This window comes from Balaenoptera borealis (genome assembly GCF_965194805.1).
Source record: "Balaenoptera borealis genome assembly, chromosome: 17".
In the NCBI taxonomy this organism is placed as follows: domain Eukaryota; kingdom Metazoa; phylum Chordata; class Mammalia; order Artiodactyla; family Balaenopteridae; genus Balaenoptera; species Balaenoptera borealis.
The window spans coordinates 81,803,258-82,853,842 of NC_138876.1; the positions used below are offsets into that span (position 1 = coordinate 81,803,258).

Below are 1,050,585 nucleotides of genomic sequence, written 5' to 3' on the forward strand. Positions count from 1 at the left end.
TAAATTATTTAAAATAAAAAACAAATTTAGTAAGACTGATGAATTAAGATCAATGCCCCAAAGGTATTTTTACATCAATTTCAAAATTTGCTATGAAGCTACAGTTATACAGACACACATATGCACATGTGCACATGTGCATACACATACACACAAACACACACATGAACCTAGCCCCACCTGGGCTAAGAGATGATGGCTGCTGGTAACTGATATATATAACCACCTTTGGTCCCAAATTTCTACAGGCCCACAAGTTAGCTGATAAGTTTTCTCATAGTAACACATGGTACTTTCCCCATCACCTTCTTTAGATGTAGACAAGAAGGAAATGAAAAAGACAGGGCCTTACAGGGGCGGAACCAAGGCTTGGGGGCACAATGAATCAGGAGTCATTAGGCCCTAGGAGTCAAATCAGCACTTGATAAAAGTACATTCTCTATCCACAAAGGACCAGGTCTCCAAGTGACCTTTCAGAATTGCAAGGGATGAGGGGCAGCTCTGGGCTTCCGTCCCTTCCCGTACGGAACGGGAGTGATTGAGTTTATCCCCTGCTGTTACACTGGGTTGTGAGAGATGGATAGACATTCTGCTTGTTTGGATCCGTAGGAGCCGGACTAGGACGTGATGTAGATGATGGGAGTTTGAATTTTATATGTGATGCCCAAAATGCCTTGAGTGATTTGGGGAAGGAGGATTGAGTGTATTTTGTGTGTCTGAAAGAAATAGAAACTCCTGGCCAATTGGATGGACTCAGACATTGTTCCTAATAATCTGCATCTGTCTATATGGCAGGATTGGGAATTCCCTGGTGGTCCAGTGGATAGGACTTGGTGCTTTCCGTGCCGGGGGCCAGGGTTCAATCCCTGGTTGGGGAACTAAGATCCTGCAAGCCATGGCATGGCCAAAAAATTAAAAAAAAAAAAAAAAATTATAGGGCAGGATTATACAGCCAGGCCTTCGCAGTGCCTCTGGAAGCAGTGTGCATGTTGCCCTGGAGGACGCTGAGATTTTCCATGCAACTTAATGCAGGTAGAAGGTCCAGTTCTGAACAGAGGCTCTAAAAGGCAGTGGGTGTTTCTTCCCATCTCTCTCACATGTGCTATAAGAAGACCATGCCCCAGAAAGCTTCTACTCCTTTGTGTCTTGGAATGAGAAAAATGAGAAATAATGTATTATAAGACACTGATATTCTGGGATTGTTTGTTGTTCCAGCAAAGGTGACTAACGAACATGGTCTTTTGCAGGAAACCCAATCCAACCCTTAAAAACTATTATGTGGATTGACCCCATTAACTGTTTTAATAGAAAATCATGAGTTCACCAACTATAATTATAAACATTCTTTGTGCTGTAGATCCTCAAAATGCATAAGTACATTTACATTGCATTTCAGGGTCCTCATGGAATTCCCTGATGACGACCCTGGTCAAGAGCTCCTTTAATTTTGTATAAATACTTCCTGCCAAAACATGAAGATTCAGTATCAATGTGATACACGAATACATATTTAACTGAAATGAAATCGAAACTCTGAAGTGACTTCCAATCTCACGTCTTTAAAATTCCGTGGATGTACTAACAAAATTTTCTAAGTTGTGATACATAAATTCATGATTCTTCTTGGTCTCTGGTTATTTCAGAAATGACTAAATCTACATTATTCTAAAGCTCATGTGAAGAAGTGATGCCATTTTTGAAAATTGGAGAGTGACATGGTGATTTATGTTAGTATGTAAGCTTATGTTTAAAGCATGCTATTTTAAGCACAAGGAGAGAAGTCAAAAGAAGAATTAGGTTTTCTTTTGGAAGAACTATATCTTTGTCCTTGGACAAGCTATGTTATATCATATCTTTGATTAATCTGCTTTGTACCTTTCTTACAAAAGAACATTTGAATATTGTCTGTTGTCTTGTGCATTACTTTGTGTTGAGGCCACAGTGCATCTGGTAGTTACCTGGCTTGTTTTCTTCAGTGAGGAACATGCTGTTTCATTTGACTGTTTTCAGTTTCTCCCCGCTCTGCTGTTTAGATAAGAGCCCGTTTGAGGAATTCACTCATCCGTGGTAACCTGCTGCCGATTTTCTAACAGGGCTGTGGAACCAAGTGAGGGAGGTCGGGTTTGCTCTACAAAGAATCTGAGTGTTGAGAAGAGGATGATTAGAAATAAAAGAGAGAAGCGATGTCTCCTGAGATGGCTGGACACTAGCCATTGCTCACCATTACAGAGCTGCCTCGTCCCTGTCATTGCTAAAGTATGTTTATTTGATTCTCTGAGATACTCAGATGTCCGTCCAATCAACCCTGCTTGCTTAATCAGAGCCTATTAAGTTACTTGCAGCTACAAAAAAAAAAATGCTACCATAAAATGCTGTGAGAGCGGTGCCCACGCATCTCGGCAGGCCCCTTCTTTGCCATTTTTGTGACTGTGTGGAATAGTAGAAAGCATACTGGGTCAGAAATCAAGCTAGTTTCCCCATAATCACCTTAATTTCATTTCAGCAATGACCACACAGACCCAGGCATTTATTATGGATTTTACCTGAAATACTACAGTAACGTCCTGATTTGTCCTCCCCTGCCTACCCTGTACCTTATGGTCAGAGGGGCATTGTAAAATCAGGACTGCTAATGTCACTCACTTATTCAAAAACTTCCTACTGAATAGTCTTTGTATGCCTCAGACCAGCATTCGAAATATGATTGGAGCTTTACGTTTAGTTATAAATTCTAAGCTTACCTCTCACGTGTTCTAAACATCTGAAAAACGAAACAGTGGCTACTCCACATATATGCTCCCTTACATTACGAGCTCATGCCTTTGCTCGTGTTATTACATCCGACTATATCTGACAAAATTCTACCCGGACATTAGACCCATATTACAAATTCTGCCTCATCATAAAAAACCTTGACCCTAAGACAGCTTATCCAGCATACATATTTGTCTTATTTAATAGTTAAGTCATACTTTTATGTACACGCTAAAATAGAATCTTAAAAGAAATATTGGGTTCCTGTGATCCTTCTGCCACCTAGACAGTGCTTTATGTGATAGGTTCTCAGCAAATATTTTTAGATTGAACAGAAACTTGAATCACTCATACCCATTTTAGTTCTTAGTTGCACCAGTCAATTTATCAGATGGTTGTGTTAAGCTACAAGCAATAGAAAATCCAAAATGGCTTAAGACATAAGAATGAGGTATTGGCTGCTGAAACTGATAAAGTCTAAGTGTAGGACTATGAAGAGGCCGGGACTTGCAATGTCCCCGTTTCTCAGGTGATGCCCTGTCTCTGCCCTGCTCCAAATACAGTTTTAGTCTCAGGCTGTGACAGGTCCTAGGTTGGTGCACGTGTCTGGATTTACACAGAGGAATAGAGACGGCCTCTTATGGCAGATTATTCCTTGAAGCAGAGGGAATTTCCAGGATGAAAACTTCCTTGGAATTTATTGACTGAAACTGGGTAAAATGCCTATGCTGATTCTAATCCCTACTGCAAATGGATCGCCGTGAGTGCTTTTCCTGGGTCACAGAACCTGGACCAGGGAGAAATACCCTTAGACCATCAGGCACACCTAAGCGTTAGGAAAAGGGTCAGCTTCCTTGAGGCAATGGGTCTGCAGGGAAAAGAACAGGGGTGCTGAGGGAGCACCCAGGGTGCTCCCCACCACACCAAGTCCGCCCCTTCTCTTCCAACTGTTCCCAGGGGCTGGCAGTTACCACCGTTCTGGGTGTGTTCCCTCCCAGGCCCAGTTCTCTGAGAGATATAACCCTGTTTTCCTCATTAATCCTACTGTAAAGCACGTGTGACAGCTGCCCACAGCACTGTCCTGTGATCAAGAAGGAAAAGCCAGAGCATCACAGAGATGCCCACCGGTATCACTGGGCCCCTGAGACAGCTCCACTGCTGCCTTCGGATTCTTCCTTGGGTGAGAAAAATACAACTGCTCAGGTCAGTGTAATTGGGTGTTCTATTATGACAGGTAAAAGTAGACCTAAAGCATATGGTGGGAAAACAATCATTTTCACTTCAGTAAACACAGAAAGAGCTGTGAAATCCAAAACCTCAAGTGAGTGTAAGACGTGGCTCTGCCTTTGACAGACTCCAAGGTGAGAACATCACCTAACCTTAATTTCACCACCTGTAAATTCACCATTAGTAAAACGCGTGGTGCTGAAATACAAGGTGTCTGATACCTAAAACCCCTTCTTGCTCAGAAACTCTAGGAGTTTCTAATCCTATAAGAAGTTCTTATAAAATGTGGGTTGAATGATTTCTTTTTCAAAGTCTTCTTTGAAGTAATTTTTTTAATTTTTAAAGATTGTTAATATCTTTGAGAAACACTAGTTACCGCATAATACCTGAGTAGCATTTTATCCCCTTATGGTGGGGTGTGACCCTCACAGAGGCAGTGGTTCTGTTGATCTGGGGACCTGTGTGCACTCAGATTCCCTCAAGGACACACACCTCAGGGGTTCCCTTCCACACAGCCCCACGCTGGTCCTGAGACCTTGTTTATAGATTTTCCCCTCCTGTGAGTTTGGACACAGAAGTTTCCACCTCTTTTCTAGCTCATTCCCTTCTGGGTTTCAAAGTTCCTTCCCCTCCTCCAAGGCAGTGATAATCAAAGTGTGCTTCGTGGTCCCCCAGGGCCTCTGAGACTTGTTTGTTCGGAGGATCTTTAAGTGGAAAACCTATTTTCATAATAGTGATAGAATGTAGTTTGCCTTTTGCACTGTGTTGACACGTGACATACACAATGCTGACTGACCTGCTTGCTGGTTGGCGTGAGTTCAGTCACTGGCACCAAACTATGCTACTAGTCACTGTAGCCTAACTGCCACACGCTATGGAAAGGAAAGGAAAGTCAGGTTCACGGTGGAATATCCTTGAGGATTCAGCAAAAATGTTCAATTTTATTAAACCTCAACACTTGCATACACTGGGTTTTAGTATTTAGTGTGAAAACGTGCACGAAGCATCTCTGACACAACCCGAAATACCACCCTTTTCTCCAGGAGAAGTGGTCCAGGACTGTCCAGGCTTATCTGGGTTCCGAGCTGAATTAACTGCTTTTTTCATGGAACAAACATCATGTTTCACTGGAAAGAATGATGGACACGCAAACTAGTTTGAGGCAAATTTGGATTCTTGATGGATATTTTCACAAAAATGGAAAAAGTGAGCGTATCCCATCCAGAAAATTCACCAATAGGTTTGTTTGATGTTTTGTTTGTTTTTGCTAAATTCAAGCATTTAAGTAAGAGTTAAAATTTTGGAAAATTTGTATCTGCCAGCAGCCAGGCAGCTTTCTGATAATGCAAAGACTTTTGGATGAGATTGGGAATGGTATTATGGAAGGGACTTTTTTACTGTGATATAATGAAATGTGCCATTGTTTGGAATATCTACTTAACCGAGTGAAAGGACAGTTGTTAAAGGATCAATGCATGCACTTGCAAAACCATGCATGAGTCAAAGGTAGATTCAAACAGCCTTAGAATAATGCATGCTGTGTAATAACCAGCAAAAAGTTCACTGAAGTGGCTTCAGATTCCATGTTGCTACTAAGAAACTACCACTTGTTGCGTTTCAGGGTAGTATTAAAGAAAAAGGGCCACAATTGTCCAAAAAGACTATTAAAATATGCCTCTCTCTTCAAACTAATATACATGTGTGTGACGTGAGATTGGCTTCATAGACTTGAACCAACGCAACTTAGCACAGAGTTTGCATGCAGAACCTCAGCTGCATTCTTTATGCTGTATGTTAAGGATTTATGAAACTAAACAATGCCACCACTCAGTTCACCGTTTTTTAAAAATGGTTATTATTCTTTAAAGATATTTTGTTTATATATTTTATTCTTGAAATACTTTATATTAAAGTATTTCAAATATTTGAATTATTTACATTATGTAATAAGTTCAATATTGCTATTTTCACTGAATTAACATATAACACTTAAAATTAAAAAAAAATTTTTAACTTCTATGAGAAATAGTGATATGTACATAACCCACATTAGAAAAAAGCACAATTAGTCCCCCAATAATTTTTAAGAGATGTTAAAATCGCTGAGAAGTATTCTCACACGGAACACCTTTTGTTCTTTTCCTTTGTAAGTCATCCAAAACCAAGTATTAATTCCATTTGTCTGTGAAAAGCAAAGTAATAATTATGTTTGGTCATAGGACAAAAATGTTTCCCTTTAGAATATATTAATCTACATTTATAAAATGATTATTCCAACTGTAAGCTCATGAAATTATTTGACTTTTAAGGCATATATATATAAATGTCTGTATATATATGAATGATAAACACACAGATGCATGTATACATGTGTACACATATAGTGTACATATGAACATTAATTTATTTATAAATATTTATGCACATTAATATATAAATATAAATGTGTGGGTGTGAATGTTTATAGAGGGCAAAGATATGTATGAAACAAAAAGATATTTGGTTACAGTAAACATACTTCATTTTATTCACACTCATTAAAAAATTATTTTATTCACATACAAAACTACTCAAGATATTGTAAACAATCCAATAGGCAGACAGACACGTTTCTTACGTTCAGCCAAGTGACACGTAGTCTAATTAGTGTGACAACCTGAAAACAGTACAGATACATTTTACTGCTAGATGAACCTGTGAAGATTATATAATTATACTTTTGCTTGTTAAAGAACTTAAGTGGAAAATCTAGGGTGTATATATGTTATACAATAACTTCACGTTATTCACTGTAACTGACCAAATGAACCCGAGTGTTATACAGTTTGACCAGTATAACCCTCTACTTATCTCCCCACTTTTGCTGTTTTGTGACATGCCTTCCTCCAAAACACTTGAAAACAATAATTTAACCACTTGGCTAATGAAAAACTTGATGGCAGTGAGATTATTCACGGAGGCATAAGGTTTGATGTCCTAGATTCCTTCAGCCTTCTGCCTACCGTTTCCAGTTTTTACCATTAGATTACGATCCTAATCCACTTTTATTGGCTACAGTGTTACGCCTTTTAAAAATAAAATTGGAAGAAATGATCTAAAAGAAGAGAATGAAAGTGATTTATGAATTAGGGAAATTAGATATGAGTGTATGACTTTTGTAAAATCCAAGGGAAAAGTAAAACAATTAGGATGACTTCAGTGAGCCAAAGAAAGATCGAACGTTGCCCTATTAACTATCTCTAGGTAGAAAGCATCAGCACCGAGGAGAATGCCCAGCTGTTCCCCATCCATAAGAAGGACAGAACAAGGACAAATCTGCTTATTTCCGGAAGCAGGGACATTGAGTTTGCTAGATATACGGAAGTTTTCTATATGAAGATTTTTAAATGTGTAAGAACTCCTTGAAAGGTTTAGCGCAGTAGAATGTGCACCTTGTTTTAGAGTGTATGAAATTTAAAAAGTCCATTGAATCAGCTGTATAACTAAACAGCAGGCACAAAAGGACGCGGAGAGCTTGGTGGAACAGGGGGCGTGATGTTCCTCAGATGTCTTTTCCTGAACATGACCTGAAACTCGGTCACTCTAGTGAAAAGCCTTCCTTGCTAATCCCGACCCTGGAAGTGGCTTTCTGAAGGACATAGGTGAAAACAGATTGATGTCTGCTTCTCTATGTTACCTGGTATAAGACTTTGGCTGTTTTCCTTGTTATGTAAAATTCTGTTGTCTTCTAAGGGAGAGAATTGTGTAGACTGAATATCTTGATATCTTGGAGAATAAAAATTGGAGGGTATAATATATGGAGCTGGGAAGGATTGTTCTGCAGAGGGAAGCGGGGAGCAAGTTGGGGGTGTATGTCTGATTTCAACAGGGAAGAAAGAAGACTCGAGCGTTCGTTTTGTTCCACTTCTCGTGTTCTGTCTCTGAATACCAAAAGAAGGACTTAAAACTCTGAGTGTGGCAGCACGTGCCCAGCCCTGCAAAAAGGAATATAAAAAATGATGTTTTTACAAAAGTTCTGTGAAATCTGCAATGGTAATAGTCACTCCTCCTCCTTTCTTGTGGAAGGTACGAAGTTTTTCATTATCCAGTCAAAATGGATAAGTAAAGAACTACTTATGCGGATAAATGTAAAATTCACACATCTACTCTTCCTACTTTGTAGTTCTTTATGAAGCTTGAAGAGTAGGAGAGACATAATATTTTTTGGATAAACAAAGATAATTATATAACATGTAGGTTATTATTCCTAGAAACATGTTACTTCTCAGTTGTGTATTCAATTTAAAAAGAAGAATCTTACATTTAAGCTATATCTATAATTAAGAAATAAGCCATTATATAATAGATAATTAAAACATTTGAATGAGAGTCTACTTTATATCTGGAACTGTGGATATAACAATGAAAGACTTCTAATTTTAAATGATAATTGAATATGATAAATGTCATAAAATGACTTTTTTCCAAAGTCTTAATATATTAACTCATTGTGCTAGTGCAACCAGCCAGAGCAAAACACCCAGGGAGATCAATTAAGACATTATTGCAAGCAAGGGAGAAATTTTATTTTGTATATGAAACCTAGTATGTCTGAGATTGGAATAATCTTTATACATATTTCTAGCAAGTCAAAGATAGAGAAGTAAAATGATCAAGAAAAATGGAAAGATTTTTTTGAGGCAAGATTAAAAGATGAAAACTCTGGTAAAGGCTGAGAGATTTGATCATAGCCTGAAAATGATTAATGCCAGAGAAGGATGGACTTATGTTCTAAAATGTTCAAAGACTTTAAATAGTCAAGTTTTTTTTTTTTTAAACTAAAACAGTGATCGACATCAAGGATGACAATTACCCTGAGGATAAGGGGGTGGGGTGGACTCCATCCAGGTAGGGAAAGAAGACCACAGCCTTCTAGGTCACTAGTCAAAGGCAAGTTCAACTTTACAGGTTTAAAATCGACCTTGTCACCTTCGCATGTCAGGGAAAAATTAAGTGAGATGGAACAGAAGCTTTTTGTGCTTTAGAGCCTGGTGACACTTGAGGGAATGAAAAAAGGATAGCTAGCCTGAGGTATCCCCCAAGTCCCCCTAAGAGGAGTGTCAAGGTCTCACTGTAGACAGCACTGCAGCTGCTGCTAAGATGACAGATGCAGTGATGCTTCCCTAAGAACCTGACGTAATGGACTTGGGTTTGAGGAAGACAGTCTACAGCTTCAACAATGCAATTTGGTAGAAACAATCAATAGGAATAAAGAAGATACATGAACAACTTTAAATGATCTGGTCACCCTCAAGCTAAGATTTTGGGTTACTCAACATAGACTTTTCTAAGACAGGTATTACTTCTTTAGTATTTTATAAATGTAGACTTATTACAAAATACTCATCTTTATCTTTTAATAAAGCACCACTCAAAAAAGTGGAAGTATTAGCTCAGTAATATGCCACTGGAAAACTAATACCAAGTGAATAAAATATATCTACACACAGTACAAAAGAGCAAAAACAGTGATTCTGATTAGTTACTAACACTGTAAATGGAGTAAAAATGATTTAAAACTCAAATAATCAGCCTGCAATGTTTATGTGCCTATTTGCATTATTCTTCCATCATAAATGGAGATTTACTGTGCATTTGACATTCCAAATTTAAATATGAATATTATTGGTATCATCATCTTTTGAATGTATATATGTCAGCATCTCTCCTGCTACTCATTAACATATGAAATCTAGAGTGGACGGTGTATCTAACAGGAATGAATAGTAAATCGTGTTCATACTCGTGAAATATAATTAGCAAATTCTGTCTAGCGTCGTCTTTGGAATCAGGATTAGTCATTTGAAGCCAGACTATTTGCTTTCAGGCTATCAGTTATCAGGGTTATATGTATGTTTGAGAGATTTCTGTAACTCTGTTGAATCACAGGCTACATTTTAATCAAGAACCCAGAACTCAGAAAAAAATTTGTAAATGAACATATTTCTCTTAACATATATTCTTGACCTGTTACATATAATTTAGTGGATACCTAAAGCATTGTATGTTAAAAAATAATTTGAATAAAGAGATTTTAGAAGTAATCTTTCACTTTAAAAATGCTTAAGGCAATCTGAAAGTACTAAGCATTGATGTAGAATATATTTTACGTCAATATGTTTGAGAGTTTCAAACAAGTGTAATTTAAAAGGCACAGCCCTTTCCAGTGTTTCTGTCTCACTTAAGAGTGGTTGAGGGTAAGAAGCACTTGAGTAAGTCACACACCAGGGACACACACCTCTAAAGATTCAGATTTAAGAGTAAAATTATACAGTGCTTCCCCCCTACACCTTAACACCACACAAAGAGGGCTCCAGTGAAATAACGGTGAATTACGGCTGTAAAAGCTACATGACACAGTCTCTATTTGGGAAGGACTTCTCAGAGAAGCCCCAGACAACAAGACAAAACCCAGGACACCTGGGGAATTTGAACCTCCCACATGTACAGGTAAACAAACATGAAACATAGCACAGAACAAATCCTCGCACTAAGGGCCTATTTACCCCGTTACTATTGCCCCCAAGTCATGTCCGGCTTTAAACAAAAATTATCAGCCATGCTAAAAGACAAAAGAAAACGCAGTCAGAAGAGACAGAGCAGCAATCAGAACTGGACTCCGATATGATACAGGTTTTGGAATTACAGGAAATTAAAAAATACTCTGATTAATAGAGTCAGATCTCTAATGGAAAAAAGCAAACTATATACAGGAGTAAGTGTGTAATGTACACAGAGAGGTGAAAACTCAAAGAAAGAATCAAAGGAAAATGCTTGGAAAAAAAGCCACCACTGTGAAATGAAAAATGCCTTCGACGGTCTCATCAACAGAATGAGCAGAGCCAAGGAAGATTCAGTGACCTTTGAAGATCGTTCAATAGGCCATTTATTCCCTTAACTAAGTAAGTTCATGCATTCTGACAGTCTCCCAGTGATTGTTAAAAGGCTAGCAAATACATATGTGATCTCTAAAATGTTCCCTTTTTGACTCTCTCTCTCCCTCTGGTTCTTTCACAGGCCGACAGCTGTAAAGACTCTTTCTTTCTTCCCTTCCCTTTTACAAATCCACCCCCTCTCCCCGGTGTGCTCTCCCTAACCCAGGACACATAGGCTCTGGTGCGCTGGCAGTCTGCTTACTAGGAAACACAGGAAATAGTCATGTTTCCAGCTACATACCTCTCCCTCTGTTTCTCTTTTCTTCCTGAGGTTGATTACCTTCATCAGCCAGAAATCTCCTAGGAATCAGCTGCAGCAGAGCTCACAAGACCTACTGCCTAACTGGGAGCTGTGAATACACACAGCCAATATATCTCAGATGATATTTATTTGATTCCTTTTAAAAATATACTTTTCTGAGGCTCAGAGTCAGTTTTGAATTCTCTATTGCACCCTTTTCTATTTCCTGGTTACAGGAGCGTTATTTGAGAGAAGCCGACGGACTGAATTGAGTCAATAATCCAGTGAGTCAGAAAGGAAGCACTGAATGTTTGTCCACTCTTCTGAATACATCCAGTGTCAAGGAAAAGGCAAAGGTGAATCTCACATGACCAAGCTCTCTCTCAAGGCTTGCTTCTGTTTGCTGCTTACCAAGCCATGGAACCCTAAAGGAATACGTTGACTCTTTTGTACTTGGTGTTCATAATTGAACAAAAGCTTCCTTTGAACTTTCTATCACAGGCAAATCTTTTCCATACTTCAGAAATTCTGTTTTTAAACCAATCTCAGGTTCACAAAAAGAATAATTTACAAAACTCTGGAACAAAATGAAACTCGGTAAAAACTTCTAAGTCAGGAAAAGGACAGGATGTGAATAGATGACGCAAGGTAGACATTTCTAGAGAGACGGGCAGGTAATAGAGCTAATGAAGAATCCTTTTTAAAGAAAATATATTGGGAATACAGTACTTTACACAGAGTACACTTAAATTACAATTTTTAAGGTGATTGCTACTGACATTTATATTTTTGAAAGCTAAATGAATTGTCTTTCACTTTCTCTGTGCACACATACACACACATGCCACTGCGCCACGACATTAAAAAATTAGTGAGTTGAGCAATTAATAAAAATTCTTACCCTAGGAGAATATTGGTTGCCTGGGTAGCTGGAGAAGTTCTTGGTTTCTCAGCTTGCTGCTGGAATAGCTTCAAGTCCTTTATCCCAACCTCCAGACTTTCAAACTCCTCTACAGATCGGGTTCAATTATTGCTGCCTAGATTCCTTCTATATAACAGACAGGATAGTAAACTTCAAAGGAGTTTCTAAGAGGAGAAAAAGAAAACAAAAGTCTTCAAATGATTAACCTTGGTGTTTTTTTGTGTTTGTTTGTTTGTTTCATCTTAAGCCTGGAGGTAGAGAAAGGAATTTCAAAAGGAAAAGGCAACTTCTGGAAATGTTTGAAAAAACAGAGAAAGGGGAAACGCAATCAGATTAGAAAAAGAATTTCTTTTTTTAAAAATTATATAAGTTTCAGGTGTACAGCATTATAATATGATATCTGCATACACCACAATGTGATCATCACCGTAAGACTAACTACCATCCATCACCTCCATCTCCCATTTCGCCCGCCCTCCCATCTCCTTCCCCTCTGATTGCTTATATATGAGTTTGTTTTTGTTTTACTTTGTTTTGTTTTTTAAACTTCTACATATGGGTGAAGTCACATGGTATTTGTCTTTCACTTAGCATGATCCTTCAATGTCCATCCATGTTGTTGCAAATGGCAGGATCTCATTCTTTTTTTTAATGGCTGAGTAATATTTATCAAATATATACACCACATCTTCTTTATCAGTTCATCCACTGATAGACACTTAAGTTGTTCCTATAGCTTGGCTATAAGTAATGCTGCAATGAACGTAGGGGTGCCTGTATCATTTCGAATTAGCGTTTTCATGTTCTTTGGGTAAATACCCAGAAGTGGAAGAGCTGGGCCACATGTTAGTTAGTTCTGTTCTTAACTTTCTGAGGAATCTCCATACCTATGTTCCATAGTGGCTGCACCAATGTGTAATTCTACCAGCAGTGCACGAGGGCTCCCTTTTCTCCACTTCCTCTCCAACATTTTTTTCTTGTCTTTTTGATAATAGCCATCCTAACAGGCGTGAGGCGATATCTCATTATAGTTTTTTTTTTTTTTTTTTTAATTTTTAAAATTAATTATTTATTTATTTTGGCTGTGCTGGGTCTTCGTTTCTGCGCGAGGGCTTTCTCCAGCTGCGGCGAGCGGGGGCCACTCCTCATCGCGGTGCGTGGGCCTCTCATTATCGTGGCCTCTCTTGTTGCGGAGCACAGGCTCCAGACGCGCAGGCTCAGCAATTGTGGCGCACGGGCCTAGTTGCTCCGCGGCATGTGGGATCTTCCCAGACCAGGGCTCGAACCCGTGGCCCCTGCACTGGCAGGCAGATTCCCAACCACTGTGCCACCAGGGAAGCCCCTCATTATAGTTTTGATTTACATTCTCCCTAATACATAGTGATGTTGAAAATCTTTTCATGTGCTTGTTGGACATTTCTATGTCTTCTTTGGAAAAATGTCGATTTAGGTCATCTGCCCATTTTTTAATCAGATTTTTTGTCACATTCTTACGAATAGTCTTTGCATATAAGGAAAACTGTATTCTTCATCTATCATATGATTTGCAAATATTTTCTCTTTTCCCCTTGTTTTAAACTCGACTTACGGTAACTTTCATGTTACAAGCATTTGTAATTATTAGTAGCTGTATTTGTCTTATTTTTCCTTTGCGGTTACATTTATTTCCCAGGGAAGACTCCTCCTGTCCCAATATCATAACAAAAATATTTTCTATGATTTTTCTAATGATTTTATTGTTTTTAGAAGCTTTTTTGGTCTGTATTTGATCATTTACAACCTCAGGAAAACAAGTTCTGCATAAAGAACTGTACAAACAGGATCATTTATGACCTGAGCACCAAGGTATTGCTCATTCTGCCCACTGGTAGAGCCGAGCAGAGGGCGATGACTCTTGAAAGGCGTTCGTTCTTCAGCTCCAGGACTCGTGGGAGAGGCGTGCAGATATGCTTGCCATAAAGTGAATGCCACTGTCCCCCTGTGGGACGTGAGCCTGCCAAAGGGTGCCCCGGTAGACGCGGTCGTTCTACAGCATCGGGCAGCTACTGGCTTCTTCAGGGTGCACAGCCCATGGAACAGCTGTGCTCCATCACCTGGAGACATCACGTCCGTACCTGTGAGGGGAGGACGGAGATGAAGCCAATGACACTCGTGGCCCATAACGGTGAACAGCTGCTTCTGTGCAGCAATTAAAGCCGGGCCTGGTCTCCTCATTCTGCTCGGCTACTTCGATGCATCAATCACAGTCTCAGACTCTCTAAAATCTGCTCCGTTATTCCCTGGAATAAGTCAAGGGCATATGTCTTTTACATGACTGGAAACCAAAACCATCAGCATCCGATCACAGTCTCGTTCGCCAAGCTCCCAAGATGCTGAGTAGCCTCTCAAAGCTACAGAGTGTTTGCCTTACAATTTCTGTTGAGCTCAAGAACGTTTGAAAAAACAATGACAAAGATTCAGATAAACTCATACACTATGTGATGTTACTAAAACTTATGTGTGTAAAAACTTTGTTCTAAACGAGCATACTTTAAAGCTTCTTTATTAGCAGTTGAATTAACATTTTAAAATTTAACTTTCAGTCCTTGGAAAACAAAATCTAGATGTCCTGGGAGAAAAGTCTCTCTAGAAGGACGCTTGCTTTTTTTCATTATTAACCTTTTATTCTTTCATATTTTTGACTATAATCCAGGAAATAGGCATAGTTTACAAAGATGATCTATACTGAAGTATTGAAGTTTTGTAACTCTATAAATTAAAAATTGCAAAATTAACAGATTCTCTGAAGGCAAAGTACACATTTAGAATAAATGACCATGTTGGACTCTAGCTAGTTGCTAGTATTCTTTTTGAGTGTTGCAGAAGAGGTAATTTAATACATAGGTCTGTGGTGCTATAGGTTCAATAAATATTTGCGCAATTGAAATTAAACAATTTATTTGCTGTATTTACTTTCTGAAATCAAGTTCTTTATTTATGAAATTATTATGTGCACTTAGCTCTACAAGGAGACTAAATGCTTGTAAAATGCAAATAGGTAAAGTCATCAGGCTCTCTACCATTTCACTAGGTTCCCTAATGCCTGTGCCTGAACATCTCCTATCTTATTCCTGGGGTTGGCAAATCCAGAAGGGAAAATGTCTCAGTATAAATGGGGCAGTCCATAGCTATTAAGACATTTAAAATCAAGGGCAAATAATAAAGTGGCCGCTTAGCTCATTCTATATCATTTAATTTTAGTTCCAGCTGCTGACACCAGGCAATTAAAGATACATGTGTTTTCGACAGCATGGATTACAGTAAAGACAAGGGCACTTTGGATGGATAAAACTAAGAAAAATAAGACAACTCTCACAGTGCCTCTCAAGAAACTTTGAGTGTCTAATTTGTGCAAGAGGCTCTCTTGGGCAGTGTGTACACAACTAAATATATATTTTTAATTTAATTGCTTCTAGAACCTAAATTTGCTTGAACTTATTTTCTACAATGTCTTAAAATAAAAATTAAATCACAAAGTGTTATAAAAAATGCTACCATACTCTTGATTTAAACACAGATACTGGGGCTTCCCTGGTGGTACAGTGGTTGAGAATCCACCTGCCAATGCAGGGGACACGGGTTCGAGCCCTGGTCCGGGAAGATCCCACATGCTGTGAAGCAACTAAGCCCGTGCGCCACAGCTACTGAGCCTGTGCACCTAGAGCCCATGAGCCACAACTACTGAAGCCTGTGTGCCACAACTACTGAAGCCCGCGCGCCTAGAGCCCGTGCTCTGCAACAGGAGAAGCCACCGCAATGAGAAGCCCGCGCACAACAATGAAGAGTAGCCCCCGCTTGCTGCAAGTAGAGAAAGCCTACGCTCAGCAACAAAGACCCAACGCAGTCCAAAATAAATAAATTTATTAAAAAAACACAGATACTCACACCAAATATTTATGTATCAAAGCCTATGATTGGAAGAGGAGGAGGGCATTAAAGAAGAGAAAAAATAGCTTCAATGGATTTCTAATTTTTAAAACTTTTCTGAGGAAAAATCGTCAAAAACAAAAAAATAAAAAAACCCAGATATGGACAGTTTGTAGACTCTCTTGACAAATCCTTCCAGTTTTGTTTTGTTTTATTCACCATGACTCCAGAGTTTCTCCCATGCAATTTATCTTAGACAAGTAAGGTGTGGCCATGGCAACCTGTTTTTGGTAATGAAATGTGAGCAGAGGTATTTGTATAGCACCTACTTTCTCTCCAATTTTAAAGTCAGGCCAGTTCTCCTGAAAATTCTCTTTTTCCTCCATCCTCTGGGAGTTAAATATGGATGTGAATACAGACATCTTGGATCCCAGCAAGGAAATCACCCAAAAAATGATGAAAGGAAAAATGGAAAGAATCTGACCAAGAGTGGTCCATGTATTCGAGCTGCCTGTCTGCTCTGGGGCATATCCTAACTCTAAACTCTCATTACAGAGAGAAATAAACATTCATCTTTTTAAAGATACTCTTGGGATCTCTTTATTTTAGCAACATAGTCTATAACCTTGTCAGTGAATCTTCCTGTCTGTAGGAATATTTTTCTTATCTCATTTACACCTACTTCAACAGATTAAATCTGTTATCCTGAGGCTTCAGGATATGGATAACTTCCCCAAGCATTTATTCCTGGCTCCTAAATTAGGTTGTGGTTGGTGAACTCCAAGGTACCTTATTATAGAATTTTAAAACTCTTTAATAGATAGAGTAATAGACAGATTTTCTTATTATTCTTTTCCAGTTTAGACTGATTATCTTTCTTAAACACATGTAAACTATTTATTAAATATCACCAAATATTGTTAAATACATTATCTCACCACATATCATGTTCGAGTTAAAACATCAGAAACAGGGCTTCCCTGGTGGCGCAGTGGTTAAGAATCCACCTGCTGATGCAGGGGACATGGGTTTGAGCCCTGGTCCGGGAAGATCCCACATGCTGCGGAGCAACTAAGCCCGTGCGCCAGAACTACTGAGCTTGCACTCTAGAGCCCGCGAGCCACAGCTACTGAACCCACGTGCTACAACTACTGAAACCCACGCACCTAGAGCCCATGCTCTGCAACAAGAGAAGCCACCACAAGGAGAAGCCCGTGCACCGCAGTGAAGAGTAGCCCCGCTCCCTGAAACTAGAGAAAGCCTGCGCAGCAACAAAGACCCAATGCAGCCAAAAATAAATAAATTAAATAAATAAATTTTTTAAAAATGTCAGAAACAAAAGCCAATATTTACAACTGTTTTAAAGAATGTTATACAGTGACACATTAAGGTATAAATTCTGTTGGCTTATAATTCTTAAAAGAATGATAATAGCAAAAGCGATGCAAAATTCTCAGTGTGAGATTATGATTAAGCTACATTTTACAAAGATATGGTATAAAAGGGGAAAAATCCCATTCGCATCCTCAGTTAGATCTTTTCAGAAAGGACTGATCATTTTTAGGGTCAAACATTTACAGATAAAGGCAGTTGAATACAGTCAGTGAGAAGTGCGTCTCTTAACATGTATGACTTTCAGTCCACAGTTTTGAAGGTCTGAAGCATCAAGTTTGTTTGATGAATGAGTTAGTGGGCACTTATGAACAGTTTTATTGCCTTGCCACCTTTAAAGTATATTTTCAGAGTTTCACTGAAATTTTTTAGTTTTATAATGATTTCTTTTTCTTTCTTTCTTTCTTTCTTTTCTTTTCTTTTTCTTTTTTTTTTTTTGGTGATCCAGCACTCTGTGCCTCTGGTATGGATATTTCTTGAAGACATTCACTGTATCAAGAAGTTCTTTTCTTGCACTTTTTATATGCTTGTCTGCAGAAACATCTCTCTGTCGTTGCTCTCAGCTGCAGTCTTAGATAATTTGTTTGTGCCTTTTCACGTAGGTCCTGGAATTCTAGTTCTGGTAGTTCAGTCATATTCTTTTCTACATTGTCAGCTGCCGTACACAGAAGGGTTTCTGTGAAGTTAACTTCTACACTTTTTTTCCCTAAAATTTTCACTACACTCTGTTTCTAAGCTTCAGACACACTGACTTTGGAAGAGATGTATATGGCGAGGCGGGAGCATGGAGCTTCCCTGCCTTCTCTAGGTGCACCTCCTCCCAGAACTTCAGTGTATTAGCTAATGTGGAAGCTCTGGTTATCTTTTACTAGAATGACAAAAAAAAAGATAGAGAAAGGGATGTAGCTAAATTTTCACTGACTTGAAACTGACCGTCTTAAACATATGTGCTACTGTCAAGTGGAGATTAGCTGAGAAATGCAAAGTTAGTTCAAAATTTGACAATCCATTAGTGTAATTCACGTATTAACCAATTAAATACGGAAAAACACATGTGGAAGGCATCTTTTCATAGTTTGATAGTTCATTTTTTCAGGGTTGAATAATATGACATGGTCTGTAACACAGTTTATTTATCCATTTGCCTACCGAGGGACATCATAATTGCTTCCAAATTTTGGCCATTATGAATAAAGCTTATACACATATGGGTGCATGTTTTTTGTGTGGATGTAAGTTTTCAACTCCTTTGGCTAAATACCAAGTTTCTTTAACTTTTTGTTTTGGAATAATCATAGATTAATCAGAATTTTTAAAAAAATGTACATATCGATCCCATGTAAGCTTCAGCCAAGTAGTCTGGCCCTACAGTTTTTGCTCTTAAGAATTTTACTGTCTCAAATATGCAGCCTAGAAATGCCTAAACTATTTTAATGTTAAATAAAGAAATAACTGAATGAAATAGAAAATGAAACAGAAAAACATTGCAAGGTATTATAATGATTGTCAAGAACTGTGAAGGCTGAGATTTGCCTGAATGCCAGCTCTCAATCTCATGGCTGTCGGCAGAAGACAGGAGAGTCCCAGGTATGCGCTGATGGTTAGTTTATTAGTCTCAGTGATGGCAACAGGCAGAGCCTCATTAGTTTGGTACTGGATTCCTGACCTTCAGTTCCCATGGAGCAGTGAAAAGAGGGCTGGCTGATACATGACCAGGGCTGCCTCACCGCAGAGAAGCCCAGAGCTGTAAAGACAGTAAGCGCTCCTGAACAGGGCTTCAGTGGATGCTGTTATCTTATTATACTGAGTAGTAAGCGTGCCTGCCCTCTGCTCTGGGGGGAGCCATTATCTCTATTTCCCACGGCTGAAAGCAAAAATGTTATTTGCTATTTAGGAGCCACTAGTTCTACCGTCCAAGGCACTTGGCTAGAAAAGCATCCTTGCTAATATAATTCAGAAAAAGAGGCAGCCAGTGCCTCACTTGCAAGATGTGTGAATCATGGGAGACATAGGGGAAAATTTTCTCCAAAAAATGATCTGAGCAGCAGGGAAGCATTTTATATCTAAAAATAAGTCATCAAGAAAAACTTGGTGGGTGTTAACTAGGTAATAATTTGAGACATACACATGTCAAACAACAGGCAAACGACATCTCAAATAATAGGCAAATGTTAAATTGGAAAACAATATAAAATAATTATAAACACTGTAAAATAAATTTTAATATTATATATTAATGTACATGCAAGACCTTATGTAATACATCAATGGACAAGTTGCAAAAAATGCTATAGGCATAAGTGGATACTTTAAAAAATAATCAGTGAGTATTTGAAAAGAAACTTCAACCCTTTTAGTTATTAAATCAATAAGCCAATCATACCACAATCAGTTCTCGTCCTATCAGTTCTCGTCCTATGGATATATACGGCTAAAAGTCATGTAAATTGATAGAATATTTCTTTGGGACATTCATTAAATATGTATGAAGCATTTCAAATTATTTATACCTTTGTTTTTTTCGTTTTTTATTTAAAAAAATTTTTAAACATCTTTATTGGAGTGTAATTGCTTTACAATGGTGGGTTAGTTTCTGCTGTATAACAAAGTGAATCAGCTATACATATACATATCTCCCCATATCCCCTCCCTCTTGCATCTCCCTCCCACCCTCCTTATCCCACCCCTCTAGGTGGTCACAAAGCACCGAGCTGATCTCCCTGTGCTATGCGGCTGCTTCCCACTAGCTATCGATTTTACATTTGGTAGTGTATATATGTCCATGCCACTCTCTCACTTCGTCCCAGCTTCCCCTTCCCCTTCCCTGTGTCCTCAAGTCCATTCTCTACATCTGAGTCTTTATTCCTGTCCTGCCTGTAGGTTCGTCAGAACCTTTTTTTTTTTTTAGATTCCATATGTATGTGTTAGCATATGGTATTTATTTTTCTCTTTCTGACTTACTTCACTCTGTATGACTGACTCTAGGTCCATCCACCTCACTACAAATAACTCCATTTCTTTTTATGGCTGAGTAATATTCCATTGTATGTATGTGCCACATCTTCTTTACCCATTCACCTGTAAATGGACACTTAAGTTGCTTCCATAACCTGGCTATTGTAAATAGAGCTGCTCAAAATATTTATACCTTTGATCTTATAATTCTACTTTCAGGAATTTGTCCAGCTCTGTTATAAGAAATCTTTATATATGTGGATCCATAATAAGTGAATTTAAAGAGATTGGTATTTCAATTGGTATCAATCCAGGTGGGAAATAATATACTTGTTTTAAAATAATAGACAGATAAAAGGATACCTCAGCCATCAAAAGATATTTATATAAGAAATATGAAATGAGAAGAAAAAATATCCTCAGTATATTTTCTTTTTTCAAATTAATTTTTTTATACAGCAGGTTCTTATTAGTTATCTATTTTATCCACATCAGTGTATACATGTCAATCCCAATCACCCAATTCATCCCACCCCCCCCACCCCCCCACAGCTTTCCCCCCTTGGTGTCCATATGTTTGTTCTCTACATCTGTGTCTCTGTCTCTGCCTTATAAACTGGTTCATCTGTACCATTTTTCTAGATTCCACATATATGCATTAACATACAATATTTGTTTTTCTCCTCTGTACGACAGTCTCTAGGTCCATCCACTTCTGTACAAATGACCCAGTTTCATTCCTTTTTATGGCTGAGTAATATTCCATTGTGTATATGTACCACATCTTCTTTATCCATTCATCTGTCGATGGGCATTTAGGTTGCTTTCATGACCTGGCTATTGTAAATCTTGCTGCAATGAACATTAGTGTGCTTGTGTCTTTTTGAATTATGGTTTTCTCTGGGTATATGACCAGTACTGGCATTGCTGGGTCATATGGTAATTCTATTTTTAGTTTTTTAAGGAACGTCCATACTGTTCTCCATAGTGGCTGTATCAATTTACATTTCCACCAACAGTGCAAGAGGGTTCCCTTTTTCTCCACACCCTCTCCAGCATTTATTGTTTGTAGATTTTTTGATGACGGCCATTCTGACTGGTGTGAGATGATACCTCACTGAAGTTCTGATTTGCAATTCTTTAATGATTAGTGATGTTGAGCAGCTTTTCATGTGACTCTTGGCCATCTGTATGTCTTCTTTGGAGAAATGTCTATTTAGGTCTTCTGCCCATTTTTTGATTGGGTTGTTAGCTTTTTTAATATAGAGCTTCATGAGCTCTTTATATATTTTGGAGATTAATTCTTTGTCAGTTGCTTCATTTGCAAATATTTTCTCCCATTCTGAGGGCTGTCTTTTTGTCTTGTTTATAGTTTCTTTTGCTGTGCAAAATCCTTTAAGTTTCATTAGGTCCCATTTGTTTATTTTTGTTTTTATTTCCATTACTCTAGGAGGTGGGTCAAAAAAGATCTTGCCGTGATTTATGTCATAGAGTGTTCTTCCTATGTTTTCCTCTAAGAGTTTTATAATGTCTGGTCTTACATTTAGGTCTTTAATCCATTTTGAGTTTATTTTTGTGTATGGTGTTAGGTAGTGTCCTAATTTCATTCTTTTACATGTAGCTGTCCAGTTTTCCCAGCACCACTTATTGAAGAGACTGTCTTTTCTCCATTGTATATCCTTGCCTCCTTTGTATAGATTAGTTGACCATAGGTGTGTGGGTTTATCTCTGGGCTTTCTATCCTCTTCCGTTGATCTATATTTCTGTGTTTGTGCCAGTACCATATTGCCTTGATTGCTGTAGCTTTGTAGTATAGTCTGAAGTCAGGGAGTCTGATTCCTCCAGCTCCGTTTTTTTCCCTCAAGACTGCTTTGACTATTCGGGGTCTTTTGTGTCTCCATACATATTTTAAGATTTTTTGTTCTAGTTCTGTAAAAAATGCCATTGGTAGTTTGATAGGGATTGCATTGAATCTGTAGATTGCTTTGGGTAGTATAGTCATTTTCACAATATTGATTTTTCCAGTCCAAGAACATGGTATATCTCTCCATCTGTTTGTATCATCTTTAATTTCTTTCATCAGTGTCTTATAGTTTTCTGCATACAGGTCTTTTGTGTCCCTAAGTAGGTTTATTCCTAGGTATTTTATTCTATTTGTTGCAATGGTAAATGGGAGTGTTTCCTTAAATTCTCTTTCAGATTTTTCATCATTAGTGTAGAGGAATGCAAGAGATTTCTGTGCATTAATTTTGTATCCTGTTACTTTACCAAATTCATTGATTAGCTCTAGTAGTTTTCTGGTGGCATCTTTAGGATTCTCTATGTATAGCATCGTGTCATCTGCAAACTGACAGTTTTATTTCTTCTTTTCCAATCTATTACTTTTAGTTCTTTTTTTTCTCTGATTGCTGTGGCTAGGACTTCCAAAACTATGTTGATTAATAGTGGCGAGAGTGGACATCTTTGTCTTATTCCTGATCTTAGAGAAAATGCTTTCAGTTTTTCACCATTGAGAAAGCTGTTTGCTGTGGGTTTGTCATATATGGCCTTTATTATGTTGAGGTAGGTTCTCTCTATGCCCACTTTCTGGAGAGTTTTTATCATAAATGGGTGTTGAATTTTGTCAAAAGCTTTTTCTGCATCTATTGAGATGATCATATGGTTTTTATTCTTCAGTTTGTTAATATGGTGTATCACATTGATTAATTTGCATATACTGAAGAATCCTGGTTTCCCTGGGATAAATCCTACTTGATCATGGTGTATGATCCTTTTAATGCACTGTTGGATTCTGTTTGCTAGTATTTTGGTGAGGATTTTTGCATCTATATTCATCAGTGATATTGGTCTGTAATTTTCTTTTTTTGTAGTGTCTTTGTCTGGTTTTGGTATCAGGGTGATGGTGGCCTCATAGAATGAGTTTGGGAGTGTTCCTTCCTCTGCAATTTTTTGGAAGAGTTTGAGAAGGATGGGTGTTAGCTCTTCTCTAAATGTTTGATAGAATTCACCTGTGAAGCCATCTGGTCCTGGACTTTTGTTTGTTGGAAGATTTTTAATCACAGTTTCAATTTCATTACTTGTGATTGGTCTGTTCATATTTTCTATTTCTTCCTGGTTCAACCTTGGAAGGTTATACCTTTCTACGAATTTGTCCATTTCTTCCAAGGTGTCCATTTTATTGGCATAAAGTTGCTTTAGTAGTCTCTTATGATGCTTTGTATTTCTGCGGTGTCCTTTGTAACTTTTCCTTTTTCATCTCTAATTTTATTGATTTGAGTCCTCTCCCTCTTTTTCTTGATGAGTCTGGCTAAAGGTTTATCAATTTTGTTTATCTTCTCAAAGAATCAGCTTTTAGTTTTATCGATCTTTGCTATTGCTTTCTTTGTTTCTATTTCATTTATTTCTGCTCTGATATGTATGTTTTCTTTCCTTCTACTACCTTTGGGTCTTGTTTGTTCTTCTTTCTCTAGTTCCTTAAGGTGTAAGGTTAGATTGTTTATTTGAGATTTTTCTTATTTCTTGAGGTAGGATTGTATTGCTATAAACTTCCCTCTTAGAACTGGTTTTGCTGCATCCCATAGGTTTTGGATCATCGTGTTTTCATTGTCATTTTTCTCTAGGTATCTTTTGATTTCCTCTATGATTTCTTCAGTGATCTCTTGGTTATTTAATAACGTATTGTTTAGCCTGCATGTGTTCGTGTTTTTTATGCTTTTTCCCCTGTAATTGATTTCTAATCTCCTAGCATTGTGGTCGGAAAAGATGCTTAATATGATTTCAATTTTCTTAAATTTACCGAGGTTTGATTTGTGACCCAAGATGAGATCTATCCTGGAGAATGTTCCGGGTGCACTTGAGAAGAAAATGTAATCTGCTGTTTTCAGATGGAATGTCCTATACATATCAATTAAATCTATCTGGTCTATTGTGTCATTTAAAGCTTGTGTTTCCTTATTAATTTTCTGTCTGGATGATCTGTCCATTGGTGTAAGTGAGGTGTTAAAGTCCCCCACTATTATTGCATTAGAGGAAATTACTGTGCATTTCCTCTTTTATAGCTGTTAGCATTTGCCTTATGTATTGAGGTGCTCCTGTGTTGGGTTTATATATATTTATAATTGTTATATCTTCTTCTTGGATTGATCCCTTGATCATTATGTAGTGTCCTTCCTTGTCTCTTGTAACATTCTTTATTTTAAAGTCTATTTTATCTGAAATGAGTATTGCTACTCCAGCTTTCTTTTGATTTCCATTTGCATGGAATATCATTTTCCATCCCCTCACCTTCAGTCTGTATGTGTCCCTAGGTCTGAAGTGGTCTCTTGTAGACAGCATATATATGGGTCTTGTTTTTGTATCTGTTCAGTGAGCCTGTGTGTTTTGGTTGGAGCATTTAATCCAGTCACACTTAAGGTAATTATTGATCTGTATGTTCCTATTACCATTTTCTTAATTGTTTTGGGTTTATTTTTGTAGTTCCTTTTCTTCTCTTGTGTTTCGCACTTAGAGAAGTTCCTTTAGCATTTGTTGTCGAGCTGATTTGGTGGTGCAGGATTCTCTTACCTTTTGCTTGTCTGTAAAGCTTTTGATTTCTCCATCAAATCTGAATGAGATCCTTGCCGGGTAGAGTAATCTTGGTTGTAGGTTCTTCCCTTTCATCACTTTAAATATGTCCTGCCACCCCCTTCTGGCTTGTAGAGTTTCTGCTGAGAAATCAGCTGTTAACCTTATGGGAGTTCCCTTGATGTTATTTGTTGTTTTTCCCTTGTTGCTTTTAATAATTTTTCTTTGTCTTTAATTTTTGTCAATTTGATTACTATGTGTCTCAGCATGTTTCTCCTTGGGTTTATCCTGTATGGGACTCTCTGAGCTTCCTGGACTTGGGTGACTATTTCCTTTCCCATGTTAGGGAAGTTTTCGACCATAATCTCTTCAAATATTTTCTCAGGTCCTTTCTCTCTTCTCCTTCTGGGCCCCTATTATGTGAATGTTGTTGCGTTTAATGTTGTCCCAGAGGTCTTTTATGCTTTCTTCATTTCTTTTCAATCTTTTGTCTTTATTCTGTTCCATGGCAGTGAATTCCACCATTCTGTCTTCCAGGTCACTTATCCGTTCTTCTGCCTCAGTTATTCTGCTATTGATTCCTTCTAGTGTAGTTTTCATTTCAGTTATTGTATTGTTCATCTCCGTTTGTTCTTTAATTCTTCTGGGTCTTTATTAAACATGTCTTGCATCTTCTCGATCTTTGTCTGCATTCTTTTCCCGAGGTCCAGGATCATCTTCACTATCATTATTCTGAATTCTTTTTCTGGAAGGTTGCCTATCTCCACTTCATTTAGTTATTTTTCTTGGGTTTTATCTTGTTCCTTCATCTGGTACATAGTTCTCTGCCTTTTAATTTTGTCTTTCTGTGAATGTGGTTTTCGTTCCACAGGCTGCAGGGTTGTAGTTCTTCTTGCTTCTGCTGTCTGCCCTCTGGTGGCTGAGGCTATCTAAGAGGTTTGTGCAAGCTTCCTGATGGGAGGGACTGGTGGTGGTTAGAGCTGGCTGTTGCTCTGGTAGGCAGAGCTCAGTAAAACTTTAATCTGCTTGTCTGCTGATGGGTGAGGCTTGGTTCTCCAATATATATATAGTATATATATGCAAAAAATCAAATGCAACCTAATCCTTACACCTTATACCTTATACAAAAATTAAGTCTAAAAAAAAAAAAAAATTAAGTCTAAATGGTTCAAAGGTTTAAATGTAAAACGCAGGAGAAAATCTTGAGGACCTAGGGCTTGGTGAGATGTTCTTAGGCATGACACCAAAAGCATGAGGCATAAAACAAAACAAAAAATGATAAATTGGAGATCATCAAAATTAAACCATTTGCCCTGCTAGTTGAGTTTTACATTTTTCTTTTTACCTGCCACAATGAATTGCTAAGTCATTTGAGGATAAATTTTATGTCTGTTTATATTAAGTGTGTCTATTATAGGTGTCAGAAAATGATTATGATTGAATAGGCAAGTGCTTCTGTATATTACAATATTTAGCTATGTTCAGGAATTAATGTTTATTGAATATTTATAGTGCACTGTGCTAAATCTACACTGTGGAAATTCTCTAGTGCTCAGCAGGCATGTAATAAGTGATCATAATATATTCACCAACCAAAAGAATAAATAATCAGAAGGAAAGAAGGGAGGTTAGTACACTTTCCAAAAAGTAAACAGTATTTGGAGAGACAATATTTACCTATATAGAAAAAATATGCAAAGGAGTCAAACTATAGAGTATTAGAGAAAAAAAGGTGTGCGGCTCAAGACAGGATACAGCAGGAGCTTAGGAGGAAGAAGACAAAGGACACGTCAAGAGACTAGAAAAAGGACACTGGGTCCTTGGAGACTAACTCTGGTCACTCTTTTTACACAGAAGGTGACAATCATTTTCTATCAAAAAGGAGTCAGTAAAACAGTCTAAAATTGAAAGTATGGACATAATATGGAATCAATAAAATAATGATTTAAAGTATATTTTAAAAAACCTTACAGGATGAAAACCGCATTAACAACTCCCTGCTTCTTCCTTGCTTGTTTAGTTTTATTTTTCTGAAAGGGAAAATACTCCTTCCTCTTTCTAAACTCTGTGCCTACCTTTCTTTCTGCTTCTCTTCGCTTTCCCTGGAAAGATAAAACTTCATGACAGAAGGAGGCGCATCTAGAATGTCAGGGCAAAGACCTCTGACAATCCAGTCCTCCATAAAGAAAAGAGAGTACTAGAAAAAATTGTCAAAATACACTTATTCAGAGCATAGGAAATTAACCCAAAGCTTGTAACAACCCAAAAGTGTTTATCAAGAAAGAATGGATGCATCACGGTAGAGACAGCAAGGTTTGTGGGGTTTAGCCTTGCCCTATATGCCCAACGCCAAGGCAGGCATGAATATCAACAGCCTTTTAATTATGGTAGGTGTGAAAACAGTCTGGCGGACACCTGAGAGGGCGAGTGGCTTAGAGCTCCTCCAGGAGGTCTCCCATCCCCAGAGAATTTTAATAGTTTGAGCTGCCTGGCAGTTCCCTGAAAAGCTCCATCCTCAGGGATTCCCTTTGCTAGACTCACCAGAGCTTGTTCCTTTGGAAGAGCCCTATTCCCACGGCATTTATCAAATAGAATCTATGGCGATGTTTTAACACTGCAGCCACCTGAAGTGTTGTTAGCCCCAACGGGCACTAGCAAAAGACTGTCCCCAAAACTTAAGAGGAGAATCTGGGAAATGACATATCCATAGGGGGCTTTGAAAGCTCCAAAATAGTGCTTGGAACCCAGGGGCATGTACAGACCATGCACAGGACTTGAAAGGGCTGAGCACTGAGGTGTCAGGTCGGCTGATCCGCAGGCTCTGTACAAAAGCAGCGCGCGAAGGCTGTAACCTCCAGAAGGACACAGGCGTGCCACGACACACACGGACCCCTCAGCCCAAAGCCTTTAAGGAAATCTCTGTCCAGCCATTAGCTGGTCAGTAAACTAAGCAAGCTGAGACTCCAGAGGGTACTCCTAACACAAAACCCAGGCTTCACCGAATTGTGCAGAGAAACGACTAAACAAACAAATGCAACAACATTACAGCAAATAGCAACAACACTGGGAAGGGAGCATCCAATTTCCATAGTTGCCACATTATACAACTTAAAATGTACAATTGTCAACAACAACAAAATTAAGACATGCAAAAACACAGGAAAGTATGTCCAATACACAGGAAGAAAAACAGGCAAAATCGCGGAAGTAAGCCCGGCCGCTGGGGTGAGGAGACAAAGATCAACCCTTCCTAAAATGTACAAAGATTTAAATAAAACCCTGTCTAAAGACTTTTTAAAAGTGTGATGGTAGTGTTTTAGTAAACAGAGAATATCAACAAAGAGGAATTATAATAAAGACCAAATAGGTATTTTGGATTTAAAATAAAAATTTTCCTAGAGTGATTTTACTTGCAGAAAAAAGAATCAGTGAACTTGAAAACAGGACAAGTGAGATTTTCCAGTTTGAGCAACAGAAAGGGGAAAAGATAAAGAAAAAAGGAACAGAAACTCAGCCACGTGTATGACAATAGCAAGGATAACGTAACAGGAGGACTGAGGAATAGGTAGAGAGAAAAAGATAGGAAATACACTTGCAGAAATAATGGCCCAAACATCCAAAATTTCATTAAAAATTTTAATTAAAAACATTAATCTATAGATTTAAGAAGCTTAATCGAGAAGAGATCCACATCCAGATATTATTGTCAAACAATCAAAAGTCAGAGGCAAGAGAGAGGTGATTCATCATGTACAAGAAATTCTAAATAAGATAAAAAGCTCAATTCACATCAGAAACCTTAGAGTTCCAGAAATCAGGGAGATAACATTTGCAAAACGAAGAAAGCGAAAGACTGTCAACCAAGAGGTCTTTATTCAGCAAAACTATTCTTCAAAAATTAAGAAAAACTTAAGATTTCCCAGATAATCAAAAACAGTAAATGTATTGCTACCAGATCTACCCTGTAAGAAGAACTAAAGGAATCATTCAGGCTGAAAAGAAAGGGTTCTAGGGTGGTAACTTCCATCCACACAAGGAAATCAAGAGCTCTGATAAGGTGGTACACAGGGGAAGTTAAAAAATAGTGTGTACGAATTTTTGTTTGTAACTCTTTTCTTCTACTAACTGATTTAAAAGGCTGCTGCATAAAAGTAATTGAAAAACTGTATTGATCTTTTAATGTACCAAGCTGCAATAAATATGACAGTAACAGCACAAAGGAGGGGAGAAAGAAAGGGGCTATATTGGAGCATATTTTTTTGTATACTATTGAAATTAATTTAGTACTAATCCAAGCTGTATTGTTTCAAGTTAAGATATTAATTTAATCCCCAGAGTACCTACTAAGAAAATGATAAACACATAATAAGAAAAACAACAGGGAATTTAAAATAAAGTTTTTTTCTTTTTTTTTTTTTTTAAATAAATTTTAAATGGAGGAATGAGACCATGTAAAGTATAATTTCTGAACCCAGTGGAATGAAATTAAAAGTCGATAATGGAAGAAAAGCTGGAAAATGTATTATTATTAGAAAATTAAACCCACTTCTAAATAAAAAATGGGGTAAAGAAGACACAGAAAAGAGGTAAGAAAGCACTGTGATATGAATGAAAACAAAAACACAACATACCAAAACCTATGGATGCAATTAAAAGAGAGTTCAAAAATTTATAGCAATAAATGCCTATATTAAAACCAGAAAGGTCTAAGAAGAATATAAATAAAGATTAGAGCAGAAATAAATATAGTAGATAAAAGAAAAACAATATAGAAAATCGACAAATCCCAAACTTGGTTCTTTGGAAAGATCAACAAAATTGAAAAACCTTTAGCTAGATTGACCAAAAATAAGAGAGAAGAATCAAATTACTAAAATCAAGAATGAAGGAGCATCTTTAATGCATAAATAAATGCATTAATGTGGATTTATCCTAGAAGACAAGGTTGCTTTAATGTTAAAAAAAATTAAGGTCATACACCATATCAGTAGAATAAAGAACCAAAAAAATCACAATCATATCAATCAGATGCAGAAAAAACACTGGCCTAATCAAAACATCTTTCAAAATAAGAACACTCAACAAACTAAAAAAGAGAAGGGAGTTTCTTAATTTGACAATAGACATTTAAAAACACCCACAGCTAACATCATTGTTCATGCCGAAAAATTTAATTATTTCCCTTTAAGATCAGGAAAAAGACAGGGATATCTGCACTTCTGTTCAAAATTTTTGTGGAGGATTTAGCAAGGACAAATAGAAAAGGAAAAAAAAAAAAAGTCATCCAGATTTGAAAGAAAAAAGAATAAAGCTATCCTTACTCACAGATGTTGTGATCTTGTAGAACACAAGAAATTCCTGAGGAACCCACAACAAAACCCCCAAACTCTTAGAACTAATAAACAAGTTCAGAAAGGTTTCAGGATACAAGGCCAACATAAAAAATCAAATTTATTTGTAAACACTAATAATGAAAAATCGAAAGTGAGATCAGGAAAACAACTAGTTTTAAATCAGTTGCAATAAACTAGTTAAATCAGAGCAATAAAATATTCAGGAATATATTTTTAAGAAAGAGTCGCAAGATTTGTTTACAGAAAACAGCAAAACATTGCTGCAAGAAAGTAAAGAAGACCAGAAAGTAAAAAACAACCCAAATGTCCATCAATTGATGACTAGATAAACCAAATATGTTATCCATGTAACAGAATATTATTTGACAATAAAAAGAAGTGAAGTACTGATCCTGTCACAACATGGGTGAACCTTAGAAACAGCATTATAACTGAAAGAAGACAGCCAAAAGGAGCACATATGGTCTGTTTATACGTTGGTTAGTAGTTGTCGGAGACTGGGGAAATGGGTCATTTAGTAGGGAGTGTTAATGGGTCTGGAGTTTCTTTCTGTGGTGATGAAAATATTTTGGAATTAGGCAGTGGTGATGGTTACACTACTCTGAGAAGACTAAAAAAACCCACTGTATTGGACATTTCAGGAGGGTGAATTTTGTATTATTTGAATTATACCCAATAAACCTGTTGTTTAAAAAAAGACCTTCATAATACTTAAAAGCAAATACATGTGTGAAATCAAGCTAACAATTGCTCAACTAATATAAATTTACATAATTCTTAAAATGTCACCTGTTTTATTAGTAATACTGTTTATTGCTTGTCACTAGAAAGTTTGCACACTAACATTTATGTGGTAGCAAGTATGAGTTAGATTGCTGTTACAATAAACAGAGACAATGAAAAAGTTATAAAAATGTTCTATACAGTTTACAGCAAAATAAAAATAAGTAATACCACTGGATATAGCTGTTAAGTTTATCACAAAGCTCATAAAATAAGTTCCGTATACTCTTGTATCTGTCTTTGAATGGTCTGTTTATGCTGGATTCACACATGAAAGAAATGCTCATCTACGACTAAAGTCTATGACAACAGAACTGATTGCTTCCAAAATTTGATGTATGTTTGGAATTAAAGATGTAATATTGAAAGTTTATGTCAAAACCTTTTCCAGATCTTATATTAAAATTATCTCTGATAATACTAAATAGAACTTTCTGTTATTTAGATTTATTTTTGGAAAAATTCATTGATTTTTTTAAACATAAATTTAGACAACATATTCCATTTACACTGGCAAGTTAAGTTATAGGAAACTTTAAAATTTTATTTTATGTATCTTTATACATGACTGTAAAAACAACAAAATTTTAGGTACATGTTAGGTGTTTTTCATAATTTTGCTTTTTGCGAGAGAGTTTCTTGTGAGTGAAGGAAAAATAGTTTAAAACAGTAACTTCTGGCTTCTTATTGCCCTTTTTTGCCATCTTCAATATATTTGTTTTATCCATTTTGAATGAATTCATCTCTGTATTTAATAAAAGGGCTATTTCTAGCAGTATTTTTATTTGCTTGGTTTTTTTTTTTAAGTTTTTTTTGATGTGGACCATTTTTAAACGCTTTATTGAATTTGTTACAATCTGTTTTATGTTTTTGGTTTTTTGGCTGTGAGGCCTGTGGGATCTTACCTCCCTGACCAGGGATCAAACCTGTACCGCCAGAATTGGAAGGTGAAGTCTTAACCACTGGACCACCAGGGAAGTCCCTGCTTGTTTGTTTATCAGTGTCTTTTACAGAAGGAATAGAACAGGAATTTTTCCTGACCTAATTACTGAAAATAGTTGAGAAGTTTATGAGCAATTGAAAAAATGATCTTGTAGACACTGCCAATCAATAATAGCTCCTCATATTAATAACTGGAAAGCTCATAGCAAAATCAGTGGAATGGGAAAATGAGTGTATTCACTTATGCAAAGAAAGGAAAAAAATCTTTGGGGTCTTTGACAGTATAACATAATTGACTAGGCCTATGATTAGAAATGCATAATACAATAATAAAAATAAGTAGAATATAGACACAGTTTTTAGAAAAAAATTTAAAACTTCACTGTTGGGAAAGAAGCAGCATAGAGAATTAAGCTTTTTATTTACATGTGACAGATACGTGTTTTCTTATAATAACACTAAAAATCATCTCAACTGTTCATGTCATCAAAATATAAAAAATGGCTTTCTACTTTCATTATGCATAAATTTAGGAATCAAAATAGGTTTGACTAGGTCACGCTGAAGAAAATGTGTTCTACATTTGGAGGTCTTACATATTAATATTTCAGATAGGTAGAAAATTAGAAGATATTAATTATTAAACTATCTCCATTAGAAAAGACATGAACTGAATCTAAATTATAAAAATTAAACTAAAAGAAGCAATAATTTTACACATACACATAATGACTCACACCCACAGAATTAAACAGTGATTCTCCAAATCTTTCACTTAAATGTTGCCATAAGAACATTAGGAATTCCAAAAATTTAGATTTGAACATACCATCTGCTGAAAATATTAATGTCTGAACAAGTACAGCTGTGAGCTCAATTAGCTACACAGTCATTCAAACGAAGCATGCTTAAAAAAAGTAACCCTTTTAAAAATAAAAGCTAACATTAATTCAGACAAATGTTCTCTGGCGTGGATGCCCTTTTCTCAGAGAAGGGGATGGCTGAAAAATGCCTGAATCCACACATGCAGATTGCAGATTCCACCTCAGAACTGCTTTCTCTGGCTATTTTCCCAAGAATCTTGAAATCCACAGCACCCTGCCCAGAAGCTGCATGGAGACGTATTTCATCAAAATATTGCTCTCCACGGAAACCAGTAACATCTGTAAAATTAGTAAGGCAGAGCAAACTTCTTGATTCTGTAGACTTTTTGTTTGTTTTGTTTTTTAAAGTGTTGTGGCCAAGGTCACACAGCTAGCTGGTCACCTTGATCTTTTTTTTTTTTTTTTTTTTTAATTTTATAGCTACTTTATTTATTAATTATTTATTTTTGGCTGTGTTGGGTCTTCGTTTCTGTGCGAGGGCTTTCTCTAGTTGCGGCAAGTGGGGGCCACTCTTCATCGCGGTGCGCGGGCCTCTCACTATCGCGGCCCCTCTTGTTGCGGAGCACAGGCTCCAGACGCGCAGGCTCAGTAGTTGTGGCTCACGGGCCCAGTTGCTCCGCGGCATGTGGGATCCTCCCAGACCAGGGCTCGAACCCGTGTGCCCTGCATTAGCAGGCAGATTCTCAACCACTGCGCCACCAGGGAAGCCCCTGTAGACTTTTAAGATGTTCTATTTCCTTATAAACCTTTTAGATCTTGTAAATTCTCTGGTAAATATGAAACATTTAGCAAAGCTTGTTAATGTCAGTTACTTTTAGCGGTTTCCCAGACATGGGGTTGATGAGGTTGAGTCCATGAGTTTGAAGTATATCTGAGTGTGTCATTCAATCAAAGCAATCTCAAAGAATGTACACACTTGTTTGAGGTGCTATCATTTCATTAAATATTTGTTTCCCTTGATAAAAGGCATTTATTGAGCTTGATATATTAAAAAAAAGTGTTGCTGAGAATTCCATCTTTGTAGTTTTTATATTTATAATTGAATCATACTTGAGTGATGTTTTGATAACGTCTATTCTCAATGAGGTGAAGAAATTATTTCTTCTTGCTCACACTTATGGAAATTTTATAATGCAGAGGAGTTACAGATAACAGCGCTTCATAAGCAACTTTTATAAACTGTATGTAGGGGAAACTATTCATGTGAAAGGACTTATATTGGACAAAGTGATATGAAGGATCCCACATCCTTATTCTGACATTCATTATTAATTTTTAATTTGCATATAGTATGTATTAAATTACTATTAGACCCCAAGCATTGTTCTTACACAGAGGATACATTGACTGATACGAAACAGCTCCAGCAGTCATGCACTCATAGTCTCTGTGGATACTGATAAATAGACAATTATAAGTATATTCTACAATCTTCTGAGACATTACAGAAGTTATCCTGGAAATACAAAAGCAGGGCATGTAAAGGAGCTTCTGGCTGGAGTTTCAAGGTAGACAAAAGTCAGAAGAGCCTCTTCGCTATATGAAATAGCAGAAGTAGTTCTAAAGGACAAGGAAGAGTAATACAGGTACAGGGGAGGGCATTCAAGTAAAGAAGATGTATATGAAAACGCCGTGTAAAACAGATATGACACGGCCAGTTGTCCCGTATAGTTTCGTATGATTAAAATACACACTGTAAAGGGGAAGCGGTGAGAAGGCAGACAGGAACCAGGTCATCCATTTTTCTCTGCGTCACGTTAACTGACTGAAATTTACAATAAAGGTGTGGGAAGTTCCCGAAAACTATCGAATAGGGGGTGACACAGTCAGATCTTTGTTTCTGAAAGGTCCCTGTGGCTGCATCATGGTGGGTTTTTAGGACAGGTCAAAACTTTGAGCCCAGAGACCAAACAGGAAGGAGATGAGTATTCTCAGCAGGAGATGATAGTAGCCTGAACGTGGTGACGTATAGGAATTATGACAGGTGATGCTTCTCTCAGATCCCATCACGTTCCTTTGAACGTTTCTAGGGGCCCATCTCCTCACTTCCGCGTGCTTCTGTTCCTAAAGCTCACTCCTAAAATAATTCTGTGCCAACCAAGCAGTGTGCACTAGTTGCACACTCACCAGTTTGGAAGTATGAAAGTCCACCTCCCTTGCCTCCTGGACAAATCAGTTCCCTGCGGACTAGAGCGAAAGCTGGGATTTGACTGTAATCGCATGTTTGTTTGTCTTTTTCCCTTGACCTGTCCTGCTTTCCTGATTTTTCCATGCATGTAGGTGTACCACTGATCCTGCACCATTTGTTGAAAAGTCTGTCCTTTTTCCATTTAACCGTCTTTGTTATGAGTCAAAGATTGGTGGGTAATATTTGTATAGGTCTATTTCTGGGCACTACATTCAACATCCATTGATCTCTGTGTCTATTATTTTCCCAGTATCATGCTGCACTGGTTATTATAACCTTATATTAAATCTTGAACTTGGGTAATGTGAGTCATCCAACTTTGTCCTTCTTCTGCAGTATCGTGTTGGCTTTTCTGGGCCTTTTCTTTTTTAAATAAACTGTAAATCAGTTTTTGGTTATCCATAAAACAGCTAGCTGGAGTTTCAGTTGGGGACTGCTTTGAATCTATAGATCAAGTTTAGTAAAATTGACAATTTAACAATATTGAGTCTTCCAATCCATTAACACACAATATCTTTCAATTACTATATCCACTCTTGCTTCCTTTTGCTAATGTTTGCATGATTTCTATTTGTTCTCTCTGTTTCTTTTTCGTGTGTGTGTGTGTGTGTGTGTGTGTGTGTGTGTGTGTGTTTTCTCATCCTTTTTTCTGCCTCACTATAGTTTTCTTGAACAATTTGTTTGGAATTCTATTTATTTGGATTTATCTTTAGTGTTCTTAAGTGTGTGTCTGCATAGCTTTTTTTCCTTGAGTGTGGTAGGTGATACATTGTATCTTCAAAACATGTCTATTTCTGTTGTCATTTACCAGTTAAAGTGAAGCATAGCCCTCTTACTTTCCTTTACATCTGTCTATCCTTCTCCATTTATAATTGCCTTGAGAACTTCATCAACCAGTGTTAATATTTTTGCTTTGACCATTAGTCATAATTTAGAAAACTCAAATGAGAAGCTAAGTCTACTGTCGTTAATCATACGCTGACTTTTTCTGCTGTTCTTTCTTTCCTAACAGTAATTTCTTTTCTGTTTAGAAAATATCCTTCAGCCATTCTTTTGGGATAAGTGTGCTGCCCATAAATTTTCTTCGTTTTACTTAATCTAAGAATGTTTGTGTTTCTCCGATATTTCCACTGGATATAGGATTGTAGGCTGTTAATGCATTTCTTTCAGTGCTTGCAAAGTATTGTGCTACTCTCGCTTCTGGCCACAAAGGTTTCTGAAGTGAAACTATTATCACTATAATTGTTTTTTTCCTCCTATAGGGAAAGCATCCTTTCTCTCTTATTACTTTCAGTTTCTTTGCCTTTAGTTTGACAATAGAAGTGTCTTGACTTTGATACAGTTTGACTGTGACATATTTTTGTCATGGATTTCTTTGACTTTATCAGTTCACTCAGATGCTTGAATTTATGTGTGCATCTTTTGCACATTTGGGCAGTTTTCAGCCATTAGTTCTTCAATACTGTTTTAACCCTGCCTTCTTTTTCCTCTCCTTTTGGAACTCCCCCGACAAAAATGTTAGATTTTTTTGGCTGTGAGCCCACAGATCCCTGGGGCTCTGCTTGTTTCTTTTCAGTCTGTTTCTTTTCTCTTTCTTGTCCAGTTTTCATAACGTCTACCATCCTGTCTTCACACCTGTTGATGACTTCTGCTGCCCACGTGTTTTCCGTCTGGCTAGCTCATCCGTTACCGGCCCCCAGGGTTGCAGAGAACATGCTTTCCGTCGAGCCGTTTTTCTTCCGTGCTCCTTGGTGTTCTGGGCTGTGATTCCTCCAGAAGCCCGTCTGGGACACAGGAGACAACAAGAAGCTCTGGGATCCCCTGCCTTTCCCTCGCTCGGGTCCTGACTTTCCAGGGTGCCGTCTGCTGTCCATGCTTCCTGTAGCTAAGAAACTTGTCACCTCCGGCCTGTCTCGTTCACCCTCTGCTTAGCCTTGTACAAACCAACAGGCTGCCTTTCTCAGTTTCCTTATGTACAAAAAGGAGGTCACGAAATGTGACTCACAGGTCTCGGTGATGGTGGCGGGAAGGAGTGGCATCAGGGAAAGGTGTGTTGAAAAGTGACATTTCAAATGAAAGGAAGCTGGGGTGAGTAGAAGCGAGCCATGTGTGTCGGTGGATCAGCCCTGCCAACTGGAAACTGCCACTCGCCACCTGCCTCTATGAGGATTAAATCAGGTGTCGCTGCAGCCGCCGGCCTTCAGCACCCCCTGAAAGGAGCTCAGGGTGGAGATCAGGAACGAGGTGCTCTGGGCTCTGGGAAAAGCTGGCGGAACAGGCTTTCAGATAAACTATACTTTCAGGGGAAGATTTTAGGAGCCCAATGCTTGCATCTCGTCGTATCTAGAAAAGCACTAGAATCATGAACGGTGACGTCTGCCCCTCGTGACGAGCAGCCGGCCTCTGGCAACGTGTGTGCTTGATGCACACCCGCCCTTCACTAAAATCCTGTCTACACTGGCTCCCCCGGAGCACTCTGCAGCAGCCCCTCAGAGCTCCCCGAGATGCTGTCTCCTGGGCGCTAGTCCTCATTTTGCCCTGAACAAGACAACTCACAACCCCCACGCTGCGCATTTTATTTCAGTCGACAGTCCCCGGCGGAGGCGGGTGGGGGGGGCCACAGGGCAACAGAGACCTAGAAAAAGTCCAGAGAGGGTGGGTCAAGTGGTCCTGGCTTAGAGGAACCCCGGGGGGGTCACAGGGGACACACAGGTGAGCCAGCGACCGGGCCGAGGCCAGGTAGGTCCTGCTGTGGTAGCGCCTGCCCATCTCGGGGCCTCCTGAGTGTCATGTGGTTACTAAACAACACGGCAGGGAGTCTCCGTGTAATCTCCTCCTCCCAGCTCACAGAGACGGTCTTCGCCGGAGGGATGTCCTTGCTGCCCGCTAACGGGGCCGGAGATTCCTCCCCAGAGAAGCCGCTTGGAATTCAGTGTGTTTGAGGCGCCAAGCATCCCGCAGAAAACGTGTTGAGCCGTGAACCCCTCCGGGGGAGTCTACAAGGCCAAACCGTCCATCACTGGCAGCGTCACTGACCTCTGCTTCCTGGTCTGATCCCAGCAAAAAGCAAACAAGTGAAAAAGCTGACCGATTTTTTTGGTGATCCTCCTTTCAATTAGTTACTGGAACTAAAATCACACTTCAGTGCTATCCAAAAATAATTTGAACGCTAGTAATGCTTTACTCATTCTTCTTGCTTTTGTAACTGACTGGAGGATTTGGGGAAATCTATCTTAACTCTATATTCTTGTAATAATAATAATAATAGTACCTACTACAGTTGTTATGAGGATTACATGAGTTAATATACGTAAAGAACTTAGAATCATGCTGGACGCGTAGTAAGTGCCATCAAAGTGTCACCTGTTGTCATTCGTATCCATTCATTTGAATTCACTCCGATTTTTTCCCCAGTAGTTCTCTTAGCTTATTGGAACTTAGGGAATAAGAAGTTTGATAAAATAGAGATGGAAATACCATAATATTGGAGCACGCTAGGCAACAGTAAGACAAGAAAGCTTGAGAAGGTTCGAGCACTATACAAATTATTCAAATTATGCAGGCACATGCGAGGAGGAGGAGGGGGAAACTGGCCCAATTTCAAAGACAAATTGTGTCCATTTGTTTGCTTTCTAGTGGCCATTCCGGATCCAGCCATGGACGTGGGATTCTCCACTGTATCCTCTGCCCCCAGCACTAGAGTCTCCCCTGCCACGGGGACTTGGAGCTCAGGTGAGCAGAATTATTACCTGCCTTTTGTGTGTTATCTGGGTGGTTGGCTAGTCAGCCATAAGAAGGAATAAGAAGCGATTCACACAACAGCCTAGATGAGCCTGGAACACGCTCAGCTGAGCGACAGGAGCCGCAAAGGCCACATACTGTGTCATTCCACTTATAGGAAATACCAGAGGAGATTAACCCATGGAGACAGGATGTAGACTGATGGCTGTCGAGGCCTGGGGGAGGGGGAGGAGAAGAAACGGCCGCTGGATCAGGGAGTTTACTGTGGAATGAGGGAAACGACTTGAACTAGACAGAGGTGGTGGTGAGGCTGGTGGCATAGCCAACAGTGTGATGACCCTCAATGTCACCGACTTGTACTTGTTTCCTTTAAAATAGTTAATTTTATGTCATGTGTCTTTCACCTCAGTATGCTGCTTAAGAGAGTAGTTGGTGGTCATTTACAACATTTTCTATGGATTCCCATATACAGAGTCATAAATAATTACCGTACAATAAAGTTTAGAACTTAACTGGATCATGGAGCTGAAAGTGCTCTGTATAAAGGGAAAACCAACTGAAAATAAGGAATTAGGTCTAGTGTTCCTGACAGAGGTGACCATGCCAACGCAATCATTTTTCAGGAATGATATAATTTTGTTCCACATAATCATTTGTGGGAAGTGCTGCAAAGCCGATCTGCAATTCCTATTACTGCATGTTCAAAGTCAATTAGGAATGTCTGCATACCATACTCAGGGTTATTTGACTCTGATTCCTTGGTTTCACTTATTTATTGAATAAAATCGCTAATAAAATCAAGAAGAGAAGAGTGGACGTAGTTTATTTTACCCTGAATATTCTTCAGAAAGCTGGCTGTTTCCTGCTAGATAGCGAAGAAGAACCTAACCCTCCATGGGAGGGATTCTGATAGTTTCATCTTTCAGAGTGCACTTCACAAAAATAGTAAATTGAGCTCCTCTGTACAATTCCATATCCGTATATATTTTTCATTTGCTTTGCAATGCCTTAATTTTGCAGAGTTTTCTTTTACATTTGCTTTTGGAAAAATTCACTTTAAATAAAGAACTTAGTTGTTCTGTAGAGAACAACTAAAATTTGACAGTGTTGAAAATTTGTTAACACACATTATATTTGTTACTGGATGACGCTTTGAACAAAAGGATAATGCAAGACAAGAAACAGCAGACCTAAAAAAAGAAAGAAGAAAAGTATGAAGTAGTAACAATTCTTGTTTTCCTATTTGTCAGATATTGTTTATACGATTAGCAGTTCCCTATAAGAGCAAACTCTCCAACTAAGTGTTTTCTTGGAAAAGTAAGCAATTATGTCAGGATAAATTTGTAATGTCATTCCCTTTAATTCTGAACAAAACCTCCCTTTTAATTATTATTTTTATTAAAATCATTTAGCAGTAAAACCTTTCACTAAGCACCTTCTGTGTTCCAGGCATGGAGCTCAGTGGTGAAGGTACAAAGGTAAGCAAAGTAGCCACAGTCATTGCCTTTGTAGAAACTAAGGCTTGAGAGAGAGAGATGGTAAATTCAGCCAGAGCAATAAAGGTGGCCAAGCAACATGAATACATGTCAGAAAAAAATTCAGCTTTTTTGGTGGAAGAGAAGAGGAAAAAACCTTTCCATTATAGGGGACATTTAAGCTGAAACCTAAAGGACTGTTATGGGTTGAAATGTGCCCCCCCCCTCAGAATTGATAGGATAAATTTCTAACCCCGGGACATCAGATGCAACCTTATTTGAAATAAGGTTGTTGACAATACAGTTAGTTGAGATGAGGTCATATTGGAGAATGGCAGACCCCTAATCCAGTTTGGCTGGTGTCCTTACAGAAAAGGACATGCACCCAAGGAGAACGCCATGTGAAGACTGTCATTACACGGACGCGAGCCCAGGACCACTGGGGGCTGGGACTGTCCGGGAGGAGATCCTTCCTTAGAGCCCTCAGAGAAGCGCGGCCCCAGGACACCTCGATCCTGGGCTTCCCGCCTCCCAAACTGTGAGCTAATCCATCTCGGTTGTTTAAGCCACTCAGGTTGCGGTACTTTGTGACAGCAGCCTAGCAAACAAAGACTAAGAGGAGTTTCCATTTGAAACAGCTGGGAAGAATAGGAGATGCCAGACTGAGAACTGAGAATCTTATTCTACTCGTGGTTAACCGCAGACACGACACACCTATGAGAAGAACCAAAATCAGAACGCTGACACCACCAGGTGCCGGGGAGGAGGTGGAGCGCGGGAACTCACACGTGATTGGCAGGAGCGCGCAACGGGGCTGCCACTTAGAAGACAGTTCGGCAGTTTCTTGAAAAACTCAACATATTCCTGCCATGTGATCTGGCAATCATCCTCCTTGGTATTTCCTCAAATAAGTGGAAAACTTGTGTCTACGAAAAAGTGAACTCGTGCATTCCCTTGAATTCAAATGTTTTGATTGTGGATTTTCCCTGAATGGAGCTCACTCTACAAGAATGCGTTTCTTTGCTTCCCTCTGTACTTGCTCATGAAGGGAGTAGTTCCTGACTGATGCCTGGGAAACCCTAAAGCTGGTTGGGGTGTCTCTGACAGAAGACAGGTGGGCTTCTGTGGACAAAGGGCAAAGGTGTTTGTAGAATATTTATGGACACAATGAAAGAGGTCAGGATTGGTATCCTCTTTTCTTTATGTTTATTTTTTAATTTGTATATTTCATTTATTCCCTTTTATGTTATTTTTTTAAAAACATCTTTATTGGAGTATAATTGCTTTACAATGGTGTGTTTGTTTCTGCTTTATAACAAAGTGAATCAGCTATATGTATACATATATCCCCATATCCCCTCCCTCTTGTGTCTCCCTCCCACCCTCCCTATCCCACCCCTCTAGGTGGTCACAAAGCACCGAGCTGATCTCCCTGTGCTATGCGGCTGCTTCCCACTAGCTATCGATTTTACATTTGGTAGTGTATATATGTCAATGCCACTCTCTCACTTCATCCCAGCTTACCCTTCCCCCTCCCCATGTCCTCAAGTCCACTCTCTACGTCTGCATCTTTATTCCTCTCTTGCTCCTAGGTTCTTCAGAACCACTTTTTTTTTTTAGATTCCATATATATGTGTTAGTATACGATATTTGTTTTTCTCTTTCTGACTTACTTCACTCTGTATGACAGACTCTAGGTCCATCCACCTCATTACAAATAACTCAGTTTCGTTCCTTTTTATGGCTGAGTAATATCCCATTGTATATATGTGCCACATCTTCTTTATCCATTCATCTGTCGATGGACACTTATGTTGCTTCCATGTCCTGGCTATTGTAAATAGTGCTGCAATGAACATTGTGGTACCTGACTCTTGTTGAATTATGGTTTTCTCAGGGTATATGCCCAATAGTGGGATTGCTGGGTCATATGGTAGTTCTATTTTAAGTTTTTTAAGGAACCTCCATACTGTTCTCCATAGTGGCTGTATCAATTTACTTTCCCACCAACAATGCAAGAGGGTTGGTTCCCTTTTCTCCACACCCTCTCCAGCATTTATTGTTTGTAGATTTTTTTGATGATGGCCATTCTGACTGGTGTGAGGAGATACCTCATTGAAGTTTTGATTTGCATTTCTCTAATGATTAGTGATGTTGAGCATCCTTTCATGTGTTTGTTGGCAATCTGTATATCTTCTTTGGAGAAATGTCTATTTAGGTCTTCTGCCCATTTTTGGATTGGGTTGTTTGTTTTTTTGATACTGAGCTGCATGAGCTGCTTGTAAATTTTGGAGATTAATCCTTTGTCTGTTGCTTCACTTGCAAATATTTTCTCCCATTCTGAGGGTTGTCTTTTCATATTGTTTATGGTTTCCTTTGCTGTTCAAAAGCTTTTAAGTTTCATTAGGTCCCATTTGTTTATTTTTGTTTTTATTTCCATTTCTCTAGGAGGTGGGAGGTGGTTCAAAAAGGATCTTGCTGTGATTTATGTCATAGAGTGTTCTGCCTATGTTTTCTTCTAAGAGTTTTATAGTGTCTGGCCTTACATTTAGGTTTTTCATCCATTTTGAGTTTATTTTTGTGTATGGTGTTAGGAAGTGTTCTAATTTCATTCTTTTATATGTAGCTGTCCAGTTTTCCCAGCACCACGTATTGAAGAGGATGTCTTTTCTCCATTGTATATTCTTGCCTCCTTTATCAAAGATAAGGTGACCATATGTGCATGGGTTTATCTCTGGGCTTTCTATCCTGTTCCATTGATCTATATTTCTGTTTTTGTGCCAGTACCATACTGTCTTGATTACTGTAGCTTTGTAGTGTAGTCTGAAGTCCGGGAACCTGGTTCCTCCAGCTCCATTTTTCTTTCTCAAGATTGCTTTGGCTATTTGGGGTCTTTTGTGTTTCCATACAAATTGTGAAGTGTTTTGTTCTAGTTCTGTGAAATATGCCATTGGTAGTTTGATAGGGATTGCATTGAATCTGTAGATTGCTTTGGGTAGTATAGTCATTTTCACAATGTTGATTCTTCCAATCCAAGAACATGGTATAGCTCTCCATCTGTTTGTAACATCTTTAATTTCTTTCATCAGTGTCTTATAGTTTTCTGCATAAAGGTCTTTTGTCTCCTTAGGGGGGTTTATTCCTAGGTATTTTATTCTTTTTTTGCAATGGTAAATGGGATGTTTCCTTAATTTCTCTTTCAGATTTTTCATCATTACTGTATAGGAATGGAAGAGATTTCTGTGCATTACTTTTGCATCCTGCTACTTTAGTAAATTCATTGATTAGCTCTAGTAGTTTTCTGGTAGCATCTTTAGGATTCTCTATGTATAGGATCATGTCATCTGCAAACAGTGACAGTTTTACTTCTTCTTTTCCAATTTGGATTCCTTTTATTTATTTTTCTACTCTGATTGCTGTGGCTAAAACTTCCAAACCTATGTTGAATAATAGTGGTGAGAGTGGACAACCTTGTCTTGTTCCTGATCTTAGAGGAAATGGTTTCAGCTTTTCACCATTGAGAACAATGTTGGCTATAGGTTTATCATATATGGCCTTTATTATGTTGAGGTATGTTCCCTCTATGCCTACTTTCTGGAGGGTTTTTTATCATAAATGGGTGTCAAATTTTTTCAAAAGCTTTTTCTGCATCTATTGAGATGATCGTATGGTTTTTATTCTTCAGTTTGTTAATATGATGTGTCACATTGATTGATTTGCGTATATTGAAGAATCTTTGCATTCCTGGGATAAACCCCACTTGATCATGGTGTATGATCCTTTTAATGTGCTGTTGGATTCTGTTTGCTAGTATTTTGTTCAGGTATCCTCTTAAGAGAACATTCCCAGAAAGACTTTCTTGAGAGAAGTGATCCCCAAAAAGAGAATAATCTCAGAAGACAATATCCCATACATTTCAATCTGCAAAGGGAAACCTATGGGACATAAAGCAGATCAACAGTTGACAAGGTTCAGGAGTAGCAGAGGGGTTGCCTAGAAAATGACACTGGGGACTTACAGGTGAGAGTGAACTGTTCTGTATTTTGAACTTGGTGGTGGTTCCCAATCATACTCATTATTCGGAACTTACGAAACTACACTCTGAAAAGTTTGATTTTTCTTGTAATGCCCAAAATTTGCCTCAATTTATCTTAAAAATTTTTTTAAAGAGAATATTCTTGAGGTCATTACCCCCTTAAAATATATTCATAATTTCACTTTTTGCTAATATGTAGGTAACTTTCAAAAATTCACATTTTGCTATTCTTGTTCATATCTTCCTCCAAGATATAGTAATCTATTTTTTTTATATTGTATTTTTTGCTGGAATATATTTACATAAGCATTTAAATCTATGTAGTTGTACATCGACTATATTTCTTTTTACCTTTATGTAAACATAGATATATGTATAGAATAAAGTTCATCAAAAATGAATTGTGCTTATTTTTTTGTGGTGGTGAGACTTAATATGATATCTATCTGAATTTTTTGTATTCTTTTTAATTGCTTTAATTACTTATGATGAACATGTGTTAATTTTTCAGCAGAGTTATTTCTGAAACTAAAAAATGAGAGAAGGTAAAGATGTGCATTCAGCAACTAGAATAATGTAGATATCAGAGTTGTTTTAAAATTATTTCTATGATCACTCACGCTTATGGCACTGTAATTACCTGAAAGACAACTGTGGTCTTTTATGACATAAAGTGATGAGCTTCTTCTCAGGTACAAATGACCAGCAAATGATGCCCACTCAGACCAGTCCTCTCGGCATAGATTCAGCTCATAATGGACCATTGTTAGGCTATCAAAGTTGTCTTGTTTTCAAATGCTGTAACTCTCATTGCTTAAGTAATTTGGCAAATATCATCTTTGTTTAGTCTTTAAGGCCTTTTAGGGGTCAGATAGGTAATCTTCATAAATATTGATGGACCAGAAGAAATCATATCTTAAGAGGTATGCACTCAAGGCAGGCCGCTCACCACTGGCCCTGTTCATGGCAGCTAAGTCTTCCAAGGTCATGCTCTAAATATCTGTAAAACTTACAAATCAAACCCAAGAAGTGAAAACACAGATGTAGAAAAAAGTATCTGTTTTTATTTTCCAGTATGCATCATTAAAAAAGGTACAGTTTTACTAGTAGTACGTTAATGAACTTAAAGAACAAAGTGACAAGCTTTTGTCACAGATATTAATTAAAAACACAGGTAATGTTTTTACAAACATCCACCAAAACAATTAAAAGTGAAATAAATACATTTCATATTTCTGGTATTTTCATTGCATTTTAATATGTATAAAATATATAACATTTATAATATTTTATTTATCTTTAAAAGCAACTTCAAATGTGCAAAGAAGTGAATTATGATTTTAAAGTATTCAGGAATAAGAATAAATCATAAACAAGAGTTTTAGAGTAATGAATAAAGCATTTCCTTGTGGAGAGTCATCAGGACTTCAGTATTAAGGATAGCAACATGTGTGTTAATATTATCAGAAATCGACACTTACCTTAAAAAGTTAAGCACGAGATCGTCCTTGTGCTTTTAAAGCTTCCCCACATTGCTGCTTTGTAGTGATAATTCTAAATCATTGTTAGGATGATTACTTTTCCACAGTAATAAATCAAGCATTTCTCAAATCCAGCATGCCATGTAAACAAAGTTGATGACAAGCTTTGCTTTAGAAAATGAGGGAAATCTCTAACTTTAAACTAATGTACAAAAGGAAAGTCTCTCTGCTGACCTAATGAACATGGGATTGACATTTATTTTCAGGGAATTACGTTTCTTCTTGCCGAATGAGTTTTGTGATCAAAGGCTTTAAAACGCTTAGTTGGTACATGCCTGAAAAATGGGCAAGAAATGATACACCGATTATTTTCCCTTAAAAACAGTGTTGGATGGTACATGTTGGGGTACACATTATACTTACATTATCTACTAAAGTATTTGAAATAAATACTTGTTGCAATATAACAAATTAAAAATGCCCCTGCTTTAATATACTTCAGCTTAAATGAATTGTTATTCTTTATCAGGCAAAATACATGATTATAGTAGTTAGCAAAGATTTCCCTTCTCTGACCCAAGTACATATAATGTAATGTTCCCTTCAAGCTTGTACTATGTACACTATCATTATATAACCCTTAGTGTGTATATATATATACATACATATGTATACATATATGTATATATATGTATAATGTGTATGCACACACACACACACACATACACACATATACCAAGGCACTGGAGAGGTTAACACATAATTAAGCATTCTGTTGTTAAAATGTGCCCTAGTACAAACTAGGATATGATGAATAAATCTCATGCATCTAAACCTAAATTACATGAGAAACAGAGATTTATCTGAGTATTTTTGTTCATTTCTAAACTTTCTCATTCAAGTAGTCCAAGTTACAGCAAATGACAGTGTCTACTCACTGCACTGTGAAAGGAAACATTCAATGCTATTTGCTAACTGAGGAAAATCAAAATAATATTTTTTAGTAGGTGGCTTCTCCACTAATCATGTTAAGTAGCAATTTGGGCCCGTGGCTTTTTTTTTCAAGAGTATCAAAACTAAACACAATATGGTATTATCATAAATTTTAATTCAGGCTACAATTTACAGTGTAAATTTAAAGTATATTAATATATTTATTTGAAATATATTCTATATAATATGGGATTAGCGTTTTATTATATATATACGTGTGCGTGTGTGTGTGTGTGTGTTGTACAAGGAGATATATACCCACACATATCTCATTGTGCACCTTTTACTTTATCATACACGTAAGTACAGCCTAGAAGATTTTTATGACACACAAAAAGGATATTTAATTAAATTGTCTTTTTGTATTTTTTAAATGGAGCTTTTACAAAACCTGACATTGTTTTTTTAATGATTACGTTACACTTGTAGAAAGTTTTAAAACTCTTTTTCTTTCTTTAGGCTAAGCAGCCCATTTCATATTGCCTGTAGACCCACTGATTCTCACACCACGGACAAACAGACGTCACCCTAACGCGGGGCGGGCTGACACGAAACTCGAGATGGTAACAGAGGGTCTGTGATGAGCTGGCCACTGGGGCTGCGGATCCGAAGGGAGCTGCCCCTCCCTCCACTCCTGCCCCTGAGCTGGTGGCCTCCTGAAGCCTGTTTCTGGTGGGCTTCTGATTTTATTGGGTTGGCCAAAAAGATCTTACGGACAAGCCCGAACGAACTTTTTGGCCAACCCAATAAAAGGACCGTTCTGTTTGATCAAAACACAGTGAGCAGTAATTCCATAGTGATATCCCGATGATGGATATGTATTTAGTTTGATGTTCAATATAAATTATATTAAACTGTATATTGTCCAGTTTGCCCCAGTTCTTTTTATTTTTTTATTTTTTGGCTGTGTTGGGTCTTCGTTGCTGCACGCGGGCTTTCTCTAGTTGCGGCGAGAGGGGGCTACTCTTCGTTGTGGTGCGTGGGCTTCTCATTGCAGTGGCTTCTCCTGTTGCGGAGCACGGGCTCTAGGCATGTGGGCTTCAGTAGTTGTGGCTCGTGGGCTCAGTAGTTGTGGCTCGCGGGCTCTAGAGCTCAGGCTCAGTAGTTGTGGCCCACGGGCTTAGTTGCTCCACAGCATGTGGGATATTCCCGGACCAGGGCTCGAACCTGTGTCCCTTATGTTGGCAGGCGGATTCTTAACCATTGCACCACCAGGGAAGTCCTGCCCCAGTTCTTTTTAAAAGTCATCCTAGATAGAACTTAACACTTGCCCCGGTACAACTGTGAACCTTCACTTTTCCTTTTCAATTTAATGCACTTAAGAGTTAATCAGATGCAAAGTGAATTAATAATTTATAATGATTATGGAAATAGTTTGATGTTTATTTTTTAATTATAATTTTCATGTGTCCTTTTTACAAATAATGTTGTTTCCTTCTTGAGTGACTTTTTCCCTTCTTAGTAAAAAAAAAAATCAATCCACCTTATTAGATACTTGATCATTTTCACAAGGAAGGATCCAATGTTTGATTTAGTTGGGAATATATGTATTAAAAAAAGCAATTTTTTTCTTAATGGGCAGGTGGTTGTTTAAAAGCAGATTTCAGTACAGCTGCTTTGAAGGAAAGAAAATGTTATACAAATAGTTATGTAACACCTGGGATCCCAGTTGTGTGCACACAACTTCAGGGCTTTCAAATTTCCAATCTCTTCACACTTACATTCCTAAGACAGGACACCTAAAATAACTCAAACAGTTTGGCATTACATAATCACTTTTCATGACATGATAAGTCAGAAATTTAAAATTTTATTTTCGTCTCTCACCTCATTCTCTCATAAACTCTAACTAAAATGGAAAGATGTCGTTCACCCAACATAAGTCATAGCTTTGAGAATGCTTCCTGGGGACACTGAGGTTCAGCATTAACGGGTAGGGTCAGGATTACAGAGAACTGTTTCTTACGCCACATGGGTTGATATTATTTTCTCTACAAAAGTTTTTGGGGGTCATTGAAAATTCATGAAATTTTAATTTAATAATAAATCCCAGGTAAAATATAAATCTCCTTAAATGAAGGAAAGAACAAGAGGTTCATGGATGTTTCCTTCATTCATCATTAAAGTAACACATTTTGGCATCTTTGAATGACACTGGCTGCAAATAAAACACTCAGTGTCAGTGACCCAAGGAAGAAATAGTCTGTTTCACATTGTATCTACCATAGGTAACATGTAATGATCCTTTTGCAATTCTCAGCAGTATTCTACAATAAGATAAACAAAATTGGAGTGCCAGTGTCAAATCATGGGATGAGGGTACAAGGAGAAATCCACACCAGTGAGTTAAAGTGCTTTCTTCTTGGAAGAGGGTTTTTGCCTGCTGGTCTCTGTGCAACTGTCTCGTTTCTGTTGTTCCTGATACAATGATGGGGCATTCGTTCCTGACCAGGCCCATCGTGTATTTGTCATACCAAATAATCTAAAATGCAGAAATGACCATTTAATGGGTATTTTTATTTATAGGTAGCTTACAATTTTTTATATTATTTACATACTCGAGTCATTCATTCTTTCGTCTTCTCTTCTGATGAAAGCAACATACTGGCACCGACCCACAGACAGAGAGCAAGCTATCCTGTTCATTCAGGATGATTCCCAGAGGCCTTCCAAACAGAAATGCTTCTGAAATCCGTATGACCTTCTTCTTTTCTGCTGAAATTTCAACTTGGCTTCACTGTTGACTTGATGATGTGATTGCTTCTCCAGTGTCTATAGCGACGAGTATGACTGTTCTGTGTATAAGTCAAGGTAAGAGGGATGCCAAGCTCAGGCCGTCAGGTCATGTACTTGGCTTTGCTCATCATGCCGGAGCTGGGAGTGGCAGAAGCAGTGGCCTGATTGCCTAAAAAGAGAGGGTCCAAACAAGCCACCTTGGCAGCAAAGAAAGAGTGAATGCAGTGAAGTACAGCAAATAGGTTCGAAAATTCCAGCTCCTGAAAGGGAAAGAGAGATGGGCCACATGAAATAAAAGCCAGTTTCCTGAAAACGAAAACTACACAACTAGAGAATAGCTAGAGCTTTTCTTTCAAGTGCAATAAACTTAACTAGAACCAAGGATATCTAACTTATGGAAATTGTAGGCATTTTTGTTCAATATGTTACTTTCAAATGCATTGCCAATTTACTTCAAAATATGGTGGCCCGAGAGTCAGAAGAACAAAGCATTCTTATCACCCATGAGAGTCTTTTCAATATTGATAAATACTGCATAGAAATATATTTGGCCAGATTAAAATTCTACTTTTGACATAGTGTAAGTAAAGAGAAACAGCAGGTTTAAAAGTATTTTTCTCTCTTTACACACAATTCAAATGAAAAATTTGGACTGGAATAATTAAAAAGTATTTTTCACTACTATCTAGAATAAGTTGCTGTTTGTCATAGGACAATGAATATGAAATACCGAGAGCAAGGGGATATGAATGTTTAAGGCACTAGAAGCCAAATGGTTCACTTCCAAAATATAATGAATGCATTCATTTTAAATTTAATTAATTCTGATTATCATACTTGGTTGTTAAAAAAAAGTTAGCCAGGGCCCACTAACTGTTTGGATTTTTGGAAATATATTTCCCATTTGGGTACTTAAGGAAATGTAGCACCAACCAGTAGCACCAAATGATATATATTGAAATGAAAATAGAAAGAAGTTACTTCAAACCACAAATCATATCAGATTAGCTGTAAAATCATGAGCTGGTGCTCAGGATAGGTTTTGAAAGCTGACGTCACAAGTATTTTTATGAAAAACCATCAGTAGTCCCATAAAAATGATCTAATTCCAAAAGGATTGAGAGAAGAAAAATAAGAATATGTGCTTGATGAGGTCTATTTGATAAACTTGTCACAAAGAGGATAACGAGAGTGTAGTAAACCATATGGAATTGCTGACGAAACTGATGCTATATCAATACATATTAGTAATAAAGGATGCAGAATTGCAATTAATAGGCACATTGCTGATGGCGTTTTCAATTCATGGTATGTGGCAATGGAAAATAATATAAAGTATTCATTCACTTAGGACATATTGTAATATCTGTCATGTACCAAGGAACTATTTAAATAAAATAGTTCACTTCAGGAGTACTTTCTCAGATATGTAATAGGAGGACAATAGGCCACAATATAGATTCATAGTTCGGTACAATGTAGATGAAATAGCTATGCTGTCAAAGTGATTCCCTCCAAAACTTCAGAATATCTTAGTCAGTTTCCTATGGCAAATGTTCAAACAGCAAAGATCTGGTTTAACTATTTTAAATTCCTAAAATGATTCCACCTCAAAATGATTTTACTCAGTCATTATGATTTCAGGAGCCGTATTTTTAGCAATCTGCTTCATGTCACCGTGATGTGTTATTGGTCACCTAGCAGGTTTCCTCTGGCCTTAATTCAACCCCAAAATTCACCCCTTCATTCTTTGTGCAGCCAGCTTATTTCATGTGCAGATTTTGAATACGTTCAGTGTCAACCCCTAAAAATCCACTAGCTGTAAAAAGGATGGGAAAGTTTTGGAAAGCATGAGATATGCTTGTATATTATTAAAAAACAAAACAATAAAAAAACATACAATTTACTCTTGGTGAAGGGGAGAATACTGTTGAACGCTGCAACTAGGCAAAAATATAACAAGTTTTTCTCAAAAATAATTTTGCCATACTTTATTAAATTGGAGATTATATCTTGGTTGTCAAAAAACAAATAGTCTAAATATATAGATATTTTGGGGATGATTAATATTTTCAGTGATTCATACCTTGTCAAGTACATGTCAATTATTTGATGCAGACTGGCACTTTAAAATTTTTACGCCTTTTTTTGGATGTGGGTAAGCAGGAAATGATAGGTAATTAGAAGATAAAACAAGAGGCAGAGATGTGTTCAAGTTTGGTCCTTGATTCCAGAGTCAACTCATATTCCCTCAGGCTCAGTAGTCACCTTTGGTCATCATGTCCACTCCTAAGGCTTCGATCTGCATTTCTGTATACACTAGTAACACTCTTTCCCTCATTTCTAATGTAAATTCTGACTTACAGAATTTACCTATCTACTGAGCATCCACAGGTGACGTCCACCAAGCTATTTACCATGTCCTTGTAACAGAGCTCTTCTGAACCCCATGAATCTCACTAAACATAATTCTCCTCAAAATTTAATCATTCATTCAGTCAATGAATACTTCTTGAGTGCTTACTATGCATCTAGTCTTCTTCTTGGTGAAAAGATAAAGTAGTGAGCAGAAGAGACAGAAAACATGGTCTAATGGGAGTTACATTCTTGTGGCAGGAGACAACATATAAGGGCATAAACAAGTTAAATATAATATTTCTGAATATAATAATAAGTATACTCAAGAAAATAAAGCATGGAAGAGAGCAGAGTGTGGGAGGGCATGCAGGACAAGGAAATCCATATTGTCCTGGAGGTGAAACTTAACAGGACAAAGGAGTAAACCATCTGGATATTTGTGAGAGAAACATTCCCGGCAGAAGTCAATTTCAAAGGCCCTGAGATGGAGACATTCTAGGAGAGCTTGAGGAAAGCCAGGGACTTTCAGGTCTGGGATGGAGTGAATTATGGAGTAATTAATAGGAAATGAGGTCAAAGATATAACTCAGGCCAGAAACTGTAGTGCATACGAGCCCTTTATGAGCTTTACTCTGATTGACATGGAAAACCACTGGAGATTTTTCAGCACAGAGTGACAAGAATTGGTATTGAGTATTAAAATGATAATTCTGGCCACACTGTTGATAATAAACTCTTTGGGAATAAGACTGAAAGAAGGGAAGTTGTAAAGTTTTCAGTTAAAAAAATGTGTGGGATTGAAAGTAAAACTGAGTCAAGGATGATTCCAAGATCTTTGGTTGAGCATCTGAAAGGAGGATTTTCAAATCATATATCTGATAAGGGCTTCCTATCCAAAATGTATAAAGAATTCATATAACTCAACAGCAAAAAAACAAACAATCTGATTAAAGAATGAGCAGAAGATATGAATAGACACTTTTTCAGAGAAGACACGTAGATGGCCAGCACGTACATGAAAAGATGATCAGCCTCAGTCATCATCAGAGAGATGAAAATCAAGCCCACAGCGAGGCAGCACCTCACACCTGTGACAACCGGGATCACCAACTCAGTTCGCTGTAGTCTTACAAAAATTGCTGCTAACTGTTTTCAACACATACCTCGGGATGGGTTTTCCCAATGAACAAGTTCTTAGTCACGTCAAGTAATGACAAGCACTGCAAATATGGGCTTTCCCAGGGAGCTTCCAGATAGATCCAATAATGACTGTTTTCATAATCAAATAGTTAATTTTTCAGGACAAAATTAAGTTTATTTTTTTCCACTTTCAAATGCTTTCATGATTTTTGTAATTTTGCTTTTTTTTAAATTATGAGACGATAACACCAGACCTGATTATTTTGAGTTACTTTACCTCCTTGGAAAATGCTTTCAAGTGTATCTTTATTCTTAAAATTCTGATTTTCAAAATGTTTTTACTTATATTAAATAAAAATACAATTACATTTCTCCTATAGATAAATGGTGACTTTTGGCAAAAAGGAAGAAAAATGCATCATACCATGGACATGTTCCCTTTAACAGCTCCTTGTTTTGGAGGCGGTTAATATATTTGTTTTACCTAAAAAATGCCAGTTTAAGTTTTCTACTTTACCAAGTTAGAGAATAATTTGGATTCTTAACACACATGGGTAAATAAAAGTCAATATCCCTATGGAGAATATAAGAGGCTTGAAAAATAAATTATGTACAAGGAGAAAAAACCTTCTCAGTGAGAAATAAACATGATTCAGAACCCTCATGATTCCCAGGAGTTTAGGAGCTCTTTTAAAGCTAGAGGAATATCCTGTCCAGAGTTCTCCTTTATCACATATTACTTTTCCTAATCCAATCGTTTGAAATAAAATTTTAGATGAAATAAGTGGTATATAACTCAGACACACATAGACACACACACAGACATACACACACAATTACTAATTTCCCCGATTTATTTCCAGCTGCTCCAGTTTCTTCTATACTATGAGGCACCACCAAACAGGATTGATGAAGGACCTGCATTACCAAGCAGGAGCCTGCCCTGTCCTCATTTTTCTTCCCCATAATCTAAACAGCTGGGGCTCTGGAGAGTTTGCAGTGAAAGCAGAAAGGTCTTGGCGTTTTAGAAAACCTTTGGTTCCAGATGCCAAAAAGAGTCAGAAATTGTGAAAAGCAGGATAGGTAGGAAGCTGACCCTTCATCTTTTATGCAGAAGGAGAGCATTCATCCTCAATACCTGCCCAGTTTTGTGAATATTAAATGTCCTAATTTATGAGACCTCAAATGCCAAATAGGAATTTGCTTAGATGACTGGTTATTTTCTTCCAAAAGGCAAATTTCAGCACATCATGAATTCTTCAGTGGGATCTTTGACAGACACTTACTGAGCATACAAAATGTTCCATTCACTGTGTTATATATTCAGTCTTTACCTTCAAACCAGGGAACATACTGTCCCAAGGGCAACCCTTTTAGGTAGACACTTATCCACAATTTATAATGAGAAAATGAAGATTTATAGATAATAGCTGGAAAGTAGCATTACTGGAACTCAATCCTCAATTTCTAATTTAAGTCTTACTAAACCTTATATTGTGCGAGAAGTTCTCTTATGGCAGCTTGAAGTCTCTGAGGCCATGGAGATTGGGGGCAGGAAAGGGTTTTGGGGAAGAAGTCTATTCAGAAATGTTTCCAAACTCTGCACGGTTCCACTAAATTAAAAAGCAATTTTCTTTTTCCTTCTCTTATTGTACAAAAAGTACTGCCTTGGCTGCCAGACCTCAAATCCAGTAATTTAGGATTAATATGCTGTACACACTAGTTTAGGAAATATTATAACAGTGTTTTCATGGGGGGAATGGTCATGAATTTCAATGAATAAAGCGACAACAATGCTTTTAGAAGGCAGCCTGTTTTGAAGTCAGGGGATTGTCTAGCCATATTATCAAATTACAATTTAAAAATAGATATACCTAAAGATAATAAATGTTAAAACTAGCAAACAAAAAATGTATTTTTTACCTGGAAAATTAAGTTATGGACAACTATGAGTATAGGGTAGTAATCCTTGATGTACTAGTACCTATACTAACAACATAAATTAAGCACTTTTTAAAAAGTACCCAATACAGTAAAATGAGCTTTTTAATAAATTGTCAAATAACTACAATATTACTCATGATTTCAATTGGGAACCATTCCCCTGTTCTACTAGGAAAGTTCTGGGAAGTTTAATGAGGCTTTGGAAAACAGATGGGAAATTTATTAAGCTTCCTGAGTAACGAAGTAAGAATTTATGAATTTCTACTTTCAGAGAAAAAAAATATAACAGGCTTTTGTATTATAACATTGTCCTTCTATAGCCATAAAACAACAAAAGCAACAACAAAAACAAAAAACAAAGTATGTTCCCCCAACTCCCGTCTTTTTTCAGTATTTCTGAGACTTTTCACAACCAAAAATTTAAACACTACTTAGAACTTTTAATCTTGTAATACATATGGCAACTCAAACACTCATATTCCCCAAACAAACAATATCTCTTGTTAAATAAACTCTGGTTGTAATGTATTTGCCTTGTAACCGGGAATGTATTAATGTACTATTAGAGCGTGTTTTATTTAAAGTTGTCTACTTATCACATATAGCAAGATCTGAGTCCATTTGCTAAATCATTTTATCACTTTTAAAATCATTTTTAAAAGAAAAGAAACACTGCAAGTGTCTATATTTAAAACATTGGCTCAAGTTTTCTTTTGTAAACTTTATTATGATATTTTAGACATATAACACTGTATGTATTTAAGGTGCATGACTTGATGTTCTGATATATGTATACATTGTAAAAAGTGTACCACAGTCAGGTTAATTTACATACCATCACTGCTATAACTACTATAGTGTGTGTTGGGGGTGGTTTATTTACTATCTATCCTCGCTGCAAATTTCAAGTATTCAATATTGTTACGTACAATCATCACATTATATGTTAGCTCTCTATTAATCTTATCGAACTGAAGTTTTGTTCCCTTGGGCGAACATCATTCCATTTCCCTCCCCCTCCCCCCGAGCCCCTGGCAACCACCATTCTACTCTCTGCTTCTGAACGTGACTATTTCAGATGCTACACGTAAGTGAGATCACGCAGCATTTCTCTTTCTGTGTCTTGCTTATTTTCCTTAGCATAATATACTCCAGCTCCACCCATGTCACAAATAACAAGATGTCCTCTTTCTGTAAGGTTGAATAATATTCCATTTTATGTGTATGCATATACCTCTATCCCTATGTATCTATGTATCTATCTATCTATCCATCTAGCTGATCTATTTTCTTTATCCATTCATGTATTAAAGGACATTTAGGGTTTTTGCCATGTCTTGACTACTGTGAATAGTGCTGTAATGAACATGGGGGTGCAGATATATTTTCAAGATACAGATTTCATTTTATTTGGAAATATACCCAGAAGTAGAATTGCTGGATAATGTGGCAATCCTACTTAATTATTTTGGGGAATATTCATACTGTTTTCCATAAGAGTTGTACCAACTTACATTTCCACCAGCAATATAGAAGGGTTCCCTTCTTCACATCCTTGCCAACATTGTTATCCTTTGTCCTTTTGATAATAGTCGCCCTAATTGGTGTAAGGTGATATCTCATTGTGGTTTTGATTTGCATTTCCCTGAGAACTAGAAACATTGAGCAACTTCTCGTATATTTGTTAGTTATTTAAGTTTCTTTTTTTGAGAAGTGTCTCTTAGACCCTTTGCTCATTTTTAACTGAGTTATTTGTAATTTTGATATTGAGATGTATGAGTTCCTTATATATTTTGGAAATTAACTCATTATTGGATATATGGCTTGCAAATAATAATTTTTCCCATTCTGTAGAGTGCCTTTTTATTTTTATTTTTTAAAAATTATTTGCTTTGCTATGCAAAGCTTTTTAATTTAATATAGTACCACTTGCCCACTTTGGCTTTTGTTGCCTATTCTTTTGGAGTCATATCCAAAACATTATTGGCAAGACCAATGTCAAGAAGTTTTTTCCCTATGTTTTCTACTAGGAGTTTTATGGTATCAGGTATTATATTTAAGTCTTTAATCCATTTTAAGTTGATTTTTATGTATGGTGTGAGATAGTGGTCCAATTTCCTTCTTTTGCATGTAGCTGTCCAGTTTTTCCAGCATCATTTTTTACAGAGACTGTCCTCTAATTGTGTGTTCTTGGAACCTTTGTCAATGATCAGTTGACCATAAATGTGTGGATTTATTTCTGGAATCTCTATTCTGTTCCATTGGTCTATACGTCTATCTTTATACCTGTACCATACTGTTTTGATTACTATAGCTTTGTAATACAATTTGAAGTTAGGAAGTGTGACGCCTCCAGCTTTGTTCTTCTTCCTCAAGATTGCTTTAGCTATTTGGGGTCTTTTGCAATTCCATATGAATTTAGGATATTTTCTACTTCTGGAAAAATTATCATTATGATTGATAGGTATTTCACTGAATCTATAGATCACCTTGGGTAATGTGGATATTTTAGCAATATTAATTCTTCCATTTCATGAACATGGGCTGTCTTTCCATTTATTTGTGTCTTTTAAAAGTTCCTTCATCAATGTTTTATAAACTTCATTGTACAAGTCTTTCACCTTTTAAAGTTAATTACTAAGTAATTTATTCTTTTTTGTTGCTATTGTGCATGGGATTGTTTTCTTAATTTCCCTTTCAGATAGTTCCTTGTTAGTGCATAGCGATGCCACTGACTTTTATATGTCAATTTTGTATCCTATGACTTTGTAAAATTTGTTTATTAGTTATAACAATTTTTATGGTGTCTTTAGGTTTTTTTAATATATATGTATGATAATGTCATCTGCAAACAGAAATAATTTTACTTCTTTCTTTCCAATTTGGATGCCTTTTATTTCCTTTTCTTGCCTAATTGCTCTGGCTAGCATTTTCAATACTATGTTGAATAGTAGTGACATGAGTGGGCATCCTTGCCTTGTTCCAGATCTTAGAAGAAACAGTTTCAGTTTTTCCCTATTGATTATGATGTTAGTTGTGGGTTTTTCAAATATAGCCTTATTGTGTTGAGGGATGTTTCTTCTGTACCTATTTTGTTGAGACTTCTTATCATGAAAGGATGTTGAATTTTATCAAATGCTTTTCTGCATTTATTGAAATTTTTTTTTTATCTTTTATTCTGTTAATGTGGTGTATCACATTGATTGATTTTTGCATGTTGAATCATACTTATATCCCGGGCATAAATTCCAGTTGGATATGTTACATAATTCTTTTAATATGTTTTCAAATTTGACTTGTTAGTATTTCACCAAGGATTTTTGTATCAGTGTTCATCAGGGATACTGGCCTGTAGTTTTTTTTTCTAATGCTGCCCTTGTCTGGATTTGGAATCAGGGTGATGCTGGCTTCATAACTTCATTTAAGGAGTGTTTTATATATTTTAGAAGGGTTTAAGAAAGTTTGGTATTAACTCTTATTTGAATGTTTTTTAGAGTTGATCTATGCAACATTTCGGTCCTGGGCTTTTCTTTTTGGAAAGTTTTGTTTACTATTTGTAATCCTTATTTGTTATTATTCTGTTCAGACTTTCTATTTCTTCTTGATTCAGTATTTAGTTTTTAGGTCTCTAGGAATTTATCAGTTTCTTCCCGGTTATCCAATTTGTTGGTGTATCCTTTTTTATTTCTGTGTTATCCATTGTAATGTCTCCTCTTTCATTTCTGAATTTATTTATTTGAGTATATCTCTTTTTTCTTTATCTAAGAGTTTTTAAATTGTTTTTCTTTTCAAAAAATACAACTCTTAGATTTACTGAAAGTGTGATATTGAAATCTCCTACTATTGTTGTGTTTCTGTCAATTTTTCCCTTCAGATCTGTCAATATTTTTATATATTAGGTGCTCTGATGTTGGATGCATATATATTTACAATCGTTATAACTTTTTGTTGAATTGACTCTTTTTCATTATATAATGCCCTTCTCTATCTTTGGAAAAGTTTTGTTTTAAAGTCTATTTTGTCTTATACAAGTATAGTATTTGAGATAAGGTCATATCTTGGACTGTAAGAAAAAGAAAAAAAAGTGGAATCATATGGAGTATGTTCTCTAACTGTATCAGACTAGTAATCAATTCTATAAATATAACAAAAATCCCCAGATGCTTAGAACATAGACATCACACTTCTAAAAAGAAAATCCACCTGTCAAAGAGGAAGCCTTGAGGGAAATTAAAAACACATTGAATTGAATGAAAACAGAAATACAATATATCAAAATTTGTGGAATGCAGTGAATGCAGTTCTAAGAAGGAAATTATAGAATTAAATGTTTATGTTAGAAACAAGGAAGTTTCAAGTTAACAATTTTAAAATCCCACCGTATGAAATCAGAAAAAGAAGAGTAATATAAATCCAAAGCAACCAACAAGAAGTAAATAAGAAAGATAAGAGCAGAATTCATTAAATTGATCACAGAACTCAATAGAGAAAATAAATGAGAAAGTAATCCTGGTTCTTTGAATAGTCTCTAGCAAGCCTGACAGAAAAAGAGAGAGAAGGCATCAATTACTAGTATCAGGAATGACTCAGGGGTGTCATTACAGAATCTGCAGACTTCAAAGTGACAATAAGGAAATACTATGGAAAAGTCTACACACACAAATTTGACAACTTAGATAAAATTAATGAAGACCTTGGAAAGTAAAAATTACCCCAAATCATCTGATAAGAATAGATAATTTGAATAGCTATTTACTAAGTAAGTTAAATTCATAATTTTTAAAAACCCCCAAATGAAGTCTCCTGGCCCAGATGGTTCCACTAGAGAGCTCTACTAAACCTTTAAGAAAGAATCAACAAAAATAGTACACAATATCTTCCAGAAAGTAAAAGAGGAGGAACATTTTCAACTCATTTTATAAAGACAGTTTGTCCCAATACCAAAACCAGGCAAAGACAGTACCAAACAAAGAAAAATAAAATAAGCAAAAAACAACAAAAGAACTTACAGACCAAATCTCTCATAGATGTAAAAGCAAAAATACTTAAAATTTCAAAAAATAAAATTCAGCAATATATATAAAAATTCCACATCATTAAGTAGGGTTTGTTCCTGAAACCACTACATTAACAAGCTAAGCAAGAAAATTGACATTGTTGTATTAATTGATACCCATTCATAGTAAAAACTTTCAGAAAAATGGAGATAGAGGGGACCTAACTCAACCTGAGAAAAAAATTTCTATTAGACCGCTAAATTTAACATCATACTTAATGGTGAAAAGCTAAATGACTTTCCCCTAAAATAAGGAACAAATGAAGAATGTTTGCACTCACCACTGGTATTCAATATGGTATTTAAATTTTTAGGCAACAAAATAGGCAAGAAAAAGATTGTAATGTGATACGGATCTGAAAAAAGGAACATATCTATCCTGATTTGCATATGTCTTAATAATCTGTGTAAATAAATGCAAAGAACTTTAAAAATCAAAAATAGAAACAAAAGACCTAGAACTAAGTGCATATATATATATATATATACGTGTGTGTGTGTGTGTGTGTGTACGCATATATATATATATACACACACACACACAGGATTCAGGATGCAATGTAAATATATAAACATTAATTATATTGCTACATAGTAGCATTAATATTTGAAGAATAAAAATTTCAAAATATCATTTACAGTCCCTCAAAAAAAGAAGAAATGATTTACCTCAATGCCAATCTAACAAAACATGCATAGGATTTATGTGATGAAAACTACACAATACTGAAGAAATAAATGAAAAGGTCAAAAAATAGAAAAATATTCTGTTTTCATTGCTTTAAGTAATCAACATAGTAAAGATGTCAATTCTCCTGAAATTGATATATAGGTTATGCCATCCCTACCGAAGGGGCAGTGACATTATTCATAGATATAGAGAAGGTAATTGTAAAATGTCTGTGGAAATACAAAGCAACTAGAACAGCTAACACATTCTGAAAAATAACAATAAGGTGGACAGAATCATCTATTTCAAGGATTATTATATAGCTACTGTATCCAAGAATGTATAATACTGGCAAAGAGACAGATGCAAGAAACAGCACCACAGAGGTAGGACCAGTAATTTTCGATGAAGCTGCTAAAATAATTCAGTAGAAGAAGAATGGTCTTTACAACAAATGATACTGTTGTAACTGGATAACCACAGGCAAAACAGAGAAGGTCAGCTAAACTCCACAACTTACAGGAAAAAAATGAACTCAGATGTGTCATATATTTAACTGTAAATGGCAAGCTTATAAGACATTTTGAAAATAGCATAGGAGAAAACCTTTGGCACCTGTGACGTGCTGAAGCATTTTTGACATGACACCAAAATTATAATTTTTAAGAGAAAGAGCTGATAAATTGGGTTTGTAAAAATTTTTTAATTTCTCTGCAAGATACCCTGTTAAAAAGATGAAAGATAAATTATGAAATGGAAGAAAATATTTGCAAACAACACACATCTAACAAATCCTCATATACAAAATACATAACTCATAAAACCCTAAGTAAAACAAATCACAAAATACAATTCGAAAATAGGCAAAAAACAGGAAAAGACATTTCACCAAAGGGAACATATAGAGAGAGAAAATAGTCATGTAAAATGTTATTCATCATTGCTAGCCATTAGGGAAATGCAAATTAAGACTATGATGAGAACTGCTAAAATAAAAAGTAGTGACCATTCCAAATGCTGGTGAGGATGTAGAGAGACTGGGTTTCTCATACACTGCTGGTGGGGATGTAAAATGTCACCACTACTTTGAAAGGCAATTTGGTGTTTTCCTTAAAACTAAATAAACATTTTCCATATGACTGAGCAACTGCCCTCCTGGGCATTTATCCCAGAGAAATGAAATGTCACGTCTACTTAGAAGCGTGTACTCTATTATTCATAGCAGCAATAACTAAACACTGCAGTCAAATGTCCCTCAATAGATAAATGGTTAAACAAAACGACGTCCATATTCCATATTCCATATCATGGAATACTACTCAGCAATAAAAAGGAACAAACGATCAATATGCATACATAAGGCATTATGCTCAATGAAAAAAGCCAATCTCAGAATTTCACATAGTGTACGTTTAATCTATACAATATTCTCAAAATGACAAAATTATAGAAATGAAAAACAGATTAGTGGTTTCTAGGAACTAGGAATGGTGGGAGTGAGGGGTGTGTATAAAGGGCAGCATGAGGAAGATGGTTGTGTATTTGATGGTGGATATGGGCGCACAAATTTACACATGCTATACCTGACGTGAAATATACACATATTGCGTCAATGTTAAAATTCCTGCTTTTTATATTATACTATAGTTACATAAGGTTTACCCACTGGGGGAAACTGGACAAAGGGTACACGGAACATCTAGTTTTATAACTTCCTGTGAGTTGGAAGATTTCACAAACACTTTTACGTCCATATGGCCTTTAGGTTTGTTTCTGATGCTTTGGTAACTGTGTTTACTTTTCCCAGAAGACATTTTTCTAACATGTTTTAAAATAAATATTTCTACAGCATTTTATTTATGTTGAAGGAATGTATAAATAAAACCAAGATTTTAAAAAAATGAACGAAAGGAAATAATAGTTAATCAGAATAAATGATTCAGCACACTGCTACACAAAGTAAATTCCAAATACTTCTCCCTATCTTCCAACATCCATCCATTCAGATTATGACTACCTAATTTTGTTTGCCTAAATGAAAAAGAGATTGGGGAGAGTGACTCAATAATGTACCAGGAAATATTAAATGAAGTGAAACACAGACAGTTATTACTTGCCTGATCCCAGGCAAGCATCAGGTTAAGCCTTAGGATTATATGTTGTAAGACACACTCCTTGTGCTTACAAGTTCTTGATCTAGTGAAGAAGGCACGCTAGTGAACAAGGACCACACAGAGTGGACACCAATGTTACAACATACATAAATTAAGAGGAGTTTTATTATATAATATACAGGAGAAGCTCCTGTCCCCGACTTGGAGACGGGGACACAGGCCAAATTTCCCACATTAAAATTTTAAAAATTAATAGAAATGAACAAAACACAGAAACTGTCCAAAGCATGTGAAAAATGACACAAATTTGGGTTATGGTTATAAACTTGAATTTCTTAAATGTGGGAAGGACAAACAGTCTATATATGTTAAGTAATCACCTTTACTAACTTCTCTCCTAATAATAATACTGCTATTTTTTTTAATACTTCCTTTGTTGTTATGCTACATTCTTTAAAGATGAAATCATTCATCAGTGATTTATCAAGTGTCTTCCATATGCCAGGTACCAGGGGTATTTATTCCTTACACTTTCCCTGCAAGGTAGCAGTCATAATTTGGTGATGAATTGCCCCTGGGAATATAGCCAGGAAATGGTAAAGATGAGATTTTTTTTTTACTCAAGGGTTACCTGATCCTAATTTTCTTTCCACTGTATCATGTTGCCTACTCTCTCATTAAAAAAAAAAAAGTGCTGCCCTAAACAGAGAAAATGTTGAATTCTCAAATGACATCAATTTCAACCATAAGCCATGCTTACAATAGATGGTCCCATGAGTCCTGTGATGTGATACATGTCGGCATTCTCCTTGCTTTCCTCCTGTGATGGTCCTTTTGACTACTGCTCACAAATTGCAGTTATAAAGGTTATAGCACAGCTAGCACTTGTACTAGTTTTAATCTAATATAATTTCTATGATATTTGCAGAGGTGATACACACCAGTACGGCTAAACAATTCTATAGAGCTGGCCACTGTTCTGACTGGCAAGTGTCACTTGTTAAACAGTCTCCATATTTAATTTGGTGCTTTCAGTGTTACCCACGGAGGTGTTACTCTTTCTCATTTTATAGAAGGAGATGGTGACTTTAAAGAAGTTTGGCAACTCACCAATGGTCAGATTCTCCCACTGGTTTTAAGACTGCTCTTTTCACTATTTAAAAATCACTGCCTTGATATATGTATACATGTAGCTGATTCACTTTGTTATACAGCAGAAACTAACACACCATTGTAAAGCAACTATACTCCAATAAAGATGTTAAAAAAAAAAAATCACTGCCTCTAAATTCAAGAAAAACATTCAATAAATATCTTCTGAAACGATTTCTTATTAAATGAGTTTAAGAAATATTGCTTAAAACATTATAAACAGAAAAAGTAGTATTTAGAAGCTGGCAGACAACTAATGACTAGAAAAGTTAAGGAAGTATAATTAGGTGCATGTATAATATGCACCACGTTAAACTGAAGCCTAAATACTACAGTTAGTAGTCATTTCACTGCATTTATCTTTTTTGCTTCATGTTGTCAACTAAGGATTTGTTAGCACACTGAAAATATCGGAAGAGAAGGAACTTATCAAATCAAACTTATCACCTAGTGGCTGACACTCCACGTTCGCCACAAGAGTACAGAACTGACAACATTAACACCGTTCACCCGTATTAGGATGTGTCCTGGGTGTGAAAGACTGGGAAATCCACCAAAAGCTAAAGCTACATACTTTGGGACAATAGTAATGCACTGTTTATAGTAACACTAAGAACCAGTTTAAAGAGCCGTGCAAGTGACACGGAGTAACGATCCACGCATGGCAGCCGGAGGGGAAAGCAGAGGTGCTGTAGCCCCATAGAAGGGTCTGCGCTTAGGGACGGGCTGTGATGGGGTGTAGATGTGAGAATTAGGAGACAAGCAAATGGACGGAGCGGGTGAAGTTACCCAGGCCTCTGTCCACACTGATGTGAGACAAATATAAGGCAAGACCACTTGGAACAGGGAAGCTTTAAAGAAACGCAGGAGGACAGAGAGTCAGCAGAAAGGAGCTGCTTGCAGAGCCCCCTTAAACAGCCTGCAGCCCAGGAGGAGTCAGAGACGAACATAAGGCAGGGGTGGGTATTCGTAGAGAGAGTCAGATCAAGACCTGAGAGGACTAAGGAGAAATATCCAGACAAAAGCATGAGCAGATGTATAAGGCCAGAAAGGCATCGTCTTGTTAAAGGGAGAATGAGGGCCTCTGGTCTGGACACAGCGGGGCCACAAGAGACGCGGATGGGAGAGTCGGGTGGGCTCGGTCCTCGAAAGGCTCTGAATGTCAGGCCAAGACTCCCCCTGGATTTAATACAGATAGGAATGTAACAGAATTATGGTGAATTTAATCCAGAGTTGAAAATTTATGTCTCAGTTTTCATTTCCATAGAATTGATTTTTCACTTTGGTATTTGTTATTTATTCTTTCTTCCCCACTGAAATAATATATTTATAACTCATTCTAACCCAAAGACTGTTGTTGTGAATTTCACAGAAGGGTAAAGGAAATCACTCAGAGTTTGAATATTTACAAATATACATTCATAAGCATAAAAGTAGTGAAACTTTCTAATGAGTTAAAACAACATAGTGAATAAATTTAAGAATACTGAAAATTTGCATGGAGCAAAGCAAAAAAATCATTCATTTATTCATTTTATTTAACATAGAATAATATGGGGAAAACATAAATTGATTAAAAAAAAATTTTTCTTTAGGGATTTGTGTTCATATCTGAAGAGGGAATAAATAATGATAAACTAGAGTCAGAATATTTTAAATTATTATTTAGAATGTGAATGAAAACATCAAGACAGGGACTGTTTTAGTTCCCGGAATATTATTTTAGTGTGACACAAATACAGTTCATAGGGAATTAAAACTAAGAAATGCAACTTGTTGTGTGTAATTTATTTTAAGGTATGCGTTTCAGTGAAAATTTGCCATTAAAATCTTTAAGTGAGGGGCTTCCCTGGTGGCGCAGTGGTTGAGAATCTGCCTGCCAATGCAGGGGACACGGGTTCGAGCCCTGGTCTGGGAAGATCCCACATGCCGCGGAGCAACTAGGCCCGTGAGCCACAACTACTGAGCCTGCGCGTCTGGAGCCTGTGCTCCGCAACAAGAGAGGCCACAATAGTGAGAGGCCCGTGCACCACGATGAAGAGTGGCCCCCGCTCGCCACAACTAGAGGAAGCCCTCGCACAGAAACGAAGACCCAACACAGCCATAAATAAATAAACACCCCCCAAAAAAAAAGTTAAAAAAAAAAATCTTTAAGTGAATTTATTCTTTTGGCCATGCAGTACATTCCAAGGTAAAAACAGAGAACGTGTGTTTTCGCACTTTTGGGTTTCCTAAATTTTCTCCCTTTTCTTTCTTAATGGCATTAATGTAGCTAGAGGTGGTTTTTGTAATGCGTTTCAGTTTACCTTTGCTTCAATCTGTTTAGTATCTGGATTCTGAAACAAAAATTTGATTTTGCTCTTGCCGTCATCTGAAGAACCTTTAAGCTGAGAAAACTTATACCTCCAAAGTACTGCCTAAAGGGAAAAAAAAAACATAGGCAAGTCAATGCAACTCATATCTATATTCAAACCAAGAAATTGTTCTTTTAACTGGTAAAAGGTAATCATATTTAGTTAGTCCTATATCCCAGTATTAAAAAGTAAATGAAAATATACTTATCAAAGGCTTAGTATTCAATATATCCTTTAATTTCCTGAAATAACTTTGGTTCCCATGAAATAGTCATTTTAAACAAATATATGAATAAATCAATTTGTGTATCTGGTTTTACATTATCATGAAATAGAAACAAACTCACTTAAAGCATAAGTCCATGCCAGTGAATCAGCAAAAACACCTATTCTCCATTTCTTTGTTTTTCATCCATAGAAGTGATAAGGTGATTTTCAACTGATAATGCTGTAGAACTTTCTCTTGAAGCGCAAACTAATAACCCGTGTCTTTGTCAAGATGAAAGGTCAGCCTGAGTAACTGATCACGATGGAAGCTTCCATGGTGCCCTCATGAGACAAACCAGCACGAGCATCTCATGGGACCAGCCCCGTCCATCCGCGGGGCCTCAGTCTAGAAGATCGTGAGGCTAAAAGCCATCTTCCAATGTGGCAGCAGGTTTAGACAGTATGAAATCTACATGCTAATTTAAAAAGTTTACACTTTTAAAAGTATAATAAAATAGCAAAATCATAAAGTCCTTAAAAATAAGGATGAGGAAATTCTCAGTAATATATAATAATGAGGCATAATGAATTTATACAGAATACTGCTCATTTTTCATTTATTTATTCACCAAACATTTATGCTCTTATATTAAGCATTTTATTATATATTAAGATAAAAAAGACACCGTCAGTTTTCTGAAGATATTAGTCTCTGTATAAGTAGATGTCTTTGCTTTTATTCTTACTATGAGGCTACACAATCTATACAGAAGCAATATCCAGTCATTACAAATCCTCTTAAATGTTTGCCTTAAGTCTATTACTATAAAGCATCTTTTAACAATAAAATTATCTGGGGCAATTAACTTTATGGAAGAAAAATAGAAGAGTTATATCCTTTATCTCACAACTTCCTCTAAATAAAATCTTTTATGTTTTAAAGAGTGAAATAATTTAAACAATCCAGGAGAACTACACGGTAGTAGGTAAGTGAGTATTTAGTAACTTTTGAAAAGAGGGAGTTCTAGATTTAGGACTAATAAGAAATTATATATTCATATGTACAATTAGGGTTAGGGTGAAAGAAAAACAACAAACAGTGGCAATGTAGCGGGAAATACGGTAAAGTATAAGGAAAATCCTAACAACCTAATAAATGAAAAGACAATACTACAGAGAAAAGTCATTGAAGAAAATGGAAAAACCATTACTATTTCTAATAAATATGAGAGCATGTTCAATCTCACTAGAAATAAAGAAGAGTGTGATAATATTACAATGACTTCACTTTTTCCAAACGTTAAATTAGCAAAGATCACTGAAAATTAAAATAACTAAAGCTAGCAAGTTTACCTTGAAATATTTGTATAAAATTCCTGGCAACTGTGTGAAATTCTTTAGGGCAATAATTATAATATATGTTAAAGCCTTAAAAATGTGGATGTTATGTGGTCCAGACATTCCCTTTCAAAAAATTAACTGTAAGGAAATACAATATACGAAAAATAAAGTGTTAAACACCTTATTATTAATAAATATAAAAAAATGAAAATTCTGAACAATTTGCATTAAAATAATGCTCATAAGAGTCATGTATTTACATGGAAAATGCAATAATATGACTTTAAGGGGGACATAAGAACAAGAAAGCAGATAAGTTGGTTAAAACAAAGGAGCTTGTAGAAGGTTGCAGGGGAACGTCTGCCAAAAACATTATCATACGCAGCTCAGGTCCTGACATTAACCTACCGTGTGGTTTTGGACAAGAAACTTTATGTCTAGCTTGGCTTAACTGTAAAAGTAAAGGTTGCAAATTCTCAAATTATAATTATAATTTGAAATAATATTTCATAGGTAGTCATAAAAGTAAAACAGGAATTTGTTATTTCAACTAGCTGACCTTTCCAAAGGCCAGACTTTAACAGCTGTTAAAGCTCATTATTTTAAATAAAGAGTAACAAAATTAAGAATGCGGATGCGGCAGATACGTGAAGGAAGCCAGGAGACTTTTCCGAATACGGAGCGTGGATCCTCGACTGTGAGTAGATCGCTCCAAAAATGAATAAAGTAGTTAATGAATCTAATGATGGGCTGAAAGATTTGTCAGTTAAGAGGTAACTCAGTAAACTAGTGAGACTTAGAACCGTCTAGGTAAACTGTGTGACTTAACATGCCATGAATTCATTAAGACCAATTTGGAGGAATCTGAATCTGAAAATATAATCAGTAAAAGTTACACAGGTATAAAAATTGGCTTAATTCAAGAATCTTTGGAAATCCTAGTCCTTATACTTGTATTTTGTTTTTAAGATTCTGATAAACATTATGGCAACTACGTTAAGAATATCAACGCTGAAAAAGATGAGTGGACACCACTCTTCTTATACCATTCTATTTCTGTTGCCATAACGTTGTTGTAATATATTTAGATAAGTACATTTAAAATATTCTTTAAGCATAAATTTTTATGTAGATCAGATGACTCCCTTTCTAAATCAAATTTTGGACTTCAAGTTTTCTTGTTCATGTATCAAAATGAAGCTATTGATATTGATTTGTCTCTATTAGCAGAAGAACTTCACGATTAAATGACGTCATTTGTCTATCAATCTTTCAATTAGAAAATCAGTTAACTTTAACTTCTTTTCCATTCAATTTTTGGAATCAAAGTAAAACTTCAGAAATTTCATTATGTCAAAATTGAAATATCTCTTACTCTGAATGCTACCATAAATTCAGTTAAAAACTTCAGCATTGGATATGTTATTTGTTATTGCAACAATAATATGAATTTGTACTGTGGGTAGAGCACAGTGTTACGGTAATATCAGTATTTTCCTAAATTAAGAAACGTATGCAGCTAAAGTGTACTTGCATTGATTTGGGTGAATACGCCAGAAAACATATACTAACATGAGAACTTATAAAGTGCTGTGAAATTTCCAACAGTAGAAGGGACATGATGTAAGCAAATAGTCCATAATATCTCCTGAACTTTGCAAGCCCAGTGGTCTCTGCCCTCTCCACATAACTTTAACCAAGGGGCCTTGGTTTTGGATTGGGGAACTCCTGCAACCAGTGGTAATCTTAATTTGTTGAACTTGATGGAGAGCAAGTCCAAAAGGAGGGAAAAAAAGAAAACAAACAAATAAAAAAACTGATAGCAATGTATGAAAACATTTCTGAGTATTTTTGAAATCTAGAATTCCACCCAAAGCCTTCAGAATAAATGGTCACAGGCCAGATTCTCATTTCCTCAAGTCTTTCCATAGATGATTGCTCTGCTAGCTCCTGGTCAAATACATTTGCTGAAGTTCATTAGCTCAATAAAGTCTGAGGATATTTTCAGAAAAAGAAACTCATTTAACTTTGTTCAGCTAGCTTTTCCCATGGAATAGATTTCAAGAAATTATAAAAAAAATTTTCCCTATAAAATAAAATATTTAATGGATTTTAGTAATAATGGAGCCAAAATACCTTACTAATGTTATTTATTAAAACGTTTTTTTTGTTTATTTTTGACAGTCAGAAACAGTGTTCAACTCAACATACTGTCTGAATGACTATATGAAATGATAAATTTAAAATGTACCTGGCATTTTGAAGATGTCTTTAAATATTTTTAAGTGACTAAAATATGCAAGCAAAGATGTCGTACGTGTGAAGAACAATGCAATGAGTCCCAGCATTTTCAATAATGTAGCTGTAATAAAGTCACTGAAGATGGGTAAGAAACATAGTGGGTAATAGGAAAATATACAGTAAAAGTTTATCACCCAAAGTGCTCTCACAATTAAAGACTACAAAAAAAAAAAAAAAATCTGCAAAAGAATCATTTGCCTCTGAACTACTCTTCATAATAAATATGCTTTCTTTAAATTACTGCAGGCTGTAACAATTTTGGAAAAAATAAAAGAAAATAATGCAGGCAAACAGATAAATGCTAAAACCTTTGGATTCAATGCCATTTGGGTTTTATAATTTAAGGTCATCATTCTTAAACCAGTGAGAAATCTTTATAAACTATGCTTACAAACAGTGATTAATCCACGTATGATTGAAGATGAAATGCTAAAATATTATCAAGCAGAATATTCATGTGAAGATCATGAGGCACATAGTATGGAATCCATCCCTCATTCCTGACCTTGAGTCATTTATGGGCGACCACATGGACTTCACTCAGGGCCTGTGAAGCGTTCCATGTGTCCACTGCTGTCCTTCAGTGGAATTTCATCTTTCTTACAGTGAGTGTAACACTGGTCTAGACCCTTTCACATCCTCCCACTAATCCCTGCAATAGCTAGGGCACTGCCATTTTCCAGAGGATGCAATTAAGGAAACATCACATACATTCATAGTATTTCACAACTAAGGTGGGAATCAAACCCAAGTCGGCCATGCTCCATGGTTCCTATTTTTCTTTTAGCCCAACCTGCTTCTTTGGTTTTCTACAATTATTTGCCTAAGCAAACATCAAAGACCCATTGATTGAGCATGATTATAATTGAACTTCCATTGCAAATAGCCTGAAAGATCCTTAAAATAGAGGACAGACTCAGAGCCCCATTTGGTACAAGACACGAAACTCAGGAAAGTGATTTACTGATTTTCTCAAGCATAGTCTGTTCTGAGTCATCATTTCTTCTTCTTTACAATACTGTTGCTATTTTAAGCTTTTTTCACTCTCTCTCTACAAGTAAAAAATGTCCCATAAGCTATCCATTTGTTTAAGATTCATGGTTAGAATTGGCTTATAGTTTAGAAATGCCAGTGATCTAGAGAACTTCAGTGGGAAGGGAAAAGAAAAAGCTTTCCCTTCCTCCATATTTTCGACATTTACCACAGAGACTTTCCGAGCCGGCTGTAATCCCCCAGAGACGGGTGGCAGAGCGGGCTGCAACTGAGGGACTCAGGTTAGCAAATGAATCAAGTGTTTGTATGATATCAAGTGTTCCTTAGATACAGACTATTCAAAAATATAATTCATCAATTGTATGTCTATAAATGGAAAGTGAAGCTGCACAAATGAGATGAAAAATTTACATGCTGAACAAAAATAGACAAAACAATCTCTAGGGCTTCCCTGGTGGTGCAGTGGTTAAGAATCCACCTGCCAATGCAGGGGACACGGGTTCGAGTCCTGGTCCCGGAAGATCCCACATGCCACGGAGCAACTAAGCCCGTGCGCCACAACTACTGAGCCTGCGCTCTAGAGCCCTCAAGCCACAACTACTGAGCTCACGTGCCACAACTACTGAGCTCACGTGCCTAGAGCCTGTGCTCCGCAACAGGAGAAACCACCGCAATGAGAAGCCCACGCACTGCAACGAAGAGTAGCCCCCACTCGCCACAACTAGAGAAAGCCTGCGTGCAGCAACGAAGACCCAACACAGCCAAAAATAAAATAAAATAAAACACGAAAAACTCTAGAGTAGAATAATAATAAAAAAAAAAACCTCTAATACATTTATCCGTCTCTTTATCGGGTCACTGTGGGCAGAGCCTAATTTCTCTTGCCCCACAGAAAAATTCCTCTTCTGGAAAATGAAATAACGTCTACATATGAAGGTAATTTAAGCTCTATGTCATCTATCTTCTGAGGAATCTAAGGCTATTTTGCAACATAGGGGACAAACACACCAGAAAGCACAATCTATATGGATTACAATTTATTACACAGAACACGCTGAAAATTACAACAAAATTGCTTTGGAGGCAGAATCTATTTTTAATCTCCCTGCAACACCAATCACCTGGTATTTGACAGTTAACTAATGTTTGCCCAGCAATAACCACAAACATGCTTTTTCTTTTTCTGCTGCAGATGGTCTTGATGGGTCTCCTGGTTAAGCAGAAAATCAAATCTTCCCTCAAAGCCCTCTTTCTGCTTTGCCTCCCGCTTCGACTTTGCACGCAGCCCAGGTACACAGCCCCTCTGTTGCCTTCCATCCTCCCCTCCCCACTGAAATGAATTAGCAACACATGTTAGAACGCCAGGGTCCCGTAAGCCCCTCCTCTTCCTTCCTTTTTTTCTGTGGGTGGGTTAGGAGTCATATTTAGTAGAAAACCATGACAAACCTTTTCTTTAAGAATATTTTTCTTTACACATCTTTATCCTTCTCATTTGTTCTTCGTTCATGTGAAATGTATCCTAATTGATTATGTTTTTGAACTTTATTAATTACATTTTTACTAAAACTAGTACATCAACTGTACAGTAATTTTGTAAATCTTGTAAATGTGAATGGTAATGATGAATAAAGGGAGAAAAACAGAAATATGAAAACAGAATTAGATGAAAGTTCATGGCTTTCACTTATTTCCTTGGCAATATCATATTCGTCAATATATTCCTTACTAGTCATTGAATTGATTCTGTGTCCTTGAACGGTGCTTGAGTCTGGATTAGAGCAATATCTCCACCAATCTCAGCTGTAATGCGTGATGATCAGTGCTGCACCAGGGGGTGTCTAGGCCTCCCCTGAGTTTGAGGGAAGGCTTTCTGGAGGCAGATCTGCTCTCAAGGTGAATGTAAGCTGTGGAGGTGTCATGTGGAAAAGCATGGGGTACGACTGGATCCCCAAAAGCTGGGAGACACAGGAGATGATGCCAAATCCAGACAGAGACCAGAACCCTGAGAGGCTTCTATCCTGTGTTGACAGATGTCGTCATAAAGGCAGTAGGAAGCCACTAAAGTAATGTAACAAGGGAGACTGATGACACGGCCGAATTTACATTTTAGAAGCATCATTAATCTGGCAGTGGCTGGGAACGGGGACAGAAGGGCAGGTATCTACGTCTTTGTAATGCTTTGGCTTCTCGCAGACTTCCTGAAAGCCCCCAGTTCCAGATGTGTCTCTTTTACTAGACTGTGGACATCTTGAGAGAAGGGAGTGTACCCTTTTCTGTGTTCCTCATGTCTGCACATAGATAATGCATAGAAAGAGTGTGGGCAATAAGTATTTACATCGAGAAGGCAGGTTTGGCCGATGCTGCAGTAACCAGATGAGAAGGGGTGGCCCTACCTCGGTTAGGGTGCACCTTCCAGATTTACTCAAGGGCAGCTGTTGAGGAAGAGGCCCGGGTACAGAACACAATTCAGATTCCTTCTGGTAACGGAGAGAGGAACGCAGAGAAGTCAGAATCAGGAAGACAGCCAGCTGCGGGGCGGACCCTCTGCTGAGATGTGTTCAGGTCACAGCCTGAGGGATCCAGGCGCGTTCTGAGCTCCAGTTAACAGAACCGAAACTTACCGTCCTCAGGCCAGGGGCCTAAAGACTGGATGAAACTTCCTGATCAAACATATTTCATTTCAATTTATTCCCCCCAAATGGACTCTACACTATCCCTATATGCTATGTCTATATGTATAAATATTTTCATCAAATATATGGAACATTCACAGAGGGGTATACAGATGTTCACTTTGACAATTTATTTGGAATCTCTCAAACAGGAAAGAAAAAAAAAAAAAAACAGAAGAAAAGTGTTTCTAAAATGCAGACCTTGTGCGTTATTTTGTAAGAGCTTAAACCCATCAACCTGGTGGGTTGATTATACAGAGTACTTCTTGTAATCATATCTATGTAAAGTTTAGAATAACCAAACTACATGTGGAAAAAGAGGTACTAACATGTTTCCACACGCTGCTGGATGTGGTGTGCTATTTGTTATTCGTAACATACTAATTTTATTTTGAGAAATTTTACATGCTGTCTGTGTAATAAAGACTGGCAAGAAAATTTGGTTTTTCTCGTATAAATTTCTTGGATCCTTAGGGTTTTGTTTTTGTTTTGTTTATTGTTGTTGTTTTTTTCTGGCAACGTGATAAAATTTAGCCACACTTATAGCTCATATTATCGATTCTCTATAGCAATCAGCTTTTTTCTAGTGATTTCTTTTTAACATATGCACACATCTTTGCCAGCTCAGTGGAGAGTAACAGCTCTAGAGAGAAAAGGAAATGAGTTTACCGGGATAGCTACATCTAAGTCAATATACCTGTACAACATAATAAGCCATCACTGCTTTATTCTCCTCCAGGTTGTCGGAAGGCTGTTCCACTGACAGAGATTAAGCAGTTTATTAAATAACTGCTAAATTAACACATAAGCTCCTGCACATTTTATTTTTGAGGCAGTGCCAATTCTTCACTTTGACTATTTGATTTCTAAAATTTAATTATGAACTTTATTACTGTGAGTCAATCATTTTACTTTTCCCCCTAAGTATAAGAAGAAATTCCCCAATTCAAAGAAATCTATTTTTCTAGAAACTGACTCACATGTAAAAGGCATCACTTGAAAACTATTATGTTCATTAAATTAGCAACATATAACAAATTACCTTGGGATGCATGGTCTTTCTGTGTCGAATCATCCTGATTTGGTTAAAAAGCGGTTGAGGAGGAGAGTCTGAGTCACTCAAGGTGGGTGAGGGCCCCTGTATGCCCAGGGCCTGAGTGGTCTGCAGAGGACGGGTCCCATGTCGGGGGTCCCAGTGGAGCCTAAATTCTGTTTACCCAGTGAACATGGAATAATTTCCTATCTCGGTTACCTGGTGACACCTGCCTGCCAGAAATTTGTTTGTGTTCCAGACCAAGAAGTGTCCCGGGGCAGTGGCCGTCCTGAGGCTGCGCGGTGCGGGGACCAGCTGCCACAAATGCACCCGGGCATTAAGGCCACGATATACGTTGTCTCTTTATAATATCTGGGTCCTGTGCTAGAGCACACGCCACTGGAAGGGGTTTTTCCAAGAAACTTAGAAAAGTCACTGAGACACACAGTATTAGAAAAGTGAGCCCGATTCTTAAACAGAGTAACTACCCAATGACGTGTCTGTGGCTGCTTTCAGGAGAATAATTCCCCAGAGCTGCTCAGGTCAGAAGCTCCGGTGTCATAGGTGTTCCCTCCTCTCCAAGCCCTGCTGAGGGCGCCTCGTCTGCATTGTTACTGGGGTCCCTACAGCTCTGCAAGCTCCCAGGTCTCAGCCGCACGCCCAATAACCTCCCCTCCCCCTCCTCCACTCTTCTCCCCTCTGAAGCATCTTTCCCAAGGCGCCAAAGCCATCACAGACGGCATCATGCTTCTGCCATTAGGTCTTGGCAGCTTTGGTGGCCCTCGGCGCTGTGGCGTGTCAGCCCTGGGTTCATCACCCCAGATCTGTGCTCTGCCACCGTGGACCGGGCGCTCTGCCCTCTGACTTGGTGTGGCCTCAGCCATGCGACCTGCTGTGACCAGTGGGAGCCTGTAGATGTCCTAGCAGCAGGGGCACATGAAGAAGGACTGCAGGTAAGGCTTGCTCTGTCCTGCCTGTGTCACCGGCAAGAAAAGGACGAGCCGGGCTGACCTCCTGGGTCCACAGGAATCAGGAGTAAGGGGAGCAGAGCCAGGTGACGAAGCTTGAGGGAACCGCCACGTGAGAAGTAAGTACTCACTGCTCTAAGGCGGGGGGGGCTGTCACTGTGTGTCACCCGGCAATGCTGCGGCCGCATCGGCCACCAAGACCAAGGCCCCTGCTATCCGGTGCTGCCTGCTTCATTCTGGACACGGCCCCTCTCCTGGTCCTGCCAGCGCTGTCACCCCGGCTGCTCAGACCCCCCACCCCCCCACCCCACCCCCCACCCCACCTCCACCCCCACCCCCATCCCCTGCCGGGTCAGCCGACCGTGATTACGGATTCCGAGGAGAAAGGCAGTTTCCTCTGAGTACCGCCCGGGGCTCCTTCCCCTAGTTACACGCTTCCAGGCCACCCCGAGCAACTTCCTTTGCTAAGAACCAGTAAACCTCAGATGACCCCTTTAGCGTCCATCCTCTCCAGCAGGAGCCATGAGAACAGGGACCTCTATGAAGCAGAGACCCAGGAGGACTGGAGGGAAAGACACGTGTGTTGAGTGCTACTTATGTAGGAGATGCATCAAGAAAATACTCATTTTTATATTCTCAAACTTTCCTTTTGGATTTTTAACAACTACCTTTGATAGGAAAGAGTTGAAATATTATTGAATAATAAACATAATCAAAAATGAAGGTCTAATTCTATTTTTAGAAGTTTAACCCATGGAATTTATTATTATCATTATGTTGTAACTATATAAATGCATTCTAGAAAAAGTCAAATTAAACATATTGTGAACTGTGTGTGTACATGAAGGTCATATGTCCTTGGCAAAAACAGTAGACCAAAGATCCTCAAAATTAGTATCCTTCAACTTATCCAAGACACAGAAAAGACTCTCAAAAATGAGAAGTATGAATATAAGCCATATTAATTTCCTTTCAAATTTTACCTTGAAACACTGTAAAAATTAATGTCCACTTAAAGATGTGAATAGATTATGAAGATTAAGATACTTCATGAATCACAAATGTCAATATGTCAACAATTAATTTGATTCTAAGCACAATTATTTGGGAACAGAAGTCCACTATTTTTTTAGAAAAAAAATCTAGAAAACAAGAGGGGAGTGATTTCAGATAGGGTGACACTGTCTCTCACTGCACAGAATATAAGTTCCTAAAATTCAGGTCACCATGAACATGCATGGGTTTTACAAATTTCCCCCAGATAATGTTTTCAATTTATATTTAATGAAAGTTAGTAATGGGGACAAGAAGAAAACATAAAATCATTATAGTAGCTTTTAACATACGACAGGGATAATTCTTAAAAATGTTACATTTTTACTTCATATTTATTATCTTCATTGATCTTTTAGCCAATCATGATTTCAAAAATATTTTTAATATGCTATGTGTTAATACTAGCTCTTAGATACCCTGAAGCAAAGAAGCCTTTTAAGTATTCTAAACTAGCATTTCTCAAATTCAAGTATTAAAACATTTTTTTAAAAACTATCAGACAATAACAATTTTGGGGAATTGGTAGTTCCAGAGTTTCTACCTGGGAAAGAGGAAAAACGTGAGCGATACTGTCTTTTCCTCTTACCCAGGTTTAAGATCCAAGGTGTAACATTGTAATGTACAGTCACACGGATGTACTGGACCCTGGAAGTGGGCGTCCCCCCTGGGCTGCTGCATGATGAGTGAAGGGGAGGTCCAAAGAGGGGGTCTGATGCCTTCATCCTTGTTTTGATACAGATGAAAACCCCTTCTTTATTTTTTGTTTTTTGAAAATTTCATGGTAAAAAAAAGTTTGAAAGTTATTCTTCTAAATTATTGAGGGGAAACAGAAATGTCCATTACTTCAGTCTTGCCTCTACCCAATCAACGGAGTCTGTACATGTCGGCTAGGGTGATCTTTCCACAGGACAAATCAGAGTTAGGTCCAACAAGCCCTGGACCTTGATCACGTGGCCCAGCCACGGGGAGCTTTCCTCCGGAGCTGTCTCTCTCCATCCCTCCCCTAGTACCTTACCTTTCAGTCATGCCTTCTGTGCACAGTGAGTACTTTCACCCTCAGTCTGTAATCATGTGCTCATTCCATCTTCCCAGCCACCAGAAGCGTTCTCGCAGGCAGGCAGCAGAGTGCAGATGCCAGGGGAGGACAGATGCTCAGAACTAGGGTCTGGGGTTTTCCCAGTTTCTCTCAACCTTGATTAACTGTTTTACAAATTTTGTTTTGTCAAACACACATCTGATCATTTCCTTCCTATGTCTCAAAGGCGTCCAGGTTATTCTTAGGATCAAATCCCAATACCTTAACAGGACTCCTTTCATAATCTGGGTCTCAGTTACTCCCATACTTGATCTCCATCTCTTCTGACCTCAAATTCAACTTCCTTCCTCACTTACAGGTATTTGTCTGGGTAATCTTACCCTTGGTGTCTCATTTTCTGAAAAGCCTGTCCCAAGACTGACAAATATATCCCCCCAAGTCTCTCAATAGAGAGGAAGTATTCAGTAAATATTTATTTACAAATGTTACTGCTGAGGTATCTGTTTACATTGGAAATCTATTAATAGGTATAATTAATTAATGCACATATGCAGGTTTAAAGGAATATAATGTCAGAAAATCAATACTTTTAGTTATGGGAATTATATTTGTACTGCAACACCATACTTTGACACATTAGTGAGAAAAGCTCTGAATGAGTATTTTATTCAAAAGAACATCTTTGTCATAGGACAGGTTTAGGGCAGTCTCACGTGAGGCTCATTAAAAGAGCCACAGGCACCTGAAATTCCATAACTAGAAAAGTATTCTTTGGCTTCACCAAAGGCAAGGCACTGCACGTCAAATCTGACCCATATGTGTGGGACTTAATTTCCCAATGTCGAAATATAAAGAAACATTGGCCACCCTCAGACAATGTGAGCTTTTGGGTGACAATCTCGATTGCAGAGTCATGAAAAATCATAAGATCTCCGAACACCAACCCACGTCCCACTTGGCTGGGCCCAGCTGGGCTGGCCCATTAGACGCCAGTCTTCCCCAGGATCAACACCCTCCCAGCGCATCCTCTGTGCCCTCTGCCCTTCTCACACATTTATATTGCTCTCATTTCATTTGCATTTGATTTTGACAATCCTGTACACGGCTTAACTTCTAGGTAAAGCATAAGTTTCCCAGTAAGGGATTACTCATTACTCCTTAAATAATGAGAAGGAATCTATCAGTTTACTTCTCAGGTCATACTTTGATAAGCAGAAAGTGGGCTGGGTCTAAGGAATTGATGCCCTCATCTGGGGATCTGGGGGGGAAGGCGACGGCGGGAAGGATGCCTTCTTACCAGAGCCCTATGTCAGGAGCTGCAGCAGTGGAAGGAGACTAAGGCTGGGTAGGGGTCATCTGAGCTTTCAGACTTTTTAGACATGACTGGCTGAGAAGTGCCTGTCACCATTCGATGTATATCACTCCCAGAGACACATCCTTTGTGGAAAAGGTGCCCAATCAGACAGTACAGTCAAGGGTTCACAAGGTTACGCTCCCTGGCTTGGGGCCTCCAAACCCTGAAATTCCCCCATCCTATAATTCTAACATATTACCTATACAACTAAAAAAATACATTTCCTCATTTTGATATTGGAGATGCTGACACAGAAAAATAGTAAAGGAACACTTTTAAAAAATTGTTTTGAGAGAAGAAAATTTCCCTTCATTATGAGGCCATACTTTTAGTAAAAGAGAATATATACATATATAATATATAGACATATATGTATATATAGTACATGTATATATACACTTTTTATAGTTACAATGTTTTCTGGCAACACATTTGTTTTATTAAAATTCAATCTCTTGTTTTTCTATAAACATATTAAGGCATAATTTACCTCCTATTAATAGAGACGAGGACCTTAAATCCAACCCCTGAAAACCAGTCAGAGTGCTGACAGGAGGTGCAAGCGACCCCGTCGTCCTTGATTAGGACCCAGCCCACGCATCCTCGCGCTGACCACGCACAGTACCTTGGTCGCAGCGTCAAAGCAGATGAAGCCCGTGCTGAAGTCGATCGTGAGCCCCATCAGGTGGCTTTCCAGCACACACGCGTATGTCTTGCACTGGGCAGAACAGAAAACTGTTACTTTCATGGGACTGACCCAATGTCAGGGTTAATAGTCCACACATATCAGACTGTGTCACAACCCCTGTGATAAGTTCCTTATACAACAGCTAACTTTATTTCAGCAATAACTGTATAAGGAACCTGATGTTGTCAACATCCTAGTGTCAACAAAACACAGGCTGAGTGGTTGTTGACCTGCCCGGGGGATGCAGGGCTGAGTTTCCAATCCTGCCCTGGTGACCTTGTCTTTACCTTGTGTCACACTGATGCCCTTCCCTATCTTGGCAATAAAACTGTATACACATTTTTAGGTGTAGGCAAGATTATGTTAAGTTGTCATATTCTGTAGCTAAATATCACTGCATTTTTATTAAGCTAAAAGTGAATTATTAAAGATTAAGGTATTACTTAAATTCTTGGCATATCAATTTCATTGATATTATTAAAAAGAGAGCTCTCAGGCACACAAACAGATTTAATAATCAGAGCAAGAAATACAAGAAACGTCTTAACCTTAAGAGTCTCTATACGTTTATCAGTGTGGTACAAGTTATGTCCTAAAGACATTTACCCTTCCTAGTATTTGTGTAAGCCTATTGATTCTTCCAAATCAATAATTAATGATTGTTCACACTGAGATCAGATTAAATTACAATTTTACTTATATAAATAGTTTGGGAAAACTAGTAAAATATAGATGCTGAAATACAAGAATAACAGATGAGAAATACACACTTGGGGCTTATATGAAACAATGCATTTTTATGTCCATAGGCCAGTTTTATTTGCATTTAATTGCAAACTGGAGTGGGATATTCAAATCAAGAAAAACACCTTTGTTTTAAAGACTTTTTTGATGTGGACCATTTTTAAAGTCTTTATTGAATTTGTTACAATATTGCTTCTGTTTTATGTTCTGGTTTTTTGGCTGAGAGGCATGTGGGATCTTAGCTCCCCAACCAGAGATCGAACCCACACCCCCTGCATTGGACGGTGAAGTCTTAACCACTGGACCGCCAGGGAAGTCCCAAGAAAAACATTTGTAATTCACAAAGGGGAGAGAGAGGGAGGGAGAGGGAGAAAGAGAGAAACCTATCTCAAGCAAATGTTCGATACCAATCCTTACGTCATATTTGTGTTTATAATACTGTGTATAAAAGTACACTAAGTGAATCTCATTCTGACTAACGATGGCTAAATGCATCACGTTGCCTCCACCAAAAAGCTATATTCATGTGTTTAAGCCCAATTTGCATTGGAAAGTTATAACCAGGCCAGATTATTCATTTGGAGTTTAGTTTTTCAAAAAAGCAGATTAGAAAGCAAATTTAATGGGCCTTGTAAGTTTATTTGTGGGTGTAATTTTATTTAATACATGAACACCTTACCTTCCATGCTTGTACCCACCTATTACCACTTTATTAAAACTACTATCAACTTAAGGAATATCCAAGGCCATCTCATTTTCTCCAATTTAGACATAATTGCTTGCTATTTTCAAGTAACATTATTTAAAAAATATATGTCAGGTGGAAACACCTTCAGTATGGAACATTAAAATTTATCTCATTAAGAACAGAATTATGAATTAAATTACATTGCTTCAATAATCATTAAATCGAAACAGGTACGATATAACTTGAGACCCACTGAAGTTTTATTCTATGATTTATAGTCTTAATAAACATATGTAATGAGTATATTTGTATGTTTTAACATTGAAATGTTTGATTTATTGTTTAATTTCTATGTTTATTTTATAATAAAATTGAACTATAGCTAGAAAAAAGCAAAAAAATTATCCTTTTTAGGGAATTTCAAGCTAGAAACACTTTGAAAGATTTTTGCACAATTATTATATATTATATATAATTATTATATATTATTTTGCACAATTTTATATATTATTACACAATATTTGAAGATACATCACACATAAAATGATTTTTTACATGCCCTTTTGGATGACAGCTAAATGTCTATAGCTGGATAAAGCACAATGAAAGAGTCTGAAATAATAACATTAAAAGAAATAAATTTTTGAATGGGATACACTTCTTCACAGAAAGTCTTATTTTAAAAGGGTTGTATTAATTCATATTGAATTAGTGTAAAAAACAATTATATGTCCCTTACTAGTATTATTCACTTACTCTGGGAAAATTGTTCAGAAATTGGACAAATAAAGGTACTAAAAATACAGTAAATTAATTAGGCTTAACTCTGGTACTTTGAATACTAGGCGAATGTGAGATGTAATTCATGCAAATTTTCATATTTCTGTTTCAATGTTCATTACATTTTCTACTGTCACCCTGGGAAGTATGGCTAGATTTTAAGGTGTTAATTGAAATGACAATGTAGGATGTTTAGAAATACCTGCTTTCAGTGAATTGTCCTTTAAATAAATATATATTTATATCAATATTAAGTACATTAGAGATCAGAAAATATTTAAATAGATAAAGGAATAGATTAGAAGCTAGAAAATGTTACGGTGCAGTCCTGTTAATGAAAACTAATTTCAAAATAAAAATAGATTAATTTATTAATTTTTATTGTATTAGTCAGTTTATTAATTTCCTACTTTTATGCCTGTTTCACAACAGGAATATGTCCTCTCTTTATTTCTTTACCAACTTTAGTGGAAGTGGAAATATTAAGAACATAGAAGTAAACCACAAACTTCTTCATGTAAATATATTCACATCTTTGAATTTTGAAAGTAACAGAACCACAGTGTTCAGTCATTGATTACTGATTTCTGGTAAACAAGGGGAAATTATAAAATCTATAAAACAACCAAAAGCTAAAAAGACATTAAATATTTTTCTTTTCACTTACCATATGCATCTTAAATTTGTATTGTGAATACGTAAGGTGCTAGTACAAAGAAATGCATTGCTCAGGACATCAGTTTAGAGAATGTGAGGTCCAGATTTAAAAAAAATAGTAAAATACAGTGAAACAACATAATTTTATCTCTATCTCACTTCTAAACATCAGGAGACTTAAAATGAAATTTTAAATTGAAACCAGCAGGTAGAAATCACCATGTATTTGTTTCCAAGTGAAGTGTGATATTCTAGGGAAAGGATAATTAGGAAAACCCAAAACTATCAAAATAAATAACAAAAACGTCAACTCCTGTACAACTTTATACAATGCTTTAAAATGGTCTTAAGTGTTGATACTTGGAATAAAATAATATTTAAGGTATTTTTCATCTTTCTACTTTGATATTAAAATATCTATTTACTGAATTGAGGTTCTATACAGCTAAATTATTGAAACAACATTTCTCAGTTACTTTAACATTTTTAGGTAATGCAGATCAGCAGAATATGAGAAAATGTCAATTAAGCAATGAAAAAAGTGAAAATAAGTCTTCTCCTGTTCCCTTCCCCTGATTGTTATGTCATACTGGTGTGACCTGATGGGTTGAATATAGAAATCTGTAGTCAGAAGAAAGAAATTAACACATGTCACATATCAGTTCAACATAATTGAACAACTATGCACCCAAGTCCCCTGTTACAGGCAAGAATCCCAGGATAATAATGCTGTTCTGTCATCATCATACATTTGTTTTCAAAACCGTGTCTGTGTGTCTATTTAGGTCCTGGCTCTATGACTCAAGTGCATCACAACTGCTCAGTTTTGCCCTTGGTCTCTGTTAAGGGTCAGTTAGGGGTCAGCTGCAGAGCCTGTTCCCGTCCACGGTCCTGTGAATTGTATAGGCTACAGGTTTATGACATTTGGTCTAGATATAACTTCACAGTTAAGAGAGAAAGTTTAACAAACATCTGCCGATTACTCATGATGTACAAGATGCACTATACTTCAGTCGGCAGAGGAATAAAATAATCCCTGGAAACCCACAACTCAGCGTGGGGTTGACAAGCGCTCATCACTCCAGCACAAGCAGAGCTCGGGGAGACCTAAGGAAACGGATGGAAGAGACTGTGCTCGGCGGGGGCGAGCTTGAACAGGATTCATGTGGAAGGGGCAGTGGCGGCAAAGGGCAGGGCTGACCAGGGATTAGCAGAATTGTCCTGGATGATGTGACCTCTGAAAAAAGCTTCAAATTCCCTGTGTCGTTTTGAAGAGAAGGCTTTCTAGCAAGAAAGAGCCTTGTGAGTGAATGAAGTCATTCAGGCTGGCAATTAGGTGGCTGTGACTGGAGACCAGGAAATGGCTTTGTAAACGATTAATTAAAATAAGAGCATTTTCTACTTTAGATTTAAGGTAGAGCAGATTCTAATTAAAGTTAGAAATATGTTTTTGATGAGTGGTAGGAAATAGCCTAGAAAGATCAAATTGTAGAAAAATTAAAATGTTTTTCAGAGCCGTGTTGCACTTTATTTAATAACAATGGCTAATTATTGCAGAAGGTCAGGACTCACAGAACTGCATCTTTATGCTCCTTTGAATTTATATTAGAATTCTAAGGGAGTGGTCATGCATCTTTGGGGGTCACAGGTCCTAAAACTCCACCGACTCTCACCTGTATCCGTTCCACTTCCAGAAAGGTTGCTGTTTGGAAGGCTCTTTCCCACTGGGCGAGGTCAGAGTCTAACTCCACGGAGAAGTAGAGGTCTTCCCCAGACTCGGACTGCACGGTGAAGCAGTGTTTCCGCCGGTCCAGCAGGTCGCTGTCCTGGTGAAAATCTGGAGTTACACAGGCTGGCACACACCAGTTCTACTCTGACAGGGCCACACCTGGATCAGTGCTGACCAGTGGGTGGTGGGGGTGCTGCGGTGACAAACATCACACTCTATGACAGCACTAATTCTCCATTCAAATGGTCACAGCAGACAATTTCCAGGCCTCAAAGTCTATAATGGAAACACTTCTTCTCTGAATTGACACTGAGGCATGTCCATAAAACAGAAATTAGGATTTCTGGCTTGAACTCTTACTAGCAAGGTAACTACCAAAGCATTGAATGCTTGAGATTCAATTCCTTACTGTACAGATGGATAACACACAATTTCTCTTTTCCCTTACAGAGCTGTGAAGATGATGAAATTAAGCAATACTTATTAATGTATTTGCAAATTTAAAGAGCTTTATAAGCATGGTATCTTATACTGAGTTGATTTCTATAACCCTTAAACTATCATGGGAATATTCTTCTACATGAGATATGAAAAAACTGTGTCCAACATGTTTCAGAAATTTTATTGCTTTTTAAAAAATACACATTTACCTTGCTTATGTAACTGTATTTCATTAAGTCAAAAAGACTCTGACATGGCAATTTCTTGGTCTTACTAGAAGTTTTCAACTAATGTGTTCATGCATCTGTATGTGTAGCAACTTCAGAGATGTTAAAAGGTAAAAAGAATGCAGCTAGGAATTGAGGAAAAATTGTAAAAGAGAAAGTTGGGGAAATGACTCAGAATACTATAAACCTGATTCCATACATCACAGAATGAAAAGGATATTTATGTCTTATTCAGCCAATATGACCAATGTGGAAAAATAGCTTGCATTTTAAATTATATTAACTCAATAATTACATAACTTTGACTTTTTTGTGCTATGTAGAAATACATCAAAAGTAGGTGAAGGTAATATACATGAATGTTAGTATTTCCATTTTTATAGCTATGGCAGCATACCAAGATATTAAAATTACTTTTCTAGTAAAATGTCACTGAATACCTGCCAGAGTAATTATTTTCAAAATCATCTGGCCTTTAAATTATTACTCATATATTCACAGATAAGTCTCATGATCTGAAAAGTAAAAATTTCAACTTCTGAAAAAAGTAACTGAAATAAATATTTACAACTATTATTTTTAAATTAATTTAAAAGAAAACTCAAGGCATTTCAGATATTAAAAAATCAATTACAATCAATCCAAGTGAACTCTCTGTATAATGTAAGTCAATTCATTTTGGAGGATTTTAGTTGCCTCATCTGGGAAAAGAAGGAATAAAACTTTAAATTTGCTCCTTTTCCCTGGGAAACTGGAATCCCTGATATAAATGGACATAATGGCAAATTTCAGAGAAAACATAAAGCATATTCCTCAGATACAGTCTCTAAATTAATCTTTACAATAATCCATGAAAATAGTCTGTAATCTTCCTTTCCCTGAAGAGGGAAATAGGTCTTGGATGTGTTGGTCCCCATTTTAGAAGCTGCTTGGCCCTAGGGATTCAGATCAGATCATTTGGGAGTCACTCAGCCCAAGTTCAGATGTCAGTTTTGCCTCTTATTTCTGCCTCTCCTAGAATCAGTGCAGGTATTTCTTAAAAGAGGATGATATACCTGCCTGAAGTTCTTGTAAAGATGAAATTAGTTGATATATTTATATATTGCTTAGAAAAGTGACATGTATATTAAGTGCTCCATTAATCACTAATATCACACAGTATCATTATTAATCACAATATCACCATCACTAATATTGACTATTACTAAAAAACTGGATTGGATCAGACTCCAGATCCAAATTACGTTCCAGTACACACACACACACACACACACACACACACAAACACACACAAACCTGTGATACCACTTATGGTGGAATGCAGCCTGTAGTAGGAGAGTCGGGAAAGCTCCTTTTCTAATAAAATTAACTAACAGTATCCACATTGAAAAAGAAACATGCTTGTCTGAATGTTTATTATGCAGGCAAGTTTGACTCTTCCGCCCTTCTTTAGGCATTGTGTGTGTGTGTGTGTGCATGTGTGTGTGCCCAGACGGGTGTGTGAATCCTGTCCCAGCACATCACATATACTACAAAATGCTCTTACAGACATTAGCCATTATGAATTCTATTTTTGAGAAAATTAAGGCTTACAAAAATCAAGGGACTTAAACAAAAACATATTCTAAAAATTCAGAGATCCTAGATTAAAGGTAAAATGTGTTTTAAAAAATATACCTAAGGGAAAAGTAACAAATAACATACAAGGGAATCCACATAAGGTTAACAGCTGATCTTTCAGCAGAAACTCTGCAAGCCAGGAGAGTGGCAGGGCATATTTAAAGTGATGAAAGGGAAAAACCTACAACCAAGATTACTCTACCCAGCAAGGATCTCATTCAGATTCGACAGAGAAATTAAAACCTTTACAGACAAGCAAAAGCTAAGAGAATCAGCACCACCAAACCAGCTTTACAACAAATGCTAAAGGAACTTCACTAGGCAGGAAACACATGAGAAGAAAAAGATCTACAATAACAAACCCAAAACAATTAAGAAAATGGTAATAGGAACATACATATCGATAATTACCTTAAATGTAAATTGATTAAATGCTCCAACCAAAAGACATAGACTGGCTGAATGGATACAAAAGCAAGACCTGTATATATGCTGTCTACAAGAGACCACTTCAGACCTAGGGACACGTACAGACTGAAAGTGAGGGTGGAAAAAGATATTCCATGCAAATGGAAATCAAAAGAAAGCTGGAGTAGCAATTCTCTTAACAGACAAAATTGACTTTAAAATAAAGACTATTAAAAGAGATGAAGAAGAACTCTACATAATGATCAAGGGATCAATCCAAGAAGAAGATATAAAAATTATAAATATTTATGCACCCAACATAGGAGCACCTCAATACCTAAGGCACATGTTAACAGCCATAAAAGGGAAAATCAACAGTAACACAATAATTGTAGGGGACGTTAACATCACACTTTCACCAATGGACAGATCATCCAAAATGAAAATTAATAAGGAAACACGAGCTTTAAATGACACATTAAACAAGATGGATTTAATGGATATTTATAAGACATTCCATCCAAAAACAACAGAATACACTTTCTTCTCAAGTGCTCATGGAACATTTTCCAGGATAGATCATATCGTGGGTCACAAATCAAGCCTTGGTAAATTTATGAAACTTGAAATCATATCAAGTATCTTTTCCAACCCCACCGCTATGAGACTAGATATCAATTACAGGAAAATATCTGTAAAAAATACAAACACATGGATGCTAAACAATACCCTACTAAATAACCAAGAGATCACTGAAGAAATCAAAGAGGAAACAAAAAAATACCTAGAGACAAATGACAATGAAAACACGAAGACCCAAAACCTACGGGATACGGCAAAAGCAGTTCTAAGAGGGAAATTGATAGCAATACAATCCTACCGCAAGAAACAAGAAACATCTCAAATAAACAACCTAACCTTACACCTAAAGCAATTAGAGAAAGAAGAACAAAAAACCCCAAAGTTAGCAGAAGGAAAGAAATCATAAAGATCACATCAGAAACAAATGAAAAAGAAATGAAGGAAACAATAGGAAAGATCAATAAAACTAAAAGCTGGTTCTTTGAGAAGATAAACAAAATTGATAAACCGTTAGCCAGACTCATCAAGAAAAAAAGGGAGAAGACTCAAATCAATAGAATTAGAAATGAAAAAGGAGATGTAACAACTGACACTGCAGAAATACAAAGGATCATAAGAGATTACTACAAGCCACTATATGCCAATAAAATGGACAACCTGGAAGAAATGGACAAATTCTTAGAAAAGCACAACCTTCTGAGACTGAACCAGGAAGAAAGAGAAAAAATATACAGAACAATCACAAGCACTGAAATTGAAACTGTGATTAAAAATCTTCCAACAAACAAAAGCCCAGGACCAGATGGCTTCATAGGCAAATTCTATCAAACATTTAGCGAAGAGCTAACACCCACCCTTCTCAAACTCTTCCGAAGTATAGCAGAGGGAGGAACACTCCCAAACTCATTCTACGAGGCCACCATCACCCTGATACTAAAACCAGACAAAGATGTCACAAAAAAAAGAAAACTACAGGCCAATATCACTGATGAACATAGATGCAAAAATCCTCAACAAAATACTAGCAAACAGAATCCAACAGCACATTAAAAGGATCATATATCATGATCAAGTGGGGTTTATCCCAGGAATGCAAGGATTCTTCAATATAGGCAAATCAATCAATGTGATACACCATATTAACAAATTGAAGAATAAAAAACATATGATCATCTCAACAGATGCAGAAAAAGCTTTTGACAAAATTCAACACCCATTTATGATAAAAACCCTCCAGAAGGTAGGCATAGAGGGAAGTTACCTCAACATAATAAAGGCCGTGTATGACAAACCCACAGCCAACATCGTCCTCAATGGTGAAAAACTGAAAGCATTTCCACTAAGATCAGGAACAAGACAAGGTTGTCCATTCTCACCACATGGCCTGGTTGTCTTTACTGAAACTCTTCTTTTTTTTAAGTAGGGTTTTCCTTTCTGTTTCCCGTCGAAAGGTAAATCTAACACATATTAAGCTAGTGAAGGAGCGTAAGCCAGGCTGCGTGGATAGACTGAAACACGGGGATCCTTATCAAGGCTGTGACAGAGGGCGGGTTAGAGGACAGGGCCTCAGCTGGGTCAGTACATCCCCCAGCTCCCGCCTAGAGCCCTGGACAAACAGCCTCGGCTTTGCTCAGAGATTAATGTAGTTGCGTCTGAATCAGGTAAATTCCATGCCAGATGGGACACTGCTTGGGAGAAAGTTATTCTCTTAAACTACCACTCTCCTAGGGTTCTGGTCTGGTGGAATGTATCCCAAACTCACTTTTCTAAGCCACTCCCCCCATAGATTTCTGAACCTAAGAATTCTAATCTTAGAACATGTGTTCTAATGCCAACAGTCAGAAAAAAATTGTGAATGGCAGGTATATATTTTTTAACATCTTTATTGGATTATATTGCTTTATAATGGTGTGTTAGTTTCTCCTTTATAACAAAGTGAATCAGCTATACGTATACATATATCCCCATATCCCCTCCCTCTTGCTTCTCCCTCCCGCCCTCCCTATCCCACCCCTCTAGGTGGTCACAATTCACCGAGCTGATCTCCCTGTGCTATGCGGCTGCTTCCCACTAGCGATCGATTTTACATTTGGTAGTGTATGTATGTCCATGCCACTCTCTCACTTCGTCCCAGCTTACCCTTCACCCTCCCTGTGTCCTCAAGTCCATTTTCTACATCTGCATATTTATTCCTGTCCTGCCCCTAGGTTCATCAGAACCTTTTTTTTTTTTTTTAGATTCCATATATATGTGTTAGCATACTGTATTTGTTTTTCTCTTTCTGACTTACTTCACTCTGTATGACAGACTCTAGGTCCATCCACCTCACTACAAATAACTCAGTTTCATTTCTTTTTATGGCTGAGTAATATTCCATTGTATATATGTGCCACATCTTCTTTATCCATTCATCTGTCGATGGACACTTAGGTTGTTTCCATGTCCTGGCTTTTGTAAACAGAGCTGCAGTGAACATTGTGGTACATGTCTCTTTTTGAATTATGGTTTTCTCAGGGTATATGCCCAGTAGTGGGATTGCTGTAGTTCTATTTTTAGTTTTTTAAGGCACCTCCATACTGTTCTCCATAGTGGCTGTATCAATTTACATTCCCACCAACAGTGCAAGAGGGTTCCCTTTTCTCCACACCCTCTCCAGCATTTATTGTTTGTAGATTTTTTGATGATGGCCATTCTGACTGGTGTGAGATGATATCTCATTGTAGTTTTGATTTGCATTTCTCTAATGATTAGTGATGTTGAGCATTCTTTCATGTGTTTGTTGGCAATCTGTATATCTTCTTTGGAGAAATGTCTATTTAGGTCTTCTGCCCATTTTTGGATTGGGTTGTTTGTTTTTTTGATATTGAGCTGAATGAGCTGCTTGTAAAATTTGGAGATTAATCCTTTGTCAGTTGCTTCATTTGCAAATATTTTCTCCCATTCTGAGGGTTGTCTTTTCATCTTGTTTATGGTTTCCTTTGCTGTGCAAAAGTTTTTAAGTTTCATTAGGTCCCATTTGTTTATTTTTGATTTCTTATTTAATACACTTGAATCAGTTTTCATTATTGATTGACATCAGCATTTTCCCAAAGACATTATTATTGAAACAAATAGAAGCTTCACTATGATAAATTAGCATAACTAGCACCAGAAAAGCAAACAAACAAGAGACACATAAAACAATAACATTAATTTCTTATAATATTATTCAGGGTTGACTTTCAATATTGCCTATTGAGATTAATGGTTTTAGTTAATAGTTATAAGATTCATCTTTCAGATTTCAATCCTAATATTCTAGTTCTGAGGATAATTACATCATACTAAAAAAAAATCTTCAAATCCATGCTTTGAAATCCGAAGAGTATATGGTTTTTAGAACAGGCCGTCCAGTGTGGGGGGTCGGAGAAATGTACTAGTTGTTTCCACAGATGTGGACATTGGAGGGTCAGTAGGAATTGTGGCTGGTCATTTGGTCCTGCCTTTAAGAAATAATCCAAACAGTCCCACCTGTAAGTATTTCCAAAGAATGAAACTCTAATTCTCAGCCTTTAATACTTGGTATGTTAAGACTGTTCTTCAATCTCTTAACACTCCTTTTCTGAAAACTGGATCCCTCACACTGCAGTGTACACTAATTTATTCTTAATCTTTCTTCAGAGGCGATTGAAAACAGGTGGTCACCACTTTTTAAAAAGTAACATTTTATATCCTTGAGGACAATTATCAAGCCACCTTTCGGCTTTCTCTTTATGAAACCAAGTGAAGCAAATTATTTTACCTTTCCTCAGGGGTACCGTGCCTTAGCTATTTAATGATCTTAGTATCTCTCCACTGAAATCTATCAACTTTTTCCTAATCGTTGGAGTAGTAAATGATACCAGCGAGCCAGGATGGACTCGTCCAGATCTGACTAGAATGAGACATAAAGGGGGTTCCTTGTGTCACCTAAAATCACACCTCTGTTTATGTACCCCAGGATCCTGTTTGAGAGCCGTGTCTGTGGAGATTTAAAAAGTGAAGATCATTGTGAGAAGTGGTATCTGGCTAGCAAGCCTCTCATAAAATGTGTTCAATTAATCCTGCACAGTTTGTCAGATGAAGGGGAGGTCTGGGGGCCAAACTGCCCAATTAGTACTCATGATATAGATGATATCACCTCCGGCCTGGCTCCTGGGTCATTTTCTAAAGAACACCTCAGGATAAAACTGAACGCTGTTTACATCCAGGACCATTAGATGCTGTCTTTTTCTCTCTCTCTCTCTCTTTTTTCTAGTGATACTTCTTTTTAAACCAGTAATAATAACTTTCAACTGTGGAAACATTTTCGGGCGGCGTTCAAGCTTGCACGTACCCCCTGCAACCTCAGAAAGTATTTTATCTTGGCCCAGTCCGGTGCCCACGGTGGGTGCTCAGCTGATGGTCACCCAGGAAAGTTCTGCACGCCTGCTGTGTGCCAAGCACTGCTGTGGTGTGACGCCCAAGCACTGAGCATCTCTGTCTCACCGAGACTTGCTTTGAGCGGGGATGAGACAAATCAGAGCGCAAACAAGGAAATGCTTATTCCTAACAAGTCAGATGTCGGGAAAGCCTGTTAGCGCTTTGGGGGGGCGCCAGCCCCAGGGGCCGTGCCGTTTATACAGAATGATAAGAAAGGGCTCTTCAAGGAGGTGACAGTGGAGGGCAGGCATGAAGGGAGAGAGTAAACTAGGATTTGGGATGTCTGGGAGCGCTGCCGTGAGCCAGCGCGGGGCGGAGGCCGTGGGGCGGGCGGCGGGTGGCAGAGCAGAGGGTGGGGGGCCCGGCGGGTGAGGTGGTCCAGGCCACGGCCCCCTGCAGGCGCCTGAAAACTTCGGATCTTGCTTCGCTTCGAACTGAACGCTAACGGGGGCAGGTTTTAAGGCAGGAAGATGGGTGAGAAACGGCAAGACTCAGGCGGGGAGGCGTGAGGGTGATGGCCTCGTGGAGACGGGTGGGACGCATCTGCTGAGGTGCCAGGTGCGAGAGACAGACTGGAGGTCGGCGCCTGAGTTCTTGGACGTGAATGGCAGGTGGGTCAGGCCGCCAGCGAGGGGCTGTCTGGAGCGGGGGCACGTTCCCTGGGAGGTGTGGGTCAGACGTCCACATGGAGCGTCCAGCTGGCAATAAAGACATCAGGTGCGATGCAGGGGAGAGCTCTGAATAGCTTCACAGTTATTGGTGTATAAATGGCATGGAAAGCAATGCGATTGGAGATTGATTGGGAAGAAAGTGAGGTTCCAGGAAGGACCTTCTGAGTCACTTTGGATCCTCGCCCCTTTTTCTACCTAGTAGTACAACCACCAAAACATATTTCAAGAATAAATTTCCTTTCATGCATACAAAAATAAGAGTATTGTCATTTTTATACATTTCTGTTGAATAGAAAATAGGTTATGTGGTATACATAAGTATATATAACAATGAATAATTTAAGACTATATAAAATGCTGCATATACACACTTATATACACTAATGAAATACGCTTTAATATACATAACTTTGTTGGAAAATAGACATTATAAAAATAATTGAGCACGGTACAACTCAGAGCCATCACTTATAGCTGGAACGAAAATACCACTCTCTCCTTTTGTATGTAATTCTTTTCCATTACTGACTTCAAAAAACCTATATGCTTTACAATGTTCATTGACTCACTTTACGTTTCAACACAAATAAAATACAATCACGGGACGTTTCTAACTCTGATTTTACATAAATACAAGGCATACAGGTACTCTTCTGTCCCAAATAAGTTTAATTTCTGCAATCAAATTCGATGAAATCTTAGTTTACGCGTTACAAGTGATCTATTATGCAGCATATATTGTATTAGCTCCCAAATTATCAGATCAATTAATAAATACATTCTGTGTCAATTTATCTTTTGTTTAGACGGCTAGCTATGACTTCTGTGTATTTGAAAGCACTTCCCCAGAAAAACAGCAGTATAGGGGAGAAGATAAACCAAACAGAATGAAGTTTAAATATGTGTTGAATTTTATCATATTGTGTGTGCACGTCCTGACCTTAGGGTCCTTTGGACGGAAACCCAGTGCAGATGGGAGGTCTCTCCACTGCGGGGCACCCGCTGTCAGGGGGCCCGAGCCAGGCGGAGCTGTGAGCACTCGCCTTCAGTCTCCCTGCTGTGTTGCAGCCTTTGCTTCCGTGTGACCAGGGCCCCGGGGTGTCGCCCGCGAGGACCAGAGGTCAAACGGGAGGCTGGTGAACAAAGGGAGACAAGCCCGAGCGGGGGGCTGGGGGGCGTGGGCGGAAGTGGTGGACAGAGCGACTGCCGTCCTCTGCCCGCGTCCCCCTCTGCCTGCTCTCCCTCACCTTCCAGGGCGCGTGGGCCTCGAGCCTCGCCCAGCAGAGAGAGGGGCTGGAGCTGGAGCTTCGTGAGGACAACACCTCACAGTCCGGTGAGAAAACGGAGTCTCTTTGCAGTGCTTGGAACACAATCTCGTAATTTTACACTGTGTGTTCACCAGCCTTCGTTCACCAGCCTTTTGTCCCCAAGTCAAGAAGCCCAAGTCCATTAAGAGCTGGTTATACCAGGACCCCTGACACGATGTGCAAATTCTACGTGAGAACATCAGGAGAAGACTGTTGGGTTCATAGTGCTTGAATCGGTAGGTTAAGCAAGTCTTTTTTTTTTTTTTTAATTTATTTTATTTTATTTATTTTTGGCTGCATTGGGTCTTTGTTCCTGCACGCGGGCTTTCTCTAGTTGCAGCGAGCGGGGGCTACTCTTCGTTGCGGTGTGCGGGCTTCTCACTGTGGTGGCTTCTCTTGTTGCGGAGCACGGGCTCCAGATGCGCAGGCTCAGTAGTTGTGGCACGTGGGCTCAGTAGTTGTGGCTCGTGGGCTCTAGAGCGCAGGCTCAGTAGTTGTGGCACACGGGCTTAGTTGCTCCGCAGCATGTGGGCTCTTCCCGGACCAGGGCTCGAACCCATGTCCCCTGCATTGGCAGGTGGATTCTTAACCACTGCGCCACCAGGGAAGCCCCAGATTAAGCAAGTCTTTAAGATGAAATTGCCTGTTACACAAGCACCCCTTCTGCAGAAGTGGTGTGTACGCCTGCCCCCTCCTCCCTCTGGCGCACAGCTAAGCGCGTGGATGGGTGAGTTGTAGGAATTTCAATGATGGAGTCGATTATGTGCTCAAAGAAAGTGCCCTAATGGAGGACAGTGGAGAAAGAGCAGCAGCAGGGGGTCAACCAGCCAGGCTTGCGTTCCCACCTCTGCTGCTGGCTGTGCAACAGGAGGTCCCGGGAATGACTCCACAGAGGCTCCCACCACTGGGATGGAGGCGTCCGTGCGCGGCTTTCACTTGGGACGTGGTACCAGAAAGATCTGCCATCGAGTGATAGCCTTGTCTCTGGTCTCTGGGGCCTGAGTTCTCTTTCTGTGATGTGTGTGGTTGTCACAGAGCTGATACCACACCAGGGAAAGGTGACCTTGAAGAGTCACAGTGATCTCACCCCAGAGACGTGAGTCCAGTCACTTCATTTCCAGCGCTTGCTCAAAAGACTGTCCTCTGATTCCAGGGACGGAAGGGACACATCATTCAATACTTATTTGGACTAAGGTAAAACACATCTAGCCCTTTACATTTGCTGGAAGGTCATATCATTCAGGAAATGGGATAAAAGTAGAGGAACCGCCTTGGAGGACACGACCGATGCCACTTTAGGGTGACACACATTTCAAGAGCAATTCAGAGACAGAAATCCCTAACACTTACCCAGTGCTTATGAAGTGCCCTTTCTTAGCTTACTTCTTCATACCAACAACCCAGAAGGGAGCTATAATTATAATTCCTGACATAATGGTGAGAATCCTGAACTAAAGGTAGCTAAGTAATTTATCAGTGATTTATTGCTGGGAATTACTGGGACCAGAAGTCAAGCCCAGGCAACCTGCTGCCGATAAATACTGTACACACGCGCGTGCTCTTTGTCTCAACCCACTAACCTGGTAATCACGTTAGTATGGTATTTAGAAACTGAACAGAAACATGCAGTGCGTGACGGATGGCTGAAGTGCAAACACACTGTAGGGAAACAAAGAAGAACGTAGTAAAATTATCTAATGGGATAAGAGTAACCATAAATCTATTGCTAAGAATTGTCTTCGTTCCTATTAAGTACATTTGCTCTTCTGAACGAACAATGATACAGGAAGAGAATGACTACAGTAACTCCAAAGCAAAACTGAACTTTATTCCGTGTTTTGATAAAACAAAAATATATCAAAAGGCTATTACTTCCGAAACATCATAACCAATATTTCCAAATCACAAAACCACACACACACACCTGTAACTATAGCTACACACATCCTCGGAAAAGAAAACATCTCACAGGAGTGCATTATTTCCCTCTCAATAGTATTTTGTTGGCCACAGCAAATTGAAACTCGATGAAGAATTTTCTCAATAAATAGTTTTTTTTAAATTAGGAACACAGTTGATTTTGACAAGATCCAACTGACTGATAGATGTAATCCCAAATGTAAAATTTAACTGTTCTAATTTTGTTATTTAGAAAAATATATGTTAATTGAAAATATTTTGGATATTTCAGAGCCAGAGAGACTCTTTTCCTTACAGATGAGATATAACAATTTTAAAGCTGCCAAACTGAAAGCGGAAAAAACAGGTAATGAAATCTAATCACGTAAGTTAAATTTAATAAATCAGGTTCGTGTATGTATTAAACAACGAGAAAACTTAACCCACTCCAAAGTCCATCTCTAACAGTGGGTCTTGACACACTCAGTGTAACCATGACAGGCTGGTAGGACGGAGCAGCGCGGTTCCAGAAAGTGGGATCCTTATGTGCAGCTTCTGCACAGCACTCGGATAGTTGTCACCTGGAGTTCCTCTAATCTTCACTCTTTGGGATGGAGAGCAACAGGCCTGATCTATTCAACTCTTTAAAATATGCAAAGGATAAGCAACACGAGGCGGGCAGCCTATAAGAAACACTATCAGCCACAGAAGTTGATGGCATTCTAAAGAAACAACTAGCAAAATACCAAGAACAGTATTTTTCTTGATAAAGTAATGTGTAACAGCAAAAGTATAGTTATTATTAATAAAAACGAAGTGATGTGATTGAAAACTGGTACTGCAAACTCTCTATGCCACTGCATCATTAAAAAAAAAAAAGAGACTTCGCTGGTGGCGCAGTCGTTAAGAATCTGCCTGCCAATGCAGGGGACACGGGTTCGAGCCCTGGTCCGGGAAGATCCCACATGCCACGGAGCAACTAAGCCCGTGCGCCACAACTACTGAGTCTGCGCTCTAGAGCCCGCGAGCCACAACTACTGAGCCCACGCACCACAACTAATGAAGCCTGTGAGCCTAGAGCCCATGCTCTGCAACAAGAGAGGCCACCACAATGAGAAGCCCGTGCACTGCAACAAAGACCCAATGCAGCCAAAAAACAAAATAAAATAAGTACTTTTCTTCAAGGGTCTGACATCTGGTTTCCTTCAGTTTTTTAAAATTTTATTTATTTTTTTATACAGCAGGTTCTCATTAGTTATCTATTTTATACACATCAGTGTATACATGTCAATCCCAATCTCCCAATTCATCCCACCACCAACCCCCGCCACTTTCCCCCCTTGGTCTCCATACGTTTGTTCTCTACATCCGTGTCTCTATTTCTGCTCCGCAAACCGGTTTATCTGTACCATTTTTCTAGGTTCCACATATATGCGTTAATATATGATATTTGTTTTTCTGTTTCTGACTTACTTCACTCTGTATGACAGTCTCTAGATCCATCCACGTCTCTACAAATGACCCAATTTCGTTTCTTTTTATGGCTGAGTAATATTCCATTGTATATATGTACCACATCTTCAGTATTAAAACTGTATTTTCACTTTTAAAAACAGTAATATAAGCTTTTGGAAGGTCCAACAGTTTTAAGATTTCATACAATAGGAAATGTGCAAGGCAGAAACTTTCTGTAAACAGAAATCCAAAAGTATTAAGTCTAAAAAGATTATGGAAAAACTTACAACAGACCTTAAGGAAGGAATTTAAACTGAGTAGAGGATTACAAGTAATCCTCTTCTTAAGGGATGAATCCTTGAGATTGGCACCAAATTGATTTGGGCAACAAAAGTAATTTTCTAGCTTTCTCCTATGCAAAGGCTATGTTCTACTAACTGCCCACACAAAATTTTACTAACCAGAAAATTCATATAGAGATAAGTTGTCACTTATTTTAAATGCTTCAAAAATATTCAATTTATTCATATTTTATGTGTTATATAAATTTTTATTTAGAATATGCTAGGAAGGTTCTCCTAACATAGTTATACTGTCATATTTTATTAAAATTACTGGAGTATATTAAAATATTAGGATTTTAAAAAGCATTGCTCCCCAGTGCTTATTTTCAGAATGATAGTCAGGCTGTGCTTCTAACTCAGAATGAAGGGGAAGGGAATTCTGCAACATGAAGTTGTAATAATTCATAAATATCTTGCTCTTAGACCCACTTACATGGGGAAGGAACGCCCCCTAAACAATTAGATATCGAGAAAGACAGAGAGAGGATTTTGGTTTATCTGGAAAGCAAGATTAAATATCTTCTGTGTATTAAGTCCTTCATGACAAGAAGTGACTGAATCCTTTTATTACCACATCCTTTTCCTAAGAGATATTTGTTTGGTTGAAGTAAGGACCTTGAATTGCTTTGGAAGCTTCATGAAAACACTCTAAGGCTGTACTTTTTATAACTAAAAGGACAAACAAACATTTGAGGAATCATCAGATCAGTCACAGAAATCATGTACAATTATTTAAAACATTTGACAAATCAGTGTTTTCTTCACCCCTGACATAGAAAATGTAATGCAAATGGTGTAACTTAAGGAAAAAATAATAATGTAAGAATGATACGGATGTGTGTGTCACTATGTAAGGACAAAGGGAAATGGTGAGAACTTCCAGAATGAAAAGAAAAGTAATGATGCCTTTGAGCTTTCAAGAGTGTAAATAGGTCAATAAAACAAATTTTTAAAAATGAGATATAAGTAATTAGCACTCTGGGACTTGAAAGATGTTTTGGAAAAACAGAAACAAGTAATTTATGTAACAGTTGTGCATTTATGGAGCTCTAACAGAAGAGTGGGTACGTGCTAGCATATTAATAAATCCAAGAAAATGTTATTAAGATAACAAAAATAAAAGATAAAATCACATTTTAATCAATGATGATCACTGTATTTCATTAAGAAAGGAAGCAGGCTGTGAATAGGGGCCTGGGTGTTCTGGACAAAGGCACTTTTGCTTTGATCTGCCTCTGGGGTTTCCAACAGACCGAGCTCAGTCAGGGGAACCTAGGTCCTCACCTAGAGCAACAAGACTCCTCTAGTTTACAGTCGGTGAAGACTCTAAAAAAATCAGGGAAATTTAGTTCTATTATTGGAGGAAAAAAATTAAAACATATTTTAAGAAGCTTGGATTTTAGGAAGTGATTACACATTTTAAAGCAATACATTAAAAAACCAAGAACTGGAATCATTTTAAAATGATGTATAAAATGTAAAACAATCAATAAACCTTTTAAGAAAAACTGTTATTTAAAAAATGAAAAGGGCTACAAATATATTCGGAAAATGCAGAGACACATCTTTTTCACTAAGATGGTCTCCCTTTCAGAACCTGAAAGACAAGCGTTTCTGCAAACATCAGCACACGATTCAACCACTTTGACGTCAGTCTCCACTGCCTGCTCCCCATGTGTCTCCTCGTGTGATGGTTGGCAGGACAATTACTATTGTAACTGCTTCCACTTCACGTGGGTAGGGCCTGTCCTTCTCTCACCAGGAAGAATCTGACCACTGGACTTGAACCCCTAAGTCCAGCTGTAGGATGAGATCCAGGTCACAGGGACATGGGGGTGTCCTCTGGGGGCAGGTGACACCGGCCCAGTTACTCGTGGTTTTCCTCATTCTAAATGTTCACTTTTGTGACTAATTTTATATTCCTACTTATGCAATCTTTTTATTAGCGAGGCCCCCAAATTGAGTGACAGGTGCCATGACATCTGGACACCCCTGGGGACTGACACCCATACCCGAGGGCCTTTATGGTGAAGTGTGTCCAGTGCGGCCTGAGTGTGGCCTCAGTTCATTGTCTAGGCCACTGGCTTTGCCACTTTCTAGAAAATATCTGCTGACCGCCCCTCCTTCTTCCTGGTTCTGCAAAAAACAACAGAATCCTAGTTTTCGGTTTTTTCCATTTTTCTCTAATCTCCGTACTGTTTGGGTTCCCCTCCGATTGTCCAGTCCTAAGTCTGAGACACGTCACATCTGCGATTTCTACTGGACACGTCAGTAGTCAGATGTGCACACTGTTGAACACTCAGAGCTCAGGGCCGAGGTCAGGGAGCACGTGTGCCTCGGGGGCGTCAGTGTGGAAACGCCGGGGTGCCCGGGGCGCAGGGGGGATGAGATCTACTGCCGGGGAGTGGTCGGCCTTAGGTAAGAGCGGGGACGGCCGTCAGGACAGGGCACCCATACCCGAGGGTAAGATGCCCAGGTAACCCCGCAGGCTGAGGACCTCGTAAGGAGGCGGTAGGGTCGCCCCCGGGGAGCCGAAGTGTGTGTTGACGTTGCGGGAAAGGAAGGAGCTTTAACCTCCGTCCTGCTGGATTAGGCCAGAGGATGCCCCAAGGAAACACTACAGCGTGAGTGCGAGGCAGAATTAAAGGCTTTTCTGAGGTCCAGACTGCGAAACGCGGTGTCTTCCTCCGGCTCCGTCCGGCTGCACCGCCGGGTTAGCGTCCGAGCTCGGGCAGTGGCTCTGCAGAAAGAGGCAGACGGGCACGAGCAGGGGGCGGGGGCTGCCCCCGCGGCACGTGGCTGACCCGAGGGTCGCGGCGACCGGAACGTCTCCTCTGTGACATCTTCCGCCGCCGACCCTGGCTGGGACGGGTCCTCTCCGGCCCGGATCTCCGCCGCAGCCCTGGGGCCGCCTCCTCCGCGGACCCCGGCCCATCTCACGTGGAGACAGGACGGCCGGCTCTGCCTCCGCTCGCGCTCGCCCTCCTGCCGGGCCGCTCCTTCGTCCTTCAGGTAAGGCTCACAGTCCTGATTCTCGTCTTCCCACCCGAACGCCAGCGCAAACCTCCTACCCGAGCACATCACCGCGGTGCTGAGCATTTTCAGTTGCGGCGGAGGACACACACTGCTTGCACACCTGCGCGCGCTCACACACGCCCTCCCGAGCCCGGGATGCCCCCTCCCCGCCCGCTCGCCGCACTCCTAACCCTCCCCACACGCATCCTCCTCAGCTGAGTCCTTCATGATCGTCTACGTTTCAGTCTGTTTAGGGCCTCCCTCCAAATGACCTTCTAAACCCCCTCATCAGCTGGGCTGTCTGTGAGCTCAGGCCCCTGTACAGTTGTGCTGAATCCCTGGTACCCAGGGGGGCGATCGGCACATGAATGATACTCAACGAATATTTGATAAATGAATTAATAAATAAAAACGCATTCACAAACCAATGAACAAACTGCTAAATCTTCACAACAACCTGTGCTTTCTTCCCCCCACTGAACAGATGAAGAGGTCGACAAGTCCACAGAGCCTGACACATCGGCAAAGGGCAACACATGGAAGTGAGAGTCGCCATTTACTGCCACGTTCCTTATTCTGAACCCTTGCTCTCCCCCTTGGTGCCGGGCTGGCTTTCCCATTCGCATTTCTTTCCTATTTATCAACACTTATACCGAGAGAGAAAGAAGCCAGAGTACAACGTTGATGGGTACAGATTTTTGAGACAGCCTGCAAGATTCACATCTTTAGATCTGAACTTTACCAGCTGTGTGACCTTGAGTTATTTATTTAAACATTCTTTGCCTCTGTTTCTATATCTGTAAAATGGGAATAATAGGAATGCCTCACAGTGGTGTAGTAAAGATTAAATATATTATTATATAAGCACTTAGAACAATACCTGGCACTGCACGTGAACTATATATTCCGGGTAACTATTACTGCTTCATTCTTGTTGTTATGGGTATAGCTTTGGGTCAGAAGAGAGTGGGTTTTCCTGATTAGTGGTCCGAGGCCAGATGTTCTGTGGTCCAGATCACTGAAATGTGCCTCATGTGAGGGACCCCTTTCTGGAGAGAGAGGCCTGCCCCTCGCCCAGCTGCACAGGACTGTTACGTGGTGGGACGGGTGACTGGGTTACAGAAGGTGCCCCTTCGACTCGCTCCCCAGACCCAACCATCGGAGTCTGGGCTCCTTGGGAAGCCAGCCCTCCTCCAGGCACCGATCTGCATGCAGGAAAAGAATCGATTTCGCACTGAGCCTTACGTCCATGCCTCTGTTCTTGTGCTACGTGAAGTTTCCCTTTGTGAAAGACAATCCTCAACCGATAACGCTGTATGTCAAGTGTAAATCCAGGAAGCGTGGCACGTGCCCGCTGCCCTCACGAAGAGAGCTTTCCTATATACATGCAAGGGACAGCAGACGTATATTAATCAGTGTCTGAAAATATCTCCAGGCCTCACAACCTAGGTAAAAGTTTTCCCAAAGCAACTAATAGGCTTATAGCAAATTTTATGTGGGAAGACCAATGAGACGGGCTGTTTGATTTTACTCTGGGCAGACTGCTAATACGTGGGCACTTTCGGATACTCACGATAGCAGTATAAATTATTATGGCTCTTCTAGAGACAATTTAGATTCATAAACCTAGCCTCTTGACCATATCAGGATATTTCCACCCAGGATGTCCAAAATTCAGAATTTAGATTAAAGGAAATACTTTGGAAGTTAACAAAAGTTTGTGGGCAAAGATCAATTCTTTGCTGGGTTTTTTTTTTTTTTTTTGCCTCTTTAACCAAACATGTGTGTCACCCTAAGAAAAATGTAAGCTCAATGAAAGCAGGGCTTTTTCTGCGTTTGTCTCCAGCTATTCAGTGCTTAGCCGATAACCTGGTAAGTAGCAACACTCAACAATTATCTGTTGAATAAATCAAAGAATGACGGTTGTGATATGTGTGATAGAACAAATGCGGAGGTATCTAAATGGCAAAACTCAGGTACTGGCCATAAAATGTGGCCAAATGATGAGATAGATAAAATAAAACAATGTCATATTTTTTGAAGAATATTAACTGACATAAAAAGCTCAAGTCATATTATATGAAAAAGCAGATTCAAACCAAATTCTAACTTTGCACAGATAATTTTAAAAAGGAGAAATAAAACAATGAGTGTTGATACGGAGCCGGGCATAATTCTTAGTCTCTCCTTTAAACTTGTCCTTATAGACTGCATTATTTTTGAAAGTTCCAAATAAAGACCAGGTAGCTACTTGGAAATAATTTAAGACTAAACGACAATATAGAAATGCAGGCTGGATTACTATTATGAAAAAGTTCTATTAATGTATGGATAGGGTGTGGACAAATAAACTGTTAGGGTAGTTAATTTCTGGGTTTCTTTCTTTATCTTTTCTTTCTCTCCCTCCCTCCCTCCCTTCCTTCCTTTTTTCCTTTATCTCTTTCATTCTTTTTTTTAAATTTCACTAGTTCTTTTTTTGGTAAAAAAATAAAATTCCATTAGAAAGCTATCTCATTAGCTATTTTGGTAGTTACTTTGGAGCTGGGTACGATCTCCTTTTCTTCAGATGCTGGCACATCTTTTAGGAGTTGCCAGAACTGCTTTGCTGACAATAAACTCAAGGGTATCAGAGTTTTTCCACCACTGTTAATCCCACAATAGAACCAAAACCATCCACAGCGAGGGGCAAGCAATGACCTCTGTTTTTATTTAGCTCTTGTGAATGTCAGCTTTAATCTAGGATTCTTCTGGACGGAAGAAAAAATTACGAACACTTTGGAGGTAATCATATTTTCTTTGTCTCTCTGCCTTCAGACACTTTTGATTCTATTCATTATGTTGTAAATGTTCCAGCATTTTCTACTCCACTGATTCTCTAACTGGAAGAGAAATAACTGACGTAAAACACAAGGAACTTAGTTCTCCTTGGTTACACAAACAAGGTCAACCTTAACTAGGATTTAATATCAATCTGTAGTACTTCCAACCCTACAGACCCCAGATTGGAAAGGAATGAGATTATTATTTAGGTTTTATAAATCATTCCCATTTTGATTCTTAAAAATGGCCACAACAACTGTTTGGAATTTTACAGAATTCTCAATGACTTTCCATTGCAACAATCCTGTGTACAGCACAGAAATTTAATTGATTTATGACAATTATATATTCGTTTCCACACCCAGAGAGACAACCTAACCATGAGATTTAAACGTACCTTTCTTTGCATATACCTTTATATTTTCTGTATTTTCTAATTCCAAGTCTTATTCAAATCTTTCTCTCCTGTATTTTACACAGCAAATAAGACTATGGTAATCATTGAGGTTTAAACTCAGACTATTTCCAGTTGACCTTCTACTTCGTCCTCAAAGGACCCCTGACAAGCTTCCTCCTGTTTCCACTGCCCCCCCAGATGGAGGAACCTCGGAATCTGCTTCAGAATTATCGAAGCCGAGCATTTCTCTTCACTCTACCTTTTCTCTTACGTGTTTTTCTTTTCTTTGTCTTTACCTTGTATTTTCCTTCATATCCATGCATCACTCGTTTTCATGAACTACCTATTAGCCCAGAACCCCTCCTGGCCGAGGAAAAGCCATTACGATCATCACTGCTTGCTGGTCCTACCTTGAGAACCTTGCACATAATCTCGTAAACTGAAAACGTTTTCTCTGCTCGGGTCCAGTCCCACGTGGTCACCTTGAAAAGATGAGAAACTAATACATCATTTGTTTTAGAAAGATGGCCCCTGCTTTTCTCTTTATTATACGCTATGGTGCACACATGAAGCTTCACACATGCACTAGGCCGTCTCTAAGCTGTGAGGTTCTCCTCCTAGACGTCCTTGACCTTCAACAATGTTTCTGTTTCCTTTCTCCTAAGTTTCACACCATTTCTCTTCCTCTTTCAGCACATGTTTTATATTATAAACAAGAATTTACCTTTGCTCAGTGTCTTGATGTGTTTTAAGTAGTGTGTGCATTCTCTCTACATAAATACTAAGTGTTGTTTTTTTGGGGTGGGATTAATTTTTTTATATGGGGAATAGAGCCAATATTTTGGGTAACTGTAAATGGAAAATACTAAGTGTTCATATTTCACACATGTAATAGTTTTTTCTCCATTTACCACCTGTTACACACAAAGAATACTAGATACCATATCAACTCTGGCTTTGATTTTTAAGAAAGATATAGTTTACATCAGGAAGTCACTCCATGTTCTGAACATCGTGAAACACCAAACAGTGAAGCTGTTTCACTTGTTTGTGTCTGAAACATGTATCAGTCATAAGAAATTATTTGGAGTAGGAATAATGTACAAGGTATAAATATTTATGTTTTTTTCCCCTGTCTTCTGGGTGATTTGAACTTTGTGTAGACATAGATATTCGAAATTACAGCAAGTCTAACCTGATCATGCCAAGACCCTATGTAGTATTAGACCTGTAAGTGAGCGGTCTGGCATTTAATATTTATAGTCAATAAATATTCATTGAGAATCTACTGTTGTGTAAAGTACATGTTTCCAAAAGCAAGACCTTAGGTGCAGTAGATCGCCATACATATTTAATACGAAGCCTGATGACGAGATATGGGATGTAACAGATTAGCACAAACACCATTGACTTGACTTAGGCAGACCTGTGCCATGTAGATAAACACATTCAGCCTGTCATAAATGTCGAAACAGAGATGGCTTCTAGGTTTTTCAAGGGTTATAAAGCCAATGTTTAATGCCAGAACATATATCTTTAGCAAGAAATTCTCAGAAGCATTTGGACTGTTTTCTATTTGTTTCTGTATCTTATTTTCGAAATATATTTGTAATATAGCATTTGTTACTGTTAAGCTGATGCCACTCTGTTGTGATAATATCGGAAAAATAAGGAATGTTGAACAGAAACACTTACTGGAGGCGCCAGAAACTTATAAAGACACGAGCCCCTCAGGGCTAGGAATGTCGGCGAGTACACGCGGTCCTGGAGGGGGTCTTGTTCCCGTGTTTCACACCAGCCCATGTAGACAATCTGCAAGGAAACGGAACATGATTACCTGTCCAAAAAGCCTCATTTCAGGTGGCTTATGTGGTTTTTTTGTATCTTTTGTGGTATTTTAATTTTCTCATAAAATTATCAGTTTAATTGATGCAAAATGTATATTAACCAGATTTACCTTCAATAAATGAGTGTGAACCACTCATAAGATTTTATAATATGTTTCCATCAATGTTTATCAACAAACAAACATGTTACCTTCACGGAACCAACAATTACGTTGATAACTGATTTCTCAAGAGAAAGAATGAAAGCCAGAATATCATGGAACATAAACTTCAGTGTATAAAATGAGAGCAACAACCAGCCTAGAATTTCATATGCAGCAAAATTATTATTCTTTCCATGATTTAATAGGGCTAACCCAAATTTAGGATAATGTTATGTATCTATATTCATACTGATGGATTAGGTCTGAAAGTCACAGCAACTGGGCCCTGCTTTCTTTCAACTGACAAATATATTCAGAGAAGAGAAATATTTTGGCTTATAGTATATCACTAGTCTAACTTTGTGTTTGCTTTCCATGGGGGAAAAACCCCCAACAAAACACCTTCCTATTTACACGTAAGTCGTCCTCAACCTGAGAAATATTACAGGGAGGTTAATGCAGTTAAATGTTGTGTTACCATTAGCTCAGAATCACATATAAAATTATTCGGAAGCAGATGTACATATCTATTGTGCTGTTTGTTGCCTAAGCAACAATTAGGTTGAGATTCTCTTGCTTTAGAAAGTGTGAATGTCTTATTTTATGGTGACAATATATTATGTTCGGCCCTGAGTATTTAAGGGTTCCGCACTGACGGATTCAACCAACTGAGGATTGTAAACACAGTACACAATCCGCGGTTGTTTGAATTTGCAAATTGGAACCCGCGGATATGGGAGAGGGGTTTGTGGCACTTGAGCATCTGCAGGTTTTGGTTTTGGAAACAGTCCTCTGCAGGTACCAAGGGACAGCTGTATAATCTGGATAATAAAAATAGCAGTTAGGAAGAAGCAAAAATAAACATGTTGCACTGGTCCCTGTTTGCAGCATAAAGACAACTTTGTGGGTATTAATGACTATTGACACTAGACCCAGTAGGCATGGTCTACTCTATCTTGCTATCATATTGTACAGAAACAATTGCTTTTTTTCTTTTTCCTTCAAAAGCAGATTTAATCCTCAAAGAAACACAATACTGAGCAGATTATTCAAAACATTTGCTAAGATCTTTTATGACAAATATATGGAACACACTAGGTAATGAAATGGAAAAAAACATAGAAATGCTATTTTTAAACTTTGGGAACATTTTACCTGCTTTAAAACGTGATTCAAAGTTTTTCCTTGTTTTCGTTTCTTTTTAAATTTAGTTATTCCATTACTATCTAGGTTTGCACATTGGTCCTTAATTTTGTTCCCTTTAGCTATTTTTAACTTTATTTGAAGGAGTTCATTCACAAGTCTTTGAATGAAATTAAGAAAACAATCTCATTCACAATAACAACAAGAGGATAAAACACTTAGGAATAAACTTAACCAAAGAGGTAAAAGACTTGTACACTGAAAATTATAAAGCATCAACGAAGGGAATTAAAGATACAGATAAATAGAAAGACATCTGTGTTCATGAACTGGAAGAATTAGTATTTTAAGATATCCATAATATCCAAAGTGAACTACCAATGCAATGCAATCCCTATCAAAATCCATACGGCTCTCTTTACAAAAGTAGGAAGATCATCCTAAAATTCACAGGGTACCACGAAAGACCCTGAACAGCCACATCAATACTGAGTAAGAAGAACAACCTAGAGGCATTGCATGTGCTGATTTTAAAATGTATTACAAAATAGCAATAATCAAAGGAGTAAGATACTGGCCTAAAAGCAGATGTAGACCAATGGAACAGAATAGAAAATACAGAAATAAACCCATGCATATATGGTCCACAGATCTTTGACAAAGGTGCCAAGAACACACAATGGGGGATGGACAGTCTCTTCAGTAAATGGTGTTGGGAAAACTTAATATCCACCTGCAGAAGAATGAAATTGGACCTTTATCTTACACAGTATAGAAAATCAGTTCAAAATGAATTAGATTCTTAAATGTAAGACCTGAAACCATCACAGTTTTAAACCATTATGCATTTCTGACAGCTGGTGAGGCTTTGATCCTTCACTTCTAATATAAACTCAACCCAGTGTGCATACCTGTGCCCTGAGGCACATGGCAAGGATGTTCCTTGTAACATTATTCTTAGTCCCAGCCATGTACAAATGGCTTAAAATAAACCATGTACCCTCCGATACATTCTGTAGATGAATATAGTAACAAATTGTGATATCATAAAGGAGCAGTATACAGCAAGGAAAATGAGTACGTTATAGTTACATGGAACAACAGAAGTGAACCTCACAGAACACAGTGTTGAATGAAAGGAGATATACAACCATATATATATATATATATATAAAACCTATATCAAATATATATATATATATATATATATATATATATATATATGATTTGATTAAGATTAACTGTAGTTGTGTTTTGCAATGCATTCTTGGCTGGAATAAAAAGTACTTCAGTAAAGAAGACAAACGGTCAGGATAGTAGTTACTCTAGCAGCCTGCAAGCCAGTTGTGCGTGGGGAAGAATACAGAGGGGGTGACAGAATCTAAACCGGAAACAACCCACTTTTCTTGACCCAGATTGTGGTTACACAGGGGTTTGGCTTTTGAATAATCAAGCTGTACATCTAAGTTTTATGAACTTTCTATACATGTATTATATTTTATAAAATCCCATTTTTAAAATAGCACACACTGTGTATTATTAACAACGGTTTTATAACAAACTCATCTTAAAAATAATAGAGTTTTGTGAGTTTTATAGGAAGAAAGTCTTCCAACGAACGACAGGGTTAAATCGCCCTGTCATTCTGGGGCCATTGCCATGATCTAAAATTTTAGTTATGAATTATATCAACTTAATCATTATATTATTTCTCAATTAAGTCAGTCTTTCATTTTAATTCAATTTGATAAAACTTACAGTTTCTCTGTGTTTATGACTTCTCTGCATTGGCAAGAGGAAAAAAGAGATTAAAGTGGTGTACATAATCATGAGAAGGAAATATCTGAGCTTCCTAAGACTGTGAAATTTGAGTTTGCTGTCTCTTCCCACCTCTATAATTTGCTGGAAGCTGAAATATTAAGAATGATATACTGATATTTTTCAAGAATTATCTTTAAATACAATTTTATTAGTTTGAGCTGAGTATAGCTTGGAGGAATGAGCTGAAGATGTAACTAATAAAAATGGGATCATCGGATCTGTAAGGGATATTTCTTCATGCTTGTTCTCCGGCCAAAGATCGGCCTAATCACTGTCTATGCCAAGGAAAAGGGTTGTTCTCAGTTCTGCAGAAAGACCAAAAGGCACTTGCTGTTTCTCATCATTACCTTGACTCCTGTGAAATGATTATATGGTTGAGGAGACATAATGCATTTTCAGAAAATTCATCCTACACTTGTCACAGCAAATAATAACTCTAAAGAAACACTGTATCACTTAATCTTATTTTCAAAAAAGAAACAAATGAGCAGTATAGGCACAAGGATATTTCAAATAGAATATTTTAGAAACAAGTAGAATTAAAAGAAAATAGTTTCCTATACCTATGAAATGACAAGCGAACTGCCAACCATGTATCACACACTTTTCAGATAAATATTTCGAAGACTTGCCTATTTTTTCAGCTTTATTGAGGTATAAATTGACAAATAGAAATGTAAAATAAGGACCAGGGCAAGGCGAATGAGGCATTCTACTTGAATGCACCAAAAACACTCAGTAACCAAGACAAGTAATATTTTAAAAATTCAAACTGCAAACTGTCACCAGCAAAGCCCATTAACAATTCCCAGGAAATAAAAATAGAATCTGGGTAATAAAATAATGGTGTTATAATTTAGAGACCCATTGACAGGCCAACTTTCTCCATCTCGCAGCCGGTATTGAGGCCAGGGTGTACTACATAGGAAGATTAAATGTTTTCGGGTTGGGGATGATACCCAGAAAACTTCCAGTTCTGCAGAATGCACCCTAATGGCCTACCCCCAAACAAAAGGGGTACTGGAAGGGAGAATCCCACACCGTCCCTGCAGCGGGGTGGAAATGGCAGATCCTGGCCACTACCCTCCAAGGCACATGGTTTGAACAGATGTTGAATTATGGGGCCCAGGGGCTCCTAAGCGGGTGCTCTGACTGACCCTCAAGGAGCTCTGGCAGACATTGGACATAGGGGGAAAGCCTGTAGAATTCTTAGTCAACACTGATGCCACTTACTCAGTAATGAACACGAGATCAGGCACACTCAGTCACAAGAGCTGTAAAATAATGGGGGTATCAGGGGAGGCCCAAGAATGAGCATTCATAGAGTCATTAGAATACAAATTGAACAAACATACCCTTACCCATTCCTTCCTATACGTTCCCCAAAGCCCTATACCCATGCTAGGAAGGGATTTTTAAAAAATGTAAAATATTAAAGTGATTTAATATACACATATATTGTGAAAGAATGCTTCCCATCTAGTTAATCAACATATCCATCAACTTGCATATTTACTTATATATATGTATACACACACACACACACACACACACACACATATATATATAATGTTTGGTGAGGACATTTAAGTTCTAATCTCTTAGCAAATTTTAAATATACAATACTGTGTTATCAACCATAGTCACCGTGTATACCTTAGGTCCTCAGATCTTGGTTATCTTATACATGAAAATTTGCACCCTTATACCAATCTCTCCCCATTTCCTTCACCCCCCCAGCTGCTGGAAAGCATTTTCTACCCTATATTTCTATGAGCTTGACTTTAATTTTTTTTATTCCACATATAAGTGATACGGTGCATTATTTATCTTTCTCTTTTAGCATGATGCCCTCAAGCTTCATCCATGGCAGGATTTCCTTCATTTTCATGGCTAAATAATATTCCATATATGTGTGTGTACATATGTATATGTGTGTGTGTGTATATATATATATATTTATATATATATAAACTTGCATGTCCTTTATCCATTCATCTATTAACAGTTTGTTTCAATATCTTGGCTATTGTAAATAACACCACAGTGATATGGGAGGGCAGATATCTCTTCAAGATCCTGTTTTCATTTCCTTTGAAAATATACCCAGATGTGGCATTGCTGGATCATATGGTAGTTCTATTTTTAGTTTTTTGAGGAACCTCCATACTGTCTACCATAGTGGCTGCACCCGTTTACATTCCCACCAACAGTATAGGAGGGTTCCCTGTTCTCCACACCCTCATCAATACTTATCTCTTATCTTTTGATTTTAGCCATTATAACAAGTGTGAGGTGATATCTCACTGCGGGTTTTGATTTGCATAAACTTTTTTAAGTAACATGTGAAAACACACCCAATACATGAAGCCTGTGCTGCACAGCAACAGTTTATTCTTTAAATTTTGATCATTTTATTGTACATTATCTTTTCTTGTTTTAAATAGACTTTATTTTTTGGAGCAGTTTTAGGTTCCCAGCCTCACTGAGTGGACGGGACAGAGACTTCCTGCAGACCTCCTGCCCTGACACCTACAGCCTGTGCGTCTCTGCCCACTATCAGCGTCCCCCCACCGGACGGCACACTTGTTACAACTGCTGATCCTACATAGACACATATTATCGCCCAAAGTCCATGGCTTACGTTAAGGTTTGCTCTTGGTGTTGTACATTCTGTAGGCGTTAACAAATGTGTAGGGACACATATCTACCACTATGGCATCATACAAAATAATTTCACTGCCCTAAAACCCTTGTGCTCAGCCATTTCATCCCTCCCTACTCAACCCCTAGAAACCAATGATCTTTTTACTCTCTCCATAATTTTGCTTTTTCCAGAATGGCATGTAGTTAGAGTCAAACAGTATGTAGCTTTTTCAGATTGACTTCCTTCACTTAGTGATACACATCTAAGTTTCTTCCATGTCTTTCATGGCTGGATGGCTCATTTCATTTTATCACTGACTAGCATCCTACTGTCTGGATGTACCACAGGTTACTTATCCTTTCACCCACAGAAGACCAACTTGGCTGCTTTCAAGTTTGGGCCATCATGATAAAAGTGCTGTACACAGCAATGTACAGCTTTTTGTGTGGACATAGGTTTTCAACTAATTTAGGTAAATACCAAGAAGTGTGATTGCTGAAATGTAGAGTAAAAGTATACTTAGTTTTGTAAGACACAACCCAACTGTCTTCCAAAGTGGCTGCACCATTTGCATTCCCACCAGCAGTGGATGAGAGTTCCTGTGGCTCCACACCCTCACCAGCATTCGGTGCTGTCAGTGCTCTGGATCTGGCCATTGTAATAGGTGTGTAGTGGTATCTCGTTGTTTTAGTTTGCATTTTCCTGATGACATCTGATGGGGGCCATATTTTCATATGTTTACTTGCCATCTGTGTATCTTCTTTGGTAAGGTATCTATTAATGTCTTTGGCCCATTTTTAAGTTAAGTTGTTTGTTTTCTTATTGTTGAATTTCAAAAGTTCTTTGTATATTTTGGATAACAGTCCTATATCAGATATGTGTTCTGCAAATATTTTCTCCCAAACTGTGGCTTGTCTTCTCATCCTACTGATAGTGTCTTTTGCAGAGCAAAGGTTTTTCTTTTAATGAAGTTCAGTTGAGCAATGATTTCTTTCACAGATCCTGCCTTCGGTGCTGCCTCTAAAATGTCATCACCATATCCAAGGTCATCTTGATTTTCTCCTATGTTGTCTTCTAGAGGTTTTATGGTTTTGCATTTTACATTTGGGTCTGTGATCCATTTAGAGTTAATTTTTGTGAAGGATGTAAGGTCTGCGTCTAGTTCCACTTTTTTTTTTTTTTTTTTGCATGTGGATGTCCAGTTGTTCCAGCACCATTTGTTGAAAAGACTACCTTTTCTCCACTGTATTGCCTTTGCTCCTTTGTCAAAGATCAGTTGACTATAAGTGTGTGGCTCTATTTCTGGGCTCTCTACTCTGCTCCATTGATCTATTGTTTATTCTTTCACCAGTACCACACTGCCTTGTTCACTGTAGCTTCAAAGTAAAATTTGAAGTCAGTGAGTGTTAGTCCTCCGAATGAGTTAATCTCCAGTATTATGTTGGCCATTCTGGGTCTTTTGCTTCTTCATAGAAACTTCAGAAGCAGTTTGTCAATATCCACACAATACCTTGCTGAGATTTTGATTGGAATTGGCAGCACTTAATAATAATTTTTTTTTTTTTTTTGGCTGCACCAGGCAGCATGCGGGATCTTAGTTTCCAGACCAGGGATAGAACCTGTGCCCCCTGCAGAGGGAGTGCGAAGTCTTAACCACTGGACTGCCAGGGAAGTCCCTAACAATTCTTTTTATATATGTATCCAAAGTTTTTTTGGGGGGGCAAAAGGGAGGGGGATGTACTTTAGAAGATACAATATACCATGTAACAACATATTCTAATAAAGAATAAAATGGAAGCAAATGGTAAATTCTTGAAGCAAAATTATCATAGCACACGAAGTCCTTCACATTTCTTAACATGGGCCCACTAATTTGTCTTTAACTTTTTCTCAGCCAAAGTGAAGACAGACAGACTTATCTGATCTCTTTGGGCTGGTGTGGCCCTCGGTCCCTCAGTATCAGTGTCCTCTGGGAACCTGTTAGAAATGCACAGTCTCATGCCCTATGCCAGACCTACTTAGTCGGAAACCATGGGGCTGGGGCCCAGCACTCTGTATCTTAGCAAACCCTCCGGCAGATGCTGATGCTGCCTTGAGTTTTGACATATTTATCGCTAAGTCAGGGAGTAAACCATCTGATTATGTTATAATCCCAACAGTTGGTGAGGCTGTGTATTACTGAGAACGGTGTTTGTTACTTAGGACAGAAGAAGCCATAAGGAAAGTATTCTAGTACTGCTGACCCTTGAACAACATGCACTGAACTGTGAAGGTCCACTTATATGTGGATTGTTTTCAACGGTAAATATTACAAGACTACATGATTCTAGTTGCTTGAATCTGCACTTGTGGAACCGCGTATATGGAGGAAACTTGGCTACAGAGGGCCGACTGTAAAGCTATATGCAGATTTTCCACGGAGAGGGGGTTGGCACCCCTAACCCCATGTTGTTCAAGGTCAACTGTACTTGAAAGAGAAAAAGAAATGCAGGGTTCTTGGTGAACAGGGTATTTCCAAACACAACAGTGGTGGACAAGCTTGTTGAAGACCCATCCCACTCCCAGGAACAGCTGGAATAAAAGAGGCAAAAAACCTAAAATGCGGATAAAACCATTTTAGAAGATATTTCAGTGTTATCAAGGCACAAAGACGTAAGCAGCCCAGCTCCTAGTGGAAGGAAAGCTCAGATGGGTGAGGACCCTTTCGGGGTCACTTCCCGGCTTCAGGGTCTGTCCCTTGTGAGCTGGCTCCTGGGGGCTGAAATGGTGGGTCTCGGTAGATTCAAGGTTTAAGTCACACATGTCGGATTTCAGTTCCTTCCAAGAAAAAACTCAGCAGGACAGAACATAAGAGTAAACATAAATGAGTAACAGGCCAGGCCTCATAAAGATGGGAGCCTCGTTCACAAGCACTCAATCCTGATTGGGGTTAAATTGTACTTCTGATTTTATTTTGCCAGAAATAAAAGTAACACTCTCTGAAGGAAGATAACATCCTCTGGAGCCTCAAGTCACATATATGACTTTTACATGCAACGTCTACTCTTTACGCAATATTGAGAAGCCATACAAGGAGGCAAAATTAAATAGAATTCAGAAAATCAGGAGAGAAAAGACAATAGGGGAAGCACACATGCATAGAAGATTCAGATTTTGGATGCACCAGATCCAGAGTTTAAAACTTCTGTACTCAGTATCCTCAAAATTTAGATGACTAGTTCAAAAATTGTATCGGATAACTGGAAATTACAAAATAATAAGACGCATACTTAGAAATAAAAATAGAAGAGCCGACACTTCAGCTCAGTATCAAGACGTGTAGAAGTTTACATAGAGCTGAAGAGAGGAGCACAGAATTAAGTGAATTTAACACTGCATACGAATCAGCATAACAATCAGTTGCATTTCTATGCTCAAGGGGTAGACCATTTTTCGACCCCTTGAGTGTGTGTACGTGGGTGTACACAGCTGATTAGCAGAAGTTTAAACGTTACAACTAAAAGCAGGTGGAGTAACAGATGCTTCCCGAGGTCACAGTGATCGAAGATGGATACAGAGGCCAGAGAATAACAATCCTTGCGGTACTCCTCCCCCTGCAGACCTTCAGAATTCACCTCAAATCCCTGAATCAGGGCTTCCCTGGTGGCCCAGTGGTTAAGAATCCGCCTGCCAATGCAGGGGACACAGGTTCGAGCCCTGGTCCGGGAAGATCCCACATGCCGCGGAGCAGCTAAGCCCGTGTGCCACAACTACTGAGCCTGCGCTCTAGAGCCTGCGAGCCACAACTACTGAGCCCATGCGCCTAGAGCCCGTGCTCCGCAACAAGAGAAGCCACCACAATGAGAAGCCCGCGCACCATAAAGAAGAGTAGCCCCCGCTCGCCGCAACTAGAGAAAGCCCGCGCGCAGCGACGAAGACCCAATGCAGCCAAAAATAAATAAATAATAAATAAATTTATATATTAAAAAAAAATCCCTGAATCAAAGGAGCAGAGATGCGTGTCTCCCAAATCACAACCACCTCTACGATCCACCGGCCTTTATTTCAGACTGCAGCACGCAGGGCCCCTAAGAACCACGTCTGCTTCTGATCTTGTTTCCAGCCGACTGTGACGCGAGCGTGTCTGCTCTGATGGCGCTGTGTGACCATGGCAACCACGGCGCACCTCACCGGCGTGTCCCCTCAGCATCTTCGGGGGGGGAGCCTGGACCGGGCCCCCCGCCTTCTACTAGGGGTGCCCCCTGTCTCCTCCGCCCCTTGTTCACCTGCTCAGCGACACCCTCCCAGCACCTGAGGCCATTTTGCTTAAGAAACGGGCCAGACTATGTCCCGTCACAGCCTTGACGTTCTGTGGCCTCAAGGCCACCCTCCCCCTGGGAGCGAGGCCGGTCCGCCGCCCACCCGCAGGGCAACAGCCAAGGCCTCGGGCACTTCTCCCGGGAAGACCCCTCTCCCGGCCGCGCTGCTACCGTCGGGGCCTGCCGTCTGAGGAACGTCCCACCAGGTGATCTTATGTTTGTGGCGGCTCTTACAAAACGTTTGCTGTGTTAATGTTCCTTTAGGAGAAATTAAAAAAAATGAATTTCAAGGAGAGCTTTAAATGGAAAAAAAAAATGTTGTAAAATGAGCTCGATGTCCCCTGAGTGGTCAGGCAGAAGCGGAAAGTACTGCTCACCGTGGGGAAGGGCACCGGCTTGATCGCGAGTTGACAGGTGAACTTTTATCACGTTTAGATGGGCTGCAAGAACCCGGCTCCTCTCCCGCCTGCAGCCGCTTCCCTGAAACCCTCTGCCGAGCCAGCGATTCTGGAGCAGCGCCGGGCCCCTCGCACGGGGACCAAGGCCGGCGCTCGCATTTGTCACCGCAAAGCGCTGGCTACAGGGGCTTCTTGCAAGACATGGAAATTTAGCAGCTTGGGGCTCTGCCAGGGTGCTTTGGAGAGAAGCGATCAGGCAAGGGGAAAGGGACCCCAGTGCCAGCACGAGGGAGCGGGTAGAGGCAGGGGGCCGGGGGCGCGGACAGGGCTGGGGCCTGCTTTCTGCCGACCTGTCGGTGTCACCCGAACCACGTTGCTCTCCTTAGGCCGGCTTTTATCTGACAATTATGAAGTAAATCTGGGCCACCGTGATTCACAATTAAAGAGGAAAACTCTCTCTCTCTCTCTCTCTATATATATACATATACATACACACATATATGTGTATATGTTCACAATTCAAGAGGAAAACAATACATATACATATATGAATACATATATACTGTTTTCCATATGTATTTGTGAATTATATATATACATATTTGCCAAGAGATATAGCAGATATAAAGGCACGCAAAGCTTCTGTGTATAAAGGTAACATTTTCAGCTGATTGTAACCTGTGCCTTTTTCCTTTCCCCACTCCAAAATTGCAGTAGTTCGTTCAAGCCTCTGTCATAAACATCTGGGGAACAGCAGTGAACTGAATACGCAATGCAGTAGTACAACTTAGATTGCACTTTGGAGGACTGAGAATAAAATAGAAAAAAGTAAAACATTTGTTATGTTATAGAGCAAGGGACTGCAAGGGAAATGAGGTAAATGAGTCAGGGAAGGGAAGACGGGAAGTGCTGCGAGGGGGCTGGCATTTCCCACAGGGTGACCGACCACAGGGTCTCCCAGAGGGGACATTTGAGGACAGGTGTGGAGGAGCAGAGAATCCGCCAGAGGGCAGAGCATGGAGACAGAGGGACCACCAAGGCACCGTGGGAATGCAGGCGCCTGCAGGACCACCTGGGGGCTGAGAAGCCAGGCAGCTGGAGAAGGTGGTCTGGAGAGAATAGCTGATGATGAGATGAGATTGACCATGACCTCAGATGCGCCCCCCGCGGGCCCCGGGGGGCCCTGGCTTTACTGAAGGACTCACGGTGGAGATATTTTGGACGGTGGAGCTGAACTGAAATTGTGTGTGTGTGCGTGTGCGTGTGTGCGCACACGCATGTGGACAGAGATGCAGGAGCGTTAAGTGACAACTCACAGGTGCTCGGTGCCTGTGTCTCCGCCTTTAGTAAGATGAAGAGTCGGGGAAGGAATGAGGCACCACTTGTAGGAACTACAGGATCCAACGATCCTGCACAGGAGACCCAGGGAGCACAGGAGGTGAGAAGAATGCAGATTCAAAGTTGCAGGAAGAAGCGGCTTGCAGGTGCCCTTGACTGGTCTCTGTGGCCCTCTCCATGTTTAGAGTGGGAGGCTGACAGAGGGAGCAAACGCCTGGGGTGCAAACAGCACAAACCAAGACACCTCTCCGCAGGGGACGTGTCCCTGCCTGAGTCTAAATACAGTCCTCCTACGGCTGAAGTTTTCACGACACAAATTATTTTGTCACGACACATGTTTTTCAATTAAATTTCAATACTTGCTTTTGTATTGCTGAATCAACGTCTCAAGCAATTTGCCAAATCTCATTTTGGTGGTGAGATTAAAATGTGCTCAAGCCCACAGTGACAGCACCCAGGACGTGTCATGGTTGCAGCCACGGAAACAGGAGGACACGTCATGAGGACTGGTCGTGAGAAGTGAAATCCCGTTTGTCGCTTAACAAACACCTTTGCTGATAAATAAATGTCTATGGAGAAAGGAAACTCTCATCAGAATGGTTGGTTGAAAAGGTTATAAGTCTTAAGGCATCATTATAACCTAAAAGATCTGTTAATAGTTACAGGTTATAAATATTCAGGCCTGGGGGTTTCATTGATACTTTATACTTTATTTCAATATAAGTATTTCTTTAAATATGTATTACTGTAGCAGAGATGTAGTGGAATTTTGCTGTCAAAAATATGCATGCAAATAGGACATCGTAGGTAGGATTGTGGAGGATTCTGTGGGGATCAACGAAACGTGTTTCAGTAGACTAAGCTAATGTGTATTTGAAATTAATATGGAAGCAATCAAATCAAATCACATTTCTTACAATCCATTTTAATTTCATTGCTATGCTGACATTACAATTTTTTTCTACTACATAATTTCAGAGGAAGAAAACCAATAAGTTCCACATATACAAGAAGTTTATGAAGGGAATCAAATTACTAAAAATTTAGAGAGCTTATAGTGAGGCTCAGCCTAATTTCCTATTCTGATAAACACCAGTGACTACAGGACCATTGTGAAAATAAATAAGCCATTGAAATATAGAAATAGTTTTTTCTGAAAAGCATTTTTGTCACTAACAGATATTTCATAACAGAACAATTAGTTTCTCCTTCTACGGAACTTTCAACTTGTATTTCCATTTAGTGTATTTTTAGTTTCTACATTTGCATAAATAATACATTCTCCTTAATACCAGGCTGTGGTTAAATTCTTACTCAATTGAAATGATGTTATAAAAACTCCAATAACTGAATAAATAAAAAACAAACAAGAGCAACAAGCATTTTTCAGCTTTTTGAGCATAATCACGATCTTCTTCTCTAACCTCAGTTAATCAAATCAATCATGAATACAGATCTGGACAGAGGTAATCTACACATAGAGTCAATGTTTATGACTTTATAGAAACCTGATACTATTTCACTGGTGCAGGAAAACCGCTGTTATAGCAAACCCCATCCTAAACTCTGATTCTAATTATCAAATAAATTCTCAGTGATGTAAAACTGTCTAAAGCGGAAAACTTGAGAGAGGTTTCTTCTGTTGGAAAGAATGTCTGCTGAGATGAACTACGGTTACTTCCTCTTCCGGAATGGAGGGGGGTGTCCATAGAACCTCAAGAAGATTCTCAAGAAGAGCTCAGCTCCTGAAGAGTAACTGCTTTCCCTCATCCTCTATGTACGTACCGTGTAAGGTGTTTTCTACTAAGACAGCAGAGGAGAGACCTTTTCCTGCTCCTCCTGTTTCCACTGGAGTACCCAGTGTTTTATAAAAAGATTTTGGAACTTCACTCCTTGCTTTTTCACTCAAAAACATAGCAGAAGGCAGATGGGAAAAACCCACATTGTTACATGATACCTTTGGATCTACATTTATTTATAAATAATTACATATTTGGTACTTTATACTGGCGCTTCATCTTCAGATACCAACACCTGCATTAGTTTCCTGTTGCAGGAATGTAAAAATTACTGCAAACTTGGTGGCTTAACACAGCACAAATTTGTTACATTACGGTTCTGTTGGTCAGAAGTCTACAACCGTTCTCACGGAGCTGAAATCAAGATGTCAGCAGGCTGCATTCCCATTTCTTCACCTTTTCCAGCTCACAGAGGCTGCTTGCATTCCGTATCTCATGACCCCCTCCTCCATCCTCAAAGCCAGCACCTAGGCATCTCTGCCCTGCTTCCATGGTCACACAGTCCCTATAATTTCTTTCTCTCTCATTCACTCACCCGAGCCTGGAAAGGTTCTCTGCCTTTAAGGACTCATGTGATTTCACTGGATAAACCAAGATAATACGGGACAATGTCTCCGTTGCAATATTCTCTACCAAAATTACATCTGAAAAGTCCCCTTTTCCATGCAAGGTAATATATTCATAGGTTCCAGGGATTAGGACATGACACCTCTTTGGTGGCCATTATTTTGCTTCTCATATTATTGGTGACATATTCTTTAAAGCAATGCAAAAATCAGTGTGTTGAGAAAATGTGCTCGAGACACTTATCCTTGATACATTAGTGTGGATTCAAGGAAATATTTCAAAGAGAATTACACTGTGATATTTTTAATTAATTCTTGCATCTTAAAATACTTTAATTAGACAATAACTTAATATCCAGATAGAGAGTTATATTTGAATAATTCTTTGAAAAATTAAATAAACCCAACATTGATATGACTCATTTAGATACGTTAGCAAATAGTCCAAATTGATCCTGGGATGTTTTGTCACTCATCTTCCCTTGTCAAAAAGATAAGGCATCCAATTCTGTGTCTTGCTTGGATCAGAGATAAAATAGGAGCCTGTCATTGATTGAAGACTGTACTAATTGCTGTGGTGAAACACGATTTATGAAACCTGTATCGTAAGCCTGTTTCTGCAATTCACTTGCCTCCTGACCTTGGGAAAGTCATTTAACCAAGACTGTATTTTAAGCTCCTCAAAAGTAAGGATGAATTATTTATATTGGGCCATTAAAACCTAAAAAAGTTTAGCTTATAGACATAACAGAAAGAGAATGCATTGAACAAAATTAACCTTTTGAGGTCTTTCTCTGTGTAAAATGAGAAAACTAAACTCAAGAATTTATAAAGCCAACTCTGAATTAAAGACTTATAAACTTATGTTTACCGGGGCGGGGGGGAAGAAGGGGGAGGGATAAACTGGGAGATTGGGATTGACATATACACACTACTATGTATAAAATAGATAACTAATAAGGACCTACTGTATAGCACAGGGAACTCTTCTCAATACTCTGTAATGACCTATATGGGAAAGGAATCTAAAAAAGAGTGGATATATGTATATGTATGACTGATTCACCTTGCTGCACACCTGAAACTAACACAAACCTTGTAAATCAATTGTATTCCAATCAAAATTAAAAAAATAAAGACTTTATAATTGTAATGACTATGACTGTATAATAAGAAACTTTTATTCATCACAAGTCACCTGAGCCCAAAGCAAGCAGGATAACATGCTAAGATTCAGAGATAATTTTAGTAATGAAGTTGAAAAATACAGCGAGGTATCCAGAAGGGCTACGTATGCTAGGCTTCTTTTCAGGTAAGTATGACCATGTGATTAGAACCACCAGTGGGTTGGGGGCTGAGGTGATGGGAACCACTTCCAGGCTAGGCTCCTGTATCCTATTCTTCCAACTGGATGCATTTTGATACCAAGACCCTGGCAGGTGGCGGAGCTACAGGACGAGTTCCCGGATCACAGTGAGGAAAGAATTTGCCTGTCTGTTCAGAACACCTATCTTGGACTGTTAGTGAGAAAAAAATTAACCTTATATTGTGTTTGAGACATTACACTTTTGGAACTCTCTGTTATGGCAGCTTACTCACCTTAACTAATATAACGGTTAGAGAAATGAGTATTGTTATAATTAATTAATTATTTTCTCAAATGTTAAAAACATTATTATAATTCTTCAAAATTGCTTTTATGATCTAATGGTATGGGGGTCTATCTCAGGAACCAAGTATAGGTATCTCCTCAAAATTTAGTGTCTTACTTATGCAAACAGAAGACGATGACTACATTAGTTCTTCCTTTCTAAGATGTCATCAAATCCTTACTGGCCACCTAATCTTGCCAGACACCATAAAGGATATGGGAAATGAAGAGATTAATTCATGCAACTAGTACTAGTTGAGTCTCCAGATTATCGTGGGATCCTGTTCTAGGTGATCACGCAGAAGTTTTAAGAGAATCCCTAAGAATCATTTAGAATTTTTGAAGGACTAATAAATCTATTAAAGAGAATAAAAGATTTTTAAAAAGTGACACTACCATGCCGCCTGATGGCCCATAGCTCTGCATAATGCCCTTCTCTTAAGTGTACGTAGGAAACGATGAATAGCATAGATGCCACTTCCTTAATTACATGGTGACTTTATATGGTGACGATGAAGAGATATTGCATATGTAATTAAAGCCTCTAATCAGTTGAGTTTAATTTAATCAAAAGGAAAATGATCCTGGAGGAGCTGAATGACGTAAGCCCTTTAAAGGAGATTGGAAACAGCAGGGACAACGCCCACTGGCCTTAAAGAAGCCAACATGGTGGAGAGAACCATGTGTTAGGAATGGCGGGCAGCCTCTAGGAGCCGAGGGTCTCAGAGGACTCCAAGCCTCATGTGACATAATAGCGGAGGCCAGAACCATGACTGCAGCCTTGTGAGACCCGAGCAGAGGATCTGGCAAAGCCAAGCTTGGACTCCTGACCAACAGAAACTGTGAGATAATAAGTGTGTGTTGTTTAATGTCACTACATGCATGGTCACTTGCTGTACCACAATGGAAAACTAACACAGATTTTTGTACCAGAAGTAGAGTTCTGCTTTAATAAATACCTAAAAGGTGGGAGCAGCTTGGAATTGAGAAGCAGTGGGTGGAAGCTGGAAAAGTATGGGGTGAAGCACAAGAGAGGGAGCCTAGATCGCATCATAAAAGCCTGCATCAGCTGGAACTGACTGTGGGTAGAAATCTGAACTTGGGGAAGCTACCTGCCAAGAGAGCTCAGAAGAAAGTCAGGAACGTGTACTGGAAACTGGAAGACAGTGTAGCAGCAGGAAGCTTGGTGAAACTGTTTCCTGCAGTTACGCGGAAGAAAAACTGTCAATAATTATACATACCTGGTTACACACCTATGCAGATTTTCAGCAAAATGTTGAAGATGCTGCCTGGTTTCTTCTGGCCTTGCACATAAAATGTGAGAGGAGGGAAGGAAGGGAAGAGCTTGGTGAAGAACAATCAGATACAACGAACCAGGGCTTGGCGACTCTGAATATTCTCTGCTTCTCCAGATGCCCAAATACGATAAAAGTTGGGTGGCTCCTGAAATTTTAGCACAGAGGAAATCCTAGGTGTGTGATCTACAACCTTTCCCCCAAATCTCAGAAGGATCAAAACTTCTCGCGGAGGGTCCTTTCCAGGGATTAAGAATGTGCTCAGCGACCTCATCAGCTAAACTGGAGGGTCTCTAGGGGTCTTAAGGGTATTGTCTCCAGACATCTCAGCAGAAGACTGAGAGAGACCTTCTCAGAAAGATCTGTGAAGTCAGCTTTTGTCCTGAAGAGTGAATGCTTTTGAAATCTATGAGAGACCTAGGAATTAGTAAGAAAGCTGTTTCAGCAGAAACACCACCAGCTTGAACCACAGAGGGACAGAGCGAATACAGAATTAAAGGAGCCTCTTGGAATCCCTAAATTCTGTTAGCAGGAAGCAGTTGATGAAACTACTCAGGTGCAAACGTGGGTTTCCTTGCATGAAAAAGGAAAGAGTGATTCCGAGGATCAGGAGCCCAGAGGGTGGAGTCAAGAGCGACAGAGACCGCAGCACGCGCCATGCTAGAAAGCAAGGAGCACTTTTTCCCTTTTCGTCATTCTTCCTTATGAAACGTTACGTGCACCCCCTTCTCATCTCCCAGGTGAACCAGGTACAGTGCCGACTATTCACCGGGTTTCCCTCCATAGTGCCTATAAATTTCCCCTCTTTGATGCTCAGTGCAGGGGAATTTCTGTAACTGTTGTCAGAAAAGGGTCAGACCTTTCTGCTGCCCCAGCACAAATCTAGCTGCTACAGGGGGACAGACTTGAGGCTGCAGCCAGAGGGCTGGGCAAGGCTGCCCCACCTGAAGGACAGCCAAGAACATCTGACGATGCTCGATTCAGGAGGCTGTTCTTTAATGTGCTTCCCAGTCCTCTGCCTGGAACCTCACCTCAAATGCTCATCAACAGACAATCCACGTGTTTGCCGCTGAGGTGCACGGACTTCTCTCAAATCTAATGAGCCATCCTTCTTCTACCAAAAAGCAATGTTTCTGTCAGCGTCTCCTCCTCACCGCAAACTGTTGTGAACCAGGAAGGGTGTGAGAGTTCGCAAGCTCCTAAGTTCTCAACGGGTTTATGGATGCTGGCAGGAGACATTATATTCTTGGGACAGAGACAAAGGACTTTATCAACATGGCACAGCAAACACCATGAGTATCAGCATATTTGTGTCAGATGTGTCTGCACACAATGGGCTGCGTCACATGCGAGGATCCCTGAGTTTAGGGAACCTGAATCTTTTATAACGGGCTGTAGGCACAACTCCCCTTTGCTCTGGAGGGAGATATCATCTCTACCTTCCAAGACTTACAAATGGAAGGTAAGAAAATCTTCCCTTGGTTCTGAGGGAAACACTATCTCCATTTTCTAAGTCTGCTTTCTATGTAAACACCCTTGAAAAAATAGCCTGAAACAAAATGTGTGCTCACAAGACCTGCAGAAATGCAAAAGGGCCAAAGAGAAATGTCCCCCAAAGCATGGGCACCTTTCCCATGATGCTCCTGCAGTGTCTTTTCCTTGATCTGGGGTTTCCGTGAGTCTTCAAAGGAAACATGACACGAGCTGCAGCCCTTCTTTTGAAGATGCATTTCCTTCACATGTCACTGGGTCCCTCTGATGCCTGACACAATGATCACTTTTCACTTGAAAATCACGTCTTCCTAGCCTTCATTAGTATAAAATGATTCCTTCCCTTGTCGATTTGTCCAGCCACACACGGTTCTCTTTACCTTGGAAGCTGTCCTACCTTGACCTCCGTAGACGCAAAGCACCAGCACACACACGCCACAGACAGCTTGACTTTATACTCTCCTCTTTGACAATCGCCTACCTGCTTCACTCCACTAAGACCTTGCTTCTCATACTTAACTTCGGAATCCTTAGCTCACCCTCTGTGTTTACGTTTTAGCCCGGTTCTCACTGACAACTCTTCTCTTCCCCAGCTCTGGTGTCTCAGTAGCGCCTGTCTGACTCAGATGGGCTTGCAGTCCTCCCACCTGGGACTCAGCTCGGGAGGACAGCTGCCACCCACCTCATCTGGGGCCTGCAAGTGAACACAAATAGCATCAACCTCCGTTTGCTGTAAAACCACGATTTCTTTTTGAATATGACAGTCTTCTTCATATTTTTAGCTTTGGGTTTGTATATATTTTACTGGTTTTACAATATTTGGCCCTGAGTTATTCATGATAGGAAGAGCACACCAAACATAGTTTTCTTAAGCTAATAAAAGATAATAAAGTGTAAGACATGATATTTATCATTTTATAACATATTCCCCCATTTCCCAAGCCTACATCTACTTTTTGCAGCTGGAAGGTAACTATAAATATAATTTAATGGACAGTTTTGTATTTTGAGCTGTTTTGTTCTTCAGGTGAAAAATACTGTAATGAAAAATACTGCAAAAATACGCAACTAAACCGTGCAGTGTTTCTGTCTGAAGTGAGCTTGTTTCCAAGTATTTCTTAATGACGAATCATTTAACGTATTAGCCACATCATCTGGGTTATACTCTAAGGCTTCAAAGGCACTAGAAACGAGTCCAGTAAAATACAGTGGACGGGAGCGTTGGGTCAGTGCGTACACCATCAAAACCGGTAGGAAGGGAATTCTGGCAATAAAGCAGGTTTCTGGGGTGTGTGCACTATGGAGCATAAAGTCAATCCATTAATCCCCAAATGGGATGAATGATTCTCTTATGGAAACACTCTTGCTGTGCTTTTCTACGGCACTAATCACTTAACTCTTCTTTCACATATCAGGGGAAAAGGATTACACAGTTTGGTCAATTAAATCACCCTTAAGGAAGTGATAAAGGAAGCAAAATATAGCAGTTGTTCTATCCACGTATATTTAAAAACAGAAACATTTGCACCTACTGGGCTTGTCTTTACATATCCTTTGCTAACTTCCCCTTTTAACATGTAACACCCCCTTGAGTAAACTTTTTGGTTATGGGATTCAGAGTCACTCACTGTTATCATAATTTGATGCCGTCTACAAAATGTTAAAAACTGTTCCAAAATATGGAAAGACTACTACTTGGGCAACCATACAAAGTGTGTTCTAGTTAAACTAGATTCATAATATAGTGGGCACCACGATGGATGATTATGAAGAAAATGACGTTAAAGAAAATGTATTAACTTGCAAAGTATCTGTGTCCACTCACTTTACTACAAGGAAATAAACCTCTCTGGATTTCTCAGTGCTCCTGTAAAAAAGCCCTAGCTCCTGAGACAAGGAAATGTCTACAGAAAAAGACAAGAATGTTAGAATGCTTGTCTTTACTTTTGCTAGAAACATTTTCCTTTTCATATACCTTGAGAATTGGAACCAGAGCCATTTTTCTAGTTAATTGTTCTCATCTGAACGGAAAGGATAATAAAACTTGCTTTATCTCCCTGAGAGGCTGAATGGTTACGGCCAGACGGCTGCCGGCGAAGGCCCCGGGTGCCAGAGAGACTGCGCGGCTCTCTCCCTGGACACATTCATTTCAAAGAGAAGGAGGCCCAGAGCTTGGAGACTCTGAGGCATGTGATTCAGAGACACCTGGGTTTATCTGGCCTTTGGAGTGACATTTACATTTTAAAAGCTTAGGTGGAGACCCAGGGCTCTTTCCATCCTGCCTCAGGACGGGCTGTCTCTGTCTCCTTCTAGGAGTTGGGGGCAGTGGTTTCAGGGCCCTGTGTAAGCAGAGAAGCACCTTCTCCCCCATCTGTCTCCCGGGGCGTAGCTGCCACCAGGTGGCCCTCATCGTTTCCCCTGCAGTCTGGGTGCGGTCCCTGACACTGATGTTCCTTTGGCTGAAGAGCTGGTTGTGAGAATCAATGAAGAACTTTTCCCCATGACCCAGGTGCCTCCTGTTTCTGCAATATTAATATATATGTAAAGGCCATAACCTTGTAAGTGGAGCAGCATCTCAGACTTTTTGCCATTCTTGACGAAGCTGGTATATTTACTATGTGCCAGACATAAAGCTGAGCTATTTACACCTATTCAATCACATCATACTTTAAGACAACTGGCTTACGGATAAGGCAACTAGAAGACAGGGCTTAGGACCACCACCAAGGACACTCACCCAGTAAGAAGTGTGGAGACAGGAAGTTTGGTTGCAGAACCCCAAACCCTTGGTTAGATACCATGTGGCCCTTACCATCACACACGGTAATGGCCAGGATTTGGAAGCTCAAGGCTGACAACTTCTGTCTTCTGGTCTCCTCTTGAAACCTTAAACTAAGTTAACTCAACCTTTCTCTCCCTTTTAAGGAGATTTAACCTTTGATATTCTTCCTTTATCACCCAAAGATACTGATATAGACATAAATTAAGATTTCAAGCCTCATCTTATATTTTATAGTCCTGCATATATTTATATATCTGAAACTATGTAAATAAAAACCTTTCACAAATCCCTACTTAGCTTTTATCATTTCTGATTTCTCAACAACAGCAAGCCTAAGGGAAACTGAATCTTGAAAATAATTACAAAATTATTCAGATATTAAGAGAAAATCAACTGATTTATCAATTGAAAAAACAATCAGCTACTTCTCATGCTTGGGCCCTGGGCTGGGCGGTGAGGTCACACAGAATAATAACATCAGAAGAGCTCTGATAGTTGTTTCCTTTGACACGGCAGCTAAGTCCATCAGACAGTATAGCTCCCTGGCATTTTTGGATGATGAAATGTGCCCATTACAGTATAGCATGCTAAAAAGCAGAGAGAATAAGGAATCTGCAGTTCCTATGAGCACAGGTGATGGCCAATCAACACGGCTCTGAAGGCAAAAATGAAGTGCTCGGTGTGGCTCTTATAAAGTGGGGAGAGCAGACCAGTGCTGAGACGAGTCTTCTGTGATCGGGGAATTCGTGTCTGATTTTAAGGCTTCAGTCATTCTCTCAGCATACAGAGATGAGGCATAGCGTTGATGACACAGTTAAATAACTTCCCATCATGAGAGGCACACAGGATTATATTACCAAACATGGTATCACACACACACACACACACACATACACGCACAGAATTTTGAAATGTTTTTCTTTTCCTAACCAGAATGTTGCATTAACTCTCTGGGTATGGTCAGTAAGGATTTGTTGTGTTACCACTGTTTCAGGAAAGTTTCTGTATGTCTGCTAGAGCTGTTTCCTCTGCTACAGGCTGGACCAGGAAAAATTCACTTCATTTAAAGGAACACCCATAGTATCTCTTTAAACTTAATAAAAGATAAGGGAGATGGTGAAGAGACACTCTCATTTCAAGATAAAGAATATGTAATTTGATTGCAATCAAAATTTAAATTGTGATAAAATTTGCATGAATTAAAGAAATTAAAAAAAAATCTCCCCTGTATTACAAGAAAAGTAGGTAAATCTAAAGACCACAGGGAAGATAGTAAAGCAAGAGGGAGAAAGAAACAGCTGGTTTATCTCAGAAGAGAAGTGGAAAAGCTATTACTTCACAGAAATGAAGATGGAATTGAAACATACTGTCAAAATAGACATTGCCAACAACTCAACTAAGAGTGGAGGACGGGACTGAGAAAACGGGAGAAATAAAGTAGAAATGGATGAAGAACATAAAAGATTCAGTAGAAAATGGCAAGTATGGAGAAGAAGTAAAGGGCGCTCAATATGGACACCATTAGTGACCCTGAATAAGAGAAGAACAAGCAAGAGGAAAAAAATATAAAGATATATTTAAAGAAAAGTTTGCAAAATGTACAATTATTTGAATCTACCAGTTAAATAGACACACTGTGTTCCAGGAATAATTGAACCGGAAGAGTCCATCCTGAGGCCTAAGTTAATAAGTTACTAAACTTCAAAGAAAACGAGAGAATCTTTCAGTCCACTTGGCCAGGTCCATGAAGAAGCCTCCTTAGGGAAAAAAAATCAGTTTAGCCTCAGTCATCTCGACTGAAAAATTTAACCCAAGAAGACAGTGGAGTAGTGCTCTAATAGAAAAAAAAAATGTGAACTTTCTCCCACTACCAACATGCTATTCAAGAATAAAGGGCGCAGTTTAAAAATTCTGAACATGTACAAACAAATGGAAAAACTATTCCCCAGAGAGCTTCCTATAGAAAATACAAGAAGGTAACTTTCTGCCTGCCAGAGAAATGAGATGAATAGAAAAAACAAACATAGATGGTGCTGGGTAGTAGAAACCATACAGTCTGTAGAAAACCAGACTAAAATTGAATTGGCAGTTATTGTTACAAAAGAGGATTTAAATGTTGAAAATGAAAAAAATGAAATGAAAATGAATAAGAATAGTTGGCAGTGGTCGGGGAAAGGGGACCACCAGTAGCGTAATTATGCTGATTTCATCATCTGCTATAACCAGTTATCAAAACATGTCATTTAGTGCTAAAAATCAAGTAATTACAAAATAAATATACTAAAAATGTCAAGTAATTTACTGAAGAAGGGTCATGAAGAAAAGAAAAAGTAAGACATATGTATGCATTCTCTTATTTTTCAAAGTAGGGATTATATAGCTCATATCTAGTGAAAGGGAGAATGATTGTAAATTAGAGGATTATAGTAAGGTAGACCTTTCTCAGCTAAAAGTAGAAACATGCAGGGAGTATTAAATAATACAATTTATTTATTAAAACCAATAAAAATATGACTGTAGAATTAAATCTCACATCTCTTATTTTAATTACTATAAATGAAGTAAATTTATCTATTAAAATATGTCTGCCATATTAGTTCACTAAGCAAAACACAACTATGTAATATGTACAAAAAATATGTAAAAAAGTGATTTAGGAAAGTTGTAAATAAAAAGATGAGCAAAGGCAGACATGCCAGCCAGAAGGAATAAAATATCAGAAATGAAATATAAAATACCTACTTATATCAGAAAAAAAGTGGAAAAAGGGAAAAAAGCATCACGTGAAGCTAAGACAGGCACTTCAGAATAAAAAAATGTGTAATCTACCACAAGTAACAAATAAGAAAACATCAACGTCAATAATGGGAAATAACGGGAACGATGAGAAGAAATAAACTGACGCTTTGATTTACATTTTCTTTCCATGGCAGATCGAGTGGATAAAACCCAAGTAACGACATAGGAGATTGTGTTCTTTCTTCCACTCCAGGAACATGTTTTACTAGATTTCTGTTGTGTAATCTTCACTTGCATTGCTGCCTGTCATCTGCTTCGACATGCAGTCAATAACGGCCCATAACTAATACTCTCAGAGTACTTGTGAAATACTTTGACAAATTGACACAGAATATATAGTAAAAGGAGGTTGCTGTGCCAAGGAAATCCGACACACAGAATTCTTCTGAGTGTGGGAATGCTCAGATGTATCTCTAAGAAGTTCCTGAATCTAGAAGAATAACCTGGAAAAGCGTGTGCTCTCACACAGGCAAGCCTGGGTTTGGATTCTGGTATCAGAAGAGACATTGAACAACGAGGTGACCGTCTGAAACTGAGTACCGGCTAAAGGGAGTGTTTGGACTCCACTGCCACAGTGACACTGGGGAGAAGGAAGATATGAGGCGTCTGCTTTCTAAAAGAAGGTTTAAAAAATAACGAATACACACGTACTCTTATCCCTGTCCTAGCTATAAGAATCATATCTAAACATATCAGAACACCCTGGTCACTTTTAACAATTTTATGGCTAATCTGGATGAAAGCAGAAAATATTCTAACCAAAATGCAGTGGCAAAAAGTTGGGAATATCAGCTAAGACACTGGAGTGGAGAAGCAGATACAAGTACTTTTTGTCAGAGTGAAACAAACCGGTGGAATTTAAGACAATTAAATGCGAAAATATTCACTTACTCTTAAAATGTTCACTACATGAGTAAGAGTGGGGTAATCTCTATGATGGCAATAGTTTTGAAAAAAATAAGTAGTTGCCTGAAAGATTAATATAAATAGATGATTTGATGTAAGTGTCAGAAGTGTTGACTTTATTCTCCACCATATTCATTAAATATAATGCTTACAATAAGGGGAGTAACAGACCTCTTGAGATCTACGTGGTCTGCTATATTTGAAACAATGAATGCCGAGTAATTTAGATGGATTCACATTTCTGGGGTCCAGTACTTAGTCATGTCAGTAACTGTAATTCTGCTCAAAATCCTTTACCTCCATGATGTTGGGGTGCCCCCCATCTGCAAGGTGGGGTCATAGAACTTAGCACTTACGTGTGACGTGGGATTAAATAGGATAAGTTAAGAGCTTAGGAATAGACCATGGTTATTGTCATTATTCTGGAATCATAGTTTAATAGGGAAATTGATCAATTAAAGTATGCTCAGAAAAGTTCAACAAAAATGTTGAAGATTCTGGAAAGCAAGTGGCAAATTAAACAGCTAAAGAAACTGAGTATGTTTAGGTCATAGAAGAAAAGACCTAGAGGAAGAAATATGTCTTTGATTATATGAAAGTCTCCACGTGGAAGAGAGAGAATCCTTTGTATCCTCCAGAGGACACCATGGTGTCATTGAGTAGATAGTGCCTGGAACATGACTTCCTGTTATTTTAAGGAAACTTTTAAATAATGCACTTTGTGAATAGAAAGGGCTAACTTACAAATAAAGGGAGTTAGGTGTGAAATAAGTCTCGTTAGCTAGGAATAGAGGATCGGGTTACACAACACGGAAGGTCTTCCTCAGGACTAGAATCCGAGAGCTCAATAAAGTGGTATCAGTACTGCTTCGGACGACGTAAGCTCAGAACTATTAAACTTTCTAAGAATAGTACTACCACGATCACTCTCCTAACTGGCCTTCACCTCATTCTCTCAGAGAACTTCGAGTATCACATTCCCTCTCCCAGACTTAAAATGACCTCCAGGGCCATTTTGCTCATCCCAGCAAAGCTGACCAGTTGATATGTAGCCTGAGTGACCCTGACAAGAAACAGAAATTCTTGATACGTGAGCAGATGAAACATTCCTTTAGAGCTGCAAAACAGAGTTATCAAGGCTACTTGCTAGTATTGGTGAAGAGAAGTGGTTTCCTGCCAGAGGTGAGGAACTCAATCATCACACAAAAGGAGAGAAAAATACATCGATTCTGGCGTGAGGCACTGAAATTCAAATGGCAACCGCTTCCATGCTAAAGTGGCTGCAGGGAGATACTTTTATAGCAAATGTTGAGGACAGTTCGGTGAGGTATAACCATAAATATGTATACTTATAACCCCGAACATCATTGCTGACTCAATATTTCTACTGTTAGCAATTTTCTAAGGAAATTATCAGAAATTCATATGAACAAGCATACACAAGGCTATTTGGGAGGGTGAAATAGAAAAATTAATTTATGTTAATAGAAGATTGCACCTACATACTTTGATAGAACCACTGAAAATGAGATTTTGAAAGAATATAGGGAAAGCTCACAATAAGGCAATTGACTATAATTTTTAAAGTTATGAGAAAAATAAAATCTCAAGTAAATATTACATAATGTATGATATATACACAAAATGCATATTAATTTTTTAAACATGATAAGATCTGTATGTTGAGATTATGACACCCATATTTCTTCTTTCTCTTTTGAAGTATTTTTCAATTTCTCATAGTGAAAACATTTATTTTTAAATAATTACATAAAAATTATTTTAAGTATTTCTTTTCATAAAGAGAGAAAAATTGTGAAAAGCCGGTATATATTTTTATGTTAAAATGATGTGAAGAATGGCAGTTTGTGAAAATTCTGAAAGTGTTTGTGTGGAGCAGAAAGGGGCAAATCCAGGACACATACAAAGGAAACTGCATTTCTGGATTATTATATTGAATATTTTCTTTTATATTCTGTAACTTCATGCTTATGAGATACTCAGATGTTTTAATACAATTAAATTATATCTAAAGAGGAAATAAGTTATTGTAAGCCTAAAATAATTGTAATTTAATTTTTATTAAAGTTCAGATAGGATTCGATGCTACAAGTTTGATGATTCGAAAGCATTTTGGGGAATGCAAAGCATTGGATTAACAAATAACTTTATTTAAACAATGAGATGAAAGTGAATACTTACATATGAGTGATCAAAAATTTTGACTTAACTTTGTGCTTATTCTCTATTAGTTCTATTTACTACTAACAAAAAAAACCTTGAAATGTTTGATTTAATAATTCTAAGGATTGTTGAACTGTAAACCTTGGATTATAAATGTTGTTATAGGAAACTATATTTTCGGGGATTTAAAATATATTGTAGGAACAGTATGTGTTTACTTAAAGTAGTATGTGAAGCTTGCCATTTATTGTCTTGTTAAAACTAACTCACTGACTATAACCTCACTGTCTTATTTTATGGCACCAAAGAGATGTAAATTACACTGAAGTTGCTCTTAAAATTATGATTATAGGTTATGAAATGTATTCTCTAACAAATATTAAAATTTATACTTTTTTCAATTCCAGTGAAAACAACCTAACTTTACATTTTAAAGAACACACTAAATCACAAATAAGCAGAAGGAAGGAATAATAAAGTTTCGAGCAGAGACAAACAAAATAGAGAATAGAAAAACAATAGAGAAAACCAACAAAGCCTACAGTTGGTTCTTACAAAAGATCGACATAATTGACAAATATGTGCTATAGTGACGAAGCAAAAAGAGAGAAGATTCAAATAAGTTAATCAGAAATGAAATGGGGCTATTACTACCAATTTGACAGAAATAAGAAGTGTTATAACAGAGTACCATAAATAATTGTAGGCGGGTACATTGGATAATATAGGTTAAATGGGATAATCCCTAGAAACACACAAACTGCCAACACTGGATCGTGAAGAAACAGAAAATCTGAAGAGATCTGTAAATAGTAAGGAGACTGAATCAGGAATCAAAACCTCCCCAAAGAGACAAGTTCAAGACAAGATGGCTTCACTGGTGAATTCTACGCAAGATTTAAAAAACATGAACACCAATCTTTCTCAAATTCTTCCAGAAAATTGAAGAGGAGGGAAAACCTCCATTCTATGATGATAGCATTACTCTGATATGAAAGCCAGATAAAGAACCTATAAAAAAAAGAAAACTAAATACTGATATTTTGATGAATTACAGATTTAAAAATCCTCAACAAACTACTAGCAAACAGAATTCAGCATCGCATCAGACCTACCTGTGAGGCTGCTTCCTGCTACCTCCGTGAAAACCCTAGTGATTTTTTTCTGCCTTTTCACTTACATACTTAACACTTGATATCTAGTTAAAATTCTGTACATTAAATCCTCTCTGTTCAAATAACTGGAGTGGCTTCTGCCTCTTGATTGAACTCTGAACGATGCTTTCTTGTAAAGACTTTGCTGTTATTCAGAGTGAATGGAAGCTCTCGGCGAGTTCTTGTGAAATGAGGATTTCCCATCTCTCTACCCCCAGTGAGTGATCTGACATACATCAGAAACCTCTTTTCAAGTCCCTATAAAAGGTTTAGCAGAAGAGCTTCTCCACGTGGAAACCCGAAGAGGCTTTAATTGAACTGCCTTAAATTGTCAAAAAAAAAAAGCTAACAAGTGTTTATTTCTGTTTTCCTTCTTCCAGCCACAGCTGCATCTGCTACCAGATCCCCTTCCTTCTAATGTATTATCATAGAATATTTAATATTTATTAACTTCTAAATATACTACATCATTTTATCTAGAGGAAAACTTCTCCCCAACATCTCTTTTTATCTTTAAACATTACATTACCATAATTCTTTAAGCTTTTTATTAAGTACTAATTTTTTGTTATACTTTGCATATGCTTTGAAACATGTACTGCATTTATTGTTTTGCTCATGGAACAAAATATACTATTATACAGAGTGTAAGAAATACAAATCATTTTCATTTAAAAAACCTTAGTTTCTGTCATTACAACAAATCCATATTAAGCATATCCATTTTAGTTATTCTCCTAAATCTGCCTGTTGTTTAAACTGTGATTAAAATTAACTCATGCCTCAGTAGGTAGGATCATGTAATTAAAATGCAAATTTCAGTATAGGTCATTGCTCACTGCATAGTGAAAAATAACTACACGTGTTGTCATGACATTCTACTATATGTCAATTTGTTAGAATACACTTTGAGGCTGGCTTGACAAACTAATTCTCCCTCTAGATTTATAACTCATTTTTGAGGATGAAATCAAAGTTAATGAACCAGAAAAGTTTCCATATTTGGTGAAAAAAAATTTTCTTGATTCCTTGCTATGTAAATGGCATGAGTCTTCTGCTATGAGAATTGTAGGCATTCTAATCTAGAAAGAATGAATCTCCTTCAAATTCAATAATATCAAGTGCTGCTTTTCTGTAGTATTTCAGAAATATATTGGCATTTTTTCAAAATATAATTAAGACAAAATTTACTTAAAACTGTAAGAATTGCTATGTCACAAAAAATCATTTAGATTTTCTTAGTTTTGTGTAATAAGTTATATGTAATATGTGATTATTTTTGTCTTATTTAAAAAATTATTTTTAGAACTTAAAAAAATTTTTAAAATTTTATTTTTGGCTGCATTGGGTCTTCGTTGCTGTGCGCGGGCTTTCTCTAGTTGCGGTGAGCGGGCTTCTCATTGTGGTGGCTTCTCTTGTTGCGGAGCACAGGCTCTAGGCACGCGGGCTTCAGTACTTGCAGCACGTGGGCTCAGTAGTTGTGGCTCGCAGGCTCTAGAGCACAGGCTCAGTAGTTGTGGTGCACGGGCTTAGTTGCTCCGTGGCATGTGGGATCTTCCCAGACCAGGGCTCAAACCCGTGTCCCCTGCATTGGCAGGCGGATTCTTAACCACTGTGCCACCAGAGAAGTCCTTCAATTTTTTGATGTTAATAAATATTATCTACTTTTAAGTTAATAAATAATATCTATACAAATGTTCATTAAAAGTAAGTCAAACATACAAAATACGTAAAATAAAACATGAAAATTGGATCTTCACTCTCCTCTAGATCTTCACCCTTCTCCGGAGACATTCGGGGGTAACCATCTCGTAGAAATCATCCTAAACCTTTAAAAGAAATGTGTGCACATAGGCCTAAAGAAGCCCCAACAGATGGATTCATTGTGTGGGTGAGTGTTTTATTTTTGAACCTTAATTTCTGCACATGTAGACCTATTTGAGTATAGTGGTATTATAATCTACAGAGTGACTGTAACAAATTTTTGTAATCATTTCTATATTGGTGGGACAATTGTCTTGTCTTTATCTTTCTATTTCATGTAAATTTTTTTCTGCTAACATCCTTTAAAAAAGAAGAACTGTTGAGCCCAATGAAATGTGTAATTTAAATTTTGGTACTAAATATAAAATTGCCCTCCAAAAATTTTGTAACCATTCATACTCTCACCAAGAGTATTATATGAGAATGTCTGAAGATTTAAATGTATTAAAGGTTTTTATAAACATTAATACATCAATTAAATCTAATTGATGATATCTGTGCTTCACAAAATATCTGTATTCACCAATTCATTAAGATATGGAGAATAGAGCTAAAATTTAGCTTTGTACATTTTCTGTCTTCTTATGTATTTTGCCTGACCATAATGAAATCATAAGCAATTGAATTCACACTATTTCATTTGGATTTTCAAATACATATTGCAATTTATCAATGTCCTCTACAAGGGATACATTCTCGGTAATGACTACAAGAGCTCAGGGAAGATATTCTCTTCTTTCGTTGCAAGAGACTCCTTTCGTCTGTTCTAAATCTCAAAATCAAGGCAACATAAACTCAGGACATTGTGAGCCATCCACACTGCCCTGCAGTTCTGCCCTCACCACACAGGCTTAGCTTCAGCCAAGCCTTTCTTACGCTTCCACACTCAGAAAGCACACATTTGAATCACGCTAGACTAACACTTTGAGAGTGGCCTGAGACCTTGCAATCGTTCTCTCATTACCACCAAACACCCACCCTAGACTCATCTTGCCCTTGAATTTTGATGAAGACATTGCTCCCATTTCCCCAGTTTTTAAACAGGCCCCTTCCCTGTATTAAACGCTTAAGAGCAGCCTTGGAAGCCTCAGCAATCTTGCCAGCGTTTTCTTCCTCTGCACTAGGCTTTCTGACATCACGTTGACTGTTGTTTTAATCTCTCCAGCAAGTGAGTTCTGAGCCTACATCACTTGCACTTATGAGCCACATCTGATCCAAGTTACCTGCATCTCCGTGCGCAACTGAGACCCTCACGGGGGCCTGGAGCCACTGACCATGACTCACTGCTCTGATGCCCTGGGAGCCCTGCCCTCCCGGACGCCCTTCTAGAGAAGGCTAGGAGTCTTGGCTTCGTACTCAGCTAACACAGAGGTTGAGTCACGTTCACACAACGAGGCGCAGACAACGGATCCCGTTCAGTGTCACAGACGTCGCCACAGACGGTGTGCTGGGCAGCGTCGCTCTGTGTCCAACTTAGGTTTACCAGCCTCCAGCCCACTGTCTACTTCCCAGTATCCATTAATGTCATGCTCAAACCTTGTCTAATATACATTCCAGCACATCAAAGGATTAATGGAAAATGACAAAACAGAATAGCCGACTCTCTTCCCCTGCATAATCGTTAAAATTTAATGCATTCGACAGAGAAATCATTCGAATAAAATCATATATTTATCAACACATGAGTGTATACTGTAGAGAATTAATACATTATTCAGAATATTTACTAAATCTAAATATATATTTAAACTAAATTTTTTTCCTGTGAGCTAAGAATTTGTAAAATATTCTTTATAGATCACTATGTTCAAAAGATCTTTTAGCTATTGTCACGGAGAGAAAAGTTCTCAAAATCTCTTAAAAAGGACAAAGCTTAACATGGTGGCTTCAAAATATAATATTAAGCATTTATTTCCATTGTAAATGTCCATCATGCTCTCATTTGTGTTTCAGAATTTTAAGGGTAGCCCGACAGTAAAAAGAAAATTTATTCTATACTGTTAATACAAAATACATTTAATATGGTGTGAAATGAAATAAATACTATACTATAGTCATTTACGTTTTTCCTCTGAAAATAAAATAAATCCCAACAAATCGATTATAATTCAACAGAGAAACCAGACAAATATGGTGCTTGCAGAGCATGCTCTGTGTCTACACTCTCCCCACTGGATCTAAATCCCATCCTTCTACATCATGCCCTGTGTCTGTGGACTTCCACGGACTCCATGAGCAAACTCCCTCACCCTCTTGCTTCCCTCTGTAGTCCTTCTACGAGAGAAACTAGCAGGAGAAAAGAGGGGAGGAAGACAGTGAGGTGAGGGTCCAACCCTGTCCCTGCAGAGGCTGCTAAGGGTTCGCTAGGATGCTGTCCCACGGGATAACACATCTTCCGTCAGGCATCCTTATCCGTACGAATACCCGAATGATTTTTATCACAGCCCCTTCCCTTGCCTCTCCCGTGACAGACACAGATAAACCTTTTCAGTTGCTTAAAAACAGCCTTATGCTTTTGTAAGTAATTCCTTAACATCCTCAAATTCGCAGTTTGATTTTTTGCTTTCTCATAGATTAATAGAAATTATCAAATTTGAAAAACAGAAAAATGTTTTAAAAGACTGAAGAAAATGAAAACAATTTATAGACCTGTGAGGCAGTGTGAAGCATATCAGCATACGTGTGATGACAGTCCCAGAAGGAGGGCAGTGAGAGAAAGGGGGTGATATGATTATTCAAGGACGTGATAGCCAAAAACTTTAAAAAATCCAGGGAAAACATTAACTTAGAAATCCAAGATGGTCAACACAGTCCAGGTAGAATAAACACAAAGGAATCTACACCTAGCACATCATAAGTCAAACTTCTGGAAGACGTAGACAAGAGAAAATATTGAAAGCAGTGAAACTTTCATCACATAAAGGACAACTTCAATATGTTTAAGAGCTAACTTTATATTAAAAACTGGATGTCAGTAGACTGCAGAATGACATATTCAAAGTATTGAAAGGTACAAACAAAAAAGGTCAACCAACATTTCCTTATCCAACAGAACTATTTTTCAGAAGTAAAGGCAAAATAAAGACTTTCCCAGATAAAGAACTGGGATAATTCATAGCTAGCAGACCTTTCCTACATGAAATATTAAAGGAAGTCCTACAGTATGAAAGAAAATGATGCCAGACAGAAACTGGATCCATAGGAAAAACTAAAGAGCACTGGAAATAGTAAGTATGTTGCTAATTAGAAGTCTTTCTTCTCTCAATAACTTAAGAAAAAACATGAAACTGTTTAAAGCAATAAATGTATCACTGTATTTTAGAATTTAACATATATGTGATATATATGACAATAATAATACAATGTAAAGCATTTGAGATGGATCTGTATTAAAATGCAGCAGTTTCCATATAATATCAATATTAGGTCAGTATAAAGTTGAAGTGAATTATGATAATTTAAAGATGCACAATTCAATCTCAAGACCAAATTCTAAAAAAACAATCAAAACATATAGTTAAAAATCAACATTGGAATTAAAATTCTACATTAAAAATATGCTTAACATAAATAAGGAACTAAAAAGAAATAGAGAAGATAAAAAGACGTGAAACAGCTAAAAAACAAATAGCAAAATGGCAGATGTACATCCAAATAAATCAATGATTTTTAAATGTGATTGAGTGAAACAATTTAATCAAATGTAGATATTGTCAGACTGGATAGAAAAACCAAGACCCAACTTTAAGCTGTACAGAATAACATGCTTTAGATTCACCAGTGCAAAACAGAGTAGAAGCAAAAGATTAGAAAAGGATATACCAATAAGACAGTAAATCTTAAGAGATGAGAAAACAGATTTTACTGTAGAGAAAAAGAAACAGCTCAATCTCAGGATGACAAAAATGTCATTATCTTATGAATATATAACAATTATAAATGTCCCTAACAACAGAAACCATTATAATGAAGTAAAATGACATAACTAAAAGAAAAACACCCGATAATGATAGTGGGAGATGTGGATATTACCACCATAATAACTGATAGAAGAACTAATCAAAAAGTCAGTAGACATATAAAGAGACCTGAACAGCCTCTGGCCAGGTGGACACACCTGACATTTGGAAAATGTCAGGCCATCTCCTCTCAGGCTGGATTTTGTCCTTCTCGAATTGGAAAGAGGCCAGTTGCTTAAACGTAAAAATAAAAACTTAGTTCCTAGAAATAAGCGATGGATTGCTTTCTTCCTTTTACTAATCTTGAACTGTTAAAATCTAAGTACAACACAAATCCTGTAAGCTATTAAAAAAGATTGCTGACTTAGGCTACATAAAACACAAAGGTTAAATTCCCTTCATGTACTGAGTATGCAGTGCTTACAAATAAATAAGAAACAATAAGAAGAAAATAGGAACGTGTTCAAAATGTAGAGAAAGACATGAAAGGATATGCCAATGTCACTTAAAGATGCTCAACCTCACAATAGTATTAGAAACGCATCTTAAAAATGGCAAGAACACACGTTTCTCCGGTTCTCCAATAGAAAAGACCAAAAGCCAGAGGACATCCAATAAATATGGTGGACAGAGCTGATTCTAGTATATAAAGATGCAAAATAGAATGGAAGAACAAGGACAAACTTAATACACATCTGAGTTCAAAACAAAAATGGAATGTCCTGGTGTGGGAACTGAAGAGGGAAAGAAAGTGAGTGAAGTTGCAGGGAAAGGCGGGGGACGGCAGGGAGGGACTTAATGCACGAGGGCTTGGGAATGAAACCCTCAGGATGGGAAGGAGACCGGGCTGGACTTCTTCCCAGATGCAGACACTTTACCAGGTTCTTGAGCATCTTCTTGAGGTGCTGTATTCTTGTACAATAACGTGTATATTTCACCCTTTATTACACCCTTTATTAAAAATAGTGGCTTACTTATTCCCTGTTCTTCACTTTGCCGTTGGCACCTAATGAACTTTCGTGGAGAATCTTCTAGACCAGTGCCAGGTGAGGTAGCTCACCCTCTTGATGGTGGGTCACTATCCCACTGACGGGATGTGCAGGCTGTTTCGGGTCCCTCGGGGGCGTGGCTCTGGTTCTCCTCATCAGGCTCCGGGGCTGATGTGGTTCTTTATCTCAAGACGTATGGAAACTCTTAGCCACCGTCTCTCTTCGCACACTGCCTCTCACACGTTGTTTCCAGTCTTTCTGCAGAATTTCCCTTTTTTGGAGCTTCTCATTCTAAACTTCAACTCTTACATTATCTTTCATAGTTTCACCCCTTTCTGTATGTGCTGCGTTCTGATGATACTCTCAGATATACTATTTCCAATTACATATTTTATCTTCATTTGTATCTACGCTATTATTCAACTGGCTAATTGATTACAATTTCAAATATACTCCTATTTTATTCATTGTTGAACTTCTGTGGGGTTCTTTTGCAAATCCACATTTTTGGACATCATCTCCTGTTCTTGACTTACAGTTTCCACTCTCTTATTTTTTGAGAAAACACAACACGTGAAAAGTAAAAATAGTTGTGGACTGTTCTTTAATGTCCACACTACGCTTTCCCTTCTAATGGTTTATTTTCTCATATGGTTTATATGTTTGATTAAAATCTCTTCTTCGGTGAGGTGGTCTTACTGAGAGTCTCATGCCTCCTGGAATGTGAGGGTGTCCCTGAAGAACTGGTCCACAGCACTGGCCCCTGCTGGGCACAGTGACTTTTTCCACTTCCAGATCCCTTTGTGTTTTGCTTTTATTTTAATTTCTCTGGTTGGGGTACATGTACCACACGGGCGGCACAAAGTCAAAACCAAATCCCACAGGAAGCAGAAGAGTTCTGGTCTAATGTATCTTGGATGATGTCTTTTTGGTTTTGTTTGAGACCTAGAGTATCACAGATACGAGGGGACTTAAATACTTTAACATTATGTCTGAGTTATTTAATAAAAAGCATATGTATAAACATACATATTTATATCTAATCTGAGCTTCAGAGAACACTACATGAAAATTAAGTTAGGAAGAAATTTGAGATGAAAGCAACTAGTCCAAGGTAAGAGTCCTGTTTGAGTGCTAAATCTGGATGAGAAATGAGATTATGTATGATTTTCAATTTTTATTCCTTAACGTGGCTCAGATTTTAAGTAGAGGATGTACCTTGATCTCCTAATGCATCGCTCTCACACTATGCAGGTGAGTTTTTCCTGTTATGCATATACCTGAATGTTGAACTATAAACTAATCCTATTTCCTGAAAGACTTCATTAACATGGTGGAAAGTAGTGAGGGAAAAATCTATTAACTCCCGTTTTCAGTTTTTAAAGTGCCAAGAAGAATTCACTATAATTTCATAATTGTGAGATACTAAGAGATTTGAAATAAAATTTCACTATAATAATAATATTAAAAGGCTAGCAAATAAAAACCCATAAATGCTTATGCTTATCTGTGTTTATTATGTATGAGTTAGAATATTAAACAGTTTTTATTATGATTTGTTCTATATGCAAGTTTTTTCAGATTCTTATGACTTCGCCCCGTGTTATTCAAAACCTAGATCCATGCAGAGGTGGCGAGGACTGTCCCAAGTCACTGAAGGGAGTGTGCAGGAAGTGTCCCATGTCATTGTCATCATAAATAAAGCACAGCTCTGGCGCGGTCAGGGTTATGAAATATTCACAGTAATTAAATTACACTAAATATTAATACTTCACATGTTGAGGGTCTAAAGGGCAAGGGAAGTGATAGCACAAATATTAGAGTCATTTTTAAGGAAACATTCTTCATTTGTATTTTTGGCAAGAATTCCCCAAATGAGTAGGTCTACATTTTCACATATCTGACTATAAAACGACCCTGTCTCGTCCTGGGCATGGCAGTCTTCCCTCACGGCTGAGGCTTCTATTTGCATAATTTATCCTCAATGACTTTTTCCCTCTGCTTTAGCCCTGCGAAACTGTTAAACTGTTTTCCCCAGATGTCACCTGTGCACTCCCAGCCTCAGAATCACCTGGGACGGGATGGGAGCAACAAAGCCAGTTTCCCAGGCACCATCCCGGAGCTGGTGCATCAGATGCTCTGGGTTGGAGGCTGGTCTATGCGCCGTGAACAAGGCCCCAAACACACCCACACTCTGCTGTGCGTCTGCCCAGAGCACCGGCTGGCTCAGGCGCGGGTCATGCCCGGTACCCGGGGCCGCACCCAGGGGAAGACAGGTCAGAGCTGTAGGCGCAGCGCGCTCTCCAAGGCTCTGCTCGCTCCTAGCTCGGTCACACGCGGCTCTGCGGGCAGCCTGGGCGTCGTTAACGATACAACTTACACCAGAACGTAAATCCTCTACTGCAAAGGACACACTTAAACATTTAATACACTAATGCAAATAACGGCATATATTAAGAAATTTACATTTGTTATCATTTACTTTTCAAAAATAAACATGTGAGATAGACTTACACAAATGCTACAGATGAGGGAGCTGAGGCTTAGATAAGAAAAGCAACCTAGTTTTGACAAGCTGAAGATGATTTTTTAAATTTTACCATGGAAATTAACTTGTGCCGGGTGTACCATTTATGAATCGGTATCGCAGGTGTTTAGATTTTGATCAGCGGTTGCAAACTGAGGTTGATGTCAAGTGTCAGAAGTCTGTGTCCAGACATGGGCTCCCTGCCACTGTCACACAGGCCAGACAGGGTGACTCTGAGTCCACAAGCTGAACCTGCGCTTCCTTTTCTTATTCTGATTAATGTTTATATTATGTTTATGGAAGCAATAAAAGTTAAGTTTAGCAAAATAAAAGTATAAGTGGAACCAGTTATTTTTATAATCAATTATTTTATTCTAACATCAATTATTAGCCCAATAAGTCAACTAAATTCTTAGCTTGATTAATCGGACATTATTTTCATTCCACACATTAATTTAAGCCTCATTTTCAACACTATCAGCCAATTTTGAAAATTCCCTTTTAGGTCAGTTAAACATAGGTCTCCGAAATGTTTAAGATACAGTAAAACTGTCTTATGTAAATAGCTGTCAAAGTTCTTCAGCACTGCATTCAAATAAATATAATTGTTTTGTCAAAAACAGTTTTGACTTAATTCACTTAGATCAAAAGCTTTTCTTATTAGTATGATTAGAAAAACCAGGTATATTATATAATATGAAAGAAATCAGATAAATTATGTATTTTTCTGAAGATGGCAAATGATAGTATCAATTATTTCCACATAAAACTAGATGCAATCAAGATTATCTTCTATTAACATAATAGATAAAAAGAAAGAAACATATGACTCGGCTTTGCGAGTGTTTCTCCATCTTACCTGCTGGTTTACAGGAAAGTTTCTGTTGATTTTTCTAATCTGTAACAATAAATAAACAATAAAAGTGAGAACAACACAAGAGCCCCCAAATTTTATGAGAATCTATTTTTAGTGAGTTTATGTAAACTGATAACTTACATTGACTTACTAAAATCATTGCATATCTAACACCAATTACGAAAGTTTTTTTAAATTTTGACTATCAAAATTACCCCAAATTTCATATAGAAACATTTTGGAAAGATTTCCATCTACTAATTTTCTCTTTATGAGAAATGAAAAGCCTATGTTTCCATAAAATGTTAAGTGAGAATCTACAGAGAATATGGAGTACCTTTGCCGTGTGGCATGCGGGATCTTAGTTCCCCAACCAGGGATCGAACCTGTGCCCCCTGCAGTGGAAGCGCAGAGTCTTAATCACTGGACCACCAGGGAAGGCCCTAGAGTAACTTTTTATAATTTATTTTTTCACTTTGAAATCATATTATACTCGATCTGTTTTAACACTTAAGAGAACAGAAGAAATGGAATATTCAAACACTAAAGGATAATGTACATGTATCGAAATGGTTTTAGTCAGGACCTCAAATAAAATAAACATTTACTTTAAGACAATTTATTGGCACGTCATAAGAATTTAAAATAAGTCTTCAGAGAAAGAGTTTCCTCTGTATTAAGTCATGTAAACAAACTTTAAAAGCCAAATGAAAATGACTATCAGATTTAGACAAATGACCTTATAATACAAAAAATCTTTGTTCAACAGAATTTTTACTAATTAAAACCAATTATTATTTTTCATCGGTTTTCTAGAGAAGCTTAAATGATGCTCTCTGTGTAATATACTCTTACATCAGACTAAACACAGACTGTTTTCACTTAGAATATGTTTTGTTGAATTATTTTGGTTTTCCTTTTTTAGTTTTATTTCCCTTTGTCTTACTGATAAACGTGAATTAAGAGGAAATTTGATGAACGTGAGGCACAAAGTTGGAGAAGCGTCAAATGGCTCATGTACGAGAACAGACTTACTGGCAGGATATATGTCACTTAAAATGTGAAAGAAAATAAAATTTGAGCATAGGTATGAGATCTCCGCAGGGTCATGCACAAATACCATATCCTTCTAACATTGCTACAATCATTTCAAAGTAGTTTTTGCTCTGGTGAGGAATCAGTGAAGGAAATCTCTAAAACTATCGGTGCCTTCAGCTAAAATCAGGATAGTCTGCAGATGGGTACAGAAGAGCAGACCCCTAAGCATGTTTCACTACCAGTCAAGAAATTCATATCGAATACTTTGTGGAACTATGTTTTTTACTAGTTTTTAAGGATTGCTATAAAATTCTACCAGCATTTTACGTGGACCACTGTCTTAGAGTGAGTACTATCTAGCTTTGTATTTTTTAGCTCCCCTAACATGTAATTTTAGTTCTATGAATGACATAAAATGTATGACTGAAGTTAAATAAATGACACTTCTTTGCACAATATTTACTTAAAATGGCATTCAATGAAAACTGTTTTTCAAAATCAAGCCTCTGCCATCAAATTTGCTTAAATGAGATCCTCCAGATTAGTTCAAGAAAATAGTACATCGTGCTCTGATTTCTATTTTTTTCTGAATCATACTGGAACATCTCCTTCTAAATAGAAAATCACAGTACCTAAATGAACTAGACAGATATTTTCTGATTTATAGCACAAACACACGCTCACATAACACATTGATAACATACAGCTCTAGGTTTTTAGGGTGGGAACAATGTGGCTAATCTGGGTTCACAGAGTCCAACCAGACAATATGTTGAACAATTTTAAATTGAGATTAAAAACAGTAACCTGAACAAAATTTTTCATTAAAATGGGTGAAAGGATCAAAAGAAAACAAATGAATTCTTTTAAGTTATCATGGTGTGAACGAGAAAGAAGAAAGTTGAGGTTTCTTTATAACCCTTGCTTAGAGGTAGCAAGGTGAAGATGTCAGGCGGTGCACCGCTATAAATGGTCTTTTTCTGATTTTTCCCTTCTATCACTTAGCATTACCTAATACTGTTTATTTTATTTTAACTTATTTTTGTATTATGATTCTCCAGAAAACAAGATCACGAGGTCATAGATTTCTGTCTGTTTCATTAAATACATCACTTCTAGCACCTAGACGCCGGCCTGGGTCTTAGTAGGGGCAAAATCAATATTTGTTTAACAAGTGAAGAGACAGAATATCTCAGAACAGAGTCAAACTCTTGTATTTGACCTCTAACCTAGTCTTGAATGCAAGTTACTTCTAAAGAAAAAAAAAATCTAAATTCCTAGCTTTGAATGTCTATAGTAATTGTAATGGCTTCGATACCTAGAGTTTACACCATAATGGGAAGGAAAAGAATGTTGATGATTTAAAAGCAAGTTCTCACCTCAGAGGAAGACTAGTTCCTCGGTGGACACAAAAATACAGAGAGAGAGGGGGGAGAGGGATCTGGGCTCCTGCAACTTGCCACCTTAGGTCAAGTCTTGAGGGACTGGACACAGAAAAACACAGTTAGTCTGGGGGTCCCAGCGGAGAGAGCTCTGGACTCTTCCCCCGGGGCTCATGGAAGCCCCATGTCAAGGGTGGTTTCCAAATGATGGGAGAGCTGAAGCCAGAGGATGTGTTTCCATCTGAAGGAGAGGCTCCGAGATGTCTCCTGCCTGCGAGGCTGGTGAGAATATACTAGCAACGCTGGCGGACTGGACGCAGCTTCCTGAGCCGTGAGCTGCAGACGCCAGTGGGACCACACTTGTCAGAGCATCAGAGACCACGGTGATGCTTGGCCACCCGGGAGGAACTTCTCCGTGGGGAGTTTACGGGGACGTGGTCTCTGCAGGGTGAGGGGGGGCGGGGTCCCCTCTGTACAGAACTCGGGGTACAGCCTGGCTCTGGCTTTGCCCTCACCAGCCCCCCAAACCCTGCCCACCTGCTGGCTCCCTCTCTCCTGCCCTCCCTCGCTCCCTCTGTCTCCCTCGCACTTTTTCACCTGGCAAGAGTCTTCTTTCTTTTTTTGTACGTTTACCTGAGGTGCACAGAGGCTAAATAGCATTAAATGACCCCAGAAGGTGGTGCAGCCCGGGTCTGCGTGACACCTCAGGCCTGGCTCTGGGACTGCACAACCAAGAACCAGGTCTGCCATGAACACCCAAGCAGAAGTGGCCGGTGACCTTCTCTTGGGCCCTGTGTGTGGGTTCAGCTGTGTCTGCCCTGTCCTTGCTGCAGGAACCTTGACTGCAGAAGGTCTTTTCCACCCCATCTCCCCTCTGTGCCCGCGTGACCGACAAGCACCGTCAGTCACAGCCGGCTGTCCCGGGGGGCGTGTCCTGTGCTGGACCCACCTCCTCCGAAGCCCAGCCCTGAATCACAGCGGGGGCCCCTACTCCTTCTGCTGCCGCCCTTGCCTGGGGCCCCCCCGGGATGCTCGCCTTTCTGACCCGAAAATCTACAACTGGCTCAGCCATCCTGATTCTTCTTAACTAGGATCTGATTTAATCCTCTTTCTTAGTATTATCTCAGAGCTTTGTAATTGATTGAAAGACCCCATTTATCCACTTTGCTAATGATTTCCACATGAGTGAAATTAACAGAAATGCAAAAATAATGGCAATCATTAGATTAATACATATTTTGGACTAAAGGGAACAGTGGGTACTAAGACCGGACATATTCTTGCTATGCCAAAATATAACACAGTGTTCTACTTTTATGAGAAATTCAATTCTGGAAATTTAATTGTTATGACAAATCTCAACATGTAAATTTTGACATTAACTTTCAGAGACAGTGAGAACTAAACACAAAAACATGTTTGTGAAGCACACATGATTTATAGAAACACATCTATGGGATGGCTATGCTAAGAAGAAAAATAATTTAATCTTACAAAGATATGCAAAAACTTTTCTAAAAATGTAATCCCAAATTAATAAAAATAATGGTAAAGTAAATGTAATAAGTAAAAGAAAAAATAATGCTTTTTTTACATCATATAGAATCAGCATTTATATCAAATTAACAAATACCATGGTTAAAAATTAAACATATAAAATCCATTTAACAAGAGACTATGAGAATTACCCTTATCATTAATGTGTAACAGTGACATTAAAAATTATAGCCAAGATAATATGGTAAAAATAGAATGTAAAAGTATGACCATTAGAAAGAACAGCTTTGTATGGCATTAATGGAAGATAATCTACTGTATTATAAATACCCAAGACAATTAGATTAAAAATGACTTAGTGATTTCAAGGTGTCTGAATATGAAATACATTTATCCAAATCAAGTCTTCCTAAATTTGAACAAAAATAGAGAAATAAAACAAAATGCTTTTTAATCAACCTAATAAAAATAAAATTCATAACAATCAACCTAATATGAAATTATAGATCCATTTCTGAATGTCAAATTTCTTCCAAATTAAAATATTATTTGGTGGTGTTATTCTAGTGCAACTATTTTTAGACCTTCATGGGCCCATCAAGAATAAAAGGTCAAATACACTCAAAGGTGTTTAAGGTTAATCTCAGGGGGCTATTTGAATGCATTACAGAATTACAATCATTAAAACAGGGTTTTACCCTGCCAAACTAATTGTGACAATGACTTTTGATAGAAAGTTAAACATTGAATCTAAAATATATATTACTGAGTTAATGATAAAGATTGTATTTTAAATTTGAATAGAGAACAAAGCTGGAAAATGTGGTTAATTACTTGAAAACAATGCATCACCCACAAACTCCCAGTGCAACTCATATTTAATGCACACATATTTAAGACAGGATGGGGTGGCCTGAGGCACATCAACCTTCCTACTGTGAGCAGCGGAAATGGAAAGATAAACCTAGTAAAAGCACTTTGTTTAAAGACTTCTGAGAGCTCCCGCGGTAACTAGGGTGGGCATGGCTAAGGTTCCGGAGATGAGATGACGAGCTGACAGCTCAGGGCCACGAGGCAGGCTCGGGGACAGACGCCCAGACGGAGAGCATGTGGACAGACAGAGGAGCAGAGCATGTATTTTCTCCTGGGTTCACGGGGGCAACACGTGAGATCTGTGCGGCTTCAAACACAACACTGTTTTTCACCTCAAGACACTTGCTGGAGTCTGAATCTGAACAGGACAAAAGGCTAAAAAAATTAATCTGAGAACCTCTGAAAACAGACCAGAGTTTTGTAAATCTGTGCTGAGAGAGAAGCCAGAAGTCAGAGCCCGGGGGTAGATGTATTCGGGGAATAGACATATGCTCTGAGCCCCCAGGCTTGGGGCGGGCGGGGAGGGTGGGCTGCACCTTTGGGGCAGAAGAAACAGAAGCAGAGCCTTACAGAAGGTTCAGCCCCGCCTGATTCAGCTGGATTAAGACATCAATCTTAGTTTGTGAGACTAAAGAATGTTTAGAATCTTTGATTCTTTTCCTAGACACCTATATTAAGATATAATTAGCAATCTTTTACAAATTAATATGCCAGAAAATTCATAGGGCACTATTACGTTAATGATATATTTTAAATGATGTGTATGTCAAATAATAATCCATTCATTATTTAGGAATTAAACAAATAGCAAAATACCTATTAGTCCATTCAATGTAGCTAGGAAAATGCCCATGATTAAATGTTAACTCAACAAAGGATAATACCATCTACACAAGAGGATGGTAATTTTATTTTATATATGTCAACAAAAGTACACATTTTAATGTACATGTAACATATACACTAATAAGAACACTAGCAATAAATATACCATTATTATTGTAATAAATTTTCATTTTTATTCTCTTCTGAACTTTAATAAATACCTAAAGTCTAAAATTATTATGAAAGCACATATTTTAAAATATATTTTTACCAACTCTATTACGTCAAATGGCAAATAGGGTTTAGTGTTTGATTTTCTAGGAAACAATATTCCCAACAGATATAAAAATCAAATAATATAGATATAGTCTTGCAGGAAGAGAAGTTTGAATAATTTTTTAAGGGAAAGAACACATTAAAAACCCAACGTGAGAAGAATCTTCACATTTGGATGAAATGGAATAGAAAAGATAGCTCTTTTTCAAGCTCTTAACAATTTATTACTGAGAAGAGTACTTTCGGCATACCATCTGCGTACTTTTGTAGATGTTAAATAATATTAAGAAAAAGATGCATCTTATTTTATCAAACGTTTTCACCATTTATTTTGCCTTCCTACTTTATTCTATTACGTTAGTGATTTTTTTTTTCTTATGGGAATCTTTGGTATTAATGAAGTCTTATTTAAAGAAACAAATATTTTAAAACTCTATTATATGCAATAGTATACTCTTATATTATTGAAAGTTTAATTTAAATCCAGTAGCTTTTTCATTAGAGAATTTTCATTAGAACTTAAATTTAAAATTAAATTTAAAATTTGCGACTCCCCTTAAAAAACTTGAAGGACACGTATAAAGGCATTGAATACTCACATTACAAGTGTTTTTCAGATTATATTTCTTACACTCAAGAACTGAAAATAAAATGATAATTCTACAACTTTATAATTTACCCAACATCAAAAGTGAGCACCTGCTTAAATATTATGAACTGTATTTTAAGGAATAATATTCACTTTGTCTGAATGCTGGGGGGAATGATAATATGTGTCCCTCTTTTTCTTTGAAAACCTTTAATTGAATGTTAATGATGGAAACCCCTTAAAGGAAGTCTAGTTATTGCAGGTCTGTTAAACTGAGAATAATTACACAACTGGTTCTAATAAAGATCTGTTTCGATTTAATTTATTAAAAATAAAATTTGGAGTAATAGGAGCATCCATTTGTTTTAAATATTACTCTTATTTTTTAATTCCTTAAAAAGCGGTAATGTTGTCTTTGGACATTCTCTTTAGACAAAAAGAAAAATACATAGGATATTCGAATATTCTTTTAAAATGTTTTTCTCTTCCTACATTAAACGTCTTTAGGGATTTTTTTCCAATGAAATGTTTAAAGATAAGTGATGAGCTTACATTTAAAAAATTGTATCCTAATTCTATTGCTCCTTCACTTTTTCAACCTCACGTACACGTCAATTTTGATGAGTGATGTGCTCTCAGGATGGGTGCTACAGGACCCTGCTCACAAGGTATATTGTCCCATGAAAATTAATTTTGAAGATTTATCCAAGGAAATAATTCTTATGGAAACAGGAAACGGTCCCCCAATTTCCTTAGAGATTTGTGGCCAATGTTAGTTAGCTGATGTGTGAGGACCCGGCCAGATCTTTATTCTGTAGATATAAGTCCTCCCGAAGACACGTGATGTTACTGTGGGTGCATCACGGCGATATATCCATTCTGCAGCTGTTGCTAAAACTGCCTTCACCGGGAGAGGGAAGAATCAAAACTGATTTCTGCCTCAGGAGCCCACATTTCAGCTCAATTTTTTCATCCATTTTGCTCAGACTATGGCTTCTATGCTCTGGCCACCTTGGTTATTCCCCAGGCCCATGGGTACAGTGTAATTGCCTGCCTTGTTGCTTTTAAAAACCTATCTATTAAGAGTCCATCAGGATGACCACCCAGTGTTATACCCAAGTGAACTTTCTTATTTTTTCTAGTACAAGACCTTTTCAATTTTACCTGTCGCCATCCTTACGATTAGCATGTATATGGTATATATCATACATAGTATATATAATACACACACACACAAACATACACACACACACACACATACACACCATCTTACTGTGAATTAGAAGCCTAAAAGCTAAAAGTAGGTTGTAGCCATTTATAAATGTCTAGCTCTTTGTTCAGAGCTAACTTACTCTTCCATGAATTCACTGAACTCCAGAAATGACTGTATGTCAGACGTGAAGGGAATGCCAAGGGCACGAGATCCCTGTCCTCAAGAACCATCTGGTATAGTTGGCAAAACAAGCATGTCTCTGGCATGAGTGTTAGAGCAGGTCGCACAATGCCTGAGCAGATGTGAGCGGGAGGGACCCTGCCCGGGGGTGGGGTGTCCTGGCAGTGGGGACCCTGGGTTGCAGGCAGTGATGGGATGTGTTTTATCTGCCGGTGTTGGCCACAGGTGGAGAGAATAGGTCCCATCATTGCCACATTATTAGTCAGGCTTCCTCAGGAGGGGAACGTGCAGTGTGGACGGTAAGAACCCAGCCTGGATCCTCGGGAGAGGCCTGCAGCTGTCTCTGCTCCCTCGGGTCTGGCTGTTAAGCTCAGTTTCAGAAGACGGCAGTTCTAAGACACGTTCCGTGGAACCACTGCAAACTCCCAGTGATTTCCTGCGTGACATCCTCGGGCCTTTCATCCGCGTACTTAGTGCCCTTCTCCTCCACACGACGTCCGCTCCTGGGGGAACGTGCACTGCTCGGTGCCCTTGGTCTCACCTCCCGAGGAACAGAGCCCGAAGAGGATGTACAGTCCTCAGGAGGCGAGAGTCATAGGTGAGGGGAAGGGAGGCCGGGCAGCAGAAAGCAGGCATCAGCCGGTGAGCGGTCCGTGGGCCCGAGCTTCTCATCAAACGCTGTCGGTTGTTCACCAGGCGTGACCCGCCTTCAGAGCCTCGTGCAGTCACCGCGTTTCCAGATGGTTCATCCGGTGAGCAAAGGCGAGTCCTCTGTTAGCTTGCTTCCTCCTGCCACCTGACTTGCACTGGACAAGGAATGCCCCGGGGGAGGAATTACCCTACGTTCCCGTGGAGTTTCCATCGGCCTGGGAGCAGCTGTGGGCCCAGGACGGTCAGCTCCTGTCACTATGCACACGACCAAGGCCACGTTGAAGTCCAGGCCTGGGCAGGGGTGGCACAAGGGTGGGGGTGTCGGGGCAGGGGCCCCTGTGCAGCGCCTGTGGCTTTGAGGCCCCTGGAACATTAGGGGCCGGGAATGCTCAGCCGGAAGAAGAGAAAGAATGAGGCCCAAAGGGGAGGCGGGGACGGGGCCAGGCGGGCAGAGCCCAACCGGACCAGGGCTGGCACGGAAGCTGTCCAGTAAAACTGCCTGTTTGCTTATGACCGTGCTTTATAGTTGACATCAAAGCCGACGTTCTGGATTGAGCAAGTAAATATCAGCTAATATTCTCCAATATCAAGAATTGTTTAAGAACTGTTGGTGAGTAGTTTTCTAAGAGACAAAGTAGGTTGGTTATTTTACACATGCATACAACATAATGCCCAGACTTGCCCTTGCTTTTCTTCTGATTTGATTTATTGACTGACTCTGCCATTGTCTGATTTCACCCTCTGTAACCCATTTTTGGTTGACATCTGCATGTGTGAAGTTTGCATTTTGGTGTGTGAGGAGAAGCAATGCAGTAAACAACACACTACACTAAAGTACATCTAGGGACTCAGAAAAATCAGCAGCTATAAAAAGGAAGAAGTCTCCTTAAGTGACACCCATGCCTGTCAGAACCACACGCTGCAACCTCTGATCACAGACTTCAGTTCCTTTTCGGTAAATCTCCTTTCTGCTAGGCTTTATTTTGTCATGACTTTCAATTCACCTACAAGCTTTGTCGAGTCTTTTTAATGCGGCAGACACAATAGAAGTTTCTTCTTTAGCTTTTCACAACCAACGGTATTATGGAAAAAAATTCCCTTTTTTCAACTTGTGTTTGCCATCTAAAATAGCAGAATTCTACGGATTAAATATGACTCCCAAATAATGTTTTTTGCTCCTGCAGGTAAATGGGTAAAATATAGGAAGATGGCTGAAATACATCCTTCAGGAACTCAAATGACTGATGAAATGTGTGTGTGTGTGTGTGTGTGTGTGTGTGTGTGTGTGTGTGAATCCTGAAGGACTGTGACCATTCCACAAAAAGCACAGGGGTGTGGGTTGTTCATGCATCATTTTTAGAATTAATATGTTTTCAGTATTAAGCAGTGTAGTAGATACTGTTGGTTATCTGACTCAAAAGCCATTCACAAGTCTTCTTTCTTGGTTTTCCCACTACAAACACTAGAAAAGGCAGAGACTAGCCACCCCACTTTCCGGCCACCCACCCCTCAGAATCGTCATGGGGCTGAGTTCAGGAGGAGAAGTGAGCATTATTAGTCCAGTAAAGGGTTTCTGGGAAATTTTCTCTTATCTTGATAAAAGGGGAGAAATGTAGCTGGCGCTATTTATCCTTTTTCCCTTTCTTTCCTGTTCTGAACACTGAAGTGATGTTTGGAACTGTTGCAGCCCTTATGTTACCATGAGGTGGCAAACATAAGGTAAAAGCCAACACTCTAAAGGTAGAGGATAATAGTAGCAATAATGAGTGTAGGCAGAGGATGGGTTCTGGGTGGATGGTGGTTTCCAGCAGATGCCACCATCCACAATTCTTTTCATTTGGGGAAAAACCCAACTATTTACTCTATCAGTATTTAGGATTTCTCTAATTTGTTATTGAAAGCATTCTCAATTGATACAAACATTTGGGGAAAAGAGTCTATTCTCTTTCACATAATAAAATATGAATTATGTATTTTGAAAATCTCATATATGCAATCATTCTTATTTAAGATCACAGTAATTTTCATTGAACCGCTAAGAATAGAAGCATTGGGACTTCCCTGGTGGTCCAGTGGTAAAGAATCTGCCTTGCAATGCAGGGGACACGGGTTCGATCCCTGGTCGGGGAACTAAGATCCCACGTGCCACGGGGCAACTAAGCCCGCGTGCGCGCGCCACAATTACTGACCTCACTCGCCTCAACTAGAGCCTGCGTGCCGCAAACTACAGAGCCCACGCGCCCTGGAGCCTGGGCGTCACAACTAGAGAGAGAAAACCCGCACGCCACAACTAGAGAGAAGCCCGCGCACCACAATGAAGATCCCGCATGCCGCAACTAAGACCCAACACAGCCAAAAATAAATAAAATAAATAAATAAACAATAAATAAATCTTTTAAAAAAGAATAGAAGCATATTACATATACATATATATTTATATCTGTCTGCGTGTGCACACACACACACACACACACACATGTGATACATTTCAAGCAGCATACTCCATTCCAATAAAGGAAATGCATGCATAGGATATATATGGAAGAATTTAGACTAGAAGAGATCCCTTTATGTCAGTAGGTAACCTTAGTAGAAATGTTACATGCAATTCTCTCTGCTTATCAATCAGGATTGATTTTAGTGCTGGAGCGGTAAAGCGTGGCTGGAAAGGTTAGATTCATGAAATGCTGGCTGAAAGAGAGCTTTGCCTTTTATCGTCTTCCCTCTGTCTCTTTTAAAGATGAGGGAACTGAGGGGTAGATCTGTGGCTGCCAGAAATATAGATGCTTAATGGTCTAGTCACTACCAGACATTTAACTCATCTTGTTCCGTTTTATCAACATTCTGTTATCCAAACAACCATCTTTCAGAAGATGAAGAATCTCAAATGACAACTGGACAAAACAAAGATGTGCAACCTCACATACAATAAGCAAATCGATACGGCCATTTACTGGTGGTTTATGGATTAAATCATTTAATCTAGAGTGCAGCTGGAGAGAAGAAAAAGTGCAAATGTTTCAGCATCATTTAAGGGCCAGGATGTCTAAAGCACTTTTTCATTTAACCCTCACAGTGGCTGAAGCTATCAGTGCCCGCTGACGAAGGGGACCACGAAGCCCAGTCCCAGAGCAGGTGAGTAGAGACCAAGGCTCCACACCGAGTCCCTGACACCAAAGCCACGCTTTCCCCATGGGAACCATACCTCTGCAAAAGCATCAGCTTAAATTCCCTTTGATCAAACAATAGCGTGTTCGGAGCTATACTTCCATCTTCCTTCACTTGCTTCTTGCCCTTTCTCCCTCCCCCTTTCTGTGGTATTTGAAGGCTCCCGGCCCTGCCCGGCCCACCGAGGCACTGAGACACACAGACCCTTCCCACTCCAAAGACAGTCCCCATTCAGGTGGCTTTAGCTCAGCAATTATGATGACTTTTCTTGTGATATTATTACAAACGAGTTATTTTGAAAGGGTCTAGGGACTCAAACAATATTGTAGGCTGCTTTGCACATGGACAAACTAATAATACAAATATTAGGTTGTTTTCTGTTATATGCAAGTGCATGTCATGGTTATTCCGAAAAAGTTAAACGTGAAAGAGTAAAAGTATGATTTTCAGATTAAACCATGAGATTTAGATTAAGTGAAAAAAATTCAATGGATTTATTTTGAAGATAAATAGGTGCTATATTCGTTTTCTATTATTGAAATAATAAATTACCACAAACAGTGCTTTAAAAGAAACACTAATCCGTGATCCTGCAGTTCTGTAGGTCAGAAGCCTCAGTGGGCCTCTCTGGGATAAGATCAGGGTGAGGGCAGGATGGTCTCTGTCTGGAGGGGCAGTGTCCCCTTGTCTTGGGCAGCTTCTCCTGGCCTCCTGCTCTCTTGGGGTCCTGGTCCCTCCCCATCTTCAGAGCCAGCAATGTCAGCCCTACCCCTCCCCATGCTGCCATCTCCCTAGTCCTCTCGTTTTCCTACTTCTTCCACTTTTAAAGACTCTAGTGATTACACTGGACCCTCCCGGATAATCCAGGCTAATATCTCCGGGGCACGTCTGGTTTGGGCAAGAGTGTCCACCCAAGATTCAGTCTCTGCTGATCTGGCGGTGTCATCATATTGGAATCGCAGAAAAGGACAAGAGGTTTCAGACTGACGAAAAACCCCACAAAACCCAAGACAAAAAAACAATGCAATTCTATTTGCTGTCTGAAAACTTTTTTCTAGATTGTTGAATATAAAGGTTAAAAATATTTTGACAAAACTATTTTGATTTTATTTTACCATTATCCAAGGTGGCACCAAACTAAACAACGGAAGATGACGCTTCAGAGAGACTCGCCTTAGAGCCGCGCTTGCGCCGAAGCCCCCTCACTTTACTTAGGCTACTCCCTTACCCCGTGGAAGGAGAGGAGGGCAGGAGCCATGGGTTAGGGGGCTGGGTCCCAGCTAAAGCCTAAACCAGCTCCCTACTTGCATAGATTTGTGAAGGTTAAGATTCATGAGTTGCAAACAAACAGTACTTGCTTCAAGTTAATACTCTAAATTTTGGGGATCCCAGAGGAACCAGAGGGAGAAGCGATGTAAAGATATCTAGATAGATGCATATATAGATAGATATACAGATATAGATAGATGGATGATATATATAGATACAGATAATAGATATTTTAGTGCTTACCTGCTAAATATCTATTTTCAGTTATTTAACTAATGTAGATGTTACAATGTTTGTGAATGGAAACTTAGGTGTCAATACTGTTGAGCTGATACATTGGACTTAAACTCTCAAGACAGAGTGATTTTCTTTAAACATTCCACAGTAGTTTTTAGGATGGGTGTGCAGTGGTCCATTCTTAGAAGAACACCAAGCAGCTGATGCAAAGTTATGTATGTATTGAAGAAATTCACCAAGGCTGAGGAACTGGCCAGGAGCTCCCTGAATCACTACTTACGTTGTGCTTTGTGAGGCTGGAGATATTGGTGGCTACCGCATGCAGCCATTCGCCACAGTCCTCAGCAGACAGGCACTGGATGATCCCACTGCAGACCCCGTCCACGGCGATGACTTGAAAAGCGTTCTGCCTGCGGAGATGTCAGAACAAATTAGATCAAAACATCGTCTCATTTGTCTGTTTGCGACTTGAAATAGTTATGTGTTCAAAAGCTCTTCTTTCACACAACATAAATGCAGCTTCAAATTCATATTTGCTTACTTCTCTTTTAAAAACATCCATTTTTAAATGGAACACTAAAGATGAACCCAGACAACACACAACTTTGAATGACTACAAAGCATCTTGAGATTCAGATACATTTGGAGAATCTTTGAGATGCATATCTAAGACATTTGAGAGGGATTCTTTCTCCAGTGTGCCATAAAGTTATACACAGATGTTTATCCATTATTTTGGCCACCATCGTCTCCTCTTGACACTTTTCAATGCATTTCTGATGTACAGCGGAAAGATCACACAAAAACCACACGCACAGATACCGAGCATCATATAAAATCTTTTGTTGTCATGAGCTGAAGCACTTTGTCAGCTGTTAAGCCAGTTGCTCCTCATCTTCTCTAAGATGGTTTCGGACAAGAGGTTCACAGTTCTTCTCCACGTCTAAATACTCACGCTCGAAATTTATGTGGATGTTCGCATTTCAGTAACAACTAAACTTTCCTTAAAATGCGGTGGCCAGCCTAAATATCTCTATGGTCTTCTACTGAGATTTTGTTGTTGTTAGAGAACATTCAGTGATGCCGTCTTAAATGGTCTACAAAAGTGCTGTTGAGTTTAAAGCAGTTTCCTACAGCTTTCATTATTTACTTTTATCTTCCTGTTTCAAGTTCTTGCATGTTTCAATACAAGCTTAATGGAGAGGAATGGATGAAAATCCCAAAATGAATGGAAAGTAGTCAAATGCCTCTGTGGTGCAACATAATACACTTTAGAAAATGCACACACTATCTTTAAATCCCAGCCATTTCTGAAGCAATAGAAAAATCGTGTAGTTCAGTATTCAAAATGCTAAGTAAATAGTGTACATTTATATATTTATCTCCAATTAAATTGCTTTTTTGTCTCTTCTGAATTTTGTAAGTAGGAGTTTGTGGATATTACACGTGATTTCATTTCTGCAAACAAAGACACCGCGAGCGGCATTTCTCTGGCCCAGTTTCATCAGGAGGCCTGTGTCACTCTCGTGTCCCATAAGACTGGTCCAGATTTCAGAACCGGACACGTAGCAAAGACTCACACCTACGGCTCTCTGCATCCACATTATTAATGTTTTCAGAGAAACTTGTTCCGATAGCCTTGACCAGCACTTTCAAATGATTACAGGGAAGTGTTCAAATATTCTTTTTTGTTTGCTCTTAAAAATACATGAAAAGCCTGAGGGGACAACTATTGTCTGTCTCTTTGAAATAATGTTCTTTTGAATTTGTGGCAAGAAAAAATACGCACAGCACAAAAAGAATACTGCAACTTCACGTGACTTTCTTAACTTTAATTTTGATATTCAAGAGTGAGTAAGACATTTAAAGTATGCAGAGAGAAGCTCAACTCTCCATGGAAAATGAGAACTAATTTGAGTTAGTAACATACACTTCTTTCTGCTCTCTGATTATCATAACCATTGCTTCATGCACCATAAATTAAAGAATGTCTTCAACATATTTGTCCTCTCTGCTTTAAATGAATCGTGGCAGCTGGATATTTTTAGCTGATTAGAGTTAATGCACTTAGAGGAAATCTGCAGTCTAAGTAACCACACATGCTACACAGTCTCCACATGGAATAATTCTAAAGGACTAACCTTATATAAACCCAGGCTTATACACTAATATCTATCAATTTTTACATTCTGTTTCCACTTTTCAGGTTGATTTGTTGGAAACCCTTTCATGAATATAAGTGAAGTATTTGAACAGTTTATTTGCTTACATACAACCTCTTACAAAATAAATTGGTCATAAAGATTATAGCCTGGGTCCTATTTCTGCCTCTGCTATTGAATAAATAAGAATACTGGCAAATTAGTCCACTTAGTTGCACCTCAATTTCCCCTAACAGAAAATGAGAAAAATATACTTCACAGATTTGTGCAGTAACTGGTGGGACCCAAATACTTTCACTAATCACTGGAGCTCCCTGAATGAGCCTTTAATGTGTGGTCTTGACGCAATATTTGAGAGAGTTTTGCAAGAATGTGTCACCCAGCACTTCGCAAGAACTGCGGTGCTGTGGCTGTATTTGTAGCTTTTAGAAAATGTAATTCTTTGAGTCAAGATAATCAGTAATTGTAAAAAAAAAAAAAAATTTATTTGTTTTATCTTATTTGATCATATATTCTCTGAAATCAATAAACTACATTACCCATTAAGTTAGTATTGTAGTACTGGGAAACATGAAACTTTAACAATATTTGTAGTAGTCTTGAGGATTCTCAGACTAAATTATGATTCTTTGTACACACACACACACACACACACAGAGATACAAAAACACACACACTGGCTGAAAAAAGCAGTGACATGATTACAGTTAGAAAATCTGAACTTTTGAGTGCAGATTATTTTTCCACTTCCTGCTCAATATCATTTTTTCTATTTTTCTAAGGATTCTTGATCACAACTCTGGCAGCAAAAGTTATTCTCAAATGTTGCTGAATTTCAGAGTAGTTTTATTCATTTAAAATACAAACTTAGGGGCTTCCCTGGTGGCGCAGTGGTTGAGAGTCTGCCTGCCGATGCGGGGGACACGGGTTTGAGCCCTGGTCTGGGAAGATCCCACATGCCGCGGAGCAACTAGGCCCGTGAGCCACAACTACTGAGCCTGCTCGTCTGGAGCCTGTGCTCCGCAACGGGAGAGGCCACGATAGTGAGAGGCCCGCGCACCGCAGTGAAGAGTGGCCCCCGCTTGACGCAACTAGAGGAAGCCCTCGCACAGAAACGAAGACCCAACACAGCCATAAATAAATAAATTTTAAAAAAATACAAACTTAGTCTTTCTTTGTATGAAAAGTAGACTGCTCACTAAAAATATTCATAAATAATTTTCAATATAATATGCATTTACATGAAAACACACACATTTCTCATGAACACAACTGAGTAATTCATGTTTTGACTGTCCATCGTATGCCACATGAAGGCACGTGTCGGAGATGCTGAATTTGTGAGGAGTGAGTCGGAGAAGGCATTTCAAGCAGGAGGGGTGAGAGCTGCAGAGACTCAGCTATACAGGTTTGGCGTGGCCAGATGGCCTTGTCCAGGAAAAGGAGTGGGGACATCATGGGAAAGCAGGCGGGCTCAGAGGAGGAGGGTGTGAACACGGAAGGAGCTTAGAGCCCACGGGACCCACGGCTGAACCTCGTGGCGGCCTCCCACGGTCAGATTTGCTTGGAGTGGGCGGTCCTGCCCCACCGTGTAGGGTACCTGGCAGCTACGAGATGACGTGGGACCGAAATACACGTGTGTTAGTGAGAGTGAAAATAAAACAGTTAGCTCCCGGGATTTATAAGGGCGTTAGAAAGTCTGCGGGTCAGTGATTGCTTCCTTTCACAGAATATGAGGGAGCAGGCAGAGTCCACATTGCTCCTGGGTTTTGGATCCAACTGGATGAATGGCTTAGACGTAGGAGAGGAGAGAAAGTGCACATTTTAGATGGGAGGTAATTACTCCAGAACCAAATATCAGCAGCGTGAAAGCGTGCGAGGTTGTGAGAAACAGGGGCTGCTTGGCTCATTGCGATGTGCGTCTGGGGCAGCGGTGAGTCATGAAGGTGGCAATAAAGCAAAGCCTGATCAATGAGAGCTTTGCAAACCACGTGGCGGCATTTCCAACTAATCCTGAGTCAGGCAGGGCCGTGGGAACACTGACTCTTTGGAGTGAAAGGATCATATTGTATTTTATGATACAAATATTTTCTCTCTGTGGTGGATAAGAACATGGAAAAATGTTAATGAAGGCAGGAGAGAAGCAAGAAGGGCGTCCCAATACTCAGGATGAACATAAGATTGTTCCATGAGAGTGGTTCTCTGTATGTAGGAAAGCACTGACTCAAGCAGTATTTGAAAAACAGGCCATTTTTCTTGATCGGTTATTAACAATTTGGGGAGATGATTAAGGAAAGGAAAAACTAAACCAACCAACCAACCAACCAAACAAACAAACAAAAAAACCCGCTCGGGTTAATGATTCCAGCAATGTGCTCTGTTTCTCACTGAGTTCAGATCGTTTCTGCTCGTGATGCTACCTTGGGGCACCATCTCATCACAGCTTTTATGGTTCAGGCTCAAAACCTGACCTATTTGGTGAGGTTGTAGAGAAGCTCTTCCAAACCATTTTGTTACCTATTTTCCAAAGCTGAAATTCACCAATCCGACACAAGCCCTGAACTTTTATTCAACAGAGGCTTTTCCCCACTGTTCTCTGTCTGCAATGCCCTTCTGTCCCGCTTCAGTTAAAATCTGCAAGGCATTGCAAGTACCTTGATTTTATGCAACTCTCCGACCTCTAATTTCTCTCTGTGTAAGAGGAAGATGGCAACATTTGTCCTGCATACCTCACATTTTAAAGACTTTTGTAAAGAGAAGTTTTAGGTTTATAGCAACATTGAGGGGAAAGTATAGAGATTTCCCATAGACTTCCTGCACACATACACACACACACACACACACCCTCTCTGTTATCAACATCTACCACAAGAGAGTTGCACTTTTGTTATAATTAGTGAGCCTACAACAACACGTCATATCACCCAAGGTCCATAGTTTAGATTAGGGTTTACTCATGGTGTTCCACATTTTATGGGTTTGGGCAAATATATAATGACATATATCTATTATTATAACATAATCCAGAGTATTTTCACTCCCCCAAATATCTCTGCTCTGCCTCTTCGTCTCTCTCCACCTCCCAACCGCTGGCAACCACTGATGTTTTTACTGTCTCCATAGTTTCACCTTTTCCAGAAGGTCATATAGTTGGAATCAGTGTGTAGGATTTTCAGATTGCCTTCTTTCACTTAGTGACATGCATCTGTGGTTCTCCCATGTCTTTTCATGGCTCAGCAGTTCAGTTCTTTTTGGGGCTGAATAATATTCTACTATCTGGGTGTACCATAGTTTATTTATCCATCCCCCTACTGAAGGACATCTTACTTCCAAACATATACAAAGGGATACTGCATGGCTCATAGAGTAGGTGAAATCGACTAGGATCTTAATGTTATTTAGTTGAATATATTTTTTAAATCATCAATTGTTCCGGCTTCACATAGAGCGAAGTCCTTGTGGACCTGCTGGCCTGTCTGTGAAAATGGAAGAAAGTCAATCCGTTCAATGACTCCCAGCCCATCTGCACAGCACCACCTGTAACAGAGCGACGGAAGAGCAAAGGCAATGGTGCACCAAACGGGGCTGCTCTTTCTCCTCCTTCCCCTCAGCCAGTAAGCACGAGCAGGAGACGTCTTGAATTTTCTATCCCATCCCCCATCACACTATGGATGACACGTCCTTACACACCGTTTCCCTTACTTTATCGTCACTATCCTTCTCATAACAAACATTTTTCTCTATCTAATTCACTCCAATAATTACTCTAGCCAAAGTCACCTTAAGCTTAATCTGTTTCTCAGTCTATTCAGTATTTCTATTCTGTAGTTAATACCATCAACCACTTTCTTCTCCTTAATAACCTTCCCATTCTAATTCCCTGATACTGCAATGTTCTGTCATATTTTGATACTTCAGAACTGAGACACATATACTTCTAAATCATTACTATACGATGAACATAAACTGTCTCCCCACTGATAAAATAGTGTGATGTTCTAATTCATGCTACATAATAGTATATGACAGTAACACAACTTTGTTGCCATTAAGTATGAGACGTATCACATCATCAGAGTTAAAATTATGGGCCTTGGCCAAACCAACCAGCACATAACATCCTAGGTTTCGAACCAAGCTCAACAATTTTGTATATCTGTCGTCTTGGGCCAATAATTTATCTTTTCTTTTTCATCCTCTCACTGTTTCCACTGCCACCGGACTGTGAGCTCCTTCACAGGAAGAAGAAAACACAACATGAAATCAGTACTTATTGAGCGAATGCGGGAACAATCTGAGCTGCTGTGCAATCCACTCAGAATAGTGCTGTGTTTATAACTGCTTATTACTGTCATATTTACTGAGTGAAATTAATTCAATCGCTAAAAGCTGTTGATGGGTTGAGGTGCCATAAAAGTAAAAATGTAAGAAGTCATCTGGATTCACACAATTTCTTTTTTCTCATAAATTGCTTTAGCTAACCATTTTTAAATCATGTAACTACAAAAATTTTTTAAAGTAAAAACAAAAGAAAACAAGTATACACATTAAAAATACCATTAACAGAAACATTTCAAAAGTTCTTAAAGCAGAAGAAAAATAGAAACAAAAGAAAAAAATAAAGAGAAACAGAAAGATTAAAGGTAGGATACATTTGAATAATAGCTGAAAATAATTAAATATCTTGAGGAATTTAAGATACATATATAATTCAAATCTATATATATATATGCCCAAAGACAAGAAAGAAATAAAGGAATTAGTTAAAGTGTTCTAAGTTTCTAGAATTTTCTGAAGGAGGCAAAATTAATAAATTGCATTAAACACTAATAAATCATGTATGGATGGTACTATGGCCTGAGTGTTGGTGCCCCACCTCCTATTCATGTTTCGAAATCCCAGTGACCAATGTGATGGTGTTGAGAGGTGGGGCTTTGGGGAGAGGCTAAAGCCATGGGGGGGCGAGTCCTCGTGAACTGGGGTTAGTGATTTATAAAAGAGCTTCCAGAGAGATCCCTGACCCTTCCACCAAGTGAGGACAGAGTGAGAAGACACCAGATATGAACGAAGAAGGGGTGGGGGGGGCTTCATCAAAGGACTAGAACATGATCTAGGTGCCTTAATGTAGGACTTCCAGCATCCAGAACCGTGAGAAACAAATTTCTGTTGTTTATTGCTGTTATTATCTGCTGTATTTTGTTATAGCAGCCTGGAAGGACTAAGACATATGGTCTAACGTTTAGGCAATAACTAAAACAAAATAAAAGAATGCATATATAACAATATAATAGAGGGAATATTAAATAATAAAAATGTTTAATTATTTCAAAAAGTAAGAAAAAAGTTAAAGAAAATAGAATACAGAAACTAGTGTGTTGAGACAAAGGACTTTTTTCTTGAATATATATAAAACTCAAATCTCAACAGTAAAAAAATAAAAAAAAAATATAAGCAAAGCCAATTACAAAATGGTCAAAAGACAAAGAGACATTTCACCAAAGAGGATTTCATGTGATAAATAAGCACATGAAAAGATGTTGAACATCACTAGGATACGCAAATTCAGGTCACAATGATATATCATACCTATATCTTACACCTGTAAGAATGGTAAAGTAAAAGACAGCAACAACTCCCAATCCTGGCAAAGATGTAGAGAAACTGGATGGCTCATATCCTGCTGGTGGGAATGCAAAACTGTACAGCCGCCTACAAAACAATGTGTCTGTTTCTCAATAAACTAAACATGCTGTTATCACACAGCCAAGTACTCGAGTTCTTGAACATTTACCTGAACAAATGAAAATGCACATTCCCACAAAAATCTATACAAAACATTTTGCATCTTTATTTAGAATTAACTGGAACAACCCAGATGTCCTTTAAGGGATGAATTTTTAAAATGTGATACATCCAAACTATCAGAATACTATTGGAAATAAAAAGGGATAAACAATTGAAAAGTGCAACTACTAGGAAGAATTACCAAAGAATTACGCTGAGTGAGAAAATTCAATCCAATACAGTTACATAATGTAGGATTCCATTTATATAATGTTCTTAAAATGACAAAATAATTAGAGGTGAAGAACAGAGTAGTGAGTTGTCATGTGATGGGGAAGAAGGATGCTGGCATGGTTATAGACAGGCAACAGGAGGGTTCTTGTGGTGATGGAACTCTTCTACCTTGTGCTTGGGATGGTGGATATGAGAACATGAGCATGTGATATAATTCTATAGAACTAAACATACAGACACACAGACACACACACACACTCAGGCATGTGAAATCTGAATGAATGAGTGGTGGATTTTGTCAATGTCAGTTTCCTAAATGGGGTGTTGTACTATAATTTTGCAAGATGTTACCATTTGGGAAAATGGGCAAAAAATAAATGTAATCTCTCTCTATTATTTCTACAACTGCATATGAATCTATAATTATCTCAAAATAAAAATTTTAATTATAAAAAACAAGAGCTAGAGTGTTGAATAGAAAGCAAATACTAAGATGGCAGATATAATCTCTGATATACCAGTGATTATGTTAAAAGCAACTAGACTAAATAATCCAATTAAAAGACTAAGATTGTTACTTTGAATTTAAAAAAACAAAAAAGTATATGTGACACAGAAGAGATACATATTATAGCACAGGGCTAAAAAAAGTTGAAAGAAATGGATAAAAGAATATACAGTGTAGATACCTGATGTAATTCTTGAAGGTAAGAAAAAATTCCAGAGATATAGGACATTTCATAATGATAAAAGGGTCATCATCAGGAAATTGTAAAAAATCTAAATCTGTTTGTATCCTATAATATAGAATTAAATATATAAAGCAAATAATGACACACTTAAAAGGAGAAATACACAAAGCCACCATCGTACTGGGAGACTAATGCATTTCTCTCAATATCTGAGACAATAAACAGACACAAACATTATTAGTGATACAGAGGATCAGAATCCCTAATGAACAAATACAACCTAGTTGAAACATGTAGACACTGAACTAAGGAAAATGACACTGCACATTCTTTGAAGTGCATATGGAACACTTGTCCAAATTATTTATATACTAGGTGAGATCAAGTCTCAACAAATATCAAAGCACTGAAACCATTCAGCATGAAATCATACGAGAAAGCAATAACAAAAGAGATAATTTAAAAAATCTCAAACTATTTTGAAATTTTGCAATACACTTGTAAATAGTGGATTGGTCAAAGAAGTAATTGTAACAAAAATTAGGGAACACTATTAAATACATAATAAAAATATCTGACTATCAGTACCGGTGAGCCTCCAATTCCGGGCAAGGGAGCGCAGCCCATCCCTCCCAAGGGCTCCCTAATACAACTAAAGGACCTTGAACGTGACCCGAGGGCCAGCACAGGCAGCTCCTGAAAGGCGGAAGGGTAAGGCGACTGCTGCGGGCCGTGGGGCTGAGAGGCGACAGGGGGGTCAGTCTCCCGAACTCCCCTGTCGCCTCCCGTGTATCCTAAGCAGGGTGCTCCGGGGTCTCCATCCAGGATGACCAACAGCAAGACAAGAAAGTGCTTCAAGGAACGTCTGTCCTCCTAGTTAAAAGGCTAGCAAACCAGTGGGCTAAAAGCATTCCACCTTTTTGGCGACCTGCCCTCATCTGGCCGAACATCAGTGGCACCACCGCCCTTCCCCCCAGGCTTTCAGCAGGCAGAGCAAGAGCTGGTCTTCCCCTGTCCGCCTCTTCCCCGCCTGCTGGTGTTCAAGGGGTCGAGCAGGAAGCTGCCCTGCCCAGCCCCACCCGCGTGAAGCAAGCAGCCCTCCAAGCTCCCCGCTCCCCGTGCCGGTAGCGTGAGGTCCAGCGGGGAGCCGAGCCTCCATACCCGCCTGCAGCCGCTGGACCGAGTGAGGGGGCCCGAGGCGGGGCTGCCCAGCTCTCTGTCCCCCTTCCCTTGCTGACCGCTCCGGCCCAGCAGGACCTCAGGCTCCAAGCCACCCGTCGTCCCCAAGGTGGGGTGAGGCGGTGGGAGCCGGCTGGCTGCCCTCAGCTCCCCCTCCACCCCCTGTCCTCTGTCAGCCGAGTCCCATGGAGAGCTGAACGTTCACCACTGCCCGGCCGCGAGAAAGCAGTGCCCACTGGCCCCTTCCGTCCACCCTCCCTGGTGGCAGCAGAGCCGACCCAGCCACTGAGCTGACCCCCGACTCAGAGGCCACAGGGTGATGGGGCTGGTGCCCGACTGTCACCGGGGCTCGGTCAGCAGGGCTGAGAACTGCGCCAAACCTATGCCTCGAGCACCTGCGGTGAGCTGTGTTTCACTACATTATGCTATTCTTCTGCAGGTCTTCCGACTTTTAGTAACCTGAAGGTAAGACCCATAAGGCAGGTCATGTTACACGTTTCACTCCGGGTCTCACTTTCAACCAACAGACGGGCGGAGGCCACTGACATGAACTCACCGACTCAGGTCTGTCCCGGGCACGTACTGGGAGAACCGGGAATGGAGAAGAGGAATCAGCCTGAGGTCACACCATCGCTTTTCCCACCGCAGGCCCGGGGACGCGGGCCACGAAGAGCAGGACAGCGTGTCCTGGAAAGGAAACAAACGTTCAGCGTTGCTGCTCTGTTTCTGTGTTTTCAGTGTCGACGCCACACCCTTTTCATTTGAGGGGTATTTTACCCTTAAATGATCAAAAGACATTTATAGAACACCACAAGAAATCCCTATTCGTTGGCAATAAAGTTATATTTGTTAATTTCGCTGTTAATGGAATTCTATAAGAAAGTGAGGCGGGAACCACTGAGATTAAGAATTGTAGTGAAAACATGAAAAATGGGCAGAGGAGAAGGAAGAAGAAATAAAGTAGCGACGACTGAATTCATTCAAGAATGAGAAAGATGGGGCAGAACTGTAATTACAGTGAACTAGTAGGTGACAAAAATCAAGTAAGTTCAATCAGCAAACATTTTCTATCTGCTAAGCACTAAACGTTGTTATAAGGGCTTGTGATTCATCACTTACTTAAAAATATTTTTGAGTAGAATGAATATTCCTATAAAACAACCCTCGAACACTACTCAAGGAAATCTTTGTCCATTGTTTTAATTTCATGTTTATGTCAATAAAATGTTTGTATTTTCTTATATTGTTTTAATGTTAAGACAACTACTACTGGTTCAAAACTACATATATTTTAAGTTTCATAAAAAGCTTAAGTTTTTTCCTTATGTATACAAAAGACATCTTTGAATAACGTTTGAGTTTTTCAGCTGACATTGATCCATGTTTCTTTCATTGGATCGGCTTCCCTGTTAAGATGTTTCCTGGCACCAGCACAGGAATGATGTTGACGTGTTGTCGGCCTGGGCGGTACAAGCCACGGCTCCCTTTGATCAGAGAACTGCTGACACGGATTTCTCGCTAGGCTCTAGATTCTATAATTTTTGAGTGATGATGCTAGAAGGAGATTCTACTTTAGTCTAAATGTTGAACCTCTGTGAGTCTAGATATTATTAACTTTTCTTTCTGGTATGAACTTCTTCAAAATTGCTTATTTGGGGGGAGGGGGACACTTCCATTATTTTCACCAGAGGTTGAGAGTTCTCTGGCATTAGGTTAATTGTCAACCATTAATGGTGCCAATGAAAGTCTACGAACTCCTGCGAGCATTTCAGAGCACCCGGGAGGGAGGCCTGGCTGACAAGAGCAAGGGGCTCCACTGGTGGCAGGTCTCCGGGACACACAGCCTTTGGTGCAAGACGGCTGCTTTCAGTGCTTCTATGGTGACTGAAAGGCACAGACCCAGGTTTCCCATGGATCGTTTCCTTCCTCCTGGCCCTCACGTCAGATGTCACAGATGGTCAGCATGTGACCGGGATCAGGCAGTGGTCATGCAACGGCGGGGTGAGGTCTGAGGCTCCCCATAAGAATTAGACCATCTGGGTTCAAAATCCCGGTTTCCCAACTGATGAGTCCTGGGGCAAGTTATGTAGCTCTTCTCTGCCACACTGCACCCATCTCCAAAGACAAGGCTGTCACCAAAGGAAAACCTAAAGGTTTTTACAAGCAGTAAATTATTGCTTCCCGTCTTTTCTGCATGAGGGCACTTGAAACCACAATCCCGTGTGACGCCCTGGGGTAAAGGGGCGCGGTTTCTGTGGCCAGGCCGGACCTGACCGAGCAGCCCTGCTACTAAGCTCACAGCAGCGCGCGGCTGAAACCTGCTCCCGGGCCCGTGCTCGAGGCCCACGCCTGAGAGGTTGTAGAGTCAGGCGTCTACCCGAGGCCCCCAGCCTGTCAGTAACAGGGCCAGGATTCACTCCGACCTATGTCTCTCTGACACCACAGCACAACATTTAATTCATAATCAGAGCTGAAACCATGGAAAGAATGACTCAGATGTCTGTCTAGATTATTTCACAGTTTTGCAACATAACTTTAGGCAAATTATTTATTTCCTGTCGTTATGAAAAGCACAAAGAGATCCTGTTCCCTGAACAGACAGAAAATGTAAAAGAACATAAAAGACACAGGTAATGGAATATGGAGAATGACAATCACCAATAGGTGAGGATGGTAAGTTTTACAAATCACATTTTATAGACTTCATGGATAGGCAGATGTAAAAACACATGTGATCTCTGACATGTCCTGATGTAGCACCCCGACTGGATGTCTTTATGTACCAAAGTTGTAAACATGTCACTTTCTTTTCTGTTTCTTTCTTATAAAAAATACGAGATAAGTCCCACTTCAGCTACTGAGCTAATCAGGGTTAATGTATTTCATTTTACAGATCTGTTATTTACAGTGGAATATCTGGTATCTTTTGAAAATTATTTATCCGTATTATTTATTTTAATTCCAATAGTAGAATATAAATTTGCTTTCTAGTCTTGTTGTGTAACAGCAGTCTTGGAGTTATTTTTAATTGTATATAAAATGATCTAAAAACACAAAATTTTTATGGCTTTAAGGCCCGTAACTACTTTCCAAGAGCTTTATTCTTCAGTGTCAAGAATGTTGTTTCCTATAATATGAATAGTGTGAACGGGAAAAGTAGCGTTTACATAGTCTTTACTTTAAAATAAACTCTCTTCTCAAAATGTAACACATTTCAAGGTATATTGCCATACAGTAACCTCAAGAGCAATTATCAGGCCAAAATAGAATAGCATACAGGGCAGAACGTTGATCCAAATTTTTTAAGGATTTGGCATAAAAGTATTCATTAAAGGCATATAGTTAAGAAAAACGTTTCTCAGAATCTGGTTAGCTGGTTATCTGAATTTAAGCCTCCTGGTGAGCACAAAGCAAATTCTTTCCTCACTTTGGCTAGCAAACCGGGAGAATCTTGTATACAAATTAGTGATCTCAGGCCCTTAGAAGGACTAGACTACATTTTTATGTAAGAAAGTGGAGTGATGTTAATATATATATTATAAGGTGTTATTTTCTCATATGTGTAAAATGCTGCCTTAAAATGTACACAGAATGTTTGAGGGAACTCAAATGGCACCTGCTCATGCAAAATTTCCTTCAGAGAATAATTAAGGCACAGGAACTAAAAACAGAGTCCCTGGGCCTGGGATAGAGGTGAGGATGCAGACACAGCAGAGGACCGAGTGCTTCTCTTACGGACCCCGTCTCCGCGATCCGCACACTTTCTGTGGAACGCGCCTCCCAGGTGCCTCATTATTCAGTGATGGGTCAGGAGGAGACGTGCTTCTGACTGCCCCTCATTTCATGAACCTCTGAGTAGACACGTCCTCCACCCCCTCAACCGGGTGCCGAGTCTGCGTGACCCACTCAGGTCTGATTCCCGGGTGGGCTCACGTTTGGTCTGAAGTCCCCCATTTTTGTTGATTTTTGTAAGTCAGATGTTCAAAGACTCTAGCAGCCCTTTTCTCTGATATTAGAATGCTAACATCCATTGTAATTTTCCTGTTTACATTACAGTTACTTTTATAAATCTGGATTTTAAACTTTTTGGGGTCAGGAACCATAATGGACTTTTTCCCATGGCACCTTGAAGAGGGTTTTCTCAGAGTAGGTTCTCAGCAAATATCCAATTAACTTAAATGCAATTACTGTCTTTACTTTTATTACACTTTGATTTATATATGTCTTGATTCTTATTGTCTAAAACATCGTAAGTGCCATTAATTTCCTTACACTTAAAGATCTTTAGCAATGTCAAATAATGTTCAATCCTAATGCTAAAAACGGAAATAAAATACGCCTCTTGAAAACGGAACGACACAACTCAGTGAGAACAATTTATGATGATAGATTTTCTGAAAAGTTTACAGCTGGATTTGTTTGGGACAGCCACGTTACAGAACTGCTGAGCGGCTTCCTTACTCTCATTAAGCCTTTGTAAAGGAAGACATTACATCAGGCAGCCACCTAGAGGCACACGTCACGTAACCAAGTCTGTAGATGCTGTTGTGTACATCAGTGGAATGAGTTAAAGACAGACCAGAAGGCTCCTACCCACAGACCTTCCTGCCCACTTATTATTACACAGGAGTCCAAGGGCACAGGGGCAAGAACTAGAATAAAAACATTCCCAGGCACCTTTGTCCCCACTCTGCAGTAAATGGCAGAACTGAGATGGGGACTCTTGTGTGAGTGACATGGGTGGGGAAAGGTCTCAGGAGAAAGCGGATGAGGAGGGAACACCTGGCTATATGTGGGCTCCTGAGGGCGGGTGGCCCCCGTGTCACCTGCCAAGGCTGGGGAGGCAGCCTCTGTGCCCCACCTCTGCGTCCTCGGCTGCAGCCACACCGATTCCAGGCAGAGACTCCTGTAAGAGGGGCAGCGACACTCACAGCAGCGGGGGTCAGGGCACCGCCCACCGCAAAGGACTGGAAAGACAGCAAAGGCCTCAAGGGCGTCTCCACCGGAAGGGACGGAGGCGAGCAGAGCAATTACTGAAGCAAGAGGCAAAGACTGGGCTGGAGGTTGTAAGAGCCTTGAGGAGGGAGCTGATGGGAGCACAGGACGTGTACATTCGTTCTCTCATCAGGAAATTAAGTCACTCAGATCCTGCCATCTTCTGAAGAGCCCGCATTTTAAGTATTAACTATTGTGTGACAGTTATTTCTCTGGTAACAAAAGTAAAAGAGAAGGGCAGTGAAGTACACCCAGATGGGGTTGGTTTATACTTGTAGAGATAACCTTGGATGTTGCCAAGGGTTCCTCTTTCAGAGCAAAAAAACAAACAAGTGAAAAAGACGTGGAGGCCTGTGGGACTCCGCTGAGACTAATGCTGTGCAGTTCTGTACACTGAAGGCCGCGGAGCCCTGCAGATGTCCAGAAGGAGGACCCTGAGGTAAAATGCCACAGGTAGGTCAAGAATTTCCAATGGACAGTGAACCACACAAGTCAGAAGCAGCTCCACGTCACGTACATCCTAATACGCGGAACAGGAAAATAAAATCCTACGAAAGTGAGCTCTTCTCCTCTTCACGTTTGTGAGCACAGGGGAAATTGTTAGTCTCACACTTAACCAGAGGGAATCGTTTTGTCTTTAGAATGTGCACATGTTTTGAAGGGTGAAATACAAGGAGTTTCAAAATATTTATAAAAGAAAAAAAAAAAACCTGTTTACTCCAGAGTACAGGTGGAAAATAAAAATGGACACTTTATAAAACAAACATGCCAAATTTACCAATTATTAAATACATGTATAGTTTAATATTCCTCACATTTTACACAACGTGTAGGTTAGATTTTCTCCCTTTGCATTAATTCCCTGGTGTGCGTGAAGATTGCTAAGAAATCCTAATATATGGCAAATTAGATAGCTACTTTTAGCTAAATAATTTCAAAAGAAAAATGATAAAAATTATGTCAAATCATTTAGGACATGATATTACATATAATATGCAATGTTTATAAAATGATTGTATGATTTTACACGTGACCTCTCGAAGTCGTCTCTATAGCTTACAAAGGGCTTAATACAGACCTGAGAGGGGAAAAAATAACAGTAAAAAATAACAGACCTACTTATTTTTCTCCTCCCCGAATTATCATAATTCTCAAAAAATAAAGCAGCCGAGGATTTCAACTGTATCAGAGAAACCTGTCCTAGACCAGCTTGTGCAAACTCTATGTAACTACATCTATTTTTCTTGGGTGCCCTCCTCATTAATGCGGACTGTGCCCTGGGCCTCTTACTGTGTTGTTGGGATGATAGTTGAGGTGTAAGCCACTGTCGCAGAGGGGAGACGAGGTGCCACTGCTCTGGTCACTCGGTGCACCTGCGGGAAGAGTCACAGCATCGCTGGTTAGAAGCCCACCTGTTCTACACGGACACCTTCTACATGGCGTACTTCACTACACTCAGTGGTATCAGGTAAGCCAGGTAGTAAAATACATCTGTATTTCACTTATATCAAAGCCAGGGTTTTGCAAGTAAACAAAAATAAAAATTAAAACCTAAGGTAGCCCCAAAAGAGACCTGCAAATATTTATCTTTTCTTTTCTTTTTTTTTTTTAACATCTTTATTGGAGTATAATTGCTTGACAATGGTATGTTAGTTTCTGCTTTATAACAAAGTGAATCAGCTATACGTATACATGTATCCCCATATCTCCTCCCTCTTGCGTCTCCCTCCCACCCTCCCTATGCCACCCCTCTAGGTGGTCACAAAGCACCGAGCTGATCTCCCTGTGCTATGCGGCTGCTTCCCACTAGCTATCTATTTTACAATTGGTAGTGTATATATGTCCATGCCACTCTCTCACTTCGTCCCAGCTTACCCCTCCCCCTCCCCGTGTCCTCAAGTCCACTCTCTACGTCTAAATATTTATCTTTTATTTCAGAAACATTAAGGTTTTATTAAGGGAAATATGCAACCATATAAAAAATACTATTTCATTTTATTATCCAAAGTGGCTTATTCTTATGAATCATACTTAGAATGGTGCAAGATTTTGTTTGGCTAAAAAATTCTATTTAATATCATGTCTTAATCTACTAGCAAATCCCATGTTTATTTACCATAATTCTCCATGATGCAAAAAAAGTTTGTAAGTGCTCTGTCTTTACAACTGTTCTTGGTATATACTGTAATTGGAAGCACCCTCACTGACACTATTTAATTTTGTGAATTTGCAACTAAAACACTTCGTATTAGATCCTCATGAGAAACCTACCAATGTCTATTTTTTAAAGATGAGTGTTTAATATGTATAAAATAACTAATAAAAACCTGCTGTAGAAAAAAAATAAAGATGAGTAATATATGTCTTAAAGATTTGTGATTTTTCTAAGATTTTACAATTTAGTAATTGTTTCAGTCAGGATTAAAATACATATTTCTTGATTTCTGATTCATTGCTTTTTCTGTAAACATTATATTTTTGGAGTTGTTAATGTAGATAAATATGATCTATTAATGTAATTAATTCCCAGTTTTTATTTGACGTACAACGCTTAAATGCAAACATCATTACAGGTTACGCTCCTAATGTATTAACCCACGTGCTCAAAAAAAACCAAAAAATGCTGCTGCTCTCCTCTTTTACGACCCTGAAATTCTATAGTTTTCCTGGTGCTAAGAAGGGAAACAGGCTTTTTTGCCTAGATATATATAGCCTAGATACAGTTTTCACACTCTTTAAATCTTAAGAAGTTCATACTTTGTTTTTGCTATTTTTTCTTTTGATGTTTTCTCTGCATTTCTCTCTTATGAGACAATATTTTTAAGGGACACACATATTACTTTAAAACTCATATGCATTTTGAAGTGAATAAAAGGAAAACATAGCATATCAAATTCTGCAATGCATCGACAGCAGTCCTTTGGAATTTAAAGACTTAACTATAGCACAAAAAGACGGTAGATGTAAACTCAGTGATCTATGCCTGTGTCTTAAGATGTCAGAAGTGGAAGAGCAAACAAAGTAAACAGAAGACAGAAAATAATAAAAATAAAGTGAAAAGCAATGAAACAGGACACTGAAAGTAACAGACAGAACTAACCAAGACAAAAATGGGTTCTTTGGAACGATTAATAAAACCCATAGCAAAAACGATCTAGTAAAAGAGAGAAAATATAAATTGTAAGTATCAGGAATGAAGGAGGAGGCATTACTGCAAATCAACAGATATTAAAAGGATAATGAAAAGATATGATGAATAACTTCATGCAAAGATTGACAACTTAGTTGAAATGAACAAAAATATTGAAAAAAATCTAACCAAAATTTACAAAAGAAGAAGAGAGAATATCAAAAAAGTCCTATATCCATTTAAGAAATTAATTCATACAAAACAAAAATGATAATTCTAGGATCAGATTGTTTCTCTGGTGAATTTATTCCATCATTTAAGAAAGAGATATGATCTCTGTTAAACAATTTCTCTCTGGAAATAGGAGTTACAACTTCACAACTTATACAAAGACATAATAACCCTGGTACCAAAATCCCACTAAAACACTACAGGAAAAGAAAAGTACATCTGGAAATCTTTAATGCACATAGATTTAAAAAAAAATAGCAATACATTAGCAAATTAAAATGTGTAATATACATAAAAAAATACGCCATGACCATGATGTTTATCCTAGGAATGCAAGCTTTATTTGGCATTCAAAATCAATTTTTAAAACGTCACCCTATCAACAGAAAAAAAAAAAAGAAAAAATGTAATATCTCAATGGATGGAAAAATATTTGACACAACTCAACATTAACTTCTATTAAAAAAAAAGAAAGGAAAAGAAAAATCCTCAGGAACCCAGTAATATAAGGGCACCTCTATTCTATTCTAATAAAGGGCATCTATGAACACCCACAGCTGATGTCACACTTAATGGTAAAAAACTGGAAGATTTCCCACTAATATCCTGAGCAGGAGAAGGACGTCTGCACTCAGCACTTCACTCAGCATTTTACAAGAGGCCCGAGCTGTTGCAATAGACCACCCGTCCCTCCCCCGCAAAGAAAGGAATTAAAATAAATATAGCTTGGAAAGAAACAAGCAAAACATTATTTGCAGATGACCAAACTTTATATGTAGAAAAATTTAGAGAAAGTACAAAAATCTTACTAGAATTAATAAGAAAATTAAACTATGCTACAGAATGTTGATGTATAAAAATGTGATGTGTTATTGTTTCTATGCGTTAGCAACAGATAATTAGAAAATTAAATCTTTAAAATATTATTTACAACAAAACAAAAACATAAAATGCTTAAAATAAATTTAATGTAAGATATGCAATATTTTTCCACTGGAAACATTAAAATATTGATGAGAAAAATTAAAATATAAAATATAAATAAATGGAAAGATATGTTTGTGGAATGAAAGGTTTAAAATTGTTAAGGTGTTCATTATATTAATTGTCTATAAATTCAGTCACATTCAAAATCATAATAGTTTTTTAAATAGAAATTGACGTGCTATTTTAAAATGGATGCAGTAATGCAAAGAATCTAGAATAGCCAAATGATCTTGAAGTATCACAAAGTTGAAGAACCTATCCTACGTGACTTTTTAAAGTATTATAAAGCTGCAATAATCAACAGTGTGGTTTTGGTGAAAGAACAGATGCATAAATTAGTGGAAATAAGATAGTGATTCCTTCATTCTTCATTCCTACCTTGGAACCAAAATGTTACTAATATAACATAGATTATAAACTTAAACATAAAAATCAATGCTATAAAGCTGCTTGCAAAAGTGTAGGGAGATATCCTTGCGACCTTGGGGTAGGCAAATATTTCTTAGAAAAGATGCAGAAAACCAAAAGCATATACAACAAAAACAACAACAACAAAATGGTAAATTAGACCTTATCAAAATCAAAAAGTTGTGCAAACTTGAGACACGTTTAGGTAAAAAATACAGTCATGCACAGAATGTTTGTAACACATATAGTGTTACTGTAAAAAAGCTTATTATAAACAGGCTTATTGACTCCTTCAGTGTGATAATATAAAGGCATACCAACAGAAAAATGGGGAAAAGACGTGAGCAGACACATTACAAAGTAAGATATGCAAATAGATAATAAAATATGCAAATAGCACATGACAAGGAGCTAATCATCATTAGTTTTCAGGGAAATGCAAATTAAAACTACAATTCGGTACCACTACACACTCAAGAGAGTAGCTGAAGAAATTTTTGACCATCAAATATTGGAATTAATGGAGAGCAGCCAGACCTCTCTCATCCACCACTGGAGTGGACAGTGGGAGGTTTTTAAATATACGCCCACCTTAGAAATATATTTGGCAGTTTGTTAGCAAGTTGATTACACATCTATCTTGTGACTCAGCAATTCCACTCCTAGGTACTTATAGTAGTGACATAAAATACTATGACTTCCAGAAGCCTTGTACGAGAATGTTTATAGCAGCTTTATTTACAATAGCAAAATACCAGAAACAGTTCTGCTGTCTATCAGCAGGAGAATTCATTACCAAACTTTACTACACTCATATAGTAGAATACTATACAGCAATGTAAATAAATAAACTCCTGAAATATGTAACATGAGACGGTTCATAATGAAAGAAGCAGACGTAAAAGAATAAATACAGTTTGATTACATTAATACTTGATGACAAGAAATTAAGTCAGTAGTTGTTTCTGGGGAAGTTATTTACTGGAAGAGGCACAGCAGAACCGTTCTGTGATCTAAAGGGATGCGGATTAAGCAAATGTGAGCATTTGTCAGAGCTGATCCCACTGAGCATTGAAGATCTTTGCATTTCATTTCATGTAAACTATGCCTCAGTTAAAAATAATTCTTCTTTGATTTTAGCAAAAACTATAAGATAATATGCATTTCATTTCATAATATGCAAATAGATACAGAAATTTTTAAGTAGCTCTTATGAAAATTATTACATTTCCACATAGACTGGGGGCTTCCTTCAACCTCCCTATTCTCATCAGGACAAATTAAGTGTAAATGCTTATTTAGTAAGTTCAGTAGCCAAATAAGAGAATATTATTTTCTACTTAGAGAATATATATTCATCAAACAATATGAATGAAATTTTAATAGAGATACAAAATGTATATGTTTGATATGACATTTATTTTTAAAGTAAATAATATTTCCCCAATTATAGGTTGGAAAATAACTAAATGTGAATACATTCTGAAACACAAACAACAGCTTTTCCCTTTGGAGAAGGGTTAATTGAATGCTTTGTGATATTAAAGAAAAATGTTTGCATTCAGGCAGAAATCCCAACTTTAAAAAGAAATTACTAATTACTGCCAGGAAATAATGGTTTAGAAAGTAAATATGACGTGAGCATTTTACCTATTCTTCATAAATGCTTACATGCACAATCTTCATTCAGTGGGAGTTTGAGGAAAGCAGGTGCTCTTTTAAAAAATGAGACCGTCAGGGTCACTTCTTCTCCGGCATTCCGAAGAACCTGAACCTAACATAAAACATAATAAAAACGATACCGTTATCAGTACGCTGGCAACAATTTTTGTGCGATTGAAAACCCTTGAAATAATGGGTTGTCTTTTCCACGTCTCACATTTTTCCCTAGTGGTCAGAAACATTTTATGGCAGATGGAGGGGATGAAAGATCTAACACTGCAGGAATGCAGCCATCCACATCCTTCCTCTTCCCATCAGCCTGTGGTCCCTGTTCACTCACGATGTCATCATCTTTCATTCACATTGATCAAGGCTCTCGTGAGTTTATGGTCTATGTTAGGTCTACAGAAAGATGTAGTGCTCGAACCACTATATTTATTAATTTACTAAATATTTATTGAGCATCCAGGATGCACTCTTTGGAGATCTATGAATAAATCACCCTGCAGATATGACCAGGGTGCTAATTCTAATTAAAGTTGTTCCAATTCACTCAAACACTTTTGCAAAAAATAAATGGTTATTATTTTCCCACTATACCATTGTACGTTTTCTTTTCCTTTCCCTGAAAATTTAGAATAATGATGGAGACAGCTATTATCAATAACTCTCAACGCTCTAAATTATAGAATTACTAGGTCTATTTCTACCAGTTAAATAATGATAATTTCTCAAAATATTATACCAAAACAAATGTAAGCAATATTAAAAGAAGTTCAGAAAGCTGAGGATTATTTAGAGCAAACATACCTGGAAAAGGTATAAATATATATATAATTTAAACACTCACATAAACTAACAGAAGAATTAAGAATAATTAGTGAAGAAGCAACTAATAAACATGGGAACATAATTTATTAAACATATAGAAAAATGCTCACCATAAAGTCATTAAAGAATTGACTATCAAAATGGTTTAGAATGAGTTCTGGTCCCTACAAGATGGCATAAAGTTATCTCTCCCAAACAAGTACAACTAAAACACTGAAAAAAGTGCCAGAGACAACCAAGTAGAACTCTGAAAGGTAGGAAAAAACAAACCGATTAGGGCCCCCAGGCCTGGAGGAAGAGCACAGAGGGGGGATGTCTTAAACGCTCTTTCCCCACAGAGGGGTGGTCCACCCACTGCTAGGTGAAGCGTCCCTTTATCCACTTCGTGGCAGCAGGGACCCGACCTGGGGAAGCCCCTTCCCCTCCTCTAGCACCACCAAGGAACGGGGTGGCAGGGGGGAGCCTGATGACACAGGTGAATCAATCAGACCCAACTAGCACCAAAAAGGTTCTAAATGTCATATTGTCAGTGGAACCGCAGCCCACAGAATTAGGCGAGGACCTGTGTGCTAAACAGTGACTTCTTGCTAAAAAGAAAAATAAGTAAATAAGAACCAGAGACTCTTAACAAATAAGCAAAATGGCCAGGATTAAAATAACATGTCACACTAAGACCCAGGAAAATCATAATTTGAATGAGAAAAGATAATCAAGTAACACAAACTAGATGAATTACATACTGGAATCATCTGACAAGGGTTTTAAAGCCACCTTAAAAATATTTCAGCAAGAAATTAAAAATTATCTTGAACCAAATGAAAAATTACAATATCTCAGGAAAGAAATACAAATTATAAAAAGGAAATGAAATTATAGAACTAAAAAATACAATAACATAAATAACCTTGCTGGATTGGCCCGGTGATAGAGTGACAGAAGATAGAATCAGTAAACTTGAGGACAGAACAATAAAATTAGCCCAATCGGAGCAACAGAGAAGATACAGACACACACATGAAAACAATATATTTCATCATGTTAAAAGTAGAAAATTTTTAAAATGAAGAAAATTATATAATCATTTTAATAGATACAAAGAAGCATTTGATTACATTCATTTGATAAAAGCTCACAGAAAACTGAGTATACAAAGGAGTATCCTTCATATTATAAAGAGTATACACAAAAACGTATGAGAAGCATCACAGCATTAACTATGAATTATTGAAACATTTCTCTTTGAGATCAGAAATGAGGCAAAAATGTCCACCAATTTCATTTCTACTTAATTTTTCTTCAGATCTTACTGTAATAAGGCCAGAAAAGAGCTAATAAAAATCATAAAAATTGAAAGAAGAAATGAGACTGACACTATTCAGAGGTAACGTGATTTTGAACACAGAAAATCCTTAAGAGCCTATGGACACTATTACATGAGACATTGCCAGGTGAGTTATTAAGTGAGTTTAGTATGGAATAGCATAGATACAAAGTAATATACAAAGATCAACTGGTTTTGATTTAATTTCAACAAACAAATACAACATTGTTAAATAAATGAGGGAGATGCTATGTTCCCCAGACATAACACTGTGAGGAGATCATTTCTCTCCTGCTTTTCCAGATTCAAGGCAATCCCGTGCAAAGTCCCCATTTTTTTCTTTAGTTTTTAGCTTAGTATGAATTTATGAACTTGGCTTGTTTCCAAGTGGCATTTAATATTTATATACTCATTATTATGTAAGTGCACTGCGAGTGTGTTAGTGAAATACATGGGGCAGTGGAATGCAATGGCTAAATACATTCTATCGTAAGCGTGCAATAGATAATGTCTAGCGTTAAATAAAAACTAACATTACAAGCATCTCAAGTGTAAATAAGAGAATAAAGTAGAAATGTATAAGTTAAATATAGTTACCTCAGAAATAGGCAATGGGCAACTGCTTTTCTTTTAAAGCTTTACATTTGTATACATCAATCTTGAAGTTTTGGTCAAGTGTAACTGAGAAAAATAACAACTTTTTAAAAATTATAAAATCTTACCCTAGAGAGAGAACTTTATTTTACTTTGTTTTTAATAAAAGGCCAATTATGGGTATCTTTCTGGATAAGCATAACTTCAAGTCCTTGACACATACACATTTCTTAATGCAGAAATATCCATCTTTTCAGTGACCAGGATTGACATATTGTGTTTTTAAATTTTTTTCAGGTTTCCTGCTATGCCTTGGATGCATATTTCATTGGCCTGATACTGTCAGGTTGGAAAATATAGGTTCCACACCATGAATAATAATGAATGTCATCTTCCTGCAAAATCAGAAATCAGCACCAATCCAATTGTCTTCTTCATGTTCATTCACATTTTATGATGCAAATCAAATGTGCATTTTAATTAGATAATGTATCAGCACAGCTATTCTCTCATATTGCCTTGGGTGAGTACGTGAGCAAAGGGACAGAGATTGGTAAAAAATGGCAATCGGTAAAAACAGAAAAGGGAAGTGGAATTAAAGGAGATATTTATAGGTTGACTCTGTTAAACCGGGACAAGCTAACGGCTCAGTCCGCGAACTGAACATTCTTAAGCTCCATTCGTCTGTTAGAAGCGAAACTTCATAAAATCCTCTCGTGGTCTCTGTCCTTCCTCCATCCTGTCGGGGGCCATCCTATCTGCTACGAGACTCTGAAGAGGAATTCAGCTGTCTGCCACTGCTTTGCTATGAAGTCAAAAGTGCTCATAGCTGGGGATTATTTTATATTTTCATTTTTAAAGAATTTATTTTTGTAGGGTAGTCAGGTTCACAGCAAAATTGAGGGGAAAGTACAGAGATTTTCCCCTAGACCCCCCATCCCACAGATGCACAGTCTCCCCGATGATCAACATGCCCCCGCTGAGCGGGACCTTTGTTACAACTTACGAACCTACATTGACACGGCAGCATCACCCAGAGCGCGTGGCCTACGTTCGGCTTCGCTCTTGGTGCTGAGTATTCTGTGCGTTCGAACGTGTATCCACCATCAGCGAATCATACAGAGTATTTTCGCTAAAAGCTAAAATCCTCTACGCTCTGCCTACTCATCTCTCCTCCACGCCAACCTTGGCTGCTGTTTTTAACTGATGAAAATAGAGACTTCTGTTTTGCCTGGACCTGCTTGAAGCACACATTAGGAAACACACACACACACACACACACACACATCTTCAGTGGCAAACGAGCACTGAGACGGCTTGTGAAGACCTCAGCTCTTAGCCCAGCATGCTGTCAGAACAGCCAGACAAGATTCAGATCTCCAGAGAGGAAGATAAGCATTGCAACTCACTGACGGCCGTGTTGCAAAGCAGTTACCTAGAATTTCACTTTGACTTTGGACTCTTCCCTCTTGACATGTTGTTACCTGCAGTAAATAATTTCCTTAAAGTCTTGACCTCTGGCAGAAAAGGAAATTGAACGTGACTTTGAGGAATGATTTTAAACAAACTTTTTCAGACAAAACAACTACGCTAACACTAGATAATATATCAAGCTTTACTATTCATGTTGAGATGGTGTTCACCTGTGAACACTGAGTAAACAAAGCATTTTATTATGTAATCATTTTTTATTCATATTAATTGTGGGGAAGAAAGAATTTACTTAATCCATATATTATTACAGCATAAGAGTCTGAGATGAAACTGTAATTGTAAGGCTTTCCTGAATGGGGTCAGGTCCTCTGGCCCCTGTCACTCTACATTCACGTTCAGGTTTTCGGAGGAATCTGTGGAGTGTCGGGGGCATCAGGGGCAGGTGCACACGACCCCCTCTGGGATGTGAGGAGAGGTGTCCACTTTCACATCTGATGACAGGTGGGGCAGCATGGTGCCAGTTCTCAGGGCAGGAGACAGGGCCTTCGTAAGAGAGAGACGTCCAAGCAAGGACAGGGTCTGTAATGTCCACAAGCCCTGGTGCTGTTGGTTGGATAGTGAATCAAGTGTAACAGCAGAAATTATCCAGCTGGAAAATAAGGTATAGAACTGTACCTAGGAAAATCACGTCACCATTGGAAAGAGTGGGTGAATCAATTGTGAGAAATCAAGTATCATGTAGAATTTGGAGGAATCGATGCAAGGTAAGAAAGGAATTGGGGATAACTTAGAAATTCTCACCTTGAATTGCTACCACCAAGTGACACAGAACTGTGCTGGAAAAGCTAAAAATAGATGGAATAAGGGATGAGGATTAGGGTTATTGTGGACACAACAGCTGGAGAAAGGTGACGTGACATTCCCATTTCACACATTCATTCATTTCACCACCCTTCCTGCATGTTAATTTGTGAAAAACATTCCATGTACATAAATAAGTACAGTAGGATCCTTTACATAGGCACTTCAAGTCTGAATGTTATGTTGTTGTAAAATAAAAAGTCACAGCAAAAATGTATACATAGGTGTATGTTTAAAAAGGAACTACTACATATTTAATACTTCTGAATTCCTAAAGTTTCAGCCTAAAGTAGTATTCAAGTATGCAGTAATTTTTCAATTTTGGTAAATATTACAAATAAGAATGAAGATTGACTGAATAATGAATGTCAGCTCTAATAATCAGGATATAGTAATGATAATATATCAATGAATTTCAACATGGAAGAGAACCATTTACATTAGTGAGGCAAGATTATCTAGAACACGTGATCCATTTTTACTGTAATACTTAAAGCTATGACTAAAGATCCCATCACTTTCAAAGACTTCATTAAAATAAGAGTCTATGTAATAAAAGTGGGTGAAATGTCACATTCTAGATAAGGTGAACTTTAACTCAACAAGCAGAATGCATTGTTAGCTAGTGCACACACTATAGTAACACTATTTTGGCACTTGTTTTAATTCCAAGATGATTTGTTCAATGATACAAGTAATATTTTACTGTATTTTCTTATTGCTGTGTGCCAACTGACTAGTTTATGTTCCATTAGGCAGGTTAAATTAAATTTTTAAATAGGTAAAAAGTTTACTTTTAAAAAGACATCAGGAACAGATGGGTTCAAAACTAAGTTTTACCTAATTCTTTAAGAAGTAGTTATTCCAGCATAAAATTATTAAAGTTGCTTTAATTCATGTTATTAAATCAAACTAAAATGAAAATTAATAGGAAATTTTATGAAGAGAAAACGTGACCATTATTAATATGAATATAGATGTTATCATTAGTTAATTAATCATCATTAATTAACTATCATTAATTAATAGAAACACATTATTAGCATATAGACTCCAACAAGTGACAAAAGAAACTGAACTATGACTGAGTAGGTTTTATTTCAAAACAGCAAACCTGGATAAATATCAGATCCTATTATCAAAGTAATTACTTTCATCAAGTTAAATATACATACATTATCTATTGATACATAGATCTATTGATATATAGAGAGATGATAGAGAGAGAGAGAGATAAGTAGATTTTTCCCCTCCCTTAGAGATTCTGAGAGGACATTTGGTCAAACTGAGCTGCAATTCCTAATAAAAACTCTAAGAAAAATAGGAATAGAAGAAAACCTTACGATGCTTCTTGAATATGCCTGCCTGTCCCCTGAGCCCAGCACGGTCGTTCCCTAAACACCTGTGTGGCTTACACCCTTACCTCCTTCTACTCTTTGCTCAAAAGTCACCCCGATGAGTCCTACATTCATCAACCTTTTACAAATGATAGCTCTCCACATACCTCTGTCTTTGTTCACCTGCACTGCCTGTCATTTCAGAGCCTGTCAGCACCTTCCTACCCACCTGCACTGTGCTGACACACCGTGTCGAATATGCTGTCACTTGTCTCTGCCCCGTGAAGCTGGGTGCCACACCAGGGCAGCAAGCTGTATCCTGTTCTCAGATGTAGTCAAAGAGCCTAAGATGGCACCTGGCTCATAAAAAGCCTTCATTAAATATTTTTGAATGAATAAAATTAATAACGTCAATTTTAAAAAGCAGTAAAAATTATCCTAAATGTTAAAACAAGGAAACCATGTCAATCAAAATCAGGTACTGGATAAAGATGTCCATTAGTTTTCAAAAATATTGATGAGTTTTACTTATAAAGTAAAATAAGAAAATGGAATTAATTTTATAACTATTAAGAAAATACAATTTTTTTTTATTAAAAATATAATTTTAGTCTCCAAGTATACTCCACTAAAATGCTAATTGGAATTTAAAAGATAATGTAGCTTCATATAAAATTACTGTAACATAAAAATACCCTTTTTCCTATGATAGCAATAAACACCAGGAAAATTATTAAAAATCTGGGGGAGAATCCTATAAAATCTTTAGAAATTTAACTAATTGTCATAGATTGCTTTAAAGAAATTGTAAATTCTTATTGAGGGACAGAAAATAAAATCTAAGCTCTTGCAACGATATGCCATATACTTGGTGAAGTTTTCAATAAAAACAAACTAAGTCAACAGAAAGTTTTAAAATGTCCCCCAGAACATCTGAGAAATACTTTAAAAAGAAGAGTAGTAGGAATTGGGAGAAGTTATCAATCCCTGAATATGCTGTTAAATCCTATAATCAAATCAATGTATTAATATTCAAATGGACAAATTCATCAGTAGAAATGGATAGAACCTCCAAAATAGATCTTAATGTATTTGAACTTGTAATACATGATAGATCGTCTTTTTTTATTTAAACCTAGTGTTAAAAGGACCGGTATCATAAATGGTGCAAGCACAGCTGGGGATACACTAATGATAAATCCGAATGGATTAAATAGTTAAGTGTTAATAATACTACCAGAATAATGTTGTAAGAAAGTGTATAGAGGATTCTGTGTACTCTTTACTGGACAAAAACAGGAAAAATAATAAGCTTGAATCTTGCATCTCACTGAATGTAGATTATGCTTTAAACCACAGGAACAAAACCAGACCAACAGGCTAACAGCTGGCTGAACAGAGCAGGGGTCCCCCATCCGGTCCTGACCTTCTCCATCACTCTCAGCCAGTGGACACACTCAATGGCTCTTTAAACACCACACTGTCAGACATGGCAATGACACGTGACACAACATTGTTAAAATATCCCAACAATAATTCATTTTGACAATACTCTCTCTCCCGAATATTGGGCCATGTTGTCTAAGAAATTATTTTGATTCGTTAATTAGTTTTTGCTAAAAGTCTTACATTCAGTTGTATGATTCACGTTGATATAAATGAATCATGTGTTACCATGTGTGCCACCTACAGTGCAGCCTTCAGTTTATAAAATAAAGCCTGTGATGAGAACAAGGCAAAAGTTATTAGCTTTTATGTTACGAATGAGAATTTGAAAATATTCAAAAGTGAAGTGACCTGCTCAAACATAACATCTGATATATGACAGACTGAGAAGTAAAACTACATGAGTAAGTGAGTTCCCCCTTCTTCCCACTGGGCCACTGCCCCAAAAGGTTAATGGTAAAGCTTAAACAATTCCTTAGGAAGCATTTCTGACTCTCACAGAGACCTGGAGCCGCTGTTCACCATGTCTCAGAGCCCACCTGTCCCTTTACCTGTGGACTCTAGCTCTGCCCGCCACCACACCGCCCGGGTCTGAGAAGGTGCTGGGAGAGAGTCTCCCAGGCGTCAGTGGCTTTCCTCTAAATTGCGGAGACTGCATTTGCTTAAAGTACTTTCTTGTGCATCGGGATGGACGAGTACAGAATTTCGGTTAATGCACGAACGTACATCAAGCATCTGACACGTTGAAACACCACACACGCGATACAGCAGGTGCAGTGTTGACAGGAGGCTGATAAAGCCCTTTAGTTGTAGAGACAATCATCAGTGAGAAGACAGATGCTACAATACATTAAAGGGAGCAGGAAGAGATCAGGAAGGTTTTAAAAAGCGGAGAGCGTGTGGGAATTACTCAACCCAAATCTACTCAGCAGTAGCAGGCGTCACTGTGTGTCTCTGGTCACGCTGCTAGTAGCGCTGATACCACTGACGCTCCGCACCCTCTCTCACTGCTCAGCAGGACAAGAACAAACACACGCGTGGGCCGAACCTGCCCGCAACGTGAAGGTCTCAGCAGCTGTGCCTCTGCTCCCACACTTCTCTCGCTGGTCACACCGTGGAGGGCATCAGCGACTTTTCAAATGAGCAAAGGTCCACTTACCACAACAAGTGTAATCAAACGTTTACTGAGGCCTTAAAATGTTTAATTAAGTCAGACCTTTGTTTGAATGGCCCCGTCTTCCTTAGATGATAGAAAGTTAAGTTTATAAAATGCAGTCATTGCCTATTAACGTATGTTCAGTTCGAATCTTGGGAGGAAGGGGGAGAAAAGACATCCATTCCAGGGTAAAAATATGGAGCATATTTCTTATAGGACGTGGTTATGATCCACTTGAGGCAGACAAGTGAAGTACAGAAGATCTTCATATTCATCCAAGAAAAACCAGAATGTTTAAAAACAATGTCCCATACAGATGATAACATTTCGTATAATCACATTAGACGGAAGTCAGTAATGCACATATTTATTCTAAACCCGTAAGCTTAACCACAGCTACATGGATGTCTAGTTTGCAAACAGTGCCCCAGATTTAAGTGGAATTCTTGAAGGAAAGGAGAGAAATCATAACACTTTTCCTTATTTTTATAGAATTCTGTATAAGATCATCTCGTACAAAATGAATTGTCAAGATGTGAGAACCAAAGCGAGACGCGGTGTCACCCACATTGGATCTGCAGCTGCAGCACACACAGTCGCTAAGTATTTGTTTACACACATTATCCCAACATGTTTGCACAACACAGGACTAAGGAGTAAATACTGCAGAACTGCTTGTAGTGTGGTTTCCTCCCATAGTCTTTCATCTCATTCTATTGCATGAGCCCTTTAAATACGTAGCTTTGAATTTTAGACACCGTCCCCCCCGCGATGCAGAAATGCTTGGATACCGTCAGCAGCACTGCAGGGCCACCAGGCTGGCTCTGCCAGCATTTCCTTGGCAACCGATGTTTGCAGGGCGAGAAACACAGCTGTCCTGCCACAGGAAAACCGTGGTTTCTCTGAGAGTCTGGTAATTTCAAATACTTGAAAATAGATGTGTGTCTCAAATATAACGTGTTAAATGAGTAGGGAGAAAATAATCTGCCTTATATGTTGCTAAATACATGACGAAAAAATAGATACATTTTATTACTTCATAATTACTTCTAATTTCAGTCTTCAGAGAAATCTATCGCGCGTAAAAACGGTGGAGACGGGACAATTATAAAAGCCATTAAGATATTTATCACTTTATGAGATGCATGCACCTTGTTTGGAAGCTGTGTATGTCCCCATCTTACTCATATGGAAATTACTGAGAATATGTAAGGATGGCCCTTAGCAAAAGTATAAACTTATTGCCTTTTTATTTTGTCACCTCGAACTTCTCTCAAGTCTCCTCTTCTACTTTGAGCCCTATTTCTTTTCAAAGGAGTCCCAGAGGACACTCCTGCCACCTGCTACCTGAATGACAAAAACAGAAAACAGAAACAACTGCCTGGGAGTCTCTGTGTCAGTCACTCAGCGTCAGGCTCGGACCCCATGCTCACCCCATCCTCTCCAGCCCACGTGCACCGCTGTCTCAACCTAAAGACACTTCAGGGGAAGGGCAAGCTGATCATGACAAGATGTGAAACATAGCTTGGTGCCCGGATATTAGCCTGTCTTGTCTTAAAACTGCATCGTGTCAGAGGTCATCCGGAATCTTGCGTATCTTGTGTGACCCCAGAACAATGGTTGAGTAACAGGGACTTTAAACTCTACCTCTTTAAATAAATTCAAGTAAATGAATGCCAACTTCAGAAATCTTGAGCCATAAAATTGAAATGGTTTATGTTCAGTTAGCGATTTTAGAAGAACGGGGGTTCACTGAGGGCACGTGAGCTCGCAAAGAGTGTTGGAGAAAACTACTGACTGTAATTCTCCCCAGCATTTCCTCTGAAAGGCAGGCGGTGAGGAGCGCCGGGCTCTCTGCCCGAGACCCGCGTCGTTGAAACCCCCTCTTCCTCACTCCACCCGCCTTAGTTATATTTGAAGTCCTGAGCAGGATAAGAGTTCACGTTTGTCAGTCATGAGAGGAGGAGAAAAGCTGCTCTTACTTCCGCATCTATTATTTCTCTGTTGTCATAGCAACCTGGGCAGCCAGGTCCCCAGACAGAGCACCTGCCCAGCACAGGTCGGGTAGGGAAAAGAGACTGATGGGGCAGCAGCTACCAGATCACCAGACGGGGACGTCGCTCCAACTGTGCTGCAGACTGTTCCCACCCAGGCTTCCTGAACGGGAGACTCGGTCAGTGTGTCTGTGCCGCGTGGGGCTGGGACTCTAGGCCCAGCACAGCTTCTGTTCACGGAAATACCGTGTCATTTCATCGCTGAGCAGAAACCACCGCGCTGGCTGACAGCAGCTGTGCCTTGTCAAGGGCCCCGTTAAGAACAATCAGGCATGCCTTCTCTCTGACGCTGCTTGGCCAAAGAAACTCCCAAACAAATCATCCAGCTCTTTTTGAAGCAACTGGGAGATATATATCGTTATCCCAAACGCTGAGGAGGAAACACCTCGGAGGGTCGCTAAGATTCATCACGCTACGTCCAGAGTAACAAAGTGGAGGACCTGGTGCAGGCTCTTGTCCTTCACGTGTCACCTCAGTGGGTCTAACGAAGGGAACGAGTATAGGTTTTGAATTTCATTTGATGTGGTCAAAGTTATTTGCTACCCAGTAAGCATAAACTTTACATTCCTTGAATAGATGGAACATAAATCATTATAGGGAGAAAGTACAAAAAGCTCAAAATAAAGCAAATGTTATATATTGTCTCTCAGTAGCGTCTGGTAACGCCTTATATTGTATGCTGTGTATGGTAGCTTATATCGTATGCCTTCAAACTAACAGGGCTCTGTTTTGTGGGCGTTGTCGTATTAAAGGATAAACTCTTTACAGGGAGAAAGAGTTTCTAGTATGATTGTTTTATCCAAGAGATGTGATGTGTACACTGGATACCCAATACTTGTTAGTAAAAATAATGCTAATCATGGTTTTGTGTCTCTCACACAGTATTTGAGCTACATCACTTTAAAAACATTTAAAAACATGCGTATTCCCTCATTTTCACAACTTGTAATTTCCTCAACGAAATATTTTTTTACTGTTAAATACAGGCTGATTTCTGTTGTGGAAGTAAAAATATACCTAATCATTCTTAGACTACGAAAAATATTCTGTATCTGATCATCAAAATATACTTCCATGAAGAATATAAAACGTCTTTGACCAGAACTTCAACATCAAGTCAGTGTGAAAGAAACACTTTAGATATTATAGATGTTTTCTCATAACTTTATGTTGTTAACATTTTCATGCCAAGAGTATACTTCATCCAATTATTTTAATGCTAACTAAGAGTTCGTTTCCATCTACTGCTTGGGTTTTTTATGATGCTGTAATGTCTGGCACTTGTCCATTCGCCTGAGAGCCTCTCCAGGTAAACAGTAAATAACTTTAAGTAAACCAGGCACTACAGCTCCGACTGCTGCAATGGATGGAGACGTATTTCTCTCCTGTGTATTTTCAAGATATCTCAGGTCAGTGAACGGAAAGCAGCTGTATCCATCCCAAAGGCGGCTGCACGCACCTGACCATGGGGTGGCCCAAAGTTACATTTGTCCATGCGGGAAAAGACCTCAAGGAAGGAAAATATGATAATATTTGCCAAACTAACTTGGACTCCACAGTCAGAGTGAGTATAAATGTGTGTGGGGTGGAGACAGGGAGCGGGGGGTGGTGCAGAGTGAGTGGCTGTAAGAATGTTCGATGGAAGGCTTTGTGAAGTTGAGTCTGGTGAGTTAAAACAATGTGTAATATTCTATTTCCAGATGTTTGACATGTGTTCTTTCCTCAGTTAGATTAAGGTCTTACTATTTTATAGTCTCCATAGTTAGGAATCCATCTATTTTTATAACTTTTCCTCATCCAATTTATTATCCTAGTCAACAAACATTTACTGAACTTCTCCAAAGAAAAATAGAGCCATATTTACTAAAAGCCCAGGAAAACCTGAAATATAAATATCTGTAATTGTCAAGATCTGGTCAATAGAAAGCAGGTATTTCAGACAGGGGGATTTAATTAGGGACTTGGGGAAATTTTCAACAGAGGAATGAGGCAGTAGGGAGACCAGCAGCAGCAGAACTCCACGGCCACCCTGCCACAGAGGACCACGGCGGCGGTGACGCTGGCGGGCCCCAGGAGCCACCGTGGGGCTGCCCTCAGGATCGGGCTGGTGCGGAAGCCGAGGGAGGGGCCCTGCAGTGAGTCACAAAGAAGCAGGGCGTACAAATCTCACGCCTCTGCAGATGAGGGTAAGTGAACCATCGGGGACATTGGGAAGGCGGAGGAGAGTTGGATGGGATAAAGCAAACAGCCAAGAATGTTCCCCCAGGGGACAGAGGCAGAGGAGAGGCACTGAGAAAACCATTCCAGAGGCTGCAGGAGAGAAAGCGCAGGACACACAGGACGGACCCGGAGCCTCAGATGAGAGTCACATTCAGGTCAGAGCCCTGAATCATCAGGAGAGTCCCTCAGCACCCAAACTGCGTCACACTCCGGAAGGAAGAGAAACAAAAGCAGCCAAGAACTTTAATTTTTATATCGTCTTCAGAAGAAAGATTACTATAAGAAAATCACTCCCTTGGGGCTTCCCTGGTGGCGCAGTGGTTGAGAATCTGCCTGCCAATGCAGGGGACACGGGTTCGAGCCCTGGTCTGGGAGGATCCCACATGCCGCAGAGCAACTGGGCCCGTGAGCCACAACTACTGAGCCTGCGCGTCTGGAGCCTGTGCTCCGCAACAAGAGAGGCCGCGATAGTGAGAGGCCCGCGCACCGCGATGAAGAGTGGCCCCCGCTTGCCGTAACTAGAGAAAGCCCTCGCACAGAAATGAAGACCCAGCACAGCCATAAATAAATAAATAAATAAATAAATAAAATTAAAAAAAAAAAAAAAAAAAAAAAAGAAAATCACTCCCAAACTATTTACTCTAAATGGCATGTACTTGTTAAAATTTGAGCTCTGGAGCTGGGTTCCATTCGTTTGAATTCTATTGCCATAATCTGCCAGCTGTATAACCCGGGCAATTGATTTAATTTCTCTATGACATGTCTTTCTCCTCCTTGAAACAATAGTAATAGTCATTTCTACCTAACAAGTTTATGAAGATTAAGTGTTTTAGTTTCAGTAAAATGCTTAGAGAAGAGCTGGGAACCTTGTATTTACTTAATAAATGTCAGCTAACAGTAGAAAAAATAATTCGATTAATTGAAACGTTAAGAATTTCATATAAATACTTTATGATAGAACTTCTATGTATTTCTATAATAGAAATACTCTATTAATAGATTTATTCAATAAATATATGGGGCATCCGTGAAATAGAGGCATCTGACCAGACATACATTCAGAGCGACGGGACAAGGAAGGAGGACTCCCAACATTTAAATACCATGGCTGTTTGACACAGGATGAATCCCCAAAGCTTCAGCCATACAAACACATGACTAAACTCAGAGAAAGAGGAAGAAGGCGAGATTTGAAAATACAGGTGACCCTTGAACAACACCCGCTTGAACTGCACGAGTCCACACATACGCAAATTTTTTCCAGTAAATATAGTACCTGTATTTTCATTTCACAATCTTTGAATTCACTAAGTGTGGGGAAAAGTTTGTGTTTGACTAGAGATCCCAATACGTGGAAACAAAAGGACTAGGGGTGGAGTCCTGATTCTGTCCAGACTGTTTCAGCTTCCTGCCCTTGGGCGAGTCATGGATCAAAACTCCTTTGTTTCTGAGGCTGAGAGAGCAGAATACAGATTTCAACTACACGGGGCTGGGGGTTGGGTGGGCTGGGCGGTAGAGCGGTAGGTGCCCCCAACTGCCTGCCTCATTCAAGGGTCAACTGTATACTCTGAATGGATACGGTTTACATTTTGGAGAAAGAGAAGGGCATTATCCCAGAAGTCTTAAAAACAAGACAAAACAGAAAACACCAAACTGGTGATTAGAAAGTCGCTTCAGTGGTGAGAAGAATGAAATGGCTGATAATAACTATCGAATTTAAGGAACAGGCAAACGGGCGGGCAAGGAAGGATGGAGACTGTGGAAAACAGGGAAGATGTGTAGGCCTAGAGCTGCCAGAGCAACTAACTTTTTCAGGAAAAGCCACAAGTCTGAATTTTTATGTGACCTCTTCATTCTTTTACATTTTTAATTGTGGTAAAATACACACTACCTAAAGTTTATCATTTTAACCACCTTTAAGTGTACAGTTCAGTAGTGTTAAGCATCCATTGTTTTGATCTCCAGAAAATTTTCTTCTTGCAAAAGTGAAACTCTGTCTTCTCTAAAAGACTCCCCATTTCATCTCCCCCGTCCCTCCCCTGGCAAACACCATTCTACTTTCTGTTCCTATGAGTTTGACTTCACTAGAGACCTCATATAAGTGGAATACTACAGAATTTAACCTTTTGTGTCTGGCTTCTGTCACTTGCATAATGTCCTCAAGGTTCATTCAGGTGCCCCATTTGACAGGATTAGCCTTCTTTCTATGACAAAATAGTATTCCATTGTATGTCTCTATTTTTCCTTTTGTTGCTTGTGCTTTTGGTGTCATAGTCAACAAATCATTACCAAATCCAATGTCTTGAAGCTTTTCCGCTGTTTTCTTCTAAGAGTTTTTTAGTTTTAGGTCTTACATTAAGATCTTTGGTCTACTTTGAGTTAATTTTTTATATCGTGAGAGGGAAGGGTCCAACAGCATTTGTTGAAAAGACTGTCCTTTTCCCATTGAATGGTCTTGGCAACTGTGTCAAAAATCATTTGACCATACATATGAGGGTTTATTTCTGGGCTCTCTGTTCTATTCCATCAGTTTACATCTGCTTTTATGCCAGTACCACATAGATTTATAATAAGATTTATTATACTCTAGATTTATAATAAGTTTTGAAAGTGTGAGACCTCCCACTTTGTTTTGGCTACTCATTGTCCTTTATGGTTTGATCTTTGTGGTCCTTTGATGGATTTCTCTATTTCTACAAAAAAAAAAAAGGCATTGGGATTTTGTTAGAGACTGTATTGAATCTGTAGACTGGTTTGGGTTGTGTTGACATATGAACAAAATTACATCTTCCAATTCATGAATATGGGATGTCTTTCCATTTCTTTCTTTATTTCTTTCAGCAACATTTTGTAGTCTTCAGTATACAAATCTTTTGACTCCTTGATTCCCTTTTTTCCTAAATATTTTATTCTTTTTGATGTTATTATACATGGAATTATTTTCTTAATTTCCTTTTTAGATTGTTCATTTTAGTGTATAAAAATGCAACTGATTTTTGTGAGTTGATTCTGCATCCAATAACTTTTAAGAGATTTTTTTTTTAGTTCCGATACTTTTTAATGAATTCTTTAGCATTTTCTACATATAAAATTATGTCATCTGTATTAAGTAGATAATTCAGAGCCACTAAGACAGTAGACAAAGCATTGCTGGAGCCCAGAAGAAAAGCGTCTCTACCAATCCATCTACTCCTAAGTTTCCAGCTAAACCTCAGAAGTACAAGAATCCTGAACAATTGCTTACATAAAAAGTGGTTTCATAGCACAGTGTAATTCTATATTTTACCTGACGGTTTGTTTATTATCTTTTTCCTTTTAATAAAATTGAAACTCTCCAAAAATAATTAAAAAATAAAATCATGTCATTTGTGAGCAGAGATAATCTTTTTTCTTATTTTCTAATTTGGATGTCTTTTCTTTCTTTTTCTTGCCTAATTGCATGGCTAAAACTTTTAGTACTATGTTGAGTAGAAGTGGTGAAAGTAGGCATCCTTTTCTTATCTTGATCTTAGAGAAAAAGGCTTTTGTCTTTTTCTACCGAGTATGATGTTAACACTGGGCTTTTCATATAAAGCATTTATTGTGTTGAGGTAGTTTACTTCTATTCCCAGTTTGTTATTTTTATCAGGAAAAGGTGTTGAATTTTGTCAATTGTTTTTTATGCATTGGTTGAGACAATCATTCCTTTTTATTACTGAAGAGTATTCCATTTGCGGTAGTAGGACAGTTTGTTTATCCATTCATATGTTGAAGGACTTGTTGACTGGCTCTAGTTTTTGGTGATTAAGAATAAAAGCTTCACTAAAACTTCCTGTACATATTTTTGTGTGAACATATGTTTTCATTTTTCTTGGGTAAATACTTGTGAATGTGCACGCTTGGTTGTATGATAATACTTCGTTTTGTAACAAACCATCAAGCACTGTTTCACGGTGGCTTCATCATTTTGCATTTCCACCTGCAATGAGTGAATATCCCTGTTGCTCCACATCCTCACCAGCATTTTGTACTGTTGATTTTTTGGGTCGTGTTATTCTAACAAGTTTATGGTGATATCTTGTTGTTTTCTATTCAGTTTTGTTTGTTGCGCATGATAGACAATTTTTTAAACATATAGGAAATGAGCATGTTGGAAGGTATCAGCTCACAAAGTTGAAGTAATGGGTAGAGAAACATGCTCAGGTAGGAAGGAACAAAGTTGCCTTCACACAAAAAATGTGATTTTAAAATGATGGATTGTTTAAGATGTTTGTACCAGGGGTGACATGAGGAAATTTACACTATTGCACTGAAGTCTTGACCATAGTTCAGTCACAGAACATAATCTCATACTAACCTTTACCTCTCTTGCGTGCTCTTGGGATTAAAATTCCTTAGTGAGAACACCAATTTGGCCAAAATTAGTCTACTGGTTTACATTCTACTCTCCATGGAACTGAGTGAGGGAATATGTATTCCTTCCATTGTGCTTTTGTTATTGAAGGCAGGGCTCTAGTTCCCAATTATCTTGGAAAATCCCCCTCTAGGAACGTTGGCATGATGCTGGAGAGCCCCAGATGGCAAGTGGAGAGGGTCAAATAGGTGAGTGACTTCTCAGGGTAGGCCTCTGACCAGAACTTTAGTCTGAGGTTTGAATGAGGAGGGCACCCCAACCATGAGGAGATCAGAGGCATGACCAGGGCAAAGGTGCTAAGGTGCCTGTGAGCCCGGGGTGGGAGGGCCCAGCGGAAGTATGGGTGGGGTGGGGCTGACCCTTGGAGGGATAAAGGGACAGGGGTACCGGATGAGTTTCGGAGAGGTGAGCCTGTAGCTCACGTAAGCCCAGATAAAGGGCTTGCTCTCCTTCTCTGCGTGCTGGGGAACCACCAGCAGGTTGATCATGGTGAGGGTGGGCACACAGAGTAGCGAGGGCAGTTAGGAGACCACTGTGGAAGTCCAGACAAACAGGATAGCATCACACATGAGGAGGTGGTTACCCACGGAGAGAAGTGAACATATCTGTGATTTACTTGAGAGGAAGAGTCCACAGGCTGAGGAGTGTGAAAGGAAAGAGAAGAATCAAAGCTGTGTGTCTTGCCTTTTAGACTTAATTACTTAATACACACCCAAGAAAAATAAAAGCCGATAAATTTACAATTCAGTCACATATATGATTTATCCTATCACTACAATATCTCCAAAAGATCCTCTAATGAACAAAACAATGATTGCCTGAAATTTTGTTTTCTGTTCCTCCCAGTAAACATTTAAAAAAAGTAAATATCAAAAAATTTAATAAATCTCATTATATTTGCCAGGCTTAGGTTCAGACTCAGCAAGGAGACTTATACTACTTATACTATAGATAAAGTAACATTATATTGTGAAATAAACTTGTAGCATAAATAGAGATTATTTAAATATATACACACATACCTTGGATCTATCTATCTATCTATCTTACATAGAAAAACTTCTCAATTTATTTTCATTGTAATTTCTCACATTATTTTTACTACCTATTTTCAGAATGCTGAATAATTGTAAAACAAGCAATAGAAACATTTGTTTAGAATGAGCCACTTCCCTAAGGTTTACCTTTTAAATCTCTGTAAACAATTAAACAATCATGCTGGCCAAATTCCAAAAATCAGTATTGCCAACTAATACTCAATATGTTAACAGAAGAATTTACAGAATTTACAGAATTTGCAGCATTTTTCTTACATTTTTTTGGTTTGAATTCATAAAACCTGCTTGTGCTAAATAGTCAGTTGTTTTTCTAAATTCAGTAAAACTAAAGAAAAGTTGTACATTGATGTTCATTAACTAGGAATGATAAACATCTGCGTGTTCATTCTACACTGAAGTGAGCACCACTAGGAATTCTGAATAGATGTTAAAGGCCTATAACCATTCACGCTACATCAATAGTTCACTCATTTTATTTTCTGAGTAGTAGTCTACGGTATGGATATACCACAGTCTATTTAACCATTAAAAAATATCTGAGATGTTTCCTGTTTCGGGCTCTTACGAATACAGCTCTATAAACATCTATGTGTGGGTTTTATGTGAACCTAAGTCTTCACGCCCTGAATGAATCTCCAGAGAAACCTAAGTGAAAAAAACAACTTCCAAAAGGTTAGACTTTATGATCCCACTATATAACATTCTTGAAATCACAAAATTATAGAAATGGAGAGCAGTTTAGTGGTTGCCAGGGGTTTAGCAGCAGGTGAGGGCAGGAGGGAAGTAGGTGTGGCCATAAAGGGTAAAAGGAGGGTCCTTTTGGTGATGGAGGTGCTTTGTCTTGACTGTATCAGTGTCAGTATCCTGTTGTGATGTTGTTCTGTTGTGTGAGATGTTATTCTTGGGGGGAAACTGGGTAAAGTGCATGCAGGATCTCTCTGTATCATTTCTCACAACTGCATGTGAGTCTACACTTAACTAAGAAAAGCTTAATTAACATGTGATATAATTAGGACTACAGTTGTGCTATATTTCCAGGACATAAGGTAAAGAGATGGCATTTAACATTCCTTGTATAAAGTATTCCATTATCAATGAACAGTAAAATTCAAAATTCCAGATGAGATGCCAGAGGAAGTCTGGAGATTAAGAAACTAAACTATGTAGCAAGTGCTTTAGAAACAGGCAAAATGAAACAATACTGTGTGGAGATATAATAAAAATCATTCAAGTAACTGATGAATATGAAATTTAGGCTAGTGGTTTCATTTGGAAGGCTATGATTAAGATAAAGTACACAGTGGCCTTCTGGGAGGTGGACGAAATTCTGCCTCTTGGCAGAAATGATTAAAAGGTTATTTGCCTCAAAATTTTTCACTAAGCTATACATTTGTTGTATGTGGTTTTCTTTATTTGCTTTTTATTTTACCACAAAAAGTTAAATGAAATGAAATGAAATTAAGTAAAATGTTAAAACCACATTTAAACCATACTCAGTGACTTCTGAGAAATGTATTTTTTAATCTGACATTTTTATTGATAAATTATTCACAGATCATGAATTTCACCAATTTAAAGTAGACAGCTCAGTGGTTTTTAGTATATACATAGAGCTATGTAACCAGCACCATGATCTTATTTTAGAACATTTTCTGCCAACCCAAAAGAGACCCTGAACCCATCCACACTCACTTCCCATGACCCCCTTGCCCCAGCCCTAGGCAACCACTAATGTACTTTCTGTCTCTATGGATCTGCCTACCTGGATATTTCATGCAAATGAAATCACTCAATATGTGGTCTTTTGTGAATAGCTTCTTTTACTTAGTATGTTTTCCAAGGTTCATCCATGTTTTACCCTGTATCAGTACTTATTCTTTTTATTATCAAATAACATTCCATTATGTGGATATACCACATTTTGTTCATTCATCATCAGTTAATAACGTGTTGTTTCTGCTTTTTGGCTACTATGAATTATGCTGCTCTGAACATTTGTGTACAGGGTTTTGTGTGGCTATATGCTGTTTCTCTTGGGTACTTACTACAGAAACTCAAACTGCAGAAAATCAAAGACAAAGAAAAAATTCTGAAATAAGCCATTGAGTGGGAGGAAAATTTACCTATAGTGGAACATGGATTAGGATTACAGCTGACTTCTTATCAGAAATCATGAAATCAAGAAGAGAGTGAAGTGAAATATTCAAAGTGTTGAAATAGAAAAGCATAAACTCAGAATTCTATATCCTGTGAAATTATTCTTCTAAAGTGGAGAAATAAAAAATGTATCAGATACACAGCAACAGAGAATGCCTTATCAGAAGCCCTGTACTGCAAGAAGTGTTATAAGAATTTCTTTAGGGTTTAGGAAAATATGTCAACACTCAGATCAACATAAGGAAAGCAAGAGCTGAAGGAATAAATGAAAGTAAAATATTTTATTTTTCTTATTCTTGCTTGATTGGAAACAAGTTTTAGTTTAAAATAATAATAGTAACAATGTATGGTTTTATTGAAGAATACAGGTAAGTGCTATGAATGACAACAATGTCCATAATATATGAGAAAGAGAAATCAGGAATATTCTGTTATGAGGTACCTGAGTTATGCAAGAAGCAGCACAGGGCTATTTGAAAGTGCATGTGGATTCATTTAAAATGTATATTGGAAACTCTAAGTCAAACACTAATTGTTTTTAAAGTATAATTGATAAAATAAGATAAGAGATATAATGGACTCTTTTACATAAAAAGCTTAATTTAAACCAAGGAAGTCAAAAAAAAATTAGGGTGGTGATGGGAGAAACAAAGAACAAATATGCAACAAATAGAAAAGAGTTTTAAACATGGTGGATATTAATTTGGTTTATCAGTAATTACTTTATATTTGAATGGTCTAAATATATCAATTATAAAACAGAAACTGTCAATGGGATATAAAAGACCCAACTCTAGGTTCTACAAAAAACACACAACATTTTAATATAAAGACATTGATAGGTTTAAGGTAAAGGCATATAGAAAAATGCATTTTGCTAACGCTGATCAACATAGCTGGAGGAGACATACCAGTTACACACAAAGCAGACTTGAGAACAAGAAAAATTATCCAGGTTAAAGTGAGGAAATAAATAATAATAAGGTGGCAGAATCTCCAATGATATGTAGTCATGCTAAACACCTAACAACAAAATATCAAAAAATGTGAGGCAAAAACTGATAGAACTGAAAGGAGAAACGGACATCTCCACTGCTGGAGTTGTGGACCTCAACAGCACTCTTTCAAGAATTGTGAGTTCAGACGGGCAGCGACTCGGTGAGGACGCAGTTGAAGTAAACAGCACTATCCTTCAAACTGGTTCACAGCAGCCCTCCCTTATCCCCAGGGGACACGTTCCAAGCCCCCCAGGGGATGCTCGACACCCTGGATGGTACCGAACCCTGTATATACGATGTCTTTTCCTGTACATACATACCTGTGATCAAGCTGAATTTATAAAGGAGGCACAGTAAGCGACTGTCAACAGTAGCTAATAATAAAATAGAACAACTAGAACAATATCCTGCCATAAAAGTTAGGCGACCGTGGCCTCTCTCTTTCAAAATATCTTCCTGTACAAATGTAAAGCCTTTTCCATCTTAACTAATAAGCACTCATCACACACTGACTGTAACTTGTGCAGCTCCAGATGCAGCAGCAAAAGTAGCACACATTTCCTTTTCCCTCTTCACAGGTTCACGGATGGGAGAGTCCTTACCGTCCTCTATGAAGTTGAGAACTTTCACCTTTTCACCTAAAGGAAGGACTTCACAGCTTCTCTTTGGCGTATCCGAACTGCCAGCATCATTCTTCGTGCCCTTTGGGCCATTATTACGTAGAATAAAGGTCACCTGACCACAAGCACTGCGACCCCGGGAGACAGTCAACCTGCTACCCCCGCGACTGCTGAGTGACTGAAGTGGAACACGGACGGAGGGATGATTCCTGTCCTGTGAGGACGGAGCTGACACTGCGAGATTTCATCGCCGTCCTCAGAATGACGCGCGGTTGAAAACTTAGGAATTGCTTACTTCTGGAATCTTTTAGTTAATATTTTTGGACTGTGGTTGACCTTGGGTCACTGATGCCAAGTAAAGTGAAACCACAGATAAGGAGGGACTCCCATCTTTTGCAGAACACTCCGTCCAAAAACAGCAAAATGCATATTCCTCCCATGCTTATATGGAAAATTCACAAAGATAGACCAGATTCTAGGCCAGACACAAAACTTAACAAATCAAAAAGAATATAAATCATACAAACTATGCCCCCAGACAACAAGGAATTTAAACTAGCAGTCAGTACCAGAAAGATAGCTTGAAAGTCCCCCAAATATTTGGAGAATACCTTTCTATATAACACATGAGTCAAAGAAGAAGTTTGGAGAGAAATTTAAAAATACTTTGAACTAAATAAAAATGAAATAGAATTCTTCAAAATTTGTGGGAAGCTGTGCTTAGAGAAAAATTTATGCCATTAAATGCATATCTTCATAAAGATGATTAAAGTCAATGATCTAAGCTTCTACTAAAGGAAATAGAAAAAGTGGAGCAGTCAAAGCCCAAAGCACAAAGAAGAAAACAAATAATAAAATCACACAGGAAATTAGTGAAATGGAAAACAAACAAAAACAACAGAGCAAAGTCAATGACACTAAACACCTGTCCTTTGAAGTGATAAATAAAAATTGATAAACCTCTAACCAGATTAATCAAGAAATAGAGAAGATACAAATTACCAATATCGGAAATGATAGAGGGGTTATCACTATTGATCCCATGGACATTAAGAAAAGGCTAATAGTAGAATACTACAAACAACTCTATGCCCACAACTTTGATAACCTCGGTGACATGGATCAATTCTTTGAAAGACACAACTACTAAAACTCACACAAGGAGAAATAGATATTCTGAAATGGCCTATATGTATTAAATAAATTGAACCAAAAAAACCCACCTAAACTAGAAAGTTTTCCTGGTGTGTTCTGTCACGTATTTAATGAAGGAACGGAACCAATCCTCCACAGTCTTGTCTAGAATATAGAGGCAGAGGCAACACTTTCTAAGTCATTCTTTGATGCCAGCATTATCTTAATACCAAAAACGATTTTAAAAATATTACAGAAAAACAAAATTAAGACCAATATATCTTATCAGAATTTATGCAATGACCTTCAAAAAGTTACTAGCACATCAAACCCAACAATGTATAAAAGGAATTATACATCACAACCGGGTGGGTTTATTCCAGGTAAGCAAGGATGATTCAATATTGTAAATTCAATCAATGTAATCTATGCATCAAACGTTTAAAGAACAAAACAAGTATGGTCATATCAAATGATGCAGAAAAAGCATTTGAAAGAACTCAACATACATCCATGATTAAAACTGCCTGCAAACTAGGAATATAGGGGAACTTCTTCAACTTGATAAAGAACATCTACAAAACACCCACAGCTAATATCATACTTAATGATGAGAAACCAGACCCGTTCCCACTGAGACCAGGAACAAGGAAAGGACATATTTTCTCACAATGAATATTCAAGTTATGCTGGAAGTCCAGGCTAGTGCAATATGACAATAATGAAAAAATAAAGTTACGTTGACTTAAAGAAGGAAATAAAGCCATCTTTATGGCCATGAAATAATTCATGCGTTGGACTTTATTACAATTAAAAAGTTCTGTTCTGGGCTTCCCTGGTGGCACAGTGGTTAAGAATCTGCCTGCCAATGCAGGGGACGCGTGTTCGAGCCCTGGTCCGGGAAGATCCCACATGCCGTGGAGCAACTAAGCCCATGCGCCACAACTACCGAGCCCACGTGCTGCAACTATTGAAGCCCGTGCTCCACAACAAGAGAAGCCACCACAATGAGAAGCCCGCGCACCGCAACGAACAGTAGCCCCCGCTCGCCGCAACTAGAGAAAGCCCACGCGCAGCAAAGAAGACCCAACACAGCCAAAATAAATAAATAAATAAAATTAATAAAGAGAAAAAAAAAAAAAGTCCTGTTCTGCAAAATATACTTTTAAAGAAAATTAAAAGGCAACCCATCCACAGAGAGGGAGAAAGTGTTTTTAAAACATATATTTGATGTGGTAGCCAATACAAACAAGGAGCTATCTCCAATATATATATAAAGAACTTTGTTAAGTTCAACAATATGAAAACAAACAACTGAATTTAAAAATGGGCAAGGTATGTGAATAGACATCACCAAAGAAAATAGAAAGAGGGCAAATAAGCATATGAACATATGCCTAACATCATCTGTCATTAAGGAATTGTAAATTAAAATAGCAATGAGATACCACTGCACACATGGTTCAAATCCACAAAACTGAAAGTACCAGTTGCTGGTAAGGATACAGAGCAATGGGAACTCTCCTTTATTGCTAGTGGATGTGCAAAATGGTACTGCCATTTTGGAAGACAGTTTGGCAGTTTCTTGTAAACTAACTATAATCTTACCATATAATTCAGCAATACACCTCCTAAGTTATACTCAATTTATTTAAAACTTATGTCCACACAAAAACCTGCCTGCAAATATTTATAACAGCTTTATTCATAATCACCACGAACTGGAAGTAAGCACAATGTCCTGCAATAGGTAAATAGATTTTTAAAAAACTGTAGTGAAGTTGCTTAATATTCCATTGTCTGGACCATGAAATATTATTCAGTGCTCAAAAAGAAATAAATTATCAAGAGCTAAAAGACATGAATCATTCTTAAATGCACGTTGCTAAGCGAAAGAAGCCATTCTGAAAAGGCTACATTCTCTATGATTTCAATTATATGACATTTTGATAAAGGCAAAACTATACAGACAGTGAAATGGTCATTTCTAGAGGGCCATGATGTGGGGAGGAAACAGCTGAGGAGGAGTTTTTTAGGGCAGTGAAACTATTCTGTAGGACATCGTAATGGTGGATACATGGTATTATGCACTTGTCAAAACCTGTAGAATTTGCAGATAAAAGGTGAGTGAGCCTTAATGTGTGCAAATCTCTAAAAAAATCATTTAGGAGGTTAAGGGATATCACAGTTGAATGCAGGATATGACAAGAGAATCTGAATGTATTACGAACATCTGAAACAACTTCACTGAAGGGCTTAGGAGAGTGGAACTGACCTAAGTGAATCTGGAAATTAATGAAATCTGCAAGACTAAAGGCAAAAAAGAACAGTACATCAATCCTCTACCTAGTCAAGTTTTCCCACTAGGGAGTGGGTTAACTGCCCTGATCCTGCTGTACATATGTACTGGATTAGAACAATTAAATAAGCAGATGGCAGATGGTGTAGCATCTGTTGGTGGGAGGCAACAGATAAGCAAGGGGAGGAGGCTAGGACTGTCTGTGTGATGACGGGTTCCCTTAGCGGCAGCCACGTGAACTCACGTTTAGCTTAATGTAGGTACAGAGTAGGTATGTGAGCAATTCAGTACATACACACACACACGACACACACACACCTCCTGCTCTGTGAGCTGAGGGGCCTAGAAGGCACAGCTACTCCACAAGCAATGAGCACACCAGCTCCCAGAATGTGGTTTCTCCAACATTCTCTAACAAAGCGAAGCAGGGCCTCTGGGAGGAATGGCTGATTCTTGGACTGGCAGGAAAGGTACAAGATGAGCCTGAAACATCTTTTAGCGCCAGAAACTGAGAAAGTGCTCCAAAAAAAAAAAATCCCAAGGACTTTTCAAAGCAACACTAAAACCAACTGGAAAAGCTTATAGCCCAGAGTATAAAAGAAGTATCCACAGTCCACACTGATCTGTCAAAATGACTGAATAAATTTTTAAAATTGAGGTGAATAGACAAATCTCGTATGCAGCAGAATTCCAGGGAATGTACGCAGACAGTCCGCCCCTGTGGAGGTGGAGCATATTCCCCACTAAATGTAGGATCTCCTTCCAAGGAGCACAGCATGGAAAGGGAACAAGAACCACAGAGTAAGGAACCTGGCAGACTCTCCCTCATCCAGGTGCTGGTGATGCAGTCACGACGGCAGGTACACGTGATGAGACGTGCTAAGACCGGCACTGTGCCTCTGTCATCTTCCTCCCAACACACCTAAGCCCAGTCTAATCACACACAATAATCGGAACACTCCAAATGGAGATTCAGCCCGCAAAATACCTGACCAGTCCCCCTCAAAAGTGTAACAGTTATCAAAAAAGAAATCCTAGAAACTATTACAGCCCAGAGGAGCCAAAGGAGACATAATTACGTGAGATGTGTAATCCGGATGGGATCCTGGGACAGGAAAATAAGTATTAGGTAAAAACTAAAGAAATTTGAATAAAGTATAGACTTTTGTTAATAATAATGTATCAGTACTGGTTTATTCCTTGTAAGAAATGTAATGTAACAATGTGGGATGTTAATAATGGGGAAAACTGGGTGTGGAAACTAAAAATAGAACTACCATACAACCCAGCAATCCCACTACTGGGCATATACCCTGAGAAAACCATAATTCAAAAAGAGTCATGGACCACAATGTTCACTGCAGCTCTATTTACAATAGCCAGGACATGGAAGCAACCTAAGTGTCCATCGACAGATGAATGGATAAAGAAGATGTGGCACATATATACAATGGAATATTACTCAGCCATAAAAGAAACGAAATTGAGTTATTTGTAGTGAGGTGGATGGACCTAGAGTCTGTCATAGGGAGTGAAGTAAGTCAGAAAGAGAAAAACAAATACCGTATGCTAACACATATATATGGAATCTAAAAAAAAAAAAAAAGGTTCTGAAGAACCTACGGGCAAGACGGGAATAAAGATGTAGATGTAGAGAATGGACCTGAGGACATGGGGAGGGGGAAGGATAAGCTGGGACGAAGTGAGAGAGTGGCATGGACTTACATACACTACCAAATGTAAAATAGCTAGCTATTGGGAAGCAGCTGCATAGCACAGGGAGATCAGCTCAGTGACTTGTGACCACCTAGAGGGGTGGGATAGGGAGGGTGGGAGGGAGACGCAAGAGGGAGGAGATATGGGGATATATGTATATGTATAGCTGGTTCACTTTGTTACACTGCAGAAACTAAGACACCATTGTAAAGCAATTATACTCCAATAAAGATGTGAAAGAAAAAAAGTGATGCATCAGTAGCGGTTCACCAACTGTAAGAAATGTCGACAGCAGCCCGTGACCTTAGTAAGAGGGGATACTCTGTGTGAGACAAGATGGGGAGAAAACTTTCTGCACAATTATTTTGTAAACCTAAAAGGCTTCTAAAAGATAAAGTCTATTAAAATTGCAAAAGAGAAAAAACACACACATTCCCAGGCACTTTCTCATGAGTGAGCTGCAAAATACATCGAGTGATCTATCTCAAACGCTTCATCTTTCAGATAAAAAATGAGGGTCAGAGAAATGTAGGCCCTTTATGGTCATCAGACAGCTGGAAAATACCTATGACAAAAATTCTAACTTAGGTGTGCAAATTTCCATCCTCAGACCCTTTCTTCTCCTTCTCTTTCAGTCCGATCACGCTGAAAATAAAACGCCAGCGATGTGAGAGCTGGATAATCTGGGTAACACACGCCTCCCGTCCTCCCCCTGATCCGTGGGGCAGGAGAGTGACTGGGGAGCGTCTTCGTCGGGGCGCGGTGACGTCCGCACGCCTGTCTCTGCCCCCTGGTCACTTGCTCTTCTCTGTACACAGGGTCCACCTGGGCCTCCTGCTGTGTGTCCTCCTTGCCGATTCTTCTGGGCGGGAATTAGCTGGTGCTCCACTAAGGAAGGGTTTATCTGGCCTGGCTTTGTCTCATTATCGAGGGCGCTGCGAAACGGGTCTTGAGTCTGTGTAAGACAACAAGTAGGGATTTGCTGGGAATCAGCAGCCAGGAGTGAAGAGCACGCAGTTAATGAACTTGTCACCTGTGCTGTCTCCATTCATAGCCTGATTAGGGGACAGACCTGTGGGTCCAGCAGAGAAGGAACTCCTAAGGGTGTTAATGACAATCTAAGGATGTGAATTAGTCAAGTTCTAGATATTTTATTGCTTTTCAAAATCAGAGATACAATAAACAATATGTAACACCTTTTTGTCTTTATGCTTAACCCTTCCCAAACCGGTGGGAAATAGTAAAAGTCTAGTGATTTCATGTATGGCTTTCCTCTGTGGTAGTTAATTCAGAGAAAAAGAGTCCACTGCAGTCAAAATTCTTGAGGAAAATCTTAATCCATTAGACTTAAAAACTTACTTCCAAACTGAAAACAAATTGAGAATTGTTAGCAGTTAGGTGAAACAGGATATGTTACTCAATGACAATTTAAGCGTTTTGCCAAGACCGAAAATGTTTTTTTTGTTTGTTGTTTTTTTTTAACATCTTTATTAGAGTATAATTGCTTTACAATGGTGTGTTAGTTTCTGCTTTATAACAAAGTGAATCAGTTATACATATACATATGTTCCCATATCTCTTCCCTCTCGCGTCTCCCTCCTTCCCAAGACCTAAAATGTTTTATGTTCCCAAATCACATCCTAAATATGTTCCTTGATAACTCATAAAATCTCCTAAATGGTTCCAATATATAAACTAATGCCTCATTTTCAGATGATGTGATGTAACTCTTGTAATTTTATTTTCTGATTAATCTAAGCTAAAAAAGAAAATTCCAATGGAAATTTTGAATTAAGTTAAGCATATCTCATAACAATTAAAATGTTATTAAACAACATTTTGTATTTCTTTTATCTAAATTTGTTCTCATTGCATGAATATATCATTTTAACTTACATAATGTGAGCTATTCATTCTGCTCCTGTAAAAATTACACAATTGTAGAGTTTGGTTCAAAGTCACAAATTCAGAATCAGGGTGATGGTTATTTGCAGTTCTAATTATCTAATGTTTTCTATCAATAAGACCATAAAAACAAAAAACAGATGAAACTCTTTTTCGGTCTCAAAGCTGGCACCTGCTCTAATCTTTCTTGGTCAGGAAACTGGTAGCTCTTCTTCCTTCGCAATCTTCTAGCAAGAAGAATGCCCAGGGTGATGTGGGTGAAGCCCAGAATTGATGATCGCACACCCAGACATGAGAAACATACAGACACAGACGCCGTGATGACCTAATTCTAGTTATTTAGCTAAAGAATCCGTTAACAACAGTCCACTGAGTGCCCACGCGGAGAGCAGGGACCCCTGGCCACACAGATCAAGCCTGTAGCTAGCTCCATCACAGAAGCTACGGCTACACCGTTGAAGGCATCTACGAATGATGCAGACTTCTAACAATGGCAGTGAATAGTGTAGGTGAATAAAAGAAAGTCACAGGCACAAACAACCTACTGTCATTCCTTCCCGGGCTTCTTTCTGAATTTGGGCCTCTGGGGGCCCTGACTTGGAATGAGGAACACGGTCCGTCAGCATGGTTCTTAAAACCATCCACACCTCTGAGCTTGCGGTGACCTTTTCTGCCCATGTAAGTCCGTTCTTAAACATTTCATTAATATCTCAGTCCCACTGAGGTGTAAGTCAGTCTGTTTGCTTAGATAATTAGCAGTGAAGACAAAAGCACCTAATCACTGTTGCAAAGTGAAAGATTGGAACCAAATAAGAATATCACTACCTACACTTTAAAGCTGATATGGTTAAACCTCTCAAAAGAGTAAAAGTTTGTTGTGAAGGGCCACGTGCAATTTGCAATACAATCTTAAATCCCTCGTTTTTGAAACAGAATGAACACCATTCGGAAGTGGCGCGATTAGCGCATTCTAATCTTTCATGCCACGCGGATCTGTCTAATCAAAGCCTCATCGCAGTGAGTGTGAGCGTGCTGCTTGCCTCTGAAGGGCAAATTGCAACCAGGACTCCATGGAACAGTGTGCGGTTCTGGAAGCGAATGCACTTGTTTTTGCTCCCTGGACAATGAGTTTAAAATCACGTTGTACTTTTGAAAAAAGACTAAAGTTAAAATATCTTTGTTACAGGGCTGTATTTGAAATTTGTGTGTATTCAGAACCGAGTGGTCTGTGATGTGCTGCTTCTCATTTGTCTAGAACTCTGTTCTCAAATATTGCTTTCCCCTGTACCTATTTGACATAAGCCTGAGCTGTGAAGTACGTATATTTTATGCGAGGTTCACCACGGGGTGATTTTTGAAAAATCAAGTAGGATTTTTGAGAGAAAAACCGAGCGATGAATATGGACACACCTTGCCTGTCCCACAGAGAACGCTCTCCAACAGCTCTGCCTGTGGAGCTGGGCCTTTTCAGACGCTGGGAGTTGCCTCTTTGAGGTCTGAAATATGTAAATATATCAGAAGAGTTTTCTCCAAATAGTAGCAGGGCAACGTCTTCACAAACCAAGTCAACTGGAGCCGCGAGAAGCCAAAGGCTTACGGTATTTTCATTTTGTTTGACCCTTGAGTACAAAACTTTAGACATATTTTCTCCTCTCTCCTTTCCCCTGTGAGCTGATATGGAGATTCAGTGAAGGTTCTATGAATGTTACTGAATCAGCCATGAAAAACGTTTCCCAAACGCCCGACACCGGCCTGTTCTTTTCTGCATCATTTTTTATGTCCTCCCTCAGCTCCACAGAAGCTGCTCAACCTTCCAGCTTTTCCCAAGATGTAGATTAGAGGCCGCTGACAGTGAGACTGCTGGGCCCGTTGTTAAAATACAAATTCCTGAGTCACATAAGCTGAGTGAACTAAAGTATCTGAGGCCGGGCTTCAAATCTGCACATTTACCAACACCCAAGAAAATATCAGAGTAAACACTGCTGACCTTTCTGTGTAGCTGTCTAGTGAGCTGAACCTGCGAGCCTTGAGATGAAGTGTCTCTAAATGTCGTCTCTGTCTCTCTCTCACACACACACACGCACGCACACACACACGCACATGCGCACACACACGTGCATGCACACGCATGCACACACACACAGAGACACGCACGCACGCACAGACATGCACACACGCACACGCACACACACGCACGCACGTGCGCACACACACAGTCTTTACATGCTCTTCCCATTGTCCCGGCTACTAGATAAAATTTTACAAACATAAATTTTACTGTTTATAAGCTTCTAAACACTTGCAAAGATTTAGAGATATATTTCACCTAGAGATCTACTTAGCGGACACGGACTAGTAGAAATTAACCGAAAAACTGGAAAACACAGCAAACGGCCCCCCTTAAGTATTTCTTTGAATTACATTTTGTCCTGAGTGATGCTCACTGATCTGTTTCTAATATACAAAAAAAAAAAACCCAAACACCAAGTAAGAGATTTTCCAAAAGTCTGAAAGCACACTGGACCAGTGTCATATTTCCTAATGAATAAAATGAAGTTTTTAGCAATGCCCTAAATCCTCATGTGCACATGGGGAAAATTATGATGTTAGGAAAAAGTAAAGAAAACTCACCACTTCTTCATGTCTGCATTTTCTCACATTAATCCCATTTATCTGCAATGGAAAGAGAGACACAGCTTCACGTGGTATATTGTGAATTGACTTTATGCTTTGGTTGCACATGGAAAGTAATGGTAAGGTGTGTACCTGCAGAATTGCGTCCCCAAGAAAGAGCAGTCCTGAGAGCTCAGCTGTGAATGGAGAAGGACAACTGATTATGCATCGTCTACTTCCTTCACACAGATGAAAGAGTTTTTAATTAAATATAGTCAAAACTGATAAAAGGAAAAAAATGAAATGTGTTATACGGGGAGCATCTTAAAAGATCCACAGGTAACAGAAATGCAAAAACAATCACATGATTCAACTCCTATGATTGAAACATGAGCTGAATTGAAACACATGCTGTGATAGTTCCATTTCATTCTATCATTTCAGATCTTAGTTGCCAAAAATTGGCCACGCTTCTGGATGGAGGACTAAATGTCCTCATGTTTTTATGAGAGCATTAAGCCATCTATGAAAACGTTTAGAGCTAGACATTCACTCCATCGGCAATGGAATCAGCTCCCCGTTTCTTTTTAAACACTAGGCTGTCTCAGTGATTTCGGTCACAGTTGCTTTACATCTTCAGAGTTTTTCCTGGATGAAATTTTATATGAAGGGCTGAGTTAAATTGCATATGAAAACTGAAAAAATATATATAACTGGAGTTGCCTGTAACTGATGTGACCTGTAAGCATCAGACCCGTTTCTATGCTTGCGTGTTAATGAGACACTGTTCAGTCATGCAATCTCCGGCTCACACACAGCCGCCTGCTATACTGTCTTCCCTCCCTGCCCGCCGGGCGGGTAAAGGACTTGGACTCGGCAGTCAGAACTGTCACATGCTGCCTGGTCACGGGAACCCGGCTGGTCAGTCCCATACGAATTTATGATTCTAACGATTGTCTTGTTCCCCGGTGACAGTGACTCACAGGGCAGCCCTCTTAACACTTTACCTCTTTGCTCCTTGGAGATTTTTGAAATGACAACTGGAATGTTATGTTCCGCTCCCCCCTGAAAAGAGAAAATCATATATCGTGCTTTTTAATCTCAAAAATTAAATACACAGCCTTTAGTTAGGAAACTATACAAGTTATGAATAGCATGTGAATGGACACCAAATAGAATTAAAATAGACCCCTGGAATTTTTCTACCAAATAGACTGTCCTCCCAAGAAACTTATCTGTTTAGAATTTCTCTGTGACACGCAATAATTAATAGCAGTTGACTTTGAAAATTTCAATTTTTTAAATTAAGATTGGTGATTCTGTAAGAAGGCATTTCCTCCAATGTGTAGCAGTGCTGCTCATTGTAGAAATTCTTACTTAGGGTTCCAAACAGTAGATAATTATGTATTTCCATTATCTGGCTAAGTTGTTCTATGCTGGGGACCAAGCAAGGGCCCTTTGGATGCTGCATGGCTGGAGAGACTACACACACAAATCGGTACAAAAAAACAGTGTGTTTATGCCTGATGGGGAAGGGGTCATTATATTCCTCTTTGTGTGAAAGTGCATACTAAACAATGAACAGAATACAGTAAACTGACAAGAATATTGCAACAGTGCTTTGTCTAACTGACCAAATAAGATAGAAAAAATAAAGAAAAATAAGTAAGCTAAACTCATGTGGACGGAAATAAAATAAATCCCTGAAGTAACTGCATAAAATTATGGTTTTATGTAACAGATTTGAGAAGGTTGAAAGCAATAGTTGAAAAATCAAATAAGTGCATTAAAGAATAAGATTTCATGTAGAAAACAAGTACAGCACTTTTAACATGGGTAGTTGAAAAGATAATCTAAATTTCCATTGGGGTTTCTGTAGCTTCAGAATAAGTAAACCTCCTAAGCCTTTTTTCCTTCAAGGACAAAAATTATTGTAGAACAGACATTTTTTCCCATGAATGTCCATATTTAGCACTGAGTTGTCAATATATTTAAATATAAGATAGGCAGTAGTTGTAGAGAACAGTAGTGGCTTTCAAGCTTTTCTTGGCAAGTAGTCCTTTCTACTTCTGGGGTATTAAGAAGAGACGTGATAAATAAAATACTGAAAGCTGTCTTACCCAGGGTGAAATTCAAACCCACCCCTGAATCCCCTGTTCTCACCATTTCCCACCAGCCTGACATTCACCCACCCACCCTCACTAAGCCTGTGCAGAAGGTCTCTGGTATAAGCTTCCTTGGCTTCTGATTCTGCTTTTGCGTTTTGTGTTTGTGTCCATAACAAGCCCTGATCCTGTCCAAGACAATCTCTCATCTGATCAGAGCACAGGATTGGGACTGAGGGTGCAGTACAAAAGGAGTGCTTCGTTAGCACAGTAAACCCGGAACAGAATCCAAGGCCCTTCATGTTTACCAGTGAGGGTTCCAAGTTCCCAATCCCTGCATTCTGTTCTATCTTTCCCCATTATACTTATTAGCTTCTTACCTACTACAATCTTACACATTTCCTACATATATTATTTGTTTTCTTTCTCCTAACCACAAAGCAAGTTCCACAAGCGCAATAGATTTATTTATTTATTTATTTATTTATTTATTTTGGTTATTTGTTTCCTACATTGATGTAATGTCAGTGCCTGGAATAATGATTCTTTTTTAAGCTTTGAAATGTTTGTTGAGTGAATGAGTGAATGAATAAATGAACTCTAAAATTTTCCAGACCTAAAATTGTTCACTTTTTTTTTTAAACAATTTTTTAAAGATTTTTTTGATGTGGACCATTTTTAAAGTCTTTATTGAATTTGTTACAATACTGCTTCTGTTTTATGTTTTGGGTTTTGGGCCCCAAGGCATGTGGGATCTTAGCTCCCTGACTAGGGATTGAACCCGCATCCCCTGCATTGGAAGGCAAATCTTAACCACTGGACCACCAGGGAAGTCCTGTAAAATTGTTCATTCTTTAAAGTACTTTGCAGAGGGAGACCTTCAAGACCACAGAGGAGTAAGACATGGAGATCACCTTCCTCCCCACAAATACATCAGAAATACATCTACATGTGGAACAACTCCTATAGAACACCTACTGAACACTGGCAGAAGACCTCAGACTTCCCAAAAGGCAAGAAACTCCCCACATACCTGGGGAGGGCAAAAGAAAAAAGAAAAAACAGAGACAAAAGAATAGGGACGGGGCCTGCCCCTCAGGGAGGGAGCCGTGAAGGAGGAAAGGTGTCCACACACTAGGAGCCCCTTCGCGGGCAGAGACTGCGGGTGGCGGAGGGGGGAAGCTTCGGAGCCACGGAGGAGAGCGCAGCCACAGGGGTGCGGAGGGCACAGCGGAGAGATTCCCGCACAGAGGCTCGGCGCCGAGCAGCACTCACCAGACTGAGAGGCTTGTCTGCTCCCCTGCCGGGGCGGGCAGGGCTGGGAGCTGAGGTTCGGGCTTCGGTCAGATCGCAGGGAGAGGACTGGGGTTGGCTGCGTGAACACAGCCTGAAGGGGCTAGTGCACCACAGCTAGCCAGGAGGGAGTCCAGGAAAAAGTCTGGAGCGGCCGAAGAGGCAAGAGACCATTGTTTTGGGGTGGGCAGGGAGAAGGGATTCAGAGCACCGCGTAAACGAGTTCCAGAGACGGGCGCGAGCCACAGCTGTCAGCGCAGATGACAGAGACGGGCATGAAATACTAAGGCTGCTGCTGCAGCCACCAAGAAGCCTGTGTGCAAGCACAGGTCACTCTCCACTCCGCCCCTCCCGGGAGCCTGTGCACCCCGCCACTGCCAGGGTCCCGTGATCCAGGGACAACTTCCCCGGGAGAACACACTGAGCGCCTCAGGCTGGTGCAACGTCCCGCTGGCCTCTGCTGCTGCAGGCTCGCCTCGCATCCGTACCCCTTCCTCCCCCGGCCTGAGGGAGCCAGAGCCCCCAAATCAGCTGCTCCTTTAACCCCGTCCTGTCTGAGCAAAGAACAGATGCCCTCAGGCGACCTACACACAGAGGCGGGGCCAAATCCAAAGCTGAACCCCGGGAGCTGTGCGAACAAAGAAGAGAAAGGGAAATCTCTCCCAGCAGCCTCAGAAGCAGCGTATTAAAGCTCCACAATCAACTTGATGTACCTCCATCCCTGGAATACCTGAATAGAAAACAAATCATCCCAAATTGAGGAGGTGGACTTTGGGAGCAACTGTAGACTTGGGGTTTTCTTTCTGCATCTAATTTTTTCTGGTTTTATGTTTATCTTAGTTTAGTATTTAGAGCTTATTATCATTGGTAGATTCCTTTATTGATTTGGCTGCTCTCTTCCTTTTTTTTATATATATATATTTTTTTCAGTTTTCACTTTTTGTGAGTGTGTGGTGTGTATGCTTCTTTGTGTGATTTTGTCTGTAGAGCTTTGCTTTTACCTTTGTCCTAGGGTTCTGTCTGTCTGGTTTTTTTTTTTAATATAGTTTTTAGTGCTTGTTATCATTGGTGGATTTGTTTTTTGGTTTGGTTGCTCTCTTCTTTCTTTCTTTTATTACTTTTTAATTTTTTAATTTTTAATAATTCAAAATTTTTTTTATTTTAATAACTTTATTTCTTTTTATTTTATTTTTTCCTTTCTCTCTCTCTTCCTTCCTTCCTTCCTCCCTCCTACCCTCTCTCTCTCTCTCTTTCTCTCTTTCTTTCTTTCTTTCTTTTTTTTCTCCCTTTTATTCTGAGCCATGTGGCTGACAGGGTCTTTGTGCTACGGCCAGGTCTCAGGCCTGTGCCTCTGAGGTGGGAGAGCCGAGTTCAGGACATTGGTTCACAACAGACCTCCCAGCTCCATGTAATATCAACTGGCGAAAGCTCTCCCAGAGATCTCCATCTCAATGCTAAGACCCAGCTCCACTCAACAACCAGCAAGCTACAGTGCTGGACACCCTATGCCAAACAACCAGCAAGACAGGAACACAACCCGTCCCACTAGCAGAGAGGCTGCCTAAAATCATAATAAGGTCACAGATACCCCAAAACACACCACCGGATGTGGTCCTGCCCACCAGAAAGACAAGATCCAGCCTCATCCACCAGAACACAGGCACTAGTCCCCTACACCAGGAAGCCTACGCAACCCACTGAACCAACCTTAGCCACTGGGGGCAGACACCAAAAACAATGGGAACTACAAACCTGCAGCCTGTGAAAAGGAGACACCAAACTCAGTAAATTAAGCAAAATGAGAAGACAAAGAAACACACAGCAGATGAAAGAGCAAGGTAAACACCCACCAGACCAAACAAATGAAGAGGAAATAGGCAGTCTACCTGAAAAAGAATTCAGAGTAATGATAGTGAAGATGATCCAAAACCTTGGAAATAGAATGGAGAAAATACAAAAAAACAATTAACAGGGACCTAGAAGAACAAAAGAGCAAACGAACAATGACGAACAACACAATAAATGAAATTAAAAATTCTCTAGAAGGAATCAATAGCAGAATAACTGAGGCAGAAAAACGGATAAGTGACCTGGAAGATAAAATAGTGGGAATAACTACTGTAGAGAAGAATAAAGAAAAAAGAATGAAAAGAATTGAGGACGGTCTTAGAGACCTCTGGGACAACATTAAACACACCAACATTCAAATTATAGGGGTCCCAGAAGAAGAAGAGAAAAAGAAAGGGACTGAGAACATATTTGACGAGATTATAGTTGAAAACTTCCCTAATATGGGAAAGGAAATAGTCAAGTCCAGGAAGCACAGAGAGTCCCATCCAGGATAAATCCAAGGAGAAACACACCAAGACACATATTAATCAAACTATCAAAAATTAAATACAAACAAAAAATATTAAAAGCAGCAAGGGAAAAACAACAAATAACATACAAGGGAATCCACATAAGGTTAACAGCTGATCTTTCAGCAGAAACTCTGCAAGCCAGAAGGGAGTGGCAAGACATATTTAAAGTGATGAAAGGGAAGAACCTACAACCAAGATTACTCTACCCAGCAAGGATCTCATTCAGATTAGATGGAGAAATTAAAACCTTTACTGACAAGCAAAAGCTAAGAGAATTCAGCACCACCAAACCAGCTTTACAACAAATGCTATAGGAACTTCTCTAGGCAGGAAACACAAGAGAAAGAAAAGACCTACAATAACAAACCCAAAACAATTAAGAAAATGGTAATAGGAACATACATATCGATAGTTACCTTAAATGTAAATTGATTAAGTGCTCCCATCAAAAGACATAGATTGGCTGAATGGATACAAAAACAAGAACCACATATATGCTGTCTACAAGAGACCCACTTCAGACCTAGGGACACATACAGACTGAAAGTGAGGGGATGTGAAAAGATATTCCATGCAAATGGAAATCAGAAGAAAGCTGGAGTAGCAATTCTCATATCAGACAAAATAGACTTTAAAATAAAGACTATTACAAGAGACAAAGAAGGACACTACATAATGATCAAGGGATCAATCCAAGAAGAAGATATAACAATTGTAAATATTTATGCACCCAACATAGGAGCACCTCAATACATAAGGCAAATGATAACAGCCATAAAAGGGGAAATCGACAGTAACACAGTCATAGTAGGGGACTTTAACCCCCCACTTTCACCAATGGACAGATCATCCAAACCGAAAATAAATAAGGAAACACAAGCTTTAAATGACACATTAAACAAGATGGACTTAATTGATATTTATAAGACATTCTATCCAGAAAAAAACAGAATACACTTTCTTCTCAAGTCCTCATGGAACATTCTCCAGGACAGATCATATCTCAGGTCACAAATCAAGCCTTGGTAAATTTAAGACAATTGAAATCATATCAAGTATAATTTCAAACCACAACACTATGAGACCAGATATCAATTACAGTAAAAAATACAAACACATGGAGGCTAAACAATATACTACTAAGTAACCAAGAGAGCACTGATGAAATCAAAGAGGAAATCAAAAAATGCCTAGAAACAAATGACAATGAAAACACGATGACCCAAAACCTATGGGATGCAGCAAAAGCAGTTCTAAGAGGGAAGTTTATAGCAACACAATCCTACCTCAAGGAACAAGAAACATCTCAGATAAACAACCTAACCTTACACCTAAAGCAAGTAGAGAAAGAAGAACAAAAACCCCCAAAGTTAGCAGAAGGAAAGAAATCATAAAGATCAGATCAGAAATAAATGAAAAAGAAATGAAGGAAAGAATAGCAAAGATCAATAAAACTAAAAGCTAGTTCTTTGAGAAGATAAACAAAATTGATAAACTATTAGCCAGACTCATCAAGAAAAAAAGGAAGACTCAAATCAATAGAATTAGAAATGAAAAGGGAGAAGTAACAACTGACACTGCAGAAATACAAAGGATCATGAGAGATTACTACAAGCAACTATATGCCAATAAAGTGGACAACCTGGAAGAAATGGACAAATTCTTAGAAAAGCACAACCTTCCGAGACTGAACCAGGAAGAAATAGAAAATTTAAACAGACCAATCACAAGCACTGAAATTGAGACTGTGATTAAAAATCTTCCAACAAACAAAAGCCCAGGACCAGGTGACTTCACAGGCGAATTCTATCAAACATTTAGAGAATAGCTAACACCTATCCTTCTCAAACTCTTCCAAAATATAGCAGAGGGAGGAACACTCCCAAACTCATTCTACGAGGCCACCATCACTTTGATACCAAAACCAGACAAAGATGTCACAAAGAAAGAAAACTACAGGCCAATATCACTGATGAACATAGATGCAAAAATCCTCAACAAAATACTAGCAAACAGAATCCAACAGCACATTGAAAGGATCATGATCTTAAGGAGAAACTAAGAAGGTGAACAATGAAATCAAATGTGCATGGTTGCAGATAGTTTCTAGAGATCCTTGGAAACTGGAAAAAAATTAAGAATACATCTCCATTTCTTAGTATAAGATGCTGGTTAGCTAATGTAAATCAAGCGCTGATGAAGTTTTATGTGATATAAAAAGAGAAAACAAACTCATCCAGATATTATGGTTCAAATATTTGGGGGCAGGGAAGAACTCTGTTTATGTCACTCTAGGTTGGTGGTTGTCATCAGAGCATTTTCCTTTAACTGATTTTGCTTCTCACAGTTTTCTGTCCTTGCACTACTGAATTTAAAGATTTTCTCAGTGCTCAGATTTTTAATGCAGCTTACCATGGTGGGACAGTGGGAAACCTCTCCCCAGGGTTGGTCTAGAGATATTGATTTTCTGACGGTCAACTCAGCAATCCCATTCTTCCTTCAACACCTGAGACTTATAAATATCTTTTAATAATAAGATACAACTAGCCCCTATTTTATCAACATTTTCCTTTTATATGTAAAATTTCTCCTGAAATTTGAATGGTTTGAGTCCAAAGGTGTTTTTGTTTAAACTTTATTTCTTCAATCAGACATTTGGAGTTCTGAGAGAATTTTTTAGCTAATTTAAGGAGATCACTTCATTAATTGATTAAGAGAGCTAATTTTAAGACAAAACTCAGGGGATAAAATTTTAACGTAAAGTCACAGTGCCTTCATTTATTGAATAAAACGTGAGAGCAGTCCAGCTCTATTAAAGTAAATTAGATTTAGTTCTGAACCTAATTGGGGATATTAACAGTTTTCCAGAGAGAAGTCAAATGTGACTCACCCTGCTTAAGATAGGTGATAGGCTTCATGTCACACGCGGAATAAAAGCCAGGGTCCTCAGCATCCCCTGAAGCTTTATCCTGGACCCTCGTCATTCTGAGCTAAAGGACATCTACATATACGGTCCCCTGTGCCTGGAGAGCTGTTTACCTTTACTTTTAACCTGGTATAAACTCTAGCCACATCCAGGAGTTCAGCCAAAGGGCTCCTTCCTCAGTTTCTCCTTACCTGCAGTGATTACTTCTATAGCACTGGATCATGGCTGGGGTTTACGTTTCTCTACATGACACTCTGGTCAATGTCTGCTTTCCCTCTAGAATGTAAAGGGCCTGAGGTCAGGGCAGGTTTCCTTTACCATCTTCCCCCTGACCTATCCTGAGGCTCGCCAGGGTGTATGGCTTGAGGCCATGGTTTAGAGAATAAATGAATTACTTGAGCTCTGTTGATGCAGGGTAAAATGAGATTAGAAAAAGTGAGGTGACGTTCTAGAGTGCATCCCAGAGAATATTAAAACACACACCTTTCAGTTTTGAGATAGCCTTTCTACAAAGCATAATTAATTTTATAGCTAGATAGGAACAAGGATATAAAGTCCCATCTAAAGCATTTTGTGCATGACTCTATACAATGATTTTGCCAGTACAACTCTGAAATTCCACTAAATCAAACCCAGAATGTTTTTATAATGCTGGGAATCTTGCCAAATAAATCCTTTCAATTCAATATTTTCATTACAGTCAATCAATCAATCATATTCTGGGCTTTGGAAAGAAAAGGATACACAGACCCCAACATTACATATCCATTTAGAGAATGGAAAATACTTACAAACAGATAATAACAGACAGTAATTAAGGTTTAGAGCCCCGTCAACAGGTGTGGGAGAGGCACCTAAAGGAATATCATCTGAAAGAACATGGACAAATACCCTTATACATTTGAATGCCATGCTTATCTGCCAAAATCACTTAGTCTAGCTCTGGCAAAATTAATGGCTTTCCCACATAAGTTATGATTGCCTTCATATGGAAATCCAAAATAGGGAATTCTATAGAGGCAGAAAGTAGACTGCTGCTTGCTCAGACCTGAGCCGGGGGATGGGGGATAGAAGGGGGATGCTGACGGTATGGGTTTTCTCCTCAGTGGATGAAAATGTTCTAAAACTGACTGTAGTGATGGGTGCACACATCTGTGAATATAATAAAAATCATTGAATTGCACACTCTAAATGGGTAGATTGTATGGTATGTGAATGACATCTCAATAAGCTATTTAAGTTAAAAAATCATCCTTCAAATGATAATTCATCAGTGGTTTTACCTGATTCTTGGAACTAATGCACACTCTTCTAGCTAAGCTTTATTACCTGCTTATTACCCTCCTACTTCTGTGGTGCAAAGGTATGTACTCTGTACATACCTCTGGGGGAAACAGAAGAATCAGACTCAAATAATGAGAACAGGGCAGAATGAGGAAATGAATGCAAATGTGCCTGTGCTTGTAGCAACACTTGATATTTAAAGACTTTTGCCCTGAAACCACTAATAAATGAAAATACAGACATTTATGACAACTACTATGAAGATGTATATGTTTATTTGGTAAATATGATATAATTAATACCCAACCCTTGATATTAAGAAATTGCTTGATGCTGGACATTTCAATCCATTTATTTCAGTTTTAAATAAACTAGAATGTGAATAACTTAGAGAGGAAACATTATTTATGTTTCCAAATAGAGAGCGTAGAGATAATTTAGTGCAGGTTTTACAGCTATAGAGCATATTTATTGGGAATAAGGACTATGTCATCAGCTTTGATGGGGGTTGAGGCCCAGCTCTGCCAGTTACAACAAACAGGTAAATTACTTAACCTCTTAATACTTAATCTCATTGTCTGTAGAGGTCTAACAACAGTTATCTACTTTCTGGATACTAAAGACCTAAGGAAACAATATAAAGTATTTAGCTCAGAATCCGGCACTTCAAGAGCAGTTAATAAATATTAGCAATTATTGTTTATAAATGATAAGATTTTAATGGTATTAATACTTATAATTTCACTTTGATTGCTGCAAAGTTAAAGATTCCAGATAGAAATCACCTTTGATCACAAACATTTCCCTGATGGACATCGATAACTTATTGTTTAGGTAAGAAGAGCTGAGTCTTTTGAAAAATACTCCATAAAACATCTTTCTAGTAATAATATTCAAAACACTCTTTCTCTAAAAGGTAATTCTTTTAATGACAATGGCCAGAGGTATGATTTAATAATATGCAAATGGATGGTATTGCATTTTAAGAGATATAGAAGAAAAATTAAAGTCTCAGGAAGTCAAGATGGCAGCTTACTTTAAGGTGATTACATGGTAATTCTTACAAGAAGAATGGGGCAAAAATGCAGGACTATTAGATCCCTTGATGAGAAACTTTAGTGATTACTGGGGCTGTAGTGTGGAGACCATTAATTTATATTTAGAAATGGTAAGTATCTGGATGGTTCAGACAAGCGGACCAGAAAATGCAATAGGAATACTGGTGCACCTAGAGCAGAGCCAGAGGCCACGTGCAGATCAAGGTGAAGAGGGCATTCCTGCAGGGAAGCTGAGGCTATAAACCAGGTGGGCGCAGGAGCCTGAGAGCTTCTAGCAGCAGCTTCAGTCTGAGGACACAGAAAAATAGGTGATCATAAGTGGAAAGTTTAGTGATTCTTTTGTCTAGCTTTTGGAGAATGTTTTGTTTTTGAAATCTAAAAATGTAATTAGAAGAGCTTGGCATTTTAATGAGACGCAAACAAGAACAAAAACTAATACAAGGGGAAAAACACCCAAGTTTGTGATTTCTGAAGGATGTTTGAATCAAGGAAGACTGAGTAATGGTAACAGCCACGAAGCATCCCAAACAATTGTCAGAAAAGATCCAAAGTTACAGCAGATATGGGAATGGCTCTAAAAAGCAGCACGAGACTAAAGATGGTGTAAAAGGGAAGGATTCCTGGGAGACTGAGAAAGGAGTGAGCATCCTGCACGAACCCCAGAAGCCGCTCATGGCCAAGGGTCAGGCCAGCAGGGACGGCCGGAGCTCCTCTCTGTTCTTTTCTGAGGTCATGGACGGGGCTGGGGGCACGGACGGGGCTGGGGATGGACGGGGCTGGGGGCACGGACGGGGCTGGGGATGGACGGGGCTGGTCATGGATGGGGCTGGGGGCATGGACGGGGCTGGGGATGGACGGGGCTGGGGGCACGGACGGGGCTGGGGATGGACGGGGCTGGGGATGGACGGGGCTGGGGGCACGGACGGGGCTGGGGATGGACGGGGCTGGTCATGGACGGGGCTGGGGATGGACGGGGCTGGGGGCACGGACGGGGCTGGGGATGGACGGGGCTGGTCATGGATGGGGCTGGGGGCATGGACGGGGCTGGGGATGGACGGGGCTGGGGGCACGGACGGGGCTGGGGAGGCACTGTGACTTAGAGACACAGGCGGGACCAGGTGGACACGTGTGCAGGCCATGCCTCTAGATCCCACCTCATTGCACCCCAGGGCCAGTCACTAGATTTGCTAAATCGATAGATAAATAAATGGTCAGCATCAAAATATGAATTTTGCATTTAGGCTAGAACACTTTCTTAAACTGTTGCTTATGTATATTTTAATTCTCAGATCTAAAGAAAATAGTGCAAATGGATAAACACAGTTTATCCAATTTACATATGACAGGGTAAAGAGAAAAAGGATTTGTATAAAATATAACTATTTAAAATAAATAAATGAATGATAAATAATCACATGTTAAGATATGTTAACGGAATGGAAGATAGTTTAAAAATAGAAAAGCAAAGGTCAGAGGTAAGTAGTGAGAAACCTAAGATGGAAAACCCTAAAAGGAAAGTCTTCAGGCTGAATGGATAATATTCTAAATAAAAATACTGATGTTTTCATTTCTGGTTGGTTTGTGTGTCATAAGAATTATAAAATAATTTTGTTTTTTGTCAAACCTCTTAATATATGGCACCCATCACAATTCAAATATTACTTCTGTGGCCAGTATTTTGAATGGAAAATATACACTTATTTGATTTAAAAAATAACTCTATTTATTACATGTATAAGAGTTTTGTTTGGGTTGAAATAATGTAAATATTAAACAGAAATGATTTATTTGGCAAAATTCTTAATGTTTAAAAACTGTCTAGGTTAAAATGTGGTACTTCAGTAAAAATAAGTAACATTGTATTATTGAGTTTCACTCTAAATGGAAATAGAACAGAAAGAAAAGAACATTTCCATCCTACACAAAATTCATACAGCTCCACTCCCAGAAATAGAGTCAGTGCTTATGTCAAATGAAAGCAGCTCTCGTGAATGGGTTTTATTCACACTCAGCTCCTGTTCTCTCTTCATGGACATTTACAATCTTCAGTGGTATCTTTAAATCTTTCATGGCAATCTCAATAAATATGGAAAAAAACAAAAACAAGAAAACTTGTTTCTTGGTTTATTCCCACAACATCATTTCCACATCCGATAATTTGTCCTACATATCTCCTTGGCCTTAGTTGATGACAGATAGAGTGAAGGTAAAAAATAAACCTTAAAACTAACATTTTATATAGTAATACTCTCATCACTTGACAAAGACCATGCTACTCTACATTGGTCAGTTTTCTGAATCATTTTCATAATGTCAACTAGAGATGATAGTCACCAAATTTAGAGTTCCACTTTCCAAGCGTATGTACCTCAAGCTGTGTTAAAATTTCATGAAATGTACACCAGAGATGTATGATTTTCACCCTACACAGGCAAAATGCCTAACCCAACAACCAAGATAAAGTTAAATTTCATTGATCTCTGCAGAGATGTAGGTTTCTAAAGGGCATTTAAAATCATTGAGTTAATTTTTTCAATATTTATATAACTTTCTGTCCTTTTTTAAAATTTATATTTTATTTCATTGATGATACATTGCAGGTGTGGTACATCTTTAATAGTCAGTGATATACAGAAAGAAAAGCCCTTTGAAACGTAATAATAACTAGAAAAGAACAGATATGGTCCGTTTTTAAAAGAACTGAGATGCTAAAACTTTAAATCTATCCTATATACTTGGCATTGGAACATGAGATTTTACTGATTTCTTAAATAAAAAAAGAAAACTGTACAAAAGAAAAAGATGACTAGAACAGAACTAATGCTTAACTTACTATCAGACCTTATATGAACCTAAAACGTGTTCGGCTCCTTTCACTGACAGACCAGTATTTCCCGCTCTGGCTCGTTAAAAGATAGGCACACCGCAAGACCATATTTGATATTTTAGATGAAACTAGATAAAGAAAATTAATGAGTTCTATTCAATTCCAGGTAAGGTAAATTTCCCAAATACTTTTCTAAAATCTCTTAATCAAAAGGTGGCCAAGATTTTGAGAGCCTGCTTAATTTCATCTCAGTCCAAATACTGAGGAGTTTGCTATAGCCATTCTCGTCTACTTATCTGCAAAAAGTTAAAGTTCACAGAAACGCGGGCGTTACAGCACAGACTCTGTAAGGATAGACAGGAGAGATGGGCTACCTTTATGCTTAATCCAAATCCTCCTACAGTTTGTCTTCTAATGGTCACCGTTCTTTCCTGAAAGACAGATTTTAACAGTGGTTAGTGTTGCCTGCTACTATACCTACACACCATTTTCCTCTGCTGGGTTTTGTGCTTGCTCTTCAAAAAAAGGACATTTTGTGACAGCATAAAGGCCCCAAACCGTGCAATAAATGGAGTATTTTGGAATTTTTAAATCGAAGGCTAACAATTTATTTGTCAAGATAAAAGGGACTGCAGTTTATTAAACTGCTAAATTCTCAAGTTAACTTCTTTCAATGATTTTTTGGACATAGTTTGGAATCTGAACTTTAAAACCTCTTCTCATTCTCACATTATGTATTCTTGTTGTTGAAAAATAATTCAACATCACATGGTAAATATTATCTTTGCCAACCAAGGTCATATCTCCATTACTACCGGTCATGTGGTTTGAGGAGACTTGAGTGCCGGGCTGGGAGACTGCCATGTTTCAGCACGTAAATGGTCCATGTGTACGTCTGGGGTTGGAACTCTAAATAAACCAGGTTCACAATGATTGCTTGTTTGAAAGAAGAATGCATTTTACAGTTAACTGATAATTATAATAAAATTATCAGTTTTCAAAAGCAGTCCTCTTTTGCCTTCCACAATGGAACCAATCATTCAACCACTGGCATATGAAACTTAAAAATCGCAAAGAGCCACATTTGGAAAAATCCTTTAGTTTCCAATAAAAAAATCAATATTACTGCTTTATGGTGATCATCTCTACATAATGCATATCTCCTGGCATGCTGAAGGGTTGAGAGCTTTTATTTATAACCTTCTCCATTTATTTATAACCTTCTCACCTTCTTGAACCTTCCCCTACCTAGAAAGGTTTAGACTCCACCTTTCTCCCCTGGTACCTGGAATAGATATTTGTTTTCTGGTCCCTGTGTCTCCACAAAGGCTCAGTTTATTTGGCTACATTATCTACTCCCCTACTTAATAGTCACCTGAGGTATTCCACCTGTGGTAGTTTAAAAAATACATTCTAAACAAATTTTATCATTTTAAGTACAATGGAAAAATACATTTAATAAAATTATTTCTTATATACCTTTATATAGATTTCTTTCTGAAGAAAGAAAAGTTACTCCGCACATTTAGATATCTAATTAATATTTATCCATATCATATTCCAATAGCTATATCACAGAGGAGCTCAAATACTGGGAGACTCAGAGGGATAAGTTAATTAAATGGTCGTCTTCAGTCTTACCAAACAGACAGGCAAGCTGCTTTCCCACTGCCTATCAAACTAAACTAAAGTTCTTAGATGGCACAGCTATTTTCTTAATTCTTTTCTGTAAGGAATAAATACTTGATTCCTTAAAATAGCATCAAAACCAAGGGTACAGTTAGCTCAGAAAACCCACATCAACTGTCTCAAAATAAAGATTTCAATCTGTCAAAGCAAATGCATTTTTAATAGCAAATGGTATCACCTAAAGTTTCTAGAACATCTTCCGTAGCACTCATTAGCCACAAGGGCAAATTGGTGAGTAAACTCCGGAGCAGCAGAGTGTGTGCTGAAGCCCTGCTTTTCTCTGAAGGAAGGACGAGCATGCAGGTTATTAAAGGTCTATGCGGTGCCTTTATTCATTCTGTACAAGACTGCTTTCCAATCTTTGGTGGAGAATATTTAGCACATGTTCCAAATTGGATACAAAATTGCTGATGCAGAGAAGAGTCTGACTAAAGAGTCAGCAGAACCTGCGGAAAAGCTCAGAAGCAGCACTTATTTTAATGTTTTTTAAACACACGGGTACACACGCACGCTCTTGCAAATGCAGACACCACCTCTAGACGCTACTTCTTCATTAGCTGACTCGTAAGGAAGTGGGGAGAGACGGGCAGGTCGAATTACTTCGTGTTTTAAAGCCAAAATTTTCAATTGGTGCCTGCAGGTAGCTGGAGGCATGAAAAGGCACACCACTGTCCAGTTGGTACCTGCTGACACCCTCCTGGTCGTCTGTAGGTCGTGTCAGCTGTGCCCTCCAGCCCCTCCCCACCTGCCCACGTTGGGGTCTCCCTCCTGCCCCAAAAATCAGAGGAAAGAAAGGGATGTTAATGAATTGTTTCAGCTGCTCACCTCATAAATCAGAGGGTGTCTGGAAGCTGCTCGGAAGCTGTATTTAGTTAACACAGTGTGAGTTTCATAACGACGTTGCCTAGCAACAAGGCACCATCCTTTGGGAAACCAAGTATAATTGCTTATTTTATTTCTTAAAACACACAGTTGAGACATGCTCCCACACACTCATATATACGACAAGCCTACATTTATTCTTCCCATTCCTTACAAAATGAAAGGATGGAGCCCAAGAGTAGTATCAGCCTATATTAAGTTGTGCCACACACCTAAATTCATTCATGTTATGGACAACATGTTGAAGTGCTTAACTTGCATTATATAAAAACATAATTGTTATCACCCCTGCCCTCTGGAATATTATATTTGACATACTCTCTGTGTTTACTGTCTGAACTACATGGGAACCAACATACACATGTTACCAAACAGAACACATTGCTCTTATATATCCCAGGAATGGACGTTTTTGAGATATGCAGTGAAAAAGAGGAGGGAGTGGTGAGAGTAAGGCAGAAACTAGAGATTGCAGTGAAGAACTGTACTGATTCTGCGTGCTGGGAACAAAGAAGATGCATAGGAAAGGAGAGAGGAAAAGTCATGAGCTCTTTTCGACAATTCAGGAAGAGTAACTAAACCTCAAAAAGGAATAAGAATAAAATGGTAGCTTCTAATTACCAAAAATCTAAATACTATGTGCCCTTATATATACAGTGGAATATTACTCAGCCATAAAATGAAACGAAATTGAATTATTTGTAGTGAGGTGGATGGACCTAGAGTCTGTCATACAGAGTGAAGTAAGTCAGAAAGAGAAAAACAAATACCGTGGGCTAACACATATATATGGAGTCTAAAAAAAAAAACGGTACTGATGAACCTAGTTGCAGGGCAGGAATAAAGATGCAGACGTAGAGAATGGACTTGACACAGGGTGAGAGGGGGAAGCTGGGTTGAAGTGAGAGTAGCACCGACATATATACACTACCGAAGGTAAAATAGTCGGCTGGTGGGAAGCGGCCACATAGCACAGGGAGATCAGCTTGGTGCTTTGCGATGACCCAGAGGGGGGATAGGGAGGGTGGGAGGGAGACGCAAGAGGGAGGGGATATGGGGATATATGTATGCATATGGCTGATTTGCTTTGTTGTGCAACAGAAACTAACACAGTATTGTGAAGCAACTATACTCCAGTAAAGATCTATTAAAAATAAATAAATAAATAAATAAATAAATAAATACTATGTGCCCTTACGGGTCTCATAGCACTCGTGATTGTTTATTAAAATACACCGTGACCTTGACTGTTTCTTCCCACTAGTTTTCTGAGTTCTGAACCTATGTCTTGTTCACAGTTGTAACCTTAGAATTTAGCATCGGGCCTAAATCAAAGTTAATCATCTGCTAAATGAATAAAGAGTTTTTTTCCCAAACATTTTCATTTCAAACACATAATCATCACAACATCCCACCTGCGTAGGCAATATTTTCCCAATTAAGAGTGAAAAAACTAAAATGCAAATGAGTTACAGTCACTTGGCCAAGATCCAAATCATGATTGAAATGAAAGTGTCTCTGATTCCCACCACCTTTTCCATCACACAAGCCCAAGACAAGATGGAGAAATAAGATGAAAGAAGCAAAGATACTAAAAAATAAGGAGCAGAAAGGGAAGGCGTCGTCAGAAACAACGCTCTTCCTCTGAGACTGGGAATGAGGCAAGCACGACCCCCGCCTAGCACCACCGACCTTCAGCTTGTGCTTGAAGTTATAGTTACAGCGCGGCAGAGCAGCGATAGGGGATGAAAGGCCTGCGGGCTAGAGAGGGAGAAAGGAAACTGCCTTTGTTCTTTGTCTATGTAGAAAATCCCAAAGAACCAACAAAAATCTCATGGAACTAATACGCAATTACAGCAAGGTCGCAGGAGACACAGTTAATATACAAAAGTCAACTGCTTTCCTGTACATCAGCCATGAAAATTGGAACGTGAAATTAAAATCACAGTACCATTTACAATAGCCCATTAAAAAGGGAATAGTTTGGTATAAATCTAACACGTAATGTTTTCTATGTGGAAAACTATAAAACTCTGAGGAAAGAAATCAAAGATGATCAAGATAAACAAGGAGAGATACCTTATATTCATGGATTAGAAGACTCAATATTTTCAAGATATCGATTCCTCCTAACTTGATCTATGGAATCAATACAATCCCAATAAAAATCCCAGCAAGTTGTTTCTGGGTATCAAGAGGCTGCCTCTCAGATTTATATGGAGAGAACCCATAACGGCCAACACGAAGTTGAAGCAGAAGGACCAAGCCAGAGGACATGGGGTCCCTGATTCAAGACTTGCTATAAAGCTACAGGAATCAAGACAGTGCAATTTTTTTGAAGACTAAACATATAGATCATTGGAACAGAACAGCAAGCCCAAAAATAGAACCAAGGAAAAAAAACAGAGTCAACTTATCTTGACAAAGGAACAAAGGCAGTTCAATGGAGAAAAGGATAGTCTTTCAATAACCACCCCCCAAAAAAATAAGAAAGAAAGGAATCCAAACATGAATGTTATCCTTTCACAAAAGTTAACACAGACTGAATCACAGACCTAAACATAATCACAATCTGATATAAAAATTCTAGGAGAAAACCTGTATGACTTTGGGTTTGGCAATGAGCTTCTAAAAGGAACACCAAAAGCATGGTCCATAAAAGAAAAAATTTGATGTTAGGAAATATTAAAATTGAAAACTTCTGCTTTACTGAAGATACTGTTAGGAGCGTGAAAAAAAGTCACAGATTGGAAGAAAATATTTGCAAAATATCTATTTGATAGGGACTTGTTTCCAAAATATGCAAAGAACTCAACACTCAGCAAGAAAACAACCAGCCTAATTTTAAAAGTGCCAAAATATTTGAGCAAACACCTCAACAAAGAATATACAGCTAGAAAGAAAGCTCTAGAAAAGGTGCTCAACAAAATTTATTAGAGGATTGCAGGTTAAAAAATGAGATAATATTATACACCTTTTAAAATGGCTAAAACCCAAAACGTTGACAATATCAAATGCTGGGGAGGATTCTCATCACTAAGAATTCTCATTCCTTGCTGGTGGGAATTCAAAAGAGAGTTCGGGGGTCTCTTACAAAGCTAACACGGTACAGGAATTGCACTCCTAGGTATTTACTCAACTAATTTTAAAATTTATGTTTACGCAAAAGCTGCACGCAAATGTTCATAGCAGCTTTATTCATAACTGCCAAAAACTGAAGTGACCAAGATGCTGTTTATTCATAGAATGAACAACAAATAAACAAACGAACAAATAAATAGAAATGAGCTATCCAGGTCCAAAAAGACATGAAGAAAACTCAAATGGATATCACTAAGCAAAAGAAGCCAGTCTGAAAAGGATATATACTCTGATCCCATCTGTAAGACGTTCTGAAAAGGCAAAACTAAAGGACAGGGAAATGACTAGTGGTTGCCAGGAGTTCGGGCAGAGGGAAGAGGCTGAATGGATGCAGCACAGGGATTTATAGGGCGAGGAGACCATTCTTCATGATACAGCAATAATGGACACATGACACTGTGCATTTGTCAAACCCCATAGAACTTCAGAGAAAAAGCAGTCCACCTTCACGTATGCACATCAGGAAGCTAGGGGGCCCAGAGCAAACTGTGACAAGTAATCTAACTGCATTACAGGTGTGCGTCAGCCCCCTTCCGAGAGGGATGGGAAAACGCGCTGCCTGAGCGACTTTGGAAACGAGCGGCGTCTGAGAGACACAGGCTACGGGCTGAGACCCTCCTTGATGACGCTGTCCCACGCGAGGGTGTAGTGACAATCCTGACAGTGCTATGCATGCACACTGAAATTAAACAAGCACCTGGGGGGGGGACCAGCTTCTCACTGTGGGGTGGGAGTTTACAGACACAAGCAGGGGGGCGGCTAGAACAGTCCATGGGCAAGGAAGACAGCGGGGAGGTATCAGTATGAACCCATGTTTAGCTTAATATGGATAGAGGTGGTTACATATAGAAATACTCATAGGTAAGTGAACCTACAAAGGTTATTGTCTGTCTTTTTAAAAATGGCTCTTCAGGGCTATAATTCATATACCTTAACACCAGCCACTTAAAGTGTACAATTTAGATGCTTTTAGTAGATTCACAGTTATGCATCCGTCATCACAATCAATTTTAGAACATTTGTATTCAATATTCCAAAATGTACCTAGAACCCCTCACTCCTGATTCCCTCCCCCATTCTAACCTTAGGCATTTAATCTATGTTCTATCTCTGTGGATTTGCCTATTATGGACATTTCACATAAATGAAATTATACAGTATGTAGTCCTTTGTGTCTGTCTTCTAACTACGATGTTTTTAAGGTTCATCCATGTTGTAGCATGTATCAATACTTCGTTTCTTTAATTGTCAGATAACATTCCACTGTATGGGTATACCACACTTTATTTATCCCTCCCTCCACATTTAGGGTGTTTATAGGATTTGGCTATTACGAATCATGCTGCTATGAACATCTGTGGACAAGTTTCTGTGTGGACACGCGTGCTCATTTTTCTCGAGCATATACCAAGGAGTGAAAACTGGGACTGCCAGGCTGTACCAGTGCAGCTGGACATTCTACGTTCTCACCAGCATTGTCCGAGGATCCCAGCTTCTCCACATCTTCAGGACCACTTGTTCTTATCTGTCTTTTTGATTATAAACATCCTAGTGGATATAAAGTGTACCTCATTGTGGTCTTGATATACATTTCCTTGATGGCTAATGATGTTGAGCATTTCTGCATTTCCTTATTGGCCAATTATACATCTTCTTTGTAATAAAAACATCTATTCAAATCCTTTGCTCAATTTTTATTGCCCATTTTATTAATGAGTCATAAGTTTCCAATTGATCCTTGAAAGATATTTTTGGCATATATAGAAATCTGGGTTAATAGTTCTTTCTCTTCGGCAGTTGAAAAATACCGTGCCACTTCTTTCCAGTTTCCATTGTTTCTGGGGAAAACTCTACTATCATTTGAATGTTTTTTCCCCTAGTCCTAAAGTATTATTGTTTCTTGCTGCTTTTAAATTTTTCCTTTGTCTTTAGTTTTCACGATTTGACTATGATGTGTCTTAACACAGGTTTCTTGGGTTTATCCTTTTGAGATCTGCCCCACTTCTTTAGGTTTATGTCAGTTGCAAAATTTGGGGAGTTTTCAGGCATTATTTCTTCAAGCACTGTTTGAGCTCTGACCTCTTTCTCTTTTCCTGGGACTCTGATGATATAAACGTTGGATCTTTCATTATAGTCTCATGGGTCCCTTATTTTTTTCAGACCAATTTTTTTCTTTAGTTCAGAAAGGGTAATTTTTATTGTTCTGTCTTCAAGTTAATTGGTTCTTTCCTCTGTCCTCTCCATGCTGTTCTTGAGCCCATCCACTGAGTTTTTATTTCAGTTGAGTTTTCAGTTCTACAATTTCCAGTTGCTTTTTGCTGAGACTTTCTATTTTCTCATTTGCTTCAATCCTGTTTGTAACAGACATGAAACCATTTTATGACAGCTACTTCCCAATCCTTGTTAGATAATTGTAACATCTGTGACATTTCAAGGTTGGCATCTGTTGATTGTCTTTCCTTATTCGAGGTGAGAATTTCCTTGTTACTGCTGGTCTAGGTGGGAAAGTTCCAGCTGCTCCAGGCCTCCGCTGACAGGAGCCTGGGTGGGAAGTGCAGGGCTGTCTGGCCACTGCTCCCTGAGAGGCCTCCACCGTGGTCTCATCATCAACGTGCTGCAGTAAATCCCAACTTTCCACAAGGCCTCCTCCGGTACTTCTCCAGGGCAAGGTGGAGGAGACAACATATTTCTAAACAGCAGATTTCTCTATCTGTGGTACAAAACAACTGATGAAGTCAGTTCCAAGGGAGAAAAATAATAAATATACCAATGACAAAAATGACAGTTTTTTTTTTGTTTGTTTGTTTTATTTTATTTTTGGCTGTGTTGGGTCTTCGTTTCTGTGCGAGGGCTTTCTCTAGTTGCGGCAAGCGGGGGCCACTCTTCATCGCGGTGTGCGGGCCTCTCACTGTCGCGGCCTCTCTTGTTGAGGGGCACAGGCTCCAGACGCGCAGGCTCAGTAGTTGTGGCTCACAGGCTTAGTTGCCCCGCGGCATGTGGGATCTTCCCAGACCAGGGCTCGAACCCGTGTCCCCTGCATTGGCAGGCAGATTCTCAACCACTGCGCCACCAGGGAAGCCCAAAAATGACAGTTTTGACCAAAACTTTCACTATTTAATCTATTATGTTAAACATGTAGGATAGTATTTACATAAATAATATAGGCCTTATTTTCACTTTATTATCTATTTCATTTCACCTAGTTTGTATGAGTCTTCATTTCCAGAACAATGCAAATTTTAGTCTATCAATCTATGTTTAATTTCATTGAAGTATTACAAATTTAATTAAAATAATTTATATGAAGCAATATAACCTTCATAAACCTATAAACTTTAGAATATCCTTAGGCTTCTTTTCACTAATACCATGTTAAGAGCACTTTGGTTTGAAGCAATAATAATTAAATTCCTTTGCATCTAAAAAGGACTGACTCACAGAATGATTCTTTTGAGGTGAGAAGTCTTGTTTTCTAATATTATACAGAAAGATTACTTATCCAGTTTAAATTGCTCATCCAGGATAATCATTAGAGGCAAAGTGAATTAGAGAAAGGGACAAATATCCAGATCAGTGGTCCATCAGTTACTTTAGGAAACAACTATGACCTCACGTGAGGTTATAGAACTGAGAGGAATACAAGTTAGATATGGTCAGAAAGCAGAAAGCGGGAAGAAGGGACCCAGGCTTTATTTTTCACTTCTACAATCTTCTACGGTAATGCTGTCACATTCAACGCTGTCACAGCCAATTCTGTAAATTAGATGTTCTCTCCTTCTCACTCACAGGAACCGAGATTCAGAGAAGGAAGTTAACTCACATAGGGTCACAAAGCTAGCAAATGGCCAGGCTGAGATGACAAGCCGGGTCTGTCTGATTTTAGAACCAATAGATTTTCCACCGTAACACACACACACACACACACACACACACACACACACACAACTAACCTTGGTTCTGACACTCCTTTGAGTCAGATATACTGAATTCTTTCTCTAGGATAACACACAACAAAATGATGAATAAAATAAGGCACACAAACAAAAAATAATGTCAAAGTGTAACCAGGGCAATAAGAAGAAAAAAATTGCACGGTTGTCAGAAAGGAAGACTAATTGTGTCCTGATAGGTAAGAAGGTTGGTTCCACCCAAACTGTGACCTGATGGCATACACCACGGGCCCACGGCTGGAAGGACCAGGGAGGGGAGCAGTGGCTCGTGGTGTGTGTAAGAAGGAACATTTCCACCACTATTTGCCCGTTTTGAATTTGGCTCCGGATGAAAGATTTAAAAGCTAATTCTACTGAGAATTTGTAAACATGAATTGGTCTACATGTGGGTTTGAGATGAGATTCAGTCTACCTGTGTGGTCTCGAATCCCCAGTAGAGACTTTAGTTTAAAGAATACCTGGGTCGCCAGTATCCTCAGGCACCTTGAAAAAACAAATGAAAATGAGAATTTTGTCTTTGTAACACATTGTAGAGCCAAACCCAAGAAATTCCCACAGGGCACCAAAGGACATGAACTCAGGGTGAAAATTCGCAGAGCACAACGAGTGAGTCAGCAGAAGAGCAAACAGACAAACAAGGAACAAGTGGCAGATTAGGTTCTGTAGAGACTGCAGATCCTAGAATTCCAGACGCACCATGTAAGTAGGAGTTTTAGAATGATGAATAGAACAGGAGGAGATATCAAACGTACGATAGTGATATCAAATATTATGCATCAAATATAAAATGGGACAGACTAGAACTTCTAGAAGCAAAAAAAGTTTCCAGAATCAGAACTTCAATACATAGTTTAAGCAACAGACTAAATCTAACCAGAGAGAGAGTTCCTGACCTGAAAGGAAAGCAGAGGGAGTTGCCGTCTGGCCTCCAAGGCCAGACCATCAGGCGCAGAGTATGAACAACAGAAGAGAGTGAAGACTCAGGGGCTGACGTAACGCCCACCTACAGATCAGGACCGGACAGAAGAACAGAGACAGGGAGATAAGCAGAAGTTTCTTAAATGATTGATGACTGCTCTGAATTGAAGAAATGCATAAATCCTCATAATTCCTGACTCCCGTGCCAAGTAAATAAAAATAAATCTTCGCAGTTGCATCACAGTGAAACTGCAGGTCACCACAGGTGGGGATTCCTAAATATCCAATGCTCTTGAAAGAAGGGTCAGGTTCCCTACGAAGAAAGCGTAAGTAGACAGATGGTAGACTTTCCAAAACTACCTCAACCTGACAGTTAGGGGAACAATGTATAATAAAATAAAGCAAAATGTCAATCTTCTTACAAGATAAAGAAAGAAAAACCACCAAACAAAACATTTTAAATATCTATCTACCAATTATCTACATACATATATTGAACATAGGCAGATAGATAGATAATATTCTATACATATACATATACACAAACACACACACAATGTGAGATAGATAGATAGATACATGATAGAGCGAGCTTAGGGAAAGAGTTATATTATTTATATGTAGTAAACAAACTTAAAATTAAGAAGATTAGAAACACAAAATGCAAAACAGTTTTTTTTTTTTTTTTTTTTTTATGGAAAGAAGAAAGGGCATCAGTGAGGGCAGGGGAGGCTTCAGAGTGAAGGGTAACATTTTCCTTCTTAAACTGGTGATTGGCACATGGGTGACCATATCCTTCTTGTTCTGTGAGTTCAAATTATATGTTATAAAAATTCATTTCTATAAATATGTAAGTGGAACAATCTGGCTTAGAGCTGATCTAATGTCAACACCCGTGCTCTATCTGTTGACGTGGACGCACCATCACTTGGCAGGCGGGGCTGGTCTCGTGTACGTCAGTCCTTAATCCTCACCTGTGACAACGCACATCACCTTTCCTACGAGAATGCATTCCTTTCTTGGATAATTCGGGAGTAGAGAGATTACCAAATAGTGAGCAACAAACCAGAAGACCACCTCTGTGCATATAAGTTGTAAGTATTAAGATTAGCAAAGGAAAAATGATTTTATTTCATGAGTTATTTGAAAATGCTAAACATAAAATAATAGGGATTTAAAAATATACTATTAATAAGGGACACACCCAGATTGGTGACTGTAGGCTGATCCAAGTTGGCAGATAAACTACATTTCAAACCAAATAAATTAGCAATCTGGATTGAGAAGCCATGGTTATTAAGGCGGCAAAATCTATTATGTGTATGTCCAATGTATGACAACCATAATAGGATTTATAAATTAGAAGACTAACTCAGTATGTATTATGGTGATGACTTGTTATTCTGTCTATTCAAGCATTTCATTCACTATTTCAAAAAAAGTGTTTGTTATTATTCTTACATCCTTTTATTTCAGTAATTGTGCATGTAATCATTATAATATATTCAGGCATACAATCGGATGTTTCTTACAAAGACTCAGTGGCAATAAACTTCAAAAGTAATATAATAAAGAAATGATATTTTTGTTCTAAAAATGAAAGATTTACGACTTGTCAATAAATTTGCTTTATATGTAAGAAGCAAATCTTTTGTTAAAGTTGTTTTGAGGGTAAAATAAAACTTACGGTGCAGGATAGATAAACGCCTTTAAAAATCTGCATTTTACAAAGCATGTTAAGCATAATGTCCTTAATATCCTTTATATACATTGTATACCTAAACGACGATCTCGTGAGAAAAATTAGCTCAGTTTATAAAGTGTACTTCTCCCATTTCTCTACCATTATTGTTCTTGGGGTAAATATGATCATTCATTTTCTTTTTCATTTGGAAGATTCTTCAACTAATGACACCAGACTGTCTACTGCATCTGGTCTGTGTGTCACCATCCCAGGAGCTGCCAGCATCATGACCTCGTTGTTGCCAGGGCACCACTGCTGTTGCCGGTGACCTATCACAACTGCTGCCACTGAGGGACCATCCCCATGTGGCCAACACCAGGGGTCTGGAGACAACATCTTTACTGGAACTAGTCTTCCTTCCAGGACCTCCTCATCTACTGCAGCTTAAGCCCTGGGAAATCTAGGAGCATCAGCGGCCCCAGTGGGGACTGTTGACTGTTGGAAAAAACAAACACCACACGAGGAACAGGCGAGAAGGGTTCCAGCACTGTCTTGTGAAGTTAGCAACTTCTCTGACAACAACAGAGAAAGCACCCTAGGTTCAAGATCATCCTTCGTTCATCCTTCTTTTATAAAATCACAGCGAGCTAGACCACAGTGACCTACCTATAACTATTTTTTTTTTTTTAATTTTTAGAAGTATCCATACCCTCTCCTTTCCTAATCTTATTAGCAGCATTTTTGGAATGGCTGTCTCCAAAACAGAACAGGTTAAAAGGAGAAGCAGACACATAAAATACCCTTCATTGCTTCATTCATAAATATAGAATCAAATGTAAAAAACATCAGGATTAAGCCGATAGCTTCTGTTTTAATTTTACTTACTAATGATCCATTTTACCTCTAAAACTGATTGGGGAAAAATCAAATATATTTACTTAGAATAGATCAAATTGTATTGCATGTTCTAATAGGTACTTGTTGGCATAGAGATTTCTTTTTTAAATTTGAAAAATATATATAATGTGTATGTTGTGTGTGTGTGCGTGTGTGCGTGTGCGTGTGTGTTCACAGATTCTGATTTCTGTATTAAATGGCTCTTTGATGGGAAAAAAGAGAAAAAAAATCTGAGGCTACACACACCGGCCATCTTAGCTGACCTGGTGAGAATCCACCCCAGTGAGCACACAGCCTGCTGTAGCTGCAATCTCTCTCCTGATCAAATTTTCCACAGATAATGACCTCACCCCCGACTTCTCTGCATCTCAGCCCGTCCCATTCCATCCCGTCACATGTGAGTGAACACTGACTCTTACCGCAAAAGGCAGATATTAGCTTCTCTTAACATTGCCTTCAGGAAATTATGGCTTCGCATGTGGGATTACTAACTGCATGTTTTCTCCCACAAGGAAAACTAAAGGAAGTTGCTTAACTTTGTTGATTCTAAATCCTAACGACGCTCATTAGAACTCTACTGATTATATTGACGCTATATATCTGGTAGTTCTGCCATATTTAGACTTTAATCTCTAAGATTTTCTTATCTTTTACTGGCAACACCTTTGAAACTGGTGTCTCTGTGATGAAATATGCGGCCATCTCATATTGATTTTAGTCTCATTGGACTTCTAAAATATTTTGCCAACATTTAAAACCAGCCTTGGCTAAATCTGATGTTCCTTCAGGGCAGCATTGAAAGAGATAATATCCCGGGGACAGACACAGCTTCCTGTGACTTAGGGGGCGGGTCACTCGGGAGACTGACAGGGACCAAACATTCAATTTCTGAGCACAAGGGAAGGTGATTTCTTCCTCTTATAGTAACTGAAGCTTTCACATTTCTACCTGCTGGACAATTGCTCTGTATCATTCTGATATATGTAACATATGTGTATATATGTATGTAACATATATATGTAATATATCTTTTCCAAAAAAAAAAAAGGAGAAAGAAAGAAGGAAGGAAGGAAGGGAAGGAAAGAAAGGAAGAGAAGGAAAGAAAGGAAGGAAGAAAGAAATTGACCACTACTCTTTTATTAACTAAAGGAAAGAAAGGGCAACCACGTGGGAACAATTTAATCAGCCTTGACAGCCAGAACCGTGATTCAGGATAATTTAAATGGTCTGTGATAAAAGAATAGTTAACAGTCTGCAGAATGTCCATTTTCTTTAGCTAGCAGGAGCCTGTTGATTTAGGACCCGGTGTGACTCCACAGGATGTTAGTGACAAGTGTGGTGGAAGCTCAAGTTTAGCATTATTCACCCCAACAAAACACTCCAAAATAAGTCTGTTAATGAGCTACAAACTAAATCTACCTGCTAAGCCACTACAGATGTCTAGGGAATCCAGGGTGCTGCCTGCATGACACTTGCTGTAGTTTTCTTCTGAAATCATACATGACAACACTGTTAAGGTGATGTCTTCAATGTCATTGCACAATCAATGATAAACTTTAAAACTTCCTGTTTTATGATAAAATTGTTCTGTCAAACTCAATTTAACATCACCTATTGCAAAGGGGACAACAGGCCCAAATGGAGTCCCTTGTGCTAAGCCCACGTCACCAGACACTTAACACTTAACCTAAGTGCAGTTTCAGTCTCTCCCAGGACTATCGCATGGTTTAACCACTCAACCTGGAATTCCCTGCTCAGGGCTGGAGAGTAATCCTGCCCCATAGACCCCTAAAACTCCCCTTAGGAGGGTGGCCTTCCCTGAAACAAAGCATTCTTTGTTAATAACTTCCTTTTTCTTCCCCCATTCCACCTTTAAAAACCTTTCCCCTTCTGCAGCTCAGTGGAGCGCCTTTCTATTTGCCAGATGGGGTGCCACCCAATTCATGAACTTTCGAATAAAGCCCATCAGCTCTTTAAATGTACTCCGCTGGTTTTCGCTGTTTATCAGGTTTGGTGCCCGCGCAGGAGCAGAGGAGGCTCTGAAGGCTTTGGGGACGATGACGAGCACAGACGCGGTCCCGGAGGTGCCTTCGCGCTCACTGTCTTCACCACGTTTCTGAGAGCTCTCGGCTCCGAACTCGGTGTCTGATCCGCCTTCCCATCCAGGGCTCAGCGGGCCAGCTTGAGCAGGCAGAGGGCGCCATCCAGAACCCCAGGCCCCGGCCCTGGGTTCAGCCCGCGTTTCCCAGTCGTCTGGAACCCCTTTCTCCAGGTCCCCTCCCCAGTCCCCACTTACTGGGCTCTGATGGTTCACTGCTGGGAATTGCTGGGAATTCACTGCTGGGAATTGCTGGTGGTGTGTTAAGGTGCATGAGCTTGTTTGTCTTGTTCTGTGTAGATAAAGGCTATTGCTAATGGGGATCGTGGAAGCCAAAAAAAAGCCACAAAAATTGGTGGGTACGAGTCAAGAATTTAAGAGCTGTGAGAACGCTTGCCACCAAAGCCTCCTGTGTTAGGATAAGACTCCTCTGCTAGAATAATGGGTCAGAACAGGTTAGACAGACGCTAGGTCACCCGCCAACCTCAAGAAAATTTCTGTGTGACGAAGTACACAGTAAACCATCACACAATCTCCAGCCCAGCAGCACATCCCTTTCAAGTATTGGTTTGGCTCCATGAGAACTGAAGGCTTAGCTTAAAAAAGATAAAATAAACCAACAAACAAATAAATAAATAGTAAAGATGGGAACCTTAAAATCCAAACACTTAGAGACCGTTGTAGGGTTATTATTTGGCCTAATTCAAACATTGTTGTGTGTCAGGAACAGGAAGTCTGGAGGAGAGGGAGAGAGATGGGGAAACAGCTTGCCAGTGGAGCAGTCAGAACACACAGCATTTACCAATTAAACTCACAGTCTTGCATGGGCACAACTCATGGTGCCACAAAACAATGACAATAGTAACATCCAAAATCACTGATCACAGATTACCGTAAAATATAATAATAGCGAAAACATTTGAAATATTGCAAGTACTACCAGAATGTGACACAGAGACACAAAGTGAGCAACTACTGTTAAAAAAAGGTACTAATAGACTTGCTCGACACACAGTTGCCATAAAACTTCAATTTGTAAAAAATACAATACCTGTGAAGTGCAATAAAGCAAAGTGCAGCAAAATGAGGTATACATGTAGCTTCATTTTTAAAAAGTTCATTGCAAAACACTAATAAAATTTTAAGAACATAAGAGGTACCCCCCCGCCCAAAAAGAGAGAAAGACTATGAGGCTGACCTAACCCTGGTGACCCCTCTCTCCTCCTTTGCTGGAGCGCAGTACTTGCTCTACTAACCTGTCTGAATTGTCTTTTCCCTCTGAAGAGAAGACTGACCATAAACAAAGCCAAGTCAGTGGCCTTACAAACACCGTATCTACCCTCAAAGGGGACCCCCATTTGGGCCCCTCCCAAAGCTGACAGGGCTCTGTGGGCTTTCTGGGAGACTGCTACATTATTTCCTGAAACAACTATGAAAAACAGAAATTAAAATTTAAAAAGAAAACCTTCTAATGCCTTGTAAAGGACTTATGGGTGGATCAACCTATGATGTCATTTAAGTTGCAACCAAATTCCTTGAGGAATTAAAGGCAACTGTCCTCATCTTACAAATCTTTGCAAATCTAAAACTGCCGCTAAAGAGGCAATTCAAAATTTACCTATTCCTTTTTACCAATTCCCAAACTTCCCCTATTTATCTTAAAAGGCTTGTAACTTGCATTCTTTCTCTGTGCCTCTAAGATGTAAATTTTAAAGTACAAACTTCAGAGAGGTAATGCTTATCTGAAAAAAAAATCAAAAGAGGGAAAGGTCATTTGAAACTTAGTTTTAGACATCTGTGCAGGTAGCCTTTACTTATTCCATCTTCCAGAAAAGCAACTTAGATCCAACTTCTTTTGTAACTAGTAAAACATAATCTATGAGGTCTCAGTTTATGTCTGTCTATATGTTTATGTGGGTATATGTATATGTATCTTATGTGATATTTTCCTACCACTGATGGTACTGCAAAAGATAATTAGTAAAAAGGCTCTATTTAATTGGCTTAAATAAAACAAAGTTCCTATATAAATGAAATTCTCAGAAATATAACAGAAACTAACCCGAATGAATTTCAGATTCACGTGATATGGGAAAATATAAAAGCTAGTGCAAGGCTGTTGGTTTAATTGAAATAAGCACGTCTTTAGAGTTATCAGCATTAAATAAAACTTTTATTCTACCTGAATTTACTAACCAAACTAATTCATGTTATCTCTATTACAAAAATTGTCAGCCAGAAAAATAACTCAGAATAATGACTGACATTGTCCAATGTCTAATGAAGTGTTTCTGGGTAGTCCTTGTAAGAATAATTTAAATAAATAGATGTACGTAGGATGAAAACTTTTTAATTTCCCTAAGTGTTTTTGATAACCTGAAACCTTAAAGTTTTGCTAAGTTAAGTGATAAGTTAAATTCTTTGAATATCCAGATCATTTCCAAACAAGATAAAATACTGAAACACTAATTATTGAAGACAGGTTTATCTACTTCCACTTCCTTTTACAGAAAAACTAAAGATATTTGGGTTTATTAATAAACAAGTCCCGTGCCATGCTGAGAAGTTTACTATGAGAAAACACGCATTTCTAGAAATTATAAAAAATAGTTACAGATTTACAGATTTATAAAAAATATTTACAAGCCACAGAATGCTAATGTAAAAAACAGTTCACAATTGTTTACTTATTTATTTTCACTAAAAATTAAAGTTTTTTAGGGTTAAAATTTCTAATATATGGAGTTAAAACTACTAGAAATTATAAGAGAAACAACTCTGGATGCAAGGAAAATAGATGTGTTTTGGGGTAAAAAAAGATATGGATATGGAGATTCATTTTTGTTAGGGAAAAAGAAAGTAATTTTCTCCTAAAATAAAGCTGGTTGTTTCAAAATGCAAAAGAGGAAAAGGACAAACAATGGACACAGAAATTTGAAAACAGAGAGAGACAGAGAGAGAGGGAGAGTATTTTTTATGGTCAAGTTAGCTAAAAATTGAATTGTTATCTTTATAAATGTTTTTAAATTAAGCTTTAATACCAACAGTGTACTTATGTAACACTAAAACTTAGTTTTCTTTTATATGATAAAATGACAAAGTTTCCTTGGACAATTGATCTGTTCTTGATAAGATATTCTGAAAGATTTTTCTTTACCATTTAGGTAATCCACTTAGAAAGCAAAACTTTTGTATTTTATCAAAATGATTTCCTGTGTTTCCTGTTATCTTTATCATCTGGTCTTTGATTACTTAAGTAAACCAAGTCTTCTCAATATTAAAAGAGTTGTTTTGCTCAGAACAATGTAACCTTCTATATATGCCTTTGAAATCTTTTGTCACTTAATTAAATGTATCATTAAATATTGTTTCATACTTATCTGTGATTCTATTTAGTCAAGTGTCCAAACCATTCGATATTTTTGACAAACTTCCCCAAATTAAGATTCTAAATAATGTCTTTTTGACCTGGACATAACTTTGGGATGTTCCAGAGGGCCCCTGGAACATCTCAAAAGATTTGTTCTCTCTCCTCATGAAAGGGGGGACGTTAGGCTAATTAGGCTTATTTGACAGGTTATATGGGAAATACTGCCAAATAAAAAGTAATACTGAGCTTTCTTTATGCTGTACTTGTATGGGTATATGTTATAAGTGTTCCTGAATTGTATAAAATTCCTATAAATCTGATATGTCCTGGTATAATGTTATCAGTCATAATTCTATTTATTATCTTAAAATGTTGTATGTTACAAAAAAATAACCACATTCCCTTGCCAATTCCATTACAATGAACTCTCATCAGATTTTTACTAGTGAGCAGTTTTGAATCCTCTGTCATTTACAGTTATTGTTTTACTCTAATGTTTTTTCAAAAGTGTTCCTGCAAAAGTACTTCATCTTCAAGGAGATTCCAGGAAAGGACTTTTAACAAGTACAGGTTTCTGTACTTGTCAGAATGCTAGAGACCCCATGGTTTGTTAACCCCTCTCTCTGGCTAACAATCCCAAACTTGGGGAAATTTGCATCTAAGCTCCGCCTAGGCAAAGAAAACACACAAGGCAAGAGAAACACTGTTGCATGGTCTATTCACCCTTAAGACTTTACTTGCCTCCACTGCTGGCACCTTTCCAGTCCTGAGCCACAGGTTCGGATGGGAATTACCAGGAAGCATTCATGATTCAGGGTTTGCTTCCTTTGGTAGGGCTGTCCCTCCCTGGTTAGGAGTAAATGTAAATGAGGCTCCGATTAGGAACCTCTCATTAACTCTTGAAAGTATTGCAGAATCCACTATTAAAACAACAGCTGCCCAGCAAAGATCCTTCGACTCTCTGGCCAAAGTTGTTTTTGATAAGAGGACAGCCCTTGATTAGCTTTTAGCTTGAGCCAGGAGGTGTCTGTGCCGTGGCCAACACCGCCTGCTACACCTGGATTAACACTTCTGGGGAAGTTGACACTCACGTACATAAGATCAAGCAACTTGGCTTTAAAAGGTGACTCCTTCAGTGGGATCTTTCTATGACCTATTTGACTTCAATTGGTTTGGGTCTTGACCATGACTCCAAAGTACACTACAAATACTGGGGATTATCTTGCTTATAACAATCATAGTAGCTTCCCTGGTGAATTGTGTTTTCCCAAGAGCTTTAAATCCAAGTTCTTGGCCACTAACCACCAAGTAAATGATCTCCCTAATACAAGAACTCCAGAAAAGGAACAACGAGAATGACCAACTTAGATATTGTGAACCCGAAGCCGTGAATGTCCCAGGGATTAAACAAAACAGCATGCCCTGTCGATACCACACAGAGGATCAGATAAAACCACGAGAGTTTCAGAGTAGTAGCTGAGAGGCACGCTCACGCCTTACATTTTGATCACATCTCTCAGAGAAGCTGAGAGTCTCAGCAAAAGGGGAAAATTGTTAAAAAAGAGACAAAAGGCCCAAGATGGAATCACTTGTGCTAGGACCATGTCACCAGACTGAAACTTAATACTTAACCTAATTGAAGTTTCAGCCTCTCCCAGGACTGTCACCTTTAACCAGTCAACCTAGAATTCCCTGGTCGGCGCTAGTGAGTAAACCTCCTGCCCTCACAGACCCCATCTATTCCCCGTAGGAGGACAACCTCCACGGAAAGAAGACATTCTTTGGGAATAATTTCCTTTTTCTGCCCCCTTTCTCCCTTTGAAAACCTCTTCTTTTAAACAGCTTGGCAGATGGGATGCCGCCCGATTCATGGATCATTGAACGAAGCTAATTAGAGCTTTAAGTTTGCTCAGTTAGAATTTTGTTATTTAACACACCTAAGGACGTCCTCCAGAGCTGTACTTCAGCCCCAGGGAGCAGACCGATGGGTTCTGAGACCATTTATGGCTCCTTCAGAGACTGGGTCAGTATCAGGGTCATACGTTAACTGTTTAGAGCACAGACAGAGCTTGCTACAGCACCTAGCTTGATTCTCTCCAGGAGGCCCACAGGATTAGTCATGCACAATCCCCTGGGGAGAAGCCTTGGCACAGAGTTCCGGGGCCACTACCTAAAGCCTCCCGCTTCTCAGATGCCAAGAGTTTTGGGCTCCACCTTGCACCACCTCTGAAGGTTCACTGTGATGCAAGACGCGATCAGGGCAGGGAAACTGCCATACGCTGTTCTCATTTAGTCCTCGGTGTTGAAGTGTAGAACCCACTCTCTCCTGATTACAAATGCAAGTGTCACTCTAGGCACACAATGACAACTCGGAGTCAATGAGACACCGAGCTGGAGATGGGCCCAATGTACGCCTTTGGACCCAAGTACAAGTCCTTATACGAGGACACTGCTTACTAATACTGAAAACAAAAATTACTGGCTCTGAAAGTAAGAGAAAGAATATTAAGTATTTTCTGTGAACAGACATTTTTATTAACAGCAACAACAAAAGAACCCCAGAAAACTTCAAGGGAAGGAAGAGCTACTTACACCAGAATAGAAAGGCTCACCAGACACACATATCACATCCTGTTCCTGGATCATCAGAATATCTTTGGCCAGGTGTAGCCGCACTTTGAAAGGCTCCTGATTACCATCCTGCAGCAAACAAATCCCTGTCTTTGTCTTCAGACAGAAAAAAAAAAAAAAAAAGCAAAACAGAGAAAAGATACTTAGTTTATAGATTATAATTTTATGGCTTATTTATAGCAAAACATGATGAATAACATCTGAAAGCTAGGGAAAATGCGCTCTGATGAGTCTGAAACTTAATACAGGTACACAGAAAAGTATAACCTTTTCACATAAAGTAGACCTTAGATAATAGAGATTATGTGAGAAAATCCCCACAAAGATTTGGAAAGTAAGGATTACAGTTTATACAGTATATTTGAAAAACAGTGAAAGTTTTGTTTAATACTTACAGTTTAAATGTAAATTTCATAATGGTTTTATTGAGATGCTATTCACACTGTATACAATTCAACCCTTTAAACTGTTCAATTCAATGTTTTTAGTGTAGCAATATGCAGCCATTGCTATAACCAATTTCTGACCATTTTGAGCACTATGAAAAGAAACCTAATATCCCATCTCCCCATCCTTCCATCTCCCCGTCCTCCCACACCCAGCCCTAGGCAACCACTCACCTACTTTCTGTCTCACAGAATTTTAAACCTGTAAACATACCTCCTTATCTTCTCTACCCTCCACTATTTGATCAACCCATTCACCAGCACACATGCACTTTGCACAGAGGAGGGAACCAGGATAAAGAGGTGAAGAACTGCTTGAATTAACACAGCTAACTAAGACACAGCCTGGCTTGAGACCCAAGATTTTTGATTCCCTTTCCACTGTTTTTGCGTTACACATTTTTGGGAATTGTGAAAACAGCCCGTGAATATTTCCAAACTTGTACTGCATGGCTTTAAACCATCAGCTTAGTGATCACAGAGGGAGTCCACACATCTTGTCCCTCCTGAAGCAGGTCAGGGTTATAATATTCGCCAGATAAATGGAAATATTCTCCTTAGCAAGGGCACTTTATGGTCCCATTTATCAGAGATGCAAATGGAAATTCTTTTGAAACAGAATATACTCGCTGGCTGTTACTCTGAACTAAAAAGTCAACAAAAACAATGGCTATCTTGGAAATTACATTTTCATTTAATAACCACTGAGCCATTCTTAATTTGGATAAAGGGAGAAGTACATAGAAATACATTTTTATCCTCACTATTTAATGAGCACAAAATCCCAGACAAATAATATGAGACTTTCCCTTGGAATATAAATTACATGTGGATTGCTAGGGGGTTGTTTCTTTAAAAGAATGTTCCATAATGTTGATGAAAATATACTTAGATACCGCAACTTCCAGAGATAACTCTTTCTGTAAATTGCTTTTTCCCATGTGAAAATACATACCATTATACCCTCTATTATATACAATGTTAAATTGGTCTGTAATTACTTTGTAAGTGTTATAATATCTTTTAAGGAAAAACAAGCTTTTCCAGGAGCCATGATGGCATCAGGCCCTCCTCTGAGGCTGTACATAGCTGGGGCCCCTAAATCGTATCCATTAATCTACCACAGAGCTTAACTCAAGTGCGTATGTCTAAAAGACAAAAGAATGTCAGCAAAAGCAAATTATATTTTCCTTAATACAGACACAATTTTTGTACATTTTTCACGTGGAAAAGTCTCTCATGCTTACAAGGTGATCTCGGCCAGGGGCCAACATCGGGACTTCTGAGATGCATGTGAGAGAGGGGCAGGAGATAATATCAAAGCTAAGGGAACATAATTGGGCACATTTGCTGATTTTTAGATGTACCGTACATTCCAAGCCATTTTCCCCCCGGAAGTGTAATGGAATAGCTGGCAATCACAAATAAGGCTCTGTCTCGACTTGTGGATGAAAGAGGGGCTTTTCCCTGAGATCCCATAAATACATTATTGTTACACATCAAAGAGATTGCAAAGGTCGCCAGGGAAAGTTTGAGGAACTAAAACACAGCTATGAGGTTTCTCTCACCACATTTCTGATATGGTCAAAGCTCCATTCACTCAAGTAATGTGTGAAATGTCCCCTAACTATTAGACGGTTGTCTGGAAAACAGAACACAGACTTGGAGCCCATGCTTGACTCTTCAGAGGACAAGAGTGAAGGAAAATAAAGAATGAGGCAGCTTTTTGTTAGAATTAAATATATATATATATATATATGTACGTATACACACACACCCCAATACATAGCTGTTTGGAGAAAATAACAAACTGAGAGATAATGAAGCTAACAACATATTCACATTAAAATACATTTTCCAGGCATTACAGATGTTACATTTATTCTATTATGAAAATTCAGCTTATGGACATGAAAATACATGAAAAAGCCGACACACACATCCACTTTGCCAATACTGTGTAACATTAACAGGGAGTCAGACGTGAATTAGACAATCACCTTTGGCCTCAGAGTATTCCTACTTCTAAAAATGCACATGTATAAATAACATGCAGTATGATATTTGAGCACTTGATACAGGAGCAACATAGAGAAAGGACTTAACTAGTCATGAGAGAAGGGGCATTAGAGGAGGCTCTGTAGATAGAAAAATGTGTGGCTTGTCTTGAAAAAATAAATCAAGAACACAATAATTAGAGAAGGCAAAAGTGATTTTATCCAAAAGGGAAAAACTTGAGTGAACACATAGAGGCATGAGAACGCATGGTCCATATAGAACATGAGAATGCATGGTCCCCGATGATGGAGAACGCAGCCCCGAGGCCGAGCCCGTGGTATGTGGGAGGGGCCGCGCCAGAAGGGCAGGGGCGGGGCGGGCAGGCCCCTGTATGGTGCACCCAGCGTGTGAACGGGCGGGAGGTGCCACGGAGGAATCTAAGAGCGGTGAAATAACATAAACGTTTAGAGTTAGGTCTTATGAATGTATTTCCTACAGCAGAGGAGAAGATGGATAGGGATTGGGGAAGTGAGAACCTAGCTCCTGTTGACAGAAACGTAAACCTTGAGCAGGAACTTTGGGGACGCGAAGCTACTGGATCCGACCCGGAGCTGCTACAGTAGATGGAGGAAGAGGGGTGAAACCCACTCGGGGCACCCCCAGCGCAGGGCAGCACTGCTGGACAGGCACCACCACTGTGAGAGGCGGGCATGTATCTCACGCACTCGGACTGTGTGCCCCGAAATACTAATCCCCTTGACTCTGATAACCCAGGGCAGCCGTCCTCGTGGACGGGACAGAAGCGGAGGCGCAGAGATGGGTGCGAGTCAGGATGTGAACCTGGGCTGCCCGGATCCAGACTCCAGGCTCCAGGCTCTCATCCCCTGGCCCTGGTCCCCTCATGCAGAGGCCTTTGAGGGGATGCCTCCCCCCAATCTTCCCACACACGAGGACAAGGCTATCCGTGTCTTTCACCAGGTAGTGCTTTGGTTACCAAGCATCTCCTTATGGGAGTGCAGAGAGTTCTGAGAAGGACACCATCTTGAACCAGCCATTCTTCATGGATCAGGGCGATGGCCAGTGAGGGAAAAATGAGACAGAAACCACTCTGGGCCAGACGGATGCTTTCCCTGCCAAAGCTAGGCTGCTGAGGGAGCACAGGACACCAGCAGATACCGGGAGAGGCTTGACCCACATGGGCTCATCCCGCAAGGACTGCTACAGGGCTGAGAATGGGCAACAGGACACTAAGAGTGGCCACCGGTGCAGCACAAACTAAAACACTGAGGGCTGCAAAGTCTTTACAGATCTGTGGACCCAGATTGTTCAAAAAATTAAAAAAATCATTCAAATAATGATCAGTTCCACATTTTAGTATAAACTTAAGGCCTGCACTCAAGTTCTTTTTCTTTACTAACATAACAGTCATTTGTCTTCAGACTTTTTAAACTGGGGATGCACCACGCATGAGTGAGGAAATGCATGTATGCATGTGCTACATATAGCGTGCAAATACATTACGTAATTATAAAGCACACGTAGACCTTGAAAAGTGAGAAATACATTCAAAGGTTGTTTTCCTGTCCCTGGTGGATGGTCCTACATTGCAGCTGGATTTTGCAAAACCCACACTGAAGACTATTTGCTTAGAGGAATATTAAAAGGCAATACCTCTTAATTACTTAAAAGGCAATCTGTTTAAACATCTAGTCATTGACTTGTTTTCTGTGAATCAATGAAGTGTGTTCATGAATTTACATGGACTTACCCTCTGTTTGAAAAACAAACCTCACATGTAAACTTATTAAGAACGTATGCTTCGCATAAACCAAGTACCTTTGGAAGTTTAAAAAGTAGACTATCACCCACTTTCTACTTGAAAGTTAAGACCTCTTTAATTTAGGCTCTAGTCCTTGAAAGAACACAAACTGCGTTTTCATGAAACTTTAATATCCGTGTTCCTTTAACCTTGAAGTGTGGAATTTGCAATATCAGATATAATAAACTGCAAGAAACTAGGCAGAGACCATCCTATGCACGATAGTCTTGTAGGAATCCTCATATTTCTGTATTTTGGTTGCCAAATCTAATTGAGCTTGTCCTGTAGGCCTATCGTTGTGAGTGATATGTAATTCCTTATACTGTACCATCTTGCAGTAGCGGCGCACTAAACGCCGTTTCACACAAGATGTTTCAACTGCGTTTTACCCTTTCCTTTCCCTGCTGCGATGGTGTCTTACCTGGCCTCCTCCTTAGCTAAATTCCAGCCACTTTTCAGGCACTTGAACAAGACTTGTATCTCCTTGAAATCTTCAGAGACCCTTCCATCCAAAGATGAGTCCTTAATATTTGGAACTCAGGGCTTTCATTGAATAAATACATGCACCTAACAATTAATCGTGTATTTAGGCATGACATGTAGTGACTTCCATGACATTTAGTTCCATGTCACATCATCTGACTTCACCTTATATGCTGTTATCTAAAGAAAATCTTAATAAGTTATTACTCTTTTCATTTTTAAGGATTATTAATCTATAGGACCCAGTACAGTCTTTTATTCATAGTGGGATTTTCAATATTTGTTGATTGAATCATAGTCACAGATTATATTTTATTATATGAGACTAAATTATATGTGTGCATGAATTATTAAATTATTAAATATATGTTACAGAGAAATATGTATTTTCATACTCAACACCTAGATGTGATCCTATTTTAAAGAATGTGGGTATGAAAGTGAACTATGAGGAAAACCCACACTAAAGACAGAATGTGGGTTTACTGGAACACACAGTTATTTTTTTTTAATTAATTAATTAATTTATTTATTTTTGGCTGTGTTGGGTCTTCGTTTCCGTGCGAGGGCTTTCTCCAGTTGCGGCGAGCGGGGGCCACTCTTCATTGCGGTGCGTGGGCCTCTCACTATCGTGGCCTCTCTTGTTGCGGAGCACAGGCTCCAGACGCGCAGGCTCAGTAGTTGTGGCTCACGGGCCTAGTTGCTCCGCGGCATGTGGGATCTTCCCAGACCAGGGCTCGAACCCGTGTCCCCTGCAGTGGCAGGCAGATTCTCAACCACTGCGCCACCAGGGAAGCCCCCACATAGTTATTTTGACGACACTTTTAAAGGCGGAGAAGTCAGTAATTTTGCCTGGCTATGCATACACTTTTTCTTCTATAATGTGGGTTTTGCATTTGTCCTGATTGTATTCTCTCTCTTCATTTTTGTTTCTTGTCAGACTTTTGAATCCCAATTACTTAAAATAATTACAACATTTTCTTTTTAAGAGAATAATTTTTTAAACAATAAATAACCCTTCTTTTAAAAAAAAGTCTATTAGATAATTAAGATGTTTATATGAAACTTATCTAGCCACACTTCTATTCTTCACAAAGAAGAGACTTCTTGGCATCTGTGTGGTAATATTCTATCTGGATCTGTCTGATGGACGTGGATATCAAATTTTCATCTTTAGTAGTTTATTATCAGTCAAGAGAAAGTCAAGAGAAAACAAGTTTCATTTAATGTATCTTTGATATAATTTTCAGCAATGTAGTACTTCAGAAAGAGGCCCAAAATTAGACTCAGGCATTCCAAGCTATACATTATGGTTTTGCTTTTACCTAATTCATTAAATGGCACTCAGCATTCTCGTAAGACCTCTCCATTTGCTCATCTGCAAAGTGGCAGAGTTAAGCTAAATTGTCTTTAAGGTGCAGGTCCACTTAAACGTTCTAGGACTGTGAATTTCTGGCAAACTCTTTGATTCCGGTCCATCTTCAGGGCGATCTGATCATCCTCAGGGCACCAGAGTCCTGCACCACTTCCAATTCGGCCAGCATGTGGCAGACATGCAGGAACTGCTCTGACGGTTCTGAGAAGGTCTGCTCCATGCTGGCAGCGTTGAAATGGTGAGATCCTCAAGGGATCATTGCCAGAGAGCAAGAACACCTACTACAGAAGTAAGGGTAAGAGGACCTCAACGGTGTCACCATTGTAAAATACAGCTGAACCTTAGACAGAATTTGATGTATGTTTCAAATCAATGAATCAAAACATTTTGTGTAAGAAACGGTCTGGGAAATCAGTCTTATACAGCCTCTCATGTCCAAGGTGAACCATGTGTTAGAAACATTGGCCACTGTCCAGTCTCTACCACATGCGTCTCCGATGTGTGTCACACTGTCTCATTCACACAAATATCCATTCAGATTGATGCGTGCTTTACCACCCAAAATGTAAGATAAAACTTTAAAAATAAATTGTAGGTTTACTACATTCCTACAAAATTAACAGTACGATAACATGTACTGTATTTACAACCAGAAATGACACAATTAAAATTTATGCTTCTAAGTTTAAGCTCGGAAAACAGTAATTTTTTTTTTTTTTTTTAAAGTATGAACCTTTGAAAGGGGCTGAATTAAAAGATGAATAAGTTACACATTCTGACCTTATAATATTCAGGGTAGCATGTGAGAGAGGTTTGTAAACAAATAGCTATAATATAATATAATTTGAAAAGTGCTAGCATGTATAAAGTATTTTAAAAAATATTACCATACTTAAACTTTGAAAATAAAAAAATAAAAAATAAGCATAAGTATTGAAGGAATGAAAGTAATTTATCATTTTTTCTGAACAACCTAAAATTGAACCTACTGTGACAAATATTTTTTTAAAAAAGATATTTTTGCAAGAAATTTAACACATGACATTTCACTAAAAGAACAATTTTGACAAATGTTAATACTGAAGATTTTTTAAACTTTATCATAGGTAATCTAGTTATGGCTGTTTTTTCTTGGGTTATTTATACATACTAAAATATTTTAAACCTTTTAAGCAAATATGAAATATTTTAACATATGAATATTTGCATTTTGCCCGAAGAGTGAAAAGACAATGCTTTGAATGTTGCATGGAAAGATAATCTTTCTTCCTAAAATAGAAGAGCTGCATTCCTGGGGCCCCAAGTCCATGCCCTGTTGACTGCACACTTGGATGGATGGCCTTTAACATCCTTGAGAGAGCAATGAATGTATCACTTCCGCTCACACCGAATGTGATGACAGCTCTACAGACAGTCGCCATACATCAACACTTAATACTGAAATACTTAAAGAATATGGGAATCATAAAATCAAAGGCTTTTAGTGCTGAAAGGGACCTTAGAGGTCTTCTAATTTATAACCATTTATGTGAGAAGAATTAGTTCCAGCTCTTTCACTACCTGAAGCCTTCAGCGCATAGTTTGTGGGGAGAGACAATTCAGTCCAATGAAACATGCGCCCGTCTTCTTGAAGGAAGACTGAAATCCCAGGGCTTCCCCAGGCCCGTGAGGCCTTTCCAGCCTTGCAGAGACAGCTCGCGCTCTGGAAACGCCGTGGGCCCATCACCCGTCCCTCCGTGGAGAGCCATCTTCCACGTAAATACGTCAGGGAGGGCCCAGCGTTCCCTGTCTATCACCTGTTTCCCCTCATCAAAAAGAGAAGGCATGCGACCTACCTCCTCACAGGTAGTCCTGAAATCCATGTGCTGCGGCACCGCAAAGGATGTCGTCTGAAAAGACAGAGAAAGGCCATCAAGCACAGCGTCGAGGGGCAGAGAGGAGGACATAACGAAGTACAGTAAATTAGGCAGCGGAGCCAGCGGGCAAACTGTTTACAGCCACCTGTAAGGACAAGAACTCCCAGGGGCCAATGAAGCAACGGCAGGAGGAGAGGAAACGTCTTCACCTCCAGCTTCCGTGAAGAATAACCCTATGGCCATGGCTCTGCGGGCCGAGGATGTGCATTTCCAGGCCCCTCTCCCTCCACTCAGCATCCGGATGGGACCCAGGGCGGGATTAGCCTCCCGCTCAGGGGCTGGCTCACCCCCGCATCCACTCTGAAACCCCACTGGGCAACTGGGGAAGAAACTTCAAAAGGGGTAATTAAAAGTTGCCTTTCATGTGGTTATCTCTTGATAAAAGGTTGACTAATTTTTCTCTTTTTAATTAAAAAGCTACATGCATGAATAATTCTCTCCGGAACTTAAAATGTAATTCACAAACAGAGTGATCTAAGACAGCAAGCTATTTATCAGCGTGAATAATATAAAGATAAATCAATGATGAAATATCTAATACAGATTCATTTAGTGGTCACTGTAATATCTAAATGATAGGCATAGACTTAAATGCACATAAATGCATATAAGTCTTGTTTTATTTTAAATGCTTTTGGAGAGTTTTGTTTTAATTATGTGATGAACTTAATAAAACTAAGGGTTGTCATAGAAAATTGGCATCCTGTCAGTATAAAAAATGTAACAGTTTAGGTAAATGAGACTCCCAAGTAAAATGAATGGTGAATTCCGAAATAGAAGACGTTATACACCTCAAATTACTGCTCCTCTCAGCTTTGGGGACAGGAAACTATCTTGTCCTCTTTGTCATTTTCTGTTGTGTGGGACTGATGAACACTTGATCAAGTGTGAGTGGAATGGAGTATGTTGTCACTGGATTATTACTGTTGCCTTTGAAAGAAGAGATTGACCATTTTCTGACCATTTTCGGTAGTAATTGAACATGCCACATAATATATTATTTTCCATAAATAAGTCTTGTGGGTTGTGAGCCTGATTTGGTTTGACTGGAAAGCATAAGGAGGCTGATTTTAGTAAAGTTAGGTAAGAACAAATCATTAGCAAATAAAAGGGCAATTTGATGTTGAAATTATAACCCGATGATATGAATTATTTATTTAGTGTCCGTGAGAAATTTGCCATTAGTTGAACTATTATTTTTCAAAATTGCTCTTAAGATTGTATTTTAAAGAACTGCAAATATCTACTTATCGCCAACTCTGACATGAAGTTATTCCTTTTCTATAAAAGTAGGAGAATTTCAGTATTTATTGATTACATAAAAACACGGTGTCTCTAGAATCAATTTCCTGCTACTAAATGCAACCAGAGAAAATAGACATGAAGGTATTTAACCACCATCTAAACTTAATCTCTATTTGAGTAGGGGGTGTATCTATGCCTTCTACCATTTTTAACACATCTTCCTTGTTTTCTTAATTTTCCATTGGCTTTCATGAAAATATCTGGTAATAATATCAGGTATTTATTCAGAAAAAGAATTAATGTAATATGCAAAGCAATTTAATTATTAGGTAACATAAATTTCATAGCTATCATAAAACTGTTTTCAGTGATTATAAATTTAAAAACTGGAACAAAAGTTGTATTTTATACGTTTAAAATTTTCTGAGACCTTTTCTGTACAAAGTTTTATGTTAGAGTGGTTTTAGATTTACAGAAATATTGTGAAAACAGCACAGAGGGTTCCCACATACCCCACATGCCTTTCCCTCTATTATTAACATCTTACATTTATGCACGCCATGCCTTAGTATGGCACATGGTGTGTAACATTGTTACAACTAATGAACCAGTACTGTGATCTTATTGTTAAGGCCCTACTTCTTTGAAATTTCCTTGTTTTTCCCCCGCAAAGTCCTCTATAGTTTCCAGGATCCCATCCCAGATGCCACATTATAATTAATCACCGTGTCTCCTCACGCTCCTCTTGGCTATGACCGTTTCTCAGACTTTCCTTTTTTTTAATGACTTTGGCAGTTTTGAGGATTATTGGTAATTTGTAGAATGTTCTTGCATTGGGATTATTCTCACGTTTTTCTCATGACTGTAGTGGGGTCATGGGTTTGGGAGAGGAAGACCAGAGATAAATGCCACTTTACCACCTCACGTCAGAGAATCACAGTCAACACGCCTTATCCCTGCTGCTGAGGCTGACCTTGATGGTCTGGCTGAGATGACGTTTATCCGGTTTCTCACCGTAAGGTCCTCTCTGTCCCCCTCTCCACACTGCACTCTCTAGACACAAGTCACTACAAGCAGCCCACGCTTAAAGGGTGGGGAGTTATGCTTCTCTTCCTTGAGGGTTGAGTATCTACAGGGATTATTTGGAATTGCTCTAGACAGGAGATACATCTATTCTTCCCCATTTATTTATTTATCCCATCATTTACTTAGGACCTCTCAGCTGAAAGAGCAAGGAATATATGTGCATATGATAACCCATGTTGGAATGCATGTATTTACAAAGATTTCCATGCATAAGCACCTGTATCTTTGTTAAGCTAACCGTGAGCTCTCAGTGAGGTTTGCGTCTCTAACACGTGACTACATGGACCTTCCTAATTTCTCCCCTTGTCTGTCTGTGGATTCCCACCCCCCCAGGGAGCCACCATTCACTTACCTAGTTGTTCAGCCCCAGCGTACAGGGACAGCCACACAGGAGCTGTTAACACATATCCCTGTGGGAAACAATTTTATCCACTAGAGCACAGTTTATTTTGCCTTTAATATTACAAGCTGCACTCATTTCTAAAATGATGAGTGTGAACCCCTTTTCTCCTCCCCGATTTCAGTGAGATTTTTTCAGACCTTGTATTACAGTTAGATTCTTTGCCATAATAGGGTCTCCTGACCCCTTAAGAATTTTTTAAAATTTTCATACATCAAGCTGACTCTGTGCTTTAAATTTCCATGGGATTTGACAAGTGCATAGTGTCATGTATCCACCACTACCGTATCACACAGATCACTTCACAGACCTGAAGAATCCCCTGTGCTCCACCTGTGTACCCCTCCTTCCCTCCCTGTGAACCCCTGGTCAACCAATGATCTTTTTACTATCTCTATAGTTGTGATTTTTCCAGAATGTCACATAATTGGCATCATACAGGACAGAGTCTTTTCAGACAGTCTTTTAAAATTTAGAAATATGCATTTAAGATGTATCCATGTAATTTCATGGCTCAATAGGTCATTTATTTTTATCGGGATAAAATTCCATTGTTAGGAAGCACCACAATTACACTTATCCAGTCAAAATTACGCTAACCCTCCACCTTAAACAGAACCATGACTAGCTGAGGTGCTTGCTAAGGGCAAAGGTAGTAGAAGGTAGTTTTCAATACCAGTTACAACCATGTGTCCAGCTGTAGAAATGAGAACTGTAATTGTATGAGAATTTCTTCCTTATTTTATTATAAATATGATGATGAAAATCTTTGTTTTTAGATCTTTGTTTTAGAAGAAACAAACTGATTGGAAACTGATTAACGGGCCCCCCCAAAATAAAGTGGTTAAAGCAATAGGAGTAACAATGACACCTGCAGTCACTTGGGTCTGATTTTAGAGAACCTTTTGTACGTTCTGTGGTGGGTACCTTGGGGGCGGGTCTGTATGCATCGTTCCCCTTTCTATATTGGTTAGGAGAGTGCTTGGTTATTTTAAAAAACGCCAACAAAAACAGTGGCTCAAACAGGATGGCAGTTTGCTTCTGCCTCCTGTAAGGGCCAAGCCAAGCAGCTAAGAGGTGATTTCACAGGGTCTGAAACCCACTCGGCCGCCCTCAGCTCCTGTGGCCGGAGAGAGGTCAGCCTCTGCCCTCACGCCCAAATGCCTGGTGGGGCAGAGAATGGGAATTGAACACATCACGTCCCTCACATTCCACCCTTCTCATCACAGCGCCACACGCGGCGACACAGGGACAGGGAAAGCAGCCCTTCGGGGGGCAGCCTGCGAGGAGCTGGTGTGGGTGTCCCAGGGGAGGGGCCAGCAGCCGGCCCCAGCCCCCAGCTGAGAACCCCCCGTCCCCTTAGAAAGAGGCCTCCTTTTAAGGCCATTTTTTGCAGGCCTTGAGATTATGGAGGACATTTTTTGCACTTTTTAGCATACACACACACATACACACACACACACACACACATATATTTATTTATTTATTTTAAAATTTTTTATTTTTCCTAAATGTTCTATCAGTTTTGGTCAGCTATGCTTACTCTGCTTGTGTGCAAAGCTGTCAAGAAGTTTTGGAATTTTCTGTCTCTCTCTGAGATTTTTTTTTAAATGAAACAACTCCAATCTCTTATTGATGTTTTGATAACTTACGGGGACTCTAAATGTCTACTCTGATTTTACAGCACTTAAATGTGTATTTAGGCAATTACGTCAGGTCCTTAAGTCATTTTCTTTTTTATGCTAACTCATTTTCACCCAATCTGTTTAGCTAGATTTTTATATTTCTGAGCGAATATTTATTTTTAATTACAGAGTTTTGATAATACTCCACGAAAAAGAGAAGAAAGTCTTTTTCAACACTTAATACTTAGAAAAAAAGAAGGAATTCTGGAAATGTATGAATACCACTGCAAGCCTACCAAATCAGAAATGAAACAAACAGGATGTTGAAAGAGACCTATGTGCCAAAGGGAGCCCTCCAAAAATTTCTGGAATGCCTATTTTGCAAAAATCATCTCCTCCTCCAAATCTAGAGAATGGATAAAACACGCGAAATTATGTACAAAGCTGTAAAGCCTTGTCAGTGTGCGCAGAAATAAAGCAGGGAAGGTATGTAAGTGGGTGTCAGCATGCATGTCGCTACACACTCAATTTGTTTTCTCCCCTTTTTCCCCAAAGTTTTGATTAATGAAGATGCTGGCTTCACAGTGCCTAGACTTTACCATTCCAACACTTCAGCCGCGCTCCTTTATATCAAACCTCTAGCTCATCCACCCCCTCTGTATGCACAGCTCCTGAACTCCGCAAGCGCCGGGTCCATTCCACGTGGACATCCTATGCAGCTGGCCCAGGAGTCTGACAAAGGCACCTGTCCCACGCAGCCATGGGGTTCATGCTGCCCAGACGGGACGGGGAGCCCCAGGGCAGGTCTGGTTCCCTCACTGGCCATTTTCTTGTCTGGCACAGCACTGGCTCATGAAGGAAGGGTTAGGATCCACCGAGATCTCTCCAGATTCAAGGTCTTAATGTAAGCAGGCATCTGGATGGCCATATTTTCAAGGTACGGTGACAAATCTCTTTTGAAGTCAATTATTTTGTTGCTACTTTCAGAAATTTTCCTCCACGTGCACAGGTGTGTACAATACACAGTGGGACTGTCTCTAGTCTCATCTTCAGCAGTTCTAGGTAGACCAGTTTCCCTCACGGAGGACGCACTTCTCCTTCACGTGTCTGTTCTCTCCCAGTGCCTGAGGCATCTCAGCTTGTGACCCTTTTTCTTCACCATGAAAACATTTTCCTTTGTATGGAACCAAGTTTCCAAACTAAAACAGTTTTCCATCTAAGAGACAGATAAAATCACTTAGGGAATGGTATTTATTTACTGAGCCACAGGAGGCTTTGTTTCGTCTAAATGCTATAGAAATCCAATACGAAAAACACGTAAGTGCTGACCAGTCCCCATTGGTCAGGGCAGGGGACAGGCTCCCGTCCCCAGGTTTGCTTTCTTTCCCACATCAGATTAAGCCACTTTCTCCAAGCCCAGAGGTCTGCAAGGCCGAGTTTAAAGGCCACTGTCCTAGGTAATTGCTCTGGGCCCTGTCACCCTTCGGGCCTCAAGTGTTCCAGGCAGAGGTCCTCACAGAGGGGCCAGAAAATCAAACCCCTTGTGCGCCTTATTGCAGTGACACTATCCATCCACAGGGGCTTTGGAATCGGAACAAAAGATAAGCCACTGACCACACAAAATGCTAACAATACACCAAAGTCTAGTAATACAATTAAATAAATTTGAAAGTGCTGACATAATGTTGTTAGACATAGTTACTTATTAAGATCTTTTTCTATCACTCCAAAAATAACAACTCTGATATTTTGACTAACTGAATGTTTAGATATTGAGGGGAAAATATTTGATCACCATGTTATTTCAAAACAATTACCATATTTTTCTATAGTAAGAACAATACTTTCATCATCTTGTTTTTAATATCCAGCCCTTGGTTTGAACAATAATGAAAAATTTTAACAGACATGTGATTTATCTTTTCCCTTTGCAACTATTGACATAAATTCTGTTGTGAATTTAAAGAGGGAAATGGAACAATATTAATGGCTGCCATTGAAAATTCAAGGACTGACATAAATTGGAAAAACTGTTCTATTATTTTTTGAAAATGGCAAAACTTAAAAAAAAGAAATCTTCATTCATTAAGAGGCCTAGGAGAGCGGTTGAGTTGTACTTCAGAGAGAGGCAGCTCAAAATTTACTGTGCAAAGGAATGGCCTTGGGATCCTGTTAGTGCATCCCTGGGGGGAGGTGAGGCTCCCAAGAGACGGTCAAGGCCCTTTGGTTCTTGGACCATACTTATTAGCAAGGCTACAGATGAGGAATCTGGCCCAAGGAAATATATGGCTTTAGCATCAAAGAGAGAGGTCTAGAGCATCTAAAAGGTGGTCAAAATATGGTAGAATAGCACTGGCAACTTCCCTTTCACAGAGTCCTTCACCATCAAAATAGCTCTTCTCCTGACAAGCTATGTATTTTAACACTAATATGTAAAACCATGGTTCACAGCAGGGAACACGTGCATTCAGCTCCATTTTATAAGAAAGAATATTATTATTTATTAATACTATTAAAAGGTGCAAGATATAATGTTCAAAACATGGAACAATAATTGCATGATGGTAATAATTAAAATAAATCTCTCACATAATATTGAGCAGAGTTCGCTGTGCTATACAGCAGGTCCTTGTTGGTTATTCATTTTAAACATAGCAGTGTGTACATGTCACAAACCGGTTCGTGATCAGACCTTTAAAGATTATCTCAATTTATGAATCCATCAAGTATCTAATCAGATTAACAGATAATAAAATGTTAAAAACAAGCATAGCCTTGACCATCATTTTAATCTAACCTCCTCGAATACTACCGAGGAAAGGGAGGTCCAGAAAAGTGGTATACATTCTCTAAAATTCCTCAATTTTGTGCCCAAATTTGAAATAGAACTCAATATTGTTAAACCTACATGAGCTCTTTCTCCAATTGTGGCTTAAATATTTATCGAAGCACAGTGTTAGGTTTGTGTGAAATAGGAGACACATGTCACATTCATAACTGGAAAGACAAAGTATAAACATAATATTTGAAAGGAAATGTTAACTTTGTAGTAAAGGGGATCTAGGTTTGAATTCAGGCCACTCACTTGCTGTCTATGAGTACCTGTCAAATTATTTAAGTTCCCTAAGGTTTGTTCATCCACTATAATCTCAGGTTGATGATCTCCACCCCCCCACCCCCCTGGGAGAATGGGGGAGTTTAGTTAGAATATATAAGAGGTAATTAGGGTGCCCACACACAGTGGATGTCCAACAGTGTTGATGAGAATGACATGTCTTACATAGTAACAAATACAAATCAGAATATGGCACACTTCTGCTTAGACCAACTCCAAACGGCATAAACAGGAATGTGTCTCTGTCCACCGAGTGACCTGAGAAGATCCACGAATAAAGTGCAGTGCCTGAGCACTGAGCAATAAAGAACCTTAGCCCCGGGCTCCTGGCTCTCACCTCAGAAAGCAGAGCCCGACTCAAGAGCTTACAGGCTGGGCCACATCGTAAAGACGGCAGAATAGGAGTTTTCTAGCATCCTTCCCCCAAAGAACACCAAGTTTGAGAAACACCCATGGCTGAGAGTTCCTCTGTGGAAGTCTGGGGGTCCAATGGAGAAGTTCCCAGCAAATCGCTGGAGGGAAAAAAAAAAAAATCCGAGACATTGAAGAGGGTCAGAGGAACAGTTTCCCTTAACCCAGGTCACCTCTCCCCTAAGAGAGGTGCTTTCCAGTATATCACAAACGTACCATAGTAATAAAAAAATGATAAGTACTTTTCTCCAAGAGAAAAAAAGAAAAAAGAAAAAAAAAATGCGATCTGCCAGATGTTGGTAGAAAACTGGATTACCAAGTAGATGCTAAGCAATCCAAGTGTTTGGGATTAATTATATGTAATTATATATAACATATATATACACATAATTATATTACATACACATTTATATATGGTTGTGTAGTAGATACTTGGGAAATGATGATGGGTTGCCTGGTATATATAAATCACTGCCAAGTTTGCTGCCCTGTTTAGTGTGATGGGAAGAAACCCTGAAAGATTTGGAGTGCTGATGGTCTGTCTGTGTGGGGTGTGTGTTTAGCATTTCTGCGTGAATAGTAAAACTAGTCAGTAAAAGCTGTTGATTATCACGTTCATTGAGATTTAGAATCATCATTCATTTATCCTAACGTCTCTTCTACACAAAGACTTATATTTCTAGGAAAGTTGTCTGGTTTTATTTTTTTTAACATGACCGTTCAGTGAATTAAATGAGTACAATATAGTCAGAAAAATCTGAAACACATTCATGTACAAAGAAAGAAAAAAGCATCACAGCGGAAGAAGCAGAAGTAAGACAATGAAAGACCAGAGGTTTAAATTCGGACCAAGGCCTGAAAGAAGCCAATAGGAAGAACTAGAAAAATACTTTGAAATAAGATTTTTAATCTTTAATTTTGAAGCTTTTTACCTTAAAATCTACTCCCTTGATGCTGAAAGATATTTTAAAAAGTGTTTAGGATGGGAGAAGTTGACAGACCACTCTGGGCTTTTTTTTCGCACATTTAATTTAGAACACATTTGTTTTCATATTTCATTTAGACATTTGTGTCGTATTTTAGACAGATTCACAGAATCATTCTGAGATTGGAAAACATTACTAGCACGGATGCAAGATCAGCTCAAAGCAAACTTTCCTGAAAACAATGATCACACTGGGAGCGACAAGGGAAACAGAGATGCAAAAACTGGAGCTAAGCCAGGGTTTTATTGTGTGATAACATGCAAAGCAAGCGGACTGGGGACCACGGACATGCCAGCAGGTTACAGCACGCAGACCCAGAAAGTGGGACGCGTAGAGCAGTGTAAGGTCCAGCCCTGGCCGGGTGTCAACTGCAGGCTGGCCAGTGCAGCAGGTGCCGAGCAGGCCCCGGAACGGAGAGTAGGAATACAGCAGAAAAGTGGGAAACCCAGAGCCGCTGCCCAGCAGGGGCGATTCCATGGATCAAGGCGGTGAACTCAGAGGAAGACTGAGCACAGAGTAGGGTGAAAGGCGTGCCTATCTGGGGGAATCTTGCCATTCACGTACCCGGGGAAGGAACTAGCTGACAGCTTCAGTTACGGCAGCAGAGGCGAAAGGGAAACATTTCTGCAGTGGGAAAGAAGGCAGAACAGATCAAGTTCACGACATGGCAGCTCCGTGGGGTGATGTGTCTGTGGATGGTGGCCGATGAGGGTGGCGGGAAGGCACTTCTGAGGTCACGTAATGCCAGCACACAAAGCTCTTAAATACTGAGAGACAAAGGGTGTCCAACTGTGTGCAAATTCACGTGCAATGATAGGAAATACAAATGTCTGGCAGGAAAATGTTCTGTTGTCGCACTTGATGGTTTGAGCTTGAAAAAATCAATCGAGGCTTAAAAAACATTTCTGTATCTGCATAGAAGTTGGTAATTTTTCTAATTTACTGACTGAATTTGAAATCTGTGAAAAATAACATGGCATTAACCCAACACTGCTGAAGTAAACCATCCTTTCTACACCTCCAGCAGTGTCATTTCGTAATTTCAGTGATTTCAATTATCCACATAATCATTACAGGGAGAATTCTTAAAAGAATGAAGTAGTTAGGAAAGTTGAACGTAGTATTATTGGGTCAGCATTTCCTAAGCCCTATCATTGCAAAGCTCATCAGAAATCTTGAAATGTGAACTGGGGTCCTGGGCTAACTGTCTCCGGAATCGCCCAGCTGGCTTTATGCCGTTCTCTCTGTGTGTCAAAGGCAAACATGGAACTGGCTCCCTTCTACGGTGTTTGAGGGTTTCCTGAGGACACATGGAGATAAATGGTCTTGACTTTTGCTTTTATCCTCATTAGGTAAGTGAGGTTAACACAAAACAGAACAAAACTTGCTCTACTGAGCAGGAAGCAGACACAAGAGTATCAGCATCCCTCAGACAAACTGCAAATGACCAGCAGCACAGCTTGTGCGGCAGCTCTAAGGTTTCTCTAACTTTTGTTCCTATCAAGTTCAAGGTGCTTTTGAAACTAGCCCACAGCCCCTGGAGGATGCCGGTCCCCCACTGCTGGCCAGTATAGCAGCTCCACCCCCAGCACAGGCGGAGCTTGCCGCGTGGTGAGCACACAATGAATACTTGAAAGAGGCCTCACGTTATGTCAGGGCAGCTGGAAAAGGCTTGTATGGATAAGCTGAGCTTTGGATTTTAAAGGACCAAGCAAGTACTTGAGACAACAAAAAAAGAGGAAACAAGCGCGGCTTCCAACTACACACAAACATCAGGGCTCCAGGCAACCGAAGGGAAGTGGCAGCTCCTATAGCCCAGCAATTACTGATGGTTGGCTTTCGAATTCATTGTATGGTTTTCTCTTATTAAACCTAGTTTGTCATTTTTAAAGGAATACAAGATTAAATTGCTTGATATTCCTTAAAATCACGTCACTAAGCACTTATTAACGTACTGGAAAATATCCTAGGTGCCAAGAGAAAATCACTCTGGAAATGCAGAAAAACATGAATGTGCCAACAGGACACGACCAAGAGATGAAGGCAGGGAACCTGTTTCAGAGTCAGGGCTCCTCAGTTTCCCTTAGGTCGGCTTATTGCACAGAAAACTATGTTAATGCAATATAAAATCTATTCATCTTGGTAATGGGAAGAGAAGCGATCATCCCCAAACGCAAGGAACATTTATATTGATTCTGGAATGCAGTTCTGAACCGACCTTAGAACATGGAAGTGCCTGATGCTCTGAGAATTCGTATCACTTCAGAGTAGCAATAACGCATGTCTCAGAAGCAGTACGTAGATTCATCTGCCATTTCGAGGCAGTTGCACTTCGCACACTGATGGATTGGCTCCTACGTGCCCGGATAGCACGGGGGGCAGGGGGGCAGCAGGTGGAGGGCAGAGTCCCGCCCCGGGAGTCCTAGCTGAGAAGACCCGAGGCAGAAACGCAGCTCCCATCCGTGCGGGCTGTGCGCGACGGGGCCCTGAGGCCTGTCGCCGAGGGAAGGGCCATGCCCGGTGGCGGGCCGGGCCGGGAACGAGGGGGTCCCCGTGAGGCGCTGAAGCCCGTCCTGAAGCAGAGCGGCTTCCAGGCCGGCTCTGGGTGGAGGGCTGCCGGGGGAGGAGACGTGCGTGTGCTAAGGGCACGCACTCGTGTGCACTCGATCGTGGCCGGAACAGGAGCGCAGAGCTCAGGCGGTGGTGTCGGCGCCCCGAGGCTGGGAAGCCGACCCGGGCGGGCTCGTGCTGCCGAGGCCCCTGGAGGTTTGAACCGGCTGTGGGTCAGGCCCTGTGCAAACACCACCCGAATGGAGCCTCGTGAGAGTTACTTTCTACTTGTGAAGATGAGGAAACGGGCTCTCTCTCAAGGGTAGAGCAACTGCCCAGTATAACACCACATTTATTTTTATGGTAAAACTGAACACTTCCTTTGGACTATAAATCCCTGGTCTGTCCAGACAGCACTGCGGTGCGCCCTGGACCCCTGCTTCTTCTTTTGTAAGAAGGGCAGATGAGTCTGGAAGTCTGGCTCAAAATGACCCGAATCTGTCCCCTCGAGGTGGGGACCGAGCGGGCATGTGACCTCAGCTCCCCCCTACCCCCAGGCTCCCTCACAGACGTGAGTGGAAGAAATAAGCCCCCAGATGGTGGCAGCACGCGGACGGGGAATCAGCAGCGCCCGTGCGATTCCAGAACCGTGAGACAGAAAACAGCAGTGGAGGGATCCCGGCAGCAGAAAGGCCGGGCCCAGAGCAACCTGGCAAGGCCGCAAGGGAGAGCGGGAGGAAACACAAAACCCTTTTGCTCCACTGAGACTTGAAGGCAAGGAATCTGGGTTCTTACCTTACCATCTTAGGATGCAAATATGCTTTCCAAGGACCAGGTAAACCCCTTGACACTGGCTCTTAAGACCTGGCGATGCCTCCCAGTTCCCTGGCCTCATTCCTCCCTAATGTGAAAGTACATAGAAAGACAAGGCTTGGGAGCTCACCTAGGATGATGTCTACTTGAGGATGTGTCCAGTTGGCTTTTGGGGAGAGAAATGAGAGAAACCTCTTTTTTCTTTTACATCAGAGCACTTATCTCCATTATTAGAGAAACAACTGGCTATAGATCTAATCCATATGGTAGGTGAGAATGTTGCTTGTGAAGTGAAAGTAAATATTCCCTAACTTCATATCAGATATTTCCATGGCTCACGAGGCCAGGGCTTTTCACAGGCTCATGGGGAAATGCAGGCATGATTTATTTCCCCACAATCCTATTTAAAAGTATGTATGCATATATGAGTATTTGTGTTTCCATATTTTATCCATGTAATTGAATTGAAAGCTCTTTGAAGGGCCCATAACGTCAGACTTCTGTGTAATGAATGAAGGAAGGAATGCATATTTGCTCTAGAAAGATTCAGGAGATATAAAGATGAACAATGTGTGTTCTCACTCTCAAGGATCTCACAGTTTAGGGTTTTTTTTTTTCAATTTTGTACATAGTATGTGCCCTGTACATAGCAGGTGTTCAGAATAATTAAACAATTTGATTTGGTAATGCAATGTTGTTAAACTAAAAAAAAAGATGGTTAGAATTAACTCAGTGGAAAAACATGCCAGGCAAATACAGATAAAATAAAATAAGGGTTAAAAATATCAACCAAAAAATCTACTTGAAAAGACATTATTTTATGTAAAGAAATTCCTGACATATCAATATAAATAAAAGTGTGCCACAATATAACACTGAAATACTAAAAAGGAAACTCGTATGAATATAAGGAAACATGGTCATTGCACACTTTGAATTTTGTCTGAATTTGAAAAACAATTAGAAAATAAGCCTAAAGTAAAAATGAATATCTAATGGAAGTCAATTTCCAGCTGATATAATATGTACACAGTATGCTCAGTTCCTTATAAATCAAGAATATATACTTTAACTTGTCAGGTGTGGCACACCGGAAGTACGATTCAGAGTGCAGAGCCAGGATCCCAGAGGGCAAGTCCAAGATCCCACAGGGTAGAGCCAGAAGGTCAGAAGGAGGAACCAAGGTCCCAGAAGAGAAACACAGGATCGCAGGGGGCAGAGTCAAGAGCCCCTTGGTTCATCCCAGGCCCTGTACCTGAACCTAATCAAGGCACCAATGAGGCGCACCCCGCTGGCTTTCGGAATCGCTCTGGGCAGTGAAAGCTGTGGGCCCCGGCGTCCCCTGCCCTGGAACGGGAGGGTCTGCCACGCTCTTCACCCGCCCCCGCCACCATGTAATGGTTGTGGAGGAGGCGATGGTGACGGCTCTCTCTGGTGCAGAAAGTGTTAGTTTGCTGGGGCTGCCGCGACAAAATTCCAGGCTGGGCGATTGACCATCAGAGATCGATTTTCTCACGGTTCTGGAGGCTGGAAGTCTGAAAGCAAGGCATCGGCAGGTTTGGTTTCTCCTGAGGCCTCTCTGCTCGGCTTGCAGGCGGCCGCCTTCTCCCTGTGTCCTCACGTGGTCTTCCCTCTGCGTGTGTCTGTGTGTCCAAGTTTCCTCTCCTTGTAAGGACACCAGTCGGACTGCGTAAGGGCTCACCCTAATGGCCTCATTTAAACTTAATCACCTCTTTAAAGCCCATCTTCAAAACAGTCATATTCGGAGGTCCTGGGAGTTGAATTTTGAGCCGATGTCATTCAGCTCATAACAACATCCTTCTGAACCAGACAAGGAATCAAACATGAGGAGCCTTATATAGACCTAGATGTGAGCTGGGTGGTTAAATCTTGACCTGGAGCAATAATGGGATGAAACTTTGGAGAGTCTGGGGGAGAGGTGAGTGGATTTTGCTTGTAGGAAGGATGCTGTGAATTGTGCTAGCCAGAGGGCAGAACGTGATAGATTATATCATCCAAAAATTGGCCACGGCAACAGTTCTGTTCCCACATACTCTTCTAGAACCCTGCCACCAACATCCAGGGGTGGAATCCATTTCCACTCCCCTTGAAACTGGGTGTGCGTGTGGGGACAGCTCAGATAGAAGGGACAAAGGATGCTGTGTGTCTCCTTGGTGACACCTGACAGGCGGGTGGCTTCCTCCTGGTTCTCTCTCTCTCAGGTCACTTGCCCTTGGAGCCCAGTCACCACGTTGTGAGGATGTTCAGGCCACAAGCTGTTGTGTCAGACTGAGGAGTGAATGAGTGAACCTTCAGAGGGGGACGGGGTCAGTCTTCAACTTGCCTACCTCACTGACCTCTGCTCAAATTGAAGATCTTTGAGCAAAAGCAACTTTGCTGTGTTGTTTTAAGCCACTAAGCTGTGTGGAATGTTTAAACACTGAGTTTTTTTGTGTGTTTTCAAAAATGACCATATATCAAAATTCATAGAAAAATATCAAATTCAGAGTATAGCACCATCAACCAACAGACTTAGAGTAAAGCAGTAAACGCCAAACCTAAACCTTCTCAGACAGAAGGCGAACTGCCTTTGCCATTGTTGTCATTTATGTACTGTCTTTTGGAAGACTGTCACTGGAGACCAGGCCATTCTGCCAGAAAGAAGAAAAGCCAGCCGCTCAACTGTTATCACTGCCTCAGGGCTTGAACGCCAGACACCCCGATCTCTCCACTCCACTGACTGATGTCTTATTCCTGACTTTGCTAGCCTGAGAAGCATGTACATTCATCACTACTGTGAGGGTGTTAAGGCCCAGGGCTTCAACTCTACTAAGCCTAGAACATAACCTGATAAAAAATGTGCATCTCATATATACTGAGTAATCACTATTTTTTTATTTCAAAAATCCATAGGATCTTTGCTTTGCTTTTCATTATCTGATAACCTCACTATATTAACTGGATATAGTGATCACATAAGAGTCATAAATATAATTTAACCAATGATTAAAGTAATTTTTATAAAACTACAGATAAAACATAGTAAAAGAAAATATTTCCTAAATCTGATATACTTTGCTTTTTGTTTCCTATTTACACTTATTCATTAAAAAATCCAATGCGGCATTAGTATCCTGTTTAAAACAATTTTCTTGGGTTTACCTTCTTTGGATTTTGCAATCCTCTGAAATTTTGTTTTTATGGTTAAAGTAAATCAGTCGTTAATTGCTTTCAATCATTCTAATATTCACGTCACTGGTTATTCTTTTGGAAATATCTCAATTCACTATTCTATTCTTAAGATGTAATTTCATACACTTTTTGACATAGAAATCATGGTTCTGACACACAGTTTTCCATGCAGCAGCTGGCTCATAAACGACTTTCTAGTTAATGCCATGTAACCTCTGTACGCAGTGCTGACGGCACCCTGGTCTCTGTTTCCCATCTTCTAGTGCAGGATTGAAAAATCTTCACTCACTGGGGGGTTAAGCTCCTTCAAGTTTAACTGAGTACGATCCCTCTGACTGGCATAAAGCCATTAGAAATTACTTTGGATTCAACAGCAAAGGCAGGAAAGTTTCAGTGACAAAATTTTGTGTGATTTGTGTGTTTCTTGGCTTTTCTGGTTTTGATCTCAATTTTGTTTCCTGGAAATAAAATCCCAGGCAGTTTTGCCTGAAGAAGGACTTGGGCTTAATCCAGAGCCATCGTGCTGATGGATCGGTCACAGGCTCCAGGCAGACCACTCGGCGTCTCTGGAACCCGCTGGCTTCAGCTCTGAAGGATGGATTAGACCAGAGGACATGCCGGTCCTTTTCCAGCACTGAACTACTAGGGCTCCCCACCCCCCAGCCACCCAGCCTGTGAGCCTGTTTGGATGTGCAGACAGGATTCCAGTCTCCATTTCCACCCTTCCTTCCATGGTGAGAGTTCGACCTCTTTACCTTTGTTCCCACGTCTCATGTGGGATAACAAGGTCTGCTCTGCCTGTTTCTCGTTACAGATGATTGCAATGAAATCACAGGATATGATATATTGGAAAATATTTTGTTCAGACACATACGATGTTAATAGTCCTTGAGGAGAGGAAATATAATATAAAGGGCTCAATTATAAATACGAAAAGGGAAAATGGAGATTAAAGTAGCATATTTTATGGCAAAGTAGAAGTCTTAAACATAGTCTAGCGAGAACGTACAGATGGAGCCTTAGAGCATCAGATAAAAGATTGATTCCTTTCCTTTTACAGGTTAAGCAAATATGAAAAGATGATTTTGCCTAGACCCCCTCATATAACTATATCTATAAGACAGTATGTATACATGTGAATAAAAATTATGTCCTCTCTTCTATTGATATGTTCATACTTGTTACAAATTATCATGGAGTCACAAATTAACATATACTATACCTTGAAGACACAGGAAGTCTGGGACTTAGTAAATAGAATGGGCTCATCACCACATGAGGTACTACTCATGCACTGCCTTGTAACAAAACGACTTAAAAATGAGAATATAAATGTATCATTAAATGACAACTGAGTCAATTTTGTTTATAAGTATTGAGTTAATCCATATAAAATTGCTGATACTGAAAAATTTGGGGCTGAGAAAAAATGTCAATTTTGTGTGTTTCAACCTTATAAAATGGCCCTCTAATTAATGGCTTTTAGCTTTATTTAAAAAACACACATACACAAAAATACAGAGAAAAATATGCAAACTATCCAGCTATAGATTGTTAAGTGCTTAAAACCAGTGTTTTCTAAATTCTAATGATGTGGACTAGGGCAAAGTACAGATCCATTATGTCCACATCGAGAAACTAACTTTAATTCTATTGGGTTTCTACATAAGACATACACAGACTGAATAGTTTTGCCCGAATTTAAGACAATGGGAAATTATGTGACTAGTTTTAATTCTCATAGGCACTTCTCAAATATTTTGAATGAGCCCACTGGGAAAAAATACAACACACACGATAGATGCTAACATCTCTAAACACATCTGGAAAGAAGTGCAGAGCGCGGGTTTCAGAAGGTAAATGAATTAGGACATTGCAGGATGTCCCGGGGGGGTACGGTCAGAGTGCAGTGTGTCTACAGCTGGACGGCACATCAGCTGAACGTGAAGCTCATCTTGCCCCTGTGGGTCTCACCACTTTCACTAGTTTTTAATGACTTTTATGGAGAAACAGAAAGAAATAAGGAGAGAGAAATATAGTGCAAAATACCTGTTTTACGTTTTATGTTTAATTTCTATGGAAATTTGTTTTCCCCACTTGTATGGAAAGTCTGCGAGAGCTCAGAGTTCATTTCCAGTTTTGTAAGAGCAGATCAGTAGTGAGAAGATGGGGAAAAACATTTGTCTTTGCATCAGTAACAAGCAACATAAGACTTCTCTTTTTATAATTGATTACTACCAGGTTTAGGTCTATCTAGCCAAAACAAGTAAGATAAGTTTACATAAACATCACCATGAGTGAGCATTTGTTTTTTCAAAGTGATTTTTAACTCATTTGGACTGATGTTCTTCTCCAGTAACATGTGTTTCCTTGGTTTCTCTTCCAACTTGTGTGGCTTCAGTTTTGTTTGGGGAACACAGATGACATATTTCAGGCAACCTAGAAGGTGACGTGATGGAGCCAATGGATGTACTGAAAGTTTTGGAGCCAAAACACCTCTTTCTAAATATATTTCTGGTTTGTCTACCTTAGCAAAACAATTCTTTCTACCTATTGATTTACATGTTAAGAACTATTTTTTTGCAATGCACAGAGTAAATTAGTTTCTGGTCAACTATGAAAATGTCTTGTCTTTACAACATAGTATAGAAACAAGCAGAACAATTATTATTCACGTAAAGCATACTGATGTTTTCTTCCATTGGACGTGCGTGTGTGTGTGAGATCAACAAGATAAATACTGCATGTTTTCACAGTTGTCTTTAGATGTTTAGTTTATCTTCCAGTAGGTGGCAGTCTGTGACGTTAAAAGGGTACATGGTATTATTCTGTAAGCTTTTAAATTACTTCATGTAGAACTGAAATGAGCAGAAGAAAAAAAAAATGCCTTTTATAGCAGCCTATTTATTCTGTGGAACAGAAACGAGTTATGTATTTATTGTCGTTCTGCATGTAATGACAAAATCACTACTGTACAAATAGTGATTATGCCATTTTGTGGTCCAGACTATAAGGGTAGTTTGGATGAAGGGAAGTTGAAAATCACAGTATTTGGGAGAGTACATTTAATCTGAGAATACAGAAATGGGTACTCATGCAAAACTTATTTTTTGGAAAATGGTCAGTTATTTTACTATTTTCTAGCATAGCTAAGAATGAATGAAAGGGTAACTTTATTTACATTTAGCCTATTATAATTCTACAAGGACAATTATCTTGTTATGTATCGAGGGTTATTCAGACTCTCAATATCAATTACCATTACGAGGCAAAAATAACAATTGTCACCTCCCAACTGGTACCACTAATGCTTGAGCCCAACCCTACTGACATTCATTTTCCTGTAATACAGTAAATCCCATTCATGTGGGGACAGAATTAAACGATTAAGCTGCTCTACTATCATGTTTTCTCTCCAACTGTGTGCTTTCTTCCTTCCTTCCAGTCACATTTTATTCTCTGCTGTGAGTCTTGTTCTTGTGTCAATCCTCACCTAAATTCATTTTCTGCATCTATCAGCTTTCACTATTCAATTGGGTAGCAAGCAGTAGATACTCTAATAAACACTTGTTGAATAAATTAATATAAATGTTTGTTGAATAAATAATATGTTAGATTGGCCTAATGTTTTGCATAGAAAGGAATATAGCAAATATTCATTAAACTGCAAGCCTGATTATACAGATGGGGAAGGAAAAAGTCCCATTTATGGAACAGAGAAAAAAATATTAGAGATTGTTCCTCTAATTCTTATTTGTCCCTGTTTGAACTCCAACACATTTACTGCCTTTTTATATAATACTGATCACTTCTCAATGTGCCAGGAGGAGTACTCCGTTTTATATTTCTATAGTTAAAAAAAGAGAGAGAAAGAGAGACCAATCTCTCCAAGGAAGCTTGGGATAGACCCATCTCTATTTATGCTGCCTTGCATTGAGTTGGCAAACTGTTATTTAGCCAGAAACAAACAAAAGACACCAACAAACAGTTGCAGCGATAAAAACCTCAAATAACTTCAACCTCTTTGCTTTCACCTATGACTGTCCCACATTTGCAGGTTTGAATGAGGTGAATCAAGTCTCAGTTCAAGAGTAAAATATCATTCTTTTGTGAACAAGTGAAGTAATTTCTGCACTAAATTGAAACCTGTCCACTCTGTAATCAAACTCATTCAACAAATTGAGCACCTACTTGAAGTAGGAAGTGTTTTACATTTCAGCGACACTGCAGAGACAAAAACAACATCTCTGACTTACATAGTGTGTTATTTTTAATCTACTTACAGTCGATGGACCAGTGAGACAGACCAATGCAAACACTGGTTGAAACTCTTGCAGAAGTCTGTTCTCAGTTAAGAAAACAAAACGGAGATGATGGTGTGATTACAAGTCACATGCTGTAAGTTTATCACAAACAGGTAAAATCACTGGAAGGCTTTCATGCATAAGTATTTTAATTGCGGAATCAGAAACTGAAAGGTTCTGAGGGTAACATACGATATTCAAAAATATGGAACAACAAATGTAAAGGCTGCTCAAAAATACTTTATTAATCAGTCAATATATTAAGAATGACACTGTTTTTTAATAACTTTCAATAAATATTTTGTCAGTACTTTCCTTGTGTGCTGGCTAATAACCCAGCAGACACCATCCTTCCAAGTGGCTTAATGTCCTTCTACAAGACAGGCGGACTTTTTGAAAGAAAAAGATTTGGGGAGAAAGAACTGGCCTGGAATCCTGACTCTGCCCCTCTAGACACATAAGTTAACCTGCCAATCTCCTTTTTAAGCTAATAGCCTTTATTTAGGGGAGCAGTGTTGGGTTTAGAGAAAAGCTGAGCAGAGAGCACAGAACCCATATACCCCCTCACCATACAGTCTCCCCTGTCATCAACATCTTGCATGGGGCGGCATATTTGTTGCAATGGATGATGATACATGATTAAATAAAGTCCTTAGTTTATATCAAGGTTAAGGTTTTCTCTTTGTGTTGTACATTCTGTGGGTTTTGACAAATGCATAATGTCACGTACCTACCACTACAGAGTATTTTCACTGACCTACAAATCCCCTGTTCTCCCCCTGGTCATCCCTCCCTCCCTCTCCTCAAACCCCTGGAAATCACAGAGCTTTGTAGTGTCTGTATAGTTGGAATCATACAGTACATTCCCATTTCAGGCTGAATTTTTTTCTCTTAACAATAGGCATTTAAAATTCCTCCCTGTTTTTTTGTGGCCTGATAGCCCATTTCTTCTTATCGCTGAATAATATTCCTCTTTACGAATGTACCACAGCTTGTTTATTCATTCTTCTACTGAAAGATGTTTTGGTTGCTTACAGTTTCTGGCAATTACGAATAAAGCTGCCATAAACACTAGTGTGCAGGTTTTTTGTGGAAGTAAGTTTTCCACTTACTTGGGTGCATATTAGGAGTATTAATGCTGGATCCTATGGTAACAGGATGGTTAGTTTTGTAAGAAATTGTCAAAATGTCTTTGGTCTTCTTGATTTTTATCCACTTTGACTCTGCCTCTCACGGGTGTATTTCATCCATTCACAGTGAAAGTCACTGGGGATACAGCTGGGTTCAGGGCTACCGGACAGGCACACCTCCCCATGTTGTGCTTCACTTTACTGCCCTGCAAATACTGCCCTTCTACAAACTGAAGGTCTGTAGCGACCCTGTGTCGAGAAAGTCCATCCTCACCATTTTCCCAACAGCATTTACTCGCTTCATGTCTCTGTGCCACATTTTAGTAATTCTTCCAATATTTCAAACTTTTCCATTATTACATTTGCTATGGTGATCCGTGGTCGGTGATCTTTGATATTACTGCTACAACTCCCTGAAGGTTCAGATCATAGCTAGCATTTTGGGGCAATAAAGTATTATTTAATTAAGGTATGTACATTTTTTTTTAGCCATAATGCTATTAGATACTTAATAGACTCAAGTATAAGCATTACTTTCATATGCACTGGGACCCCCCCAAAAATCGTGTGACTCTCTTTATTGTGATATTCGATATTCGCTTTCTTGCTGTGGTCTGGAACCCAAGTGGCAACACCCCTGAGGTGTGCCTGTATTTATAACTGTTTTCTATTTGTTGCCTTTTTTGTTTATTTCTTTTTTGCCTTCCTCTTTCATTCTTCTTTGGTTTTAATTGAGCATTTTATATGTTTTCATTTTCTCCTCTTAGCATATAAACATTTATTTTTTTCAGTTATTTCAGTGTTTGCCCTTATGTTTGCCATATACATTTACAGCTAATCTAAGTCTGCTTTCATATACACTATACCCACTCATGGGTCGTATTCATGGGCTGGTAACTTATAAAAGAATAGTTACAATTCCTCCCTCCTGACCCCTACATTGTTGTCATTCATTTCACTGTCCCATAAGCTAAAATCACCAAGCATATCATTGTCATTAATATTTTGAATGGAGAGCTAGCTTTCAGATCAATTAAGTAGAAGAAAAATAAATGATTTTATCCCACCTACACTTATCCCTTCTTTAGAATTTTCCTTTCTTCATGTGGATACACATTTCTGATCTACATCACTTTCCCTCTTTATGAAGAACTTTTCAAAAAAATATTCTTGCATAGGAGATTTACTGGCAACCAATTCTCTCACATTTTGGTTTATTAAGAAGGTCTTTAATTCTTCCTCACATCTGAAGGAAAATTTCACTGTATAAAGAATTCCAGTTTGGTGGTTTTGTTACCTCCCTCTCAACACTAAATGTTTTATTCTACTCTCTTCTTGCATATTTTCTGATGAGAAGTTCAAAGCAATTTTTATCCTTGTTCCTATATAGGTAAGTTGTTGTTTTTGTTTAGTTTGTTTCTTTGTTTTTGTTTTGTTTTTCTCTCTGTTTTCTTTCAAGTTTTTCTCTTTATCTTTGGTTTTCTGCAGTTTGTATGTGATGGGCCTAGGTGTAGATTCTTTTCTTTTAGTATTGTTAGTATTTATTCTGCTGGATGTTCTCTAACTTCCTGGACTGGTGGTCTTATGTCCATCATTAGTTTTGGAAAATCCTCAGCCATTATTACTTCACTCTTTCTTCCGTTCCTTTCTCTGTTTCTTCCTCTGGAATTCCCATTATATATGTGTTACATCTTTTGAAATTGTCCCAGAGTTCTTGGATTCTCTGTTCCATTTCAGTCTTTTTTCTCTTTGATTTTTCAGTTTGAGGATTTCTAATGTTGTATCTTTAAGCTTCCTAGTTCTTTCTTTGGCTGTGTCCAGTCACTGATGAGCCCATCAAAGGCATTCTTCCTTTCTGTTACACTGTTTTTCATTTCTAGCATTTACTTTTGATTCTTTATTGCAGTTTTCATCTTTTTGCTTATATTACCCATCTGATATTTCATGTTGTCCATTTTCCCCATTAGAGTTACTAGCATATTACGGTTATTTTTAAACTCCAAGTCTGAAGATTTCAAAATCTCTGCCACATCTGAGTCTGGTTCTTTTGATGGCTCTGTCTTTTTAAGCTGTGTTTTGTGTTTCGTTGTTTTGTCTTTTAGTGTGCTTTGAAAGTGTTGTTCAAAGCTGGACGTGATATATAGGTAAAAAGGAACTTTAGTGTGAGTTTCTGTGTTTATCTGGTGTTCACTGTTCACTGTAGCCACTGGTGCCAAGATTTTAATTTCCTCTTGGGCCCCCGTTTTTGTCTCTTGTGTTATTTTTGGGTTTCTCTCCAGTCTCCTTCTGAAATAGAGTCTGTTTCTTGGCATTCTCTCACCTGAAATCCACTGGTATTTTCCTGGAGCCTTGCTGATACCGTTGGAGAAAAGGAGGAACGTTCCATAGGCTTCTGATTATGTCTCAGTCTTTTAGGGAGACTGTGCCCCTGCACTGTGACCTTCAGGTGGGCTTCTCAGCTTCTCTCCCCTCCCCCAGGTGGGACAGGAAGGCTGGAGGGGTCTGTAGGTGAGTATATACCTTTCCCCATGTTGGTTTGGCTCTAATAAAGTAGTTTTTCCTAAGAGAAGTCTCTGTTAATTAGAAAAGAAAGTTCTTGGTCTAGTTCAAAAGAGTTATTGATACTTTTCCCCTTGCTCTGCAGAAAACAGGTGGACATTTTTCTCTGATTATTACTGTGGGAACCTGGTGGAGTCCTTGGAGATAAAACTTAGAATGTTCAGTGGTCCCTCAAGCCTGGACCCCCAGGAACATTTAACTCTCAGGCTAGTCCAGTGGACTTCCAGCAATCTGTCCGTTCGTCCAAAGTCCCCTCCCATTTGCTGGCTCCAGTGGTGTTTTTGGCTCCTGGGAGGCTCTGATTCCCCGTATGGCCTGTCTGTCCAGCTGCGGCGGGTGGCAGTGTTCTCACGGATCTAAGGAGAGCTGCTCAGCTTTTTCTTGCTGTGAGGAAGGAAGCGAAGACATCTAAATCCTCCGTGTCAGAGCAGAAGCCACAGCCTGAGTCCTCGATTTCCTAATCTGATGAAACGCAAGGACAGAAAGGGTCTACCAATATCCCTTCCACAGGGAGCTTGTGAAGAGTTAATATTCCCAGAGCAACATTTTTACTGTCTGGCACACGATAAACACACACAAAGTAAACGCACCTATTTTCTCTGGTGATGTCGACGTACGAGCACATGGTGGGGAAGAGTCCACGCTCACCGGGCAGAACGCTTGGGTTCAAGGCATCCTCCCTCTCCCTGGTGATGACCTCACGCAGTTACTGACCTGCTCAGGGTCTCCGTTTCCTCCCCAGAGAAGATGTGTGCCTGGCTCAGAATAAGGCCCATGTAGGCGTGAGCTATTAATATTAGGAAACTTGAATTCAGTAAATTCATCGGACGTTTATTAGGACATTCACTTACACACCGTCTCCTCATTCCAACATCCTGTGGGTTTACTGCACGCAGGGGGCTTTGCCGAGGCTGGTGTGCACACACGCTCTGTGTGCTGAGAAGACACCTACGTTCTGAGGAGACGGACCCTAACCGCGGCTCACCGGATACGCAGTGTGTAAACAAGGTAGCCTGCCAAGACGGGCAGGAAAATGACTAGCTTGCTCAGGTAATCGAGGAGAACCTCCCAAAGCCCCCACCAGCGCCACAAAAGGGCTACCACGGATGCATGAGTGATGTCTTCCCAGGCAGGGAAATGGAGACAGAACATTCCAGGAAGAGGAAACAGCACAAATGCACAGAACCACTGGGGATGGGAGAACACACTGAGGGAAACCTCGGAGTGAATCTCAGTGTGCAGCCAGAAGACACCGTCCCAGCAACAGCGGTCGACTGTAACTGTTTCACCACGAAAGTGGCAGGAGCTGGCTCTGAAGTGAAAGGGCTAAACTATGCGATGTAACAGTTACTCGGCGAGGAACAGACTATAACATTCTGAATAATAAATGAGGTAAGCAGGCGTGCAAAAGTTCAGGGAAAATATAAAACACTTATATTTAGAAAATTTCAGAAAATACAAAACAAATAGCCTCCAGTATGTGACAGGCAACGCTACACAGGGGTGAGAAAACACCACTTCATTTAATCTCGATAGCAGCCCTGCGAGGCAGGCACTTTCCGTCTCCCCACTTCGCAGACTGGGAAGCACAGGCGCAGGCTGGAGGGACGGCCACGGCCAAGGGGCCACAGCCAGGGGCCAGGAGTTGAGCCCCGCAGTCCCCCCACCTCTCTCCAGGCCATAGCATGTGCCTGGAGTAGACATTAGCCATCACTTAAAATATATCCTAGGGAGATACCTAAACAGCATAATTAAGCACAAACTCATGGGGGAGGTTAGTTCAGCCACTCTGCAAATCACGCACGAGGAAAATGGCTGGAAGACCCCCAGGAGCATTAAAATATTAAGTTTTTACAAAGTTAGCAGTGACTTTGAAACATGTTTGTTCTTTATTTTCCTTTCCTTTTTAAATTGTTTTTGTTCACATCATTGTTCATTTCTGTAGGCTTACAGTGTTTGCTACCAACATTTTAGTTTATTTTAGGGGCAATATCTTTATATCTGAAGCCACATCAGATTACTGTCAGTTGACTTCAAATATAATACATTATTTTGCCATATTTGTATTAGGTTACACACTGATACACATTTACAACTTGAGTCCACAGAAAAAATGATTACAGTGGTCCTGAGAACACAGTAATTCTCCTTCAGAAGAAAGCTGCCTGACCTGCTGTCCTGTAACTGAGCTCCTCCTGGGACACTGTCACCATTTAGCCTGAGTGCCTTCAATGCCCCCCCTCGCCCAGGATGGCTGTATAATCTGTTCTGATGATGCAGGGTCTGAGATGCTGGCAAAGCTCTCGATCTAATTTTAGCAACAGAGGTTGCATTAGTGGACCAGTCATGCATACCTGTGACACACACTATTAACAGGAGATGACATGGGATCTGACATAATAGCTGATCCCATCAGGAGAATCCCACAATTAAGCAAATATTGTTAAACATTTTACACGTTTCTATATATTTTATTTCCAAAACAAGCTTGAATATCCCTCAATAACATTCAGTTTACTATCAACTTAATAGTGAAAAGAATATATATGCCCCTCCCCGCAAGGCTTAAGTAGTCATTTTCTCGTAAGGACTCTGTTCTTTCTAAGCTGGTGAGGGTCATGGGAGCAGCAGAGGGAAGGCTGCAGAAAAAGGCTGTAGAAACAATGCCTTAGACTGAGTTCTTAACTCTCCACACCTCGGTTTTCTCTTCTGTGAGATGAAGATAATCACCACCACCCGCAGGGGTTGATGAAGAGTCAGAAATAACAGGCGTGTGACAGACAGATCACATGGTGCTCACATCGGTGGGTGTGGTGTGGCTCATTAGAAAGGGCGTGGTGATGAAGGGAGCTTTTCAGCTTTCACACAACTGTGCGCTTCTCGGCTCCAGGCTCGACGGTTAAGAGCAGCTGACTGGGAGCCCGAGAAGTCAAGAATTAAATCATGGATCTGCAATAATTATCTGCACAGCCTTGGAATTCCTTGCCCACCCCGTGATTCCATTTGTTGATGATCCTTTTCCGTTTCAGTTGCCCTCTGTTTCCCTCCTCTTGACTTCAGACATAATTTAGTTATCTGACAATCTTAAGTGAACCCTCCTTCTGCTGTTCTCCACGTGGAATCATGGCGCCCCCATCTACCTGGTTCGTAGCTCTTGCCACGGCCGTGCCGTGAAGAAGGGGAGGACTCTCCTCCTCTCTCACCCACCAGGTGGGATTCATCACCGAGTCCTGTCAGCTCTGCCTCCCGACAATGTCGTCACTGTCGCCCTCTCCATCACCCAGTGCCACGCCGCTCAAGCCCGGGCGGTCCCCCACCTAGTCTGCCACTGTCCCCTTCTCCATCACCCAGCGCCACGCCGCTCAAGCCTGGGCGGTCCCCTACCTAGTCTGCCACTGTCCCCTTCTCCATCACCCAGCGCCACGCCGCTCAAGCCCGGGCGGTCCCCCACCTAGTCTGCCACTGTCCCCTTCTCCATCACCCAGCGCCACGCCGCTCAAGCCCGGGCGGTCCCCCACCTAGTCTGCCACTGTCTCCTTCTCCATCACCCAGCGCCACGCCGCTCAAGCCCGGGCGGTCCCCCACCTAGTCTGCCACTGTCCCCTTCTCCATCACCCAGCGCCACGCCGCTCAAGCCCGGGCGGTCCCCCACCTAGTCTGCTCCTTCTTAACTGCATCCTCCAGCTCATCACGCACAAGCACCGGGTTCTGCTAACGCACACGCCCGCCACGCCCCAACCGTGCTTAAACGCCACCAACGCCAACGCCAACTCTATGCTCACAATTTAGATGACCTAGATGAAATGGACCAATTCCTTGAAAAATATAATCTGACAAAACTCACACAAGGAGAAACTGACAATGTGATTAGGCCTATATCTTTTAAAGAAATTGAAGCAGTAATTAAAACCGTCCCAAACAAAAATCAATAGGCCCATATGGATTCCATGGTTAATTCTACCAAACATTTAATTAAGAAATGATACCAACCCTCTATACATTCTTCCATAAGACAGAAGAAGAGGAGATTTTTCCAAACTCATTCTATGAGGCCAGTATTAACACTAATATTAATACCAAAACCAGACAAAGACAATACAAGAAAAGAAATCTACAGACCATTATCTCTCATAAATATAGATGCAAAAATCCTCAGCAAAAATTAGCAAATTGAATCTCACAATGTATAAAGGAATTGTGCATCACAATCAAGTGGAACGTATTTCAACCTACCACATCAATAGGCTAAAGAAGAAAAATTATATGACTATCAATTTATGCACAAAAAACATTTGATAAAATCAGACAGCTATTTATGATAAAAACTCTCAGTAAACTTGGAATACTACTTCCTGAACTTGACAAAGAACAAAATAATAAAACTACATTAAATATGACACTAATGGTGAGAAACTAGAAGTTTTATTGCTAAGATCAGAAACAAAGCAAGAATGTCCTTTCTCACCACTCCTTCTTAGTATTGTATTGGGAGTCCTAGTTAATGCAATAGGACAAGAAAAAGAAAAAAAAGGTATACATATTGGAAAGGAAGAAATAAAACTGTCTATGTTCACAGATGACTTGATTGTCTATGTATAAAATCCAAAATAATTGATTAAAAAATTCCTATAACTAATAAGCTATATAGCAAGTTTGCAGGATACAGGTTAACAGATAAAAGTCAATTGCTTTCCTATATACCAGCAATCAACAAATGGAATTTGAAATTTAAAGCAAAATATCATTAACATCAGTACCCCCCAAAGTGAAATACTTCAGTATAAATCTAATGAAATATGTATAAAATCTGTATTAGGAAAACTACAAAACTCTGATGAAAGAACTTATAAAAGAACTAAGTAAGTGGAGAAATATAGTCCACATTTACAGCCAGGAAGACTCAATATTTTCAAGATGTTACATCTTCCCAACTTGATTTATAGATTTAACATAATCCCAATCAAAATCCCAAACAAGTTATTTTGTGGATATTGACAAATTGATTCCCAAGTTTTATGAAGAGGCAAAAGACCCAAAATAGCCAACACAATATTGAAGAAGAACAAAGTTGGAGGGCGAACACTACTCAATTTCAAGACTTACTGTAAAGCTACAGTAAGAGACAGTGGTATTGGCAAAAGAATAGGCAAATAGACCAGAGAAACAGAATAGAGAGCCTAGAAACAGACACACATAAATATAGTCAACTAATCTTTTACAAAGGGGCAAAAGTAATACAATGGAGAAAATATCATCTTTCAACAGATAGTGCTAGAACAATTGGACACATATATGCAAAAAATAGTAATTTAGATGGAGACTTTACACTTCACACAGGGAGGGAGTTCACTGCACTCAAAATGGTGTGTGTGCCTGTGTGTTTGTGTTATTAACCACCATTCTATGAACTAAACCACTTACAAATTATACTATACTTTACACACTTTATAGCACAGAAATTTTCAGTGAAAGGCTTGATGAAGACATACTCAGATGAGGAGATAGCTTCCAACAGTCCAGAAGATTCCTTGGACCACTCTCAGCCCTGTCTGCCCCATGGGTAACTGCTCATCTAACTTCTGTCGCCAGAGGTTACTTTGAGCTGCTTTTGACTGCACATAAATGGAATCATACAGGATGTATTTTTTTATTGATTTCCTTAACTCAACAGTATATCTCAGATTTATCCATGCAATTATGTGAATTATTAATTAATTCACTGGAATTACTATATGATAGTCCACTGAACGAATATAGCACTATTCAGTGAACCATCATATTGATGGGCATTTGACTTGTTTCAAGTTCTTGGCTATTGCGAATAAATCTAATATGACAATTTTTGTATAAATTTTAGGGGGCATAAGCATGTATTTCTACTAAGAATATCAAATTATGTTTTGAAAACTGTTAAATTGATGAAAAGAATCGAGCATTAATCTGTCCTGCCTTTCCTAAACAATGCAATAGCTGTAACACTAGATAACCAAACGGTAGAAGAGGGACATTTCTATTTCTAAGCATATTCCAGTTGATAAACAAAGGTGGAATGATTGAATTAGAATAGAAAATATATGTAATAACATTTTGAAAAGTCCTTAAAAAAAGAAGTGCATTAAAATATGAGGTCGATAGTCAGATGCATGTGCACGTATAATTTTTCACATAATACATCATTATGGTTCACACACATACAGAGAACACGTATTACGGGATTTTAAAGCTGATACACGTGGCTCTGTGCATCTGGATTATCACAGGTAACACAACTCAGGTACTGACAAGAGGGGCTGGCAGCGTCCTAAATCTACTGGAGGAAATGGACCCAGCAGCTCTGGACGCAGAGCTCTCGGTCCCCCACTAGGTCCTTCCAAGACAACTACTACAGAGTGCATCATGGGAGTCACAGAGCGCTGTTTGTATCAAGGGTGATTGCTGAGAAGTGCTGGAGGGAAAGAATCAAACGTTATCTCCCTTTCTCTAGGGAGAATGAGCAAGAACCCTGAACAGATGGAGCCCCAGGGAGTTAAACGAGATCTAGACCACTAGGAGTGTACCACGGTGTGTTCTCAAGTTAAAGGAAGGCTGATGCTCTACATGGTGAAGCACTGCACCCAGCGGGTCCCACCCTGGCATGATTACGTAATTACCTTAGAGCATTCTTTCCCACACATTTGTAGATTGTACAGCCTCTGCTGAGAACAGCTCCAAGTACAAACAGGAAAGAAACAGCCCTGCCCTTGAGTCCAGTGAGGAAGATAAACAAGCCTGTAGCAATTACAACTCAGTTGGTAAGAGACATGCTCTAAGTAGGCACGGATGCTGGGAGGACACAGAGAGAAAAGAGGCCACATTGTTTATAATCCCTTTGTAAATTCCAGTTTTTTGGACAGATTTGCTATACAAGTTAGTAACCAACCATTATGCGACATAAAGAAGTAAATTTCAATACCTCACACTGCTCTTAATTAGGTTTTGCTACTTTTTTCAGAGTAACATGAGTGAAGGCACCTATTCCTCTTTCTGACAATCAAGCTTTACTTTTCAGTAAAAGAAGCAGGCAAAATGGGTCCAAAATTAGTTACATATACATGACCACGGTCACGTGGTGAGTCATTACAGAAGATGAGGTATGTACTACTTTCAGTGCCCAGACTTACATTTTCGGTTCTTAATAAACATGTTCTGGAATCATCATGGATTCTGCCATGTTCACCAAATTCTATAAGCTAGGAGAGTGTGTATATGTGTTTTATGCTTTACTTACAGATCAGTGGCGTATTACAGGTGAAAATTCCCAAAAGTAATATATTGGTTTAAAGAAATTACATCGAAATTCTACCCTAGTGGGTTTTAAAGATCACCTGACTTAACTCCATCATCTAAGAGATGAAGAAAGTAAGGTTCAGAGAGTATTCAAAGTGTGCTTAATGGCTCTACATGTATTAGGTGGTAATTATAGAACCAGAACATGGATTTAAGTACTATTCTACTGGACCATGATAAGTATTTAAATTCATCACTTGCAAATATAAGTCTAAGAGTGAAGAAGATTAAATGTAATCTACAGGACAATAATGAGATAAGGTAAGGTAAACAGTGACACCTGAAATCTGAAGAAAAAAGTATCTTAAAATCTTTCTTGAAAACCAGCTTAATTGTGATTTAAATTTAAAAAATATGGAAAACATTTGAGTAATATTGTTCCCTTTGAATGATGTCTTCTCACATTCAATTTTCACTGTTTTGAATTTTCAGGTAGTATTTATTCAATTAAAATTCAAAAGGTAGAATTAGCTTGTCATCAGTATACTTTCAGCTTACACCTGGAAATTGTTGATCTTAATTGCAAAGTAGATGCTCATGGTGAAGAACAGAGCAGAACTTTGATGATTTTTCATCCTTGGTATTATTGTTCTTCTTTTTGATGGTTTTTAATGAAGTTAGCTATTCAGTATACCTATTTTTACTGTGAGTGTCTAAGAAGAAAAAAAAATTCTTGTAATGACTGTATTTCACAATTTCATCTATTTTACATTTTAGTCCAATATTGCAGGTTTTCTGAAGTAATCTACATTTTCTGATTTTCCATCCAGCATTGTATTCACTACGTACAATATTAGTTTATTATTCTCACATGCTATTTTATTACCCTTAAACAATCTGCTTAACAATGTTGCACTGTAAAACCAATTGCTATTTTTTCATTTGTTTTACTATTTGCTATCTAATTTATGGGGAATGTCAATAAAATGCATACAGAGTTTCAATAATATTAAGGTATTTATGAAGTAAATAAAAATATAATTATTCATTCCAACTTATAATTTATCTTCCATTAGCTCCTGAAAAGCAATGCTATTTTTTTCCTGTCGGTCACACACGAGAAATGAAGTTGAACTGCACTGCACTAACCCCGTGGTGATCAATGCAGCCCCACCCACTGATCTCACGTTACAGAAATCAAATAGAATATACATGAAAGAACATTATAATAAAGAAATCTGAATCTTTTAAAATTCATTTTAAATGAGGAAAGTCTTTCACAGCTTTAATGGTTACATTTTTATTAATGAATCACTTAATAAACACTGCAGAGTTGATGAATTCAAATTGATCAATTTATCAAAGTACTATAGATAAAACCACGACCATAAGGGATACAAAAAATGTAATGCAGGCTATCTCTCAAGCTAATGGCATCTAGTAGACAGTGAAGTTCACCAGTACCTATAAAACAAGGTAAATTAAAAATACTCAAGAGAGGTATAAGCCAAATGCAGAGTTGGAAGTAATCATATTTAATTAAAGAGATTACAGAATTCTTTACAAAACAAGTGACATTTGAAATTGTCCCAAAATTACATTTAGATTTTGATATGAAATATAGGGACAGGTGGCATAGATCATTCCAGATTGTTGGAACAGCATAAGCAAAAGCATGATTTTTAGAAATTATGAGGCACTTTCAGGAAAGAGCAAGATGTACCACTCTTCCCTGAGATTCGGCTCTGCATTTACAACTCTGAATACATTTTCTTCAAATGGACAAGTGCTTCTCGCTTGCTACGAGACAGGCCTAATATGACTCTCAACATCTTCCACTGAAAATCACCTTCTGCTACTCCCTTCTTGACAGCCAGCTTTTGACTCTTCCCTTTATGTCATCCTCCAAAATCAAAGCTGATCAAGTTATGTAGATTTTATTGCCCAGTGATCCTTGCATTAATTCTCTTCTGCATAACAGTTACACTGCCTTAAATTATGCTTTTGTGTTATAAATATGACTGATTTACATTAGAAACATAAATTCACTGAACTAACTATAATACAAAATAAAAATTGGCTTTTATGACTTAGGCTATTGGCCAAGATAGAGTAACAGAGATAGGATTTAATCTCCTCCATGAAACAATAAAAGCTTAATATATGAAATGATGGTATTCAAAATATGGACATCAGGTAATAAAGTCAGTGACCCATAGAAATGAGAAAAATTGAGGTGAGCCCTAGGAACACCCCTGCTGACTGCCTGGATAGAATCTCCAGGAAGGGCATAGGCATAGGAGGAAATTGCTCACGGCCAGGGAAAGAAACTCCTACAAACATTAGATGCAATTGTACCCCATCCTCACACAGGCCAAGAAGAGTGCCTTTCCCACATCCAGAGTACACGGGGCACTGGGTAAATTACTTGCAAGTTCCATGCCTCAGTAAGGAGGTATAATTAGCCCTAAACCAACACTGTTCTTGTCCAACCTAAAAAACTTTAGTCCAGCCTAAGAAACCTTAATGCAAAATACAAAAGGATCAAATTCTCTCTAAATAACTACATCCCACAACAGATCTTAGTAACATTTACAAGAATTTGAAAAATATCTAGCACACAGTAAAGTAAAACTCACATCTGACATCCAATAAAAAATCACCAGGCATGCAAAGTAGCAGGACAATTCAACCCATCATAAGGTGATAAGAAGTCAATCGGAGCTGACTTAGAACTGACACAGATGTTAGAATTAACAGACAAGGACAGTAAAACAATAATTATAACTAGATCCCATATATTCCAAGTGGTTAGTAAAGATATAGAAGATAAAAAAGTCCCAAATCCAACTTCTAGGTGTGAAAAGTACAATATCTGAGATTAAAAAAGAAACACATTGAATGGTATTGCCAGCATTAGACATTACAAAGAAAAATAAAATAGTAAATTTGAAGACTTATGAAATAGAATAAGCATTAGAACAAATAAATAGATCATCACAAGTGGCCAACTATACATGTAATTAGAATGTCTAGATTAGAAGAGGGAAAAGAAATATATGTGAAGAAGCAAAATGCCTGGAACACACAGACCCAACTTCCTCAACAAAGCCAGACACAAGAAACATGAAGAATATTACACCAAAGCACATTGTGATCAAATTGCTCAAAACGAGTGATAAGGAAGAAAATTTTCAATGAGCCAAAGAGAAAAAGAACCAAGATTTTCATTATGAAGGAATAAAGAGACAAGTATAAACTCAAAAAAAATGAGATAAAAATACTAGTCAAACTCAAATTGAGTGTTTTCCTTAAGATTAAATAACACTGGCGATGAAGAATCCTAAAGGTGAGGACAGCCTAGGGGCAGCAAGCGTCCCTAACAATGTAAGAGCTTCTTCGGGTCTTAAATTGAAGAAACCAAAGTTGAAAAGATAGCATGGAGACAAGCAAAAACCTGAAAATTGATTACCTACTAAATACTAATAAAAGTTTTATCAATATTTTTTAAATTGTGATAATGAAAAGCTAGTTTTGTAGACAAAGAAAGCCCTTGTATCTTAGGTATGCACTGTGGAGTATTTAAGTTGGAAATGAGAGGGAATCCAAATTTACTTTTAAATATTTCTGAAAAAAATGATGTTGAGAAGAAACGAAAGAAGACATTGATCATAGTTCATTATATTATTCTTTTTGTGTTTGTTTTCTATTATAAAAGGGGTTTTAAAGAAGCTATAAAGATGTGTTTTTCAAACACCATTTTATTCTAAGTATGCCTACATAATTTTGACAACAAAAAATAAATTCAGAATGTACAAATTAACAATTTTATTCTATTGTCTTATATAGCCACTATTGTCCTATATTTCCACTTAAGGAAAAAGCTAGTGACCAACAATAAAAATATCCTATTAATGAAAACTTCATATACAGCAACTATCAGTGAATGTATAGATTCAAACTAGGAAATTGCAGCCAAAGTTAAAAGGCAGATTTTAAATGTTTTTATGTCTTTTACTGTTTATCTTGAAAATGCTATTTATTTAAGACAAAATAGTAAAAGAAATGAGTTTGCTCATAATCAAAACCAGCGTGTACTCAAGGCTATCTGCTAAGGGCATTTATCAATTAAGAAACCTTTCAAGTGAAATACCTAAAACCAATGCAGCTAAATAAAATTGATCTTTGCCGCATTTACCTATCCAGGTGGAGAGCAGAATAAAGCTTTTCCTGAGAGGCCGCTCCATCACGTTCTAGCTAAAAAGGCTCCAACAGTGGCTTCCCGCTAATGTAGCTGTTGGAATCCATATTGATAAACATAAAAAAAGCTGAATATATCATTTCAGTTTAGAGAACAATTCTGAAAATTGAGAGCATCATTTCTGCCATCTTAATGCAGCTTAGATTTCAGTCTATATGAAAATAAATGTGTAATCGCTACACCATTAACGTCTCAACAGTTGGAAGCAAAGATGCATAACCAAACTGTATTATAGAGGCTGAATCGTGTGGATCTGAAATTGAACGTAATTCAGAATCATTTGGTCTAAATGTTTGTCTTATTTTTATTAGTCTATGATTAGCTGTTTATATAGTGATATCCAGAAAATCCCTAAAACTTTTGCTTCATATTTAACCCCACTAATCAAGAGGCAGCAACCTAAAATACACACACACACACACACACACACACACACACACACACACATACCACACACACATGCACAGAAGTACAGGACGGATATTTTTTACATTTGAAAGGCAATAATAGTAAAGGTCAGTAAAATAATGCAAATGCATAGTGGAAAGGAATAAAGAAAGAAGATAATACAGTTAATGGAATGAGAGAACAAATTAAGGAGAGGAAATAAACAGAAATAATAAATGTCACATAATAAATTTCATCTTTTTCATTTTATGTTGAAGAAAGGGAATAAATGCTTTTAAAAATACAGAAAGATCATGAATGCAGGACAGAATAAATAACTGAATGTACGGATTATACTACAGAAAGGTAAAACATATTCTGAATAAATCTGAGGCCCAGAAAGTAAGTGAAGAAGATGCCTGGTACGCCAGGAGAAATCAGGGGAAAGAGTAAGAAAAGTAAGAGATTTCCACTGGATATCATTTATGTGGAAAATACAGGAGGGATGGCATATATGTGCAGTTCTATAAATTTTTTTTTTAACATCTTTATTGGAGTATAATTGCTTTACAATGGTGTGTTAGTTTCTGCTTTATAACAAAACAAATCAATTATACATATACATATGTTCCCATAACTCTTCCCTCTTGTGTCTCTCTCCCTCCCACCCTCCCTATCCCACTCCTCTAGGTGGTCACAAAGCACCGAGCTGATCTCCCTGTGCTATGCGGCTGCTTCCCACTAGCGATCAATTGTACGTTTGGTAGTGTATATATGTCAATGCCACTCTCTCACTTTGTCCCAGTTTACCCTTCCCCCTCCCCATATCCTCAAGTCCATTCTCTAGTAGGTCTGTGTCCTTATTCCCGTCTTGCCACTAGGTTCTTCATGACCTTTTTTTTTTTTCCCTTAGATTCCATATATATGTGTTAGCATACGGTATTTCTTTTTCTCTTTCTGACTTACTTCACTCTGTATGACAGACTCTAGGTCCATCCACCTCACTACAAATAACTCAATTTCATTTCTTTTTATGGCTGAGTAATATTCCATTGTATATATGTGCCACATCTTCTTTATCCATTCATCTGTTGATGGACACTTAGGTTGCTTCCATGTCCTGGCTATTGTAAATAGAGCTGCAGTGAACATTTTGGTACATGACTCTTTGAATTATGGTTTTCTCAGGGTATATGCCCAGTAGTGGGATTGCTGGGTCGTATGGTAGTTCTATTTTTAGTTTTTTAAGGAACCTCCATACTGTTCTCCATAGTGGCTGTATCAATTTACATTCCCACCAACAGTGCAAGAGTGTTCCCTTTTCTCCACACCCTCTCCAGCATTTATTGTTTCTAGATTTTTTGATGATGGCCATTCTGACCAGTGTGAGATGATATCTCATTGTAAATAAATGGTTTTAATGTAGTCATATAATGACTGTGAATTAACTATCACTGGATCAATACAGATGAAATAAAACACAGAAATTAATGTAATGTCAAATATAAATGAAATATACTAAAAATAAATAACTAAATGCAACAAATAAGAATTTAAAATATTTTTATTTTTCCCTATGTCCTACTATATTTTGCATAGATATTTCCAGAAAAAAAATTTGCTCCAAACATTATTTTTTAATAATGGAAGACTTGAAAAAATCTATAAGCATATTTTGATGAGAAAAATAGTATATTTATTTAACATTAAAGTATCTGAAGGAAATTATTTGTGAAAAAATACAACAGAATCTGTTCAATGTCAATGGTTTTCTACTTAATTACACAAATGTTGATTGTCCATTTTTTAAATTTCTAGTTACCCAACTAAATGAGGTAAAGGGGCTTTAAAAGCAATGCCCGGAGTGACAGTGTGACCCTACGTGAGACGGGGGTCTTCTCTCCAGCACATTCATCCCATTCACAATAACACCAGTTACCACAGTACTCGGTTACAGCTCACTTTCAGCTTTTGATTTAGCCTGTTTTGTTCTTGTTGTTCTTGTTCCTTTCTTGCTTTCTTTTTGGTTTATTCAAGGTTTTCTTTTCCTTTCTTGTTAATTGAATTTTTCTGTCTATTGTTTCACAACTTACACTTTAGTTAATTTTTTAAATTTCATGGGACTTCCCTGGTGGCACAGCGGTTAAGAATCTGCCTGCCAATGCAGGGGACACGGGTTCAAGCTCTGGTCTGGGAAGATCCCACATGCCACAGAGCAACGAAGCCCATGTGCCACAACTACTGAAGCCTGCACGCCTAGAGCCCGTGCTCCACAACAAGAGAAGCCACTACAATGAGAAGCCTGCGCACCACAACGAAGAGTAGCCCCCGCTTGCCAAAACTAGAGAAAGCCCACCCGCAGCAACGAAGATCCAACGCAGCCAAAAATAAGTAAGTAAATTAAAAAAAAATTTTTGCTAACATTTTACACACATATTAGACAAGTAGGCCTATCTCCCTGATAACCATTTCCTACTGTTCGGTGACATTTTAGTTGCATATTACTTTAATATGATCTAAGTTACACCACCACTGTTACATGTATCACAAATGTCTTCATATCCTCACGCCTAATCTGTTCTTGCACCTCTGTCCTTCCTTCTAGGCCCGGTTTTCCTCCACATTAAGAACAATCTTTAGAAAATTCTATAATCAAACTATGTAAAAGATAAACACTCTCAAGTATATTGCCTGAAAAAAATTTACAGTACACTTGTTTGGATTAGTTTAGATAAGTATAAAATTACAGGTTAACAGTTATTTTCTCTCAGATATTTGAGGTTACTATGCCATTGGATTCTGGCTTCCATTTCTAGTACTGAGAAGTCTATTATTATCAAACATTTGGCTTTTGTTTAGGTAATCTGCATGTTCTCTCTGTGTGCTTTTCAGATAATCTTTTTGCTTTTAACACTTTGTGATTTCGGTCCAGCATATGTTGGTGTGGGTTTGTCCCTATTTATCCTGCCCAGGAGTTTCCTCATGTCTTTCATCTATTCTGTAACATTATTTGCAAGTATATCTGTAAGAGGAAACCCTTTTATCATCTGATTTTTATGTGAAATAATCTTAGCCCAGAAGACTTTGTGTATCTCTAATTCACTTACGCTCAGAGGATGTGGAATGCCTTACAAGTAAATCTGGGAAGGAAACGTGGCCATGATGTGATCATTAGCAACCTTGTTCCTTTTGTTTCTCTCTCTTCTGTTCCTGCTTTCCACACGTTTCACCTCACAGTATTACCCAGTAAGACACTGATTATTGATGGCTGGTATTTCTAAAGTTTCATTCATACATTTGTCTCTCACACTAAGGTACATTATTCAAAATATTCTCTATCATTAATAAAAGTGACATTTTACTTCCATAATTATTTTGTAAAGTTGTTCTGGGCCAGATGGAAAAGAACATTGCCATTTATTAAGGAATCCCTCAAAACTCCCAACAATACCAATACCTTAAAATAAATGTCCTTTCTGTTTTCGCTGTATTCTCTTCTTTGGAATTCTTATATATCTATGTTGGGTATCTTTTCCCATACTTATCTCTCTTAACTCTTCTGCTTTTTCCATCTTTTAAAACAGAGTGTAATTTGTTCAGCTCTATACTCCAATTTTCTAATTACTTCATATTTTAACAGCTATGTTTTATGGTATTTAACACATATATTGAGGTTTTAATTTCCATGGTAGAATTTCTAATTATTTCTTTTGCAGATCTGTCTGGTATATTGTTTGACAGTAGCTTGTTATATTTTAATCACTCGTATAATTGACTATTTAAAATATATTGACTTCATTTACTTATTTACTTTTTTACTTTTTTGGGGGGGGCCACACTGCATGGCTTGAGGGATCTTAGTTCCTTGACCTGGGACTGAACCCAGCCGTGCAGTGAAAGCCCCAAGTCCTAACCACTGGACCACCAGAAAATTCACTAAAATATATTGATTTTAGATTCTGCATCCCTATTATGTAACCCTATAATGTAAAACTTTGTGGTCACATTTTTGCTTGCTGTATCATATAACTTGCACTAATAGTGGAAGCTTCCTTGTGTGTTCTGGAATTTGGATTGTGAACTCATGTTCAGGGGGTCTTATCTATAAGAGTCTTGTGTGTCCTGAGCCAGGGATGTATCCTTCTGGCAGTATTTTCAGTTTGCAACTGATTTTAAATGTTCATGTCTTTTACTGCATGTTCCCAGACCACATAGAATTTGTAAATTTGATGCATGGTTACAAATATCCAGAGAAGACTTTATTTTCACCCAGAGACCGGGTACAATAGAAAAACTGCCTCGATGCCTTTCCTCCTCAGCTTGGCATTTTTGAATCCACTCCTGCACTGAAGTACCTTGAAGCCTCCTTTACAGAAGCTTTCACTTCACTTCCCTGTACCAGTAAGACCCCGTTCTCCTGACCGCACATGATTATTAAAATTTAAACTCTTCAGATTTGAAACCTGACTTGATATTGTTATTTTTTCAGTATGATGTTGTATTTGGTTATATTTGTTTAGAAAGCTCATTTTATATAAACCTGGTAAAAACTTTACAGATGAACATATATGTTTGTTTTTTTTGTTTCAAAATAACCTTAAAAACAGTGTTGGGAATCGAGAAGAGGTAAAGGTGAACCGTATTTTGTCATAGAGAAGTTAGGTGATGGGTGTGCAGTTGTTTCGAGTACTATTTCCTGTACTTTTTCACATGCCTGAAGTTGCCCACAATCACAGTACTTTTTAACCCAGCCGTGGTTAGTACTTGCAAGAGCCCTTCTGCCCCTCACCCTCGTCCTCCGTGAGGCAGGACCAGCTTCTGGTTACAGCTCTGCTTTTCAATTTTACACTGGTACTAAACCTTATTTTTGAATTCTGTTTTACACTTAAATTATATTTTATCTGTAAATTTTAGAAATTTTGTACCAAAATTCTTTCTTCAGATAATTTAATTTGTCTTATGTTTTTTTAATTAAAAAAGAAGAATTTATTTAGAATGGGGCACCTATTTGCATTATTTTAAGATTATAACTGAACATCCATCTTTTTGAAAACAGGATGAGAGGGGATTTGAACAGTATCACTTAAATCATAGATTATATTCTCCATGATAACTTTGGCTTTATTACTTAATCAAACTTTCACACTTTCAAGATAAAAACAACTGCCATTCTTTAAGGCTCTTGAAATTCTACCCTTAGAACTGTTTTTAGAATGCATTTCTGCAACTCTCCGTACCAATGTAAAAATCATCACCTTTGAAATTGAAATTTTATGATACTCCAAGGAACCCACAAACTATTTTATTTAATAAAACTAGAGAACAAACTGGGTAACAAGTCTGAAATAAAACAAAACAGGTACCTTGAGCAAAACAGGTACCCACAAACTATTTTATTTAATAAATCTAGAGAACAAACTGGGTAACAAGTCTGAAATAAAACAAAACAGGTACCTTGAGCAAAACAGGTACCCACAAACTATTTTATTTAATAAACCTAGAGAACAAACTGGGTAACAAGTCTGAAATAAAACAAAACAGGTACCTTGAGCAATGGTAGTATCACTGCAGTAAGCAAACTCCTTTCCAGTTTGAAGGATAATATTCATTTGAAACTACAAGTTTAGGTACATTGTGGAGATTAACGCACTGGCCAGTGAATATGCACATATGCAGACTGAGGATTACTTAATATCTGTTAAATAAAATGGGCAGTTTAACTATTTTCACATACGTAGACACTGAGCTTTAACTTTCAATATCAATATGACAGAGTTACAACAAATTTATGTTTTCCTTTAATTGTCTCAATTCAATATGTCTTCTTTCCTGACCAATGGTGTCTATGGACGGTGGATTTATATGTGCAGGGTACTGAAATGTAAAACATTTTACTATCATACCAAGTATTAAAATGTTTTTCTTCTAAGGACTGAAAACTTTTTGGAAGAGAAGTGATGAGAGCTGAATTAGGTACACACCTGCCTGACATCTCCACCTCTTCTTTGGGTGCTTCTGTCAGCCAGCTTTGAAACAGCTGCACACTTAGGCCAAGGACTAAGACGTAGTGTACCTGGTTCAGGCTTAAATGTCACCTTTCGCTTTTGTAGATTTTTATAATCTTTTCACCAAAGACAGACACAATTAATCTGTCCTAAATGAATGAGTGTAGGTTGCATGTCAAACTTAAAGTCTGAATACAGTGCAATAAGATTCACTGCCAAATACATTTTTTTGCCCAGCAGTAGTTTTGCATCAGATGATGTGGGAAAAAAAATCAAAACTACTAGACTTTCTTTCCTTGGAATCATCATACTTTCTTTTTTCCCCAAAGGAGAATGTGGCATAGCCTATTTAGTATTTCGAAGTTTTAAGAAGAGAGTAAATCCACTGTTAGCGTCTCATCATGGAGTGCTATCATTTTTGGCTTGGGGAATGATGGGCATGTTTCAAAAGAAATTTAAGCCTTGGTGCCCTTTCAAATATAGAACAATAGCAAAAAGCATGTTTCCTCCATCTTCTGAACTTTAAACTTGATTAAGCTCAGTAAAGGGCCATTAACACCATCAGACAGCTTTAGAAAACTATTTTTATTAGTTCTTTCCAGATGACTATAAATGCCAAGAATTCATGAAGATACTTTTGCTTCCTTTTGTGAAAGCTGTTCAACGTCATCTTTGATATGAAGATCACAAGTATTGCTTCCTAGTTAAAACAGACAAAAACTGGTTCATGAATAGGAGCCTCTTTTAGAAAACAAATCACTATTTCTGCAATTCTGTAGCTCTGGAAAGCATTTTCTAGGAAAATGAGGGCAGGACATTAGCAGGAAGAAAAAAAATCTAAATAGCACTTATAACCTTATAACCTTAACAGCCAGTTATTAAAATACAACAATATCTATGGACAGTTATGAAATGATAGACACTCTTATTTTACTAGGCATTTAATATGAATAAATGAATAGGTATAACATATGAGACATTAAAGAAAAAAGAAATTAACTGTAGCGTACTCTATCCATCTTAAGATATAGAACTTGGAGTATTACAAATCATAAAAGAATATAGAAGAAAGTTGGAGGTGGTGCCAGTACAGGTTTTTATCTTCTTAAATTACTTCCCACCCCAAAAAAAACAACCCTAGAGTGACTGATACAAAGAGACACACTCACACACACACACATATATATAATTTCTCTCTATATATATCATTTTTATAAATTAATAACATCTACAACAATGACAACACAAAAGGAGATGAGGTAGCCTCAGGCACCCCAAGTTGTGTTTGGTAGGGGAGAAAAAACACAAAAACAGTTACAAGTCTGGGATTTTTCTCAGATAAAACACAATTTGAAGGAATTTGTTGCCAGTAGACCTGTGTTGCAAGAAATGTTAAAAAAAGTTCTTCAGAGAGAAGGAAAAAGAAATAAGTAACAAATGTGAATCTACATAAGGCAAGGAAGAGCATCAGAGAATAAATAAGTGAAGGTTAAAAAAAAAGGTTCTTTTAAAATTTTTAATCTAACAGAAAACAATTTGTTCAAACCCCTTGATCCTCCAGGGTTCCCTGAGGTTTTCCTCCGTGACATATGGGGGCAGGGGATGTTTGGTCAATGCTGGTCTATTTCACTGCAGAGAAAATCAACTGATATAATGTGCTACATTACGGTTTATCCAAATTATTATTTCACTCAAAACAGGCTGTGATGTCATGATGGAGACAGGGCCAAGCTGGCTGTCAAGGCAAAGTACAAGTTTTGGTGTAACTATGGTGTGACTCACAATATCCAACTGCACTTAACAGAATGATAGGAAAGCAGCTTGGATAAGCACTGATTCCTTTTTAAAGTAGCAAATTAGGATAAAAACATCAGATGGAGTTTTTACTTTTGAAAGTGTAAACCTTGACTTTGAAATGACTCCAACTGCCACGTCCAGTTAACAGAAGGGTGTGTTCTAGGTACTGAAATTAAACAAATGAAAACAAATTAAAGCATTCGAATTGCTTTATATATTTAAGAACAAAAACAAACAAACAAACAGAAAAACTTCTTAGACCAAAACACAAACATTCTCAATTTACTTACTATTTGAAAATGCTACAAAATGCATTTCTAATTTCTAGTACAATATTTTTTGCCATATCCTAAGAGAATTTAAGATGTTCTATGAAATTATACATTTCATATAGGTTGGGTTCTTTTATATCTATATGCATCTTATTCCAAAATAATTTGAGGCTTTATTTTAAATTCGATATTATTTTAATTATATGCCATCATAAGTGTATTAAGTATTCATGTAATACAAAACATTTTTCCTATATGTATTTGATATATAACATTGAAACAAATACTAATAAATTAAGACATTTTTAGTATTAATTAGATTAATGTTTCTGTGTGTACTAGGACTGTGTTAAAATTGTAATTCCAACACCCTCAAAAATAATTTAATATTGTATGTAAAAATAATTACTTGAGGAAGTCAGAACTTTTGTAGACTCAGAGACAGTGGAATAAGGAGGTGAGTATCTAATTAATTAACTAAAGCATCTGAGAGCCCACTGTGATAAAAGTAGTAAGTTCTCACCATGAAGACCATAGAATACTACTAAAATATTTATAGGCTTTCAAAACTGTAACATAAATATGTGCTTAAGTGTTCAACACTAAGTTATTTTAAATGTGTTAATGAAACAAGCCACTTCAAAACATGTTTGCCAAGGTGAAGAATTAATACATTCACTGATTATTTTATTCATCAAATATATTTAAATTATTCTGATATGTTCTAAGTGAGGATCTCTGCAAATATCCAAGAAAGCAATGATAAAACTGGACAAAACTGTTCAAAAGCAATTTGTTCTTAGTCTAGAAATTGACCATTTATTTAAGAAAATCTACCTAGCCTCCATAAGAACATTTCAAGTCTGTGGCGTCTTGCCTGAAGCTTCTCTTAACTCCCCACCTAGCTCCATGATGGGCTCGTTCTACCAGCGTAAGACAGGTCACAAACACCAGCAGCCTCACTTCGAGAGGTGGATGTCCTGATTCTTAGTGAAATATGAAAAACCCATGGCCAGAGGTGCTGTCAAAAACTATCACGATCCCACCAGCAAACAACAGGGAAAGTCAAGCAACAAACTTGTTATTAAGAAGATTGGGTTATCTGAGGAATGAAACAACCCATAGTGGTCTTTAATAAACCCCCAACATCCTTGATTGTCTGAGAAGCTGTGCATCTCAGAAGAGGCAGTTGAAGGTCTGGAATAGCTGAGATTCTTTGGTTGAGCAGGAGGCCTTGCATATACAGGAAATGAAGCTAGGACATACCTGTAGAGTGCCTCAAAATTGAATGTGTGTCCCAACCCCTGCACTGATCTGATGCATCTGCAAAGGGTCACTCAAAATATTTTTAAGCACAGCATCCGCTGAATTCCCAAACAAAGCTGATCCATAGGGAACACTTCGGAGCTAAGTTAAAGTAAAATAAAATAGAACCAGGGATTTCCATGGATGCACCCTGCAGGGGAGACAAGTTTTACAGAAATAATCCAAACAAGTCATTTAAAAATAAATGACTAAAACAAACACACACATGGCAAATATCACAGTATAGAAGAAACATGAGAAACTACAGTTGCAGCAGTACAGTTTACAAAATAGCATATAAAAGTTACAGTTTCTGGAAAAAAGAAAGCCATAAAAACAGGAATGTGTGACCCAAAGAAAGAAAAATAAGAGCAGTCAGTAGACACTGTCCCTGAGAACAAATAGCTATCGGACTTACTAGACAAAGGCTCCAAATCAGGTATTATACATGTCAAAAAAAGGTAAGAGAAACCAAAATACAATAATTGAAATGAAAACCTCAGTACAGAGTTACAGTAAATTTGAATTGGTTGAATAAATAATTAATAAACCTGAAGACAGATCAATAGAGAGTCCCCAATTTCAAAAAACAAAAATTAAGAAGAATAAAGAAAAATAAAAAGACCCATAGTCCATTAAGCATAATGACATATGTATAGTAAAAGTCCTAAAAGTAGAGGTAAGAGAGTAAAAAGGCAGAAAAAATATTTGAAAAAAGTGTCTCAAAACTTCCCACATTTAATGAAATATTAATCCAAGTAGCTCAATAAACTCCAAGTAAGACAGACACAAAGAAATCCACCCCTAGCTATATCACAGTCAAACTGTTGAAAGACAGAGAGGAAATCTTGAACACAAGAGAAAAATGGCCCATCATCGCATAAAGGGAGCCACATATGATAAACATCTTACTACTCATTAGAGTCAATGGAGGGCAGAAAGCAGCGGAAAGACATATTCAAACCATTGAATTAAAATAAGTGCCAACCAAAAATTATGTATCAGGAAAAACTATCTTTCTAAAATAAAAGTACAGTAAAGATATTCCACAACAAAAAGGGACAGACAGAATTTGTTGCTAGTACCTGCCTTACAAGAAATACTGAAATAATTCCTTCAAGCTAAAAGAAAATTAACACAAATCAATACAAAGAAATAAGAATTACTGATGAAGAATATTACATAGGCATATATAACTATTCACTGCCTCTCAGATCTTTCTGGTAACTGTTTATTTTTTAGCTCTATGTTTTCTTCCATCAGTCCTTTATTTTTCTATTTTTCTTTCATGGGAAGTGTTATTTGAATTTCTTAATCTATAAACAGAAGAGGAAGTTTCCAATTATTGATACTTATTAGAATATCAGTTTTTGTTTAAATCAATTTCAAGTTGCACTCTTAAGGAGGTATACATATGTAAATATGTATATTGTATATATGTGTGTATATACATGCTTTCAGGAATATATGTTCATGAATCTTCTCATCCAATGTTCTCCTTCAACTCCATATACTTCTGACTGCATAATAAGATTCACCAGGAACATCTGAGTTAATTCACGAAAATTATGTTTGAAATCACTCATTTTTTTTTGAATTGTACTTCCTACATTCAGAGACATTAGTTATACCTTCATCAAAAATAAATGAAAGAAAAGAATATATTCATGAATTGAGTTAAAGAAGACAGAAAGTGGAACTATTTTCTTTATTAGTAAACTCTGTCATATTCAGCAATTCTTTCATTCACATTTTCTGAGTTTCTAAACAAAGGTAGACACTAATGAAAATAAAAGGAACAACTTCTGGAGAGATACATCTGCCAACTCAGAGAAATAAATTAATGGCGAACACTAGGAATGTATATACTCTATCAGGCAAAGGGAGAGAGAGCTTAGAACAGGACGACCTTCCAAGAATCACTGAAATCATGGTACGGCAGGATGTATTTTCAAATACGTCCACAACAATATCTCCCATCTCACATATTCTTCTTATAACATAGCATTGACCCACCTCCCATGGAGAGGTGGGACCTATGGCCTTTCCCCTTGTAACTGGGTAGGGTTTTGTGACATTTTTGACCGATGGAGTGTGGTGGAGCTGAACGCTATGTGGTTTCTGAGACTAGGTCATGAAAGGCAATGCAGCCTCTGCTTTGTTTGCTGGAACACACACTTCTGAAGAGTCCGGTGACCGTGAGATGCCCACTTGGCCACCACCACGAGGAACCTGGCCAGTCCACGCGGAGGGATCACGTGACTAGGCCCTCAGACTGCATGAAAAGAGAGAGATCCCCACCCGTGTTTCAGTTTGCCAGTTTCTAAACGTAGGTGAGAGGACCAAGGCAGACTTGCTGAGCTAAGCCTTTCCCTAACTCTCAACCTTCTCAGAAACTTGGAGAGAGAATCAAATAATTGTTACTGTTGTGAGCTACTAAGTTTTGAGGTGGTTTGTTACATAACATAACATGTACCATTTAGAATATATCGTATAAAATATAATTTGAAAAATACACTTTAGGAATTCTTATAATGATGTGCTCATATTAATCTTCGTTCATAAGATAGTCCGCCATAATAATTTGTTTTTTATGTTGTCTAGTTTTTCTGGCTACATTTTTCCTATGCTTCATCAGCAACATTTATAAATAGGTATGAAAGATGTAAATGAACATTCCTTAAGCCTCCACCGCCGCTGTGAGAGTGAGGAATAGTGTGGGTCCTATGATGCTGTTTCTTGTTTATACTTGTACGTCTGCATCTGGCACAGTGGGGACAGGGGAAATGAAGGACACCACATGACCTAAGACGCTGTGTATCTTGTTTATACTTGTACCCGTGATTCTAGCAGAGCGCTCATAGTTGGCATTCAGGAAACTTTTGTTCAGTGAATAGATGAGTTAATTAACTATGATCATTTTGATAGAGTTCATTAACTATGGCCTGATATGGTAACAGGGTAATAAGATTAATAAATAACTAGCTAATTTTTATTGAGAACCTTCTATGAGCTGGGCACTAGTCTAAGAGGTTTACATGTAACCATCTCATTTAAGCTTTATAGCCAAATTGAGGGTGTTCCAATTATTATCCACATTTTATAGATGAAAAAACCAAGAAATAAAGAGGTTATTAACTTGCCTAAGTTTATAGAAATAATATGTTTCAATAAAAAATATTCATGACTCTCATTTTGTTTGTTTTCAGATATTGAGAAAGGTTTTACAGAATGTTAATTGTGCATAATTTGTTTTACTTCCTCAACTTTGATTCTTGAATTAGCTGTCCAAATGAATTTTAGGATTTGATGAAGTTTCAGACATGTCCTTTGCATTGTAAGAAGAAAAAATAATTTAGGCAAGGTACCATACTTAGATGTCATATAGGAAGCTCTGTAACTTCAACTTTATCTCATGCTGCATTAATGAGTATAAATTGTTAAGATATAAACCATCAAACAAATATTATGTTTGAGAACAAGAAGGATGAGGAGAAAAATGGGCCTTGAAACCCTAGCTGATGTTGAAGTAAAAGGGAACATTTTGCACATGAACAAGCAGAACTACATGGTTTTTATGCAGGTTTCTACTGTCTGGAACACGTGCTCTCAACACAGAGGAGCTAATGCCAGCAATTTCTAGGGAACAGGATGAAATCTTAGTAAAGTACTTAATCCTGTCTGAGAACAAGGAGATTAATATTCAAATAACATTTGGGCTTTATATTTGCAAATAAAGAATTTGAAAAACCTTTTACTATTTCTCTGTGTTGTATAATCTTTAAATCTCTACGTTTGGCATTAAAAGCATCAATGTGTGAACTGGTCCTGGAAGAGACAACTTAGTTTTGATGGGACTTAAAATAATATCAGCCATGATTTTGGAATTATGTTATTTGATTTGTTTCACATAAGAGTTCTGAGCATTCGTGTTCAAAGTATATGCTATTTCAGTTTCAAACAAATGCATTTAGGATAACCTGGATTTCAATACTTAATAAGAAATAAAATTTTCTTATCAGCTCATATATATTGACACTGTTGCTATGAGATCGATGTTTAAAGAATATGAAAATGCTAATCAACTAAGAAAGGAAACCTCAACTGAAACTAGAGTTGGGAAAGGAACTTTCACCCCTACCACTTGTCAATTTCCCCAACCAGGAAGAGACCTACCATGACTCCCCAACAGGAAGAAGGTTGCTACTTTAATACCCCAGCTGAAGGAAGAAGATCTTTTCTGGCCTAACAACAAGCCCGGCCAATGGAAAACGCCACAGCTCAGCCAATGAGAACACACCACCACCCTGAACTCTTACTTTCCTCCAATAAACTTTCACTTAGAGCAGCCCCTCCCAAAACCCCCTTTTCTCTATAAACGCAAGCCCCGTCCTTTGCTCTCTGGAGCCATAGCTTGTATTTTCCAAATTGCAATCCTTCTGATTATTCCAGAATAAGCTCATTTTGCTGGTGAGATAACCAGCTGTTTTATTATTAAAGTTGACAAAAGGCTTTGTGGGGAAATAAATCTTCCCTGGAGTTCTCAGAGCTCCTGCCAGAAGCCTTAGTCTTCGGAGACCTGAAAATGTATACAACATAAAATTAGGAAACATCTGCCTCACTTCCCCTGAAAACATTTTACTCTTTGCATGATATGAGGATTAGATCTGTAGTCACTTGTCGAGTTTATTTCTCTGCTCCAAAAGGGTGATACAACTTCTTTCATCTCCCCGAGATGGACAAATGGTCACAGCTCACACTAGCTCTTAGGTTACACCCCCAAATGTCAGGAAGACTAGTGAAGGTCCCTTCCTACGTATTTACACTTTAAAGGGAAATGATACTTGGAATTTGGCAACACCTCTAAATTGTAAACATCTGCATACATAGGGCTATATGGCTCCTGGCGTAACCTGATGACATTCCAAAGGGCTGGAGTTAGGACTCAGGACAGATATGTTTCCCAGGAGACTCTTCTGAGAGGGGAAGGGGACAGCTGCCTCTTCATAAGCAGAGAAAAATTACTGTCATCATCTATCACCTATGGAGTTTCTGGCTATTGATGCAGGAAAAATTCCCTTGGCCTCTCATGACTTGGAATAAGGGTTAAAGCATGTGGGAGGGGGCAACTAACCAATTATTTACTCTGAAATAGTAAGACATTTGCCTCTGATCCAGAACACTTCAGGTGAGTGGTCACGACGGATTTAACAGGGAAGAGTGATAACAGGCTGCCACGCAGGTCTTCTCAGCGCATCCTCTCAAACAACTCTTGAAACCTAACCCACAGCTTTGCTTACTCTTTGCCAGCCACATAAACCCATATTGATGCAAACTTTTATATATTTGTACAACCTGAGAATTACTAACTATACAAACCCCAAAAAGCTATTGCTGAATGTGACTGCATGCAAAGTGAAACATAAAAACCCAAAGGAAAAATAAGACGATTCACATTGTTAAAGCTGGCAAGCTGTTTCTAGGGGCTCTACGTTTCCTTTTCTCATTGAATTACTGCCTTTAGAGCTTGTCCAAAATCATGCAACTTGTAAGTTATTGGGTTTCATGCTGATTCCTTTCCCTTAATCACTCTCCTACTCTATTATCCAGCTTTTATAATATACCAGGATTCAGATCAGTTCATTATTTGTACTTGCTTATAAATATGGTGCACAGCAACACTATGCATGAAATATATTTATTATCTCCATTTTACAGATAGAGAAATTGAAGCGTAGAAAGACTACTTGCAAATGTACCTAGTTACGTGGCAAACCCAGGAAATCTGACTCGAGACAGTACTTCTAACTGCTGTCTCAACGGGCAAAGCCCATTTATTCCTCAAGTCTCAGCCCAACCTTCCTGCCCTCTTGGAGAGCCTTTCCCGATCCCCTAATTCAACGGGATGACTTTCCTCGGCCCCTCTGTTCATCCCCACCTTCACACGGCTCATCACGTGCTCTAGTCACGTGTGTGTACAAACATCTCTACGGGTATCACACGTGAAGTCCAGCAGCGCTGTAAGGAGACGGAGCGGATCTCTGCTTTCTTATGGTTTAGCAAATACATAAGACTCACTTGAACAATTATTAAGGTATCAGATTGCTCTAAGGGAAAATACAGGAGGTAATCAACAGGAGAAGCTACCAGATAGGGGCATAGGGGACGAAGAGGCATGTGATACAATGTTTAACTGCTGATTCCTGGTTAGAATCAGGATCTAATTCCCTGAGGAAGTGGCTTTTTTAGGTGAGGCTGAACAAAGGAAGCAAACAGTTGGAGAGAAGCTGGAGGAAGATGTGTCCTGGGAGGAGGGGTTAGAGGTCGATGTGCATGATATTTGAGGCAGAAAGACCATGTTGTGGGAAAACTTTGAGATGAAAAGCAATTGAAAAACAGCCAATGTGTCAGGCGCATCCTTCACGAGGCAGTAGGATGCCTGAGCAGCTGGGCAGCGGGGTGACGACCAGAGGAGGTTTGGAGCAGGACGATGACATAAAGGGTCTCTCTCCTCTCCTCCACCTCCGCTCCACTATGACAAAGGCAGTATTTCACTTACGTTTGTTTTCTCATTGCCGAGAGTCCTCACATAACAGACACGGCACTGTTTATTGGCTAAATGATTGTTGTCAAAAAAGCCAGCTTATCAACCAACCCTGCCCTCTTGCTACTACACCATTCCCACGCTCAATATAGTTGTTCAAAAGCTGGCATTCAAAAATTCTCTGTAGATTATTTAACAAAATATATGCACCCATGGAATAGAAGACCAGAGTGTGCACGGGGCATAACCACGTGTCTGAGCCGCCTTGAGCACTAGGGACTTAGGGGTGGGTGAGATGGCCTCTGCTCTTAGGGCTCCAGAGTCAAGCTGATGAACGACAGACCTTGAGATGGGTCTATGGGGTGTGCGGGGTACATATTTGGGGTGCACTTCTTGTGATCACTGCTTAATAAGCGGGGTTGCTCATTTCCTCAAATATGACGTAAAGTCCACGGAATGAAGTTTGATTATTTTAATTGCAGCCTGTAACCCATCCTTTCCATTATGAGAGCTTTCTCCTTTAATTAGGATACAGAACATAGCTCTGCGCTTGGGAAGAGTGTGTGGTCTGGCAGAGAACAAACTAAATCTTGTATATATAATTTCAAATCTTAAAATATTAACCAATTTAACCAATTTTCCTAGCCTAGAGCTTTGAGATATACACATGCTCAAATGCCATCACAGAATCTTAATGCATTAGATGCAATTTCTCTATCAAGAGTTTCTTTATTAACAATCAGGAATTAACATCTCTAGAATGGATTTTGACTCAACAGGGGAGCATTTGTATAAAGATGCCAATGCCTTTGGTGCTTTATTTTCTATGTTGGGTATATGGGGATTCCTGCAGTTTCTAAATTTTCTTTAAACTGCCATTTGAATAGCCAAGCAAACACAGTGGCAAATAAAGAGCATCTGCAGCAATGAGAAAAATTAACCTTCTGAAAAGTTATCTGTTTACACCAGTGCTCACGGGCAGCGATGGTTCTTCTCCTTTCAATCTATCACAGGAAAGAAGAACCTATGCAGGTGACTCAGATCAATGTATCTGTGATGGCAGCTGGGAAACCACTTCTCACTTAAAACTGCAAATACTGTTAATGGCACACTGTTTGGTTTAGATCAGAATTCTTATTTCAAAAAAATTATTCACATATTTTATTAAAACAGAAAAAAAACTTCTTCAGGTAAACTGTAAAAACTACATGCACATATAGTGTATGTATATATGTATAGGTAGTACATATACTTTAAAATGGACATGGATTTTTTGGAATAAGCAGGGGTATAGGAATCTCAGGGGTGCTTGAAATGAAGGTTGTCAACACGAATCGTTTTCTCTGCTCAATCAGCTGTCAATATTGACATTATTGGTACTTCTTTCTATAGGAAAATGTGTATTCTTATGTAGTATTTAAATTGTAGCTTATAAACGCACTCCCTTCTTAGGTTTGATTTGATCGCCTTTGCTTTTCGTCTACATTTGCAAAGTGTCTTGGAGGTAGCTGCTGTCTTAAAGTGTCTTCTTGCTCTGACTCTAGTATACCCATAAGCATATGACAGGAACAAAGGACTTCTGTGAAAACTACCGTACTTGTCTGGCTGCTTTGGCCAGTCAGCACGTGCCCCTGAGCCGAGGGATCTGAGGTGCTGCTGGGAGGAGGGGCTTAGTGCCCACTGGCCAGCTGTGGCGCCTCCTGGCAAGACAGTGGCCATCTGAGCCACGGACCTATGCATCAGCCCCCCAGCCTCCTCCCTGGTTTACCTGTGCTGCTAGCAAGCAGAGATGGAGGAGAAACAGATGGTTGTGATGGTGAATTTCGTGTGTCAGCTTGGCCGTGGTGCTCAGATACGTGATCAGACGTCATTCTTGACGTCTCTGTGACGGTGGTTTGGATGAGTTTAACAGTTAAATCTGTGGATATTTCAGTAAAGCATATTGCCCTCAATTACATGGGTGGGCCTTGTCCAATCAGTAGAAGGCCTGACTAGAACAAAATAATGACCTCATGTGAGTAAGAAGGAGGCTGCCCTTGGACTTGAACTCAGCTTGGGCTCTTTCCTGGGGCTCCAGCCTGATGACCTTCAGACTTGAACTGCAGATTTCGGACTTGCCAACCTCATAATCACATGAGCCCATTCCTCAAAACATCTGTCTGTGTGTTTATACACATCCTACTGGTTCTGTTTTTCTGCGGTTGCTAAACATACTGTACTAAATGCTCCTCCTTGAGGGTTGTTTGAATGTTCTGGAGCCCTTGCTGCTTCTTGCATCTGTTGAGTCTGGATTAGTGCTACTTAGAACTCTGCACCGATCTAATCCTGAACATGTTATTACAGGTGTAATTATTACAGGTGTAATCATCTAATTTAACATTTTTACCTTTTTCACTTTTGGGAATTACTCAATCTTTAACACAATAATGATAGATATTCTTAACTTTTTTAAGCTACAGATTCATTTCATTACTTTTCCCCATTATTTCATAGATTTTTGGATAGAAAAGGGGATAGACAACTCACACCTTGATCCAGCCTTCCACATATCCTAATAATCTTAAGTTAATTTGTCATTACTGTCAGGTCATAATTTTTTCTTGATTAGGTGTTCTTTTCAGTAATATGACAGTGTAAGTTATTTTCCTCTAGGAATAGTAAAGTTGTATGATGCTATATATTGAAAAATTTCTGTAGAAGTTCTTTTCCAAGTAATAATTCTTATAAATGTAGTACTTATGTAGTCTATTATAAGATGAATTATGTTCTCCCAAAATTCATGTAGTTGAAACCCTAAAACCCTGAATCTCAGAATGTGACTGTATTTCGAGACAGGGTCTTTAAAGAGACATTTACATTAAAAGGAGGTCCTTGGGGAGGGCTCTAATCCAACATGACTGGTATCTTTATAAGAAGAGGAAACTAGGACAGACGTGGACAGAGGGCAGGCCATGTGAGGACACAGAGAGAAGATGGCCATCTAGAAGCTCAGGGGAGAGGTCCCAGAAGAAACCAGCCCTGCTGACACCTTGATTTTGGACGTCCAGCCTCCAGAATTGTGAGAAAATAAACTCCTTTTGTTTAAGCCACTCAATCTGTGGTACCTGCTTAGAGCAGCAATACAAACTAACACACTGACAAGACATCCTGGATGCCCAATTCTACACTCAGTTCTAAAAGCTACGCACTAGATGCACACACAGGATACTCCAAGGAGCAAATGGACACAAGCACAGTTCTGGGACCTCACAGATACTACCTACGTGAGTCGCCCTGAAGGTGGGGCTCCTGAACGTTTTTTGCTTCCATGGTCAGAATCCCCTGGGCTTGTCTCAGATCTCTGGCTGCACCTTCTCCGTCTCCTTTGCTCTCTGTTCCTCACAAATAATGCTGGAAACCCCCTTCTCTTCCAGTGGCTCCTGCCCCCCTCACTCTCTGCACTTACACAGAAAGCTCATTGACTACCTTGGCTTTTACTGCCACCAGCAGGTCGTAGGTGACTGAAAGTCAAAATGCACATGCCGGTTCTGTTCCCAAATATCCGAGCACCCAGCTGACAAGGACCACACCAAAATCGCGAAGCTTCTTCCATCTACCCAGCTGACAAGGACCACACCAAAGTCGCGAAGCCTCTCCCATCTACCAGTGGTTTCTGCCTCAGTTGACACTAACACTCCCTCCAAGCTCTCAAACCGGCACCTGACCAAAGTCTTCTAATTTCTTTCCAATACTTGCACTTCTCTCTTTCCACAATCACCATCTGTGCCCAAGACACAGTCCCACCTGCACTCCTGTGAGTCACCTGAATAGCTAAATAGTCTCTTTACCTCTCTGGACTTGTCTTCACACTTCAACTGGACAGATTTTAAAGAAACAACTGAATATGTTAGTCATGGCACAGTTGAAAGTTCTTCACTCATTCCCCGGTACCCTTACTGGGGCCGGCCAGTCCCATCCCAACTTAGCACTACTTTCTTCTTTCTGCTCATGTTATGTCAACTCTTCCTTTGATGTTTCACCAAACTGGTGTGTCCTGTCTTCAAGTGGGTCGTGCTCCCAGCTCCAACTGTTACGTGCTATGCCAGCCTGGTACTCTCCCTTCTAGTCTCCTAACCTGGTGACCGCCTGCCCTCACTCTTTCCCTGACCCTCTGCCCATCTTCTGCTAATGATGTCATCCAGGTGCGCACCTGTAGATCTGTCCAGCTATGTGGATGGCTCCTGCGTTTGTATCTCTAGGATCAAACCCTCCCACAAACTCCACACTCCAGCCTACCGCCGAATTCATTCCACCATCAAACATGCTTATGTAACAGGCACTTCAAACCGAGCATTCAGAAACAAACAAACTGTAAAACTTCCCGATTCTGGTCCTTACCCTGAACATCTCTCCATTTCAGTAAATGTCTCCACTTGGCCAGGCCGAAGCACTAGGGATCATCCTGAAGCCCCCCTTTCTCTCACATCTCAGATCAAATCCATCAGCAAGCCTACCTTTTCCGTCTCCACAACGTAGCCTAACTGAGCTTCTGTTGAACTTGATTCCAAACGCCATGGTCCAGCACACAAGCACTCGCACTTGGATTTTTCCGTTGCTCTCCTAACCGGTTTCTCCGATTCCATTCTTACTTTCCTACAGCCTGATCTCCACTCCGGAAGGCTTTTGAAACAGCCCTCCCCTCGTGTTCAGAGCATGCATCAGCCCTCCATCACACAAACAGTGAAACCCCAAGTCTTCAGTACAGCCTGGGACGTGTCGTCAGCCTGGCCCTGCATCTTCCCAAGGCTGTGTCCTACTGCCCCCTCTCCCATTCGCAGCACTGTCGATCCTCAAACAGCCCGCGCAGGCTTCCACTGCCCGGCATGTGTACAAGCTTCTCCTTCTGCCTGGAAAGGTACCCACCCCGCGCCTGAATACTGACATGGTTTGCTTCTCTGCTTGATTCAGGCCTCTGCCCAAACCACACTCCCCAGAGAGGACTTCCCTGAGCACAATTAAAAGCAGCACCATTCACACTCTATGCCTCCACTCTAGTTTATCTTTCTTCATTGCTCTTCTCATTACCTGGCCTTTTATTGTATATTTATATATCTGTCTATCTCTCTAGTATATAAGACACCTGAGGAAAGAGACTTGGCCCTTTTGTTCTCTGTTAAAAACCTCAGGGTCTGGAGGATTGCATTACAAATGCTCAATTTTATTACTTGAATGAAAGGCACTCATTCAGGAATGAACAGATGAATGAATGAATGAATGAATGAAGAGTGGTATTATTAACATTGTAACTGACTAGACCCTGTTCTCAAGAAGAATGAGTAAGAATAGACAAACAAGTAAACCAAAAAGGGCTATAAGGGAACATATGTGCAACACTAACGTCTATATTTAGGGACACAGGATGTTAGAACTGAAAGAATTCTTCGTATCTTTGGAAACTGCAGCCCCGAAGGTTTTGGATATGTGTCAAAGACGGCACAGTTAGCCAATAACTTTCCTATTGCGCAGTAACCCAAACAATGATGTTTTCCTGCAGTGGCGCTATAGTGTATAGAAAACACGGCAGTGAGGATTTTTACTCAATTCTTTTGAGTAAAAAAGAAGGAAACAGTCCTCTTCCGAGGACTTTGTATCATTCCAAATGGCGTTCCGAAATCTGAGTTAGGGCACTTCCTATAGGTCGTGATTAAAAAAAAAAAAAAAATAGAAATGATGTAATAACTCACAAGGCACGTCAAATGGTTTATTAGAGTAATTCCAGATACGAAGAGTAAACAAGATTTGAAGGAACCTGGGCACAGGAGAGGTTTGAGGGTGTGAGGCCAAGGAAATGTGTCAGAAAAAGGCCTCAGCGTCCTATGAGTCAGAGAGCTGCCTTTCTGAGAGGTCAGAGTGTGTACAGGGCGCCCAGGGGCCCTGCCAGCACTGAAAGAACTGAAAAATCCTACATGTTTGAAGCGAACTTAGTCACACCACCTGTTCACACACAGGCTCTACAAGATCAACGTTCACAGTCATCCACATTCTGTGAGTACACTCAGGGAAACCCAGACTCCTAGATGTCTATATCATGTATCTCCTGAAACGGAAGAAGATGGGTATCCCAAAGGGAGGTGGACGCTCAACCAATTCCACCGTTTTTCCTGGTACCAATCCTGATTGCAACCCCCGGAAACATATTGGTTTCTCATTTCAGTCGATATTCATTCAACAACTACTCATTCTTCTACAATTCGAGGCACCAGGAATAAAGCAGAGAGCAGAACAGACAAACTTCCCTGTCCAGTATAGTTTATTTTCTAGTTTGGTATTTCTTTAAGTCCAAATAATTAAATATTCCAGAACATCAGTGATACAGTGATGTATGGGGAGTATTTAACGAGGCACAACAATATCTCACTATACCTGAGGTACCAGTAAGAGGGACACGTCAGCACAACACTGACAGCATGCCCGCCCCCTCTGAGGCTCTTAACACTTTCTTGCTCTGCAGGTGAGTTACAGGCACTGAAGCTTCGTCCCAGGTCGGTACATCCTATTCAGTGGTTACTCAGTAAATGGTGCTGTAAGACTCAGCAAACTTGGCGTCTTATCTGTTAAAGACACAGTCGTACCTGGATCCCTGTAAACATCACAGCATGTGAGTAGGTTTTATGTCACTTTATTTTCCACATCACATAGAACAAAAGACTGCAATATTTATATAGGAATCATCCAGCTAAGTTCATTGCATTCTGATTATTTAAGTGTAAAGGTTGATCTTTACCATTTTGCTCTTCTAAAAAAAAGCCTTGTGAAGCAAATACCAAACAGCACCAGAATCAAATCCTCTTGATCAAACTGGTGACATTTTGGAATTATATGTCATATTTTCCTGGTAAATAGATTGAACCTTAGGACACAGCCCTACTCCTTCAACAAGAAAAGGGTAAAATTGCTGTGCTTAATTTAAAAAGAAGAGACACTATAAACTGATGTTAGCAACAGGTAACATGAAATACTTGGGTGGTAATTAAAAGTTAAATTACTAGGAATAAGACTAGAGTGTGAAGTTCATTAACTTCTGAAATGACTAAAATAACCTTACGTTTCAATGTTATTTAATTGTGTAACTAGAAATCACTCTATTTATCCTACATTTAATTCTCCATTTGACTTTAAACAACACATGTTATAACTCTGCATACAAAACGTATGGCTTGAAATGGTCAATGTTTTTGAGCGTCTGAGTCCCCAGAGAGCTGCGCTGTTATGACATGAGCTGCTCAATTCACTGCACATCTACTGTGTGCAAAAGGGGAGGGTTTGGTTTGTCAGTTAAAATAAATAAATAAATAAAGATAATCAAGGACTTTCCCTGCTCTCAAAGGCAGTATAAAGAAGTAAAGTTTTCCAGTACAGTGAATATGTCCTGAGCTTTAGGTAAATAGTGTGAATCACTGATTCTCTAATTAAACCAACAAACCAGTAAATCAATGGCATACCATTTAGAAATCTGGGAGGTATTTTTTGCTACTTGAGTAGGTTATTTTTCTCTTTTTCTAAACCAATTCAAAATATGGGAGGGCAGCTTGTATTTAGAAAATATGACAAATCTAGGTGTGTGCTACCTTAGCCCTTCTTAGAAACCCAAATTGTTACCCTTTTTAAAAAAGAGTCTGTTTATGCAGAACTAACATTAACTTCATTCATTAATATCATTCCATTCTGCCCTAATGTATAAATGGCAGTCTTCTGGATACTACAAATAAAAATACGAATGAACAAGCACATCTTGTTTTTTTCCTAAAGAAGTTTACAGGTCTTAATGGTCCACAATATAAATGCCATATTTGTAGGGGGCAAAGGGGAAAGTAGGGAACAGGCAGGGCATCAGAAAAGGCAACACAGACATGACATTTGCAATGAGACCAGCAAAATAGGAAGTGGAAAGCCAGGGGACACAGAGGGATGGAAGGAACACGGTAGTTAGCAGGACTTCCATGAACATAAAAGAAGTTGTATGACAGTTACTTTTTCTTGTGATGACAACTTTTAAGATCTACTTTGTCTGCAACTTTCAAATACGCAATACAGTGGTACTAACTACAGTCCCCATGCTGTGCTTTACATCCCTAGGACTTATTTATTTTATAACTGGTAACAGATGGCAACTAGACTTATTGGGGTGACCAGTTTGCAGTGGGCACATAGAATCACTATGTTGTACACCTGAAACTAATGTAATGTTATATGCCAATTATACCTTAATTTAAAAATAAAAAAATAAAAAGGAACAAAGAAAAGTATGAAATAATGTTTTGAATTTGGTGTGGGATGGTGTCTCTGAAGGCGAGACCAGGAGATGAGATAGAAAGGGTGAACTGGGCCGAGAGGGAGCATTAGAAGCTCTGATGGTCTGGACTCAGGTTACAGTGGGAGGAGGTGAGCTGAGTGTTTAGGCAGGAAAGTAATATGCTCAGGGGTATGTATCACAAAGGCCACTCAGTGTGGAAGATGGTGCAGACGGTGAGGATTCTCAAAGCAGGAAGACAAGTTAGGTATAAAGTGAAGAGCTTCCAAAGTAGGACTGAGGAGGCAGGAGGGGATCCCTGACCACAGGATTGTACTCAGGCTCATTGTTCAGGATTTTGGGGTCATTTTGTATGGGGGGGATGGGCTCCAGCTAGACCCTAGGGCACCTCTCTCAGGACAAGTGACCTGGGCTAGTGCTCTGACCTCGCTGCTGTTTTGCAGTCTGTCAATTGCACAACTGTACATGGAAGCTGGGATACTGAGGGCAGGTGGAAATGAGCTAACTTTCAGACTATTTGGCTGAGTGGTTTTATTCATGAAAGCAGAGAAAACAGGAGAAGAACAATGTCAGGAGAAAAGTGCAGGAACTGTAAGTTCGGATATGATATCGTCCATTTGGAAGTGGTCTGTAGGCCTAGATTCTGCGAGACAGACCTTAACCTGATAAATGTTTGGGACAGTAAGTAAAAAGGTAGGTGTTGGCAACATGCAAATGGCAGTAATTACTCAGGAGAAAGAGAACCAGGACAGGAGAAACTGATGTTGCGTTAGCAGTCAGAGCAAGAAAGACACAAATACAACCCGAAGAACGGTTAAGGAACGATGAGAAAAGAGAAGAGAATTTTTAGACAGGAAAATAAATTAATAATGTTAAATCCTTGAGTGGGATGAGGTAAAACTAGTTCTGAAAACAGGCGATTGACTTCCGTAATGAGGAAATCATCAATGACCTCAATCAGGGCTGGTTCAGCTGAGTCATGGGGCAGAAGCCTAACTGTATGACTTGAAAAATAAACTGCTTTTTTCCTTATTAAAATAATGGAAAATTGCATTACAAACTTTTTTTTACTGATTATGAAATTAAGAAAAATTTGTAACAAACAGCAACAAATTCTCCAACCTAAGCTAAACATCAGAATTAACATGATACAATTGATATTAGACATCAATAAGAGACGGAAAAAGGAAAAATAAATAGGGACTAAACAGACAGCTCAGTCCAGCTCAGGTCTTAACCCTTCCTCCACAATCCTGAAAAAATAGGTGTGCGTGGTAACAATTTGGAGAACTCCCCTAAGACTTCAAATTTCAAGAGAAGAAAATTCGTGGTTATCCTTATATTTTCTTATTTTGTGAAAGTATAAAGGAAGTGACTGGTGGAGAGAAATGGGTAAATTGGGGACAGTAAATGGCAAGAGTGACTGATGTTCAGCAAAGAAAGCAATGAAAATCCAAGAGCTTTGTCACATTTGGACAGACACAGTCCCAAATAGTTTGAAAAAACACTGCTAGAAAACACTTAAAAACACAAGATCAGAAGGAAAGGAAAGATCTGGCAAAGACAATGTGTTTTCACTTGGCCACTTCCACTCAGACCCCTCAGTCTCTAATGCCACCACGTCCACCCCAATCCTTCGTTCAACGTTTGTAAAAATGGGCAGAAAGGAAGGAGAACAGCACAGGCTTCAAAGCACAAGCCGTGTAGAGGGACGGGAAGCCATGTGTGTAGCAGGAAGGGGCAGGTGGATCTGTCTCACTGCATTGGAGCAGAGGAAAGAACTGAACAGAAGGGCCCAAGGTATGAAAAAAACACAGCAATTATGCCAACATAAAATTGAGGGAGAAAAACAAAAGAATAAAGAACATGCTACTGATGAAACCAGTGAACTTAGAAGACAACGTAACTCAAGGTATTGAGAGAAGTTTCTCACACTTATTATATGCTGTCATCACTATTCCACATCACATTAATAAGCACTTTAATTCAATACAATAAAAGCTCAAAAGTGAGATAATAAAAAGAATGAAATGAAAACAGAATTTGCAAATTTCAAGGAATACATTGAGGTTCAAAAAACATTTCAAAGCAAATTAATACTATTAAAAGAAACATAAACAACATTGAAAACTTTCATATCTAATATATAGGAAGGACTTGCAAAAATCAGAGTGAATACAGGTGAAAAATAGAAATGATTTAGGTAAGTAAAGGCAAGGATTTTTACCTAAGGATAATTATTATGACCCCCTCATCTGACACATTGCAGCTGATGGGGAGGTGCTTACTATTTGTTTTCCCATATTTGTAACTATTTTGATTCAATTAGTTCTATATTTTTCCCTATTCACTTTTTCTTATTTTTTCTCACTGGCTCCTTTACTTCAGGTTTGAGATTATTGATTTAGGGTCCATTAATGTTTTCCCAGAAGGTTTATATAAAATTTAGTTTATTTGACAAATAAGCAACTCATAACAGCCCTAAGATTTAGCTATGAATCTACATGCAAAGTTTTGTATATCTTAAAGAATCCTTGTTTATTATTCACAATAAATTCAATCTCCAGGAGTTCTGAAGAGATTTCCATTTCAATTCAGTAGGCTCATTATTATACTTCAGGTCTGGCAGAAAGCACATTGCAAGGTCAAACACAAGGGAAGAGACTGTGAAAAAACAGTAAAAGAAATCTTTGCGGTTTCAGAAGTGAAGAGCTAGAATTGTCTAGGTTATCAGGAAAAGTGACTCCTTGTCTTTGGGAAGTATTTCACTCAGTCATGACATAAAATCACATCTTCCTTTAAATTCTGGACAAAGAATAATTCATAAAGTTAACTTTCGTTAGCTACATAGATCCCAATTAGGTGTCTTCCATAGGCATCAATAAGACTAAAACAGGATAATTAATAAAACAGATAACATTTGAAATAAAATAAATAATAAAACATAAATAAAATTAATTAATGAAAAGTTAATTAATCTAGATCCTGATGAGGTCTTCCATAACAGTCAATAAGACTAAAACCAGGATAGTTTCACAGAAATGGTTAGTGTTTTCTTGAGGCAATAATTATATAATTCTGAAATGGGACTTGGGAAAAGTTTGTAGAATAGACCCACCTCCTAACAAAAATAAATAAATAAATAAATAAATAAATGACTATTTGAATGAACATAGGAGCATATTAACTGTGTTTTAAACTCCATTTAGTAACACCTATCAGTCAGTCTCAGTTTCAACTTCATTTCAAATAGATCGAAATCATGTGGGTCTGCCTTACTTTAGATAAAGAATCATTTCACCTTCAGGTTTATCTTTCAAAAATACATATGACTTCTCACATGTCTGAAAAAGTTTCTATAACCTAATGAAACCACAACAGCTTATGGAGTTAAAAGAATGTTAAACCCATACTAGATTTATTCATTATATTAATATAATCTATTTCCACCTAGACATGGAGATCACCTTCTTTCCCACAAATACATCAGAAATACATCTACATGTGGAACAACTCCTACAGAACACCCACTGAACGCTGGCAGAAGACCTCAGACCTCCCAAAAGACAATAAACTCCCCACATACCTGGGGAGGGCAAAAGAAAAAAGAAAAAACAGAGACAAAAGAATAGGGATGGGACCTGCCCCTCTGGGAGGGAGCTGTGAAGAAGGAAAAGTTTCCACACACTAGGAAGCCCCTTCACTGGTGGAGACGGGGTGTGGCGGGGTGGAAGCTTCGCAGCCATGGAGGAGAGCACAGCCACAGGGGTGCAGAGGGCAAAGTGGAGAGATTCTGGCACAGAGGATCGGTGCTGACCAGCACTCACCAGCCCGAGAGGCTTGTCTGCTCACCTGCCAGGGCAGGCGGGGGCTGGGAGCTGAGGCTCAGGCTTTGGAGGTCAGACCCCAGGGAGAGGACTGGGGTTGGCGGCGTGAGCACAGCCTGAAGGGGCTAGTGCACCACAGCTAGCCAGGAGGGAGTCCGGGAAAGAGTCTGGACCTGCCGAAGAGGCAAGAGACCACTGTTTCGGGGTGCGCGAGGAGAGGAGATTCAGAGCACTGCCTAAATGAGCTCCAGAGACGGGCGCCAGCCGTGGTTATCAGCGCGGACCCCAGAGACGGGCATGAAACGCTAAGGCAGGTGCTACAGCCACCACGAATCCTGTGTGCAAGCACAGGTCACTATCCACACCACCCCTCCCGGGAGCCAGTGCAGCCCACCACTGCCAGGGTCCCGTGATCCAGGGACAACTTCCCCGGGAAACACACTGAGCACCTCGGGCTGGTGCAACGTCACGACGCCTCTGACACCGCAGGCGCGCCCCGCATTCCGTACCCCTCCCTCCCCCTGGCCTGAGTGAGCCAGAGCCCCCTAATCAGCTGCTCCTTTAACCCCGTCCTGTCTGAGTGAAGAACAGATGCCCTCAGGCAACCTACACACAGAGGCGAGGCCAAATCCAAAGCTGAGCCCCGGGAGCTGTGCGAACAAAGAAGAGAAAGGGAAATCTCTCCCAACAGCCTCAGGATCAACAGATTAAATCTCCACAGTCAACTTGATGTACCCTGCATCTGTGGAATACCTGAATACACAACGAATCATCCCAAAATTGAGGCAGTGGACTTTGGAAGCAACTGTAGACTTGGGGTTTGCTTTCTTCATCTAATTTGTTTCTGGTTTTATGCTTATCTTAGTTTAGTATTTAGAGCTTATTATCATTGGTAGATTTCTTTATTGATTTGGTTGTTCTCTTCCTTTTTATATATATATATATTTTTTTTTTTCCTTTTTCACTTTTTGTGAGTGTGCATGTGTATGCTTCTTTGTGTGATTTTCTCTGTATACCTTTGCTTTTACTTTTTGTCCTAGGGTTCTCTCTGTCCAATTTTTGGTATTTTTGGGTTTTTTTAGTATAGTTTTTAGTGCTTGTTATCATTCATGGATTTGATTATTGGTTTGGGTGCTCTCTTCTTTCTTTCTTATTTTTTTTTACTACTTTTTTATTTAAAAAATTTTTTATTTCAATAACTTTTATTTTATTTTAATTTTCTTTCTTTTTCTCCCTTTTCTTCTGAGCCATGTGTTTGACAGGGTCTTGGTACTCCAGCCAGGTGTCAGGCCTGAGCCCCTGAGATGCGAGAGCCAAGTTTAGGACATTGGTTCACCAGAGACCTCCCAGCCCCACATAATATCAGTCAGTGAAAGCTCTCCCAGAGATCTCCATCTCAATGCTAAGACCCAGCTCCACTCAACGACCAGCAAGCTACAGTGTTGAACACCCTATGCCAAACAACTAGCAAGACAGGAACACGACCCCACCTATTAGCAGAGTGGCTCCCTAAAATCATAATGAGTTCACAAACATCCCAAAGCACACCACAAGACGAGGTACCACCCACCAGAAAGGCAAGATGCAGCCTCATCCATCAGAAAACAGGCACCAGTCCCCTCCACCAGGAAGCCTACACAACCCACTGAACCAACCTTACCCACTGGGAGCAGTCACCAAAAACAACGGGAACTATGAACCTGAAGCCTGGGAAAAGGAGACCCCAAACACAGTAAGTTAAGCAAAATGAGAAGACAGAGAAATACACAGCAGATGAAGGAGCAAGGTAAAAACCCACCAGACCAAACAAATGAAGAGGAAATAGGCAGTCTACCTGAAAAAGAATTCAGAGTAATGATAGTAAAGATGATCTGAAATCTTGGAAACAGAATGGAGAAAATACAAGAAACGTTTAACAATCTAGAAGACCTAGACCTAGGTCTAGAAGAACTAGTAGACCTAGAAGAACAAAAGCACAAACAAAAAATGATGAACAACACAATAAATGAAATTAAAAATTCTCTAGAAGGAATCAATAGCAGAATAACTGAGGCAGAAGAACGGATAAGTGACCTGGAAGATAAAATAGTGGAAATAACTACTGCAGAGCAGAATAAAGAAAAAAGAATGAAAAGAACTGAGGACAGTCTCAGAGACCTCTGGGACAACATTAAATGCACCAACATTCAAATTATATGGGTCCCAGAAGAAGAGAAAAAGAAAGGGACTGAAAAAATATTTGAAGAGATTATAGTTGAAAACTTCCCTGATATGGGAAAGGAAATAATCAATCACGCCCAGGAAGTGCAGAGAGTCCCATACAGGATAAATCCAAGGAGAAACATGCCAAGACACATATTAATCAAACTATCAAAAAGTAAATACAAAGAAAAAATATTAAAAGCAGCAAGGGAAAAACAACAAATAACATACAAGGGAACCCACATAAGGTTAACAGCTGATCTTTCAGCAGAAACTCTGCAAGCCAGAAGGGAGTGGCAGGACATACTTAAAGTGATCAAAGGGAAAAACCTACAACCAAGATTACTCTACCCAGCAAGGATCTCATTCAGATTCGACAGAGAAATTAAAATCTTTACAGACAAGCAAAAGCTAAGAGAGTTCAGCACCACCAAACCAGCTTTACAACAAACGCTAAAGGTACTTCTCTAGGCAGGAAACAGAAGAGAAGGAAAAGACCTACAATAACAAACCCAAAACATTAAGAAAATGGTAATAGGAACATACATATCGATAATTACCTTAAATGTAAATGCATTAAATGCTCCAACCAAAAGACAGACTGGCTGAATGGATACAAAAACAAGACCTGTATATATGCTGTCTACAAGAGACCCACTTCAGACCTAGGGACACATCCAGACTGAAAGTGAGGGGATGGAAAAAGATATTCCATGCAAATGGAAATCAGAAGAAAGCTGGAGTAGCAATTCTCATATCAGACAAAATAGACTTTAAAACAAAGACTATTACAAGAGACAAAGAAGGACACTACATAATGATCAAGGGATCAATCCAAGAAGAAGATATGACAATTGTAAATATTTATGCACCCAACATAGGAGTACCTCAATACATAAGGCAAATGCTAACAGCCATAAAAGGGGAAATCGACAGTAACACAATAATAGTAGTGAACTTTAACACCCCACTTTCACCAATGGACAGATCAACCAAAATGAAAATAAAAAGGAAACACAAACTTTAAATGATGCATTAAACAAGATGGACTTAATTGATAATTATAGGACATTCCATCCAAAAACAACAGAATATACTTTCTTCTCAAGTGCTCGTGGAACATTCTCCAGGATTGATCATGTCTTGGGTCACAAATTAAGCCTTGGTAAATTTAAGAAAGTTGAAATCATTTCAAGTATCTTTTCTGACCACAACGCTATGAGACTAGATATCAATTACAGGAAATAAACTGTAAAAAATACAAACACATGGAGGCTAAACAATACACTACTACATAAACAAGAGGTCACTGAAGAAATCAAAGAGGAAATCAAAAAATACCTAGAAACAAATGACAACAAAAACACGACAGCCCAAAACCTATGGGATGCAGCAAAAGCAGTTCTAAGAGGGAAGTTTATAGCAATACAATCCTACCTCAAGAAACAATAAATATCTCAGATAAACAACCTAACCTTACATCTAAAGCAATTAGAGAAAGAAGAACAAAAAAACCCCAAAGCTAGCAGAAGGAAAGAAATCATAAAGATCAGATCAGAAATACATGAAAAAGAAATGAAGGAAATTATAGCAAAGGTCAATAAAACTAAAAGCTGGTTCTTTGAGAAGATAAACAAAATTGATAAACCATTAGCCAGACTCATCAAGAAAAAAAGGGAGAAGACTCAAATCAGTAGAATTAGAAATGAAAAAGGAGAAGTAACAACTGACACTGCAGAAATACAAACAATCATGAGAGATTACTACAAGCAACTATATGCCAACATATAGTGGCTAAGAATTTTCTAATGACAGATACCAAACCACAAATGCAGGAAACTGAAAATATCAAGCATGATAAACACTAAAAAATTTATGCCTAGGCATATAATATGGAAACTGCAGAATACCAATGAAGAAGAGGATATGTTGAAAGAAGTTAGAGGACGGAAAAAAAAACTGACAGGCCAAAATGCTGGTGAGGATGTAGAATAACAGGAACTTTCATTCATTGCTGGTAGAAATGCAAAATGGTACAGCCACTTTGGAAGGCAGTTTGTCAGTCTCCTACTAAGCTAAGCGTAGTCTTAACATACGATTTAGCAATCCTATTCCTAAAGTATTTACCCAACTGATTTGAAAACATATGTCTATACAAAGAACTACACACAAATATTTATGGCAGCTTTACTCATAATCATTACAAACTGAAATCAACCAAGATGCCCTTAAATAGGTGAAGGGGTCAACAAATTATGGTCCATCCATAGAATGGACTTTTATTCAGCGATAAAAAGAAATGAGCCATCAATTTACAAAAAGACATGGAACATTAATTACATATTACTTAGTGAAAGAAGTCGGTGCTAAAAGGCTACATACTATATGACTCCGACTATATAACATTCCAGAAAAGGCAAAACTATGGAGACAATAAGATCAGTGGTTGCTGGGATTTTGGGAGGAGGATTGAACAGTGGAGCATAGTGGATTTTCAGGGTACTGAAACGATTCTGTATGACACTGTAATTAATGGTAGACATTTGACATTATGCATTTGTCCAAACCCATAGACTGTACAACACAAAAAGTGGACCTCAGTGTAAGCTCTGGGCTTTAGTTAATATATATCCATTCATTAATGGGAACAAATGTATTCCATGAATACAAGTTGCTTGTATTAGGGGAAACTGTGCAGAGGAACTTTGTGGATGATCTGCTCAGCTTTCTCTAAAACTGTCCTAAAAATGAAATCTATTAATTTAAACAACTGTTCCTTTTGGTGGGTGATTTCAGGAGAACTCAGAAAATCTGGCTAAGTGAACAATGCCTTTTTCCATTCTCTTGCCCCATATTGTCTATGGCCATAGTGCTTCCTGGGGACTACCTGTTGCCCCCTCATGGCAATTCCTTTTTATCCTTATAGAACTAAGATTCCCTGGTTTCCCCTACATAAAGCAGACATGTCTTCTTCAGTTCTTCTCTACCCCATTGCCCATTTTATTTTATTTTACAGCAAATATCACCATCTATTTTACTACTAGCTTATGTGTTTGTCATCAATCTGTCCTCACTGGTGTGTAAGTTCCCAGCCACAGTGCTTTTCCCTTGTTCTCTGTCCAACCTCAGCCTCTGGAGTGAAGCCTGCCACATGGGATGGGTCCAAGCAGTATTGGTTTAATGACTGAGCTCTTCCCTGGATACATGTGGGTGGCTTAGGAAGAGAGGAGATGGAGAGTAACAGTGAGAGACCATCAAATCTGATCCTACAACACAGGGGTCTACTAAGAAAGCAGGACTACAATACACAGGAGAAATATCCCACAAGCAACAGATATGTTCTTGAACATTTTTGTTTGATAGTGAGAACACCTCTGATAGATTGAAACATTAGGGATTATGAATTCTTAAAATCATATTTTCCAGTACTATGGTTCACTATTAAATTAGTAAATCTGGATTTTCCTCTATCTGTTTGATGTGTTTGTGTGTGTGTGTGTGTGTGTGTGTGTAGTTATTACCACTGGTCAAATTGTTCCATATAACAACTTAATTAATTAATAATAGGCACTATTTACTATATTTTTTAGCGCCTGCTGTGGTCAAGCAAGTTAGAGACACCAGCACCTAAACAAAATCTAAAAGGCTTTTTACGAGAGTTCTCAGAGCCTCGATGTATTTTATTCCCCAAGAGGCAACTATATATGCAGCTTTTTCAAACTTATTAGTACCCTTTAAAAATGATATTCTACTCCTACTGGAAACTTTACCTTGGATATCTAATAGCATTTCCAATTCTACCTATCAAAAAATTAACAACTGATCTTACCCCCAAAACAGGTTACGCTCACGGCCTTACTCTCCAGGTATAAAACTCCATCCTTCCTGATTCTCGGGGCTAAAGCCGTGGCTTTGTCCATGACTCTTCTCTCTCACTCATACTTCCCCTCCAATCCATGGAACAATACTACTGACTCTACTTTGAAAACACATCCATAAGCTAACCTACTCTTCCCACCACCTTCCTTCTCTGCTCTCCCCTGATGAGAAGTCATCACCGTGTTCACCAGGATGACTGTAGAAGCCCCTACTGGTCTCCAAGACTGGACTTCACCGCCCTGGACCAACTCCTCCAGCCAGAGGAAGTCGTGAAAATGTTTTGGTCTGACCGGGCAACCCTCAGCGCAAGCCCAGCGAGGGTTCCCCGCGCGCCATGGCCAGCCAGCACCCTCGTAGCAGACGCCGAGTCCCTAGATGACCCCCAGCATTACGGGGGGCCCTCCCAGGCCTCCCCGCGTCATCTCTGGCTTCCTCTCTCCTCATTGCTCCATCTTGTTCCCTCCCTGCACCCATGCTGCTTCCTCCCTGGAGTGGTTCACACAGCCCAGCAATGAACTCACCCGAGGGCCTTGGTGTGGCTCTTCAGAACAGAAAATGTTCTTCATCCACATCGTTAACCCTCACTTTCTACACGTGTTTGTTTAAATGTTGGTGCCAGGAGACCTACACTGACCTTTTTGTCTGAAAGTGTAACCTGCATGTCCCCATTCGGCACCTCCCATCCTTCCAACCCTCATGATGCTGATCAACATTCAATCTTCTCTGTAACAGTTAACACGATCTAATGTACTGCATATCCTTTTATTATTACAGTTATAGTTTGTTTTCTGTCTTTCCTGAGGATGAACCCAAGAGAGTCGAATTATTTTTCTGTTTTAGTCATTGATGTCGCTTAGCACTTAGGACAGTACCTGGCATACAGGAGGTACCATGTAAACGCTTGGATGCAGCAACGACCAGGTAGGTGTTTTTTGCAGAACTTCCATCAGAACTTGTGTGCTTCAGAAACCATTTGAACCATGTTGAATTAAGTGTCTGCATGAGGCGCTTACTGTGAAACTATATAATTATATTCCGAAGGTGGATTTATTTCCCTCAAAGCCCTTATAACATACCATGACTCCCTAAGAATTATTCCTTAAAAATATGCTGAACTATTCTAAACTTCAGCATGCTAATCATCTTCCATGTTGATGCAAATTCTATGTCATTCCAAGATAAATTTGAGATGCTTTATCAGTTTTTATTATGGAAAATTTGAATAAACATTTTAATTTTTAAAATATGTAGAATTACAAGTTGTACGGTCTAAATGACATGTCGTATCTATAATCACTTTACCAGTCAAGCCTCGAGGCCCTTGCCTTGGTGCCCGAGGCGGGCCCTTGCCTTGGTGCCCGAGGCGGGCCCTTGCCTTGGTGCCCGAGGCGGGCCCTTGCCTTGGTGCCCGAGGCGGGCCCTTGCCATGGTGCCCGAGGCGGGCCCTTGCAGCCCACAGAGCGGGCAGGGGGAGGGGCAGATGCAAAGATGGGGCAGGAAGCAGGAGCAAGGCGCACCTGCACATGCGCTGGACTCACAGGAAGCACTGCAACATGTGCCGGTTGTCATCGTGTGTGAGCCTGATGGCACGAGGGCCTTGCCGAAGCGGGGTCTCCCTGTGATGGAGCTGAGTACACACAAGCTGAGGGAGGGTCCGGGGAAGATGCAGTCACACCTCACCCGGCGCACGTAGGAGCCGCACAACAGCTGCTGCCGCACCCCTATCCATCAACCTCCCACGGGAGGGCTCCTGTGGCCGCCCCCGCCCCCCACGCAGAAACATGAAGAAAGGAGGGCTCTGGGCAGTGCAGCGCGGCCTCGCCTCACCCACGGAACGTTCGAGAGAGACACTGCGATAAGCAGCTCACTGACAAATGGAAAACAGTATAACCAAGTACGCACATTACCTACCCTAACTGAAACCAAGCTGCTCACGCAGAGAGTCCTAGCCATAGAATGTTCAGGGTCAAAACGTTTCGGAAGTGAACTCCTGTACAAATATAGTCCCTGAGTAAGCGTGGTTGAATCATCCTGATGAAAGGAAACTGAATTATACCTTACATTTTTATACCTGCAATTTAATACTTGGAAAGCAATCTGTGTAGATATAAAATAAACCCTTGTAACTAGAATCAAGTAACAAAAACAGATCAAAAATTTAGAGCTGAATAAAATGATGTCACTGCGATTCATTATCAGAAAGCCTCTCAGACTTTGAGACTTTAAGTGGATGTGGAAAGAAAATATTTGCTAGTGATTTTAAAAAGAAGTGGAAAAAAAGCCACTGTGAATTTCATATAAGCACAAAAACTTTCTGAGCTCTGGGTAAACATGAGAAATATGGTACATTAAAATGGAAAGTTATACTGTTTGTAGTTCTTCGGTAAATGTCACTATCATTTTTCTTACAGTTTGTAGGCATAATAATGGATCTTCAGAAAGGATTAGGGATGGAATACCAAAAGCTGACATATTTTTAATAATACTTTCCATTTCTCACATGCCTGTGTAATCTCTTCCCCTAATCGTGTTTGCCAGGGATGATGTGACTCCAGTTAATCACCTAAACCCAGCGCTCACCGTTGATGGGCATTTGGTACACAGTGTCTCCTGTTTCCCCACAGAAGAAATAAGCAGGTTCATCTACTTTTCTGACTCTGAGTGTTTCTAAGTGTCAATAACACAGGCAGCAGGAGCATATTAAGAGTAACTTTCACCGCATTCCAAGCACGCCCAAAGGCACCGCAAACAGCCAAGCGGTGATTGTCTCATAACTCACAGGGCAAGGCTGCGACTTCCCCGTCTTTACAGAATCTCTCCTCACCAGACACCAGGGCATAACAGCTCTCCCTTTCTACATCTCCCTTCTCTTTGACTCGCAGAATCAACATGCACTAAGCCTAGTGATTTTAGCTCATGTACGTGTGCATTCAAGATTCAGTTAAGACGCACACTGACCTGTTATTATGCCCCAAACCCTGTGCAAAGTACTGAGCGTGAAGCCCAGAACAGAGGACGTGATTCCTTCCCTCACTGAGCTTATAGGATGGAGGACTCCTGAATCCATCTCAACTCACTTCTTTCACAGACCATGCAAATCCCAGTTCCTCGGGCTTTAACAGCCTAGTCACAGGACCACTCTGCACTCCAACCTTAACAGGCTTTTGATGTTTAATTCACAAGCTAACTGTTACTTATTAAAGTAACTTTCCTTTTTATATTTCTTGATCCTTCTTAATGTTTTTAGTCTAGGATAGGACTGAGAGCTTTGACGATATATGTTCTCATCAGATTGCGTGTATTATATCTGTGTGGCCCCACTGAGACACCTACGGACCCTAACAAGCTACAGGACAAATGTAAAATTCCTAACTTGGCATTCCAGCCCTTCTAAAATCTGGCTTTGATTTGTTTTCTGACAATGTTCTCACACAGAACTCTTGATTTGGAAGAAATGGGCTGACTGGGCTTTGCCATCTTGTTTCTGTCACCCTGAATTTACCCCTATTACTCATTTATGTTTACAAAAATCTTCCCATCTTTAAAGATGACCCCAAAATGCCCGTGTTCCACAGGCTTTCACAAAAAGCACCGTCATCAGCCTCTTCTGCTTACAGAGTAAACATGTGTATGTCTTTTACGTAACTTACACATCCTGCCCTATACCAAAATCATTTGTGTGCATCTCATTTTCTTACTAACTTAGGAATCCTTGAAGGCGACAACTGTATATGTATGGTTACTTTTTTTTTTTCCTGCTTCAAATTATGTTTATGTAAGCTATTATACATGGTAAAATACTGAAAGTTTGCACATACTTATTATACAGATTCACAGCACAGGGCTATGCACATAAATGTAACTACTCTACTGTATGATCACCATGGAGCATACTCAAATGTAATTTTTTCTGCACATAACTTTTTTTTGTTTTTAAAAAAACTTTATTTCGAGTGAATTTTAGATTGACATGCCGTTGTAAGAATTAACACAGAGAGATCCAGTGTACCCTTTATACAGTTTCCCCCAATGGTAGCACCTTGAAAAACTAGTACAATATCCCAACGAGAATTATGCCACTGGTACAATCCACCAATTTAATTCAAATTTTCTCAGCTCTATTTGCACCAATGTGTTTCTGTTGGATTTAATTGCGTTATTATCATTATTAATGTCATTTCATGTGTAGGTCCACGTATCCACAACCACAAAGAAGAGAGGGAAGAGTTCCAGGGCACAAGGAACCTCCACCTCCCAATTCCCTTCTACATTCACCCAATTTCCCTCCCACCCCCAGCTCCACCTCCTTGATAACAACTGGAGGCCACAGATGGTCTCCGTTTCTGTAATTTTGTCACTTCAAAAATGGTCTATAAAAAGAATCATATAGTATGTAACCTTTTAAAATGGACTTCATTCACTCAGTATAATTCCCTTGGGAGCCTCCTGTTGACTGTGTTTCAGTATTTCTTTTCTTCTCACTGCTAACTTACTCCACTGCATGGAAGTACCTTTGTTTGTTTAACCCTTCATCCACTAAAGGACATCTAGGTAGTGTCCAATCTGACTATTACAAATAAAGAAAGCTGCTATGAACAGTTATTAACAGTTTTTTATGTGACTATGACTCTCCATTTCTCTGGGATAAATGCAATTTGGGGGTTGTATGAGTTGTGCATTTAGTTTTATGAGAAACTGACAAATTGTTTTCCAAAATGACTGCACCATTTCTGTTTCCATCATCGACATATACGTGATCTGCTTTTCTACATCCTCACCGGCATTTGATGTTGTCACTATTTTTTAATTTTAACCATTCTGATAGGTGTGTAGTAAAATGTCACTGTGGTTTTAAATTGCATTTCCCTGCTGACTGATGACAGTGGACCTTTCTGCACGTGCTTACTTTCATCTGTATATCCTCTCTAGTGAAGTGTCTCTTCAAACCTCTTACCCATTTTAGATGTGGATTTTTTTGTGTATAACTGTTAAGTTTAATAAGAGTTTTAATGTATTCCAGATGTTACATTATCCTTTGCAGATATTTGTCCCCAGCCTGCAGTTTGTCTTTTCATCCTCTTAGGTATTTTGCACGCTGAATGTTTTGAAGTTTTATGAATTCTTCCTTTTATGGATCATGCTTTTGTTGTTTGGACTAAGAATTCTTGGCCCAGTTCTAGATCTCAAAGATACTCTCTTTTTATTTTTCTTTTAAGTTTATAGCTTTACATTTTACGTTTAAATCTGTGATCGATTTTGAGTTAATTTTTGTATAAGGTGTGAGGTTTGGCCCATTTTTCCTTATCCATATCTAATTGCTCAAATATTAGTTGATGAAAAGTTTATCCTACCTCCAAAAACTCGCTTTCACACGTTTCTCAACATTAGTTGGGCTTATTTATGTATCTACTCCCGCGTTTTCTACTGCACTGTGCTCCACTGGTGTGCGCACCTCTCCCTCCACCAGTGCCGCTCTGTCTGGATTACTGTGGCTATACACAGTAAGGCTTGATTTGGGATAGAGTGATTCTTCCCACGTTATTCTCCCTCTTTTTTTCACGATTATATTTGGCTACTCTAGCCCACCAGTATGTATATTCTAAATGATCTCATCTTTTCTATAAAAAATTGCTGGGATTTTGATAGACATCACATTAAATCTCTAGGTCCCTCTGGGTGAAAACTGACCTCGTTACTCAGAATACGAGGACTCATAGAATCCATGGCTTCTTGAACACAGTACGTCTCTCCATGTATTTAAATCCTCCTTGATTTCATTCAGCAACATTTTGTGATGTTCAGCATACGGATCCTATACATGTTTTGTTATTTTTACCAATGTATTTCATTTTGCGGGGAGGTTTTAAATGGTATCGTGTTTTTAATTTTTGTTTCATGTTTATTGTTAGTATAACAAAATGCATATGAATTCTTCATGTTGGTCTTATATCCAGTAACCTTGCTAAAGTGACATATTATTTCTAGGAGTTTTCTGCAGATTTACTGTGATTTTCTACATAGTCAATTATGTCATTGGAAAATCGGCATAGTTTTATTTCTTCATTTCCAATATGTATGGCATTTACCTCCTTGTACTGTGTTGACTAAGAGTGATGAAAATGGACGTTCTTGCCTTGTTCATGATGTTAGGGGAAGCGTTCATTCTATCACTGTAACTACGATTTACGTTACAGTGTCGCTGTATCTTTCTGTAGATGTTCTCTATCAATTAAGTTTCCATTTATTCCTAAATTATTGAGAGTGTTTTCATAAGTGAGTGTTGGACTTTATCAAGTACGTTTTCGACACCAGTCTAATTCTATTATGGTCTCCTAGCAGACATTGTATGATTTCTAGTCTTAAATGTTAAGGTAGGTTTCGGCTGAGGAGAGAGGCTAGGAAAGAGGCATGGAAAAGATTTTTCTTCACAACCTCAGAAGGAACCAATCAACTCCTGACACCTTGACTTTGGACTTCTAGTCTTCACAATTGTGGAGACTATAAATGTCTGTGTCTTAAGTCACCCAGTCTGTGGTACCACGTTAGGACAGCCCTAGGCAATACACATGATGACAGTGAAGGTTAGAAAGTGCTACAATATCCTTCAGAAGTTAGTTCAGAACAATAGAAAGTTGACATAATTATAAAATGAATTAGAGAGAAAGAAGCTTTTAGACGTAAGGAAATCAGCTGAGTGGTAAGAATAATAATCACAGCTAAAGGTAATAAATGCCTATGCTCCATTCTAAAAATAAAAGTCTGACACTGTAATTACAAATGACCCTGATGAGAAAGAAAACTACAGGTCTCTAAAAACTAATTGTGGATGCAGAGATAGCTCTCTGCTCTATGATGAGCTCAGATCTAAAAAGGTCAATTAAAAAGGACAGAGGTTCATTGAATAAGCTATAGCAAATAAAGCCACATAGATGAATAACATCAGAACGGCTACAATGCAGATTGGAGTGAATTGAATGAAAATGACTAGAAGACGACAAAAATGTTTGGAGCAAAATAAGTGAGAATGAAAGAGATCCCCAATCACTAGCAGTGGAAGTCTTGCAGAATAGAAATGCCTAGTTAGTTAGTCCTTGGCCTTGGTTAGTCCTAGGGCACCTACAGGAAGGTGGTTCTGCAAAATAAGCGGCACCACCTGTCACGGAGCCCCCCCACCAAGGAGCGTTTTCTTTGCTAGGAGATGCTTTGTGTTGGCTGTTAATACAGGCTTTGAGTTTCATTGTCATGTTTCTCCCGGCACCCACTTTTAATGACTTCATAAGCCGAGGCAGGTTATTTAACTACACTGTGTCATATTTTTATTTTTAAAATAAGAATAGACTTTGCAAAACAATGAACACATATATGGCACATGGTAAGTACCAAATAAAAGAGCCACTGCTAATATCATGCCAGCATCACGACTATCTATCTTCATTTCCAGAAATTCACCCCTTTATTCTTTATTTGCTCTTTTAACCCAAATTAAGTGGTTGCTGTGTTTTGTGTATCCTATTTTTGCACTGGGCTGTGGAAATACCTAGCTATAAATAAATAGAAAAAATTATTCATTTCAGAGAGTATCAACTCATTACAAGGAGCAGACGAGCCAGAGAGATTCTGGAGAATTTACTGTTATCAAGGCTGGGGTGGGAATTAGGATAAAGCTTCACAGAGGAATTGACAGTCTGACAGAGTCCAGCAGGACGGGGGGAATTTATGAAGGTGTCACGCAGAGAAAAAGCTTTTGGGAAAAAGGAAATCAACGTTTGGAAATGCAGAGATATATAAGGGCACATTCGCCCTTGAGGGAATTGGGTTTACGATGGCAGGACTGGAGAAAAGTCGAAAGTTGATTCTTAACGGAGGCATTGGGGGAAGACTCATCAGTTTTATTTGACAGCAAGTCAGGAGGGCTGTAGAGAGTGTGTTACAGGTGGACTTACATCCCCCCAAAAATTCGTATGTTGAAGTGCTAAAAACCAGTACCTCAGAATGTGACCTTCTTTGGAGAGACGGTCTTCATAAAGGTGGTCAAGTTTAAATGAGGCCATTAGAATGGGCCCTGACCCACCATGACTGGTGTCATAAAAAGGCATAATTTGGATACAGAGGCAGACTTGAAGAGGTAGAAGGAAGCTGTGAAGTAAGGAGACACAGGGAGAAGAAGGTCATCTACAGGTCAAGGAGAGGCCTGGACTGGTCCTCCCTCACAGCCTCAGAAGGTGCCAGCCCTGCCCACACCTTAATCTTGCCCTTTTAGCCTCTAGACTGTGAGACGATCGATTTCTGTTGCTGGAGCCCCCCAGCTGGTGATACTTTGTTACTGCAGCCCTAGCAAACTAACACAGAGGGTGGAGAATAAGGGTGGCATTTTCTGCTTCAGCTTTCAGTGTCATATAATCTCGACTAACCCAATCTTAACAGCGTCACGTTTAATGCATCCAATGTCAGGTGTGTATTATTTCTGTGCATGAACCATTTTAATATATTTTAGTAAGGCATAGTTCATGGTTTTTGATGTCTTTCTTTAATTACTTAGTTGTTAAGGCTTTCAGCAGGCTATTACATTGGCCCTGGTTTTTGAGATTACAATTACATACAATTTCATAACATTTCTCCCAATTTCAGGATAAGCGACTTGGACCACTGATGTAATACTTAGTGGTTTGAACATTTTTCACAGTTTGAACTGTTCATTCACATGCCTTCCGTCCTGTTTCACGTCAACCAGGAGAGGCAGCTCCTGCACCCCTCTGGTCACGCTCTGACAGGTGAGGAACCTGAGCTCAGGTGGGTCACTGAGCACCCAAGGGTACCGTGACTACAGGACCCCCGCTGCCACACTGCCTTCATTTGTTTAACCATCAAGCTCAAAAGACACCAGAGTCTATGGTCTGAACACCCCGATCGCTGCTCTCAGGAGTGTGAGGTCTCAGGCAGGGTTCTGAACTCACCTCACTACGGTGGGCTGACTCTCTAGGGCGTCTGGGAAAGGGAAACAGTCTGGTTAACCCACGAGATGAAAACCGTTCACTGCTCGGTCTGCAGGCCCTGGGAACACTCCTAGGTACTTTGGGAGTCATGGATGCTCTAATCCAGCCAGGAAGACATAAACAACTTTGTTGGAAGGAGAGAGAGAGAGAGAAAAATCCACTTTTTAAAAACTATCAAGAATTAATACTAAGCAGCAATACCAGTAAAATAAGTCATTAAAATGAATGAGCGTAATTAGAATGACTCTGGGGTGTAACAGAAGGAACATGCTAGAAAATGCCTGACCCTATCACCTGCCATCCATTTCACCTTGCATAAGCACCTCAACTTCTCCAAGGCTACTTTTTAAATAAAATTTGAGGTAATCGTAAACGCCTCGTTTAATGAACTAGTAGTGATCAGAAGAACCCTCCCCTCCCCTCGCCCTCACACCCAAGCTCACCCACCTCTTTTCACCTTTATTTTCAACAACTCTTAGACACACGGGCCACAGCTCAATCCAGGTGTGACGCTGGAAGGGGGCGGGATCCTGAGCCTGTGTCTCCATCACCACAGTGAGATTTTTCAGTAGTATTTGCTCCTGTACCTCAGGACCTCAGGACCTCAGGACCTCAGGACCCTCTGGGAACAGTCTTTGCTCAGATGCCTTGAGACCGTGTCAGCGCTGCCCTGCTGTTCCCCGAGTTCCCGCTGTACACCCTGTGGTACAGCCATTCTCATAGTGAAGCTTGTTGCATAATTTAGAGCCTTGGTCAGCCTCCAGCCCCACCCCCCCTGCTGGTCTGCAAGCTCTGACATCAGCGCGTGTTTCCCAGCGTCCTCATTGGCAGCTGTCACTGCAACTTCCTTTAGGATTGTGGCACTACCTTACGCTTCTCCTCCCAAGAACTAAACTTTGTCCTCCTAACCCCAGAGCAGTTCTCAAGGCCGTGAAGGGACTTCTCAGACACAGCGTGCCTGCCCACCCAGACATGGGAGTGCCCCCCACCTAAATCCCCTGTCCCGTCTCCAGCCCCTACACGTTTACAGGAGTATCACGGAGCCTCATCTTGGTCACTGCTGCAGGCCAGAGGCTAAAATTCATGGAAGATTGTCTTCACCAAGAGCATCGTTTCTCCTCCATTCACCCGAAACCCTGCTGTCACCTCACTGAACCCCATCCAGTCTGAACTGGTGTCTCCCAAATCGTAACTCTGGTGCCCAGCTGTTCCCTCTCACACTGTCAGCCCTCCTTCCTATATTTTTGGCTTTAATAGAACACAAGGATTCACATGAATCTAAAACCAGAAATCAGAAAAATTAAAAAAAAACACAAAACACTAAGGTCTGTCGAAACATTGTGTAAAATAAAAGCCCTGGACAAATGCACAACTTTATCTTTTAAATCATTAAGTTTATCGTGACATTTTTACCCCACTACTAGTCCTCATCCACACCTACACAACACAGTCTTTTTGTTTATCTTAACTTCCCAATAATAGAGGAATTTATCCTATGCCCTCGTGAATTTCTGGATGGCTTTTAGAGTGGACACTTTCTGACTCTACAAAGACTTAATTCCATTAAAGCTACCTTTCTTCTACTTTTTATCCTTATTGTTAGAAAAAAAGAAAGACAGAAAGATACACACACATCATTTCCTTGAGATAAAAAAATATGAATTCAGAGTATGAATCTCTCACAAGTAAAAAAGAGTTTTATGAAAAAATTGGTAAAAATAATCAAAATTATTTATGCCTAAAATTGTGTTATAAACTATTTTACTTGTGGGTAAGGGGATGAATCAAAGACCTAAAGAAGAGCCTCTATTGCTCAGCCATCAGCTGAGACAGCTTTGAATACTAACCCTGACTCTGTCCCATCAGCAGCAGAAGTACCTTCACTGCTGGTCCCCAGCTTTCTCTCCTCCCCACAGAAGAGAGTGCTCTTGGTATGAAATATAAAATATAAAATTTCGAGGAAAGTTTAGTTTGTTCAATGAACTCACAAAGTGAAAACAGGGTAAAAGTTTAATGATGATTCATAAAAGTTAAATTATTTCAGATATAACTAAAGGAACCTCAATGGAATTTTAATTCTTTTAACTAAGTACACCTCATTTATTCAGCAAACATTATTGAAAAGAGAAGTGTGACTTTGGGTATTTGAAAAAATCAGTTCAGGCTGTCACCACCTTCCGCTGAAAATAAAAACGCAAAACCAGCAGGATAAAATAAAAATGCTCTGGAAGACTTAGAATAAGCAATATGCAAAGGCTTGTGTATACTTTACAAGCATGGATTCGTCATTCCCTCTGACTGTCGTTCACTGGCTTTCTTCAGCATGTGGCATCTGGGCACCATCTGCTGCAGAAGTCAGGCAGGCACACGTATGATGGTCTCCGCAAGTCCCAAGAGGTCCTCCAGTTTGCTTTTCTATTAACCCTGGTCAACTCTCTCAGTTTTAACTGTTCCTCCAACTATTCCCCCAACTTTCCATCCATTAGCAGAAGCCAAAATAGCAAAATTACTCTCAAATTATAATACTTTATAATTTCAAGATGTAATGGAAGTCAAAGGGTGTTCTTATATCAGAAGGGGGAATTGGAGGTTTTTACCTGATGCTGTTTTAACTATTCAAAATACTATCACATCAAATGACTGAGATCAATGTCTGGTCAAGATACTGATGGATTTCCCAATCTTCCACCCTTTTCCTACCCCTGAAATAAAACAGAACAGAGCAAGTCGGGTAAGACAAACAAGGAAATGAGAAAAGGAAAAAACAAAACTATGGACAAAATCTAGAACAATATTGACCAAGTATCCCCCAAACCCCAAATATGTGCGAGGAGGCCTAGCCACACACAGCAGCAGTCCTGGGCGGTGCCAGCGGCTCCGCAGGAGGAGAGGAGCGGAGGAGGAGAAACTCTCCTGGTGGCTCTGAGAGCAGGAGAAATTGAATTGCCAAGGGGCCCTCGCCTGACAGCTTAGCAGCCTCACTCAGTGGGAAAGCTTCGCAGGCTAATCGTAGCTCAGCAGCCAAAGACGGGCTTTACAAGCTCTGGTCATGACTCAGCCCTGATGACACAGACTATGTCTTCATTTTAAGTAGCCATGGAACAACTGGCAAACATTTTGTTTCTTGTCTTAAAAACCATCTCAATAATTTCCAAAAAATACAAAGAATGTAACAACACAATTTGAACGTAGGCACAATAAATTAGATAAAATTAGCACAAATGCAAAACAAAAAAAGTTGTACTTGACAGCTTTAGATTAAATAAAAATTCAAAATGAAAATGACAGAATTGCTTTAAAACAATGATATGATTTCATAATATTTCAGACTCTGGAAAACAGCTAAAAGAATTCTAAGAAAGAAATTTATGACATAAGGATTTGAAGCCTTTGGAAATAAAAACAAAGAAATGAACTAAAAATTCTACTGAATTAAAAACAAGTAAAATAAGATGAAAACAAAGAGCAGAAGAATGGAATCAGTAATTATGAATCAAAAAAGGAGTTAAAAAATAAACACTTCCAGAATTGGAGCTAATATATAAATGCAAATACTGATTCATTAATGAAATCAATAAAACAGCAAAACTCCTAACCAACCAAAAGGATTAAAAAGAGAGAGAGAGACAAAGCACAACTAAATAAAATTGGAGACTAAAACAGGGAATAAGGGCTTCCCTGGTGGTTAAGAATCCGCCTGCCAATGCAGGGAACACGGGTTCAAGCCCTGGTCCGGGAAGATCCCACAAGCCGCAGAGGAACTAAGCCCGTGTGCCACAACTACTGAGCCTGCACTCTAGAGCCTGCGAGCCACAACTACTGAGCCCGCGTGCTGCAACTACTGAAGCCCGCACGCCTAGAGCCTGTGCTCCGCAACAAGAGAAGCCACCACAATGAGAAGCCCGCGCACCGCAAGGAAGAGTAGCCCCCGCTCGCTGCAACTAGAGAAAGCCCATGTGCAGTGACGAAGACCCAACACAGCCAAAAATAAATAAAATAAATAAATTTAAAAAGGGGAATAACTATAGAGAGGAAAATTCAAAAACCTAAGACACCGCTTTACAAAACTCTTCATAAATACATTTTAAAACCTAGATGGAGTGGATTTTTTTTTCTAAAGAGAACATATCCTATTGTAATAGAACTGAGTACTATGCAGAAACTAAACAGAGTAAGTATCATAGAAGAAATGAAGAAAGAAGTAGTTGAAGAGTTTCCCGACGAACAGCAATAAGCTCCTGTGCTGTTCGGAACCGGGATTTTTCCATGTGGGAGGAAGACGATACAGATGCAGAGCCAAAGAGTTTAAGCCACAACTCCACGATTTTAGTAGGAGTAGAAGCATGATCCCCTGATGTGACTCATCTTTCTACTAAGAGGCCTAGAAAGCCTGAGTGTGTGAGTAGCATTGAGTACCCACACTGCCCAGAGTTTGGTCTCTAAATATTTTTTTAAAGGCTTAGCTAATTCCAGGGCAAGTAATATATAAGCCTGAGGAATCTTGTTATAGTAGAAGGCAAAACAACATCAAACACTGCTGAAGATGCATTATACGGACACAGAAAATAATTTAAGTCGAGATTTTAGCATCAATAAGAATATTTACAGTGATGAAATAAATGTGTTTAAAATATGAATTTAAAGAGTTGCTACAAAACTCTTCTTTTGCCTCCTTGAAGAATGCTTTGGGGGAAAAATTGATATTTCATAAACTTGTAAGTAAAGAAAAGTAATGTAGCTTTGTCCTTTGTCATTGTCTTTTACATACAGTGTAAAAGCTTCTCGGACAAAATGGAAGTTTTCCATTACAAATGTATTGTAGGTAATAAATTAAGATCATTTCCAAAATTCTAATTGAATAACAGATCTAGTCAATGGTCACTGGTGATGGCTGGCTTCATAAAAAGAGAGAAAATCAAACATGCAGCTTCTGATCGATGTATATAACATCACCAATTAAGTATTCTTGACAAAATAATGGATCTTGAATCTCATCAAGCCCATTTGATGAGATTTTTCAGGAAGTATATAGGGAGCATAGGAACATAAATATATTAAATTACTTCACAGTAATGCAATTGAAAACAATCAGCCTCTAAGAAACACTATCAGATAGAGGTCCTGGTTATTTCAAGAGAAAATAGCAAGAAAAAAAATTTTTAAAGGGTCTTAACTGTACGATCTTTAATTTATGATCTTTATTTGGCTCCTGATTTGAATAAAGTATTACAAAGTGTTATGAAACACCTGGGGAAAATTTAAGCACTAAATACTTGTTTATACTAAAGCATTACTTGTGATAATGATGTATTGCACTTGTGATTCTGAAAAAGTGTTTTTATTTTTTAGATACGCTTACTAAATTACTTAAAAAGGAAGTTTTATGATGTCTAGGATTTGCGTCAAAATAGACAAAGCAAGTACAGGGAAATGGATGGAGGATGTAGAAGAAAGGACACTGGCCCTGCTTTGACAGCTGCTAAAACTGTTGGGAGATCAACATGTGGGGTTGTTATGCTACTTTACATCTGCATATATTTGATATCTTCAAAATTGTCTAATTAAAAATAGATTTTCTAATGTTGAACATACCTTTCTTTCTCCCCTATAATAAACCCAGTGAGGTAATGATCATCCAGTACAAGATACATGAGTTCTGGGAGCTTAAGGACAGCATGGTAACAATACTTAGCAAGAGTGTATCGTGTACATGAGAGTTGCTAAGAGGGTAGATCGCAAGCGTTCTCACTACAAAAAAATAGTACTTATGTGAAGTTAGGAAAGCATTAACTAACCTTGTGTGGTAATCATTTCACGATATATATATATGTATGTATCAAATCATCACGTTGTACATCTTAATCTTACACAATATTACATTTCAAAGATGTCTCAATAGAGCTAGAAAAAAAAAAGACTGAAATGATTTGTTTCCTGAATAAGTGAAACTTACAAATTAAGCTATTCTGCCACAGGGAGACATTTAATGTTTCTTTTCCTTTAAAGTGTACAATTTAGTGGTTTTCAGTGTAGTCATAAGTTTATGTACCTATCACCAGTATCTGATTCCAGAAAATGTTACCCCCGAGAAAAAGCCTGTACCCATTAGCAGTCCTTCTTTATCCCTACCCCCATTAATATCTCTTTGAATTCCTTAATATTAAGCTTCTTTGTCTTGTTTGGAATTGGCCCTAAAATTATTTCTAGGACTTTTTCAATTTTATATAAATTTTCAAATTTATTGGTATTGTGTCTGCTTCTGATAACACCAATTTCTGAAGCCCCTGTTGACTTATTTCTGTTGACTATTTATTGTTTCTGCAAGTTTCATTCACATTTTCTTATCTCCTCCTCCTGTTCGTCATCAATGTTGACTGCATGCAAAACACTGTATTTGAAAAGGGTGTTTACAGAAATAATTTAAAGTCTAGGATGATATCTGCCTCCAGAGAGGATGCTCATTTGCTTTTGTTTGCATCTGAAGACACTAGCACTCCAGAAACAGACTAATTTGGCATTGGAGATTGCTTGAGGCCAAGCGCATTCCCTGGTGAGGAACAGTCCATGTCAGGGTTATTCTGTTAACGTGTGGCTTTTCAAGGTCCTAACATTCGGCAAACCCTAGCTTCAAATTGCTATCCCCATAGTGCCACAGAGCTGTCAAATTCCTCCCAAACTGGAAAATGCAGAGGAAAAGTGGGTCAAGCACATAGCATGCATTGCTACTCTGCTCTCCTCTCCCAGATCTTTCCTATATCGTTAGTTCTCCCTTGCTGCCTCTGAGTGTATATTCTTATAATTGGTCAGCCGTGTGTGTGTGTGTGTGTGTGTGTGTGTGTGTGTACGTCGTGGGGAGGAATAGCAGAAGTAGAAGGTCTTGTATTACATACTGTTCATGGTTTTGTATCAATCTTTTGTTTTTTTATCTTTTCTTTTAAACACTTCAGTGTTGAGCCTCTCTATTGTCTTGGGTTTCCATTTTAATTATCATTTTCATAATTTCTCTCTTTATATTGCATCTTTCTTAGCATTCAAATTAATTCTGTCTTGCATTTTCCCCAGTAAATGCATTAAAGGCTATACATTTCTCTGTGTCCTACAAATTTTTATATTTAATAATTTCTATATTACAATATTGTATGCATTTGTATACATTTCAATTATGTTTTCTTCTTTGAACGGTGAAGTACATAGAAGACAATTTTAATTTCTAAATGTCTTAATTTCAAAATCTATGGGGGTTTTAATGATTTTATTTTGTTACTGATTGTTAATTGTGCTAACTTAATTGTGCTATAGTCAGAGGATACAGTCTATGTGATACCGATACTTGTTCTATGGACTTGATTCGGAAGAAATATATTTTCTTCACAAGCCCAGCCCAGTTCTATATACAACCTATTCTGCACAACATGTGTTTCTGTAAAGCAAATTCACTCATCTCATAAATGATTCATTAATAAAGTAATTATTTTGGAATAGAAGAAAAATTGTATTTGTTCATCCACAATCTATCCCAGGCAAGAGTAGGCAGAATGACGGTAGAATTACGACCTCTGTTTGGAAATGGAAGTCTTCAACGTTACTGCTACCCTGGCAGAAAAGCACTGCAGCACCCCCTTGAGATGCTGGGAACCAGACTCCATCCTAGGAACAAGCCCTCAGGCTCCATCCCCGAGCGGTGCCGCCCCGCTCGTGCTGCACTTGGCGCTCGCTGCCCTGCTCACCTCCCGCGGTCTCGCTAACCGAGCACACTGGGCAACTGGGGCAAACAGCCCCCTTTCAAACCAGGTCCCTAAAGCAGCACGGTTAAGGGGACTCCATCTGGCTGTCTCTGTACCCACCAGCCATGGTCCAGATGAAGCTGACACATCATTTCCGTTCTATTGTTTTGGCACATTTTCAGTCACCACTGTGCCAGCATCTGTTCACACTCATACATCTGCACGGGCAGTCCAAGGACTCCCTCGGGTCCCAATTACTCCTTTTTGTTTGCTGCTCTTGTTACAAAGAGATATAGGTTTTGTACTGTCCCCCCCAACTCGCCTTTTCTCAGAAGACTTGCTGTTTTTTCTGTATATTTTTGCAGAACAAAATGATTTTCAAGACGTATACAATGTTTTAGAAAAGATATATCTCTATGTCCTTTGGTTTTACTTTATAATTTGTGTGGTTCAAATCTTTCATACACTTACTATCAGTTTTGAAGACAACTGTATTAAAATCTCCCCAAAGATCTGTAGATATGTCCATTTCTTCTTGTAGTTCTTTCACTTTTGGCTTTACATATTTTTAATTTATGCTACTAGGTTCATAAAAATTTAGAATTGTTCGTTTCTCCTACTTGGATCAAATTTCCTGTTTGATCTCTAGAAAGGCTTCTGTTCAGAAGCTCTATTTTGTCTTGTTAATAAAATTACACTTCTCTTGTATCATCTGCCTTTCATATTCTGATTATTTTATCTGGTAACTCTGCCACGTTGGTCCTGGAGTTCGTTGCTTCTGTTATACTTGCTCCTTGTGGCTTGTAAGCTCAGGTTTCATGTGATTTTAAGGATTGTGAGATTATGACCAATGACATTTAGTCTACAGGATTTTTGAGGCTCTGATTTAAGGAGGAATCCCATTATTCATTCTGTCAGGTACCAGGCAGGGTCACCAACTGGGACCTTCTTAAAGTAAATTCCCGCCTTATGTCTTCGGGGGTCCCCAGCAGCGGAGTTGATTCTGGGGTAAAGTATAGGTTGGAGCAGACTGTCATTGGAGACTCCTTGCTAAAGCTGCTGTCTCTCCACATAAGCAGTAAGGTCTACCCTCTGCCTTACCCTTTGAGGGCTTTACATTACCAGCCTTTCCTTGAGAAAAGCACCTTTTGGAGCCTGTTTTAGTGAGGGATTCCCATGATTTTCCACCTTATGCAGGATGGAAGCTTTGTCTCCTTCCTTCCTCATGAACCCCATTAAAATGGAGAGATTCAGGTCATGCAGGATCAAGAATGCTCTCAGGGCAGCCCAGCTTTGGTGCTTTATTACGCTTCCAATTTGTTGTTTCCATCTCTAAGGATTTCTGCCACTTTCTTGCCAACTCAGTTCCGCACATAGAGAGCATATTTGTATTAATTTTTTAATACCATGTATTGCAAAGTTTATTTAGGTAATTAGTTTGCCACATTGCTGGAATAAGAACTCTGATTGTGGTTCTATTTTATCCTCTGTGCTCCAGTATCTTTAAAATTCCCATAACTAAAACACATTATCATGATGATAAAGTATTATTTTAAGCATAATGGCATTTGTTTAATTGAAACCTTCACTGTGATTCCCTCTACTAGAAAGAAAGCATAGGAACTATGTAATCAATGTACTTCATATGTTCTTATACCTCTGAAGATGAATAGCTTTTTTTTTTCCTTAATAATATGTAACATAGGTAGTAGTGAGCATTAAATAGGTATGAATATATAACAACTAGTAATGAGTATTCTTAGATACTGGAATCTAACGCAGTCAAATATGAATGAATTCTTTTTTCTGTGAATTTAAAACGTTTTTTTTTCTTAAACATCTAGGCTGGTTGAAGAGCGTTTAGAAGCCAAGCACAGCAAGCAATGCCACACATTCTTTCATGCCTTTAGTCCTGTAATTCCCTACAGCCTTCCTTAAACTCTCTCTATGCCGTGGGATTGCTGTAAGCGCGCTGCTCCCGCGGTCCAACAGAAAGCACTGTTCTCGTTTCCTAAAGCAGCCTTTGTATCGGGAGTCTGAGTTTTAACTATTATGAAAAAATGAGAAAATCCAAATACCCGAAAGTCACTAGTTCATGATGAAATAATACCTCAGAAGTTGAAACATATATGAAGCTCTCCTATCTCAAAGTGTGAGGTGATGTGGTATTTTTGTTGTGTTTGATTTTATTCCTGGAGGAGAATTAATAATAATAAAGTTAAGAAAAGGAATCAAAGTCCCCAAACTGAGCTGATGCACCACCCTCTTTTTTCCAAGGCCCAGAATGAGTTCAGCCTCCAGTCTCTTCCTCATCTCCAGATGCACCTGCTCTTCCTCAGCTTGTTGATGTGGTAACAGCACAGAGCTGGAAAGCAGAACAAGTCTGCATCACTTCCCTGTCGCCGTCAGGGTCTTTTGGAAGCCAGGTAATCTTTCTTAGTCTCAGAATTTGTAGAGTTGTCATGATAGGAATATTTTTATTAAATGTGAAAACAATGCTTTGTAGAATATAAAAGGACATTTAATGTAATAGGTTTTAATATCGTTAAGTCTTTCCTAGATACTAGAGTTGGCTTTGTGTGCTTCCACTCAACTTTTTTCTATCAAATCTACCGTTGGCCCCTTTTCATTATATGGAATGAGATAAGAACATTACTACATAATCACCACCTCTTACAAAGGTGCTGAATAGCAATATAAATGGGCAACTGGATTTTACTGCCAAGATGGGGAGTAATATTTTAAAAACTGATTTTGACATACAGGAGATGTAAAATTCCTTAGCCCTCTGGACTATCTTCCCAGTAACTGAAAGGAGGTCTACTACTTTACTAATGCAACTCTCATCACAGGCTAATGTGACTTTTATTAGACTTTCCTATATACGATTATACATCAGCAATATGAAATGAGTTACAATATCAATATACTAGCACTACTTAGTTAACATTTAAATGTGTAAACATTCACACCATGACGAAGTTTTACTTTTACTAACTTAATATATCTAGGCCAAGTTGAATTACAGGCGTTGGCAAATTTATTCCATTAATACTAACAAGCCTTAAAAATACTTTATGTGTTTACCCTTGAACTGTTTTTCCCCAAAACTTAATAAATAAGTCTCATATTTCTGTTAAGTACTAACAGGAAGACATTTGGTGTGTTGACCAATCTCTGTCCCAGCAAACCTTGCAGTAGTGGCATTGCAAATGCTATACTGGGTCTGGAGATCAAGATGGCAGAGTAGGAGGACTCAGAACTCACCTCCCCACCAGGAACACATAAAAAATACACCTACATCGGCAACAACTCTCACTGAAAACTAACTGAAGACTAGCAGAAAGACTCCTGCGCAACCAAGGCTGCCCCAGGGAGTCGGGTAGGAAGGAAAGAGGAACGGCTGGGTTGGGACCTGTGCTCTTGGCAGGGGGCCCAGAAGAAAAGGGAGATTGCACAGGTCAGCGCCCTCCCTGGGGAGTGAGGACTTCAAGCCACATCTTGGGCGCCCAGCTGTAGGGTCCCCCAAAGGGAAGATGAGCCCCCTGTCTGGTTGGAGGGCTGAGGGAAGCCGGACTCTGCTGGCGAGGCGTGATGAACACTGGCTTTCTCCCAAAGCTGGGTGGGGAGGGTGGACTGAGAACGCACTGGTGGCGGACTTGTTGCCTGCAAATGCCCCGCCTCCCATGACGTGCCCTGGCCTGAGACAAGTGAACACCCCAGCGCCGTTTGCCGCAGCTACACAGCGGTGCATAGGTGGCCACAGCTGGAGAAAAAGCTCAGCCGTGAGAAGCTGTGGCAGCTCAAACCCTAAGCAGCGTCTGAACTTGAAGGGAGCGGCCATTACTGACCGTTCCAAGGTGGCACACCAGAGGCAGATCTCCGAAGATGGCCAGACCACTAAGCCCCATCCCGACTCTCATGAATATGCACGCCGGCCCCTCTGGCTCCAGCACAGGCCCCCTCTGGGGCTGAGGGTGCCAGTACTGGGAGGGAAAGAGCACTCACTTAAAGGGAACTGACCCAGCTTGGCCCCGAACCTCAGGGCTTCTGCTCCAGCAACTTGGGACTGCACCCTGTCCAATAGGGCAGTGACAGCAACTGAACAGAGGGGAAGCCCCGCCTCACACCTGGCCCTGGCCCTGCCCTCCTTCTCCAGCCCCACCTACCAAGGCGATGGCCGCCAGCACACCTTGAGGAAAGACATAAATGCTGTTCATCTCAAGTCCAGCTCTCCCTTCAAAGCCACAATGGAAAATAGCATGCAGTTTCCTATAAAAACTAAAAACAGAACTACCATAGGATCCAGCAATTCCACTGCTAGTTATACATTTGAAGAAAATGAAAACACTAATTTGGAAAGATATATGCACCCTGATGTTCATAGCAGCCTTATTTACAATAGTCAAGATATGGAAGTAACCTAAGTGCCCACTGACAGATGAATGGATTGAGAAGATGTGGTGTATATATATATATAATGGAATATTACTCAGCCATAAAAAATGAATTCTGCCATTTGCAGCAATGTGAATGGACCTGGAGAGTATTATGTTTAGTAAAACAGGTCAGAGAAAGATAAATACTCTGTGTTATCACTTATATGTGGAATCTAAAAAATAAAAGAAATGAATATATATAACAAAACAGAGACTCACAGATATAGAGAACACATGAGTGGTTACCAGTGGGGAGGGGGACGGGGGAGAGGGAAGACAGTCTTATGTGATCAAGAGATATAAACTACTATATAAAATAAATATGCATCAAGGATCTATTGCACAGCACAGAGAAACATAGCCATGATTTTGTAATAACTTTAAATGGAGCATAATCTATAAAAATATTGAATCACTATGTTGTATACCTGAAACTAATATTTGTAAATCAACTATATTTCAATAAAAATAAATAAATAAAATAATTGAAATTGAAAAATGTTATTCTGGCATGTATTTTGGGGTGAATACATCTAATTTTTCAAAAATTATTCACTAACCTACTTTTTCAGTTAATTGTTGACACAAAATTGTAGCAACTCTCCTCTACTTATTAAAATAATCCTAAGACACTATGCATTTCATCTTCTAATTCTACATTCAAATATGATTCATGCATATACAATTTTTTACTGCCAAAAAAGTTGTAATTATTGCATCCTAGGCCTAGAAAAAATTTCTTGATTCACATGGTCTAGTATACACTATTTCAGACAAAATCTGAAACAAATTTTTCTAAGTAATTTACAATAAACATGTCATAGATTACTATCTCTTTCCTCCAAGTCTATCACCACTCTTTAAAGTGTAAATTTATTGAATTTCTTTATTTTCTTTTCACCAGGTTCTCATAAAAACCTAATGTATGATTACTGACAAAATAAGACATATCTCTCCTTCAGTAAGGCACTGTCTTATTGGAAAAATGAGTTCCATATTTGAAAAGCAGTTGAAAAAAATGATATATAAAACATCATCAAAAAATCTACAAACAGTAAATGCTGGAGAGGGTGTGGAGAAAAGCGAACCCTCTTGCACTGTTGGTGGGAATGTAAATTGATACAGCCACTGTGGAGAACAGTATGGAGATTCCTTAAAAAACTAAAAATGGAACTACCATACGACCCAGCAATCCCACTACTGGGCATATACCCTGAGAAAACCATAATTCAAAAAGAGTCATGTACCAAAATGTTCATTGCAGCTCTATTTACAATAGCCAGGACATGGAAGCAACCTAAGGGTCCATCGACAGACAAATGGATAAAGAAGATGTGGTACATACATACAATGGAATATTACTCAGCCATAAAAAGAAACGAAATTGAGTCATTTGTAGTGAGGTGGATGGACCGAGAGTCTGTCATACAGAGTGAAGTAAGTCAGAAAGAGAAAAACAAATACCGTATGCTAACACATATATATGGAATCTAAAAAAAAAAAAAAAAAAAATGGTTATGAAGAACCTAGCGGCAGGACAGGAATAAAGATGCAGATGTAGAGAATGGACTTGAGGACACGGGGAAGGGGAAGGGTAAGCTGGGACGAAGTGAGAGAGTGGCATGGACATATATACACTACCAAATGTAAAATCGATAGCTAGTGGGAAGCAGCCACATAGCACAGGGAGATCAGCTCGGTTCCTTGTGACCACCTAGAGGGGTGGGATAGGGAGGGTGGGAGGGAGACTCAAGAGGGAAGAGACACGGGAATATATGTATATGTATAGCTGATTCACTTTGTTATAAAGCAGAAACTAACGCACCATTGTAAAGCAATTATACTCCAATAAAGATGTTGAAAGAAAGAAAGGAGGAAAAAAAACTGATGACTAATATAACTTTGCGACTAAACTGGATATTACTCATAAGAACTTTTTTGTGCTGATTCTTATCACTCTGTGGCAAATACTATATGAACAGCCACCCAGGAAAATGTAATTAAACTCACAATCTCCTCCTAAAAATTCTCCAGAATGTTTGAACACTATTGGATTTTGAGTCTAAGAAGATATGTCTTTGCCTATCGACTCTCTTGAATGAGAAGGCTTAGACTCAATCAGTTATTTGGATTACAATTTTTTATCTGGATTGGTAACACTTTTCAAATTGGTTTTAAAAACAAATCTATCCTTGATCTCCTATTTTATGAATCTCATTGATCCTCATCACTGTCACCTTGAACATCAACTATAAAATTTGAGGATATCAACGCTTAAACTTTGCCAGTTATGGATGATGACACATTCAAGCAGGAATATAGTCACAACAACCCTAATCCTTAGTTAAATAATATAATATGATAATGAATTGCCATCTTTAGGTTCAAGTTTTTGTTCTTCTTATTGACCGTTTCATAACATGACACATTTAATTATCTTGCTCTCAAGTGTCAATGCAGATAAAAATGAAAAATAATGAGCCCTGTTCAGACCGTGATATGTCATACAATGCCCTTTATATGGCTTATTTTGATTTCATTATAGTGATAAATTAAAGTATATAGAGGAAAGGGAAAAATTATTTCTCTCTGTGCCTCTTGTCCATCCTTCAGCCAGTGGTTTCCAATATTAAAATGTTTCCTATATCGATACACATATGTAAAATATACACAAACATAGCTTCATCTTTCACAGAAACATTAGAGTATCTTGCAATATGGCCCTGTTCATTATAATAAAACATGAAAATGCCCATTCATCTGTAACATGCGGTAATATCTGAGAGCTATAGAAAAGTATCAGTTTTATTTTTATTTTTTTAAATTAATTTTTATTGGAGTATGGTTGCTTTACAATGTTGTGTTAGTCTCCACTGCACAACAAAATGAATCAGCCATACACATAGAGATAAGCCCTCCCTTTTGGACTTCCCTCCCATTTAGGTCACCACAGAGCACTAAGTGAGTTAGTTCCCTGTGCTCTACAGCATGTTCCCATCAGCTGTCCATTTTATACATAGTATCAATAGTGTATATGTGTCCACCCCAGTCTCCCACTTCCTCCCCCCCAACCCCTTTCCCCCTTGGTATCCATACATTTGTTCTCTACATCTGTGTCTCTATTTCTGCTTCGCAAATAAGATCATCTATAAAAAGATCGATTTAAAAAAATGTATTTAGTTAAATAGAGCCCAATGTATTTGTCAAGTTCTGTATCTAACATTATTTTTAAGTGCTGTTAAGCAAAAAAGTGAATACAATATTTTAATTTTTACATAAAAAATTATACCTGCAAATCTCCTGAAGAATACCATCCTACAAAATTCTAGGCTGATTATTCTGTTTTTCTCTTTTGATGTGCACGTGTTGTGTTTTAGTTGAGACAAGCCTGGTTGGTCCTGCCTTGAAACACAGGTCCCCCCAGACAGGGGCCCCCGCAGCAGGTGGTGCAGGAGGAGACGTCCGGTGGTCGGGGCACAGACAGAGCAGACCCAACAACCGCGCTCCAGCTGCCATGACTGGGAGACAGACACAGGTTTGGTTTGGTTTGTCTGTTTTCCCTCCAGCATCACAGCCGCTGGAAGTGCCACAGGTGAAGTTGGACAAGGTCTCCCTGAGACGCACAGGCGGCTGTGAGTCGGGCAGTGATTTCCCCTCGCTCCTGCGATATCACTTTCCTACTGTCCCTCAGCTTTGTCAGGAAACCGCCTCACTCCTGATTTGTTTACATCGCTATTATCTATTTGCTTTGTGCTTCTCATTCTATGTGCTAAGTGTCAAAGACAAGGGTGGACAAATGAAAAAGGTTTCCTGGCCCCAAATCAAACTGTTATTAGAGATATAGATTAATACTGAATCAGGTCAGGCCACTTTCATTGCACAAATAACACTGAGGAGATCCTCAGGAGCAGAAAACACAACAGTAGAAGGCGGCACAGGAGATGCACTCTTGACCCCGATCTTCCTGGTCCCTACAAAATACAAAACTCACACATCCCTCTACTCCCAAACAATCCAGTTCAAAGCAATCTCAGTTACAGTAGAATTGTGCATTCATGTGTTTATGGGTGTACCATGAATCCCTCTCTTAATCAGCATATATCATATATATGATATATTTATGCCAATTCTTGCATACATATTTCTTGTAAATAATTAGAGAACTATTTTATAGTACTGAATACGTCTTTGCTTTCAAGGTATGTTAATGGTGCTCAGTTAACTTCCAGTTATAATGTAGTTTCCATGAGGAATATATAATCTGTCCTATGATGATCTTTACAAAATTGTGAAAAAAACACAAACAAACAAAGCAATCTCGGTTTTTCTGGTCTATGTAAAAATAAAGAGAAGGTAAAATTTGGGCTTTTCTAATGCTGCAACTGAAAATGAAATCATATTTCATTCTTCCAAAAGTTCAATGGCAAAACACTTTAGATTATTTTCAGATCAACTCATAAATATTTATACTGATGCCAAAAATCATTCCTGGAATGCCCCCCAAAAAGTGGTATGTGGTGTGCCATAGCCTACATAATCTACAAGTGATTTCATTCGCACTCCTTCCATTCCCTTTGGGTTTGTTCTGCCGCTCAATATTCAATCATAAGAAAATAATTCCGTAAAACAGGCCCGTTTGAAAGAAGTGCTTACACAGAATTCTTCATTGAGAAATCCCTGTTCGTTTGTTAAGCTATTCACACACACACACACGTGCACACAGGATGGTCTATTCCCTTCCAGAAACGTCTACTGAGCGTCTTCTCTGCGTGAGGAGACCCGTGGTCCTGCTGCATACGTAAAGGTGCTCAGGTTCTGCACCTCGACAGGGAAGGTGCCACACGTGCACGCCACAGAGACACGACGGGATGTGTGGTAGGGCTACATAAGCAGCACAGGCAATGAACCGTAAGCAGTTTGGAGGAGAGAAGATGTTTCCAGATGGCGGTGACGGGGGAGGCATCACTGGGAAGTTGTTCACCGTCGCGCAGGCAGCCTGGTCCGGGCTGGAGCCGCACGACACGTTCTCTGACAGAACAGTTCAGAGAACGTTCAAGCTAAAATTTCTATTCAAATTGGTCAGCGTGATCTTAAACACACACACAGCTGCTCCAAGGAAGTAAATGGTACTTCTGAATTCCTGCCAGCCACACTGCCTTGTGGACAAACCACATCTGACCTGCTCCGTTCCACAGCGTGTTTAGAATTTGAATTATTCTGCCACTCCGTGCAGCGACAACATGGCAAAGATGTGAGTTAACCATCTCGTACCACTGTGGCACCTTGCAATGGAAAAACAAAGTACTTACCATTTTTCTTATGGTGAAGTATTAGCTTTTTGTCCTCATTGGTCTCTCCCACTTGCCCATGAATTCTTGGAGAGGAGGGCTATGTATATTTATTTCTATATCACACATCACTTATGTGCTCAGAGAATGTTTGCCAATGAATGTCCAATGGGTATGGAATGATCATGTTACAGCCTCCATGTAATCCTGCAGCCCAACACTAAGTTCTAATCATTCTATAGAGACGTATTTCTCCTACAAGTGAATGTCATTACTAAGGTTGAATAGAATCCCTATCATTCATTAGGGGATATAATCTGCATATCTTTACTGATGGTTAAAATGGTCCCTTATCTGGAACCGGATGAATACCGGAAGAGAAGCGTTGCCCAGGCAACAGAGCTGCTTTGTTTGAATGGCTTTCTTTATTATCACAATGGAAGTTAAAGGATATAATGTTCTAGAAACTACTGAGTTTGTATAAATAAGTGTGGTGATGAAGAGAATGAGAAAAAAAACTACCACTTGTAAGTGAAAGATAATATTTCTGGACTCTTTCATAGTTGTTTGGATTGTATAACCCATTTATATTCATTAAAAATTATCGAAAACCCTGAAGAAATTCAGGAGTTCATCACAGTACACATATCCAGTCTGACATTTATTTTTTATTTCTTAATTTTCCGTGTCTCCTTTTGAAATGTGAGCATCTTGAGAGAAGCCTGGTTGATCTTGTTCACAGAGGTTAACTCATATTCTAGGAATTCAAGAGACAGAATGACGGGAAAATAAATTTTGAGACTGGGTATCTGACACACTGTAGCATGTAGATCTTTTTGTCCCATTAAAACAAAATAATTTTATATTTGCAACTGCAGCATTTTGTATAAAAATAAAACACTTTTTAAAAATATTTGTTATCTCCCTTTTAAAAAGAATTGGAAGTGGAATCTCACCACTCATTCGTTGATAATTATTTCATTTTTCTTAGAATTGTCTTAATTGAGAAGTATTAACACAGAGCAGTTCTGAAATCAAACTGCTTGGCTTGGGGACTTCCCTGGTGGTCCAGTGGGTAAGACTCCATGCCCCCAATGCACGGGGCCCGGGTTCAATCCCTGGTCGGGGAACTAGATCCCACGTACATGCCGCAACTAAGAAGTGTACATGCCACAACTAAGAGCCGGTGCAGCCTAAATAAATAAATAAATATTTAAAAAACCAAAACAAAACAAAACTGCTTGGCTTGGAATTCTAGCTCTGAGTCTGATGGCTTTGTCACCTAACTGGTGCAATGGAGTACAAGACCTCTGGCTACGTAGTGATGCTGTCAGGATGAAAAGAGAAAACACGTCAAGGGTTATTAGCACACGGCATGGCACAAAGGAGAAAATGAAATATAATATTTCTTTGATAATAAAGGTCTTATCAAAATCAGTTCAAATATCAGCAGTAATAGTTTCCATCATTATGGAGTATGCATATGGTACACAGTAAAAGTGCATTACTTAAACATTTTCTTATTGAGTCAGATAGATTTCTTATATCCCCCCTGGTGTTATATCCTCCTTAGATATAAAATTTATCTGAATATCACCATGTCATAATAATTTGTAAAAATCCACTGTGCATAGCTTAAGACAAAGTACTTTGTCCTGATTGCATTACATTACATGTTTGGGGTCTGATTTTGTTCATACCCTATTTCCGCACTCATTGTTAAACAACATTGAGTCTAAAATACTAGACTTTTAGAAAGAAGCAATCATACAGCATCAATGCATGGATTTCAGCCATCACAGGGGTCTTTACATGGCACATAGTGTCTGGAAAGATCCATGACCTGGCTAAGAGAAAAGTTAATTAGTGACTAAGTACAATTAGGACTAGCTTCTAATCTGGTTCATTCTTATCCTGCTGCTTCCAAGAATTAAAGTACCGTGAAACTAATCCTTTTTAAGCAATTGTTGGGATTATTACAATACTCCTTTGAGTTACTGAAGAAATCCTTGAGTGTCACAAATCAAATGGTGGGAATCCCCCTTTTATTTTATCATGGCCAACTCTGTTTAGCAACGAAGGGGGCTATCGTCACCTTATTTTTATTTGGTTTTCCGGTTAGACTGATTTTCAACAGATTTATTTTCACATTTATGTCATTCCTAGGGTAATCTTTACAGGGATGTCCTTGCAGTTTACCTGTAAGATATCTAGGCCAGAAAAAAATTGGCTGGCAGGGAAAAGACAGAAAAACACTGGCAGGATAATCCACTGTGAGCACAATGTATGCCCAGATAATCCAGGATTGACTTTATTCATTTCAGTGCCACCTTTGTTGGACAACAAAAAGATGTCTAGTCAGATCTAGGTATAATGGGGATAATTTAAAATAGAAAGAAATTCAAAGCTCTTCACTTGAAGAAAGTAAATCTTACTTGCAGACACACTTTGAGGTTCACAACATAGATGGCTGGACTATCAGCCACCCAAACTTGAGGTAATTAAACATCCTGTTCTTGGTCTAATATATTAGTAAATTGTTTAGATTAAATTCTGTGTCTATGTACAAAAAGGTATCCACTACAATTTTTTTCAGGGAAAATCATTATGTATTTTTCATAACCTTATAAAACTGAAAGGTCTCTGAGGCAGGGATGCCCTTTACAGAGCTCATCAATAAGAACAGAATTATTAGGTTTAAATATTATATATTTGCTACAAGAATTGCATTGACATTGCCTACTTCTGTTTAGTCATTCTGTATTCCTTTTATAATTTATTTTTTAAACTTGAAGTATTATATCATTCTTCACTACAAATATAAGCAGATTTTATTACAAACACATGTGCTTTTTAAAATCCACCAAAGTGCATGAGAAAGTAGTACAGTGAAATTTTGCATTAACCCTATAATGACCCTCTCTCTCTGGTCCTAAGAACCATTAGGAATGTCCAAGCAAAAAGTATACATTTCAATCTTTTCTGCATGACTTCCTGCACACAGAGTCAAACCATATACTAAACAGCCTAAACACTGCCATTTAAAACACAGGCTCCTGGTTTCAGCTCTGATGAGCAAAGAGCCTAGAAGTTGTCCATTCCACATTTGCAACAAGAAAAAAACCTGAACCACTTTCAGCAAATGATCAGAGAACTGAGGTCTCATAACAAACTGCCATGCTGATATCTAGAGAGATGATGTGTACTGAGAAAGCTGAGATCAGCTCACCTGGAGGAGAGGCTGGCTGCTGGAGCCTTCACCTGGATTACCCTGGAAAAAGTCAGCAGCGTGCAAGAACAGAAACACAAACTCTCACAAAAACTCAAAAGGAAATGCTAGAACCAAAGCCCTAAAACAGAAATGAAGAGTGCGTTGGGTGGGCTCATCAGAAGCCTAGACACGGCCAAGGAAAGAATAAGTGAGCTTGAAAAGATGTCGATAGAAACTTCCCAAACTGAAATACAAAGGAAAAACATAATAAGAACAAACAACGACAAGGAGAAGAACGATATGCCAGAGCCGTGGGGGCAACTGCAGAGAAATGACACGTGCAGCGCGGATACTGGGGAAAAGAGAGGGTGAAGAAGAAGAGGCACTGCAAGTAATAAGAGCAAAGACTTTCCACAACTATGATGCACCAAACCACAGGTCCAGAACGCACATGTACTCTTAATGAAAACCAGGGAAGCAGAAAAAGGGAGAAGAAGAAAGAACAGGTCGATGAATAGTAAACAGTTAACACACAGTAGATATTAATCCATTATGTCAATAATCACTTTGAATCTAAAACTGGATTTTTTAATTGTTATATTTGAATGATCTAAATATGCCAGTTTAAAAAATAAACAGAGGTAGATCAGGGGAATGCAAATTGAAACAATAATGAGATGCTACTACACACCTATTAGGCTGGCCAAAACCAAGAACATTGACCTTACAAATGTTGGTGAGAATGTGGAGCAACGGGAACTTTCGTTTGTAGCTGGTGGGAATGCTTTAAAGGTGCAGCCACTTTGGAAGACAATCTGGTGGTTTCTTACAAAGTTAAACACACTCTTATCATAAGACCAGCAATTGTGCTCACTGGTATTTACTCAAAGCAGATGAGAAATTAATCGTAATTAACGGTGAGAAATAGGTTTATGCAAGTGTGTATGCACACATATATTTCTCTGGCCTGTCGGCTGAGTGTGCCTACACGAAAGGTCATCCGAGGAGCAATAAGGACACACAGCACCCAGATCTTGGTTTCTCGTACCATTTCCAATAAAAGGAACCCAGGCTCCTTGGAGAAATGGCTGACTCCAGAATTTGGGGAGGAAATAGACAAGCTGATCCTGGAGTATTTTGTAGAGCTAGAACGTGTATGTGCTCCCAAAACGAAACAAAACAAACAAATCAAAAGCTCACTATCATGGGGGGGTGTTACAGAAGCACAGGAGCCATCTATCTGAAAAGAGCTCCCAGGGCCAAAGGTGAACCAACAAAAGGTGAACTACAAATAAATAAAGCAGTGTTGGATTAAAACCCAAAGTACAAAATAAAAATCCATGAGTCCATACTGACGTAAAGAAATGATCGAATAACTTAATAAATGGGGAAGAAGAGACCATATCTTTGCAGAAAAATTCCAAGTAAGTTTTGTAGCTGCTCTGCCCTACATAAAAGGGAGGGTAAGTCCCCACTCCCAAGCTGTGGGCTGCCCCTGTCCCTAGTAACTTCCTTCCAAAGAGCACAGTAAGGAAGGCAGGGGTGGAGGTGGGGTGACGACTTTTGCCAGGAGATCAAGGTCAGGTCAAGGCATAGAGCAGGTTGACAGTATATGCCCTTCGCATGATGCAATGAAAATGGCACTTCCATTTGTCATCTTCCTCCAAGAACCCAGTCTAATCAGGAGAACAACATCAGAGAAACCCCATTTGAGAGACATTCTGTAAAATATCCCACCAGTACTCTTCAAAACTGGCAAGACATCAAAAACAAGGGAACTTGAGACAGTCACAGCACAGAGAAGCCTCAGGAGACATGAGGACTAAATATAACAGGGCATACTCGATGAGATCCTGGAACAGAAAAAGGACGCTAGGTAACAGCTAACGAAATCTGCATGGACCTGGGGCTTCAGTGAAGATCATGTATTTTTTACTGGTACATTAGTTGTAACAAATGCATCATGCTCATATAAGATATTAACAATAAGGAGAGACTGGGTGAGGGGTACATGGGAACTCTGTACTACCTTCTCAATTTTTCTGTAAATATAAACCTGTTCTAAATATGAAAGGCTATTTAAAAGTCCATTACTGGGCATTCCCTGGGTGTCCAGTGGTTAGGACTTGGCACTTTCATTGCCATGGGTCCACCCGGGTTCGATCTCTGGTTGGGGAACTAAGATCCCACAAGCCGCAGGGTGTGGCGAAGAAGAAAAGTCCATGACTATATTAAAAACGGGATAAATGGACATCATGGATGATCCCCCCATGAGCTCCCCACTTTCCTGCTGCTTCGTGAACAGTGCTCCGTTTCGTAAGGGCATGGCTGGAAATGAACTCAGCTAAACTGTACCCATTCTTTAGAGCCCTTCAAGATGAAGTGAAACATTCAACCCAATGAATCACAATACAAGTATTAGAAAATGTATAAGAAAAAAAGAAAAAACTATAACCTGAGTGACACTCAACTTTCCCCCAAATTCACAGTCATACCAATCATTCTAAATTCTATTTACTACTACAATCCATTTATTTTCAATTTTCTTTTAAGATAAAAGAAATGAAAAAGATAAATTTCAGCTACTTAATTATAGCAAAATATCACATAAATTTTTGGGAATGATACAGAAAGGAGAAAACTTTATACTCCAATATTTATTGTCTGACATTGAGTTTATGCCTTTAAGGTATAGATGGAACTGTTTCAGACCTCTAGTTTCTCTCTGGAGAAGGAGTTGATATGTTTCCAGCTACCTTTCTCTGGGAAGTATCTAATCAGTATACCTCATTGTAGCCCCATGGTGTTGGAGAAAGTTCTAAGGCTTAAGATGAAAAGTCAAACAGATAATGAATGAGAAAGCTGCTTATAAATGTGCACCCGTCCTCTGCTTCAGGGGAAACAATAATGTGTTACATACTGTGTTCACAGTGGTGCCCCATGAAGAATACAGTAGACATATTTACTCATACAAGTGTGACCCTCTGGTATTTGGGGGTTGTGTGTGTTTTGTTTTCCTTCGCCCAAGTTGCCTCAAATATCATCTACACAAAGTCTGTATTTAACACTTCAGGGATCAGTCCTCTTTCTTCCTAAGAGGCCCATTTGGTCTTCATTTCTCTCAATCTTGCCACTCTCTTTCAACAGTTGAGGTCTTCTTGCCCAGTGCTTTCAATACCCGTGACTCTCGTGTTTTTGAACCTCCGAAGGGACTCTGACACTTGAGCAAAGGAATACCTGGCTTAGGAGGCGTATGGCTCAAAAATGCCTGAGGAAACAGGCCAGATTGCAAGCGAGAGCACAGAACCACAACTGTTCCTCTTGCTGTTCAGGAAGTTTCTGCTTGCTACATTTCCCAAGTTTTAGCCCAAGTCTAGGGACTGAGCCTCGTGCATTAATGCCGCAAATGAAAGAACCAAAGTGTTCTTCTATGATCCCTTACTCTCCCCACAGCCCAAGTCATCTTGACCTTGGATTTTCTGGTATCATAGTCATGAGGAGGCTCAGATCTGTCAGCAGAGGATTAACAGTCAGTTTAGTGATTAAGTGAAGGGATTTCAAAGTTAAACTGCCTGAGTTAACGTCCATTTCCAACACTCAGTCACTGGGACCCTGGGCAAATTACTTCCGTTTGTGGTGAACTGGGTTTCTCACTGTAAACTGCAGCTATTAACGGGGCTTGTTCGACAGGGTGGCGTGAGGACTCAGGCAGTCAGGGTATTAACGTGCTAGTCCAGCGTCTGTCATGCAGCAAGTCTACTCAAGTCCAGGAGTCCATACCGACTTACGTGCCATTTGCCCTTCTAAAACAACCATATGGACAAGTGAGGTCGGTACCTATGTCATTCAGACCTTCAGAAGCAAGACCATATTACTGGGGGAGTGATAAACCAAAAAGAAAGAGTTGAATTAATTCTCTCACTTTATTATCCACCCAATCTCTCTTGCTAAAATCCACACCCGAAAAACAGATTCCCCTAATCGTGTTTCTTTATCCAGGTAATTCAGTTCAGAATCACAGTTCCCCACTTGATCAAAGTCATCAAGTGACTGATGAAACTTAAGTCCCATACAAGGAGTGCGGGAACACTGTGTAGCTTTGCATCCCTGCTGTAACCGTCACGGGCACCCTGGAAGAGGAGTGAGATGGGCTTTGAGTAGACCAGCCCCTATATTCACCACGGGTTCCAGACAGGACCATGCATGAGCTGGACAGCTGCCGATCTGCATTCATCCTTGTCGTCGTTTCTCAGGATCTGCAGCCACAAATGGGGTTTGGTCCTCTTGGGCCCAAGTACCCCAAAGGTTGCTCCACCAGAATTGTGGGCTTAACTCTGATTTAGTTGACTTGCTTTTCTGGGAGCACATTAGAAGCTGGGTCCTAATCCATTTTGTTTCAACAGTTTTGTCTAACTAAATAAGTAAAAATAAAAATTTTAAACACGGAAAGGAAAAAAATACTTCTAACGAATGGAAGAAAGTCTCTCCCCAAGAAAGTGCATTCCACACCTAAGCATGACTAAGTCTCCTTGGATGTGACTTCTCACGTAAGATGACCCTAACCATAATCTACAAGCAAATTCTCTACTAAGCATTTCATGTGAAATTTTCAACAAAAATGTAAATAATTTGCCCCCAGGGTCCCAATGACTGAGTGTTGGAAATAGACATTAACTCGGGCAGTTTAGCTTTGAAATCCCTTCACTTTTCTACTATATTGTTTACTTTCTGTTGACAGATGTGAACCTCCTCATGACTATGATACCAGAAAATCCAAGATCATAATAACTTGGGCTGTAGGGAAAGTAAGGGATCATAGAAGAACACTTTGATTCCCTGAATTGCAGCATTAATAGCTGTTTTTGCTGTCTTCTCAAACTATTCAATAAAAGTTCTAGAAGCTTCACATTGTTAGTTAAAAGAAAATATGACATAAAGGAAGAAATGGATGCTTTACTATACTCTGCTGATGATATTAATATTTCTGGCGATAATTCTGTCCCCTTTTCTATTATAAACACTTCCTCAATATCTATCATCTGTCACAAAAGTAAACTAGCAGGGCTGGGACTGCACCAGATTTACCTTATGAAACACTGAAGCAAGAAGGATACAGGGGCCTGCAGAACCAGAGTGGGCTGTGCAGCTGCCTGAAGATTACACTGAGGACGGAGAAGGTCTCTAATTCAGTTCTACTTGTCCTGTACAGTCTTGTAAAATTACTGGCCGTCCCATTTCCAGAGAAATAATCAGTAGCAGCTCAGGACACGGAAAAACAACTGCTGGTAGGACAAGCTGCCCGAGTGCATGATTTCCCCTCCCCACCTGCAGAGCCCGCAGGTTTAACCTGAGATGCTGTTTCTTTCTAATAGCCTGAAGTCAGTTACTGACACGAGGACTTGCCTGGTGCAGGGGCAGCAAACAGGAGAGCTGACCACCGTGCCGTGTGGGGTGTGCTGCCATCTGACGTGGGGCTCATCCTGAACAGAAAACAAATGCGTAGAAACACTGCAAAGCCAAAGAAATAAACACAGTGGTGCTGGTATGGCTCTGGACACCAAAGGAACGCAATGAGGAGATTTAAGATGGACCAATTTATGAGTTGCAACTAAATATATAAATCAAGATGCCACCAAAATCAATCAGAAAAACTTATTGTAGAGCAGATAATATTAGGAAAAGTTCTACAACTATGGGAAAAAACACCGTGTCCCCACATAACTTCATATTCAAAGTTTTAAATGAGATGTACTGAAAACCTTAATATGGGAGAAAAAGCAATAAAGATAATAGGACATAATGAAGTAGAATTTTTTTTCTCCACAGTAATAGTTTGGTTCACCATTCTGGAGAGTTATCTGGCAATACAAAATCTAATTATGTATATGCAAACCTTAGGATAAAGGAAATGGGATCCTAGGTAAAAATTCTAAAGATATTCTCATACAGGGGATAAAAATTCTTGGATTTGGAATTTTCCTTTTTCACTTAATATGATTTATGTTACAGGTACAATGCGTATAATTTATTGAAAGTACATATCTAAGTGTCTCTAAATGATAAAAACACACTGACATTCAATTTGAAGTAAATTAAATACTATATGTCTTCCACATTTTTTCCACGGTATTGGAAGAGTCAGAAAAGTCATTCAGTTAAGATGATTTGCATTCCTCGAAAGAGAATTTCAATAAGTCAAATTACAGTTAGAAAACAATGTTCCCTACGTCACCCATTCGCCTCTCATGGTTCCACTGAATAAAAAGTTGTTATCCACATGCTCCCTGCAGATTTTAAATTATCACATTATTAAATTTCAAAAATCCATACTAGAAAAGGTGTAATGAAAAGATGTAAATCAGATAATAAAACCAATGATAACCAAAAGCATATGTAGATGAAGTGAGTAGATTCTTCCTAAAAGCTCAGAATTTACCAACAAAAAACATGTTATTAAAACATCAATTTTAACGAAGAGTGTAGTTCACTTACATCTTGAGATAAAATTTTAATATCAGTAATTTGCTTACAGATCTTTATCCACCAAAATATATGAAGGTGATTAACTGGAGTTCATTTCAGGAGTTCCATGAGCTCAATACAAAAAAATTCTCTTGTTTATTCTAATGTTCCTGTTATTTCTGATGCTGTAGTTGGTGGGATCGTACTAGTAAATTACTTCTGTAAAATCTTAGAACACCTCACCTGACTTGACCAATATCCGCAAGAGTCTTTGACCAAGTGTCAAAGAAAAAGTACTGAGATAGTAGTCAGAAGGCCAGGATGGAAACTTGATTTGCTGTTTTGCTAGATATCAACGTTCTTAGAATTACTGAGGGTATGAGGTTCTTAAGAAAACTGAATGACTGAATGTTTTTTATAGAACAGTTTATAAAAACTGAAATGCACGATGTTAAAGAACAAACTTGTCATGATTGGTAACGGGTCAATTTAGAACATTTCTAGATGCAACCTTCAAGCTATCTTTTCCTCTTATCTGAGCTGTCTCTATTCGCTGCCTTATCCAAGTCTGGCTGGTTGAAGAATGTAACCTTTATCTGTTTTCAATTATTTGGACGAAAATGTCTTCAGCTTTTTTATTCAATGTAGAAGAGCACAAAGAGGAAAGAGAAAAGTTTTGGGGGGGTTCTATCTGGCAAGTAGATGTGAAAATGCTTGACGCATATATAAGCGGCAGACAGAGACAGAGATTCTACTGTGCTACTTATTTTCTTAAAGATTAGAAATTGACAGAAAGCCTACTTTAGCAAAAAGCTTGTTATTTATATATAACTATATATAATACACACTATATATACAACCACATATATCAACACATGTACATATATATAAAACATATATGTACCTATAACCATATACATACATATGACTTACCTATCTCTACATATATCAAGATCTACCTCTTGCTATCTATCTATTCATCTATATCTATTTATCTATCTCTATATCTATTTTTCTATCCATCTATCTCCATCTAGTTATTACTCAATACGTTAACGCATTTCTAATTGCAGCCAACTGCAATTACCTTGTGGAAAATCACCAACTCACAAAGGCAGGCATCATAAGAAGAAAAAAAAGGAAGAACTTATACTACAAAATATTCTGAAAATAATTAATAAAATGGCATTAGTAAGTCCTTACACAACAGTAACTACATCACTAATGATCAGATAAATGCAAATCACAACCACAATGAGATATCACCTCACACCTGTTGGAACTGCTATTATAAAAAAGACAAGAGATAACCAGTGTGTGAGAGAGTACAGAGACAGGGGAATCCTTGTTGGTTGTTGGTGGGGATGTAAATTAGTTCAGTCACTATGGAAAATAAATGGAGGGTAAAAATTTTAGTTTTTAAACAAAACTTGAACTACAGTATGATCCAGCAATCCCACTTGGAGGTGTGTATCCAAATGAACTGTAAACAGGGTAACAGGATACCCCACATTCATTGAAGCATTAAGCACAATAGTCATGACAGGGAACCCTCCTAAGTGTCCATAAATGGGTGAATAAAGAAGGTTTTTACATGTGCAACGAACCATCATTAAGCCACGAGCAATAGGGAAATCCGCCATCTGCAACAACACGGATGGTGGCCCACGAGGTCGTTATGCTGTGACGTAAGTCAGAGAAAGAAATGCTGTCTGTTTTCACTTATACATGGAATCTGAAAGAGCCAAACTCATAGAGACAGAGAGGGGAATGATGGTTACCTGGGGCTGGGGGTTGTGGGAATTGAGGAAGTGTTGATCAAAGTTTAGAAGATGACTAAACTCTTGGGGTCTAATTAATGCATACTACTGTGTTTATAGGCAGCAGTACTGTACAATATACTTCAAAGGTGCAAGAGAGTAGATCTTAAAAGTTCTCACCACAAAAAGAGAAATAATAATTAAGTGATGTGATGGATGGGAGCTTACCCTACCTTGGTGATCATATATAAATCTATCAAATCATCACCTTGTTCACCTTAAACTTACACAATGTTATATGTCAATTAAAAACATTCTTCCACTGGAAAAAGAAATTAACCAGAAGAGTAAATTGTAAAAATGTCACTTCATACTAAGGTGATAGCTCTGGATGGATATTCTAGAGAGAAACCTATTCAAGTTGAGACGTCACTCTTCAGAGCTTTCTTAAAAAAAAAAGCAAACAAGAAAGAAACACAAAAGAGATATAATGCTCTCTTCAGGATGCAAGCATTTTTTCCCCTCACCTCAGAGTAACTTATACAGCAGTCAACTGGGGCTGTGATTAAAGCAAGAAGAACACAGGTGTGTAAGTGCCTGTTCTCACTTAGGGGGCTCTGCTTATTCAAATGCAAATATGGACAAAGAACCCCTGGAGAGTCTCCATTCCCAGAATCGCTGAGAACTACATTAACCCTATCTTAAAACAAAGCCATGAGTAGACACTGAGTTTAGGAAAAACTGCCTTTTTACATATGCAATTAAATTCTCTCTAGAACCTAAAGCTTTTATTTCTGGAGGGAAGCAATTATTCCAATTCTACACATATATTTATATAACCAAGATCCTCTTCAGACACATTTCTGAGGATTTTTCTCCTCATTTCTGAGAGCATTTATAGAATATCAATAATAGTGCAATTTATTTGTATTAATTTTAATTGACATCTAATATTTAATTATATTTTTAGATCATTCTGGATGTTATTATCTTTGTTCAAATAGTTAAAGGTCTATACAGGAACATACCATAGTGCCTCAGGGAAACTTAAAAGCATTAGAGCAAGTTCTCTGGTGAAGAAAGCATTTAACTGCTAAGTTATTTATATATTTATTTATTTATTTTTAACATCTTTATTGGAGTATAATTGCTTTACAATGGTGTGTTAGTTTCTGCTTTATAACAAAGTGAATCAGTTATACCTATACATATGTCCCCATATCTCTTTCCTCTTGCATCTCCCTCCCTCCCACCCTCCCTATCCCACCCCTCTAGGTGGTCACAAAGCACAGAGCTGATCTCCCTGTGCTATGCGGCTGCTTCCCACTAGCTATCTGTTTTTCGTTTGGTAGTGTATGTATGTCCACGCCACTCTCTCACTTTGTCCCAGCTTACCCTTCCCCCTCCCCATATCCTCAAGTCCATTCAGTAGTAGGTCTGCGTCTTTATTCCCGTCCTGCCCCTAGGTTCTTCATGACCATTTTTTGTTTGTTTTTTAGATTCCATATATATGTGTTAGCATATGGTATTTGTTTTTCCCTTTCTGACTTACTTCACTCTGTATGACAGACTCTAGGTCCATCCACCTCACTACAAATGACTCAATTTCGTTTCTTTTTATGGCTAATATTCCATTGTATACCTGTGCCACATCTTCTTTATCCATTCATCTGTCGATGGACACTTAGGTTGCTTCCATGTCCTGGCTATTGTAAATAGAGCTGCAATAAACATTGTGGTACATGACTCTTTTTGAATTATGGTTTTCTCAGGGTACATGCCCAGTAGTGGGATTGCTGGGTCGTATGGTAGTTCTATTCGTAGTTTTTTAAGGAACCTCCATACTGTCCTCCATAGTGGCTGTATCAATTTACATTCCCACCAACAGTGCAAGAGGGTTCCCTTTTCTCCACACCCTCTCCAGCATTTATTGTTTGTAGATTTTTTGATGATGGCCATTCTGACCGGTGTGAGATGATATCTCATTGTAGTTTTGATTTGCATTTCTCTAATGATTGATGATGTTGAGCATTCTTTCATGTGTTTGTTGGCAATCTGTATATCTTCTTTGGAGAAATGTCTATTTAGGTCTTCTGCCCATTTTTGGATTGGGTTGTTTGTTTTTTTGATATTGAGCTGCATGAGCTACTTGTAAATTTTGGAGATTAATCCTTTGTCAGTTGCTTCATTTGCAAATAGTTTCTCCCATTCAGAGGGTTGTCTTTTCGTCTTCTTTATGGTTTCCTTTGCTGTGCAAAAGCTTTTAAGTTTCATTAGGTCCCATTTGTTTATTTTTGTTTTTATTTCCATTTCTCTAGGAGGTGGGTCAAAAAGGATCTTGCTGTGATTTATGTCATAGAGTGTTCTGCCTATGTTTTCCTCTAAGAGTTTGATAGTGTCTGGCCTTACATTTAGGTCTTTAATCCATTTTGAGTTTATTTTATTTATTTTTAAAATTCTGATTTATATCATTCTGCTATCTATTAAACTGTTAATTGTTAGAGCAGTTCATACCCACTTGCAGTTTGTATAAAACAATATCATTTATTTTAATTTCTTTGCCTTAGTCTATTTATTTCTTATCTTCTTTATATCTGTTCTCCTTCCTGATGTAGAAATAATATTATAATATAATAATGAAAATATAATACAAGATAGAAGAAAAGCATGACTAAACATGACCTTTTCATAAAACATTAAGACAGATTTTATTTGAAGGCAAAATTTTCTACAATAATTAATGTATGAATCTATAGATTTTTTTCTTCCTCTTCCCAATGCTCAAGATTCTTTCAGTAAACCACTTATTTAATATAAAATATTTTTTCATGTCTGCCCTGCTCAATGTGCTCAAAATAATTAATGATCAACAGTCTCTCTCACTGAAGTTACTGAGTTAAGAGCAGGAAAAGCTATAGCCCTAAAATGAAAAAAGTTGAGTTAACTAAACAAGAGAGCCGTCAGACTGAGGTGGCTTTAGTGCCTTAGCAGCCTACGTAAGCAAACCAAAACAGCAGCCTGAAATGCATCAAGGTTAAGAAATCAAAACCTAAGGATAACCAATCAGAAACAGCCAGAGGCTTTTCCAAACAAGGCAACGGCTTATACAGCTGATCTCATAATTTCCTCACTCCACTTTTGCTGCTTCTTTCCCAGCCCCTGTGGGTGGAGGGCTCCTAACCACTTGAGGTTTGGTGCTGCCCGAACGGAATCAATTTTTTGATCATATAAATTCTTAAAATATTTAGTATGTCTCAGTTTATCGCTTAACCATAGCAAATAGAATAACCCTCCTTGACATTGTCAAGTTACTCCCTAACGTGACTAGTAAGCTCACACCACACTCATCTGGTCCTTGTCCTCCAATCTCATGTAAATAATTCTAAGTACACTGGCATGGACACACACACGTGTGCGTGCGCACACACACACACACACACACACACACACATGCAGTATTACAGGTTTCATGCTGGACGAGGCCCATCCTAGATGTGAACAAAGACATGACCTTGTATTACACAGAAACATTCTTACAATTTGATGCTTGTTTGCAGTCATTTAAATGACACTCTGGGCTGCTAAAGATCAATGAGCAAACAGAATTCTGAAGAAAATCGTAAACAATGTTAACACACTATGAGGGAGTTAACATTTTACTAAATATCTGTAAATACTCCTAAAAAATGATTAGACCATTTTCCTGAAATAGGTGGGATCTGACCCTGTTCTGAAATAAAGTTTTTATGGAATTTAGATTTTTCAAGAATCTGATTTAAAAATACCTGATCCAGATTCAATGTATTCTGGATGCACAAGTGTGATTCCGAAGGTTAATCTAGCAGCATGACAAATCTCAGAGGACATGGGTCACCAGGGTGCTGTGGTGACTTTCCCCTACCTTCTGGCCCTGGTGAATGTGTTGGGTGGCCATGACATTATTCATCAGACCATAGGAGACCAGGGTACTGCATTGTCACCATCCATCACTCTAAACCCTTTTTCATTTTTTCAAATAACTAAGTCTATTGTTCCTCCGTATCTCACGATCGCTACTAAATTTTCTCCATCCTCCAGCTTCCAATGTTACCCTTGTTACTTTTATCCTTTTAAATGCGGTACAGTGAGAAAAGAGAGAGACTGCTTGGATTCAAAACTACAGCGGCATGCATTTACAAAGGCAAAAACGCTCAGCCGACCAAAGCATCTCAGACTCTGCACACACACAACGGCTCCGAGGATAAGCAGCTGCAGTAGGTAGCGATAAGACAGGCTCCCCACAAAGATGCTGAGGAGATCGCAGCCACGATCCCGGTAGAGGGAACTGTCACTATTACCATCAAAAGTGATGACTGTCATGATTAGAAACCCTGCAAGAGTCTTCACTTTCCAGGAGTGGGTCCTCTTGTTTGACCAGGAGGGTTGGCAATGTCAAGGCTAGGTGATGGCTTTACAGTGTGTGTTTTCTGAAGACCCTGAAGATAACTTTACCTTCTGACTAGTCCGAAATCTGTTGGTCTAAACTCCAAAATTATTAGAGCTGAAAACATTTTCAGAGTTATGCAACGCAAGAAATCCCCCCGCAGATACACATTTCTGTGTTATTTCTCACACTTTCTGTTTGCTGTTGTGTTCCTTGAACAGCTGCTGTGTCTGCAGCTCTCTGTAATCCTGGGGGCGCCTCTAGGGTCTCTCAGAACACTTCCTATGTCAGACTCCTGCACTGTAATGAATTCTCTTTATCCTTCTTACTTATGTGGTTTTAAGTGGTTTAAATTAATTGATTCCTTCTTATCTAATTGGCTCAAAGAGAGAGGTCCAGAGTGAACAACTCAAACAAAGAGGATCGGAAAGAGCATTGAGAACTTTAGATGAGACACCAGCCCTGGCCAACACCTAGGATGAAACCTTGAGAACACCCTGCAGAGGGCCCAGCACGCTGGGCTCAGATTCCTGACCCACAGACACTTGGAGACAATAAATACAAGTTATTGTAAGATGTTAAGTTTGTGCTAATTTAATACGCAGCACCAGGTAACTAAAACAAAGTCCAAAAATAAAATTATAGACAAATTTTGCTGCCATGACAGCAGACAAAACTTTCTATTAATAAGAGGATTATATAAATTAATAAAGAAACTCAAATCAAAGATACACATACACTTACATTTCTTTGTCTTTGTATGCTGAATCCAATTTTTTCTAAAATCTAAACTAAAATGTATCCACTTTGGTACACCATCTTTCATATCTTGAAGAACTTATCAAATTGGAATCTGATGCACATTTTATAAATAAATAATATTTTAAGTTTTTCACCGTTGAAAACAAATAACATTTTCTTTTTAATCACATAAATAATAGTCACAACACAGCTTTTGGTTCATCACTTCAATTCATGTAATGAATTTAACATTAAAAGGTATGCAATGAAACATTTTAAGGGCAAGAGTAAAAGTAGAACATAATGAGGTGATTCTCTAAAAATAGACTTTAATTAAATATATTGTCAAAATTTAAAACAACAAGTTGGTCACTGGTACCCTTTCTTTGCTGAGAGATTCTAACAAATTTTGGCTCATGGCGTGAAATATGTTTCCACCTCAACATAAACTATAGGTATGTCTTCTAACTCCTTGATGTACAGTGGATACTTGTAACCATTCGTAATTAGGGCAGTGGCTGGAAATGAAGTTTCCAGTGGTTATTCTAAAGTAACATACTTTGTTATGCTTTATAATTCTCTTAAGCCATTTCTAGATTTAATTAAATGTAGAATGCATAAAATTTCATTTGAAAGCAAATCCTATTCATTTGCAGGACTGGGGTCTGTTCACAATAATGTCATATAAGCTTTTCTTAGCCTTTCATTCGTGCCACCTTGTTCATCTTTAAATCATCAAATGAGTATCAGGCGTAAAGCGATTAGTAGAGGGCCTCCATAAAAGATACTCATTAAATTGTAATAATTCATATATCTTGTTACCAAGGACAACACTAAACCCTTATCTTACGGATTCAACTCTTAGAGTTTTGTGATGTACTTTATAAAGAGGATAACTACCCTTTCTGAAAACAGCACTGAAATCAGAATAGCTATTTTACATAAATTATACTGATGTTATGTTTCTACCAAGGAATTTGTATCTTTATATTAATATAGGAAGATGGAGTACTCAAAGGCTTTAGCAAGGTACCTAAAATAATGTAAGCATCCTGGTTGTATCTGAGAAGAAATTAAGCTTTCAAATGACAAAAGGTGAATCTAAGCCACGAGGAAAGTCTTCTAAGTAGAATCACATTTTAGTATTTTTTTAAATGTTAAAAATGAAGCTTTGCTTTAAAATTAATGGACAAATACGCCAATCATTGCTTACTTTACCTGTTTATAGGTATTTGAGATATCGTACAGAGTTAGCTCTTTTGTTAATATGATAAATAAAGCAAATGAGCACACTGTAAGAGAAAGGCATGATTAACTTTGTATTTTTCAAATTTATTTGTATTCTCAAAAATAATCCTATGCCTATGCCTGTAGGCTTGCCACCTTAATCCTTAGGGAAAGTGCGATTAGAACGTCACAGTGGATTGGGGCTAAGCTCCTTATTGTACAGATGTAATAACTGAGGCCCAAAGAACAGAGGTCCATTTCCCAATCAGAGAACAGGAGAGCTGAGCCAGAGGTCCCCATCTCCCAGGCCAGCAGAACCTGATGACAACAAACTGCTTCTGGTTTTGTTCTTAAAAAAAAACACAACAGATCAGACACAAAAACCTTTCATTGCTATTTCCTGCTCTGCTCAGAGACAGTGCCAGGCAGCTGGGCACTTTCGCCAGGACATCCATGGACGGCCGGGGCCGCCCGCTCTCAGCAATCCGGCCACACTTAGCCTTGTCCATGGTCTCGGACTCCACGGGGTCTGGTAAGCGCTGGGAGGTAAGAGGGTGCCGCGGGATGTGGAGACCCCGCCCTTTACTGTCCTGTCACCGTATACGAATTTACTGAGGACAAACATTTCACAGTAATTGGTGTCACTGGTCTCATCTCCAGAATGGGTTCCCCTCATAGTTCTGTGTTAAACGCATGGGGTTTTCAAAACAATTTGCAGTTAATTAACCAAAGATAGCAAAGTAAGTGATTTGCCAAACTCTTTCAAATTGCACTCTGGGGAATGAACTGAATAATGGCCCATTCACCTGGCGCATGGGAACAACCAGGGCCAAGAACTTATGTTTCAAAATTAATAAAAATTTGTAAAGCGTTGCTCTCTCTTGAGTTACAATGTTGATTCTGATGAAACAAAATGAGAATAAATACCATTTTTAGAGTAGAATTTTGGTCTTCTTACCGTCACCAAACAGCTACATTTAATGCAGGCAGTTTGACACCTTTCTGAGCCTTTTGTTTCTTGGAAAATCACAGCCTAATATTAAAAAAAAACAGCCTAATGTTTTTGACAAAAAGTCCCATAAACCTTCCAGCTTCAAAAAAGAATGAGTATTTATGACATATGGCAAGACAGATGAAAACAGAAAAATTCTGAACTGGTAAAATCTGGAAAAAGAGTAGTAAAAGAAAAAAATAACAAACTGCTTATCTAGAAAGTACTCTAACCCAGCATGGCTTGTGGGCAACGAAAGGCCGTTTGTAATGTAATTGCACTATTCTGCCTAAGCCCAATTCACTCTCATTACCTCGTCACTCCACCTTTTTCCTACAGACACTCCGGCCACCTTGCTTCCTCTACTGCAGAAGTGAACAGGTGGCAGCCCCTCACTTGGCCTGGGATGCTGACTTGCTAACAACTCTTGCCCCAAAGGACCAGCCTGCTGATCTGTGACGTGGGCAGGCTCTGCCGTCTGTGTCGCTAGGATGTGTTAACTTGCTTACACATCTGCAAGAGGGTGCAGAAGATTTATTGAAAGAATACACCTTTAAAATAAAGACACTGGCAAATATTATGGAAAAAATAAGAAGAGAACCTGCTGTGACCATACCTTTCTGAGGTTTTCAAACAGAAGAGAACATCCATTTGAATTATGACGTGTTACTTAGGTATAGCCAAGTCTTTATGCCTTTCCTCAAGAGAAACAGTTCAACTGGCGCTATGCATTTCCAACGGACTGGGAACAGGCATCCCCTGACTGATGCTGCCAAAGTTGTCAACAGTGACTTAAATCAGTACGTACTGAATTTTCATTGCACGCAACAACTGTCCCTTAATTTAGTGGAGCAGGTTGGTTGCTTCAGCAGCCATCTGAGTTTGTGACACAGAAATATATCCTTTGGAGATAATCCAAAATATTCCTTTACTTTAGTTTTTACTATGACACACTGAATAAAAATCAATCTGAATTGTAATTTGAAGATTTTGTTCTGACTGACCTCCTCAGTCAAGGAAGGTGGTGACTGTAAAGCACGGGTAACAGCTGAAGTTTGCACCACACACAGCATCCTATGCAGTGAAATATAAAACTGTTCTAGGAAGAATCAGAAGCAGAAAGCATGGCCTTTGCCTGTAAAGACCCAGCTACAAATCACTGGACTGCGGGCCCCACAGAGGCAGATTTATATCTTAACCATATCCATGGTATGTAGCGGGTACTCAATACACGCTTGTTGAATTGATGAACGAATGTATGAAAGCTGTCAAATAACTGTTACGGATAATTCAATCTTAAAAATAGAAAATGCTCATAACGTAACCAAATGCTGCCCATTGTTCACAAAATAATCTTCACTCCAATGTTCTCTAGAGGAGAATTAGCCTAGATTAGAACTTAACTCAGGAAAAAATTTAGAATTAAGATTCAAAGAACCTCAGTTCTTAGGTCTGCTACTAACATCAGTTTGAAATCTTTTCTCTTTTTATTTTTCTGCTTTTTTGTAAAGATACTATATTTTGTGTGTAGAATATTCCATATTCATACTAAAATTGAATCTCTCCTGAAATGTACTGAGCGTTCGGTTCTGCCGCGTAAATGTCACACGCAGGAGTTCGGGCAGGACCTTAGAGCACCTAGTAGCCTGGAGTGGGGCAGCCGTCAGCTCCCCTTACCCACAGAACAAACTCAGGAGAAGCAGACGGGTATCAGTTGACAAATCGCAGCACAGTCAACTTACACCTTGCTTTGCAACGTAAGTCACCCGTCTCAGTCTCTAGTGGTTCTCAACGTGTGCTCCCTGCTTCAGCAGCACCCGGGAACTTTGAGAAATGTGAATTCTCAGGCTCCAGCTCACACTTACTGAATCAGAAGCTCTGGGCCAGGGGCCCAGAAACCTGAGTTGTGACCAGCCATCCAGGTGATTCTAGTGTGTGCTCTATTTTGAGAAACAGTGATTGATCTATGACATCTAAGGGTATTTTAGAAAACACAATAAAGCCATAGGCTAACAGTGAGCAAGTATTTCCATTCTCTTAATTTCACCCATAAATCCATCTTATCCGTGTTGGATTCAGTATGTTCCTCCCAAGTTTCTAGGGTGCAGGTGGGTGGAGACCGTCAACAGCCCCTTTCACAGTAGAGGACAGGCTGTCGTTTCCGGCCCCTCGTACTGTTTCTGCTGGGCCGTCTTTGGGCTCTGGAATGAACATGTACCTAATGTGGGTAGAAAGCTGCTAGTGTTGAGATGGACTCAGAAGCAGCGCGGGCTCAGCACCGGCTCCAGGCGGTCACGCCGGCTGCTCCGTCAGTGCCGCGTGATGTGACCGATCGGCCAGCGCTTGGCGCCCCGGCACAGACAGGGACGCTGTGTGTAGCGACGTGCTTACAGATGAAATTTCACAGCATTTCCTTACCTTTAACATTTTTATACACATATTAGCAACCACATTAAAAAAGAAATAAAGTGTAAAAAAGGAATAAGAAAGCTATTAACCATTGTCCATCGTACTAGTGTAATTTTCTTCTTTAAATACTCAAGATGGTGACTTGTTGAAGCAGTGATGTTGTACACACCAGTTCAGCTCAATTCAATTAAACACATCATGAGAATGTACACTGCGTAAATAGCGCCTTACGCACCTGCTGAGTGCCCTCTGCCGATCTGTGGAGGTGGAACAGGAAAACGCTAGCCAGGTGGTGGTTCGTGGAGCTTTAGTTTGTGCAAAGGCGGATGACAGAATTATATCGAGACAACTAAAAGGACCAGCGGTCACATTTATGTTCAAGTCCATTAGGAAAATCAAACACATGGATCAGGCTCGAAGAACCGGACGCGATATCTGAGCGGTGCCAGATGCAAAGAAACGGGTGTGGAGACTGGAGGAGGTATAGGGACACAGGCTTGAGCCAGGTTAAGCTCACTGGACACCTGGTCCGGGGTGGTCACCGCCAGCAGCGTTAGCCTGGAGACCCAGGGCTCAGACATCAAATAGCTAGGACTGAACAAGGACTATCAGAAATAAAGCAAATGCCAGCCTTTCTCTCTAAGATTTCACACTCTGGTAGGGAAAACGGACAAACGTAATCGCAAATGTTATCATGTAAGTGTAGAGAAACATGTACTTAATTAGGATTAGGACACCTGAAAACTTTGTGCAAGATGGTGGGATTTGTGTTTGGGTCTTACATGGTAAGAAGGCTTTTAACAGAGGGAAGAGGATTCCCTTGAATAATTAGTACCACACAGAGTTCACAGCATTGAGGAAAGATGAGATTTAAGGATGAAACAAAACTAGATCCAGATAGCAGCAATAAAAATAATCACCAGAAAATGGGTGAAATGAGAGAAAGAGTGGTGGCTATAGACTTTATGGACAACTGGAATTCCAAGAAGTAAGAAATGCCCAGTGATATGGCTGCACTTTGCAGAGAAGCGGCGGACGACGTGGAATAAACACTGACCAAGTATATGCTATGGTTTGAAGAGGCTCCACACTGTATCTGTTCACTTGTGCGTTTGTCTTGTTTAAAACCGCGTTTTCCAATTCATTAGCCCCAAAACTTACATGTTAGGCAACCAGCTAAAATTTCCTTAAGGTTCTCAGCGTGTGTGTGTGTGTGTGTGTGTGTGTGTGTGTGTGTGTGGAAAGAGAGAGAGGAAGGAGGGGGCAGGCGGAAAAGGAGAAGAAACAAGAAATCTCACTCAGTTTCTCCCATGGCTTCTTAGACTTTCCCTCATAGAACCTGCATAAATTATAACTACTTAAATTTTCTGTTTTTAACTCTTTAATGTCAGTGTCCCCTACCAAGTATTGCTCATAATGTGTATTTGCCTGGGAGGGTGTTAATAAACTTTTATTTTGGAAGAAAACATGTCTACTTACTCCGAGAGTGTATTTTAAAGTGACTTGTAAATGTTTGGGTTCCTAATTTACAAAGACACTATAAAAGTTTAATATGAAAAACGAAGATAAAATGCCGCAGCTGACGCCGCCGGTTGCGGGCGAGGATACAGAGCATCGGGCACTCCCCTCGCTGCTGGAAGGACTGGACGACAGCTCTACAGCTTCTTACAAAACCGTCTACATTCTTACCACGGATGCAGCTGTCGCACTAGCAGGTATTCAACCAAATGGTTCAAAAGTATATTAACCCTGCACCTGGATGTTTATAATAGCTTTCTTCAAAATTTCCTTCTTAGGTGAGTGAATAAACAAACAGACGAAGGAAGAAACGTACATCTATAGAGTGGCATATGACTCAGCTTAAAAAAATCACCTATCAAGCCACAAAATGACATGATGAATCTTAAATACATATCGTTCAGTGAAAGAAGCCAGGTGAAAAGGCTTAAACACTGGACATTTGGGAAAAGGGAAAACTGTAGAAATGATGAAAAATCAGTGGTTTCCAGAAGTTTAGAAGGAGGAGAGGAGAGCTGAGTAGGTGAAGCAGGGAGTATTTTCAGGTGCTGAAACTCCTCTCTCTGATACTACAGGGGTGACTTCCTGACACGGTGCATTTGTCAAATCCTGTGGAACTTGGCAGCACAGCGGGAGCTGTAATGCAGATTAAACGTGGTGGCCACGCTGCTGGTGCCTGTGAGGGCACAGTGGTTCTCCCTCCCATGAAGCCAGCCCCGCCCCTGCTTCAAGGTCAGTGTTTGCCCAGTGAGCTTGGACCCCTGCACTTCGGCTTGGTGCCAGCATCTCGGAGTCGGCTCAGGAAACCAACGAGGCTGGACCAGCTGGACTTCGATGACTCCTGCTCTGTGGGAACGGCAGAGGCCGTGCTACCGATGGGCCCTTGTACGCAGCGGAGGGGAGCCCTCAGGGACGTTAGGAGACGAGGCACGGACTGCAGCAGAGGCTTTATCACCTGGGCACGGGTGGCCATCCCCAGGACTACTCCAGACTGCAAGCAAGGAAGGCAGCTGCCACGCAGAAAGTAGGAGGGCCGAGTGGAGGTGGGAAGTAGGAGAACTCGGTCCACACTCGCAGGAGGGCTTCACAGCCTCATCAGTTTGGCTGCCACATTCCAGGGCTCCTCCAGTTCTGTCCTGCAGCTACGATACCGCACGCAGCATTTAAAGTGATAACATGTATGAGACTTTACTTTAGAACTTTTCGTTGTTTCCTTTATCACCAAAGGTATCTCACGGTGACCTTAAGACTTTCCTGTGAATCTTCTTCACAGCCAGACACAGATGCATAAACATACTGTGTTTTAAGCCCTGAGAGGCTGCCAATAGGTCTTCAGTGGCCAGAATTATCCAACATTCTCGACTAAATTTTCCAGATAAGGGAGAGATGGGATTATCAAGACTAAAGCAGCCTAGATTAAAATCTGTCCATGAAGGAAAGCAATGCCATGAGCTTCCAGAAATCCACCCATACTGACTGGGAGCTGGAAAGGAGAGTAATCAGAAGAATTGACCCTAATGTAGCAGACTTTTATCTGTGGGAGGATGTCTTTGAAATACACAGAATGCAACTCCAGAAATACTGTCATCAACTTATTAATTTTTCTGAAATATTTATTGGGACCCTGTACATGTTGGCATGATAGTAGATCCTGGAGTCGCAAAGAGAAACTAGAGTTTTTTCCTTCAAACTCTCATGGAAATAAAAATAAGCAAAAACCGTAATGTAAGTCAGCATCCTCGTTTCCACACCAGAGATCAGGGTCCCCAGACACCAGGGCTGGAGCCACACCTGCCACTGGCTGCAGAGTCATCAGATCCCCATGTAAGCAAGGCTGGTGGAGCACAGATCAGAGTTAGAAAGCGTGAAGAAAGTTGCTTGAATATGAAGTCAGTCTTGGACTCAAGACTAAGCGTCTTTGCATTTGACAATTGCGTCATTTTTTCCATGATAGACAATACAGTCAGCACAACTAGAAGCAGAGATGTTTTACTAGTGAAGCCAGTGGTTCTAACCTCACAAATATGCCTGAAAGGACTGGGAATTTGAATAACAAGTCTGGAGGCAAATAGGCCAACGGAAGTTACTTCCTGTGAGCAGATGTGACATTTAACACAAAGAGGGGGCAGAGCAGGGACAGATGAATCAAAGTACAAGGTCAAAGGTCTCAAACATCTTCACAGCACAGAAAAGCAGCAATAGCTTCAAACTTACCAGTTCAGATATTACGTATTTGTATTATAGTAACCTTGTTTTGGCAATTAGAAGGAAAATGCCCAGGAAGGCTGAGACTTCCTGAGCCTGGTGGGTAGGGCAGCAAGCACCATTCAGGGGCAGGGGACCCAGCTGGAAGGGCAGCTCACACAATGGCTGTCCAGTGTGCTCTTGCTCAGGGGGCTATTTTCCATTCAAATGGGAAGCCAGTCTAGCTCTAAGTGTGGACAAACAAGTGGGAGGCACAAGTGAAATTCTACAGGTCAGGGCAGAGACTATAAGAAATCCATCAACAGTGCATGCTGAGACATGTGCTTTGTAAGTACTCCGTGTGAGAGCAGGCGATGCGGGTAGAGTGTGTGTTATAGACCAAGTGTAGCATTTGTCCTCCTCATTTATCCTCTCCTGTGACTGCAGAAGGTGTGTCGAGGCTAGGATTAGCCACCCTAAATGAAGCTCCATCACCCCCTTTACAACTGCCTTTGCCCCTCTCGTCATTTATAACATCTGACCTGTCCTGGGCTGCAGTCGGGGTTTGCAGGATACGATACTTTGAAATCCTGTAGAATGGGCTTTGCATAATGTGAAGTGAACACATACAATACCTGATGTTGGGAAATTCTAAGTAGGTAATAAATAACATTCTCTGGCAGAGCAATAACTTTACTCACAATGACTTATTGAAAAGTAACGGTCTTACTTGAATTTCAGTAGAGTAATATTTTCCTTTTGCGGAGGTCACTTCTCTGGCAATCTCAACATTCTGGAGGGTAGTCTAGATGCAGAAAGCAAAAATAAAGGCCTGTGAGCATTCAAAAGAGAAAGAGTGAAATCTATACACTGAAATGTACTCACTTTATCCATAAGGAACACATGCATCCCATTCACACTTATATCACATATAATTTTACAACATTTTCTTGTCAGTTTCTCTCAAAGCCTTGTGAATCATCAAGAGGAGAAATAAGAATACAACAAAGGAGGCAAAAATATGCAATGGGGAAAGACAGCCTCTTCAATAAATGGTATAGGGAAAACCAGACAGCTACATGCGAAAGCATCAAACTGGACTACTTTTCCACTCCATATATACAAGTAAACTCAAAATGGATTAAAGACTTAAATGTAAGACCTGAAACCAAAAAATTTCTAGAAGAAAACATGAGCATTATGTTCATAACATTAGTTATAAACATTAGTCTTGACATTAGTCAAACATTACTCTGACATTAGTCTTGGTAATATTTTTTGGATATGTGTCCTCAGGCAACGGAAACAAAAGCAAAAATAAACAAAACAGGACCATATCAGACTAAAAAGCTTTTGCACAATGAAAGAAACTAACAACAAAAGAAAAACGCTGCCTACTGAATGGGAGAAGATATTTGCAAATGATATATTCAATAATGGGTTTATATCCAAAATATACAAAGAACTGATATAACTTAATATGGGAAAAAAAGCAACCAGTGTAAAAAATGGGCAAAGAATATGAATAGACATTTTCCCAAAGACATACAGATGGTCAACAGGCACATGAAAAGGGGCTCAGCAACACTGATCACCATGGAATGCAAATCAAAACCTCAATGAGATATCACCTCACACCTGTCAGAATGACTAACAAATAGACAACAAATAACAAAAATCAAAGAAACAAGAAATAACAAATCAAAAAGACAACAAATGACAAGTGTTGGTGAGGATGTGGAAAAAAAGGAACGCTAGTACACTACTGGTTGGAATGTAAATTGGTGCAGCCTCTATAGAAAACAGTATGGAGGGTCCTCAAAAAATTAAAAATATTCAATCTACGTATCAAAAGATCCAGCAAATTGACTTCTGGGTATTTTTCCAAAGAAAACAAAACACTAATTAGAAAAGATATACTCACTCCTAGGTTCATTGAAGCATTATTAATAATGGCCAATATATGAAAGCAACGTAAGTGCCCATCAATGGATGAATGGATACAGAAGCTGTGGTAGAGATATACAATGGAATACTACTCAGCCACAGAAAAGCCTGGAATCTTGTCATCTGCAGTTACAACATGGATGCACCTAGACAGTATTATGCTGATTGAAGTTAGTCAGACAGAGAAAGACAAATGATGTATATCATTTATATGTGGACTCTAAAAAAAAAAACAAAACAAGTGAACAAACATAACAAAACAGAAACAGAGTTACGGATACAAAGAACAAACAGGTGACTGCCAGAAGAGAGAGGCTAGGGGATGAGTGAAATAGGTGAGGGAGATTAAGAGGTACAAACTTCCAGTTACAAACCAAATGAGTCACAGGGATGAATGTACCGTGTGGGGAATATCGTCAGTAATACTGTAATGGCTTTGTATGGTGACAGATGGCAACTAGACTTATGGTGGTGGCCAATTTGTAATGTATAAAAATACTGAATCACTATGTTGTACACCTGAAACTAATATAATATTGTAAGTCAATTATATGTCAATGAAAATAATCCAAAAACCAAAAAAGAAGCAATAAGGTAGTAACTATATCCCAAATAGCTAATGTCATAAGATTAATTTCTGTAGAACAGATTTTAGGGAAATTGGCTTTAAAAGAAGTACAAAAGTGTATTTGGTAATCTGCCCAAAATTGTGTCTGCCAGTAGTTGGCATTTAGATCTAAACTGCCAATGTTGCAGCCTTTAGAATTAGATTCCAAGTTTAAATCATTGATAATATTTAAGAGCATTCCTTGTGAGGAAAAGCCTATTGATCTGATGCCAAGAGGTGATTACTATTTTTAATGAGACATAGCTATTAACTCAGTTTTATAATGCAGGAGAGGGGCTAGCCTCTATAAATCAAGGCCTCAGCAACAGATTGCTAATTCTCAAGGCTAGAATGATGTTGCTGCCTCAGCCTCTTAATTTTTAATGACCCCATTTATGTTATCTGTCCTCTCATGAACCCAACTGTAGTTTGGAAAATAATACTTCAGTAAAGTGATAGCCAGGTGAGATGTCGTACTTAATAGAGCAGTGATTCTCAGGGGAAGATCCAGGGAGGGACATGCAGCTGTCTGCACAGGAGTTGCTGGCATAGTTCCACAAAGACACTTCTGATTCACTAGATACATTCAGGTCCTGAATCTGATCCAGTTTTAAACAGAAACCTATAAATATGGTTATCTAGTAAACTTCCCAGAGAAAGCTGCACCTTGGCCAAGTCGGGAACCCTAAACTAGAGTATAAGCTCACGGGCTGCGGCGGGAATAATTCTGGAATGGCTCCTAGTTCCTGCCCTGGTGTACGCTCTGGATGACGCCCTCCCTGTGACTGTGGGCTGAGCTCGTGGCCTTGATGTATTGACATTTTACTCATGGGATGAGGTTCCATTAGATGACAGAGGTGAAGGGATTTTGCAGCTGTAATATCCCAAGTCAGTTAATTTTGAGTTAAGCAATTTGAGAAGGATTATCCTAGGCGGCCAGTCTTGGTCAGGTAGGAACTCTCACAAAGGGACAGAGATTCAGAGATTCACACTCTTCTTCCGGCTTTGCAGAAGGGAGCTGCCTGGCTGGGAGATGCCCACACCCCCTATAAGCTCAGAGCAACCAGTGTCTGACACACACACAGGGAATGGGGAAACGGGTCCTACACACAGGGAAATGGATTCTGCCAATGACTCAAATGCACTTGGAGAAAGACCCCAAACTCAGGAGGATAACACAGCCTGGCTGACACTGTGATTGTAGTTCTTTTTTAACCTCTGAGTGTGTGGAAGTGAAAAATATTGTGACTACTCTATGGTTTGGTGCCACTGCCTTGGTTCATGCTAAGGCACTAGCAGTTTTACCTGCCATTGCTTTTGCACCTGGTGCAAATGTAAACACAGTCCAACAGGGAAATAAAAACATAGTGTTATCATGAATATAGTTTTGACCTCTCAGACTTGCTAAGAGGGTCTCACTCCCCCCGACCCCAACACACACACAACGTCCTGTGGACACCACTTTGACAAATATCGCTAAAGTGAATTCAGACAGAAGTGAGCTTATAGTTAAGTAGAAGAGAAGAATCTTATATATGCTGCACATCAGAAAGTAATAAATGACATGGAAGTCCAAAGTGCTCTGGGAATCCAGGGGCAGGTGAAAGTATTCTCCTTTTAGTAGGATCCCAAGAAAACATTCTTAGAGGAGTTAATGTTTTACAAATTTGGAGAAGCATAAGACCTAAAACGGTAAAATTCCTACAAGAAAATACAGGAGAAAAAGCTCCTTGAACTTGGTCATGGCAATGATTTTTGGATTTTTTTGACACCAATAGCACAGGTAACAAAAGCAAAAATAAACAAGTGAACATGCCGGGCTACATCAAACTAAAAAGCTTATGCACAGTGGAAGAAATAATTTAAAAAATGAAATGGCAACCTATAGAATGAAAGAAAATATCTGCAAACCTTCTATCTGATAATGGGTTAACATCCAAAATATATAAGGAACTCATACAACTCAATAAAAAAAAAAATCGTATGATCTGATTTTAAAATAGCCCAAGGCGCTGTCTAGCTATATTTCCAAAGAAGACATACAAATGGCCAACAGTCACACAAATATGTGCTCACCCTTGCACACTGTTGAATGTAAATTGGTACAGTAACGATGGAAAACAGTATGAACTTTCATCCAAAAATTAAAAATAGAACTACCATTTGATCCAGCAAGCCCACTTCTGAACGTATATCTAAAGGAAATAAAATCATTATCTCAAAGAGATACCTGCACTGCCATGTTCACTGCAGCATTATTTACAACAGCTAAGCCAGGGAAAAAACCTAAGTCTGCTGACAGATAAATGGATAAAGAAAACATTGTATATACATATAATGAAATATTATTCAACCATATAAAATAAGGAAATTCTGCCATTTGTGACAATATGGATGAACCCTGAGGACATTATGCTAAGTGAGAGAGACAGAATATTAGTAAACAGCTCTAATTACGACCAAACCGGACACCAAGAATTCCAGAGACAAAGATAAATGGAAAATGAGAACACAGTCAAAAGCATAAACAAATGGTAAAGGACATCATTTGTGAAGAAGTATTAGCATAAACAAAGCAATCTGCAGATACTAATAACATTGGAACACCTACAGAATCAGAAATGTAAACCACCGAAATTATCATTGGCAACTATGAAACACAAAATGACTAGGTAGAATATGTTTAAAAAATTGAAAGGTGAATTAGAAAAAGAAGCTGTAAGAATAAACTCTATCAAAATTTATCAGATAGGTTTGAAAAAGAATAAGAAGATCTTATAAAAATGGCATACATAATAAATCAAGGATTAATGAAGAGTTAAACAGTAAAACCAGTGAAATCAGTGAATTAGGCAGATCTCAAGCAAATACTCTGCAAGTGGAATAAAAATAACCCAGATGTGGAAGTTATGAGAGGTTAGACACTAACATGCATCTACTCTGAGTTCTGAAAGGTGAGAATAGACAGCCTGGCCAGAAGCCATCTCTGAAAGGATAATAATGAAATTTTCTAGAACAATGAGGAAGATTAAGACAGTTTCAAGGTCATCATATCTCAAAACTGTAACAGTGGAGAGACACTATTTAAAGACATAATGGTTAATCATTTTCCAAACTGCTGAAATAACTAACCCTTCAGATTCAGGAAAATTAAAATAATAGAGATAATTAAGAAGACAACCACACCTAAAATATCACAGTGAAACTTTATAATAGTATAAACAAAAAGAAATATTAAATTAGCCACAGGGAAGAACCAGATTACCAACATCACAGCTTTATTCCCAACGGAAAGTATGGAAGGCGTAAAAAGAGAATTAAACCATCAGAGCACTGAAAGAAAGTAGCTTTTAATGAGGACAAAAACAAGCAAGATTTTTTTACACCAGCAAAATTTTTAAAAATGTGTTGGCAAGTGACCCTTATTAAAAGATGTCGTAAGTGGTCTTGTGGAATTTTAATACAAATAAAATAAAACTCTGTTCTGCTTTGGCTTAGGAGGTAGAAATCCACACACACACACACACACACGCATGCACATACGTGCTCAAGATAAACAAGCACAGGGAGTCTGGCTGATGGGGGGGTGCGTCACCCGTAGCATTTCTTTACCCTCAGAAGAAACTGTGGCCATGGCACATCTGGGACAAGCAACCCCCAACGTAAGCATCCTGTTCCCCTCCAAATGCCCTTCCTCCTCACCACCACCGCAACTGCTGAGCGAGTTAGCTGGTGCCTCTCCCAGGGTTGGGGTTCTCACACTGCCTGATTTCCAGCGTCGCACAGAACAAAGATTTGCCTCATAGATGCTTATTGATTGACTGATGGTCCCACTCATCTCAACGGGGACCTTACAGAACAATACATTATCTTAACGCCATAACAAATTGTGTGACATTTCACTCTGGCGCCGAAAATGATAGCTTCATTATGATATGCAACAAAGCCACAAGGTTTTCTGTTACATGTGAAAATCTTCAGACATCATTCACTGAATTTGGAAATATGGATCCAACTGAATGAAATTACTGAACTATCTGAGTTCACTCATCACCAAGAATCACTGTGAATCTTCCTGCAAACCGTCTCATCTCCTTTAAACTCCAGGGACTCACTCTTGGCTCTAGTGCTTTGCAATCTTGGCAGGTAGATCTGGGGGATGTGCACAGTGGGCACATGAAAGATAATCAGCCGTTTCTTCAAATAGCACCATTGTAAAGTAAATTCATCCCTCAGTCCTGTAAATGGAGAGGGCGCTTTCTTTTCTCCCTTGCTGAACTCTCCAAGAGCAGAGACCATAACCATGACACATCTTATGGACCTGCTCTTGTTTCTTAAGGTTTCACTAATGGACTCTCAAGAAAATTGTTTGGAGTAATTGTAGCATATCTTTGGGAATTTTAACCGAGTCAAATGTTGGCAGACATGACACAGGCATTCTGTTTTCCAGGTCAATAACATTTCATATATTGCAGCCCTTCTGGGAGGGCCATTCAGCAGTATGTATTAAAGCCTAAATCATTTACATCCTTTTGACTAAGTAGGGCTTAAGGAAATAAGTCATATCAATAGATATCCATGCATAGGAATGTGTACGACAATGTTATATTAAAAACAAAAACAGATTACATGTCCGAATACGAATCATTGGTTTAAAAAATGTGTTATGTACATTCAGGATAATATTTTGTTGCCATTTAGAACTCCTTAAAAGCTTTTTGATGACATAATTTCCTCATGCTGTATGTCTGCTATGGACTGAATCATGTCCTCCGAAACTTCACATGTGGAATATCCCACCCCAAGGCGACCGTATTTGAGACAAGCTGTGCCCGGATCCCTGACCACTGGACAGGGGGCGTAGCAGGCGCACTTCGCCTTGAGCCTGTGGTCCCAGACGGGACTGCAATAGAAACCGAGACGGCGCTGACCATCTCCTCTCTCTCTGGGCACACGGCTTCCTCTGCCTTCCAGATCATTCCCTTCTCCTGTCTCCTTCCTCACCAGTGATACTTGTTGGTTCCAGCTGATTTCTCCTGCAATCCATACATTTTGGAAGGCACAGAGCCTCAGGCTTCAGAGCACTTTTCTCCATACGGTCTCTTCCAAGGTGATGCTGTCCAGCCTCAGAGTGTCAGATGCCATCCCGGTGTCAACGATGCCTCAGAGCAGGACGCAGGGCCCTGCCGGGCCTCTCCTGGGACCTCTTCGCACAGCCTTTTTGCTCCCTGCCACTTCCTCCAGGCCCCTGCAGCTGCGACATCCCACCGAGTGCTTTCCCCGCCAGGTGAACCGGCACCGAGCGCTCCACCCTTCACCCTGCTGTCTGCATTCTCAATACTGCTAACTGCAGTCTAGTGCACTATTTATTTACACGTTTGCTTACTTAGTGACTGTTCTCTCCACGAGAAGATGAACCCCTACTACAGTCTTTGTTTTGTTTACTGCCACGTATCCACACCTACACTAGCGCATGGAACATAGAAACCACAACTCCAACATCCGCTGAATGAATGAGGAGAATCCACTGTGGGCAGGGGTGGGGGGGAGGGGCAGCGGTTGTGATGCTGAGACATCAGTGCTGTGAGGCGGGGGGCGTGCAGATCTTGTCATTTACACTAGGGTGGAGGTGACCGGGCAGAGTAAAAACAGTGTCTTAGCCCGTGCCCCCCTCCCAGTCTCTTACACTGACACAGTAGCCCTCAAATTCATCTCCCCACCTTCAGCCTCACCCTAACCCTCTCCTCCTCCGCGCTGCCTGGGAGGACTTTAAACCCAGGACACTCAGACTGTATAGGAGGGTCCTCCGTGCTGACTACTGTGCTGAAGCCATTCCGAAGCAGTTATTTTTTCCCCCAAATGTGCTGCACTTGAGGTTGCTCTCCACAAATCCCTTTCCAAAGCCCTAAATGCTCTGTGCCCTCTTCTTCCTGGTGAAAACCTACGCTCATTCAGGAGACGGTTCAAACGTGTCAGTTCTAAGGATGCCCCTGACCTCTTCCTCATTCAGGTGCACTGGCCACCACTTCCTCTATGCTCCCGAAGCCAAACCCTGCAGGCCCTTCTGTTGGTCACCGTGGGTCTACTGGTTTATTGGTCTGTTTATCATAACCGATTCGAGCACAGGGATAAATCCCATTCATCGCTGAGCCTCTCTCAGCCCAGACCTAAAATAATATTCAACTAATATCAAATCCATGCTCCAGTAAGCAAATGGAAATGTGGATGTGGTGTGTAATGAGGAAGAAGAGAAGGAAAATTCAAGAGGAGGGAGGGAGATGAGTGGACATTGTGTGAAGTTTATGAAGTCGTCCTCACAGAATACGTAGGTTACAAAGGAGGTTAAAATAACCCAAGCCCTGAGCTTGGAAGAGCAGGTAAAGAAGGTGTCAAGTAGTGATAAACAAACAAAAAAAAACCTTAGGAAAGATTGACCCAAGTGGTGGAATCTATGTTTCAAGATTTCATTTTTTATCAAGTGATTTAAAGAGAAAAACTATTCCTATAATTGAAACATCTGGAAATTAGTTACTGCTTTTCACAATTAATGATGATTAGTGATTTTGAGATAGTTCTAATTTTAATAGAATATAAAGGATCTCTTTTCCTAGTATTCAATATTTTGTTTTATATATGTTCTTTTGTCTAGACAGGAACACTATAAAGAAAACCAAAGAAAATTCTGAAAGGCTATGTGAAGTATAACTAATGAGAAAACATCATAAATGCATGAACAGACACATGAAAAACAATAAATAGTTCTTTCTTCCCATTGATCTTTTTAATATCTGCTTCATATAATGGCAGCTATGAACAAACTTCTCCATTGGTAAACACACAAACAGAACCAATATATCAATTCAAATAATGACAAATGCCTACAAAAATGAAAATAAAAATCAAGGAAGACTAGAGTTCCTCAGTTGTATTCTTTTATGTGATATTTAAATTTTTGGTTTATCTATTTATTACCATATGATAGAATGTTATTTAAGAACTGCCAGGGTTTTAATATAAAATAGAATTCAGTTATTAATGCACATGGGATAAAATAAAACCAGACTTCTTTCAGAAAGCTTTGAGGACAGAGTCTTGGTAAGGGGAGTGAATAACCGTGAATAAGATTGCCACTTTGAGACTGTTTCTTGTTGACTGGGGTTGCGCTTTGCAAGAGATTATCTTTTCCCATCCCTCAGTGGAGCAAGCCTGAGAGTCAGAGAAAAGTTCATTTCCAGGCCGGCTCCTGCGCTGACACAGCTGGACCCGAGGAAGTGTTTCTCACTGAGATCGCAGGAAACGACCAATTCGAGGTCAGATCTATGCCATGGCTTCTGTTTCTTGGATCTTTTTTCATTGCAAAGAACATGAAAGAGGCCTGAAATTACTCTGACAACCACTGAGAGAATATCATCAAAGCTGGACCTGTTTTTATAGTGATTTTGGATAATTCTAGTCTCCTGTCCAAAGTGAGTCCTGCCATCTAGGCTCTGAATCTCAACTCTCTCAAAAACCATACCCCGTAAGTTATCCATGGATTCCCTCTCTTTCTGTTATCTTTCATGTAACCTTTCAACAGTTTTTTCTCCTTAAGTACACCTACCTCAGTGTACTGTCTCTCAATTTTTAAAATTAAAAAAAGAATGCAGTCCACCCACTCAGGCCCCCTGGCTGCCATTCTATCTCTCCTTCCCACCACAGCAAGAATACTTGAAACTGTTCTCTACCCTCACTGATTGCATTTCCCCCAAACCCAGGGGACACGTGCGTGCCCTTCTCTTGCCTAATCTCTCTGTTCACGTCATGACCCACCATGTCCTTGGTCAACACCGCCATCCCATCTTACATTCTAAGCCCCATTGGAAAGCTCCTCTTCCTGTGTCTTTTCCATGTTGCTGGTGACTTCCAGAGTTCTGTTCTTCCTCTTCTCTTATGAGCTCTGCATATCTAACCTGGGTGACTTCTTCAGTTCCACTGGTTCAACTATAACCTGTGTCATAATAACTGCCATAAAGACATCACACATTCTCAACTCAAGGATCTCATCTTCTCTGAAAGATGTCCTGATATTTATCCACTACCATCAGCACAGGTTGCGTTTCACACATTTTATGCAATTGACTGAACCTTGGTAAAACATCCGTTTTCTTTATATGGGCCTAAGTAACTCCTACTCAACAATGTAGACTATTTAAGCCCCACCTCCTCACGGACAGTCTTCCCAAGCACCCCAGATTGGAATGGTGGTCCCTTTTCTTTGCTCTCATAACGTCCTCTGTTTATTATATTGATGATTCTTTTCAGGGGTTGAATTGTGTCCTCCAACTAAATATGTTCAAGTCCTAACAATAGTGCCTCAGATTGTGACCTTACTTGGAAATGGGGTCAATGCAGATGTCATTAGTTAAGAGAAAGTCATACTGGAGTACAGACAGCCCTTAATCCAACATGACTGGGATCTCTGTAAGAAGAGAAGAGGTTCACAGGAAGAAGGCCATGTGACAAGGAGGCAGAAACCAGAGGGATGCAGCTCTCAGCTAAGCAGTGCCAAGTGTCCACAGCCACCACCAGAGGCTGGGAAGGGGCGGGGATGGATTCTAACACCCCGAGTCTCAGAGGGAGCTGGGCCCTCTTGAAATCTTGATCTTGGACTTCTAGCCTCTAAAACTTTGAGAGAATAAATTTCTGTTGTTCTACGCTACTCAATTTGTGATACTTTGCAATTGGAACCCCAGGAAACTAATACAGCTGTTGGTACTAGAAAGTGTGGTGCTGCTTTAACAAATACCTAAAAATGTGGAGATGGTTTTGGAACTGGGTAATGGGTAGAGGCTGGGAGACTTCTGCTTAAGAGAAAAAGCCTGAATAGTTTCGAAGAGCCGTTGTTAGAAATACGGACATCCAAGGTGCTTCTGCTGAGACTTTAGAAGGAAATGATGCCCGTGTTATTGGAGCGTTGAGGAAAGGCAATCCTGGTTATCAAGAGTCAGGGGACGGGGCTGAATTCTACTCTGGAGTGGGGGCAGAAGCAACGAACTTGGACGTTCCGCTGAGGTCTCTAAGCAAAGCACGGAAGGTTCACACTGTTTTCTCCTAGGTGTCTGCAGTAAACGGTGAAAGAAAAGAGATAAATTGAGGGGGTAATTGTTAATAAAAAGGAGCTAGCACTTGAGGACTTGGAAAAGCCTCAGACGGTGTGCTCTAGAGACCGGCAGGCATGTGGCTAGAGGACTGTGGACAAAGAGATTTGGTGTATGACTCACGGACACAACCGAGCGTCTCCACAGAAGCCAGGGGTAGAGACGCGTTATACAGGAGTGATCTGTGGAGGACCCTCTCCTCTGATGGCTTGAGCGCCATGAGTTGCACAAAAGGCCAACAAAGTTTCTGAGAGTTTTATACCAGTAGAAACACTGCCAGCACGGATGAGAGAGAGAAACGAGACAAAGTGAAGGAAGAGTGACCCCAAGGGCAGAGCCACAGATTCGGAGGCCTGGCCGCACAGGACCTAGGGCTGAGGGCAGAGCTGCTACCCCAGGAGGCCCACAGGGTGCAGCATCAAGCCACAGAGAATTACTTTTTGAAACCTAATGGAATTTGCCCTGCTGGGTTTTGGCCTTGTCTGGGACCCACATCTCCCTCTTTCCTTCTAATTTCTCCCTTTGAAAGGGGAATATCTACCCTATGCCCATCCCACCATTGTGGATACCTTGTTTTCCACAAGTGGGAGTGGATACCTTGGAAGTGGATACCTTGTTTTCTAGCTTCACAGGCCCCCAGAAGGACAGGATTTGCCCCGATAAATCACACCCTGAGCCTCAGATGACAAGATTTGGGGCTTCTGGAGTTGATGACATTTGAATGGGATTTTGGATTTAGGGTTAACGCTGGAACAGTTACAACTTTTGAGGATGTTGGGATGACGGAATGGATTTTGATGATGATGGTGATGGGGGTGATTAAAAGAATATGTGGAATAGCCAAGTGCTTACTTTCTAGGTCAAAATGTAAAGCTTACCAATACAAATGGAGTTTATTGTAGATGCCTCTCTGATCATATTGCTAGCCTTCACCCTGGAGGCAAATGCCATCACAAACTTGTTGATTTCTAATTTCCATAGATTTCTTTCCTACACACGTGAATACTTAAGAACTATATCATAAATATCTGACATTTGCTTAGGAAGTGTATGCTCTAATTTTTTTTAAAGTTACTCACTAAATATATTCATTGGAAGCTTTATATTATCTTATTTTGTTTCGCTTTTTCTATGTGTTTTTCTGGCCATCTTTTTTTATTAAACATTGATTTATTTACATTTGTTCCCCAAATGATCTGACCTACTTTTATACCTTTCTGGGGTTACATTAAATTAGTAAATAACAGCAAAAATTTAAGTTTAAAGCAAATGAATATCTTCATAATCTTCCCAAACATTACAAAGACCTTAAATATTGATTGAAGTCATCATCTCCCTATCTTAGATGATACTGTTGTCCAGCACCTTAGATCTTCCTTGTTTTCTTAACCAGTTTTTCTATCACCACTTATTCAGAAGACTATTCTTTCCCCATGTGTATTCTTGGTCTCCTTATCAAAGTTTAGTCGACCATATATTCAGAAGATGTTGGTCAAAGGGTACAAACTTTCAGTTGTAAGAGGAATAAGTTTTACGGATCTAAGGTACTGCATGGTGACTATAGCTAATAACACTGTATCGTATACTTGAAATTTACTAAAATAGTAGATCATAATTGTTCTCACCACACACACAAAATGGTGACTATGTTTGGTGATGAATGTGTTAATTAGCTTGCTCCTGGTAAACATTTCACAGCATACAGGTATAAAATCATCACCATGTTGTACACTTGAAATATATATATATAATTTTTACTCTTCAATTATAACTCAGTAAAACTGGGACAAAAGATACATGTGTAGAACAGTTAATTAATTTATTTATTTAAGAAGAATTTCAGATGCTTGAGCAATCATATATAAACTGTTAAATATAGTCTATATATATATATATATATTTCTTTTTATTTATCTTTCTTCATATTTGTGGTTTCTGAAGCTGAAGATCTTTGTCTTTCCTCAACTCGAAAACATGTCAAATAGTTTCTCTCATTATCATTGTCTCTTTCTGAAACTGGCAAAAAATTTCTATGTGAGAGCATCTCATTTTTACTTCTTTGTTTCTTAACCTCTCAATTTCAATTTCCATTTTCAAGTCTATATTCAGAATAATTTACTTAGTTATATTTTATGGGGTATTCCTTTAGCTGTGATACTTTACTGATTATCCTCAGAGTTTTAACATGGAACCTTTTTTTCCAGATATTCATTTGTTTCTTTTTCAAATTTGTGTAAACAAATTATGTTGTGTTATTGTTCAAAATCTTGATTTCCATTTGTAACAACTACAATAAACCTGGAGGACATTAGCTAAGTAAAATAAGCCAGACAAGGACAGATATTGTATGATCTCACTTACATGTGGAACCTAAAAATTCAAACTCGTAGAAGCAGAGAGTTGCCAGGGGCTGTGTGGTGAAATTTTTGTGGGATGAATACTACTGCTTTGTGTTTAGGTTTTCTTCTGATCTTAATAACAGAAGTTTGTTTTCTGCTGTGATTGGTAATGGTGAATATGTGAAAATGTGAAATCATTTTTGGTTGTTCTTAACCTTGAGAAACCCGTAATATGTGAGTTGAGGGTGGTTTTTCCATAACACAATTGCGGGAACTTTCAAGTCTGAAACATTTCTCCACCTGGGACGGTGTACATTTAACCCCAGGGTCCTGGGAGGACCAGGTGTGAGGAACACTCCCACGAGCAACAACTCGGGCCCACTCAGAACCCAGGCCAACAGTCATGCCCCATGTTCTCAACATTTTTTTTTTGCAGACAGACTGATATTTTTTCTGTACTATATATCTGGATTTTTGAGCATCTTGGAGTTAAACTGAAGCTTCCGTTCAAAATTTTTTAGGCCCTTGCTGACCCCTCCCGCCAGTTCATATGTTGAAGCCCTACCCATTCCCCCGCCATGTGATGGCATTTTGAGATGAGCCCTCTGGGAGGTCATGAAGGTAGGGCCCTTATGATGGGATTAGTGCCCTTAAAGAATAGATACGGGAGAGCTTGCTGCCTGCAAATGCAGGAAGAGGAGGTCCTGTGAGCACAGAGCAGGGTGGAGGCTGCCTAAAGCCAAGACAAGATGCCTGGAATGAAACCTACCTTGGTGGCACCTTGATCCAGGACTTCAAAATCTCTAGAACTGTGAAAAATACATTTCTGTTGTCTAAGCCCCAGACTCTGTGGTATTTTGTTAGCCGCCTGAGCAGATCATCGCGCTTGCCCCATCTTCCCCATGGACAGAAAAGCAGGACTTTCTTCTGCTCTGCTGTAAACCCTTAACACAAGAACCCCGCGGTCAGCACTCCTGGCCCCAGAACAATGCTCGCCGCCCCACGATAGCACACAGCAGTGCCTGCTACACAGTTGGCACTCAGTAAGTCTCTGTTGCATGAATACAGAAGCTTAATGGTATAAGTTAAGATACGAGCGCCTGCAGAGAATAAAGTTGTCTGCCATGTTCAATTCTTCATGAAATGCTATTCTGACTAAATGTTAATCACGTGAATTCTTAGTGTTGCTGGATGTTTTAGTAACTTCATTATCTGTCTGACCTGGCACAAACATGCATGAGAGTTAAATGGATGTATAGTCACAAGTTACTAAACAGAGACATGAACGTAACATGTATTTGCAAGCTATGACCACATAATGCCATAGAGATAAAACCGAGTTCTGTGACTCATGGGATGAACGTATGGGTAGAATGGAGAAAACTCTCTTTGAAAGTTGTGTCGTTTTAATTGAGCACTGGCTATGAGCTGAGCATGGTACTAAAAACATAAGCACATTACCTCGTTTACTTTTCAGCACTGCATAAGGCAGGTTCAAGTACTTTCTCCACTTTATAGGAGGAGACACAAAAATCTAACTTGCCCAGTATCACAGCACTATTATTCAGTCACGGTATTGAATTGGGAACCTAAGTACGGGGAGCGATATTCATTCATTTATTTCAGTGTTCATTTGTGCAGGCCCTTCTGAAAGAATGTACATACTTACTATTGCTGCTTTTGGGCCCATAAATTTTAGCAACTTTGCTACAGGTCTGGATGAATGCGTCCTACAAAAGGGTTTTTAATTGTGTAAGGTAACCTCTTTTTAAATTTCTACAACCTCTTCTCTAAAGACAGAAGTTCTTGTTGTGAGTGAGACATTCAAATGCACAAGGTACTTCCTTGCTCATGCCTTAATCACAGGCGTGGATTCACTCACTTTGTGCTCCGTGTGTGTCCGCCTCATTCCCCTTCACTGTCGGCAATGGATGGAGAAAATGAACATATCGGTACTGATACTGAGATAAGCATATAGTTTCTCTATGTAAATCTTTTTTTCCCCTGCAATATATTAGTCGGTTTTGTCAGGTGTGATTCCTCATTAGAGGGTAATTAAGAGTCCCACAGTAGAAACTTAACATGCAGTGCTATTCAGTTCAAGTGATTTAAAATTTGATCCCTCACATTTGTTTGCACTAAAAGACATTTCTTTAGGCTTTCTCCCCAATCTAATGACCAGTTTAGCATGATAATGACGCACATAAATTTGCAAGCCACCTAAGGCATACAGAAGTGATATTGGAAGCCGTGTTCAGATGCAGGGGCTGGTGGCCACACAGACGCATCACAGTCAGATAATCCAAGCAATCGGACTGACAAAACATACTGAAAGGGAACCCAGGAAAAATAAATGGGGGTATCATTTTCTTGAGTAAAGAGAACAAGTCTTAATGGTATGCTTTTTGGTCAGAGAGTTCATAGGTTGAGTTAACACTGGAAATATGAAGATATTAGGTTTGGGCGTTTTGATATGAAGATTAAAACTTAATCAAAATAGCATTGAAAGTGAAAGGAAACTCACTGTAGATCTTGAACGTTTCTATCAGGTCAACCTGGGTCTGGACCAGGAAGCATCTGCAGACACTGCAGGGCCCCGGGACAGTCATCTGTAAGAGGATCCCGGCCAGAGGAGACCCTCGCTCCCCCTCAGGGGCCAGAAGGGACAGCCCGCAGTGGCCACTTGCTGTGACTGAACCCCTTGCCTGTCACTCAAGATGAGGAAGCCTGATGGTCTTTACTTTCAGTTTTACTCACTCACCCTGTAAGTTCATTACGACCTCAGGGCCACCTTATTACTCGAAAAGCAACAGCGAACTGCTTTCTAAAGCGCCCGTCTCACGGAGACCACGCGTCTCAGTCTGAAGAGGGGACAGCAGCCTCAGTTTCCACGTCTGCACCCAGAGAATCGCTGCTTCGCTGTCTCCCAGGAATTACTTCCTTTCTCTTCTAAAGAATCGATCACCTACTGAGTCAGGACACACTATGCTCTCTCTGATATTGTACCTCAAATTTCCCCATCCTTATCTACCAGGCGACTGGAACTTCCAGATTTCTATCTATCTCTGCCTGCACATGCCCTAAATCCCCTGAACTTCTTTGCTATGGTTATGATTTTAAAAGCTTGCCACCTTCATACTTTCCACTCCTGAGGACAAAGCTTGCATCTAACTTGGCCTCTTCTGGTCCTCGCAGCTCATGGATTTTATTTTGTTCGCCCGCCTTCCTGTCTAACCTGGATAATATTTTCAACTGTTTCAAATGTTTTTTCACTGACAGTGTCAAGTCCCATACCTTCCTTCTTGAGAATCATCAACATTAGGGTCTGTATAATACAAGGAAAAAAAAAAAACGTATCTTAAGCCTCTGTCTTCTGAAGTTAATACCCATCCTTTTCTCTTCCATCAATATTCAACTTTTTGAAAGGATATACTCATCTAATTTCTCACTATTGGTTAGTTATTTATTATTAACTTATTTTACTCAAATTTATGTATATTCTAATGAATAATTATGAAAAAAAAACTCACTTTTGTCCCATTCAAACCAATCTCTTCTCCTGTATCTGTTATCATTATAAATCTCCTCACAAAACTAGTCTGACGTAGCCAATTTAATTTGGTTATTCTGAGTCCAAGAACCTTTGTCTGAGAGTCTTTGAGATTTAGTCACATGGTCCTTTCAGAAGTTAAAATCACCTATTTTCACTACTGAGCAGTGTAGATAATGACATCCCTGAAGGTTCCTACCCTCTCTTATTGCCCATCCCTGCACCTTCGCCAGCATGTGACCATTTGTCCTTAGGTGTATTGACCCAAGAGGGCTGCAGTGGCACCAGCCATCAGGCACTCACACAACAGAGTTAATAGGGTGGCAGCAAAGGGTCATCAGGACAGCCAGAGACAGTTCTTCTTATGAGCCTCAGTTCTTTAACATAGGTCTTACTGGCCAGAATTGAGTCACATGCTCTTTTCCAGATTAATCAATAGTATAGGGAATTCTGTGACTCTGTTTGGTTTGAAGTGATCATTTTTTTATTCCCTGGGTTAGACTCATTGACACATGAACCAGATAGGATTTCTGTTGGAGAGGAAGACATGCATTTGAGTCAGAGTGAGGGTAATTGTTGGGCTATTGAAGGTATCTGCTAAAGAATGACTTCCGTACATACTCTCCATGCCTTCCTAACTTGACGTAATAAAAAAATGGCTTAGTAAAACTAATAATTGCTGAATAGCATTATGATGATAATGATTATCCTCTAGATTTATTTCCCAATCCTATCCTATGCCCTCTCTAATATGCTCAAAATGACCATTAAAAACAGAGTCAAAATATTACATGCATTTCCCTTAGTATATTTTGTTCCTCTGCTTGGCCAATCTCCCATGTTTTCAAACACTTCTAAATGGATATCTAAGGGGTGAGAGCTGCTAATTACTGAGCCATGAACATTTACTATAAACCAGGAATAACAAATATTTAACATTTACTATTATGTCTGAAGAATGTTGCTAAGCATATTTACTTAAATGTGCTCATTTACTATAAACCCAGATGTCTTCCATTTATATGTGGGACACTCATGGGCACTGAGAATTTACAAAATCTGCCCAAGGTTACTAACTAGTAGCTGAAGGGTGTGGATTCAAAACCAAACCCTGGTCTAATGTCAGAGCCATGAATTTGAATGTTCTATGTGAGGTGGCTCACCTCATTCTCACAGCTCTATGAACTTGATAGCATTAGCCCCATTTCACAGAGCAGGAAGTGGGGATTCAGAGATATTCAATAATTTGACCAATATCAGAGCTCTTGCTAGGCAGAACTGAGACCCGGCTTGGGCTTGTCTGGCACTAAAGCCTGTGCCTTTAGCTCACCATCTTAGGGGCAGCTAGGATGTTACTCCCTCTATGAAACGTTCCTTAATTCTCCCAACACCAATATGCCTCTACCCCACACGGCACTCCACACGAAGGCACCGAGCAAGCCATGCGATGAGCGCTTACACACCTTCCTACGGGCACTCAGCGTTGAGGTGGCCACGTGGCACCTGCACGCTGACTCAGCGCACCTCCTGATGCACTCAGCACCATACGACGGCCGCTGAGCACATGAGACAAGGCTTCCCAGTCTGGCGTGTGCTGGGCGTTTTGTGTGCCATACAAGGGCACTTAGCACACCTGGTCCCAGGCCCGCAGCACCTGCTTGACGGGCACCAAGGACACAGTTCACCGCCCAGTGGCATCTTTCTGTTACACCAAACATGAGCCCTGCGAGTTTACATCTTTTATCCACAGGACCTTGCACAGTACCTAGTACGGAGAGTGAATTCAATAGGAGAGTACAATAGTTATCTTAGTAAAATTAAAAAAACCTTTATATTTTATGTGCTTGTCACTGAAAAACACATGTTCTAATACTACATATTTAAACTTCCCAGACACTAATTAAATACTTGAGTGATTACTGTGTGACACACATTCATAAATACAGAAAAAAACCTGATGCCTATTTAAGGAAACAAAAAATAAAGGATAATGATACTGAACCAAATTAACCTTCTCCTTCAGTTTAGTCAATGCATTTTTTAATAATAATGATTAAGCCATTCTGAGACTGTTTTGAGGGTGGAAAAACAAGAGATGGTGATACTTATATTTAGAAGTTCCCATTAATTGCTTCAAGCGGGGGCTTAGATTCTGAGTCCAGATTGAATTTCACAGTTAGAGGAAGAAATTGATTACTGAGCTCCTGACATTAAAAGTACACGTGCTCAGCAATCCACCTCCCAGGCTAATGAGATCCCTGCAAGTTACTTCTTACTCACATGATCTCCTTTAAGAACTCTAAGCCTTTCAAGAATAAGCAGCTGGACTCAGGTACAGTGACAGCGACAATCTGAGCACTTTCAGGTGTGGCTACAGATCACTAGATAAGTAATTATTTCATAGTATCATTTATGAGATTGTACACTATGAAAATAAGATAACACGTGTTCAATGCCAGCAGCTATATACCAGCAAGAAGAATTTGCAATCCAGTGACAAACCCTTTGATGAAGAAAATACTTGGAAAATTCTATGAAGTATTGAATCCCATCTTTAAGAATAAGCCCCACCCTCCTACTTTCTTCAGCTGAACACTGTAATTTTAGCAATAAGCTTAAATGGGGAGGGCAATTTCTTTAGGAATTTGGCAACAATCTTCTCCATCGCTGCACGGCACAAACGGAAGGAGAGCAAGCCCTTCAGAGGCAATCTGGCACGTAAATGGGATAATTTTCTGCAGTATTTACCAATGGTTTGAAGCTATATCAATAATTTATAAGTAGGTGGTTAAAAATAAAGCTTCCTTGTCTGTTCCATTCGTGGGAGGACCATACTGCTCTTCAGCGTCTTATTTTTAGAAGTCAGTTTAACTGACGTACAGTTTTAATTTATGCTTTAGAAGCATCAAATACTATTTCACACAGCTGATAAGAAGTTTCTAAACGTTTGGTTGTTGTATCTCTCCTTTAGCAGAGATGCTGTTCACAAACTGAGACGGTATTAGGGCTACTGTAACAAAGCACCGCAGACTGGGTGGCTTACACAACGGAAATGTATTCTCTCACAGCTCTGGAAGTTATTAGCACTCTGAGGTCAGTATGCCGGCAGGGCTGGTTTCTACCAAGGCCTCTCTCCTTGGCTTGTAGGTGGCCATCTTCTCCCTGCATCTTAGCAAGGTCTTCCCTCTGTGTCTGGCTGTGTCCCGACCTCCTCTTTTTATAAGGGCAGCAGTCCTACTGGATTAGGGTCCACCCTAGTAACCTCATTGTAATTTAGTTACCTCTTTAGAAACTCTATCTTCAAATACATTCACATTCTGACCTACCGGGGCTTGGGACTTCAATAGATAAATTGGCTGGGGGTGCAATTCAACCCAAAACTGAAGGTTTTTTTCTAATGCTAAGAAAAATAAATTAAACTAGAAGTGTTTCTTCCTTTGGTTTCCTTGATACCACTGCTTCCTAGGAAAAAACAAAACAAAACAGTGCTCTGGTCACACCTAAGGGGTAAATGTCATTCTGAAAGGAAGTTTTTATATAAAAATTATGAGAAGTAATGAAGAATCCCCAGCTTTTTGAAAGTTTGCTTTATGCCACATTATTTTTTATAAAAGACCTACATTAGTATCTGTTTTCACTAACTGAAAGAAAGCCAAAGAGAAGTTTCACTCTTATGAAAACAGGCGAAGAGTGAAAACAGCATTCCGCATTTCCTTGCAGGAGCGCTTGGCGGCCGCGCCCGCCCTGAGCGCCCGCCCTGAGCAGCGAGGCTGCCCCGCCAGGCCCCTCCCTTCCCAGGGACCACGCTCAGCATCCCAGCATCGGCCGCCCCCGCCTGGGACTGTCTGTGTGCCGCCGTGCTTCATCTCCATTTACTTTGTGCACCTGTGCGCAAGACAGGTCCTAGCCCCTTAGGCTTAGGGCTCTACCTTGGCAGGGCAGGAAACCTTCATAGGAGTCCCTCAGCAAGCTGACATTTCACCATTTATAATGTACATGGGAAAAGACTCCACTGCTGCTTTCTTAATATCAAGATATTCTGAAATATCTCATCTCTTCATGTAGGGAGTCAGCTATAGAGGCTTTAGCTGGGTCTAACGGCATCATGTTCTCGCTCTTGTACAGCTAGTTTACCTACTCATGACCGGGATTCACGTAAGACCTGTTCAGTATCCTAGTCTCTCCTTTTAAGGACACTGAAACCAGCAAACACATTCAGTTTTCTTGAATTTGTCATTTCTTTTCTGACAACGTGAGTATCTATGCTTTTGAACATCAGTGCAACAGTGTTGGAGCTCTGAGCAGTACAATCACTGCCGTCAGCTGATTGTCTTTTTTTTTTGGTAAGCCTCTGTAACTTCCAGATGAAAATGGGCAAATTAGGTTTCAGACGAGTTTCATGACTTCTTGGAAGTATGCAGCTTCCACAGCGAGTGAATCTGAGACATTACACCCTGGTGATCTAATCTTCACATTCAGTATTGAAGGCATTATTTTGCCACATGCTTCTGCAGAGTTCTTTCATCTTTACCCCAAGCTGGAAGCTATGAGCTGCTTGAATCCCTGGAGGGTTCGTGTTTAGCACACAACAGACACTCAATAAACATGCGTTAAATGAAGGTACTGCCGTCCCATTTTATAAGCAAAGAAATTAGCGTCACCTCTACTCCTGTGAGAGCATGCACAACTCAGTGTCCTGCCAGAGGAAGCACTGATGCTGTTCTTTCGCAGACACACCTCTGGAATGTCTTCCCTCTCCTTCCCCATCTCCCTTAGCTGATCATCAGTGTTTCCAAACGCATCTTCCGGCCCCTGGGGTGTCCCAGCTACCTCTTCACAGAGCTCCCTGTCCAGCCCCCGCCCGCCCGTTCCTTCCTGGCCTGGCAGCCAAAACGCTCTTTCTAAAATACAAATCCAAATGTCATTTCTATGTGGAATCTTTATAAAAAAATGATACAAATGAATTTGTTTACAAAACAGAAACAGACTCACAGACATCGAAAACAAACTTATGGTTCCTGAAGTGGGGGAGGGATAAATTAGGAGTCTGGGATTAGCAGGTGCCGACTACTATAAATAGAACAGATAAACCACAAGAACGTACTGTATAGCACAGGGAACTATAGTCAGTATTGCATAATAACCTATGCTAGAAAAGAATCAGAAAAGTAAGATAGATAGATAGACAGATAGAGATATGTATAACTGAATCACTTTGCTGTACATCTGAAACTAACAATATTGTATTCAACTATACTTCAATCAAAAATAAAAATAAAATATAAACGGTATTCCCTATTGAAAAGTCGTCAAGTTCTGCGAATTGCCTTGAGGGTGACATAGCTTAGCACAGTCTGCAAGGCCTGGGACCTACTTCCTGGCTGTGTCCGGGCAGCTTCTCCCCACTCCCTTCCCCGACAGACAGACCTGCTGCAGCTCCCGAAAGGCACCTCCTCTCTGCCCTCCCCCCCCCCCCCCCCCCCCGCCCTCTCCAGGCCCGTGAGCGCACTGGACCTGCTGCTGCGAGCGACAAGCCGGAAGCATTTGCCCGTCTCACTATCTGCTTTGCAAGATGAGCAGACATCCGGGGGGTAGGGGGCACATGACCACGCACGTGTACATGGCCTGAATTGTTGTGGGTTTTTCCATATTTATCCAAAGAGGGTTTGGATTAAAGAGTCTGAAAAACACCAGATGCACGGCCTGGAAGGCGCGTGTCTGTGCAGAGGAGACCTTGGGCCCTGAAAGCGGCACTTCCCTGCGCGTGGAGGCGAGAGGCCAGCAGAGGCCTGCCTGCCGACAACCCCGCCGAGAGCGGGTCCTCACCCAGCAGTTCCACTACCAAAACACAGCGCTCCTATTAGCCTTCCCATCCAGAAACGCAAACTTAGGACTTCCAGAGTTAAGATAAATATGTCTGCCCTACTGAATGTGTTCTCCCTTCCCGTTTGGTTTTAAGCTCAAACCCTGCATTGTTTTCATGATTTAAAATTCAAACTCTTCTCTTTGGTACAGTCATAATCTCCTGGTTCAAATCCTGGAAAAATTCAACATCTGATTATTCTAAAATACTCTGCACGATACAACTAAAGTAAGTCAATATTATTTATTTGACTGAATCACAGAGAGTATCCATTACCCTCCAAAGCACTTAAACATTGATCCTGGCAGGTTCCTTTAAAATTATTTTTCTATTTCTATGTAAAATTTTGTATATGCTGATAAATGGATGAGCTTAACTTCCCTAGAATGTACTTGGTTTCTGTGTACTGTGTGTAGAACTTCAAGGCGCCTTAGAGACAATCTAGCTGCAGTGTCTTATTTTACAGGTATGGAAACTGAGACTTGAAGGTCATCATTTGCCTAAGTTCACAAAAATAATAAATGAAAGAGTCAACTTAGAAGCTAAAATTGGTCACTCATCCAGTACAATGAATTCTGACTATTTGAAGATGTTGTTACTTTATTCAGAGGCACTTATGTATGGAAATAATGTTATTGAGACATTATTTTTTGTTTATTTTTTGTATACGTTGCAAGTATTTATTGGCAATAAAACCAGAAGACATTCCAATATTCTTAGATTAAGACAAATCTAATAAATAAATAGTTTCCCTTCAATATCTAGTTTAGTTTGATTTGTCTACAAAGTATAGGCAAAAAGAAAATGACACTATGGGAGAAAAAGAGCATCTCAGTGCTTCTCATAGGTCAAATTATCTACAATATGTTCATGAAATTTTATAACAAGCTGCCTGATAAACATGACCAGCTGCCTCCTCAGACCGCATTTATTCCACAGCTATACGGTTTGTTCCCTTAGTATGTTAAACACCATCTCTTTACTAGTTTAGTGCAGGTTAAGAACTTTATACATACTTCTTGACTAAACGAGGTATGAGGGACAAAAATTAAAATAGGATCTGAAAATTTAAAAGTGGTTAATAGAAACAGTGGATTCAGAAGAAGAATGTTCATCATGATATTCACAGTGGTGGTGGTAGTAATAGTAATAGTGGTAGTAGTAATGGTGGTGTAATGGTGTAACTAGTAATGGTGATGTAATGGTGGTGTAACTAGTAATGGTGATGTGATGGTGGTGGTGACGGTGGTGATAGTAGTAGTTAATAGCAATGGTAGCAGCTAACTATTTCCTGAGTGTTTACTGAGGGTCAAGCCTTTACAAGTACTGACTGATTCATTTTTTTCCTTATAATAACCCTGCACTGTAGGTACTATTACAGTTACTTTTCAACAGGAAAGAAAACAAGCCACAAAGTGTCGACATCAAGGCTGAGCTGCACATTTGGTAAACGGCACGACCAGAGTCGTAACCCAGGCAGATGGGCTCTAGACCGCCTGCTCTTAGCTCCTCCACCCCTCCAGGCGAGACGCTGAATTGTCACGCACGAGACAAGGTGGGTAGTCATTCACCAAGAATGACGGACACCATTCTGAGCCAGATTCACGGAGGTGTGTGATGCAAACCCTATCTAAGCATGGCAGTCTCCTGCAGGAGTGAGCCTGTGCTTGTGAGAAATGAGCTGTGAGCTTGCATCATAAAGGGTTCATAGTGTTTGAACATATACACATCCTGGCTCTTAAATTTACCAAATATGAGCGTAGAGCAGCTTGTTTAACGTCCCTATGCCTCAGTTTCTCATTTGAAGGGGGGATATTAACCACATTTACAGCGTAAACTTGTTACGCGGACTGAATCAATATAAGAGCTTGGATAAAAATGATAGCCAGCTAGTTCAACGCTAGCTAGTGCAGTATTATTCGCTTACATACCACCTCAGTTAATTGTCGTAACATTTGTAGGTGAATGAAACAATGTGAAAGGGATCCAATAAGAAACTTGAATCACCCGAGTAGTGATCAGCTGAGCCAGGGTTTGAATCAGTCTTCGTTTAACTCTGCAAGTCCGTGTTCCTGACACGACACGACCCCATACTACTCTGTGCTGTGGACCCCGTCTGCTCACCTGCACTGATTCTGGGCACCGGCCTCACCCACACGGCTCCTGCGAGCACAGCAATGACTCTGAGACACTTGTTTACCCCAAGGAGGCCGCAGCTGTGTCACTCTTTCCTCAAATATTTCAATTTGCAACTGAAGAAGAGAATCAGTCTTCTCCGGGTCACAGTGATAACATATAAAATGGAGCACATTCACTGGCTATATTTTCCTACCACATAGAGAAAGCTAGCAAGAGAGGGAAAAAAGGTTAACTTAAGAGAGAAAATCATGAATAATCAATAGAAACTGACTTCTAGAAGTATTTCTTTTTTTTTTTTTTTTTTTTTTTTTGGTTCCAGGTGTTTGAGGCCCAGCTCTTTGGGGGTTTAACTCTTCACTCGTTTTCTTGAGCCCATATACCCTGCCCCCCACATTTTCCTGAACAATTTAGAGGGAGAGTTTTCACTCAACCAGAACCCAGGGCATCTCAATTCAAGACTAGAACACCGGGTGCTAGATTTCATTATTCTGCTTCCAATTCTTTAAAATTAAAGAGGTCAATTTTTGTCTTCAAAATGAGCATAGTATGATATCTATCTCTTTAGAATAATGAAAACTGACATTTTTGTCACTTGATAAACTAGCTTTTATGGAACTTAAGAATAAATTTCAGTTTTATAAACTCTAAGTGGAAAATAAAAGAAAACAACTGTTTGTTTTCAGACAATGGGCTCTTGGTTTTTCTTTCAAGCTTCTCAGGAGTCTCTGGAGGCCTTGGGAGCCCGTGAACTGAGCTCCCTTCTGCTTCCTTACGAATCCGGCTCAGAGATTTACCTGCTCTGTGGCCTTGAGCGAGTAAGTAAAATCTGCTTGCTTCTCTTCTCTTATACATAAAGTAGAGATAACAATAGTATCCACCTCAAGGGGTATTATAAGGATTACATGAATCTAAATTTGCAGAGCATGTAAAGAAAGCCCTGAGAACAGCACTTGACAATTAATAAATCTTAATTCAAGTTATTATCATTTTCCTAAGTATTTATTTGAAATAAAATATTAGAAACTATGATAAATGGAATAAAAACTGAGGAAGCAGACTGTTGCTTCTTGGGGAAGCACAGCTTCTCCTCTGGGTGGGAGCCCACTGATAACAGGCCCTCAGTGACTCAAAGGCTCAAATGCCTGAACACCAGGAAATTCCAAGTTGCCAGTGAATCATATTTTCAACTTGCAGTTGTGCACCCCTGCCATATTCTCAAAGGGATTGTTTTTAAACCATACCCTTGAAAAGCAGAGAAGCAAGTAGGAGCCTCGCGGCAAATGCCACCTAAGAACACGTGCACTGCGTCCTCTTTCCCTCTCTGCCAGCAACGTTCCCAGCTCCTGCCTGCCCTGCAGCACATGGCCTGCCTCAGTTTCCTAACTGCAGACCCAACCAGTACTTATCCGACTGTGAGGTGACACCACAGTGTAACCGGACTACAGGCCTGACAGTACAGAGAAACTAGAAATGACTGAGGGAGGTGTTACTTTCCTCCTCCTTCCTGAGACTTCCTGGAATTGGAACTATTCCTGCCACAGTCTAGTGGCAGCAGAGGGATTAACTAAACTCAGTGACCTGCGGAGTGCAACTGAGGTTGCTCACTGAAATGCAATGAGAGTTATACCTGTGATGCTACAGTGTTTGGGAAAAATATGTTTAAAATAAAATCAGACAGAACAGGGTTTTGATAAGAGGCGTGAGTGCTGGCACTGTGCCTTACTCTCCCCTGTAACTATTGTCAGTCAAACCTTACATTTTATGTTCTCTGTAAGGAAAAGAAGGTAAAATATATCACATACTGATGCTATGAATCAGTCTTAGATAGGGAATAATCCTTCCTGTTTTATTTTTCCAAAAGGTTCTGAAAATCTGAAGAATCACATATATTTTGGTCATGTACTGTAAGTTAAGTATGGGCTATGTATGTTATGATACGCTGGAATAAAACGTTGGAGCCTAAAGTTGTAATAATAAATTGTATCTGCTTTTCATTTAAATTGTTTTCATGCTATAACATGACCGAATCATCTGCACACACTCTGGAAGTAACGTTTTAAGAGGTATTTGAATATTTTTATGCATATGTGAAGCAACGACAAAAAGTGGTTCTCATTCACCTGAGTGATTAGAAATTTGTCAGGCAGAAAGAATAGAATATGTTGGTTCCAGTATCATTACAAAGCGTTTTACAATATTAACCTTAATGGTAAAATTATAAAATGTAATATTTTTTCATGCTATTGTATACTTCATTAGCCACTGAGAAAATGAGTTCTAGAAAATAAAAATTCTAAGTGTTCCGAATCTCTGGTCTTCTGTAAGTGAAATACAAATTTTTCTACTTAAAGTGCTGAAATATTTTATGATTCTATCTTTCATAGTTCTGAAAATTATTCTGCTAATGGCATGATCAGGTAGAGTCATGTGTAAATGTTCAGAATGAATAGAATAAAACCCAAGAAGCTACTGAAATATGACTTCTGCTTTAGCAACGAAATACAGGCAACAATCCAATCACCACAAACCTCATAGTTAAACGCTCGTAGAAAGTGAGTGTAAAATAAAACATTTTTGGCATAATAAACTAACACAACCAACAGGAGGGATAGACTCTTAGAGCATAAAACTTCACACGCATACTGAGGGAGTGTATATTCAAATTTCTTCTACATTTGTAAACTCAGAGTGAGGTGGGCAATGACTGAGGATGTAGAAGTGGGTAAGAATTTAATCCCATGCAGATAAAATCCTTCCAACACAAAGCTAATGATTCTTAAAAAAATTACAAGCAAAGTAAACAAAAGGACAAGTTAAGAGTCACAGAAATGAAAGACCCAAGAGTAGAGTTAAGGAAATGCCAGAAGCAGTGAGAAGGCAGGAAGGAGGCCCACTTTTACGGTAAAACTGATTTTTGGAGGTATCACTGAATGCCGTCTTCTTGATCTGCAGGTGAGGAGACAGAGCCACGCATATCAGAGTGAATCCTCCTTCACAGAGTCATGGTACTGATTCAATGGGAAAAGGCATTTGTAAAGTGTGAAATGCTAGACTGTGTTATTCGTGGGTTCAGATCATGGGGCTGAGAATCCAGCATCCTAAATTTGGCATTTAGTAGCAGTTGGAAGTCACTAATCTCTACCTATATTGTACATTATTTTAATGTAAAATAGGGGTAAAAATGGACCATATCTCATAAAGGTTTAAAAAAGACATATGAGCACACTTAAAACAGTGCCATGAGCTAGTAAATACTTAATGCTCCTTTCTTATGCTGCACAAGGCTTTTTCTTACATGACCTCAGAACTAGGCTAGGCTCATTGACACTTGACACCTTCTGAACTACAATTCTGTGCAACAAACATACTTGGCCATCGGCAATTATATCATAGACCAAACGCTTCAGAAGCATACGGGGAGTTGGAGCCCAGAAGATAGATGATGTTCCCAGAGCCACACTTCCTTACTACAGTCGGGACAAGTGCTCACACCGTCTGATGTTAATCTGAGTTTTTAAATTGTTTCTCGTATTGACTACGGCATAAATACATCGCAAAGAACATTTAGAGATGATCTGGTCAAGCGTGGGCTTTGCACAAGGCCACTGGCATCCGCACTGTTTAGACTCCTAAAGAACCCCTATTAAGCCAGCATGGCCAGGAAGGCGGCTCAGGGGTAAGGCAACCCGGGCACGAGGCGGGACCATTCATCAGTGCCTCGGCTCTCAGCACGAGCGCGGACATATTATCATCTAAAACCCCTCGGTGATGCACACATTGAATGATTTTACGTACGTGAGCAGGTTTCAAATGTTGAAAAGTACTAAAGAAATATGTTTTTTAGAACTAAGCCATTTCAAAAGTTACACTCATTCTGATTCCAGAACAAGATAGTGTAGGCTCACTTTTGTTGTTGTTGTTTCTTCTCTCTAACTAAAAGTAAATATCCTGGAAATTACTCAACAGAAATGGGTTAAAGGACTCTGAAATCTGGGGAGGGGTGAGAAGTTGGCTGTGCTAGAGGACTCGGGACTTGAGGAACAAGAACGTCGTGCGTTTGCTGGGTTTTCCTTTATGTCTCACATGCGCTGAACTGGGGGTCAGAGAGACCTGTAGGAGTTTCCACAAGCAAGAGAGAGCCTCTCCTCTCAAGACCAAGGGCCCGGACAGGGGAGCCCAAGAGAGACGTGGTAGGAACCTCAACCCACCAGCACCGGGGCTCCGGCGGGGGCCGCATGCCTGGGGCGGCAGAGCAAGGAAGCTCCAGCTGGCCCAGCGGGCTGTCGGGTCCACAGGCGCCACGGGAGCACAGGACACAGTCAGGAGTCCGCTACCCAGCACCGGCGCCAGCACTGAAGCCCCGACTCTCCAGCCACAAATGCGCACGGCGGATGCCTCACCTACTGTCAGCGGGAGCGGCATGAGAAGTCCTGGCCGAGTCACTGCCGGCCGCACCTCAACTTCCCAGCATTACCCGGCAGCAGCCAGGGGCCCCCAAAGCACCTTCCACTCTGCAGCGGACGCCAGCAGGGACTGAGCCAGAGACAGAGGAAGAAAGTCGTGAAACAGACCAGAACAGCAGTGGAGCCTGGGGAAACCGAACTGATATTGGGACTAGGGCTAGGGGTAAACATGCTTATGTTTATGTGCTAGACATAAACATGGTGACCACAGGCTAAACGTGGTGACCACAAGCTAAAATCAAGTTTAAACCCTAACAGGAGTCTCTTACCATGATACCCAAAGTGCCCAGGATACAATAAAACCTCATTCCTCAAACCAAGTTCCAGGAAAGGCAAAATCTGGATCCACAGAAGTCAAATATTTACTGTCTGTTAACCGAAAAAGTTTGCAGACCCAGGGTTTAAAGAAGAAGAAGCCTGTCTCCCATTAGCTGGGGTTGGTTCCACGAGCTTTAACCCCCCTCCCTGTCATCCTGCCCTTCAGGTTCTGTGTGTCCGTGGAGGTGGGGCGGGGAGTTTGCTGAGAGCTGCTCGGTGCTGGAGAAGAATGAGGTTGAGAGACAAACAGCTTGTCTGAGCTCCCATGGACTGTCAACCACGGCTGTGCATGAAGTCAGAGGTGTCGCTACCAGTGGCGTGTGCTGCCCAGAGATGGCGAAGTGGGAAGATTGCTGACGGTTGTCGACTGCGGTGCTGCCTGAGCCTGGAACTCCTGTGGAATACGGCAGCCCCATTCTTTCTTTATTTAAGCAGTTGTGGTAGGTTTTCTATTTATTAAGTGTGAGTACAACCCTAACTGATACACATACGAACATTCTTTAAAAACTGCGAGACATAATTTGAGAACTCCTGCCCTAAATGGAAAATTAGTGACTGTGGATTAGCCAACAGTGCCTAGTATCATTTCTCCATGTTTTATGCTCTCCACTGAGGCTCTTGATTTCGACTCCTGAATTCATGTTTGTTGACAGTCGCTGCTAGTTTATGGCAATGTGGTTTTCTACAGAACATCAGAATCTATAATTTCAGAAACTTGTATGTGAATATCAGCTGCATCTGCTTGGCAATTCTCATTACGTTTGATATTACAGGTCTGCTTGCACAATTAAATCTTTGCCTATTGACATCAGTGGGCATGTAACCGAGCAGGACTCTATGGGCCCTTCCTCAGACAGCACCCACCACACCCATTTCCTCCACCTGCCTCTTGCTCATGGAAAAGCTTTAGTCTCCCAGGCTCCCTGAGTCACAGAAGGCTGGCTCAAGTGTTAATGACTGGAAGACATGTAGTAACAAAGGACAGCAGTTGCACCAGGAGAACTGGTAACAATTTAAACAATAGATCAGCCATACAGCAGAGTCACAGAATCTTTAGTTCCTCCCTGAAGGAGATAGATAACAGTGTCTGACACACATTCCTGAGTTGTTTTACAGATACTAAAACCCCCATCAGATAGAAGAAGCTAACTGCATTGCCCCACACCGGCTGGAGACTGAGGATTGATCATGTGAACCCCTGTGACACCACCCTGTTACCTAACCATCAGCCAATCAGAGAATTATACACAAGCTGATCATGCACCCTGCAACTCCCCTCCCCCACCTTGCCTTTCAAATCTCTTCCCTGAAAATCATCGGAGAGTTCTGGTCTTCTGTGCATTAGTGCCTGTACCCCTTGCTTGGTGCCCTGCAATGAATGCTGCACTTTCCGTCACCACAACCTGGTGTCAGCAGATTGGCTTTGCTGCACGGGTGAGCAGACCCAAATTTGGTTCAGTAACAGGCATGCAGGTTAGACTTTTGGGTCTTCTGGAATGAAAGACAGTTGAAACTCAAGGGGTAGATTTTTTTTTTTCCCTGAATTCCCACAGTGTGCCATGGGTTGAATCCCCTGACTTTTCAGAACAGGAATATAGAGTACCCCATGCCCAGGAGCAAGGAGTGTCCCTGGTGTCAATGGAAACAGCTGATCTCGCACACAGCTGCACAGAGCAACCTGAGGAGGGTCCCTTTCCCTTTCTTACTGGGATTCCCTTAAGTCCACTATACTCCCCTCCTCTGGCCATACCCACACACAGAATCGATGCTGAGAAGCCTGCTGACAGGTCATCTCACACCTGCAAAAATCCTCAGGTCTCCGATACGTCCAAAGTCTCCTAGACTCCTACTTGAGTCCAAAAGTGGACCACAGTTCTCTTCGTGGTGAGTTCCCCTGAGCAGTGTATTGGATATAACAAAAATAAAAAACATTTGCTCAGATCACTATTTGGCCAGAATCCTCCACGAATAAATTAGCAAAAAGCCTGGCACATAGTAGGTTTTCAAAAAAGATTCAATAAACATATATAAAGTACTTTAACTTCAAAAAAGTCACAAAATATACTAACAAATCATATTTTTGTTGTTGTTTTATTTATAGAACTTAGCTTGCTTCTTCCCCTTTCATAGATCTTTTTTAAACTATATAAATATTGCTTAATATAGAGTGTTATCTTTTATTTATTTATTTATTTATTTATTTATTTATTTATTTATTTATGGCTGTGTTGGGGCTTCGTTTCTGTGCGAGGGCTTTCTCTAGCTGCGGCAAGCGGGGGCCACTCTTCATCGCGGTGCGCGGGCCTCTCACCATCGCGGCCTCTCTTGTTGCGGAGCACAGGCTCCAGATGCGCAGGCTCAGTAATTGTGGCTCACGGGCCCAGTTGCTCCGCGGCATGTGGGATCCTCCCAGACCAGGGCTCGAACCCGTGTCCCCTGCATTAGCAGGCAGATTCTCAACCACTGCGCCACCAGGGAAGCCCGAGTGTTATCTTTTTAATATTGAAAATCCTTTTTTCCACCTTTCTTTCCTACTATTGTTTTTTTTTTAAAAATCAAATCAATCCCAATTCCATATTAAAATCATTGCCAAGTGTTACAAATATGTTAGTCCTTACTACGTCAGGCTTTACCTGTCCTCTGAAATACCAGAGTATCACCTGTCTTATATTTTGTGACATTTCTTCCTTCTACTTTCCTGAAGGCAGCGTGACTTTACCCAGTATATCACGTCACAATAACAATAAACAATAACAGTGCCCTGACGTTTTTTAAAATAGAAAAGCTCTATTTTGCTTCAGTACATCTTTTTTTTTTTTTAACATCTTTATTGGAGCATAATTGCTTTACAATGGTGTGTTAGTTTCTGCTTTATAACAAAGTGAATCAGTTATACATATACATATATCCCCATATCTCTTCCCTCTTGCATCTCCCTCCCTCCCATCCTCCCTATTCCACCTCTCTAGGTGGTCACAAAGCACAGAGCTGATCTCCCTGTGCTATGCGGTTTCTTCCCACTAGCTATCTATTTTACGTTTGGTAGTGTATATATGTCCATGCCACTCTCTCACTTTGTCACATCTTACCCTTCCCCCTCCCCATATCCTCAAGTCCATTCTCTAGTAGGTCTGTGTCTTTATTCCCGTCTTGCCACTAGGTTCTTCATGACCTTTTTTTTTTTCCCCTTAGATTCCATATATATGTGTTAGCATACTGTATTTGTTTTTCTCTTTCTGACTTACTTCACTCTGTATGACAGACTCTAACTCCATCCACCTCACTACAAATAACTCCATTTCGTTTCTTTTTATGGCTGAGTAATATTCCATTGTATATATGTGCCACATCTTCTTTATCCATTCATCCGATGATGGACATTTAGGTTGCTTCCATGTCTTAACAGAGTTCTATTTAGTGAGCACATGATATTGGCCCAAGCACTTGAGGACAAGAAACTCTGCAAGGCAGGGTTTATGTGACCCATGGGAAGCTACCTCGCCATAATCTGGAATCCTGTCTGGTGCAGATATTTAGTGTAAGACCTTAGGCCATTTGGACGTGATCAAGGAACTGGACACTGACTCAGCATTTAAAGTATGGCTCTGGGAACATCCAAGGCAAAGGCAAGGTAATTAGCATTTATCACGGGAAATTATTTATGAGGTGCTAAAAATAAATATTTTAAACATAGCCTCATTTGATTCTTACAATTCCTAAGTGAATTTTTCTTGTTAAGACCATGATTCCTAATTTAAGTTACTTTAGCCTTTAAAATAAGCTTTGAGGTAATTTACTCTTAAATCTTAAATAAAATGGGTACATTAATTGTAGAGTTATTAGAAATAACAAACTAATAAAAGTGAAATATTTAAAAAACAAATTGCATTTAAAAACTGACCTTTAAATAACATCTGTGACCTTTTTTTTTTTCCTTAGATTCCATATATGCGTTAGCATACAGTATTTCTTTTTCTCTGACTTACTTCACTCTGTATGACAGACTCTAGGTCCATCCACCTCACTACAAATAACTCGTTTCGTTTCTTTTTATGGCTGAGTAATATTCCATTGTATATATGTGTCACATCTTCTTTATCCATTCATCCGATGATGGACACTTAGGTTGCTTCCATGCCCTGGCTATTGTAAATAGAGCTGCAGTGAACATTTTGGTGCATGACTCGTTTTGAATTATGGTTTTCTCAGGGTATATGCCCAGTAGTGGGACTGCTGGGTCGTATGGTAGTTCTATTTTTAGTTTTTTAAGGAACCTCCACACTGTTCTCCATAGTGGCTGTATCAATTTACATTCCCACCAACAGTGCAAGAGTGTATATGTATAACTGATTTACTTTGTTATAAAGCAGAAACTAACACACCATTGTAAAGCAATTATACTCCAATAAAGATGTTGAAAAAAAAAAGCAGAGTATAGAACCTAAAAAATAAAAAAATAAAAAAAATAAATAACATCTGTGTGTGCAAATCTCTCATCTATCTATCCATCTATCTATAATCTACCTATCATCTATAACCTATCTATCCATCTATCCATCCATCTATATCATCTATTGATCCATCTATCATCTATCTATCCATCCATCCATTTACAGTCTATCTATGTATCTATTATCAATATCTATCCATCCATCCGTCTATCATCTGTCTATCCATCGTCTACATTGCTGACGTTCTGTTTAGAATCCTAATATAAGAGGCAGGGAGGGGTCCAGGTTTCCCTCCTCCAGTTTGGTCAAGTTACTGTTTCTTGGGGCAAGTTATGACAGTCCTCAGAGACTTTCATAAGAGGTAAAGATATTTAGAAGATGAAAATATTAAAGGGCACTTAAGGAAAATTATTTTAATGGACACTGGTAACAGTGTGTTCATAGACAGTAAAGTTACGCTCTGAAGTGGTCCTGATGTGGCGCGGAGTCCTTTATTGTGCTGACTGACCTTGATGCTCCGTGTGCGTGTCGTCAACAGGCTACAGGATGCCAGCCCGCCTCCCTCCTGCTGGTCAGAAAACTTTTATTTTGGTTCCATTAGTCAGTCAGCTGTGTTTGTCTCTAAACCCATTCATTCCATTGTAACTTGGTACTCTGATTACCTACAATAATGTTGGAAATCATACGCAAATTGTTGAAATATCCATGCCAAAATATAGAATTGGGTGTATGAGAACTATAAATGGTGTGGTGGTCTCATAACTAGGTTGAGACCAACAGGAAACAATATCAAAGTTCTTCCCCTTGTGGAGTTTGCATTATAATAACCCCCAGACTAAACTTGCTGTAGGGGAAGGGCAGGCAGCTCCAGCTTATTGAGCCTCTGCCAGTGAAGATGGTGTCAGGCTAGGTTACATCCGGTTTACAGTCCTGGGAAATTGCTTTGTGGAGATGCCTTCTCACGGGTTTTCAAATTTATCCTTCTATTGAAGTTTTTAGGTCAGTTATGTATGTTGACCAAATTTACAAATAAACTTGTTCATCCAATTAATACAAAATAATTTCTCACAGCTCTGGAGTCTGAAAGTCTGAGACCGGGTTGCCAGCGTGGTCAGGTTTGGTGAGGGCTCCTTTCTGGGTCCAGACAGCCGAGCTCTCGCTGTGGTGAGAGAGCTTGCTGATTGACAGCTCCGTTCTGATTGACAGCTCCGTTACGTGACCTTCTTCCTTGCTTACAATCTTCCTTTTTTGTTTCCTTGAGTGGACTTTCTATCTCTGATACCTCTTGAAATGATGCTGTCCCATTCCCCAGCCAAGCAATCTCAAACACACCCATGATTTCAGCAAACAGCTGGACAAAACTCAAAAATCCTTATCTTCAAGCTACATATTGTCTAACCTCCAAACCCCTATAGATAAATGGAAATCAAACACACAAACAAAAACCTTTCCTTTTCCTTCGTCATAGCTCAGGTAATGTTCGCATCGTCCTCTCAAGTCATAGAAGCTAAAGTCCTGGGTTTCATCCGAGGCTCCTATTTCTACCACATCTTTTATTTGAACCCTCACAAAGCTCTATCCATCTTCCTACCTTGTTTTTCCCTCAATCTAATTGCAAATTAGTTATTGGGGCCTTAACAAGTATTGCTTTGGTCGCCTGTAAATCCGTCTGGTTGGGATGCTTACAATCATATTCAAATTTTTCAAATTGATCTTCTAGCCTTTTGCCAGAATGACCTTTCTACAATGGCTATTAATCATGTTTCTTCGTGGTTTAACATTGTTTCATGGCTCTTCATCATCTTGAGATAAAACCCAAACTCCTACATGAACATGGGCTTTTTAAGATTTGGTCATAGTTTACTTTCGTCTTATTCTACCATCTCCAAGCTGTTCATCACAGTCGTGCTGAACATCCTGTAGGTCTTGAAGAGACTACATTCTTTCACATCGTAGCATCTTTGTGCATGATGCCTTCTCCAGGGGTTAATAATCAAACCCAACTGACACCTTGTCTATCTTCAAACTCAACCCATTTGCTCCTCTGAGCAAACTCCCCTGAGCTTCCCGTGGAACCCTCTTTACGGGACTTCCCTAAGTCTCAGTGAAAACTGTAATGAATGGACCTTAGGCAGGACTGAGGACTAGCCCTGCCATGAAGCCAGATCCACATGGATTTTAGTTTTCACTTCAGCTGGCCTTACAGAAACTATTCAAGAGTGGGATGGTGAGCTGGCCAGACTCTTATTAGCACTTTGCTATTTGACCTGTGGTCTGCACTATGGATTTGTTATACAGTAGCGACGACTGCACAACTCTGTGAACATGCTGAAAACCACCAAACCGTACACTTCAAAGAGCAAACTGATGGTGTGGAAACATATCTCAGGAAAACCATTACTGAAAATATAAATGGTCTCAGACCTTATCCCAGACCTGCTGAGTTTTAACAAGACCTCCAGGATGGTAGGGATTCTCTAACCTCTCAGGTAGAATGATAAACAACTGCCCACGCTCAGTAGGCCCTAATAATCAGGGATGTTTGCTCCCCAACTAGGATCTGTGCTTTGCATAATTATCTCCACGCAGATGAATGTCATATTCTCTGATATTCAGAATTCTCCAACGACTGTACCCTCTGGTGCATTTCCACCATTCACATCCTTTTCCTTTTGTGACAAGTCTGTACAACATAAATCAGAACGATCTCACTGTGCTGCATCACTCTCTCTCTCAGCGCGCTAAGGTTTCACTGGAGTGCTAGCTGTCTTTCTTACCTTTGCCTCCCTAGGGTCTAGCATGGACGTCACCCTCCGCACGGCTGTCTAATGATAAAGTGATTCGTCAGTGTAGCATGTTGTATTAGCCCAGGTCCTCTGAGAAGCAAATGCCAAGATGGGGTCAAACGTACAAGAATTTCATTAGAAGAAATATCTGTGAAAGAAAATGAGATGGGGCCCAGGAAGTCTGGCTCAAAGAACCATGAGGCAAGGCTGAGTCTGAGTGAAGAAGAGGGAAGCCTGGGTGGATTTTTCCTGAAGTGCCACGCAGGCTGCGGAAAGGTCTGGAAGGCTATTAGGAGCCTCAAGCCCAAGTCCGCCATCAGAGGATTCCAGTGTCTTCCAGAAATGGGCCTGCCAACGCTCGTCCCTCCCACAGTCAATGCAGAGCTGAGAGCAGCCCCAGGACACACAGCTTGGGAGGGAGCACAGAGGCAGAACTCAGAGCAGAGCACATGTGGCCCTGTGTCGGTCACGCTCCCTCAAGTCAACGATCTGAGAGGCATGTTCATTGTCGCCACAGGGCTTTCCATAAACCAACCACTTTTTTAACTCTTTAGATTGTTAACAACGTGTTCACTGATTGCAATGAGCCTCTTGCTTAGGTGTGCATTTCTCTTCATTTGACGCCAATTCCTCATTATTCATGAAGTGTCCTTGTGTGAGGGACAGAGCACTTCACCAGGTGGACAGGTCTCTGCCAGCAGAAAGCTGAAGAGCATGAACAACAAAATTACGCAACTAGTTTATTAGTTATAATTTTGTTAAGTGCCACAACAAGGAATACATGCTTTGTGATATTTTTCTTAGAGTAGGAAAAGGATAGAGGAGTTTTATATCTAGACTGGGAGTTCCTATGTAACAGATTTTATGTCTTGTCATTCCTGTTGGTCTCTTGGCTGAACTCTTGCCATACCATACATTTGACTCAAATTGAATTTTATGTTTTAATTAAAATTATACTGAAGTTTCCAGAGACCATTAAATGGGAGATAAGTTTTAAAATTAAAGAAGAGCCAGTTATCTGTTTGTTACCCTCCTAATAGATTACCTACAGCTTCGCTTCCCCTCAGCCATTTTTCAGGGATCCCATCAGCCAGAGAACATTCAAGGAAAAGAAAAATGTCACCTTAAGTAAAACATACTTAAGAAGAAAAATATATAATCTACTTTTTCTCTAACTTCAAATTAAGAAAGAAAACATTCCTTATTAACAACTTTCTTGATTATCCATGCCACTATTCTCATTCATACTCACGAGGAACTAAAATTTTATTTTGAAAGAAATATATTATTTGGTCCATGGTCATTCTTAAGAGCACTTTTCATCTCTTTATTAACTTTGTGGATTTTTAATATACTAATCCTTTTAAAATACAGCCCTGAGAAGCATAATTTTAGAGAGGGCCTTGCGTGTGGCCTTGGCTCTGGTAGAGCTATCTTGCTCTCCTTGTTCATTTGTTTTTCCTGCACTCAGTGCACTTCATTTGTTCCTCCACTCTGTGTCACTGTACTCTTGAGGGTACACTGTACCTCTGTGCAAAGTGTACAGAGGTATAATGGCTCTTCTTAGCTGTTTTCTGCCCCGTCTCCATCTCGCCTTCTTTGTCAAGGGCCCTTGATTTTTCTTGGCGCTCACCCCCCTTTGTTACTCTCATTCTGTGTAACCTGGAAACGAGTCCCTGTGGGTTCCAAAGATGAGGCACAGGGACCAGGTAGGTCATTAGCTTCATCTCCTTTGCTAACAAATTAAAAGGTAGAGCTCCCCCCAAGGTGGCAATTTCAGAGTGAATCTCAGGCTTTGTAGAGGGATTTCTGAAACTGAGCTTCTCCAAATCTACTGCTCTCTGAGTTGTGAAGCTGTAAAGCTGAGGCCATCTGACGGCTGTGAGGGGAGAGCCAGTCTCACATAGGAACCAAGCCAGAGGCAGAGAAGATGAGGAGTGAAGAGGAACTGGATCCCAGTGATATCTTCTGAGACCTCACTGAAGGTGAGCCTAGAACCAGCCCCACCTCTGTGTCTTCAGCTATAAGTTATAAACCAATTGATTCCTCTTCTGGGTGAGCTATTTTAGGGCTGGATTTTTATCACTTGCAACTGAAACCACTTGAGTAATACAAAAAATGAGTGAGGTAAAAGCCTGACTCAAGACCTTACGACAGTTAAGTCTCCACACTACAGGCAAAGCTAGGTAAAGGTGCCGCGACAGAGGTACATCTATGCTGTCTGGTCAGGAGCACAGCGGGGCAAGTAGTAGACACATTCTGGCAAACTGAGAACACCTCCCAAGGGAGGTGGCATTTGTATGGGCTTTTAAAGTGTGAGTAAGAATATCATCAGGCAGAAAAGTGAACAAGGGCATTCTAGGATGTGGGAAGATACTGTGCTCAATTTAGAGCAAAAATGACAAACTGTGCCAACCCTTTTATTTCACAGGTTGGAAGAAACTGATATCCTGAGTGGCTGTGATGATTTAAAGATCCTTCTGTGATGAGCTGGCCATTTCCAGACTTGTTATCAATTACCATTCACCAGTCATGTGGAGGAAGCAGAGGAACGGCAAAGGATTAGTCACTATTTATCCAAATTTTTAGCACTGGTTTGCTGTGTTTAATTTCTATTTATTGGCTGAAGACACTTCATTGCCGTACTATGATATATGAGCCACATGATGCTATGGAATTTGTCTCCTGAAATACCTTCTAAACATTTTTTAAGTATAATAGGACTTTCCATGGCTGTCGGGTAATTTGGATTTAAGTTTAACAATGAATATTATAGACACATATTTTGCAATAAGGAAGATTAGCAAGTTTATACTTTGATCAAAAATACTCACTGAGCTAAGCAGAATACATCCATAGACTATTGTATGGTTTGATTATATAAGGATATTCTTTCACATGAAAGTACCTAAAATATTTCAGAAGCAAAAAGGAAATGGACGGATAGGTAAGCAAGAGATGGGATTTTTTTTTAATTAATTAATTTATTTATTTTTGGCTACACTGGGTCTCCGTCGCTGCAGGCGCACGGGCTTTCTCTAGTTGTGGCCAGTGGGGGCTACTCTTTGTTCAGGTGCGCGGGCTTCTCATTGTGGTGGCTTCTCTTGCTGCGGAGCACGGGCTCTAGGCTCACGGGCTTCAGTAGTTGTGGCATGCGGGCTCAGTAGTTGTGGCTCACAGGCTCTAGAGCGCAGGCTCGGTAGTGGTGGCGCACGGGCTTAGTTGCTCCGCGGCATGTGGGATCTTCCCGGACCAGGGCTCGAACCCGTGTCCCCTGCATTGGCAGGCGGATTCTTAACCACTGTGCCACCAGGGAAGTCCCGAGATGGGATTTTTTAATACTATTTTGATATCACTTAAAGATGCCTGAAAGACACTTTTACATGACATAGTAAAATAATGAACTACATTACAAAGATTCTCAGGCCCTCTAGAACTGTGCAGACTCTCTATTTGAGAAATCAGAGCTCCAGGACACTTGAGCAACAGTCTTGTTACGATCAAAGGCAAATCCGACCGTTTCAGAGGAAGCCAGCATCCCCAGGAGAACACAGCAACTGAGAGAAATATTATATCAACAAAAGAAGAACCCGAAAATGAGTCAGGCATTCCCGAGACTTTTTAAAACATGTCTTGTTCACAAAAATTCAATAACAGAGAACAGTTCAAAAACATAGACATGACAATCTCACTTATTTCACAAAAACTATCGGGAACATAACGGTGTAATAACACAAGCCAAAGGTAACCTTAATCCTGACAAGACCTTGAAGTCCTTACTGTGTGGAGGAAATAAAAGAACAATGTCCTCCCTTAGAATTGTGGAAAACCACAGAAATACCTTCAAAAAGAGTATTCTACAACACTGCCGTTTCTATTCCACTGCTAGTTACCTAAAACGTTGCCATTACTGCTTTTAAAACTTGTATTCTAATCCTTCACTACTTTATGCAATATGTAACAGGCTTTTCTTCCCTTCCAATGGTGGTCACCAAGCCTATATATTCAATGACCTTTGGAAACAACCCAGAAATCCTTGTCCCTACTCGCAACCACACTCCGTTGACCCGCAGGATTGCTGCCCTGTGTCCCTGGCAAAGCTCCCTGTAGGGACTCTGGCCCTTCCGACACGACCCAGGCACCACCTTCCAAGCCTGTCTTCTCCCCGCCTTTCCTGGATCCCCGGTGATGCAGACACAGGGAATCGTTGATACTCCAGGCTCAGGGGTCAGCCTGCTTCGATGGGCCATCCTCCTGCAGCAGCGCTCCCCTCGAGGTTTGGGACAACCCTAACTGACCACCGCATCTTCATCCTTGTCCTCCCCGCCCCTTGCATCTGGGGCCTTGCCTTCACATCTTCTGTCACTGACCTAATTCCACACACAGTCTCTGTCTTCACCAGGCTTATCTCATAGCTTCTAAATGTGTCCCTGCCTCAGTTTCCTCCTCTGTACCCAATACTGTCCCCACACTGCGATCGGAGTGAACAATCAACCCTGCGAACTTGATTCCGTCAGACACTTGTCTGGTGAGTTCCCACTGTCCTTCGAGACCCAGCGCAGACATCAGGTCAGCCTTCCGTGTCCCTCACAGGCTGGATGTCCCCTGCCTCCCCCTCCCACACAGCACCTCCCCTCTGTCTTAACCCTCCAGACAAGTGTGAAAAATCGGGACACGGTTGGTTGCTACCCCAAATCAATCCCTCCTTTCTTAGAGATCCTCAATTTAACTGGAGTTTCCACCCATCATGAGGCAAAAAAGTAAATCCTCGTCACTCCAAGCCAGCGGTTCCCAGGCCTGGCTGAAAATGCACAACCTTTAAAAGTACAATTGCCAAATCCTCAGCATCAGAGATTCTGATTTAATTGGCCCAGCATGGGACCTGGCCATCCGTGGGTTTATAAGCTTTTCCGAAAATTTTAAGTACAGCCATGAATGAGAACAATTTTATAAGTTGATAAACATATGTAATCCCTAGAAGATTTTTACTGTTCCACGGTTTGATTCATGACTTAAGGGCCTAATCAAATGAAAAGGAATCGTTTCTATTCTGGGCTCAGAGGTCAGGTTTGCTTTGTCTCCTGCTGAATGTGAATAGGAGATATTTAGTACAGACTCCAGTACAGACTGTGTAATGTGACAGTGAAACCAACCTAATGAATTAAACACCAAGAGGAGTAGAGAAGAAAAATGGAAAGAACCTGAGGCTTTGATGATATAATTGAGGTGCTGATTACACTGGGCATAAAGCCATGTCTCTGGTCTTTGGATCCTTTAGCCCTTGACTTCCCCAGAAGAGCATAACCTAAGCGAGAAGAAGACTGTCCTTGAGTTATCCAGCACAGCCCCCCAGCACCTACAGGAGTACTTGGAACCTTCTGCAGCTCAATATACAATGTGGAAGGAAGAGAAGAACAAAAAAAGAGAGAAGTAACTTAGTTCAATGAATTGTTAAACTTAAAGAGAGTGCAGATATAGCTACTGAGAAATAAAGGAGTTTTTCAGTGCCCAATTAATTTTTCTCTAAAGAATTATTGCTCTAGATTGTGGGATTATTGATTATTTGCCTTGACTTGCATACATTTTCTGTATTTTCTTAATATTCTACAATCTTCATGTGTAATTTTAATAATGAAAGAAAAGTAATTTTTAAAGAGGTTTTATCTAATTTGCTCCATAATTACTTTATACATGAAAATATATAATGGCTTCCTGCTATTGCATCATCTAACTTGAGAGTGTACTTTTACTGATACATATAAAAATTATAAACATGCTCATAATCAATTATAATTACAAACATACAAGAACTATAATTACAAATATGTACATAAAAAATTAGCCATTTTAAGCATTATAGCACAATTGTTTGCTCTCACTTGAATCATAAAATAATTAAAGTAGAGATCTATAAATGACTTATCCAAAGTCATGCAGATTTTGGTCATCCAGATTTGGAAAAAAAATGATAGTACATTTAAAGATTTTGTAACACTACAGAATATTTTGCATAGTATTTTCTCCAAAACAAGAATCATGTCTATAAGAGGTGGGTGTATGAGTATATATTCAATTAAAATGAGAATTCATATAAAATAATTTGTGTGTTTAAGACTATAAGAATGAGACACTTAGAGTTTAAAGAAGTTCTAGATAAAAGTTACATCAACGTATTGAGAATGGTAAAGAAAGCATTAAATTGGTGTGATACACTGTTTTTTTTCCTAGTAATTTTAGATTAAGAAACCATGTGATATTTTTGCAGAACCAAAGATTCACAATTTTGAATAATAATGAGACATTGCAAAATTACTGACTGGGTAGTAGAAAGCTTGATGCATTGAGCAAATGAAAAGCGTAAGCAAATATAGTTCCATCATTTTGACAGTTAATTTTTTCCCAAGAAACAAGACTATATCATGACACAGATACATATCTATGTTAGGACAACAACGAAATATTAACACACAAATCAAATGAATACTTGAAGTAGTTGCTTTTAAGTAATCTTGTAGCTTAGATGCATCATACACTATTTCTGATGAACAGAATTCTGGCAGTGAAAGAATATGTTGCTTTATATAAAATCCACAAATTTAAGACTTGAATTTGTACACTGGTAATGAATTCAGCACTAGTTTACAGTTGTCTTACTGCTCCTCTATTATAAATCAGTGCATATGTATAGCAGAGACTAAGGGGTGCTAAGACATCCAAACATCCCTGGTAGAAGCCTGTGTGCGTGTACAGAGATGGCAAGGAAGAGTCCATTACAGGTAACAGCAGGGAAGCTTTAAGATGGCCTGAAATTTAAAAACTCTCTCCAGGCCAAAAGTTAATCCAAAGCAGGGACTAGAAACTTTACTGGCTAAAGGTCTGAATATACTCTTTTACCAATATTAAGATAAACCCTAACCTATTCAAGGAGCAGTTATCAGTAGTAATCCAGACCTAAAAATAAAACAACAAAAAACAGAGCAGAGAAATAACCAGGCACACATTACAAGGAAGAGAGGTTCATAAATTTGTCCTGGCAAGTTACAAAACAAGCAAAGAAACAAACAAAATGACAACACTAAGTGGAAAAAGTCAAAACCAGTGTTGCTACAATAAATTATCAAAATGTTCATTATTATGGAGGCTAAACAATACACTACTTAATAACCAAGAGATCACTGAAGAAACCAAAGAAGAAATCAAAAAATACCTAGAGACAAATGACAATGAAAACATGATGACCCAAAACCTACGGGATGCAGCAAAAGCAGTTCTAAGAGGGAAGTTTATAGCAATACAATCCTACCTTAAGAAACAAGAAACACCTCAAATAAACAACCTAACCTTACATCTAAAGCAATTAGAGAAAAAAAACAAAAAACCCCAAAGTTAGCAGAAGGAAAGAAATCATAAAGATCAGATCAGAAACAAATGAAAAAGAAATGAAGGAAACGATAGCAAAGATCAATAAAACTAAAAGCTGGTTCTTTGAAAAGATAAACAAAATTGATAAACCATTAGCCAGACTCATCAAGAAAAAAAGGGAGAAGACTCAAATCAATAGAATTAGAAATGAAAAAGGAGAAGTAACAACTGACACTGCAGAAATACAAAGGATCATGAGAGATTACTACAAGCAACTATATGCCAATAAAATGGACAACCTGGAAAAAATGGACAAATTCTTAGAAATGCACAACCTTCTGAGACTGAACCAGGAAGAAATAGAAAATATGAACAGACCAATCACAAGCACTGAAATTGAAACTGTGATTAAAAATCTTCTAACAAACAAAAGCCCAGGACCAGATGGCTTCACAGGTGAATTCTATCAAACATTTAGAGAAGAGCTAACACCTATCCTTCTCAAACTCTTCCAGAATATAGCAGAGGGAGGAAAACTCCCAAACTCATTCTACAAGGCCACCATCACCCTGATAGCAAAACCAGACAAAGATGTCACAGAGAAAGAAAACTACAGGCCAATATCACTGATGAACATAGATGCAAAAATCCTCAACAAAATGCTAGCAAACATAATCCAACAACACATTAAAAGGATCATACACCATGATCAAGTGGGATTTATCCCAGGGATGCAAGGATTCTTCAATATTTGCAAATCAATCAATGTGATAAAACTTATTAACAAATTGATGAATAAAAACCATATGATCCTCTCAATAAAGGCAGAAAAAGCTTTTCACAAAATTCAATACCCATTTATGATAAAAACTCCCCAGGAAGTGGGCATAGAGGGAACCTTCCTCAATATAATAAAGGCCATATAAGACAAACCCACAACAAACATCATTCTCAATGGTGAAAAACTGAAAGCATTTCCTCTAAGATCAGGAACAAGACAAGGATGTCCACTCTTGCCACTATTATTCAACATAGTTTTGGAAGTCCTAGCCTCGGCAATCAGAGAAGAAAAAGAAATAAAAGGAATACAAATTGGAAAAGAAGTAAAACTGTCACTGTTTGTAGATGACATGATACTATACATAGAGAATCCTCAAGATGCCACCAGAAAACTAGAAGAGCTAATCAATGAATCTGGTAAAGTTGCAGGATACAAAATTAATGCACAGAAATCTCTTGCATTCCTATACACTGACAACAAAAGATCAGAAAGAGAAATTAAGGAAACAATCTCATTCACCATTGCAACAAAAAGAATAAAATACCTTGGAATAAACTTACCTAAGGAGGTAAAAGACCTGTACTCTGAAACTATAAAACACTGATGAAAGAAATCAAAGATGACACAAACAGATGGAGAGATATACCATGTTCTTGGATTGGAAGAATCAATATTGTGAAAATGACTATATTACCCAATGCAATCTACAGATTCAATGCACTCCCTATCAAATTACCAATGGCATTTTTTACAGAACTAGAAAAAAAAAATCTTAAAATTTGTATGGAGACACAAAAGACCCCAAATAGCCAAAACAATCTTGAGGGAGAAAAACAGAGCTGGAGGAATCAGACTCCCTGACTTCAGACTATACTACAAAGCTACAGTAATCAAGAAGATATGGTACTGGCACAAAAACAGAAATATAGATCAATGGAACAGGATAGAAAGCCCAGAGATAAACCCACGCACCTAAGGTCAACTAATCTATGACAAAGGAGGCAAGGATATACAATGGAGAAAAGACAGTCTCTTCAATAAGTGGTGCTGGGAAAACTGGACAGCTACATGTAAAAGAATGAAATTAGAACATTCCCTAACACCATGCACAAAAATAAACTCCAAAGGGATTAAAGACCTAAATGTAAGACCGGACACTATAAAACTCTTAGAGGAAAGCATAGGAAGAGCACTCTTTGACATAAATCACAGCAAGATCTTTTTTGATCCACCTCCTAGAGTAATGGAAATAAAAACAAAAATAAACAAATGGGACCTTATGAAACTTAAAAGCTTTTGCACAGCAAAAGAAACTATAAACAAGATGAAAAGACAACCCTCAGAATGGCAGAGAATATTTGCAAAGGAATCAATGGACAAATGATTTATCTCCAAAATATATAAACAGCTCATGCAGCTCAATGTTAAAAAAAAAAAATCCAATTAAAAAATTGGCAGAAGACCTAAATAGACATTTCTCCAAAGAAGACATACAGATGGCCAATAGACACATAAAAAGCTGCTCAATATCACTAATTATTAGAGAAATGCAAATCAAAACTACAATGAGGTATTAACTCACACCGATTAGAATGGGCATTATCAGAAAATCTACAAACAACAAATGCTGGAGAGGGTGTGGAGAAAAGGGAACCCTCTTGCACTGTTGGTGGGAATGTAAATTGATACAGCCACTATAGAAAACAGTACGGAGGTTCCTTAAAAAACTAAAAATAGAATTACCATATTACCCAGCAATTCCACTACTGGGCATATACCCAGAGAAAAACATAACTCAAAAAGACACATGCACCCCAATGTTCATTGCAGCACTATTTACAATAGCCAGGTCATGGAAGCAACCTAAATGCCCGTCGACAGATGAATGGATAAAGAAGATGTGGTACATATATACAATGGAATATTACTCGGCCATAAAAAGGAATGAAATTGGGTCATCTGTAGAGATGTGGATGAACCTAGAGACTGTCATACAGAGTGAAGTAAGTCAGAAAGAGAAAAACAAATTTCGTATATTAATGCATATATGTGGAATCTAGAAAAATGGTACAGATGAACCGGTTTGCAAGGCAGAAATAGAGACACAGATGTAGAGAACAAACGTATGGACACAAAAGGGGGAAAGCTGGGGTGGGCGGCAGTGATTGTGGTGGGATGAATTGGGAGATTGGGATTGACATATGTACATCAATATATATAAAATAGATAATAAGAATCTGTTGTATAAAAAAATAAAAAGAAAAAAGAGAAAAAAAATAAAATAGGTAACCAACAAGGACCTACTGTATAGCAGAGGGAACTATACTCAATATCTTGTAACAATCTATAATGGAAGAGAATGTAAAAAAAGAATATATGTATTTATATGTGAATAATTGAATCACTTTGTTGTACATCTGAAACTAACACAACATTGTAAATCAACTATATTTTTGTAAAAATTAAAAACAACAAAAAAAAGGTTTTTGTTACATAAATACTCCCAACTCTGGCCAATTTCACTGAAGATAGCTTTGGGAAGAAATGCACAGAACGGGTTCTTATGAGCCAGCGTAAATCAGCTCAAGCATATCACTGAGTTTATTTTCAATTTCATAGCTAGACCAAACTTTAGTTCATCTTTTCTCTTGTTGGATATACTTAGTTAATTCCCATATATTTCCCCTTATAAATAAATTGTCACACTAGCATCTAGTCCTGAAAAAAGAATACCAGATAAAACTTATAAGGGGGTAGTGACAATTATCAATGATCTGGAGAAAATAGATGAATTTTAAATCATGGGTGAGATACAGTTTTTGCTTGCTTTTCTGCTTTGTCAAGAACTGCAATGACTAGATTACACATGATCATTTATCATTAGTATTGGTGCTTTCTCTCTTTCATTAATCTGCTTGTTATGTTTCTGGCTGCCTTTTGAGTTTGCCTTTATCTTTGTAGGTCTCCCAGTGCATATGTACATAATTAAAAGTGTTTTTTTTTCTCCTGTTAACCTATCTTATATTCCAGAAGGGTCTTAGCCAATAACCAAGAAGAGTAAAGGAAAAATTATTTTTCCTTCCCTACAGAGTTCAGTCCACGCTCACTGAGAGTTTTGGAGTGGTTGAAAGATGACCATGGCAAGAGTCCTCAGGTTTTTTCATGCCAAACACCTTGGAAATACTGGGAGGCAATTTTTCACTCAGGAAAGTGATCGATATAGCACTGATGTAGTTCACAACACTGATGTAGAGAAGCTAGTACAAGTCAGGTGACAAGAAAAGCTACAATTAGAGGTGATATTACAGGTAGATACTCTGCCTGGAAATAATTCCAGATGAATGTAAAAGCAAAATTTCCAGAGTCTCTCTCCTGTCACACTCACTAATCCTACTGAGATTTTTATTAGAATCACATCACAACTGTTACTTAAGAAGAATGGGAATATTTTTTTTTTAAATCTTTATTGGAGTATAATTGCTTTACAGTGCTGTTAGTTCTTGCTGTATAACAAAGTGAATCAGCTATACGTATACATATATCCCTATATCTCCTCCCTCTTGCATCTCCCTCCCACCCTCCCTATCCTACCCCTCTAGGTGGTCACAATGCACCGAGATGATCTCCCTGTGCGATGCAGCTGCTTCCCACTAGCTATCTATTTTACATTTGGTAGTGTATATATGTCCATGCCACTCTCTCACTTTGTCCCAGCTTACCCTTCCCCCTCCCTGTGTCCTCAAGTCCATTCTCTACGTCTGCGTCTTTATTCCTGTCCTGCCCCTAGGTTCATCAGAACCTTTTTTTTTTTTTAGATTCCATGTATATGTGTTAGCATAAGGTATTTGTTTTTCTCTCTCTGACTTACTTCACTCTGTATGACAGATTCTAGGTCCATCCACCTCACTACTAATAACTCAATTTCATTTCTTTTTATGGCTGAGTAATATTCCATTGTATATATGTGCCACATCTTCTTTATCCATTCATCTGTCGATGGACACTTAGGTTGCTTCCATGTCCTGGCTATTGTAAATAGTGCTTCAGTGAACATTCTGGTACATGTCTCTTTCTGAATTATGGTTTTCTCAGGGTATATGCCCAGTAGTGGGATTGCTGGGTCATATGGCAGTTCTATTTTTAGTTTTTTAAGGAACCTCCATACTGTTCTCCATAGTGGCTGTATCAATTTACATTCCCACCAACAGTGCAAGAGTGTTCCCTTTTCTCCACACCCTCTCCAGCATTTATTGTGTGTAGATTTTTTGATGATGACCATTCTGACCATCATCAGAGGTTTGAGGTGATACCTCACTGTAGTTTTGATTTGCATTTCTCTAATGATTAGTGATGTTGAGCATCCTTTCATGTGTTTGTTGGTAATCTGTATATCTTCTTTGGAGAAATGTCTTTTTAGGTCTTCTACCCATTTTTGGATTGGGTTGTTTGTTTTTTTGATATTGAGCTGCATGAGCTGCTTGTATATTTTGGAGATTAATCCTTTGTTAGTTGCTTCATTTGCAAATTTCTTCTCCCAAGAATGGGAATATTGCTATGTAGACAGTTTATCAAGGAACATGATTGATAGTCTCCATTCCTTCCTATCTTTTATGCCCTTCAGGAAAGTTTTGTACTTTTCTTCATATGGATCCTTCAGATTTGTTGACAAGCTTCCCTATGTATTTTGTCTGATTTTTGTTGTATCTCATATGTTTGAGTGTGCTTGGACGTGACACATAGTAAGATGATTAGAAACTCTGAGTGGGATCTTTGGGGAATATCTAATTTGTCTAAAACATTCCTGCAATCATTCAGGCAGAGACCACTGATTAGAGCCTGCCCTGCGACAAGCCCTCTCAGGCTGGGTGCCTGAGTATTGGAGACAGAGGACGGGCCACACACATACCGTGGTTCAAGGTCTCCAGGAACAGACTGGGAGCAAGCAGAGCACCTGTGCATTCTGAAGACATCGGGCCAAAGACATCAAAGTCATGGTGGGAATTCTCAGACTTGCACAGAAAGAGAAAACTGGCCAATGGCACATTTTCATCCAATGAAGATAATACATAAGTTAAGATTATGGGAATACATTTTGGAAAGTCAAAAGAAAGCCAATTACAAATTGTTAAAGGGAAGACCAAAATGGTTTAACAAATTTCAAGAACGGGAAGGCAGTTCAAGAAACAAAGTAATTTCACACTGAGCTAAGTAAACAAGCCCATTTGAAATGAAATTCCACATCAGAAATAGAAAGACCTGGGCTTCCCTGGTGGCATAGTGGTTAAGAATCCACCTGCCAATGCAGGAGACATGGGTTCGAGCCCTGCTCCAGGAAGATCCCACAGGCCACAGAGCAACTAAGCCCGTGGAAGACAACTACTGAGCCTGTGCTCGAGAGCCCGCGAGCCACAACTACTGAGCCCAACTGCCACAACTGCTGAAGCCCGTGCACCTAGAGCCTGTGCTCTGCAACAAGAGAAGCCACTGCAATGAGAAGCCCGCGCACCACAACAAACAGTAGCCCCCGCTCACTACAACTAGAGAAAGCAAGCGCGCAGTGATGAAGACCCAATGTAGCCAAAAATAAAAATAAATAAATCAAAAAAAAAAGAGAAAGAAATGGAAAGACCTGAGACAGCCATATGGCCTGCAATGCACTTTGACTAATCTTATTTTCTTAATGGCTTAAAGATAAATTTAAAGTTAAATTAGGTTCAGAATGCAATTGGAAGTTAAATGGTGTGTAACTTAATAGCTCAATTTTTAAAGTAATGGCATTAGTCTGGATTTTGAAATAAACTGGTGAAAAACCATATATGTGCAAAATAAGAATGTCTTCTACTTTGTAAAACTTCATTAAAATTGCTGGCACCAAACCATAGCAAACAAACTAATGAAAGTGAGAAAGCAACCATACAAACTAAGCATAAGTAATGCACAACTTTGCTGTTTTTTGGGAGGGAGCACATTTAAAACAATCAAAAGTAAGTTGGATGTGGTCGACAGCAGAATGGTTTTATAGGTCTTTTAAAAAGAGAAGGAAAAAGAATTGATGAAAGAATAAATAACAGTTGATGATATTTACTGTGGGCATTTATTGCTATGATCAAATTAATTGTCCTGTTTTTTCCAGGGTATTTTCTACACAAGGGTACTACATTTTCTTTACCATGTTTTTTTCCATTCAAGGATTTTCTAATACATTGTCAGTAGGTGCTAGAGACCACTAGTGACTAGGTAATTTGGTAGGTATAACAGTATAAAGTCCATATGTAAAGGGAAGTGTCTGTCAAGATAGGCCTGCAATTAGAATACTTCCGTTTTATCTTTTATTATGTTAACCATTGAAGCTAAAGCAACTTCTCTTTATCCTTCACTAGAGATTTAGAACGTAAGGAAACAGAATTACAGACTCACATTTTTACTTCAAGTCTGCACTCATTTGTGTATGAAAACATTTTTATTGCTATAGCATAGATAAACAACAAAAACAAAAAACACAGAGAGGGGAGAAAAGGAAAGGAATTCTATTAATGATTTTCAAGTCATCATATTGTTATTATAAGTATTATTACCTTTTCTTCTCAAAAAGTTTTTACTAAGTTAAAAAAAAATCCAAGAATATAAAGAGCCAGGATGATGTGGGGATTACTTTAAGCTGAGAAAGTAATATCACAAACTAGATTCCGTAGACCTATTCCTCTAGCTAAAGCATCCTGGGACAGACATCTGCACCTTGGACATGGTAAGGAGGCAGTAGGTTCATGGTGTGTGTGTGTGTCTGTGTGTGTGTGTGTGTGTGTGTGTGTGTGTGTGTGTGTGTGTATTGTTCTCATGTACTCCCTCATCTGAAAGTATTTCCAGATTGGTTAAACAGCGTGTTTACGCATTTCAGCTCATGTATAATTAAACTACAAGGGAACATAAAACAAAATGGACAAGTCTATTTACCCAACAGTCAAACCTTCTGCAATGATTCTGAATATGTCTATATTTCCCAAGACAAACTTTTAAAAAGGGATTTTATAACATGCTATAAACACTAAAAGAAAAACATGATTGAGTCACCCATTTTTCTTAAGGGCTGTGTGTAATTAGAACCTGTTATTTTTAATACGTCATAACCAGAGAAATGCCTGGCAAATCAGTTTCAGTAAACTGGACTCCAAGTTAAATTGCCATTTTATTTCTTCAGTTTATTTATTCATCTTCTGATTTGTCCATTTGCTTGCCTCTAGATTCTTTTTAATGTAAAGTTATAATTGCTTTTATTCTCAAAACAGTTTAAAACAATAAAAAGATTAAAAGCACAATGTTTAATATCAACTTCTTCCTGGAATTAGTGGAAGACTTCTTTTATTATAGAAAATATAATATCTCAAAAATTTTTAATTTATAACATTTTATAAGATATGCAACACAGTTCAATCCCTTTACTTGAAAATCACTTGCCCATATGCAGGGTTAATTATTTATTGATATGGATATTTTGGTAAATATTTGAAGGTTAGTAACCTAAAAACTAAACCTTATGGAATTTTTGCAAATGTACTTATCACTTTCTAGTTTATTACTTGCTAGCTCTTCTTAAATTTGTCTGTTCTACAAACATTTACTGAAGAATTACTACGTGCTTAGCACTGTCCTAGGTACTTAAGATCACAATGAGGACCATATTCTAACACAACAGTAAGAGGGAAATCAATAATAAGTTACTGTAGGAGATTTACGATGGCTCTGAAGACAACCAAACATGGTGATGTGGACAAGCCTGTCTAGGGATGGAGCATTTTAATTTTTTTGAAGGCAGTTTCACTTTTTTAAAAATTGAAATATAGTTGCTGTGAAATGGTAAAATTATAGCTATACATTCAATATAGTGGTTCACAACTTTTAAAGGTTATACTCCATCTATAGTTATTACCACATATTGGCTATATTCCCCACGTTGTACAGTATATCCTTGCGGCTTATTCTGTACATCACAGTTTGCACCTCCTACTCCCCTGCCCCTACACTGCCCGCCCCCCACTGGCGACCACGAGTCTGTTCTCTGTATCTGTGGGGCTGCTTCTTTTCTGTTATCTTCGCTAGCTGGCTGTAGTCTTTAGATTCCACATATAAGTGATGTCACACAGCATCTGCCTTTGTCTGACGTACTTCACTGAGGACAATGCCCTCCACGTCCACAGAGATGGGGCATTTTAGACGCGGTGGTCAGAATTAGCGCCCTGAGGTGGTGATAAGGGAACTGCAATCAGAATGATTCTAAGGAGCCAGCAAGCAAAGCTCTGGGCATGAGCTAGATGCGTTCAAGGGCCGGACGGAAGAGCACAGACGCAGGGAGAGCGGCCCCGGGGGGCAAGGGAGCAGCAGCTGGGGGTGGGGCCGGTCCCACTCGGGCACGGCCTCCTCGCCCCTAGTGACAAGGCGCCGAGGCTGACAGCACACTTCTGGGTCTGAAGTCACTTTTCCAGCTCGTGGGTGATGGCCTGTGATGCCCTAGGAGCGACGGAGCGGGAAGTGGGGCAGGAGCGTCCGTAGGCGGAGAAGGCACAGCCCGGGGGGGAATGCTGAATGCCGCAGGAGCCAGGGCCTGAGGGGCTGGGCTTAGTCTCTGCAGACACAGAGGCAGAGCTTTCCTGGCCCTGCTCAGGGGAGCAGGCAGGAAGGAAGGAGGCACATCAACGCCGACGGCTAAGCTGGGGGCCTAAGAAACCGGGTTGGTGCCATTTCCAGGAACCGAAGAGGAACTTTAAGTATGACTATGGGAATCAACCAATCAGTCTGCTTTGGTCCTGCATACTGGTAATGCTGAGAGGTTATTACAAATAGGTAACGTTTACTGAATGCTCAGTGTGTGCCACGCACCACCTAAATTGCTGTACATATGTTTTCATATTATATCTTCATAATAACCCTGTGATAAGTCACTGTCATTAGCCCCATTTTACACAGGAGAAGACAGAGCCATGGAAAGCTTCCTAAATTGCCCAGAGTTGTACAATCAGTAAGCTGGTGTAGACGGAATGTGAACCCCAGGAGTCTGCCTCAGGCCTGTGTTCCCAATCCCTGTGCTGTAGAGCAGGCTGAGTGAGGAGAAGCGGACCCCTGCTCGGCAGATGCGGAGCCCACAGCGCCCGAACCACCCTGGCATTTGTTTTTAGCATTTTGAATCTACCATAAAGTTCAGCCCTAAGACATAAAAATGAGATTACCTTTGTTAGTGTTAAACTGTTAAGTCATTAAATATTCAAAATCCAAGGAAAGGTAAGCAATGATTTCCGGAAGTAAGGGGCTATACAACCATAATGTGACCTGACAGAAACTATTTCTACATACCAAGAACGTGTCACCCAGGAGGGGTTTGGTCATAGACGTGGAGGGTAAAGGGGGAGATGACAGTTAACACTGCAGCGCTCTCCCAGGGACACAGCCCTTGCCTTCGGTTTCACTGGCCACTGGCAGGATGGTCACAGCATCCTGATTCCATGGTCAACACTGCTCTTATTTTATAGACTGATGCCGTTTTAACACTTCAGTTATCTAAGTCTGGTCCTTGTTTCTTTTTTTTTTTTTCTCTCTCTTCATGAATTCTCCTTATTATTATGTGTCTGGTGATGTAAGACACATGACAGTAGGTTCTTATTGTTCATACACAAATATATGGCCACACACACATGAGTATTCAGGATACTCTGGAAATCCTCAGTATTTTCATTTGCTATTTTAGTATATTCACCTCCCAAATTAGTTTATTGTAGGACAAACTTTATAGAGTCTACCTACTCCTACTTTGCTGATAGAATTAGGCACCATAGATCACACATCTGAGGGACTGACCCCACACATACGCACAACCGTAACGGTGCTTCACCTGGACGCCTTGAAGACCGTCCGACAGTCTTTTCCCTGAGGCCACCATGGGGCTGAATACCAGTGCCATGCATCTAAAGCACCTCATAAATTTACCTACTTTGGCAAGGCAATTAAATCCAAGTCTGCAGCCATTAGATCGTTAATATGTCTGTGGTTAAGTAGTTTTTTCATGTATCTAATCTCCAGTTCCCTTACATTGGATCGAATTCACCATGCAATTTGATACAATGTGGGATAAATACACATATATTACACATGCAAACAATATAAGTAATATATAGAATATATAAAATATGTGCAAACTTCATTCACATTTGTGATATGTAAATTTATGCATTAAACCAGTGTTTGTGAGCAAATCACCTTTCAAAGTTCTCAGAATTTAATACTGAACAGGAAAATACAAATCCTAGTTAAGATGAATCAGGGTTTGTCAACTCTAAGAGACTCACTTAAAATTAAAAGACACAGGTAGGTTGAAAGTAAAAGAATGGAAAAAAGATGTAACATGCAAACATTAATAAAATAAAGGAGGAGTCCCAACATTAGTATCAGATAAAATAAATTTCAGAACACAGGAACTTGCTAGAGAAAAAAAGGGACATAACATTATGATAAAAGTATCAATCCAGCAGTAAGACATACGATCTTAAATGTGTATGCATCAAGTAACAGAAGCACAAAATGCGTGAAGCAAATTGATAGAGCTGAAAGAAAAGCTAAACAAATCCACATCAGTCAGACATTTCCTGTGTCTGTTATTCTCCGCGTTGAAGTGATCATGACGCAGGAGCCACAACCCTGAGATGGGACTCTCCTGTACCGTCCACGCCGTGAAAGGGACTCAGCCAGGAGCTGTGGAGCTACACAACAGATGGGCACAGCCTTGGCGCCCAGGCCCTCAGGGTCTGCAGACAGGGAGGAGGGGCTTTGTGTTTACACCTCGTGCTGTGCACATAATGCCGCAGACGTCAGCATCCCATATACATTTAATCCTAAAGCAACCTTGCTGGGAGGCATTCTCGCCGTTTTACAGATGCCAACACTGACGCTTGAGGGGGTTATATAATTTGCCCACATAAGCACCAGACCTTCCATTTGATCTTCATTCTAATTTTAGAGCCCACATACTTTCTGCTGCATTGTGGCATTTCGTACGAAGTTAGAAAGATTAAAAAAAGAACTAAGAATTCAAAAGGGGGAAAAAAGGAAAAAACATGTGCAGGCTCAGTCAAGACACGTGTCCCAACAAGACGCCGCCACTTGAGCCCGTCTCACTGCCACGCAGCCTGGCTTCGGTCTGTGAGCTGCACCTGTTGATGACAGTTACCTCAGCGCTCAGCTAGGTCCTCTGACCCACACAACAAAGGGTGAATGCACACGACAGAATAACCCTGATAGGAGAGGGCCATGTCGTAAGCAAACAACTTCCTCCCCCGAAAAAGAAAGGAAAGAAAGAAAAAAGGAAGGAAGGAAGGAAGAGAAGGAGGGAGGGGGGAGAGAGGAAGGAAGGAGGGAGGGGAGGGAAGGAAGGGAGGAAGGAAGGAAGGGAGGGAGGAAAAAAGAAAACAAGAGAGGGAGGAAGGGATGGAAAACTATCCACATAATCGATTTCCTGGGAACCATCACAATTCTAAGTTTTTCCTCTAAATTATGTTTTGCTGAATCACTACAGAAATGCATGATGAAATGTCCCTTTCTCGTCTCTTATGACAACATACTTAGGTTTGATATAACAAATTGTATTAATTAGGTTAAACCCCAAAGTGCAGAGTAGCTGACATGGCCCCTCTCTTGAACTTGAGCCTGCAGGCTCAGTGAGGGTTTGTTTGCTTGCCTGCTTATCTGAAATAAAATATGTCTGTCCTTGACCCTAACACATGTGATCCAACGCCTTACTGTTCCGGTAACTCCCCTATTGCTCCCGTGGGACCATTCACTCATCTGTCTGACCTGGCATTGTTGGAAGGTGAAACCCAATAACAACTGCTAACATTGATGGTGCTCTTGTGCCAGACAACGTCCTGAAGGATTCTACCTGGAGGAAACTGTACAAACGCCTGGGAAGAAAGCACTAGTATTATATCCTCCCTATCTGACTGCTTGCACAGAGAAGCTAAGAAACCTGCCTTACATGGTTTGCGAGCAGATCTGAACCCAGGGTGTGAGGCTCCAGGGCCTGCACATTTAACCACCAGACTATTTGTTTTAAAAGATGGTTCCCGCCTCCTGACTTAACTATTCTCCACAGCTTTTCTGCTGCGTCATGAGTGGCCTGAAAGTTTGAAAAAAAAAAAAAATGAGAGGCAAGCTTCCATAGTGATAGGAGGACGAAGTGGATGTAGCCTCAACTAAAGGGCTGGCTCTTCTCTTTCAGACAAAAGCACCTAAAACTAGTCCTAGGTCTAAGATCTCAGCTTTGTCCTTCAGTGTTGACCTCAATTCCTTACGTACAGAGCATAGTAGGACACATGGTCTTTCACAAACTTGCTCTAACAAGGCCCTTAAGGACGGAGAATATTTACATTAAAGCAGGAGTACCTGAGGAACCAAAAAGGTCATGCGGCTGATAGAAATCCAGGCTTTATCTACTGTGAAGTGAAACAATATAAGACTATTTTCAAAGGCTATTTGACAACCCAAACTGCATGTACAAGAAGGCGATAATTCATTTACCGCTCCCTTCTGAACTGCTTCCAGAGCCCTTGAGAACAGAAAGGACAGAAAAACGGGGCCAAATAGAATTGCCTGACATTACCCATTGTTTTCAATAAAAAGATGGTAAAACATATTTTCTTAGGAAAACGGGGACAATCAAATCATTTAAAAAAATAATTCTGAAAACGTCACAAAATGCATCAATGCGCTTGTCTCTCTAAGTCTTGTTTAGAAATCGCGCACATTTTCTTATGCGGGAGACAAAAGGATGCGTCATGCATTATGCCGCACCGCACAGCTGTCCTTTCTCGAGACTGACTGGGGAGAAGAGAGGTGTTCTGAGCGAAGACGGGACAGGGAAGAACTGCTTCTGAATGGGCACGATATAGGCACACACTTCCTTTCCTCCTCCGTCCTCTGAGGTGTGATCGTGCCTGATACAGATGAGGAACGTCGGATTCAGAGGTGTTAGCGAGTTCGCCCACACAGGAAAGTAGGTCCGTACTCTCCCCGGCCCCGTGCTGCCCGGCATGACAGAGCCTCCTGACATGGGCTCTCCACTGCACGACGGGAGGGACGGAGAGACAGGCGCGCTGACAAGTTTCCCGACGTTTACTGAAAGCCTGGGAGGTTATCTTTCAGACGGCATTCCATTTATTCACTCAAAAAGAGCTACTGAGCATGAGACTTTTTCAAAGCAAGCTCTCGTGAAACAGGAGTGATTCCCACTCTCCAGATATAACACTGTGCACAGGATGGGGAAGACTGAACGCATAACTCAAAGCATGAATGGGGATTTTTAGCAGGGACCTGGCACCAGGGTGAGGGAGGTCAGGGGAAGACTCCAAGAAGCAGCAGCAGCTCTGTCAGCTCCTGACCAGTCAGTCGATATGAGCCTGTCGGGGCCACGGAGGTGGCTGACGTCAAGGTGGGAAAGAGACGGAGTCTGAATTACAGGTGCGTTTGCAGCGACTGGAGGACCGCAGCCCATTTGAAGAATTTAAGAGAGATCTTACCCTCACGGTGGTTCAGGCGCAGGGAGCTGAGAAGAGGCAAAAGAACTGAGGCTGGGAAGGTGGGCAGGGGGCAGCTCATTCCAGAACCACGCTAAGAAGCTTGGACACTCCCTGAGAAACGGAAAACTGAGCAAGGCTCTGATGAGAATGGACGTTCTGGAAACAGCATGGAAAATGATTCTATGGGAACAAAGTGGGAAACAGCTTATGAGTTGGTTCACCGATCTAGAAATGAGAAGGTGGTAGTAATGGATAAGGAGAGAAGTGGAGAGACACAGGATCTCCTTAAAAGTCAAGGGCACAGAACTTGCTCATTATATTCGATTTATGTATAGATTCTATATTTTATATATATTCATATTATAGTTATAATTGATAAAAAGTCTAATATATTTATACTATACTATATTTCATTATTTAATATTTAATAGGATATAAATCATATATTATTGTATGTATTTATATTTACATTAATCACATATACAATCTCTATATATTTATATATTTTATTTATAGATATACATATATATTTTCTCTCTCATATAACTACGTATTTAACTACTTGTACGGATTAAACAGGTGCAAAAATTACCGGTCCGAGGAACTGTGTAACATCTCTGAGAAAAGTTCCCCGAAATCCACAGGTAAAAATGATCACTCCATCTTCTGTGTCCCACTGTGTTACATAAATACTTCTTTTGCAGGGCCTGAATCATTTTGTGTTACACGTGTTTCTGTGTGGGTTACCTTCTCCCTCTAAACTGTAAATTCCTTGAGAACGGAGATTTGCTTTCTCTTTGTTCAATGTGCAACACACAATGGAATAAATAAATAGATATGCAATAAATGTTTATTTAACATTGATTACTCTTTGGAAAACACTTCCACCCCTGAAATGTCTTCTGGAGAATAAATTATAGTTTTGTGTATCTTCCAAATTTACAATTTCTGTATTTTTTAAAAAACAGGACTAGGGTTAGGGATTCTTGAGACTTTGACAAATTTGGGGGATAAGAAGATAAATCAGAAAACAGTTCTTACACTCAAGAAAACTACATTTTTCGTAGAGGCAATAAGGCACATAATAAATAATGCAAATTCCAGTTAGAAAGTAGCCGGGGGCGATGGAATTTAAAACATTACAAACACAAAATAAATCTACACACCACACACACACACACACACATGCAGATTAAGGAGCAACATTCATGCATTCATTCACTTAACAAGTACTGAAGCCCTGCTGATTCATGTGACAGTGCTTTTATCTTCAAGAAGCTTAAATGACAAGAAGCAAGCCAGTGCTGTTAAAGCAAAACCTAGTTAGCAACTGTCATCATTTGTAACAATGCTAAACTAATTTTAAGTCAGAAATAAGTTATTACGGTCAAACATACAAAAATAACAGGTTTATTATATTGCTGGTATTTACCTAATTAATGTTGAAGAATTTAAGTCAAATGCCACAAAAATAGAACTAATTAATTAACTGAAAATTTTGTTTCATCATTTTCATTTTTTTTAAAATTAGGAGTCAACACCCTTGTACTTTATGATAAATATAGTACTGAAAAAGAAATAGAATAAACTTAAATTTTTAAGTATTTAAATTAATGACTATTTGGAAAGGAGAAAAGAAAGTAAACAAAATATACTAAAACAAATGAGCATATTTAGAGGTAAAGCAGGTGCAGGCAAAGCTGCGCCGAAGGATCGTGCATTTTTCTCCTGTCCTGCATTTCTCTACATGGTCAGCAGGAGTCACCAAAGAGCAGGAGGTCAGGGTTCTTTCATACCTGCAGCTATTTCACTCTGAATCCTGGGATTTCACTTTTTGGGTTTTTTTCTCTTGGTGTAATTGTCTTCAAGGTCTCAAATTTTTCTCAACCCCAGTACTTTTGGATCTATTTTAACCTGTCAGTTTTGAGGAGAATAATCTAAAATTCAGAGAAGTTAAAAATTTGCATGAAGATTCTTAGTTGTTTGTTTTGGGAAAATTATTCTATCTGATAAGTAAAAGAATGTATCTGTAATGTCCTTACCCATGAATGGGTAATACATTAAAACAATTATTTCTCCCATCAATTTGCCACAAAAAACTTACACTAACTCTTCTGGTCATTGGACGACTACAATAGCTTTTTATGATTATCTAGTATCTCTTAATTTTGAATCTTTCCTAGAGTTTAACCTTTCTCTCTCATATTGTACATAAAACCAATTTTTTCACTTGAAAATTTTAGAAACTCATAATTTTAAAGTGGTGTTGCATATAGATAAATGATAATATTTAGGATCTATTCTGAACTCAAAATTATGTCTCTCTTAGCCTTTTATCATATATTCTAGCAAAATCTAACATTCTTAGAACTAGAACGTGAGTAAAAAACCTGGAACTTAGGACATTCAAAGAAAGTCACTTATCCTCATAATATAATGACACATTAAATTTGGGGGGAACAGTAAAGTCTGACTAGAACAAAATTAATATGGATGAGTAATCCTAAAAGTCATTATAATAAGCTAATAATTTGACAATGAAGAAGCAGCAACTTTCACTAGGTAAAAGTAGAAGCAAGATAAAGTGTAACAGTAGTAGGTGTGTGGGAGAAGTTGAAATAATGAAAAATTTGAACTATCATTTATTTTGTTTAAATAACAAGCATTTACAAATATCAAGGAAATCTTGAGATTGTTTATCTTGGCCTTCTATGTGGGAATAAGGTTTTATTTTTTGATTTATGTAATTGAATTCAGTTTAATGAATAATTATTCTTGGTCCGAGTCTTGGTAATATTTACATTCACTTTAGAACTATGTTGGCTATGATTATAGATTTCAGAAGAATATATTGAAATGAGGTGAATTAACTTCAGAATTTGATAAATGAAGAGAAGTTAAATATCAGAGAAAGAATGTAGTATCTTTGTTTGCAACTGCCTTTCAAGGCCCATGAGCCTGCAGCTATGGGTAATTTTCGGAAAGAATACCAGGTAGATAGGAGGAAATAGGGATGTGGATAGAGAACAAGAAAGCAGATCAAAGAGAACAGCAGTCATAGTAACAGAATCAAGAATTTGAGACTATAATGGCTCTTGGAAATAATCTAATTTTGCAGTCAGAAAACTCTGGCCCCAGCACCAAATCTAGTCTGCCATCTATTTTTTATGGTCCATGAGCTAAGAATAATTGTTATATTTGAAATCTTTTAATTAAAAAGTAATAATATTTTATTAAAAGTGAAAATTACATTAAAATTCACATTTTGGAACATATAAACACAGTTTTCTTGGATCACAGGCACAGGATCACATGTTGGTGTACTGTCAGTACCTACTTCCTTACTGAAAGGACAGAGATGAGTCATTGCAACTGACCTACACAGTCCATCCCTCAGAACTGAAATCTTTACTCTCTGGTGCTTCACAGACAAGTTTGCTAACCCCGATGCAGCTGAATTTTTCTTCACATGGAGAAGTTTTGACAGCTTTGGTTACCTGTCCAAGGTCCTGAAAATTGTTCCTAGCAAAACTAGAAGCAGAACCCAAATACCCTGACTGCCTGTGGGCTCTTTCTACCATGCACCAGTCCTCTGTTCATCTCTTTTGCCCTAATAGAATCACATACCCATAGGATTTAGTGCCTGCAGGGTGTTTAGAAGTTTGATTATTATGCAATATTTATCCTACTATATGATAGTCACTTTGTGAGGTAAGTTACTTAAATAATTTGATCATTACAACACGTGAACTTGCTCCTACAGTCTGTCTTTCCATGTAACTATCATATGTGTATATTAATCAATGTAGTGTCTCCTATATTTTAGACACTATTCTAAGTGCTTTGCAAATATCATCTTATTTAATCCACTGAACAATTGGAAAATTTATTTGTGACCACATAACACATTCTCAACTTAGTGATTAAATGTCTGACTCCATGTTATATCCCAAGCAATGAAATTGATTTAAATGAAATTGATTTAAATCATGAGCTGGCCTCTGTAGGGACAGAAAGAGACAAGGTCCTTCTCTTCTTTCACTTGCCCCTACGTTGCAAATTATAATTTTTAAAAATCTTTTTCAGTGTTATATGGGGGTAGCAGTATGCAGGCAGATATTAGGATAGTGAAGTTCTTATGTGACTGGTGTTATCATAAGATGATTTATTTTTCTCTGGACCTGGAGATGTTTAATGCTTATTAATTTTCTGGTGGTTCTCCAAAGGTCCTCACTGACAATATCTATCTAGCCTTAGTATGATGTGGGTGGTGCATTTTTCTCAGGATGCCCGCTTGCCCCATCAGCCCACACTGTTGTTTTGGGGTGTGTGTGTGTGTGTGTGTGTGTGTGTGTGTGTGTGTGTCTGCCCATGTTGTAGTCTTATCAGCCTATGAGAAGAACTCCCTGACAAACTGGGAGTACAGTTTGATCCCAAACTACTTTAATTCCACTGTTGAAAGAGGAACCACCAGTGTCTCATCTTCTAGCTTATCTGGGCAAGAGTCAGACACTTGTCCACTATGTTCCTCTAGTTGCCAGGACACATGGTCAGCTTAGGAGTGGTTCTACTGAGACCACACATGAGCCTGAGGCAAAAGGACTCACAGTTCACTCCAGTAGCTCTGTCCAAAGACATCCCCTGCACAAATCATTTTATCAGTCAGACTGCTTTTACGTGATCAATGTGAGTAAGGTATCAGGAACAGTTTTCAGTTATTTCTTTTTAAAATTTTTATCTTAGTCATGTTGGTGTGTCATATATATTATACATTTATGCTTTAAATCTAATTTTACTTCCTTCTAAATAAGACATAATTTCAGAAGCCTTTGGAGTTTCTGTAAGTGGACACTATCTATCAAGATCATTCTCAGTGCTTATAAAAATTTAGATTCCTGGCTTCACTCCAGACTTGCTAACATAGCATCTGCTGATGATGCAAAATGTAGATTTTAACAAGCTCTTCCTAAATGATTATTTTGCATATTAATATTTGAAAAAGTGCAAAAAATTGTGCTACCTTCATTCTTTTAGAGTAGGAGGGAGGAAAATAATAGAATGGAAGAGAAGAAAAAAAGGAAAATAAATGAAAAAGCCAATAATCTGTTTTCTCAAAGTAAGCATATATTAATTATCATAATTTCATTTCTATAAAACATTTGTTTTAGTTTACCCCTAAACTGCTGTAATTGGGATATGAAATGAAAATGGACACATTCCTAATAACAGAGGTAATTCATTTTTCCAATTTCTTAATTCCGCTATATTCACACACTTGGTTCTTTTAGAATATAAAGCATGACCCCCAGAAAAATGATTAAGAATTTAAATTACTGTTATCAATTCCATAAATAGTGAAGCTTTAATGTGATTTTTATTCTATAAAACCCAGTTATTAGTTGAAATTACATGGGTCTTCAGTTAAGTGATAAAATGTGACATAGGGAAATTATATTTTATCACAAGGAGCCAAGGACTGATGCCAAAAAGGGCCTCTTTCAGATAAGAACTATCATCAAGTTCTAGAATTTTTGCTGCTTTCTTTAAAAAATATAAAATGCATCTATTTAGTTCAAGCATTTATTAAGTTTTGGAATTTTTTTCCAAGAAAGCTTCAAATAGCTTCTAGTAATTTTGGTGAACACAACTGTCTTCCATATCGTCTTCCAACACTCATCTCAGTTCTGAAATCCTAAAATACCTAAGAACTGACATTGAGCTTTTAATCTAACCCAGTCAAAACTTCCACTAATTAAATCACCATATAATGTGATGAAATGTGTGACTGATATGATGAAAGAGGGGATTTAACAGGCCGTAGTAATAAAACCAGAAGGACCTAAACTCGTCTAGAAATGGGGACGACTGTCCTGATCAAGTGTGATCTAAACAAAAGCCTGAGGGATGAACAGTGACGGTGGGGAGGGAATGACTTAGAAGGGTGTGGGCAAAGGCACAGAGACTAAGAACAGGGCAGCCTGAAGGTGTTGTCAGGATTCGAACTGGAGCGTAGTAGGTAGATAGCACAGCAGCAAGAGAAGAAGCTGGAAAGGTAATTGGTCGAAACTTGGAAAATCGTCAGTATTGTGTGCCAGGTTCTTTGCCATAACAAAGAACCACAGACTGGGTGACATAAACAACAGACATTTATGTCTCACGGTTCCAGAGGCTAGAAGTCCAAGATCAGGCATTGGCAGGGGTGGTTTCCTCCCTCTGGCCTTCAGGTGGCTGCCTTCTCGCTGTGTCTTCATGCTGCTCTCTCTGTACGTGCGTGTGTCTAGTACCTGTCATTTTGTGATGGGTGCTAGAGGGGTCACCTGGGCGCGGAGAGATGGGAACGGATTCCAGAGAGGTAGGTGGAAAAATTATATTTAATTGTTGTATACTGAAGGCAAAGAAAATCAAAGATCAGAGATATTATCTCATGTATAAATGCTGATGACAAAGAATCAGAAGACAAGAAAAGACTGAAAATACAAAACAAAGCAGAGATCCTCAGAAGTGTGAGTAGATGAGGCAGGATCCAGGGGCAGCTGTGAGGCTGACAGCCACCCCTCGAGGAGCAGGAGCCCCTCCTGCACGGAAGGGTGGTAACTGATACTGTTACTTTGTACTTGGCCAAACTCATCAGGAGGAAAAATCAGCTTGCATATTTCAGAAAAGAAAGATTATCAAATACTAAATCCAGGAAGCAATTCCATAACAGATAGGCAAGAATCAAGATGGGGGGCTATTTCTTTTCAATTAGAACACAAATATGGTTCTACAGCCCTTTAACTTTCCTGAGGCCAGAATAAAAGAAGGTATAAATTATAACAGGAGCATTAATGTTTTAAAATGCAATTATGATGATTTAAAAGGGAAAAATACATCTTGACGTTAAAGCTTCTCCTGAGCTCGTCCCTCTAAACCCAACCCAATGTCTATTTTTTCCACTGAATACTGGTCTCTTTCCTGCCTCTCGCCTCTGAGCTTCACAGCAAGTTTCCGATTTATTTACCTTCACCAGAAACCTTGAGTTTTGAAGGTCACAGCTGAACATTAATCTTATAATGTAAAATGTTTAAATCCTTTAGCAATATTCTTTTTGTTAATTTATTGTATTTTTATTATGAAAATTTTCAAAAACGTATACAATTAGAGAGGATAATGTAATGACCCCGCCCACACCCACCATCCACTTCCAACAGCATCAACAACTGGCCACCTATCCTGTCAGCCATCACCCCCTTTAGTTTTTTGCTGAATTTTAAAGCAAAGCAATCCTTTGATACCACTTTCTTTCAACTGTGAATATTTGCATGTTTAACAGAAAAGGAAATTTTAAACAACAAAAATGTCATGAAAACACCTAATAAAATTGGTAACAACTGCTAAATACCATCTAATACTCAATTCATTTTGAAGTTTTCCCTAAAAGTCTTGTAGGTGTTTTTATCTTTTTTTGTTTGTTTGTTTAAATCAACGTCTAAACAAGGTCCATATTTGGGTTTATTTGCTTTTTCTCTTATATCTCTTTTATCTATAACCATTTCCTCTTTTCCTCCCATGCCATTTAATTAGTCCAAGAATTGGCATTGCTTGACCTGTAGACTATTTCACAATCTGATTTTGCCAGATTGCTTCCTTAGAGATACTTGTTAATCCCTGGATTAGCTTAATCACAAGTCCCTCTTCCTATATAAATTTTAAATTGTATAAGTTAAAAGAATTCCAAGAGACCATTAACAGATTAAGACCTCTAGTGTAATCAGCCTATGCCAATCATAAATGCTTAATAAGAAAATGAATGCCCAATAACAGAACAGAAAAAAATGCTACAATAAGTAGCATAGCCTGAAGTGGACGGCCAGCATCAAAAAGTCTACAAACAATAAATGCTGGAGAGGGTGTGGAGAAAAAGGGAACCCTCCTACACTGTTGGTGGAAATGTAAATTGGTACAGCCACTGTGGAGAACAGTATGGAACTTCCGTAAAAAACTAAAAATAGTTACCATATGATCCTTCAATTCTACTCCTGGGTATATATCCTGAGAAAACTATAATTTGAAAAGATACAGGCACCCCAAAGTTCACTACAGCACTCTTTACAATAGCCAAGACATGGAAGCAACCTAAATGTCCATTGACAGATGAATGGATAAAGAAGATGTGGTATATATACACAATGGAATATTACTCAGCCATAAAAAAGAATGAAATAATGCCATTTGCAGCAACATGGATGGACCCAGAGATTATCATACTAAGTGAAGTAAGCCAGACAGAGAAAGACAAATATCATATATCACTCATATGTGGAATCTAAAAAAAGATACAAATGAACTTATTTATAAAACAGAAACAAACTCACAGACAGAGAAAACAAACTTATGGTTACCAAAGGGGAAGGGGGAGGGATAAATGAGGAGTTTGGGATTAACACATAAACACTACTATACATAAAATAGATAAACAACAAGGACCTACTGTATAGCACAGGGAACTATACTCAATATTTTGTAATAACCTATAAGGGAAAAGAATCTGAAAAAGACCAGATATATGTACGTATAACTGAATCACCGTGCTGTACACCTGAAGCTAACACGACATTGTAAATCAACTATACTCCAATTTTTAAAAGTTTCATAGCAAAAATAATGTGTGCTTCCCTTATTTGTTTCTTTTTTTTTTTTTTTTAATTTTTGGCTGCGTTGAGTCTTCATTGCTGCACGCAGGCTTTCTTCTAGTTGCCGCAAGCGAGGGCTACTCTTTGTTGCGGTGCACAGGCTCTAGGAACGTGGGCTTCAGTAGTTATGGCTCGTGGGCTCAGTAGTTGTGGCGCACAGGCTTAGTTGCTCCGCGGCATGTGGGCTCTTCCCGGACCAGGGCTTGAACCCGTGTCCCCTGCATTGGCAGGCGGATTCTTAACCACTGTGCCACCAGGGAAGCCCTTGCTTCCCTTATTTCTAATGACATGTGACAAATGTAATTCTAACAAAACCGAAGATGTGGAGTTCAATTTGGTGGGCTTTCACGTTTGGTGCAAAAGTCTATTCTCCCTGTGCTCTCAGTCCCAGGTAAGGCTGCGACAGGTGTGCCCACAGCCAGCCACCGAGGAGGCGCACCGGCAGACCCCCGGGGCTGGTTCATGCTCTGTCTGCACACCTCCTGCTCTTCACTTGCCTTTCCTTTTCTGTTTTATAGGCTGCATGAGTCCTTGACTCAAAGTGACTCATCTTCGTTCTCATTTCAGAAACCCAGTGTGCGCTGCTCCGTGGATGTCTTCTTTGGGGACACAGGGACATCTGGTCCTCACGTGTACTATGGCTCTATCCACGGCCGCAGAGATGGCTTTGCTTTGCAAGAAGCCACGGAAGGCAGAGGCCACCTCCACCCCCGCCACTTACCTTTCAGTTAACAAAAAGCAAGTTGATGTCTTTTGAATCATGCCTTACGGGTCTAGGGTTTAAATCTATGTCACCTATAATACCAGAAAAGATATAATACAAATGTGATGATTTGCCATAAAACAAAAGCACAGAAACTAGAGAAGCCACATCTATTCACTCACTCAGGGGAATGCAATAACAAGAGTTAAAATGGATAACAGGGAATGTTCTCAGAAGACAAAGAACTAAATAATTAATTAAAGAAATGCAGGGGAAAGATTAAAGAAATGGTGAAGTGCTCATTCAGATTAGATCAGGATGAAGGTGTCAGACAGTACCCCCAATTAGAGGGCCTCACGGGCACTAATACCCATTTTAGATAAGGCGTGGCCTGGTAATTAAACTGAGTTCTTATTTCAAGAGGTATTTATCAGGTGCAATAATCACATCCAGGTGGATACTTGGATAAAGGCAAGGGACTCCCGTGGCCATTCTTAGCCAATGACAAGGAGCAATGAGACATGCAGGTGGGAGCCCAGAGTCCTCTGGTCCTGCTGGAGCACCGGGCATCACAGTGAAGGGCTCCGTGCAGCTCAAGGGTCAGGGTCGGCCCATTGGTCAGGCAGGAGACAAACACTGAGTATCCAAAGTGAGTCTACAGAAGGACACTCTTGCCGACTGGGTGTTGGCTGAGCAGCGTCTGGGGGTGTCATCTGCTGACATAACAGGGTGTCTCCTGCGTGACCAGCACTGTCTTCGTCGCCGCGTCCCCTGGGTTGTACCTAAACTCACTTGCATTCTAGCCTCCCCAGCCACCGTCTTACCCTTGCCTTTTTCTTAGCAGTGAGGTCTCGACAGTCAGGAGCAAAGTTTCTAATTGAGTCTGACGGCCACAGGGAAGAAAACTGCCATCCGCACTGCCGGAACACGGGACAGAAGGAGATACTAAGATCGCAGGTGACACTCATAGAGTTGACACATCTAAGCCAATTATTTTTCTCGTTATTACAGCCAAATGTTAAGAGAAGAAATGGAAGGAAATAAATATTGGAATATATAAATAATCACAGAAAGTAACAAGAATTAATGTGCAGTCACTTCAATGTCTCCTGCCCGATCTCTAACAAAATCTGCTGATTTTTTCTTAAGTTTAGTGTCTGTTTTCTTCAGAAACTTAGGTAAAAAAAAAAAAGAGAGAAAGAGAGCTTAAATAACCAAGAATCAAGCTGCAGGATGGAAATGAGAAAAAATTAATAGAGACTGGTAAGCCTATAACTAATTCCCCAGTAATTAAAAATGCAATAATACTTCCTTGTAAAACTAAAATACTGGTCTTGAAAAAGTAGCTATAAATAAAATCATGTATCACAACCCTTTTTTTGATAATTATAGCTTTATAAAAATTAATTTGAGGACATTACTTAAAGAAATACCAGTCACTATGTTTGTGTCTTTAGAACTCTCCCTCGTACAATTTATCTCTGACTTAGAGGAAGACTTTGATGTCAGGCTGATGTATACATATTTATACATATATTTACCTTTGATACAAAATTGGAGGAACAGCAAATTCATTGATGGAACTATTACCCAAATCCTCATGAACTGGCATGAGGCGAACGTATGAGGGATGCAGTTAACAGGGGTAATAGTAAGTGGGTCCTTGGGCCCCTAAACCCTACAGCCCAGGAGGACTGGGAGGAGGAGGGACAGGGTCCCACGTGGCACAATGGTCAGTGGGAGGTGGCCGGCTGCCGTCCTCACTGTGTCCTCACTGTGCTGTGGCCGTGGCCGTAAAGGCTAATGTGAGTCTGGGCTGCACAAAGACAACTACTGGCCCAGAACAGGAGACTTGAAAGGACCCGCTGAACAGCACACACCTGGGCTCCTCCAGCCCAGAGGCGAGGCACTCACCCTGGATGGTCTATTTGCAGGGTGCGCAGAGACTACGGATAAATGCAGCAGGACGGGGTGAAAAGGAGGGTCTGTGCTTTCAACCTGGAGAGGAGAAAGCAAGGCGGCCAGCTGGTGGGAACTGTCAAACGCCGAAGGTCCAGCACATGGGAAGATGAGGGGCCGTTTCTGTCTGAATCCACAGGAGAGAGTGAGGCAGAGATGGGGGTTCAGGACAGAAAGGGGGAGCTCCCGTGTCCAGGGTCACAGTAGAGACAAGCGCAGCGGGCTCTCAGCTGCTAGTCAGGTTGGGATGGGCGCCATATATCAGAAGGGTTCAAATGTCAGAGGAAGGTTTGAGGTGGGCGACCACAGAATCCTTTTCATCCCTGAATCTGATCATTCTTTTACCAGTTCTAAAGGGAGATTATTACTATCACAATGACTATATCCCATGCTCAATGCAATTTCATGTGGATTTACCCATTCTCATCAGAATAGCTCCCAGATAAGGGATCTTAGGTTTAGCAGGTGGCCCAACATTAGTAACATGATAAAATAATTACAGAACCTCTTCAAGGACGACCAGCCAGTGAAGGGTGACCCAGAAGTCAAATCCTGGAAATCCGGCTGTAAAACGCATGCTGCATAGGCTCTTCTAAGACGTACAGTGGGTACTGGGAACAACACAATAAATTTAATCCACAATAACAGAAACAATAAGAAGCCCGACATTCTAACTATTCATCTCTTGTACAGTCATTACTAAACTTACTATTAATTCCATTTTGAGTGTTATGAAGCTTGAGGGAAACAGACAGGAACTCCTATCTTAGGGTCCTGGTCCAGCGGCTGGCAGGCAGGCCATCCCAGAGAGCTGGTAAAAAATGCAGGACCTTCTGAATGTGAATCTCCATTTAACAAAATTCCAGGATGATTCATGGGAAATAAAGTTTGAGAAGCATTGGTTTATTATTCACTTATCAAAAACCTTATACATACGCTCTGTTAAAATAGTAACTTTGAAGCTATCTGTAGTTTAACAAAACTGTCTAATTAACATGTGGAAATACACACAGCGCTGACGATTTCTTAAACGTAGAAAATAAATGCGCTGGCTGTGCAATCCAGTCGACACACAATCTTTATTAGAAGAGGAATCAGGACCACCTAATGCTGAAAAGCCGGTTAGGAAACAGTTACGTGTCTACTGTTTAAATGAAGCTGTAAGTACCAAAGAACAGATGAACTTGTATAACTGAAATGTACATAGCTATCCACTTCTCAAAACTCCAGGTTATATAATCTTAACTCTTTTATTCTTACATAACTTCCTGTATATTTCATAAGTGTGTAGTCCCAGAAGAGTCTGTCTGCTAGCGGACAATACCTATTGTTAGAACACAATTTTAGGCAAAATATAAGATGATATAATACATTTGAGGAAATGAAAACAAGTTCTTCTAAACTTGTAGAGAATGTCTGCTATGACTGAAGAAAAGGAGCTTGGTTTTTCGTGTGTTAAGTTCACTTAATAAATAGCCAGCTATGCTACCCATTCATCCTACGGGTGTCATCACCTGGTGACGGTGCACGAGGCTCAGTTCTAGGAGCTGGGATTCCTTAGCAACGAGATGTTCCCCTTGTTTAAAGGGAGCCCCTAGTCTAGTGGGAAGACGGACGAGGAAACACGCTGATGGGGTATAAGTGTGGTGACAGGTGAGATAATTCTGAGCATAGCTCATCCAAGACTATGGAGGAGCCCTGGAGAAAATGAAATCTAGAACAGAGTTTACTGAGTGAGTAAGCGTGAACCCAATGAGAGTCAGGGTGGGAAGGAGACTTTTCAAGCCGAGGAAAGAAGGTGCCCAGAGTCGAGAGTGGCACACTAAATGAACCAAAAGGACTGTGCAAAACTGCATAGAGTAAGCAAAATGTTCCTTTTCCCATCAATACAATGGTGTTTATCTACCTTGCAGCCTTTTTTGAATGTCTGAGATTACCTATGTGAAAGCATGCCTATGAAAGAGGACACATTTAATTCATATTACTGCACTTTCATATGTAGCAAGTGTAATTATTTTTAATTCATATCACTGCACATTTCACACCGTTTTCACTCATATTACCCCATCCTGAATGGATTTGTTGTGAGGAGAAAGGTAAGCACAAAGAGACCAAATTTTATAAATGTTGGGATGTTAATTCTTTATGACCTACATTTTCCCGTGCTGTTTTCTCACTAGATCTGATATAAACCCCGAACTGGTCTTTGCCAGCATGTCCTCTAGTTTGATCCTGGCAGGTGCAGGCTGTGCTTGGACATCTGTCCTAAGGATTCACCCAGATCCTTTTCTAAGGAGCTCCACGTGGCCCTCGCTGCTGTCAGGTTAGCGTTTCTAGTCTAGTACAGAAATGTCCTTTTATTTCACTGTGCCTTAAATGGGTTTGTTTAGAACCTATTTAGACTGTGTATGTGGGATAGTGATCCATGAAGACCTGTGATACTGGGCAGAAGCCACAAGTGGTTTCCTTTGCCTGAAATTTGGAGTCCCAACCGACAAATGACTCAAAGTTTAATTGAGCTCAACACAAGAGGACATAAGAGGATTTTTCCTGGTGACGCAGTTCTCATTTTCATACCAAGAAGGTGAGAATTTTGACAACTCCCAAAATATTTGACTTGTATCTTTCTGAAATTTTCACATTTTTATGCATGTGCCACCTCTAGACTATGTGGGTCCAAACCTACACATCCTGAAAATAGGAAAAGACCAGGAAAGTGAAGAGGTAAGTGGCTTCATCTCAAAGAGGAGATGACATCTCGAAGAGAAGTCCGAGAAAAGAATAAACGGAGGCCATGGGGGAGGGCTGTTGGTGGAAAACTGGTCCTGGGTTGGCAAGAGGACAGAGCAGGAGCAGTCTGGCTTATTTATTCAACAAGAACATCAACTCTGTCCAAGCAGCTCAATTTCCAAGAAGAAACTGCAGAAAGCCCAGTGCTCCTTAGAGGGGTCAACAAGGCTTCCCCTGAGAGAGGCCCCAGTAAGACCTCTGGTGCACTGAGTGCTAAGAAAGGAGCCGGCCAGGAGGAAATCCCAAATCGGCAAAGTAGGGGGAAAAAAAGAATTACTTCTAGTAGAAACTCTGTGTGGCCATCACAGAGCCAGAAGGCAGACCTGGAGTGGAGGTGGTTCTACACCAGGAAGCCCCATCTCAATCTACATCTTGGTCATCTAAGGCTTACAAAGGTGACTTTCAGAAGATGACACTAATTTCTAAAACATTAGACTCTCCAGGGTGGCATAAAACCCCAGGCTGAGGGCGGAGGCTCACCCCACGTGAGAGCTGAGATTCCTCTGCTCAAAGTCTACCCCTTCGAAGTAACCCACGCTTTTCCTGCTATAGCAATTTCAAACAGAAGTGTTGCCCTGCTTTCAAAATGCTGGCATTATTAGCCTTGTATCTTGATCTCTCAAACAGTAAAACAGCACTTCAGGGAGCTTAGACACCCTAATTTGTTTTCTAAGTAGACTAGGTAGCAAGTCTAAGAAAAGCTGCAGCCACACTGCCTCATTTCTTATTCTTCTAAGGAAGTGAACAAGAGAGTGTGGGTTTTATTACTCCTTTTGCCTGTTTTGATGCTTCCTTCTAAAGCTTTGTAAGCATTCTGGCAACAAGTTTGATGGTCCAGTTGCTGCAGTTATCTGGATTGAGAAGGAAAAACACTCGAATTTCTTCCAAAATCCAGATCCTTAGGGAAACTTGTGCCTCACTGCTAAGATTATTATGCTTTTTTAACAGTCAGAAGAAAATCTTTCATCCTTGCCACTCTCTTTTTCCTTGAGCTATGACTTCTACCACCAAAGAATGCAATTAATTATCTTTTACCATAATCAGAAGAGTGATTGCTGAAAGTTTGTTTTTCTCTCTTACTGTTCACCCTTTCCCTTTTATGACGCTTAACAAACCAATTCAAGAGATTATAGAGCACCTTCTCTATTCCAAATAACGTGAGGGAGATTGGGTATATATCAACTATGAGTATTGAGAAAAATAAATTACTTTTACCTAGCAGTGTGCAAGACAGTTGGCAAAGAAATTTCATCTGAAACATCTTATTTTGTTGTCTAAAACAAACCCGTGACTTAAGCAGATGGAAGAGTGTGATATTATAAGAAATATATATTTGGTCTTCTTCCCCATTTCTGACACAAAGCTCCTGAAACCCTTGGTTTCCTAAGTGTTGAGAGTGATAAAGATATCCTTTGTTATGTTTATGAGGTGACTTTTGACAGCACCTAAGGGTGGGGGCTGGATGCCAATGGAGCCAACCTAGTGACTAGAGGGTGGGAACTTTTAGTCCCAACCCCTGACCTCTGGGGAGGGGAGAAGGGCTGACGATGTGTCCAATCGCCGACGACCAATGACTTTAAGCAACCGTGTGTCTGTAATGAAGTCTCCATAAACCTCAAAATGGGAGGGTGAGAGAAATTTTGGGTTGGGAACACATGGAGGTGCTGGGAGAGTGGCACCCCTGGAGAGGGTGTGGAACCTCCCTGCCCCTTCCCAATACCTGGCCTGTGCATCTCTTCATTTTGGCTGTTCCTGAGCTACATCCTTTTATAATAAACCAGTAATCTAGTAACCAAAATGTTTCCTTAGTTCTGCAAGCTGCTCTAACAAATTAGGACTTAAATACCAGGCAAATAAATTCTGACCACATCCTTTAACCAGTGGTTGGTATCTGGGCTTTCTAGCAGATGAATAATATGAAAAATGCAGTATTAAAAGATTAATCAAATATCGACTTCTGCTTCCTGAATGCAAGGCACAATTGAAAACTCTAGACATTATATAAAAAATAAACGTGAGAAGACACTTCAAGTTGGAGTAAAGGAGGTAGACCTACTGGAAACTGGAGAACAACTGAAATACTGGTCCCAAAGGAATGGGTCACCTGGAACTACTTGTGGGTACAGACCAAAAAAATCTCCAAGAAAAACTTGCTCTCTCTAGCCACAGAACCGCACAAGGAGCAGCCTAACAAGACAGAAAACCTTTAGACCTTGCGAACTGTACTCTAGCCAAACACCACAGGGAAAACATCAACCAACCAACCAACCTGTGGCCCCGCCCTTACTCATGCCAGTTCACACTTACTTTCCACTGACACCATCCTGGTGGTGTCCCTCACTACAGCCTGCAAAGGACGGGAGTTAACTCCCTTTAACCTGATTGACTAGCTAGCCAGACAAGCCTATTACAATTAGAGCAGGAAAAGTCCATTAGATACATACCAAGTAGTCCAAGACAACGTAGAATTCAGAAAGCAAGATTTTCCAGAGCAAGAAGCCTAACATACATATAGAATCATTACCCTCTGTACATGCCCAAAGACACCTTTAAAAAAATCTTACAAATAGAGCAAAATCATTACTGATGATATAAATGGATTGAAAAATAGTCTAAAAACTGGACTTGGTAACAATACAATACCATTTTTGTATCAGAAGCAAAATGCATATAGATGGAAAATAGCATACCAGTGATGAAAGAAAATCTTTACAAATAAATATTTGACCTTTTTTTTTTGCGCAGTAGGGAACAACTTTAGATAATTTATGTTCTTCTGAAACTCATTTGTATTCTACTCTATATATACAGCAGCCCAAAAGGTTGAGGAAATCTGGGCCAGAGACCTAAATACAGAGCTCTGGGAGGATTTCTGGCTGGATGACGCTCACTTGCCTAGCCGCTGGTCTAGCATCTGACCCACGTGAAGACAGCTGTGTGCCTCACTGCCGCCAGTGGGGTGCTCTCTGCACCACACAGAACAACAGGAGGGGAAGCGGCAGTGCGCTGAATAGGAGGTCACTTCCTACAGCAACAGCAAAGTGAAAGAAGACGTTCCGAGTGGCTCTAGCGTTTTTAGCATGATGAGATTTCCACACATTTTTCCAAAAAAGAAAATTTCTATAAAAATATGGGATTTCCCTCAATATCTGAAATCATGAATTGGTGTCAAAAGGCTTTAAAAAAAAATACCCTTGAGGACATGGAGAGGGGGAAGGGTAAGCTGGGACGAAGTGAGAGAGTGGCATGGACTTATATATACTACCACATGTAAAATAACTGGCTAGTGGGAAGCAGCTGCATAGCACAGGGAGATCAACTCGGTGCTTTGTGACCACCTAGAGGGGTGGGATAGGGAGGGTGGGAGGGAGACGCAAGAGGAAGGGGATATGGGGATATATGTATACGTATAGCTAATTCACTTTGTTATACAGCAGCAACTAACACACCATTGTAAAGCAATTATACTCCGATAAAGATGTTAAAAAAAAAAAAACCAACATTGTTTTTTCTGATTGCAGAAGTTACCACAGCCATCTTTTTTCCCACCGACCTTCCTTAAATGTTTTCATTTAACAGTTATTCTCTTTGATTTATTATATGTCTCAGTATCATTATAAAAAGGAAATACATTTCTTATACTCAATATCACATCATCTCATAGAATGAAACATCTCACCTTCCATTAATTTCTGGAAGGACAAATTTATCACTGGAAACTAATTAATAGTTTGACATGCATGGCTGAAGGTACAGTAAGGCAAGTACAGAAAAAAGATGCCTAGTAATTAGACTTTTGGATAAATTAGGATTAAGATGACTGATAAAATAGCCTAATATAGATGACTGAAATTAATGAACAAACCTTTTTTTAATTTGTAGTATTCTACTTTGTAACCAGAAAAGCCCCAGAGTGAATGTACTTTTATATTTAAAAACTCTCATCCAAAACATGTCTTTTCTCAGTTTTCCATATCATCCAAAGCAGTTGCTGTAACAATATTACAAAGACCTAATGTGTGAGAGATTACAACTCAACAAAGACAGCTGGGTTACTAAAGTAACATAGCACAGTATCAGCTTCTGGAGGGAAAACAAGGTGGAGGGTAGTGAAGTATGATTGAAAGGAGTAAGTTACTTCTGTGTGTTTAAAAGTAAGCATCCCTAAAAGACATCCAGGATTCAGGCTTCTGCATGTCTCCTTTAGGAAGTGTTTAACGCCGTCTTGCTTTGGTATTACGTACTCATTTTCCTAGATCTGGATTCTGTTTGTCTAGAACAGTAGTTCTCAAACCTTACTGTACAACAAAATCACCTGGAGAGTTCATGGAAAGGCAGATCGCTGGGCTGCACTGTCAGAGATTCGGATTCAGTAGCTCCAGGGTGGAGGCAAAATCTGAATTTCTAGCAAGTCCCCAGGTGGTGCTGATGGAGTTGGTCCAGACATCACACATGGAGAACATATGGGGTAAAACACGAGAATATCCACTGTATAAACTATATCCAATCTGACAAAAGACACAACCTAAATATAGAACCAGCTCAGAATTAAAGTACATTCCCTGGCCAGCCACATAAACACATGCCAGTACTTAATATAACTCAGAGGTGTCCTAGTTGAGCCTGGAGGAGGCCTGGAGCCTGAGAGCCTGTGGTCTCAAACGAGGCTGGTCCCGGTGGTTAGGAAAGAGCAGGCTTAGGCACCACTGGAGCCCCTGGTAATCTCAGTGACTATTTGGGTTTCATGGAAATTCATGGTTAAAAGGATCCTATTGCTATTTTTCTTGCCACTCATTCTTTTAGTTTAGGAAAGACTGATTCACTGAATACGTCGGACGTGAGTGAAACTGCATTTCCTTTGCCCTGAGGCCCAGGAATCTTTCGAGAAAGACCTGGGAGATGCTGGGAAGGGCACCTGGGAGATGCTGGGAAGGGCTGGGAGATGCTCATCATGCTAAAAAAGAAGCTGCCAGAGAAGTTCTGTGGTCAAAATACTTGGGAGATCTCGAGAGCCTGTTAAAATTCCATGGATGGAATCAAGTTTTCTGAAACCCACATTTGCACACATGAATAAGCGTTTTGTGACAAACACAAAATGAACTTTGCTCTTTGTCCTCTGAACCTCATACTGGTAACCTAAGGTGTTCTGTATTTGGAAAACGATCATCAACAAAACAGTGCCATCTTAAGTGTGGCTTGACTTTTTGAAATTTATAAATCTGCTATTCTTGATGAGGATTTTAAAAACGGTTCCTTCCCTTCCCTCTTTCCTGTCCTAATCCATAGCCGTGCTTCCCCACACTCAGAGTATCTAATAACCGCAGTACACTCCTGGAGGCAACGGTGAAGCCTAAGTCGTGGGACGCTGGCTCATCCCAGTCCTAACTGTTACCACCGCCACTGTCACCTCTAGGGTTCACTGTCCCTGCCCCGTATCACCCACCTGCCCATCCCCACAGGCTCCTTCCTGATGGATGGCAAACAAGTTTAACTCTTCCCAAGCCTACAAAAGACTGTCACTTCACTATCCATCTCCTTCAACCACGTTGACCCTTCCATTAATGGCCTCGTAGACTGCTGTTGAGATACTCCTACCATATATTTTCAGAAAACATTAAGTAATTGAGTTTTTGTCTTTGTTTTGTATGTCTTTGTTTTTCTGCACTGATCCCAATGATTATCTACTTACCTACCATTAAGACAATCCTAACCTGGAGATCAATATGTGTGTTGTGTGAGAATGACTGAAAGGTTAAGATCCACCCTCCACACTCCACCATCTCCCTCTACCTCACCAGGAACGGTGCACTTCGGATTTTGCCCCATGGGAACGTGGCTGGCATGGACACTGTTTCTGAACTCTATGTATCCTCTGGCATCATAGCTCTTCCCAAAAACACAGACAGTAAGTAGTGAAAAACACCTCTCCTCGCACACGTCCAGGAAGGCTAGAAGGCTAGAGGTAATCCATTCCACCTAATGAAATCCAGTTCCATCCAATTTAATTTGATATATAAGACACTGGCCAAGTTGCAGGCCTCCGTAGAGGAGACCCATCAGTGTCAGAGTGGGCCTGCAGCTCTCATGGGTTTGTCTAATAATCTGCCTTGTTTTAGTCCCTGTGGCTTCCCAGAATTTGATGACAATCGCTCGGTCCCACACTTCAAGACTGTGGGCGTGACTTCCTATGGCAGTGCTGGACTCCAGCCTCGCTGCCCTGGGAGAGCTGGTCCTGGGCCTTCCTCCACCACAACTCAAGACGCGACTGGGTGTCTTACCACCTGAAACGCAAGCACATTCCACAGATTTCTATTAGTGCTATCAGCATCGTTATCTAATCTATCTGCATAGCAAGCTCAGGGGTTGTTACGATCTCAGTCGCTGCGTTTACTCCCCATTAGTGAGCCCCTACAGACTCCGAATCTTGCTAAACATGACACACAAGGAGGTGATGGTGCTTGGTCCCTGGTCTGACCCCACTTGTGTTCTTTACCTTAAGATGCACCCTGCCAGTTCCTGTGAATGTCTGCATTCCTCTTTTGTTCGTCAGAATGGAGTTTCTTTAAAGTAACTCCGCTATATTCCTCTCGTAGCCCAGCACAGATGTAGTGCCCAGCGCACAGAAGGTGCCTGATGAGGACCGACGGTCATGGAGTCACGTGGCTCACCAGCACCGCGGCTACGCACTGACTCTCCAGGCCCGTGTAGTTTCCGGAGTCCCGACACTAACGTACCTATATAAAATGTCATTTATTTTCATTAACTCCATGGGAAAAGTAAATGTATCCAATTAAACGTTCCCATCTAAGAAGGACTTGAAAAAATTGGTCATTGACCACATACATGATATTAGTGGAAGAGATTAAGACAAGTCTAGAATCTGGAAAGGATAAGTAGACTGCCCCTGTTTTGAGAAAGGAGTGGCAAAAAAAGAGGTAGAGATGACAGGATTCAAATACAGGTGGTGAGAAATGGTGGCAACTTAGACAGAATTAAGGAAGCCCGTCGGAAGAGCATTATCAGATTGGAAGATTTTAGACAGAATTTATAGTCCTTCCCATGGAAAACAACTCTGGAATCATGGGGATTTATCAGAGCCAGCTTTTCAAGTAGGTTTAGCTCTAATGGAGGTTCACACAAGCTTCCGTAGTTCTCAGGGGTTTGTGGGCACAGGTAACACCTGGATCTGTAGTGAAGCTGCAGCCGCCTCCATCCCCACCAGAGACATTCTATGCGGAAGGGTGGCCGTTCATCACATCCATCACTAAAAGGCGTTCTGGGTGATTCTGAGTTAGCAGGCTTTAGGCCACAGTTTGAGAAACTTTGGATTTTGCTGTATCTAAGATTTTTATCCATTTATAATAGAGTTTATCCCCACCAAATATTTTATCCCTACCAAATAGAGACTTTCCTCATAAAATTTCTTAGAATCTACAAAAGTCAATTCTTCATGCTCTACATAAAGAAGAAAGTCAAAATCCCAGGTGCCTTGACTATTCCAGTTATAACCAGAGAAAGGAGAGAGTTTGCAGCCTCTCCCCATCACAGCTTATCACAGTACAAATCATCAGTCTATACAGGGATACAGATGTTTTCACCATCTGCATTCCAATAAAAAATCCCTTCATAAAAAGATATGTGCATCAGGGATTCCCTGGTGGCACAGTGGTTAAGAATCCGCCTGCCAATGCAAGGGACACGGGTTCAATCCCTGGTCCAGGAAGATCCCAGATGCCATGGAGCTACTAAGCCCGTGTGCCACAACTACTGAGCCTGCGCTCTAGAGCCCACGAGCCACAAATACTAAAGCCCACGTGCCTAGAGCCCATGCTCCACAACAAGAGAAGCCACTGCAATGAGAAGCCCGCGCACCACAACGAAGAGTAGCCCCTGCTCGCCGCAACAAGAGAAAGCCCACGCGCAGCAACGAAGACCCAACACAGCCAAAAAAGAAAAGATATGTGCATCAAAAAACAAAACAAAACCTCCACACAGATTCATGGTGTGCCCAAATAAATGCGACAATTATTACCAGAAGAAAATATTTTACAGAAAAATATATTTCAAAGGGCATATACTTGAAAGTTGATCACATTGTACTTAGTAAAGTTATTATCCAAAGTAATTAATAAACTCGACACAGCTTTGCTTGCATTCCACCCAAGGATTTAAAAGTGAAAGGAAGAGCAAGCTGGCAGCTGTGTAGGAAGGCTTGCTTCTGCATAAGAGGAGCTGGTGTAAATATGTCACAAGCCACCTAAGAAAGAGAACATGTTCTATTCACTCTGCATTGCAGGAACTTCACCTTTTCTAATGAAATGAAAAACAAGGAGAAGAAGACAGAGGAGGAGGAGAATAGCTGTCCATCAGAGCAAAATATTTCCTTCCGGATTTCAGATTTGTCAAGAGCAGGAAGAGATAACCGTCTTCAGGCTGTTTGACACCAAGGAGACGAGGAAGCCCACGTGACTGAAGGATGCACTGGCACCGAGGCTGGACTGCTTGCTGATCTTTTGTGCAGACCGTGGATCCTGCTGCCACACTGCCATCTGCTTTATTCTCTCACTTACATCATTTTCATAACATCTCAGTGTGACAGGTGGGGCGAAATAGCATCCATGTTTGGAGGCACCTTTATCTCTCCTGCAATACATGGCACCCCTGTGTGGGTCCCACAGTGGGACCTCAGCCTGGCTAAAAGCCAGTCAAGTATCTGTCTGTACAGCTGTATCCAAGCTCCCGGGCTTACAGTCACTTCCTCACTATCATGTTGCTCTCTGCTCTTAAAGTATCTTTGAGTGTTTGCGGAGTTATTTTGTTCATTTGTTTATGTTCTTACTAAATGTATGAGCCACATTCTTATCAGGACTCTTCTCTGAGCGAAGAAGTTCATAAAGTGTAGTGGATAGACCCATGGATGGAAGGGTGAATGAATGGATGCATAAGTGGATGGTGAAGGGATGAATGAACGGCACAGATGAATTTTTCCCAGATATAGAAAGCAAGTGAAACAGATTTTGCTGAAAGTAAGTAGAAAGTGTAAAAAGAGTTCTCTGGATGTCACTCAACAAGGAGACTGCTCTTCCTCCCTCTTAATACATCTTACCTCTGCACACTCATTTGTGACCCACGATCACTCTCTCTGAAGACTGGATATCTTATCAAGCAAGAGAACTTACATAATTGTCCTCAAATCTATCAGAAAGACAATGGAAACGTTTCCTCCCGCTTTATTGAGCCGTATTTCACATGCCATAAAATTTACTCATGTGCGGTATTCACTCCAGCCTTTTTAGTGCATTCACAGGGTTGTGCAACCATCACCACAAACTAATTTTAGAACTTTTTCAGCACCCAGAAAGAACCCCATACACATTAGCATCATTTCTTGATGGTGCCCTTAGACATACAAGTTTTTAATTTTGATGATGTCCAGTTTATCCACTTTTTTTCTTTCAGTGTTTTTACTTCTGATGTCGTATGTGAGAAACCATAGTCACGGAGGTTTACTCCCATGTTTTCTTGTGGGAGTTTTATTGCTTTAGCTCTTATATTTTGGGCTACAGTCCATTTTGAGTTGATTTTTGAGTATGTTAAGAGGCAGAGGTCCAAACTCATTCTTTGCACGTGGATATCCAGTTGTGCCAGAACCATTTATTAACAAGACCTTTCTCTCCCCATTGAGTGATCTTGACACTGTTGTTATAAATCAATTCAGCATAAACATGAAGATTTATTTCTGGACTCTCGATTATATTCCAGCGATCTGTATGTCTATCCTTACACCAATACTTCAACACCTTTATTACCATGGATTTGCAGTATGTTTTGAAATCAGGAATGGTGACTCCTCCAACAATATTCTTTCTTAAAATTATTTTGACTGTTGCGAGTCATTGCCTTTTCATATGAATTTTACGAGCAGCGTGCCAGTTTCTATAAACAACTCGCTAGCATTTTTATGAGGTTACAATGAATCTGTAGATTAATGTAGGGAGTACTGCAATCTTAGTAAAGTTCAGTCTTATGATTCATGAAAACTGGTTGTCCATTTATTTTAAAATACTTTTAATTTCTTTCAAAGACTTTTGTGTTTTTCAGTATCTCATGTGCACATGAGAAAAATATATTTTTTTCTGTTAAGTGTTGTGTCCTATATATGTCTACTAAGCCTAGCTGTTTCACAATGTTGTCTGTCTTCTATTTTCTCATCGATCTTCTGTCTAGTTGTTTTATCCATTACTGAAAATCTGTATTGAATCACCAACTAAATTGTTGACTTATCTCTCTCTTTAATTCTGTCCGTTTCTGCTTCATTTATATTGAGGATCTAGATTTAGGTGCATTTATGTTTATAACCATATATATTTCTCATTAGTTAACACCCTTATCATTATAAAGGAAATTAAGGTTTTTTGTCTCTAGTAACAACTTTGTCTTAAAATCAATTTTGTCTGATTTAGTATTGCTCTCCCAGCCCCGTATCAGTTAAACTTTGCATTGTATACTTTTCCAACCTTTTATTTTTCAACTTGTCTCTTTAAATGTAAAGTGTTTCTTCTATAAACAGCATATTGTTGGATCATATTTATTTTTTATCCATTTTGCTAATCTCTGCCTTTGGATTGAGGTGTTTAGTCATTCAAATTTAATATATTACTAACGTAGTATTTATAGTTATTTTGCTATTTGCTTTCAATCAATACATGTCTTTTGTCTCTTTTCTTTACTCATCCATTCCTGCCTTTTTCTGCTTTTCAAGTAGATCTATTCTGGCATACATTTTAAATTTCCTTGTTGTTTTTTTTACTGTATTTTTTTTCAGTTGTATTATTACTGGGTGCCCTGGAGATGACAATTAACATTTCAACTTAAAACAATGTAGTTCACACTAATAATAATTTAATTTAAATATCATACAAAATCTTCGCTCTAATATACTTCTGTTTCTTCCCCACTCATTTGTATTATCATACAAATTACATTGTTATACTTTAAAGGTCATCAAACTGTTTTATAATTATTGCTTTATGCAGTTATATTTAAAACAGATATGACAAAAAATACAACCAAAAGTACATTTATACTGCTTTTCATTACAGCAGTGCACTGGTGCTTTTTCTTTGTATGTATTTGAGAAATCACCTACTGTCCTTTCATTTTAGCCTGAAGGGTTCACTTTAATATTTCATATAGGGCATGTCTGCTAGTCTGCCGGTTTTTGGGTTTTTCTGCAAATGTTTTAATTTTTCCTTTGTTATTGAAGATGAGTTTAGCTACATATAGAATTCTCAGTCAATAGCTTTTTTCTTCCAGCACTTTGAAAATGTCATCTTATGTCTTCTGGCTTCCGTGATTCCTGATGAGAAGTTGGCCATTAATCTTAGGTATCCCTTGTACATGTCATTTTTTAAGTGTCTAGGGGTAGATCCATTTGAGTTTATTCTACCTGGAAATTGTTGAGTATCTTTAGGGTGAAGCTAATATCTTTTTTATCCAATTTGGGAAATTATCAGCCATTGTTTTCTTCTAATATGTTTTCTGTTCTTTTCCCTTTCTCTTTTCTTTCTGTGGGTGTGTATTTGATCACACTGTATGTGTGTGTATATATATACACACACATAAGCTGCACGGTGTCCCTCACATCACTGAAGCTCTGTTCATTTTTATTCATTGCTTTTTCTTTCTGTTCCTCAAACTGCATCATCTCTACTGATGTATCCTTAAGGTCCCTGATTCTTTGTTCTGCTTGCTCAAATCTGTTGTCAAAGTCCTCCAGTGAGTTTTGCATTTCCATTATTTTACTTTACTATGCCAGAACTTCAATTCAGTTCTTTTTAAAATTATTTCTATTTATTTAGTGATATTTTTGAGTGAGACTTGTTTTATACTTTCCTTTCTTTAGACATGATTTCCTTTTGTCCTTTGAACATATTTATTAGGATTGATTTAAAGTCTCTTTCTCCTAAGTCCCAAATCTGGGCTCCTTCATGGCATTTTTGTTGACTCCTTTCTTTCCCTTGTGCATACGGCGTAATATTCTGTTTCTGTGCCTGTCCCATATTTTTTGTTGAAAATTAGATACTTTATGTATTATAACTTCTCTAGTGTCACCCCACCAAGTCTCTTGTCACTGTTGTTCTTGTTGTTATTTTACAACTCTCTTGAAAAAATACAGAATTTGTATTTCCTGAGGTCTGTGGCCACTGAGCTGTCTTCTAACATTGTCTTTTAAGTTCTTGTTACTATTTTAAAGTTTGGTTTCCGAGGAGGCACACCTTGGTCATTATAATTTACTGGTGAGCCAATGATTGGTTAGATTTCCTTAAGTGCCTTTCCAATATAGCTCTTCCATCCCTGGGTGAGGGGGTCTGTGTGTGAGGACATACTTTCCAACTTTAGCCAGTTTACAAGAGAGCTGTACCTCTCACTTCCTGCTTGTGCAGAGCCTCGAGGTCAGTCCCAGGTCAGTGATGGGTGCCTTTTCCTTTCTCAGATGTTTTCTGCACATTCACTCATCCTTTTAGATAAACAGGAATTGTCAGAGTTTTTTTGATCCCTATCATGTTTTCCCAATAGAAACTGCAGACTTAATTACCAACAGTATTACCAGACGTTTTCTATTGTTTCTGTAATAATAAGGGGTAGACTTCTTATTTTGCCCCTCACCCCAAGATGAGCTCTGAGTCAAATACTCTGAGCTTTCCCAGGGAGCTGCAAATTCGGACAAAATATCAACTGTGCTCTGAAGATAGTGCTTTAACGGAGTTCTACAAATGGTCACGTCTCTCCGTTGCCCGCCATGAGTTTGGCTCTCAGCTACTGGGTCACTGGGCTACTGTGTGTGTGCGCTGTGGAGGGGAGAATGGGAGTAGCTTTATGTTAAGACAGCTCAGAGCCTGCTGTCATACTGTGGTTCAGTATTTTCTCTTGGACAGAAGATCTTCAGTTCATTCTGTGGCCTTGGTTAACTGCCAAAGTTCTGAAATGGTTGATTTTCCTCACTTTGTCATATTTGTGTTGCTTTAGAGGAAACCCGAGTTCATCTAGGTCCTTACTCTGCAGTTCTGGAATTTGCTCCCCAGAGTAAAAGTTTTCAGATTCCGAGTCTACCTCTCCCAGCAGGAGTGCCTATAAAACCCTGGGCCCATGTTTATTTTTTCTCTTTGTAATTTCCCCAGGAAGATACGTTAAATATGTTTAAAGTTTTATAGAATTATATAAAAGTACCATTAAAAAGAAACACCATTTTTACCTGATTTTTGTCCAGACAGTTACTTTCACAGAAAGTCCTATTGATAAAATATGTATATATTCAGCCTCATCCTGAAGGTTATAGATTTAATAAAGAGAAATTTTACGAAGTAAAGAAGAAATCAATAAATTAAAGAAAGTTTCCAGGCAAACCTTCCACAAAGAATATGACTTGAGAAATGTGGAAGCAAATGAAATCTATAACATAGTTCTATTTTGCTCGTTCCTATTTTGAGAAAAAAAGCCTTCTTAATCTTTGTAGTCTTCTACACATTCAGTGAACCACTCCATTAAAGAACAGTACTGTTTCTCTTCACCAAGATTAAATGCTCATAAGATTCTAATATGATTATAATCATAAAATATATGATGACAATTATAATATTAAAAAATATGTAGTGAGCAAAGTGCTTGGGCTTGTATTAAGCACGTCTTTTTATTCAGATGCTTTGATATCTGGGCCCTGTTATCCTGGAAGGACTGCCCCTCCCAGGGCCAGCCAATTCCCAGATGTAGTACACACCTCACCCCTCACCTGTGAGTGCACCTTTCAGATTGAAACTAACCAATCCTGAGCCCGCACTCCAACCACCTCCGCTGTGGCTCTTGCACTCCACGTCACCGTCCATCTGCCCTAATAGCCCCCGAGCCAGGTACCAGGCAGCCAGGGACAAGCCTTCTGCCCCAGAGCCCGCTGAAATATTCAAACCAGCCAATCCTAAGCCTGCTTACCTGCTTCCCCCTTCCTTCCCAGGAAAGCCCAAGAGAGACTCCTGCCCACTGCTGCCGCTCTCCTGCTGTTTCCTGATGGAGCCTGGTGCCTCCTCGTGTGGCCCCCACGGAGTGGCGTGTCCTCCGCTCTTGGGAACGGAGAGGTACAAGCCATCTTCTCCACGGCATAGTCTCCTGACCTGTTGGCCTCCCCATACCTGAATAATAATACAACCTGCACTGTAAAACAGGGCCTAACCTCCCAGCAAGTTTAATAACCTGACTTCCCAACCTCAGAGTCACTGCAACAAGATGAGACAATAACAGATACATAACCTGTCTGAAATGTTAACGTTTGTACAAATGTGAGTGATGAATATTATCAGGACCCTTCACTTTCCAGCGTTTTTGCGGTTCACACATTTTTTGCAGGCCTTGCCCAGTGCTGATTCTGGATACGGACAGAAGAGCGACAGTATTTTTTATGTGTGCCTCAGGACCAAATTTCCATGCAGATCATCAAACGATCCATCCTCAACTCCCACACGCCATTAAAACACAGACAGTAAGACAAGCAGAGCTGCACTTTCCTGCGAGAAGACAGGCAAACAGAAAGCGAGACGCAGGCAACATCCACGGAAAAAGGCCAGTGTGTTCAAGATGTCTGAGCAGTAAAAACCGTTAAGTAAAGACAAAGCACCGCTTTAGGTAGAATTAACATGTGTGCGGAAATAATCCATCTTTTGCCAACTTTATTTAACCTTCTTCCACAAATACATTAAATGTCGCTCTCAAACGTAACCACCTGAATCCATCACATGCAAAGACTTACTTGCAGAAGATGTTGTGGGCCATATGCATGTACGTAACAAAGAGGCAATGAGGATAATAAAGCATTTACGCTCCATTAAATACACTCAATTAAAGGTAATATATATACAAGTTATCATGACAAAATATATGATCTCTTACTAAATATTGTCAATTGTTATCATCCTTGGAATGACTTTATTTTTATTTCTTTAACACTCATGATAACATGTAGGCCACACACTGTATTTTCATTGTTCCCTAGTTGAGAGTGTAAACTTTCCTTTTTTGTTTTAAAGTGTAATAATTATGATTAACAGTATGAATAAATAGATTTTAGACACTTACTAGGCTGTATCTTTTGGATTATTCATATCCAAAAGAAACAACAGAAAATACATATATGACTCTACCTGGCATTTCAGTATATTTTCTGTTGCCAGAAATAAAACAAACAAATCAAATATAATTCAATCTGGTTCATGCAACAAAGGGGATTTATTAGCTCGAATAAACAGCAAGCCAATGGGCAGGGAGTCTTCGTGCGTGGTTTAATTCAGCGGAGCAATGACATCACAAAGATTCCAGTCTTTGTTCATTTCCTCTGCTTTGCATCATGTGACATCAAGTTCATTCCAATGCCAGCTCCCCTTTTAGTTCCAAGTAGCTAAAGGGCTACTTGCTTTGACATCACTTACTTCTAAGGATGGAGGATTTCTTCTGGAAGTTATTTCAGGAGACTAAGGAAGCTTTTTATTTGTTTCTCTAAAGACTCCTGACATCCCTACACAGACGCTATTGGACCACGTGGAGTCACGTGCCAATCACTACAACAGGAAGTGCTGCCGGTGGACGGGACGGCGGGACTGAGACACTGGTCCCTTTCCACAGTCAAGATGGGGTCCACTTCACTGAAAGGAAACGGGCTGTGTGGGGGTGGGGCGGTGAGGGAGCTTAACAAGGGAAGGGAAGAGGCGGGGGTGTTAGATGGGCGTGCACAGGACCCACGGCAGATCTGCACTAAGTACAGATCCTCTGCGTCCTGACGAAAACCTTAACTCCCAGTAACCGTGACTTGCCATTGTCACCCTGCTGAGTTTTAGGAAACCACCAGCCTTTGTTACAAATATTTAAAGTGACTATGTTTTCCAAATTTACTAGGAATTCCAGAATAAACATCCTTTGGAGCTTAGTAATTCCCAATTCATGTGAAGTTTGTTGACCTAATGGAGATAAATCCTTGGGGCAGAAGGGAGGATAGAATTTAAGCAGTTGTATTATCACTATTACAACCACTTACGCTGTTATGCTAAAGCTTTGTGTGCATTATCAAAATCATTAATGGCGGATGCATATTACTCTAATAAAATACCAGAAATTCAGGTTAAAGGACTTTAAATAATGTCCCTAGGACTACATGATCCCAATATATATGCTGCTAACCATTACCGTAATGTGTACCCTTCTGCAAACGTGAAAATCAAACAGGAATAAAAGTTCTAAATAATTTTGAATCTTTGGCAAAATCTTTTATGTGGAGCAATAACCCTATGTCAACCACAATGAAATGCACTTCCCCCGACTGTTCTGGGTCAGGACCAGACTCTGGGAATAGGATGGAGACGCCTGGACCCATGACTTAATTCTCACCGATGGTGCCAAGTGAGCAAGCAATTTTCATTTGTGCATTTTCCAGAAAGAAAATGGCCAAAGCCTTTTTATCCCCCTGGAGGCATTAGCACAATGTTCTAATATATGCAAGCATAGATCCTCTTGCAGAAAAAAAGGAAAATATCAAGTAATTTGGCAATAAAAACATCTTATCTTCTAAATTGAATTTTCTTTTAAAAGGAAAAAATAAACTTTACACACTAATCTTGCTTTTTAATTAAAGGAAGACAAATAAATCTTTCCAAGGTAATTACATCAAAATTTTGAAATGCATTATTTTATCCTTGAACTCAAATTTTATATTTTAAATTAAATAAAATAGAAATTGTTTAGTACAGGTACTTAATGAAAAAACGGTAATTGCTGCTAGATTCCAGGAAGATTTTCCTAAAGCATTTGTTTTTCCCATAAGACCACTGCAATTATTTGGGGGGAAAAGCATTAATATTTAAACTTCAGTAGTTAACATTTATATTTTATGTAATGAGAAAAAATAATTTCCTTGCCCTTTGTTTATTTTATATAAACAAATATAAAATGTCATTACACTTTTTATATAACTGCCTTATTGAGATATAATTGATATACCATTAAATTCACCTTTGAAGAGGGTACAATGCAGTGGTTTTTCGTATATTCATACACTTGTGCAACCATCACCACAATCTAGCTTTAGAACATTATCATCACCCCAAAAGAAACCTTTGTACCTATATTAAGCAGTCACTCACCATTCCCCCATCCCACTAAGCCGGGGCAAATACTAATCTACATCCTGTCTTTATAGGTTTGCCTATTCTTGGCATTTCATACAAATGGAATCATACAATATGTGATCTTTTGTAACAGCTTCTTCCATGTAGTACAACATCAGGTTTGTCGTGTTGTAGCAGGTATCAGAACGCCATTCCTCTTTATGGCTGTTCAATGTTCCATTATGTGAGTATCCACAGTTTGCTTATCCATTAATCTCTTGATGGATTTTTGGTTTGTTCCCACCTTTTGGTCATTGTAAATAATGCTGCTATAAACGTTTTGTACAAGTTCTTGTCTGAATATATGTTTTTATTTCTCTTGGGTATATACTCGGTTGTGGAATTTCTGGGTCATAGGATCACTTTCATTTTGTTATTATGACAAATAATGCTCAAATCTACCAAATTTGGAGGAGGTTTTGCGTGTAACCTCTTAAAAAAGTTTGAGAATTGAAACCTGAACAAGGCTCACAGCAAACTGAGCCGTTCCCCCAAGACTCTTACATTTATTTACAAAACAAAGGGAAAAACGGTACTAAGATATTAAAATTATGTTCACGATTTTTTATTGTTGAACTTAAATGACTGTTCATATTATAAAATATTGTATGTTTTTAGTTGAAAATACTCCAATCACCTTAGTGAGAAATAGTCAATACTAAAATTTTCAGTCATTTTTTCTATTTCTTTAACAATTCCAAGAGTTTTTAGTTGGATGTACTCTTTTCACATTTACTAAAATTTTGACCATTTTTACTCCAACCGCCAACAGAGGAATCTTCTCACTGAATCATATTTCAAATTAACAAATTTTTATAGATCTGTGTATGTGTGGCAGGGGGTACAAAAAAACCTTAAAAATAAAAATAAATTTCATCACCAATAACTTAGCTTTAGTCATGCTGTATACAAGTATGAAACATTAGGAATATAGACAAATAAAGGATATCACCCATGTCTTCCAGAAGGTCACATTTTATCAATAGTTGAGGAGACAATACAAAGAAAAAAAGATAGGAAAAAAGAAATGCAGTAGACTGTCTTGAGGGCTAAATAGTCATGACATTATGTTCCTATATTCAGAGGAGGACAAAAACATCTGAAGTTAGGTCTTTTTAAAAATATCTATTTTGGGGGACTTTGCTGGTAGTCCAGTGGTTAAGACTTCGCCTTCCAATGCAGGGGGTGCAGGCTCGATCCCTGGTTGGGGAGCTAACATCTCACATGCCCCTCGGCCAAAAAACCAAAACATAAAACAGAAGCAATATTGTAACAAATTCAATAAAGACTTTAAAAATGGTCCACATCAAAAAAAAAATCTTTAAACAAAAATATCTATTTTTTGATGCATCACTTTCCTAAATGATTTAATCTCATCACTTCAATTTGCACCTCTGTTTCTTCATAGTTTCCAGAGTGTTATTCAGTTAACAGAATTTTTCAATATAATAAAATGTCTAGAGCTGGAGGTGCCAAACACGTGACAAGCACGACAAGAAATGAGGTGCCAGCTGGAAGGAGTGCCAGACCTCAGTTCTTGGCCTGAAGCGTGGCTTCACTGCCCGTGTCACCTTTGGCAGGCACTCAATCCCTCTGAGCTGGGTGTTCTTATCACACAGTGGGGTTCAGGTCCCCACCTTCATCACGTAGGGGTTTATAAACCGAATAAACTGATACTTGTGAAATGCCTTTGTTAACTGTAACTTCTGTTGCAAACAGCTGTTTAACCTTGAACAAACCACCTGCTTTGGCACAGGACGCTGCTTCTCGACCTTGACAGGGAGGCTGTCCTCATCCTTCTACAAGCTGTAATCCGTTCACAATTTAGACCAGAGCCTTCCCCTGGTTTTACAGCTCTCTCACTTACATTCTGTTCTGAACATGCCAAAGGAGGCCTGTCTTGTGCCCACAGAGCCTGAGAGCTGTTGGTGCCAGCAGTAATGGTGAGCGAGAGGCATCAACTAAATTAGATAAGGTGTCTGGAAAGAAAATGAAAGGAAAAAAAAAAAAAACAACTTTGACAACTGTATTACTTGACAACTATGCTCTGATGCTTTCAAAGGGCCAAAAGTTCGGACATGGTGAAATAGTTCTCCTTCAATCAGCTAAAATAAACAAATTTGTATGCCACCACCACGAAGGATAACCTCTTTTCCAAATCTGCAGCAGACTAGCAGGAATGGAATGAAGCACATTAAACAACTAGCAGGATGCAGTTATTTCTGACTATAAAGCACAACCTCTGGTCTCTCGCACATTTACGTGACACTAGGGGCAGGGAAGAGTAAAAGCTTGGTTTATTGGAGCCAAGGCGAATATTTGATATTGCTTACAAGAAGCAGCACAGAGTCTGTGATATTTGCGTTATGGGCTAGCATTTCTCAGGTCAGGCTCAACACTGAAGCTTCTTTCTTTTCACAAAAATGTAAGGCTACCCGTGATGTCACAGATGAAGAGGCATTTGGAGGGATAAAGAAGGACGTGCAGAGCTAAAACACAATATGAGAAACAGAAAAACATTCCAGGGTAAAGGAAGGAGCAGGCATGTTCTGAGTGCGCACAAACTCTTTCAGCATTTCTGTTATTTAAAAACTTGGAGGAATTGGAATTGATAGAGTTTTAGGAATATAGTTGATGACACCTGGGCTTAACATCTGAACTGGGAATAATGGCAGTGAGAAAAAGGCTCAAAACTCTTTGCTGTAGATATTAAAAGCCCAGGTCTAAGCAAGCAATCACTTCAACACAAACGGCAAAAGGCAAGAACAGAAGCAGACCTTGGAGCTTGAAATGTGAAAAGAGGGCGTCTGGACAGCTTGGCACAGTGCTAGTGATTATGGCCAGCAGTAAATGGAAAACGTTAAGTGCATGAGGAGACGTTCTCCCGGCCATAACAGGCTACGGTTTCGCTTGCCTCGCAGTGAAGAATCATTAGACGTTAACACCACCTACAATTAATTGATCAATTCAACAGTATTTAAGGCAGGAACTAGTCTGGGCACTGGGGATACAGCAGGGAACAAAACAGGGAAAAAAATCATCCTAGTTCTTTGGGAGCATGTATCCTACTGGGGGAGGCAAATAAAATGGTTTAGTGTACGTAGTACGCCAGCTGATGACAAGCGCTATGGAGAAACAGCAGAAAGCGGGACTCGGAAGCAGGGGCGCGGCGCCGGGGCGAGCGCTCATCTCAGAGGAGGCAGAGAAGGCCTGGCTGTGAGGGCACACGGGAGCCGGTCCCGGAGGAGCCATGCAAGCTTGTGCGGAAAGGGCGCTCAGGTGGACAGCACAGCAGCGCAGGCCACGGGGGAAGACGAGGCCGCTGTGTCCTGGGGCAGGCGTCACGGGCTGGGCTGCGGCTCTGCTCCAAGGCCGAAGGCTGGGCAGGCAGACCCATCGCAGCCGCTGGGAGGGCTGGGGAGAAAGTCACCGCGAGCTACTGCTCAGACGCGACTGGAGTTGATTTTAATAAGTTCACTTTGGTTATTGTGTTGAGAACAGAGTGGAGAGGGGTGGACAAAGACAGAGGAAAAAAACCCGTCCGGAGGCAGAATTATAACCCAGGCAGATGCAATAGTAACAGCAGAGGTAGTGTGACATGGTTGGATTCTGGTATGTTTTGAGAGAAGAGGCGCTCTCTCAGTGGAGTAAATGAAACATGGGAGAGAGAAGAAAGATTTTGGCTGCAACAAGTGGAAAGCTGGACACAACTTTTTCAAATGCAGAAGAGAAGCTTTGAAAGAAACAATCAAGAATAAGGTTTGGACATCTTAATTTTAGTACGGTTTTTGGGCATCCAAAGAGCTAGGTTGAGCTGTATCTATATGAAGCTGGATTTAGGGCCAATATCTTGAGTGAAGATGCAAATTTCACAGTTAGTGTAGTTTTTCAAGACATGAAACTGGATGAAATAAGAGATGTCCAAGGATTGACCCCCAGGACTCTCCAAGATATCAAGATCAAAAAGCAAAGAAGGAACTCCTCTCCTCCAAAAATCTAAGGAAGAGTAACAAGTGAGACTGGAGGAAAGCTGCACTCCTCTTTTTTCTGGAAGTCGAGTGACAGAATATTTCCAGGTGAGGACGCAAGCGACTGTAACAAGTCTGCTAACACCTGCCTCACTGACACCCACCAGGACTAGCACTAAGAACTGGTCATGGTTTTGACAACACAAATCTCAGTGTTGACACTGGAATGTTTCGGTAACGGGGTGAGGGAGACATATGACTTGATTGGTTCATAATGACACCGGAATGGGAAGGAATTGGAGACAGGAAGCAGAGGAATAAAGTGGTAGTTCAACAAAATCAAGAAAGTTAGGGGCTTCCCTGGTGGCGCAGTGGTTGAGAGTCTGCCTGCTAATGCAGGGGATGTGGGTTCATGCCCTGGTCCGGGAGGATCCCACATGCCGCGGAGCAGCTGGGCCCGTGAGCCACAACTACTGAGCCTGCGCGACTGCAGCCTGTGCCCCGCAACAAGAGAGGCTGTGACGGTGAAAGGCCCGTGCACTGCGATGAAGAGTGGCCCCCGCTTGCCACAACTAGAGAGAGCCCTCGCACAGAAACGAAGAACCAACACAGCCAAAAATAAATAAATAAATAAAATGCTGGCTTAACTCCTAGAGAGTTTTAAAAAAAAAAAAAAGGAAAGTTAAATTTTTTGGTGGAAAAAATTGTCTATGTGCTTACGGGGATAAAGGATAAACCACGGGGATTAAGGATAAACCATGGGGATTAAGGATGCCGTGGATAGAGGGAAGAATTGCTGGGGTGATGCCCTTGAATAGGGCAGAGAGATGATATAATATAATACAATATACGTTACATTATGTATTATTATATATATATAATTAGGTGTAAAACATGTAGAGTTCTCATTCCACAGTGCTAGTTTATATAGAGAACAGCTTCACGGACTCACATATTTGCCTGGTTCAAGTAAATCCAAGTTCAATTTTACATTCTCAAGTGATAAACTGAGTAAGTAGCGCACAGAATATTACTATTACCAAGGGTAACTATATTTTAGATGTGCCACTCATTACACATACGGTGGATAAAATAAGTTTATTAAATAAAACTATTTTAGCATTGCCAGTCTAAAAAGTATACAATACTGACTTCCATCTTCAAATTTAGACCAGAAAGAAAGAAACTTTCCTAAGTCCCTATAAATATCAAGGTGCTAGATATTAAAAATTTGAGGGTTATGAGAAATGATGGTTATTCAAACTATGCCCCTACTCATAGTATTGAGTAGTGAAAGCACTGACAGTAGATCAAGATAATTTCCAGGGGCAAATTTTAATAAACATTTTGATTATCATTAGGTCATTACTTCAAATAATTGTAATTTTTGAATGGTTAGTATTTTAAGAAATACTGTGTTCTATTTATTTATAGAGGTTTTATTGTTTTAGAAAGTGTATTCTGTATTTTAAGTGTGCCCTTACTTCCAAGCTTTGGAGTAACAAAGGCTCGTAGAGGCTCGTAGATAAAATTAGAACGGAAGGAACAGGAGAGGACAAGGACATGAGAACGAAGACCTCTTTCTTTTGAGGATGTTTCAGCAAATGGCGGGGAGGGAAAAGAACACATACGGCTTCTTTTTACCAGTTCACCTTGATACATTTATACAGAATAATGAGCAGCAAAATCCTCATTCCCAAGATTTTTAACACTGCAGGTAATTTGGCATGTTCCTATTCCCTTGAAAAATCTTAGCACTTGGAGGAAATAAAGCAGCTGTTGTAAATAGTAACTACAACCTTCTATTTTATTTAGTTTTATGAGTAAATTTGGGGAAATAAGATGAAATAAATGAAAAGGGCTAAGTGGCTTGTTTTCTAAATTGGCAAAACAAAAGAATGCAAATTTGAACATTAAACTGAATAATATCTATTTTTCCAGGGTTCGGTTACTCTTTTGAATTTCTAAAGCCTTTTTTCTCTTCAAATTTAGAGTTGACACATTTTCCCTGTAATTATACACCCTGACTGTCAGAGTGAATTTGTAGATTCAGTGGAACTCAGACAATGTTTACGTTTAAAGGAATGGGCATTCAGGTCTAGAAAAGCGTTGAAACTCTAGGGCAGGAACACCTTGACCATCTACTACGAAGATGCTGAATAAGGGCGTTCACGGAGCAGAGGAAAGTGATGGGCTGCTGGCGAGGCAGTAAGTGAGGCCTGAGCCCACAGGCCCGGCCGCGAGCTTTGAGGACACAGCAGCAGAGACCGTTCGAGAGGCGTTCCTTATCCAGCACAGACCACAGACGATGGCATCTATTTTGTCGGTATCCCAAACATTTTTGCTACAGTATTGTTTTATACTGACCAGATAGCGTGCCTGTGTTGGGTGAGGGGGAAACTCGGACGGATAAATGTGCAAAATCCCTGAACTGCTGAAAGCTACTGGAGAAAAGTCACACGGCTGCGCGCTGATGCCACCATTGTTTTATGGTTTCCAAACTCAACTGGGCTCTCAAACTCTGCCCACCAATCCTTCTGCATCAATATTGTCTCCAGTCCTCAGCAGGGGTATCTTCCAATTTCTCCATTCTTCTTAGTTATAACCCTGTGGCCATATTTATTCTCAGAAAATAATCTTACTTCCCATTTTCCTTTAAAAAGCCATCTAAAAATAATATCCTTACTATTTACCCCAAATCCAATAAATACGTAGGGAGCTGCGTCCATCTTTTCTTTTTAAATTTTCTGTTTTACACTATATTGAGTGGCCTTGTTTAATTCAAAATCAAACTCTTCATCAGACTCTGCATTTTTCTACTCTGGAATTTTTGAAATCTCATCAATCAATCATTTCCATTGCTCTTATTTCATTCATATCTCCCTTTCTCAATCTCTGGATTCTCTCATCTTAAAACAAAAACCAAGTACAAACCATCTTACTATTGGACCTCAATATTCATATTTAAATGATGAGGTGATATTGCTAGGCAATTACTACATTTTTTTCTAGCACTTACATCTACTAGTTAAAAGATCTACAACGCTTTGAGGTAAGAAAGTATACTTTACTGCTTCTTAAGATCTGGGATGATTCTAAAGGAAATCAAGAAGTGTCCATTATTATCTTTAATAAACTATCTTTGACTTCTCCTCTAACCCACTCAATGTCTTGCACTCCTGACTTTTCTATCATAAACCCTGTCATCTTTCATCTCATTACAATGAAGTGTTCTCTAGGTTCAGAGGGAAAAAATGGGTATTACTATTAAAAAATGGGGGGATTGTATTAGATAAGCTTTAACAGTTTTTCAACTTTGAAATAATGTTATTTCATTAGATTATCTTAATTCAATGCACAGCTCTTTATAATGTTCCTTAGTAAGAAAAATGATCTTGAGAATTATACCTAATATTAGATGGACAGTAGAAAAGAATTTATTTTTTCACATCTCATTTATACCATCTAAACACAGTGTACCATGAAAAAATAATTTTTATTTGTATATGCATAAGCTTACATATATATGTAGATATCTCTATATCTATCTATCCACACATCCATAACAATTTAAAGCACTGAAAAGGGCATGTAGTAAAATTCAGTAAACTACAGATGGTATGATGAATATCCTGGGGAACTAGAATCCTGTTTTTACAGGGAGAGAGTAGAAAAGAATACGGAAGGAGAAGTTTCCCCGCATGTTTACATGTATAAGAAATCAAAGTTGTTTTCAATAGGAATATGATGGTTCATCTGACATTTTACCCATATGCTAACCAACACCACCCTCTCTTCAACAAAGAGCCCACAGAAAAGTGTTATCCTCACCTTAGGATGAAAAGACCTTCAAGTATTCATCCATAAAGATGTAATAATTGTAAATGCATACATACATACATGTAAGCATACATAAAATGGCTAGTTTTTTCTTCACAAAGGAAGAGATTTAGAGCATGTAAAATGTACATATGGATAACATATTCCTGCAGAAATACTCTGCTTTCGAGTTTCCAATGTCTATATGTATTTAAGGTCTAGCCAAGAGAGCGAATGCAAAATCACAACATAAATACCACTGCTGGCATTCACAAAAAGCTGATTTTAGCATTTCTGTGAGCTTTTTATTTACTAAGAATAAATTTTTAGCATTACATTTTGAATTATGTCTGTAAGTTAATGGTTAAGGTAATACATAAAACCTAATTGTTCTCAAGAGGTCTATTAAAAGGTGAAATCCACTTTTACCCTACAGGGACAGTAAAGTGTTTTAGTCAGGACTGATAGTACTTAGTAGTTAGAATTCCACCTTTCTTCTAATGTCAGGCAGTATCATGAAACCCAATTTAAAGTTTCTTCCAACGCTTCCCATTGGTCAGTGCAAACATGTGGGAGTTTGTTTCCAGTTAACTAGTTTTCTAAGGCTCTCTGTGTGCACTTAGGACTTTTACCCATCAAGTTTTCGTTTACTATTAGGTACAAGTAATGCTAAAAGTTAATATGCTTCAAATCTAGTATTGTGGAAATCTATGTAAAAAAATCCCATGTAACAAAATGTTGGCTTTCAAGCTATATTTGAAGTAAAAACTCTCTCTCCCTCCAAAAAATATGTTGTGATATTATGACTTATAATAAGAAATATATATTTGATCTTCGCCCCCTTTTCTGGCTCAGAGCTCCTAAAACCCTTGTAATTTCTTACGTGATAAGAGCAATAAAGGTGTCTCGATATCCATAACAAACCCCCTTCAACCACACCGGAGTTTATGTTAATGGATCACCTTTGGACAGCACCTGAGGATGGGACTGGTTGCCAGGGGAATCAACCATGTGACGAGATGGCTGGAATTTCCAGTCCCACCCCACTGACCTCCCGGGAGGTCAATCACCAATGGCCAGTTATTTAACAATCAGGCTTATGTAATTAAACCTCCATAAGCACCCTAGAGGACGAGGTTCAGAGGACCAGGTCGATGAACCAGTGGTGATTCTGGGGGAGAGTGACGCCCCGACAGCATGGAAGTCCCGTCCCCAACCTACTTCACTGCCCTGCGCATCTCTTCCATCTGGCTGTTCCCGAGTTACACCCTTTTACAATAAACAGGTAAGCTGCCAAGTAAACCGGTTTCCTGAGTCCTGTGAGCAGTTCTAGCAAATTAGTTCAACCCAAGGAGGGGGTGATGAAAACCCCTGATTTGTAGCCAGTTGGTCAGAGGCACAGGTGACAACCTGCACTTGCGATCAGCGTCTGAAGTGGGGCGTCTTGTGGAGCTGAGCCCTCTGCCTGTGGGATCTGTCACTCTCCAGGTAGACAGTGTCAGAATTGAAGTAAATTTGTGGGATACCCGGTCAGTGCCCACTGAGAGTTGGAGAATTGCTTGGTGGTGTGGAAAAAACACACTGTTAAGTAGTTTCAGAATTGGAGTATGTCAAATCCTAACAGGTAAAATCACTGAAAGTCAAGATGCTGTGGCGGGTTTGCTGACACTGAGTGTAGGGTCATTGCTGTCCTGCCTCCTTTCAGCTCGCTTGCCTCTTCCACCTACATGCCCTGATCTACACTACAACATGGCACCATTTCTGAAAATTCCTTATTTTCTTACATTCATAGTTTGAAAACCATTACAATAATGGCATTTGAGAGTTCTCCTCCGTAGGGACTTCCCTGGGGGTCCAGCGGTAAAGAATCTGCCTTACAGTGCAGGGGATGCGGGTTCGATCCCTGGTCAGGGAACTAAGATCCCACATGCCACGGGGCAACTAAGCCCGTGCACCACAACTACAGAGCCCACACGCTCTAGAGCCTGTGTGCCACAACTAGAGAGAAGCCCACGCACCACAATGAAGAGCCCGTGCACCGCAGTGAAAGATCCCGCGGGCTGCAACTAAGACCCGAGGAAGCCAAAAATAAATTAAATAAATAATAAATCTTTAAAAAAAGAAATTACGAAAAGAAAGTTCTCCTCCTTAAACATTTGGAAATCTGTACTAGGTAACTCCATGAGTACAGGTACTGTATGTACAAGTTTTAGGGCTGCTCACATCCTGTTCTGGCTTATGGACTGCATGCTGTAAAGGGGCATGGTAGGAGGTATAATATTAGACAGGTGTAGTAGGAGAAAAAATTTCCATATTCCTTATTTACCAATATCAACTAAGGCCAAATGGAATTATTTCAGGTAGAAATTTGGGGCTAACCTTGAATTTCAATCCCCAACGTGTTATAGAAGTCTTTTCTTATCCATTTCTAATGTGCAGGTGTTTTCATCATTTAATTTGGGCTGTTTTGAGTATGCACCATACCCTAAACCCTGTTCTGACGAAAGCTGCTATGCAGAAAATTGTTAAAAGTCATTAATTATGCACAGTGCCAATGATCTGCTCCATGTAATGCATCCAGCTTAACCACAGCTGATTTAATCGAGGATCAGAATTTTACTTATATTTTGGGGGGATCTGCTATGTTCTGGATGTACGTTTCCCCTCAAAATTCATATGTTGAAATCCTACTGCCCAGTGTGATGGCATTAGGAGGTGATGAGATCATGAGGGAGGAGCCCCCATGAATGGGATTAGTGTCCTTATAAAAGGGGCCTGAGAGATCCCTGGCCCCTTCTGCCATGTGAGGACACAGTGAGAAGCTAGCAGTGAAGAGGGTCTTCTCCAGACCCTGACCATGCTGGCATCCTGGTCTTGGACTTCCAGCCTCCAGAACTATGAGAAGCAAATTTCCATTGTTTATAAGCCTCTCAGTCTATGACCCTTGACCCCATCACTCTATACAGGTTGAAACTGCAAATTTTATGAAATGCTCTTCAATATTTCAACAATAATTTTGTGCTGTGTTTGTTTTAAGAAACAAGCTAACTCTGCCTACTTCAAGACTTCACAAGATTTTAAAATCCTGTACTATTGGGCCAGTTAACAGACATGCAAAAAGTACTTTTTGTAGAGATTTATCTTTAAATTTAAAAAAAAAAAAAAAGGCAAATGAACTACAGTCCACGTAAAGCTAAATTCCCGTTCTATCTGATAAAGGAAACTGAAGAAAGGTTTTCAAGAACAGGAGTGGAAAGATGCTTTGAAGGAACAAATGAAACATTAAAATCAGGGTTGATCCATTTGAAAAAAAAGTGGAACAAAACAATCACCAGTTTCCTCTTTGATTCAACGTCTGGATCCTGACAACATCCACAGACAAGTGGGAAGCAAGGAGTGTCATTTAGGAAAACATCAGCATCTTCTCCACTTATACCAGTTTAAGTGTTTACACAGTTTCCTTCAATTACAAACATTTAGTCTTTTACTAAATCTTTACTGCTTAAGAATGTAACATTATCAAAGCAACTCACCTTTCCTGAGAGTCCCCCAGCCAAAATTTCTAATGGTATTTATTGTGTGGGAAATTTGCCATTTCATTAATGAAATCAGCTACACAGAAATTCTTAAAGTTGTACAACAGTCAGCATGGTAATCTTGTTCTATTACAAAGTGTCAGTTCTTCAATTTACTTCCCTTGGAATTTAGTGACAGTTTTGAAAAAAAAAAAAAAAGAACAAAACACAGTAATTTAGCAAGATAAGTTACACATTAAGGTTTAAGACATCAGGGAAAAGTTTATCCCTCAAGTCATTCATTGAATGTTATAGGAAATAATTTATAATTGACCTCCCTCCAATCCAAGAAAATTACACTGTTTAGAAATAATAAAACAAAAGTTGGTCACAGCATGAGTTATATTTTTAAATGTTTGTGCTTTATTCCAAATCAATTTGTTTTAAAATCCACGGCTTGGAAGCTAAAATGCCCCCAAAGGAAACCAGTGGTGTGGAGTCAGAGAAAAGTGGGTTGGAAGGGAATAGGACAGAACTGCCCTCCCAGTGACACAGGAAATCTGCACAAGCCCAAAGCACATCCCAGCAGGGCCTCAGGGCAACAGCCCACCCCATTCAACTCACTGTGGTCAAATCTCCTCATGAATAAAACTGAACTAGAGGACTTTCCTGGTGGCGCAGTGGTTAGGAATCTGCCTGCCAATGCAGGGGACACGGGTTCAAGCCCTGGTCCAGGAAGATCCCACACGCGGCAGAGCAACGAATCCCGTGAGCCACAACTACTGAGCCTGCGCTCTAGAGCCCGCGAGCCACAACTACTGAGCCTGCGCTCTAGAGCCCGCGAGCCACAACTACTGAGCCCGCGTGCCGCAACTACTGAAGCTCGTGCACCTAGAGCCCATGCTCCGCAACAAGAGAAGCCACCACAATAAGAAGCCTGCACAACGCAATGAAGAGTAGCCCCGACTCGCTGCAACTAGAGAAAGCCCACGTGCAGCAATGAAGACCTAACGCAGCCCAAAATAAAAATTAATTAATTTTTAAAAAACTGCACTAAAGCTCCAAGTCTCAAGTGGAGCAGAGCTCTCTGCACACTGTGGAAGGGGGCAAAGGACCGCAAGTCTGATAACTGGTTTCTTGCTACACTGTTCTCCTGCAAACCTTCTAAAAGCACCAGGACACAGACAACCTGTGCTGGAGCCTCGGTGGTTTCTCCTACAATGAGAAGGTTTGTGTCTCCCTCAGCAGATGGGTTTGGGTCAGAAAGGCACGAACAGTAAGATACTGGCCACTTAGCACCATCGTGACCCACGTTATCTCACACATGCTACTTCACCTACTTATTCAAGTTCATGTATCTCATACATTTCTCAATAATACAAAGCCAATAAGATTAATTAGAAAGTATTTAGAGATTCAAAAAGAAAATAGGGCTTCCCTGGTGGCGCAGTGGTTGAGAATCTGCCTGCCAATGCAGGGGACACGGGTTCGAGCCCTGGTCTGGGAAGATCCCACATGCCGCGGAGCAGCTGGGCCCGTGAGCCACAACTACTGAGCCTGCGCGTCTGGAGCCTGTGCTCCGCAACAAGAGAGGCCGCGATAGTGAGAGGCCCGCGCACCGCGATGAAGAGTGGCCCCCGCTTGCCGCAACTAGAGAAAGCCCTCGCACAGAAACGAAGACCCAACACAGCCATAAATAAATAAATAAATAAATTTAAAAAATAAATAAATAAAAAATAAAGGATTCCTTAAATATATAACATGCATATTCTTTGTATCAAATGTCTGAATTTAGTCTTTTTATTGAACTCAGAATATACAATAAATTAGGAATTTGGGATTGACATATATAAAATAGATAAACAACAAGGACCTACTGTATAGCACAGGGAACTCAACTCAGTATCTTGTATAGGGAAAAAGAATCTGAAAAAGAATATGTATATATGTATATGTATAACTGAGTCACTGTGCTGTACACCTGATACTAACACATTGTATATCAACTAAACTTCACTAAAAATAAATAACAATGAATACAAATATTTTAAAAGGAATAAACAATACTGTACGCGTCAGTCACATTAAATATACGATATTACAAAAACAAACCAAAAAAATGTATAATTTTACAAAAAGGTTACTTGAACTTTGAATTACAAATTATCTGACCTTTACACTTGATGTTTCCACAGCTAGCTCCTTAACAGAGACTAATCAGAAAACTTCTATGTTAAAATTTTCCCTTGTCAGTTGGAGTTAAGTTTCCATAAAGTATAATTACCCGTCAAGGACAAGCTGCCAGGCACCAAAGTGACTCCGGGAGTGTGGAGAGACTGGACGGTTCAGGGGCCCAAACCCGCGGGTATAAACGCCCCTCTCCCCGAGGCGTCTCCTTGGGGAAGCGTGAGAAGAGCCAGTATTTATGGAGGTTCAAGTCTTAGCTAGACAGCTTTTCAGCCTTTGAAAAACCACATTAAAGTATACAGAGAGCGCACTATTAAGGGTCTTTTATTTAGAAATTAATACGTTCCCAACTTACATGAATGGAGTTACATGGACAGAACCACATCTCTCGCCTCTTGTGGTTTAATCCTGGCCCTGGGGTGTTAATCACTGGACATAAATGTGACCCAATACACGTCCATTTGATGCTGTTTCTCAAATAAAACCAGACGGGACCTAATGTAGACCAGACTGAGTCATCTGTTTCCTCCAGGTCAGTAGGAAAGAAGGGAAAATTCTAGTCCTTTCTCACGTGCCTGTCATTTGATACGTATGAACACACACGCTGTTTATTACATATTATATATAAATATATATCACAAGCAATGTGCACGCGTCCGCACGGTTATAAATACACGCTGGTTATTATACGTTACGTGTACACACGTATCACCCACGCAGCGTGTGCGTGCGTCCGCACGGCTAAAAACGCACGCTGGTTGTTATACGTTACGTGTACACACGTGTCACCCACGCAACGTGCATGCGTCCGCACGCCTAGAAACGCACGCTGGTTATACGTTACGTGTACAAGCGTATCACCCACGCAGCGTGCGTGCGTCCGCACTGCTAGAAACGCACGCTGGTCATCATACGTTACGTGTACACACGTATCACCCACGCAGCGTGCGTGCGTCCGCACGGCTAGAAACGCACGCTGGTTATCATACGTTACGTGAACACACGTATCACCCACGCAGCGTGCGTGCGTCCGCACGCCTAGAAACGCACGCTGATCATATGTTACGTGAACACACGTATCACCCACGCAGCGTGCGTGCGTCCGCACGCCTAGAAACGCACGCTGGTTGTTATACGTTACGTGTACACACGTGTCACCCACGCAACGTGTGCGCGCGTCTACGCGGCTGTAACCCCGCGTCTTTCCCGCCCTCGCATCTCCCGCGCGGCTCCCTTTTCGGGACGGGACGCCCTGGGATCGCGGCCCCGCCCACTGGGACCCGGAACTCGCCCCAGGACTTCCCTCGTGAAACCAGCCTTTTCTAAACCCAGGAAGCACTTACATTCTCCCAGTTACTGCGCTTCACTCACACACACAGCTGCGGAGAAGCCGGAGCCCCGCGCCGGCGCCAGCAGCGCGAACCGACCGACGCGGCCCCGCCCCGGCCCACCGCCTCCCGGGTCCCCGCGTCTCCCGACTTCAGTGCCGCCGCGGACAACTTCAGGGACGCTGGTCCCCGCAAAGCCCGAGGGCACAAGGGTTGGTTCTGTACAAACGCACGTGGTTTCTTCACGGGAGGCAGAAGAGAGCCGGGCGGCTGGAAGGACGAGGGACACGTCACAGGACCCGTGAGACGCGCACACACGCACCGAGCGCGCGTCTGTCAGCGACGGGGCGTCTCCGCGGGCGGGACAACCGGCGCCGCCGCACGGGACGCCCGGACCCGCGAGACGGGACGCGACCACCTACCGGAGCCTGCAGCCGGAGCGCGCGGGTCCGCAGCCGAGGGAGGCGCCGCCAGCCCCGCTGCGCGCCTCGAGGGCAGGAGAGAGACGAGGCGAATGGTAGGAAGCCACTCCATTTCTTCAGAAGTACCCTTCTTCTCGGAAGTTTTCTTCTTTTTCCCAAGCAATATCAAGAAAGCCATGATGGAAACCACGAGTGTGTCCAGCCTGTGACTGACTGCCAGCCGAAGTTAGTGTTTCCTCAGTGCTGGGACGCATTTCCGTAAGAACGTGCACAGGGAACTTTTCGTCCGCCAGCAGCACTCACCAAACGGTGCCTGAAATCAAGTTTATTCTAGCCTCCCCCGAGTGTAATTTAAGAACACATTTTTATAGGAAAATGTCGGGTAGCGCGTGCTGCCAGGTGTGAGGCCAGGCGGGGTGGCGCCAGGGGCGGGGCCGGGGCGGGGCTGGGGAAGAGAGCTCGGGGGCGGGGCCGAGCAGGGCAGAGGGCGGGGCCGGGGCGGAGGGCAGGGGGCGGGAGCTCAGGGGCGGGGCGGGAGCTCAGGGGCGGGGCAGAGCGCGGCAGGGAGCCTGTGGGAGCATCGGCCCCGCAGGTTCACACGGCCCACGCGGAGAGGTCCGTCTGCTTGGAGCTCTGGCCCCCCTGAGGGTCTCAGGGGGACAGATTGTCAGGGGGACGGTCGCTGGTCCAGTACTCAGGGTCCCCACAGGTCCAGGCGGCCGTAAATAAAGTGGAAAGAGTATAGGATGCTGGGGGCCGGGCCTGGGAGGGAGGGAGGGTCGGGAGTGGGAGTTTACTGCGTGAGGAGCCTCAGGTTTTCAAGATAAAAAGTTCTGGATCACAGACACGGGTTGCACAACAATTAAACTATTCCTGACACGGCTGCACTAACAGTGGTGAATTTTGATGTGTTCTCTACCACAGTTAAAATTTTTCTTAAAAGAGGCATTATTTATAATCTGACATGAAGGTCATAGTTCCACAGCAAAGCAAGTGAAAATTTAGGGTGATTATCCACAAAATGCAGGTGCAAAATGTATCTGTTCAAAGGACTGAATCAAAGGACAGGAAGGACCCTGGTTCACTTGCTCTGTTCACTTCAGTTTCAGGGGCTCACGGCCGCCTCCTGCCCGGACAGAACGCAGTGTGTCTGTCAAGCAGTATTCAGGGATCGCGTGCCTTCGACATGGGCCCAGTGGTGCTTTTTTAACAGCAAGTCTTTTAGGAGGATAGACTTTTCCCCAAAGAAATAATCTGCAGATATAAAATAACCATTACATACTCCAGGTTGTCTGCACACACATACACACGCATGCATACGTGCACAAACATGCGTTCCATGCACTCACATGCACGCACATGCACACACATGCACACGCACACATGCGCCCACAGCTATACATGCCAGGCGCCCGGTTGCGAGTGTGGATGCTGCACGGTTGTCTTGCTGGACGTTCAGCCCGTTCGCAGAGCGGCCCCTCGCCACCCCCAGCCCCGCCCAGGCCGCTGATGAACAGGCCCTGCCACTCCAAGCCTGCAACCTAGACAGACAGGCAGTCCGTCCTTTGGCCTGGGAGGCGCCGTCCGTGACCCCGGACAAGCCAGACCCGGCCAGGGACCCGAGAACAGCGGGCCCCAGGAGCTACGCGTGTAGACAGATGAAGACAGGGTCCGGGGCCAGAAGAACGAGCAGAGGTCTGGCAGGAGCAGCGACACAGGAGGCTGACCTGGAGGGAGAGGAGCGCAGTGCCCACAGCCAGGGGTGGAGCCAATGGACCAGCCCACGTGGGGCCACACAGCGTCCGAGCTGCTCTGTGCGCCGCACCCACGCTTGTTGACACAGACGACGCTCCGAGCATCTTTGTCGCCTGATGGTCACACCTCCCGTTACAGAGAGGCGGGGACTAGCGGTCACCTGCCCAGGGGCACCCAGCCGGCAAGCCGCTTCTTAGGGAGCACGTGTAGGGCCTCCTGAACCCCCTTGCTGTCCTGGCCAGGTGTGTCTCCGCCTCCAAGGCCGGCTGTTTCCTGTCTTCTACCTGCGTTTTCCAACCTTATCTTTTCTTGACCTTGGCTGTGACTTCCTCCCTTTCCGTCTTCTGCCTGTGACGCGATCAGGATGCAGACTTACAGGCGTCCGTGCAGAGGGACCGGCTCAGCCGGGCCTGGTCTCCATCCAGACAGCTCCTGCGTTCCAGCACCTCAGCCCCAGCAGGAGACAGAGCGAGGGTGCAGGGCGCACAGGCCACACGCAGGCCCCGACCCCGGTACCCGGGGGCCGGGGTGCTCTGTGCGGTGGTGCGGGAGCATCAGACGCCCCTGTCGAGGCAGGAAAGGAAAGGGCGGCAGCGGGCGCTCTGACGGCGCTGGAGATGGCAGAGGCGAGGGGAGGGCCCATGTGTGTTTTCCGTCTCCCTCCGAGGCAAGGTCAGTGACCCGGGTGGAATCCCCGGGGGCGGCTCCTCCCGGAGGCAGGCCCTTCCCGGTCCCCAGCAGACCCGCCGCCCAGCCCCTCCGCCTCAGCAGCTTCTGTCTGCACGTGCCACTCCTGTGTTGTCTTCTCCTACTTAAGTTTCCTTTTGTAAGTGTTCTTATGTAGATTTATAATCTATACAGATTATGAATTTGGTATAAAAACAGGTACAATTAGTGCTGAACGGGGGCATCCGAAGGACTCAGCACAACCTCCCGGGGTGAGCGTCCTCAGGCGCCCAGATGAAGGGAGGGATTAACAGCCTTCAGGATCCCTCTGTCTCCACTGCAGGGTTCTGCATTCAGAGTGAGAACAAAGAAAAGTACAGCCCCTGCATTTTCTTTACTGTTCCTTTCATCTGACTGATGCTTATTATGGTGGAAGAAAACGGTCTAAAACACGCACGGGTGCCATTCAAGGAGTGAAGAGGTCTCGCAGTCATGGGCCTGTCGTTAGCGTTGGGTGCGGAGGACCGGAGGCCCTCCCTCCCTTCACCCTCCGGAGCCTAAGCTTCCACTCCCGGCCCACCTCCTCTCTCACTCTGGTCCCCCCTCCTCCGACCTGGGTGAGCTTCCCCACACCTCGCCTCACGACTAAGCCAGGCTCGCGTTTCCTACCAGCGCATCCTCGTGCAAAGCCTGAGCTCGTGCCCAGCAGGGCAGCGACCAGAGCCGCATCCCAGACTCTGAGCTGCCTTCCTGTCGCTGCATTTCTCTTTGCCCACGAGACCCAGACTGATCGCTTCAAGGGGAATGGAATTGTGCCTCTGAATCTTGCCAAGACCCTGATGGTGGCTTCGGTGGTACTTAGAATCGGGTGGGGACCCCGTCCTTGGCGTTGCCACTGCCCCTCCTGCTGCCCCTGAACCCTCCCCATCACAGAGCTGGCTTTGTTCTGCAGTTACGTCTCAGTTGAGGTCCTTCCTTCCCAGAAGAGCCTTCCTGGACAAGTGTGTCACTTTTCTTTTTTCCTGATCATTGTAAAATTCTCTGCATCACATTAATCAGTGTCATGTTTATCTTTCCATTTGCTTATTTCACGTTCCTGGTCCCTCTTGGGCCCCCTGGGAGGTCAGTTTCATGAAAATAGTGAACAGTCTGCCCTATTCAGCCTCATGGCCTGGAAAACATCAGGTAATATTTTGGAAATAAATATAAAAATGCAAAAACATAGGAATAAGTGAGTGCTTGCCTTGCAATCTTCCAGTCTGTATCAAAGGCACCTGAATAATGTTGTGTACACCTCACTTTACAAAAAGAGAGCTTCCCTTCCCATTCCTTTCTGTGTGCCACATAAATATTCACACACTGAGCTTCAAAGAAGGCCTTACTTTCCCCTAAAAAAGATGTAAAATCCAATTAAATTTGCACTGATGGCAAGGTACCTCTGGATGAATCATTGCTCTATGGTAAACTGGGCTGTGAATCTTGAGATTAATAATAGCTGACAGAAATGGTACCAGATCTTCTTTCCAATTCTCCTTCCCAATTTTTGAAATAAGAAGAAATAATTCAAGAAGCAAGTATACTTCGTAAAGAAGCTGTTAATTGAAAAGTAAATGAAGCAATGCCATGCACCCCACCACAAACAGGAACAAAAAACAAAAATATAAAAAAGAGGAAAAAATGCTGAAAGAAGGCAACATGACAAGTTCCCCATTAATTTGTCAGAAACGAGGACAAATTTTTTTCAAATTATGTATCAACAAATTGAGGCTTTTCATGTGTAAATCTGTCTCTGAGGTATTGCAGGCACACAGTGATGCTGTTTTAAACAGGATTACCCTAACCCCAACACCACGCTGAAGGAAAGTGGCCCCTTCCTGGGACTGCCTGTGATTTAGGGCACGGAGAACGTTTCTCTTAGTTACTGGTGAGCTCTCTCAGATGGCCTGGGAATGCCAGACACACTCAGGCCAGCTTCACAGATTTCTTATGGTAAAAATGGTAACAAGGAAAAACATCCTCAGGAGCTGTGCAGACTGTGCACCAAGGCAACTACCCATCACAGCTCCAGTGAGCTGGAAGGCAAAGGCTGTTGTGTAATTCCTGGTGATTAACTAAAATCTTAACCCTGGGAGATTTAATCTAATGGGTTTATATCATAAAGTCAACATGAAAAAGCATGCTAAGGTAACTAAGTCAGGGATTCTCAGGATGAAATTCCAGGGAACGTCAGAAATCCTTTCATCCAACGCTGTCATAAATAAAGAACTAAAATAATCTCAACAGCTGAGGAGATTATGAATGAAGACATTCTAAATTTTATGCTTGTAGTTACATTTGGGAAGAATCTTCTTTAAATCTTATTCCACCAAAGATGTCTTTAAATGCACAGTCTTGAGCCATTAGCCCCCCTCAAAACCATTTTGGAAGAGACAGGGTACGGGGAGATACAGTGATGATTTGCTGCTTGAGAACCATCTCCAACTGTCTGGCTGGGATGGGTCTTCCCAGGATGCACCCTCTGGACCATCTCACCCAGAAGGTGCCCGTGATGCCTTCCTGATGTGCTCATGTGTTTGTCCCCTGTGCTCTTTTCCAGTCTCCCTCTGCATTCTTCTGTTGCAGTGACTGCGGATTCTACCACGAATAAAAGTATGTCTAATTTTGTTCCACCCTGTGTATCCCAAACCAAATCGCCCATAAAGCTCTTTTATGACCTAATATATATTGACATACGTGAAACTAACGTCTTCAGAATACATCCTGGGAAACTTTCATCAATAAAATATATTATTGTAGGTGTGATTTTTTTCTGAAACCTTTTAAATTATTTTGAATAGAATCACCAAGCGTTACAGCTGAAAATTATCTAGTTTAAGCTCTTTTACAGTTGGTGAAGGGAGCCACAGGGCCACGCCACTAGGAAGTCGCTGACCTGGCCTGCGAGGGCCATGCGCTCCAATTCCAGGCCAAGGCTCTCCTACTGGCACCAAAATAAAAAATCCCTTCTGCGTCATCCTGAGAAATGGTTGAAAGAGCAAGACGTCTGAAATCAAAAGGTCTGAGGCTAATTTTACTACTTTTTAACCAGACTTCCTTGGGAATATAGATTCCCCTTCCAGAAAAAAGCTGTTTTAATTTATCTGCCTATCTCATAGAATTGTTGAGAGGTCAAATAAGCTAACACTATAGAAAAGAACTCTATGCACATGGAGATCTAAGCTCACTAATTAACATTGTTCTGGTGGCTGTTTTACCTTATTGACCTCTGTTTGGAGATCTAAGGTGATTTTGGTAATTTGTATTATCAGTCTTTAGTTTTTATGCTTTGCTAATGGAGTTTGGCCAGTGCTTCTAGACAGGAACAAAAAGAGAACTGGATGATTTGAAATTTTGGAAGCTATATTCATTCACTTTGGAAAACAGCATACTTCCTAGTATAACAATATAAAAACTTGAACTAATGGATGATCTTAATGTGTTCAAAGAGGAAACAGCCTCATAGTCTAGCAACGGGAAAATTGGGATTTCTAGTGAAGTGTTGATGTGTTTCTCTCTCCCCTAAGACGGTCATGTGCTTAACACCAAGAACCCTCTCTTACTTCATCTGACTTAAAACACAGAACCTAATGCAGTGGCTAGAGTAATTGCAGAAATATTGTTTTTTTGAAATGAAATGTTATATATGTTACCAAACAGAATCAGAGTTATCATTGTTGTTATCATTTTTTCCTCCAAACATTCCTTTCTCAACCTCTGCATCTCTATTTTCAAGTCACTGCTCAGATCAGACAAGGCCACTAAGGGCCAGATGCTGAACACACATAATGCAGTGCAACAGGACACGCATGCACTAGAGAAAGAATGCAGCATGTTTCAGTGCATGTCTGTGTGCAGCACTACCTGCGGGCCATAAATAGTTATTGAAGCTGTTTGTTGGAGCTGCCAATTGCCTGGTGACATCCTTGTAGAGCCTCTTACTCACCACATAAGCAGAGAAATATTTTTGAGAAAGTGAGGTACAGACACATGACTGAAGTTTCAAATCGCTGAAACCTTTTCATAGTCAGATGTCAACCTGCCTAGAACTGGCATCCTACAACCAACCTCTGCTAATCATCCCAAGATTGGTCTAAATGTTCCTTTTAATCAGGGTGCATCATGCAATTTGATTAACATAAATAATAAGAGTATGAGATGCTCTTGTCAGAATTCAGTAGTACACCAGGATGAAAAAACACAAGTAGTCCTTCATTCCATCATCAAAAAGCAGCCTGTATTGGCTGAGGAGGGGAGGAGGGAAGACACAGCTTTTAATGTTCTGTAAATCGGAACTTACAAAACTGTGTCATTATTGTTTTGATAAATGCAGTTGTCTCTCTTCTTTAACATGCCCCAACACCAAGTGCCATACATCACAAATGGAGTTTGAAAAATCAGGTGAACTAAAATAAATTTGCTACAAAGAATTTTCCTAAATTTTACAATTCTCCATGAAGTGATTTACGAACCCTGTGGTGAAAGATAGCCAAGGTTCATTGTATTAATGTCTCTCTCTGAGTTCTTACAAATTCATAATCAATCAAAAGGAGGAAATTTGAAAAGTGGATTAAGCCTTCTAAAAAATTAGTTCAACCACCTCATTAAAAAAATAATCAGAACAGAAGACTTTAATTGAATTAAACAGTGGCTACACAAACCACCAATGTATTAGTTACCTTGGATCTCGATATGCCATCCCATCACCTAGTTTTTCTCTCATCCTGTCTCTAATCCATCTTACACACTATTCTTAAATTTTCCAAAGCTCAGAAATGTTCACGCTCATCCAATTCCTCCAGAATTTACCAGGGCCCCTTTACTGGCATTCAAAGCCCCTCAAGTGTAGATGCAGCCTGGTTTTACTCTTCCCCCTGGATATTGGCTTTTCCTTGAGCAAACGCCAAACCAGTGGAATGCTCCATTATATCTCCAGATGTATCCTGAATGGCCTTGCCTTCCAGTTTTCTGGAACCTGGAGCATAGTACATACAAGTAAGTGCGACCGAACGCAGGGAAACCCGTGCTCTCCCAGCCGCCTAAGGTTTAAGTATCACCTTCACCGTGAAGCTGCGTCTGATACCCCCCAACCTTACACGATCTCCTCTGAATGAGAAGACACCTTCTGTTCATGGTAACCTGGGAACTTTATTTTAAGTCCTTCCGGGACAAGGATCATATCAGATTTATTTTATGTCCTTTTAGTACCTTATCCGTAATCTTTCCATTTCAGATAGTTGTGAAAATTCAGGGACTAAAAGATGAACTCAAAGTCAGGGACTCAGTCACCTTGCTGCAGGAAAGTATCTTTGGGTGTGTTTTTACGATAACCTCTCAAGTCACAGCAAGCAAAGGTGAAAGAGTTAAAGAATCTGTTGTGTTCGTGGGATTCTCCAGATAATCAGAATATATACGTATTTGTTATGAGGTATCAGCTCACATGATTACGGAGGCTGAGAACTCCAAATATCTGTCATCTGCAAACTGCAGACCCAGGAAGGCCAATGACACAATTCGGTCTGAGTCCAGAGTCTCGTGAACCAGGGACCCAGTGGTGAAATAAATTCCCAGTCCAAGGGCAGAGGAGATGAGTGGGATGTCCCAACTTGGCAGTGAGGGAGAAAAAAGAGGCAACTTCTCCCTCCCTCTGCCTTTTGCTCCATTCAGGCCCCCAGTGGATTGGATGGTGCCCGGCCTCATTGGGGAGGACCACCCACCAAATCAAATGCCAATCTCACCCCAAAACACCCTCGCAGACATAACAGGAGAAAGGGTTAATCTGGGCATCCTGCGGCCAGTCGAGTTGATACATAAAATTAACCACCACACTTATTCTTGAGACAAAATACAGCACGGCTAGGAGGGGGACCATAAACTATTGTATGGTACGTGGGGCACATTTCAAATCATCACACTCAATGACGTATGTGAGCAAACGGCTTTGGACACAGGAAAAATGGAAGAACAAAAAAACGTATTCACTCTTCTCTGTCAAAATCTTTGCTCCCTTACAAAACGGTATATATAAACATACGTATATATTGAGCGGTTACCATTGTATTTCTTTGCAGAAAAAAATCAGAGAATGTCCACCAGGTATAGGGGAAATGTACTTGGGCCTGCAAGTGAGGAGGGTAATTCTTTGCTGTCCTGTAGGATAAGGACAAACTGTGAGGAGGAGAGCACACCCTCACTCCTGTACCTGCACAGACAGGTACCCACACCTCCAGGGGACAGAGACAGAGATGCTGGAAAGACAGGTTATTTTCATCATCATTATCTTGAACTATAAATGTCGATCCTGAGACATACATGCCCATGACAGCTTTGTATTTGCTTAAAAACTTTCTGTTAAATGCCACCCTAGTAATGAATTCTGCTGAATGGAATTTTTGTTGCTTTAATCTCACTTTCAGTGATAATTAACACCTATCAATTCTCACTACAAATCAAAGAGATATTTCAGGGAAGGGGCTGAACGCGGAAGGCCCAGCACTGTCACAGTAAAGGTAGATTGAAAAAGGATAAGCTTACATTTACTGAACTTAAAAAAAAAAAACTTGCCCAAATTAACCCATTAGAACTTAAACACAGTCTACACATTATACTAAACTAACAAAAATTGAAAACAAAAAAAAAAATGATGAACAGTGAAGATTTTATCAGATGAAAAACTTTCATCACCATATATGCTCTGAACAAATTTGTGTCCCAAAGTAGAAAGCAAAAAAAGGCAGGAAACTGCATGGGCTCATTTATACAAAAGTAGATTCTGTAACAGATTAAAACACGGTAGCAGGATGGACGGGAAACTCCCCGAGAACAGGGCCTCTGCACTTTGGTGTAAATAGAGAATAATTATTAAAGGCACAGAATCCAAAGCCAGACAGGCATTGCTCGAAGCCCTGCTAGGTCACTATATTGATTTGACTTTTGCCAAAGCCAAGTAACCTTTCTGTGGTCTGTTTACTCATCTGCGAAATACAAATCAGAACAGGTCCAGCTTTGCGAGGTTATTATAAGAACTCTAATCTGCCCAAGCACTTAGAGCAACGCTTGCCAGTACTGAGTGTTAAGGAAGCCTTGGCTTTTATTATTATTCACGGAATTGTCTAGCATCATGCCCTCCAAATAAATAAACAGAGCACAAAAATACTTGTTGACATTGTTTATAGAAAGATTGAAAAAACATTGTTGGCAAATTAACGATATGACACTAAATTTACATAAAATATAATACAGCTGTTAGCATTGCAACAGAGTCATAAAAATATTTATTGAGCATTAATTATGTGCAGGGCATACATAAAGCAGTACATACAAAATATGACTACAAAATAAAGAAAATGATTTCACAAGTCATCATACCCTTTGTTTATCACAAATTAACTACCGCTGGAAAAATGTGAAATAAAACTAAATCATTTTCAGAGGCAAACACTATGTTTTATCAAAAAGAACTGGAATAAGCAATCAGCTCTTTTAAACAATAAAAACAATAACGGTAAGTAATGCATCTAAACTACTGACTATATGTCAAGTGTAAACCTACAATTTACAATAACTCTATGCACTAAGACCCACAAAAAACTAGGGCATTAAAGAAGCAACTTGACCAAAGATTCAAACCCAAATACTCAGACTCCAAAGTCTATTTTTTTCCCCACCATTTTCCTAATAGAGGCCAGAAAAATAGAGAGAACACTGGAAACTTGAATAAGTAAAAATTCAATCAGAAATAGAAACCAAACATATTTTGGCATGAATATTACATGCTGAAAATACTGGCAAAAAAAAAAAAAAAAACACAGTCAGGAATGCACCAACATTTAGGCGAGTAGATGAAGGGGAGAAATGAGATAAAATGACATAAAAAGTTGAAAGAACAACCAACACACTGATGACTTTAATAGTCACGCAAACTAATAAAGGGTAAATAAAAGATGAATGATCTCAGGACAAAGTTAGAAAAAAAAAACTCAGTGAATTAGTGAAAATAACACATACGGAAAAAAGATAAAAGGAGAGGAAATAAACTAAAAATTTGTAATACAATTCTTGGTTTTAAATATCTTCAAGATTACAAAAACCAGAATGGTGCCTATTTGTTCTGTTTTCATTAAAAATTCTGTTATCTGAAAATTGAATTCTTCTGGTGGAGGGAGGGAGCATTGACTAAGATTCATGACAAAGTCCACCTCAAGGAAATACACGTCAAGTGTCTGGTTACCTAGATTTCAAATTTCTACAGAGATCATTGTCCCGGGGTCTGGGCCGAGAACTCTCTGCTCCCACTGATGACCTCAATTATTCGATTTCTGAATTCATTCCCTATTCTGGTGAGTAAATATGACAATCAGAGCAAGATATTTTTGGGAAGGGAACAAACTGATTGCACAGCAAGTTGTTATGTTGGCGGATATATTCAGGCCTCCATCACTATGTACATACGTATTCATACACACTCAGCTTCACTATATACAAACATATATTCAGCTGCTCATGAAGAAAGGAGTAGGAACAGGGCCCTTGGATTCACCACCACCACCATCATCACTGTCACCTATCAAAGGTCTTGCTCTCTGTGATTAGACGTGTTACACTCTGCAGTAGAAAACGGCATTCTCAGAGCTGTGAGCAGCCTGTCACCATTTACTCAATGCAAATCCATCCAGGCAAATAATGCCGAAGATAGTTAACTCACAGCACTTTAGTCCATTAGGTAGAGTGGCCAAGGTCGGTGCTCTTTACCTGAGGCAGGTATTCTCAGCTCAGGTCTCTCATTTACCAGGATGACAGTGAAAAACAGAGACCGTCACCAAGAACAGGTGTGTGGCCCTGAACTTCATTTCACAAAAATGGTGCCAGCTTAGCATTTCCTGTTCTAACTGAAAACAAAGGTCAGAAATTCCATGCCCTCTCCTGCTCCGTATGCCATTAATAATTTCAGGTTGCCTCTGTGAATACTCTACAAATAAACTCTAATTTACATGAAATGCTGGGCAATACTTCACGCACAAGAGATGACTACCAATTACAGAAGAAAAGACACAGACACAGCTTCAAAGTTATACTGAGCATAATCCCATCTATTTTGCAGATTCATGAGATAATCTTTAAAACTTCATTGCAATCAAGGACATCACTAATGAACACTGATTGTCATTGAGCTGGATACATATAAAATTCTGATCAAACAGGGAAAAGAAAATAGGAATATAATACAAATGAAAAAAACAGCGACCTAATTTGTTTTTCTCAACAAACATGACTGTGCCTCTTCCCTGTGCAGGAACTGTGCCGGGATGGAAGATTGCAAAGGTGAGTAGGACACGCTTGGACCAGAGGTTTGCAACCTCGTGAGAAAGAAGGAAGGAGTATAGCTACTGTCAGTAAGTGGATTAGTCAGGGTTCTCCAGAGAACAGAACCTACAGATGGGGTGTGTGTGTGTGTGTGTACACAGAGAGACAGAGAAAGAGATTTATCTTAAGGAATTGGATCACGTGACTGTGGAAGCTGGCAAGTCTCCCATCTGCAGGGTAGACCAGCAGGCCAGAGACCCAGGGAAGACGTGATGATTCAGTTTGAGTCCACAGGCCAGGGAAGCCCGTCTTCTACTAAGACCTTCCACTGACCGGTCAGACACACCCAGAGTAGGGAGGGCAATCTGCTTTCCTCAAAGTCTACTGACTTAAATGTCAATATCATCTAAAAAACGCCTTTGCAGAAACATCAAGAATAACGTTTGACCAATTACCTGGGTACTTTGGTCTCGACATATAAATTAACAATCACACTGAGGCCCTGCTATGTATAAGCCCTGTGATGTGTGAAATACGTATGCGATTTAATTTGTGTTAAGTTGAAAATAAGTGGGGAAAATGTAACAGATTTGGCTCATACCATTTTTCTCATGTTGAGTTTTAGAAATAAATTTTAAAAATCAGACATTAGTGGGGAGGCAATGCAAAATTCTTTCTAAATTGAAAAGACTTACAAAGACATGTTTTGTCAGATCAGCTACGAAAAACAGAGGAGAAAATGAAGTCTCAGCAAGGTCCTATTTTTAACAGGTTTTAGCACTCACTGAAATAAACTGGGAGCTATTCATAGCACTGCTTCATGAATTTGAGCTCAAATAGTCATCCAGAAGTACAATGCAAAGACCACTAGCTTACAGAAAAGGAAACCCAGGCCTATAAGTACCAGACCTGAATCCTACCTGGCTTACAGAATTGCAAGGAGGAATGCCTGCCTGCAAGGTAAAGAAGCAAGATAAACGATGCCTAATTTTTCAGAAAATATAGTAAATACTAAAAAAGAAACCCGATTGCATTGAAATAGTAATATAAGTCCCTACAAACTATGACTCAAAAAAAAAAGATAATAAAATTGTGAAATCATAGTATATGAATGAACATTGCAAGCCCAAACCAAAACAAAATCAGACCTGCCAAGATAAAAACGGGCAGTGTGCCAAAGGCACTTTCAAACACTCATCTGCAGTCTCCTATCTGGTTCCTGGGAGAGTCTGCAGAGAGACATTCAAAGAGCATGTGCTGCGGGCACCTCTTTGCTTCCTGAGGCCGAGAAAGCCGAGGAAGGACCGACGGGTAAGGTGGAAGGGCTTCCTAATTGGGGGCTGGATGACTTCTTCATCCATCTGTACTTTAGTCCCTGATCCACTCACCTACCTTTCCTACCAACCTGTTTAGCTTCAATCTCCCACAGCTCTGGGAGGTGCTGTGATGAACCTGCACCCTTGGCCGCCGCCCTCTTCCAGCCTGAGCACCGCCAGCCCAGGGTTCAGGGAGCCCCGCGGGTGCCTCTGCCCGCCTCCCCCAGGACACTGTCCTTGGAACCGCTCCCCCAGCTACGTGAGAGCCCTGGGACTAATCCATGTCCTCCCCATCCTTGTGGACCCACGTCCCATCTGGCTCACCTGCGGGTTATGGCTCGACGTCTGACCATGGAGGCCAGCTGTGCACATCCTGTAGTCAGACTGACTCACCAGTGTCGCCCTACCCTGTCCCTGTCCCTCTGCACCTCAGACCCCACCAGCACCTCCTCAGAGGCTCACGTCTGTTTCTGAGTGTCCCCTGGACTGCAGCCAGCTGACCAGAGCCTCAGGGAGGGGCAAGGAGGCAAGCGGAGCTGGTGTTGGTGTGCACCTGCCTGCCACCCTCCGACTCCCTCAAAGCCAACTACAAGGGATTTTTGTGAAACCAGCAGGGACTATGTCCTTCTTCCTAGAGTTTGATGGAAAATCCAGAGGTGACCTTGGTCCTACTCAACTGTGTGATTCCAGCAAGTCACTGGATCCTCCTGAGTCTCTGTCTCATCCATCCAAGTAGATGACGGGCGTCCCAGGCTCAGGAGGTAAGTGGGAGCCACGTGACCCCAGCAAACGTCCTGCGAGGGTGATGACTCCGTGTAGCACACGAGCGTGATCAACGTGAGCCGTGATTGCTCTCTTCCAAGCCGATCGGGCGCACTAATCACAGTCATCCACTGAAGTAATATCATTAACACCGACATAGGTATCCTTTATGCCAGGCTTTTCACTTACCAGGACAACAATTACAAACACAGACTCAAAAAAAAGAACAATATTGAAAATTCTGTTTCAGGAAGACATTGGGTCAGGATGCGGGAATGACAAGTGGCCCCAATGGGGATCGGTGTTTCTGCCCTTGGAAAACACCAGCATGGTCCTTCTCACAACCACAGGTTTCCATCCAAGGGGCAGTCTGAGCCTGCGGAGGACAGTGGCATATGGACTTCTTATTGGGGGAAAGACTTTTCCTTGTACTGTCAGTCATGCTGGAAAATCTTAAATACAGTACTTACTGTTGGCAGCGTTGTTGTAAACAGCTTTTGCCCAGCAAACAACAGTGAATAGAAATTTCCTTCAAAAAGGAAACAGCCCTAAAGGGGGAGAAAAAGGCCAGCTTTGTTTCTGAAGTGGAGTCTGCAGAGAACAGGACCCAAGCAACCCCAGAGAGGTAAGCTTTAGCTAAGACAGTAGGTCAACTACTTCTCCCGTTGTTCTATTCTTGCCCAAGCCAGCAGCTGACATTCTGGAAACTGACAGTCCTGATGACATAGAAAAACAGTTTCCAAGATGCTCTTTTAATAAAGTAGATTTTCCTTCTCCTCCTCATAACGCTGTTCCTGTTAAGGCTCCGAGCCCTATGCAGCCCTATGGATGTGTCCACATTTCCCTGTTGATGGGGGACTTTCCCCATCCTACCTGAGAATAGAAAAGCCAGCCTCTCAGTGCATCCCACAGAGGGTGGGGGGCACACCAGGGAATTACAGACCCAGAGAGCCACACCAGCCTTCAGCAACAGAACAGAGCTGGGATAGGGCCCCGCTCCCTGGGGCTCCACCCCTTCCATTCACGTCCGTGTAGCACATGTGAGCCTCTCTCCATCATGCCTGTGTGTGTGTCTGCATGTGCGCTCCTCGAAATGACTCAGGGTGCCCTTCGCCCATCGCATCTGATGGCTGTAAAATGCTCTAGATATCAACATGTCCAATTCACTCAAAGATAAGGTAACTTGGATCAAAGAAATAGACTTTTTTTTTTCAAAATCTTATTCCTAATTAGTATATAAGGTGTCATCAAATCTGTATGTTAATAGTCAAGTCTGCATTTTTTCCCCCCATTATCCATGTGGAATTCTGTAGAAACCGTACTTTGAATTTTGAATTTGGCCCTTTTCCTGGGCAGGGACATGCAGTCTGATCCTCTCTCACGGTGCTGGCAGCTCCCAGTTGGCCCCGTGATCAGGAGGGGAAACAACTCATTCTGCACCAGATAACCCTTCTCGTTTTCACTTTCAATACAGTATTCAATAAATTTCATGAGCCAGTCAACTCCTGATTATAAAATAGGCCTCGCGTTAGATGATTTTGCCCAGCTGCAGGCTAATGTGTGTGTTCTGTGCACATTTAAGGTAGGTGAGGCTTACTAAGGTGCTCACTAGGTCAGGTTATTAAAAGCCGTTTCAACTTAGGATATTTTCAACTTACGATGGGTTTATCAGGATGTAAACCCCATTGTAGGTCAAGGAAAATCTGTATATGCCATTCTTTACAAATGGTGTCTTATGACAAATTCAAAACAACATAAGTTGAATTTTTCATTAGACAACACTTGTAAAGAATGTCATCATTAACATGTTATGTGCATATGATTATGCACTGCGTTCTCTTTGAAGCATTGAATATGGTACTTAACAAAAGTTCAATTATATACAGGGGCTGTTTGTAAAACAAATACATTCTCTAAAGAAAAGATTATAAAAGAAACATTTATAAAAATGAGTTTTCCAGGTCAGCTCACATGACTCCAGTTCAGTTCAAGGGTACCCAGTTTGCTTCTCTAACGCACAATATGAAGAAGACTGGATTGACTTTGAGTTCCAGCTCAGATACTTTTTAGCTGCAAGGTTGTGGGTAATTTACTAAGATCATGGGCCCCAGTTTTCTTATCTCCAAAGTGAAGGGGTTAAACTAGAAATCCTTATCCACTTTAGTCTTAAAATACCCTTATGGAATTTAGGACTATATATGGGTCTGCAAACCAGGAAAAGTTATGATCTGTATTCTAGAAACTAAGTGTAAATTGTAACGCTCTTCCACACAAAATCAGGGCACAAATGTCCGTAGCAGCATTATTCATAATAGCCGAAAAGTAGACACAGACAAAATATCCATTAACTGATAAATGGATAAACAAAATGTGAAATATCCATACAATGGAATATATTTGGCCATCAAAAGGAATGAATTACTGATACATGCTACAACATGGGCGAGCTTTGAAAATTGTGTACTAAGTGAAAATGCCAGTTGCAAAAAAAAAGCACATATTGTATGATTCTACTTAGGTGAAATGCCAAGAATGAGCAAATCCGTAGAGACAGGAAGTATTTGGATTAGCAGTTGCTTAGGGCTGGGAGCTGGGGGAAGGACACCAGGTTTCTGTGTGGGGTGAGGAAATGTTCTAAGATCAGGTGATGGTGATGGTTGTACAACCCTGTATATAATCTAAATTCAACAAATTGCACACTTTAGGTGTACACTAGTGTACGTGAATTATATCTCAATAAAGCTGCTATAAAAATGTAGTGTGCTAATATCTCCACAGAAAAACAATCCGGAAGTCTGACTGCTCTGATGCCAGGAATGTATGGTATCACATATCCTCTAAAACCTTAACCTCCCGGCAGCAAGAATCAGGGGTTCCAGGTTAACAATTTCCTATTTCTCACTGACATTTAATAATAATAAACCGTGGAAAGGACATTTCTTCCCTTTTTCTCTCCTGCCTTGCTCTCCACCACCGTGTTCCATCTCAGGTGCAGCAGAGGGGAGAGCGCTCCTGGCACTCTGGGCTGCAGAAGCGCTGTCTCGACTGGGGGGCGTCTCCTGGGATGTGAAGCTGACGGCACTGTGTTTTTTTAAAGCTTTGGAAGGGGCTGCCTTTAAAAAGTTAGGCTCTTATTTACTTTATTTCCTGAGGTCCCACTTTCATGTATGTGTCTGAAGATAAACTTGCATAATGATCTCATCGGAGCGAACCTGTGCTGCCCACTGCCTGGGGTTGTACATGGACCATCACACCTTGCACCAGCCTTCACACTACATTTGTTTTCATACAGGTTGCTGAGCTATGTTGGTTGCCTCTCTCCCGCATGGTCCTCATGCAGCATGTTTATATGGTCTCTTCATTTGCATGATCTTATGTCCAATATTTCTCTCCCCCACCAGATCATAAGTTCCCTGAGGGCAGGACCACAACCGTTCCGTGTCCTCTGTCACCAGCACAATTACGCTGGGCATTTAAAGAGCCTCAATACATACATATGTATAGTGTTGCTGTTTTTCTTATAAAAGGCAGAGAGGAGATGCTCTCAGCCGTCTGGACCCCAGACCTTCTCAGTACAGCAGCTGCTGTCTTCTCAGACAAGCCCCGTGCTTAGAATTTCTTCTGAAACCCAGTGCTCTTGGGGAGAGTAGGAGAATTGGGGGTGGATGGAACATACGAAACAGCTAGAGAACAAATTGTCAGTCTGGTTATTTTAAAGTCTATTGACTGACAGCTTAAAAGAGTCATTTCGTGACTTGTTACCTATAGTTACTGAGCCATCTCAAAAGACACATGGCAGAAATTACATGTACAAAAAATAAAGTGTGCTCCATTGCTTTTTATCAAATGAGAATTTATTGTGTTTCTACTAAGTGGTCAATGGCAAGGGGTTTTTAAAACGCTGTGAAAAGACCACGTTATGGTAATTTTCATTCAAATAAACCATTTATTGGCATCTGACTATAAACAGACAATTTACAGATGGGATCCTAATGGTCGAAAAAAATTGAAGAGATTCTAGAATTTGCTAGTAATAATAGAAATACAAATTCAAACCCAAACTTATTAATTTTCACCCAACATAATAGCAAAATTATTTTTAGTAAAAAATAAAAATCATTTTATTAATAGTATTATTAGTATTCTAATAATAGTCCATTAGAATATTTACTAATGGAGAGTAAATATTCAAACAAAAATAGTCTGACAGTACTTAACGAAATTAAAAATATGAAAACCTTCTGACCCAGCAAGCCCATAAGTCAATAGGAGACATATGCAAGGGCTTTGTTCCCCTACTACCCATGGTATCTGGTCATTGGAAGCAATCTGGGGTCCATCTCGAGGAGACAGGTAGGTATAATGTTGTAGTTCACTAGTGGGAATACTATGCAGCACTTAGGAGTACTGAACTATAGGAGCATAAGCAAAAGAGTGATATCTTCACAAACACCAGAGGAAAAAAGCGATTAACAGAACAAGGTTATAGCACAATACAATTTGTATAAATTTAAAACACACACAAAATGTCACCTATTTTATAAGGATATTTCCATGAATAAAACCTCTTTCATCTGCATTCTTCACTCACCTCTGGACACAGGAGACTGACCTGGCAGACTATATCTTTCTTCCTCTGGCTTCTGCTTGGGTCAAGCCTTGGGTGAGGGGCACCAGCAGGAAACAGGATGGCTGGGGAAGAGGGCTGGGGTGTTGTGCTCAAGCCCCCTGCCTGTCAAGTCCTTGGGGTGGCAAAGTGCCATTTAAGGAAAACACAGGTCCTGGCAGGCAGCTCTTCCATATCATCGCCTTCTCTGCGATCAGGTGAGGGCTGCTACCCTCCGTCCTTTGCCCCTTGAGGCTCCTCCAGCAGGATGGTCTGTGCTCCCATATCCTGTTTCCCCATATCCTGCCCACACTTTGTAAATAACCCATTTATTAAACTTCTTTCTAATTACGTACTGTCAGTGATCAAAGTTTCCTGCTGAGTCACTGACTGATAGTAAGCAGTATAATTAATTAAACTCCTATCCGGAAGTCCAAGAAAATAATGGAAGAAAGGGAGAAAGGTGAGGGTGGGGTGGAGGAGAGAGGGAGGAACCACCCTAGATGTTAGGCCCCGGCAGGGCAGTGCAGCCTTTAATTCGAACCGTGACTATAGAGCCAAGGTTTCCATCCTGAGTATCCAATCTAATAAACACGCATCCTGTTTCTTCATCTATAAAACGGAGGTGACAATTGTTGTCTACCTTCCAGGATTCCTACACAGATTACATTAGCAGCGGCCTGCAAAGAGGTGAGCACACGCTGTGCTGATCCTGCTTTCTGGATCACATCCTGGGGAGTGAGCACACATGAGATGACAGAGACAGGTGGGCGCAGCTTGTGAACAGCTTTGCAAATTAGGCCGAGGAGTCACCCTGTCAGTTGTGTGCAGCCAGGGAAGTTAGTAGGCAAGGGCGTGGAAAGACTGGGATCTGTGGTTTAGAAAATGACCCTGAGACTGGTGTGGATTTGGAAGGAGTCACGGGACCAATTAGGAGACCGCTCGTACACCCTTGGAGGGGAGAAGCAGATTCAAAGGTAAATACATGCAGAGTTTAAGACTGATTACTGACAGGATATGAAAAAGGAGGTAGAGCGACAGACTGTGCCAGAATTCCCAGCTTGTGGATCCAGAAGGAGTAACGTCTCACAAACCCCGAGGATCCCAAAAGTCGAGGAGGGGAAGGTGGTACAAGAAGGGGGTGGTGGGGGAGAGAGAACACAGTGAGGACCAAGGGCTGAACAGCTCTAAAGAGAAATGGGAAATCAAAGTCTGACAAAGTCAACCTTGCATCTGGCTGCTATTTTTCACAAACCCTTTTACCTATACTTTTTCTTCTATTTGTTGAAAAAGGGTGGTCCTTTGTCCTACACTTTCCACCTTGTGGACGTAGCTCCCTGAACCCCAGGGGTGATGTGTAACACATCTCCCGTTCCCACATTTCCTGCAAAACGGAAGCCCTCGACCACTCGCCCACAGGAATGCGCCGCGAGCCACGGAGATTATCTTAAATTTTTTAAGAGCCGCCTTTCAAAAGTACAAAGAAACAGATAAAATTAAGTTTTAACAGCCTTAGTGAGGATGACTGACATAAAACAAGCTGCATATATTCAATGCACACAGTTTAAAACTATCACCATAATCAAGATACCGAAAATTTCACTTAAACCAATTGGCAATTTATATTTAAATTACTAAATGAATGATACTTCTACAATTCTCTAAACCTGCAAGTTGCATAATAGTTCTTAGAAGAATATTAAGTTCATGATAAAATCAATTTCATACTAATAAACAGCCAAAGTAGATCTGATACTTCCAGCAACCTGAATTTTTCAAGGCAAAAAATTGGAAAAGCCACATATAAAAATTAAAGAAAATCTTCCTTTTATCTAAATCAATTTTTAAATCTATTTTTAAAAGGTATCAATTTGGTTGACCTAATTTTGGCCAACCCTGCTAATGGCCCTTACCCATTCAAAAAGCCTTTAAATTATATCCATTAGTTTGCTATGACCTCAAGATCCTTGCATTTCAGAAACTCAGTCATTGCCAACTGAGTTCATATGATCCATTCCAATTAGGATTCTATTCAGTGTTCAGAGACTTTTTAAATTTTGACTTTAATTATTTTTCATTGCGTTCCTTTTCATGTTATCAGTTAGTTCCTTTAAACTGTGAATGCCAAAGTTCATTGCCATCCATATCCACTGGAAAATCAGAGAAACTGTAGCAGGGCATTTAAAAAACTGAAAAGGTGCAACCATATCTCATGGTCCAGTAGGAAAAATGAATGGAGGATTGAGATGAGAACAAAAACTTTAAAGACCACAAATGAGGGCTCTGCCAGGCTCCCTGGTAAATTGCAGCCTTGGGTTTTGCATTGGCAAAGGTGTGGGAACGCTAGCTCGCACCCACTGGGCCAGAGCTGCAGGTGGGCAACAAAGAACCGTGACAGGTGCGCCGCAGAAAGGCCACAGCTGATGGACATTCAAGCCCAGGTGCTGCAGCCCTTGGTTCAATGCCCTGGCATCTTTCCCCACTGGACAGGGAAGGCGGGACAAGCACGTCTTTGGACAGAGCCGCCTCCTCTGCTGTGACCATCCTCTCTTGTCTGAGCTCCCCCTCCTCACAGGGACCTGCTTCACCTGTGACCCAGCAACCTCACCTGGAAAATCTTCCTAAGCCCCTGCCTGTGCTTCGCACCAGAAAATGAATTATGGCTTTGAGGGCCCTTAATAAGGGAAATGATATGGGGGTCCCTGAGGAAATGCTTCTAGCTCCTCGTTTCATTAGGATGCTCTGCAGACATTTCAGCTCAGAAGATGACATTCGAACACCCAGGAGCTCTGTCTCTCACACACACACACATACACACACACGCATACACATGCATGCATGTGCACGCACACATACACACACATACACATGCACATATGTGCACGCACATATACACACAGGCAAGCACACACACACACACGCACACACTCTTTCATTTCAGAGATGGGATTAGGACTTAGCAAGTCTGGAATAGGGTCTACTGTACTTTCAAAAGCCTCAGAACTGCTTGGGCAGTTTTATTAACCACGAATCTAGACTAATTTTTACTTCCCTCAACCTTTACAGCGCTGGACGGACTGGTGCTAAATGTGGGCCGGCACCGATTTCTCGTGCTTTCTCACAGAGGTAAATAACAGTAACTTTTACAAACACATTTAAGACTTTTTCTCCAAAAGTTCAAAGAGAAGCAATTCCCTCATTCCTGCATTGTCTGGAGGCTTCCTGTCTAACCCTATCAGAGGTCCACTTGGAGCCCTCCTGCAGAAGCCTGTCTGAATTATTTGGCTGATTAGGGCATCATGCTGAAACCCATATTTCCCTACAAAATCAGGCTTTAAATCAAATTATTTACCTGTTCAAATAAGATATTTTCCCACGCATACATAAACGTGTCGCTCCTATCTTTGTACCATATTTGGGTGAAATGTCTGTGAACTACAGACATAATCACGGCAACGGTGAGTATTTTTGAGTTTGCACTCATGTCACCAGAACAAACACTATCGTTAGACACGTACCCTTCATGGGTGCGGCTTCCAGTGAAGGGTCCAGTCGCCCCTTCCCCTGACATCTCTCCCACCCTCACATTAATATTTATTTTCTTTTCTCAGTCACAGCATTTCCTCCTGGAATTCATCACTTAATATTCAACTGGAATGTGACTCAAACTTTCATGAATTGCCTTATTTGCAAATACCATTCTATCATGTTTCCCTCAAAGAAGGTCTACCTGGCAATATAATAAAGAACATATTGTGCATACTATATGTACATGTATATTATATGCATGTACATTATATACTTTATGATACCTAGAGAGAGATCTCTGAGAGAGAGATGACCAGGAAAGGTATTTGTTGCAAGCAAAGGTGTACATAACCAGGAAAGTTATCCAAGTTGAAGTAAGGCATCCATGACAAGAAATGGAGAATAACTAAGTCAGATGTAGGTCAAGGTTATGGGTAGAAGCCTGGGACCACTAACCAGATAAGAGAGTTACCAGCACACACTGGTCCCTTGAAGTGAACCTCTCACTTCTCTGTCTAAACATATTTGATTTCTGTTATGAACTTACTGAATCACAGAAAAATATAAATTATTAAAATAATATAATATAAATTATTATATATTTATTTATTCTTTCATTTTTATGCCTTTTCCCCATTCCCAAGTAAATTCTTAACTAAGCAGATCCATATAATATGTACTGGTATCCCTTTAAAACTGAGTTTAGGAAGCTACAAATAAATATGCATCACATAAATGAACGGCATCAAGCAAGATGGAATAAAAGTGGATGGGGTCCACTCGCCTATTTCAAACAGTACAAAAGCACAGTGATAAGCCTGTGTGGTCCTGGGGTGACAGCAAACATCTAAACCAATGGATAAAATTGAGAGTTAAAAAAAAAAAAAAAAACCCTTACATCTGTGGCCAGTTGAATCTTGAAATCAAGATTCAATGAAAAAAGTAATAGTCTCTTCAATAAATGGTGCTAGACAACTAGATATCCACATGAGAAAAAACTGAAGCTTGCCCCTACAACACAGCATATACAAAAAGTTTACTCAGAATGGATCAAATACCTAAATGTAAGAACTGAAACTTTAAAACCCTTGGAAGTAAACAAAGATGGAAATTTTGTTATGTTGAATTAGGCAGAGGGTTATTTATGGCACCAAAATCACAGGCAAGAAAACAAAACATAAAATAGATAAACTGAACTTCCTTAAAATCTTTTGTGCTTTAAAGGATATTATCAACAAAATGAAAAAAGAAAACCTATATAATGGGAGAAGACATTTTCAAATCATATACTATTTGATAAGGTTCCAGTACCCAGAATATATAAAGAAGTTTTATACGTCATCAACAAAAAGTAAAACATCCCAGTGAAAAATGGGCAAAAGATTTGCATAGACATTTCTCCAAAGAAGACATAGAGATTGCAAAAAATCACATGAAAAGATGCTCAACATCACTAAATGAAAATCAAAGTCAGGAGATGACACTTCACACCCACCAGACTGGCTATAATCAAAACAACAGGCAATAACAAATGTTGGTGAGGATGTGAAAAAATTGAAACCTGCATTGCTGGTGGGAACATAAAATGGTGCAGCTGCTTTGGAAAACAGTTTTTCAGTTCCTCAAAGTGTTAACCGTAATGTTAGCCCATATGACCCAGGCATTCTACTCCTGGCATATCCCCAAGAAAACGGAAAATGTGCGTTCACATAAAAACTTGTACATGAATGTTAATATGAATGGCTATTCATAAGTCAGAAAAACAGAAACACCAAAATGTCCATCATGCTACAATAATGGATGAACTCTGACATTACGCTAAGTAAAAAAAGCCAGTCACAAGAGACCACATATTTTATGATCCATTTATATGAAATGTCCAGAATCGGGAAACCTATAGAGATAGAAAGTAGAGTAGGGTTTGTCCAGGGCCCAGAGGTGAGAAGAATGGATAATAATTGCTAATTGATAAAGAGTTTCCTTTTGGTGATGAAAATATTCTGATATCAGATAGTGGTGATGGTTGCAGGACCTTGTGAATATGCTGAAAACAAGTAAAGTATATACTTTATAAAGGTAAATCTTACATTATGGGAATTATATTTCAATTTATTTTTAAAAAAGCAATAGCGAGCAAAGAAACTGTCAGTAAATCTAAAGAAGTGCTGACCATTTAAAACAACAGCAATAATGACTAGTCTGAGACAGATTAAAAACAATATGTAACTTAATACAACACTGAACATAAACAATGAAAGTGATATTAATAAATAGTAAGTCTAGGTGAAGGGTCTATAGGTTTTATCGTATTATTCAATAAATATTAGTCTTTCAACCTTTTTGTAAGATTGAACTTTTCAAAATAAAAGGTTAGAAAAAAAGTGAATGGGATTGTATTGAAATTAAACAGCAGAGCAAAAATTATATGTAATAATAATCTTCCTTAAAAAGGTAGATATTCTACTCGCTCAATGAATATTTTTGAGCACTTACTATGTTGTAGACAAAGTACTAGAAACTCAGAGAAACCAGGTCTTTTCATAAGTTGATAGCTCATTTCTTTTTAGTGCTGAATAATACTCCATTCTCTGTATGTACCAAGGCTTATTTATCCATTCACCTGCTGAAAGACAGCATGGTAGCTTTCATGTTTTGGCAATTATGAATAAGGCTACTGCAAACATCCGTGTACTGTGTTTTTTGTAGACATACATTTTCAATCCATTTGGGTAATACTAAGGAGAACAGTTGTTGGATCTTATGATAAGAGTACATCTAGATTTGAAAGAAACTATGGAGCTGTATCCCAAAGCGGCTGCACCATTTTTCATCCCCACCAGCGATGATGAGCGTTCCTGTTGCTCCACGTCCTCACCAGCATTTGGTGCTGTCAGTGTTCTGAACTTTGGCTGTTCTAATGCGTGTGTAGTGGTATCTCACTGCTGTTTTGATTTGCAATTCCCTAATTACATGTGATGTTGAACATCTGTTCATATACTTATTTGCCATCTGTATATCTTCTTCGGTGAGGTGTCTGTTTAGATCTTTGGCCCATTTTTCAATTGGGTTGTTCATTTTGTTAATTGTTGAGTTTTAAGAGTTCTTCACATATTTTGGATAACAGTCCTCTATCAAATATGTATTTTGCAAATATTTTCTCCCAATCTGTGTCTTGTCTTCACATTCTCTTGACATTGTCTTTCACAGAGGAGAGGTCTTTAGTTTCAATGAAGTCCAACTTATCAATTATTTCTCTATTGGATCGTGCCTTTGGCGTTGTATCTAGAAAGTCATCACCATACCTAAGATCATCTAGATTTTCTCCTATGTTGTCTTATAGGAGTTTTATAGTTTTGTGTTTTACACATTTATGTCTACAACAATTCACTTTGCATCAATTCTTAAAAAGGGAGTAGGATTTATGTCTAGATTCATTTTTTTCTTTTGCATGTGGCTATCCAGTTGTTCCAGCACCATTTGTTGAAAAGACTCTAGTTATTTTTTATTAATTTCTTTTTTAGTTAAAGGTATTGACCGAAGACCATGCTCTTAGAATTTTAAACATTTGAAATTTGGCAAGGTTTGCTTTGTGGCACAATATACGGTCAAGTTTTTGTAAATGTGTTTGTGAAATTCTAAACAATATAACTTGTAAATACAGTTAACCTTTCAGCAGCACGGGGGTTAGGAGCACCGCCCCCCACCTCCCACTGCTGAAAATCCACCTGCTGCTATCCCTGCCTCAAAAACGAAGGAACTAACAAACAACTCACCCAAGGGCAGGAGGCTGAAACAGTTTGGACAGAATCAGGAATCAAACCCTAGTTCTTCTGATTCCATGCATTGTGATTTCTAATCGAACACAAACTTTTCCCCACGCTTAGCTAATTTAAAGATCTGTAAAAAGGGAAAATACAGTACTATATTTATTGAAAAAGATCTGGGTATAACTGGACCCACGGCGTTCAAACCAGTGTTGTTCAAGGGTCAACTGTATTCTATATTTGTACATATTTTGTACAGACTTTTTAAAATTTGCATGCCCGTATCCTTGTTTTTTGTTATGGAGTGTGTGGGGTGCTTAAAAAACCAAGTAAATATGACATTAACTAGAATCTCTTCTTAGAAAATCAATAATTAGGTGGAACCATTAATGAATGGCTTAAACTTTCATTAAGTCTTAGAAAACTTACTGTTTTATACTTATTACATATCAGAAATCAGTGCTCACAAAGCAAAACTAACTGGTATAAAACCACCATCACTCATCAGTGGAAAGCCAGAGTTTAAAACAGTATTACTTGTTCAAAATCCTTTACTTTCTCCAGTATACTGCCTGCCTTCTCAATATTATTAATATAACCTGTTAAGCATTCAAGTGAACTTACACAGAGATATTCAAGTTATATATTACTGCATAATAAACTACTCCCATGTGAATGTTCGTTCATAACACCGTTATTCATAGTAGCCCCAACCTGGAAACAACTCAAATATCCTTCACATAGTACATGGGTCGGAAAGCTGGTGCATCCGTACCATGAACTACTACTCAGCAATAAAACGGATAAACTTCCGACACATGCAGCTACTTGGGTGGATCTCAAAGGCATTATGCTGAGTGGAAAAACAAAAGTCAGTCACAAATGATCATATACCATACGATCCCATTTATATAACATTCTCAAAAGGACAAAATGCTAGAGGTGGAGCATGGATAGTGGTCTCCAGGGGGGTGGGGAGTGAGTCACATTATTAAGGGTTAGAAGGAGGAACTTCTATTTCAGTCACATTCTATGTGACAATGGTTATGCAAATCAACACATGGGGTATATGACATAGAGCTACACAGACACACACACGCAAATGAGTTCAGATAAAAACTGATGAACTGTAAGTAAGATTTATAGTCTATTTGATAGTATTGTGCCAATATCAATTTCTGGTTTTGGTACTGTACTATAATTATCTAAGATGCTACCATTGGGGGAAGCTGGGGAAGGCTCCAGCAGAAACCATCTCCGCCACTTCCTTTGAGTCTATAATTATTTAAAAATAAATTAAAAGTTAAAAAGGTGATTATCCAAATATAGCATTGCTATCCCTTAGCAGCGTCTCTGATGGGCATTCAATCTCACTTGCTCGAGACTTTGGAAGACTTACAACTTGCATCTTTTCCAGCTTCTTACATCCCAGGTTGCTCATTTACTCTGAACTATGAGTCCGTAAGGAACCATAAACAGTATTCAATTTTCCTTTACCATCCTTGGAGTATCATCATTGATTAAACCATAATTTATGGTTCTATTTCAGCTAAGCCACGAACTAAATTTGAACCTTTCCCCAAAGTTCAAAAATGTTCTGAGGGTCAGCTTCCTAACCCGATAATCTGTGAGCACATTTCCAGCTCTACCTTGCAGTGACTTCACGACTCTAGGTACCCTCGCTTTGCCTCATTAGACTCTGGCCTTCTTGAGGCCAGAGACCAAGCCTCGTCCTTAAAAGGAATCTAGACTGTATCATCCTGCATGCTGAGGTGGCCCGAAAATACTTGGACAAACAGAAACTGCTAAGTTATGAGTTGTATGTGCATCTACTCATCTATATTCTGACCACTTGACACTGAAATTTAGATGTTGGCAATGCCAGCGAAGCAAGTATTGAGCACCGATTATTTCTAACAAAGTATTTTTTTTCTACAAAGTCCATTCAACTTTCTTTATGAAAGACTCAAAAATTTTAAATGATTGAAATACTGTATCTTTAACATAAATATTGTTCTATAATTCCATATATTGTAGAAATTCAAGAAGCTTTCAGAGTCTTCACTTTATCAGTTATATAACTCAAATGTTTACTAGTTTAGCAGAGCTAGTTGATATACTCATCCCATTCATTAAAATTCAACCCACCTTGAACTTTCCTTCAAAATATCCTAGAAAATGACAAAACCACTGGTATTACATAAACACATATATTGCTTTAACAATCCAATATACAGATCTAATGATGTTCTATAATGTCTTGATTCAGTAACATCTGCTAAACATTTATTGCTAATTCACTTTATAACATTCTTTATTAAAAGTCATTAAAACCTGCAGCTGCATCCGTAATTATTTCCTAAATATAAAGACTGCTTTTATAAATGATCTCCTTGTTCAAAATACTGCCATACAGCTCACAGACTCTTTGTTAGAAGCCAGAGAGCTTTTATTCTTTAGGAAAAGAGATGCTAAGTAATTCATCAGATGCCAAACCCTTTCTTTGGCCACATTTCGGCTTTGATCCAAGTGGTCAACTTCTATGTTCATTAAGAATAGTTATCACATCGTCTCAGATGGATACCCAGGACTTTTATCCATTGGAGTACCAACCTGCTCCTAGGATTCAATCTCTTAATGTGCGTCCTTAATAAATATGAAAAAGCTCAGTGATTTGGCAACGCCAAGCACACTGAAGAGCAGCTCATATGCAAATATTCTGGAGACACACATGGAAGGAAGAGACTGCATTTCATCTGGAGTTTTGTTAATTCTGCTCAGGAGAAAGTACCCTACTGGGGGATTTATATGCTTGTAAAAATGATGTAAATGATTTCAGGCTCCATTTAACTGATTATTCTATGATGATACTGCTTTTACAAAAACCCCCCCCACCAACAAAAAAGAGAAAACTCCAGAGAAATAAAGTTCCGATACGATTTAAAGAAATTTCATTTTCGTTGAAAACAAACCATTGAATTCTGTGTAATAGAGTTGCTTATTTCTCAAAACAATTTCATTTATTCATAAGCATGACTGATAAATCAATATTGGTGACAGTATCCCCTAAACAATGCAGGATACCTGAGAGTTAGTGGGCAGGATAGTATGTAATTTGTATGCATATACTGCTTGGAATATGACCATTTTTCAGAAACTGTTCTCTCCAAGATAGCCAATGATCTACATTTGGACAAACCCAAATGCACTTGAATCTTTATTCCTTTTCGCTCCCTGCAGTGTCAACACTATTAACAATCTTTTTTTTTCTTGAAACTCTGTTTTCCCTTACACTTTTCTAAGTGCACTTACATAACCTTCTCTCTTATTATTCCTCCTTCCCCAAATGTTCATAAACTACTGATTTTTTCCTTCATTCTCTCAAACAGTTAATGTATTTTCACAGCTTCAGCAACAATCTCCATTTTGATAGCTCTGAGCTGGATATGTCAGGTTGTACCTCTTTCTGAAACCAATGGTTCCTTCCCCTGCTATTTGGTCCTTACACCCTTTCACCACTGGACATGTCCCAAGTCAGGTGTGACACCTTTCCTTCTAAAGAAGCTCATTTTACATCTACACGCATTTGTGTTTACCAAGCACCTGGCAGGTACCAAGCACATGATCTCATCTTGATTCTTCCCTTGTTTGTTAGTCCATCACCCATCACCTTACCATCCAGTCTCAACTGACTCATTGCTAACCTTTGCCCCATCAGGTCATGTTCTCATCACCTCAAACCTGAATCACTGCAGTAGAATCAACCCTGGTCCTTCCTGAAGGACAATTCCTCTAAAATATGACATTCGACACGTGATTATGCTGTCCGAAAACCTCCCTATTTGTATAAGATTAAGGTCAAGATAATATGCGAGCCCTTCCAAATCCATGAGAATCTAAACCCCTCCAGTTCCTTAGTCAGTAAAAGTAAAAGTTAGTAAAATGTAATTGCTTACTTTGTTTTTATCATAATTTGAAGCAAGTGAAGCATGTAATTAGTGGGACAAAAGGTATTTCTTCTTCCCAAACCACCTGTAAAGTATGGAAAATATGAAATATTGCCACAAATCTTAATTTTGACTCATGTACGGAGAATCATTTAACTTTCCCGGACTTCAACTGTCTCATTTGCAAAACAGGAATGATGATGTTTGCCTCTCAGTCCTGCTGTGAGAATCACATGGGAGATGCCCGAGAGAGAGGAACTTTCACAAAACTGCTAATGCCACACAAAGTGGGGGGATCTTCCTGAGAAGGGGAACTAGAGAAGGCTGGGTCCCCTGGAACATACTTATATGGCCCAGACAGACTTCATGCAACAATGAAATACTCTAACTTCAGGAGTTTCCAGAAATTTACTGCCATGGAAAGAAAACACAAAATGAAAAATAAAAATGCACTAACGATGGATAACTGGCAAATATTATTTTTCGGTGATCACTTAAAAGGATTTACAAGTAGAGAAAAACAATGGGCTTGGAGAGAAAAATGAACAGCCTATTTGTTTATGAATGTTATGAATTAGATGAACACCCTAATCTTACGTCCCTTAGCTCTAAATGTACGCTACCATATCACTGCTTGGTCACAGGACCTGCAATCAGTGGTGAAGTATCCAGACAACTGGATTAATCTGCTGTTAGGAGTTTTACTTCTTCAAGATTAAAACCAGACCAGAGAAGCAAAAGATAAATAGTCCAGCTAAATTGGTGCAGGCTTACCACATGATAAGTGACGAAATATTATATAAAACTGCTGGAAAAGAAAACAAATACAGAAAAAAAAGCTATCCAGTCAGAAGCACTAGTATCCACATTGGTCTATGACTCTGTTTGTGTCCCTTGGCTTTTACTCATTTCTGAATAATAAAGTAAAAGGACACCCACAAAGCTGGGGTGCATTAATTACATTGAAGGTCACATTATGAACATTTCATCTTAAAACGTTCTTTGAAAACAAGCTTTTAGAGAGACAATAGCCCATGAGCCCACCTTTGCTGAGTATGCCATCCACAGTAGGTACAGAAAATGACCTAGAAATCGCTGGTAGATTCTTCAGTGCCATTGTAGCGGACAGTTGCTCTTCCTTCTACCCTATAACCCCCCTCTTTCTGAAAACTGCACCAAAATTTGTACTGGAGGGCGGGGGCTTTGCATTTAACAGACCCAAGTCAACAGCTGCTTATCTGTTTCTCTCTTGGTTTTACAGTTTGTCAATGTTCCCGTCTGAGTCACAGTCGTCGTTGCAGGAATCAGATGACAGAGAGCGGGGGAAGAGGTGGTGCAATAAACACATCATGGAATATTGTTGATCTGGCTTCATTCCGACTTATTCTATGGACTACTTTTTCCCACAATATTTTTGACCAGTCAAAGAAACAGAGTATTTATTTCTTCTCAGCCACTCCTCATTTTTTGAGATTTATTTTCTTGTAAACTTCTAAAAGATACTAAGATGAAGTTTTCTGCCAAGTCATTATTCATTCTCCCATTTTTAGAAAGAAACAGAGAGGCCTGGAGAAAAACTGACGAAATATGTCAGTTTTGGTTTTTAACAGATGCCACTGAAATCAGAGAAGTCACGGGTCTGCAGGCTCCAGGACCCGGAAAGCATTCGGGGCCGAGTCCAGCTTGTAGGCCGTTTTGTTCCAATTAAATTAGGTGAAAACGAGGAGATTTCACATAAAATCTGGGCTATATCTCCCAGGTTTCGCTCTAACTGAGGAGAGCCAGAGTCAGGAGCTTCCTGCGGGGCTTGCCCTCTGAGGTCCCACTGACCAGCCAACCTGCCAGAGCCCGGCAGACACTGAACTTACAACCCATGCAAAGAGATGCAGGAATGGATACACAAACAGTAAACGAAACACTCTAGGACAAAGCAGGAAGAACTGGCTAGGGGTGAGCATAGTGTGTTTTGGACAACATACAACACAAGGGATTCATCTGATGAAACAATTGTGGGTTAGCTGATCGATATGCAGACTGGCCTAACAAGGCCCCTGGGTATCAGAGGGGGATTTGGTTCCAGGACACGCCACGGATACCAAAATCCATGGCTGCTCAAGTCCCTTATGTGAAATGGCGTAGTGTTTGCATATAACCTACACACACCCTCCTGTATACTTCCAATCATCTCTAGATTACTCACAATACCTCATACATTGTAAATGTTAGGTAAATAGTTGCTAGTGTGCAGGAAATTCAAGTTTTGTTTTGGGGAACTTTCCAGAATTTTTTTTTCCCAGAATATTTCTGATCTGTGGTTGGTTGAATCCAAGGATGCAGAACCTGCAGATATGCGGATGGGCTATAATAATGAACACCACCTTGAGTGAGTTCCTGCTGTGTACGGACAGTGGCCCAGGCGCGCCCTATGCCTTGTTACACTAACTGTTCCCAACAGCGTATTGAGGTGAAACTGTCTTTTGTTTCACATATGGAAATAAAGAGACTCAGAGTTTACATGCTTTGCCCGACTTTGTATAGTTACTGAGTCTCTATACCAGGATTCAAATTCATATCTGTCTGATCATCAGTCTCATGTACTTTTCACCATAAGAGTATAGGGTCCTAGTCAAGAGAAACAGTCTGCGGGAAGCAGAAGGAAAGTTTCTGAGCTCAACTAAATCTGTAGGTTTTTGTTTGTTTTCTAACGGACGTGATAATGATTTCCCAAAAGAATCAAGAAAAGAGATGTGCTATTAAATTAAGGTAAAGTGATTTACCCAAAGTCACATAATCTATTGAGAAAACCATGTTAGACTTTAGACTTCTTATGTACTCAGTGCATTTTTAATCATGCAATACTATCTTCTCACTGACTTTCTTAATCTCAGATACTTACCTATGTCTTACCATGAAGCCCCATGAGCAGATTCAAAGAGGATGCATTATTCTTTTAAATAGTCTTGTATGAGTAACGTATTACTGTTAACATTCTGGTATCATTTCTAAAAGACTCATGTTTTATGTTAATTTACTTTGTGACTTTATCAGTTATCTTTTATAAAATTAAATCTGCAGCTCTTTGACATTTTGAGTGAATGGCAATATACTTGCTAAATATAAATATAGTTATAACTACTTCACAAATTTAAATTTTAAAAATGTATGTGAGTATCTACATTAAATGTGATAAAGAATTAGCCACTTTTCTAATGTACTGATTTAACGATTGTTTTATTTAAAAAAACAAAACTTATTTCAGCTTCACTGATAATTTGAAGACCAAATTCATGAAAATCTAAAACAATCTTCTGACACTTCATGTGTAGAATGTGAACTACCTTCACAATGATGATTGAAAGATAAAGTTCTTGATCACATGACATTATTTTAATGACCTGTCACTTTCTGCTTTTTTCCCATTCTTCTTTCTCTGTTGTTTCTTTACTTTTTCTTTTTTGGTAAGTGATAACAAATCAAACCAAAAAAATATATATATGTAATAATTGTATCACAAACAAGGCAATTGTAAAATTTTCCGTTTCTGGTTCAGTCAAATAGTTTAACCACAAAACTATAAGGAAACTGACTGTAACACCAAATAATAATTTAGATTTCTCAAACTTACTATTGGTATATTTTTAGTGATAATCTAGAAATCTATACAAACGAAATGTTTAAAGGTTACATTTAAAAAATCATAGCTACTTTTAAAACTCCAACTGATGACAGAAAATAAGCCATGAGATATTGCATAACTGGAGATTTCTTGACGACACCTATGAACAGAATCTCAGCTCTGGACTAAATCAAGACCACATCCTTACAGCATTTCCAGGGTACCTACACAGACCAGCCCCACGCTGTCCACACTTCATTCCATCTTCACTAGCCGCTGAAGCAAATCAAAATGCTTTCTGGATGTCTTTTCAGATATTGAGTTTTTAAAGTGCACTTAATCCTTTGAGTATCCTTATTGGTATAACTAATGAGAAATATTACTTCTCCTTTACATACCCGAAAATTATGACAAAAATGCAGTGACTGATTCATTTAAAGTCAAAATGAAAGTTCAGTTGACCCTTGAACAACATAGGTCTGAATTAAACGGGTACACTTACACCCAGATTTTTTCAATAAATATACTGGAAATTTTTTTGGAGATATACGACAATTTAAAAAAACGAACAGTGGAAATGCATAGCCTAGAAATATCGAAGAAAACTAAGAAAAATGTAGGTACGTCATGAATGCATAAAATATCCATAGACATACATATAACATACAAAACATGTCGATGGATTGCTTATGTTATTAGTAAGGATTCTGGTCAAGAATCGGCTATTAGCAGTTCAGGGGTGTCAAGTGTTATATGTGGATTTTCAGCTGCATGGTGTGTTGGTGCCCCCGAACCTCAGCATTGCTCAAGGGTCAGCTGTAATTAAAATGAGCTTGGGTCATGCTGACCTAGGCTCGACTGTTTGGTATAAAACATGGTGTCAATTTTGAATAATAGATATTTTAAAATCAGGTCCTCCCTGCATTAAAATATTTTTCCATTGAGAGATATAAGAAAATTGATGCTGAATTAATGAGAAAATATTATATTCTCTACATTGAAGCTCTTAAATGTAAGAGGCACGTCGCCATATAGTAATCAGAAGGGACTCTTTTGATGAAGGAAGGAATGATTGCTACTGGAGATTATTTATAGTAATTCGAAGATACAGCACCTAAGTTTCCAAAACACTCTTGAAAGCATCATATCGAGACTTTCCAATATTCCACGGAGTACGCATCTATTCAGTTATCCCACAAATACTTAGCTGTCAACCACATACAGAGGATTGCGGCTTAACCGGTAGGTAAAGTATCCCCATAAGTAGTGGGTTGGGGGACTTGAACAAGCTCTTATGACCAGCATGTCAAGAATCCCCATCTTCTGACTGTCAAACAGTCCTTGTTCTGCTACGTCACGATGCATAACATATTTTATACTGCAGGATGCTGTCTCTTACCATGCATGCCACGTACAACTCATTCTGCTAAGCTAAACGGGACAAAAATACGAAATAAGAGGTCTCTCTCCATTTGAGTGCTAGTCTATGACTCACCGGATGGGTTTCGGGGGCGGTTTGACAACTGTAGAAATAACTTCTGGCTTAAGATACACTTTTCTTTGCTAGTGGCTTTTGCCTTCCTGATAGAATTGGGTGAATAAGCAGGTTCCTTGCCTGGAATTTATATCTTTTAATTGGTATGAAAATAACAGTCAATTCTTGAAGGCCTTCTTAAATTCCATAATAATCACCTCTCACTTTCACATTTTTTGTAACTATGTACATAACTTGGTTCAAACCCATGCAAGCAATTCCAAAGGCAAACTGTGGACATTCAAATCCACTAGGATCTGATGGTCAATAATTACATTAGACTATCCAATTCATATTTAGATGGTCTAGACAAAATTGACTGATTTTTTATAATATTTTTATAATTTAAAGGTTCAAGCCAGAATTCTCTGTCCCACTCTCATACATACCATTTCTTGTTAAAAGAAGAAAAGGAATTGAACAGATTCCAGGGCTCATTTCTAATTATCCTCCGGTCCTATACGGTATACACTTTACATTTTCCTGATTGTGCAATCCTATTTCACTTTTCTTTTTTGAGTCTCAAATATAAGCAACACAACAACACTGATCCCTCCCAACAAAACTCCTTCCTCTGGGAAGGGGTGTTGAATATTGTGTCTGGTACTCCCCGAACCTCATGCATCCTAACAGACCAAAAAACCATCAGGAAAAAGAGCTGTTTTAATGGGATATGGATGTCCTAGAATTAAGTATTGATCTCTCTTTAAAGACAGGTGATTCTGTGCAAAAAGAAGGTTTGGTTGCATTAGCCCACCCACTCCTTTTTTGGGGGCAGGGGCAGTTAGAGATTAGAATTTCCACAGGCATTAAGTTGGGTTACAAAGCTCTGTCTCAATGTAATGACATTTCCCCAGAGATAAGGATTGACGAGAGCTTCCAGGCAGCTTGCCTGAGCTTGGAACGGTGAATGAGTTATTTATTTCTGTAACCAAATCTCCAAAAGAATTAGGCCAGGATAACTCTTACTTTGTGCTGTTTGAGCCACATTTGGAGAAAGCCTGCCCCCTCTGCCACGGAGAAGGTAACTGCGGCCACGTACCCACAGACCTGCTTCCTGGAACACGTCCTCCGCTTCCATCTTATGCTCTGCCCACCAGGGGCGTCTGTCTGGGCTATTAACTGACAACCAAACTAAGAGTCTAACAGTCGGCTGTAACTCTCCTAAAACGTGCTTCATCAGTCCATGTGGTAATTTCACGTTCACATATCTCAGATCAGGAAAACAAGCAAACAAACAAAAGCAGGCTGTGCCAGGGACACACTGTAGGTCCCCTGGCGAGGAACCCAAGTCAGTAGTGCATTTCTCCTCCTGAGATTACCACTTCCGACCTGTACAGGGCCACGGAGCCCCCAAGGAGCTCAGTGACATGGACGCCTCTGCTCCCTTTCTGCTAAGCAAGCAGGTTCATGGCAAGTGGCAAGTGACAGTTGAGAACGATGTGTCCTCAGGGTGCAACTGCTGCTCTCAGCCAACGCAAAACAGGGGCGCTTCACCGCAGCAACCAAGACCATCTTAACTGCCTCAGAGGATTTTAGCGATGAAGTTGAGAAGAGGGTAGGTATGGAAATGTATTTTATTATCAGTTATAGATGACCTAAGAAATTAAAAGGAAAACCCGAAGAACTGTGCTTTCTCAAAGGGCCCAACTCTCTCCACAGGGTTGGTTATGCTTACAGCGTCACGTGTGTTTAAAGGATTGTCACAGTCTGTCCTGCCAAGGCAAGCTCTCCACTCACTGAATGTGCTCATCGGAACCCATCGAGCTCTTCGGGAAATGTCAGGCATGGGCTGTAAATTTGTGCAACTGCCTTTACCCAGTGAACCTTTTCATTAAAGCAGAATGCTTATCAAGGTCACTGTGAAAGACTGTAGTTTTGAAGCTCCAGGGGAAGACTCCAGAAGTAAGAATGAACGGAAAATAGATTTAATTAAGACTTTAAAGCTTATGGTTCATCAAGAATCTCTTGGCCCCCTCATCACTTTTGGGATTTCAGTGACAAATGTATTTTGTAGCACTAAGAAGTCAGAATGCTATGGAAACCCTTTCTCCTAAAAAGGCACGCTAAAGCTTCTCATTTTCTGCCTTCTGGCAGGTCTGGTTTGAGCAAGTAATCTTAAGCTTTAAAAGGCTGGAAAAACAACACTGCATGAAAACGTGTGTTTTTCTTTAGGTAAGATCCACAGGTGCAGGTATACTCGGGGTTGGTGTAGAGAGAGGGATCAGGTGTGTGTACGCATGTGTCTGTTCTTGCGCAGAGTCTGGCACATTATAATCATATGAAATATATTAGAAGAGATGGTTACACCATCACTACTAGCAACTTTTTGAGGCTTGCACACTATGTAACACAGACAGGATCAGTTTAAACTACAAGTATAATGCCAAGAAAAAAAAAATGCCAGATTGTATCATTTTGGGGGAAAACACGACACACACATTCAGAAAGATATTAGCTCATCAATAAATATACCCAACTAAGATTTTACTATACTGATAGAAGCTTATATATATATATATATATATATAATTTTTAATATTCTCATCACACAACGGACTTCAGAGAAGTAAAATATCCAACTGCTTTACTAGGCAAGATTTTCCCAAAGATCATTATGCAGGAACAACCATGTAAAAATCAAATTCTTTATCGTCTAGTCCACAAGGAAAAAATAATACTGTTTTAATCTTTCTGTTAAAATCTTGGGGGGAGGGGGAAGCCGTTTGAATTATCAACAAGCAATAAATAACAGTATTATCACTTACCGGCCAAGTAAGGGAATTGGAATTCTTCCAGTTTCTCTAACGTCAGGTTGTGAGCAGGTCTGCAACCTCGTCTCGCAAAGCTATTTCCAGAACAGGTGCAATCCTCTCACGAGTATCCTGTTTATTTGGAGAAGCGTGGGCCTCGGAGCACTCGGACCCCGACTGCAGAGCCCATGGTTTCTCAGCGGCTCCGAGAACTTCGGCCTCACTCTTCGGCCCCTATCCCTCTGGCCCCCGGAGGAAATTATTCTCGAAGTTGCTGCGGAGAGTTTGATCCGTGGAACAGGAGGGCTCCTCGGAGCCCTGCTCGGGGGTCGCAGCAGGGAAAAGAAGGCTCCTTTCCGTCGGTCACGGCCGGGGAGGGGGGCGCGGGGGCACCGGGAGCGCAGCCTCTTAGCTGCGAGGCGCGGGGAGCCGGGCTGCCCTCGGCGAGGCCCGCGGCGGCGCAGTCCGGTCCCGGCGGCGGCAGCCGGGTCCGGAGACGCTGTCCATCCCCTCCGGTGCTGAAGTCAGGGGCCCGAAGCCCGGGCCGGGCCCCGCGCCGCACTTTTCCTCGCCAGCCAACGCGAACGGCTGCTCGCCTTCCGGGCTCGCCTTCCTCTGGCGCCTCCTCTCTGGGTAGGGGTGCGCTGGCTCTCCAGGATCACAGCCCCATGCTTATTTGGTGGCACCGTTTCCGGACGGTATCTGACGGTGGAGGTAGGAATCCGTGGGAAATCAGATTTGAGCCCCTCCTGACTTTTCAGTGGCCGCGAACGAGTTTCCTAATGCTAGAAACGAAAGGAAACGCACGCACACGCGCGCGCACACACGCGCACGGGAAAGGGAGCGGGTGTGTGTGTGTGTCGGGGGGGAGAGTAAATATAGATTATGTACCGTGGAAAAGCCAGAGCTTCTCTGGGTCTCTCATTACGTAAGATGGAAAGGGCTATTTTGGAAGACTCCACAATCCTGATCGCCGGTTAGGGGCACCAGATGTGAATTCTGAGAAGCCCCATTTGAAATTCCTAGGTTAGACACAGCAAAGCGATCGTGGATTCTTCTTAGACCCTCCAAGCAGGAACGACAGGTTACTGTTACATGAAAAGGCAGAGAATGAAGGAAAAAGAAAAAGAAAAAGGCCCCGCTACCTTGCGAAAGGCTGCTGGATTGGCTGGGGGTCCCAGCTGAGCCGCCGGGGGATCGAGCCGGACGCGGGTCGCCGGAGCGCCGGGAGGCGAGGCTGGCGAGGCAGCGGCGCGCGCCGGGCGCGGGCTCCTTCCCGGGGCCGGGCTGGCGAGCGCCTGCAGCCTCGGCCCCTGCAGGGTGGCGGGGGAGGCCGAGTGCTCAAGGATCGAGCCGGGGACGAAAAAGTCAGCGGGGAGGCTCGGCTGTCCCCGCCCTTTCAACGCCGCCACGACGCGCCGCCCGCCGGCCCCCGGCCCGGGTTTCCGCCCTTCAGCCCGGCTTCTCCTCGCTGCCCCCAGGCCTCGCCGGCCCGTCGCTCCCGCGGCGCACAGACCCCACGTCCGCCCGCTGCACCCGCTCGCACAGCCGCTGGTCCCCGCACCGGGGAGGGCGGGGTGGGTGCCTTCGGGCGGCCCCCGAGGGCTCCACCACCCACCCTCGGCAGCGCGCGTGGGGTGAGGCGGGGAACTGAGATACTCTGCGTTGAACCTGCTAGGAAACTGGTCAAAATCACGTCCACGCGGACCCGTAGCCAAGAGGGAAAATGGAGCTGGGGGCGAGGGTCGTGGCCCGGCCCACCGCTCCCGGCACCGAAACTGTGAGCGCAGGCTTCTGCGCCCGGAGACCTGGGGGGAGTTCAGGAAGGAATGGCGGGGTGCGGGGCGAGGCGGGCGGAGCGGGTGCCAGGCGCCCTTCCCGCCGGGCGCTCGGATCTCTCCTGCCCGGATTTCGACAGCAGAGGGAGCCGTGCGCGCAGCGCCGGCCTCCACGCCGGCCCCGGGGATCCGAGCCAAGGGGCGGGCGCCGCGCCCGGGGGTCTCTGCCGGGACCGGGCTGGTGGGGCGGCCAGCGCGGCGCCTCTGGTGCCCCGGAGGCGAAACGGGCCTGAAGCGGGGTCCCTGGAAGTGCAGATCGGACAGGCGCGCTATTCAGTCCGGGAAGCCCAGGGTTTCCTTAGACTGCGAGCCGCCGCCGCCGCCGCCGCAGCGCCCTCGCGTCCCGGTGGCCCCCAGCCTCGCTGCCGGCCGGCTCCCGCCGGATAAGGCCCGCAGGGAGGGGAGGGGAGGGGGGGGGCGGGCGGGCGGGGGGGGGGCAGGAGGCGGGGCTGTCAGTGGGGAGGCGGCGCGGGGGTCGGTGCGCGGGAACCTGCACGCGCAGCGAGAGGGGCGCGTCGCCCGCCCTCTCTCGGGCCTTTGACCGGGGGCGCTGGCGGCAGGTGCCGGTGGGCCTCTGAAACCGCGTCGGATGGAGTCGTCTGGCTTTTCCGAGACACACGAAGCTCCCTAGGATATTGTTCCTTGGGGCGAATGTGGAGGCGTGTGTTTTGCTTTACGGTCCGTGTAAAAGTAGACGGATTGCTCAGCATGGTGGTACAGGCAGTTTCCCTTTTCCCTTGGACTCATGTAGACAAAACGCATGGCTCTGGGATGTGCACAAGCACGTACGTGTCATCTCCACAAATAAGTTTCAGAAAGTGCTGTTTTTGTTAGAGGACGGAAACAAACCTCCTCCAGCGAGGACCTCGCTCGCCCGTCGGTGAAGACAATTTTCCCCGCAGAACTTAATCCACCTGATGCAATTGATGGCTTAAATTATTTTCTCCGGACATGTAGAAACAAGAACAATCGCAGAAATGTAACGCATCAAGTAAAAGAACCGCATTTAAATGAGGCGCAGAACACAAGGATGTGACTAATTAGAAACATATGCCCTTGATTTTTCAGACCTGGAGGAAGAGATTCCCTGCCCAGCGCTGGCTGACGTGGGTGCAGAACCTCGGTCCTTCCCCTTCCCTCTCTCTCTGCCAGGAAAAGAAAACAGAAACAGCTGATTAATTTGAACTGTCAGTCCCAGTAAGGTTATGTTAGTTTGATGTCTTTTTTCTGTTTTGTTTTTTTGAAGAAGCAATATCTACTCCAAATTGTCTTCATCAAGTTGTGTAACCAGTTATGGAAATTAACATGAAGAAAATTAAAGGCAGTCTAACATCTGATGCTACAAATGAATATAAACAAAGTACACAAAACCAGGGGACAGATAAACTGAGATGAACTAGAAATATTTTAAGAAATTTCACCCTTAAAGCAGTTTTTTAAAGCTTATTTTAAATGTGAATTGTCATTCTTATTTTAAGTTATCGTTATTTTTATAATGTAAACATAGGAACATGTGAATGTAAATCACCAAAACAATACAATATATGAAGCATAAGTTTCACAAGAAAATTTTGTACCCTCGCATGGTTACTGTGAATCCGAAACTAGGTCCTTCAATCTCACTGCTTACAAAACTAGAATACAGTTTCCACCCACCCAGCCCACTGGGATTCCTTCACAGTGTAAGAATCTTAGAAAACATTAGCTGGTGAAACATTCTGGAAACAATTTGAAGTCCTTTGGAGGAGGGAGTTTGAAATGCAAATCAAAACTTCCACCCAATATGATCTAGAGTAACAGTCATTGTATGTGAAACTCTGACACTGCCTGTGTCACTCACCCAGCCTCCTATTTTGAGTCATTTTGACTCCATACATAAAATGTCTGCTAACCTCTTCGAATTTTCATACGCAAACAATGTGTGTAAAAACTTCATATACCCTGGTATATTTCTATTAAAAATAGGTATTATTATCTATGGAGTATCCTTTGGTTGCTATTTCTACACCTCAATTTCAAGAGTGGATAGGTAATTTAGGGTTAACATAAATTTTTTGATTAACATATTTTTATTATTTCTGTGCTTTACTTCGTGTCTCCTGTTAAAGATAGGGTTATATGAGTCCAATATCCACGACTGAACCCTTCTCAGTTCATGGTTTCAACAGGTCTAGGATCATTTCAAGTTGATTTTTTTATTGTGTTCAAGTGCAACTAAATATTACTTAACTATTACCAATTATTGCTGAGTTGGAACAATCATCCTATTTATTTCCTTCTGTGGGTTTTCTAATGAAATGTTGCTGAGTTGAATATTGTTTTGACCCCTTTTTATGTAAGAACCTTCCCTCAAGACATACCTTTCCTTAGCCAAGGTGTTCTAGCCTGCTGAGTCATCATCAGATAAGTCTAGAGGACTTCGATGACAAACTGAAATTACAATGGAGCAATCAGACCAGACGTACAAATATGGAGTCCGGAGGCCATTAAGGATCTGGTCTCAGACACATCCTTGCACCGCTGAGAACTTGAACTTTCTCTGAACTGCACCAGATCCCAGGACACCACCAGCCGTATTCAGAACAGCACCTGCCAGGTGCAACCTTATGGTCTCAAGGTGACTTGTGATTATGCAACCATCTCAGACCCCAACCGACCCTTGCTTGACAAGCAGCCTTCTTACCAGCTCCAGTTATAACTCTTCATAAACAACTCATGGAACCAACTGTAACCTTGCTGTTTTTCCTTTATAAGCCTCCCCCATTTTGTAGTCGGGGACACAATTCAAGTGCTTCTTGAATCTGTGTCTCCCCAGCTGCAGTCCCAACAAACTCCAAATAAACACCTCTTTATTTCAATCAGGTCTCCATTTCTCACATCTTGGCTAACAACCTCATGTGTTTCCTTCTGTATTAGTTGAGCTCAACTGACTTTAGTTACACGAAAAAGGTGGATGTAATTTCAGAATTCCACTCACCTCAAATTAACTGAAGTGCAAAAATCCGTGGGTTAATCTGTTTATCCATTGGCCAGTTGGTGGACATTTGGGTTGTTTCCAGGCTTTGGCTATTAGCGATAAAACTGCTGTAGCCATTTGACTACAAAAAAAAAAAAAAATCCATCGTTTAGATTTGTGTGGTTTTTGTTTCAGGGGAGGTAACAAGTGGAGGTCAGAGAAACTCAGGAAATTAACCACAACTGCCCCGTGGGGGAGATTTCATTTTAGACAATGGTTCCCTGAGCCCTTAGCTTTTTATTTTTTACTTTTCTTTTCATAAAAAGAAGTTGAGCATAACTTGCTTGAGAAAGAATGCTACTTTCTGCTAAGTGGGTAAGTTACTAAACTGTTTTGAGTCTATTTCTTCATTTCAAAATGGAAATAATGCAACCTACTTAGTAGAGTTGATGGACAGCAGATGGCTGGGAGCTCCACGTATGGCACGTGCTCCCTCCCACGCCTCTCCGACAGACAGAAACAGTGCCTTGGAGGACTTTCCTGTTCATTAGCATCGAGCAGGGAACATTGCTTTATTCAAAGTGCATCCATGTGAATAGTTGTTACAAGGATGTAGAAATTCCACGATAGGTTTTGTCTACAGGTCATCAAGTCATACACTGTGGCAAGTTGCTAACCGTTGACAAAAAATAAAACTATCTTTAAAGGACATACTATCAGTTCACCGTATTTATTACAGTAAATATTTTTAAACTGCCTAGTGATATACACCCTTCCTAATAAGCATACATATATGCTTTTTAAAAGTAGCTTCCTTTTTAAAAAAACACACGTGTGTCGTGTCTGTGTGCGCAGACACGTGTATGTACATGACTGGATGCATGCCTATGTCTATATATGTAAATAAAAATAAATAAATATGATATTGATACCTCCAACTGGTGCCCAACCATTTACAGAAAAATGTCCTGGAAATATTGTCTAAAGGGTCTCATTTACCATTTTACATTTCTCTCTTTCCTTTTAGACCCATCTAACTAGGCTTCTCTGTCAAGGTCACCAGTGCTTTCTTTATTTCTGGATCCATTGGTCATGACTCTGCCTTCACTAAGTTCAGCCCTGTTACCAGACTCCAGAGCAAACTTTGATCCGTTTGGTGATTCCCTCCCTGAAACTGTCTTCCTGTAGCTGCTGTGATGGTTTTCTCACACGTGGCTGTTCTTCCTCAGTCTTCCTTGCTGGTAGCTTCCAGCGCAAACCCCTTAATGTTGAAACCCCACATGACTTAGTTCTTGGGCCACTACTCTTCTGTCTCTGCATTATCTGCTTAAGTGATCTCATCCAATCTCAAATGCCATTGCTTTTAATATCATTTATATGACACTGACCCTTAAATCTGTCCACTGAGCTCCAAACATATAGAGATACGAGTTGCATATTTAAGATGTGTGCTTGAATGCTTGCTAGAATCTCAAACTTGACCTGCCTGAATCAGCAGGTCCCCAACCCCGTGAAGCTGTTCCTCTGACCACACTCTTCACCAAGTAAACGCACTCCCCGCCACCACCCAGTTAAAGTGCAGAGCCAACAACTCATCTCGGTGTTCATCCTCCCTCATCTACCACGCCCAGGGAATCAGCAAGGGCTTTTGCTTTTGTTCCTAAAATATTTCCCAATCCACCCACTTCCGCTAGGACAACTTTTTTCACTGTAGTGCAAGCTGCTATAATTTCTTATCTGCCCGAACGCCGTAGTCCACTAATTTATTTCAGGGTAGCCAGTTTTCCCCTGGTTCCTCTGTACAGCAGTTGGAATGAATTTTTGGCAACATGAATCCTTCCACGTCATGCCTTTGCTGAAACCCTCCCAGGGGTTCCCAGTACACTGGGGATAACACCCAGCTTTGCCAGCCTGATGTTGATCCCATCAACCACCCTCTCCTCCTGAATCACCTTCATCCCAAGTCGTCATATTGGCCAAGCTCAGTCCTGCCTTAGGAACTCCGCTTGTGCCACCCCCCAAACCTGAAATACGACCCCGCCCCACCCCAGATCTTTACAAGTCAGGGCCCTTCTTTTCCTTCAGGTCTCAGCTTACAGGTCGTATTACCAAAGAGGCCTCCCTTGACCAGCCTGTTCAAACAATCCTGTTCTCTTTGAGCATCCATCGATTTGTTTTAATGACTTTATAACAGGTATCACTCTGGGGACACATTAGCGTTTTTTTTCTTGTTGATTTTCCTCTCCGGCTGCAACCCAGGCTGCAGGAAAGCGATAGCCTGGACGACTTGTGAGGCCCCGTCCTTAAAACCGTGTCCAGCACACAGTGGGCGCTCCATGAATGGTTGGTAATAGAATGATTAAAAGCAGAAAGTCTGTGATAATTGCTAAGAGTACAAAATTAAACCAAATGTTGTGTTTGCTCTTCAAACCTGGGAAATATTTGTTATTTACAGGAATAAAAGCTTTAATACTATGGTTACTTTTTATAACAATGGCTTTCAGAAAATATGCTCATCTATTTTGAAACTATCAAAGGTGCATTTTCAAGGTTTAATAAGGATTTATTTTTAGAGAGATTCACCTCATATGCTTCTATAATTAAAGTCTTCAGTCTAATTAACTAGATGGATATTCATGTTTAAAATTACTAAAATTATTCATTGTCTGGGAAAAACAAAAGTAAGGGCATGGGCACAGATTTTATTCTAAACCTTTCCCTCATTCTCTTTGATCTACATTTGTTACACTTTCATGATTTTCGCTTCTGTAGAAAGAAGAGATAAGTAATTATTTTTATTTGTAAATGCCTCTACTATTATAACAACAAATATAATGACTATGGAAAAATTGGAAGAGAATGAAGAAAACAACCTGGCACATCCTTACAAATTACATCACAATTTTAATGTATTTTTTCCTAAACATGTTTCATTGTATCATCCCACCTCCCATTAAGTATCACAGTATACTTACAATTGTTACTAATACTTTTAATTTGACACAATATGCAAGATTTTTCTATGTTATTATAAAACCTTTATAATCACTTTTTAAAGGCTTTTTATGTGGAAATAACATAATTGGCCATACCTTTGTTTTAGGACATTTAATGTATTTTCAGACTTTTATATTATTTATATGAGCAATTTCATCAACATATCTTTCCTATCATTTGCATTATTTTGTGTGTGGGAGAGACAAAAAATGTAAATAATGGTTTAAATTAGGTGCTTGTTTTATGGTTCATAATATATGGGGTGTGTGTGTGTGCATGTGTAAAAGAGAGGAAATTACCTGGCCTACTCTGTCTTACTCTGTCTAGGGAGATCATTAACCGTTAACCACATGTACATGATAAAGAAATGCTGCTTTGCTGTTATTCTCTCTAGGACCCACTATATAGAGTTTCCCGTGTGAGATGTAGCCTGATTTCAGGTTAATACATGTAATTTTTCCTTGAGACTCTCTCTTTGGGCTTATATTTGTTTGTTTGCTCTTTCCACATCTTAACATGTGTTGTCATATCACACACCTCTTGTGATATTAAATTTCCAGCTGCTCACGAGGAAGACCTCTTAGAGGTATACTCCCAATTACCCAAGAGTGAATTCTGTAAATGCCACAAAAAAATGTCAGATCACCTGCAAAATGCCACTTGAGTGAGGTGAAAATACATTCTCACCATGCTTCTCTGGGTGATGACCACTGAATATCTTTGAAGTTCTCTCCAAGGTCCCTCCATGTAAAGTTCAGATACACTATCTCTTTTATTTTAGGTAAGATCATCCCAAACATAAACTCAGTCAGGTTTTGATAGCAGGCAAAAGACAGGTAAACACAAAGCTTTTCATTTCTTTGCTTTTTTAATACATATATATTTATTTTTCAAAATGATTGGAACCAAACACAATGCCAAAGGCAATGTATAAAAATATAAATTTGTGATGGATTCCTATAACTATGGATTGTATATAATATAAATATTGTTGTCTTTTCACACTGATTTATTGCTTTGTCATAATTCCTTAAATGAAAGAACAAACTTCTGGCACGGATGCAACCATATGCTGTGTTCTAATCTGTCTACACAATAGACCGCATGACAGTCTTTGGCTCAGAAACACACACATGTGTAAAGCACATCTATCTATATTATCTACCTAGCTAGTGGATTGATTGAATTAACAAATTTAATCAATAACCTCTCTGTATCCATACTTTGCTATGAGACTCTGCGGTTTACATAAAGAGTTGGGATCTATTTCTCCGCCCCTTGAACTGAGGTAGTTTTGAGATTTGCTGTTACTAATAGCAACAGAAATGATGTTGTGTGCATGCCAAATCTGGGCGTCAAGAACCCTTGAACTCTTCGGTTCTCTTTTGAACTTCTCCCACCTGGATAACAAGGACAACATCACAAAGGGGCAGAGCTGGGTCCTCTCAGCTGACACTGACCCAGCCCAGCCGTCCCCCAGCTGTCCCCCAGCTAGCCACAGACATACTTCAAGGCCACCTGAGATTAGATGACCTAGACTCTTGACACTAAGTTTCAGGGTAGTTTGTTTCATGTCAGTAACTAACTGAAATGATACATTTTATTTGGAGTCCAAATGTCACATTTTTCCATGAATCCTTTTCCAAACAACCTGAATGAGTTGGTCACATCCTCCTCTCTGCTTCTGTAACACCTGATGACTTTTTAAATTTCTTTTTTCCTGTAATGAAATCAATTGAACTAAGTACATTTAAAAGCCCAGCTTACCATTCTATAGCACTTTTTACATTCAATCGTACTTCCTTTTGTTGTTAGTTTGGAGTTTTTTACAGCAAAGTGGGGGAATGTATTGACTCTCACAAGGGGAAGCCCAAGAAGAAGTAGGATCAGGCACTTTGGATCCTGGAGCTAAAACCTGTAGTGAGGTCACTGCCACTCCTCTGCCCTGTTCCTTCTCTGAGTCGGCCGAGCGTTCTAATCGCTAAGTGGAAAAGCTGGACCTAGAGAGCTCCACAGTCTGACTATCTAGAAGGAGAATTGGGAAGAACGTTTACTGCCTACGTATCTGTCCCACTAGGAAACTGACAATGGAAGGACACGGCTAGACGGGCAAGCAGTGGACACCTGGGCTGGTACATACCCAAGAGAGTCCATGGAAGCAGGCACACGCCTGTCCTGTGCGTGGTCAGCCCCCTGGAAAATCCCTGGTGACTTTCTCCTTCTCAACCCAATGACAAAGGGGACTGTCAGCTGCAGAAACTTCACGCTGTCCCCAGCTAATCTCGAAATTCTCCCCTCTTGTTCCCCCATTCGGATGTGTGAAAACAGTACATTCATCCTGAGCTCCAAGTAAACCCCTCGTCCTGGGAGAAAAGTAAGCTGTTCCCCCCAACAAGCAGATCCTTGCACTGCAGAACCTCATAACTAAAGGCCAAACTTATGTTATAATCTTGGAATAATTGTAGAATGTGTGTGTAATTTGAATCGTATAGTTCCTGTATAAAACCTACACACGTAAACATACACTATATGGATATGAAGGCACAGAGAAATATTTTCATACCAAGCAAATGCACTTTCTGTACATCTTTGTATTTCGATGTTTTTATTCACACTCCTAATTTAGTTGGAAATTTTATATTTCTTTTCCTCTGAATACAGATTGTCACGTTCAAGAGGAGTCCTGGTTTTCCAAAGTGGTATGAAGAATGCTGGCCGAAAACTCCCATAATGTTTTTTTACCGTGTGTAAAATCCGAAGGTTTGTTCCTCAAGCTTACTCTTATTTTTTTCTTGCCTCCTTCATGTTTGCTCCAGCTTCCTTCTCCTCTTCTGCTTCCCCGCGCTTCTGTCATGGCTTTTCCTCCTTCTTCTCCGCTTCTTTCTCTTCTTCCTCCTTCTAGCTTCTCGTCTCTACTGAAAACAGAAACATGCAACACAAAGATTCCATAACCAATGATTTTATCTAGGAGATATATATATATATATGCAGAGCAAAATTGTTCTGTGTCTTCTGATGCTCTTGCATGGTAAGAGCATGCTTTCAGATCGCAAGTTTCAAAGATCTTAATAACCAGGCTTTGTGTGTATAAGGAACACTCCTATTCTATTGAAACAGCCCCAGCGTCTTGTGAAATTCTGTCTAGAACTGCTCCTTGCACTATGTTCCTTCGTCCCTTTATTCAGCGGTCAGTTGGCAAACGCTGTTGGGCGGCTGCTCCCTGCAGACCCCGCGCGGGCGCTTTTCTGGGTCTGGAACGGGCAGCGGTGAGGCCGGACCTGCCGTGCGCGGACCGCAGGGAGCGCGGCCAGCCCCGGGCTCGTGGAGCGCCGCCGCGGACGGGGACGGGCAGGGCGGCAGGACGCTGCGCCCGGGCCCCCCTGGCGCCCGCCCGCCCGTGAAACGTAGCCACGAGCGTGAGTGGAAGGGAATTCGTGGCTCAGTAAACGGATCAGTGGCAAGTATTCCAGGTACCGAAAGAAATTAAGACGTTAGTCATGTTATGCTTCGTGTCTATGAGGTTTCCTCCCAGATCAAGGGTACTGGGAGGGAAGTAACGTAGACAATCAGGCCAGCGTCACAACGCGCAGACTGAGACCCCCTCCGTCTCCACCGCAGGCCCCAGAGCCCTCGCCGCGGCCCCCAGGGCTGCTGTTTGCAGCAAGACCCCTCGGTGGGCGAGCATCTCGCTGGCCCGAGTTACGCACGCGGACGGCGGGCTCCTCGCCGCCCCCTCCAGAGCTCAAGGCCGTGCAGGGGCTGCGTGGTCTGTGCCGTACAAGGTGGGTCCGTTTATTCCCTTTTCCTGCAGGGCCCTCGAGTCTTGACCTCTCCGTGGAAGCTGACACTCTACAAGGTCAAGGCCACCGTCTCTGGGGTCAGAATAGCTGCACACTGAGCTGCAAAGCCCTTCTCCCTGCAGCCCCAGGTGGCAGCCCCTGGTGACACCAGAAAGGCAAACTGCTGAGGCCGCTTCAGGCCCCCGAGGCCCTCGCGCTGCAGGGAGACGCGAGGCTCTGAGGACCTGTCGCCGGAGACAGGCTCGCACACAGCCTCCTGGAAACGGCAGGACGGGTCGGGCAGCGGGAGGACAGGCCTGCAGCCCGACAGACGCAGAAGTTCAAGGCAGAAGACCGTGCCTGGAACTTGTTATTCCCAAGAATAAGCAGTGTGGCCTTCAGATTACATTTAAAAAGGAAACAAACTAAGGAAAACTATGGAATTTCCAACTTATAGTTAACTTACTTATATCTTGAGTATTTTGGAAAGAATTTCTGCCCCAAATAAGAATTAGGGTGAAAATACGTCTCACTGTCTGAAAAATGCAAGAAGTATTGTGTCTTGTTAAAATCTATCAAAATTATGCCTGACATAGCTTTCTGTCTCTAATCATGCAATTATCGTAGTTTAAAGAACATGTTGGGACAACTTAGCTTAGCGGTACAATAGCGAAATGTTTTAGGACATTAAAAAAAAATCTACTTTTAATGACCAGGACGTGGATCAGCTAATGTAATCTTAACAACAAACAGAGCCACAGCATTTTAAAGGGTACAGTGTTAAGTGCTGGGAATTTTAACTTTAATATATTTATTTTTTAATATTTGATATCATTTAATACTTTACACATGTTAAAGGAAATTTTCTATAGGGTCCTAAACATTTACTGTTTTGTCTGCATGTATTCTACTTAGAGAAAAACAAATATATTTCAAGAATTAGTGGAAAACCCACAGAGAATAGAGAACACTACATCTCATATCCACAACTATTGTTGTTATTTTACATCTACAGCATAGTTAGTACTACCCCAGTTTTGGAGACAAATATATGAATACGCATATACTTTATTTCTGAATGTTTATGCAACGAATAAGCAATGGTATGGAATAGAAAAAAATGGGCATGAGCGTTTGCTGCGGACGTCATCTTACATTCAACACTTTAGAATGGCAGTCCCTTTGGATCACAAGTGATGCAGAAGTAGTCAAGAGGATGAATTTGTGTGTTTAAAAATTGTAACATAGTAACATAGTGATGGTAGAACATTAACCTTTTTATAAGTATTTTTTTGATTCTTTCTTCCTTACCCTCACCCACCTTTGGTTTAAAATCATGGCAAAAGGCAAATATCTTTCATCCCAACAGATGACGAGGGGGAGCAGATGTTGGGAGTGGAGATTCTCTGTGGAGCTCCTGCATGTCTTGTGACAGTTTCTGTAGTGCATCATCTTTTCAAGGACGTCTGTACAGCAAACATCCGTGGAAGGCAGAGGGGCTAGAGTGACTTCTTGCAGAAAGAAGTGACTTCTTCCATGCAAGAAGAAAGCATTAGGAAATGGAGAAAGTAGGCAGGAGGGAGAGATGCAGAGTTGATAATCATCTGATATTTTTAGGGGAGGGCTGTATCTAGCTACTGTGGAAAAGAAAAAAAAAAGTCTCCTCTACCTCCTTAGGTTCAGTAACTGGGCCTGCTAATTAAACTGACAAAAGACGGATTTGACAGGCAAAAAGGTTGATTTTACATGTGTATGGGCAGCTTCACAGAAAAGAAGTGAAACCCCAAAGGGGCCCTTAGTCCTGGCAGCTTCTGTACCATTCTAACAAAGGATAATAAATCGTGGTGAAGTGACTAGACATGAAGAGTGGTCTGGGCATCTGGGGATGGTAAATCGTGGGGAGGTAAATCTATGGGGGAAACTAATGGAAAATCAGAGTTATTTAGGAAGGTTTGTTTATGGAGACCAAAGTCAGTGAGGGGTCCAGAGATAAAAGCCGGCTCTGGCTTAAGAGTTTTCTGTTCTTCTGCTATAGAAGGGAGACCCCTTCACACAGGGAAATTTATGCCCTGCTTTTAGGTAGAAAGGGGGAGGGCAGAGTTTCTCCTGTGTGTGCTGTTTCTCAGTTGCCTTCAGCTCAAAAGAATCATCATGCTTACATGGTGCATTATGGGTGGCATATTCTGAACCGCTTTACTACTAAGAAGCAGTGTGAAACTGTGTCCTTTGTAAAAGCCCAGAATGTGCTTGTCATGCTTAACCTGACAGGGCTCGCCATGAGTTACCTGATTTCAGCACCAAGCAGAACAACTGATCAAGTCTAATTATTTAGTTCCCTAAAGGTATGCTTTAACCTACCTTCTATTCTAATCAGCAGTTACCTTTAATGTACAGACTGCCATGTGAATGTCAGCGTGATTCCTAGTTTGGTCAGCTTTCATTACAATTAACCCAGGCACGTCTGCACCGCAGGGTGCTACACGTGATGTGTGCTCACACAAACACATACATCAGGACGGTCTTTGAAATGCTTGGACCTCAGGGCGTCCCTATGAACCACATAAGTTGAATGCTGACCACTTGGATGTATGTACGTGCTTTTTCTGGTAAAAGTGTTCACAGCTCTTAGCAGAGTCTCTAAGTGTCCACGGCCACTAAAGGTGTTGACATACATTGCTCAGCTTGGGGGAAAAAGGATCCTGTGTCCTAAAGAGTGCCCGTCACAGACCACCAGTCCTGTACGTAGAGTATGGGAAGCAGGCAGCTTTTCCAAGTGTAAGTAGGTAGGAGAATTATGTGCACAAGTCATTTCTTCTTCCTTTTTTTTGGTCATTTTTAAACCAATAACTTCTAGAAAAATTAAAAAATTAAAAGAGCCACTATGAGCCCCCTACACCCAAGCTCTTTTCTGAACCGCTTTTGAGAAGTAGTAGGTTTTTGTCTTTCACATGGTTTCCTTTGTCTATAGAAACACCTCCACTAAGAAGGGCATCTCTGAGGGTAATGGTAGGCCCCTTAGACAGCTGAGCAGCCTCAACCCTGTTCTTTAAAAGTGCGTCCTGTGGCTCAGGGATGAAGCCAACAGCACACCGAGGAGGAAGCTGACATCACGGGGGGTTCTGTGTGGGCCTGATACGCTGAGAACACGCTGATGCCATCTGCTTACCCAAAGCACAGTGCCTGCTAGAGAACAGCGTGCCACCCTGAAGAAGACACAGACACACACACACTTCAAAATCAAACCCCTGCAGGATCTCAGATTTCAAGAGCATAAGAGCATGCCCTGCTTGTCTCCGTGCTACTTGCTGAGATGCAAGCTAATACAGCTTAAATTACTTAGGGAAGAAGAAACTGCTTCTACATTTAAAGACTTTTAATTACCTTTTAAGCAGCATGTCTTTTTGTACACGGTACACTGTGAAGTAATTTAACTGACATTTAAATTCAATGAATTGTGAACGTCTATTGCTTTTCAGATGTGTGTTTCTTCTCTTTAGCATTGCACTCGGTGCCTTTATTGGACTGACCTACCTGAATTTATTTACCTTAGGAAGGAGCAATCTAATTGTCTGATGTATAAGAATCATTTTTCAAGGCATCGGTTACCAGGAAGTGGCCAAATCCCTATAAGTTTCCCTGATGTGAAACATTTTCACTTCATAGCTGCTTGGCCACAAGAAGACATTCATGATGATGATGATGAAGATAACTATTATTATTGTTATTATTATTATTATTGTAATAGTAATAATAGCTGACGTCTGTTGCTGTTTCTAAATGCCAGGCATTTCTCTGAGTTCTATAATCTCTTTTTACTGATGATGAAACAGGTTCAGTCACTTGCCCAAGACCATGCAACTAACAAGTGAAGAGTAATTATCAAACCAGAGCAGCTCCGAACTTCCGCGCTCAGGCTCTCAGCAGAGCTAAAAGGTAAACATGACGACAGTGTCCCTCTTATAATCCCCCTCCTATTAAGCCATCAATAGAGTAATTTCTCCTATGGATTTATACTGTATTAATGGCAATATCGAACTACAAATTTTGACTTGCTCTACTTTTATTCTGAAGGTGGTTAGTTTATTTGACTAATATCTGAAATGCCACCTCTTGAATTGGAATTTATAATATAAATTGAGGTCAATCACACATACACAAAACAGTTGAAAAATACTAATTTTTTGGCAAGACAATAAATCTGTAATTGCTAAAATCATGTACAATCTGCATGTAAACCATGCTCTTTCTCTTTCTACATATTTAAAGATAATTCTATGAGATTATTTGGGCACATAGTAGATATAGTTGTTAATAAACTCATCAGACTTAAAAACAAAAAGTAACCTGGGTCAATAAGAAAACTCTCAATTCTAATAACCCAAGCTACTATTGAATCAAGAGAGAGAGAAAATTTAAAAGCAAAGTCTCTGTCTTAAGAGATTGAGTTTGGATAAATTTATTAATATTTTTACTATTTTATAAGCTTTTAGTTGAATATACCATAATTTATTTATTTCAAAGCTGTACTTAAGGGCTTCCCTGGTGGTGCAGTGGTTGAGAAACTGCCTGCCAATGCAGGGGACACGGGTTCGAGCCCTGGTCTGGGAGGATCCCACATGCCGCGGAGCAACTAAGCCCGTGCGCCACAACTACTGAGCCTGCGCGTCTGGAGCTTGTGCTCCGCAACGAGAGGCTGCGATAGTGAGAGGCCCGCGCACCGCGATGAAGAGTGGCCCCCGCTTGCCACAACTAGAGAAAGCCCTCGCACAGAAACGAAGACCCAACGCAGCCATAAATAAATAAATAAATAAATAAAAATAAATAATTAAAAAAAAAAAAAAAGCTGTACTTAAAAGCTTACTGTATATTAGTCACTATGGCTGGTGCTGAAGACAAGAAAGCAAATTTATTTCCTCGGCATGAAGTACATAGGAATTTGGTCAAGTGTGATACACTGTGACGGAGACACCAGTCAGAGGAAATATGCAGGGAGGGTAAGTAACCTAGCAGAGCAGTGAAGATGCAGGGATGCATTAGAAAATGATTCCTGGGCCCAGGGATCTTTGAGATTCAGAGGTGAGAAGTTTACCTGGGAAGGAAGGTAGGCATCATTAATCCAGGCACAGAGTCACAAATTAATTAATTAATGTGTAAAGGCCAGAAGTTGAGAGACGTCACGACATTTTAGGATGAAACAAACAGTGTAGCATAAAACTTCAAGTAATCTTTTTAAATGTTGTTATTTTAATGCCAATCGCATAGACGGCATCTTACAAATTTCTGTGAACAAAAGAAAATAACAAAGAATGAAAACTGGCTTTTACTCACACTGGTTTCCAGTCTAGTTGCATACACATGAAGATAAAAAGTTACCATCATTCCAATACTAATAATGGTTTTATAGACATTTCTAGAGCACTTGAGGGCCAAACACAGTCTCTCACACTGGAAGCAAAGAGAAAAATAAGATACAGTTACTGCCCTCAAGGAGTTTACAGTTGGTGTTAGAGGCAAGTACATCAATAGGAACTTTTAACATGAACTGATGAAGGCTAAATAAAGCAACACATATGATACCATGGAAACAGGAGGACGGACATCTCTCCTAGGCTACAAGGGTGTCAAGGAAGCAACTCAGAGAAGCCAGAACTGAAGGACGAATAGAAATTAACCAGACCAGGGCAGGTGGAGGGGTGGCAGACACATCGAACCAGGACACAGTAAAGAGGTAGGAAAGCATCGCTCCTCCCAGTAAACAAACAAGCAAACTAAACAATATTGCCAAAAACTCCTTTACATTTTCAGGGCTCCAGAAATTGACCAAAGATCAACAACAGTAAAGAAACATTTATTTATGAGAAGCTGCTGAAGTTCGATGTGAGTCTGTTGTGTCTTTCTCTGGAGCTTTCTCCCCTACCCTCCAGCTCAGTTCATGCAGGAGTGTTAACAGGAGAGGCTGACCATGGAAACTAGCAGCTTTGCTGGCAGAAGGGAGGAATTTGATCTGATGAAGAAAGGATGAACTCATGCCCACTGTATTGTCATTAATAATAGCAACCTCGACAGGAAGTATTTCTGAAGAGCCTTCACCAACAGGAAGACGTAGAAGAAGTAGTTATGCCCCGCACACATCCTTTACTAGCTGGGAGGTCGTATATTTGGAAGGAGAGACCTGGGGGTAGCAGGCAAAGGCCCACCACACCCCTGGCTCTTTGAGAGGCTGCAGTCAATTCAAGGAAGTGCTGGAAGGGCCTGGTGGAAAGTAAAAGCTGGGGCAGACTTGAAATCTTCCAGAACATTGAATATGCTCCCCAAACCGCACACAGATCTAGCAGAGAAAGTAGAAACTTCACTGGGTCCAGCTGGTTGATCACAACCACTGAGGAATCATTGACTTACCACTAAGCTGTGCAGAAAATGAGGTAAGCCCTAAGAAACCAGGATAAAAAGTAAAATAATAAACATACCACCGAGCAGAGAGACTTCTCAGATCAAGTCCAAGTAAGTTACTAAAAAGCAAACACAAAACCTCAAGAAACAGAAAAACAACAACAACAAAATTGAAAACAGAAACATTAACAATACTCAAGGAAAAAAACTGAAATCAAGAGTGGCTACAATCTAATATCTGAAATATCCAGATTTTCAGCAAAATATTATCAGACATACAAAGAAACAGAAAATCATGACCCATACTAAAGGAAAAAAGCAGTCAAAAGGAACTGCCTGGAGTGTGCCTACAGATTTCATTTATCCAAGGAAGACTTAAAACTTTTATCATACATTTGTTCAAAGAATTTTTAAATATAAATATGTTTTAAAAATTGGAATGGAAATATGTCGAGGAAAATGGCAGAGTAAGGCCCTCCTAAAATTCTCTCCTCCATAAAATACTGAGAGAGTTGTCAAAAAATGTTAGAATGAATATTTTCAGAACTCTGGAAAATAACCAAATACTTGCAGCAATCAAGGGAAAGTTTATTCGTGAAAAGGTGTTGAATTTCTTTAAGAACAGCAAACTTTGTGCATTTTCACACGCCCTAGTTCATCCTATACTGTCCAGCTCCACAGTAGCCTTGAAAATAACCTTCCATCACAATGAAAACCGGCAGTGACAGAATGCTGTTGAAACCCTTGCAAAGATCAGTTCCCAAAGAAGTGTTATATTTGACCTATCTGGTGGTTCCTAGGACAATTAAATTTGCAAGGCTGTCTGTATTTGACGTGACTTGGAGTACACCCAGTGTTAAATGTCTTCTCCCCAGGGGCGATTGTTGACAACAATTGTAAACAATTGATCAGTTTTGTGGGTGCCAGATAATGTGGAAAATAGCTGCGATAATAGCTGGGGAGCAAAAAAAAAAGTTGATAAGGAAAAGCTGAGGAATAAGAAGCCCTCAGTGTTTGAAAACACTGACTATTCCTGGGAGCCCAGAAGGGCATGTGCATACCTGAGGCTGTGGGCATGTCCGGGGCTGTGCACGTGCTCGGAATTCATGAGAAAAAGGCCCAAGTTCTCACCTCCAGTAAACCTGGTGTCTTTGCGCAAGAGCTAAGTGAAGGGCAAGGCAAAGTTGTCAGCTGCTGGTGTGTTGAAGGTGCACCTCAACCCACGCGGAACTCGTTTGCAAAAGCAAACAAACCAATGGGAGTCGAATTGTTTCCAGGTGTTTCAGAAAAAATCTATGTCTAATTATTAGCTGGTTATCATCTTATCAGGTTTTTAGCGATGTTAATATAACAATTCAAAATATTCTGAATAAAGTACCTTCCAAAACTCTTGGGGGCCGTTCACTCTGTTCATAACACTTCAACTCTGCAGGCATCCCCTGCTTCTCCCCATCCCATCTTCAGATAACTTTGCCATCAGGTCTCATCTTGAGCATTATTTTCCTTGGAAGAGTCTTTCCTGACTTCCAGACTACATTGGCTTGCCTACCATGTGATTCTAAAAAATCCAGGATTCTGTCAAAGCCTTAATTCAGTTCCTGGCTAGCACTTTACTTTCCACTATTCTCTAAGTTTTAGGAGGGGAGAAATAGTGTTCATTTTTTTTGCAGCTTATAAAAATAATCACGATTCAATTTCTTTGGGTATATAGGTTGTCTTCAAGTTTTCAGTAACGTAAATAATTAACTTATATATAGATCTTTGCTTTCACCAGGCTTCACTCTTTTCTAATGATATATTTATAGAAATTGAATTGCTAGATCAAATGTTTTACTACCTGTAAGACATTGGACACGTTTGCACAGTAAAGAGGATGGCTTTGAACATAAGGTGATCCCTAGCCAGTACTTCTATAAATTATATGCTATGAAGGGCATTTTCAATTAATGAAAGTCTATTTGCAGTTTTCATAAAGTTTAACAAGATACTTAAAAATTAGAGAATGAACTGGGTTTTTCAGGTTATTACTTAACTTATTTACCATAGATGAAAATGACCCACTATTTTTAAAGATAGATTTTTAATTGAGGCATGCTGAACTTAATTTTAAAATATGTATTTAAATAGCCCTACCTATGTCAAAAGTGACCTCTCGCCTTTAAGGAACTCGCTGCCTTGTTCCCAGGAACTGCCTCACCCCCAGGAGATCCATGGCCTGAACAGCTGGAAGTTAACAATAGTTCACATATCGACAGATCTCAGCAGATCTGACAGATCTCAAGGACAGATCTGACAGATCTCAGATCTCAAGGACAGAAAGCAGTCCCATACTGGAGACTGCAACAAGGTGTCTGTGCTGCCCTCTTCAGTGTGGGTGCAGGACCCCAGGATCTCTGGCTTATTCTCCTTTTCAACGTCTAAATCTAAACGTGGTTCCTTGCACTCTGACAAGCCAGACGCGTGGGGCCTCAGCCTTGCCCTTGAGAACTGCGAGCCCTCTCTTGCTCTGAGAGCCCTGACCAAGCCCGCGGTGGCTTCTAGCTGCGAAGTTGTCCGGGGGTGACACTGCCCTCCGCATTCTGTGGTCTACCCGCGCCCTCTGCTGTGTGATGCAGCCCCAGGCAGGCTGCCGTGATGTTCCAGGAGGCTGCCCTTGGCCACTACAGCCGCACGTGGTTTTGTTTTGGTAGTGGGAGGTGGCAACAGCTCCAGGCTTGTCCTCTAAGGTGTGTGCTGGCCCTGGCGTCTGCTCCGTCTGGCTCAACCGTCTAACTCCATTTTCTCTTTTCTCCAGTGTTCACATACATTGAGATCCTACCCTTAGATCCAAGTTTAACCCTTCAACTCTCCCAGAAAGCTTAGCAAAGTAAGGATGAGGAGATGGACCATCTTGCTCTTTTCCGGAGGGTAAACTTGCAGATTGGCTGCCATCTGAAGCTCCAGTCGTCTTTCAGGACTTCACTAGTTCATGCTGGATCTAATTTCCATTTCCAAAATATCTCAGAATTGACCGTGACTTTGACAGAAACAATATAATCATTATGTGAAGGATCCCTGTAGGTCATAATTTGCAAAAAAGTTAAAGGCGATTTTCACTAAATTAGAATCTAATGTGTTGAATGATAACAATGTTACGTCTGCCTTTTAATGATTGTATCATTTCCATATAAATAAAAATTTTCATAGACTACATGGTCCTTTGCTGTGGTCACCTGCTGTGAGATCTGTAATAAAAAAGCAAAGTCTCAATTATGCTGCAAGTGTTATTCTTATAATGCTCTAAAGTGGAAAATTCAGACCTTGAAAGAGAATAGTTTGTCACTATATCCACTATGTCTGTTAATGTGAGGCTGGACGATAGCCACTGCCCTGCCTCACTGAAGTCCTTTTTAATTAGGAAGTAGAAATTACAAGTAAAAACTGCACAAAGTGGGAAAATTAATGATGATATAAAAATTTGTTCCAAAATATATGCGTATGCATTTCTCACTCATCAAGTTGTGGAGGACGTTGGGATTTTGGAGTAGCTCTTTAGAGAGAGGGGTTTGCATGCTGAGACAGGGCGAAGAGAAGGTAAACGAAGTATATACTGACATTTTTCAGAAAGCTAGAAACTTAAGAGCCAGGGGCGTGTAAAGAGAAGTATATTTGTTGCATTTATACTAGACATACGTAAAAAGATGAAATGGATGGAAAAACTAATTTCAGAAGCCATAGAGAGTAGGTGTGCCAGCATGTAAACTGCCAAGAAGAGTGCAAGCATTGGTGTTACAGAGTATTAATTTCCTTCAAAAGGATTTGTATGAGAAAACAGACCAGCAGTGCATACAGAGGGCCAATGAAAGTGCCTTATTTAGTTTCAGCCATCTCATTCTTGGGGTTATTATTTAAATTTTACATCCAATATATACAATATACATTTCTCTTAAAATAGTGTTTGTATGAATTGCATTTTGTGCTATATATTAGTTGGCTGTGTTTAAATTGCTATCATATTTCTGTACATACACTCACAGAGAGCAAAGCCTGTAAAGAAGTCTGTTCCCTACAGAAGTGGTGTGAAAGGGGAGGAGATAAAGCCAGGAGTCCAGTGATAAAAAGCCCTGGGATGACAGTAGGACGTGCCATTCATAGCATTTTGGATCTTAACTTTCAAAATCGTTAACTACCAGATGTTTATTTTAGATGTATAATGCAGCTGTTCCAAACACTATTGAAATGACACAAAGGAGAACCATTCCAAGGTTTTAGCTCCTTCCAGGAAGCTGAGTGGCCCGGAGTTGGTGCTGTTCATGCTCAGATCTGGAATCTGCATAGTGACCATCAAAGTCCAGTATCCTTTAAGGACAGCAAGGTAGGAGGAAAGCTCTGGCTGGTCTCTGACTGGACCTGGTGGGTCTGGTGAAATACAAGGGTCACCTTTGAACTCAGAGAGCATTAGTTGATGCCACTGTTGATGTCTGTTCTTTGAAATGTGCATACAGGAACATGGCAGGGCTATGCAATGTAGGGCCGAGCAACACACTGGAAATATGGAAATGTTTAAACGATAGCCATAGTTTTTTGGGGGAAATTATTATAGAAGTGTTTTTAAATGACTTGGAATATATTTAATTACAAATACATTACAAATATATTAGATCATAATAATAACTAATGTTTGGACAGAGATTTACAATTTTGTGTGGTCAGACTCCTTAGCTTTAAACAATCTCGTGGCCCTGGGATGGCGTCTCAGTGGGGATTCATGAAGGCGCATCTCCCGGTTCTGATGAGATGGGGCACGTTTTCGTATCTTTGTTTACTATCCAATTTCCATCTACTGTTAAATAATTTTTCAAGCCCCTTGATTATCTGTGTTATATTCTCCAATATTAAGTTTAGCTTTTTGATGGATGCATTCGGTCTCTGATGTACATGCAAGTGATTTTATGCAGGTGATTGATGTGAGGTATGGGTTTCCTTTTCAACCACATGGATACCCATTTACTGAACAGTTCCAGCTGTTTGTTTGTTTGTTTGTTTTTTGGATTAGTAAATTCCCTCAAGGCAAAAGCAGTTTTGAACGTTGGTCTTAAAGATCAGGGGTCTTTCCCATAGATTTTGGTCTTATAATTTCTTACTAACTTAGTTTTTGAGAAGCTTTATGAAGCATTTCACAAGTTTTTGTCTGTGAATTTCATGTACCATTTTCCTTTGTCTTTCATGAGGAATTGGTCTCAAGCATTTACCCTACTATTATTAGAATAAATTTCTACTCAGCTATTTTAAGATTTACAGTGGCTTTTAATATAGATAATATCTAGTCTCTCTAATTTCAGGGCATATTAGCTTCAGTGCCTTGTCCTATATTAATTGAATAATAAAAAGATATCATGAAAATCAAGTTGTTGAAAAATTGATACAAATATATGGTATGCACATAAATTCAATAGACTATCAAAAGCAAAATTATTAGGCATATTTTTAAAATTTCTATTAGAGTATAGTTGATTTACAATGTTGTGTTAGTTTCTGCTGTACAGCAAAGTGAATCAGTTATACATATACATATATCCACCCTTTTTTAGATTCTTTTCCCATATAGTTCATTACAGAGTATTGAGTAGAGTTCCCTGTGCTGTACGGTAGGTCCTTATTAGTTACCTATTTTATATATAGTAGTGGGTGTATGTCAATCCCAGTCTCCCAACTTATCCCTCCCCCCCCCCCTTACACCCTGGTAGCCTTAAGATTGTTTTCTACATCTGTGACTCTATTTCTGTTTTGTAAATAATATTTTCTTATATAGTTTTAGTATAATTTTAGACCCAGTAATACTGACAATAAACCAGCTCCTAACTTTACGGCTTAGAAGGATAAGTATTTATTCTGTCCATGTGTCTGGGGATGAGCGGTCTGGGCCTGGCTCTGAGCTGCAGGCTTGGTTGGGAGGCTCCCACGTCTCCGTCCCCAGGGCCCTCAGGACCCGGGGGTAGCGAGCTTGCTGTTCTCATGGCAATGGCAGGACATTTCAGGCACACTTCAAGCTTCTACTTGTGTTACTTCTGCCAACATCTGCTTGGCCAAAGCAAGTCCCACGGAGTGAGAAGCACACCCGTCCCCCAGCGGTGAGAACCGCGCAGGATACAAGCTCAGCGGTGAAGAACGAGGGCCATAACCCCATCCACCACTGCTCTCCATCCAACATGTACTGACTCATTTGAAGAAGGGCATTGTCCCTAGGGTGCAAACCTGGTTCAAGCCACACACAATCAGTTATCAAAGGTTGTTAAAATATGATGATTTTTTTTCAATTACATTTGGAATATTTGCTTTTTTTGTGGAGAATATTTGAAGTTGGATGAGCATGATTCTTAGAATTCTCCATGTATAATACTATGAAAATGTAGCATAAACTTTATATATCAAATATCATGAAAATCACACAATTACTATAAATTACTAGATACACTGAACCCATGTCACTGGCCTAACAAATGATGTGTGTAGATTATAGCTGTAGAGAATGTTTATACGGGTATAAGTTTTCATGTATAATATACAGAGACATTAACCATATATTTTGATCTATATTAATCTTTGGAGAGAGAATACATTTTAGAAACTGAACGTATCCCTGTGAATGTTATAATGGTGTCTTACTTCTTCCCTTTGTCTCTTTTCCTATCTTCCGCTTGACCATGCATTGCAGCGTTGTCTCCAAATTAGAACACGGGTGCACAGAATCAAAACCTTGTTCCTATGAAATTTTGACTGTTAGAACTACACATCCAAAAGCCAACATTATTTAGCAAAAGCAGATCGTGTTTGTTTTGCTTTTGAAGGCAATTAAAAAGCTCAGACCAAATCAGTGACAGAGGAATAAATGCTATGGAAGTTTCTGTGACAAAACTTCAGTCAGCAAGAGGCCCTTGTGAAATGCAGCTACTTGAATTATATTAAGTGCTGTTAAAGTGTATAAGAAGACACCATTAACACCCTCAGGAAGAAACGAAACAAAAATTATGTTAAAATTAATGTATTTACCACATTTTCTTGATTAGTAAAAGTTAGGTAATAGTGTTATGATTCGGGCAGCTGGCTGGAAAGCTTGTCTTACAAACAGACAAATACTTGAAAAGATGTATGATGTAGCCCATGAGGAAAAGGGGCCATCCCCAAAGTCAGAAGCAAAGAAGCCGCGGAGGGCTGGGGCAATGGTGCTGAGGGCATGGTGCCGTTACAGCCCGGGATTGGCAGTGGGCAGTGCTACTGACCTGCACTCAGAGGGCATCGGGTTTTAGTGCCAGGACAAGACTATTTAGACAGGAGATCAGGCCTGTGGCTTGGGAAAGGTAGAGAACTGCAATAAAATTCTTGCAGTAGGCTGCCAAAAACCACTCCGCAGGGAGAAAGCCTAACACCCACACCCTCACCCTCACGACCAATTTAAGATGAGTTTACACTGAAACATGACAAACATGCGGGGAAACAATCCCCCTGAATCAGCAGCCGGAGACGGCGGGAGGGAGAGCATCGCGTGGGATGCCGGTCCTTGCTCTCCGCGCACCTCTCTTCCACAGTGTCTGCCTAATCATTTTTTTTTTAATTTTTAAATTTATTTTATTTTATTTATTTATGTCTGTGTTGGGTCTTCGTTTCTGTGCGAGGGCTTTCTCTATTTGCGGCAAGTGGGGACCACCCTTCATCGCGGTGCGCGGGCCTCTCACTGTCGCGGCCTCTCCTATTGCGGAGCACAGGCTCCAGATGCGCAGGCTCAGTAATTGTGGCTCACGGGCCCAGCTGCTCCGCGGCATGTGGGATCTTCCCAGACCAGGGCTCGAACCCGTGTCCCCTGCATTGGCAGGCAGATTCTCAACCGCTGCGCCACCAGGGAAGCCCCCAATTTTTAAAAAATTTTTATTGAAATATAGTTGATTTGCAAAGTTGTGCCAGTTTCAGGCGCACAGTAAAGTGATTCAGTTACATGTGCATTCTTTTTTTACATTCTCTTCCATTAGAGGATATTACAAGACATTGAGTATAGTTCCCCGTGCTAGACAGTAGGTTCTTGTTGGTTTTAAATTCAGTGGACCATGGAAATGTCCCATATGTGTGCATCCCTGTAGGGGACAGTGGCCACGTGTTTGCTGGAACATCTCCCTTTATGAGTCACCCTGCACTGCTCTCTGTCACCAGGTAACTTCTTCCACCCTCTTATTTTACGGTAAAACCCTTAGCTTGAGAACGCAGGTCATCTCCTGAATTCTGTAATTCTGCATCACTTGGGCTGAGCTTTTTGATTTAGCCGCCAACTTCTGTACTTCACAAGAATAATCTTCAAAGAGCCCTTCAGACCCTTCCAGTCTGCTTTCATTTCCTTCCTTTGTCCCACTAGCCTTCTGTTCAGCCTTACATGACATGGTCTCTGCTGCAAACACCGTTCTTGCCCATCCTGTGGGTAATTCCTTCTCTACCCAGGAGGGCGCTGTTCCAGAATATTCCTCAGGGATTAAACAGTATTTGTTTACTTCCAGCAAGATGTCCACCCCCCCAGCAGTTTCTTAACCCAGCCCTAAAATTAAGTCCAGCATACACAGCACTGAATGGAGGTCGTATCTGGGTGCCCACCATCAGTCACCGAGGCTACGGGGTCACCTTATGTCACCCTCCAGGCCATCCTCAGGGACCTTGAGCTTCAGCTCCACAAACAGCAGTTGCTTTCCAGGTTCTGTGTGTCCCCAAGATCCCCTTGCTACACTGGCAATGTCTTTGATTTGATTTGGCTAAGAAGTGCTTCTCAGCCTTTGAAATTCAAACAAAGGAACTCAGAAGTCTTGTACCTTCGGAAAAGAACCTGATGTTCTTTTTATTCCTACACTTAAAGGCCTTTCCTGGCAGAGCTCACACTTGTAAGCTCTCCAATCACCTATTCAAGAGGCGTATACAGACCTCACTTGACCCAGTCCTGCTCAGTTCTTCTGGCTGGGAGTGATCCTGTGGGAATCTGGCCTGGGCTGTAAACAGTTTTTCTAGAAAATCATATTTTCAGGCTTCCTGTTCCTAATATCACGTTACCTCCCAAATCTTACCACTTATACCTTCTACCGGTGGAAAGTTTGGAGCAGAGGCAGTGAAAACACAGTCACCTAAGGCATCGGGTTTAAAGTTGAGAGTGTCCACCCTCGATTCCATCTGTCGAACCCCAAAACGTACTTAGAAATGTTCCTCCACCTCCTCAGCTTCCTATCTTAAGAACTAACTCCTCCCTTTATGGAGCAAGGACTATCCATTGATACAAATCTTCTAAGTTATACGGGTTACAGTAAGAGATGCGTGGAGAGTAGCTTCAAAGTACAACGGACCCCCTCCTGTAGAGGGTAATCAACCATCATTCGCCTGCCTGATGGGACGTCCCTGTATGCTTACAATCATGTCATCCAGGTAGGTTTGTTACTATTCAACCAGATATAATATAAATCTGTCTAAGATTTGCTGATATTAATTGTATCACTTGTTTAAATTTATTTAATGATCTCACAAAGCTAAACTATGAGAGATTTGAATAACTACATATTTACACTTAAAAATGGGATATTTCTTGTGATATATGAAGGATGCAGTCAGTACCCAGAGGAATACTTGCCTTTCTGAACAGCCTTACAGACACAAAGAATGAAAACAAGCTATCTGTGTGAAGTAGGGGTTGAGTTATTTCACCTCCTGGTCTGTGTCTGGAACTCTGCGATTCTCATCACGTGACCACCAAAGGGGCCACAGGGAAGGCAATAGCAGTGTTTAGACCCCCTGCAACGGATCTGCAAGACTGCTCTAGAGCCAAAAGAACAGGGAATTGAACTGAAAAGGAGCCACACCATCCAACTGCAGAGCAGCTAAGCCGAGAACCACGTGAGCATTTTCCCGGAATGATTCCAAAAATGAAGACACCACAGCAAGCCAGCATGGGGCTAGATAGAACTGAGTCTTGGAGCCCATGTTACAACACTCAGTCTTAGCTGCTTTCAGGATCACAGAGATAATCATGGATTTGAAGTATTTTGAAAAAGCAGTTGGCAAACCATAATAGTTTAGAAGCACAAGAGAGAAAATACTTTGAAATAAAATATGTATATTTAATTTCTAAACTCATTTATTTGATTCTTTTTATTTTTGCTTACCTCCAACATATTCCCCCACTTTATTCCGAAAATATTTAGATAAAGATTTAAAACCCACACTATACACTGAGATTAAACAAAAGGTTTAAAACATGATCTTAAAGGGAAAATAAAGGCAGAAAACTTTAGGAACAGGGGATCAAAATAATATCCCAAATCAGCCATGTATTTCTGAAAATACTACAGTTGACCAATATTTTGGCCTTGAACTGTAGCTGTCAATGCAAGGAAGGAAAGATAAACAGTGACATGATTTATAGCTTTCATGAGGGAAAAAGAAACTAACTGCTAAGAATATTGAGACACTGAAATCAGAGAGATCGTCTTCCTACAGGCAGTGTTCCTTGGACGAGATTTCATTGTTATTTTGCAGTTGTTATCAGACTGCATCTTAAAAAATCTAACGACCGCGTGGCTTGCAGGGTCTTAGTTCCCCGACCAGGGGTCGTACCCGCACTGAAAGCACAGAGTCCTAACCACTGGACCACCAGGGAATACCCAAGTGAAGACTGTTAAGATCACTATCAAACGGCAAATCAATTCATAGGAAGTGTTCCTTCCACTCGGTGTACCTGAGTCAGGCTGACTTAAGGTTTATTGATTACCACAGTAAGGGCTAATATACATGCACTTATTATATTTTAATATTATCTGATTTATCAATCATAATCTTGATGATGAAATACACATGAATGAGTATTAGGGATTATACTTTAAAATGGTATAATTAGTGACCCAATACATAAATAATTAGGAAGAAGTAACATTTTAGGGGTAAGGTTGGAGCCATACGGTGGAAGGGTTTGGGATCACTCGTTAGTTCTAGACTGTGTTTTCTCCCATATGCAATATTTCTGTGGCGAAATTAACTTTCTGCAACTCACCTGGGATTATCCTTCCAGCTTCTTAGGCAGGATGGTGTGTTTAGCGATTGGTCCTCCCTGCTCCCTCTCTGCAGCTTAGTCTCCCCGGGGAACAGCTATAGCCTCCTGTGCCTTTTTGGGTGAGGCAGATGGGCCAAGGTCACACAAACCCCATGGAGGCGCATCCTCCTGGCAAAGCTCCCTGCGGTATTGGCGCCACAGATGCACAGGTTTAGGAAAGCAACCTGCTTTCTGCGCTACGTAGCCCCGCTCTCTTGCGACCTTTGAAGTCAGGTGTCCGAGGTGAGGCCGCCATAACCCAGGGGTCGGCCTGATGCCCTCAGGGCCGAGGCGTGAGTCTGTGCTGCTGTCCTCCCTCCTGCAGTGGTCGGGCAGGGGTGTCAGCCCTCTCTGAAAACGTATGAAAAATATCTGCTTAATTCTCCCTCTGCGGGCTCGCTTCACCAATACCTCTCTCTTATGAATATAATTTTTCAAAACGCTGTGGTCAGAAGAACTCTCTGCAAATGTCAAGGGTTTCTACTCGCTATCCTTGTCTTGATTCAGTAACCGCTGCGGTTCCAAACCCGCACCAGCATCCCAGTGAAAGGACTGTCGGGCTCAGAAAAGGGTCTGCACGAGGGCACAGACCGGCCACCCCCAGCGCTGAGAGCCGCCCCCGGTGCCCGGCCCCATCCTGCCCCAGGTGAGCGCAGCAGCCAGTGGTCTCTGAGCTCTTTCAGCCCCCGGACGACCCCGGACCAGGCCTGGGGATAGGATCCCGTGAAGGTCACAGGCTGACCTCCACGAATGGCCTCCAATTCCTTTTCATCTCTGAGGTCTTCAAAGTTTTAACAGAGTTGTGGTGATGCAGGCAGAACTATCTTCTCCATCGTGATTGCCTTCCTATTTAGAAACTGTGTTCTGCAAATTTAGCGCTTGTCAAGGGGCGGTTCTAACGCTGGCCCTCGACTTGGTTAGCACCTTAAGAAGGCGTTAGGCTTCCGACAGCCCCGTCTACATGCTTGAGCGCACCTCTGAAAAGCTTCCACCTTTGTACACTCTCCAGACGGCCTGCCTTAGGCTGTCCTGATGTCATCTCCCAGCGCCTTGGTGCCTCCTCCATCACATGGTGGGATGGGGGTTGAATATAACACCTGCATCATGGATGGTTAGGAAAATGAAATACCTTTTGGCATATTTGGAACCTGGAACTGTGCTTAGCACAGACTCAGCTCTCAAAACTACTTGTTTTTATTCTTATTCTTATCATTATCGTCATCATCTTTACTATCCACTGAAAGGTGGTGACCCTGATCCAGTCTTTCAAACTGCAGAGGGACTCCCCTGCATTTCCCAACATCTTTCTCAGCCATAAGTACCGAATACTCTTCTCTGTTTAAATCTGTCATTGAAATCAAATTCAGGGCACTTTGAATCATAACGAAATGTACACCTTAAGCTAATTGTTCTCTGTATGGGAATCAACACATATCCTCACTTTCCACACAGAAATTGCATTATCAGGGTACGTAAGGATTCTGATTTAGGATGTAGAGCCGGTAATGAACCTCCTTGAGCAAAGTCCTTCAATCCCTGATTCCAGGAAGAGTAACCCTCCTGCCACCTTTCCACAGGGGTGGAAACTTAGGACGCTACGTGGTATTGACCCCTTTTCATGTAACTGTGTGTCTCCATTCTTGGAGGGAGAACCCTCGTGGGCCACATGCGTGCTTTCCCTTCCTAGTTCCTCCTTAGTCCCTGTACACCAGGGAATCACAGAGGCCTGAGCTCTCACTGTAGCTCCCACTCCTCCCCCTCAGGGCGTCTGGTGCAGACACTGGCCGTGACATTGACTGGGATAAAATGACCTTCCTGTATCATTGGTGCCATCCGACCGCAACACCTGGCTTGGAGAGCGTTTCTCCATCTGTTGTCAATAATAACCTCCGAGGAAGGTATGAGCTACTTTTACTCACAATGCTTTTGTGACACCATATATATGGGGATGTTTTCCCACACTGATCAATTCTCCAACTCTCTGGACACCAACTGGGTGTCCTGCAATTCAGTTCAATTCTGGCTCTACTACCCAGGTTACCGCAGAACCCAGAGGTCAAGGGCTTGGCCCCACAGGACTGCCACCACTTCAGACACCAGGCCAAGGCCCTCAGCTGCCATCTGTACTTTGGACAAATCAGCTGTAAACCAAGGGCTTCTAAACCGCCTCTTCAGGTTGGATAATCCTCTAGAACGACTAACGGAACTTAGGAAGACACTTCACTTATGTAACAAAGGATACAAATGAGCGGCCAGATGAAGAGGTACAGGGCCGGTCCTGACAGATGCTCAGGTCCCCGGGGGTCTGGGTTGGGCCACGCTCCTGTCTCGTGGTGTGTTCACCAACTCAGAGCCACTGAACTCCACTATTAAGTGGTTTCTGCAGAGCCTTCACTATGTAGACACGACTGATGAAAACACTGACCGTTGGTGATCAGTTCAGTCCCCAGCCCCTCTGTCCTCCCCGAAGTTCGGGGGTAGGGCTGAAACTCCAACCTTGGAAGCATGCCTTGACTTTCTGGTGACCGGCCCCCATCCTGAAGCTGTGTAGGGGCCCCGGCCACCAGCCATCTCATTAGCACACAAACTATACTCTCACCACTCTGGAAACTCCAAGGGTTATAGAAGCTGCGTGTCAGGAGTTGGGCACAAAATCAAATACTTACTCTTTGTTACATCACATCAGGAGAGGTTGGGTCTGCCCTGGAGAGAAGCCCAGCGTGATGGCCCCAAGGGGGGTGGAGCCTCCTCCGCCCTGTGCTGCCGGGCCGTGGCCAGCACCCCAGCAGGGCCGGCCTCAGCGCCTCAGTCCTCGCACACCAGGCGCGTGAACTCCGTGTCCGCGCACCCAGCCTCCCGACAGAGGCGACAGTGGAGGGGTTGACAAGGCTCCCACCAGCTCAGCCTGCTGCTTCCAGCAAGCGCGCTTGGTGACCCTGGTCCCGCTGTCTGGAGGAAAGCTTTCAGCCCCTGCACCAGCCTCCAGGGGTCTCTCATCAACCACAGCTATTCCACAAATGGGAGCAAAACTTTACACAGAAAAGGAGCTTTTTAGAGGATATTAAGTAGCTCAGACAATCTTCAAAAGGCCAGAGAATCAAATTCAGAAAATATCCATTAGGAGAAAAGCCCAGAACCACACTGCAGAAGTGATCTAATTGGTTCCACTGGCCTGGGGTCCCTTGGCCCGGAATGAGAAACACGTAGAAACCAAGATCTGAGCTTGGATCTAGGAAGCACCCCTCTATCCTCTTTGCGGCCTCAGAGCCTTGCTCTTTCATCAGCACTAATCACATCGATTGGGACGGACTTGGAGGGTCTTCACGCCCTTCACGCCTTACTGCTCAGAACTCGTAAGGTTCCGCTGCTCTGGGCAAGGTGGTCACCGCTCCTTATCTGCTTCCTCCATAAAATCTTCTCTGATCACAACAGGAAAAGTGCTTCTTATCAACAATGAATCAGTGGACAGGCAAATACCGTAACCAATTTTTCTGGCTCGTCCCCTGGCAACAACATTATAGTGGAGTGTCCAGAGTTCTCCCCTCTGGCATCGGAGGAGGCTTTCTCTGCTGGCTGGGTTCTGAATGACCCGGCAGGACGAAGTTAATCAAAGATTAAGGTGAAGCAGAAATATCCACCAACTTACAAATATTTCAAGGACAGGGATAAATAGAGAAACAATCATGCTATTTGCCCAGTAGATGATGATGATGATGATGTAGTTCACAGGATAGAGTGACTGAAAGCATTTCACAAGTTTTACCTGGGTTAGTTGTTCCCTAGATGTCATATGGAAACACATTGATTTATCAAGTATTAGTTGCACCTTACCAATATTATACAAAAAATGTCGGGAACAAACTTTTCAATGGAACGTGGTCCTTAGAGACATTTTTCAAACGATGGTACTTAGCAATGAAACATAGATGTGCAGATTTACTGGAGACAGGAAGATGGCATTTTTAACAAATCACAGAGGCAGGAATATGGCATTTTTAACACGTCATAGGAAGAGTTATGGCATTTGAAATGAAAATCGAAGTTCATCTAAATTATTTTCCGTAAAATAGAGTAATGCCTCCCTCCTTAGTTTTATAGCTGTGTTATGAAGTATGTACTTCATTATGACTTCATAAATCATGGTCTGGAAGTATCCTTGCCACTGCGCCTTGTAAATACACTTTTGATAGACATCACTGTTTTGTGAAGGTTTTACTCCATTAATATTTATGGTTCCAGGGCTTTGTTCATCTACTTGATGCTGTAAGACAAGATAAGGTTGCATATATTACATTTCTAATTATTTTACAAAATCTTTTCATTTAGGGGGAATCCCAGAAGTTATGTAAATATCTAGTTTCTGACATTTCTCCGACATTAAACAGAAAATCCATTGAGTTAAAAATTTCCAATGTTTTTAAAAATTATTCCCTCCAGGAAGCTGATCAAATGAATTATTTAAGTTTATCTCTGCCAGCCTCTCCCATAAATATTGGAAAAATGAAGTCACTTTACCGCGTGGTGGCCTGTGATGGCTTACTTGTTCCCTGTGTGTATACGTTACCCTGTTAGTAATGGTGTCACTTATAATTCCTGTGAAAATATGTGCACATGTGTGTACACATATCTGCAAAGAAAGCATGAAGTACTCAGTCTCAAGTTGTGGAATCCTTGAAGATGAGGCTAGGATTTCTTCCTTCTGGTTCAGAGGGTTGAAATGAGGGATCTGAGGATGAAGTGACCTCCGGGGGGTTTAAGTACAGCCTCTCACTCTATGGTCATTTATTCACTCAGACTTAATTCAACACGATATTAATTGCAATTTTCTTGGTTTCATAGATAAGAAGATTGAGATAGAAAAAGAGATTTTTTTGAGGTCTTCTGACAATTTCTTGACGAGTCAGAATTTATGACTTTTTCTCGGGCAAGCGGGAAACACTCAGCACACCTGGAGATTTCTGGGTGGGTGTCGAGCCCAGACAAATAGCAGGTGACTGTCTGGCCAGACTGAGAGCCCCTCATCAGGGACAAAGTTCAAGAACATGAAAATACGTTCTACCATCATCGGTGCCTTAGGACAGGACCGCTCCCCTGAACACTTCTGACAGCACAGCTGTATCAATAAAACATTTCCTGAGCACTGATTTTATATGCACATCTTATAAATGGACTACCATGCCGGTACGTTTTATTAATATTAAAACGTCCTTGGATCTGGTAGACTAAATAAATAACTATAGGTATTTCCTGTAACTCATAATCATTTTGTGTGTCCCTGGTGTGTTCAGCCCGGAGTTGGAAACCATTGCTGTGGGACGTTTTGCAGTCTTCATCTAAGATTTATGTGACCAATTTATAGTACAGTATATCAAGCAAATAATATATTTTTTTCTCGATTGGACACATTTTTCTCACTTCTATGCCCATCTCTTGAAAAGTAAATGTGCCTAATTATCTTCAGAAGATAAGTGCTACTGTTGAAGGCTTTACACACAGCACAGGAGTCTCAGAAAAAAAGAAAATGCAATCTTGAGTCGTTATGCTTTACTCTCATTATTCCAGTTTTAAAGTGATGAGTCCAAGCCTATGTAAACAAATCATAAAGGATGAGCATGGCACAAAGGAAACATATTTTGACGTATTTAATGGTGACCATTGGATGCTAACATCTGTTTTTTTAACAAAACCTCTTTTGAAACAGATTAGTTCACTGATTTTTTTCACTTAATTTGGAATTTAAAATGATGAAGTGTTGCCTAATTCTTTTAGAAATTTAATGAGCAAAACATTATAGCAAAACTACAAGTATGTGTTATTTCAAGGGGCATTTTACCTCCTAACTCCTTACTTAGATTCCAACGATTAAAAACAAAATTAGGTTTCTGAGATTTAACATCTAAGAAGGAACAGCTGATTTCTTCTCCCAAATTTATCCTGCCCCAGGCTTTGCTGGTCCCCCCCAGTAAGCACAGCGCCCTCTGTATAACCAGAACCTCAGTCCTGGTTCCTCTCCTTCCTTAAACCTGGGGTAAATGTAGGACCTGATTTACCCAAGACAGCCCTGGTTACCCCTCTGGTCCTGGTTTAATAATCAGCATTCCCTTTGACCTTCAAAGTATTCTGACTCGGGCAGTAAGTTACACGGTCGCTACGTGTCTCCGAAGTTCGCTTCTCCAGCCAGCCCTGTGGTGACCTCACAGCCCCCGCCCGGCCGTCCACTCTCCCGCTCCCTCCCCCACTAGGCTGGCCCAAGCCTCTGGCATCGTCAGCACCAACTGCTCTCCGTGCGTCCAATCTCAAAGCAGCAACCAGGTGATCTTTACCGAACATAAGCCGCCTTCCTTGAAGTATGCAGTGTCACGTTGAAAACCCAAACTCCCTGCTGGGGTCACATCTCCACTCTGCCCCGTCCAGCACATTCAGATCTACAGTCCCCACGTCCCACCCTCGGCGAGGCTCTGCCTTCTCTAGTCTCTCAGTCCAGGGCTTTCTCCTGACTAATCTCTTCGCAGGATTCACGTCCTGGAACCAATGCCAAGTCCTCAGACAGCCTTTCCTCACCACCCAACAAAAGTAGCCCACCGACGGCTCAGCGGTGTCTGCTGTACAGCCCCCAGCCTCGCCCCCCCGCCAGATCACTGGCCAGAGCTAGGTGGTCAGTCCCCTGAGGGTCCCTCCTGTCAGGACGTGAACTTGGAACCAGCACCGGGACCTCTTGTGCACGGCTCCAGCTTTGCTGCTTCAAACAATGTTCAGTACGTTCTGTAGCCCGCATGTTATAAATATTTCAGAATAAAAGATTAAAGTTGACAGTCATAAAATCGTGTTTAAAGGTCATTATGACTATGTATTATAAAATACAATGAAATAGTCCCCTCAAATTATCTTCCAAATCAGAGTATAGTTCTCAAAAAGTATAAAAATTATGCCTCATCATTCACCCCAGTTTTTGTGACTTGAAATAATATTTGCTGTACTTCACAAAATGATAATCATAAAAATATTAATGTTATAATATAAGTATAATAATAATGTAATCTACATGGCTGATTCTTCACCAATTTGAATGTAGGAGAAATACTCATTCATTCTTCTTTAGCTCAGAATGAATCTGATTCCACGTGAGCCTTTGGCTGTGACAGCAGTAAATCAAATCACAATCATCTATGACCTGCACGTCCTTCCCCAGGGCTACACAGCTGTCTGAACGGGGAGTTGGGGTGGTTTGCACAGAAAACAATCGTATGGGCTCTAATCCGTCGTGGTCAGCACCGGTATAGCTCTGACTGGGTCCACGTGGTCCTCTGAAGTTAGGGCTCCACTCGCCCATGTCAAGATGCATTAGCATCTTTACCTGCCCAGGTGCCACTTTCCCAGGTGTACCTCGTGAGCCAGAGCCTCCAGAGGGTTGGCAGGGGAGGGACGTCAGTTAGCAAAGTGCCACCCTCACTGTCATATAGACTCCTCTTCTCCACCCTGTTTCCACCTCTCCCACCATTTCTTTAGGGTAATCTTCTCAGGGGTCCCAGAGTTTCAAGAAACCGAAGTGGAAAGGAGGCCGCCTTCAGATGCCTCTGCTTTCTGCCCTGACATAGGGAAGGTTCTTAGACTCTGCCCTGTTCTCCCTTTGGAAAAGTGTGCCTTTGACCCCTTCTCAAAGAATGACTTAAATATATGAAACGAAGTACAGATACTCACAAAAGAAGCAAGTTATATTGGAAAACAATTATACATGTACCTTTATTAACCAAATAAGTTCTAACAGTGGACCTAATAAGTGCCCTGACTTAATTAAAGAAATACCATGACTACAGTGATATGCGAAACAATATTTTGAGATATCTGTAACAATTGTACGTAAACGTTAAAATATTTAAAATTTCTATGGGTTTATTGGTATGTACAAAGCTGCTGTATTTTTAAGTACATTCATAATTGAAGAAACTGCTAAATTTCAATTAGAAGTTAGTGGAAGAACTACCGTACGACCCAGCAATCCCACTACTGGGCATATACCCTGAGAAAACCATAATTCAAAAAGAGTCAAGTACCACAATGTTCATTGCAGCTCTATTTACAATAGCCAGGACATGGAAGCAACCTAAGTGTCCATCGACAGACGAATGGATAAAGAAGATGTGGCACATATATACAATGGAATATTACTCAGCCATAAAAAGAAACGAAATTGAGTTATTTGTAGTGAGGTGGATGGACCAAGAGTCTGTCATACAGAGTGAAGTAAGTCAGAAAGAGAAAAACAAATACCTTATGCTAACACATATATATGGAATCTAAAAGAAAAAAAAAGAATGGCTCTGATGAACCTAGGGGCAGGACAGGAATAAAGATGCAGACGTAGAGAATGGACTTGAGGACACGGGGAGGGGGAAGGGTAAGCTGGGACGAAGTGAGAGAGTGGCATGGACATATATACACTACCAAATGTAAAACAGATAGCTAGTGGGAAGCAGCCGCATAGCACAGGGAGATCAGCTCGGTGCTTTGTGACCACCTAGAGGGGTGGGATAGTGAGGGTGGGAGGGAGACGCAAGAGGGAGGAGATATGGGGATATTTGTATATGTATGGCTGATTCACTTTGTTATACAGCAGAAACTTAACACACCATTGTAAAGCAATAAAGATGCTATAAAAAAATTTTTTTAGTGGAAGTAAAGACGTAATTTTTTTTTCTCATCCAATTTCACAGACCCCCTCATGGAGAACCTAATTTACCACATGCTAATCATAACATCTGCGCTGCGGTAAATAGGTTGTCTCAGTAAAAAAAAAGAAAACATAGGCCTGGCTGACTCTCGAGGACACAGTTTCGGGTGAGGTGGTGCAGGGCTGCATCTCCAGGCACGCTTGGCACCCCGGGCGCGCCTTCCCGCATGGCCGCTCCTGAACTTGGCCTCCGCCTCCAGGTCTGGCAAACCCATCCTTTCTTCTGACTGACGGTGGGGACATCCCCACACCTTCAGCTCACACACGGGAAGGTGAACAATCTTCTCTGCGGGGATTCAGTTTTTAAGACCTCTGAGCACGAGAAACACGTATGAATAAAAAGAGGGTCAAGTCACTGTGGTCCTCACCGTATCCTTGGGAGTGGACCCAGGCAGCACCTGCTCTCCTGGTGGTGGGTAAAAGCGGAGGCAGTGAGGCCTGCTGAGCCAGAGTCCCGAGGTTGGAGCTGGGTGGCGATCCCCGCAATCCTGCCGCCACGGTAAGTTACTAGAAATGCTACGAAGCACAGGTTTCTGAAGCAGAAACCAAACTTCGGGAATATATATATATACAGTTTTCCGCTTAACAAGAGACTAGTGTTCATTTCTCTTGGGTGTTCTGACTTCTCTCTCTGCATTTATTTCTAAACAGAGATATGCCCTGAATTGCACTAGACACAAGCAAATTTGTTTGATTTAAAATACTAGTTTAAAGGAGAGTCAAGATTTTATATTTCATTTTTCTGAACATTTTGTTTATCTTTCATGCCATTCTATCATACCATATTACCATTTAATATGTAATTTTAAATTTTGATTCTGACTTAATTTCAAAATTTTTGAAGCATTAGCAAGGCTGAGATTTTGCAGAAAACCTTCTGTAACTGATAAAATTAAATGAACTGTCATGAAATCTCACCATAAGAAAAGTGAACATCTACCTTACCACATTCTAAACTATAAAGTAGACACATTTAAAATGGCATTTCCACTGGAACATTTGAAAAATATAGTCACTGGAGTAGGTGCATTGTGAACTAGAGGAGTTATTTTTAATATAAATATGTTGTATATTAATCTTTCTAAACAGAGGAGTCTAATATTTGCTATTAAATGTCTAAGTCACATGTATTCTGTTGGGTTTCCTACTTGTATCAGTAATTGTCCTCTGTGCTGTTGCTAAATATACACATCCATATTCTTTTAATTCTGAAAGGGTATGAACATGCAAATTACAAGGAGCGAGCCTCATTTAATCACGCATAATTAAAAATTTCAAGCTTAGCATGGGTAATCTATCTTGCCCACAAAGGCACAACAATTTCCTGGCTCTCCAAGCAGTACTGACTGATTCGTACTTGTGAGCTGTCAGTAAGACGTGCCAGAGCCCTAGCAGCCTCAGTGTGGGTGTGTCACAGGTGACAGCTTGCACCAATTGGCCTTAGGGGTTGTCAAGGTACTGCGATAAAAGTTGGTCATCATATTTCACCAGCTAAGGTGAAATAAACATAAAACTGTTGTATATCAGATGGAAAATGTCATCTTAAAACATCTGATAACTTGATTCAACCAGTATTGTCTCAGTAAGTGGTTTATGAGATGCGCATTTTCCATGGTCAACCTCAGAATAAAATATAAATTTTGTGTTCAAAGTTACCTATAATTGTTCCAAATGTCAAAGTTAAGATAACTGTTTCAGGATAAATAACTTTTTCAGGATAGGTAGTTTAAAATTCCATTTGAAAACAGCTCAAGAATGAAGTTTCTGGATCCCTTGGGGATTCAATACCGTGCACGTGATTAGGGCATAAACTGAGGCAAAGCCCAGTGGCACCTCTGTCCTGAAGAAGCACACTTGACATTCAGTGTCTCAGCCTGGAAGCAGGGTAAGGAATCCATGCTTACTGGTCCTTCATTACAGGGAAGGGAGCGCTGGGGTTTCAGAGGCAAGCACTGGCGAGGATGTGGAGAAAAGGGAACCCTTGTGCACTGTTGGTGGGAATGTAAATTGGTGCAGCCACTGTGGAAAACAGTGTGGAGGTTCCCCTCAAAAAACTACAAATAGAACTACCCTATGATCCAGCAGTTCCACTCCTGGGTATTAATCCAAAGAAATAAAAACCCTAAGTAGAAAAGATACATACACCCTTATGTTCATTGCAGCATTATTTCCAACAGCCAAGACATGAAAGCAACCTAAGTGCCCATCAGTAGATGAATGGATAAAGAAGATATAGTATACATATGCAATGGAATATTACTCAACCATAAAAAAGAATGAAATCTTTCCATTTATGACAACATAGATAGACCTAGAGGGTACTACGCTAAGTGAAATAAGTCAGAGAAAGACAAATACTGTATGATTTCACTCTACATGGAATCTAAAAAACAAAACACATGAACAAACAGAACAAAACAGAAACAGACTCATAGATACAGAGAACAAACAGGTTGCTGCCCGAAGGGAGGGGGTCGAGGTAATGAGTGAAATAGGTGAGCGAGATTAAGAGATACAAACTTCCAGTTACAAAACAAATGAAAATAAATGAGTCACAGGGGTGAAATGTACAGCATAGGGAGTAGAGTCAATAATAATGTAATACTTTTTGTATGGTGACAGAGGGTAACTAGACTTATCCTGGTGATCACTTTGAAATGTAGAAAAATATCGAATCACTACCTTGTGTAACTGGAACTAACATAGTGTCGTAGGTCAACTATACTTCAATTTAAAATATATATCTAGACATTGGGAGGAAATGCATCAAAATGCTAAATGGTTTTCTCTGGGGGATGGGGATTATGGGTGATTGTTAACTTTCACTTTATGGTTTAATGTATTTCAATTTGTCTGCAATGAATACATATTGCTTGTAAAATTAGAAAGAAAACAATAAATGTCATTAAAAATGAAAACAAAACCCCTGAATCTCTAAAAAAGAATACGTATAGATGGTTTGAGTTTAGTTGTAAAATCAGAGAGACCTGGGTTTACATATTATTTCCAAAATTTAATACCTGTATGAGTTTTGGAAATGTGTTCAATTTCTAACTCTTGGTTTCCTCATCAGGAAAGTGGAGAATAATCATATCTATCAAAGCATTTGTCACAGGACTTGAATCGCGGTGATAAAGCTAAGTAAATGCTTAGTATTTTGTTAGAAGAAAATTGTAAATATTTTGGTCTCAATTCTACACAAGAAAGATGGGGAGACATGGAGAGATTCTGGAATTTATGGAGAGCATTAACTTACACCGATTTCCCTTGAATTCAAGTCACTGAAGAAGGATCATAGGTGGACAGGAGCATTATTCATGATAATGGGGGATGGTGGAAACAGGAATCCAAAGGGGAAAGAATAAACTTCATGGAAACCCTGGAGGCAATCAATACAAAAATAGGCCCAGCTCTGCAAAAATCAGAACATGTGATACTGACTTGCAAGAACAAATAAGTTTAGAGAAACAAACTGGTTATAAAGGGAAAAATAAAGCTTGATATGATTTTAGAAAATGTAAAGTTTGATATAGAAGTGGAAATAATATTGGTCAAGATATTTGTTTGGGATATTTACACTGGCCTAGGGAGGCTTAGATCCATAAAATCCTTTTCAAAATATACAGTATGCATATTTAGGAATATTGATTGAATTGTTTGGGAAAACAAATTTTGAAGACAAAAATCAGAGATGAAAATATGAAAGTTCATATCTACCTAAGATTCTCTCTAACACCCGTGTTGTTATTACAGTGATCTTTGGGGGCTCAAGCAGACCCCCCCAGTGAACAGAGCAGAGCCAGGTACAGTAAAGCGGCCCCAGGCCTGAGCACAAGGGGGGCATTGTTTAACCACCGAGAAGCCGTGTTAGTTTTCCAGGGCAGCCAGAATGAAGCACCACAGACTGGGTGGCTTAAACCACAGAAATTTATTTTCTCATAGTCCTGAAGGTCAGAAGTCCAAGATCAAGGCGTCAGCAGGTTTGCTTTCTCCTCAGGCCTCTGTGCTTGGCTTGCAGACGGCCACCTTCTCCCTGTGTCTTCACATGGTCTTCCCTCTGTACGTACCTGTGTCCTCATTTTCTTTTCTCAAAAGGACACAGCTGGTATCAGATTAGGGCCCAACTCATGCTCTAATTTTAACTCCATTACCTCTTTCAAGACCCCGTCTACAAGGACAGTCACATTCGGAGATACTGGGGGTCACGGCTTCAATGTAGGAATCTGGGGATACACAATTCATCCCATACCAGATGCTGTTTGATTTTAGTTTGGGTTAAAGATAAGGACACTTACCAGGCATGTGGCACCAAGAGAACTCAAGATATAAAGGAAGACATCTCTGCTGCAGATTGCGATGGACGCCCCGTGTAAGTAGCACCTCAGTGGTTAGGACACCTGGGCTGGGGACGTGTTGTCAACCTGGGGACACCTGCTTCCACATGATTCATGTCTTCCCGACCTCGGTGGCCACGTACATGTAGATTTTTTTATAGGAATGTAGATTTCTTAAGTATTTTTAAAGGCTTGGAAAGTTGACATAGATTACCCTCAGAAAAGGCAGTTCCCGAGGTCATGGCATTTGTCAAGGTAACACAGGACGGGGTCGGGGGTGGCGTGCTGATTTCAGTTTGGGAAAGAAGTGAGCACCTGATGAAAGGTTCCTGAGACAAAGACAGTTAACTCCTGGGAAGAATCTGGAAACACAAGGGCGTCGAGGGAGAGCGCATCACAGCGGAAACAGCTGACTTAAAAGCCCAGGACGTGATGAGAGAATGTCAATGAAACATCTCCCCAGAAGAAGGGGAAAGAGGCTCCCTGAGGCTCCACTGGGGAGCCTCAGAACAAGGGCCATTGTAAGTACCTTAATTGTTGCTTGTTATTCACAATCCTTTGAAAATAGAAATCTTTACAGTTCAACAGCATCAAATGTACTGATTGGAACTTTTCACATTGCAATTAGAGTCAAAGTCATTGAGACGTGTTCATGGGGACACTTGAAGCAGAATTTATGCAGAAGAGATTAATTTTTAAAACTAGAGTGCATTAGGATAAAATCTATTTGGGAGGTTCTGAAACCACTCAGGGGTGCTTAGTATCACGCAGGATAATAAAGGTGGATGCAATCCGATAGTTCTCAGTCGAGCAGATATTTATAACAATCTCATGATGAACTTGTACATTTAGGATATCTTCAAATTTTTTCATTTATATTTGCTTTCAGCTAAAGCTGTCATCTTAAGTATGGGCTTCTGAGCAAGCTTGAAGGGGAGACTGACCTCAGTTGTAAGTTTCCCCTGTTGGCAGTGCTTTCCTGTGAACGTCAGGCTGTGGGGAGGAAAGAGCTGATTCTGACTTTCTTAGGACACGCACACATGCGTGTACACACACGTGTGCACACACACGCATGCGCACGCGTGCGCTCACACACAGGGGCACTCAGCTTGTAGTAAATACAGTTGAAATCAGAGAAAAAGCAGTCACTTATGAAATAACAGATTAAAAGCTGATCATTTGATTCCCACTCTAGAAAAACAAAAGCAAAAATACCCAAGGCTGTGCATCTGGTTACGACAGTCGAAGAAGTGTGACGCCCTTCACGGCCGTTTTCAGAGGAGGCCAGAGTGTGAGGAGGAGGTAAGATTAGCAAAGCAAGGATGCGGAAGAAGTAAAGGGACGTCGCTGTGCCTGTTCCATCAGCGGGAGGGGAGGGCGGCGTGGGTGTGGGTGAGGGCAGGAGATGGGCTGCCGGCGCCCCGCGTCCTGGAGACACGTGGCGCCCATGCTCCCAGGCACACGTCCGCTTCGAGGGCATCCTTAGGCTCACAGGTTGTGGGAAACGTAGCCCAGCGCTGCCAGCATAGACGGAGGAAGAGAAGGCCGTGACACGTGGGAAAACACGGCCCCTCGGCGGCGCCCCGGCTCTGCCCTTCCCCTGGGGTTTCTCTCCGGGGCGTGTTTTATCCCAGCTCTTGTGTGAGCAGGACCAACCCAACAGGGGACAACAGGCGGGGTCCCTGCTCCAAGAGGGGTGTCCCGTCCTTGGAGAGAGACGCCGAGCGCCGTAGCTCCAGAGGGTGACCCCTGCTTCCAAGAAATAAAACGGGGTGACGCGATCAAACATGATGTGGATGGCGTCAGCGACGTTCGGGGGGAAACTGAAGATGGGCTCTTGGCGAAATGCTCAGAGAAGGAGAACAGCTGAACTGAGGTCTGCAGATGGAAACAGAGACAGTCCTGGGAAAATCTGTGGGCAAAGCAGATTTTACAAACTTTCCACCTAGATTAAAATGAGATCCATCCACCTAATCGGAAGAAGTTGTCAGACAGTTTAAGAAAAAGTTAAGCTATTAGAATGTGAGGCAACAGCAACTCAGCCATGGCTGATAAAAGTCTAAACCAGAAACACCACTTTGGCAAAAAAACTTCACATTATTTGTTAAAATGAGAATGCATAAATGTTGTGGCCTAGCTATATACCTTAGAGAAATGTGGCACTAAACGGCAAACTATAAAACCGCTCATGGAACCATTAAAGGAAAAAAAGCTGTGTAAACACCAAGATCTATAAGGAGTAGAAGGTATACCTGTATTCTGGTGCCTCCAAACTATGCAGTAGTACAGAGCCCCACAAAGGAATGAGCTACAGCTGCAGGCGGCAACATGGACCCATTTCAAACACTTTACATTACGAGAAAGTAGCAAGTCAAAGAAAGAGTTTGAAAAATCGTTAGAAACAGAAAATGATAGATTGTACACTGATATACAATAAATGATAAAATGTAGATGTATACATGTGTTAGCAGTAGAACCGCTTTTAAAACAGGGGTTTTCACAACACAAAATTCAAGATACAGGTTAGTCTGGGGGAAGCAGAGGAAGGTGTGGTTGGTGGGACCGTACCCAGACTGTTGCGTTTGTTAACCTGGGTGATGGGTGCCAATCTGATTATTCCTTAAATGATCAGTATTCGTTTCATGCGTTATTTGTATTTATGATGTATTTCATTGAAAAACATCCAAAACTCCTAAAACACTTATCAAAACTAGGCATTATTTGCAATTCCATAAGCAATAAAGACTCTATTATCTTGTTTTGAAATTTTTCAACTTCAAATTTTGCCAGTTAATTTTCTCTACATATTTACCAATAATTGAATGTACTTTCCCACAAATTAGCTTTCAAAAATGTTGCCCAGTTGTCCGCAACTATGTCTTATTGATTTTTTAAAAACCATCTTTATTCAGAAGCCTGGGAACACTTTCTTTGTCTTACAGTATTCAACTGTTTTTTTACAGATTTTGATTTAGTTTGGATTTTACTTGTTATCAATTTGTAATATGCAGATTTTAAAATAATTACATATTTAATTCTGTTGATCATTTTCCCCCCAATTAAACTTAGGTATTTTACGGAAAAAAATCCTTGCTTAAATGTATTATACAGTTTGGTTTTTATAGAAATTTTTATTTAGCTGGGATTTATTTTGATATCAGGATGTAGGAATCTATAACTAACTTTATTTTTTCAAATATTCAGCAAATTATACGTTAACCACATTCACTGAATAATTTATTTTCTCCTGTTAGTAGATATATAGCAGCTTTATCATAGACTAATAATAGGAAAACATTATGTAAAATTAATTTTGATCAAATTAACACTTGCATACAGTTGGAGGTCAGATGCTGCAGAAACTATTCAAATGCATACAGCAGTCCTGCACCCTCCATGTCCTGCCCTGTTCCTCACAAATCACAGCCATGGCGTCTTGGAAATATGACCCTGGGTCTCATGCAGGAAAGGTGAATACGTGAGAATAAATGAACCAGCTCTCCAGGGGAAAATTAAATTTTGTGACCAAACAGTAGTGAATCATATGTTTGAAAACAAAATTCTACTTTTCTGTTAAAACTGAATTGACGAGTCTATCTTACCTGAAAATAATCCAGAACCTGTCCTTGTATCTGTAAATTCCAAGTCTTGCCCCCAAAACCTTGTAGAGCCGTCCGACCTGGGACGTCCTCCCCTGAACAGGAAGTGTTGCATTACCACGGAGTAGGAAGGCTCGTATTCAAATGTCAACTCTATCTTCTGACCACATTCTAATCCATACTACACACTCCACTCCACTTTATTATTGACAATAAATAACATCCCACATTATATTGATTTATGAATAAGAAAGCTGGGTTTGATAAATTTGGATCTGGAAAAGATGAGAGAAGATAAGGAGATGGATTGCTTTGTTTCTCTAACCAGCAAAGTTCACTTGTAGAAGACATAAAAAGCTGAGCTCGTGAAGCTTAACATAATTTCATATTCTACTGCTTGTGCAAACTGAGCTTTTTTTAGCTACCAAGGGGACTAGGAAAACACAATATGTCAAGACACTGAGGAAACAAAGAAATAAGGGAAAATCAGAATACAAAAGAAGTTCCCTTTGCTGCTAAGTACTTTTCATGAGAAGAAAGAGGCATTCTGAAATAATAGCCTGGTTCATAGACTATTAGAAACACTCTGCTTTTATAAAATGTGATTTAGTAGATTAAAAACACAGATAGCAAATATTAACTGTCCTGATTAGATTTCGGAAATGAAACAGATATGAAAACTGTCCAGGGATTTTTACAAGTACTCAATACTTTCTTCTACAATATTCAAGGGGACTTGAAACATTATACATATATGTAATATATATAATATTATAATATGTTTATATGTCTCTAATAATAAATACCCATACTTTCCCATGGTTACACATATATATTTAGATCAGTTCTGTTGCTAAATAACAATTATTACATTTTCTCTGGGTGGCATAAAAATGTACTCATGTAAGAATAGTATCTACACAATCTGTGAAATATTTTAATATGTAAAAAAAAAAGATCAACACTGAAAATCAACACTGAAAAATAAATTTAAGTTGTTAGTAAGTTAATAAGTACGGCATGATCTTAGGAGAATGGGTAGTCATTGCAAATTAGGGAAAACATTCAATTATTTATAATTAGAATTTTTTTTTTAAATTGAGATATAATTAATGTATGCCATTGTGTATGTTTAAGGTGTACAAAGTGTTGATTTGATGCACTTCTATGTTGCAATATGATTGCTGCCTTAGTGTTAGCTAACACCTCCATCAGGGCACATGATTATTATTTCTTATACATCACAATGTATATATATGTATACATATACAATGCCTGGTATTGTATTAAGATAGACATTGTGATTTAAGCAACTTGGCTGCATTTTTGAATTTTGTAATATTTGCCAACATTTTAGGATGAATTGAGTCATTGAGCCAAATCTCTGTTCCTTTGCTTTAAATCTGTTTGTTGTTGTTGTTTTATTTGCTTATTTCAGTTCATGGTTTACTAGAAAGGAGTGAAATATGGAGGGAAAATAGAAAGGGCAGAGAGAGGATGGACAGATGAGGGAAAGATGGAGAGAGAGAGGAAAGGTGGGGAGAATGCACCTGAGTGCTGAGAACTTCGACTGTGAGAAGAGGACCCTCTGGCACACCGTGGACCAGGCAAGACCCTTGTGGGCCATTTGTCTTCTGATGACGGTCTCTTCATGGTGAACACAGGGACCAGGCATCGTAATGACAGCTGGCCCAGGACTTCTTCCCCTTTAAAGGAAAAAGAATAGGAAAATAAGATACGCCCTACAGTCTTTATATCTTTCATTTTTCTGGAAAATGTGCCTATGCTTTGTGCTTTGTCCACTGGAGTTGGTTCTGCTACAGTTGGAGCTTACCTAATCAGGGCAAATACAGAAGTGATGTCAGTGTGAGGAAAGATACTGTTTGTTCGCGTAGTTTCTTAGAACGCCTACAGAAGTGGAAAAGCCCAAACTGCCACGCCATTAAGAACAGTGTTGACGACATGTGAAGACCTTTTAAATAGAATCTGAAATGCCTGGGAAATGTCTCCCTTTGGTTAAAAAGTGTCTGACTTCATGTCTTCATGGACTTCTCCATCTTTCACTGTTAAGCTTTGTGTCAAAGTCACAAATGCAGATGAAGAAGCTGCAAAGACATTGCAGGTTGCGTCAATAAAAATTATTAATAAATTACAATTTTGGTTTTGATAAAATTGTTTCCATGAACAGATAATTTCTTCAAAGACCTATATCTTGAAGGAGAAAGCAAAAGCCCCAAAAAGGACTTTCAAAAGTTGGAAAACTGTGATTCTAGGTACAAATGTCATTTTTTCAGTCTTGGGTGGAAACTTCTTGCTTATTTCAGTTGTCAACTGAGAGCTTTACATCTGATTGAAAAGAGATACAGGCAAAATAATGACTTTTTCAGCTGAATAAAAGCTAAGAAAAATCTTCATCAGCAAACATGAGTTACAAAAAACATGTTAAAGGAAATTCATCAGACTGAAGTAAATGGTGCCAGATGGGTATTTTGATTTACAAAAAGGCTGAAAATGGAAAGAAGTGGGTAAATACAATTTTCTCGTTTTCAGAGATTTCTTTAGGAGACCAATGATTAAAGCAAAAATTAGTAACTATATTGTCAGGTTAATAAAATATATTAAAGTAAAATCTATGAAAATAATAAGGAAGGGAAGAGAGAGGAGTGCCCGTCCCCCCTCCTCAGCACCCCCGAGATGGTGCAAGCTCCTTGACCTGCTGCTTGGACAGTCAGAAGACAAAATGTTCAAGGGAGTTATTTGAAAACTTTTTAAACTTTTACATTCCTTTAGAGCTACATGAGATTCTAAAATAAATGTAATATTTTAACTAAGAATAAAGCAGATATATATAATATAGAAAATAGGTAAGAAATAAGCTGAGCTAGAACAACAAATACCCTTTTCTGGTCGTATGACATTCTGCGCATTGAACCTGCGTCTCTGTCACAGCTTCCTGTTTTAAGTAACGTGGAAAACCAACAAATAGCAAAACTCACCTTGGTTATGAAGCCTCTTCTGCTTTGCAGTCGGCCATGTAGGCAGAAGCATCGCCTCAACAGTGCTGGTCGGATTCCTCATTAAAAACTGATTTATTGTCCTACCTGACCCTACCTCACTGAAGTTCCATTTTTTCCTCAACGTAGAGTATGTCTCATCTCCCCTTGAATTAGAGCAGTCCATCTACCCATTTGTTTCATGTATGTGATCCTGAGGGTTCATTATGTACTAGCCACTGTGGATTCCAAAACTTAAAGCTTCTCCACGCTTTCCCTGGTTTCAGTTAGCACGTGTGTTACTGCCTGCTCTGGACCCTGTATCAGGTAATTCATTTACGTGGCATCACAACCAAGGGAGGGTCCCATATGTCAGATGACAACACATGCACAGGCACAGCAGAGACAGGGACACACGTGCCAGCAGAGACTTCCTGGGCGAACCGTCCCTGAAGTGGTGACATGGACGGGTAGGGACCAGTCAATAAGGAAAGTGAGGGGCACTTAGACAAAGAAGGCTGCAAAATATTGAAAACTGACCCCAGCTCACAGTCTCTCTGTTCCTATACAGGTGTGTACCTATAAAGGCTGTCTGTTCAACTCTGTCCTGGAAACTCATTACAATCTTGCTAAAGAATCTATTTTTAAAGTTAATACATTTATTTGACTTTAACAGAACACAAATCCTCCTTAAAATTGCATATGTCATAGGAGGTCTAGGAGACCATTTTTGGAAAACAGTAAGATTGACTCTAATCTTTAGACTTTCCTTGAAAACTAAAGACATTGACTGTTATGTGTAATTTTTCTCCCCCACCCCTTATTTTTAAAAAAGGCTTCCATTGAGAGGAATAGAGAGCAGAACATAAACCTTATTTAAAGACTTTAAAAAAATATGTCTCTCCATTTGCTTTTTTCCCAATATAGCTCCTTCTTTTTGGTGCTGTGGACCTCTTGAGTCTGAAATAAGATGGACCGAGGTATCCCATTGTTCCCATTCTATACCGAACAGCCACGAATTTTCTTCTGCTAGCTTTCAAACAATTTCAAGGAGATTATATTGTCTAGAATTACATACTGCAGAGAAAAGAGATACATGAATTACATTTTTTCAGGTTAGCATTCAGCACAATTGTCATTCTTTTCAGTAGACATTAATATCCTCCATGGCAAATCCATAGGACTTATGTACAAGAACAGTAGAAATGTTCATAGAGATTCGGGAATATAATTCATGAGCAACTCCACCACCAAGTAAGTTTTTCCTTTTGCACAGGTATTTGAATTCTGGATGTTATAATAGGTGTGAGGAGAAAGCGGTAGAATGATAAAAATCAAGCGGGTTTCAAGTAGATTGTGCCAATAGCATTGTGCATTTGAAGGATTTGGTCCCTTATTCATACTCTCCTCTTCCCAATTCTCTCTGGATTCCTCAAGCATCTGTACTGTGCTTAGACTGTCAAGTGATGGACCAATCACCACAGGCTTCTTATGTCCATATGCTCCTTGACTCATGGGCGTTCATGGGCTGTGAGGTCCATTTCCCCAAGTGTTGTGGACAGTCCATGGAGCTGATCTGAAAACCTAACACAACACTGACTAAAAAGAAAGGGCCTCTCATCAACGAGAGATGACTCTCACTTTCTATGTGACAAGTTTCTTATTTAACAGTGACCCCCAGAAGCAATGCCCATCTGCATTCTCACACAAACAAAATAACGACCCATAAATCTCACTGTACCATAGCTTGTTTTTCTGGGTTAATCAGTTATAGTATAGACAGGCATATATAATTGTTTAATCCAGAGAAATAAGCTACGGTGCAGTGAGATGCTAGGGTCACTCTTTCGGGTGTGTGAGAATAGACCTTCTACAGCCCCCAACTCTATTGCGTTAACCTCGTCTCAGTCTCCTGGTGAATCTTTCTCCACATCTCCCCAGGCGAGTGTGCTGGTGTAAATCCCTGGAAAGCCCCCATCATTAACACCCCCCTTCAGCCTTTTTCTCCGCCCAAACCTCTTTCGCCTATTGTTGTATTTATCATGTGGAATTGAAAGAAAATTCTGCCTGTTTACTTTTCTTCTACCCTCTTCTCTTCCCCTAAGAGTTTACTGTTCTCTGGGGTGACACCCTGCCTGGCCCACCTGTGTTATCAGAGGGGTTCTGGAACATAGATTCTCCCCTGCCAGTGAATATCTGTGGAACCGGACTGAAAACAGGTGGATACAACACAAGTGGAGGTCAGAGACCTCGTTCTCCTGGCTGTGATTTATGGGACAATGACACTAACTTAGGACAATTCAACATAAAAGTAATGCTCTAAATTACAGCATTTCAAAGAATCGCTAGACATCTTTCAATAACACCCAATAATAACCAAGCAGTAGCCTCTACATGATTACCAAGCATTTATTATCCCCCCTCTAAATGCTAACAATTGACAGTTATTGGGTTGAAACGGATGTAAACATAACAATCATGAGAGAATATGAACAATCATGCCATATTATCTTTTGGAGAATGCTGTAGTGCTTCTGGAAGGAAGAGAGAATTATCCCCATCTTACAGGGAAGGAAAGTGAGTAAGGAGAAGCCTGGTAGCTTACCCAGGATGACCCGCTGAGCAAGTGCTGGTGCCGTGATTCTGAGGCCACTGTCCATCTTATTTCTACTTTGCTAATTCGGAAAAGACAAAAGAAAAGAAATAAAATAGGTTAAAATAATGAAAACCAGGAAAAGAGGACACAACTTAGAGTTGTGTATGTTTTGATTAAGATTAGTATCAATAAATGAGATCATACTTTAGAGATGTGTCTGTTAGAAAAATCACAACAATATCAAACTGTGTATAACTGGACTAGAAATTGATTTCAACCGAAAGCAATAGCTTTAGTTCATCTGTGTGAATATGTACTCAACAAGGCTGGAGGGTGTACACTGAGGGGGTAGGTATGAATACTCTTCTGAATTCTGCCAGCTGTCTCTCACTAAGTATTATGTGTTAGGTACCTAATAACACTGAAAAATAAAAAAGATTTTATAGAAATATTACACAATTGACACACATATAAAAATAGTTTAAAATAGCTATCTATATAGTCTAGAATAATTTAAATATTTTTTTATGTCATATTTATCTCATTAAATTAATATTTATTTTGGGAATAGTCACTTGGAAGATCTTTTCCATTGCTTATTGTCTGGTTCATTTTTGATTTATGGATAAATGTTCACCTTGATTTAGAAGGATAAAATCATAAAATACCTAATTCCCTGGCCCTGTTGCTCGCATGGGTGGCAAGGAGTCCGAGCAGCTGAGGTTGCATTCCTACCTAGAGTTTTAAAAGGCTTTGTAGTTTAAGGCAAACGCAACCAGGCATAAAACTGACAATAAATGTACGTTGTAATCAACAAATCTAATTGACATTATGACTTGTTTAATAAGAAGGCTTTAGGGGACTTATAGAAAGCCATGACTTGCATATAATTAGAATATTACAATTATAATCACAATAATAATTACTATTTAACATGGAAAATGATGTAGTATAATGAATAATAACAAAACTGAGAGCAAGATCCATGCTTTGTAAGAGGAATTAGGAAACAAAATAAACACGGCTAGAGTCAGGTATGGAGAATCAAGAATCCTAAATTGGGTTATGAAAATGAACATTTAATGAGCACTTCCTAAATGCTTTTCATATAGTCACTAATTAAATTATCATAATAGTCATATGAGGTAAGTGCTATTTTATTCCCATTCTAGGCAGGAAGAAACTGAGGTGGTAAAGTTTGCAGGACTCCTCTGTGGGCTTCCCAAATCTCAGTCCCGCCCTCCCGTTAAGCTTCAGACTCCCGTCCGGAGCAGCTCCCAGGACATCTCGTGGCTTTCCCACCTTGGAAAAGTCGAGGAGCTGGTTATTTTGTTAGTCATACAACATGTGTAATTGCCAGAGGCGAGAAGATCTTCCAGAAAGCTAATTGCTCGTACGTGACCATGGATACAGATTTCCTCTATGTTAGCCAAGGACAAGGCCATCATATTTTTAGCTTAATTAAATTTCGCTTTATCTCTATCCACCAGGTTGAAATGAACTCTCAGGCTCGCCCCACCGTACCCTCACTAGAGACTGCGTTCAGGAAGGATTCCAATAAGGAAAGGTGCTAATTCTGCCACATACCCTGGGAACAGCCCTTCCTTTTCTTTTTATGTGTTACTGCATAGAAAACATGAAAGCCACTGTATCTGAACAAATTATTTCGCTCTGAAAGTTTAAGCTGCTAAGGGGCTAGAAAAAATGAAAAAAAGAAAGGTGCATGAAGGATGTGAAAACACAGAATGACTTTTGGGAACTGGCTGCATATTAAAGACATGTCCCTCCCTCCCTCACTCCCTTTCCTTTCTTTTTCTTTCCCTTCCTTCTCTCCCCCCTCCCTCCCCCTCTTCTTTCTTTCCTTCCTTCCTTCCTTCTTCCCTTCCTTCCTTCCTTCTTCCCTTCCTTCCTTCCTTCCTTCGTTCTGTCTTCTTTTCTGACATTACTGTTTAACACCTTCCTTGTGCCCGGCTCTGGGTCTGTCATGGAGAGACAGGCAGTCTTTGCTATCTGATGCTTGTACACCTGTCTTTGGCACAAAGGCAGTAAACAGGTAACAAATGATGTTAGCACAGGTCATGAGCACAGCTGTGAACAGAGCCTCGTTGTGAAGAGATACTGAACAGCTGGGGTGTTGTGGGCTGCAGTCGGGGGCTCCCTAGAGAAAGCAGGTGGCAAAGACCTCTCCAAAGAGGTGGCTTTTGAAAAGAACCAGAGAAAGCCCTAGTGGAAGGCGATGCAAGCAGAAGAAACAGTGGCAAGAGTCCGGTGGTTGGAAGGAGCTGCCGAGCATAAGGAATGTGGATCAAGAAAACAGCACATGGGACACAGTGAAGGAGGGGAAGGAGGGCTGAAATGAATCTAGAGAGGAAAGGGGGCCAGAGCGTGTGAACGTCCCGATGCAGTGAGGAGTCCTGTTTTGCACGTGCTTCATTTGAGTTGTCTGTTAAATACCAAGGAGACATACCAATACACAGGGGGTAAGAGAGTTTCTAAATCAGAGGAGACGGTCAGCTTGGGCTTCGGTGACTCGGGCAATTGTGGACCACAGATCAAGGCTGGATCCATTAGCATCTCCGGCCAAGGTGTGTACACGTCTACCAAGTTTCCCAGGTGATTCTTGTGCTATTACAGTTTGGGAACTGTTGTGAACTGAATGTTTGTGCCCCCCCTGCCCAGTTCATATGTTGAAATCCTAATCCCCAGGGTGATGGTCTTAGGAGGTGGAGCATTTGGGAGGTAACTAGGTCTTGGGGGTGGAGCCCCCGTGAATGGGGTCAGCGCCCTCATAAGAGGCATGCCCGGGGAGAGACGTGAAAGCCTGCTGCTTCTCCTTCCTCTTGCTGCCACGTGAGGACAGGACAGATGGTCATCTGTAATTCGGAAAGAGGGCCTTCCCCAGGAACCTGACTGTGCCGGCATCTTGATCTCAGACTTCCCAGCCTCTGGAACTGTGAGAAAGGAACTTGTTTAAGTCACACGGCCTATGTTAATTTGCTATATCATCCCAAGCTCACCAGGACAGGGTCTGTGGCTGTAGAGATTACAGTCAAAAGCATGGAAGAGCTGAAGCTCTCCGAGAAGAGAATGACTAGGAGGAAAAAGGATCAGAGATGGCCAGTGTTGTGCCTGGGCATGTGCGGCACCGCAGCAGGTGGGGAGTGGGGTCAGGGGGGGACAGCTGCTTGGAGCCCAGGGAGAGCCCCTCAGCGAGAGCTGTGGTCAGCAGCAGGGCGCAGAGCCAGGAGGCCCAGTGATGGGCAAGTAGGACAGGAGAGAGAACAGATGCATCCCCGTGCATCTTCGGGGATGATGGGTGTAGAAGTAGCCTCAGAGGCGTGTTATCAGTACCCTGTAAAAGTTACACTCTATTCAAATAATTATGTCATTATTTCATACTTAGGCAACTTTCTTAAAACTAAGCTCCTCTTTAAAATATGAGTCATTTGCCAATGAACAATTTAATTGGCTATTTACTTATGAAAAGTTTTGCTCTTCATTTTCTGATCTGCGATTTGTATCAGATTCCATAAGCCATGTTATATACATGGGCTAATTCATAAAAAAATTATAAATAAAAATTTTCTGTGTTCTTTATTGACTTTATAAGAGAAAAGCAAAACATCTGGCTCTGGGTTTTTTTTTACTGAAGACAATGAATTTATGTTATGAAAGATAATTTTTACATTTTACTAGAATACCCGTTTCCTATAAATGGACTAGTTCATGTTCATGTAGTCTATTTCAGATGATCTATGTAATAGTCTAAACTCAAGAGGCAAAATGATGGATGAATCATTAGGAATATCTGCATGGTTGATCGTCCTTGATATGATCATGTATGCACGTGTGTGGATATGTATATAAATATGTGTATGTGCATACGTGTGTACATGTGCTTGTATGTATATATATCTGTATATTTACCACAGAGAATATTTGCAGATTTTTGCTTGTGAAGAAGGTTTCATACTGACTGTGAAGTATGAAATGGAAATTTCTCTGTGCCTATCCCCCAAAAATGGAGATGAGGGATAAAAACATCTTCTGTGCCGAGAAATAGATCAACATGAGTTTATATGCCAATGACTGCCAGGACCATCTCTTGTTAAGGAATTTATGTAAAGATATATTACGCTTTTAAAGGCTATTACTGCATCTTAATCACTGACTGTGGTTGTCATGAGTCAATACAGAAGTTCTCCTCCATCGTAAACTCATTCAAAGACACATGACTTTCATTAGTCAATGAAAATAAGTGAAACACACTGAGAGGCTGAATATAAAAATGGAGAAACGCCAGCTCTGTATCACGAGAGAACTCGGACCCACAGTCTTTGCCGTGACCAGTCCAGGAAGCCCAGCCACAGCCTCTCCAGGGGTGTGCCCACAATAGTCAGGATTTGGTTAGTAACTGCTGGCTTCTCTGGTTTTGCACCTCCTCCAACTTCTGCGTCAACCGGAGAAAACCCAGTGTGCTCCCCTAACGCATCATATAGGATGTCTCCTAGCTCACCACCGCCAGCGTCCTGCGTCCACCCGAAAGCTCTCCCACTGCCCTGCTGCCTTCCAGTCTCTGCTAAAATGCACGTGCCGGTGGCGTTTCTCATTTGGGTGGTCCTTGTGTATCTCATGCTTTAGGCAAGTGACTGCAGCCCTTTTTCTTTTCCATAAAAGGATCTAGAGACACTCTCATAAAATGGGGAGCGGGGAGCTGACTGTATCGAGAGTTAAGGGCTCCCGAGTTGTATGATGACCTTGATGGCAAAGTGTGGAGGCTGGAGGTTGTGCACTGATCCACTAGGATTCCAGTCTCCTCCACCCTTGCCTTTAGGCTTGCTTGTACATATGTTTTAGGAGTAACTGCATAATCTGCTAAACCCACTCTCTCTCTGCCACGGTGACTCTCAGGTCGGGGAAGCTCTGCCAGGACGGCCAGCAGCTGGAGGGAGACACACCCTTCATCTGTGAAGCCTCTGAGATGGTTGAATTGGCTGTTACAGCAGCACATCCAAGACTATCCTGCACTGACCATGGACGAATAGATCATCATCCCATTAGAACCATCGAGTTTACAACATGTGTTGCCTGTATATAGAAAATAAAGTTACTTAGACTAATTAAAGTGCTACAACTTCAGAATATTTTTATATTGGGGTTAGATTTATTCTGCTTTCTTTATTTACTGGTTTGCATAAACCCCACTTAAAATTCCCAGTCAAATAACTGTGATGTTCATCCAGCTGGTGAAACAGTAGAAGGTGATCAGATTAGACAGAAAGGCTCAATTCAGAGTCCTCAGAACACGCTGCTGCGTTTGAATATGTTCATAGCAAGTTACAGCGTTCTGAGCTTTTATAAGCCACTATTCCAAATGCTTCTGTCTGTGTGTGTTTCATTCTTTCTTTTTTCTTTCTTCCCTTTTAAAGTAGAGAACAGAGGGGACTGAGAATCATGGTGAAGAGAGAAGGGAGAAAGCCCAGGTAGTCTGTCTTTAAATACAGACAGCTAGGTGCCCAGCAGGTCCTAGCATGTTTAAACTTGGGTTCCTATGTGCCTGGACATTCCAGGAAGCTGAGCTTATACACAAATGACTCGTGTCCAGGAAGAGACTGAGCCCGGGAGAGAGGGGCCCAGAGCACAGCTGGCTCAGAGTCGTGTCCTAACTCTGCGGTGCCGCAGGGAAAAGGCACAGCAAGAAGATGACGCAAGAGCTGTCCCAGCAAGGCCCCAGCGGCCCTGCTGGGTGCGCGGCACAGCGGGCAAGGAAGAGGGTCCCCCGCACCTGCCCCCAGGACCGCTGCACTGACGCTCATTGAAAACCAAAGTGCCGGCAGCCTCGCCTGCAGGCTACCTCAGGGCCACAGACAGAGGTCATGGGGCTCGGAAACGGAGACAGGGCCAGAGTGCCTAGGTCACTGGCCGGGGTCAGGGGCATCTGGGGGAAGGGCTGCTCAGAACCGCGGACCTCAGGGAGCCCGAGTCCACGGGCCCAGGTCCTCCTGGAGAGGCTGCGTCTCTGTGCTGCTGTTGCTGGACGACCAGAGAAACTCTGGGGGAGTCTTGGGTGAATGTTGGGGCAAAGGCCAGTAGAATTCCACTTCCTTGAAATATGAATGTAATTATACCCACCAACGGAGGAGGCCGAGAGACACGTGCCAACTCTGGGTTGTGTATCTACGTTACAGACTCGTACACACATGTGGACCTATGACTCTGCTAAGGTTAGAGATGCTGACGGAGAGGTGACTGTCCGTAAATTAGGAAGCAGGAAAGGCTAAGGCATTGCTGCTCCAGAAAGTTCAAATTTTCCATATACGTGAACAAAACTTGTGGTACAAATGCTAATTAGTTAACTAGCTACTGTACAAGTTGCATGGATTATCGAAAGAGCAATATCATATGTTAATGATTCATAACAAGTAAGAGAAGCTAATCTGATTGCGAGAGCGCCTACACCCAACAGATAAACTATGCTTTGGCCATCTTCTCCCCTGTGACTGTGATTACAGTTTATATTAAATCAACTATTTATATATAAATCAACTGATATATTAAATCAACTAATAACTCAGAGCTAGATTATTATAAAGATTATGTACAAAGGGACTTTTTCATTTTGTAATTTCAATGCAGTTGGAGTTGTCGCCGTGGACTTGTAGCGATAGTTTGCTACTATGACCACTGAAACTTAGAGGTAAAAAGTCTACACTTACTGAGAAAATGCCACTATGAATTGGGGAGGTTCTATTCAAGCAGTACCCAACGGGCCAAGGAACACCAGGAAAACGTGCTCAGAACATATTAAAATGAGCCTGTTGACTCATTCTCTAACTTGTGCTCTATGTCTTTGGAGGGAACAGCTTTCTAATCAGGTAAGTGATATTTTGACACTTTCTATAATATTATGTTTAATCTCCTTTCACTTGCATGGTGCTGACCACCTTCACTGACGCTTTGAATCCCAATACTCACATAAGAATTTTTTTAGAAGAATGAATATAAAGGGAAAAAAATAACTTGATGTTCTGTTGGTATATAATGACATGGGCACTTGACACTTATTAAATTGACATGTAAGGATAGCTAGAAGGGATAAACCAGACCCAAATTATATTGGCCCAATTAAATTAAATGTGCATAAGGTAGCATATAAAGTTTTAGGTAGCCTTATTATCTCTTTGTGGTGGAGTTTTCAAAGAATCTCCTATGAATCAAAAATGCCTTGCAAGTTGAGAGGTTAGAAGAAGTGTATATTCAGAGCTGTATTTAGCATGATTTAGAAGAAAGCTTGGTCAGTGTTAACGTGTAGCTCACTGAGTTTATTTAAGATGATTTTTTTAAATTTTTTTTATTTTTAAAAATTTTTTGGCCATGCGGCAAGGCTTGCAGGATCTTAGTTCCTGACCAGGGATCGAACTCGAGCCCCAGCATTGAAAGTGCTGAGTCTTAACCATGGACTGCCAGGGAATTCCCAACAATTATTTTGAATTCTTTGTCAGGTAATTCATAAATTTCCATTTCTGTAGGGTCGTTTCTGGAGATTTATTTTGTTCCTTTGACCATGTTTTCCTGTCTCTCCATATTTCTTGCTAGGATTTGGGCATTTGACAAACAATCACCCCTCCTAGTCTGTAAGGATTTCTTTGTACAGGGAAGACATTCATGAATCAGCCTGGCTGGAAATTCTGAAGCTGTGTCTTCTCTGCGCTTGTGTGTGCAATTTCCTAGTTGTCGAGATTTGCTAATTTTTGTTTTGTTAGGGGCTCCTAACTGCTTGCTCTTTCTGGTGTCTGCTGTGCTTTAGCTTCTCTGAAGCTGCGTTAATCCAGTGACCTCTACTTGTTCTCAAGGCCCCAAGGCTTTCAAAATATGCTGGTTCCCAAAACTCAGAGCCAGGTGAGACGGAAACAGCCCCTTGGGTCCCCCCGCAAAGCCAGAATGTGGATGTGGGTCCCAGCCCTCTTCCGTCCGGGGAGAAGCCAGGGTTTGGGTGTTTCCTCCTGATTTTCTTGAGCTGTTCCAGCCTGGGGAGGGATGAGTGTTGTGAAATACAACGCATTTCAGTGCAGTTGTGCACATCCCTGGAGCATAACGACTTCCAAACTTATTTCTGGAATTCTCATAAAGGCTTGTTGGTTTCACTTTTTAAAACATTTTATTTTATATTGGAGCGTAGTTGATTTACAACGTTGTGTTAGTTTCAGGTGTACAGCAAAATGATTCAGTTATACATGTACATGTATCTATTCTTTTTCAAATTCTGTTCCCATTTAGGTTATTACAGAATATTGAGTAGAGTTCCCCGTGCTGTACAGTAGGTCCTTGTTGATTATCCATTTTATATATAGTAGTGTGTCTATGTTAATCCCAAGCTCCTAATTTATCCCTCCCCCGCTTTCCCCTCAGGTAACCATAAGTTTGTTTTCTGTGTCTGTGAGTCTGATTCTGTTTTGTAAATAAGTTCATTTGTATGCTTGTTGGTTGTCATTATCATGTCTCTGAGGGGGACCGGGTTGGGAGCGTCCCATGGATACCAAGCAGGACCCTGTGGGGCTCCTGGGCACAAAGCTTTTCTGGGTCCCCCATTTCTTTGATTACAGGAAATAGCCTTTATTCAGCCTCCATGACCTTCCCTGAGTTCCAACAGCAGATTCAAGCAGTTGTTAACTAGGGAAGGGAGGGGATGCCAGACCAGGGAGAAAAGGTCAAGAGCAGCCTTGGGGCAAGGTCCCGGTTCCCCATCAAAGGATACACACAACAATATCTTTGAGCTGTTTTGCAGATACTGAAAGCCCCTCCAGGTGGGAGAAGTTAACGGTATGCTGCCCACAATCACGTAGACCCCAGACCGGTTGGAACCCGAAGGTTGATGAGGCCGACTCCCGATTACCTCACCACCAACCAGTCAGAGGAATGTCCATGAGCTGACCACGCCCTCTTTGAACCATTACTGTAAAACTCCTCACTATCCTCAAGGGGGGGACACATAGTTTTTTGAGGCAGGAGCCCACCGTGTCCCCCCTTGCCTGGCAAAGTAATAAAGTTTTCCTTTTCTACCTCACCCAAAACTCTGTCTCTGAGATTCAATTCATCACTGGTGTACAGAGAAGCTGAGCTTTCAGCATCACTATTCCACCATCTTGCTCAAATTAATCAATCCCAATGTCTTTCTTGTAGACAGGGAGTGATGCTGTGCTTTTTGGTTTCATGTAGGACACGTGGATAAGGTATCTCAGGCTCCCAGGAGGGCAGATTTAAGTGGAATCTCTGTGCACAGGAAGAGTCGTAAGTGTGTAAAGGAAAGTGGGCTTTACCAGGACCTTGTGCCATACTCTCGATGCCCCTCAGTTCTCTCACCTCTGAAATGGGAACAGAAACACAAGCCACTGAGACATACCCCTGAGTAGACACTAAATGTCTAATAAATGTTTACAGAATATAACAAAGTCTCAAATTATTAGTGAGGAACTGCTACAAATGTGAAGTGAAAATCAGTTGTCTTTCCTCAAAGTTGTGTCGCAAGTTAATTACCAGTACATGATAGAAATCATTACCCAAGGCTTCAACAGATCAGGGAATTAATTAAGGAAAAAAAAATTACATGAGGAAAAAGGACAAAGCCACAACACAAACAATTTACCATAATCACCCACATCATTAAATACAGGTGCTTGCTGTGAAAAATGGCTTTCTTTAATGCAGATTCAATTCAGGAAAAATACAAATCACTGACATTCATCTCAATATAAAATTTTTTACACACCCAATCTTCAGAATTAATATTCTATCATCCTAGTATTATTACTTAGGTTACTGTCAGGAGTGAAATAAAACCATTCTATGTACCATGGCAGGAAAAATATTTGTCACACGCACAATTATTTTCTAACCAGCAAAAAAATTAATCTTTCACATAGAACATTTTTATGGTATTTCAATAAGTGTCTCCACAGGGGGCTACTTGAAGCACTTGAAAAGTTTAACAGTCCCCCAATGGGCTAGGTGTTCTCTCTGTCTCTTGCTTTTCAAGGTGCTTCAACAGCTAAATTCACAAAAGTTTAACAGTCACTGTAATTGATAAGTGCGCTGAGTGTGAACTTGATTACCAAACGTAATAAAATGTGAGGAATCTAATCTCAAAGTTTTTATAACAATAATGACAGTTTTTCACTAAATTGATGGCTAACTCAACAAAACTTTTCAAGTTGACTTTTAACGGCTTTGGCTGAATGACATTTCATCTGAGGGAAAAGTCTAACTCTTAGTCATTAGATTTTGGAATCTATATTTCTCCTTCAGAGTTACAGACTTGGTCCCTTCTAAATAATCTCATTGAATCTTTGGGTTTAATAAATGACAGCATGGTGATGGTGCCCAGACCCACCGTCCCAGGCATGACCTTCAGAATTTAGATTCAAGGCCTTTTGGAGCATCTCCACTGAATGGTCCATGGGGTCCTCAAAAGTCTTCTGCCCTTTTCTTTATTCTCAGGAAAGTAGGGGACCTTCTTACATACACACACACACACACACACACACACAACCTCCGTCACCAATACTGAAACTGAGCAGGACCCTGTGGGGCTCCTAGGCACAAAAGCCTTTATGTGTTCCCCATTTCCTGATTACAGGAAATAGGCTTCATTCAGCCTCCACGACCTTCCCTGAGTTCCAATGGGCAGGTTCAAACAGTTGCTAAATAGGGAAGGGAGGGGATGCGGAGACAAGGGAGGGGCCGTCAGGAAACAATAGTGCAGCCGGGGGGGGGGGGGGGGGGGGGGCGCGGCAGGGTCCCGGCCCCCCCTCGAGGGATACACATCACAGTATCTTTGAGCTGTTTTGCAGACACTGAAACCCACACCAGGTGGGAGAAGTTAGCTGTGTGCTGTCCGCAAGCACGCAGACCCCAGACCGGTTGGAACCAGAAGGTTGATGATGCCGACTCCCGATTACCTCACCAGCAACCAATCAGAAGAAGGTCCATGGGCTGGTAATGTCCTCTTTGAACCATTCCTGTAAAACTCCTCACTACCCCCTCCAGGGTGGGACACACAGTTTCGAGGGCACTAGCCCGCTGTGGCCGCCTTTGCCTGGCAAGGCAATAAAGCTACTCTTTTCTACTTCACCCAAAACTCTGTCTCTGAGATTTAATTTGGTGTCAGGGGACAGAGGCCGGATTTGACTTCATAGATGCCTTGTCAGAAAACTTGCATCAGACTCTCCCGAATCTTCCTGCCTTGACTTAACACCCTCCTTCCAACTGCTGAGGAGGAAACGCCCGCAACCCTCCTCTGACCACAGCACCACTCGGGCTGCCACTCACCTCCGCTCACTGAGGAGTGGCTGGGGCCTTGCCAGACCCGCTCCTTGATGACCCTTCTGGCTTGAGCACGTGTCTGGGCCTTGAATTTCATTCTCCAGAAAGTGTTTGATGATTCAAAACTCTTACTGCTTTTTAAAAGATCTTTCTGCACCCTGTGGACATGATATTAGGCGCATTTACGGCAATTCGAACCTCAGTCACCCCCCTCATTCTGTGCCCTCACCTCGCCCTTGAAATGACTTTCCCAATCCCGATCTAACCCCATCCCCACACTGTCTCCCACTTGCAGAGGGGACCTCAGCAGCAGTCCAGGGGGGTCCTCCTTGGGTTACCCGCCCCTCCCTTTTTCTAAGAGCACCTCTTTGAATCACTTTCACTACATTCCTTTTTATAACTTGCTGCAATTATTGGTCTACGTGTATATATGATGTTGTAGAAATGTCATTTTATTTCTCTTTTTATGACTTGAGACTGAGAATAATATCTGGAGGACTTCTCAACATTTCTGAATTAGCCATTATCTTTTCTTATCACTGATTTTCAATTTAAGAATAAATACTTTTCTTTTAAATTGCTGAGCACGATAATAGAATGCAGAAACTTCAGCTACGCTTAAGAACAAAGCATTTCTCAGGCATCAAGGGAAATCTGCATGACACAGAATGGGTCTTGGTGATTAACATTTTGGGAGGAAAGTAAACCTAACAAGAATCTTCTAGAGTGGAGAAGAATTCAAGAATTCTTCTGATGTTCCATGGTCGTGAAAGGCCATTGAAAAAGATTTTATTTGCTTTCTTGATGTCACTGTAAATTTTTAGTGTGGTTTTCCCCAACTGATTGAGCCAAAGGATTGACAACGGAAAACATACTGAAGGGGCTGGAAACAACCATCACTTCCTGGAATTGACCAATGCTTTGGAATTGGCTTAAAGCCTGGTGGTGTTAGCCACTGATGTCCGGAGGTCCAAAGTCTGTGAACTTAAGGCATGCCATGGAAAGCCTTTTTCTTAGAATTTGCGTTACTTAAAGGAATGTGGACTTTACTGGCATTATATTTTACTGTCTGCTCTGATAATCGAAGGGAGAGCTTCCTGTTAAAATTAACAACACATAGCTCAAAGCCAGTGGAAAGGAACAACATATAAATCCATTTGATAAACTGATCTGCTAAGAGAGAACGTGATTCACTTAGATTAAATCTCATGTTACCTTTTGCCCACTCATGAAAGGCCTTTCTACTGATTAATATGAGCAGGTAAATATTAGACATCTCCAGTTTATTGTAAGGGAAACATTGAATGTTATATAACATAAGCCACAAACACAAAATACATTATGTGCCAAGGACATAGAATGTATTATCTAACTTAACAGTTCCCAAACCCTTATAGAGTAAGAAACTGTTAAAGAAAATTTTCAGGAAAAAGTAAAATCATGATTCACATAGAGATAGAAAAACAAGCTTATGTTAGAGAATTTATTTACTCATATGACATGAAGGTACCAGGCAGATGTTATAGCCTATTCGAAGGAAAAGTAAAAAACACACAAACTCACATGGAGTAAAGGAATGCCGGGACCAACTGCAAAATGGATAAAATTGGTTTTCCTCAAGTGGAGGAATTTGTAGGGGAAAAAAATTTGCTTCCCCACAATGTGCCTCTTTGGCATGAGGATTAATTTAGGCTGATCGTGTTCAAGGTCCAAAAGACTCAGGAAGAACGTCTGGCCTTTCTCCAGCTGCCTGGCGATGTAGATGGGGACCCGTTCCAGGAAGGAGCTGTCACCGCCGGGAGCCAGGCAAGGCCAGGTGTGGAGACAGGGGGCAACAAGCAGAGTCTGTGTGTTAAAAGCCCTCTCTGGGTCCCTTGTGTCCACTGGCCCCGTACACACGTGTTCACCAAACGTTTGCTTCTGCGTCTCCACGTCACACGCCTTCCTCCCCTGCGAGGTCCCAAACCTCCGACATCCCTTTAGCCTTGAGCTGAAGATGTTATTAAGGTGAAGACTCCAACCATTTCGGTGCATGACTTAGTTTTCCTGGGTCTCGCCCGCGGGTTCATATTCATGTTATGAAACTTTTCTTTGAGTTTCTCCTGTTAATCTGTCTCATGTCAGTGTAATTCTTAGACCAGCCAGAAGAACCTGGACAAGTAGAGAAAAATTTCTTCCTCCCTGACAAAGTCCATTAAAACCACTACTAGACAGGACAGAATCAGCGTACCTATCAATTACCTGCAATTTGCACAGGGTTGTAAAATCACTCAAAGGCTATAAACAGGGCTAGAATCTGATAACTCTGAAGAGTGTAAGATAAACAGCACATAGTTTTCCATTAAAAAAGAAGACTTTTTTTCTACATCCCTGATATAAGGTTATACAGCTAGTAAGCTAGAGGAAAAGGGATGAACCCAGACTCATCTCCCTCCTGGTCACAAATTATTCATCAACATGATCTATAAAATGATATGTAGATGCCTAAGTGATACTAAAATAGTATTGCCCTTTTGTTAGTGTTTCCTCTTGTGACCATATTAAGTTTTTTGATAGACTTTACAGAGTCTATTTTCTGATATATAATCATATTCTTATGTAGCTGCTGCCCTCAGTGATGTAAATAATTCTGCAATTCTTGCTCCTTCCTAGGGACTGTTCATTGAAAATTAATTTAAAATAATTAAGTAAAAAATAGATTACTTTCTACTTGCTATCAATGTCTTTATTTCATGAATTAGCAGTTTATCATTACTTTAACTCAAGGCAGACTCATTAAAGAAATTATTTCATCATAAAATAGTTTGTAACAAGCAGGGGAAAAACACTGGATTTGAGTCTCCAGTCAAGGAATCTGTATTCAGTTGCAGTTATGGTATTAGCTGTGGACAAACCAATTTCAATATGTCTGAGTTTATTAATCTGAAGGAAGATTAAATAAATCTCTCAAGTCTCTCCTAATTGTATCAATACAAAAGTGTTTTAAAATAGGATTCCCTCTCTATAATTTTATTGTTAAAGGATAAAATTATAAATCTCATATAGATGTAAAACTAACACATGTTCAATATTTTACTTAACTAGTTATTAACAAGAAAATCGATAGGATGTGACAGCTAGTTCAAAGGAGAAACCGAAGAAGAGCTATAGTTAGAGATCAAAATCCTAAAATGAATCTGCAAATGGAAAGAAAACTGGCATTTCCAGGGATTGGGGTCGGGGAAGACGGTCAAAGAAGCTCATCCAGGCAGAATTTATTTGCATGTCAAGTAGACAAGCCTCATTTGCATTTCCTTCGAATCTCTGTAATGTGTGGCGTTGCAAAGCAGCTGCAAGGCAAGGAAAGGCGCCGAGCCCCCGAAGACTCAGAACCAAAGTCAGATAACCCCGCGGAGCGCTCTGAGCCACGGAGCTCAATTTTTCTTATGTGATTGTATAAACGTACTTAAATTAAACATATCCTTCTAGCTGTCTAAAATGCAAATGGCCATTGTGAGATTTTTGGGTGTTCTTAAATATGAATGAATAGCCCGTGCTTTAATATTGAAAACCTCAATTTGTTGACATTTGAACCTTGTTCAACTTTAATCCATTACTAGATATTAGTCAGGAAGGGTGGCCTGTGGGGAAGAGAATGAGATTTGTGTTAGATCAGCTTGGGTTCACATCCTGGCCCCCATGATCTGGTCACCTGTGCAATTTCCTTCCACTCCGAGGTCTAAGACCCGAATAATAACATTTCCCTTTTAGAGGTGTCATCAGTGTGTCTGTAGGACCAACATGAACACATTTTATGTACCTCGAGAGCAGGGGGATGGGGGGGAGAAAGGGGAGGGGGAGGGGAGGAAGGAGTGGAGAAGGTGGGAAACACTGTGACTGAGGTTGATGGTTTCAGGGTCACAAACTAAAAGTAAAGAGAAATGTGAACTCCACAAAACAGATACGGAAGAATAAAGGAAAGAATGTAATCAAGGGTAAAAATAGTTGATGCAAGAAGACCAGGGTCCCGGAAGCCTGATGTATACATGTCAGACGTTCTCATGTCTCATAATTTACAGGAGTAACCAGAAGGATAAATGAGGATTCCATCAAGGTAGACTCAGCCTTTCACTAACTTACAGGTTGCTGAAGTTTACTTTGACCAGATAAATTAGAGTATGGATTATATGAAGTTTTGAATCTGTGTAGGATTGACTATGGAAATCATTAGACTACACACGTTTTTACTTTTTTTTCTTAAACATGTTGCTAAACAAACAATTTACGATTATTTTAGACAAAAAGAAAATAAGTGACTTAATTTGCTGATCTTTTCTGTGATAACAAATAGAACTTAAAAGTATGCCATGTAGCAATCACTGAAAAGTAATGACAGCAAATCAATCCCTTCAGGGTAAGGGTGACCTTTTAACACTGAGACGATTGCTGCTTTTGAAAGAAAGTCATGATATGGAGAAACATTTTAATTACAGAGATTTAGAAATGTTTCCATCATTACATGATTATTTGCTCTGTAAATGATGTGTTTCACACACAAAAAACAAACCTTTCATATCTTTGAAATAATAAAACTTGTAAATGGAACTTCTTAATCTCTTTAAATTCTTCTAAATGAGGAGTTTCAGATAGTTTGAACACATTTGTTAAACCTATAAATATGTAACATTCTCCTATTAGTTTTCAAAAACAACTCATTGACATCAGGTATTATGAAAATTCTCAAGCTGAATGTCAATAATAACTTTTGCATAATTGAGAGGTGGAATTTAACCACAGATATCCTCACAGTCAAGGATGTATTCCTTCCATTTGGATCCTTCTGTAACATGAGAAATCTTTTTTCAGCACTAAGAACCAATGCCAAGTACTAAAATATATTAAGCTTATTACCAGAACTTCTAAAGACTGTAGTGTGTGTGACAACTGTCTGGTACATGTTAAATAAATAAAATAGCTTTAAAAAATAGACTATATAGCAAAGTTTAGAGCAGGATTTTAAAAGATAATAAAATATACTAAGTCAAAGGACATATCAAATATATATGATGTTATATTTTTATTGTTCTATAACATACATGGCATTTTAGTATAACTGTGTAGATACATATATAATTCATAAATAAATGTACATATTTTAGGAGACTTTTTCATCTAAAGGAGTGTGTGGTTAGTGTAGTTTGGAGACCCTAATGTAATCCAATTTCTGAATGTTAACATTCCGAAATGCTACATTGGCTTTTTCAGTGTTATACCCTTTCTTTCTTCCACTGATAGATTTCCTGAAACCTACTCTCAAATTTGTTTCAGCATGCTATTCTGCTAAATCCAAGTATGGTTATAAAAAGAAGATCAGTATTAAAAATCAAGTCATTGGGCTTCCCTGGTGGTACAGTGGTTGAGAATCTGCCTGCCAATGCAGGGGACACGGGTTCGAGCCCTGGTCTGGGAAGATCCCACATGCCGCGGAGCAACTGGGCCCGTGAGCCACAACTACTGAGCCTGCGCGTCCGGAGCCTGTGCTCTGCAACAAGAGAGGCCGCGATAGTGAGAGGCCCGCGCACCACGATGAAGAGTGGCCCCCGCTTGCCGCAACTAGAGAAAGCCCTCACACAGAAACGAAGACCCAACACAGCCAAAAATAAATAAATAAATAAATAAATTTATTAAAAAAAAAAAAATCAAGTCATTTTATGGGTATTCCAACAATAATACAGAAGGAGCATACCTGGGCATATCACGACGCAGCATGGCAAAAAGCAACATGTTAAAATTTGCTGTTTTTCAGAATGGTGGTTGCCAGGGGCTGGCAGGGGAAGGAAATGGGAAATTGTTTTTTAAATGGGAACAAAGTTTCAGTTTTGCAAGATGAACAGAGTTGTGGAGATGAATAGTGGTGATGGTTGTACAACAAAGTGAATGTACTGAACACCACTGAACTGTACACATAAAATTGGTAGAGATAGCGAATTTTATGTTATGTATAATTTAACTACAATTTTAAAAAATAAAATAAATGGAAATAATTTTTATTTCTATGTGGTGAGATCAAGGGGAACTATTTTGTTTTTTAGATTTTTCTCTCTTTCCCAATTTTTCTGTAATAAATACATTTGCTTTCATAATCAGAAAAATATAACTTAAAATTATGAATTTATCATTATAATTTTATAATATGTGCTTTTTAATGTATTCAGAAGGAGTTTATTAAATGGAATGCAAGTGATAACTGCAATAAAATATCATCAAGAAGCAGATAGATGATTTTCCAGTTAGGAATAACGCCGTGAACTTTGCAGTGAATTGTTAGAGAAGAAGGCACGTGTCCTGGCTGTCTGATGGGGCAGCGGTCCTGCTCTTTGTGGACAGAGGAGAGGGGCAGGAGGAAGGAGCGCAGCCAGACTACAGACACTCGGTGGTACATGATGGGACAGTTGCCGGGAGACCGCAGGTGATGCGGGCACAGGGAACGGTAAGGAAGCACTCAAGTGACGTTAACATTTGAAGACAGATCTGTGTTTCCTTCTGTTTTCTCCTACCAGATTAAACATCCTTAGTTCCCTCAGGTGTCTGCATTGGGGATGTGAAACAGAATGTGCACCATCTTATGCATTCTCCTCTCACTGCACTTTCCATCCTTCTTAACTCGGAACCAAGCGAGTAAAACAGGCCTATTATACATACATTCTTCCTCATTATTCACAGATTCTGTGCTTGTGAATTCTCCTAATAGCCAAAATGTATTTGCAACCCCAAATACATTTTTTTTAAACTGTTTATTATGATAAATGTTAACTTTTTAAAACGTTTAATACTCATGGCATTTTCATGATCATTTGTGGACATGTGCACAGGGACAAAAATTCGAGCTCACCTGTTTGACGCGCATGTTCCCAGCTGAGGTTGAACAAGGAGAACATCTACTTTCCTGTTTCAGCTCACATGGTAAACAATGTCCTTTTCAGGGTCTACTTAGTGCCATGTTTTTCCCATTTTTGTGCTTCTTCTTAACGATTTTGCTGTTTACAAGGGCCCTTAATTATAGTGCAGAAGTCAGTATTCTAGTGTCCAAAGCACAAGAAGGCTGTGCTCTGCTTCACAGAGAAAATACGTGGTTAGATGAGCTTTGTTCAGGGAAGAGCTAAGGGCTGCTGGGCATGAGGTCGACGTGAATTAATCACCAATAAATACACTAAAGAAGGTGTCTTTAAGGAGAAACACATAAAACAAGGCTATGCACTCGTCGGTTGAGGAGGGTTGTGACCAGCGTCTCGCAGGAAACTGATCTCCTGCTTTCCCCGAGGACGAGGGTTCAGAGTTCGCAGTCGCTTTGTAGAATAAAACTACTGCGAATAATAGAAATCGACTGTCCATCTACTGATGTCACTTATAGTCACTTTAGCTTTTGGCAGGGAGATCACACTGCTGTTTTATCTCGAGCTTGTTACATACTAAAACCACTAAGTGTTTTAACCCACGATATTCTCCTACCACTTGGGTTTGGATTTGCAAAGTTAGTTTTAGAGGCCTTAGTATTATAGAATATCGACTTAAAAGTTAGCATTTTGTCTGCATCTCTAGCCTCCAAAAAGTTTGGATTCTGACTCTGTTATTCTGTCTCTTCCTTAGGTTAACAAATATTAAATCTAAAACCTTAACTCAAAAGAGAATGTGTGTATATATATACATACATACATATATATATATAATATGACAAGACCTTAACCAAAATTCAGCTGGGTCTTGGGCAGGTCACCAGGCCCCTTGAGCTTCAATCAAACTTTACTATGAATTTCAACAAGTAAACCAGAATATCCCTTCTTCCCCTGAGACATTTTAACTGACTCCAAGAATCACCCAAACTACACAGAGAAGCATATTCCTTTTCCCTACAGTCTGAGCTTATGTCTGTTCCCTAAGATATCACAAAGTCTACAGACATGGGGTTTCTCCTTAATGCAATAGCAACTGAATAAAATGTGCCTCTCCTAAAGGCTGGAGATACATATATATACAGGCATAATTTATCTATCTATCATCTATCTATCTATCGTGTTTATATTAATGTTTATGAACCTTTATTTATATGTAAATATATATATTTATGAACCTATAGTTTATGTAAATGTTTTTAAACTTTTATTTATATATATTTATGAAAATTTCCCTGAAAAAGATGGATCATTACCTTATAACGATCAATTCCACCAGCACCATTATATTTCACAGGGTATTAAACTGTGCGGTAGAAACTTCTTATTTTTTTCTGCATAGCAGATCTGTTCTGAATTCAGTCTATATTTTCTCACTTGAGTTATAAAAACAATAAAATATTGGTCATTGTCCTTGAGTCTTTGATAGTGTCCTTTCTTTAATAACTCTTTTGTGTTGTGCTATAAAATGGCTATGGTGCACTTTATCAAGTAAAATATGATATAAATCAAACTAAGTTTAGTTAAATATGAGTGTTAGATACTTCAGTTATAAAATAGTAATTTTCCTAACTAGTGGAGGAGAGATCAGAAATCTCTTTCACTTTCATATTTAATGCAGATAAAATTCTACAATCAATCAAGAGAAAACTTTGTGTAGACGGAGACTGAGTATACTGTGGACATAATAAAAAGAAAAATGAGGAAGGGACTATGCAGTCACCATAGCTAATAAATTGTAAGGTAGATTATATTAAATAATGATCATTAATTAAAGTAAAGAAAATAAATTTGAAATCTAGATAGAATTGACACAGCAAACGTCATGTCCTAAATTAACACACAGATAACAGTCAGTGCACACCTGTCTCGGGACTAGCTTTCCCGACCCAAACTCACTCACACACACACCTGCAGACACCCAGCACCTGTGTCCCACACCTGAACAAGATGTTCCACTTGGAGCATGTGGGCCAGGTCCAAATACAGTGTTTTCACATTTGCACACATAAAATATTTTCCAGTATAAATTTACCCATCCCAGATTCTAGAAGTTTCCTAAGTTTCTAGTCCTTGAGATTCCCCTTTCTGACTTCACTTTAATGAATATTCTGATAACAGAAGCATATTGGATTTTGCTGCAGATAAGACCAGGACAGTGTGATAGTGTATGTGTGTGTGTGTGTGTGTGTGTGATTATTCTTCTTAAAGCTGAATTGGGGTGAATAAATGAATAAAGGGAAAAGTAGTGGAAGAGGTTTGGTTATATACCTAATACTTCTACCTCAAGATCAATAATTTGTTAAATTATTCTTCTTTATATTTGTTGTGTAAGAGGATAGAGGAGAGGAGAGAAATTTTCCTTTCTTGTTTGGACTATTCTGTTTCCCAATGTGAAAGCACGAGAGAAATAAGATGGGCTCTAATCATGCCTTAAACTTAGACACTTGATCAAAAGAATAAACTAGAATCCTTCAGGCAACCTAAAAATAAATCTTTTCTCTGAGCCTTATAAGATTAATTTAGGTCTAGAATTGAATTTTTTTGCTGATCACCAAAACCTGCACTTAAATCTAAAACCCTGTGACTAACAGCAAACAAGGGACTCAATATTGTGATGGTCTTAAACTGAGTACTCATTTACAGAAAAATAACATGGAAAAAAATCTATACTCATCTCAGTTAATCATCAGTTCCAATAAAGTATTGACTTTTTCTTGAGAAGTAAAATAACTTTTACATACGTGAAAACACAACTCTTAACATTGGTCATCTTAGAAGTATAACCGGACTGAGATATACACAACTTTTTAAAATTCTGGTTTTTTTTAACTTTTATAGAAGCAAAAAACAGGTATAGGAAGCAACACTTTTCAACATTCTGGAAAAAATTAAGGAAACTACTGTGGAGGATTAAGGGTAAAAATTATTTTCTCCATTTATAAATGGCAAAGAGATGACTTTCCCCCTCCTCCTTTATTCAGGTGTTCCTTAGAGGAATAGTGAATCTTCATCCAAAAGTCTACAAATAATAAGTGCTGGAGAGGGTGTGGAGAAAAGGGAACCCTCCTACACTGTTGGTGGGAATGTAAGTTGGTGCAGCCACTATGGTAAACAGTATGGAGGGCCCAGGATTATGCCCAGTGTTCAGTTTTTATGATTTAAAGATATCTCCAAGGTCACAGGCCAAATAACCTCTAGATATGGAAAAGTGTAATTCAGGAATTAGCTTGGAGGTCTTTCAAGAGATTTGCAAGACATATACATGAGGAGACAGGACAACAGGAGCTGTGTTCTTTCCTCTGCTTTCTTGTATCAAAAGTGTGAGATTCTGCCCTCAATTAGCATTCACTTTCCTGCTACCATATATACATGTAAATCTGTTGATAACTGCTCAGTAATAAACCCTGTTCTCTTTCTCTTCTATATTGATTTGGAGGGATCTTCTGTTGGCAAAATTCTTTTATGTCTCCAATAGAATGGGATCAAATATTTTAATAAACTAAATAATTTAACTTAATATATGCTAGATTATCAGTCAGCCAAAACGAATCTTTTTTGGAAGTAAGGAATGCCTAATTAAAACATGTCAGTTTGCTTTAAAAACAGAACTAATTTAACTAATATCTAAAGTTGTTCTAAAAGTTTCACAATTATTTTAGCAAATAATTTAGGATCACTGAGCAATTCTTGCTATGAGCATTATTATTACTGATAGTACTATTATTGTTTTGAAGTCAAAGGGGTCATAATCCAGTTCAACGCCTTCATGTTAAAGATTAAGCACCTGAGTGTCTAGAGAGGTTAAAGAGGATATTCAGAGTCGTCGGGCAGAAGCATGGACATGAGCAGAGCCGGTTGGGGTCTGGTCGGGATCCCAGCTCACCGCCTGCACTGCCGTCTCTGTCTGTCTGGTCCTTAAAATTGCCTCAGTACTTTGAGAGTCAGCACAAAGTTGTACGCCTGACAACATCCCCAAATAGCATTTCCAGATCCCCAGAACGTCTGTAATCCACTCACAAAGTCTGTTTATTTATGCATGAGGACAGAAGCAGATGCCCTTAGGAAAGTTGGTTTGGCTCTAGGGAATAAATAGTATCACATATGTTACGACTTCAATTATTAGTTTGCAGGGAGTACATTAAATTTGAGAAGTTTGCTAAATGGCTACTGGGGCTTTAATAACCAGGGACCCTGTAAAATATGATTTGAAAGTATTTCATCTTATAATATGTTTCCTGTTGGAAAGATAGGGCTGCAAGCAGAATACACAATGGCTTTGCCTCCCTGGCAATGAGTTTACTTGATAGACTGACACGTGTGATTCTTGGTCTCACTAGCCCTTTTCAAAAATAGGAAGCAATCTTATGACGTTCTTCACATCTGCTGATTCCACCCAAGTTGTGTTAGTCAGATGATTAAGGTTCTTTGGGACTGAGGTTGCCCTGAAGCCAATTGTTCTGTAAGAAACCTGTCTTGGCTACAGCACATGGTTCAACTGTGCTTTCTGTTCTCTGGAAAAAGATGAGTGAAGTCAGTGATTTGACTTGGTTCATCACCTGAGAGTGTTTGAGTTAAAATGCTGGGCGATGCCTGGGTGTGAGGGCGGACAGGTGCTGGAGAACCTCGGTGCACATCCCCTGCCTGTGTGCGCTTGGACAGGCCCTTCAGCATCGGGTACCGTGGAGCCCTGGGCACTGCCACGGCCGAGAGGGCGAGGTGATGCGCCCCACAAGGAGCAGTGACAGCAGTGGAGGCCAGCAGTCTGCTCCCCGCATGTCAGCCCCGCCAGAGGCAAATGCCAGGGAATCCTGTGTGAAGGATGGGGAAAGGGTCAAGACATTTGTGGCAGTAGAAACAGGTCACTTTCTTATAGATTTAAAAATCTCCCTAACTGATGAAATGAAAATTAGGCTTATTGGGAAGAAAGACATGTAAAAAGAAAATCATCAGCTGTCCTGTTATTAGCATGACTTATTTTAGGTTAAAAAATGAAAATGATAGGTTTTGATCCATATAAATACTTTCTAAATTCTATCAACACTTGGGTCAGTAACCATCAGACTTCCATATTCTTACGGTAGATGAGTCTAAATTTAAAAATTAATTATTAAATTATTGGAAAGGACCAAAGGAAAAAGACAAAATAGGAAGTATAAATAGTGTACATCATTATTGATAACTCAATTTAATAGCAAGCTTACTTCTCTTCCTCTAATTGCCGTCTCTGACGTTTATCAAAGTGCTTTCTAAGTTCATAGTAAGAATTGCGGGACCACTGGCTGAAAATATCTTTAAAGTCATAAAAAAACAAAACAAAGAACAAAACAAAAAAACCAAGTCACCGTTTCTCTACCTGCTCCCACTGTCCTCAGCGCCCTCCTGTGTGCTCGCTTTGCAGACTGAAGCTAATGATGGACCCTTACCTTTACAGTTAGTTGGACGTCAGTTGGGGAGGTGAACAGTGGGCCATGTGGAGGGAGTCACACCTGAGCTGAGTGTGAGCGTAGGTGGACGTCGTCCATTTGAACAGAGGAATTGAAAATTGCCCGAAGCAGAGGCAGTTTTGGGGAGGGCGCAGAATGATTCAGGAGAAAGGAAAGGACCTATACTCACTCCACTAGAGCTGCCTGGTGGGCTTCAAACGGGGAGGAGGGAGAGAGAAGTTTGGAAATGGAGACAGAGGCCAATCCCTGGAAGGTTCCACCTGAAGGCAATGGAGGAGGATCAAAGGAGATGATCACGGGGCAGCATCAAGAGATGTGACTTTTAGAAATGTTTCTCTCGTGACAGAAAGGGGAACGAGCAACAGGGTTTCAAAGTGTATTTATAGGTGGAATCTAAAATATGACACAAATGAACGGCTCTACAAAACAGAAACAGACTCACAGACAGAGAGAACAGACTGGTGGTTGCCAAGGGGAGGGAGGGTCGCGGAGGGAAGGATTGGGAAGGTGGGGTGAGCAGATGGAAACTATAGCATAGAGAGTGGATAAACAACAAGGTCCTACTCTGTAGCACAGGGAACTATATCCAGTCTCCTGGGATAAACCATGATGGAAAAGAATATTTAAAAAAATAATGTATATATATGTATAAGTGAGTCACTTTGCTGTACAGCAGAGATCGGCACAACATTGTACATCAACTATACTTCAATAAAAATAAATAAAACTGTATTTATGTATAGTGTTATATAGTGTTATAACTTCTGCTGAGCTATCACATGTTGACTGCATACATCTTACGTACAATGTGTTGACTTTGACACACGTACACAAGGGTCTCCACCAACCAGACTGAGCAAAGGGACCCAGACTCACAACCTGCCTCATGCCTTCCCAGTCCACACCCTTCCCGCTACGAGTGACACCTGCCCTTCTGACTTCTAGTCTCCATACCTGACCTTGAATGTCATGTAAATGTAAGAATCTGTACGTATTATTTTAGGTCTGGCTTCTTTTGCTCCCAGTGACACTTGGGGAACTCATCTGTGCATGTAGCAGTAATTCTCTTTCCCTGTCTTATTTTAAGGTAAACCATCATTTTTTAATAGATTATTCTGTGCATGGTCATTTTAGTTACAGTATTTCCATCTGGGGGCTGTTATCAATAAAACTGCGACAAATATTTTTGGACCTATCTTTGGATGGGCAAATATGTGCATATTTCTTGGGTATAAAACTAGGAATAAGATTGCCAGATTATAAAATAGGCAACTGCTTAGCTTTAATAAATATAGCCAAAGAGTTGTCTGAAATATTTCAATCAAGTTACACCTCACCAACCATGTGTGAAAATTCTGCATCCTTGTCAACACTGGATATTGATAGTTTTGTGAACTTTAACCATTCTTTCCTTTTTTTAAAAATTTTATTGGAATATAGTTGATTTACAATGTTGTGTTAGTTTCCAGTGTACAGCAAAGTGATTCAGTGATAAGTATACATATATTCATTCTTTTTCACATTCTTTTCTCATATAGGTTATCACAGAATATTGAGTAGAGTTCCCTGTGCTATACAGTAGCCCCTTGCTTGTTATCTATTTTATATATAGTAGTGTGAATATGTTAATCCCAACCCCCTAATTTATCCCTCCCTCCCCTTTCCCCTTTGGTAACCATAAGTTTGTTTTCGAGATCTGTAAGTCTGTTTCTGTTCTGTAAATAAGTTCATTTGTGTAATTTTTTAAAAATTAGATTCCACATATGAATGATATCATATGATATTTGTCTTTCTCTGTCTGACTTACTTCACTTAGTATGATAATCTCTAGGTCCATCCATGTTGCTGCAAATGGCATTATTTCATTCTTTTTTATGGCTGAGTAGTATTCCATTGTATATATGTACCACATCTTCTTTATTCATTCATCTGCTGATGGACATTTAGGTTGCTTCCATGTCTTAGCTATTGTAAATAATGCTGCAATGAACTTTTTTGGATTATGGTTTTCTCCGGGTATATGCCCATGAGTGGAATTGTTGAATCATAAAATATCTCTAGTTTTAGTTTTTTAAGGAACCTCCATACTGTTTTCCATCGGGGCTGCACCCGTTTACATTCCCACCGTTCTAGCCCAGGGGGAGTAATGCTCATCTCTCCTCATGGCTGCAGTTTGCATTTCCCTCATGAGCTACTGTGCTGAACACCTGTTCTTATGCTTACTGGCCATTTAGATATCTCCTTTCTACAGTGCCTATTCAAATCTTCTTTTGCCTTTTTCATATTGATTTTGAGATATACAGTCTGGACACAATTCCTTGGATTGATATTGCAAATGTGTTCTCTCAGCCTGTGGCTTGTCTTTTTTAACCCTCTTAATAGTATCTTTTTAGGAACAGAATTTCTTAATTTCAATGGTGTCCATTGTTTGGTCTTGTTTAAGAGCAGGGAAGTCATGGCAATATTTTCTTACACTGTCTTCTAGAAACATTATGGTTTTACCTTGAACATTGTAGTCTATAGTCCATCTTGAATTAATTAGTAATTAGTCAATTAATAATTAAGTTTCGTGTGAGGTCTGGATTAAGTTTTATGTTCTCCCATATGGAAAACCATTTCCTCCAATGCCGTTCATAGAAAAGACCATCATTTTCCCTTTTCTGGGTATTTGACTATCTAGGAAAGAGATAATTAGGGTCTGAACTTAGGAGGTGTTCATCAAAATGGAAAGAGTGGAATACATTGAATCAGTTAGGGAGATGCACTTCACTGCCCTTCACTGGTGATTCAGTGTCAGCTTCGAGGGAGATCAAAGCTGGGCAGCTGTGGAGGTAGTTGCCTTGCCTACAAAGATGGAAAGTGCTGGAGGGCTAGGCTGGGCAGAGGGGACACCCCTTCCAGCAAATCCACTTGAAGCTGTGGATGGAATGCATGTTCTGATGGCTGTCAGCCAAGCAAGTTTCACAATGCAGATCAAAGCCACCCAAAAGAGGCACTGAAATCACAGAATTAGAAGGAGGACATTGGTCTTGGGATACATGGCTGTTACACCCAAAAGGGCTTCCTGACAGTTTAGGTATTCAAGACTCATAATGAGTAGCTGACTGAAATGGTACAGAGGCAGTAAACAGAGACCTTTCCAAGGGTATGCAGTCCTGCCTTCACACAAATTAAGCTTCCTATAAGATGCTACAACATTTAATCTGATGTGAGAAAATGTGCTAAGGGTGGTAACACACAGCACGTGAAAGTCCGTTGAGCGAATGAAACTGTGACATGAGAGAGATTGCAAATTGGGCCTCATTTCCCAGGGGACAGCCTTCCCTGTGCCTTCTGTTGCGCGTGGGCCCCTCGGTGCTCCTCAGGAGTCAGGTGGCTGGGCTCTTAGCCTCCTTCGCCTGCATCCTCGCATCCTGTCTGCTCCGAGCCTCTGACCGTGGAGGGGCTGCAGGAACACGGAGCACCGGGGCTCCAGAGCTCACCGAGGGCCTCAGGACAGGGCTGGGACGGGGCTTTTTTATTTTTTCAAGAAGAAGTTCAATCCCAATTTCACTGCCCCAATAAATACTTTTTTTTTTTTTTTTAATTTATTTATTTATTTATTTTTGGCTGTGTTGGGTCTTCGTTTCTGTGCGAGGGCTTTCTCTAGTTGCGGCGAGCGGGGGCCACTCTTCATCACGGTGCACGGGCCTCTCACTGTCACGGCCTCTCTTGTTGCGGAGCACATGCTCCAGACGCGCAGGCTCAGTAATTGTGGCTCACGGGCCCAGTTGCTCTGTGGCATGTGGGATCTTCCCAGACCAGGGCTCGAACCCGTGTCCCCTGCATTGGCAGGCAGATTCTCAACCACTGCGCCACCAGGGAAGCCCATAAATACTTTTTAAATTAACCCCAGACCTTTTTTTCCCCCAATTTTTATCTATACATTCAAGTTCCATTTACATAAAGTGTTGTAATCAGAGCTGGTCTACAGAGTGTTTGGCTCTATTTTTTCAACAAATAATTGTATACATTTTATATAAATATCTAAATTAAACAACGCATTCCTAGGTTTCCTGCTAAGAACTGCGTAACAGTCTGTCCAAAAGCTAAATATTTAAATTACTTCCACTTATCGTGCTTATAGAAGTGTTTTTATATTTGTAGCTCCTTCTAGCTTACCTATAAGCATCACAGTTATGGGCTAAATATATATATGTATGTAGTTTTTTTGGAGAAAATGGACGTGGGGAGATCTAATTGATGTAGAAAATGGAAAATAAATTCTTGGTGAAAAACATAAACGAACTCACTTGGAGTGACAGTGACCTAACCTCCGAGTAGACTTGCCAGGTTAAAGGCCACTTGCTCACTCAGGGTCCCACTTATTCTTGGTTTATGGAAAGTCACCAGAACTTAACATTTTTGGGCTTCCCTCTTGGTGCAGTGGTTATGAATCCACCTGCCAATGCGGGGGACACAGGTTCAAGCCCTGGTCCGGGAAGATCCCACATGCCGTGGAGCAACTAAGCCCATGCGCCACAACTACTGAGCCTGTGCTCTAGAGCCTACGAGCCACAACTACTGAGCCCACGTGCCACAACTACTGAAGCCCATGCACCTAGAGCCCGTGCTCCGCAACAAGATAAGCCACCGCAATGAGAAGCCCGCGCACCGCAATGAAGAGTAGCCCCCACTCGCTGCAAATAGAGAAAGCCTGCGCGCAGCAACGAAGACCTCCCTCCAAAAAAAAACGCAGCCAAAAAAAAAAAATTTATTTCTTTTTTGGATTTCCAGCTGATTCCTCCTCTGTATCAATGTATATTTTTCTTGAAACCAGTAAAACTGTTCTGAAGCGTTTGACGTCGGTAAATGCTTTAAAAATTATTTCAATTTAAAAACATTTTTCTTAGTAACAGGAGCAGGAAAAGCAGAGCTGTTTGAAATGCAACAGAACAAGGACTAAGCTGATGAGGGAGCCTGGGTGTTGGCAGAGCCGGTGTTCTGGTGAGTGAGCAGGGCAAACTCATGCTGGAGTGTTTGTGAGACAGAAGGGGTGTCGCCTAAAAAAATGGAACATACAAGGCCCTTGATCTGAGCCTAACATTTTCTTTGCACTGGTATTTACATGTACGAGAAGAAAAGCTACAAACTAGAATACTTACCTGCAAATGCTGTCTCTTTGCAGAGTTAATAAACACGCGGATTTTGCAGGCACACTAAAAAAATCCACGTGTACAAACTGCTGGAAAAAGCTATAATGACCTGCTTTTTCTTCACCTCAGTTGTTTCGGTGGGTGATTGTATCAAATATCAATACCATTTTCTCCTTAAAATGTAGCTGTTTCCTACAAGTGGTATTTCCTACAAGTGAGCGTATTTTACAGACATTTGCTTGAAATGCATTAGTTATATTCTCTTGAATTTTTAAAACTTTTTTATTATGGTAAAATATACATAGCATAAAATTCACCATTTTGACCATTTTTAAGTGTTCAGTTCGTTGGCATTAAGTACATTCACATTAATGTGCAGCCATCACCCACATACGTCTCCAGAACTTTCTCAGTCTTTCCAAACTGAAGATCTGTACCCAGTAAACTCTAACTCCCCACCCACTCCAGCCCCTGAAACCACCATTCTACTCCCTGTCTTTATGAACTTGACTTCTCTGGAGACCTTATGTAAGTGGAATTACACAGTATCTGTGCTTTCTGTGAGTATCTTATCTCACTTAGCATAATATCTTCAAGGTTCATCCACGTTGTAACCTGTGTCAGAATTTCTCTTTCATTTTAAAGGGCATATACGTATTATGAAAATAAGCATATATAATCCGGAACAAGTACAGGTCATGGTATAGATAGCACTGTCAGAAAGCTCTCAGAAGTACTAGAATAAAATGAGTTTACACCTGCCCAAAATGCTAAGGAGAGGTTTTCAAATTGAGGTTGCCAGCAAGAGGTAAGAAAGGAAAGGTTTTCTTGGAGCTGGTGAGAAACGCTGAGGGGAAAGTAATGGCGTGAAGGATAAAGAGACTGGGGCTACTGGCGGGAATTAAACCACTTGCCTGAGTAGACCTGCCCGTTGCCCTCACGATGACCTTGAAAGTTGTGCGTCCATTGTCCATTGTCCTGTCCAAGGAAGCACCGGGGCTGTTATGTCGCAGGTCAACCAAGGGTCAAGGTGAGGACCAAGAATCATTTGCAAATGAATGGAGTGAATTTCTGACATGCTTAAAAAGAATAAAAGGAGGATCATTTTCAAAGAGAAGAAGGATAATTTGAATAAAATGGTGGGTTTGGTAATCATTTTCAACTAGAGTTAAGAATGTATTGTTTAAAATTAAGCACCTAAGAATGGAATTGTAATGACTAGGTCCTCACCTGAGTTCTCAAGACTTTAGGCTCGAGATGAGAAGCTGTTTTAAGTTGCTAATGACTTTCCAAAGATTCAGTGAGTTCCTCTGGAGACAGTTTGAGTTCCACATCCCTGGAGATTTCAGAGATGGTGAGGGGGTCGATGTGCCCTGAACGAACTCCAGCATCGGATGGGGTCCCCGTATCCTGAGGCTCACCCAACGCTGTAGTCCCGTGACTGTCAAAGGTCGGCGTCTATCAGGATCACCTGGACGGTTGGTCACCCCACCTGGATAGCAGGTGCACATGCACTTCGCCGTGCCAGCCATTTCCTGATTCAGTAGTTGGGTGGTGGGACGGGAGAACTTGTCTTTCCAGAGTCCCGGATGATGCTGATACTTCTGGACAGGAGATAGGCTTCGAGAAGCTCTGCTCTGTCGTGTGACACTCAGTTCGGCAGAGCTAACAGTTTGAAATATGGGCCTTGTCTTTAAAGAGTTAAAAACACAAGGTAACAGAGACTGCTGCATGAGATAGGCAGGAGCGCAGTGGAAACAGCTCAGTAAAGTTGTGCTGAGACGTGCGCTGTTACGTGTTACTTGGCGCCTGGACTCTGGGCAAGAGTCTGGACGTGGGGTTGCTCCTGGCAGAATATCCTTAAAGGCTTTCCCATGTTATCACACTTCACACCAAGCCAGTGCCTGTATCTGAAAACAGGCAATTGGGAAAACAGCTTTTAAGCAATACAGACTTGCTCTCCATGACATGTTTTGAAATCTTATTTAGACAGGCAATCTCACTGCCCACAGCCCAGATACCTCAGCTTCAGGTATGCTGGTGACAGACACACAGTGGTGACAGTCGTCAATATTTTGGCCCTTACACGTTGTGAACAGATCTGTGAGATTAAAGTATCTTAAAAGTGACGAAGCCAGTGATATTTCGAAAGGTCAACGTGTCTCTTGAAATCCTCTTCTGGATCATAGTGAATGTTTTGTTGTGTGTCCTGGCCACAGTTCATTCTCATCAGCCATCAGAAGAACATAACCTGGATGTGAAGGAACTGCGTGCCCGGAGTAGTGAGAAGCTGGGGTTATTCAAATAGCGGTGACTGTAGATTCAATACTAGGTTTTCATAATACCTAAGATAAAGCTCTGAAATTCGTCATTCTGTAGCCATTTTGTTTTTATCAAGTCACACAGAATTAGCCATAAGATATTCAGAGGCACAATATTTATCGATGGCATTTTATCTAGTTCCCCATGTTGTCATGGTAGCGTGGCAATCCCAGGCTGCTGGAAAGAAACAAAAAGCCAGGTTCTGGGGTCATGAAATTTTATGATGTTTGGCATCGTGCAGAGGGGAGGGATGCTCTCTTCTCCGTCCTGATCTTACCAGGACTGGACTACGGTCACCCAAAGTAGGTTAAATTCAGCAAGTACAATACTCATAATAAGATTTGAAATCCCTGGAGAATTGTTTACAGATTTGCTCCTTTTAATAAAAAACAGCAATTTTTTTCTAGATTTTCTCTTTGATGATTCAGTGGAAAATCTGATCATATATGTAAGAAATACATGATATATTGGTAAAAACATATCAGAAGCTACTCTTAATATCTGGGAGGTGAACAGAACCATGACATGTATTATTTACACCTGGAAACCTTTAGTGATTAAAAATAATTTAATCTATATTTTTAAACATTACAATATTTTGAAAAGTAAATGGTGTGAACCATGGGTTTATTAGTACAGCCGTGTAATTTCCGGTGTGGTAAATGTTTCACATGCACGTAGAGCTGTCTTTGCTTTGATCCATGTAATTGAGTTGTAGCTGACGTTTTTCAAATAGTATGAGTACAACCTGAAAATGTCATGCCTTCTTTTGAAGTTCTGTGCTATTAAGTTTCCTAATTTGAGCACATCAGGATTAATTTATGCATTAAGAAAACATATACATTGACTCTATTATCTGACAGACTATCAAAGTGGCTTTGCAAGCACCGTGCATTGTGGGCAATAAGATGAAGAATTAGGTTGGGAAAATGTCATTTAAGTTGAAATGTTGCTTTTAAAACTCTATATTTTTTAAAGATTGGATTTTATTAATTATTGTTGTATAATTATAAAAAGCCAGAAGTCTTGTTCATTTCCATTTTAATGCTGTATTTCCTTAAATCTTGATTGAAAATCATTTTTAAGTCAAGGGTAGGAGTTTTCCTGAAAAAATTAGAATGTGCTGCGTTTCCCAAGCATATCCGGGTGACTGAAGGACACAGTGGGTACTTGCCACAGGGTGGTGACAGACTAGAAAGTTCAAGTTAGCAAGGGAAGCTTCCCAAGTTCCCAAGGAGCTTTTGAAACCAGCAAAGCCAACTGTTGATGGAACTACCGAAACTTTACTCTTAGGGTTATTCACACCAATATACTAATGTGCACCCATGTAACTAAGTAACATTGCTTTAGTTGAGAGGTGAACATTTGCATCACACGGCAAGTTCCTGTGTGCCTCTGTGATCAGCCCCTCTTCTGTGCCCACATGCAGACCCCAGCTGCTTCCTCTCACTGTGGGTTAGTTTTGCCTGTTCTAGAACTTCATATAGATGAAATCATAGTTTGTGTTCTTTTGGATCTGACATCTCTCCTTAAGCATTACGTTCTGAGATTCATCCGTGTATGTGTATTAGTGGTTCATCCCTATCTATCACTGAGCAATATTCTACTTTATGACCATTCCACACTTTTCCTTATTTGTTCATCTGTTGATGAACGTTTGTGTTGTTTCCAGTTCTGGCTTATTATTCCTAACACCCCTACAAATGCTCATTTACAAGTGGTGTGTGTGTGTGTGCGTGTCTGTAATCTGCACACACTCACTTGTGTGCTTTCAGTCCTCTTGAGTTAATACCTCAGAGTAGGATTTCTGGGTTGCATGGTAAAATGTTTTTTTCTGTTGGAAATTATGTCAATCAAAATTAGGGAATTTTCCTGTTATTTGGGGGGAGGGGTAATTTAATGTTTTATCTGGTAACTCTTAATGCTTCCATTTTAGAATATCTATTTCTCCTTCTCAGGAAACTACTTCTTGCATTCTATTATTGTGGTCTTCACTGTCATGGTTTATTTTAGTTCTGCCTTTTAACTCATGCTGACTGTGATCTGTGACAGATGTAGATGCAAATAAAATAATGAAACTGACACTTTGCTGTACAGCAGAAACTAACACAACATTGTAAAGCAACTATACTCCAATTAAAATCAATAAAAAAAAATAAGGAAAGTGAAAACAGAGCCCAGGCTTGTGCCACGTACAGTTGTTGATCCTTTCTTTGAAAATTTTTAATTTAATTTTTATTTTTTTGGCCGCACCTTGTGGCACGCGGGATCTTAGTTCCCCAACCAGGGATCGAACCCACATCCCCTGCAGTAGAAGCACAGAGTCTTAACTGCTGGACCGCCAGGGAAGTCCCAATCCTTCCTATTAATATGAAAAAATTTCCTGGCAGCTGGTTCATTTTTATCCCAAAGATGCCTGTTTTATCTTGGCTCCATCTTTAAATGACATCATATTCAAATACTTGGGATTAGAGGTAAGAAACAGAAGCTTCAGCTGCCAGAAATTTTAAAACATTTCAAAGGCAAACACATTCTGCACGAGCTCTCACATGAATAATATAGCTGTCCTGCTGGACAATCAGCACTCATTCAACTACCTTCTTTCTTTGTTTTACCTTCACACAGACAACCCTGGTCCTTTCTCACTGCTTCCCCTCTGTGGTTTTCACCTGGGCCTTCCATCAGGAAATAAGGGAAGTTGGCTTGACTTTCTGATTTACATGTGAGTCTTTTTGTACAAAGTATACTTTAAAAGCTTTCTAATAATGCCAAAAATACGAAATTCCAATTTTAAGTTATCTTCCATGGTTGGAAGGAACACTAATGGATCTGGAAACTTTATGTTGTACAAATGTGATGAATTGATTTATATACAATAAGATTAAGTATTATTTTCCCTTCTTCTTCATGTTCATCTTTGTCTTATTATTATTATTTACAAAGAGCTAGATTTGAAAGTGCCTCTTAAAAATCCCAGCAGGACCAAGCATGAGGAAGTTAATGTCTCAGCTGGTACAGGTTAGAACTTTGTAAACCTTTGGGGTTCTTACTCTGGAAAGTGTCATCCCTGTGATATCAAATCATTTAAATTCATGCCTTCTCTCTTTAAACTATGATTTATACAGTGTTATTTATAAGAGTCGAAGTGAGTTGCAATGACTAGTTGACATAAGGAGACATCATATAGACACTTACTTAAATATGTATTCACTTTTGGCAGCTTTAAAATTATATTTTGGAGCCTGATTTTTCCCCCTAGACCCCTATAAACATATGCTCCCGGGCGCTGTGTTACTAAAGCTTAACGCAGGAACAGGCTGTGGGAAACGGTGCCGGGATTGAGATGGATATTGACATAGTCCCATCATCTACCTAAAGGGCTCACCTGGTGACTCCCCGATCTTTCTAGCTTGATTTTCAGGCATTACCTACTTGCTTGAGGACTTTAAAACAATCCAATCTGCTCAAATTTCTCTTTCTTTCTATTTTTCTTTCTTCCTTCATCTCCCTCCCTCCCACCTTCTCTCTCCCTCCCTTTCTCTCTTTTTCTTTCTTTCTTTCTTTTTCTTCCTTTCTCTCTCTTTCTTTCTTTCTTTCTTTCTTTCTTTCTTTCTTTCTTTCTTTCTTTCTTTCTTTCTTTCTTTCTTTCCTTCTTTCTTTCCTTCTTTCTTCCTTTCTCTCTCTTTCTCTCCTTTCTTTCTTTCTCTCTCTCTCTCTTTCTTTCTTCCTTCCTCCCTCCCTCCCTCCCTCCCTCCCTCTCTTTCTTTCTTTTGCTCCAAACATTTTTTATTGTGGTAAAATACACAAAGCATAAAATGTCTCATTGTAACCATTTTAAGGGTACAGTTCAGTAGTATTAAGTACATTTGCATTGCTGTGCAACAATCCCCACCATCCACCTCCAGAACTCTTAATCTTGCAAAACTGAAGCCCTGTCCTCATCAAACAATAACTCTCCATCACCCCTCCCTCCAGCCTTTGTCAACCACCATTTTACTTGCTGTTTCTATGAGTTTGACTACTCTAGGTACCTTGTATAAATGGAAGCATACAGTATTTTTCTTTTTGTAACTGGATTATTTCACTTAGCATAATGTCCTCAAGGTTCATCCATGTTGTAACATAAATTAGAATTTACTTCCTTTTTAAGACTGAATAATATTCCATTGTGTGCATATACCACAGTTTGCTCATTCATTCATCTGTTGATGGACTCTTGGATTTCTTCCACCTTGTTGCTATTGTAAATAATGCTAAAATGTTTAAAGATATAAGTTTACCCCTTAGCACTGCTTTCACTGTTCCCATAAGTTTTGGTATGTTTTCATTTTTACTCATCTCTAGGTATTTTCTAATTTCCATTCTGATTTCTTCTTTGATCCTTTCATTTATTGATTAAGAGCATGTGATTCAATTTCCATCAGTTTGTGAAGTTTCTAGTTTTTCTTCTATAATTGATTTTTAAATTCAAACCAGGGTGATCAGAGAAGATGCTTTGTATGATATATATCTTTTAAAATCTATTGAGACTTAATTTATAGCCTAACACATGGTCTGGAGATCTGGAGGAAGTCTTATGTGCACTTGAGGATAATGTTGCTGCATAGAGTGTCCTGTATATATCTATTAGATCTAGTTGTTTTATTGTGTTGTTCCTTCATTATTGAGAGTGGGGTATAGAGTGAGAATAGCAATGGTAGAATTTCAAGAGTCATTGAAAAAATGTCTAATCTAGTCCAAAATTTTCAGAAAGTTAATGTCAATTTGGGTTAAACTATACATCCAGACACAGAGAAGAATACATATGTGAAACACTATATTTAATGAAGATATTCATTGAATATGAGGTTAAAATCCTCTTAGAATAAAGATAATCAGTACATAGTTTGCATCGCATAATAAATCAAACAGTATCAGGAATAAAATATCAATTTCTGTACTAACAGGGAGAATTGTATTGCAAGAGGGGAAGTCTTCCCTTTCTAAGTTGTCAGGGTTTGTTGATAGGACTTCCCTTAGAGAAAATCCACTGATATATTTGAGAAGAAAGCTACAGAAGTCACAGAAAACATAGTAGTTTCAGAAGTGTCATTTTTAAAGAAAACTCAATCACTTTTTCAACTACAAAGCAGAGCTTTTCTGGAAAAATTTCAAACATCAAACTAATTTTAGGAGTGATAATGCATTTGGTTTATATACAGGATCATTGTTTTTACAGCGTTTCTAGAGGAACAGATTTTACTTTCACACCTCTCAACATTTTTATTAAAAATTATTCTTTTGCCTCTCAGTGACTGAATAATTGTTATTTTCTGTCATCATGTTCCAGATTTCTCATACTGAACTGAAATGCTTTCCTTCATTAAGCCATAAAAAATCTTTCATTAAAAAAAAAGTCTCCTTTAAAAATGGCTTCCATTCTTGTCTGAAAGAACCTTCTGCTTTAGGAGAATATTTGACATTTTAATAACAGTTTGTCATCTCCCATGTGTCATAATTGCCAAGTAATTTGTAACCTTAGGGATGGAGCAAATGAAAATGTCTTGAGAAAGGTGTTTGTTTGATGGCGTATCAGTGTCAATTCTTCCACACTGTTGGACCACCATCACCCAACTGGGCAGTGTTGCTTGTTAAACACACACACACACACACACACACACACACACATACACAGAGTTGTCAACGAAGCCTTCTTATTATACAGAAATTTTAAAATATCAGGCTGTTTAAATTTTTACATGTTTCACTTTGAGTCCTAATTTGTTTTTCATTGCATCTACCTATTTTCCCTAGCACTATTTCTCTTATATGTAATCTTACAGGAGAGAATATTATACGTCCGTGAGTTTTACCTTAGGCAATCCAACAGCTGCTTTATAAGCTGTTCTTTGCTAGTCTTTCTGAAGGTTTATTGAATGTTGGAAGATATCATATTCATTGTTTGTCATTTCCTGTTTACAACAAAACTAAAATGTGGTTATAAAGCCTAAAGACAAACCTTCTTAAATATAATGTGAATGAAATAAAAATGTATTTGTTCTAAACAGTAAAAGTACTTTAATAAGGAAAAGATGAAAATTCAAGAATTAGACTGGATAAAAGTTTCATAGGGGTGAAGGATACAGACCTTAGAGCCAGACTAGACTGACTCAGATCCTGCATCTATTGCTTGATCTCGGATTTGGGGCAAGCTGCAGAACCTCTCTGAGACTTAGTTTTATCACTGGGTTGTTACAAGTAACCATTTAGTTAATATTTAGAAATTATATAAAAAACTGACTGGCATCATGCTATATTAGTGTTGGTTAAATAGGGTAAACAAAAAATCTTACATATTCTTCATTTTCTTTCCACCCAAACTCAACAATTCTGCTCTATTCAGTTTTCCAGGTGCTTTTTTTTTTTTTTAAACATTTTAAAATTTATTTATTTATTTATTTTTGGCTGTGTTGGGTCTTCGTTTCTGTGCGAGGGCTTTCTCCATTTGCGGCAAGCGGGGGCCACTCTTCATCGCGGTGCACGGGCCTCTCACTATCGTGGCCTCTCTTGTTGCAGAGCACAGGCTCCAGACGCGCAGGCTCAGCAATCGTGGCTCACGGGCCCAGGTGCTCCGCGGCATGTGGGATCTTCCCAGACCAGGGCTCGAACCCGTGTCCCCTGCATTGGCAGGCAGATTCTCAACCACTGCGCCACCAGGGAAGCCCTCCAGGTGCTTTTTAAAGAATTATTATTAAATCAATTTTGATTCACTTTATAATTCAGTGGAAGCTCATTCTGACTTCAACCTCCCACAGTTACAGAACTGTGGCTCTGGTGGCTGTGGTGGCTCTGCCTGACACTTGCAAATACAGGACTGCTTTTCTGTGTTATTTTTTAGATATATAACACAAACATATATTTACTATTTTAAAATAAATATGAAACCCAACTTAAAATACTGATTACCATAATGAGTTAGTAGTTCTCATAATCTAAACACAATCAATGTAAAAAGGAAAATTCATAGACATGCCAAGAGCTGCCCATCTTGGGTTCCAATCAAATGCTGTGAAGAGGAGAAGAAATTAAGAAAGTGAGAAAAATGGTTGAAAATAACTTGATGAAGACTAGGCCCTCAAATGAGGCATATTTCTGGCAATGTGGGCTCTTCTGGGTAGCTAGAAAACTTTCACAGCAGAAATAACTAAAAATTTCAGATCAAATAAAATATTCATCATAGCTGAGCTTGAAAGATAGTAAGGAATGTGCTCAGGTATTAAAAATAGAAATTCGATGAGAGGCACAGTTTGTGATGCAGCGCTCAGTTTAACAGGAGGTGCTGAGACCAGCCAGGCAAGCAGAGATTCCTCGTTTACCCCTGTGGCTGGAACAAGACACAGGTCTTAAGTTCATGCAGGATGGGAAGCCAGAACAGATTTCTCAGATGTGGGGGGACCCTCAAAAGCCACTCCCTTGCTGAAATGATGAACTGTTGTTAGTGCCTCAACAAAGACAAATCTTACAACAAAATTTTGAGCAAGAAAATCAAGGCCCAGAAAAATATATGCCTTAGAGCACCCTTAAAAGTTCAAAACTGATACCGGGTTAGGGAAATGTACACATGTAGGAAAGACATTAAGAAAAACAAGAGATTTTGTTTAAGGCTGTGAACTTTATTGTAAACGCCTTTGAATTCGGTGAGTGGAGTGTAGATTTGTAAAATAATGCCAATATTTTGTATCCTTCATGTTTATTTCAAAAGCATGTGTTTTACTGATTGTTTGGCTTACAGTTGGGGTAAAAACACATAACATACAATGCACCATCTTAACCATTTTTTTTCAGTGTACAGTTCAGTAATAAATATATCCACATTGTTGTACAAAAAATCTCTAGAACGTTTCCATCTTGAAAAACTGCTAAACCCATTGACCAGCTTCTCATTCTGCCCTCTTCCTAATTCTTGGCAACCACCATTCTACTTTCTGCAGGGTTTCTAAGAGTTGGACTCTAGTGGATACCTCGCATAAATGGAATCATGCAGTATTCACCTTTTTGTGTCCAGCTTATTTCACTTAACATAGTGTCCTCAAAGTTCACCCATGTCGTAGCATATAACAGGATTTTCTTCTTTTTAAAGCCGCATAATATTCCATTGTATGAATATACCACATTTTCCTTATCCATTCATCTGTCAATAGACACTGAGGTTTTTGTCTACCCTCTGGCTGTTATGAATAATGCTGCAATGAACACAAGTGTGAAAATATCCCCTTGAGATCCTGTTTTCATTTCTTTTGGATAAATACCCAGAAGTGGGATTGCTGGATCAAATGATAGTTCTACTTTTAATTTATGGAATCTCCATACTTTTTCTATAAGAGTTGCACCATTTTACATTCCCGTGGACGGTTCACAAGGGTTCCAATTTCTTCACATCTTTACCAGCACTTGTTATTTTCTGCTTTTTGTTGTCATTGGTGATGGTGTCAGTGTTGTTAGTGGTTATCTTGGCTGATGCGAGGTGATATCTCACTGAGTTTTGACTTGCATTTCCTTGATGATTAGTGATGACAAGCACATTTTCATATGCGTGTTGATTATGTGTATGTACTTTTTTGGAGAGATGTCTATTCAAGACCTTTCCCCATTCTTAAATCTGGTTGCTTGCTTTCTTAATTGTATAGAATTATAGGAGTTTTTTTAATACATTCTGGATATTTATTTCTTATCAGAAGTATGATTTGCAAAAATTTTTCCCATTCAGTAGGTTGACCTTTCACTCTGTTGATAGCTTCCTTTGATGCACAGAAGGTTTTAACTTTGCTGTGGTCCCGTTTATCTATTTATGTTTTTGTTGCCTGTGCTTTTGGTTTCATAGCCAAGAAATCATTGCCAAATTCAAAGTCATGAATCTTTTCCCCATGTTTCTTCTGGAAGATTTATAGTTTTAGGTCTTATATTTATTTCTCTAATCCATTTGAGTTAATTATTGTATATGGTATAAGGTAAAGGTCGAACTTCATTCTTTTGCATGAGAATATCCAGTTTTCCCAACACCATTTGTACAAGAGACAGTCCTCTACCCACTGTGTAGTCTTCACATGCTTGTTAAAGATTATTTGACCACATATGTGAGCGTGTGCTTTTTTGTTATTCTCACTTTTAAAAATGAATGTTCAACATTTTAAAATAGTTTTAGATTTACAGAAAGTCGTAAGGATAGTGCAAAGACTTCCTGTATACCCCACACACAATTTCCATTATAAAAAAAATCTCATATTACAATAGTGATTTGTCACGATTAATAAACATACATTGATACAATATTCTAAAGTCCATACTTTATTCAGATTTCCTCAGTTTTTACCTAATGTCCTTTTCCCTGTCCCATCTAAGATAGCATATTTCATTTATTCATGTCTCCTTAGGCCTCCCCTACACTGTGACAGTTTCTCAGGCTTTCCTTGTTTTGTCGACAGTTTTTAGGAGCACCATCAGGTATTTTGTAGACTGTTTTTCAATTATTTGTCTGATGTTTTTCTCATGATTAGACTAAACTCAGAGATTCTTCAGAGGAGGATCATAGAGGTAAAATGCCAGTCTCATCATGTTCTATAAAAGGTACCAATTACCAATATGACTTACTGTTGATGTTGACCTTGGTCACCTGGCTGAGATAGTGTTTGTCAGCTTTCCTCAGGTAAAGTTCTCTTCCTCAACCCCTTCTTTCCCACAACTTACCCTGTTGAATAAAGTCGTTATGCTCAGCCCACATTAAGAGGTGAGGGGTTACACTGTACCTCCTTGAAAATGGAATGTGTACGTTATTTGGAATTCTGCACAGGAGATTTGTCTCCTTCATTTATTTATATAGTCATTTATTTACATCAGTATATACACATGGATATTTATTTCATACTTTGGGTTTACTACATTGTATATTTCCTTGGTTAAATTTTCCATCTCTTGCTCTTTCACTTGGAGCTCTTTCACTTGGGTACCATGTTCTTTTGATGTGTCCCAATCATTTCTTTCTTTTTTTTTTTTTTCTTGAAGAAAGCTTTTTTATTTTAAGTAGTGTTAAGAAGAAAATGGTACACATTCCCTTTTGTTCCCCAAAATTTGGTCACAGACTAGATGAAATCATGGTCTAGTCATTCTTCACCAAGTTGAAAAGAACAAATAATGGGTGTGATGTGGGTAGCTTTTCTTGGATGGCAGCTTGTCTACTGCTGGGTCATTAACCCAGGCTCTCACTCTGGGGAAAGGCTAGCAGCAGAACTTGATCTCCAAATGCCATTCAAATAAGAAAAAATAAAATACATCGTCACAGAGACACCATCCTATTCCACGGCTCAGTTTTTCAGTAGTGCTTATACTCTACTTCTAAAGTTAGAGACAAGGCTTTGTGCCTTAACTCTGTAATGTTACGATCATCAATAAATACTTTGCTCAAGTAATACACAAACTAAAGAACACTCAATTTCTAAATGTATTCAGCTTGACTTGAACTTTGCTATTTACTAAGGTAAAGTACCCACAATGATCTTTAGAAAATTATTTAGACATTGTTTAACTTATTATGTAAACATTTAAATATAAATCATTAAATATGATGATGATGATGATGATGGTGATAATGGTGATGATGATGATGGCAGCTAAATGGGAGAACTCTGATAGATATGTGTTCATCCAGTTTTCTAAGTGTCAGAGTTCACTGTGATGGGAGAATACTGCTAAGCTTCTCCATGGTCTTAGGATACTTACATCATTCTCAGCTCCAGCACTAGTTTGAAAGAATACCTTCACTTACCACTTCATCAAGAATATTAAAACCAACATACTTAAAATGATTTACTTGCTATTTTCTTAGCTTATTCTAAAAATTATGTCAAACAAAATGGTACTTTACTTTTATTGCATTTTCATATGGATAGGTCTATATATTCTATTGATAATACAGTATATAATCCTTCTTCAATATTTTAATAGCATCATTAACAATCAAACTCCTATCTGCTTATTTGCATTCCCACTTACTATGAATGAATCTGGATTATTTTATTACAGTAGTGAAAGTAGCAATGCATATACACAAATATGTCCAAACATTTTTGAGCACTTCCTTGCTTTCTGGAGTAACTAGATGCTCCGGGCACAATGGCATACTTCTGCTGTGATCTTGGTTGCATTTGAATATTTTCTAATCTGGGGGATGTAATTGCTTCAAGGAAAAGCATAACAAGATGAAAACGTCAGAATTTTGGAATCATTCAGAGAGTAGTTCAAATTCTGTCCTGACTACTGCTATGTGACCTTGGGCATGTTACCTCTCCCCTCTTAATCTCAAAACTACCACAAGCCCTTGTTTCGTATTTGGGACATAAGCAAAAATAACTATAGTGAAATTTTAAATTCAGTGTGTGTGTTTCTTTACCTAAAATTTCCTTTGAAAAACAAACAGAAAGATATTCATATATTTTAGCATTACTGAAATATCAATGAATGCTAAACTGACACCTACTTGTGGAGAAGTATGTTTCATCAATTTTATTTGAAATAATTAAAAAATCCTGACTAAATCCTAAGAAATGATTGATCCTAACTATATATTAGATAGCATTTTTTTGTCAATACATAAATAAAAATAAATAATTGGCCAATAAAATCTACAACAGGGAAAGCACGAGAGCTTGACTTGAAGAGCAAAGTGACAATACTGAGAAGTTGGAACGTCTGGGTCCTACTCCAAGTTTAACCGTAAATTTTTGTTTGATCATGACCATGTCATTTCTGTTCTCGATTTTAATTTATTCAGCTGCAAAACAAGGCTAATGTATCATCTATTGGTGTCTCTTTCAGTGGGAATTCAAGAGTATGAGCTAGTGATTTAATGTGATATCAATTACCAAGATGAAGTAATATTAAGAAATAATGATATTTCTTGTTCTTATTACATATAAGAAAAAAAATCACAAAATTACATTTTACTTTAATTCTTTTTGATGCAAATATTACTCCATCTGTTCTGTGGATTTGAGTTACCCTCTGGTGTCATTTTCTTGTTCCAATACATTTTTGTTCCCACCCATGGTGTTGTGCTCTTGTTGTCAAATACATTTAATTTCTCTGTGTTATATCCTAACAATATAAACATATGCATATTGTTTTATACAATTGACCTGTTTGTTGGTTTTGACCTTCTTGGTTTTGATTTTTAGCATTTTTACTGTGATGTTTATTGTCCTTTCATTTCTGATTTTTTTTTTTTTTTGGCCACATCGTGAGGCATGCGGGGTCTTTATTCCCGACCAGGGATTGAACCCGTGCCCCTGCATTGGGAGCTCAGAGTCTTAACCGCTGGACTGCCAGGGAAGTCCCTCATTTCTGATTTTTATAACTGAATTCTCATTCTTTCTCTCTCTCTCTTTCTGGGTCAAACTAGATAAAAAATTTTCACTTTTGTTATCTTTCCAAAGAAGTAGTTTTTAGCTTCATTAGTTTACTTTATTGTTTTTCTAGCCCCTATTAATTTCTGCTCTGACCTTTATTTCCACCGTTCTGCTTCCTTTAGATTTAGTTTGCTCTTCTTTCTCCCCATTTCTCCAAGGTTCTGTTCATTTTTATTAACTATTATTTTTTTCTATTCTTCACATTGCATAATATCTATCATTCTACCTTCACGTGAGGTGAGTTTTTCTTCTACTGTTGAATCCCTCTGTGACTCTTTAAAAATTTCAGATATATTTTTCAACTACAGAGTTGCTATTTGGTTCTTTTTTATGATTTCTGTGTCTTTATTGATATTCTCTGATGAGCCCTTGTAATCATGCCTTGCTCTATTTCCATAAACTGGGTTTCCTTTAGTTCCTGGAACATAGTGAGAATGGCTGTGTCGAAGACCATGAGAAGTCTGACACTTGAGCCCTTTCTAAGACTGTTTTGGTCTCCTGCTTTTTTCCTGTTTATGGAACACACTTTCTGTTTCTTTGCATGTCTTGTTGACGACTGGACATTTTAGAGAACATATTCTTTAAACGCTGGCCTGCATTGTTATCTGGATTCTGAGCCCCCTCCTCCAGGGCTTTTTGTGTTGTCATTTGCTTGCTTGTTTGGTCAGTGGTGCGGCTGGCATACTTCAGTGGCGTCTGTTTCCTGCACAGTGTGCAGCTCCGATGTTTCCCCTCAGTGGGCGCGGCGTCCTCTCGGAGTGAGAGTGTGTGTACAAGGTCTGTCTTCTCTCCAGCCTCTCTGTTACACTGTCTGCCGGGTGGTATCACACCAGCTGTTACGCTCCACTCATTTTCAACTGATTGCTCTACTGTTTGCAGTAATTTTCTGGGACATACATACACTGTTTCACAGTCTGCTGCCATTAAATCTGGGCCTATTTGCGTGAGTCGTCCTTGAAGTCGTTCCTTGGGGTTTGTTTCCGCCCCTAGCTCTCTCTTTTTCTAGCGCTTCCGGTTCATTTTCTACGTGGTTTGTGGTGCGCCTTGTTGCTTTCACGGCTCCTCCTAATACGCTAACACCACAATCTCCATTTTCTGCAAGAGCGCCCTTATATGTCAACTCCGCCACATCCCGTCTCAGATAAGTCAGCTCGCTTGACGTGAGTGTGGAGTCCTCCTCTTGGCCTGCCTCTCCCTGTACATCGCTGCTCCAGAGCTGGGGGGACCACGGGCTGCGTCTCTCACAGGGACCCTCTTGCTTTACGAGCGGGTCAGTGCGCTGGAAGCCTTGCTTGCCCTGGACCGGCCTCTCAGGCCTGCGTGCCCTGGAGCCAGGATGGCTGGGGCCTCACTGTTTCTGGTCCCACGTGCTGTGCACGACCACGGCCCTGAGCGCGGTGTCGGCTGGCAGGAGGGACCCACACTTCCCAGTTGCTCTCGCGGAGCGAGTCCCTCCAGCGTGACCTGGGGGCTGAGAAGTTTAGCGACCTGCTCCCCCCGTGGGGTCACCACCGTCCTCAACAGGCAACCGGCAGGAGTGGGAGCCCTGTGTCCACGCTGTGCACATTCTGAGCGCATCTTCTGTTCCGCAGGGCTGCAGGCGGAAGGACGGAGCAGATTCTGGCTTAAATGGCACAGACTCTTGCAGTTTATGTGAGACTTAGTAGATTTTCCCGAGTAAATGTTTCTTCGTTTGCTGTAGGCTCTTAAGACAATTTCTGGAGACTTTAAATGCTTGGTTTATACCTCTACTAACTTACCTATCCATCTCTCTATTTATCACCTACCTACAAATTGTTTTTTAACTGCTACGGTTGTTTCTCTGGGAAGAGGGTCCATGAAGCATGTCAGGTCTCCATTCCAGAAGCTCTCTCTTATATTATCTATTCTTAATTTGACTTTAGGATCTAAAATGATTGATTTTCATCCTGCTTTTTCTTTAGTATGTTTGTGTATGGATAGACATTTATCTCTAAACACAGATATTTTTAGCTGCAGTTCACATACAAATTTTGTTGTATAATACTATCATTGTCCTATAACTCATAATTTCCAAACATCTTTGTGATTTCTTCTTTGATATATGGATTGTTTAGAAATATATTTTTTAAAATTCCAGACAGTTGGGGATTCATCTGTTTGCAGGGCAGCAGGGTCTTTTTTTACCCCCCCATGGTATGAAGCCTGCTGTAAATTATGGGCCCTGCCATACTTAATCCTTCTTTTTCTCAAGGAAAAAGGTCAGTATTGGAAGTGAGGATGGTCTTTGTGGTCCAATTCATTCGATCACCCTACCTCAGTGTCTTACTTTAATTCCAATGCCAACTATCCTAAAACATACAAATGGGGTCACCCCCTTAGTGTTCTAAAATCTTAAATGCCAATATCTTCTTTTCTCACCACAAATAGCTATATTTCCAAATATCACACTATTTTATTTCTATTAAAACAACTGTCCCCTCAAAATCCAGCTCCCTCTCTGCTCAACTACTGCATTTATATTAATCCTACCTAACCCGCCCACTCTCCAGGGGAAATGTATGTAAAAATATTAAAAAAAGACCTCTATTCCCAAATAGTTTAAAGTGATTTCTGAGAAGACTATTCCTCATTATTCTGAAAGCCAACCCTTCCCACTAGTTTTTTGTAGATAATACCCTCTTCCATGTCTCGTGTATTTTACATCTCCCCTCTACTTTCCAGTCTTTGTCTTCAGCGTAACAATTTGATATTTAAAGGTGTGTTTTAATTTTATTCTCCATCTTTCTTTTCCTTCATAGTCAGTTACGAGACAAGAGCTAGTCTAAAATAACCTGCCTGAAGTCATTCCCCACCTTTCATGATCCAGCTCTAATGAACACACCCGTGATTCAAACTTCAGTTCAGACACAATCTCCTCAAAGAACCCTTTTCTGAGTGAGTTCATCCACTTCAGGTGTCGGTCCTGTTTGCTGCTGTAGCATCCTGTCGTTACTTCTAACTCCCCAACTATGGTTTTACAGTTTCCGTGTTCTAACGATAACAGAGACACATGCTACATGTGTGCATGCTTAAACATGCTTAAATCAGCTTAGTGTATGTAACACCCACAGAAGCCCACTGACTCAGTAACTTAAATGCAGGGCTTTTGGGTGTGGAAACTTGCTTGGGACCACACATATTTCTCTTGTACACAAACAACTGCTACTTTTTAGGCTCCATCTCTGGAGAAGCCTAGCCAGTGACCCACGCCCCCAAATTTTCTACTTTATGACTTTCCCCTGTATTATACATTTGTCCAGGATGGTAACAGACTTCACTTTTTGGTCCAACTAGACCTTGTAAGTTCTGCACGTGTATATACCTTGTTGGTCGACTATGTTCTGTATAATGTGTCCATTATTCTTCTGGTTTTGTTAAGTTGTCGCCCTTAGTTCAACTGACTCTTCCAAATATGATTTTTTTTTTTTTTGGCCATGCCAAGTGGCATGTGGGATCCTAGTTCCCCGACCAGGGATCGAACCCGTGCCCCCTGCAGTGGAAATTCGGAGTCTTAACCTCTGGACCGCCAGGGAAGTCCCCCAGATATCAATTTTAACCTTAAAGGTTAAAACAATGGCTTATCATTCAGTATTTTTATGGTTATTTGGCCATGTGGGTTGCACGTTGGTTTCTCTGGAAGCAGACGCCCATTTGGAGTTGAGGCTACAAGATGTCTACTGGGCACCAAAGGCCGAGGAACGCAGGGCAGAAGGAGGAGTGAAGGCAGAGTCAGTCTGCAGGGCAGCTCGACAAGAGCCTGGCCAGCCTGGCAGGCCGGTCTGTAGTGAGCGTGGCCCGTCTGAATGACCTCACGGGACCCAAGCAGCCGGGCACTTGCCCTGCCCTGCTGGGTCACTTGGCGCAGGCTGCTCAGGGGAGGACCTCAGCTTGGGGAACAGCTCTCTGCAACCCAGGCAAGCCCCCAGGTAGCTGAGAGCTGAGGCCGTCTCCTGAAGCCACTGCCGGGCCGGGCAGCACAGGCTTTGCCGAAAGGAACCTGAGCGGTGTATGTATCTCAGGGTCTGCAACATGTGTGCATGCGTGTGTGCAATGCACGTGTCTATAGGAGGGCCTAGCGATTCTGTGAGGTCAGCGGGCAGGGTGGTGATCTCTAGCCTGGTGAGCGAGTGTTTGCAGGAGCACTGTCTTCGAGCTGAGCTTGGAGAACAAATGGGCAACTATACCACCTCGCAGCCCTCACTTTCTCTTGCTCCATGATCGGTTATGTCATTGGCTTTGAAAGCTTACAGATAAATCATGTGGCTTTTAACATTAACTAATAAAATACAATCCAGAATCACAATTTGGCTGCTGACAACTGGTGTGACCAGCTTATGTTTATGCTTAAGTTTCAGGCACAGACGTTAAATCACAATATTATGGATGCTCTCACAAAGTCCAATTACCTGTTTTCAGAATTAAAGTTACCGTTTTGAGAGAGTTTAACATTTTTCTGCAAGGATTTCTTTTGTGTTCTGGGGAGAGAACAGTTTGCCAGACAGCAATTGTTATATAACTTATGGTTTATTTGTTGTTAACTCTTTTTATTATTTTCCTTCAATTCTTATGCTTAGCCTTTAAAGAGATACGGGACAATTAACTCCCTCCTTTAAAGATGATGTAACTTTTCACCAACACTCACAAGCATGCACAATATTAGGCACAATATCTTGTGCCTAAAGATCATGGCACTTAAATATCTATAGAAAATAATATATTTTCGGAACTGTACATTTATCATCTCCTGGAGAGAAGAAAAAAAGATTTTGCTTCTTTGTCATTACAGTTAATTTAAATAGACTCAGCAGCTAAACTTTCATGATATTTTATCAATATGCCAACCATGACACAATGAAAGCATAAATCCTTGTTCTCAGGATTAGAGAAGAAATTCCTTTTAAAAGCATAATTACTAGAAATGGAATAACCACTTGCTAGAGGGCAATGGTAATAACCAGGAATTGCACTATGAGCTGAACATTTATAGTTTCACACACGGGCAGACATCTCTAGCCTATACTTGGGGGGTATATAAATTGCACTTTATTCTGTGCTAAAGGCTTAGTGTGAAGTGATTTCAACAACCCCGTCATCCTGTTTTTTTCTCATAAAAATATAAACAGTGGTCGATAATTAGAGGAACCATATCCCCTGTAGTACAGGAAATAACAAATACAATGTTTCGCTTTTGGATAATAGTTCCATATTCCTCCAGGAAACTGAATTCCTTAAGAAACAATAACCAGATATCTTTGAGACCATCGTATAGCAGCTGCTGTGTTGATTTCTATTCAACTGAAATATGCATAAAATGTCGTGCAAATTACCATGAAAAGCTTCCTGGCCAAAACAAAGCGATTCCATCATGATAAACCCATCTCCAGTTAGTTTTCAGACTACTACACACAGGAAATATCACACGTGAATAAAGGTATTTAATTTCTGAGAGTTCTCATTAACCGAAAATTACATAGTACAGAGTAACTGTTTAATGAATCTAAATCTGGTGTTTCTTAACACGATTTCCTCAAGGAATCCTCTTATCTTCCCACATCCCATGGGATTTTTTGCGTGCACTGGACTCAGTGATTTATTTACTGGCTAACTCTCTTCAATCCCACCCCACATCTGAAGAATTATCAAGTCATACTAACTAACGATCAAAATAAATCTCAACCCACGCCTACCTACACTGCTTCAGATCTCTGTTTTCTCTTTATTTTATTTTTGCCTGGATCTCAGCATTAGTGTTTTGGTTTCCTGGTCTCTGTCACACCCTCCTTACCACTATGAGGCCACACGTTCTGAGTTTCTAATCACTTCATAGTCCTTTCATTTTCTAATTCTATTCTCAGGCCGTTTGGGGCTGAACTGTGTCCCCCCAAAGTTCATATGTTGAAGTAGTTACGCCAAGGACCTCAGAATGTGATGGTATTTGGAGGCAGGGACTTTACAAAGGTAAAATGAGGTCATTCGGGTGGGCCTTAATCCAGTGAGATTGTCCTTGCAAGGAGATTAGGACACTGACCCACACAGAGGGAAGGCCATGGGCAGACGGAGTGAGAACAGCCTCTGGGAGCCAAGGAGGCCTCAGAAGACACCGGTCCTGCTGACACCTTGACCTCAGACCTCTAGCTTCCTGAATTGTGAGGAGTAATATTCCTCCTGTTAAAGCCGCCCAGTCCCAGGCTGTGGCACTTCGTTTGGTGGCCCTGGTGCCCTAACACACAAACAAACTCCAAAGTCCTGGACGTGGCCTGGGAGTCTCGTCACTGTCAGATGTCTGAGCTTTGTCCCGGCTACTCGCCATATTTATCAAACAACTTTTCTTTCTTTTTTTTTGATTTCTCCACTTCCAAAATAGAAATTTATTTTAATGTTTTTCCATTCAGCTTAGGCATTGCCATTCTTTTTGAGATGTTCCTGAAGCATTATTTACTCTTAGGCAAACGTCTGTACATCTTCCCATGACTCTATTTTATGAACCTTACTTACCACGTGTACATAGATGCATCTTTTCCTAGATTTGGTAATCGTGCATTGTTGCTTATTTCTGAGCCCTTATTTTGGGTCCTCAATTTGCGTCTTGGATTTGCTCAATAAATGCAAGTTAAAAGAATGGTTAACTGGGGGCCGGCACCATTGATTAACCATCTGTACATTCGGGACTTCAACATGGTTCTTAACGTCCCTTCAGATGGAACTAACTAGAACTAAGTCACACTACAAGCAAGTACCTGAATTTACTATGGAATATTCATATGAGGTAGGACAGTGAATCGAGGATTTTTAATCACTTAAAATTATCTGGTTGCGAAGACAGTAGATCATAAAAGTTCTCATCACAAGAAATAAAAACTGTAACTATGTGTTGCGATGGGTGATAACTAAAAATACTGTGATAATCGTTTTGTAATGTATACAAATATCAAATCATTCCATTGTACACACAAAACTAATGCAAGGTTATATGTCAATTACATCTCAAGTAAATAAATTTAAAAAATAACAATAAAATTAGAAGAAGGGTTCAAGTCCATAGTTATAAAAGATGCCTAATGCCCAGTATTTCTAGCTCAACCAGAAGCTTGGGTTTCTCTTCCATCCATGAGAGGTGGAGTCCTGTCTGAGCAATTGCAGACACCTGGTTCCATATTACAAACGATGAAACCTTTGGTTAACCTTCCCGCATATGCCACCTGGAAACTTCCAGGTTGAGATCACTTGCTGTAGAAGCTATGAAGCTGTTTACTTCTGTGCAGAATTTTCTTTGCTGGGATGCAATTGTGCAACCATTTTAAAAGTCTAAACCAATCCCCACCACTTTGTAGCGGTCTCCACAACATCCTAGAATAAATACATTTATCATTCTTAAGAGGAATTCTCTGAAGCCTTTGATTAGGGAAGGCATATGAAAAAAGTTGGGGAAAAGATTATGTGTCTAAGAATGGGGAAATTGTTTTGAAAATCTGCCTTAGAAAAATTAAAAATATTTCTGTGTTTGCCTCAAGAAAAAAATAAAATAAAATTGGCCTTTCTTGTCTAGACATTAAAATCACGCAAAGAATAGAGTTCCTCAAGTCTACCTGGGTTCCTCACTAATGCATTTATTTGTTATATACGTGTTTATATATGAAACTAAGAGAGACAAAGAAATACTTTTCTTAACTCAAAACCAGTAAACTTTATCATCATGGACTATAATAAGTCTCTAAAATTTTTCTCTTCACTAAACACTGACATTTGGGATAAATAAATAAATTTATTCCCAGGGCCACATTATGTATGGAGTGAGCTACACAATAGTCAGAAGCAAAACTAGAAAACTGTTTATTTCTGAGAGAATATGTTGAAAAATGACTGCCTCCAATAAAATCTTCTTTGAAATTAAAAAAAGGTCACTCAGTAAATTCAGGAAAGATTCTTGAAAGGAGAAGAAAATCTGTTCAGTAATCAAGATAGAATGTGTTGCTCAGTTACTAGAATTCACATGAAATTCTCTGTTGCTGCCACTGCTGTGGAGGATTTGATGGAAATGGAGATAGATATTTAAATTCATCAGGGACTTTACTAATAATAACTTTATCAATTATGAGTCTTTGGAAGGGTCGATTGAGGAAAGGGTCTTAGTACTACCATGTCTCCTCCACAGCCAGTGCTCAGGGATGACCTGATGCTGCCTTGGTCTGAGGACACCCCTTGCTGATGGTGATAAAACTGGGGCTGCTTCATGGTCGGTGAGCGGACAGAAGGTGAGGTGCCCCTTCTTTAGACCCAGTCCTTTGTCTGTTGGCTGTAACTGAGAGTGAAAGGGACTATGGAAAGGAGGGCAGTTGCCCACAGTAGGTGCCAAAATATATTTTCTTTCTCTAAGAACGTAGGAGAGAATCAAGTTCTGGAAAAGAAATCATTGCTGGATACTGACTACCAAATAAGTATACCTGAAGGATTTCTGTCTTGATGTAACCAGCCAGATAAAAACAATCCACTGTAGGTAAAGCCTGTGCTTTTTCTTCTGATCTACTTTCATTTATCATTACTTATGAAATGAACTTTTATCCTGCAATTAGTAACCTGATCCTGGCCTGCTGCAGTTTATAACTAAACTGATAGTTGACAAATTGTCAATGGTGCCTCCTTTTTTATCTTCAGAAGTATTCTCATGTGAATCAAAAGTATATGGTAGCTATACCTCCAATATTTTCACCTGACTGGGTTTTTTAAATGTCACTTTTTATACTCCTTTTCTAGATGAGAGATGGGTGAAGTAAAAAAGAAGAAAAAGTGATTTTATTTACCGTTTCTTGTATAGTCTCTATTTATTCAAAAGTATGTATTTGATAGACAATTAAGCAAAATTAAGACAGTAGTGCATAGACAAAATGATAACTTTAATAAAAAACTAGAAACCATAAAAAAACCCAAAATTGAAGTCCTGGAATTGAAGAATACAATAGCAAACCTAAAGAGTTCAAAAGAGAGCTTTGACAACAAACCTGATCATGAAGAACAAAGAGTCAGCAAACTTACAGACAAATCACATGAAATTAGCCCATTAGAGAAACAAAAAGAATGAAAGAATGAGTAAAGACTATGTGAATTATGAGAAACCATCAAGCAAATGAACATTCAAATCATGGGAGTCCCAGAAGGAGAAGAGAGAAAAAAAGGAGGAAAACTATAAAATTAAATAATAAGTAAAAACTTCACAAATCATGGAGAGATATGGACATCTAGATACAGGAAGCTCACAGGACTACTAACAAGAATAACCCAAAGAAAATTACTTCAAGACATATTACAATCAAAATGTTAAAAGTCAAAAACAAGGAGAGAATTTCAAAAGCAGCAAGAGAAAAACAACTCATAAAGGCAACCCCCAAAAGGCTGTCAGTGGATTTCTCTGCAGAAAACTCACAGGCCAAGAGGAATGATATATTCAAAGTGCTAGAAGAAAAAAAAATGTGCCAACCAAGAATACTATACCCAGTAAAACTGTCCTTCAGAAATAAAGGGGAGATAAAGACATTCCCAGATAAGCAAAAGCTAAGGGAGTTCATCACCCCAGATGTGCCTTACAAGAAATGCTAAAGAGAGCATATAGGTTAATGCAACAGAACAGAGATCCCAGAAATAAACTCACATATACAGTCAACTAATATTTGACGTGGAACCAAGAGTACTCAGTTAGAGAAGACAGCCTCTTCAGTAAATGGTGCTGGGAAAACTGGACATCCACATACAAAATGGAACCCCTATCTTGCATGACTCACAGAAATTAGCTAGAAATGGATTAAAGACTTAAACATAAGACCTGAAACCATAAAACTCCTAGAGGAAAATGGGGAAAAATCTCCTTAACATTGGTCTTGGCCATAATTTTTTGAATATCACATCAAAAGCACAGGCAACAAATAAAAATAAACAAGAAGTGTTACATCAGATTAAAAAGCCTTTGCACAGGAAAACACACACACATATACAATCAATAGCGTGAAGAGTCAATCTACAGAATGGGAGAAAATATTTGCAAATCATATATCTGATAAGAGGTTAATATCCAAAATATATAAGGAATCAACACAACTCAATAGCATAAAATCAAATAATCTGATTAAAAAATGGGCAGAGGACCTGAACAGACATATTTTTCAATGAAGACATACAGATGGCCTGAAATGAAATGCACTGAACTTTAATCCTTACATAGTCTTTCCCATTCTGTGCCCTTTGAGTATTTTATTTAATTTCAACAGATAGAAAAGAACCAGTAATAGTGCAGTGGGTTGGAAGGAAGGAATTGGGGTCACACTGGGCTGAGTTCCTGGTCTGCCCGTCACAGCTGTGCCATCTCACGAGCACCGCTTAGTGCCTTTGCCCCCTCCCACCACTTCCCCCCTGTAAAACTGGCAGAGAGAGCATAAGGGTTACATACGATCATAATTAGAGGATGGAACATAGATCCTGACATGATAAACATGTATTACCATTATCATGCCCAGTGTGGCTGCATCCAGCTTTCTTTTCTCACAGCAGGATGCCTGTGACATAACATCAGAAGTAACCAGTCTTTCCCCTCTGTTCGGTAGAATAAGCAAGTTATCAGGAAGTTTGTAGCTACCTGGTCCCTGACCCAGAACCATTCAGCAGGCTTTGCGCCCTCCTACTAGCTGTGACCTTGAACAAAGCCTGGAATGGCCAGGACACTGTCTTCCTATACAGAGACCAGGCTAGGAAATTGTGACGGTCCTTGTCACATCTAGATGTTTGGAATTGTATGAAGTAATCGACTATGAATAAAACTCATAAAACCTGAGTTCCCAGGAGTCTGTCGTCATCTTTACAGGCTGCCTCCTAAAAGCTCGTCACTGTGGTTTCATCCCAGGCTCATCTGCCTCTCTGTGCCCCATTTCATGGAGGGGGGATATTTTTCTGCACTCAGCCTGATGCAGTGCAGATCGATGGTTTAGAACCACAGTTGGTCTGTTGAAAGTCATGCTGACAAATGTCCATACAAAGTGCCGTCTTAATGGGAAACAAACAAGTGCAGAGAGCAGGTTCTGAAGACGTGCCTGCCCACTTCAGAGTAGTACCTAGAATGTCCTCATATGTATCCTGGGGGTCTCTTGTTTTTTCTTTTTTTCTTCTTAAATTTTTTACTGAGACTATTACCCAGTATATAAAAAGTAGTCATGCAGGAAATTAAGGAAGTTATTAATAAGGAAATTATAAATAACTCAACTGAAAATTATAGAAAAATATGACAAAATACATACAGGGTAATGATAAAGGGGGTCTCCTTCTTAGATAGTTTTTAAGGTGGATTTCCATGGAGTGATTATAAGTTCATTAATGAGTATCCATGTTCTATCCAAATACAAAATAAACAATTCAATGCTTACTTTTAGACTGGCAAACAGTGACTATTGTGAGGCCAATTGCCTTAGCAAACATCTCATGTACCCTAGCTCAGCATAAACTGGTCCAGTGCAGATCTAGGGTAAAGGCTGTGACCGCAGATGTGGACACCCTGGATTCTGCCTCAGGCTTTGCTGCCCCTGATCCCTTTCCAGCAGCACTTGGTGTTTGGGGTTCTCAACAGGGAATTTTAAAGAGACTCCCAGCTTGCCTGGTCCCTCGATATTGTTGAAAGGTCCCAGGACCCTGCCCTGACCAGGGACACCCAGCATCTGGGGGGAGACCACGTCCTCAGAGCACCCCGCCCGAGGGGTTCTTCTCACAAGCACAATTCCTGCATTTATGGCAGATGCTCAGCAGACTTTCAAAAGTAAATTCGAGGATGAACGAACAATGCTTTTCAGTCGACTTCTTTATCAATGAATGATAAAAAAAAATGTTATTCTCAAACTTTTCTCTCTACAGAGCCTGTTTCTGAATTGTCAGTCATTAAATATCAAGAGGTGCCTTTGTGACTTCTAAAAAGTCATACACAGTTTGATGCTTAAACATTCCAATTCGCTTTAGAGTTTGAAACCTTAGATCCTTGATGTTAATATTCCAAATCATCAAAGGATTTCAGGCTGCATCCTTCGGCTACCATTTTGGTTTTGATATCAGACTGGGGATTCCTATAGATAATTGTCAACTGTCCCTCAAGGAAAAGAAGTGAAAGAAATAAAATTTTTCTCTTAACATAAATGATGAACAGAGAAATATCTGTATCTAAGGTAATTTAGTCTTCAAGAAACATGTCTCAAGGGTACTTCAACAGTTTTGGATTGTAGTTATGGCTGATTTAAATGATTCATGTTCCCTTGTGGATCTATTTTGGGCTTCGAATAGAAAAAAGTAAATTGATCTCACTTTACAAAAGCCTTCACAACTAAAAATATATCAGTATCTAGAAGGATCTTTTCTGCCAGGTAAAAAATACTTTTATTTTTTTCAGAAATCTAAATAAATTCTCCAAAAATTATTTATTTATTGTTCAAAAATATGTATAATGTTTAAACTGGTCGAGATAGTCTATGGCAATGTTTATCATTCTTTTTAATATTTGCATAGACCTATTTGGCTATATGTTTAGCCAGTGCCTTTTTTAAGGTATTATCTCCTGCTTAATTGTTGGAATTTATTATTGTCATCCATTTTGTAAGAAGTTTGTACACACACTACTATATATAAAATAGAGAACCAACAAGGACCTACTGTGTAGCACGGGGAACTCTACTCAATACTCTGTAATAACCTATATGGGAAAAGCATCTGAGAAAGAATGGTTATATGTATATGTATAACTGAGTCACTTTGCTGTACACCTGAAACTAACACAACTTTGTAAATCAACTCTACTCCAATAAAATTAAAAAAAAAAAAAGAAGTTTGTGTACTAGACGGAGTGGTGGGGCTCGCCGTAGTGATGTGTCCACGTGTCCTGAACCTGCCCCCAGGGGGTGGTGGTTGCCACCCTTCCCTGTGAGCCCCCTACACATGATCGGTTGTGCAGCCGTGAATATGCACCAAAGCCTTGTTTTGAAAATCACCTGTTATAATGCATGTCAGTATGTTTTTGAAAGTGTGAAAAATAAATGTAATTATTTTTTAATACAAATGTTATTTTAGAGGTCACAATCCTGTGTACAATATATGCAAGGGGTGTTTTAGAGGGTTCTAACACATGCAGAAATCACAGAAGCAATCATCCCCTTCAGAAGTTAACAACAAAGCCATCTGTAGCTAATGCATAAAACTAGAAATGAAAATTCTCTGGCAAATGTCCGTGTCCTCTGTTAAGTGTGTCTGCTATAGATGCACAGTCCTGTCTCACATACTGCTGGTGGGAGTGTAAATTGGTAACAGACTTTAGAAAACTAGCTGGTAGTATCTACTGAGGCTGAAAATTCTTTATGATCTAATGCAGGAATTCCATTACTAGGAAAATACCCAATAGACACTGATACATATGTTCACCAAAAACATGTGTGAGAATGTTCATGGTTGCCCTATTCATAATTGCCCCAAACTTAAAAGTCCCCCCACGCGCATCAGCACTTACATGATGAGTAGAGCTCAGGTGTGTTCACGCAGTGGCGTCCAGCATTGAGAAGAGTGACCTGCAACTTCAGGCAACAAATGGGAGCGAGTTTCAAAATAAAACACTGAGAAAAACATGACAAGCATAAATACATTTTACTATGGGATTATATAAAATATAGAACCAGGTAAAATGAATCTATACTTTTAGAAGACAGGATGGCAGTTACCCGGAGGGAGTGAGCTTGTGATCTGAAGGCAGCGAGAATCTTCCTTTTTTCCCTGAGTTTGAATCTTGACGCTACTACTGACTAGCTCTTGACTTGGTGAACGAAGTTAAAACCTCTCTCTTTATCAATTTTCTCATCAGTAAAATGAGGATAATAATAGCCCTACCTCTTAAGGTTTTTAGAAGAATATCCAACAAACAATGAACTCTCTATAAGATATAATGAGCTCTATATAATATACAATGATTTATATATGACATTTATTTTCTCTAGAATGTTTTGTAGGCCAGGCGTGCTTGTCAAAGGGGCATGTAACTTATCTGTCATATTTTTTAAAAAGAGAGTATGTTTAAATATTAATTTTAAATTAATTTATATATATGAATATCAAACAGAAGAAAAACCCTGCGTTTTAGTTTTATGTGCATATGAGTCTGAGGTTAAGTTTGGTTATAAAAAAATAGGCATAAATAACTAGCCCTTTCAGTAGTGAACAACTCTTGCTTAGCAAAAATACTGCTTCTGTTGCTACAAGGGGATTAAGTATAGATGTGCGTTTAAAAAGTTAAGTGATCTCTACAAAGACACCTAGACAGAAAATTAAACTTCATATTGCGTTTTTGGTCATAAAGCAGGTGGTTTTTCCCTCTAATATATTGAGAGACTGAACATATAAGCAATGAACAGACCATGTATGACAAGAGAACTCTGACCCTTGGCCTCAACAGCAAGGTCAAGGACTGTGGCTTCCTTATTTATTTATTTATTTTTGGGGCCCCGGTGTTTTACCTGAGGACCAGACAGAGGAAACCACCCCCATAGGCGCCCCTCCCGGTCGGCCCCTCTCCAGCCACCCCCGACTCCCACAGTCAGCACCGTGGGCATTGCAGCCTTTGCCTTTTCCCTTCTAGAGCTCGCCTACTCCTCTGCCTGTCTCTGAGTCTCCGCCAGAACACAGGTGAGGCCAGAAGAAAGAAAAGAAGAAAAGAAACCAGGGAAGCTCATTTGAGACAGGAGATAGATGGGCTCCAGGCTAGACATTTACTACTGGCCTACTGTTCACACTTCCTGGGTTGAGAAGAAGATGGGCTTCTGGCCAGACATTCATTATCAGCTCCCTGTTTACATTTGCTGAAGCAAGAGATAAACGGGCTCCAAGACTACATATTTATGACCGGACTCTCATCTATATTTCGAGATCTGCACCTCGATATAAAAACCAGCAACAGAAATAGGGTAAATAACCAGACATTGGACATTTTTATGGCAGGGACAGAGTGGGACTAAACCCTGTTAAAAGATCAAGAGGTCATACATTTCCCATCCTTGGGGCAAGGGAAACATTGCACATGTGCAGAAAGCCTCCTTGGGGGTCAAAAAGGAGGGGGCACCACCCCATAATAGGTGATGCTAAGGCCGTCCCATAGGCCTCTGGGCGGTAATCCATCTTGGGAAAAAGTTGCACACGCATGTTGGGGAGGGTCCTAGGGCAGGGCAGGTGTGGAAAAATAAACCAGATAATTGGCCAGAGGTAAAGAGAGACCCGGAAGAACTGCCCTATATGAATGACCTAACCGCCGCTTTACTGCCCTCCTCTTCATTAGGGGGGACGCCCACACCCTTCCTCTCTGGGTGTGCATCTCTGCCCTGCTTCTGTCTTAACTAAACAGACTGTTTCTCTGTGTGCTCTCCCACTTGTTGTTGTGCTACGTCTCTAATAATAAACTTTGTACCTGTTTTTACAGTTTTGTCTCCATGAGAAATGCATTTTTCACTGGGGGCAAGAGCTGGGGGGGGGGGGTGGTGGCTAGGATTCCTGGTTTTCATCCAGGCTCCCCAGGTTCAGTTCCTGGGCAGGGAATCAAGATCTCGCTTCACGCCACTACTCACTGCTGCCTCTCTGAGATCACTTTTGTCAAGCGTAGGGCTACGTGAATCTATTTCCAGTCCTACTGAGAGTTCATAAACCCATTTAAATCAGTGGGAATCCTGCTCTTCTGATGGGTATCAGAGACATGCCTGTTATGCCCTATAATTTCCTAGCATCCACACTTTTCCTCCTATTTTCCCCTTTATTCATTGTTTCTGTCTCTTTGATTTAAAAAAAATCTACTTTATACTGTTTTTGTTGCTCCCTCTTCTATCTGCTCTATGAAGGTGCTAATAGTAATTTATTTTGCAGCCATTCTGTGCCAGGCTCGTGAGCAGTTCCATGTAGCAAACTGAAGTTCAGTGAGATCTATCATCTCTGCTTCTGATTCCAGAATTTGATTATATGTTGCAGTCAGCACCAGGATTCAGCCTTCTGATATAGAACCGCAGTGTATGATTCACTAAATTACTTGGCTCTCAAAATACCGATCACAAAATACTGATGTTCTGCTTCCCCACTTATAAGTACGCTATGTACCCAGAATGTTGACCGTTACCTGATCTCGGTGCTCCCGGAAAACAGCAAGTGTTGATGAATCCTCCCACCCTTCTGTGTTCCAGGAAATGACTGACTACAAAGGCCTCCCTGCCCGAAATATTCCCAGATAAACCCAGAGTCTTGTCCTTTCTCAGGACTCCCACCTGGATGACTCCCTTGCCCACCTGCTCCTCTAAGACCCAGGCCCCTTCCTTTTCTTTGAGGTGTTCCTCACGGATGAATGTAAACTGGAGGAGCCTTCATTATCTTCTCCTTACTGTCCAATATGCTTTGTCTATCAGAACTCCCAGCAGCATGTCGACATGGCATTGGATATAGTTTTAAATTGACAATGAATCCTATTCAATCAGATAATTCTTCATTCGATCATTTGCCTCTTTCACAGCTAATTGGCATTGTTATTTCATTTGCATACTGTTCCCTGTCAACAGAATGAATTACTGAAAGATTGGTGAATTCTAGAGCTCGAAATTTCTTAGGCACTGTGAAACCCAAACACTTCTGTAACCTGCTCTGTTTCTTGTCTACTCTATATTAACGTGATTTTGCTCTTCCGCTGCCTTCACCAATATAACTTTACGATTCCAAAAAATAGTAAGTACATTGCCTGGGAAGGAAAACATTGCAAATAATGTTCTTGTTCATTCTGGGAACTTTTTGTAAAGAACCAGCAAGTCTTCACAGTGCTGTGTGCAGTGTGCAATCACAGCTACACCCCACAATGGAAGATTCACCTTAAACCATACAATGAAACCCAAATAAGCATCCCAATTTAGCCCCACCCCCTCTGACAAGCTACTGGGACTGAACCCTCAGTCTTTCCAGGAGTTGCTTTGGTGATAATTTTAACATCATCAACCAAGATTCTTTAATTTCTTTTATTCCCTTTTAATTTTTTAACTTTTGCTTTACAAGATTTCTGATAGCCATAACATCTATATTTCTCTTTGCTTTTAAAAGCCAAAATAATATTATACAATTTTTCTAAAATTTACAAGTACGAGCTCATTTTCATTTTCATGTTAGACTCTTGGAAAAGAGAGGAAAACACCCTCTCAATGTGTAACAGGCACGCTTCTTTCAACAGAATAAACACCCAGCTTCCTTAGTCTCTACACTAGGAGGTTCCCTCAATAACTGGCTTCCTAAACTAAAAAAGTTCTTCGTCCCTTTGTTTTTCAGTACTTTTTAAGGTAGTGGCTTATTTACACACAACCCACCTCCACCAAGGTGGCCAGCAGATTCTAAGGGTCTCATTACTGCTCTCCAATTCTCCTTTTTTCCTAGTTAACTGCTTTTGTAAAGCACTGATTTACACACAGTAGGCCTCCCTGCAAATGTAACTCATATACTCTATGGAGAATTGAGAACAAAGACATGAGACAGTTTCCAGGACAAGCTACAACAAGGGTTTCCCCATTTTCTTCAACAGTGATTCTCTAACTTTGTTTTACCTAAGGAACCTAGAGCAGCTTGTTTCTTTAAAAAATCGTAGGTTTCGAGGTAAGATCCAGAAGTCTACATTTTCTTTTCCAAGCAACTTAGGTGATTCTGATGCAATTGAGAAATACTAATTTGTCTGATATTTAAACTCCTTTACACTATCCATCTCAAACTTTTTGATTATATATGCTTAAAGTAAAATATTTTTGAGTATATACCTCTGAGCATATACATCTGAGCATATAGCTCCCATGAATACATTTATTTAAATAATGATCATGGCCACAAAGTTTTCACTTCCCTTGTTATTTTTCTGTCAGAGAAAGAGTAGTTGTTTTTAATTTTTTCTCAGAGTAGGAATTTGGTGAGAGTTTTAAAATCTTCCCTTTCCTTTGTTTAAATAGAGTCCAGTCATTTTTCTTTTATGACTTTTTGTTGATCATCTTTGCTGTGACTTTGGCACAGGTTCTCATCACCTCCATAATTGGCCTTGTTTGCCATCTCCTATTTCTCAACTTACGTCGTCTTGCACAGAGCTATCAGTTAAATTTTCTTTAAAAACAAAACAAAATAAAGCCAAACAAAACAAAACTCTCACTGTGTGTGGAAATAGATTAAGGCCTTCTTTAGACCCTAACTGTCCTCTTCCTAATTCCAAGATCCATAGCAAGACACCCTGAGTTGGCGTTTGGAAGGCCAGGTGTTTATCACGGAGCATCCTTGGGGTCAGATGGTTGGAGGGGAGAGAGGAGGCACTTGGGGCAGCGGGAAAGGGAGGTTGAGCTGCCGTGGGGCCCATGTCTGCCTCAGCCACCCCAGGGGCTGCCCTGCTCCAGCCCTGTAAACTCAGACGGGCATCCGTCTGTCCTCGGGCGTGGTGCCTGTCTCTGGGCTGCAGCCTCTGCAGCTGACCCAAGACAGTCGACTGCTGTTGCAGCAAAAATAGAAATGAAGTTTCCCCTCCCCTGAGAACAAGGAAAACAAAGGGAACAGCTAACAGGCTGGAGAAGAAACATAACCTGGCCTGAAAGAGTTAATCAGGCCTAGTTTGTTTTTTTAACTGTTACTAATCTGTAGAGTCTGTAGATAGATTTGTACTCCACAAAGCTAACTTATTTCCTTTAACACTATGTGAATTACATCCTGCACTCCCTTGTAGCAAATCACCACTTGCAGCATTTGCATTTCAGAAAAAAAGACCCAATTATCCGGCTGGCTGGCGCCAGCTGTGACTTTTGAAATAACACGGGAAGAAGAATGCAAGACCTTCACTACTTTGATCCTTATCTTATACCCGGACTGCGAGCCCCACGTATAAAATCTTCCCTGATTCCCGAAGGAGGGGGTGGGCACAGTTCTTGAGGCGCTAGCCGGCTGTGTCTTCCCTTCTGCCTGGCAGAAGAATAAAGCCATCTCTCTTCCTCCAAAATCCCGTCTCCGTATTTCGGTTCGGCCTCGGTGCCCAGGGAAGCCGATGTTTCCGTAGCACTGCCCGCTCTCCCGGCAGCTCTGAAGACAAGTCTCCCATAGAGAGGCTCCAGGAGGCCCATCTCCCCATCCACCCCCTCCCGGTCCAAATGTGATCATTTGTGTAACTCCTGAAGCCAAGTTAACATTTACACCCTAGATACCTTCACAGAACCTACAAGAATCATCGACTCCGACACCTACAGAAGCAATAAAGCTGGGCGGCTTTACGGAGAAAAGCGTTAACGTCTGCTAACTCACTGCAGGCCGACATCACACAACCTGCCCATCTTCATCCAGCAGATTTTAGCCAGACAGCAACGGTCTTACTCTATCTCATGGACTCTTTGAGAGGATTGCCTTTATCATACAACTGTGACGCTACTGTGTTTCTCACTATTGTATGTCTAGTCTTTAGCACCTAAGCTGTGCGAAATAGTTCAATATTTCAAGCTGTGGTGCGTCTCAGGGTCACCTTGGGAGTTTGGAAGATGCAAACCTGGTCCTCCCACAAGCCTGGGTCTCTGTTCCTATAGCTCTTCTAGGAGGTGCTACTACATATCAACTTTTGAGGACGTTATAAAATGACAGGCAGTGAAATCCAGAGCTCCGTAGTTTTCTAAAACACTCTCAATTATTTTTATACAATTCCTCATGGTTTTCTCTCTTGGCACATTGAGAAGATTTATATTCTCTGGTGTTTCCAAGTGTCCAGGTATTTTGGCATCTTATACCCTAATATACAGATACTTGACAGAAGCCAGGCCTTGCACACACACCCCTGAAGCATGGTCTACCCGATGCTTTGTGCAGTTTTAAAGTTTCAGCAGTCCCCCTTGGCATGGTAATTGTTTACAGATGTTCAGCATGAAAGAATCCTTGTGGGTAAAGAAGAGAAAAATTCAAATATATAAACAGGTTATGTTTGCTCTGCTGGAAGTGTAGGATTGCTGTGTCTTTTAATAGAAGACAACACATGCTAAGAGCATGAAAAGAAATATCTAATATCAACTCAATGTAATATGTGGTCTCTCACTGCTATGTAATTATCTGAACAAAAACAGAACATGTAAGTAGGTTCTGACTTTGCTACAGATGCAGCCTGGTCCTTCCCTTGATCAATAATCACAGAAGGGGAAAAGAACACCTGGAGGTACTGAATAATTGTTTTAGTTCTTCCCGAGTCCCATCTACTGGAAGAAATTGATGCTCAAGAGAGGTAATGAGCATTTGCTTCACAACACAAAAATCTCATATGGAGCACGCAATAAGCATTTATGAATTAAAAGTACAAGTTCTTACATTCATGGAGCTAAAACATTTCGAGCAATGAGAGATATAAAGAAGACAAGATCATGCCAAAAATAATTTTGTATTGGATAGGGACAAATTATGAAATTAGAAACTAGACCTTTTTAAAATCCTGAATGCATGACTAATATGCATACTGTAAACATATTAAAATAGCCACGCCTTTAAAAATATGTTTTAATATGTAAAATATTCTAGCTATTAAGGAATTTAATTTACTACCTTGTATACTTTAATTAACATTATAAAGATGTATAAGTTGTAAATAATGAATGGGTAGAATTTTATTCTTTTGGAAAATATTTTGAATAAACCAATTTCAAATTCATTAATGATTGTGACTAAGTGGTAAGGACTAATTTAAGAACTATCAATATGTAAATATTACTTTAAACAAATACCTCATCACAGAATAAAGTGAATCATATAATTATGGGCAGTATATCTTATTGAGGCATCTAAATGTAAAACGCCAAATTATAACTATTTTTAGAAAATACACTTTGATTGTGTTAAATTATGCATATAACATTAAAATTAAGATTAAAATAAAAACAAAAACAAAACAAAGCCCCCAAACTTGACCTTGTTCATAGTTATTCATTCATTGACCCTAAAACCAATTTCTCAATAAATTATAGAGTTGTAACTTTAAAACTAGAATTGTATTTTTTTTTTTAATTTTTATTTATTTACTTATTTACTTATGGCTGTGTTGGGTCTTCGTTTCTGTGCGAGGGCTTTCTCTAGTTGTGGCAAGCGGGGGCCACTCTTCATCGCGGTGCGCGGGCCTCTTACTATCGCAGCCTCTCTTGTTGCGGAGCACACGCTCCAGACGTGCAGGCTCAGTAGTTGTGGCTCACGGGCTCCGCGGCATGTGGGATCTTCCCAGACCACGGCCCGAACCCGTGTCTCCTGCACCGGCAGGCAGACTCTCAACCACTGTGCCACCAGGGAAGCCCCTAGAATTGTATTTTTAGAAAAGCATCCGGGTTTTGAAATCAATTAAATAAGTCCAGCCAAAATTATGTTTTATTTTCTTTCTACTTTTTACCTTACATTTACATGGATACATTCCATTCATATATATGGAATGTGTGTGTGTGTATACTTTAATAATGATATATAATTCACATATACACACACAACTAAAAAACAGATTACTCTTTCAGATGTCACCTTATGAAAAAACAGTGATGGGGGAAAAAGCCATTCTTAAGAAAATAATACAAGAAGAATACATAATTACGTCATGAAAGTCTCTTACTGCTAATTGTTATCTCTAGCCAAAGGGGGAGATTAAGTTCATTGTTCTCTGGACTGGCTACAGAGAAAATGCTCCAGTGTCCTCTGTGTTTTCTTACATTTCCCAGATTGTTTTACATTCAGCTCCAGCCCTTGGGCCAATAGGATGTGAGCAGAGAGATGTGTGTTACTTTCAGAACAAGCCCGTTTGAAGTGGGTGTCCATTCACACATACTCGGCTTCAGATCGGCACAGCTGGAACTGAAACACTTCGAGAGGAAGGCTTTGCAGAAAAGAGTAGTCACCTGGAGAGAGCAGCTGTCTCCGACCCACCCAGACTGTGATCTGAATCAGAAATAAGCCTTCGCTATATTCAGCCATTGCTCTTCGGAGTGTTATCTGTGACTGCAGCACACCCTGGTCCAAGGGGATTAGCACAGCCATGCACAGAGATAAAGCCAAGACTACCTCCACCTTGTTTTATGTGTTTGTTCTTTGGAAAGTTGGAGAAAAACCGTTTTCTCATAATTAATTCTTTTGCACGTTACATTGCTATTAAATCAAGAACAAAATTTCTCTGCTTAAAATTAAATTAAGCAATTCTAATTTATCCAGTCTGTGCATGGGAATCTATTTTGCTTAACAAGTCGAAAGACTCATCCCTTTCTCCATAATAACTAAATATGGGGCAACAATCTTACATAATATCAAGATTGCCTAAAAATGCTAAAATAAACAAAATAACAAATTCCTAGTTCTTCCCTGTGTAACATTATCAAAGACTACACCACACGTATTACTACTGTCTCCTATTTAGATTTTGATTTACTGTTTCTATTTGACAATTTTATTATTTGTTGGATTTGGTTTTGAATGACTTTTTTTCTATTTATTTTTCTTTTTGAGGGGAGATCGGATGGTGTTTGATTCTGAGAACAGTCCTAACGGTAAGATCGCGTACATGTAGAGGATTGACTTCATGTACAGATTCCCCTTCTGGCGATGTTTGCACTTGTTAACTCAACGAGGGCACCGAAGGGACAAATGGGTAACTAGTCCATCTCTTCTCGGCCCTGGTCCTTCAGGAATGAGTGGTCAGCGCCCCAGCCGAGGGCTATTTCCAGAAGGTTCCAGAGTGCCTCCACGCCGATGTATCATCGGTAGGACGTCCCCTTTATTCTGGCACCGGTGGGCATCTGGTGGCTTCTACACACGCGCGCACACACACACACATACACAGACACACACACAAACACACACAAACACACATATACACAGACACACACTCAGATCTTCCACTGAGGGTCCTCCCTGGTTTCACTCTCTGCATCTAAATCTCCTTTTTTTCCCTGTCATGAAACCTTCTCTTTGGGGAGACTACCTTTCCCCAACCCTCTGGCCATCCTTCCCGTCCTCCAGTTTTGTGGAGTTGTGCATTTCCTCGTGATGTAGCTGCGGCACCCAGGGCCCCCCGTCCAACCCTCACGGTTCTGTCCCCGAGGGAGCCTGGCCTCGGTCGGGGATGGTGGCCTTAGCTCTCCTTCCCAGCACACGTTTCCCACATTGCCCAGAGAGCTTTCTCACAGGGTCAGTGTTTTCTAATACCGTGTATCTTTTCCTCTCTGACACTATGAGAAATAGATACTGTCTTCTTTTTCTTCCTTGATCTTCTTAAATCTCCTCATCCTAAAGTTTTTCTAATTATGTATCCACTTCTGTCATTCATCTTTCTGAGCCCAAAGGCACCATCTACAGTGACAGGCAGGCTTGTTTATGAGGCCGAGAATCTCAGCCGGGCCATTTGTGTACATTTTCACTGCACACGTGTCAAGTGGTGTAAACAAAGATCCCCTGGATCCATTCACATCATTTACTCACTCGCCCCAATATTTTCTAAAGTGGAGGATCATCAAAGCCGCTATAACGTAGGTCTCTCTGAATTTAGCTGACTGCTTACTATTCTTAGCCTTCAGAAATATTGGGAATAAGCCTGGAGATGTTTTCCAGCAAATCACCAAGTATATGCAAGAGCAGACAGATGAAGGTTTGCTAGCAGTATGTTTCCATCCAGTCAGATTTACGTGAGGCCCTGAGATGTGCACAGGTCACACGGGGCGGAGACGGGGGCAGGGATGCCCTTTCACAGCGCGGACGTGCTCTGGTCCATTTCCAGCCACGCTAGTGTGTTCTGTCCTGCGGCCTTGAACACGAAGTCAGATGTCCCGGTTACCCAGTCTCATCGCGGGCACTCAGAGCGCTCACGTCACCGTCAGGCTACAGCGGTTCTGGTTGGTTTTCTTTAACCAGATGCGCAGTGTTGCTGACACTCCCCAAATAACTCACTGCACCTGCACGCGCATTGCATGCACAACATCGTCTCTGCCTTCCTGCTGAATAGTCGAGTCTTATTTAATTCCAAGTATTGAATTATCTCCATAGAGTTGTTTTTAAGTAATTGCAAAGTGACACCTTTTCTTGAAAGTTTCCTTCAAGCCCGTCCTTTCCATTATCTCCCCCAATTACTCCCCACCTTGGAAACTGATTCATTACTGTGATGATGCCTAAAACTGATACAATTTTAAGTACCTTTTATCTTTATTATGATCCCACCTTTGGGGGTGGGGGCGGGTAGTGATGTTTAATCATAGCCATCTTTCAAAACCATAATGGAAAATTAACTCAGGGCAGTATATGTCCCTTCTGCAGACACAGTGATAACGTGCACCTGTATGAAGTGATAACATGACATTTACATTCGCAGGTGTCACACTTTCTAGTTTATCTCTGGCTCCCGATAGCTTGCCTAACATATGCTATATAGTTTGTAAAAACTTGAATGATTACACTGAAGGAATGAATGAATGCTGATGTCATTTCTCTGGAGAGCCCAGGTTTGTCACTGTCCTTACACCCTTACACCTGGCTCCTTATATAAGTAATTTGAAGAGAGGAAAAAAAGTGTGTGGTGAATGGTCGGGTGGAAAAATCACTCTCACTTTGGGTGGGTTAACCGCTCAGACTACTTCCAAGAATCTGTGGGCTCTAAGGACGTAATTTACGATTTCTGCCACACAATGACATTTTGGTATACTGTACTAATCATCCCAGAGAGTTAGAAATTCTATAACCTTTCACAGAATATAGAGTCAATCTTAAATGAGTTTTTATAGCCTGCCTGTTTCTTTGTACTATATAATATGTAACTCAAACCTCTTTAACATTTCAGAGGAAATTTCTTATTTGATGAAGAAAGCCAAAGTCAAAAAAGATATCAAAAGCGGCAAATGCAAATTTGTGTCAATTCTCTTTTGAAATTAAACCCACGGGACACCTTCAGCCTGGTTATATTTTTACTGCATGTTTCTTCCTGCAGAACTGTGGCTGTCCTTCCGGCATTTAAAAGCCCCTTCGCTGGAAGACCTTGGAGGCTGCACGGCCTCAAGCGGCTTTGTTTCTTCTTAGATGTTTAGAACCACTGCTGCCTGTGGGCTGGCTTCACCCCTGCTACAGACCCCAAAGCTCCAGCCTTTCCACCAGGTACCATCTTCCCATGCACCTTAGCCCACGTTCCTGCTCATCTGGGACCCCCTGTAAGTCCAGCCAGCTGCAGGGAAAGCTAACAGACTGGAGGAGGCATCCTGCCAGGGCTTTTCTTCTCTCCGACCAGAAAAGGGAAATAAAATGAAGCCAGCATGTGACACTGGTCCTGGTCCATCCTGATGATAAACTTCTTCCTTCCAAGTGGAATAATGGTTTACCTTAAAGCTCTGGTTCCCTGCTATTGTTACAGCGCTTTCAGAATTCTCTTCTCTGCTTCCTCCTCTTTTGAAAAAGGCAATCGGCTCAGGAAAAAACCTTCTGTAAAATCATTTTGCTAAATTGATACATAGACACAAATTTTATACATGGTGCTTTCCTTCATAACATTTACACAGACACCAATGCACACTCACAGTATGTAATAGATAGATAGTTACATGTGGATAATATTATCTATCATCTATCTATCTCATGTTGTGTGTGTGTTTGTGTATGTGTATATGTATAGAATATTATCTATCTATCATCATTTACCTATAAAGAAATAAGCCTGTATTGAATCACTACCAATTGAAGAAGTAGAAGGGTACCATCTACCTATGCCTTCTCTACTTCAGGTCTCAATCTTTCCTTCCAAGGTACCCTATATTGATTTTGTGTTTATCACCTCCTTGCCTTGTTCAAAAATATTTGTCATGTATGTATATATTCCAAAGCATATATTTTTCACTTTAGCTTGTATTTGAACATTAAATAAATAGTGTTATATTGAATGTACCTTTCTGTAGCTTTCGTTTTTGTTTAAATACTGTGATGTTTAAGATTTATCTGTGTGGTTATTCTGTAATTGTACTTTGTTTACTTTTCTGCTCTGCAATGTTTATTTCTCTGTACAATTCTTTCTGGTAACAATATCATAAATTATTTATACATTGGGCTAGCAATTTATATAGAGTTGTTCTCCATTCTTGGTATTTACAAAGAATACTCTTAAGAACATTTTTGTACGTGCTTTACAAAGCGGGCCAAATTCTATCTAAATTGTTTTTTATACTTACACTCCTACCATAGGTAGTAATTTTTGCCAAAATATTGGTCATAAAATAATATGTTACATTGTTTGTAGTTTCACGTCCCTGAATACAGTTGATGTCAGGCAGTAACTTCATATGTTTATATGAAGATACCATTTTTTTGGCGGAAAAATGTCAACTCATGTGTATTACCCATTTTAATAGTGGTTATTTTTCTTTTCTTTGTTTTTAGGAATTTTTATATATTCTGAATATTAATTAGTCGTAGTATTACAAATATATTTTGCCATTTTGTAGCATAATGGAACTTCCTTCTCCTGAGATTATAAACAGAATTTTATACATTTTCTTCTAAATATTTAAAGCTTTGACCTTCAAGTTTAGGTCTCTGATTTTGTGTAAAATGTGAGGTAACCTATTCCCCTTGTTTTTGCGTATGGAAAATATAGCATTTGTTATTTCTCTACCCTTTTAAAACTATGTATTGTACCCTGACATACTTAGAGCAATGTACACTAAGTACTGCTATACTTAGTGAATTTATGTATGGATAAATTTTTATGTATGGATATACCTATGTAATCGTTACCTAGTTACACAGGTGTAATATTCTAAGATAGAAAACATTCTAGCATCACAGAGGGTTTTCTCACATCCATTCCCAGTCAATAAACATTCCTGCCCCATGATTTAATCACTCGTATCCCAATCAATCACACACACATTAAACTCTTTCTGAGTGGGATCCTATGGCATATATTCTTATCCATCTTATTCTCTGGGGAAGAGTTTGTGTGATCTGACTTATTACAACTTTTGTTCTTTTCAAGGAGCTTAATTGAGCGTATTCTCAAATCATTAGTTTCCTTTGTTTCAGGGGGAGAGCGCCTATTGGAATCCTATGTTGAATTTCTCAGCAGCTTCTGCCATCTCTTAGAATAATCTCATCAGGAAACTGTGCCTGATGCATTCCTCACTCACTCCTGTTTTATTGAAAGAGGTTTTAAAATACCTGATGTTTTGGGCAGAAAAATGTGAAGAAATACTACTGAGATGGAAGTGAAAGTAGAAATATATTATTGTTTACACATACTCTGTACTCCAAATTACTTTTACGTACGCAAAATTCAGCAGTTAGAACCTCATAAGTAACAGTTATCCTTGCTGTCCAATTGGAATCTTCCTGATGTATAGAGTCTTCTCTACTGTTGGACTCTATTCCATTACTTCAAGTTCTGTTCTTTGCAATGGGGATTGTTGCTTCATACACCTGTTACCATTCACCCCAAGTGCAATTAGGTCCCTCCCACCAAGACATCTCCCTCCTTCTCCATCCCTACACCTCTCCCTGGAGGAGAGGTAGAAAAATTAAAATGAAAAAGATCAATATCTTAAATTTAAACTGCTAGGGTCTGTTTAAATTTTTCCTGTTCTATTTAAACAAAGGCACTGTCTACTTCAGGTCTTCTCAAAAATTATTAACTAAATGTTCATTATTAAAGAGTGCCAAGTAAAGTGAGAGCTGAATTGAAATAAATCAGCCTGATTTCTAAGTTTCCACAAAGCAGAATTTGTTGTAACAATGACATCTTTGCCTGATGGAAGAAAACTTGTTTGTACTTCAGTTCTAATAAAGAAATTTCTCCTGTAATAAAGCAATGAGATTTCAGTTTGACTTATGCCACTAACATTTTAGACAGAAATAGAGAGAAACAGGTAGGCTGGTCGTATCCAATACCGACACCCATGTTGACAAGAAAATACTGTTCTGATGTATTAAGATGACACAGATTTGCTAATTAAGGTATTTTGAGCTGTTGCAGGTGCAAATACAGTGAATTCTGGGAGAAATTGATGAGGAAAACAACAAATCTAAACACTGAATGATACGGGGCAAAACAGCCTACACAGCAGAGATGAGATTAATTTCTTCTTTACTTGAATTTGTCAAGACTGCTTCTGCTTGAACTGTACACCTAGAATCGCTGAATTTCACTCATATAAACTATATCTCCACTTAAATTAAGGAAAACGAGAAGGTTTTTTTCTTCTCCCTCTTATCTATGGAGTCCAGAGAAAACAGTGCAGTGGGAGACAGTCTCAGGGAGCCCAGCAGTATCTTCACACCAGCTCCCGAGCTCAGAGTCGAAAGAATCAGGTTAGAAACCCACGAACACATGCTTGCTTTGTGAAATGCCCATGCTCGTCTGGATTTAATCTGTATTGCAAAATCACATGATTAACTGAATTACCATTTTCTGTTTAATATAAAACATCTCATATTAAATTATTGAATATTATTTAAACAATCACTGAGTTAGCTAATCATTAAAGCTTACTGTACGTACTATAGTCAATAAGCACAACTTGAGAAATGTAATTAGAAATTAATTTTATTTTTTGTCTTTATTTAACCTGCTCCTGGGGGTGGCATAAATTACTTTTCTGCTTGCTTCCAAGTAATAAAAGCCCTATTGTAACTTTAAGGTACTGTCATTGTCTCAATAGATGCCCTTCTTCCACCTTGGAGTGTGCAGTGATTCCAGAAGCAAGCATCTTCACTCATTTCCTTGTTCTCATGCTCCTCCATCCCAAATGAGCCGCTCACTTTGGATAAAGGGTCAGAATACTCTGTCCTGACTGGTCCTGTCGTAAGATGACTCCCTTCGCTCACCAGTCTGCAGAAGTGTAAAGCTGGTTATTTCCCTCACGGGTACAAGAATGGCTTTTCTGCTTTTTTTCCTGAGGCTCCCTTGCTGGAGCCCTCTCACCACCCTTCCTCTGAATTCTATCCTCTGGGGCCACATTTCCCTCGGTCCCAGTCCCATCACACTTCTGGGCAGCCCTCCTGGACAAACTAACACGGCGTCCACGGGCTCTGTCCCACATACCACTTACCCTGTGCGTGCCTGGCCCTCGACTTCTGGAGTGCAAAAGGATCCCAGCGAATCCGTCTCTCTTCCCTGAAGTTGGAGAAAACGCCCAGCTCCGATCTCTTGGATCTGTCCTGTGTGGGTCAGACCTTAGTCCAGCACATCCGCAGATGCAGGGCTAAGCTGCTAGTGGTCTTTCTAGATATAAAGTGAGACAAACAGAAGCTCTAATCCTTCCCTGTGGTGAGTATGGAATATTTTTTTCTCCAGAGAAATGCTTTCAAAAACAGACCTTCAGTTGTACTCCTCATCACTTTATATCTCCCTTTTGAATTTTATAGCCCTTGAAATGGTTCTTGTTCAATTACTTTGAAATTTCTGCCAGGTGGTCTTAAACCTCCCTTTGAACTTTCACATTCTTTGAATTTTGGTAGCTCGGTCTACACTTGCCATTAATGTCCTTGCATAACGCATTCTTTTTAAAAAAAAAAAAAAAATTTATTTATTTATTTATTTATGGCTGTGTTGGGTCTTCATTGCTGTGCCCATGCTTTCCTCTAATTGCGTTGAGCGGGGGCTACTCTTCGCTGTGGTGCGCGGGCTTCTCATTGTGCTGGCTTCTCTTGTTGTGTAGCACAGGCTCTAGGTGCGCGGGCTTCAGTAGTTGTGGCACGTGGGCTCAGTAGTTGTGGCTCGCGGGCTCTAGAGCGCAAGCTCAGTAGTTGTGGCGCACGGGCTTAGTTGCTCCGTGACATGTGGGATCTTCCCGGACCAGGGATCGAACCTGTGTCCCCTGCATTGGCAGGTGGATTCTTAACCACTGCGCCATCAGGGAAGCCCGTATAACGCATTCTTATTGAGAAATTTCTCAGAAAAATCCAAGTATGTTTCTTCTAGTATGTTCTCACATTTAATTTCAAAAGTGATTATTTATCATTTTATAGGAAAAGAAAGGAACCTCTCGTTACAACGTTCCTTAGTGTCAGGAAGCTTTCAGGTGTGTGTAGGGCTCACTTTGTGTTTCAGATTTTTATGCCTCAAACTGCGGTAACCTCGAGGGAACATGCTCTGCTGATGTTGCTTTCTGGTAGGTTTCCTAGTATTCAAACGCTTTCCAGCTCCATGCTTTTCTACTATATGCAGCTTAACACAAACCAGAAGTGACATTTTTTAAGAAGAATGTCTAACACCATTAGGGTGTAAATGTGAGCCTGGCATTCAACGTGTGCCCGGGACGTTGTATTCAGGGTTTCTAGGGGCTAACTTGTGTCGTTTTCACTTCCAGTGCAAAGCTGAGTGTTGACCACATGTGGCCTTTGCAGTGTTCAGTCTGGACTTTGCTTCCAGGAAGTGACAAGGTACTTGCTAATTGGCTCCTCATTACAGAGTTACTGAGAACCAAGCCCCAGCATGGTAACAACACAGAGCAAGCGAGGATTGTTTTTTTTGTTTGTTTTGTAAATTGACGTCCAATCCCTAAGCTTAAAGCGACTTCATTCCAGTGGTGAAGAGAGAAGTATAAACTGCAGAGAGATAAATTACAGTAGAATGTGTAGGAGCCACAACAGAGATGTGAGCAAACTCAGTGGAAGTGAAAACAGTGGAGGAGCTCAAGTGCCTGGTCCAGACTGAGGAAGGGATGGAAAAGTCCTGCCAGTCACATGGGGAAGAATTGGACTTTGATCATTTAAAATACAATTGAAACAGAGAATGCATCCAACGTAATTATCAGAGACCATGAATGCACTCTATTTAAAACTACAAAACAGGGCTTCCCTGGTGGCGCAGTGGTTAAGAATCCGCCTGCCAGTGCAGGGGACACGGGTTCGAGCCCTGGTCCGGGAAGATCCCACATGCTGCGGAGCAACAAAGCCTGTGCGCCGCAACTACTGAGCCTGTGCTCTAGAGCCCACGAGTCACAACTACTGAAGCCCGTGCGCCTAGACCCCATGCTCCGCAACAAGAGAAGCCACTGCAATGAGAAGCCCGCGCACCACAACTAAGAGTAGCCCCCGCTCACGGCAACTAGAGAAAGCCCGCTGCAGCAATGAAGACCCAACACAGCCAAAAATAAATAAATAAAATAAATAAATTTATTAAAAAAAAAAAAAAAAACTACGAAACATATGTCATCTCATGGAAAGTAATCTAGGAACTAATATCAAGTGAGTCAACACTGTAAAGTGTGTTTACAAATCCTCTTTTCATATTGTCTCTTGAAGCCTCTGATGTCCTTTGAATTATTTTGTGGTTTTGTATCTTTAACTAAGTGAATCTTTGCCTCCTGACTTTCTATTACCTTATACTTTTAAATTTCTGTGTTTATTTCCAAAATCACTGAAGGACGTTGGATTTGCTCTCAACTCTGATGCATTAGTCAGTGTTCCTTCTTTGATAAGTAGACATGTGCACTAGCAATCTACCCCAAAGCATCTTCCTGCTCTCAAAATGATGGAATAGGAATCATAATTTTCCCAGAAACACATAATAAGTATATGCTGTGAAATAATTTAACTATCCTTTAAAATTAGTATAAGAAAAGACCTTAAATTTATACCAAAATTTGTGTGTGTGTGTGTGTGTGTATTGGTAGTCAAGTTAAAATTTTCAAAGTTATGAAATGATTGGATCATAAAAATTTGATGGGCAGGGAGAGTTCATTCATAAAAGATCTGAGACTGATTAAAGAAAGCTACCGTATTTCTAACAATGATCTTCTAATAATACAAGAAGTATTTTCCTCTTCAAAGTTAAGCGTTCTTAAGAGACAATTTGAATTCTGGTTCCGTAAGGACAAACAGTGAAAATATTTAAAGTTGGAGACCATGATCTGATACAATGCATGAACTTCAGAGAACTAGTAAGATTTATAGAACATATGATTGCATATAAATGAATCACAATGTAGATAAAAAGAAGCAAAGACATCAGTCCTGGAAGAGATAAATAACATGTCCTAGCTTAAATCACCATTTCTTGGCCTTGGATTCATTGCTTAGGGTCATTTTTACATATTGTTTTAGAGTGAAATGTATAAGTCACGTCGACAGCCAGGCATATTCAACATTCATTGACTCATTTGGCCAATATTTACTGAGCAGGACACCTGGGTGATGGGCATAAAATATGAACAGACATGACCTACGCTGTACTAGCGTTCAGTGCAGAGGAAGTCAAATACCTCATTAAATGGTGAAATTGTCCTTACATGGTAACTATAAAGGATTGGGGAGCACACAGTGCAAACGAGGAGAGAGAGAGTTTTCGTTCTCAGAAATGCTTTGCAAGGTATTATACTCGGTCACAGTAGGATGAGTTCTATAGGCTGGAAATGTTAAGGGGAAGACAGATAAAAGCACAGAGATATCAGTGACAACTCTTTGCTTTTTTTTTTTAAGTTAGCAGTAATTCTGTTTAAGTGAAGCATACAGTTATATGACTGAGAACTTAGAAGAGAAACTGAAAAGGAAATTTAGGGCTGGATTATTGAGGCTTTTTCTACAATGATTAGCTGTTCAATCTATATATTTCAGAAGAGAATTCCTTAAGAATTTTAACTGAGGTCATGGCATGAAATCATCTCACATCCCTCTGGGGAGGTCTGGAGGATGCCGTACTCAGGGGTGGAAGCAGGTGGGAGGAGACCAGAGACAGGAAAACAATTTAGGGAGCTGACTTAGACTCCGTGAGTGAGTGCTGCAAACAGTGTGGTAAGAATGGAGAGGAAAGGCCATTTGTGCTGGACATAAACTGATCCGCAGAAAATGTCAACAGTCCTCATACAATGCTTTGAATTTAGGGTGCAAATATTTATGTATGCTTATGCACTTTCTATGTACCACCTCTAGTTTCAAGTTTCCTTATGGATTGGAAATCACTGACTCACTTTCTACTCTAAACCATAATGGAACAGAATATTAAAAAAAGAATATATATATATGTATAAGTGAATCACTTTGCTGTACAGCAGAAATTAGCACAACATTGTCAATCAACTACACTTCAATTTTAAAAAATGACTGGAAAAAAATAATAAAATAAATATTTAATTGATGTTTGGTGTCCAGACAATTGTGGTGCTTAAATGTGGGATGGTCTCCAGGCTGCCTGCGGTGGGAGATGTGTTTTCTCAGCTGAAGCACAAGCAGTTCGGGGGGGATTTACTACCTGTGACCACACGCGCTGTAACGTGGATATTCCACACTCAAAGAGGATTTTTCCTATTCAGCTGTTCAAAGGAATTTACTATTTTTGACTTTCTTATGTTGTACACAGAACAGAGACACAAACTGAAGGTCAGCCAGTGAGTGTGGGCACTACAGATGGAAGTGGGAATGATTGCAGGGATGCTGGCGGTAAGGGACTTGATCATTCTGTCTCTCCATCAATGCAAACAGCAGTTTCCATGAAGCCCGACAGCACTCGTGTCCTGGGGCTGGACCAGACCACGGAGAGTCAAGAGCTCACTCGATAGCTAGCACGCACAATGGGCCCTTGTGGGAGAATCTGCACGACGGACATCTGCTCACATTACACATTAAGGTTTTTTTATAGGAGACCATTGACCAGCTCACCACTGTCTGAGCTCATTAGCTGCTACAGCATGAATACAATCATGAAGACACTGCAACTCTAGACACCCTTTCACTTCTTTCTAAGTAACTGTGGACATTTCTATTAGTCAGAAAGAATTTTAATAGAGAGAAAAATACAGAAACAAATTGTGATTAGTGACTAATGGCAAGACCTCTTTGGGTTTGTCTGTTTGTTTCTCCACAGTAAAGTTTTGGTTAAAAACATACTGAAAGAGATATTGCAAATTTAATATTTTACATGAGCAGTGGGAGAGATCTAGGTTTTGTGGCTTATGCAATTTGGAGGGCCTTCACTAAGGAAAATGAAGCAAAATTGAGATTACCAAGGTAAATCTAAAAGTGAGTATCTACTTAGAATAAAAAGGAAATCATAACAAATTACAAATTTTAAAAAGCTAAACAGTAGAAACATCCAAGTCCAGAGAAGTAGAATAAGTATTTATTCATGAAGGGCCTGATATACCTCTATGTCCTCCTACAACTTTTCACTGCAGACACTCTCACTGTTTTCTCATATGACCACGACTTTGCACTATCCTTCTGCACATGGAGGGCACCGACTGGTAACTCAGATTTTCCTCCAGTGTGATGGAGTGCAATTTCTCTCTCATGATTTACACTTGCGTTGTATGAAACGTGGGCCTTCACGTACTTCACACTCTAATGGCAGAGCCCACCAAAGGCTATCAGTGGAAGTGACCGAATCATATAAACATGTCCCAGGAAGCCCAGACTCTGCTCCTCTAGCTCCCCTGGAAGCCGCTGGCCTCTGCAACATCCAACATGGAGGGAAGCGTGAGAGAGGAGAAAAGAATGGGAACAGACAGCTGTCTGAACCAATCGTAGTTAAAACATCCTTCTGCACAGCGTTGGGAGACTTGACCCTGCGGGCAGGTCTCCAGCCCGTTCAAGGCCGGGGAGGGAGAGGGTCCTCAGGCTGCTCCTCTTGCCTCAGGGGAAGGTCTCTCCTCCGAACAACTTGCTGCAGGGGAGTCGAGAAGGTTCTAAGACCAAACCCTGGCCCAGCAGGAAGAGGGCTGTGACCCACGCCTGCCGGGCACGGGCTGTGATGCAGAAGCTAAGTGCTTATCCTTTCTGAAGAAACATAGCTGTTCTTAATCAGACATGAAACATTTGCCAGGGGAAGGTGGCAACATTCATGGAGGGTCTCATCTGCTTTGTCCAGGGTGGCAGCCGCTGCCCGCACCCTGCTTTTGAGCCCCTGACACGTGGCTGATCTGAGCTGAAAAGCGCTGTCAGCAGGAGACACCCTGAATCTCAAGGACGTGAGGGTCTCCTTGTGTATCTGTTGCTGGTCACTGCCCTAAGTAGTTATTCAAAGTTGGATTTTCACTAAACCAATATTGTTTAGCCAGTAACAATTTTGAATGTTATGCCTTGAACGCTCCATTTATCTGTGGAATGAAAGAATTGAAACAAAGAAGAAACAGGATGATAGATATCAACATTATACAAATACCCGCTGATTAAAAAAGGCTTCATTTTCTGTACTCAGTGTGTGAAAGTTGTCATCAATGATAAAATTTAAAACTGTGGCAACGTGTAGAATAGGTTATTTTTTGATATTCTTATTTTGGAATACGTATAGATTCACAAACATTGCAATCTTATACAGAGAGGTCTTGTACACGTTTACCCAGTTTCTCCCGATGGCCGCATCTTACATAATTACAATATCAAAATCAGGAAACTGACATTGGTAGAACGTGAGTGGTAGTTCTGTGCCGTTTTATCACATGTATGGATTTGTGTAACCACCACCACAAGCAACACACAGAATTATTCCGTCACCACTTACCTCTCCCTCTTGTTGCACCTTTGTGGTCAGAAGCACCCCTTTCTCATGCACCATTCCTAACCACCGGCAACTACTATTCTGGTTCCCATCTCCTTAACTTTGCGACTTCAAGAATGGTGACGTGGCTATTACTATGTGGATGCTATGAACAATCACAGATTTTGTGTACACGTGAAGGCTTTGTTTATTCTATGAAAAGTTTTTCAGGCTCTAGTTAAGGTCTTATAGACGGACCAATAATAGGCTTAATTTTATAGAATTATTGTCTGTGCAGAATTATGGTTTATGCATTAACATTTTATTTCATTCTCTGGAAGTTTCATAATTATAGGACTAATTTCTTAAGACTATTTGTAATATTAGGTTCAAATTTGCTCCCTCAGGTTCAATTTGTTACCTACTTACAAAGTCCCATAGGATTAACCTGAGAGTAGAGAACCATGCTATGATTTAAGGAAAATCAACACCAACCTCTTTCATATTCTATAACTATAAATACAAATTAAATACACTGGTGGAGAATGGAAAATTTTAGCCAGATAATTTAATTTTTAATTATCACAAAACTAATACCTATGTAAGGAAAATATATTTGCTCACTATCCCTATTTTTACACTTTCCAGGAATTCATTAACTAGACTTTTTTCTGTGCTCCTTATAAACGCTTCAGGGTGTAAGGCCTCCCTTTTTTCATCTCAAGACATTAAAGAAGCAGAATTTGTCATCAGACCTCACTGTCAACGGGCAGTATGTAATGATATATTAGCAGATTCAGCAAAGCAGTTTTTTCAAAAAATTTTCATGTTTTTCATGAAGATACTTGTGAAGAGTATTGGCAAAATAATTTGAAGCATACCCCTCGATTTGATGTGTCTTATGTTCTTCACAGTTGGACCGGGGTTACAAACTTTGGGACGCGTACCACAAAGGTCAAGCATCCTACATGCTTTCAGGGGTGTGATGCCAGCATGAGTTATTGCTTGTTACGCTGGACACACGCTTGGCTGATGTGGCATCTCCTGGTTCCTCCATTGTAAAGTTAGTATTTTTGTCTTCTTTCCTGACATTATTCCTTAGAAGTGAGTCATTATCTCCAGCCATAGCCAAGGTGGATTAAGACCCACCTCCTGGAAAGAGCGACATCAAAGAATCTGTTTACCTATGTTAAAACCACCCCAATATGCAATACACAATACACGTTTGTGGGAGATGCTTTGATACTACCCAGCTACCCTTTTTCTCCTTAAGGGTTTGCCAGCCAATGTTAGCATTTATTAGTCAATCTTGGCTGCAGCTGTTATGATGATGGGCTTCTAATAGTGATTTTCTATTTCTCTTATTCCTTCCAAAGTTAATATTTACAATTCTCCTGTAAGGAAAACTTGTCCCTTCTCCCTCATTTATTTATTCAATCATTTATTTATATCAGTATGGACTCAAGAATATTTATTTTACCCTTTGGGTTGTAATCTAGTATCATCATTTATTTTGTTGCTCAAATTTGTAGAGCATTGGCCATTGAGGGCTCTTTCATATTGATTCTGTGTCCTTTTGGTGTGGCCCCATCACCTGCTGTTATTTTTTGGCATCTCCTGAATTTCTTGCAGTATAACATGCTCCAGGCACATCTTCTATTTTGCCTTCCCTGGTCTTAGAATCAGCATTTCTCCAAGGATCCCTCTTTGTTTTAACTGAAGAATGGTATTAGAAAACAGTAACTGGGCTCTAGGAGTTTTAATTTTTTCTGTGCTGTCACTTCTTTGGGCTTAAACAGTGACAGAGCTAGAAGTATAGGTATGTATACTAACCCACATATGTCTGTAATTATTTTTCTATCTCTCTGTCTTTTTACATGTTAACATAAACATGGGTTCATATTGATACATCTGACTCTAATCCAGTTCCACAGGGCTCCTTCTAGCACCTCCTCCCTCTTTGTTCTTTTTTAACTTATTTGTCTGACACTGAAAAACTGGGACCCCATCCTCTGTACTGTATTGACTTATGTGTTCTACAGGGTAAAGTAGTATGGGACTCTACCAAATAGAGTTGAGTGCACAGCCTATGTACACATTTTTTTCTTTTACTTTAGCCTTAAGATATCTAGTTCAGGGAGTTCCCTGGTGGCGCAGTGTTTAAGAATCCGCCTGCCAATGCAGGGGACACGGGTTCGATCCCTGGTCCGGGAAGATCCCACATGCCGCGGAGCAACTAAGCCCGTGCACCACAACTACTGAGCCTGAGCTCTAGAGCTCGTGAGCCACAACTACTGAGCCCACGTGCCACAACTACTGAAGCCCACGTGCCTAGAGCCTGCACACCGCAATGAAGAGTAGCCCCCGCTCTCCACAACTAGAGAAAGCCCGCACGCAACAACGAAGACCCAACGCAGCCAAAAATTAATTAATTAATTAATTTTAAAAAAGATATCTAGTCAAAATCCCAACATTCTGGTTGATTATTTTAAAAACTACCTGCAGTAATGTTCTCTGCTTGTGATGTACATCTGCATCACCTGGGTACCACTCTGTGCCATCACCCTCAAAAGTCCGCTCTGTATCTTTGTCATCAAGCACCCCGTCTTCCTGAACTTCCAGCAGTCACTGAAGCGTTTGTACCCCTATTTCTTACTGCTTCCTCCTGAAGAAATCCCTTTAAGTCTTCTTATAGAATATGTCTGTTGGCAATCAATGCTCTCATTTTGTTTGCCTGAGGATGTCTTTATTTCTTCACATGGTTTTCTGAAGAGATGTCTCCCATAATTTGTATCTTCCTTCCTCTGAAAATAATAACCCCAGGAGTAATGCCCACTCCTCCACCAGCTCCCCTTCAAGATTTTCTCTTCGTCTTTAATTTGCAGAAGTTTAAATATAATATGCCTTGGAGAGAGTGTGGTTTGTTTTGTACTTATCCTTTTTGATGTTTTCTGAGCTTCTGGGATTTGGTGTCTGTCACTAATTTTCAATTCCTGAGCCATTTTTTCCTTATCTGTTTCTTATGCTTTATTCTTTCCGTCTTCTCCAGCTAAGAATCCCATTTGTTAAACTGTTAATATTGTTTCATGGCTCTTGGGTTCTCTCTCTCGCTCTCTCTTTTCATTCTTTTTTGTCCTTTGCATTTTAGTTTGTAAAATTGTATTAACCTGCCTTCAAGTGAACTGATTATTTCCTGAACTGTGTAGAGTCTCCTGATAAGCTTATTAAAGGCATTCTTTATTTCTGTTTCTATGTTTAAAACTTTGTTCCTAACATTTCATTTCAATCATTCCTATCGTTTTCATAATTCAAGTTACCTTTATTTGATCTTGCATACTCTCTACCTTTTCCATTAGAGCCTTTGCATAATAATCACCGTAATTTTAAATTCCCTTTCTGTTTTATTCACCATCTGTGTTATTTAATTCTGATTTTGGAACTGCTTTGTCTTCAGAGTGTGCTTTTGTCTTCTCTTGGGATACGCCTCATTATTTTGGGTTGAAAGCCATACATGTGATGCAGGACCGTCGATGCTGAGGGGTAGACTGTTTCCAGGCTCGCAGGTGAGGGAGCCTTCCTTCTGCGAGGACCGCAGCGTGGGCCGTGTGCCAGCGCACCAGCAGCGGGGCCGGGGCGGGGTCCGGCACCCGAGCTGGCAGGCTGCGCTGCTGCTATCTTGGCCGTGGAAGAAGCTACTCCCACGACAGGTTTTCCCAGTGTTTGCTCCTGGTTTGCCTGTGGGTCCCTCCACCGGGCTGCGGGTCTCCCTTTGCCCTGCTCCCCAGGGGGACGGTCCAGCCCTCTCAGCTGCTCTTTGTGTCCGTACTGACGGGGGCAGTGGGAGGGGTGGCACAGGGGTTGTTTCCAATGTTCCGATTAAGCCCGTGTCTTCGCAGATGCTGTGAAACGGGGCGTGGCCCTGGCACACATCCCTGCCCCTTCCCTGGATGTCAGGCGGGACGAGTGACTGTTTCTGCTCTCTTCCCTCCCCCCTGGGCGGTGCGTCTTCACCCGTGATCCTCAGGCTCTAGCTTTTCTTGTGCATCTCCCATGAATTAAGCCCTTCCCTGCTCGGTGGAGGCAGAGGTCGCAGTGCTGGATGGAGACTCGGCAGTAGCTGCTCTGTCTCTCCTCAGCCTGCGCGCTGGGCGGAGCTGCTCGGGATTCTCTGTGACCCTCCAGGGCCCAGCTCCTTCCCCGAGGAAGAGCTACCCAGTGTCTACAGCCAGGGGGTTAACGTGCTCACTCAGTCTTGAGCAATTTATAAAAAACGTCCAGGCCAGTCTTCCCACTGGCTGACATGACACTCAGCAGCATGTCAGCCTATGTGATAAGCTGCATGTCCCTCTGCAGGAACCAGCCTCTCTCCACCTTGCCTGTTATTTGTTTGCTCTGCAGCCTGTCTTTGAGTTGGTCATCAATTGTATGTAGTCCAGCTTCTTTCTTATTGTGGAGTGGGAACTATGCTCTTACCTGGGCTAATTCTCTCTGCGCTAAAACTTGAAGTCTACTAAAACATTCAGTTCTATCATGTCCGGGCATGTTTTCTTTTGCCCTGAGATGTGTCTCCTCTCACTTTATTGGTCTTCGTGGTACAGATATGCACTCAGTCATTTAGCCTGGAAACCTAGAGTTGCATCTGACTGCCTCTCTCCACATCTTTCATCCTTACATTCAAAATATTGCTGATTTTGTTCAAATATATTTCTGCTTTCTTTCTCTCTGTTTCCAGTTTCTTAAGGTAGACTTGTTTGATCTCATCCCCAAATTTCTGTGCTGTCTTCTTCTCCTTGCAGGGGTCTCTCCATGCAGCAATCCGTCATCCCCCAACTACTACGGGAGCTTCTCAGAAGCAGAATTGGATCACACCGCACTCATGCTCAATGTGTCTTCAGTACTGTCTACCAAAGGATAACATTTAATATTTCTGTCATGGCTTGCAAAGCCATGGTCACCACTGGTTAGAGGGGCTTCTGAATGTCCAAGGACTAAACCCCTGCTCTCTGACCTTGTCCTTCTGACACTTGATGGTCCAGAGAACCGACCAGCCTGAACCAGTAACTGTCTCTCTCTTGAGAACAAGAAACACACAGGATCTGGGAATCAATCATTTAAATACAGAGTGACATTTTTTTGTTTGTTTGTTTGTTTTAGAGTGATGATGAGAGTGAAACGGAGCGCCGTTATGATGTGGGCATGAACATTACAAACTGAAGAAACTGGGGCAGTCCCAGGGCAACCCTACTTGCCCCAATATCAACACAGTTGAGCCAAGTCCCCAAATCCTGCTACTGACACGGGGCATTTCTTACTCTGTCCTTCTCAATGTTTGCCTATTCAGTCCCTCAGTGATTTTCTGCTTTCAGTGATTTGAGTTTTATTTTGTTTATATGTTTGCTGTTGTTTTTCTTTCACCTAGTGCAGTTGTTCAGTTTTATTCCATGTTTTGAGATTCTCATTTCGCTAGTTATGACTGATGCCGTGGTCACCTGGTAGGTCTGAAGATAAGCCTTGGAATTACCAGCTCTTCCTCGCAGGCTGGAGATCTCCGTACACCTGCAGCTTGTGGTTGATACCCTGAAACATGCGGATTCTTCTCCCACACAAGCTGGACTCATGACCACAATCCCTTGCCGAGTTCTGGGAAACTGCTAAAGGTTATTCTACTTGCTTCTGGTTGGGTTTTGGTCTGACCTGTCCGTCAGAGCCCCCAGCAGGATACAAAAGTCACCCTCAGCTGCAATTTAATGAAGTCTCTATTATAAAAGTGTAGGAAATGTTTAGGGAACCAATAAGGCATCTCTGGTCTAACCACATCATCACCTCAATATTTCCCTGGGATTTCAAGATTGGGAAGAAGGCAGGGAACTGAAGTCCTTGATGTTGGTGACCAGCAGCTTCAGTGAGGATTGGGGACCAGGCTGGTAGCAGAAAAAAAAGGTTGTGACCAGAAGATGACAAAGGTCAGTCTCTTGAAAGTCAAGCCACTCAAATAACACGTTTCTTAAATCACTCTGAGGCTTAGTTTACTTGTTTTTAAAACAGGCATAATGTTATATACTTCTGTTTCATAAACCTCAGAGGGTAGCTATGAGATTTAAATATATATAATATGACAGGAATTTACATAAACGTAAGCAGAGGGACAGAGTAAAGGCCCTGGAGTCAGACTGCCTTGGATCAGATCCTGGGGCACCACTTTTTCTTATCATGTGGTCTAGAGAAAATGCACTTAAACTCTATATGCCTAAGTTTTGTCATTTTGTTTGGAAAATGGAGAAAATAATATTAAATAACTTTGAAACATATAAAACACAAAACATTGCCCTGTTGAGAGTAAATATGAAATAAATATTCCCTCGTTATTTTGACATTAGGAAGAAAATAAATAAAAAGATAATAATTTGTTTCTGTCTGTGAAAGAGTAAATGTTTTGACTTGCCATCTCACAAAAGCATAAAATTAGACAAGTTATATGAAATTACTGTTTTTGGATATTAAGACCACAAACAGTGCAGACCTGTGCTTCCAAAGAGAAAGGAATTAACCATCACAAGGACAGATTTCTGTCTAGACAGAACGGCAGACAGAGATTTAAAAAGGGAGCATTCCTTCTGAGCTGAGGAGTAGAAATGACATTCTGTGGAGCCCAAGGTGTCCAGCTTTTGTGGGATACAGTGAAGGGGAAAAGGAGGCTCTCCAGCAGCCCCCATGGGGTGCCCTTTAAGTCCCCGGCTGAATCCCAGTCTGTAAATGTGGAGAGGAAAACGACAAGTCTTGGCAGAGAAAAATCTGTCAAAGTAACCATAACCAAGGATCTAGTAGGTGAACAATTTTTAGAGCTCACAAAAGGCTGAAAAAAATTCAACTCCCAACAGACAGAGTGGAGAAACCTCACTGAATATGGGGAACTTTTAGTAGAAACCAGAAGGCTTATAGTTAGTAGTAGTGCTTAGCAGGTCTAAAGACTGTTTTCGATTTAGCTTAATAGCTTGCCTGAAAAACATTTAGCTGTTACACGAGTAACTTAACGTCGGCAGGCCAGAACAAGTTAAACACCCTGTAAGCAAATACAACAAAGAAAGGACTCAAAATTAAAAAAACAAAAAATCCCACATCCAATAAAAAATGACTAGACATTCCAAGCAGCAGGATCCATGACCCAGAAGCAGGAGAGAAAGCAATTAATAGAAACAAAAAATAAATAACTAAATAAAGGACAAGCAAGATGGAACTAGAAGATAAGGATTTAAAAATAGCTGTAATAAATATTGTTTAAATGCTCAAAAGTTTAAAGAAAAATATGAACATAATGAGAAGAGAGACTGAAGATGTTAAATAAAATGTCTAGAGATAAATAGTACAATATTTGAAGTAAAGAAAAATGTACTTTAAGGGACAACAGATTAGATACTGAAAAAGAAAAGCTTAGAGGATTAGTAAATTTAAAAATGATCAGGGACTGTGACGTGTGGAACTGGAGTCCCAGCAGAGGGCAGGAAGTGCTGAAAAAAATGTGCAGATAAAATGATAGAAAATTGTCCAAATTTGATGAAAACTATGAAATCACAGCTCATCAAAATTCAAAAGACAAAAAAAGAACACATATCAAGACACACTGTAATTAATTTTCTGAAAACCAGTAATAAGGAGAAAAAAACTAAAGACAGCTAGAAGAAAAATATCCATCACATGTAGAAGGACGAATGTAACAATATTTACAAAGTTATTAGCAGAAACAATAGAAGCTTGATGACAATGAAATGGCAGCTCTAAAGTACCACAAGGAAAAAATCTGTCATTTAGATCTATGCCATGTGAAAGTATCTTTGAAAAATAGAAAAAAGGAAAACATTTTTCCTTCCATGTTTGGAAGGAACATATTTCCTTCCAAATAAAGTTGAGGGAATTTGTCACCAAGAGACCGGCACTACAGAAAGGTCTTCCATCAGAAGAAAATGCTTTTGTATAAAACCTTGAATATATTAAAACAAAAACAAAACAAAACAAAAAACACAAAAACAATTAAAAGGGCTGAAAATGTTGACTATATAAGTAAATATAAAGAAAAATATTTTCTTATTTTTTAAAGTGGTCAAATTTTTAAGGCAAAAATAAATGAAATGTATTGCGGACTTTATAGTAACTGAAAAGTAAAATGTATGATAATAGTAGCACAAAAAACAGGAGTGGGAAATCGAATAATATGCTGTTAAAAAGTTCTTACATTATATATTAAATCATAATACCATGAAATGTTAGATGAAAGTAAAACATAATCAGTTAAATCACCTGTTGTAAGAACTAGGGTTACCCTAGAGAACAGACAAAAGAGAAGTTTAGGTAACATTCCAATAGTGGAGACAAAACTTATTATTCCAAAGAGAAAAATGGAAGCAAAGCAAATGGGACAAATAAAATGCAAATGTCAAAATGGTTTATATGAAGCCCATGACAGCAATAACTTTTTTTTTTTGGCTGCGTTGGGTCTTTGTTGCTGCACACGGGCTTTCTCTAGTTGCGGCGAGCGGGGGCTACTCTTCATTGCGGCGTGCGGGCTTCTCATTGCGGTGGCTTCTTTTGTTGCGGAGCACAGGCTCTAGGCACGTGGACTCAGTAGTTGTGGCTTGCGGGCTCTAGAGCGCAGGCTCAGTAGTTGTGGCGCATGGGCTTAGTTGCTCCATGGCATGTGGGATCTTCCCGGACCAGGGCTCGAACCCGTGTCCCCTGCATTGGCAGGCGGATTCTTAACCACTGCGCCACCAGGGAAGCCCCAGCAATAACTTTTAAATGCAGACAGCCTACACACCAGGCTGAAAGGCAAGGTTGTCAGGATGGATAAAAGTGTGGCATAAAGCATTTCATTTTACATGTAAAGACAAAGATGCATTGAAAAATTTAAAAATGGAAAAAAGGTATAGCATGTAAACACTAATAATAAACAAGCTAAAGTGGTTACATGGATTATCTATAAAAACAGAAACACACACACATACGAAGACCGACACAGGTGTGCACAAGCACCACAGTGGAAACAGAAATGCAGAGGGACTATGTCTCGTCCTGCCCTCACTTTGCTCACATTCAGGAAAATGATGGGTAACAAATGAGATAATCACCATCTTAAGTGGGAAGAAAACAGTTGGGAGAAAAAGAAAAGAGAAAACTCAACCCTGTGGTGTCACTGGTTAGTGACTGAAAATCTGTAACAATAAATGTCAGCATCTGGCCTCCCTATAACCCCCAACCACGGCAATTAGGTGCGGACACAATCTGACTTTGAAAGCTACATTTTGGAGGATTCAAGGGTAAGTGAGTGCAGCCACATAAGGAGTCCTCAGTGCCCATGTCAGAGACAAGAGTGTTCCGTGTCCATCGCTGTTGCAAATCACCACAGACCCCACCTCTCAAGACACACAGATGTATCACCCCAGAGCTCTCCTGGGTCTGGGGTCTGGATGAGGCTTCGCTGAGGCAACTCCTCAGGGTCTTACCTGAAACCAAGCTGTTGGTGAACCGGGGACCTCCTCCAGTCTTGGGGTCTTCTCTGACTTGCTGGCTGTTGGCGGAATCCCTCGCCTTACAGTTGTGTCCTTGTTTTCATGCGACTGTAGCCCAGGAACCCCTCTCATGTCCCAGGACTGCCCCCAGGCCCTAGCCACATGCCCCTCCCTCTCACAACCAGGCTGTTTGTTTTTCCCAAACCAGCAGGAGAGTCTATCTTCAACCTCCTTTAAGGGCTCGTGTGATTAGGTCAGTCCCATCCAGGATAATCTCATTTTGATTAACTCAAAGTTAACTGATAAAGGACCTTAATTATATCTGCAGAATCCCTTCCACCAAACAATGGAACATAACCATAGGTGTGGGATCCATATTATTTATGAATCCTGCCTACACACACTGTTAGGAAATTACCAGGGCGTGTAAACGAGGGCACAGTTATCCTGGGAGCATGTTAGAATTCTGCCACCATAGCAGGGACCGAGGAACGAAGCTCTTGGGACTCTGAGGATGGGATTTGCAGAGGCACCTCAGTGTTGGGCAGGGGTGACAACAGCAAACCGCCTGGATTTTCCAGGACGGATAACATCTTCCTCATGTCAAGGCACCTGGCAGTGAGGGCAGAACATCTGTCTCAAACCCACTGATGCGGGCAGAAGAGTCTTTGGTACATCCAAGGCAATCCATCTCCACCCAGAACTCAGTCTGAGGAGGAAAATCTACCGAGATCAACTGTGAACTTGTTAGGGACTTATTCAGTCCTGCATTTGTTCTTCTTTTGGCATGTGTTTATTTCATTTCATTACTGGTTCCTTTTTTTTTTTTTTTACTGTGGTAAAATACATATAAGAAAATTTACCATCTGAACCAGTATATGTATGCATTTATTTATTTGTATTTATGTATAGTTGACATGCAATTTTTTAAACTTTTTATTTTATATTGGAGTATAGGTGATTAACAATGTTGTGTTAGTTTCAGATGTACAGCAAAGTGATTCATTATTGGCTCCTTTTATGTCATGTGAGTCATTAAAAAAATTAAAAGAACAAGAATCTGAAACCCAAAGGGATTTATAACCCATCAAAGTAGGATGAAAATTAAAGTAAAAACATCTAAAAAATCAGCAGCTACAGAAAGAAATTTTAAACTTAAGAAGAATCTGATGAAAATACAGCTGCCATTGACCCCCCCCCCCACCACCACAAGGGAGTTTTGTGATTTGGGGAAAGACTGACCCTTCACATCCGGAATTGTGAAATCAGCTGCCCGTTAGTATCAGAAAGCCCACCAGAACCTTCATACTGTCCCACTGAAGTCCTCATCCCCCTCTTTTGTTAATTCAATACGTAAACCTTACACTCGGGCTATTCTGTGACTTACTCATTGCTGAGCAAACTTTGTCTTTTCTCCTCTAAATCTATTGTCAATTAATTTGCAGAACCCTAATCACTAGGAAAAAGAAAAAGTATTTTTGCCAACAAATCTGTGACCAAAAAACACAGAAATTTAGTGCCAAAAAGATTGTAATAATAAGTTGCAGTTATAGAAAGGTAGTCTCTCAAAAATTCAGTCTTGTTGAAATTCATTTTCAAACGTAACATTCCGAAAATAAAAATTAAACTCTTAAAATGATTAAAATAATGGCTATTAAAAGTCAATAAATGTTAAGGATTCAATAATGAGAACTCAGTTAAAAACTGATAGTCAATAACAAAAATAGCTAAATATCAACAAAAATGTTTCTGTTTTAATTATTTTAAGTGGATTCCACAGCACATTGTTCCTTCAAGATGTTCTGTTAAAAAAAAAAAAAAAAAAGTACATCTAAATAGAGTTGGCAAGCACTGTGGTCTATTTTTTTTCCTGAAGACTCACCTTGGTATATAAAGGGTTTAAGAAATTCCACAGTGAAGTATCCTGTTTAACTTTGCTTCCTCCAGTGTTTCCCAAAATTCTTGACCAAAGGACCCCTTTTTGGTTTTCACATAATACTTCCTTATACTATTTGTCAACTTGTAAATTTCATTTTTTACTCAGCTGTGCAAAAATGCTACCCTCTTGTGGTGAACCAAGCAGCACAAATGTCATAGTAATAATGAATGTCATTATTATGTAAGTGTTTTTATAAAATTGGATATGAGACATTTATTTTGAATCATCTTATATCCTGACAATTGTAGTGATATGTTGACAAAAACTGTTTCTGTTAATACACTTGGAAGACATTGAATACATAATTTTAGCTATTAAAGAAAACTTGGGAGGTAAAAGTCAAAGTTAAATCTGAAAAGGGCATCTTTAGAATGAGAGAGAAAGGAGAGATGGGGGTTGGGGAAGGAATCTAAAAATCTCTGTCAATAAAAAGTAGAATTTAAGGAATTTGGGAGATTGAGAGGAGCCCCAAAATTATTTCTTGTATTTCAAAGAGGAAGAGAGTTTTGGTTCATATTCAAAAAATTCTAAGAAATTACAAAAAGATACATGTCTATATGTAAAGTTTGAGTAATACATATTTAAATAATATTAGAATTTAGAACTATGAGAAGTGTTTACATGTATATAAACCATCAGAGATGAGCTGAAGGCAATCAAATCTAGTCTGCATTGTCAATGACAGTAATAAATGCTGAGGAAACAACCAAGAAGACAGAATAAGATACTGTAACTCCTGCTTGTCACTAAAGAAAATTGTTGATAATGTAAACTTCCCACTAGCAAAGGAGATTGAAACACTGATTTTTAAATATTCATATACAAAGCAATATTGTCCTCAGGTTGAAAAATTAACAGGAAAGAAATGTGATGTGACTTCAATAAATCAAAGGATTAAAAAAACTGAGGGAAGTGGGGAGGGGCAGAATAGGCGTAGGGGATTAAGAGGTACAAACTATTAGGTACAAACAAAATAATCTACAGGGATATATTGTACAACACTGGGAATATAGCCAATATTTTATAATAACTATAAATGGCATATAAACTTTAAGAATTGTGAATCGAATCACTGTATTGGACACCTATAAATTATATAATATTGTACAGCAAGTGTACTTCAATAAAAAAAGTAAACTGTAACTAGTAAAATAAAGTAAAATTAAAATTAAAATAAACAAAAACTATGGATATCTCAACAGCTCCTGTAAGAATTTAATGGAGGTTGAAACTCATGTTGATTAAAAAAGCATGACTACTAAGGATAGAATGATACATCCTCAAACTGATACTTAAAAATTAACTGAACTAATGGAGATATTCTAATAACTATCAGAATAAGCATATATATTCTATCAAAATAATGATTTAATACTGGCCTAGAATTTCAGGCAATACAATAGATTATGACATAGAAATAAAAGGCATATCCATCAGAAAGGAGGCACAATTATAAGTTGTAGATGATCACTGTTGTCCCAAATACCTTAAAAGAATTGTTTAAAAACCTTAGAATTAATCAATATAATTTGATCTGATATATTTATCTTCAGTGAAAAGTTGAATTGGGTCATATACCAAAATTGCCAGGAAGAAAATGTAACGATAAAATGGTCTTATTGACAACAGAAAAAGAGCCGATAAACACACTTGCAATAACTTTCTAAATATTGTGGAAACAGACATGAAGACAACTTTTAAAAGTAACTGCAAGAAATCAAACAAGTATACAGCATACCGTGCCCTATGAAGGTAAGTTTGGACATTGTGAGGACAGGTCAGTATTTCACACACCAGTTCATGTGATGGACACGATTCTTACAATCGCAGTCCTTGGTTATATTGCACCTGCTGTTTACACCACTGAGCTTTGGGGCTGTTTGTTACCACAGCACAGCCTGGCTTGGTCTCACTGATACAACACCAGCAAAATTCAACATTGCAGACCAGTCTTTTTATGCAAAACTCTAATTTTTCATTGTTTCTGATTACGTTATATTTTATCATTCCCTCACATATTTTTCTCTTCATCTATCCCATAACTGTTCATGCTTCTCAAGGTTCTGTGCCATGTCTTTCTCTCAAATCATTCAATGGCTCTCATTATCATTTACAAGCAAAAAACTCTCCAATGTTTGCCTCGAGTTCTGAAAATTAAAAATATATATACAGAAATGCTTCCCCCCCCACACACACACTCACAGGCACACAAATACAATTGCCTACTGAGAAAATTCTACTCTTCCATTTAGACGTCTGGTGGGCATTCCTGTTCTAAACTAAACTGACGACCTTACATCATCTGAAGATATTTTAGTTCAGTCTCCCATACGATTCAAGTTTTAATAAGTTGACAATTCAACATGTATGCTACACACACACGCTGTGCATATTTGAGGGTCACAGTCTGCTGAGAAAGACAGACTAATCTCAGTAACATCAGTGTCTGTGCTTTGATGGTCACACCCCTGAGAGGAGAGCAGGTGGGGGTCATTTCAGATCCACAGATGAAAATAACTGAAGTTTACAGATGCTGAGAGATGAACTCGAGGACAGAGAGTAGCAAGTGCCAGCGTCAGAGCACAACTGAAATCCAGCCATGCAGGTACTGCCATCCCCACATCCCTGACAGGTGTGTCCCTGCCTCTGCAGGTTGTACCCTCCTTCCCAGCCCAGGGACTGGAGGCCCGTGACGATCTGGAGCAGAAGTAGGAGACAGGTTTTGTGATCCTGATATGCCAAAAATTGTACATTAGAAGGTGAAATACTGATTTTCATGACATGGCCAGGGCTGGCACACATCTCTTCAAAACTAGTATCTTTAGCAAGAAGAACCAAAATGAATCATGACTAAAATTGAGTTTCTTGATAATCCTCACAACCAGAAGGTAACTGGTTACGCTACAGAGATTAAAATGGAAATATAAGTAAATAAAACAGACGATGCATCTATTTTAGAAATCTGCTATTTGATTGTATTTTCAATGAAATAATATTTTTCATACATAAAGTGTTGGTAGTAGATTCTTTACTATTTTGTTTGAAGGTCAAACCTAAATGAAATCATATAGAAAAAACAGTATCAAATTGATTATTTGATTCTTTCAATACTTGAAAATTACGTATCTTTTGTCTTTTCAAAAGGACTTCAAGTTCCTTGTGGTTTGATTCTCGTGGGTGTGTACGTACAGGTGTGTGAGTGTAAATGCTACCCCCTTACATTTACTACCACATTCGATCTGTATCAGTTGCATAAAGCATTCTTGTCTTATTAACTGAAAACACGATTCACAACAATTTATAGCATACTGGACTACCAAACCACACCAGAATTTACTGTATTACTCCTAAGTCTATCATGCAGTTCAATGGTGTGTGAGGGATTTTAATCTGAATTAAGGAGGCAGACTTTTTCTCTTGCACAGACACAATCCACGTCTTGGGATAATAAGTCTGTGTTGAAAGAGACCAGGGTCTTCAGTAGTTGTCAGACTCTCAAAATTAACGGTCAGTGACAGCACACAGGCATGTCAGATACAAGTATTTTTGTGTGTCTATTAATTGGTGGAAGAGACGATTACAGCTCTACTTAATATGAGCAGTAATATTTCATTCCATGTTTGAACTTGGCACATTCAAATTTTTTAATTTAACTTTGTAAAGGGTATAATATTGACTTTAGGAGACTTTTCATCAAAGAAAATAATAGCTTTTTTATCTCTATTTAACTAGTATATATAAATTACCTGCAGAAAAGTAATGACTCTGCCATTGCTAAACCTACAAATATTATATCTGCCTTTGACTAGTGACGTTGGTAAAACTGGAGAAAATTAGCATCATGTCCATTTATCTTTATTGTACACTGTATATTTGATTCTCTCTCATTTGCAGAGCTTATAAGTCCAGGCTTGTGGCCCTTGAATCATTAGGCTGAAGGGTAAGTTAAGCAAACTTCTATTTCCTTTTTCCCACATGAGCCCACGAAGCCGGCTCGGGGTTCTTTAAAACACAGGAGCATGTGATTTGTAACTGGAAGGCCTTTCTGACGAAAGCATCCGCTCCCGTGGCACACAGAGCACTGCTGCCAAGGCACAGGGCACTTAGTGTCCTGCTAGGAAAAGCAGTTTTTCTCTTCGGCAGCTTCCTTTTCTATCTTGAGAAGGTTTTCAGGTGCAACCCGACTCTGACCCACCAGCCAGTGTCAGACTTAGCATTCAGCCCTCTTACTCTGCAGCTCTTTCTTCTAATTAGTTTTCATAATTTTCCCCAGTTGTTTTTTAAATTTTATTCGAAGCTTACCGTAACTGCACCATTTTCATTTAGTCTAAAATGCTCCCCGTGCTTCTCCAGACAGCCGAGGTGTGAAGCTCATTCCTTCCATGCAGGGAGTCATCCGTCAGGTTAGTCTGTCAAACGCAAAGGTAAGGGGTCAATAAAACAGACTCGAAAAATCCCATGACTTCATAAGGTTACTGAATGAAAAGGGATTCTCAAATGAATGTAACGTATAAGAATGTCACCGCGATTTATTTTCGTTACTGGTAAGTTTACTTTTTCCCTCTGATACTCAGAGGTCACGATCTCTGCTGGATCCCGGTTTTCTTTACAAAGGTCAGAACCCGGTGCTGCTTCTTCCTCTTCCGTGATAGCCGCAGCCAGAAAGCCGGCGTGACCGAGACCTCGGTGCCAGGACCCTTCTCAGTGCTCTGCTTGTGTTACCTTATCTGGACCTGTGAGCTCACCCTGGACAGAGAGAAAACAGGCACTTTGGGGACCAGGGGGTGGAGCTGCTCCGTCCCACACCTGGTGCAGGTGGGGCAGGGGCAGGGCCAAGGGGGGGTCATCTCCCAACCTCAGAAATCAAAGAATGAGAGTAAAAGTACCAACGCCAGCTCTAGCAATAGGATTGCTTCAAAGAACTATTATCAGCACTATTGTTACCATTACTATTTTGCAGCTCTGTTTTTTTCTTAGCTTTGATCCCACTAGGATTATGCAGCCAAATACTCCACCCATTCTGGAGAAGCTGCATTCAAAGTATGTGAGTGATTTAACAACCCCATCTGCTGCAGCAGGAATGAGGATATATTCAAAGAAACAGAATCGCCAATAAATCATTTGGGACCAGTTGAGTTCCCTATATATAGAACTACATTGAAAAGGGTTAAATATACCATATACATACACACTAAATACATGAAATTTGTCTACACACAAAAACATGCATTAAAGACAAAACAGTAACACAAACACTTCAAAATAATCATAAGTCTGTCTTATAGCATTTCAAGTTAATTAGAAACAATCAAATAAAAAGAAGCTGAGAACTGGACAAGCGTTATGAAGAGGCAGTTCACAGAGAGCGGCTCTCAAACGGCAGATACAATAGTAAAAAGTTGCTCAATTTCATTATACACAGAATATTAGACAGTAAGATTGTAATGAGCCAACATTTTCTATTGTTGACATAAATGAACCCCTTAAGAATAGTAATTGTTGGTGATAGAGTAAAGGGAAAAAATGGGTATTTCTGCCTGCGGTGTAAATTGGAATATCACTTTGAAGGACAATTTGGAAGAAGGCAGTAAAACTGAAACTGGACATATCCTAAAACTCCACAGTTATAATCCTAGTATCTACCTTAGAGCCACCCTGGGGAAGGATGAGGGTGCACAGGAATCCAGAGGCTGTTTGTTAGAGCAATAGGAACAAAAAAGTAAAGAAGTAAGTGATCAACTAGTAAAGAGTTGGCCACTATGCAGATGGGTAAATAAAACATGGTGCATTGATATACTGGAGCATTAGACATATAGTAAAGCAAAACAGGCCTCACACACACACACACACACACACACACACACACACACACACACACCTTTTTCTGGGGAAAAATAAGTAGAATAAAAGAGTTGAAGTAATATAGGCATAATTGATTGGTATTTATTTGTTTGGTTTGTTGGACCTTATTTTGCATCCTTCAATTAGTCAAAAAGGTATTTTACTGTATATCTTTTAAAATATGATTTAAATATATGGTTTTGGTATTAAAAATATAAATAAATATAGCGTCTTTCCATTAATTTCATTATCTCTGTTCAAAATAAAGGAACATTTATATAAGGCAATGACAATTCCCTAAAGAATAAAAATTCCTTCTTTGGGTATGTCTTTAAACTCATCCCTGGTCAATGACAAGAATACATCACATGAAAAGATGACAGATTCATTGCTATGTAAGTGCAAATATGCGGCACTGGCTTAGGGAGGGTTCAGAGGGTAGAAAAGGAGCAGCTACCAGAGACTGGAAACAGCAGGTGTGTCTACGCAGCGTGGAAATACCGGGTAATCTGTTGCTGAAATAACCAGAGCAAGGCCACCCACCTGCTGTGACGATATTCCTTCTATAAGCCTGGAAACGTGGCTGGAAAGAGTGAGTGTCCTTGTGTGTGTGGCAAACATTGGCCATTTCTAAAAACACACTGCAAAAGAGAAATGAACTCCAGCAAGGATCGGGCAGCTTTCATAAAGCAACGGATAAGACTAAAGAGAGCGCGAAGAACGGGGCAGGCCCTGTCCTGGATTCCAGACTGAAAGAAGTAAGTCTGTCAAGATCTCTCTCAGTGATAAAAGCCCAGCACCCAGTTAAATAAAGCGACAGTCTTGCAGGGATTATGCTTCTGCATAAATATGCTTCTGCAGTGATGGTGCTTGTATCCTCATGGGTGAGGGAAGCAAAGTCAAGTAAACAAGTTGATGCTAAGTATTAGCGAGTCATCTGAAATGGGCTGCAGCCTGGGCGTCTTTGGAGAGCTTCTCTGGACGCCTCTGAGCTAAGAGTAAAAACGAGGACACACATACAACAAGGCTAGAGAAACGTTTCCCTGGAAGAAAGAAAATTAGGTGTAAAGGGAAAAGGGGCCACAGTGGCCTGAGAGAAGTGAGGTGGGACGGGAGGGTCGTGAGTCACACATCGCTGGGTGGCCCTGGCCGCCCAGGAACTTTACTTTGTGATACAGAAAGAGCAGCACATTCTACACGAATCGGAGGCAGTCCTGAGATCTCAGAGGAGACACCCAAACACAGTCTCGGGAACCGGTCAGAACAGAATTTGCACTCTCCAAATGTATTAAAAAATATTGACAGCAACATACCTCGTACCTGGAGCTTTGTTATGACCATTTCACAGGGACTCAGGGAAGAAGAGATCATTTTATTTTTTAAAATTAAAAAAAAATTATTTTATATTGGAGTATAGTTGATTTACAATGTTGTGTTTCAGGTGTACAGCAAAGTGATTCAGTTATACATATAGATGTATCTATTCTTTTTCAGATTCTTTTCCTATTTAGGTTGTTATATAATATTGAGCAGAGTTCCCTGTGCTGTACAGTAGGTCCTTGTTGTCTATTTTATGTACAGTAGGGTGTGTACGTTCATCCTAACTTCCTAATTTAGCCCTCTCTCATCCCTTTTCCCCTTTGGTACCATAAATTTGTTTTCTGTGTCTGTAAGTCTGTTTCTGTTTTGTAAATAAGTTCAGCTGTATCATTTTTTTTGATTCCACGTATAAGTGGTATCATGTGATATTTCTCTTTCTCTGTCGGACTGAGATGACTCTACTTCCCGTGGATCATGTCTGAGCATCAGAGCCCCATCCAGTCCCACGCGGCCTGAGTCATAACGACTTTATGTTCAGACTCATCTGTAGAAACGGGTGAAGGAAACTCAAGGCTGAAAATTGCTCAAGAGAATCAATAAGACATTTGCTCTGTGAGTAAAAGATAACGTTATTAGACATAAAATTAGGGTGGAGGCATAAACCTGATTGAGAGCCTCCTTGGTCCCTTTCCTTTGGTAGCTGAGTCGTGACTTTGATATCCAGTAGATGCTCGGGAAGCAGATTAGTTGAATGGGGGGGGGGGTGGCGAGGAGGGGACAAGCAGAAATAACGCCTTAACACCAGGCACTGCTTCCATCAGACGCAGCCCAGGCCCAGCGCCTTCTCTGCCTGTGTCCTTCCCCCTCCCTCCCTGACAGCTCTGTCCACAGGTGACCCGGGGGCAGATCCCTGGGAAGAAACGTGTGATAATTCTGGTGAACTGAAAACCAGCCTTTTTCCCCTTTGGACCACAAGTTTCACTTTCACCAGGCCCCAAAGTGTCAGATCCACTAGTATGTTCCTGGGTGCCTGTTTCATTTCCTGCACAGGTGGCTTTTCTGTGTCAGGACCAGCAGGTTCCCCGGCAGGAGGGCAGTGCAGGTGGCCGGGCGAGTTCCCTGCCTGGTGCCAGCTTCCTCATCCTCAAATGCCCGCCAGACCTTTCCTCTGTGGAACCACAGGTGATGCCAGGTCATCCTCTGGAGACACATGGCTTCTCTTCCACGGCTGGCACTCTTAATACCACCTCTGCATTGTGATGTTGATAGGTGATGCCATTTCCTTATCATAATCCACAAATTTAGCTACACATAATCAATCTCACTCTAAAGATATATTTACAAGTTTTCAAGGAAAAAACACTTAAGTGGTTTAACTTCTGCAGAGATATTTTTAAGCATCTTGAGTCATTAACGGTTGCACTTACCTTCTAGTAATTTCAGAGTGGTGTGCACACAGCTACTATAAATAATAAATGGATGGGGGATAATGGCTACTCTTTTGAAACTGTAAGTGACATACTTTTGGAGGCATAAGTTTATTTTTATAACAGCTTTTTAGATCAATGCTATGAATACATGATCCTGGAATATCAAATATTTATCACAGAGTTGCTATAATTGTTTTTTAATGTGACCCAGCACATCCAGGGAAAATGCCAAGCTGATTATGTCCAGACATAAACTGAGTAATGCATTCTGAATGAGGCAATAGCAATTAGACGTGAAGACACATAGATGCATGACAGTAAACAATGGTAGAATTAAAAAAAATCTTATGTTACATTCTGGCTTGGCAGTGGATTAAAGAGCTTAATTGTTTTATTCATTACAATTTCACAGAATTGAAGACATTTGCCTAATATTTAGGATGTTAATGGAGCCATTCATCTAACAAAGAGAAATTATGTGTATATATATATATATATATACACTTGAGTATATTTGAAGAAACCAAGCCATATCAAACTGAGGGGAAAATATTCTTCTCCAAACATCTTCAAAGCCTCTCAAAGTAATCTAAATCCTGAAAAACAGATTATATTCCTCCTTTGGATTTTTTTGCCTGTGAAGGGAAATTCTTGAAATTTGGAGAACAGTTTTCCAATGAGAAGAATATACGGTCCTGATCCTGTACAGTGTTTAATTTGTTAAACAGGTATTTATTATACAGTCCTCATTTGGGAAATATTTATTGTGGGAATTTGGACGAATCACTTAGTGGCTCAGGTGCCAAGCTGTATTTGTGTGTGGAGTTGTCACATGAAGAGATCATCACGGCCTTGACCTTCTCCACTTGGCTGCCATGGGGGTCAGAGGAGCTAAGTTGCCTGCAGCTCCCATAAACCTGAACTCTTTTATGAATCAACACCTTCTTGATGCAGAGTATAAGGAACAATTTTTCCTGTCTTCTCTATAAAAATAAAATATTTACATTAATTTCTTTTTAAAAAATTTATTTTATTTATTTATTTTTGGCTGCTTTGGGTTGTCGTTGTTGTGTGTTGGCTTTCTCTAGTTGTAGCGAGCGGGGGCCACTCTTTTTTGTGGTGCACAGGCTTCTCATTGTGGTCGCCTCTCTCGTTGCAGAGTACGGGCTCTAGGTGCGCAGGCTTCAGTAGTGGTGGCTCATGGGCTCAGTAGTTGTGGCTCACAGGCTCTAGAGTGCAGGCTCAGTAGTTGTGGTGCACGGGCTTCGTTGCTCCACGGCATGTGGGATATTCCCGGGCCAGGGCTTGAACCCATGTCCCCTACATTGGCAGGTGGATTCTTAACCACTGTGCCATCAGGGAAGTCCTACATTACTTTCTGAGCAATTCAGAATGATGGATTTAAGAACCCCAACAATGTGTTTTGGGATTTTATTAAGTAGAAAGTGTAAAAGCTGAATAAGGAAATGGTCACACTTACATCTGATATTTATTGACAGAATAGTGTGACTAGTTGAAAAGCTGAGAAGTTTTTTAAGCCAAATGTTTCATTTCAACAGCACTAAAGACACAAAAACTCTAAACACACTAGTCTCCCCCCCTAAAAACTTCATCTGATCTGCTGATAACGTCTTTCTTAAATCAGCACTTGTTCAAAGTGTGAGATAAGCCTCAGGATCCAGAGAATTAGGGTGAAAAAACAGATGATAATTATCCTGGATTTTATATGGATATGGTGGGTGTATCTGGATTATAATGGAAGAGAACACATGGTGGACAATGGAACGCTGGAGATCAAAGGAGCAAATCGAGGCATAAACGTGGGAAGTTCAGGGGAGAGAAGAGGGGTCACTGGTGGGTCCTGGGACATGGGCTCCGAGTGAGGAGAGGAGGTCACATGGGGAACCCACATGAGGTCAGAGTCTCAGGGGCAAGTGAAGGGGTAACAGGGAAGAACCAAATCTGACTCCATGTTGGATCTGTTTCTTTTACTTTAAGCTTCACTCTCCACTGCTTTTGTTCACTGAGAGGATACTGCCTCTACAGAATGGCCTGCCTCGGGGAACCCTGGCCCTCTGCCCGAATGTTAAACCAAAGTGCCTTTGTTCAGGGAAACATCCGGACCTTGTCCACCTGTGGATGGCTGCAAGAAAGAAGAAACTAACACATCCCCTGCCCGAGGCTGGCCATTCCAGGGGATACTTGCAAAACTTATGGCCTTTTTACTTTACTTCCTCATCTCCTCCCCCTCTCTGTGCTATCAAAGAAACTGGCATCCAAACCCCGAGAAGATGGTATTTTGAGACTTTAGTCTGCCATCTTCTCGGTCGCAGGCTTTCCGAATAAAGTCGCGTTCCTTGCCTCAACACCTCGTCTCCGATTTATTGCCCTGTCGTGCAGCGAGCGGAGCAAGCTTGGACTCGGTAATAAAGGGACAGGTGTACGAGAGCCGCAGGTGTGCAGCAGGGGATCTGCACCAAGAAGAAGAAAAAAAAGACGACGCCCTCACACGTGTCTTAGTCTAGGGGTACTTCCGTGTGTGGCTCTGGTAACCAGGCACATAGAAGTCATGGGTCTCTAAGCACAAGTTCAAAGGGAAACTTGCTGATTGAAGTTAAGATCTCCTGTGTCACGAAAGAACCAAAGTGGAGGATGAGTGGCTTTAATATTGTCTGAAATGAATTCCAGGTAGATTGTCATGAAAAGACATGAATATAGAGGGTAGCAAGGGAGCAAACTTGGAGATGTAAACCATCCCCTCGTACACTCAGCCTGCACACAACTTACTTTGCATTGGTGTGACTTTGTTGTTAGACTGTCTTCAACGGCACTTCTTTCCAGAAACCGTAACTCTAGCAAACGGTTTGACTGTTCATTCCAGTAACTTGAGGCAAGACCCATAAAACTCTTCAAGGGAAGCATCAGTAGGCAATTTGTTCCTTTTAAGACTTTGAATCTCTCATCTCAGAGACCTGGCTTTTCTGTTTCCACCAATCCTGGACTGTAGTATCATGATCCTTACCCAACCCTAATCAAGTGACCCCTGTGAAGGGTGTGCTGTAAATCAGACTTTCAATTCTCAATGAATTCTGCACTTAACCTTCCCGCTCTGAGGCTCTCACCACACTCTGTGGGATGGTGTTCTCCTTTACAGCAGGAAATATAATCATAACCTCAGCTTTGTCTCATCTGCAGGTCATGCTGGTGATACTTAGGGTGGCAGGTTTGACAAGTGTCTGGAGGTCTCACACAAGCCTCAGTAAAAAGACTTTATTGTAGAACAACATTTATTGAATCTAATTTCACGATGCTCATTTTATTTCTTCTTCCTGGAAATAAGACTTTTGTGAAAACAGGCGTTTTATTGGTTTATTTACTTATATTGGTAGAAAAACATTTGGTAAATCTTTTATTAACTCAAAACCTCGTTACAAGAAAACATCACCCATCTCACATCTTTAAGTACCTGGAAGTGAAAATTTTAGCAGTCAAGAACTACGGAAAATCTGAAATCCTACTTATGGCTATAGCTGCAAAAATGGAGCCTGGCTTTAAAATATTTGTCATTAAAAGAGACTGAGTTATTCAACGTGGTACATATGACAAAACAGTTTCTGCATATATGGTACCAGCTTCTTCCTAGACCACTATATAACTGAAATCTTTAAAACAATAAAATGTTTTTTATAATGATCCTTGTCATTAGAAACAAGGTAGAGATGTGTGTGTGTATACTAAATCACAGGTGGCCTGTCTTAAACACATATCCACCTAAAAATATAGCCTAAAAATATATCAAACACCATTGAAAAGAAATATAGGAAGAAATAGACAAATAATAAATTCATGGTGATGTTAACTCACCCTTACAAGAAACAGAAAATTAATTTTTGGTTGTCAAAGGTGGTGGGTGGGGAAACAGTGAACGTAGCCAAGGAAGCGGTGAAAAGATGCAATAAAATTAAACATTAACAGCAAAGTAAGACTGAACAAATTCAAGAGGTTTGAACCTAAATAGCATTCTTTTAAGTCACCTTGAATTAACAGAGTCAAGAAGAATATTTGAAATATAACCACGGAATAATAATGAAAATTCTACACGTTAAAATGTAACTTAGAACAAAATTAGTACTTTTGAATATAGTTATTACGAAACTTAAAATGATTGTACTGTCTTCGTGGGTTTAATATGCCACAAAGAAAATCCTGAATTACTTATAGTCGATTTTTTAGTTCTCATGGAATATTTGAAAATATAGGGTTAAAACAAAAAAGAGAAAAATAATTGCAGATGCTGGCATTGAGGAACTCATGCACGTCACTGTTTAGCAGAGATTTAATTCTCCTTAGAGCTAAATCACGGGGCACACAAGCTGAGATCCACTTTTATAATTCAGGTTAGTAACGAGGACTACCACAGCTGAATTTGTTGCAGTATCTTTCTCTCTTTCTCTCTCCCTCTCTCTCTCTCTCTGTCTCTCTGTGTATATCTTCTATCTATCTATCTATCTATCCATCATCTATCTTATGTTATCTATCTATCTGTCTATCCATCTATCTATCTTATGTTATCTATCTATCTGTCTATCCATCTATCTATCTTATGTTATCTATCTATCTGTCTATCCATCTATCTATCTTATGTTATCTATCTGTCTATCCATCTATCTATCTTATGTTATCTATCTATCTATCTGTCTATCCATCTATCTATCTATCTTATGTTATCTATCTATCATCTATGTATCTACCTCTCATCTGCCTGTTTCTAACATCTGTTACCTATCTCTCAAACTACCTATCATCTATCTATCTATCTACATAAAGAATATCTACGCGTTCTTTATTTGTGCAGCTTATGTAACTTATTGGGAAATTCAAAGTGGTTTTATTTGGGGCCTGGTTTGAATTTCAGCTGTTTCACCAATTTGCTGCAGGAGTTTGCACTAATTGCTAATCTGTACAATTCAGATTTCCCACCTTCATTTCAAATGAAGATTTCAGTTTAACTCATTTACTGAGATGCCAGGAGTAATAACTAAGGCAGGATGCTGTACTTCTCTCATTAAAAACAATCTCTACATCAATGACATAGGCCACCATAATCCTCAGTATTTATCCTTTTCACCAAAAAGAAAAAAAAACAGCCGAAGGTCATCTGTTTTATCTCGATTTTAGAAAGACCTCTAGTATTTGTGGGGAAAACCATATAATATGGATAGGTACTTAAGCCACCGCTTGAGGTGTACAACAACTGCACAGAACCTAGTAAATGGAGAGGAATCTGGTACAGCCAGCTGACTGGGAACAGGCAGGCACGACACTGAAGAGCCGGGCTGGGCTGTGACGCTGGAAAACCAGTCAACGCCACCCTGGAGAGCTGAGAAGGGAAAACCTGTCAGAAAGATCTAAACAAATGTGTGTGCTTCTTTGGTTCCAAGCTTCACCCATTTCGGAGGAGACGCGCTCACTTGTGGGGCTGCTGAATCTTCCCAGCAACGTGGCCATCAGCTGCCTTTCTCCTCTCTGGGCAGCTGTGGTCTCTGCGGTAGGAAACGCTCCCTCCCCACCGCTCCGGCTGAATTTCTTTGTCTCATCATCTTTGGAGCAAAGACCTTTATCGGTGATGCCTCTCTCTGTCAAATGCATGACTGGGTCAATTTTTACTTGTGCCAAGAGAGGCCCTCTGTGACCTTCTCAGTTTGGGTTATGTTCTTTGTATGGTGGACTTTGCATTGACTATGAAAACATCTAATTTATATGTGATTAAGTGAATACTCAAATTACAGGATCTAAAAGTAGACCAAAGAGAACAAGAAGAAGTACATTTTCAGAATCAGCATGAAACTTCTGTGCAAAGTTCCTCCAGTGCTAGAAAAGATTGGTAGAGAGTTTACCAAAAGTGTCCTACATTTCTCTGAATCTGTAGAAGGAGAAAATCACCTTGGAATTCTCCCTCCCTCACCCCTCACCTCCTTCACCTCCCCCTTTGCTTCCTTCTCTCTCTCTCTCTCTGTCTCTTTTTGTTTCTTCCTTAATTCCTGTCTTTTCAATTAGCAATAATCGCACCTCGGATAAACCTCACTGGCTACTATCCTGCCACTGCACAAAGCTTGAAGAAGAGTCACACTTGTGTGTTCACCTTTAATTTTGCAGATTTGGGTTGGGTAGGATGGCACAGGTCTTCACCCCTGGGCAGAGCTGCTTTGCCTAAGAGCCCTTAGGGGGCAGAGCAGGGATGGTGGACGTAGCATACCAGAAGGTGGTTCTAGGAACATTTTGGGGAAAAAAGAGGTGGGACCCTGACCCTTTCCATTGTGAGGTTCAGTGTTATCGGAACACGTCCTCATTTTGCTGGCAGGAAAGGGTCTTGAGGTGCAATTCATCGTGATACGAAGAAGTGTCAGACTTAAAACTGAGGCATGTGTAGAGCAGAGGTATTTCCGTGACAGTATCTGTATTTGGCAACCACAGATCTATCCATCTGCACAGTAGCTATGCTTTCAAAACATCATGGGGACAGTGGTTGAACACAGACCCAGGCCCAGGCTTCCAGCAGGTGTGAAGAAGGGCACTGCTTGTCCCCAGGCCCTGCCAGGGACGAGGGGTCAGGCCCCCCAGGCTGTTCCCGTCTGATTCTCCGCCCACGGCCGCGGGCTGCCTTCTCTTTCAGGCCAAAGAAACACCTCCAGTTTTCCACATGTTTCTCAGTTCACTCCCTTTTCCTCTCTAGTTTCTTGGGGGTTGGTCAGAGCCATCAAAACCCAAGACAGACAAGCTAGCAGAACTCCTAGGTATTTATCGCCCAGAAACGCTGAAGCATGCAGAAAAAGCACCTACACACAGGATATTCTTGGCTGCATTGCGGCACTGGCAAATTATGTGAAACAACATTAATGCCCATCAATCAGGAGCTAATTAAATAAATTATGTTACAATCCATATAATGCCACTTAAAAAGAATGAGGCTGTTCTGTACGTGGTAATAAGGAAAGATACACAAGATACATTGACAGGCACACAACCAAAGTGGAGAACCAAGTGTGCAGCAAATGACCATTTGTGTGGGGAATCAGAGGAGAAAGGAAGCCATGATTAGGGAACAGGGAATAGGAAAAGGCTTATTTTCAGCACATTGTGCCTTGTGGATATTACATAATACACACAATGTAATACATACACATGCACAAAATATATCCACTTACTTTTTTTTTTTTTTAATTTTATTTACTTATTTATTTATTTATGGCTGTGTTGAGTCTTCGTTTCTGTGCGAGGGCTTTCTCCAGTTGCGGCAAATGGGGGCCACTCTTCATCGCGGTGCACGGGCCTCTCACTATCGCGGCCTCTCTTGTTGCGGAGCACAGGCTCCAGACGCGCAGGCTCAGTAGTTGTGGTTCATGGGCCTAGTTGCTCCGCGGCATGTGGGATCTTCCCAGACCAGGGCTCGAACCCGTGTCCCCTGCATTGGCAGGCGGATTCTCAACCACTGCGCCACCAGGGAAGCCCTTCCACTTACTTTTTTAGTAATGAATTAAACAACTAAACATCACCAAAAGCAAGTAACTTTATAAAAATAACACCAATGGAATGGCTTGAATCAATGAAGTCTAAATTTCTGCCTAACCACTAAAATAAACTATAGCACAGAATAAAATAACAAATCAAGATCATGAAAAGTCTAGTTCTGCAGTCTGGGATGGTGCATTAATCATTCTGATTTTCTAGAGCATAAATAAGTACGTTCCTTTACCAGCATAGTGAATGATACATTTATAACTTATAGGGATTAATAATTTCCAAAGCTGCCTTGTTAGCTACACAGCATGTTCCAGGCACTGCAAGAACGGGCTTAATACACTCATTTTCTACTCTTAGGCACACTTGCAGATTCCATTAATGTTGAAAATGTGCACTGAATTTCTGTGTTAAGAAGCTTTTTTAAAATGCAAGGAGTTATTGAGATTTGCTTTAGAATTAGTAAATACCCAAGAAAATTAGCATTTATATGACATTTTATGCCATTAAGGAGATTTGCAAATATTAACCTCTTAATCTTTTCCAAACATCTTTCTAATCCCAATTGCAGGCAGTATTAGTAAAATGAGTTTACAAGAACAGGAAAGTAAACAAGAGTTTGTGTAATCATATATATACACCACTTTACTTAAGCATGGATAATTCTTTTTTTTTTTTTAACATCTTTATTGGGATATAATTGCTTTACAATGGTGTGTTAATTTCTGCTTTATAACAAAGTGAATCACCTATACATATACATATATCCCCATATCTCCTCCCTCTTGCGTCTCCTTTCCCTCCTCCCTATCCCACCCCTCTAGGTGGTCACAAAGCACCGAGCTGATCTCCCTGTGCTATGCGGCTGCTTCCCACTAGCTATCGATTTTACATTTGGTAGCATATATATGTCCATGCCACTCTCTCACTTCATCCCAGCTTACCCTTCCCCCTCCCCGTGTCCTCAGATCCATTCTGTACGTCTGCATCTTTATTTCTGTCCTGCCCCTACGTTCTTCAGAACCTTTTTTTTTTTTTTTTTTTTAGATTCCATATATATGTGTTAGCATACGGTATTTGTTTTTCTCTTTCTGACTTACTTCACTCTGTATGACAGACTCTAGGTCCATCCACCTCACTACAAATAACTCAATTTCGTTTCTTTTTATGGCCGAGTAATAGTCCATTGTATATATGTGCCACATCTTCTTTAAGCATGGATAATTCTTGAAGGTTATTCATACAAAAGTTGTTCTCTTGTTTAATTTTGTTTTTTTTTTTTGTTTCATACACTATGAGATAGATTAGTTTTAAAAGTTTATGAATATTTTATTCAGTTACATACTGATTAATATCAGGATGTTTAGTGGTTTGAAAAAGTATAATATCAAACTGATGTACGTTTTCTTTTCCATTGTAGATACTCTTTACAACCATCATTCAGTGGATGAGCAGGATACTAGCCACAACGGAAACATTTCTGCAGCATTTTGCATTTCTTTATCCGTGTCCCTGTGTTCATTCTAACTAAAATTCAGGGGTCTCGTCCTTCTTTATTTCCTGCAATAGAAATTAAAGTAGAGATAAGCTAGGCAAGCATAAAAGTTTAATGACTTAGTGGGAGGAGATCAAAGATTCCTGCACCCAAAGCTGGGATGTATATTTCCAAAGAACTTAATGTACTAATTTGTTAACAAAACATACAATTTTATACTATGTATTATTATTACATCCAGGACACATACCCCATTACTGTTCTCCCTGTTTTTATCTGTAATTTATTCACAAAACTAAGATGTTGTATTTTGAGATTTTTAAAATATCTGTAAACAGCTTTACTCTGATATTTTGACATGGGATAAACTGGACAATTTCCTAAATTTTGACATAAGTAAACACCATGAATTCATCATCACCATCACGGTGATGAACACACTTATCACCCCCAAAATTCTCATGGTCATGATGACTTTCAATAAAGCTGCTCTGAACATTCACATACAAGACCTTTTGTGGCTCTGGACTTCCATGTCTCTTGGGAAAATACATAGGAGTGGGTGGCTAGCTCCCGTGGTAGGTGGCTTACTTGCCTAGGGCCCCTGTAACAAGCCCCCAGAGAGCCAGTGCCTTAAAACAACAAAAACGTATTTTCTCAGAGTTCTCAGGCTGGAAGTGCAAAGTCGAGGCGTCTCAGAGGCTCTGGGGAGGACCCTTCTGGCCCCTCCCACTCCTGCTGTCCCTCAGCATCCCGGGCCCTGCGTCCACACCCCCAGTCTCTGCCTCCGCGGTCCTTCTTCCTCCTCCCTGCTTCCGTCTCCTAAGGATGCTGACATCAGCCGCGACCCTCCTGGGTTACTCAGGACGTGCTCCGTTCCTCAAGGTCCTGAGGATTTTGCCTTGTAAGGTCATATTCACCAGTTCCTGGGATTAAGATGGGGACATATGTTTTGGGGGGCCGCCATCCAATCCACTACGACAGGTGTGTGTTCAACATTTTATGAAATTGCTAAACTGTCTTCCAAAACGACTGTGTTCTCATTTCCCAACAAGAGTGTATGAGAATTTCAGTCGCACCCCGTCGTCCTCCTTTGACCTGGTGTGGGCAGTCATGTTAATTTCAACCCATTCTAAATGGTGTGCGGTGACGTCTCAGTGCCGTTTTAATTCATATTTCCCTAATGGCTAATAATATTGAGCATCTCCTCATGTGCTTATTTATCATTCAAATATCTTTATCAAGTACCTTCTCAAAGCTTCTGCCCCTTTTTTAGAAACTGGGTTGTTTGTTTTCTTAGTATTGAGTTTTGAAAGATCTTTATCTATTCTGAATACAATTTCTGTAACAGGTACGTAATTTGAAAACATTTTATCTGTCCGTGGCTTGTCTTTAGTTTCTCTTAATAGTGCATTTTGAACAGCAGAAGTTTTTAACTTTGAAAAAGTTTAATTCATCATATTTTTCTCATATGGATTGCATTTCAATACCAAAACTCAGAAATCTTTGTTCAACTCAAATTCACAAAGATTGTCTTCTGTGTTTTCTCATAGGTTTCACATTTAGGCTATGATTTATTTGAGTTAATTTTTGAGTGTGATGCAATATATGAATTAAAGTTCATAGTGTTTGCACAGGGATAGATGATGATTCCGACACATTTGTAGAGAATGTCCTAGAATTGGAACTGTCTTCACAGCCTTTCTGAAAATTAATTGAACACATGTGTGTGTTTATTTTTGGACTCTCTATTGTGTTCTGTTGAATTATTAGTCTATCTTCATTCTATACCACACTGTCTTAATTATTGTAGATTTGCATTAACCCTTGAAATCCTCCAATTAGTATAATTTCTCCAGTTTTTTTCTTTTTTATGCAAAGTTGTTACGGCTATTCTAGATCCTCTGCGTTTCCATATAAATTTTAGAATCAGCTTCTACAAAACATGCCTGGCATTTTGACTGGGGTAGCATTGAATATATATCATTTTGGGGAGAACTGACATCTTAACAGTATTGGATCTCTTCGTCTGTGTACAAAGGGAATCTCCCATTCGTTTGAGCCTCCTTTGCTGTCTCTTAGCATTTTTTTTTTTAAATTTGTCAGTCGACAGGTCTGGCATTTTTGTCAAGTTTAGTCTAAGTATTTAATATCTTTGAGGCTGTTGTAAACAGTGTTATTCTAAATGTTCCATTTCTGCTAGCTTCGTGCTAATATATAGAAAGAAAGGTGGCAGCGTCACGGCAGGAAGCGTCACCAGCGCAGGCAGCATCTAAATGGCTGCTGTGCATCTCTTTCAGACGCAACCAGCAGAGGGAGGTGATGGGTCCCATTATGTCCAGTCACTGCAACTGGTGCTGGGGCTGCTCTTGGCTGTCATCCTCTCCTCCTCCGCTTTCATTCCAAGTCTCCTCAACTTCATCTACCATCTGGGCAGGTCTCAGAAGCTGATCCCTTGATCAGCTTGATATGGGTCCAGGTTAGGTGGAGATGTCAGTTTCCAGTTAAAATGGGTCAAGAGATGACCAGGCGGTGTCCACACACGCTCCTTCCTGCCCCAGGCTGTGAGAGCAGCTCTGTCTCCTTTGATGGGGCGATTGGACTGAAAACCACTTGTTTTCTCAGACCACTCCTAGTGCCATCCATTTTCTCCAAAGGCTTTAGTTTCTTCGAGGCAAGAAGTAGACAGGATTAAACACACGGTTTATGAGGGGAAATGTCAGAGAAAATGATGAAGGAACTGCAAGAGACTGGGAGAGCAATCAGAACAGAGTGAAAAGGGACAGAACGTTGAGGGAAGCACCCGCACCATGTGAGTTCTCAGGCATCCCTGAGTCTCCTAGCAACAAGTATCCCACAGCAACCAGCCAGCTCAGCTGCAGGCTGACTGGTTGGAAGAGCCCATGGGACCAGAGTTGTGCACATCATCAGTGGACCCCACGGTGTGGTACTGGGGCCCCGAGCCCACTGCCCCGCCTGCACTCAGAGGCCTGGAGAGCACAGGCTCACCAACTCATCCATTCTGATGGGGTTTGCATAAAATTGTTATTTATTTTTCTCAAAATGTTTGATTGCATTCAGTATGTCTGGACCTAGACTTTTTTGTGGGAAGCTTTTAAATTAAAAATTCATTTTATTGGGGCTTCCCTGGTGGCGCAGTGGTTGAGAATCTGCCTGCTAATGCAGGAGACACGGGTTCGAGCCCTGGTCTGGGAAGATCCCACATGCCGCGGAGCAACTGGGCCCGTGAGCCATAACTACTGAGCCTGCGCGTTTGGAGCCTGTGCTCCACAACAACAGAAGCTGCGATAGTGAGAGGCCCGCGCACTGCGATGAAGAGTGGCCCCCCGCTTGCCACAACTAGAGAAAGCCCTCGCACAGAAACGAAGACCCAACACAGCCATAAATAAATAAATAAATTTATAAAAAAAAAATTCATTTTATTTACTAGATAAAGTGCTATTAAGATTTCCCATTTTTAAAGCCATTTGTCAATTTTATTTAAATGATCAAAGGTATTAATATACAACTATTCTAATATTTCCTTATTATTCTTCTAGTTTCTCCAGGAATTTGGGGGATATCCCTGTTTCATTCTTGATTTTTGGAATATTTGTGTTTTATCTCTTTGTGTTTGCATTATTCTTGCTAGGTCTTTATTAATTTGATCAATATTTTCAAATAACAAACTTTTTGTTTTCTCAATTCAGTTCCTGAGTTTTATTTTACTGATTTCTGCTCTTTTTAATTATTTTATTGCAATATTAGCATGATTCTATATGAAAAGAATATGAATATGGAAACATGCTATATAAACATAGTCTAATTATTTTCAGTAAAAGTGCAAAGGCAATTAGTTGGAGAAATTATATCATTTTCGACAAATAGTATTGAAATAATTGGATATCCATATGCAAAAAAATGTATTCTTAACACCAGTTAAAACATTAACTCAGGAACTTCCCTGGCTGTCCAGTGGTTAAGAATCCACCTTCCAATGCAGTGGACGCGGGTTTGATCACTGGTCAGGGAGCTAAGATCCCACATGCTGCGGGGCAACTAAGCCCAAGTGCCGCAACTACTGAGCAGGCGAGCCACAACTAGAGAGCCTGCATGCCACAACTACAGAGCCCACTCACTCTGGAGCCCGCATGCTGCAACTAAGACCCGATGCAGGCAAAAATAAAAATAAATAAATAAATAAATATTAAAAAAACCCAAACTCAACATGGCTTATAGATCTAAAGGCAAAACCTAAAGAGGTAAAATACTTGAAGAAAACAGAAAATCTTAGCAAGCTTGAGTTAATCAAATATTTTCTTTATTTAATACTAGAAACACAATGCATAAAAGGAAATAATTGATGAATTGGACTTAATTAGAATTTTAAATTTCCTGTTGTTTCAAAGATACTTTTAAAAGAATGAAAGACAAGCCACACATAGAAAGAATATACTTGCAACTCACATATATGATAGAAGGCTTATTATCAAAATGTGAAAAAAACAAAAAGCCCACTCAAACTTAAGAAAGCCAGCAGCCAAGTAAAATATTGGGCAAAATGTTTGAACAGATAATTCACAACAGAAAATATTTGATTGGCAAATATGTGCATAAAAGATGCTCCACATAGGTGGGTACTAAGAAAATGCAAATGAAAACCCCAGTGGCATTCCGCGACTCACCTAACAGAGAGGCTAAGTTTAGAAGGAGACCAGGCTACACACTGGCAAGAATGTGAAGCCACTGAGATTCTCACATGTGGAAAGTAAATGGCAAACAGCCTGCCAGTTTCCTAAGATGATGACATGCACATACCCTATGACCCATCATCACACTCCTAATTATTCACCCAAGAGAAATAAAAGTATATGTTCCTACATGTTTTGCAGATAAATGTCCACAGCTCAGAACTAGAAACAACCAAAATACCCTTCAATAGATTAATGGATAAAACGATTGTGGTATATCCCACGATAGAATAGTACTTGCCAATAAAAAAGAATGAAGTATTGATACAGGCAACGTCAGGGATGTATAATCAATTCTAGAAGACGTTAACTAATCTGCAGTGGCAAAAGCAAGTCTCTCGGTTGCCTGGACCAGGCTTGAGGGGAACGAGGACAGCTGGGAGGGGAGAATTGCGAGGGTTACAGAGGAACTTTTGAGAAAGATGGTAGTGTTCATTATTTTTATTAGGGGATAATTTTATGGGTATATACATATGTTAAAATATCAAACTGTAAAATTTAAATATGGACAATTTAATGTATGTCAATTATACCTTAATAAGGTTGTTGAAAAACTATCAGAAAAAGTATTTCAGAACTTTGAAAGTTACAGAGCTTTATAGCCAAGCATTTTATTTCTCTTGGTGAATGTTCTACTTCTAGCTAATGTATATATAAAGTTGATGGGTGAAGTGCTTTATAAATATAAATCAGGTCAAGATGATTGATAGTGTTCTTCAAGTCTGCCGTAACTTCAGGTTATATTTCAGCCACTTTTCCCAACACTTGCTGATGGAAGTTTGTTAAAATCTTTAATAATGAATAACTGTTTGTCTATTATTCCCTTTACTGTTTTTTTTTTCTTTCAATTTCCACCATCTTTCTTTTTCCTAGAAACCACATACAATTAACTCTTAAAAGCAGGCCACTTCTCAATACTTTAAACTCCAGGTTCTTTTATTTCAACAAACTACATTGCATCACTTGTAAATGGAAAAATGGGTTTGAGAACAGGCAAACTAAGTTGAAGTAGTTATACCAACAAATTCACTCAATGTTGACAGAACTACACAAAATAAAATTCTACAGGCAACATACCACCATTACCGTGATGGAACTTTGGGAAGTCCTCCGATCATAGCTCACATAAGATCATAAGTTACTCTTGCTCTTTTGTCCTAAGCCATGTATTACCAGTGACAGACAACTCCCCTGGCCTTTCACTCAATATTTAAAGCAATTCTTAGGGGTTATTCCTCCCCTTCACATAGACAGAGGTGAAAACACCTGGATTCCTGCCCTGAACTTTCAGTTAACCCTGAAATATCAAATTCTCATCTCCAGGCTTCAGCAGAGGGCACCTCAGAACTAGATTGGGGGAGACTCCTGCACATAAATCTGTTGTCTAAGCAATTCTCTGGGAAGCTTCAGTGTTGAACACACAAAAGCCACCGGTTCAGCCCCACGCAGCCTGTAGGGAGCCTGTGATACGTCACCACGGGAGACATCCACGCCGGCTGATTCCCAGCCCTGCAGGCTGTGTGGCTACTGAGTGAGACAGTGCGGGGCTACAGGCTCCTCCCCCCGTGTGGGTGACTTGCCACCTTGAACCAAGGCTTAGCGTTGGCATCAGCGTGCTTTAGACAATACCATTTTTGACAGAAATTGGCACAGATGCTACTGTGGCAGTGTTGCCACCATGTTTCTTGATGTGGATTCTGACTTCTGTATAAGTTCCTTGTAGCTATACGACTGTCCAGTGGCTCAGTGGAATCCATTTCGCCCACGCCAGCAATTAGACGTTTGCCATCCTCTGTGGAATCCAGAGGGCCTTCTCATGGGCCAGCACGGTCCTGGAGAGACTAGCTTCGAATACACCAGCAGCTGCAGCAGCAATGGCCCTGACAGCACAGTCAACGTGAGCTGTGCCTGTCTGTGATAAAGTCTCTGTGTCTCAAGGCACCAGTGTTGATCGGAAAATACTTTCTGCTCTAAAATGCCCATAGAGAGGTGCCGTGTGGATACCTTGCTCACACTGAGCCATCAGCTGACCCAGGACTCATGCATCCTCCAAAGAGAACTTTCTCATCTCAGCAGCATCTGTGTTTTCTCAAGCCTGCAACATTTGTAGATCAGGCAGTAAGCGATAGTTGCTCTAAAGAGAGACCTGCTGCAAACCACATACATTTTACCTGATTACAGGCTTCCTTGTGTTACCACCTCACACCCCAGATTTCATATTTGATACTTCAATTTCCCGTCTGTTACAATTTTCCAACAACACAATTCCATTCTCCATACTGAATTCTATTTGGCGTATCTTCTACTTCTATATACGTTGTAACTGGCCGCATACAGTGCTGTTGTTTCATGCTTTAAATAGTCAGATATCTTTTAAAAGGGAAAAAAAACCGCACGTCTTTGACATTTACTAAATTTTCAATATCTCCGGTGGTCTTTTGTCTTCCTATAAATCCATTTCTTTCAATCCTAAAAACATATTTTACCATTGAAAAGATATCTCAGTTTTTGCTTATCAGAAAATGTCTTTATTTAACGCTCACTATTGAAGTGCACTTTTAATGCATATAGAATTCAGATTTTTTTTCCTTTAATACTTTAAAGATGTTATTCCATTGCCTGGCATTTATAGTTTCTATTGATTTTTTTTTTCATCTCCCAAACTCCTTTTATTGGAAAACTACTGGAGAACGTCCTCTACGAAGTCAACTAAAATATGCATCATTTTATCTCTGTATGTAATGTGTCTTTTTTCTCTGACTGATCTTAACATTATTTCTTTATCTTTGTTTTCAGGAACTCAGCCATTATGTTTCTATATTTGATTTTCCTTCCATCCTTTCTTCTTCCCCCTTTCTCCCTCCTCAGCTTCCTGTCTCCCTCCAACCTTTATCTGTCCTTCACACTCCCCCCTCTCTTCCCTACTTCATCCCTCACATTAACCCTGAGGGGTTCCATGGGGTCAGTTTGAAAATGCTGCGTAAAATACAGGTTTAGTTTTCCATTTTCTGGTGCTGGAAGCTGAGCAATAATGGTTGTACCTTGTTCCACCCCAGGTTCAATCTCTGTTCAGAGGAAACAGGTGAGAACTCCCGACTCCAGGGACGACTCTCTTCCCTCCTCCCCAGCAGTTGTTTTGGTACTAAAGCAGCTTAGAACAGACGTTCATTTATATGTAAATAAGATTAGACTATGGGTTAATAAAGCCACAGCAACCACGATTAACCTAACAGCTTCAAAAGAATCTTATGTATTGACTCAAATTGCCTTACTCCTTCAGTTAATAGATATTAAGGTGATAAGAAATGGCTTTTACATTTTCTTTACTATCCATTAGAAAAATTCAAGCCAACTTCTAGAGAACGTTAATTTGATTAATGATATATGTTAAATCCTAAATTCTGTGTGGACAGGGTATTTTTCTAATAAGGCACTTTAGCTGATGTTGAAGCCAGTATTGAAATGCAATTTGCCTTTTTTTCTCAGGATCCTGAATACCTGACATCAGTTTTGCCTTAGTTGCTTCTGGGACTGCTGGGGGCTCTGAAAGGAGAAATTCATCCACAAACACTCCAGGAGACCTTCATCCTGGATCATCAAGTAGCCTCCTTGTAAGTCAGAGAAGATAAATAGATAGCTTTTGGGGGGATACCAAAGACATTCATAAAGTATTTTTACTGCTATTTCCTCTTCCAGCAAAATTCTTTTATCCATCCAATTACAAGAAAGCTCACCTACCTGAATCAAAAATCATGCCATGCAAGGGCCACTTAGAGGACCAGTGAGTGCTGGAGACTAGGGAAGGCTAGCTTATTTTTTCCTCTCCCTGTCATTTTAGGGTCAGAAGAGAATTCAAGCAGAAATGACTCAGGCTTCATGTGCAGTGACAAACACCTCTGGAGAAGGATGCTGAGAGAGACTGGGGAAGAGAGAGAGAGAAGAGCTACTTCCTGAGGGAATCCTGATGGGAAGGAATCGAGTCCTTCCTTGTAGGAGCAGCTCTGAGATTCCTACATGTAGCAAACTCCAGGCAACAGCACGAAGCCTGATGATTTATGGACTAAGCCCTAAACTCTCAACACCCCTGCAGCATTAGAGCCTGGGCCTCCACAATTCTTCTCATTTTTTTTCACCACCCTAAACACAGTAAGAATTTGATTCTTTTTCTTAAACCCGATCCATCTAGACTTGGAAGCTTGGACAGTTCTTTCCCAGCTACCACATGGGGTGATACGGTCTGAACACTCTGCCCTTTGTCACTGGTGGAATCTGAGGGTGATGTTGTCAGGGGTCACCCAGAGCCGGGCTAGTGCACCCCGTACCCAAGCTGGACCCACTGTGCTGTGTGCTGTCACAACCCACGCTCCACGCCCCCTTGAACATGGCATTTTGCTGGTAGGTGCTAAGAGCTAAGATCTTCAGATTTCCAAACGTTTACATGAAGTAAATCTTGAAAATTGCAAAAACAATTGGATTTACATGTGAAAAAAAGTGTTCTAGAGCAATTTTGACCTCCAAATATGAAAAGCATTCCAGACCACTACAGAACAGGGCCACCCAGTTTTCCTTCTTCCTCTTGGCTTCTGCTTTTATTCTCATCAGTAATCTAGTGTAAAAGATAACAATTGGTTTTGCAAACTCGTTCTTCTACTAGAACCTAAATAGTTGATTCCTTTGGATGATTAAAAAGAAAAATAGTTATAGTTTTATACAGTTTTGTCAATGTCATGCCACTTACACAAATAGTCATGTGATCGTCACAATCTTTGAAATATGTAAGAAAATCAAGGGAATAAATTCAAGGTAGAATTATGCACATCATATTTAATTCCCAGCTAAAAAGTTGTATCTATTATATGTTACATTATAGCATCCATAACACGTAGATAAGAGGTCATTCTTCTATTTATAGCTCCACTCTGTACATTGACGGCAATGTATATTTTATTACCTAATTAGGTATAGATTATGACATAAGTCACCTCAGTACTTCTGGCGAAGCAGTTGTCTAAAACACATTAATTAATTGTAATAAAGATTTATGAAAGGAGGAAAGAAAATAATTCTGTTAAAGGGTTTAAATGAGACTTAGGGATCTTTTTTTATAACATATTTGGTCGTATTTCTCTGTAGGCTCATTTCTGTCCTCGTTGCTATATTTAGACAGAATATCAATAGGACACATTTCCGTAAGATCATTCTATTCCAAAAATAAAATTGCAAGAATGAGATCAGTTCTTTAAAAATTCTGAAGGTTTCTGCCAGGAGGTGTTAAAACACAAAGGAAATTCTATCTGGTTGAGTTTGCATAACATGGAAAATTACATTATTTTAAGAAACAAATATCAGTGGTTTTCTTATAACCTAAAGATAGAAAATGTTAATGAATGAAATGTTTCTAATTAGACTTCTTTAAATCTTTCTTAATTTTTCCATAAAATTGTTCTCCATTGATCACTTATAAAAAGTTTAAGTACTCCAGTATTTCCTCATATATCTGGAAAGTAATAGTTAATTGGATTGTGATCCAAAGTTTAACATTTTAAAAATATTTAATCACATTAGACGGTGAAACTCCATAGGGTGAACTTACCATATACCACTATCTACCACACTCAAGACAAAAATGTTCCGGAGACAGAAGACAGTACACTGTGAAGGGGAGGAGAATAAGCCACCCCAAAACATAACTGCTGGACACGAGGGTTATTTTGAGCTGATTAATTTTAAGAAAGTGCAGACACAGGAGAAACTCTGAAAACAGAGAAGTTCCCCTTTTGCAAGGGAAATCTATAATCATAAAGGAAATTAAATTAGAAAGTGGCGAGTACCAAGAGGTAAGAGCCACAGAGGTAACTCTTTCACCTGAGAGGCTTGTCTGCACTTGGGGCACCTTTGTCTCACTAACACCTCCCCTCCCCGCCTCCCCAGGAATTGCTTTCCTGCTTTGACTCCCCAGACCCCATCCCTTTCCTTAGATCAGATGGTACCTAAGCCTCAGTCATCTGGCTGCCTTCTGAATCATATCTTTATGGGACTCTCATACATACATACATAATTAATTAATTAATTTTCTTCTTCTCGTAATCTTTTATTATAAGAAGGCTTCAGCCAAGTGCTCATAAGCATAGAGGAAGAATTATTTACATTGCTCATGTCTTAAATCAGTTGTCAGCATGAATGTTTAAATGAATGAGCTTTCCCATTTATCTTCCATGAAGATAAATATCTGAGTTGTCATTTCTTATGATAGTAAGCATTTCTCCAGCATGTCCTGCTCTGAAAGAAAGACTGTGATACTGTTCAGAAAACAGGTAATATAAAAATAACTTTCTATCTTACAGAACAATATAAAATACTTTATATAAACCAATGATGTTGTATATATTATTTGAATTTTACTGTTATGAAAATATTTGTAAATAGACAAAGACCATATTAGACTTCCAAAAGTAGAGTGAATAAAAATGTACTGAATATTATTATCAGCAAAACAGTGCTATAAATCTATAATATAGGAATTTCCATTTCATTTTCATTTTAGTCTTTTAAAAATGTACAGGACTATGTTTCCATTTATAGTTACAAAAGATCTTGTTAAAACTTGAAACAATTTTCATTTATCTGGAAGAAGACAACTTTAAATTGAGAGACACATTTCTAACCACCAGCTCAGCAAGTCTGTAGCAAGATCGAACACAAGGGCAAAGTTTTGGAGAACACTGAATCCTACTCGTTCTATGTTGCTGATTAATTTCTTCCCCCACAAGTTCCATGAAGAATTTTAGAGATTTACTCTCCTATCTCTTAATAAGGTACTCAGAAATTCACTATTTCTACACTTTAATTTCCTGTGCCTGTGGTGATAATGTGAAATTTTAGAAAAAAGCATTTAGAAAAATGCTTCTATTTGCTAAGATAAGTTGAAAAATGGAGTAGAAAATGAAAAACAGAGTTTTGTATCCGTAGTCCAACTTGTCTCAGGGAAATGAACCTGGTCGATCCACTCAAAGGCCTGATAGACATGTGAATGCCAAGTCCCTAGGGCCATGCTTGGACCACCTTTGGGGGTGGGGAGGACCAGCATTGTCACGTGTCTCTTTTCTCTCCTACACACACAACCTCTCCCTCCACTCTGGCTGGTTCTGATGGAAAAATGCCTTTCCTGAAGATTCTTTTTCTTTCAACTTTATATATATATATATATATATATATATATATATACATATTTGCAATTTACACAGAGACCTCAAATCCTTTCTCTCCAGTGTAAACTTCTCTCTAAACTCCATACCAGAATGGTCACATGCTTATTGGAAATATCATTTTGCAGGTTCCGTAAACATAAAACAGAAAATCTCCAAAAAGGACATGACTTAACATCCCCTTCACCCACCCACAGCTATTCTTGCTACCGTGGTGCATGTGTTCACATGTCACAATGCATCCAATGGACTGGTCAAGATCCATCAGGCTGTACTGTGAAAAACAACCCCAGAATCTCAGCAACTGAATGCAACAGTTTATTTCTTGTTTTTGTGACTAGTCCCACATGAGCAATTCAGAAAACCTTCAATATAAGTTTATTGAGTTCAAGTTCTCTTTTCTTTTACTAGCTCTGACCATCACTTGCAGGAAGAGTCACAAGAGTTTGACAGGACAGGATCCCACAGGGCAAGATTCTGTGACCCTGATAGTTGACACTGAACAATGAGAATTGTTCTATAACAATTGAGAATTGTCTATAACAATGAGAATTGTTCTATAACAATTGAGAATTGTCTATAACAATGAGAATTGTCCTATAACAGCCTGGCCTGGAAAATTCAGGAATCCAACCCTAAGCACAGTCTCTAAGGGTGCAGCCTAAAGGCTTTGCTAGAAGTTTTTTGAAACCTTTTATTTTAGAACAGTTTTAGATGTACAGAAAAGTTGTAAAGATGATATACAGAGTTCTCACAAACCCCACACTCAATTCCCTATATTTCTAACATGTAGAGTTGACTTTTGAACAGCACAGGGTTGAACTGTACAGGTCCACTTTTATGTGGATTTTTTTCATTAAATATACTGGAAAAAAATTTTGAAACTTGTGGGAATTCAAAAAGCTAGCAGACAAAATATATAGCCTAGAAATGTCCAAAAAATTAAGAAAAATTATGTCATGAATGCATAAAATACATGTGGATACTAGTCTATTTTATCATTTGCTACCACAGGATATACACAATTCTATTTTAAAAGTTAAAATTTATCAAAATTTGCACACACACACACACACACACACACACACACACTTACAGACCCTGCATGATGACTTGCAATGGAGAGAGGTGTAAACCAATGTAGAGGTGCAGTTTTAGGTCGTGACTGCCTACATTTAACCGTAGTTCATACTGTGCTACTGTCATAATTCTCTAGCCCCTCCTGTTGCTATTGCAGTGAGCTCAGGTGTGCGAGTATCTGCTTAAACCAGGTGAGCGGCTGTCTCTCCAGTAAACTGCATATCGCAGTAAAAGCTGCTCTCTCTTGATTCCTGCATATTTTCCATCGTGTTTAGTGCAATACCGTCAACCTTGAATAACACCAGGCAAACCACACAAAGTGCCAATAATCATGCTGAGAGTGCTCCCAAGAAGCAGAAAAAAGCCAGGACAAGACAAGAAAAAGTTCAATTGCTTGATATGCACCGTGGTTTGAGGTCTACAGCTGCAGGTACTGCCACTTCAAGATAAATGAATCCAGTGTAAGGACCATTGTCCAAAAAGAAAAGGGAATTTGAGAAATTGTCACTGCAACTATGCCAGCAGGTTCAAAAACCTTGCACTTTTGGTGAAATACCTTTTTATCTCATATTGAACTTGCAGCTTTTATGTGGGTGCAGGACTGCTGTAAGAAAGACTTACCTATAGACTCTAATATGATTCCAAAAAAGTGAAGCCATTATATGACAACTTAAACCAAAAGAAGATGAAGGATCTAAAGCTGGAGAACGTAATGCCAGCACAGGATGGGTTGATGATTTTAGAAAGAGGTTTCACTTAAAAAATATCACGATAACAGGAGAAGCACCTTCTGTCCACAAGAGACAGCAGACGGGTTCCCAGATGCCATTAAGAAAACCATCAGTGAGAAAGGACATCTGCCTGAACAGGATTTTAATGCGGAAGAAAGTGCCCTTTTCTGGGGGGAAAATGTCACAGAGGGCATTTACTAGTAAGGAAGAGAAGCAAGCACCAGGATTTAAGGCAGGAGGGGACAGGCTAAGTCTACTGTTCTGTGCAAATGCAGTCGGGTTTATGACCAGGACTGCCCTCATGTATTGAGCTGCTGACCCCTGAGCTTAAGGGGAGAAGATAAACACCAGTTTTTGTTATTGTTGTATAGTAAGGAGGCCTGGACCACGAGAACACTTTTTCTGGATTGGTTCCATTGATGTTTTGTCCTCGAAGTCAGGAAGTATCTTGTCTAATCTGAAAAAAATATATAGGTGAGCTTGTTCTAGTTTAGTAATAACAAGTCATTTCAGTGGGAAAGAGTGAGTGTAGAATTTCGTGGTCTAAGAAAGACCTCATTAAAAACTAGATTTTTATTCTATGACCATTTTTTTTTTCTTTAGGATCTGTTTATTTGTTTATTTTTGTTTTATCTCCTTTTTAAAAAAATTTTATTGAAGTATAGTTGACTTACAACGTTGTGTTTAATTTCTGCTGTACAACAAATGACTCAGTTATACATATATATATTCTTTTCATATTCTTTCCCATTATGGTTCATCACAGGATATTGAATATAGTTCCCTGTGCTATACAGTAGGACCTTGTTGTTTATCCATCCTATATGTAATAGTTTGCAACTGCTAACACCAAAGTCCTACTCCATCCCTCCCCTTTGGCAACCACAAGTCTGTTCTCTATGTCTGTGAGTCTGTTTTTGTTTTGTAGATAGATTCATTTGTGCATGACCATTATTTTTAAATGATGGTATGAGATAGAAAAATGAGCAGCTTAATTTTAAGATACCTGCTTCATTTTTGACTCTGACAGAAAACAAATCTCAAAACACAAAGCTAGTAAAGACCCATCTGCTCACCATGAGAAGGAAAACTTAGTAACACCAGTTTAATTTCTGATAATGCCAAGTTTCTATTCTTATGGAAATGTTGTGATAATGTAATGGAAATGTTTGGAATTGTGGAAGTGTCTGGGGGACAGCAAATTCTGTTTGCATATTATAAAGTTATTTAAAGGTTTCATTATGCACAGGAAATTGTAGAAAAAGAATGCTACTTAATCTAATGAGAAGGAGATTGCAATGATTAAAATCGAATATAGAATTACTGAATAAATTGTCTAACATGATGAATATCTATTAACAACAGTCCCCTGTATGTCGTAGTGTCCTTTTACATAAATTCCCCTACTGTTCTCTCCGTTTTCAAGATAACCAAAATGTATTGTGTGTAACTGTTTATTTTTGGAGAGGGTTTCTGTTACTGTGCTCTGATTTTTTCCGTGCTTGATTTTGAACACATTTGTTTCCAAAATTATTAATTCATATAGTGATACAAAAACAATCAGGGATTTAACTTAAACAGCTTTGATTAAATATTGCCCATACTATCATATCTATAAGTTGAATGTTATCCACTTTATTTTATTTCTTCTCTAACTTCATGTGTAATGAGCCATTGGGTCTCTCTAGAAAAAAAAAATCAAATTATATAACTTGTGGGGAATTAGCACTTACAGATCATTGTTTCTGTTAAGTTCATATTTCCTGAATTTTAAATTCAGTGTTAATTAAATAATTCACACATGATTTGAAATCAAATACTCAATTGATGCTTTTATAATTATCAGAACAAGCATATATCTGTCCCAGAGTTTCTCTTCCCCCTGTATATCATATACTTCTTAGTGGCAAAAATAAGTAACTTTCTAAAGAAAAACTCTCATAAGCATTCTCTTCCTTGATTTAGAAGTTAGGCTGGAGTCATGATGTATAAACCTTCATGATGCATTGACTAATTTTGAATAGTTTTATAATATTAAAGGAAGCTGTAGAGTTAGGAATCTGACAAATCTGTTCATTAATAATTCACTCTATTTTAAACAAGTCATTTGATTTTCAGTATTTGATCTTGATACAGAAAGAACATGGGGTATTACTGCATATATGCTTATTCACATATTTGGTTTTATTCTAAAAGAAATTGTAAGCCCACTTGCTGAAATCTGGCAGAAATAAACCAATTATAAGGTTCAGATGTAAAATATAGATATTGTATGTCTCCAAGACTTCTCCCTGTGGTCTTCCATCGCTGGCATTTAGCAATCTGTCATTTTCCGAGATCATCAATATCCCATCTGCAGCTGACAGTTGCTATCAGAGAAGGGCTAGAAGCAGCTGCTTCCTAATCATGCAGAATATGAAGAGTTGGATGCAAGAGTGTCTAAGCTGAGTAGTTATTGGGGCTGGTAAAACCTGATTGCTCTGATAGAATGCAACAGCCAAGGTTCATCCCCTCATGAAGAATCTGTAGGCCCTGTGTGTGTTTGCATATTCTTCTAAATGTTAAGTAGATGTAACCAGGTTATGAAGCTTTAATTCATGAATTTTAGTTTCACTAGAAATGCATGACCAGGACAAAAGAACAAGAGTGAAAAGGTCACACAGAGCTTGTCCTCAAATAGCTCAAAATCCGGTGGAGGATACAAAAATGTAAAACCAAAATGCAATAAGATGAATGTTGCAGTAGTACTAGAGAAATGACTAATTTTTATCTTCAGTTTGGCATTTGAACTTTATGTCACCGCATAAGTCTGTGCAGGGAGCCATTAGAAACCCTTCTTCACGGTCCTCATTTTGATGGAGCATTGCCTGGTCACATTGTCACATTCTTCATGTTCCCAGACCTCCTGCTTCACTTTATTGTCCTGATTTTTAAGGATCTCATATTGTTCCTGAAGGAGCCCCAGCATAAGAAAACTAAGAGGACAGGCTGTAAAGGCAATGAGGCACTTTCCTACGTAGATGCTGCAAATCCAGTTCATCTCTGTTAACGCAAGTTGTTCAGCCCACAAACTTTTTGCCTCCAAAATCTTTAGTTTGCAAAGAAATATTTGCATTATGGCTGAACCTGTTTTGTATATTGAGGGAACCTGAGGAGTCCAGTTCATCAATGTCTCCTATTTATTTCTGTTATTAATTTGGCAAATATAAATGTTTAATTGATTATCAGGCACTGGATGTTATCTGGAGGCATGTGCACAGAGCTAGGCCATTGGAAAAGTGAGAGTGTGTATATATATATATATATATATATATACACATATATACTGGTTGATATACATGCCCAACTAAAAGTACCATCTTAGCAACAGTTCTGCCTAAAACATTACTGAAGGATGAGAAATCATCCCTTCCTTGTTCTCATTCCAGAAGTCTATTTTATCAACAACAGTAGCCAACGTTCTAGTCATGTGGTCTTTACAAATACACATTAATTAATGCAATACCAATTGTTAAATATGTTTTTAAGCCCTTATAAACTGTTTCCTGTTGGCTTTGTCTGTTATTTCATAAATTCTATTAATCTGGTATTAACTCCAATTTGGCTATACATGAAGAAAACTCAGTAGTAATAATAACAACAACAAAAATATCAACAACAGTGACAACAATAATAATAATAATGAAGGTTTTTGAGTGTCAGGGCTATTCATTAGCAAATACTTATTGTTTTTTCCTTTAACCCCTTTATTTATTTTAATTCCTTTAACCACCCCACCTACATGGTATGATATTTGCTACATGGTACGATATTTTAGGCAAAAATAAAAACCTAAAAATATTATTTAAACAGATCATTATTTAAATAAGTTAAGTCAAACAGGTTTTATATGATAAAGAGTAAAATAAAGCCCTAGCTTCCATGGACCAAGTCAGGAAATCAGTTATAATATGCAAAGATAATGGATAACTGTAGACAACTCAGCTTTTCTGGTAGTAAGTATATAAAACGATGGTAACACAATTTCGTATAACGAGATGCAACAGGCTCTCAGCCTCTGGGTTTCAGAGCATCAGGGTCAGGGTTGCCTATTCTTCCGGGCATCTCAGCGACAATATTTAACAACAGCTGCTACCTGAGACTACAAACCTCTGGCTTTGGTTTCTCTCTGATGGCCGGGGCTGAATTAAGGAATATGAGGGTCTCAGTCTGGGTTTCCCCAAAGCGAATGCAGAGACAGGGATGTGGAGACCTGACATGTCCCGGGAGGAATTGGAAGGGGGGCTGGGATGGTCGAGATAGTGAGGGCAACAGGTAGAAAGTCAAATTGGACTCACCCCTATTTCTCCTGCTCCCAGGTCTAAGGACTGGGAATTTTTATATATTATTTGTAACTACTTCCTTTGGCCAACAGAATGAATGGAGTGAGAGGCGAGTCTTATACTGTGTCTTTGGCTTACTTTTTCACACGCTATTGAGCTGCACTTAGACTAAAAACCAGAAACCACACTTTCATGGTCCTCATGTGCAGCTCTGCTTGAATGTTTTTGTTTCCTTTGCTCGTCTGTTTGGCTTCTTTTGCTCTAAGGCAGAGGGTGGTAAACTTTTCCTGTAAAAGGTAAGCCAGAAATATTTTAGGCTTTGCAGGCAACAAAGGCCTCTACTGTACTTTCTTTTTAAAAACAACCAACCTGTTAACATGTAAAATCATGTTCATCTTGGGGGCTGTACAAAAACAGGCCATGGGCCAGATTCAGCCTGCTGCCATGGTCGGCGCTAAAGGAAGAGGTATCTGGTATTTATAGTCTGTGGTATGTGTATTGCTGGAAAATCTACCTCTCTGACAGTAATTCATTCACTCTGGTGCTCCTTTGATTAAGATGATATGTCTTTCTTACCCTTTTACTTTTAACATCTTTGTGTCTTTGTCTAAAATGGCTCCCTGTAGGCAGTGCACAGCTACTTCTTAGTTTTTTATCCAGAGTGACACCTCTGCCTTTTCATTGGGGTATCTGGACCATTTATATGTAAGGTGGTTAACTGATATGATCTTACTCAAAGCTTGTATCGTGCCCAAGTTTTCACAGAAGTAAATAGCAGACCTGGAATTAAAATCCATGATTTCCATTGCCTAGTAAGATTTTATATACATAAATGTTAGAAATATATATTATATAAATATATAATATGTAATATATGTTTAATATGATATTGAATCTTCATTAACACAAATTAATATAAATTGATTAATATAAATAGTTAATATGTTAAATGTTTAATACATTACTATATTTAATATAATATATGTATTTCCAACTTTTATGAATCAATGCAGGCAAGAAAGGCCATAAAAGGCTTACATGAGGTTGTTGGTCTTTTTCACTCTAGAGGGATGGGTGAGTAAATAATTCGAAGCAAATGTTCATGGGAGGCTTGAAGCAGGAAGTAATTTTTGAACTTTATCAATGAGAAGCAATCAACACCAGCAATATCCATGAAGGATTTTCAGAAAAGTACTCGAAAATGGGCAAATTTGCAAGTGATGATGTACGGACAGAACACGGAATTCAGGACAAGGGAATGAAGTCCGATAATGAGAGAAGCTCTGTGTAGGTGGGTGTCACATTATAAACAACTTTAGATGCCTCACTGAGGGAATTAGACTAAACAGAGGGTTTTGGAGCAGAACAATGAGAGTTTAAAAGAAACTTGTAGAAGCTCATAGAAGAAAGTTTGGTTGGGAGACAACCTGAAGTCAAATAAGATTAGTTATCTGGGTACTTTCATAGTCCAAATGAGAGATTAAAACAAAACTAACAAAAGCTAGGACAGCGGCACTGGGCGGAAGGTAGAACAGATTTAGAAATCGTTAGCAAGGACCGGGTCCTAAGGCCTGTAGCGCTCAGGACATTCATCTCTTAGAGTCGCTACAGACCATCCTCTAAATAATTTTCATGGGTCAAAACAGCAAAACAAAGGTGAGTTAGATCAATGTGTTAATTTAAGAAGTTACTGAATCATTAGTGGTATAAAGCCAGTTTGTCAATCAACAAATTCGTACTGATTATTGAGTGTCAGGAATTTTTCCAATTTCTGAAAATATAGCAGTAGTAAGGTAGACATTCTTAGAACGTACATGTTTAAAGGATCAGTCAAAATCATATACATCTATTTAAGAATGTTCTTATCTTTGAAAGGCAGCCCTAAACTACCACTGGTGGGCGTGACTAGGCTTGCTGTAGTCAAATGGCACAGTCAAAAATAAAATGTGACATGTCGTATATGGCAGTAGTTACACTTTTTAAGTGCTAGCATGGTGTTTCACCTAGTCTGGTGATTTAATAGACAAACTGCTAAAAATACCACATTATCTCATTCCTCGTGTATAATTGTCTGTGTTGGTCAATGAATTTGGAAGCACATCTTCGAAAAATACAGGAGACGTCAGGGAGCCTCGTCACATACTTACACGTTGCATTGTATTTCCTCTGCAGCCTTTTTTAGGGGACGATCATCACCGAAATGAGGACAGCCTTGAGCCTGTGACAGGTCCGCATTCTCACCAGAGTTCAGAAGACAGCCTTTGGGCTGCGGATGCTCAGCTCACCGACTCACTGCCGGGCGTCCTCCCCAGATCACGCTTCGTCCTTGATCTCAGACAGCGATTGACTGTTTGGGGCCGGACCGATTGTCTACTTGGAAGAATGTTTCAAAGGACAGGGGTGTTGTTCCAAAACTGTGTATCTCACTTCACTTTAATTTTTTATAATTATATCTTATAAGGCATTTCTGGAAAGGAAAAGTTGGTAAATCTTGGTATCTTAGCTCTGAAAAAGTAGAATAAATCAAAATGCTTCTAAAACGTTCCTCCCATTTTCAATTTTAATCATAATACAAAGTTCTAATTTTTAATCAATACAAAGAGTACATTGACATTCAGAAGGATACTCTGTCAGGTTTACTTTCTCCTTTTCCATCATTTCTCCTCAATGGAGAGAAATGCAAGTTCCTTTTAAGGCATCAAGAATGCATTAAAAGAGTTATTTTATTCTATGCAATCCCCAAATCCCATTTTTACAAATAATATTTCTTGAAGTGAAAGAATCATTGTCAAAAAGACTCAGATACATGCCATGATGACAGAGTTGTTATAAGGTTAGCAATTATTTCCCAGATAAATGAAATAAACTTCATAAACTTTTCCAAGGCATTCCATGTCTAAATTATATCCCTCAGCCTCTATAGTGAATTAGTTCAGAGGCTCCTCCAGTCTGCTCTAGTATAAGAAAATTTAACATTTATTGATAACTAGCTAGAATATGTCAGAATACATCTTTATTTGCTTCTTTAATCTTGATGGCACACCTGTGTGATGAGTGTTTTCCTAAATACAGATCAGGAATGTGACTCAGATTGAATCCAGCCCCTGCCCGGCTCACACGTCTCACGGGACACGGGATCTACGTCCCGTCCTACATAGTAGGCACGGCCTCTTAGATTAGGAAACTCGGTGACTGCAGATACTGGTGAATATTTTTCTCTGTAACTATTTTGGGAAAGAATTGCTTTACCATGTTTTCATTCACAGATGATGTCAGGGGCAAGGATGTGCTCCACAGTAAAGCAGAAATTTGGGGAACACGGAGTAACAAGGAAACGATTGGGATTCAAGTCCTTATTCTATTATTGACTATTTATTGTCTGCTCAGATCACTTATCCTTTATAGACTTAAGAAGCACCATATATAAAATCTGAATAAGAAATATCAGCCTTGAAGACTGTGAAAGGAAATAATATAGGCAAAGCAATCAGCCCAGGGCTCAGGAGAGGTCAAAGGCACAATGAATATCATTTATTTTTGTTGTTACCTGGAATGGAGGTTGCAAAATCACTTGATAGAGTTTATTTTGAGGCAGTGCTGAAAAGTGGCTCAGACACTATGTACATACAAGATTTCTCTATTCACAGAAAATTTCTTTATCGTTGTGAAAGTAGACAAGCCTAGCCTTTATCATCTGTCTCCTGAGAAGGCCTAATTTTTCTGCTGGTGTTTGAAGTGAATTAAGATTGAGTTCTAAAAATGAATGCCATGATCATTTTTCCTCAGCCCTGAGCCGAACGACCTAAATTCTCTGAGAAGTGACTTAACGTATCACCAAGAAAAGGAATTTGTTCTTATTTGAAAATGTCCACAGATGGACCCAGATAACTGGGGCTGAAGCAGATGACATAATGCTAGTCATTTTCTTGCTGCTTCGAGAATTTGTTCCAGCGATGCACTGTCATCCTCCTTTCCCCAGCAATGCTACCGACCGCGGCTCCTCTCGGTTCAGGCTGTGGACCGAGAACACCAACGTGTGTGATGATCATTTCACTGCCCAGTGGAGAGAGACCTTAGATTTCCAAACTCAGGCATTTGTTGTTGTCTTTGATTTTGATCACTTCACCTTAAACTCACAATCTGACTGAAACATCAATTCAAAGCCCCTTCTCTCCAGACAGTCCTGACAGGGCTGAGCCGTCAGCGGCTCCGGCTCTGTGGGTGCCTTTCCCGCGGTGGCCCTCTGTGTGTCCCCTTGTCTCCTGGAGAAGTAGGGTGGCCGCACTGCTACTTCTCTCTCCATGCACGTCTAGTCAGAAAGATCTGTGACGGACGCAGAGTCATCTCTGCCGGTCACATTTGCACCACTGACACAATGCTCACGGGGCAGTTTCTTCTAGTGTTTACATTATTCAAAAGTAAGAGACAAAGTGACATCAGTAGAAAGAGGGAAGTAAGACCTCCAATAATCCTCTCCTCTATAAAGGCAAAGAACACTGGAAAAAATAGTCCAAATCACCTTTTTTAGAATTCTTATAACTCAACAATAAAAGGATAAAATCCAAATATATTGGAAGATGGGTTTGAATAAACAGTTCTTGGAAGATCTACGAATGGCCAATGAGCAGATGAAAAGACACTCAACATCATTAGTCATCAGGAAAGTGTATTTCAATACAAAAATGAGATACCACTTTGCACCAGCTAGGAGGGATAAAAGTTTTAAAAAATATACTCAATAACAAGTCTGTGGAATAATTGGAACACACTTACGTGGTGGTGAGATTGTAAGTGATGCAGCCGCCTTGGAAAACAGTGTTTTAGTTCCTCAAAATGTTAAACATAGAGTTATGATCTGACCCAGCAATTCTGCTCCCGGTCATATACCCGAGAGAATGAACACACAGGCCCACTTCAACACTTGTTCGTGAATATTCATAGCAGCGTTGTTCATGAGAGCCGCACAGTGGAAACAACCCAAATATTCATGAACTGATGGACAGGTAAATAAAATATATGATATTAATACATGCATAGAGTGGAATATGTTTCAGCCATGAAAAGGGATGAAATGCTGATACGTGCCACATCATAGATGAATCTTGAAAACATCATGGCAGGTGAAAGAAGCCAATCACAGAGACCACGTGTTTTGTGATTCCATGTGTAGGAAAAGTCCAGAACAGAGACACTGAAGGTGGATGAGTGGTTGGCTGGTTGGTGTGTTTCCTTTGTTTTAACATGTGGTTTATCAATTCAACCTCCTAATACTACTTCAGATTAACAATACTTACTAATCCTGACATAGCACAGATGACACCAGGGTCTTTTAGAGTGTGCTAGGTATGGACTCATTACATCTTCACAGCCACTCTGTGAAGTAAACACCTTTATCCCAAATTTACAGATGAGGAAACTGCAGTACAGAACTGCTGATTGATGAGTCCAAGGTCACAGAGGTGATAAGGAATAAACTGGAGGTGATAACCAGGAAGGCTGAGCCTAGGCTCCTTCGTTCACTTATTTCTTGAGGGTTTAATTTTGTTTTTATTTTATAGACAATTTTTACATAGTGCTAATACTAAAATCTTTCCACTGAGATCTGTAAAGAAATGACAACCACCAGATGTCCTGTCATAAGAAAGTGGGTAGTGTGGATTATTCCTAATAAAAAGACTAGTCTTGAGTCTTCTGTTCTTTGTTTTCGATCCCGAAAGTATCTATATTTTCTCAATCGTACAGGTAACTGTCAAACTTGTCATTTTGTATGTGAGCGCAAAATTATTGTAGTTATTTTTATACAGTGCACATCAATTATGAAGGCAGTAAATATCATAAAAATACTTCTGATACAGAAAAACCTGAGCCACCCAGACATTCGACGGGCTGTTCTCTCACTGAGGGGCAGATCTCATTAATCAAACACTTGATTATAAAATCTCTTTCTAAATGGTTATAAAATTTCCTATTTGTTTCCAGTCTTTCTGCAGGACTTGACTCACTTCTACCCTTCTCTCCATCCATTGTGCAACCTTCAGATTCATCCTCATTTCTTTCTCTGGTACATAGTTTATTTTCTGTTACACTGTCACCTTTTTGGAGGTGGTTAGACCATTCCAGTCATTATTTTATTTCCACCACAGTTTAATCACAATTTCATGGACTGTCGTGTATGTTTAGAACTTGTGATGGTTAGTTTGATGTGTTAACCCGGCTAAGCTAGGTTACCCGGGTACTTAATCAAACACTAACCTAGGTGTTGCTGTGGAGGTGTGTTGTCGCCATGGGTAATAATAACTACAATCAACTGACATTAAATAAAAGATTATCCTCAGTGAGGAGGCTGGGCCTCATCCCATCAGTTGAAAGGCCTTGAAGGCAAACACTGAGATTTCCTGGAGAAGAGAATGTCCTATGTCACGACTGCTCTCCTAAGCTTGCGCTTCCACCCCGACCTGTGAGTTTCAAACTTGCCAGCCCCCATGACCACGTGAGCCAGTTCCTCAACGTAAGTCTCTCGCATCTGTGTGTGTCGATTATATTTTCTATTGGCCTGTTTCTCCAGAGAGCCCTGACTGATACAGTCATCTTTTTGCTTTGCTTAATTTCTTTCTACCCATTTCTGAAATCAGGAGAATATTTTCATTTTTCCAGCTCTTGGTTAGCATTTGCCTATAAAATCTATCTGAAGAGTTCCATCCTTTTAATTTACCTTTAAAATAACTCTGCCTTGGAAACAAGCATTCACACTTGTAAAATATTCTGGATGACACCTTAGCCAATGGGAATTTCACTACGGCTCTTAAAATACTTTGGTTTCCATCTTTATAGTACAATAAACTACCATCAAACACAGCTGCTGTTAGCATGTGGGTGTTTTTAGTTGTCTGGGCTCTAAACCACACATCACTATAAACTCCAATTCTGTCATCTTAGACCACAATTTCTTATATAATGGTAATAATATTTTAATGTTTACTGTATATTTGGTGTTACTCTTACTTCTTTTCCACTTCAAATGATCACAGCCATCATTTATCGTATTTAGAAACTTCCAAGAATGTTGTGGATGTTGAGAGCATTTAACATAAACTCAAGGTGCCTCGTTTCAATCTTGGCTTATCCACTTACTGGCTTTGTAACATTGAGGAAACTTGCGAAATTCTCTGGACCTTGGTTTTCTTATGCAAAATAGGGAGAAAAATAACTTATCCCATAGGGTTACTGTGAAAATTAAATAGTCAATGTATGGAAATTATGTAGAATAATACCTTGTCCAGGTTAAGTTCTCAGTAAATATTAATAACGGTCCTTATTGTCATTGCTAGCTCCTTGAAGTGTCTTCTTCTTCTGTCACAGATTCTTAACTCCACTGAGCTGGTGAGTGTGATTATCATTAAGAAACACTACACTAAAACTCTAAACCTGTAAACTAAAATGTTGCTGTCAACTCTCAAGTCTATTTAGATTTCTACAATATCTTTCAATACAACCCAAAATATGTTATTGTAAACCACACTCTTATGACCCTGTAGGTAGTAGTTCTTTTTTTCAGTACAGACACAGCCTGTTAATTGATGTTCTCCAAGCTTCTCTGTTAATGCTCCCTGGTCCAGTGATATAATAAAGCAAAAAAGCATGAGCCTGGGAGAAGCATAATTAGTAAGAAAAAGTATGAATACAAGATAACAATCAGCAACTGTATCACTACAACTGTGTCTGATTTAAGAAAATGTTCTTGGGAAATATATTGCACTTTGAGAGAAATATGCATTTTCAAATAATAAATCAAAATTTTAAATTATGTAAGTTTTTTGATGCATTAAATTATTGAGAAGGCTTGGACAGCAAGTAAGAGAAGCAGTTAATAAGTTTAAATAACAACTAAATGCAAATCCAGAAGAGTTTGTGTTTTTTTCCCCTAGAAAAATAGAAACTCTCAATATTATAGGGATTATTAGTCAGTTAAGAGTTTATCCTTTATCTTGACACATCATTTTCACTGTCTTTCTGTTTTAGAGTTTCTGTTTGGTCCATGTATCAAAGCCTATGCAATTAGCCCTTATTAACACCACCATTTGGAGTGGGGTCAGGGCCTGAGAAGAGTGACATCACTCAATCTAGTCCCTAAATACTTGTTTTTTCAACTTAGCCCCAAAATCTATAAGTTACAAAATAAAATAGTCCTGTATGACTATGGTCATTTCACTAGAAGTATGATGACATATTTAACAAATATTGAACACCTGCAAAGTAGCAACTGTAATTCTATTCAAATTATTACATTGCTTATTCTGGGTATTTTCCCTTCCCACATAAACTTTAGAATCAGTTTGTCAATATCGCAGAGTCACTTGGTGGGAATTTGATTGGGGTTGCATTGAATCTCTAGATCAAGTTGGGAAGAACTGATACCTTAAAAATATTGAGAAGTCCTGCTTATGAACTTGGAATATCTTTCCACTTATTTAAATCATTCTTGATTTCTTTCATCAGAGTTTTCAGCTTTCCACATCTAGATCTTGGACATGTTTTGGTAGATTTACACTTAAGCGTTTCTTGGTGCTCACGTCAATTGTGTATGTTTTTAATCAGATTCCAACTGTTCACTGCTGGTGTACAGGAAACCAATTGAATTTTCTATATTAACCTTGTATCCTGCAACCTTGCTGTAGTTGCTTAATGAGTTCCAAGAGTTTTTTAAGTCTTTGGGATTTTCCACATAGACAATGACATCATCTGTGAACAGATCCAGTTTTACATCTTCCTTCACAATCTGTGTACCTTCCCTTGCCTTTTTTTTTTTTTTTTTTGGTCTTACTGAACCATCTAGAAGTTACAATATAATATTGAACAGGAGTGGTGAGGGGGCATGCTTGCCTTGTTCCTGATCTCACAGGGAAATTACCTTGTTTTTCATCATTAAGTACGATGTACTTCTTTCACCATTAGGTATGCTGTGGTTTTTTTGTAGATGTCCTTTTACAAGTAGAAGAAGTTTCCCTCTATTCCTAGTTTGTTGAGGAGAGTAACAAATTTAAAAAATAATAAGACAGATTGAGAGAAAAAAATCTAACAAGGAAGCTTTTTGGTTTTTGTTTTTTTCTCCCGTCATCCCCCGGGAGGGAGGACTTGCCTGTGCTGGACCCCAGAGGCCTCCTCCTCCCCCATCACGGGGGTGCCTCATGTCCCTCTTGGTCCAAAACCCGCCCCTGCTCCTGAGAAGTGCCTCCCCCCTTCTAGGGGCTGCCTCCCCCGCCTAGGAGGTTTTTCATTATTATTACCATACTCAGGATATCCTCTCTGAGAAGTAGAATTTGAAACCCAGAAGAAATGAGAGACTTTGCTACATCAGGGTGAGGAACAAGAGGATTCCAGGAAAAAGGAAACAGAAGTACAAAAATCCTCAAGTGTAATGATCTTAACTGAGTGTCGGGAAAACTTTAATTTTGTTTTCATTGATCTCCTTCGTTAATTCTGTTTTCTTTGAAATGAGATCTGCCTTGGACTTGGTGTTTGTTTCCTCTTACATGTTGTTCGTTTTCTGCACATATGGCTCTGGGCCAGAGTCTAGACACCAGATTCAATCTAGACTTTTTAAAGAACAACTCTGATATCTGGGCTTATTTGCTACCTCCAAATAAGACATTGTTGTTTTCTTTTAATGCAGGGCCTTGGTGTCCTCTTTAAACTCTGGTGGTGGAGTAGGAGGGTTGGATTTGCAATAGTAGGATATTATCTTTGGTCCGGGCAACCCAAACATGCCTCAAATAAGTAGAGCTCTATCCTGCTTCTCTGATCAAACCAAACAAACCAAAACCAAAACGCATGGAACTTTCTAGGGTTAGGACTCCAACTTCAACCATGCTTTTGTTGCTCAAGTGCAAAGATTGAAAATTCCTTTCTCGCTCCCTTTTTTTTTTTTTTGAGATTTGTGTTAGTTTCTTATTGGTGCTATACAAAATTACTGCATATTTAGTAGTTTAAAACAAGGCAAATTTATTATTTCTTACTATTTTACAGCTCTGGAGATCAGAAGTCTGAAATGGGTTTCATGGAGCTAAAATCAAGGTATTGGCAGAGGGAGTTCCTTCTGCGGGATGAGGGAAAAAGTGTCTTTTACCCTTTCCAGTTTCTGGAGGCCACCAAGTTTAGGGTCACGTGACTCCACCTTTGTCATCACCTCTCCCCTGACTCTCCTGTCCTTTCTCCTTCCACCGTAAAGACACCCATAATTACATTAGGCCGGTAGGGACAATCCAGGGAAATCTCCCCATCTCTGTCCTGCCACAAGACTGGATGCACTTTTCACTTTGCCCCTTCCCTTGTCCGCTGACCAGTGGAGCATGGCTGCCTTCCCCCCAGGCTCCCACACTCTGCTGCTTCATTTCTTGATACTATTTCCTGACTTTACTAAATGTGAACTTACTTTTATGTCTTTTCTTTCTCACCGGTTTCATTGGGTCCATTAATTCTTCACTGCTCTAAGTCTGCTGGTAGCCCTCCTCCTAGTTTTAAAGTGGTGAAATAAATTTTATTTTTATATGTAGTCTTTTATTCCAATAAAACATTGAGAGAGAAACATGCTAAAAATGTGTGTATCATAAACCATCTTGAGTAGGAGGATGGTATATTTGATATGAAAAAAAGAGCTTTATTTTAAAAGTTTCTCAATTATTTTGAATACAACTTTGAAAAGATTTCAAACTAGGTAAAAGTGTTCTTTCAGAAAGGATTAACCTGTTTTAGATTGTAAGTATTTCTGAAAATCTATCTTCTGCTAGATAATATGTACAACTTTATATCTTATAATTTAAGCGATGACTTTAAAGGAATAGATGGATTTTCATAAACATTTGCTGTTTGAGAGTTGGCAATTAACATATAAAGAACAAGCATTCCTCAGGGATAGATTGCTACAGTCTCTGATGAGTGAGCATTTCACATACATACACACACAAGCAAACATCTTTCAGAAAGCTCTATCATTTATATATGGCTTCATGGATGATCTTTTACTTTTATTGCCTATAGAATTCAATATCCCTAAATGAAGTCTATAATTCTACATGGCATGGACTGGCTTATCTCTATAAAATATCTTGTAAGTCTCTTAATTTGAAAAACAGCCACAGACTGACAAGAGCAATTTTGCAAGAACACTCTTGATTGCTTCATGTCTTTGTCATTTTGTCTCAAAATAGTAAAATTACAAAAAATCAAAGGAAGGCACAAGACAGTATCAATACCTTTACAACATTTTTGAATATTACTAATTTGAGAATCTGTATATAGCTTACTTTATCATAACACTATTTGAAGTGTGATAAATAGAGTAGCTCTCATGTTCATCAATTCATACTACTTTTCTTCTTTATTTGTTTTGATAGAATACATGTTTCTTACTGAAAACCATTTCCACTGGGTTTACATGAAAATAGCTTCATGTTCACATTATCTCAGGGATAGACATACTATCCAGTTCTGGCCGACCAGGTGACCATAGTGCTGGACTCAGTACTTGCTTTGATATTCATCAGATAACCTAGGAAGGAAAATTGAGGGAAATGTTGGGCTTCTGTGCAATAATAAAAGAAATGTGATTGGGAAGGTGATATAAGCCTATAGGATCAATTGCCCTCATTTTTTCTCATAAGCTAGAGCTTTCTGAGAATGAATCCAGCACCAAATAATGCAAAGGGAAGAGATAAAGAGACCCAGATTCCTGGTTGCATCATTTGAAACCCTAAATCCACCTACCCTGAAAATTCACAACTTGAACTTCCCAATATAATGATTCAATAAATTCCCCTTTGTGAGCTAGTTTGAAGCTGAATTTCTCTCATTTGCATCTGAAATAGAATTGACAAGCAGAATTGACTGGGGTAGTGGTAGTGACGGGATTGGCACTAAAAAAATTGAGAATAAACTGGGCTGAAATGTGAGGGGTGGCAGTGAGGGTTCCCTCACCCTGGCTGTGAGTTGGCCCTAATTTTAAGTGATGGCAAAGCAGCCGGTAAACTATTGCCCAGTGGACCTCGGGACTGAGATTATGTGCATCTATGATTCAATTCTAGATTTAGATTCTAGATTGATTTGAGATTCAAGCTAATTCTAGCCTGGGGGAAAAGGCAAATTAGCCCTCATAATTCGTGAATCAGAAGATATCATCAACACAAAAACAAAGAAGAGCGTGCATCCAGGAGAGGTATAACACAGCATATTGCTAGGAGGCTGATCCCTCAGGTCTGGATCCATGTCTGTGATGAAACTCAGTCTTTGCCTACCAGATGATTCAACATCAGGGTAGTTGTTTCCAATAAGAAACCTCAGAGCAGGGATAAAGCAAAGGACCCAAAAACAGTCATGTAATACTCAAACTTCAAGCCAGTTCCATGCCTTACATTTCCCTAGTTTAAGTAATTTTCCAGTAGTCCATACAGGGAATATGGAACTTCTGAGCTCTCAATTACTGTTCCATATTTCTCTGGTCTTAATTATAAAATTAATCAAATATAAGGATTGCTGTGAAAATTGCATGAGATATATTCTTAACTTTTAAATAATGAAATATCTCTCCTTCTCAGATAATTAAACTTCCTTTCTCCTCCTTTCCTATTACTTTTTTCCTCCTATCCCCATTTTGTCCCCTCAATCTTTTGTTCATTGGGCTGAATTTGTTGAATGGTTACTCAACAGCTGTTACAGGGTCCTGATTTCTTAACTGCCTTCCATCAAAATGAATGAACAAGTTAAATTCTGAGTTCTCAAACTTTGGCAGCTTTGGACAAATAACTATTTGACCCAGATTTGGTCAACGAAATAAGCATATCTAGAGTGCCCTAGGAAACATTTTTCTTTTGGATTAAAAGCGTGAGAAAAGTAAAAGGTACCATTCTCTCTTTTTATCTTTTCTATCTGCCTCCTACTTTTGATGACAATATTATAAAGAAATTATGCCTGGAGCTATGATGGCCATCTTGATACAGTAAAGCGACAAAAAGGAGGATGGAAGAGAACCTGCCTGGGATGGTGTCACCAGCGCAACACCTCCCCGTGGACCCCTCCTCGGCCCCCGGGTAGTAAATCCCCTAACACAACACAGCTCTGTCCATGTTATTTGGAGGGAGAATGACAGCTCTCCCGCAGCAGATGATACTTGGCTTGATGGGAACCCTCTGTCACGTCCAAATCCCCACATCCCTCGGGGGGAGCGGTGTCTCTCTTTCAGAGGAGGTGGGTTACCCAATAAGAAAGCATGTCAAGACAGTTCAACCTCACACTCCATTTTCACTACGAGTTGGGGAAAATGTCAAAGAATCTACATATATGGATCAATTTACAGGAGAACTCTTGTTAGCGGAAATGAAAAGTCCGGTGAAGAGAATATTTACCTTCCCTGGCCAAGCCTAAGTAATTTAAGTTTACGATCCCGCCTCACTCGGGGATGCTCCAAAAGTCTGGTGTCGTGGTGAGGTGTCACCTCCCACAAAGCAGGCTAGGGGAGTTGGTCTGCTTTCTTCTGCAGGCAAAATACTTTCCTTAGTAGTCATAAAGGACTGTATCTTTTAGCTGCATAACCAACTTTTGTCCCCTCTGAAATTCTATATCTCTGACAAAAGTTCTTTGGGAATAATACAAATTCCAACCTAGATACCTTAATACCAAAAAAAAAAAAGTTAACAGACATTCTTTTTGTGACGTATTTTTTCCTACTGCATATCATTTTATTTTTTCTGGTTAAGAATCACAGTTAAAAGTTTTTGTAAAATACCAGCTCTATTCTGCTCTTGAGAGGTATTACAAAAGACCGAGACACAGCTGTTCTAACGCGAGTTCAGCTCTACCATTACGGCACATATAGGAGAGCCTGACAGAATCCAAGCCTTAAATCCACTATTTGGCCTAAACTTGCAAGTAGCTGTGCATTCAGAATCAAAAACAGTCTAGCTATTTCTTGGAGAATAAGTAAACCTGACGTGAGGCCAGGCGCAGGAAAGTCAGAGGGTCTGAATAAATTAATGACAGGGCTTAGGATTTTCCCTTACGAGGTTTCTTTGCATGATTCCCAAGTCACAAGTTTACGAAACAAATGAATCTCATCCACATCTGAGATCATTTCTGCCTCTGAAACCAGATCTGGTCTTTATTTTTATTCAAAATTCTCTCTTCAAAGGGATTATTCTATAAAATGCTCCCAAATTACAAAATTCTTTAAATAATATTAACTTCATGAGACATCAGAAAAGAATTTTCAAACAGATGCAGTATATCTGGAACATGAAATAAAAATTTATCTTGGCATCTGATTGACCTCTTCCCCCTGCCCCTTCTTTTTCTGTCTCTGTCTCTCTCTGTCTCTGTTTCTCTCTGTCTCTGTCTCTCTCTGTCCCTGTCTCTGTCTCTCTGTCTCTGTCTCTCTGTCTCTCTGCTAAATAGAAATAAATTGCAGGAGCAAAGACCTTGAGACAGTAACTTCACACACACTTAATGGTTTTCGGAGCCTGTGGAGGGTCAAACTTATTCAGTAAATTAAAAATGAAGAGTGCTTGGAAAGGACTCACTTGATAGGAAAAAGTTCATTAAGCAGTGGAGACTGACAGCTGGCTTCATCAGGCGATGACATATTTGTGTGAACATAACACTCACTCTGCTAAAGGAGCTTGGTTTGGGCTGGAGCCAGGGACCAGCTCCACGTTTAGGATTCAGTCTTTGTTTCTGGTGTCAGGGCTAGACATTTAAAGAGCAGAAAATTCAAGAAGGGCAAAGGGCCATGAAAAAAATATGCATTCTTAATTGTTATGCAAAATATTCATATTTAATATTCCAAGCAACTACAGTATTTAAAATTGTCCTAATGAATAATGTTTCAATTTTCTATCCTGAGGCAACCTTATCTTTCGTGACATGAAGTTAGTTTTGCTTTTTATTCTCATTTACTGCACAAGAATCTGATCAAGGATGTTATGACAACCATTTATCGGCAGAGCTGAGAGGTAAGAAGCAGTGGATTGGAGACGTGAATTTTGAGTCATGGAAAGTTTCAGTGAGGAACTTTCTTGCTTCACCTAATCTCAAGTAGTTTTATACTTTCCCAAACTTACTACATATTTGGATGATAAATAAAGGTATCCTTACCTTCCTCGCTTGAGGATCTGGTCCTAGACTCTGGTTCTGAGATGACGTGCCCTCATTGGAACTTAGGAGAGTTTTTTTCATTAATTTTCAACAGTAGTGAAAGTAATAACTGGAAGTTAAAAGATGCATATTTATAAAATTAAATTTAAGTTCATATCCTGAAAAGGCTGTTATTTGGGCTATAGCTAAAGAGAGGCTTTGGATACGTAAGCTAACAGGAGGCTTACAGGGTAAAATTGAGAAGCAAGAAACCATTTCAACATGAGGTCTAAGGTCCATGAACACTCGGACACTGGACTGTCACTGTCATTAACCTAAAGCTGCTGCTGGTGAATAAGGGCTACTAAATACATTGAAGGTCTGGATTCCAAGGACCTGGAAACATTCGCGAGGATGGAACGGTGAATTCTACCAGGTCCATCCTTCCTCCTGTGCAACTGAAGCTTCCAGAGCCCCACACAGAAGCTAGTCTGGCTAAGAATCATAGAAAAAGAATTCTTGAGCACATTCCAGGTAGCTCACAGATCAATGTGAAGACAAAAGACCAAGCTTAGAAAAATGACAGAAAGCAGGGCAGCTCTGGGGAGCTTGATGGCAAAAGAACCCCACTCAAATCTGAGGATGTCCCCTGTGGAGTGCACGATTTCTAACCATTTTCTTATTCTTGAATCACTTAGCTCATGACTGGAGGTTCTGACAGCAGCATTAAGTGAAGGTCAGTGCTTGGCTGGACGAGGTGCTGGGCCTTGATTCATAATCCAAGCAGGTCAGCCCGTGATGTGAAAGAAGCCGGGTATGGTCATCAGAGAAAGGATGGATTCCCAGCAGACTGCTGGGTCCTCACCTGCTGGCCTGGCTGCTCTCCGCAGCCGCACCCTGCTCTGTGCCAGGCCCCTGCTGGTCCTGGGTCTTGACATGGTGCAATGACTCCAACCTTCCTTCCTGAACCGTCTTGATCTCCAATCACTCTGCCTTTTTTCAGTGGCCGTAGCTCTACATCAACACTTACTGTGATGCATGGAAACACTGAGGGGTGTCCCCGAGGACCCCCAGGGTTCCAGGAGCTTTCTCCCCTGTGGAGTCTCATGACGATGTTCTGAGGACAGGGAGATCCTGCAGGGTCTCAGGGCAGCTCTTAAGTGCTTCATCCCGGGAGGACACTGAACCCTTTCTGCTCATCCCTCATTGGCCAGAACTAATCACATGGCCCTGCCCAATAGCAGGATGGTGGGGAGTTATGAGGATCCCTGTGCCTAGAATTGGGTGGGATGAGCCCCAGCGGCATTACCAGAAGAGCCAGAATGCATCGTGTATAATGATGTGATCACCAGTATCCACTGTCTCAGCTCCTTTGCAATACAACTGTTTTCTTTCCCATGAATCCCGTATATATTCTGGGGGCACATACCCGTGCTTCTTATTACAGTTCAGTTTTTTTTTATTTTTTATTTTTTATTATTAGTCAAGGCTCTGGTTTTTTTTTTTTTAATTTATTTATTTTATTTATTTATGGCTGTGTTGGGTCTTCGTTTCTGTGCAAGGGCTTTCTCTAGTTGCGACAAGTGGGGGCCACTCTTCATCGCGGTGCACGGGCCTCTCATTATCGCGGCCTCTCTTGTTGCGGAGCACATGCTCCAGACGCGCAGGCTCAGTAGCTGTGGCTCACGGGCCTAGTTGCTCCGTGGCATGTGGGATCCTCCCAGACCAGGGCTCGAACCCGTGTCCCCTGCATTGGCAGGCGGATTCTCAACCACTGCGCCACCAGGGAAGCCCTCAGTTCAGTTTTTTTCCCAATTTTTTTTTTCACTTATGGCTGGAATGTATGCAATTTTATGAGTATTTTTTCTAAAAACAAAGTGCTTTAAAAGTAGCAAATCCAGTTACACAGGTATACATGAAATTAATGGTGGCAACGAACAAATGTGCAATAGTTTTTATTCACAAACTTACAAATAAAAAAGTGATAACTTTCCCCTGGAAGACATAATATATAATAAAACAAACAGCACAGAAGAGGATCAGGAAACCTGACTGCTTTCATCTCTTTTCTTTGCCACCAGTTGTGTAAAATGAGGCAAGTTATTCTGACCCATTCTGTGTTTTCATTTCCTCGGGAAAATTGCTATTTCGAAGAGTTTGCAGACTTCTTAAAACGCAAATATGAACCCCGGACAGGACTACGTGTCTTAGGCCAACACTTCAGCTGGGACCAGCTTCTGCCGAATGCTCAAAAGCCTGGGCGACGGGCACAGTCACACAGGACGGTTTTCTTGTTTTTATCTCAGAGAACAGGATCCCGAAGCTGAGAGCACAGGAGCGTCCTCAGGACTCAGTCCTTCGGTGGGGGGTTGCCCCATCCCTCCGCCACCCTAATCTGAAGCTCTTCTCCTTTCTGTTTCTTATTGTTGGAATCTCATCTGCTTTCGAAGCGGGAACAACGTAAGGAAGACCAGGGCACAAGGGAGACACAGAACTGGGGGCCAGTGGAGACATTGCTTGTCATCAAGCAAACGGTTGCTTCCTGGACGCCCCGTGGCCTCCACCCAAGGACCATGGTCTGGGTTATGAGAGGTGATGTAATTTCTACTCAGTTAGGAAGTCAGAGGAGAAGAGTGGGTATTGATCAGGCGACTGGCAGTGTATAACTGGCAGAGATAAGCACTTAAGGCTACTTTTTGGAACTCTGTCCCAGAGATTTAATTATTTTTTTCTTTTTTCATTGTTTGATGTAAAAGGGCATCAAACTGTAATTGTAATAACTATTTTTGTCCCCTTGACATTAATATAGGCTAAAACAGAAATAACCTTTCATGATGCAAAAAATATTCCTTTAGCATCTGATATAGCACGGACACTATTTTAGTCCCTGAAGGTGTATTGAAAACCAAGTCAGAAGTGGCATTCCTTTCATTGAGGATATGTTCTTACTTCTGATACATAGTTAACCAGCTTTCCTCCAGGGGTCTCACAAAAAAGTCCTAAAATCCTGTGATGTCAATTATATCCAGCGAATTAGCTTCTTCCTGTACATCTACATGGTGTTAGTTATGTGCCATTTTTGGAAAAAATGAGAAATGAGTAACAAATCGTTTCCCATGTTTAGATAATTAACTATCACTGTGGGGTATATTGTTAAATGAACTGATTTGTAAAGCCATCTCAGAGAGTGATAATTGTTAAGGAAAAGATAAAATGCTGTGTTTAAAAAGCGATTGGTGAAATAAGTAGGAGACCTGGAGTCCTACATCCAGCAAAACTATTCTTCAAAAATGAAGAAGAATTTAAGATAATCCCTGATGAACAAAAACAGAGCAGATCTGCCTTGCAAGAATGATAAAGGAGCACGTCAGGCTGAAAAAATTCCACTAGACAGAAACTCAAATCCAAATGGAGAAATAAAATCACTGGTAAAGATAAGTATGGGTAAATATAAGACTGTATAAATGCATTTTGTTTTGTGATGCTTTTCTTCTCCTAAATGATTTAAAAGACAACTGCATAAAGCAATAATTACAAATGTGTGTTGACTGTTTTATATGATTAAAGATATAATTTACATGATAATAATAGCAATAATGAGGGATGAGGAACAAAGCTACATTAGAACAAAATGTTTGTATATTATTGAAATTAACTTGATATTAATATGAACTAGATTGAGTTGAGCTAAAATGTTAATTTTAATCCTCAAGGCAACCCCCATGATAACTCAAAAAATAAAGTAAAAGGAAACCAAGGAAATTAAAACGGTACACAAGAATCTCTGTATTTTACACAAAAAGGCAGTAAAGAAAGAGCTGAGGAAGAAGGGCATGACATCTAGAATATATGTAGCAATATGACACGTGTAAATCCTAACTTAGTAATTACACTGCCCACAAAGCGATTAAACACGCCAATGAAAAGGCAAGGATTGGCAGAATGGATTAACAACAACAAAAATTCCCACACTCCAACTATATCTTGGCTACAAGTGACATAGTTTACATATAAAAACAGTGAAAGGATGGAAGTCAAAGGATGAATGAAGACAGTCCAAGCAAAAGAGAGCTGGAGGATATAGGAATAGCTGAGGAAATAAACATCCAAGAAAGATGTAACAACAAAAACATACATTTTAAAGTATATATTAAGAGTTTATTGTGCAGATAAGAACAGTTTGCAAACTGGAGGCTCTCAAACCAGAGTGAAAGGCTCTCAGAGCTAAATTGTTATGAGACAGCTTATCCAGTGAAGACACAGAGGTTTTACTTCTTTACAACAATTGGTCAGAGCATTAGTGTTTTCCGGGTGATACTGGATTGATTACAAGTGGTTCCCTTGTGACCATTTCAGGGAACAGCTTACGTTCCGGTCATGATTTTTATTGACATTTACAAGAAGCAGCCCAAGTTAAGCTCTGGTCATTTTGCAGAATAAGCTATATTAAGTTTGTTTATGGAATTTACTTATCTGTTTACTTTTCCAAGGGGTGATTTTTTTTTTTTTTAGTTTTATTGCAATATAATTGATGTACAGCACTGTATAAGTTTAAAGTATACAGCATAATGACTTGACTTTCAGACACCATGAAATAATTACAACAATAAGTATACATTGAAACCACAGTAAAATTCCACTTCAGACCCACTAGATGACTATGATCATGGAGACAGACAATCACAAGTCTGGCAAGAATATGGAAAAATTGGAACCATTGTATACTACTAGTTGGAATGTAAAATAATGTGTCCTTTTTGGAAAGCAATTTAACAGTTTCCCAAAATGTTAAACATAGAGTTACCATGTGACTCAGCAATTCCAGGTCTAGGTACACACACAAGGTAAATTGTCAAAAAGTGGAAAGAACCCCAATGTCCATCAACTGATGAATGCATAAACAAAGAGGAATATCCTTATAATGTAATAGAACCAATACATAAATGTAAACAATATTACGAGGAAGAAAATAAGCTACTGATACCGATAAAATAAGCTACAGCATGGATTAGCCTTGGTAACATTATTTATGTTATGAAATAAGCCAGACCAAAAAGGCCATACGTTATTATTCTGTCTATAGGAAATGTTCAGAATAGGCAAATCCATAGAGACTGAAAGTAGATTTGGGTTTGCCAAGGGCTGGGGTAGGGACAAAATGAAAATTACTGCTAGTGGGACTCGATTTCTTTTTGGGGTGATGAAAATGTTCCTGAATTAAACAAAATTGCAAGATTTTGTGAACATTCTGAACTGCTGAAGTTGACCCTTTAAAGGAGGGAATTCTGTGCTATGTAAATTATATCTTGATAAAGCTATTGAAATGTTTCTGGTTGAGAAGAGATAATAGATTTGACTTGGACACTTTCCGTTTTAATATACCCATTAGACATTCTAGTACAGATGTCCAGATGCAGATATAAAGGACTGCATCTCAGAAGAGACATCAGCACCAAAAATAGAAATTTCAGCACCACCAGCAGACAGCTAGAATTCAGAAGTTGGGACTAGTTACAGATCTGTGAATGAGGAGAACAGAATCCTCTGGGGGGGGTATCATTTCCCATAACTGGGATTAAAAGCTAGCATTCTCTGGCCTCAAGATCAATTGCTAATGTTCATCTATTATCGGCAATGCTAACCTGGAATCAGATTTTACATGTTTCATCTTTACTATGTCTTTTCACACAGACAGAGACTGTCAGATACACAAATACCAGTCCATGAGCACATGAGTTTGAGCATGTTCATTCTTTGGAAAGCATGTATTGGATTCTATTATTATTCTCTTGATATTTAACTTTCAGCATGTATTACATTTGATTAACTTCCAATCCAAGGTTAAAGGGAACCTCCTCTATTCTCAGCTCCACGTATTTGAAATATGATTATCTTCTGCACTTGCACTGATGTGTAAATGTTGGGACTGCAGTTTGAACTTGGAAGATGTATCCATTGCACAAACAGGTGAGGGAGTTGAGAGCAGTCTTCTTGTTTTAGTGTTTGACACCCCATGATACATAGAAAACAGGTTGACATTACCTGCAGTTCAAACAACGTTAGACCCGATGGCAGACATGTCTTCCTGGGTCTGCACCCTGAAGCTTGGTTTAATGCATTGCTGTCATAGCCTCGACATTGCTAATGTTGCTTTTGAACCTGAGATACATGCAATAGGCGTGTCCACTGCTCTTGCCACTCTGTTTGCACATAGTGTTTGTGATGCTCCAAGAGCACACTGGACTCTTGGCGCCTGGGGGCTGAGTGAGACTCACAGGCAGTACAAGTCGAGCATGTTGCATCCGTGCCTCAGCGAGTGGGAACAGAGAGGCCATGCTTCCGCTCGAGCTAGAACTGCTCCCAGGCCCTCGCTCTCTGAGCAACATAAACAGTCAAGGGTCCTCTCATGTCCTTTCTTCCTCACGTCACTTCCCTGTATCCACCAACCACATAGGCAGGAAAACGATGACATGGAAGGAAAGGGGAAGAGACAGCTTCTCTCGTCTGCTTCCTTACTCACCAGAAAGTTGTTGGCAGAATGTGAGTATATTAAGAAGTAAAATAAAACAGTTGAGTTAATTTTGTGTAGTGTTTTCCCTCTTCTGATAAGAATGAAACATACATGCATGTATGAGCTACAAAATCTGGCTTATGCTATTTTGGTAATTCCATATATGAATTAAGTGCTCTTCTATTTGTCCATATATAGATGAAGGGGAACATTTGTCTGAGTGAGCCAAGAAGTGTTACCACTTCTGGATTTGGGTCGGCTCACGTGACGTGCAGCAAAGTCACTCTACTGACACCGGGTTTTGGTGAAGGAAAGTGCAACATTTATTGCAGGCACCAAGCGAGGAAAATGGGCAGCTAGTGTTCAAAAGACCCAAACTCCCTGATGGCTTTCAGGGAAGGTTCTTAAAGCCAACATTAGGGGTGAGGGTTGCAGGGTGCCTGACCAGCTTGTGGACATTCTTCTGATTGGTTGGTGGTGAGGTCATCCAGAGTCAACATCATCAGCCTTCTGGTCTTGACAGGTGTGGGTCTGGGGTTAGGTAAATGTGTCAGACCTTGTTATCTGTATCTTTCAGGGAACTGGGAGTTCAGGGACTCTGCTATGTGGTGGATTTATAGTCTAAATTGTTACCAGTTTGGGGGCCCGACAGCTGTTCTTTGTTTCCACATCTTCACATTCCCAAACCATTAACTCTTGAGCCAGCCTTTTGAGACTCAAGGGAGGCCTGGGAGACTAAAGCAAAAGCCTTTTATTTCAATAGACAGGGACTCCTGGGCTTGTATGTGGTTTCAAAAGCAGGTGGAACTGTGGGAGGGCCTTGTATCATGTCTGTGGCAGCAGAGTTAATGCAGCCCTAGGTAATCCCTAAATGAGGGCGTCCAGCTGTGTTCTGACAACACTTCACTTGTGTGCACTGGCATATTCTTTCCAGGTGTAATGCAATATTATTCTTGGTTGATTTTTTCCCCCCATCTTTTAAAATGTAAAAACTATTCTCAGCTGGTAGGCCATACAAAAACAGGTGACAGGCGGGATTTGGACCAAGGGTTGTTTGTTGGCAATCCCTGATCTAGAGAGAGGGAATTAAAAGAGGAAAATGTGACTCACCACCATACCCTAGGGCATTCTATTTTTGAAGGATGTTTCAGATGAAGAGGAGGCGGCTCAAGAGATGAAGAAAGAGGGAGAGGCCAGAGAGGAAGGAAAAAATCCAGGAAAGGGCAGTGACCTCACGAGGTGTAGGCAATGCTTTTGAGAAGTTTTAGTGTTTGTATCATTATTTCTTTCAATAGTAGCATGCTACCTGGAAGTAATCAAAAACCAATCATAAAACCTTTATATATATACTTCTGAAAGTTATTGATTCTAGAGGAAATCGCCTCTAATCTTAGAACCTAAATTTGAGCCAGTAAGTGTCATATTTTTTCCATCTCTACCAGTCAGTGCACAGTGTTTACTGTGATGCTGTGTGCTTTCATGGCGTCTTTTGCTCTCATTTCAGTAACTGCTTTTTTTAGGGCTGTAGTAAAGAGTCTGGCTCCATTTTTCGGTGTTTGCTGACAGCTTTTAAGCCTCATCTCTCCCACTTCCCTTTCTGCCCAGCGCCTGGGAAAGCGGATAAGGAAGCCTGGGTCTCCCTTCTTTGGTGTCAGAGGGGGGTTCACACCAAGGGGACAACAGCCTCTGCCTAGCTCCACCTCTCATGGTGAAGACCCCCACCGGTCCCCACTCTCTGCCTTCTCAAGCCCTTAAGTACCTGGCTCTCCCCAGAGCCCTTCTTATGGACGTAATACATCTTTTCACGTCCCCTTGCTGGGTATGGGTCAGCAGTCTCAACACGCGACCAGATTTTCATGAGGTCCGGCCTGTTCGTGCAGAGTCGCAGCAAAAGCAGGATTCTGAGACGGTGACCAGCACGGCTGGGGCCCTTCTGCTCCGGCTGTGGTTTGCTAACTCATTCTGCTGCTTCTGGCAGCGACTACCATGTTATACCTTGACACCTGCTAGTCTAAGTTCCCAGTTTGGATCCTTACAAGATTGCCTTGGATATTATTGACGTTTGCATCTTTGTATGAATATTAGAATCAAACTGCAAATCGTCAACTCAAAACAGAAAACTTTCTGGGGTTTTCGCTGGAGTCACACGAATGTAGAAAGTGGTTTATGGAGAATTAATGTAATGTTTGTAGATCTCTCGGTGTTCTGTGTTCAGACACAATATGTTGCCTGAAAATGTGTGTGGTTTCTTCCTCTCGGGAGACCCAACCCTTAGCTTCCACTTAGCAATGCACATGGGAGCCAGAGTGGGCCTCAGGAGAGAAGGCACTGGTGTAGCCAGAAAGGGTCCTGGAGCACAGGACCAGCCCAAGGATGGGGTCACAAGGATCTGGGGCCACATTTCTACATTCTAAGATAAAGCAATTCTGGGTCATGTTTCTTCAATATGATCAGTATTTCTTGTGGGGATCACTTAGGGTTTAATATTTGGGATCCCGAGCATTTCTTTTTGTCAGTAGATGTGAGAAGGGGTCGTAAAAGGGCCACAAGAGAAACAGAATTCAATGGTATAATGTTTCATTATTCATAAATCTCATGTGGTTCTACAAAATAATTCTGCATTTTGGATTCTGTCAGGTCTTTAGAATTAGGAAATGTATTTAAATATTTTAAGAAAATGTATTTACAAATCTTAAGAAGCAAAGAAGTACAAAATCTGGTCAGATGGTGCAGCAGGGTAGTAAGTTGTATGTTTGCAGCTGGCCGTGCACAGACCAAAGTTCTAGGGTCACTGAGGTCTCAGCCCAGCCCCATTTTAGGTGTGGGAATTCATGGGGCAGCAGCCCCAGTGATGGGAATGTCTGTCCTGGGTACCCACAGCTCCCATCCCAGCTCAGTCAGGATCTCCGATTCGTAAGCTCAGCTGATCAAAAAGTTAGCTGGCTATTGCGTCCCAAGAAGATTTATTCAGTAGAGTAGCAAATGCAGTGTTTCAGAAAGTAAAGTCCCAGTGTTAATATCTTGGACACTTAGAAGTCTATGCAAATTTGGTGCTTTACATGCTTGAAAATTTTAACAGAAATTGGCTTCCAAAAAAAAGAAATCAGATTTTCAAATCGAATTTAGAATGTAAGCTTCAAAACTTGATTAAGGCTTGTGTTTTTAAGTTGAAATCTTACAAAGATTATATACAACTTAATCATTTCATAACTTAATGTTTGCCATTTAAGAGAACTTAAATTTTACGAAATATAAAGAGTTTTGTCATTTTCTGACTTGTTCAAGTCCTAAGAAAATTTTCTCAGTCAGAAAATTGATGTACTTAAAGAGACAATTAAATATATTTTATAAATGCAGTTAAAATGGTAATTAAGTTTATAAATAGATTAAAAGCCCCTATTAATACAGTTGTTAAAAATTTCTAGATTTATACTTAGAATATTTCTAAGCTGAACCTAAAAGTTTAAAGAAGTGAGTTTTTTAAATTGTGACTTTAATAAAGTGAATAGTAATTTCTACAGAGCAAAGCAAACATGTCTTTGTTGTTGAAAAGTACTTTGAGGCTATGAAAAAGTTTAACTTTGATGCTTTTTGTTTCCACCAGGGAAAGAGCTCACCGTGGTTTCTCCTCAGTTGCTGGACTGTAGGGAGAACCCATCCTCACCAAGGGGACCAGGTGACTCAGTTCATACGTGTTGGAGCATTTCCATCACTGATGCTAAGTAATACATCAGCGTCCTGCTTCACACACGAGTCTAACTGCATCCATATGACCAACAGAGAGGCGTCCACTCTCACTTTCCTGTCGAGCTCAATTTCGGAGCCTGGTGTTCTGACACCTCACGTACTCCCCACCGCACGGGAGTTGTCCTGGACCAGCCCCATGTGACTGCACAACATATGCCTTTATGATCCTCTGTGGATTCATTTTGAAATTTTACAGCGTGGAGATGATGTTTACAGCACTTTCTATCTGCATTTCGATTTACACTCGCTGAAGAACATGTAATATATTGTGAGAGATTGTTTATGTCATTATTAAATACAAACTTCCACCTCTGCAGCTTGTGGTCTGACTAGAGCAGGGTTACAATCCGTGTGTCAGTCGAGGGGCAGATGGACAGCTTGGCCAGAATGTTCTCTGGGACCTCAAGACATCTAATCCATGGCAGGATCATTCACAAAAGCGGTCACCATTTAGCAAGGCGGGAAACCGAATCAGCCTTCCTCACTGGGAAGTTAAAGAGGGGGAGACAAAATTAAGGCACTTAAAAAAAAAGTCACAAAGCTAAACTATAATAGAAAATTGCCCTTCTGTTCATGGTCAGAGGACAAAATAAAGGGCAAGGATAACTCCTCTGGCGAGAGTGGGGCTTCCCACCATCCTTTTGTCACCCTGTCACCTAGGGAAGGTCAGTACGATTTGGAGCTTCACGTCTGACACCTGGACGTCTCTCACTGCCGGGCCGTCTCACTGTCTCTGGCCTTCGCACACCTTCCCCTCCAAGCTGCGTCTCGAACACCCAGGCCAGCCTTTGAAGAAAAGTCTTTCTGTGGTCAATAATGCTAGTAACGCAGCAGAGGGTGTATTTTTGTTCATGCAATCTACTTGGTGACGCAGTGACGAAGTCCAAACAACACATGCATTTTGGAAGTGCTCTGTAATTAATAAATCATACACACATACAATTTTATAGGTAACTATAATTGTCTTGCCTTATTCTAAGCTAATGGAGGGGTATAAGGAAAGCTGCTTGTACTTGTAACCTACTTATAGTAAATGTAACAAAGTGTGTAACCACAAAGGACTTTTGTATCATGCTTTGAATTGCTGTGTATGTAAAGGTAGTAGATGGTATCTTGCAACTGCCAGAGTGAAATGATTAATATCCTGATGAACTTTACAGGTAATTCTATACTATAGACCCTTTACACGTTGGCAGATTATTTGGATTGCAAAGGGCCTTCTTTACTCAATAGCACCAGTGAGCACAGTCTGACAAAGTGATTTTTCCTGAATATCCATCCCCCTGACTGTAGCCAGTGGCCCTCAGAGGCACCGTGTTCCTGAGGCCCCAGCGGCAGGCAACACCCCTAAGCCTGCTTGTCTCCCACCAGCGACAGCCCAGGGATCCCCTCATACGTGCAGCTCGGCAGGGGGAGGGGAAGAGCACAGGGTCAGGAGGTGCCCATGCACTTAGGCTTCAGGACTCGTGACCATCAACAAGCCCGTCAAGGGACGTTTAACTGAGAAAGTGTTTACAGTGGGTCCTCCAGAACGTGCAGGATTTGGACAAGTAGGGGTCAGGAGGAGGGAACTTCAGGTGACAGAATTCTCCTTGAATAGCATCAAGGACGCGGCGCCCCCTGAGCAGTCTTTCTGAAGCTGCTCCCCTCCAGTTTGGCTCTGGGGCAGGTTCTGTGAAGGAGGGGATGGGAAGCGCCTGCATTTAAAGGCTTAAATGCCAGATGGGAGGATAGAAATGCGTGAGAGAAAGCTTGCCGTGGGCTCTGGCTCCTGAGGGTTTCAGCAGGAAAGCCCCTGCGGCAGAGCCGAGCCGGTGAGCATCGAAGAGGCTGCAGACCCCAGCAGCTGGAGAGCCAATTAGGTGGCAATTCAGGGAAAGTCAGGAGATCGTAATGAGAATCAACCTTCTGTTTCCTGGTCATGCACCTGATTATTTAGCTTCCCAGCCAATGTTTCAAAGGCCTGTCTTTTGGAGTCATGATTCTTCAGCAAGTGGGCAAGGGGTATTTGAACCTCTGACTGTGAATGTGGTTGAGTAGCTGGTTTCTCCTTTACTCCCTGTGTGTAAGCCTTTGCCCTTAACTCTGGTGCTTTATTTGTCCTTAGACTTGATGTCGGACATCACGGATTTCATCCAGTGCTAAGGGACTATCACATTGTCAACGGTGAGGTATTTTAAGTCAAATCGAGCAGATCAATTAACAGAGGCTGCAGAAGCAGCAGACACGTTCTTTGGGTCTTTTTTGTTTTGTGCTCTTTCCTGATAACAGCAGTCATGTTTTCTTCCAACCTTTACTTTGTAATCCACTCAAAGATTCAAAGATGAAATTCCCCTCAAACTTCTGAACAGTTTTGATGTTCCATTAATGAATTTGAGGCTTAAAGAGCTAAGCAAATCTCCATATTTTGTGTGACAGTGATTTTCTAAAATTGAGGACGTTACTTGCAGAGGGTTTTGGGTGCATATTTCACAAGGTTGAAATCAAGGTATTAGGTGGCTGTGTCTCCATCTAAAGGCTCAAATAGGGAAGGATGACTTCCAAGATCCCTCAGGTCATTGCAGGATTGATTGCCTTGTGCCTGAAGGACCAAGGTCCCGTTGTCTTGGTAGCGACTGGCGGGGGCACTGCCCTCAGCAACTCAGGGCCACTTCACACACCCATCACATTCCACGCACCTGACTCACGAAGGGCCCAATACTGTCAAAGGGCTCACCTGCTTGTGTCACCTGGATGATCTCTTTAGGCTGAAACACAGTCAACTGATTAGAAACCTAATCTAGGGAGTGGCAGCCAATGTCACAGAGACTATACCTCCACTGGCAGGGATCTCGGGCCGACCCTAGAATTCTGTGACCCTAGAATTCTGCCAACCACAGGACGAGAAGGAGAGCCTTCATGACAAGATGAAGTTCTAGGCATGGAGAAATCTCTCTTCGTACCTTCATGCGAGGAATGAATACCCAGACACACAGGGAAAAGATGTACCTGAAAGAATATGATATCAGAAAAAAAGAATGTGTATACTCCATTGATTAGTTTAAATGAATATTATAACCACTATTCCATCTCAAAGGGACATCTTGCCCACCTCCAAATGTGGGTTGCTACAATCTGAATGTTTGTATCCACCAAAATTCTTATGTTGAAATCCTAACCTCCAAAGGTGATAGGACCAGGAAATGGGGCCTTTGGGAGGGGTTTAAGTCATGAGGGTGGAGCCTTCCTGAATGGGACGAGTGCTTTAGTAAAAGAGGCTCCAGAGAGACCCTCAGCACCCTCCCCCCACGTAGGAACCACTGAGGCGTCTGGACCTGGACCCTCACTGACCCACCCTGTGGCGGCCAGATCTCAGACTCTCAGCCTGCAGAACTGTGAGAAATAAATGTGTGTTTATAAGCCACGTGGTCAGCACAGCAGCACAAATCGACTAAAACAGGGATTATTTCTGAGTGTTCTGCGACCATCCAGAGCAACACAGGTGGGTATCATATTCCCTGTGGACTTCCTTCTTAAAAACATTGCATATTTTACCCTCGAATCTTATCAATAATTTTTAGATGGGTTCCATTTAATCACGAGTAGTTTTACATAAATGGATTACTTCAGAAACTACTTCTGTATTTTCATTTAAAATTTTGATAACATCATAATAGGAGTTGAAATTGAATCAATGGTGGGAAGACTTGCTTCCCAAGAGCATTTTTGCAAGGGCGTCTGCAGTTGAGGACGGCACGTCTGGTGGACCATAGAGCAGTTTCAAAATCACGCCCCAACATTCAATACAGAGCGTGGTTTCATTATCTGATCATTTCATTTGGGGAGAAAGACACTGAATTTGGAATTGGACAAGTTCAGAGATGACTCCCTGATATCCTGAAAGAAAAATAAAAAGGAGTCATGAACCGGACATACGTGTGTGTGCCATATTGATGGATGAAGCCCACATTTCCCTCCATCAAACACTAAAAACAAAAACAAAGAATAAAAACTGAAAACCAGAGAAGTCTTGTGATGACTCTTCATTTTAATCATTCTCCAAGGAAGATGCCAGAACACAAGATGATTGTGAGGGGTAGTGGCTGACACCCACTCTGAGAAGCCTGCGTGGCACAGTGGTGTTTTTAGATAGTTTCGTTAGGAAAATGAAACAAAGGCTCTGGCTCCTCAGACAATTGTCTCAGCAAAGCTGTGACGCACTGTGCTGGAGACAGATGCAGGACCAGATGCTCTGGGCAAGAAGCTCATAATTAACAGCAGGAATTGTAATTACCTTCTTCTGTTGTGAGGGGAGAAGAATAATTAAAAAGCCAAGTCAAAGCAGATGCTCACAAGGGCTTCTGATTGTGCAGGAGTCCTGGAGTAATTGGCACTTGACAATATCAGGGAATTAGTCTTCTCCCCAAAGTATTCCATGTTTTGTGAGATAGTTGCTTCGGGTCTAAAGCAGTTGTGTCGGTGCATTTCAAACATTAGAGCAACAGACATTTAAGACATAACTACCAGATACAGGTGCGCATGAAGCTTCGATGCTAACACGACCAAGTGCCTGTCCTCATGCAGTTCACAGTCTACTGTGATGTGATTATCCTGGGGACCAGCGCAATTTCCCGTGTTATTTAATATTAGATTTCTCTTTTCACCCTTCAGACTTGGAGGAGTTTGGACCATGGATTTTAGCTACTAGAAAAACAGATCGTGGTCGTGTAGTGATTTAAAGTGACATCTTATCTGGGACCTGAGTGAGGTGACCAGTCAGGTGACAATATTGAGGGACAGCGTTTGGCCACAGGGGGCAGCAGGATGAGAAACGACCGGCCAGAAGTGTGTCGGCCTTTGGAAGAATAAGAATAAGATGAGGGTGGCTGGAGTGGGTGAGCATCGGGCGTCCGGTGCACGTCAATTTGACAGACGCTGCAGGTAAGAGGTACGGACAGCATAGTAAATCGTCTGCCAAAATGGATAAGATCATCTCGCTCTCTGTACCCAGGCCACTTCTTTCCAGCATCTCTTTTCATCCCTTGAATCTGGTTTGTCTTTGTGACCTTCCTTGGGAAAAGCATAGAGAGGGAGCATGTTGCACTATTTCAAGCCCAATTCTAACTCTCCCTCTTCAACCAGTGTCTCCACGTGAACAAGACAGGGCGGTCCACTGCAGGGCGAGAAGCGAGAAGAAAACAGAGCGGCTTCTGTGACGCCAGCTGGCTCCCAGGTGACCTGGCCGCTGCCCCCAGTGCAGGAGTGAGTTCGGCCTGGCTCAGCAGAACTCCCTTCCCAGGCCCAGCCCCACTTAAACACCGAATAACGACTCAAAAAATGCAGTCCTCAGCCACTAAGCTCTCAAACCCACTAAGTTGTGGGTTTGCCATGGATCAAAAGCTAGCTGGTGCGGATGGGAATCTACTATACAGAGCATTGCAGGACACGTTAAAGGCACCGGGGTGTTTGAGATCAGTTTTATATTTTAATGAGAGCATCCTGAGTTGAGAATGGCCAAGGATGGACACACTGAGATCATTTAGGAGACAGTTGTGGCGACGAGCAACAATAATGCTGATTAGAGTGCACAGTGGAAAACGAGGCAAAGGATAGACTCATTCATATCTTGAACCTGTAGCAGGCAGGACCTAATGACTTAGAGTTCATAGGGGCAAAAACAGAATCAAGGGTTATTCCAATAAACATTAATTTTGTGCTTCTAAGTTCCTGAGAAGGGTAATGTATTCACTGAGTGAAAGCAGAGCATGAACCTTATCATCATAGAACTAAAGTAGCCTAGACGTAAAGCAAATATTCACAAAAAATAAATGCAAAATTGCTGGTGTTGTAAACTTTTTAGATGTACAGATGCTCTGGGAAGATCTTTCGCCAGAGCCCATACAGTTCATCTCTGTGCGGCCGGGAATCAGCTTTCAGATTACAGCTTGGCTTCCAAAGACATTAGTTTTCCATTACGATGCTGAATTGTGCCCAAAATTCTTTTAGAAAATAAAATATATAAGAAAAGATAGGGAATTCCCTGGTGGCGCAGTGTTAAGCATCTGCCTGCCAATGCAGGGAACACGGGTTTGAACCCTGGTCCGGGAAGATCCCACATGCCGCGGATCAACTAAGCCCGTGCGCCACAACTACTGAGCCCACGAGACACAACTACTGAAGTCCACGCGCCTAGAGGCCGTGCTCCGCAACAAGAGAAGCCACCGCAATGAGAAGCCCACGCACCGCAACGAAGAGTAGCCCCCGCTAGCCGCAACTAGAGAAAGCCTGCACACAGCAACAAAGACCCAACAGAGCTAAAAATAAAAAAATAAATAAGTAAATAAGTTAATTAAAAAAAAAAAAGATAGTAAATATAAGAATATGCCTTATAGAGTAATACTACTTAGAATTTTATGAAATCATGTTTCAATTTATGGTATCATGCATTGGGAAGTAATGTATTTTATTTATTTATTTACTGTCAATTGCAAAACAAAAGTGCTGGAAAAAGTGTTATACATATAAATAAGTATTATAACCATATTCTATATTGATATGATTTAGGCAAAATACTTATCAAATTCCTGTCAAGCAGCCTCTAATAGTTGAGAATAGAGAGAGAAAGACATTCTAAGACATTAAAGACCCCAAAATAAAAACATCCCATTTTGTTTGCTGAAATAGTCAGATCTTCTTTTGTTTTCTAGCCCAGAGCAAACTGATGTTAAACAACTGTTACTGATACAACTCTTACTTTAATGAGAAAGAGGGTTAACTTCTCTTCCACAGGTCAAGAAAAAACGTTTTCTATACCCTTCTTTATTTTTCTCCTTTCTATTGCTATGTTGGTGTCCTGAGTACTAAAAAGAAAATCTGTTTCAACATCATGGAAATGGAATGTGGACATAACATGGGTGGTAGAATGCTATGTGAAGTAGCTTATTCATAAACTGAGCGATAAATAGAGTACTTTGCTTTCGTTCAATGAATACATACCAATAAGGATTAAATCAAGGTAATCAAAGGGCAAATATAATAATTACTCACTAAGTATTCAGTGAATAGACTTTATGTAAATTGGCTCCAATTTCCATATCTACGTACACAATTTCTTGAATTTTTAAGCTTGAATTATCCTATGTAGCCTCCCAAACTGCTACCTGGATAATATAAAATTTCCACTCTGCATTGGGGTGCGTATGAATATGTATGTTTGGAGAAAATATTTAAAGTAAATGCAAGCCAAAACACCTAAGTATTATCGCATGTGCTAAAGTTATTCTCTAAAAAACTTGCTTGAAATAGTGAGTCAGCAGTCAGGGATCTGAAAATTATTTTCTTGTATAAAAATATTTTGGTAGTGACATAGTTGGTACCAAGATTTTACCTCTATATGTCGGGCTCATAGATAAGATAAAAAATTGCTATAAAAAGTCTGTTTTTTAAAAGTTATGAACAGTTTATAAACTATATTCTCCTACTTTAATCATATTTCAAGATTTTTATATAATTAAGAAGTCTGCCTAAATTTTGAGCTACAGCATATGTTAAAGAGATATAGGCCAGCTCCTTTTATAAGTAAAAAGTCCTATGAAAAGTCCATCTTTATCTCTTTGAATCTTCCTGCAAAAGATAAAATATAAAATTAATGAATTCCGGAGGATTCTTTTGATCTTATCCTACCTAATCCAATTAATGTGCCGTAAATATACCAGTGTAGAAACTGGTTATCTCAGTTTCCCAGTCCCTGGATAAACACATGCCAAGATATTGCTTCCTAGCTTATCACTAATTAACAGTGACTTGATTTGTAAAGGTAAATATATTTATTACATGGCATTTTCCTTTCTTACAAGAGGGTTGCATATTAATCTTTTCAAGAGGAATTGAATCCGGTATTGATTTTCCACTGTGGATGGCAGACCCAGAACCACACAACCTAAAGCTCATTTTGGTTTGCACAGTATCATGGTGCTATATGGTTTCCTGTGTGCTTGTCCATTAGTTCTTATAGGAAAGTGTTTTGATTTCCATCCTAGAAGTCCTTAGGTTTAAGGGGTCTAGTTTAAAATCTGGTATTTGTATGATTAGACTACACTGTAATTTACATCATAATTTATTATATAAAAAACAAATGGAACTAGATGTGAGTGAGTAGTATGCATAAGAAATACTGTCTGGCGGTCTAGCGGGTACATCTGTGCTACCTTGTTACTCTGTTAGGGTTAGCTTTTGAAAAACTGAGAACTTAGGGTTTGGTAGTCATGTTATTTGTGAAAAATGGCTAATTGATTCAATTAACTCCTACGTACAAGAAGTTTTGCTTGTATTTCTACGTGTTCACAACGTGATTGGTTTTCTACAAACTGTGTGGAAGGCATAGTCCTCATTTTAATGGAGGAAAACTGACCAACTGTCAACCTGTAAGTTACATGTGATCATGTTTATTTGTTTAATTTTAAAGGGCTAAACGTGCCTAGAGTTATTCCTTTGAGTTAGGTGACTACATCTCATCAACTCTTATACTTCACCTCCCTTAATCTACTATCTGAATCATATGTTTAAGGGAAGAATCATGATCCATCAAAACTTCTGAGTGTAATTAATTATTATATCCATTCATATTTTTTAAAAAATTACCATGAGTTTTAGTAATTTAATTTTATGGGCAAGATGAATCTAAATATGACTTCAGCCTCGAAGTACATCATGAAAAAAAAGTGGATGAGGAAAAGAAAGTGATTTAAAGGATCTCAAGAGGAAGATGAAATTAAGGCTTAAGAAATGGAAATATGAGTGTCATGGGATCTTCTTCATAGTTCTGGTTTCTTGGTATCTCATCACCTCCTCTATCCTTTATCTCGTGAGGGGCTTTCTACCAGCACAGGAGTGATATTTCTCTCTTCCTCAAGCTCAAAGCTGCGTCTTTCTTACCAATCGTGTTGCTCCATAGCACTCAGGAAATGTTTATTGACTAAGGCTATTTCTATACCAGTAAATTTTCTAAGGTCATTTTCACACACACACAAAAGAAATGCTTGAAAAATATGGAGAATATTTGAGCAAGATTTTCTTTTAATTTAAATGTGTTTAATTAACCAAAAGCATTTGGATCAGACAGTCCTCAGCTCCATTATGTTTTCTTCTTGGGAAATAACTCCTCAGTTCCTCCCTCACACTACCTCTCACTTCAGACAGTGATTAAAGATCTCAACGGAAGTAAGAAATGTAATATGTAAACTAGCAACAGCGTCTTGGACAAATGGACACTTTATGACAATTATCTTAACTCCTCATATTTGTTAGTCACATAAAATAAAACAAACTATTGGTTAGAAGTCAGGATATAAAAAGAGGAAGAAAGGAGACCCCAAAAAGCTACAGCATCAACTTGCAAAAATACCTCCACATAGAGGGGGTACTGCCAGCCTACAGAAGAGTAAAAAGGATCGCACCCCCCAGACACTGAGGGAAAGGACTTGAGGTGAATTACAATAAACTTGGCCCTTTTCACAATTTTTCTAGATACGGTGGTCCATTGAAAAGTTACGAGCCACCTTCAAGTTAAGCACCAAATTGATGTCTTTTCCAGCACTGTAGCTCATACAATTGTGGAGTATTTTTATTTCTATTTTTTGGTTTCCAGTGTTGTCCAAAATGTTTTAAGTGACTATGTATTAATTTTATAATTTGAAACAATAAGTATTTTCACCATGAAAAATGATGTAATATAAACACTTAAAATAGAAAAGTAGCTGAAATATTTAAATCAATTCTTTTGTTTAAAGATTTGGTACTAGGAGATGTGCAAAGAGGAAAATTAAATAAGCTACAACAGCAAAAACAGATTGGGAAAAAATGACTAAATTACCATCATTTCATTGCCAAAGCTATCTATCTATCCATCTAGATAGTTGACACTTCAGTCACATCTTCAACTGTTTTATTTTTAAATGGATATATACCTAAGCTAATTAAATATACTGTGCATTTACGGAAGTACAGAAATGGAAACTAAGTGAAAGAAGAACATTATCTTATGTGGTTGCAACAGTGGTGACTAATGTTTAATTAGTTAATTATTATTTATTCATAACAATTTCTTATTTTCGTTTTAGAATTTCCACATTTTGCCCTTAGCAACAACCATTAATGCAGACTTCTACCTAAAACTCTGGTCTCAGGCATTCTCATTTCTTACTTTTTTGAGGCATAAACAACGGAATCACAGAAGTGTTAATGACTTGTTTACAGTCAAAGATTCTATGCATTTTCTATTTCGCCAACTTGATTTGTTTGATCTGACTAGCTTTGTAATTTTTGATTCATGGGAGGAAATAAAATGCAAGTGATGAAACACTTTGGAAGAGAAATATTTGACTTATGAAATCGTAACAGATGGACATAGTAAAACATGCAGATATGTTCATAACACCTGCAAGAGTTTGATTTACAAACATCACAGACAAAACGAAACCTCTCTCCAGCCTGCCCAACGGACTCTTTTTAGTCAATATTGATAGCTAATGGTTGCCTCCTTCTGGTGCCTTGCTAGGTGGTTCAAATGTGCCTTTTCCTAGTTATTTTTCTTGAATGTTTATTTTAGTAGAAAAATCCAGAGTGCCTGCTTGTAGCTATGCTGTGTGACAAGACTATAAAATAGAGCATTTTGCTTCCAATATAATGGAGAACTTGTCAGAAAACCCCAATTGTGCATGTGCCTGTATTTTTCTTCCCATGTTGTCCCTAGAATTGTTTTTACTTCTTCACCTAAGGGGAAAACAGAATGGCATACAGAAAGGAAAACATACATTTGAGGTTTTAGTTACTGCCGGTAAGTCTTCCTGTGGGTTTAATATTGTCACAATGGAAATACTAGAAGGAAAGAATCTTTATCAACATTTTTAAAAAAACAAACTATATTAGAGTTATCTGCATTTGCACTGAAAACTTGGGAATCCTTCCATGTTTAGAAACACATGTGTTTAATTACTCTGGGAAGCATTTTATCATTCACTGTCGTAGTAACTCTGCATAACAAACCAAAGCTCAGTTGTCCCCAAAGCTGTAGTTTATTCTTGCTGCGCAAGGTATGTGGTGGGTGTTGGCTGATCCAGGGCAGGGCAGGGCTTCATTCATCTTCAGGGGGGCAGGGGGCTGCCTGACGCATGGTCTTCCCAGGCTGAGGGCAAGTGGGAGCCGAGCCTTCCCTCCTACCATGTCTGCTAACGTCCCCTGGACAAAGACGGACTCAGACATCAATGGGGCCGGGAGATACATGCCACTTTGTGTGGGAGGAACGGCCAAATCACGTGGACACGCAGAGTGACTAAGGCTTTGTAACAGGAATGCATCCGCCACAGCCATGTGGTGTGTGACATAGTTTTGTATAGCACATAGTTACCGTAACATTCATACATATTCATAGGAAAGATATTTTGGCATCTTTCCCTGCAACCGTGACGCATCACAATTTTAGGGCATTTAAATAGTTGTCCACGTGGCAAGTTCTCTGGTCCAGGAGTCAGCAGTGGTCCACGTTAGCTGGGTCACCACACCCTCTGCAAGGTGACAGACACCCACTAACTGCTCTGCTCTATTACTGCCTCTGATGGGGTCTCCTACACGCTTTTCCTCGCATCTGTCCAAATCAAGGTCCAGAAGCAAAGTCTTAAATTTTATCAGATTTAATGATTGCACAAGGGGGAAAATCTTCCTCTGAACTTGAAGACATTCTTTTTGCTCCAGTACCTCAGACATCCTCCACATCTGCTGCACGTGGTTCCTGTGGGCAGGCAGAACGCATTTGTAACAGCATCTATGTTACAACTTCATACCTGCAGAAAAGCTGTGATTACTAGATATTTATAAGTGACTGACAATTATTTGAATATTCTGGAAGCATTTTAGATATTTTAATGCTAAATGCATCTAGCCAATTCTTTTCTTAGAGCTAGATCTATTTAAATAGCACAAATTTAAAACATCTATTCGTTATTTTAATTATTTTTTTTGTCCTTGTAGAATTACTTTCCTTGAAACAAAAATTAAACCATTTCACTTAGTATTCTCTGAAAATCTTTGAATTTGCACATTGAATGTGCAAATCTCAAGAAAGAAAACTTTAGAAGACTACCTGATGCTAAAAATTGAATACTTTTCTAATGTGATCCATTATTATAAAATAGATTTATTACTTCTGATATTGAAAACTCAAAATTTCTATTTTTAAAGATAACTTAAGACAATCAGCCTAGGAAAACATTGGTTTCCAAAAATTAAGAACTGAAAAACACACACACAAAGGCACTTATGGAGAGAGATTATAGAAGAGGTGGACACCCTTTAATAGCTGATAAAATACAAGGTGCAATTATTCATTAATTACATGGATAATTTTAAAAATGAATTAAACATTGAATCCATGTCACCTATGCAAAGTGCTGAGTATAAAATATAGGTAAAAAACACACCTCTTTAACTTTCAAAAATTTTATCATTGCGGGAGTTCAGGGCTGTGGAAACGAATAGAATGGTGTATTACATCTTGAAACATACACACACGTGACAATTTGGGGGCTTATAACATATTAGTTGGGCCGGGAGTGGAGAGGGAGAAATCGAGAAAAAAGCCTGGGATTATTGCTTTATTATGAGACACAATTACGTCAAGTAACGATGTTTATTGGGTTATTCTCCCCGTGGAATAAGCCAGCTAATGCAGAACTGATAAAAACTGCTTATGACTCCGGCTCATTCACAGGCCCCGCCCACTGCCCAGGGCCTTGGGAGTGTTCGCTGTGATCCCATATGTAACCAGTGTCATAGGGCACGGTCTCATCCCACAGTCTGTGTATAATACATATTTAGGCATCAGTTTAAAAATTGTATTAGTTTTCTAACAAATTCCCACACTTTTAGTGTCTTAAAACAATCCCCATGTATTAGCTCAGCTTACTTCCGGTCAGAAGTCCAGCCCAGGGTCTCTCAGGGCTGAAACTGAGGTGTGGGCGGGCACTGCCTTTCTCATCTGAGGCTGGGGTCCTCTTCCAAGCTCCGATGGTGCAGAACTCAGCTTCTTCCCGCACTTTCCTTGCGGCCCCCGCAGCGTCCAGCCGGTCGTGGTCCTGGGACCCTTCTCCTGCCCGGGGTCCGTCTCCTGTGATCACGCTGGGCCCATCCAGGCTAATCCCGCTAGATCCACACGTTTCAGGGGTCTGTACGTAAGGCATATTTGGGGATCAGCCTGCCTCCCGCAAATATTCAACATCCTTTCTCTGGGATGAAAATCTGTACGAAGCAAGTTAATGTGCTGCTGGAAGTCTTTAGCTCCTTAGAATTTTCCTTTTTCTTTTTTCTTTCATGGAAGAGGATTCATCGTATGCATTTAGGGAAACAATACTAGCGGAATGCTTGCTATCCGCTTATGGATGAGAGGGGAATACATTTGGTTTAAGGAAGGTGACAAACGGTCACTCAAGAAGGACACAGAAGTTGACTCAATACTGCCTTTTTCCAGGGCTGTGATTTGGGGAATTTAATTTTAATTAACGTTACAAGCCTAAAACATTTACTATGACTGCTTACATCTGCAATCTGACTGTTGAACAGGGCAGGGAGAGTGGAACAGATGAAGGGGAGGAGTGAAAGTTGTGCCCACTCCATCCCTCACCTCAGGTCTGCGACACAGCACCCAGCCGGCTTTGGGGAAAAGCGATAAGATTTAAACCACTTTTGAGGTTGGTTTGTGAACTGGATTGGACTTTGAACAATCGAATGTGACGGCTGAATATGTATGGAACATTCACAGGATGTCATTTAGGGACAAGAAAGGGAGATCCAATATGAAATTAAAAATTAAAAAAAAAATTACGGCTATGAGCTCATAAGTGACTGGGTAGACTGGGAAGGTGTGTGGAGTCCAAAGGGATCCGTGGTTAGTATCAGCCTCGGGAAAGAAGGAAGCAGAAGAGGGGTTAACGCAGAACGGATGTGGGTGGTCGGGGTGACACTCTAGTTCTGGTTTCTGAGTAGTCATGACGCGCGCGCGCGCGTGTGTGTGTGTGTGTGCGCGCGTGTGCGTGCGTGTGTGCACGCGTGCGCGTGTGTGTGCATGTGTGCGTGTGTGTGCATGTGTGTGCACACATGCGCGCGTGTGCGTGTGTGTGTGCGTGTGTGTGCATGTGTGTGCACGCATGCGCGCGCGTGTGTGCATGTGTGTGCGTGTGTGTGTGTGTAGAAGAAGAAATAGAGAGAGAAAGACTGATTGGCTACCTATCCACCTATGTAGGTCAGAAACGGGCCACAGAGGAAGTGTCACAAACACCAAGCCACAGAACAACAGTTAAAACACTGAATTTAACTCATTTCAACAACACAGGTATGGGCTATGTTCTTTTGTAAGAATCTCTGGTAAAATTCAGAATTGTAAAGATATCTCTTACCCTCAGCGGTTTAAAACTTGTTATGCTTTTGAACTGCTCCATTATCCCATTGAATCGCCATAATCAGGCCAGCACGTGTCCTCACGGGGGCGCTGCCTGAGATGAGGGCCTGGTGAACGTAGCCCTCGGGTCGCACCCCTGCTCTGTGGTCTCAGCCAGTTTCCACAATGTCTCTGAAGGTCAATTTCCTAAAGTTGTGTGAAGGTAAAGCCAGCATGATGAAGAAAGACACCTAGGACACTGGGACCACTAATGCACGTTATATCCCCTCTTCCTGCATGTGCTATTTTATCAGGACACCAGCACCTGTGGCGGGCAGCACCTGAGACGCACACACAGTCCTGTCTCCAGGACCCCCGCCCTCTGGCAGTCCCCCCACCTGAGTATAAACTAGACCCAGTGACTCACTTCCAAGGACATGATATGGCAGAAGTGCTGCGAGGCCACCTACTGGATTAGGGTATCCAAGGCTGTGGCTTTTGCCTTGGGGTCCCCTCCACACTCTCACTGCCTCAGATACCTGCCACCAGGGACCATCTGCCCAGGTGTGAGCAGCCTTATGGATGGAGAAGCCCAGATCTGCAGCCAGGAAAGGTGTGACCCCGCCAGCAACTTGTGTCTGAGCTGGAAGCAGATCTGTCAGCTCTGGTGAAGCCTGAGGTGCCTGCAGCCCCAGGTGACACCTTGTCTGTGACCTCACAGAGGTTTTGAGTCACAGGCACCCAGCAAGACCACGCCCAGTCTCTCTAGGGTAGAAATTGTTAAAGATAAAGATCTGCTGTCTAAGCCATGTTTTGGGGTCACTAGTTACATAGCAACAGGAAATGAAAACAACGCCCAACTTTAAAAGGGATTGCGTCCAATAAAACACACATTAAAGATGTGACTATATGGAATGAGTTTTGATTATAGACAATGTTATAAACAAAGGTCAGATTTCCTGGACAGCCTAGAAAGTGGGATTACTGTCATAAAAAGATGACAAAAGTGTTCCCATAAAATATTCTTCCCATCCCCTAACACTGAAGCCAAAGCATGCTCTCGGTGCAGAGGGAAGTTAGAAGCCACTCGTGTCACCTGCAGAGCCCTGAGGGCTTTGCAGCCCCTCCTCAGCCTCCGGGTTTATTGGTGTATGGCATTTTTCCACCCAGTTCTTTTCGTTAAAGTCAGGTGGAAATCCCCCCAGTAAATTCAAGATGCTGACTTTTCTGCAGTGCATTTTTCAAAGAAAGCCTATATTCTGAGCCTTCCAAATTTTCTACTTCTCTTCTCTGTATTTATAGTCATGACAAAGATCAAATGCCTTATTGGGCTGAACGGTTAAAAATTGTTCAAGTGACCAAATATTTACTGACACACAAATATGTTATCTAAGAGTTAGCAAGCAACGTTTCCATACATTTACATCATTTTAATCTCAAATTACTATTAGTACTCGTGGCCAACAGACTTGAAGGTGAACTTCAAGTTCACATACCCACCTGCTGGATTCATACCCTTGTGTGCATGCAAGGACATCCATACTTCTGTGTAAGTCTGTTCACCCCCCTGCCTGTGGACAAAACTGGGACTTGCTTTTAAACAATAAAATATGGTAAACGTCCTGGGTTGTCACTTCCATGATTGTGCTGTGTTACATAATCTTCTGTCTGAGCAAACAGACTTTCTTTTCTGCCTTGGTTGGAGACTCCCATGCAGCACGGTCAGTGAGTGGCTTCTGGCTGCCTTTCTGCGAAGGCTCCAGCCTGCAGTCAAGTAGCTGCAATAAAACAGACGCTCTCAGCCACCCTGTGACCTTGGAAGCAGGCTCTTCCGGTCCAGCCTCCGGGGGAGAATGCAGCCCAGCAGCCACCACGTGACTGGGAACCTGCGCCCACGTGACTGGGAACCTGCGCCCACGTGACTGGGAACCTGAGCCCACGTGACTGGGAACCTGAGCCCACGTGACTGGGAATCTGAGCCCACGTGACTGGGAATCTGAGCCCACGCCCCTGACGCGGCTGCAGAGTCCTGCCTGCTTATCTTCCACCGCTTCTCAGCAGGTGTGTCAAAGCCAGTTACTCTGTTCAGATGTTTGGAAACAGTACCAATATTATATGTAGTGATCTTCTCTGTACTGTAATCAATTAGCATCTGTACCAGTGAAACATAATGTGGAGATATTACACCTCTCTCTACAGCCAAGAGAAATGACTATTTTGGTTTCAGCAGATCCATTTATAGTTATCAACACATTTTTCGACAGTTCAAGTCTTTCACAAGTTACCATTGTATGCCAATGGTGTCTTTGAAAGAAACACCAGAGTAGGAGTCAAGAAACTTGTGCTTGAGGCTGATTTTTGTTGGTTGTAATTCTGTGACAATAAACACCTTTCCTATACTTTCCAAGCTTCTGCTTCCGTATTCCAGCTCTCACCACCTGTAACACTACTTGAGCTGCTATCTGCTGAATATCTGCTTCATCCCAGTGCTGTACAAAGACTGTACAAGCATTCTTTTTAATCCCTAAAATAACCTCACAAAGGAGGTGCCACTATTTCCAGTTTATGGATGAGGAAACAACTCAATTAATTATCAGGTGAGTTGTCCATCCGTTAAATGAAATCATAGGCATTTCAATCCAAGTTTCTCTGGTCCCCAAACTAGAGGTTCTCCTTATGGTTCCGCCAGGTAGTATTTCTGTAATTAATACATAATAACAATGAGTAAATAAGTATTGGCATTTGTCCCCAGTTTTTACTCATTAATGATAAAAAAGCTATATTTTCTGATGGCTCAGGTGATAGCGATTTTAGGACCTAAGCATTAATAAGACCAAAATCCCTACACATTTATTAGAAATAATCTGCCTACTAACAGATTTCTTGGGATTGACTTGTAAGAAGGATAATAATGACCAGTGTTTCCATGCTTTGAATTTGAACAGTGTTAAACTGCAGCATTCAATATCCTTTTTAATGTCTTTCAATTCACATTTCTCACTCTTGGTAATTTTATTCTCAAATTCCCACATAAAAAGAATAAAGAAGGGCTTTACAAGATAAATCTGTATTTTATTCAGGATTTATTTATTAATTCCAAGGGATCTTAATGTTTTCCATTAGTGACTAAAAAAGGCTAGCAGAGCTTCTCCTTAAAGTTGTTTTTAATTACTTTCATCTACAATATTAATTTAACATAGATTATTTAATGGCAAAATAACTGAATTAGCATTTCCTACTTTTTAATCCAGATATAATATATCGACTTAGTAAAGGTTACCATTTCCCCAAGATGCCTCCCGTATCTCTATATTTTTTTCTATTGCCATTTAGAAACCCTGCCATCCCCTGCCCCGTGACAACTAAATTACAGCAAGTGATGGGCTGGAGCAGCTCCGAGACCCTCGAGAAAGCTGGTTGTTCACTTCCCTTCTCCACTTCTCAGCTCAGTGATGTCACAGGATAGCGTGGAGTCTGTGTGGTGGGGAGCATTTATACTCCGAAAACGAAGAGTAAATGGTGCACATCTGGGCCTTAGTTTTTAGGCAAACCGTTTACGAGCCCAGGACAGATTTCCCTCTAAGGGAAAAATACAATAATACAAGCCATTTTTCACTTAAGAAGAAATTTGGAAATTGCTAACGATAAAAAATACTACACTTGATAAATATATTAAAATCTATATCAATTTAGTATATTTTAAATGAGCAAGTCAAGGCTTTCTGAGCCACTGTAATGAGAAGATCACAGGAAAATCTGAGCCTGAATATCAGTCATTTCGTAGAGAGAATCAGTCATTATGTTTAATACACAGCAGAATCTGTAAGGCAATAAATGTGAGTTTTGCTTTACATAAAGTTCTCATAATTTATTTTAAAAGGTGAACTGTTAGCCTGTCAGGCTGTCCCTGTTCCTTTCCTCATCACTTGTATAAGAGGAGAAAACGGGCCAAACCCGGAGGGAATATTGCCTCAGCCCCACAGATTCACTACGTGCCAATTTCAAACAGTTAAATCTCAGCCCTGAAAAGTGAGTTTATCTATTATGAAGCAGGACCTCTGATAGAGGAACTGAGAGGCAATAAAGAGGTATTTTTACACCAGATGTAAAATAAGTGAAACTCTTTTGAATTGTAATTGAGCGTAAGCCTTATTTGTGCCAAGAATAGTTCAGTGCGGTTTCTCTACTCAGCTCAGAGAGAAAAATTCTTCATGGTGAAATAGGACACATTATCCAAGCAGGACTGTTACGGATAGCTCCTCAGATGCTACATTTTGGTCCTGAAAAGAATATATTAGCAAAATAAGCTACAGAGCTGAGCTCAGTGTGGGACTCATGTATCTAATTGGTCTCATTCTTTAATAGCAATGGGTTTTTTCCAGTCTGACACTGAGGTTTGGCTGGAGTCTCACCTCAACAGCCTCCGACCTTGGACGGGAAGCTGAAAATACACACACCTTCTGCGTGGTATTGAACGCAGCTTCACAGTTTTGCCTCTTGTATAATATTCTATTACCTTTAGAACATTGTGTTTAACCAGTAGACAACTAATCTTATTTTAATAGAGTGAGACCACAAAGGGCATTAGCAATTCGTTAATATTTATTTTGAATAATAAGCATCTTCAAAGCTATCCGTTACCAGAGGTGACATTAAACGAATTTACCATGTTAGAATCTTCTTTAGGAATTAACTTAAAAATAAAATTCCACTAAAATAAGGCAAATTTGCAATTCACTATTCATTAGTTCATTCAATTCGTTAACTTTACAGTGAGCCAACAAGTATCTGTAGCCCAAACAGACATCATCATTAAACATTATCCTGCGGTCTCCGACAAACCACGAAGGCAAACGATTCCAGTGTAAAGGCAGTATCTGAGAAAGGTTAAACCGCATCTGATTCCGGTTATTAGTTTAAACAATAGGTTAAAACATTTGGGCAAGGTTTATGTAGGACCTGAGCTTGCTTGAAACAGAAGAGTGATAAGTAAGCGTCTGGTCCAAACAGGAGAAAATCCAGCAAAGGGCAACAAGCTCTACATTCGCCTTTAACCCGATGTCACAATGTCACTGTCACACTAGCTCCCCTTCACACAACAAACTCTCACTCGCTCATCCCCAGTGAGAACTCTGCAAAAGCATTCTCCCGGGGACCCCTACCCCCTGCCTCAGCCCCCCTTTTCCGCACCTACGACGGGGGGACTCGAGATGTAGAACAGGCAGCTGAGCTCAGTCCCACGAAGGGAGGATGCAGCCTGGACCAGCCCCGTGGAGCCCGTGACATCGGAGCTCGGGAGGCGGCGGGTCACTGGGCACTGGGCTTGGATGGGGGACCAGGCGGCGACTCAGGCCCCGTGGCTGCAGAAGCCGGGGAGGCTGGTCAGACCGGTGCGCGCAGCCCACGGCCAAGCCAGAGGAAAATCAGACTCTGGCGGGTAACAGCTTAGAGCTTGACGGTGCCAGCAGGACAGACGGCATCGAGGTGAAAGGGACGGATAAGGAGGGAGATCAGGAGAAGCCGGGGCGTTCCCGAGGCCAGAACCTTCGGGCACTTCCCCACCGCTGCTCCCCTAGGACCCCGCTTCCGCCTGAGAAGCAGGGGGAGAGAGAAGGGCATCTTTCTCTTGTAAGAGAAACTGAACGTCTTAAAACAAAAGTGCAGATTGCTTTGCTCACCAGGCTTGCTGAGTGGAGCTCCTGAGGTGTCCTCCGCCTCCTGTTCCCCATCCTCCTCTACCTGACACTCAGCTCGGTGCCTCCCAGGAGCTGGCACGTTCTCTGCACACCTGAGCTGCAAGAGCAGCTGAATTTCCTGCGAGGCCGTTAAGTAACTTAAAATACTGTGGACCAAGTATTAACTCTTAGAGGAATTTGTAAACATCTAAAGTGAGCTACTTAATGGAAGGCGTAGAATTCTTAAACTTCACCGTCAAGATGAGGCCACGCTTGAGCAGCAGCAGGGCGTCTTGTAGGCAGCGGCCCATCCGAACCCCACCCCCGGTCATAATCAGGAAGTCACCTGATTCCCCTGGACCCTGGAACATTAGTGCCTAAATCACCAACATTAGTGCCTCATCCTGACACATAGGAAGAGCCCAGTAAATGGAAGATATTATTTTAAGATTTAGATATCATTTTAAATAGTTAGAGATGACAAACAGAGAAGGAAGAGAGAAATCTCAAAAATATAAGTTACATACACTCAGGAAATTGGTCTATTGTAATCTGTATTTTGCAAGACTATTTGCTGCCTAAAAACTAATTATTCTATTTTCTTGTCTCTTTAATATGTCAATTATTGTATTCACGTCTTAATCCCGCCAATATATTGTCAGGATAACTTCGAAGGTACAAAACACAACAAAAACAACAGTAAATATCCTTCCCTCCCCATGAAGTGTGCTACGGGACTTAGCCATTACAGTGAAGGGATGAAAGGACTTTGAAGAATTAAATTCCATTTTCATAACAGTTTTACTTTTTTGAAAAGTTGCCAACTTTACTAAAATGCTCTAAAGTTCCAAAAAAAGACTTGTAAAATAAGGTAACATTTATCATTACTAGCACTTCAAAGGAAGAACACTATCTTATGTTTTAATAACAATGATGTTCTCATTGTTTTCCAATTCGACTGGGCTACTGGGAGCCCATTGATGATATAGTTCAATGCACCCCAGTTCATTTCAGGGAAAATATGCTCTATTGTAATAAACTAACATATGTTTTGGGGGTTTTAAATAAAATGGAAAAAAAATATAATGTTTTTGTTTCTTACCTTGTAGTACTGCGCAGTTTTCTTTCAAACTTTGTGAATAATTCATTCTGTGGATGTAATGATATGCTTATTACATTTGCAGAGCAAAAAAAAAAAAGTACTGCTAATCACTGTACTAAACAACTACAACCCACACAGTGAAATCATGGAGCAGCTTTATTTTTGTCTCTCACTGTTTATTTAAATATATTCTCTGGAACTAGTGTTTCCCTTGCCCCTGGATGAAATTTAGGGCAAGTTCCATCATTCCTGATTTCTTACCGGTAACACAGTTTTCTCCAGGCGGTAATAACTATAGCTAATCAAAGGTGATAACAGCTCAAAACTTAATTCAAAGTCACAGCTCTGCCCGTATCCTGTGGAAGGAGTCCTTAAAAGCATAAGAAAGATGTGATTGGAGAAGAAACGTATCTCACCTCTTTCTCACACTGTGTTCTTGATGAAACAGGATAACCACCTAGATGCTGAATTTCCCAGCAGACACTGGGCTCAGCACCCACGGCAATAGAGCTCTGGTCCTCACGTCTGGAGCAGGGAGACTATGATGTCGAAACACAGGGGCCTCAGCGACCAGCCTGGGAGCCAGACCATTGTCTCTTCGGGGCCCGGCAGGTGCCATGACCTGAGGGCTACCCTTCATCTTCCATAACCTTAACGTTGTTTCACTGAAAACTCAGAGGGAGAAAGGGATTTGGAGAATGAGTCCTCTGTTAGGTCAAGCAGGAGTATCAGCCAGGAAAGTGGAAAAGCTAAGGAAGGGCCTTTGGATTTGGAATTCCAGGAACCATGGGAGAGGCTGGGGTAACGGGACCGTTTGATTGTGGTCTTTGTCCTTCAGGCCTGGAATAGAGGAAACAGTATAAAGAAATATATTTACATATATTCCCTAACATACAAACAATTTGACAACAAAACTATAGAAAGGATTCAGAAGAATATTTCCCACGTGACTTGAGTTACTGAGATTTCCCCTAGAGTTCCCAGTGATTTCTAGTTCCCTTTTTTGTTTATTTCTTGGAGATATAACTCCAAGTGTTTATAAGAGTAGCAAAGAAGCTGAAGAGAACTAAAAATCGAAATCATGAGAATTGTCTTTCATGTTGCACAAAATTCCTTCGAACTCTGATGCCACAGAACAGCTGGCAGCCGTGTTCTTGGCAAGAATGAGAACCCCTCTTCTCATCCATCACCTAAACAGTGGTAACTGGGCTGGGAACGCAGACTTTCTGCCAATGACGCCTTGTCAGACGCTCAGAGCACAGCGAGAGCCCCCAGCTGCCAGGCTCCGTTCCCCCAGATGATCTGTAACCAGAGAATGCAAGCTCTCCTGACTCACCCGGTGGACACGCCTGTCTTGAGCCCTGGCGCTGTTCCCTCATCCTTCCTGTTTATCTTTTCTAGCCTGTTAACTTTGGCTACTTCAGAGTCACAGGGGTGACGGTCCAAAGGCTGGGTGATGTCTATTCAAAAGAATGTTATTGCCAGGGAGAGGGAAATGGAAGATCGTGGCATATTTTCTAAAACAGTTTCTTTCTATAGCACCTTTTCTGATTCATGATTATAATGTTAAAAAAACTGCACTTCTAAAGCATACTCATCCTGCTGAAAATATTTCTTTTTCACAAACGAGGGACATTTTATTTATTAGGCGGATGATAGAACAACACATTCGGGATCCCCAGGAAATGAACGCTTTGCCTGGGCTCTGCTGCTGTTCTCGCTTAAGTTCTTTCAGTGATTACCTTTCCCCAGAAACACTGAAATTTAAATTGTCAAGAGAGAAAAAATAAATGTATGTCAATGCATATCAAATAAATAATGTTAAGCATCATAAACCCATGTTTCAAAACAATTCAAGTGTTTCAACCAGATAATGGGCCCAGAACACTCTTTATGTCGTGTCAACAGTGGAACCATCAAGAAGGTTTCATTCATTTACAGTCGTCATTATAGAATGAAGCCTGAATATTTCTGTGCTTGTCAGGTTTTCAGTATCTATTTCCTTGCTCTTTCTTTGACTCTTTTGACTGCACTAAATGTGGATGAAAATACAGGAAATGATACATGAATATTTCCCCGTGAGGAAATATGCAATATTCTTAGCTCTTCCCATCTCAGATACCTACACACAGACACACACGCAAATATATGCACACTTAGTCACATCAGGAAATGGTCTGAGGTTATCCAGGATAAACTCTTTATTTTCCATTTGTCAAAAACGAAGACAGAAAGAGTAACTGAATTTTCTGTTATCACCAAGTCACTGAGCACAGCACCTTATGAGACAGAACCTTGAAGAGTATCTGAGTTGGTGCTAGATATTAACACTGTAAAACCTGTGCCATAGACTTCAGTTAAATAAGCATGATGAAATCTCGTGAAATCAGCTCCATCCACCTGGGATGAGAATCATCCCTTTGTCCTGTGTGTCCCTTCCGTTGGTCACTTAGAAGCCAATTGACTGTCCATTATCACAATGCTTGTGATCAAGTGGCCTTTATTTTACTTAATAATGTCCTCCAAATGCAAGAACAGTGATGCTGCAATTCAGATATGCCTAAGAGAGGACGTAAAGTGCTTCCTTTCAGTAAAAAGGTGAAAGTTCTCGACTTAATAAAGAAACAAAAATGCGTACACTGAGGTGGCTAAGCTCTGCAGTAAGAACAAGTCTTCTCTCCGTGAAACTGTAAAGAAGAAAAAAGAAATTTGTGTTTTGCTGTCACATCTCGAACTACAAAAGTTACAACCACAGTGTGCTTAGTTAAGGTGGAATAGGCTTTACATTTGTACAATAAGAATTTGAGAGAGAAAGATGGAGGCCACATTCACGTAACTTGTATTCAGTATATTCTGATTGTCCTATTTTATTATTAGTTACTGTTAATCTCTCGTTGTGCCGTAAGTGGGAATAGAACATGTGGGGAGGACATGAAGCTTGCTTTCTTACCAAGATTTGGTGATTTTCTTGAGTAAATGCTCCTTGCTTTGTTTCATGCCTTTTGTTAATCTCAAGATTTCTGGAAAAGTTAAATTTGCCAAAGTTCTCAGTGCTTTTCTGTAGGGGTGAACTCTTGAGGGTCTTTGCCGTTCTGGAAGCGTTTCCTGTGATGGCTCTTTCTTGCTCTGAAAGAAGCTTTTTGTCCACTTCCCTCCGCGCTCGTCCCTCCACCCCTTCCACCTCCCCACCCGGCTCTCCACTAAGAATGACTGCCTATCCCTTGATCAGATGGGAGGACAGGCTCTTTTCTTTTCTCAGAGACAACTCTACAAATCAACCTGTACCGGAACCTGACTCCTTTATCCTCCTGGTATAAGAGGAAAGGATTTATCCTTCTCTTGTTCCACACAAATTCCTTCTCTTGTGCTTAAATCTTCTTCTGGCGTTTTCCAGGTTTTATTTATTAGGATATCATCTTTATCTCTGCATCAACTCTCTCTCATTTCTCAATCTCTCCCTCTCTCTCGTTTTCCTTCTCATCTCCTGTTCTTCCCTCCCTCACTCTCTACCAGACCATTCCGATCAGCACCAAACTTGGGTGAATCACCAGGAGGATGAAAGGACATTGTCATCACTGGCCTGAACAGATCATGCTTTACCTCCAAAAGCAGACATTTTCCCATCAAACAAAATTGGTTCCTTTTTTTAAAATTATTATTCTCACTGCCCCCATCTGACAAACACACAACACATAAAATTCTGCTGCCTATAAAATGAGACTCAAACGTTTCATCAGAGTCTGGTCTTCAGAAGACCTCTCATTCCAGAGCTGTCCCACACGACCTCATCTCCAGCTGGTCTCCCTTGTGATCTGAGCGTGGTGAGTTTGTCCCACACACACGGAGCCCTATTTCTGTCCGAGGTTCCCTCTGCTTGCCACATCTAAACTAGACACCTCAGAATTTCAAAATAATTTTGTCATATCATTTCACCCATAATCAATTCTAAAATATAAATGTGTGCATTTCCCCAATTATTTAATCTACCTTAGGAATGAATGTACACACATAAGTATTTGTGTATAGTCTATGGACTCTGTTTGAAATTAAGTTGAAGACCTTACAGAAAAGTATGGAGGAAAAGCAAGGTTTCAGTCAGATTTATCACTTATTTATTGGGTGATATGAGATGAATTACTTTGCCTCCCTAAACCTCAGTTTATTAATCTATAAAATTAGAATAATAACGATGCTTCCTGGTTAAGGCTGTTGTGAAGATTAAATGGGATAATAAATGTATATTTCTTACGTGAAAGCCTGACATATTGTAACCAGTCAATAAATGTTAGCTTTTATTTTTCTGATCACTACTTTAAAATTAAAATGATCGTAATAAAAAAAGGAACATTGACGTTATCACCTTAAGAAACTATGTCAAGAGCATTCATCACCATATAACTATTTCTTATTAAGAGTAGAATTAAAATTCTAAAATATAAGTGTGCAGATGGATGTTATACAAATGGTTCAAAAACTGAATAAATTTTCAATAAAATTGAAGCTGAATTTGTTAACAGTTGAAGTTGAGCTCCTGGAGATATACAGCCTTACGCAGAATCCCGAGCTGTCCTAAAAACAACTTAATATTGCATGAAAATGCAGCTCCTTTTTCTTCCTTTCATTTTTCCTTGATTATTTAAAGTGAAGGGGGAACAAAATGTCCCTGGTAACTGTCACATGCAATAGACCAGATACACTTGATTTCATTCCTTCTCATGAGGATCATACTAAAAAGCTTTCTTATTCCCATTTTACAGAAAAGGAAACTGCAAGTTGGAACATTTAAGTAATTTACAAAAATCACACTGTAATTGAGAGGAATTAAAACCTACTGCTTTTGCCTAATTCTTCTGGCCTGTCCAGATTTACCACTCTGTCAAATTTTTTTTTTGACTTATTTATTTATTTATTTATTTAATTTTTTTGGCTGTGTTGGGTCTTCGTTTCTATGCGAGGGCTTTCTCCAGTTGCGGCAAATGGGGGCCACTCTTCATCGCGGTGCGCGGGCCTCTCACTGTCACGGCCTCTCTTGTTGCGGAGCAGAGGCTCCAGACGCGCAGGCTCAGTAGTTGTGGCTCACGGGTCTAGTTGCTCCGTGGCATGTGGGATCTTCCCAGACCAGGGCTCGAACCCGTGTCCCCTGCATTGGCAGGCAGATTCTCAACCACTGCGCCACCAGGGAAGCCCCACTTCGTCAAATATTATTAACAAATCATCAGTGGATTTTGTAAATAAAGTTGTTACAGTTGTTCTTACAATGTTTAAAAAAATTTCTCGCCATTTCTGTGATACACTCAATTCTGAAATTATCGATATTTTAGTTAACCTTTAGTTTTTCACATCTAAGGTACATTTTAGTTCAAACAATTCATAACTCACAAACTCCAAATTTTTTAATGGCCTTTGGTCATACCAGTTTGTATTTATTCATAAGAGAAGTTCATTTCTAACTCACTCCAAAATGGGGGTGCTGGATTGACAAATCCTCCTTTCACAACTTGATTCAGGACTAGGTCCCATCCACCTTGAGGCTTGACCATCCTCCACAGATGGCTTCTGAGATAATATATTTGTCTGCGTGGAGTCAACAGAAGAGGGAAGTATTTACATGCCAGGCGTGACTGTGACGCACAACTTGTGTAGTGGGTCACACAGTTCAACAGTCACTTCGAAAAGTAAATTTGCCATGTGGACACTTAACCAGTTTCAGACCCAGGATGTGATATCATTATTAAAATTCATATGATTTGAAAAAAAGGGCAAAAGAAAAATCTGTAGTTCATTTAAGGTTTATGCAAATGTTTCTCAAGTTTTGCTCTAATTTTTCAGGGATATAATCATAGTAAAGTTCTACTTGATTTTTATTTCTATTTCTCTTGTAAACATATTATTCTCCTATAGTCTGGTGACAAACTGAATGAGTTAAGTGGTATCTTATTTTCTTATTATCTTTACAGCAAAAATTTTGATTTAGGAGATAGATAATAATCTATCTAAACCCACAAATAATCTCACTTTAAAGAGCTAGATAAATTTTAATTCTGAACGTTTTCATTCAAATACTGGAAAAAGATACTATCAATCTCTCTAGTAATTCCCTTTCTCTGACTGGCAATAGGCAAGAATATATAGGAAATTACAATCCTGCTCACCCTTTTGAGAAAAGGCTATCATGACTTACCAAATGACTGTCTAAATCCTCTCAAATCCCAACAGATAGAGTATGCTAGATTTACTCAGTGCCCATAACAGACATTTACAATTAAAGCTCATTCTTGTAATAAACTAAGAATATAATTCTTCTACTAGAACCGTCCCCAGAGGGATTTTCTTGCAATTTTCACATGAAATTCCAATAAAGTTCTTTAAATTACGGTGCTAATTTGAAGACTTTAAATACAACACTTAACACTTAGTTTACATTTGAGTCTTGTAACAGGATATAAACTTCAGTGGCTAAGAGATTAGAATGTTTCCGGCTTCCCTGAGATAAACATTGAAGAGTATGAACTAGCTTACCACATCAAAGATGTTTACAATCTAGCAAAACAAGAAAACACTATAAATCCAAATGTATGTGTTTGAATTTAAGTTAAAAGAACACACACAAACAAAGGATTTAGAAAGATTATTTTTAAAATCCTGATTAACCAATAATCTGAACAGATTGTCCGGTTATGTCTATACATAAAAAATGTTTTGTTTTGTTTTTTTAAAAAACAGTTTGTATTGAGGATATAATCCAACTCAGTTCAATAATGCTAACTAGGGACTTCCCTGGTTATGCAGTGGTTAAGAATCCGCCTGCCAATGCAGGGGACACGGGTTTGAGCCCTGGTCCGGGAAGATCCCATATGCCGCGGAGCAGCTAAGCCCGTGCGCCACAACTACTGAGCCTGCGCTCTAGAGCCCGCAAGCCACAACTACTGAAGCCCGCGCGCCTAGAACCCGTGCTCCGCAACAAGAGAAGCCACCGCAATGAGAAGCCCGTGCACCGCAACGAAGAGTAGCCCCCGCTCGCCACAACTAGAGAAAACCCGCGCGCAGCAACGAAGACCCAACGCAGCCAAAAATACATAAATAGATTTAGAAATTAATTTTTTAAAAAAAGCTAAGTAAGCTCGGCATGTACATAGTTTGATCTCAAGGGCTTTTTAAAATTCACACCAAATGTCGCATTCTTTACACAGAGACTTTAATTGAGTACCCTTAAAATACACAGCTGACCCTTGAACAATGGGGGTTTAACCTGAGTATAATTTACAGTCGATCCTCCAAATCCCGGGTTCCTCCACATCTGGGGAGCCAACCAACCATGGACCCTGTCATACTTAGTGTTTACTGCTGAAAACTGCTTGCCTATAAGTGGACTTGTGCAGTTCAAACCTACTGTTCAAGTGTCGACTGTATATTTTTTTTCATTTTAAACCATATTGGTAATTCAACTCATAATATATTCAGATCTGACCAAAATGAGGGCAACTCTTATTGTTGGTGGGGGCGGGGATTTTCCAATCAGGACCTTGAGATGTTGTTGCCATCTGGCCTCTTATAAACTATTTTTATTTTTTATTGCTTCTGCAAAAGACTACATTTTTCTACTCTTTTCACTCTGCAAAATGATCTCTATTCTTTTCAGGAGTTGTGATATTGGAAATTGTTATGGATACAAAAGGTCACTCATGTTTTGGGCAGGTACCACTTTTGCTGATGTCCTTAGCAGTGAGTGGTGTTACCAAGGAAATGACCTAAAATTTCTCTTCCTAATAAAAAGTAGAAGAAACTCAGTTGTATTTGCTCAATTTTATTATTTAGGTTAAAATATGTCCCCTTTTTTTTAGTCAATTTCTACCAAGATTTGAATACACATATACAATATGAAAAGAATATGCATTTAAATTTCATTAATTGGTAAAACAGAACCAAGCAGCAAAGAAAGAAAAAACTCACCATTTTGCTCAATTTTTAACAAAGCAAAAATGAAACACGCTATGGATTAATTTCCAGTGATAAAGTACAACTACCCCAAACTGCCATTGTTTCTTTGCTTCCACAATGTTTATTTTCTGTTCAAAAGACACAACCTTCTTTGCTGCAAATGTTTTTCAAACTCTTGAAATTATATTTTCTCTTTCAAGGGTCAACACCAAACAACAAAATCGAAAGCATTTCATTTTTGTCCCTAAATACATTTTATGGGATTTTTTTCTAATAAAAAGCCAATGCTGATTTGATAATTATTTAGTTTTCTTCCCTTCATGAAAGTATCATGTAGTTAAGTATAGCAGAGTCAAACAATTACATCAACTGTACAATAAATAAATATGAAATATTTAACCATTTATACAAACCTAAACATACTTTGGAATAAATCTATGCATCAAAAGAGAAATAATGCTGGATTGTGTTGGTGAGAATTTTTTCTAGTTTAACTATAAGTCATACATTTTAGATCACTCTTCTAGCATCTTGAAAACTACCTCTAGGTTAACATGGTCCAGAGAGATGTCTGTTTGGGCCATGAGGCAGAGAATTTTAAAACTCTCACTGTGTTTTTCTGTTTTTCAGAACCGCGTATTTGAGCAGACTTCTTCTCTCGCTGCCTGTGTGGCGGTGCTGTAGGTAGGGTCTGAGGGTCCCACACCCAGAATCGGTTACAGACAGACAGACAGACAGACAGCTCTGATGACCCTTGCTGTCCACGTTCACATCCTACGGCTTGAACCAGGCAGAACCTGCCCAGGGCTTGCTTCCAACCAGTGGAATCTGGCAAAAGGGATGAGACCCCGCTCATGATTATGTTACATTATATAATACTCTTGTTATCAAATAATATCTTGCTAATCATTCATTCTAGAGACATTTTTGCTGGCTTGATGAAATAAGGAACTATGCTGGGAAAGCATGTATAACAAGAAACTGTAGGTACCTCTAGGAATGGAGCACAGCTTCTGGGAGTGGAGGATGGCCTCTGGGATTTTTTATCCACATCCTTACGATAGTTTCACAAGGTCCAAAAGTCTGGATGCTTTAAAGTCCTTGATACATTATGAAGTTATTTCCCATCAAGGGCAAGCTAATATGAAATTCAGTGACCTCCCACTTAGTGAGGTTAACCAGTCACCTCCCACTTAGTGAGGTTAACCAGTCACCTCCCACTTAGTGAGGTTGACCAGTCACCTCCCACTTAGTGAGGTTGACCAGTCACCTCCCACTTAGTGAGGTTGATGTCACCTCCCACTTAGTGAGGTTGACCAGTCACCTCCCACTTAGTGAGGTTGATGTCACCTCCCACTTAGTGAGGTTGACCAGTCACCTCCCACTTAGTGAGGTTGATGTCACCTCCCACTTAGTGAGGTTGACCAGTCACCTCCCACTTAGTGAGGTTGACCAGTCACTGCCCATTCAGTGAGGTTGACCAGTCACTGCCCACTTAGTGAAGTTAAACAGCAGTCAACTCTTCATGCTCACAGATTCCTTGGTCCAGGAGTTCAGGTGGCCCAGCTGCAGTCCTTTTGCTCCTCCTGGTGTGAACTGACCCCTCACAGTGGCACTCAGATGGCAGAAGGGCTGGGCTGGAGGCACGAGATGACTCAGTCACATGGCTAATGACTTCATGGGACCAACTGTGACCATCAGCCAGCACTTCCGTGCGGAGGCTGGCATGGCCTGGGGCCATCTCATGAGGAGTCGCATGGACCATGCCCACCTACCATCCCCATGGGCTGAAGCAGAAACCAGCCCCCATTCAAGGGCATGGGGAGGTGATAGGGCTACATCGTAGAAGGGCGTGTGGCCTGGGGACACTGTTGCAGTGATTTTAGGAAATACATCTGCCACACAAAAGAATGGGAACATCCTACACATCTCAGAGCAGCTTTTAAACTTCATTTTCTTATTTATTTATTTATTTATTTATTGTATTTATTTTGGCTGTGTTGGGTCTTCGTTGCTGCGCGCGGGCTTTCTCTGGTTGCGGTGAGGGGGGCTACTCTTTGTTGTGGTGCATGGGCTTCTCATTGTGGTGGCTTCTCTTGTTGCGGAGTACGGGCTCTTGGCACATGGGCTTCAGTAGTTGTGGCACATGGGCTCAGTAGTTGTGGCTCGCAGGCTTAGTTGCTCCGTGGCACGTGGGATCTTCCCGGACCAGGGCTCGAACCCGTGTCCCCTGCATTGGCGGGCGGATTCTTAACCACTGTGCCACCAGGGAAGCCCTAAACTTCATTTTCTGATTAAGAAAATAAACAGTTTTGAAAGTTCTGGAAGTACCTCTGGAAAACATTGTTATTACAAGTATTGGAAAATAGAGAAAGAGCAATCTCTTTCATGATGACATCCTTAGTACAAAATACATAATAATTAAACCTGAGCTAATACTCTTCACCGTAAAGATGACATAAGGTCTTGAGAGAAGAAACAGTACAAAGAGAGAGAAAGACGTATTAAAGAATCAAATGCAAAACCACTAGCCTTCAGGGCTGACCTCATCTTACTCAGGGCTGGACACCGGCTTGAGCAAAGAATTCTTTGAACAAATGTCCAGGGAAGCAAGAGAAAGGCCTTATGCTGAAATGCCCGCCCTCCATCTGAGGACAACCTCCAGCCTCCCTGTGGAGAACGTAGTGAGATCTACATGTCGAATGACCTACAGCACATTTGGGAAAATCCGTGTCTTCCTAAAATGGTACCCCAGCCACAAATCTGCCCAGTGGCCTCTATAAGACGTGACATTTAATGGCCTCCTCCTTAAATATCTCACCCTCCCTCGGGCTTTCTAAAAATTTGATTTTTGCTTCAGTCTGGCCTGTGTTACAGATAGCAGGACGGCTTCAGGAATAATTAGGAGACTGCATATTTTATAAAGGAAGAAGAAAACACGTATAGCATGTTAAGGCCAATGATTCTTGGTGGCACTTTTATAACAGACTCTGTGTAAAACCAAGATAGTGTTTTTGCACTATTTGGTCACCTGTCTGTGATCTATGTTTCTTTGAAAGGTTATTTCACATCTTGCGTCAGCTTCTCTAACCACAAAACATCACAACAGTCACCAAATAACCTTATTCATGATCAGTTGCTAAGTTATAGTTCTGGAAATTCAACGTGGATTAACAAGTTCACCACCTACTGTTCGAGTCTGGATAACGGTTGAATTCTGCTGGATCTAGAACGTGGTCAACTCGGGGCTGGGGTCAGCCAGCAGGGTGACCTCTGACACCACCTTCCTTCAAGCCTCAGGTGCGTAATTTAAAATTACAATCATTAGAAAGAACTAGGTCATTGAGACAAAGTCAAATGAAAACAGAGAAGGCAATTTAACTCTTGAGTAAGTGTGTGTGTCTTGAAGGTCCATAGGCGGTGACACCCCTCACGGTTGTGTGAAGCTGAGGGATCCCTTGGCCTCCCCACCCCTCGTCCGCGTGGGTGAACAGATTGAAGGGAAGGACAGGAGTTAGATGTCTGGGCCTGAGGCCCGAGTCCTGAGCTGGAATCCTGACTCAGCCCCACAAGCTCACGGTGGCCCTGAGTAAGTTTCCTGAACGCTTGGTTTCCCGTTGCCTGATCTGAGAGATGAATTCATAGTAGCTTCATAAAAGTTGCTAAATCAGGTGAAATCAGTTCATACAGTCGTCTAGTGTTGTGGGAGGATTTGTTCCAGGGCCCCTGAGACTCTGAAACCTGCGGACACTCGAGTCCCTTATATTACCAGACAGCCCACCTCCCGAGGTCCCTGCCGCCGCGGATCTTGGGTGCTGGGAGCCGACGGTGTATTTTCCTCACCTATAAAGTGTAAAATACTTACTTCATGAAGCTGTGGTGGCAAGAAGCGTGTCATGAAATACAAACCCTTAAAACAACAGGATGTGATATCAGCGGCTTGTATGTTGGATGTGACCATTCTCAGAGCTTTGCCAAGTTCATGGCATCCAACAGCCCCTCAGCGGACGGAGCACCTGTGAAAGTAACAGGTCAGAGGAACAAGCCCTGCGCTCTGTGTCAGGGCACCGCCCCTGCCCCGCTCCCCGGACACACGGCTGGGGGGACGCAGCTGCGGGCACCAGAGTTCTCTCCGTAGGTAGTCGTTGCAAGGAGAGTTCACGTCCCGAGGCACCCGGGCCGCCTGGGGAAGGAAGGGGTGTTAGGAGGGCTTGTTACGGGGGCTGGACTCGCCGTCCGACGACTGCAGGGCGGATTCCAGACGGGCCGTGCGTCGGGCGTCTCTGTGGCGATGCGGATGCACTTTTATCTGGGAGGCGGGCGGGGCCGGGGCCGCGCCTGGAGAGGAAGCCGTCGCTTGGCGTGGCCTCTCGTTTCCACCTGCTCGCCCAGGCCCGCGGCGCGCGTCTCTGTCTGCCTCCCCCTGGACAGTCACAGGGCATCCGTGTCCCATGGGCTGTCCTGTGAAATCACCTGCGTCCACCACAGGGCTCCGTGGTGGCAGCCGCCAGCTTTCAGCTCATCCCCCGCACGGCAGCTGCCCTCGTTTTTACTGCAGTCTGTTGCCAATAGAAGCGTAAAAATAGTAAGTATCTGGCACCGCAAACTTAAGGAGGGCACAGTTCTCTCCCTAAGCGCTCTCTCCTCACTGCAATTCTACATATCACTGCGGATGGAGGACGGGTCCGACCCTCCCGGTCCCAGCACCCACTTACATGCCCTTAAATGTATTACGTATGCACTGGGGAACTGGGACCCAGTTTACCCCTGGCCCCAGCTTACCCTTGGCCCCAGCTTATCCCTGACCCCAGCTTACCCCTGGCCCCAGTTTACCCCTGGCCCCAGCTTACCCCTGACCCCAGCTTACCCCTGACCCCATCTTACCCCTGGCCCCAGCTTACCCCTGGCCCCAGCTTACCCCTGGCCCCAGCTTATCCCTGACCCCAGCTTACCCCTGACCCCATCTTACCCCTGACCCCATCTTACCCCTGGCCCCAGCTTACCCCTGGCCCCAGCTTACCCCTGACCCCAGCTTACCCCTGGCCTCACGCCCAGGCCCCGGAGACACACCCCTGCTGATGGATGCCCTACTGACCCCGAGCCTTTGCTAACTCCCTTCTCTTCGTGCGGAGAACAACTACTCTCAGAAACATTCTTTTGTTTGGTTGATTTTCAAGTTAATTCCATCCTAGGCCATTTTACTCTAAGCAACTTAACTTTAATTCCCTGGAGCTCCTATACATTGGTTCATGTACGTGACAAATATGGGGCGTCTCCCCAGCTTGGGACGAATACTAGGGCTGCATTTCATTTACTATTCTGATTTATTTCTCCTCTCCCAGAGCCTGTCTGTGACATTATAAAAATATTAGACATATGCACACTACTATATACAAAATATTGGTAGATAACCAACAAGGACTTACTGTATAGCTCAGGGAAATATACTCAATATTTTGTAATAACCTATAAGGGGAGAGAATCTGAAGCAGAATATATAAATACATAGTATATGTCTATGTATAACTCAATCACTGTGCTATACACCTGAAACTAACACAATCTTGTAAATCAACTATTCTTCAATAAAAAAACAGAGAATAAAGTAAAAGATAAACTTCAATAATTAAAAACATATATATTAGAAAACCACTCAAGCCCAGGGTTGGTCCAGGTGCCCTGTACCTTGTCCTTGGAGCCAGAACTCAGGCCACCCCCACCCCCCACCCCCAGCCCTGGAGGCTAAAAAGTGCCACATCGGGCCTGGCCCTAAGCTTCCGGGACACCCTGCCTCACTGTTTTCCCAGCAACACTGGAGGCGGGTCTGGGGCAAATGAACCCTGGAAAATCCCCGTGGGACCCCTCACAGTTCTGGAGAACTTCACAGTTCTAGATGCTGTTGGGCAGAACTGACCTGATTTACCATAACACTGCTCTGTTAGGATTCAGCTCTTTCTCTCTCATAAACACCCCCCAACACACAGACAGAGCTGCTCCCTCCCCAGCATCCTTCAGGGGCTCCTAGGGCAGCGACACCGAGCACCCCGGGAGCAAAAAGAGAAGAAAAAAATTGCAGTCAGTTTCTCTTTAAGGTGAAGTGTCACTCCAGTGCCCGGTGACTTCGGTCAGGCTGCACAAAGCCACGGATTCCTTCAAACAAGGTTGGACTCGGCAGTTGGAATCAGTCAAGGGCTTGATTCCATTTCTCCCTCGAGGGAGTCTCAGCTCCTGTGAGAATGTTCTCACCACTTTCCACAAACATTTAGAGCCAGAGTTTTGGAGAAAGGTGGCCTTTGCCAATATCAGCAACTGTTTTGTTGCCCTAGGAACAGCTTGCTAACTTTTAAAAGAAAACACTTTATTCTAAAAATGTACTTAAAATTCAACCTTTCAGGCTCCCTGCCACACAAATCCTATTGATTCCTCTCTCACTGACCGTTTTGTTATTTGATTTTGTAGCTGTTGTCAGATTGGTGGTTTGGGTGTTTGTATGGGGTGTGTTAGGACAGTGGCCCCTCATAAGATAACATGATATCCAGTCCAGAGTTTGTCGAAGATGTTTAGTCAATTTCTTCTGCACTGATTTCTAACTGAACGTTGTTGATGGAGTTTGAAGCACCTCAAACGATCATTTTAGATTGTAAAGAAATTCATCATGTGAATTCAATGAGTTCCTTCTTAATTGACATACAGTTCAACACTTGGACTTTGATAAAGTTGTTTTATAGGCCTTTGAATTAAATTAACTAGAGAATTGATTAGTCATAAAATAGGAAAGATCACGTTTGTAGTCAAAGGAAAACCTTTTCTTCAATAAAATCACTTTCATCAATGGTCCAAGTAATGGCGACACCCAGGCTATAATGCTATATTGATACAATAAATCTCTTCTTAATAAACTGAGGAATTTTTAAAGTTAAAAAATTGGAGAAGAAATGCATCTTTCCCTTTAAGAGTATTTTAGCAAATACCCTCTGAAACATTTTATCTCCTGGCTAAACTCAAAACAAGGAGATTATTAGATGTTGGATTTTCACCCACATTGGCGTACATTTGCAGTATAGTCAACTGCAAAAATGCAATGCACTGGTAATGTCATAAAATGAATTTGATTAGTTTACTTTTTGTTCTCTCTCATGAGGATGGGTGTAGTAACCCCTTTTAAAAAGTGGGCAGTCATGTAGGACGCTCTAGAATGCTAAGGCAGGTGTTGGACAGGAATTTATCAAGTTAACCTCCAAGAATATCATCCACAGGCTTTCCTGTCTCCTTCCCGGCTTTTCCTGCTTCCTTACATCATTTAATTTATATAAGTTGGTTCTCTCTAGGTGGCAATTTGTAACCCATTTTTGGTTAAATTCATACAGGAATTTACACACCATAATCTGGCTTTAGGATACATTGTTAATGGGGAAAAAAACCAAAAAACTGAAAGCTCACCCTGGATCTCCTAAGTTCTGCATCCAAAAGACAAGTTTCACATCTTACGCTCTGGACTCCTCCAGCGAACCCGGCCATGCGCAAGGTGTCCAGACATTCTGCAAACCTGGAAACCTTAGCAAACATCCCAGGAACCCTAATATGTGAGATAGCAGCAGCCTCTGGAGCTGGGTGGATTCTAGTGTTTCTGGAACAAGTCTGTCCAGGTCTGGACTTGGGGGGGCAGGTTCTGTGTCCTGCTGGAGCCGTGAGGCTGCAGGTGACGGTGTGCTGGCCCCCAACTAGGAAAATCCCGGCTCAACTGCTTTCACATGATTCTAACAGAGACAAGCCTCCCCGGAGCAGAGACGTCTGCAGCCTCCTAGCGAGCACCTGAGATGCTGTGAAATCTGCACAACGGATGGAATAACATTTATTCCTTTTCAGGAAAGTGTTCCTGTTTCAGGACCAGGCCTCACACCATTCGCTGTGATCTTTCACTCCCTGGGCCCCATTCTATCCTCAGGTATGCAGATGTTGGTTCCTAGTTCTGTAGATAATCCGAGTTTACATTCTTTTTTCCTTTTTTCCCCTCTTTTCCCTGACAGATGCCTATGCTTAGCTTCCTCTCTCCATTGTCTTGTAACTCAGAGAGTAATTATGGGCAAAAAGGAGAGAAATACAGCCAGTGACCTAAATTCTAAAAATACTCCCACCACTAAAACTCTGCCATTTTAGCCAATTTATTGAAATTCTCTGGGCTTTGATTGACAGCGTGGTAATAAGAAACACTTCTACAACTTGATGCATTAAACACTGTCCTTGGAGCTTTCATATATACTTTAATTTCCGCAGTAATCCCGCTTTAAAAGGACACTGACCTTTGGTTTGTGATTTACCAAGTGCAGTGCCATTAAATGTTGGTAAAACCAGAATAATTTATACCCTCTCAGAATAATATTTATTTGAAAGACACAATGCAATATTATGATGCAAGAGTGGTAAATAATGTCTAAAACAGGAATGTCTGACTACCAATCACTTTTCATGTTCCCTGTCGTTCCTGATTTTCAGTGCCATGGATGAGGGCATCCGTGAAAACGTAGCATCAACACCACCTTGTTAATAATTAGGTTAAAATGTTAGTGGACTAGAGATTCCAATTACAGAACAATTGTTGACTCCAGGGAGAATCTCACCATTTAAGTAGTCATTTGAGTTGGAGATGTTCTCGTGACAGGGTTAGAACTTGTACATTAAAAAATAATCCATTTCTGGGGCTTCCCTGGTGGCGCAGTGGTTGAGAATCTGCCTGCCAGTGCAGGGGACATGGATTCGAGCCCTGGTCTGGGAAGATCCCACATGCCGCGGAGCAACTGGGCCCGTGAGCCACAACTACTGAGCCTGCGCTCCGCAACAAGAGAGGCCACGATAGTGAGAGGCCCGCGCACCGCGATGAAGAGTAGCCCCCACTTGCCGCAACTAGAGAAAGCCCTCGCACAGAAACGAAGACCCAACACAGCCAAAAATAATTTAAAAAACAAACAAATAAAAACTTTAACAAAAAACAAAAAACAAAAAAAAATAATCCATTTCTGAGTCAGTCATTCTGTCACTCCACGCCCAGCTCAGACCTCTTCCCCTGGTGAGTCTGCTATGTGCCTGCAGCATAGCACACACCCTCTCAGCATCCTGACAGAGAACCCTCTCCACCCCTGCCTTCTAGAAGAATCCCAGCATGAACTTGCCTACAGAGACTGAGGTACAAAAGAAAGTAATTGCTGTCTGTGGGAAGTTTTGACAATGTTTCTAGATTAAATTTTTTTAAATAAATGACTCATACACATAATGGGGGCATCATTATATGTCTTCCTTCTCCATTAATGGCAAAAATGTCAATGATCATGCTTGCAGCTTTTCCAGCTTTTCATGCTGCAGGGAGCTGGTAAGTTCTGATGTGTTTGGAAGGCCCACAGTAGGCGTACAATTCAGTTTACTAAGACTTGCAGCTGCCAAAGAAAGTCCAGTCACCTCTTGGTTCTTCATTCAATTTCACTTCATCCTTATTCAATAACAAATACAGGAGACATTCATGGACTTGAAGAGTGTAGCCATCAGAATGCTGCAGAAAGTAACCAACTGGTATAGAATTAAACGATCCGGATTCTTATCCTGGTATAACAGCCCATTCAAATTTAATACAACCTCTTGTTCAAAAATTTTATCTCAGTGGTGCTAAAATTAACTAATTAATCATGTTTCTGTTTATATTTAGTTCCTCTGGGGATGCACAGAATTGAATTTCTTTCAATAAGATTTCATTTCAAGAGTCACTGTTTTCCCACTGGAAAACTCTATGAGAAATTTGTACAGGAACAGACCTCAGAGTCCCTAAGAAGGACATTTTTTAACTTTGCTGAGACCAAGTAAATGGTGTTTTCCATCTCTCAGTAATGTCTTACACTCTAACTTCAGGCTTTTTTTCTGGCACTTCTTCCATGAGAATTCTTTCTCTAACAGCAGTATTAAGAAGTCTGCTAGCTCAGAGGCCCTTTCAATTTCTTCCAACTACTGGTTTTGGTGGTTGTAAATTATCACCGTCAATGTTTTACAAGAAAGAAAAACAAGAAAACACCAAAAACCAGCCCATGCACTTCTGAACATACATTATGCAATGAAATTTACATTTAGATTTTCAAAAGACAGGAATAGCAATCTTCATTTTTATTTAAACTCATGTATATATAAGTACATTATACTTACATATGCATGAATACCCACACATAAAACTCAAAATGTTCATTTAAAACAGAACAATACATGCTTTAGAAATGTGTCTCTAGCATTAAAAGCTTTAGGAAAATGGATATGCTTTTAACACAACAGTGTTAATCCAAACTACAGGTTTAAAAATAAAACAAAGTCACCTAAGCTAGCAAATGTCTTTTGTATAGACCTTCCTATTTAAATATTTACAGAAGCAACAGTAATTAATACATATGATTTGCTTTTTTTTTACATGCACATTATCAGAAAGCACCTGCAAAGGAAAAATAGAGTACATTCTATTTAGAGGGAGAATGTTACATTTTCTCTGTTGAACACAGTGATATTTCTATTATGACCTTGATAATATATTTTTTTGGAATGATAATAGAAATTTCAATCTGGATTGCAAGTAGTGAACCTATTCAATAACCTTACATGTATGAAGGGCCAATTAAGTATTTTATCACACACAGGTTATCTTGTCTTGAGACGTGTTCCGAAGGTTTATACTCAAAAGGAAAAACAAAAAGATATTTAGTAAACTCAGGAATCTATATGATCTTACAAAAGCCCTATAGGGGTATCTTAGCAAGTATTGAAACAGAATCAAATGTGCAACAACAATGCTATTCCATTTTGGAGATATCCAAAAGAGATTATGGAAGCAGGAAGCAATCCAGACAGCTCGGAACTGCATTATTTTGTGCAGAGCCTTCCTCTTCCCGTGTGGACAAAGCACAGACTAGCCAGCTCAAGAGTTACCTTGAAAAAGACCTCAGGGTGCAGCAGAAAATAGTAAGATGGCCAGCTGTCCTGAAGGGAAATTTATGAGTATTGTAATGATGGATGTGTGTCATATAAATATGGCAGGTGCCATACAAGAGGGGCAGACAAATGCCATAACGGAATCTCATTATCTGAAAAGGATTCATTAACTAATTCGCAGAAAGCCACAAACGGCATCCATGAGACATGACCCCGAAGGTGGAGATTTCACAGACGGACCCTCTTTTGTTCATCTTCTAAAACTCAGTTTGTAGTCAGCTCCACACAGAGGAAGTTCCCGACCCCCTCACCCCAGGGTGGGTGCAGCGCCTCACCTCCATTCCCATAATAATGTGATCTGGACTCATGCTCGAGCGTCCACTTTTGCAAATAATTTTTCATGGCACTGCGTGCTTTTAGACAGATGCTGTCTTATTTGTGTGGGCGCCATATTAAACATGGTTCGCTGAAGCTCAATAAACCTTGAACTAATAAAAGGATGGAGAAGGGGTGAAGGATGGATGGAGGTATTCTAAAAAATAGAACGTCAGAGAATAAGAATGTGGATGAAAATATTAAGTAGCTAAAAGAAATTAAAGGTGGAAAACATGTAATAAAGCAGAAGGTTGACCAAATCACAAATCCATTTATTCAACTGAACACTTATGGACCACAGACTAAGCTCGGCACTGAGAGTAGCACAAGCAAGATGTGTCTCACTAAGTACGTTACAGTGTAGACGCCGGGTCGCAACATCAACCACATTTCCACTCTCTGGCAAAAGCACACAGTAGGTGCAAAATAAGTGTTTGATTGACTCAGGAAAATAATAACTGTGAAGTTAACATTTCAACAAGCCAGTAGATCCGATTATAATTAGAGTTAACGTTCTACCCAATAGCCTTCTCTATTTGTGTTAACCTTTCTCTGGCCCCCAAGAGTGGAACAAATTCCAGTGACGCTTAAACAAGGAAACGTCATCCATTTAAATACACATTCTGTTCTAAACATCCATTTTCCAGATTAGAAGAAGAATCTTATGCCAGAATCCACCCTTTGAATTTCCTGTTCCCATATCTTTCTATATTTAGATTTTGTGGTTTTATATTTCACATTAAACTTGTAGCTGCAGATTACTTGCTTATTCCTTCAAACTCACAGACACTGATTAATTTTTATTGGAATATAGTTGCTTTACAATGTTGTGTTAGTTTCTGCTGTACAGAAAAGTGAATCAGCTGTACGTATATATACATCCCCTCTTTTTTGGATTTCCTTCCCATTTAGGTCACCACAGAGCATTGAGTAGGGTTCCCTGTGTTACACAGTAGGTTCTCATTTACTTATCTATTTTATACATAGTAGTGTATATATGTCATAGACACTGGTGTTTTAAATATTTAAGTAAAAATACTTATTTAGAAAGGAAATCATGAATTCAAACCAGAAGACCTAACTTTGACTAGGTTCTATTGTCTAGCTGTTTGAAACCCTACCATGATTTTTATCAACTTTACAAGGTGTAGGTCCCTTTTTTTCAACATCCACTTGTCCTCAGTTTTCCCCGCCACGATAACAATTATAAACATATGAACAGAAGAATAGTACAAGTAATTTGGCCAAACCCTACAAGTGATTTTTGTAGCCAGATAGTTACAGGAACAGTGTGTGGGCTTTTCCAGAATAAATGCAGTTCCTCAGCACTCCTTTGCTTCGTGTGTGCTTTTAGCTGCCATGTCTAATCCACTGAATAAATTCACATTATTGTGCTTCTGTGGGTTTTCATGAATTAAACTGGCACTTTCTATTATAACCTTCTATTTTTAGGGTTTTATAGTAATTTCACTGGAAAATGTAATTTGATACAGAACTATACAAAATTGCAGCTAGAGGACATCTAGCTTAAATTAAAAAAGAATGAAAGCCATTTTGGCAGCTTTAATTTATACAAGTTCAAAGATATAATAGAAAATGTGCTGGACCTATGCCACTATTTCAGAATGCTGTCTGTTACAGCGGAAGCAGTTTGTAGACCATCAAAGCACCATGGAAGCATATGACTAACCGGAACCCAGGTCCTTCATCAGACCCGGGTGAGGCTTCTTTCTTACCTGCTTCTTTGGAATAAAAGTTGTCCAAAGAAAGTCTCTTTGATAATGCATTTAGCACTCATTCTTTTAACTAAAAATGCCTTTTCAACAGAGCAGACTAATCCTGATGTCCGGAACAGCCCTGATACAAAGCTCCAAGAATCTTTTGTCCATGTAATTAACATCGGCTTTGATCTTCCTCCTCAAGACCTAGATATTCCCACCGAGGTTGGAGAGAAGAAAGTTTCGCTTAGAAGGTCAACCAGCACCAGAACCACCTGCAACACCATCACGGTCACCATCGTGGAGTGAGTAGCACGTCCGGCCTCCCGACCCTCAGGATGGTCATGCCTCACACATCTGTAGAAAGTCCCAGAGCCTGTCCACACGCTGCCAGCACGAAGCACATGCGTGTGGACGCCACCAAGGCCCGTGCCTCAGCCCCGTCATCCTGTCGTTCCCACATCAGGCACGCTCTCCTCCCAAACCAGTGTCTCCACCCAAACAGCTCTGCCTACAACGCAGAAAGGAGAATATGAGCAAGAATATGAAGGCATTTGCTGAAATGTTTACGATGAAGACGGAAACAATAGATCCAGAAGAAACGAAGGAGATAGGAAATGACTGAAAAGGCAACGAATCATAATGAAAAAGCATGTATGACGACCATATAAATAACACCGTTAGAACATGATCAAAATATCTTTTCTATGTGAAATTAAATATAAAATTTAACAACTGACAAGAAAAGGAATAATATAGATCACATATAACACATATGTCACATATACCTATACAGGTACATATACAGTAAAGGATACATATACATACATGTATAGTAAACGTTGACAAATAATTAGTCTGCGGAGGTCTTCTTTATTCTATAGGCCTTTTTGAATTGAATTGATTGGACCAAATATTGATGATGCCTGAAGGAAGACGTTGAGCATATGAATCACTCAGTGAGAAACAAGCAAGCAGGCGAGGAGGGCTACCTGACAGTCCAGATGAAAGCACAGGTGTGCCGGGAAAAGCCTTCATGTATCAATGCCTTCGTACTGGATAAATCTTGGAAATTGGCAAATAGACCAACTCTTAATTTTCACCGAGAGACATTTTTTCTTTAATTTTCACCATGTTATTTCAGAAGGATGGTCCTTAGCCTGAAATGACCTTAAGACATATAGGTGCTAATACATAGCTTTGGAAAGATAGTGTTTTATGTAAACATCTTCTTTCTCTGTCGGTGAACGTGTGTACTCGGGCTCAGCTGAGGGGGCCGTGTTTCCCCAGGCACCGTCATTTTTGGCTCTACTTAACGTCTTCCTTTCTCGCTCTCTTCTTTCTTCCTGTGCCCTGATGGATGCTGCGTTGTGCCCTTGGAGGGGAGCGGGGAGAAGCTCTGGCGCTTGCGACCTGCTCAGAGCCTCAGCCCCCCGCCCCGGCCTCTCTCTTTGCGGGGTGGGTTGGGGGGAGCAGTACATTTAGCCCAGGAGCTCGCAGGAGGACGCGTGACTATAAAGGAAGCGCTGGGCTGGGGGTCGGGGTGAGGGCCAGGGTCTGCCCCTCAGACTGAGTTGTGTGACCTTGTGTGAATCACTCATTGTACAGACTTTACTGTCTTCATGGTGAAATTGAGATGCTAGTGAATAACTGTCTTAGTGATGTCACAGAGTTGCTGGGAGAACCAAATAAAAAGAGGAAATATAAGGCAGTCTATCAAAAAGAATATTATATGATCCAAATTTCACTATAAGCATACAATCTCTGTATAACACACACAGTCAGGGAAACTCAGTCTCAAAGTCATACTCGATCCAGCACAAAAGCCCTCAGAGACGAAACAGGCTGGAGAGAACAGAGCCTGCATCAGGCAACAGCCAAGAGGAATTCCTAGGTTCTACCCAGCCACTCCACTTTCTTACATCACCACAGTGACTACAGCAGCTTAGGACATGCAGGTTTTACACGAAGCCCTTTGGGCACAAACTGTGGGCTTCAGAATGTAAAATTAGAAAACAAGCTACTCTGAGCATCAACCTACATAATCTTTCCCAATTTATAAGCAAGTGAAAAACACCAGTGGTTTCTGAAATGGATAAACAACATGGGGTGAATACATACAAGGGAATAATATACATCCATGGAAAGGAAAGACATTGTGATATATTCTACATGTGCAGACCTTGAAACTATCATGCTAAGAGAAACAAGCTAGAGACAGAAGGGCCAATATTGTATTATTGCACTTAAATGGAACACCCAGAAGAGGTAAGTTCCCAGAGAGGGAAAGTAGAATAGAGTTTCTGGAGGCTGGGGGAGGGGGAACAGGTGTTATTGTCTAGTGGGCACAGAGTTATGTTGTGGATCCTGAAGTTTTGGGTATAGATAGTAGTAATGGTTACAGAACATTGTGAATGCATTTAATGCCGCTGAATTGTACAGCTTCAAACAGTTAAAATGATAAATATTATATTTTGCCTATATTACCACAATAAAAACCCTATTAGTAGCTTCAACTTCATCGTTCATCTAACAAAATGCCCATTTCCTGTTTATAAATGAACCGTGATCACCCTCTCCCCAAAGCACCAATGGTCTCTGTGCCCTTTCTTGGGTGGTGTTTATTACTTTTCTAGTTAATTCCAAATTAATATCCTGTCACTTAAGAACTAAATTTTACATGAATCACTACCTACAGACCTTGTATAAAATAATGGCAAAAAGAGAAAAGGAATAAAAGGAGTTGACATTAGTAAATCTGGACCTGACATACCAAGAAGACCCATGGACGGCTAATGCCTCTTTGCTTCCCATGGCCACACGGTGTTTCTAACCCTTCCTTTCTCCCCTCTCGAGTCCTTGTGTCCTTTGCCCTCAGCCAGGAAGTAAGCTAGCATCATTTTTTCACAAGTGGGCTACTAAGCCCTCATTTGTTTTTAAAGATTTTTTGATGTGGACAATTTTTAAAGTCTTTATTGAATTTGTTACAATATTGCTTCTGTTTTATGTTTTGGTTTTTTGGCCATGAGGTACTGGATCTTAGTTCCCCGACCAGGGATCAAACCCTCACCCCCTGCATTGGAAGGTGAAGTCTTAACCACTGGACCACCAGGGAAGTCCCTAAGCCCTCATTTTTAAGGGGTCTGACTTTCCTTAACAGGTTTGCTCTCATTTTCCATTACCTTTTACTACCAAAGAGTCAGCGTTCAGGGGAAGCCCAGAGGATTCCTCCATAACTGCATTCTGTACCTATGATCGTATCTGCCTTGATGTTACAAATCCAGCACTCAGATAACAGAGGAATTCACTTTTTTATTTGTTGGTCAGGCATTAGAATTCCTTTTCAACGGAAGCATGACAGTTTTCCCTGAAGGAAGCATTCTGCTCTTAGATGTTAAAATCTCTAAACAAATAGAACCTAAGTTCAAAGATATACGAAGAAAAATGTTTGGTTGGAGGTCATTCAGTATAATAGTGGCTGGTGCCATGTCACCTCCAGCTTTCTGATCCAGAACTGTGGTCCTCTGACCGTAAGAGAAACCACAGGATATTTTAGAGAAACGTGTGGGATGGAACCCTCCTCTCAGAAGGCACCACCTCCCAGCTCGTGCAACGACTGAGTCCTGAATATCCCACTCCATCTCTCTCCAAGGCCCCAGTACGTAAAACAACCTTGTACGTGACGGCTCTGGACCCACAGCCTCACTCCTTCTGTAACGTATCCCCAGGACAGAGGTGAGGATGTGGGCACCCTGTGGAGATGAACAGGCATCCGGGACCTCTGTGGACAATGGGGGAAGCAGAAGTTCGTGGACACACCCAGGAAGGCAAATCCGTACCCAGAAAGCATGCGTCTCAGTGCAGGAAGACCCCTGCTCCCTCCAGGACATAAAGGGCTCCGTTTAATAGTAGTGATGCCCATTGATGGGCACCTCTGACCATTCCACTCGGCAGGAAAGAGGCTCAGTTGTTCTGGTAGAATGAAGTCGAACTTTTCTTTTTTAAAGTTTCTTGATTTGGAGATAAATTATATTTTTAACTTTCAGGCTGGGGTCTCAGCATTGGTCTCACCTCTTGGCAATTTACACAATAGCAGTTGCATCAGCCAGATCGTCCTGGGGTCCAGGAAGTCAGTGATGTTGAGCCTTGATGTAACCTGTGGCCAGGGTACCATGGGCATGGGTTCACGGTCATATTTTTAAAAAAACAAAAAAACAACCAAAAAAAAAAAACCACTTTAGAGTTATGTACAGATTTTAACATTTTATTTTGATTCCAGTAGCCTATTGTTCTCTTAAAATCTTATCTTCAATAGCAGATTTATCCTGGAAAAACAATTGCAATATTCTGAGTTAATTTTTTCACTGTGTGTCATGACCTGATGAATAACTCCCATTATTCAACAGTCTGTAAATCCTCACTACCTTCCTCCCATTTCTATTGGGTCACCACCTCAGATTTCCCTCATTCAAAGCATTGGCTATTAGCTACTTTTGGTAACAAGTACTTTATAAATCAAAGTTTTGTGCTAGAAACGAAATTCACTCTGGATATTTCAAGCAGAAAATAATGTAACACATTTATTCTTGCAAATTCCTGAGAAGAAACATACGACCAGGCTCCAGGCTGGGCAAGAAAGTCTCCCCAGCCTGACCCATCAGGAGAGTTACTTCCTGTGACACTGTGGTGAAGCCTAGGGCTCTGAAGACCACGGCTGGCGCAGCCGAGGTCCAGAGCAAGGACCGAACTGACCCCCAAGGACGAGACGGCAGAGTCAGGGAGCCTCCCCGGCTGCAAACACAAGTTCCTCCAGCGCTGGTGAAACTGGCCACCAGCAGCGGAAATCTGAGTGTGGCCCCTTCGCCCGTGATGCTCAGCAGTGAGACCTGTGACCCTCCCCACAGCTGCCAGAGAGGCGAAGCATGGTCTTCTCTTCATCCTCACCTCTCAGATCCCACAGAGCACATCCAACTGTCGAACCCTGGTTTTCACTGGGAGCTCGCGCTGCAGAAAAATATGGAGAGTGTCTGTGTTTGCTTTCCGTGTTCCTCAGCAGACGAACACCTTAGAGAAGAGGTGGGGTGGATGAGAACGCAGAGAGATCGTCTTCACCACACGCTCTGGGCTGTAAACAAGGGTCCTTGTCCGTCACCCGTGCTCGCGTATGTGGACATCACAGTGGCAGTGTCCGCAAATGTAGCGAAACGCTCGTTATCTAGAGGACACTCAATAAATATTTCTTTCATTGAATTGATAGATTGGGTGAAAATAATTACAACTGGGGGAATATATATATTCGTAAGAAGAATGTTTTCATACCAGGAAAGTGGAAATGTGGTGAGGAAAGTTTAAACCAAGCCATATGTAGCACAGATGAAGAAATCAGGAATGTTTTGCCAAGAGGAGATTTCATTCAGTGAAATGATGACATAATAGCTTTTATATGCATGAATAATTTCCATGTGGAAAAGAGACTATATATATTTAGGAGGTGTAAACAAAAGTTGAAGCATGAGATGAATAGTCATTTTAAGAAGCAGAATTTCAGCTCAATTTGAAAAACAAATTTCAAACTTTGGAAAATTCAGGAAATACTGCCTTGTGTTGGAAAGTGTTCCCTCTCTTGGATGATGTGCTGAGAACCAGGATGGATGCCTCTTTGTTCTATGGTTCTTAGGAGACAGAATCACAGTGAAACTTTCCAAAAATGTTCCATCAAAACCATTTCCTTGGAATGCTCCTAAGAATTGTTTAGGATAAAAAAAAGCTTCAAGGTCAAGTAAGTTTATGAAACCCTGGGGTACCGTCCGTCTTCAGTGCAGGCTTCTCAAAGAGCTGAGCTTGCTCATGAGAACCGTGAATATCCAGAGGACGGGCACTTGAGACCCGCCTCGCCTGTCGGTCCGTGTTTGGTTTCACTGCAGAGCATCCCACAGAGGAAATTCCCTAGGTGCCTCAGGAGAGGCATGTTTCCATGGATGTTCCCAGGGATGCTTACGAGAGAAGCTTCCGTGGACGGAGAGGCAAGATCGGACAGTCGGTACCTTGTTTGGCTTTGTTCCCCCACCTCTTACTACGATGCCTCTACTGTGGTGTAAACACGTGTCAGATGGACCAGGTGGGAAATTAGAGACAGGAAGGAAAAGGAGATGGAGGGAACGAGGGAGGGAGGGAGGAAGCAAAGGGAAGAGAGAAGGCAGGAAAGACCAGGAGGAAAAATTGAAGATAAAAATGGAGAAAAGGAGGAGAGACGGGAGGGAGAAGGTGGATTCAACCACACGATTGTGACTAGAACACGTTGGTTATTTTGTCCAAACTTTTAATTGTGCAATATAACGTATATCCTAGAAACATGCAAAAGGAAACAGAAATGCACAGCTCGGAGAAGTCTGAAGCCTCTCTGAGCCTTTCTGAGCTGATCTCTGCGTGTTGTAACCCGCTTGAGACCACTGGAGATGTTCCCACACAATCACGTCATTACATCCACTGGAGCACTGGATGTGACATGGTCCCCCCTCCACCATGGCCTCGGGGCTCCCCTTTCTCAGCCAGGTCTCGAGCATAGGAGACCATTGTCCTGAAGGAATGATTTGGTCTCATATTCACTGCCTGGAGGGTTTGAAAGCAAGGTGCTTCTCAGGGTGATTCAGGAAAATGGCACTTTAATAATGCACTTAAGAAGAGGCTGTGTTGCAATACGATACACTTCATGGTTACTTAAGGAAAAAAAATCAATCTTGAAGAAAAGCATGCTTGGTTAGGCATTTATTTTTTCAGCAACCAGTATAATGAGCACAAAAAGTTAGAAGTACTGACACCCTAAAACCATTAGATTTGTACACAGATGAGGGATTTGCATAAATCCCATTTGGGGCTAAATAAGCAAGAGAGGGTGGTTGCTGCTCTCTGAGCACAGAAAGGTTGCAGATAAATTGCTTCACGCAGGCGAAACCATCAAGGGACCTGCTTGTGGTTAAACGCAACTTTGAAAAATGGGCAGAATCAACATTCATGAGTAACAAGAGTCTGTAAGCATCCCAGACCTTCACTGGGCGACTTAGCTTTCATTAGCAAGTGAGTCAAGTCAGAAGTGGTTCTGATGGTGGATTTATGCACACACTGCCTTGGGGACTTGGGCAAATATACTATTTCAAAGGTAAAGATCAATTATACATTTATTTCCCAATTGGTGCCACTTTACTCCACAGGGAGAGATGCACATTGTGTGGCCCCTTCCACAGGCAGACAGGAAAGGTGGACATCAGCACCTGTGTCCCTGTGTCCCTGACTTCCTCTTTCTAATACACAGGTTACCTTATCTGGGGTCACCAGAGGCTCACACATTATTACTTTATTATCCAGGCCTTCTCATTGGACCACAGGGGAGCATTTGCAACTTTTGCATATTAACAGTTTATTTGAAATGTAGTCTCTACACTGGCTAACATTTTGGGTCACAGGATTGCGGAGAAAGAAGGAAGAAAGCTGGGAAGGTTTCCCACGTTACCTCTAGAATTTGGGGTTGATAGTGAATTCAGGAAAGGCTGCTTTCATAGATTATAAAGGAAATAAATGTAAATAGATCACTTCCACATTTGATATAGGTCAGACATGTAAAATTATTTCTTCTTTTAAAACAAATGCACTAGAGTCTATATTTTAATCTCAGGCATGTAGGGAGCAGTGCATCAGTGTAGATATGGCAAATATCCAGAAAATTACTGTGCAGAATTCCATTCCTCAACTGTACTATATCGTCTGAAGCGCCCACAATTTTAAAGACCAGGAAGCTGAAGCCTGTAGAGTTACACACGGTTCTCAAGGTCACTTAGATAATAAGGGGATTTGTCCTGCTTGCCACCTTTGGCTATTGTCAGGGGTGTGAACGAGAGACCTCTCTAAGAATCACAAAAAATAAAGGCTGCAGGACGAAGCTTAGGTCAGCGTGGAGGCAGCCTGATGCCAGGCAGAGTCCAACAAAGAGACACAGACTGGGAGGAGGGAAGACTTTCCAGGAAACTTAGGAAAAGATCCCCCAGAAACAGGCGCTGACAGGACATGGAACCGTGAGAATGTATGTTTCAGCTTCTCACCTGTGTACCTGGGAGTGGAGTTTCTAGGTCATACAGTAACTGTATGTTTAATCATTGGAGAAATCGCCAGGCTGTTTTCCAAGGATGACACATCATTTTAAATTCCCACTATGGTGTGTGAATGTCCAGAAACAACTTGTGAAGCCTGATCTTTATCCTGTGGGTCCTTAGGGTCAGCCATAAGCTTTCTTTTCATGCTATACCAACAGACAGCACAACTTTGACTATAAGGTCGTGCTAAAATATATATGAACACATTCAATTACCGAGTGCAGGGATATTACAGATAAAACATAGAGGACTAAGACATCAAAGACCTAGGGAAATAGCAGCAAAACGGAAGACATAAAGGTGCTAAATAAGAGAGAACTTTTATTTATAACGAGACAAAGGTATTTTTTTACTACACATGAGATTTTTCTGAGAAATAAATCAATAGGAAATGCTCTAAGATAAATACTTTGAGAAGATTTTTAAGTGCCCAATACCTAACCGAGTCTGACAGGGTATGTGATTTTCCATTTGCAGTTTCAGGAGACATCACTTTCCCTCTGGCAGAGTGATGGGAAGAGGTGAAAGCATCTTTTTTCTCATTTTCTCTTATTTGGGATGCTCTTTGAGTGACATAGTGGCTGTATCAATTTACATTCCCATCAAGAGTGCAAGAGGGTTCCCTTTTCTCCACATCCATTCCAGCATTTATTGTTTGTAGATATTTTGATGATGGCCATTCTGACCAGTGTGAGGCGATCTCATTGTAGTTTTGATTTGCATTTTTCTAATGATTTGTGATGTTGAGCATTCTTTCATGTGTTTGTTGGCAATCTGTATATCTTCTTTGGAGAAGTGTCTATTTAGGTCTTCTGCCCATTTTTGGATTGGGTTGCTTGTTTTTTTGATATTGAGCTGCATGAGCTGCTTGTATATTTTGGAGATTAATCCTTTGTCAGTTGCTTCGTTTGCAAATATTTTCTCCCATTCTGAGGGTTGTCTTTTCATCTTGTTTATGGTTTCATTTGCTGTGCAAAAGCTTTTAAGTTTCATTAGACCTCATTTGTTCATTTTTGTTTTTATTTCCATTTCTCTAGGACGTGGGTCGTAAAGGATCTTGCTGTGATTTATGTCATAGAGTGTTCTGCCTATGTTTTCCTCTAAGAGTTTTATACTGTCTGGCCTAACATTTAGGTCTTTAATCCATTTTGAGTTTATTTTTGTGTATGGTGTTAAGGAGTGTTCTAATTTCATTCTTTTACATGTAGCTGTCCAGTTTTCCCAGCACCACTTATTGAAGAGGCTGTCTTTTCTCCACTGCGTATTCTTGCCTCCTTTATCAAAGATAAGGTGACCATATGTGCGTGGGTTTATCTCTGGGCTTTCTATCCTGTTCCATTGATCTATATTTCTGTTTTTGTGCCAATACCATACCGTCTTGGTTACTGTACCTTTGTAGCATAGTCTGAAGTCAGGGAGCCTGATTCCTCCAGCTCCATTTTTCTTTCTCAAGATTGCTTTGGCTATTCGGGGTCTTTTGTGTTTCCATACAAATTGTGAAATTTTTTGTTCTAGTTCTGTGAAAAATGCCATTGGTAGTTTGACAGGGATTGCATTGAATCTGTAGATTGCTTTAGGTAGGATAGTCATTTTCACAATGTTGATTCTTCCAATCCAAGAACATGGTATATCTCTCCATCTGTTTGTATCATCTTTAATTTATTTCACCAGTGTCTTATACTTTTCTGCATACATGTCTTTTGTCTCCTTAGGTAGGTTTATTCCTAGGTATTTTATTCTTTTTGTTGCAATGGTAAACGGGAGTGTTTCCTTAATTTCTCTTTCAGATTTTTCATCATTAGTGTATAGGAATGCAAGAGATTTCTGTGCATTAATTTTGTATCCTGCAACTTTGCCAAGTTCATTGATTAGCTCTAGTAGTTTTCTGGTAGCATCTTTAGGACTCTCTATGTATAATATCATGTCATCTGCAAACAGTGACAGCTTTACTTCTTCTTTTCCAAGCTGGATTCCTTATATTTCTTTTTCTTCTCTGATTGTTGTGGCTAAAACTTCCAAAACTATGTTAAATAATAGCGGTGAGAGTGGGCAACCTTGTCTTGTTCCTGATCTTAGTGGAAATGGTTTCAGTTTTTCACCATTGAGGATGATGTTGGCTGTGGGTTTGCCATATATGGCCTTTATTATGTTGAGGAAAGTTCCCTCTATGCCTACTTTCTGGAGGGTTTTTATCAAAAATGGGTGTTGAATTTTGTTGAAAGCTTTCTCTGCATCTCTTGAGATGATCATATGGTTTTTCTCCTTTGATTTGTTAATATGGTGTATCACATTGCTTGCTTTGTGTATATTGAAGAATCCTTGCATTCCTGGGATAAACCCCACTTGATCATGGTGTATGATCAATTTAATGTGCTGTTGGATTCTGTTCGCTAGTATTTTGTTGAGGATTTTTGCATCTATGTTCATCAGTGATACTGGCCTGTAGTTTTCTTTCTTTGTGACGTCTTTGTCTGGTTTTGGTATCAGGGTGATGGTGGCCTCGTAGAACGAGTTTGGGAGTGTTCCTCCCTCTGCTATATTTTGGAAGAGTTTGAGAAGGATAGGTGTTAGCTCTTCTCTAAATGTTTGATAGAATTTACCTGTGAAGCCATCTGGTCCTGGGCTTTTGTTTGTTGGAAGATTTTTAATAACAGGCTCAATTTCAGTGCTTGTGATTGGTCTGTTTCTATTTTCTATTTCTTCCTGGTTCAGTCTCAGAAGGTTGTGCTTTTCTAAGAGTTTGTCTATTTCTTCCAGGTTGTCCATTTTATTGGCATATAGTGGCTTGTAGTAATCTCTTATGATCCTTTGTATTTCTGCAGTGTCAGTTGTTACTACTCCTTTTTCATTTCTAATTCTATTGATTTGAGTCTTCTCCCTTTTTTTCTTGATGTGTCTGGCTAATGGTTTATCAATTTTGTTTATCTTCTCAAAGAACCAGCTTTTAGTTTTATTGATCTTTGCTATCGTTTCCCTCATTTCTTTTTCATTTATTTCTGATCTGATCTTTATGATTTCTTTCCTTCTGCTAACTTTGGGGTTTTTTTGTTCTTCTTTCTCTAATTGCTTTAGGTGTAAGATTAGGTTGTTTATCTGAGATGTTTCTTGTTCCTTGTGGTAGGATTGCATTGCTATAAACTTCCCTCTTAGAACTGCTTTTGCCTCATCCCATAGATTTTGGGTCATCGTGTTTTCATTGTCATTTATTTCTAGGTATTTTTTGATTTCCTCTTTGATTTCATCAGTGCTCTCTTGTTTATTTAGTAGCATATTGTTTAGCCTCCATGTGTTTGTATTTTTTACAGATTTTTCCCTGTAATTGATATCTAGTCTCATAGTGCTGTGGTCAGAAAAGATACTTGATACGATTTCAATTTTCTTAAATTTACCAAGGCTTGATTTGTGACCCAAGATATGATCTACCCTGGAGAATGTTCCATGAGCACTTGAGAAGAAAGTGTATTCTGTTGTTTTTGGATGGAATGTCCTATAAATATCAATTAAGTCCACCTTGTTTAATGTATCATTTAAAGCTTGTGTTTATTTATTCTCATTTTGGATGATCTGTCCATTGGTGAAAGTGGGGTGTTAAAGTCCCCTACTATGATTATGTTACTGTCGATTTCCCCTATTATGGCTGTTAGCATTTGCCTTATATGTTGAGGTGCTCCTAAGTTGGGTGCATAAATATTTACAATTGTTATATTTTCTTCTTGCATCGATCCCTTGATCATTATGTAGCGTCCTTCTTTGTCTCTTGTAACAGTCTTTATTTAAGTCTATTTTGTCTGATATGAGAATTACTATGCCAGCTTTCTTTCGATTTCCATTTGCATGGAATGTCTTTTTCCATCCCCTCACTTTCAGTCTGTAAGTGTCCCTAGGTCTGAAGTGGGTCTCTTGTAGACAGCATATATACGGATCTTTTTTTGTATCCATTCAGCCAGTCTATGTCCTTTGGTTGGAGCACTTAATCTATTTACATTTAAGGTAGTTATTGATATGTATGTTCCTATTACCATTTTCTTAATTGTTTTGGGTTTGTTATTGTAGGTCTTTTCCTTTTCTTGTGTCTCCTGCTTAGAGAAGTTCCTTTAGCATTTGTTGTAAAGCTGGTTTGGTGGTGCTGAATTTTCTTAGCTTTTGCTTGTCTGTAAAGGTTTTAATTTCTCCATCGAATCTGAATGAGATCCTTGCTGGGTAGAGTAATCTTGGTTCTAGGTTTTTCCCTTTCATCACTTTAAGTATGTCCTGCCACTCGCTTCTGGCTTGCAGAGTTTCTGCTGAAAAATCAGCTGTTAACCTTATGGGGATCCCCTTGTATATTATGTGTTGGTTTTCCCTTACTTCTTTTAATATTTTTTCTTTGTATTTAATTTTTGATAGTTTGATTAATATGTGTCTTGGCGTGTTTCTCCTTGGATTTATCCTGTATGGGACTCTGTGCTTCCTGGACTTGATTGACTATTTCTTTTCCCATATTAGGGAAGTTTTCAACTATAATCTCTTCAAATATTTTCTCAGTCCCTTTTTTTTTTTCTCTTCTTCTTCTGGGACCCCTATAATTCGAATGCTGGTGCATTTAATGTTGTCCCGGAGGTCTCTGATGCTGTCCTCAATTCTTTTCATTCTTTTTTCTTTATTCTGCTCTGCGGTAGTTATTTCTTCTATTTTATCTTCCAGGTCACTTATCCGTTCTTCTGCCTCAGTTATTCTGCTATTGATTCCTTCTAGAGAATTTTAAATTTCATTTATTGTGTTGTTCACCATTGTTTGTTTGCTCTTTAGTTCTTCTAGTTCATTGTTAAATGTTTCTTGTATTTTCTCCATTCTATTTCCAAGATTTTGGATCAACTTTACTATCATTATTCTGAATTCTTTTTCAGGTAGACTGCCTATTTCCTCTTCATTTGTTTGGTCTGGTGGGTTTTTACCTTACTCCTTCACTTGCTGTGTGTTTCTTTGTTTTCTCATTTTGTTTAACTTACTGTGTTTGGGGTCTCCTTTTCACAGGCTGCAGGTTTGCAGTTCCCATTGTTTTTGGTGTCTGCCCCCAGTGGCTAAGGTTGGTTCAGTGGGTTGTGTAGTCTTCTTGGTGGAGGGGACTAGTGCCTGTGTTCTGGTGGATGAGGCTGGATCTTGTCTTTCTGGTGGGCAGGACCACGTCCAGTGGTGTGTTTGGGGTGTCTGTGAACTTATTATGATTTTAGACAGGCTCTCTGCTAATGGGTGGTGTTGTGTTCACGTCTTGCTAGTTGTTTGGCATAGGGTTTCCATCACTGTAGCTTGCTGGTTGTTGAGTGGAGCTGGGTCTTAGCATTGAGATGGAGATTTCTGGGAGAGCTTTCACTGTTTGATATTACGTGGAGCCTGGAGATCTCTGGTGGTCCAATGTCCTGAATTCGGCTTTCCCACTTCAGTGTCTCAGGCCTGACACCCGGCTGGAGCACCAAGAACCTGTCAGCCACTCAGCTAACTGGGCTCTCGGCACTGGAATCCCTGCCTCACACCATGGGCAAGTGGCCGAGGGATGCTTAGTCTTCTTAGCTCAGTGTCATTTACTGAGCTATGTCTCAACCCCAACCTTTCCTGAAATGTCTGCTGCAGGTTGTGAAAAACTCACAGTGTAGCAGGTAAGGGCAGCCTGTGCAGAGCATCTGCTGTTAACTCACAAGGTGTAATTGGGGGATGACAGGACCCGGCCAAGGTCACACCCTCAGGAAACTGTGATGCTGGCTAGACTGCCTGACCTGGACCCTCCTGTTTGTGATGCTACTGCCTCTCTGGTGATCCATATCTTTTCTTCAAATGTAGTGAAAAGATTACAATTGCTCATTCAAAAAATAAATCTTGTTCTAAACCCCTCATATTATTCTGGCTCTGTAAGCATGCCTCCCCATCTCCTGATCCCACAGGAGAGGTGTTCGTACCAGTATGGTTTGACAGTGAGTTATTCACAGCATGGTGGACACCTGGACAGGAAAGGTCCTTCTGAACCCCTGTCTACTTTCCTCAGCTCCTTTGGGTGGACTTTGCCTTCCTTACAACGGTGACCACTAAGGATGACGCTCATGGCAGCGAGGTGCAGCTTTCATAGCTTAGACCAGTTCACAAGCTGGATGTTCCTTAAACAAATATTTCTTGAGTATTGAGTACCTCTTACACCCCAGCATTGTAACGGGTGCTGTGGTTGCAGAAGGACACGAAAAATGAGATGTCTCATCTTCCATGACAATGAATAAAGAGGACACAGGATACCCACAAACATAAATAAACAAGTGAAATGAAAATTGTATCACTGGCGTTGCTATGCAGAAAACTGGAATAGCGTGTGGCAGGCAGCTACTCCGGACCGTGATTGCAGAAGTTGGCCGGGAACATTGGTGCTCCAGCTGAGACTGAATGTGTCATTTCTCGCAGAGGAGACATCAGTGCTTCTATTAACCGGCATCCCTGGGCTAGTTATAACCTCTCTACGCTTGAGTCTCCTCATCTGTAAAAGTGAGGTAATAATAGCATTAACTCACGGGGCTGTTGTGAGGAGAAAAGTTGTTGCAAAATGCGTATGACACAGCAGCATACATAACCAGAAGCATCACTGAAATTAACCATCGCTGTTTTACAGTGATTATTATTATGACCTTTTTTTTCCAGTTCAGGTTCGCTTCCAAGAAGTAAGACACCAAGAAGAAAAGCTAGTATGTGTGGGTTCACAAACACATAGTTAATTCACGTAGATAGTGTATGTCCTTTAATCCGAAAATCCTAGCACTCAGTGATTCAAAGTAACCTGTGTAATTAATACACATGTCCATTCCTTATAGTGTCATAATTACCCACTGCATAAAACCTTCCCTCACTTCTCCTAAGACCATTTTCTCCTACTTACTACTATATTGGTACATGCATTTTTCATTATATGGTCACTAAAATCAGAAGGTATCCCCAAAACTGTCACAAATTGGACTTAACCTAAATTCACTGACTTAGTAGATTATACCTTGATCATAGAGAATATTCACAACCTTCCAAAAATCATCTAATTACACTCTCTAAAGCCTTGAACAGAATACAATTTATATACTTTGTTTTGTTAAAACATCTTCTTCTCGGATGCAATAAATTTCTATTATCTTCAGTCTTATACAATACTCTCCATCCTGGTGCTTCTTATTCTGATTTTCTTAATTCCTTAAAAATAAAAAAAGCCAACCTCTTCAATTTCTCACTTTCACCCTCCTTATCAGCACTTCCCCAACAAGTCTTGCTTAAACAGAATTTCTTTGTATAAATACTCTTAAACTTGAGAGTTCTATAACACCACTGTTGCTTGGGATTTCCCTGGTTCAGACACCTAAATAAAAGAACCCTTTGAGATAATCTTTTTTAACCTGAAGATTAAAAAAAATTGTTATCAATAATTTAATCCACACTTTATAAAAATTATATTAAAATAATTCAACACGTACTTAGAGAGTACAGACAATGAAATTCTCCTTACTAGAAAACTGGTAAAGGCATCTAGCCAACTACCTGCCAAACTCAAGTTTAAGTTGCCTGACTGCACATTGTTAAGTGAACAGCAGTGATGATACAGTGCAAACAGAATATTCATAGCGTAAACCTAGACCTGCTCGTCCTCATGAAGACAGAGCAGTTGACAGGAAACCAGCACTCTTGGGAGAAACAAATCAGACAGAAAACATCTATTCAAACTCGAGAGAGAGCTGCTGAGACAGGGCAGCAGGCGGAGGGGAGGACCGAGGGATGTGGCCCACCTGGGCAACCACACCTTCCCTGAGGGCTTGAGGGTCCGTCCGGGGCACAAAGGGGAGCACCTGAGGAGAGGTGGGGCTCCAGCTAAAACTACTGAGAGACGGGCAAGGGAGTGGCCGCCCTGGTCCCATCGGGCAACTGGCCTTGGCTCCATACGGCTCCTGGCTGGACTCAGATGTTCACACACCCCGTCAGAGTCACTCGCTAAGGAAGATCACTTGTGTGTGACGCCCCAGCATGCAATTCAAAGTTACTGATTATACAACAAGGCAGAGGCATAGGAGTGAAAACAAAAGACACAGGAGAAATGAACCCAGGTTTGATCCCACCATCGGTGTAAGCTACCAAGGACTTTAAAAGGCTACGATGAACACTTAAAAAATAGAAGAAAATCTGTACTCAGTATATGAAAAGATACAGATTTTCATCGGTTAATTAGAATTTATTTTTAAATAGAAATTCTAAAATCTGAAAACATAGTATATGTGATGTTATGAAATCTCTAAATCCCTAAATAGTTTGCACAGCAGCTTTGACAGAACAGAAAGCAGGATTTCAGCTCTGGAAGACAGCTCATTAGAAACGAAAACACTGAGACACAGAGAAAATAACTCCAGAGTAAAGGAAGGGATTTCAGAAATCAATAAAGAGGAGTTGAATGGAGAAATATGTGATAACTTTAGAGGAAAATTAACTGAATATGACATAGAACAATAATAGCAATATTTTGGAGACTTAAGATGATGTAAAATTTCAATGCATAATGTCAATTAAGTTGAAGTCAGGAGAAAAATAGTGGTGTCAGCATGTTCTAAAGTCCTAGTATTATTTGAGGATCTAACTATGATACGTATGTGACATAGAACACAGTTTGAAAATTAAATAATTACAAATATAATAAAAGTACTTAAAAAGGCTTATGTCACTATACTGATAATAAAAATATATTTTAAGGTTAGAAAATTTTCTAGAAATAAATAGGGATCTTTCTAAACAATGAATAGTTCAATTCAACAAGAAGCTATATTGCTCTTAATCTGTATAATAAATTTCAGAAAAATAAATATAATAATTCTAAATCTGACTAATATAGTTTAAAAATAGATAAAGCAAAAAATGAGAGAATTCAAAGAAGGGAAGAGTTCATGGGAGATTTAACATGTCTCAGAATAATTGAGAAAATAAGCGGATGGGAAAACCAATCTTCACTGATATAAAAAAAACCTGAGTAACATAATTAAGAAATTGAATAACACATTAAGAAATTGTGTAACATAGCTATGAATAAGTGATTAAGAGACATGATCTAATTTACATACATAGAACACAGCCTTGAACAATAGCAGAATTCATAGTCTTTTGAAGCACATATTGAATATTAACAGCAATGGCCACATGCTGGGCCATAAATAGAGCCTCCATGAATTTCAAAGGATTGATTTCATTCAGAGTATGTTCTTGAACTAGAGGGGAATTAAGCTAAAAAATTATTTAAAAAAGGAAAACTAATGAAGATCCCAAACTTCTTAAATATTTTTTAAAAGTCTTTATTGAATTTGTTACAGTATTGCTTCTGTTTTATATTTTTGTTTTTTTCTGGCCCCGAGGCATGTGGGATCTTAGCTCCCCAACCAGGGATTGAACCCGCACCCCCTGCATTGGAAGGCAAAGTCTTAACCACTGGACCACCAGGGAAGTCCCCCAAACTTCTTGAATATTAATCAACCCATTTCTAAATAATTTATAAATTACAACAATAATCTATAGAAATCTAATTTCTAAAAAAGAAATATTTTGAACTACATTCTAATCAAAGCACAACATATCAAGACTTGTTGGACAAAGTGAAAGCAATGCTTTAGTGTGAAATTTGTAGGGTTAAATGCATATATTGAGGAAGAAAGGAAAGCTGAAAGTCAATAATATAAGCCTCCATATCATAGAAGAAGAGCAGAAATGTGAGAAGGGGAGAATGTGACGGGTCCTCCCAACCCCAGAGCTGTCCTCTCCTCCCCCCTCAGCACCCCTGTACCCCCCAAACACTGCACTGTCTCACAGCCAGCTTCCTGGGGAGCCCAGCGGTAACTGCCCACCTCCACTGTACACACGTGTAGTTCATCACACATCTTGTAGGGTAAGGGTTTACTATTCCTTTGAATTACTTTCTTAGAGTACACAGCCAAGAGTGGAACAGGTGTGTGTGTGTATACAGCATGTTACATATATTATATATGTAAATTATATATGTTTGCAAACATACATTTTTCCCAATTTTAATATGCAATCCTGTAAATTTGTTACACATCCAATCTACTCATTTAGCTGTTTTCCTAGCCCCTCATAATAATCAAGTATTACGATTTTTATTTAAAATTTAAGAGACAAAATGGAATCTCATCCTTCCTTTAGTTTGAAACTTCACTCACTAGTAATACTACATTAAAAAAAAATATTTATATTATTTTCCTTATAAAATCCTTAGCAAAGTATATGAGATAAACCCCAATGTTACATAAATGTTACATCTAATTGTTTTTACTAATTTTTTAAGAGCTCACAAATACTTAGGTTATTTTGTTTTGTTTTGTTTTTATGCTAAAGATAGTCCTCTAAAGGCTGTGGAGGAAACTAGTTATATGTGTTTGTAAGACTTTGCAACAAATAGGAGCTAATGGCATGAATGAAAGAACCATGGGGCTGTAGGTCCCAGCCACCCACAGCCCAAGATGCCAAATAAACACAAGGGAACAGCAAGAAACACAAGTGTGGACCTGGCTCAGGGGCCTTCCTGGTAACAAGGCAGCCCCTGTGGGCAAGTAGGTGTCCTGTCCTCATGGCACTCGGTTATAATTTATTGGAGGAAAAGCGTAACTGCATGATTTACATTTCTAGTCCAAGAGTAGCTGCGGGGAATTGATTCATTTTTCAGCATTCAGGCTCATAATGTCATGTCAAGGAGAATATTTAAAAGTGAGTAATAATCCAAATACAACCATTTGAAAAATATTTGTTGAATGCCTACTCTGTGACTAGAAACCACTTAGAAAGTGGGAACACAAAACCAAATTCCTTATGTCGGTGCCTTCAAAGAGTTCAGGTAATCAATCTACCTTGAAAAAAGCTGGTAAAAATTTAGGTAACATTATATTGAGGTATACTATCTTAAACTCAATAAATATTTATTGAGGAGCTATGGGCACACAGCAATGAACTAGAGAGGAACAATCCTCATGTGGATATGGGCTTTAGAATAAGAGACAGGAGAGCATCTCGCAGCCTGGGCAGATCCCAGTAACAACAAGAGAAGGAACATACGGGAGGAAGGAGAAGTTGTAACTTGGGGAGCACAGGGACAATTGGGGAGGGGAGGAAGGATCAGCCTGAACGTGGAGAGAGCGGTCTTCCATGGGGACTCATGGATAAGAGCAGAGGTGCCCACAGAAACTTGGAGTCAGAAGTGGGTTATCCTGGGTGTGTCTGTTTCCCGCGGTCTGAACTATGGGCTTAGAACAAAATAGATATTCAGTAGACATCTGTTGGATAAATAAAAGAATGCATTTTAAAACAAAATGTCTACATAAAATGCTCTTATAACACCGACACTATGAAAGCACGTGAAAGATTAGGAAATCACTAATAATGTAAGATGCATGGATACCTAAGTTAGTCTGTGATGATGATTTATTAGAGGATAGTCTATGGAAAATACAAGGTAAGCACAGGATGAAATTTCAATTAGCTTCTTATTCATAAACTCCCAGAACTTTTATGTCATTATTATCGATCCCAAATGATCCAGAAAATGCAGGAGCATTAAGTACTCCAGCCGTTCTAAGCTGCGGAAGGCACCTCTACTTTGGTCACAGGAAGTCACCCACCTGAACTGTGTCAGCTGGGTTGGAAGATGTGACCACCTGAGGCACATCCAGGGGACTTGTAAGGAACAGGGACACACGTTCTGAAGTATCCTATCCTTCCTAACACCCGTGGACAGTCAAGGCGCATCAATGTGACCAAGGTTGCCTTGATGGTCAACTCAATTCTACTGGTGGACCTGGAGCAGAAAGCGCTGTGGCCCCTGGACGATGGGGAAGGGAAAGGCTCCTGGGCTCGCAGGGCTGTCCACAAAAATGAAAGGAGACTGGCCCTGTGCAATTCCCAAGTCACTCTGCACTTGGAGACACACAGGTGATGGAGACCTGGGTGTGGTTGGACTCCCAGCTCCCACCGGACACCAGCAGAATAGAATTGAGCATCAAGCTTGTTCATCTGATGAGACGGGCAAATCATTAAGCCTTTCCAAGCCCCCACTTCCTTTTTGCAAAATAAAGATTAATGGAGCCACTCGCAAGACTGATGGAAGTGTTGGAAATAATATATTTAAAGTACTTACACCCAGCATGGAACATTTTGTAAATTTTGTAAATCACAGGTACCATTAGAAGTAGGAACATTAATAACCTAATTCTTTTCAACCCATGATGAACCTGATATCAAGATTCATTCTTAGCAATTTGAGCTGCCCTTTCCTAAGGAAGATTCTTGCTCAGTTATCAACATAAATCCTATGGTCAGGTCTCGTTTTGAAATCTGACATTTTTTATATTTAAAAAATATAATGTTTTTAATATTTTAAAGTTACAAACTATGAAATGTGTCACCATGGCTTCCTTGTGTGTCACATGCCTATGTATGAACACCACACACATTACATGCTCTAGGACAGCAGTACGATTACTTTGCATAATTTTTAGAAGAGGATTTACTTATCTACCATGTGATGGAAATAAATTACTTCAGCTTAATAATTCACTCCCTGCCTAAGTAGCCTATTCATATTTAGGAATGGATTGATAACGTGAATATTGGCATGGGACATAGGGAGGAAGGATCCCACCTTCAACAAGCATCCGCATGTTCCCCTAGTATCACACTTTCAAATAATGATCCAGAATATGGAGGAGAGAATATCAATCATGGTTTATTTCAGGTAAAACTTTATAATACAAAAAAATCCTGAAGCTCTCAAAAGTGCTTTAATTACCTAAAGTCACCTTCAAAATTAAACAAGATCAGCTATTTTTCTCTGTATTGTATATACATCTTTGAAATACATCTACATGTTTAAATACATAGAAGTTACTTATGGTATAGGTTAAAGAGCAAACAAATAGACCAATGAAACAGAACAGAGAGTCCAGAAAAATATCCTTCCATATAAATATAGTCAACTGGACATCCACATATTAAAAAAAAAAGAATATAGACACAGACCTTATGCCCCTTACAAAAATTAATCCAAAATGGATCATAGACCTAAATGTGAAACACAAAACTATAAAATTCCCAGAAGATAACATAGGAGAAAACATAGATGACCTTGGATATGGTGATACCATTTTAGATATAATATCAAAGACAAGACCCATGAAAGAAAGAATTAGTAAGCTGGATTTATCAAAATTTAAAACTTCTGCTCTGTGAAAGACAATATCAAGAGACTTAAAAGGCAAGCCACAGATGAGAAAAAATATTTGCAAAAGATATCTGACAAAGGACTGTTTTCTAAAATATACAAAGAACACTTGAAATTCAACAATAAGAAAACCAACAACCAGATTTGAAAATGAGCCAAAGACCTTCACAGACATCTCACCAGAGAAGATATACTGATGGCAAATAATCGTCATATGTCATCAGGGAAATGCAAATTAAAACAATGAGATACCACAACACACCTATGAGAATGGCCAAAACCCAGAGCACTGACACCACCAAATGCTGGTGAGGGTGCGGAGCAGCAGGAGCTCATGGGAATTCCACTGCTGATGGGAACGCAGTACGGTGTGGCCACTTCGGGAGACAGTTTGGTGGTTTCTCAAGAAATTAAACATACTCTCACCACATGACCCAGCAATCATGCTCCTCGGTATTTATCCAAATGAACTGAAAACTTATGTCCACGCAAAAACCTGCACATGGATGTTGGTAGTGGCTTTATTGATAATACCAAACCTTGGAAGCAACCAAGATGCCCTTCAGTAGGTGAATGGATACACTGTGATTCATCCAGACAGCGGACCGTTATTCAGCGCTAAAAAGAAATGAGTCATCAAACCATGAAAAGACATAGAGGAAACTTAAATGCATGTTACTGAGTGAAAGCAGCCAGTCTGAAAAGGGTACAGACTGTGTGATTGCAACTAGATGAGCTTCTGGAAAAGGCAAAACTGTGGCGGCAGTAATGAGATCAGAGGTTGCCACTGCAGTGAGAACTACAGCAGTGACAAGCACTAAACCATCAAGTTCTCTTACTATCAGTATCGCCATTCTAGAAACCAGAAGAAACCTTATTCTAAATCAGCTTTTTGTGGTTTAGAAGAGAAAGAAAAGAAGACCTCTCCACTGAAGAACCTGGGGCAGCTTTTCAGTCCTTGTGCCAACAGTAACTACCATCCCCCAAAGAAATGTGTGTCCACTGTGACCTGTACCCATGGTAACAGCTGACTGGACTTGACCCAAATTACTGTCCTTTCCTTGGGAGTTGAAATTAGAACTAAGAGACTTCAGACACAGTGTGAACTGATCTCTTGACAGAGATGTGACAACAGGAACGATGACGTGACCAGCTGCTGCCTTGTCAGCGTGCTGTGGACAGAGCAGTAGCCATGGGACGTGGACAGGGGACCCAGCACAGAGGTTACAGTCATTGTCCTGTAAGGACTTGCAATGGACCATAATCTGTAGAAATGCTGAGTCACTGTGCCATACATGTGAAACTAATAAAATATTGTAAATCAACTATACTTCCAAAAAATATATAAAACCGACATTTTATTGCTGAAAATTCTAGCCAAGGAAAAAGAAGCAGACAAGAGAAATGGAAAGAGCACACCTGTGCCCTTGACGCATAATTTCAGATTTCTGGCTCTTTTCTAAGATCTGACTGCATTTTCTCAGACGTCCACTATTTCTCTAATAAAGTCCCTGGTTTTGATTTTGTTCAAATCAGTTTCTGTTACTTATTTTGAGAGCGCTTGAATCAAGACATTAGCCAGACTAAGGTTAACTCCTCTAAAAAGAATGGTCTAGGATTTAGAATTGGACAACACTTTGCAAGTGTGATTGGAAATTATAAACTGAGATGGAGAGCAGATATTCACAGGGTGAGAATAGAGAGTATAAAAGGCAGAGAAGGGAGAAACGGGGTGTTTGGGGAGCAGTGACCACTCTGAGATAAAAGGTATAGAATGAGAGAAAAGTCAGACAAAGAAAGTTGAGGTCAAGTAACAAAAGATCTTAAATGCGTTAGTACAATGTTAAACTTTTACTCCGTTATCCATGGGGCTGGGAGGGACCCCCAAGTTTTGTGATCATGGCTAGGAAAAGAAGCTCCCTTCCAAAATTCTGCACAAATTATTTACTTTCACATTTTTCCCTTCTTTTTTTCCCATACTTTTTTGTTCTTTAATTCCATCTCCATGACTTGGATCCTGGCAACTTGAATATAATTGAGGACTACTTTGGAAATGCAAAATGGGACATGGATTTTACAATTGTGATTCCACCTTTATTTTTCACTGTGACAACAAGGTGTCCATTTAACAATGACTGGGTTCTTTATTTTTTCTTCATTTACCTATTTTATGTCACTATTTTATAGTGACAAACGGCATCTCAGAATAGGATAGTGATTATCCAAGACCTCCCAGCAGGAAAGTTTAGAGCCTGGAGACAAAGTCGGCTGCACCCTCATCAGCAGTTGTAGAAAAGGCTCCTTAGATGAGCAAGGACTTGATTCAGGTCCAAAGGAAACAGATGATTAGAGGCTTTGAGAGAAGGCAGGGTGGGACTGGGGCGGGCAGACCTGGGCCTCTCTGTCTGGCTGACACCAGTGGGGGGATCTGTCTGAGCCTGGGGCCCTCACTGGACCCTCTTCAGTGGACCCTCTTCTCTACTGACCTGGTAGAGCACTTGAAGGGGTAAAGGACGCAATGAAAGAAAAGAATTCAGTGGCCCAGATCTTCATGGCAGGTTAACCCGAACAAATCCACTGGGCAGTAGAATCTGCTTACTGTGGAGAAGCGTGGGCCAGTCCCTGGGGCGTGAGAATCAGGGGAGGCTGACCCAGGGAGGGTCTCCAGTGCCTGCAAGGGCTCCGGGCGCCCAGCCCGCAGGGCCTCTCCCTGCCCTGAACCTCCACTTACCTTTTACGTGGTGACACAGGCTTCGCCCATAACTGTTCTCCAGTGATGTCATTTGTGCTTTTTAAATCCTCTCCTGAGTCAGATGGCTGTAAGCACTTAGATCCTGCTTTAGTGTGTTCAATACCCTCCTGATGAGGGTACAGATAAGTAAGCCTGAGCACAATTCTGGGGCCCGCGGGGTGTTAATAGGTGTAGGACTGGAGATCAGTGGGCACTCAGCTCGTGGAACCCCCGTCCTGGCATCGCCACCATCCGCATTCATTTGTTGAGCAGCCTGGCTAAGTATTCTGCGAAGACTAAAGGAACCAGGGCACTCATTTGGGTCAGGAAGTAATCAGTTCCCAAGTGGCTTCTGAGCACCTTCTGTAAGGTCGCCGGGCGCCCTGCAGTCTAACTACACGGGGTGCGTGTGTTTTGCAAAGAAGTAGGTCAGAACGCTTAGCTTAGCTTGTCTGGAAATTTTCTATGATGTATCTTCCACTTGAAAAGAAAAAAAATCACCCTGAAACTCATATTTCTTCAGTTTATTCCTAACGTTCTGGAAATAGCTTGGATTCTTCCCCAACTCCATGTCCTCTCCAGTGCGAAGATTTGCACACAAGCTGTAAGGAGCACGGAGACTAGAATCCTTGAACACAGCATCATTTATCCTCTCCTACACGGCACCTCACGGGGCTGGGAAAGGCTGGAGAAGAACTGTTCATCCTGGCTCCTCACTTTCCCTGGCTTCTCGCCTCCACAAACATTGAAGGCAGAGGACCATCCCAATCCAGCCAGGAGGAAAACCACTTCCCCCAGATTGGGAGCAGGGCCATCCAGCCTCCACCTGTAGAGACCTGCTCACCCCACTCGCCCATCTGACACCACAGCTCAGACCACAGTCTTCCAGACGAGATCTGTCTCAAATGCCTGAGCCCACAGGTGAACTGACTACGTATAAATGCATCTCTATCTATATGCTATAGGCGGTGAGGTGGTCAGTCTTGCCCCATCCTATTCAGGACCTGTTGAAACTCTTGGAGAGAAGAGTTTGTCAAACAGCCCCCATGTTCCACAGCTGTTGCATTAACGTGGTCACATCTTTGACTTTTGCCTTATTTTAATTGCAGCGAATTCTCAGTTTTTTCTGTCTGCAAATGTTCTAGGTATAAATTTATAAACAGAATCTCCATCATCTGTTTTTGCTTGTTGGTATGTGTGTTACTAGAACTCTCGTTACTGGGCCACCTCCTTAGCTATTAACAGATGCTCTCCAGGGCTGCTGGGAGAAAAGCCATTGGTACCCGCCAAACACGTGGAGATGGCTTCTCTCTGTCGATGCCCTACGGGGTGTCGGTGGAAAGTTGGTCAGAGGTCCCCGGGAAGAGAAGCAAGCCCCCTGACATGCAGACTTGCTCGACACTTACTGTCCCCAACTCCCACGTCTTCCCAAATGTTTAACTCACTTGTTACCGTGCATCTGTCCTTAGAATTTCCTTCCTTCCTGGAGCCCACATCTCCATCCTTTAAAACGTCCACTGATGATTCCCAGACCTGCCCCCTGAGAGCATATGACCTTCCTGTTCACTGGGCTGCTTTCAAAAGCCAGTTGTGTCTGGAGCCCTGTGCTATGTGTTTGGAGCAATTACATATCAAGTTCTCATCCATGTGACAACCCTCCAAGCAGGGGAAGTCAGCAGTTAGGTTTTTAATCCAAGTCTAAGGTCTTCCCCCAAATTTTTATATTTACATTCACTCCAAAGTGATTTTATCCCCACTCCATGTTCATAAACTCGATAATTTGGTGTCAACATTTTTCACTGTAGCTAGTTTCTCTATGAAGCAATAATTTAAAAATATTAGCAGGAGCTGGGGAAAAAATGAAGAGCTTTTTGAGTGCTGGGACCTTCCTCACGCCGATGCCATGGATGGAGCAGCCCATTATTTGGGGAGGCTGGGTGGTCACCTGCAGCTCCCAAAGGGCAGACACCTGAGCCATTGGGCCAGCTGGCCCATTAGAAATGCAGTTAGAAATCTGGAAGTAAGGAAAAGATTATGAAAAGTAAAAATTCAGACTGCAAAGTCCACATACTTTATTTAAAAAGTGCTACCAGAGTTTGGTCTGGTTCTATGTGTATTTGTTTTGATAGTTACTTCTAATAATACTTGAAGTATTAATACGTTTATGCTCAAAACGTAATAATGTATATTTCTTATGAGGACAAAATTTTAAAAGCTTTCTGTGACATAAGGAGTCAGAGAACTATGAAATAATTTTAGAAAACTTTCTCTAAATATGGTTGGGTTACTTGATTTTTCGCTTATTTTGTTTTCAGAGCTTAAAGGGGAAAATCCCTGTTTATTCTGAAAGATGGCCCTTTAGGAAGTATTATTCCGAGACAATATCAGATAGCTTTTATTATGTATGTATGCATATATTTATTTATTACTATAAATGGGCCTCAGCTTGTGGGAAATTATTTATAAAACAGATGAAATGTCATAACTTTTCCACTATCATACAAAGTGAATTAAATGTACCATAGAGCTTGATATTATGAAATATCAACATCTGTCTATACTAAGATAACCCCTGTATTTGGGACATTTCATTTGAAATCCATTCAGAGGCAGTGATGCTATAATGTGCTCTAAAAGAATCTATCTTAATTGTTTTTAGCCTTTATCAATCAAGAAGCAAGGTTTGGATCTTAGAATTTGAAGCAATAACAAAAGAAAACTAAAAAATTCAAGGCCTCACCATGTCTTTTTTATTTTTTAAGTGATTTTTGTCACATTTGAACCTGGAAGTTCTAAGTATCCAATAATCATCATGCGTGATTTTTTTCTTTTCTGAGTGCTGTGGGAACTTAGTAGAACCTTAAAAGACTCTCAGACAAAAGTACACACGTGAAAATTGGGAACATTAGCATCTCGTTTTAATTAATTTACATATTTATATCAAATAGGAACATTCTATCTATATTTCAGATGAACGAATTGCTCTTAAAACCCCTGAGGAATAAATAACTTCCCTTCAGCCGTAAGCATCTTTCTCATGTGTCTACAAAATGCATGTGCTCCTAATCCTTACATCACTCCCTCTCCCGCACAAGGGCGTCTAGGTGGACACAGTTTGCACTTGTTTTGTTCAATTTAATCTTAAGTATCTTATTATTTTTGAGGCTATTGTAAATGAAAACATTTCCTTAATTAAAATTTCATATTGCTAGTGTATGAGAGTACAACTGAGTTTTGTATATTGACTGAGTATCCTGCACCCTTATTGACTCTCGTAGATGTTTTTGTTTGTGTGGGGTTGCCTTGGGATTTTACATGTACAAGATCATAGCAGCTGCAGATGGAGATAGTTTTACTGCTTTCTTCCCAATCAGGGTAACTTCCATTTGTTTTTATTTCTTTTTATAAAATAAACTGCCTGGTTCCATCTAGTTTTTGTAGCGTCAATACATACAATATATATTTCTATAGTAACATCTATAAACACTCAATTACACTACTTTTTTACTCATTTATCTTAGCAATTCGAGTGGTGTGACACATCGTAGACAATAAGTATTCATTATACAGTTGAATTACTGAAGCTATAATGTTTCACTGTTGTGTGACATTAAAAATATCTTATATTCTGTATCTTACACTCTATTGTGCTTCACAGATATTACATTTCTTACAAAGCAAAGGTGTGTGGCAACCTTGTACTGTCAGATAATGGTTAGCATTTTTTAGCAATAAATATTTAGTTAAAGGGATTTAACTAAATATCTAAATATTCTCTGGAATTGAAATAGCAGCTGCTGTCTGCGCTGTACTGTCTGATCGCAGTACACGCTGTTTTACTGCTGTTGAACTTTATCTCCACAATGGCATTGATGTAAACGCTCTCTGGCCCTCCTACGAGCTACATTAACCCCTGGAATGAGCAGAGCACAGGACAAACTCTCAGAGCAAGACTGTAACTTTCTCCCCAAAGATATAAAGAACATGAACATTTTTCCAGTAGGAAATGTGTTGTCAAGAAGCCCCAACAAAATGACTTAATACTTTAGCACAGATTTTTATAAGCATTTTAAGCAATTAAATTTTGCCGTCACAGTCTATGAAATATACAAGGCATGATACATGGGTAATCTCTAAAATAGGTAAAATCAGGAAATCAGCCTGAGTGATATTATCTTTCAGTTTTATTTTGTCCCTTTTATCTCATTTACTGCTTGGTTAAGATACTAGGCTGATATGTCTTAAGATCTCACCACAAATGCTTAATGAACTGTGTACCATTTTCTCATCAGAAAACACAGCAAATCATGAGATAGTTTCTACTAGAGATGGAAGAGGGCAGGTGACAGTAAATCATCACAATCTATTGCTGTTCAGACACTGGATGGCATAGGTTTTCCAGAGTAAATTAGCAGAGGAGACCAAAGGCCACTGGGTGATGCGCTGATTTCATGCCTCTCCTTCCACACTGAGGGGGGCAGCCACTCACAGCCACTCGCAAGAAGGCAGAGGACTTGTGCACTCTGGCATCTCTGGGTCCTCCCGGGCCCTGTTTTCACTGGGCAAGTGCAGCGACCCCAGCCAGCAAGTGCATGTTCGTCAGAGGCTCCGACCCTCCAGGATGAGGGTCCGGCTCAGATGGAAGAAGACAAACCTGGGGTGAAGGCAGGGGATGCCCCAGACTTTCTTCCTGGGAGGGCCTGGCCTCTGTGCCCTGAAATCCTGCGCGGGTTCCCCCTGGAGAGAGTGAACCTAACGTGAGGAGCAGGTGGGCCCGAGAGGCTGGAGGAGGGGACCGCGACGGGGGCTGCTGGAATCCTTCCAGACCCTTCCTGCGCCCGCGTGGCCGGGCTGCTGCGGATCGGGACACAGCCCTCCTTGGAGAGTCGCCGCTGCTGAAGGGAGCCCACCCGCCCCCAAAACCTGGGCGCCTACGTCAGAGGCCCCCTCGCACCCCGGGGCTCACAGCTGATGCAGCTGTGGTTCCAAGTCCGACCCACTTTGCTCAAGGTGGGATCTGCATATTATTCACATCACAGTACATTATATTATGCGCCCAACCCGCTCTGACCTGGTGCACCCGCCTCAGGACAAGGCAGACTCTGCTGGGGCCACGTCTGTGCTGGGGCCACGTCTGTGCTGGGGACACGTCTGTGCTGGAGCCACGTCTATGCTGGGGCCACTCTTCTTTCCCATCCTGCTTCTTTACTCTTTCCAGTCGCTCCCACACACCCTGCGTCTAGAAAACTCGACGTCAGTATTGGCTTCAAGGAAATTTAGCCTGATTACTTTTACTCCCACAGGATGTATGTACGTGTCACAGAGGGTGTTTTCAGGCCTGTGGGTCTAGGTTGGGGCGGTGGACGAGTCTAGATCATATGCCCAATAAACCCACTGCAGGCAGAATCTCTGACGACTGGAAGAGGATTCAGTGTGGAACAGGATAATGTGAAACGTGTGGGTTCAGAGGTTAACTTCTGGCAATTACCTGGTCTTTTAAAGTTGATTTTTATAGAGAATATTTTAGCTCAGCAATAACAGATATATTTATCCTTTATACGGTTTACATTTTTTTTTTATAACTTTCTTTCTGACCTCTCCCTCATGACAAGACCCAGCTGGAAGGCCATCCTTCCCACAAAACCATGAGTGAAACTTCAAATGGGACTCTTTTCTCTCTGTGCTGTGAGCTATTTTGGCACTTTATAGGCAACTAGCTTCAACTCCATCCACTTCTCTTATGTACTTTTTGCTATTGAAATAAATTACCCTCCTTCAGCCATCAGGTGATTTGCTATCAGACAGCAGGACCCTGGCCTGCAGTTTTCTTGGAATTCCTCCCAGAATCTAACCTAAGTGCCTTCAGTCATAAGTGATTGGGGGTTGGCTAAGGGCAGGTAGAATTCACGTACTGACAGTGTGTTATTAGAAGATGCAGGCACCTTGAAAAACTACATGAAGGCCCAGATTATTTTGTGAATTTCCTTGATTACAAGTGGCCAGATGTGATTGCCTGTGAGCACAATAGGTGGGAAGACAGGAGGAACAGAAAAGATAAAAGCAGCTCCCCAGACCCTGGCCATACATCCAGCTTACACAGACTGAGCATTAAATCCTCGCAACACTTAATAGACAAGAATTATTTATTCCATTTCACAGAGCTGGAAATTTAATTCAGAACTACAGAGTAATTTGGATGTGGTTCCCTAGTAGCCGAGCCAGAATTCAAGAGAAGGAGATTTAAAACATGTGCTCTTTCCATTAAACCTTTGTCTCTGCTGAGATCCAAGTAATCTGAAATTCTATCACTTTACCACCGTTTAATGTAACTTTTACTTGTGAAGATAAGCTTCCTCAATAAAAACATTGTTTTATGCACGTATATAAACATTGAACACTTATAATGCCCAAGATTCTGGGAAAGATGCTGAGAAACATATAAACAGTGTATCTTAAATGGAAATTCCCCTTCTCAAATTTCAGTGTCTTAGGCACTAAAAGAGGGAAAGCCTTCGCCTGGGGAATGTACAGACATACATTAAATTACATAGCAGTCCTCCCTCAGTATCCATGGGGGATTGATTCCAGGACCCCCAGGGACGCCAAAATCCACAGACGCTCAAGTCCCTTGTATATAACGGTGGAGTCCAGTGAATACAGCCGGCCCTCGGTACCCTCGAGCTCCACATCCACAGATTCAGCCAACCGCGGATAAAAACTCCATAAGGAGGGCTGCCTGTGCTATTACCCCACCACTCGATACTCACTTCATACACACAAAAATTTCTTATTTCCAAGTTCAGCAGACTTCTACGTACCATAGTGTTTACATTTATAAGATTTCAAATTTGAAAGCCATGATTTAAATCCTGGATTGACCAGTGACAAGTACCTGTAATGTCTTGCCAATTTTACCTCTTAAAATCTCAGTTTATTCACCAGCAAAATAAGCACTTTCTTTAGTTTGTTATGTACCTTAAATAAGATACAAGTAAAATAAAATACTTAAGGAAACCACTGGCACGTGTGTTCAATAAGTAATCATGTGACTGATATTTAGTATCTCAATACAATACTAATCCCTCCTGACATAGAAATATCAGAAAGAATTGAAAAATGAATATTGTGTCTTTCCATGGGCCCTTTTCTCCCCTCTCCAACCCCAGGGTGAGGAGAGATTTCAATATAACAGGCTTGAGATGTGGATTTCTGGAACTTCCTTTCCATAACCCCCTTCAGAGCGAAGAACTCTTGTTTTCAGAAAGAACTGAACTGTCCTAAAGGTAAGAAGTTTAGAATTAGGGGGAGAAGAGGGAGGAGGGGCATGCAGCTACCTGAGGCAGTTTCTCCCAGTATTGGGAAGGTGACGCGGGCTAGCGTTTTTCATCACAGAGTCCACCCACCACACAACTTTGGGATGCACGAGATGCAAGAACCTTAAAAGTGAATTTCTGTGGATTAATTTAAAACACCAGCCCAAGAAGCTGGGAAAGGCCCTTCTCCCCAGAGTTGACCCAGGAGCAGGCCGCCACCTTCTCCAAGAGTGTAACACCCGTGACGACCATCCTTGGACCAAAGTTCCTGAACGTTATAGAGCAGGTAGGGTCCCCTTCCGATGACCACGGGGAATTGAGCAGGAAGAAGAAGGCATTCCAAATTAAATGATGACACAGAATTCCCGATCAGATCAGCAGGATAGGGGAGCTCAGAGCACATTGTATTAGACAGAAAAATTAAAGGCGAGAGACTGTCTCTGTCACAATAGGAAATAAAGCTCACGTCAGCTAGAGCAGTTCTTTTTCTTGCTTCCCACCCTCACCTTCAGGCCCCCAGTGAACTCATGCAATCTCAATTAAAAGAACACATTCATTCCCATTAAGTGGTACACACTCTTTAAAGAGACCATTCTAGCTTCTGTTTCAGATTGTGTTTTAGTGTATTTTAAAATGAAAAAATAGAAACAAACTGGCCCTTTTTAGGTGGCTCTTGCAAATTTGAGAGTCTAAAATTGGCAGACTCCTGCAGTTTTTAGCCATGAAGCCAAGTCTTTGAAAATAAATTAGACGTTCTGAGGTGGAACAGGGAAGTTAGAGGACCGCATAAAGATGGGTTGCCAGGGAAACTCCCAGTCAGAGGAAGGGGATGGGGAAGAATCCCACACGTGCTGCCCCTGTGCTCAGGGGAGGTGCTGACTGCTTTCTCAGCACTGAGGACAAACTTTGGGGCGAGTTCATCACCAGGTCTGGAGGGTCTGCCCTGTGGCCAGCACTCATACAAGGCCATGGGCCCCCAAAGGAAACAAAGCACAATCGCCCTCTTTAAGGAGCTAATATCGACTGGAGTAGACACAAAGGGAACATAGTGATCTCCAAAAGAGATGTGCAGGCAAAGGCAGCACATAAAAATCATCCCTGGAGTCCATCCTAGAGAAGATGCCTGCGGTTAAGGATGACTCGGTATTACCTGAGTGTGTGTGTGTGTGTGTGTGTGTGTGTCTGTGTGTGTCTGTGTGTGTCTGTGTGGACGGGGGTGGGGGGATGGTGGGGGAGGAGGTTGGAGGTGGATCAAGATGTGTGCAGGGATGGCACCTCCTAGAACCTCAGGTGGGACAAGCCTGGCAGGAGAGGCTGACATTGTCACAACCCCTTGTGACTGTAACAGATGACGTCTGCAGAGCGCTTGTTGTTTGCCTGGTGCAGCCCTAAGTCCTTTACTTTAACTATCAGCGCTTAGAGTGACAGCACCATGTACCATCCATTTGAGAGGGGAAGGGGATGGCGTTTAATAATTATGCTGAAACAACACGTACCAGCCATGACTTTCAAGGAAAACTAGAGTAAACGGTCTCTGTTTCTTATAGATTTTTAAAAATGAGGTACAGAAAGATTGTCACTTGTCCAAGGTTGGAGATTTTAGGAGGACAGAACCAGGGCAAGGTATCTGGGGGAGAGGGGCAGGGCCTGGACAGGAAAGGTTGAGAACAGGCGATGGGAGGCTTAGAAGTAAAGCCGGGGAGATGTGGTGACTGGCTGAGGGTCGGAGGTGAAGAAGTCGCTTGAATTCCGGCCTCGGCAGATGGCGGATGGGGACCCGCTGACCGGGAGAGAGCCTCAGAGAAAGAACAGCTCCAGTGTGAAATGCTGACTTCCATCCAGCTGTGGGTCAGAGGACACGTCTGCAGTGAGTCAAAGCAAAACATGGTTGGCAGGATTGGGATGTATACACTTTAAATTCAGTGGAGAAATTAAGAACTAAAAGAGATAGAAAATATATATATATATAAGCATATACTGGTGCTGGTTGAAACAAGTGAAAACGCTGATAGCTGTAGTGTTTAAGGACCAGGAAAAGAGAAACAAAATAGTTCATCTGGCTCGTCACCCACATTAATTACCAACACACTAGTATACACACTAGTATATATAAAACAGATAACCAACAAGGACCTACTACTGTACAGCACAGGGAACTCTACTCAATAGTCTCTAATAACCTAGATGGGAAAAGAATTTGAAAAAGAACAGATACATGTATATGTATAACTGAACACTTTGCTGTACACCTGAAACTAACACAACATTGTAAATCAACTACACTCCAATCTAAAAGAAAAATTTAGAGAAATAAGAATAACGAAAAGCATTCTCCTCTCTCTGTGCCATGCCCAGGAGCCCCGTATGAATGTTCGTTCCTCACTCCGTGCATTGCTCACCAGTCTCTCCGCTCGGACCCGTGTACCCGGACACCTGCCCTGTGCACGCACCAAGCTCCAGCCTCCTCCCTGCGGCCTCACCCACCACGCAGGCCCCAGCCCCTCTCTCCCCTCCTCACGCCACACGGGTCCCCTCCTCCAGGGAGGTGGCTGCGGGACTCCTGCTCCGGCCCAGGCAGTGACCCGGCTGCCCCAGGAGGATGGGAGGGTCCAGAGCTCCCTGGGCTCCAGACCCTCCTCCCCTCTGGGGACTGTCACCTCCCAGGGTAAAGTACTAAGGGCTCTGAAGGTACTGCGGGGTTGTTGTTTAGTTTTGTTCTTAATCTCCAATTACTTTCCTAGCAGCAAAACATGGGGGATTGACCACCGTTATTACACAAAGATGATGAAAACATGGCAGTAAGTCAGGCCAAGCCCTTTCCCAACGTGAACTGAACAATATTAACTGAGCAGATAAAGGCCACCATCCACGGCAATTGGCTTTGGATCCAGTAGAAGAGTTACAAATGGAGTGTGACAAGCCCAAGTTTGAGCCTGGGTGACTTTGTTCAGCTCAAAATGTTTAACATATTTATATTTTCTATTTGAAAAAGATTAACATTTTTATACAGCCCAGGCACTCACTGCAAAAAGCATAGCTATCGTTAGAGCAGGAAGTTATTTCTATATTAGTTTTAGTACATTTATCCTCTCCCCTCCAAAAAGAAATCAAGAAAATTTTTCAATGTGTAATAGGTTTGAATGGACACATCATCATAGAAGATATACAAATATACAAGAAATACATGAAAAAATATTCAACATCATTAGTCATAAGGGAAATGCAAATTAAAACCACAGTGAGATTCAATTAAATGCTTATTACAATGACTAAAAAAACCCTGATAATACCAAGTGTTGGCAAAAATGTGGGGCAATAGGAATTCTAGTATATTGTTTGTGAGAATTCCAGAGGGTCCAGCAACTTGAGAAAGCAGTTTGGTAGGTGGTGGTAGTGGTTCATCTCGTGTTGCTGTGTTTTTATAAAGTTAGATCTACACTTTCCACGTGACCCAGTATTCACACTCCTAGCCACTCACCCGAGAGATATAAAAACATACCCATGTAATGACTTGTACCCAAATGTTTATTCAAATGAGAGAAAGTTGGAAAAAACACCAGTGTCTCATAGACTGATGAATGGGTAAGTAAAAGTCAGCACACAAACACACAGGAATAAAAAGAATGAACTACTGACACAGTCAACTGCACGCATAAATCTCAAAAGGATCACAGTAAATTACAGAAGCCACACCCAAAAAACAGTAACCGTGTACGATTGTATATCTGTGAAATCTAGAAAAAAACAAAGCGATGGTGACATAAAGCAGATCAGACCTGGCCAGGACCTTGTGGGCACAGGGGAGGCATTGAGTGTAAAGGAGCAACAGGAAATTGGGGGGGCTGAAATGTGGCATATCTTGTCGACGGTAGTGGTTTAGACTGTGTACATTTGTTAAAGTTGATGAGCTATATTTAAAATAGAACATATTCTTGTTTTACATTATACCTCAGTAAAGTTGATTTTAAATCAGCAAAATCACAAGCCTTATGTTACTGTATTTTACCTTGCATTTCTCCCTGGCTTCTGGCTCTTCTTTGTTGGGCCCCCTGGAGACGCCTCTGCGCCTCTGAGCAAGTTCAAGCTTCAGGCCATACGCGGTCTCTCACTGCTAATACTTGCTCTTTAAATGTTAACTGTTTTCCCAGCTTTGAACGGTGAGCTGCAGTTTTCTTCACCCAGAGGCCTGAGCGCTGGGAGCGGCCTTACACCGAAAAGCCAGAAACTCACAGCTCTGACTTCTTCCATGTGCACTTCTGAGAATAAACACTGCTTTGGCTTTTTTTCTTTTTTTTTTTTTTCTCTTGGATGCTCTCCAGCATCTTTAAATGTTTTCTTAAATCCACTTTTATAATTGCTATTTCTGGAGGCTTCATAGGACCATCTCACTGTCAACATGCCTGGAGCTCAAGGACCTCCAGCTTGATTAGTTCAAAGACCTAATCAAACCAGTGTTTGATTAGGGCCCAGGACTGCATGATGTGACTTTCTTAGGCTCTATCTCTCTCTGTTTCTGTCTCTCTCTGGGAGTCACATCCTGCTTCCTGACCACCAACAGCTGGGGCTCCAAAGGCCTCTTTGCACTTTGCACCTTCCCTGTGCTTTTAAGTTGCAGGCAGTGAAGTTTCCATCAGAACAATTCTCTTAGAAATTGTGTGAATTTTCTATTAATTGCATTGGGGTTTATGCCAATAGAACAAAACTCCAAGGACAAATCGCTTTGAGATGTGCCTTCTCTACTTTGAGCTCCTGTAAAGCTCCTCCTAACATGTTTACAAGTGTATTTTTAAACAGAAGATCACGAGGCACACACATGAGGTCCTTCAGAGGCCTTTGTCTTTCTGAAAGCTTTGATCAGGTGCCGCCTTAAATCTCTCTGAGGTTTAAAAAGGGGTCTTATAGACTCACCTTCTGTTTTATTTTTTTCCCAAAGCAATTTCTTAATATGAGATTTGTTTTGCTGTTTGGATAGACTGGGAATAACAAAAGAGCCCTATCTTTGAACCCTTCAAATCCTGAATCCTTTAAAAGATCTTTAATTTTGCTCGAAGCCTAAAATTTCCTTTTTTAGCTCATCTCTCTTCTCCCTAATTTTACGACAGGCACCTAGAAGAAACCAGGTGCTGTTTTTACAATATTCTGCAGAGCTAAATCATTGACCGTCTTAGGGGTATTTCCTGCTTTCCACACCGTTGCAGGTGAGAGCGTTGACAAACTTCCCAACACTACGTGACAAGGGGACCCTTTCCCTCTTCTTGCAAAAACACATTTTCTTACTCTTCGTTAGCCATTACAGACAGCCTTCTCCAGGCCATCTGGACTCAGGCTAATAGTCTCTCAAGACTGTCACCGAGTCTGCCCACTCTGAATCCCAAGGTGAACGCCACATGTGTTAGGTTTTTGTTACAGCAGCACCCCTATTACAGGCACTAACTTTTCCCTGTTATTTCTTGATGATTAACAGATCACCCCCCCCACAGACCTAGGGGCTTTGAACAATAATCATTTTATCCTTGCGTCTCATGTTCCTGGGGGTTGCCTGGGCTCAGTCAGGGTCCTCACATTTTTGCATCTGAGGATGGAGTCTCCTTGAAGCCCTCCTTACTCCCATCAGACAGGGGTCCACGTCCATCTGCTGGGCCTGGCTGCTGGAGCCCTTTCTTCATGTGGCCTCTCTGTGCGATCTGGGCTAAGTCACAAGAGTTGACACACCAAGAGACAGCAGGTAGCAGCTACCAGCTTCTTTAACCTTGGCCTTGGAAATACGCACAGTGACACTTTGCTGTATCCTCTTACTCAAGCCGTCACAGAGTCCAGATTCCAGGAAGGGAACACAGACCCCATCTCTAGATAAGAGTGTCAATGAACTTTGTTCCTTATGTTTTAAAACCACCAGGTGGTTTGATATCCCAAAAAGGTAACAGGAGCTCTGTATCCATTAAGACACTTACATGCCTAAGCCCCACTGCTTTGAATACGGAGACCTCCACCTAGCACAGAAATCAGAAGAATTTTCAAACTTCCTCACACCCTTTCTATTTAAGAATCACTTGTAATGTTGCTTATTGTTTTTAGGTATTAAAGCAGTTACGGAATTGCTTAACCTTTGTCCCCACATGCATACAAACACACACGTACACAAACACACACATACACAAACACACTCACACATTTTAGTCTTTGTGATAGTTTGTTGGACTAAATTTTAGCTTTGGAAATTGAGACTTTAAGCTGTAATTTTTACTAATGATTTCAACATTAATATAAGGAAGTTTCTTTTAATAAAATTAAAAGTAATATTTTTAATTGATGACATACTATGACTAGCAAATTTGAAATAGCAACCAAAAATTTGAAATAAGAAGACATTTGAGTAAGTTGACTGATCACAAAGTTAATATATAGATATAAGGTTTTTCTTTATAAAATCAATAACTGATTAGAAAATATAATAGAAGAAAATATGTAATTTATTGTACCATCACATAAAACAGAAATCTTGAAAAACCTTAACAATCAAGTTTAGAGTCCCTAAAACTTAGGAAACTTTGAAACCCCTTTGTGGACCATAAATGAAATTTTCATAAATGGAAAGACTTATCTTGTTTTCAAATACAAAGACCTGATATTGTAAAATGTCACATTTTTCCCCAACTGATTTATAAAAATACAGTGCAATTCCTATAGGATTTTTATGAGAGAGAAAGCCTTAATAAAATAATATGAAAGTTACTCGTTTACAAAAGAAGAGAAATGAGAGTGAAGGAGAATGAGGCTGGTGCTGACACAAAAAAGGCAAAATCGTACAGACTTCACGGTAGCGGTCTCGATAATGGTCCAGGGCCAGGCCCATAAATGGCACAACATCCTTGAGCATCTGAAAATAGACACACATACATGTAGGAATTTGTCAGATGATGAAGGTACACTTTAAATATCTATGGTTTATTAAATAAATTGTTATATTTATAATTATATTAAATATAAATTTAACATATTAAGTTATATTAAATATAAACATGCTCTGCAAATAAATTGGAGAAAATAACTAGACTTTTTCCCCTTAAAGGGGGAGAAAATATTCCAAATTAATCAAAGATTGCAATGTAACAACTTGAAGACACAAAGATAAGAAAATATAAAGTTTTCTTGACTATTTCTAATATGAGGGGAAGAGTGGTCCATTAAAATATAAACTCAAAATCACAACAAAGAATCTCCATGTAGAACACCTAAATGTTAGCCTTCTGCCGACTATAAAGCTATCTAGACAAAGAAGAAAACACTGGAGAAAAATCATTTTACAAAACATAGATGATACGTTTTGATTTCCTTAATAATAAAAAAAAACTTGTTACAAATTAATTATTGAAAATACTAAGATGCCATTTCAAAGGGGTCCGTAAACCAAAATAAAAAGCTGTTCAACTTAGCTTATCTGTAAAGAAATGCAAAGTAAAGCAATGACCAATTATGACAAAGTATCAGAGTCCATTGACCAATATGTATTACTAACACCGGCAGTCACAGTTTTGGAAAGGAGGTGGCAATCCTTCTTTTCTTGAAATAGTTTTCTATTTATTTGAGGTAGGTAATTTATTTATGTATATCATTTATTTATATATATCATTTATTTATTTATATCATTCATGAGAAATGGGACATTCTGTCTACCTTCTGAAGCCACATTGATTGTAAAGCTCTTATATGGCACGAAAATATTATATCCTGTTAGAATAATCTTGGCCAGAATAGGTTTGTTTAAAAATTAAAACCAGCAGACATATTTAGTGTTTTACATGAATCACCAAGAACTCACGACCAGGGTTACGCGTGTCAAAGGGACGTGAGCCACAGCTTCACGTGCTGTTTAATTGCCGCAAAGGACAGTGCCCATCAATGTCAGCTGCTCCAGAAGGTTTCCAAGACGCAGTGAAGGAAGAAGGAGACAGGAACACCCTGAGTTTCAAGGACCCCCTGTATTTTAATGGGCTGCTTTGGTAGCTGAAAGTGGTTTAAGTTGAGGTCAGATCACCCGGGCTTAGGATTTGTGCTAGGGGCCAGTAACTGGACCAAAATCAGCCATGACTTAGTGTCAGTAGGGTGACAGTTTCCCGTGCTTCCTTGAGATAGCCCCCATGTTACACATACTGCTCTGGAATCATGCCCAGCCTAGCACTTCCTGGATGATAATATTTATAATATTATTAATAATGATTATAGTCAAAGCTAGGCTAGTTTCATATATTACCTCCATTTTGTATTTTCATTCTGCCGATCTCATGTAGATGTATATGAATTTCAGGTACAGGGGTCAGAGATCTCATTTCAATATGTGGTTAATTCTGAAATACAAACAATGATCATTCATCTGTCTTTTGCTAACCCTTCCCATCCGCTCCATTTGCTGATTAAATGGTAAGCAGTTGGAAGTAGTGTGCAGAGACGGTTTGCTTCTTCTGGCATTTGTGGCAGGCAGGAGACAAGTGAGATGCCAATGACCCTGGCTGTTCCCTTCCAGCTCCATGGGCTGTGCCTCGGCCTGCATGAAGTGCCAGGGCACTAGTGGGGTGGGGGACGGGCAATGGGAATCCTTGGGAATTATGGTTTACAGGCGCATAAAATACGTGTGTAAAAGAAGTTGAGTAGTCCTGTCATAGAAAAGATGGAAAGTAAACACTCTTGGTACAGCAGTTTTTTTCAATTCTTCTAAAAATCTATAACTTTGTATTTATTTCACTTATTGTTTGATAACCCTTTTAAAGGATAAAAAGATGCGATTGGAGAGCTCAAAAATTCAAGTGTATATTAGTGAGAAATTAGATATTAGTTAGAATACTCAAAATATTGATGATTTGTGTATAACCTGCACAAGATATGTTTTCACCATTATTATCCAGCATGAGACAGTAGTGATGACACAAATCTTTTGGAAACCGGAAAACAAAAACCTGCTGGCGAAGCATCAGAATCTACTTCAAAAGCTGATCATTATTTTAAAAAGACTGTGCCCCAAAGATGAAAAATTAACACATGAAACTGCAGAAGGTGTGTTTACATATCACCCTGTAAGCATGGTTTTTATTTATATGAAACAATTACTCTCCTACGTTAAGTTCATTCAGTTTTAATTCACATTTTCTCGGGCATGTACAAAAACTAAAGTGATAGCTGTTACTGTGTTCATTTTGCTAGCGAGGGAAGAATTTCTTGGTGAAATAACCCCACTTTTCTCTCTTGGGCGGCGTGGAACGGGCTGCTTCATAGGAAGGAGGGCGTGTGCAGGCTCAGAGGCCACAGTCCCGACAGATGCTGGCTGTCGCCCCAAGGCTGTAACCCCACTGCTGCCCAGTGGTCCTTGAAGACACTGGGCAGCTTCTGACTCACTGAAAGAGTCGCAGAAAGATAGCTTCTACCTCCCCTAATAAAGCCAGATCAGTCTCAGAAAGAAATTTCTCCTTCCATTCATTTGCCTGTGAGAATACCCCACACAGGTTATAGGGCAGACCTGGGGCAGTGCAGATTCAGATTCGGTTTGTTAGATGTGGGTAGAGGTCTGAGGGTCTGCGCCACTGATAATCCTCCAGGGGTGACTGTGGTCTGAGGAACAAGGTTTGGAGCCCACTGAGCACCATGCCCAGTTGTGCTTTGCCCTCGTTCTGGGGCTTTGGTCCTACAACCATTGAGTCAATGTGGCAAAGGTGGCCCAAGCCACACCACACAGAGAATTGTTCATGTTGCCCAAAACGTCTAGGCGAACACGTTGTTTCCTCAAGGCCTAAATGAAACAAGCTGGACGACCTTCTCTTCCAGGGTGACGATGGCTGAGTGCCAAGGGAAGCACAGGCCTGATGTGCTTGGATCTGAAGGCTCTGATGCTTTCTAGGATGAAAATGACGCCAGAGACGGCCCCAGTCACCACCATACAGGATACTGTTGATACCTTTGGTTTTTTAATAGGAGTTGATAAACCAGAAACCCCCAAAATAAGCCCCTATGTGGACTGGAAAGGAGGAGTGGAGGCTGAACTGTGCTTTACTATTTTTCCAACTACGTGGAATACATTCCTGCGAGCAAAGAATACCATCTATTTTTGAATTACGTGATACTAAAAGTTAATTAACTTCATAACGATATGAAATGCCTTCTACTAAGGCAATTAAAGGATAATTTAAAAAATAAAGCTAAAGAAAAAATTGGTCTGATTAACCAGCACAATTCCATGTAGTATCACATTTCATAAAATTATGAATTTTGTGAAACTTAAGTCCCTTGGTCTCGATTTGGGTTTTATATTTTCATTTACATTATTCAGTCTCTTTCTTTCCATGTTAGATGATTTTTTTTACCCCAAGTCCATATTTGCACCTAGAATATAATAGAGGGTGACCTTTTTTTTTTTTTCCTCTGTGGACTATTTCATTTTAAAAAGAGTACATTACTACTACATTAAGTAAAATTTTAGAAATGAATAAGTTAATAAGAAGTTATTTGGTAGAACTTGGATCATTATGGTCCCTTTAATATTCAGTATAACTGAATAAAATAGATTAGCTCTGTTTTAATTAAATCATAGAAGCGTCTATGATATTGATATTGATGTAATTTTGATTGCCTTTCTTGGAATTATTTTTCCTTCTACATGTCATTTTCAGACATCTATTTTTCGAGAGCGACAGTAGAATGTTTATTTTCATAAGCCTAGCAAGCTTTTGCCTGACTAGTTCAGTTATATTCACAGCAACCTAAAGCAGTTAAGTATGTTTTAGGTTGCTTTATTTTATTTATTAAAAAAATAAGAACAACAAACCAAACCCAGTGCTACACTATCTAAGGGTCATTATTTCTAAAACCAAGCCTGTAATAGGCAGCATTTACCAGTCACTTCCAGAAGTATCTTAAATTAAATCAAAGGTCAGGAAAACTTGACTATTTTGCCAAAACATCCTTTTAATTACTGATGTCCAGAATATTATCATAGAACAAAATGCAAAACCAAGAACTATAAAGCTTTTCACAAGAAAATATGGGATAAATTATGTATGAACTGGAGTTGGCACATTTTTTTTAGAAAGTACACCAAGACACAACCCACAAAATAAAACAACGGATAAATGGGACTTCATTACACTTAGGAACTTCTACTCTTTAAAAGACACTTAAGAGAATGAAAAGAAAAGCCATGGACTGAAAAAAAAATTTGTAACAGATATATCTTATTAAAGATTTGTATTCAGAAAAACATATATGTATACACATATATATATCCTCTCAAATTTCAATGAAAAATAAACAACCCATGAAAATACACAAAATATATGAATAACACTAGAGTTTAAAAGATATATGGATGACAAATAAGCACATGAAAAGATGTTGATCATCCTTAGTCATGATACAAATGAAAACCAAAACGTGATACAACTACATACTCACTAGAAGGGCCAGTGTTCAAAGTCTGACCATACAAATGAGGAAGGGGATATCTCACACAGAGCTGGTGGGGATGCAAAGGGTTACAGCCACTTTGGAAACCAATTTAGAAATTTCTTTAAAAAGTTAGTCACCTACCACATGATCCAGCCATTCTGCTCCTGGGTATTTATCCAAAAGAATGGAAAATACATTTGTACAGAAATGTTCATAGCAGCTTTATTTATAAGAGCTACAGCCCCAAATTGAAAACAACTCAGGGGCCCACCAGCAGCTGAATGAATAAACAAACTGCAGTCAATTCATACAAAAGAATATCACTCAGCAATAAAATAGAATGAATTATGGATTCACTCAACAATATGGACACATCTTAAGTTAATGATGATGAGTGAAAAAACCCAGGCCCCCTCCCCCTAAAAAGAGTACATATTTTATGATCCCATGTTCATAAACTGAGAAAATGCAAGTTAATCTATGGTGACAGAAATGGTTACCTGATGGTTACCTTCACTCACCTGATCAAAGTGATGGTTTCAATGACAAATAGACATGTCAGTGGTCATCAAATTGTTCATCTTAAGTACGTGCAGTATATTGTATGCCAGTTATTCTTCAACAAACCTATAAAAGTAAATACATTTAAATAAAGTAAAATTTAAAACATGTATAATTTGAGATAGAAAGAATATTGCCTCATTAGTTTGGAATTATTTAGTCCTTAGGAGAGAAATGTTTTCTCTGTTTACAATGAATTTGAAATCATGAGTGAATTACAGCAGAAGTATCTCTACCTTTTAACTGGATTTGAAAATACATTTTTTTAGGACATGATTTGGAACACCATTTTTGCAAGATGTAATTGGAAACAAGTGATATAACTATTGATTCCCAATTATCTGTTAATATTATCTTTAAAATTTTTTACTCAGAAAGTGCCTGGATTTGAAAAATCAATGTTCAACCATTTCACCTTAGCAGTGTTTCTTTTTTCCTGGCAAATGTCCAAATAAACATGCCTTCCACTCAACATGTCTAAATTTTGACAACTAAATTTTATTTCAGAGAAAGCCGTTTCTCATTTCTCAGCTCTTTTATAGGCATCGTGTGAATTTTCTCAGCTTTCAGTAGAGCTAACAAAGCACAACCACAACAAAAAAGCATCTGCAAACGCTTCTTACTCAAGGAATTTATTTTTTTGTCTAAAGGATTTTGAGAGTAATGTATTCTTTTCTCCTCACAGTTATTATAAGACGTGCTTGTTATTTTCTGTGGCCCCGTCCCCAAATTGTTTACTTAATTTCATTTTCAGATTGTTCATTTCCTGTATATGGAAATACAGTTGATAGTTGTCTGTTGCTATGGTTATGATTTGAAAGTACATCAGAGGAAACGTAGCACTAGATCCACATGGACCTGACACCAATGTTCCTAATCCGTCATGTGCTGGATTATCGCCGCACCTACTCAAGTTTATGGATCGTTGGATCTGATAATATCCAGTTCATGAGGGTTAGCTCCACCTGCACATCTCCTTGGGTTACCCGGCCATGTTTCAGTCTCCACGAGTTTTGTGGCAGCAGCTACTTTTGAAAAAGCTCCAGAACTCCCGCTCATTGTTCTATCAGAGCTGCACAAAGCACCACTATCCATCAAAGGTGAATTTCTAGATTTACCTTTGGGTCTTCTGCCTACTCTCATGACCCAAGGGTCAGAAGAGTTTGCATTGCAACCCAGACCTGCTATAGGACCCATTCTTGTTTTGAGCTCCTCCTAAAACTTGAATCTTTTTATATCTTCTGACAAACGAATCATAGCCATGTTTCCAAATGCATTGTATGCTACCTCTAAATTCCAAAGAGGCTCTCTAAATGCTTTGAATTTTTCATACCAATGTGGATGTCAGGTACAACTAGCTGTCATTTATCTTACAGGAAGGTCCAGCAAATTTTTTTCTTACAGGACCACATAGTACATATTTTACTATTGTGGGCTATGTGTTCTCTGCCACGACTATTTAACTCTGCTCTTACAGCTTGAAAAGAGCCATAGATAATGTGTTAATGAGCATGGCTGTGTTCCAATAAAACTTTATTCACCAAATAAGTCTTGCCTGTGGGCTGTGATTTGCCATCCCTTGCCTCAGGAGGTTATCCTAAATTGCCTAAGATCTTCGGACTTCTAATCTTCACTAATGAAGTGTTTGCATCTTAGTGGGGTTTATTTGTTGACTTGCATGCTTTCTGAGGCGTTCACAGGACTTAACACTTCCTGCTCACCATGACCATTTAGCAAAATGTCCGTGAACCAGCAGGGCTTCCTGTGGATGTCAGAATGATCGACATACTTTCAGTCTATTGTAACAGAATGTTTACCCTTCTCAGGTGAAAACTGCGCTTGATCAACGTTACCATTGGTAATGAGTACCGAGAAGATGGCCAGACCAGTAGCACAAATCAGAGGCTCCCTCAGTGACACCGCGTGTTCCTGCAGTGGCTTCGACTACGGCAACTGTTCAGTCTTTCACCAGGACTCACCTGACTTTTGCAGGAGACGTACAGGAAATTGAATAGGATGTGACAGGGATCACCACCCTTGCATTCTTCAAGTCATCGGTGGAAGTGATACTTTTATGGTTCACTCTCTGGGCTAGAGGATAAGAGGGAGGGCACTTGAGCCCAGCAGTGTTTTTTGTTTTGTTTTGTGTTTAGCACATCTTTCCCCCATACTGTTAGATATCAACTCATAATTGCTAAATTGGACCAGCTGAATTCTGAAGTCATTTGAGGTTATCTCTTACTTTATTTCACATGATTTTAATTCCAGAAATAACTATTTTGTAAAAATAAAGTCATTGCAGAGATACACATGAGTATGGCAACGCTTTAGTAAATGCTGCAGTGACAATGCATTCTAAGAACAAGATGAAGAATGGTATTGAAACAGTGAGGAGTATTTACAGGTGTCTCAGTGACACTGGTTCATGCTAATTTAGTTACAAAGTTTGAGAGAATAATGTCATTTTGATATGTGAGACTTTGTCAAAGGATATTAAAATAATGATTTGATTTTTGCTTTACCTTTATGAAATGTCTCCCCATTCTAACTTATTTAGACATTGTTAACATCTTTTAAAGAAGTACAGAGACTATTACAGAGCTATGTGTATATGGACAGAATCGAGTATGTGTCATTAAATACTAAAGGTAATGATGGCAACCATGAGTAGCACTTCAGCAGCTTGGGTCAAAGGACATTTCATACTCCCATAAGTTAGCCCTAATGGTTACTCCAGTTTCCTCTCTCTAAACTCAACATATAATATTATGTGATGTTATGTGAAAAGATTCCTGAGTCTAACCCTGGGTCCGCTGAATCCAAATCCCTGGTCCTGGGATCCTGAAATATCCTCTATTAATAAGTAGTCTTTGTGATTCTTAGATACTTTGAAATTTACGTGCCAATCCTTCACTTTTGCATCTGAAGTCACTATGAGATAGTTACTCAAGGGCTCAGCTCCAAGTCAAAACTGCTCTAGAATTAACTTGAATCTTGTACACTGATTCCTTCATGTCTCTTCTTATTTAATTCCTACCTCAGAAATGGATTTCATTTACTGCGTCCCTTCTCTCCCTGTATACTTCTGCCCATGTCTGGTCAATGCTTTGACTCCTAACATGTCCACTCCTTTGGATCTACAACCCTTCCTCCCTAACCCCTTTCTCCATCCCCGTTCTTCCCAGAGAGAGGGTTCCCCTGCCCCTGCTCCCATGTGCTACTCTAGGCTATCTCTACAAAGCTCTCCACCCAAGACAGCTACCCACGACCCTGAGAAGCTAAGAATAAAAGAGACACTGGAGATTAAAACGTGAACTCTGCCTTTTACCAAATGGGGAATGTGGACCAGAAAAGTTCAAGGTCTAGTGCAACATCTTAACGAAAGTTAACAGAACACAGCTTCTGCCCAGTGCTCCGTGCCCTTATGTCCATTTTAAAAAAACTTGTGGTATCACACAATCTCGTGTCATAAACTGCCCTTAACGATTCATCTGTGCTTGGTGGCTTCATCTTTTCCAGAGTTTCTCCAACCTAGATGATCATATCTGCTGTTATTTTTGGTAATATACAAACTTTAGATATCAAAGCAGCTTTTGGCTTGAGAATATTCTGTAATTTTTAAAATATTGAAAATAGCTGAAGTAGGGCCCATGATCAAGGCTTTTATGAAATATTTGGAGTTTTAGCACACAAACAAATCAGAGTAAATAGCAAAAACTGAAATAAAACCCCGAAGACTATTAAATGTTAATGCCAAACAAATATCCCCAGGAATGTTGCCACTGGTACTTATTTATGTTTTAAATATACATTTTTAACTACATGAATATGTTTAAATAAATGATTACATAATATAATACATGCAGGAACTCCAGGAGTCATCCTTCATATTATATCCTATAAAAGTGGTACCCCACAGTGTATAATGCATAACAGTGATGAAATATATAATTATTCCAAGTTTCATTACCAAAGAAAAAGTGTTTATTTGTAAACGGTCTGGAAAAGTTCAAACAAACTAGTAACATCAAATGTTTCAATTACATTAAAATAAAGAAAATCACCATTTCACCACCTCCTCTCCCTGGCTTCTGGAGGTTGAATCTGGGCAGTGGTATTATTAACACTTTTAGCTTCCAGACTCTCCCGCCTGGAGAGGGGAAGAAATGAAAATGACATAACCTGATAGAGAAGGTGGGCAGGCTCCCACCTCAGGAAAAACTCTGAACTTTCTGAGCTTCTACCGGGTCTTTGTGAAATTAAAGACGGTCCCCAAGCAAAGGTGTTTTAATTAGTTCACAAAGGAAAGTTTTAGGTCTTGTTTCTCATGCAGCCAAGTGGTTCAGGTCCTTGTCTGGAAGCAAGAAAAGAGTAGCAAGTGTTATACTGAATGAAAATATTTTTTCATATACTTTTTAAATTGAAGAATAGCTGCTTTACAATGCTGTGTTAGTTTCAGGCGTACAGCAAAGTGATTTTTCAGTTTCTTTTCCATTATAAGTTATTATAAGATATTGAATATAGTTCCCTGTGCTATACTGTAGGTCTTTGTTGTTTATTTTATACATAGAGCCTTGGAATCTCTGAAGATTATTCAGGAAATTTTTCCTTTAATAATCCGTGTGTGAACTGTCCTGTGTCTGCAGATCAGCAATGATACTCAGACTGGCATGTGGGGAACATGTGTAAATGCATTTACTCCATTTATTCCCTGCCAGGAGATAAGGAAGTGGTGTGCCCCCTCCTGCTGGCAGAAGTGTCCCACTGGGACTTTGTTTGGAAGGTCAAAGCCCTCCGTCAACTGTCTTGTCCCAGAGAAGTTTCGAAAAGTTCTGCTCAGATTACTGAGTCCAGACAGAGGGGGTGGACCCATGAGAACAGGTGTAAAGAACAGGCAGGTGGGGACAGACTGAAGAATGGCTTCCCTCAGAGGAGGAAACGGAAGAGGCCAAGCCTCCACACTGAGAAGCAAGACTGGAGATGTGAAGACAACATGAGAAGATGTTCTGTGCAGGTTAAAACTCAAGGTGGAAGTTAGAAATAAGGAGAGTCTTTGATTTATTCCTACTGCTCTAGGACAGATAGATAGATAGATAGATATAGATAGATAGATAGATAGACAGATAGATTTGATTTATTGTGAAGAGGTTTATTATAAGGAATTGGCTCTTGCAATTATGGAGGCTGAACAGTCCCACAGTCTGCTTTCTGCGAGCTGGTGACCCAGGAAAACCAGAGTGTAATTCGAGTCCAAAGGCCTGAAAACCAGGGGCACCAACGGCAGCTTCACAGTCAGTAGGTAAAGGCCGAATTCTCCCTTCCTCTGTCTTTTCATTTCATTCGGGCCTTCAGCAGATTGCACGAGGCCCACCCACGTTGAGAGGGCAACCTTTTACTTAGTCCACCAATTCAAATGCCAATTTCATCCAGGGCACAGACACACTCAGAAGTAATGTTTAGCCAAATGTCTGTGATCCAGTCAAGTTCACATGTAAAATTAACCACCATAGCCTGAATTAGTATTTCGACCTTTGTCTCCACTGATAGTTGGAATAGGAGCTCCTGAAAGGCTGAAGTTGTATCTTCAGTTCTCTATTCTCAGAATCTAATACAGTGCACGTCTTGGAGTAGGTGGTAAAGAAAGAAAGAGAGGGAGGGAGGGAAAGAGAAAGAGAAAGAAAGAAAGAAAGAAAGAAAGAAAGAAAGAAAGAAAGAAAGAAAGAAAGGGAAAAAGAGAAAGAAAGAAAGAAGAAGGAAAGAAAGAGAGAAAGAAAGAAAGGGAGGGAGGAAGGAAAGAAGGAAAGAAGGAAGGAAGGAAGAAAAAGAAAGGGAAAGAAGAAAAGACATAAGGGGAAAAGTAATTTTCAGGTTTTTATAAAAAGGGAAATAAATTCTGCTGGAAGGAAGGAAAAATTGAAAAAATGACTTGACATTTTTTCAATTTGTTTTTTATTGAAATACATTTGACATATAACATTGGGTAAGTTTAAGGTGCATACCATGTTGATTTGATACATTTATATATAATAGTACGATTACCACTGTAGCGATAATTAGTACCTCTATCAAGTTACATAATTATCATTTCTTTTGTGGTGGGAACAATTAAGGTCTATTCTCTTGGCAAGTTTGATGATTATAATACAGTATTGTTGTCTATATTCACTATGCTGTGCACTAGATGTCTAGGGCTTACTTACTACCCTTTGCAAGTTTGTACTCTTAAAAGCATCTCTCCTCTTGCCCCACGCTACAACCCCCTGTAACCACAATTTTACTCTCTGTTTTTTTAGTTTGGTTTTCTTAGATTCCTTGAAAATTTCCTTTTAATCATTTTAAGGCTGGTTAAGATAAAACAGGTTAGCAGTTGATATAGTCCAAAGCCGTCTGGATGTAATGAGTACCTGTAACGCCCCCAAAACTGAAAGTGTGTTGACCTCATTTGCAAAGCACATTTAAACTGACTTCAGATGATTTGTAATTGTAATTGGATTGTTAACTCTTTTTGGCAAAAAGAAGCAACAGATCAGAGTAAGACAGTTTGTCTTTCTTGATAGACTAAGCAGAACCGTTGGGTTAACTTACTCGCTGCAAAGCAGTTTGGTTTTCTCTTGGCTCCTTTATTCCCTGACACTAAACAAACAAACATGATTACTAGCCTCATATAGAATTTACTATTTGCATCCAAACTAACTGCCTTAAACTCCAATCTCCTTGAATTCTTGGAGTTGATCCTAACATAAGGGGAAAAGAAATGCTTCATTCCACAGGAACTTGAACCTGACCTTGTTTTTTTATGATGTAAAGCAAGAGGAGTGAGACCTTAAAAGCACTGCTTTTTAAAGTGAGAGGGAATGGCTGTGTATGTGTGTGTGTGTGTGTGTGTGTGTGTGTGAGCAGGTCTGAGCAGACTCAGTGAAACACACATATACATACATGGATGTTACATACGTACGAAATGAAATACGAGTAGGAAGGAGGTTGAAAGGGTCTAAGGCAGATGCACAGAAAGGAAAACATGGTACTTTAACTGTGTGCTCTGGACAGCTTTTCATGCAGAGAAGCTGATGCCGGGTCTTAGACTCTCCCAGGAATCCTGAAAGCGCTTGCTTCCTATCCGGTTACTTGAACACTCAGTGCTGAGAGATCCTCGGCTATGGTCATATTTAATCGCCGGGAAGTGCCAACCTGATAAGGAGGCATGTAGAAGCACAGCTGGCAAACTTGTCTTGATTGACAATTTTCCATGGGGCATTGGCACTCTGCAAGATGCTAAATTTACAGGGCAATTGGCAAGCCATCCAGAACTCAGTGAGAGATGCTTATTACAGTAAGGTAGACCATGCCACAGAGGACTCTGCCCTAAAAGGCAATTCTTTTCCCTAGAACCCCTCCCCTCTTTTTTTTCAAGGTATTATATTCCTGAAAAGTACTCCAAGGAGGTAATTGCTTCCAACTGCCTTTAAACTCCCTTTAAGCATAAATCATTTGCTAAATCTGGGCCACTGGAAGAAATGCATTGGAATGTGAGGGGTGTCACCAACACAGACTCTTAAGTGCACGAGGAAGTTCAGAGCTTGATCAGGGCAGCTTTTGTTTGGAGGAAAATAAATGAGGGTCTCCCAGAAGCAGGGGGAGGCAGCTGGCCGTACCTGCCGTTGAGCCGAAAATGCCCTAACCTTGCGCCCAGACTATGTTCTAAGGTAATTCATCTTTGCCAGCGAGCTCTGTGGTCGGCAGGATAAGGACCCCTAAAGATCTTCACATCCTGATCCCTGGGACCTGCAAATAGGCGACTTTAATGGCAGAAAGAGACTTTGCAGATGTGATTCAGTTAAATACCTGGAGATGGGAAATTGTCCTGGATTATTCGCGTGGTTCTAATGTGATCACAAGGGTCCTGACGCTTGGAAGCGGACTGCAGAGAGGGAGAGCAGATGATACCTAGTGAGTCTTCAACACTTTGCTGCTGTGTTTGGACACAGGGAAGGGCGGCCAGGGCTGAGGCATGAGGGCACCTCTAGGAGCTGAAAGGGCAAGGAACCCATTCTTCCCCAGAGCGTCCAGAAGGAATACAGTCCTGCCAGCCTCTTGATTTTAGCTCTGGACTTCTGACCCCTAGAACCATAAGTGTATAAGTCTGTGTTGTTTTAAACCACCAGTTTGCGGTAATTAGTCAGGGAGCCGTAGGAAACGAGCCCAGGAACTCCCTCCTTCCTCCCCGTGCCCACACAGAAGTAAGCAACAGCTATTCCGAGGTGAAACCCACCACCCACCAGACTCAACGTCTACGTAGAAGCACCTGGGAGTTGTGCTTCATCAACCTAGTCATGACCTTGAGTGAACCTTGGCCCTTACACACAAGTGTATTAATTCCACAGCATTCACTAGACACCACCCAGCTCTTGAGACTGGCATGAGACAGTGAACACCCTTCAGGAAGCTCCCAGGCTGCATTACCAATAACATTTAAAAAGTATTGAACTACTCTTAACATTCTCTGACACTATCCATCTAACCTTAGATCACTTCAACTATGGCTTCCCTAGCCTTAGGGGCAGTAAAGAAAATAATCACTTAAATGTGTTTGCCTTGGAACCATCAACAGCTCAAAACACAGAGGAATAAGGGGAAGTAACTGATAGTTTTTTCAATCTCCAGAACAACTTTTGGGATGAGATGGTCTTGTTACCACTGGTGAAGTGTCGGGTAACCTGCTGAAGGTCTAATAGCTACGACTGAAAAATCCAGGTCTGGGTCTGTCCGCCTGCAAAGCAAGAATATTCTCTTCACCACATTGACCCAGCTTCAGGTGATGCTGGTAAAGACTTGTCAGCACCAGCTGCTTTATACAGAGAAATGGGGAAATATATTAGTATTCCTACTATTTCTCTTCCCATCTATCTGCGTACCTCATTGGGTTGCTATGGAGATCAAAGGATATATGAGCAATGCCTCTGTAAGAAATAAAGCACTATTGCCTTCCTTCAAATATTCAGAATATTTTATGACATTTAAAAAATATTTCCATTAAAAAAATAGAAAACTTTATACCTAAAAATCTCTTTAGCTAATTAATCCACTTGGTTAGAACATGCTCTTATTATGTATGTTCTACATATATTAAAATAGCTAACTATAAATCAACTAACATGCATGAAGTATTTATTACATGCCAGCCACTGTGTTGGAAGCTTTATGTACATTATTTCATTACATCATTACAATAAACCCAAATGATAGTTTGGGGGTTTGTTTTTAATTATTCCTATCCTGAAGATTAGAGAAGTGAGATTTAAAGTTCAGAAAATTCTTCCAAGTTACGCAGATTGTGTTAAAGGTGAAAATTCAACACCTGCTTTCTGAATTTATAAATTTATAAATCCAAAGCCAAATTGTGCTATAAGCTTAGATTTATATGTTTCATCTTCATGTAAACCACTTAATGTCTAATTGCAACCTTAACATCTATCCTGGAAAAGATGTTATATAAATAATTATCATTGGTCCTGAGGGACCTAGCAAAATATTTTAAGCAGATAATTCCAATTAATTAATCCTGTGGTGAACCACATTCTAAGCACGCATTCTAGTGTGATGATATTGCATATGTTTATTGCAAATGCATATGTTTATTGTAAATTCTAAAATTAATTATCCTTGTTCTGGTTGTATATGAAGTTAAGATGAGCTGGGAATGGAAATGCCAGTTTTAATGTGGCAACATAAAGTCATGCTCTGACAATAGTCCTCCTGGAATTTGTCTAAGGTAAACAAGACAGAGAAACAACAGAACTGAATAAGCAGTCTCCAGTAAAATTAAGAGACTTTTTAACACAGGGACCACAAAAAACGAGGAAAGAAAGGTAAGAAGTAAAAACTAGTGAAGATGAAATAGAAGTGCATGGGGACACTCAGAGGAGTGCCAGGAATTTCAGAAAAAGTCAACTGATCACCTCTGTGCCTGGGAAATGTTGCAGCCTGGGGTCCAAGACCAGCAAATATTGACTGTAATAATAACTGTCATAGACGTGAGGCTGATAAAGATTAGGTCCCTGATCTTTAGTGCAGAGTCTCAAAAAGCAGAGACAGACAAATGAAAGATCACTCGGAAAGGCCATATTTTGAAAGAACAATATGTTGGTACAACATGGGTGGAGGAGAGATACTTTGTATCACAAACAGCACCGCAGGGACAATTTTAAGTTGGAGAATATGGCTTTAAGGACTCACACACACATATACGAAACCTGGTGAATAAAAGAGAATTCCTGTTTGCCCAGAGCACACAACTCACACATGAAACTCTTGCCCAAAAGCCCCCAAAAATGAACCAAAAAAACTTGTTTAGAAATAACTTACTTTGTTCAAAAGTGAGTAAGAATATATAAAGGAACAAGCTCAGAACACCTGAAATATTCTACAAGAAATAAAGGAGTATTGTAAACAAATTGTAGTCTAAGAGTATACAACAACAGTAAAAATGTTACCAAAGAGCATATGAAATTTTTGACCAAATGTATTGACATGAATAAAAGTGAAAGAAAGAAGAAAGAGGAAAGGAAAGGAAAAAGAAAGAAAAGAAAATATATCCTCCATAGCAGCATCAAAAAGCAGATAAAAGAGCTGAGGATGCTAAGAGATTTAACAAAAGAGATGAACAAAATCAACACAGGTGGAAGAAAAAATTAAAATCATTATGGTAATCAAGACCGAATTAGTTACAGCTTAAAGGAGAGTAAAAATGACAAAAACAGCAAGAAACATGGAGGGGAAGAAAAACAGAAGCAAGCAAATGAAATGGCAACAAACACATTACATGGAACAATGGATGTGAGGTGAAAATGGCAGATTAGGGAGTTCCAAAAATACTCACTTTCGTGAAAGCAATGGGAAAATCACAAAAATGGTCAAATCAACTTTTTCAGAACTTTGGAAATTAACCAAAGGCTTGCAACACTCTAGAACATTTATTTTTTTAGAAAAAGACTGAATGTTGGTAAGAATGTGAACTTGTGGCAGTTTTTTCCCATATTCCTCTCCCTGGTTCCATACGAGCCCTGAAAACACCTGCCATCATGGGGAAAACCATCAACCTTGCAGTGACTAGAGAAGATACAACAGGCTTTGAGCTCCTTCAAAGCTGAATTTCCAAAGAGTTGGGATTATTTTAATTGTCTGAAGGTTCTCTGGAGGATGCTACTTCCAAGGCTGCTGATCTGATTCAGAGCTTGACCTGCAGGACCTCACCCAGTGTGAAGTAGTCTCCTTGGAGTTGTTTGACAAAAAGAATCAGAAGCAATTGTTTAATATTGCAGCCTCCAGAGGCAGTGAATAATAGTTGGGGGAAAAATAGAGTAACACCAAAAAGCTTAAAAGGAAAAGCTGGGGAAAGAGGGGTCTATAGATGTTTGAAAAGCTTTGCTATGTCCCTGGGAGGCTAGAAGGCTGTGTGTATAAGAGCACATGCCCAGGAAAGACCTGAGAAGACACACAGCTCTTAGAAGAAGCACAGGTATAAATCTTCATCATGCAATGATCTCTTACATGTGACACCAAAACCACTAGCAACAAGAAAGTATTTTAAAGATAAATTGGACTTTATTAAAATAAATCTTTTGTGCTTCAAAGGATATTATCAACAAAGTAAAAAGACAACCTACAAAATGGGAGAATATATTTGCAAATCTTAGTAACCAAAAATATAAAGGACGCTACAACTCAGCAATAAAAAAAGACAACCCAATTAAAGGTGTATAAAGAATTTAAATAGAAATTTCTCCAAAAACAATACAAAAATGGCCAATAAGCATGTGAAAAGATGGTCAACATCATTAGTCTTTAGGGAAATGCAAATCAAAACTATAATGAGATACCACTTCACACAGGGTTATCATATGATCCAGCAATTCTATTCCTAGGTATGTGACCAAGAGAAATGAAAACATATGTTTGCACAAAAAAGTGTACATGCGTGTTCATAGTAGTGTTTTCATAATCAAAAAGTGTAAACAGCCCAAATGTGTGTCAACTGATGAGTGAATAAACAAACTGGTATGTCCATCCATAAATAGAGTAACATTCAGCCATAAAAAGGAAGAAAGTACAAATACATCTAACCATATAGAAGAACCTTTAAAACATTATGATAAGTAAAAGAAGCTAGACACAGAAGTTCATATATTGTATGATTCCTCGTTTATAATGTCCACAATAAGCAAATCCATTGAGCCAGAGGGTAGATTTGTAGGTACGAAGGTCTGGGTGGAAGAGGTGAGGAGAGATGAGTGCTAACGTGTATGGAGTTTATTTTGCGGGTGACGAAATTAGAACTAGGGAGTGGTGATGGTCACACAACTTTGTCAATATACTAAAATTCACTGTACAATGTAAAAGGGTAGGTTTTACGGTATACAAGTTATATTTTGATCTTGGAAAAGCATTATGAGAAAATATGAAAATAATGGGGAAAATGGAACTCAAATATACATGTGTGTCCAAGGAAAGAACTAGAACAATGAAACAAAAACACGATTTCATAAACCATGAGAAAACAATCTCCAGATGTAAAGAGCTACTGGAATCTTTACATTTAAAATAAACCCTGTATATGTAGGAGGGTAAAATGACACAAAACAAGCAACAGTAAAATATCTTCATGAATTTACTTAAAAACAGTAATTTGAACAGTTACATAAAATGTTACCCTTCCTATAAAGAAAGAGAAAGGCAGGATTCAGCTATACGTACATTCTTCAAGCCTAGGCCACCTCAGAGCAATGGCCAGAGTCCTCAGGGAAAGGAAAATGGTCCAAGAATTTCAAGCACAGCCAAACAATAGTGGAAGTACAAAGTCAGAGTTAAAAACAAACATGGGAGTGCCCAAGGAACATTTTTCCTACAAGTTAATCTTCAGGAAACTATCAGAGAATGAACCTCAGCCAACCAATTAGTGAATTAAGTTATTATGGCAAAATTCCAGCATTGAGAATTGAGCACGTGAATTGTTTGACTAAAGTCTGAAATAAATATGGTAATTATGGTTACAGAAAAAAAATGTAAAAATTGTAAATCTTAGCAATGTAGAAATGATATAAAATGGCTAAAATTGGAAAGAGAAAGAATGTAGGAGTTTCTGTATGGCTCTGGTTTTCTCAATGTTTAAAAATAGCTGATTGACAGAGATATAGTTAAATGCTGCTAAGCCTACGGTAGAAATATAGGTATATTTGACGTTATAAAGATGAACAAAAGAAAAATAGCATAATCAGTTAAATACATTTGGTGGGAAAAACAGAAGAAGATATTGTACAAAGGTCTACAATCCTTTTTCTGAAATTCTTAATTCCTGATTCTCAAGATACTAACTTATTTAGATAATCATTCAGTTCAAAGCTTGATCTGAATGGGCTGCTATTTATAATCTCCTTTTTTCTGCACTGTGTGATCATGCTGTAATATTAACGTGCTCAGTTCTGTATGTTGGTATATAATGCATAGGTAAGCACTATGCCATCATTCTAAAATTCTAAAAATTTTGAATTCTGAACATGTGGCCCCAAGGTTTTTAACTAAGGAAGATTTATATGAATTCCATCATTGTATAGAGAAGAAAACAAATAGGTATTATCTAAACAGCATCAGTAAAAGTTGTGATCACCTTAGCTAACCATTAGAGCAAGGAGTAATACAGAGCAGAATTTTAAAGAAGAAAATCCAGTGAGCCAGACTGATGTAAAATTCATTTTAAGATCTATGAAAATAGGAGTCACAGCACAACATGTGAGCTAAGAAATAACATCGAACATATCTATTGTACATAAACAAATGTAAATGAGCTAAGCTCATATGCTAAAAGACAAATTGGAATTCAAAGTAAGATCTAACTTTAAGTGGTAGATAAGCAATAGCCAGAAAACAAAGAAACTCAAAAAGTTTGCACAAAAAACATTCCAGACAAATGAAAACAAACAAAAATACAGGTATTGTAACCTTAATAAAATAAGTGATTGAATTCAGGATTGGAAATAAGAAAACAAATATCTGTTACAAAGGGCACTTTACAGTGACAGTGAGCTCCTTTTATTTGTTTGTCTGAACAGTGGACGCAGGTAGGACCTTGCTGCAGCACCGTGCCAGCTGGGGGCTCCCGTGGGTGCCACGCAGGTGTGTGCTCAGTGGTGAAGGCGGCTGCCTTTGGGAGGCTGAGAGAGGCCGTGAGAGCAGAACACCTTCCCTCGCTGACGGACCCGAGTCAGTAGTTCAGTAACACTGGGTTTGAGGCCTTCCCGAGGGGCTGCAGTGCTGAGGTTACGGTGCGCCGCTGTAAGGCGCCTGTGTTCTTTCCAGCCAAAGACTTAAATTAATTTTTGTTCATTACTCACTGCATGGGAGCGTCCACGCCCACTGCGGGGGACTTCAGGGGCGTGCGTGTCATAACCACGGGGACAGTCCCGATGGTCAAGATGAGCATCCTCTGTCTTCCACTTTATATTCAGGAGCTCCCCTGAAGTTATAGGGAGCGCCATAAGTCTGAGCACTGCAGTGGACCCAGAACGAAGGCTGTATGCATCGCACCACGTATTAAATCTCATTCAGAATCGGCGTCATGGGGGGCGGGGCGGCGCAGGAGCCCGGAAGAGGCTTTTGATCTTTTCAGCAAAGACTTTTAATAAGTTTCGTGTTTTTAACTGAGTCAAAGTGTGGACCTGTTTCAGTATTTTGCTTTCCTTGCTGAACCCAGGTGTCTTACTTTCTTTCATTGTTCTTTCTTCCCTTTTTTAAATTTTTCGGTTGTTGTTGTTACTCGTATATTTCAGGACGATTTCTCTCTACTCAACCAGAGCCTCAAATGAGTGTCGTCGAGGTTAGAGGTGCCCCCAAAGGCAGTGGGTACTTTATAGGCTTAAAGGACCCTGGGCTTGAGTCAGCCTTGAATGAACCCCTTTGCTGCACCACAGGATGCCAAGGGTGTTTCTGTGACCCTGTAACCCTGAGGGTCAGGACCCAGGCACAGGCCACTGCAGAGGCATTTAGGGCCCCAGCAAGACCGCTCTTTCACAAGCCACCCCCCAGTACCTTCCACAGAGCGTAGCCTGCCCCCTGCTCGCTGTGTGGACGGGCCAACACCCGGTTAGGACGCACAAGCAGCTGGTCACACGGTAGGAGTTTTCCCCTGGGCCTGCTGAGACTCATGTACTGGTCAGAGCTCCGCAGAGAAGCAGAAGCAAAGGATTTACGAGGCTTCCCTGGTGGCGCAGAGGTAAAGAATCCACCTTCCAATGCAGGGGACGTGGGTTCGATCCCTGGTCAGGGAACTAAGATCCCACATGCTGAGGGGCAACTAAGCCTGCACGCCACAACTACAGAGGACCCCATGGGCCGCAATGGAAAGATCACACATGCCTCAACGAACATCCCGCGTGCCTCAGCTAAGACCCAAGGCAGCCAAAAAAAAAAAGAAGCAAAGGATTTATAACATCTATTTCCTTATAATAAGGAACTGGCCCCCTGGATACGGAGGCTGAGAAGTCCCAGGACCTGCAGGTGGGTTGGCTGGAGGCCCCAGAGGCCACGATGTACATTCCCATGTGAGTCAGAGTCTGAAGGCAGGAAAAGACCAGCATCTGAGGTCAGGGCAGGCAGGGGAGAGGATTCTTTCTTCCTCGGTCCTTTGTTCCACTCAGGCCCTCAGTGCGTTAGATGAGGCCACATACATGGGGGAGAGGCAAATGCTTTAGTCAGTCTATCAATTAAAATGTTCCTCTCATCCAGAAACATCCTCACGGATCAGCCAGAATAATGTTTGACCAAATAATGTGTAACCGCAAACTACCCCACATCCCAGTCAAATTGCACGTGAAATCAAGCATCACAGACACACAGACAGTTCTAGGCCAGGAGACGTGACTCAGGACTCCTTGGAGGAGGGTCCTGGTTCCATACTTCTGTCCCTAAATCCCAGTGAATTACTGAACCCCCCAACGTAAGTGGGCTAAAGCTACCACAGGGGTTTGGAAGGGCTGGACCAACGCAGCACCGCCCGCTCAAGGCACAAACCACGTTAGACGGCAGAGCCCGTCCACTGCCAAAGCAGGATCAGAAAGAACCCAGCAGTGGTCATTGACTCAGCAACCTGCTAACAGCGCCCTCTGTCACCACTTGGACCAGTAGGATGGAGCCCCCCATCAGTCACAAGATGACACCCACCATGAGGGTAGGAAGAGGTTTATCAATCACCCACGTCATCGAGCGTTTGGTCATCAAGAGCCTTTCTCAACGGGACAAGTGTCCCCAGCTGGTGGGAAAGAGCCTCAGAGAGCCGGGAAGGAGACCCACCGGGGCTTGTTGTAATGAGGGCGGGCCTGAGTGAGGGCTCTCGTGTCCGCTCGCCCGGGGCGTGGAGCATGGGGCGCAAAGGGGGTGAGGCTCACGGGCTGTCAGGAGCCAGGCATCAGGAAATAGAGCCACAGCCTACAGGCGGCCTCAGGACGGGGCCCGCCGTCCTGCAGCCACGGGACCCTAGTTCTGCCAAGAGTCTCCCTCAGCTTGGAGGATGCCAGAAGTGCGGATGGCCCCCCTGTGAGACCCTGACACTGCACCCGCCAAGCTGCCCGGACCCCTGCCCCAGAAAACTGGGGCGTCCTAAGTTTGTGTTGTAGCTGCCAAACTTGTGGTAACGTTTATGCTGCAAGAGAAAAATGAAAGCAATATGTTACACAGTTGCTCACAGCAATGAAGACCCAACGTAGGCAAAAATAAATAAATAAATAAATTTATTTATTTTAAAAAAAATACTCACAATATTTAAAATTTTCATATGGAATGAAAATAAATAAGCTAAGTGCCAACAGAAGAATTTTTAAAAATAACAACAAAATAAATACAAGGGAATCAAAGCAATCGTTAATACGAGTGAAAATATTTATGAATTCAAGATCATCATAGAAAGGGTAGGACTAAAAATCCTAATGCAAGCTGATTATTTGTGATAAACAACAAAATATACAAATATCTACCATCCAGTGAAGAAAACAAGGATAAAATACTTAAAAATAAGACATATTATGATGGAGAGAACATGACAACCGTGCCAATTAAAAGAATTCCAAGAGGGCTTCCCTGGTGGTGCAGTGGTTAAGAACCCGCCTGCCAGTGCAGGGGACAGGGGTTCGAGCCCTGGTCCGGGAAGATCCCACATGCCACGGAGCAACTAAGGCCGTGCGCTACAACTACTGAGCCTGCGCTCTAGAGCCCGCGAGCCACAACTACTGAGCCCGTGAGCCACAACTACTGAAGCCTGAGTGCCTAGAGCCTGTGCTCCGCAACAAGAGAAGCCACCGCAATGAGAAGCCCGCGCACCTCAACAAAGAGTAGCCCCTGCTCGCCGCAACTAGAGAAAGCCCGCGTGCAGCAGCGAAGACCCAACACAGCCAAAAATAAATAAATTAAATAAATAAATTAAAAAAAAAAAAGAATTCCAAGAGATTATTTTGATCAATTGTCTGCAAATAAATGTGATGACCTGTATGAACTGGGTAAGGATGATGAAATGAGGATAGACATGCAGAAACTGTTCTGAGAGCTGCCCCCTGGCAACCTCACGTGGTTTCTGAAAAGCTGCACTTTCTGGTGGTTTTTCTGGATAATTACACCAAATCGTTAGGGAAAAGATCATGCCAACACTTTTAACCTTTTCCAGAACTTAGAAAAAGAAAGAATATTGCAAATTCTTTACAAGATGTAAGGCCAACATTAAGAGTCCAAAATGATACCACAAGAGAAGAAAATTACAGATCAATTTTATAATTAAATGAACTGAGTCATATGCTCATGGATTAAAATTAACTTCATGGATTTTGAAATGCACTTAAACCATCAGCATCCATTTTTCTTTTAAAAAAGCAATTAAATACAGACATGCTTTCCTGAAAGGCTATCTCTTGCTTTTTCCCCTCTTAGTGAGAAAGCTTTTGGCACACTTCCTTCACAGGCCCAACAAGCTTCCTGATCGCTACTCCAAGGGCTTTTGTGTTGCAAGTCAGTGTGTTTTCAAGGACACAGGGTGAAAGATCCTCTCCCCAGCTTGTGCAATTCCGCTGTAAAGGTCGTGTTATTTGGCACTGCTCTGGATATACCAGCCAACACAACGGGACATGAGGAAGAAATGGGGTACAAAAACCAGAAGGTAGAAGGTAAAATAATAATTTATTTGCAGGTTATATGACTGTTTATTGTTAATTTAAAAAATCAACTGAAATACTGTTATAAGTGACAAGAGAATTCATAACATACCTAGATAGAAAATTAATATACAGAAATCATTAGTCTGCAACACACTAAACACAAGCATTTAGAGGAGGAGATGGAAGGAAACACATTATAAAACATCTAGGCACACAACCAGCCCCCAAAATGCAGATCAATGTGAGGAAAATTTTGAGACAGAGCTGAGATGCAAATGAAGCCTTGAGCAGTGGAAAAGCACACTTAATCTTGGGCGAAATAATTAATTCAACAGGAATGAATGTTCTCCCTAAGTTAATCTTGAAAGTTATGCAGTCACAATGGAATAGCAACAACATTTTGGAAAAAATAAGGGGGAAAAGGCAAGATTTTCAAACTTCATATGGAGACATAAAAAGCAAAAATAGAAAATTTCTGGAGACAAAAGTACAGAGAGAAAGACTTCTGATGGAATAGATGTATTCCTCCCATTAAGTAAAACTAAAAACCCTGACATTGTATATTGAAAAAGCACCAGAAGTCTCTAAGAGAGGAATGGCTGGGGTCCTCAGATCCAAGGAAGGACACAGAGGTGAGTTCCCTGGGTTTTATTTTTCCCTAAACTGAATCCTGGAGGGAACAGCGGCCAGGAAATACCAATGAGGATAAACAAATAAACAAAAAGCCCCAGGAGAATCTGCTTGATCAGGTCAGAAGACCAGGAAAGGGGCCTGCTGGCCAGATGGAAGGTTTGACAATAATCTCTGTATTGCAGCCAAACAGCGTAGAAAATCTGTGGCCCACCCACTCTTGCAGGCAGCAATGGGCACCCATCCCATTACAGAGAATTCTGCAATGATTTCATTCAAATACCGCAATTTTTGAAAATTAAGTGATTTTAGAGATGGGTTTTCTGATACTTATTTTGTCAGCTGTAGTGCTGTCACAGAATCAGAGAAAACAAACAAAAAATTATTATCAAAGAAGCATAATGGGCAATTTATGACAGGTGTGCAATGGAGATAAATTGAGAAAAACTATCCTTCTTTTAAATTGCATTTATCTCTAACATAGGTCGTGGGTGAATTAGGGACTGAAAAGCAAGAAGTGAAGTTTAATTTAAAATTAGGAGTTTTTGGTAATCATTACCATTTGAGGATGTAGAAGAAAACTCTCTCCCCAAGTGGAAAGTCCTTCCAAACTCCAGCTCTCCTTCCAAAAGCTGAAGTCGACTGGTTATGCGTGTTCAACTCCTAACCCTTCTCATAGGAAATAACTTCTCCACGTTACACGATCTTGTTTCCAGAATCACCTGCATGCTCTCCCAGGCCATTGAGTTCTCCACACTAAAACGACCACTACAGCTAAACATAGTAGCTTGTTTCCTGAGTTTGGGGAGAGGGATGGTTGCAGTCTATGCCAATCTAATAAAACACTACTCCTCATATCAGACACAAGCAGCCAGGACCCCTCAGCAAAGAGTAAATTCCCGGGCCTCAGCTCAGGACCCTTGACTTCGGATTTCTGGAGATGGGGCCCCGGTATCTGCATTTTATCGAACTCCCCTCACGATTCTTAGACACACCACATTTTGAGAATTGCAGGGCTGCAGCTTTGCCCAAATAAATTGCTTCCTTCTCAGGCAATACCCAAGGGTCTTATGAAGTTTTTATACTTTTGTAATATATGCCCAGCCTTTCTCTCTGTCACCTGTCCTTTTAATTATTCAGCATCAGAGAAGTTGTCATTGCCATTTGAAGAAACACAGTGCTTCACAGAAGCACTGTAAATAACTAATTATAATAATTAGCAGGAGAGAGACGATACATTGAAATTTAATATTTTCTAGAATATTAAATTTAATGTTTTCTAAATACTGAAATGTAATATTTTCTAGAATTTTGAAATTTAATATTTTCTAGAGTTTCAAAAGGAGGAGGAGTATGGAATAGTGTTAAAAGGTGGTTTCAAAAGGAAAATACTTGAACTGCAATTAACTTTTTAAATATGTTTGAGAAAACTTAATTCAGCCCCATAGATGCCCAGATTTGTCTTCCGGTCTGACAGCACTGCCCTGAATGAAGTCTACTTTGCCTTCAATTTGGGATCCGACCCCCACGGGGTCCAGAATTCAGGCCCCTTTCAGCTCTTAGATTCCCCATTAGACACACTCAGATGTGCTCCCACCTCAGGGACCGCCCTGAACCTGATGCAGCTCCGAGGAAGGACGCTCTGTTCACCAGGGGCCACGTGGTCTCCTTCCAAGATGCTAAGCAGCTTCAGCGGTACCGGAAGATGGACGGGTGTCGGAACCCATCGGGATGACAAAGGACAAAGTAACGCGCTCATTCTACTTGGTGGCCTTCCGCTGCCTTTTCTCTTCACGGTGAAATTTAGCTTGAAATCTGAAGGTGGATAGCTCCCTCAAAGAGCTTTGTAACACTGCACAAATATTTTCAAAGGTAGTTTATTTGAAAATAGAATGTTTGCCACTCTTCCTTGCAAAGGAATTTCAAAATCCTAACCTCTGCAGTGAGTTGACATACAAATCATAGCTCTCGTAACCATTCATTTATTAATTCAAAAACCTCCACTAAACATGTAAAAAGGATAAAATATTTATGAACCTCACACCCCAGTTGTCTCTTAATCAAATAATTACTGTAGCACAAAGGATTTAATATATTTTGTCCTTACAACCTGGAGGCAAATAAGTTTTAATATATCTAACTTAAAAATGATGAAGCAAAACTTCTGTGTTCCACCTCTTCTACGTAAAACTATATAACAAATAATACAGATCATTTTTTTCTGAATAAATGAAATACATATTGGTTATAAGGAATTTATCTTAAGTGTATTTAAAGGCTGAATAAAAGTTGTCTGAAGCACTGTCTATATTAGCAACACATCATACCTTCCCCCCCAACCTTTTGAGAACCAAAGAGTTATACTGTAACAAGAACAAAATTTTCAGACAGCAAAACTGAAAAACATTCTTTCTAATCTATTGAGGAAGGAGAGTAATTGTGTAGCACTCTCTTTTTCTAGTTCTTTGATACAAAATAGTTCTAAGACTATGTTTTGAAGAGAAATGAGAAAAAACTTAAATAATAGCAATTTATGTATTCATCTGGTATGTGAGGTGGGAAGAAAATTATTTCTGGGAGTGAAGAGCCTCGTGGGGCAGGGCGCCGGGTGACCTTACTTCATGCTGCTGCTACACAGTGTGCTTTTGGACGATTCATTCATAGATCACGGATTTCTTTAAGAAGGAAGCACAAAACTCCGAGCCCCACCATTTCTCATCCTGAGTTTGGTTGGAAACAAACACTGTAGGCAATTTGACCTCCACATGGAAAATACCAAGCTCTTCCAAAGCAGCTGTCCCCTCACCACAGTGTCACAGGGGGCTGGACACACCACGGAGAGCGTGGTACGTCGCATCTGGTTTCCACCTGGAGTACTTTTCACAAAGCCGGCCGCTTCCGCCTCGCTCAGCACCTTCTCCGTGTGTCCTTTCCCAACTACACCAATCAAAGCAGCCCGGCCTCCACCTCTGTCCTCTCCCAGTCACTCTTCAACAAAATGCCTTGTTTTACCTCCTTTACAGCACTTACCGCTATGGGGAAACTATTTTCTGTATTGATTTAGTGTTTACTCTTCTCTCCTGACATGTGATGCTTCTTGGGGAAAGGGGAGCTCTAGCCGAAGAAGCAGTGTCAATCATCTGACAAATATTAATTGTTACGTCAGAAGCTGGGGATAAAACATTGGGTAGAGCAGATGTGACCCTTGTCCTCGGGTAGTTTATGGTGCAGTGGGGAAGACATATAGTGCCATGCAGAAAAGAAATAACTAAACGCATGTAAAATTATAACTGCGATGAGGGCTGGGAAGGAGAAAAACACGGGCTATCAGAGCCTATAATGGAAAACCTAATTTAGTTAAGTAGATCAGAGAAGGTTTCTCTAAGGAAGAGGCTTTTGAGCTAAGCTTTAGAGGATGAGTAGACATGAATTAAGAGAACAGAGTGGAGACAGTGGACGCCTCAGTGCAGGAGGGAAGATGGTGCCCAGGTAGGACAGAGGGATGACTGATGGGGCTGGACCACAGGGCGCTGGAGGTGCTGGTGGGGATCTGCATGGCTAGACGTGCGCACATTTGTGAGTTGTGACTTTATCCTGAGTGTAATAGAATCATCGAATGTTGTGGACATGTGAGTGTGTCTGTGTGCATGTTCACGGGGGAGAATTTGCAGATTTGTGTTTTGTGAAGATGACTGTGACTAATCTGTAGATGACTCTCCATTGGAGAGATTTCGAAAGGGCGTACGTAGGTAGACCACTTAGGGTGTCATGGCAGTGCCTTCGGGAGAAACGATGAAAGTTTGGCTTCAGGTAGTGATGGTGGGAAAGGAAATAAGTAGATAGATCTTGGAAACATACCAAATAAGATCGAAAGGACCTGGTGTCAGATTGGATGTAAGGGAAGCTCTTGAGGTTAATTCGCTGCATGTGCGGGCTGATGAATGATGTTGCCGGTCTCCAAGGAAGGAGAAACTACAGGACGTGGTGTGAGGCCTTAGAAGATGTCACTGGGGTGAGGGTGGGGCATTGATTACGACTCTTTCCATTTCTTGAATTTCCATGAGTTAGAAGTTTAGCTCTACCCTGTTCAACATGAACAATTATTTATCCTCACTCTCTAATAGCCCAATGGAATTCTGCAATTTTGTTTCCTACAACCCTAACTTCTATAAAATGTACGAAGCATTGCATAGGCCTAAGTTCCAGCTGGAGGACTTTTACTCTAGAGAGAATTGAAGAATTGGCTGTCGGTGGCTTTATCTATAAAGGACATGGGGCCAATAACGTGGAACCTGCTATCCAAACCATTTCTCAAAAAAAAATTAGCAGAATCTCAACATATAATTTCACAGAAACTGAGGAGAAATTGTCAAAACCTTGTCGCATTTAATACCAACATCCAGGCCAAGTCAAATAACATTTCATAAATCATAGAATGATCATAGCACGTCTCAAATCACATGGACACCCCTGTAACATATGTACCTTCACTATTTATTATCTTCCCAATAGGCAGCAAAGCCAGGCAGGAGATATTTTAACTAAAACAACAGTTATGCCGAGACTTACGTCTGAGGTACTTTTTAAAGACAGCCCCAAAGTGTCTGAACTGTGGGAAAATTACTTTAGAAGCAATTAACTAGAATTTACCTAGAAGACATTTTATTCTCTTTATTTCTATCATACTTATTCTGCAGAAACTCTGGAACAGCACAAAGCAATCTTTTCAATTTTTTAATCATTATATAAGAGTTCACTTTGACATTATTTTTTGGAAAGATTCCTTATATTTTTTCAGGATTCATATCTGTCTATTGAAATCTATCTGTCTATCTGGCATCTATATATGCTCACATATATATGTATGTAGGTGTGTTAACCACTCTAAAATGCTTGATAACTATATATGCTCATGATAGAATGTTTGATTTAAAATCTTATGTAAAATTCAACTCTTTTAAACAGTAATAACTTTCAGTAACAGTAACACTAGTCTAAACAAATATAAAAGCAATCCCTTTGACACAATCAAAATACTACAGACACATAGGCAAAAATGTAATTTAACAAATAGTATCTTTCTGAGTAAACAAAGTGAATACCAACTTGGTAACCTATTTTGGGAAATTCATCAAACAAACTAATCAAGCCATCTGTTCACACATATACCAAGTGATTAAGAAAAAATGACTTTGTTAATAATCTTATAAAACAAAACCTCCCACAATTTACCATTTTGTTTCACCATATTTTTCTCTCACTTTGGAAAAATTCAGTCTTCAATCACTGAAATTTGATTTTCGACTAAAGCCAAATGAGATATACAGTCCAAAGGTTTAATCGGCCTCTACAAATATATAAAAAGTGTAAAGGCAAGTAGCCAGCAGAAGAGCAGTAACATGTCAACAACGATATACTCTTGGACCAAAGGGATGTTTGAGTCCCTTGGTTGACAGCAAAGTGATGGAGGAACGTGACATAGAAGGAACGCACGTCCCGTCTGGAAGGAGCGGTAAAGACTGGTGCCCATCACTGAGGATGCCGGTGCTGCCGTAGCTGCGTGGTCCTGTGGTTGGGCAGAAAGACGTCCTCACCAACAATCACAAGTTCCCTACACGTGTTCAGTGTGACATCAGCCCCATGAGCCTGTAGGGAGGTCAACCTCTGAGGGAACTTAGCACCCCTAATTCCTAAGCCTGGCATCTTACGTTGAAAAATATCTGCAAGAAGTATCAGAAATTTTTCAACTGAAGCTCCTTTGGCACTATCTACCCAATACTGAGGAAAGTAGGGAATACTCTGCCCAATGTAAGGAAGATTCACACTCAGAAAATGAATTCCAGGTCTCCTCTATGTAATAACATGTATTGCCTTCTAATAGTACACAAAAACCTGCTCATATTAGAAAATGTGGAAAGACACAGAAAAAATATAAAGAAGAAAATGAAAATCACCCAAAATCCCATTTCCAGAAATAGCCATTGTTACCATTTTGATATATTTCCTTCCAATCTATTCTTAAGCATACATACTTTCTAGATACAAGTAAAATCACACCATATAGAGATTATCCTGCTTTTTTCATCCAACTTTGTATCTTCATGATTTTCCACATTGTTAAATATAATTTAAAATCATGAGTTTTAAAGTCAACACAATAACCAGTTATGTACAGTAACATATTTAACAGGTAATGTACTTATGGGTATGTTTTCTATTTCCAATGTTCATGATTAAAAATACAGTTTTTGCAACTCTTTTTTACATTTCTGAATCCAATGCCCTTAAAAGCCCTTATGTTAGGCATCAGTGCTTCAGTTTTAAGGCATAATAAATCCATCAATAGATGTAAAGATCGCTTAACTTAAATTTTTGAAAATTTAAACATAACTTTTAATGTTTAAAATTTTTTTGAAAAATAATATGGGTAATGAGAAAGTTACTCTGCATAAATCATTGCGCTTGAAGGGCCCGTGTTTTCAAAGGCTTTTCCAGTATTCCCTGTGCAGCTGATTGCTGGTGGCAGGACCGTTGAGGAGAACGCCTGACCTTTAGCCATGGGGGTGGCTGAGGTGATCTTGTTTCATAAGTGAGCTGCCCAGCAGGGAGCTGGAGCTGTCATCTTCTTGTAAAGGAGAAGTCATTGGGAGTAGCTTGGGTGCTGAAGGGTGCGGTTCCCAGGGGCAGGGCCTCCACGGGTGGTCTTCTGGCTTGTAACTGGCTGTTACATAGAATTACAAAGAACAGTAATTCTTTGCCTAGAATAGTCAGCTGTTACAACAATGCCCACTGAATTGCAAGTCAAAGGTGATTAGCTGAGAAATGCTTCTTTGTAAGTTGTCTTTACAATCGAGGTAAACCGGAAAAATAAATGAAACACTTACCTAAATAATTCAAATCACTATACTTGATAGAGTAAAGAATACATCTTTTCAACAACTGGCCTTACTTTGATTTTACAAAGTATCGTCTTTAGTTGATTCTGTGGAAAATGTATCAAAACACTGATGTTTTAACATTAGAATCTATGGACTGCATTGTTATTTACTCTTTTTATCCCAATTAGTAGCTAGTCATTAGTAAAGGGTGTAAAAAACAACACAGTCACTTTTTAAAAACCATTAGAATAACAACTGTGCTATTCAGTATGATACAGAGTTCAAAATGTGTTGTGTACAAACCCACAAATGCCGGCTTCTGACTGGTAATTGGTGCCCAGACAGAGGCCAGTCCAGACCAGCAGTGGGACCTAGTAGGATTGTCTAGGACAGCCAGCAACTAGCTCACTGTTTTCTGTTTGTTTTTTGTTCAGGCTTGTCTGACAGGTTTTTCCGTTAGAAAGTTACTATTTTTCCCCTTTGTGATTCTTAGGTACTTTATGGGGAGATACTCTGAGAGCCTGTGATATCTTGTTTCTCACACTTGTGCCCATTTATTTTAGAGTCCTGGGGTAATTCTTGCCTGGAACAACTGTTGCTGGTGTGTTTGTCATATAACGATTCTCCATCATTCCTTCTACGTTTATAAATTGGAATTACACTGCAAGAAAGAGCTTTTCCTTCTCTCTCATGTATTTGTTCATTCAAGTATTTTTTATATCTAAATAGATTAATGGACTTTATTTTATTCTACAGGCAATTGTCTATTATTATCATTATTTTACTGCTGAAATAGTCCCAGATTTACCCGGTTCGTTCCTGTGTCATTTTGACACATTCCCATCATCTCAGGGGCATTTCTATCTTTTTGGCATCATGAAATGGTCCAGGATTGTCTCTTACTGTTTCTTACCTGTCCTGGGATCAGCCATTTCCCTGAGGAGCTGTGATTCCTTTTATTGGAGTAGATAATTGTTATTTGTTCCTGTAGGTATTGGAAAAACAAATTTAGAACCTTGCCTCTGATTCCCGATCCATTCCCGCTAAACCATGATAATAATCGGCATATGAGTTTTCAGTTTTTTCTCTAGAGATAGAATGAGAAAGCGTGCTCTGATCTGACTGATGCTTAACTAGAAGGAGGGAGAAACTGTTTCCCCACCTTTACCCTCAAGTACGCTTCATATCAAAGCCTTCACTACCTTCCAGGAGACAGCTAGGTTTTATCCTTATTGGTTATCATGATAATTATGACATGTATTGTTCTATTCTGAAAAGGAAATATCCTTATCAGAAAAGGCTAAAACTTACCCACAAGCAGCCTGGTCTTCTCTTTTTACATTTGAAAGCACAGGTTCAGACTGGAAAAAGGATTTAAACCACCAGGTGGATTCTGCCACTTCAGGTAAACTTATCAAATAAAATTGACATTACTCCCTTATCAAACACATCTGAGAGATGAAAAATGAAGGGAAATAATGAGGGTGATGCTGATAAGAAATAAACGACATACCTTGCTGGGATTTGTCATCATCTACGAAGTGAACAGAATCAGAGCCAGTTAAAGAGTTGCCTGAAGAAACACTGGCTTCTGTAGGAAACAGATGATAATAAACAGGCAAGTAAACAACAAGCCAACAAACACAAATTTTTATATATAAATGCTCAAGTAGCATGGTTTGAAATCATTTAATCCTGATCATGAATTCATGAATTGAAAATCTGATTAAATTATCAGCCTATTAGAAGTCTTCCAGAATAATGCGTATTACATTTGTATTAATAAAGTAAATTTCTGTCCATGGTGGACAACTCTCTCTCTCCACAGATTAAATGTAGAATTTAAAATGTATTATAAATGTTATCAAAATCAAAATCTTAGGAAGCACAAAATGAAGAATGAATATTATTGTACTATATTAGGAATATTTCTTGTATATTATATACAGTAACTTGTACGGTATATACATTTTATTTGTCATATCATACTTGTATTTTAAACCTGTAAGTCCTTTAAAAGATCAAGATATAAAAATAATTTCTAAGGATGTAAACTTATTGTCCGTGAAAAGAATAAATCAATAAATGTGTCCAACTCTTATCTACAAACAACCCTTGAAATAAGAGTTTTCTACATGCTGGCATACATCCCTTAAATGATAATTTGGTTCTGAAATGATTGTTTTCGTTTTATGAAATTTCTGAAGTTTCTTTAAGAAGCTACAATTTTCTCTTTAGCTATACATAATCACGGATAGATAAATAAAAATAAAACTGGCCAGGTAGAAGCTGAGCTATTACCCACAGCAGAAAGTGGAAATGAGAACATCTTTGAGGCAGAGTCCTGTGGCTCCTCTTTTCTAAGAAATGAATATGTTATTTATGTGAAATTTTCAGTTTTTAACATATCCTATTAAATGCAAGGTACATGAAATTAAAACATAATTATGAAATATAAGCTTATTTTCACTTATTTATGTGTCAGCGGTTTCATGGATGTAACATAGCATAGTTAAAGCAAAGCCATGAGGCTTGACCATATTGATTCGGATTGGTCTCTGATGAGGTCTATTCCTAATTTCTTCACTGTCACAAATAATTGTCATTCTTCTCCCTTAAGTTCTGAGCAGGACGTGATATGTAGGTTAATAATATCCCACAAACATCATCTCAGATCATATTCTCTGGGGGTACCCTCCGGTGGTGGTACAACTTACTTCGATAATGCTGGGTTTTGGCCAGAAGGCATCCAATGGAAGGCACCGATGCCATCGTCCCCGGAGCAGGAGCCAGTGAGGTGGTGACCAGCAGCCCGCGAAACAGGGGCAGGGACGAAATGCTGAAATTTCCTTTTCCTTTTTCCATGAGTATTTTGCGTGTGTGTGTGTGTAAAGCAACATAATTTACCATGTAATAAATCTCATAAAGAGAATTAAAGAGTCTACACAAAATTGCAATCAAATACATTGCAATAAACAAAAAATGCGATTCCTTTGCAAAGACAAGAAAAAAATACATAACCAAGTACCATAACAATGCCTACAGCTTGCTGCACCTGAAACACTAAAGGTCAGGGAAGAAGTGTGAACACAGCTGTGACAATCACTCACCCGCCTGCCTTCTCCAACCTTTCTTTACGGTAAACGTGGTTCTAAAGCTTCTTCAGAAAAGGCACGCCGTGGAAGGGCCACTTGGCCGAGATCCGGGACAGACCCGCTGCCCGGGAGGGGAAGCGATGTTAACCATCTGCAAGGCAGAAAGCGGAGCTGGCAGCACACGCCGGTGGGCACCGGGCCACCGCAGGCGGAGCCGGAGGCGCCCTGCACGCCCCTCCGCCCTTGACCGTGCCAGCCTGCCAGGTGGGCCTGGGCCCGGCAGGACTGCGCCCGGACATGGCACTGCCCTCGGCTCTGGACGGTCGCGGCTCAGCTCTGCTGGTCTGACGGGGGCGGGGTGGGTAGTAGGCACTCTGGGGACCGCACCCCGCCGGGCTCTGCGGGGGACAGAGTGACAGGCTGCCAGGCCAGCCGGGGGACTGGACACCGTCACAGACACCGGGATGCAGGGCCGAGTCACAGGGTCTCGGAGGACAGGGAAGAGCTCAGGGGAGCTGGGGGGCCTTCCCGGGAAGAACTTCACTGTCGCCCCGATGGACAGCGGGCTAGAGATTCCAGCGAGAATGATCGGGGGCAGATGGAGAAACTAGTAACTCGACGACGCTCTGCCAATACTATTGGTTCATACAGAAGCTGAGTCTCTGTTCTGCTTTGGTAATGGTCCTTATGTGAACTGTTTTGCCATTTCACAGACTCAGTTTACCGAGGGGTCAAGCTGTGGCTCCCTTGACACTGACATGAGGATGCTGTCAGCTGCTGTTTCAGCTTCTTTGGTGGCTCTTGGTTTTACCCGTTTAAATCAATTTTGGCGACGTTTACAAAATTACTCAAGTCAGCTAGGTCCACATTTGTTCAAACCATTAATCTAAGTTTGCCGTCATGGCTTTTTTTAAATACCTACTTCACCTGGTTATGGCTTCTTCCTGTTGCCAGTATAATTTACTTCTGCCTTTTCACTTTTTGTCTTGATTAGTTTTCTAGTGGTTTCTCTATTAAATTAGTTCTTTCAAAGAACTACCTCTCTTTTGTTCTTTGGTTTTATATTTTTTTATTTTCTGTCTTGCTTTTATTCTTCTTCCTTTTACTTACTGTACGATTATTCTTCTTCCTATTTATTTCAAGATATTTTGTAACTGCCGTTATGACATTTCTTGAATATTTGAATTATCTAGGGATGCTTTTCTTTTCCAAACATATAAATTTTCTAAATTATCTTTTAATTGATGATTCCTAAATCCACTGTATTGTCAAGAGAGAATGTTAACTTTTTATTCATTCTTTGAAATAATTTTTGGAAGTGGCTTTTGTGTGTATTAATAAGAGCGAAAATTCTTCATTTACTGCACAGTCATGATTTTGTGTCTATTTGATTGTTACTTAACTATGTTAAACAAATAATCTGTACACTTAGCAATGTGTTACCTCCTGCCCTCCCAGTTTCTGATTCGGTCCGTTTTGGCCTCCTGTATTTTGCAGCCATGTGGGAAGGTGTGCACAGAATCATGAGGTCATAGCTTATCGGTGGATCTTGGCTTTCACCTTCCTTTATCAGCACTAAGGGTTTACTTTTGCCCTAGATTCTCATTGGCCTAATATTAATATTGCAGCACCAGCTTTTTTGTAAGTAATCAGAAGGTATCTCCTTACATGTCTTTGTTTTCAACTAGCTGTTCTGTTTCAGTTTAGAAATAACTTATAAGCACCCTTTAGCTGCATTATTTTTTTCCTAGTTTTACAGATGTACTTTCTGTCACGGTTGTTGATCTGTTGGCTGAGTTTCTTGCCATTAGATTTCTTCATAAATTTTGTAATGTGAGTTCGTGTGTTCCTTGTGAGTGGGAGATAACTCTTATTTTTCTTGCCAGCTCTGCACCACCCCTGGCCACTACGCCACACCCCTCTCCTGGCTGGTGGTACCAAGGTTTTACCCACCTGACCCTAGTTTTTGTAACTTTCTATTATACCACTCACATTTTATTGAGTTATTTGTTAGAATGCTAGTTTCTCAAAGACAGGGAGTACCCTATTCATTTTCCCTTTAGCAACACCCAGTACAAAACCTGACACATACAGTAGTTCGTGTTCTGAAAATCTGATAAAACCAATGTATTATTCCTCCTGTGCATGGTGGTGAGAATTACATCCTTGGCTAATAATTAAAATGTTATAACAGGGCTCAGATTTCCACACCATAAGCATGACATAACGAGACTAATTTTTACCCGATTGTTTTCCGACTCACGTCATTTTTCAATAGCTCAGTATTAAAATTAGGTCCATCCACATTTTCACTAAGTCTTTTGTCCTAGAATTAAGTTATGCAAACATTTCTCTTCGATCATAACAAGAAGAGAGCCCAACTCTGAGGACACCCTTCAAACCTAACGGACGCCTCACTAAGGGAAGAGAAAGGCAGGTTTAAGGAAGAGTAAGTACTAATTAAAGTCAACGGCAGCCTCTCTGAAAGGTGACCTATTTATCACATGGGAGACACTATTACTCCTTCTGGGTTTATTGACGATGGATGAAGTAGTAGATAGATATCCGATTGCTGCTCTGTAGAGCATGGAAATTCATGGCAAGAAAGAGAGTCTTGCTGGTAGATGATTTACTACCAGCCTGCGCGGTCAGACGGTTGACCAAGTGCACAGCGTGAGATCAGACCCGGGCAACTCCACCTCCTCCGCCTCGTTCCCGGCTGCGGTCATGAAATATGAAATGTCTGCGTGTGCACACGGCACGTCAGGGATCTCAGACACACGGTGACATCCAGGCCATTGGACATGCCATATTAAACACACTGGGCACCTCTGACAACGAAAGCTGCCAATGAACACGTGCAGCAGGTGATTCACAAAGGCACGCAGTCTGCGTGGGTGCTGCCCGTGGCGGGGATCACCCTTCACCCCCCTCACCTTCCTCCTGTGAGTTTCCTACCTGAGTCCCTGAAGGATGAGCTTACAGTTCACAGAATCGGCGTCGAGTGAGGCCGGAGAAGGGCTGTGGACCCGGGGCCACCAGCGTCCCACCCCCCGCCCCACCTCAGCTCCTGCTTTGCTCCTGAGGCTGACCGTCAGCTCCCTCTGCCTGGCGCTTGCAGAAGATGATACACCCTTCACATGCGGCCTGTTACCATCCCACTTACACTGGTTAATGGTCACTCTCCTCCTTTCCCAGAGCTTCCCCAACGTACGGATGACATCCGGCTCCGGTCCGCTCATCCCGGGGTCCAACAATCGGCTGCCAGGGGTGCTAGAGCATCACCTTTCACACTGCCCCCCACCAGGTCCTCACTGGTAGAGGCTGTGACAGTCGCCCTAGGTCTCAGGCTGCTGGACTTGCTGTAACAAAGCACCACAGACAGGGTGGCTTAAGCAATAGAAATTTATATTTTATTTTCTCCCAGTTCTGGGGGCAGCATTGGTTTCTTCTGAGGCATCTCTCCTTGGTTGGTAGACAGCCGGCTTCTCTCCGTGTCTTCACAGGGTCTTCCTCCATGGGTGCCTGTGTCCTAATCTGCTCTCTTATGAGAACTCATTCATATTGGATGAGGGTCCCATCCTAATAACAACATTTGAACTTAGCTACTTCTTTAAAGACCCCGTCTCCAAATGCAGTCACGCTCTGAGGTCCTGGGGGTTAGAACTTCAACATGTGCATTCTGGGAGAACACAGTTCAGCCCATATCAACCTGCTAGAGTTTCCCAGGTGATGTGGGAGCTCCATCCATCACCAAAGACGGGGTCCAGACAGCTGCCGGCCAGCTGAAGGGTGGTCTAGCTCTGAAATCCCAGCCCTGCTGGCGTCCTGCCCTTGGCTGGGTTCCCTGGGAAACAGACACTGAGACACACATGGGGACATTTCTGGGGCAGAAGGAAGCCTTGAGCATCACCTGTTCAAACCATCAATCTCATCAATTACACCACGAAATCACTCAGACAACTTACCAGGTGAAGTGAGATTTCAAACACAAAGTGTATGCTGAGCACTAAAATTTAAATTTCAGACGTGGAATGAATTATCTCTTTATTTATTTATTTATTTATTTATTTATTTATTTATTTTTGAATTATCTCTTTAATTGAATATCCTGAATTATATCAATTTTGATTTATCTTTACCCATAAATCTGGGCACTGCTATTGCTGGAGTAGAATATACATAGTTTCTGACATAAAATTTCATACACTGCAGTCATTTTTTCACTGATCCTTCAACTAAACTCAGACAAAACAGTTTCTTTTTTAGAATCAAAACCAGAGAAGCAATGAGCTTTAGAGGTGGGGACAAAAGATACAATTTTAATCATCTCATAGTAATTATCAAAGGGCCCAAATGAACACAGCATGTTGAAAGTATTAGATTGTGTGTTCTTTACTTGAAATAAAATTTTTAAATCTGAGAATTACACCTAAAAAGAAAGAATAGTTTTAACAGTGGTATTTATTTTATTGTACTTTTCACTCTTCATGCTTAATTAAGGATATAGTTTCCAAATACGGTGTTTTTTCACTTCTCATCTGTTTTTTTTTTTTTTTTTCTCTTATGAGAATAAACTCTGTTGAACTTTCAGATGAGGTATTAACTTTTATCAGATGATCCAAAGCTCAAATGGATTTTGAATTTCAGCCAAGGAAGGCAAAGTATTTTGATGAATTTCATCACCAGAAAGGAAGGGGAGAAAAAAAGTACTGTTGGCAGAATTTTCCCAAGCTGTTACCAGGAGCCATAGAAAATTTACTTGCATTGCAAATCCATTATAACATTATAAAATAGTTTTATGTAATCAAGATCAGTAGTTCAAGGCAATTTATAAATAATTAAATACGGAAAGGCGCAAGCAATTAATGTTATGTGAGTCCTAGGGTGTTTTTCTAAAGTATTACATCTATATGTGTTTAAACGCAGGCCCTCAATCACAAAAACATGCAGAGATTGTGGACTTATAGGTGCTTATACAGTAAATGTTTGTAAAAAAATAGTTTTACCTGCAATCTCGGGAAAATATTGGTGAAACTTTTGCTGAAAACAGAATTGCTTCAATCTATGGCACAACTTCTAGTTTTGCATCTATAATACTGAACTCAAAGGTAAAATCTGGACTCCTTCATGAATCCACACTCATTTCAGATTACCAGTGGAAGTATGCAGATGTTTTGAGGCTTCCGTAATTCTTGTCAAGGCCCCTTTGCTCTCACTGACTCATTCCCTCATGACCACTCTACCCTTATCCACACTTTATTTAGGGCCAAAGTTGTTCGTGTTTTCCCTCTATTTTATTCTGCCCTCTCTCCCACCCCCCAGCAGCATGGGATATACCTGGACCCGGGAACAGGAGGGCAACAATGGGCGAGGCGGGCAAGTGTAGGGGTCAAAGTGAGACAGGAAATAGAGTCTACACCGTCTTCATGCAGATCAAAGTAGGTGACAGACACTGTTCTCCAGAGCGTGTCCATTTCTGACGGAGCCGTAATAATAGTTGCTCTGTTGACATCATTACTCCGACTGTGCAACGAGACACCATGAGGAGATGGAGGAATATCCCCAAGGTTATTTATGGTCCAACGGGTGGAGATCGTCTCATTCACAGAAGCTCAGGATGAAGACCCTTGGTTCATCGTGTGAGGAGATGCAGAGGGAGTGTCTCGGCCTGGAGCCCATGAGGGAATTTCCTGGAGTAAAGGGGTTTCTGAGGCTGCGATTTCTTTAAGGCTCTTTATTACATTAGAAAAATGTTTTTCTTTTCTAGCTCCTTCTCATGTGATGAAAGGACAAAACCTTTGTAGCTGAAGTAACCTTTTAGATACCCCACTGGAAGCAACATGCTAACTGTAAAGTATGAAGCCAGGGGAATAAAGTGCCCCAATCTCTGTCATACTTGTGTTCAGACTGCATAACCCATAATTAAAACACATTCTTCTTTGACTGCGCATCTAATATGCTCTGTAAGGTTGATTAAATACCTCCAGTGAGCTGCTCCAGGATGGTGCAGGCATTGATCGGTACCTCAAGACTCGTCCACTGTCCTCACCTCCACATGTTCCAAAGAGCCCCCTCAAGCAGCAAGGAATGTCTAAACACAGAATTTGAATAAGACATCACAAACTGTAATATAGGATGCATAATATAACAATTATAAATCGTTCATCTTTTTTAGTAAGGCTATTTATATTTCACAGAATTGGGAAGAAATGTGATCTAGATTTCAGGATTGAAAGTTGGAAACCAGAGGTAGTTTCCACGTTTAACTTTGCTTTAGTTAATCACATAAACCAAGACAAATTTCCTTACATTTATTTCCCAAGATGGATGATTTTCACTTGTATCTATTGGGAAAGAAGGGTAATGAGTGAGTCCATTTAGGTCTGGATTTTGTCTAAATGTGCTGGGTAAGCAAGAGAGCATGCATCTCACCTATATCTTTATTTCTTCTTGTGAGAATAGGGCTATTCAATTTTAAATACCCTTCAAAGTATTACATATAAGAATCTTTAAGTTGGTGTATGCATTTGAAAAACATGACACAAGATACCCCTTGTTAGCAATTCAACCCAATTAGTGTTCTCCTTTTACTTTAAAATGAATCTCTAACTGTACATTAGACATCTGTGAAAGATCATGAACTATGCAGCCTCTTTTAGCAAATCTCCAGGGGGATACGTCTACTGGAGTTGGGTTGCAGAGTAAATAACCATATTAGAGGTGAAGGACTCCCTTCAGTGAACTTCTGTAGAACTAACACTGATCGTTAAAAAACAGTCCACCTTGGTAGCAATTTTACGTCCTTGGTGAATGTAGCCCTTTGGTAAAGCATCTACATTGAAGTATCTCTGATTTGAGATTTTATCTGGAATTGCTAACAGAATCAGGACATCTTTTCCGCAGGGCTTATGCGATCAGTGTAATTCACTGATATTATTTTATAAAATATAATCAATAATGAGTTTACAGTAAATAAAACAGAAGCCACTCTTCTGTCTCTAATGGGAGTGCTCTGAGTTTGTTTGAACTTCTAATTAATTAAAATTTCCATACAAAGGATGAAGTGTTTATGATTTTTCAGTGAACATTGATGAAAACTCATTGTCCAAAATTCACAAGCGTTCATTCAGACTCATAAAAAAGTTTATGAATATTTCATCCAAAACTGAGATCATAAAATGAAGCACTTTGTAATCCTTTCAAGAGCCACAATAAAGAATGTCCATGAATTAAAACCACGCATATATTGGTAAGCATTAGTATTTTTTTCCTTCAGAACGTACATAGCAAATGTCTACTTGGGATCAGCAGTGTTTTAGACCACAGCTATCATTTTAGCAAGAAGTGCTAACCACTCAGAAACTCAAGAACTTTCAAAAAGTTGGGAGGAAAAGGCAAAGTTCTAATACTGAGTTTACAGATAACAATTACCAAATCCTGAAAAAACATTGATTAATTAATTTTACAATCTAGAAATCAGAAGTCAAATGTCATCATCAAATGCCCCAGAGGTGCATTTGAAGGGGAAGAAGGGGTCCTCAGGGAAGACCCTGATGCAGCAAGTGTGCAATCTCTGACAGCAAACAGGAGGTTTCTAGATGCCGCTATGGAGGAGAAAGGAGCACACCTTCATGGAAGATGTTAGGATTTGCTACTTTGGGGAATTTGTGTTTTCAAATCACTCTGAATTTTACAGAGGCAGTGGTGAGGATTCATTGACACCTGGCAAAGGTGAAAATGCTCTTGTTATTTCCTGTTTATCCAACCTCTTCCCCAGCACGTAATCCGCGCCTGACAAGCGATGTACAGCGATTATACAGTTTACTCCCATTGAGCGCCTGCTATCTACCAGCTGAGGGCCTCAGTGCTTCAGGTGAAGGTGAGCCTCGAAACAGTCCTAGACGCAGATTCTCTGTTATCCCCTCACCGCACAGGAGGAAGCTCGGAATGGGTTGGTAAAGAGCTGGGCTGAAGCCCCACAAAGTCACACAACTGGTAGGAGACGCAGCCGGGAACCAGAGCCCATCCCCGGCCCTCCTGCTGACAAGCCGACCACGGACGCTGGGCCGCCGGATTCTGAGTCAGCCTCAGCCCTGAGACCGCTGTGTTTGGGGATGCTGCTTGTTTGCTTGTTCTCCCGGGAGTTACTCTTATGGAAAGATGTTTACCTTGTAAGCAGCTGGAATGACCAGTGTGCTTGGCTGGGGACTCAACTGTGTGTCTCTTTTGGCCAAAAGTGGGGCTGGCGGTAGAGCTTCCTTAGGAGTCCGATGAGCCTGGCGCCTTTGGGAAAGTGATACCTACAGGGGCTTGAGGACGGAGTCATACAGGCCGGCAGGTCCGTTTTTGTTTATTGGTGAATCCTGGCCGCTGCCACGTGTGTCTGTGCTCAGGACACAGTTCCGGACGTTGGGGCTGAGTGGGTGAAGTGAAGGGCCCCCGGGGGCTGGTGACGGAGGCCGCTGCAGCCCCAGGCAGACCCCAGGGCGACGGCCCATCCTCCCATCACAGGGCCGAAGCGGGAATCACCACGAAGAGCAAGTTCCTCTTGTTTTCTTCCTTCTTTTCTTCAAAAATAAACTGACGTTATGACAGTTTTCTTCTCTACAACTTTCGACACACTTGCTTAGCTTAGAATCGCCAAAGGCAGAACTGTTTTGTTCATAGAAATATACTTTATCAGAAATACAGTCAGGAATTAAAGCCTCTTAAAGCCCTGAAAGCCATATTAAAGTGGATTTTGTCTTGTTGAAATCAAAGAGAGCATTTGCTTCAAGCTCACTCATTTCCTAATTTTTTCCTAAAACACAGATTATCCATGTTTATAAAAAAAAATTTCCTATACATTGTCATAATAAAGTTATCAAATATCATGGATCCCAATATATATAATACAAATATTTTTAAAGATTTCACCTACTACAGCATAGATTTTTGGATTAAGGGAGTGAGAATATTTTCCCTTAATTTTTAATGGTTTTGGACTAATTGTAGACCCATACCGCCCTCTGCTGGCCACTGTGTGCCTGACATTAAAAATGGATGTGAACCTGCAGAGTCTGTGAAGAACCCAACATTCCCCAGAAAATAAACTTTTGTTCCCCAAATGAATGGCGGTTTTTTTTCTGACATTTGCTTTCCAATAAACAAAACTTTCAATTTTTTAATTTTTATCTTTTTATTTCTTTAATTTTTAAGCAGGGCTACTTACTTAAAGGTAATCTTTAGTATATTTCTTAGGATATTTTTTATCAAAATGTCACTGATGTAAAGTTAAAATAACAAAATATGTGCAATGGAAGAACTGCCCCCAAATTACACATATATTTTAAATCGCTTTTTTACTTCATGTTTTTTATTTTCCATTTAATATATTTTCATATACAAAAATTTTTATGCATTTTATATAATTATAAGATAAGGCCTATCACCAAGACATGCCCTATATTCCACTAATTCTCCGGATGGATTGCATCCACCAGAAAGGAAGGAGATTTAATTCACCGATACAGAGTTTGATAAAGATGTCACAGGACATTTGAAAGAGAAAGTGACGGGCAGCTGGGATTTGAAACTCGTAGGTCAGCTTGCTTTCTGAAAACGCGACCTCGGGCAAATATTTCCTGTAACTCGGCTTCAGTGTCCTCATCTTCAAACCGCAGGTGACACAGGATCATTACAACGTGTGCCTAATAACACATATTTCACGGAGCAAGGCGCTGCCCGTGCGTCACCCAGCCTCCTGCTGGGCGCAGCTCGGGTTCATAGGCGGTCCCTTCTTCTCTCTTCCTTCTCTGAGCAACAGCTCTCACCGATGTACCTTCAAACACTGGCACGTATTGGGCTCTCAGTAATATTTGTTAGTGAATGAATATCTTTAGCACATGATGGCCAGAAGTGGAGAGATGTTAGCATATTCTGGGGTCTGTATCCGGCCCGAATGCTTTTCCTAGTCAACATATTAAAAGAGTTCTAACTGAAACAAAATATAAAACTATGGACTTATGGCATTGTCCCCGAAAGCAGCTGAGTATATATGCATCCTTTCTTATTCTTCGGTTCCATGGAAACTGCTTTGGAAGGTGAGGTGTTTTTTTTTGGTTTTGGTTTTGTTTTTTTAACATCTTTATTGGAGTATAGTTGCTTTACATTGTTGTGTTAGTTTCTGCTGTATAACAAAGTGAATCAGCTATACGTATACATATATCCCCATATCTCCTCCCTCTTGCGTCTTCCTCCCACCCTCCTTATCCCACCCCTCTAGGTGGTCACAAAGCACCGAGCTGATCTCCCTGTGCTATGCGGCTGCTTCCCACTAGCTATCTATTTTACGTTTGGTAGTGTATATATGTCCATGCCACTCTCTCACTTCGTCCCAGCTTACCCTTCCCCCTCCCTGTGTCCTCAAGTCCATTCTCTACGTCTACGTCTTTATTCTTGTCCCGCCAATAGGTTCTTCAGAAACTTTTTTTTTTTTTTTAGATTACATATATGTGCGTTAGTATACGGTATTTCTTTTTCTCTTTCTGACTTACTTCACTCTGTATGACAGACTCTAGGTCCATCCACCTCACTACAGATAACTCAGTTTCATTTCGTTTTATGGCCGAGTAATACTCCATTGTATATATGTGCCACATCTTCTTTATCCATTCATCTGTGGATGGACACTTAGGTTGCTTCCATGACCTGGCTATTGTAAACAGAGCTTCAGTGAACATTGGGGCGCATGAGTCTTTTTGAATTATGGTTTTCTCAGGGTATACGCCCAGTAGTGGGATTGTTGGGTCGTATGGTAATTTTGTTTTTAGTTTTTTAAGGAACTTCCATGCTGTTCTCCATAGTGGCTGTATCAATTTACATTCCCACCAACAGTGCAAGAGGGTTCCCTTTTCTCCACACCCTCTCCAGCATTTATTGTTTGTAGATTTTTTGATGATGGCCATTCTGACCAGTGTGAGATGATATTGCATTGTAGTTTTGATTTGCATTTCTCTAATGATTAGTGATGTTGAGCATCCTTTCATGTGTTTGTTGGCAATCTGTATATCCTCTTTGGAGAAATGTCTATTTAGGTCTGCCCATCTTTGGATTGGGTTGCTTGTTTTTTTGATATCGAGCTGCATGAGCTGCTTGTATATTTTGGAGATTAATCCTTTGTTAGTTGCTTCATTTGCAAATACTTTCTTCCATTCTGAGGGTTGTCTTTTCGTCTTGTTTATGGTTTCCTTTGCTGTGCAAAAGCGTTTAAGCTTCATTGGGTCCCTTTTGTTTATATTTGTCTTTATTTCCATTTCTCTAGGATGTGGATCAAAAAGGATCTTGCTGTGATTTATGTCATAGAGTGTCCTGCCTATGTTTTCCTCTAAGAGTTTTATAGTGTCTGGCCTTACATTTAGGTCTTTAATCCATTTAGAGTTTATTTTTGTGTATGGTGTTAGGGAGTGTTCTAATTTCATTCTTTTACATGTAGCTGTCCAGTTTTCCCAGCACCATTTATTGAAGAGGCTGTCTTTTCTCCATTGTATATTCTTGCATCCTTTATCAAAGATAAGGTGACCATATGTGCATGGGTTTATCTCTGGGCTTTCTATCCTGTTCCATTGATCTATATTTCTGTTTTTCTGCCAGTACCCTATTGTCTTGATTACTGTAGCTTTGTAATATAGTCTGAAGTCTGGGAACCTGATCTCTCCAGCTTTGTTTCTCTTTCTCAAGATTGCTTTGGCTATTCGGGGTCTTTTGTGTTTCCATACAAATTGTGAAATTTTTTGTTCTACTTCTGTGAAAAATGCCATTGGTAGTTTGATAGGGATTGCATTGAATCTGTAGATTGCTTTGGGTAGTATAGCCATTTTCACAATGTTAATTCTTCCAATCCAAGAACATGGTATATCTCTCCATCTGTTTGTATCATCTTTAATTTCTTTCATCAATGTCTTATAGTTTTCTGCATACAGGTCTTTCGTCTCCTTAGGTAGGTTTATTCCTAGGTATTTTATTCTTTCTGTTGCAGTGGTAAATGGGAGTGTTTCTTTAATTTCTCTTACAGATTTTTGATCATTAGTGTATAGGAATGCAAGAGATTTCTGTGCATTAATTTTGAATCCTGCTACTTTACCAAATTCATTGATTAGCTCTAGTAGTTTTCTGGTAGCATCTTTAGGATTCTCTATGTATAGTATCATGTCATCTGCAAGCAGTGACAGTTTTACTTCTTCTTTTCCAATTTAGATTCCTTTTATTTCTTTTCTTCTCTGAGTGCTGTGGCTAAAACTTCCAAAACTATGTTGAATAATAGCAGTGAGAGTGGGCACCCTTGTCTTCTTCCTGATCTTAGAGGAAATGTTTTCAGTTTTTCACCATTGAGAATGATGCTGGCTGTAGGTTTGTCATATATGGCCTTTATTATGTTGACGTAAGTTCCCTCTATGCCTACTTTCTGGAGAGTTTTTATCAAAAATGGGTGTTGAATTTTGTCGAGAGTTTTCTCTCCGTCTATTGAGATGATCCTATGGTTTTCCTCCTTCAGTTTGTTAATATGGTGTATCACATTGATTGATTTGCATATACTGAAGAATCCTTGCATTCCTGGGATAAACCCCACTTGATCATGGTGTATGATCCCTTTAATGTGCTGTTGGATTCTGTTTGCTAGTATTTTATTGAGGATTTTTACATCTATGTTAATCAGTGATATTGGCCTGTAGTATTCTTTTTTTTATGAAATCTTTGCCTGGTTTTGGTATCAGGGTGATGGTGACCTCGTAGAATGAGTTTGGGAGTGTTCCTCCCTCTGCTATATTTTGGAAGAGTTGGAGAAGGATAGGTGTTAGCTCTTCTCTAAATGTTTGATAGAATTCACCTGTGAAGCCATCTGGTCCTGGGCTTTTGTTTGTTGGAAGATTTTTAATCACAGTTTCAATTTCAGTGCTTGTGTTTGGTCTGTTCATATTTTCTATTTCTTCCTGGTTCAGTCTCAGAAGGTTGTGCATTTGTAAGAATTTTTCCTTTTCTTCCAGGTTGTCCATTTTATTGGCATGTAGTTGCTTGTAGTAATCTCTCATGATCCTTTGTATTTCTGCCGTGTCAGTTGTTACTTCTCCTTTTTCATTTCTAATTCTATTGATTTGAGTCTTCTCCCTTTTTTTCTTGATAAGTCTGGTTAATGGTTTATCCATTTTGTTTATCTTCTCAAAGAACCAGCTTTTAGTTTTATTGATCTTTGCTACTGTTTCCTTCATTTCTTTTTCATTTATTTCTGATCTTATCTTTATGATTTCTTTCCTTCTGCTAACTTCGGGGTTTTTTTGTTCTTCTATCTCTAATTGCTCTAGGTGTCAGATTAGGTTGTTTATTTGAGATGTTTCTTGTTTCTTGAGGTAGGATTGTATTGCTATAAACTTCCCTCTTAGAACTGCTTTTGCTGCATCCCATAGGCTTTGGGTCATCGTGTTTTCATTGTCATTTGTCTCTAGGTATTTTTTGATTTCCTCTGATTTCTTCAGTGATCTCTTGGTTATTTACTAGTGTATTGTTTAGCCTCCATGTGTTTGTATTTTTGACAGATTTTTTCCTGTAACTGATATCTAGTCTCATAGCGTTGTGGTCAGAAAAGATACTTGATACGATTTCAATTTTCTTAAATTTACCAAGGCTTGATTTGTGACCCAAGATATGATCTATCCTGGAGAATGTTCCATGAGCACTTGAGAAGAAAGTGTATTCTGTTGTTTCTGGTTGGAATGTCCTATAAATATCAATTAAGTCCATCTTGTTTAATGTATTATTTAAAGCTTGTGTTTCCTTATTTATTTTCATTTTGGAGGATCTGTCCATTGGTGAAAGTGGGGTGTTAAAGTCCCCTGCTATGATTGTGTTACTGTAGATTTCCCCTTTTGTAGGTATTAGCATTTGCCTTAGGTATTGGGGTGCTCCTATGTTGGGTGCATAAATATTTACAGTTGTTATATCTTCTTCTTGGATTGATCCCTTGATCATTATGTAGTGTCCTTCTTTGTCTCTTGTAATAGTCTTTATTTTAAAGTCTATTTTGTCTGATATGAGAATTGCTACTCCAGCTTTCTTTTGATTTCCTTTTGCATGGAATATCTTTTTCCATCCCCTCACTTTCAGTCTGTAAGTGTCCCTAGGTCTGAAGTGGGTCTCTTGTAGACAGCATATATATGGGTCTTGTTTTTATATCCATTCAGCCAGTCTATGTCTTTTGATTGGAGCTTTTAATCCATTTACATTTAAGGTAATTATCGATATGTATGTTCCTATTACCATTTTCTTAATGTTTTGTGTTTGTTATTGTAGGTCTTTTCCTTCTCTTGTGTTTCCTGCCTAGAGAAGTTCCTTTAGCATTTGTTGTAAAGCTGGTTTGGTGGTGCTGAATTCTCTTAGCTTTTGCTTGTCTGTAAAGATTTTAATTTCTCTGTCGAATCTGAATGAGATCCTTGCTGGGTAGAGTAATCTTGGTTGTAGGTTTTTCCCTTTGATCACTTTAAATATGCCCTGCCACTCCCTTCTGGCTTCCAGAGTTTCTGCTGAAAAATCAGCTGTTAACCTTATGCGGATCCCCTTGTATGTTATTTGTTGCTTTTCCCTTGCTGCTTTTAATATTTTTTCTTTGTATTTACTTTTTGATAGTTTGATTAATATGTGTCTTGGCATGTTTCTCCTTGGATTTATCCTGTATGGGACTCTCTGCACTTCCTGGACGTTGATTGACTATTTCCTTTCCCATATCAGGGAAGTTTTCTACTATAATCTCTTCAAATATTTTCTCAGTCCCTTTCTTTTTCTCTTCTTCTTCTGGGACCCATATAATTTGTTGGTGCATTTAATGTTGTCCCAGAGTTCTCTGAGACTGTCCTCAATTCTTTTCATTCTCTTTTCTTTATTCTGCTCTGCAGTAGTTATTTCCTCTATTTTATCTTCCAGGTCACTTATCCATTCTTCTGCCTCAGTTATTCTGCTATTGATTCCTTCTAGATAATTTTTAATTTCATTTATTGTGTTCTTCATCATTGTTTGTTTGCTCTTTAGTTCTTCTAGGCCCTTGTTAAACGCTTCTTGTATTTTCTCCATTCTATTTCCAAGATTTTGGATCATCTTTACTATCAGTACTCTGAATTCTTTTTCAGGTAGACTGCCTATTTCCTCTTCATTTGTTTGGTCTGGTGGGTTTTTACCTTGCTCCTTCATCTGCTGTGTGTTTCTCTGTCTTCTCATTTTGCTTAACTTATTGTGTTTGGGGTCTCCTTTTCACAGGCTGCAGGTTCATAGTTCCCATTGTTTTTGGTGTCTTCCCCCTGCGGGTAAGGTTGGTTCAGTGGGTTGTGTAGGCTTCCTGTTTGAGGGGACTCGTGTCTGTGTTCTGGTGGATGAGGCTGGATCTTGTCTTTCTGGTGGGCAGGACTGCATCTGGTGGTGTGTTGTGGGGTTTCTGTGAACTTATTATGATTGTAGGCAGCCTGTCTGCGAATGGGTGGGGTTGTGTTCCTGTCTTGCTAGTTGTTTGGCATAGGTTGTCCAGCACTGTAGCTTGCTGGTCATTGAGTGTAACTGGGTCTTTGTGTTGAGATGGACATCTCTGGGAGAGCTCTCGCTCTTGCACCAGCCTGAGGTGCACTGTGTGTTCTCCCAGGGTAGCTGTCCCTGCATCACGGGACCCTGGCAGTGGCGGGCTGCACAGGCTCCTGGGAGGGGTGGTGTGGAGAGTGACCTGTGCTTGCACACAGGCTTCTTGGTGGCTGCAGCAGCAGCCTTAGCGTCTCATACCTGTGTCTGGTGTCCACACTGATAGCCACGGCTCGTGCCTGTCTCTGGAGCTCGTTTAGGCAGTGCTCTGAATCCCCTCTCCTCGCACACCTGAAACAATGGTCTCTTGACTCTTAGGCAGGTCCAGACCTTTTCCTGGACTCCTTCCTGGCTAGCTGTGGCGCACTAGCCCCCTTCAGGCTGTGTTCACGCCGCCAACCCCAGTCCTCTCCCTGGGATCTGACCTCCGAAGCCGAAGCCTCAGCTCCCAGCCCCCGCCCGCCCTGGCGGGTGAGCAGACAAGCCTCTCGGGCTGGTGAGTGCTGGTCGGCACCGATCCTCTGTGCAGGAATCTCTCCGCTTTGCCCTCTGCACCCCTGTTGCTGCGCTCTCCTCCTTGGCTCTGAAGCTTCCACCCCTGCCCAACCCCCGTCTCTGCTAGTGAAGGGGCTTCCTAGTGTGTGGAAACTTCTCCTCCTTCACAGCTCCCTCCCAGAGGTGCAGGTCCTGTCCCTATTCTTTTGTCTCTGTTTTTTCTTTTTTCTTTTGCCCTACCCTGGTACAGGGGGAGTTTCTTGCCTTTTGGGAAGTCTGAGGTCTTCTGCCAGCGTTCAGTAGGTGTTCTGTAGAAGTTGTTCCACATGTAGAGGTATTTCTGATGTATTTGTGGTGAGGAAGGTGATCTCCATGTCTTACTCCTCTGCCATCTTGAAGGTCCCCCCCAGGAAGGTGAGGTTTTTATGTGTTTGTCACAGACAGTTACTTCTATCCCTTCTATATCCTTGACTTAGAAGTATGGGAACTACTCAGAGAACAGAGACACAGAGAAGGGCCATCTGTACCAACAGGCAATGTCCACCTTATGCACCTAATGACGTCAACTGATCACCTTTGGGTCCCTGCAGAACTCCTCCCATCTCCACGTCTCCACTACATGGTCTGCCTCTGAGGGCAGGGACTGTCCCCGTGGTCTGTGTCCTTGTGGAGTCCAACAGGAGACCTTGTACGTATGGGAGGCTTTAGATGCTCAGTGTGAACAAAATGTCCTAACTGGGCTCCGTGGATAATCACTCCCTAGCTCCTATGGTCGAAGGGATAAGTGGCTTCTGTTCATCACCTGAAACTGCTATTACCAGCATCTGTCATTTCATTTCTTGGTGAACGTCTATTGACAATGATATCGTGAAGTGTAGGAAGAAGCAGCCCTTGGAGAAGTAGGAATGCCCTTGGGGCACGTTCCCAGTCAGTGTTCTTGCACTTTACAGTGGGATCCTCTCTCATGCACGGGGTGTTTATTCAGACCATGCTGTGGTCCAGGCGCCCAGCAGGCACTGGGGATGCAGGGATGAACACAACAGGGTTCCTGACCCAGGGTCTCGATCTGGTTACGGCAGGACATGAGTAAAGCCCAGACCAGCACAAGTGAGGGCCAAGAAGGACAGAAGGGGCTCTGAGGTAAAACCAGTAGGGCGCCTGCATTGGTCAGGTGGAAAGGGGGTGGAGGGGATGGACAGGTGGAAGGAATGTTCCAGAGAGAAATGATCCAAAGTCAACAGAGGGCAGGGAGAAGTCAAGGATTACCTATGGAATCGCCCCATGTGCCTATATCATGGATGAAGCCGGGGCAGCAGGTTAGGGGCTCTGAGAAGTTAGCAGAGATGGAAGCATGAAAGCCCTGAGAAGCAGCTAAGACTTTGGGCTCCAGCCTAAGTGCAAAGGAAAACCTTCAAAGCATTTTAAGCAAGAGTGACAATTATACCTGAATATTTGAAATATATTTTTATTGTATTCTTAGGAACGAATTAGAAGGGGGACGACGAGCTGAAATGGTAAACAACCCCAGGAAGAGCTGAGCAGGGCCTGAGCCACAGGCCGTGAGATGAGCAGGTGGGGGGATGGACGCAGAGCCAGGGGCAGAGTGGCCGACACTGGGGGGCTGCCCTTGGGGGAGCAGAACGCTGGAGGGAGGTGGGGTGGGCTGGGAAACCATATGGCGGGGTCAGCCAGGGAGAAGTGAGTTTGAGGAACAGTTAGCGAGTTGGCTGCATGGATCTGAAGCTCTGCGGAGAAAACCCACGAGGACACGCTGGTCTGAGGTCAACACCACCGGCGGGTGGTCCACACAGCAGGAGGCAGGGCTCTCACATGGAGGGAAAGTGCAGGATACAGAAGCACGTGGCCCAGCCGTGGAGTCTGAGGTCTCCAGGGAAAGGTCACAGAGCAGACATTCAATATACATTGGCTCCATTGCATAGTTAACACATATATATGGACTCTAAAAACGAAATGGTTCTGAAGAACCTAGGGGCAGGGCAGGAATAAAGACACAGACGTAGATAGTGGACTTGAGGACACAGGGAGGGGGATTGGTAAGCTGGGACGAAGTGAGAGAATGACATGGACTTATATATACTACCAACTGTAAAATAGATAGCTAGTGGGAAGCAGCCGCATAGCACAGGGAGATCAGCTCGGTGCTTTGTGACCACCTAGAGGGGTGGGATAGGGAGGGTGGGAGGGAGATGCAAGAAGGAGGGGACATGGGGATATATGTATACGTATAGCTGATTCACTTTGTTATACAGCAGAAACTAACGCACCATTGTAAAGCAACTATACTCCAATAAAGATGTTAAAAAAAATTTTTTTTAAATAAAAAAATAAAATAAAAGAGATCTATAACAAAGGGCTTCTAATCTTCTTTGGAACAAATAGAGAAAATTGAAAATATACATATTCATGAGAGTGGGCTGCACACAAAAATAATAATCAATGCCATCGTTTGAGGGATTTCCATGCCCTAAACCCTCCCTAAAGCCCCACACATATTACCTCGTGCATCTTATCACAGCCTGGCAAGGTTTATCATTTCAATTTCATCCATGAGGATAGAAATGATCACAGAAGAAATACAGCATGGTTTTCAATAAAATAAGCCCTGTGATCAGAAACACCTGGGTTCTATTCTCGACTTTGCTACTAGCTGATGGCCTTGGACATCTTAAATGAATCTGATAAAAATTTAAACCGCAATACGCATTTTTTGTATACTAAAGAAGCATCAGCCGTAAAACAACACTGTCCCTCATGGACGGTGGTGTGGCTGCAGGAACTTGCCCACAAACTGCATCTCTGAACACAAATGGCTTCAGTTTGATATCTGGAATTTTGACATTTGTATCATGAGCCATGAAAATGTTTATAGCCTTTGGCCTAATAATTTTATTTCCAGGACTATTTTCTACGTCATCAAACATATTTATTGTAGCATCATTTGTAATAGTGAACATCTGGAAAGAACAAAATGTCCACAGACAGACGATATTAAAACACACTAGGATCTGTCCACATGATGGAATATTGTGTAGTTATTTATAATTATGATCCTGAGGATGACTGAATAACAGGAAAATCCTTAGGATGCAATGCTAAAGAAAAGAGCAGAACACAATTCTGCCTGGATATTATTATTTCAACATATTTAAATTGTGCATAGAAAGAAGTTTGAAAATTAATACAATAAAATTTTAGCAAAGGCTCTGTTAGCCTGCTAATAGCAATGTAACAGATTTTTTCTCCATTTCCCAGATTTTTCAAAAAATGCCAATTCTTTACAAAAATGTAATACAGTTTATCTTTTATAAATATAATAGACTGTAGCATTTTTTTCTTTTCTAAGAATTCCCAGTAAAACTATTAGCTTTAGGGGAAAACATTAAAAGCTGGTATTTTTTAGCCTTTAACAAACCATCAAATAAATAAACAAAAAACAGTACATCCAGAAAACATGATATCACTGGGCTGCTTAACACTGGAATCAATTAATTTAGGATTTCTTAATACATCAAAAGATTACAACAAAACAAAAGAATAAATACACCAAAATGTAAAAGGAGAATGGTTACTTTTAAAATGTTACTGTTCTCCAGCCTTTTGAAGGACAGATGATCTCGTGTTAAACACTTGGGACAGCCTTCGTCACAGTAGCGACTTCCAGCTGAAACCCACTTGGTAGTTACTTATTTGCTTAAAAGGCAAACAGGGAAACTCCAGGGCTGGCGGTTTTGCTAAGCCTGCCGTGCGTCCAGCTGATAAGCTGAAAATAAATTACAAAGTGTTTGGGGAGCCCATTCCTTCTACACAAAACTCACATCCCTTCCGATGTGATGTACCTGCGAAGATTACACTATTCTTTCAGTCTCCCTTGAACAACCCTCAAAAGCAACGATGTACCAGGATTAGACCCAACAGTCGGAAGGACTGCGTTTACTCCATCTGAACCTAAGTGGCTCTGGTCCCTGGACACCAGCCCTACAGCACCTGCCTGGGTGTGATACTTGTGATATTTGCATTTGTAACACAGCCTTGATCCTGTAGGAAGATTTTTAAAGTTCAAAATAAACTAAAAAACAAAAACAAAACGTATTTTAACTGGAAGAAAATCAGATTGGAATTGCTTCCTTTGGCGATGTCCAGTGGTTGAAGGTCCTCTGGGCGGGCGGGACCCCGAGGGAAGGCTTCCCGTCCAGATTGCAGGGGCCCCATGGGATGAAACGCAGAAACACATGACAAAGTCTCCATCTGAGTACATCTGCCCTTCTCTTAGGACATAATTTAAATCCTGACAGAACTTAGTAGGCTGTGAATAAATTACAATCAGAATCAACACTGTGGCTCAATCGTGAAATCGAGAAATTCTACTCTTCTCTCATCTTACGTAAGTTGCCAAATGCAGGTCTGTGGGTCAGCCGCGTCAGGGTGCTAAGAAAACACATTTTCAGGCCCTGCATCCTTGTTCTTAGGGGAAGCCCTTAGTCATTTGCCATCAGGTACGCCGTCAGCTGTGGTTTCCCATGGATGATGGTTACCAGGGTGAAGGGACCTCTCTCTAGCCCAGTCTGTCCTGAGTTTCTATCATAGTAACGTGTTGATTTTCTCAAGTGCTTTTTTTTTTGGTATCAGTTGAGATTTCCATTTGTTCCTACATCTATTTATGTATTTAGAAAAAATAATTCAGACATTGACACCCTGAGACAGAATAGCATCCCTGACCCTGGTTCCTAGTTTATTCTGGAAAGTGCAGAGCACGAGAGAAGAGAGAAATGACAAGCTATGTTCATCATCCTTATTTTAAGTTTCCTGTGTTTTTCAAATTTTCAAGACCATTTTAAATAAAATAAGCATGTTCCCAGCATGAGTTTATAACCCTATATATAAATATTCAATAGTTTTTAAAATTTATACATAACACTTCCTTACTAAAAATTTTTAGTATAGAGTGATCTTTTTTTATAGTATAGAGAAAATGCTTAGTAGCTTTAGGGAGCTGTAATTCCTATGTCACACAATTCATCCATGCAGAGTGTACTGTTTAATGATCTTTAGCGTATTCACAGGGCTGTGCAGGCACCACCATGGTCCACTTTATAGCACTGTCCCCACCCACTGGTAACCACTCGTTACCAGTCATCCCCGACCCCCAAGCCCTCCAGCCCTAGGAAGTGTACCTTCTGGCCCCAGACATTTGCTTAGATATATCATACAAATAGATATTTCTTTTAATGGTTTCACAGTAAAATACCTGTCCATTTATTGAGGGATTTTCTCTTTTGCAAAAATGTTTTGTAATTTTCAGAGTAAAAGTTTTGTAGGTCTTTTGTTTATTTATTTATTCTCAAGTATTTTATTCATTTTGATGCTAGTATGAAGTTAACTTCATTTTCAAATGGTTCACAGACAGACTACAGAAATACAACTGATATTTGTATATTGATCTTGTATCCTGCATGCTTGCCAAACATGTTTACTCGTTGTAATCATTTTGTAGTGGACTCCTTAGGATTTTTTTTAGGAGTAAGATCATGTCATCTCAAAGTAGAGATAGTTTTAGTTCTTCCTTTCTAATCTTGATGCCTTGCTCTTGCCTAATTTCCGGGCCAGAACCTCCGTACAACGTTGAATAGAAGTGAGGAGGGTGGACGTCCTTGTATTGCCGCTGATCTGAGGGGAAAAACATCCGTTCTTTCATCATTAAGTATGTTAGCTGTGGGGTTTTTTTAAATAGATTTCCTTTATCATGTTGAGGAAAATCCCATCCATGTCTAGTTTGTGGCATGTCTTCATCATAATAAGGTGTTGGACTTTGTCAAGTGCTTTTACTTCATCTATAAAGGCTCTGTTGGTAGATACATATATATTTATAATTCCTATAACTTCTGCATGGATTGACCACTTCTATAATAAAATTTCCTTCTTTATATCTAGTAACATCTGTTTTTGTTTTAAAGTCTATTTTGTCTGATAGTTGTGTAGCCACTCCAGTTTTTTTTATGGGTGCTGTTTGCATCACGTATTTTTTCCCATCTTTTAGATTCCAACATCTACACACGTTTGAATCTGAAGGGTGTCTTCTCTAGAGAGCACAGTTAAGTATTTTCTTATCCTTTCTGGCAATCTCTGTCTTTGGATTGGATTGCTTACTCCATTCATATTTAATATTAGCGTTGACATGATTAGATATATCATGTTGTATGAGACCGTAGCAAACTACACCCAGGCAGAGCCTTGGAAAGCCCTTGTGCCCCTAAGTGTCCTCTCGTGAGCTCCTGCCCTGTCACAGGATCCCCGGGCTGGCCAGCTGAGAGTTGTCACTGCAGCCAGGGTGACCCAAACCCACCAGCTCGCTACCCATCAGCCGTGAAGGATGTACGTGTGAAGTCACACACTCACATATGGGTGGATATTTTTGCTCTCCTCTAATCAAGAATGGCCCCCCTTGAAGGGGACCAGAATATGTCCCCCAAAATATGCCTCTTTGGCATAAGGATTATTTTAAGCTGATTATTTTGAGAAACTGCAGATGCAAGAGAAGCTCTGAAAACAGAGCCTAAGTTTCCTTTTTTAAGGGATATTCACATTTATAAAGGACGTTTCCGCGTATAAAGGTGTCTCCTACTTCTATACCAAGGAGCAGGGTTACTCTTAGCAACTCTTAGGAGTGGAAAGCACACACTTAAATCTGCATAACAAACCTTACTAAAAAATGCTCGTTTATCACACATTTCCTGGCCCCATCCTGTAACTGACCTCCCCTCCCCGACCAGAGTCCAAAATGCCTCTCCTTCATGCAGCCTCAGATGCCACAAAAGGCCCCAAGCTCCAGCCGCTTACTGTTTGTGCACACACGTAATTAAAACTAGCTTTTTTCCTCTATCGTTAACCTGTCTTATATCAGTTTGATTTGCAGGCCCCAGTCATTGAACCCAGGACAGCAGAGGGAAGACGTTTTCCTTTCCCTGCCCTCTGCGCAAAGAGCCCCCTACAGATGCCCACCAAGTGAGAAAGGTGTTTTTAAAATGGTGACATGATTATCAAGTGATCAAACTCAGTATCACTAATGAGACAAACGGGTGTGTTATATCTCCTGATTTGCTGCCATTGGAGGGCTGCAAATCCCCTCTGCAGCACTCCTACCAAACATGTTCTCAGAATCTGCTGACGAATCCAGACTGTGAACATTATACAAAACTATGTCAGTGCATGCCACATGAACTGTTAAATATCGGGATGGAGTGAGGTGTTTAGAGTAATGACCAATTAAAACGTTGGCACCAAATAAATCTTCTTAAGTGGACAAAATGTCTCAGGGAAATAAGATAATAAGTAACTGTGGCTCAGTTGAGAAAGCGAAAGACAGGGGTCCAGGAAGCAGGGAAACACAGCAGATTTCAAAAGCATGTCCAGAAAAGACACGGGTGTGGTTATCAACATGCAGAGTTGATGGAAATCGGATACGTCATCATCTCCCCAAGTCTCTGAGAGCTTCACTGCCTGAAGGTACCATCACCCAGGACCAAGAGAGAATGTGACCCTGCAGGATTAAAGGACATTGGTTCCGAACCTTCCATGGGCAAGACACCCCAGAAAGCTGCTCAGTCCCCAAGGAGGAAACATGTCCTCGTGTCCCGTTCAGATGTAGCCAAGGAGGTAACGGCAGAAGAAGACTGTCCCACGGGGAGGCTGGGACGCGGAGACCAAGGCGCTGCCGGGAGAGGAACTGAAGCTCCCCCGTCCCCGCGTGGGCGTCAGTGACCGCGTGCGTCCCTCATTCTGCCTTCTTTCAAATGGGTCCTAAAGTGCTTGTCGCCATGTTTCCTGTCCCTTGCGCCACCACAGCGCACCAGGTACTCGAGGGCAGTTCGCTGGTCTGCACTCGGAGAGGGAGTCACCGCCAGACACCCGGGAGGCTCCCAGCCACTGTTCAGACAGCCTTGACCTCGACGTGACACGGGCCAGGACGGACCCTTGGGGCGTCCCCCTTAGGAAGGGGGCAGAATATTCTGTTTTGGGGACGGACACTGAACTGAATACGTGGAGACAGGGCGGATTCACTAATTAGTGCTGCTTACCGGACACCCTGGCTCTTGGCCCCCAGGGATGTCCTGCCCCCTTTTAGCTGGGTGGGGCCTCGTGACCAGTCCAGGTCCTTCGCAGGCCAGAACACTTGCTCCTTCTGCCAACCCCCTGCCTCCCGGGCTCTCCTTCCCCCGCTCTGTCCTGCAGCCGGACCCTGAACGTGCATAAGAAGTAAAAACGCCTCTCTCCACCCGCCTCCAGACGGTTCCTCAAAATGGGCGTTTAGCATAAGCAAGAAGTAAGCCTGTGTGTTTAAGCTACCGATATTTAGTATTTTTTTAAATGCACTATCATTTTTCTTACTGCAGTCTGATCCAGTCTACCCTGAAAGGTAAGTAAGTCCTCGGCTTCAAGGACATCTTAGCTGGGGAGCAAGACAGAGGGGCCCCCAAACAGAGGTTGAAAGGGTCGAGGCCCCAGCAGGAAGTGGGTTTCACCCCAAAGTTCAAATGAAGATACTCAAAGGTGGGGACTCTTCACAGGGACACGATCGGAGGGAAGGACCAGCCGGGGTGAAGAGGCACAGAGACCAGCAAGAGCAAGGAGAGGTCGCCTCTCTCAGGGCTAAAGGGACGGGAAGAGACAGAGACAATGACCCAGGGAAGGAGCCGGGCTCCGGGGGACGCGGCCCAGACGCTGCAGGGGGCACGATCCCGGAGCCCACCCTAGAGCCCATCCTGGAGCTGGGAAGGGAGGGAAGCAACACCTTCTGTTCCCCATCTGCCGGCCAGCAGGACGGGAGAGCACAGGACACTGGCCTCAAGGAGCGGAGGTGCAGATCAGAGGAATGATTTCAGTGAGCCCGGACTCTTGCGTCTTCCCGTGCACAGAAAACCTGAGAGGCCTGGTTCCTCCCTGCCCTCTGCGAGCCGGCGCGCAGAGCTAGCGAGACGCTGCCTCCCGGGCTACAGTCCTCAGAAAGCCGCTGAATAAAACACGCTTCTCAACCTGTAGGCTGTGCTTCTTCTTTTTTCGGTTGACATATGTAAGCGTCCAGTTTTCACCAAGACATTTTAAGACGCACAAAGGAGCAGGACACTCTGTCCCACACACAACAAAATTAACAGTTGGCAAAGTTATAGAAGAGGAACACCAGCTTGAAGGAACAGACACCTTAGAACAGATTGTTTTCAAGCGCACGTGGAAGAGTCGCAGAGTAGACAGACCATAGACTCGGCCATAAACTAAGTCCTAATAAAGGTAAAAGGACTGAAATCACACAAAGTATACTCTCTGACCACAATGGAGTTAAATTAGAAATCAAAAAGTGAAAGTAATTTAGGGAAAGCACAAATATTTGGAAATTAAACAATAGATTGCTAAACAACACACAGCACACACAGGTGAACGGACTTACAACGTAGATCTGAACGAAAATACAATACAACATACCAGCATTTATGATAAACAGCTGAAACAGGGCTTAGCTTTCTAATCTAGCTTTAAATGCCCATATTAGAAAAGAAGAGCGTTCCCAAAACAGTAATCTAAGCTGTTCCCCATTAGCATATTGATGAATGGCTAAATAATTTGTTGTATCCTTACAATGAAATATTATCTGGCAATAAAAAGGAATGAAGTACTGACACATGCTACGAGATTGATGAACCTCAGAGACAGTTATGTGAAGTGACAGAAGCAAATACAAGAGTCAGCATATGGTGTGGTTCCCTGTCTACGAAATGCCCATGAAAGGAAAACTTAGAGACAGAAAGCAGATTGGAGGTTGCCTGGAGCTGCGGGTGCGAGCTGGAGCACGAGAGACCTTACTGGGGGTGTAGAAATGCCATAAGCCTGATTTCTGGTGGAGGCTGCAGCACTCAGCAAGATTATTAAAAGTCCTTGAGTGGCTGAATTTTATGAGATGTAAAATATATACCTCAATAAAACTGCTTTTTTAAAAAAGCAAAAACTACATGCATCTATGGAAAGATGGAAAATACCTACAACCTCCCTTCTAGGTATCTCCTTCCAAAAATATTTCTCAAGAAAATGAAGAGAAAATGTAGTTGTGTTGGCAGTGATTCATTTACTCCCTTGAGGACTTTATGAGGGTAATGCAGATTTTAAAAAAAAAAAATGATTAGTGAAACAACAGACTTACCAAAAGAAAGGGAAAAATAGGGCATGGTAGAAAACTCAGATCTATCCAAATGTCTGCCTGGTAGATTCTACTGTCATTCTTTGTACAAAATAATAAACAGCAAGAGAATCAAAATCTCAAAATCCTCAAATAATGTTGCAGCCTTGTACCCATCACCTCCTGCTGTACAGGGAGCCTGCAGCCCCCCCAGTTCCTCTCTGTGCTCACACCCCACCCCACGGAGAGGACACTATGGCATGGAGACCCTTCTCCACAACCACTAACCCAAGCTTCGCCTCTCTGATTATAACCCCCATCCCTTCAACTTCTTACCCATTTGACTCCCTAGACCTGTTCTTAAATCTTAAAAGACTTCAGTGTATCAAGTCCTCTGAGTTTTCCTTCCATCAGCCTTGTCATTTCTTTACCCTTTAATTGAATTGAACTGGTTCATTGTATCAATAATATATCCACTGTTAGTTAAGAGTATGTTTAGCTTGATGTATTAAAAATAAAAACAACACCACAGGTGTTTATGTCTCTCTATCTGAGAAGTAAACAAACAAACAAGAAAGACAACTGTAAATTACTAAAAAAGAGAGAGAGAGAAAAAAAACTGTCAACATAGAATTACATGCACAGCATGAATGCCATTCAAACTAGAGTAGATGAATTGCATCAAAAAGAATAAAATATCTGGGAATAAGTTTAACTAACAAGGTAAAAGACCTGTACAATGAGAACTATAGACACTGATGAAAGAAATTGAAAGACATTCCATGTCCATGGATTAGGAGAATTAATACTGTTAAAATGCCCATATTATCCAAAGCAATCTATAGATTCAGTGCAATTAATATCAAAATTCCAATGGCATTTTTCACAGGAAGAGAAAAAACAATCATAAAATTTGTATGGAACCACAAAAGACCCTGAATAGCTAAAGCAATCCTGAGAAAGAAGAACAAAGCTTGCAGTATCACACTCCTTGATTTCAAACTATATTCTAAATATATAGTAATCAAAACAGCATGGTATTGGCATAAAAAACAGACACATATCTCAATGGAATAGAGTAAAGAGTCCAGAAATAAACACATGCATATATGGTCAATTAATTTATGACAAAGAAACCAAGAATGTACAATGGAGAAAGAACAGCCTCTTCAATGAGTGATGCTGGGAAGACATCTCTCACAGACAGAATGTCCAACAACACCGAGAAACAAACGTGGGTGGAAGAGAGAAGTCGGGCGGTGGCTTTTACTTTTTATTTTTAATCAAGCTAGCCTGCTGGAAAGGTGACTTATTTCTAAACATAAGACCATTTTATAGTTTATTGAAATGTCAATATACATATTTACACACAAATTTTCCTCCAATGCCGTACCATTTATCTCAGAATATAGACAATCCTTTCAGGACAATGGCCCTAGACTCAGCCTCATCTGCAGCTTTTTCTTCTGTCCCTTTCCCCAACACAGGGGCCTCTTTTGGTTTTTGGATGTTCAGTCTGCTCCCCGCCACTTATTAGTCCTTCCAGAATGTCCTCCTTCCCTCCCCTGTCTCACTTAGCTGGTACCCCTCAACCCTCTGAACTCAGTTCAAACATCACCTCAGCAGAGAAGTATCTCGACTCCCAAGAAGGTCTGACTTCCTGCTAAATAATCTTGTAGCATCCTTCACCCACCACAACTGCCCTCATCTGTAGTTCACGCTTTAGGGGCAAGAGATACCCCTCCCCCTCTAAACCGTAAGCCCCATGAGACCAGGGATCCATCTTCTCTGTTCACTGTTCCCCACTGTTCACACCTGGCCCTGCACACGTTGGCCATTTAATCCATATTTGTTGAATAAGTAAGGAACTAATATATCCATCAAGTTTTCTAAAGCCCCACATACCTCTTCATGTAGAATGTATAAATTCCATCCTTGAAAGTAAGAGCAAAGGGGAAATTAAATTGATCCCTCCCTTACCCTCTCCGCCTTATTTATTACAGTGTAAGAAACTCTATTCCAGCAATGCATTCAGGGCTGTAACACCTCCAGTCCCAATAAATAGGACTAATAATTGTATCATAGACTAACCGTATTATTTGAGACTTTGGCAGGTATCCTTGTTATGTTTGGAAGACTTAGCTTGACCAGCAATATATCCAAATCCGTGGATGAGTCATGTCGTAACAAGGATCTACTGTACTGTTCAGATCTGGCTGGGAAATGACAGAGGTCTCCATAGCTTTCCTTGGCTCAGATCCACTGCCCTCTTGTGCAGTAAGAAAAACACCAACCTGAGAACCCAAGGCAGTAGGAGTGGAGGCAGGACCTTATTTAAAAGAAACCCCAGAATTACTTCTACCCCAGCCTGTCAGAAGATGCTTCAAAACAAAACAAAACAAAACCAAAAGTAACCCAGGGTCACCCTAGAGTCATGGCACCAAAAGGTCAACGATCGTGTTTCTAAAACAAAACTGCTGTTGCTGGATTTTTGAACGGCCAGTGTAGTTCCTTTTAAAAATGTTTTTATAACAAAAAATGATGTCATTTTTAAGTGTGTTGCACTGTGCGCTCTAACAACAGCAGTGGTCGTTCATTCGACTGCTCCGTGGCAGGTGTCACAGTAGGAGAAGCACAGGGCGTGTCAGACTAACTGGATTCGAGTCTTGCCTATGGGACCAATGGGTTGTTGGGCAACCCATGTGCAAAATGGGCTTTATCCTGACTTTATCAGGACAAGATTAAAGGGATTAGGAGAGGATTCAACAAAATAAAACCTGCTGAATTGCTTCGCACAATATCTAGCTCATGGTAAGCACTTAATAAAGGATCATCCTTGTTATTACTGTTATGTGCTGAATACTATGTGAGCACCTTACATGCACCATCTCAAGTCCTTACAACAGCTCTGAGAGATGATCATCAATATTCCCATTTCACCAAAGAGTAAATGGGAATAAAATAATTAGCTCACGGTCACTCAGGTAGTATGTAACACTAGTCATTATTCAAATCCAGACCTATTGAACTTCAAAGTCCGCAGTCATTTTTGAACTCAAAAACTGCATAATTTAATGGGCACTCAGGCTGGGTCATATTATTCTTTATTATACTCTTAACCAAACACAATTACCCCAGTCTGCATAAAGGCTGTTACTGTCTGATTTCCAAATACTTGGAGGTCAATAAATGGTCATTCTGCTAACATGCAGTTTACAAACCAGTAGACTTAGAACAGCTGTCATGTGTATGAAGTCTGGTTCTCAATGTCATCAGCTGTGAGGTAGTAAATTATACCTGTCCTAGAGAGTTGTTAGGAGATTTAAATAAGATTCACAAATATAGTTAGTGCAATTCTTGGCTAAAGGTAGGCACTCAGTATGTTCTTATTTAAAAAAAGAATACATATGCATGTATATATACACAGGTACTTATAAGGATATAAAGTCCATAAGAAAGAAAGGGAAAGAATGAAAGAAGGAAGGAAGGAAAGGAAGGAAGAAAGAAAGAAAGAAAGAAAGAGAGAAAGGGAGAAGGGGAGAGAGATAGGGAGGGATGGAGGGAAGAGGGAAGGAAGGAAGGAAGGAAGGGAGAAAGGGGGGGAGGGAAAGAAAGAGGGAAAGAGAAAGAAAGAAAGGAAGAAAAGAAAGAAAGAAAGAAAGAAAAAGAAAGAAAGAAAGAAGGAAGGAAGGAAAGGTAGGGAGGGATGAGGGATGGAGGGAGGAGGGAAGGAAGGAAGGGAGGAAGGAAAGACAGCAGGCAGGACTCAGGGCCCTGGGCTCTGTCCATCTTGGCAATCAATCACCGGGAGTTGCTTGCTGGCGGGAGAGATGCCTCCAGCTGTCTGTTTGCATCAAGGACCAGAAGCCTCCAGGGAACAGAGAACCGAAGGGTGCGAACCTGCAGGTGCTGGTGCAGTGCGCTGGAGGAAAGGCCATTTGGCGCTGGGCACCGCATTCGTCAGGTGCTTGTCCTCTGAGCAGCCCCCGCGCCCTCACCTCTCGGGCCTGGGTCAAGAGCATGGAAAACGCGAGGCTGCGGGGAACCCCAGGCCTGGGGCTGCTGTGTCCAGTGCTGTGTCGTCTGCGCAGCAGAGACGAGGCCAGGTCCGGGGCTGGGGCTGGAGGAGGCTGGACGCCGTCTAAGGGAACGCGTCTGGCTCAGACAGGAGGCGAGCTGGGGGCGTCCAGGGAATTTTGCTGTGGCTCCCACAACCTGCGGGCGTGGTCAGCAGCCTCGGTGGACACTGGAGGCATGGCCATGGCCACCAAGACGGGGACGCAAGAAGGCGCCCCAGGGCTCCGGGCAGGGGCTGGGCTCCCCAAGAGGAAGGCTGTCTACAGAGCTGGGGAGACAAAGCAGGAGAACCACTCTTCAAGGGCTTCTATTCAAACCCCCTTTTCTCCCCAGGCTGACACAGCTTAAGAAAATATAGTCTCCCTAAAAACAAAGGGTTTATAATGAATCATCTTTAATCGTCCTTTTCAAGTCGAAAACTGAGCCTTTCCTCACCCAAACGTACCAGCGATCACGCTGATACTTCCTTTGAATGGTTCATCTGCCTGAGCTGATTGTAGGTGTATCTGGTGAAATAGCCTGAAAACATACAAATTCAAATGTTCTTCTGGGAAAACGATGATAATGATGATGTGCATAACATGTCCTATAATTTCCAGGTTATTATTTTTTAAGTTCACTTTGGAATCCATTGACTCACTGCTGATGGAAATAGTCAACATTTCTATTCCAAGTACAAAGAAGAAACCAAAAAAAAGCAGCAAAATCCCACCCTCAAAAGACAATACACAGTACATAGGACCAGCTTCCAAACTTGTTCTCTGCGATCAGCTGCGCAGTGCATTTAACTTCCCTGTACCGCCCACCAGCGGCTGGGTTTCCACTCCCTGTGGGAGGGGCCCTGCCCTGCCATCCTCCCTGCAGGCTCCTCCAGGGAAGGCCTCCTTGGGCTCTGTGTCCCGGGGATCTTCCATGCACGGCACCCACCCTCTTCCATCCGACACTTAATCCTGGGGCGTCACCCATGTTGATTTTCAACATTGTTGTGTCAAGTCAGGGCCTTCCCTGGGGCTCCGGGTGACCTTCCTCCAGTGCAGAGTCTCTATCCTGACACAAGGGTGGCTTGGATCCACGTCATGGGAACGACGTGGACCACTGGCTCTGAGCCCTCCCGTTTCAGGGGGCCTCGCCTCAGCCTGTGTGTTTAAAGATCGTGGCTACCAGGGACCTGTGTCCTTTTCCTTCCTTACTGCAACTTGACAAACCCTGACCATCATCTTTGTGCTGTACCCGGGGGAGTCAGCACGGTTGCAGGTGCCCGACGGTCCCCCCAGGAAGGACTGGGCGGAGGGGGTCCCGTCGACAGGAGGATGCGCCCCAGCTCACGTGGCCAGTGGCTGTTCCTGTAAAGGCACAGGCTTGTCAGGTGCTTTGTGGCGGGAAGCGGGACCGCGCCCACACCTCTGGGACCACCCCCATCCCCACGTTCGCTGACACCAGCGAGTATCACCAACTGGGGAGACCCACCAGGCCGTTTCGAGAGCTCCCCCAATGCAGCTTAGAGCCAAGGGGAGCCACCTTTCAGTCGACCACAAAGAGAAAACCGAAAACCGGGCGTCGGGAGAACCAGGTTGAACTGTGGTCCTTCTGGTGTAAGTTCTCCCTCAGGTGGAGGATGGTCCAGTGTGTGGGATCCAAGTCTCCCTTTGCACTTCGGTCTAAAACTACTGAAGCCAAGACCTCCTGTACCTTCTGTCCCCCCCTTTCCATGAGTGAGGGTCTCTCCTGGGGTGGAGGGGGCATTTGCCATTTTAAGCGGAACCTGCTGTTTTCCACAGTCCCCGCGTAGCACGGGGACATCTGTCCTGATGTACGGGAGGGTAAGGATGAAACCAACATTAAATATGGGCAGGGGATGCCCATGCAGAGGCATTAAGCAGGACCGCTTCCCGGGGTGGAGAGGGCAGCAGAGGACAGGACACTAATTTCACCAGAGTTTTGAAGTAGAGAACTGTTCCTTCTTTCTACTTTGACGCCTTTAGAGGCTTTCGAGGAGAGTCTGCAAAGGCTGCTGGCTTACATTTCCCAGCAGAAGGTGGCCTGTCCCCCAGCACCATGGAAGCTGCCTGCCAGGGCTTTACCCCGGGAAGCAGTAGGGTCAGACCTCATCCCCTGTGAGGCTGAGAAGGTTCCCACCTCTCCTCGCCTTCCCGGCCAGAGTCAAAGGGCACGCGCCGCCCCCCATCCCCGAGGCTCTGCCCTGACGCCTGACGCCACCTCAGCCTCCTCTCTGGCCTCAGTCCCCGCCACCCTGTCCGAAGCACAGCTCCTGGTTCTGGGTCATCACTCAGCATCAGGAACGCAATTCCAACGGTTCGAGACCACGTGGCGTCTCGGGATTACTCTCACGCCCTTGACGTCCATCCATAATCACCTTTGAATGGTTGCACAGTGTCTCTGCCTCGTGATGTATCCCCCCCCCCAGGGAAAGTCTGGGTCCGTGTGGCTGTCCTGGGGGTGGAGGGTAGAACTCCACCACCCAGCTCCTAAGACGCCTTAGGCTTCTGCCATCAGCTGATGGTCTCCAGCCGCCGGGAGAGTTACAGTAAGGAGCCTTCAGTGTTAATGCTAGTTAATAATAGATGTTAACACTCTCCTGCTGCCCGTGAACCGGACCACCACCTCCCCTGGCAGCGGGCGACGGGGACCGATCATTCCTTAGTGCCAGCGAGAGGTTTACTTACATCCGAAGTCTGAAGGTGATGAGTGAGCACCACAGGGTTTACTTCCCATGATGATGCTGGCTTTAAGATAAGACTTTTACTTTTAAACACAGGTCACAGAGCACGTTTAGAAAAGATTGCTCTGCCCGTGGTATGTGTGTGTTTCTTTTGAAACAGGTATAACTTAAGAAAATGTCTACTTTGAAAAATCACAGCATATGAAATGAGGTTTCCATCCAGGCAAAATAGTTGGTCAGCAGTGGATCAAAGTGCCCACAAGGCTCTAGATGTCTTTCCCAGGGGCTTGCAAACAGTGTGCCCGGGTCTGCCTGGCTGGTGACGGCCACCGTCCTGGCGCAGAGGACAGGTGTCAGGGAAGCTGGCGGGAGCCTCGTGTCAACCGAGTGATCTGACAGACGCATGTTTCTGGGAAATGGCTCACCAGGAGGTGGGCCCAGATCTCAATTAAGGGAGAAAGTCATAAGCAGAGCGTGATTTAGACTTTGCTTCTCTAATTGTCTTGAAAAGTTTCACAGTCTGCTCTTTGAAAGGATTTTGGCGTGAATATCCAGGTGGATGTCTGAGCGACTCGGGTCCGGGGCTAAGCCAGGGCACCTGGGCACAGGGGGCGGGCGGGCAGCGACACTCACATACTGCCCCCTCCCTGCCCCCGTCCTCCAATCCCTGCTCAGTATGTCAGTGACACCGGCACTGATCCAGAACCTGAGCACCTGGAAGGCATTCTGCGGACCTACTGTGTGCTCTGCGGGGCCAGGGTGGGTGCCCCGGGGAACTCGGCGAGCTCCTCCCCCTGCCCCCCGAGCCTGTCTGTCCGACCGCCAGGCCCTCCAGGTGCCGCCGCCTCTACTGGGGACCAGAGCACCTGGTAGCTCCTCATTCCCCGGCTGCACCCGCACTCCCACCGGGCACCCACTGGAGCCGGCGCCCGGCACCCCTTTGGGCATGGACACCGTGGGGTCCTTGGGCAGACCCGGGAAGGGGGCTCACACCTCCTCAATTGCTCTGCGCTGGGGGGTCCAGAGCAGCTCCACCTCCCTCGGGAGCCCAGGGGCTCCCAGTCCGTCCCTTTCCAGGTCCACCCACCAGGCTCCCCCCACTTCTCCTGCGGCCTGACTGGCACTGGACTGCGGTCAGAAGCCTCCCCGGACACCCAGGGTTTCTTACAGGGTCCCACTGGGGGCCCGGCTCCCCGTTCTCCCCCAGGAAGTGCCTCAGTCCTTCTTGTAAGCGAGTGCAGACCAACCTGCCCACGTGTGTACAAGGAAGCCATGTCCACGACACGGCAGCGCCCCACGCTGGGAGCGAGGCAGGCGTGTCACACACGTGTGCGCACACTTACGGAGAGAAAGAGGACTTCCCGGCTGTGGGGCACCCCCATTATAGCTGGAAACACTGCTTCTTTACGGGTGGGTTTACTTCCCCATCAAAATCCCATTAAAGACTGGAGTCCCTTCCAGTCACTTCCAGCTTTGAAAGCCACGTGATGCTTATAGGATAAGAATAATGATCAGTGTTGTCTCCTTTTTGGGCAAAGACCACGGCAGCTCCTTAGCTGAGTGCTCAGGGCTCTGGTCCAATGTCTTCCCAGAAGCCACACCCAAGGCCTGGGGTAAATGATATCACGTTTGAAATGAAGCAACTGTGACCCCGGTGTTACTTAGGAAAAAAGGGAGACACACAGCGCAGACTGTGGTGGGTGGAACGGACACAGGAAGATGGTAAATGGGGAGATTATGAACATTCCCTAGTGAGGAAGAATGTGGGAAGGCACTCTTCGTGCTCTGCAGCTGGTAACGAGCCTGACTCAGTCCTGTGATAGAAACTAAGTTACAACCGAGCAGTGGACTAGGTAGGACTTGAAGTTAAGCAGGTTAGAGACGAGTGCCCACCCCCCTGCCCCAGTTCCCTGTTAGCAGTGTGATCTGACCCTTGCACCTCCATCTCCTCACCTGCCCCTGCAGGGCTGGCTACTTTGGGGGATTAACTGAGCCATGCGTGAGGAGTGGCCAGCACGGTGGGCAGCTCACATGGAACCTTCTAGAACCGCGGCCTGTATATCACCCTCCACTCCACAGACTGCCTGGCCTCAGGGTCTCGCCCACTTAGCAGACCAGGTGGGTAGCGGAGTGCCCAGCCGTGAAGGAGGACGCACAGTGGGAATCCGCCCCATCGTGGCCATTGGATGCCCTGGGATGCTCGTTCCCGCCTTTGAGCCTCTGCCTGTGGGTCATCAGGGGCCCAGCGAACAACCATCCGAGGTGCCCCTGAGTTACCAATACGGTGCTTTCCTCATGACGGCCCAGACCAATGAAAGTCGTCCCCGCCTCGCTCACCATCCTTTAAGCGGCATAGTACGTTTGTAAATTTCACCTGCGTTTCTACAAACACAAATAAGTCACTGTTAATTAAGAACAGATTAAAAACTCAGGGTTTAAATAATGTTCGCCTGAAATTGGGGCAACTGCAAAATGAGGTTCCATTCAGGCCCTGGGTGTGCCGACCAATCGTCCACCTTCCCCGAGGTGGCAGCCTTGTCAGAGAATTATGGAAAAGGAAGCCCGGAAAGGAAACCGGGCGTCTTCCCAACTCCACCAGTAGGTGTCTCTCTGCGCCCACAGATCCTGGAGCCCCGGCGTGTTCTCTGCCGTCGTTCCCGCTCCTCTAACTGCCCCGTCGGCAGGTACAGAGAGGACGCTGCAGGCGTGGATGTCTTTGACCTTGAATGGCACATTAACTGCAGTGCAGCCATCAGAGGCAAAGGGGGTTCGAAAACCGTGCCTAGAGACGAGGCGCTGCATACAAGTTATTTGACACAAAATATTCAATACATCTCATTAAAAGCTGCTCCCGCGTTCAGCAAGGTTTTGTGTTCGGTGTTAGATGTGCGCCACTTCTGACCTCACCACATTGGAGCCAGGCGGACACACACAGAACCCGCGGCTGTGAGACACCCAGAAAGAACGAGCACCGTCACACCGTACAGCACACCCTGACAGCTTGCCTTCCCGTTGTTCCTCACACAGTTCTCTCTCTGTCACACACACACACACACACACACACACACACACGCTCATGCTGGCCTCGCTGAGCAGACATACGTGTGTACGTGAGTTTTATCCACATCCCCAGAGGATGTCATGAAGCTTAGAACCTATTAGCAGAATCCTACACTCACTGGTTATTTCCCCTTCTGCATTGGGAAATATTTGTCCCCATATCATTGGAAAAGAAATAAGGGAAGAGTATCAAACATAATTTACAGACAGAGATACCCAGGTACCCAAGGAAATATTTATTACTCTTTCAGGGGCTGGTTGACTTTACCTGAAGCTGAGTTCAATTATGAATTAGGACTACAAATACATACACATCTGTGTACAAACACAGGTACGTGCCAAACCATGAGTGGCCTCACGCCTTTGTCATTCAGACTTCAAAGTTCCATATCACAGCCACTTTGTTACTATCTAAATAGTTAAGAAATTAGCTAGGCACGATCATATTCTCCAGACAGCACAGTCAAACCAACGACATTCCATGACTGCATATCTTTCAAGGGAGATTATCCCTCCCCCGCCCGCTCCAGGGTGCCGGCCACAAACTGAAGCCAGAAGACACACCATCATCTTAGGAGCCTGTTCTCTGCCTTGGCCCAGTGTGGTTTCCTCTGGTGCCGGACTTGTTTCCTAAACTCAGTCAGATCTGCACTGCTTCCCACATACCTACGTACCTACATGTACACAAATCCCTGTGCAAAGTAAACAAACCTGAGGTGCATTCCCAAACCTCATGAATCTAATTTATTCCCCAATCCGGCAAGGCAAGAATATGTCTTTCATGGAAAAGACGGGGTCCGGGAGAAGTCCCGCTGGCACGGGGAGCCTGCGGGGAAGGGCTGGCCCTCCCGTGAGGTCACAGAGCTGCCCTTTACAAAGCTGTCTACAAGTCACCTCTGTCAGCATCTTCAGAAAACAGAGCAAAGAAGAGACTGTCAGGTAACTCACATCAGGGCCCATCCTAATAGCCTTCCCGACAATTAAGGAGCTAGGTCATGTGGGCTTCCAAGGTCCCACGCGCCCCACAGACCACAGGGAAGGCGCAGCCCCCACGGTGGGGCTCAGTTGCTGGGAGGGGTATTTTTAAGGCCCACTTCCTCCAGCAGAACCGCGATCCTGGGGGGAGTTGGGCCCAGGACCCTAGAAGCTGCCCCCAGGCCGTCCTTTCTCCCCTCACGTGTCTGCTCCACGAAAGGCTGACATGTGCCCCTTGCCGGGGGCCTCACCTGTGCCCCCAGCTCCCCACACACACACTGCAGGCCCAGTAATATCTCAGCCCCGGTGTCTTTCGTCGCTCTTCCCGTGAGCCTGAGCCATCCACCCAGGACTGCTTTCTTGCAGAACAAAACCCACTTGGGTGTGTGCTGCCCCAGTGACACACTGAAGCCCGGGGTCCATGCCTGGGCCAGAGCGCCTTTAGCCGGTGACCGAGGCCAGATGCTGGCCGACAGGAGGGGACCCTTCACAGGTGTGAGCAGAGCCCCGCAGCGGGTTCCTTGGTAGGGGGTCCCGTTCTTTGGGGGGGGGTCCCGGCGGCCCGCCTCCATCCTCCCACCCTCGCTGCTTCGCCTGGCGCCGCTGGCCCTTCGGTGGGTGTGTGAGCGCAGCACCTGTGCCCTGACTCACCTGAGCGCGGCCCCGCCTCACGGGGGCCCGCAGACCTGCGTAAGGGCGCTCCTCAGACAGCCCTGATGCCCCAACTCCCCGCCGGCGGGCGTGGAACGCTTCCCACCTCTGCCTGGTGTCCGCGGGATGAGACGTCTGTAACCCAGCTTCCAGGGGTTTCCTAGTGGAGTGAATTGCTGCTCAGCTTCTAGAATGGAGTGTTCGAATACACACCTTTAGCAGGTTATCTCGTGCTGTGATTACCAACAAACAAACACCGGATGCCCTTCGCAGCCTCAGTGCTGTGAGCAAGCTCTACGTGCAGCTCAGTGAGGAAGGGCGGGCACGTGGCATCTGCGTTTTCCCGGGGTGCGGCGGGGGGGGGGGGGTCGCGTCTCTAACACAAGTGCTTCTGCAGGAACCGGCTGGGAAGGGCGAGGAGGGCCCCTGCCCCAATAAACCAGGCCCGGATCTGAAGCAGCCCTCCCCAAAGCAGAGGCTCAGAAACCTTGCTGTGAGGGACCCACCCCCCCCCACCCCAGTTTATCGTTTGTGGAGAAATCTGAGGCATATTCACATTTTCCTGGCGCCTACGAACACCGTTCCTTTTAACGTAAAGATTCATCTAAATTCCTTTCTCTGGCGTTTAAACTAGTGACTGTTGGGAGGAAAAAAAAAAAGAGGGGGGGGAATCATTGAAATGGGCTCCTGCATGGGGAGCGCCCGACCCGCCCCCGCACACGGCTGCCTCACCCCGAGATTAAGAAGTTATGCGGCCTGCCACGCGCTTCCCTCTTACAAGTCTTGACTTCACACTGTTATTTTTTCACTTTTTTTTTTTTTTTTTTCTCCTGGCACCTGTTCGAATCAAGAGTAGGGTGGTCTGATTGCAAATTTGTTCTTTCCTTAATCTCTAAGCAAAAGGTGGGGAGAAAATCTGGAAGGGACAGAGATGTTTGAAAATACGGTTGAAATGTCATTTTTACAGTGAGCCACCTTAGCGTATTTTCAGATTGAATACCATACACAAAATCAAGGTATTTTTGCTGGTTGCTAGACTAGCTTAAAAGCTTAAGCAAGCAGTACTCATGAAAGCACCCTTTCTTTAAAAGCACCACGCAGGGCAGCAGCAGACATGAAGTTTGACGACTTTACACTGAAGAAAACAGCACCATATAGAAGCAGATACATGTTTGAAACAACTGTCTCTAAGGGCCCATTCACGCTTTTTTTTTTTTTTCCCATAAAAAACACAGTGATGCATGAAAAGATACAAGCACTTGTCAGATGCCTTTGTGGAGACGTTAAGATTCACCCATCCTTCCCTCTCATCCCTGCGGTGCCCCCGCTTCTCCCCGAACGCGGGTCCTTCAGGGGCTACAAAGCGCTTCTTTCAGGCACCGAGGCTAACATGGTGACACGGCCGCTCCATTTCCCGGGGAAGCGCCGCGTCCGGCTCGGCCGAGCCTCTGCGACGCGCGAAGCGCATCCTCAGCGCGTGGCAGGGCTGGTTCGCAGGCCCCGGGAAGCCCCCTACGGGCCCGCCGCTCACTCACGGGGGCTTTGTCCTCGCCGCTACCTTCCCTTTGCAAAAGCCAGGAGCGAACCGTTCCGTCCCCGGGCTAGCCGGACCTCTCCCGGGCCCGGGGGCCGGCCTCCCAGGCCGGCGCGGAGCCCACATCTGGAAGCCAGGCCCGGCCAGGCGGACCTGGCGCCCCCGGAGCACGGACGCCCGGCTTAGCGCTCAAGAAGGAGAATGACCTCTCCTGAAAAGACTCAAGCACTTTTTTCCTCTCCACTGAAGCCCGGGGCACAGCCCATTTTGAACCAGAATAACTTAGTCTGACAACAGATTCTTCCTCTGTTCACAGCTGTCCCAGAGGGAGGAGCTGAAATCTGAGCCTCTCGGCTGTGATTGGACCCTTCTCGCAAAAGAGAGGAAAAAAAGGCCTCCCCGCCGCCACCGCGGGCTCAGTCCGCGAGGAGCCCGCGACCTGGCGGCGCCGCACGCGCACCTGCCGGGGCCGCGATGCTGTAGGACCGCGCGCCCCGCGCCCCGCGCCCCGAGCCGCCGCCAGGATGCCGCGCTCATTCCTGGTCAAGAAGCATTTCAACGCCTCCAAGAAGCCCAACTACAGCGAGCTAGACACACACACAGGTAAAGGGGGGGCCCGACGTCTGCATCTCCATCTATCTATAAATAGGTAAACGCAGGGGCGCGCGGCCGCTCAGCTTCTGTTACAAAAGAGCCGGAGACCGAGCTGTTTGCCTCGAAGCAGGGTCGCGAAAGAGCGGTCATTCCTCTGATCATCCAGGCTCAGGTTTAATTCAAAACTTTCAAACTCTGAACTGGCTAGGAGAACTTCCTTCGGCTCGTCCATCGTCCTGTTCCAAAGCGTGTACATACTTGCATAATGAGTACGTGGAGGGTGGGTGAGGCGGTGCGTAAACGTTGAATTACTGCTTTTTTCCCCATGTAATAAGGCTCCTTTCCTGCAGAAAGCGGCTTGATTCACGCCGATCTTTGTACTCACAGGCGTAAGCCCTGCAACCAGCCCACGCATAAAATGGAAGAGGGCTTTTCTATATCTCTGAAAAGAGTGGGTAGGTTTTCCCCTCGCTGGGCTGCGCTCCCTGGCCGCAGGGCCGGGCAGACCCCGGCACACTCCGTGTGCCGGGGACACAGATGTGCCTTAAGGGCAGTGACCGCCAGCAGCAACGGTGGAGAAGAAATGTCCTCCCAACTCCTGCGCCTTCTTACAGGGTCTGTCTTCTCGTAACCAAGTCCTGCTCGTGTTGCCAAGTAGCTTCTTCGTGCGTTTTTGGAGCTGCGTTTCAGCTCACTCTCCTCTCCCCTCCTCTCTCCTCCCAGTGATTATCTCCCCGTATCTCTACGAGGGCTACCCCGTGCCTGTCATCCCCCAGCCGGAGATCCTCAGCTCGGGAGCCTACAGCCCCATCACCGTGTGGACCACAGCAGCTCCCTTCCACGCCCCGCTGCCCACCGGCCTCTCTCCTCTGTCGGGATACCCCGCATCCTTGGGGCGAGTGAGTCCCCCTCCGCCATCTGACACCTCTTCCAAGGACCACAGCGGCTCCGAAAGCCCCATTAGCGATGAAGAGGAAAGACTACAATCCAAGCTTTCAGACCCCCATGCCATCGAAGCTGAAAAGTTTCAGTGCAATTTATGCAGTAAAACCTATTCGACCTTCTCTGGGCTGGGCAAACACAAGCAGCTGCACTGTGACACCCAGTCAAGGAAGTCTTTCAGCTGCAAATACTGTGACAAGGAGTATGTGAGCCTGGGCGCCCTCAAGATGCACATCCGGACCCACACGTTACCTTGTGTCTGCAAGATCTGTGGCAAGGCGTTCTCCAGACCCTGGTTACTTCAAGGGCACATTAGAACTCACACTGGTAAGAGAAAACCTAGTCAGGGATGTTACTGATGGACCCAAGGAAGCTCTGGGCGGGCTGTCGGAGTTGCATTAAGTGGCGACACGGTGCTTTTAATGATGGATGATCATTTTTAGCTACTGCCTGACGACTCGAAAAGTCGTCAGAGCACCAAGGGCCCCATTGCTTGCTAACACTCTCTGCTCCCGGGACCGCAAACAAGCATTTAGACTTTGGAAAGTAGATTCAGGAGGTTTGGTCTCAAAGATCAGTTAGCAAATCAGGAAAGATGTGCTTGAGTGTGTGTTCTGTGAAATGGCTCCCAATAATCATCAAGTACAAACGTTGTTGTCCCAATCAATTGATCAGGGGGACAGAGAGAGGAAGGTTTTGGTTTTTGGTTTTGGTTAGTTTCATTCTTGCTGTGCTATCTCTCACCCCACAGCAAGCTGGATAGTTAGAGCTGAATTTGCTTTCCGTTGTTTGCTTTTGTTTTGTTTTTGCTGCCGAATTTTCTATTCCTAGCACAAAATTACCCTTCAGGGAGTCGAGGCATTTATCCAGGCTTTGTCATAACACGGAAGGAGGGAAAAGGGGAAAGGTTGGGAAATGTGGGGAGGAGCTGGCCGTTAGCTGCACCTGCTGAAGCAGAGAGCCTGGACAAGTGAAGCCCTGGGACGACAGGAATTATTTCTGCGTGACTGGTGGCAGGAACCATATTCTTAAATTTTTTTTAATTTGATTTTTTTTTTTTTTTAATGCAACAGTCACATTTGTCTTAAAGGGCCAGACATTAAAACAAGTATCTATTCTGGGGGATTTGAATCAAGTTTGGCTGTTTCTCATGCTTTGGGCTAAATGTGGTTGTTGCTCATAAACGTTATCTGGCTTTGCGTTTCCTCTGAAAACACTGATTGTCTTTCTTTCTCCCCCCGCCCCCCCCACCCCCGTCTCACCCCCCAGGGGAGAAGCCTTTCTCCTGCTCTCACTGCAGCAGGGCCTTTGCAGACAGGTCAAATCTGAGGGCTCATCTGCAGACACACTCGGACGTCAAGAAATACCAGTGCAAGAACTGCTCCAAAACCTTCTCCCGAATGTCTCTTCTGCACAAACACGAGGAATCTGGCTGCTGTGTAGCACACTGAGTGACACAACCCATGTTTACTCAAGCAGAAGGCATTTCTTCACTCCGCCTCCGAATGACAAGTAAAAGTCCAAAGGCATTTTCTCTTGTGCTTACCGACCAAAGAATATGTATACACACACACACACACACACGCACACACACACGCACACACGCACACACACACACACGCGCGCACACACACACACACACACGCACACACACACACACGCAGAGCTTCAAGAGCACGGGCATCCATGTGTGTCAAGTTAATCCTTTCCATGTGAAGTTTAAAATTACTATATATTTACTGACAGCTAGATGGAGAGGATAAAAGACAAGAATCTCTCTCTTCAGAGATGAAGCAAAAAGCACATTGTGCATCTTTTCTTACTAAGAAAGAATGCAAAGATTTACATCGCTGCCAAATCATTTCACTGAAAAGAACAGTGTTGCCTTGTAACGGAATTTGTAATAGAATTTCCTATAGGAAGAGAATCTGCCAGACCCTATCTCAGGTGCCTTATAAAGTATTCCAAGTTTACTTTATTACATGTCTGATGTCAGGTCACCATCCTTGAGCTAAAGCCTGTTTTGATTACTGGTCATACTTTAAACTGTGTTTTTGAGGGAGGGAGGGAGGGGGAGAGAGGGGGGGGAGAGAGGAAGAAAGAACAAGAAGAAAAAACACAGGAGAATGTATTAAAAGTGGGGTTTTTTTGTTCTTTTTTTTTTTTTTGCCAATAAATAGTATGTGCCTTGGGGGAGACGGGAAAGACTAGCTTTGAACATTCCTGGTGCACGCTCCATGTCATACTTTTTTAAAGAATTTTTGATGATTTTCTAAAAATTTTAATTTTTTAAATTTTAATGATTTTCTAACGATGGGAATAAGTGCAACAAAGGATTTTTAGAAACTCTGTGATGTACTTAAACTGTTTTAAACGCATACAAGAAATGCAATCCACACAGCACCCTTTGCAACTGCCTTTTTAATTAATTGTATAGTTGATGAGTCCATGTAAATTTGTGTTTATTTTTATATGATTGAATGAGTTTTGTATGAAAGTGAGAAGTTGTCTATAGCTAATGCCTATAAACAACCTGAAGACTTGTGAAATTCACGTTTCTTTTTTAAAAAACAACTTTCAAGGTTCTTTTTTACAATAAACATTTTTGATTTAAAATCTATTGTTTGTATACTTTCAGAGACTTTACTTACTTCATGATTAGTACCACCAAACAGCTGTATGAAGAATTGTTTCTTTTGTTAATAAGAGAAAAAGTGAATAGTGTTCATTATGTATGTGGAGTCTTGTTTTATGTGTTCGATTATAGCAAAGCAATCGGTCAGTATTTTTTCTTTACTCTTAAGATATAATACTGTTACATTCAGAAAGACAACATCCTAATGGGAGTTTGTTAGCGTTATCTCTTGAACAAAAATCACGCTTTCTGAGTGCTAAAAATATTCACCTTATTAATAGTCAAGAACATTTTTCAAAACTTTTTCTTCTTGATGACTTGACTGTTTTGGCTTTATGAAATCAGATTACAATCACTCGTTGTAATCAGTGCTTGTCACATAGGCCACTAGAACAGTTTAAGGATTTTAAAAGAAATATTTAATGATATATAAGAAGAAAAATAGAACTTCTGCTTGAAAAGATCAGGAAAAAGTGGATTTATTATAAATTACACAAGTTGGAAGATTAAACCATGCAAAGAAAACCCCACGTCTAGTGGGATGAGATAAGCTGCAATCTGAGCGGCACAGAGCTAAGTTTCCCTTTATGGTATTTTGAAGAGGCACCACCCACACCCAGTGTGCACCGACTCAAACAGGGCAGGACCAGCCAGACCACATACAAGCACATGCTTACCAAACGCGGTGGACGAACGCACAAGCCAAGATGCTCACCACGTGTTGCAAGCACTGTGACAAGCACCAAGCTGTGTGTTTAAACCCAAACTCCAAACCCGTGGTGAGGTTAGTCCTGCTACTATTAATCACTTCTCTCTGGTTTGCTCAGAACTTGGAGAATTATTTTTCCTTCTAATGTCCTTGCGATACAAATAAAAGCCAGAACTAGTATCTCAAAGATGTTAGTAATACCAATATATTCCCTTAATGTTCACACACATTCCACTATGTGTTACATTTAAATTTTAGTCAACGTATATAAGGAGTGTGCATTTGACTAAAAAAACCCCCCTCAATTTAATATTCTATGTTTAATTTTTTTCATATCTCAGGATATATATCTCAAATACAAAATTATTTGGAGAGCAATTTATAAATGTAAAAGAAATGGCTAGTAGCTTGTCTGGGGGCAATCTGAAGTAAAAAAAAGACAGCTTTAGTTAGTGTATATGGCATATAAATGATGCCTGGAAGTTTGCAGGCCAGGTAGCATGTAGAAATATCCCACAAGGGACACGTGTGGGTGAGTCACATCCCTGCAGACATCTGGTTCGTCCTCCCAGGAACCACATCTGCCCACTTTCCTTTCCTCATCAGTAGAGCTACAGGCAAGTCGTTTCTTGGTGTCCAAAATGCAAACAGATAATTTTCTAAAGGGAAAAGTCTGTTCATTCGTTTAATTTCCTAGTGAAGCATTAGTGGTAATATTTTTGCAATATATTTCTGCTTTGTCCTCACCATTCTCACTTCATTCATGATTTAAATATTCTACTTTCATTAAGGTCACATGAGTTTGAATTACGGGACATCAATCAGATACTAAGATTTTCTATAAATACAGCTCAGTCATTTTTTAGAACTTTTAGCATTTTTACAAGGCCTTTGACTACACGTCCTCTAATACATAAGACGTGGCTCAGATGTCACATACTTTGAATACTTTTCCAAATTCACTCTTTCTGAGAGATTTATATCATTTACAATGTGGTGCTTATCTCACTGCGTGGCAGTTTTGTTCTTTTTTTTTTAAAGATTTAATTTTTTATTTATTTTTGGCTGCACTGGGTCTTCGTTGCTCTGCGTGGGCTTTCTCTAGTTGCGGCAAGCGGGCGCTGCTCTTCGTTGTGGTGCACGGGCTTCTCACTGCGGTGGCTTCTCTTGTTGTGGAGCCCGGGCTCTAGGTGTGCGGGCTTCAGTAGTTGTGGCACGTGGGCTCAGTAGTTGTGGCGCATGGGCTTAATCGCTCCATGGCATGTGGGATCTTTCCAGACCAGGGCTCGAACCTGTGTCCCCTGCATTGGCAGGTGGATTCTTAACCACTGTGCCACCAGGGAAGTCCTGTGGCAGTTTTTTGACACCTTTTTTCTTCACTAGACAGAACATCTTAAAGCATAAATTCCCAGTAGCCAGCACATCTTCTGGAACACAGACATCAACACATGTTTGTTGAATGAATAAATGAATAAAATAATAGAAACTGGTGAAAAATAGCCTGCAGATCTAAAATAAATTTAACATATTCCCCTTTATTGCAAAGAGTCTTGATGATTTTTGAGAGATTCTCTAAGCAAATGTGCTGGTGTGTCTTCTAACTTAGTGCTGACATCCCCCTGCCGATAGGGACGGTGCTCCAAACGGTGAATAAAGGGCAAATGCAGTGCACGTGGACCGGGTGTGATAGACGTTCTGAGAGCCTGGGCTCTGAAAACTGTGGTTTTAGTAATAGGGACGTGTTCTAATAAGCCTACTCAGGGTCTGGAATTTGTTTCCTATAATATGAGGCAGGGTGGTACAGTAGGAAGAGCTCCAGCTTTTAAAAGCAACATATATGTTTGTATTATCGGCTTTATGTCCTTATGCAACTTACTAAACTCCTCAGTGCCCTGTTCCCTAACGTGTACAGGAGGACGGGATCCTTAGTGTCCCAGCTCAGGACTGAGAGGGCCGGGCACGGACAGGCCTTACACAGCACAAGGTCAAGCCCATGATCCTATTCTCAGCACTGAGCTACACCAGCTGGATGTCACCTCACCTGGGTCACATCCAATGGCCACGGTTTCTCGGTGCTGCTGGTCTTTTACGGGTAAAGAGACTGAACTCAGAGAGTTTGGAAAATGCAGTCAGGGTAGCAGAGGCCTTGAGCTGCTAAACTGAAATCCAAACCCAGATTCTTCTGGCTCCCAAGAGCCTGCTTCTTCCGCTGCTCGTGGGGAGGGAGGGCCCGCTGGGCCACCCAGGCCACGGCCACCACGACGCAGGCACACGGCAGAGGCCACTGAGAAGACCAAGATGATGTGGCCCCCGGATTAAACAGTGCGGGGCTGCCTTTAGGAGCCGGTGTAATTCAGGAATTACCCAACCACGTCTAACGGTCTCCCGGCTCCGTTTGAGAAGCCCCGCTGGCCCCTGTCCTCCAGGGCCGCAGGCAGGACCCGCTCCCCGACGGCTCCCCCGTGCCCTCCTGGGGCCCCGCAAGCCCGTTCCCTCTCTCGCCCGAGCTGAGAGGCAGCTGGCCTCCATCCTGGGCCGTTAACACTTCATCTTCTGAAGGCCACGGCCGTTCCCTCGTACACCCACGTTCCTCACCCCGGCTTTTATCTCCCCAGACGAGAAAGGCTTCCAAGTCAAACACCATTTCTTTCACCACTAAAATGTGGACACTCTGGGGTAATGAGGCAGTTATAATTGTGAAAAGTCTAAGGCTTCTCTGGCTAAGATCCACGTCCGAGGAGTTGTCCCTGGTTTAGATACGGGAAACACTGTGAGCAAAATTCACTTAAGAGTGAGTGTTCTGCCAACACGGGAAGCAAGATTCTCCAGTGAGACAGCTTTTCTCCCATTCTCATCTTCTCACCAGAGGCAGATGGAGAACAGAAGCATTCCGCCACCTGAGACAGACACAGGTGGAGGGGAAACCCTCAGGTTTAATTTTCAGGGGTGAACGTGTGTCCACGAGCGCAGGGCCGGAGCTATGTGCAAAGCGAGGGGCCGGCCCCTCGGGCCTCCAGGAAGTAATCGCTACTCTCTGGGCGGGTGCACGTCAAAAGCAGCGAGCATGGCAACCCTTCCGCCCTGGCCCTCGTCCAGGCCCCAGACAATGAGCGCTTTAGCGGAGGAAATGGCACCACATCCCCGTCCTGGGACCCCCAGAGGGGCTGCCGAGGTATTTATAGCCGCGAGTGGAAGGTCTTCTGCCAGCAGGAGCCGGTGCGTTTGTATGTTCTGGGCGCTCCCTCGCTTAATTAGGCTCCCGTGCTTATCATCCACTCGGCCAGTTGCTTGGCAAGATGGTCTGTAGAGACAATTTGTGAGTTATCACTAACTAGTTTTCTTAGACGGCGGCCGAGGGACAGTTAGGATGGCAGGGAAGGATGGATGAGTTTCTCCAGGGGTTTACTCTGGGCTGGACCTCACCTCCCCACACCCGCACCCCCAGGGAAGGATTTCTGCCCCTACGTAGTCAGGAGGAGGCAAGAGCTGGTTCTAAAAAGTGGGAAGGAGAGACTCAAATGAGGTGAAAACAAAGGCAGCGAATGGTCATTATAGCGCTTCTGAGCGAACCATCAGGTGCGTAGAGGGTGAGCGCTCTCCTGTGACGTGTGGCGCTTTTATTTCGATCTGGCGGAAAAGACGGTGAAAGAGGCCACCACGTGGGCCTCACAATCTCGCGGAGCTGCAGGCCCCGAGGTCCATCAGAGCCTCCACCTGTCCGACCTCCGTGTGCTGGGGGTCACCCCTGGGTCTCCGCGGGGGATCGGGAGCGGGCCTGAGAGTCTGCGTTTCGAGCCAGCTTCCAGGTGATGGACACGAGGCTGATCCTGGAAGCTCACCCCGAGGAGCACGCCCGCTCCCCGCACAAGCCGAGGGCGGTAGAGGCAGGACGCCGCCAACGTCCACCGAAGCGGCGCCTCTCCTCCCGGCCGCCCTGCCCACACCACCCACCTGCCCCCTGATCTGCACAGCGCGTGATGCTCTGCCTCTCTGACTACGGCTGCAACCTGCCCGGTCCTCATCCACCTTTGGGCCCGGAAACACACCCCAGCTACTTCCACCCACACCCCAAGGCTGGGCCCTGCTCTCTGCAGACAGGCTTCTAAATGTGATTTCACCCCACAGGGAGAAAAGCAACCACACTGGCAAGGCTGGCCTGGGGGTGGTCCCCAATGAAAGGTGTGGTCCAGCCTGGGCTCCCTCGGCACCCAGCAGCTCCCCTGGGCCCCCTCCCGGGATGCCCGTGGCCACCTCGGGGAGCAGCTGCAGAGGCTTTTCCTGCCTGATTACCTGGTATCTTTTAAAAGTATTTGACTTTCTGCCAAGTGGAAATTAGTTGATGGATTTTTTTCCCCTAGTTTTCTCTAGTTACCTTTACTATGTCATTTTAAGTTAATTCTGTATTACTTATTAATATTTATGTAAAATTGCAAATAGGCATTCTTAGGAGAAAATTATTTTCTCTGAACTGATGACAAGTAACTCTTTCCTCTCTTAAATGTTTTTCTTTCATAATACCCAGACTTATCCAAAATACGATAAAAGGATGATAGATAATTAAATTGAGGATCGTTTTACTTCCTAAGTGTATTGTGGAATGAATAACGTGTAATAATAATCAGTTGATCCTTGAATCACACGGGTTTGAACTGTACGGGTCCATTTATAAGTGGATATTTTTCACTAAACACTACAGCACTGTACAATCTGTGGCTGCTTGAATCCACAGATACTGGGGCCACCTGTGAAGTTACACACAGATTTTTCACCTGTGGGGCGTTTGGCACCCCCTCACCTCTGCCCACGTTGTTCAAGGGTCAGCTGTATGTGTAATGAAGGATTCCCTATTTCTTATGTTAAGTACTGTTTGGTGAAGAAATGTCATATTATTGACAATGTACTGATCACCTTGGGTTCTCTTATTTTATAGCGTAAACTTGTTTTAAAACCATATTTGTCAAAACAACGTAGAATGGAGATCACCACGTCCTAAGACTATAGCATCTAAATGAAGTAAAGGTTTGAGTTATACCAGGGCAAATTCAGCAGGAATTACCTAAATAAATAGGTAAGAACCAATGTCAGGTTTGGGGGGTGATACCGTGCAAAATGCCATAAAGCATCACTAGGTGCTACATTGGCCCAGTGTGGGCGTCCTCTTCAAGGTGGCCATCAGTCGGGTCCAGACAGCCCCATCTTGCTTAACCTGAGCTTTGCTTGGTCGCTAGGAGGTCTGCCCCCCGATGGTGGGACAGACACCGCGGGCTGACCCAGGGGCAGAGGCAGAGAGGGCGCCTCAGTGTTAGCACGCCCGTGGAGCTGCGCGGTTCTGCCCTTCTCCAGGTTGTGCTTGGCCCGTGTGCACGTCGGGCTTTGCTCCTCTGCCCTGGTCGCAATCATAAGTTATACGCACTGTGGATAAAGGCATTCTGCTGAGTCCAGGCCTAAAATGCACACCTGGTCCCCCACTGAAGCATGCTGACCACGGCCCCCCTTCCCATCTCCTGCAGCAGGAATGGGGGTGATGTCTGGATCTGCCATAGCCCCAGGGGGACTAGAGGCCCTTCCAGCCTCCGTGTGTCCTGAAGACCGACAGACGGAGGGGCCCAGCCCGTGTCTCTCCAGCATCAGGGGTGAGGTGGACAGAGCGGAAGGAACCTCCAGGGGCCGTGGCAGGGTTGGGGGAGCACAGGCTGCTTAGTGGCTCCCAGATTTGAGAGAGCATCGGAATCAGCCAGAGGTTGGTGGAAACACAAACTCCTGGTCCCACCCCCAGAGTTCGGCATTAGAGGGTTGGCAGGGGACCCAAGAACTTGCATTTCTCCCAGGCTCCCAGATGAGGCTGGTACAGGTGGTCTGGGACCACCTCTGAGGAGGGCAGGATCCCAGGAGGGGAGGGGGACAGAGGCCCAGCTGCTGCAGTTCGTGCATGAGTTCAGAATCCTTCTCTTCCTCACTGTCGTTCACTACATCCTACTATTCGCCAAGCGATCCAGGGACTAGGCACTTGATGGAAAGGGGTATTGAAGAAGACCTCCCAGCGAAAAAATTGAAAAGGAAACAGCACACGCCTGTTCTGCATGATTCCAAATTCTTTATAAATTCCTTTACAGCATAGCGGCTTTCAAAGAGTTTGAAATTTAGCTGAAAAGATACGGTATAAAATTCGGAGGGGAGGAGGGGCGGGAGGGGGGCTTCCCTGCACAATAAACACGATTTTACCGAATGAAAGAGAAAGAAAAGGATAGCTGCAAAGATTTCCTTATAAAATTAAACTGGGTGAGAATCCAGGCATCTTTTTCCCATGTATTAGTATTTTTAAATCATTTTCTTGCGTTTATAAGCTACAATGAATGAACTCGTTTGGAATAATTGGGCTTTTACTGGTGGGATAAACACTGATCAGCCACAGATTTCCCTCCACGAACCCAGCCAGACAAGCCCCTCTTAGATTCTGTGTTTTAAATCAAAGATGTAAAAGGATCTTTTGTGTTACTGCTTTCCTGAGGCAATAAACAAGCAATAAAAAAGAATTAGAAGAAAAGGCGATTCTAAACTGTAACTTTTGGATTTTTACAGTTTAGGAAAATCTGGAGGCCTCCGGGGTGGAGCTGCCGCTAGGGTGCTGGCAGGACCCAGGGCGGGAGCCTGCTCAAGGGACGCCAGCTCGGGCCTCTCTCCTGCCAACATGGCACAGCCCAGGCGACTTTCCAGGGAGGTGTCCTGATCCATTTTAAAGACAGCCATTCTCTTTCTTCAATTTCAGATCTTAAACGAGGAAGGGGCTGCATTTTCGTTGGTCCTCCGGAAATTGATTCTGGGCAACACAAACATCAATGATACGACTTTTTAAAAAGAACTGACGGCCACAGCCCCGTCGTAATCGAGGCCGCTCTGGTCTGTGGTCCCAGCACAGAGCGCAGTGGGGCTCCCGGGGCTCTGGGCCCGGCTGTCCAGGCTCCACATGTGGCCTGAGGTGGGCGAGCCGTGCCCAGACCCCCGCTGCAGCGTGGACTGTTCCTGAGTCCGGGTGGGTAAGGAGCGCACAGCGGATTTAGCACATTTTTTTCTTCGAGTTGAACTTGAAGTAGAAAGTCAAGGAGAACGTGATTCTCTCTGGGTCTGTTAGAGAGAGACACTCCTCCCTCTTCATCAGCCTTTCTCACCTGCTCTTGTCACTGTTAATAAAGTCACCTTAGAGGGGTGTGATCAGAGCACCTACCCTGTTATCGTCACGGATCAGAGTCTATAGCTAGTGGCCCACCAGCCTCGAAGTCCCACCCACAATAACGCCAGAAGCTGAGAAGTCAACATGATGTTTCTCAGACTTGCAAACCACAAAAACATACAAAAAGCTCTTCATCCAATGAGCTTGGCAAGAACTTTGAAACTTTTCACCTCCTGTATAATGCCTTTATATAACGTGCACACTTATATATGAGAATAGATGACTTCTGCAAACAGGAAAGAAAGAAACACTTTGGAAAATCAAAGGACAGAACACTGTGACCGAGTTTGACTCTTCCTGTTGTGTTTTCTCTCCATGCGCTTTACCTGTTATCTGGGTCTATATCAAAGATAAAGTGATTTTTAAAACCAAAGTCATTTTCATTCAATCAGGAGGATTAAAATGATGTGCAGGAGAGAAGTATTTTGAAGCAGATTTGAAAAGGAAGATTAGAAATGGGTTTCTCACTTATTGTTTTCACGAATGTGTGAATTCCACCTGACAACCCTCCCCCACCTTTGCTGGACGCCGCACAAGGGCAGTGAGTTACCAGAACATACTGACACTTTGGTTGGAAGTGACGCACATGTGCGGCTGCCATGGCACCGAAGATGACTCCATCTTCAGAAAGTCCTTACTCATTTCAGGTGCCAGAAAACCCCAACCAGGAGAAGGCAGGGCTGGGGGCTGGCCCGCTTGCTTTCCGGAGATGGTTGACAGGCCCCGCGGGCCACGGGCTTTACTCCGAGCTCCTCCCAAGCCAAGCACACCCTTCACCAGCGCAGCTGAGCCGACCATTGGCAGCAAACCTACTTGGAGTTTGACATACTATGCTCCTTGGTGTCCATTTTGGCTTTTTCCTAAAAGCCAACCTGGTTAATCCAGTGAAGAGCCATCCTCCAATCCTTATCGTTCACAAAAGAAGAAACAATGTGACTTGTACCTGTTCAGGTCCCTGTTTTACTCTCTTTCCCATAACAAGTTAAAAATAAAGAAAAGAATATGGAATAGAATGTATATATATGTATAACGGAATCACTTTGCTGTACAGTAGAAATTAACACAATATTGTAAATCAACTATACCTGAATAAAATAAATCTTTAAAAAAATAAAAAATAAAACTATTCATGGCTTTTACATTGAGATTAGCCAACGCTCAACATCATCAACCATGAATCCCACCAAACACAGTGGGATCCAAACCCCAGATGAATCTGTAGAAGACATTAGCTAAAAGAAAGGCTCAGTAAACCATATCAACATGTCAATACTGTTTCTTATTGGCCAAACGAGCTTTTTATATCTAGTAATCACAACATTATATTTTGTCAAGTAATAAGTAGATGCTCAGAAGACCATGAAGGAGTGATGAGTTGCTGTTTAATTCATATGCCGCCACAAATACCTCTCACTAAATATATATGAAGAGATCCCAGGAAACTGACATTTCTGCCACAGAAACACCATGGCCAATTCATCAGCCACATTGGATAATTTGTTTCCTGATGGGCTATTCGTGTCCCAGCTATTCATACCCCAAGATCAGTGAATCTTAGAAAATCCAGAAACTGTCTACTTGGGGATCATGTCGGGACATTCAAGTAATTCTGATCCAAACCTGGACCTCTCTAGCTGGGACTATCTGATACGGCTGTGGCTTTAGGCTCCATCCTCATGAATGAGGAAAAGTTAATATGAGAGCAATTCTGGCCCACTGGCCCGACTCCAGGGGAAACATGAGTTCATTGAATGAGCAATCATGTCTTTGCCGTGCTCTCATGGAAAGAGCCCACCCTGCTCTTTAACCAGGGGAAAGGATGGCAGAGAAGGCTCTCTATCTGCCTCTGATATAGCAAAATACAGTCATGAAAATGAAAAACTTTCCTCAGCACGTGACACCAAAGGCAACTTCTGAACATAAGATACTACTCAAACCCATAAGCTTTTATTGATTGCTCAATAAATAAATGATTGATGTTAAATTTGTGTGCTCCAGAAATACTGAACAGTTTCCTATAGTTTCCTAAACAGACTAAACTCTGGAACGTCCTGTACCACCTGCCGCTGGTCCCCCTCCTACCTTGTGTCCATCTGGCTCATTTCCACATGTTCTTGGAACCCACTTCAACTGCCTCCTCTTCCAAAGAGCTTCCTCTGACTTTCCCAGACATGCACGGGGTTCTTATCCCCACGGCACACCGCACACAATTCACGTGACAGTTGTTTGCCTCTGTGCCCATCTCCTCACTGGACTGTGAAATCTTTAAGGGTCGACACTGGGACCACATTTTTACCTCCCAACACCTCGCATGTTCCTGGGGCCAAATAGATGAGCAGAAAGTTTTTACTGAATGGAGGACTATTTTATCCCAAGGTAGCCGTGATGTGGCGATTGTGAGAATAGCTTAGCTTCTCATTGTAAGCCCTGAAGGTATTCTAAGACAACTTAAAGCCAAAGCAGCACAGATCACAGATGAACATCGATGTACGATCGGCAGCTGTCTCCCGTGGGGCAGGGAAGCCAACTGTCACGACCTCAGTGCATTTTTCAAACCCTCACGCTCTGGTCACCGTTTCCAGGTCTGCCCCTGGCAGAAAAGTTCATCATGATTAAACAACGACAAACGACTCTAAGTAAAGCCATGTTTCCAACCCCGTGTGCCTGCTCTATCTCCCTGTCTCCAGCCTTTCCCTCTTGCCATCTTTTCCTTCCCCCGTACATGCGGGGGCGGGACCACAGATGGGACTTTCCTATGGTGTGCTGCAGGCTCTCTACGCCTCTCCCAGCTTGTCCCCCTGCCTTCTGTGGTCTTGGAAACCAGCTTTCGGGATGATTCACCCACCACTACATGCTCTGGATTGTTTAAGGCTCTTTCGTGCACTTAATGGTTCTTCAAAAAATGCAGCTGCTCAGTGTCTGTGTCGGACTACATCCAGGAAGAAAAGGTGTGTCTTCCTCAAATCATCTCTACTTGCTCACAGATTTAAGTTCCTATCTACATTTCTGGGGCATGTACATGTGTGTGTGTGCGCACGTGTGCATGTGCGTGCACATATGTATGTGTGAGTGCGTGTGTGTGCATGTATGTGCGCGCGCGCGTGTGTGTGCATGTGTTTGTGTGTGCATGTGTGTGTGTATGTGTGTGTGTGTTGCAGAAGCGCCATCACTGTGTAGAGTCTCTCAGGCTGGCAGCCTTGATGCAACGTTCAGTCTTTGAAAATCCCTATTTGGAACATTAGAAACATCTGGAGAAACCACATTTCCATGTTGAAATAAAGATAAGTTGTCATTTCTGCTGCTCATTTTGAATGTATCCCACAGTCTGACGAGAGGATTTTGCCCAGAGCAAGTTACAGAGAAAGGAACTAAAGAAGAAAAAAAAACTTTTTAAGGAAAAATAAAGAAAAAAATAGATTTTGTAGCATTCTACCAGGAGTTCTCTTAACTACCCCTCCCACCAGGCCCAGTGGGTGGGCTTCCGGGGTAACTCAGGCCCAGAGAACGGTGAGGACCAGGGCAGGCAGGGGCCCCGGGCAGGCACACTGACCAGCCGTTGTTGGTTTTCCTTTGCTAAATTCAAATAATAATTTAGACCTATGCCTAATAATGCATGTATGTGGTCTGCACATTTAGAATAATGCAGTATCAACACAAGGTTTTAGGCTGGTGTTCTAATTTCACACTTGATTGTTTGTCTTCTTGGGCCTGTGATTAAAAATCACAGCTTTCCATGCGTCCTCCTTATAGGGAGACAGCAATGCATTTTCACAGAACCGCAGCTCCTGCGCCTGCAGGTGCCCCTCGCAGGGGATTCAGGACCCCAGGCTCTGCCCAGGACAGCCTGGTGCCCAGCTAACAAACTCCCTGGGGCATCGAGCTACCTTCATCCTCCTCACATTCTGTCCCACTACCTCGGTCATCTCCTGCCAAGAGAAGTCCTTTCATTTGCTGTGGTTCTAACGCACTTGTGGGAAAAAATATCAGACGATTTTGGCTTTGAGATTTCACACTGGAGTCTGAATCTGTGGTTTCATTCCAAAAATACCATAAGAAAGTCTGAGGAGCAGCAAAGCCAGGGGGAAAAAATAGCTGACATTGAGATTCAGTCCCGAGCATCCACAAATATTTCTAGAATCTTTTTTTTTTTTTTTTGGTCAAGGAAACCTTTCTTCAAAGAAAAGCTTAGTCATTGAAGAGCCAGCTGTGTGAGAAACAAGTGAGAAAGACTCTCCTTGAAATGGGCCCGGATGCTTCCTGCCCTTCTTTTCAGACGCTCCCCTGGAGTTCATGGGGCAAGACTGACACCACCTCCTGGCCCACAAACTGTGCTCCAGAAAGTAGGCGTCTTCAGATGCTTCTCAAAGACTCCTCTGGTCCCAGGCCCGTCGATGCTGTAGACTGAATCTTCTCGTGGTTTCTTTACTGTATTGGACAGGAGTTCTTACACCAGAGATCTGGACACCCCGCGGCCTCTCTGGGTCACGGTCACTGCCAGATGAGATGTCCTGTAGGCTGCCGGCCCCTGCGCTTCCCGGGGAAAGACCTCAGGGAGAACAACCCCTGACCTGTCTGACCACTGCCTGCAGGAGGAGGGGTGCTGGGAAGGTGGGGAGGAGGGATAGTAACTCGGGGCCCACGTGAGGCTGGGGGAGGGGAGGGATGTGAGTAACCCATGTACGTTTACGTTGGGTCGTTTCCAGCGATGAGGTCAGTAAGAGTAAATGCCGGTAACCGGGCGCTCTCTGCAGCCCAAGAATCCAACACAGAAGCTCTGCTGACATCCTGCCATCACCGCCTGCATCCCTCAGCAGAATGACAGAGCACAGCAACTGAATGATGGGCGTCTCTTCCTCGCTGGGAACTAATATTTCTCAAATGAATCTGAATATTTACCCTCCAGTCAATTTCTAGTTCTATAATGGCTTCCACTTCCTTGTAAATATGGGTACTTTAATGATTTCTGAGAAAGGACACAAAGAACAAGGAGTGGAAAAAAGAAACTTTCGAGATTGTGTCACACGGCTCACACAGGTCGTGTTAAATCTATGGATGTAAATTAAACAAATTGATACTCTATCCAGTCTGTCAAATAGATCAACAACTGGTTTTTTTTTTTCTTGTGAGTTTTCCTTTTTCTTCTTTTTCTTAAGGAATGGGTAAAATGCTTTGGGTAAACAGGTAAACCGAAAGGTCATTCTGAGCCATCACCTCAGCCATCGACTGTCCACATCCTGATGGTTTTCTACCCTCCTGAAATTTTCCATTCGACTTGGGTGGCTGGTTTTACATTTTTTCCTGGACCCCTGCACCCTGTGGGGCTTGGGATGCCACCAAAGACAGGAGTGAACTGCCACCTGCCTGTGGTCTCCTAGCTCCTGCCCGCCTGGCCACACAAAGCTGGAGGGAGGAGAGACCTGCCCCAGGAAACTTTTAAAGGGAAAGGAATTTCGTGCCAAGGCTAGTCTTCATATGCAGATGGAGAAGCCTTACTTAACCTCCTCTTTTCACATCAGGCTTTCATCTGTTAGATGGTAAAAGACAAAGAAATAATTTAACTGTATCTATGCATCTATAAAAATTTGATAACATTTTAGAACTAGAAATAGATTGATAGATACTTAGATTCACTTGAGAAATATTTTTTTACACTCTAAAAAAGACTGAGCCAGAGATAACCTGCTAAAATCCTAGTTGTAAAAGCAAAAAGACCTTCACGGGCTTTTCCATCATAGCCCCAGACTTAAGTGCCGTAGGGAGTTTCCAGCCCCTGTTGGGTATTCATCCCTCCTGGGAGATACTTTTCTAAACCTAATAAGTGAATGATGCACAAACCCCTGCAATTACTACTCTGAGAGAATTAACATTTGCTTTCCGAAGATTCCTGTTGCCATCAGTGTTTTTATAGGACAACTGTTCTTACATACTAACGTGGCTCTTTTTTTTTCTAGGAAATTGTTAGTTATGGAATCAAACTGGCCAACTGGCTGCGGTCTCTGTGAACCGAACGCAGGTGGGACATCTCCTTTGTGACTCTCACTTTGAAAGGTGCCCTGAGGGTAACAGGCTGATGTGGGACCATGTTAAAGCTGCTTTGAGGCAGCGCCTGGGAACACGGTGACCCCAAGGAGGGCAGAACACAACCTCAGAGGTAAATCTCTCCTCTTCACCTTATCCCCTCCTCCTGTCCACATTCTAATTCTGAGAAAACCCTTCAGTAACTTCCTAAACTTTCAACCAGCACGGTTCTCACCAGGCATCTAGGCTCGGAGGCTGTCCTGCATTCCATTGATCGCCTTCAGAGCGAGCTCTGCACAGAATACGGATGGCAGGACACTGAACGGAGCTACACCCGGCCCCTTGGAAGCCTGTTTGCACAGGTCACTTTCTACATGGAGTCACATGTGACATGGATCAACTCATAACCCTACAAAGCAGCAGCACCATCAAAGTGCAATATCGTAACAACCGAATTTGTCTGCAACTCGTTAAAAAGATGTGTTCTACCTTCGTTTTCTACAGAAGCAGACTGCATGTCCATCCTGGTATCTTCACCCTAAATTTAATACACTGTTTACCTAACGGAAAGATTATCCAGTGCGTAGCTGCCTTTATTCTTTAGAATGCACTTTTTTTAATATAAATAGTGGTAAGATTACTATTTAGAAATGATCTTCCTTAGTTTGCAGAGCCCAAAATTAGTGGGCTTGTCCTTATGCCTTATCTTTGCATCTGATGTTGAATTACACATCTCAATGAACCTCTTCACTGACAAGAAGCAAGAACAAGGTGATGGGCTGATGAGGGGTCAGTGCGTTTGCACCCGTGACATGACTGTTTTCGGGACACGTCTTTGCAGAGGGACGTCTGACTGTAGATCCACGTCCGCAGAGGCTCCCTGGTCCCGGTCCCATGTGAATCTGCACTTGGCTACACTGGGGCCCATGTGCTCCTTTCCCTCATGCCTCTCAGTGGGAGGTGGAAACGATGGGGGGGGGGGCGGAGGGAGGGGAGTGTCTCGGCCCCTCCCTCGGCTCCAGCATCCCTGCCACGTTAGCACCACGTGTGGCTGCAGAGCTTTACAACACAGCAGCCCTTTTTACTGTTTCATTGAGAAATAACTGACGTCCATTACTGTATACGTTCAGTATACGCTTAAGGCATTCAGGCTGATGGTTTGATTCACACACGTTGTGAAATGATCACAGTAGGGTTAGCTAACATCCTTCGCCTCATATAGATACAATACAAAGGAAAGAAGAAAAGAGGAAAAATACTTTCTCCTTGTGATGAGGACTCTTGGGATCTACCCTCTTTTCAACTTTCGTATATAACACAGAGCAGTGTTAATTCTGTTTATCATGCTGGACATCACTTCCCTAGAACTTTTTAATCTTATAACTGGAAGTTTGTGCCTTTTCACCACCTTCATCCAACCCCCCTCCTTCCACCCCCTACCTCTGGTGACCACAAGTCTGATCTCTTTTTCTATGAGTTTGGTGTTTTATTGGCTTTGTTTTGTTTAGATTCCACATATAAGTGAGATTGTAGGTATTTGTCTTTCTCTGACTTATTTCACTGAGCATAATGTCCTCAAGTTTCTTCTATGCTATCACAGATGACAAGGTTTCCTTCCCTTACATGGCTGAAAATATTCCATGAAATATATATACCACCCCTTCTGTGCTCATTCATCCTTTGCATGGCTGAGAATATTCCATGATATATATACCACCCCTTCTGTGCCCATGCATCCGCCAGCGGACACAGGTATTTCCACACAGGCTGTTGGGAACACTGGGGGCGGCAGACACACTTCCTGAGGGAGAGGGTTCGTCTCCCCTGCGCATGCGCCCAGGCCTGGAGCTGCTGGACGGCGTGGGAGGCCTGTTCGTAACGCCTGAGGCGCCCCGCGCTGTTTTCCACGGTGGCTGTGCCCCTTTACAACCTCGCTGTGGGGACGGCCATCATCCCAGGTCGGGCCCACAGAGCTGGGGTGCTCGGTGGGGTAGGAGGCCCCCCACCGAGGCCTGCGGACGGACGGGAGCTCTGCTGAGCGGCACGCGGAACCAACGAGACCCCCGCCCCGGGGACAGCCGGTGTCCTCCCGCCGGGCGGCCCGGGGCCCGAGGCAGGCCCGTTCCCAACGGCCACGCTGTTCCCGGCTCTGCTTTGACGCCATCAGGAGGACGGCCCGGGAAGATGCGGCCACACTGCTGAGCCCGGCGCGGCGTTTACACCGAGTCACCCCCGTCACCCAACGGAGGGTCCTTTCAAAGTCTTCAGAGGCACACAACCTTGAAAATGGTGAGGAATGCGCTGCTCGTTCAAACTAGGGCTTCTGTCCCCAGGAGCGGTGCAGCCCGGCTCCAGCACGTGCCAGACGGCGGCCCCCGACAGCAAGGGCCCAGGGGCGGCCGCGACGCGGGAGGCCTTGTGCGAAGCCAGCTGCTCGTTCTTCAGGCCCGCGCGTTGCCTCCCCCACTACAGCGGCCGTGTGCTTGAGCCGGAGTGACCAGTGACCCACCCACCGGGGAGGACCGCCCTGCCCGCCGCAGCCGCAGCCCCAGCCGCAGCCCCACGCTGCGCGGGGCTCTCGCCTCGGGGCCCAGAGCTTCCTCACCGCGGAGGCTACCGCGAGCCTGAGTTCTCGCGAGCTCACGCGGCTCCGCCCCTCGCTCGGGGCAGCGGCTGGGAAGGAGGCGCGCGGGCCCCGCCCCGGCCCGGCCCGGCCCGGCCCTGCTGCTGCGCCTGCGCGGAGCGCCGCGGACGCCCCGGGGCGGGTGCGACTCCAGCCGCCCACCAGGCCGGGCCGGGCGTGGCAGGTCTCTGGGGGGAGCGCCCTCACCACGCCTGCTGGGTGCCACCACGCTCTCCCGAAGCTCGTCAGCCGCTGCGTCTGCTCAGAGGAAAGTGCAGGACGCCTCGCCTGCCAGCGGGTGCCCAGCCCCACCTCGCCCCGCGCCCGGGCTGTCTGATGGCGCCCGTCCCAGGAGCTGACCTCGGCCAGCCTGGTCCACCACCGGCCTTTCCCGACCGGCGGCCCCGCCCCTCCACGACCCAGCGGGGCATCACCTCCTGGCGTGGTCCTCCACTGACCCCCCCGGCCCCGGGACAGGGCACTTTGCCGTGTTTTCTGCCTGGGTAAGAGTTTACTTGAGGAGAAGGTCAGGTTCAAGGTGGAGATAAAGTTTAATCATCTGTGATGAGTTAGATGGCGGCTCGTCCAGTGTCTTCCAAAGTGCGCCTGGCTGATCCCGGGACCCTGCAGTGAAGTTCACTTCTGATTATAGTCTAAAAACATATGCTCGCCGTTATAAAAACTTCTTTGTCGTAGTGAAATTTTGACTTGAAAGATACATTCATAGGGTAAAAATTTAGTTTCTAAAGTAAATTACTCTCAAATTAGTTTTTTAAGTAATTAGGGTTAGGTCCCCGGGTTGGGGGCTCTGCACACCGTGGGTTGCTCACATTTTTCCTTTAAAAGGGAGAACTTGGGTATTATCCAAGTTTTGAAAAATATTAGAACACGAAGTCTGATCTTAACTATGTAAAATGCATTCACAGAAAAAACTGAAGGGAAACATAATAAAGAGTGAACACTGGATATTTCCAAAGGGAGCCATGGGTAATTTGTTATTTCCATGCTGTAAAATGTGCATCATTCACTTTTATCCTAGAAAAAAAGAGTCAGTTTTTAAAATCTATCAACTCTGTGTGAAGACCATTGCAAATGGCATGCTGAACTTAGCAACCAAGTTACCAAGCAAAAATCCAGAAACACGTTCTATTAATGTGAAAAAAAAATTTAAGAATCAATATTTTGGGAGGTTTCTAAAGTTCCTTGATTTGTATTTTCCTACAAATGCATAGAGGTCTGAAGTTCGTGTTGGAGCATTTTCACAGAACACGTAGTGGATTACTCAGGAGATAAGGTAGAAGCAGCCGCCAGCACAGGGTGCCTCGTATGCCGGAGCTCAAGGGTGGCGTTCCTGAGGTCTGGGACAGCCACCCGGGCAGGCGAAGAGGAGGGGGCACACAGGAAATAAAATGGGCAACATATTGAAAATCGTTGAAGCTGCATGCTGGGAAAATCGGGTTCATTATACTGTTTTCTCTACTTTAGTGTATGCTTAAAAATTTCCATAATACATGTTTAAAAAATAAAAGCACAAAACTAACCACTCAGTGAGATACTATTCTCCATCTCTCAAAATGGCTATAAAAAAGATCAGTAACACCAAAAGTGGTCCAGATGTGGCACTCTGAGAACTCTCGAGCAAACCAAATCCGTTTAGGAGACAAACGCTCTTTATAGTGAAGCCTGCATTTTAAAACATGGATTGGATAGAAACTTTATGGGTTTTTTATCTATGCCACAGCCTAAATCTTTTCATGCCTGGACAAACGCTCGTGTTTAAATCACGTGTACATTTATTTGGAGATGATTTTCCTCTGCGTGTGTGTGTGTGTGTGTGTGTGTGTGTGTGTGTGTGTGTAAAACTGATCACACAAAATTCAAGTCCTCTCATCCTTTCTAGATGTGATTAATTTGGCTTAGACTACAAACGGTATAAGACTAGCCCAAAACTTGTGATGGGCGGGCAACTTTGATGTAATTGTGACCTGAGCAACGCAAACCCTTGTCACCACAGTGTACACATCATAGACGTCCATGTGCCACTGTATACACCGGAGATCTCTATTAACTTAACACTTAGGACCTGCATACACAGAAAGAGTTCATATGTCTCAGCTCTGAGCGATGGACGTTTTCATATTTTTTAGTTCATTTACTTAAAATGTAATAAGTCACCAGCAGTTTACGGAATTTGTTTCCTATTTAAAGAATGTTGCCTAAGAAATAAAGGAGATGAAGTCTAATGCTGAACTATGACAATTCTAAAGTTCTTGTATAATTACAGTACGTTACAACCATTCGAGACCTGACAATTCATGTTGAACTATCAAGTTAAAATATTCTTTGAGCTCAGTGATTATGACTTTTTTCTAATCTTCTAACACTGTGTATGCAGGTTTCATTTTCACAATCTTAAAAAATGTGCATAAAATCACTAGAATGTTATCCTTAAAAAACATGTTGAAATAAAGCACAGAAGAGTGAAAACACAGATATAGATATGGATACAGATACAGATATAGATAAAGATGTAGATAAGATATGGAGATGGAGATGGGGACCGGGGTGGGGATGGGGGTGAAGGTGGAGGGAGACACAGAGAGAGACAGAGTCAGAGGGGAGGACAGAGTGAAAATCCACATGACCACTGCCTAGATCCAGACCCCGAGCAGAGCGAGGAGCCCAGAAACTCCCGCTGTGATTTGCCCAATCATGACGACCTCCCTTCTCACGAAAAGTAACCGCAATGCAGATTTATAACACCAGTTTGTTTGCCTGGTTTGTTACTTTATATAAATAGAATCATACTGTATCTATTCTCTGGTGTGTGTCTGCCTTCCTTATTTCAACATTCAGTTTGTGATTCATCCCCCTCCTGAATGTAGCTATTGCTCATTCTATTTCAGTGCTTTTTTAGACCTCACTGCATGCAGATCCCACAAAATACATATCCATTTTGCTGTAACGGACTTGAGTTATTTCCAATCAGGAGCTACTACAAACGCTGTTGCTATGAATATTCTTGAACAAATCTCTCGCTGCCGTGTGGATGCATTTCTGTGGGGTGTATATGCAAAGGGGAGACATTTTTTGTAGGTAATACCAAACTTTTTCTGAAAGTGGTCCCTGTTAAAAGAAAGACATAGAGCAACTCGGGCTTACAGACCCAGAAGAACCAGGACACTCGTTTGAGAATTGACTAAAAACTAACCCGAGTGTAACTTACTTAAGAAGCAAACTTTTCCTTTACGAATATATTTTTCCATTGAAATGCATCCCTATGAAAGAGAGGTTCTTATACTGTCTCAGCGTGGAAGTGATTGAATTCTCTGCTACACTCTGAAGCCCGCGGAGGTTTCTAATAGGGCAAACGATGTCTTCGGGCAAGCTTTCCTTTCTAGATGTTGAGAGAGAGGCATAAAACCACACGGGTATGCGAAGTGGCTGAAGTAACAAGACTACTACGTTTAAGTCCACACATCCAAACGGCTGCCGTCCTTTAAACGGGCCATTTTGGGGAAACTTGGGCATTTACAAAAAGAGGAGACTCTCAATTAAGTAACGATGGGCGCAGCCTTCCGGGTGGGCACTGGGAAGGCCGGCAGCCCACACCCACTCCCAGCGCCCGGGCCCGCCGTCTTCTAAACGCAGGGCTGAGCCTTGAGCCCGCTAGATAAACCCTTCCGTGGCTCCCCTTCCTTCCAGGTCCAAGTCTGAGCGCTTGTGCCCTGCCCACAAAGTCTCTGCCACTCCTCTGCAGACCGCCAAGACCCTTTCAATCCAAGCTCTCTGCACAAAGTGCCATGCGCCTCTTCCAAGGGAGTTACAGATACTCGCGTATCTTTGTGTCGGCCTGTGCGGTGGGCGCAGTTGTTCACAGCCCCCTCTTGACAGATGAGGAAACCAAAGCACGAGGAGGAAGCTGCCTCTGGTCACAGGCGGGGCGAGGCGGGGCGGGGCGGGGCACCCCAGGCGGGGCACCCCAGCCCGATCGACGTGGACCAGGCTTGCTCCCACCCACCGTGCGCGGCCCACCCCGGCCCCGTCCACTCGCCGCCTCTCCGCCCCCTTCGTCCCGCGGGGCTGGCGCCCTCCCCTCCACAGCTGGTCTCCCTGGACCCTGTCACGCCTCTTCTTGTCCTCCTGGGATCCTCTTTGAGCCACCACCGTACTTTATCCTTTTTTTAACGTGGATATTTTAATGACATTATTATCTTTCATGTGTGTCCTCTACTAGAGTGAGGATTCATTGAGAGATAAAGTGAAAAACTGTATTCGTCATTTTTTATCCCAAGAGTCTGACATGGTGTTTGGATCACATCAGCAATTCAGTAGATTTTGGCTGATTGATTGGTTGATTTGCTGGAAAGGATAGTTCAACATGAATTGTCAGGTCTCGAATGGTTGTAATGTACTGTGATTACACAAGAACTTTAGAATTGTCATAGTTCAGCATTAGACTCCATCTCCTTTATTTCTTAGGCAACATTCTTTAAATAGAAAACAAATTCCGTAAACTGCTGGTGAATTACTACGTTTTAAGTAAATTAACTAAAAGATATGAAAACGTCCATCGCTCAGAGCTGAGACATATGAACTCTTTCTGTGTATTCAGGTCCTAAGTGTTACGTTAATATAGAGATCTCCGATGTATACAGAGAACGGCCAGCGAAAGGAGGGGAGAGAAGAAGGAAGGGAAGGAGGGGCCGGCTGGGGTGTGGACCAGCAGGAGTGAGTCAGAAACGCACGGGTTGGAGCTGCGGTCTGAACACTTGTTAGCTGTTGTACAGGTAACTGACTCTCCCCAAAACCTTGTTTCGGAATTTGTTTACTAAGCATAAAAATGACTATTTTTGCACAGTAATTATAAGAATTATAATTCTTATATGTAAGATATATGTAAAGTGGCCTGCACACAATAAACACACTATGGCCACTATGCTTAATGACATTTATGCTCATAGTAGCATTTTCTTTACTCTCTGGTAACTTGTACCCTGCATGACATAAAATCAGTCATTCTCACTTTCAGGAAAGGCCACCTGAAGAACAGAGGCAGCGTTGAATCCTCCTGAGGCCGCTCCTTTCCCAGCTTTGAAATCAAACGATCACAGCAAATGTGCATCACAGATACTGCGAGGTTAATCATTAAAATCACTTCAGGAATTCTAAGTGATTTCCAAGCACTGGCTATAGGTGCAATAAGGCAATTTTTTAGATAGTGTAGGCCTGTTATTTTAGAGCATAAGTATTTCTGGGATTATAATAAACCATATAAAATACCATTTTCCAGGGACTTTCAAAATGACAACTTTGCACCCGTGACGACTAGACACACGAGTTAACAGATCCTGGGTGTGGTCAACGGACTGTGTGTGAAATGGGGGCAGGCACTACTTTTTAATGAGTATTTTATAAAGCCTCTTTTTGGATCTATTCGGCATCCAAGGGGACACCACTTTCTGAATTGTTTGTGACCAAACCCGCACTGCGATGAGCTGGAGGGGCTGGTGGAAGATGAAGAGGTAGAAAACAGATGGGGGGGCCGGCCCGTCGGCCCCGAGGGGCAGGGCCTGGGAGCCGCGGTCCCACCAGAGCCCTGGGGACGGGGACACCGGGGGGTGAGGACCTCAACCAGAGCAAACTCAGGTAACGTGAGAAGACCACGGCCGCAGAGGTCAAACCGTGTGAGCAGAGAGTCCGGAGGTGGGGGTGGGGGTTGGAGGGGTGGGGACCGAAGGGTTATTGTCGCTCAGGAGGGTCACCCCCGGTAACCAGAGGCCGGAGGGAACAGGCAGCTTGGTGGACACAGGGGTGGAAGCAAGTGGACGTCTTCTCTGCTCAGTGAACAAGAAAACGAAGCCATCAGCTGAGAATGAGGGGTGACAATTTGAAGAAAGAGGAAAAGGCGTAAAACCTTCATCTGGAGAAACGCGATCTGATTTCTTGTCAGTACGAACCCCCTAATGTGATGGCTGCCACACTCGGTGCCCGGTGCCGGCTGGGCACGGGCTTGGGCTCTGGCCAAAGGGGGCACGCCAGTGGGAGGAGGGCAGGGGGTGAGCTGCAGGAGGAGGAGTGATGGTGGTGGTCCCGCAGCTCAAGCGGGCAGGAAGGAGGAGAGGACGTGCGGAAGGTGGGCTGCAGTAAGGGACCACAGGGTCCCTGGCGTTCGGGTCCCGGGGGTCACAGAACTCCCAGGCTGGGGAATCTTGGGCAGCATGTGCTGGGGAGACAGTCAGATGGGAGCACGGGGAGAGGGGTGACAAGACCTGGGTGAGGGGGTGTCCCGGCAGGTGGCCTGGACGCAGGATCACGGGGGACCTGGGAGGCCCGACAGCGAGTCGGCACCTGTGTGGCCCCTGAAGCCGGCAGGAACGGCCAGCGCTGTGGACGGAGAAGGAGGAACGATGGTCCAGGCTGTAAAGTCTTCCAGGACCGGAGCTGCATGACCAGAGGATTCACAGGAAGTGGAGTAATTCGATGGCAAAGTTCAAAGCTTGGGGCTTGGAGAGTGGCAAGAGGGACGCTAATGCGAAAGTGGAAAGACGAGCGAGGGAGGGGAAGTAGTCAACATTGAACACAGATACGCAAGCGCTGTGAGCCGGCACATGTGTGTCAGCAGCTGAACCCACGGGACTCGACAGTCCTCAGGGCCTTCCGCCCCCCTCCCTTCCGAGGGTGACCAAAGCTGGGTATCAGGGTCGGAATCGACCGGCCAGGGTCGGGATGGTTACCCCCTCAGACACCCTGGAGAACCCATGGATCTACCCGCTTATTCCACAATTAACCCTGAAGTTCCCGTGTGTGTCCAGTGCTGGTGGAAGCACAGGGACAGGGCAGTAAAAGATAAATGACTCACCTCCTGCGTGCAGAAGCCACACGCGGAAATGTCAGGACAAAAATGCACAAGTAAGGTAAACTCAGGTTGTGATGATTCGTACGGGGGAGAAATGATGTAAGGAATCCCGGAGGAGAACAGCGTGTGACCTGACTTACGCAGGGTCCTCAGGGAGGGGCTGTCCAAGGAGGTGACACGTTTACACTGGCTGCTAAAATACAGCAGATGATCAACAACACTGTTGATAATGTTATAAAATTGTTCCTGGTTCCCTGCCTGTGTGGTGTTTTACAGTCAATAAACTTTCAAAGGCCACCAAAAGTGAACATACGGTTAGCGTCCTTTCACATGTGTGAAAATGATATGGAAAATGAACCTGGAGGCGGAGGTGGTGTGGTACCCAAGGCTCCACGATGAGAGCCTGAGCTGGGCTTAGGTCCCGTGTCCAGTTCGTAGGGGCCCCAGCACTCTCTCTTGTGTCCTCGTGTCCTGTGCGGTGTCTAAGCCCAGACCACTGGGCACATCCCTGAGGACTTCAACAGGCAACGCTGCTGAAAGCTGGGAGAGGTGAGAGAGCCCTCAACAAGCCCGGCGGGCCTCCGTCCGTCTCCGTGTCAGCGTCTGCCCTTCACTTAGCTTTCCTCCTCTTCTGCCCCACTGAGGGGCTCCCTGTAGAGGGACAGCCTCAGCTCGGGGAGGACCAGTGACAAGTGACAGCCGGAGGGAGACAGCGCCTGGGTTAGGGACTCGAGCTCCCTGTGCCTGGTTATTTCACTTTGTCCCAGGTGCGCAGTGTGTCCTTACCAGACGGTCCTGTGTAAGTGTCTCTCTCTTTCTAAGTCCCAAAGGGCTTGGAGCCGCTGTGCTCAGTGACACAGACCTAGTACCAGAGGGCAGAACATGCATCTTCCTTTTACGCAACTCAGCCATACGTCGTCATCTCCAGCCCTCAGGAGATGCCCAAGCCCAAAGCCCCCTTCCTACTTATTTTCTTCCCGACTCACTTTTTGCCGGCTGCATCTGGTCACACTCTTGGTTTGCATGAGCCCTTCGTGAGCTGTGTGTGGTCAGGGCTTCGCTTCCCTCCGTTAATGAGATCTCCCCGCAGCCAGCACTTGGCAGACAGGAAGCGTCTGCTCCCCCCAGAAAGACCTCAGGATGAACGGCTCCCCACCTGACCCCAGCACAGCCGCCCACCTCCCAGACTCGAGCGCCGGTGCCCGGTTACCTGAGCGAAGGGCATCTCAAAGGATGTCAGGATAGTTGGTTATTATCAGAGCAAAACAGGACAAAACGGTCCCAGGGATGTCAGTGGTTCTGAGGCAGAGATAGAGGGAAAGAAGCCCTGTTCCTACCAGGCCCTCCCTCCCACAGGTAAAAACAAGCCATTACACAAAAAACAAGCCTATGAGGCCTCTGAGAGGTGAAAGGAAGAAGGAATCCGGCCCAGGAGCTCAGGACCCGAGGGCAACACGGCAGGAGTCCCCTGGGTCCCCTCTCTGCCTCCCAAGCCTCTGAGAAAGGGTGCGGCTGAGGCCTCAGGTCCAGGACCACCAGCAGCACAAAAGGAATTCCAGGAAAGGCCGGTCTTTCCTGGCCAAGAACCTGGAAGGGGGTGGCCAAACGACGGCAAACCGTTTTGGAAACGTGTCCTCCAGGGCGGGCAAACACCAAGAGAGGACACACCGCTTTCCCCCATCCGTCTCTGAGTTTCCAGTTGGCCAAAAGGGCATTTGATCTTCCACATCCCATCCTGCCTGTGGGGCTGGGAGGGGCCACAGGACTGAGCAGGGAGCAGGCTTCCTTCCCCACCAGGGCCCTGTCCCTGGGCCCCTCCCGTGCGGGGGCCCCTTCTGCACCCACAGCCGCCACAGAGGGGTTGGGGCACCAGTTGCCCCAGACAGACCAACCAGACCAAACGAAGGCCACAGGGGCTCTGAGCTTAAACTGTCCTTGGAGCCACAGCCAAGGACCTACTCAGGACCTGCTAGAATGCAGGGCTTGAACAGGACCCAGAGACTCCTAGTACCACAGACATAATTCCAGGGAACAATCCAAATTCACCTGTCACACAAGAACCAAGAAACATCACAAACCGAGGGAGAAAGGACGACCGACAGAGGCCGACACAGAGCAGAGTCCGACGTGGGGAGCCGCTGAGGAGAGATTCAAAGTTGTCACCCTGAAAGCGCTTCATGGGCAATTTCAAATCCTTCTGAAACTGATGAAAGGTAGAAATGGAAAGAGAAGTTCTAAGTGGAAATTAGAAAGCCGAAAAGTACAACCAGCAAGGTAAGAGCACGCTGAGTGGGCGGAGTGGCAGCATGGAGGTGACAGAGGGTAGAACCGCTGGACTTAGCGACAGATCAATAGTATTTGCCCATCTGCTCAAAGGAGAGAAAACAAATAGAAAAAATGGAGAGAGTCTCGGGAACCAGAGAGAAAATAGCACAAGGTCCAACATTCGTATTATCCGGGCCCCAGAAGGAGAGGAGGAGAGTGGGGCTGGGAGAGTTTCAAAGCAATTACGGTGCAAACTTCCCAAATGGGAAAAGTGAAAGACATAAACCTACATTTTCAAAAAGCTGAGAAAACCTGAAATCGTAGGACTGCATGGAAACCAACGCCAGGACAGATCACGTTATCAGTTTATATCACGTTAAACTGCTGAAAACAAAAAGCAAAGAAAAAAGTCCTAAAAGCCGCCAGAGGGAAAAACCAGTTGGCACGAGAGCAGATTTCTGATCTGAAGTCCTGGAGGCCGAGGGAAGCTGCACGGCCTGCTGTAATTGCTGAGAGAAAAGACTGGAAACTGCAATTTCTGTTATCTGCCAAAATGTCTTTCAGGAATGAAGGGGGATGGGAAGAAAACTCAGAGCACGTGTGGCTAGCAAACCCGTCCCTCGAGAGTGGACACCGAAAGTTCCCCAAGCAGAAGGGAAATGGTTTTAAGAAATACTCAGAGCTTTAGAAGGAGGAGGTGAACCTCAGAATGGGTAAAAATGGAGGTAAATGGAGTAGACACTACTTCTTGTGATTTACCTAAATCATACTTCATGATCGAGGCAAGTTTTATCAAACCATCAGACAGGTTGAAGTAACACCTACGAGAATTGCATTGAAAGAGTGAGTGAGTCAAGGGGCCTGAGTGGAAGTGTGGCTTCCCCACTTCCCTGGAATTGGTAAATTGTTGCCTCTGGCTGGCTGAGATGGCTTACCCGTGCAGATAGTGAGACTTGACAGGCACCCCCGAGAAAGACATACAAAACAAAATCCTAAAAATCACTCTGAAGAAATCAAGAGGAATTGATAAATTAGGCTTAGTCAAAATTAAGAACTTTTTTCTCTATCAAAGACCCTGTGAAAAGCAATTAAAGGCAGGATAACAATTTGGGGAAAATATTTGCCACAAATGTTAGTATCTTGAATAGATGAAGAACTCTCAAAGCTCAACAGTAAAAACATAACTAATCCGATTGGACAATTGGTAGAAGATATGAAAACACCGATTCAGCGAAGACAAATATGCACATGACAAGATGTCCCACATCACTAGCTATTGTGGAAATAAAACCACAGTGAGTTTCCCTACGAATGCATTAGAACGGCTAGAACACACGCCTGTGAGGACGTGGAGAGGCTGGGCCCTCACGCATCGCTGGTGGGTAAGTCCAGCGGCACAGCCCCTCTGGAAACAGTGTGGCGGCTTCTTATAAAACTAAGCTTTCAACTACCGGGCCGCCCAGCAATGGTGCTCTTGGGCATTTATCTTGGAGAAATGAAAGCTTTTATCTGCACAAAATCTGTGCCTGAATGTTTATAGCAACTTTACCTGCAATAGCTGAAAACAGGAACAACCCAGATGTCCTTCAATGGGTGAATGATTAAACACGCCATGGTCCGTCTATACTGTGGAATTCTACTCAGCCATGGAGGAGAATGAGCCACTGGTACCTAGAATAGCTTGGATGGATCCCCAGGGAATTGTGCTGAGTGAAAAAAGGCTAATCCCAGCAGATTACACACTGTGTGATTCTATTCCTAAAACTTTCCCGAAATGGCAAACGTATGGAGATAGAGAACATGTTAGTGATGGCGATGGGCCAGGGTAGGGGCAGGCGGAGTGTGGGGCGCGTATACAGATAACACAGTGATGGGAGGCAGTGTCCCTTCAGTGATGGAACGTCTGTGTCTACACTGTACTGATGTCAGCATCCTGGTCCTGACACAGTATCTGAGTTTTGCAAGAGGTCACCTTTGGAAGAAACTGAGCCAAGTGTCCATGGGAACTTTCTTTATTATTTTTACAACTGCACGTGAATCTACAATTATGCAAAATATTTAAGAAAAAAGCTAGACCCAAGTTTAATCTCAACTTAATAAAATTAATGAACCAAAAGGTTCTAACGCCAGGAAACATCTGGCTAGTATTTGCATCTTCTGTTAAAATTTGAATGCTTAAATTAATTTTCAAGCTGGTTGTATATAGCAACACATTAAGACTTGATTGCTGTTTAGAAAACTACATTTTGTTTATAGTTTTTTATATTAATAACTCATCCACTTGGGCAATATGCCACATGAAAATTACACCTACAAGACAACACTTAGAACAAGAATGGAAACAGTTAAACATATCGAACTGTGCTTAGGGTGGTCAGTAGAATAAATATTGGGGTCTGAATTTCTTTTTTACAAGAGAAACACTTTAAATAAAATGGGAAATTTAATTTGATTTGGAAAATATGTATCTTTTCAGTAAGGTCCGTGCTGTTTAAAGCAAGAGTAAGGTTTCACTGGAAGGATTTTTTCCTGCTTTGGCCCCGTGACATTCAGTTGAAAGCACGATACACAGTATGTGGCAGTCTCGGAATCCAATGTGCTATTTCTTTAAGCAACATACGTAAGGGAGAAGGATTTGGCTAGTTGACAGTAAACCGAGGTAACAGTCAGTATACTTTTGTTTATAGATGGAAACAGAAAACTTAAAGTGATCATTCAGTTGATGGAGTTTAATTAGTGTCTGAGGCTCAAGCTTAGCTCTGGTCACTCCTTCAACCTCATTGGTCAAGAGTGGCTATACCTGGGGTCACACCATCCTCAGGCCCAGGGGTGGGCAGACAGGGGCTCATCCTCAAGTGCCCAGCGTTTCCAAGCTCATGTCAGCAATTTGTGTCACACACACACACAACACACACAAACACACATACACAAAGTCGTCTCGGCCGACTTCCCCCTTCCAGCCAGCTCCACCAACCATTTGAAGACCATGGCTACCGTAATTGAAAAGAACAGACTGGATATATCAACTCAATGGGTTTTTTATTCTAAACTGAGCAGTTAGCGTATTATTCCAACCCCTTGTAGGTAAAAAGAAAGCTATTTTTATATATAACTGTTACTGTTATAACTGTTGTATAACTGTTACTGTTGACTCTTACTCATAACGTCTTTGCCCAGGAGGACTCAAACGCTCAAGGAGAACAATCCACAGCAAGTTACGTGCAAATCCAGCTGGCGAGTCTCACTGATTAACCAGGACCTCACCAAGGAAGCTTCCTCAACTTAGCAGCCAAGATTTAAAAAGAAAAAATATGTATACACAGCACAAATTCTTGCACTATAGAATAAATATTATTTTAAAAATAATTTAGAATTTACCCCTTTAGCTCCACTCCCAAATGCATTAACTTTGAACCCAAATCATTAAACCTTCCAAAGTGATACGTAAGCTAAAAATAAAAGAATTGGGGTGATCTGTAATCATATGCATCAGGGGATGTTTCCTGAGTTTTTAGTATACACTGACTTGGAAAGAAAGGAGAAGGGCCACCCCAAGAAGCATTTTCACGTTTAGACCCAACTCGTCTATTGGCTTTTCTATCCAGCATTCGTTCTTAATATTTTATCTTTAAGATAAAGTATATATTTTTTTAAATCCCTTTTACAGCCACTTTTTAAAAAAAATAAATTTATTTATTTATTTATTTTTAGCTGTGTTGGGTCTTCGTTTCTGTGCGAGGGCCTTCTCTAGTTGCGGCAAGCGGGGGCCACTCTTCATCGCGGTGCGCGGGCCTCTCACCGTCGCGGCCTCTCTCGTTGCAGAGCACAGGCTCCAGACGCGCAGGCTCAGTAGTTGTGGCTCACGGGCCCAGCTGCTCCGCGGCATGTGGGATCTTCCCAGACCGGGGCTCGAACCCGTGTCCCCTGCATTGGCAGGCAGATTCTCAACCACTGTGCCACCAGGGAAGTCCCCAAGATAAAGAATATTTTTGACTACTTCAGGCCCCTTTATGAGTTTTTGTCCCGGCACCCTCTCCTGACCCACTCTTTCGTGTTATCACAGGAGGTGAAATAAGTGAAGTAATTGGTGAGGTGTCTGGACATCCTCCTTCTGTCCATGACTGCATCTCAGTGCTCAACACCCGCGCAGGAGAAGCCAAGGGGCAGAGATGGAGGGGCTCTGTCGGCGTCACTGGCTACTCTCAGTGTTTGGAAAGCAGCATGGGTCCCAAGACCATTTTCTGATAATTGCCACTGAGCCCACAATTATTTTACATGGAAAACGTTCACATGGTGCCCTGGCTTTGGGGTCTGGGAGCACACACGAGGGGCCTGTCCCCACCACCAGGCGTCTGCAGCACAGGTGACATGACGGCCCAGCAAGGACGCATCCCACACCCTGGGTCTTGAAGACGATGGAAAAATGGTCAAAACTCCCATAAGTTGCAAAGAACGCTACTTTTCCTTTTAATCTTCCCACCCATTCTTCAAAGGGAGATGGTGGTGATGACCTGACCAGAAAGGATGCCGAAACCTCAGGGGTCCCCAGGGCCAGGCAGGCAGCAGGCGCCAGTGATGGAGGTTGGAGTGACACCCCGGGAAGGTCACGGTCTCAGGGGCCGGGAGCGTACGCCGCTCTGAAAACTCTTTCAGTGACGTTTCGTAACAGTGTAGAGTCCAAGCAAATCGTGACTCTGAACAAGATTTCATATGTGGCCCTCACACGACCAAATCTTGATCCCTGTTTTAAGCAAAAGCAGAGCAGAGAACAATTTCACTCCCTTCATTCACTCTCCCCACGAGGCAGCCCTGTATCAGCACCAGCACTTTTACATTTAATCCAAACAAAGTCTGAGAATGAAATATCGCAGTCCCCCTTCTACTGACGCGGAAACCAAGGCTCAGAGGTAGGTGCGTGGCCTCGGTCCTGCAGCGAGGAAGAAGGAGTTAACCCAGCTCAGCCTCCACGTTCTGGGCTCTTAGTGCTGTGCCCTCAGCGCCACAAAGAGCGGCATCAGGGCAGGTGGCTTGGGCCTCAGCCGGCACAGGACTCAGAGGCCCGCAGGCACTGACCTGCTGCTTTTAAGGGAAGGCGGTCTCGGTGGGGGGCTGCGTCCTTGGGGTCCTGAACCAGAACCAGATGGCACTGAGCTCCCACCCCCAGCCCGGCTGCCTGGAGGTCAGGCACGTATTTATCCCTCAGCATCTCATGCACAGGTGAGGGCCTTGGTCCAGGGCAGCCCCTGGACCCGCTGCCACCTGGCCATGACCTCTGCATCCTTTGAAGAGCTGTGGGTACGGCCTGGACTGCTCCTGGGGCGCCAGCCAGGATCAGCTTTGCATGATGCTTGGTCCGTGCTTTTCCACCTCAACACTGAGTGCTAGAGTCCAGGGGACCCAGGATGGGGTCTGAGCTCTGCTCTTTGCTTGCTGTGCGACTTTGGACAATTTAGTCAAATACTTAAAATCTTGATGTTCTCGGGTAAAGTGGGCCTAGTTATATTTCCGACTTCCTTGGATTGTTGTAAGGGTGAAATGAGATAATGCTTATCGTAACTGGACCCAGGGCAGGGACAACCCAGTGTGGGTACAACCCAGAACAGGTACATAGCTCAAATAGAGTTTTCTGTAAACTTGATTAATAATAACAACCATCAATATTATTGATTTTATTTCACAGTACATTCGGATCAAAGCCGGTCTAATTTAAGACCTATCTGCATCTCTTCCGTTTCGTAAAAGTAAAAGAAAATAAACCTGAATTGTATTAAGCATCTCACGGAAAAATGGTATCAGACATAAAAATTATTAATGCAGCTAGTTCTTGTTTTCGCTCCACAAATCTTAGTTTGCACACTCAGGCCTCAGCACTCTCTATTCCGACAACGTTTGCTCCTTGACAGGTACGCCCATCACCCCAGCCCTTACCTCTGCTGCCAGGGGGGCTTCTCCCTGTGTGTCCGTCTGTGCCCAAGTGTCCCTCTTCTTATAAAGACACCAGGCATATTGGATTAGATCCTACATGACCCAGAAAGACCTCATCTTAACTTGATTACATCTGCAAAGACCCTGTTTCTACCAAGGTCCCAACCACAGTATCAGCGTTAGGACAGGCACACATCTTCCTGGGATCACAGCTTGACCCACAAGAAGCAGACGCCCGACCCCTCTTGGCCTCTAGGAACTGTCATTTCCCCTGAAGTGTACCTTGTTAGGTGTTGATATAGCCACGCCTGCTTACTTCTTTTATTATTAATGTCGCATGGCCTATCTTTTCCCATCTTTTAACTCTCGCATGCCCGGGTCGTTGTATCTGGAGTGAATTTATTATTATTAATTTGGGGGCTTACAATGATGAAGGTTTATTCGTCACTCATCAGACGTCTGGCTGGGGGCTGGCTGGGGCGTTGGTCCGTGGGCTCCACACAGCATAGGGCACGTGGTCATCGCATGACAGCGGCCCGGAGACGCGCTGGCCGCTTCTCTGCACGGTGCCCGGCTGATGCAGGCGTGTCCGAACAGCAGCAAGGTCGGATGGCCTCATCCCTGTCCTGTTGGCTGCAGAGCAGCTGTGCTCTGCTCCCCACATCGTCTCCATCCTGGGGTCCGGGCTGAAGGGGCAGCCTCTCCCGACACCTACACGCCACCGCTCCAGGCCTGGATGTTGCAGCGAGCTGACATCTCATCTCCTGCCCCGCACCTGGACGTCTGTATCCAGTTTCTCGGGATAATTCCAGGGCTGTTGGCCCTCTGTGCTCTCCAGCCTTGGTCGGTGTGTCGAGCAGCCCTTCTCTGTGATGGGGAGCTTGGCGGGTTCTCCGAGAATCCTCTGTAGGTCTCTCTCCCCTGCTGTTTGCTGGATGTGAACAGACACGGCTCTGTTTCGGTGAGTGGCTGGATCTCTCTGTGGCAGCACGGGCAGGCGGTGGACCATCTCCTGGCTTCCTGCTGAGGCTCCACCGGCCTGGCAGGCAGCCTTCCACCCAGGAGACAAGACCCCGGACCAGCTGCCTCCTCACAAAGCCCGTACCTGCTCTGGGGAAACCACTGGCAGCCTCGCCCCAGAACATTCTGGGAGCGTGAGGAGAATTTCTTGTAGACGGCATATTGTTGGATTCTCTCTGTATCCTTTCTTGCCAATTCTGTCTTTGGTTGGTACCCTCAGGATCCCTAAGGGCTGTCATCGACGTGTAGGGCTCGATGTGCCATTTCATCTGTTTCTCATTCCTTGGTTTGCCTTTTCTTGCCTTTCCGTGGGTCACAAGAACACTTTTAGGATTCCATTTCGATTTATTTACAGTGCTCTTGAGTGTGTGTTCATTGCTTTAGGTATCACTGCACACGTAACAGATCACGCCCACTGGCATCGATCTTTCACCACCAAAGGTGAAGTGTAGACACTAGGATTCCACGTGGGTCCCATCCACTGGCCTCCGCACTTTCACCAAACAGTTGTCTTCAGTATCACCTCCACACAGCCACTCAGCACGATATCCGATGGAGTTAGCAAACACGCTTTAGGACCCCTGTGTTTACTCATTCCAATGGCCTTCTTCCCTTTCTGGTGTTACGAGCAGTCCGGTACTGCCGTACTGTTTAGAGAACTTTCTTTACCTGTTCTTCAAGGGCTGGTTTGCTAGCAGTCATTTTCCTATGTTAGAGAAAACCTAAGTTGTTCCCCCTTCATTCCTGAAGGCTGTTTTCACTGGACATTGAGTTCACGGTTCATATTTTTTTTTTTCCGGTACTATAAAATGTTGTGTCAGTTCCTTCTGACCCCCACGGTTCTGGACGAGAAGTCCGCTGTCCTGGAAACGTTGATACTTTGTAGACACTGGTCCCTCCTCTGCCAGCGTCCACATTGTTTCATTCCTCTAGTCTTCAGCAGTTTAATGTGATCTGTCCTGGCGTTGGTTTCCATGCATTCCTCTGATTTCAGGTTTTCTCAGCTTTTTGAAAATGTAGGTTTATGTCTTTCACTTTTCCCATTTGGGAAGTTTGCACCGTAATTGCTTTGAAACTCTCCCAGCCCCACTCTCCTCCTCTCCTTCTGGGGCCCGGATAATATGGATGTTGGACCTTGTGCTATTTTCTCTCTGGTTCCCGAGACTCTCTCCATTTTTTCTATTTGTTTTCTCTCCTTTGAGCAGATGGGCAAATACTATTGATCTGTCGCTAAGTCCAGCGGTTCTACCCTCTGTCACCTCCATGCTGCCACTCCGCCCACTCAGTGTGCTCTTACCTTGCTGGTTGTACTTTTCGGCTTTCTAATTTCCACTTAGAACTTCTCTTTCCATTTCTACCTTTCATCAGTTTCAGAAGGATTTGAAATTGCCCACGAAGCGCTTTCAGGGTGACAACTTTGAATCTCTCCTCAGCGGCTCCCCACGTCGGCCTCTGCTCTGTATTAGCCTCTGTCGGTCGTCCTTTCTCCCTCGGCTTGTGATGTTTCTTGGTTCTTGAGTGACAGGTGAATTTAGATTGTTCCTTGGAATTTTGTCTATGGTACTAGGAGTCTCTGGGTCCTGTTCAAGCCCTGCATTCTAGCAGGTCCTGAGTAGGTCCTTGGCTGTGGATCCAAGGACAGTTTAAGCTCAGAGCCCCTGTGGCCTTCATTTGGTCTGGTTGGTCTGTCTGGGGCGACTGGTGCCCCGACCCCTCTGGGGCAGCTGCGGGTGCAGAAGGGGCCCCCGCACGGGAGGGGCCCAGGGATTCTGGGACAAAGGACGCGTCCCAGGCCAACAAGCCCTGTGGCAAGACAGCCCGGCTGCTGCTGCCTTGCTGTTGCCGTCCCTAAGGAGGGGACGTGTCCCGGGGTGAGCGGTAGCTTGTGGCTGAATGTGCGGCCCGCTGTGCGCAGGTGCTGGGGCCGTTCCTGTGCCGGGACCTACAGAGCGCTGGCGGGTCTGGGCGCCTGTCAGAGGGTCTGCGAGGTCCCACGCGCCTCTAGGCGGGGAAGGGGGCTCCGCCCCGTGAAGACATAGCGCACGGGCAGGCACCCGCTCTGACGGTGTCTCCGCTACGGCAGCGGGCGGGAGGGAGAGCCCCACCCTGGCCTCCTGGTGTCGGCAGGACTTCTCCCACTCCTTCCGCCCTGTGTCATCCCGGGGGGAATAAGCACGCCTGGGTCTCCTCCTGTGGGGAGGGGCCCCAGCCCCCTCCGTGCTCCTCCACAGTGCGGGTGGATTTCGTCCAGAAAGCGAGTTATAAAGGAAACGGGAAAACGTAAGCGCACTTCCAAGCACACACAGCCCTCCTCTCCTGTCCATCCACTCATACGGGCTGCAGCCCCTAGAAAGCGGCCAAGCGGGCCAGGGTGTCGGCTGGCACTTGTAACCCCACCTTCTCACCTGCCCCCATCAGGTCGCGGACGTGGACTCCTGCCTCATCGTGACAGGGCGACTCGGGACCCTCTTCTCCCACAAACCCGAGGGTGGTGGCCCGGCCACTCTGCACCCACCTCAGACGTCTGACCAACGGTGGGCTCCCATCTCAGGGACCTCCCTGTCCTGCCCGTGGGCTCAGAGAGCTGCCTGGAAACCTTCGCACCTGGAATCATTTCCACTCTTACCTGGAAGAGCCAAGGCATCCCTTGTAGAGAAGGTGACGTGTAAGAAAGTATAGAGCATCCCTTCTACACGTGAACAGTCAGTGCCGTGGTCATCACGTTGGTTTCTAATCAATCAGAGTATGACAAGGAACAATCGTTGTAGAATTTTTGTAGCTGTAGTCTTAAAATATGCTTCTCATTTACACTGGGTGAGGGTTTTGCCTTAACTTTCTAGCAAATAAGCTCATTTTCGTCTTTTCTCTCTAACACTTTCTTAGTCTTTGTGGCCGGGGTCGGCAGCGGGGGTTGTGATACCAGGGCCCACCCCTCCCCCGCCTGCTTCAGAAGGATGCTTTGAGGGAGGGGGGAGGCATGGGAGGGTCAGGAGGGAACAGAGAGGGATGTGGACGCTGCCTCTTCCCCCAGGAGCCCGGGCCTTCGGGGCGGGGCGGTGGCCCCAGCCACCCGGCCTAGGAGCTCATTTCATGGATGGAACCATTCAGGCAAGACCCACCCAAAAGTCAGGGCCACCAGGGAGCCCGCCACGGTCCCCTCCCCAGGATCCGGCTCTGGGGGCGCTTGGAAGGGGCCTGGCCTCAGGACTCCCGTCTGGTCCCCCTTCCCCTCCCCAGTCCGCTGCCGGCCTGGCACTCAGAGGATGGGTGTTCCCTGGCAGCGGGGCCCTGGGCGCAGCTGGGAGCCCGGTCCTGCTCCGCCGAGGGGCACGCCGGGCCCACCAGCAACCTCATTTCCACGAGGAGAAGAACCCTGACTTTAAACGACCAACTCACGACTCAGCTTTGAGGTCACGACGAGTTCATCAACTGCAGAATCCCAGTGATTAAAACTCGGTGTATAATGATTTGGTCTCAGCAAAGTTGCTGCTTATGAAATGTCACTGGTGGAAGCGAGGACCCGCCCTGGAGGAGAAGATGTTCTGGGTGCATTTTCTTTGCTAATTCTTACGTGTTTTAGCCGTTTTCCTGGGAAACCAGGTCTCTATGCCTCTGTCTCCCTCCTCCTCTCAGACTATCTGGAAACGCCAAAAGGAGCCGATTTACTGCCAGCAGAGGCTAAACGTACCGTGTGTGTGTGAATCAGGCAGGAATAGAAAAGACGGGATTAAGTATGTCTGGAAATACCAAGTCCCTGGACTGGTAACCTCAAAAAGAAGTAAAAGAGAAAAGCTGGGCTTGAATATTCATGTGAAGCTCTTGCCCTGCAAACCCTACAAATTATCATCCATTAAGTAACCACATGTGACGTAACCCCGGGTCTGCTGGTCCTCATGAGACTCCTGCCGAACCACAGAAAATATAAGTGGCTGCGGGGCCACTGATGTGAAAGGGAGAGATGACATCACTTCCTGGCCATTTTTCTGCTCAACCGAAACCTGTTTATTCCCATACGACCTGGGGGAAGCACTTTGCAGACGGGGCAAAGAATCCGCTCCTTTGAGCACATTTGATCAGTGCTTCCTAAAGCCAGCCTCCCCGTACAAGCAGCAAATCCAGTACAAAAGCCCAAGGAAAGTAACTTTAATTTTAATTAAGAAAAACTACAAAAAATGATCCCAGTCTCCTGACTCTTAAGATGTCAAATATGAGAAGAGTGCTAGCTAGTTTTCAGAAATTTACTGACTCCCCTGCAGTAAGAGGGTGTGTCAGGCTGGCGACACTGCCAGTAAGAGGACCCGTCCCCTTTGCTCTGCACTGACTACCGTGATCTCCCACCTCTGGAAGGCCGATGGCATCGTGGCCAACGCAAGCCCCTTCCCCACCTCGTGGCTCTTGCAGAATCAAAGCCATCTCTGCGTGGAGGAAGCCCAGGGTCCTCAGTCATCTGTGGGTTTCTTTCCAACATAAAGTTTAATTTTAGTGTCACTACTTAGAAAATAATTTTTAAGCAACATATGGACACAGCTGTTTCTGTTTGGTATAGTTTAGAACTTGCAGTGAATTACATCTTCCTTTAAAAGGGGGCCACTTTCTACTTCTCTGTGAAAGCAGAAGTCAAATAATTACAAACTGATAATAAACATGTCTGAACTTTCCTCTCCAACCCCAAAGCCCAGGCATCTGTCCATGGCCTCTGCTCTTATTTGGTCTTCCCATTTTTTAGGAGAGAACTCTCATCTGTTCCAGAGTATGGACTTAATGCACAAACACCGTTTAGGTTTTAACACTCTTCATTTAGTTTGATAAACAAGAAGAAGGAAAAAAAGAAAGAAAGAAAATGCTACCAAAGTTGAAGGGTCATTCTCTCGCCAGAAAAATTCTGCTGTCAGGCAATCTATTGACTATGTAACATTAAAAAGGAAAGTGAATATATTAAAAGGCGTTGTCTAGGGTGGTGAATGTAGAAACTTTGATCTGTCTTCCACCTTTAAAAGATCATGATATATAGTGACCTTTAAATATATGGCAAGCTGGACTTCCCTGTTGGTGCTGTGGTTAAGAATCTGCCTGCCAATGCCGGGGACATGGGTTCGAGCCCTGGTCCGGGAAGATCCCACATGCCGCGGAGCAACTAAGCCCGTGCGTCACAACCACTGAGCCTGAGCTCTAGAGCCCGCGAGCCGCGACTACTGAAGCCCGCGTGCCACAACTACTGAAGCCCGTGTGCCGCAACTACTGAAGCCCGCGTGCCACAACTACTGAAGCCCATGCACCTAGAGCCTGTGCTCCACAAGAGAAGCCACCGCAATGAGAATCCCGCACACCAAAATGAAGAGTAGCCCCCGCTCGCTGCAACTAGAGAAAGCCCACACACAGCAACGAAGACCCAACGCAGCCAAAAATAAATAAATAAATAAATAATAAAATTAATTAATTTAAAAAAATATATATATATATATACGGCAAGCTGCCCCATAGAAGTTTCTGCAATGATGGGAATGGTCTGACCAATGTGATAGCCGTTACACGCATACCTGTTGACCACATGAAATGTAGCTGGTCCCACTGAAGAGCTAAATTGTTGATTTAATTCAATTTTAATTTATTTGGAATGAGATAGCACCTATGGCAAGTGGCCACCACACTGGAGAGTTCATCTACAGAGTGTGATGGGGCAACGGGAGGGATTAAAATCTGGATGGCCCAAGTGACAAACCTGTGTGTGGAAGGAAAAACAGCAGGAGGTGTGGGGAAAGTGAGGGCAGACAGAGTGAAGTCAGACTAACAAACACTTGCTGACACTCAGCCCAGATGACAGCTGAGGTGCCCTGAAGCACATCCCAGGTGATGGTGTTTTAACTCTGCGGGGTTTAATCAGTAAACCAGGGTGACGGACAGGAGCTCACGAACAGGGTAACAGTTTGCCAAACAGAGCAAGTCGGCAGGCAGGTCAGGATCACTTGGGGTTAAAAAACCCCATCAGGCGGATACGTGTCATGATGCACTTGTCCAAACCCATGGGCCATGCACTGCCGAGAGCGAGCCCTTGCGTAGTGTACACTGCAGATCGGGGTGATGACGACCTGTCAATGGACTGTAACAGAGGTACCGTCTGGGGGGGATGTTGACACTGGGGGATAATGTGGTCGGGGGGGATGCAGGAGGTGGGAGGTACCCGGGAAATCTCTGCACCTTCCTCTCAATTTTGATGTGACTCTAAAACTGCTCTAGACTATTAAGAAAACATCTCAGAGGGTTAAGAGGGATGTGACCAAGATGTGGTGGGAGGGGTTTCAGAGAGCAGAATGGAGCAGAGTGGGTGGAAGAGGGTGCAGGGAAGTGAGAGGTGGGCTGGAAGGGGGGTAACAGGTGGGCTGGAAGGGGGGGTAACAGGTGGGCTGGAAGGTGGGGACAGGTGGTCTGGAAGGGGGGTAACAGGTGGGCTGGAAGGGGGGTAACAGGTGGTCTGGAAGGGGGGGACAGGTGGTCTGGAAGGGGGGTAACAGGTGGGCTGGAAGGGGGGGGAACAGGTGGGCTGGAAGGGGGGGACAGGTGGTCTGGAAGGGGGGTAACAGGTGGGCTGGAAGGGGGGGAACAGGTGGGCTGGAAGGGGGGGAACAGGTGGGCTGGAAGGGGGGGTAACAGGTGGGCTGGAAGGGGGGGGAACAGGTGGGCTGGAAGGGGGGGAACAGGTGGGCTGGAAGGGGGGAACAGGTGGGCTGGAAGGGGGGGACAGGTGGTCTGGAAGGGGGGTAACAGGTGGGCTGGAAGGTGGGGGGCAGGTGGGCTGGAAGGTGGGGGGCAGGTGACCAGGCAGTGCAGGGCCTGGACGCCACACTGGGGCAGTGGGACATTTCTTGTGTAGCCATTTGAAAGGCTGATCCTTGCAGCCCTCCCGTTCCTACCATTGCCTTTGCTTCTGTGTGATCAGGGCACTGCCCAGGCGCAGCAATAAAGAAGGTTCCCGGTCCCTCCGGGCAGCGGGCAGCATCTTCTCATGGACCGAGTGTCTGGGCGAGGGAAGGACGCGGTAGGTCGTGGACGCTGAGCCTGGTGTTGCCAGCGGTGGCTGGGGCATCCAGCGTGAAGACCCTGGAAAACGCCCCCCGGGAAAGACGAGGAGCAGCTCGCTGGCGACCAGAGCTCAGAGCGATGGGGTCGTCCCACTGCCAGCTCCTCCTGGGGGGGGCACAGTGCACCTGCTGCTTTCACACAGTCGCCAAGGGAGGGGCTGCCAGGACGTGGAGGGCCCCCAGGACCCCAACTTCCCGGAAGCCATGTACAGACCACCGACCCTCAAACAGGTTTGCATGAAAGGTCACTGGCATTTTATGCTAATGTCCTCGGAAACTTTAAAGACTGTCATCAGAGTCCAAGGGGGCAGACGTTGGTCCTCAGAGAGCTCACCTGAACGCCCAGGTCTTCACGCCTGAGTCTGCCTGGCACGGACAGGAGGCCACAGGGCGGGCCCAGCGCTGACTCAGCCCAGACAGAGCAGGGCGGCCACCTTACCGGGCCCAGGAGGTGACACAGTGCTCAGGAATGCAGGCCCCTGTGAAGGCCAGAGCGGAGAAGAGCAGTCACCTGTCACCTGATCCGCCAGGTGGGAAAGGGGTGTGGTCACAGCTGGGCCTGGCTCTGGCCCCGGGATTGCAGCAGGAAGCTGGCCCTTGCGGGTGGGATGCGACACCCCAGTGGTCGGGTCCTCCCTACCAGGACCCTCCTCCCATGCGCCGATGTCATGGCAGGACCATCATCCTCTGTTGTTGGTTTGAACGGTGATGCCGTGTCGCCTGTTTAAAAAGCCCTGCTCTGTTGCCCACAAGGAATCTGAGACTTCAGGCTCCATCTTTCCTCCAGGAAAAGAGTCAGGATGGAAGCAGCTAAAGCGGGACCGGGAGATGCAGCCAAGAGGCTGCCACGGCCTCGGCCCAGCGCATCCACCCAGAGCCTCTCTGTCATGGACATGGCATGTGGGCCCCCCCCACAGGCATACATGCATGCATACACATGTGCAATGTAAACACACACATACACATACACACACGACACACATGCATACACACGTAAACATGCATGCATACACATGTGCACATGTAAACACACATTCACGCATACACGCATGACACACATGCATACGCACACACATACATGCATACACACTGCACATGCAAACACACATGACATGCACATGCACACACGTACACACATACATGACACACACATGCAAATACATGCATGTGTGGCACATGCACGTATGTGCATACATACATGATGCGTGCACATGCAAACACATATATGCATACATGACACACATGCAAGCACATGTATGCACATGTACATGACACACATGCATACAACATGCATACACAGACACGTGCACACACACACACACTCCTATGGCCTCAAGCAGCCCCATGCGAGTCTCCAGAAGGTGCCTGACTTGTGTGCAGAGGGAGAGACAGAAGGACAGAAGGACAGTGGTGGGGTCACCCCCCCAGAGCCTGGGCAGCTCTGAGGGGGACGTGCCCTCCTCTCCCCTCGGGCAGGTGGGTGCAGGGGGATGTGGAGATCCCGGGAGGGCAGTGCCCTGACGGTGCTGGGAGCGGGGTGAGGGTGGAGAGTGGGGGCTGGACCGAGCCACCCGCTGCAGGGAGACCCCGGGCCCCCAGCCTGCCGCCAACATCATCTTTGCATGAACTTCAGCGTTGCCCTCACGTCTCATTTTTTCCCAGCTATTTCTTGAACAAATCTTTATGCTGGTAAGTGTCAAAGGCCATTTTCCTTGGTGGATACAGAGCCTGGGCAGAGAAAGCACATTCCGGCCACTCCCTTCAAACCTCCTGGGGCATCACTGAGACCTTAAACAAGATGTCCCCGCGCAGATTCTCGGTGCGGCCGCATCCAGGGTGCTGTCGGCTGATGGGACACATCCTGTGCCCGGGGCAGCGGGGGCACCGCGGCTTCCTCACCGCAACAGTCCCCCAACGAAGCCGGCCTGGCCCCACCAAGCCCTTCTGCCCCCGGGGCCACGCTGGAAGCAGGCTTGATTGTGGCCGAGGCGGGCGGGCCTGGCCTGAGTGCCCTGAGGCCTCTGTGCCCTGGGGCAGCGTGGGGTGCCTGGGCCGGGCGTGTTGGTGGGAGAGATCAGGCTGCCGTCTGTGGTCGTGGTCCATGGTCCCAGAGCCCCGCACACCGCGTGCTGTCCCCGGGCCTCGGGCTTCGCGCTGACCCCTTGGCCCGGCTGTTCTTTGGGAAGGCCTCCTGTGGGAAGGCGGCCTCGCCCTGGGCCTCTCAAAAGCCTCGGGGGAAAGCTCTCATTCCCCCAAAACAGCTCCAAGTGCAAAGCCGGCCACCGAACTGTGCTAGGACTCTTCCGCGTGGCCATGGGGCGGCGGGTGGCGCCGGGACAGGCGCCTCGTGCTAACGCCATGCCGTACCGGGCTGCAGGCCTCGCCGCGGGACGGGGCCAGCTCCCCAGCACCTCTGGGGGCCCCGTCCCCTACGGGGCCGTCTGTGGGCCAGCAGCTTGGACGTGTGTGGCCCCAGGCTGCGCCCGCACTCACTCTGGGACTCCAGGCTCTGTTGTCCCCACCCACGTCGCTCACCTCGCTGGACGCCCCGGGCTTCCGAGCCTGCACTTCAGCTCCGGCTCGTCCTGTGACCCGGACGGGGAGAAGGCATCTCTGCTCCCCCAGACCACGTCCCCTTTCCAGTTCTCGGGAAGCAGGACCGGGGGGTCCTTCTCACTTGCAGGAAGGCAGGCGTGCTGTAAGGGACCGGCTGCTTACTTCCAGGTCTGCAGGGCTGGCGGCAGACTGGAGACCCTGGGAGGACCTGGTGCCGCTGCCCGAGGGGGCGGCCCTCTGAGCGGCGGCCTCTTCCTCCGGGACCTCAGTCTTTTCTCTTGTCAGGCCTTCACCTGATTGGACGAGGCCCACCCACATGGCAGAGGGGCATTTATGGATCACATTTTTAAAACATCTTCACGGGACATCGAGACTGGCGTTTGACCAGGTGTCTGCGTACGGTGGGCTCACCACGTTGACGGGCAGGACTGGCCACCACAGCTCTCTGTGACCCGTCCTCGCTGCACGTTAAGTTCCCTGCAAGGCTGCCAGCACCATGCTCTCTGCCTGGACGCACAGCCACTCAGCACAGTGGCTCTGTAGGCATGGGGGTCCCCGGGCACACAGGCCCTGCGCCGTAGGCCCCTCTCCTCCCAGCGTGGGGCCTGGAGACCTCTCAGGGGCCCGGGACGGAGGTGGGCTCTGCTTCCCCTCCCCACGAAGCCCTGCGTGGTCGCTGGGAAGCTGGGTGCACCCCACGCTCAGCACCTCACTCCTTACTCGCTGGCGCCCGAGACCAGCAGCCCCGCCATGAGCCGGCAGCCGGCAGCAGGGTGAATTGCAGGCCCCCCTGAGGGCTGGCGACCCACATCTCCATTCTACCAAAACCCAGCTCACGCAGGTTTACAGAGCTCATCCTGGAGGACAGCACCCCGCCAAGTTCTCCCGTAACTTAGATCCCCAGGGGCATAGTACACCACAGCGCTCCCAGGAGAATGCTGGGAAGTGTAGGGGTCTACCTTCAGCCAGCTGTCACCCACGCCAAGTGCAGCAGGTTTTTAAAGGATCAAAGCCTCATCCGATAGACTCTTAAGTTGATCCTGTATCTTCCGGCAAATCCGAGCGTCCAGTCAGACTGAAAATAATCCAGGGCCTTTGCACGCGGCGTCTGAAGATGAGCCTTGGCTGCCGCCCACCCTGGGGGAGACCTCCCCCCGCCAGGGGCGCACACGCTGCCCGTCAGCGACCACCGCTGCTCACCGAGGCTGTGACTCGGTCCACGCGGGCCAGGTCACTCCACACCTCCCACCCTCCCCAAACCCCTAAGTTTACAGAAGCAGAAGTGGGGACGCAGAGTCACCGTGCTTCTCTCTCTTCTCGCTGGCACGTGGCGCTCACAGCCTTTTCCTCATAGCCCGCTAAGGGCCGGGTCCAGAGGGCCGGTGCGGGAGGCCAGAGTCGCTGGCAGGGAAGCGGAGAGGAGGTCGGACGCAGCCCAGACTCAGCTCGGCAGGCGCAGCGGGACAGCAGGCCGTGACGTTAGGGACGTGTTGTCTCCACAGTGTCTCACGGGCTCCCCGAGGGCCCGCCGCCGGCGTCGCGGAGCTGGGGGCTGTGGGGTCCGAAGCTCCCGGTGGGTAATACACACGCGGGATTAAAAAGAAAGTGAGCCCAAACCAGCGACACTTGGGCATTCTGCCCCCCTCACTGAGTGAAGACGATGCACACCCCGCTGGGGCCCTGGCCTCCGCTGGCCCCAGAGGAGGAAGGGCCAGGGCCTCGGCGGGGCGGGGGGGCTTCCATCTCCATCAGCCAGGCTCGGGCGGGCAAGGGGCCGCAGGGGGCACCTCAGACACCGGAGGGGAGTTCTGGGAGCAAGAGCGCCTTTCTGCCTGGGGGCCAGGGCCCCGGAGACGGGCTGCCTGCCAGGCCGCCAGCAGCCTGTTCACACGCAAGAGCCCCTCTCGGAGTGCAGGAAGGGCAGCTGGGGGCACGAGCTCCGCTCTGAGCTCCCCCCGCCCCAAGCTGGAGGACAGGGGCCCCATGACCCGGTGCACGCGGAGACGCCCCGTCCGGGGGACACACCAGCACTGCTTTGCCCGGTGGACCTGCTCCCGGGGCTGGCGGCTGCCGGGGCCCCTGCTCACAGCACGCAGCCCTTAGCACAAACAGACGCACAGTAGTATTTTCCAGTTAATGTCGTCTTTATTTATCAGTGAAAAATTCAGTTTCTTCCTCTCCCCACTGGATCAATCAGAGATACATGTCTAAAGTATATCAATTTCAAGGGTCACCAAATTAGACCACGTGCATATTCTGTCTCTGGGATGAACTGAAGGTCATTCTTATCCATAGACTTTTTTTTTTTTTTAACATCTTTATTGGAGTATAATTGCTTTACGATGGTGTGTTAGTTTCTGCTTTATAACAAAGTGAATCAGTTATACATATACATATGTTCCCATAACTCCTCCCTCTTGCGTCTCCCTCCCACCCTCCATATCCCCCCCCCTCTAGGTGGTCACAAAGCACCGAGCTGATCTCCCTGTGCTATGCGGCTGCTTCCCACTAGCTTTTTACAACGCAGTCATGCAATGGTCACGTGTATATAAGGGCCGTTCCGTACAGCAAATAATAACCCAACACATTGCGCGTCAGTCCAGACGTTCAGGTGTCTGCGCTCATCGGAGCAGGATCGTCCCTCCTTTAGTTCTGTGTGGTCCCCACGCACATGGCACCCTGTGCCCACCGGACTTGAGGCCAATTCCATTCAGTCACCGTGGCTTCTTCCCTGCTTCTCCCACCACTGACCCTCCCCGCCTGTCCTCACACGCCGAGTGTCTTGGGCCAAATCTCACAGCCGTTTGTCCCGTGCTCACCTTACCTGTGCCCCTTTGCACCCGCCTCTAATCCTGAAAGGAGCTGGGGGGACCCCTGGAGGACGGCTGCACCTCAGGGCTCCAGCTGGTCCCAGCGCCCACGCTGCCCCCAGGGTCCCGGCTCCCGTCTGCGCCTGAACCCACCACCTCCACCGAGCACACCCGCTTCCGATTTTGCCGCCAGAACAAAGCACCACAAAGCCGGACTTCAAAACAGCAGATGATTTATCCTGCAGTCCTGGAGGTGAGAAGTCCAGCACGAGTCTCACTGGGCTAAGTCCAGGGGTGGTTGGTCACTTCTGGGGACTCCAGCTCCTGCCACCCCAGTGTCTAGAGACGCCCGCACCCCTTGGCTCGTGGCCCCTTTCCCTCACCTCCAAAGTCAGCGATGGTGAGTCGAGCCCTTTCACACTTCACACTCCTCCTGCCCGGCTCTCTGTTTCCCCATCTCTCTGACGGCAGCTGGGGAAGAGGCCCTGCTTTTGAAGGGGCTGTGATTAGACTGGGCTCTCCAGGACAGCCCAGGAGAATCTCCATCTCAAGACCCTCCCTCACATTTTACAAGGCCCTCTGCCATGTAAGATAACATATTCCCTGGTTCGGGGCGTCGGGACGTGGGCACATTTGGGCCGTCGCTCTGCCTGTCACAGTCTGTTTTACCTTCTTGTGCTCTGATGTGTCTCTTCAGGTGGCTTCAGCCTCTGATTTATGGTGGGGGTGGGATGACAGGGCACAGGTGTCCTCCAGAGTCCCTGCTATTCCCTGGATACCGCCGAGGTCACTCCACAGACGTGTGGATGGGCAGATGGATGGATGGAAGAAATTTTTATTAAAATCCTCCTGTGCCTTAACTGTAATGCTGACTGCTTTCATGTATGTAATTTCATTTATTTGGAAAGACAGGTCTTCTCCTCTGTTTTCACAGATGAAGAAGTTAAAGCTCAGGGTGTAAAGCTGCTGGGGTCATCCAGCTGATGGGGGTGGGGCTTGGTGTGCACGACCCTACATCCAGATGTACCTCCCCTTTCATAAGTACGCAGTTCACGTTTTCTTTTTTACCCTGGACTATCAGAAGTCAATGGAAAATATCTCAGGTTTTCTGGCTGTAGTTTGTCACCACAAGAGATAAAAGGGAGAGACGAGTGGTGTCATGGCAACCTGCTCTGGAGGCAAAGAAGCATCCTAATGACGATGCTTGTCATTATGAAGCGTCATCGTGGAGATACAGGTTATTATTGGAAAGGCAGGAAAGTAAAACCTGTTTTGTTGTCGTTATCTCACATTTATTGCGGCTTATGATGTGCCAGTATCTGTGCTTAACAATTTATAGATATTATCTTGTTTAATTTCCTAAAACCCAGCAGGATAAAATCTCTTATCATCCCATTTCAGAATGGAAGTGACTTGCCCACGTTCACACAAGACGTAAGCAGCTGCTCCAGGAACCGAACTCAGATCCATGCAGACCTGCAGGCTGTGCATTTAACAATGGTGTCACATCAGGAAAAAAAACCCTGATACGCGTCGTGCTTTAACAAAACTAGCCCATGATATGAAAAACATAATGAATTCTCTTCAGATAGTAACATGTTGGGCTTCCTTGGTGGTGCAGTGGTTGAGAGTCTGCCTGCCAATGCAGGGGACACGGGTTCGAGCCCTGGTCTGGGAAGATCCCACATGCCGCGGAGCAACTGGGCCCGTGAGCCACAATTACTGAGCCTGCGCGTCTGGAGCCTGTGCTCTGCAACAAGAGAGGCCGCGATGGTGAGAGGCCCGCACACCGCGATGAAGAGTGGCCCCCACTTGCCGCAACTAGAGAAAGCCCTCGCAGAGAAACGAAGACCCAACACAGCCAAAAAAAAAAAAGATAGTAACATGTTTTCTGCTAGACCATCAAAACAATTTTTAAAAGGAAAAATCCAACTATTTCCTTCGCCAAATAGGGACGTTCTCTGCTGGTGACACCAACCTCTTCCTTTTGGAGCTGCTATCAAAACATTAATGAGGATTCATTTAAAAAGCTGTGGGTAGAAACTGCTGGCCCTGAGGGGGGCAACGAGACAGGAACACACGTGGCCAGAGTGTCCCCACCTCTGTCTCAGGAAGCAACTCAGGAGCGAAAGAGAGAGAGGGGTTCAGGGAACTTCCGCTAAAAGGAAATTGCTCTGGGTTCAAAATTCTCCAAGCAAAGAACACAAAGGGTGACAGGGGACAGTCCGGAGGTGGGTACAGAGGAGAGAGCTCTGTGCAGAGCGACTGTCTTATCACCCGGGTGCCCTGTGGCCCTGGTCGCCCGCAGGGCAGGGGGTCAGCACTGCTATGTCCCCGGGCTGGAAATCCCCCCCAGGGGTCACATTCTCTGCTGCTCGGACACGGCCCCAAAGCTCTGCTCCGAAAGACTCCACAGTGAGATTTCTCTGCTGTATTTCAGGCGGAGAGATAACGTTAGCCCTGGTTGTTTCCCATCACAAGACATCACTATATCCTGTCAGCATCTCCATGACAGAGGAGTTAGAGGAAAGGAAATAGAGCGAGAAAAAATGTCACTCGTTAATCTAATGTCTTTTCTACACAGTAGAAGTTCCCACCCCATAACTGGGAGGCTGTCAAAACAGAGGGTCCCCCTTCACGTATTAGATTTGAATATATATTTAAAGATCAAGGAACTGGGTTCTTCTGAAATCTACCATATATGTCCCACACTGATTTAATCCCCAGAGTAGATTTTTGTCATTATAAGAGTCAATGTGTAGGAATTATAAAGTAAGACCCTTACACAACCCAGAACCCACGAGAAATAAGCCTACAACTTAATTCCTCTTAATTCACATCTTCTTATGTGAATTGCTGTTGTTTCACTTCATGGTGACCATCCAGGTAGAAACATATACATACAAGTAAGCAGTAGCAATGACAATGGTTTGGAAAGCAGTCGTTTCTATGATGACAGCCAGGCGAGTCCGTCAGGTCAGGGCTCTCACCTGTAGGCGGTTTCCTCTCCCACGCCTGGGTCCACATCACCCGTGCACCTGCTGACTTGAAGCCCTGGGCTCTGCCCATCTGGAGGAGATCGTGGGCTGTCCTGTGCCCTCCTCACACGCCTGCTTCCCATCTGGGCAAACTCACTGAGCTCCTGTTTGTAGTGGCCGGTCTGCCCCACAGACCCCACCATCTCCTCTGCCCCTCTTCCCGCCTCTGCCCTCCGTGTGCTGCAGCCTCGGGGACACGGAAGCAGTACCCTCTCTGCTGCTTCAAACCGTGTTGCCTCACCTTCTGCGTCTCACATTTGTGCTGCAATTTCCATCGCCTCCAGGAGTTAAGATTATTTCTATATAAAGAAGTCAATCCAGAGCTTTCAGGACTCCAGAAGGAGAAAAGAAAAGAAAATAATTTCTAGTGTCCAAGTATTCATACTAGCTTTTATCTTTTAATCCTCCAATTGAATTTAGTATTAGTATAGTTAATATCAGTGGAGTACTAACCATACATGTGTAGTTAGTATTAGTTCCAACTAGTATATCTTATCTTTCAAAACAATTAAATTTTAGATTAGTTCATGTGCAAATCTCTCTGAATTTCTTCTGACTAGGCATTAACATTTCAGACTGATAGAACATAAGATTTATATATAGTTTGTAAATCTATTAAATCAAGCAGAATAGTCTAATCATTTGAAAGTTATTATATGTTGTCCCATCAATATGAAGTATTTTTTAAAATATAAATGCACATTTGAACTTAAATGTTATCTATTACAAGATCTAAAGATTGACAGTGCAGAGTGAGCTTTGGAAAAGATGATAATTAATTGTACAGATCTTCCTCAACTAACGATGAGGTTACATCTTGATCGACCCATCAAAGGTTGAAAATATTGTAAGTCAACAACGCACTTACTTACCCGACCTCCTGGACATCGTAGCTCAGCCCGGCCTGCGTAAACCGTGCTCGGAGCATCCGAAGCGGCCGCGGGCTGACTGGAAACCGTGCCGCCACTGCCCAGAGTCACGTGAGAGCATCCGCAGAACGTTACTAACCCTGGAAAAGATCAAAATTGGAAGTACGGTTTCTGCTGAATGTCTATCACTTTCACACCATCATAAAGTCAAAAAGTCCTAAGTCACTTCCTCATCAGTCGGGGACTCTCTGTTTACTGAATGTGTTTGCAGCCCAGAATCAGTCATCACACGACATTTCTCCCTAAAATAATGATATAAATAATATTCATAACCAGCCCTTCCTGAGTATTCTACTGTACTTCCCGTCCTATCAGCTGGATGCTGTCATCTTATCCATTTTTCAGATAAGGACGCAGAGGCATAGGTGAGGCCAAAAGCTTGTTTCAATTCCTCAGCGAGTAAAGGGGGCAGCTGCTGGTCACATCCAGCACCTGAAGCGCTAAGCGCTGGGTGAGGACCTGGGTGAGGGGCCTTGGTGAGGACCTGGGTGAGGGGCCTGGGTGAGGACCTGGGTGAGGGGCCTGGGTGAGGACCTGGGTGAGGGACCTGGGTGAGGGGCCTGGGTGAGGGACCTGGGTGAGGGGCCTGGGTGAGGGACCTGGGTGAGGGGCCTGGGTGAGGGACCTGGGTGAGGACCTGGGTGAGGGACCTGGGTGAGGGACCTGGGTGAGGGGCCTGGGTGAGGGACCTGGGTGAGGACCTGGGTGAGGGACCTGGGTGAGGGGCCTGGGTGAGGGACCTGGGTGAGGGACCTGGGTGAGGACCTGGGTGAGGGACCTGGGTGAGGACCTGGGTGAGGGGCCTGGGTGAGTGGCCTGGATGAGGACCTGGGTGAGGGCCTGGGTGAGGGCCTGGGTGAGGGGCCTGGGTGAGGGGCCTGGGTGAGGGGCCTGGGTGAGGGCCTGGGTGAGGGGCCTGGGTGAGGGGCTTGGGTGAGGGGCCTGGGTGAGGACCTGGGTGAGGGACCTGGGTGAGGACCTGGGTGAGGGACCTGGGTGAGGACCTGGGTGAGGGGCCTGGGTGAGTGGCCTGGATGAGGACCTGGGTGAGGGCCTGGGTGAGGGCCTGGGTGAGGGGCCTGGGTGAGGGGCCTGGGTGAGGGGCCTGGGTGAGGGCCTGGGTGAGGGGCCTGGGTGAGGGGCTTGGGTGAGGGGCCTGGGTGAGGACCTGGGTGAGGACCTGGGTGGTACCTGCCCAGGGAGAGGCTATGTCAGGGGCCGGGCGCAGGCCGCGGCCGCCGGGACCCCAGCTCCCTCCCGGGCTCAGCTCTCAGGCTGCTGTCCACATGCATGTGCTGGGCCGTCCAGCTTCTCTCGGAAGGAGGACAATGCTGAAATACGCTTCGGTTCCATTTGGGACTCACCCTGGGTCAGTGACAGCTTTCTTATGAGGGCCCTGAGTCAGTAATAACCGCCTGCCAAACACTAAAAGATATTTTGGAAAGGGATGGTTAGGAGCAAGGCACTCTGTCCTGAAATGAATACTTCACAGTCGACCGGGACAAAAGCATGGGGTCCGCTCAAAACACTCTGCCGGGTCCCGTCGACTCATCCGGGGCCAAGGGCAGCTCCAACGCCAAATCGTGAGGCCTCCTTCAGACGGGGCGTCTGGGGCAGCCCCCCCGGCCTTCAGGAACCGGGAGCCTAGTCCTGTGCAGAGTGCTCTCCAACACCAGGATTGCACACAGAATGTCCTGGAAGGAAGAGCCTAGATGTAACCCCTGCAGGACAGAACAATTGCACGGAGGTAATCTGGGCCCAATTTACAGCACAACCAACAGAAAGGCACCGCTTTAAGAAAGAAAGCCATTGCTTAGAACGAGCACAGCTACAGAACGTGCTGGAAAAAAAATCTAAATCTCCAAAGGTTGTCAGGCAACCTCAGATCCTACGAACACACACACACACACACACACACACACACACACACACACACACACACTGATTTAAAACCAAATAAACACGCGACAACATGTTCGGGCCTTACTAAGGCGTACTTGTGTGATAAGGGTTCATTTCCATTCCAAGTCTAGCTAGGCTGCTGCTACGTACACAGCCCAAGAGCGATACCTTGCAAATGCTTGCAGTTTTTGGAGCGTGCACTTCAGCATTCTCGAGGTGACCCGCAGTCTGTTCCTTGCGCCCACCTCAACAAGACGCGTCACGCCCGCCTGGTGGACAGCGCGCGCCCAGATCTGCGTAACACCTGCTCAGAACAAATGTTTATTCTTCCCCTTTGTGTCCCTTGATTCAGTTAATTACGCTTCTTGGCATGTTGTCTAGCTCAGCACTGAAAAAGGAATCAAGTGATTTTATCAAATTACTGAAAGCAAACATTGTTCTTTCCCTTAGAACAGTGAGACTTTCTTATTCACCTTTAAAAGGAAAAATGTACAGGAATAAAAATTCTAACATTCTTACGTATCTTGCTCATGTCCAACTGATGCTGTAAGTCATATCTTGTTCTTCAAATGAATGATCTAGATGCTTCCAGAAACTCTGTATTATCAACAGATACTATCTTTCCAGAGGTCAGAGAGGAAAACCTTCTGTAATGTGCACCCTCATGGTAACAGGTGCCCAACAATTCTGGCCAAGTTTGCAGCACCACCCCCCAGAAAAGACAGAGAGAGAGAGAGAGAGAGAGAGAGAGATTTCTGGTGAGGCCCTTACTATTTGCAGTTCCTGCCCCTTAGAGGAGAGCACTTTTGACGCTCTCTTGGGCGGATGAGACCTCGTAATTGTTCTACCCTCTGAGTCATGAGTCCCAGACAAACACGTAACTGTTAGGACAAGACCTGCCGGGGCTCTCCCTCCCTGTCACCCACAGCTGACGACTCTCAGGACACTGCTGGCCCCAGCGCCCAGCGTGGCGGGGCCCCTGCGGAACTGCCCGGCCTGTCTGGGGACAAGCTGCCGCCTCCCGGGCTGTGAGCCGGGCTGGCCGTTGTCCCAGCCCCTGCACCCCTGCACCGGGGACAGCCGGGTGGCCCCCCAGTCCAGTCTGGTGCCCGGGCCCGCAGGGCACCAACCGCACCCTCTCAACCCCAGCCCCGAACTCACGCGGACTCGTACTTGGTTTGCTCTGCCGTGCCATCCTACCACAGAAGGGCACCGTGCGTACACGGGGGCACACGCACCCCGACAGTGGAAGGGGCGGTCCTGGCAGCAGGGTCCCTTTTCAGGCCCTCTCACTAACTGGTGGGCCAAGGGCCCCCCTTCCCCTCTCCGGTCCAGCGACAAATTGCAGGACCACTGCTCCTCCAACTCAGCTTACTAGTGGGTCAGAAAATACGACAGAACGAAACAAAACAGGCAACATAAATCAAACCAGCTGAGTCCCCAAAACTACGTCACACCATCTTCCCAAAATTTGAGTGAAAGAAAACCTTTCATACACTCAGAGTTCAGTTAATGCCCTGTGAACAGATGGACAACTGAGTGAGCAGATATCCTCGACGTGCTCCCTGCAGCCTCTCTCCTCCAGCACGTGCTTTCTGGAATAATCCCTCTCAGGCTGAATCACGGCCAGCTGGTGACAAGGGCAGCTCTTTGCAGGGAAACTTGGGGGGGGGGCTTCGATTTCACGGATCTTACGCTCTACAGAGTGAACTCTATGCTTTTCCCAAGGTAACAAAAGAGACCTGTGTTTAGCAAATTCCTTTGCAAACTGCATTTGTGAGATATAGTTTACAAGTTATTGAAAACAAGCCATTTGGAAATTTTTCAGCTGCTATTTGTTTAAAGATGGAGCACTCCAACTGAAATCAAGTCTGAGCTCAAATCTAAACATCCCTGAACAACCAAGGCTTCACCCAAGTCGGCCGCCTTTATTCGGGTGGCCTCGGAGCAGAGAGTAGGAAACCCTGCGCCGGCCGGCAAGCCCACGCGGGGCGCCCTGTCCCCAGCGCAAGGCGGCCCCGCCCTGGGCTGACGCACGTCCTACCCCGGGTCCCGCAGAGGCGGACCCAGAGACGGGGGTGGGGCGTGGAGTTTACTTGGGATGTGATCCCAACACATGCTGAGGAGGTAGGAGTTCGAGTCAGAAAAAAGAGGAGAGTCACAAAAGAGGAAGCAGCCCGTGGTCCTGTGGTCACCTCCGTGCAGACCCCGGGGGACAGAGAGCTCAGCTCCCGTGAGGGCCGCGGAGGCTGGACGCATCCCCACGGGCCCCCTTCTCGGCGGGAGGGGATGGCGCCAGCTTCAGGAACCTGGCAGGACAGTGGGGACCCGGCTCAGTCCCCTGCGAGGAGGCCATCGGCGTCCTCAGCCGACTGCTGCCAAGGGTCCCTTTCGACTCCTATTTATCTCCTTCCGAGGACGCATTTCCCTCCGTAGATTTTGAGTCGACTTCCTGACCTCTGCTGTCTACTCACTTGCCTTCTTGTGTAAAACACTGTCAGGGAATAAAGACGCAGACGTAGAGAATGGACTTGAGGACACGGGGAGGGGGAAGGGTAAGCTGGGACGAAGTGAAAGAGTGGCACTGACATATATACACTACCAAATGTAAAATAGATAGCGAGTGGGAAGCAGCCGCATAGCACAGGGAGATCAGCTCGGTGCTTTGTGACCACCTAGAGGGGTGGGATAGGGAGGGTGGGAGGGAGACGCAAGAGGGAGGGGATATGGGGATATATGTATATGTATAGCTGATTCACTTTGTTATACAGCAGAAACTAACACACCATTGTAAAGCAATTATACTCCAATAAAGATGTTTAAAAAAACAAAACAAAACACTGTCAAGGACCTCACGGAGGTTTATGACATATTTCCGTGGCACTTTGCAAGCTTACACAGGTAAGGGAAAGCAAGAGGGACTTATTATCTCCACAACGAGTCTAAACAGAAATTGACTAGGTATCAAATCAACTTTGCAGATATGGAGACAGAGGCTCACAGAAATTAGGCAAATTCCTTCAGTGCAAAGAAGCAGGTAGGGCCCAAGTTGAGGCTGCATGGCTATTCCACTTACCGGTAATTTCTTCCAAATGTTTCAGGGAGAAATAACATCAGTTTTTACGTAAACTTTCTCAAAGAATAGAGAACAGAGACTAGCGGTCAACTCATCTTATGAGACCAGCATAAATCTCATACCAAAACCCGACAAACATATTGCAATTTTCAGACCAATCTCTCCCATGGACAGACATAAAGATTTTAAACAATATATTAGCAAGTAAATCCAGTGTTATAAAAAGCATAATACCAGTGTTTCCTTTAAAAATGCCTTTTTTTCTCTGCAGTGTCAAGTTTAGATTTCTTGTTACATTAATGAGCCACTGAGGGATTAGTGAATTGCTTCCTTGGTCAGAGGAAGCAGACTATTGAGACCACCAGTGAGATCCCTAGGCCTAGTTTTTTGATGCGTTTAAAATATTACAGTCTCCACCTTCGCTCTTTCAGTTTCCCCCGAAAACCCCACAATATATCACTGATTAAAGGCACAGGTTGACGGAGATCTCGTCTTGGCCACACACCGGTCAGTTCGCACAACGAGCTGGACCTGCGGGGAGGTTAGAACTGTCACCCAGGGAGTGAATCCAGGACACCGGCCTCCACTTTCGACGAATAAACTCCTGACGCTCTTTCAGTTTCCTTTCTTTATGGACAGCGCAATCTGCGGAAAGTGAATTGTTTTCCACGTCCACGTCAAATTTCTCAGTGTATGCAAATTCCAATTGGAGTCTCTGTTCTGTCCACTCTGTCTTGACAAAGCCCCCAGGCTCCTGTCTGTCTCCTTGGGCTGCGGCCAGCTCCATCCCAACCAGCTGGGCCCCCGACCACCCAGAGCACGTGCCTGCAGAGACCTCGAAGCTAACGAGTCCAAAACCAGACCCCGTCCCCTTTCGCTCTGCTCACAGACCCTGCTTCTCAGCTGGGGCAACCCCCCTCCTCCGAGGCCAAAACCCCGCAGCCAGCCTTCACCCTTCTGTTAATAGGAATGAAGGAGCAGGTTGTTTAGATGTATTAAAACAGCTGAGTGATCACTGAAGCTTCGATTCCATTTTAATTTCATTCTCCTAATATGTCTGAGATGTTATGAAAGTACTACATAAGTAAGAGATGACTTCAAATTCAACCTACAGTCTTAGAGGTCGGTGGTCCCATGGTGAACTCGCTTTGCAGCTCATAAAATGACTTCTGTGTAAAAGTTATGCTTCCAAAATTTTTCAGTTTCACTTTAGGAAGTATTTATTTAGGTTGTCCCCATACCTTGGCTATCGTGAATAATGCTGCAAGGAACACAAAGACACAGACATCTCTTTGAGGTAGTGTTTTCATTTCCTTTGGATGAATACCCAGGGTGGAATTGCTGGATGGAATGGTAGTTCTATTTTTAACTTTTTGAGGAACCTCCACACTGTTTTCCACAGTGGCTGCACCAGTTTACATTCCCAGCAACAGTGCACAAGTCCACATCCTCACCTACACATGTTGTCTTTTTGATAACAGTCATTCTGACAGGTGTGAGGTAGTACCTCACTGTGGTTTTGATTGCATTTCCCTGATGATAAATGCTGAGCATCTTTTTATGTGCCTGTTGGCCATTTGTATGTCTTCTTTGGGAGTCTATTCTGGTTCTCTAGGTTTGAAGTTTAAAGACTATGAAATCTAGGTAGAATTAACAAGTGAGTATCAATATTTAAGGATTAGATGCCGGCGTTTTCCCTTTCATCAGTGTTTGAACACTGCTGATTGTTGCAGATACCAAATCCCTCCTGGGTGGGTGGGAGAGCACAGGGGAAGGTGCCATCCTAGTGCCGCCACGTGGTACCTGCAAGGCCTTTGGGGAACTGAGAAGGGGAAAGTCTCAACCTGCCTGAAAAGGGGAGGGAAGCCTACTCTAGGAAAATGAAAGGCCTTCTATAGCAGACGGGAATGCGAGCCAGAACGCACAAGCTTCGGGTGCCCAAGCAGGGGGCATCTCGGGGCGACAACAGCCCGACGTCCAACACAAAATCTAAGCGCTTATTATCCTTTAAAAGCATGAGGACGACTTATGCTCAATTCCACCTAAACGCTTTAGAAAATAATTCTCAGCTATTTTACTATCGCTGGGCGGGAAAAGCCATTGAGCAGATCCCGACAGGGTGGCGATTCCCTGGAGGAAGGTGCCCGTGTGGCCGGGAAGCCCTGGGCGCCTGTCACCAGCCCGTCTGCCCCAGACCTTCCCGATGCTTCTCAGAGCCCAGCGGCAGCAGACTAGCCCTGCCCGAGGCTGGTCATGTCACTCACCCAGGAAGTGGAATCTCATTGGATTTTGCAGCTCAGCGTGGGCCGTTGTCTTCAGACCTCTGTTGCAGTTAGTCATTCACGCTGCTCTTCAAATTATATGAATTTAGTCACTTGGCTGTGTTCCAGCCTGGGAATCCTGTGTCAGGCAATCGTTTAAAAGCCTGTGTTAGGACAGGTGCCATGACCTGCAGACATGTCTGGCGGTTGGTTCAGGCCCTTTCTTGCTGGGTTAGGAGGTTAATTACCGGGAGGATTGGGGGGGGGGAGGGGCAGGTGACCTGACAGCTTCTCTCCAAGGACGCCTCCGGGGGACAGGTGGGGCGGCCAGCGCCCGGCCGGGCGAACTCGGGGGGACTGGACCCGGGCGGCCAGGGGCGGTGCTCTGGAGGGATTTCTCTCCTGAACAGCAGCATGCAAACAATCCACAGGTTAGCAAATTGTTAGGAATTCGCTCTTAGTCCAAAAATCTGAAAAATACCGCCAGCGATGCCAGAATTCCTCTGTCATTAGCGGAATCCTGCGTCCCCTGGAGGAGCACAGCTTCAGGCTTGTTAGGAAGGGGTCGCCTGCTTCTTGCAGTTTTAAATTACGTTTGCAAAAATGCTTCCAACCGCAAAATCAAGAGACGAGTCCCCCAAACTCGACTTTGCCCGGGGTCCCTAAGCGTCTACGGAACATCATGCGTGAGTTTAATTCAGAACAGTCGACAGTTCGTGTAGGGGGCGGGGCACCGGCGACAGGGCCCCACGTGAGCAGCACGAAAGCCGCCTCCGAGGCCGCCACCCTGGAGCGCTCAGCTCCCCGTCAGCGTTTAATGACACTCAGCTGACGGGCGGGAGGATGGGGCTGGGAGGTCCCCCAGGGCCCACACCCCGGTTGGAGCCCTGGATTCTGGGACTGTGTCCCGTCTGCCCAGAGCTGGCTTCGGGCCTGCTGGACCCACTGCCCCGGCACGTCGGGAGGCCAGGAGGGGCACGTGCGCCACGAGCCGGGGGGTGACGGCCCTCAGAGTTCTTGGCCAGGATCCTCCCTGAAGTTTACCAATCAGGTTCTTCACCGAAGTAGCGCAAACCATCCTCGAGTGCCCTACGTGACTGGCTATGGTCATTTTCCAGAATATTTCCACAGATAAAGGGAATATTTAAGTGACACGAGAGAGGAGATTCAAATCCTCACCCCTTGACCTTCCTGAGGAAAAGAAAGAACAGCTTAAGTTTATCGTTTAAACTTACTTATTGTGTGAAAGAACCTTGTTTTCTTTTACTGCTTTTCTTAGCTGTGTCTTAGTAAGAACTAGCCTATTAGACCTCTGGGCATGATTTATGTGAAGTGGTGAGAAGTTAACCTGACTTTATGCATATTTGAAGAATATGACTGTAGAACTTGCTTGAAGTTGACTTAGTCATTGTAAGTGTCATTAGTAGACAATGTATATATTCGTTTTCTTTCTAACCTCCACTTTACCAAGGTGCTCAGCAAGTATTTCTGAGTAAACGGACTTACGTCACATCCACTTCTGACATGGACGCGTGGCTGTGTCTCTTCACAGACCCCCTTCCCACCTGGGTCACTGTCCTGGAGAACGTCTCCTGTGGAATCCAGCTTTCCTATCTGAACGGTGCAAACACTGTTCATCGTGTGTAAATGGAAGTATATCTTTAGGGAATACATTCCCTGAATCAAATTCCTATAGGAAGAATGGTTTTCAAAAAAATATCTACCTCATTCTTCTCTTGAATTCCTTATTCAGTAACAAGGAAATAAAAGGAAATAGATTCGAAAAGAAAAGAACAAGTCAGGAAAATACATTAGAAATTTGAAAGGGAAGGAAAAAACTGAATGAGAGGTTATATTAATTCAGCTAGCCATTCAACAAAGATTATACGTCTAATATTTAAAGAGTTCTGGGGATATAGGAATGAGTCAATCATAATCTCTGCCTTCGAAAAGTTTATAATCTAAGTGAGGAAATAAGCAAATAAACAGGTAATTAATTACAAGAGTGTAGCAACTGCCACGGCAGGGATGACGGCTGTGGCACCGGCCCTGGGGGAGCCGGCCACGTCAGCAGGGCTCAGAGACCACAGTGGGCGCGGCGTCAGGAGAGCCCTGATAAATGGCACCTCCCCAACCTGGAGGGTCAGGGAAGGCTTCTCTGGAGAGGTCATGCCTAACTCAGCTTGTAAGGTGAGTTACAATCAGCCAGGAGCGAGCTGACAACAGTAAGGTAAAGACTGGGACACAATGTTGACGCATAACCCGCAAAGGATTGTATCCACAATATATAAAAGGCTCTCAAAACTCAACGTTAAAGCGAACGATCCAAATTGTTCGGGTGAAAGACGTGAACAGACATTCCACTGAAGACCATCTACAGGTGGTAAATCAGCCCATCACTAGCCCTCAGGGAAATGCACATTAAAACCGTAGTAAGAGGTCACCTACCAGAATGGCTAAAGTAAAAAATAGGGACAACACCAAACCCCAGGGAAGGTGTTCCCCTCACACTTTGCTAGTGGAACGTGAGGGCGCGCAGCCACTCGGGGCACAGCGTGTCGGCTTCTTATAAAACCGGACCTTCAGCTATCATACAACCCACGTGCACAAGCCATTTGTGTATTCCGTTTTTATAGCCCTGAAAAATGTGGGAAATGGGGGACACATGGCTGTTTCCCAGGCTGAGTCAGAGGTGGGGAGTGTGGAAGGGGGGGGGGTGTCATGCGGGCTCTGTGAGCCCCAGGAGGGGTCGTGTGGGTCCGTGACCGCGGTGCAGTGGGCGGGTGGGAGTGGGGCTGAGAAGCCGCACAAGCGATAGGATGGGACGGAGCCCAGCGCGCGCACACCAGGAACACGGGTGAAGCCGGGAAGTGGGAGTAAGATGGGTGACTGCATCCACGTCACTCTCTCCTGCTTGGGTTAAGAGACTATAGTGCCCAAAATGGTACCATTGGGGAAAAACAAATGTGTGGAAAGGATCTCTCTGTACTGTTTCTTGCAGCCAGATTTGAATCTATAATTATCTCTATAAAAAATTCAATTAAAGTAAAAACATGTTAGTTACTGTAATTAATGAAACAAGATTTATAGACAGCATGTGTAAAACCTTGAGAGGGGTTATTCCAGAGGGGGAGGGACCACGGAGAGGGAAGTGTGCAGTATCTGAGGCGAAGCAGTTGCCTTTTGCTGGGTGACCCTGGGTAACAGCGATTAAAAACTCAGTTGGGGGGGACTGTCCTCAGGGGTCTCACTTTTCTGCAGCAGAACTGGCTCAGGCTCTCCAGTGGCGTCTGGCCTGGTAGAGACAGAGAGAGCGGTCCCTGTCCGAGCTCAGTTTTGCCCCAAGTTACTAAGGGCCTTTCTGGGAGGCGGCTGTGTATTGCTTTTCAGAGAAGCACCCAGGGCTAAGAGTTCTCAGGCTTTAGGAACATTGTCAAGGGTCCTCACGTGGACCATGGGGTGTTCTCAGGACCAGACGAGGATGCTGGTTGGTCGAGAGACCACGAAGGCCTTCGTCAAGGGACAAGGTCAAGAGGAGGAAATTTTGAGTCTCTTGCTCTGAAACCTCCCACTTTTAGTCTCGTAGTTAAAGCAGATCACTGAGAAACAGACCTCGCGGAGAGGGCAGATGTGATACGTGTTTAGGAAGACATGCATTTTTCTACATACACAGATTCTCACGGAAACTGAAAAAGAACACATGAATAAATCTAAATTTAACCAGACGTAGATATTTTCTAACATCTTATAGGTAATACTAAGGAAATATTTCAAGCCAAACCAAAAAAAAAAGAAAAAAGAAAAATCACCGGGCAAATGAGGGTATTTCCTTCCAACCGCCATTTTCCTTTTCCTGTCGTTAGTCATTGGTCAGAAAGACAATTTCAAAACTCCCCAAAACTTTCTTTTCGTAATGTGCTTGGTTTACACAAATTTGAAGGTGTCTCATTCAGCGTATTTTCTCAATCATAATTTACACAAACCTACAATGTCTGCACAGAACGGAACTGCAGCCTGGTGAAACAGTTCTTCAGTTTGGGGCCTGACTGTTAAACGTCCCTCCTCGATTGCTTATTTATTGTACCCAGGCTCTACCAGTGTATTCCCACTGACGTATGCAATGGAAAGTCATTTATTATAACTTGGAATCTCCATTATTGAGGAAAATGGCAATGTTTCAGCAGAGTTCTCATTCAACTCGATGGCCAAGTGTTCATTTCCAGCCATCTTGAGGCTTTGTTTTCCCAGCCAAGGAGGACAGCACACTGGGGGCTGAAAGGGGCTGGCAGCGGCCCTGTGCACACCTCCTGCCTTTACCTCCGGCCTTTACCCCTGTCCACCCGCCTCTGGGTGGCACGCTGTCCCAGGACAGAGCAGAAAGGGAGGGCCTCTTCCTGCCAGGCCCCCGCGGCCCCTCCCCAGGTCTGAGCCTGCTGGACCCAACTTCCTTCAATGAGAGACATTATGCCTGTTTTCTTTGCATCTGTCCACCGTCACCCCAAAATTCCTAGCACTGGGATTTTACATAAAAGTCTGCACTCAGAATCTTACAACTTATGCAATTAATTTAGCATACGTTTAACTGAGTGTCTTAGAAAACTATCTCAGTGTTACTGCATTTTAAATTGTAATTATAGCTATTAAATGAACGCCTCTTTGAAGGATTTCCTTGATCCAGTGGTCACATGGGTCTGACAGTTTGAGGGTCAGAGAGCCCTTGTCCGCGGCTCTGATGCCCTCGGGGCCCACGGGGACCCGCTGAGTCCTAGTGAGGTGTCAGTATCCTTCTGAACAGTTCATCGGAGGAGAAATCCACCTGCAGTGTTCCAGGATCCCGGGACTTACAACGCTACTCCATTTCTCTACACTGAGAAGCACAGGTTTGCTTTCAACTTTGAACAAAAATAAAGTGGTGGAAATGAAATCAAGTGAGAGGTAATATTTTTGAACAAAAAAAGCTAATGAAATACTTGTCCTGAGTCCCCTGAGATAGGTATGCTTATTTTTTTTCTTGGGATTTTAAACAATGCCTCCCTGTTCTTTCCCGACGGGGCCCCGCACTGCCCATCAGACTGCCGTGAACCTTCTCCCTCTACGGCCTCTGACACCTGTTCCAAGATGCTGTCCAGTCCTGCTTAGGGCAGCGTGAACCTTCTCCCTCTACGGCCTCTGACACCTGTTCCAAGATGCTGTCCAGTCCTGCTTAGGGCAGCGTGAACCTTCTCCCTCTACGGCCTCTGACACCTGTTCCAAGATGCTGTCCAGTCCTGCTTAGGGCAGCGTGAACCTTCTCCCTCTACGGCCTCTGACACCTGTTCCAAGATGCTGTCCAGTCCTGCTTAGGGCAGCGTGAACCTTCTCCCTCTACGGCCTCTGACACCTGTTCCAAGATGCTGTCCAGTCCTGCTTAGGGCAGCGTGAACCTTCTCCCTCTACGGCCTCTGACACCTGTTCCAAGATGCTGTCCAGTCCTGCTTAGGGCAGCGTGAACCTTCTCCCTCTACGGCCTCTGACACCTGTTCCAAGATGCTGTCCAGTCCTGCTTAGGGCAGCGTGAACCTTCTCCCTCTACGGCCTCTGACACCTGTTCCAAGATGCTGTCCAGTCCTGCTTAGGGCAGCGTGAACCTTCTCCCTCTACGGCCTCTGACACCTGTTCCAAGATGCTGTCCAGTCCTGCTTAGGGCAGCGTGAACCTTCTCCCTCTACGGCCTCTGACACCTGTTCCAAGATGCTGTCCAGTCCTGCTTAGGGCAGCGTGAACCTTCTCCCTCTACGGCCTCTGACACCTGTTCCAAGATGCTGTCCAGTCCTGCTTAGGGCAGCGTGAACCTTCTCCCTCTACGGCCTCTGACACCTGTTCCAAAATGCTGTCCAGTCCTGCTTAGGGCAGCGTGAACCTTCTCCCTCTACGGCCTCTGACACCTGTTCCAAGATGCTGTCCAGTCCTGCTTAGGGCAGCGTGAACCTTCTCCCTCTACGGCCTCTGACACCTGTTCCAAGATGCTGTCCAGTCCTGCTTAGGGCAGCGTGAACCTTCTCCCTCTACGGCCTCTGACACCTGTTCCAAGATGCTGTCCAGTCCTGCTTAGGGCAGCATGAACCTTCTCCCTCTACGGCCTCTGACACCTGTTCCAAGATGCTGTCCAGTCCTGCTTAGGGCAGCACTTCTTTTCAAATCCAAGGTAACAAATAAAACTATTTAAAGAAAGTGTCATCTCAAGTCCTTTTTCATTCTTTTTTATATATAAAAAAAGGAGACAGAGAGAGAGAGTAAGAAAGGGAGAGAGAGAAAGAGAGAGAGACATAAATCTCTGAAAAGCAGCTTTCCTCCAGATCTTGGAAACCCAGCATGTGACGACGAGAGACAGAGCTCACACAGAATCTCCAGAAGTCTTCCCTTCTGGCCCACTGTGTCCTTTGCACTCCTCTTTTCTGTCTCTGAGACCTTATCCTTCGCGTTCTAATTATTTTTGTGTCTATTACGATTTGGACAACATCTACATTTACAACTGACTTGGGAGTTTTGGCCGACCTGAATATAAAACCTCATTTCTATGAGCACGATTATCATTATTTTATGACAATGAAGCAGCATGATGAGAATTCTTAGGAAATGAAAAAGGGAAGAATCAGAAAATCCTGAAAAGAAATGTTCAAGTCTAGTATTTTTCTCTGTGTCATTCACACAGATTGAGTCACCAAAATCGAGTTGTTTTCATCAGCTGATTTCGCTTGATCTCGGGACCATTTATCTGACATTTTTAAATGTGGAACAAGGGAGTGGGGTGTATAGAGCCCAGAGGGGCCAGGAGTGTTGGGTTTCTCTTGAGTTAACAGGAAAATAACCCCGATGGCAAATGACTTCAGCTGAATTTGAGCTAATAGCACAGAGACACAAATTGCTTCTGGAAGAACCGGGGTAGAAACGCTTACTAAATAGTTTCCTTCCATTTCGGATAGTAAGAGCCCCGTGCCTGCAGCAAAACAGAAAACACAGTTGGGAGTGAGAAAGTGCAAACACAGAGAGCCAGCCAACAAGGGCACATGGTCCTGGACATGCGCTGATGTTTGCAGAAGGGCGTGAGGCGCTGGAGGCCCTAAGGTTTGTATCAGAGACGCCCTTGGCCTCCAGCCAGCAGCCCCTCCCAGGCCCCGCGTGCCCTTCATGGCATCACTTCAAAAATAAGCAGAAAGAGAAAGAAAGAAAAGCCTTGCCATTTACAGGTTTTAACCTTTAAGCGATGAGGAGGAGGTGAAGTCGGTCACACCACTGTTCCCCAAAGCTCCCCAGGCACCAGGCACCACAAGCAGTTGTTTCCTGGTTTTGGTGGAGTCACACCCAGCGAGGGACGGGTCAAAATCAGCCCTCGGGAATTTGACTGGGTCCCCTGGATTGGAGAGAACCCCCCTGGGAACATCCACAGACGCCCTAGGTGCTGAAGGTCCGAGTCTCTGTCTTGCACTTTTCCACAGTAGACATTAAACCGAGCTCGAAGCTTCAAAGGAAGGCTATGCAGTGTCTCTCAGCTGCATCCGAGGGAGTCTCGCCCTGCCTCCTAAGTGGACGTCGGGCACCTATGGGGTGGGCGTAAGGGGGGCCCAGCGGAGGCTGCCCAGTGGTCTGGAGAGAAGTGACGACCGCGTGGCCAGGAGCAGCAGGAAGGCCTGTAGGAGACGTGGGTGTCCCCTTCCGCCCTCCTTCTCCCAGACAGGATCTAGTCTCAGGCGTCCGTCTGTCCTCCGAGGGGGTCAGCAGGGACCTCGTCTCAGGTCAGCCCGCTTTTCTGAGGTTCGTCCCTTCTGGCCTTTGGGGCAGGTAATGCTTCTTGGGGGCTGTCCTGCGTCTCAGGGGGATCAACAGCGTCCTCAGCCTCTGTGCTCTACACCAGCCCCCCAGCTGCGACAACCCCAGACGTGCCCGCGGCGGAATCCCCCCGGTCCGAGCCAGCAAGCACTGGGTCCTCCTCTGAAGTCACCATCCCGTGGGCTCGTCACTCAAGATGACACAATGCCCTGGGGACCCATGCCCACCCCCCAGTCCCTCTAAAAGGAGGGAAAAGGCTGCAGCCTCGTTGGCACCAGGACTCAGAGCCAGCCAGATCTGCTGGTCCTGGGCGGACGCTGAGGACAGCAGGGCATGCGGAACAAGAAGACGACAGCTGCGTCCTGGAGCTCAGCCCTGCGGGGAGAGCTCACGCTCAAGTCAGTTTCCAGAGGGACGTCCTGACCCCGGCTGGTCACGCCATCTGGAATGCTCCTGCACGCGGATCCAGGGAGGGGCCTGCTGTCCACGGGTCTGCGTGACTGGCCGGCTGTTGAAGGGCAGGATTCTCCACAGTTCTGACCGCCGTGTGCAGCCGCCACCTGAGCAGGTGTGTAACAGGCAGTCCGTCCCTGCCCATCCCTACCTGCACGGCTTTGCCCCTGCCGGCAGCTGCGTCCCTGACAACCATCCTCACCCCCAGCGTTCGTCCAGAGTCTGTCCTCTTCCCACAACCTTCTCTGCTTCCGCTCTGCTCCAAGCCTACACCGGCTGTCTTGGTACCGGTCATGAGCCTCATGACCAATCTCCCCCCATCCACACCCACCCCCCTCCGTGCTCTCAGGAGCGGCTTGAGCCATCCTGTGGACACGAGTGTCACTGGCTGGCTTGTCCGAACAGCCCTCGTCTCCAACCTGCTCTTCTCCCCGTGTCTCATCCTGCTTCGTAGCAGGGGTCATTACCCGGCACACTGTGTGCTTCCTTATTGGCTGCGGTCACTGCCCATCACCCACCCGGGGGCACCTCTGGAGGGCAAACAGTTTCGTTGGTCTTGCTCACAATTATTCCAGAACCCAGAACGGCGCCTGCGCTTTGGAGCCACGACCACGGATGGAGGAAGGAAGGAAGGAACGTGTGCTCAGCACTGTGTTCACCGAGCTTGTTACCATGCTTCCGTGGGGAGAGAACCAGCCCTGCACGCGACACACACCTAGGAATTCTGGGGAAGGGGAGCGTCACCTGCGTGAGGTCCAGAAAACTAAGCAGCTGCAGGAATTCACGTAAATGCCCCTCCCGGGCCTCCCAGCTTCTGGTTCCCACGTGAGGACCGTGGAAGTCGTGGCTCCATCCTCAGGACAAGTGACAACCCGAACAGACTGAAGGATGACAAGTACTCATGGGTCCCTTGCGGGGACACGGGATTGGCGAGAGGCCAGGCGAGCGTGGTCACCGTTTCCCGGAGCAGACACTGCCGCGGATCCAGAGTAGGACCCGGACAGCAGGGAAAGGACAGCCGGGGCGCCACGTGGCCAAGTCTGAGAGCTAACGCTCCAGGGGGGCCCAGCCCCAGGCCCCATGACGTTGTGGAATCCTGGCCGGGTTCCCACGGTAAAAATCAGAGAAAAGTCCCCTGGGCTTCTGGCAGGGGGAGGCGAAAGCTCTCTGAAAAACACCAGTGCACTCTGTTCTTCTCAGCAAGGCCTGGCCTCAAGGAAAACTGGTTACCAGAGTCTAACCAGCTGGGGTTTATCAGAGACTAACTGCCCCGGGGGAAGGGAAAGACCCAAATCCAGCCAGCTCCAGCCAGCCTGACCCCAAGGGGTTGGGGAAATAAATCCAGATTAGGAAGGAAGGAATAAGACCACCTTGTTCACAGTTGACATGACCATCTATGTGGAAAATCCAAACAAACAAAAAAATGGCATAAACTTAAAAAACCATGAATATTTATAGCTTTACGTATATATATCTCCTTCCAACACAGGCTCTACACTCTCATACAAAGGTCGATCAGCTGGATTTTCTTCTTTGTTCTTCCTCAACGTACCCAACTCTAAGATAAAAATGCCAACTCTAAGATGTGAAAAAAGAGGCTGTCTTGGGCACTCTGCAAGTATTTGGGAATAAACTACTCCCATATAGACTCTGTGGCATAGAAAGAAATTTGACCTGACTCCTTGAAGAGTATAACATCATAAAACCTATCCAAATGTCTAGACACTGCAGACAGAACCTTGAATCCAAGACCTTGGTCCAAGGTCTCAGACCGATGCCGCTGGTGTCAGAAACTGTCACGTGAGGTAAAGAATGATATTTCCGTGCCTCTCACATCTTGTCCATGTTCTATTCATTTTCCATTTCTCCTCCCCTGCGTGTGTATACACCAAGCATCACTTATTTGAATTACCCTTTGTTATTCCTAAATACTGGCAAAAACAGATGAACAAGAAGATGATAGAAACGTAGTTAAGAGATATTAAGTGCCTTAACTACACTGAAATTCTGGGAGTAAAGCCACATTTTAGGAAGTTTGGCATCAAGTCATCAGATTAGAGATAAAATGATGACTGGGGATACAGGAGCCTCAGAGAAGGATGCCACAAAATGGGAAACTGCTACGTCATCTGGACCAGGCTTCCTTTAAAGAAGCACATGGTGATCTTCTCTTAAATGTAAAGGAAGCTAGGAGATGAGGAAAAGGTGTGTCTGCAGCCCTCAAGGGACAGAATTAACCCCCCCGCCCCCGAGTCCCCAGGTTACAAATCTGAGTGTCGCTAGTTCATACCATTTCCAGCATGAACAGCTCGGGGGCAGGTGCAGGGCAGCTGTGAGTCAGGGCTGCCCCCCTCCCCGAGGAGCTGAGTCTTCAGGAAGAAGGCCCTCCTCAGCCCTCTCTTCCCAAGAAATCCAAAGAGTTTTACCCACTTCATTTTGCTTATTTGATTCACACCCTCAAGAGAACGTAGAATTTCAGGATTTTCAGATGAGGAATCAAAACGATAATTTTTCAAAAGATTCAGATAATTAACCCAAGATCCAAGTTCTAATATTTCTGGTTATCAAGAAAACTCTGCTTCCCTTGAGGTCTGTCTCTTGTTCAGACTCCCCCTCATCTACCCCCGGAACCCCTCGTTATGAGTAAAGGAAAAGAGCAAACCAGTAATAGAGGTACAAATATATGTGCATTTTTTCAATGTCATGCTATAAATCACATAGTCAATGGCATTCTTTGATGCCGCATACCTTTAAGAAGACAGTGATTGGATGATATTATGTAAAAATACATTTTAAAACCCGATCTTGGATGGCAAGTCAGTGGGACCTAGTACAAACGCACAGGAGGTCGTAGCCACGTTGCTGGTCTAGCCGCAAGGCTGGGTGCTGGCCAGGGCACTGCTCTGAGCCCCACCGGCACGCCAGTGACTCTGGAGAGGACGGGACATTTTCCCAGAATGGGCTTTGCTGGGGCCACTGTCCCCGCCTCCCGGGCCCACTCTGCAGACTCTGGAGCAGGCAAAATCAAACTCCTCCACGTCGTGCAGCCCCTTTCCGCCCATGTTTCCGTCTTCATCACCCTCACTGACTTGCAGTCAATGCCTGTTCCTGCCTTACCCACGTCCTCCCGGCCACCTGGAGCGGCCAGGGGCCAGTGAGCCTTCAGAGCAAGGTGGCAGGACATCGTACCGAACCCCTGTGTAACCCAGCATCTCTTCTGGCAGCAGCGGGCTCAGGAGAGGAAGCAGGGATGTCGCTCTGCGGGGGGATTATCCTGCCGGGGGCCCTTCAGCATGGCCTCGTCACTCTGCAGTCAGGTGCCCTGGGTCGGGGGGCTTTTCTCTGTCCTGCGTGGACAGTCACGTGCCTTCGGTGCCAGGAGGGGAGGGGTGACGGGACACAGCCTGTCGGTCCCCCCATCTCAGGTGACGGAAGCTCAGTACTCCTGCAGGTACACGCGCCCACGCGGGACGACACGTCTGAACAGCGTCTCCCCTCCTTTCCTCACGGATCCTCCACTAGGTCACCTTCCTCTGTCAAGGTGTCTTTCACGTGCATCCTTACACAAAATATATTTAAGACTTTAAGGTGAAATTATGGAACAACACTGCTATGTATGCTTGTTTATTATGAAAGCTCGCTGTGGGCAGCCGGAGAAGAAGTCTAGGGGCGTTTAGATCCCTGCAAGGTGCTCTCCACTGGATTTCACGGGTCTTTTTAAATCAAATTCTGGCTCTTCCAGACCCTTTATTTTGAACATTTCTGGCAACAAGGTTGGCCCGGGAAGTCACTGTGTCATAATTGCCAAGAGTCTAACAGAGACCCCCTGCGGTCAGAGATGACCAGGTGCCCGCTGCCGGGTCCGCGTCCTGCATCTGCATCTGCACGTGCCGCCACCTCCCAGCTGTGCCACAAGGTGTAGCTTTTCCTGTGCCCCGTCGCCAGGTGTGGTGGGAAGGGAGCTTGCCCGCTCCAGCCCGAAGCTCACGGACACGTGTGAACTTGGGCCTTGGCTCCGAGGCGCAACCACACCTGGCTCCCTCCACTTTGGCTTGAGCTGCACTCCAGATGGACCCGTGCGGTGTCCCTGCGGAATAAAGCTCAGCCAGCTGTCGTCCTGGAGCCGCCCCCGTGTGCCTGCATGAGTACCACCCACCACTGGTGTGAAAACACGGTCGCAACGCTCGACGCAGGCGATCAGAAAGTCCTTAAACTCATCGATCGGTAAAGCAGATCCAGATTTTATAAGTTGGTCTAGCAGGCCTCCTCTCTCCGGGCTGCCCCCTGGAGCACCGAGAAGGTGGAAATCTCGGACGGGCCCCCAGGGGCGGGAGAGGCCATCAGGATGAACTGACGTCCGTGCCTCTTCCACCCGGGCCTTTGGGAGCAAACTCGGTATATTTTCAAATGTTCACTAAGTTGTTTCCTGAAGAGCTAACACTCCTTATAATTAGGCTTCTGGAAAATGTATGAAAATCAAAAGTAGGATATTTTTCCCCCACAAGGATCATTACTTAATGCAGTTCTTTCTAATTAAAAATTTGTGTTTCTTACGGTTGGAGATGGAGTCGGTAGCAGGAACAAAGAGAATGTCGGCAGGTGCCAGACCCCCATCTCACCCGGGGCTGAGCCCACGGCCCACAGGACCCCGACGTGACTCTGCGACCAGACGTGGCAAACCCGGAAGGCCGTCCCTCCTCTGCCACCCGCGGTGGCCACGCCTCGTCCCTCCTGATGACTGCCTCCTTTTGCCCAGCGTCTTCCCCCCCGAAGTCTCCCTGAACATCCCACCGTGCGCTGTCACGCTCGCTAAGACCGGGAAGCAAAGACAAATTGCCGAAAACTGCCTAGAAGACCCCGAAGGCAAGAAGGGGGGAGAGAGACGTGGACCCAGAACAGGAAACAGGACAGGAAAGGGCGGAAACCTTCAAAACACAAAGGAAGATTAATTCCATCAAACCCCTTCCACAGGCTTCAGGACGAGGGGTCATACGTGGAAAGATGCTTCAGAAAATACTGATGCGGCCGACAGAGAACAGGCCGTTAGGAGGCGGGAACAAGAAGGAAGGAAGAGGTTCGGCGACACCTTCCGCGGCTCCAGGGCCAGAAGTGACGCCGCCGTCGGCATCGCGGCGCAGAACGCACCTCAAGACTCCACACGGATTTTCTGTCTTTCTCCGTCCTTCTCTGCTATTCCACAGCCCTAACGACGATCACCTGGAGACAGTCGTGCAGAGCTGCGAGGGTTCAAGCACCGCTCCTGAACGTAAGCTCCACCTCCGCAGGAAAAGCGAAGGAAAAGGATGGAAGCCCCACCACCTCACTGAACTCACTCATCGCCAGGATGGTCCACGGAGTAAATGCGAGCCAGACGCGGGGGCAGAAAGCATGAAAAGGACAGCCCGCGGGCAGCACAGGGACCTTGAAGCCTGTGTGGTGGAGGAGGTGGCCTGTGTCCCGTTAAAACGCAAACTTGGATCTGCAGGCGGGCCCGAGAAGAGCTGGCCCAGCACCGCCCCAGCAGACGGCTCTGGCCCCGCCCGCTCCCCGGCCGAGCCCCGCGGGCCACTCCTCCCTCTGGGCCACCCGCGCCCGGCCTCTGTCCAGAGCTTCCCTGGAGTCCTGGTCCGGCTGCCATTTCTGACACCCCTGACGCCAGACCCTGCTGGCCACCCAAGTCCCCTCGTTCTTCCCTGGAAAAGTGGCCTCGTTTGGGCTGCAGCATCCTTCAGACCCTTCGGTCAGCGAGGCCTGAAGCTGGAGCCCTCGCCCGGCCCCACGGGGATAACACAGACTCAAGGCGCCTGGAAGACAGAACGCACGCCTCTGGCAGATGTGTGCGCCGCCCAGCCTCACCCCTTCCTGCCGCTCCCCTTCTCCCGACCCCAGGACCAGCTCTCCCACCGTCCTCACCCTGTCTCCCCCCGCCCCCCGGGCAGTGCTGGCGACGCTACAACAGGGCGCAGAGGGGCCGGGACCGCCCCCAGGGGCCACGTGCCGAAGCGGATGGAACTCGAGGCTGAGGAGAGAGCACCAGAACCGTCTCCGGGCCGGGGCTGGGCGTCTGGAAAGGGTTTCTCTCCTCTGCCCCGACCTGAGGGCAGAGACGGAGTCAGCCCAGGACACGGGGCCTCATGCAGGTCACAAGCCTGAACAAATGCCGGGACTCGGGTGCAGACCGACTCTTGCCCCGTAGTCAGGGCTGAGCAGGTCATGGAAAGGCCCCAGGGGCGGAGCAGACAGCACCGCTCAGGGCCGTGTGCCCCGAAGTCCTGCCCCAGCCCCGCGTCCCCCAGGGCGAGGCAGGACCTGCCCGACGGGGCCAGGCGGGGCCACCCCCCCCCCCCCCGCAAGAGGGAGCCTGGGGGCCTCAGCCACGTGCCGCCGCTCGGCCCCGGGTGCAGGGCTGGAAGCCAGACCCGGTGCTCACCTGAGCTCCAGCCCACGCGGGACGGTCCCGGCCCCGCCCAGCGGCCAGCGCACCTGCGTGCAGAGCGCACCTGCGTGCAGCGCGCACCCCCGCCGCCCTCCAGGCCGCCCTTCCTGTGCTCTTCCGCTGCCCCGTCATTCTTTGGAACAACTCGATCCTCTGCGCTTCCCTTTGACACTCTGAAAATCACACGGAGAAGCCCTAAACTGTTCATTTAAAGTGAATATTGGTCCGGTGTCCCAAGCCCCTGCCTTTAAAAGCAGATCAATAACCTGGAAGAACAAGGTGCACTTTGGCCTCACTGGCCTTCACGTGCCGGGACGGCACCTGCAGCCAGAATCACGAGGAAAGCCTGCAGGTCCCTCACCCGCTGGGCCCGCCCACCTGCCAACCCCCTCCGCCTGCCCATCCCCCCTGCTGGGGCCCCACCACGTGCCCATCCCCCCGCCCTCGTTCCCCCGGCGACTGGTGTCCTGCCCACCTGCCCACGTCCGCACGCCTCCTCCCTCTGCCCTGCCACCTGCTGCGAGTCCCTGAACGCTTCCCGAGCGCCGGCCCACCTGTTGCCCCTGACTGTCCCTGCTCTTCTCTGCTGTCCCGCTGGGTCCCAGCCGGATTCCTTCCGGGGCTGACTCATCCGCCCGGCTGTCTGGCAGCCGTCCGCCCTGGCCGGGCTCCACTGGGCAGCGGCTCGCAGGCGTGGACTCAGCCGCCCGGCGCTGCCCGCCCGGCCCGGCCCGCTGCTCTCACTGCGCCTCCGACCAGGCTCCCTGCGTCCGGGCCATCCGCCACCTGCTCGGCGCCGGGGCTCCCGGGTCAGCTGTTCCCTCAGCTGCTCCGAATCTGCGTGTTCACGGTGGAATTCTCTCCCCCTGTCACGGCGTGGAATCCCTAACGCCAGGGCTGTGGCTCAGGCCCAAGTTCACAGCCACGTGATACTTCGTGTTCTGTGAAAGTTAGATAAGATGTGGAGCTTTCAGAGATTCAGGACACAAGCCTGCCTGCACATCCTCAGATGGGCCCGGGCCTCCTGGGGTCGCTCAGGGCGCGGGGAGGGCTGGCGGGGCGGACGGAGGAGGGGACCGGGTCTGCTGCTTTGCGGAGAGAGGAAGGGGCTAGATGTGGGGACAGGACAGATTTCCTTTTCATCTTACTTGTTCCAGTTTTACTGAGAAATCGTGGACGTGCACCGGTGTGTAAGTTTGAGGTGTACAGCGTGATGACCTGACTTTCATATATTGTGAAATGATCTTCACGATAAGTTTACTGAACAGCCGTCATCTCATACAGACACACAAAAAGAAGAAAAAGGAAAAATACACTTCTCCCTGCGACGAGAGCTCTTAGGATCTACTCTCTTAGCAGCTTTCCTGTACACCGTAGGGCAGTGTAAACGACAGTCGCCACGCTGGGCGTCACAGCCTTCGTCTTCTTCTTCTTGTAACCGGACGTCTGTTCATTCTGACCACCTTCCTCCAGTTCCACCCCTCTCCTCACCCCTGCCTCTGGTGACTGCAAATCTCATCTCACTAGCAGTTCGGCGGGGTTTTTAATGTTTTTTTTTTTTTAGATTCTACATATAAGTGATGCCACACAGTATATGTCTTTCTCTCTGACTTATTTCACTTAGTTTCACACAGTTCCCTCAAGGTCCATGCATGTTGTGACAAACAGCAATATTTCCTTTTGTCTCTTGGCGGAACAGTGTCCCGTTGTGTACACGTTTGTTACACACCCTCTTTATCCATTCATCCATTGAAGGACACTTAGGCTGTGTGTATGTCTCGGCCATTGTAAATAGTGCTGCAGTGAACGTTGGGGTGTGTATATATTTTCGACTTAGTGCTTTCCTTTCCTTTGGATAAATACCCCAAAGTGGGGCTGCTGGCTCCTAAGGTAGCTCTATTTTTAACTTTTTGAGGAACCTCCACACTGTTTTCCACAGTCGCTGCCCCAATTTACATTCCCACCAACGTTGTACAAGACTTCCCTTTTCTCCACTTCCTCGCCAACCCTTGTTATTTCTTGTCTTTTTGACGATAACCATCCTGACAGGTGTGAGGTGATAGCTCATTATGGTCTTGATTTGCATTTCCCTAATGATGAGTGATATTGAGCATCTTTGCAGGTACCTGTTGGCCATCTGCATGCCTTCTTTGGAAGAATGTCTCTTCCCATCTTCTGCCCATTTTTTAATTGGATTATTTCACTTGTTGCTATTGGGTTGTATGAGTTCTTTATATATTTTGGATATGAACCCATATCAAATATATGGTTTGCAAATATTTTCCCCATTTGGTAGGCTGTCTTTTTACTTTGTTAATGGTTTCCTTTGCTGTGGGGAAGCTTTTTAGTTTCATGAAGTACCACTTGTTTCTTTTTTATTTTGTTGCTTGTGATTTAGGTGTGATTTCCAAGAAATCTTTACCAAGACCCATGTCAAGGAGATTTTTTTCCTATGTTTTCTTCTGAGTGTCACGGTGTCAAGTCTTACATTTAAGTCTTTAATCCATTTTGAGTTAATTTTTGTGTAAGATGGGGTCATTCTTTTACACGTGAATATCCAATTTTCCTAGCACCATCTACAGAAGAGACTGTCTTTTCTCCATTGAGTATTCTTGGCTCCCTTATCAAATATTAGTTGTCTATATATGCTTGGGTTTATTTCTGGGCTCTTGATTCTGTCCCATGATTATTTTAAAGTAAATTACAAAAATTTCAGAAGAGCCCCTGTTTCCAACACTATCAGAGCAGAAAATGTACGAAAACTTTTTTCTATTTATTTAGAATAAAGACAGGCTCCCATCTTGCATTTTCAGGGCCCTGCCTCACCCTCATCCCAGCCCTGGGGCTCCAAGTAAACTTTATTTACAAAAACAGGTGACGGGCCAGCGCGCCGTAGTTTGCCTACATGAATTTTTTTTTAATATTGCATTAACTGTTATTTATCTTGACTACCAGGTTTGGGGGGGGTTGTCTGTTCTTTGGAGTCCCCTTAAATACTGCGCCTCACCCTCGTCCGGGCACACTGCAACCTCCCCCTCCCTCCACAGCCCCAGGCCTCCCCCGGGGTCCCGCATCCAGGCCAGGCACTCTCGGGGGCTGCCCCTTCAGAAAACGTAAGACAGCTTTTAATTAGCTGATATAATAAGGCTAAACGATACTGCCATACCACAATAAAAAATACAGTCGGTAACGATACTCTTTGGTCTCTCTTAATAACGAATAAACATATAATTTTATCTTATCTCGTGCTTCCCTGACGGCCCCTGCACGTGGGGAAGCAGAGGACTCGCCATGGTCCCCACGCCTGTTTGGATGCTCCCGGGCCCCGTTCTCTGTCACTGGGGCCCACACAGAGCATCGCGGCATCACAGGAAGGCCGTCCCGCATGTTAACGGGCAGACTTCTCAGCGGTGAAAGCACCTGCCAGAGGTAGTTCACATTTGCACCGAGCCCAGAGTCCCCCGACTGCCTCACTTTTTATGGGCTCACAAAAGCCAGATTTCATCAATCACAAGAACAACACGAACGGGACGGTTTCCTCACCCCGTGCAGTGCGTGCTGACACTCGCCCGGCGTGACGGTGTCCCGCCGCCCTGGCCTCTCGCGGACACAGCTGGCCGTGGCTGCGTCGCCACCGCTGTGCGTGCACAGGGTGTGCCCATGGGGGAGGGGGCTGCTCCAGAATGTACGCAGCAGTCACAGCTGGAAAGCCACTGAAATATAATACCAGCCCCCGAGTGCTCGTAAGTTATTTTTTGACACTTATGAATGGTTAAAGAAATGGAGTCCACCTTCGGGAAATAATGTTTCTTTATGTCTCATCCTATCCCATTTTCCCCAGAAGATGGAACAAATGTGTGGTGGTGTAAATCACGGTGGTGGCCCTGGAGCGGCCCTGCAGCCCCCCTGCCAGCTGAGCCGAGGGTGCAGACGGCGGCCCCAGCTGTGGAGGCTTCAGCAAGGAAGCAGGAAGGAGGGGGGCCACCGGGTGCAAGGTGAGCACGTGAGAACCTGCACGGGTCTAGTGTTCCTCCACTGCACCCATGAAGCTCCCTGACCCACGCTCCCTGGCCTCCCTGCCGCCAGAGCCCTGTGCCTGTGCCCAGGCTGCCGGCCTCTGGCGAGGTCAGCTGCCCTGTTGAGGGGCAGACTAGGAACTTCACAGCCCGAGTGACTGGCAGTGGCTTCCGGCTCTTACGTCCACCCAGTGATCCCTGCATCTAAGGAACACATGGCCGAGTTCACTGCACATGAGCTGATCCACTCCTCCTCCCGGGTTGATGCACTTATCAAGTCCCCGTCACGTGCCTTGTGCCCTGCCACGTGCCAGACAAACACACCCACGAAAACACGTGCCCCATGCTCTCTTGCAGCCAAGCACAAGGAAAAAAATCACCTTTCCACAACCCAAAGAATAATTTGCTTATGACTACGATGAACGTGTTGAAGGAAAATAAAGGTTGCTGTGAGAGTTTAAAGCGAGGGTCACGGGGAGGTCTGTGTCTGTGTTCCCTGACAGCAACAGGGAAACTGAGACTCCGGGGGATCAGGAGGGGTCGGCCAGGCCAGAAAGTGCTGGCTGGGCGGGGGTGAGAGGGGTGGGAAGAAGCCGTTCCAAGAGGGCAGAGGAGTGTGTGAAGACATCGCCTAAGATGGGCTTGGAAACAGCACAGAACCAAGGCCAGAGTGGCTGGCAGTGCCACCAGACACCACTGGGCAGGGGCTCTGCACAACCCACACTGTCCACACTGGGAACCACACAGCAGGATGGAGGGCAGTGAGTGTATATGCACGTGCACAACTCACATCGTCTACACTGGGAACCATGCAGCAGGATAGAGGGCAGTGAGTGTATATGCACGTGCACAACTCACATCGTCTACACTGGGAACCATGCAGCAGGATGGGGGGCAGTGAGTGTATATGCACGTGCACAACTCACATCATCTACACTGGGAACCATGCAGCAGGATGGGGGGCAGTGAGTGTATATGCACGTGCACAACTCACATCGTCTACACTGGGAACCATGCAGCAGGATGGAGGGCAGTGAGTGTATATGCACGTGCACAACTCACATCATCTACACTGGGAACCATGCAGCAGGATAGAGGGCAGTGAGTGTATATGCACGTGCACAACTCACATCGTCTACACTGGGAACCATGCAGCAGGATGGAGGGCAGTGAGTGTATATGCACGTGCACAACTCACATCATCTACACTGGGAACCATGCAGCAGGATAGAGGGCAGTGAGTGTATATGCACGTGCACAACTCACATCGTCTACACTGGGAACCATGCAGCAGGATAGAGGGCAGTGAGTGTATATGCACGTGCACAACTCACATCGTCTACACTGGGAACCATGCAGCAGGATGGAGGGCAGTGAGTGTATATGCACGTGCACAACTCACATCATCTACACTGGGAACCATGCAGCAGGATGGGGGGCAGTGAGTGTATATGCACGTGCACAACTCACATCGTCTACACTGGGAACCATGCAGCAGGATGGAGGGCAGTGAGTGTATATGCACGTGCACAACTCACATCATCTACACTGGGAACCATGCAGCAGGATAGAGGGCAGTGAGTGTATATGCACGTGCACAACCCACATCGTCTACACTGGGAACCATGCAGCAGGATGGAGGGCAGTGAGTGTATATGCACGTGCACAACCCACATCATCTACACTGGGAACCATGCAGCAGGATAGAGGGCAGTGAGTGTATATGCACGTGCACAACCCACATCGTCTACACTGGGAACCATGCAGCAGGATGGGGGGCAGTGAGTGTATATGCACGTGCACAACTCACATCATCTACACTGTGAACCATGCAGCAGGATAGAGGGCAGTGAGTGTATATGCACGTGCACAACCCACATCGTCTACACTGTGAACCATGCAGCAGGATGGAGGGCAGTGAGTGTATATGCACGTGCACAACTCACATCATCTACACTGGGAACCATGCAGCAGGATAGAGGGCAGTGAGTGTATATGCACGTGCACAACTCACATCGTCTACACTGGGAACCATGCAGCAGGATAGAGGGCAGTGAGTGTATATGCACGTGCACAACTCACATCGTCTACACTGGGAACCATGCAGCAGGATGGAGGGCAGTGAGTGTATATGCACGTGCACAACCCACATCGTCTACACTGTGAACCATGCAGCAGGATGGAGGGCAGTGAGTGTATATGCACGTGCACAACTCACATCATCTACACTGGGAACCATGCAGCAGGATAGAGGGCAGTGAGTGTATATGCACGTGCACAACTCACATCGTCTACACTGGGAACCATGCAGCAGGATAGAGGGCAGTGAGTGTATATGCACGTGCACAACTCACATCGTCTACACTGGGAACCATGCAGCAGGATGGAGGGCAGTGAGTGTATATGCACGTGCACAACTCACATCGTCTACACTGGGAACCATGCAGCAGGATAGAGGGCAGTGAGTGTATATGCACGTGCACAACTCACATCGTCTACACTGGGAACCATGCAGCAGGATAGAGGGCAGTGAGTGTATATGCACGTGCACAACCCACATCGTCTACACTGTGAACCATGCAGCAGGATGGAGGGCAGTGAGTGTATATGCACGTGCACAACTCACATCATCTACACTGGGAACCATGCAGCAGGATAGAGGGCAGTGAGTGTATATGCACGTGCACAACTCACATCGTCTACACTGGGAACCATGCAGCAGGATAGAGGGCAGTGAGTGTATATGCACGTGCACAACTCACATCGTCTACACTGGGAACCATGCAGCAGGATGGAGGGCAGTGAGTGTATATGCACGTGCACAACTCACATCATCTACACTGGGAACCATGCAGCAGGATGGGGGGCAGTGAGTGTATATGCACGTGCACAACTCACATCGTCTACACTGGGAACCATGCAGCAGGATGGAGGGCAGTGAGTGTATATGCACGTGCACAACTCACATCATCTACACTGGGAACCATGCAGCAGGATAGAGGGCAGTGAGTGTATATGCACGTGCACAACCCACATCGTCTACACTGGGAACCATGCAGCAGGATGGAGGGCAGTGAGTGTATATGCACGTGCACAACCCACATCGTCTACACTGGGAACCATGCAGCAGGATAGAGGGCAGTGAGTGTATATGCACGTGCACAACCCACATCGTCTACACTGGGAACCATGCAGCAGGATGGGGGGCAGTGAGTGTATATGCACGTGCACAACTCACATCGTCTACACTGGGAACCATGCAGCAGGATGGGGGGCAGTGAGTGTATATGCACGTGCACAACTCACATCGTCTACACTGGGAACCATGCAGCAGGATGGAGGGCAGTGAGTGTATATGCACGTGCACAACTCACATCATCTACACTGGGAACCATGCAGCAGGATAGAGGGCAGTGAGTGTATATGCACGTGCACAACTCACATCGTCTACACTGGGAACCATGCAGCAGGATGGAGGGCAGTGAGTGTATATGCACGTGCACAACTCACATCATCTACACTGGGAACCATGCAGCAGGATGGGGGGCAGTGAGTGTATATGCACGTGCACAACTCACATCGTCTACACTGGGAACCATGCAGCAGGATGGAGGGCAGTGAGTGTATATGCACGTGCACAACTCACATCATCTACACTGGGAACCATGCAGCAGGATGGAGGGCAGTGAGTGTATATGCACGTGCACAACTCACATCATCTACACTGGGAACCATGCAGCAGGATGGAGGGCAGTGAGTGTATATGCACGTGCACAACCCACATCATCTACACTGGGAACCATGCAGCAGGATGGGGGGCAGTGAGTGTATATGCACGTGCACAACTCACATCGTCTACACTGGGAACCATGCAGCAGGATGGAGGGCAGTGAGTGTATATGCACGTGCACAACTCACATCATCTACACTGGGAACCATGCAGCAGGATGGAGGGCAGTGAGTGTATATGCACGTGCACAACTCACATCGTCTACACTGGGAACCATGCAGCAGGATGGAGGGCAGTGAGTGTATATGCACGTGCACAACCCACATCATCTACGCTGCAGTAAGACAGCATGAACAGGAGGGCAAGGAGCAGCTTAGGCTGGACCCTTGTACCCTTAGGAAGGCGTCTGGCTGCAAGAAAGAGAAAGACAAGGCAAGATGGCCACGCAAACATGAACTTACTTCTCACGGGAAAAGGGTGGGATCGATACCCCTGGGCCGCCTGCACCCTCCGCCCCTGCACCAGCAGCGCCTCGTGGTGACTCGACACCTCCGGGACCACTTCCCGGTTCCAGGCAGGGAAGGGCTGAGGGGAACGGGACAAGGCTGTAGGCCACGCAGCCAACTCTGCCCTCTCCTCCCAGGACATCTTTCCCGGGGAGGTGCGGACGGTACTGGCGGGTGCCGGGCCAGCTGGAGATCCCGGTGCCCGTCACAGCCTCGCTTGACCTTGCTGAGGACGGGAGGCTTTGAAAGTTGAAGATCTCAAACCATTCACATTGTTCCACCTTTCTGATGAGCGTATAAGCTTCTTGGAGAGGATGAGCAGGGCCCTGGCCCCTGGATCCTAATTCCGCTCCAATCGTTCAGACTCCTCAGGGACACGCAGGAAAGGCACACGTGGCCCCAGCAGCCAGCACCACGCTGGGTGCTGCACACCAGTAAATCCGGCTCCATCCATGGAGCACACACATACCAGGGGCCACCGTGCGCCGCCCCGGCCCTGGCGTGGGAGGGTCCCGATGGCTCACCTAGGAGCCTTCCAGCCGGCAGGTCACTCTCCGGTCACTCAGCTCTTCCAGAGGGCGGCTGACGGGTCAGGGCTCCTCCAGGAGCCGCCTCTACGGAAGAAAGCTCCTGCTACAACCTGGATGGTGGGGTGTGAGTAAGACACCACATTCCTGTTATTCCCTAGAGTAGAGGTGAAGGGGCCAGGAAACCACACTCCCGCCCGAGCTGCCAGCCTCATCCTTGTCTGGGAACCGGAGACGCGAGGGGCTCGCCACGGTTATCCTTCCTCTTTGCTACAAAGAGCAGAGTTAAATTCATCCCAGGATGAATGTGCGTTGTTACACCGTGAGAAGTCATACCCTGTTACAAAGCAGAGGGTGTCAGGCCCTCATCTCCCCCACCTGCTCCTCACCCTCGATGGCCTGAGGGACGTCCCCGAGCATCCACCAGTCTTTCCACCCGGGAACGTCCACAGAGAATGACGGATGGCTCGACATGCCTGCACGAGAGGACACAGGAAACTGGATGAGTGAAAGCACATTTTCCTTTTTAATAGTCTATAAAATGGAAGTGTTACGTGGCTTGAGAAAATCTGATATTATACCAGGGTAATGCAGTAGAAAGTCAGTCTCTAAACTGCTTGACCAATCCACTTTACCGTTCCCTGGCCGATTGTTCTGTTTCCAGTAAGGTAGCCATTAAATGCGTGGTGAAGCCAGGAAGGTGAAGAATATGTCAGCAATACCAGAAATGAAAATTACAAGTCTACAGAAAGCTGGAATAAAATCAGGTAAAGCCACTCTGAATTAGGTAAAAATGGTGAAAAATCAAGATCAGTAATATAAAAAGAAAAAACATAAAATAAGGGCTTTTGCCACCATAGTTGCTTGGGTAGGAATAGGTGAAAGAAGGACCAGTTTTTGTGCGTGTCTAAGTGGTGATAAATCTGGTGACAAGGGTAGCCCAGCCTCTCTCAGTCCTCATGGTTGTCCTGTCTGCGTCCTCAGCACCTTCACTGTCACCTACAGGGTCAAGTGACCTACACAAGGTCAAGGTCACACAAGGGGGAGGGGAAAGGCGGTTCTTGACGTCAACTCCAACCCTGGGCTGTTCTGCAGGTTAATATCACATTTCTCTTCAAAAGATGAAAGAAATATTCCTTCCAGTTTTGTTTCTTCTCACATTTTAATAACAATAATAAATGCCAATACTGAGCACAGTATATCTTTCCATTAGGGTTGCCTTCAATTTCTTTCATTAGTGTCTTATACTTTTCCAAGTACAGGTTTGTACCGCCCTAGTTAGATTTATTCCTGGGTAATTTTTTCTCATCAATGTGATTGTAAATGGGATTGTTTTCTTGACTTCTCTTTCTGATAATTTGTTGTTAGTGAACCGCGTACAGAACACATTTTAAAAGTGGGCATAGGACCTGAATAGACATCTTTCCAAAGATGACATACAGATGGCAACAGACCCATGAAAAGATGCTCAACATCACTAATCATCAGGGGAATGCAAGTCAAAAGCAAAATGAGATATCACCTCACACCTGTCAGAAAGGTCATCATCAAAAAGACAACAAACAACAAATGCTGGAGAGGGTGTGGAGAAAAGGGAACCCTCGTGCACTGTGGGTGGGAATGTAAATTGGTGCAGCCGCTGTGGAGAACGGTGTGGAGGTTCCTCAAAAAATTATAAGTAGAACTACCATACAATCCAGCAATTCCTCTTCTGGGTATTTTTCCAAAGAAAATGAAAATACTAATTTGAAAAGATACATGGACCCCTATGGCAGCATTATTTATAATATCCAAGACATGGGAGCAACCTAAGTGTCCATCAATGGATGAATGGATAAAGAAGATGTGGTGTATAAATACACAATGGAATATTACTCGGCCATCAAAAAGACTGAACTCTGGCCATTTGCAACAACATAGATGGACCTAGAGGGTATTATGCTGAGTGAAATAAGTCAGAGAGAAAGACAAATACTGTATGATCTCACTTACATGTGGAATCTAAGAAACAAAATCTGCAAGCAAACATAACAGAACAGAAACAGAGTCCTACAGAGACAGGTGGTTGCCAGAGGGGAGAGGGGAGGAGAGAAACAGGTGAGGGAGATTAAGAGGTAAAAACAAAAATGGCAATATTATGACAATTCTATAATAAAGAAATTTGGTTGTTTTTAATGAAAGTAAGAATGTCATTGTCATCACATAATATGACATACTTATCAAGTTATTAGTGGCATTTTAGGAGGAAAATTACGTAAAATTGCAATGACATCAGGTATCAACATTCTCTTTGATGCCTGTTCCTTTATTGATTCAAATACATCGAGTCAAGTTTCAACTTTTCATCAAGACATCCTGATCCAGTCTTACCTTGAACAGGTAATCTGATCCACAAATAAATGACTAGGAAACTATGACAAGATTGGTTGTTAGGTAAGAAGACTTATGGTGTATAAATCTTTAAGAGGATAAACGTGTGTGTGTGTGTGTGTGTGTGTGTGTGTGTGTGTGTGTATGTGTGTGATGAATGAGTTTTGCGAGTGGGCCTGATTTAACTTCAATTCAAATATTGCCTAAATGTCTCTTTTTCTAGAAAGGCTGAAAGTAAATCAGTCCCGAAACCCGTTTCCATTCATCCCTTGTGCACTAACAATATTCAGCATGTTTTGAGAGAAGGGGACCACATGTCTTTTGACGTCTTTCTCTTTAAAAGTCAATCTTCCTACTGTCAGAGCCAGCAATCCATTTGGCCAGCATAATATAGACCCCATGTGGTCTGGACCCTGGATCTTGGTAGCAACCATGGAACTCAAAGAATTCTCCAATATGTGTGTGTGAGAGTGTGTGCATGTACATACCATACCCCCATACACACATGTGTGCCATTTCAACAGGATTGAAGTAGTAGAAATATCTTATACTAATACTTGGAACCAAAAAAAAATGCTGGTGTACAGAAACAATATCGTTTTCTAAAGATGTAAAACCAGAGCTCAAAATTATTTAAACACACTAAATATATACAGATAACTGATCTAATATTTATGCCTACTTCCTTCATTAAAAAATGGGCTTATCCTGCTACATGTATAGCAGACTACATATATACATAGAGAGAGAGAGAGAGAGAGAGAAGAAAAAACGGTTTCAGTTCTCTTTGACAAGAAAAAGACATGCTGTGTGATTATTAGCAACACTGGTGAAATTGAAAACAAATTCAGAATTGAGATGTCTTCCTGGTGGACCGGTTCTTCTGTCATATAATGACTCTCTCTACCTCAGGTAATTTTCTTTGTTCTGAAGTCTGATATATCTGATAGTAATAGAATATAATCTGATATTAGTATAATATGTCACTAATATAACCTCGTTTCTTTCAAATAATATTGGCATGATATATCTTTACTATCATTTTACTTTCAACCTGCCTATATTGTTATATTTGAAGTAGGTTTCTTATATCCAGTGTATAGTTTGGTCATGTTTTTTCATCTACATTGCCAATGTCTGTCTTTGGTGTATTTAGACCAATCAACTGTAAAGTAATTTCTGTTCTTAGGGTAAGTCTGACATTTTATTTTCTGTTTTCTGTTTGTTCTCTTTGGTTACCTGTTGTCATTGGTGACTGTCTGTGTTTTAGTAGGTTCAGGCTGGTATAACAAAGTACCATAGGCTGGGTGGCTTATTTGTTTGTTTACTTCTCACAGTTCTGGAGGCTGGGAGGCCAAAATCAGGGTGCCAGCATGGTGGTCTTCCAATGAGGACCCTCTTCCAGGGTGCAGACGGCCAGCTTCCCTCTGTGTGCCTACCAGGGAGGAGCGCAGGGAGCAGGTTGTCTGCCTCTTCTTACAAGGGCACTAATCCCACCAGGAGTCCCCACAACCATGACCTCGTTTCCTGCTAGTGGCCCCACCTCCAAATACCATCATGGTGCAGATTAGATCTCAACGTATGAATTTGGGGCCGGCGGGGACACAAACACTCAGTCCACAACAGTCCGTTTCTCTGTTTTCTTTTTCCTGAGTTCCCCTGGGTTACTTGGGCATTTTTTAGGAATCCAGTTTTATTTATCTTTAGTGGCTTTGAGTGTATCTATTTAATGGTCATTGCAGGTATCATATTTTACACCGTCCCAGTTCACTGGTGTTGTTACCTCCCCAGTTCCGTGATGTGGAGAAAGCTTGCTTCACGTCGCTTCCATTTATCCTCCCACGTTTACAATTTAATTATTTTCTTAAATTTTACTGAAGTATAGTTGACTTACAATGTTGTGTTAATTTCCACAATTTAATTATCTGACGCGTGTACTCTACATAAAATTAGAATCACATAAGATAGTGGTAAAGTTTTCGCTTCAACCATCAAACATAATTTACAAAATTCAAGATGAGAGGGAAAGTCTACAGTATTTACCCATAGTTTTGCTCTTACCATGCTTTACTATCCTTCCTGATGTCCCAAGATTCCTTCCTTATCATTTCCTTTCTGTTTAGAGAATTTCCTAATGGTCGTTCCTTAGGATATGTCTTTTGAAAACATATTCTTCTAGGTTTATGCTTCAAGATATGCCTTTTCCCCCCAGTTTACTGAGACATAATTGATATATAACATTGCATACATTTCAGGTGTAGAACGTGTTGATTTGATGCACTTACGTGTGGCAAAATGATAACCACCATAGTGCCAGCCGTCACCTCCATCATGTTTCATAACTTCCATTTCTCTTCTATGGTGAGAGCATTAAAGATCTATTCTCTTAGAAACTTTCAAGTCTATAATACAGTATCCTTAACTATAATCCCTGTGCTGTACACTAGATCCCCAGAACTTATTCACCTTCAAACTAGAAGTTTGTACACTTTGACCTACATCTCCTCATTCACCCCAACCCCAGTCCCAGGAAACCACTATTCTAGACTCTATTTCTATGAGTGTAGCTTTTTCAGATTCCACATATAAGTGATAGCACACAGTATTTGTCTTTCTCTGTTGGTCTTATTTCACTTAGTATAACGTTCTCAAGGTCCTTCCATGCTGTGGCCAAAGCCAGGATTTCCTTCTTTCTCATGGCTGATATTCTATTGTATATACACCACATCTTCTTTATCCATCCATCCATCCACTGGCTGCAGTGAGGTTGTTTCCATATCTTGCCTATTGTGAATAATGCTGAAATGAACATGAGAGCACAGATACCTGTTTGAAACACCGTTTTCATTTCCTTTGGGTTTATAGCAACGAGTGGGATTGCTAGGTCTTAAGGTAGTTCTATTTTTAAATGTTTGAAGAGCCTCCAGACTGTTTTCCACAGTGGTTGTGGCCACTATATTTTGGAAACATATTCTTCTAGCTTTTACTTCTTCGAAATATGTCTTGATATATCTGAACATGTGCTTTCATTCTTGAAGAGTAGTTTTGGTTGATATAGAATTTGCAGATGACAATTCTTTTTTTCAGCACTTGAAAAAGGCCACACCAAATACAATCCCAAACAAAATCCCAACAAGTTATTTTGTGGATATTCACAGACTGATTCTAAAGTTTATATGGAAAGACAAAAGATCTGAAATAACACCTCAATACAGAAGGAGAGCAAAGTCTGGGAATGGACACTACCTGACTTCAAGATTTGCTGTGAAGCTACAGTAATCAAGACAGTGTGTACTGGTGAAAGAACAGGCAAATAGATGAATTGGAACAGGATAGAGGGCCCAGAAATAGACCCACATAAATACAGTCAACTGATCCTTGACAAAGGGACGAAGACAACTCAGTGAGAAAAGATAGTCTTTTCACAAATGGTCCTGGAACAACTGGACATCCATGTGCCAAAAAAAAAAAAAAAAAAAAAGATTCCAGACACAGACTTTATAACCATCATGAAAATTAACTCAGAATGAATCACAATAGCCAAGACATGGAAATAACCTAAGTGTCCATCAACAGATGAATGGACAAAGAAGATGTGAGATAGATAGATGATAGTGTGTGTCAGAATATTATTCAGCCATACAAAAGGAAATCCTGCTATTTGTGACAACACAGATGGACCTTGAGGGCTTTATGCTAAATGAAATGTCAGACAGAAAAAGACAGACACTGTATGATCTCATTTATATGTGGAATCTTGAAAAAATGGAAGAAAAGAAAGACAAACCAAATCCATAGAAAAAGATATCCGAACCTCAGATCTGTGGTTATCAGTGGGAGTGGGCGGAGGGTAATTGAAGGAAGATGGTCAAAGGGCACGAACGCCTGGCTATACGATGAATCAGGACGGGGGGGTGCACAGCGTGGTGACTACAGTTCACACTGCGGTATGGAACATGAAAACTGTTAAGAAAGTAAATCCTAAGGGAAAATCCTTTTTTCCCTCATCACGGGAAAAAAAGGACTTATTTTCGGGTCTATATGAGATGGTGATGTTCACTGAACTTGAGGAGGCGAGCAGATAAACAAACCACGGGGCGTCCACACAACGGAGTATGATCCAGCGCTAAAAGAAAGGCGCTCTCAAGCCACGGCAAGACACAGAGGAAGGAAGCCAATCTGAAAAGACTACACACGGTATGATTCCAACAATATGACACCCTGGGAAAGGCGAAAACTATGGAGACAGTAAAAACATCAGGGGCGAGGGAGAGGGAAGGATGACTAGGCAGAGCACAGAGGGCTTTGAACTCTGGCCGAGCTCTCCTTGTGGCTCTTCTGATTCCTAGAGGGCAGCTCGATAACCGCACTAGAGCATCAGAACGGAGCTCGAGGTGAGCCCGGGCCACTTAACTGCCGACGGGCAGGAGACCTGGCTCACCCGGCCTCCATCTTCCGCTCTGAAAAATGGGGGTGATGACGCCAAGCCACTGCACAATTAATAGAGATGCAGTCTGGCGCTGGTGGACGCCAGTGAGTGCAGTTCATCAGCCACTTTCTATTCACATATTTGTTTAAGGGCTCTGTCTGACGTTTCTCTTGTTTGCTTCCCTTGGTGTATATGTCATCTTTAAATCTGACGTTATATGTCCTGTCCTTCTTTTATATTTATTCTTGCTCATGTCATCTCTCTATTCACGGGTGTGACCTTTTTGAACCTGACCTAAACAAACACACACACATACACATGCATATACACACATACACGTATATAGCCGCATACACACACACATACACACATATACACACATACACACATACATACATGCACACGCACACCATGCACACATGCACGTACAGGCAGACACACACATACACGAGTAGAAGTAAAACTGGAGAAATCTGAATAGGATTGGTGGGTTGTATCAACGTCACAATCCTGGTTGTGATGTCGCAAAACTACAGTTTGCAAAATGTTCTAAGTTGAGGGAAACTGGATAAGGCCTACAATGTGAGTCTGCAATCATATAAATAAGAATTTTAAGTTAAAAATCTTAAGCAGCTCCTAAGAGCATGTGTTTAGGAGCATTAAGGAGGGAAGCCTTGAGCAGCCTCACGCCGCTGAGCGCAGCCTTCGCGTGAAGCCGGGAATATTCACGGGGGAAGGACGGGCCGGTTCCTCACAGCAGAGCAACGACCCTCATAAACGGAAGCAGGACAGGGAGGGGCAGGGCGCAGAGGGGCAGAAGGAGGCGGCCGCGCTCCCGCTGGGACCAGATGCAACACCTCTGAGAGCTAGAGTCTCCCCTCGAGGGTTCCCAGCAGCTGCTGGAGGCCAGGGTTTACCTCGGGAACAAACAGCTTCTTATTTTCAATAATTTCATTCATATTTTTAAATTATGCGGAGGCAAGCCATTTCACCTAAGCATACGGTGCACTGACTAGCGACAGAGGATGCTAAACAAATAATTTTTGAATTAAAACAACTAGAGAGACAATCAGGGAACTTTTGAACTCTGATCCCAAGGGTTGTTCAGTACAATTGACACTGCGCCGTCTCGAGGGAAAGGGCAGGGCGTGAAACCCCTCATGGGATGCAACCGTGGGCTCGCTTCAGGAGCAAATTCAGGCCTCCTGTGCTGGTGAGATGCGTGAGGAATCATAAGCCCCCAGCCCGGCCTGACCGAGGCCGTCTGCCAGCGGGGTCCGGCCAGGCACCGCCCGCAGCGTCAGTATCAGTATCAGCATCAGGGCGAGCGGGGCAGCCGCAGTGCAGACCCCCGGCGCGAGGAGGATGCAAAGGCGAGGGGTCCTGGGGGGCCATCCGTCTGCGGACGCCAAGGTCCGCCCAGGCTTCCCCTTCCACACAGTGCCCCTCAGATGAGGGTTTTTGCCACGAGAAAGTTCAGATCCATCACTTAGAAAAGCGAGCCACCCCTGGAGGCCCTGGGCTCTGTAGCACTTGCTCCAGGGTCTGGGCTTTTCCCCCTTTTTCTGCACCTGCGGCCGTGTTGCCTCAGCATCTGCTCCCATCACACGATCCAGGTACAGACGTACCAGGGGGAGCAGATTGCATCTCCTCACCTGGCCGGGCATCTGTCTGTCCTGCTGTGGCCGGAATGTGACACCAGGTGGACAAAACGTGGCTCCTGCACACGTCCGGAGGCCCTTTGTTCCGCTCGGTGCCCCTGCTGTCGGGCCCCCCAAAGTTCAGGGGCCCAGGCCTCTATCGTGTTGGCCTTTCAAGACAAATGGCAGATCCCAGATCCCAGCGGGTGACACTCAGCTGGACCCGTGTGCCTCCTACACAGGGGCCCTCCACCATGGATCACAGAGCCAGGGAGGAGCCCGGCGGCCGTGTGCTCACGTGTGTGTGTGTGTGTGTGTGTGTGTGAGCATCCCACCTCCGGCCGGGAGGCCACTTTGGGATCTGGTCCCGCTCTCTTAGGGCCCTGAGGCTCGTTTTGCCTCTGAGCTGCCGCTTTGCAGCTAAAATCTGGTCTTTGCTTGGGGCCGGCACCTGGATGCTCGATGGAGCCCTTCCCAGGTCCCGGGCCCGGTGCTCCAAGCAACAGAGGGGGTGGGCGCATGGGGCCTCACCTAGCTGACGGCGGTGCACCTGCCCTCATGCGAGCACGGCCACCCCGGGCGCCAAGGGGGAGAAACAAATACGAGATCGCATTGACCCGAGCCATGGCAACAGTCTTGTGAAGTAGATGGTCTTTGGAAAATGGTTCAGGTCTCGACAACTGGCAAAGGAGGGGGGAATGGAAATAACTGGAAAGGAAGTCAGGCTCGAAGAATGAGGGACAGGGAGGAGACGAGGGGCTACGGGCTGTGTACGGGGACGCAGGGGTGCAGAGCTCCCGTCTAGTCCAGCGAACGTGAATCAACTCTGCCTCCGGCGCTGGGGTCACGGAGGGTCTGCTGGGGGGCACAGGTGCGGGAGATGGTCTGGACCCGCGGGAAGCGAGACTCAGAGTACCCGGGGCACTGTGTCCCGGGCTTTCCCACCTGGGGGTCAGCCCTCCCCACGCTCAGCACACAACCCCCTGGAGGCCTGCCAAACTGGAGAATTCCCCAGGACCCAAGGAATGTCATGGGGGGGGGGGAGAGGAGAGGCAGCCTGACCTGGACACTCTGTCCCCTGCTCCCCCCACCAGCAGCTGCAGGCTGCCTTCCTCCTGGGGGTCCCCAGTGACCCGGAGCAGAAAGCCGGGGCCGAGAGCACGAAAACGCTTCCCTCTCGGCACTGACGGCTCCCCCGGGAAGCCCCCAAGCCCGTGAACGGGCCAAACAACAGGGCAGAGTCACCAGCTTCCAGATCCAAGGATGAGTCACATCCTCTCTCAGGCCCGAGGCTCCGGCCCTGTTCCCTGAGGAGGCTGGTTCTGGAAGAGCCGCCGCGGGCCGAGCCAGGGCCGGCCCGTCCCGGCTCCTCGGCCCCGCCGCCCTGTCACACCCACCCGAGCCCGGGACCCACAAAGAGCCCTCTGTGCTCCCGGCCGCCAGCGTCCCTGCCTGCAGTTGCCTTGTACAAACAGCAATTTTAGTTTTGACCAGTGTCAAAAAGGGCTAAAAGCTGAAAGAAACAGAATAAAAGAAAGGCAGCTGAACGCAGCAACTCAAAGCCAAATTCTTGGTAAGTATATACTTTTTAAAGCTATGAGAAAATGGACAAGGCTTGGAGGTTCCTGTGGTCAGATCCAGTGACCACTGACTTTAGGGACATCTCGTCTTTCTGATGACAGAGCAGAGCCAGCACCCGGGGGCACAAGGATACTGAAAGCTCCTCTCACAAAGCCCAGGGGACGAGCTTCTGACTTTTTCAATCAAGAGAAAAACGCAGACGGGAAGGGGAGTTCTCCTGCCCGCCCAAGAGCCCGCTGGGCCACCCGCCCCTGCACTGTCCCCAGGCCGACCCCCGCGCATGGACGGCGCGTGCACAGGGCCCTGCACGGCTGGCGGCTGAGGAAGGGGCTCCCGGCTGAACTGCTCTCCGCCCACAGAAAACTCTCTCCCTCCCACTGGCCACGGAGCCTGCAGGCACGAAAGGCTGAGAAAGCAGGGAGGAGCGTGATTCATTCTGAGCTGAAAAGTGACTCAAAAAGGAAATTGCAGGGTGAGCCAGGATGGCACAGCTCAGGGTAACCCACCGAGACCAGGCCCCGTGTCCGGAGCCGTCAGGGAACATGCCGGACACACCCAGGCCCCGCCGCCACCCGGTTCCCGGCTGGCCTGGCACTTCTGCCCACTCCCAGCCACCCTGCTCGGGCCCCTAGACGCGAGGAAACAGTTCAGATGCGAAGACAGGACACACGTCCTCCTGGATGCTGGGGTCCAGGAGGGCGGCAGGGAAAGGAGGGGAGCCCACGTGTGCCCCCATCCCTAGAGCCTGAGCTTGAACTTCCTGCCTCAGCTCAAAGCTCACGCCAAACCACACGCAGGGAAAGGACCAGAGCTCCCTCCTGTTCTAACAATTCACTTTCATTCTTTCTTTTCTTCTTTTCCTTCCTTCCTTTTTTTTTTTTTTTTTTTTCTAAGATAAAGGGACTTTTATACCTTAAGCCTTAAAATAGCTCAGGTACTCTGTGAGTCGTTTCACCCCTGAAAAGTAAAGATTAGGGTAAACTAATAGAATATTGTAAATCAACTCTACTTCAATCAATCAATAAATTACAATCAATAAGTTGATTTACAAATATGTTTAAAAATAAAAAGTAAAAATTAGGGTAAAGTATACGAAATTACCATTTTGGTGAGTCAACAATGGGCGAATATCCTCATTTTTCAATCTAACAGACTACATGGGAGAGTAGCCAGAGCTGCTTCAGAAGCTGCTAATTACTTTTCAGTAGGCTTCATCGGCATCTCAGGAGATGTTAGCTTGCTACCAAGTGCCTGTCGTTCTTCCTCACCTGGCGGGTCTCCCCGCAGGTCCCCGTGCTCCCTGGAAGATGGTCATCCTGCCTTCTCCCCATGCGTGACAAGCTGACTCCAGGGTTGCACTGCTGGCATTGACCTCTGGGCAAATCCACACCATGCCAGGCTCTCGGGGTTACTGGAGAGCCTGCCACTGACCCCAGAGGAGTCTAGACCTGGCCAAGGCCACACCAGACCTACGGGCTCAGGGGAGAGAGACCAACCTCCTGCCCCGTCCAGCTCGGGACCCCATGTTCTGTGACCCGGGCAGAGTGCACCAGCTCCTCCGGGAGACGGATGCCCGCCCTGTGCCCAGTGAATACGGTTATGCTGGTGACGCCCCATCCTCCCGGGAGCCGCAAGCACCATCTCTAAAGGAGGAAAAGAGAGGCTGCCAGCTCGTCCTACACACAGGACAGGACACCAGGGCTTTTCCACGGGCAGCGCTGGTGGCGTCGGCTGAGTAGTCTGCCTGCCTTCCTTCCTTCAGCGAAAACTCATTAACGGTTTACACGACGGCAGGTGCTTTCTAACAAAGTCATCACGGCTTGCTCTCTTCCCAGAAAGCTGAGATTCTACACAAAGACAGGCACCCCGTGGGCACGTGGGCGACGGGGGGTGTGCGCGGTGAGGACGGAATGGACTCGCTGGTGACGGGTGAGGGAGTGGGTGAGTGACCAGGAGAGGAGACGTCGGGGAGGCAGCCTCTGCTCGAGGTGCTGGGGGCAAAGCAGTGAATACAATAGACGCCAGCCTTGACTCTGGATCATGTGGATTTGACAGGCATGATATTTTGAGTTGCATTTAGAAAAACAAAATACAGTTTTTTAAAAAGAAAGCAAGATAAATAAAGTTGTACTTAGAGAAATATATTCAGGGTGTTTTTTTTCAGAGGAAGCAAGAACACAAGGATTTTCACCAAAAGGAGCAGCTTGGGATCATGGAAGCACATGGAATGGGCATACACAGCCCAGACAGGAAAGCTATAAAGTCAGAACTCTCAGAATCTACAGCACAGGGAGCGATACTCAGTATTTTGCAATAACCTATTATGGAAAAGAATCTGAAAAATATATGTCTATGTACACCTGAATCACTTTGCTGTACACCTGAAAGTAACACAGCATTGTAAATCAACTATATTTCAATAAAAAAAATTTAATAAAATAAATAAATAAATAAAACTGTCAGAATCTGATGAATCTTAGAAAAAGGGAAAGAGTCACACATCCTGGCCTCTGCTTATGACCCTGTTAGAGGGGTGACCAGCACTCCCAGACCTGCCATAGTCAGCAACACGGAAGGAGAACATAACGGAAACAGGTCTGACGTTTTGCTTTGCCTCCAGCCCAAATCTCCCGAGCAGCCCGACGGCTGGCATGCGTGCCTGGGGGCCGGCTGAACTGGGTGAAAAGGAAGAAAACTGCCCAGCCCTGCAGGAGACCCCTCCCCAGTGTTCACTTCCCACATTGAATATTCTCGACATCTCTGTCAAACATCAGTTGTACAGGCGGATCCATTCCTGAATTCTCTGTTCTCTTCACTGATCTATTTGTCTACTCTTAAGCCAACAGCACACCACCATGATTAATACAGAGCTATAGGAAAAATCATATCAGACAGTGTAAGTCTTCCAATGGTTTGCATTTGTCAGCTTTGTGTTGATTTTCTTAGGTGCTTTGTTTTCCCAAATATATTTTAGAATCAGCTGGTCTATTTCTTTTGAAAAGTGCACCCTGAGATTTTGATTGTGATTGTGTGATCGCTACATCTATTTGAGGAAAATCAACAACAGAATGTCCTCCAATCAAGGAACATGAGCATTATTCTCCATTTACTTAGGGCTTCTGTCATTTCTCTCAGCGGTGGATTCATGTGTGCCTTTTCCTAAACTTATTCTTGCATCGTATTTTGTGTGTTGCTGTTGTACACGGGATATTTATGTTCTGTTTTCCAGTTCTTTGCTAACCAAGCATTGAAAACCAAGCATTATCCTGTGACCTTGCTGAATTCACTATGGGTTCCAGAGAACTTTTAGCATATCTGTGTAAACCACCATCACATCACCTGCAAATGAAATAATTTTACTTCTTCCTTTCCAATCACACGCCTTGTGTTTATATTTCTTTCTGCACTGGCTACAACCTCCAATAATATGTTGAATATAAGTAATGAGAGTAGATATCCTCATGTTAGTCTCAATTGTTGGGAGAAGGTGTTTAATGTTTCACCACTAAGTATGGTGTTAGCTGTAGCTTGTTTTTTTTAATAAATTTATTTATTTAATTTATTTTATTTTTGGCTGCATTGGGTCTTCGTTGCTGCACGCGGGCTTTCTCTAGTTGCGGCGAGTGGGGGCTACTCTTCTTTGCGGTGCGCGGGCTTATTGCGGTGGCTTCTCTTATTGCGGAGCACGGGCTCTAGGCGCGCAGGCTTCAGCAGTTGTGGCACGTAGCTGTGGCTCGCGGGCTCTAGAGCGCAGGTCAGTAGTTGTGGCTCACGGGCTCAGTAGTTGTGGCTCGCGGGCTCTAGAGCGCAGGCTTAGTAGTTGCGGCACACGGGCTTAGTTGCTCCGTGGCATGTGGGATCTTCCCGGACCAGGGCTCGAACCCATGTCCACTGCATTGGCAGGCGGATTCTTAACCACTGCACCACCAGGGAAGCCCTGTAGCTTGTTTTTCAGTCGATATTTTTTACAGACTTGAGGGCTAAGACCCACGAGCTGAGGTAGCTCTGACAGGGGTCTGGGAAGGCAAGAGCCGCAGGCCACTGTAATTTGACCCTAATGGTACAACAATCTTATTCATTCATTCGTTCTTAAATACGTATTGAGCACGATCTACGTGCCTAGCTCTGTGCTAAGTGCCAGAGATACAGCAGAGAGCAAAGCATCCTGCCTTCGTGAGACCCGCATGCTAGTAAAATTATTCGAATAACACAGACATCAGCACATCACTGCAAAGTATGATCTGTGCTCTGCAGGAAAGCATCACTGCAGCTCCCGACCAGGCTGGGCAACAGGAGGGGAGGACGTCTCTGGGGGAACTTGAAGGTGGCAGAGGGTTCGAGGACGCAGGCGCCCAGGATGACCGCCAGGCTTGGTGGGGGGCTGCGGGGGTGACGTCCACACGCAGGGGCAGCAGGTGGACGGAGCGAACGAAGGGCAGCCCGGCCGTCCCTTCCTTCCATCACTCGGTAAGTATCTCATTCATGCTTGAAGGCACTAAGCCCTGTGCCAGACAGGCCTCCGTGTCAAACCTCTTCACTCATATTTTAGGTTCCTTTTCATGCATAATCTTGAGATTCCAACAAAAGTAGCACATTTGTACAAAGTACACCAGGAAGGCAGTGAAGTTGCATCTTTGTAATTTTTGTCGCATGCAGTCAAGCTCAGCAGACGTGCTCCGGACTAAACACACAGAAACAGCTCCCTAAGTAACAGGTGGCGTTTTGTTCTCCGTCTGCCTGCTTTTCAGCTTTCTTTTGTTACACGTGTTTTTTGCTTTATTTTGTTTTAATGTCAGAAAGAAGCTGGTCAGCAAACACATAACTTAGAGGGTGTGGGTGTCTTTCCTGAATAATAGTCTCTATGTTTTTTATCCTGTGAGATTCTAGACCCTTGAAAATCATTTAATAAGTAGAATGTTTTTTCTTCCTGCAAATATACCCCCTTAACTGTTTATTCTAGCATAAAAGCTTTCCTATGTCATCAAATAAACACCACAGAAAAATTTCAATTGAAAACAGAAATGCTTATGCTTTGTCTCATCCCCATAGGTGACTATATTTATTCATTTCATAAACCCTTCTGAAGTGGTTCCTGTATTGTGAGCCAGACACTCTGATAACTTAGCTAAACAACTTCTTACTGCTTTCAATTTATAAACGTGATTAGAAGATTCTTCTTCCTTGAAATTACACGTATGCAGATATTAACTCTATATACATATATGCACATATGTGCAACTATGCAGTTATAGACGATTACTTGTAGATTCTTAAAAAGTAATTACTTATTACACTGCATAGGATCTTCAGTGAGTCTAGATAAGAGATGCAAGTGCTTTAGCAAGAAAAATAACATAGTATCTGTTTTGCATATTGTATAATAAATTATCTCATGGAACTTTTACATGTGTTTCCCCTGAATTAAATCCACAATGTGAAAAAGAAGAAAAAAATACTGGGGAGAAAAGCAAAATCAGTGTCTGAGCAGACTGTTCTCCCAGCCTGAGCTCCGTGGTCCCATGGCCGGGAGACGGCGGCAGGTCGCAGGCTGACTCAGTCCCTTCTCCACCATGGCTGCTGCCGTCTGCCGGGCTGGACTCATTTTCTCATCACTGGCTTCTTAGGTTTGTGCCCTTTTGGTGGCTTCAGCCAAGAGTCCAGTCCAGCCCAGGTCCGAGAAGCGATCGCCAGTGAGCAGGGCACAAGATGCCAGCCCATCGGGCCCTTCCGCCTGTCCGGCCAGGGCCTGTCTGTCCGCCTTAGCCCCCGCTGGAACCAGGTGAGATAATGAACCAGAAAATGAAATACCGCTGCCACACAGGTGGGGGGCAGGCCGAGGCGGAGTGAGCACCTGGGATGAATCCGGCTTCCCTGCCTGAGTCCACCTAAAACCAGAGCCCTCAGCCGGCGCCAAGGAAACCCCTGCGACGCTCTCCAAGTCAGAGGCCTTTCCGGGAGCTCCCTCCGTGGCTATGAAAGTGATTTCCTTGTCTTGAAAAGTTATGAGGAGCTTTGAACAAAGTCTGCCTTAGTGACTGAAAGAAATGGTTCTCTCAAAAATGTATAAAGAGCTTTGAGAAGCTCTTCATCAAAATATATTTATGGAGACTCTTTCTTAAATGCTTGACCTGAAGTTTCTCAGACTTGGAGATTTTCAGGTTTTCTCTCCAGACGAGAAAGAGAAGCTGCTCCAGGGCTAAGAGCTGCACTTGGAGCAGGAACGTACCACGGCGACAGTAAATGAGCTAAGTTTGCGCATGCTCTCTTTTTCTAACATTATTTATTTGAGGAACACTAGAAATATCTGAGAAACAAAAGAGTAAGACTGCAGAAAGTTCATAAAACTTGAATTAGGCAGGAAAGTACAACGTATTGCATTTGAAAGTAACAATGCACCACAGAGCTGAAGAGAGACTGCACGTGACATAGCATAGTACAAACATCTCTGCCTGGGTCACTCTGGAGGCACCTTTTGGAAAAAGAAAACAAGACCCTGGAAATGAGGTGATATTGAAGGAGGAAGGTGATGAATTTGTTTTCTTACAGCACCATAAAGCCTGTGAGCCGCTGAACTTCCATGAAGTCAGTGGATTGTTGCAAATAATTTTAAGAAAAAAGGATTTGTTTTAACGGCTCAGGCAGCAGAAAGGCCAGAATGGAATCATCCAGGTCCATTCATTTGACCTCTGTTCATTCTTCGGGGTCCTAATTCCAAAAGTCACATGTCGGCAGTGTCTTTCTGTGACAAGGGGAGAAAATTTGCCTCTTTTTTTAAGTCTCCATCAAGAAGAAAACTGCTTTTGTGGCACCCCCCGAGCGAGAAGACTCACGCACACCTGTCCTGAGATATAGGCTGAGGCTGAGATGCTGCCTTCCCCAGCCGAGAGCCGGAATTCACATTCAGAACGTGCAGGTCACATTTTCAACCCAGGCTCCCAGCCTCTGCCGGTGTCATGGCTGTGATGTGCATGCTGTTTTCCTTACGACAAGCCAGATCAGCTGCTTTCTCCTTTGCACACGTCCTTTGACTTTTAAGTTTTCGAGTGCATGTTCCAAGGAGGATGTTGCTTTAAAACTAGCAGAGCAAATACGAAGCGGGATGGATGGTCAACACGCAGTGACTTGGAAGAGAGCCCTGGCATGAAAGCAACTCAGGGTTACGCTTACGCTGCACACACTGCTGTCAGGCGTTGCGTCCTTGAGCGCTGCAAAGCCCTAAGTATGTGTCTATATCTGGGAAACAAGTAAGGTCTTCACTCATTTCTCTTGCCTCTTCCTGAAGACCGATTGTCTATGATTAGGACAGAAAATGTGGTATTTCGAAGATTATCTGGCTCTTTGGGCAAAAGAATAGTCTTTTTGTGAGCGGGAGTTTGTCAAATGAGAAATCTGGAGAGAACGCATAAGTCAACACGTGATTCTGTGCGCAACTTCACTCCAGGCGCCAACACGCTGGGAAAGTATGACCACGATTACATCAGGTCATTGTGAAAAATCTCTACGGACAGTAAAATGAGAAATCCTGAGCGTGAAGTAAATGTGCTTCCCACTGTAAGAGGACTCGCCAGGCAAACCTCTAACCATACGTTTCCTTTCTAGCTAAGATGCTTGTCCCCTCAAGCTGGCGAATCCTTTGGGCCCCGCTCTCTGAGGAGCAGAACTGCTTTCCACTCCCTTTGCTGTTTCACCTTCGAAGGACAGACATCGTGGCTCAGGAAAGGCCACAGCTGCATGCCTTAACCGAGCTCCTGTACCCCTGACTTTCCCTGGCAGCTGGGTCCCCCGGGGAGGTGGGGGGCTTGGAGAAAAAGCAAAGCCCCTGAGGGACATCCGTTATCCTGTTTTTCTTCAGAGCCGTCTCGCAGGACCTGCTGCCGTCTTTCCCTGACCTCGGGGGGTTGGCAGCCTCTTTCACCCCCCGTAGCCACAGCCCAGCCCCCAGCGCCTCTGGCACCTGCCAGTACCACCCCGTCCACCAAACTGCCAGTCTCCACAGCGCCTGGAGTCTCCTCATCCACCACCTGCAAAATCCAAACTACACTGAGAGCCGCCCACCACCTCAGCAGATTAATCTCAGCAAGAAAGCAGACCATCCAATTATTCCAAATGGGTACGTTCATTGTAAGAAAAGAGGCAGATGGACCAAATTACCAGGAACTCTGCCTGCTCCGGTGGTCAGGGCGGTGCTCCCAGCGTCCTTCACGTGGGGCACTTTGGCTGCAGGGGTACGGGCGCAGCTCCGCGGGGCCAGGGGACCCCAGGCGGCCCGGCAGAGCGTGGCCTGGGGAAGCCGTGCCAGCTCGGAGCCGGAGCACAGCTGCAGGGAGAGGGCGGGCTGGGCGGGGGGAGCTTCCGAAGGGGACCCTGGGGGCTCCTGCCAGGCGCAGCAGTGGCAGCGCCAGGTGTGGGGTGTGGCCATGGGGAGCCTTCCTGATTTGGAGAGAGCAGCGGCTGGGAGGATAGCGGCTCCCAGGGCCCCCTGGATTCATTCCAGGATTGAGGAAATGCTGGAGAAACTGTTCTGGGGGCGGCGGTGGCGACCGCAGAGGCCAGGGTGCCCGCTGCCGCAAGACAGGGCAGATGCGCACGGGCGCACAGGCACGTGGAAAACTGGGAAGGGGCTCAGAGCCTCGGACAGCACTGTGACACGCCCAAGGTCCCCGGGCAGGGACTCCATCCCCACCCCAGCTGGAGGGGAGACAGAGCCCCGAAGTGAAGACTTGGAATAGAAGAAACCAGTGGCCACGTTTTACAAAACAGCTCAAAATTCTTGTTGAACTGATTGTATTTCACAAAATAAACACATCAACTCCGTGGCTATGCTCCATGGCTCTTATTTTATGTTTCCCTTGCCGGAGACGGGATTCTGACCCAACAAACAGACCGTTCGTTATGAAATAGCGATCCACACCCTTTGTGGTTGAATAAAGGGAACGGTTAGACACAGTTTCCATTTCGCAGTCCCCCCAAAACTAGACGTGAATTTTCCAGTATTTCTTCTGCCGCGTAGCAGAAGAGGTACATCTGAGGGCCCAGGCATTAAACACGGCCGCAGGAGCCCTGCCCGGGGCCACTCCTCAGCTGTTACAGGGGAACATTACACAGCATTTGAAAGATAAATGTCCGTTTCCTTTAGTGCCTTGCAGACCACATGCCACTTAGACGGACTACGTTTTGAAAAACCAATCTATTGATTGATTTAAATTACATAAATTCAATTATAGTAACTGCACCTTAAACTTTTAAGGTAACAACAGAGTAGATTATGTTTTGAGGGGTTTTTTTTAATGAAAGATGCAAAATAACGCATCTGTGTTCTTTCTTCGAGTTCCTAGATTCTTGTTCCCAAGTCTAGGAGACAAAGGTCAACAGCAAAAAAAGCACAGAAGGTGACAAATTGTGGGAACTTGGCAAACTTGAGAAGGAAGGACACAGGGTTTAAAGTATTTACTGTAGCACTTGAAGAAAGAGCGAGAGGGTGACAGTGGTGAAAGAAACCAAAGTTTCCCGTGAATCCTGGGACTGAGCCGTGTCCAGGAAAGGCCTTCTCCTCCAGCCAGTTCCCCGTGCTGGTCTGTTCCCTGGTGCTCTTTACCTTGGCGGGTCCAGAGGACAGAATTTTGAAACAAAGAGCAAAAACAACAAAGAAGACAATTTTTGGAATAATTAAAAGAGATGCCTCCTACTTTAGCTGATGTTTACAAGCCATTCTGTAAAGTGAGGATTTCATGTAAAACATCGATTCTTTGAAGGAGCTTCAATACTGCTCATCTCTCTTTTGATGTTCAAACTTGAGTCTTTTTTTAAGTTTCAGCTTTATTGAGGTACAATTAACACAATTGTAAGGTATTGAAAGTGTACACTGTGGTGATTTGATACACATGTACGCTGTGAAAGGACTTCCCACACATGGTTAACTAACAGACATCCCCTCATGTTTATCTTCGTGTGGAGAACTTTTAAGTTCTGCTCTCTTAGCAAATTTCAATGATACAAAACTGTGATCAATGGTAGTCACCACACTTTACATTCAATCCTCAGAAATTATTCCGCTTGTAGCTGGAAGTTTATGCCCTTTACCAGCCTCTCCCTGTTCCCCTACTTTCCTGGTCCCTTGTAACCACCATTCTAGCTCTGTTTCTAAGATAAACTCAAGTCTAAAATGGAAAGAAAATAACCCACAAAATGTAAACAACTTAAATGCTTGTCTTAAGACAAAGTATCTACAAGAAGCAGTTATATTTAGAGAGACCTGGTTATTAATAAAATCAAAAGTTCTGTTTACTAATCACAAACCACTCTAACTTTATGCATTTTTTTTTTTTTTTTTTTGGAATAGCCAGCCTTCATTTGATACTCCAAACCCTGTAAATTTTGGATGGGCTGGTAAATGCCATCCACCAACTAAAACAATTATAATAATATGAACATTTTGTTGTATTTAGAAGTGACAGAGGCGGGATTTGAACCTGGATCTGATGCCCCAGCCTTTGAGCATTCCAGTAGAACCAGTTGCTTTTCTTAGTTGACATGTTGAAACAAATAGATATACTCCAGTTACAATTTTCAAACTGTGCATTTCCTTGGTGCATTGCCCTGGGACCCCGGTAGGTTACGCTGGGGACCCTGGTGGGTTGCCCTGGGCCCCTGGAGGCCCTCAGTCCCTGCCCAGCTCAGCCCCACTGCCCACTTGCCCACCAGGAAGACACGCAGGCACTGAGGGTCCACGTCCTCACCCAGCTGCCCTCAGGAGTGAAACCTTCTCCAGGCATGTTCTTAGCAGCGGTCTGTGTAATAACCAGCCAGCACACAACCTTCTAAAGTAAATCAAGATCAAATGAAAGGCACTTTTAATGCTTATTGCCAGCTTTGCATTTTGTCTATATTATATTCATGAAATGTATTGTGAAAAATTAAAAATAGAACTACCATGTGATCCAGCAATCCCACTCCTGGGCATATATCTGGAGAAAACCATAATTCGAAATGATACATGCACCCCAATGTTCATAGCAACACTATTAACAATAGCCAAGACACGGAAGCAACCTAAATTTCCATCAACAGATGAATGGATAAAGAAGATGTGGTACATATATACAATGGAATATTATTCAGCCATAAAATAGAACGAAATAATGCCATTTGCAGCAACATGGATGGACCTAGAGATTATCATACTAAGTGAAGTAAAAAGAGAAAGACATATGATATCACTTATACGTGGAATCTAAAAAAAATGGTACAAATGAACTTATTTACAAAACATAAATCAAATCACAGATGTAGAAAACAAACTTATGGTTACCAAAGGCGAAAGGGGGGAGGGAAAAATTAGGAGATTGGGATTGACATATACACACTATTATATATAAAATAGGTAACTAATAAGGACCTACTCTAAAGCACAGGGACCTCTATTCAATACTCCGTAATAACCTACATGGGAAAAGAATCTAAAAAAGAATGGATATATGTTTATGTATAACTGACTCACTTTGCTGTACACCTGAAACTAACACAACATTGTAAATCAACTAAACTCCAATAAATAAATAAATAAATACTTACCAGCAAGGAAGAAAAAAGAAATGTGTTGTAAATTTGGGTGCAAAATAATTCCTTTCGAAACTAGTAATAAATTGCTGGTTAAAAACAATATTTAAGAGACATTATAAAAACAGACATGATGCTATTGATTGGCTTAATATGAAATTAACTGCATTAAATTAACTAAATTAGATGTTTGCTGCTGTGGACCACAGTGACAACATGTGAAATGACAGGCTGGATGCTGGCCTTCCAGCCAAGTCAACGGCAAGAAAAGATGGCAAAACATACCCAAAGATGGGAGGAAAAAAACCCTAGTCCTCAAGGCAATTTGTACTGTGAAAGGATACAAAATAGTTCCAGGGTATCTGCCTGGGGTGTGTAAAAAGTTTTTAAAACACTTTTTTAATGTGCAAAGAAGTCATGGCTTAATATTATTGAAAATGTATACAAAATTCAAGCCTCGTCAAAATGAGTTTCTAGGATTGTTCAGATTCGCTGTATAGCCCTTAAGAAAGAAATGAGTCAGGTTATAAAGAGCTTATTAAAGCTTCTACTGGGATGTCGTAATGAGTGTAATGATGGATCAGACAGCTTACAAATGCAGTCAGAGTTCTGAATAATCCAAAAGTTATAACACCTGTTGAGTTAGTTTGAGGTTTAAACTCATGTGACATCTTTACAACTCAAAAGGGCACACACACACAGATGTCTCCTTCCTGGCATTTTTATACAAATTCACACACACACAAACCTGAACATGCATTATTTTGCTAAACTTCTGACATATATACAGGAGAAGAAACAATTTTAAGAATTTATGATAATTTAAAAAACATCATCTATAAGTTGACAGAAATGTAGCTGATGAAGCCACATCGGGAAGAAACAGTGTAGTTATGGGTCCTATTAAAGCCTCTAGGAAAATTGACTTCTCTGTATATAGAAAGATATTTTTAAACACTGACTGTTAAAATGATAGCATCTTTCGAAACTATTGAATAATGACATACAAATTGTCATTTTTATTGGCTATGGTCTTTCAATTTCATGCTTTTCTGTGTGTAATGTTTTTGTTTGGCAATAAAGGGGCTACTGATGCTGAGAAGTTTGAAAACGTTTAGAACTTGAATTGCATTATCTCTGGAATGGAATGTCACTGCCTGAAGCATTTCTTTGCGAGGCGAGCTGAGAGCCTCCAGGTGTGATGGGCTATGTGTCAGTCACTCACTGGGCTCCAGGTCCTGTGCTGGTCACTCCATGAGTGACCACGAGTCTGCGGAGCAGGGATAAGCGGCTCCCCTGCACTGCAGCTGAGGACTCGGGCGCGGAAGCTTCCAGAGCACTCAGCCTTCCCGATGACAGAGGACTCTGAGTGTCGCAGCAGAAAAGCAGGCCGAACACAGGAGGGTGGGAGCCACTGGCGGCACAGTTCCCCAGGTACTGGGTGGACGGGGCGGCCCATGGACGGACGCCGGTCACCTGGGCTCAGGTGGCATCTGAAGCCCAGGCTGCGCTCTGGGTGCAACGTGGATCTTTTCAATAAACGCCCCTACGGTAGAAGTGACAGCTCGTAGGACAAAATCAGGGGCTCGGTATTCTACACAGAGGGTAGCAAACCTGAGGAAGTCGGGGTCCTGGCAGGTGCAGGTGGCACAGTCCCAGGGGCCGCCCCCTCAGGGCTGGTGCACGTTTGACCTCCTGCAAGTTACATGACATCACGCTGTTCACACTCTGTATTTGTAAAATGGAAGCACTGTCCTTTTAGAGATTCATTAAAAATTATTTTTAAATCTTAAAAACAATCACGTGTCTTTGAAAATACATGCACATACCTTTTCTATTCTTTCACTAGAAACACTTCTTTGTGTAAAATTAGTCTTACGCCAGGATCCTTAAGTGTTTGTCTTTCCTTGGTTTGCCTCCAGAATTACGCCCTGACAAGTCCCTTCCTGATAACACTGCTGGCTCTCATTTAAATAATTAAGGTGCTGATAAGAACCAACAGGACAAAGACAAAGGCCCCTGTGTGCCACCTGAGAAGGAGGGAGAGGCGTGAAAAGCTGAGAGAATGAGGCACATCGCCTGACCTGTAGCTTTGAAACGAGAAACAAGTTTTGAGGAGGGTGAAAATACTATTCAATGCCCATCAACAACATAGACACTTCACAGAGTGCGCCATTTATTAGGAATCTTCTCCCACCGTGAAATAACCCTCAGAGAAACAGACTGGGCCTTCTTAGGAATTAGCCCAATGCCTGAGGTCCCTGGAGCTATGAAATTCAAAACAAATAAATAAAACTGAAGAAATACATAATATGCCGAGCAACCTGGCTCAGCCTTAAACAACTTTTCCTTGTATGAAAACCTTCAGAAAGAAACTGCTGTGAAGTTGACGTGAGCGTTCGCCCTACGAGTCGTGCTGTGATATTTTAACCACCAGGTACACGGAATGGTGACTGATCCAATGACAGACAGTCTCGGGGCTGTCCCTTCCGCCCCTTCCTCAGGTGCATGCATGCACGCACAAGCTCACACACACACACATACGCACGCACACACGCACATTATTTTTTAAAAACTGAAATGTATTTAGACACCGATGAGAATTGAGAAGCATGTCTCCCGCTCCTCTAGCATTTGAAGCTCTGATGCATGTTTTAAACCTACAATAAGCCCTATTTAGGCTAGGCTGGCAGAGACCCACAGGGATTGGGGGCCCTGCCTGCAAACCTAAGATGGGGGAGAATTACAGATAAAATACGATTTAATCCAAACCCTTTCCCATAACAGATGCTGACGCCAAACCAGAACCGCTTTGAAGAGCATAATAAGAGAAAACTGGGTTAACTTTGGGTTTTGCTGCTTTTAAATGATGGTTAGTCTGCAGTGTCTGCACTTCTGAGTCCCCATAATAACTAGGTGCCATCAGAAAAACGCCAGGCCCACCCCCAAGCTGCCTGGCAAACACTTATTGAGTGCCTACTGCATACCATGAACAAACCAACCGACCAGCAACCCCTCGGGGATCTCTAAGACAGGTAATGCTTGGGATACAGGTGGAATAAAACGCAATATTCTGCTTAACATGCAGTGTAAGGAAATGGTTTTCACCACGTTTCCCATGCTTCCCAGTTTTCTTTCTCTCTTACAGACAGGGGTCCTACAGCTTGGCATTCTTCTTTGAGAAATCTGTGACCACAGTTATAAATAACTAGCTATTTGCCCACAAAGGGACTTCTGTGTGGGAATCCGTGGGTGGTCAGGGCCCTGTCCACAAATCTCAAAGGCCATGAGGGAAATGGAGATTCTGCAGGGCAGGTAGCCCCGGCCAGACTCCTGCCCCCATGTCCATGCTGCCGGGCTACTCACGGGCCAGAGGACAAGCCTGGGCTCAGAACAGCTGAGCATCCCAGGACCCGGCCAGGCATCTGAACGCCATCCCAACCCCAGAGCAAGTAGTCCCACTGGCCGAAAGCCTTACCGCCCGTTAAATAATAATTCACAAACTAATTAATATAATAAAACAGCTACTTGGACAGTGCAGACCCACAAAATAACCCCTGTCAAAAGCGAGGCTTTTGAAAGCAAAGACGCTTCTGCTTTTAAATTCTCTTCAGACCCCAGCCCTGCACTCACTGGCCCCAGGAGGCTGTTGAATTACCCACGGCGACACTCACTCTCCTCCCTAAACTGGGCGGTCAACCCGCTCACCCACGAAGCTGTTGCAGGACCAAAGGCAAGGCACTTAGCGCGCACTGGGGCCATGGCCGGGAAAGGCCCCTCTCTCATCAAACCCCTCCTTGTCCTACCCAGGAGGCACTTCTGACATCCAACCTCCTTCACACGGCCGCTGGCCTAATCCGGAAAGGGCTCGTGACCCCATAGCGGCCACTGGGTGCAGGTCGGGGGCAGCTTCTGGAAACAAGAGTTTGTCTCCTAAGAGAAAGACAAGGGGAGGGTGCATCAGCCCTTGACTCCCTCTGGACCTGACAACTCAGGATGAACGTTGTCACACGGATGCTGAGAATGATCAGGGAGAAGGAAACAGCCTGGATATTGGTACACCTGCAGTGTCAGTGCAGCTGACCTCTGGAATTCTCATCGTATGAGGGTTGAATCAAGGGTTAACTTGCACGCAAAAGCTCCCTAATGACTCAGAAAACACGCACTGTCCCTGAGGCCAAGGTCCCTGCACCAGACACGTGAGTCCGAGCTTCTCCAGAAAGCAGAGTTTGAAGGACTGGCACGGATCAGAATACCAGTTTTTGACTAAATGCCAATATTTATTTTAAAATAAGTGTCGATTCACATGCAGTCCTGAGGAATAATGTGGAGGTTCTCGTGCACCTTTAGGCAGTCCCTCCAATGCAACATCTTGGAAAACCAAAGCACAAAACCACCACTTTTTCTAAATATATCAATTAATATATCACGTGATTTTCCTTCTTTAACCTGTTAATATGGTGTATAATCCAGATCTATTTTTGAATACTGAACCAGCTTTGCCTCTCCACTATGTTATGGTGTATAATTCATTTTATATAATTCTGATTTTATTTACTACAATTTTGTTAAGGATTTTTGAGTCTGTATCCATGAAGGATATGGGTCTGTAGTTTTCTTTTGTTGTACTGTTTTGTCTGGTTTTGATTTAAGTATGATGAATTGGGAAGAATTTTTTCCTCCCCTATTTTCCAAAATAGAGTTTAAACAATTAATGTTAATTCTTCTATAAAGGTTTGGTAGCATTCCTCAGGGAAACTATTTATGCCTGAAGATTACCTTTTGGGGATGCTTTTAGTTAGAAATTGTATTTCTTTAATAGTTGAAAGGCTACTCAAATTCCATATGTCATAAGGGGTAAGTTGTGGTCATTTTTGCTTTTCAAGGAATCAGTCCATTCATCTAAGTTTTCACATTTATGTGTGTAGACTTGCCCATGTTACTCCCTTATTATCATCCTGATGTCTGCAGGATCTGTAGTAACATCCGATTTCATGCCTGATATTGGTAATTTGTGCCCTCTCTCTCTCTCTTTTTTTTTTGGTAAGACTTATTAGAGGTTTGTCAGGATTGTTGATCTTTTCAAAGAAAACCTTCTCGTTTCATGGGTTTTCTTTATTGTTTTCGTGCTTCTAATTTCATTGGTTTCTGTCCTTTTCCTTCCATTTGCTTTGTTTACTTTGCCAGGTTCTCAAGGTGGAAGCTTAGATCATTAACTTGGAAATTTCCCTCTTTTCTGATGTAAGCATTTAGTGCTATGACTGTCCCTCCCAGTGCTGCTTTAGCCACATCCCACACATTTTATTATGTGGCATTTTCATTCAGTTCAATGGACATTTTATTTCTTCTGAGATTTCCTCTTTGACCCATGGACTATTTAAAAGTGCATTGGTTAGTTTCCAAGTGTTTGGAGATATCCCCTATTTTGGATTTCTAGTTTGGCTCCATTGCGGGCAGCAAGCATTCTGTATGATTTTAATTCTGTTAGACTTGTTGATTTTGTTTTCTGACCAGGATATGGCCTTTCTTAATGTGTTGACTAGATCCTGTTGGTTGATGTTGCTGCTGAGTACTTCCATATTCTTGGTGGTTTTCTGAATAGCTGTTCCATCAAGTGCAGAGAGAGGCATGTTGAAGTCTCCAAATACAGTTGTGGGGTTGCTGTTTCTCCCTTCAGTTCTATCAGGTTTGTTTCACTAATTATGCAGCCCTGTTGTTTGGTGCTTACACATTTGGAATTGCTGTGTCTTCTTTTATCATAGTGCACTCTCTCTCTCTGTCACTGGTCATTTTCTTTGCTCTGACATCTCCATTAACTGATATGAATATAGCTTTGATAGCTCCTTTTGATTAATGTTTGCATGATACATCTTTTTTCTTTCTATTTACCTATATCATCCATTTGAAATGAGTTTCTTGCAGGGATTATATAATTAGATCATTTAAAAATCACTGTGCCAATCTCTTTTAGTTCATGCACTTAGATCATTTAAATTTAATGCAATTATTGAATTGTTAAGCCTTAAGCCTGTCATTTTATTTCTTTCAGTTTATTCTGTTTTTCTTTTCTCTTTTTTCCCTTTTCTGCCTTCCTGTAGGTCACTTAAACCTAATTTTAGAATTCCAATGGGAGTGTATCCCTTTGTATGCCCTTCAGTGGTGGGCGTATAGAAATTCCCGCAGTCTCCTGGGGTAGATATTTTACTTTTGAGTGACATGTAAAAAGGTCACATCATTTTTATATCCCCTTTCCTCCCTCACTAAAAATATAATCATCTTAAATATTTCTTCTTCTCACATTTAATGCCATATCCAGAAGTTTTATAACTTTTGCTTAGACTGTCAAATACAATTTGGAGAACTCAATAAGAGAAGGAAAACACACTGTATTTTCACATTTTCACTCTTTCTCCTCCATCCTGCCCTGCTTCCCAGTCCTCCTGGGACTCTGATGACTCAGAACTGGCCCCTCCAACTGGACTCCCCTCTCAGCATTTGCTGGTGTGTGTGGGTGTGGGCAGAATCAGTGGTTGTCCTCTAAAAGCTCTCTGTTCTGCAAGGCTCTCGTCCCTGATCCTCATCTGCATCTCAGGTTCTGGATTATTCTGCCCCAGGTCTGGGATACGAGGAGAAGGGGAACCAGGGGCCCCTGGACTTGATGCCAAGTCCCTACCCGTCCACCTGCCTGTCTCCAACTTTCACGTATTAGACATTTAAAGCCCATCGATTTCAGCTGTACTTTGTGGGAGGAACAGGAAAAGTGCGTCTAATTTATCCTGAAAGCAAAAGCGCCTCCTCCTCTCTCCACCCTTCTCCTCTGGTCACATTCAGGGCAGGTTTTGGTTTTGCTTTTTGATTGTTTGGCTTAGTTTGTTCTTTTGCAAACAAGAATCATGGCATTTCTGAGAAGTAAAGACTTAATATTTTCCCAGTTTCGGAATGAATTCCTGATTTTCTGAGTGAAGCAGAGAGGCATCCTATAAATAAGCTAATAATTCAACCAATCTATCCTAAATAAATAATTCGAATTCATTATTAGCTCAGCCCAGTTCCCCTAAACAAACAAGTCACATAAGCAATATGCAAATAAACAAAGAGAAAATGAATAAATAAGTGAAACACTTGAGCCAAGATGCCCTGGGTCTGGGGTCCCCACATACCAGTGGGCCTCACAGGTAACATGCCTGGTCAGGGCCACCTTTTCTGCCTCTTTTATTTTTGCCTGGGCATTCAAGGGCAGGTATAAATGACTCTGTTTCTCACTAAAATTTGACCAGTGAATATCATACGTGATTATTCACATCCAACAACAAGAGGCTCCTGCCTGAGGCACAACCTCATCTCCACGTGCAGGTAAGAGAAACGTCCAGCACATGTGATGTGGGTGTTTGCCCAGAGCATGTGTGAATGAGATTAGAGGAAGAACTCAATTTAACAAAGGTGTTTTCGACACTCAAGGTGTCAGGCTCTGCAGAGAATTTTGGAATTTAGGTCCCTCAGGCTGGCAGGATAAAGACTCTTGGGGTGCACTGTTAGCTGAGCCGTGAAGGTGCTCAGTCCTCATGCTGAGGGTCCCGCCTCTGGTTCCTCCTCCGGCCTCAGGTCCAGACAGAGAGGGTCCCGTGGGAATGAAGGTCACACTCCGTGGGGCTCCGGTGTCGTCACAAGTAGGAAGACGCAAGGCTGGACTCAGTATTCCTCTTCTGGCCCTTTCCTTCCCAGTCACCCGTGTATCAGAGCCACACGGAACACCAGAATTCACCAAATAAATGCTTCCAGAACCACACCTAGAGCTTTCAAGACATGCCCTTCCTGAGGCTTCCCCAGCACCAGTGAGAGGCAGCTCCTGCCGGGTCAGGGCTTGGGGCCCTTGATGGTTCTAAGGAGCGAGGAAGGCTCTGATGCAGGTCCCACCAGCTCCTTTGAATCCGGGGAGCTGCCAGCTAAGCACCAGTGGCAGCTCAGAGTCACAGCCATCGGGGTTGAGGTCAAGTCCCAGAGCCGGGTGTCTGCAGAGGGGCTGGTGGGGCTTCATCCCCAGCCCCAGGCATGGAAATGGAGCAGGGCCACGTTCAGGGCTCACATCCCCGCATCCTTGTATCCCCCATCCCCACAGCCCTGCACCCCTGCATCCCCGCATCCCTGAAGCCCCGCATCCTCACGCAGGTGGCCAGCCCTGGAAACCAGGCTGAGGCTCCAGGGTGAACCGTGCAGACCCAATGTGAACAAGGCCCCACCGGTGCCCAGAGCCCCCAGCGAGGAGGAGGCACACGCACAGTCCCCCAGCCACGGCCCCGCCTCTGGGTTCTGCTTCCACAGGCAGCTGGTTCAGGAGGAAGGCCGGCTGCTCCGTCGCTTCTCGGAGAGCCGTCAGGGAAGCACGCGTCCAGAGGCCGGGCCGCGTGTCCAATCAGGGAGGGAGTGAAAGCCCCTTTCTTCCTGCTCTGGGCTCCCGAGTTGCCAGTTCAGCTCCCCAGCCAAGCAGGAGGGGCCTGGCAGCTGGGCCGGGGCAGCAGGAACTCCCCACGCAGACAGCCAGTCTGCGGCTGGTGGCCCACAGAAGGCCACTCTGTTCCCGGCCCCCGAGAGCACCGGCACTGCACAGGCCGCAGGACGAAGAGACTCTGAAAGGAGTGTTTTTTTCCTAGAATACACAGTGCTCTTATTTCCTTGGTGGGGGCGGGGTGGGCAGTAAAACTGAGCCACGACCAGCTTGCCAAACGCAGGGGGAGTCAGCAAGGACACCTATCTCCTGGGCTGGGGTGGCTGGGACCCATCGCCAGGACAAACTTTGAATGCTTCAATAAATCATAATGAAATTAAAATAAGAAAGCATTTGCTAAACGTGTCTGGTAGGAGGCTTTCATGCCGCTGTTTTTTTCCTACCAACTGCTGCTCGGAGAATCCACTGGGCTGTTGGAATTCAACAGAAGGTGTGTATTTGTTTGAGGTGGGGAGGAGGAAAAGCAGTTCGTGCCCGGAGTCTTGGTTTACGTGGGTTTTTGAGGTCAAAGAAAATTCAATTGGTAAATCTCAGAGCATATGTTATGTTAAGTATAAAAAACAACAATTAAAAAAACCAACCAAGAATATATCTCCAGGATATGTGAATTCTTAACACGAAGGTCTATTGAAATGTACCATATCATTTGTTTTCTCTTTCATTAAAATGTAAGAATCGATTTCCTTAAAAATCTGTGAAAAGAAGCCATCATTCTTTCATGAAACACGCTCGTGAGTGCTGCTGGACGGGCAAGGACTCCAGAAGCCTTTGCCGTAGGGGGGACACCCCCTGGGGGCTCGGCTCCCTTCTCTGGAGGTTAGAAGTCGTGGTTTGTTTGGAGCAGGAAGTGGAACCAAGTGAGAGCAGAGGCCCCTTCCAGCCTGGAATTCGCCCCTTCGTGACGCCGGCCCGGCCTCCCTCGAGCCCCGGCCCTGACAGCCACCTCCGCCAGGAGCCTGCCTGCAGCCCGGGCCTGGCCACCGCGTCCAAGTCAGGAGCTGTGGGCAGGCTGGGCCGCGGGCTTCCCTGGGCTGTCTGTGTCCCAGGCTCCTGTCAGGGGCCGAAGGGGGCGCCCTGGACACTCAGTGCTGAAGTCCTGACCCCAGGACCTCAAAGGGGAAGACTTGGAGACAGGCCTTTAAAGAGATGATTAAGGTAGAGTGAGGTCACCGGGGTGGGTCCTGACACAACGTGAACTGTGTCCTTGTAAGAAGACGAGATTCGGACCCAGACACACAGAGGGAGACGTGTGACGATGCAGGAGGACACGGCCGGCCGCCAGCCCAGGAGAAACCTGCCCTACCAACCCCTTATCTCAGACTCCCGCCTCTGGAACTGCGAGAAAACACATGTCTGTGACAATTGTTACGGCCTCCCCGGCAAACAAACAGCCTCTCGTGCTCCATGACTCCCAGCTCCTAGCTCGGGCAAAGGAGGACTCAAAACTTGCTTGTTGGTGACTCAGTTTGCTATATATAATACACAATAATGTAAATATATGTGGCATATATATTACATAAAATATATAGAGAATTATATAAAGTAATACAGATATGTATTATATAATTAATGTATAACATATTATAATTATATATTATGTATTATAGTGTATATAATACATTAAATTTATGTAATACATATAGAATAGTACATTATGTAATATAATACTATACGCATTACATAGCATGATATTAAATATACACACAGAGGAAATATGAGTGTGAAAAAGAGAGTTGCCATTTTATGAAAACCACACAAATATACTGAGTCCTAAAAACTTTCCATAAGTAAGATGCTTGTAAAATTTTTAAAATAGAAACTAAAAATCTAGCAGCCTTCCATTGGACTTCTGCTTCCAGAAAGATGTAATAGACATGTTTTTCCCTTTTCTTCCTGCTAAGTACAAATAAAAATAACAGTATATACAACACAAACCTAAAGGTAGAGAGGAGAAGGTGGGCCGCTCAAGAACTCAGGACCCAAGGGAAACGGTAGCGAATTCCATGGGTTTCCTTTTTGCCCTGTATCCCAGCCCCAGAGCTGAAGAACCGGCCACCCAGAAGTGTGAACAGGCACAAACCAGAAAAGCCCCAAGAAAAGCCTGCCACCTCCAGCCAAGGGGCTGGAAAAGGGGCAGCCTGTCAAGAAGGAAAGTGTCTAGACAACAAGTGCTCCACTCTTGCCAAATGCCAGAGGAAAACTGTGGCCCCAACCCCACCAGCAAAGGCACAGGGAGGGGCCTGCTCCCCGTTCCATCCAAGTGTAATGAGATGCCCTGGACACCTGGCCAGGGTGTGTCACAAAAGGCCGAGTAATGAGTGGGCTGGGAATTGCATCCTGAATGGGGGTATGAAGAACCCCCCACTCCCCAATGGGGTGATGTCAGTGTAGCCAAGTGGGGACCAGTAACAAGGCACCCTCAGCATCCAGGCCAGGCTGGTGTCGCTGGAGGCCTAGCAGGAGCCAGACTCCCACATTTAACCAGCTGTACAAGGAGCCCTTCCTCCCTTGGTGCCAGTGAAGGTGCCAGTGAAGGCCAAGGGGGGGACCCTGGACTTCTACCCTCATCTGGCAGGACCCAGGCAGAGGCCCCTTCCCCCTGCTGGAGTGATGCAGAGGAAGTCAGCTAAAATGGAAGGTTTAAATAAAATTCAGATCTCATAACATAATACGCAAAATGTCCAAATTTCAGTTGAAAATCACTCATTATACCAAGAATCAAGAAAATTTCAACCTGAATAAAAAATAAGACAGTCAACAGACACCAACACCAACATGCCAAGATGTTAGAATTAGCTGACAAAGATTTTTAAGCAGCCACCATAAACATGCTTCAATGAGCAAGTACAAACACATTAGAAACAAATGAAAGAACAGAAAGTCTTAGCAAATAGAAGATGCAAAGTAAAACAAAAGGGAAATTTAGAACAGAAAAATACAATAACTGAAAAAAAAATTTTAAACTCAGTACATGGACTCAACAACATGAGGACAAAGGAAGAATCCATTAACTGGACAGTAAACGACAGAAATTACCCAATCTGAACAATACAAAAAAAAAGTAAAAAAAGAAAAGAAAAAGATAAAGGAAAGATGAACAAAGTCACAGGGAACTGTAGGCGGATTTAAAAGAAAATTCTCACATTCATGGCATGAGTCCCTGAAAGAAAGGGGGAAGAAAGTGTCTGGAAAACTATTCAATGAAATAATGACTCCAAAATCTCCAAATTTGGCAAAAGACATAATCCTACAGATTCAAGAAGCTGAGAAAATCCCAAACAGGATAAGCCCTAAGACATCCATTCCAAGAAACATCATATTCACACTACTAAAATGTGAAGACAAAGAAACAAATCTTGAAAATAGCAGGAGAAAGAACACTTTTTCTCTAGGGGAAAAACAATTTGAATGAGAGTGAAGTTCTCTCCAGAAATTAAAGTCCACAATATTTTTTAAGATGTAAAAGAACTATCAACCCAGAATCCTATACTCATAAAATACCCTTCAAGAATGAAGGGAATTCAAAGACTTTCTCAGATGAAGGAAAAAAATTGCTGCTAGCAGAACTAACCCAACAGAATAGCTAAGTGAAGTTCTCTAGACAGAAAGGAATTTCTGAAAGAGGGAAACTTGGAAGAGCAGGAAATAAGAACAATGGAAAGAGTAAAAATATGTATCTAGACAATACATATCCTTCTCCTACTGAGTTTTCTAAATTACCCTTGATGGTTAAAACAAAAAGTTGTAACACTTTCTGATGTGGCTTTAAAAGTATGTAGAGAAAATATATGATACAATTGTATTTTAAACAAGGTTATAAAGGAGGTAAAATTTCCAAACTTTATTTAAACTGGAAAATATTGACACCAGTAGACAGGGATTAAAACAACAATAACAACTTACAGAAAGCGATACATTTAAAAACACTGAGCTAAATCAAAATGGAACTCCAAAATGTGTTCAACTAACCCAGAGAAAGCCAGGAAAAAAGACATAGAGAAAAGAAAAAATATACATAAGTAGAAAAGAAAAATGAAATGGTAGGTTTAAACCATAACAATTAATAATTACATTAAGTGAAATGATGTAAATACAGCACTTAAGAGACAAAGACTGGCCCAGGGGATCGAAAATTGTGACACAACTATATATTGCATTCAAGAAACTATACAGAAAAAGATGTATCATGCAAACATTAATCAAAAGAAAGGAGCTATCAAAAGCTATATTCATATCAGCTAATGGAGATGTCAGAGCAAAGAAAATGACCAGTGACAGAGAGGAATAGTGCAATATGATAATAGTGCAATATGATAAATAGTGCAATATGAATAGTGCAATATGATAAAGGGGTCAGGCCTCCAAGAAGACACAGCAATCCCAAATGTGTATGCACCAAACAACAGGGCTGCATAATTTGTGAAACAAACCTGATAGAACTGAAAGGAGAAAGAGCAAACCCACAACAGTATTTGGAGACTTCAACATGCCTCTCTCTGCACTTGATGGCAAAGCTATTCAGAAAACCACCAAGAATATGGAAGTACTCAGCAGCAACATCAACCAACAGGATCTAGTCAACACATCAAGAGAAACCATATCTTGGTCAGAAACAAATCTAACAGAATTAAAATCATACAGAATGCTTGCTGCCCACAACAGAGCCAAACTAGAAATCCAAAACGGAAAATAACCTCCAAACACTTGGAAACTAACCAATGCACTTTTAAATAGTCCATGGGTCAAAGAGGAAGTCTCAGGAGAAATAAAATGTCCATTGAACTGAATGAAAATGCCACATAATAAAATGTGTGGGATGTGGCTAAAGCAGCACTGGGAGGGACAGTCATAGCACTAAAATGCTTACATCAGAAAAGAGGGAAACTTCCAAGTCAATGATCTAAGCTTCCACCTTGAGAACCTGGCAAAGTAAACAAAGCAAATGGAAGGAAAAGGACAGAAACCAATGAAATTAGAAGCATGAAAACAATAGAGAACATCCATGAAATAAGAAGATTTTTTTTAAAAAAGATCAACAACCCTGACAAACCTCCTATAAGACTTACAAAGAAAAAAAAAAGAGAGAGAGAGGTCACAAATTACCAATCAGGCATGAAATGGGATGTTACTACAGATCCTGCAGACATGAAAATGATAATAAGGGAGTAACACGGACAAGTCTACACACATAAATGTGACAACTTAGATGAGTGGACTGATCCCTTGAAAAGCACAAACGACCACAACTTACCCATTATGACATATGGAATTTGAGTAGCTTTTTAAGGAAACTATTCCTTAACTGTTAAGGAAATCCAATTTGTAACTAAAAGCATCCCCAAAAGTTAATCTTCAGGCACAGATAGTTTCCCTGAGGAATGCTACCAAACCTTTATAGAAGAATTAACATTGATTGTATAAAATCTATTCTGGAAAATAGAAGCACCAAGTTACACCTCCAGGAAGAATGAATAGCCAAGTCTGAGCAACCGCCAGGGGCCAAGAAGATGCAGGCTCCCTGAGTCCCCCAGCATCTGGAAGGACTGTTCTAGGCCTTTTGAATAACTGACAGAATCACAGTGTTTATGAGAAAGCAGATAAAGAAGAAAATAATTAATATAGAATCTGATAAGCATTCCAAAGCAGGCGTATGAAGGGCGCTGATGGGGCCACAGGCAGGGGTAAGATACAAAACACAAACATTCTGGATTATAATAAACTTTAAAGTGCTTTCCTGTCAGATCTTTTCAGGAATTGCACATGTAGTAATCTGAACCATTAAAAGGTTGGAGGATATTAATGAAGAGCTAAGTCTGTGCTGTAATTAGCACATAGATTTGCATGTAAAGCATAACTGAATACAGAAACGCGTCTATGTAGCCCCAAGCCTTGGGTGTGTTGTTCATTTTAAGCAAATAATTCTTCGTATCTTTAGAAATTTAAATTGTAGCTGCGTAGGATGTGTGACATGGGGCAGCCTGACTCGATGAGGTTTTACTATAAACACCAATGAATTTTTGATCTGTTTGAAAAAAGAGGATTCCTTGCAACAAAGTGAGGTCAAGTCTAAAACATCATATAAAATGTGATAAAGCATATAAAGTAATCAAGTATGCTCATGTACCCTCACAAATAGATGTTTACTTTTCAGATTCTGGTCTTCGCCTTGAACTTCTCTGGCAGGAAGAAGTCTGCTTGACAAGGCATATAATAACATAAACTAAATCTGCCCTCGGCCGAGAAGTCAAAGCCTCTGCAGAGCAGCCTCGGAGCAGGACCCAGGTTGCATTGCGAGCTTGCACGCTGGAAACACTCCACAGTGCGTCCCGTGGAGACAGCATTCTCTAGCCGGAAGGCACCATCCACCACATCCAGCTTCCAGGGGATAGGCTTTCCAGGGACCACAGGCCAATAAGAAATGGCAAGTGACACACGAGGCACCAGCATCAGAGAACAAGTGGTCCCTGGGGATGGGAAAGCCAGTGAAACTGTGACTGCAGTCACGCCGGCATATGCACACCCATCAAAAACATCACATACGTGTGCATCACACGCGCACACACGCATCCACGTGCACGCACGCGCATGTGGCACAGGAACAGCCACCAGTGCACTTGGAAAGGACACAGAGCCCCTGCGAGGTGAAGCTCATCCTTTGCCCCCAGCGTGAAGCAACCGCACCTCTCTGGGCCTCACCTTCCTCCAGTGCGGCTCAGAGGGGAAAACAACCTACCGCCCAGGGCTCACCTGAGGTCGGATGCTGCAAAACAGGTAAAATGCCAAGAGTGCTGTCTGGCACACGGTCAGTACTGAATAACCGTAGCTGGTTCTTGAAAGCAAGATGTAGATGTTTCCTGCCACCTTTCTGGTGCCCACCCTCCACCTCCAGGCTTCTACCTGTTAAAACACGCTTCCCTGGTTACAATGCTGGCAAACTGCGATTAGTCAAGCTCAGAATTTGTTCTCAGGAAATCTTTATCCTTGACCGACTTGTCCAGGCCCTCGGCGGCGTTTCCAGACGCTCAACGCCCCTGGTTCCACCTCCAGGAGAGGAAGGGCTCTCCCTTCCTGCTGGTCCCTGTCCCCTGCCCCAGGCACAACTATCTGGGCAGCGCCGGGCAGGAGCGAGGCGGCCCGGCCGCGGGAGCGACGCCTCACAGGCCGAGGGGACTGCGCTGCTCCGAGGCCCCTCCTGGAAAAGCACCAGCTATTTTTGAAACAAAGTACTTCCTCAAGCCCGAGAAAGTCCGCCTTAGTAAAAGCACGGGGACCGCCTGCCGGCTCTCCCTCGGTGACCTCTCTCCCGGTTATTTTCAGCAGTTCCTCTCTCCGCACCAGCCCACAGAGGGAGGAAGTGAGCGTGTCCCCAGGGCGACGGTGTGACCTCACGGCTCCTGCGGCCACACGGTCCCAGGGGGTCACAGGGCGGCGCGGGAATCGGTCTCCCGCCCGGCGAGCGGGTCTGCACCACGCGACGCGGCCGAAAGTGTCTCAGCCCTGGACACGGTCCTGGGGGAGGGCAGCCGCCCAGCGCCCCGTATGTGAGAGTCACCCAGGCCGCCCATCTCCCCTCACCCTCGGGGGTTTCCTAACGTGCGTGGCCGAGCCCCACGGGACCACATCCTGCGGGGTCCCTGGAAGCCACCAGCCTGCCACCTCCCTCCCCGCAGGGCCAAGTCCCCTGGAAAGAGGTGCCACTTCTCCTCCGAGCCTGTGCTGCCGCGGACCTGCTGTGACAGGGTGGCCGGGGCTGGGGGTCGGGCCAGGCCTGGGGGCAGCGGTGCCCACTCCGGCTCTTCCAAACGAGGGAGGGTGCTGAGCTGAGCTGAGCCCAGATCACCGAACGCAGACCCGGGAGCGGACAGCTGGCTGTGGTGCTCAGCCATGGCGACGTGGGCAAGGTGTCGTGGGCACAGCTGGCTCAGCCCTGCTGTCACCCACGGCCCCCGGGCGGCGTCCCCCGCAGGCCCGGGCCTCGGCCGCTGCTCTCCCTCCCTGCAGTGTCCTCCAGATGCCTTCGCCTGTTCCCTGGGGCCTCTTTTCCCGGGAGGCCTCTCCCCTGACCCCTGGTGCCCGTCAGGCTCTCACACGGTGCACGTGTGACTCGTGGCTGGTCTCCTGCAGGTCTTAGGGCTGAGCTGGCAGAGACCCAGAAACAACCCACCGGGTTAAAACAGACGCGGTGGTTTCCCTCAGATCCGAGGTGAGCTCCCAGCCACAGGCGGCTCTGCTCCACGGGACCCTTCAGAGACTGAGACCCTCCGTCTGAATTCCCCTCCGTCCCCGCAGAGCTGGGACCCTTCAGAGACTGAGACCCTCCGTCTGAATTCCCCTCCGTCCCCGCAGAGCTGGGACCCTTCAGGGACTTGAGACCCTCCATCTGAATTCCCCTCCGGGTCCGCAGAGCTGGGTCCGGGCAACAGGAAGACTCTCCATCCCAGCTCCTAGAAAAGGACACATGAACCCCCCCCCCCGGGGTATCTTATGTCACAGACCCTGGGGCGACACAAATGCGGCCGTTCCCACCCACAGGGGAGGCCGAGGCCAGGGGCTGGCTGGCAGCCTTGTGAGTTGCAAGCCTGTCACCATGGGGAGGTCGTGAAGAGACCTGACCCCAGCAGGAGACTCCCTCAGAGATGGACTGATTTCTCAGGAGTCGTTCTTCAGGAACTTGTATCAAAATAACTGACGTCAGAACCAACAGTAAAGAGGAGAGACGGGTGCTGTGCACGCACCACTTTCTGGGGGGCCTCCCAGGCTCAGCTGAGCCGTGAAGGAGTGGCTGGTGGGTCCACACCACACAGGGGCCAGCTGAGGTCAGCAGAGGGGACGCGAGCCTCCGACCTTGCGTCCGGCAGGAAGTCGGGATGACAGAGCTGTGGCCCCGGGGACAGCGTAACGGATGCAGACTGGTCCTGGTTCAGGTCCAGCCCTGCCTCTGATTGGCTGGTTTGTGCATTATTCTGATCATGGGCTTCTCCCCCCAGAAGATCAGGAAATGCTTCCGAGGGTACTGCTGAGGAGGGAATAAAGTAATGACTATGAAGCAGACTGGGGTCCAGAGGCTGTAGGAACGTGGCTGTGACCCGGGCCAGACAAAGGAGGCACCGAGCCCCAGCTCAGGGCACACGGGTTGGGGGAAATCTGCGCTTCTCTGAGTGAGCCAAGGAGAAAAATAAACCTAGGCATTTCGTGACCATCTTAGAGGCAACATTTGGACTGTTTCACAGTTTCTCTCTTTCCAACGCTGTTGTAAATGTAAACACATCTGTGCGATGCCTCACAAAGACCCAGCAAGCTCCGAAGTCTGCGGCCTCAGAGGAAAAGGACCAGGGCCCGCATCCAAGCAGTTCTGTCCCAGAGATGACCCAGCAAGTCAGAGGTGGCAGGGGAAGGGGGCGGCCAGCCAGGTTCACCCCACCACCCACTTGGAAGGAAAGCCGGGGCCCTGTGGTGAGAGGGAGATGGTGAGTGCGCCCAGGACCGGCTGGAGAGGACACCCCTCTGGTGGGAGCGGACACTGCCCTTTGCGGTTCGCATCAAAGAGCAATTTTGCAGCAACTCTTAAGAGAATAACTCCGAAAGTGCCTCAAAATATATTTGTTTATACGAAACTCACAGTTCTCCTACTAGAGCTGGCATTGTTTTTGCAGCAAAGCCTCACACCAGACCTTCTGCAAAGTCGGGACCAGGACCCTGGCATCACCAAGGGCGTTTCTGAGTCCCTTCCCTGCACTGCATTTCTCCATGACCCAGAGCTTTGCTCATAAAAAGGAAGTGGGGAAATGAACCATTTTTAAATCTAAATAAGGACTGACTTGACCATCTATTACCAGATTATGTGGACACACACACGTAATGATAAACATCCACGACTGAAACAAGACTTTGAAACAGAGACATTTAAGAACTTGATTTCCAAAACAAGAAGAAACACTTCAGAATTGAATCAATGTACAAGGCTCTGCAACCTGGCTCATTTTTGTTTAAACGCAAGGTTCTCTGACCACTGAAGAGAGGCCACATCTAAGTCCTCAGACTGAATGAGAAATGAATGCGCCAGAGCTCGGCCGATCCCTGAGAACCTCTTACTGAGCAGCCCTCCATCAACCGCAAGGAGACAACCTGAATCACCCTCTTTCGACTGAGATTGACGTCTCCTCTCGTCTCCCGAGTTCCTGCTGGTCCCATCCCAACCCTCATCCCAGCAGCATCCACACTCCCAGCCACAAAGCCGGCTTCTCAAATGCAGCATTGCCGTCCTCAGAAAACCAATCCATCAGCGCCACGGTGATTATAAGACAATGCTGCTTAGTCGGGGATTTAGCCTGTCTCTCCTAAGACAGTTGTCTCATTAACCGCATGCTCTAAGACCAGTGTTAGTCACACTTCGTTTCATAGGTTCCCAGGTCTGAACTGAATGGTTCTGTTTCAGGGGAATCCAAAAAGGTACGACAATCGTGAAGTTTCACTGACATGGGGTCAGTTGATAGGCGAATGCTGGAGACTTTGGGGGAAAGGAGCCGAAGCAGAATCAGGCCTGGTTCCTTGACCCCTTGCCTACAGTGAGTCCCAGACAGACGCGTGAGCTAAAAGAGATCTGCCAGGGGCAGAACTTGACCTCAATCAGGAACGGATTTCACCAGGGATGAACAAAGAAGAAGAAGAAGAAGGAGAAGGAGAAAGGGGAGAAGAAGAAGAAGAAGGATGTATTTGATTCCTCCTAAGCGCTCCCTGAACAAAGTAAATTCAAATGTGTAAAATCTTATTAAAGGAAAAAATCCATTGGCTCTAACCCTCCGAGTGTAGCAAACTGTGCTATTTCTACTCGGTGTAAAACCCACTGTGGGATGTAAAAGAGAAAGTGACGGTTCTTCTCATCTTGAGGCTGAAATCCACTGAGCCCTAAAAAGTGATGACGAACAGCCAGAAAATTGTAGGAAACTAATTATCTACAAACTCGAACCAAACTCTGACATGTCAAATGATGTCATTATAACAGAAGCTCTAGCTGGGACTCTTTATTGTTTAACTGGATCTCTCTTCAGCACAGGATGTGATATCACCTCACAGAATACAATACGGTTCAAGGTAGGCAGATGCTCAAAAACAATGGGGATGAAAAAAATAGAAAACCTACTTCCAAAGTTTCAAGGATGTCATTGAAAAGGACACGTGAATTTAAGCTAAAAAAACTGAAGGGAATTTGGTGTGCTTTTTGGAAACATTATAAAGATTCTTCTTCTTGTCCAAGAGAAAACACTTCCTCTGCTGACACAGGAAGGAAGGGTAGGTGGACTCCCTGACGGTAGCCGGGGAAGAGGTGAAAATTTAGAAGGTTCATGAAGGATGACGTCTATTCTCTGTCTGAAGTAAGAGGCGAGGCTACATGCTCAGGTGTGACACCTCAGAGCATCAAGAGGAACAAAGAAAAGTAGCAACAGCCCTCACAAATCACTGAGAAACAATTGCCCCACCGTGAGTTATTATTAGAACGATTTTTGTTGCTGTTGTTTAAGTGACAACGTGTATTCCAGGGCAGGCTCTCGAGACCATGTGTTCTCCTGTTTGTAGGACAGTCACATGCGTGTCCTAAGAGCAGTATTCTGAGATGTGCGGGAGAGGATGTGACCCTTTATTCGTTTATCTGCTTCCAGAGTGTCACGGGCATTGCCCTTAAACATGTGCCTGGTTAAGCGGAGTTTGGGATTAAATTCTCTGGTTTTGACTGAACTAGCCCTGAAAAAAAGGACAAGTAGGTTGAAATCATTTCTTCGCAGAAACCCCGATTTGAGGGTAACAGTGACACAAAAGGCACAAGCCCACAAGCAGGGAACAGAGAAGCCCGGCCCCCTCCCATGGAGCTCTCCCACCGAGAGTAGGACAATCTACTCAGATCTGCAAGAAGCTGGCCACAGAGAGACACACATTTATTAACTAGAAAGATTATCCCATTTATGAGATTACAAATGAATCATTGGAAAGGAAGCTTGAACTGAGAGTGCACTGTGATTTACAATATAAACTAATGACAGCATGAGCAGTAAGACAATTAAAAATAAGCGTGTACAATGGGGAGAATAATATTTACAATTTTTTAAAGATATTTAAGGGTTGGGAATACTCAACATAGTACTTTATTTTTAATTAACTTAATGAGAAATATTTGTAAATCTCACTTGGGGTCTCTTGCTTCATAGTAAGAGAAAAAAAGCCAAATAGCTTTGGGGCAACACTTGCTCTTTCTGGAGACAGTATGTCAAGATTATAAATCATTCATTCTTCAGCAAACACAACTGGAAGATGCACATAAAATAGCTATGTTCGTTTGAAGCATTAAAGACGGAGTGTATCCCGTTCCAGTCGGGGGACTGGCTGCCCCACTTGGCTGGACAGTATGTATTGCTCAGGGTAGACGATCTGTGACATGCGACCCCAAGCTCCAACGCTGTAGAGCAGTGAAGATCGTCCACTCACTCAGTGTCCACACAAGGTCCCCTTGACCAGGACGCTCTAAGGAGTGTCTGCCCTCCAAGGATTTACCGCGGAGCCCCAGCCTCCTGAAACGTGTACCCCGCCCCCTTCCCAGCTGCTCGAAGGGGACCATGCAGAGATCAGTGGTGTGGCCAGGCCGGGGCAGCCCCTCTCACTTCTGCCCACGTCCCACTGGCCAGGACCCGGTGATATGGTCCTGTCTTGATGCGAAGGGCTGAGAAGGGTGGTCTTCCCACAGGACCAGGAGGAATATTAAGGGTGCACTGCTAACCATCACCATGTATGTCTAACATGTCTAAGCTTATGGTGCTTGATCAACTGTGTTTCAAGAGCAAAATGCTGAGTCTCTAAATAATAGAGATGCCAAAGAAAGTATATTCTCACACAAAAGGAAGTAATAAATAAAAAGACTGTTTTATTGAAAATAAAATGTGAAGCTGTGAAGCTTTGACCACAGTGAAAAAACAAAACAAAACAAAAACCCCAGAGTAAGGCTATAGAGATAGCACCAGACAATTAAGTAAGTCATTTGTAAGCTGTAGTGAGGAAGTTAATTCAAAGTGATCAAAGTCAGTAGTGTAGTCAACTTTATAAAAACAGAGACTTAAAATGCTATGGAACTTTGACAATAATTCACAACGAGGGAGGGTGGGGACACGGTGGTGGACCCTTTTGTGCTGCACTGATGCTTACTGTTCAGAGCACCGCAGAGAATGCAAACACTCTCAAGGTCCAGGATGAGCTGTGAGTCATCTATTTTCCTCAAAGACAGGCATTCCAGCTTTGCCTGCGTTTTCTGTGATGTGCAGCTCAACTAACAGATGCTGGTGCCACTTCCGGCAGGGGGAGGGGTGGATGAGCAGTAAAAACTCAACAACCCACTGATGACAAACACGCTCAGGAAATTTGGAATAGACGACCGCTTCCTAATCTGATGTAGGACATCTGTGAGAAATCTAGAGCAAACAGCACGTGTGATGCGGAACAATGGGCACCTTCCCTCCAACACAGGAAGCAAAGCGAGGGTCCGCTCTCGCCACTGCTCTTCAGCATCACGCTGGACGGGGGCAAAAGCAGGGACCTCGCTTTGTTCCCTCTGTTGGAGGGAACGTGCCCAATACTGATTTAAAAAGGCATACAGATTGGAAAAGAAGAAGTAAAAATGTCCTTATTTGTAGGGAACATGATCATCAATGTAGAAAATCTTAAATAATCTACAAAAAATCTAGTAAAAGAATATATGAGTGTAGCATGGTTCCAGCATACAAGATCAGTGTACAAATATCAATTATATTTTATGTACTATCAAAGAACAATTGCAATATTAAACATTGCATTTATATTAGCATCAAAAATACTATGAATACATGTACACATGCTCCGATGTGTACACTTAAAACCTCAAAACAATGCTGAGAGAAACTAATGAAGACCTACATAAATGGAGAGATGTACCATGTTCATGGATCAGAAAAATCAATACCTTAGTGAAGACGTCAATTCTACCCAAATTGCTATATAGATGTGATGCAACACCTCAGCAGGATTTTGTTTCTTTGGAAATGGACAAGCTGATTCTAAAAGTCATATGAAATGAAAAGAATGTTAATTAATCAAAACAATTTTGAAAAAGAACAACATTACAGAACTTACACCACCTGATTTGAAGATTCACTATAAAACTACAGAAATGAGCACAGTGTGATGCTGGCAAAAGAATAGCCACAGTGATCAATGGAACAGAATAGATAGCCCAAAACTAAGCCCACACTATATAAGTATTTGACAATAATTCAATGGAAAATGAAGTCTTTTATATAAATCAGATACCCATATGAAAAATAATGAACATTAACCCTTACCTCAGACACATACAAAAATTAACTGAAGGAAACCAGCAGTCTAAATGTAAGAGATAAACCACGTAAAAAATACAGGAAAAAAATCTTTATGGCTTTGGATTAGGCAAAATATTTTTAAGCAGCACACAAAAAGCATGAACCATAAAATTAAATTGTGGTAGATTGAACTTCATCAAAACTCAAAACTTTTGCTTTTCAAAGGCCACTAGTAAAAGAATAAAAGTCACAGACTTTATTCTGATAACGGTATTCCATTCCTAATACATAAAGAATACTTACAACCTAATATTAAAAAGAAATTCAATTCAGTAGTCATAGGCAAATGCAAATGAAAATCACAAGGAGTCTGCACTATACACCCACTAATGACCAAACTTAAGAAGGCTGGCAATCCTGAGTGCTGGTGAGGACTGGGGGCAAGGGAGCCCTGGGCAGGTCCCACGTCCCTGGGGGGTGATTCAGACAGCACAGTGGCCAGAGGCAGGCTCTGGGCCCGGGACCCAGCAGGCCACAGGAGGGAGCCCGGTGGGTTCCTCAGGACATCGTGGGCAGTTCCATGAGGCTTGGAGGGTCAGCTCCCTTACTCAACCTGCTGACTGATTATTGCTGTCACAGTAATTACTTATCACAGGCCACTCCGTAGTTTCCAGCATCAGAAGCATATGTAAGACGTGAGGGCCCCAACCTCAGTAGACCTCGGGTATCTACCTTCCCCACCAGTCACTTGCTTAAGGTTCCCAAAAATTACCTAGAGATATGTTAACAGCAGTGAGTGTTTGGTGTGTATATTCGTTAAATTTCTTCTTCACTCCCCAGCCCTTTAAGGGCCCTGCTGTGCATTCACAGGGGTCTCCAGGACGGGGGCTGCGGAGGAAGGGGCTCTGGGCTCCTCCCGGTCAGGCGACTCCTCTCCCTGAGTGTGGACCATGGAGCCTGGGCTGTGCTGGGAAACGCAGAAGGATGACAGACAGGTGACAGACAAAGGGATTCAGTGATAAAAACAGACACAAATACGGGGAGCGAGGGATCATGTAATTCACAGTCCAGTGGGGAGGAGAGATCAGAGGAAGAAAGTCATCACTCATCGTGGCAAGCGCTGGAGGGGCAGTCCCGAGGCAAAGAAGGAGGACAGAGGCAGGAGGGATTCACTCAATTCTCTGAAGAGGTGCCTCAGGGGATGGGGTGAAGAACTGGCAGGGGTCCTGGAGGGAGACGGCCCCGTGCTGTCAGAGGGGCTGGGGGAGCAGCTTGGGGGAGAGAAAGCAGTGAGAGACCAGAGGAGGGTCACCTGCCCGAAAGGTTGGCTAAAGTCCCCACGGAACTTCTCGTTACTCGCCCTACAGCATAAAACTGGTACAAATGAATATAAATTATGTAGATAACTAACCTTTATATTTTCCTTTCATTAAAGTAATTTCATAATAGATTTGTAATATACTTGAAAATCAATTCTGTGATGTCATTTCCCACAGCTTCCAAATGCCTCCATCATAAAAGGTCCACATTGAGGGAAACACTTTCATCAATTTGACGTCCAAGCTCTTTATTATGGCAAAATTCCAATTAATTGTGAGTCTAAGAGAAAACTGTTTGCACACAAAATTAAAGGAAGCATTTATAGCTTTCATAGTCACTTTAACGTACTTTTGTATTCACAAAAGCATCCATCTCAAAGCTGCTTGACTCTGGAAAGTTCTATGATCACTTCATGCACAGCACAAATTCAGCCCAGTTTTTCCTTGTTCTATTACTGATTGATTTGATATGAGGTGACTGTTCAGGCCTAATTGCCTCTCTTGGAAAAAGCCCTTGGGACGCAACGCTGCATCTCCTCCACACACGCAACTAAACCTATGGACAGAAATTACAACCGGCTCTGAGATGCACTCAGCAGACTCTATCAGGCCTGCAGCTCGTTCTAAGGTCTAAAAATATTAAGTTCAGAATGTCACAAGAATGTAGAGAACGCTCTGAGGTTTGCCAGTATGTGGACAAAAGACGCCCCTAGTAAATACCTGCTTTCCCTGAGAAAGGTTTGCAAGACCATATGGTGAGGCCAGTTCCACAATGCTCTCAGAGACACGAGAGAGATGCTATGGCGAATTTATAAAGTTTTGGCTAAAAGAATAACATAGAAGAAAGACCTGGGGGAAGGGGAGCTGGGAGTAGGACGCGTCACCAAGGCTTCTCGGCAGGTGCAGGATCTCTGCTGCTAGAACAGATCTGACTCCTAATCAGCCTTCTGTGGCACTGCCCTTCCATTAGCTTTTCCCCTTTAAGGGAACACAGATGGCGGGGCCCAGGCCTGAAGCTTATGAAGGAAGAATGGATTTGCTCCCCAAAGGTGCTCGAGAAGCTTCCAGCGCATGAGGTCTGCCCAGACGCCTGAGCTCGCCCAGCGAGGTGCTCCCACCCGTGGAGGCCGCCCCCCAGACATGTCAGCAGGGAGTCAGTTCAGCACACCTGGTAGGGACAGGAGCGGCCCGTGGCTCCTCGTCCTAACTCCTGACAGCCACGCTTTTGGCTGCGTGTCTTTATAACAAGTACCCCAACAATCGCTCTGGACTAAATATTTGCCACAGCTCTGGCATCTGACAAATCACTAAGGTCTCGCAGTGCGTGTATCAGAATACATCCATCCCCATTTGTTCCCTACAGTCCTAGTAGAAACGCCGCACCTGCCGGACAAGGGCACGAACAGGAATACCACTTAACTGTTAACTGTTGCAATCTCACAATCACTATCACTTCATATTAGTTAATCGTTCTCAGGGAATTTGCTTCAGCATAATACAGTGCCTGCCTGCCTTCCCCAAGCATCCTCGACCCTGGATTCAAACAGCACCCCAGTCCTCCATCCAACCAACAAATGAAACAAGGAAAGAGAATCAGAGACCTCATGTGGGGTTGTGACATACGGTTGGCAGAATTTTTCTGCTTTCACTTTAACAACGACAGTACACACACTATAGAATAATTTGTATTCAAAAGCATTTTGCCTTCTGAAGCGAAACAAGTGACATGTTGGAGAATACTGTAGGTTTTTTGCTCCTGGCTGAGCTAACCCATGTTATCGCTGTCTTAATTCAAAGAGGGTGTTTCATCTGTGTTAAGAGCAGAAAGTCCTCTCATGATAAAGATGTAAGGACTAGCCTTTGTTTGCAGTCAAAGAACCTGTCTTTCAAATAAGTAGAAGATCCACTTTACTGGGATATTTTCCAGAAAAGCAAGGTCAGGCTGCACCCCAGAGCTAGTGTCAGCTGTCAGCTCGTCTTGATGTGGGAGGTTGCCTCTTTAACCAGCTTAAACGTTGCCAGGGGCTCTCCCCATCCTCCAGGGACGGCCTCCGGCCCCACCTCAAGAATGAATGGGGGGCGGGGAACTAGTCCAAGCGCCTCTTGCTCTCAGTAACATCACCAAAAACTTGAAGATATCCTGTGGCACACTCCCTCCTGGCAAAAGGACTGGCAACCTGAGAGCGAGCCCCTCACCCTCCCGCACCCGCAAAGCCGTCGTCTGGACCACACGTGCTCACTCCTGCAACCCCCGGGTTCCCAGACCTCCCTGAGGACCTGAAGCCTCCCTGGTGTCGCGCTCACCACCCAAGACATCCCCACAGAATTCAGCCCTGAGGACTCACGGTGCGTCTCATTAAAGGGGCTGTGAACTCGAGCCAGCCACACCTGGAGGGTCACCCGCCGACGTCACAGTCGGAACGCAGCCCCAGCGCGCCTGGCCGGCCCTCCCAGGGAGACAGTGCCGGCCCGGGAGCCAATCAGCTGCCGCCCAGGCGTTGCCATGGCCACGTCGCCGGTTAGGACCACGCCCGCCCCAGCCCGGCAGCCAATCGGCGACCGCCAAGCCGTTGCCATGGCCACGTCGCGTGTTAGGACCGCGCACGCGCACAGGGGAGACTCGCCGGCAGCCCGAGGCCCAGGGCTCGAGAGGGTCCCGGCAGCCGCCGCCCCCGGACACGGGCCGCGGCGCGGTTCCCTGAGCCGCCGGCATGAACCGCAAGAAGCTGCAGAAGCTGACGGACTCCTTAACTAAAAATTGCAAGCACTGTAAGTAAGAATCAGGTGCGGGGTGTGCAGAGGCTCCTGGGCCAGGTCCTGTCCTGCCCGGTGCTGGTGTCCCGCCTGCAGAGTCCGAGCGCAGTCGGAGCCCTCTCCACGCCCGACCCTAAAGAGAAGTCTGGAAGGGAACACCAGCATCAGCTGCTTGGGGCCGGCACCCCCGGCGCCCATGATCTTACGGCGCATTTCCCGGTATCCAGGTATCTAGTGCTGTACCCGCACACATGCACATACTTGCTTCTCAGACCTTCTCTTAACTTACCCTTACGTTATAGAAACGTGATTTATATACCCTGGAGACCCATGTGGATTTAGCTTCAGACACAGGTGGAAAACAAGCACTAAAAACCACCGAACTCAAGAAAAGTAGCCCAACCAACAGCTCTTCTTAGAGCAAATCAACTGGCAAGGTCCAAGTTTTGGAAATTACCAAGAGATCTATGAGGGAAAACAGTTTTCAGTGGTTGAACATCCTTAGGACAGATACGGTGAAGTGGCACAGAAACCTGTATCTCAGAGCAAGGAAATGTGCCTGGAAACCAAGGAGCTAAACACATGGTAAAGAATCTGTTCCCAACTCTAGACCCAACTTTCCTGCAAAGTAAAGGATTAGACTTGGCAGGTGGCAAGATGGACACCTATTGAAGACATCTACTCCCATCTCACACATATTCTGAAAAGTCGTCCTAGAATTTCACAGGTAACCTTAGAATTATATTCGGACTGAAAAACAGGACTGTGCTTGGGCAAGGAAGCTATGGATATGGCTTAGATGAGGGAGATATCTGATGAGCAAGCTTAGAAGTTGAGTGCTGATTGCAAAACTACTGCCCCTTTGAAAAAAATAGAAGCCATAATCCCAAGACTACTCCCACTGTGCAAAGAGAGAACAAACATGTTTTGATGTAGTTCTAGCGATTATGGGATCTAGTGCCTTCTAATCATACTTAGTATCTTATATACTGAGTGGTAGGAAACCCTGTCAGGATGGTGCTGGAAATAAAGGTTAGGCTGTGTATAAGCATCTTAAACGTCTAAAAAAAGTCATCCTATAATTTAAGATATTATTATGGTTATTATAATCTGATGAGAGTTTTGTCCTGTTGTTTTTCTTAAAATACTTTCATTTCTGGGAAAAGGCCAGATCTTAAACATCTAGTAAACATTTTAAATAAACAATGCAATAACTGCTATATACAACGAACACTGAATTTGATTTAGTTCCTGTTCAAGTGAGTTTGCAATGTATTGCAGATATTCTGTGAACATATTAAAAGATAAGTGAGGGTTTCCCTGGTGGCTCAGTGGTTAAGAATCTGCCTGCCAATTCAGGCGACACTGCTTTGAGCCCTGGTCCGGGAAGATCCCACATGAGGAGCAACTAAGCCCATGCGCCACAAGTATTGAGCCTGCACTCTAGAGCCCGCAAGCCACAACTACTGAGCCCTCGCGCCACGACTACTGAAGCCCACGCACCTAGAGCCCGTGCTCCGCAACAAGAGAAGCCACTGCAATGAGAAGCCCGTGCACCACAACGAAGAGTAGCCCCTGCTCGCCGCAACTAGAGAAAGCCTGCGCGCAGCAACGAAGACCCAACGCAGCCAAAAATAAAATAAATAAAATAAATTTATAAAAGAAAAAGATAAGTGAAAACACGGCAAGAAAACCAGTCAACTCTTTTGATTTTTGTGCTTACATAAAATTTTTAAAGTGAGCCTTAAGAACCTTGATGATTACTAGTTAAATTCTATAGAAATAGTGACTAATCATGGGCATTATAATAATTTTGAGTTTCTTTAAACAGAGGACCTTTCTTCTAAAGTTAGATTTCCTTTTAGTTGCCAGGTGATAATCCCACCAAGATGAAATGGGATTTTGTAGAATCAAAGGAGAAAGTATCTTAAATTGTGGTCTAGTTAATCCACCATTCTGCAGATCTGATATGCACAGCAGACTTACACCAATGCAAAAAGATGAAAATCCATTCTCAAATTTCCTTAATTTCATTTAGTATTGTATTCTTTTTTTTCAATATTTATTTATTTATTTGGCTGCGCTGGGTCTTAGTTGCGGCACGTGGATCTTTTAGTTGTGACATGATATAAGAAACATTTCAGCAGGAGAATTTTTCCTATGGAAAAATTACGCATCTTGGATCTTTTGGGGAATAAATCAAGCTAATACTCTTTCACTTTTGTTTCAGCTGGGATGGAAAAATGGCTAATCAACATCCCCTCAGCTAGCATTTCATATATGTGATCAGACTGCATCATTCTTCATGCAAGTTTTTCTTCCCCAACCATTAACATCACTTTTTATTTTTAGAGTTTTTTTATTGTGGTTAAATATACATAGCATAAAATTTACCATTTTAATTATTTTAAGTGCACCGCTCAGGGGCACTAAGTACGTTCACATTGTTGTGCAGCTGTCACCACCATCCATCTCCAGAACTTTCTCATCTTTCCAGCTGAAACTCTGTCCCCATTAAACTGTTGCTCCCCACTTCCCCCTCCCCCAGCCCCTGGCACCCACCGTCTACTTTTTGTCTCTATGAATTTCACCACTCTGGGTCCATCATATAATATTTGTCCTGTTTCGTCTGGCTTGTTTCACTCAGCATGACGTAGTCAAGAGTCAGGCAAGTTGTAGCATGAGTCACAATTTCCTCCCTTTTTAAAGCTGAATCAGAGTCCATTGTATGGATGGACCACATCTTATGCATCCACTCATCCACCCATGGACACCTGGATTGCTCCCACCTTCTGGCTATTGTGACTACTGCTGCTATGAATAATGGTGTACAAGTTTCAGAGTCCCTGCTTTCAATCCTTTGGGGCAAATACCCAGAAGTGGAATCACTGGATTATGTAGTATTTCTATGTGTAATTGTTTTTGAAGAAGTGACATACCATTCATACCGTTTTCTGTGGCAACTAAAGGCTCTTTTTAAAATTATAACCATTACATTATTTTCTACTATTTATCAATTTATTTACTAAATCACTTGTTTTCCAAAGTTTTCAATGTTCCTCTTAAATTGTGGCACCCCAAACTGGAAATCGCCCTCAAGCCTATCCTGGCCTGCAAGATGAGGTGGGATTTATCCATTTCTTTGGGCTGTTTTCCTTTACATGCACACAGCTTCCGTCCTTGTTTTTAAAAATACTCAACCTTAATTTTGGCTTGTTTTGAAATAAAATCTTCCCCATCTTCCACCTTTACCTCATATTTAAACTCACCTTTATGTTCTTAATGCCAGACACTAATCCTTCCACCTACACACCTCGGACAGCGACGGGGGCACGATTAGCTCAGCGTCTACAGCACCGCCCTCTACGCAGTCGTGTGTGTGCAAGCGTGCATGTGTGTGCACACCCTTTAGACAAAAAAGGCCTTCCTCCAAGGTGCTGCTGCATGGCTGCCTGTTAATTTCCATCCCTCACAGCAAGAACCTTACTGGGTGCTAGAATATGCTTAAATCCTTCTTTATTGGAAAATAGGTGACTCTGATTTCCAAATTCTGGCTCACGGCTTCACGTAAGCTAATGTGAGATGAAAGTTGTTGCCTGGTTTGGGGGAGGCTGGTATCTGTTTCCAGGGAAAAGTTAAACTGTAAATCTCACGAACGCCTATAATCAAAATGCTGGGGGAAAGTTACCATTTTTAACATCACCATGGTTACTTAGAATCAGACCCCACAATCCGCATTCAGGTGACCTGGCTAACATTATCGTCCTTTTTCTAAATGTGACTGCACTTACATCTGTTGGGAGGGAGGACTGCTGCCCTTCCTTTAGTGGGAACTTCCGGGTAGTGACCATCCTCTGTTAACTTGAGGGTCATGAATCTCAAAACAGGATCATCTCCTGTTGACAGCTGCCCATTGATGATTCCAGTGTCGTTCGTCTACAAAACTCATTCGTGCAAAGTTTAAGTTGGACATTAAAGATTAAAAGGCGTTTTTGTTATATCTCAATTTCATTCTTTCACAGTTAATAAATTTGAAGTGAAATGCCTCATCAATCTTTTCTATAACTTGGTGGGTGATGTGACAGAGCGGCAGGGTGTGGTCGTCGGGCTGGATCGGAACGCCTTTCGGAACATCCTGCACATGACATTTGGGATGACGGACGACATGATCATGGACAGAGGTGAGCGAACGTCAGTGTCCAGACGGGCCAAATCCAGCCATAACTGGGAAAAACAGTTTGGAGTTTGGACAAACTCTGGGTGGGAAGCTTCATGTTCTGTGTTCCCAAATCCATTTGAACATAAAAATTTAATTTTTATATTCATAGGGAAGCATGGTAGGGAAGAAGATAGCGACCACTCTTTTTGTGTATTTGGGAAGAGGACAGAGTCAACTTGAATAACTAGGTTTCCTTTCTTTACATTAGAAAACCAAAACTATTTATATTTCTACTTAGTAAATAGAACAATAAATAATAGTTTTAAAAGGACATTTAAATTTCCTTACATCATCGAGAGTATTCCAATAAAAATTAAGATATAATCTTATCTATCATGTAATAGCAGTACTTTTCTTGGGTAACAAAATATAAAATTATATGTTTTATGTTAATATATCAACAAATTTAATGTACCAATATGTGTATATGTTCATTGTTGATTCATGTATTTAGATATTCAGAATTTACTTGTTCTCACAAAGTATGAAGGGAAAATGTGAAAGCTTAAGTAAAAGAGTTTTCCAATGTTATGACACCTTAGTTTCCTCCTTTAACAAATGAGAACATGGGACCATATGGTCGTGAGGTTTTGCCTAAATTTCAGAAGTGAGTAGTGCCCATGCGGGTCCATCACTGAGAATAGAAACGCAGCACAAGTGTCATATTTTACTTCTCTCTCTTTTTTTTTAGTATTCCGAGGGTTTGACAAAGACAATGATGGTTGCATAACTGTATCAGAGTGGGTTTATGGATTATCAGTATTTCTTCGAGGAACTCTGGAAGAAAAAATGAAATGTAAGACTTCATCTTATCCTATTGGTTTGTACTTTATGATAAGTACATCTAAAGAATGTAAATCAATGTCCTCCAGCCCAGCCAGTGGGGTGGGTCTGTCTGTTGTTTGCTTGGTGTGAATTCCCATCAGCCTCTTTTATGGAGCAAATTCAGGTCAATAATAAGGGTTGAAAAAAATGAATAAAAAGGCAAATCAAGAAATTCTGAGGCGGAATCCATGCCAAGCAAGACCGCACAGGCGTGTAGCGCACATGCTGACCATGTACGCATGCGTTTAGGTATGAAGGTATTAAGTGTTTTACATATTTTGGTACTCAAATTGTCATCGTAAAACATCGATTCAAGTTTCTGATTCTTAGTTAATTCCTAACTCATACCAGTGAACTCTGTTGAAGAGGCGCATTTCAATCCATTTTCCAAGGTTTTCACTGTGAGAACGTTAAGTTGTTGTTCCTTGGTCTGCTCATTGCAGCTAAGCGTAGGAAACTTTCTATGGATTGTTGAGTATATTCAGGAAGCGGACATCAGGCATTTATTAGGGGAATTGATTGCACTGAGGCCCGAGGCTTGATGAAAGCACTACTGGAACCCTGGGCCTTGAACACCATCAGAGCCAAGGCTGCCTTCCTGGCCGCAGCACATTCGTACTGGTTCTTTCTTGAAGATTGCTTTGCCGTGTTTGACTTGAACGGCGATGGCTTCATCTCGAAGGAAGAGATGTTCCACATGCTGAAGAATAGCCTCCTGAAGCAGCCGTCCGAGGAGGACCCCGACGAAGGCATCAAAGACTTGGTGGAAATAACCCTGAGGAAAATGGTACGATGGGTAATTTAGAGTTTCCTCGTGAAATCCGCAGATACGGGGTAGAAATAAGAATTCAAATTAGAGTAACTCTCAGTCTCCTGCCTGGTGAACGACAGCACTCGGACTGTGCTCTTTTATCATAATATGACAGTTTCTTTCAATGTCAGTACTTAGCCTCATACTTTTCTGACGTCTTCTTTGTGAACACTGGGCCATGAGAAGACAGTGTGTGTTTGTGATGTGTTTTCCATGTTAACTGCGGTATGGCCGGTCGACCCCAGGACCACGACCACGACGGGAAGCTGTCCTTCGCAGACTATGAACAAGCTGTGAGGGAGGAGACTCTTCTGCTGGAAGCGTTTGGACCGTGTCTTCCTGACCCAAAGGTAACGGCACTACGTTCACAGAGCAGTGACCAAAATGTCATGTAGGAGCCACAGCCCAGGACTTCTTGGTTTGGCAAGTGGTCAGATGACTCACGTTCGCCCACAGAGAACAGCTTCTAAAGAGAGAAAGGCCGCCGAGGAAAAGGGGCTGGTTCATGTCATTGTGCTAGTGTAGCCCGGTGCGACTTTTTCATTCACTGACTTGTTTTTTCCAGTAAGAAACGATTATTGAAGCGTAATGTGGGCCAGAAACCCGGATGAAAAGCCAACGTGAAACTAATCACACAACAGTGTGATAAGCATTATTATAACACTAGTCAGTGCCTGGAGCAGTGCCCCATCTCTGCCAGCGTGCCAAAAGCGCTGTGCCCGTGTGGTTTCACACCATCCCCTGACAACCTTATGATGCCCACGTGGTTTCACACCATCCCCTGACAACCTTATGAAGTAGGCAGTATTATTGTCGTCATTTTACAAACGAGGAAACCGAGGCCCAGAGGGTTTAGGCAACTTGTCCGAGTTCACCGGGGCCCTGGTGCTGGAGCTCAGGGGGGTATGTGTAGTCAAGAAGGAGCATGGAAACCAGCTACAGGGAGATGGGGGGATGGCTGGAGGGACAAGGAAGTGTCCCCAGGTCTTTGCGGACACAGCGGTCAGCCAGATGCCCTAGGGGGAGAAGGGCCCAAGCAGAGAGAATGACATGCATGAGAGAGGGAAGGGGGGAATACGAAGGAACCTGTATTAGAAGAGCCTCTGGGGTCATGAGACTGATGATGAGGCTGGAAGACACAGAGGGCCAAGTCCATGAAGCTCGGAGCTGGATTTTGTCTTGAAGATCATGAGGATTTGTTGGAAGATTTTAGGCAGATGGAGTGATGTGATATATAAATATTACCCTATACCCACCCACCCCAATCTCTAGTCTGTATCTCCAGCTACCTTCTTAACATACAGAGTAGATGATCTCAATAAACTCTTGATTTTCCCCCCAAACTTGCCCCTCCCCCAGTCCTCCCTAACTCAATAAATGACACCCCCATGCACTCAGGTGTTCAGTCAAAACCCTAGGAGTCATCCTTAACCTCTCTGTTGTAACACTTTTCACTACTCTTTCAAAATAAACCCTTGAATATAATCTCTTCTCCCACGTCTGTTGGCCACCAGCCTCCATCAAGCCGCTGTCATCGGTCACCCAGCCCAGGTCATGCTTCCACTGCTGTCCCCCTACTGACTGTCCTCCACAATACCCAGTATATTTAAAAACACAAAGGCTCTCATGCCCCTCTTTTGCTCGAGCCCCTCCCCAGTGGGCTCTGAAGCTGCACGAGGCCCCTGTCTCTCTTTGCAGCCACGTCTCCTGCTGTGTCCCGTCCTCTCTTCCCCTGGAGCCGCCCCGGCCACCTGCCCTGCCTCCCTGGTGCCCTTGTGCTCACCGTGACCTCTGTCCAGAATGTTTCCCCCAGACCTCGCCTCGTTCAGTCTCTGCTCAGATGCTGTTGATCATCTTGACTTCTCCTCCCCTCCATCCCTTACCCTGCTTCCTTTTCTTCATAGTTCTTATCATCACACAGAATATATTTACTCACTTATTGTCTGTCTCGACATGTAGATGTAAGATCCCTAAGGCAGGAACTTGGGGGTTTTTCACCATATTTCCTCACATGTAGTGTGTAGCACATGGTGGGTCCCTAGTAAATGTTGAGTGGATGGATGGATGGATGGATGGATGGATGGGTGGGTGGGTAGATGGATGTGTGGGTAGATGCATGGGTAGATGGGTGGACGGGTGGACGGGTGGGTGGATGGGTGGGTGGGCGGGTGGGTGGGTGGATCGATGGACGGGTGGACGGATGGACAGGTGGACGGATGGACGGATGGACAGGTGGACGGATGGACGGGTGGATGGATGGATGTGTGGGTGGATGGATGTGTGGGTGGGTGCATGGGTAGATGGGTGACGGGTGGTTGGATGGGTGGGTGGATGGATGGACGGATGGACGGGTGGATGGATGGGTGGATAGATCTCAGAAGTGCCTGATGGAGAGTCCTGGATCTGATGGAGAGTCCTGGATCTATGTCCTTCCATCTCCTCAGAAACTCCATCATTTACCTTCATCTTTACCCTACATCTTCAACCTCCTTCCTCACTACTAAAACCTTCCCATCAGAATTTAAACAGACCTAAACCTGTCACATCTGACAAACAAAAGGGAAGGGAGGGAGGGAGGGAGGGAAGAAAAGGAGAGAACTTCCCCTAATTCCACAGCTGCTTCTATTTCCTGTCCAAGGCTTGTTTTGTCACAGCCAAGCATCTTGGAAGAATTGTCCATATTTATGAGCTACACGACCAACGCTTTTTCCCGGCCCCTCTTGAAACCGCTCTTGCCAAGGTCACCCCCGCCTTGTTGAGAAAGCCCAGGCGGTAGGCCCTTGGGTTCGTGTCTTGCTCGAGCTCGTCCCTCCCCCACCCCCAGCTCTCCGTCCAGAGCCTCCTGCTCCGGGACACATCTCCCTCGCCACGCTGAGCCCCCTGGACCCCCGATGCGCTCGCACCCACTGCAGTGAACTGAGCTCCCGGCTTCTGGCCGAGAGCCTAAGCTCATGGCGGGGGCTTCTGGGAGCCAGGCCATGGGGTCTCGCCCACCCTGTGGGCCCAGGAGCAGCGCTGGGCTGGGGCAGAGTCCACGCCTGCGGGTGAACACGCAGCCCCTCCCAGGCCCCCGACCCCACTCCTCCTCGGTCACTGCCTGTCTCTTCGGACGTTAGGAGGCTTAATGAACATTTTTTGTTTATTTTTTTGAAAGTCTGTACTAATTTGAGCACTTTCATTTTACAGAGCCAGAAAGAATTTGAAGCCCAAGTATTCAAAGATCCAAATGAATTCAATGAGGTGTGAATTCCTAAATGTCTTGTTGTCTCAAGTGAGTAGAAAAGGAGGCTCATCCGTGTTGTGTATTTTTCCTGCTTAGCTCAGAAGGTGACGGTGAATTGCGTGTTTGGTGAGCGGGGTCACGGCTGACTAACGTATATCATTCAACTTTGGCGTAAGATGCCAGTAAGATAGACGAAGACAAGGAGTTCCTTATTAGCTGTGGTTGGGTTTGGCCAGACGAGTGAACACTGCAGAGACAGGTTATCACCTAGACTGTCTGTTGACACACAACTGTCATAAAATGTTTGTATGAATGAAATGAACAGAGAGAGAGACTGTATCGTCATGAGTTATTTTCTTCACGTCAGAAAGATGCTGGGTACACGTTTAAAAATCACTGAAACTCTTGCGTCTCCCTCCCACCCTCCCTATCCCACAGGGATATATGTATATGTGTAGCTGATTCACTTTGTTATAAAGCAGAAACTAACACACCATTGTGAAGCAGTTATACTCCAATAAAGATGTTAAAAAAAAAAAAATCACTGAAACTACTGAATTTCCTTTGGAGCAGTAAATAATCAAGATGGCATCCAGAGCACGATGATTCTGGCATTTAGCATTGAAACGCCTTTCTGCTGGGCCCTGAGGGAGATTCAGAGACACGGAACCTGTTTTCATACGATCTGTGTTACTGTCTGAGGCGTCTGAGGGCACAGCCCGCTGCCCAGAGCGGCCCTGGGTAAACACCAGGGAAGGACAGTACCATGAGACACCAGGAGGCGAACCCACCTGTGGGTGGGCAGAGGCGGGCAGTGCTCTTCCCTGGATCTGAGGGGTGAGGCCTGGGTGCAGCTCTCAGCTTCCCTCTGGAGTCAGCCGGATGCCTCCCGTGCCGGCGGATGCGGAGCTCCCTCTCTGTCTGGCTCCCCTGTGTCCCCACGTGGACCCCACTCTTGGTCCCCATCCCCCGCCCTGCCCCTCAGTGCATTCCCCCCACGCCTGGGACTCCCCTTGTGCAGCCCCTCGTCTGGGGTCACGTCACACTGTGCCCACCGGCCAGGAAGCCCTGAAGACAGCCCTGCCTTCCCCCTGCCCCCCACTCTCCAGCAGGTGCCCCTGGGCGTCAGGTGGCAGCTTGAGAAAGGGCTTATGAGGCTCTTTCCCTGCCGTTCGTATTTGGATGTTCCCACATTTTTGCTGTTACAAATAGTTCCCGAAATGAACTGTCCTTGTAGATAAACCTCTTCACATGCACCATCGCTTACTTACTTGGGGTAACTTTGTAGAAGTAGGAATGCTGGCTTACAGGCCTGCATCATTTTGAGATTGGCAGCACATGTGACTTCATACCCTCCGGGAAGGCCGGCTGGGCCAACGCGTGAGGACAGAACCCGTCCCTGTGCCGCACCGTCTTTTAACCTCTTTGCCAACGCGAGGGCCCTAACTGACCGTGATTTGAACTCATGATGCAAAGAACTAATGTTATGCGTCTGTCCCTAAACGTCTTGTTGTAGGTTGGGTACAAATTGACTTCCACGTGGGTAACCCTGTTTTATTACTTGACTTTATTTAAAACTAAAAAAACCTTTAAAACAATTCTCTGTCCTTGTGGTGGAACTGAAGAGGATGCCAGCCCCTGAGGGAGAAGCCAGAGCCTCCCCGGGTAGCTCAGCGCACGCCCTGCCTCCTGCCCCTCTTCAAGATCTGCCCCAGTCGCCTCCTGCTGCACCTTGCTCGAGAGTCCCGGCCTCGCTTCATGCCACCACTGTGGTGACTCAGAGGATTTCAGCACCAAGGAGTCACTCGACTCCAGGGCAGCTCATCCGAGTACCCGCGTCCCTCTGAGGACCCCTGTGTTCTCATGCTCCGCGCCAGGCCCCGCTGCCGTCCTCCGCCCAGGCTCAGCCCATCCTGCCCACTTGGCACTGCGCCTGCCTCGGGGTGGCGGGGTCGGGCTGCGGGAAGCGGTCATAACCTGGAGAGTTGAACGCAGCCGTCCTCTCACTGGCTCCTCTAAGCGGGGCTTCCCTCCCCTCCCGCCCGCCCCCCCGCGCCCTGGGAGGCCCCTCTGGGGGGCTGCGTGACCTCCACGCAGCACAGAGAGATTCTGTTTGGGAAACAATCCTTTTTTTTTTCAACTACAGGATTTGAAAGCTATCACTGAAAACTGGTAGTCCTGCATTCTTAACCTGCAAATATCTTTGGGAACAAGATTGCACTTGTGAGAAGCCAAGCCTGCAATTGCCTGCATCATAAAATCATCCAAAACATTCACGAGTCCCACCTCGGGCTAAGCCGGGAAGGGGGGTGGTAACCCAGCCTAAGTCTAAGTCAGCCCCTGGCCTCGCCTGGTCCGCAGTGTCGATGAGGGCTCCGTGCCCTGCGACGCCCCTGCCGTCCCCCCAGCGCCGGGCATCCCTGTGACAGCCCCTCTCCCCGGCCCAGCAAGAGTTATGTCACTCTGAATGAAAGGAGATTGTTCAAGGGAATTCCCACCACATACGCTCAGAAACTGTAAAGACAGCTGTGTCTAGAGAAGGTTCCTCCGAGTCCCTCTTTCCTGATGTGCTTTCTCACCGCCCCCAACCCTCCCAGTTGTCAGGGTTCACATGGAGCTGCTATAAAAGATACATAACGGAATAGACTTGTCCCAGACTAGTGTTCATTACGACGCACTGACTGTGCAATGCCCAGAAAAGGCGGAAGTCGCGTGTGTCCCCCACCTCAGGGACCACGCTCCATCCAGGTGGAGCGCAGGACCTCCGGAAGCGCCGCCAGTCTCGGTCACCACTGAAGGAGGAGGCGACCCTAAACACAGCTGAGAGCCCGCCAGGAGGTGCCCAGTTCCCAGCAAGAGGAGGGGCAGCCGGGGTGGGGGCAGCCTGGGGACTCCACATCCCGTCCCCACAGGGGCGCACCGCTCAAGGTCCCCTCGTCCTAAGCGTGGCTTCCTGTGCCCTGTGCCGCCCACCGGATCCGCCAGGAGAACGCTCCTCCCCCGAGACCCGCGTCCCCTGTCTCCACTTCCTGCTGCCTGGCCGGACTCGGCACCCCTGCGGGAGAGGCTGTCCACCCAGAGGGCGTTGGACAAAATCGGGTGGCGTCCAGGTCATCCTGCCCTGGGCCTTGTGCACCCGTTTCCTGTCCCCACCCCCAGGTCTCGGTGTGGAGGAGGGCACAGTGGCTCAGAGCCCAGGGCGGCGAGCAGGGACGGAGCAGGCAGAGGGATGGGCACGTCCTCTCTCCGGTGGCAGCAGAGGCCAAGACACCGCCTCCTAGTGGGCGCGGTCAGCCTGGAGCTCAGGCCCGTCCAGAGACTAATGAAAACCATCTGGTCCTTAATCACCTTTAGAATACAACGGAGTCAGAAGAGGAATAAGGCAGACCCTGTGAACTCAGTGACACATCATACAAAACCCCAACGAGCACTTTTGCTTGAGGTGTCAGGCTAAATGCTACGTGATCACCCCACGCTTCCCACTCGGTCCTGGGGGCAACCAGGGGCATGACCTCCCATCTCATCCAAGATCCGCTGTCCCTCCAATGGAGGAAGTCAGGGTTTAGGGAAATCAAGAAACTTCCTCCACGCAGCAAAGTGGTACAGAGCCAGGCCACGCTCAGCCCTCGCCTGGTTCTAATGTCAGAGGCCTCTCCTCACGGTCGCGGACGGGGACATCTACTCTTCTTGCTGCTCAGGGTGACCGAGGACAGCTCCCTGCAGAGGCTTCCTGCTTCCCTTCCTGGCGGCCGGGCCGCACAGAGGGGACCGTTGATCCTCTCCAGGGCTCTTCACGTCAGAAACACCTGGGAATGTTCTTTCTTTAGTTGAATTTCCAATTTGCACGTAAAGGCGTCCGTTTCCGGAACCAAGAGGAGTCAGGACACTAGGTTGGGCCCCGCCCAGCCACGAGGGCAGCCACGCACGGAGGGGGGGCGTGAGGAGAGGTGAGGCCACTGCGGGCTGGAGGGGGAACGGCAGACGTCCTCTGGGATGGGGAGGGCTGGACCCTTCACACAGGCCAGGGCAGCGTCAGAGAGATTTCCATCTGGAGAAGCAGATGCCAAGGAGCCAAGGCCACGTGGTCCAGCAGCAAATGCAGAAGTGGTGACGTGGCTCTCGCCAAGTGCCAGGAACCAGCCCAAGGACCCCAGCTGTGGGGAAGGGCAGGTTTGCGCCAGGCCCCGACTGCGGTCCTGCTCTGACGGCCCGACACGGGCCACGTGGACTTGAACATCTGACATAAGTGCAGAGTGATTTGTGGACGGCGGGGGCCAGAATGTGCACCGTGCATCGAGGCTGAGAGGAGAAGCTGTGGTCCCATCAGGACACTGTGATCGGGGCTGTCCTGGCAAAGCTGGGCCGATGGTCACCATACCCACAGGCTACAGAGTACTCCACAAGTGCATCTCAGGTAAAGTGGGAAAAGCGCCTACTCTCTCTGCCTCCATTTCACCTCACAGGGTCTTTGAGAATGAGTAAGAATAAGCCTACGGTGCCGTTTTGTAAACTGTAAAGTGTGATATGAATATGAGATTAATAAAGGTATGTGGTGGACATGAGGGCCAGTGTTCTCACCAGGGGCTCGTAGGTGATGAATAAATAAGAACACAGGCAGGGCTTCCCTGGTGGCACAGTGGTTAAGAATCTGCCTGCCAATGCAGGGGACACGGGTTCGAGCCCTGGTCTGGGAAGATCCCCCATGCCGCGGAGCAACTAAGCCCATGCGCCACAACTATTGAGCCTGTGCTCTAGAGCCCGCGACCACAACTACTGAGCCCAACACGCCACAACTACTGAAGCCCGCACACCTAGAGCCCGTGTTCCACAACAAGAGAAGCCACGACAAAGAGAAGCCTGTGCACCGCAACGAAGAGTAGCCCCCGCTCGCTGCAACTAGAGAAGGTCCACGCACAGCAACAAAGACCCAACGCAGCCAAAAATAAAAACAAATAAATAAATAAATTTATATAAAAAAAAAAATACAGGCAACCTTGACTTGAAGAACCCAGCTCTGGGTCCTCCCTGTGGACAAATGTGGGGCATCGCTTAAGTGATGGAGCCAAAGGCAGTTGAAGGATGTCTCTAGAAATACCTTCAATAATCTAATGTATTTAGAGAAATGAATCTCATGAAGCCAGGATAAAACTCCAGTGGAAGCATCACTAGGATTTTCATGAATATGACACTCTTGGAGTCTGTTTTAACGAAATTGCCCCCCTGTTAACACACACACACACACACACACACACACACACACACACACACACACACACCACCCTCATCACAGACTCACAGACACATACAGTAGTTGATTCCCTTCAAGAGGAACATTCAAGTCCCTTGCATTTTCCTCTCGCCCCAAGACACCACTAACCCCAAAGCAGTCGGCACCGCCCGGCTAACATCTCTTCCGGACAAACCACACTCAAAGCTCAATGCTCTTGCTGTGCTGGCTCTAAGGTGCTGAAATATTACAGAGGAATTAACAGGATGTAGGGTTTGCATGAACGCACAAGAGCCTGAAAGCCCACTGAGTAAACATGAGCTTGAGTCCAAGTTATGTGAGCTCGAACCAGCCAAGTTCATACCTGGGTCTGCTTGCCATGTTCCTAAATGGGACAGTGTAAATTTGACTAAGTGCAGGACAGGCTTCTTGCCTCCTTGAATTTCTAAATATGACTTGTGCTGATTTTGACTCGTATGAATTTAGGAACGAACACAGCAGCCCTAGAAACTAGGGTCAGTCATCAGCTGGGAAGTGGAGGCACCTCCTTCTTGCCAAGGACTCTGAAAGCCATCCTGGTGGATTTGTGCACGGTGCCCCCAGGTCCGGTGTCTGCGGACCACAAGCCAGGTGAGAAGAGTCCCACTGTCCCACCTGCAGGGAGCACACAGTCCAGGAAATCGGAGCCGCTGTTGTCTCGGAAAGAAGGAGGTGGGGAGGGGGAGATGGAGGGAAAGGAGGACAGGCGGAAGTGGGGGGGGGCGGGGGGAGGGGGAGGAGGAGAGTCCCTGGCTGGGAGCACCGTTTTCACAGCGTGCATTTGTTTTAAAGGAAACAGGTAAGATGGAGAGTCCAGGGGCGGCACGTCCCCCCCCTCGCCGTGCCGGGTAGGAAATCCTGGCCGTGCAGAGCCTCGCCGCCGCGGGCAGAGCAGGATGCGAGCAGGCCGGGGCCTGCAGCCCAGCGCCAGGTATGCGGCCCCGCGGCAGGCGCACCCACGGCAGGTGCAGCGCAGCCAGTGCCACGGCCCCGGGACGGGAGCCCTGCAGGTGCGGTCGGGGCACGTCCCGGGTCTGCAGGAAAGCCACGCGGCTGCCGAACAGCCGAGCGCCCTCCGCCCGCAGGTCCCGGGTGCAGTGGGGGTGACGCCCGCAGCGGCTCCGGGACGGGGCGCGGGCGGAGGGGTCCCCGGGGCTCCTCTCGGCAGAGGCCTCGCCGGACCCCCGGCGCTGCCCGCCCAGCCCTCGCACCGGCACCCTCTCCGTCCACCCTCGGCCGTCCCTGGGCACGCGGCTCCCCCAGCATCCCGGCCCCGTGCTCAGAAGCCCCGGAGCCTCCAGCTGCCACCCGAGTCCCCTTGGCGGGCCCAGGAGCCACTGCGCGTTCACACCCACCCACCCTGGGGGGGGGGGGGGACTCGTGGTCCTTTGTCGAAGGGCCGCTCAGCCCCGATCCCGACCTGTAATCAGAGGCCGTTTTGCAAATAAGCAACTACCGAGCACAGCTGGGGAAATGGCGGCGCGGGACGTCTTCAGGCTCCCAGCGCGTGGTAGGGGGGCTCCCAGCCCCGGGGTGAGGCTGCTAGACGCTAGGGGCAGGGTGTGGGCATGGCCAGGGCACCTTACACCGTCAAAGATCCCACGTGGCTCTGAGGCTGCGGAATCGCTCCAGGGCTGGGTCCAGGGCCCCGGCAGGACGGAGTGGCTGGGAAGGGACGTGTGGGCACAAAGAAGAGGGCGCCCAACGGCAGCGAGTGACGAGGGGGCGGCGGGAGCTGCCGGGCCTTCAAACCACCCGAGTGGCCCAGCTCGGGGCCCCAGAGCCCTGTGTCCGCCGTGCCGGGAGAGGCCCAGGAGAGGGGCAGCGTGGTGGGCAGAGGGGGCCAGCAGGAGGGGTGGGCAGACCCGGCTCCTCACAGGCCCCACGCCCTGCGGCCCACGGGCCGGGGAGGCCTCACGCTTTTCCTGGGTCTCTCCTCTGACTCCACGCCTCCCCTGAGCTCCCGGCGGGCGGGCTGCACCTGGGCAGGTGGGCAGAGGGGCTCCCACGGAGGGCGAGGGTGACGGGCTGCAGCCCCCTCGGGTGACTGTCTCCTGGCAGCCCCACCCGGCCCCTGTGATCTTGGTGCCCGCGGTCCACCCGGGGCGGCTGCTCCAGCCGAGCCCTGTCGGGACCTGCTGCTGCGGGGGAGGAATGCCAGGCGGTCACGTCCCTCAGCTACAGATGGGGTGAGTAGTCACAGAAAAATCAGAATCAGGACGATTCTGGGACCCTGGGATCCAGAGGTTGTGATCTGAGGCTTTTCTCCCGGAGTACACAGAGATGCAGGCGGTGCAGCCCTTCGCCTGGGCCTGGGCGGGGCAGGGGGCGGGTGAGCTGGAGGAGCCGGTGTCGGGGGGAGTGGTGTCCTCGGACAGGAGGGAAAATGCCTTCCCTGCACGTGACTCGGCGACACGGTGATACGGTCTCCTTCCCCAAGCTCCCTCCTCAGCACTGTCGCGTCCCAGGAGCACACAGGTGACAGGTGATGTCCAGGGACAACCTCCTGTGCCTGCCGTTGACCTCCGACCCTGTCACTGCTGAGTGGGTCTGAGCGCTTGTCTCTGGTCCCAGTGTGAGCTGTGGTCTTGCATTATGTGTCTGTGTGTACGTGGTCTGCGTGGACTTGTGTCTGCGTGTCACGTGTGTCTGTGTGTGTAGGCATGCCTGTTCACGCACATGCACCTGCACTCCCCCAGCAGGCCTCCTCCCTCAGACGCTGGCACCCTCGCCCTCGGCCCCGCCTGCTGTGCCCTCACCTGGCGTCCTGGTGGCACCTCCAGGTGTGAGTACAGGCATCCCCTCCCTCCTCGCTCCGTGTCCCCCCAGGAGAGGGTGAGGGCGAGGGGCACATAGCCTTGGGGGCTGGGGCTCAGCCTCCGCCCTCAAGGCCATCCCGCAGAAGCGGCTCTACCCCTGGGTGGAGGTGCCGCCCTGCAAGGACCCGGGGCTGCTCTCAGAGAGGATGGACAAGCCAACCCCGCGCAGCAAGGCTCACAAACAACAGGGTCGTCCTGAACTGGTCCCTTGAATTCCTCTGGAAGAATCCTCAACCCTGAAAAGTGTGAACAGGTCGGGGGAGGGGGGGCACAGCCGTTCCCCAGAGCCCACGGGGGGCAGGGTGAATGGGGGGAGGGGGAGGCAGGAGGGAAGGACTGAGTGATGAGAACAACGGGGGAAGGACAGCAGGAGCCTTGTCTTCCTCGGGGCCGCCAGGCAGGTGAGGACACGCGTGTCCTGGGGGACATGAAGGGGCAGCTGAGCACAGGCTCCGCGGAGCAGGACCAGGCCGCCTGGCTCAGTGGGGTCCCAGGCCCCCCACCCCGGGCACACGTCTCGTAACCCAGGGCAGGTGGCACAGAGCTCTCGGGTGGACGGGCCCCTCCCTCGGCGCCAGCAGGAGTGACAGGCAGTGGCCCAGGTGAGCACGACAGAGTGCCTGGCCGTGGGGGGAGCCATGTGCAGGGCCCGGGGCTCATCCAGGTCCAGCAAACGCCGGTCTGAGGGAGGCGGCCCCTCTGCCCGCAAGGGGAATGAGGCCGCGGAGCACCTGCACGGCCCCGGGTGCGGCCACAGCTCAGGAAGCTGCTTAGGATGCAGACGCGCGGCCGCACGCGCCGGGCTGGTCCCACAGTGACGCACGAGGTGTGGGGAGCTCGCTCGGCCTCACGCCTGGAGACCAGTGGGGCCCTGCGGGGATTTCACAACACGCCACGGGCGGCAAAAGGAATCACGTATTCGGCCTGGAGAAGTGAAAACTGAGGCTTCATTTGATTGCAGGGGCCCTAAAAGAATAGCAACAAGAAAATGTGGGTGGGGGACAGTCATCCAGATGTTAACCTAATTGTACGCACACCTAAAGGCATTTTTTAAAACGCAAAACAGCATCGATTGCAGCCAGAAATTATTTGTCAAGACACAGCGAGGGCACTTCCCTGGTGGCGCAGTGGTTAAGAATCCGCCTGCCAATGCAGGGGACACGGGTTCGAGCCCTGGTCCGGAAAGATCCCACATGCCACGGAGCAACTAAGCCCGTGCGCCACAACTACTGAGCCTGCGTGCCACAACTACTGAAGTCTGTGAGCCTAGAGCCCGTGCTCCGCAACAAGAGAGGCCACCGCAATGAGAAGCCCGTGCACCACAATGAAGAGTAGCCCCCGCTCGCCACAACTAGAGAAAGCCTGCACGTAGCAATGAAGACCGAACGCAGCCAAAAATAAATAAATAAAGACACAGCGAAGAGGGTGGTCCTCATAGACTGGAAGGTGGGGGGATGGGGGCTTATGACGGGGGAGGGTGGAGCTGCTGTGCCCTCGAGGGGCTGCCAGTAAACCCGACACTGGGAGGTTTCACCCCAGTAGAGCACCACATGGACGAGTGGCCACTCACCCACAGGTGCAGCCACAGATGAGCACGGAGACGCCGGGGGCCTCCGCAGACGCCCCAGAAACCCCTCATGTGTCCTCACGTCCCCACACCGTCCCGACCTCCCCTGGGAGCCGAGCAACAGGGCCCTGTGCTTGTCGTGTCCTCCGGCCGAGATTTAACCCCACAAGAAAATGCCCCTCCCCCAAGACACACATCATGGTGTCGACTTTCACCCCCTCCGGCCTGGTCAGCCCGCACGGCCCCCACCACATGGCCCAGCCACACGCACACACACACACACACACACGCACACACACACACACAAGCACACACACAAGCACACATGCACGCACACAGGGTCCCTGTGTGAGGGGTTCCCAGCAAGAGGACGTTTGGAGGAAGGGGTGAAATAGGACGCTTCCTCCACAGCTCCGCCCCGGCTCCCGCCCCCCCGCGGGGTCTAGCGCCTGCAGCCCCAACAAATCCACCGAACGCGAAGGACATACAAATGCCTACATGAAAAATTCCAACCAGGAAGCGAGATGTTAAACTCCCACCACTGGCGAACACTCTGTGCAAGTCAGTCACTGCTGCGGTCAGAAGAGCTAGTGGCGGTGCTCTGTCATCAGCAGAAAAGCCTTCCCGCCACTCGGTCACTGGTGGCACATCACAGAAGCAGGACGATGGAAAGCCCTGCAGTCAAGTCCTGGTCCATGAGGCAGGCGGTGGGTGGCGCTCGGAGTGGCCTCGGAGCCTCGGCGGGGTCCCCGCTCCCCTCCCGTCCCTGCACGCTGCCCCCGGGTGTGTGCTGTTCCTTGCTTCTCAGCACCCCTCTCCCGTCGCCCTGAACAAGCCCATCCCTGGAGATGTCTCTCAGAGCCCAGAAAAATTACCAAACTGTTCAAGGGCCAGGAGCAAACAGCACTTGACTTTACATAAAGCTTGTGTGTTGGTTCTGATAGGAAAGCACGACTGGCTGTCCCGGAAGAGCCTTCCAGCCTCAGCAAAGCCCTGTTTCCCCGACGATCGGTGTCCCCTCCTCCAGGGCCAGCCCCTGGGCCTGAGCAGTTAGAGCCAACGGGCATCGTCATCAGTTTGCTCTCGAGAAGCCGCGATAAGCAGAGGAGCTGACAGCAGCAGCAGGACGAAGGCGAGGTCACGATGGGCCGTGGGGGGGGGGGGGGAAGCAGAGGGGGAGCCCCCCCTCGCCGTGCCGGGTAGGAAATCCTGGCCGTGCAGAGCCTCGCCGCCGCGGGCAGAGCAGGATGCGAGCAGGCCGGGGCCTGCAGCCCAGCGCCAGGTATGCGGCCCCGCGGCAGGCGCACCCACGGCAGGTGCAGCGCAGCCAGTGCCACGGCCCCGGGACGGGAGCCCTGCAGGTGCGGTCGGGGCACGTCCCGGGTCTGCAGGAAAGCCACGCGGCTGCCGAACAGCCGAGCGCCCTCCGCCCGCAGGTCCCGGGTGCAGTGGGGGTGACGCCCGCAGCGGCTCCGGGACGGGGCGCGGGCGGAGGGGTCCCCGGGGCTCCTCTCGGCAGAGGCCTCGCCGGACCCCCGGCGCTGCCCGCCCAGCCCTCGCACCGGCACCCTCTCCGTCCACCCTCGGCCGTCCCTGGGCACGCGGCTCCCCCAGCATCCCGGCCCCGTGCTCAGAAGCCCCGGAGCCTCCAGCTGCCACCCGAGTCCCCTTGGCGGGCCCAGGAGCCACTGCGCGTTCACACCCACCCACCCTGGGGGGGGGGGGGGACTCGTGGTCCTTTGTCGAAGGGCCGCTCAGCCCCGATCCCGACCTGTAATCAGAGGCCGTTTTGCAAATAAGCAACTACCGAGCACAGCTGGGGAAATGGCGGCGCGGGACGTCTTCAGGCTCCCAGCGCGTGGTAGGGGGGCTCCCAGCCCCGGGGTGAGGCTGCTAGACGCTAGGGGCAGGGTGTGGGCATGGCCAGGGCACCTTACACCGTCAAAGATCCCACGTGGCTCTGAGGCTGCGGAATCGCTCCAGGGCTGGGTCCAGGGCCCCGGCAGGACGGAGTGGCTGGGAAGGGACGTGTGGGCACAAAGAAGAGGGCGCCCAACGGCAGCGAGTGACGAGGGGGCGGCGGGAGCTGCCGGGCCTTCAAACCACCCGAGTGGCCCAGCTCGGGGCCCCAGAGCCCTGTGTCCGCCGTGCCGGGAGAGGCCCAGGAGAGGGGCAGCGTGGTGGGCAGAGGGGGCCAGCAGGAGGGGTGGGCAGACCCGGCTCCTCACAGGCCCCACGCCCTGCGGCCCACGGGCCGGGGAGGCCTCACGCTTTTCCTGGGTCTCTCCTCTGACTCCACGCCTCCCCTGAGCTCCCGGCGGGCGGGCTGCACCTGGGCAGGTGGGCAGAGGGGCTCCCACGGAGGGCGAGGGTGACGGGCTGCAGCCCCCTCGGGTGACTGTCTCCTGGCAGCCCCACCCGGCCCCTGTGATCTTGGTGCCCGCGGTCCACCCGGGGCGGCTGCTCCAGCCGAGCCCTGTCGGGACCTGCTGCTGCGGGGGAGGAATGCCAGGCGGTCACGTCCCTCAGCTACAGATGGGGTGAGTAGTCACAGAAAAATCAGAATCAGGACGATTCTGGGACCCTGGGATCCAGAGGTTGTGATCTGAGGCTTTTCTCCCGGAGTACACAGAGATGCAGGCGGTGCAGCCCTTCGCCTGGGCCTGGGCGGGGCAGGGGGCGGGTGAGCTGGAGGAGCCGGTGTCGGGGGGAGTGGTGTCCTCGGACAGGAGGGAAAATGCCTTCCCTGCACGTGACTCGGCGACACGGTGATACGGTCTCCTTCCCCAAGCTCCCTCCTCAGCACTGTCGCGTCCCAGGAGCACACAGGTGACAGGTGACGTCCAGGGACAACCTCCTGTGCCTGCCGTTGACCTCCGACCCTGTCACTGCTGAGTGGGTCTGAGCGCTTGTCTCTGGTCCCAGTGTGAGCTGTGGTCTTGCATTATGTGTCTGTGTGTACGTGGTCTGCGTGGACTTGTGTCTGCGTGTCACGTGTGTCTGTGTGTGTAGGCATGCCTGTTCACGCACATGCACCTGCACTCCCCCAGCAGGCCTCCTCCCTCAGACGCTGGCACCCTCGCCCTCGGCCCCGCCTGCTGTGCCCTCACCTGGCGTCCTGGTGGCACCTCCAGGTGTGAGTACAGGCATCCCCTCCCTCCTCGCTCCGTGTCCCCCCAGGAGAGGGTGAGGGCGAGGGGCACATAGCCTTGGGGGCTGGGGCTCAGCCTCCGCCCTCAAGGCCATCCCGCAGAAGCGGCTCTACCCCTGGGTGGAGGTGCCGCCCTGCAAGGACCCGGGGCTGCTCTCAGAGAGGATGGACAAGCCAACCCCGCGCAGCAAGGCTCACAAACAACAGGGTCGTCCTGAACTGGTCCCTTGAATTCCTCTGGAAGAATCCTCAACCCTGAAAAGTGTGAACAGGTCGGGGGAGGGGGGGCACAGCCGTTCCCCAGAGCCCACGGGGGGCAGGGTGAATGGGGGGAGGGGGAGGCAGGAGGGAAGGACTGAGTGATGAGAACAACGGGGGAAGGACAGCAGGAGCCTTGTCTTCCTCGGGGCCGCCAGGCAGGTGAGGACACGCGTGTCCTGGGGGACATGAAGGGGCAGCTGAGCACAGGCTCCGCGGAGCAGGACCAGGCCGCCTGGCTCAGTGGGGTCCCAGGCCCCCCACCCCGGGCACACGTCTCGTAACCCAGGGCAGGTGGCACAGAGCTCTCGGGTGGACGGGCCCCTCCCTCGGCGCCAGCAGGAGTGACAGGCAGTGGCCCAGGTGAGCACGACAGAGTGCCTGGCCGTGGGGGGAGCCATGTGCAGGGCCCGGGGCTCATCCAGGTCCAGCAAACGCCGGTCTGAGGGAGGCGGCCCCTCTGCCCGCAAGGGGAATGAGGCCGCGGAGCACCTGCACGGCCCCGGGTGCGGCCACAGCTCAGGAAGCTGCTTAGGATGCAGACGCGCGGCCGCACGCGCCGGGCTGGTCCCACAGTGACGCACGAGGTGTGGGGAGCTCGCTCGGCCTCACGCCTGGAGACCAGTGGGGCCCTGCGGGGATTTCACAACACGCCACGGGCGGCAAAAGGAATCACGTATTCGGCCTGGAGAAGTGAAAACTGAGGCTTCATTTGATTGCAGGGGCCCTAAAAGAATAGCAACAAGAAAATGTGGGTGGGGGACAGTCATCCAGATGTTAACCTAATTGTACGCACACCTAAAGGCATTTTTTAAAACGCAAAACAGCATCGATTGCAGCCAGAAATTATTTGTCAAGACACAGCGAGGGCACTTCCCTGGTGGCGCAGTGGTTAAGAATCCGCCTGCCAATGCAGGGGACACGGGTTCGAGCCCTGGTCCGGAAAGATCCCACATGCCACGGAGCAACTAAGCCCGTGCGCCACAACTACTGAGCCTGCGTGCCACAACTACTGAAGTCTGTGAGCCTAGAGCCCGTGCTCCGCAACAAGAGAGGCCACCGCAATGAGAAGCCCGTGCACCACAATGAAGAGTAGCCCCCGCTCGCCACAACTAGAGAAAGCCTGCACGTAGCAATGAAGACCGAACGCAGCCAAAAATAAATAAATAAAGACACAGCGAAGAGGGTGGTCCTCATAGACTGGAAGGTGGGGGGATGGGGGCTTATGACGGGGGAGGGTGGAGCTGCTGTGCCCTCGAGGGGCTGCCAGTAAACCCGACACTGGGAGGTTTCACCCCAGTAGAGCACCACATGGACGAGTGGCCACTCACCCACAGGTGCAGCCACAGATGAGCACGGAGACGCCGGGGGCCTCCGCAGACGCCCCAGAAACCCCTCATGTGTCCTCACGTCCCCACACCGTCCCGACCTCCCCTGGGAGCCGAGCAACAGGGCCCTGTGCTTGTCGTGTCCTCCGGCCGAGATTTAACCCCACAAGAAAATGCCCCTCCCCCAAGACACACATCATGGTGTCGACTTTCACCCCCTCCGGCCTGGTCAGCCCGCACGGCCCCCACCACATGGCCCAGCCACACGCACACACACACACACACACACGCACACACACACACACAAGCACACACACAAGCACACATGCACGCACACAGGGTCCCTGTGTGAGGGGTTCCCAGCAAGAGGACGTTTGGAGGAAGGGGTGAAATAGGACGCTTCCTCCACAGCTCCGCCCCGGCTCCCGCCCCCCCGCGGGGTCTAGCGCCTGCAGCCCCAACAAATCCACCGAACGCGAAGGACATACAAATGCCTACATGAAAAATTCCAACCAGGAAGCGAGATGTTAAACTCCCACCACTGGCGAACACTCTGTGCAAGTCAGTCACTGCTGCGGTCAGAAGAGCTAGTGGCGGTGCTCTGTCATCAGCAGAAAAGCCTTCCCGCCACTCGGTCACTGGTGGCACATCACAGAAGCAGGACGATGGAAAGCCCTGCAGTCAAGTCCTGGTCCATGAGGCAGGCGGTGGGTGGCGCTCGGAGTGGCCTCGGAGCCTCGGCGGGGTCCCCGCTCCCCTCCCGTCCCTGCACGCTGCCCCCGGGTGTGTGCTGTTCCTTGCTTCTCAGCACCCCTCTCCCGTCGCCCTGAACAAGCCCATCCCTGGAGATGTCTCTCAGAGCCCAGAAAAATTACCAAACTGTTCAAGGGCCAGGAGCAAACAGCACTTGACTTTACATAAAGCTTGTGTGTTGGTTCTGATAGGAAAGCACGACTGGCTGTCCCGGAAGAGCCTTCCAGCCTCAGCAAAGCCCTGTTTCCCCGACGATCGGTGTCCCCTCCTCCAGGGCCAGCCCCTGGGCCTGAGCAGTTAGAGCCAACGGGCATCGTCATCAGTTTGCTCTCGAGAAGCCGCGATAAGCAGAGGAGCTGACAGCAGCAGCAGGACGAAGGCGAGGTCACGATGGGCCGTGGGGGGGGGGGGGGAAGCAGAGGGGGAGCCCCCCCTCGCCGTGCCGGGTAGGAAATCCTGGCCGTGCAGAGCCTCGCCGCCGCGGGCAGAGCAGGATGCGAGCAGGCCGGGGCCTGCAGCCCAGCGCCAGGTATGCGGCCCCGCGGCAGGCGCACCCACGGCAGGTGCAGCGCAGCCAGTGCCACGGCCCCGGGACGGGAGCCCTGCAGGTGCGGTCGGGGCACGTCCCGGGTCTGCAGGAAAGCCACGCGGCTGCCGAACAGCCGAGCGCCCTCCGCCCGCAGGTCCCGGGTGCAGTGGGGGTGACGCCCGCAGCGGCTCCGGGACGGGGCGCGGGCGGAGGGGTCCCCGGGGCTCCTCTCGGCAGAGGCCTCGCCGGACCCCCGGCGCTGCCCGCCCAGCCCTCGCACCGGCACCCTCTCCGTCCACCCTCGGCCGTCCCTGGGCACGCGGCTCCCCCAGCATCCCGGCCCCGTGCTCAGAAGCCCCGGAGCCTCCAGCTGCCACCCGAGTCCCCTTGGCGGGCCCAGGAGCCACTGCGCGTTCACACCCACCCACCCTGGGGAGGGGGGGGACTCGTGGTCCTTTGTCGAAGGGCCGCTCAGCCCTCTGGGAGGGCTCTCCTCTCCCTGATGTGACGTCAGAAACCAGACAGAGACCCCTGCTCCCGACGCACGTGCCCATCCAGCGCTCTGCTTCCTCCAAAAGGCCTTGATCCTCACGCAGGATTTACCGTTTCTGTCAGTTATGCTGTGAGAAAACGGGAGACGTAGCGCTCAGCGGAGGGATGACAACCTAGAAGACAGCGTCCCATCAGCCACCCCATCGCCGCAGCTGCACTAGTCACTAACCCCCTCAGCAGCCCCGCGGGGAAGCCAGGGTTGGCACGCTGCACATCACCACACTGCCCGTCTCTGCTGTTCTCTAATTTCCTGTTCAATTATCTTATGTTCTTTTTTCATTCTACAAGAACGTAGATCCACGAACACATAGATCTCACCAGTCTTATTCACTCTTGTCCTCCTGGCTTTGCAGAGAGTTGGCACTTAATAAATATTTGCTGAATGAGTCGATGACTGAATCCCAAGGCCTGTGTTGTTGGAAAACCTCTTTCTGTGTGAGTTTGTGTGCCCAGGGTGACGCTGATTCCTGAGAAAGTCGTTGGGACACCAGTACGTACCCAGCAGCATAAAGTAGGGCAGAATTATCTCCCTGAGGTCCAAGGCAGCCCTGATGGCCCACAACTCACTGTGGGAGATCCGGAGCAGAGGTCAGTGGTTAATTCTGCCCATCATTTCAGGGGTGTCAGTGGTGACCTTTCATGGTGGTCACCAAACAAAATTAAAAATGGTCACTCATGGACTTCCCTGGTGGCACAGTGGTTAAGAATCCACCTGCCGATGCAGGGGACACAGTTTCGAGCCCTGATCTGGGAAGATCCCACATGCCGCAGAGCAACTAAGCCCGTGAGCCACAACTACTGAGCCCACGCTCTAGAGCCTTCAAGCCACAACTACTGAGCCCGCATGCCACAACTACTGAAGCCCATGCGCCTAGAGCCCGTGCTCCATGACAAGAGAAGCCACTGCAACGAGACGCCCACACACCGCAACGAAGAGTAGCGCCCGCTCGCCGCAACTAGAGAAAACCTGCGTGTAGCAACAAAGACCCAACGCAGCCATAAATAAATAAATAGATAATAAATTTTTTTTAATCTATTAAAAAATGGTCCCTCAGAGACAAAAAGCAGTAAACCAGGGACACTTGGGTACCTGGAAAATTCACTAGGCTGAGTATGTATGTCTTTGCCCAGAGAAGAATACTAGCTGATTCAGTGCCTTTACTTGACGTTCACAGTGTAAGTTTATTACACGGAATATATCTTCAAAAATGGAGCAAAAGTAAATAGACTCCAATTAAAGTACATAGTAAGTATGATTTGAGTTCAATAAAGATTATTCCATGGACTAGAACAACCTATGACAATCTGCTAAGAAACTAACATCCTTATGAAACTTAAACGCCGAGCCCCTGGCGGGCGGGCGCTGCAGGATTTCTTCCTCCAGGGAGACGATCCCACTGATCTTCAGGCCCTGGGTGAAGTTACAAGGTCAAGGGCTTCAAACTCACAAGTTTTCAGCACGCGGCTAGCCACAAAATCTTTTTTTTTAACATCTTTATTGGAGTATAATTGCTTTACAATGGTGTGTTAGTTTCTGCTTTATAACACAGTGAATCAGCTGTACATATACATATGTTCCCATATCTCCTCCCTCTTGCATCTCCCTCCCTCCCACCCTCCCTATCCCACCCCTCTAGGTGGTCACAAACCACCGAGCTGATCTCCCTGTGCTATGCGGTTGCTTCCCACTAGCTATCTATTTTACGTTTGGTAGTGTATATAAGTCCATGCCACTCTCTCACTTTGTCACATCTTACCCTTTCCCCTCCCCATCTCAAGTCCATTCTCTAGTAGGTCTGTGTCTTTATTCCCATCTTGCCACTAGGTTCTTCATGGCCTTTTTTTTTCCCCCCTTAGATTCCATATATGTGTGTTAGCATACGGTATTTGTTTTTCTCTTTCTGACTTACTTCACTCTGTATGACAGACTCTAGGTCCATCCACCTCACTACAAATAACTCAATTTCGTTTCTTTTTATGGCTGAGTAATATTCCATTGTATATATGTGCCACATCTTCTTTATCCATTCATCTGTTGATGGACCCTTAGGTTGCTTCCATGTCCTGGCTATTGTAAATAGAGCTCCAATGAACATTTTGGTACATGACTCTTTTTGAATTATGATTTTCTCAGGGTATATGCCCAGTAGTGGGATTGCTGGGTCGTATGGTAGTTCTATTTTTAGATTTTTAAGGAACCTCCATACTGTTCTCCATAGTGGCCGTATCAATTTATATTCCCACCAACAGTGCAAGAGTGTTCCCTTTTCTCCACACCCTCTCCAGCCAGCCACAAAATCTTAACTTTTAAAGGCAGAGAATGTGCAGGTCAACAAGATACGAAATCACGTGGTAAAAGTCACGTCCTGAGAATAGCCTCCCTTCCTTGGCGGGTGCGTTACTCCCTCAGAAACAGGCACTGTCGGGGCGGTTAGAAGGTGTTCCGGCAGCTTGGTGCCCCCGAGAGGCCACCCGGCCGGACTCTGCCAGGATGAGGGGCCCCTGGAGCTGACACCCCTGCAGGCCTGCGGGGCCTCACGCCTCCTCCCCTCCCTTCCCACTGGGGTCCACCTCCCTGTGGACCTCCCCAGTCTCTGCAGAGGGGTCAGCCCCAAGCCGCTGCCTGGCCCCCTCCTCAGCTTTGCCCTCACCTGTCAGCTGATTTCCCTGGGCCCTGGGCCCGCAATTCATGGCAATGCCCTCATCTGGAGGGTGACCATCCCCAGTGACGTGACGGATGCGTGAAAACTGTTCTCAGACCAAACTCGTGGACTCCGGGGGACTCTAACATTTCCCCCAGTGTTCCCAGAATCCAGATCTCCTGCCCCAAGAATGACAGATGTTCGTGTGGACAGTCCGTCTCTGCCAGCCTCTCGCCCTCTCGGGGAGCAGCGCCACCACCCCTCCTCCGGAATCTCCACCTCGACTGTTTCAACCTCCGCACGCAGCCTCCTGAGGGCCTGCCTCTCAGACCGCGTCTCATTGCACTTTACCTTCCACGCCGCACACACCTCTGCCACTTCATCCTGCGCCTTCCTTTTCTCCCAGGTCACCAGCTGGCTCTGACCTTACTGTCTCCTCTCTCCCTGCCTCGCCCTCACTCCACCTGGGTCCCTCCAACCCATGCCCCTGACCTGCTTCTGGCCGGGTCTCTCAGGAAACTCGGGGGGCCCCCATGACCCCGTCACCTGCAACCCGTCAGAGTTCAAGTTCCTGCTGGTGTGTGTCCATACTCGACAGAAGACAGGCTCCCCAAGGACAAAATGCACCTCATTCACCTGCAACCTCAGGCCAGTAAGTGACTGTTAGTTAATCTCTCACCTGCTATGAAGGTTCTAGAAGCAGTCTGGCAGGGTCTGAAAAGCCGAGGGGCTTGCAGAGGGTAGTGAGCTGTCTGGATCCTCGGAAAGTCGCAGCACCCAGAGTATTGCTACAATCTAAAGAACACCAAAGCCATTTGGGTCCTTCGCTACAGGCTTCCCACTCCAAATGGGAGAACCAGCCACATCATCGTTCAGGAGCTGATGTGCATGAGGAAGTCACCTCCACCACGTCCACCTGCAGCACACGGCGGCCACCAGCTCCCCGAAGACCACGTTGCATCTAAGGTTGATCTGGGGTTTTCCTGCAATGACAGTCAACACGCATGAGCATCCCAGGTACTATGGGTGCAGAGCACACTGCAAAGCGATAGGGCGTCCTGGGCACACCCCGAAGTGTGACTCACATCGGCACTGGCAGTGAGCCGTCCTCCGAGCTCACCCACCTTCCGTCTGTCCGCGGAGGGTCGAGCCGTCCGCGATGGTGTGCGCCAAATACGACCCCCAACCCTAGGGGCGTCAGTAAGAACCAAAACTGAAAGCGAGAGGGAGCAGGAATTCCCTTCTCCGTCCTTCGGATGCCTGGCACCACCTTTGTCCTGACCACCAGTTTGGCACTGCCTTGTGGACGCAGGGCTGTGAGGGGCTGGTATTCACCGGTTTCAGCACCGACAGGCACCTGCCGTCCAGGTAACGGGCGTCCAGTGTGTGTTGGTGAGGAGAACGCACTGACCGCTGGTCTGAGGACGCTGAAGTGCCAAGTACACAGGACCTACGCTCCTTACGCAGGTCCCTCGGCCACCAGGAAACAAAGGCTGTTCCCCGAAGTGTTCACTGAGGCTGCACACGCCCAGTCATGGTCGGCGGGGCTCGTCCCCTGGTGTCCGTGCCCTGACCCCAGCACCTGCGGGAGTTTTATTATTAGACTGGCGTTTTTATACTTTGCAAATCACTTTTACACCCATGACTTCGTGTGATCTTACAGCCTTCCCAGAAGTGGACGGGCAGATGGGATGGTTAATGGTGAGTAAACCGAGGCACGGACAGGTCAGATCTCAGCTGCAAGGTCCACGCGAGGAGGCGCCCATGGACAGGGTCCCAGCGCTGGCCTAGAGTCACTGCAGCTTCATAGGATCCACAACATTCACAAGCAACCACACGGGAGCGTGGACGACCCCTGGGAGGGGTCTGGCTCAAGGGCAAGAGACACAGAGCTTCCCAAGCGCTGCAGCTTCTGGGGTGAAAGGGGCTCGGAAACGTGCGCTGGATCATTAGGTTTGTTTTAATGGTGCAGCGTGTGCTCTGGTACAAAGGCTTAATTATTCCAGCTCAGCCATTAGTTCCCACCCGGCAGAGACGACACGAGATGTTATAAAGTCCTGTCTCCCGGCCATCGGCCCACCAGGCCTGGCCACAAGGACACGTCAAAAGCAGCGGCAGCTCCTGCCAGGAGCATTCGCCACGTGTCCTAGGACATCAGAGCCCAGGTGACGGCAGGTGTCTGGGAGGCGGGGCAGCAGGGCGGAGAGCGCCCGCTCCCCGCTCCCGGATGGACCAGGCAGAGCTGGCCCCCAGAGCAGAGGGGTGGGCCGCCCAGCTTCACACAGACGGGCAGCTCCCGCCCACACCCAGAGCCGGCGTCGGGAACTTGCTGCGAACCTACAGGGCTGGAAGGAAATCATCCATTTGACTGGAGAACAAGATGTACCCAGAAACCCGTCCAACATCCTGCTGCCACCACCAGGAAAACACAGAGAAGGCTCTGCACAGCACAGCTGCCATTGCACAGACCTGAGCGCCGGGAACAGGCACCAGCCTGCCCGCATTCTTCTCTCCCGCCCGGCAAGGAGCAGCCAGGAAGACACAAAGGGCTGCGGAGAGTTCAAAGGCTGAGAAACTGGCTGCACCATTGCTACCAGCACTTAGACACTGGGAGCTGAAAAACTCCGCCGGAGAGGTGATCAGAGGTCACTTTCTCTCGGCATCAAGCACAGCAAGGAGATTTCCTGGAAGCAGGGTCTCCAAGGCTTAGTTTGTTTCCTATACACGTGCACACACATACATGCACACATGCACATGCCTGTACAGGTGCACACACGCACACACACCTGTCTCTTTAATAAGCAACCTGCTGGAAAGAGGGGCCTGGAAAGACGAGGCTTCTCTGCAGAAACCGTCCTCCTGACAAAGCCTCTGTCTGCTTGTTCAGAGCGGCTTCCCCAGCCTCTCTTCTCACAGCCGCCAGCGCAGAAAGAGCATCTCCCACAAAACGGCAGCGAACGCTTCTCAGGCTTTTTTAAGTGAAAAAAAACCCTGGCATAATCACGAGGGGAGCGCAGATTCCGTTTGAACAGTGCTGAGACCCCCTGCCACGCGGGGCACCCGGGAGTGGACAGGGGATGGGGGTCGCCCCACAGCAGCACGTCGTGGAGAGTCGGACTTAGTGAGGGGTTCCTGGCTTCCACGCTTTGCTCTTTTTTCCATGTGGAGACGTAAAAGAAAATCTAGGCAGGAATGGAGTCCAAGGACCTGGTTCTTCGCTCAGGAAGAGGGACAGGAACTTGAGAAAACCTGCAGAACTCAAGAAGACTCTGGAAGTACATCGATTAAAAATAAACAAACACAATAAAAAAAAATTAAATAACCATCAAAATATTAACAACCAGCACATTGGCAGGGCCGGCTTTGCACCAGAGGACGGTCTGTTGCAGCCCCTTCCTGAGGACAGAAAGAAGGTGACACACCTGGAAAGAGCCTTGAAACAGCTGCCCAGGCCCAAGGCCGCATCTCCAGGACCCTCCCTCCACCCCCGTCTCCTCTGCCCCCGAGGGCCTCCACCTTGGGGAGGATGGACTTGAGCTGCCAGGATTGTTTTGTGGGGAGAGTCGGTGATACACGTGGTTCGGTGTGTCCTCAGCACAGCACCTGCTGTTAGCTCTCATCTGTGTTGCCACTGCTGTTAGCAGTGTATCCTTTTCTGATAGCATTTTCTCTGCTCTGTTTTGGTTCCTTCGACACTGTTTCTATACCTTCATGTTGTTTTCATGGGAAGGCTGTTAATTCTACGTTTGGCCCGAGTTTAAGTAATCAAACTTTCTTTTTATTAGTCCCACTTAAAAACCACAGTCATTGAATGAAATGTGTTGAAATGTGGCCACTGCCCCGTGAGATGACCCTGCAGGGCCTCAGAGGCCTGCGCGTGCCGGGTGCCCGAGCTTGGTGCCAGTGTTTAGATTTGTGGGTTTTTTCTCAGGCTGAAGGGGAGGTTGGCAGTCGGGACCAGAGCAAGGAGTCACTTGCTGTGGAACGGGACCCCATTCCTGCAAATGTTCCACGTTTCCTTCCCGTGACAGGCACTGGAGTGTGTGCTTATGTGCACGTGCAGACCCAGGAAAGGAGGCTGCGATTCCCTGGAAGGACGCGGAACCCCTGCGGACGGGGCAGTTGGGCTTCTCGGTGATGGAGCTGCAGGCGGACGGCGCCTCGGACTCAGTAACTGTCCACGGTGCACATTGTCCCCTGTGTCAACTCAGTGACAGAGCCCTTGTTCCTCGGGCTCAAAGGGAGCAGCTCCCGGGTCCCAGATCTTCCCAACAGACCAACCAGCCCGGGGAACCTGCCCGGTGCTTTCCACACTGCTGGTAAAGGTGAGACCCAATTTTATAAATACAAGTGGATCGTGTGGGGAAAAAAGAGATTTAAGTTAGGGAGAAAATTCTTTACCTTTGCCTAAAAAGTCAGGTAGGTATTTAAATTTCACTGCGCAGGACCCTTGCACAGCCGACCGGGTGGCCAGGCGGCGAAGGAGTGATGCCCCATCCAGGCTCCGGACATGGGCTCCCGAGGGCATGGAGCCCGCCCGGCCCCGGCCAGGTCGGTGGGGAGTCTCTGCCTCAGACACGGGGCTCCCCTTTGTCTCTCCTCCAGCCACACCTCCAGTGGTTCATCTGCTTTGTACACTTTACCTATTCACTCTTTACTCCCCATCTTCTGGAAAGTCACACAAATGTGTGCCAGCCAGCAGTGCCACCCACAAGGGAACACATGGTCCTAGTTCAGGATCGGGGAGCAAAGTTCTGCAAGGGAGCGGAACGAAAAGCAGGTATTGAAAGAACTATTTTGCGTGGTCTTCACTTGAGTAATTAGAGAATCCCCTAGACAGTTTTCAAAGTAACCTAGAGGCTCAAAGATTTCACACTCATTACATTTTCTGTGTTGCCTTCATATCTGAATTCATCCAGTGAATGGTATTTATTCAATAATTGTGGGTCCAAGTTCTACCTTATATATTAACCTCAGGATTGGTTTTACCTTTGTTACATGGTTTAAGTCTGGGTGACACAGTATCTTGATGATAGACTATAATCATTTTAGACAGAAATGATCAGAATAATACTGGTTACTTTACAAGAATTTAGAGGGGCCGGGTCCCCAGACCCATGGATTTACAGCCCACATTTTGAGTAATTCCATGCTCACTGTCAATATGCAATTCACAATGTCTAACATCAGTAACTCGGTCAATCAGTTGGCTCACCATTGCAACATGTATACCGGTTTTGCTATATTTCAATAAAAGTCACCACAGACATCATGAGTTTCAAAGGTGATTCCATGAAAGGAATGTAAGGAACTGGTCTTGGCAGGAGCCACTGCAAATAAAATATTTCCATTCTAAAAGGCTTTTCTAAACCCATACTTATACTTAATTTTAATTGTTGAGCCAGTCACCAGACTCAGCTGGGTGATTAACAGTATCCGTGGAAAGCACACGCTTTGCCAGGAGCAGAGGAGGGCTTGGACAAGCTCAGGGAGCCTCGCAGGAAACTCGTGTTAGATCTTCAGGAGTTTTTTAGCTGCTTGTTAAGTTTTACCATGATTGAATTTCTTAAATTCTATAAACGTACACCTGAATAAATTATATTCAATGCAAAAATAATAAGAACTCAAAAATCATCACTTCCTAAATATTTTATTCCGTTTCACTGTGCCCGGCGTCCCTGAGGCCGCGTGTGGATCACGGCAGGTGGCGGGGGGCAGGTCAGGGGCTCCTGGGCTCAGACTCCAGCTCTGAGCTCACTCGTGTCTCATGGGGGAATGAGCTGGTGCAAGCTGGGGCGTTCACACCACGGCCAGCAGCAAACATCACAGATCAGGGCTTGAGTCCCGGGTGAGGAAAAGGAGGAAGAAAGCATTTGTGATGCAAACGAGACCTGAAAGTGTGTGTCTGACAAGCACGGCACGTGGAGGGCCAGCTCCTGCCATGTCCACCTGCTGTCCAGTCTGGAGAGAAGCCGCGTCGCCGCCCAAGAGCAAGTGAAGTCCTGCTCCACCCCCACCCCTCCCCTCGGCCGCCCGAGCCAGCGTAAGTGGGAAGACGCCAGCCCACAGTCACATCTGTCCACAGACGCGAGGTCCCAGCAAAAGTCAGCAAAAGCCATCTCTGAGAGGGGATGTGTGGTAAGGAGTCTTGTCTGTTACTGTCCGGCGAGTGCTCTCAGCCTGAGAGCAGGTGACCGGTCTCCCTGCGACCTCACCGGGGCTCCCGGGGCCGCACAGGGGGCCCAGGGCCCAGGGCCTCCCGACGTGTGGGGAGCTGAACCGTCCCGCCCGTCATCACGAGAGCAGCTCTGAACAGTGTGTTTCCATGCCCTCGCTTTATCTTTAGCTCCACCTGGGTGTGCTTTTCTAAATCAATAAAACCCTCAATAAGGAATGGGAAAGTGAGGTCAGGACAGGGATATCACCGCGATGTCTGCCTGGTACAGATGTGGGCTCACCGCCGGGGTGACCCCCCCCCACAAGAATCCACCAGTAAAGTGGCGCCCAGGGCGCTCCATCCAGTTTAATAATGATATTTGACGCGGGTGACTTCCCATACACACTCAATGAGTTATGCTATTCTACCTCTAAAGTATAGCGGGGCTGCGTGCGGACTGCATCGGGAAAGCCTCCGCGTCAGAGCTCAGAGGGTCAAACGTTCAGACAAAAACTAAAGATGTCTTTTTCTTTAATAATGAAAAATACAGTGTCGAGATGAATTCAAACACACCACAAGACATCTCTTAATACGATAAAACTTTGAGGAATATAAAGAATGCCTTGACCAAGCCTCAAGGAAAAACATTTGCCTGTTCCTGAGACGCAGGAGAAGTTGAAAAGGTTCGTCTACATAAAATATGACTCTCCGAGTCTGCCGAGGTCAGCGAGACCCGGGACGGCCAGCGTGATCTGAAGCTCATTTGCACTGGTTCCTCCCTTCTTGTATCTCTGCATCTTTCTTTTACTTCCTCTCCGTCCCTCCAACTTCACCCCCGAGGGGCGCACACCACCCACAGTGAGGGCGGCATGGTCAGGGTCCAGCGCTGAGTTCCTGCCTCCTGATTGGACGCACTGTCTTGGTCTCCTGGTGTCCCAACTCTCGGGGCAGTGGGAGGACAGATGCAAGTTAGCTCAAACCATCAGACTCACTTTGCTACAGATTAGTCACAGGTTCCCTCACCACGGCTTGTCTTTCTGAGTTCCTATTTCCCTCGGGATTTTTTACAAGCCAGCATCTCTCCACAGGTAAGATGCTGACACACATGCTCACTGGCAGGTTCTGGAGAACATGAGTGTGACTACAGTCTAAAATCATATGTTCAGGGGACTTCCCTGGTGGTCCAGTGGTTAAGACTCCATGCTCCCAATTCAGGGGGCCCTGGTTCGATCCCCGGTCAGGGAACTAGATCCTGCAGGCCGCAACTGAAAAAAAAAAAAAGATCCCGCATGCCACAACTAAGACCCAGAGCAGCCAAATAAATAAATAAATAAATATTTTAAAAATAATAATAATAAAATAAAATGAAATTATATGTTCAGGAAGGAGGAAATAATATCTAAGGCTTTTAGTGAATTAATAGATTTTAAAACCTACTGGCAAATGTTAAAGTAGTTTAAGCTTCAAATCCTCTCCCAAAACAATAATTGCTTCCTAGGTGTGCAATTGAAAACACTGTACAACTTTCAGAAATACTGGTACTTTTTAAAAAAACATCTTATGTAGTCATGGAAACACGAATATGGTGAGAAGAAAGAGATTTTTTTCAAGTCTTTTAATATAAAGTAAAACAGAGTTTCAAGCCAGAAACAAATGATCACAGACTAGTTTCTGATGACCAAAATCACAAAAGCAAAAACTGCAAAATGATAAATCAGCATTATTACGGTACTGCCGGGAAGAGAATGTTATAGTTAAAGTTGCATAAATATTTTCACCCTAAATCCCATTTATCATTTTCCTTCATGTATAATTTTCTGAAAAACAAAGCATTTTCCCTGAAAACTTTCCAGCTATGATTTTCTCCTTCTCCAGGGGTCACTTATTTACATTTTGGAAAAATCTGAGTAACATCTGTTCGAGGGCTTTGGCTTTTAGGGAGGAAAGAAGTGGAGGGAGCACATGATAATATACTTGTCCCTAAAAACTATTGACTCATTGTAACTTCAGATCCCTTATCGGTAAAGAAAAACAGTGACTTCTTCACATGCCTCGACAAGAAAGGCAATTATGTAAAGTAATTGAGCCTAAATGGAAACACATTCGTATGAGACCTTGAGTTTTTCCCCTTACATGTTATACTCTTTGTAAGTCACTCCCCAGAACCACGTGCCAGGCGCTCTGTCTCGTCCATGTTTCTTTAGTCAAAGGTAGTCTGTGAATCCCCTGGGACAGATGCTGAGGGCCAGCTGTGCAGCCTCGGTGGAACCTTGGGCCAGCCTGGATTTGGAAGGCTCTCCGTCCCCTGATGGCTCCTCGTGCACTCCCGTTCCGTCCGGCCCCGACGCCCGGCTGAGCCCAGCAGCACCCGAGGTTGGAGGGTGGCCGCCCACCCCGCCCAGGAAGCTGGTGAGGGGAAGGACACAGCACTGGCCAGGGTCTCTCTTGCCCTGAACCTTCCACATCCATATCCATTGAACGTCTATGCAATCTTTCTCCAACAGTGAGCTGTTTTATTATCCTTTTTTCTTCAGAACTTAATATCTGACATTAAAGTTTTTTAAAAAAGAAAATGTTATGGGATGTTGAAATCGTGGATGATTTCTGTATATTTTAAGGTAGGTATTTTGTTTTAAATTTTGTTATCAATTTTTAAAATGTTTAAAAACTAAGCAAGAGTTTACTTTTGTGGCACTCGTCGGACAAACTCAAAGCGGTTCGGACCGCACACCTTATTCATCTGAGCGTCCGCATCGTGACCCAGCGAGCGCTGTTGCCAGAACAGGGCAGGGAAGGGGAGTATTTACCACAGATCTTTCCTCGTGCTCGCCAGGGCCGCCTTCTGGCCACTGGCCATTTGATGATGGAGAGAAATCAACAAACAACGCATCGTCTTTGTTTCCGCCCTGGACTTGATGTGACAGCCCAGAAGCCATGCGGGGGGAAGCGCCCTCTGTTTCTGTAGGAAACGGCACCAACGGCAGGAAGTGAGCCCTGGGACCAGCTTCCCTCCTCAGCTAACAGGTACTTGGCAGTTTTCCAGCTTTTATGACTCGGGTAAGAAAAGTGTACTTTTCCACTATTACTAATGTAACTGTGGTTGTGTCTTCAAACCACCAAATACTTATCATCGCCTGTGATCCTCATGTAAGAAAACTGTATTTGTTCTTCTGGAAAAAATATTTAACCAAAAACTATCTTCAAATTCTAGTATTGGAACAGACCTCAGAAAGGCCTCATTAGAATGACAAACCATTGCATATCTTCTCTTCTTATGGCCCAGATTGAAGATTCCACCAGATTTTCTTAAACAATCTGTTTTAATTTTTGATCTGTTCTTCTCTCTTTTAATCTGCTTTCTGCAAAAAATAAATTACTTTGTTATCCATATATTTGAAAGCAACCTTAGCCTTTCCTCCTTTAGGTTAAAACAACTCCAATTAGCTCAACCTACATTCCAATATTCAGATTACTAATATTCAAATTACCTTATGATTTTCTTTGATAATCTTCTCTACTTTTTACATATCATTCATAAAACTTGAAGATACTGGATTTCTATTCTAAGAACCAGGGCCTGAGATGTTACAAAGAGGCCATCTACCTGGAGACATGGGCAGACTTCAAGGGAAAAAAAATTCAATTCTTACAGTACATCAGGATCAACAGTGATTAAAAATCCCATCCTTTGTTTAACTACCTTACTGAGCACCTTACATATGCCAAGCACCATTCTGGGCAAAGAGTTAATTAAGCACTTTCTACCCAGAAAAAGCCTCAATTTTCTCATGTAAAAATGAGATAAAAAGTCCCACCCCGGAGAGGAGTTTCAAGATGGCGGAAGAGTAAGACGCGGAGATCACCTTCCTCCCCACAAATACATCAGAAATACATCTACATGTGGAACAACTCCTACAGAACACCTACTGAACACTGGCAGAAGGCTTCAGACCTCCCAAAAGGCAAGAAACTCCCCACGTTCCTGGGTAGGGCAAAAGAAAAAACAGAGACAAAAGAATAGGGACGGGCCCTGCACCAGTGGGAGGGAGCCGTGAAGGAGGAAAGGTGTCCACACACTAGGAGCCCCTTCGCGGGCGGAGACTGCGGGGGGCGGAGGGGGGAGCTTCGGAGCCACGGAGGAGAACACAGCCACAGGGGTGTGGAGGGCAAAGCGGAGAGATTCCCGCACAGAGGCTCGGCGCCGAGGAGCGCTCACCAGCCCGAGAGGCTTGTCTGCTCCCCCGCCAGGGCAGGCGGGGCTGGGAGCTGAGGCTCGGGCTGCGGTCGGATCGCAGGGAGAGGACTGGGGTTGGCGGCGTGAACACAGCCTGAAGGGGGCTAGTGCGCCACGGCTAGCCAGGAGGGAGTCCGGGAAAAGCCTGCAGCTGCCGAAGAGATGAGAGACTTTTTCCTGCCTCTTTGTTTCCTGGTGCGCGAGGAGAGGGGATTCAGAACGCCGCCTAAACGAGCTCCAGAGACGGGCGTGAGCTGCAGCGATCAGCGCGGACCCCAGAGACAGGCGTGAGACGCTAAGGCTGCTGCTGCCGCCACCAAGAAGCCTGTGTGCGAGCACAGGTCACTCTCCACACCGCCCCTCCCGGGAGCCTGTGCCGCCCGCCACTGCCAGGGTCCCGTGATTCGGCGACAACTTCCCCGGGAGAACGCACGGCGCGCCTCGGGCTGCTGCAACGTCACGACGCCTCTGACACCGCAGGCGCGCCCTGCACTTGTACCCCTCCCTCCCCCCGGCCTGAGTGAGCCAGAGCCCCCGAAGCAGCGGCTCCTTTAACCCCGTCCTGTCTGAGCGAAGAAGAGACGCCCTCAGGTGACCTACACGCAGAGGCGGGACCAGATCCAAAGCTGAGCCCCGGGAGCTGTGCAAACAAAGAAGAGAAAGGGAAATCCCTCCCAGCAGCCTCAGGAGCAGCGGATTAAATCCCCACAATCAACTTGATGTACCCTGCGTCTGTGGAATGCCTGAATAGACAACGAATCATCCCAAATTGAGGAGGTGGACTTTGGGAGCTTGATATATACTTTTTTTTCCCCTTTTTCTCTTTTTGTGAGTGTGTATACATATGCCTCAGTGTGTGATTTTGTTGGTATAGCTTCAATTTTACGATTTGTCCTAGGGTTCTGCCTGTCCAGTTTTTTTGTTTTTTTGTATAGTTTTTAGCACTTGTTATCATTGGTGGATTTGTTTTTTAGTTTGGTTGCTCTCTTCTTTCTTTCTTTTTTTATTTAAAAAAATTTTTTTAAATAACTTTATTTTATTTTATTTTCTTCTTTCTTTTTTTTCTCCCTTTTATTCTGAACCGTGTGGATGACAGGCTCTTGGTGCTCCAGCCAGGTGCCAGGGCTATGCCTCTGAGGTGGGAGAGCCAAGTTCAGGACACTGGTCCACAAGAGACCTCCAAGCTCCACGTAACATCAAACAGCAAAAATCTCCCAGAGATCTCCATCTCAATGCCAAGACCCAGCTCCACTCAACGACCAGCAAGCTACAGTGATGGACACCCTATGCCAAACAACTAGCAAGACAGGAACACAACCCCATCCATTAGCAGAGAGGCTGCCTAAAATCATAATAAGGCCACAGACACCCCAAAACACACCACCAGACGTGGACCTGCCCACCAGAAAGACAAGATCCAGCCTCACCCACCAGAACACAGGCACTAGTCCCCTCCACCAGGAAGCCTACACAACCCACTGAACCAACCTTACCCACAGGGGACAGACACCAAAAACAATGGGAACTACGAACATGCAGACTGTGAAAAGGAGACCCCAAACACAGTAAGATAAGCAAAATGAGAAGACAGAGAAACACACAGCATATGATGGAGCAAGGTAAAAACCCACCAGACCAAACAAATGAAGAGGAAATAGTCAGTCTACCTGAAAAAGAATTCAGAATAATGATAGTAAAGATGATCCAAAATCTTGGAAATAGAATGGAGAAAATACAAGAAACGTTTAACAAGGACCTAGAAGAACTAAAGAGCAAACAAACAGTGATGAACAACATAATAAATGAAATCAAATGTTCTCTAGAAGGAATCAATAGCAGAATAACTGAGGCAGAAGAATGGATAAGTGACCCAGAAGATAAAATAGTGGAAATAACTACTGCAGAGCAGAATAAAGAAAAAAGAATGAAAAGAATTGAGGACACTCTCAGAGACCTCTGGGACAACATTAAATGCACCAACATTCAAATTATAGGGGTCCCAGAAGAAGAAAAGAAAAAGAAAGGAACTGAGAAAATATTTGAAGAGATTATAGTTGAAAACTTCCCTAATATGGGAAAGGAAATAGTTAATCAAGTCCAGGAAGCACAGAGAGTCCCATACAGGATAAATCCAAGGAGAAACACGCCAGGACACATATTAATCAAACTATCAAAAATTAAATACAAAGAAAAAATATTAAAGCAGCAAGGGAAAAACAACAAAGAACACACAAGGGAATCCCCATAAGGTTAACAGCTGATCTTTCAGCAGAAACTCTGAAGAGAGTGGCAGTACATATTTAAAGTGATGAAGGAGAAAAACCTACAACCAAGATTACTCTACCCATCAAGGATCTCATTCAGATTTGATGGAGAAATTAAAACCTTTACAGACAAGCAAAAGCTAAGAGAATTCAGCACCACCAAACCAGCTTTACAACAAATGCTAAAGGAACTTCTCTAGGCAGGAAACACAAGAGAAGGAAAAGACCTACAATAGCAAACTCAGTACAATTAAGAAAATGGTAATAGGAACATACATATCGATAATTACCTTAAATGTAAATGTATTAAATGCTCCAACCAAAAGACATAGTCTGGCTGAATGGATACAAAAACAAGACCCGTATATATATGGTCTACAAGAGACCCACTTCAGACCTAGGGACACATACAGACTGAAAATGAGGGGATGGAAAAAGATATTCCATGCAAATGGAAATCAAAAGAAAGCTGGAGTAGCAATTCTCATATCAGACAAAATAGACTTTAAAACAAAGACTATTACAAGAGACAAAGAAGGACACTACATAATGATCAAAGGATCAATCCAAGAAGAAGATATAACAATTGTAAATATTTATGCACCCAACATAGGAGCACCTCAACACATAAGGCAAATACTAACAGCCATAAAAGGGGAAATCGACAGTAACACAATCATAGTAGGGGACTTTAACACCCCACTTTCACCAATGGACAGATCATCCAAAATGAAAATAAATAAGGAAACACAAGCTTTAAATGATACATTAAACAAGATGGACTTAATTGATATTTATAGGACATTCCATCCAAAAACAACAGAATCCACATTCTTCTCAAGTGCTCATGGAACATTCTCCAGGATAGATCATATCTTGGGTCACAAAACAAGCCTTGGTAAATTTAAGAAAATTGAAATCGCATCAAGTATCTTTTCTGACCACAACGCTATGAGACTAGATATCAATTACAGGGGAAAAAAACTGTAAAAAATACAAACACATGGAGGCTAAAAAATACCCTACTTAATAACCAAGAGATCACTGAAGAAATCAAAGAGGAAGTCAAAAAATACCTAGAAACAAATGGCAATGAAAACACAACAACTCAAAACCTATGGGATGCAGCAAAAGCAGTTCTAAGAGGGAAGTTTATAGCAATACAATCCTACCTCAAGAAACAGGAAACATCCCAAATAAACAATCTAACCTTACACCAAAAGCAATTAGAGAAAGAAGAACAAAAAACCCCCAAAGTTAGCAGAAGGAAAGAAATCATAAAGATCAGATCAGAAATAAATGAAAAAGAAATGAAGGAAATGATAGCAAAGATCAATAAAACTAAAAGCTGGTTCTTTGAGAAGATAAACAAAATTGATAAACCATTAGCCAGACTCATCAAGAAAAAAAGGGAGAAGACTCAAATCAATAGAATTAGAAATGAAAAAGGAGAAGTAACAACTGACACGGCAGAAGTACAAAGGATCGTGAGAGATTACTACAAGCAACTCTATGCCAATAAAATGGACAACCTGGAAGAAATGGACAAATTCTTAGAAATGCACAACCTTCCGAGACTGAACCAGGAAGAAATAGAAAATATGAACAGACCAGACACAAGCACTGAAATTGAAACTGTGATTAAAAATCTTCCAACAAACAAAAACCCAGATGGCTTCACAGGCGAATTCTATCAAACATTTAGAGAAGAGCTAACAGCTATCCTTCTCAAACTCTTCCAAAATATAGCAGAGGGAAGAACACTCCCCAACTCATTCTACGAGGCCGCCATCACCCTGATACCAAAACCAGACAAAGATGTCACAAAGAAAGAAAACCATAGGCCAATATCACTGATGAACATAGATGCAAAAATCCTCAATAAAATACTAGCAAACAGAATCCAACAGCACATTAAAAGGATCATACACCATGATCAAGTGGGGTTTATCCCTGGAATGCAAAGATTGTTCAATATACACAAATCAATCAATGTGATACACCATATTAACAAATTGAAGGAGAAAAACCATATGATCATCTCAATAGATGCAGAGAAATCTTTTGACAAAATTCAACACCCATTTACGATAAAAACCCTCCAGAAAGTAGGCATAGAGGGAACTTTCCTCAACATAATAAAGGCCATATATGACAAACCCACAGCCAACATCGTCCTCAGTGGTGAAAAACTGAAACCATTTCCACTAAGATCAGGAACAAGACAAGGTTGCCCACTCTCACCACTATTATTCAACATAGTTTTAGAAGTT

At 42.0% G+C, this 1,050,585-nt stretch overlaps 5 protein-coding genes and 4 long non-coding RNA genes across 36 annotated transcripts; 4 read left to right on the top strand and 5 right to left on the bottom strand.

Annotated features, from left to right (window-relative positions):
- Nucleotides 1-42,620: 42,620 nt before the first annotated feature.
- SNTG1 (syntrophin gamma 1) lies at nt 42,621-520,699 on the bottom strand. 7 transcript variants are annotated; one of them, XM_082363004.1, is made up of 18 exons: nt 518,810-520,699; nt 376,079-376,153; nt 254,447-254,500; nt 246,452-246,586; nt 225,605-225,661; nt 212,382-212,439; nt 211,393-211,571; nt 179,237-179,339; nt 174,100-174,182; nt 168,371-168,501; nt 158,044-158,173; nt 144,569-144,607; nt 105,904-106,020; nt 104,619-104,690; nt 84,527-84,679; nt 79,922-80,014; nt 66,288-66,398; nt 42,621-49,807 (listed from the first exon to the last, which is right to left on the bottom strand). In XM_082363004.1, the coding sequence occupies exons 3-18, from the start codon at nt 254,471-254,473 to the stop codon at nt 49,649-49,651; spliced, it is 1,647 nt and encodes a 548-aa protein (XP_082219130.1). In that variant the 5' UTR covers nt 254,474-254,500; nt 376,079-376,153; nt 518,810-520,699; the 3' UTR covers nt 42,621-49,648. The 7 variants fall into 7 exon arrangements, with proteins under 7 accessions (XP_082219130.1, XP_082219134.1, XP_082219131.1 ...); XM_082363008.1 differs by lacking the exon at nt 254,447-254,500; XM_082363005.1 differs by lacking the exon at nt 518,810-520,699 and having other exon boundaries at nt 376,079-376,967.
- Nucleotides 520,700-663,546: 142,847 nt separating this feature from the next.
- On the bottom strand, nt 663,547-666,453 carry LOC309615381. Its single transcript, XR_014236785.1, has 2 exons — nt 664,897-666,453; nt 663,547-663,647 (listed from the first exon to the last, which is right to left on the bottom strand). It is a non-coding gene; the product is annotated as an uncharacterized lncRNA (long non-coding RNA).
- Nucleotides 666,454-735,826: 69,373 nt separating this feature from the next.
- On the bottom strand, nt 735,827-744,568 carry LOC309614525. 3 transcript variants are annotated; one of them, XR_014236235.1, is made up of 3 exons: nt 743,260-744,568; nt 742,844-742,890; nt 735,827-737,844 (listed from the first exon to the last, which is right to left on the bottom strand). It is a non-coding gene; the product is annotated as an uncharacterized lncRNA (long non-coding RNA). The 3 variants fall into 3 exon arrangements; XR_014236236.1 differs by having other exon boundaries at nt 741,745-742,890; XR_014236237.1 differs by having other exon boundaries at nt 735,827-738,764; nt 741,745-742,890.
- An 88,138-nt stretch (nt 744,569-832,706) lies between these two features.
- PPDPFL (pancreatic progenitor cell differentiation and proliferation factor like) lies at nt 832,707-838,995 on the bottom strand. The gene is made up of 6 exons (XM_082364003.1): nt 835,669-838,995; nt 834,461-834,542; nt 834,263-834,361; nt 833,865-833,936; nt 832,958-833,055; nt 832,707-832,794 (listed from the first exon to the last, which is right to left on the bottom strand). Exons 1-4 carry the CDS (start codon nt 835,967-835,969, stop codon nt 833,927-833,929), a joined length of 492 nt encoding a protein of 163 aa, XP_082220129.1. The 5' UTR covers nt 835,970-838,995; the 3' UTR covers nt 832,707-832,794; nt 832,958-833,055; nt 833,865-833,926.
- A 21,950-nt stretch (nt 838,996-860,945) lies between these two features.
- On the bottom strand, nt 860,946-875,637 carry LOC309615249. 2 transcript variants are annotated; one of them, XR_014236659.1, is made up of 4 exons: nt 874,488-875,637; nt 874,312-874,392; nt 873,756-873,942; nt 860,946-866,908 (listed from the first exon to the last, which is right to left on the bottom strand). It is a non-coding gene; the product is annotated as an uncharacterized lncRNA (long non-coding RNA). The 2 variants fall into 2 exon arrangements; XR_014236660.1 differs by lacking the exon at nt 860,946-866,908 and adding an exon at nt 869,838-873,035.
- A 49-nt stretch (nt 875,638-875,686) lies between these two features.
- SNAI2 (snail family transcriptional repressor 2) lies at nt 875,687-879,441 on the top strand. The gene is made up of 3 exons (XM_082364597.1): nt 875,687-875,892; nt 876,607-877,152; nt 878,095-879,441. Exons 1-3 carry the CDS (start codon nt 875,814-875,816, stop codon nt 878,274-878,276), a joined length of 807 nt encoding a protein of 268 aa, XP_082220723.1. The 5' UTR covers nt 875,687-875,813; the 3' UTR covers nt 878,277-879,441.
- A 16,652-nt stretch (nt 879,442-896,093) lies between these two features.
- LOC309615382 lies at nt 896,094-902,019 on the top strand. Its single transcript, XR_014236786.1, has 3 exons — nt 896,094-896,541; nt 900,654-900,828; nt 901,071-902,019. It is a non-coding gene; the product is annotated as an uncharacterized lncRNA (long non-coding RNA).
- A 105,531-nt stretch (nt 902,020-1,007,550) lies between these two features.
- Nucleotides 1,007,551-1,017,438, top strand: CLXN (calaxin). Of its 2 annotated transcripts, none has more exons than XM_082363193.1 (6): nt 1,007,551-1,007,729; nt 1,011,737-1,011,895; nt 1,012,625-1,012,729; nt 1,013,394-1,013,545; nt 1,013,815-1,013,919; nt 1,016,756-1,017,436. In XM_082363193.1, the coding sequence occupies exons 1-6, from the start codon at nt 1,007,672-1,007,674 to the stop codon at nt 1,016,813-1,016,815; spliced, it is 639 nt and encodes a 212-aa protein (XP_082219319.1). In that variant the 5' UTR covers nt 1,007,551-1,007,671; the 3' UTR covers nt 1,016,816-1,017,436. The 2 variants fall into 2 exon arrangements, with proteins under 2 accessions (XP_082219319.1, XP_082219320.1); XM_082363194.1 differs by having other exon boundaries at nt 1,007,553-1,007,941; nt 1,016,756-1,017,438.
- Nucleotides 1,017,439-1,022,079: 4,641 nt separating this feature from the next.
- Nucleotides 1,022,080-1,033,406, top strand: LOC309614662 (uncharacterized protein). Of its 18 annotated transcripts, none has more exons than XM_082363245.1 (7): nt 1,022,867-1,024,247; nt 1,024,499-1,024,843; nt 1,027,389-1,028,305; nt 1,028,857-1,028,984; nt 1,029,495-1,029,580; nt 1,032,126-1,032,313; nt 1,033,042-1,033,406. In XM_082363245.1, the coding sequence occupies exons 3-6, from the start codon at nt 1,028,269-1,028,271 to the stop codon at nt 1,032,292-1,032,294; spliced, it is 420 nt and encodes a 139-aa protein (XP_082219371.1). In that variant the 5' UTR covers nt 1,022,867-1,024,247; nt 1,024,499-1,024,843; nt 1,027,389-1,028,268; the 3' UTR covers nt 1,032,295-1,032,313; nt 1,033,042-1,033,406. The 18 variants fall into 18 exon arrangements, 6 of the variants coding, with proteins under 6 accessions (XP_082219371.1, XP_082219370.1, XP_082219369.1 ...); XM_082363244.1 differs by having other exon boundaries at nt 1,033,079-1,033,406; XR_014236335.1 differs by having other exon boundaries at nt 1,024,758-1,024,843; nt 1,027,389-1,028,984; nt 1,032,126-1,032,624; nt 1,033,079-1,033,406.
- The last annotated feature ends 17,179 nt before the right edge of the window (nt 1,033,407-1,050,585 follow it).

Excerpts from the sequence above, each read along its gene's own strand:
- SNTG1 (XM_082363002.1), bottom strand. The coding sequence starts at position 254,557 with ATGTCCTCCTCTCTGCCCCTCGACGCTGTGCTTGATGGCCTTTCTCTG. Across the intron at positions 104,691-105,903 it reads ATAAGTTTCTGGCGCCTCCA|GTGACCACGTGGGACTGGAC; the intron begins GTAAGTGTTTCT and ends CATCTTTTCAAG. Across the intron at positions 84,680-104,618 it reads TTATGTGCAAGGTTCTCAAG|GACAGCGACCTGCTGGACCG; the intron begins GTAGGACCAGCA and ends GATTTTCACCAG.
- PPDPFL (XM_082364003.1), bottom strand. The coding sequence starts at position 835,969 with ATGTATTTTTTTCTTGTCTTTGCAAAGGAATCGCATTTTTTGTTTATT. Across the intron at positions 834,543-835,668 it reads CAAAACCCAGCATTATCGAA|AAGCCAGTGTTTCTTCAGGC; the intron begins GTAAGTTGTACC and ends TGTTTCCTACAG. Across the intron at positions 834,362-834,460 it reads GACAAATCCCAGCAAGGTAT|TTTACCTGAAGTGGCAGAAT; the intron begins GTCGTTTATTTC and ends TTATTTGATAAG.
- SNAI2 (XM_082364597.1), top strand. The coding sequence starts at position 875,814 with ATGCCGCGCTCATTCCTGGTCAAGAAGCATTTCAACGCCTCCAAGAAG. Across the intron at positions 875,893-876,606 it reads CGAGCTAGACACACACACAG|TGATTATCTCCCCGTATCTC; the intron begins GTAAAGGGGGGG and ends CTCTCCTCCCAG. Across the intron at positions 877,153-878,094 it reads GCACATTAGAACTCACACTG|GGGAGAAGCCTTTCTCCTGC; the intron begins GTAAGAGAAAAC and ends CTCACCCCCCAG.
- CLXN (XM_082363193.1), top strand. The coding sequence starts at position 1,007,672 with ATGAACCGCAAGAAGCTGCAGAAGCTGACGGACTCCTTAACTAAAAAT. Across the intron at positions 1,011,896-1,012,624 it reads CGACATGATCATGGACAGAG|TATTCCGAGGGTTTGACAAA; the intron begins GTGAGCGAACGT and ends CTTTTTTTTTAG. Across the intron at positions 1,013,546-1,013,814 it reads AAATAACCCTGAGGAAAATG|GACCACGACCACGACGGGAA; the intron begins GTACGATGGGTA and ends GGTCGACCCCAG.
- LOC309614662 (XM_082363243.1), top strand. The coding sequence starts at position 1,028,269 with ATGGCGGCGCGGGACGTCTTCAGGCTCCCAGCGCGTG. Across the intron at positions 1,028,985-1,029,494 it reads GTCCCTCAGCTACAGATGGG|CAGGCCTCCTCCCTCAGACG; the intron begins GTGAGTAGTCAC and ends GCACTCCCCCAG. Across the intron at positions 1,029,581-1,032,125 it reads TCCTGGTGGCACCTCCAGGT|GAAAGCACGACTGGCTGTCC; the intron begins GTGAGTACAGGC and ends TGGTTCTGATAG.